Below are 1,153,433 nucleotides of genomic sequence, written 5' to 3' on the forward strand. Positions count from 1 at the left end.
GCTCAGTAGTGTCTGACTCTTTGCGACCCCATGGACTGTAGCCTACCAGGCTCCTCTGTCCATGAAATTTTCCAGGCAAGAATACTGGAGTGGGTTGCCATTTCCTTCTCCAGGGGATCTTCCCAACCCAGGAATCGAACCCAGGTCTCCTGCATTGTAGGCAGATGCTTTTGCCATCTGAGCCACCGGGAAATTAAAGAGTAGGATAAAAATAAATTGAAAATGAAGTTGTAGATTTTCTTCTCATGGCCAAGTTGAACAAGTGTTGAGTATCACCCAGAGAATGGGAACTTGATTTGCTTATCATCACACTGAGCGAGACAGAGATGAACCATCTGTTAACGTCTACCTTCAAGGAAGTAGAAAATGATAATAAGACAAGTTCACCACAACAGAATGCTATGTTTTGTGGCATTTGAAATTGGAGTCTTTATGCAGTTCAAAGTCAGATTGGTGCTTTGGGGACTAATGTAGTTGTACAGTGGGGCTAAGGAAAGGGGCAATGGGCAAGAAAAACAGAAAGGCAGATTAGTGGTGCTTTGGAGCAGGGGTGCCCACCCTCCGGGATCTAATGCCTGATGACCTGAGGTGGGGCGCATGTAGTAGTAATAGAATACTGTGCACAATAAATGTAATGCATGCACTTGAACCACACCCAAGCCATCCCACCCACCCTTTGTGGAAAAATTGTCCTCCACGAAACTGGTCCCTGGTACCACAAAAGCTGGGGATTGCTGCTTTAGAGCAGGACTTCTCAAAAGTTAAAAGTGCCTGAATCAGAGATCTGAGCTGAGGCCCGGGAATCTGCATTTCTAATAAACTCCAAGGTGATGCTGCCATTGCTGGTATGCAGATCACACTTGTGAATAGCCAGGCTTTAAAGGACTTTCATGTATCAGCTGAGAAGTTTTGTATTTAGTATGGGAGGCAGTTGGTGGCTTCTGAAGGTGTTCCAACTAGGGACAACATGATCAAGTTCAACTCCAGGTAAATTCATTTAGCAATAATTTATAGATTAGAAAGGAGCAGGGTGCAACCAGAGGTCTAGAGATAAGTCTGGAGGCAATTACAATAGTACAGGGTGAGAGGTACTCGCCTTTGAAGTAGGACACTTCCAGTGGAAACAGGAAGGAGAAGATAAAATTTGAAGGACAGAGTAGAAGTAGAAGCAACCTGAGAAGACAGATAACGAACTAACACAGGTATAACATATAAAACAAATTAAATCAAGGGCACGAACTAACACAGGTATAATATATAAAACAAATTAAATCAAGGGTTAGAGAAACTAATAAATCTGACCTGTTCATTGAGTAATTTGGAAATTTGAATTTTCATAAATTTGAATACATACACATAAATTATGTGTTGAACTAACCACAGGAAGATGTCTAGTAGAAAAGATCACAAAATAAAATCAAAATGCTGGAAGTGGACAACTGGTTGGAATGTGTTTATCTTCTCTGATCTTTATTTCCAGAAGAAAATGCTTATCCTGGCAGTACATGTCCAAACAGGTTGAATAAATCTCAATGATTGTAAATAGTGCTTTATCCATCCTGAGCAAATATTTCCTCTTCATTGGCCTCCAGATGAAAAACATGAGTGCCCACATAAAAATCCCTGAAGTTTTTGAAGCGTTAAAGAAGCCAGTGGAGGTGACAGGGAGAAATGTATTTTCTTTGTATGCTCTGAATTTCTGTAGCTGTTTTCTGCTGTTTGGCATGTCTTCCTTTGTGACCTGACTTTAATGCTGCACACACTATCAGTCAGAGAGACCACTGCATTCATTCCCCTTGTATGTGTTTAGGTCTGGCTTCTACTGGATGATAAGTTCCTTGACAGCCAAGGCTGTGGCTTACTTATTTTGTATCCATGGATCCCAGCAGAGATGTTGCATAAACTGTTTTGAGTGAATGAGTTATCCCAGAACCTGAAACAGAAGTGAGCACAGGGAAAATTTTCTTTAAAAATGAATGAATAAGTGGGTGAGTGAAACAGCAACTGTTGACTTAGTCCTTAGAGTGGCCATTTTCCAGATTCTGTTTTCTTTATTGTGAGATAAGTACCCATCTTACACAGCCCAAAGTTTGCAACCAATATTTCACTCATCCATGCACACATTCTTTAAGTAGATTTTGCTTATATGGTGACTTTGAAATCAGAAGGCTAAATCTAAATTTTATTTAGGTCAAAATTAATGTGCTTTGCATTATACTATAGTTTAAATATGTTTTCTTTACATCAGATCAATTTGCCATTTTTCACCCCGACTTTTTCATCATTGTTTCAAGCCTCCCATTTTTCTTTTTAATAAATGGTTTCTTTATACTATTATTGTTGTGTATGTGTGTTAGGAAAACCACTAACTACATTGGTGGGCATTTTGTTACTAGCTTCAGTAGTGTGATGTGGAAATCTGTATCGGTGAGCATTAACATGGTCAGACAAAGGATTTTAGCTCTCAGTTCTTTCTGCACTGGGTATGTGAAGCCTCTGACTTGTATTGACTGTGGTTAGGTCAACAGGAGATACATATTTTAAACTCACAACTGCCCCATAGTTTTTATTGAAAGGCACCTTACATTCAGGTTGGTTTTTGTATCTGAAACCTGAAAATGTTAGTTACTCATGCTGCTGTATTGTTTTCAAACTTTCTAGGATTCTAGCACATTTTTTAAAACTTAGTTTTCTCTATTTTTTAAATGGTTGCATTTTCGGTGATCATAGATAGGAGCAGAGCTTTGGAGACCATCCAGCTGAATCCTTCTGTGATAGGGATGGTAAAATAAAAAGTTGATTAAGTCACTTTGCAAAGGACACATAGCTGGTTATTGACAAAAATGGAGCAAAAATGAAAAATCTCCAAATCCCAAGCACTGTGATTTTCTCTTATGCTGTACTACATCATTAAAGGATTTTATCATTTCTCTGTGGCCAACAGAGAAGTTATGTTTAATGTTCAAATCTGTTTCATAGTTAATATTCGTTGGATCTGTTGGAAACCTAGATATGATCAAAGCAAAAGACAAGCACTTCTTATAAGACAGGATGTGACTTTAATTTGGATTGGAATCTCTTGAAACCCTCCCAGTTTATTGGTGTCCCCAAAGACTTACCAAATTTCTAGATTCACTGTTCTAAGGTTTGTCAGTAAGAGCAATATTTACTCTTGCGATATTTTAGTTCTAAATTGTTTCCCTATACACTTTCTGTGTATAACAATAATGTTGGATCTTCTTGGAAATGTTATTGCTCAGTTCAGCATGAGAGTTTGTTGATCTAAATACAAATTCTGAAAATTGGTGTATGATTTGTGCTATCATACATTTTTGCACTGGAGGGCAGTCACTGGTATGTAGAATGTAACTTCTGTTGAGGCTCATAGTCTACAGTATTTCTCAGGATAATGACAGATAATGCAAGGCTAGTGCACATGGTTTTTTTTTTTAATGCCTTCATTCTTGGCAGTAACAGATTGAATGAGGCAACCTTTTACACAGCCTATTTCATTCAGTTCTCAAAGGAGGCTATCATGCAATATGTCATTGACTTTAATTCTACCTACTTACTGTCATAGAGTAATCTTAATGGCTTGAAGAAGCCAGGGCCTCTTAAATCTCCTTCGAATCTATGCTTCTCTCCATTTCCATTACCAACAACCTATTTCAAACCATCACAACCTGAACAGTTGCAATTGCATCCACTTTTGCCCTGTTCAGCCCATTGTTTACTCAGCATGCAAGGTCATGTATAAAAATACAAATCTGATCCATTTATTCTCTGGCCTAAAACCAGTCAGTAACTTCCCATGGCTCCCTGATTCTTACTATGTCCAGAAGACAACTGCATGTTTTTCTTCTCCCATCTTCCTCCTGTCCATCTCTCCTCTCCCTCTAGTTTCCTCAGATTCTACCATCCATGAAAGCACATGCTTTGACTTTGTCACCTCTGACATGCTTTGGCCTTTGTGTATGCTGTTTATCCTCTCTGCAAAATATTTTTTGCCCATTTATTGGCAGTGCTTCAGCAAATTATCTCCTTTTCATGCATGAATTTCAGATTCAATGTCATTTTTCTTAGGTAAGCTTTTTCTCACTTATGAAACTTCAGCTTTGTAGCAATAGTCACAGATACATTTAATTGTCAGTAATTTATTATAAATTTGTATTATAATTATTTTTTATTTTTATGCTAAATATGGCCAAATATCCTTTATTCACCATTGCATCACAAGATACTAGCATAACTTTTAAATATGATGGGTTTTCAGTAATATTTCTTGAGTGATTGTTTATCAAAGCTCAATTTCCTACTAGATTTGATGAATCTGATGTTGATAAGCATGTTGTGAGAGAGTGGTCTTCAACATGGTGTTTTGAATTTTAAGGGAACCCAAAAAAGTGTATTAGTAAGGAAATATTGGACCATAAAATTTTATTTTATCATTAAAAAATTTTGGTGCCTATTTTATAGTTCACATAAAATCTTGAGTTTATATGGGCTTCCCAGGTGGCGCTAGTGGGAAGGAATCCACCTGCCAATGCAGGAGACACACAGATCAGTCCTTGGGTCGAGAAGATTCCCTGGAGGAAGAAACAGCAACCCACTCTGGTATTCTTGCTGGGAAAATACCACAAATAGAAGAACCTGGTGGACTACAGTCTATGGGGTCACAAAGAACCAGACACAACTGAGCGCAGCACAGCACATCACAGCACACTGAGTTTATAAGTATACAATACGGAGAGAAATGTATATTCCCTGTTCCCTTTTTCTTTCCTTTCATTGTCTTTTCTTTCTTTCTTTCCTATTTTCTTTTTTAAACTATTACATGATCAAAAATTCTGGAGGCTACTGTGTAGAAGAGCTTGATTTGTTTTTTACTTAATATATGTTTACCTTCTATTTAATAAGCAGAGATGGGCATATCTTTTAAATTGCATTTTCCTTGGCCTAAAATTCTACCCTATTATTTAAAAACTGCTCCATTATAATTTGCTTAAAAAAACATTTATTTTCCTTCCCAAATGAAGGGTAGTGGAAAAAAACAGTAACAGTTTCATATTAATGAGTCAATATTTAAAACATGATTTTGATACCATGTTACTCTTATTATTGCTCTGTTGTCTTACCTAATCTGTGCTCTATGTGCCAGCACCTGTAAGCGGCTTCATATAGGGTAAATAAGACATTTCAAATTAAATGTAAAATTCCCCACTTCGCCTACGTTATCAAGAGTAGAGTAAAATGAAATAGACCAAGAAATGAACTTACTGGCAAATGCCCAAATGGATTATTAGATGTGACGGTACGAATTTATCTAAATATCACATTTACCTCTGATTTTTTAAATTGAAATCTCAATCAAAGGGTGTTTTTGGGCTACTTTTATATTCCTGTGGCTGTTTTATTTCTTTTTAATTTTCTAATGGATTCTGTAGGCATTGTCTTAAGCTATAGTCATTGTCTCACTATAGAGGTTATTTTATTCTCATTTTGTGATGTCATTGTTTTAAAGAACAACAACAAAAATCATTTCTAATGATAATATTATAGCAGCTTTTTTTTTTGCGTTTCTTCTGTAAATTAGAGTTTGGGGAACCTCCTTAAATACAATTTAAGCCAAAATCTCATGGGAAATTGGGGACAGAAAAATTCATAAGAATAAAAATAACAATAAATTTTGAATGACTCTCCCTTGAAAGAATAGATGGTCATTTAGTTAAAAAAGCAATTTCAAACTACCTGGTAGAATTTAATTTAATTATTCTTACCAGATTTCTAAAAGAATATTCATTGTTGCCTCCCTTAAGTTTAATGAAAATAATTACCAAATCTCTCTGTTATCTAGAAATTGAGTAAATAAACTGGTTCATTAACTTGAAAACATTATCAGGGTTCCAAAGTTTCACAAATGGAATTTTACATATTTAAATGAAGCAATATAAGGGAAGAAAATACGTGATAAAATAGTTCTATTTAATGTCTGCATGTGGTCCATGGCAAAACCGAATGTCACTTTGAAACTTTATTCCTATAATAATACTGATTAAACTATAAATGAAACTAAATTACTCCTGGAAGTCCTTCTTATGAACTTTAGGTTTCAATTTAAACGATGTTTTCCATGTAGCCTGGAGCAGCTATCTGACTATAAAATAGAAATTCTATAATGAATGTGCTAAATTTATACCCTAATATTAGAGCAAAATTCTGCACAGATTACATACAATTCAATAAAGATAATGCTGATTCTTACATGGAAATAAAATATTTTACATTGTGGATATTCATATTTTATGTTATCCACAATGATCTTTTTCCTTTTTCAAGTCAACTTGCTACAGAATCCATCTTTCTAAAATATTTTTAAAATTCAGTTCATATAGAAGTGACTTTCCCTAGAAATATATGCCTATCTGAAAATAGCCAGTATTTCTTGGCATTTTCTCATGCAATGCTGTACAGGACCTTCCTTATCTGACAAGAAGAAAAAACTAGACATCAACTTTTCATCTTATTATTCATCAGAAAGACACAGAGTAGATATGTTTTCCAATTTGGCAAAGGCTAGATAGGAAGTTAGGAAGTTAGGAAGTTGAGGCTGGTATTGAAGTGACTTGCAACTCTGATTTTTCTTTTTCAGTTTAGAAGTTCTACATACCTATATAATTTTGGATTATACAAATATTCCCAGCACTGCTTGATGAATTATTTGGAAGTGTTCTTTAGTAGGAAAATGGGAAATGTAGTTAGCAAATATGCAACATATATGTAGAATAGAAGTGATTGGTACGCAATGTTTATAGCAATTTAGGAAAGTAAATAGAAAAATCACTGTACGTTATGAAGAAGTAATGCATAACATTCCAACCTCCTGATAGTATTTCTTGAAAGTCAGTATGATCATATAATTACTTCTGGTATTAGAGATACATATTTTAGTTTTATTTGAACTGAGATAACCTCAGGAAAATGTTATTAATAAGAATTACCCTTTCTCCTAGCCATTGTACTACATGCTTTAAGGACACAAAACTATGGGTGATTATTAAGTCATTGGTGAGAAATTACATTTAACTAAGGATGACTATGATTTGAATTTTCTATGGATCATGGTTTACTCATTTTTACTGAATGTTGTATCCATTATACTGAAGTCATAGGGTAAAATCGAAAGAGCATGTATGCTAGAATTAAAATTCAGGTCTGTGTGGATGATGTGAACTACTCTGGATCTTAATTTTTTTCACATGTCAAATGGGTATTAGACTTTCTGCTTTCCCAGCAAGTGGTAGGAATGGTATCATGATTGTCATAAAGTCAAAAAATTTAAATCATGTACCCACAGTATCTAGAGAATTCAAAATTCTAAGTTAAAATCAATTCAATTGCCTTTATGTGAGTATGATAAAAAGAAACATTTCATAAGGAAAATGATGAAATCAGAGTGAAGATAAAGTCTATAGGTATAAGTGAGCACTATCAATAATTATGGAATGCATAAATAGAGGTAAAGTTAGTGAAAATTTGGGAAATAAAGTGTTCAATCAGTAATTTATTAGGCATGCAAAATTAAGACTGCAGACATACAAAAATAATTATCTGAGAGCAAACTAAATATCACATCTATGTTTCTAAATGTCAGTACAAATGGCAAATAGAGGAAGAGGGAAAAAAACATTTATTTTGCTTTCAGCATAGCACTGAATGCTTTTGAATGTTTATTGTGTGTGTGTTTTGTGGGTAAAATAGCATCTTCTTAACTGAGAAAATATAAATTTGTGTTCAAATAGTGCTTTTCAAGTTGTTTTAAATTTCTTACCAAATTCTAAATAATGATTCATTTTGCCAATAATAACCTCAAGATGTATTTAATAACTCAAGGTTTTTTTCAACCATTCAACTAGTTTGACTAAATTCAGCTTAATAGCACACATGTGGTTCCTTTTACATCAAGAAAATTACTACGTTTTCCTTTTCAAAAGGTTAAGTTTGCTGTATGACTGAAATTTTTCAAGTTTAAACTCTCTTTAATACTCTATAAGTACATCTAAAGCCTAGTTATAGAATTTGTTTCTAAAGGGAATTGTGTGATCTTAAACTATATCCATGGCTTTCAGTTCAGTACTTATAGCAATGATTCTAAGTGTAGTTCCTGGGCCAGAAACAATAGAATACTATGGGAACTTGTTGAAGATGTAAATTCTTGTTCTCCTCTAGGTGGTTCTCATTTCTGGCACTTTAATGTCATAAAGCAGTGATGACAGCAGTGAAGTATAACGTGAGGCAAAGCATCTTTTTAGAGAAGAGCAATGAGTCTTATGTGACTGATTAACAACAAGCCCAAGGAGTTGAGGAATCATGTTAAGGATGATTGGCATCACTGGAAAACTATTGGATAACTGTCTTTAAGATCTCACTTAAAGGATGGAGAATCAGGACCACGTAGGGAGGCAGTGAAAAAAGAACTAGTGAATTTGACACAAGAGTATTTATTTGGCCACAGATTGACAAGGGAAATTGTTGTGTCACACACACACATATAGTCATATTTCTTGCAGAACAAGGAGGTCATGGGTTTGCTGGTAAACCCACCCACGGCAACTGGCTTGAGGTACTTTTTATCTCAAAAGAGTCTCATATTCCAGAGTATTTAGTAATCCCCTGAATAATTATTTCAATTGCAAATTCCTGAGCCACTTCCTGAGAGATTGTGACTTAAAAAGTCCAAAGACCACAGTTAAAAAAACTGTGCTAAAGGGATTTTGGGGCTCCAAAATCACTGCAAATGGTGACTGCAGCCATGAAATGAAAAGACACTTACTCCTTGGGAGGAAAGTTATGACCAACCTAGACAGCATATTAAAAAGCAGAGACATTACTTTGCCAACAAAGGTCCATCTAGTCAAGGCTATGGTTTTTCTAGTAGTCATGTATGGATGTGAGAGTTGGAGTATAAAGAAAGCTGAGCACTGAAGAATGGATGCTTTTGAATTGTGGTGTTGCAGAAGATTCTTGAGAGTCGTTTGGAGTGCAAGGAGATCCAACCAGTCCATCCTAAAGGAGATCAGTCCTGGGTATTCATTGGAAGGACTGATGCTGAAGCTGAAACTCCAATACTTTGGCCACCTGATGCAAAGAACTGACTCATTTGAAAAGACCCTGATGCTGGGAAAGATTGAAGGCATGAGGAGAAGGGGACAAGAGAGGATGAGATGGTTGGATGGCATCACCGACTCAATGGACATGAGTATGAGTAAACTCCGGGAGTTGGTGATGGACAGGGAGGCCTGGCGTGCTGCAGTCCATAGGGTCACAAAGAATAGGACACAACTGAGCAACTGAACTGAAAGTGTTTTGGGTAGGCAGAGGGTTTTACTCAAATTCCCTATGGAAATCAGTATTATGCATTGTGGTAAAAAGTAACTATTCAAAATATAAATAAGAATTATAAATATTTAAATAAAAATATTCTGAAGAAAACTTTCTATCTTAGCTCTTTATTCCATATGTGGGGAATTCCTCTTGTCACTTTCTAGTTTCATCCACTTAATGAATGAAACAGAATCAGTACCTGAGGACTTTCTATATTGTTAAGAATAATGAATAAATAGCTCTCCCTGCCTCGTTTTCTAGTGTTCTGTTTTATGAAAGAACAGAAAATTCCTACCTTATGTCTACTAACTCTAAGTGAAGTCTTTCCAGATTGGTTTGATTTTTGATTGATCTAATTACATTTTCCTTATTATCGCTAATGGTGATTACAAGGCCATTCTTTCCTTATTATTGATAATGATGATTACAAGTCCACTCTATTCTTATAAATTTGCTCAAGCAAGGTAGCTGAGGCTATTTCAATTATTTTCAAGCTATGAGAGTAAATTGATGGCTGAGAGATATACTGCAAATTTTAAACTATAATGACATATACTCTGTTTACAAAATGGTTTCAGTGTGTGTGACAATAACCAGTAGCCACATGTCACTTAGAGCCAAAGGGGAAATATATATGTTAAGAGGAAAAATGAAATATATGAAAGATATTTTAAAATGCATGTGATTTTTAGATTAAATAGATTATATATGAAGGCATAGAAATTATAGTCATATCAAATGAAAACTTCTAAACTAAAGTAAGACATAATAACCATCTTTACATGGGAAGTTGGCAAACAGTAAATGACTTTGTTTAGTATTTTACTGTCATTTAAAACTCACAAAGCTTCAGAAATACATTTATAGTAAGTGTGGTTTTAATGATATAGAATATTGGATATTTTACTCTGGTAAAGTACAGGAAACAACTTCTCTGTTGAAAATGCATGTAAGAGTTGATTTATTTAAATTGTGGTGGGTTTATTTACTAAATTCAGTTGACGAGGTTCTGTACTATGTATAAGGAGGCATGAAAAAATCCAGGAATCTCAGCTTATGTACCAAGACTTGATGTTCAAAATTAATACAAGTTGTCATATTGTACTTAAAATGTTCTACGATAATTAATTTTTAAAGAAAAATGGTGATCCTTTTGTCATAGTGACAAGTCACTATACTTATTTGTGTTTTGAATTTGGGTTTGTTTGTTTTTTCACTGCCTTATTACAAAACACAGTATGTCATATAAAATATATATATCCAAGTGCTTTGGAAAGCCTACCAAGTGAGTTATGAGTGGGATGAGCTTAATCAGTTTATTATTTCTTAAGCTTTGTAGCTACAAGTAAAAGCAAAATGCAATTCAGTAATTGAAAATGCCACATATTGTACCCTGGAGTTTTCCATGCAGAAGGAGAAATAGAAAAATTATAGCTACTAGAATTTGGAAACTATATGTGAACAGCTTATTTTAATAAGATTCCAGTGTATGTTCCATGTAGAAATGAGAACATTAAATTTTTTTCTTGAAATAGTATATTGCCTCATATAATGCTTTTCTTTATCGTCATAATTCTAAAACTTTAGCCTGCATCAGAATTCCCTGGAAGGCTAGAGAAACCCAATTTTCTGGGCCCCAGACCTGGAATTTCTGATTCTGTAGATCCCAGGTAGCATCTGATAATTTGCTTTTCTAACCAGTCCCCAAATGATGCTGATACTGCTGGTACAGGGACCACACTTTGGAAACCATTGTCCTGCTGCTGCTGCTGCTAAGTCACTTCAGTCGTGTCTGACTCTGTGCGACCCCATAGACGGCAGCTCACCAGGCTCCCCCGTCCCTGGGATTCTCCAGGCAAGAACACTGGAGTGGGTTGCCATTTCCTTCTCCAACGCATGAAAGTGAGAAGTGAAAGTGAAGTCCCTCAGTCGTGTCCAACTTTTAGCGACCCCATGGACTGCAGCCTACCAGGCTCCTCCGTCCATGGGATTTTCCAGGCAAGAGTACTGGAGTGGGGTGCCATTACCATCGTCCTGCTGCTGCTAAGTCGCTTCAGTCGTGTCCGACTCTGTGCAACCCCATAGACGGCAGCCCACCAGGCTCCCCCATCCCTGGGATTCTCCAGGCAAGAATACTGGAGTGGGTTGCCATTTCCTTCTCCAACCATCGTCCTAGTCTTTCACAAATAAGTGTGAAACCTCAAAAAATGGCAGCTTCAAAGGGATTCCTCAACCGTTATAAATATATTTATTATGAATCATTACCTTTAATTTTTAATGGAAAATCTTGAGCTTTTATGGTAGTTACTGAAAGAACTTCTGTTACATTTGATTTTTTTTTTCCTTCTCTGGCAATTTAACTAGGTAAATGATCCATGCTTACTTAAATCTGATGATCATATCAGGGCTTGCAGAGGCACTACAGATCTTTCTTTTCTATGTGATGAATAGGCGTTAGTTTGAAAATGTGCACACTTTCTGCTGCATTGCTATTGTCCCCCTCTATCAAAGTCATCAATCTTTTGGCTAGTGTATGTCTTCAGATTTCTGTCATTGACAAGCAGAAGGAGACTGGACAGTGATTCAAATGATGTTGAGGAAGTCCAGAAAGCATTCCATTTCAGAACTGCAGAATGATTCACCATTTTCTTCTTTGGGTTTGGATTTAATGGTTTTGATAGTTCCTGAGTCATCAGTCTTTTCAGCATCTTTACTGTCTTTACAATTAAATTGAAGGCTGGCACTAGAGGAAGTAGGGCTCTGTCAAGGAGAATGCATCTCCACTTGCCTGAAAAGAGAGATGACTGTACAGCCAAATAAGCTGAATTCTGCTTCAGTGGAGATGAAGAAAAAGAGGAAACGCAATTCTACCAATTGGAGAACATTCCAAGATGCCTGGCATATTGCTGGCTATCTGGCTAAGGGGGGGCTTTCTCTTTTCTTTTGGAAAGAACAAAGTTGTTTTGCCTTAAATCACTTGTTTTACTGACTCATTATGATGATTTATTGAATGGTCATTTCAGTACATTCAGAATTAAAATAGATTTAATTCTTTCTTTTTTAAGATTTAATTCTTAACAAATGATTTTTCCTTGCTACAGTTACACTGTACTTTTCTCACACATTCTAGTGCTGTCTCCAGTTGAATATACCTTTTTTGTTGTTGTTGTTAACTGCAAAATTTTCACCAAATGATTATATTCTTTTACAGAGCAGAAGTGGTTAATTTTTTAATTTGAAATATATTTACTTTTCTTAAATATGGCAGTCAACTGTTCACACATAAAAACAGATTCGCACAAAGCACATCATTTAAAAGAATTGCATTGTTTAACTGAAAAAAAAAAAAAAAACACCCTCTTCCTAAAAAGTCTGTTTTATATTTTTCAGTTCAGTTCAGTCACTCAGTCATGTCCGACTCTTTGCAACCCCATGAACTGCAGCACGCCAGGCCTCCCAGTCCATCACCAACTCCCAGAGTCTACCCAAACCCATGTCCATCAAGTCGATGATGCCATACAACCATCTCATCCTCTGTTGTCCCCTTCTTCTCCTGCCCTCAATTTTTCCCAGCATTAGGGTCTTTTCCAGTGAGTCAGCTCTTCGCATCAGGTGCCCAAAGTATTGGAGTTTCAGCTTCAACATCAGTCCTTCCAATGAACATCCAGGACTGATCTCCTTTAGGATGGATTGGTTGGATCTCCTTGCTGTCCAAGGGACTCTCAAGAGTCTTATCCAACACCACAGTTCAAAAGCATCAATTCTGAGGTGCTCAGCTTTCTTTATAGTCCAACTCTCACATCCATACATGACCACTGGAAAAACCATAGCCTTGACTAGATGGACCTTTGTTGGCAAAGTAGTGTCTCTGCTTTTGAATATGCTGTCTAGGTTGGTCATAACTTTCCTTCCAGGAGTACGTGTCTTTTAATTTCATGGCTGCAGTCACCATCTGCAGTGATTTTGGAGCCCAGAAAAATAAAGTCAGCCACTGTTTCCACTGTTTCCCCATCTATTTCCCATGAAGTGATGGGACTAGATGCCATGATCTTAGTTTTCTGAATGTTGAGCTTTAAGCCAACTTTTTCACTCTCCTCTTTCACTTTCATCAGGAGGCTCTTTAGTTTCTATTTTTGCATGTTCTAAAATAGTTAGTGTAGTAGTCACAATAATGATCCCTCAGAGATGTCAAATCCCCAGCACCGGAACTGTCTTACCTTACATGACCAAAGAGAGTTTGCAGATATGATTAAGTTAAATATTTGAGATGGAGAGGTTACCCTGGATTATCTAGGAGGGCCTAATATAATCACAAGAGTCCTTGTAAGAGGCATGCAAGAAAGTCTGACACAGAGTCAGAGAAGGAGCTCTGTGTAAGTAAGGCTTTAGTAATCATTGTTATTGTTTAATGCATGCCAAATTGGAAGAGAATATGTTGTGACTTTCCCCTTCTTTTTTAGCAACGTCAAACCATGAATGCAATTCTTTTCTTTGCTTTCAGTATGGAGTCTTTATTGACTTCCCAGATGCCTCAGCGGTAAAGAATCCACCTGCAACGCAGGGATGCAGCAGGAGCCTTGAGTTCAATCCCGGGGTCAGGAAGACCCCCTGGAGAAGGACATGACAACCCACTCCAGTATTCTTGCCTGGGAAATCCCATTGACAGAGGAGCCTGGCACAGTCCATTGGGTCACAAAAGAGTTGGACATGACTAAGCGACTAAACAACAACAGAGGGTCTTTATTAGACTGAGTAAGAGAAGAATGATGTTTTTATATCACTGCTGAGTAGAAGAGTGGTTCTCAAATTTTATTTTGCCCCAGAATCACATGGAACACTAGCTAAAACTGAAGAGTTTCTGATTCAATTAGGTCCAGGTGGGATCCACAAATTTGCATTTCTAACACATTCTCTGGTTGAGGCTGCTAAAGATCTGGGATACTTTGACATTTTTGAGATACTTTGAGAACTAATGGACTGTGTAATCCACTCCTGAGCACTAGTGGTCCAGAATAGCACTTCATCTTCGAAGGTGATGAAAAAAACATGTCTCTTTTGGGCTTTGATCAAGTGAACAACAATAAAACAATTCATATTCATTTTTGCTCACTCTCTCTTGCTCTCTTACTCTCAAAAAATGTTTCTTAAAAATCTCATTCAGTAGCACATATTACAATGGGGAACTCCACATAGAACAATGATTGTCAGTGCAATCAGAACTATTGTCTTTAAGAAAGGAAAAAAAGTGAGCAACAAAGGGTAATGTTTTGCATGAAGAACCTCTGAAAACCTGCAGATATATCTAAGGTTTATTTTTACATATTTTAATCCTCTTGCATCTCTTTGAGATAGGTAAGATTTAAGTATTGTTTATCCTTCCTTTTCAAGAAGAAGAGATTGTTATTTTTATTTTTTGAGGGAGCAGTGGGACCTCAATTAGGCTGTTTTCCCTTGTTTCTAAATCTTGTGCTCTTTCATTTGATCCACTTTACCTACTACAAGCCTATTTCTTTTCTTGTATTTTGCTATATTGCTTAGAATTTAAATGTTACTGTGGAGTCTGAGAATCTTGTAACTTTATATGTGCATATGTATGTGTGCGTATCAAATTGTGTGAAGCAAAATAAGGGAGGCTTAATTCATTGTGTGTGTGTGTGTGTGTGTGTGTGTGTGTGTGTATCTGTGTTTTCATTTTGTTTCCTTCTTTGGACAAACGTTATTACTAAACACAAACCAGAAAACCCCAAAACCTTCCATATTGCATTTCCACTGTGCGAGCTGCTTAAATTCTGTGGAGTAGGTTAAGTGAAAGTCACTCAGATGTGTCCGACTCTTTGCAACCCTGTGGACTTATACAGTCCATGGCATTCTCCAGGCCAGAATACTGGAGTGGGTAGCCTTTTCCTTCTCCAGGGGATCTTCCCAACCCAGGGATCAAACCCAGGTCTCCCTCATTGCAGACGAGTTCTTTACCAGCTGTGCCACAAGGGAAGCCCATGAAATAGGTTACATGGTGATTAAATACATGAGCTCTGCAAGCAGATGTGCTTTCGGAGCCTTGCTTTGTCACTTGCTAACATGTGAACTAAAGGAGGTTAATTAAGATCCTTTAGTCTCAATTTCCTCACCTGTAGTGAAAACTATACTAGTCCTATACTAGGGTTCTGATGAAGATTCAGTGAAATAAAATTAAGGCTCAGCATATTTCGTGTTTAAAAAAATTATTCATTGCTTTCTCAGCTGTTTATTTAATACTATGTTCTCGCTAGTATTTGTACAGTAGCACTGTTGTGGTTTATAGAAGCTCAAAATGCATCTTTTGACTCTGAGAATAGTTTACTTCAGAATCTTGGCCAAAGATATTACATATTAGGTAATATAGCTAGGGAATACATCTAGGCAATACTGTCACTGTTGCACATAGATGTGGATGTTAAGCCCCTAACTCTTCATTTTGAAAGGTACTTTTTCTACTTGTATTTTGAACACCTTGATCATTAGGCTGAAGTTCATTGATGTTGCAAACTTTAGATAGAATTCGGTAGAATCATATATTGACTCATTCAATCAAGGAATAATAATACAATGCCAATTTTGTACCACATATTCTTTTAGGGGGATTTAGCAATGAAACAAGCAAAGAAGAAAATTCTGCCCCTATGACACTTATATTCTAGTGGATTGACTGCTCTCAGATGTACATAAAATAAATAATTGCAATTATATTTATTTAACTAAGTCAATTTTATCCTTTTCAGATTTTTGACAAAATGTTCCTTTTTAAATTTTCATACTGTAAAGCAGTTGCAACTGAAGAAAAATTGCATTCATTTTTTGCAATTTATCTGGACTCTTCACCATTTTTAATGTTAACTGTAAGTGATTTTTGAAAGTTAAACTTTCAAACACAGATATTGAGTTTTTAATTGATGTTATCAACATCAACCATTTTTGTCTCAGCATCCATCATCTTGCTTTAAATAGGGCTCAGATTTTCCTCCTGGAATCCACCAGGGCCTTGACTTACCTGCATCAAGTATTCCTAGATCCTTGGATTGGCCATGAACCTCCAGACTTGGACCTAAGCTGCTCAATATAGTCATTCCCCAAGCCTCATTGATTAGTTTGGAGATGAACGTATATGTGCCTTAGATTGATCAGTGAGGATTGGTGGAGTTTACCTCCCTGATTTTGTTTGAGTGATAGGAAATCCAGCTGGATTTGAAACTGACGGGCTGTGAAACTAGAATTTCTGGTATTTATATAATGTGAGAATGAAGTCACTCAGGAAGGAAAGCAGAACTGAGCCAAGCCCAGAGACAGTGAAACTGAATCTGGCACCTTGCTTTATGCCTCTTGATTTAAACTAGACCCACCCATGGGCTTTTCCATTATATAACATTCAGAACAGAAAATTTTGTGTTGGTTGATTTGCAGACAGGTGTATAGCACTGGTAATTCCATTCCAGAAGTGGCAGAGCTAAGGTGATTGGATTTTCTAAAATGGTGAAGAGGCCTTTGTAAAATTGCAAATGAAGCCAGCATCTTTTTTTGAATTGCACATAGTTAAAAGAAAAATCAATATATATTAAACTTTAAAAACTATTTTGCATGTTTGTATTAAATGGATTTAGGCTCTAGGTTCATGTAACTAGAAACAATTCTTTTCACTTTTGTAAGTGTCCAGAGGAGCATTCTAAAGTCATGCAAATAGTGGGACGATGCTTTGTCATTTGGGAATGGTAAAGGGAATGGCTACCCACTCAAATATTCTTGCTGGAGAATTCCATGGACAGAGGAGCCTGGCAGGCTACAGTCCATGGGATTGCAAAGAGTTGGACACGACCGAACTACTAACACTTTCACTTTCATATATTCCAAAGATGTCCATGTCCTGATGCTCAGAACCTGTGAATATATATGACAAAAGAGACCTTGCAGGTGCGATTGAATTAATGATCTTATGATGGAGACGTTATCCTGGATTATCAGAGTGGGCCTGTTGCATTCACAGGGTAATCTTATACGAGGGAGGAAAAGAGGGTCAGCGTCAGAGATGTGGTGAAAGGAGAGAGATGTCAGAGTGATGCAGAACCATGAGACAAGGAATGTGGGAAACTTCTAGAAAGTGGCGAAGGCATAAAAACGGATTCTTTTCTATAGCCTCCAAAAGGAATACAGCCCTGCCTATCTGTTGAAGACTTCTGATCTCCAGAACAGTAAAATAATAAATCTGTGCTGTTTTAAGTCACTAGGTTTATGGTTAGTTTTCACAACAGCAGTAGGAGGCTAATACATGTTTTAAATACTGAATGTCAGTATTGTCTTCCAGTCAGAGTCACAACAAAAAGAAATCAAATCTTTCTAAAATGTGTACTGTGGAAATATCTTGTTCTGGTTTCTCCCTCTTGTAAATTATCAGTTCACCCTGATCTGGGCTAATGTAGACCTCTACCATTTTCCCATTCTTCACATCTCCATATTTCTGATCCAGCCTCCCCACTCTGGATTGCCAGTGTTATTTTCTTTCAAATCTACATCTCGTTCTGTAAGTCGTTTGCCTGAGCATTTTCATGGCCTCTGAGATATCTATGGAATAAAGTACAAGCAGGATAATGCCTTTAACAAAGCTCTCCACGATCTACTTCTTCATTATCTTTCCAAATATTCCCCTCATCACACTTTTATCTCTTCTCACACCCCATAGTCCAAACTGTCATCCCCAGTACATGGGAGACTATTTTCAAGTTTCTGTCTCTTTGCTTAAGCTTTTCCCACTGTCTGATATGCCTTCCTCCCTTCTCCTTTACCCCATTCCCGGTAAAAAAAAAATCTTTTTTACCCCTCATTTCCAGACTCAAATTGTTTTCAAGATTTTCACTCAGTGAAACTTTGTTATTCTTCTAATTAGAACTGATCATGTTTTTTAGCCTCCCATTTCAGCCTGTATATACTTTTGTTATAAAATACACACCATCACCCTGGCTTGTTCGCGCCTCTAGTTCCCATTTCTAGACCATGAGTGCCTAAGCAGCAGCTATGGTATTTTAATAGTCTGTGTTTCAAGCAACTAATAAATTATTTCAGAGGGTAGTGCCTAATAAAGATTTGATGAATTAATTAAATTAACCAGTGTTCATCAGAGCCCATATGATGACATTTGATTGAAAGTTGATATTTAAATTATTATTAGGTTAAGGTTTGTTTTCTGCAAAGCACCACCTAACATACCCCTGTAGAATTAAATTGAGCCATTTGAATTATGTGGTCTTCATAGGGACAGTGATCCTATTCTTTTCCAAGTTTTTTGATGAACACTATATGAAAATGATGGAGAAGGCAATGGCACCCCACTCCAGTACTCTTGCCTGGAAAATCCCATGGGCAGAGGAGCCTGGTAGGCTGCAGTCCATGGGGTCGCTAAGAGTCGGACACGACTGAGCAACTTCACTTTCACTTTCCACTTTCATGCATTGGAGAAGGAAATGGCAACCCACTCCAGTGTTCTTGCCTGGAGAATCCCAGGGACAGGGGAGCCCGGTGGGCTGCCGTCTATGGGGTCACACAGAGTCAGACACGACTGAAGTGACTTAGCAGCATATGAAAATGATGGGCTTCCCTGGTGGCTCAGAGGTTAAAGCCTCTGCCTGGAATGCAGGAGACCCGGGTTCTGTCCCTGGGTCAGGAAGATCCCCTGGAGAAGGAAATGGCACCCCAGTCCAGTACTCTTGCCTGGAGAATCCCATGGAGGGAGGAGCCTGGTAGGCTACAGTCCATGGGGTTGCAAAGAGTTGGACACGACTGAGCGACTTCACTTTCATATGAAAATGCAAATAAAATAATGTTCTCATGTCAAAATGATTTATACAGATCACTTTCTATTATTCCACTGAACTTAATGCAGAAGAAAATTTTGTTAGGCTATATAAGATGTATTATGGTGTTCCCAGAACCATGATGACTTTTATTGTTCCATGAAGGTCTCAAAAAGTACTCATGGAGTTAATTGTATACTGTTAGAAATCTGTCATTTTTACCACTTTTAATGATATTTTTAAAATGATCATGTGTAATTTGTGATTTAAAAAAATATATTTTTAGATGTCAAGGCAATAAGAGCTTTTTGTCAAGTGAGTCACTATGTAAACCTTTGCATTTGTCATTCATACAATTACAGACTATTTAACAGACTGGAAATATTACTTAGAGCTCTGTTCTTAAATAGGCATGATGGTAAATTTCTAATGTGTCTGTATTCTATTTTGGTTTCTGACAAAATAACTTAATGGCATGGACTCTTAATGTGACTTTATCCCTACCTTGCTGTATGATCTTGAGGGAAATTGTTTACCTGTGTTAGGTTTCCCTTTCTTTAACTCTAAAACTGAATACTGATATTGGTAATCTCAAAGGGTTGTTATGAATATCAAATGAAAATTCAGGTAAAGCACTTATCACAATGACTGACTCAAAGTAAATTCTTGATAAAGATTAGTGTAATTATCATTGTTAGCCCTGGCTTCCTATTGCTTTATTGTTTCTAATTTAATACTCTTCACTTAGGATACATTCTATGAATAATGCTGACTCCTTACTACTGTAAGTCATAAGGCATAATTAAACTATAAACCTTCTTCTCAGGGTGATTTACAATGTAACAGAGGGAGATATTACTACATCTATGACTAATTATAAGGAAGACTATGATTAATTGCTTGAGAAGGTAAAATGGGTGTGTAAGAAAGGAGAAACGACCTTCACCAGCTGGGCTCAGATATCAAGGTGGTGGCAACGAAAGGCTCTATTTTATTTTTAAAGTATTTTTAAGTATTTTAAAATGGGTCTTATTTTGACTATGGCGATAAAGAGGTATTCCAGGCAAGGAACAGGAAATGACTATTAAGATGGAGAATGGGGGGACTTAAAATAAATAGGTCTAGTTTTAGTCCAAATGGTCACCCTACTGTTAGTTTTAGCATTTTTGCCACCTGAGTCTCTTAAAAAAACCTCACTGTTAATAGGCTTTTTCTTATCAGACTGCAGTAAACTCTTAAAATTTATTTTCAAGTTGCTATGTGGAAATGTTTGTTTTCGTTCACAAAAATTTATGACACAAAATATAATGATGCTATAAAAATGAATGATTAGCATATCTGCTGTTTAAAAAACTAGGTACATGCAGCAGAGTTGAAAGGCCATAACAAAAATAGTGGAATGAAATAATTATACATGCGGCCTCAAATGGCTTCTTTGCAACCAAGTTGGACAGGATGCCAGGCCAGTATGATTGGTTTTGCAGAAATGAAATATTAGGATGCCAGAAAACAGTCTGACTCCATGCGTCTAATCTTTTAGTCAAGTCTGTGACAAAGGCTAGGGACTCTACAAAGTGGCCTCTATAAAAAGGGAAAAACAGAGAGAATGTAAGGAAGAGGAGGGGGAATGACAATGATATTTGTCATCCCCTTCCCTGTTCCCATTGTTGTGGTATTATGTTACCATGGTAACCTGAAAAAGAAACTCTGTCTTCAAACTGACACATTCTAATAAGGTTTAATATTATCTTTAATATATATTTGTCTTATGACTAATAAGTATAACAATAATAGTAGTTGTTGATCAATTGATGAATATATGACAGATACTATATTAGGTATTTGGATACATGATGTACACTGCTATGTAGATTTTTTTAAAATATTCATTTCGTAGGCAAGGAAGTTGAGACAACAAATAAATGACAGAATTTGAAGGTTATACTGGATGACAGAAAAGCATTGGCCACTATTCTACACTGTGGGGCCTAGCATGGTACTTGGCTTATATATTGAAGAGTGAATGAATATTGTATGAAAACATTTACTGATCTTTGCAACCCTCTCCTAAGAATTGTGACAGAGTCTGAGCAGACTGAGATTTGATCCTATTTACAGGCTAACGTGATGGCTTGCCATAGCTTTATGGTTACTGGCAGAAGACGTGGACTCCGGAGTCAGAGACTAAGGGCCTTTTTACTCATAGCGATAGCTTTTCGCCAAACCCCAGTTCCCTCATTGTGGCGTGATGAGCGCCCACTGACACCTGCTTGCACAGCGAGTTCCATTACGGGAGGTGAACGCTGTATTAAGAAAAAACAAATATTTTACACTGAACAGTAAGCACATGTCTGCCCATTGCTCTGCAGGGAGACACTGTTCTTATCTTTTGAGGATATTGACTATACCAATATCTTTAAAAAGATAGTCTAAGAAAAAGGACCTCTGTTCACAAGCTTTACAGAAATGTGAGGAACCCATGGAGAAGGTCTCTCAACACCTTTCATTTGCATAAATGTATTCTTAGGAACATAACATGGTCATCTATGCCCCTAATTTTCTGTCCTCATACATTTTTTTCCTATCTTTTAAAAATAAATATTCATTTATTTATTTGACTGTTCCAGGTCTTAGTGGCAGGATGCAGGATCTAGTTCCCTGACCAGGAATTGAACAAGAGCCCCCCTGCATTGAGAACAGAATCTTAGCCACTGGACCACCAGGGAAGTCACAGTCCTCATCCTTTTTGGCTGACATGCCAGTTTGCTTCCTTATGGGAAACTCTAGCTGCAGTACTGGCATACTGACATTGGCCAGCCTGAAACCGGGAGGAAACCCTATATTGTACTGCACACAAGGGACCATGGCCATTTCTGATGTGGTGGTCTAACCTGCCCTCTAGAGCCCTGCTCTCTGGTGTAGTGTAAAACCAATTAGGTAAGTTCCCATACACATTCCTGTCTTTGTACATAGGAAGTCAGTGCAAAGGAAGGGATGGATCCTCTAGCTTGGGTGGAAACTAGAGCAGTTTTTCCAGGAGCCTGCACTGCTTACTGCCTCCAGGCATGTGATTGGACTCATTCTTCTTCTATAGAATTCCCTCTATTTCTTTACAATAAACTTCCGTTCCTTTAAACCTTCTCTTAAAGTCTCCTCCTTTGTGACTCTGAGGAATTTGAATGGCAGGATAGCACTATATTTATCTTCCTAATTTTAAAAGCATTTAATTACTAATAATTACCGTCAATGTGTTTTTTTCCCCCCTAGTGCACATTAAAAACTTTGAATCCCATTTTCTATAATAATTTAAATCAATCTGGAGGGACAGAGAGTAGTTAATTATCTATAATTTCTCAAAATAGAAATGCTGAAATTATTGAATTGAAACAGAAATCTAGTGGAGAATAAAACTGAAAAAAAAAATAGAATTGTGTGACAAAGAGGGGTATAGCAAAATTTAAATTTCCTTAAAAGTTGAAAAAGCTGTTTATTACTATAATTGAGTTTAAAAATACTCTAGTTGAATCAGTATTCCATGGCATGTTTCCTAAAGCACTGTTTTTCCACTGAAACTTAAAGAATATTGCTTGTGAAGTATTATTACTGTAATGGGTTTAATATGCAATTGTGAGCCACAAGAAGGGAACAATTGGGAAATGTGTTGGTTTTTTTTCCTTTTAGCTCCTTTCAGGACCAGTTGAGTTTAGATAGTCCGTGTATTTCACTTGTCAAACAAGTCTACCTTCTTTCGAATTTCTGTACAAAACAACTTCTTTGACATGAAGACAAAGCAAAATAGACCATGTGTATATACATTTTCCAATGAGCAATCATGTAAAGGGCATGACTTTCTGCCTGTATGTTTGCATTTATTGAAGAGGATTAAATATATTTAGCTTCCTTGCTTATTTATATAACTAATTCTAGAGTACATTAGCTGTTAAGGTTATTATTTAATATTAGGTTGACCAAAAGTTTCATTCGAATTTTTCTGTAAAATCTTTCAACTTTTTGACCAACCCAATAGTTATAAGGATTAAATAAACAAGCACTTATATAATACAATCGTAACTCAACTTTACCTCCTACTTTTGTTTTAAGAGTATGGCGCTATTGTTCCTCAGTTTCTCCATGAAACGTAGTATACAGCTGGTAACCCTTTGGACCACCTTCAGAAGGCCAAAGACCCTCCTCTCAGTAATTCATGTGTCCAATAATAATCTAAAACTCTAAATGTATTTAAAGTACTGTCTTCCCGATTCCTGGGTTGGGAAGACCCCTGGAGAAGGAAATGGCAACCCACTCCAGCATTCTTGCCTGGAGAATCCCATGGACAGAGGAGCCTGGCAGGCTGTAGTCCATGGTGTCACAAAGAGTCAGACACGACTGAGCAACAAACACTTTCATACTTTCCTTCTCCATATCTCCTCCATTCCCTAGTGTGTCCCAGTTACAAGCTGGAAGGTGTGGATTGTTTTCTTATTTCTCTGCCATGCATTAAAAAAAAATTATTAGCCTATGGTTGATTTACAATGTTGTATTAGTTTCAGGTGTACAGTAAAGTGAATCAGTCATGCATACACATATGTTGTTGTTGTTCAGTCACCCAGCCATGTCTGACTCTTTATGACCCCATGAACTGCAGCACACCAGGCCTCCCTGTCCATTAGCAACTCCTGGAACTTGCTCAAACTCATGTCCATTGAGTCAGTGATAACATCCAACCATCTCATCCTCTGATGCCCTCTTCTCCTTCTGCCCTCAATCTTTCCCGGCATCAGGGACTTTTCCAATGAGTCATCTGTTCAGATGACTAAAATACTGGAGCTTCAGCTTCAACATCATTCCTTCCAATGAGTATTCAAGGTTGATTTCCCTTAAGATTGACTGGTTTCATCTTGTAGTCCAAGGTACCACAGTTCGAAGGCATCAGTTCTTTGATGTTCTGCCTTCTTTACGGTCCAGCTCTGACAACCATGTGTGACCACTGGGAAGACCATAGGCTTGACTATATGGCCCTTTGTCAGCAGAGTAATGTCTCTGCTTTTCAACACACTGTTTAGGTTTGTCATCGCTTTCCTGCCAAGAAGCAATCGTCTTCTGATTTCATGGCTGCAGTCACCATCTGCCCAAGAAGAGGAAATCTGTCACTCCTTCCACCTTTTCCCCTTCTATTTGCCATGCAGTAACAGGGCTGGATGTCATGATCTTAGTTGTTGTTTTTTTTTTTTAATATTTAGTTTAAGCCAGCTCTTTCACTCTCCTCCTTCACTCTCATCAAGAGGCTCTTTCTGCCATTACAGTGGTATCATCCACATATCTGAGGTTGTTGATGTTTCTCCCGCTGATCTTGATTCTAGCTTGTAACTCATCCAGCCTGGTGTTTCTCATGATGTGCTCAGCGTATAGGTTAAACAAACAGGGTGACAGCAAACAGCCCTATTAATCCTTTCTCCATCTTGAACCAATCAGTTTTTTCATACAGGGTTCTAACTGTTGCTTCTTGACCTGCATACAGGTTTCTCAGGAGACAGGTAAGATGGTCTGGTATTCCCATCTCCTTAAGAGCTTTCCACAGTTATGATCCACACAAAGGCTTTATAGCACAGTTAATGAAACAGAGGTAGATTTCTTTCTGGAATTTCCTTGCTTTCTCTTTGTATGCATATATCCACTCTTTTTTTGTTTTTAGATTATTTTCCTATATCAGCCATTAGGGGGTATTGAGTAGAGTTCCCTGGGCTGTACAGTAGATTCCTTTAGTTATTGCCATGTGCTTTTATATATTTTTCAATGTCTTGCCAACTTGGTTTTGGATTCCTCACAGTTAGCATGCAGGGAGGGAAAGGAGCTGAGTGGAGCAGTAGATGTTTACTTCTTGGGCATTGTGGTGATGGTCCACAGACTCCTTCAGAGAGCACTTACCTGCCCCTTTGTGCCACCTTGCACCTGTGGCTTCTATCCCTGGGCAAAGTAGCTCCCTTTTAGCTTATTCCAGTCTTCTCTCCAGCCTTATGGCATTCAGTAGGTCTCCTCAGATCTTCCTGCTGAGGTCTGTAGCCTTCCCAGAAATTTCTCTTGTTTAAGACCTAAGAGGAACCCACACCATTTCTTTATCACACACAGCCCACCTCTTTGCCATTCATGTTCCAATAAAATTTGGAATCAGCGCAAAGTCAGCTCTCTTTAACTTGACTGTGTATCGCCCTAGCTGACCAGTCTGCTCAGCTGTCAGTCAGTCAGTAGTGTATTCTTTTATTGTTTTCCCCCACCACTTGTAGAGTGAAGGTTTTCTCTTGATTCAGGATAAAGATGAAAATATTTCCAGCCACTCCACAGGGGGCAGGACTCCAAGGCATACAGATAAGTGGTTCCAAAATTTCTTTCTTCAACTTTTTATACCTTCACTCCCTCATATATGTGAGTAGTTAAGAGACATAGCAGATGAAATATGTTTTGTTCTTCAACTGAAACTTAAAATTTAAATCCTATTATATAATTCTTTAGGATTTATATATTATCTCTTAAAAGCACATACTTACTGAAACAAGGCATCTGAGTTTTATACCATGCATTTGGTGGACCAAAATTTCTTTCCAGTGAACTCATTTACTAGATGAAGTGATTTTCTAATGCATAAGCATTTACCTAAGACTTTGAATTCTTATTTACAAGTAACTAGTTGCTATCATTTCCTTTGTAATGTAGTATAAAGAACTAAAAGCTAGAAAACAAAAGATTGCAGTTGATCCTTGAATGACACAAGTTTGAAGTTATAATTTTTATCATAAGGAGAAATGATTAGAAAACTGTTTGTAAAGAAAGTTATCTAGACAAGATAAATAATACATTAAATACATGGAATATTAACAGCAATAACTATATAAATGTAAAATACTTAGCTTCAGAAATAGTCCTCATGCTAGTCAAAAACGATGATTATATTTGGTTGCATGGTCTATATTTATATGATAGCATCTGTGAAAGGTAGCATGCTGACAAACATTTCTCCTATTAAGCACAGCTATAAGGAAATTTGAGTGCCTGAAAAATAATTTTTTCGTTTTGTTTGTTTCTAGCTCACTTTGCTATAGCAATCCTTGCTACATGAATGTCATTGATAATCAGATTTTCCATTTCAAATTTTGTATGAGTTTTTTTTTCCAATTGTCAACAGTGTTAATATTGACAAGTAGAAACTTAAAGGTAAATTGAACTACTAAAATGCATTAGTATTTCCTACTAATTATTTGAATTGCTAGTGATTAAACTAAGTGTTGTTTTGTTTAACACAAACTCTCAGAACTCCCACACTGCCATCTTCTAAAACAAAACTTTCTGTTCTTTAATTTATAAAGCCATTTTCCTCAATAGAAAGTGTGACAGAAAATAGAGCATTAAATAACCATTTCATTTAAGATTTTAAAAGACAGCCTTGTAGGAAAAAAAAAATACAGGGAAACATACATGTATCAGAAATCTAGGAAAACTTGTTCCTTTATGGAAAGACAAGCCAATTAAAATATAGAATTCTTTTATAAAATACAGTGTATTAAAAGATAAGCATGGGCTGGAGGTATAGGACAAGGGATTTAGTTTGATATGGTAGAATAAAACAACCCATGTCTTGATTGTGGTGTGGTTTCATGAAGCTATGCATATAATAAATTTGTATAGAATTACATACACAAACACACGCACATATGAATCAATATATGTAAAAATTCGCAAAACCTGAATAAGGTCTATAGATTATCCTAATGTCAATTTTATCGATATTATCCTAGAATTATATCAGATGTTGCTATTGAGGAAATTGGGTGAAAAGTACAACGGACCTTTCCATATTATTTTACAAGTTCTTTTGAATTTGTAATTATTTAAAAATAAAAAGTTAAAAAGAATAACCTCTTGAATGTTTTAAAGTTTCCTGCACTTAAGCAAAGTCACAGTTTATTTCCCTTAATAGATCTGAGTGAGATTTGCTAAAATTAAATAATAACCTGAGATATTAGTTACAACTAATATCTAATACAACTAATATTATATTAGTATCAAATATACTAAAACTGATTGAAGGAGCATTTTTAAAAAAATCACTGAACCTGAATATTATGAATCAACTATGAAAGAGAAATATTACCATACACAAATAGGAAAAAGTTTATGATTATTTAAAAAATAAGTGCTTCATTTCTTCATGAACAATTTCATTTATATTTGTGTCATTGTTAGGAAAAATCTTTCTGTTTACAGACTCCAATTTAAAAAAAAGTCTTTAGCACAAAAGAACTTCTACAACTAATTAAAAGATCATCTTTATGTTTATTGGCTATCTAAAGCAAATAAGATTTTGAGATTCAAATTTATTCATTTACAAATATCTAATATGTACCTGACATGTGCCAGTCACTATTATAGATGTTGGTGGTATAGCATTTGGGGGGGAAAATCATGTTCTTAGGAGTTTTCTTTCTATTCTGGGGAGATGGGAATATAAATATATATATTTCAAACAAAATATTTAAAATAAAGATATTTGATCTATAAAATTTTCTTGAAAGGCATTACTATTTAATAAATATTGGTGAAGTAAAGTGAAGTGAAAGTCACTCAGTCATGTCTGACTCTTTGCAACCCCATGGACTTATACAGTCCATGGAATTCTCCAGGCCAGAAAACTGGAGTGGGTAACCTTTCCCTTCTCCAAGGGATCTTCCCAACCCAGGGATCAAACCCAGGTCTCCTGCATTGCAGGTGGATTCTTTACCAGCTGAGCCACAAGGGAAGCCCAAATATGGGTGAGGAATTACTTAATTATGAAATTATAGTAATAACACTTAATATTACTTCTTCAGGGACTTTCCAGTTGGTCCAGTGCTAAAGAATCTGCCTTCCAATGCAGGGAATTCTGGTTCAATCCCTGGTCGGGGAGCTAAGATCCAACATACTATGGGGAAACTAAGCTTGCATGCCATAATTAAGACCTTAGGCCACCAAAAAAAAAAAAAAATAGTAGTTCTTCAAAGTGAGTTTTACTTAATTGAGTTATTTAATTTACTTTCATTTTGTTAAATAAAATTGAAGAAAAAATTCATATTAGGTCAAGTCTGAAGGTTGCCTGAAAGTTCTTGATTTCTACTTAGAAATGTAGACATCGTCTTCAAGGCAAGTGTCTTATTGTAACCAAGGCTTGGTTTAGAAAAAAATGACCTAGAATTTTTTTTCCAGTTTTTTTATGTGTCTGTTTCTCTTTGGGGACCTATCTCAGGTTTTCTGGGGGGGGGGGGCGAAGAATTAGTATGTGTGACTTCATGCTGCTGCTGCTGCCAAGTCACTTCAGTCGTGTCCAACTGTGTGACCCCATAGACGGCAGCCCACCAGGTTCCCCCATCCCTGGGATTCTCCAGGCAAGAACACTGGAGTGGGTTGCCATTTCCTTCTCCAATGCGTGAAAGTGAAAAGTGAAAGTGAAGTCGCTCAGTCATGTCCGACTCTTTGAGACCCCATGGATGGCAGCCTACCAGGCTCCTCTGCCCATGGGATTTTCCAGGCAATAGTCCTGGAGTGGGGTACCATTGCCTTGCCCAACTCCAAACCCCGTTGTCAGCCCACATTATCATGAAAGTCAGGTCTGGTTTTGTTGAATGCATCACTACCCAGTGGTACAAATGGCCCACCAAAATCTTTGCACTCTCCACCTATGCCGATGCCTCCTCCCTTTTCAGCAACCATTCTTAGAAAGGTGCTGATCTTTGGAATATTTCCTGTAACCTGGCATATGAGTGACTTTCTAAGTTTTAAAATGGGCAATTTGGACCATCAGTAAATGCATGATATTACCGATTTTTGACTTTGTGCTTTCATAATTTTTAGAGAGATGTTCCCATGGAAATTCCTCAGTATGGATAGATGATTTTTCAATAACTAAAAAAAAGAAAGAAGAAAACCTGCTTCACGTGACACCATGTAAATCCTTTGGAATTTAGATGCAGGCTTAGGGCAAATAAGACAGTGTCTCAAATTCAGGTGCCCAGTGAATATTCATTTAGCTGTAGAAAAATAATAGTAAAGTTTTGACTTTTATAAGCTTGAGTTTCTACCCACTGTAATTACTCTGGGGATGGCATGAAGGATGACTGCTACAGCTGCTGCTAAGTCACTTCAGTCATGTCCGACTCTGTGCGACCCCATAGACGGCAGCCCACCAGGCTCCCCCGTCCCTGGGATTCTCCAGGCAAGAACACTGGAGTGGGTTGCCATTTCCTTCTCCAATGCATGAAAGTGAAAAGTGAAAGGGAAGTCCCTCAGTCGTGTCCGACTCTTCGAGACCCCATGGACTGCAGCCCACCAGGCTCCTCCGTCCATGGGACTTTCCAGGCAAGAGTACTGGAGTGGGGTGCCATGAAGGATGACTAGGAGAAGATAAAATTGGAGACAGAGACTGATAAAGAAGTCCTCAAATATTGCAGGTCAAAAACAGAGATGAATTACATTAAACGAAGTAGCTGGAGACAGATGCAACATTCTCAGTAGCTAGTTGGATGTAGCAAATGAGAAAGAGAGTTTAGAATAATTTGTAGGTTATTGGAATGGTTTATTAATTTCATTATAGAAGTAGGAGATTATTAGAAGTAGGAAAATTATGATAATAATGGGGAATAAAGGAGAAGGAACAAATATATTCACTTTGGGAAGTACTGAGTTTAAGATGCCTTAAGTACATGCAAGTAGAGAGGTTCAGGAGGAAGCCAAATGTAAGGATTTGGAGTTTAGGAGTTAAAGCTCAACTGTAGTTACAGATTTGGGAATAATCAAGAGTATTAGGGACTTTCCTGGTGGTCCAGTGGTTAAGACTTCATGTTTCCAAGGAAGGGAATTCGGGTTTGATTCCTGGACTGGAAACTAAGATCCCACATGCCTTGTGGCACACTCTACTCCCCAAAAGATGATGTATTAAATGGTTGAAACTTGAACATACAGAATACGTGCTAAGTCCTTTCACCCGTGTCCAACTCTGTGACACTATGGACTATAACCCGCAAAGCTTCTCTGTCCATGAGATTCTCCAGGCAAGAATACTGGAGTGGGTTGCCATTCCCTTCTTCAGCAGATCTTCCCAATCCAGGGATTGAACCCAGGTCTCCTGCACTGCAGGCAGGTTCTTTCCCACTAGCACCACCTGGGAAGCCCATAAAAGTACATAATACGATTTAAAAAAAAAAAAAAAAAAGGTTTGAGGACAGAAGCCCAGGGTCAGTAAATCCTGGGAGGGGCGTCCTGTGAAATATAAGAGGGTTCCAAGTAAGTGAAGCCAGAGATAGAAAAGACGTAATAAAAAAATAGGATAGAAGAAAGTGAAAAAAAGAAAGTGTCATAGCAAAATCCATAGGAAGAGCATTTCACAGACTACTGAATGGACAAGGGTAGGAGATGATCTGATAGCCCTTACCAGTCCACTGCTTTTTCCTCATGAAATGTTAATCAGGCAAATCAATTGAGCTATAAGAGTAACCTGACAGAAGTGGATATTTAACACATTTCTTGTGTATAAAGCAGCTTAGATGAGTAAAATTTGTAATGAGATACTATTTTGAGTGTTAATATTTTTTTTATGCTAAAGGATTTACTTATTTTAGAACTGAGACTTCACAGACACTGCATTTGTGTAGTTTATTGTATCAAAGAGTGTAAACCAGGAATTTTAAAAGTTAAAAAAGATTTTTTGATCTGTATTCATTAGAGGTCAAATTATTATTATTATTATTATTTTTAGAGGTCAAATTATTATATCAAGAAGATTTTGCTATGTACATTAAACCGAAGTACATTATAGGAATACTGTTTTCATTTTAGTCTCCCTAGAAGTAAATAATGATGTCCAAAAGATGACAGTTTATTTATCTGAGATAAAAATAGTCTTGATGGAATGCTGGCATTTCTAAAACACAGTCATGATCATGCTTCTACTCTTTTCTTTTGGCTCTTGTGGTACAATATTTTGGTGTGTGACTTGGATAAAGATAGAAGGCTTGTTTATTAAATTTATGGATTATGCAAAGCAAACTAGCAGAATGAAGATTTATAAAATACCCTCAGACTAAAAGAAAGTGCCAGTGTAACAAGCTGAAAATTAATAAGGATACACAGAGTTCTCCACGCAGGCCACAGTAATGAGCTGCACAAATGAAGAATAAAGAAGATACAGCTGGATTCGGCAAACAAGACTTTAGGGAGTTTATGCACCAGTAAGCTCAGTGTAAGTTGACACTTTGATGTGACTGTTAAGAAGGCAATGACAATTGTTGGTCACCTTAACATAAATATATTACCTGGGTCAGTATTTTCAAAGTGTGGCCAATGGCATCAGAGTGACCTAGAAGTGTACATTCCAGGACCCAACACGCTGTTCATGGAAACTGTTCACGGAAACGTAACCTCTAAGGTTGGGGCCCAGAAATCTGCATTAAAAAAACCTTCCTAGGCAGTTCTTATGTAAATTAAATTTTATCCATTGAAATAGACTGAGGGCAATTATGATACTATTCTGTTTTCTACTGTTTTATCATTCCAAGATAATTGTATTCTATTCTTGTTCTTATACTTTAAGAGAAATGTGAAATGTACCCTGCATTCAGGAAAAAAGCAACTATTAGGAAAAGAGGGAGCTAAATCATGTCTAAGAGTAACGTATGGAGAGAACATCTTTGCTTATACAAGAGAAGGCTCCCAGGGGCCTTCATGAATTTGTTACATAATTGAACAATATGTGAATTAGAGTTATTTATTTGGCTGTTATTCATGAATATGCAATAAATATCCATTAGCAGTTAACAAATTGTTGTGAAGATCAAATAGAAACATGGCAAAATGTTTGTTATATAGTAATATAAAAATTAAGGTATAAAAGTATACAAATACTTTTATTACTAATGTCAAAAACCAAGATGCCTATTAAAGAATAACAGAAAATGCACCACAGTGATGAGTGATTTTGTTTGATAAATGTTGTTATAACCACCTTTATTTTTGCAAAATATTCTCTTTTTGTGAATATTCTCTCATATAGTTAAATTACTTTTCAGCATTAATTTTAAAAAACACGGAAATTACCCATTACATCAAAGAATAAACTATACTCTAGATGATGAAAAATATTATGATCTTTCCTAAAATAGGCAGATGCAACAAATGATCATATGAAAGGAGTTGGAAGTGCGTTCAGCCTAGACTTAGGAAAATTATTTCTGGATCTCAACAGACTGTCATAAAATTCAATTGCTAAATCATATGTTCCAAGTTTTACTTTTAAAATATTGCTGAAGCAAGTGCGATTGATACTTTTTCACTCCATTTCCTTTCATTAAGCATCTACTGCTTGCTCAGGACATGCATATAGCTTCTTGCTGTATTAATCTAAGTTTCTAAGCCTATGCATTAAAGAAATAACATTCTAAGTTTTAAGTTGAAGGTTTAGAATATAGAATTGAGAGTAAAATGCTTATTTAAAAGAAACCAAACTCTAACAATTGAAGAAGCAACTCTGTATTATAATAAAGAAAACATTCCCTGAAAATTGTACTGCTTTACATTGCCCAGATTTTATCATTGCCATTGTGCTCCTGGGCAGAGCCATTCAAAGGCTCATTTTGGCTAAAACTATCCACTTGAGGGTGGGGGTGGTTCCTCTACTCTGGCCTAACCCCAGCTCGATTGCATTTGGTATCTCATACTCCGACTAGGGGCTTAGCATTTTCCAGTCAGAAAAAAAACGATGCAGCAATAAATTTCAACTCTATGGAATGATCAGTCTTCCTAATAATACATTATTTGGCATCTTTGAATATATGACTTGCAAATGGTTCATCTGAAATTTTAACAGGTTATTTTTCTCAATTCAAAATCATATTGAAAAGTAAAGAGAAAACTGCCACAGTTGAACATTTGTGGGTTCACCAGTGAAGCACTACTTTTTTCCCAATAAAATAATGTTTTACCGTAAATTTGTGTGTGTTAACAGTGATACTTTATAGTGCATCTGAGCAAGATATAATATCTAAAGCTATGATAATTACTTATTCTACTGTAAAAGCAAGTAAGCTCTTATTAATACTTATATATTCATACTATTAAGCTCATATTAATATTACTATGTAATATGAGAGTTTGTGCTGGATGTATCATATACTGCATGTAGATTTTTCACTCTTTATTTTGCCTAGTTTACAATGTATGGTATTTGATTAGGAGGAGAATGCAAAACAAGGAAAAATAAAAATAAATCTCTTTCCATTTGATAGTTTCCATTTGTAGAATCTATAATTCAGTCTTAAATCCTGTTTCATTTCACAGTATGAATCTTCTGATATTTATAAGCCTTATACTTTATCAAGTACTTTGCAAATATAATTAACCATATCTTCAACTTAATACAGTTTTCATTAAATTTTTATTTATTTATTTGTTTTATATTTTCCATTGACCTTTCTCAGAATTGAATTTTTTAATTTCTAAAATGAAATATATTTTGGTAACTGTCTTTTTCACTATAGCTGGTTCTGTACATGTTGGAGAATTTTGACAATTTTTATAGTTGTTGTAACACTTCTGTAAAAATATAACAAGTCTGTAATTTATCTTAAGACAATTTATGTTATCCATCTTTAAGAACTGATATTCTTTATCCCCAGGCAAGATTGATTGGGGGAAGGGACAGTTAAGGAGTTTGGGATGGACGTGTACACACTGCTATGTTTAAAATGGATACCAACAAAGACCTACTGTATGACACAGGGAACTCTGCTCAGTGTTATGTTGCAGCCTGGATGGGAAGGGAGTGGGGGGGAGAATGGACAGGTATATGTATGGCTGAGTTGCTTTGCTGTGCCCCTGAAACTATCACAACATTGTTAATTGGCTTACTCAAATATAAAATAAAAGGTTTAAAAAAATGTAATATAAATAATCCCTCCCAGAAAGACCTCCATTTCAGTAACACAATTTAGAAAACAATTGTGCGTATGCAAATATCATGGCACCATTGTCAAACTAGCACTTTTATTTTTCTTTCTTTATTGGACATATTTATAGGCAGTTCAACTTGCAGCAAACTATTTTCACTTTAGTTACAATTTCTTTTTCATTAATTTTTATAGTTTTCTATGATACAGTGTGATTATTAAAATTCCCCTCTTCCTGCAAAAGACAACTTTGCATGGGGCACTTGTTAAAAACAGCAAAACAGTAAACTTCCTCTAACGCAGTAGGAGAGAACAACTTCAGTATAAGGTGGAGTTCCTTTATATTAAATGGAAGAAAGTAGGGGAAACCACTAGACCATAAAGTTCCAGTTCAGTACAGTTCAGTCTCTCAGTCGTGTCCGACTCTTTGTGACCCCACGGACTGCAGCACGCAGGACTCCCTGTCCATCACCAACTCCTGGAGGTTACTCAAACTCATGTCCGTTGAGTCGGTAATGCCTTCCAACCATCTCATCCTCTGTCGTTCCCTTCTCTTCCTGACTTCAATCTTTCCTGACATCAGGGTCTTTTCAAATGAGTCAGTTCTTTGCATCAGGTGGCCAAAGTATTGAAGTTTCAGCTTCAGCATCAGTCCTTCCAATGAGTATTCAGGACTGATTTCCTTTAGGATGGACTGGTTGGATCTCCTTGCAGTCCAAGGAACTCTCAAGAGTCTTCTCCAACACCAAAGTTCAAAAGCATCAATTGTTATGACCTAAATCAAATCCCTTATGATTATACAGTGGAAGTGACGAATAGATTTAAGGGATTAGATCTGATAGAGTGCCTGAAGAACTATGGACAAGGTTCATAACATTGTACAGGAGGCAGGGATCAAGATCATCTCCAAGGAAAAGAAATGAAAAATGGCAAAATGGTTGTCTGAGGAGGCCTTACAAATAGCTGTGAATAGAAGACAAGCAAAAGGCAAAAGAGAAAAGGAAAGATATACCCATTTGAATGCAGAGTTCCAAAGAATAGCAAGGAAGAAAAAGAAAGCCTTCCTTAGTGATCAATGCAAAGAGGAAAACAACAGAATGGGAAAGACTAGAGATGTCTTCAAGAAAACTAGAGATACCAAGGGAACATTTCATGCAAAGATGGGCACAATAAAGGACAGAAATGGCATGGACCTAACAGAAGCAGAAGATATTAAGAAGAGGTGGCAAGAATACACAGAAGAACTATAAAAAAAAAGATCTTCATGACTCAGATAATCACGATGGTATGATCACTCACCTAAAGCCAGACATGCTGGAGTCTGAAATCAAGTGGACCTTAGGAAGCATCACTACAAACAAAGCTCATGGAGATGATGGAATTCCAGTTGAACTATTTCAAATCCTAAAAGATGATGCTGTGAAAGTGCTGCACTCAATGTGCCAGCAAATTTGAAAAACTCAGCAGTGGCCACAGGACTGGAAAAGGTCAGTTTTCATTCCAATCCCAAAGAAAGGCAATTTCAAAGAATGCTCAAACTACTGCACAATTGCACTCATCTCACATGCTAGTAAAGTCATGCTCAAAATTCTCCAAGACAGGCTTCAACAGGATGTGAACTGTGAACTTCCAGATGTTCAAGCTGGATTTAGAAAAGGCAGAGGAACCAGATATCAAGTTGCCAACATCTGTTGGATCATTTAAAAAGCAAGCGAGTTCGAGAAAAACATCTACTTCTGCTTTATTGACAACGTCAAAGCCTTTGACTTTGTGGACCACCACAAACTGGAAAATTCTTAAAGAGATGGAATACCAGACCACCTGACCTGCCTTTTGAGAAATCTATATGCAGTTCAAGAAGCAATAGTTAGAACTGGACATGGAATAATGGACTGGTTCCAAATAGGGAAAGGAGTACATCAAGGCTGTATATTGTCACCCTGCTTTTTTAACTTATATGCAGAGTACATCATGAGAAATGCTGGGCTGGATGAAGCACAAGCTGGGATCAAGATTTCTGGGAGAAATATCAATAACCTCAGATATGCAGATAACACCACCCTTATGGCAGAAAACGAAGAAGAACTAAAGAACCTCTTGATGAAAGTGTAAGAGGAGGGTGAAAAAGCTGGCTTAATACTCAATATTCAGAAAACTAAGATCATGGCATCTGGTCCCATCACTTCATGGCAAATAGATGGGGAAACAATGGATACAGTGACAGACAATTTTCTTGGGCTTCACAACAACTGCAGATGATTTTGTGACTGCAGCCATGAAATTAAAAGGAGCTTGCTCCTTGGAATAAAAGCTATGATAAACCTAGACATCATATTAAAAAGCAGAAATGTTATTTTGCTGACAAAGGTCCATCTAATCAAAGCTATGATTTTTCCATTCGTCATGTGTGGATGTGAGAGTTGGACCATAAAGAAAGCTGAGTGCCAAAGAATTGATGCTTTTGAACTGTGGTATTGGAGAAGACTCTTGAGAGTCCCTTGGACTGCAAGGAGATCCAACTAGTCCATCCTAAAGAAATCAGTCCTGAATATTCATTGGAAGGACTGATGCTCCTTCCAATATTGTATTGTATTGCTCCTTTCAGTATTGTTCAAGCTCCAATACTTTGGCAACCTGATTCAAAGAACTGACTCACTGGAAAAGACCCTGATGCTGGGAAAGATTGAAGGCAGGAGGAGAAGGGGACAACAGAGGAAGAGATGGTTGGATGACATCACCAACTCGATAGACATGAGTTTGAGCAAGCTCCGGGATTTGGTAATGGAGAGGGAAGCCTGGTGTGCTGCAGTCCATGGGGTCACAAAGAGTTGGGCACGACTGAGCAACTGAACTGAACTGAATTGGGTTGGCCAAAAAGTTTGTTTGGCTTTTTCTATAACATCTTGCAAAAAACCCCAAACAAACTTTTTGGCCAACCCAATAGAAGTCACATCTCAAAGAGACAGGTAAAGGATTTACAACTGAAAGTTTTCTAAAGTAAGCACTCTAAGAGAAGGGAGGCTGGATACCTATAATCAAGTTTTGATTGGAGCAAACAGTATTTTCTTTTGGCAGTGTTGATTTTTCTAGGGAGGAATTTAAGGGAATGGTGATATCATCTTTGGGATTTGGCCTTGACCTGTTAGAAGTTATGCTAAACCTTGTTTGACACTCTTAAAGTGGAGGGTAGATAAAATCATCTGTGCTGAAACTTGCAGTTTTTATAGGCTAACGTTGAGGGCTAATTGAGAGGATTACTCAGAGGAATTTGACTCAAGTTCAGTCCAGTGGAGAGTCTAACCCTTCCCCTGATCTGGGGAAAATCGTCCACAGGTATTGGCTTATACTTGTGAACATAACTTTAGTAAATGCTTTAGTTTCTGATACTTACAGTTGCAATTCAAACATCTGAATTGAAGGGATAAGAATTTAGACCAGAATATTTGATTTTATTTTGTGAGATTCTCCCCAAATGTATGCAGTTACAATGCAAGTCCAGTCATAAACATTGATGTTACTTACAGCATTCTCAACTTCATTCTTCATGATAGATGCAATGGATTCTGTCTTTAGACTGTGTGGTCTTGAAAACTGACTCTGTCTCTTACCAGGTGTATGTCTTGTGAAGTTAAGTAAGCTGTCTAAATTTAATCTTCCTCACCAGTTTGATTCTTGGGTGGAATGGCTACCCACTCCAGTATTCTTGGGCTTCCCTTGTGGCTCAGCTGGTAAAGAATCCGCCTGCAATGAGGGGAAACCTGGGTTAGATCCCTGGATTGGGAAGATCCCCTGGAGAAGGGAAAGGCTACCCACTCCAGCATTCTGGCCTGGAGAATTCCATGGACTGTATGGTCCATGGGTAGCAAAGAGTTGGAAAGAACTGAGCGACTTTCACTTTCACTTTTCATCTATCCAAAGGATGCTATAATAAATAATTGCTATTGCATAAGATTACTGTCGGAGAAGACAATGGCAACCCACTCCAGTACTCTTGCCTGGAAACTCCTATGGATGGAGGAGCCTGGTGGGCTTCAGTCCATGGGGTTGCGAAGGGTCAGACATGACTGAGCGACTTCACTTTCACTTTTCACTTTCATGCATTGGAGAAGGAAATGCAACCCACTCCAGTGTTCTTGCCTGGAGAATCCCAGGGATGGGGGAACCTGGTGGGCTGCCGTCTATGGGGTCGCACAGAGTCGGACATGACTGAAGCGACTTAGCAGCAGCAGCAGCAGCAGCAAGATTACTGTGAAGATTGGATGAAACAAGAGCTTGGCACTATACCTGGCAGGGAAGAAGGACTCAATAAATATTAATGTCTATAATGGATTAGATATCATTAGTGTCAAATAAGTACAAGTGGAGATAGAAGTTACCTGATCCATACATATCATTAGTTTTGAAAAATGGTGGCAATAAAAGGTTTCAAATTTTTATTTTCATTTTTCTCTCGTTTGCTCTGTATACTTGCTATTGTTAGCTCATTTTCCTTTCTATGTTATTTCCTCGATGCAAAGGAGATTTGAAAATGTGTAATATTTAAAAGTAAGACATTCATCAGTTAAATATGAATTCGTTTGTTTTCAACAACAGGTGAAAATCTTTTTCATTCTGATTTCTATCATGAGAGGCTTGAAAAAAACATATGTTTAGAGACATTTGCTATGATTGATAATTCTACCTAATATCCTCCCAAGACCTCTCTGAACTTCCAGGGTTATATTTATTTTTTTTTTGCTAACAAGAACCATGCCAAGAAATGCAGTTTAATCACCTGAGAGAGTAGACCTTTGAAAATGTATTACCTACATATGGACTGACTTTTATTTTAAATTATGATTGAACAGAGTTTAAGAAAACAAATACATTTGGCAGTGTTAATCTTGGGCTCAGAGCAGCTGCGTTGCATATAGTTCCAAACTCTTTGTCAAGTGCTGTTAGATTTGTGTTTAGTACCCAACTATAATGATTTTATTCCATTTTTAGATAAATAATGTTGATAGTAACTGTGTTTCCTGTGAGTAAAATATATTTGGACGTAATTTTACATGGATTACCTTCTTGTGACAAAAGTCTTATGAAATAACTAGAAAATATTTTCTCCCTGAAGGAAAAAAATAATATGTACATAAACCTTTATGCTTGTTTTATTACCAAACAAATGGATCACTTCCTTCAAGGATACAAATATATGGCTAAAAAGATGAAATATATATATATATATATATATATATATGAAAATTGAAAGGAATAATATATAGAAAAATAAGATTAAGTAGTGGTGAATTATATACAAAGTAGAAGCTGTAAGATCCTGTAAACTTTATTCTAGTTGGCCAATATGCGTTTAACCTAATAGACACATAACTTTTATAGATGGATCAAAAACTATCTTTTATAAAATTTTTCCCCCAAATTGAGATATCATCTAAACTTGGAAAATTCCTTGTGTTCCCTACATGTCATCCAGTGGGCTGGAGATGTATTTTTATGTAGTTTTGCTTGTTTTAGTTTTTGAAAAAAGGAATGGTACTGTATGGCTAAATTTCAAAATTTTGTTCTGAAAGTAGAAGTTTTAATGTATTCTACATTTTCTAAAATTCAAGAAACAAGAGGTGGTATAAACTATTTCCTGGAATAAATTTAGAATTATAGAGATTGTTCTCAAGTCGCCCAAAATAAGACAAAATTAAATGTAACTGATTGAGTTTGAAGGGTCTGCAAAAAGAAGAAATTCACTTTTCATTTTGCCAAATCCTGGTTCATGAAGATAGAATAAATGTGTCCTTCAGGGTCTAAACTCTTTGAAAACTCTGCTCTTATTCAAAAATCTAAAATTTCACTGTGTTTGTCTGCTTTCTAACTCAAATTAGAAAGAACAATGATATATTTTTTTAATTTTCTTGAACTGTATAGAGTTCCATTACATTTGGCTACTGCTTTGTTGAAAAATGCTCCTTAATGTTTCAGTGGATAAATATGTTATCCTAATAGCTTTCCTTCTTGTGATTTCTAGTCTGGTTTCTCAGGAGAACCTTTCTACCCATACTGACCTAACATAGAATATCTTGGCAGAATAGGTGTACTTACCTAAGAAAGTATGCTTTAATCATGTTTATCTCTATTTTACCACTTTGGTTTCAATCTAGTTACCTTACATAGATTGAAAAAACATGGATATATGAAGGCAACAGTTTGTACAAGAAAGAATAGTGAACTACTAGCAATAGTTCAGTTCAGTTCAGTTGCTCAGTCGTGTCTGACTCTTCGCAATCCCATGAACTGCAGCACACCAGGCGTCCCTGTCCATTACCAACACCCGGAGTCTACCCAAACCATGTCCATCGAGTTGGTGATGCCACACAACATTCTCATCCTCTGTCGTCCCCTTCTCCTCCTGCCCTCAATCTTTCCCAGCATCAGAGTCTTTTCAAATGAGTCAGCTCTTCGCATCAGGTGGCCAAAGTATTGGAGATTCAGCTTCAACATCAGTCCTTCCAATGAATACCCAGGCCTGATCTCCTTTAGAATGGACTGGTTGGATCTCCTTGCAGTCCAAGGGACTCTCAAGAGTCTTCTCCAACACCACAGTTCAAAAGCATCAGTTCTTCGGTGCTCAGCTTTCTTTATAGTCCAACTCTCACATCCATACATAACCACTGGAAAAACCATAGCCTTGACTAGACAGACCTTTGTTGGCAAAGTAATGTCTCTGCTTTTTAATATGCTGTCTAGGTTGGTCATAACTTTCCTTCCAGGAGTAAGCATCTTTTAATTTCATGGCTGCAATCACCATCTGCAGTGATTTTGGAGCCCAGAAAAATAAAGTCAGCCACTGTTTCCACTGTTTCCCCATCTATTTCCCATGAAGTGATGGGACCAGGTGCCATAATCTTGGTTTTCTGAGTGTTGAGCTTTAAGCCAACTTTGTCACTCTCTCCTTTCAGTTTCATCAAACAGCTCTTTAGTTCTTCTTCACTTTCTTCCATAAGGATGGTGTCATCTGCATATCTGAGATTATTGATATTTCTCCAGGCAATCTTGATCCCAGCTTGTGCTTCATCCAGGCCAGCCTTTCTTATGATATACTCTACATATAAGTTAAATGAGCTGAGTGACAATATACAGCCTTGACGTACTCCTTTTCCTATTTGGAACCAGTCTGTTGTTCCATGCCCAGTTCTAACTGTTGCTTCCTGACCTGCATACAGATTTCTCAGGAGGCAGGTCAGGTGGTCTGCTATTCCATCTCTTGAAGAATTTTCCACAGTTTCTTGTGTTCCACACAGTCAAAGGCTTTGGCATAGACAATAAAGCAGAAATAGATGTTTTTCTGGAACTCTATTGCTTTTTCCATGATCCAGCGGATGTTGGCAATTTGATCTCTGGTTCCTCTGCCTTTTCTAAAACCAGCTTGAACATCTGGAAGTTCATGGTTCATGTATTGCTGAAGCCTGGCTTGGAAAATTTTAAGTATTACATTACTAGCGTGTGAGATGAGTGCAATTGTGGGGTAGTTTGAGCACTCTTTGTCATTGCCCTTCTTTGGGATTGGAATGAAAACTGACCTTTTCCAGTCCTGTTGCCACTGCTTAGATTTCCAAATTTGCTGGCATATTGAGTTCAGTACTTTCACAGCATCATCTTTCAGGATTTGAAATAGCTCAACTGGAATTCCATCACCTCCACTAGCTTTCTTCGTAGTGATGCTTCCTAAGGCCCATTTGACTTCATATTCCAGGATGTCTGGCTCTAGGTGAGTGATCACACCATCGTGATTATCTGGGTCGTGAAGATCTTTTTTTGTATAATTCTTCTGTATATTCTTGCCACCTCTTAATATCTTCTGCTTCTGTTAGGTCACTACCATTTATGTCCTTTATTCAGCCCATCTTTGCATGAAATGTTCCCTTGGTGTCTCTAATTTTCTTGAAGACATCTCTAGTCTTTCCCATTCTGTTATTTTCCTCTATTTCTTTGCATTGATCGCCAAGGAAGTCTTTCTTATCTTTCCTTGCTATTCTTTGGAACTCTGCATTCAAATGGGTATATCTTTCCTTTTCCCCTTTGCTTTTCACTTCTCTTCTTTTCACAGCTGTTTGTATGGACTCTTCAAATAGCCATTTTGCTTTTTGCATTTCCTTTCCTTGGGGATGGTCTTGATTCCTGTCTGCTGTACAATATCACAAACCTCCATCCATAGTTCATCAGGCACTCTGTCTCTCAGATCTAGTCCCTTAAATCTATTTCTCACTTCCATTGTATATTCATAAGGGATTTGATTTAGGTCATACCTGAATGGTCTGGTGTTTTCTCCTCTGTCTTCAATTTACGTCTGAATTTGGCAATAATGAGTTCATGATCTGATCCACAGTCAGCTCCCGGTCTTGTTTTTGCTGACTGTATAGAGCTTCTCCATCTTTGGCTGCAAAGAATATAATCAATCTGATTTTGGTGTTGACCAGGTGGTGATGTCCATGTGCAGTGTCTTCTCTTGTGTTATTCGAAGAAGGTGTTTGCTGTGACCAGTGCATTCTCTTGGCAGAACTCTATTAGCCTTTGCCCAGCTTCAATCTGTACTCTAAGGCCAAATTTGCCTGTTACTCCAGGTGTTTCTTGACTTCCTACTTTTGCATTCCAGTCCCCTATGATGAAAAGGACATCTTTTTGGGGTGTTAGTTCTAGAAGGTCTTGTAGGTCTTCATAGAACTGTTCAACCTCAGCTTCTTCAGCGTTACTGGTCGGGGCATAGACTTGGATTACTGTGATATTGAATGGTTTGCCTTGGAAACGAACAGAGATCATTCTGTCGTTTTTGAGATTGCATCCAAGTACTGCATTTTGGACTCTTTTGTTGCCTATGATGGCTACTCCATTTCTTCTAAGGGATTCCTGCCCACAGTAGTAGATATAATGGTCATCTGAGTTAAATTCACCCATTCCAGTCCATCTTAGTTCTCTGATTCCTAGAATGTCGATATTCACTCTTGTCATCTCCTGTTTGACCACTTGCAATTTGCCTTGATTCATGGACCTAACATTCCAGGTTCCTATGCAATATTGCTCTTTACAGCATCGGACCTTGTTTCTATCACCGGTCACATCCACAACTGGGTGTTGTTTTTGTTTAGGCTCCATCCCTTCCTTCTTTCTGGAGTTATTTCTCCACTGATCTCCAGTAGGATATTGGGTATCTACTGACCTGGGGAGTTCATCTTTCAGTGTTCTATCTTTTTGCCTTTTCATACTGTTCATGGGGTTCTCAAGGCAAGAATACTGCAGTGGTTTGTCATTCCCTTCTCCAGTGGACTACACAGAATGTGGTTACTAGCATATTGTTACAAATGAGGGGAGATGTTAATATTAAAACAAAACTTCTGATTAACACATGAGCAATGTAATTCAAAAAACAGTTAAAACAACTTAAGAATATGAAACTTGATCTAGCTGGCTATTTTCAACTGATTTGAAATCACATTTGTTGGGATGCAGGAGAGACATTTGTCTGCCTTTCTGTGGAAATACTCTTAACAGTCATATTGGCTTATATCTGGTGCAAAAGAAATATATATCTAATATAAGCAATGGTATATGTTATGCAAGACTAGACAGGATATGAACAGAATCATGAAAACAAGATTCATGTTAGAAATCTTGTGCCTTGATTCTGGTTTGTCAGTGGTAGAAGAAACACAGTAAGCAGGCTAATGGAGAGGTCCCCAAATCTCTCATGAAATAGCATCTCTCTGAATTTGTGATGAGAATTCAAACAGACTCAGTCAGTATCAGCCACCTTTAACCTCAAAACCCAAAACGGATTGATGACAAGGAACAGAGCCTTAGGAAAGAGTACTGAGCACAAAGAGCAAGAATCTATTGACTTGCAGTCATGTTTAGGTAGTTGGAGATTTTTAAATCTTGGCTAATCTTTCTCCATTAGTACTTCCCAGAGTAGAGGAGGAGTACATCACAAGGCCCAAGCAGGTGGAGTATAAGAGGTGGAGTGAAGTGTTACAGTGGGCACATCACCTTAGACATCCAGACGTTTTCTGGCTTACTTCCTGCTTTAAGACAAAGAAGCTATCATCATCCCTATTTTTACAATGAAAAACATTGAGGTGCAGAAGTGGTAAATAATTTAAGAAGGTTTTATATATAGGGAAAAAATAAATGAAACTGCTAGTAGATCTTGATTCTCTTATCTTTTAATCAAGAATCTTTCACAGACACCATGCTGATAGCACTGTCTAAATGTATGTTTTTTGATGCTTTTGCCATTGGTTTGATGCAAGGGATTATGTGGGCAGAGGTAACCATAATATCCATGATGCCATATCTGTATTAGTCTTGTCAGCGTCTTTAAGTGTGGGTGTACATATGCGTTCCCTATTATCTCCATACCCATATTTCATTTTCTCTTTTATATCGAGTACAATTATTGTGTTTAAGGTGTATCTTTTTATTTGAATGGTGTCCTCTCAAAATGTGAATTGTTTTCTGTTTGAGAATTATCATTTCTGTAAAATACATGCTGTTAATATTTCATTGTTTATCCTTTTTCATAAGCTCTATTATGTGTTAGAATCGTTCATAGTGATGGGTAGTTAGGGTAGAAGCCTATCTTCTAGAGTTAGGTTGTGTACTTACTAAAGACCTTACAAGAATTAGGAGCAGCTAATTTCCCAGCTCTCCAGTATCCTTGCCAGGGAACCCTTTGGCTAGATGTTCCTGTACGGGCACAAGTTACACATCTGTGCACATTTGCAGTGAGGGCCGTGATTTTGTATCCAGAACGTTTTACCTTTCTCTTTCATGTTGATGAATATCCTGTTTACTTCCAACTCACACCATTACGAATAACACTGTACTGAATAACCTGGCATATATGTCTTATGGACCTGTGTGAAAATTTCCCTGGGATAAATGCCAATTGTAGAATAGCTGTGTCAAAGGGTATGTATATACTTAATTTGACTAAGTAATAACAGATGGCTAGGCAGATTGCTGCTACCATTTACACTACCACCAGCAGAGCACCAAAGCTCCTATGTCACCATATCCATGTGATTTCTCTTAAATTTTATGCATTCTTGCCTTGTCTCTGCAGTAATGCTGGAGGAAGAAACTATGTCTCATACTTTTAAAATGGCCCAGATTACAAGTGCTAGGAATTATTTAACTCTAGTGATTATACTTTAATCCTGCAGGGAAAAATCAATCACCATTCAAGCTGATTCCAATCGATCAGATGTCTTTTTAGGTACACTTGGTGTTTAGTTCATGTTTTTAGAGTTAAGCAGTGTTCTGCATCAGACCTAAATTAAGCTTGTTATAGCTTGATTTGATTTTATCTCTGGTTTGTTTCTTTATTCCTTCCAACTAAACATAATGATTTAATTTTACCCATTATTTGGTTTTGCAACTAAGATACAACAAAAATGGTGAAAATAAATATGTTGTTTCTAAATCTGTTCCGTATGAATGCCATGGATCATGAGGATTTATTGTTGCAGTCTGGGAAGTTACTATAATAGAAATGGTGAGGCTCTTCTTAAAATATTTGTTGCCCCTCTAAGCTCAGAGGTCTGGCTTTTATGGCAAAGAGATACTGTCATTGATCTGATAATGTTTTAGATATTTCCTAATGAAGAGATGATTCAAATGTGTATCATTTAAATGTGCTTTTAGACATTTTGTTCTGTCAATTGAATTTATTGTTCCTAATAAAATAAATGATGATTATCTGACTTCAGACAGATGCAGAAAGTACTTATTCAGTCATGTTATTACTAGGGTTTCCCTTGTGGATCAGCTGGTAAAGAATCTGCCTGCAATGTGGGAGACATGGGTTCAATCCCTGGGTTGGGAAAATCCCCTGGAGAAGGAAAAGGCTAATGTTCTCAAATGACACTGACTGGTCCACTCATACTGTTGTTGGAATTGTCTTTCTTCTAAGCCTGGATAGTAAAATTTCATTCCAGGTGTGACTTCAGAGCTGTGCTTCCTTTGTTCTTTACAATAATTCTGGGTAAATAGCAGGAACTCAGTAAATACCAACTGACTGACTAATTAAAAAAACAAAACAGAAAAAGAAATCTTCCATTGTTAGACTCTATGTAGAAACTGTTTTTCTTCAGCTCTTGGTGAAAACCAGATATTCACTGGATCTTTTATCTTGCACTTGTATGTGCGCTTACTTTTATGTCATCATTTTCCTTGTCTGGGCTTTCCTGGTGGCTCAGAGAGTAAAGAATCTGCCTGCAGTGTAGGAGACCCAGATTCGACCCTTGGGTAGGAAAGATCCCCTGGAGAAGGAAATGGTAACACACACCAGTATTCTTGCCTGGAGAATTCCATGGACAGAGGAGCCTGGTGGGCTAAAGTCCATGATGTCACAAAGATTCAAAAAAGACTGAGTGACTAAGACTTTTCCTTGTCTAGCTGTTTATATTAGCAAAGGATATAATCTAAGAGTGGTAGATTAGTCGTGTTCCATCTTATAACAATTTATCTATCTTTGATGCTTTGCCAAATATGCACACATGGACACATGAATCCTAAAGGAAATATTCTCTCACGTTATTCTCATATATATGTGTGTGTGTGTGTGTGTGTGTACATATATGTGTGTGAGTGTATGTATAAAAAACTGATTTTAGTAGCTGTTTTTAGAATACACATGGGGACAGGGCTGAGGAAAAGAAAAAAAATTGAGCAAAACAACTCATAAATCATTTGTTTAGAGTGAGCATCTCTTCCCAAAGTATTTGTTAAATGCTATTTATATAAACCTTTCTCTGTTCTAAAGAATTGACGGCATCCTGTTTTCTGTGCTATTGCTTATGCTTGACGATGAGTGTTCTTAAAAAGATAACCATAAAATTTATCAGGCATTCTGGGGCATTTTTTGGTCCTATTAATGATTTTGTTGAAAACAGGGCTGAAACAAAACATATGCTGGTCCTGTCCTCAGGAAGCATCAATAAGAATGGGTTTTAAAGTCACTATCACCATGGTGACTAGAGAGATCAGAAAGCCACTATGCTTGATGCAAAAGCATCTGAAAAGTGGCCAAGGTGGTAATGAAAACCATATAACCAGAAGGAGTAAAGCCTATATGATGCTGAAGCGGGGAGTAAAATGATTCAAAGGTGGGAAGAGTGCACAGTAGAGATGGAATTGCTAATCTATCTGAGACTTGATCTCAATATGCAACAATTGAGAGTTTCAATATGAAATTTGAGAATAAATAAATCATTACAATAGTGATGGACATTGCTGTTACCTTTCTGCTTTCTCTGATCTCTATATGTTAGCAAGCTGTGGGCTTAATCTTTCATGCCTCGGGTCTCTCTGCTCTTCATTATGCTGACATTCTTGTATTCTCAGAAAATTTCCATGACCTTAAATAAAATAGCTATATGCTGATGACCCCCAAAATTGATATTTTTGCTCAATTCCAGACTCAGATTTGGATATCTAACTTCCTACTCAGCATCTCTAACTGATAGTCAGTGAACATCTCTACATCTCCAAACCTGATCTCCTGATCTTCTCTAGCCCCAAATCTGTGACTTTTGATTCTTATTAGATAGCAGCTATATCCTGTTCTTGCTCAGGCCAAATACTTTGGTGTAATCTTGACTTTTCTCCTCTTTTTATACCCTACCTCTAGTCATTCAGCCTCAACATTAGAATATACCTAGAATTAGACCACTTCGAATCTCCATTACTAATCTTCATTGTTAATGTTATTTCTTGTCTCAACTAATGCACTGGACTCCCAAGTTGTCTGAAGTTCTGTGCTCCCTGTCCATGCCTTAAACTGTCTGCTGCTGCTGCTGCTAAGTCGCGTCAGTCGTGTCCGACTCTGTGTGACCCCATAGACGGAAGCCCACCAGGCTCCCCCATCCCTGTGATTCTCCAGGCAAGAACACTGGAGTGGGTTGCTATTTCCTTCTCCAATGCATGAAAGTGAAAAGTTAAAGTGAAGTCGCTCAGTCGTGTCTGACTCTTAGCGACCCCATGGACTGCAGCCCACCAGGCTCCTCCATCCATGGCATTTCCCAGGCAGGAGTACTGGAGTGGGGTGCCATTGCCTTCTCTGCTTAAACTGTCTAGTCTCCATGTATTAACTAGAATGTTCCTCTTAAAGCAATAACCAAAAGGTGTCATTGCTCTGTGGCCAATTTTCCAATGGCTTCTGTTTTACTCAGAGGAAAAGGTCAACTTCATTGAGGCATTGATACTGCCTGCTTCCCCTTCTCCCAGATCACCCCAAATTACCTCATTCACCTTAAATCTTTCCTTGCATGTCTCCTTCTCAGTGGGCAGGCAGCCCTTCTCAAAAATTCAGGCAGCCCTTCTTCCTACCATCACCAAAGCATTTACAGGCCTGCTATAATTTTCTTTGGTCCCTGTCATTTATCATCCTCAAATATACTTTGCACTTAATTTCTTTTAATGTTTATATTACATTCTTCCAACAGGAATAGAAACTCCATAAGGACAGAGGTCTTTGTCATTTTTGCTTATAGATAATTATCAAGTACCTTGAACAGTATCTACTAGATGCTGGATAAATATTTGCAGAATGAATAGATAAAGCAAAAAGCCTGGTGACGTTTGAGTAAATGAATTACTTTCTTCACACCTCAAGTTGCAGAAACTGAAGGGATTAAATAAAATGGTCTCTACATGTCAACTCAGTGCAAATGTGTGCATCTTGTATTGATCAAGATGAAGAAATGAAAAAGTTAGAAAAAGCCCCTACTACAGAATATATTTGATCGTGGTTTGATATTCATTGTTTTAAAAAATTTTGGGGGGTACACGTCTCTTTCCCTTCTGGTTTCCTCAGTGTGTATGCCCAGCAGTGGGATTGCTGGATCATAAGGCAGTTTTATTCCCAGTTTTTTAAGGAATCTCCACACTGTTCTCCATAGTGGCTGTACTAGTTTGCATTCCCACCAACAGTGGAAGAGGGTTCCCTTTTCTCCACACCCTCTCCAGCATTTATTGCTTGTAGACTTTTGGATCACAGCCATTCTGACTGGCGTGAAATGGTACCTCATAGTGGTTTTGATTTGCATTTCTCTGATTTCGATATTTGGCAAAACTAATACAATATTGTAAAGTTTAAAAATAAAATAAAATTTTTAAAAAAAATTGTTTTTTTGTTAGGGACTTCCCTGGTGATCCAGTGGCTAGGACTTGGCACTTCCGCTCTTAGGACCGGGTTCAATCCCTGATCAGGGAACTAAGATCCCACAAGCCATGTGACATAGCCATTTATATATAATTAATATCAGTATGTGTAACAATTTTATTTTGGTAAAATTTTAAGGGCTTACCTGTTTGGGATGCAAAATAAAGTATTTATAAATGAACTGATAGGAGATCTAGGATTTTCTTTACAATGCTCCAGGAGAAAAATAAAAGGAATAGATCAAGAAATGGGCAAATTATTGATGTGAAGTGGTAGGTACATGGGGCTTATTATAGTATTCTCTCTAGGTTTGTGTATATTTGCATTTTTCCATAGCAAAAGTTTAAAAGGTGTGGTTTCTAAAATCCCTCCCTACTCAGAATATCTTTTATTGAAGTTAGAATTTGGTAAGTAGATCACTTAATTCACCAGTACTAAGAGACTCATTCATGTCCCCAAGACAAATAAAGGTCTTTCTTCAATATAACTCATCTCGAAGAGCCAACTCACTGGAAAAGACCCTGATGCTGGGAAAGATTGAGGGCAGGAGGAGAGGGGGCCGACAGAGGATGTGATGGTTGGATGGCATCACTGACTCAATGGACAGGAATTTGAGTGAACTCCAGGAGACAGTGAAAGATAGGGAAGCCTGGCATGTTACAGTCCATGGGGTTGCAAAGAGTTGGGCACAACTGAGCAACTGAACAACAGAAATATAACTAAAACAGAAAAGAAGACATAAAGACAGAAAATCCAATATAACCTCATTTATAAACCAAGCTTAACTTTTCAATTATAAAAAATTTTTGTTCAAAATGTGAGTCTATCTAAAGAATTTTAACCAGATTTCCATTCATTTTGAATAATTAATGAAGATAAATGAGTAAGTGATGTTTGCACATTTAGCAATTGTATAAATAGGTATCCTGCATTTCTATTAGCAAAATGGAGCATATTGTTTTCTAAATAAATTCTCACTAAGTCTATTTAATAGCAATAACTATACAATTTGAGCAATAAACTAACTCTTAAACTATGTATTATATGTATCATTGCACATATAAATACTGAAGATTGTCAAGATATTTTAAAAGAAGTATTCTTATTATTTTTCTTCTGCATGTATGTACATAGATACATAGGTCTGGATATAAATTGTGTAATAAATAATGTATAGATGCATAATTGTGTAATCAAGCAATGAAGCACCATTAGCTGAATAAGTTCTGAATCATGAATCACTGTGTTGATAAAACATAGAGGAGAAAGCGATGAGATCATGGATGTAATTTTTTTGACAATGGTCTCATCCCATAAAACATATAGAAGCACAGCACTGTAAATAAGACAGGTGAAGGCAAAATATTTGGGATTTGGCACAAGAGTAAAGTATTATTTTTAATCTTTGGAAATCTAAGGAAATTGATAAGGACAAGACACAGGTAACTGATTAGTGTAACCATTATTCCATGAAGCTGCTTCCTTTTGTTATGGGAAACTATCCTGAGATGGAGCACAAAATTAGTTCCCAAAAATCAGAAATGGTGAACACCTCCTTGTGTTTTATATTGTCATTTTTGTTTCAGGGTCTCAAGTTGTTTAGTTGTTGCTATTTTTTAACTTTTATTAACTTTTATTTTTGCATATAATCTCATGAACATTTATGAAGCTTGGTCTTGTTCATCTCTCCCTAACCCTGCCCTCGGGATCACACCAAATGCTATCTCCTGGTCCCTTTTTTCAGTCTCAAAGGTGGATTAAATCCCACATTCTCACCTGAGCTCAACTAGAAATGATCACTTCTCCATTAAACACAAATTCTCTCAACCAATACTTTCTGCTTATTTCTTTGCATTTCAAAAGCAATGGTTTTCAAACTTTTTTCTGATACCTTGACACCTCCATAAGTGTTGGCCCCTGGAGTTGTGCAGTGCTTAACCTTCACATCCTTATACAATCCCTGTAATTCAAACACAAGTCTCCTGAGCCAGCACTTATTTTTACTCCATTTCAGGGAAGAACCCCAACCTGCTTGAGGATGTCAAGGAGTAGCAAGACTCCATAGGAGATGACTAAGCAAGTACCAGGTTGCCGTGTTGCAATCCCATAGGTGCTCATAGTAGAGAGTGAGATTCCATGTGTCAGAGCATGACTGTTTTAATATTCACAATACAGCAACTAGCAGGAACATCAGCTTAGTAGCACTGGTTTCTCTACCCCAAGCACCACAGAGTAATACAATATGCTGAGACAGCAACTATACACACAGTGGATTGCACCACCATTGAAGAAACCAGGGCCAAGGACTCAGCACTTTTGTTGCAAACAACTAACAAGGTAGCCTCCCATCCCCCAATCTGCCCAAGCCCGAAGGATCAAGCAGCCTCATGGTAGTCATGCTTTGATCACTTTCACCTAATTAATTGCATGAAGTTCTCACAGGGGATGTTATGGCATGCATTTCAGCACATTCAAAAAAGAACATGGAAGGATGGGTGTTGCCCATTGACAGACTACCCTTGCCAGAAATGATGTTGATTAATTCATCCCATTTTGAGAAAGTTCTGGTTAAGAGAAATAAATTGATTTCATGACCCATTAATAGATACAACTCGCTGTTTGAAAATCACTGCCTCATGTACCTAGCAAACGCCTTGCCCTTCTGGTTAAATGAACCATTATTAAACACCAAATATTTGCTGAATAGTGTGTCCATGCTCAATATGCAATGTGTTATAGCAAGTGGATTATGGTCTTTTTATCAGTGGTAGTTTAAGTTCCCGTTTAGCTACTTATTTTGCCATTTTGTAGTACTTTATTTTTTATTACCTTATTTTATTCTTGTGAAGCAAACACATGATATTCTAGGTAAGGTGCCTTGTAAAATGCCTGGTGGGTGTCAGGCATTAGTCTTAAATGGTCTTATCTCTGTGGATTTGTTTGCAGTGAAAAATTACACCCAAGAAGAACTATTGGAAAGCTACTCTAAGAAACTGCATGAAAATTGAAATTATTGACCAAACCCTTGAACTTGGAAAACATGCATCATGTATACCCAGAATTATTTTTAAACACACATACACACACAAGCTTGTACTATGCACTAGTCAGTTAATGGAATATGAAATAGATTTGAAGCTCAGTGAAGCAAAAAAAAAAAAAAAAAAAAAAAGAAAACCAAAGAGCTCTGAGATTTAAAAAATAAATTTGTGTAGCCTTATATCCTATATGCAGCTTTGAAAATTTGCATGATTAACATTACTTAATTTTCACTGATTTTCCAGTTAAAATCTTTAAAGACAAAGTCAGTCAAGTAGTGTATTTGCTTTTCTTTGTACTGAAATGAATCCCATTTGTCTCCCCTACCATTTGAGCACCCTGCAAATGTGAAATAAATATTGGTTACTTTATAATGTAAAGTCATGCTGGATAGTACATGAAACTATTGTCCAGTGAAAGTTCTTTGGTGTGGCACCTTTTTATGTGAATATCAATCTGGACACATCTGGCTATAATTTTTATTTTGCAATGTTTGGCTTAACTAGTACAGTATCTTTGTTATGACTTGCAAATGATTATGCTACCTTATTTCTATAGTCTTTGGAAAAATACAGAAGCCTAAAATATTTTTTTAGAATAGCTATTTTATCATATCCTGGGTAAGGTATATCCAAAGCATGACAAAATAAAACCTTTCTTTATAGTAAATCTTGTTGACAAATATTTAAAGCACCCTGTAGTTACACTATTTAGGGATTACTATGTAACTCAAGATGAGCAATTAAGTCCTGTTGCTCTAATCAGTAGGTCTGTGGTCTTAACTTTTAAAAACCCAGAAACATGGGTTTTTGAAGGAGTCAAAAGTTGACTTTGAAGAAGTCAACCATATATATTGACTCCTTCCTAAAGATAAAGTGAAGATCATTATGAAAATAGTGTAGGCAAAAAGTTTGCATTATTAAAAAAAAGCAATAATGTACATCTGTATATTCACTTTAAAAACTTGGGTTATTCATCTTTATTCGGGAAGCAGTGCTGATATCAAACAAGGCAAAGGATATTGAAGAATATTAAAGAAACATGCGATTCAGCATTAGTAGTCATGCTAATGGCATCAAACTATAACATTTTAATATTACTACACTTTAGTCAGTTAAAATTAAAATCATTTAATGAAAAAGGTACATATTTTAGCAATCTGGGTTTTTATATGGAAGAAATATTGATTTAACACTCCATCTGTATGTCACCTCACATACTTCTAATATTTCTGAGTAGACATGAAATCATTTTGAGCCTATTAAAATGGACACAGGTGACAAATAGTTGATTATATGAAATGCAGTCTTTCAATCAACCTATGCCAATTTATAATTGCCTGTATGTGATACATTTTTAATAGAAACCAGTCCTATAGCATATTAGAGTCAGAACCTGTATTAGAAATAATTTAATCCATACCCCTTGATTAACAGATTTAAAAAACTGGAAGATAAATGAAATGACAGAGGCCTCCCAACTAGCTTTTGAGAAAGCAAAGACTTAAATCTAGGTAAAGCATGTATTCTACTGTACAAAGAAACATCATTTAAATCGTTATGTTCATTCATATGAATATTTTGCAGATATTTTCAAATACCTACATTGTGCCACACCCTGGTCTAGGCTTTTGGGATAGAAATAGAAAAGACAAGGGTTTGCACCTAGAGAGATGTAGTTTAGCAAAGAAGAGAGCTAATATTAGGAGAAAGAAGAAACATTATGATGGTAAATGTGGTATTGGTCAAGCTGAAAGTCATCGAAGGGAATTGGGATTGTGCCTAGGATCTTTGGCTTGTGGGCAGGGTGGAGGGCTCACTTGAATTGCAACCTTTCTTAACTTGACTGTTGTCTCTCTCTCTCTCTCTCTCTTTTTGGTTGCACTGGGTCTTCATTGTGGTGAGTGAGCTTTCTCAGTTGTGGCAGGTGGACTTTTTCTAGTTGTGGTAGGTAGGCTTTCTCTAGTTGTGGCGTGGCTTCCCTTGTTGCAGAGCATGGGCTCAAGAGCATTCAAATTTAGTAGCTGAGGCACATAGGCTTTCTAGTTGTGGTTCAGGAGCTTAGTTGCCCCACAGGATCTTAGTTCCCTGGCCAGGGATTGAACCTGTGTCCCCTGCATTGGAAGGCAGATTCTTAACTACTGGGCCTCCAGGGAAGCACCCTTGTTGTCTCTTAAGTGATTTTTACACTTCCTGTTTGACCTTCCTCTAGATCTATCCTCTACATTGCTGCCTTGGTGGTCTTTCTGAAATCTGATCAGAACTCTTGCCTGTGATGAGTGTCCAGCTCTTCAAATTCATTAAGTTCAAATTCATTATCTTAGCATAAGACCTTTCATGATCTGACTGCAGTCAATCATTCCAGCATTGTTTTCTGTTGCTCTTCTGGAAACATCCTTGCTTCAGCAGCATAGAACTACTTACTGTTACCTATCGGCATGGATGGATGAAGTTTGGAAACATTCTAGCCTGAAGGCCACCATTAACTCAGTGAAGTGGAAACAAAGCCATCCTTAGAAATAAGAGGGGATGTGACAGGGTTGGTGGCCTGTGGGAAAAGTGATAGTTGCAGGGGTAGGTACAGTGAGGGTTAAAAGTTCTTTCATTTCTCTGATCCTTAATGGGAAAACTGTTTCCCCTTGAAAACATGAAAGTTTCTGAATACAATAAATTGCTTACTCCTATCTGCTACTAGGTTTCTAGAGATTAAATTATTAAATTGGGTATAAAAAGAGGATCTTCATATTATTTAAAACTCATTTTGACCAGTTCAATATTAATAGAATAAAAGGAAAACCAGATAGTCTGACGGAAAATTCAAAAGAAAGGATTATTTTGATTCTTGGCAGTTTATTTTTCTGCTTTAGTTATGTGTGAAGAAAGTTTGAAACAGCATACTTTTAAAGAAGACTCTAGTTTATTTGATGATGGTTTTAATCTTTTGTAAGTTGACAACTAAGTTAACTGAAAAGTATGTTTGAAACTCACCTGCTCAGGTGGTTGACAAATAAGCACTATTGAATCTTAAAGACAATTATTTTTTTCATTTGATATATTTTGCTATTCATGTCATTCCACTGGAATTTGACACAATAATTGTCTACAATTAAAAATCTGCCTGAAGTGAAAGATATTTACATGTCGGACCTATCCAAATAGCTTAAAATTGCATTTAATGTTAGTAAAATTTTGGAGACTCTTTACCTTATCTTCTAAAAGATGATAAGTGGAGATCAAACAGAATACAGGATACAGGTGAACACAGGATAGAAATTGAATAATTAGATTATAATTTTGAATAATGTGGAATCCTTTCTGATATAGAACTTTTAAAACCTGGCTTCATTACAGTAATGATTGTACTACTCTTGGTTGCAACAGGGAGTCTAGGCACGGATGGTGGCTATGTGGAAATTGTAAATGTCAGATCTCAGTTTAATTGTGGTGGAAATATGTGGTAGCTCATTCTGAGTATTAAACAGCTGTGCAAATATTGGCAGAGGAGAACATCTAACATAATATAACTAATACTTAGATATTCTGAGAGTTTCATTTTTTTAAGCAGGAGCTAAAACCCTGTGTAGGAAAAATAAAGGTTAGCATGCGATGTATAAATCATAGTTTGTCAACCCTGGCTCCACATTAGAAACACTTAGGGAGCTTTTAAAATAAACCAACATGGGACCCCACTGGCAGGTATTCTGCATCAGTTGGTTTGAGATGATGCCTAGGCATTAATTTTGTTTTTATAATAATATCTGCATCTAATTCTGCTGTGTATTTCCGGTGGAGAATCACTGGTGGACACAGGTGAACATAAAGTTCCATGGACTTCAGTTATAAAAATTAAGGTAGCTAATATATCCTATCTTATCAGAATTTTTCATTCTACAACCATCATGCAGTGTGATATAGTTAACAAAAAGTAAGTTGGCTACCTGCACTTTTATGATTGAACTGGCCAAATGAATCTTCCGAAGATAAATGAAATAAAGCCCAAACCAGACAGAAGTGTAGATCACCCTGTCTTTTGTGATTTCACATTTACTTGACTAGAACTACTAATGCTCAGTAGAACGAATCATCCTGACAGTGCATTTTTATATACCTTGTGAAGGTCTCATAAATAAGACATGGCTGAAACCATATCAGAGGAGAATTTATGTTGAAAACCCAGAATCCCTAAAGCAAGGGATTATATATTACATATATTATAGCCATTATGCCAACAGAGTAATAGATACACATACACACATATACATATGCCATGCTTCTTCAGCTATCTGAACTATATAACATGTATTAACAAAAGCTGCACATGTATATATTCACTAAATATATGTACAATAATGTGGTGCTGTTATCTTAAATAATCTTCTGCCATTTTCATATAGCTCTATTACTTACCATTCTCATTTGGTACAAGAAAACTAGACCTCTTTCCAAAAGAGAATTCACTCTCAAGGGTTTATTTTTTGCCACAATTAAGAATACATGAAAGAATATGTTCCCAAACACATGCCCACAAAAATAGTACTGATTTTGTGATCATGAGACTTAATTCAAATCTTATTTCTGCCTAAATTTTATGAGCCTTAACAATTTCATTGATAAAATCGTGATACCGTTAAATGCCTCAATGAATTCTTGGGAGGATTCAAAAAGGTAAGAGCAATGAAGGCAGGGGTTATGAATATTTGGTTCCCTGATCCTTCCTCTAGAACAATGCTCATAATAGGCACAGAGTCAGTATTTTTCAATGAATGAAGGAAACCTTAGTATACACAGTTGACTGTCCCACATCTAGTGATGCAATGTTGTGCACCTGTTGGGCACCCTTGATGTTGTGTTCTTCTGTAACGGTGTAAAGGATTGGTTCATACGTGTCTTCTTGAAAGCATTCACTAATTTTTTTTTAATTGAAAACAACAATTTTCAATTTAAATTGAAATTGTATAAATAGAATTCAATTTCAATTTAAATTGTATAAATAGAATTCAATTTCAATTTAAATTGTATAAATAGAACCTAGACTATCTCCGAATATAATCAGAAAGAAAACTCAGGTAAAGAAAGAACAAGATGGTCAGGTAGTTGAAATAGAAATGGTTTTTACTATAATGTTGAAATAGATGGTGGCTATCTAATATTTGCAGGTTGTTTATCATTTGTACCCATGCCCCATTATATACCAGCAAAGAGTGATCAATGTTACAGTCTAGAGAAGCACTTCTCAACTATTTTTTGACACTGCGAATACTCGGGGATCTTATTAAAATGGTATTCTGATTAGGGGACGAGGCTAAGAATCTTATTTTCAAAATGCAGCTGACCAGTTCAATAGTCAAGGAAGACTTTTTTCAGGACTAATCCAATAGAGGAGAGACGTTAACTCAACTGCACCGAAACAAAAGGTGACAGAATCTTAAATGCTGGGCTAAACTAGTGGGAACGTACTGGAAGACAGTGGGGCCAGGAGACTGGAGACAGGAGCCCTATTTTTTTTTTGATAGTTACATTTCCAAGGGATGATTCCCAGGTCTTTGAGAAACTCATTCCTGGGTTGTAGCAGATTTTAATCTCAAAGAGACAGAGAAAGGATTTACAGTTGCAAGTTTTCTAAAGTAAATACCCTAAGAAAAAGGAGGTTAGGATCCTATAGTCAGGAAGAACCCTGTCTCAAATGTAGTCAAGTTAAGGGGAGCGCTAAGGCAGTCTTGTTCAGTGTGCCTTTCTAGTAAGCTCCCAGGTCGTATTAATGCCACTGGTCTGCAAACTGCACTCAATAGCACAGGTGTACACTGTTGCATTGATAGGTAGGAGATATTCAATATTGATGAACAGTGTTAACTTATTTTTTAGCTTCAAGAGTAGGTATAGAAGTGTGAATTTAAAGAGGTCAATACCATTGTCCTTCTAGTTGTTGTTCAGTCACCCAGTCATGTTTGACTCTTTGCAACCCCATGGACTGCAGCATGCCAGGTCTTTCTGTCCATCACCAACTCCCAAAGTTTGCCCAAGTTCATGTCCATTGCATCAGTGATGCCATCTAGCCATCTCATCCTCTGACACCCTCTTCTCTTTCTGCCCTCAATCTTTCCCAGCCTCAGAGACTTCCAATGAGTTGGCTGTTCACCTCAGGTGACCAAAATACTGGAGTTTCAGCTTCAGCATCAGTCCTTCCAAGAGTATTCAGGGTTGATTTCCCTTACGATTGACTGGTTTGATCTCCTTGCTGTCCAAGGGACTTTCAGGAGTCTTCTCCAGCACCACAGTTCGAAGGCTTCAATTCTTTGATGCTCCACCTTCTTTACAGTCCAACTGTCACAGCCGTACATGACCATTGGGAAGACCACAGCTTTGACTATACAGACCTTTGTCAGCAGAGTTATATCTCTGCTTTTCAGCACACCATCTCGGTTTGTCATTGCTTTCCTGCCAAGAGCAAATGTCTTCTAATTTCATGGCTGCAACTATTAAAAATGCCCATGAGTCTTTCTTCATGAGATGAATTTTGGAATAAGGCAGGTCCCAGGGTCCAGAACATATTTGACATTGACCTCATTTCACTAAGAGTAAAGTGTTAAGTGAAGTTCCAGTGGTATATTTTAATTATTTTCTCTAACCCCCTAACAAATAGGTCACATCATCCATTTTTAACAGACAAAAAAAAAAAAAAAAAAAACCTGTAGTCAGTTTTGGTCAGTGAAAGTGCAAATAGCACAATTCAGTTCTGCAAACAGTTATTACCTGATAAAGTCAACGTCTTAAATAATTAGGTAAACTAGAGCGGATATGCCAAAACTGTAGAAAATTATTAAAGATAGAATAATAAAATACTGTGGGGACTTTTTAAAACACTGAATTCTCCAAAGGGCATTACTATAAACTAATTTTCCTAATTGCATAAGAATGGAGGAATTTTTGAAAAATGTGAGTCAAAAGACTTATATGGCATTTGAATCACCTGTGTGGACACTGGCTTTTATTCTGTTAAATTTGATGTGGTAATTTAAAGAGTTCTTATTAGAATAATCAGCATTCTAAAATGCAATCATTAACATATCTTATATAAAAAAACAGTGAGGTCTGAAATGCACTCAATAAACAAGCTTTAAATTGCTAAAACTAAAAGTATGTAATGATAACCCAATCCAAAGGTCAAAAAAGCATAATTAATTCAAACTTAAGAAAATAAATCAATGAATTAATAGGATTACAAAAGCTTTGCCTTCTTTTTATCAAAAGCTAAAAAGCCAAAACTGTTATTTTTAAAAGACTAGCTTTACATGAATGGATTTTTTAATCCACTGAAAACCTAATTCAAGTTTTAGGACTCAAACAAAAAGTTCCTAACATTTTAAGTTGCACTCATTGGAGGTTCAGTCAGACCAAGACATTTAATTTGGCAGCCTCGTTTTTAACAGATAGAGCCTCCTCTTTAGTTTGCCTTGGTTAATAAAATGGATGAGTTCCAATGATTTTGGATGCAAAGTAATAATCAAGTGAATTCTATGTTCCATTGATTTTCACTGTCAAATTGTACATTTTCTTTTCCATATATCAAACATCACTCTCTGAAATGAACTCTGGAAGTTGGAAATTGAAAAAAAGAGAGAATTAGATGCAGAACATCTCTTAGACCATCATACATCCACCACAATTGGCATCACTTCCCCCTAATCTCCTAGTTTGCTACTTCTGGTTGCTTCCTAGATGGAACCATTTCCTGTAATAAGAGCTAATACCCTCAAAATACTTTCTATCTGCCACATGGTGTTATAGAACCTTTACATCTGTTCATGTTCACCATTACCCAGTGAAATGGGTACCACTGGAATTATCAATATCCATATTATTAAACTGAGGACATACTACAGCCAAGGACACATAAGTAATCAGTGTCAAAATTTTGGCTTGAACCAGGTCATCTGACTCCAGAACCTTCATTTAAAAAACTGTGTATGCCCTGTGTTTTTATAAGAAAGACAAATACTGAAAATATTTGTAAAACAAACTTTTAGTTAATGGATGTCTAATTAATTACTAATTAGAGCAGACACCAGGAGAAGGCAATGGCACCCCACTCCAGTACTCTTGCCTGGAAAATCCCATGGACAGAGGAGCCTGGTGTGTATTTGACTGTTAAAAGTAAGAAGAAAAGCAAGGCCGCAATTCTAGAAAAGTCACATTCAAGTGTTTACATTTGTATATTTGTGTGTTGGGGGTACTGGTGGGCTGCAGTCCATGGGATCGCTAAGAGTCAGACATGACTGAGCGACTTCACGTTCACTTTTCACTTTCATGCATTGGAGAAGGAAATGGCAACCGACTCCAGCGTTCTTGCCTGGAGAATCCCAGGGACGGGGAGCCTGGTGGGCTGTCATCTATGGGGTCACACAGAGTCGGACACGACTGAAGCGACTTGGCAGCAGCAGCAGCAGCAAAACAGACACCAGTTTTGCTGTCCTCAAAGTTGGTAGAAGGTAGACTCTTGCCAACCACTCCTGAAACCTTCCACATGCCTCCTACTCACCAGTACCCCCAACACACAAATATACAAATGTAAACACTTGAATGTGACTTTTCTAGAATTGCGGCCTTGCTTTTCTTCTTACTTTTAACAGTCAAATACACAGCTCTGAACACTAGTTGTCTAATGTTCAAAATCTTTTAAGTCTCTTCCAATCGGCAGGTTTTCCCCTTGTATTAGAGTTCTCCAGAGAAGGGGAACCAATAGACTATATAGAGAGATATATAGATACTGATATATAATAGATTTATTATAGCATTAGGCTCATGAGGTAATGGAGGCCAGAAAGAAAGTGAAGTTGCTTAGTTGTGTCAAACTCTTTGTGACCCCATGGACTGTAGCCTACCAGGCTCCTCTGTCCATGGAATTTTCCAGGCAAGAGTACTGGAGTGGGTTGCCATTTCCTTCTCCAGGGGATCTTCCTGACCCAGCGATCAAACCTGGGTTTCCTGCATTGCAGGCAGATGCTTTACCATCTGAGCCACCAGGGAAGCCTAATAGAGGCCAAGAAGTCTGATAATCTGCTGTCCTCAAACTGGACAACCAGGAAAGCTGGTGTTATAATTCACTTGTAGTCTGAAAGTCTGAGAACCAGGAGGCTGCCAGTTGTAAAATTAGGTCTCTAAAGACCCAAGATCTAGGAGCTCCAATGTCCAAGGGCAGGAAAAGATGGATCACCCAGCTCAAGAAGAGAGTAAGAAGTCTCCATTCATCTGCCTTTTTGTGCAATTTGTGTCCTCCTTGGACTAGATGATGCCCTTCTCACCTTGACCCCCATTGTTGAGAGTAGATCCTTGCTGCATGGCTTGGGGTCAGTTCCCTGACCAGAGACTGAACCTGTGCCCCCTGCAGTGGGAGTGTGGAGTCCTATCCACTGGACCACCAGGGAAGTCCCAGGGGTTGATTTTCTTTACTCAGTCTGCTGATTGAAATGTTAATCTCTTCCAGAAGCACCCTCCCAAACATACCTAGAAATGTTTTACCAGCTGTCTGGGCATCTCTTAAGCTAGTCAAGTTGACACATAAAATTTACCATCATACCTCTCTGTCATTTTCAAAGGGTTCATTTGTTGAACAAGCAGGGCTGTTTGTTCTATGTTTTCCATGGTATGGCTTTTGCTGCCTGTGCTTTTGTGATATAATTTCATTTGTCTGACCACCCTTTGTATTACTTCCTGTCCTTTGTATTATCCTGTGTTTCCTGTAGCTCTTCTTACCTGCCGTGCTCCTGTGGCAGTCAGGTCCACTCTAGATGTGGGTGACAGCTAACAGGGTTCAGCTGGAATCGCTTGTTTCTCCCGTAGGAGCTGGGAGCCCACATGTATTTGGCTTTGGGCATTGGTTCCTAAATGCCCATCCAGGGTCAAGTTCCAGAGATGACAGAGTGCTATATGGGTTCAGGGTAGAATGAAAAAAATAAGGACTACCTTTTTCTTAAAGTTAAGTTTACCCTTTTTAAAAGAGTATTCTTTATTGTGAAATTTCAGCTGTCCTGTTTTACTATCATCATTTTCCCTTTATTTATATTTGTATTTGAATGAAATAAAAATCCAGTGTTGGCCTTCATTCTTTTTTATTATGCTATTTACAAAGTTCAAAAGTTTTGGAAATATTCCTTTAGTCTAACTGTCCTACCAACAATCACAGTTTTTATTTTCATAAAATAAATTATTGCTCTGAACCAATTCTGTTTGATAAAACTTTGAAAAAATTTCTCTCTAAAATCTGTATTAAAGAAAAGTACCTGTGATTTGTATAAGCTTTTGTCTGTGTGTGTAAGCTTTTGAATACAACTCAAATTCTATCACAAATGTAGTTCACCACTAAAGCTGCTATTCCCCTTTATGAAAAAGGAAAAAAGCACCATTTCTTTTTTGATACAAGAAAGTTAAAAGTTCATCTCATGGAGGGAAAGGTGGCTAGGTAATCCTCCTATGGGCATTTCAGGACCTGTTCCTCAGTCAAATTGCTGCCTTAATTCTGCCTGCTCCCTTGAAAGTTCATGCCTTGCCTGTAACGCCAACATCAATTCTTAGTACAGAATCAGTTTTGCTTCTTGATGGAGGTATTCTGAATTTCAGAAATTATTTTAAAAAATATCCACTGGGACAACCCAGAGGGATGGAATGGGGAGGGAGGAGGGAGGAGGGTTCAGGATGGGGAACACATGTAAACCTGTGGCGGATTCATTTTGATATTTGGCAAATCTAATACAGTTATGTAAAGTTTAAAAATAAAATAAAATTAAAAAAAAAATAAATAAAAAATATCCACTTCTACCTATCTTTTGGAAAGCAAGGAGATCAAACCAGACAATCCTAAAGGAAATCAGTCCTGAATATTCACTGAAAGGACCAATGCTGAAGCTGAAACTCCAATACTTTAGCCACCTGATGTGCAGAAGTGACTCATTGGAAAAGACCCTGATGCTGGGAAAGATTGAAGGCAGGAGGAGAAGGGGACGACAGAGGATGAGATGGTTGGATGGCATCACCGACTCAATGGACATAAGTTTGTGCAAGCTCCGGGAGTTGTTGATGGACAGGGAAGCCTGGCATGCTGCAGTCCATGGGGTCACAAAGAGTCGGACATGACTGAGCAACTGAACTAAACTGAACCTGTCCTCTCAGCATACATATTAAATAGAGTGATCTGGGTGATTTTGTATTTGTGGAAGAATGGCAATTCAAACTTAGCTTATTACATCTTCAGTTCTTGCAGACTGTGCTGTGCACAATCAGTCACAGCATACTGCTATTCACTGAGTATCCATGGTCGCTGGCTCACATAGCATTGAATATAATGTGGCATTGTTGCTCCAGGTCTTTTTGCCCTCGTGGTAAATGACTCAACCCATCAGAAGAAATTTATAAATGGGCATGCAGCTCACCTATTTAGACGTCATGAGTTTGATTTGTTATGAAGTTACTGGTTGTAATATCTTTGGTAGACCTTCATTTCAAATTAAGACAGCCTCATCTAGGGATTTCAAAGCATATCTGTATACAGAAAATCTGTATTAAGGAAATAGGATGAAGCCAGCTGTTAAAAGTGAGGAACTGTGTGAAAGGGGTTGGAATTAACTGTGTTCTACAGAAGCACTAAATTAGGAGCTTCAGAGTATATAGAAGGTTAATATTATTTGAAAATTTACTCTGAATCCTATGGAAAAATCGGCATTCTTATTTAGATCATGGTATCTTCATGCATTCCCAGGGTGTGTGCTCCCCATATCAACATCCCCTTCTTTCAAGCCCATTCCCTTTACTGTGGTCCCTCTAGGTACTCATTATGTCCCTTAAAAAATATATGTATATGTATATCTTTTAGACAACCAGGAATTTTTGTCAGGCTACTTCCCCTCTACACCTTCCTACAGCCCTTACCACCACAAGAAACTTGTAAAAACCTCATCCCATTCTCTTCTGGATCTCTAGGCCTGCCAAAATTTCTTTCCTAGTCTGCCACATGACCACAAGCTAATCTGATGAACTGATTCTTACTCAATTGTTAATGAGCAGTGTCTGACCAATAGGCAAGGCCAGTCTTCAACCACTCAGGTTCTAATTGTAACTTAGTAGTCATCCTCCATAGGCAAGTCTGGTAACTGGAACTGAAAGTTTAGAATTTTCTGAGATGACAGTCTGATGACAGATGGGACCCTAGGAGCCCGATAACTGATACATGAGACCCTTGGTAGCAGAAGGAATCTGAAAGCCTCTAACTCACAGCAGTCTGAAATAGACATAGGCAAAGCCTTGTAAAGTCCCAGTGACATTTTTAAGAGATCTTCTGTAAATAATCTAGTATTACCAGTTCAGTCTGTTTTGTGTTTATCAGGAAAAAAAATTCTGCTGCTGCAAGGTTTTAGAAATAATGGCATCTTAAGCAAAAGGCTTGAATTTTGCTGCCCGGCTTCTTCCCTTTGGAGATGGAATGGTTGAGAAACAAGATGGGGCAATTGAGGGGGTTGAGGGGATAGCCGCTTTATGCAGTGGCTTTTGTTTATTTTCTAACTGACCTGGCACAGCGTAGGCGGAGGCGATGCATGTTTCCTGACATTGGGCCAGTGATATATGGCCTGACCTTCAAAATGAGGAACATCTTCTCTGTGGGTGAGAGGAGAGCCGTGCAAATGCTTTTATCCCATATTGCTCGGCAGTTTGCAACCAGTTCCGACAAAAAGTACCCACCCCGCTGAGTTTGCTGAAGCTTGTATATTGGTTTTAGTTGGAACATTTTGGCAAATTAAGGACTGAGTGAAACCATAAAATTGATTTTATTTACAACAAAGCCTTGTGGTGTCTGTCAGTTGCCCTCACATCTCTTTCCTTCCATCTTTGAGGTAATTTCTGTAGGTGATTTATCCAACTTTGTAATGAATTTGCATCTGTCTCAGTTCAAGGATAATACCTCCCCCGGGTGTCCCTTTAATTGATACTGGGCATGGTCTGCCTTCTTTCTAGTCTTTGTTTCATGTAGGCCCGGTGGATGCCTTTCTTCCACCTCTCTCATTCAGTATCGAGTCACTGACAAGTGCTTTGTGATGAACAGATTACACGTCTGTTATCTGCTCTGAACTGTTAAGGCTTCTGTTTAAATTCTATCCTCTAACATTTCAAAGAAAGGGTGATATAGCAACATGGTTTGGGTTTTTTTTTTTTTAGTTTTAATTTATTTATTTTAAATTGAAGGATAATTGCTTTATAGGATTGTGTTGGTTTCTACCAAACATCAACATGAATCAGTCATAGGTATACATATGTCCCCTCCCACTTGAACATCCCTCCCACCTCCCTCCCCGTCCCACCCCTCTAGGTTGTTACAGAGCCCCAGTTTGAATTTCCTGAATCATACAGCAAATTCCCATTGGCTATCTATCATACATATGGTAATGTATGTTTCCATGTTACTCTCTCCACATATCCCACCCTCTCCCTGCAAACCATGTCCATAAGTCTGTTCTCTAGCAACACCGTTTTTATAGTGTGATGGCCAATATATGTGATACCTTTAAAAATATTTGAATATGTTTTCTTTCTGAAAGTACTATTATCATATTTGGAGCACCTTTTAGGGCACAATCACTTCTGAATAAACAGGAATTGTGGGGAAAGGAATGGCCTGCATGTCAGAGATCTGGAGTCTAGTCCTAACTCTGACAAGAACTTGTATATTTTACAGGAAGACGCCTAACTTATTTGTGACCATAGTTCTGTACATATGAAATGAGGAGCTTTTCCTGAATTGATGGTTCTCAATCCCAGTTGCAGATTAACATCACTGGGGGAGCTTTTTGAAATATACTAATAACCAGCCCCCATCACAGACTAATTATGAAAGGAAACTCTTGAGGTGAGATTAGGGCACTGACAGGTTTCAAAAGCTCCCCTAGTTATTAGAACATGCAGCAGGGTTTGATTTCTAAAGCCCTTTACAGTCCTAAGATTATATGATTCTAATCTCTTCCCAAATCTTTTGTTATAGTTTTTTTCAATCTCTGGAGCTAAAGATAAAAGTATTAATTGAATTAGACAAACATGTTGAATCAGTACATATAGTCTCCACAGGAATAGGCAAAACCAAATGTGTCTTAAAAAGTATATTTTTATACTGTCATTCTTGAACTTTGTACATAAATTGGCTGACAGTACAGAATGCTGGTTCTCCCTCAACCCTGGTGATTCTGATCCAGTAGATACGATGTGAATACCCAAACTCCACATTGTCAGTAAGCACTGTGAGTGTCTTTCACACATGAATCTATTGATCTTCTGTTTAGAAATACTGTCTTATACGCTATCATCATTTTCTAACTCTTTGCTGAATAATAAATGTGCACAAGACATGCCTCCTTTGGTTTACTGTAAGATGACTCAAGTTTCTCACTATTTGGTGCAATGGTGCTGGTATGGATGGCACTGGAGGAAGCTGCTAAGATTGGGCATAGTACATTTTGAAAGAATTTTGAGTTTTCCTTAGAACAACAAGATTACAAGTTAGAATTGTAAGGGAGCCATCTAGTGGATAAGCATACGGACATGTGGCATCTTGTCCGAAGCTCTTTGCCTTATGGGCTTTCTCAGAATATAGATTTAAATATACATACAATTAAGTATAGATACGTGCATTAAATATATATGTTTATATATTTCTATTATATAAAAATATAAATATAAACATCCATTATATTTTAATGATATTTTGCTTGAGAAATAATAATTTCTCATTATTTTATAAATAACATTCTATATTTTATGTAGTTTAACTCCTTGTATGAAACATGGATACAGAGAGGAATAAGATGTGATTTTTTAATGAAATAAAGCATTCTAATTGTAAGGACATAAAAATAGGCAAGTAACTAAAGCGTGGTTTTATAATCCCCACTAAATTTTCCTTGGAATTGAATGTAAGAGGAATTTTAGGACTTAAAAATAGTTTATGCAATTAGAGGATACAGACATAGTGTGAAGGATTCACAGTCTAAGATTACTCTGAAGTTTTTAAGAGTCCATAACACATGCATCGAGCTGATTTGGGCATTGCCAAAAAATATACATCATGCTACTTACCAAATTATTTATAGCCGTTAGGTATTCATTCCTCAAACAAATATCCTCCTGGTTTTGTGCATGTTACTTTTAAATGTAGTCATGATAAGTTAAAACATTTGAGTGACAGTGTTTGTCTTTTACCCATAAAGAGAAAAACAAATTTATAGGAGAACAAGATGCCCAAGACATTCATTTTTGGAAGCCTTTATATTAATTTCAGTGTATTTTCACAAGAAGCATTTTAAATGTTTGCCATTTTATATTAAATTGAAAATATTCTATCACAGCTTACATTGTATCAAGTTCTTATGCTGAGTCATATCTCCCTCTCCTGTAGTCAGACTCCTAGGATCTCACTTATAGCTGACTCTGCTATTCAGGTAACTTCTAGGTCTCCTTCCCCCCCCCTCCCCTCTTCAGGATGCAGGCTTCCAATGCCTCCTGGACATCTCGTCCTGATATTCTTACAGCACCTCGACGTCTCCACATCAAATTAGGAAATTTTGGATGACAGCTCTTCAGTTGTACATTTCAATGAAAAGTTTCTAAAGTCGACAAGAAGAAAAGATTCCAATCCTCTTTAATCCTCTTTCTTTCTAATCCTCTTCCCACTTTTCTCCTGTTATATTCTGTTAATAAAATCTACCTGGCGTCATTCATTTGGGATACACTGCAAAGTGGGGGCTGTGATCTCCCTGCAAGGTTCCCACTCCCCCCTGGTGGACAGGTTCACTGTATAATCTTCTCCTCTGTAGCGTCAGAGAGGCTGTGACTATGATGGATACACTGCTCCCGTGACTCAGTGACACTGAACAGGCAAAAGTGAAAGGGAACTTACATACATATTTGAGGTGGCAAATCCATTAATTTTGAGCTAATCAAAATAGAGATGATTTTGAGTGGGCCTGACTTAATCAGTAGAAGAGCCTTCAAATAGGTACAGGGCCCTTTGCTGAGAGAAAAGTTCTCTGCTGGAAACAAAGTTCTCCTCGATGAAATCAACAGCCATGTTGTGAGAGGGCCACTAGGAATGAGCTTCAAGTGACCTCTAGGAGCTGGGAGAACTCCCAACAAGGGAACAGAGACCTACAACCACCATGAACCAAATGTGTTCCTTTAACCCGCTTGTCTCCTCCTCTGTCATTAAAATCTTCCAAATATTACTACAGTTTTTATTGTTGCCAACAACCACACAAGCTTGGAAGAGGACCCAAGCTCCAGATAAGAATGCATCCTAGCCATCATGTTGACAGACCCAGAGCAGGGGTCCCAGTTCAACCATGCCTGGACTTCTGAACCACAACTGTGTGATCATAAATTGTATGTTCTTGTAAGCCATGTAATGCTTGGTTCTTTGCTATGCAGTGATAGGGAACTAATAGATTACCTTGTGTTTTGGATCATTGGGATAACCTTCAAACTAAGCTCTCTTATCTATATCCATCAATCCTATATACCGAGTCATCTTCTAAAACAGACTAAAATGTAAGCTCAGTGCACCAGCCCCAAGCATCCAGTATCATGCATCGAACCTGGACTGGCAACTCGTTTCATACATGATATTTTACTGGTGCACTGGGACGACCCAGAGGGATGGTATGGGGAGGGAGGAGGGAGGAGGGTTCAGGATGGGGAACACATGTATACCTGTGGTGGATTCATTTTGATATTTGGCAAAACTAATACAATTATGTAAAGTTTAAAAATAAAATAAAATTAAAAAAAATAAAATAAAATGTAAGCTCAATGAGGTAGTTTTGTTAAAAATTGTATCTCTAGAAGAAAGCTAGAATATTGTGTGAATCTTAGAAAAATACTTATCTTAGAAGAATGCTAAAACATTGTATACAGGTTATTGACTGATGAGTGAATGAATGACTATCATCCATCCACCTTGACACACACCCAAACTATTGCTGGTCCTCCATTACATGCAGAGAGACATCCTTCTGATACAAGAAGGCTATGTATAAAGTGCTCAAGTATATGGATTCTAGAGGTAAAATTCAAACTCTAACCCTTACTCTAATATGCCCCAACTCTGATACTTTCTAGCTTTGTGACTTCTTGGAATTTGTATGACCACACTAGACCTCAGTTATCTCATTTATAAAACATGATATATGATAATGATTTGCACTGATGATGGTTTTAAAGACTAACTAAGACAGTTCCTGGCCTCTGCAATAGATCAGTAAGTGCTGGTTGTGGTTATAGCATGGAAGCCCCTCTACTGTCTATATTTTTCTCCTGTCAACTGGCCATATGAAGCAAGCACCTCTATATCGCCTGCATTTGTGGCATGATGTAGAGTAGAATGCATGAATACTGGTTCATTTTCAGGCTCTGAACTGGTCATCGGACCTTGAACAAGATTTTTCACAGCCTTAGTTTGTCTGTCTGTGGAATGGGACCAGTTGTAACATATAGCACAAGAATTCGTCTTCACTCTATCTCTACACAAAGCAGTCACATTGAACTACAGCTCAAACTGGCCAATGAGACCATCTACTATAAGGATGATACGATGGGTGCTTTTTCATAACATGTTGAAGAACCACAGAAAACATTCTCTCATTTTATTAGAAGTAGTTATGTTGCTCTGAGTCCACGTGTTTTTGTTTTCATCTGACCAGGCTTTCTTCTTCCAGCTGGCTGCTAACTGAAAAAATCCATACTTGCTTTAGTGGAAACCTGGCTCTGTATCTTTCTATTTCCCTTACCAATTTCTCATGTATGTTTTCCTGTTGTATTTAGGTAATTTACCTTTAATTCATTCTTGAAAAAAGAAGTGAAAATAAATATATAAATGTCTTCCAGGGTTGTTACTTACATAATAAGCACTGATATGCCATATTTCTAAGTGTGTGTATAAGCATGTTACTGATAAGAATTAATAGATGATATCAGGAAAAAATCTGATACAGGGAAACAGACAAGAAAGCAAGTTTGGAAATCCTGTCCAGTGAGTCCCATTTCTTGCCATTGAATAGATCATAGATGCAATTCATAAGAAGATAAATACAATAATTCTTACATCACTCACTTGGTTAAAATATCCTGATTGCTGTAGTATAAGGAAGTACGTGTGCTAGGCAGTCTATGGTTTAATGAACTGATGTTGATATTGAATCTGGCACTCTCTTCCCTCCTGGAGGTATGACTGAATCTATGTGTTAGCTAGAAACTTTTCCACCAGATTTCCCTTTGAAAGTTAATTGTTGAATCATCCCAGATGCCTCATTGAACATAATATTGAGCAACAAGATTTCTGTGGTCTGTGGATGTGTTTAAGTGGCACCAAACAACCAGACACATCAATGGAAATATTAGTCAGACCATGTCTCTATCATTCTGCAGAAAAAACGGTTGACTGAGAACTTTCTGATTTTTCAGTTGTTTGGGTCGCTGTCTAATAAACATGCTTCTCTATGGAGATATACTTAACATGTCATCATGGAAACATAATCAGGAAGTTTGACTCAAATAACACTCCCATTTGTGGATGGAGTCACTCTTTCAAGATATTTAATAGAACTTCAGTTTGCAGACTTAAAAGGAACTAACTTTTCTCTACTTCACTGAGCAGAGATACGATAGTCAATGCTGTATGTTGGGTTGGGAAGATTAACCATGCTCTGAGATCCTTAACAAAATGATGAGCACTCTTCTGGTTAGCTTAGAATGGCTGTAATTTGTGCTTGCCATCACTGACTTGCACCTAAAAGATAAATTATAAGTATAAGCAGCAAATGTCAAGGCCACTTAGGATTTTTATCCTTGTATTCCTTCTGTTTGTTAATATTTTTTCCCATTTTGAGGTCACAGTGGTGACCTCATATAGCCAACATTAGAAATAAGGACATCTGTATTGCATTGATACTGTTAAATTGGTATTCAGTAAAATAAAACCATCCTTTGCAGTAATGGGTGAGAACTCGCCTTTCACCCAGAGCCAAGTTCATTAGAAATTCATGCTCACAGCCCAAAGAAAAACAGAGTTTTTATGAGGTTTCAACAAGTAATATATCTGCATGATGGGTTGTTCCAAGAAACTGAGCAAATGAAAATGTCAGTTTGCAGAAACTGTCAAAACCAGCATAACCTAATTTAGAATTGCTGCTTATTTAATAAACTACCAATAGCCCTACCAGATAGAGTCCTGTCAGTCTCGCAAAAAAGCACTCATTCCTCTTGCACTTGTTAGTTTTATTGACACCCTAGGATCTGCTAATGGGAAAAGAGCATTAACTAATTAGATACAACATCCAATCATTAAATAGCAGCAAGCATAGTTATTATAGTGTTCTTAGCTATGAAATGCCAGGAGCCTTGATCTGGGAATTCTTTGGTATGTCAAAGTGGGAGTCCAGTTTTTATGCAGTTATAAAACAGTGTGCCTTGCTCTGTGTTTTGCACATAGCACATCCTGAAAAAATACAAAATGATAACTAATTTTATTAATGTAATGTTTGATATGTGAGTTTGAGTGGCAAATATTTTCAATATGGAACTTCTAGAAGCAGTGACAGGCACTCATTTGTGTTTGCATCAAAGGGACTCAAATACTACTACCACATAATAACCACATCTTTACCAACATCATCTCTAGTTTCATGATTTGTGGTTTTTAGTTATCGTGAAACAAATGTGTTAGACTGGAAGTGGGTAACACTGCTTCCCTAGAGTAGATACATGAAGTGGATTCTAAACCAGTAATAGAGAAACTCTGAAGGGAGTGGGGCAGGGGATGACAAGGGTATGGAGTTAGGAAGGCTGTGTGGAGAGGTATTACCAAGGAAGAAAATATTCAGGCACTTTTTAATTGCATAGTATAATTTGATTGCAAGTTTCAAAGACAGACTGAAAAAGAATGTAATCAGTTCTCTGCATGTTGGCACAATAGAAATTTATGGGGAGACTGTGGTGGAAACAATATGAGAACAGCTGAATGAATTCAGTAGCTATGATGTGGAGCCTTCCTTACTGTTGAGAATGGAAAAGAATGTGAAGGCACAGCGCAACAGATTTGGCAGCAAGCTGTGTTTTCTCAGTACAGTAGATCCCTATTGCTCATGAGTATTAGAGAAAGACCTACACACCTGCTTCTGTTATTCTCATGCTGAATGGTGATTACAGAGTTTATAAATAGCCTTTCTTTCCTCTCTGCTAATGTTTCCTTATATGTGGGAGAAGGTAGATCATCTGGCTAGCTAAATATCACCTGGAATTGTTACACCCTGCAGCATGTGTTCAAGAAATTAAAGCAGATGATGTTGGTTGAAAGTTTTAGATCACACAATATTTTCAACATCTATAATCATATCCTTCAGAGTTTCTATCTGTTCTTCCCTCACCACCTATGAAAAACTATCATTTTGATCCTAGAGGCCGGTTACCTGGAGGCATTTTGACATGCTTTTGTCATCATTGGCCACCGCTAGCCCAGTCATAATTGTGTAATTTTTCTTCGTATACCAATTCTTAAGGCCATCCTTGCTTTACTTTTTACTCAATCACTTTTGAATTTGTGAGTGATCTTCTTGTCCTACATGACAGCAGCCTCTCACATGGTTCTTTATCTCCTAGTTGTCTCTATTTCTAGCCATTAGAGATCCTCAAGACCCAGTTTGGTCATCCCTTGGGCTTGGGAGGGTAGAAACATCATTGTATAGATATCTTCAGTGGCTCACATTGGTTCACTGTGAACCTACCGTCATGTAGAATCATCAACTTTAGAGGGTGGACATGGGCATGTGGAATCTGGAGATCAAATGCTGTTGAGGTCAGAGGCTGATGTGATTGTCTTCAAGAGTAGAGTTTTATTAGGGCACGGCCTTGAACTTAATTTCCAAAACAAAATGTGTGTGTAATCCCCTCTTTCCCTTATCAATGACCTTTTAATATCCACTGAATTAGTACTGTGTATTATGATTTAAAGAAGATTTTAAGAAACCTGAATTTAAACTGATTTTCATATTTTTCTATATGTTACAAAGCATTCATTCAAAAACATGACAGCCTTTAAGATTAAGATTTATATACTATAGTAAGTGAAGTCGCTCAGTTGTGTCCGACTCTTTGTGACCCCATGGACTGTAGCCTACTGGGCTCCACTGTCCATGGGATTTTCTAGGCAATAGTACTGGAGTGGATTGCCATTTCCGTCTCCAGAGGATCTTCCCGACTCAGGGATCGAACCCGGGTTTCCCACATTGCAGACAGACGCTTTACCATCTGAGCCACCAGGGAAGTCCTTTATATACTATATATGCCTAGGAATCTAGAAAAATGAAAGTATTGATAGGAAAATATTTTATGGTATGTATTAAAATAGTATAGTGTAACTCATTTATTGCAAACTATTTAGAATTTATCTTTTATACTCTAATCTGTGTTGAAAAAAGAGTAGTTATTTTCCTCCTGATTAGTCCAGCTTTCTCATGTGATAGAGAATTGTTATTACTAAATTACATTAGTTTTGAAAAATCAAAATTTTTACATAAAAGCCTTGGATATCAGACCACATTCAACTTCCAGTTTTAAATGATATTAAAAAAAAAATGAGTATTGTGCATTTGATTTCCTTTGCTGCTGAAAACACTTGTCAAAAGTTTAGTGGCTTACCCAACCTTTTTGGCACCTGAGACCAGGTTCATGGAAGATAGTTTTTCTTCAAGATAGTTTTTCTTGAACCTGGGAAGGGGAGAATGGTTTGGGGATGGTTCAAAAACATTACATTTATTGTGCATCTTGCTTCTATTATTATCACATCAGCTCCACCTCAGATCATCAGGCATTTGATTCCAGTGGTTGAGGATGCCTGCTTAAAACCACATAGTTTTATTATCTTACACTTCTGGAGTTAGAAATTTGACACAGGTCTTACTGATCAAGTTACTGGCAGAACTCTAGGGAAGAATTCATTTCCTTGCCTTTTCCTGCTTCTAGACGCTGTATGCGCCTCTTTCGCCATCTTCAAAGGTAGCGGTGTTTCATCTTTCTGACCATTGTTCAGTGGGCATATCTCCCTCTCTGCCTTTATTCTTTTGTCTTCCTCCTTCACTTTAAGGAAGTTACAATTACATTAAACCATCTGGAAAATGCGGTGTATTCTTCCTATTCTGGTCAGCTGATGAGTGATATTAATTCTATCTGAAACTATAATGCCCCTTTGCCAAGTTATCCAACCAATTCACAGCTTCCTGGGGTTAAGATATGGACAACCTGGAGGCGGGCATTATTCTGTCTACCACATAGTAGTATATGGTATGTAAATATATTATCCCCAAAATCTGCCTATTAAAACAAACATCAGTAGAAAAGAGTAAATATTTTTTAGTTTGTTATTTAGCAGTAGATTTTTTTACTTATAGGATGAAAGGAAATAAGCCCAGTGATACAGTATGTACTTTGAATCCAAAGACTGAAGTCTCAGAATTGCTAACATTTCCAAACTTTTCCTTACAAGCCACTAAACATTACTGATATCTCTGTGATACTGTGTTCCACAAATGAAGACAACATTTCTTTTTCTTGTTCTGTCAAGTGGAACCATTTTCAAACCCAATTCTAAAATCCTAAATTGAGGGATTAGGAGCAGACTCTCAGTCACTCTCACCCAGAAATCATTTGGCATTGTTGCATAGAACAGGTACCCATGAAACTTTGTATGCACTGCAACAGTGTTTTGTGTTTGGAGATTAGGACCTGTGATAATTTGGAGGGTTCCTATGAAAATAGTAACTGGGAGAAGGCAATGGCACCCCACTCCAGTACTCTTGCCTGGAAGATCCCATGGGCGGAGGAACCTGGTGGGCTGCAGTCCATGGGGTCGCTGGGAGTCAGACATGACTGAGCGACTTCCCTTTCACTTTTCACTTTCATGCATTGGAGAAGGAAATGGCAAGCCACTCCAGTGTTCTTGCCTGGAGAATCCCAGGGACGGGGGAACCTGATGGGCTTCTGTCTATGGGGTCGCACAGAGTCGGACACGACTGAAGCGACTCAGCAGCAGCAGCAGGGTCATAAGGTACACTGCTATATTCTTCAAGGAGCCATACTATGTGATGACATCAACTGAGGTAAGGAATTGATTTAAGGAACTCCCTTTGGGGCTGAGCTAAGTAGTTCTTAACACAAAGATACCATGATATCATGGTAAAAATAGTGGAATAGGATACAGGAGACTTAGTTTCAGTTCTGGCTCCATCTCTAATTATCTGTATCCTTTTGAACATGTTAAAAGATAATCTTTTGGCCTCATTTCCTTCATTTTTAAAATGAGTTGAGCTGGAATTATCGCTGAAGCCCTCTATCATTCAAAGCTTCTGTGATGTTGTGTTATAATCCCAGTTTTTACACGGCCACCATATGCTTCAGAGCATCTGTGGTGGCTCATGGAAGAAAGGGAGTTGGACTGAAAAAAAGTAATACAGCATTAGATGTGACATCACAAAGATATTGCAACTGCGAGTATAGAAAACAGAGCTCACTGAAATGCTAAAAGCTTAAAAGAGCTCTTTGGCACATCTCCTTGATACTTTACTGTTTTCTAGTTCAATTCCAGTGGCACTGGTAAATGTGAAGGGGTCTTAAAAGAAATAGCATAAGGATGTTTTACTATAGGTTTGCCTTATTGTGTATGGAATAGACTTGATGCTAGAAAATTGATAGCAAAGTGAAATCCTCTGTATAGGATATTTTTTTTCCCAGCTGACTTCTTTTATAGAATTGAAGCTGCTCTCCTGCTGCTGCTGCTAAGTCACTTCAGTCGTGTCTGACTCTGCGCGACCCCATAGACAGCAGCCCACCAGGCTCCCCCATCCCTGGGATTCTCCAGGCAAGAACACGGGAGTGGGTTGCCATTTCCTTCTCCAATGCATGAAAGTGAAAAGTGAAAGTGAAGTTGCTTAGTCGTGTCCGACTCTTAGCGACCCCATGGACTGCAGCCCACCAGGCTCCTCTGTCCATGGGATTTTCCAGGCAAGAGTACTGGAGTGGGGTGCCATTGCCTTCTTCAGAAGCTGCTCTCCTAGGGGAAGATAAATGATCCTACATGATGCAACAAAAATCAGAGATTGTTACAGCAGTTGAGGTAGGGGGGACCACAAACAATCTCTCTGATGCCCACATTTAATTGATAGGACATGTAGACAGTCTTCATGGTTCATTCTGGATCATGAAGCCAGTTAGTTACAGAGTCAGGATTGAAACTGGAGCTATTCTTCCCCACAAGAGCTCTGTTCAACCTTTCATACTTAAATTGCATATGATAATGTATACTATTAAGGGGGGGCTGAATATTGATACTACTCGACATCAGTCACCAATCATCCCATCTAGGTCATCACGGAGTGCCAAGCTCTCTGTGCTATACCAATTCAATATAAGATCAGACTGTTAAAAGTATATTTAGGAGTCCGGTGATGGAATGAATAGAAACAGATATGCAACTAACTTTCAACACGTGTGATTTTAACTTAAAAAAAAAAAATCATGACCTTTTCCCCTTTCCTGTTGCTCTTCTCATTTTTTTCCTCATCACTTCAATGTCGTTTTTCTTGTCTACCTCTGAAGACATACTCTTTGTAAGATCTGGAGCCTCCTCTGATTCGGGCACTCACATAGGAAGTGAACTGTCTCTCCTTTCTCCAAATAATGATGTAGTTTCAGCTTTTTATGCCTATTGAGTGACACTCTTGGAAAGAGGATTGCATCTCTACCTTTTATCTCTTTCTCCTTCTCGCCTCACTCTTCCTCACACAGCACTGTGTAATTTTGTGTGTATCCCTGTTATCTATTAATATCTGTTTTTCAGTATTACAGTGACTTACTGCTTAGGAATATAACTGTATCTGTATTGTATTCAGATGGAGAATTGTTAAGACAAATATACAGTCTCCCTGACACTGATGCTTGCAGTCAACACTGGAATAGGAAGTTGAGAGCGACATTAAAACTTTTGCAATTGGCTGCCATAGAAACCAATACAAGAGTGGCTTTGCAATGAAATATGACATTGCAGGGATATGTCTGGTGAATCTTTGACACAGAAAGTGAACTAAATTAGAAAGCCATTTTATATAGACCCCTGGATCCTCAAAACCTGAGTCTCAAAACACTTGAACAAAGTAACTATGTAGAAAAAGACCTTGGTGATGAGCATTCTTAAATTCATTGAAAAGATTTTCTTTAGATGTTAATAGCATTTGACGGCAGAATTACTCTATCCAGAGCATTCAGCTCACCTGAGAAGTGAGTTAAAGATTTTATTTTATGCCTTTTAAAAAGTCAGCTTCTCATCTTCCATCCCTAAATCATTTGTAAAACTGTTAAATGATGATTATTTTTGCACTTGAAATGCAATTGCATTTGCATCATATATATTGAGGAATGTGTTCTTTCATTCACTACATGTATGCAAGCAATAAAGTTGGTGAATGAGTTACCTGTGTATTACGATTACTGAGGTTCCTCTAACCATTGGAACTTTGGTCTTCAGTAGATGAACCAAACTTGGCAATCTTCAGATACTACAAAAGAACACCTTCAGGTATATTCTAACCCCCATAGAATTCTTCAAACATGCACTTCCTGTCTTAATATACAAAGTATCTCAAACATAAATTTCCTTTACTCTCTTGGTGATTCCATATCCTTTTTGTGCATCTTGGATATGGTGATCTGCTAGTGCTTTAGTGGAGGTACAAGTACAGGATAAGAATGGCTTAAAGCTCTTCTTCCCTTTTTTACAAATGTGACTCTGCAAGATGCCTTGAGCAATCAGTGCCTGAAGGACAATTGAACCAGATGCAAACAGGCAATCAGCCTCCACCTTAGACCCCACACTTAGCACATGAAATCTCTGCCAGGTACAATAGAGATGTCTTATGCCTCCAGGTGTCACAGTGATGAGGTACAGGTCACTCCTTCCCCACGCTGCTCTTGACACTGACCTACCTCTCATCACCACCATGCAGCCTGGCCTTTGATGAAAGAGTTCTCATAACAGCCAGTGCAGCTTCTCTGAATCATTGCCATGGATTTTTTTCCTTTTGCCTCAGTTCCCCCATCCCCTTTTTCTTTCTTCTGCCTTCTGTTGCTACTCCAAATTTTCTGTAAAAAGCTGGCTTGTGTCTAGATTACCAAACCATCAGAGAATATATATCCTTTCAAGTGGAAAGTCAAATAATCACAGCATGGTGGGCACTATTTTTATAGTTTTCTATGTTTTTGGTTTATTGCTTAGGTCCACAGAGAATGCTTCATTCTTCCTAAAGAGGAAAGGTTTGCAGCTCCTCCTTCTCTCACCCCAGTTGTCCTGCAGTCTAGAGCTATTCTCCAAGTGTGAGAGTTCTGAAAATCTGGCCTTAGGCAGGGAAGAGAGTAGTGTGTATCCATATGTGTGTACATACACACTCACTATCTTGGTCATGGTTAAATTAATTGGACATGCTGTTTATTTTTAACATAAGGTGAAGCACAGAAATGAACCACTATCTCAAAGATTTTTTTTTTTTTTTTACACACTGGTACATTTAAAACAGATAACCAACAAGCACCTACTATACAGCACAGGGAACTCTGCTCAATGTTATGTGGCAGCCTGGATGAGAGGGGAGTTTGGGGGCAAGTGGATACATGTATACGTATGGCTGAGCCCCTTTCCTGTTCACTTGAAATTATCACAGCATGGTTAATTGGCTATATCCCAATACAAAGTAAAAAGTTTAAAAAGATAAAAATAAAAATGCCGTACACACACAAAACAATTTTGCATCAAACATGAAAGAACCAATCAACAACCAATGATACAATCATAACTCAATTAGGCTCATATATTTTGTTTTATCTGGGGCATACAAATTAGCTTTGTAAGGTTGTCAGCTCTGCCTAGATATTCACTATAACCTACATTTTCCTAAAATCATATATAACTATTTAAAATTCATCAAAATTCTCTATCACAAAGTATATTAGATATTGGGGAAAAGAACTTATAAAACAAAGCACATATATTCATTAGTTTACTTATTTTAGTCTGAATAGATGGTGAAAATAGAAAAAAAAATCAGTAGGATCCCATTATTTCAAGGACTATTACACAAATTAAACTACAACTCACCTGGCCCTAGGGACCTGTCACACGGGTATTAAAGACACTACAGTACCACACTCTAATAATACAAAGAGAGAAATAAAGGAACAAGAGATAAATTCAAAACTGGGCCAATAGTAGTGAAAGGAAAGCACATTAAAAAACCAGAAGCTTTTGGAGAATATAAAGTAAATGTCCTTTGTATAGTAAAGATGTGCAATTTAAGATGTCCTCTTTGGGATCTAATTTAGACATCATGGAAAGGAGGGGTTATTTGGTGGCAGGAATAACATGAAGAGATTAAAAAACAGGACATGTAAGACCAAGTGTGTTTTGGTGTGTCATTTTGAGCAGTTAGTGGAACCCGCCAAGGGTTCCCAACACTCTCTACTTTGGGAAGATACTTTTATATTGCAGATAACTTTGTGGAGAGGTAGAGGAATAAGGGTGTGTTCTGAAGAGTTGACATAGTTCTGGATGCTTCAAATTTGCTGTAAATTAATAAAAGAAAAAAGCATGCACAAAAAATAGAAAGTTGCATGCAATTCATACCACTGATGATCTAACAGGCATTAAAAAGGCTCTTATAAATCAGTAACACCAACAACTCAAGACAAAAATGGACGTATTATATGACTAAGCAGTTCCTAAGAAAGGATGTCAGCTAATTTTGAAATATGTGAAAATATTCAACCTCCTTCAAACTAAATAAATCTAAAGAAACAATGTCATCCATCAGGTTAACAAAGTTAAAAAATGGCAAATGTGTAGACAGTTGGATGTTCATACATTGCTGATAGGAGTTTAATCAATGCAGCCTATGTTCAGAGCAATTTATCAGTATCTATTAAGACCCAAGGGCTTCCCTGGTGGCTCAGATGGTTAAGAATCTGTCTGCAATGCAGGAGACCTGGGTTTGATCCCTGGGTTGGGAAGATCCCCTGGAGGAGGGCATGGCAACCCACTCCAGTATTCTTGCCTAGGAAATCTCATGGACAGAGGAGCCCAGTGGGCTACAGTCCATGGGATCACAAAGAGTCAGACATACTGAGTAAAGTACACACACACACACACACACACACATTAAGACACAGATGGCATGTACTTTTTGACTCATCAATTCTCGAATTTATCTTGAAGTTACACTCATCCATGGCTACGTTTCTGTTTATATATAAGAGAGAGACTACATTCATTATCTTTTGCATTGCATAAGATTTGGAATTACTTAAATGTAAATCAACAGATGACTGGTCAAGAAAATTGTAGTTCCTCCACACAATGGACACCATTTAGGTGTAAAGGAGAAAGACATTCCTGTATACACTTACATGGAAAGATCTTGAAAATGTATTATTAAATGAGAAAAATAGAGGGTGCAAAAATGGATATAAATATGCTACTGGTTTGGAAAAATATGCTCAGATGCATGCACACATACACACACACACACACACACACACACGTACACACTCTGATGAGCATAGGCTATCTCTGGCCTGTTTATCATTCAAATTGGTTGAGGAGGTAACCTCCAGAAGATGAGACTGGTTGGTTGGGGAAATCGGACTGGGAAGAAGACTAAGTTTTTGATTCAGACACTTTTTCATACCTTTTATATTGTATATCTTATTGTATGTCTCTCTACTAAAAATAATTAGAAATCAAAGCAATTAGGGGAAGATATGAGTTCTAAGATACATTCTGTCTTGGAGCAAATGTGTACAATGAACTTGAGCTACTTTCACTATATTAGGAATCTGGTAATAGTGAACATGAATCAGGAGGAAGAAAAACTTTCACAGATATTTTGACATCATACTGAGATCATCTGATAGTTTCTGCCTGGTTAATATGTCTTAAATGATTATGGAGAGGATGTTGTGACCCAGGAATGCAATAATTCATTACAGTATCTCAATGATATCCCATTAGCACTGACAGTACTCTGTTACCTTTAAAATTTTTCTGCATTGGAGTCTCAGTTATTTAACCATTTTCCAGTTATTTAAGCAATATATGAATCAGACTCACATTCTGTATTCAGAACAGTGATCAAAATATGTATATCTTATAGCAGTTATAGATTATAACAGTAAAAATGGGTTTCAGAGTATGAAAAGAGTGGAGAACAAGTCAAAGTCTTATATGAATGGGGGAGAACATTTTTTCTTATAATTAGAATGCCCCAATGGCCTAATTTTCCTCATTAATACTGTGATATTTTTGAAAAGTATGGAAATGTATGTATAACTTAGGATTCCAAATGCAAAAACAGTGAAATAAAGAAGAGATATAAGAAATAAAGACAAAGGAATCCCCATTTATTACCCAATTTACATCAAAATGTTATTTTAATTGGTAGCATAAAATGTATCAGAAATTTTTCACATTATTTAATATACCATCTCTTTCCTTGAGGTTTTGAAGTGATTATTTTAAGGTAAAAATTTAGCAAATCACTTACAAGCGACATAACTTAGATATGTAGACTTTAGTTGTACATAGAATTGCTGATCCATTTTCTTCTCAATGTATCTCTCTAACTTATTGAGGAGAATATGACATTTTTTTTTCCTTTCATTAAACTTTGTTTCTTTACCATGCTTGACACTTGCATTTACCATGCTACTTAGGGATGGAAGTCCTAAAGAGGGTTAAAAAGAAAACCACAATTGAAAAATAGATACAACAACAAAAATATACCTAAATAATGAAAGAGATTTGGTAAGCATCCTGGTAATGTTCAGTTTAATGAATTCATTTGAGAGAAGGATGGGCATCACTCAATGTTTCTCACGTTTTGGAAATAACAAGAAAGCATCAAGCCAGTAAACTATTAAACTGTGGCTTGTGGATACAATTCCAGAGAGCCAGTTTAGCGAATGGTGGAAATGCTTCTGTTTTGAGGCCTCTCATTACCTTTCAGCATTTGGAATCCAAACTAGAGAAGGATTTCTCCTCAAATAACACCAGAGGCAAATTCATCATCATTTCAATCCCTTCTGTAATATTGTTCTCTCATTTCTTCTGCTGCATCATATCTAAAATAGTGTGATTTATTTCTCTGCATTGTATCATTAAAAAGAAGAAGCTTTCCACAAGGAAAAAGAAAGGTGTTCAGCTAAGACCAGGGGCTTCCTTTGATACTTTTAAGTAAACTCCTGTTTGGTTCAGCAGTGGTACCTTGGCTGTGGTCCAGGAGTTTAATTGGCTCTCATTTGCCTAATCTCCTATAACAGATAATGTTATTATGAAATCTCAGGACTCTAAAATCCCCCATCAGACAGAAGAAGCCTTTTAATGAAAATCCCTCATTTTACCTGGCTTTTGCCTTGGTCTGAGCCACTTAAATCCCTTCTCACTTGTGAGAAATGCATTACTTTTCTTAACAACCATGTAAATTCTAAACCAGGAAACATTTATTTTGGATCATTTCTTTTCTGGAATGATTCAAAGTTCAAGAAAGGAAAATTGAGAAGGAAGTTAAATTAGGCTGAAATAGCAAGGATACAAAATTAAATTGGATTTTATAACCTCTGTTTTGCAGCTAGGTTGATGTTAATTTGTATCTTCAAAGACAAAGCATTTGAACATTTGCTATTTTTGAGTTTACATTGTTTTCTTCTACACTAATAAATCAATGTATATAATTCATGTGTCTGGATTCTGTATTTTGTATTTATCCATTTAGTCATTCTTACATTCCAAAAATATTTTGTGGGTACCTATTACGTTTAAGGCACTGCTAATAGAATACAGGGCTTCCCTGGTGGCTCAGCAGTAAGGAATTTGCCTGTGAATACAGGAGACATGGGTTCAATCCCTGAGTCAGGAAGATTCTCTGGAGAAGGAAATGGCTACCCACTCCAGTATTCTTGCCTGGGAAGTCCCATGGATAGAGGAGCCTGGCAGGCTACAGTCCATGGGGTTGCAAAGATTGAGACATGAATTCAAGACTAAACAACAACAACAATAGAGCAAGGAAACCAACAAACACAAAATAAAATCCTAACTCTAATGGAGCTTAAAAAAAATGGAGCTTAAGGTTTCAGTTCAGTTCAGTTCAGTCACTCAGTCATGTCCGACTCTTTGCGACCCCATGAATCGCAGCATGCCAGGCCTCACTGTCCATCACCAACTCCCAGAGTTCACTCAGAATCACGTCCATTGAGTCAGTGATGCTATCCAGCCATCTCATCCTCTGTCATCCCCTTCTCCTCCTGCCCCCAATCCCTCCCAGCATCAGAGTCTTTTCCAATGAGTTTAGGTAGTGATAATTGTGCAAAGAAAAATAATGTATAGAGGACAACAGTACAGTATATATGTGGAGATGGGTAAAAAAAATTTTTTATATTATATTGCATATAACATACCTATATCCATATCCATATATGTCTTCATGGATACAGATTTTATGTTGTATTAAGGAAGTCAAGGGCTTCCCTCATAGCTCAGTTGGTAAAGAATCCGCCTGCAATGCAGGAGACTGCAGTTCGATTCCTGGGTCAGAAAGGTCCGCTGGAGAAGGGATAGGCTACCCACTCCAGTATTCTCAGGCTTCTCTTGTGGCATGGCTGGTAAAGAATCGCCTGCAATGTGGGAGACCTGGGTTTGATCCCTGGCTTGGGAAGATCCCCTGGAGAAGGGAAAGGCTATCCACTCCAGTATTCTGGCCTGGAGAATTCCAGGGACTATACAGCAGAGTTCCAAAGAATAGCAAGGAGAGATAAGAAAGCCTTCCTCAGTGATCAGTGCAAAGAAAGAGAGGAAAACAATAGAATGGGAAAGACTAGAGATCTCTTCAAGAAAATTAGAGATACCAAGGGAACATTTCATGCAAAGATGGGCTCAATAAAGGACAAAATGGTATGGACCTAACAGAAGCTGAAGATATTAGGAAGAGATGGCAAGGATACACAGAAAAATTGTACAAAAAAGATCTTCACGACCCAGATAATCACTATGGTGTGATCACTCACCTAGAGCCAGACATCCTGGAATGTGAAGTCAAGTGGGCCTTAGGAAGCATCACTACAACCAAGGCTAGTGGAGGTAATGGAATTCCAGTTGAGCTATTTCAAATCCTAAAAGATGATGCTGTGAAAGTGCTGCACTCAATATGCCAGCAAATTTAGAAAACTCAGCAGTGGCTACAGGACTGGAAAAGGTCAGTTTTCATTCCAATCCCAAAGAAAGGCAATGCCAAAGAATGCTCAAACTACCACACAATTGCGCTGATCTCACATACTAGCCCACTCCGGTACTCTTGCCTGGAAAAATCCCATGGACGGAGGAGCCTGGTGGGCTGCCGTCTATGGGGTCACACAGAGTCAGACACCACTGAAGCGACTTAGCAGCAGCAGCAGCAGCAGCAGCAGCAGCAGCACACTAGCAAAGTAATGCTCAAAATTCTCCAAGAAAGGCTTCAACAATATGTGATCTATGAAATTCCAGATGTTCAAGCTGGTTTTAGAAAAGGCAGAGGAACCAGAGATCAAATTGCCAACATCTGCTGGATCATCGAAAAAGCAAGAGAGTTCCAGAAAACCATTTATTTCTGCTTTATTGACTATGCCAAAGCCTTCGACTGTGTGGATCACAATAAACTGTGGAAAATTCTGAAAGAGATGGGAATACCAGACCACCTGACCTGCCTCTTGAGAAACCTGTATGCAGGTCAGGAAGCAACAGTTAGAACTGGACATGGAACGACAGACTGGTTCCAAATCGGGAAAGGAGTACATCAAGGCTGTATATTGTCACCCTGCTTATTTAACTTATATGCAGAGTACATCATGAGAAACGCTTGGCTGGATTAAGCACAAGCTGGAATCAAGATTGCTGGGAGAAATATCAATAACCTCAGATAGGCAGATGACACCACCCTTATGGCAGAAAGTGAAGAACTAAAGAGTCTCTTGATGAAACTCAAAGAGAAGAGTGAAAAAGTGGCTTAAAGCTCAACATTCAGAAAACTAAGATCATGGCATCCAGTCCCATCACTTCATGGGAAATAGATGGGGAAACAGTGGAAACAGTGTCAGACTTTATTTTTTGGGCTCCAAAATTACTGCAGATGGTGACTGCAGCCATGAAATAAAAAGATGCTTACTCCTTGGAAGAAAAGTTATGACAAACATAGACAGTATATTAAAAAGCAGAGACATTACTTTGCCAACAAAGGTCTGTCTAGTCAAGGCTATGGTTTTTCCAGTAGTCATGTATGGATATGAGAGTTGGACTATAAAGAAAGCTGAGTGCCGAAGAATTGATACTTGTGAACTGTGGTGTTGGAGAAGACTTTTGAGAGTCCCTTGAACTGCAAGGAGATCCAACCAGTCCATCCTAACAGAGATCAGTCCTGGGTGTTCATTAGAAGGACTGATGTTGGAGCTGAAACTCCAATATGTGGCCACCTGATGAGGAGAACTGACTCATTGGAAAAGACCCTGATGTTGGGAAAGATTGAAGGCAAGAGGAGAAGGGAAGACAGAGGACGAGATGGTTGAATGGCATCACTGACTCAATGGACATGAGTTTGAGTAAACTCCGGGAGTTGGTGATGGACAGGGAAGCCTGGCGTGCTGCATTCTATGTGGTCGAAGACTCAGACAGGACTGAGCAACTTTTACTTTCACTTTCAATGATGTGAAAGATGATACCTGTCATAGGGGTAACTTTTAAGAAAGTTTAAAGAAGTGAAGAGGAGTCATGTAGCTTTATGGAGCAAAGAGAATTGCAGGCAGGACACAGCAAATGCAAAGACCTGTGATGAAAGCATGTTTTATGTTTAAGGCAGAAAGTGATAGGAGTTGAGGGAAAATTGTAGGAAATGAGATGTTAGAGACAGGGTGGTTGCGGAACAGGTCAAATAGGTCCTTGATGACTCTGGAATGATTTGAGAATGGCTTCTTTTAAATATTATGTATGTTCTTACTCACTCAGTCATGTCCGACTCTTGAGACCCCATGGACTGTAGCCCGCCAGGCTCCTCTGTCCATGGGGATTCTCCAGGCAAGAATGCTGGAGTGGATTGCCATGCCCCCCTCCAGGGGATCTTCCCAACCCAGGGATCAAACCCAGGTCTCCCGCATTGCAGGCGGATTCTTTACCGTCTGAACCACCAGGGAAGCCCAGTTTATACATGTAATATGTATACAATATGTGATATGTATCAATATGGTAATTAAAGTAGAAAACCATGGCCATGGTAAAAAGACTGAAGCATAAGTAGTGTACAAGAATGTTAATATGCTTTCTGTAGTTGAGCACCAGATCTCACTTTAAGTTTCCTAGTAGCCAGGACATAAAGTGAAATAAAAAAATTCATAGGTCTGATTAAATAAGTAAATAAGTGATCAAGAATACCAATTATTTATGGAAATTAAAACAAAATTACTAAAAAATTTTTGCTGTTGCTTGTCTTCTCTGTCAGCCAAACATGCTTTTGTCTTTAATTTTTATCATTTTGGTTCTTCATATTTTATTAAACAAATTTCCACACTTGATTCACTTGATATGTATTTCCATCCAATCTCAAAAAGCTTTTAGATTATAAAATATTATGTCATTTTAAAATTATCTAGTACCATACTGAAGTTTTCATGATTTTGATATGATACGTTTTTATTTTAGTCCTAAGAGTCAAGTTGGCAACTGTAGTATGTTTTTTAAATAGAAATCACAATAAATTATTCATGTACCAAGAAGAAATTTACTTCATTGAGTATATAGATTATCTCTTTATATTCACTCTTTTATAAGTCATGTTGCAAACTCTTACATTGGGATTAATGTGTTGTTTCTTTTACTCTAGTAAACACGTTCTTATGTCCTGTAATATTTCAGGTTAAAATACCCTGTAGTCAACTGAGATGAACTATATTTTATAGTCCAAAATCATAATTTAAGTAATTAAAAAATAATGTGCATAATTGTCTATCAAGCATGAACGCTTACCAGTCTGAGAAGCAACAAGAAAGTGAGCCTAACATGTCTAAGACAGTTATTAGATACCTACTGTTTATAAAATTGAATAAACCCAATTACAGGAATATAGAGAAATGTGAATTATATGAAAAGACATAAAGGATAAGAGGAAAATATTGCCCTTACAATTAAAATCAATCATGTTAAATAATAGATAAAAAATCATGATAAAAAATGGATAAAATCATGATAAAAAATGGATAAGAGGAAAATATTGCCCTTACGATTAAAATCAATCATATTAAATAATGAGGTAGTGAGATCTCAAAAACTTTTTGGATATTCTATTCTAACATGGATAGTGATCTAAGCAAGCAGATTATAGTCTAATGCAATATAAATAGAAACATATTGTGTAGAAAGAGTTAAGATATGAATGACAAAAGACAGGAGATAGATTAAAGCAAAAGAAGGTACAGGCAGATGCTGAAAGATAAATTGTTTAAGAAAACTTGTTCAGGAAGCCCCAAATAATAGTAAGAACATAATAATAGCAGCTAATATATATGGTAGTTACTGGGCAGCAGAAACCAGTGCAAGCATTTTATGCAAACTCTGCATTCAATCAGGACCACAACCCCATGAGATTGGTATTGTTATTATTTTCATTTTACACATGATAAAACTGGGAGCAACAAAAGGATTGATTGGGTCCTAATACTCAAAGGCATTAGAATCTATAGTGTTAAGTAATTAAAGTATTTGATAAAGTTGAAGTTTATCACACAGTGTTTGGGCACATCATTTCATGTCACTTACAGTAGTTGAGTTCAGTCAAGAGATCAGGAAAGGGACCTTTATCAGGGTTGAAAAGTGAAACTATGGATTTGGGGTAGGAGGTCAATTACTTAGGTAACATGAAAAATGGGAGGCAAATTGGTGTAGAAAGCCTATTGATTCTATGATATGGATGGAAATCACACTTGTTTTAAAATAAGGCATCTGGGCTTATTATAGCGAGCAATTTAAAAGGATAATGAAAATTTAGTTGACCATTGAACAATGGGAAGTGGGGTATTAGGAGTACCAGCCTTCTGAGTGCAGTAAAAAAATTGCATGTAATTTAGAGTTGGCCTTTCATAGCCAAGGTTTCTACATCCTGGGATTCAACCAACATGGATCACATAGGGTTGTAGTATTTACTATTTAAAAATATCTGCATATCAATATACCCACACAGGTCAACCCTGTTTTGTTCAAGGGTCAAATGTATCACTGCAGTTAGGCTGAATATAAAAGGGTGAAACAGGGAGGTAGACCCATTAATATTTCTCCAGAGTTTACCATGAAACCAAAGACACTGTAGAAATGAAATTCAATAACTAAGAAAACCAAAACTGAAATGAATCTGAACAAAGAATAGCTGCCTATATTGGACATATTTCCTGGGAAAAGAGGCAGGAGTCCTCTATGAAGCCAGGAGTAAATAAAAGAAATACCACCATCTTTCAAAATCTAACCTTTTCAAGGGACAATTTCAAATTTGTGATTTATATTTGTGGATATGATATTCTACTAAGAGACATAAGAAACAATTATCACAAACATTACAAAATGGAATATACATGTACAGATATTTTGGTGCTTGTGTGTGTGTGAGAGAGAGAGAGAGAGAACAAAGTTTTAAATGTTTTACAGCTACAGGAGAGTTATGAGATTATATTACTGGTGAAAGGAAATGTTGCAATCCTAGGTGTATGCATTTATGCAGACTACTAGTATGATGAGGCTGGGGACAAGTCAAAACACTTGAATGGAAAGCAGAAAATCATATATAAAACAGGTGAAATATTCCAAAGTCACCTTGAAATAAATATAAAATTGATGTTGGCAGCTCAACAGTGACAGGAGTCAAGAGATTATGCTGCTGTGAAACCACAAAAGATGCAATTGATATTTTAATAGAAAATATCATGTCTGAGGGACAGCCTGAAACTAGGAATTGTTCTTAAAAATAAAAGTGTATCTGTTGATATATATCATACTTGACTGTTTTTCATTTTTTTAACCCTCATACCAAGAATAATAATAAAAGTATTATAATTTTATTTTTTTTAATTTTATTTTATTTTTAAACCTGAAACACTGTATTAGTTTTGCCAAACATCAAAACGAATCCGCCACAGGTATACATGTAATTTTCTAGTTCAATCTATCTTTATTGTTTTTTTCTTAAATTGGGTGTCAGGTTTTAAAAAAGAAGACCCTAATTCCCTTTGAGGTTATGTCATTATATATATTAAAAAAATATTGGAGATGTTTTTATTGTTAGAACACCACAATTCTTAAGAAGTGAAGTGAACCTTTTCAGTTTTAAGTAACTAAGATTTTTGTGTGTGCATGTTAAGGAACACTCATAATGTTTGCTCGTCTGTTTTCTTCAGTTCCAGTTTTCTCAGTTTGAAGCAGAATTCTATATTCCTTGTTGTATGGGGGTGGAAAATAAAACTATTTTGCATTTTTCTCCCTCTTCTTCCTGACCCATTTAATCACCTAAGTGAATCATCCCCTCCTTTCCCTCCTTTCTTCACTAGACATTTATTAAGCTCCCACAATGTTCCAAAAACTAATTCATCGCTTTTGAAGGGGCTCACATGACTCTCTACCTACCTACTCTCATATCAACCTGCTGAAATTTCTTGAATAATCTTTTAATTATCTTCATGCTCTCTAATCTCTTCTCCTTTAAATGGTTGCTACATTTTACTTTACAGGCCAGCATAACTTTCCTTTAAAAATATATTATTTGATTAAATAATTAATGTATTTTCTCCTTCTTCACAAATGATTTCTGGCTGTTTACATTAAAATTGCATATGATTAAATACTAGCAACAATAATATCAAGGGCAAAAATGATGCAAATAAATCAACTAAAAAAGGACAACAATTTTGTTGTGAGTGCTTCTCTAAGTATCATTTTAAAGTTCCTAGTAGTGAATATGAAGGGCAATACCCAGCCTCCTATGGAGGATTCAGCATCTGAGAGAAAGACAGGTCAGTTGCTGGTTTCACTAAATTCCACCCAACCTTTTCATTCTAAAGCCTCAGTTTTTCCATCTGTACAATGAAGATAATGCTAAAGTTCTAGTGCTATAATAAGTAATCTGATAGCTTGGTTTCCAACACGGTTGGTACCCAACCGTAACCTCTGTTAGATGGAGGTCAGTTCCATAAGCCTTGTTTGATTGGATGATGATGATGGTGGTGATGATGTGATAGTAGTTAACATTTACTGGCAACTTTTACAGTATGCTGGATATTATGCTAAGTATTATATTTGCCTGGTTTAACACCTTTAATCCTTAAACCAACCCTGTGAGATGGCTACTTTTTCAGTTCCCTTTTTGAGACCTTGGAGAGGTAGAATATCTTCATGTGCACACGTGTAATATAAATCTGCTCTACGCTTATATATAGAGTGTGTTCTCTTCATAATGATAAATATGGGAGAATTGCTCTGTTTCCTTACCTCTCACTAGTAGAAGTTATCACTTGAATGGAATAGGAGAGTAGTAAATCCAGAAAGTACAGAGTTATACTTTTGTAACACAAGAAACAAAATCTAAACATACAGAAATACTGTTAAAAAAACAGAGAGCAAAATACCTTTAAAAAATATCTGTCCTTTTAGAAGAGTAAGCGTAGTATGTTTCTGAAAGTTTTATCAATTTATCTAGTTATATTGTTAACATCAGTGTATTTGGAAATGACTTTTTTTTTTTTTTAGCAAAGTCTGACCCAGTGCATGGCATCACTTGAGTCCATGGAAAGATATTAACAGTGATAAGAAATATTAGTAAAACTGATTTCAGTTCAACAGCCTGTACATTGAGGTTGCTGCATCTATCTATTTACATCTCTCTGTTCTGTACAAAAACAGCATCTTAAACGATGCAGATAAATAATAGTGACATTTTATCTCCCTTTCTAAAGTTGAATTCCAGAAGGTAGCAAAGATCCTTTCATGCTTACATTACCATGACAATCTGAAAGAGATAAATCCCTAACGGATGGGACAAGATATGGGAGTTAAGGAATTGATGCTTAGATGCTTCTCCCAATTTATTTCTCCTATTATATGTGTTAAAAATATATATCATATGTCATGCAGCATGTTTTAATCCCATCAAAATTTCTCACACAATTCCTCAGGGGATACCTTTTTTTGCTGCCAAGTTTTCACTGCTAGAATGCTGACTTATTATTCCTTTGTAGAGAGCTTCATGGTTTGTTTTATGATAACATGTTGCTATAACTTCTCCAGCTGTAATTTTTATAAGGAAAATTAGTCCTGGGGGAATTTATTTTGAGAGCAGTATGCTAAATGGTGATGGAGAAGGATAGAAATATTTCCAGAAAGCAATGCATCCTTCAGTTGTTTTAATAGAACAGAAATTCCTTTGACAGCACTTGTGAAAGCCTTTATTATACTCAGCATTTAAATTCAGCCCTTGAACTGGGGTTTTCCCAGATCATTTGAGGGTCAATTTTGGAATCGTTCTTGCATCCTATGTCACTTGTCAATGATAGCACTTTACACAGAAGAGCAAATTTAGGGGGAAAATTCTCTCTTGGCAATATTAAGTACACAGGACTTACAGCAAGTAACAGAAAAACTGCATATAATTGCCCTGAGAATTTTTCTTGCATCACATTTTTGTTTAAAGAAAAATGTATACTTATAGTTTATTCACGTTGTTGTACAGAAGAAACTAACACAAAATTATAAAGCAATTATGCTCCAATTAAAAATTTTAAAAAAGAAAACAGAAAACAGTCAATAAAAATGAATGCTTGTTAGGTAAAGAAAGACAGCTTGAACTGATTTTCAAATGAAAACAGAGAAAAGGTTAAGCCTTTACCTCAAGAATTAAGATCACATTTCCTTTTTGTTCCTCTGTGGTGGTGCTTTAGTTTTAAATAACAATAATGCCCTTGAAGTTTTAATTCATTTTACAGAACATTGTTCAGCTAACTCACATAGGCTGGGGTCCACTCTGGTGCCCTGATATTTGATGTTTACTAATTAGGCATCATTATAAGCTTTACTTGACTTAAGTAATCAAAGAAAATTGGAGTTATTTCCTTTTATTTTTTTTTTTTTTTTAAATTTCTCCTCTTTTTTTTTTTCCTTTTTTTTTTTTTAATTTTATTTTATTTTTAAACTTTACATAACTGTATTAGATTTGCCAAATATCAAAATGAATCCGCCACAGGTTTACATGTGTTCCCCATCCTGAACCCTCCTCCCTCCTCCCTCCCCATTCCATCCCTCTGGGTCGTCCCAGTGCACCAGCCCCAAGCATCCAGTATCGTGCATCGAACCTGGACTGGCAACTCATTTCATACATGATATTTTACATGTTTCAATGCCATTCTCCCAAATCTTCCCACCCTCTCCCTCTCCCACAGAGTCCATAAGACTGTTCTATACATCAGTGTCTCTTTTGCTGTCTCGTACACAGGGTTATTGTTACCATCTTTCTAAATTCCATATATATGCGTTAGTATACTGTATTGGTGTTTTTCTTTCTGGCTTACTTCACTCTGTATAATAGGCTCCAGTTTCATCCACCTCATTAGAACTGATTCAAATGTATTCTTTTTAATGGCTGAATAATACTCCATTGTGTATATGTACCACAGCTTTCTTATCCATTCATCTGCTGATGGACATCTAGGTTGCTTCCATGTCCTGGCTATTATAAACAGTGCTGCGATGAACATTGGGGTACTCGTGTCTCTTTCCCTTCTGGTTTTTTCAGTGTGTATGCCCAGCAGTGGGATTTCCTTTTAAAAATTAAGTTGTTCCTAACTCTCTGTACCCTGTCTCCAATCAAATATTCTAATTGTAATAGCACCCCTCTACAGAGAAGCTATTAACATTTATGGGCTATTTTCAGAAGAAATAATAAATATATGTGGGAACAATTCCAGAGGTGCTCTTTGGGTTTCCTTCCTATTATAAGATATAGCATAAATGGATGACAGGTTTCCAAAAGGCATATTTTTATTAGACTATGCCTGTCATGGTACAGATGCCATCTTACAGTTCTTCCATGCGGCTTAATAAAGGTAGGGATGCAAACACAGGAGTTACTTGATGACATAATACCATTTGCAATATACTGATGCTAAATGCCATTTGCAATATGCAGTGGAAGTGACAAATAGATTCAAGGGATTAGATCTGATAGACAGAGTGCCTGAAGAACTATGGATGGAGGTTCTTGACATAGTACAGGAGGTGGTGATCAAGACCATCCCTAAGAAAAAGAAATGCAAAAGGGCAAAACCGTTGTCTGAGGAGGCCTTAAAAATAGCTGAGAAAAGAAGAGAAGCTAAAGTCAAAGGAGAAAAGGCAAAATATACCCATCTGAATGCAGAGTTCCAAAAGATAGCAAGGAGAGATAAGAAAGCCATCCTCAGTGATCAATGCAAAAAAATAGAGGAAAACAATAGAATGGGAAAGACTAGAGATCTCTTCAAGAAAATTAGAGATACCAAGGGAGCATTTCATGCAAAGATGGGCACAATAAAGGACAGAAACAGTATGGAGCTTAAAGAAGCAAAAGATATTAAGAAGAGGTGGCAAGAATACACAAAAGAACTTTACAAAATTATCTTTATGACCCAGATAACCATGATGGTGCGATCACTCACCTAGAGCTAGACATCCTGGAATGTGAAGTCAAGTGGGCCTTAGGAAGCATCACTACAAACAAAGCTAGTGGAGGTGATGGAATTCCGGCTGAGCTATTTCAAGTGCTAAAAGATGATGCTGTTAGAAGTGTTTCACTCAATATTCCACCACATTTGGAAAACTCAACGCTGGCTACAGGACTGGAAAAGATCAGTTTTCATTCTAATCCCTAAGAAAGGCAGTGCCAAAGAATGTTCAAACTACCACACAATTGCACTCATCTCACATGCTAGCAAAGTAATGCTTAAAATTCTCCAAGTCAGGCTTCAACAGTACATGAACCGAGAACTTCCAGAGTTTCAAGATGGATTTAGAAAAGGCAGAGGAACCAGAGATCAAATTGCCAACATCCATTGGATCATCGAAAAAGCAAGAGAGTTCCAGAATACTTCTGCATTATTGACAATGCCAAAGCCTTTGACTGTGTGGATCACAACAAACTGTGGAAAATTCTGAAAGAGATGGGAATACCAGACCACCCTACCTGCCTCCTGAGAAATCTATATGAAAGTTAAAAGGCAACAAAACTGGACATGGAGCAATGGACTGGTTCAACATTGGGAAAGGAGTACGTCAAGGCTGTATATTGTTACCCTGTTTATTTAACTTATATGCAGAGTACATCATGCAAAATGCCAGGCTGGATGAAGCACAGGCTGGAATCAAGATTGCTGGAAGAAATATAAATAACCTCAGATATGCAGATGGCACCAGCCTTATGACAGAAAATGAAGAGGAACTGAAGAGCCTCTTGATGAAAGTAGATGAGGAGAGTCCCTTGGAATGCAGGGAGATCCAACCAGTCCATCCTAAAGGAAATCACTCCTGAATATTCATTGGAAGGACTGATGATGCTGAAGCTGAATATCCCAATACCTTGGCCACCTGATGTGAAGAAGTGACTCATTGGAAAAGATCCTGATGGTGGGAAAGATTGAAGGCAGGAGGAGAAGGAGACAACAGAGGATGAGATGGTTGGATGATGTCACCGACTTGATGGACCTGAGTTTGAGCAAACTCCAGGAGTTGGTGATGGACAGGGAAGCCTGGAGTGCTGCAGTCCATGGGGTCAGAAAGAAACAGGACTGTGTGGCTGAACTGAACTGATGGTAAATACAAAATTATTTTGCATCTTTCCTCCTTCATCTTCCACCCCATAAAGTTTGCACATATCAGACTTCAGATTCTTTTGTCAGACTCAAATTGGATTTCCTTTTGCTTCAGCTCTAGGCTCAGACTTCTATGCCCCTAATTTGGCAGCTCTTCAAAGGGTTTATGGTGTAAGCCTTTTCTCTTTCTAACAAAAAGTAGAGCTCATATCAACCTTATAGTAGTAAATTCTGTTTGAAGTTTTGTTTTTCCAAATTATACCATACTTTCAGAGTTCATTTTAAAAATTATTTCTGCTGTTTCTATATTGAATAATCAGTCAATTTTGAGTGAACATGAATTGGTTTGAATGAAAAGTGTACATTAAGATTTCTCATATCCTGAGTTTATAGTCAAATTTGGGGCAGACACAGTACAAAGTACTTGATTTACTATAAGGTAAATTTTAAAGCCAGAATTATTTATATCTTAGGTGCTAATTCTTCATTTAGGTATTTAGTATATATTCATGTTGGCACAGATTTTAAGAGAGAGAGTTTGAAGTTCTTAAGACATAGTTCTTGAGACATGCATTTTATTGTTTTGGGTGAGAGCTGTAATTATTGCAGTAACTTTTCTTACTTTTTTTACTCTTTGTCCCAGTTCATTCCACCTGGGATTTAAATTATGGGGTAATTTAGTTTATCAAATTGTAGATGAAACAGAAATGAAAAGCATGTAGATGAAACAGACTAAAGATTTAACTTAGGTTTCAAGAGTTAACTGAGGATAAAACTAGAATTGGGCAGACTTCAGTGTCATACATAAGAGTGAGTGAACAACATCTTAACCTAATTTACCAGAGTGTAGCTAATAAAACATTGGGAGTGTAACACGGTTACCATTCCAGCTATGCAGTATTTAGTCCTTCATCCATTTGCTACATTCCAAGACATAGACAATCAATTAAGAATTATAACTCCTGATTTTTCAACCCATTTGCCTATTGAAAGTTCAGTTCAGTTCAGTTCAGTTCAGTTGCTCAGTTGTGTCTGACTCTTTGCAACCCCATGAATCGCAGCACTCCAGGCCTCCCTGTCCATCACCAACTCCCAGAATTCACTCAAACTCACGTCCATCGAGTCAGTGATGCCATCCAGCCATCTCATCCCCTGTCATCCCCTTCTCCTCCTGCCCCCAACCCCTCCCAGCATTGGAGTCCTTACTCCTTGGAAGAAAAGTTATGACCAACCTAGATAGCATATTGAAAAGCAGAGACATTACTTTGCCAACAAAGGTCTGTCAGTCAAGGCTATGGTTTTTCCAGTGGTCACGTATAGATGTGGAGTGGACTGTGAAGAAGTCTGAGCACCGAAGAATTGATGCTTTTGAACTGTGGTGTTGGAGAAGACTCTTGAGAGTCCCTTGGACTGCAGGGAGATCCAACCAGTCCATTCTGAAGATCAGCCCTGGGATTTCTTTGGAAGGAATGATGCTAAAGCTGAAACTCCAGTACTTTGGCCACCTCATGCAAAGAGTTGACTCATTGGAAAAGTTCAGTTACACTTTGACTTAACAAGATTGCCACTAGAAGATGAGAGTCTGAAGGAAGACCCAAAAATGTACTTAAATGGATCATGTTGACTCCAAAGAGAATGCCCTGCAAGAGGATATGTATGTGTGTGTATGTGCATATGGATGTGTGTACTTGTACACACACATACATGTAAGCACAATCACAGAATTAAAAGATTTTAGCTGAGATGATAAATATCACACTCAATGTCCCATCATCCTAGTTTATATATGTATTAATACATATGTATGTATGTATGGTATGACTACCATTCTTATTCTATGTATGCAGCTGATTTTTGTAGTTGGAATAAAAACAATACATAGGTGGCGCTGGCTGGGAGGGATTGGGGGCAGGAGGAGAAGGGGACGACAGAGGATGAGATGGCTGGATGGCATCACTGACTCAATGGACGTGAGTCTCAGTGAACTCTGGGAGTTGATGGACAGGGAGGCCTGGCGTGCTGCAATTCATGGGGTTGCAAAGAGTTGGACACGACTGAGTGACTCATCTGATCTGATCCGATCTGAGTGGTAAAGAACCCATCTGTCAATACAGGTAGATGTAATGAGACTCGGGTTCGATCCCTGGGTCAGGAAGATCCCCTGGAGGAGGGCATGGCAACCCACTCCAGTAGTCTTGCCTGAAGAATCCCATGGATAGAGGAGCCCGGCGGGCTACAGTCCATAGCATCATAAAGAGTCACAGGACTGAAGTGACTTAGCAGGCACATACTTAATAAATACATATTCTGATATATAAATAAATCCTTTTTCATTAAAATACTCCCACTTTTTTCCAACTCAAAATGGGCCTTCCTAAGTATGGTTTTAGTGGCTGTAATAATGCATGTCACTCCATGATCCCCCACAATTGCCTTTGGATTGCTTCAACACTTGAACTACAAACATCCGTGTGCAGATAGCATCTTCAGTGTCTGAATTATTTATTGGGGATAAACTTTAGGCCAAAAGATAAACCCTTCAGCCTCTTAACACATGCTTGTTTCCAACTTTCCAATAGAATTGCAAGCAATTCCATGTTCTAAGCTGAAGTCTTTATCTTCTTGGCTTCAGGCCTCCTCAGCTCAGTAAATGGTATCATCCACCTTGTTCAAATAAAAAACTTGGTTTATAGCTTTCCCTCTCTTCCCCACCCCATTTTCTTTCCTTTTAATCCATGATTGTTTTGTTTTGTTTTTACTTCATTGCTGTGAGTTTCCTTAGAATAAAATCCACATTTTTTGATGCCATCTAAATACTTCCCACTCCTCTGTAACTCTCTAACACTCAGCCCTTCCAAGCAAGCAAACTGTCTAATATTAAATACCTGCTGTTTCATCTGTTTGGAAGGCTCTTCTTCCTGCCTTTCCATGTCTAGTTTCTTCTTATCCTTTGGCGGTAACTTTTAGCATTCCACTTTTAGAGAGATCTTCCCCAACTCCCTGTCTAAACTTCTCCGACTTAGCACTGTTCCTGCCTTTGGTGCCCTTTTTGCAGTTCATAACATGACTGAATAAGCATTTGTTGGTTAAATTGATCAATTCCTCTCTTTACAACTATATATAACTCCAAGAAGGTCACTCCTGTGTCTGTTTTGCTTTTCTCTATGCCCTTCTAAACGTATTGCCTGGCACAGTGGGCTATATGTGTTTAGACTGTGTTCACATCCTGGCTCTGTCACGTATTAACTGCTGTCCTTGGATACAAGTGTAAAAGGGGCATGACAATAACAACACCTAACATATAGGGTTTCCCAAGAATTAAATGAAATTATTCACATATAGTTATTAGCTTACTGCTTGACTCAGCAGTGGCCACAGGACTGGAAAAGGTCAGTTTTCATTCCAATCCCAAAGAAAGGCAATGCCAAAGAATGCTCAAACTACCGCACAATTGCACTCATCTCACATGCTAGTAAAGTAATGCTCAAAATTCTCCAAGCCAGGCTTCAGCAATACGTGAACTATGAACTTCCAGATGTTCAAGCTGGTTTTAGAAAAGGCAGAGGAACCAGGGATCAAATTGCCAACATCCTCTGGATCATCGAAAAAGCAAGAGAGTTCCCGAAAAACATCTATTTCTGCTTTATTGACTATGCCTTTTTTAAGGCATTGACTGTGTGGATCACAATAAACTGTGGAAAGTTCTGAAAGAGATGGGAATACCAGACCACCTGCCCTGCCTCTTGAGAAACCTGTATGCAGGTCAGGAAGCAACAGTTAGAACTGGACATGGAACAACAGACTGGTTCCAAATAGGAAAAGGAGTACGTCAAGGCTGTATATTGTCACCCTGCTTATTTAACTTATATGCAGAGTACATCATGAGAAATGCTGGGCTGGAAGAAGCACAAGCTGGAATCAAGATAGCCAGGAGAAATATCAATAACCTCAGACATGCAGATGATACCATGCTGGAAAAGATTGAGCACAGGAGGAGAAGGGGACAAGGGAGGATGAGATGGTTGGATGGCATCACCAACTTGATGGACATGGATTTGGGTGGACTCCGGGAGTTGGTGATGGACAGGGAGGCCTGGCGTGCTGCAGTTCATGGGGTCACAAAAGGTGCGACACGACTGAGCAACTGAGCGGAACTGTCACAGTATAGGCTTTCAGCACATAATAGTTACTATTGTTGCTGTTCTAATAGATATTCATTAAACATTTGTTGAGTGAGTGAAAGGGTGAATTTGTTTTATGATATAAGTAAGTACATAATTATCTCCTCAATGTATTGATGCACCATTTTCATCTCTAGTTCATTGTGTGTCATTCTTTTTTCAGTTACTAATAAGCAAAACCATCACCACCACCATCAGCATCATTATCAGCATCATCGTGATTTTTCACTTCCTTACTATTGATTATTAGAGGTAGAACCTTTTCCCATCTGCATGAGTATCTAGAAAACAACTCATGTTTTTGTTCCTTCCATTAATACTTTAATTGTGGAGAAAACTATTTCCAAACCTATTTGATGACGTGACCAACAGGTTCAATAGAACAGTCAGAAATATAAACCATATTCACCTTTTTTCCCCCAGATAACTGAATTACATAGAGTCCAAGTCTTATGTTAATGTAAATGAAATGTCAGTTACCAAAAGATTGGCTATTAAGAGAATCTTTTGCTGGCAGGTAATTTACTATCAATTTGAAGATTTTCATTTCTCTACCAGGTGCTTAGTTAAGATTAGAGGTCAGTGGCCTTTCCTCTGTTAACAGTGATCCCCAAATATTCTGCTTGTATCATTTCACCATTAGTAATAAATCATATTATATTACAGTTATTTGTTTATGTGTTTGTCCTTCCCACTAAAGAATGAGCTGCTCATTGAGGGCAGAAATTATATTTTATTCTTTATGCATCTGGAAGGAGGCATTGAATATTGTACATTTGTTACTAATACTGTTAGCAGTATTATTTTCCCCCAAATAAGTTGATTTTACTAAACATAGACTGTGAAAGCATCAGTATCGAGCTAGTCAATACTCAGTCACCATGAGGAGGGTGAAGCAGACGTGTTTGTGTCTCAGTTGTCTTGCACATAATTCTCAGCAAGGCTGGCGAAAATATTCTCTCATGATAATGAGGGAAGAATCCAGATTACAAAGCTTGATTATTCCTAAAATATTTGGCTGCTTTGACTCCGACCTTCAGTATATCCAGACATGCTGTGCAAACTACAGAATTGAAATAAAATAATCCCTACTCAAATCAGAGGCTTATTTTACAGGGATAAGTAAAGTTTGTGGCTTCACCTGAAGTAAGAAGGCATTAAGTCTCCTTATCACATCCTACCGTCACTATCAGATGAGGCATAGAAAAGACACTAGAGGAAGAGGGAATAAGAGATAGTCCAGGAAGTATTTGGTTTCTGGTAAAATTACCCTGGAATTGGCTCACCAGTTAATCCCTTTTTATTTATAATCTTATTCATTATCCATTCCATTCACTATCTTTCCTTCCCTCTCTCTGTCCTTCCCTCCCTCTCTCCCTCCTACCCTCCCTCCCTTTTCCTCTCTCCCCAACCCTTTGCCAACAAAGCAAAGTTAAAATACTTTGCTTTTCCTTTTAAAAGTTATAGCTCTCCAAATTAAACATGTTCTCATGTACTCGAGTCTTCCAATTATGGAAGAGTAACAAAATATGCTGTTTAGATTTTCAAGTTTCTTTTAAAGTAATTCATAACATATAGGTTAGGTTTACATTAGATACACATAAACACATTCTATGGGCTTCTCTGGTGGCTCAGACCATAAAGAATCTGCCTGCAATGCAGAAGACTCGGGTTCAATCCCAGGGTCAGGAAGATCCTCTGGAGAAGGGAATGGCTACCCACTCCAGTATTCTTGCCTGGAAAATTCCATGGACAGAGGAGCCCGGCATGCCATAGTCCATGGGGTTGCAAAGAGTCAGACATGACTTGAGTGACTAACACACTAGCTCTATGCTATGCTCATTCTATAATGAAAATGATAAAATGTATATGATACTAATTTTTATCCTTTGCTTATGGTATCTTAGTGCTTACAGTATATTATGCTATTTTTTGTTGACGCTCTTAAGACAAATTGGCCCCAAAATAGACTATATCTAAAGTGTGCTGAATTTTCCTAAGCTTAATGTGATTTTAATAGAGACAAATATAATTTCCATCTTTGAAGAAGTTCTGGGCTGGGGGCATAAACTCCCCACAGTCTCTGGAATATATATGTTAGCATTTTTGTGTCCTTGAATGTTCTGTAAGTCATGTACCTTTTCAGTAGTGAAGCACTGGGGACCTCAAGCACTGGGGACAGTTTCATGAGGCTATTCTAAGTTGTGAAGCCATCTGTGGTTGCAGACTGAAGACTGAAATTGGTAACAGTTCCATCTTTAAGTGAGCATTCTCAGAAGCAGAAGCGGGAAAGATTTAGGGTGCCTTGTTTTGGCTCCCATAGATCCTTTGTAATAGAATGCTAAAAATAATGTGAAAATAATTTTTATTTTATGTGGATTATACATTTATACTATTTGAATATAAATGTATTATGTGACATTGACCTAATCGTTGAAAAAATATACTTTCTCCTCAGGCAGTAGATCTCAATCATTGTATGTGTAGCTGTTTATAAAATACACACCAGTCCTGATAATCATTATACTGAAGTTTTTATTAAACTCTGTTTCTTGATCTGTCTTTCTGTAGAATATTATCAAGTTTATTGATCTTTTCAAAGAACCAGCATTTGGCTTCATTGATTTTCTCTGTTGTCGAACTCTGTTCCTACCAATTGTTTAAAGTGTATTTAATGGAATCTAAGCTACATAGTTTCCACTTATTCAGAAAGATTTAAATAACCATGAATTAATATGTGTCTCTTCAAAGCTCTCTAATTAGAAGTGAACTAACATGCAATTTGCTGGATGTGACATATCTGTTAATGCTAATGTGCAAAGAATATCTTCTCTCAAAATCAGTCAATCTTAGTTGGATTGGCTCCAGAGTGTTGCATTTATTTGGGGTTGTTGATATTTTTATTTTCTGTTAACTTAATTTGACACTTGTTCATTTACATTTTATAATAATCAGTGAGTGAATGAGAACCATGGAGGTAGAATACAAGTGTTATTAAGGACTTTCTGCAATATCGAAGGGGAAAAGAGTATACAGTTATGCTTATATATCAGAGAAAATTATTTGGATATACATCATAATATTATCAAATATCTAGGCAGGTGCCCTAAAATGGGAATTTCACTGCATTCATTATATACTTAGAGAGAATCTGTATCATGGAACAAGTTTTGAAAGTGTGTAGTTTGTCTCTTTTAGGAGAAAGCACACCAAATTTTCTTGGCAATATAATCGATATCGTTACTAATAGTTATCTTTGAAAAATATGATTTATCCCCAATTCTTTGCTTTTTATTTTATTTTTTTTAATTTTTTAATTTAATTTTATTTTTTAACTTTACAATATTGTATTGGTTTTGCCATATATCAACATGAATCCACCACAGGTATACACGTGTTCCCCATCCTGAACCCTCCTCCCTCCTCCCTCCCCGTACCATCCCTCTGGGTCGTCCCAGTGCACCAGCCCCAAGCATCCAGTATCGATGCATGATACTTCTTTGCTTTTTAAAAATATAGTTTTATAGGAGGGTCAGTTCATAATTGCAGTAGAAAGTATGCATATGTTTAAGTGAATGTGAAATTAATGAATCTAGGTGACTGTTCAGACTGAAAGGCATATCTAAGGTGTTTAGAACTAAACAGCCCATTAAATAACCATCTTCTTGTTTATACTTCACATAACTAAATATCAGTTTATTTAAAAGGTCGGGCCTTAAGATAGTGGATGTGAGAGTTGGACTGTGAAGAAAGCTGAGTGCCAGAGAATTGATGCTTTTGAACTGTGGTGTTGGAGAAGACTCTTGAGAGTCCTTTGGACTGCAAGAGCCAACCAGTCCATTCTAAATGAGATCGGTCCTGGGTGTTCATTGGAAGGACTGATGCTAAAGCTGAAACTCCAACACTTTGGCCACCTCATGCGAAGAGTTGACTCATTGGAAAAGACCTTGATGCTGGGAGGGATTGGGGGCAGGAGGAGAAGGGGACGACAGAACATGAGATGGCTGGATGGCATCACTGACTCGATGGATTTGAGTCTGAGTGAACTCCGGGAGTTGGTGTTGGACAGGGAGGCCTGGCGTGCTGCGATTCATGGGGTTGCAAAGAGTCAGACACAACTGAGTGACTGAACTGAACTGAACTAACTTATATTAATTAATGAATACTTTGCCATTATTGTAGGATGATAATGAGCTTTTCCTTTACCGTGTTGTAAATAGAATTGATTTATGTTTTTTAGCATTCATCTTTTGGTTATATTTTCTATGTATCCATTAAATGAAAATGCTCAGGAAAAGGGACATCTGGGATCTTTTTAATTTTTTTTATTCTTGTGTCAATGTGTAATCTTAAAGATTTAAAATTGTTTATCAGTATGTACTAATGTAACATGATGGATGCAAAATATTTTCATTAGCAATAAAAGTTAATTGTATTAGAAGTGATCACCAGTGATGACCTGACAGGTTGAAGCGAGGCACACGAAGTATTGCAGCACCTGAATAAGCAAGCCCTCCTCCCATCAGCAACTGCTATAATAAGAACTCATTGCATTTTGGGCTTCCCAAGTTTAATAAATGCACGATGGTTTTGAAAGTCACCAAAAAAGAGCACAGATAGATATGTAAATTCAGAGTCATCAGTGTATACCTGGAAATTGAAGGAAAAAAATGTACAAAAATACATACACTGCAGAAAATCTCATCAGGACCACTACTGATTGTGGATTTGTAAGCAGATGTGGCAAGACTAGAATGAGCACTAATGTAAAAGAATGCAGTGGTACAGAAATAAGCTCATATAGCTAGGATGGTGTGAAATAGATACTCACATACACTGCATACAGGAATATAAATTGACACAATCTCTACTGAAGCAACGTGGTAAAACATACAATATTTTTTGACCCAGTAATCTTGATTTAGATATTCAATCTCCAAGACAAAATCAGAAATTCAAACAAAACATGTATAAAATGATATTGGCAAAACTAATACAATTATGTAAAGTTTAAAAATAAAATAAAATTAAAAAAAAGAAAGCACATGAAGTTTATGGACAATCAAAAAAAAAATAAAGTCATTTGGATAGAGATTAAAAAAATGATATTGATCATAGGCCACTAACAACAACCTTTACAAATAATATTTAAAGAATGGTTCACATTATTCCCTGGTGGCTCAGACGGTAAAGCGTCTGTCTACGATGCAGGAGACCCGGGTTCTATCCCTGGGTTGGGAAGATCCCTTGGAGAAGGAAATGGCAATCTACTCCAGTACCCTTGCCTGGAAAATCCCATGGACAGAGGAACCTGGTAGGCTACATTCCATGGGGTCGCAGAGAGTCGGACACGACTGAGCGACTTCACGTTCACGTTCACGTTCACGTTCACATTATACACTATTAATGGATAAGGCAGAAAATGAAATCCTGCTCCTTGTAGTGCAGTTCCAATTAGCAATGGAACTTTTCCAATGGAACTTTTTTCCAATTTCCAATGGAACTTTTCTAGGTGCAAAATTCAAAACCCTTTCAAATAATTTTAAAATGTGCTTTATTATAAATATGTATAGGATTTAGGTTCAGAACTTAAAAAAAAGGTCAAGAATTAAGTCAAGGGACTTTCTATGGTCTCTGGTCCTTTCCTTAGTAGATCTCTTGGTCTCTGCTTTTTCTAAGCTTCTCCTTGTGCCTTGTCTCCCCCGTTATTTTTCTAGGAACGTGTGTGTTCTTAGTTGCTGAGTTGTGTCCAACTCTTTGTAACCCTGTGGACTGTAGCCCACCAGGCACCTCTGTTCATGGGGATTCTCCAGGCAAGATTTTTGGAGTGGGTTGCCATGCCCTCCTCCAGGGGATCTTCCCAACCCAGGGGCTGAACTGAAGTCTCTCACATTGCAGACAGATTCTTTACTGTCTGAGCCACCAGGGCTTAGCTTTCCCTATTCATTCATAGTTGCTTATTCTGTTTTAACTTTGAATTGCATGTGATCATCACTGCTTCCCTGGCCTACATTTGCTGTAGAGAAGAAGAATCTGATTGAACCAGTTCATTGCTTTTCTCAAGAAACCAAAACATGGGTTATTTGCCTACTTAGAAATTGGCAGCCCTTGGTTAAAAGGTCATGTTCGTACTAATCGGTCATGGCTGGTCTGGTCATGAGGACACATTCACCCTCCCTCTTCAACTGCTTCCTCCAACACTGTCTGCCTTGGGTCTGCAAACTCTATAGTGTAGCCAAACCAAACTTCTTTTCAAATAAACCCCATTATTTCATGACTCACATCGTTAGCCTGCCTTTTCTCACGTCTTAGAATTGCTGTCATTGAATTTATGATAAATCTCAAAGCCCCATCTCTTGCATGCCCCAATGAAGTCCTTATCCGACTCCCCTAGAAAAAGAACTAACACTCTCATAGTGCACTTTTCATGACTGTATTAAAGAACTTGGGCACTGTACTTTCATTATGAGAGTGACAGACTTATTGACTAAAAGGGCATGCTTTTGACATCATTCTGTGGTGCAGTTTATGAAAGGAAACTGTGAGAAAGTAAGTTTATTAACATCGTAATACTGAATTTAGGGGGAAAAGCAACACACACACACACACACACACCCCCCACTCCACCAATCTTAGTGTTCTAACATCCTTGCACATGGAAACTCTCAAAGTATTAGTTCTCAGTTGCATTGTTTTTCTTGAACATGAACCTTCATTCAAATGGTAGAAGTGATTTTAAAGGAAGGATGTCATCTTTTAAAACCCAGGAATAAAAATTTTCCATTTTCTGCATGAATCAGTTTTTTTCTGTGACTGTTGCAAGCAAATGAACAGTCACTGCATAAACTCCATGCTTTGTTTCAATGGTTTCCTTTGGGTGGTTTCACCCAAAGCCATGTGTAAATTAGTCAGATAGCACATGAATTTAGATTTCAACAATCTTCCTGGAAACTTTGAAACTTATATCATTTCCCAGGACCCAGAAATTGAATTGAAGCATGGTTCCAAAACCAGGTTGTAGCAATGGGCCCAGGAGTCAGTAGCTCAATTTTCTACTTCTTTGCATCACATTTTCTCTTGAAAATGATGCATGCGATATTGCAGAATGGCAGGGAGGAGCCTCTATGAAGTGTTAGATATTTGGTTCACTGGGTCCTATCAGCAGGTAGGGCCTGTAGGGAGCTTGTTTATCAGGCAGAACGATCTCATTATGAGGACAGTGATGTAGTAGAGTTTACTTCATACCCCGAAGCCATTCAAGGCAACAGTGAATGAGTGATATTCATCCTGGGCCCTGTATTGTGCTATTATGACTTATGGTAACTGGCAGCATATTAAAATAGAGATCAGGGACTATGGCTCCTCCACTGAATGAAGTTCTGAAGTTTCAGAGCTGTTGAATTATTCAGTATTTTCCAATTTATAGAATAAAAGAATATGTGATTGACTATTTCATGGTACTGTAATGGAAATAAAGAGAATGCACAGGCTTGATGCATTTCACAATACATATTTATTTCTCATAATTGCGTGGTACCCAATTGGGTCTCTGTATAGGCCAGCGTGGCCCTTGCTGTCAAATCCAAAGATAAGAACTTGCCTTTGAAAACTAGGGAACAATGAAAGAAAAAAAAATTTTTTAAGCACATTAATGAATGATCACTACAAGGGGTCCACAACACTGCCTTGTTTAGCTTTGAAAATATCCATGAATACCAGATTGAAAAAATAAAGTAAGGTTTGAGACAAATATTCCTTCTTGCCCTTAACGGTCCAGTGGGAACAATGTAAGTTGTTTAGCATAAAGGAAGGGAACCCTGCTTAACGTGATATGCAATAAGATTACAAAATGCTTCCTTCCAGCCCCAGAAGTGCCCAAGGTAACAGGTTCTACATAAATATTTGTTGAAATAAAGAATGAATCAGTGAATGCCTCCCTCCAGAGGTGACTCACACTAAATACTGTTAAATCATTCCTGCTGCTGCTGCTGCTAAGTAGCTTCAGTCATGTCCAACTCTGTGCGAAACCATAGACGGCAGCCCACCAGGCTCCCCCATCCCTGGGATTCTCCAGGCAAGAACACTGGAGTGGGTTGCCATTTCCTTCTCCAATGCATGAAAATGAAAAGTGAAAGTGAAGTCGCTCAGTCGTGTCCGACCCTCAGCAACCCCATGGACTGCAGCCTTCCAGGCTCCTCCGTCCATGGGATTTTCCAGGCAAGAGTACTGGAGTGGGGTGCCATTGCCTACCCCCTCCCAATTCAAATATTTCCTTTTTGAAATATATTAAAGGAACGGGTCATAGTGTGACTACTAAGGATGTAGTTTTGAACCTTTGAGAGGTACATCAAGGAACCTGGGTTTGGTACAGCAGCCAATGTAGGGATGTTGAGCTGGATGAACCATGAAACATTATACGCCATGTGTTCCTCTTTAAAAGTATTTACTAGTGAACTAAATAAAAAGTGAACTGCCATTCCCTGAGAATTTAAACTTTTATGTAAATAATAATAACTAACTGTGATGAACATCATCATGAAGTAACATCTGCTGGGTCAGAAGATTCCTCTAGCTTTGAGTTTAATCAGTTATTAATAAAAAGACTATGAAGATAATCTCAGTTAAGCCAGCACTTTGATCTTTTAATTGCAAAGTAAAACTGAAACCGCTTAAATTTGCTTTGAACTTAGTAGATGTCCATTTTAACAACTGCCCAGTATACTTTTTCACATAAGTGCTTCCTCTCAAATTTATCAGCCCTTAAAAAATGTCTATAAATTTATTCTCATACCCAGAGACTACACTCTCAAAGACAAGGAAAACAAAACCCAAAACAACAAAATCTGAATCAATGTAATTTCCTACTATCTAAACTTGCTTTGATAATTTAAAGAGAAGCTGGGAGCATGCCAACAAAATCTCTGGAAAGCAGACTTTAAGGTTCAAGGGAACCTTCTATACTTGATATTTTTTTTTTCTGTTCCTAGCTCTTTAAGTATACATGAAAAAAAATCCCCCATGATTTTTTCTCTGAATTTATTACCATTTTTTTTCTTGCTGCAGTCTGATAGTGTTTATGAAAATACTGTGTAAATGAAGGAATTCTACACAAATAAAAAGGAACTGCTGTTTTTACACATGAAAAACAAAGATCACACAGCAGGTACACAGACACTTGCTTATAATACCCTGGATAAAATATAGTCTGTCAATAGATTCCCTTCATGATAGATGTATAATTGCACATATAAATGCAGATGAATATCTGGATAGTTTTGTGTAAAGCTAATATGTGTACAGCATATTATGTATTTTCATGAGACTTCTACAGTGATAAAAATAGACTCAGCATCACTAAAAAAAAAAGGCTCTAACCTTTTATAAAATTCTGACTTAGAAATTCACTTGAAGGAGCAATATACAGACTGTGTGTGTTTAATTTTCCCCACAATCTCTGCAAGAAGTTAATCAAATAGACAATTAATCTCTGTGATATTATTCATATGAAAATAAATGCATATTAAAATACACACTAGACTTCATTCCCATTTCTCTTGAATGTTTCTCTAAGTCTAGGGGTATCTAATGCCCAGCAGAGTTCACAATATGAAAGAGATACACAGAAGTGCTTTTGTGGGACAAACTAGACAATGCAAGCAATGCATTCTGCTGTACAAACACCTGTGATAAATGTCGAAAATGTGCTGGAAGATAACAAATGAGTCTTCTACCCCCACCACACTTGTCATCTGCCGACTTGAACCTGCTTATACTCCTTATTTCCTTTAATGATGTCACAATCTTCTGAGGAATCCTGGGTTGAACTTCAAAGTCACCCTTGAATACTCCTTTCCTTCATCTCTCCTGTCTGATCAGTCTCCCCATCCTGTTGATTCCACCTCTACGATGTCCCCCACTTCTTTACTTCTCTACTTTACTTCTCTACACATCTCTACTATTTTCCCTGGTGTACACGGCTTTCCTGGTGGCTCAGATGGTAAAGAATCTGCCTGCAATGCAGGAGACCCATGTTCCATCCCTGGAAAGATCCCCTGGAGAAGGCAGTGGCAGCCCACTCCAGTGTTCTTGCCTGGAGAATCCCATGGACAGGGGAGCCTGGCCATCTACAGTCCATAGGGTTGCAAAGAATCAGACACAACTGAGCAACTATCATTCACTCACTACTATTTTAAGAGCTTTCTAAATGACCTCCCTGTTTCTAGCTGTTTCCTTCCATCTCTCCTTGATAGTGCCACTGGAGTTATCTTCCTAAAATGTAGATCAAACCACTTCATTCATGGATATTTTCCACTCTCTACATTGAATAGAGCTGTGATTGTCCAAAGTGTCATCACAGAAATATCATCCAGGACTTTTCAGAAATGTGAATTCTTAGTTACCAATCAACACCTTCTGAATCGAAGCACTTATGGTAAAGCCAAATAATGTATCTTTTCAGAGAAAGATAAATATCATATGATGTTTCTTTTATGCAGAATCTAAAAAGAAATGATACAAGTGCATTTGTTTAAACAACAGTAAAAGACGCACAGACTTAGAGAATGAGCTTATGGTTGCTGCAGGCGGGGAGGGGATGGGGGAAGGGATAGTTAGGGAGTATGGGATGGACATGTACACCTGCTGTATTTAAAATGATAACCAACAAGGATCTATTTATAGCACAGGGAACTCTGCTCAGTGTTATGTGGCAGCCTGGATGGGAGAAGAGTCTGGGGAGAATGGATACATGTATATGTATGGCTGAGTCCCTTTGCTGTCCACCTGAAACTATCACAACATTGTTAATCGGCTTTACCTCAATAAATAATGTTTTATTTAAAACGTTAAAAAACAACAAAAAATAATAATACAAAAATTTTAAAGACAAATCATCTTTTGATAATTCCTCCTGATGATGCTGATGCACACTGAAATTGGTCATCTACGGGATTCAGTATTAAGTTCAATTTCCTTTGTCTTTTCCTGGTGTCTTGTTCATCCCACTTTTATGATCTTATTTTTACCTGGTTATGCCTTTCTCCCTACACCATCCCACTGTTTTAGAACCTCACCCTTTATTATCTGAGATATCTCGTTGACTTGGCATTTTCTCTTCCCAGTTATCATTTTGAATTGAGGCACAGTTAAAATTCCTTCTTCTTAAATTCTTTTTGATCTTCCCCACTATATATTTCTCCTCCATTAGTTTACTTGAAAAATAGAAACCAGTTCTGGATTGAGATGGAACAAAACCTCTGACTCTGTGTTTCCTCAGTAATTTTGCTTTTACTTGTAGCATTTCTCCATTCTGCCTTGTGTTATATGTAGTTTGTGACATGTACTTGCCTATTAAAAGATTATTTCCTCAAGGTCAACACTAGCCTCAATAATCTTTGCTGTAGGCAAAGATTGTACACTCATGTGTACAATGAGTCACATGTAGTAGGTAGCCAGTAACAAATGTAGAAACACACTGAAACATGATTTGGACTCTAATACATGATTTTGTGTCTTCATTGCTTCAAACAATAGCTCATTTGGAATTGCTCTAAAATTTAAGAACTTTTATTACTTGCAAGAATAAAAAATAGAAGTCTATTCAGCTATATCCTCTAAAACAAAATGAAAGTAAATATGTGCCTTAAGCCTTGTTACTCTCTTTTAAGGATCAAATTGCAACAGACATCAAGAGCAAACTTCTGGACACCAAGGGGAAAGAGAGAGGAGGGATGAATTGGGAGATTGGGATTGACATATATACACTATTGATACTATTTATAAAATAATAACTAATGAGAACTTACTGTGTAGCACAAGGACCTCTACTTAATGCTCTGTGGTAACCTAAATAGGAAGGAAGTCCAAAAAAAGGGAATATATACACATATAGCTGATTAACTTTGCTGTACAGTAGAAACTAACACAACATTGTAAAGCAACTATGCTCCAATCAAAAATTTTAAGTATTGGTTTGCAGGGTGCCTGTCCTGCCACCCAGTGATTCTTTCCTGTTAGGTGTCCCCAAGATGGGGAAGAGATAAAATTTCATCTCTGTTTGGTTTGTTGCTCATCATGTTGATAATTAATCCAGTGTCCAACAAATGTCACAAAGGTATAAAATTCCTGACACTGGTAACACTTTTGGACCTATTCGTATGCACATATCCTTTTTTGTGGTCCGACTAGATGGTTTTGTGGAGATACAAAAAGTGATATTAACCAAGTCTTTCATTGAAAATTTATACAGAAGTGAATGGATAAAATTATAATGTTGAATAAAAATAATTTTAAATAGAGCAAACTGTGTATGATGAGTTAAATCAGAGGTTCAGAATGAAAGAGGAGAGTGAAAAAGTTGGCTTAAAGCTCAACATTCAGAAAACTAAGATCATGGCATCCGGTCCCATCACTTCATGGCAAATAGATGGAGAAACAGTGGAAACAGTGGCTGACTTTATTTTGGGGGGGGCTCCAAAATCACTGCAGATGATGATTGCAGCCATAAAATTAAAAGACGCTTACTCCTTGGAAGGAAAGTTATGACCAACCTAGACAGCACATTAAAAAGCAGAGACATTACTTTGCCAACAAAGGTCCATCTAGACAAGGCTATGGTTTTTCCAGTCGTTGTGTATGGATGTGAGACTTGGACTATAAAGAAAGCTGAGCGCCAAAGAATTGATTCTTTTGAACTGTGGTATTGAAGAAGACTCTTGAGAGTCCCTTGGACTGCAAGGAGATCCAACCAGTACATCCTAAAGGAAATCAGTCCTGAATGTTCATTGGAAAGACTGATGTTGAAGCTGAAACTCCAATACTTTGGCCACCTGATGCAAAGAGCTGACTCATTTGAAAATACCCTGATGCTGGAAAAGATTGAGGGCAAGAAGAGAAGGGGACAACAGAGGATGAGATGGTTGGATGTATCACCAACTCAATGGACATGAGTTTGAGTAAATTCCGGGAGTTGGTGATGGACAGGGAGGCCTGGCGTGCTGCAATTCATGGGGTCTCAAAGAGTCAGACACAACTGAGTGACTGACCTGAACTGAACTCAGAGTTGATACATGATAGCTGGGACAGCATTGCCATTCAGTTATCAGAGGAGTGACGTTTCTGATTACACTATATTTTTGTAAATAGAGACACAAAAGTTTGCAAACTATACCTTGGTGCTCAGTTTAACAAATAGTGCATAGGAATTAAAACAATCTTAGCACGTAAAGTGATATATGCACTTATTTAGATCACTATGGGCTTCCTTGTGGCTCAGCTGGTAAAGAATCCGCCTACAATGCAGGACACCTGGGTTTGATCCCTGAGTTTGGAAGATCCCCTGGAGAAGGGCAAGGCTACCCACTCCAGTATTCTGGCCTGGAGAATTCCATGGACCGTATAGTCCATTTTGGTTGCAAAGATTTGGACACAACTGAGCCACTTTCACTTTCTTTAGATGGCTATTATGAAAGGAGATTATGAAACAGTTTTTGAAAAGTCTTAAAATTTCATATAAAGCCTTTAAAAATGTATTATTTGATCCAGGAATTTTTCTTCAGGAATTATTTCATGAGGAAATTTTACTTTTTTTGAGAGGAAGTTTGCAGCACACTGCATATTATATTATCACATATTTAGAACAGTCAAAAATGGGGGGAAACTTTAAGTAGTCTAACAGCCAAAGAGCTAAGTAAATTATATGTAACACGATTATGGGCTTTTATGTAGTTATTATAAAATATTCTGTAAAACATCATGATGTAACTTTTTATGGAATTATGATCTCAGCTGAGAAAAGAAACTTATTAAACCAAAGGACAGGTTATGAAATTATGAAAATATTCTTGTAATTTCCTTTTTTTTCTTTTTATCATAAGAATACAAATAGTCTTAAGAATAAATTCTTACCAAGTGTGTCTTATGCAATGCACAGGGTTTTGTATATTAGTGTCTAAAATACTTGCTAGAATGTGAAGGCTAAGGTATGACGGAGGGTTAACTATGCTACCTGGATCCTATTTGCCTTGGCATCCATCACCTGTCCCCTGATAAAGAGGAGACCATATCTTAGAAGAAATTTGACAACACCTGACCAAGGGCCGCTCCCACCTGGAGACGACCTAACATTTAGAGTGTAGCAGGTGATAACTTCTAGGCTTTGGAAATTGGATTCCTGATAATTGACAGAGTCTTTTGAGTTAACCTCAGTTCTTAACACCCACACAGATCTCTCCAACATATGTGAATGAGCTCTTTCAAAAGTGTTACATTGTTTGTGTATACACACACACACACACATACACACACAGATATATATTTATATATATATATATATATACACACAGATTTTGATGTACACAACTGACTAAGGGAGTGCTCTTCAGGGAAAACCTAAAAGGGAGGGAGAGAGAGAGGAAAGCAGGGCAAAAAAGGGGAGAGAGCTGAGTGAGGAGGTCACAGTTAACCTCTAAGCTTGGCCTGATCCACACACAGAGAAGCTCTGGAGCATTAACTGTCCTGTACAGTTGTTCCTACTGGAGGTAAAGGAACAACCTTTTTTCCTTAACACTCACATCAGGTCATTTATTGGCAATAGGCAGACCCAAGGAGATGTAAATTTCCCACCAAGGTGGCTCTTGTTAATCAAGGGTAATTTTTAAGAGAAGGAGACAACTGTGAACTGCTAGCAGGCAATACTCAAAGTTGCTGGAGGATGGATGAAGGTGAAGGTGAAGTCGCTCAGTCGTGTCCGACTCTTTGTGACCCCGTGGACTGTAGCCTACCAGGCTCCTCCGTCCATGGGATTTTCCAGGCATGAATGCTGGAGTGGATTGCCATTTCCTTCTCCAGGGGATCTTCCCGACCCAGGAATTGAACCCCGGTCTCCTGCATTGCAGGCAGACGTTTTACCGTCTGAGCCACCCGGGAAGCCCGGAGGATGGATAGATCAGTTTAATAAAGGTAATAGTGAAAATGAAAGTCACTCAGTCATGCCTGACTCTGCGACCCCATGGACTTCTATAGTCCATGAAATTCTCCATGCCAGAATACTGGAGTGCATAGCCTTTCCCTTCTCCAGGGGATCTTCCCAACCCAGGGATCAAACTCAGGTCTCCCACATTGCAGACGGATTCTTTACCAGTTGAGCCACAAGGGAAGCCCTAGAATACTGGAGTGGGTAGCCTATCCCTTCTCCAGCGGATCTTTCCAACTCAGGAATCAAATCGGGGTCTCCTGCATTGTAGGCGGATTCTTTACCAATAAAGGTGATGGGGGACCTCTATTACATTATCACAGATGCCTTAATTATTGTTTCATTATTCCAATGTGCCTATCCAAGTGAATACTTGAAGAGTAACATAATTTACCTTTTTATATGTAAAGTCTTACTTTGTCTTATTGGGATATATTACAGATACGGTCTATGATTAGACTTTTTATTTTAAAGAATGCAACTTTCAAATTTGTTGCCATGATATATTTTGAGCTCTTATATCTGTAGTAATATTGACAATTAAAAATGCATTCGTGAATATCATTTGAGTGTATTTACATTTATCCAATCTATGGAGCCTTTGTCTATGAAATAGTACATCAATATGAATTACTTGTAAGGAAATTAGTTCTGAATCTTAATTCCATCACTGTCTTCAGATAAGCTCCTACAACATTACAGGTGGTAACAAAAATAAATGAATATTGTGCTTCCTACTCTCACTCCCTCAGTGCAACTTTTTGGCTTCAGAAACTCGCATTGACACTGAAGGAGTATGTGCTGTATAAGAGACATTCAACTAGAGTATTTCCATGGAATCCTCCCACCAGGGAAAGAGAATACTAATATCTAACTTTCTGACAGAGGCTTATAGAAGGGTATTTTATTCTGAAAGGCAGAAAAACTGATTAAATGTTATTTTCCTGAAGAATTACCCAATGATAATTTAAAAATAATAAAGGTTACCTGGTAACTGACATAATGGAATTAACAGTGTCTAGAAATATAAAAATATTGTTGGCTTAGAATAACTGTTTCCAAGCCAACAGAGCTTGTATACTGAAGTAAGGAAATACTGAACCTATCAGTAGCAATTCTTGTCATCAAGAGTTAGGTTTTATGTTATCACATATTCCTTTAAGATTTGAGACATCCCGTAGGATGAGATTTAAAAAAAATTCTTTGTGGCTATATAAGAAAAAAATGTCTTTATTCAAAGGAGATGCATACTGAAGTATTTCAGCAGTGAAATGTCATTATGTCTCTATTTTATTTTCAAATGATTTAGGAAAAAATTGTGATACATGCAGAGTGAGAATGTGTGCAAATGTGGTGACATGTTAACAAAGGAAAAAATAGCACTCCTCACTGATTTCATTTAGTAAAATGCTTTAATTTTGGAAAAAAAAATGTTCATTTATTTAAATGTTTATCAAAATATTTGAAGATATCTTGAATTGTTATTTATGTTATTTTCCACCTTTCCCCCAAATGTACTAACATGTTACTAAATTTATAGTTTACTTTTGAACATCATATATTTATAGTTTAATGGTATTAAAACTTCCTAAGCCGTAGAACCTATGCACTATTTCCCTATTAAAATGAACATAGGTGTCTCTGATACCTAAGGGGCTGTTATTTCTTCATTTCACCTCTGCCTTTTCCTTGGCGTGTGAATCAAAGCTGTTTGAAACTTGTTTCTGCCATAGATAAAGTACTAAATAACTCAATTTTCTGTAATATTTATGATTTTCTTTCAACATTTTTCTTAGTAAGCAGATTCTGAATGTATGTATCTGTATGTATCAATATCTCTATCTGTCCCCCAACTCAACTCTTCTCTGTTCTCTCAATTGTATTTGTTACTAACTTTTTAGAAGTTTCTAAGCTAAATATTTTTGCTTTTAGCTTCAGGCATTCTGCTTTACCTTACAAATCTTTGGAGAGTCTGAGTAATTTCATGTCACTGTCTATACTGCTACATTAAAGGTGTTTCAGCCTTTTGCCCTGGCAGCTGTCTCCTGTATGACAGATGGCCTCAGTTACAGGAATGTAATTCTAGAATTATATTGTAATTCATATCATAATAAAACAAGATAATTTCATGCTTATTGCCAGAATTAACTGTTTAAAGATCCCACCTAGGATGCATTTCATGCAATGGGACAAATGTACAAAATTGTGTTGATAAGTACTGCATGTAATTATGTAACCTTGACATCTCTGTGTACAGTTCTGTCATCCTGTTTAGTGTGGTGAGCCCACTAGGCAGCAATCATTGATAGGAATGAGGTAATGACTTGGACATTGCTGATGTTCACCAAGCTTCCAACACATCTGCTCTAGATAGTACCTTAATACAGTGTTTTATTAGGAATCTTAGACCAAAGTTTGATAATTAAACTAAAAAATGGTGTGAAATTTAAATTACCTTTATTAGGAGACGATACTATGATGGTAGAGAAAATGAATTCTAGGGTCAGATGAGCTGGATGAGAATACCAGAAGTTTCATGTATTAGCTGGTATTGAGTCTGTTGATGTTGACATTATTTTGTTTATTTACTCAAGAATTCATTCACTGACTTTCCTTCACTCATTCATTTAGTCAGTGTGTGTTGAGCTGGTTAGCAGGCACAGTTCTAGGCACTGAGGTTAAAGAAGTGAACTAGAGGGACCAAGTCCTTGACCTCAGGAGGCTTACATTCTACTGGGGAGACAAAGCAAGCAAAAAGTGGGTACATGACATCAGAGAACAATAAGTCCTATAAAGAAATATGAAAGAACAATCAGGATCAAATGACTAGGAAGGTGGTTTTGCTGGCAGGGCAGTTAGGGAGTCTTGGAGGAGGTGACATGTGGAGGAAGGTAAGGAGGAATCCATGCAAGTTGGTTGGTGTGAAAAGTTCAGTGTAGAGGGAACAATGATTTCCAAGCCTAAATGAATATTTTTATGAAAGATGAATGAAACTTTGTAAGCTCAGCACGTAGTTAAGTGCTCATCAGATATTAGATAATACTTTAAGAAATTTGGCTAATTCCATAATGTGTCACCTTTGCTCTAATATACATCTTCATTTTCATTTTGATCATTTTCCCTCTCTTGAGTTCTCCATTATTTTTCCTGTCCTTAGATCCTTTAGCTTGCCCTTTTGTTAATCTCAAGTGAGTTAAACCCTGCTTGCAGTACTTACACGCTCTTGCTGTTAGAGGTCCTCTTTTCTTGGTTTTTGCCATTTTACTCAGCATTTATATACTGTGAGCTATGGCAAATTGATTATCTTTCTAGATGTGGGGCAACTTCCCTCTCTAAGCTGGAATCCACAACTTCTCTATGATTATAATATTGGTGATGGACCTGTCGTAAGGTGACCTGTTGCTGTTGTGGGGATATGGTGGGGGAGAAGTGATAAAAATGGTACCAAGATATCATTTGAAAGATGGTGCTACAAGGAAACCCAGAAAACCCAATTAGTCCCCATGCCATCAGCTCCATGTCTCACCGTGGTTTTTACTTTACTCTGCCTGATACTCCCAGAAATCAGGGCAAAGTAATGATCTGCCTCTGTCTCTGGCTGTGAAACCACTACTAAATAAACATGACCCACTTTTGTTGCCTTATTTTCTGCCTTGTTTGGCTGTATAAGACTTACTCTTCACTTTATTAGTGTGTGTCCAGAGAGAAAAAAAATCATACACTAATTTGAATACAGAGAGTGTGTGTAGAGATTTGTTCAGTGCAACAGGTTATTGGAGTACTGAAGGATTGGCTAGTAAGAAAGAAAGATGTATTAGTCTGCTAGGGCTGCCATAACAAAATACCATAGACTGGGTAGCCTACACAACAGAAATATGTTACAGTTCTGGAGGCTGAGAAGTTCCAGTTCAAAGTGCTGGCTGATTTGGTTTCTGGTGAGGGCCCTCTTTCCTGATTACTAATGGCCACCTCCTTGGTGTGTGCTCACGTGACATCTCTTTATAAGTACGTAAGAGAAGAGAGACTGCAAGCTCTGGTGTCTCTTCTTATAAGAGCACCACTCTCTTCCTAAGGGTTCTGCCCAAGATATCATTTGAAAGATGGTGCTACAAGGAAACCCAGAAAACCCAATTAGTCCCCATGCCATCAGCTCCATGTCCCACTGTGGTTTTTACTTTACTCTGCCTGATACTCCCAGAAATCAGGGCAAAGCTTCATAAAAAGCTAATTACTTCCCCATGGTCCCTCCTCCATGTTCCATTACATTCTCGATTAAGGCTTCAAAATATGAGTCTAAAGAGAATGCATTCAGCCCATAGCAAAAGATAACCATAAAGAATAGAGGAATGGTTGTGATCACCCCTAGCTGAGAGAGAGCCTCCAAGAAGAAGCTCGTGTCCTCCATTCCCAGAGTGAAATCCAGACCTCACTGGGAAAAGGCAAGGCTTAAAGTCACTGAGATGACACCCTGGTAGAACCGGTTGGAAGCCTGCCCTCTGCAATTGGACAGAGATGCCTTGCCCTCTAAGGTATCGGGGAAAAGCTGTCCATAAGATGTCTCACCCGAGGCTCTGCTAAAAGATTATCAATCTGCTGCAATGCACACTGCAAGAATCTTCCAAGCAAGCATGCTGGATGGAGCTAGGGAGCAAAACCCTTTCCTTTGCAGTCTCTCTCCAGCACCCTTTACTAAGAAAACATCAGTGCCAACTAGCAAAGAAAACTATTTCACAGGTCCAGACCTATTTTCAAAAAAACAGGCAAACATTTGGATTTAGAGTGGGAATGCCATAAGCCAGTAGCTGTCACACTGATTAAAGTAAGAATAAATATCATCGGAAGTAAACTAAGTGTTGAATATATTGTTTGTTAGTAGGATAAATTACTTTCCAGTGCCCTTCGGAGTTTTATCCATCGCTGCACCATTTGCGCCTAGGGAAAAATTGTCCAATAGAGATGCTCAATAAATATTGTTGAATGAATAAATGAATGAATAACCTAATTGCTTCCATTGTTTTCTCTAATGTTTTTTTCTCTTTCTCTTTTTTGACTATAGCTGATGGATGCACAGATTGGTCTGTCGACATCAAGAAATACCAAGTTTTGGTGGGAGAGCCTGTTCGCATCAAATGTGCACTCTTTTATGGTTATATCAGAGCCAATTACTCCCTAGCCCAAAGTGCTGGACTCAGTTTGATGTGGTACAAAAGCTCTGGTCCTGGAGACTTTGAAGAGCCAATAGCCTTTGATGGAAGTAGAATGAGCAAGGAAGAAGACTCCATTTGGTTCCGACCAACGTTACTGCAGGACAGTGGTCTTTATGCCTGTGTTATCAGGTATGCTTTTCATCTTGTTACTGTTGAATCAATGATATCACAGGTTGCTGTCTTATATACCTAGATTTTGTGGCTCTCTCTTTAACCTCAAGGTATTGTCTCAATATTTGTGTGTGTTGCTGCTTTCTAACATTTAGAATCTAAATCATAAAAAGATGGGATTGGAATTTATATTGAGACATTATTTTTGGCTTATGGAGAAAAGAGATACCATCTGGGTATCTACTTATGTTGCCAGAAATTACTAAACACTATGAAATAAAATTTATAGAGGAGGTGAAATGTTGCAAATAAAATGTAAGCAAAGACTTGCAGAAAGGATGCATAGTTTATTGCTAAATGGGTTGTAACATTCTGTTATTGCCCTTCACAGATAGTGCACAGATACCTCTGGTTCACACACATCTGCAAAGATGATTTAAGAAACATGTATGTGCACAGAAAGAGGAAAGCAGCCTTGCCTTGTTAGAAGTACAGAGACTATGTTCCAGATCATTTTGTTAACTAAAAGTGCTGTGTGTGTGTGCCTATGCGCTCGGTCGTGTCTGACTCTTTGTGACCCCATGGACTGTAGCCCACCAGGCTCCTCTGTCCATGGGATTCTCCAGGCAAGAATACTGGAGTGGGTTGTCATTTCCTTCTCCAGGGGATCTTCCCAACCCAGGGATCAAACCCACATCTCCTGGTCTCTAGGAGACCTGGGAAGCCATAAAAGTGCTGAGTCAATACAAAAATATTTTGGGTCTCCCCATGCCCTTACCCCACAAAGAAACTGATCACACATCTACATATCTTTGTCTGCTTTGGGAAGAGACGTATGTACTTTGCTTAATGATAATGCATTGAGACAATAGCCATGTATCATATTAGCAGTGAAAAATCTTAGTTTAAGCATTAGCCCCACATGGACTGTGAATCACACCCTGCATGAATGCTTGCAGATGTCATTAGACTATAAGAACATTGGCATAGCAGGGTATAAGCGTATAGAAAGAGGGTTTAAATTGATTCCTTTGTGTCCCTATTTCAACTTACAAAGAGAAAGCCAAATCTAAAGCAGTTGATTCTCAATTTGGAGAAACATTCAGAATCATCTAGTATCTTTTTCAATTCAAAATTCGACTTTCACTTCTGAAATTCTCATTGGCAGCTATTATTCCTCTAGCCATAAGGATTGTGTCTCCCATTCACTATCAACCTAAAAGAATTACCTCTATGAAGAGTCATGTCTGCAGGTATGTTAGGTTGTCAAAATGGGGAAAGCCACATGAAGGTTAAATATAATTTTATCTTTTAAACACTGTCAACATATAAGTTAGAGTTAAGTTTGGAAAATAAAAGTGAATGCAAATAAAGTTCTTCTTGGGAAAAATGTCAAATGAATTATATTAATAAAATAACAAAGGCATTATTCCTTTGTCAGCTTTTCTTCTTTCCCTTAAAAAAGGGAATCCAACCCTTTTATGTTTCAACTTAATTATTAATAGAAGTAGTTTTTGTAGGTACAATGATAATTAATTGCCATACTGTGTTGGTGAAGAGCTGACCCATTGGAACAGACCCTGATGCTGGGAAAGATTGAGGGCAAGAGGAGAGGGGGGCAACAGAGAAGGAGATGGTTGGATGGCATCACCAACTCAGAAGAAAGTTAAAGACAGGGAAGCCTGCTGTGCTGCAGTCCATGGGGTCACAAAGAGTCGGACATGACTGAGTGACTGAAAAACAATATAGTTGGAGAGTACTGTTTGTACTGGCTATTCCTGCTGCTGCTGCTGCTGCTAAGTCACTTCAGTCGTGCCCGACTCTGTGAGACCCCATAGACGGCAGCCCACCAGGCTCCCCCATCCCTGGGATTCTCCAGGCAAGAATACTGGAGTGGGTTGCCATTTCCTTCTCCAACGCATGAAAGTGAAAAATGAAAGTGAAGTCGCTCAGTCGTTTCCGACTCTTAGCGACCCCATGGACTGCAGCCTACTAGGCTCCTCCATCCATGGGATTTTCCAGGCAGGAGTACTGGAGTGGGGTGCCACTGCCTTCTCCGACTGGCTATTCCTACTTGACTAATAATAATTTGATTTAATTTCGCATCTGCATTTCTTTAAAAAAACATGATTTCTGATTGTTTATGCATGTGTAGAGGTGATTCTTTAAGATAGACCAATTTATGTCCTCCTTTATCTGAGATTAGAATTGAGCTGAATGTTCATAGTCTAACATTCCATTCTACTATTTATTGTTGATGGGAAAATAGTGATGTGTTCAGATTAGTAACCTAAATTTCTAAAGCACTGAAGTTGCAATTCTTTGATGTATTTAAATATACATATTGGTCCAATGCTCTGAGAAATTGTACTAAAATGTCTCTGAATTTGTAGTTGCAATAATGAATGAAGGTCACAAAATTTTGAAACCATGACATTTGTCATATGTTCATGTGTCTACATTTTAATGGAAGGTGAAAGTAAAAGACAAACACCTTTAAGTTTTATATGGGTCAAGTGGTATTCTAGAGGAAGCAATGAACTGCAGGAAAAGATGCTTTTGTCCCTGGAATTCGAGTGTTCCAATTGATTTGAAGCTAGTGTTCATCTGACTCCCTTTTCCAATTTGGAAAGCAGGACTTAAAATCATTATAAACAGCAGTTTAGGTAGAATGACTTGCTGTTGATGTAAAGGGAGCCCAGGGCTGTTAGTTGAATCACTGACACTTTGACACATTGTTAGCTCTCAGGCCACAAAGTTGTCACCATTAGGTTTTAAATAATTCACTTACAAAGAGTTTCAGAAGTTTGAAAATGTTAGCTGCTACTGCTAGGCTCTAGTCTTTCTGATAGGTGCTCTGTGTTATTAACTTATCAATGAAATGGTTTAACGAGTGTTTTCATGTACAGCATTTATACCTAAATGGTGGTCTTGGCTGAACCTTGCGACCCCATGGACTGTAGCCTGCCAGGCTCCTCAGTCCATGGGATTCTCCAGGCAAGAATACTGGAGTGGGTTGCCATTTCCTTCTCCATTACACCGGCTGCTGCTGCTAAGTCACTTCAGTCGTGTCCGACTCTGTGTGACCCCATAGATGGCAGCCCACCAGGCTCCCCCGTCCCTGGGATTATCCAGGCAAGAACACTGGAGTGGGTTGCCATTTCCTTCTCCAATCCATGGAAGTGAAAAGTGAAAGTGAAGTCGCTCAGTCGTGTCCGACTCTTAGCGACCCCATGGACTGCAGCCTACCAGGCTCCTCCGTCCATGGGATTTTCCAGGCAAGAGTACTGGAGTGGGATGCCATTGCCTTCTCCTTCCATTACACCTAAATATGTACACTTAAATGATGTAAATAATGCAAACACCTAAAATTACTCCCAGTAGAATGAATAAGAACTTTCCTACTCCTTTCTGTAAGTAGCCATTTTGGATAGAATAATACCACATCATTCTTTGTTCTGTATTACCTATCTCTTTACTCAATTTTCTCCTCCTTGAATGTTTATTTTTACATGAAAAAGTGAGTGGAGGAGAGATGTGTAATAATTTCTTTTCTTTTTCTTTTGTTGCCATTTAAAGAATAAGTTTACTTTTTAAAAGAAAAAAAAATTTTCTTATCCTGTTGACTCCCAGTTTTTAAATATGCCTCTTCTGAGTTATACTCTTTTAACAGTTTCATATGCATATCTGGCTGGTGCTCATGTAAGCAATTTAATGCCCCCTAAATTTTAACAGACTAAGTTGTTTGTCACTCTATTTTTTGACTAAAATTTTATTTTGTAGATTCATATTCATTTGCAAGATATTATAGTATAGGGAGGTCCCATGAATCCTTTAGCCAGTTTCCATCAGCAGTGACAGTTTGCAAAACTATAGTACAAAATCATAATCAGAATATTGATAATGCTACATTCAAGATACAAAACAATGTCATCACCTCCAGGATCCCTTCTGTTGTCCATATTCACTTCCCTACCCCAGTCCCAAATCCCTGGCAAACACTAATCTGTTCTCCATATCTACTTTTTGTAATTCAAGAATATTTTATAAATGGAATCATAGAGGATATCACCTTTTGGAATTGGGTTTTTCAGTCAACATAATTCCTTTGAAATTCATCTAGGTTGTTCAACATAGTCTGTTCTTGTTTATTGTTAAGTAATGTTACATGATATGGACATTACCACAGTGTTTATTCACTCATTGAAGGACATCTCTGTTGTTTCCATTTTTGGCTATTGAAATAAATCTTCTGTGAATACACATGTACATTTTTAGTGAATATAAGTTTTCATTTATCTGCAATAGATGCTCTAGAGTGAACTTGAGTTGTATGATAGTTTCATGTTTAGTCATATAAAAATTGAAAGTCACTCAGTCATGTCTGACTCTTTGCAACCTCATGGACTGTATAGTCCATGGAATTCTCCAGGCCAGAATACTGGAGTGCATAGCCTTTCCCTTCTCCAGGGGATCTTCCCAACCCAGGGATCGAACCCAGGTCTCCCACATTGCAGGTGGGTTCTTTACCAGCTGAGCCACAAGGGAAGCCTGAGAATACTGGAGTGTGTAGCCTGTCCCTTCTCCAGAGGATCTTCCCAACTCGGGGTCTCCTGCATTGCTGGCAGATTCTTTACCAACTGAGCTATCAGGGAATCCCTGTCGTATAAGAAACTGCTATATTATTTTCCAGAGTAGTTGTACCATTTTTTTTACATTCCCACCAGCAATATGCAAGTGATCTGGTTTATCCACATGCTTGCAGCATTTGGTATTGTCACTATATTTCATTGTAACCATCAGTATATCTTGATATCTTGTGATTTTAATTTTCATCTCCCTAATGGCTAATGGTGGGATTTTGTGTGCTGATTTGCCACATCTGTGCTCATCAGTGAACTATCTGTTTATGTCTTTTGCCCATTTTATAACTGAATTATTTGTGTTCTAACCGTTGAGTTTTGAGAATTCTTTATATATTCTAGGTAGTAATCCTCTTTTGGATATGTGGCTTGCAAATCTTTTCGGTCGATCTGTAGTTTATCTTTTCATCCTCTTAACAGGCTTTTTTGCAGAGCAAAATTTTTATTTTTTTACTTTTATGTATTGTGCTTTTGGTACAAAATATAGGAACTCTTTCCATAGTCTATATCCTTAAACTTTTCTTTTTAAAATTATTGGAGCTTTTACCACTAGTTTTGTAGCTTTAAATTTTACTCTCTGCTCCATCTTGAATTAATATTTATATATGGTATAATGTTTATTTTGGTCAAGGTGTAGCTTTTTGAATAGATGTCCAGTTGCTCCAGCATCATTTGTTGAAAACGTCTAGCTTCCTCCATGGAATTGCTTTTGCACGTTTATACAAAATCAGTTGGGTGGATTTGTGTGGGCAGCAGAAGATGAGATGGTTAGATAGCATAACTGGCTCAATGGATATGAATTTAAGCAAACTTCCAGAGATAGTGGAGGACAGAGAGCCTGGTATACCACAGTCCATGGAGTTGCAAAGAGTTGGACATGACTTAGGAACTGAACAACAACAACCAGTATCTCAATTCAGTATTATATACCTTTGATCTATGTGCCTGTTCCTTGGCTAGTACCACTCTGTCTTGGTTAGTGTGCCTATAGCTATATAGTAGGACTAGATACCTTTCTTTTCAAGATTCTTTTAGCTGTTGTAAGGCCTGTTCCTCTCCAGATAAAATTTAGCATAAGCTTATGTATGTCTACAAAAAAAATAACAAAAACATACTGGAATAATATTGATAGGAATGGAATTAAACCTATATAACTCAATTTGAGGAAAATTGTTGTCTTTATGTTGGAACCCACAGTCTATGAGTGCAGTAGGTCTCTGCATTTATTTAGGATTTCTTCTTCATTAGCACTTTGTATTTTTCATGATACAATCCTGTACACATTTTGTGAAATTTATATATAAGTGTTTCATTTTCTTTGGTGTATTTCTAAATGATGGTGCCTTTTGAATTTCATTTTCAACATGTTCATTGTTAGCATTGTTAGAAGTATGATTGATTTTTTTATTGGAGTAAGGCTGCTTTACACTGCTGTGTTAGTTTCTGCTGTAAAGCAAAGTGAATCAGACAGAAGGATGATTGATTTTTCTGTGTTAATTTCTTTCTAAAAGAGTACTTTTCCAAATTACATATATATAATGTATTTTATCTAGTATCTAGTTCCTTTGTCCAAGTCTTGATTTTCTCTTTAGAGACTCATTCTTCTTTCTCATCTATCAAAAGGTACTCAGTTAAATCCATTTACTCAGTCATCCATTTCAGAAACATCGACTGATCACCAGGTGATATGCTAATGCTAGAATTACAAAGACTCTAAAAGAAACATTTTTTACCTTCAAATCGTTTGCATGAGAGAAAATAAGTGTGCAATAAATTATTATAGATACTGTGTCACAGTTTAAAATAGAATGGGGTTCTGTCAAGATAGAGCAGCTGCCTTCCTCACAGTCCTCCCCCTTACAATTGAAAAGGCAGATATAACCCAACAAAGAAATATAGCAGGTTGTGTGAAAGGTGGTAAGAAAGATTGACTAGGGACCTCAGGACTTGAGACATAACATGACCACACTGCTTCAGTTAACCATCCAGATAATATTGGCAGGACCAAAGCAGGCCGCTTTGGTCCCTATGCTGTGGTGTTGGAGAAGACTCTTGAGAATCCCTTGGACAGCAAGGAGATCAAACCAACTAATCCTAAAGGAAATCAACCATGACTACTCATTGGAAGGACTGATGCTAGAGCTGATGAAAGTGAAAGAGGAGAGTGAAAAAGTTGGCTTAAAGCTCAACATTCAGAAAACTAAGACCATGGCATCCGGTCCCATCACTTAATAGCAAATAGACGGGGAAACAGTGGAAACAGTGGCAGAATTTTGGGGGGGCTCCAAAAATCACTGCAGATGGTGACTGCAGCCATGAAATTAAAAGATAGTTACCCCTTGGAAGAAAGTTATGACCAACTTAAACAGCATATTCAAAAGCAGAGACATTACTTTGCCAACAAAGGTCCGTCTAGACAAGGCTATGGTTTTTCCAGTGGTCATGTATGGATATGAGTCAGTTTCAGTTTCAGTCCAGTCACTCAGTCATGTCTGACTCTTTGCAACCCCATGAACTGCAGCACGCCAGGCCTCCCTGTCCATCACCAACTCCCAGAGTCCACCCAAACCCATGGCCGTTGAGTCGGTGATGCCATCCAACCATCTTATCCTCTGTTGTCCCCTTCTCCTCCTGCCTTCAATCTTTCCCAGCATCAGGGTCTTTTCCAATGAGTCAGCTCTTCGCATCAGGTGGCCAAAGTATTGGAGTTTCAGCTTCAACATCAGTCCTTCCAATCAAAAACCAGGACTGATCTCCCCCAGGATGGACTGGTTGGATCTCCTTGCAGTCCAAGGGACGCTCAAGAGTCTTCTCCAACACTACAGTTCAAAAGCATCAATTCTTTGGTGCTCAGCTTTCTTTATAGTCCAACTCTCACATAAATACATGACTACTGGATAAACCATACCCTTGACTAGACAGACCTTTGTTGACAAAGTAATGTCTCTGCTTTTTAATATGCTGTCTAAGTTGGTCATAACTTTCTTCCAAGGAGTAAGCGTCTTTTAATTTCATGGCTGCAATCACCATCTGCAGTGATTTTGGAGCCCAGAAAAATAAAGTCAGCCACTGTTTCCACTGTTTCTCTGTCTATTTGCTATGAAGTGATGGCACCAGATCCATGATCTTAGTTTTCTGAATGTTGAGCTTTAATATTTTTCACTCCAACTTTTTCACTCTCCTCTTTCACTTTCATCAAGAGGCTCTTTAGTTCTTCTTCACTTTCTGCCACAAGGGTGGTGTGTGACAGTTAGATTATAAAGAAAGCTGAGCGCCAAAGAATTGATGCTTTTGAACTGTGGTGTTGGAGAAGACTTGGACTGCAAGGAGATCCAACCAGTCCATCCTAAAGGAAATCAGTCCTGAATAGTCATTGGAAGGACTGATGTTGAAGCTGAAACTCCAATACTTTGGCCACCTGATGCGAAGAGCTGACTCATTTGAAAAGACCCTGATGCTCGGAAAGATTGAAGGCAAGAGGAGAAGGGAACGACAGAGTTTGAGATGGTTGGATGACATCACCGACTCAATGAACATGAGTTTGAGAAAACTCTGGGAGTTGGTGCTCAGGGAAGCCTGGCATGCTGCAGTCCATGGGGTCTCAAAGAGTCAGACATGACTGAGCCATTGAACTGAACTGAACTGAACTGATAATCCAATAAAATTAAAAAAAAAAAAAAAAAACTATTGGTGACTATGTACCATGTCAGATCTATTAAATACGGATGTCAGATGATTCTTTTTTTAAATTAATTTATTTTAATTGGAGGCTAATTACTTTGCAATATTATGGTGGTTTTGCCATACATTGACATGAATCTGCCACCGGTGTACATATGTTCCCCATCCTGAACCCCCCTCCCACCTCCTTCCTCATCCCATCCCTCAGGGTCATCCCAGTGCACCAGCCCTGAGCACCCTGTCTCATGCATCAAGTCAGAACTGTCAATCTATGTCACATATGATAATATACATGTTTCAATGCTATTCTTTCAAATCATACCACCCTTGCCTTCTCCCACAGAATCCAAAAGTCTGTTCTTTACATCTGTGTCTCTTTTGTTGTCTCGCATATAGGGTCATCAATGCCATCTTTCTAAATTCCATATATATGTGTAAATAAACTGTGTTGGTGTTTTTCTTTCTTTCTTACTTCACTCTGTATAATAGGCTCCAGTTTCATCCACTTCATTAGAACTGATTCAAATGCATTCTTATTCAAATGCATTCTTCTTAATAGCTGAGTAATATTCCATTGTGTATATGTATCACAGCTTTCTTATCCATTTGTCGGCCAATGGACATGTAGGTTGCTTCCATGTCCTGGCTATTATAAACAGTACTGCAATGAACATTGGTGTGCACGTGTCTCTTTCAATTCTGGTTTCCTCAGTGTGTATGCCCAGCAGTGGGATTGCTGGGTCGTGATGATTCTTTTATGCAGTCAGCTTATTAATCATTGCTCCCTGTTCTTATTATTCCAGTAGCTTCACTTAATAAGTATTTAATGACTCAAAAAATAATTCCAAACATTTTCACCGGCACTAGAAGTATATTTTCAGTTTCCTAATAGTCTCCTCTTTCTGTTTGCCCAAAAGACACATTGATGTCAACATGTACCTAAATGTATTTTGATACTTACTTCAACAAAGCTGTCTCCTCCTCAGATGTTTCCTTTTTTTAATGCATAGAATCACTTTTATTCCAGCAATACTATCTAGAAAATTATCACTTATCATTCTTTACCTTGTCTTAATTGCTATCAAGATCTGTCTGATCTCCCCTTAGAAATGTCTTTTGGGTTTATTCTTTGTTGTTCATGCTGATTTCTACTCTGTCCTCTTAAATGAAGACACTGTGAGTGCACTGTCCTCTTGAATGGTTTCTCTGCCTCCAAATTTTTCCTGTTAATGTTACCGTTCCTCACTGCTGTGGAATTACATGTCCACAACAGAGATCTTATTAAATTTCTCTACCTAAAAGTTCTTAATGGGCCCTGATACCCAATATGAAGTCTGAAGTCTTTGTTTGACATACATGTCCCTTTATAACCCAGCTGCAACTTTTCCTTCTAGACTCATCTTTGGTGTTTGTCTCTGTGGATACTTTGTGCTATGTTCTCAGCATCCTGCCTGCTGTTTGCAGATTAAAGTATAAATTTACCTTACTCTTTTACTTTTTGTTCCTTCATCTGAAATCCCATTTTTTTCACTTCTATCTGAAGAATATAGAGCTATTTCTTACAGAAGATCCAGTATGTGTTCATTGTCTTTCTACTTTTATCACACTGTTCCAAAGACAATTGATTCAGTTATCTATTATGTGGGGAAAACACTTCCAAACCAAGGGGTTAAAAAGAGCAATTATTTAATTTACATATGATTCTGCAATGTGAGCTGGACTTGACTGGGTGGGTCGTCTGCTGATTTTGACCATAGTCACTTGAGGCTGGAATCAACTGGATACAGGATTTGCTCTGTCTGTAATCCTCAGGGCCTCCATGTGGTCTTTCCAGCTGTCTCTCCAGCAAGATAACCAGGCATTTTATAGGGCAACTCAGAAAGTATGGAGACTTATCAAGCATTTATTTGTATCATGCTTACTAATATATCCAATTAGTCGAGTCTAGAGCTAATAGGGAAGAAAACTTTACAAGAGCTTGAGTTGCACAAGATGTGGTTTTTTGGTGGGACCACCAAAATAATAGTACAGCAGAGTCTGCCCATTAGCCTCTAGTAATCCATGCCCTAACACATACAAAATATACTCAACTTATTCCTAAGAGCCCTGGAATCTTATTATGACCTCAGGATAAGGCTAGAAGTCCAGGATCTCATTCTTGTCTTGTTCAGTCACTCATTCGTGTCCAATTCTTTGCAACCCCATGGACTGCAGCATGGCAGGCTTCCTTGTCCTTCACCATCTCCGGGAGCTTGCTCAAACTCATGTCCATCGAGTCAGTGATGCCATCCAACCATCTCATCCTCTGTCATCCCCTTCTCTCCCACCTTCAATCTTTCCCAGCATCAGGGTCTTTCCCAATGAGTCAGTTCTTCATTTCAGGTGACCAAAGTATTAAAGCTTCAGCTTCAGCATCAGTCCTTCCAATGAATACAGGGTTGATTTCCTTTAGGATTGACTGGTTGGATCTCCTTGCAGTCCAAGGGACTCTCAAGATTCTTCTCCAACACCAGAGTTCAAAAGCATCAGTTCTTTGGCATTCAGCCTTCTTTATGGTCCAACTCTCACATCCATACATGACTACTGGAAAACCCATAGCTTTGACTAGATGGACCTTTGTCATCAAAGTGATCTCTGCTTTTTAATATGCTGTATAGTTTTGTCATAACTTTTCTTCCAAGGAGCAAATGTCTTTTAATTTCATGGCTACAGTCACCATCTGCAGTGATTTTGGAGCCCAAGAAAATAAAGTCTGTCACTATTTCCATTATTTCCCCTTCTAATTGCCATGCATGAAGTGATGGGACTGGATGCCATGATCTTAAAAACTGATGCCATGAGTTTTTTGAATGTTGAGTTTTAAGCCAGCTTTTTCACTGAATCTCATTACTTATGTGTGAGTGAGATTCTTCCTGCCTAATTCCTTAAGTACAGCTGTTCAGGAGTTGCTCTTCCTGAGGTCTGTGAACTCGAAAGACTTGCTATCTAACCCTTATACACCCAACATTCTGTGGTCAGACAGGAATAAGGTAACTAAACCAAATAATCCTATTTAAAATGGGTGGAAGGTGGGGAGGGAGGTGGGAGGGGGTTCGGGATGGGGGGACACACGTACACCTGTGGCTGATTCATGTCAATGTATGGCAAAAACCACCACAATACTGTAAAGTAATTAGCCTCCAATTAAATAAACTTTAAAAAAATTAAAAAATAAAATGGGTGGAAGGTACAGACCAGTTGCTGTCCTATAGCCATTCTGAAATCCAGCTGGGCACACATCAGCAGTATTTTGGTTAGGGCCCAGTTCTGTTAGTGGGATTGGTTCTCTGTGGTTCTTGAGTCCATCCTCTGTTTTCCATGCAATGTTAAGGGGCCCAGCAGCTTCTTTTTAACTTAAACTTTATCAACAAAATAGTAAGATTCCTTAAAATGCTGTGCACCTTTTATGTATTTAATTATGTAGCTGTTCCATTTAACAGAGGCCACACCCACAACATTTGGGTTTGCCAAAAAGTTCCTTTGTTTGGGGTACATTGTTCAATAAAGGTCTTCATGAAAGTGAAAAATGTTTTGCATTTCTACCTAACCCTGAATGAGCTTTTGGGCTAAACCAATATATTTAAGACTAATGTCTCTCTACTTTCAAGTCAGGATGCTGGAAGACAGTACACCAAATTCTTAGACACCCCTTTGCTCAGCTAGTCCTAGTGTATGCCTCATATAACTTCACAGCTAAGTATCTTAGGATTTTCCTCCAAGACTCTTTAAGCAACCTTTTATGGAAGATAGAGTATGCGTAGCATCCCAAACTTACTATCACTGATATGATTTCCCCTCAGAATCAATGTGAGATAGTGTTTGTCACTGAGAATGTACCCACAAAATAGTTACTGAATAAAATACATTTTGATTGGAGCTAGTGTTCTTAGAATGCCTTGTAGAAAACACTGGCATAGCCAGAATTACACCGTTCACTGATTCCTATCATTTTCCATGAAAAACGTAAAACAATTCTGTTTCTTATGACATCTTCTCTGAAACTAACACCAGTTATGGACTGCTTTTGGTATTCCAGTTTTATTCTCTCCCTGTAATAGACCTTCACTGTTACCAGGTGGAAGTAAACAGTACTAATAAATTAGGCCTAAAAGACCAACAAGGAGGTCCAACCAGTCCATTCTGAAAGAGATCAGCCCTGGGATTTCTTTGGAAGGAATGATGCTAAAGCTGAAACTCCAGTACTTCGGCCACCTCATGCGAAGAGTTGACTCATTGGAAAAGACTCATGCTGGGAGGGATTGGGCAGGAGGAGAAGGGGACGACAGAGGATGAGATGGCTGCATGCTATCACTGACTCAATGGACGTGAGTTTGAGTGAACTCTGGGAGTTGGTGATGGACAGGGAGGCCTGGCGTGCTGCGATTCATGGGGTCGCAAAGAGTCGGACACGACTGAGCGACTGAACTGACTGAAAAGACCAACAAGGAATGGCTTTTAGTAGAAATAACTTTTCATTCATTTTAATCTGTATGATAGTATATGATTTTAGTATGTATTACTGTTTTATGTGATTGTTGCTTAAAAATCAAGTCACTTGGGATCAAAGGATAAATAATGTTGGCATCATTTTAGAAAGTCTTCAACATTAATGCCGCAAGGAGTCCTCATTTGTTCTAGGGCAATCAAAGTGCATATAAATGTTTTGTATCCTACCCAGAGATCTTAATGATCAGATGCATATGTGTCTCAAGGACCTGAAGTAGTTTCACTTTTTGGTCTCCTAATTGTTAAACTATCTCTTTTGATTGAAGCCACAGTATACCCTTGAGAATATCACCTATAATTTATAGGTTATAAAAAATGCAGTTAAGTCCTACATAAGGTAGCCCTTTAAACAATCCATATACTATTGAAAGTCTTTAAAATAAGGTTTCAAGTCTGGATGCAGTGTCTTTTATGGATGATAAACTGAAATTGCAGAGCTGCACATCAGTTATTCTTTCTGTCATCTTTTGTTGGGAACCTATGTTTCTTGCCATCATAGGCCTCAAAGAGAATTTTCAGTTTTATAATTCTAATAATACTTGGAGATTGTGCTGAGCTGGTAAATCAACCTAGATCCAATACTGAAGTTTACCCTTATTTCCATGCCTGAGACATGAAGATGTTTTCTAAAGGATCAAACTATATTTCAATAGGGCAATGATAAGCCAGATTGTTGTCTGAGTGCTTTCTTTTCAGAAACAACAAATCCAGTTGTTGCAAGTAAAAGCCTAAAGCTGTGTCAATTGCCTAGTCAGTTTATGGATTTTTTAAAGCATCCTGAAAATAAATGCACACCACAGCCATTTTTTTTAATACTAAGAAGATGAAATAAATTCTGCTCAAGTGATGTTGGGGTAGTTTCTTAGATCACTGGATTAAGAAAAGTGTTGTCTTATCCTTTCAAGCCTTAGAGAAAGTTTTGAGAACTATTTCAAATCAATAGTGTCAGGTTCAGGGAAGAGAGAGAGACTTATAAATTTTCTGCAAAAAGTATCAAACCAGTATGGAATTGGTGGGCTATTGAAAAAAGTAACAATAACCTAATGACTGTAGAGAAGACAATAAAGAGACTGTTCATAGAAGGGCTCACGAAGAGCTTGTAATTTGAGCAGGACTTTGAAAAATAAACACATGGCTAGGGGATGTATAATGGAGAAAATTTTCCCTGTCAGAAAGGTCTCATGACAACACAGATGTAGAGAACAAAATATATGGACACCAACCGTGAAAGGGGGTGGGTGGGATAAATTGGGAGATTGGGATTGATGTATATACACTATTGATACTATGTATAAAATAGATAACTAATGAGGACCAACTGGATAGCACAGGGAACTCTACACAATGCTCTGTGGTGACCTAAATGGAAAGAAAATCCAAAAAAGAGGGGATATATGTATATGAATAGCTGATTCATTTTGCTGTACGGTGGAAACTAACACAACATTGTAAAACAACTATACTCCAATAAATTAAAAAAAAAAAGACTAATGTAAGAAAAATTAAACAATGACCTAGAAAAAGGGTTGGCAAACTATTTTCTGTAAGGGGCCAAATGGTATAAATTTTAGCATTTACAGACAATATAGTCTCTGTTGCAGACATGCTACTCTGCTGTTGCAGCAGGAAGGAGTCACAGACAATACATAAGGGAATGAATGTGGCTATGCTCAAAAACACTTTCCAAAGTGATGGAAGCATTTAGCCTACAGGCTAATGTTTGCTGATCTCTGGTCTAGAAAATGGTTTGCAACCTGCATATAGTTAAGCCAAGAGTAGAAACTTCTGTTGTTTTTCACAAAGGCAAAAAGAAAAACATAGTCTATTTGTAACAGAGTGATTAGATCAGTTTTTTTGGAAAATGGAGTTTTGGAGTTATGATGAAAGAGAATACTTGTAAAGATGGGTAAAACGGATGCTAAGACCTAAATGGCAGATAAGTATAAAGCAAGGATTAGAAAGATAAACCAGTTTTTTCCAGAATTATGTTGCAGCAGGTATGTGAATGTTTACAGAAATGGGAATGTGGAAAACAGGCACAGAGCTTTTGCAATAATTGGGTCGTGGAGTTATGGGGACTATGGTTAGAGTGTGAATGATACGAATAATAAGGAAAAAACGGTTCATCACAGATAGTGCTTTACTGGATGTTGCTATGGGAAACAAAGGAAAAAAAAACAAGAGCTACATCATACTAGTTTTCCAGTATAAACCTAAACTTTTTCACTGCAAAATCTGAGGGTCTTGATAAATAAAATTGCCTTAGTGTTAAACCATTATTCTAGGGAAATCTTTGCAGAAGGCAATGGCACCCCACTCCAGTACTCTTGCCTGGAAAATCCCAGTGGATGGAGGAGCCTGGTAGGCTGCAATCCATGGGGTCGTGAAGAGTCGGACACGACTGAGCGACTTCACTTTCACTTTTCACTTTCATGCGTTGGAGAAGGAAATGGCAACCCACTCCAGTGTTCTTGCCTGGAGAATTCCAGGGATGGGGGAGCCTGATGGGCTTCTGTCTATGGGGTCGCACAGAGTCGGACACAACTGAAGCGACTTAGTAGTATTAGTAGGGAAGTCTTAAATAGAATTCTCTATCATTGCTCCCTGACACATCAGTTGAATAAAGAGATTTGGGGTCCTTTCTAGGTTCTGTGTTAGTCTACTTACTAGTTTTTTAAAAAATTGAAATCCATACTTCGTTCAGATCTCTTTTTTTAATTATTTTATTTTATTTTATTTAACTTTACAATATTGTATTGGTTTTGCCAAATATCAACATGAATCCACCACAGGTATACACGTGTTCCCCATCCTGAACCCTCGTCCCTCCTCCCTCCCCGTACCATCCCTCTGGGTCATCCCAGTTTCTTTTTTAGACGATTAGCTCCATAAGGGCAGAGATTTAACATCTTGTTCGTCTTTGCATCTCTGGTTATGTATATATGACCACTGAGATCTGAGCAAAGAAAAATGTTTTGATCAGTTGTCAGGTTTGGGAACAGGCTATTTGTATATAACAAGAATTTAGAAGTAACAGTAGTTTAAGTATGAGGAACTTTCTGCTCAAAGGTTCTAGAATCAAAATTCCAGATATAGGCAGTTTGGAGCTTACATGATGTCTACTGTCTAGGCCTCAGGTTTGTTTATGATCTCCACTCTGTCCTCCCTGGGGTATGGTCCTCATCTTTGTTTTCCAAGATGAAGCTCTATCCATCATCTCCATGTTATTATAAGCAGCAGTATGTAATGAAAGCAACAAAGAATATGGCTCTTTCTGCTTTTAAGAACAAGACACAGAGGTCATCTGCTTAACTTCTCCTTACATCTCATTGGCTAGAACTCGTTCACATAATTATTAATACATCGAATGGTAGTGGTGGCTGGGATATGTAGTTTTATTAGTAGTACCCGTAGGCCTCCTAACAATATAGAGGTCTATTACTGGGGATCTTAAATTATTTCCCTAAAAAACAAAAGCCCAAGACAGGGATTCTTGGGCAAATGGTCTACTGGGGAGTATACTCAGCATTAAACCTACAAGGGGAAAAGCCAGGAAAAGAAGAGTTTTCAAACAATAACCCTGTGTACGAGACAGCAAAAGAGACACTGATGTATAGAACAGTCTTATGGACTCTGTGAGAGAGGGAGAGGGTGGGAAGATTTGGGAGAATGGCACTGAAACATGTAAAATATCATGTATAAAACGAGTTGCCAGTCCAGGTTCGATGCAGGATACTGGATGCTTGGGGCTGGTGCACTGGGACGACCCAGAAGGATGGAATGGGGAGGGAGGAGGGAGGAGGGTTCAGGATGGGAACACATGTATACCTGTGGCGGATTCATTTTGATATTTGGCAAAACTAATACAATTATGTAAAGTTTAAAAATAAAATAAAATTAAAAAAAAAAGTCTAGACTCATCCTGATCCCACAGGGAGCTGTGAAACATAAACTGCACCACATAATTTATCCTTCCTTGAAGCAAAGGGGCAGGGCCAGGACTTTGCAGTCATCCCTATCCAGATGGCTCTTGTCATGCTACGGTGAGTCTCTAGAAAAGGATACAGGTGTGAGCTTTGTCCAGTCAACACTCACAGCGGCTGAGGTATGGGTACAACAGCTGGTGAAGCAATTCTGAGTGGAGCACCAAAAGTATCTGCTACACTGAGGAAGAAGGGGAAACAGATATTGAGGGGAAATTAGTAGCCGATTTTGGCACAGCGAAGCATCCCTCCACGTATATGTGAAACTGTGAAAGTGTTAGTCACTCAGTCATGTCTGACTCTTTGTGACCCCATGGACTGTAGCCCATCAGGCTCCTCTGTCCATGGGATTCTCCAGGCAAGAATACCGGAGTGGGTAACCATGCCCCTTTTCCAGGGGATCTTCCTGAACTGGGGATCGAACCCGTGTCTGTTGCATTGCAGGCAGATTCTTTACCATCTGAGCCACCAGGAAATCCCCAATTTGTGCCTTGCATGTGGTAAACATTCTGTCAATGTTTGTTAAATGGATAATGAATATTCTTTTTAAAATTTTTATTTATTTATTTTAATTGGAGGATAATTGTTTTTCCTTTACAATATTGTGATGGTTTTTGCCATACATCAACATGAATTGGCCATAGGTATACATATGTCCCCTCCATCCTGAACCCCCTCCTGTCTTCCTTTCCACGCTATTCCCTCCACGTTGTCACAGAACACTGGCTTTGGGTGCCCTGCTTCATGCATTGAACTCACACTGATCATCCATTTTACATATGGTAATGTACATGTTTCATTGCTATTCTCTACATCATCCCATCCTCTCCTTCTCTCACTAAATCCAAAAGTCTGTTCTTTAAGTCTGTGTCTCCTTTGCTGCCCTGCACATAGGATCATTGGTACCATCTTTCTAGATTCCATTACTACTACTACTACTAAGTCGCTTCAGTCGTGTCCGACTCTGTGCGACCCCATGGACTGCAGCCTACCAGGCTTCTCCATCCATGGGATTCTCCAGGCAAGAACATTGGAGTGGGTTGCCATTTCCTTCTCTAATCTAGATTCCATATATATGCACTAATATATGGTTTTTGTCTTTCTCTTTCTGACTTACTGCACTCTGTATAATAGGCTTTAGGTTCATCCACCTCATTAGAACTGACTCAAACACATTCCTCTTTATAGCAGAGTAATATTCCATTGTGTATGTACCACAACTTCTTTACCCATTCATCTGCCTATGGACATCTGTTCTTGAGCAAACTTCTATTTTTTTATTTGCACAGCCTTCCTTCTTATCATTTCTGAAAGGATTAAGCAGTATTAATATTCTGAATACTACCATACCTACCCCCAACATATGCAAATGCATCATGCCTTCAATACTCTCCATCTGTCCAGAATCACTCAGAACCAATTATGAATTACCTCATCAACATTCCTGAAGAAGGATTGGCTGGACAAATCCTTGTTCTCACAAATACTTCTAGTTCTGGTTCCAGGAAAACTTCTCATTCTCCAGGAAAAGAATAGACAACTAGCTTACTCTCATTAGCAAACACACACATTTCATGTAGTTATCGTCCCTAAAGCTTAGGTGAATAATCAGTAAGACCTTTGTCATCAGTTACCATGGCCTCAATTTCTGCAGGTTTTACAGTAGCATTTCTGGCTTTCAGGAGGGTCTCCATTTAGTAACTGCTTCATGATATAGAATCTAACGTTATAAAATGAAAACTTAAAAATTAATTGAATAAAGACTCAACTAATTGCTCTATATCTCACAGTTACAGATCCCCATTTTCTCCTATGAATGATATAAAAGATAGTTGTATAAAAGAGTCAGGCTTATAGAGTAAATGAGTAACATTTGCAATATGGTCCAGTGGTTTCCGGAAAATGTTTTGTATTGCGCTAAAGGCCAAAAAGAAAAAAAGGAAAAGAAATGAAAACATCACTTCAAATCAATATCACATCATTAGCTATAGTTCATATTATAGAAGGCTGACTTCAGTAAGAGTTTATTCTTTCGTGTAAAGTAAATTTAAGCTACGCAATCTTGAACTTGTATGGTAGTTTCAGGGTTTGTCAAGCCCCAGATGCAGTGCCTAGCATGTGGTTTCCATTCACAAGGTCACTCCACAGTCCTAGTGCAGCCATAGACCTGAATTTTAAATGTTATTTAATTTGAATAGCCACATGAGGCTCTTAGCCTTTATTTTGAAATGGTGAAATCAAATCGTTATTGGCTTTTTCCTATAATATGTTTATATTATATAGTTATATTTTGCCTAGAGTCCTGTAAGGTAGATGTGTAAAGGATATTAGACCACAAAGCTCTTATTTAGAAATACTGAAAATCAAACTGGTTCCTCTGTGTAATCACTGATGCTTATAAACATTCATTTAAAATTATAATTAGGTGATGGATGTATTATCTTAATGTTAGTAGTCATTCCACAGTATATATATGTATCAAATCACCACACAGTGTACTTTAAATGTGTACAGTTATATTCATTAATTACCCCTCAATAAAGTTTTTTAAAAGATTTTATAATTTACTTATTTTCTTAATATTCCAAGGAGACTTTCCTTTCTTTGCCTCAAATAAGTAAGTTTATACACAATTATTATTTCAATTCATTCTGATGGCATTATATTTGAAGAATGATTACAATAATCTAGCAACAAATTTTCAATCGATCTGTCCTAGTATTGAGAGCTAGGCTGTCTTTCTTGTCTTGACATTGTAAACCAATCCACTAATGGCAAACTAGTCAATAATGTACATAAAACAGGAATAGTATTTCTGTTACTGACAAAGCTCTCAAATAGGTTGCACTGAAGTTGATATGATTGATTTGGATAAGAATTTTTGATACTGTATTCATTCTGAATTGAATGAATTTTCTAGTAGATTATGAAGTATCTACTCTACACCAGCTATTGGACTAGCTATTGAGAGCACAGTAGTGAATTAAGCAAGACAGTTCTTCCTAGAGTAGGCTGGAAGTCTATTCTAGAAAAGAGTTTTTCACACAGTAATTGCTTGTGCACTGGTTTTTAAGAAGGAAAAAGTTAGGGTGCCTTAAAATTAGCTAACAAACCAACCTACCCACTTGGTGTATAAGCTCACCCTCAAAGTCTGCACTCTTATAACTGAAATCCAAATAAATCCAAATTTCTGGGGTTACACAAAGAATTGCCAAGGGATGTGCCACAAAGTTGTTTTGAAGGGAATTCATCTCCAGAACATCACGTTCCATATGTATTCTTGCATAAAATTGCCTGATAATTCACAGTAGCACCTCTTTCACTTTATAGAGGGAAATTGCATTATGATGTATTGGATGCAACATGGACTTAGGTGCCAAACAAAGGCATAGTAGGAAATATTAGTTTGAAAAAATCAAGGCCACTTAAGCTCAGAGATCTTCTCCTGCCTGTCTTACAGTATTGCTGATAAGTTTGAAGCTTACTCCAAGTTCATATACTCTTAATTCAGAGCAGCCAACATATAGTATATGATACTATACATATAGTACACAACATATACACAACATATAGTAGTGATACAAAAATAAAAGTGAAAGTGTTAGTCTGTTAGTCACTCAGTCACGTCCGACTCTTTGCAACCCCATGGCCTGTAGCCTGCCAAGCTCCTCTGTCCATGGAATTTTCCAGACAAGAATACTGGAGTGGGTTGCCATTCCGTTCTCCAGGAGATCTTCCAGGGATCGAACCCAGATCTCCAAAATTGCAGGCAGATTCTTTACCATCTGAAACACCAGTAGTGATACAAATTAGATGTAATTGGAATGTTTTGTAGAACTGTCATGGGCTTCCCAGGTAGTACTAGTGGTAAAGAACCCACCTGCCAATGCAGGAGATGTAAGAGATGTGGTTTCGATCCCCGGGTTGGGAAGATTTCCTGAAGGAGGAAATGGCAACCACTCCAGTATTTGTGCCTAGGAAATCCATTGGTCAGAGGGGCCTGGCAGCTGTAGCCCATAGGATCACAAAGCGTTGGACAGGACTGAAATGACTTAGCATGAAGCACGTAAAACTATCATATTTTGAAGATGCATTTGATAAAACCCAAGGGTAATTTTTTTTGTCTTTTTAATATATTTGATATACATGATTGCCTCCCCAAAGGAGTTTTCCTTTTTTATTATGGACCATTTTTAAAAGCCATATTGAAAATATCATGTATGAAACGAGTTGCCAGTCCAGGTTCGATGCACGATACTGGATGCTTGGGGCTGGTGCACTGGGACAACCCAGAGGGATGGAATGGGGAGGGAGGAGGGAGGAGGGTTCAGGATTGGGAACACATGTATACCTGTGGCGGATTCATTTTGATATTTGGCAAAACTAATACAATTATGTAAAGTTTAAAAATAAAATAAAATTTTAAAAAAATAAATAAAAGCCATATTGAATTTGTTACAATATTGCTTCTTTTTTGTTTTGTTTTTTTTTTTTGGCTGCAGGGGATTGAACCCACAGCCCCTGCACTGGAAGACAAAGTCTTAACCAATGAACCACCATAGCATTCCTTATGAAAAAGAAAATTTTCTTTCATCAAATGATGCCATAATTTATTCCAGTTATCCTATTTGATATTTATAATATTTACTATTTCTCCCTCCTATTAACAAATAAACTTCTTTAAACTTAGAAAAAATAAATGTCAACTTAAATCACTCAGGATGTTTCTCTGGTCTTTTAAGGAAATTGTGACCAAAAAAAAAAAAAAATTTGATAACTACTACCCACTGTTTCTCAGGTTATGATCTGATAAATAATTAGATTTTAATAATCACCAGAGGGGCTAATTTAAAAATAAATTCCTGGATCCTACCACATACCTGTTTAATCAGAATTTCTAGGGGGAAAGGACTGGGAAACTTATGGTTCAATGTGCATCCAGTTCTTCCTTATCCACATTGTTTGGCAATTGATATTCAGATAGTGATCTTTTTAAGGGACTTATACCCCATCCAAATTCAGGGACAACAAAGTGCTTTATAAAATCATAAGAATATAGAGTCTCTTGATAGAGAACACCCAGAGCCTGACATGGCACCCAGCATGTAATAGATGGAAAGTGATTGAATACAGGTCTATATTAATACCTCCTTATAAAATATTCAGTTCAGTTCAGTTCAGTTCAGTCGCTCAGTCATGTCCGACTCTCTGTGACCCCATGAACTGCAGCACGCCAGGGCTCCCTGTCCATCACCAACTCCCAGAGTTCACCCAAACTCATGTCCATTGAGTCGGTGATGCCATCCAACCATCTCATCCTCTCTCATCCCCTTCTCCTCCTGCCCCCAATCCCTCCCAGCATCAGAGTCTTTTCCAATGAGTCAACTCTTCACATGAGGTGGCCAAAATATTGGAGTTTCGGCTTTAGCATCAGTCCTTCCAAAGAACACCTAGGACTGATCTCCTTTAGAATGGACTGGTTGGATCTCCTTGCAGTCCAAGGGACTCTCAAGATTGTAAAGTTAAAAAATAAAATTAAAAATAAAATAAAATAATAAAAATAAAAAACAAACAAACAAAAAAGAGTCTTCTCCAACACCACGGTTCAAAAGCATCAATTCTTTGGCACTCAGCCTTCTTCACAGTCCAATTTTCACATCCATACATGATCACTGTAAAAACCATAGCCCTGACTAGATGGACCTTTAGACAATTTAATATAAAGAATACATCTTCTTTCTAAAATTTTAAAGATGTACTCCATGGTTAACTTCTTCCAGAGACTATTTACCTTTTCATCTGAATGTAATTTACAAATGGAATCATAGGTAGTAAAGACATAGCAGGGAGCCTTCCAGATTCCACTGCTGTGATCTTCAAATGAACGAGCCCTACGGATTATTACACCTTCTGAAAAGTTCTTAATTAAGGAAGCCAGGAGTGTGCAGAGTAACAGCCTGTGTGTTAACCTTGTTGACACGGCGTAGAAATCCCACATAGATATCTCATACTAAAGAATGAAAATGTTGTTTTAGTTCCTAAATGGCAATTTCCAAGTAATTGTACTTCTAATGGAAATTGCTGCCATGGATGTCTGTTCAAAGGCTTTGGTTGACAAAGGAAAGATTTGAAAATCTCAAACTTTCTTGATCTCTGGTTGTTGCTCTCATTAATTAGGTGAATATGACAGCTCTATCTTTACCCTAATAGCCCCCCTGGAGGAAATAACATTTTTGTTTGTTTAAACAGTACTTAATGACTACTCTAAAATTAGAGTTTAAAACCTTTATTTCTGGAGTGCAAAAAGCTCTATGTCCTTGACTCTGATGTTTTTCATGAATATTAATTTCTAAGCCAAGTCATGACTTAAGGTATTTGGTCATTTCAGGTTTTAATCATTTCCTTTGGGATTATTTTCCTATTAGGTAAGATTTATTTCCACTGTTCCAGACCCGTTCTCTGTTGGTCACAGAAAAATGTTGGTTTCCACAGGATAGCTATCGTGTGCTTTAAAATTGATTCAGTGCTGATATCTAATCATCAAATATCAGGCCATAGATATTCAGATTGTTTATCATTATTTAACTTTTAAATTATTTAAACAGTATATACACAGACATACACAGATGCTTAAACACATATACTTTTTTTAATAAATGCAGTTCAATTGGAACATTGTTCTCTTTTGTTTGTTTGAAAGTTCAACAAGATTTATTAAACACCTACTAAGCATCAGACCTACAGTTTTGTCTGATGATATAGAGAAAGAAAAATGGATAAAAACATATTTCCTGAAGATACCACAGTCAATCAGGGAAAATGAACTCATGAGGGATTATCTGTATACTAAATGGCAAATTCTGTTCAAGATCTGGTAACAAAGTGTTACTGCAATGGGGAAGTTTCAAGGATGGATCCACAAAGTGGTGCACTGAGGCAACAGGAAATGGCTTTTTATTGATAGATAAATAGAAAGGACATTTTATATCACACAGTGGAAGTAGCACAATGCCAGCCATGATGATTTGGGAAGAGGTGCTCTGAGAAGGGAAGAACAACAGATGTATGTAGCTGGAATGAGGAGTGCACGATGGTGCGTGGGCAGATACAGAAGAACCTAGAAAGGAAGCTTGTGGGCAGATACGAGAACTGTCTGTGAATGGAATACCAGGCTCAGGAGTTTCATTTTTTCTTAAGAGATGGAGACAGTAATCCAGGATGGCCTATATGCCATGGAGAAAGTTTTTTTTCTGGATATTATGTCATCCAGGCAATTATTTAACTGTTCTTTGAGAGCTCAACTCGGGTCAGATGATGGCTCAGAATCAAAGCCAAGTCTTTGTCCTCAAGAATTTTATAGTATTTTGAAGAATAAAATTAATTAAGTTAGCAATTAATGTCTAATATGAGAAAAGTTATGGGAGAGGAAAGAACAGAGTGTAATGGGTATATAAATGAGGCATGTAATTTTGAATAAAAATCAGGAAAGTCTTAATGATTTAAGTGTTGAGTTCTGTGCTGTGCTGTGCTAAGTCACTTCAGTCATGTCCAACTCTTTGTGACCCCATGGACTATAGCGTGCCAAGTTCCTCTGTCTATGGGATTCTCCAGGCAAGAATACTGGAGTGGGTTGCTATGCCCTCCTCCAGGGGAATCTTCCCAACCCAGGGATGGAACCCACATCTCTTATGTCTCCTGCATTCGCAAGTGGGTTCTTTACTGCCAGCGCCACCTGGAAAGCCTATTGAGTTCTGATACAGGAATAAAATTTAGATAGATGAAAAGGAGGTTTTGTAGTGGGTGGGAAAATCATATAAAGCTAGAGTCATTATACATGCCTTCTGATTGTCTAGGACTATATAGCAAAATGCCTATACTTTGTGGTGTTGTAAGATGCAGCTATGAAAGATATCAGTTCATGGAAAAGTGAAAGTGAAAGTTGTTCAGTCATGTCCAACTCTTTGCAACCCCATGGACTACACAGTCCATGGAATTCTACAGGCCAGAATACTGGAGTGGGTAGCCTTTTCCTTCTCCAGGGGACCTTCCCAACCCAGGGATCGAACCCAGGTCTCCTGCATTCCAGGTAGATTCTTTACCAGCTGGGCCACCAGGGACGCCCAAGAATACTGGGGTGGGCTGCATATCCCTTCTCCATTGGATCTTCCTGACCCAGGAATCGAACCAGGGTCTCCTGCATTACAGGCGAATTCTTTACCAACTGAGCTATCAGTTCATGGACTTGGTGCAAAACTAGAGAGGTAAAAACATTTTACTAAAAGATGCAGGGAGCCAGTGAAGGATTTTAAGCAGATGAATGACAATATCAGATTTGAGTTTTAGGGAGGTCATTTGACAGCTATGTGCAAGGAAGTTAACTGGAGGGTTTAGAGCACCACCTAACTACAGGGTTGTCTTATATTGGGCACCCTAAGAAGTAGGCCCCAAGGAAGCATTACTAGAGAAATCGAGAAGTGATATGGGGGAGAGAAGGAAGTCAATAAAATTTTGTTATAAAGTTAGTTACTCTTTGAACAACTGGACATTACATCCACTGGAAGACTCAATAAAACACAGATTTGCCCTCAGAGTTATCACTCACAAGGGAAGGGGAAGATGGGTTATTTATCCACCAGCTCTCCATCTGTTCCTTATTGAGGGCTTCTTCTAGAAGTTTTAGCTCTCTTGCATTGCTGGCTTGTCAGTCATGGAAACTAAGCTTGGTCCCAAGTCCACACAAAAGCCCTCAGATGGAAGGTTTCAGATGTGGATAGGAAGTAGCCTTTATATGGCAACCATTTGGTTAGGGATCTGGCATCATGGGCTAGATGGGAAGTGTTGAGGACCTTCACTTAGACCATGATAGTGAGACCCCAGAGGAGATCAGAAGAGCTACTTGGCCATCACTTTCATACGATTTGACTGTGGATTTAATGTTAGGGATGAATCAGCAAGGATGATTTCCCAGAAAGTAGATAGATACTGAAGATGTTGTAAAATGTGTTTCTTTTTTAACAACCAAAAGGTTTTACTGTATGTGTGAAACCAATATTGAAGCTTCTTTATAATTGTATCTATTTCAAAAAAAGGATTATGTTATAGCACTATATACACTGACTAGGAACAAGAAGACATGGAGTAGTTATTGCTGTTCAAAAATTTAAAGGTGAAGCTTGGATGATACTCTTAATATCTCAGAGTCTCTCGTGAAAAAAAAAATGAGGTAAATATCAAAGCATCTTTTTATAGGCAACAAGAAACAAAGTGCATGTAAACCTTGTACAGAATTTTTGAGGGGACATATATATATACCTGTGGCTGATTCATGTTTATGTATGGCAGAAACCAACACAATATAGTTAAGCAATTAGCCTCCAAATAAAAATAAATTTTATAAATAAAATAGAAGTCACATCAAGTATTTTAGCCCTTGGACCTAGCAAGCTGTTTATTTTTTAATTTTTTTTTATTGAAGTATAGTTGATTTACAACTTTGTGTTAGTTTCATGTGTATAGCAAAGTGATGCTGTTGTGTGTGTGTATATCTATTCTCTTTCAGATTCTTTTCTGTTATATGTCACTGCAAGATATTGGTATAGGTCCCTGTTCTATAAATAGCTTTTGTTGTTTATTTTATATATAAGAGTATGTATCTGTTAATCCCAAACTCCTAATTTATCCCTCTTGCCTGTGTCCTTTTGGTAACCATAACATTGTTTTCTATGTCTGTGAAACTGTTTCTGTTTTGTAAATAAATTCATCTGTATTATTTTTTAGATTCTTCAAATAAATGATATCATATGATATTTATCTTTCTCTGACTTACTTCACATAGTATGATAGGTCCATCCATGTTGCTACAGATCAAATTGTTCATTTTCAATGAACGAGTGACTCTAGTTAAAGAAGTTACATTTCTCCCATACCTGTATTTGAATGGCTGTCATTAAGTGATGTTGTGTTGTGTAGTTATAGTTGCTATGTTGTGTTTGACTCTTTTGTGACCCCATGGACTGTAGCCCACCAGGCTCCTCTATCCATGGGATTTTCCAGGCAAGAATACTGGAGTGGGTTGCCATTTCCTTCTCCAGGGGAATCTTCCTGACCCAGGAGTTGAACCCACTTCTCCTGCATCTCTTTACCACTGAGCCACCAGGGAAGCCTGCCTTTAAGCAATAGTGCTTTGCTAAAATATCTGTACTTAGTATAAATTTTATATACTCTTTCTTTCTCTACCAAACAAGTGTCTCTTATAACCTCTCAGTCAAATAAATTAATGACTCTACATGCATATTTTAAGAAAAATAGAGAGATAAAAGTATATTTTCACTTCTACCCCAGTAAACTTCCTCTTTATCTGTGCTAAAAAGAAATTTCCATAGGACATATTTATGAGACATTTGATTGCAACAAAATCCTCAGGTCATTGGAACTCAGTGTTGAGTTAGATCTCCACCTCCTCCAGTATGTGTATTAATTATCTAATGGGAAATAACCTTTATTCTTGACTTTTTCGAGGAAAGCCTTGAACCACATCTGGGAGTCAGGTTAGCGTTACATCTCTTCCTCGTTCTCTCTACTTGAGAGGGGACTTATTTTTCTGGTTTTAAAGAAAAAAAATTGTGATTCCTGCAGAAATATACACGGGCCAGCACTGCTGCCTTATCAGTCGAGATGAGGTTTCTCTTCCCACTTTCTCTTTCCTTTCTGGCTTTTGAAGTTCAAGCTTATATAAGAATTAATTTAAATGAATTTATTTCACAATATCTTTCAATTACTTTAGCAAGCTTCTACCAGAGTACTGGGTTACTTTCTTTTTCAAAGAATTGAAGTTGTCTTTTCCAAAATGTGTGCTTAAAATTACTTTGAAAAAGAAGATAATTGGTGTTAGAAGTTTTCTTCAAAAGAATCTAGGTGGTGGTTAGGACATTGGGTAAGGATATAGATGAAATTAAATCAGCAACGTGTTGATAATTGTTGAAACTAGGTGATGGTATATGTGAGTTATTTAGAGATCTTTATTTTTGCGTATATTTGAAATTATCCATAATTTTAAAAATTAAGAACACAGAAAATTTAAATGGTTGTCACAATCTTGTTTATGTAGCTATCATTCACCTCTTTTGTGTATCAGTGCTTCCTAGGTGGTGCTAGTGGTAAAGAACCTGCCTGCTAATGCAAGAGACATGAGATGAGGGTTCGATCCTTGGGTTGGGAAGATCCCCTGGAGGAGGGCATGGCAACCCACTCTGGTATTCTTGCCTAGAGAATCCCATGGACAGAGGAGTCTGCCAAGCTACAGCCCATGGGGTCATGAAGAGTTAGACATGACTGAAGCGACTTAGCACACATGCATGCCCTGATCATTTCCCCTTTGATCACCCATAAGCACTTTCCAGTCAATGACCAGGGTATTTTCCCTAAAACTCTCTTTTACTCCTCCCCCTACTTTCTTCCTCCCTGCCTCCAGTCAATGCCATTACCATCCACTCATTCATCTCTTCATCCCTCTATCCATTATTAAATTGAATAAACATTTATTGAATACCTATTATGTGGCTAACACTGGGCTAATTATTGAAGAATCTAAAACCAGCAAAAACTGGTCCTTTGTCCTTAAAGGCTTTACAGAACACAGGCCAAGAAATATCAGTATAATCAGAACCTGTTATACAGAGTGAAGTTAGTCAGAGAAAAACAAATATCGGATATTAATGCATATACATGGAATCTAGGAAAATGGTACTGATGAACCTGTTTGCAAGGCAGGAATAGAGACTCAGACATAGGGAACAAATTTGTGGACCCAGCAGGGGCAGAAAAAGGTGAGATGAATTGAGAGAGTAGCCCTGAAATATGTATACTGCTGCTGCTGCTGCTAACTCTCTTCAGTCGTGTCCAACTCTGTGAGACCCCAGAGACAGCAGCCCACCAGGCTCCCCTGTCCCTGGGATTCTCCAGGCAAGAACACTGGAGTGGGTTGCCATTTCCTTCTCCAATGCATGAAAGTGAAAAGTGAAAAGTGAAAGTGAAGTCGTTCAGTCGTGTCCGACTCATAGCGACCCCATGGACTGCAGCCTACCAGGCTCCTCCATCCACGGGATTTTCCAGGCAAGAGTACTGGAGTGGGGTGCCATTGCTTTCTCCAGAAACATGTATATTACTATATGTAAAACAGATAGCTAGTGGGAAGTTGCTGTATAACACAGGGAGCTCAACCTGGTGTTCTGTGACAACCTAGAGGGGTGGGATGGAGTGGGAGGTGGGAGGGAGGTTCAAGAGGGAGGGGGCATATGTATACCTAGGCTGATTCATGTTGATATATAGCAGAAACCAATACAATATTGTAAACCATTTATCTTCCAATTGAAAATAGATTTTTTAAAAATCACATGAAATACATGTAAAATTATAATAATAACAGCTGTTGAAGGAGAAAGGTTATGGGAGAGTATAATGAGGTCTGAGTTTGTAATGATTAAACTGATCAGACCTGCAGACTGAGATGACATAACATAACCCTCAACCAACCCATGGCAGACATGTACCTTGAGTGAGTAATAAGCTTATTATTATTATTATGTGACTGTAAGATTTGGGGCTCGTTGGTAGTCCAGCCTATCCTGACGAACATACATTGTGTTGTGATGTGTCATCCTCCTATGTGTTGAAGACACCAAGGTTGATGGCAGAGCTTGATGGGAATAGGAAACCTTGAAACCAGGTACCTAAGCCTCTCTTGAGTGTGGCTAGAAAATGAGAGCAGAGAGGGCAAAAGATTATAGAGCCAACTGGTTTAAATTTTTAAGTAGCAAGATTTTAGATGAGAGTTATTACTAAGTTATTATTGAAAGTCATAACAGGAAGCAAGGACATCAGCAGCAACTCTTGTCTCTGAAGTGCCGACTGTGAGGAAATGAATAGGCACCACTTGAGGTGACTCCAGGGGGATTATATTCACAGAGGAGAGCCAGCTTTTATTGGGTTAATGCCTGAAAGAGAAGGGGAGGCTGTGACTTTAAGGCAGTTATGTGATTATGGAAACGTTATACCAGAGGGTATAGAGACTTTGATTTATGAGATAGGTGTAGGCACTGGATATGAATGAATGAATGAAATACAGAACATTATGGAGATGCATGTGTAATAAAGGTACCTGTGTCTTTGGGGAGGGATGCTAACAGTTTTAACATCAATTTATGAAACTGAAGATGACAAACACGGTGAACTCAATCTGTCTCTTTGAGGACAGTGACTTACTTAATTAAGATGGAGGCACAATTGGAGGCCATTGGATCTGTTTTCTTTAAATATTGGATTGCTGGTGAACCAGATATTCAGGTCCCCAGGGTCCATTACTACTCTTCAATCTCATCTCTCACTGTCACATGTTTAATTGCTTGTGTGTGTGTGTGTGTGTGTGTGTGAGCTAAGTCAGCTCAGTTGTGTCCAACTTCTTGCGACCCTATGGACTGTACTCGGCCAGGCTCCTCAGTCCATGAGGTTCTCCAGGCAAGAATACTGGAGTGGGTTGCCATTTCCTCCTCCAGGGGATCTTCCTGACGGAGGGATGGAACACATGTCTCCTGCATTGCAGGCAGATTCTTTACCACTGAGCCACCTGGGAAACCCATTTAATTGCTTACAATCCAGCTATTGGAAAAATTTTTCCTCACCATTGATAAAGTAAGATTTATAAATACAAATATAAACCTGAACTTGTTACTCCCTATCTTAAAATTCCTGCAGTGATGCCTCAACTTTTTTTTTCCTTTATACTAACATTTTTTTTAATTTTATTTTATTTTTAAACTTTACATAATTGTATTAGTTTTGCCAAATATCAAAATGAATCCGCCACAGGTATACACTCAACTTTTAAGGATAACACTTAAGACCTGTTAGAGCACAGGGATTTCTGGGTGTTGATTTTATATCCTGCAACTTTACTATAGTCATTGATTAGTTCTAGTAATTTTCTGGTGGAGTCTTTAGGGTTTTCTATGTAGAGCACAAAGGCTCTTTACCACGTCTCCTATAGCTTCTACCCTAATGTACCCCCAAGCCACTTACCCCTACATCAGCCACTCAAAACTACAATGCTTTAAGTTTCTTATTTTTTATTTAATTTTCACTGGAGTGTGGCTGCTTTGCAATTGTGTTAGTTTCTGCTGTAAGCAAAGTGAATCAGCTGTATGTATACATATGTGTCCGCTTTTTTTTGGATTTCCTTCCCATTTAGGTCACCACAGAGTACTGAATAGAGTTTCTTGAGCTATACAGTATTTTCTCATTAGTTATCTATTTTATTTTTTTTAATTTTGTTTTATTTTTAAACTTTACAATATTGTATTGGTTCTGCCATATATCAAAATGAATCCACCATAAGCATACATGTGTCCCCCATCCTGAACCCTCCTCCCTCCTCCCTCCCCATACCATCCCTCTGGGTCATCCCAGTGCACCAGCCCCAAGCATCCAGTATCGTGCATCGAATCTGGACTGGTGACTCATTTCATATATGATATTATACATATTTCAATGCCATTCTCCCAAATCATCCCACCCTCTCCCTCTCCCACAGAGTCCAAAAGACTGTTCTATACATCAGTGTCTCTTTTGCTGTCTTGTATACAGGGTTATTGTTACCATCTTTCTAAATTCCATATATATGCGTTCGTATACTATATTGGTGTTTTTCTTTCTGGCTTACTTCACTCTGTATAATAGGCTCCAGTTTCATCCACCTCATTAGAACTGATTCAAATGTATTCTTTTTAATGGCTGAGTAATACTCCATTGTGTATATGTACCACAGCTTTCTTATCCATTCATCTGCTGATGGACATCTAGGTTGCTTCCATGTCCTGGCTATTATAAACAGTGCTGCGATGAGCATTGAGGTACACGTGTCTCTTTCCTTTCTGGTTTCCTCAGTGTGTATGCCCAGCAGTGGGATTGCTGGATCATAAGGCAGTTATCTATTTTAGACATAGAGTCAAGTGTGTAGATATGTCAGTCCCAATGTCCCAATTTTTTAGATCTCATGTTGTTGTGCTAGTATCTGTGCTGTTAAAACTATCTACAGACTTTGTGCAATCCTTTTCATTGAGGTAACACTTCTGGCTATAGTCTGACATAATGACCCTTTGTATGTGTTTTTCTAATGGCCTTTGAAATTACTCAACTATCTGTAAATTTCAGAAACACCTTTTAGATACCGGTCAATCAGCTTATTTCAGTACTTTTCCCCTGAAATTTGGGAAGGCATGATTTTATTTCTTTTGGACTTTTTCAATATTTTATTTATGATCCCTGCTAACATAATCATGGTACATACAAACAGTTTTATGGATTTAAATACAATTAGATGAAATAGGGAGAAGAAGAAAACAAATAAGGAGATATGAAAAGCCATTGCAGCAGAGAAAAATCTGTAGAAAACTTCAATGAAGATTTGGAACTAAGAGCTATACACAATCTAAAAGGGAAATATCAGAGTAAAATTTGAGTCATTACGTAGAATTGAAGTAACTGGACACATGGTTGCAGATGTTTATTTTGATAAGTGGAAAGCTTTGTCATCATTTCTACATTTTCTTCATAGTTAGTAACCTTCATAAATTCTTTGCAAGCACTTATTTCAGTAAATGTAAGATGCCAAATATTGTAAGAGACACAATCAGTATCTGTGCCAATAAATTATGACACAATGCTTTCTTATCACAGCAATTGTAAAAGATGTTCCAGTTTCAGAGATGATAAAATGTGAACAAAATGTACATCTTAGAATTGATGACATCTAGAAATTGATGAAAATAGACAAGTCACTAAATGATTAAATATGTGGCATTAGAAAACTTCCAGAAGAAATCAAGCCAGGCCATGAGAAACTTTTAAAAAATAATTTAAAAAAGAATCAGTAAAATGGCTTGGCCAGTATTTGTTTGACAAGGTGTTTTTGAAACCTAAACATGTTAATTATTTCCAAACACATGATAAAGGTTATTATCTTGGACTCTGTGAAGTGAGATGTTAACTTGTAGAAAACTGATAAGTTGTAAATTATTTTTGTCTGGGAGAGATGCACATGAATTCTCTTCAAAAGAAAGTACAGTTTAGTTCAGTTGCTCAGCCGTGTCCAACTCTTTGTGACCCCATGGACTACAGCACGCCAGGCTTCCCTGTCCATCACCAACTCCCGTTGATGATGGGATCCATAAAACTGTTTGTATGTACCATGATTATGTTAGCAGGTATCATAAATAAAATATTGAAAAAGTCCAAAAGAAAGCTTACTCAAATTTATGTCCTTTCTTCTTTCTTCCAAAAGAAAGCTTACTCAAATTTATGTCCTTCGAGTTGGTGATGCCATCCAACCATCTCTTCCTCTGTCATCCCCTTCTCCTCCTGCCTTCAATCTTCCCCAGCATCAGGGTCTTTTCCAATGAGTCAGTTCTTTGCATCTGGTGGCCAAAGTATTGGAGCTTCAGCTTCAATATCTGTCCTTCCAATGAATATTCAGGACTGATTTCCTTTAGGATTGACTGGTTTGATCTCCTTGCTGTCCAAGGGACTTGCAAGAGTCTTCTCCAACAAAACAGTTCAAAAGCATCAAATCTTTGGTGCTCAGCTTTCTTTATGGTCCAACACTCACATCCATACATGACTACTGGAAAACCATAGCTTTGACTAGATGACATTTGTCAGTAAAGTAATGTCTCTGCTTTTCAATATGCTGTCTAGGTTTGTCATAGCTTTTCTTCCAAGGAGCAAAAATCTTTTAATTTCATGGCTGCGCTCACCATGTGCAGTGATTTTGGAACCCAAGAAGATAATTCTGTCACTGTTTCCATTGTTTCCCCATCTATTTGCCATTAAGTGATGGGACCAGATGCCATGATTTGTCTTTTGAATGTTAAGTTTTAAACCAGCATTTTCACTCTCCTCTTTCACTTTCATCAAAAGGACCTTTAGTTCCTCTTTGGTTTCTGGCATAAGGGTGGTGTCATCTACATGTCTGAAGTTATTGATATTTCTCCCGGCAATCTTGATTCCAGTTTCTGCTTCATCCAGTCCAGCATTTCACATGATGTACTCTGCATATAAGTTAAAAATCAAGGTGACAATATACAGTCTTGATGTACTCCTTTCCCAATTTGGAACCAGTCCACTGTTCCATGTCTGGTTCTAACTGTTGCCTCTTGACCTTCTTTTAGATTTCTCAGGAGGCAGGTAAGGTGGTCTGGTATTCCCAACTTTTTAAGAATTGTTCACAGTTTGTTGTGATCCACACAGTCAAAGGTTTTGGTGTAGTCAGTAAAGCAGAAGTAGATGTTTTTCTGGAACTCTCTTGCTTTTTCAATGATTGAATGGATGTTGGCAATGGTCTCTGGTTCCTCTGCCTTTTCTAAATACAGCTTGAACATCTGGAAGTTCACAGTTCATATACTGTTAAAACCTAGCTTGGAGAATTTTGAGCATTACTTTGCTAACATGTGTAAAGAGTGCAATTGTGTGGTATTTTGAACATTCTTTGGCACTGGCTTTCTTTGAGATCAGAATGCAAACTGACCTTTTCCAGTCCTGTGGCCACTGCTGAATTTTCCAAATTTGCTGGTGTATTGAGTGTAGCACTTTAACAGCTTCATCTTTTAGGATTTGAAACAGCTCAGCTGTAATTCCATCACCGCCACTAGCTTTGTTCATAATGGTGCTTCCTAAGGCCCACTTGACTTCACATTCCAGGATGTCTGGCTCTAGGTGAGTGATCACACCATCGTGGTTATCTGGGTCGTGAAGATCTTTTTTGTACAGTTCTTCTGTGTATTCTTGCCAAGTCTTCTTAATATCTTCTGCCTCTGTTAGGTCCATACCATTTCTGTCCTTTGTTGTGCTTATCTTTATATGAAATGTACCCTTGGTATCTCTGATTTTCTTGAGGAAATCTCTGGTCTTTCCCATTCTATTGTTTTCCTCTATTTATTTGCATTGATTACTGAGGAAGGCTTTCTTATCTCTCCTTGCTATTCTTTGGAACTCTGCATTCAGATGGATGTATCTTTCCTTTTCTCCTTTGCCTTTACCTTCTCTTCTTTTCTCAGGTGTCTGTAAGGCCTCCTCAGACAACCATTTTGCCTTTTTGCCTTTCTTCTTCTTGGGGATGGTTTTGATCACTGCCTCTGGTACAATGTTACAAAACTCTGTCCATGGTTCTTCAGGCACTCTATCAGATCTAATCCCTTGAATCTATTTGTCAGTCCCATGGCATAATTGTAAGGGGTTTGATTTAGGTCATACCTGAATGGTCGAGTGGTTTCCCCTACTTTCTTCAATTTGTCTGAATTTTTCAATTAGTAATTGATGATCTGAGCCACAATCAACTCCTGGTCTTGTTTTTGCTGACTGTATAGAGCTTCTCCTTCTTTGGCTGCAAAGAATATAATCAATATGATTTTGGTATTGACCATCTGATGATATCCATGTTTAGAGACGTCTCGTGTTGTTGGAAGAACATATTTGCTATGACCAGTGCGTTCTCTTGGCAAAACTCTGTTAGGCCTTTGCCTGCTTCATTTTGTACTCCAAGACCAAACTTTCCTGTTTCTCCAGGTATCTCTTGACTTCCTACTTTTGCATCCCAGTCCCCTATGATGAAAAGGACATCTTTTGTAGGTGTTAGTTCTAGAAGGTCTTGTAGGTCTTCATAGAACCATCCAACTACATCTTCTTCAGCATTATTCATTGGGGCATAGAGTTGGATTACTGTAATATTGAATTGTTTGCCTTGAAAACAAACAGAGATCATTCTGTTGTTTTTGAGATTGTATCCAAGTACTGCATTTTGGACTCTCTTGTTGACTCTGAGGGCTACTCCATTTTTTCTAAGGGATTCTTGCCCACAGTAGTAGATATAATGGTCATCTGAATTAAATTCGCCCATTCCTGTCCATTTTAGTTCACTGATTCCTAGAATGTAGATGTTCACTCTGGCCATCTCCTGTTTGACCACTTCCAATTTACCTTGATTCATGGACCTAACATTCCAGTTCCCTATGCATTATTGTTCTTTACAGCATCGGACTTGACTTCCATCCCTAATCATATCCACAACTGGGCATTGTTTTTGTTGTTTTCCTTCTTCAGAAGAAAACCAAACCCCAAAGTTGCAGTTTATCACCCTGTAGTACATTAGCCAGTTTTGTATCTAATTTTGCAATCTTATTCCAGGACTTTTTCCTTTGTCAAAGAGATATTGCACCTGCCAGTTGTTACAAATGGCAAGAAGACTTCATTCAAGACTCACAGAGTAGGGACTAGAGATTGAACATAGTGCATTTGTTTTTGTTTTGCTTTGCTTTTCTGGCTGCTTGGCTTGTGAGATCTTAATTCCCTGACCAGGGATTGAACTCATGCCCCCTGCAGTGGAAGCCTGGATTTTTAACCACAGGACCACGAAGGAAGTCCCATTGGGCATTTGTAAACAGCTCTCAGCTAGTGGAAATGTACTGGACGGCATTAAAGGAAGGCTGGTCAGCATGTTAGACCAACTAACTGGTACTTATCAAAGTTATACTCCTACTTTTCCACAGAGACTGAGGGACAGGGGTGCTGTCCTTCTTGATGATTACATTTCAGAAGGATTCCTCCCAGGTGCTTGAGAAAGATATCCCTGGCTGTAGAAGATTTACATCTCAAAAGACAGAACAAGAATCTACAATTGCAAGGTTTCTCAAAAGCAAGTGCTCTGAGGAAAGGAACTTGGGCAGTGGGAGGTGATCTTCAGGGAAAAAAACCCATCTGATGTTTAGTCAAGCTGAGAGAAAGGTCAAGGCCATTTTCGTCATTTTCACAGATTGTATATCCCAGTCTCTGGTATTTGTTTAGAATGAAATTTGTTATCCTCTGGTTCTCTCCAAACCTTTCACATACGTTCATGGTGTATTTGTATGAGGTTAAGGTTGTTTACATTTTTGAAAATTATAGTGTGACTTCTTTTTCTCCTGTGATATAGTTGATAGAACAAGCAGAAATCAGACACTGAAATCATAAAAAAAAGAAAACAAAATAAAAACAAAAATTCACATTAAAACACAGATTTTGAAAGGGCCAAAAAAAAATCATTTCTGGAATCTGACTAATGAGACAGCATGGGGAAGGTTAATGGAGTAAGGAGAAGAATAAATGGAAATAATTGTGTTTGGAATGTGAACATTAACATAATGGAGAGCAATGAATAAGGAGCATGACAGTATTAAGTATTTTATGTCATTGTCCCAAGAGATGCTCATTTGAGAGATCACACCAAAAAAAAAAAAAAAAAACCATTTCAAATCCTAGGAAGTGTATGTAATAACAAAATAATGAGGGGGCTCAGAAGAATCAGAGAATAAACAATTTATTACCACCTCTTAAGTAGCTTCCAATCCCCTTCCGAAATTTTCTTTGTAAATTCAAAAGTTAACTTGAATTCTGACTCAGACATAAATGAAGCTTGCAGCATTTATTTCTTTATTGCCATGAGAAAGATTTATCTTGATCTGTTTAAATCCTTCTAGGCATTCCTATTTATTTAAATTTATAAATGTCCTTTTCTTTGATGTTGCTCTAAGTTTGTTTTTTCATTGTCTGAGAAAATGAACTGAAAAATCTAATTTCCATTTACTAAATTACTATTTTTCCCCATGAAATTTCTAGGACTCTCCAGCTGATTGGAGGAAAATGGAGTATGGCAAATTGCCTTCTAGAGGAATACTTCACAATTAGAAATTGCCAAAAGTATAGATCAAAGCAGTATATGACAGCTTTAAACTAGCTCATGGACAATGATGCATAAAGATTTTTGCTTTAACAGTGTATATCTCATAATTATTTTTACCAAGTCACAATATAAAAGACATTTTGTACATAAAATGCATTCAATAAATGAAGGGTAAATTTTAAAAACAACTACATGCTTTCTTTCCATTCTAAATGTAATCAGTGTACATCAAGCAGTAAAGAATATGGCAGAGCTATGTATCAGATTCCTGTAGTAGTGACATCTCAGGAACAGGCTTCTCAAAGATTGTTTTCAGGACTAGTATTGTCTCTGGTTCAATGACATTAGCAATATCCAATATAACTTGAGAGTCCCTTGGACTGCAAGGAGATTCAACCAGTCCATCCTAAAGGAGATCATTCCTGGGTGTTCATTGGAAGGACTGATGTTGAAGCTGAAACACCAGTACTTTGGCCACCCAATGCAAAGAGCTGACTCATTGGAAAAGACCCTGATGCTGGGAAAAATTGAGGGCAGGAGGAGAAGGGGATGATAGAGGATGAGATGGTTGGATGGCATCACCAACTCAATGGACATGGGTTTGGGTAGACTCCGGCAGTTGGTGATGGATAGGGAGGCCTGGCATGCTGCAGTACATAGGGTCTCAAAGAGTCGGACACAACTGAGCAACTGAACTGAATATAACTTTGTATACAGTGGAAAGCATTCTTTTATTTTTATTAATTCAGTACATTAACCGGTAACCACATGTGACTGTTAAACTCTTAAGATGTGACTTTGTTGTTCAGTCACTCAGTCGTGTCTGACTCTTTGCAACCCCATGGACTGCAGCACTCCAGCCTTCTCTGTCCTTCACCATGTCCTAGAGTTTGCTCAGATTCATGTCCCTCGAGTCAGTTATTCCATCCAATCATCTCATCCTCTGACGTCCCCTTCTCCTCCTGCCCTCAGTCTTTTCCATCATCAAGGTCTTTTCTAATGAGTTGGCTCTTCGCATCAGGTGGCCAAAATTGGAGCTTCAGCTTCAGCATCAGTCCTTCCAGTGAATATTCAGGGTTGATTTCCTTTAAGAGTGACTGGTTTGATCTCTTTGCTGTCCAAGGGACTCTCAGGAGTCTTCTCCAGCACCACAATTTTAAAGTATCAATTCTTTGGTGCTCAGCCTTTTTTATGGTCCAGCTATCACATCTGTATATCACTATTGGAAAAACCATAGCTTTAATTATATAGACCTTTGTCAGCAAAGTAATGTCTCTGCTTTTTAATATGCTGTCTAGGTTCATCATGGCTTTTCTTCCAAGGAGCAAGTATCTCTTAATTTCATGGCTGCAGTCACCATCCACAGTGATTTTGGAGCCCAAGATCAGACTTTGGGCTGATAAAGACAGACTTTAAGGTCTGTCACTGTTTCCCCATCTTTTGCCATGAAGTGATGGGACCAGATGCCATGATCTTCGTTTTTTGAATGTTGAGCTTTAAGCCAGCTTTTTCACTCACCTCTTTCACTTTCATCAAGAGGCTCTTTAGTTCCTCTTCACTTTCTGCCATTGGTGTCATCTGCATACCTGAGATTACCAGCATTTCTCCCTGCAATCTTAATTCCAGCTTGTGCTTTATCCAGCCCAGCATTTTGTATGATGTACTTTGCAAATAAGTTAAATAAGCAAGGTGACAGTATACAGCCTTGACATACTCCTTTCCAATTTGGAACCAGTCCATTGTTCCATGTCTTCCCTGATAGCTCAGTTGGTAAAGAATCCACCTGCATTCAGGATGGGGAACATGTGTACCCCCGTGGCGGATTCATGTTGATGTATGGCAAAACCAATGCAATATTGTAAAGTAATCAGCCTCCAATTAAAATAAATAAATTTATATTAAAAAAAAAGAATCCACCTGCAATGCAGGAGAACCTCGTTCAATTCCTGGCTTGGAAAGATCCACTGGAGGAGGGATAGGCTAACCACTCCAGTATTCTTGAGCTTCCCATGTGGCTAAGCTGGTAAAGATTCCACCTGTAATGCAGGAGACCTGAGTTTGACCCCTGGGTTGGGAAGATACCCTGGAGATGGAAAGGGTACCCACTCCAGTATTCTGGCCTGGAGAATTCCATGGCCTCTATAGTCCGTGGGGTCACAAAGAGTCAGACACAACTGAGAGACTTTCACTTTCATTGTTCCATGTCTGGTCCTTGCTGTTGCTTCTTGACCTGCATACAGGTTTCTCAGGAGACAGGAAAGGTGGTCTGGTATTCCCATCTCTTTAAGAATTTTCCAGTTTGTTATGACCCACACAGTCAAAGGCTTTAACATAGTCAGTGAAGCATAAATAGATGTTTTTTATGGGATTCTTTCTTTTTCTAGATGTGACTAGGAAAACGACAACTAAAGTTTTTATTTTATATCATATAAATTAGTCATATATTTCTGGTAGCGACTGTACTGAAAAACACAACCATGTTTGATGTGTTCTTCAATAATAAAGAAAAATGTTAAATTTTTTTGTTTAAAAAACAAAATCTTTCTTAAACCCTGCTTCACCTAGTAGCTCCCAAATTTAGTTGAGCAGGGAATTCCTCTTTTACCTCTGAGTAGAACATTGAGACTCATACCTTTGTAAATCAACAATAAAATGTGATAAAGTATTTAGAGCCATTTACACATTATTCCTTCTTTTATTTGCTCATTCATTTGTATCTTTACTCAGCTAGCATCTCTTGAGCTAGTTGTAATGGGCAGGGTTGTGATACAGTCTCATTCTCATTAAACCATCAATAGATTTAAATGTAGGTGTATAATCTTCAGTGTTCTCAACTGAAAGTGAAATTCGCTCAGTCGTGTCCGACTCTGCGACCTCATGGACTGTAGCCTGCTAAGCTCCTCTGTCCATGGGGTTCCCCAGGCAAGAATATTGGAATGGGTTGACATTCCCTTCTTCAGGGGATCTTCCTGACCCAGGGATTGAACCCGCATCTCCTACATTGTAGGCAGATCCTTTACTGTCTGAGTCACCAGGGAAGTTCAGTGCTCTCAAAGTAACTCTCAAAATTTTAACCTGAAAGCAGGAACAGGCCTCTCATCTTTTAGTCTCCAATTGAACAGGCTCCCATGCAGGCACACACATGCATGCACACACATACATACTCACATTCTCCATCTTTTCCCACTTCCAGCAACCTGCCAGCTGATTTCTCCCATGCCCTTCTTTCTTTTCCTAATCTGTTCTCAGCAAAGTAAGAGACATTCTAAAATGTAAATCTCAATAGGACCCTCCCTAGATCAAACTCTTCTAGAGTTATCTCAGTTTCTATCAAGATAAATTCCATAATCTTGAAGCAGTTTTAAATTCCTGTAGGATGTACAGTTGTCCATGTTTATTCCTGAACCCAGAGAACTAAGCATCATAGAAAGGTATCTGAGTGCATGCATGCAAAGTCGCTTCAGTCGTATCCTACTCTTTGTGACCCATGCACTGTAGCCCGCCAGGCTCCTCTGTCTATGGGATTCTCCTGGCAAGAATACTGGAGTGGGTTGCCATGCCCTCCTCCTGGGACCCAGGTATTGAACCCGCATCTCTTATGTCTCCTACATTGGCAGACAGGTTCCTTACCACTAGTGCCACCTGGGAAGCCCCAGAAAGGTATCTTGCACACAATAAACACACAATAAATGTGAGAATTTATTGTAGGAAATGGTTCTCTGTCCAGGAAGCCTAAAGAGGTGGCACAATATAAAAACAAAAAGTGCAGCAGATGTACCAAAAAGAAAAAAAAGCAAATCCTAGAAATGTGACTAAGAACTCACCATTCCTCACAACACTAATCTAGCCTTCTAACCCTGCCTTCAGCCTACATACTTTGTAGTTTCAAAGCATGAAGTTTCTCCATTCATATCAAAACCTTCCCCTTTTCAGTTCAGTTCAGTTCAGTCGCTCAGCCGTGTCCGACTCTTTGCGACCCCATGAATCGTAGCACGCCAGGCCTCCCTGTCCATCACCAACTCCCAGAGTTCACTCAAACTCAGGTGCGTCGAGTCGGTGATGCCATCCAGCCATCTCATCCTCTGTCGTCCCCTTCTCCTCCTGTCCCCAATCCCTCCCAGCATCAGAATCTTTTCCAATGAATCAACTCTTCACATGAGGTGGCCAAAGAACTTGAGTTTCAGCTTTAGCATCATTCCTTCCAAAGAACACCCAGGGCTGATCTACTTTAGAATGGACTGGTTGGATCTCCTTGCAGTCCAAGGGACCCTCAAGAGTCTTCTCCAACACAACAGTTCAAAAGCATCAGACCTTCGGTGCTCAGCTCCACAGAACAATATATACTGAAAACAATATTGTAGACCCTCTCTTAGCCTAAAAAGTGTGTCAGGAAGAATTTATATCAATACTTGAAAAACAGGTCCTATAAAGTTGATTGAAATCTTACAAGCTAATTTTATTTTACTAACAGAGACAATGTAGGATAGTTACTTCAAACTCAAATTTAGTTAAGGGTTTTTTCTTGACTCTGGAAAGTGAGTGCCATGAATTAGTGGCAAATTCCCAAAATAACCACCACTTTGATTAAGCAAAGGTGAGTTGATTACCTGGTGCAGTAAAGGAGACTAACATCTTGACAGGTTCTTAATAGATTCTCAGAAGATGGAGTTTGAGGGGAAATATGTATAGATTGGGGTGGGGATTGGATTCAAGTAGTTTAAAGCAGGTCTTTGAATGCAGAGATCAGAATGAAATTGGGAAAAATCCAAGATATAATATACAAGGATTGGTGGATGCAGTGAATCAAGAATTTTTAATGAATAAAGAGCAGTTAATCAGTGGGAGGTTTCATCCAGCTGAACAATCCATTGTCTAATAGAGTTTTCCCCCAATAATAACTTATTGTCTTGAAACAAAGCTGGTTGATCACTCTATACTATAGATAAATGTACTTTCAGGAATTTCCTGAAGCCACCCGTGAAGCTATTTAGTAGTTTACAGCATTATTTCCTGGGAAAGGATTTCGTGGAACAAAGAGTAAAGTCCTAACATAGGGACCTTGATGATTAAACTATCTGGGTAACAACCTCTTTGAGTTTCCTGAGTTGTAAAATGGGGATACCCGTGGTAAATTTTTCTTTTAATTGTTTTGGTACATATACACAATGGAGTATTATTCAGCCATTAAAAAGAATACATTTGAATCAGTTCTAATGAGGTGGATGAAACTGGAGCCTATTATACAGAGTGAAGTAAGCCAGAAAGAAAAACACCAGTACAGTATACTAACGCATATATATGGAATTTAGAAAGATGGTAACAATAACCCTGTGTACGAGACAGCAAAAGAGACACTGATGTATAGAACAGTCTTATGGACTCTGTGAGACAGGGAGAGGGTGGGAAGATTTGGGAGAATGGCATTGAAACATGTAAAATATCATGTATGAAACGAGTTGCCAGTCCAGGTTCGATGCACGATACTGGATGCTTGGGGCTGGTGCACTGGGACGACCCAGAGGGATGGAATGGGGAGGGAGGAGGGAGGAGGGTTCAGGATGGAGAACACATGTATACCTGTGGTGGATTCATTTTGATATTTGGCAAAACTAATACAGTTATGTAAAGTTTAAAAATAAAATAAAATTAAAAAAAAATTGTTTTGAGAACTCAATGAAGTGACATGAATAAAATCTTTAGCAGGACACCTGTCACTTAACAGATGTACAATGACTGTAAATTATCTTTTTTAAAATAAGTATTCTTAATGTACAGTTGGTTCATTTATTCACTCATTCTAAGCCATGAAATTAAAAGATGCTTACTCCTTGGAAGGAAAGTTGTGACCAACCTAGATAGCATATTCAAAAGCAGAGACATTACTTTGCCAACAAAGGTCTGTCTAGTCAAGGCCATGGTTTTTCCTGTGGTCATGTATGGATGTGAGAGTTGGACTGCGAAGAAGGCTGAGCGCCGAAGAATTGATGCTTTTGAACTGTGGTGTTGGAGAAGACTCTTGAGAGTCCTTTGCACTGCAAGGTGATCCAACCAGTCCATTCTGAAGGAGATCAGTCCTGGGTGTTCTTTGGAAGGAATGATGCTAAAGCTGAAGCTCCAATACTTTGGCCACCTCATGCGAAGAGTTGACTCATTGGAAAGGACTCTGATGCTGGGAGGGATTGGGGGCAGGAGGAGAAGGGGACGACAGAGGATGAGATGGCTGGATGGCATCACTGACTCGATGGACATGAGTTTGGGTGAACTCCGGGAGTTGCTAATGGACAGGGAGGCCTGGCGTGCTGCAATTCATGGGGTCGCAAAGAGTCGGACACGACTGAGCGACTGAACTGAACTGAACTGAAAACATCCACCATGATCCATATGATATGTCCTTTGCTGCATGTTAGAGGCACAGAGATAAAAGGACTGTGTGCTCAAATAACCTTTATACTAATAGACATGTTACCCTGTGACATGGAGAGTGCTCTGGGAAAAATATGAATGACATACCAAGGCAACCCAGTAAATTTAGAAAAGGTAGAAAAACTGTTCTAGTGAAGTTGATGTTTGACCTGAGCCTTGAAGGATGAAGGGTCAAAAGATCATTCCAGCCTAAGGGAAAAGTATGTACAAAGAGTAGGAGCTATTAATTTCCATGCTGGGCTCCAGATATGAGGGGAAAGTGTGGTTCCAGATAATTGTCCAGACAGAGCAGCAGATGAGTCAAGATAATAATGGTATAATAATACAAATCAATATATAATTAACAATAATCTGTGTTTTGAATACACATAAGTTGATTCCAACCAGAGGGTCAATTTTTATATATATATATGTATATATTAGGATAAGGAATTGGGCTTCTGCTTACATACTCTAGTGGTTATCAAATAGATTTGTACACTAAGGTCATACAGAAAAACTTTTATAATTGTCCAAGTTGTGCCTAAAACATCCTAGAAATTCTGCTTTCAGTGACCTGGAATAAAGCCTTGGAATGTGTTTTTGTGTTTTCTTTGTTTGTTTAAAGCTCCCCTAGTGATTCTAATGTATAGGCAAGGCAGAAAAACTGCCTGCAGTAAGGAGTTAAGTCTGAGACCAATAGGGAAGCCTCATATGAGTCATTGAAGCAGTAGCCTTATGGTCCATGTGAATAATTCTGTAAACAAGGCATTGAGATGTTTGCTAGTGGAACCATCCCATGATCACTCATTGTAGGAGGTAATTCTAGCAGCAGAGAGAGAACGAATTGAAAGAGAGCGAGTTTTCAGTCATTCCTGCTTACCTGGGTCTTGGTTTTAAAGAAGAAAAGGAAAGAGGTTCTCAGATCTTCCCAGCGATATTGGAATCATAGGCTAAGGTTGAGATGGTGTACATGAGATGAGATGCACTCAAAAGAAAAGAGTAAATGTTGGATTAAACCAAGATGTTGGGATAAAAAATAGAGAGGGAGCTCAGTCAAGGAAAAATCCAAGGGTTGTAGTTATTAGGGGCAGGAGTCGCAGGTATGGGCAAGGAGATTAAGGTAGCAAATTCCGAAAGGTTGAGTGAAAGGGCTTCCAAACAAGTCATGAAGACTTTCTCAGGCATTCCTTCATTCCAGACCCAGAATCCACTGTGCAGTCCTTCTCTTCTGAAAATCTTTACCAATCTGCTGTCTATTCTCCTTTGTTGATAACCCCAGTGCCCTTTAGGATGTTCTTTGTGCTCTCTGTTCCAAAATATCTCTACTCTTCTAAGTGTTGTTTTTTGGCTAGAATGGATCTTAGTTTATTTTTCAATCAAGAAATGAGTTATAATAAGCATCCCAGAATCAGAGAAAATGACAGGATTCCTGAATTGTCTCTGATGAACATGAAAAAAGTCAGATGTGGTCAGCTTCATAGGTGACCTCAGGCCAAGCAAAACGTTCCACCTGACCCATTGCCAAAGGTCCTGAGGCACATTATGAAAAATGAAAATTAAAGGCAAAGAGAAAGCCAAAGCATGTGTATTTTGAGTGAGAATAATAACTAGGCAGGATCAATGATGGTGTTATCTATAGGATTAAATCATAATTCTAGGACAAATTCTCTAATCCTTCCCAAATATTTTAGGATCTTGCATCATCATTGCTGAAACCCTAACTCTGGGTTTAGGGGAAGGATAACATGGCTGCCAGCTTTTTATTGGTGTCAAGAAAAACGCTAGAAAATATGCAAAATGACTGTCAAAAGCAATGGTGTTAACATGACAACAAAAGCAAGTTTGTATTTTTTTTTTTTTAATCCCTCAAAGGTCAAGGGACTGATGTCTTCTAGCAATTCATCTAAGAAATTAACCACCTTTGGCTTTTAAAATCAAACATATGTAGTTCATGAATACTCTCATTTTCTTTTCTTTTGAAGAATATTGTTCATAGGTGATTATTTGTTGGAAAATATTTTTATACATAATGGTGTGTTTAGAATAGCATCTGCTGATGCACAATAGATAAAAACTGTTGTAGCTGTGACAGCAATTTCAATCAGAAAGGAATACCTTAAAGACTTCATAAAATTCACCACAATTTATGTTTCTAAGTCCATGCTATATATTTATTGATTTGTTTCATTACCTGAGGGATCACTACTGCATATTTAAGTAAAAGAGGACATGATTGCACATTAAATATAATATGTCTTCTGGGAAGATAGAGAAATCTTTCCATTTTAGCAGCATTCATGTTTGTGTGCCTGTATATGTGTGTGTATGTGTAAATTTATTCAACAGTAAAAATACCACCTTCCACTTGCATGATATTTTAAATATTTTTTCAATACATTTCTTACATATTTTCTCTTTTTAGTCCCTCAGTAATCCTGCACAGTAACAATAATATATGCAGTACTCTTAACAAAACCTTTAACATGCGACATATTATTTGAGATAACAAGCTCAGGAAGTAAGAAATGTTTTCTTAATTTAAATAATGAGACAATGAGGCTCAAACAGGATAAGACAACTAGCAACCAGCAACAGGCTATTTGAGAAAGAACTTATACTTCAAACTAAGTCTTATTAGGCTTCCCTGGTGGCTCAGCAGTAAAGAATCCACCTGCAATTGTAGGAGACATGGGTTTGATACCTGGGTTGGGAAGATCCCCTGGAAAAGGAACTAGCAACCCACTCCAGTTTTCTTGCCTGGAGAATCTCATGGGCAGAGCCTGGCAGGCAACAGTCCATGGGGTCACAAAAAAGTCAGAAACAACTTAGCAACCAAACAACAGCAATGTCTTATTAACCTAGCACTGTGGTTGATTCAGAGAAAAATTTAATAAATATTTGAATTTTATTTTATTTTTTTTAATTTTTTTTAAATTTTATTTTATTTTTAAACTTTACAATATTGTATTAGTTTTGCCAAATATCAAAATGAATCTGCCACAGGTATACATGTGTTCCCCATCCTGAACCCTCCTCCCTCCTCCCAATACTTGAATTTTATTTTGTAATTTGTATAGAGATAGCATGTGACTACTGTTAGGAATTTTGGCTTTCTTTTGAAAATGTGGGTTATTATATTCCTGGGAGAGATTTTCTCTGTAGCCAAGTATCATCAGGAAGTTATTAGTTAACTGATTTGAACCTTATAAACATTTCACTAATATGGGAAAGTACCCTATAATATAGGATTAAAGAGCCAAGAGACCTGCGTGTTGTGCATTATTTGGAAAGAAGCACAATATTTTAATACAAAATTACTCCTTACGGATTTGATGTGATATTTTCCCTTTGTTTCTGTCAGTATAAGTCAGCCTATCCTTAATCATTATTGGCAGACATAAAAAATAAAAGAGTTATTGAAAAATAATACTAATGATCTAAGCATGCATAGAGTTCAGTGTTTGTTTTATTTCTCAGAAAGATACCTATAAAACTTGTATAACCAATTGGCAGGCTAAAAGAATAACCTCATGTAAATGCAGAATGCAATTACCATTCTCACAAATTTGGTACATGTTGGAAATGTCACTTGAATCAGGGCTAATCATAATATGTCAGGAATAACTGTGATACCATAAGTGATAATGTTATGCTGCTCACTTTGTCTAAATTTGGTGGCAAAATATGCAAAGGAAAATTTTCAAAGAGCCAGTAAAATATGTTCAAGATTTTTCGTACTTTTTGAAAATATTTTCAGGGAAATATTCATCATTATAGAGCAACAATTATTTTGAAAACTCAATTGTTCTTATACTAATCTCTTAGAATTTTTGTCATCTGTTAAGTCAGGTTAAAAAGAACAAGTATCAGCTTTTAAGTGATAAGAAAATACTTTGTTGTGTTTTTCTATACACATAAATTTAAATATTAGTTTTGAAAGTGTTGCTTGTTTCATTTTTCTTTTTAGCAAGTGTGCTTCTTTACTCATTATTGATAACGAGTGAAGTACTTAAAACAACAAACTAAGGAGCTCAGCATGAAGCTCCATGGGTGTAAGTGTCTCCCCTTCTGCTCTTAACACAGCATCCTAAGGGTTACCTAGATTAGAAACAATGGAGTTGTTCTTGTTCCCCAACATTCTCAATTTTTTGCTCAGTCAGACACCAAGCTTTGCACATTTTGCCAACTAAGTCTTTTCTTTTTACCCCCCATATCCTCTCTTTCATCCCTAGCACCATATCCTGATTCAAATATTTATTTTTATCTCTTTTTTGGTCTCCTACAGCAGCACACAAAATTTCACATAATTGAACATGACACACACTCTCATTTACAAAAGGATGCCCTTTTTGGGTTTGGAATCATGTCATACATTTTAAACCATCTATAAGATGAGTTTATTTCCTCATGAATTCTTACATAATCACACAAACAGTTCAACATCGCTGCTTTATACACATGTGGCTTGTGTAATATGCAATTAGTTTTCTACTGTTGTCATTGTTCAGTGGTATTTTAAATTGTGAAATGTGCTGGTAACGACCAAGCTATTCTACATCTTTTTAACCCATGCAAAATTAAAGATCATAAATATGCCTTTATATACAAAACAATTCACCATAAATAAAGATTAAATTTTTTGCCAGTTTAAAAAAACAGTTGCTATTGGCTTTAACATTTTTCTATTTAGCTTTGTATGGATCAGCTCATAAGTATTTGTTGATTCTCCCCCTCTTCACATAGCATCGAAAATTCCTCCAATTTGACAGATATTTAGGTTAACTTATTAATATTATTGTCACTATGCATATTTGTCTGAACATGGAACAACAGCCTGGTTCCAAATAGGAAAAAGGAGTACGTCAAGGCTCTATATTGTCACCCTGCTTATTTACTTATTAACTTATATGCAGAGTACATCAGGAGAAACCCTGTGCTGGAAGAAGCACAAGCTGGAATCAAGATTGCCAGGAGAAATATCAATAACCTCAGATATGCAGATGACATCACCCTTATGGTAGAAAGTGAAGAGGAACTAAAAAGCCTCTTGATGAAAGTGAAAGAGGAGAGTGAAAAAGTTGGCTTAAAGCTCAACATTCAGAAAACTAAGATCATGGCATCTGGTCCCATCACTTTATGGCAAATAGATGGGGAAACAGTGGAAACAGTGATAGACTTTATTTTTGGGGCTCCAAAATCACTGCAGATGGTGACTGCAGCCATGAAATTAAAAGACGTTTACTCCTTGGAAGGAAAGTTATGACCAACCTAGATAGCATATTCAAAAGCAGAGACATTACTTTGCCAACAAAGGTTCGTCTAGTCAAGGCTATGGTTTTTCCTGTGGTCATGTATGGATGTCAGAGTTGGACTGTGAAGAAAGCTGAGCACCTCAGAATTGATGCTTTTGAACTGTGGTGTTGGAGGAGACTCTTGAGAGTCCCTTGGACTGCAAGGAGATCCAACCAGTCCATTCTAAAGGAGATCAGTCCTGGGTATTCATTGGAAGGGCTGATGCTAAAGCTGAAACTCCAGTACTTTGGCCACCTCATGCGAAGAGTTGACTCATTAGCAAAGACTCTGATGCTGGGAGGGGTTGGGGGCAGGAGGAGAAGGGGACGACAGAGGATGAGATGGCTGGATGGCATCACCGACTCGATGGACATGAGTTTGGGTGAACTCTTGGAGTTGGTGATGGACAGAGAGGCCTGGCATGCTGCAGTTCATGGGGTCGCAAAGAGTCAGACACGACTGAGCGACTGAACTGAACTGATTCATATCAGTTAAGTATTTTGATATACACAATTAAAAAATAAAGTATGAATATATATCTCAATCACTTCCCATTTTCAGGGGAAGAATGTGCATCTATTAATCATGTTTGTACTCAGAGTACTTAGAATGGGATCTGTCCCAAAGTAAGCAGTAGGTAAACATGCTTTTAAAATTAATTAAGCTGTCAAAGGTCACCCAGAAATTAATTCTCTTGGACACATGAAAATTTTCACATCTTCATGTTGATACTCCATATTCTTCCTTGTGCAGTTATTCAAAATTAATTGACAAGAATTGCCACTGTCCTTTTTTCATACTTGTTTTGAATTCTAAGACTATTTTGCCATCTCTATTCTTTTCACTTATGTGAAAAAATAAAATAAATATAAAATCAGTTACTGTTTTAATTGGTTGATATATTTCACAAGAGACCATTTCAGCCATTATTTTCTTGATCATTTAAAGATCCATTTGTCTACTTATTTACATGTAAGAGTATTAGTATATATTTGAAAACCTTACATATGTATCTGTGAAGAAACACCAAAACTGTTCTTTCTCTTTTATGTTGTGGAGGTTAGGATAAAAGAAAGTGACACCTGGTTTCATTCAAAGTATTTTGTTAATTCACTGATACTTGCCTTTGAACAATGGATCCTGTATCTCTTTGTCTTATTTCTGATGAATTGGTTTGTGTATAAAGGAATATTTATGACCTTAGATACAGTCAATGATGATATCTCTCTAATATAATGTCTCAGTTGTATGCCTTTCTGAGGACTCTCAATTTTTATCCAAAGAGAGAGATTCCTGTTGAGTTTGAACTTTTACCAAATAGAGGCAAAGTGTTAGCAGCCACTGTACTTTCAGTGTAGGAAAAAAATTGTATATTTTGCACATTGTTGCATTTTTATACTTGCATCTATAATCATGTTATAAAATGTATTTTTAATAATACTTGAAAGATTAGTACTATTGGGAATGCATTGTTCTAAAGGGCCATAGACTTCACTATCTCATTAAATGAACAGCCTATAAAAAAGAGTTAATTATTTAATTTGTTTCAACTCTAATACTAACTTATTTGAATAATAACATAGCCACCCTTTGTTATACTTTAATAATATGCTTTTTCCTATTCTCACAATGACACTGCAAATAAGCAAACTATGATTATTTCCATTGCCCAGCTGAAAATTCAAGGCTCATAGCATTTATATGACTTCCCACTGTTATATCAGGGCTAGAATCTGTACCAGCTTTGTAGAACTTAAGAATTTATGCTCTTTTTTATATAGCAATCATTTTTAGTATTTTTCTGCTTCCATATTTCCACATGGCAACACACCCCCATTATTTTACACAAAACTTCTGCAAAAAGAAAAAGTAATGTGTATAATCTAAACCTGTTGTCTTTTATATCCTCCTCTCAAACTCTAAAAACCCTGGATGCTCATGAAAATTATGACAGTGTACAGTAGTGGTTGAATGCTGCCTCCAGATTAGAATCTCTAATATTCAGATTTAATTTTCCTGGGTACTAGGATGTCGGTATATTTACAGGTTTCCTTGGTGATTTTAATGGATAGCTGGAGTTGAGAATGAATGCTATATATGCCATCTTCTCAAGGTTTCTCTTCCATTGTATTAAAATGAAAAAGACAAATTAAAATTAAAGTTGATCTATATTGTTTACTAACAATGACAGAGGTCAAATAACAAATAGTCAGTTCTTAATAATTACATTGGCACTTCATCTTTGAATTATATATCCTTAATATATCCTTTAATTTCCAGTTTTTCACCTATTTCTTTTCGGTTCATTTCATGTAACTCTGGCCTTGGGCAGTTTTCTGTTAGAGGTCATTTCTATTTTTTCTAATTCTTAAACTTTTAACCAGACAATACTATTTATTAGTTACTGTTATCTATAAAATGACTCTTTACTAAAGTGTGGCCGGGGGTAGGAGGATAACTGCTTATGGGTTGGGATTTTTTTTAGAGGGATACATTCTTTATGGATGGAAAAGGAAATGGCAATGCACTCCAGCATTCTTGCTTGGAGAATCCCATGGACAGAGGAGCCTGGTGGGCTACAGTTCATAGGGTCACAAAAAGTCGGACACGGCTGAACCACTAAACGACAACATACTTTGTGGTGATGGTTGCACAACCCTATAAATATATATACTAAAAACCATTTAATTTGCCCTTGAAATGGATGAACGATACATTGTATGAATTATATCTAAGTGCTGTGGCTTTAAGAATGTATAAGTACATTTGGGTACATATGGGTGAAGGGATTCAAAAAGTACAGATTTCTCCTTGTCTCTCCTTCCCTGTCTCCTCTCCGTTCTGTCCATCTCTCCTCCCCAATCCCCTGTAGTTTCCTTGACTCTAGTAGCGGCATCTCTATTCTGTGTGAAGAAGACAGGTGATTATGTCCTTTCCTGAAAATCTAGGCTTCACCTCCAGGTTCTTGCTACTGAGGTTCCTATATTCTTGTTAGATGTCCACTGGACAGAGCCCAAGTCAACGGCATGTTGATGCTCTCTTCTGTGTGTTCTAACATTGTGCTTGTGTGTGAAGTCACTTCAGTCATGTGTGACTCTTTGTCACCCCATGGACTGTAGCCCACCAGGCTCCTCTGTCCGTAGGATTCTCCAGCCAAGAATACTGTAGTAGGTTACCATGCCCTTCTCCAGGGGATCTTTCCGACCCAGGGATTGAACCTGCATCTCTTACCTCTCCTGCATTGGCAGGCAGGTTCTTTACCACCAGCACCACCTGGGAAGCCTTGTTCCAACATTAAGATGACTATATAATTTATCATCCAAACTGACGTACTTTTCTGAATAAAAAGGGAGGCTATTAATAATTAAGGAGAAGGCAATGGCACCCCACTCTAGTACTCTTGCCTGGAAAATCCCATAGATGGAGGAGCCTGGTAGGCTGCAGTCCATGGGGTCACTAAGAGTCGGACATGACTGAGCAACTTCACTTTCACTTTTCACTTTCATGCATTGGAGAAGGAAATGGCAACTCACTCCAGTGTTCTTGCCTGGAGAATCCCAGGGACGGCGGAGCCTGGTAGGCTGCCATCTATGGGGTTGCACAGAGTCGGACACAACTGAAGTGACTTAGCATCAGCAGCAGCATTAATAATTAAAATGGAATAACAGACAGAGAATGGGGCTGTTTTGTGGAGATGTGTCTTATTGACACCCAAGGCATAGTAAAACACTCACATGCTTGTGGCCCCAAAGTTTTTAACACAAGCTCATTTTTCCTGCTGAAGCAACTGCTTTGCCTCACTTGGATATGAGGTAAACTTCATTCTTCCACGTCTCCCAGCTGCTTAGAATATATTCCATAGATTTGGAAGGGGTCCTTGTAAGACCCCTTCAGTTGGCTGGAGACGATGGGTCATAATTGCCAACTCTTCCCCCAGGAGAGAGATGACAGCTCTTTCCCAAAAGTATCTGCACCAAATCCTACCTCTGCACTTTTGTAAACCATTTATAATCTGAAAGTCATCAAAGTTTTCCAGAGTGAGGAACAGATGCTTACCAATTTCCTTTAAAAAATCTCTAGTGATTTGTAATTCACATAACTATTTCACATCTGTTGCAAGCTATTGCCTAGTTTCAACTCCAGTGTTAACATCTTGTTTCATATATATATATATATATATATATATATATACACACACACACACATACACACACACATATATTTTTTTGTCATCACAAATGTGAGAGTTATTTTTGAGTAGAATACTAAAAGAGGTTCTTGGCTTAACTGGTTAAGTATGGCAGAGTCTTTGAAAGCAGAAAACCAAGATTATTAGATTTATGGCTTTAGGAAAATGACTTGGTTTCTTGAAGTCAGAAATTTGTTCCCAGTCAAATGATGGTAATAATAGTACCTTCCTCTAGGGCTAATATCATGATCATAAGCAATCACATATATAAAGTATTACTATGAGTGATAATAAGATCTGTATTAAGCCATTAGTAGAACAAAAAGTGAAAAAGAGTATGGTATGTCACAAGCTATTTTTCAGGATACCACTCTAATGTCTTCAAAAGCAGGAGATGCAATTGAGAATTCCTCAGAGCACAAAATCACAAAACTACCTACATAGATTTGATAGATACACTTGTTTCATAGAGATACTCAATTAATATTGACTGAATGACACTAATTCTTTACTTTATCTTGTAGGTAACTTTACAAAGTATGGTTCAAAAAGTATATGATAGCTACAGATTTTTTGCCTGTTTATAAAAAGATATCTGAATCATATCAGTTATTTCTTTTTTAAGTAAACCTGACCTTCATATTCGGAGAAGGCAATGGCACCCCACTCCAGTACTCTTGCCTGGAAAATCCCATTGATGGAGGAGCCTGGTGGGCTGCAGTCCATGGGGTCACTAGAGTCGGATACGACTGAGCGACTTCACTTTCACGTTTCACTTTCATGCATTGGAGAAGGAAATGGCAACCCACTCCAGTGTTCTTGCCTGGAGAATCCCAGGGACGGGGGAGCCTGGTGGGCTGCCATCTGTGGGGTCACACAGAGTCGGACACGACTGAAGTGACTTAGCAGCAGCAGCAGACCTTCATATTCAGTTACCTGTATTAAACATATGTATAACCTGTACCATTCTGATTTCCAGCTTTATCTGTAAATACCTTTGTTTCCTTTTGTTTTTAAAGATGTACACACAAATATAAATAGTGTAAAATGTAAAATGCTAACCTCAAATGTACACTTATAAAATGGCTTTGAACGTTTTACTGCACTACCTTAATAGATAACTGAGAAGATTTGCCTAAGTTTAAAAGATGTATGTGTAAATACTTATATGCATTTTTAATGTTTATCAGAATACTGCCTCGAATAGTTTTTGAAGTATGAAATTCAATTGAACCTTGTCAAGTCTTAAATTTTAAGCTGACTATGGATTATTTTATCTGAAAGCATTGTCAAAAGAGATAAAAGAGCATATCTGTATAAAATGACTTTCTTATTTATAGAGGAAAACAGATTAGTATTCTCTTTAAGTGAAAATCACAGCAGTAAAGGAATATATTACTGTACTGGCTAAAAGAGATGCTTTGCCATTCATGATCCTTGAGTTCATGGTCATTCGTTTGTGACCTTGGAAAAGTATCTTGATCTCAATTAACTGCCATTTCCTAATCTTAAAAATGGGAGTTATAATAATGATATGTGCAATATGTATCAAAGGATTTTTTCAGTATTAGATACTAGAAACAAAGTGCTTAAAATAAGAATTATTAACAGATACTAATTGTTATAATGATTATTCATTATATTAGAATTAGTTTTTTTATTTTATTTTATTTTTAAACTTTACAAAATTGTATTAGTTTTGAAATACTCCTTCTCTGGATTCAGCTTTCTAAGAACAAAGAGACCATATCTTGATTCTGTTTTTTGACTTCAGCAATTAGCACGGTTTCTATCGTTGAAGGCTTGAATAAATGACTCATTGAGTGAATGAATAAGTTGCTGGCTGAGTTAATTATAAAGTGCATGAGAGGCATATGAACTTAGTTTCTTTAGGAGATAGTTACTTTTAGTATTATACGATAAATAGCGTATATATGTATGTATTATATATCTGAGCCAAATGTATTTGAACAATGAATGCTGTATTTATAATGAGTCTAAAAGTGTTAAATTATAGGTTTTGATTCATTATATTTTCAGGAAGGCTCTGTAGATATTATTAAAAGTTTGCTTCACTGGGTTGTTAAATATTTGCTTTTAATTCCAGACAACAATTGGCTTGAAAGAGAAGCCTGTATATTAGAAATACTGCTTTTTCATACACATCTTTTGTACTATAATTCCCTGAGGGATTAGTGACAGAACTACAACTCAAAATAGTTCAAAAGAAGTATCTTGATTCAGTAACTGAATATATGGATGGTAGAACTTTCACTGCCACAAGTGTAGATCTAGCTGAATCTAAAAGTTCAGTTGATGTTATCAGTACTTGGTCTCTCTTCTTCCTCCTCCTCTCTCTTTTCCTGTCTTTGTTTCTCCATCTCTTAAATTACTGTTTCTTCTGTATCCCTAAGTTGGCTTCATTCTAAGTCAGTCTCTGTCCTTCTGATGATTGAAATGGCCCCTGATAGCCTCAGGCTTATATGATCCCTGGCGTCCCTCATTTGAGAAAGCTCTGGATTTTTGTTTGCTCTGTTTTTGATTTTGTGCATTGATCATATTCCCATGCCTGAACCTACCCAAGTGGCCAAGGAGACGTATAGTACTCTGATTGGCCACTCTTGGATCATACGCTCATCCCCAAGGCCAGGGATAGGCTTGACCCACCTGAGTCACATGGACTGAGAAATGTGATCCTTTCTCCCAAGCATATACTGAGAATATTGTATCTCACTATGATAATGACCCTTTGAGGAACATTGGACCAGTCTCCTAGTCAGCTTATCATGCTGGAAGGATATAGGAAGCAGAGCAGTTTAACTCATTTCCATTTTGGCCATGCACTCTTACTCAATTTACAAAGCTTTCTGAGCATCCATTCCCTCACTCTCAACTAAAGATGATATACAAGACTGTGATGAAAACTAAATGATATATTACATCAAGATGAACCTAATCTAGTCCTTACAGAGTAAGATATCAATGCACTGATATAGACTCCTTCTGAACATATGTAGTGTTACCCACTTCCAGGGAATAAACCCCAAAAGTCAAAAGCATCTATGTAGCCCTGACTAACAGGTGAGGTGCTTTGCATTACCTGCTGATATCCAGTTAGGAGAGAATGAAGTGTGATAATTTATGGAGTAAAGAATATATTGATTCTTTTGTTAAAAATATATAGTAAATGAGTCCAGATATAGATGCCCCAAATACTTCATTAGTGTATTTAAAAAAAAAATAAAAGAGACTGCATAAGAGACAAGACAGGACATGTGCTCGAGTAAAATAGAGATAAGGGTAGTATATTGGAGCTGCAAAGAGAGATTAGAATAATGATGACTGAATGTAAAGTTAAAAGAAATGGAAGTGGAAGGACAATGAAAAGCCAGTAGTGGTTTTGAGAAGAAACATTTCGTTGGAACAAGTTTAGGGGGGCGGAAAAGATTATTTTGGGAGGTGGAGAACTTTCAGTGACATGAATAAGATAAACTAATGACAGGACTGGGACATAGAATATGTTAATATTCCAATAAAAATAATGAATGCATTGAGAACAGTTTTAGGAGTGAAAAGAAGCTCAAAAATTATAAACAAACTGAAAGACTTTGTACCAATGCACTATGCTTGCCATGATTTTTGTTTTTGTTTTTGTTTTATGGTGGCTTCAGGATAAACTTTCTGGTATGAGGAAGTAGTAGGGGCTTAAACTAAGAAAACTAAGAGCATGCCATCTGGTCCCATCATTTCATGGCAAATAGATGGGGAAACAGTGACAGACTTTATTTTTTTGGGCTCCAAAATCACTGCAGATGGTGCCTGCAGCCATGAAATTAAAAGACACTTGCTCCTTGGAAGAAAAGTTATGACCAACCTAGACAGCATAGTAAAAAGCAGAGACATTACTTTGCCAACAGAGGTCCGTTTAGTCAAAAATATGGTTTTTCCAGTAGTCATGTATGGATGTGAGAGTTGGACTATAAAGAAAGCTAAATGCCGAAGAATTGATGCTTTTGAACTGTGGTGTTGGAAAAGACTCTTGAGAGTCCCTTAAACAGCAAGGAGATCCAAACAGTCTATCCTAAAGGAAATTAGTCCTGACTATTCATTGGAAGGACTGATGCTGAAGCTGAAACTCCAATACTTTGGCTACCTGATGTGAAGGACTGACTCATTGGAAAAGACCCTAATACTGGGAAAGATTGAAGGCGGGAGGAGAAGGGGACAACAGAGGATGAGATGGTTGGATGGCATCACTGACTCAATGGGCATGAGTTTGAGTAAACTCTGGGAGTTGGTCATGGAGAGGGAGGCCTGGCGTGCTGCAGTCCATGGGGTCCAGAATAAGTCCTTCATTCAGATGCATTGAATGACAACATACTATGTTTCTGGACTCTGCTGGTTATCAGAGATTAAATTGTGAATTGAAAAAAAATATGACTTTTGCCCTCATTAATCTTAGATGATAGTGGGATAAACACAGTAGATAAACAAGTGTATATTTGAACAGACAATAATAGTGCCACATTTCCCCTAGTTTTAATTCCATGTAGCAGTAAGAATGCAGAATGAAATGAAGATAGGTGTGATTAGAAGGTCAAGGATATCACTTTTTTCTACGGTGAATCATTCCACAAGTACATTTGCATCTGCCTATTAATGATGCATCTGGGCAACTTTCATCACTTCAAAAGTAGGTTATGACCAACCTAGACAGAGACAGAGACATATTAAAAAGCAGAGACATTACTTTGCCAACAAAGGTCCATCTAGTCAAGGCTGTGGTTTTTCCAGTGGTCACGTATGGATGTGAGAGTTGGACTATAAAGAAAGATGAGCACTGAAGAATTGATGCTTTTGAACTGTGGTGTTGGAGAAGACTCTTGAGAGTCCCTTGAACTGCAAGGAGATCCAACCAGTCTGTCCTAAAGGAAATCAGTCCTGGGTGTTCATTGGAAGAACTGATGTTGAAGCTGAAACTCCAATACTTTGGCCACCTGATGAGAAGAGCTGATTCATTTCAAAAGACCCTGATGCTGGGAAAGATTGAGGGCAGGAGGAGAAGGGGACGACAGAGGATGAGATGATTGGATGGCATCACCGACGTGATGGACATGGGTTTGGGTGGACTCTGGGAGTTGGTGATGGACAGGGAGGCCTAGCGTGCTGCAGTTCATGGGGTCGCAAAGAGTCGGGCACGACTGAGAGACTGAACTGAACCGGGCAACTTTGCATTCACCTTCCTCAGTCCCAACAAAAATGGACATCCGCAGAGGAAAGCTTAGAGAAAGGCAGAAATATATCCCAATATGAAGATTAATTTAGTCCAATTTTCTAATTAAATATCAGTGTTTAAATTGAAAACATGGCTTAATATGTAGACTAGTATCACCTGAATCATCTAATTATGCTAACATGCAGCATAAAATAATGATGGTAACACAAAATTTCTCTTTAAGTTCAAGTTAACATCATTAAAAGAAGCACAAAGCAAGTGGACTCTGTTGTGTCAAAAAAGCAGTATAACAGGACATCATAGCTGGATCACAGGTCCCAATATTAACAGAGAATGAAGCCTGCTTTTGAGGGAATAGAATTTCAAAGATTAATGTTGAAAAAGTGCCCTTAGACAGCTCAATGTCATTACTTCTGAAGGTCTCTCTCTTAAGTGCCTGATGAAGAAGGCAGTTCCTAAACCATCCGCCAACAAGTGTTAATTACCTGGGTAATCAAAACAATATACATGTTGATTTCCCCTCTGTATTTGTCATTTAAAATGAAAATAGCTTTAACTTTTGCTGGCTGTTAAAAGAAAATACAAGTTCATTGGGAAAATACAGCAAATAAATAGCCAAATGATTAATAATGGAAATGGATTTCAGGTAATTTTTGTTTTTGTCTACTTATTTTCCATATTTTGTTCCCATGAGTCTAACAGGGAGAAGCTGAGATGCCATGAGAGGAGACCAAATGGCTCATGGGAAATGGTGGTGGGACAAAGAAGTTATACAAAGTAAATGATTCCATTTTTTACTCTACACTAGGAATCCCCCTTATCTTGGGTCTAAGATGAATATTTTTCTTTGCTCCCAAAGACCCATTCTAAAATGGGAGCTACACTCTACTCTTGTGCTTATTAACTGTTATTCCATAGAATCAATGACATAGAAACTCAAGAATCAAATACCTCATTGATTGTATTAAATGCCTAATTTTCTGAAGATATGAAGTAGCATTATCTGATAGATATACAGTGAAAAGCATTCCATGATGAATTTCAGGAGAATGAAACACACCATAAAGTATGAGCCAACCTCATGGTATTATATGAGAAAATATTGATTTTGTTTGGCTTTTAACATCAGAAAATCGATATATGTATATGTGTCTCTGTGTGTATAATAATCATTTAGTTAAGGGCTTAAACTTTCCCAACAAACATACATGAGAAACCCTTTTTAATTAAGCTTCCATTCTTGCCCTTCATTAGTCTCTCTCTAACACACACACATGCAGGTAGGAGAGCAAGAGAGGAAATTCTGCATTAGGGACACTTCAAAAGTAGGTTAATGCAAATGAACAGGATGCCAAATGCAGTATGAAAATTGACATTTATTAGCATACTTTGCATGAATTGCAAATTTTTCAAAGCTTTGCTATACATATGAAAATATTCCATTTTATGCCCTTGGTTTCATTATTCAGTAACATGTATTACTTTTTGTTGTTCCCAAATATAAGTTGTAAATCTGCTCAAAAAGTTTCACTGATGTGGGATTTCACTTAGTCTTTTATGATTGACCTGATCATTTCATTTCAACCAGAAGAGTAATTCAATGGAAATGAGTAAGAATAAATAGAAATAGAAGGTCATATATCTTTGAAATTAAAAAATAATAAAATTAATTATTCATTTTTACTGGCTTATTTTTGGCCACACTCAAGTCCATATTTTCAGCTCTGGAGTTAAATTTTATCCCCATAAATATGAAATATATTTTATGTGCACAGAAAAGGAAAAATTTAAAGCCCCATTCTCCTATTTACTCATCTAGGTATCCCTTTTACATAGACATCTGCCTTGATTCATTTTCCCTTTTTAAAAAGTATTTATAGGAAATTCCCTAGTGGGCCAGTGATTATGACTCCATTCTCTCACTGCCATCACTTGGGTTCAATCCCTGGTCGGGGAGCTAAGATCCTGGAAGCTGCACAGCATGGCCAAAAAAACCCAGTATTTATAATTTCCATGTATTTTATGTAGACAAGTAAAACACAAATCCATTTCTACTGTAAAAAAAAAATATTTCTGCAAATCCATTTCTAATGCGTAAAAAAAATAAAATGAATTTAAAAAATAAAATACACATAGAATGTTATTAGTTTCCCTTTGCCAATAATCATCTCTGTTCTCTAACATCTCCAGATCACAAGTCAGATTCTTTTTTTACTGAAAGTGTATGAATTATTTTGCAGATCATCTTTGTACATCTTGGAGGTTTTGCTATGTCAATGCATATAAGTTTACCTCATTTGTTTTAAGTCATGAGGAATATTTCACAGTTAGAGCACACAAAAATTTTATTAAGTCATTTCCTGCTGGTAGATATTTAGGATTGTCCAAATGTTATACCATTACAAATAAAACTTGAGTTATAATCCATGATTATGCTTGACTGTGTACAGATAATCAAGTATTTCTCTAGGTAGATACTAGGAAGTGGAACAGATAGTCATAGGGTACAAGCATCTTTTATATTAATAAATACTGCAAAATTGCCCTCCAAAAGTCAGTATCAATTTACTTTCCTACCAGCAGGTTGTAAGAGTTCATAGGCCCCTATCTTTTAGAAGCACTGAAAAGAGAAAATACTATTGACATTTTATTTTAATATGCATTTCTGTGATTTCTGGTGAGTTCAGGTTTCCATATACTTAGCTGGCTCTTTTTCTCTTCTTTGAAATGCCTCTTTATAGCCTTGTTCTTTTAAATCCTTTGTATATTTTAGACATTGCAGATACTTTCTTAGAGTGTGTTGTTTTATCTTTTTTACTTTGCTTAGGTTGTTAACAATTTTTTAATTTTATAAGTGTTTAATTTTTAATCAATCTTATTTTTCATGGTCTCCATCCACCCTCATTGTTGTGTGTTATTTAACAAAACTTTCCAGCCTTCTCAATCCCAATATCAGTATCTAAACTCTGGTACATGTATACCTTTAAAAAAAAGCATTTTAATGTATAATTCAACTATGATTTATTATTGCGTGAATGGTGTACAGTAGAAATTGATGTATCTATGAATATGTGTCTGTCATAATGTATGAGAATTTCTTTGAAACATTAATTAATGTTAGAAATCAGAGTCCAAAAACTATGGAATATTAACTCAATTATGTGGATAATTGTTGTTGTGTCACTAAATCCTGTCCAACTCTTTAAGACCTCATGGACTCCAGGCTCCTCTGTCCTCCACTAACTCCTGGAGTTTGCTCAGATTCGTGTCCATTGAGTCGGTGATACAATCCTCTGCTGCCTCCTTCTCCTTCTGCCCTCAGTCTTTTCCAGCATCAGGGTCTTTTCCAGTGAGTCAGCTCTTCAAATCAGATGGCCAAAGTATTGGAGCTTCAGCAACATCTTTCCAATGAATATTCAGGGTTGATTTCCTTTAGAATTAACTGGTTTGATCTCCTTGCAGTCCAAGGAATTCTCAAGAGTCTTCTCCAGCACCACAGTTCAGAAGTATCAATTCTTCAGAGTTCTTCTTTATGGTCCAACTCTTACCTCCATATATAACTACTGGAAAAACCATAACTTTGACTATACAGACCTTTGTTGACAAAGTGATGGGTCTGCTTTTTAATATCCTGTCTAGATTTGTCATAGTTTTCCTTCCAAGGAGCAAGCGTCTTTTTATTTCATGGCTGCAGTCACCATCTCAGTGATTTTGGAGCCAAGAAAATAAAATCTGCCACTGCTTCCACCTTTCCACTTCTATGTGCTGTGCAGTGATGGAACTGAATGCCATGATCTTAGTTTTTTGAATTTTGAGTATCAAGCCAGCTTTTTCACTCTCCTTTTTCACCCTCATCAAGGGGCTCTTTAGTTTCTCTTCACTTTTTGCCATTAGAGTGGTATAATCTGTATATCTGAGGTTATTGATATTTCTCCCAGCAATCTTGATTCCAGCTTTTGATTCATCCAGCCTGGCATAGCATTATGTGCTTTGCATATAAGTTAAATAAGCAGGGTGACAATATACAGTCTTGTTGTACTCCTTTCCCAGTTTTAAACCAATCAGTTGTCCCATGTCCAGTTCTAACTGTTGCTTCTTGACCTGCATACAGGTTTCTCAGAGGCAGATTAGGTGGTCTGGTATTCCCATCTCTTTCAGAATTTTCCAATTTGTTGTGATCCACAAAGTCAAAGAATTTAGTATAGTCAATGAAGCAGAAGGAGATGTTTTTTCTGAAACTCCATGGATAATTAGCAACTTTTATATTTCTTTTCTCTGTGCTTTTAATGTTTCCTCTAAAATAAGAACGCTACTTCCTGGCTATTTAGGTTACCATCAAAATATATTTCTTCTTGTTTACTGAAGACAATTTAGTTATTCCGTTTAAACCCCAAAAGCCTCTAGTGAAGAACAGATTCATTTCTTCTCTCTTCTGTAGGTGTCAGGATCCTTACCCAGTGTAGTATTAAAGTAACATCTACCTCTTTCCCTTATAAGGACCCTGGTGATTAGATTAGATCTACTTAGACAATTTTGGCTCATCTCATGATTCTTAATTTTATCACATTGGCAAAGTCCATTTTGCCATGTAAGGTAATATATTCACAAGTTCTGGAGATTCATATGTGGACATCTTTGGGGAACCCCTGCTCTGTTCTCTACAGTGCTCATCAATGTTCAACTCATTTGTAGGAATTTGTGGATAGGGAAGGGAGACAGTAATAGAGTTGGAGGAATTGGGAGGATGTTTAAGGTGCCTTCAGCTGAGCTTGAGTCTGTGCTCTCAGTGGGCACTTTCACTTAAAAAGGTATGTGGCTAAGCAGGCAACCTAAAAGATACCTTTAGCATCATTCCTCAATAGACAGGTTGAAGGAGTTAAGATAGGAAATTGCATGTTAAAATTAAATGAGTCATATTTCATAAAACAGAACAATGTGTGAGCAGAGTAAGCATTATAAATTGATGTAGAAATACATATAGATATAGTATATATATTGAATATGTACTATATAGTAACTAAAACTCAAAAAATGTTCACAAGGAAAGGAGTTTTAAGCAGACAGTTGATTTGCAAATGTCATATATTCTTTTGACCAAAACAGCTGATAAGTTTTGTGAATTACTTTCCTTGGGATATATTAAACCCCCACTATTGACTGTCAGGAGAAAATATACCTTGCCAGGTTTTTCCACTGGTGGAGATGATTATGTATGTGTTATTCACTGTCAAATTTTTATGAGAATACCAAGTTAAAATCAAAAGTGAAATGTACATAGTAGAAAATGGCAGTATTAATTGGTCTATCTCATATTACTTATTGAACACTTACAATGTACCAGATTCTACAATTATGAGTTACAGTCCTTTTGCTTGAGGTTTTTGAAGTATAATAGGGTGAATTCTTCTGGATATGTAGATACTTATAATATAAAGTGGATTACATGGTAGCCTAAATAACATGTAAACAAAGAGCTGTAAAAGATTATGAAGGAGAGTAATTACAATGTAAAGATGTCTTAGAGTAAGTACTGTTTGAAATGAGTTTTGACTACAAAGGTGAAAAATAGACAGGGACACTCCAGGCAAGGGATTAATGTTACCTAAGTTAGATAGAATGTAAAGGATGTAAAATCAAAAGCTTTGGCAGAGATAGAGTCTGTTGCACCTATGATCACAGTGGGAGCAAGAATGGAAAGGTTCAGGGTAGCTTTTAGATCATATTCCAATTGTGAGGGTGTTGTACTTAATTCCGTAGGAGGTAATGAATTTTGAAGAGAGAGATGTGTCATCCAGCCTCCTTTTGAGAAAAATTGATTTGGCTGTCATGCATTAGATAAATGGAATGGAGGTAAGATCAGAGGGAGGGATAATAGTTAACAGCTCATTACCAGATGACCTAAGTGAGAGATAGTGGCAGCTTTGACTAGAATAGTGGGAAAGAACTGGAAACGAGGGGATGGATGGGAGAGACATTGTATAAAGCAGAATCCATATGATTTAGCAACTGATTTAGGAGGAAAAGGGAGGGGCCCATAATGACTGGTTGGTTGCCTGCTTGGATGACTAGGATAATGTGGTATCAGAAGCTGTTTAGTCATTCAGTTTTGTCCAACCCTTTGGGACCCTTTGAACTGTAGCCCACCAGGCTCCTAGGTCCATGGGATTCTCCAGGCAAGAATACTGGAGTGGGTTGCCATTTCCTCCTCCAGGGGATCTTCCAGACCCAGGGACTGAACCTGAGTCTTCTGTGTCTCCTTCATTGCAGGCATACTCTTCACTCGCTGAGCCATCGCAAAAGCCCAAAAATGGGGCATATGATATATTCTGGTCTGTAACTGACTGGATGTAAAATACTACAAGAAATTTGAGAATGACCATTTCAAACAAGTATTTGAAAATGAGGTTGGATGTTCAAGTGAGAGTTACAGAGAAGAGATTTAGGAGTTTTAGTCTAAAATAATCTCAGGATGGCAGAGAAGGGACTTTGTAGCTCAGTTAGTCGTAGGAGCTCTTCTCACGTGCCCTTTCCCCATATCTGCCAAATGGCTGTCTATCCTATATTCAAACTTGGGGTCCATGACATCCTAAAACAGCATTTGTGTTTCCACCATTCAGTTAGAAATTCCTTCTTTACTGTGAGCTCTTCAAAGTCCCTTCTTTTTGAGCCAAGTTTTGTATCCTGGGACCCTACACTGGAGCCATTGCAGCTTTTCATTCAGTCTCACAAAAGTTCTTCTGCTATTTGAAGAAAGCTGTAACATCCCTGTTTAGGCTACTTTTCCAGTAAAGCAGGGCATGTGAATGGTGCTCAGAGACAATGTAATATCTTTATGCCTTCTTTGGCTGTGATCTTTGCTAATTTTCCGAGATATCAATAAACTTAGGGAAAGCAGAAAACATAATTTGACTGGGTTCCAAACTCAATAAGTCTAACATTTAAAACTGAATTTTAAAAACCCCTAATGGGACACAAGGTGAAGGGGGAGGAAGGATGTAGAGGTGGGACAAATGGAGAGAGTAAAATGGAAACACATACACTACTATATGTAAACTAGATAGTCAATGGGAATCTGCTGTATGACTCAGGGAACTCAAACTGGAGCTCTGTAACAACCTAGAGGGTTGGGATGGGATGGGAGGTAGGAGGGAGGTTCAAGAAGAAGGAGACATACATATACCTATGGCTGATTCATGTTGATGTATGGTAGAAACCAGCAATATTGTAAAGCAATTATCCTTCTGTTAAAAATAAATAAATAAATCCCTAATGAGAATCATTAGGGTTTCCCTATAGACAGATTCCTAGGGACACATGTGTGCTTCTATTACATCTCCCACTACTTATATTCCTGTATTCTTATACTTCTTATATTCCTATGAGAAGGAATATAAGGCTTCCCTGATAGCTCAGTTGGTAAAGAATCCACCTGCAATGCAGGAGACCCTAGTTTGATTCCTGGGTTGGGAAGATCTGCAGGAGAAGGGATAGACTGACTACCCACTCCAGTATTCTTGGGCTTCTCTTGTAGCTCAGCTGGTAAAGCATCCGCCTGCAATGCAGGAGACCTGGGTATGATCCCTGGGCTGGGAAGATCCCTTGGAGAAGGGAAAGGCTACCTACCCACTCCAGTATTCTGGACTAGATAATTCCATGGACTATACAGTCCATGGGGTTGCAAAGATTCTGACACGACTGAGTGACTCATTCATTTATTCTTATACTTCTTATATTCCTATATAAGCTAAACAGTTCTAGTTCTCACAGTGATTCATATGAAATAGTTTCCAATAACATCACTCTTCTTTGGTCTAACTACCATAGAGAAGACTAAGACTAGCCCCTCCCTTCATCTAAATATTGTTAATTAAAAAGAAATATTCGGGGAGGGAGGAGGGTTCAGGATGGGGAACACGTGTATACCTGTGGCAGATTCATGTTGATATATGGCAAAACCAATACAATATTGTAAAGTTAAAAAATAAAATAAAAGAAAAAAAAGAAAAAGAAATATGTAGTTGAAATCAGTTTGGTTACATCCCCCAGCTGGCTTATAGTCAGCATGCTGCTGGTGCCTGTTCATCTCTGCAGCTGGCTGTGTAACCAAGTGGAGGCTCTTCCCTTAATTGATGATGCATTTTGCTTTGTTGTAGCTAATGTTACTCTAACAGACATGATCCTTTAGATCCTAAATTGATCATATTTATCAGGTTGCCTTTCGCAATGTGAAATGGTAAACAATGTATGTTTATCATAGAATCCTTTTACCTAGCAGAGTTCTTCCAGTTTGATAGTAAGTTGTCAAAGTCTGGGAGGGAATTTGGTGGTCGGGGCGGGGCGGGAGAGGGACGCGGGGTTGGGGGGATGTCATTAAAGTAGTATAGATATAAAATGTGCTTTGTAACATATTATTGACTGGAAACATATATGGCCACAAGCGTTGATTCCTGAAAAAATTGCCTGGTCAGTAACATGTTAAAATAAGATGATACTGCTCCTTTAATCTGAATTTATTCTCATATAAAATAATACTATGTTTAGTTAAGAGCCTGAGCTCATAAATCAGCAGACCTGAGTTCAAATCCTGTTCTGTCATTTTCAATTTATTTCTCCTCTAAATCTATTTTCTTAAGTGTGAAAGGAGGATATAAATTTCTTCTTTCTAGGATATTGTGAAGGTTGAGGAGATGATGTGAATAAAATACTTAGAACCTTGTTTGGTACATAATAAGTGCTTATTATTTTTCTCTGCAAGTTTGATTATAGTAAAACAAAAATCAGTTTATGCTATTTACATTAAATTTCATATTGAAATAAAAGGTATAATACTTGGGAAGAAATATGTAACATATACAGTGAGCATCAGTTTTGTTTTTGACTTTTCCTAAAAATAGATTTTGATTTGCTCTACCTTCTTCCTATGCTTTATATAAGCAGCAAAACATTCATTTTAAGGATGAGCAAGGCTAAGGATACAGTCTAGAAATATGTGGCCTTGATGTCTTTACATCTGTGCTTTTACCAAAGCTGACCTAGCATCATCTGTGACCTTCGAGAACCTTCTTATTTATAAAGAGTATTCCGTTACCCATTTGTCATGGCTAACCCTGAGTAAAGAACGACGTTGGGCAGATGGTGGGTACTCCCCTAATCCACTGACTGCCGACTGCTTCCCCTCCACCACTGTGTATGTTTCATTTCTGTTCTCTCATCAGCTGTATTTAATGTTATATTTAACCTACCCCTTGATATTTAAATTTTATTTAATATATTTTATTTATCTTTTAGAAGTTCTAGGAGTTGCCTTATTTCGAATTGATTAGGTAATTTTTATACAGATATAAATATTAGGTAATTTTTATACAGATATATATATAAGTATATATCCACATATAGGCTTTATGCTTATCTTTCATTTCTTTGTTTTAAAATTGCTGGCTGGTAACTTTAAATCTGTAGTTTTTCACTACAGAGAGAGAAAGCTGCTCTTTATTCTTTCTAATGAATAGAATAGAAAGGCTCTTTATTCCCTTTTGTGCTTAGTTGGTTTTTGTTTGTTCATGTTTTCAATAAGCTGATCATTTTCCTTGGAATATTATTTGTGGGGGGGGGGGGATTCTTTGAGGCCTAGTATGAAGGGGAACTCTTCTGGAAAGGATTTCCATTTGCCTTCACAAGTGCCTAAAGTGTGACCCTGATCCCCCTGGGATCACTGTAAATTAAATGAAATTCATGGCTTGAGGTTTGGGGGGAACTATGTAAGTCATATAAATGTGTGCTATAAATCTACCTTAAGGATATGTAACAGGTCGGAGAGGGTCAAGCTTAGTTATGTTTCATCATTTTTTTAAAATTTTATTTTATTTTTAAACTTTACATAATTGTATTAGTTTTGTTAAATGATGTAGCCCTTAGCTTTACTGGATGGAGGTTTTCTCCAGTTTGAGATTTGACCAAATCCCCTATACCTATGCTTTCAGGCCTGTGCCGCCATTAAACCGATACAAGGTGACTGTACTTAGTAGGTTTAGTAAAAGCCCCCAGGAAAATGTCTTCAGTGGGTCACTTAATTCTTTGAGCTCAGGTTTTACTTAGATTTGGCCTACAAATCTATTTCATTTTGAGAAAAAAATTCAGTATTTTTCCTCATTTTCAGTGGAAGGATTGATTCAGATGACCTAGTTTGTCATATTACTAGAAACAGAACTTACCCACTGTTTCTTATATAGGAATTTTCTCAACCAAATTGTATATTTAAAATTTCGGATTTCTTGGACATAATTCTTATTCTCTGACCTTCCTTCTCTACTGTCATCTTTACTTCTAATCTCCATTTTAGCTTAATTTTACCATTTGGACAATTTCTATTAACCTTAAGCACCTTGAAATAGTTACTCTCATTAACATGATAGGAATTTTACCAAAAAATGGATGTGAGAGTTGGACTATAAAGAAAGCTGAGCACTGAAGAATTGATGCTTTTAAACTGTGGTGTTGGAGACTTTTTTTTTAACCATTTATCATTTATTTATTATTATTATTAATTCTTTTTTTTTTTTTACTTTACAATATTGTATTGGTTTTGCCATACATCAAGAGTCCCTTGGACTGCAAGGAGATCCAACCAGTCCATCCTAAAGGAAATTGGTCCTGAATATTCATTGGAAGGACTGAGGCTGAAGCTGAAACTCCAATACTTTGGCCACCTGATGCAAAGAACTGACTCTTTGGAAAAGACCCTGATGCTGGGAAAGATTGAAGGCGGGAGGTAAAGGGGATGACAATGGTTGAGATGGTTGGATGATATCACTGACTCAATGGACATGAGTTTGAGTAAACTCCCGGAGTTGGTGATGGGCAGGGAAGCCTGGCGTGCTACAGTCCATGGGGTCACAAAGAGTTGGACACAACTGAGCAACCGAACTGAATTTACAAAAAAATATGATCTAAAAAAAAAAAAACCTTCTGGATGATTTGGTTGTGTGATTTAAGAATGACTGCATGACTTTGTCAGAGTCAGGACTTGGAAAACTGGGTGAAATAAAATGATGTAGTGAGAAACTCATAGGTAGAAAGAGAGCACTATCGAGATGATTGACCATACTATTTAGATTGTCAGGGAATTAAATGAAGCCAGAGAGGTGTTACGGAATATAAACTGATTAAAAGAGGTAAGACAGGAAGGAATGATGGAGGAAGTAAAAGCACAGGAGCCCATGTTAATCTTGGAGAATTCTAACCTGTATTCAAATTTTTATAAACTCAATAAATGAATATATAACTGTTGACCACATAAATTAGGGCTATTTGGTAGTCTTTTCTTAGAACTAATTATCAGATATTATCCATAGCAAGGGATTTTTTTACCCCAAAAGAATATACTTGGTCATTTACTCATGTAACTAATACCTTGAGATGGTAGAAAACAGAAAGTTTCTAAAAATAGAAAGTGAAGTCAGACAGAGAAAGAAAAATATCATATGATATCATTTATATGGAAATTCTAAACTTAAAAAATGATGAAAATGAACTTATTTACAAAACAGAAATAGACTCACAGAGAATGAACTTTATAGTTACCAGGGGGGAAGGATTGGGGAAGGGTAGTTAGGGAGTTTCAGAGAAGGCAATGGCACCCCACTCCAGTACTCTTGCCTGGAAAATCCCATGGACAGAGGAGCCTGGTGGGCTGCAGTCCATGGGGTCGCTAGGAGTCGGACACGACTGAATGGCTTCACTTTCAGTTTTCACTTTCATGCATTGGAGAAGGAAATAGCAACCCACTCCAGTGTTCTTGCCTGGAGAATCCTAGGGACGGGGGAGCCTGGTGGGCTGCCGTCTATGGGGTCGCACAGAGTTGGACACGACTGAAGCGACTTAGCCGCAGCAGCAGCAGTTAGGGAGTTTGGGATTGACATGTACACACTGCAGTATTTTAAATGGATAACCAACAAGGATCTACTGTATGGCACATGGAACTCTGCTCAATATTCTGTAACAATCTAATTGGGAATATAACTTGAAAAAGAATAGATATATGTATATGTTAAAAGAAACAAAAAAGGAAGTAAGACATCTGATATTTTATGATTCTTTTTTCATCTGGAGATAATAGAAAGAATTGGAGAAAATCTGAGAATCTGAGAAAGTCTCACTGTGTTATTTTCCTACCAGATTTTATTCCCCTGCTATGCTTTCTCATTTGTAACAGTTTAATGTACTACAGTTGAAAGGAGAGTATAATATGTGATTATATTGTGGAGTATAATACATGAAAAAACATATATAGATAATATTTTATCTCTAAATTTTGAGGTGCTTAAATGTTTAAATTTGCTTGACTAAGCAACTTATTGAGCTGTTTCTGTCTCTGGCACTATGCTGTTTTGCATGTATTTTCCTCTTGAATCCTCAGAAAATCCTAAGAGCTAGAAATTTCTATTGCTATTTTATAAGTGGAAATAAGACTCATAGAAAATTAGTAACATGTAACTTTATTGTTCATGAGATTCTTCCACTTATATTTAGTTTCATGTACATTTTAACTGTGATCTTCATATCAATCCTATGAGTTAGGTCAGATATTATTACTTACTTTATACAAGAGGACAAAAAGACTCAAAGGAGTGAGACTTGCTGAACCAAGCAGCACACTGATATAGATGGGCGCTCAGTCTCAGTGCTTCTAATTAACGATGTATTGACTGTGCCACGGTGCCAACCCTTCTTTGACAGATAAGTGATGATGATGATAACCTTAATGATTGTACAGAGCTTGGGATTTAGAAAACCATTACTGATCAAGAGTAACTTCATTTAATAATTTGTATATCTTATGTCTAATGCTATGAGAAGAACCCAAGGGAGTTGCACAATGTGTGAAGAATTCTAAGAAGACTGTAAGAAGTAGACAATATAATCATAAATAACAATCTGTATCCCAACAATTTATTTAGCTTTGTCAGATACATGTTTTAAAAAGTATTCTTTGTTATGTGCTCCAATAATTACAACCAGGAAATATTTGTAACATAAAGCTATCACTCCAAGATAATTTTTTCTTTCTTTTCAGATGTCAAAAATATCATGTTTGTAAATGTAGATATGATGATCAAAGTCAAAAGGAGTGTGCAAGATATACTGTTAAGCTAATTGGCTAGAATTGGTTTTGCTTTGTTTATTTTAGATTCTTACTTGCAGGTATGTCATGGAGTCACAGAATCAATGGGAAAAAACCATATCTGTTAGCTATTAATAATTCTGACATTAAAAGGTCATATCAATGTATTTCAACTCTGGAATTTTAAAAATGTTTATAGTATAATACATTAAAGAGTTTGAATGTGCTTAGTCGCTCAGTCTTGTCAGATTCTTTGGGACCCCCATGGACTGTAGCCCACAAGGCTCCTTTGTCCATGGGGATTCTCCAGGCAAGAATACTGAAGTAGATTGCCATGCCCTCCTCCAGGGGATCTTCCCAAGCCAAGGATCAAACCCAGGTCTCACGCGTTGCAGGCAGGTGCTTTAAATTTGAGCCACCAGGGACGCCCAAGAATACTGGAGTGGGTAGCCTGTTCCTCCATGGGATCTTCCCAACCTCAAAATCAAACCAGGGTCTCCTGCATTGCAGGCAGATTCTATACCAGCTGAGCTACCTGGGAAGCCCTAATAAATGTTAGAGATTGGACTTAAAGCCCATGAACCTTACCTTAGCGCTATACTGTAAACCCTTAAATACTCCCAACAGGAGATAAGTGTTTCCACAATTTAAGGTCTGGTAAATTGGCCAACTGCAGGTCTTGGTATCATGCTAAAACTGCAAATTTTTAGAGTCACTTAAATGTTTCTTGGCCATATAAGTCTTGGGTTACAGATGGAGTAGTCAGGAAATAATTTTAGGAGTGAAAATTAAGATAAAGCTTAAAAAAATTAAGATAAAGCTCAGATTAATTATAGCTCACATATTTCACCCTTTTATATTTTTGCTTCCTTTTTGGGCATAAATACAAATTTAATATTTTTAACATTTCTGTCAAAACACATTTCATAATGCTCATTTTTATTTTTACATTAATTTTTATTGGGGTAGAGTTGCTTTATAATATTTTGTTAGTTTATACTGTACTAACTGAATTCATTAACTGATTCACTAAGTGAATCAGCTATGAGTATACATATATCCCCTCTTTTTTGAATTTTCTTCCCATTTATGTCACCACAGAGCAATGAGTAGAGTTCCCTGAACTATACAATAGATTCTCATTAGTTATCTATTTTATACATAGTATCAATAGTGTATATATTTAAATCTCCCAATTCATCCCACTGCCCCCGTTTATCTATACAGTTGTTCTCTATGTCTGTGTCTCCATTATGGTTTTGCAAATAAGATCATTTATACCATTTTCCTAGATTCCACATATATGCATTAATATATATTTATCTCTGACCTACTTTACAGTCTCTAGGTCTATCCACACCTCTACAAATGACCCAATTTCATTCCTTTTTATGACTAATGTCCCATTGTATGTATGTACTACATCTTCTTTATCCATTCCTCTGTTGATAGACATTTAGGTTGACTCTATGGCATGGCTACTGTAAATGGTGCTGCAATATTGTAAATAGTGCCCCTGCTTCATGACTTCTAACATCGCATTGGCCCAAGCAAGTCACATGGTAGACTCAGACTCAGTGGAGGTTACATGTCAAAGTATATGGGTACAGGCAGGAGTGAAGAACTGGGACTATTAAGAACTGGACATGCTTTACTAATTGAATCTAATAAAGTATATAACCTTCTGATTCTCTAATTAGAACTGAATCCTAAAAGACACACACATACACACACACTGTTCATTTTCTGCTTATCTTGTGCTTTTTGCTAATATGATTCATTAGCTAAAATATTCATTTCTGTAGAGTCTGAGGAAAAGAATAGCAGACTTTTAAATAGAAATATCACATAGTATGGACTGTGTGCTCAGGATACAAGACAAATATCTACATGTTTATCAAGTAAAATTTGTGTGTATGGATGTTTACAAGCACACCTTGCAAGAAAAGCACATTTAAAAAATAAAAATAAAAATGAGCTGATCATTCTAAAAAACATTCCAGTTGCCTGTTATAATGAAATTGTGCTAAGCGTCACTCTTAAAGCAATGGAGATGGTATTTGCATATCAGTTTAATTGCTTTGGATTAAACATTGAAAGATGAGAGCCAAGAGAGCTTATTAAGCTGAAATGAGGGCAAGTGATAAAAAAAAGTGATATTATGTCAACACTACGTCTGGATGTCTTTTGCTATTTCCAGTTTAAAACCTAATTTGCAGCGTTTCTTAAAATTATCACTGAATGTCATAGAGTCTTGAAATATAATATCAAAAATTAGAAAGTTAATGCATGAATTGCGCTTGATCAATACAATTTTAAAGCTAAGCTTGAGTTTTCTCTAGTTTATTTATATTTATTTGTTCTTAACGTACTAGACTGTAAGCATTTGAAAGACATTGTCTCATTTATGGCTGTCTTTAGGGATTTTCAGAGAAGGCGATGGCACCCCACTCCAGTACTCTTGCCTGGAAAATCCCATGGATGGAGGAGCCTGGTAGGCCACAGTCCATGGGGTCGCCAAGAGTCAGACACGACTGAGCAACTTCACTTTCACTTTCATGCATTGGAGAAGGAAATGGCAACCCACTCCTGTGTTCTCTCCTGGAGAATCCCAGGGACGGGGGAGCCTGGTGGGCTGCCGTCTACGGGGTCACACAGAGTCGGACACGACTGAAGCAACTTAGCAGCAGCAGCAGCAGCTTAGGGCTTTTGGTCTATCTGGTTATAGGTGGTCAGTAAATATTTGTAAATGAATGAATGCGAAGTATGACATCCCCATCATAGTTACAGCTGTGAAGCATTTTAGGTGAAGGGTTGGGCACTGCTGGTTTCCACTGGTGCCTGCAGCTATACCCACAGGCTCTCTTTCGCTCTGAAACAGTGTGTGTTCTCTGGCCAGCTCCCTCTTTGTATAAGGGAAACATCAGTCATTAAAGTCCTCATCCATCTACACTGAAGCAGGCTATGTGGAGTGGGGCATGTGTTAGACAACTTAATTTGCAATTTATAGGGTCTCCTGTAGTGATGTTTGGTTTGGGGCTTAGATAAGCAACTACCATTTGTTGGCTGTGTCCACAGCATCAGAAAATGATGTCACAGCATTTGATAAATCAACAATAATGCCGATCTCGTTCATTTGCATTGGAGAATTAGTACCACTTCCAGGTGGCCCCCATTGCTCATCAGAGTGATTTCACATTTGCCAGATAGCCTATATTGTTATATCATCTAAAACATATCCTCTGAATTTGTGAGAATAACTCCTCCATTTCAATCATTCTGGATAATTTACTTATGGAATGTCTAAGGGTTAGTATTAGTTGTTCAGCTGTGTCTGACTCTTTGCAATGTCGTGGAGTACCAGACTCCTCTGTCCATAGGATTCTCCAGGCAAGAATACTGGAGTGGGTTGTGATTCCCTTCTCCAGGAGGTTTCCTGCATTGCAGGCAGATTCTTTACCACCTGAGCCACTGGGGAAGCCACGAGGTTCCCCTAAAGCCCCTGAAAATGAAGCATTTTATATGCCACAACTGTTTTATTGTTGTTGTTTTAAATTTTTATTCATGGCAAAAAAACCCACACAAAACATTACATTTGCCATCTTAATCATTTTTAAGAATACAGTTCAGCAATATTAGGTATATTCACACAATTTATATAACATTTTAATCTTGCAAAACTGAAACTCTACTCACTAAACCACTCCCCATTTTTCCCACCCTATCTAAGTTCTATCATCCCAAACATAGCATTCCAATCTAATAACACTTCATCAGACTGTTATCACATGACAAAAACATGGAAACAAAGACAGGAGAACATTATCTTATTTGCATACATTGGTATATGCCTGGAATTTAAAACTTCTAATAAATGAGGTGGTTTGAAATAAAAAGGAGTATCTTTCCGATTAGTCTTATTCTTGCTCCTTAGTAGCCTTGGAATTTTATAAAAAGAAACTTTTATGTTATGTATGTCAGAATGACCTAGGACTGAATTGTGAATTCAGGAATTTTTTGGTTCAAAGCAAAGAAAACAAACAAGAGCTGTATTTAATTTTCTTATTTCTCATCATTATATTAACCTCTGCTTAAAGTTAAATTACTTTTAAATAGAAATAATACTCATTTAGTATTCTTTTAATGTTTTAAAAACACTTGTGACATTAAACACAGAGTTAGAGAATATGTTTATAATTATATAAATAGTAAAATTTTAACCATTTAAGTAAAAACACTAATATTCTATAAATATAAATGCAAAATCATACAATCTATGTTTGAAACAATTAATATGGCACACTGGAAGCACCAGTAGTTAAGTACTGCCAAAACCACAGATGTGAATGGGGAAGTGGTGAGAGATGGGGAAGATACAGGACAAATCCAGGTTAAAAAAAGATCTTGTATAGCCAAACAATATAGTCTGAATTTGATTCCACAGAATAAGCAGATAGAGGAAGTATATTAAGCAAAAGAGTGTGACATGGTCAGAAATGTCACAGATGAAAATATTTTATCATTAATTCATTTGCTAGTCCCAGGACTTAATGAGGGTGGGTGATTGTTCAGCTATTAAGAAGGAATCCTGAGAATTTGTCTAGGAATCCTTCAGAGTCAGAGTTTGAGTTAGAAGTTAAACTTCAGAAGGAGTTTGAGATGAGAAGGGTATGCAGATAGATTTTCTATTTTTTAAATTATTTAAAATTACTTGGTGATTAATTCAGTTACTTGGTGAATTATTCTAACACCAAATAGTAAAGACTATAATACCATCAAGAAAAAGATGAATGTCACCATATTTGGACATGTAAAATGAAAGATGGTTACCAGTCATCCAAGGGAATGCTTCAAATAGCAAATATCATTACAATAAAATTAAGTCTTTCAACAAAAGTAACTATTTACAAAATATTTTTTCTGATATTTTCAAATATTTCATTCTTTTCCAGCAAACTTCAATTCCAGAAAATCAGGAAGATGACATTTTTGAGTGATAAAAATCTTTACATTCACATATAAGATATTTTAAAAGTATTTTCCACATGAATGCATTTACTCAAGTTTTTTGGAGGGAGGACGTTTGAACTAGTCATTTGATTTCTTACATTGGCATCCTAAAATATATTGTTTAGGAGCTATAGAGATTTTTTTTAAATTAGCATGTGTATTAAGAGATATCTTCATATTAAAATTATTCATTCTTACCCCGTTGTCATTTCCTTCAACAACTCATCTAAACTTGCCATTTTTTATTCACCCATCCCTTATAAGTCAAGAAACTTTTACCCTTTCTCTCTTGTGATCATTATCTTATCTGATAGGGACAAAATAATTGAGACAGAATAGAGGAGCAAGAGGAATGGCAGACAGCAGGTGCATTTGTATATTATGAAGTGTTTGCAAAATAATCAGCACCACATGAATAATGCATTTGAAGAATATTGTCTGGCAAATGATCTTGGGTCATATATCCAAATCGTCCTTCAATTACTGAAGAACAAAGTACAAGTGCCTAATGCATCCAGTTTTATCAGACAGAGAAAGAATTCACCATGTGGTGCATCTACTTAGAGTAAAAAGGCCACGGTTTTTTAAGACAGGACTAAAATCTTTGTATCTATATCGACAAATTGAAAATGTAAGCAGTATGTAATAATAAATATGTCTTGTGTTGTTCTTAAAAAGATTCTGAAGTAATGCAAGTCAGGACTTTGGAGGGGTTGGTGTGCTCTCCTTTTGACCTTTTGACTGGCTTACTGTCTGCTCACCAGGTGGCTGTGGCTGAGCTGCTGGGGCCACTACTGTTGCCACAGCCACTGGGTGCCGCAAGATTCTGAACTGTACTGGCTGAGGCTGTGGGTGCAGCTGCAAGGTGGAGGCGAGCTGAACTCTGTGCTGAGGGAGGCTTGGCCAGGGGCCTCTCTGGGCAGAGCCCACCGGAGACAACACAACTGCCTGGGGCTGCAGAACCATGGCTTGCTGAGCAGATAAGGCCATTTGACTGCCTGAACCTTCTACAGGATCCTGTGGCACTGACTGTGGAGGATGTGAAGCTGTGGGCTGTTGAAGTTGTGGCTGTGGCATCAGCTGGTAGAGCCACTGCTGTGTCGGCTGCTGCAGCTGCTCCTGGGCCTGCTGCTGGGTGTTCAAAATGAGTGAGCCTGGTGAAAGCTGGAGTACAGTGAAGGGCATGAGACTGGGAGTATTTTTAACAAGTTGAACACCTCCTTGAGAAGAAACTGGTAGTGCGGTAGTCTGCACACTTGGTGGCTGAGCTCCTGCAGGCAGGGGGCCGGGCTTGATCCCTGTGGGCTGGGTATCTGGCTTGATCCCTGTGGGCAGGAGGCCGGGTGTGATCCCTGTGGGCTGGCTGTTCGGCTGGATCCCTGTGGGCTGGCTGTCCGGCTGGATCCCTGTGGGCAGGGTGTCTGGCTGTATTCCTGTGGGCAGGGTGTCTGGCTGTATTCCTGTGGGCAGGGTGTCTGGCTGGATCCCTGGGGACAGGACCCTGGGGCTGATCTCTGCAGGCAGAGTGTCTGGCTTGATCCCTGCAGGCAAGGGGCCAGGTGAGATCCCTGTGGGCAGGGGGCTGGGCGAGATCCCTGCGAGCAGGGTGTCCCGCTGGATCCCTGTAGACAGAAGCACAGGCTTGATCTCCATGGGCAGGAGCTTGGGCCTGATCTCCCTGGGCAGGAGCCTGGACTTGATCCCTGTGGTCAAGGGGCTGAGCTTGATCCCTGTGGTCAGGGGGTCGAGCTTGATTCCTGTGGGGAGGTGGCCAGGCCTGATCTCCATGGGCAGAGGCCTGGGCTTGATCCCTATGGGCTGGAGGCAAGGCTTGATCCCTGCTGGTTGGTGTTCAAGCTTGGTCCCTGTGGGCAGGGGGCCAGGCTTGATCCCTATGGGCAGGGGGCGAGGCTTGATCTCTCTGAGCTGGCGGCCAGGCCTGATCTCAGTTGGTTGGTGGTCAGGCTTCATCCCTGAGGGCAGGGTTCCAAGCTTGATCCCTATGGGCTGGGGGCCAGGCTTGATCTCAGTTGGTTGGTGATCAGGCTTGATCTCTATGGGCAGGGGGCGAGGCTTGATCTCTCTGAGCTGGCGGCCAGGCCTGATCTCAGTTGGTTGGTGGTCAGGCTTCATCCCTGTGGGCAGGGTTCCAGGCTTCATCCCTGTGGGCAGGGTTCCAGGCTTGATCCCTATGGGCAGGGGGCGAGGCTTGATCTCTCTGAGCTGGGGGCCAGGCCTGATCTCAGTTGGTTGGTGGTCAGGCTTGATCTCTATGGGCAGGGGCCCAGGCTTGATCCCTATGGGCTGGGTGCCAGGCCCGATCTCAGTTGGTTGGTGGTCAGGCTTGATCTCTATGGGCAGGGGGCGAGGCTTGATCTCTCTGAGCTGGCGGCCAGGCCTGATCTCAGTTGGTTGGTGGCCAGGCTTCATCCCTGTGGGCAGGGTTCCAGGCTTGATCCCTATGGGCTGGCGGCCAGACTTGATCCCTATGGGCTGGGTGCCAGGCCCGATCTCAGTTGGTTGGTGGTCAGGCTTGATCTCTATGGGCAGGGGGCGAGGCTTGATCTCTCTGAGCTGGCGGCCAGGCCTGATCTCTGTTGGTTTGTGGTTAGGCTTCATCCCTGTGGGCAGAGTTCCAGGCTTGATCCATATGGGCTGGGGGCCAGGCCTGATCCCTATGGGCTGGGGACCAGGCATGATCCCTATGGGCCGGGGGCCAGGCCCGATCTCTGTTGGTTGGTGGTCAGGCTTCATCCCTGTGGGCAGGGTTCCAGGCTTGATCCCTATGGGCTGGAGGCCAGGCTTGATCCCTATGGGCTGGGTGCCAGGCCCGATCTCTGTTGGTTGGTGGTCAGGCTTCATCCCTGTGGGCAGGGTTCCAGGCTTGATCCCTATGGTCAGGGGTCCAGGCTTGATCCCTACAGGCTGGGGACCAGGCCTGATCCGTATGGGCTGGAGGCCAGACTTGATCCCTGTTGTTTGGTAATCAAGCTTCATCCCTGTGGGCAGGGGGCCAGGCTTGATCCCTATGGGCTGGGGGCCAGGCCTGATCCCTGTTGGTTGGTAGTCAAGCTTCATCCCTGTGGGCAGGGTTCCAGGCTTGATCTCTATGGGCTGGGGGCCAGGCTTGATCTCTACAGGCTGGGGGCCAGGCCTGATCTGTATGGGCTGGAGGCCAGACTTGATCGCTGTTGTTTGGTAGTCAAGCTTCATCCCTGTGAGTAGGGTTCCAGGCTTGATCTCTATGGGCTGGGGGCCAGGCTTCATCCCTATGGGTTGGGGGCCAGGCCTGACCCCTATGGGCTGGGGGCCAGGCTTGACCCCTGTTGGTTGGTGGTCAAGCTTCATCCCTGTGGGCAGGGGACCAAGATTGATACCTGTGGGCAAAAGTCTGGACTTGTTGCCTATGGGCAGGGGATCCAGCTTGATCCCTGTGGGCAGGGGTCCAGGCTTGATCCTTCTGGGCTGGAGGCCAGTCTTGATCCTTATGGGCTGAGGGCCAGACTTGATCCCTGTTGTTTGGTAGTCAAGCTTAATCCCTCTAGGCAGGAGTTCAGGCTTCATCCCTGTGGGCAGGGGGCCAGGCTTCATCCCTGTGGGTAGAGGGCCAGGCTTCATCCCTGTGGGCAGGGGGCCAGGCTTCATCCCTGTGGGCAGCGGGCCAGGCTTCATCCCTGTGGGCTGGGAGCCAGGCTGGATCCCTATAGGCAGGGAGCCAGGCTTGACCCCTGTTGGTTGGTGGTCAAGTTTCATCCCTGTGGCCAGGGGACCAAGACTGATACCTGTGGGCAGGAGGCTAAGTTTGATCCCTCTAGGAAAGGGGCCTACCGTGATTCCTGCAGGAGCTGTAGTAGAGTCCTGCACTGGCTTAGAGCCACTCCCTAAGGCCAGGCCTCCTCCACCAGGCTGCACCTCTTTGGTGATATTCAGACCAGAGGATGTGGCTGACACTTCAGTCCTTTGTGATGAGCCCGCAGTGGACAGGGCCATGGCAGGAAGTGAGCTAACTTGACTCACCTCCATAGAAGATTCCTGGGAAAAACGTGGTAGCTTAGGAGCAGAGGCAGGAGATGGAAATTTATGAGAGCTGCTTGCCTGCTGAGAAGTGAAACTGTCACCCCAGGAGCTCTTTCTTGGGTTCAAGGGAAGTCTGATGGGTGAAGGTGGATGTTTGGCTCCCTTGCCCAGCACTGAAGACTGAACCGACCCGTTCTTAGGCTGTTCTGGTTCTTTCCCTGGAAAAGGTTGCCTGAAACTAGCTGAGTCATCAGAAGACTGAACTGACCCAATCTTAGGCTGTTCTAGTTCTTTCCCTGGAGGAGGTTGCCTAAGATCAGCTGAGTCACCAGAAGACTGAACCGACCCAGTCGTAGGCCTTTCTAGTTCTTTCCCTGGAGAAGGTGACCAGAGATCAGCCAAGTAACCGGAGCTGTATGACATCTGCACTGGATATTGGGTGCTCTTCTGGGATGATTCCTCAGATGGACTGACCATCCTCACATCATCAGTCTCTGGCCCAGACAGGAAACTACAGGGATGGTCATCTGTGAAGGAATGGTAGGGAGACATCTGTCCCTCATATATGACTTTTCTTTTTTTTTTATGGGGCATGCTTTTTCCAGAGATAAGTGGATCATTAAGTGGATACATGAGCATCTGCTTTGTTGCCAGGGAATGACTGCTGTCTTCATATCCAAATATAGAATCTTCTCCTACTTCATAAGTAGGCCAGACTGTTGGTTGTAAGTCATCATATTTGAAAGACTTAGTATGTTTCTCCACATCCACTTCAGAAGGCACAGCCAAATCACAGGGTCTCTGTTTCCACGTATCTACACACTTGCCTGCTTTCAAAGTTTTGAAGTCATACTGCTTATCTGTTTTACTTTCTTGACTTTTTGCTAAAGAAGGCAGGGCTGTTAGCTCAGGAGGAAGTGGACTGGGAGGAAAATCCTGCTGCCGATTCAGAGAGGCTGTAGAAAATCTCTTCAAATTCCTTTTCATGGGACAAGTGTTCAGTTTTTGTTTGTTATAGAGCAGTCTGTTTTCAATGCAAGCTACTGATACAAAAGGGTCTAAACACAGTGGTTCAGCTGTAGCTAAGATCAGTTGGCTCTCAAATAAAAGTTTGTCCTCCTGAGTCCAGTTCTGGTGATCACTGGCTATGGCCTCTACATCGCAGGCTAATGTCTGCATGGTGGGACGTAAGAGGATATGTCTGCTTTGGTAACTCAGAGGCTCCCCTTCACTGAACTGCCTGTAGTTCCGTATTTCCGCTATGATACACCCCTGATGAAAAACGTTAACCAGAGACTTCTCTAGGAGATTCACCAAAACAGGAGGTAATTCTTGAGCATCTAAGTATTCGAGCAATTCCCCTTCTTCATAAGGCAGCCGAATGCTCTCTGTAAATGATTCATTTTCCCCCTTGAGCATCAGCGAATAGCCCTGCTTTCCTGGGTACAGGTTAACCACCAAACAGGGCAACGATTCTCTCCTAAGGAGCTTCTCTAATAGGTTCACGTTGCTTCTTAATTCCTCTGCAACCTCAGGCTCTTTTTCACTTTCTTCTACATAAATGTCATAAAGTTTTTCATAGAGAGACATCTCCCCACTCGAGTTTTTCCTTTTCGGAGGTCTTTGTTGGGCACTTTCAATGACAGACTCTGCAAGATCCAAAGCTCTTTCTAGAGATTGTTCCATTGTAGTACAAGAGGGGGGCCGAAAGGAAGAGAAAATGGAAGTGTCCTGACAAACAGGGTAAAAATCGTCTTTAATATCAATGTGTAGGTCTGAAAAACACCCCTCCCGAACTTCACAGTGGGACCACCAGCCTAACTTTAGTAAGAAACTTGCCTCCACGGAAGTGTTACACAAAATTCTTGTGAGTTTCTGAAAATATTTCTATCTATAGGGGTTATGGCCTTTGTGCTAGGCCTGGCCTCACCTTTCCGTCATCTCCTCAGGTGCAACCGGAAGTCGTTGATGTCAGGGACACAGGGACTTCCGGGCCCCGATGTGCTCCTCAACAGCCTCTGCATTCGGCCCGCCTCCGTGGCGGCAGTGGGCTGGCTATTGAACTGCACTTCCGGTTCTCCTGTCCGTGTGGCTTTTCAGTTCAGTTCAGTTCAGTCGCTCAGTCGTGTCCGACTCTTTGCGACCCCTTGAATCGCAGCACGCCAGGCTTCCGTGTCCATCACCAACTCCCGGAGTTTACTCAAACTCATGTCCATCGAGTCGGTGATGCCATCCAGCCATCGCATCCTCTGTCGTCCCCTTCTCCTCCTGCCCCCAATCCCTCCCAGCATCAGAGTCTTTTCCAGTGAGTCAACTCTGCGCATGAGGTGGCCAAAGTATTGGAGTTTCAGCTTTAGCATCAGTCCTTCCATGAACACCCAGGACTGATCTCCTTTAGAATGGACTAGTTGGCTTTTCAAGGTGATCGCAAAAAAACTTTTTTTTTTTTTTTTTAAGGAACTGAGGCAGTGTTATTCCTTTTTTAATGTGTAAAGTCATAGCTTTTATTTCAGCAAACTTATCTAGAATTATTTTCTTAGAATCTTTCTTCTGTTTCTTTGATTTGCTTTTTTCCCCTTTAAGGATTTCAGTTATAAGTACATTGGATAATCTCTTCCTGCCTTTTCTATCATGTTCTTTCTAAAACTTTCTGTTTTATTTCCTTCTTTCTTTTCTATCCTTTAGATCTTTTAGGGTATCCTTGATGACCCTTTGTTAATTGTGGTTATACCTCTTCTCCCTAGGGAACTCCATATTGCTGCCATGACCAATTGCCATGAACTTGGTGGTTCATGCCATGAACACACCTGTTTTGTTTGTTTCCTCATAGTTCTGCAAGTCAGAACACAGAGCAGTCTCAGTTTAGGCTCTTATAAGTCCAAAATCAAATTTTCCTGTGCTAGGCTCTTAACTGGAGGATCTGGGGAGGAAACCACTTACCTGTAAGCTCATTCAAGTAGTTGGCCACATTCAGATTCTTGTGGTTATAGGATTATAATTAAACCCCCCCCTTTTTTTTTTCTGATTTCTGTCAGGGGCCACTCCCAGCTCCTAAAAGTTGATCACATTCTTTGCAAGTGCCTTCCTCCATCCTCAAGCCAGTGATGACATGTTGAATCCTTTTTATGCTTCATGCACCTTTGACTTCCTCTTCTACCACCATCTGGAGAAAATTCTATGCTTTTAAGGGCCCATGTGTATAATCCAGGGTAATACTCCCTATTTTAAGTCATAGTGCCATATAATATACTATAATGACAGGAGTGTTAACTCATTATTTTCACATGTTCTGAGAATTCAAGTAGACCATCTTTCACTGGCCATTTTAGAAATTCTGCCTGTCATAGGTACTTTGTAATTCAATCTTTATTTATTCTGTTTCTACTAAGTTTGATTAGCTCCTGTTTCATAATTCATGTTGTTCTTTTGTCTTTAAAGTTTAAAAAAAAGTTTATGATTTCAATTCTGCAATGCTTATTTAAATATACGATTCCTGTTGGAGTGTCAACTTAAAATTTTCCTCAGTTTTGTGCAAATGTGAATGTGTATGTTTGCATATGTGTTCTGCAGTGGTTTTATCTGCTGAATTAATTCTCATTGTTTACTTTTTTTTGTTCCTCCTGAACCAGCACTAGAAGACACTTTGAAGTGGGTAGGTTAGGGGATTGCATGGCTTATTTTGATTTCATATTTTAAGGTCACCTTTTTTTTCTGTCATTATGACATATTGATTTTATTATTATTAACGTTGGTTGTTGTGGTGGTATTTTTCAACAAATTGTACATTTTTTATAAGTCTGATTTATTCTGATTCTTAGTCACAGTCTTCATTCATTCATTAGAGTCCTTTATCTTCAGTCAGTTCCTTTTTTCCCCTCAGTCTTTGAAGGACATGTTTCCTCTTAAAGGTACCTCACTCTTCCTAAGAAGGGGTGACCACCTCTGGTGCTATACTTTTTCTGTACTCCTTTCTTCTGATTTCCCAGTAACCAGCACTCTAATATACCTGGTCTCAAATCATATCTCAGTATTTCCCATCTCAGAGTTTGACCTCAGAAGTCTCCTACAAATTAATAAAAATAAGAATTAATCCAGTAGAAAAAAAATCAAGATGACAGTTCACAAAATAAGGGATACAAATGCTATTTAAGTATATGAAAAATATTCAACCTCACAATTAATAAAATTGCAAGTTAAGACAAAAATAAATAAAAGACCATGTTTTAACCTATTAGATTACCAGAGATGAAAGCAATTCATAGCTTACCATGTTAGTTAATGGTATGAGAAAACTGGCACTCTCAAACATTGTTGTTGAGGGTGTTAATTGGTCCAATTCCTGTGGATAACAAAGAACCTAGTAACAGGATTTGCCCTGAGGATTGGCTTCAGGGTGTCTGGGGCTCATCAGTGGGGATTTTTTCACCATTGGCATGTACTCATTAAAAATTGACTTTTCATTTTTTTAAAAAAAGTGCAGCATTTACCCTGTTACTTTGTATACCACTAACACATAACTGTGATCCATCAGTGGGGGCAGCAATATTTCATCCTGAATATCACTCAACAACATAATAGTACTCAAAAGGAAAAGAATAACATGGACAAAAGCCCAGGGAAATTCTGTATTTAAGGGAAAATGAGAGAATGAACCAAGATACAAAAGGAAAACCAGGAAAATAATAAAAACTCAAGATAAATGGACATAAATAAAATTAAATTGTAATATGCTCCAGCCAGATAACAGTTGAAAGTCAGGTTACTGATAATCCTAGTAACAGTATTTTCTGAGAAATATTGGTGAGAAAAATCAGACAATGGTAGGAAAAGAGATGAGCCTGGGTTGAGAAAGTGAGGAGAGTAGTTAACACTCCCACTGAAAGATTTTTATTAGTGAAGGGAAAGAGGTAAGTCATAGGTAGATATAGAGGACGCACACAGGCACATGAACATACAATATCTCTCTGTAAAATCTCTCAGTATTGCACCAGTGGATCAAGTAAATAATACATGCATAATGATATTATCAATAATACTATTTTGGAATTTGGGGAAAGGATGTAAGCCCTCTTGTAGACTTTTATTCAACAAATGACAAACTAACATACCCAGAGCCACAATTCAAAGTAATAATTTGTTCATCTTGTGTGCTTTATACATTATTGACATGAAGTGAAATGAAGTCGCTCAGTTGTGTCTGACTCTTTGCAACCCCATGGACTGTAGCCTACCAGGCTCCTGCATCCATGGGATTTTCCAGGCAAGAATCCTGGAGTGGGTTGCCATTTGCTTTATACTTTATTGACATAATAAATGGTAAATAAAAACACCAGTAACTGCACAGTCAAATTTTGCCACGATGCTTTGTACAATTTGGATTCCAAATAAATCCATGTTAGTAAAGAATACAAGAAGCCAGAACTAATGTAATAACTTTTTAAATTAGTCACCAAGGTGGTAAATTACCATTGTATTTAATAGACTAGTGAACAGGAGGGTTTTGAGAGTGGGAATGATTACATTGCTGTTGCATAGATTGTAGCTTTGAGAAAGCACTCAAGGAAAAGATATTTGGTTAATCATTATGATACTCTTCATGTATGTATGAGAAATTATTTGGGAAAACCCTGCATCCTGATAAGGCTGAATATAACGTGGATGAATTCTTCCCTTCCATAAGAGTTCTCTCTCCCTTTGTTTTCTTGCTATTATCATAATGGACTTTTAGGGAAAGAAACTGATTTTGTGATTGGAAATCATGTATACAATAGAGCTATTTTCAGTACTTTATAATAGTTGTTTCATGCAGGAAGAACATGAGAAATAATCTTACAGTATTGATAGAAATGTATTTTGACAGCAGACTGTTACACAGTCTCTTGTGTAATTATTCCATCTCTCCTCTGGCTTGGGATAAATGTTTTTCATATACCCATACTGTTGAATACTGAATTTCAAAATGTCTGTTCTAAGTTAACATCCACAAATATTCAACTATCCAGTTCTAGAATCTCCTTGGTGACTCATCCATCTAAAACCAGGAGAGCACAGCTAATAAGAAGGCCTCATTCATGGTATTTTCTTCCTTCCTTCCTTTCTTTCTCTCTCTGCTGCTGCATCTAGGGTTGCCTTCACATCAACAGCAGTTCTTTCTGGCAATGATATGAGATGAGTTTAACTGAATTTCCAAATATATGAGACTTCACTCCTAGAAAGGGTGTTCTGTTCATATTGAGCCTTTCTATAAAAATGAAAAGTTGAATCTGAAGAACAGCAATGGAAAATGGTTATATATGCAGTAGGATAAGGAGATTAAATATAAAGAACTATATGATTTATCTCTTTTATGAAGTGCTGCTAGAAAAGAGATTAAGCTTTTAAAAGTGGTGACCTTGATATAAATTCCCTGTTTAACCAGTGGTGAAAATACTATGAATAATGAAGGGGATGTGGAACACCGCCAGGCCTACGTGTGAAGATTCAGAGATGCAGTAAGGTTGACAATCTAAAAGGTTAAACCTTCAGAGCAGAAAATGGTAGCAGCAATAAGACATACTATGTAATGGTTTGCTCATTACAAAGTGTTTTTATATCAGGATGTTGTTCACTTCTCACAACAACTCTATGAGTTTAAGTATCCTCGCAATTTTATCATCAGTTAACTGAAGTTCAGGGAAGGACAAGTTATTTATCCATGATCACAACAGCTTGTTAGTGGATTCCTTTGCCCTCGCAAATGTCCTCTTCTTTAGTATTCATTATCACATTTTGATAAAGATGCCACCCACTTATATTTTGTTTTTAACACTTTTAATCATGTCTCTAATATCACTCCATGACATTGCATCTGCCAACCTGAGTGTATTTTATTCCTACCTTCTTTGTTGACAGGAATCCATAGTACAGTTGTCACAGTCTAACCATGTTTATATTTATAAGGAAATACAAATCATTAGCTCATTTTCTTTTCCCTGAAAATGGCCTATTTTCACCAAGTAAGGTTATTAGATTTCTGATATTTAAACCATTTGTTCTTTTAGGGAATTGTAGGTGATTCAGATTAATGGCTCTTCTTTCAGGTCAGAAAAATGTAAAAATTGCAGTTGACTGGAATTGATACTAAAATTGCCTTAAAAGTATTGAAAAGAAACCAACTGTGAAATGTGCATAAATTATACAGAGTAAAAAAGTCTCTTCTCAAAAACATCTAATTCTGCTTTTATATTAAATTAACTCACAGTTAATTCTCTCCCCCGCCCCTTTGTTTTAGATACACAAAGGAAAGGCTTTCCTCATAGATAGGAAAATGCAAAAGCACCCTTATTTATTAAATGGGCCGTGTTTAGAGGTGTTATATGTAATATTTGCAAATATGTAATTTGTTTAACTCTTTCTTTTACCTCCTGGGTGACTTTTAGCAATTTATGTGTAATGTAGATTAAACAGTCATATATTTGTTTCCTAAAATACTATATTAGCCAAGATCTAGTCAGTTAAAGCAAGTTCATTATAAGCAGTTCAGTAGGGATAATTTAATGTGGGAAATGGGTTCTAAATATGTGAGAAGTGCTGAAATGGTGGGACATAGGCAATCCAGGGATTAGCAACCACCCCTATATATGAAGGGAAGAAGAGAGGAAGGAATTGGTGTTATCAGACCCAGAAGCTGAAACAACACATCCTCTCTTGAAAAAAATCCAACCTGAAGGTCAGTTGTCATGAGAGCCTGGGACATGGGCAACGTATTTATGGGACAAAGTGGTAAACAAGATGGATAAGACTCCCTTTCTTGTGGAAGAGAAAATAAAAATAAAGTCAGGAAAAATAGAAATTAGTGATCATTGATAGGATAAATATAATACAGAGTGGTATACTAAAGAATTATAAGCCTTTATTGTTTTCATGGATTTTTTGGTATTAATTTGGTTTTATTCAATATTGCATTGAGGTAATATTTACCTTAATTTTTGAGTTTTTGGCACCCCTCACTTACATCACAGGCTTCCCTGGTGGCTCAGTGGTAAAGAATCTGAGGAGACACAGGTTCGATCCATGAGTGGGAAAGGTCCCCTGGAGAAGGAAATGCCAACCCATCCAGTATTCTTGCCTGGAGAATCCCATGGACAGAGGAGCCTGGAGGGCTACAGTCCATGGGGTTGCAAAGAGTCAGATATGACTTAGTGACTAAACAGCAACAACACTGACATCACACTAGTTCCATTGGGACAAAACTAACATTTCAAGGGATTTCTAGTTATTTTGCTTGAGCAACTAGGTAAATGTTGTGTCTGTCAGTGATAGAGGGGAGACTGCTGCTGCTGCTGCTAAGTCGCTTCAGTCGTGTCTGACTCTGTGCGACCCCATAGATGGCAGCCCACCAGGCTCCCCGTTCCCTGGGATTCTCCAGGCAAGAACACTGGAGTGGGTTGCCATTTCCTTCTCCAATGCAGGAAAGTGAAAAGTGAAAGTGAAGTCGCTCAGTCGCATCCGACTCTTAGCGACCCCATGGACTGCAGCCTACCAGGCTCCTCCGTCCATGGGATTTTCCAGGCAAGAGTACTGGAGTGGGGTGCCATTGCCTTCTCCGAGAAGGGGGGAGACTAGGGTAAGAATAGATTTGAGGGTAGAAGTAAGGATTTATTTATGAGTCATATTAGATCTAAACTAATTTTTTGATTTCAGTTAAGTATGATAAACAACTAGGCATATAAATCTAAATTTCAGATAGAGGTCAGAGCTTTAACCTCTGAGCCACCAGGGAAGCTGAGAGATATGCATACAGGAGACAAAAACATAGAGGTGGTATCTGAAGTGAAAGGGATAAATGAGATTACGTAGAGGGAGATTAAATGAAATAATGCATATAAAGATTTTTTTTAAATAATAGCTTTGTCGAGATGTAATTCATATATTATTTTTCCCATATAAAGTATAAAATTTAAATTTTTATTGGGGTAAAATGCACTTAACATAAAATTTACCATTTTGACCATTGTTAGTTGTACAATTTAGTGACATTAATTATATTCATACTGTAGCTCAATCATCACCACTATTTCTAGATATTTTTCATCATCCCAAATAGAAACTCTGTACCCATTAAACAGTAATCCTTCATTCCTTCCTCTCTCCCCAGCCTTATCTCTAGCAGTTTGCCTATCCTGCGTACATTATGTAAGTGGAGTCATAGGATATTTGTCCTTTTGTGTCTTGACTTATTTCACTTAACATAATGTTTTCAAGCTTCATCCATGTTGTAACATGTATCAGAATTTCATTCTTTTACAGTCCAAATATCCTGTTGTATGTTTATACCATGCTTTGCTTATCCCTTCATCTTTTGGTGGACATTTACACTTTTGGGCTATCATGAATAATGCTGTTATGAACATTATTGTACAAGTATCTGTTTATGTTTCTGTTTTCAGTTCTTTTAGGAATATGACTAGGAGTGAAATTGCTGGATCATATGGTAATTCTGTGTTTAACTTTTTGAAGAACTGCCAAGCTGGTTTTCCACAGCAACTGCACCATTTTCCATTCCCACTAGCAATGCACAAGAGTTCCAACTTCTCCATATCTTCACCAAACTTGTTTTCCTTTTTCTTTAAAAAAAAATAGATATCTTAATGGGTGTGAATTAGTATTTCATAAAGTTTTTTGCCCTACCATTTTCTCTCAGTAGAGTATAAGTGCCATAGGACGAAGCACTTGTTTATTCACTGCTTTATCCCCAGTTGGGCCAAGCACATAGTCTTCATTCAGTAAATATTGACTGAATGAATGGATTTTAAATGTTCAATAAGTGATATTTAATTAGCTCTTGTAGTAAATGATAGTTAATATATTCATTCCTGTATTACGTGAATGTCTCCTACTGGGCTTAATAGTTTTGTTTTGTTTCTATGAAACGGCCTGCCTTTGCTATGAAAAGTTTAAGAGGCAATATGCCAAAATTTACTTAGAATGAAACTATCTCAAACTATAACAAGAGAAAAGGAAGTAAAAGACTTGCAACATTAGAAAGTGACGAAAAAAGAAGCAAGACCTCACTTGTTATCTTCAAATTGGAGCACTAAGTTGGTGCTGTGAACAGGTAAATTCAGGAAGGTCCCTGCAATCCCTTCTTCAGAAAGTAATTCTAGTTCCATATCCATTTCCCCCAAACTTGTCTTGAGTGAGGAGTAGTTTTCCCAGATACAGATACGCTGTCTTCTTTGTGTATGTAGAAGTTGAGCCACTTTATAAATATGTTAAGTTCCAAGTCACTCTTTACATGAAACTCTTGACTGTGCATTTTGGTAAACATTGTATCTTCAAAATAACACCAGTCTCCAGAGTCTGGAAATATGCACCTCTGTCAATTTTATGGAATAGATTCAGTTTTTGTGTTTTACATGTAGTTAAATATATGATATAAATGCCCATTATAAGTTTATCTACCATTTTCACAGTTAATTTTGCTTATCACTTGTATTTTTATCTTGAAGTCAAGGAAAGCCAAGCTATTGTTAGGAAATTTTGACCCGGAAAGTGAAAATAAATAAAGCATATGACCATTATTATATTCATAAGATACTTAGAAGTATCAGTAGGAAAAAAATCACTGATTATAGCAACTATTTGGTAACATTGTCCAGATTTGGTTTACATACAGTAGGGGGAAGGGAGAAGGCAATGGCACCCCACTCCAGTACTCTTGCCTGGAAAATCCCATGGATGGGGGATCCTGGTGGGCTGCAATCCATGGGGTCGCTAAGAGTTGGATGCGACTGAGCGACTTCACTTTCACTTTTCACTTTCATGCATTGGAGGAGGAAATGGCAACCCGCTCCAGTGTTCTTGCCTGGAGAATCCCAGGGATGGTGGAGCCTGGTGGGCTGCCGTCTATGGGGTTGCACAGAGTCAGACACGACTGAAGCGACTTAGCAGCAGCAGCAGGGGGAAAGTATGGCTTTAAATTTCAAAACATTAGGCTAACTCTGAAAAATCTATTTGTACATGGGTAAAATTTCAGCAGACTCTAGTAGTTCTCTGTCTTCTTTAAAGATCAGTATAGATTTTGTTTTACTCTATTGGAATTTTCTCTGGAATTTTCATCATAAAATGAGGGGTGGGGTGCAGGATTAGCCGAGTGTGTGAATCCTAAATCACCTCTTTTCCACAGCAGTCTAGGAGCAAGATTTAATAGTACAAGAGTTATTAGAGTCACTTTAGAAAAACCTCCCTGTGTGATGCTTGGAGAGAAAAAAAGTGATTTGCAACTGACCCAAATGTGGCTCAAACATTTATGCTCCCCTTCTCTCATCTTTCCCTTATCTTTCAAATCAAGAAACTCTAGTATGCTAAAAAGGTTTGTTGTAGGCATGGTGGGAGGAGATTAACCAGGTTAGGGTTCATTGCCAGGAAATCTTTACAGCTGTGTTGCAATTTTTGCCTGGCTTGCAAGAGACATTTTCTTGGCACATTCTTGACACGTGCTATGTCAAAGAAGCATACAGAGAAAGGAAGTAAAAAGTATTGGGTTGGCAAAAAGTTCAATCAGTTTTTCTGTACCAGCTTATTGAAAAACCCAAATGAACTTTTTGGCCAGCCCAAAAGTATGGTGGGATATAGGTGAGGATTGTTTAGAGGGCTTAAGCAAAAAGCAGTGTAAATCAGAACTTTGTAGCCATGAACTAATAGTTCATTCATTCATTTAACAAATGTTTATTCAGAGTGCCTATTATATGCCTGGCACTGTACAAGACACTGAGGGATATCATTAGGCTTCTTAAGTCCTTATTCTAAATCAGCCATCACTGAACAAATTCCTATAATGTATTATTCTCCATATGTCAGGAGAAACTGGAGTGTTCAGAAAAGTAGAAAGTTTAAGAGACAAAACTAATACAGTTATGTAAAGTTTAAAAATAAAATAAAATTTAAAAAAAAAAGAGATTTTTTTTTGAAAAGTCCCTGAATCATTTAAAACTTAAGCATAGAATAACCACAGGACTCAACATTTCCACTCCTAGATACACACGCAAAAGTATTACAAGAAGTATGTAATGCATGTGTGCTAAGTTGGGTCCAACTCTTTGTGACCCCATGGACTGTAGCCCGTCAGTGCATGGACTTTTCCAGGCAGGAATACTGGAGTGGGTTACCATGCCGTCCTCCAGGGAAATCTTCACCACCCAGGGATGGAATCTGAGTCTCTTGTGTTTCCTGCATTGGCAGGCAGATTCTTTACCACTGCACCACCTGGGAATCCCAAGAAGACATGCAAACAAATACTTGTAGATGAATGTTCATAGCAGCACTATTTTTAATAATCAAAATATGGAAGCAGGAAACTAAATATGATATATCCATACAATAGGCTATTGTTCAGCCAAAAAGAAAAGGAATGAGTTACAAATACATATCACAATGTGAATGAACCTTGAACACATGATGCTAAGTGAAAAAGAAAAAGTCTCAGACACACAAGTCCACATGTTGTATGATTTCTTTTATATGAAATATTCCAACTAAGCAAATCCATAAGGACAAAAATCTGATTAGTGGCTGTCGGGAGCCACAGAGCTGGAGAAATGGAGAGTGATTGCTAATGGCTCTGAGTTTCATTTTGGAGTGATGATAATGTCTTGGAACAAGATAGAGGTGATGGCCGCACAACATTATGAATGTGCTAAACGATGCTTCACTGTGCACTTGCAAATGGTTAATATTATGTTGTGTGAATTTTGAAAAAATATATGCCTTTAAGAACTCAGCCAGCATAGAGCTAACTCTCTTAATTTACCTATTACAAGAAGAATATCTATTAACAGAGGAGGCAGCAAAATAAGGGAAAACAGGTAATTATAAATTGTGATTGTTATGAAGAAAATAAACAGAGATAAGCTGGATAGTGATAGAGGAGGTCAGTCATAGCTTCTCTGAAGAAATTTGAAATTTACATGACCCTGAGCATACTTCCTGAGCCTCAGTTTCCTTTGGTGACATGTTTTGTATTTGTGTGTCTGTTTTAAATCTGTCTCTTTTTCTTCAGAAGAGGTCTAGAGGGAGACCTTGGGGTCTATAGTAATGAAGTTTCAAAGTTCTCCTGCCCCAGTAATAACTCAGGGGGAGAAATACTAGACTAGAATTTCATACAAGTCCTCTTCACATCTAGTATTCCAGGAATACCAGGCTAGAAAGATTAAAATGATAAGATTATGTTATTTGCTTTCCATCAAAAAAGAGGGAGATAATTGTTTTAAATGTATAGTTAGCAGAAGATTGTAGATGAAGTTCAACTTACCAGTTACATTTAGGAAAAAGAATTTCAAACAAGAAGGTACTAAGCTGGTACTTTTAAGTGAAGTGAAGTCACTCAGTCGTGTCCGACTCTTTGCAACCCCATGGACAGTAGCCAACCAGGCTCCGCCGTCCATGGGATTTTCCAGGCGAGAATACTGGAGTGGGTTGCCATTTCCTTCTCCAGGGGATCTTCCCGACCCAGGGATCAAACCGGGGTCTCCCGCATTGTAGGCAGACCCTTTACCATCTGAGCCACCAGGGAAGTCACTTAAGCTGGTACTTTTAGGTCTTATCAATTGCTCCATGTTCTTATTCTTGTCCTTTTACAAGGGCTGATTTCAATCACAGTTAAATCAATAGGTCCTCCAGAGCTCTTCTGAAAAGAAAACCTAATGCAAACAAATTTCATATTTTTCGCAAGTCACTGTAAGCATAGGGTGTGCTGAGAAAGATAAGATAGATGGGCCACATGCATAGCTTCAGGCATCACTGTAAGGACTGATAAAAAGAAATACAGATAGAAAAATTATAAGGCTTTAAGATTGGAAATGAATTATCAATGTATATTTAAGCCTTAAAAAAATGTAAGATGTGCCTGCCACAGTCTAACGCTGACGTTTTTGATTCCCAACATCCATTTTCACAATAAGTGGTTAAACACTACAGTTGAATCTATAGTTTAAGAAGCCACCTTTGAAACAGTTGAGTTCTGCTCCATTCTGTAGTAACTGAACTTTCAGATTTTACACACCTCTGTGCTGTTTTTCAGTCCCCAAACGTTTGTAGTGCTTCAAAAATACTCTCCGCTTTTGTTTTTACCAAAAAAAAAAAAAAAAATATGTACTAAAGATTATGACTTGAAAAAGAAGAATGTTAAACCATATAAAACATAGAAGCCTAAAACAACTTAATCCTTAAAAAATATCAATCAAATCCCCATCTCTTTCAGCACTTCATAAAGTAGGAAGAGATTTCCAAACATTATGGAAATATTATTATTTCCCCTAGGGACCAGGAAATTAACATAATATACAGGTCAAGTGTTCAGTGGCGCCTCCATAGAGGACATATTTAACAATCATGTTGCTGGTATTTCTGTTGGAGTGGAGAGAGACACTGAATACCATGCATTATCATGCATAGGGGGTGTGATTATAGAATAATTGAATCTGTGCTACTATTAGGTATGGAATAACATGACTTTTATTATACTCTATAGCTAATCAGGTAATATACAAAATTTCTCTTCCCACATATGTTTTTCTTTCTTACCTCCTGCCTGCACTACCCAGATTTTCACACCTCGATCTGTAGCTGTGTAATACTGTCATCCTTTGAAAGATAAATTTAAAAATCTCTGGTCTCTTCCTTGCACGCCAATTCAGACTCTTGCTGTTTCAAAGTAGCACACTGCTAAGGAGCCTGTGGAGAACTTTAGTACACTGTACTGACTTCCAGTGACTGTACTTACAGAAAGTATTTTAATTCTATTTTCTGTGTCATAGATTTACTTCTTGATTATGTCCAGAAATGTTTGTTAATCCCTAGTACTTGCTGTGTATTTAGGCTAGCTTTCTTTTTCCCTTATAAACGCGACCCTAAGTCAGTCCTATCCAAAGCTGTTCCTTTTACAAGTATGTATATACATGTAGAAAGTGTATAGTAGAAAGAGTTGATGAAACCATGATATTTATTTAATTCCTGCTGCTTGCACCCCTTTTATTCCTTTTTAGATGTTTGAGAGTTTTAAGGACCTAACTTTTCAAAGAAACTCAAGTTAAAGCACCTTCTGCCTTTCTCCCATAGGCATCTATTCTAGAATGTAAAATAATATAAAATCGGGGCTAAAAGTAGGTAGTTTTCTTTTGTTTTAAACAGTGTATATATAGTTTATGTGCACTAACCCAGCACTACTTATCTTCAGTAGTGTACAGAAGAGACCAATGAATTAGAAGCTAGGAGATATGAGTTCCAATCCCATTTCTGCCACCAGTTAGTAGAACTTGGACGAATCATTGGCTTACTTGAAGTTTTGGGTCCCTTTGCTGTAACCTCAGGAGGTTGAAAGAAATAACTCTATCTGTGTTGTTTGTACAGTACGTTTTGTGCACTTGTGTATCCTGCAGGGTTGCCCTTGCTAGAACAAAGTAGGTTTTAAAAACATTTCACATGAATATTTCTTCACTGGAAATGATGAGTATTAACTCTCAATTATGAACAACCATTTTGTCCACATACATGTAATATCCTGTCTCTCTACCCATTTGTCAAACATTGGAACCAGCAGTCATGAATTAATTTTTGCCTGCATTGCAGCTCATCTGATAAAACAATAGAAGCTGAGTCGATATGCGCTCATGATTTTTACTGTAAATCCTGGCTGAGCACTCTTTTCCCATTTACCCCCTTCCACCGTATTCCCTGAGTACAGTGACCCACAGTGCCATAGCAGTGATACTGCAAATTTAATGATGACGGATGGGACTCTTTACTTTGAGAGTGTGTCATTCCCCTCAGGGGGTCATATGTTTATTAATGTGTCACAAGTTGCTTGCTTCCTGTTAGCTCTTCTCAGTAAATAGGACTGTAGCATTCACTGGATGCTGCTTTATTTTTAGCTTTTAAAACCACCTCCTGATGAACAGAAACAGTAAACAAGTATTAAAACATCGTAAGTAATTTGAAAATAGTGCTATCCTGGGGAGTCTGGAATTTCAGACATTACCAGACAGTAGTAAATCAACAATCACCTCACAAACCTAGGGAATAAAAGACAGGAAAATAAGAATATCTAAGTTTGTTCATCTGGAGCCACATTCTGAAAATTAGGGTTCAGTTTCATTTATAAGAGAGCAAGACAGGGTGACTGAGGTGAAGAGTTTTATTTTTTATGAACTTTCCTCATTCTTGTCTAGCCCAACCACATATCCCAGAAGACAACATAAGGACTTATCTGTATTCTTATGCTTCACACTAATTAAACACCAAGGAACTGAAGGCATCATCATGGTGATGCTGTCTATCCAACCTACCTTCTAAACAAACACTGTTTAGCCCTACTGCAAAATAGAAATATAAAGGAAGTAGGAAAAGGGAATCCAGTACTGATAATAAGCTCTAATACTCATTAAAAGACTGAAACTGTATTTTAAGGCTTCCCTGGTGGCTCAGACCATAAAGAATCGGCCTGCAATGCAGGAGACCCAGGTCCCATTCCTGGGTCAGGAAGATCCCCTGGAGAAGGAAATGGCTGCCCACTCCAGTACCTTGCCTGGGAAATCCCATGGACAGAGGAGCCTGGCGGGCTGTAGCCCATGGGGTCTCAAAGAGTCAGACATGACTGAACGACTGAGGCCCACACTGGCTTTATAACAAGACCATGTTTTAACATGCTTGATTCTCACAGCAGCCTATAAGGTCTTTTGTATTATTTTCTCCTTGTATAAATGATGAAATGGAAGCCTAAAGTGAAGTAACTTTCCCTATTTTCAAAAGTAATGAGTGATTGGGCTGGAATCTGAACCTCTGCAGTTGGGCTTTAGTGATCTTACTGTTGACCCAACGGCCTTGTATTTGATACAAGGAGATGTGGGAAAACCGACAACAAAGTAAATCTGAGGAGAAAGAAGACCTAAGACTCTTGAATTTAAAAGATTAATGTGGAAGGTTCAAAATTAGAATTCACTGATTTACTTCTTAGAAAAGTCTGTTCTTTAAGAATTCTACCATGTTCTACAAATATCAGTATGTTTCTAAGCCTCAAATGTTTTAAGACAGTTGAATGCATCCTAAAATAGTTAATAATTTAGTAAATTATTTTTTCTTAAAAAGAATTATCTTAAAAGGAGCCTGAGAAGAGCATGCTTTAGTCTGTACTGGAGTGAAATTAATAAATAATGCATGAGCATTATTGCTGGCAGACCCAAAGAGGATTTTTTTCCCTCTTGGGTGTGAAGCTCAAGCTAAAATTTAACACACTTTCTTTGCTCTCAAAGCTTTTTCTTTTTCAATATCTTCCATGTTGAAAGATTGATGCTACCTTTCATATACTCATCTGAGAAAACTTCTTTATCATCTTATATGTCTCTCTTTCCCTTGCTCCTTCACTATCACATTGACTCTATATCTTAAATATATTTTAAACATGATCCCTCCTTTTTACCTCAATGGACATTGCCTTTGTTGGAGTTGCCATTTTTTTTTCCTGAGTAAATACAATTGCTTCCTAATTTGTGTCACTGTACTTAGTCCTCCTTCCAATCCAGTTCAATTCATTTTTTTCACTACAATCAGAAAAATCTTTCCAAAATCCAAATGTCACCATTTCCCAGCATAAAGTCCAAAGTCTTTATGGTGACTTTACAGGACTTTCAACCTGGCTTCTGCACACCTCTCCAGTTCCAGTCCCTGCTGTTCTTTATCACTACCTTATAATTCAGTCACACCAAATTATTTGCATTTCTTCAAACATGCCAAGTTGTTCCATGCCTTCAAGCCTTTGTGCCTAATATTCCTTGAAATAGCCTTTCTTAAAATTACTAATACTTTAAAGTTATTCATACTTTAAGAACAGTTTATCAAGTCTTCTTCTTTCTTTCTTTGGCACTCCTGAGGTGGTACCTGCCACCTTTGTAGTATTTATCACATTGAATTTCAGCTGTTTACTTGTGTATCACTTCTAGGTTGTGAGGGATTGGGGCAGGGAATATGTATCATCATTCTAGAAAAATCCCTGAGCACCTTCTCTGAGGATGTTTTTCAGGCTACTGATTGACTGTTTAATAGCTAATGGTTTCACGTATTAAGTATTGTAGATATACTTGTAGACTACATATTACATGAAGCTAGAGAAATCTAAATTCTAATTTTTTGTGGAAGTTTTCTCTGCTACCTGATATAAAGCTGAATAACTAACAGTAATGGTAAGCTCTGTTTTGCTCCTTTACTCTCAAACTTCTCACACCAGATGCGTGGGGTTTTTCCCACATGACATCATTCTTCAACCAGCTGGATGTCTTTTTACCATTCAGTTCAGTTCTGGCACTATCTTCCTGGACTTAGTGTCAGGTCTCACAGGTTAAGGGCTCAGTCCTGGGAGAGGCCAGTTGCAAGTCCACAAATTACCTACACTTCTGACTGACCAGCTGTCAATCAGAGGTTTGCAGAACGCACTCAGATTCTGTCATTTGCTAGAATGGGTCATAGAACTCAAAGTCAGTTTATTGCTATTGCTGATTTATTGCAAAGTGTATTTCAAAGGATACAAATGAACAGCCAGATGAAAGAGGTGTGTAGGACAAGGGATGAGGGAAGAGGCACAGAGCTTGCACAAGCTCTCCAGGCCTGCCACCAACCCAGCACTGCCTTGTGTTCACTGAAGCTGAAGCTCATCAAACCTTTTGCTTTAAGAGTTTTTAAAGAGCTCAGTCTCCAATGCCTGTCCCCTTCCTGTCAGTGGGTGGGGCTGAAAGGCCTAACTCTGATCTCTTGGTCTATCTTGCTCCACTCAAAGTCAGCTCTTAACACAAACCCAAATGTGATCAAAAGGGACCCCTTATAAATAATACTCAGGAAAAATCACTCAAGAAATTTAAGAGTTTTAGAAGATCTATGCCAGGAAAAATACCAAGTATGTTCTCTATTATACCGCAGCAAATCTGGCTATCTTCTGGTCATTCTCAGTGTGTCATATTAGCATGAGAAGAAAAAAAAGCAGGAATCTAAATCAAGTTGCTGCTTAAACAACAAAGCATCTTGACTGAATAAGGGGGAGGACTTGGGGGCTGTGGTCCATGTACGTCAATGCAAAGCAGAGAGGAATCAACATCACTGAACACCTGTATGTATGTTAATCAGTCATGCCCAACTCTTTGTGACCCCATGGACTTCCGCCAGGTACCTCTGTCCATGGAATTCTCCAAGCAAGAATACTGGAGTGGGTAGCCATTGCCTTCTCCTGATTGAACACCTAGGACAGGCCAAACAGGTTTTAATTTAGTATCACATTCAATACTTGGAAAAATGTTGTCTCTGCACACCACTTGAGAGTTTCAGAGGTGTTTGGTGAGTTGCCTCAAGTTGTAAATTTAACAGTAAGATTCAAGTCCAGGACTTTGATGGCCATATATATGCCATCAAGCACTTACCAAAAGAGTTCTCTTAAGAAAACCTTAAGTCTGATGTCTAATTCTTCTCTTTATTCTCACTGCCTGGCACAATGACTGACACATTATTAGTGTTCATTGACTGTCCAGAAGCTAAATTAGCAAACAGAAATGGTGCAATTTACAAGAAAACTTCCTTTGGTCCGACTTTTTCAAAGAGATCTCTGAACACAATTTCTATTTTAATGCATTCCATTATAAACCTAATCTCGGATCCAGCAAAGAATAAATTGATGTGCTGATTTAATCAATTGATTCTGTAGAATTTGTCTATCAGGATGGTGTTGTTCTTACGTAATATATCAGTATGTTTCTCCCGTCTCACAACCTGGACTGCAGTCCAAGTGGGTATGAGTCTGTAAAGACAGATTGTAACAGAGCAATACTTTTATCCAAGACTGTTTACTGCCCATAGTTATTGAAAATGTCTCCTCTTAGCAGACAACCAGTAAGTACTTTATGACTTGAGCAGCCTTATTCCTGTCCTTCCATTATGATTAATAGACCAGTTACATTTTCTTATTTCTTTGTTCAGTTTACCAATCTTATTTTATTTTAATTAATTTTTATTTAGGAAAATACATCCTCAAGGCATGCATGCCTTCAAGGCATGCCGACCCAAAAGACATGAAGAGAAGAGAGGCCCCTGGCCCAATTTTGGCTCCTCTTTTTATATGTTTTTTCTCCTCCCCCTGGGCCTGCCCTATGTAAATTGGGCTAGCCAGGACTGCTGTTTGTTCTACCTGAGGTCCTCACTCAGGTTCTCAGAGCTTCCTTTGTTCTATTTTCATGGGCTTTTCCCTTCCTTATCTTTTAGCCACCACCATTCTGGACTCCTTTTTCCTATTCTAACTACCTAACAAAATGAAAGTATAAAGTTCCTTGTAGATAAAGCAGGAAAAAGTGTGATTATGATAAAATATAAAGTGTATGTCTTTAAAACATTTTTTTCTGAAAAACTTAGGGTGATAGATGAGTAAAAACAAAGTTACAAACAGTATGTGTTAGTTTCTTTTTATCATGAGGGTATGCAACTATATCTCATGCAGTGTAAATTATTTCCCTAATGACCAATGAATGCCTGACTCCCTGGTGGCTCAGCAGTAAAGAACCCAACTGCAAAGCAGGAGACTTGGATTCTAGCCCTGGGTGGGGAAGATCCCTTGGAGAAGGAAATGGCAGCCCACTCCAGTATTCTTGTCTGGAAAATCCCATGGACAGAGGAGCCTGGTGGCCTACAGTCCATAGGGTCTCAAAAGAGTTGGACACGACTGAGTGAATAACAACAATTTTTATTGGAATATAGTTGATTTACAGTGTTGTGTTAGTTCCTGCTATACAACAAAGTGAATCAGTTATACATATACATATATCCACTCTTTTTTAGATCCTTTTCTCATAAAGTCAGTACAGAGTATTGAGTAGAGTTCCTTGTGCTATATGGTAAGTCCTTATTAGTTATCTATTTTATACATAATAGTGTGAATATATGTTAATCGCAGTCTCCCAATTTATCCCTCTTTGGTAACCATAAGCTTGTTTTCTATAGCTGTGACTCTATTTCTGTTTTGTAAATAAGTTAATTTTTACTATTTTTTTTTATATTACACATATAAGCGATACCATATGGTATTTCTCTTTCTTTTTCTGACTTACTTTACCCAGTAGGACAATCTCTAGGTTCATCCATGTCGCTGCAAATGGCATTATTTCATTTGTATTTATGGCTGAGTATGAGTTTACTGATTTTAGCATAATTATACCCAAACTTGATTTCTTTCTTGACCTAAATATTTTTATTACTTTTATTTTTCTAGATAACAAAAATCTCTATTGAACATTTTTTCAAACCAAACCTGTATATATTATAAAACTTTCTTCCCAGCATATGAAAAATATATAAGTGGTTTAACAGAACCAAGCATTGTTTATCTGACAGATAAGAGCCCTGTGGAATAAGCCATGATACCATACATTAATTAATCAATAGAGTTTTTATCCTTCTTTCCCTTTTTGACTGAAGTAAATGCACTCCCTTGGCATTGGTTGCTATTTGTTCACACCAGGCCACCATATTTTTTCTGCTTTGTTACAGAAACTCCACTTACTGTATGAAAGTATCCATCTCACTGACAGTAGGCGAAAATGACACTGGACTCTGCTACAATTCCAAGATGAAGTACTTTGATAAAGCTGAACTTAGCAAAAGCAAGGAAATTGCCTGCCGTGACATAGAAGACTTTTTGCTACCAAGCAGAGAACCTGAAATCCTGTGGTATAAGGTATGGACTATGAATGATTTCATTGCTCATAAATAGATTCATGTGTATCTTATAGGGTAAGTTGGATAAAAAAAAAAAAACTAATGGGTGTTCTGTAGTTCAGTTCTGCCTTTATAAAATACTACAGCAAGTTGTGCTGGTCATTGTAAGTTTTTAAACCAGTGACTTTGAAAATCCTAGTCAATATTTATATGGTAGTCCACTGTAGTAAGCTATTTTGTGAATGTTTAGATATAATTTATGCTGATAATCATTTCAATTCTATTATAATCTGTGTTGATAATTTCAAGAACTGAAATATGTCAAACATTCATTTTAAAGCACTCATATAAGCAGTCTAAAATATCCCCAAACAGCAGAGAAAGGATTGACTTGCTTCTGTGATAAAATTGTATACCAGTTTATTGAAATATCCTGTTTAATGGAAGTACCTTTGTGCATATTCTAATCCTTTTCATATAAAAGTATACATATTTTTGAAAACCTGATGAAAATGTATAACATTATAAAAATAGTGTTAGATTAACTTTTTTTTTCCAAAAACCCAAAGAAAATTTAGCCTTAAACAGAATAAGCAGACACTGTTCTTCCTGTCACATCATTGAGTGAACTTCAGGATTTGAACATATTCTTTAACTAATTTATATCATAAAAGATAGTTTTGTTATTGAACATACTCAAGAAAATACAGTATACAGGCTGTGAACATTTGTCTGGAATATTTTATCCATGGTTTAAAGATTCCTAGTATAAACTTTGTTTTGTCCAACTAACTAGAAATAGGAATGTAGGAAGCTGGATCTTTTACTAACTAGATTCACAAATATCAGTATACAGAATGTGAGTCCTCAGGACTGATAGCTTTTGAATTTCAAACTTGTTAGAAATGAAACAGGAAATACATCTTTCAGTTCCGTTCAGTTCAGTCGCTCAGTCGTGTCTGACTTTTTTGCAGCCCCATGAACCGCAGCACGCCAGGCCTCCCTGTCCATCACCAACTCCCGGAGCTTACCCAAACTCATGTCCATTGAGTCGGTGATGCCATCCAACCTTCTCATCCTCTGTCGTCCCCTTCTCCTGCCCTCAATCTTTCCCAGCACCAGGGTCTTTTCAAATGAGTCAGCTCTTCTCATCAGGTGGCCCAAGTATTGGAGTTTCAGCTTCAACATCAGTCCTTCCAATGAACACCCAGGACTGATCTCCTTTAGGATGGACTGGTTGGATCTCCTTGCAGTTCAAGGGACTCTCAAGAGTCTTCTCCAACACCACAGATCAAAAGCATCAATTCTTTGGCGCTCAGCTTTCTTTATAGTCCAACTCTCACATCCATACATGACTATTGGAAAAACCATAGCCTTGACTAGACAGACCTTTGTTGACAAAGTAATGTCTCTGCTTTTTAATATGCTATCTGGGTTAGTCATAACTTTTCTTCCAATTTCATGGCTGCAATCTCCATCTGCAGTGATTTTTGGAGCCCCCCAAAATAAAGTCAGCCCACTGTTTCCACTGTTTCCTCATCTATTTGCCATGAAGTGATGGGACCGGATGCCATGATCTTAGTTTTCTGAATGTTGAGCTTTAAACCAACTTTTCCACTCTCCTCTTTCACTTTCATCAAGAGGCTTTTTAGTTCCTCTTCACTTTCTGCCATAAGGGTGGTGTCATCTGCATATCTGAGGTTATTGATATTTCTCCCGGCAATCTTGATTCCAGCTTGTACTTCTTCCAGCCCAGTGTTTCTCATGATGTACTCTGCATATAAGTTAAATAATCAGGGTGACAATATACAGCCTTGACGAACTCCTTTTCCTATTTGGAACAAGTCTGTTGTTCCATGTCCAGTTCTAACTGTTGCTTCCTGACCTGCATACAGGTTTCTCAAGAGGCAGGTCAGGTGGTCTGGTATTCCCATCTCTTTCAGAATTTTCCACAGTTTATTGTGATCCACACAGTCAAAGGCTTTGGCATAGTCAATAAAGCAGGAATAGATGTTTTTCTGGAACTCTGTTGCTTTTTTGATGATCCAACATGTTGGATGTTGGCAACTATTGAATGTTGGCAATTTGATCTCTTGTTCCTCTGCCTTTTCTAAAACCAGCTTGAACATCTGGAAGTTCACAGTTCACGTATTGCTGAAGCCTGACTTGGAGAATTTTGAGCATTACTTTACTAGCATGTGAGATGAGTGCAATTGTGTGGTAGTTTGAGCATTCTTTGGCATTGCCTTTCTTTGGGATTGGAATGAAAACTGATACATCTTTAGTAATCTTTAAAGGATTTTCCAATATCAGCAATGCCCTTCTCCGAATGACTTACTTTCATTCTTGATTATAAACAATGGAGGATTCAGAACATCAAGGGAACTGTTGAAATAGTTTTTTACTTTTCCCTGGATTTCTGTCTTGGACAATGTTAAATAACCTTAAAATTAGCCCCATTATTTCTGTTCCTGTGCATATGAGCTTTGTATTTTATGTGTCTTAATTGTATGAATATTTCTATTCCTGATTTTCTGAAGTTTGCTTGCTTTCCGTTGGGAAATTCTAAGCAAGCCCTGATTATTTCCTCAAAAAAGAAGGGATATTAGGAGAGTTTGACCCAGGGTCTTCAATTACAAATATTTTTCATGTGTACATTCAACTCCTAGATACTCAATTTCTTTGTTGTTTGCTAAGACGTTCATCCTGGAGCAGGAAATGGCAATCCACTCCAGTAGTCTTGCCTGGAAAATTCCATGGGCAGAAGAGCCTAGCAGGCTACAGTCCATGGGGTTGCAAAGAGTCAGACACGACTGAGTATACACTTGCATGCACAAGAAGTTGATCTTTAGAGTTATGCACTTTTTCTCATTTTTTGCAAATAGTAGCTCAGAATTTGCTGAAATATTAGAGACTACACACACGTGCACACACACATACTCCCCACACAGAGTCTTACACTCAATTTTTTAAATAACTAGCCTCATATAGGTCCTTTAGTTATGTTTCCACCATCTCCTCAGTCATTGTGACCTTAAGCTAGATAGACCATAACTAGTGAAGTGATGGGTGAAGATGCAGTATATCTGGAATTTTAAAAAGTCTTCAGCTTATTTGTCCACAGTCAAGGGAACATATATGGCAAGCATTTAGTGTATAATTCATGTAACCATAACCATTTATACAACTAATATGAAGATATTAAATGTGTAGTTTGCCCTGAAATAGCCAGATAATTGTGCCCCAATTACACACAGGCATTGAGATACATACTCAAAATAATGATCTGTATAAATTTGTTTTGCCAATAAATTTTTAAAAAGATATGACTCCTGGATAATGTTAAAAGGTTTAAAGCTATTTTATCCTCATTCCGTTGATTTTTAATTTGGCTAGAGAAAATGAACTTGTGTTTCTCAAAAACAGAAATCTCCTGAGCCCACATCATTATAATCCAAAACTTAAAGCAGAGACCAAAATTTGGTATTAACAATGAAAATTGGTATTATGGAACTATAAAGATCTTACATAAAAATGCTGGCCATTTCTTCCATGAATTGCAGAATATGTATGCTATGGAAAGATCAAATTATTTCCATATGTGGCATTAAAAGATTTAAAATATTGAATTAAAGCATTTTTCTCCATAGAGTTAGTTTTTTTTTACTTTCCACTAAAAAATTCATTTTATGTTTTATGTTATTAGTATCAAGGTAGTTAATTTCATAAAAATCAAACAAAATATTTTCTTCTAAAAGTGATGTCAAAAGTAATCTTAATAAATGTTCCTTTTATTATATCTAATACATCAACATGTAACTATCTGATTTGGAGACACTAATCTTATGCATTAATAAAGTGAATCTTGAGTACTTTTTTTCCAAATTGAGAACCTGATTTCCTGGAAATATGGAAAAGGTTTGAAAATCTTTAGCATTAATTCCAACTCTTCAGCATTTTTAAAATATTGCTTTAGAAGTTTTAGTTTAGTCATTTTAAATATTTTATTTTTAAGTCACTGTATGTACTATAAAAATTTTATATTCTTCATGTAGGAATGTAGGACAAAAACATGGAGGCCAAGTATAGTATTCAAAAGAGATACCCTGCTTATAAGAGAAGTCAGAGAAGATGACATTGGAAATTATACATGTGAGTTAAAATATGGAGGCTTTGTTGTGAGAAGAACTACTGAACTAACTGTTACAGGTAAGCTAGTCTTCAGTATTTCACTTGCAAATAATGAAACTAACATTTTAAGTTTCACTTTTGTGCTTCATATTGATTTTTTCAAATCTTTGCAGTGAAAGAACCACTTAACCAAATGCTAAGTGTATTCCTATAGGTGAAATTTATTCCTTCTTGTTTTCAAATCATATTGCTCTGAAATGCATTTGAAAGGTTTAAAGAAAATAGGCTTAGGGGATTATAGAAATGTTAGCTTTTGAAAGTGCTTGAAATAATGAGTATACAATTTCAGAAAATTATGCTTATATTTTGTAGTGGTGTCATTTTTGGAAACATTTCCTAGAGTGTTGAAATGGAATATATGAAATTTACCTTGATCTTCCTGTCTTCTTGCAAATTAGAAAAATTACTTTTTTACTCTGTGAACTTGACACATGTTCTCATGAACTTGAATATAACAAAATATCACGTGCAATGTTTGAATAATTATGTGAGATGCATTGCATGGTCTCATTCCTGTATCTGGTTACTAAGGTAGAAAGGCATGAGAGCAAGATTCAGGACAGTTTGTAATCACAGACCTACAACTCACTAGTCATGTGAATATTTTAATCACCATAACCTTCAGAATATCAGTTTCCTCATGTATAAAATGGCGATGATAAAGTTTGCCTTGTTTATTTCATAGGATTTTTGCAAGAATTGAATGAGATAAGCTAATATGTATGAAATCAATTAGCAAGATACAGAATTACATATAAATATGCATCATTTTTGTCATTTTAAGTGATATATTCTTAAATAATTTATTCATCCCTCATTTTATGTTCTTGTGTACTTCTCTCAAAGTGGTTCCAACAGATGAAGTGGGGGGATCAAAATCAATGCTTCAGTCAGTTAAAAATTTATTATTCTTATCTTATTAAGAGAGATTCTTAATAAGTGGTATTGCTGCTTTTTTTTTTAATTTTATTTTATTTTTAAACTTTACATAATTGTATTAGTTTTGCCAAATATGGTATCTCTGCTTTTTAATATGCTGTCTGGGTTTGTCATGGCTTTCTTTCCAAGGAGCAAGTGTCTTTTTTATTTCATGGCAGCAGTCACCATCCACAGTGATTTTGTAGCCCAAGAAAATACTATCTGTCATTGCTTCCAGTTTTTCCCCTTCTGTTTGCCCTGAAGTAATGGGACCAGATGCCATGGTTGTAGTTTTTTTAATGTTGAGTTTTAACCCAACTTTTTCACTCTCCTCTTTCATCTTCATCAAGAAACTCTTTAGTTCCTCTTTGCTTTCTGCTGTTTAGAGTGGAATCGTCCGCATATCTGCAGCTGTCAGTATTTCCCCCAGCAATCTTGATCCCAGCTTTTGATTCATCCAGGCCAGCGTTTCTCATGATGTACTCTGCATATAAGTTAAATAAGCAGGGTGACGATATACAGCCTTGACCTACTCCTTTCCCAATTTGGAACCAGTCTGTTGTTCCATGTCTGATTCTAACTGTTGCTTCTTGACCTGCATACAGGTTTCTCAGGAGGCAGGTAAGGTGGTCTAGTATTCCCATCTCTTTAAGAATTTTCCAGTTTGTTGTGATCCACACAGTCAAAGGCTTTGGCATAGTCAATGAAGCAGAAGTAAATGTTTTTCTGGAACTCCCTTTATTTCTCTGTGATCCAACGGATGTTGGCAATTTTGCTGTATGGTTCCTGTGCCTTTTCTGCACCCAGCTGTACATCTGGAAGTTCTTGGTTCACATACTGCTGAAGCCTAGCTTGGAGGATTTTAAGCATTATTTTGCTAGCATGTGAAATGAGCGCAAATGTGAAATAGTTCAAACTCTCTTTGGTATTGCGTATCTTTGGGATTGAAATGAAAACTGACCTTTTCCAGTCCTGTGGCCACTGTTGAGTTTTTCAAATGTGCTGGCATATTGAATGCAGCACTTTCACTGCATCATCTTTTAGGATTTGAAATCGCTCAACTGGAATTCCATCACCTCCACTAGCTTTGTTTGTAGTGATGCTTCCTAAGGCCCACTTGACTTCACATTCCAGGATGTCTGGCTCTAGGTGAGTGACACACCATCATGGTTGTCTGGGTCATTAAGGCCTTTTTTGTATAGTTCTTCTGTGTTTTCTTGCCACCTCTTCTTAATCTCTTCTGCTTCTGATAGGTCCTTATCATTTCTGTCCTTTATCATGTCCATCCTTGCATAAAATATTCCGTTGACATCTCCAATTTTCTTGAAGAGATCTTTAGTCTCTCATTCTATTGTTTTCCTCTGTTTCTTTGCATTGTTTACTTAAGAATGTTTTCTTATCTTTCTTTGCTATTCTCTGGTACTCTGAATTCATTGGGGTATATCTTTCCCTTTCTCCCTTACCTTTCACTTCTTTCTTCTCTCAGTTATTTTTAAAGGCTCCTCAGACAACCTCTTTGCCTTTTTGCATTTCTTTTCCTTTAGGATAGTTTTGGTCATTGCCTCCTGTACAGTTATGAATCTCCATCCATACATAGTTTTTCAGACATTCTGTCTACCAGATCTAATCCCTTGAATCTATTAATTACCTCCACTATATAATCATAAGGGATTTGATTTAGGTCATACCTGAATAGCATAGTGGTTTCCCTACTTTCTTCAGTTTAAGCCTGAATTTTGCAATAAGAAGTTCATGATCTAAGCCACACTTGTCTCCACGTCTTGTTTCTACTGACTGTAGAGAGCTTCTTCTTCGGCTCCAAAGAATATAATCAGTCTGATTTCAGTATTGACCGTCTGGTGATATACATGTATAGAGTCATCTCTTGTGTTTTTGGAAGAGGGTGTTTGCTATGACCAGTGTGTTCTGTTGACAAAACCCTGCTAACCTTTGTCCTGCTTCATTTTATACTCCAAGGCCAAACTTGGCTGTTATTCCAGCTATCTCTTGACTTCCTACTTTTGCATTCCACTCCCCTGTGATGAAAAGACATCTTGTTTTGGTGTTAGTTCTAGAAAGTCTTATACTCTTCCTCAAACTGTTCAACTTCAGCTTCTTCAGCATTAGTGGTTGGGGCATAGACTTGGATTACTTGATATTGAATGGTTTGCCTTGGAAATGAATCAAGATCATTCTGTCATTTTTGAGATTGCACACAAGTACTGCATTTCATACTCTTTCATTGACTATGAGGGCTACTACTCCATTTCTTCTGAAGGATTCTTGCCCACAGTAGTAGATATAATGGTTGTCTGAATTAAATTTGCCCATTCCCATCCATTTTAGTTCACTGATTCCTAAGATTTTGGTGTTCACACTTGCCATCTCCTGTTTGACCACATCCAATTTACCAGCCCTGGGATTTCTTTGGAAGGAATGATGCTAAAGCTGAAGCTCCAGTACTTTGGCCACCTCATGTGAAGAGTTGACTCATTGGAAAAGACTCTGATGCTGGGAGGGATTGGGGGCAGGAGGAGAAGGGGACGACAGAGGATGACATGGCTGGATGGCATCACTGACTCGATGGACGTGAGTCTGAGTGAACTCCGGGAGTTGGTGATGGACAGGGAGGCCTGGCGTGCTGCAATTCATGGGGTCTCAAAGAGTCGGACACGACTGAGCGACTGAACTGAACTGACTGAACTGAATTTACCTTAATTCATGGACCTAACTTTCCAGGTTCCTGTGCAGTATTATTCTTAACAGCATCAAACTTCCTGTATATGAAAAGTATTTTGTGGCAGTCACATTCATCTTATAAAAATCTTTAAATCTTGAAATTTTGATTAGTTTGATTTAAAAACAAAATTTGATATCATGAAATTCATTTGAGGGCTGTAAGTATTCTGACTGAAAGGAAATTTAGTTAAATAATATACTCTTTGGTGATGCCTTTGAGAAATATTAGACCCAGAAGATAACTGACAGTAGCAATACATGTTATGTTTAAATAGTAACCACACATTTAATCGTGTAGTATGTACCTATGATGTACACACGTATGATTTGCACTCACTTGGTTTTCAGTTTTGTTGTGTTAATAGGCTTTTGTATAGAAAATTAAAATTTACCCTTTTATCACTTTACCTCCCTGTTTAATGGAACAGTGAAAAATACAGCTATCTATACTTGGATTTTCTCTACAATAAATATTGAATATATTATTTTTTCTTTTTTGCTCTTAATGTATACTGAAGTAGCTTTTCAAGGAGTTAAGTACTGAGACAAAGAAATCTAAAAGTATGATGAAAAATACCTATTCTGAAAAGAGAATAGAATGACTTTCTAGTCTTTATTCTTTGGGATGTAAAACTAATCTTCAGTAAACATATCTTTCCTCTTTCTAGAAACACTAGGTTACTGAAACACTGTCTAGTAAGAGGAGACTGGGAACAGTCTCCTAGAGATTGGAAACTGGGTCCCAAAGAGTAAAATGATATAAATGAGTCTATTTTGTACAATTAATAATAGAATTATGAGGGGGGTTCAGGATGGGGAACACGTAGGCGGATGCATGTTGATGTATGGCAAAACCAATACAATATTGTAAAGTAAAAATAATAATAATAATAATAAAAAGAAAAAAAAATAGAATTGTTTTCTCCTAAATGCTAACCAGGGTTATTATATTTTTGTGCATTCATTTTGCCAAAAATATTTCCTTTTCTTTATGGAAAAAGGAGGAATAATTATTTCTTGATATCCAAGAGAAAGTTAGTTACAGTTTCAATGAAAATTTCCATCCAACTGATTATTATTATTACCTCTAACTTAAGTAGATCTACGTGTGAAATTGATTTGGGAAAATACAATATAAAGCAAAATTAAATTGTATATGAAATTTTGGTTGAATCTTAGAACTGCATATTCCAGAATCAAAATAATGTATTAAAATACATTTTAGAGTTTAATAAGAAGTCTACTGATAGGATATACTTATCCATGACATTATTTCAAATAGTATTACTCTATAGCCCATTTAGGATTCCCTGGTGGCTCAGTGGTAAAGAATCTGCCTGCAATGCAGGAGACTCAGGTTCGATCCCTGGGTCAGGAAGATCCCCTGAAGAAGGGCATGGCTACCCACTCCAGTATTCTTGCCTGGAGAATTCCATGGACAGAAGAGCCTGGTGGGCTACAGTTTGTGGGTTACAAGGAGTTGGACAAAACTGAGCAACTGTCACTTTTCACTTTATAGCTCATTTACTTTGCCTGTGGCCAAATTGAAAAGTAATTCTTAGAACCCGGGTTAAACTCTCAATATAGTAACAAAGGTCAGCATTTCTCTGCATGATAATTAATCACTATTTTGTATCTTGGTTTTATGTTCATCATGATCATATTTTAGTTAATATAATTCTTACACAAAGCATGGTATCATTTAATTTTGGTGGATCTGCCTTAGATGATATCACGTATTTTGAAGTGTGTTAGAATGTTTCTTTAAAATAAAACCAAAGAGTCCTATATGTAAAGAGAAAAGGAAACATGGGGATAAGTAAAGTGGCATTGTACAGGTCATATTGTAAGCTTTTATGGGAGTTTTTTTTTAATTGTAAGTATATGGGTCTACTAACTGAAGTAGTGGTTTAGGAAAACAGATCACAGTGAAAGAAATGACAAACCTACTTGACACTTTTGGTATACTGGCACCCCACTCCAGTACTCTTGCCTGGAAAATCCCATGGATGGAGGAGCCTGGTAGGCTGCAGTCCCTGGGGTCGCTAAGAGTCGGACACGACTGAGAGACTTCACTTTCACTTTTCACTTTCATGCATTGGAGAAGGAAATGGCAACCCACTCCAGTGTTCTTGCCTGGAGAATCCCAGGGATGGCGGAGCCTGGCAGGCTGCTGTCTTTGGGGTCGCACAGAGTCGGACACGACTGAGCGACTTCACTTTCACTTTTCACTTTCATGCATTGGAGAAGGAAATGGCAACCCACTCCAGTGTTCTTGCCTGGAGAATCCCAGGGATGGCGGAGCCTGGCAGGCTGCTGTCTTTGGGGTCGCACAGAGTCGGACACGACTGAAGCAACTTAGCAGCAGCAGCAGCAGCAAACATTTTTGAAAAATTAAATATAATATGTTTTAGCATCATCTGTAGCCTCCACCTTCTTCTCTATGCCTCAGCCACACTATTTCACTGTTCTCCTCCAGATATCCTCCTTCTGAACCCTTACTCCTGGAGTGCTCCTCTGGAAAGCCTTTTCTTCCACGTTGTCACAGAGCTGACCCCTACTCTTTCTTTGAGGCACAGCTAAGACATTCCCTCTGTTCTGAGGTGTAAAGTTCTTCATGACTCCATAGCATTTTTAGAATCACTATTGCAGCTCTTACCACATTGCACTATAACTATTTGTTGACACTCCTCGATTTTCACAAGAACATGAGTTTTTCAGAGCCAAGGGCAATGTCTCTTTTTTCCTAAATGTTTTACTTTAGAATAGTTTTACATTTACAAAAAATAAAAATAAAAAACAGGAAGAGATCCCATACACCCCACACCCAGTTTTATCCTCCTATTAACATCTAACATAAGTATGGCACACTTGTTACAATTGATGAATTAATGTTTCTGTATGATTATTAAGTCTATATTTTATTCAGATTTCCTTAATTTTTACCTAATGTCCTTTTTCTGTCCCAGCATCCCATTTAGGATAGCACATCGCTTTTAGTTGCTTTGTCTCCTTAGGTTCTTTTTAGCTGTTACTATTTCTGACTTTCCTTGTTTTTATAATCTTGATCATTTTAATGAGCACTTATTTTATAAAATGTCCTTCAGTTGTGATTTGCTTGATTTTTGTATGTTAAATTTGAGTTATATATTCCTGGAAGACCACAAATGTAAAATCACAGTATATCATACTATCAACATGGCATCATTGTTGATGTTGACATTCATTGATGTTGATGTTGACATTGTAGCATTAGTCACTTGCTGGTCAGACTTTGCCACTATAGACTTTACTCTTTTTCCTCTGCTTTCACTACTGTACCCTTTGGAAGGAAGTAGCTATCTGTAGTCTACACTTAAGGAGTTATGCACCTACCTCTTTGAAGTCAGAGTATATACTTCAATTATTTGAAATTCTTCATGAGGCATATATCTATTTTCTGACATTTATCTACTTATTCCATCATTTTATATATCAGTATGGACTCATGGATGTTTCTTTTATACTTTGGTTTGTATCCTCCATCACCATTGTTGCTCAAATCATTCCAACTTTGGCCCTTTGGAGCTCTTTTAGTTGTGTGTGTGTGTGTGTGTGTGTGTACACATTTGTGCACTTGTGTGTGTTTGAGTATTTCTTTATTTTCGAATCCTACAAGATGCTCCAGGATCATCCTGGGCATTTCATGCCCCAATCCTACAATCAACAATTTCTTCCAAAGAGCCCTTTTTCTTTTTCTTGGAGAATGGTACTAGAAACTAAGATCTGGGCAGTGGGAGTACTCTTTGCTAAAGGAGTATAGTTGCTTTTAAGACCTCTCAATTGATAGAGCAAGGACATAGGTGTATACTAACCCAGGCATAAACATACCTAGAAATAGTTCTATATGTAACCATCCATATCTATATTGAACTAAATATGAGTTCATATATATGTCGCTAATTCATTACCATAGAGATCATTCTAGCCTCTTCTTTTGGTTTATCTGTAACCTCCCTGTCCAATAGTGAGAAATCTGGTTACCACCAACTGCTATCTGTTTACTTGTTTACTTACAATATAGGTGTGTAATGGGATTAAAATGGCTGACCTGTATTCCTGTTAGGAGCAACTTTATAGCTTCAAGTGCATTGCCTATATACAGTTTCTTTTCACTGTAGTCTTATGGACTCCACTCATTTTCCAAGTTACTTAGGTCAGCACCTTTCCCTCCCATCCCCTTCAGTGAACTTATAATAGAGTTAGATTGTTTTATTCCATTCTGCATTCCATCCTTGGATCTTCCATTCTCCTAAATAATGTCTTTAAAATTTTACAAACATTAAAGTTTGTAGGGGAGGAAGAAGAATTCTCTGTTTACTCTTCAGAGTTCTTGGCTGAGGCCCCCTATAATAAAAGGCAGGTTAACAAGAGAAAAACAAACATGTTTATTAAAATGTACATGTACCTGGAAGATACCTGGGAAACTTATTACCTTGCCAAGATGGCCAAAGCCACCTCCTTAAATATCATCTTTGGCTAAAGACAAAGGAAAGGTTTTTCAATTCAAAGGGGAGAAAGGCCAATTATGGGAGGTTTACCAGGAAAAGCACAGCAAACCAGGGTGAGTCTAAATCTAAATGCCTTCTCCATTGGTAAGAGTTGCTGAAGATTTAGTCATTTTTCTCTTCCTGGTATAGAGAAGTCACCCTTACATAAATGAAGATTTTCTTTATAAGTATAAATTCCTCTTATGATAGGATAACTCTTGTTTTGTTTTCAGAGCTTCTCTTATTTCTATAGTTTCTAAAAAAAAAAACAGCTCAAAATAATCTTTATTCTAAAGGGGCATATTCTGGGGTGGCACTTTCTGCTCCCCTTTATTCCCATCTTTGAGACTTCCCCATTAAGTTTTACAATCTAGAAGCTGAGTTAGTAGATGGCCTCATATCTCAATGAATGATTCTTATTCCTAAGAATAGGTTATTTTAGTTAAAGAAATGTGTGTTATTTCAGGACACAGTTTTACACATGAGCTCCCAAAGTTAAGCCTTTATGGTGCAAGCAATCAGGGGTTTATTAACAGGCATTTCTATGCAGGAGACAGGTTCGATCCCTGAGTCTCGATCCCCTGAGGCAAGAAACAGCAATCCATTCCAGTATTCTTGCCTGGAGAATCCCATGGACAGAGGAGCCTGGTGGGCTACAGTCCATAAGTTGCAAAAAGTCAGACACAATTGAGTAACTGAGCACACAGACACATAGAAACATAAGAAGAAAAAAAAAAGTGATTCAAGCAGAATATAAGCCCAGTTTCTGAGTCATGAGGGCAGCTGGTTAAGAATATTTCTTGATATTAGGCTCGAAGACTCTTTTTTGTTTTAGTTGTAAAATGTAACTAACAAAATTTACCATGTTAGCCATTTTTAGGTATACATTTCACTGGCATTAAAGTGCATTAACATTGTGTGCAATGATTGCCACCATCAACCTCTCGAACTTTGTCATCTTTCCAAACTGAAACTCTGTATCCTTTAAACAGTAACTCCATTAGTCCCTGGAAACCACCCCTCTATTTTCTGTGACCATAAATTAGACCATTTTAGGTACCTCAAATAAGTGGAATTATACAGTATTTGTCTTTTTGTGTATGTTTTATTTCACTTAGCATAGTGTCTTTAGGGTTCATTCATGATAGCTCATTTCTTTCTGTCACTGAGTAATATTCCATTGTGTGGCTGTACCATAGTTTTCCATTCATGTTCTGAATGATGCATCTTGGGTACTTTCAGGTTTTGAACATTATGAATAAAGCTACTATGTACATTATTGTGGAGGTTTTTCTGTTGATGGGAGTTTCAAATTAGTTTAAAAAATACCCAGGGATATAATTTCTAGAGTATATGGTAAGATTATATTCAGCTTTGTGAGAAGTTGCCAAACTGTCTTCTAAAGTAGGTATACTATTTTGCCTTTCCATCAACAATGAATGAAGAATTCTAGTGTTCTCCATCCATCTACCAATTTTGTTGCTTGGATTTTAGCATTCCAATAGTTCTGTAGTGGTATCTCACTGTGTTTTAATTGCCAATTCCCTAATTATAAATTATTTTGACCATCTTTTTATATGCTATTAGTGTTTTGTGTATCTTCTTTGATCTTATGTCTGTTCAGATATATAGCTCCCTTTTCAAGTGGAATGCTTGCTTTTCCATTGCTCAGGTTTAAGAATTCTTTGCATACTTTTGAATTCTTTGTATTCTTAAAGAATTTATGAATTCTTTGTAGCTCTTTTATCAGATCTGTGTTTTCTAAGTATTTTCTCCCATCCTGTAGCTTTTTTTTTTTATTTTTCTTAACAATAACTTTCACAGAGCAGAGATTTAGGGGTTTTATTTTAAAGTTCTTTTTTTCCCCTAAGACGTAGACTTAATTCTATAAATTTCTTCTAAACATTGCTTTTGCTGTGTCCTACAAATTTGGTAAGTTATGTTTTCATATTTTCAAACATTTTTAAATTGATTTACTTTTTAATTGAAGGTTAATTGCTTTACAGAATTAAATGAATCAGCTCAACATGAATCTGGAGAAGGAAATGGCAATCCACTCCAGTGCTCTTGCCTGGAAAATCCCATGGACAGAGGAGCCTGGTAGGCTACAGTCCATGGGGTCGCAAAGAGTCAGACATGGCTAAGTGAGTCCACTTTCACTTACTTTCAATATGAATCAGCCATAGGTATACATGTATATTAAAATTTCTCTTGCAAAGTATTCTTTAACCAATGTGTTAGAAATGTGTTAATTTCTAGACATTTGGTGATTTTCCCAGCTGCTTTTCTCTTACTGATTTCTAGTTTATTTTCAGGGCAATCTGAGTACATACTTTGTGTGATTTCTATTTTTTAAGAATTGCTAAAGTGTCTTTAATGACCCAGAATGTGATCTTTCATGGTGAATGTCCTATGAGAGCCTGAGAGAAATGTATATTTTGCTGTTATTAGATGGAGAATTCTACAAATGTCAATTAAATCAAGTTTACTTATTGTATTGCTCAAATCAACTGTATCCTTACTGATTTTATGCTTGCTGGATATTTCAATTAGTGAAAATAAAGTGTTGAAATCTCCAAAAATAATAGTCAGTTTTTCCATTTATCCTTTCAATTCCATGTGTTTTTGCCTCATAACTTTGATGTTCCTGTTGTTAGGTGCTTAGAGTTATTATGCTTGGGTGTTGTTAGATGCTTAGGTGTTTAGGGTTATTATGTCTTCTTAGAGAATTGATCTCTTTGTCATTATGTAATATCCCTCTTTATTCATATTTTCCTTGTTCTGAAGTCAGCTTTGTCTGAAATCAATATACCTAGCTTGCTTTTGATCCCTTCACTTTTAACTTAAAAAAAATTTTTTTAAAGTGGGTTTCTTTTCTTTAAAATAGTTAGATCTTAATTTTTTATCCACTTTTACTTTCATTATATTTTAACTGATGTAGTTAGACCACTTATAGTAATTTCTGAGGGCCTTCCCTGGTGGTCCAGTGCTTAGGACTCTGTACTTCCACTGCAGTGGCTCAGATTCTATCCCTGGTCAGGAAACTAAGATCCTACAAGCTGTGCAGCGCAGCAAAAACTAGTAATAATAATTTTTTAAGTTTAAAAAAGTGATTATTGAATCATTAGACTAGTATGTCTGTCAATGTTTTCATTTGATTGAACTTATTCTTTGTTTTCCTCTCTTCTGCTTTCTCTGGTTGTATAGTTCCACTTTGCCTCTCCTTTCTTATTACAAATTTTACTTCTTTTTTAAAAAATTTGCTGTTTGCCCTGGATGTTTCAATACTTTTTAAAAACCAATCTCAGTTCTTCCCTCTCATTCCTTATGACATTGCTGTCATTCATTTCACTTATCTGTATGTTGTAATCATCCAATAAATTATTTTCTTTAATTTTTACATTAAAAATTTTTTTAGATTGTATTTGTTTATTTTCAGACAGTTTGTGAGATCCCCAGCCAGGGATCAAACCCATGTCCCCTGCAGTGGAAGCACAGAATCATCCAATAAATATTAATTACTACTTTAGACAAGTAGTTGTCTTTTAGATCAATAATAAGATAAATAAAATATTTTATTTTACCCTCATTTGCTTCTTCTCTAACACTCTTATCTTCTTTATGTTGATCCATGTTTCCGAATCACTTATATTGACATTTCTTGCAGTGAATTTCTGGTGGTGATAAATTCCCTGTTTTTGTTTGTTCAAGAATGCCTTTAGCTTTTACCAGTTTAAATGTTTCACTCCACTCTCTTCTTTCTTGTATGTTTTTTGACAAGAGCTTCACTCTGATTCTTACCCTTGTTCCTCTATAGATATCATTTTTCCTGCTTTTTCCAGATTTTTTGGAAATTTGTGGTTTTTCTGCAGTTTGAATATTTCTAGATGTTGTGATTTTGTTATTTATCCTACTTGGTGTTTTCTGAGCTTCAAGGGTTTTTTATTTGGTGTCTGTCATTAATTTTGGAAATCCCTTGGCCATTATTATTGCAGATATTTCTTTTAGTCTGTTTTTTCTTTCTTATTGCTGTACTTCTTCCTTCTCCTGCCTTTTGAAATTATCCTGCAGTTCTTGTATGTTCTGTTTCATTTTTGTCATTCTTTGTTCTTTTTGCATTTTGGTTTATGAAATTTCTATTGTTCTGTCTTGAGGATAACTCAGTCTTTCTTTGGCTGTGTCCAATATACTTATAGGCCCATCAAAGACAGCCTTCATTTCTGTCAAGGTGTTTTAATTCCTAGCATGTCCTTTAGATTCCTGCTGAGAATTTCAATTTCTGTGCTTGAATTATCCATCTGTTTTTGCACATTATCTTTTTTCCATTAGAACACTTATGATATTAAACATAAATATTTTAAATTCTCTGTGGATAATGTCAGTATCTGTGTCATATCTAAGTTTGGTTCTGTTGGTTGCTGACAGAGTTTCTCGCTCCAACGTCTTCTCCAAATAAACAGATCTCAGCTGTGACTCTCTGTATTCACCCGTGTTTCCAAATTTTGGAGTGGTGGTTTGCCCTGAAACATCAGTCAGTTCTCTTAGAGGTCTAAGAAAAGCTTTTGGTTTTCAGGTTGTTCTTGTAACTATGGGGATGGTGGCTTCTAAACCATTTACTCATAGAAGCTGAAACCAAAAGTAGGAGTGTTATTTCCATCTTGGGGTGAAAATCTAGCATGTCTGCCCCATAGTAGTCACTAAACAGATGTACATTCTTAAATATATCGATTGAGTATCTTGGACAGATTCCACGTTAAGTCAGTTGCTTTTAAATTGTGTTTACAATTGAGCAAAATGATTACCTTGTCACCCCAAAAGCATAACAAATAGTGGAGGCGTAACTCCCTCAATCTAGATCCCATGCTCCACTTTTGCTAACACTATGGGATATTACATCAACCTTTTTTATTACCTACATTATATTATTACTTTGTAGTGAGCTTTAAGTCAAATGACATCATATTCCATATATTAATTGTTAAGTGCTTACCTATGGTTGAACTTATAGGTACAAATATAGAACTGAATTTTCCTATTAAGATTGCTTGATGTTCATTTTTAACATGTTTTCCAGTTTATCAAGTACTTTTTTCTATTCTAGATTCTTTATTCTACCAGAACAACTTCTGTTTCTGAACATGTGTGAAGAGATTTTTATCAGAAGATATCACTGTTTTGATTGAAATCATTGTTTCAAGTATTCTATGCAAGAAGTCCTATATAAAGCTGTGTAGCATTCTGTTACACTCCTCTTTTCTGTTTCTTCTTTCCCCATCAATGTATTATTTACCTCTCTTTAGGTACAGTTTGTTTTTTTTTTTTTAATACTACTAAGACAACCATGGGCTTCCCTGGTTGCCCACTGGTAAAGAATCTGCCTGCCAGTACATGAGATACAGGTTTGATCCCTGGATCGGGAAGATCCCTGGAATAGGAAATGGCTACCCACTCTAGTATTCTTGCCTAGGAAATTCCATGGAAAGAGGAACCTGGCATGCTACAGTCTATGGGGTCACAAAGAGTTGGACATGCCTGAAGTGACTTAGCACACACACAAACAGGCAGAGTCCATTCCTCTTCCCTTTGAATCTGGACTGGCCTTGTGGCTTATTTTGATAAATGTATTGCAACAGAACTCACAACATGTCAGTTCCTAGCCTAGGCCTCAAGAGACCTTGAGTATTCTTGCCTGAGAAATTCCATGGACAGAGGAGTCTGGTGGTCTATATTCCAGGGGGTTTCAAAAGAGTCGGACATGATAGTGACTAAACAGCAAGAAATCCATGACCCAGCCCATATTTCTTCACTTGTTTCTTTTCACTTAATAGTCAAATACAAAACAAAGTACATAAAATATAAATATGTAGTTGTGTAGCATATTATCAAATGAACCCACCTAGGTGAAGAAATTGAACATTACAGGCATCACAGAAGTTCTCTGCCTACCGTTCTGAATATAAATTCCTTCTCTGCTACTGATTATGTTAATACCATCAGGAATTTTATGTTATTTGCTTTCTTGTCTTTTTTTTTTTTACATTATGCTTACTGATAGTGTATACACAATAACTAAGCAATGTAACTAGCATTTTTGCCTGTTTTTAAAACTTAGAAGTTTGAACCCACACATTGTGTATTCTGTTGTGTCTGGCTTTTTCAGCTCCGGTATTTGCTTTTAAAATTCATTTATGTTATTCCACTTATCAGCAGTTTGTTTATTACTTTTATCCTATAGTATTCTATTATGTGGATATCTCACAGTTTGTTTTCAGACCATTTTAATTGTTTTGACTTTTTGCTAATGTGTGTAATATTGCCATTAACCATCTTGCAAGCACACACACAAACACACATTTTTCCTTGTACATACAAGTAGGAATTTCTGGAGGATTTTTACCTAGGAGTGGATTTGTTTATTCACAGTACATGTGTTTTCAAATTAGATATTGTTTCAGCTGCTTTGGGTCATGGGCCTTACCCCAACCAATTGGACTCAGATGAGGAAAGGAGTAGTAATCCAAAGGAAATTTGAGGTACCAAGAGATGGTGAAAAATATTCTAGAGAATATAAATAACAGATACTCATTACTTCTAAACATGATGATGTCTTGAAGATTATAAAATGTGTTTTGATATTCACAAAATTATGTTATGGATTATTTGACAATTTTCTGTACTTTATTTATTGCTAAATAACAATGTGAAAATTCAAGTTGTATTGTTATACATTTTCATATCCTAGGGTTCCTTATACGAAACTCTAATTCACACTCAAACTATATCCTTAACCCTAGCCCTCTGCCAGATTATTTGTGGGAGTATGGATATAGGGAAAACATATCTAGAGGTGGTCTGTAAAAGACCAAGTAATTCCAAAATGATTTAGATGAACTTGACTCTTCATACACTGTGACCCATGTAAACAAAAGTACAGACATTATTAGTTTATGGTACATGTTTTTGAATTTGTTTAGGTCTAAGAACAAAATACACCCTATATAAATCTTTCCAGAAGTAAAGATTAAATTATGTAATATTCCCTTTTATCTGTTAGTACTTATTTTTCCTTCTGGTTGAAACATTTTTCTTTAGTTTTCAAAAGAAACATTCAAAACAAAATAATAATATTTCCATCATAAAATTTTGAATGAATCAGACAAGTTGAAAGCCATTTAATTTCTAGGGCTATATCATAAAGTTATGAGAAGAAAGTGGATTGTGAAAATGTTATGTCAGGAAAAATTTTTTCTCAATACAATGTAAGAATCAGCAAGAATAGTAAGGAAGTGAGGAAAAGAAAATTGACTTAAAAAAAAATGAGTGAGGTGATTGCTACAGGATGTGATGATTTTAGTAGCATTTCTATACTTAGTATGACATTTTTAACAGAGTTAATGTAGCAATATATTTAAACTACTTTCCAGTCAACCATAGGCTGAATTTATGTTCTCAAAAGGTACATCTTCCTCCTGTTTTTATGGATGAGGAAGCTGAGGCAAAGAAAGGTTAAGTGGCTTTATCAAGGTCACAAAGCATCATGGTGACAAATTTAGGAATAAAATTTAATTTCCTGAACTTCAGTTTATGATTTACTACACTGGATAATTAATAGTAGGGCATCGTACTTTTCATATGAGCTCTACTGATCACTATGAAAGATTTATCTCTTAGGTTCAGCTGAAACACATTTTACTATGAGACCTTTAATTCTTCTGCCACTGATGTAATTACATGGTGTATTTGTGGTCTAGCCTGGGAGTGTCGTGATTACTTTTATTGTTTTTTCTATTTCTTTAAAAAATGGTGCCTTTCATCTCCCCTTTAAAAAACTATTTTTGTTGAAATATATCATAGACTTCAGTGTGCTTTGCTAAATGTAACTTAACAAGAATTGATGAAATTGATGCTAGACACACATGTTTCCAGACTTTGAGTGTTTGGTAGTGTGCTAGAATTAATGCCAATAACAACCATCATGTATATTATTTTTGATAAAATGGAGATATTACAGCCTTAGCTTAAGTAAATGTCATATTTTACAACCGAAAGATCATATGTAAAATTGAAACTTTTGATAGTAAAGAGATTAAAGCTTATCAATATAGTGAAACTGAGTTTAATCATTTTGGCTGTCTAATCTTAATTTGGAGTTCAGTACCTAAAGTAAAAGATGTCTCTTATGAGTAATTTCTAATGATAAATCTCCTGACACCAAATACCTTAAATTGTTGTTTAATCTTTCAATATATTGAGTTATCTAAAACATATTAATCAAGCCATGTTTGATTAATGTCATTTAATGTCAAGATGTGATAACTTTGAATTAAAAGCATGATGGTTTTACTCTTAGACAAAAAAGTGTACATTTTAGATTATATCAATAGCAAAGTTGGGATGTGCCATTTCTAGCCATAGTGAAAACAAAGCATTATTCATTTAGATGATTTCCATCAATATAAGCAATGATAATAAGTTTTAGTAATGACACTAGTTAATACTTACTGTTGGTTCTGTGCCAGGATCTGTTCTAAGTTCTTATTTTAATGACTCATCTAATCCATACAACCCTTTAAAACACCTTTCAAGTACTTGTTAAAAAGTACCTGATTTTCTTCTGGATTTTGTAAATTGAACTTAAAAATAATCCACTTTTCATTGTCCACCTCATATGATGCTTTGAATTTAAAAAGTAACAGATAGCCATTTTGAAAATGTGGTTGACTGGGTACCCTCCTTCCCTGTTTGGAAACACCTAGAAATGCTGTATAAAATAGAATCAGTTCAGTTCAGTTCAGTCGCTCAGTCGTGTCCGACTCTTTGGGACCCCATGAATCGCAGCACACCAAGCCTCCCTGTCCATCACCAACTCCCGGAGTTCACTCAGAGTCACATCCATCGAGTCAGTGATGCCATCCAGCCATCTCATCCTCTGTCGTCTCTTTCTCCTCCTGCCCCCAATCCCTCCCAGCATCAGAGTCTTTTCCAATGAGTCAACTCTTCGCATGAGGTGGCCAAAGTACTGGAGTTTCAGCTTCAGCATCAGTCCTTCCAAAGGAATCCCAGGGCTGATCTCCTTCAGAATGGACTGGTTGGATCTTCTTGCAGTCCAAAGGACTCTAGAATAGATGGGCCTTTTAAATGATTAGCTGAGCTTGCAAGCAACTTTGTTGTTGTTATTGTTTTGTTTTAATCTCAGGGGCCAAAAGTAAAGAAGGAATTAAAACCTAGAGCAATTCAGTGAGCCTGAGTTTGAGGCCACCTTGGGGTTGGGGATGATGGTGGTGGAAGCAGCTAAGTGTTGAGATTGTAATTATCAGCAACCAAGTGCTTTTGTTTTGTTAGTTACATTAGGACTTGGACTTGGACCCTCAAAGGACTAGGAGTTAGAATGGAAGTTCCCATCTAAACCAAGGTTTCTGAATGGGTTGCCATGAAACTGAAAAGGAAAATAAATATGACCACTGGCACAGGAAAAAGACAGCCAGTTTGCCTGTCCTGGTATTAGCTCTTCATTTATTTAAAACAAGCAAAAAAAAAATGTATCCTATTAACCCATAGCCTTGTGTGTTTGGGCATTTGAGTTTATACCACCTGCCTGGCCTGAAAGTCATTGATCAAAAAAATTTACATAAAATGGTGCCAAGCTGGTGCTATCCAAAACCAGTATAAAGCAGAGTATCTAGAGGAATAGAACCTCAACACATAGTACATAATATTCCCGTGGATGAAACCCCACTGAGGGTTGCAAGAAGAAAATGAACATGATTGGCCACAAAAAGTATCTGAGGACAAAATACAAAGTAGGCTGGGACCCCCATTTTATGAGATTTAAACATTCTGTTGATGACAAGACACAACACACTGAGTTGAGATAAAAGGCAAGAACTCTTTATTACTTACAGATCCAACTGAGAGAAGGCTGCTTGGCAGGAGCAAACAAGGTTGTACCCGGGGATGGGATAATAGCAAGCTCCAGCTGTGGGAAGTAGCCAATGTATGACAGATGGAGTGGGGCTAGCTAGATTTTGAGGGCTCCCTGCTGATTGGCTAATTTGATTAATTTCACCAACTCGGGGACATCGGTGCTGTCCCTAGTCCTGACTGTGTGCCTTCCAGGGTGAGAGCCAAATAAGGGAAGTGCTTGAAGTATTAATACATTAATCAAATGCTTGAGAAGGGGAACTGACTGACCTCCATCCAGGGCCTCAAGTGGGCCTGGGTCAACACAGCCAAAACTGTATTACGCCCCTAAGAATGTTAGGTACTAGAATCCATAGATACAGGCTATAAAATGCTTATGCTCAAAATGATGAGTGATATCCCTTTTTAAAATTTATTTTTAATTGAAGGATAGTTGCTTTATAACATTGTGTTAGTTTCTGCTGTACAGCAACATGAATCAGCCATAAGTATACACATATCCCTTCCCTCTTCCCATCCCCCCCACCCAGTTCATCACAGAGCACCAAGCTGAGCTCCCAATGCTATACAGCAGCTTCCCACCAGTTATTTTACACGTTGGTAGCACATATATTTCAAGCTATGATGGGTGATATTTTAAAAATCTAAATGCATGCTGTTATTTTTGGTGCTGTGCAAACACATACATCTTAAGAAGAGCACTTGCTCAGCTCTACTCCTAACCTCAGACCTCTGTGCCTTTTTGATTCCATTAAATTTTCTGGCCTTGATTTTGATATTACCTTGTTGTCTGACAGTTTATCAGCAAGACCTAGCCTTGAATTTCTTGTTGCTTTTGATAGCATTGGATTTCTCAGTGCTTTTAATGTTTTTGCTGATAGTCCTACCACTGCAATCCCATGAACTGCTTCTCTCTTAGAAATGGTTCATTATCCCTATCACAAGTCATCTTCCTTTCCTGACCCAGGTGTTAGAGCTATATTGCTCCTAGGTTTGCAGACCACTAACCAGACTCATCCCTCCCTCCTTGTTAAAGAATAGCTACTTTTTCCAGTGACTGCTAGTTTTATGGCAGGCACTGTGCAAAATGATTTATAGGTGTTATTATCTACATTTTACCAAGGAGGAACCTCAAAGTACATTGTGAGCAGGAATTTATAATTCTCAGAATAAATCATCATCATCAGTTCTAATGAAGTTCCATTCTTTTATTTGCACCCTACTGCTTCCAATTCTCTTACAATCATTCCAGCAAACTCAAATGTGAAAATGGAAGAGCTGTCCAATAAATACGGTTTGATAGAATGATTAGTTAATTAGAGAAATGGGCAAGCGTCTGTTAACCATGCTGTCCAGTACAGTAGACGTTAGCAACATGTGTCACTTGAAATGTGATTCGACTGGATTGAAATGTGCTGCAGTATAAAACATCAGCAAGATTTCAAAGATTCGATATCACAAAATAATGCAAAATGTCTCATAATTTTTTGTATTGAAGTGATGGTATTTGATAATATAAAATATATCACTCAATTAATTTTACCTACTTTTCACTTTTTAAAACGTAGCTACTAGAAAGTTTTCATATTTTGTATGTGATTTACATTATATTTTTACTTGGACAGTGCTTCTCTAGAAAATGGCTGTGATCTCAGTCTTGAAAAGTGTAAGAGAAAGACACAGGACCCAGAGCCTTGGGTGTAGTTTGATGGGTGATTCTGTCATGCCTGTGCTAAAAGACTTTGTCCATGTCACCTGACTTGACTAGGTATTGTCTTAACATTGAGACTGTTTATACCCACTCACCATGCTCTAGTGAGGAGTACACTATCTCATGCACATGAAAACAGGCTATAGAAAAATGTACAAACGGAAGTGCGCAGTGTGCACTGTCGTGATTTGGTCTGATCTGTGAATCTTTACCTTGGTTTGTTATTAATTAATGGAACGTTAATATTTCTAATATTAACCAAGTCTTTCAAAGGGCACTGATTATACAAATCATTGATTAATATTCATTGTTCACTAACGGTTTATATGTGTGAAGACATCTCAAAAAATCTTATCTCTAATGTAGTCTATTAACAAGTGAAGTCTAATGTTTAAAAGTGGTGTAAATAATGAATGAATGTATGCATTTCTGTTTTTGATCTGATTATATATACATGTTTATACATTTATATGCAAATATATATATATATATATAAAAAACTTGACTTTTTACCAGCACACTTTTTTTTTTTTTTTACAAAACCAGTTTTTCTTTGTGGTCACATTTCAAAAACCTATTTGAGTATGTTTCTACTTATATGAGGTATCAACAATAAGTAAATTCATAGAGACAGAAAGTAGAATAGTGATTCCCGTGTCTGGGAGAGGGCGGAAAGGTGAGGTATTGTTTAGGAGGTTCAGTTTGGGATAATGAAAACATTATGGAAATGGATAGCAGTGATGGTACTAAATGCACAAAATGTCACCAAATTGCATACTTAAAAATGATTAAAATAATAAATTTTATATCCTGTGTAGTTTACTACAAAAAAGTCCAGTTTAATATTCATGACTATCCTTAACATTTTGGAGTATATTCTAAGCTTAACATATCACATATTTTTGTAAAAAAGAACATGCTTTCCCTACTTCATGTTGGCTCTGTTGTTTGACAAGCATTGATTTTTCCATAAAACTTATGAAACTCTAGCCATTATGTTGGCACTTTTTATTAACTGCTTTTAGTTTCGATGTCAGCAAAATTAATTGAGGACTCAACATTGCACCAGTTTCAGCGCAGAAGCTCTGGAATGGAAAGGTTAGTAGGATGAGCTTAAGGAAACCTCTGTTTCCCAACATCCTCCATCATCTCCATCTCATTAAATCTGAGACTGAAAATGAACTCTAGGATTAGGCTTCCCTGGTGAGGATAGATAACTGCCTACCTAACAGTAAAACTTTTAGGCATAAAATGTAACATAGTAGGATCTAGACTCTTGATGAATGATTCCAGCATATTTTATGGTAATTAAGTCTTTGAGCTCCATGAGTAAAGATGACTGTAACCTCAGACCTAAATTGAATGTAGCACCTCACTTCATGCAAACTCTTTAAAACATGAAGATTAAACTTGAAATATAATGTCAACAGTAACACTTGCTTAAAACGTATGTGATATTGGATAAGATAAATAGTTCAGTAAATTAATTAGATATTTTAGTGTGATAACACCTATATTTTCATAAACACATGTATATACATATATATTTTTTATTTTGTGAGTTAGAGAATTATCAGACTTCTTTTATTATATATATATTTTATATATGGCTCCTGTATTCCTAATTTTATTGTTGCTACTTAGTCACAAGAAATTTATTACTTGGTATAAATAAAACCAAGTTGATTTGTTTAAGCAGTAGGTTACTACTGGACTTAATGATATTATATCATTCCAATATTAGTTTGAATAAATTCCTATTATCTTATTTTTCAAAATGAACAATAATACCTAAAGTCTACAGTTGAATCATTGCAAAAGCAGTATGATCATGCTGTTGCTTCACTATGGGGTTTTTTTTTGTTAATAAACTGAACTCTGTCAGCTTAATGTATTTAGGACTAAGGAAAAAATTAAAACCACAAGCCAATTTCCTATCGTACTCACTTTGTGTATTACTCTTAATTGAGTCCCATGTTTATTTATTTTATTTCCTAGACATTAAATTATGAAAGACAGTAAGAACTTGTGGAGAACTATGGGGGGGAGCACACTAATGATTAGAGATGGAAAAAATAGCAAAGGTTAAATGGACTGAGAATATTATTATAATTATTTGGATTTTAAAAAAACGTATGATGTGATACAATACGATGCTAAGAACTGGGACAATTCAGAATAATAGAGCAACTAGCATTTAGTGCATTAAAAATATAAGTAAAGATTCCATCACGATTTAGAATATTTTTAAAAACTGTCTACTCTATACTTGGCAGTATGTTTACTTTCCCTAGATTTCATCTTCATCTCAAGGGAGGACATTAAATTTATAGCTCTATGAGGTTAATATTTGACACTGGTTCCTGAAAAATTCATTACTCAATACTGGAGAGATTGCTGGTATTGTCCTCTTTGCTGGTTTCTAAAATATGATAGATCCCCACCTGAGATAGGATTAAGCATAGACAAGCTGGCAGAAGGTCACTGGGAGTCTAGTGATTTTGCATTATGTTAATTTTTTTACTCATATTTTTCAAAGATATTTTATAGTTGAAAAAACAGGAAGCAGTTAAGAAAATCAAAATATTAGGTTTTGATATGACATTTTCATAATTACATAATAAGATATGTAAATGATGGATGTTATTTTCAAAAGGTTTTGACTGCTTGAAAGAGCTTTTATTATTTTTGTACTATGACAAGACCCACTAAGTATGTTCTAGGGTTTTTGCTTGTCTTTCCTGTAGTGTTGAAGTCTCTTTCTTGATGATGAGATCAAAAGGTAACTCTTAACTTGCAATTGTGTAATACATATTTAGAAGAATTTTTCAAACTATCTTTGAGAAAACTGCATGGAAATGGAGTCAGTTTTACTCATGTCAAAATATATGGCTCCTACATCATAAGAGGATTTAATGTTTTCATTTCTTAAAATGCTTGACCAAAGCTTTTAGTCATTATGTTAGCATCTGTTGTTCCATCTGGAGGACTGAAAAACTCCAATGAATTGTAAATGGACAGTTCAACATGAATATGCAAATTGAAGCCATTTTCTGAAATCTACGTAAGATGTAAAGTAGTAGCTTACTCTGTGCCTTAACTTGAAGGTCTTACTATATATTTCTTAGTCATCTGTTAAATTTAGCATTGAGTTTCACTCCAATATATCAATCAGGACTTCCTGGAATATAAACAGCCTCCAAGGTTCATGATGATTATTATAGACTTTATCTCATGTGATACAGTGCGATGTGTTTACCAGGGAAATTTTCTTAAGTGCAAACTAAACAGTTAAGAGGTATTTTAAATATGAAAGCATTGTCTGTAGTCACGGCTTTGTTCTGGTGTCAGCAAAAGAAACTTTGGAACTTTTAATGGGCAATTATTGTTAATGTTTCATTAGATAATTATGTTCTGTTAACATACTGCCATTTTTTGAAGAACACATTTCCTTTCTTCACTAAATCTAGAAACATACCCTAAATACAAACATAAATGCTTCTCTTTCTCTCCTATGACTAATTCTCAAAGTCTTTTCTCTAAGTCTCGTAATTTCTAATCTTTGTTCAAAATTTTTGGTTTTCAGTATTTCACTTATGATAACAAAGCTCATGCTGAGCTTTTTTTAAAATTGAGGCTTGTTCTGTCAAATTAGGGATGAAAGAAAGATACTGAAACATATGTCATCTTTTTTAAAGGAAAAATACATTTTAAACTTTTTAAGGAAAATTATGGCTTCTGGATGTCATGAGCATGTCATGTTTCTTCTATGTATCAACTTTTATGAATCCCCGATTAAAAATATAATTTGAAGACAGAATGTATCTAATTAGATATTGTTGCCATGGTATTATTGAGCTAGTTAATGATACAGCCCTTTCAGAATAATGAAGTTGTTAACAGTTGTCAGCATCAAACTTGAAGAAAGGGGGTGAAGTAGCAGAGATGTGGAAAATATCACATACAATTAAAACAATATGTTATGAGGGCAGCAAAAAGGTCATAAGCTATTTACTATTCACTCATTGGTTGTGACATTGCTAAAATTAGATTAAAGCAAAAAATCTGAGTACCAGTATAATGAAATAGTTTTGTTGATGTTTTCCATTTGGGGTACATAATCAGATCATTTTTTGTTGATTTAATTTCTCTCTGAGTTAAATAAACTCAATAGTGTTGACCTGCCTTTTCATGTGTTTATTTTTCTCATTCAACAAAATCATTCAGTAAACATTTTGTAAGAAATAGAATTATATACAGAACAACAATTGTATACTTAAGCAAGCTACTTACATAATTGTATAAATGAATGTAACTTATAGTTACAGGATCTGTCTTTATTGTTTCAGGTAGAGTTTAGTTATATACGCTTTCACATCTTTTCTGTACAAAGTATAGAGTGGAAGTAACATAACAAAGTGGTTGTTAACTTTGATGATAGTTACGTCTTGATGGCAGACAACAAAGGACTGAAACCCAGGAAAGAGAGGGAGTTTCAAGAACAGGTAATAGGTATGAGATATATGTAGGAGGCAGGACAAAAGAATTAGATGATTCAGTGCATGTGAGCATTGATGGAGTGGGGCTGAATTCTTGTTTGGAAAATTTGAATTTTGAGAGATTTCAAGATGAGCCTGTTTAAGAAGAGTACATTAATTAAATTTTATTTGTTTGTTTGTTTTTTTTTGACTGCAGGCAATGAATGACTTACCAAGGACGTGTGTTATATTTTCTTTTTTTTTTATTTTATTTTTAAACTTTACATAATTGTATTAGTTTTGCCAAACATCAAAATGAATCCACCACAGGTATACATGTGTTCCCCATCCTGAACCTGTTATATTTTCTAACAAGAATTTAGAAGTAGAATAAGCCCAGGGTCGGTTATTCAGCATCTAAAATGATACTATCAGAGCCACTTTTTCTTTTATCTTCCCTCTCTGCCATTGTCAGCAAGTGACCTCTCAGGCTAGCTTCCCAAGATGGCATCATATGAAAGCCCTGGTGTCTACAGACAGAAAGATTGCCGTAGTTGTATCCCTTGGATAAGAGCAAGGACAACTTTCCCCAAAGCTCCAAAAGTAAATTTCTACCCACATCCAATTATCCAAAATTTCCCATGAATAGACCAATCGCTAGAAAGGGGGCCAAGATCACTGAAGTTGAACAATTTTAGGCCATTCAGGATTCAACCCTGGGGCTTAGGAGGATCTCCACTTCCCCCTGAGTCACATGAAAACTTGGAGTAGCGTGAACAGTAGCAGGGTATCAAGGATAGCAAGGAAGCAGGAGTGAGGGGTAGATTTGGGATAGGCCACTGGATTGTGTACCCAAGAAGTGACAAAGTTTGGTAATGCTGAGTATGGGATGTCTGCGGGGTTTCTATTAGAGAGTCCAGTAGACCATTGGAAATATGGGTGGCCTGGAAGATATTAAATATTTGGGATCTCTACACAGATGGTACTTGAATGGGATTATCCCGGGACAGTATTTAGAGTATAATGTGAAGTGTACAAAGGGCAAAATACTATAAGGATAATGAAGATATTAAGAGAAGGTGATTTTCCAGAGAGATGGAGTAAGAGCCAGAGACACTATTTATGTGTGTGTATGTGTATGTGAGAGAGAGAAAGAGAGAGATACGATTAAATTCTGAAATACAAATTTGTTATTGGCAAAATTTTCCTACCTCTGAGAAGTTCACCTTGGCCCCTGCATTTCTAATTGATAAGAATCTTCTTATCACAAATTGTTTCTTACTTTAGTTTAGAAACATATGTAATGATATATCTTTCTTATCATTCAAATAAATCTCTAGGCTTTGATGCCAATTAATTAAATTCACTCCAAGAATGTGTTTTTGATCTATGCTACTTTCCTGCCCCCCCCACTAGTTATGGCATCTGGAATCCTAGAGCTTAATGACAGAGTGTTTTAACAATGCCCCATGAATAGTGGTTAAGTCTTCCACATCACTGTAGCTGTTTGAGTCATAGTTATCAATACAGGTGAAGATCCCCAATGTAAACATACCAAGTGTACCCACCATTGGAGTCTAAGATGTTTTCATATGTGTTTCTGCACTTTGCCAAATGGTTCCCAAGTGGGTAAGTGTGGCTGAGAAGCACCTTCTTACCCAGGAATTGTATCTCCCAGCCCCTACTGCTTCTAGGCCATTGACTAGTTTTCACCAGTGAATACAAAGGAAAGGAAGAGGGGTCACTTCTGAGCCAGAATGGTGAGGCATTGAGTCCTCTTTCTTTCTGCCTTTTCTCCCTCATGAACTGCTGGATGCAGACAATGCCAAGGCCTCAGAGGAGGGAAGGAGCCCAGGTCTTTAAATCCCATCATGGGGGAAAGCTGATCCCTGACTGGAAAGACTCTCCTTGCATACTTTTGTGAGTGAGAAATGAGCATCAGTTAAGTTAAAACAATGCAGTCGTGAAGCTTACTCTCTCTGCAGCTAGCTTAACCTAGCCTTACTGCAGGCAGTGCAGTTAGGCAGATTTTGCTAACACAGAGTAGAGAGATATTTATTGTCAAGTCACCAAAGACCTGAAAGGGAAACTGCTGTGCTGCACACCTCCCACCCTCCTGTCTGACTGCCTCTCTCTACGCTGTTTCTCTAAGCTACTATACACACCCACAGGACCTCTGCGTGTTCAAAGTCCACCTGTCTTTCAAAGGCCAGCTCACAAACTCATACCTCCAATCAACCAATGCAGCCTCCTATATCAGGACAGCCTCTTCTTCCCTAGAGGTCAAGTTGCTTCCTGACATTTTGTTTCCTGGGTGTTGATCTGATTGTTTGAATATATGGACACTTTCACAGTGGCCTCCAAGTTACTTAAAATAAGACTTTGTCTTATTTATTTGGGTTTTATCAGCAATCTCGCATTATTTACACATAGTAGAAAATGGTTAATGAGCACTTTTTGAATTATTGAATACACAGAAGCTGAATTAGGTATGTATTTTAGGAGTGTATTATATTGTAAATAACTCAGCTAAATGTTCTTTTAGTCTTAATCAAAAACCCCTTAGATAAATAATGATTTCAGGGCTTTCAGCTTATTCACAAAATAATTTAGAATGTACATCTTTTGTTGAAAAGCCATTGTATATTCATGATTCTCAGATTAATATGTAATAATCCTTATGAGCTATAACAGCTGTTATTTCTTCATGATGATTCTAATGATATGATTTTCTTTTAAAGTCAGCACAAAATATTTTCTTCATAAAGGGTCAACTGAAGTGTTTTTAGAAACATTGCGTAGTCTGACCATTCATAAAGCACATAGCAAAATATTTTATTTTATTTTTTTAATTTTATTTTATTTTTAAACTTTACATAATTGTATTAGTTTTGCCAAACATCAAAATGAATCCGCCACAGGCATACATGTGTTCCCCATCCTGAATCCTCCTCCTGAATCTTCAAACAAGTACTATAATGTAAAAAATAAGTAAGAATAGCAAGGCACCTTGGAAAACTAATGCTAACACACAAAGGAAAAAAAAAGAGACATACAGATTGAATGAGCAATGAATGAATAAAAGAACGAGGGTGGAACAGGAGGAGACAATGTGAAGGAGACAAATGAAAGGAAAAAAAAATCCCTGGTCTTCTTGAGGAGGGTGTGTTTCCTAAGCATTGATCTGAGAGAGGGGGCTGAGTGGTGGAGTGGCAATTGTCATCATGCTGTCCGTTTGCAGTATTATCTGTAACAGGACAGTGCTAGAAACAAGGCATATGTCAAAAAAATGATAAGAATTTTAAATTATAAATTATGTGAGGCAATAACATATAGTAGAAAGAATCTGGGTTAGACTGAGATGGGGAACTCTATGGTTCCTTCCAGAGCTAAAACTTACTAATGCAATAAAATGTTTATAAGTTTACACTGTTCTGATTTTAGCAAGTTTCTTGAATGGCATATTTCTTCATAGTGTGGGGGAGAGCAGAAAGCTATTCTTGAGAGAGAAAAATCTCCAAAAGACATTAAACCAACATTCATTCTTTCAGGAAATGCTTACTAAATACCTGGATTCCAATCTAAACCAGGATTTTTTCCCCAAAAGAGTTCTATGGGCAAGTTAACCATTAGAGTTAATTTATGTTATACACATAAAATTGTGATGAGAGAGAAATTATTAATATATTTTGGCACCTTTTAGCATGTCACAGGCTTTCAATAAAAGCTTGTTTCCATCTTCTGGTATATAAAACAACAGCAAAATGCTAAATAAAAGCAGTGATAGGTTAGCTGCGTGTCTGTTCTGGTCCCAGAGGGTTATTTCACATCACAATTTGTCAGAATCATTTTTCATTACTGTGATACAAACCATGGTAAAATTATATTTTTAAAAAAATTATAGGAGAGAAAAAATTAATGAATATGGTTAACTTTGACCATAATGATTATATAAATTGGGTGTTCTCCATTAAATGAGCATCTCTTTAATTCAGTGAGAAGAAAAGAGAATTTTGATGATGATGATAAGTAGCATTTACTGAATGCCTACTATATGTACCATTCTAAGAATTTTGCATATATTATCTAATTTAAATTGTATATTAAGCAACTAGGGAAAGAAAGAACAAGTAAAACACAAAGTTAGTAGAAGAAAAGAAATCATAAAGGTCAGAGCAAAAATAAATGAAATAGAAATGAATAAAACAGTAGCAAATATCAGTGACACTAAAAGCTGGTTCTTTAAGAAGTGACAAACCTTTAGCCAGACTTAATTAGAAGAAAAAAAAAAGGAGAGGACTCAAATCAATAAAATTATTGATAGAAACAAGAAAGGAGAAATTACAACTGACACTGCAGAAATAGAAAGAAAGGATCATAAGAGACTACTGCAAGCAAATATATGCCAGATCCAGAAAGCCCAGAGAGTTCCAATGAGAGAAAGAATCCAAAAGACCTACCCTGAGATACATAATTAAATTGTCAAAAGTTAAAGTCAGGTAAGAGAAAAACAACTTGATACATACAAAGGAATCCTCATAAGACTATCAACAGATTTTTTAGCAAAAACACTTCAGGACAGAAGGGAGTACCATGATATATTCAAAGAGCTGCAAGAGAAAAACTTCCAGCAAGGTTGTCCTTCAGAATTAAATTTATGATCAAGAGTTTTCCATTAAAAGACAACCCACAGAATGGGAGAAAATATTTGCAACTGAAGGGACTAACAAGGGATTAATCTCCAAAGTACACAGACAGCTCATGCAGCTCTATGTCAAAAAAACAAACAATGTAATCAAAAAGTGGGCAGAAGATAATAGATGTTTCTCCAAATAAGACATCTAGATGGCATAAAAGCACATGAAAAGATGCTCAACATCTAATTATCAGAGAAATGCAAATCAAAACTACAATGAGGTATTACCTCACCCTAGTCAGAATGGCAATCATCAAAAAGTCTATGAAAGATAAATGCTGAAGAGGGTGTGGAGAAAAAGGAACCCTCCTACACTGTTGATGGAAATGTAAATTTGTACAGTCACTATGGAGTACAGTATGGAGGGTCCTTAAAAGCTAAAACATATAAAGCTACCATATGATCCAACAATCCCACTTCTGGGCGTATATCTGGAGAAAACAATACTTCAAAAAGATACATGCACCCCAGTGTTCATTGCAGCACTATTTACAATAGTCAAGACATGGAAGCAACCTAAATGTCCCTTGATTGAGAAATGGGTAAAGAAGATGCAGTACATACACACAATAGAATGTTACTCAAGCATAAAAAGGAATGAAATTGTGCCATTTGCAGAGTTGTGGATGGGCCTAGAGACTGTCATACAGAGTGAAGTAAATTAGAGAAAAACAAATATCAACTAATATCCCTTATATGTGGAATCTAGAAAAATGATACAGATGAACATATTTGCAAAGCAGAAATAGAGACGTAGATGTTAAGAATGAATATATGGATATGGGGGTGGGGGGAAGGCAGTGGGATGAATTGGGAGATTGGGATTGACATATATACAGTACTAAGTATAAAATATATAACTAATGAGAACCCACTGTATAGCATTGGGATCTCCACTCAGTGCTCTGTAGTGGCCTAATTGGGAAGGAAATCCAAAAAGAGGGGATATATGTATACATATAGCTGATTCACTTTGCTGTACAGAAGAAACTAGCACAATATTGTAAAGTAACTGTACTCCAATGAAAAATTAATAAAAATAGCAAACACAACATTGTAAATCAACTGTTTTCCAATAAAATCAATTTAAAAAATTAAATTATATAATAGATAACATAATAGCTTAAAATGTCCTGTTTATTGACCACATCTTACTACCTACTACAACTTGATAGACTCTACTGATGTACTAAATCCATTCTTTATTCACTTTACAAAAACTAAGTTCAATGTACTGTATACTATGTTAGGCACACTATGATAAACTGAAGAATGAATTAGTCAAAAATGTCCTGGCATAGTTATCATTAAGCAGAAGAGATAAATTATGCATGTAATCAGATGCAAAATGAGAAGTGCAACATAAAAGACAGTCATAAAGGGTGGTGGGAATCTGGAATGGTCATGGAAGATTTCCTGCATAAGTGGAATTTGAAGTCCTTTTTCAAAGGGAGCAAGAATTTGGACATGGGGTGTCAAAGTTGAAAAAAAATGAGCTTGATAAAGCTTTTTTGGATGGATTATTGCGAAGAGGGAGACTATTGCAATAGGAGGAGGGAGATTGTTTCTATAGGGATTATTCTGAATATAAGATCTACCAATCTCTCTTGGGTTAAGCAAAAAGAGTTTTTCTTTTATAGTGAGGAGAAACAAGGCTAGAAAGAACAAGGCATGAGGAAATGGGATGAACAGGAGAGGTATCATGGGACTGTAGATTAGAGAATGTTTTACCCTGAATCAGTCTAGTCTGTGGACAGGCTATTGAGGAAGGGCTGCATGCTCACTCAAGCTGAGGGGAGGACAAAGCTTGGGGGCCTGATGGAAGGAGAGAATCTTAACCAAAGTATAGTTAGCAAGCACTGTGTTCTGGTTGATCAGTGGGTACAATAGTAGAGCTGATCATTTATGAGGCAAAGAGTGGAAATTGAGACGTCTGTGACTGACCTTATTATAGGTGATCAAAGGTGCATATGTGAGTCTTACCTAAGTCACATGGGAAAGAATGGTTTCTTGCAGTAGGCTGTTTTCTGGAACACAAAAGGACGGGGGATTTTTTTAACCTCTGCTGTTTTCCAAGATCTTAGGATTTGGTACAGTTCAACATTGTCAGGAGTGTGGGGAGAAAACATCAGTAAGAACCCCCTAATGAAGAGATGTGTATAGGAAAGGATTCCTTTAGCTAGGAGGTAAAGATTATGAAGGAGTGCCCTAATTAGTAATAATAGCTTTCTGAGTGCTAGGCACTGTTCCAAGCACCTTATGTCTGTCAATTCATTTAATTCTTACAACCACCTGATGATACAGGTACAATTATTCTCCTGTTTTATATCCAAAGAATTTGAATCCCCCAGAAGATAAGTAACTTGCTCACACCACTAGTAAGAAATAGAGCTGGGACTCTAACTCATGAAGCCCATGTCTCCCAACAGCTGGTCCAACCTCTTTTCATTACTTAGAACTGTTCCTTTAACCCAAAGCCAGATGGGATGAAACTGCTTGAACAAAGAGGACATGCATTGATTTTCCACCTTCCCAAAAGAAAAATGGACTCCAGCAAATACTTATGGAAGTAGTAGTATACAGAAAAAGGACAGAAAAACCACAAAATCTGACTTTGGATGTGGTGTACTGGTAATAGCAACAGCCAGCAGGAGTTGCCAAAAGTGAATGATTATCAGCAGGAAAGGCTCTGGATGCAGGGAATGAAAAAACAAAACAAAACAAAAACCTAAACCAGTCAGGACAGAGGGCCCACTGGTTTTTCTGATTTTTGTTTATGTGTGAATGGAAGTAGGGGTGGAGATCAGGGTCAGCCTTAACACAGTCATCTTTGTAGGCCCAGGTTTCCAGGCTTTCTTTGGCTATGAGCAAGATTATGGCAGATCTGGAGGTATGGGAAATAGGTGAAAAATGCCTGCTGTTTTAGTCCTTGGGAGCATCTCTCAGCTATACTGAAAGGCATCCCCCAGGTATAGTGGTTAAGACTCTGTGCTTCCAATATCCGGGGCACAGATTCTATGCCTGGTCAGGGAATAAGATCCCACATGCTGCTCAGTGTGGCCAAAAGACTTAAATAAATCAACAAACAAATAGGCCTTGGAGTTTTATACTCTGGTAAGTTTGTGGTTTGTAGATAAATCAAGTATAATTTAAAAATTTGCAACAGCAACTGTAGGACATTGTGAAAATTATACTGATGCTGATCTTAAATACTTTAAATATAAAATATTAAACCAACTTCATCTAGAAGTTCCACTGTGTCTTCTATATAGCTGTGACTTATGTCTGTTGCTGCCTGGAAGTTGAGGAGAAAAGATGAAACAGTGGCCTTTATCTCCAGCCCATAGTAAATGATCACACAAATGACTAGTGATATTTGCTTTGCTGGAGAACAGTGTCTTTCTATTCTAGAACATAAGATGAAAAAAAAAAAATTTAAGACTGCTTAAGGACTATAATGGTTTCCTCAAACATACAGAGGAAATCAGTATAGTCCTGAAAGAACTAAGATACCATTTATGCAACCTGAGACGTGAAGAAATTGGATCCTGTTTGCTGAGATTAGGGCATCTTTCTGCTGCCACCTTGCATGCCTCAAAACCATTCTCCATGTCCTGAAAACCAGATGCTCAAAAACCATCAGTGACTCACTCCATATTACTCAAAGGATAGTCTCAAATCCTTAGTTGTTTTGTCAAACTATCAGTCATTAGTCCCCACTCAGACTCCTTACCATCATCCATCTCTCTTTGCCTTATTACATTTTAACTTACCCAAACTGAACTTTGACGAGCACATCCCATCTGCCCAGATCACTGTCCAACCTCATCATAAACATTTACTTGATTAACTCCATTGCATTCTTCAGATCTAATTTACTGCTACACAGTGAAGTCTCCTAAAGTGAAGTTGCTCAGTCATGTCCGACTCTTTGCCACCCCATGGACTGTAGCCCACTAAGCTCCTCTGTCCATGGGATTTTCCAGGTAAGAGTAGTGGAGTGGGTTGCCATTTCCTTCTCCAGGGGATCTTCCTGACCCAGGGATTGAACCTGGGTCTCCCACATCGCAGGCATGCTTTACCATCTGAGCCACCAGGGAAGTGTCTCCTTAGCCCTCAAATTTAGTGGCTTCTCCTTTTGTGCTTTCCTAGTGTCAAGGCACATCTATTTCATACACTTTTATACTCATATATTTCAAGCAGCCTTTCTCAAACCAGCGTGCGTAGGAATTACACAGAGATCTTGTGAAAAACCATAGCTGTGACTAGACAGACCCTTGTTGGCAAAGTAATGCCTCTGCTTTTTAATATGCTGTCTAGCTTGGTCATAACTTTTCTTCCCAGGAGCAAGCGTCTTTTAATTTCATGGCTGCAATCACCATCTGCAGTGATTTTGGAGCCCAAAAATTAAGTCTATCACTGTTTCCACTATTTCCCCATCTATTTGCCATGAAGTGATGGGACAAGATGCCGTGATCTTAGTTTTCTGAATGTTGAGCTTTAAGCCAACTTTTTCACTCTCCTCTTTCACTTTCATCAAGAGGCTTTTTCGTTCCTCTTCACTTTCTGCCATAAGGGTGGTGTTATCTGCATATCTGAGGTTATTGATATTTCTCCCGGCAATCTTGATTCCAGCTTGTGCTTCTTCCAGCCCAGCGTTTCTAATGATGTTACTCTGCATATAAGTTAAATAAGCAGGGTGACAATATACATCCTTGACGTACTCCTTTTCCTATTTGGAACCAGTCTGTTGTTCCATGTCCAGTTCTAACTGTTGCTTCATGACCCGCATACAGGTTTCTCAAGAGGCAGGTCAGGTGGTCTGGTATTCCCATCTCTTTCAGAATTTTCCAGAGTTTATTGTGGTCCACAAAATCAAAGGCTTTGGCATAGTCAACAAAGCAGAAGTAGATACAGAAAGCTATTATCTGGATGGTCCTCAGAAATGGAAATGAACATTGTATCAGTCTTTTGTTTCCATAAGTATTTGTCTTACAGTGTCTAAGAAGAGACTTGATCTTGTCTTTAGCCTATTAAAAAAAAAATGTTTCAGTGAATACATGTCTAGGTACTAGGAGTAGAGAAGACACGTAACCCTTTTATTCCAAATGTTTATATTTGCATGGACAGTGAAAATGGAAATATGAAAATAATGCAAACTCCCTGTGGTCCCCTTTCTACCCATATTCACAGCCCTGTCTAAAATATTACAAGTAAACAGAATCTTAGAGAACAAGTGCTATAATAGAACAGTCACTGCATCCAAGGAGGAGACTAGTAGAAACATTTCATCAAAGAATAATTTTGCTACCAGGTCAACAAGCTTTTAATGTTATATCAATAGAAAGAGGTATATAGAAAGATAGATACAGAGAGAGAAGAGAGAGGAAGGGATAGAAAGGGATAGATGTGATGTGGTCTATATCTACATGACATGTAAAATGTGTGTGTGTGTGTGTGTGTGTGTGTATATATATATATATATATATAGTATGTATTTTTATCCATATGTATGCCTTTCATGTATACGTGTATGGGTATGTGTTTGTGTATCAGTCTATATTTTCATTTTCTGGTGGCTAAGGTGTTAAATCAAAAGAGAAAGTTTGTAATGTGTAAATCTATCTACTAACAAGATGTTAGATATACTATAAATTTCATACTAAAAGCACCTTCCCCACCCCTCCAGATAAGAGAATGGAGCAATTATACTAGGGTGTGAATTCTAGCAAATTAAAAGAAGTATCTGCATGATCCGCATTTCTAATTATCTGACTGAATACTGTTAATAATGCTCTGGAAGCCATAAACACAGCAGTAGCACTTAATTATAAGGCACTCTTACAATTTATAATGCAATGCATTTTTTTTGCTGCCTTCAAGAACACATTGGCAGCAGAGCCTACCATAATGAACTGTCCTAAAGCCTCAAAATGCTGTTTTCAGCAATTTTGCATTTGAGTATTCACATTGTAACATGTGGGAAGTCTGACTTCAACGTGCTCCACCATAGTAATTCTTACTTCAAAATATTAACGTTCCTTTTTTCGATGAAAGACCACAGAGTGTTGAAAACAAATAGCTATAGTGAACTAGCAACTAGGTAGAACCCCAAGATTCTTCAGGATGTGCTGATGATGATTTTGTCCAACAGATTTCTTTTTCCTGCAACACACATGTTAAAAGTACTACATCCTCCCTGCACGGTTCTCAGTGATGAACACACTAGCCCATAATTATCGGCACACAGTTATTCAGTTACCCACTTGAAATCAAGAAAATATATCACTTCTTTTCTTTTGATATTTTGGTTCATATCATTCAAGTATATAGAGCACTAATAAAGTTATAATTTACACATTTGATGATTAAATAGGAGAAAATCTCTTAAATACTCTCAAGTTCTCTGTGATTTTCTTCCCTTTACCAATATTACTCCCATTTTCCTTCTCCTTTTACCTTAATTCAAAAGAGTAGCAAAGGGTTTGGTAGATGAAAAAGTTAAGTCTTCCTAGTAAGGAATTTTATGCTTAATACTACCACAGTAAATCATCATTCAGTGGGAATTAGAAGGAGTCCTTAAATGTGCATACAGTGCTATTTTTTAAAGCTTTAAAGTATTTTACTCCAATTTTTAATTCACCAGTATATACCACATTGCTCTTTATAAATTATAGGAACTTTTTACAACTCATTTCTCTTTAAAATTTCAAAGACGAGCTTAACTGCTCTTTTTTGGAGTCAATTGTTAGCCCTAGGATAACAATTAAAAAATAATTTTAGTAAACCATAAAATAACCTAGGGGTCTCATAAATGAAAGCAGTTTACAGAGTGCTTATTGACTAAGGCAGACTTAATGTTCCTTCAGTTCCACTAACTTGGGACATTTCTTCATGACTACAGGCCCCTGACCTCCAGGTTCTTAGAACACTCACTTTAGAAAACCTGAATTTGCACATTCTTTTGTACCTCTTTGAGATGTAAATCATTTCCCAGACTCTTGTCAGTTTTACATCTCAGAAATATCTTTCTCAAAGTCTTGAGAGCCATTACTTTGAAATGTAATCCTGGAAGACAGGGCTTCTCTCTCCCAGGCTCTGTGGGAGCATAGGAGACTAACTTTAAGAGAGAAATTAGGATTAGCAGACACAGATGGCCTAACCACATGACCCACCCTTCCCTCAAGGTCCCCCAGTACTTTTTCACTCGCTCATGCTAGTGCTTAAGACTTCTTTGTCTTTTTTTAAAAAATCTATCGGAATATAGTTGATTTACAATGTTGCATTTCAGTTATATAGCAAAGTGACTCAGTTATATATATATATATATCTCCTTTTTTTTTTCCTTTAGATTCTCTTCCCATAGAGACCATTACCCTCCCTTTTGTTTCCATGGAATTGCATTCTGTCTCTCTCCCCTTTTGCAGTTGTCTTTCATAAAGTCTTCCTTGCCTTTATAATTCTGTTTGGTGCAATTTTTCTATGACACTATTTAGACCTCAAGTTTAACTGTAAAGGAGTCTGAATCAATGTACATAGATTTTTAAAGGGTTTTAATGAACATTCTAAGGCATTGCAATGCCTTATCTATCTGCAATCACTGTCTTAGCCTTTTAAGCCATGCCACATTTTTTGTCTAGTTTTATCATTCATGATAGAAATTGTCCTAAAATGTAGTAAGAAGCCTTCTATTTTTCTCAGATAAAGAAAACTTTGCTTCTCAAACTGAAATAGTTGTGTGTGTTTTGTGTATGTGTGTGGGGAATGTTGGTGATTAAACAAAAGTGCACATATAGAAAAGTTAAACACCAAAAACCATAGATGAAAAGTGTTGTCTTACTGTTCTAAAAATTGTAAGTGTCCCTCTAAGGAGCATTTTAAGATTTTCTTTCTTACTCACCCCACCCCCCACTATGAGGTTTCAATACCATGTGTCTGCTTATGTACTCTGACCCTTTGGAGTGCTATAAACTATTGTAATAACTAAGACTTGTTTGCCCCTCAATAACCAAATTTTACATCCATGGGACAATATTACACTTTGAAAATGCATGGATTAAAGCACGGAGTAAAAAATCACCTAATATTCTACATCACTACTTATATTTGGACATAAATCTTTTCAGGTATCTTGCTAACAGTGTTTTATATTTTTCTTTCATCTGTTCTTTGCTTTAATATATCCATATTGATATAAATAGACATCATCCTTTTCAAGTGAAAGTGATAGCCACTCAATTGTGTCTGAGTCTTTGCAACCCTGTGGACTGTAGCCTTCCAGGCTCCTCTGTCCATGAGATTTTCCAAGCAAGAATAGTGGAGTAGGTAGCCATTTCATTCTCCAGGGAATTGTCCCAACCTGGGATCGAACCTGGGTCTCCTACATTGCAGGCAGATTCTTAAATCAATTTTCTGTGACATGCATTCTTTTTTCTTCTGTTTTGTATTTCTTATAATGCTATGGTGAATATCATATTTGCGCATTTGATATGATATTTTTAGAAATAATTTCTGGACAAAAAGCTATGTCAATTTTATTTAATAAAACCTTCACATTATTTTTATTTTTTTATTTTTTTTAATTTATTTATTTTAATTGGGGGCTAATTACTTTACAATATTGTATTGGTTTTGCTTTACCAATTTAAATTTATTCATATTCTGCATGAGGAATCCTATTTACAATACTCAGTATTATCTATTTTTTAAATCTTTGCTCAACTTATAGGCACAGAGTGAACCCTCAGTATTGTTTTAATTTTTTATTATTTAATAAGCATTTGGGTTGTATTTTTAAAAGAATATCAACTATTTGCATTTTCTACAAAGATTTCCTTGATCTTGAACTTTCAGCCATTTTCCTACTTTTTTCTTTTTTTGTTCCTCCTTGAACACATTCTTTAAAATATAATCATCATGTACTATAATAATTCACTGTATAGTACAGTGGTCCTTGTGGGAACTTTATATGACTCCATGCCCTTACATATCACAAATTATTTTGCTTCCTTCTAAATTTATTCTATGTATAAATGAAGTTTCTGATAACTATAGATGTACTGGTGTGTGTGAGCTTGCTATTCACATATGATTCTTAAAATAAAATTCATAATAATTTTATGCAGACGTATTTAGAAAAACTTTTAAGACAACTGCAGATCCTTCATTATCACAGGAAGACAATTCTCTTTTATAGTTAAGAACGCTCTCATTCTAATATAATTTTTCATACTGAAATTTTTAAACTTCTCAATTCCCTTCACTCCTCAACCACTTTTTCTCTGTACAATTTGAACTGACATATTTAATCTCTTTTAATCTTCATCTCTTTTTTAAAAGTGTCATTAGACTAAGAAAAATACATATTTTTTTTTTCTGTGAAGAAGTACCACCTTAAAAAGAGATTTTATGGAAATATAAATATCAAGAAGATAACAAGGAGACTCTGAACATATCAGATTAATGTATACATTGCTCTGGCTCCAGTTAGGCATATTCCAATTATTTTTAGGTGCTGGTCATTTGAAGCAATACCTGTTTTCATAGTTGGCATGTTGTTTTATGTTGTCTATTGCTTATTTCTCCACATTTTAAAATAATGTTGTTTCATATATGATATTATACATGTTTCAATGCCATTCTCCCAAATCATCCCACCCTCTCCCTCTCCCACACAGTCCAAAAGACTGTTCTATACATCTGTGTCTCTTTTGCTATCTCACATACAGGGTTATCATTACCATCTTTCTAAATTCCATATATATGCGTTAGTATACTGTATTGGTGTATTTCTTTCTGGCTTACTTCACTCTGTATAATAGGCTCCAGTTTCATCCACCTCATTTGAACTGATTCAAATGTATTCTTTTTGATGGCTGAGTAATACTCCATTGTATATATGTACCACAGCTTTCTTTCCATTCATCTGCTGATGGACATCTAGATTGCTTCCATGTCCTGGCTATTATAAACAGTGCTGCGATGAACATTGGGGTACATGTGTCTCTTTCAATTCTGGTTTCCTTGGTACGAATCGCCAGTCCAGGCTTAATGCAGGATACAGGATGCTTGGGGCTGGTGCACTGGGATGACCCAGAGGGATGGTACGGGGAGGGTGGTGGGAGGGGGGTTCAGGATGGGGAACACATGTACACCCATGGCAGATTCATGTTGATGTATGGCAAAACCAATACAATATTATAAAGTAATTAGCCTCCAATTAAAATAAATTTATATTTAAAATAATGTTTATTTATTTACTTTTGACTGTGCTGTGTCTTCGTTGCTGTGGGCTTTTCTCTAGTTGTGGCGGGTGGGAGCCACTCTCTAGTTGAGATGCACAGGCTTCTCACTGCAGTGGCTTCTCTTATGTGTGGAGCACAGTCTCTAGGGCTCACAAGCATCAGTAGCTGCAGCACATGGGCTGAATAGTTGCAGTTTCCAGGCTGTAGAGCAGAGGCTCAAGTTGTGGCTCATGGGCTTAGTTGCTCCTCAACATGTGGGATCTTCCTGGATCAGGGATCAAACCTGTGTTTCCTGAATTGGCAGAATTCTTTACCACTGAGTCACCAGGGAACCCCCTCTCCTCTTTATTCATAAGAATTGTTATTGATACTGTTTAATGCTTTGCTCATGTAAATTCCAATGTTTCCTCTGTATTTTTGTTTATAATAATCCATATCTTAAGAAAAAATTGATGGCTAATAATTATGCTTTGGTTGTGATGACTTTTTAAAATAACCAGCTACGTAATTTTGGAGTATTTTGTTAAGTGCTAAAGAAATGGAATACTGTTACATTCTACAACACGGGAGAATCTTTAAAAAATTATACTAAGTAAAATAAGCAAGTCACAAAAGAAAACCTATTATATGATTCTATTTGTATGAAATATCCAGGACAGGCAAGTTCATAGAGACAGAAAGTAGGTTCCATGAAATAAGAGGGGGGGATTGGGAAGTACTCATTAACTAGTGTTTAAATATGTATATTAGGTCCATAAATGCATTTTTACTTAGAATCACATAACATAAAATTCACCATATTGATCATTTTAAAATGGATGATTTTATAGATTTTATTATCTTCACTGCTGCTGCTACTGCTGCTAAGTCGCTTCAGTCGTGTCTGACTCTGTGCGACCCCATAGACAGCAGCCCACCAGGCTCCCCTGTCCCTGGGATTCTCCAGGCAAGAACACTGGAGTGGGTTGCCATTTCCTTCTCCAATGCAGGAAAGTGAAAAGTGAAAGTGAAGTCGCTCAGTCGTGTCCGACTCTTAGCGACTCCATGGACTGCAGCCCACCAGGCTCCTCCGTCCATGGGATTTTTCTAGGCAAGAGTACTGGAGTGGGGTGCCAATTATCTTCACAGTGTTGTGCAATCATCACCATTGTCTAATTTTAGAACATTTTTTTTAAGCCCATGCTTCTTAATTCCTTCCTCCCTCCATTTCATGGCAACTAGTAATCTGCTTTCTGTATCTATGGATTTGAGTGTTCTGGACATTTTATTCAAATAGAATCATACAACAGGTTGTCTTTTGTGACTGGCTTCTTTTCATTTAACATAATGATTTTAAGGTTCATCCATGTTGTAGCATGTGAGAGTCCTCCATTTCTTTTTATGGCTAAATTATATTCCATTGCAAGAACTCCATTTTGTTATGGTACATAATTATTTTTATATATTGCTGAATTATGTTAACTAATAATTTGTTAAAGATTTTTGTGTATCTGTTCATAAAGAATAGTTGGTATCCGATGACCCTACATGCAGGGCGGCAAAGGAGACACAGATAAAAAGAACAGACTTTTGGACTAAGTGGGAGAAGATGAGGGTGGGATGATTTGAGAGAATAGCACTGAAACATGTACATTACCATATGTAAAACAGATGCAAGTTCCATGCATGAAGCAGGGCACCCAAAGCCAGTGCTCTGGGACCAGCCAGAGGGAAGTGGGAGGGGGGTTCAGGATGGGGGGGGACACATGTACATCTGTGGCTGATTCATGTTGATGTATGGTAAAAACCATCACAGTATTATAAAGTAATTATCCTCCTATTTAAATTAATTAATTAATTTAAAAAAAGGATAGTTGGTATCATGTTAATACTAGCCACATGAAAGGAATGGGAAGCATTCTGCCTTCTATTTTTTGGAAGATATTGTGTTGAACTGGTACTAATGCTTCTTTAAATATTTGGTAGAATTCTCTAATGAAATCATCTGGACATGGAGATTTCTTTTTTAAGAGAATTTTAATTATGAATTCCATTTCCTTAATAGTTATAAGGCTATTCAACTGATCAATTTCATTGTATCAGTGTGTGTTTTTTGAGAAATTGGTCTGTTTCATCTAAGTTGCCAAATTAATATGTATAGAATTGTTCATAGTGTTCCCTTATTATCCTTTTGATGTTCACACGGTCTTGGTGATAGTGATTGTTTCATTTTTGATATAATAACTTATGTTGTCTCTGTTTTTTTCTTCATCAGTCTTGCTATAAGTTTGACAATCTGATGGAGCTTTTCACAGAACAAGTTCATTATTTCATTGACTTTTTCTCTTACTTTTCTATTTCATTTTATTTATTGCCCTTGTCTTTTATTGTGTCCTTCATTCAGCTTGCCTCGAGTTCATTTTGATCCTCTTTTTTTGTACTCTTGAGGTGAAATCTTAATTATTGGTTTGAGATTTAATCTCTTTTCTAACTCATGCATTTAGTACTATCAAATTTAATCTTAGCACTCAGTTCAGTTCAGTTCAGTTACTCAGTCATGTCCGACTCCTTGTGACCCCATGAATCGCAGCACGCCAGGCCTCCCTGTCCATCACCAACTCCCGGAGTTCACTCAGACTCACGTCCATCGAGTTGGTGATGCCATCCAGCCATCTCATCCTCTGTCATCCCCTTCTCCTCCTGCCCCCAATCCCTCCCAGCGTTAGAGTCTTTTCCAATGAGTCAGCTCTTTGCATGAGGTGGCCAAAGTACTAGAGTTTCAGCTTTAGCATCATTCCTTCCAAAGAAATCCCAGGGCTGATCTCCTTCAGAATGGACTGGTTGGATCTCCTTGCAGTCCAAGGGAATCTCAAGAGTCTTCTCCAACACCACAGTTCAAAAGCATCAATTTTTCAGAGCTCAGCTTTCTTCACAGTCCAACTCTCACATCCATACATGACCACGGGAAAAACCATAGCCTTGACTATGTTGGCAAAGTAATGTCTCTGCTTTTGAATATGCTATTTAGGTTGGTCATAACTTTCCTTCCAAGGAGTAAGCATCTTTTAATTTCATGGCTGCAATCACCATCTGCAGTGATTTTAGAGCCCCAAAAAATAAAGTCTGACACTGTTTCCCCATCTATTTCCCATGAAGTGATGGGACCAGATGCCATGATCTTCTTTTTCTGAATGTTGAGCTTTAAGCCAACTTTTTCACTCTCCACTTTCACTTTCATCAAGAGGCTTTTTAGCTCCTCTTCACTTTCTGCCATAAGGGTGGTGTCATCTGCATATCTGAGGTTATTGATATTTTTCCCGACAATCTTGATTCCAGCTTGTGCTTCTTCCAGCCCAGCATTTCTCAGGATGTACTCTGCATAGAAGTTAAATAAGCAGGGTGACAATATACAGCCTTGACGTACTCCTTTTCCTATTTGGAAGCAGTCTGTTGTTCCATGTCCAATTCTAACTGTTGCTTCCTGACCTGCATATATGATTATTAGATACTATTAACTGATGGTTTTCTGTCAAGTCAGAAGATTTGGATCTCTTTTTCCTGAAGAGTCTAACCCCATATATAATTGATGGTTAGTAGGAGTTCGTTGAGTTGCATAAACTTTTTATATCATTTTCCTCCTTTCTGCTACCTCATCAACCTTTCCTGTCATCTGCTAAAATTTCCAGGGGAAAAGCAAGCAGCTAACAATGTGACCCCATGATGAGATTTGACTAGGTAGGGTACAGTGATAATGCTGCATAACAGACCACCCAAAAGCTCAGAGTTTGCAATGCTAACGATTTATTTCATGGTCAAGGGTGTACACTTTGGTCGTATTTTGACTGATCTTGTCTGTTCTTGCCTGAGCTCTACTGAACTATGCTGGACTTCAGGTTTAGGGTTAGATTCAAGTCTCTTCCACATGGGTTTAATTTTTGAATCTATGCTGCAGGAGCAATAGCTGTCTGGAACATGTTCTCTTCGTGACAAAGGGTGGAAGCTCCCGGGGAACTGGCAGAAACATGGAATATTTCTTTAAAGCTCAGCTTGTAATATTCACAGTGTGACTTCCACTGCCCATTGTTCCATTGGTCAAGGGAAGTCGTCCATTGTTCCACTGGTCAAAGGAAGTCATAACAATATCAAATGCTAATGTGTTGGAAATACATACTCTACCTTTTTCAGTGGCAGACACCTCAAAATCACATGGGTTTTGAGGCATAGAGGTAATTTTATTACAGTGAGGATTTGAAGAATTGAAAGTAATGATCCAGTTCACCTCTGACTTACTTTCTGAATCTCTTCTACTTTGTACTCTACACAAGGGTCAGGAAAATGAAAATTAACCCTCCACATGAAAAAGATCCTTATTTGACTTAAAAACTGTAAAGGATATTTTCCTTAACATAAAATTAAGTTCTATGCATTATGGTTTGGAGAATTTGAAGAAATAACTAATGAGAAAGTGCTCTAGAATATACTTCATACTGCATCAACAACAGTGTATTTTTAAACCCAGCCTATTTCCTCTGACTCTTTTGGACTTCAACTGTACGTAAGCATTTGATTGGGAGGATTGGGGTGGGGGGAATCCTTTGTAACCCTCCACAGCTAAGCTAAATAGACAGACTTAAAATAGGATTCAGTTGTATCAATTTGACATGGTATGTGTGTGTGTGTGTATGTAAGTGTGTGTGTGTGTGTGACTGTGTGTGTATGTAAGTGTGTGTGTGTGTGAGTGTGTGTGTGTTTGTGAGTGTATGGAAATGTTTGCACTTGCCATTTATTTTTGTCAAACATTTTCTAGGAATCAGAAATCTATAGACTGATACCTCTCAGATAGCCGTCACCAGGTCACTATTTGAATTTTATTTGAAGAGTCTCAATAGTCATGAAAAATACAACAACAACAAAACCCTGGGCAAAGAATTCTTATTTTAAATCCAGAACAGGCACGTACTACTGCATATTTCATGTACTCACAGGACAACAGAGAACTTTCCTTACCTGCAGAGAATAAAGGAAATGGTTCCTCAGAGTCAATTCAGAATAGTAATTGGTTACAGTTGAGGTAGTGGTTTTAATGACATGGACACTTGTTCTCCAAGAATTGATTTGGGACCACCAAGACATTAACACAGGCTATTAAGCACAGAAAGAACCAGTGGTGACTTTCAATCACTTCTTGTCAGATTGATTTGAACTAAAACCACTAACCCGGAAGACAGGCACCACCTCATTATCCGTTTTCTTAGGTCAATATCAAGCAAAATAAAAATAAAGAGCCATATATGAAAAGTATTTGTGTTCATAGGCATTCATATGAATGACATTTGTAACACAATCATTAGAACAAAATAAAAGTAGCTGAATTAAAATTCAATTAGAACCTTTCTAATATTTGTCAAATAGAAAGGAGCAAAATTCACTGAAAAAATGGAGACAATGTAGAACATGTTTATTGCTATTTGAATTTTGTCAGTTGGAGGGCAAGGAATATAATAGAAGTATTGGCAGTAAATAAACTTTTAAGTTATTAGTTTTTTCTTCTAGTTTTCCCTTCCATAATGACTTCCAGTTTCTTTTTTTTAATATAAATTTATTTATTTTAATTGGAGGCTAATTACTTTACAATATTGTATTGGTTTTGCCATACGTCAACATGAATCTGCCACAGGTATACACGTGTTCCCCATCCTGAACCCCCCTCCCACCTCCCTCCCCGTACCATCCCTCTGGGTCATCCCAGTGCACCAGCCCCAAGCATCCAGTATCATGCATCGAACTTGGACTGGCGATTCATTTCATATATGATATTATACATGTTTCAATGCCATTCTCCCAAATCATCCCACCCTCTCCCTCTCCCACAGAGTCCAAAAGACTGTTCTATACATCTGTGTCTGTTTTGCTCTCTCACATACAGGGTTATCGTTACCATCTTTCTAAACTCCATATATATGTGTTAGTATACTGTATTGGTGTTTTTCTTTCTGACTTACTTCACTCTGTATAATAGGCTCCAGTTTCATCCACCTCATTAGAACTGATTTAAATGTATTCTTTTTAATGGCTGAGTAATACTCCATTCTGTATATGTACCACACCTCATGTGAAGAGTTGACTCATTGGAAAAGACTCTGATGCTGGGAGGGATTGGGGGCAGGAGGAGAAGGGGACGACAGAGGATGAGATGGCTGGATGGCATCACTGACTCGATGGACATGAGTCTGAGTGAACTCCAGGAGTTGGTGATGGACAGGGAGGCCTGGCATGCTGCGATTCATGGGGTCGCAAAGAGTCGGACACGACTGAGCGACTGAACTGAACTGAACTGAATCACAGCTTTCTTATCCATCCATCTGCTGATGGACATCTAGGTTGCTTCCATGTCCTGGCTATTATAAACAGTGCTGTAATGAACATTGGGGTACATGTGTCTCTTTCAATTCTGGTTTCCTTGGTGTGTATGCCCAGCATTGGGATTGCTGGGTCGTATGGCATTTCTATTTCCAGTTTTTTAAGGAATCTCCACACTGTTCTCCATAGGGGCTGTACTAGTTTGCATTCCCACCAATAGTGTAAGAGGGTTTCCTTTTCTCCACACCCTCTCCAGCATTTATTGCTTGTAGACTTTTGGATAGCAGCCATTCTGACTGGCATGAAATGGTACCTCATTGTGGTTTTGATTTGCATTTCTCTGATAATGAGTGATGTTGAGCATCTTTTCATGTGTTTGTTAGCCATCTGTATGTCTTCTTTGGAGAAATGTCTATTTAGTTCTTTGGCCCATTTTTTGATTGGGTCATTTATTTTTCTGAAATTGAGCTGTAGGAGTTGCTTGTATATTTTTCAGATTAGTTGTTTGTCAGCTGTTTCATTTGCTATTATTTTCTCCCATTCTGAAGGCTCTCTTTTCACCTTGCTTATAGTTTCCTTTGTTGTGCAAAAGCTTTTAATTTTAATTAGGTCCCATTTGTATATTTTTGCTTTTATTTCCAATATTCTGGGAGGTGGGTCATAGAGGATCCTGCTGTGATGTATGTCGGAGAGTGTTTTACCTATGTTCTCCTTTAAGAGTTTTATAGTTTCTGGTCTTATGTTTAGATCTTTAATCAATTTTGAGTTTATTTTTGTGTATGGTGTTAGAAAGTGTTCTAGTTTCATTCTTTTACAAGTGGTTGACCAGTCTTCCCAGCACCACTTGTTAAAGAGATTGTCTTTAATCCATTGTATATTCTTGCCTCCTTTGTCAAAGATAAGGTGTCCATAGGTGCGTGGATTTATCTCTGGGCTTTCTATTTTGTTCCATTAATCTGTATTTCTGTCTTTGTGCCAGTACCATACTGTCTTGATGACTGTGGCTTTTAGTAGAGCCTGAAGTCAGGCAGGTTGATTCCTCCAGTTCCATTCTTCTTTCTCAAGATTGCTTTGGCTATTCGAGGTTTTTTGTATTTCCATACAAATCCAATTTCTTGTAATATTGCAATAAACAATATGTAAGTAGGTCAGCACTGTATATGTGTCTGCAGTTGCTACGGTTGATATATTCTTCTCCAGGGATGTCTCTGTCATGACTCTTCTTTTTTCCCATCTTCTATCATTGTTGATTTGTCTCCTTCCTTTTTTTCTTCCCTTATCTGCTTTTATAACTTTAACAGTGATGCTGCATATACTGCACCAGCCTCTCTTCCAAGGAACCCATTCCATATATCCAGCTACATCCTGGAAGTGTTCACTAGCACCTATATCCATGTTACCTCAACATCTCCTCTCCCTCTTTTCCCATCCTTTGTCTGCTCTCTGCTTCCTTCAAGTTAAACAAGAAAAATTAACTCAATATTTCTTAATTTACTAGTTAGCTAATTCTGCAACCTATGTCAATATCTCCATTATCTTAGATTCTTGCCTATTCTTTAACTCCACATCTCCTTTGTTACTGGAAGACAAATTGGCATGTATTTCCAGATGTGCCTCTGGTTGTCAGTGTTAATGCTTTATTTGTTAATTATGTTAGTAGTCTTAATTCACATCTGCTTCATAGTTTCACTGATCTTACTTGCTTCAAATTCTTACTAACCAATGTCTGGGTCAAAAAATGTTAAGCACATGACACATGCTCCTTAGCAGGCATTTCATTTGACCCTGACATTCTCTCTTGTTATTCCAAGACATGGCTTCAAAATGCATGTATCAGAAAGTCAAAATCAGAACAGTATCACTGGCGCAGTAGGAAATCTCTCTGCAATCTTGACCTAAATCATTATATTACAATGTAAAACACTCTTCTGCGGATATTTCTACTCTGAATATGTTGTACAAACTTCCTTCAGATAAATCTGCCTAAAGCGTACTTTTTGTTGTGTCATTTTACCATTCCACATGAATGTAATCATTGACTATGTACACTGGTATGTGGAAATGTTTGAGAAGTCCTGATTAAGGAGTTGACGTGATTACTACTTCATGATTTTGTGTCTCTGAACTCATTGGTGCTAGTTTGGGAGGGTCTCTCGAGATCTACTGGGAGGAATAGCTCTTCAATGTACAGCAGAATCCACTTTCTCCTATTTGGGGTAGAAATTTTCTCAACTCTGGTTCCTCAGACAAATGATCCCACCTGCTCAATTGTATCAGCAAAATTCTCACATCTTCTAGTTAGCCGATGGCACTGATCATGTTAGTATGAAAAAGGAGACATTCTTTCCCTTATCCAGTTTTTTATGTGAATTGGATTTCACTGAAAAAAAAATAAGATAAAAATGTGCTTAGTCTAGTATTTTATATATTTTCAACACCTTTATTTTGAAATAATTGTACTTAGAAAAATTTTCTGGAAGCAGCACTTAAAGTTCTTGTGTATCCTTTGTCCACCTTCCCCCAATTTAACAACTTGTATAATCATAGTACAATGATTGAAATTATGAAATTATCATTGATCAATACTATTAACTAATCTACAGATTTGTTTTGCAAAGTGTAAAGTTCAAATATCAGTATGTTGGCTATATTTATCTAAATTTGTTTCACTTAAATACTGCACTTAGACATAGTGATTCATCTTAATATTGATAAGTAAAATAATAAAAGGTCTAAAATAATGTTTTCACTTGGTACCCATTTTCAAATTTTTTTATTACATGTTAAGTGAAAGTCACTCAGTCATGTCCAACTCTTTGTGACCCCACAGACTATACAGTCCATGGAATTCTCCAGGCCAGAATACTGGAGTGTGTAGGCTTTCCCTTCTCCAGGTGATCTTCCCAACCTAGGGATCAAACCCAGGTCTCCCGCATTGCAGGTAAATTCTTTACCAGCTGAACCACCAGAGAAGCCCAAGAATACTGGAGTGGGTAGCCTATCCCTTCTCTAGCAGATCTTCCCGACCCAGGAATCGGACTGGAGTTTCCTACATTGCAGGCAGATTCTTTACTAACTGAACTATCTTACATGTTAGCTTTTAGTTATATTATTAATATTTATCTTAGTTAACTATTTGGATTGCAAACAGCAACCTTCATGTTTGATATGGGCATGGGTCTTTGTTTTTTACAACCTAAACACTAAGAATCTTTAGCAGAATCTTATAGAGGTCTGTACACAGGAACTAGATTGTCAGTCAAAGTGGAACTGGGGGCTAGAAATTAATTAGGAACCAAAATATGCACATGTTCTCCCTCTTGCTCGCTCTCCCTCTCCTTCTCTCACTCAGTGGTCACAAGTTGTCCTATTTAATACTCAGTAGGATTTTTCAATCTTTTAGTATGTCAGTTGTGTTCTCTCTTGTTCAGACCTTTTTCTATTCTAACAAATGGCCCCATAATGGCCCCTCTAGTCAAAGTGAATCATTTTTCAGCTCTATTATCCACCATAGACTGGAAACTCCCTTTGGTGACTCTTTATTCAAATCCAAAAGAGGACTTTGTTGAATCCAACTTGTTCCAGAAGCATCAAGAGAGTCCATGCCCTGATACAAAAATAATATTCATTTCTGTTCTTGTGTCAGTTTTGCTGATGTCTCATTGACCAAAACAAATTACATGGCCAAACCCAGATTCAAAGAATGGAGTAGATTTTACCTCATGTTAGAAGTTACAACAGCACATTGAAAAGAGATATCATGCAGAGATAGAAGAATTTATAACCTGTTTATCATACTAACATAAGAAATAGAGGTGTTTTCTATAGAATAGTAAGTATTAAGGGCTTTCCTGGTGGCTTCAGTTAGTAAAGAATTTGCCTGCAATGTAGGAGACCCGGGTTCAATCCCTGGGTAGGTAAGATCCCCCTGGAGAAGAGAATGCTACCAACTCTACTATTCTTTCCTGGAGAATGCCATGGACAGAGCAGCCTAATTGCATCCAGTCCATGGGATCACAAAGAACTGGGCACAATTGAGGAACTAACACTTAACAATTAAGTACAGAAGGGGATGTGAGCAAATGTTTCCCCAGTCACGTTTGTGAATGGGCAGCTCCAGAATATACTTCATACAGTGACGTCAGCAGGGTGCTGTACTTCATTTATATTGATGTGGTTCATTTTGCTCATAATTATAATATTCTCAATAACAGAGTCATGAAATAGTTTGAGGAAAGTATATTAGTGAAAAGTGCATATTGTGGGTACAGTCAATCCTTTGATTGTTATCTAAGATCAAATAGCAATGACTGGAAACCATGTCCCCTGATGGCTATTCTGTAGCATAGATAAGTTAAAGATGTGGTGCCCTTCCTGGTTTAAAAGAATCCACATTGGGAGAAAAAAAAAAAAAAAGATGAAACTATTATCACAGTGAACACTAATTGGGAACAGTTCTGAAAAAAAAAGAGAAGTTATTAAAACTTTCCTTTCATTATAGTGACCCTTAAGTGTTGAAGATAAATTACACTTACTGGTTTTGCTAGAATGTTGTACTGGTACTGCCTGTATTGTGTTTTTTCTGTGGGTAATAGAAGCAATAAATTCCCAACAGTTAATGTATTGCTGTGTAAATATAGACAGTTCATTTGTACCTAGTCCTGTGAACCTTTCTTTTCTGAAATACTCCTCAGATATAAATATTAGAATTGGACATATTCATGAAACAGAGTTAACTATGAGATCAACAGGATGCCATACTTCTTTCTGTGCACTAATAGACAAACATTGGTTCTGAAGGGCTTAATAGACTTTGAAAAAGTGACACTCCATTCTCCACTTTGCTTTAGAGTCACTCTTGTGGAGAGAAGGGAACCCGTGAGTGAGCAGAAAATCAATTGCTGACTTTCTGGAACAGGTTTTACCTACCAGTAGGACACCATTATCTCTTTTGGAACCCTGCTGGCTTAGCCATTAGCTCCCTTTTCACCAAAATGGTCATGTCTTTGCTGCTTGTGAGTTAGAGGTTTTATACATTATACAGAAATGCCCTTGTTTTTAAAAATGGAATTGCATCTAGAAATGTGTTGGTATTCCTCAGAGGTAGCTATTATCCAAGAAAATCTACAGTGAAGTAGACTATTATTGACCTCTGCCTGGCCCATTATCTGGCTATATTTAGAGTTTCGTCTGTATAGAATTATTGCAGTACTGTCAAGTGTTAAAAATAGCTGTTTAAGTTCATTTGAATCAGATGCTTTAGTTCTTTAGTTATTCTCTGTCCTAGTTCAGACATATGGGCCCTGAAAACATGTGGCCTAAAGGTTTAGATTTCTGAGTTTAAAAGGAACAATGAGCCTTTGATTTAAAAAGGGAAAATGATTCTTTACCATGATATAATTCTTTTAATGAAGTTGCTGTTTTTCAAGTATCATTTATTAATTCCAAAATCAATTTGAAAACCACTTAAATATCTTTTAATAATTTCAGTATACTAATAGAAAACTGTTTCAACTGAGAGAAAATTGAGCTAGAAATAAATATCACTTGAGTGAATATTGCCTTGAGTTTGAAATAATAGTTGAAAGCACCATAGTTATCCAAAATTTATTACACAGTACCAAATGATTCTCAAGATCTTTTGCCTTGTATATCTTTTTAATTATAAAACTCTCTTTGAGATTTGTGACTCCTCAAAGCAAAGGCATATTGTGAAAAACAAAAAAAGCAATGTGGTTAAATATTTGAAGAATTGTGAAACATTAAAATCCTCCCTGTTGAGTGGGAACTTCATTTGATCACATCTGTGAAAGTTGTGTTATGTATTCTGATGCCTAAATTGAGGTATATGAGACAATGCTTAGATTATTCTTCTTAAAAGCTAATAAAGACATTTTAGTGGAAAAATAGATTAACATATGCTATATTAATTAATCACCTAAAATGAGAGCCAGTTACAGTTCTTATATTTCCTAAATCATGATTAACCCATATTATAGTAGATGGAGGAGCCTGGTAGGCTGCAGTCCATGGGGTCACGAAGAGTTGGACACGACTGAGGGACTTCACTTTGACTTTTCACTTTCATGAATTGGAGAAGGAAATGGCAACCCACTCCAGTGTTCTTGCCAAGAGAATCCCAGGGACGGCGGAGCCTGGTGGGCTGCCATCTGTGGGGTCGCACAGAGTCAGACATGACTGGAGCGACTTAGCAGCAGCAGCAGCCTGATAACTGAGGGACAATACATACCTTAATTTCAGGTAGCTGTTTTCTTCCTGTAAGGTAATACTTGGAAGGAATGCTTCTTTGGAGTTAACGCACCTGACAGTCCCCAGCAGTAAACATATTAATCATCATTTAGCAACATTCAAGTAGTCATACGCATAGTACACCTGGGGAGAAATCAGTTATATTTTCAGAATACAGCCATCTTCACAAGAGAGAATGCTGTTTCATCTGGAATGGTCTCAGAACATTAAAACCAGTGTTAGGCTGGAGCCAACTTGTGCCTCACAAGGGACTGACTGACAAATTGTCCAAATCACCCCTTACATTGTGGAACTGTTGCTATACATGCACCAGCACACCACTGAATTTTCTAGGGTTTTTCCCAATGTTATTGAAAAATAATTGGTATATAAGCTTAAGCCTTATAGCATGGTTGTTCAAATCACGTATGTTGTGAAATGATTGCCACAGTAGTTTCAGCTACCATCCAACTTCTCACACAGATAGAATAACAAGAAAAGAGAAAAGAAACAAACAAAAAATTCTCACGGTGATGAGAAATCTTAGAATTTACTTTCGTAACTTTTTAATATGTTGTGCAGTGCTGTTAGCTATAGTCCTATATATAGTTTTAAAATAAGTAGATTCTATATATGATTTGGAATGAATATTCATCTTTTATTTTTCTTACTGTGGACTTTCAGTTTAAGTTAATAGGATCAATGAAGCACTTAAAATAGTCTTTAAACTTGAAGACCATGATACATCTGTACTTATCATATTTGTTATTTCATCAGACTGCCTGGCCTAGTCCTCATTTTATGTTCATGAGGTTTGATTGCCTAGCGCATGTGAAAACCCTCTCAATTCCCCAAATAGATGCTTCATCTTGACTATAAAAACAGAATTTCCACCTGATTAGTTTTCATTGTGAAGCAGCCTTTCACAGTTTCATATTGAGGCAATTATGTGAAACACATATTTAAAAAGGAATGTTTCATTAATTGCCTTCTGAAAGGAATCAAAATAATTTACTTCATCAAAACAAGGATATGATTCTCAGTGTTTATGCATGAAGTTTATAATTATATATATATATATATATATATATATATATATATTTTATAACTATCCTAGAAGCACTTTTCACAATAAGATGTTTTTGTAATTATCCGTCTAGACGGCTAGAAGGCAGTTGAAGCATTGATATTAAAGGCTGGACAATGACCATAGGTTACAGAGCTTTGCTTTAGCATTACTTGTTTTACTGCAGAATTCAATGAAAGGCAGGTATCTTGTCTCATGGACTTTACTACAGCAGTTATGAACAAGAGCTCTTATAACATTTTGTCACTTAAAATGTCCATACTTAGAATAGTTTAACTCAGAAAAGCTCTTCCTTTAAGCTCCAATAATGCAATTCTGCAATTCTGTTATAGGAGGTATCATCCAGCGATAAAACTGTTGACTTTCTCATCTCTTACCTACTCAGTGATAGAAAGCATATATATATATATCATATATATATATATGATATATATATATGATATCATGATATCATGATATATATATGATATCATATGATATATATATATGCTTGTCATATATATATATATGCTTTCTATTATATATATATATGGTTGTGAGAGAGAGAGATATATATATATATATATATATCATTGTATATATTGTTATATTCTGGAGTCACTCAATATCCATTGCAGAATAAATGAATGATGACTAAGAGCAAATGGTGGTGGTATAAATAATAAGTCCATTCATTAATGAAAGACATTGATGGGACTTCCATGAACACTGAGTTTATATATATAAAGTATAGCAGAGTGGTCTGGGCAGAAAAGACTTTATGAGCAAGGTTTCTGAGGTGTAACTAATGCATTTGAAGTTCAATAGTGGGCCAGGTTGGTTGAAGCCAAGGTTCACAGAAGTTAATTCTGGAGGTTAAGTGGAGAGTTGGAGTAAAACCAGGTCATGAGAAACGTTGAGAGTTTATCCTGTTGGTTATGGGGAACCACTGGAATTTTGCTTAAACACTTAATTTTAGAAAGATTTCTCTGAAATAAATTGTGACAGGGGTGAAATTGAAGTCGGAGAAAAGTGAAAGTCTGAACTATTAAACTATTAGTGCCGTGAAATTCAATGTTATTTAAATGTGTTCCCATTCTCCCTGCAAAAATCTATAAATAATCTTAAGGCAAAATTATTCTCAAATATTAAATTGTTTTAGACCTTTTTCTAGGAAAACAATACTTCTAAATTCTATGTCCGTATTATGGAGACTGAGTGTAGCAAAGATTCTCAATTTTATCACCAGCCAGTACAAATCTATTGATTGGACTAGTCAAAAATGTGAAGAATTAGAGTCAAAATAATTTAAATATATGTTAATATTTACTGAGACTCATTGACAAACAAAATACAGAAGCAAGAGTCATGGAAGCAAAAGCAAGAAAACTATGCAGTGGGTAGTTGAGAAATTAAAAATAATTAAATTATTATTTCACTTCTCAGAGGGAATTAGTTAACATTTGCCAAGCAGTACTATATACTAGGTATAGAATTTGTCATTTGCAGTTGTTTCAGCTCAGACTGTTATAACTAATGTAGTATGTATATACCACTTCTTCTTTATCCATTTATCCATTGATGGACACAGAGTGTTTCTTTAGCTTGGCTCTTATGAATACTGCAAAAAATATGAGAATGCAGATATCTTTTTGATTACCTGATACCTCCAACTTCTCACCAACACTTGCTGTCTATCTTCTTGATAACAGTCATTTTTAAAATTTTATTTTATTTTTAGTTAGAGGATAATTACTTTACAAAATTGTGATTGATTTTGTCATACATCAACATAGCATTAAGACAAATATATGACCATGTGGAAAATAAAGAATCAGTGGGAAGTTGCTGTATGGTGCAGGGTACCCAAGGCCAGTGCTCTGTGACAACCTAGAGGGATGGGATGGGGAGAGAGGTTCAAGAGGGAGGGATACGTTTTAATGGTAGCCATTGTAACAGGAGATATATATGTGTGTGTGTGTATATCACGTATACATACACAATGGACTATTTATTCCCCCACAAGAAAAAGGAAATCTTGCAATTTGTGACAACATGGATAGACCTTGAGGGCATTATGCTTGTGAGGTAAGCCAGAGAAGGAAAAATATTGTAAAATACCACTTATATATGGAAATTAAGCCTCATTTGCAGAAATAGAGAGTAGAATGTTCATTACCAGGGGCTAGGGGAATTAGGGAGATGTTCAAAGATACAAACTTGCAACTACAAGATGAATAATTTCTGGAGATCTAATATAGATCTAATATAGATATAATATAGTGATTATAGTCAACAATACTGTATTATATACCTGAAAGTTGCTAAGAGACTAGGTCTTAAATGTTCTAACTGCAAAAAAGAAGTAATAATTAAGTGATGTGTTAGAGATGTTAGCTAAAGCTATGGTGGTAATCATTGTAATATGTAAATATATCAACATATTGTGAACTTTAAACTTACATAGTACAATATGTAAACTTTAGCTAAGAAGAACTACAAATAAAAATTCCATAGGAAGGGTGCTTTAAACAACAAACATTTATTTCTCATCATTCTAGAGTCTGGGATGTTCACCATGAAGGTGCTGGCAGATTTGGTTCCTAGTGCGAAGCACCCACACTCCCTGACATGATGCGTCCTCACATGTCAGAGAGGGAGAACTCTGATGTTTCTTCCTCTTATAATAAGCACCCTGATCTCATCGTGAGGGCCCTGTCTTCATGACTTCATCTAAACCTAATAATCTCCCAAAGGCTCCACCTCCAAATACCATCACATGATGGGTAAAGACTTCATCAGATGAATTTTGGGAAGTGGGGAACACAAACATTCAGTCCATAACAGCAGGTATTATCTTATTTAGCATTTACAACATTTCAGTTCTTCCCATTTTGTAGATAAGCACACTAAGACAGAGATTGGTAAATGACTTGCCCATGATTAATGGCTATGTGGTTGGAGGGATGGGGTTGTGAAATGGCCAGGATTTAAACTCAGAAGTTTCCCTAAGAGTGATGCTCTTAGCCATCCTCTGGGTCAAAGTAGAGTATTGGCAGTTTAATGATAATGGGGTAGCAGTAATGTGTAAGTGTGAGTGTGTTTGTGTGTGTAAGAGAATGGGTAAGAGAGAGGGAGAGAACGTGAAGAGTAAGATATAGTAATTTATCATTTTCACTGAGATATGGGTGTATTGTTCTAGAAGTTTAAAAAAAAAAAGTAGTAATTTTAATCTGATTCTTTTAAACATGCCCACCAGGTGGTCATTTGTAAACTCTCCCAGCTCTTCTAACTGTATCTGGACAGTCAAAACACATCTTGCTAAATCTAAACTGGGCTCTGTGTGTGAAGTGCTAGTAGTAATGTGTCCCTTTCATCCCAGAATCTCTCCTTAATAGTGCAGAAACATTTTGCAGTGTTGACTAATAAACAAAGCTTGTTTTAAACAAGACTAATTTATGTGTACAACACACATGCACACATACAGAATACAAGGAGGAATAAACTAATCTTATCTCATAAGATACTGTAGTTATATACGAGTGTTCTTCCTATTGAAAATAAGAGCATATTTAGTTGACTCAAAGGAAAAAAAAGAGGAACGAAATAACAAGGAAATGAAAGGAGAAAAGAGCCAGTAGAAGAAAGCTATATTAAGGGAGTTCTCTTGACAGCTGGTATGCTTCTTAGCTTTCCAATTTCTACTTCCTTGACAATATCAGCAATTTTATTATCATAACCTTAATGACTTGGGAATTGCAAACTGGTTAGAAAGTGTCAAGGTAGGAAGGAGATTTTCCAAATTTCAGGCTTTCTAATGAGGGCTTCACTTGACAAATCTAAGTCCTTTTAGCATAATGGGAAGATATGTTATCAATTAGGAACATTTAGCTAATGTTGGAGTAAAAAATTTCAATACTTTACCACCTAGTAAGTGCTGAAATGGCTGCAGTGTGTTTAGAGGATAGATGGGTTTTAAAGACACCAGGACAGGAGACACACACATATGCACATGCATGTATTTTCAAGTATCTATTATAATAGAGGGGTGGGCAAACTTTTTCTGTGAAAGGGTAGAGAGTAAATATTTTAAGCTTTGCAAGCCAAGTGGTCTCTGTCACAACTACATATCTCTGCTGTTGAGACATGAAACCAACCACGGACAATATGTAATCAAATGATCATGGCTGTGTTCCAGTAAAGCTTAATTTGTAAAAATAAGGAAGGAGCTAGATTTTTCCCATAAGCCAGTTTGCTGACCCCGATCTAAATTTTTTTATATATGAAATTTTATTAATTTTTGAAATTTATATGAAATTATAATGGATGTATATGTAACTTTAAGCCTCAAATGGCTAAATATATATCAAATTATTCAAATTTTTAAGAAATATTGAACATTTCTATATTTTATACTTTTTGCAGAAGTTATTTTATATTAATGTTTAATTCAAGGGAAAATCATTAAAATGAAGTGGCATCTTCATTTTTAAAACCTCCTTAAATATATTCATGCTTGTCAGTGCCTTAAATAGAATCTGTGAACAATTCTCATAAAAGAGCTCCTAAATTATGTCAAATCAACTTGTAAAATAATCTCTGAATGTTTATTTACCACTTTTTATATAAGATTAAGTTTCCAATATTTGTGAATAATAGCAAATTACATGCTGATCGCTTGGTATTTTTCTTAAAAGAATCATAATGACATTTGGTACACATGTATACGTGTGGTCAATTCATGTTGATATATGGCAAAAACCATCACAATATTGTAAAGTAATTATCCTCCAATCAAAATAATTAATTGAAAAAAAGAAGAAACTCTAAAAAAAATAAATAATCGGTAAGAAACAGTCAAGTTCAAAGGAGGTAAATGCAAAAAGATGGGGAAAATTTGTTTAGATATAAGATGGAAAACAGAGGAGCCTGACAGGCCACAGTCTATGGGGTCACAAAGAATCGGACATGACTGAGTGACTAACACTGGACTGGATGCCTGATAGGAAAAAAGAACTAGTAGGTGTTTTTAAAATATTTTAATCATAGTTTTATAGTGATCTGGGATATAGAATGAATTAATGTCTAAGGAGTCATTTGTTCTTATTTAGGAATTTGAACTGGTGTCTACCTCTGCTTAAGTCTGTCTGCCTGTCTCTCTCTGTCTAGAGAGACAGAGACAAAGGCAGAGACATTGCTGTTATGTATTTGTGAAAACAGTGCTCCCACATTTATATCAGTACTCATTTTGCTTGTCATTATTCAGAACAAAAGGGTATTTGGTGCCTGAACAGAAAAAGAAAATTAATTTAAAATTAGAGCGGAAAGTAAACTTAGTAAATATGATATTTTCCATCAGTTCTGTAATTTATTTTAATAAGGAAAGAATACAAGTTTCAATGCAGTATTGTTCTAAGGCTTATTATGCATATCAGGATATGGATTAATGTTTCTGAAAAGAGAAATACTTGTCATGGAAAAAGTTAAGTAGTTAATGAAAGTCAAGATGACAAAATAAGAACTATCAAGTAATTACAAATAACCTAGGCGTTTTGAAACCAGGATAACAAACTGATCTCATCAAATGTCTGAAAACTCCATCTCTAAAAGAGTGAAGCTATCATATAAATAAAGTGTCATTACTTTTACTATTTTAAATGTTAAACTGTAGGAAACATGTAATTTGCTTCACTTAAGAAGTTGTCTCTCTTCTCCAATTACATCTGTCGGTTTCAGATGAATTTTCCAGAGCTGATTCTTACTCAGGTTTACGCAGTAAAATTGGGATAGAAAATGCGCCCCCTCCAGTGCAGTCACTCATGTGTAGGAAATATACTACAACAAGCCACTGGGAAAACATCCCTCTGGAATGGCGGTTCCCTTGAAGCTAGTGCCAGGGGGTATGCATGCATGCTCAGTTGTGTCCGACTCTGCGACCCCATGGACTGTAGCCCTCCAGGCTTCTCCGTCCATGGAATTTCCCAGGCAAGAATATTGGAGTGGGTTGCCATTTCCTTCTCCAGGGAATCTTCTGGACCCAAGGACCAAACCTGCATCTTCCTGCATTGGCATGCAGATTCTTTGCTGCTGAGCCACCTGGGAAGCCCACCAGGGATTGTACCTATCTTTTATTTAATTATCTCAAAGACAATTAGATAGGGCTGGGCAAGATTTTGTGACTCATCAAGCAATTCCAGAAATTTTAGTTAGCAATACCAAGCATGGATAGTCTAGCTTTCTTAACATTTGGTTTGAAGATGCTTTAGGGTAGGGACCATTTTCTCCAAGGTCCATAAGGGATTTTTGTTTGTTTCATTCTCAGCTGTATCATAAGCTCCTACAACAGTGCTGGGCCCAGGATAGATGCTGGATAAATATTTTTCAAAGTAACAAGCTTTACATTGCCAGCAAAAACTTAGGATGAACCCATTCTAACAAGTGCCTATTAAATTAAGTGGAAATAACAATTACAAATAAAGAACTACCATGCCACTCCCCACAGTGGGTCTGCAAATTTACCCTTATAAAGCTGTGGAATTTGTCCCATTGAGAGTTTACACAGATTCTTTTTTTCCCTACATAACGAGAAGCTGGATGCAATACAAATGCTATAAGGGCTTCCCTGGTGGCTCACAGGTTAAAGCGTCTGCCTGGAATGTGGGAGACCCGGGTTCGATCCCTGGGTTGGGAAGATCCCCTGGAGAAGGAAATGGCAACCCACTCCAGTACTCTTGCTTGGAGAATCCCATGGAGGGAGGAGCCTGGTAGGCTACAGTCCATGGGGTCACAAAGATGAATGGATAAGAAAACTGTGGTACATATACACAATGGAGTATTACTCAGCCATCAAAAAGAATACATTTGAATCAGTTCGAATGAGGTGGATGAAACTGGAGCCTATTATACAGAGTGAAGTAAGCCAGAAAGAAAAACACCAATACAGTATACTAATGCATATATATGGAATTTAGAAAGATGGTAACAATAATCCTGTATATGAGATAGCAAAAGAGACACTGATGTATAGAACAGTCTTTTGGACTCTGTGGGAGTGGGAGAGGGTGGGATGATTTGGGAGAATGGCATTGAAACATGTACAATATCATATATGAAATGAGTCGCCAGTCCAGTTTCGATGAATGATGCTGGATGCTTGGGGCTAGTACACTGGGACAATCCAGAGGGATGGTACAGGGAGGGAGGAGGGAGGAGGGTTCAGGATGGGGAACACGTGTATACCTGTGGCGGATTCATGTTGATATATGGCAAAACCAATACAATATTGTAAAGTTAAAAAATAAAGACGAAATCAATAGAAAAATAAATCAATGAAACAAAACAAAACAAAAAAAGAATGATTTACCCTGCCTGAATATAGTCTTTATTACTATTACTTTAAAGAGAGGAGATAAAAGATACTTTTAGTTCACATGCCTGTATGTCAAGTAAAATATACTTTTGATTTACAGATATGTGACCTTTTGCTTATACTCTAAGAAGTCATTGATTAGGGAAAAAAAATCCAAGAAACATAAATAATTGGATTTTTAGGTTATCGTGTTTTGTAGTCTAGTTTCAACATTAGTAGTTACCAAGGCAACAATTCTTATTAATTACGGCAGCCACAGAATTACATGGGGATAAATATTAGGATTGTTGACTTCAAAATGACTATAAGATCATCCTCAGTAGCAGATCACAATGCAGTAGTTCTCAGCCCTGACTGTAAGGGAGAATCACCTGGGGGAGCTTTTAGAAAATTTTATCCTCAGACCCAGATCCTAGCTTAAGAGAGTCCACAGTGGTACCTGAATACCTGTATTTTTTTAAAAAAGCAGCTCACGTGATTCTTTTGTGCAGTTGCGGCTGAGAAGTTTTAGTGGTCTTCAAATTGTTTCTCTCAAATAACTCTAAAGGAATTTGGAAAAACTGTGTAATCTTTCACATTTTAAATATAAAACATTTCATCATGTATTTAAAGAGCTGCAAAGAACATAAGCTCCTTTGTATCATATATATGCTATAAATACATTCTTGGTGAAAGTTAGAAGCTGGATATCGTACTCATTTGATTTATGGAAAATGTCCTAAAATAAGATAATCTGAGATAGAGAACTTTTCCCAAACTTTGTTTCTCCAATAAAATACGGGTCTATTCCTTTTAATATTTCTTTAAGAGATGCTGTTAATGAAATCTTTCAAAGGACCAATGCATTCTCTAATAATTCCTTTGTTTGATGTCCCAGAGGGTTTTTCTCCTTGGAGCAATACCCATTTTGAATTAATTTTTGTAAATGGTGTATAAGATAGGGGTCAAGTTTCATTCCTTGGCATGAGAATATCCAATTTTCCCAACACAATTTATTGATGAGATTATCTTCCCCCACTGCGTATTCTTGGCTCCCTTGTCAAATATTAATCGACCATATCATAGCTCAGATGGTAAAGAATCTGTCTGCAATGCAGGAGACTTGGGTATGATTCCTGGGTCAGGAAGATCCCCTGGAGAAGGAAATGGCAATACACTCCAGTACTTTTGCCTGGAGAATCCCATGGACAGAGGAGCCTGGTGGGCTACAGTCCATGGGGTTGCAAGAGTCAGACATGACTTAGCAACTAAACCACTACCACATATACATGGGTTTATTTCTGTGAACTTTCTGTTTTAAATTCAGAGAAGGATGATTAGGAAAGATGAAAGGCTGATCACAGGCATATTATCAGATCAATTTTAGATATATTCAAAAGGCAAAGATCTGGACATGGATTCCCTTAAATATATCTATGTTTGTGTACTTCCTGAAATATTCACATTGTAGTATGTCTACCCAGGTTGGAAAGTAGCAGCATTAGAGATGGAGCTGGTAGTATGGTGAACATACTTTTGGATAGGCATGAGAATTAGCCTGTCCCTCACTGAATCTCACAGTTGGCCACCAAGTGGATTGGTAGTTGGGAATGGTGAGCATTTTTTAATTAGAACAGTGTGTTTGACACATGTCAGAAAAAGATAGGTTAAAACTGAACAGTTCAGTTCAGTTCAGTCATTCAGTTATGTCCAACTCTTTGCGACCCCATGAACCACAGCACGCCAGGCCTCCCTTTCCATCACCAACTCCCAGAGTCTACCCAAACTCATGTCCATCGAGTCGGTGATGCCATCCAACTGTCTCATCCTCTGTCGTTCCCTTCTCCTCCTGCCTCAATCTTTCTCAGCATCAGAGTCTTTTCAAATGAGTCAGCTCTTCACATCAGGTGGCCAAAGTATTGGAGTTTCAGCTTCAGCATCAGTCCTTCCAATGAACACCCAGGACTGATCTCCTTTAGGATGGACTGGTTGGCTCATTGTAGTCCAAGGGACTCTCAAGAATCTTCTCCAAAACTGAACAGACAGGCATCAAAGTATACATTCATACCAACAGAAGGATAATAAACCAGGAAAGTAACTAGGAAAAAATTCTGAAGTGTAGGAGAAAATAGGAGAATTAAGAGGTGAAGTTGTTCAGTAATCAGCAAAACCACAGGGAATGAAAGATTATGATAAACAGGGCTAGAAAATCATTGAAAGATGCCATCACCAAATTGGTGAGAATATGTAAGGCTCCCTTCTCTCTTACTCAACAATCTTTCATGTTTCCCCTTTAAAGCAACAATAACCTGTCATGCATAGTAAATGAATACCTGCAGGCAAAAGCAGGAAATGGATAATTCCATCTTTTTGGTGTGAAAGAGGAAGGCAGCAACAGAGAGGGAGATCCTGACATCTAAATTATGGTGAATGCTCAGAAAATTTACTTCTGTTCAATGAAAAGCCATAAAATCCAACTATAGATGGCATTGACCAGAGATACAGACCCACAGCTAATGACATTTTTTACATATCTCTTTTCTCTGCAATATTTTTAAATAAAAGATTTTATAGACTTTCCCTTTTTGATAAATTTTCTTGGTTCCTGTTTTCATCCAAACAGAATCCCAACCGTTATCTCTTGAATGACTAAAAGTATTTCTTAAGCTTTGAGTGCTACTTAAGTATTGCAGGAGAACATTTTTTTTTTAACTCACATTATAATAAAGACTTCAATGACTTTTCTAAAAGGAAAAGAAGCAGAGTGATATTTTTTAATTATTTAAAAGTGTGGAGACAGAAGAACTTTTACCTTGAAAGACTTTACTCTTGAGCATCAGATAAATATAAAAGTCCCATGGTATTTGGAGGAGCATATTTAAAATTGACCCTACCCCAGAAATCTGGATAAGGGTTAATATAAATAAAATATAGCACAATATTAATTTACTTAAGTGTTTATGCAAAGTGTTATCACAAATACAAAATGTGAGTTCACACTTGAGTCCCTTATATTTTCATATTGCACAGCATTTGTCTTTTTAATTAAGAAAAAAAAACACATTTCTATTGCATTGCCATGGGGTTCTTCATTTAATTTCCTATTTAAAAGTAACTTCATTTCTCCTTTTAATTTAATTAAAAACGTGAAAATTATGAGAGAAAAAATGTTAAAGAAAATCCTGAGTCATCACTCTTTCCCTCTCTAATTATTCACATCATTGATGACTGTGTGTCTAGAACAAAACACTGATACCCCTCACTGGGTGATAATGAGCCTTTGCAAAATTTTAGATCAGACATGAAATGAAATGTATTTAGCCCTTTAAAGGCATTGGAACACTGGAAATTGGAATTTACTTGCTTTGCAAAAATTAATAGAAAACATATGTATACCTATGGCAGATTCATGTTGATAAACAGCAGAAGCCATCTCAATATTGTAAAGTATTTATCTTCCAATTAAAAATAAAATTAAAAAAGAAAACAAACAAGCAAGGTATTTCTTTCCTTTCTGACCAGTTTTTTAAAATTATGGAAACAAAATTTCCTATGTATAGAAGCCCACAGTTACCCTACCCCCAAAGGAAGAAAGAAAATGTTTTCTTATAAACCTGGAGTTAATATATGTTACAACATCTACTTTAAGTGGAATTTGGTCAAAATATTTTATTACAGTTTTTTGAAGTGGCACAACATCTTGCTTTTCAGAAGCTCAGCTTTAGGAAATGAAAGAGCTAAATAGTATTTGGTTTCTCATCATTGCCCAAGTCAGGGCAAATTTGCTGGGGCAGGAATGCAGGGAGACGGGGTGCTAGTAGTCATGGCTAATACCTAGAAAATTTATATTGATGCCATTCAGTTGGGTGGCGTGCGATTGAATATGCTCTAAGACTTTTGGTTAAAGGAAAGTTGTTTACTCGGAAGTGTTCCACCAGAAATTTGCCCAAGTCATAGAATAGAAAAATGGAGAAATGAATCATGCATTTGTTTAAAAAAATAAATATGTATTGAGCCACTACCAAATGCTGTCAGCTGTGCTAGGTATGGAGGATACAGTAGCAACAACAACCAAATACATTTCAGTCATGGCAGCAGAGATTGCAAGGGGGCCTGTCTCTTACAGAAGTCTCCAATGTTTCTAAAGCTTTAATACCACCTACTTTTTATTGACCTTTTATTGTCTTGTTTTGATTAATTAAGGAGAACGAAAGAACATTTACACATGTGCATATTTTGATCATTATTTACATAGAGTAAACTATTTTCTAATAACACTGGAAAGTACATTGAAAAAATTGATTTATGGAAGAATCTTGAGCCCAAATCATTCCATTAAAATAAAATTTTATTATGCAATTTATGCCAGTTTTTATATGCCTCTGTTCTGAAAAGTTCAGTCATGCGCCATAAATATTTTATTGTAGTAAGTTAAGTAACATATTTGAATAATTAATTCAACACCCTGAGGTATGGATTACTGCCAGATCAATAGAAGAATGTGTGCAAAAGGGATTGTACTACTTGAGTAGTCAGATTACACACACATACATACACACTGTGTTCAAATGGATCCTTGGACCATATCAAATGACATTGAATTAAGCACTAGTTGGTGATTATATGATGGTGATATTATATTACAAAAATCTGTATTTTACATATTTTCGTTAATTAGGACAATTAGTTATAAAACATTGGTATTTCCCTGATCAACATCATCTAGATCCTGGGTCAGAAAACTTTTAATATGAAAGGCCACATAGTAAATGTGTTTGACTTTGTGAGCCATGCTGTCTCTATCAAAACCACTCAACTTCAAGCCACGGCAGCATGAAAGTTGATGCAGACAACAAGCAGGATGAGCAGGGCTGGATTCCAATAAGACACAATGAGACTGATTTGGCCTGTCGGCCACAGTTTGTTCACCACTGATCTAGACAACAGAAAAGTTGAAAGGAGGAAAGTACGGTTTCCATTTCAGGAGACTGAAAAGTGTTTCATTGAAGAGGGAGCATTTGGGACAAGCTTGAAGGCTGGGAGGATTTTGGTGAGCTGAGATTGTGATTTCTAGTGAAAGGAATGTGCAGAGTATGAGATGCAGAATTGTCATGAACACCAAGAGGTCTATTATGGAAGAAATATAGACTCTGTATAAGGAATAACTCTAGAGAAGTTCAAATGTAGATTTGCTCATTTTTGACAGTGTTCAGTGTTACTATGAGGAATTTATACCTAATTTGATATGCAGTAGCAAGTTATTAACTATTTTATATTACAAAGGGATCTTTATAGAAAACAAACTTGAAGATAGTCCATCTACGAATGGTATACAGAGTGCATTAGAGAAGTGAAGGACTGTGCACAAAAGGACACATTAGAAGACTATCATAATAGCTTCAAAGGGAGATAATGAGGGCCCTGCTTATTGGGGCAAGACAGTTTGGAAATAAGGGCTGTTAAAGTGAACTGTAACATTTTAATGATTAACAACTGGGAATTTAAATTACTCCCAAGCTTTAGTGCCACTATATGCAGCAGCCCTGTTTCTGCTCAGTTCCTGTTTCTAGAAAAGTTCTCAATGAAACATCTGTCTTCTTTGAATCCTGTCCTCTGGCTAAGCCATTTCCTAGAGACAAAAACTTGCCTAGATTCCTGAGGCCCACTGTTTCCAGACCTTGTAGTCTTGTAAGTTGCCTCTATGAACTTTCAAGTAGGTCAAGTCAACTCCCCTGACATGAGTTTGTAACTCCCTACCCAGACCCTACTGCATCTCGGGCCTTGTAGCTTTCTGTCTCAACTCTCGTTGTTGGTGGTGGTCAGTTGCTCAGCTGTGTCCGGCTCTTTGTGACTCCATGGACTGTAGCACACCAGGATTCCCTGACCTTCACTATCTCCCAAATCTCATTAGAAACATTCATATTTGGAGGGCAGCATTGTAATGACCCATCATATGGATTCATGACCACCAAGCCTGTGGTTGGGCAAATTCTCCCCACGGCTACTGTGTCCCACTCTGTCAAATACATGCCATGTCCCATTTCTGTTTACTCTTTTCTCCTCTGAAAACTCACCCATACCACAGACCTGAATCCTGAGATATGCCATTCTTTAGCTATTTTTTCTTAAACTAAAGAGTAAGAATTATAGACATGTGATGTATCCCCACCTATATATATACTAAATCAAGTGTGTGACTTATCAAAAACTATTACAGAGAAATAGAATTTATATTTAACGTAATTTACAGCTGATACTGTCTGGTCACTGATCCATCAAACCAGTTGCCAGGCATGAATAACTCTTTGCATACTAGCTAGAAATATCAGTCTTGCCTGTGAAAAATAGAATAAATCTTTATAAAAAATACTAGAGATAAGAGATGAAACTATAAATGTCTAGAAAAAAACATAGCAGATAATCTCTGTGACCTTGGGACAGACCAAAAGTTCTTTTCATACTAAAAGAACTAGCATTGTAATAAAATATTAATAAATTTCATGCACATTAAAATCTTTTGTTCTTCAAAAGATATCTTTAAGGCAATGAAAAACTAAGGCACAGACTTGAAAAAAGTATGTGCAAATTATATATAAGATAAATGACTTTTATCTCAGTTCAGTTCAGTTCAGTTGCTCAGTCGTGTCCGACTCTTTGCGACCCCATGAATTGCAGCATGCCAAGCCCCTGTCCATCATCAACTCCCGGAGTTCACTCAGACTCACGTCCATCGAGTCAGTGATGCCATCCAGCCATCTCATCCTCTGTCGTCCCCTTCTCCTCCTGCCCCCAATCCCTCCCAGCATCAGAGTCTTTTCCAATGAGTCAACTCTTCGCATGAGGTGGCCAAAGTACTGGAGTTTCAGCTTTAGCATCGTTCCTTCCAAAGAAATCCCAGGGCTGATCTCCTTCAGAATGGACTGGTTGGATCTCCTTGCAGTCCAAGGGACTCTCCAGAGTCTTCTCCAACACCACAGTTCAAAAGCATCAATTCTTTGGCGCTCAGCTTTCTTCACAGTCCAACTCTCACATCCATACATGACCACTGAAAAAACCATAGCCTTGACTAGACGGACCTTTGTTGGCAAAGTAATGTCTCTGCTTTTCAATACGCTATCTAGGTTGGTCATAACTTTCCTTCCAAGGAGTAAGCATCTTTTAATTTCATGGCTGCAGTCACCATCTGCAGTGATATTGGAGCCCAAAAAAATAAAGTCTGACACTGTTTCCACTGTTTCCCCATCTATTTCCCATGAAGTGATGGGACCAGACGCCATGATCTTCATTTTCGGAATGTTGAGCTTTAAGCCAACTTTTTCACTCTCCTCTTTCACTTTCATCAACAGGCTTTTTAGTTCCTCTTCACTTTCTGCCATAAGGGTGGTGTCATCTGCATATCTGAGGTTATTGATATTTCTCCCGGCAATCTTGATTCCAGCTTGTCCTTCTTCCAGCCCAGCGTTTCTCATGATGTACTCGGCATATAAGTTAAACAAACAGGGTTACAATATACAGCCTGACGTACTCCTTTTCCTATTTGGAGCCAGTCTGTTGTTCCATGTCCAGTTCTGACTGTTGCTTCCTGACCTGCATATAGGTTTCTCAAGAGGCAGATCAGGTCGTCTGGTATTCCCATCTCTTTCAGAATTTTCCACAGTTTCTTGTGATCCACACAGTCAAAGGCTTTGGCATATCAATAAAGCAGAAATGGATGTTTTTCTGGAACTCTCTTGCTTTTTTCATCATCCAGCGGATGTTGGCAATTTGATCTCTGGTTCCTCTGCCTTTTCTAAAACCAGCTTGAACATCTGGAAGTTCACGGTTCACATATTGCTGAAGCCTGGCTTGGAGAATTTTGAGAATTACTTTACTAGCATGTGAGATGAGTGCAATTGAACATAGAAAATGAAATGTTGTGTACCTTTATGAGTTACGGTATGCAGATGTATGAGATGGTCAAAACTCATTAAACTGTATCTCAAAGTCAAAAAAAAAAAAATAGAAAATGTATGCAGCTTGATAATAAGAATACACAACATAAAAATAGGCAAAATATCTGAACAGTCACTTTGCCAGCGAAGATCTACCAATGGCCAATAAGCACATGAAAAGATATTCAACAGCATTAGTCATTAGGGAAATACAAATTAAAATCATATTGATATATCACATCACGCCCACTACAGTGGCTAGCATCCAAAAGAGTGACAGCACTAAGTATGGGCAAATGGATAGAGAAGCTAATGTCCTCATACATTGCTGGTACAAATGTAAACCAGCAGGAGACATAAGAGATGCAGGTTCAATTCCTGGGTCGGGAAGACTGCCTGGAGGAGAGCATGACAAACCACTCCAGTATTCTTGCCTGGAGAATCATATGGACAGAGGAGCATGCTGGGCTGCAGTCTATAGGGTCACACCGAGTCAGACATGACTGAATTGACTTAGCACACACCAGCACACACACATAGCCACTTTGAAATGTACATTTATTATAAAACTCAGCAGCTCCACACTTAGATATCCACTCAAGATACATGGAAACATGTCTATACGAACACTGGTACTTAATTGTTCAGACTTAAATTATTCAGAGCAGCCACAAACTGGAGATTCTTTATACTTTCATTAACTAGTGAGTGAATAAATGAAATACAGTATAAGTACACAATAGAATGATACTCCATAAAAAAGTATAAACTGCCTATACCTGTCATAACATAAATGAATCTCCAAGAAGATAATGCTGAGTTGAAATAATCCAGTCACAAAAGACTACATATTGTATAATTTTGTTTATATAAAATATTCAGAAAAGAAAAAACTAAAACAACAGAGACCAACCAGATCAGTGGGTGCCTCTGGCCCAGGGGTAGGAGCAAAGATTGGCTACAAGTGGGTATGAGGAAACTTTCTGGGATGATGGAAGTATTCTAAAATTGGGTTATGGTGATGGCTGCCTAGATGTATAACTTTACTAAAACTCATTGAACTGAACGCTTAAAATGGTGAATTTTACTGTATGTAAATCACACCTCAGAAATGCTGTCCAGAAGCTATAGACTGTTGTTATTGGAAGATATATTTTAGTTTAAAAGACAATTTTTGTATTAAAAAAAGCTGTTGATAAAACTTCACCACAAAGATTGTTAGAATATCTCAAATATAAAATAGTGCATGTAAGTGCATTATAAGAGAGTTAGTGCATATAAGTAAGGCATCTTTTTTGTAGGCGTGCATATTGCAAAATTGTATAGTTCTGTTTATGACCCACAAAATGAAACTTTTTATAGAGAAACTATATTCATAGTTTTGAAGGGAAAAACAGCTCAGTGAAATAAAATATTGCTTGGGGAATTCTTTCTTACTGCTTGTCACCAAGCATTCTCACTAGCTTATAAGTTATAATTGCTCTGTGATAAAGGCATGTGCATTTCCTTCTCTCTTATAAAAATTTTAATGAGAACTTGAAGTGAACTCTCACTGAACCTATTTTCATTCCAAAATCTGCCGATTTTAATCTTATGATCCTCCTGAGACCCAGCACTGTGGTCTGTGACAGCATGAGTACTTCATAATTATTCCTCCTGTTTGGAGAAAACACCACGAAGCATCCATCATTCCCTCTGTCTCTGCTGCCTCCAGGGAGCCACAGCCTCTAGCAAGGTCAGTAATTGCAGTTTGGGTTGACAGTTCCAGGCCAAGTGAAGCACACCCAACTGGTGAAGTCCAGCCATGATGGGTATTGACTGCCTTCCCTTCAGTTTCTATCCTCCCGGTTAGTTTGGCCTCAAAATTCTTCCTTAGCTATGTGATATATGGCCTTGAATCATCTCACAGGAGATTCCCCAGAACAGAGAAAATGAATTGTTTCTCTACAGCCATGTGTATGTGTGTCTGTTGGTATTTGGGGCACAATTGATCTAACAGTCCTAGGATAAATCAAAGGTCTTTCCCGTGAGTATCACGAGAAGATCGTATTGGAGCTTGACATTTAATATTAAGTTTGGCATTTCACTTCATTGTAGATGACCTGCATAAAATAAAATATTCAGCCGTGTGGATTAAGATGGCGTTTTGGAAATAGACATGTTTCATTTTGATAATGTTAAAAATTTTAACTACCATAGTGGCCTGTGCATAGAAAAATAGGTGTTGTAGAGGCAATTCAAATAATTAAAATGCATCTACTATTTTATTTCTTAACAAATGCATAGAGAGATTCACACAAGAAATAATAAAGGAATACCACATGCTTTATGAAAAGGAACATATTAGCAGTACATCTAGCCTTCATAATGCATACAATATTGGTTGATGTAGATTTAGGAAAAAGATAAATTTTTTTGTGAAATACTGGTTAATTCCAGAAAAAAGGAATGCCTTTAAAAGTGATATAGTTTAACTTTCTAACTTCTCATTTTGTGCTTTACTCATTTGAGTACACATGAAAATACTTGCAGAAACAAACCCAATTAGGGACAGTCTATGGCTGCCTCACTCCAGTACTCTTGCCTGGAAAATCCCATGGACGGAGGAGCCTGGTAGGCTGCAGTCCCTGGGGTCGCTACAACTGAGCGACTTCACTTTCACTTTTCACTTTCATGCATTGGAGAAGGAAATGGCAACCCACTCCAGTGTTCTTGCCTGAAGAATCCCAGGGACGGGGGAGCCTGGTGGGCTGCCGTCTCTGGGGTCGCACAGAGTCAGACGCGACTGAAGCGACTTAACAGCAGCAGCAGCATGGCTGCCTAGAGATCCTACAATATCTTTAGGTTTCAAATAAGTCAGGATTTGAGGTTTTTCTTTTTGGACCTCTGTTTCTGGGCTTAACTGGAGCTATAAAAATGGACTTGCTTGAGAATAACTTAACTACTCATTGTGGAGGAAATTTTAATTGAATTTAATGAAAGGCTTAAATTAAATATTAGTATAGTTATAATCATTACTCCAAAATTATTTGACATACCTTCCATCAAGATGTGGAGTCTGAGCAGGCTTGTGGTTGCTCTAATCAATAATAATAACACTATATAACTTCTAAGGCTACTTTATAAAAGGCTATTTAGTTTCTACCTGGTTCTCTTGGGATGTGTACTCTGGGAAACCAGTTACCATGTATAAAACTACCCTGAGACTACCATTTGGGGAGGCCACAAGTGGGCATTGCAATTCACAGCACCAGCCAACAGCCAGCACCAAGTACCAGTCCTGTGAGTGAGTCACCTTGGATATCCAGCCCAATCCAGCCCTTGTATACCTGCAACCCCACCTGGTGTTTGACTGCAGTCCCATGAGATGAGAGGTACTGAGGGAGAGCTGCCCAGCCAATTTCTTCCCAAATTCTTGTCCCACGAAATGCTGATAATTTAATTTATTTGTAATGGTAAAACTGCTTTTACTCTCTAATTTTGATATTTTTTATATACTTATTTTGGATATTCTTCATGCCTCATGTTCAAATAATTGAATTTATATTATGGACCCATGTTCAACTCATTTACCATGACACTTAAAAATGCCCCAATCATAGTCTTTGTCTTAGAAGAACTGAATTGTTAGTGGAGTAGATACAGAATCACCAAGTATCAAAATTCTGGCACATCCCATTCACATGATATTCTGTGTAAATGTTGCCTCCTTGAGTTGTGAACTGGGATGTTACTGGGAAGATAAGATAAAGAGCTATTTTAGCAGTGAGCATTATTTTACTAGCAATGTCTTAGGGATTGCTGCATAAGAGTGGCAAGGAATACTACAAAATTGTATATGTTTTCAAACTTCTTTACTCTGTTGTTGAGAAAAAAGAATAAAAATCTAGTTAAAATATAAAAGTAACTAGGAATATATTTTTAATTTTGAAATTTAGAAAAATCAGAAATTTATATTCCCTGGTGGCTCAACAGTTAAGAATCTGCCTGCCAGTGCAGGAAACACAGGAGATGTAGGTTCAATCCTTGGGTCAGGAAGATTCTCCTAGAGGAGGGCATGGCAACCCACTCCAGTATTCTTGCCTGGAGAATCCTATGGACTGAGGAACGTGGTGGGCTACAGTCCATAGGGTTGCAAAGAGTCAGACACGACTGAAGTGACTGAGCACGCTCACACACACTATATGCAATAATTTGTAAATGTTTATGATGCTCTTCTAATACTTCTAGACACTTCACTCTCATGAGAATATGCCAGGTTGACTGACTAAATATAAAAGTTCCATCCTTGACTGTACATCGGAATCACCTGGGGACTTTAACAACCAGTTGATGTCTGGGTTCTGTCCAGAGGGAATCAAATTTAATGGGCCTGGGGTGCACCCTGAACTTTGGGATTTTTAATAGTTGCCAGTCTATTCTAACGGGCAACCACAAATAAGAACCACTGATATGTTTCTTGTTTTAATTCAATAATTCTCATTCTTGACTGCTTATTATATCATCTGTGGAACTCTAAAACTATCAATGACTTGGTTGCATTTCCAAATATTCTGGTTTGATTGTTCTGAGGTTGGGCCTGCTTTTTGTGTGATTTTGATTGAACTTCTACCAACATGTTCATCCTGGGCTTGTAGATGAATGTTTATCTCTCTATACACACATTTCTCAGACAGTTACCATCTCATTAATAATAGGGCACAGCTAGGATTGCCAGATTTTGCAAAGAAAAATACCAGGATATTATGCCTGAATAAATGATTTAAGATAAATGATGAATACTGTTTTTAGAATGTCTGATGCAATATTTGGCAGACACTTGTAATAAAATAATATCCTCTTTAAAAAATCTAGAATTCAGTATTATCTGGGAACCTGTATTTTATATGGCAGCTGTGACACAGGTTTTAGGCAAGAGACAGAAGCAGACCCAAACAACACATTAGGTGATGTATGATCACATTGGATTTAATTCATTCTCAGGGACAGAGTTAGAATACTCTCACTGTCCCCTAACAGCCATGGAGTAATCATTCTATCCCATAATATTATTTCTAGTTATCATCATCTGTAGCTTATTATTTATTGAGCAGAAGCAATGGACAAATGTAGGAGAAAAAGAGGAAAGAGCTAAAACCTCCTCCCGCCACAAGTATTAAGTCTATTGGCAGCAAAAACAGGATAAGGTGAAATGATGAAAATGCGCTTTATGACTAAACCCCCAAACATACAAATAAACAGACCATACCTTGTGAGTTTCAATTGCTAGTACTTGGACAATTTCTGAAATATTTTTATTTAATTATAGAAGATAGAAAAAGATTAGTGCTAAAGTTCTGATCTCTGGCAGAACTTCAAAGCCTTGGAGGCCACTGTGAAGCTCAAAGATTCTCTGTCCCATTTACAATGACAGCATTTCCCTCAGAATTACAGCACTTGCCGGCAAATACCATCTCACATTTGCCAAGGGCTTGCATTTCCCATGCTCATTTTATCACTTGTTCTTCTCAGCAATGCTGCAAGGCAGGCAGGTCAATTATTATGACATCCACTCTATAAATAAGGAGAATATGACTCAGATTGCCTTATCCTAGAGGAGTAGTGGGCTTCCCTGATGGCTTAGATGGTAAAGAATCTGCCTACATTGCAGGAGATGCAGGTTGTATACCTGGGTTGGGAAGATCCCCTGGAGAAGGGAATGGCTACCCACTCCAGTATTCTTGCCTGGAGAATTCCATGGACAGAAGAGCCTGGTGGGCTACAGTCCATGGGGTGGCAAAGATTCAGACATGACTGAACGACTAACACCTTCACTTAATCCAGAGCTATATTCCTCCAAGTGTGGTCCCCAGACAAGCAACCTCCACACCGCCTGAGAGCTTGTTAGAGATGCAGGTTCTCAGGTCTCATTCCAGACTTACTGACTCAGAAACTCTGGGGTGCACCCAGCAATTTGTGTTTAACAAGCCTTCCAGGTGATTCTCTTCTACATTCAAGCTTCAGAACCTCTGCCCTGGAGGATGTAGTTAATAAGGTGGGCTAGTAAAAAACAGAGAATTTTAATCCATATCCCTTGAGGATATTGGTAGTAGGGTTTGCATGATTTTACATGGTCTCCAGGTTCAAGAGGGAGACACACACACACACACACACACACACACACACACACACACACACAGAGTTATGGCTGATTTGTGTTGTTATACAGCAGAAGCCAATAAAACACTGTGAAGTAGTTATCCTCCAATTAAAAAAGAAAAACAAATATACAAATTCAAGGAGGGCTGGATCTAAACCTAAATGTTTATAAGCACATTTATTTGGTTATGTCCAAATTCATTGATTTATAGAAAGATTTCTAACAGCTTTTCATTTACTTCAGGATAAAGTTCAAATTTCACCTGAATAAAATTTCCTTCAACATTTAATATCTGCCTGCCCTTCATACATTGGCCAAGATCCTAACTTGAAACATTACTGTTAAAATATTTACTTGTTGAATTTCTAGTTTCTCTTTCCCCACTGATTTTTAAAATCTATGAGGTCAACTGTGGTGTCACACTACCTGGGCACATCAAAGTAGGCAATAAATCTTTCAAATAAATTAATAAACACTAGAATGGAAGAATATGTCCCTCATGTGAGGGTTTCCATTGGCAAGACTTGCCTTACCAGAAGTATCCTATCCTAGAAAAGTCCATTGCTTGGGCACCATGGAAATGCTCATTCTCTGTTTGATAAGATCTCAGCCAATGGGAAGAAAAATGGTTGACTGCATCAATTTACCCAAAGGGATATATGTTAGTGTTTAAGTGTTTAAGAGGAAGATTTTATATTGTTTACAATAGGAAGAAACCGGAATTAAGGGTTTGATACTTTTGTAACATGGTAATTTTTAGATATATTAAGTGAAATTAGGTTCTGCATAAAAGTGTTTATGAAGTAATCTCTTCATTTATAAGATGGGAGCAATAATAAGTAAACACATCTCATAGAGTTATAATAGCAAGTTAAGTAGACTTTCTTGTAGGGAGCCCAAGGACAATCCATGGCACAGTCAGATATACTTATGATTATTAATGTTGTTGTTAACATCATTATCATATCTGGATGAAGAAATTACAAGCAGTCTCCTTGTTTTTGCCTAAATTATGACACTTTACCAAAAATGTGTGTTGAGTTTGTTGTCAGATACAAACAGTTTAAAAAGGAAAGCTACTTGATTCAAAGAAAGTCCTAACCCTAGGAAGTTTTTGAGGTAGTCCATTTTACTCGTTTTCTACTTCCTCACTTTTCAAAACTCCCAAGGTTGCCCTTGTCTGCCTCATTCATGATGTGCCTACTTGACTGGCTGTGAACTAGCTCTTACTAAATCCTTTCCCAAAGATGAGGTTAGTTATCAGCTTTCTCAAGGATTATCATTTTCATAAGGATGCTCTAGGAAGAAAACATCCCAAGCAGCTGTTTATTACCTGGAAGTTACCATAGAGTCTCTCTAGTTCATTCCTCTCGTTGTTCACATGAAGAAGCTAAATTTGCAAAAGGTGAAATTTGTGCAATAAAATACTAGAAGTGTTTGGGCTAGAACTAGAATTTCTTAATTCCTTAGCCTTTCATACTCTTAAGAATAATTTTGAGCACTTTATGAAGAGTGTTTGAAATCTCATCATGGAAACTGTTCATCCTGCTGTCTCTATTTTGACTTATGGTGGAATTTTGTGTTTATGAGAGAAGTAATGTTTCAGAGACCTGTTTTCTGACCAAGGGAAAGTGTTGATTACTTTTCCCTTTAAAGTAGGAAAAAATAATATGCAAAAGTTTAAGGAAAAATGCAAACTGACCTCTTAGCCAAGTGTTTATATTAATGTGTTCAGTCAGGGGGTTAAGATACTTCTATAATTCTCAAATATTAATTCATTGTTTATTCTACCAACAAAGATACAATACTGACTGCAGTATGTTTTAGGGAAAATATTTCTCATAGGCATGGCAGCCACTTCTTTACTCTGCTGTCTTGGCTCATCACAGTGACCTTTAATTCATTTTCTCTTGTCTGCTTTGCAGACATTATGAAACCACTATATGGTGTCTATTGAGCTAAAGTCAATTAATCACAGGGTGACTTTTAAAATCAAGATTAATAATAAGCTATTTCATAGCCAGAATACTTGATTAAGATGGGCACATTTGTGGTTCCCCTCAAGTTCAGAAATAATTTAGTCAAATTCCAATATCTCAGATAACTTTTTCTCTTGTATAATTTGCCTAACATGAACTGCTCAGATAAATGGACTTTCCTAAACTCCCACCAGGGGTTCCCAGAAATGTTTTACAAAATCACTCCTCTTGGCTACTGGTTACCTCTAGATAGCAGCATCTTTGTAAGCCACGAAGCACTGGCATCTCCCCAAAAAAGGTGGGTGGAGGAAGAGAAAAATAAGAGAAAGTCTGTCTGAAAAGATAACAGCATCTGTCATCAACATTGTACACATCTCAGCCATGGCCTTGTGGTGGTGGGAGAAAAGTGGTTCTCTTTTTCTCTCTGTTTTTGGGCCAAATTTTCTCTTCCTGTCTGCCTGAATCCACTAATGTCCTTGGTGGGAGGGTGTTGGTTTATTAGTAGATCTAAAGCATTTCATATTCATATTCTGGTTAACAATATGATGCTACACCTTAGCAGTTTAGCAAAATGGCAATTCTGTTTGTTTAATAAGCCATATAATGTGCTGCATCATCAATTTGATTTTGCTGGGTAAACTAAGAGAGCCAGTCAGCACTGATGAAGTTGAATTTTGCAGGTCATTGCACCATCCTGTATGAAAGAAATCCAGGACACCCCATGTACATATACCTTGTAGCTAGGTGCTGAATACATTTCGTACAACCTTTCATTTTCTGTTATAAGGGGAAAAATATGAAGCCCCATACAGCTCCTATAGAAATCAGTGTTAAAATTCTGTTGCTACATTTCTATTTCCCGTATGGACACTTTCCTAGCATTTCTACCCTAAACACAACTGCCTCTGAATTACCAATATATGCCTGAATAGATGACAGCTTCCAAACTCGACTTGGAAAACACAGTGCTAATCCTGATGTAATAAAGTTGAAGTACAAGGAGTTGTTAATGGGGTCAAATATATTCTGCTCTCTACTCTCTTGAGACCTTATGAGAACCACATCCTGATATCCTTGCTTTATTGAAGAGGACTAGTTTATTTGCTACTAATCAGAAGATGGGTGCCATATCTCAGCTCCCTGAATGATTGGTTTTTCTAAATCTAGTGAAAACATAGGGTAGATTTCTCCTATAACACTAATACAGTTAATGATAGGAAGACCACAGAATGAAGACTATAAAGCTAATTTTCACTGCAAGAAAATAGTTGACTTTAGCTCTTTAAGGCAAAATTGTTGCCTTGTTGCTGAGTTGGAATTAATATCTATTTTACCTCTCAAATGTGGTATCATCTGAGTTTCACTGAAGCATCTCAGAACATACTAGTTGGATGAGGTGCAGTCTTCCCAATTACACGTTTGTCCTGTGGTCCCTCTCTTTGGGAAGATATACCCATGTAGGACTCTTTCACATTCCTGCTTTAGTCGTGTGAAAGAGAACACTTCTTGTTGTTGCATGTTACTTCATCAGCATCTTGCTGAGACGTGTCTCACCCTCACAAGTCCCCAAGTTCATTTATTGGTTAGATTTCATACGCTGCTTTGAATTTTACATTAGTGACTCAGTAAAGGCTTTTTATTCCTACCTTATCAGAGCCCCTTCATGGTTGTAAATCATATAGTGATGCAAAAAAAAAAAAAAAAGAATAATGGAAAAAATAATTCTGATTCATATAACCTATTTTTCCAACAATTATTGAAATGTGACAGGTGATACCTCAATAGCATATACCTCTCCAACCACAACCTAATATCTGTCATTTCCTTTATAGCCAAACACCAATCTTATAAAAACTGAGATATAATTCATATACCAGAAGCTATCATTTTAAAGTGTACAGTTGAGTGATTTTTAGTGTATTCATTATTGTGCAGATAATCCAACCACAACCTAATATCTGTCATTTCCTTTATAACCAAACACCAATCTTATAAAAACTGAGATATAATTCATATACCAGAAGCTATCATTTTAAAGTGTACAGTTGAGTGATTTTTAGTGTATTCATTATTGTGCAGATAATTACCCCTAATTCCAGAATATTTTATCACCCCAAAAGAAATCTTTTACCCATTAACAGTCATTTCCTATTCTCCTTCCTACCCAGCCCAAGGCAACCACTAATCTTTCTGTTTCTGTGGATTTCCCTATTCTGAATATTTCATGTAAGTGAGTTTATGTAATATGTGGCTCTTAATGTCTGACTTTTTCCCTTTTATGACTGAATACTATTCCATTGCATAGATATACCTCATTTCATTTATACATTCATCAATTGATGAAAATTTACATTGTTTCAGCTTGGAGGCTATTATGAATAAGGTTGCATAACCATCCATCTTGATAGAGTTGTCTATATGCACTGTCATCTTTTAATTTCCTAGTCATTCCTCCACCTGCTTCGTTTGATTTTTGCTCCAAGCACTCACCTAAAGACTCTCTCTCTGGTATCACTAGCAATGGCTATGCTAGCAAATCTCAACCACTTTTTAGTATAGCTTGTCCTGACTCACAGCAGCAGTTGACACTGTAGACAGTGTCTCTTCTACCTTTGACATTTGTGACACCACGTTTTTATGCTTTTCCTACTCTGAGGACAGCTGTTTCATTTCTGTCTTTGAAAACTCAGCTTCTCTCCTTGGCCATTAAAGTACGATTTGTTTAAGACTAGATCCTGGCCACCTTTTCTTTTCATTCAAAAGTCTCTTCCTAGGCAAAGTGATCTCCACCTGTGCTTTTAACAGTCATCTGTGAACTTTCAACAATCATCTATGAATCATCTACAAATTTGTGCGTATAAGTTAAATTTCAGGGTAAGACATCTATATGTTCACTGGTGTACTGGAGTATTTTAAAGATACCTTAATCTAGTCAAAGCTAAACTCATTATCTTCTTTAAACAAGAATCATCTTTTTTTTTTTTAATTTATTTTCTGAATGGAATGACTTTCCTTATTCAATACCCAGTTTAGGAAAGCACAAAATAAAGTATCTTCCTGAAGGTTCATGTTGGAGTGGTTAACAGCTTTGGAGACTGACTGTCTGGGCTTAGTTTCAAGGTCTGTACATACTCCCTGTGTGAACTTGGAGATGTCACTACCGTCCTGTGCATATTGCCTCTTTAGTAAGACGAGTAATCCTCGGAGTGGTTGAGATGATTACATTAGTTAAAATTTTAGTGAAGACTTTAGAATCATGCCTGACATGAAATCAGAACTTTAAATGTTCACTCTTTTCCCTCTGACTCATCTCCCGTTTCTAGTACTTTATTTCCTAAGTAGTTCTCAAATTCCTCAGCTCACCTCTATTTCTACCACCTTGTAACAAACTCCTATTACGACTCAGATTCATTGGTGTCGTCTAAACTGCTTACCACACTTTGGCTAAAATCACCTTTTTAAAGTCCACACTACTATATATAAAAAAGATAACTAATAAGGACCTACTGTATAGGACAGGGAATTCTACAGAATACTCTGTAATGGCCTATATGGGTAAAGTGAAGTCGCTCAGTTGTGTCCGACTCTTTGTGACCCCATGAACTGTAGCCCACCAGGCTCCTCCATCCATGGAATTTTCTAGGGAAGAGTACTGGAGTGTGGTGCCATTTCCTTCTCCAGGGGATCTTCCCAACCCATGGATCGAACCCGGGTCTCCCACACTGTGGGCAGATGCTTTACTGTCTGAGCCACCAGGGAATCATCTTTAAAAAAGAAAGTGTGGATACATATGTATAACTGATTCACTTTGCTGTACACCTGAAACTAACAAAGCATTGCCAATCAACTGTACTCCAATAAAAATTTTAATATATGAATTTGAGACTGGAGGGGGGCAAATCCACCCATAACATCTGATTGGTGCCCCACCAACCTCTCCAGGCACAAATATACTTCATGTTCTCTAAGATTTTCTCCCTGTCATCCATAAATGAGCCTTACTTAAATGGGGCACAATATTCCCACCTTTCTAGGACTCTTTCTGGAAGAGTTTCCAGAAACTCAATTGGAAATGTAGTTCCTCAATGGGAAACATTCCTCATTCCATCTTCCCCATCCCCAAGCCATTTTTCCTGACTTATTCCTTTCATCATTCAGACTTGAAGTCAGTGAATTCCCTCATCTCCTAGGTTGGGTCACTTGGATTATGAATTTATCAAAGAATGCAACCTCTAAAGCATTTATATTGATTTTTAATGGTACATAAGTTTTGTGTCTTTTTTCCCCCAGTCATGCCTATTTCACCCTGAATAGTTTGCTTTACCCTTTGTACTGTAAGTCCTTTTAAGCATACAATGGGAACTGAATCAGTATTTCTTAAATGTAAACATAACTATGGTATTGTCATTTTAACAAATCAATACCCATGCCATTTATTACACACAGTCTCTTTTTACTCATTCCCTCTAATAACATTCCATGCACCTTGAAATCCTTTCACTTGACTGCATCTTTTGCTTGAGGGAGAATTTGAGAAAGGACACATTTTTATCAGATGCTCTATTCCCAACACAGAGAAGTTGATTGAAAGATTCTTCGTTAGATATTCGTAATATTTAACTGATTATTACATTAAAGGTGATTTCCAAAAATAACAAAGTCAAGCCCTTTGTTTCTATCCCTCAAATCTTAAAACAGATGGTTAATTGCTAGTATGTGTATATTTGTGTATACATTTTGACTTCCTCAGAGACATGTACAATTCAGTCTCTAATAATGCAATTGAATGTGAAATTTGAAACTGAAGTCGAAGCCAAAGTTGGAGTCCCATCTCCATACTACTCCAGCTGTGGAGCAGATTGCCTGTGAACTAAATAGCATTTACCTTGTAGCGTTATTGTAAAGATTAAATGAGCTAATACTTTTGTAATTATCATGTGGTAAGCACCAGATAAGTGTTACCTAGTAGAAGAATGAGGAGAGGATTAGTAGGAGTAGTATATAGTAGTATAAAGAAGTGTCTTTCCAGCTAGAATGACGTGTTTTTCCCTTCTGTATCCCTCACAAGAAAGTCATCTTTGCATCCTCAGGACTTGGCACAGAGTAGGTACTCAATAAAGAGTTAGTTCTATTATCTAGTTTTTAGTTGTTCATGCTTGTTATACCAGTGGCTGTCTGTACTTTACTGCAGGTCTGGAAAAGACATTGCACTTTAATTTGGGTGTTGATTTGTCATCAAGACAAATCCTTTGAATATATGCCCATTTGAGATAAGTAATGCAGGATGTTAATTAGTACTCCAATACAGTTGATGTATATTTTATAACCTGAGGTACTCCTGCTTTTTAGCATCTATGTGTGAATTAACATTTAGAGATATGAGTAATTGTTTTAATGAAAATTTCACCTCTACACCACTCCACTTTCACTTCATTGTGAATGCAGTTGGGTTTGCCATAGCCTTCTCCCTGTGAACCTGTAGATAAGGCATGGAAAAAATTATTACTTTTCCTATAATCCTTCTGCTGAAATATGATAGGAAAGCACCAATGAATTTAGGATCATTAATGTTCTTTCTGAACTGGAACTCTTTAAATCATAAAATAGCACATAATATATTTTTATTAAAATGTTGACATTATTTCAAAATGTGTGTTTTAGAGCAAGTTTTATACAAGTTCATACAACATATGGATATATTCTTCATTTCTTCTTTCAATTAATGTGATGATAAAGACAAACTGTTTATTTCTGCTATGGATGTGTTGTTTTCCTGCCATTAGTTTTCCTGCATGTTGCCTGCAATAATTTATCACACATTCTGAAGTGGCGTTCTACATAAATATTTAAGTTTGTGCAAAAGTAATTGTGGTTTTGCATTGTTGAACTTTGCTATTTGATATCAGAATGCATTCTTAAGTAAATGTTGTTATACATCATTTTTAATGTACATTTCTTGCTTTATGTTATTTTACTAATGACTTATTACTTGCTGTTTATTTTATATATGTTTTAGACTAGGGAAATGATGTTAGACAAAAAACAAATTAAAACAATTTTCTTATTCAAGTTCAAAATGGGTCATAAAGCAGCAGAAACAACTCGCATCATGAACAACACATTTAGCCCAGGAACTGCTAGTAAACGTACAGTGCAGTGATGGTTCAAGAAGTTTTGCAAAGGAGATGAGAGCCGTGAAGATGAGGCACTCAGTAGCCGGCCATCGGAATTTGATGACAAATTGAGATGAATCATCAAAACTGATCCTCTTACAACTATACAAGAAGTTGCAAAGGAACCTCAACATCAACTATTCTGCGTTCATTTGGCATTTGAAGCAAATTGGAAGGGTAAAAAGCTTGATTAGTGGGTGCCTCATGCATTGGAGAAGGAAATGGCAACCCACTCCAGTGTTCTTGCCTGGAGAATCCCAGGGACAGGGGAGCCTGGTGGGCTGCCGTCTATGGGGTCGCACAGAGTTGGACACAACTGAAGCAACTTAGCAGCAGCAGCATGAGCTAACCACAAATCAAAAAAAAAAAAATCGTCATTTTGAAGTGTCGTCTTCTCTTATTCTATGTAACAACACCATTTCTCAGTCATATTGTGGCGTGCTATGAAAAGTGGATTTTATATGGCAACTGGCAATAACAGCTCAGTGGTTGGACTCCAAAGCACTTCCCAAAGCCAAACTTGCACCAAAAAAAGGTCATGGTCACTGTTTGGTGGTCTGCTGCCTGTCTTATCCACTATAGCTTTCTGAATTCTGGTGAGACCATTACCTCTGAGAAGTATGCTCAGCAGATCGATGAGATGCACCTAAAACTGCAGTGCCTGCAGCCGGCATTGGAGAAGGGCCCAATTCTTCTCCATGGCAATGCTCGACCACATGTCACACAACCAATGCTTCAAAAGTTGAATGCATTGGGCTACAAAGTTTTGCCCCATCCGCTATATACCTGACCTCTCACCAACCAACTACCACTTCTTCAAGCCTCATGACAACTTTTTTTTTTGCAAGGAAATTGCTTCCACAACAGCAGGAGGCAGAAAATGCTTTACCAAAGTTCATCAAATCCTGAAGCACTGATTCTTACGTTACAGGAATAAACAGAAAAAAGAAAGTTTCTTACTGGCAAAAGAAATGTGTTGATTGTAATGATTCCTATTTTGATTAATAAAGATGTGATTAGCCTAGTTATAATGATTTAAGTTTCATGGTCCAAAACTGCAATTACTTCATCACCAACTTAATAGTTTCCTTTAAGTTTTTCCTTCAATATACATCTGATGATGTTTACCTACATATCAGATTTTTTCTTTTGGAAACTTAGCATGACTACATTTTAGTTTCATTAGAATGAAAGAATATTAACAGATGGATTTAAAGAATAAATTTTTTAGAGTTTCTCTCCTCAAAAATTGGAGCTCTTTAGGGCTCATAATGGCATCTTTGTCTTGATGTAGCAGCCAAGGCAGAGCAGAACATAAAACCGACACTAAGGTCATTACCTGATCCGGATGGATGAACTGTCTCTCTAACTGAAGATCAGAAACTAAACAAGATTTCTCAAGGCACCCACAAGTTCTGTGATTGTGTGACTTTTTGCCTATTGAGCCTAACAGGACACAAGAGGACCATGTTGTTAGAAATCACATAGAAGGAAAAATTAGCTTACATCAAAGGCAAAAGCAATATTTGGATCTGAAGTTCGATAGTTAGTGGTGATGGCTAAGGGTATCTTGTGAATAGCATCACCCCATCTTTGCTAAGGTAATCCTAGGCATTTCCTCTCTGTATTTGTATCATAAATTAATGCTGCTGTTAACACACTTACCATGTTACATTATTGCCATGTGTTTACATGAGTTTATTGTAGGTAATCATTATTTATCTGTTCTATGCAGGACCTAGCAGAGTATCTGGTACCATACATATCAATACTCATTAGATTAGTGAGCTAACAAATTAAGTGTCTTACCACATCAATAACAAACAATAAGCCCAGAACGATCATTTTGTTCAAAACATTTGATGTCTTAACATTACCTGATTTTTGTAGTCTATTGTAAGTTCCGAGAGGTCAAGGGCTATATTAAACCACATCTTTGAAATTAACTCTGTACTTGAACAGAGCAGGCACTCAAAACTACTTTTTGAAAGAAGCAAACTAATTCTTACAATAATAGCTTTCATTTATACAGCACCTACTATGTGCCACCCAACGTTCTAGGCACTCCACTTGTTTTTGTTTTTGTTTTTTTAACATATACCTTTAACTAATACACAATATGGATTCTACATTATATAGATCAGCTGTACTTTCACAGAAGCTATGATTCATTCATAAAATGGAGAAAAAAGGACTGATTTCCTAGGATGTTTTGTGACGATTAAGTGAGGCAATGCTTGCAGCATACGTGGCCTAGACTGGCAGAGCAGAATTACTTAAGATATTTTAGCTTTTATGACTATTATTGCTACGACTATCATCTCTTCCAACAGTGGATAAGTTAGGCTGTAAATTCAGAGGGCTTGAATAGAGAAATCTAATGAAGTCTGTGCAATCAGCAAGATGATAGGTGTACATTTTGGCCCCTCATTTCCACACCTTCTACTTCATAAGGAAGCACCATTTTCCAAGATTTCCTGTCAAATGGCACTTACCTAGCTCTTGGTATATGTATATACTGCAGATCTGAGTAGACTGAAAACAGCAAAAATAGTAATAGGTAACACTTCTTTTTAAAAATATTTATTTATTTATTTGGCTGTGCTGGGTCTTAGTTGTAGCATGCAGGAACTTGAGGTGCAACATGTGGGATCCAGGTCCACAGCCAGGGTTTAAACCTGGATGCCCTGCACTGGGAGCTTGGAGACTTACTAGCTAATACTCCTTTAGTGATTCTCTCTGCCTGGGAGAGTATCTTCTGTCCACACCCTTTGCTCTCTGTGTGCCCTCCCCTTCATTGGTTTCACGCTACCAGACATTCTAGATATTTAAATTGTGAATTCCTTTATTCTCTGCTTCCTCCCCACCCCTTGTAGACTGTAAAATCTGAGGACAGGAGATCATTTGATTTCCTCACTTAATGTATTCTCAGCATCAGCCCTTAGTGTAGAGTATCTTTTAAATGAACAAAAGAATAGGAGTATTCTTCATACTCATCACAAATGATCAGTTCATTCATTCATCATAGCTGTTGAAAAATGTTTAAAACAGTAAAATTTCACAACCTTCTCAAAGGATTATATCATTTCAGTTCAGTTCAGTTGCTCAGTCATGTCTCTTTGCAACCCCATGGACTGCAACACACCAGGCCTCCCTGTCCATCACCAACTCCCAGAGTTTACTCAAACTCATGTCCATTGAGTCAGTGATGCCATCCACCCATCTCATCCTCTGTCATCCCCTTCTCCTCCCACCTTCAATCTTTCCCAGCATCAGGGTCTTTTCCAATGAGTCAGTTCTTTGCATCAGGTGGCCAAAGTATTGGAGCTTCAGCTTCAGCATCAGTCCTTCCAATGAATATTCAGGAGTGATTTCCTTTAGGATGGACTGGCTGGATCCCCTTGCTGTCCAAAGGATTCTCAAGAGTCTTCTCCAACACCACAGTTCCAAAGCATCAATTCTTCGGCACTCAGCTTACTTTATAGTTCAACTCTCACATCCATACATGTCTACTGGAAAAACCATAGCTTTGACTAGGTGGGCCTTTTTTGGCAAAGTAGTGTCCCTGCTTTTTAATATGCTGACTAGGTTGGTCATAACTTTCCTTCCAAGGAGTAAGGGTCTTTTAATTTCATGGCTGCAATCACCATCTGCAGTGATTTAGGAGCCCCCCCCCAAAAAAAAATAAAGTTTGTCACTATTTCCACTGTTTCCCCATCTATTTGCCATGAAGTGATGGGACCGGATGCCATGATCTTAGTTTTCTGAATGTTGAGCCTCAAGCCAACTTTTTCACTCTCTTCTTTCACTTTCATCAAGAGGCTCTTAGTTCTTCTTCACTTTCTGCCATAAGGGTGGGTTCATCTGCATATCTGAGGTTATTGATATTTCTCCCAGCAATCTTGATTCCAGCTTGTGGTTCTTCCAGTCCACTGTTTCTCATGATGTACTCTGCAGAGAAGTTAAATAAGCAGGGTGACAATATACAGCCTTGACATACTCCTTTTCCTATTTGGAACTAATCTGTTGTTCCATGTCCAGTTCTAACTGTTGCTTCCTGACCTGCATACAGATTTGTCAAGAGGCAGCTCAGGTGGTCTGGTATTCCCATCTCTTTCAGAATTTTCCAATTGTGATCCACACAGTCAAAGGCTTTGACATTTGACTAGAAGTAGATGTTTTTCGGGAACTCTCTTGCTTTTTTGATGATCCAGCGGATGTTGGCAATTTGATCTCTGATTCCTCTGCCTTTTCTAAATCCAGCTTGAACATCTGGAAGTTCACGGTTCATGTACTGTTGAAGCCTGGCTTGGATAATTTTTAGCATTATTTTGCTAGTGTAGGAGATAAGTGCAATTGTGCAGTAGTTTGAGCATTCTTTGTCATATCCTTTCTTTAGGGTTAGAATGACAACTGACCTTTTCCAGTCCTATGGCCACTGCTGAGTTTTCTAGATTTGCTGGCATATTGAGTGCAGCACTTTCACAGCATCATCTTTTAGGATTTGAAATAGCTCAACTGGAATTCCATCACCTCCACTAGCTTTGTTCGTAGTGATGCTTCCTGAGGCCTACTTGACTTCACATTCCAGGATGTCTAGCTCTAGGTGTATGATCAGACTATTGTGATTATCTGAGTTGTGAAGATTGGTTTTATATAGTTCTTCTGTGTATTCTTGCCACCTCTTCTTAATATCTTCTGCTTCTGTGAGGTCCATAGCATTTCTGTCCCAGGCACAAGGATTATATGGCTTATGACAATTTAAAATGCATATAAACTTTGATTTGACTTTTTCCAATTTCAAATCCAAAGGAAAAAAGCATAGAGGATGGAAGATTAATGCACAATTTTAGTCATTCCAGCATTGTATTCAAAGGATAAAATTGTCAACAATCTATATTATGTTTAAACAGTTAATGTTCATTTATTCTACAGAATATTATATATCAGTGTTGGAAAGAATGGAGCAGGTCTCTGTATTTTTTAAAATTCAAATTCATAGGGGAAAGATAAACTGAATCCTAGATAACATATTGAAAAGCAGAGACATTACTTTGCCAACAAAGGTTCATCTAGTCAAGGCTATGGTTTTTCCTGTGGTCATGTATGGATGTGAGAGTTGGACTGTGAAGAAGGCTAAGCGCCGAAGAATTGATGCTTTTGAACTGTGGTGTTGGAGAAAACTCTTGATAGTCCCTTGGACTGCAAGGAGATCCAACCAGTCCATTCTGAAGGAGATCAGCCCTGGGATTTCTTTGGAAGGAATGATGCTAAAGCTGAAACTCCAGTACTTTGGCCACCTCATGCGAAGAATTGACTCATATGAAAAGACTCTGATGCTGGGAGGGATTGGGGGCAGGAGGAGAAGGGGACGACAGAGGATGAGATGGCTGGATGGCATCACTGACTCAATGGACGTGAGTCTGGGTGAACTCCGGGAGTTGGTGATGGACAGGGAGGCCTGGCATGCTGCAGTTCATGGGGTTACAAAGAGTCGGACACGACTGAGCGACTGAACTGAACTGAACTGAAACTGAATCCATCCCTCCTTTTTTAAATTGGGGTATAGTTGCTTTACAGTGTTGTACAACGAAGTGAATTAGCTATAATTCATACATACATATCCCCTCCCACTTGAGCCTGCCTCCCACCCCACCCTCATCCCACCCATCGATATCAACGTAGAACACCAAGCTGAGCTTCCTGCACTAAACAGCAAGATTCTTACAATGGTTTGTTGTTGTTGTTAAAAATATAAGCTGAAAAAATATTGTGTATAGAATAATTCCTTCCCCTAAAGGCTCATATTTTTCTCTCTTCCCTGTTTTCACTTTTGCCGTATTATTTTCCTCACATTTAGTTTCAGGTGCTCGTGGATGACCACTACTGTCCATTCATCCCACTAGTCACAACCCCATTTCTCTTTCAGTTCATAAAGTAGTTTTATTTTCTGTTCTATAGGTTCTATTTGACTCACCTCTTCCATCCCTCTTGTTTGGCTTCAAGCCAACCACTTGGCAGAAGTCAATCTCTCTTTGCCCTCCTACTCTTCCCTGGTCACTAACAAATATTCAGGGACCTTTTCTTGTCCAGATTCAGTGGCTGCATTCTTTCTGATCTGGAAGCTCCATTTAGTACTGTGGGCCCCAATATTTACTTTTTGGGGAGTAATAAATTAGTTTGCTGAACTGACGGTTTACTGACTATATGTATCTGTGTATGCCTATGCATATATATATGTATGTATATATGTATACATATGTATACATATGTGTGTGTGTATATATATATATATATACATACATACATACACATACATGTATGCTGCTGCTGCTGCTAAGTCGCTTCAGTCATGTCCGACTCTATGCGACCCCATAGACGGCAGCCCACCCGGCTCCCCCGTCCCTGGGATTCTCCAGGCAAGAACACTGGAGTGGGTTGCCATTTCCTCCTCCAGTGCATGAAAGTGAAAAGTGAAAGTGAAGATGCTCGGTCATGTCCGACTCTTCGCGACCCCATGGACTGCAGCCTACCAGGCTCCTCCATCCATGGGATTTTTGAGGCAAGAGTACTGGAGTGGGTTGCCATTGCCTTCTAGAGTTACACTATTACAATCATTGATAATATATTGAACTATACATTTGATCAGCTGCTTCAATTCTAGTCATCATTTGCGTTGAAGGCTCAGTCATATACTTGGTAATACAAGAAATAATAATCTTGTGTAACAAGCAAAATACAAATGCTATAGTTAATAACATTAGTGGAATTAAAAGTAAATATTTTAGCCATGAGCCTCCCACACCAGTTTTTTTTTAAAGATTGTCAAGACTAGGGAATGGGTCACTTAGAGCAGAAATCTGATTTTTCATGTGGTTCAAATGTGTGTGTGTGTATATATATATATGAATATATGTACACAAATATAGTATATTATAATATATGGTATGTATATTACAAATACGGAGAAGGCAATGGCACCCCACTCCAGTACTCTTGCCTGAAAAATCCCATGGACCGAGGAGCCTGGTGGGCTGCAGTCCATGGGGTCGCTACAAGTCAGACATGACTGAGTGACTTCACTTTTTTCTTTTCACTTTCATGCATTGGAGAAGGAAATGGCAACCCACTCCAGTGTTCTTGCCTGGAGAATCAAAAATCCCAGGGACGGAGGAGCTTGGTGGGCTGCCATCTATGGGGTCGCACAGAGTCGGACACGACTGAAGTGACTTAGCAGCAGCATATTACAAATAAAATCTCTGGGTCTGAAATATCATTTATTACCAAAGAAATGTGTCAGTCTAGCCTGGTGTACTCCTTTTAATATTCTTCTATGTCTGTTCTGTTCATTAGAGGAATAAAATTATTTGAAAAGAAAGGTTAAATTTATCTCATTATATCACTTAATGTAATATTTGTGTTGGCACTTTTGCCTTTGTTGGAGATAATTTCTAATATGCATAATTAAAATTTCAGCCTTTGCAGAACTACTTATTTTGGGGGAGGTGGGTAGAATGTTTTAATAAAGGTAACCCCTATTTTGTGTGTGTAATAGTAAACATAAATAAGTAAATTAAAAAATAAGTTGTCTTATCATTTTACCACAATACCAATGAATAGTTTGATATATATTGTTTTCGTTTTTTTCCTTCTATCCTCTAGTGGAATTCCAGTATTTTACTACTTGATGTTTTTTAACAGTACATAATAGCTACTGTAACAAATATAAGAGTTTGCTATTAAATATACTTCCGTACTATCATTTTATAACTAAACAAAAACACCATTTTTATCTTAATGTTTTTACTTGTTCCAGTAGATTTCTTAGTTATATTTTCTTTATTGCAAAAGTAAATATTAATAGCATCGGTCCTCCAAACAAATTATACTTAGTGATTCTATTTTATACATGATCCACTTTGAGATTTTGTTGATACTGAATTTTTAGGTATTTGATGATATATAACACAGTATTCAGGAATCAGCCAATCATGTGACTTTCTTTTTTTACATTCTCTGCTTCTTTTGGCTAAAGTAAATATGTCTTTAGCAACTAGATAAAATGATAGTCATTTGTCAATTAATGCTGACCTTTCAAGTTTAGTATAGAAGTTCTTTTGACAAATGGGATGTATATGCCAAAGCTTTTGCATTAATTGCATCAGCATGATAAATTTAGTCACTACACTTCTTTCAAAAATAACTCTTATAGGCCAACTAACCTTCAATCATTTCAAAAAAGCAGTAACATATTATAGTCCAAGGTACTAGCAATCCAAGCATCCATCCCTTATTCCAATAACTGAGAGAGTGCGTCAAGAACTTTGGCAGCCACCCACATTTGAAGATCAAAGCCATAAGACATTCTAAGCTCAGAGAGCCAATAACAGTTGCCTGCTTAGCTGAAATAGAGGTGTCAGTCTGAAGAATCTGCTGTAGGCCCTATCAGTTCTGTGCAACCAGATTCCGGGAGGAAGACTGGGAGAGATTTGGGGGACTTTGGGTAGATGTGATGGTGATAAGGAGAGGCCATTCCATTTTCATCCCACTTTTCATGTGAGAAACTAAGCAGTGCTTTCTGAGCAGAGCAGTTAATTGGCTGGCTTGCTCCTGCTTCCTTGAAGTCAGCCATCATTTAAGGGCTGTGTCCCTAATATGAGAAGCTCCAGCTACATAGTGAGTTACTGGAAGAAGAGACATCATGGGGACAGAGACAGGCCAAGAAGCACCTAGGCCACAGACTTGTATGTAAAGTGGGCACCTTAGAGGGAATCCTTCTGGTAAGCTGCTCTAGCTAATACCACAGATAAGAGATGAATCACCCAGCAGAGAGCTTCCTAGATTCCAAACCCACAAAATTGTGAGCAAAATAAAATGAGTTGTTTTAAGTCAATAAATCTTGGATTCAGTTTTCACATGAAAATGGATAGCTGAATTAAAACATACTTGTGACTCATTCTATCATGTCATCTAATATTGTCAGGCAGATTTTCTCATGAAAGCCTTGAGCTTCTGGGACACAGAGCTTCTGGGACACAAGAGAAGGAGGAGGAAGGGGTAGATATGTTTACATGTATAGACTTCTTTTACAAAAAGTTAAACAGGAACTTGTCTAACATTTATATTTAAAAAAAATTTTTTAATTTTCCCTGTTATGAAAATAACATGATCAATATGGAAAACTTAGAAATAAACATGAACAAAAACTGAAATGAAAATTAGTTTTAAATTGCTACCTGTGTTTTCCATTCATTATTTACCACTGTTAATGTGGATTAAACCTTTAAGGCATTTTTTTTTTCAATATAGGTGACTATATCTGATTATACCTATGTGTTTAGCAGGGGCAATATCACATAACAGTTGAAGACCAAGGCTTTGGAACCAAATTGTTCAAACCCCAGTATCTTCTCCTCTGCTATACCTTATTGGCTTTGTGACCTTGGCCAAATTTCTTAACCTCTCTGTGCCCTATTACATATTATACATATAGGTATGATACTAGTATCTACCAGTCACAGAGCTACCTCAATTATGAGGATATTTCACCACTTAGATTTACACTTTCTAAAGAACTTAGAATATGCCTGGCATGTAGCATGTACAAAATTAGCATTTGAAAGTATAATAGTTACATTTGAAAAGAAAAACCAAATCATAGAATATATAGCATTTTGAAACATCCTTACTTCACTCAATAATATAGAATAAGTATTATTCACTAATAAATACATATTTTGTGGCATCAATTTTTAAAAGCTGTGTAAAACTTTATTATATAGATATAATTTAGTTCCCTATATTCAGACATTTATATCATTCCACTTTTGCTTGCTGCTGCTGCTGCTGCTGCTAAGTCGCTTCAGTCGTGTCCGACTCTGTGCGACCCCATAGACAGCAGCCCACCAGGCTTCTCTGTCCATGGGATTCTCCAGGCAAGAACACTGGAGTGGGTTGCCATTTCCTCCTCCAATGCATGAAAGTGAAAAGTGAAAGTGAAGTCGCTCAGTCGTGTCCGACTCCTAGCGACCCCATGGACTGCAGCCCACCAGGCTCCTCTGTCCATGGGATTTTCCAGGCAAGAGTACTGGAGTGGGGTGCCATTGCCTTCTCCACCACTTTTGCTTAAAGTACATTTTAACTCTTATTATATGAGTTTTTAAACAAAGGTAGGTCAACTTGTATAGTGAACCCTCATGTACCCATTCAGTTCAGTTCAGTTCAGTCACTCAGTCGTGTCCAACTCTTTGTGACCCCATGAATCGCAGCACGCCAGGCCTCCCTGTCCATCACCAACTCCAGAGTTTACCCAAACTCATGTCCATCGAGTCAGTGATGCCATCCAGCCATCTCATCCTCTGTCGTCTCCTTCTCCTCCTGCCCCCAATCCCTCCCAGCATCAGGGTCTCGCATGAGGTGGCCAAAGTATTGGAGTTTCAGCTTCAGCATCAGTCCTTCCAGTGAACACCCAGGACTGATCTCTTACCCAGATACAATAATTAGCAGCACATGGACATCCTTATAGTTCACTTTAAATACTCATTTTAAATCATCAACTCTGATAAAACTAAAATGATAGCTGTGTCCTAAGTATAGGAGCCTCCATATCTTAAGGAAATGCTATTAATTATTTGTGTTTACATTAGAAAGACACACTTAAGAGCCTCAAGATACTAGCTTTTATCTGATGCCAAACATAAAATGGTCAGTTCCCCTTATTCAGCTCCAGTGCACAGCCTTCATTATATCTTGTTTCCTCTGATATATCGAAGAAGAAAATGGAATAATTTAAAAGATGCCAGTGGGATAAAACACTATATTCCTAAATTTAGTGACATTTTCAGAGCTATTTTAACCAGTGTAATTGAAATCCTCTTGTTCTCCACTGACATATTTTAGAAGTTCATATGTTTAGAGTCTGAAATTTCATTCCAAAAATGATAGAAAGCCTCTTGAACTCAGTGGAGAGTTACTGAGCTGAATTATGATGGGCAAAGGCTTCAGTGAGCTTAGGGAAGTCTGTATGCTCTTCCACATGGATTAATTTCACAATCTATCCTAGACAGTATGGTGTGTAGGTAGCTAGTGTGAAAAATATCATGTCATCGACTTCCATGTGCTACCACATTACAGTTGAAGCCGTAAATTCTGAGATGCTATTTTCCAGGCAAATATGTTTCTTTGGAATTATAGTGGTATGTTCAGTAGCACGCAGAAAGAAGTTAAAACTATGGGAGGAAAATAAGCTCCCCTAGCCATACTACAACTGTGAAGCTGTAATAAACGGTTATTAATGTAGAAATACCTGCTTTTTGTTTTTATAACACATACTATAAACATTTAATATTGTTGTGAGTATTACATGAAACCATTTACTAAAAATATTTATTGAGCACCTATATTGTGATAGGCACTGTTCTAGCTGAGGATAAAAGAGGGACATCTCTTTCCTCCAGAATCTTGCTTTCCATAGAGAAAGACAGATACACAATAAATAGGCGAACAAATAATCATATCAGTAAATCTACTTTCTACCCTAAAACACATTAAAAATTAACTTCTGCAGATCCCCAATGGTTCTTGTGATCAGTGAATGCTTTTACCAACTGCCACTAGAACCCTCCAGCATGGTGCAGTGTCTCTCTGATTCTGTTTCATCATCTAAAAATACATAAACAGAAAAGCAATAGCTTTTTGTCCAAGAGACCCATTTCTCTCTTATGCCATCCAGAGTACTGAATCAAGAGCTGCTTGACTGGGAAGAGTGGGGTATGAAGAAGCTGGAAAATCAACACATACGATTCTTGGAAGGCATTAAAAGCATGAAGTTCCTACTAACTGTGTGGAAGACGACATCAAGATTACCTATGAACTACCAGGGACACCTTGCCCATAAATCCGCTCTGCTGGCTCGTGTATAACACATAATTCTGTATGCCTCACTCACATACATACCCCATCCTTTGGTCAGTTCTGGATGCACAGCCAGATGAAAAGCAGCAAGAACAAGATTTAACAGACACTTAATGAGCATGCACAGAAAGCAGGCCCAAATGAGCCAGGGAGAAACAACAGGTTTGAAATTTACCACCATCTTTGGGAAAACAAAAAGAAGACCTGGCCTGCTGTGTTACAGGATCAGGAGAAGGCATATAAGATGAAGAATTCTGCCACAAGAGGGAGTAAGTAGCATGGAGCATATATATCCATTGGTGGTCTGAGAAAGCCTCAGAATCAGTAGGAGGGATGATGGGAAGATAGCAATGGAAAACTTCAAGTAAATGAAAAATCAAGGAAACATGACACCACCAAATGATCACAATAATCTTCTAGTACGTGTTCCCCAAGATATGGAGATCTAGGATTTACCTGGTAAAGAATTCAAAGGAAGAGTTTAAGGAAACTTGGTGAGCTACAATAAAACACAGAAGGATAATTTAGCAAAATTAGGAAAACAATACATGAACAAAATGGGAACTTTAACAAAAACATAAAAATAATTTTAAAAGAACCAAACAGAAATGCTGACAGATAAATGAATGAAATTTAAAATGCAATAATGAGCATCATAAGCAGAATGGATCAAGCAGAAGAAACAATCTACAAGTTAAAGACAGAAACTTTCAAATTATCCAGTCAGAGGAGAACTAGGAAAAAAGAATGAAAATGAGTGAAAGGAATCTACCTGATCTATTAGAATATGATCAAAAGAAACAATTTATATAGTATTGAAGTTCCAGGAGAAGAGAGGGAGAAGGGGGACACAAAACCTATGTAAAGGAGTAATGGCTGGAGAACTTCCCAAATCTGGAGAGAGATTTAAATATCTAAGTTCATGAAGCTCATAGGTCACCAGACAGGTTCAACTTGAAGATATCTTCTCCAACACACTGTAATAATAAACTGTCAAAAATCAAAGACAAAGAGAGAATTTTTTTAACCATTTATCATTTATTTATTATTATTATTTTTACTTTACAATATTGTATTGTTTTTGCCATACATCAACATGAATCCACCATGGACATACACGTGTTCCCCATCCTGAACCCCCCTCCCACCTCCCTTCCCATACAATCCCTCTGGGTCGTCTCAGTGCACCAGCCCCAAACATCCTGTATCCTGCATCGAACCTGGACTGGCAATTCGTTTCTTATATGATATTATACATGCTTCAATGCCATTATCCCAAATCATCCCACCCTCTCCCTCTCCCACAGGATCCAAAAGACTGTTCTATACATCAGTGTCTCTTTTGCTCTCTCGCATACAGAGTTATCATTACCGCCTTTCTAAATTCCATATATATGCGTTCGTATACTGTATTGGTGTTTTTCTTTCTGGCTTACTTCACTCTGTATAATAGGCTCCAGTTTCATCCACCTCATTAGAACTGATTTAAATGTATTCTTTTTAATGGCTGAGTAATACTCCATTGTGTATATGTACCAGAGCTTTCTTATCCATTCATCTGCTGATGGACATCTAGGTTGCTTCCATGTCCTGGCTATTGTAAACAGTTCTGCAGTGAACATTGGGGTACACGTGTCTGTTTCAATTCTGGTTTCCTTGGTGTGTATGCCCAGCAGTGGGATTGCTGGATCATAAGGCAGTTCTATTTCCAGTTTTTTAAGAAATCCCGACACTGTTCTCCATAGTGGCTGTACTAGTTTGCATTCCCACCAACAGTGTAAGAGGGTTCCCTTTTCTCCACACCCTCTCCAGCATTTATTGCTTGTAGACTTTTGGATCACAGCCATTCTGACTGGTGTGAAATGGTACCTCATTGTGGTTTTGATTTGCATTTCTCTGATAATGAGTGATGTTGAGCATCTTTTCATGTGTTTGTTAGCCATCTGTATGTCTTCTTTGGAGAAATGTCTATTTAGTTCTTTGGCCCATTTTTTGATTGGGTTATTTATTTTTCTGGAATTGAGCTGCAGGTGTTAAAGCAGCAAAAGAGCTTGTAACTTAGATGGGAACCTCCGTGAGACGATCAGTGGATTTCTCATTAGAAACCATCCAGGCCAGGAGAGATTGGGATGATATATTCAAAGTGCTGAAGAAAAAAGAAAAATGCCAACCAAGAATATTCTTTTGAGCAATGTTATCCTTCAGAAATTAAGAAGAGATAAAAACTTTCCCAAACAAGAAAAGAGCTAAGAGGCTCCTTTACCACCACACTCGCCTCAAAAGAAATGCCAAAAGGGGTTTTTCAAGCTGTTTACTGCAGCATTATTCATAGTAGTCAAGATGTTATTAGTGGATAAGTAAGATGTGGGGTATGTGTATGTGTGTGTGTGTGAAATTATTATTCCATGAGAAAGAAGGAAATTCTGTCATTTTCAACAACATAGATCTGAGAGCATTATGCTAAGTAAAGTAAGTCAGACAGAGAAAGACAAGTACTGTCTAATATCACTTTTGTGTAGAATTTTAAAAAACATAACTTGGAGAAACAGAATAGAATGGTGGTTTCTGGGGCTGGAGAGTGGAAGCAATTGAGAGATGCTGATCAAAGGGCACAAACATAAAGTGCGTACATTCTGGGGATCTGATGTACAGTATGATGATTGTAGTTTACAATACTGTATTATATATGGGGAAGTTGCTAAAAGGGTAGATCTTAAATATTCTCATCACACATGCAATATCAATTAAGTGAGGTGATGGAAATGTTAACTAACCTTATTGTAATCATTTTGTAATATAAGTACATAAAATCAACATGTTGTATGCCTTAAGCTTACACAATCTGATATGCTAATTATATCTCTGTAAAGCTAGAAAAAAAGAAGAGCAAAGGATATCCTGTGTAACTTAGAAAAAGGAGCTTCTTTTCCTGGGAAGATGAATTTCATTGAGTGAGATATGACTGGATTTCCACTCCCATCACCCTTTGACTAGATCTCTTGTGCAGAGCATGGCTTACCCACCTGATACTGAATGTGGTCTAGTCCATTTCATCTATCTAGTATCTTCTTTCTCTTATGGCATTTTACCCATTGTTCTCTAGCTTCTCTTTTCGAAACTGTTTATTTTTTCTTTCATATATAGTATTCCCAAGGGTTTCCTGGTTTATTTTCAAGGATGTATAGATAGAATCCAAGTCCTTAACTAGGTCTACATCTGTATTGCACAATTCAGTAGAGAAAGACACCACTGAATCACATAGCCCAACTCCATACCAGAGGATATGCTTTATTGATATAGGTACACATAGAAACAATGGCATCCAAAGCAGAATTAAGTTCTTACCACCCATAGTGTTTGCTTGGACAACTCTAACATGCTAACCAATGGAAAAAAGGATTCTGAGAAATCTAAACTTAACAAAAATTTTAAAAATTTATTATTTTACCATTAACCCGTCTTTTAGTGCTCTTATAAAATTACAAATATGGTGTTTATTTTATATTGACCCAGTGTACCAGTACTACAATCATTTTATCTTCTTTAAAGAGTAATTTTAAAAAAATGTATAATTTTAATTTTCAATTCACCTAATGACATCACTATTGTTATATTTATAAGGGGATTTATCATCTATTATTTTAAAATATTCTGATAAATTTGTGGGCTTTATATCTGCTACTATAATTTCATAGTTAGAATAGCACATGAGACAGTGGTTGTACAGATACTTATTAGAATAGGCTTAAAAGTATGCAAGAGAAGAGATGATTTCACTGGCCTTTGGTTTTCTCACAGAAAAGTTACTTCCTTGAAGATCTGTACAGCGAAGAGTAGAGCATTTGGCCGGATAATGCTATCCTCTTCAATGTCATTATCATTCAAGACCTTCCCTGGCCCCTAAGGTTAAAGAAGTTCAAAGATCACCTTATTTAATTCTCTGCATAGTACTCATTAATCTCTAATATTCTGGGGGTGATTTACTATTATTTAACTTTTTTTTTTGCTATCTTAATTTCAAGAGAGTAAGAGACTTCTATTATTTGTTTTTTTTTAATTTTATTTTATTTTTAAACTTTACATAATTGTATTAATTTTGCCAAATATAATTGACGTATTTCAAATGTCTGAAAAAGTTCCAGGTATGTTATATAGAGTCACAGTAAAAATTTGGGCAAGAATCTAGTGTTGGCAAGAATATGGAGGAAAGGGAATCCTCGTGCACTGTTAGTGGGAATGTAAATTGGTGCAGCCACTATGGAAAACAGTATGGAGGCTCCTCAAAAAAAAAAACAAACACGACCATTGTTGTTCATTCACTCAGTCATGTCCGACTCTTTGTGAGCCTGTGGACTGCAGCACGCCACGCTTCCCTGTCCTTCACCATCTCCCAGAGCTTGCTCAAACTTATGTCCGTTGGGTCAGTGATGCCATCCAATCATCTCATCCTCTGTCGTCCCCTTCTCCTCCTGTCTTTTATCTTCCCCAGCATATGATCCCAGAACTACCATATGATCCAGCAATCCCATTAGTGGGTATTTATCCAAAGAAAACAAAAACACTAATTCTGAAAGATATATGTAAGCACTATGTCCATTATAGCATTATTTACAATAGACAAGATATGGAAGCAACCTAAAATGTGTATCCACATATTGATAAAGAAGGCGACATGTAGATAGACACATATATACACATACATACATACATAATACACATACACACATACATAAATATACAATGGAATATTACTTAGTCATAAAAAAGAATGTAATCTTTCCATTTGCAACAACGTGGACCTGGAGGGTACTATGCTAAGTGAAATTAGCCAGTCAGAGAAGAACAAATACCATATGATTTCTCTTATACGTGCAATCTAAAAAGCAAAGTAAACAAACAAACCAAACAAAATAGGAACAGATTCTTAGGCACAGAAAGTAAACTAGTGGTTGCCATAGGGGAAGGGGGTTGGGAGACAGATGAAGTAAGTAAAGGAGATTAAGAGGTACAGACTTCCAACTATCAGATAAGTAAGTCCAGAGGATATGATGTACACATAGAGAATATAGTCAGTAATATCATAACAACTTTGGTGATGAGTGGTAACTGGTCTTACTGCAGTGTACATCTCATATTGTATAAAAATATTGAATCACTATCTTACACTTGAAACTAATAATATTTTATGTTAATTATAACTCAATTTATAATTGTTGAAAAAGTGAATGAATATATTTTTTAAATGTCTTAAAAAGAATATTTGAAAAAATGGAAGCAGCTCCACAAATATTTTGAGTAATGTAATTAGTTTGATTTTGTATTTCAAAATTTAATGTAAGCAAGACTTTGTTCTTCTTCTTCTTTTCTAATATTTTCCTTTTGTTACTCTACAGCATACCAAAATTTCCTTAGTAAAGGGAATTTTTTAACCTTTCATTCTTCCTAAAAGTAGTAAATATTTACCTACATACACATACACATAAATATTTACCTACATACACACAGAGGTGTTTGTGAGTAACACATTTCTACCCAGGTATGTGTGTATTATGTATTTTTTATAGCTATAGAAGGAATGATGCTAAAGCTGAAACTCCAGTACTTTGGCCACCTCATGCGAAGAATTGACTCTTTGGAAAAGACTCTGATGCTGGGAGGGATTGGGGGCAGGAGGAGAAGGGGACGACAGAGGATGAGACGGCTAGATGGCATCACTGACTCGATGGACATGAGTCTGAGTGAACTCCGGGAGTTGGTGATGGACAGGGAGGCCTGGCGTGCTGCGATTCATGGGGTCGCAAAGAGTCGGACAGGACTGAGCGACTGATCTGATCTGATCTGATCTGATAGTTGTTTATGAATGTGTTTCTCACCACTTATAGTCATTTTATGTCCTTATCATTATCGTCTTTGTTTATAGATAAATATGTGGTAATTATGTCTCCATCATTAAGTTGCAAATTCCTTTTGGGCAGCAAGCATCTTTTAATGAAGAAATTAAAGAAGTCAGAACCATTAAATTAAAAACGATGCTTTCAAGAACACTTTTGAATGTTCACCTCAGTGTTCTAATTAAATTATAATTTCAGTATACATATCTGCTTATCTGGACGCCTTTAGCGATTTGAAATGACTTACTGAGTATTCTAACTCATCCCATATTGAATGGAAGCATATAAAAATTGTCTGCTATTCAAATGTGCTTTCAGAAGCTATAAATAGAATACTGCTTGCTGCCAAAGGTGAATTAATTGTGATAAAGCTATTTTGATAAAAGTTATTCCTCACTTAAGTGAAACATGAAGTAGCTGATTTATTTCTACAGCAGCTATGTTAAAAGCTTAATATTCAGTAACAAACTTCTACTTCAATATATGTCACCATAATTTTTTTTAGAAAAATAGAAAAGCCTTTGCATTTGATTAGCTTCAAATGATGCTTCATTGATGAGTGGAAATAATTCAACAAAAGAACCTAATTGTGTAGAACAAGTAAATATTATACATACAGTACTCATTTGCCTACAATTACACAGGTAATATCTGTATTTAGTTTCTTAATTTCTCATTATAAGACAATTGCATTTCATCTAGCAGTGTTTAATTGCATTGTTTCTATTGCTAGAATAATAGCACATTCCTTTTTTTAAGATGTTGAATGACAAATAAATTTAGATTGTAATCACTTGTTATTCCTTCTCTAAGCAAAACCACTCAAAAGTTTCAGTTGCAATGAAAAAACTTATTTCCTACTAATGCTGACCAAATGGGAGCACTCTAGAAAAGACTGTATCTTGTCTCACATCCCCTTCAATTATAGTCGTAACCATTATCTTAATAAGTCTAGTTGGCTAATAATGTTACTGTTTTCTAGAAGTGTCACTCTGGAACCTTATAGGGGCTTCTCTGATGGTTCAGATGGTAAAGAATCTGCCTGCAATGCAGGAGCCTCTGTTTTGCTCCATGGGTCGGGAAGATCCCCCGGAGAAGGGGATGACTACCCACTTTTGCCTCGAGAAATCCACAGACAGAGGACCTCAGTGAGTTATAGCCTATGGGGTCACAAAGAGTCGGACATGGCTGAATGACTAACTCTTTGTAGGGCTTCTCTGGTGCCTCAATTGGTAAAGAATATACCTGCAATGCAGGAGACCAGGGTTTGATCCCTGTGTCAGGAAGTTTTCCTGGAGAAGGAAATGGTAACCCACTCCAGTATTCTTGCCTGGAGAATCCCATGGATAGAGGAGCCTAGTGGGCTACAATCCATGGAGTCTCAAAGAGTTGAACACAACTTAGTGACTAAACCAACAAAACTTTATAGTATTTCATCTCACATCCAAAACCCCTATAATAATCTTTCTTTCTTTTCCCAACCTTATATGTCTGCATTGGTGAATGTTAGGAGTAACACATATGTCTGATTCATAGTTTCTTACCCTAGTTATCATTCAGACCTTAATATAAATTCTACTGAGACAAGAATGTTAGATAAGATGATCACATAGTTTCTGAGTTATCGTTTAACAGTAGATTAAGTCTTGCTGCTGCTGCTGCTGCTAAGTCACTTCAGTCATGTCTGACTCTGTGTGACCCCATAGACGGCAGCCCACCAGGCTCCCCTGTCCCTGGGATTCTCCAGGCAAGAACACTGGAGTGGGTTGCCATTTCCTTCTCCAATGCATGAAAGTGAAAGGGGAAAGTGAAGTCGCTCAGTTGTGCCCAACTCTTAGCAACCCCATGGACTGCAGCCTACCAGGCTCCTCCATCCGTGGGATTTTACAGGCAAGAGTACTGGAGTGGGGTGCCATCGCCTTCTCCGAGATTAAGTCTTACTCACAGCTAATATTTACACGTGCTTTTCCCAATTTATTTTCTGAATAATTCACCTTCTCCTAATGTTTTGTGAGATGTCATTATTTTTATTACTGCCATAACAAATTACCACAAACTTAGTGGCTTAAGGAAGACAAATTTATTATCTCACAGTTCTGTGGGTCAGAATTATGACATGGGTCTTGATATGGTATGATCAAGATGTTGGGAAGGCTTCATTTTCTTCTGGTATCTCAGGGGAGAATGTTTTCTTACCTTTTCCAATTTTAAGAGGCTGCCCAGATTCCTCGGCTTATGGCTTTTCTCTCCATATTTAAAGCCAGCAATGGTCAGTCACGTTCTTCTCACATCACATCACTTGACCCTTCTCCTATCATCACATTTCTCTCTGCTGTGAGAAAAGCTTCTTTACATTTAGGGTCTCATGTGATTACATTGGACCCACCTAGGTAACCCAGGATAACCTTGCCTTCTTAAAGTCAGTAAACCTTAATCACATCTGAAAGTCTCGTTTACCATGTAAGGCAACACATTCACGGGTTTCAGGGATGAGTGCATGCATATCTGTGGATATTTTTGGAGGAGCTCATATTCTGCCCACTATACACAGTCTCTTACTAATCGTTGTACCTAATGCAGCTGAGTGCTTCCTGTGGATGACATGCTGCATTTCATAAAATATGACATTTGGCTTATGAAGCCAAGCATTGCGATCATTACTAATTAATTCTGGAAAAAGTTTGAACACAGACTTCATTTTCAGCCCCAGCTCTCTCTTGTTCTTTTCTCATTTATTTTTTTAATAAGAATGGATGATAGAGTAATTTTTTTTCTTTTTGCAGTATTGCAATGCAACATTGAAGAAATTGCCAATTTTGTTGATGAGCAGAGAAAGGCTGAGAGTCCAGTTAAATTTGTATCCATTTAGGAGCAAGAGCTCAGCTTTTTCATACTGGGAGATTCTCCATTTTCAGCCCAAGAATTATGGGAGAATTGGTTTTATCTGGTGAGAAAGGAGCCCCAATCTCTAGGCAGCTCTTGCTAACTAATATTGTAGATAACACTGGTATTGCATAAGGGCACTTTTACAAATTTCTATCATTTGATTTGTTTAATAGTCATAGTAATTATGAATATTAATTAACATTTAATATTCACATGTTGCTTGGATAGATAATTAAAGTGTAAGTCGGGCTGATTTATTCTGGCATTCTTTAATGAATGACACCCTTAATAGCTGTACCTTTTAGGAATATCTCTACTTTATTTTGCAGTATTTTACCCACCTCCCACTTTCTTCATTGCTTTGTGCATTTGGTTAAATAAATCAGGATGCAAAGTATGCAGTTTACTTTTTAACCATTTTGATAATTCGCTCACAGGAAAAATTGGTCAGTGCTTGTTGAATAAACAGCGTTTGTATGTGAACTTATAAGTTAAAAAATCAATTTCCAAAAATATAGCGAAATGTTGGATATTCCCTTATATTTTAGACAATCCATTTTGAAATGTGTGTTATTAGCTTCAATCAGTTCTCATATAATTACCTTTGTCAAAAAAGACTGTGCCAAGTTGTACGTTAAAATTAAGCATGTTATTTACCTTTTTTTTCCTAAAGCTGTTTTGTGCGACTATTTCTGTATAAGGTAAATGTAATGAGGTTCCTGAATTTGTTCCTCTCAACATCTAATCTAACTAGTGCCTTAAGGAGGGTAACTGCTTGTATTGTGTCTCTTTACTGAAATCCCTTTAGACAAGCTTAAGATAGGCATATGACTCTAAACCAACTAAATGCAGAAACTTTAACTTTACTTCTTTCATCCTTAGAAAAACGAGCATCATTTTGTTGATTAACTTTCATTTAAATGCTTATTTTATACTGTATTTGGACTATGCTTCATTAAGCCTCAATTTCCATTTAAGTTTGTTTGTGTCTTATTGCTTAAGTTCCTGTGTCTCAGTTCGCTAATGAAATGTTTTCTAACCTGTGAAAATTCAAAAGAGCTCAAAGACTGATTTAAAAGTACATTTCAGGTTTCTAAAAGAAATATTCAGGTCTTCTGGGGTTATGGTACACTGCCAACCATAAACACCATTCTTACCACAAGTTATAGTCATTGAAGTCTTTTGATTTCCAGTTTCCATATGTTAGAACTACAGATACATTAATGACATCAATTGCAAGTGCCTTATTATTTCTCTTTGTATTCTGTTTCAGTGATTGTTCTTTGTGACTTGATCTCGAGACATCTCCAAATTCATTTTGAAAATATAACTAAGCTGTACTTCCCTTGTAGCTCAGTCAGTAAATAATCTGCCTGCAAGGCCGGAGACCCAGGTTCAGTTCCTTGATTGGGATGATCCCCTGGAGAAGGAAATAGCAACCCACTCCGGTATTCTTGCCTGGGAAATCCCATGGACAGAGGAGCCTGGCAGGCTAGAGTCCATGGGTTTGCAAAAGTCGGATACAATTTAACAACTAAACCACAACCACCATTTGTAGACAATGAATATTAAGTGGTATTATATACATATACACACATATTTAGGTAAAATAAGAGGAGAGTGCACAGGTACAGAAAAAATATTTATTGCTACTGCTGTTGTTATTTCAAAAGATATATAGGTTCAGGTTATAGAGTAGTTTGGGGAAAAGACATTAGAAATAAGGACACAGAAGACAGTAGAGTTTGTCAGTCCTGTGTCTCTATCTTCTAATCCCATATCTAGGTTCATGGGACTTTACATTGAATCACCTTTCCAGACCAGGGTTCCAGTCCCAGCCAAAGTTACTTTCTCCACCACTTATGCCCAAATCACTCTTACTTAAACTCTAAATAGAGATTGTAGCGCCTTAGAGGTAAGGTATCGCAAGCCAATAACTCAGTGGTCACTAGTCCCTATTTCTGCTACTTTTGCCTTGTTTATAGACTGCAGTTCTTAGTTCTGATCTAGAGCCCTACATTAGATGCCTCCTCTTGTGATATATTCTTATTTTTTTCCCTGCAGTCCCTATCTAGGTAGATCTGAAGACTGCCAGTTGTCGAACATCTAAGTAAACTTAGCAGCTGACCCGACCCCACCCTAATCTTTACTATATTTAACTTTTATAGAAACTGTCTTTTAATATATCATATACATCGTAGATAACAAGTTTCATTATATTTATCGCTAACATAAATAACAGTCCACTCAAAATTTCTGAATTTACCATTTACCTGTATATAAGGTACTTCCTACATGAGAATATTAAAATTTTCTGAACTACAAAGTGTGTTTTTCTCATTACAATCTCCATAATTTGATAAAATTAAATCGCATAGTTTAATTTAAGACTTAACACTTGTTCATTTTAGTAGAAATATCTCCACTTATATGCATTCGTTCATGAAAATTTTGAGAAAAATGCCAAATGAGGTTTTCACTACTGACCATTGAAAGAAGGAAGCACTAGTATAAATTCCTGGTCCTCCAAAAGCTTACAATTTGTTGGGTGAAACAGACTGGCCATAAACAGCAGTCATGAATTCCCAGTGATTGGAAATACACATAATACTCCATTTAGAAGTGACATCTAGTTGTGAACTTCTCTGGGGGTAAAGTGGATAAGAGTCCATCTGCCTGTGCAGGGGACATGGGTTCGATTCCTGGTCCGGGAAGATACCATATGCTACAGAGCAGCTAAGCCCATGCACCTGGAACCTGTGCGCCTAGAGCCTGTGCTCTGCAACAGGAGAAGCCACCCCAATGAGAAGCCTGTGCACTGCAAGGAAGAGTAGCTCCCACTCACCACTGGAGAAAGCCCATGCACAGCAATGAAGACCCACCACAGCCAAAAAGAAAAGTAAAATCTGGTTGTGATAAGCTTTGGGAAATATTTATACTTTTAAACAGCAGAGCCTTCAATATTCCAGGTATGCAGACTCATGGGACATGAGAGACAACATAATACTGATAATGTGAGTCATTTTGATGAGTTCTCCATGTTTAAAGCTAAACTAAGTACATTTATAGTGAAGTCCATAGTTTCAAGTTTTTTTCGTATGTTTTGGGAAAACCTTGGAGGCTTTTAAGTTATTTACAATTGATATGTCAGTTAAATGTAGAATTTCCTCTACTTTGATCACTGTTTAATGTAGGATTTTGTGTATGCATTAAAAGACCATTTAAACTGGATGTTTCTTAACATTTCTTATTAACAACAGATATTTTGTCATTTACTCTTTCAGAATTATGCGATTCTCACTCTTAGATTCCCTCATGCCTCTATTGACCTGTCACAGGAACATAATTCCCTATGCCCCATTTTTAAGAGTTATCCATATGTTGAATAATATCTTTCCTCAAATATAGAATATTTTATTTTTCTACTTAGTCTTCATCTGGTTTCCCTTTGAAACCTGGTCTTTATCAAGACACAGGTTCCAATGAGTTGCTAATGCAATTTCTAAACTTGTTTTGTTTTCAAAAATAACTCTACCTTTAGTTTTTAAAAACTTTTATTGGAGTATAGTTGATTTGCAAAGTTGTGTCAGTTTCGGGTGCACAGCATATACACATTCTCTTTCAGATTCATTTCCTGTATAGGCCATTACACAATATTGAGTATAGTTGCCTGTGCCGTTCAGTCCTTGTTGGTTATCTATTTTATGTATAGTAATGTGTGTATGTTAATCCCAAGCTCCCAATTTATCCATTCTCCACACATTTCTCCTTTGGTAACTCTAAGTTTGTTTTTGGAATCTGTGAGTCTGTTTCTATTTTGTAAATAAGTTCATTTATCATATGATATCACTCATTATGGCATATATTTTTTAAAATGATATAAATGAACATATTTGCAATACTCTCTATTTTTGTTACCATAATTTTATTTTGTTGTACTCATGATTTCTAATATTCATTGATCACACATTGGAGTTTATAGTTTTCCCTTTCATAGATACTCTTTAATGTAATCTTGTATCTCATCAATTATTTCATATACCTTTCAGTGTCTTACTACTAGAAACCACAACTGAGCAATTTTTTGAAGCATTTTTTTTTCTTTTTCATATTCAGAATGTGAAGTTGTCTTTTTAAGCAATAACATCTTTCTATAGTTTTGGTAATGGCACTGAAGTAAATAGAAAACAATGTGGAAAATATATTAAGAAATAGTTTAGGCATACATCATCAAATATAGACTTGTACTAGAATAACACTAACATTTGGCAAAGCATCTTTTGAAGTTCATATTGGCTTTTCCTGTTTGTCTACTTTTGTCTTGTTTAATTTTTTTTCACTCCTAAGTTTGTAGACATTTCTAGTTCAGCTCATGTTATATCCATTCAACAATTTCAACATCTTTAAAGCACCATTTAAGTTTATTTTGCTCATTAAGAGTTGCTACTTCCTTAAACTTTATGAGACATTTGAGGGAATAATAGGTGTTGACAGTAATTAATATTCTTGCATGTAGCAGCTACATAGCAATTATTTATTTTTTAGAGAATTATTTTCACCATTAGTTTGTTAAAAATATTTCTTTCTGTGATTTTTTTTCAGAATTGTCAGTTTTCTAACATTAATGTAGCTTTAATTTATGTGTAAGCTGAATTCATTTCAGTGTCTATTTATGCATCCTTTTGTTTTTCTTCATTTTGCTTATGTTACTTTCCATATGAAAAATACATAACTGTCTCTTTGACTAATTTCCTTCTGAATAAAAACTGTGTCATTCTTTACCAACTCTGGGGGAAGGTGTAATCACTTAAGAAAGTACATTATGCCATTACTCGCATTGTATTTTAAAACCACTTTTATTTTTACGCTATCTTAAATGCTAATTGGTTCATCTTAAATTTGATGAGCTTCCATAGTTTAATAGTTGCCAGAACCAAATGTTTAATTAATCAAGGATACAGCTAACAACTGTCAGAGTTTTCTGACATGGGCTTTTTCTAAAACTTCTTAAAATAAGAAAGACAGACAGACAGACACTAAAATAGTTACTGAGAAGTCACTGGAAAATTTCTTACTAGCTATTTGGCAGGCAAATAAGGTTGCTCTTGCCAAAGGCACTAACCATGCTGACATGTTCAATCAAGAAACAGTCATTTGTATCAACAAAGATTGAGTTCCTCTCTTATTTCCCCTTTGACAGTCATGATTTTTCTGTCAGTCCATGTTTCCTTTACTTCAAAATATGAGGCTCCCTCAGTCCCTTTTTATGGCATACCCAAGTTCCATCCTGCTGTGCTCTGAGTGGCTGCAAACAGTGGGGGCGGGGGGTGCAATTCCTATGACGGCTTTGCAGTTTACCTTGTCTATTACATTCACTAGCCCTTAATTCACTTCTACTTCATTTATTTTGTTGTCCTCTCATTTTTCCCTTATTTTCCTTTCTTTCTTTACTTTCATCTTTATTTCATTTCTTTTTTTATGCCATTATTTAAACCTAGTCCACTCATTTTGTCATTCTTAATGAATTCACTCATTTTTTGTCCATTTCTTTAGTTTTGATCATTTAAAAAATGAGTCCAGGTGAAATATGCCATAGGTTAGATGCAAAAATATTGAATTCTTCACAAAATGCTATTTCTGTTGATTAACACTAAAGATCCTGTCCCATAAATTTTGGAATAATTATTCTATTACCTAGCCATATCATGCTTCATTCTGGATATGTATAAGTTGCATATTTAGGCATTAAGAATATCATTCAATGACAGATATTATCTTGAGAAAACCTTTTTTGTTGAGAAGAAAAACTGTAAATTTTATTGAATATACATCAAAGAAATTATAATTAAACAGTTGAGAAATGGTAAATTCAATGAGAATTCAAAAATTAGTAAGAATCAAATCACAAGTGTTCCTTATTGACTAAAGCAGCAAGTGATTTTAGGATACAAAAATATTAGTGCATTAGTTCTATTATTTTGCAAAATGTTATTCTAAATAAGAATTACTAAAGATAACATCTGAGGTCCCCAAAGTAGCAGGTTTGAAAATTATCACTGCTAATTGAATTTTATGTGTGATATAAATGCATAACTATATAAATACTGCTGCTGCTGCTAAGTCGCTTCAGTCATGTCCAACTCTGTATGACCCCATAGACGGTAGCCCACCAGGCTCCCCCGTCCCTGGGATTCTCCAGGCAAGAACACTGGAGTGGGTTGCCATTTCCTTCTCCAATGCATGAAAGTGAGAAGTGAAAGTGAAGTCGCTCAGTCATGTCTGACTCCTAGCGACCCCATGGACTGCAGCCCACCAGGCTGCTCCATTCATGGGATTTTCCAGGCAAGAGTACTGGAGTGGGGTGCCATTGCCTTCTCCAAACTACATAAATAGGGCATATTAAAAAGCAGAGACATTACTTTGCCAACAAAGGTCCATCTAGTCAAGGCTATGGTTTTTCCAGTGGTCATGTATGGAGTAAGAGTTGGACTATGAAGAAAGCTGAACGTCAAAGAACTGATGCTTTTGAACTGTGGTGTTGGAGAAGACTCTTGAGAGTCCCTTGGACTGCAAGGAGATCCAACCAGTCCATTCTAAAGGAGATCAGTCCTGGGTGTTCTTTGGAAGGACTGATGCTAAAGCTGAAAGTCCAGTACTTTGGCCACCTCATGTGAAGAGTTGACTCATTGGAAAAGACTCTGATGCTGGGAAGGATTGGGGGCAGGAGGAGAAGGGGATGACAGAGGATGAGATGGCTGGGTGGCATCACCAACTCGATGGACATGAGTTTGGGGGAACTCTGGGAGTTGGTGATGGACAGGGAGGCCTGGCATGCTGCAATTCACGGGGTCACAAAGAGTCGGACACGACTGAGTGACTGACCTGAACTGAACGGATTGAATCTGGGAGGATTTGGTTTTGCCTTGTGTGTTGGCCAGTGTGATGGCATGTTTAATCAAGAAAAAGACATTTATATCAAAGAATTGTGCTTAGTAGTGAAAGCCACACCTTCATGGATCAGAGCCTTGTCATGGCAGAGGGACTTGTGTAACTCAATGAAGCTATGAGCCATACTGTGCAGGGCCACCCAAGACAAATGGATCCTAGTGAAGGGTTTTGACAAAACATAGTCCACTGGAGGAGAGAATGGCAAACCACTCCAGTATTCTTGCTATAAGAACACCATGAACAGGATGGAATGACAGAAAGATATGACACTGGAAGATGAGTGCCCCAGGTCAGAAGGTGTCCAGTATGCTACTGGGGAAGAGCGGAGGGCAGTTACAAATAGCTCCAGAAAGAATGAAGCAGCTGGGCCAAAGTGGAAACAACAGAGTTGTGGATATGTCTGATGGTGAAAGTCCAATGCTGTAAAGAACAATGTTGCATAGGAACCTGGAATGTTAGGTCCGTGAGTCAAGGTAAATTGGATGTGATCACATAGGAGATGACAAGAGTAAACACTGACATCTTAGGAATCAGTGAACTAAAATGGACGGCAGTGGGTGAATTTAGTTCAGATGACCATTATCTCTACTACTATGGGCAAAAATCCCTTGGAAGAAATGGAGTAGTCCTCATAGTCAACAAAAGAGTCCCAAATGCAGTACTTAGGTGCAATCTCAAAAATGATAAAATGATTTTGGCTCGTTTCCAAGGCAAACAACATCGCAGCAATCCAAGTCTATGCCCCCAACTACTAATGCCAAAGAAACTGAAGTTGACCTATGAAGATCTACAAAACCTTCCAGAACTAACACCAAAAAAAGATGTCCTTTTCATCATAGGGGATTGCAATGCAAAAATAGGAAATCAAAAGATATCTGGAGTAACAGGCCAGTTTGACTGTGGTGTACAAAATGAAGCAGAGCAAAGGCTAGCAGAGTTTTGTCAAGAGAATACACTCATCATAGCAAACACCCCTTTTCACAACAACACAAGACGACTCTACACATGGACATCACCAGATACTCAGTACCAATATCAGATTGATTATATTCTTTGCAGCTGAAGATGGAAAATTCTATACGGAGCTAGTGGAGGTGATGGAATTCCAACTGAGCTATTTGAAATCCTAAAAGATAATGCTGTTAAAGTGTTGCATTCAATATGTCAGCAAATTTGGAAAACTCAACAGTGGCCACAGGACTGGAAAGGGTCAGTTTTCATTTCAGTCCCAAAGAACGGCAGTGCCAAAGAATGTTCCAACACAGTTGAGTACAGTTGCACTCATTTCACATGCTAGTAAGGTTATACTCAAAATCCTTCAAGCTAGGCTTCAGCAGTGCATGAACCAAGAACTTCTACATGTACAAGCTGGGTTTAGAAAACACAGAGAAACCAAGGATCAAATTACCAACATATGCTGAATCATAGAGAAAGCAAGGGAATTCCAGAAAAATATCTACTTCTGCTTCACTGACTACATTAAAGCCTTTTACTATGTGGATCACAGCAAACTGTAGAGAATTCTTAAAGAAATGGAAATATTAGACCACCTTACCTCTCTCCTGAGAAACCTGTATGCGGGTCAAGAAGCAACAGTTAGAACTGGACATGATACAATGGACTGGTTCCAAACTGGGAAAGGAGTATGTCAAGACTGTATATGGTCACCCTTCTTATTTAATTTCTATGCAGAGTACATTATGTGAAATTCCAGACTGGATGAATCACAAGCGGGAATCAAGATTGCCAGGAGAAACATCAACAGTCTCAGATATGCAGATGATACCATTCTAATGGCAGAAAGTGAAGAGGAACGGAAGAGCCTCTTGATGAAGGTGAAAGAGAAGAATGAAAAAGCTAGCTTGGAATTTAACATTCAAAAAACTAAATTCATGGCATCTGGTCCCATCACTTCCTGGCAAATAGAAGGGAAAAAAGTGGAAACAGTAACAGATTTTATTTTTGTGAGCTCCAAAATCACTGCAGATGGTGACTGCAGCCGTGAAATTAAGACGCTTGCTCCTTGGAAAGAAAACGATTACAAACCTAAACAGCATGTTAAAAAGCAAAGACATTGCTTTGCTGACAAAGGTCCATCTAGTCAAAGCTATGGTTTTTCCAGTAGTTATATACCGATGTGAGAGTGGGACCATAAAGATGGCTGTGCACTGAAGAATTGATGCTTTCAAGTAAGGGTGCAGGAGAAGACTCTCAAGAGTCCTTGGACGGCAAGGCGCTCAAACCAGTCAATCCTAAAGGAAGTCAACCCTGAATCTTCATTGGAAGGACTGATGCTGCAGCTGAAACTCCAGTACTTTGGCCACCTGATATGAAGAGCTGACTCACTGGAAAGACCCTGATGCTGGGAAAGATTGAAGGCAAAACGAGAATGGGGAGGCAGAGGATGAGATGGTTAGATAGCATCCTTGACTCTGTGGACATGAATTTGAGCAAACTCCACAAGATACCGAAGGACAGTGGAGCCTGGCATGCTGCAGTCCATGGGATTGCAAAGAGTCACACACGACTTAGCGCCTGAGCAACAACAAGGTAAAGGCTTGTACAGTCATAGATTCAGTCAAAATATTCAAATGTTCATGGCATACTCTGGCTATTACAAGCTTTAAGGAGGCTTTGTTGCCACCCTTTTTAAAAATTATTCATGAAGTTAAAGTATGGCATGTATATCAGCCTTGTGAATTTGTTGAAAATACTATTTATGTTTTATTTATTTTGGATCCCCTCTTTGAACTATTATTTACTTTCTCTTCTATTACACACACACCAGACGAGATTCATTGTAGGATAAACAGATTTAGGCTGTAGGTCAAATATAAATATGTAGTACAAATAGAAATATATAGGTCAGTCCATTTATCATTCTCCTTTAGCAGTGGAAGCCTTAATGTAATCGATTCTACAATCCTAGAACAAATGTACCTCCAAATATTCTTGTGCTAGGTCTCTGTTTGCTTCCTCCAAGTTAATGTGAAGTGAAAGTGTTAGTCGCTCAGTCATCTCTGACTCTTTGCGACAGTCCACCAGACTCCTCTGTGCATGGGATTTTCCAGGCAAGAATACTGGAGTAGGTTGCCATTTCCTTCTCGAGGGGATCTTCCTGAACCAGGAATAGAACCCAGGTCTCCTGCATTGGAGGCAGATTCTTTACAATCTGAGCTATAGGGAAGTAATGTAGCTAGCTTTAAACCCTACATTAAACAAACCAACAACAACTTTAATTCTGCTCTGCCTGTTGGATTATAATCTTGTCATATTTATTATTAAGACAACTACATGTGTTATATTCGTAGAATGACCTAAAGTAGATAACACCCTCAAAAGCTTCCATTCTGTGTAGTAACAATAGTGTGCTCAACAAACCAGGTTATCAGTTGTTTATTTCTCTACTGACAATTTTAAGCCAATGTTTATAGATATGGTATTTGACATAAAAGTAAGCTTTAACTGTGGCTGTTCTAATAATGATAACTGTTCTAATAAATGATAATTTATACTCTTTAAATTTTTATAGAAAAGTTGGTTGAGAATTGTATTATTTGGGAATTTCATTGATTTCTTTTAAGGCTTTGTTTCTGTGGCCAGGAACTATTTGGAGATTGGTCTGTATAAGATCAGTATAAACCTTACACCTTATACCTGGAGAATCTCCAACTTATTTCCTTAGAAATGCTGTAAGATTCAGGAACTCCAAGTATTGTCTTCCCATAGATAACAATTTTGATGACATGAATCTTTATTCTGCAATCAGTACCCTTCCTCCATTGTTTATTTTTTAGCTTTTCTTTTCTTTTTTTTTTTTTGGCTTTTAAAAATTTGTTATCTGGGTTCTTTCTCTGTCCAGCAGAAATTGAAAGTGAAAGTGTTAGTTGCTCTGTCCTGTCTGACTCTTTGCAACCCCATAGACTGTAGCCCACCAGGCTCCTCTGTGCATGGAATTCTCCAGGCAAGAATATTGGAGTGGGTAGCCATTCTTTTATCCAGGAGATCTTCCCTACCCAGGGGTTGAACCCAAGTCTCCTGCATTGCAGGCAGCTTCTTTACTGTCTGAGTCACATAATTGTTATCTAAGACTGCACACAAGACACATGTAAATAAATGAATTCCTGATCCCAACTCAGATGGACTGAATCCAAGTATTCAACACTAGGCCCCAGGATTGGGAATCCTTTTTGCAATTTGTGAATTTGAATCTTGCATCACCTACAAGGTTAGAATCATTATAACCTAAGCCATGTTATGGGCTTGCTATCTCTTCAAAGAAGGGTGTCTATTGAAAAGGCTAGCTTAATTCCAATGGTTATGAAATGAAAATATTTTTGTAATGTAATTTCTAAAAGGTGATTCAGTTCAGTTCAGTCCAGTCACTCAGTCATGTCCGACTCTTTGCAACCCCATGAACCACAGCACACCAGGCTTCCCTGTCCATCACCAACTACCGGAGTCCACCCAAACCCATGTCCATCACCCAAACCCATGTCCATCGAGTCGATGATGCCATCCAACCATCTCATCCTCTGTCGTCCCCTTCTCCTCCTGCCCTCAATCTTTCCCAGCATCAGGGTCTTGTCCAATGAGTTAGCTCTTTGCATCAGGTGGCCAAAGTATTGGAGTTTCAGCTTCAACATCAGTCTTTCCAATGAACATCCAGGACTGATCTCCTTTAGGATGGACTGGTTGGATCTCCTTGCAGTCCAAGGGACTCTTAAGAGTCTTCTCCAACACCACAGTTCAAAATAATCAATTCTTTGGTGCTAAGCTTTCTTTATAGTCCAACTCTCACATCCATACATGACCACTGAAAAAACCATAGCCTTGACTAGACAGACCTTTGTTGACAAAGTAATGTCTCTGCTTTTTAATACGCTGTCTAGGTTGGTCATAACTTTCTTTCCAAGGAGTAAGCATCTTTTAATTTCAGGGCTGCAATCACCATCTGCAGTGATTTAGGACCCCCCCCAAAATAAAGTCAGCCACTGTTTCCACCGTTTTCCCATCTATTTGCCATGAAGTGATGGGACTGGATGCCATGATCTTAGGTTTCTAAATGTTGAACTTTAAGCCAACTTTTTCACTCTCCTCTTTCACTTTCATCAAGAGGCTCTTTAGTTCCTCTTCACTTTCTGCCATAAGGGTGATGTCATCTGCATATCTGAGATTATTGATATTTCTCCCGGCAATCTTGATTCCAGCTTGTGCTTCATCCAGCCCAGCATTTCTCATGATGTAAAGGTGATTGGTTTATATCTATTAGCTATATACAGTATTGCTAAAGCAAAAGCTTGCTGAAGCTAAATTAAGTTCCATATTTGGTTCTGAGCCTCCTGATAATGAAAGGAAAAAAGGAAGCAGAGTTAATTGTAAATGCAATGTATCATCTATGTTGAATTTGTTAAGTCCTTTGGGACTGTTGACCTCTAATACACTTGAAAGGTCAAGACACCAGAGGTGAGTCCACTCTCATAAGTCCCTTAAAATCAACCAATATGGCATGGAAGAAGTCTTTCCAGAAGGAAAAACTGAAGTAGAATTGGTGGAGGACTGGAGATTTTATATTAGTATTTCTAGGTACATTCATGTCTTTTGGTAAATTTGTTACATTAATCCCATTCTCTTTTAATATAGGAAACCTTACAACTGGTACCTATGAACTGAGAAAGTAACCTGTACTTCTTTATTTTTGTTAATGCGTATTAAGTACTAGCCATTCTACATATACTTTATGCCAGTCACCAGGCTTATCATCCTCATAAAAATGCTGTGGTAAGCAAAACAAAGCTGTAGGAAATATATATTAAGAATTTTTTTTTTTTTTACAGGGAATTGGCTTGTGCAATTTGGAGACCTGGCAAATCTAAAATATATAGAGCAGGCAGTTAAGAAGGGCAGGCTGGAACTCTTGGACATGAACTGAAGCTATAGTACACAGAGAGTGCTATAGAGTAGAGGCTCAGAGGAGCCTCAACTCTGCTCTTTAAGGCCTTTTACCTGACTGAATCATGCCCACTCAGATTGTCCAGAATAATCTCTCTCACTTAAAGTTAAATGTGGACTTTAATCACATCCACAAAATTCCTTCCAAGCAATACCTATAGGTATAGTGTAGCTACAGTGTCATACAAAACTAGCCATCACAGGCGAGTACTTTTATTGTTGTAAATCCCAGATTCAGAAAAAAGACTTCAAAAAAGTTGAATTGCTACAAGTAGTAAGTGATGAAACGTGATTTAAACCCAAGCCTGTCTTAACCTCAGAGCCCATATTGTAAAACCCAGATGCTAAACAGGAAAATTGGCATTTGACCATTTACCTGTTAAGAAAATGATTTCTACACACATACAGGGACACACATGTCCACACCCATCCATGGATGCTACCACCACCACCCCTCTACTACTATTCATGTAATAATGATAAAGAGGATATTTAGGACATTTGAATGCACTTTTTATTATTGTGGAGATTGGCTAGCATTTTCATTAAATCAGGTTAATTTTCTTTTTGGAAGTCAGGAAAAATGATCTGTTCATTGTGAATTAAAGAATCTTGGAAATAATTTGACAGTCAATCATCATTTCATAAAACTGAAATAAAATGTCAAGAGTAAACTCTTAAAGTCAATGGGCTCACTCATAGTAATTACTGTCAGTTTAAACTGAAGAAAACAGAATGTGATTTCTATCATTATTGGAATTAGGTAGTAAGTGAACTACAAATATGAATCTATAAAGTATTGTGTTTAATTGATTGAATTTCTGCATATTGGCTTAATAGATGAGTGGCAGAAATTTGTACAACAGTCACTCTGACACCCTTAGCACATAGAGTAGGCAAAAGCAACTCAGAAAGTATTTATTATTTTATCATTACTGATTGAATTCATGATACATGTTATTCTTCTCTATGTATTCAGAAATGGTATTCTAATTTGCTCTAGCTCTGAAATACGTATGTACTTTTAAAAACTGGAGAGGCTAAATGGAGGACAGTCACTCCCCACAGAGTGCTAAGATATGGAAAGACAAAAAGAGAACAAAAAAGAGTACAATCAACAAAAAAACCCTGTGAAATGTGACTTTTGTTCTGAAGTTTTGTGTTTTCCAGAGACACAGTATTTTAGCTTGCTCTAAATCATTTGTGCATACTTTGCTTCACAATTTTACCATTTTACTTTTGTTCAAATATCAGAAAAATTCCCAATTAGACCAGACATGTCTTCAAGTAGCATCCCTGCTTTGGTTGCCTTTTTTGAAAAGTCAGCCTTATATAAAAAGCAAGACAACATCCTTCCTACAAACGTTCATTTTTTTTTTTTCCACTAAGTCTTTGCTCAGCATGAGATCATGCCCATAGACTACAGGAAACTTTTCTTTCTAGACCCTAAATTACCATCCAACACTTATATCCTTTTACTTTCCAACACAGACATCTTCTTGTCATACTGGACTATTCGTCCTCATCACAATTCTACACATTCCTAGAGCCGTACTTCCACTTACACTGTTGGCTTAATAGTCTCTCTTTTCCACATCAGATATCTGTATCCTGTCCATTTCCAATTTCAAATCTTATGAAATTTCCTCTAGTCTGATCTCTCCTTTCACTAAGTTCAGATAGGAGACTAAATCTGAAAGGAACTTAACAGTAACTCTAGAGCTAGAAAAGAGAAGACTATAAGGCCAATATTTTTGTATTCCTTGAGTCTGTGAATGGCACCAACATGCTGTCAGAAATCTTGGTAGTCATCTGTAATTTCTTCTTCTTCCTAACTCCTGGGAACTCTTCAGACCCAGTGATAGAAGAGGATTTCCAGGATTGCAATCTGTTTATTTGTTTTACCTGCTGAGACTCTATGTAATAATTTATTTCAATAAGGGTTTGCATAGTTAAAATAAATCTGAAAGGAGCTTGAAGATAACAGGTATCTGATTCTTGAATCCCTTATTTTATAGTCAAGTCAAATGATCTGTGTCCATGGAAATTATGCTTGAAAACTACTGGCAAAGGGGAACTCATTACTTTCCAATGAGGTACAGTCTTTGAACAATTTTGAAGGTTAGAAAGTTCTTGTATTAAGACTCGCCTCTGTGTAATCATTATCATTTTTTCTTTACTCTGCTATTCCCTGATACTAGTCTCTATAAATTTGTTCAGAGCAAGGATAGGTTTTTATTCTCCAATTGCTAGCATGATATTGGCCATGTTAATAGATGTTAAAAATATTTTTAAATACAACCTGTGCTTGAGTTCTTTCACTCTCCTCCCATTATTCTCCTTATGAACCATGGTTTGTTTATGTGCTGCAGGGGGAATACACAGGTATAGACTTATCTTTATAATCCCTGATGGAATACATTCACTATAACAAAATTATTGTATTTTCCAGAAAGGCAGCCCGTGTTCACATATGCTAATATTTCATAGCTTCATCACCCTGCTGACAATAATCGTGCTTGTACTCAAAATCAAACTCTACTACTACTGCAGCTGCTACTATTTATTTTTAATTTTTATCCTGAATCATATCTTCCTTACCCTGTTTTTGTACCTTTTGTGTTCTGAGATCCAAATGTACAATATATTTTATTCTTGTTAAATTTATGCTATTATATTAGGTCTCACTCAATCCCCCTCATCAAGATCATTTTGGATTTTTATTCTGTTATCTTCTATTTGGTAATCCATCCAGATTCACATTACTTGGAAATTGCATATTTATTTATTGTATGACTTTATCCATGTCATTGACTTAAGATATTTTGAAGAGAATATGAGAAAGGCTTGAGGCCTGCCATTAGAACTTTTTCTCTCTCTATCTCAAATAGATTCACTAGCCTATACTGTTTTACTATAATATTATATACTTATGCTGTATTTCTATATATTACATATATATATATACTCTATTACTATATACTAGTGTATATAGGAATACATCCTTAACTGGTTCCTTTCATGTAAATAAACTGGTGGGGTGAGATTTGTGATAAGAATATAATGAAATGACAGGCCTTATTCAAAATAAAAGGATTGATAATATAAATATAGCACACTTAATACAATCATATAAGACTTTAGAGAGTACATAGCACATGCATATTGAAATTATTAGTTGTCTTTATTATGTATATTCTCTCCTTCTAATTGTTAATTATTTGACTATACTTCCTAAAGTCAAGCAAAAGATTTCAATGGAAATTTGAAAAAATATTATAACTTCATTATAGGATAAAATATATTCCCAAACATATCATGAGTAGCGTAAAACAATTAATTTAATGCTAAACAATATTCTCAAGATATAAAATGATCTGTACTCTCTAAAGTTTGTATGGTAAAACCCCTAAAACTCCTTAGGGATGTTTACTGTTGCTGAGGTTGTTTAATTATTTGTTTTGGAAAAGCTTAAAGATACTTAAACCAGTAAATTTCACAGACAATTATATAAGCTTGTCTATTCATGTTGTTAAATGATCACATAATGCTTAGAACTTGCCATTTGTCACTGACTGTCTCCCTGTGATCAGGTGTTCAGTATTGTATATTCGAAAGAATAAATGACTCCACAGTTCATGGATCATGAAAATAACCACTCTTTAACTGTCAGAATATAGATAAGCACTCTCTTATCTATAGTAGTAAAACCAAACATTTATGATATCTTTTCAAAACAATCCTTTACTCTTCAAATGATTTTCATCTATTGGAAATTCCATATTGTTTGTCTCACTTAATGACTCATGAAAATGTAACCTAAAAGTAAAAACATTAACATAATAAAATAAATAATGTCATTAAATTACTAGTGATATGGTCCATTTGTGTTAATGGTCTGGATTTCTAGACAAGTAATCATGCCCTCTTATCTTAATTCTGTTTCAGTTACAAATCTTGCTATCTAATTCAGCAGAAAATGTCAGTTTAAAAATATATGTTGTTTTACTTATGACAAAGTAATTGTTTTCACTGAGGTAATTTGGAAAACATAGGAGAAGCATAAAAAGTAAGGAGGAGGACATCCCTGGTGGTCCAGTGGATATGATTCTGCACTTACACTGCAGGGGGCGCAGGTTCAATCCCTGGTTGGGGAACTAAGTAAGATCCCACAGGCCCTGTGCCACACCCCCTCCCTCCTAAAAAAAGGTAAGAGGGAAAATTTGTTACCATCCTATTACCTAAGACTGCTGCTGCTGCTGCTGCTAAGTTGCTTCATTCGTGTCCAACTCTGTGAGACCCCATAGATGGCAGCCCACCAGGCTCCCCCATCCCTGGGATTCTCCAGGCAAGAACACTGGAGTGGGTTGCCATTTCCTTCTCCAATCCATGAAAGTGAAAAGTGAAAGTGAAGTCGCTCAGTCGTGTCCGACTCTTAGCGACCCCATGGACTGCAGCCCACCAGGCTCCTCAGTCCATGGCATTTGCCAGGCAAGAGTACTGGAGTGGGTTGCCATTGCCTTCTCCGTAAGAATGCTCTATATCAGTATAGTTTCTTTTATAAAATGTAGATTATAATCTTCATACTTCTAGGTAACATTCTTTTCTTTCTCTTAACAATGCATCTGAACGCTTCTTTGGCTAGAGCAGAATTTGCTTACCAATCTCCTATTGATGGGTGCTTAAGTTAATTTTAAGCTATTGATGAAAGCAAAAACTTGATGTTTCTAAAAATGCCTTTTTAAATGAACGGGTAAAACTCTGAGCCTGGTTCTGTACAAGAAGTATATATTTGTCTTATACACATTCAAAAGAGCCCATCATTTATTCTCCACTTAAAATTGTAGAATTATGTCAATGTTGTAATGAAACAAATGGTTAGCTAGAATAATTTTTAATGCATTCTGATGGAAACTTGGAGATGCCTCTATTAAAACCTAGATTTGGACTTTGAAATTACTGCAGTAGTTTTGAGTATGTCTAATATTCCCTAACATGCTAGTAGCTTTTTAAAAAAGGATCTAATTAATTGGTTCATTTATAAAAGCACTGGGTACCTTACCAAAATAATCAAATGTCTATTAATATCCTCAATGTAAGAATATATTTTTACTAAGTTTCATTAAAAAATAATCAAGTCTTATAAAATCAGTCAGTCAAGTTTACCATGCTTCTTTAGTTGAATAATTCTTCCTTAATTTCTGGAAACTTCTTTAAAATGCTACTGAGCTTAACCTGGTTTGACCTAACATTTAGTATATATGTATTTATTTTTCTGTTTCTATGGATGTAGGTGATTTTCGAGGTTGTATTGGTCCATAGTACTAACACAATTGTAAGCAAACAATTAATTACAAGTGAGAAAATGTTAATGTTCAATCATGTTTTCATTATATAGTAAGAAATATATGTCTCTATAATATTTGATAGGTTCAATTTTGTCATAAAATTATAAAATATAGATATAAACTGTCTACTGAAATATACAATATCTGTCCTAGATTTACCTGAATACCAGCAATTAAGTATACTAAAGTAAATAACTTTGGAATTTTTTTCACACATTTTTCATATTTTGTTTTAAATGAGACACATTTGTATCATACATATTTAACTGACAACACAATTACGTGCTGAGTTTTCATTTTTAAAATGGTTTTACCTAAGAAATAAGCATGAAGACACACAAGTTTCACTGCTAAATGCAGTTATATTTATCCAAATGAACATATTTAATGAAAGTACCCTCTAACTGATTTTTTTAAATCAAAATTGACTTATAAAACCCAAAGAATTGTAGTGAAATCAGTCAAGTTGGTTGTACTTAACTGAATTTCTTAGTGTCAGGTCCTTGGCATTCACTATTTCTCTTAAAATGTAATACGCTCTTTTGCTTTCTTTATACAAATTCTGTGCATTGTAGTAAAAGCTGTCACCTCAATACAGATACAGAATCAGTTGCATTTCTAATAATTACATTTTTCATTGAAATATATTGATCCACAGTAACTCTCAGTCAATTTTTCCTGGGTAAAGACATGTATCAAATGAAATAGTAGCAGTGAAATTATTTGGATATGTGTATTACTTTTTAATAAATATCTCTTTTTAAAAATAATTTTTATTGAAGTATAGTAGATTTGCAGTATTGTATTAGCTTAAGGTATACAGCAAAATGAATCAATTATAGTAGATTTGCAATATTGTATTAGCTTAAGGTATACAGCAAAGTGAATCAATTATATATGTATACACTTATATACACTCTTTTTCAGAAAAACTAAATAATTTATTTTAATTGGAGGTTAATTACTTTACAGTATTGTAGTGGTTTTTGCCATACATTGACATGAATTTTAAATTATTTTCCCATGTAGGTTATTACAGAGTATTGAGTAGAATTCCCTGTGGTATACAGTAGATCCTTGTTATCTATTTTATATATAGTAGTGTGTATATGTCAATCACAATATCACAATATCCCTTCCCGCTTCCCCCCCACCAGTAATTGTAAGTTTTTTTTTTCCCCTCCATCTGTGAATCTATTTCTGTTTTGTAAATAAATTCATCTGTACCATTTTTTTTAGATTCCATATATAAGTAATAGTATATGATATTTTTCTTTCTCTGTATAAATTACCTCACTCAGTTTAACAATTTCTAGGTCCATCCATGTTGCTGCAAATGGCATTTTTTCATTATTTTTATGACTGAGTAGTATTCCATTGTATACATGTACCACATCTTCTTTATCCATTCCTCTATTGATGGGCATTTAGATTGCTTTTATGTCTTGCCTACTACTGCAACAATAAATGTTGGGGCACATGTATCTCTTCAAATTATGGTTTTCTCTGACTATGTGCCCAGGAGTGGGATTGCTGGATCATGTAGTAGTTCTATTTTTAGGTACTTCCATACTATTCTCCATAATGGTTATACCAGTTTACATTCCCACCACGTGTTTGAGGGTTCCCTTTTCTCCACACCCTCTCCAGCATGTATTATTTGCATATTTTTTAATGATGACCATTCTGACTGATATGAGATAGTACCTCGTTATAGTTTTGATTTGCATTTCTCTAATAATTAGTAATGTTGAGTATCTTTTCATGTGCTTTTGGGGAAAATATGTCTTTCTTGGGGGAAATGAATGTCTTCTTGAATGTCTTCTTGCGGGAAATAAGTATTTAGATCTTCTACCCATTTTTTGATTGAGTCATTTGTTTTTTTGATATTGAGCTGTTTTTGATATTGAGCTGATATTGTTTTTTTGATATTGATCTCCAAAATATTGTATATAACCAACCTTGTTGGTTATTTCATTTGCCAGTATTTTCTCCCATTCTATGGGTTGTCTTTTCATTTTGTTTATGGTTTGTTTTGTTTTGTTTTTTGCTTTTAAAAAGTTTAATTAGAATCCATTTGTTTATTTTTGTTTTTATTTTCATTATTATAGGAGGTGGATCAAAGATATCTCTGTGATTTATATTGAATAGTATTCTGCCTATGTTTTCCTTTGAGTTTTGTAGTATCTGGCCTTACATTTAGATCCTTAATCTATTTGAAGTTTATTTTTGTGTATGCGGTTAGAGAATGTTCTAATTTAATTCTTTTACATGTAGTTGTCCAGTTTTCCCAGCACCACTTTTTGAAAAGACTGTGCTCCATTGTACATTCTTGCCTTGTCATAGGTGGACATACATGTGTGAGTTTCTCTCTGGACTTTCTATACTATTCCATTGATCTGTATTTCTCTTTTTGTGCCAGTACCAAAATGTTTTGATTACTGTAGTATAGTCTGAAGTCAGAGTGTGTGATTCCTCCAGCTCCATTCTTTTTTCTCAAGATTGCTTTGGCTATTCAGGGTCTTTCTGTTTCTGAACAAATTGTAAAATTTTTTGTTCTAATTCTGTGAAAAATGCCCTTGGTAATTAGATATGGATTACATTGAATCTGTAGATTGTTCTGGGTTGTATAGTCATTTTCACAATATTGATTCTTCCAATCAAAGAACATAATATATCTCTCCATCTTTTTGTATCCTCTTTGATGTCTTTCAGTTTTCTGAGTACAGGTTGTTTGCCTCCTTAGGTAGATCTATTCCTAGGTATTTTATTATTTTTGATGTGATGGTAAAATGGAAGTTTCCTTAATTTTTCTTTCTGATCATTCATTGCTAGTGTATTAGAATGCAAGAGGTTTCTATATATTAATATTATATCCTGCAACTTTACCAAATTCATGATGAGTTCTAATAGTTTTCTGGTAGCATTTTTAAGATTTTCTATGTCTAGAATCATGTCATCTGTATACAGTGATAGTTTTGCTTCTTCTTTTCCAAGTTGGTCTCTTTTTATTTCTTTTCCTTCTCTGATTACCATGACTAGAACTTCCAAAACTATATTGAATAAAAGTGGCAAAAATGGACATCCTTATCTTGTTCCTCATGTTAGGGGAAATGCTTTCAGTTTTTGAACGTCCATTGTTTTTGAAAAATGGTTTTGTATACTTGCAGACCTTTCCATTGTAAATTTAATAATCCTGTTGTAAACATAATACTAATTTTACTAATATTTAATATAAAATTTAAGTAATTTGGATAACATTTTGGTTAAATGTGTATTCTAATTATGGTAGATATTTACAGGGTGAATAATTGATATTCTAAAAGCTTTTTCTTAAAAGTTTTACATTGTGTCACTCACAAGTAAAAGCAGAATGTTCAGTGACTTTGGGTATCATAATGATTGTTTTTGATGAAAAGAATTAGGACACTCATTTTGACAGGAGAGGATATGCAGTTCCATTTGCTCAGAAGTCTGTGTCCTTCTTAAAGTTAAATCACTTAAAAATTATATTCCCCATTTATTTTTATTAAGATATTTGTTTCAAACTAAAGTATAAATGTGTGGGTTTTTTTTTTTTTTTTTTGGATTTCCAAACTGATTGCTGCATAGGGTATTAAAACTCTTGCAGTTATTATTTTTTTAACATTTTCAGAAACCTTTCTGAAAAATATATTGAGCCAAACATGTGCACATGTATTTTCTTTGGATTCATGAAACAAATATCAAAGCATTTAGAACATAAAATGTAGTCTGAATTTCTGTGGAAATCTTTTTAATGAATTAAGAATTCCCAGGAAAGCTGGAGGATTTTTGTTGTTGTTCTGGTGAAAAACATAGGTTTGGCCTTTGTTACTATATAAAAACCACATACGTGACACAAACCAAGTGATCTTACTGTCTACCTGTAGGAATCTCGCTGTGTTGCTGAAGTACACTTTGAGTGGGTTTGCTTTGGTTTTTTGAAGTGATATCTTTGGCGAACTTAGTTAAATGAATTGCAGTCTCCTTCCTTGGCCCTGTCAAAATCAAGAGGACTAATATGAACAAACCTATTTGAAGTGCCTCACCCCACTGATCTCTTACTCAACTTCAACTTCTACAGCAAACTGTGGAGATGTTTACTGAATAGAATTTAAGTAAAACTTTTGAAGAGGTGGAGAGAATGAAGCTCTAATATAAAGATATGGAAAAAAAAGAGTAGCAAAATAAGCATATGCTTAAACACAGTAATGGCCTACAGAGAAAAAGATATCTTAAATGATGTCAAGGATATTTCATATTAAGGTACTGAGAAAAATTTCTCAATTCAAGGAAAGTCATAGAATTTCCAGCTCAAGAAATTTTCAAGTTATCTCGAAGATGGGTTTTAGGAATAGTTAAATGAATTAATTTAATTTCAGTGGTGCTGTGATTCCCTCACAGCCCTTCTGATTCTAGGAATTTATTAATTACTTCTAGTTGCTTCTGTCAATTTAGTTCTACAGTAGGTACAGCAGAAAGTGTAATACAAATCTCCATCATGTACATGTCTAAATTGGATTGTAGGAAATACCTACACAGCTGTTTACATTGTATAAAAGAATGATTGGACTTCCCTGGTGGCTCAGCTGGTAAAGAATCTGCCTGCAATGTGGGAGACCCCAATGCAGGTTCAATTCTTGGGTTGGGAAGATTCCCTGGAGAAGGGGATGGCTACTCACTCCAGTATTCTGGCCTGGAGAATTCCATGGACTGTATAGTCCATGGGTTCACAAAGAGTCAGACACAACTTTCACTTTCAAAAGAATGGTTACTAGAAAATATAAGGATATGATTTAACAAATTATGGAAAAATTATATGTTGATATACTGTAATACCTTTTAATATACCTATTTATACTTTTAAAGAAAGGTGAAATATGTTATAAATACAAAATAATGTATGTGCCACATACAGAAAGTTTTAAAAATAACAAAAATGAACTCCTTTGTATCAATCATCAGTTTTTGAGAAAAGAGCAGTACAATGCCTCCCTTGATAAACACCCTGGGGCATGACTACCTCAATCTCAACTCCCATTTTCCCGTCCGACACAACTAACTTTATGTGTAACTACTGTCCTAAATTTTGTGTTACTCATTCCTTTCCTCTTTAGTTTTAAAATATTGTATATATTAACTAAAAATTACGTAGTTTAATTTTGCTAGTTTCGTTATATAAATGTGTTCATTTGAATATATTCATTCTTCGGTGACCTATTTTTTATTTACTGTTTTTCAGATAATGCTATAATGGTGGCAGCATCAATATTTATTTGTTTCTATTGCTGTATAGTATTTAATTGCATCAGTATACCACAATTTAATTAACTGTTTTACTGTTGATGGGCATATGAGCCATTTCAAGGTTTTTTTGCTATTAATATTATTATTCATAACAATGCCTCTAAGACTATGTCTATATTTGTCTCTTGGTGTACATATGGAAATATGTTACCAGGGTATGAACTGCTGAGTCTGTGTGCATAATCTGAATTATGTTAGGTAACACTAAATTCTTCTCCATACGTGTTATAGCACTTACATACCAGCAAGCATTTTCAGCCACATCTGTAACTGGGCCAATTGCCTTTGTTTGACCTTTTTACTTTGTTATTTTTCTTAAGCCTCTTGATTCAAAGGAGTATATTGCATATTCTGCATGCAATACCTTTGCTAGTAATACTGCAAATATCTTCTCTTAGTTTGTGACTTATCTTTTTATTCTCTTTGTGTTACCTATAATCAAAATCAGTTTTTAATTTCATTCTACTAAAATTTATTATCCTTTTTCTTTCCAGTTTGAACTTTGAAAATATTTTTAAATTTTGTTTCTACTAGAGTGTATAGCTTAAGTTTCATATCAGTAAAATATTTACCAGAGTAAGACTATTTATCTAGAATTATAACCTGTACTTTTATAAAAATTGTTAGGGTACACACATATGTAAAATGTGAGATGGCTTCCCCAGTGGCTCAGTGGTAAAGAATCCACCTGCAATGCAGGAGTTGCAGAAGACACAGGTTCAATCCCTGGGTTGGGAAGATCCCCTGGAGGAGCGCTTGGCTACCCTCTCCAGTATTCTTGCCTGGAGAATCCCATGAACAGAGGAGCCTGGCAGGCTATAGTCCCTGGGGTCACAAAGAGTCAGACATGACTGAAGTGACTTGGCACACACACACACACACACACACATAATCTCTCTCTCTCTCTCTCTATATATATATATATATATATACACACACACACATATATGTACATGTATATGTATATGTGTATATATGCACATATATATGTACATATATATATATACACACACACACACACACACACATATACACACACTTATAAACATACACACACAGTTGACCTTGAATATCGTGGGGAAGGGGCAGTTAGAGGCACTGACCATCTCCAAAGCTTAAACCTTGAGTATAATTTATAGCTGGTCCTTCATGAACATGACTCCCCCCCATTCATGGTTCTACATCCGTAGATTCAGCCAACTGAGGATCATGTAGTACTATGTTATTTCCTTTCAAAAAACTTTGCATATAAGTAGATCCACACACTTCACACCCATGTTGTTCAAGGGTCAACTATACACACACACATAGCAAAGTGTCTTTTAAGGTTTTCAGCTTAAATTTTCATTTATCTGCCTTATGCATGAACCGCCTTTTGCTAACTTTATTTATTACTGTAGCCAGCTCCTGAAAACACTTCTACTTGGCAGAAGGGGTAGTAGCTGTGGATTTTCAGTTGTTTGCATTTTCTCTTGGATAGATACTGTGATTTTTTTCAGCATCATGAGAGAAACTGTGGGATTTTTAACTTTATGAGACACCATCATGCTCTGATTTATTGTTCTTTGGACAATTGATTCCAACTCAAATGTCCCATGAAATAAAATAATACATTCAGTGCAATTTGTTTTAGTGATTATTGTATGTAACAATCTTTTGACTGTGCCAATCAAGTTTTACTTTCTAAAAGCTCCTTCAATTAGTGCTAATGTGTTTGGCTCTTTTTTTTTTTTTAATAAATCCAGTAATCATTGGGCAGTCGGTGAGGAGGAACAGATTAGAAGATTGTTCATTTGTATTTTCAGAGTGATGAAATAGGATTTTGGTCTCTTATGAACTTTTGTTGGTTGGTTTCTGGCAGAGTGTATTTTTGATTGTTAAAATGCTAAAGCACAGACTGTAATTCATCCAGAGAAACAATTGTGATTGGTTAAACACTCAGTATAGGTTAGACAGTGTTCTGCCCGTCTTATCTCAGATATTCTTTATTCATGCATGCATGCATTCATTCAGTCAACAAATATTTTTGAGCACTTTTCTATGTGTCAAGTTCTGTTATAGGAATTGGAATAAAGCAATGAATTAAAAAGAAAAACAATCTTATCCTCATGGAATTTAAGCAAAAAGTGTAATAGATTATTGGCTTAAAGGTATGCAAAAGTTAACAAGTTCTATAAAAAATAGCATATGGTCCTCCTTCTCATATTTTAATTTACATGTGAATCACCTGGGGATTTTGTTACAATGCAGATTATTACAGTTGTTTTTGAGTGGGAGCCTGAGATTCTGCATTTCTAGCAAGTTCCTGAGTGATGCCAGTGCTGCTAGTTTAGGAACACATTTTGAGTATCTAAGATTGTACAGCAAATGGTGGGTGGAGTGTGGGGATCAAGAGTAGAGAATGAAAGGAAGACTGGCTCCAATTTTCTTTTCTTTTCTTTTAATTTATTTTGGCCAGGCCACACAGTACATGGGATCTTGGTTCCCTGACCAGAGATTGAACTTGCAACCCGTGTATTGGAAGCACAGTCTTAACCACTAAACTGCCAGGGAAGTCCCTGGTTGCAGTTGTAAATATAATGATTAGGATGAGTCTTACTGAAAAGGTGATGATTCAGGAAGGATATGAAGAAGGTGAGAGATTTTAGCCATACACTCAATCTATGGAAGATAATACAGAGGCCTTAGATGGGAGCATGCTGGCAAAGGAGGCCAGTATGGATGGAACGGAATGAACATGTATAGAAGTGGTAGGTCGGAATTGAGAGGCAGTGGATGGGGGCTGAACTTGCAGACCATTTATTAGTTCTTTGCCTTTTACTTTGTAATGAGGACCCACTCTGGAGTTCTGGGCAGGGGAGTGGCGTGTTGTAACTTTTGTCTAAAAGATCACTTTAGCTGCTATAGAGACAATAAACTGTAGAAGGGCCAGAGTAGAAACAGTGAGACCAGTTAGGCTTCTTCAAAATGTATGCTGACTCAGACAAAGGTTGTAGCAGAAAAGATGATGATAAGTGGTCATATTTGGAATCTGCTTTTAAAGTACAGGAAGTACTGAGAGGGATTCCCTGGTGGCTCAGATGGTAAAGAGTCTGCCTGCAATGTGGGAGACCTGGGTTCGATCCCTGGGTCAGGAAGATCCCCTGGAGAAGGAAATGGCAACCCACTCCAGTATTCTTGCCTGGAAAATCCCATGGAGGGAGGAGCCTAGCAGGCTGCAGTCCAGGGGGTCACAAAGAGTCCGACACAACTCAGCAACTTCACTTTTACTTTTCACTTTCTTTGAAAGTAGAACCAAATGAACTTTTTGACATGCTAGATGTAAGCTGTGGAAAAAGAGAAAAGAGTCAAGGATGACGACAAGGTTTGAGCCTAAGTTTTTCGAAGGATGGAGTTATTATCAACTGAAGTGGGAAAAAGACTGTGTTTCTAGAAGCACGTTAGAATTTCAGTCTGTGTCTCATTGTGTCATTTAGTCCTCCAAGTGGCTAGGTGGAGTCTGGAGGTTGAAATTTGCTGTCTCATAACATTCTCACAATCTTCTGCTGTTAATCCTTTATCCTCATTTTGGAGTTGGGAAAATATGATCAGAGAACTTAACTAACTGACTTCACTGACAAATGGGGGAATAGAAACTCAAGAGCATATCTGTTTAGCTCCAAATGTAACACTCTTCCACGTGCTTCAGTAGTAAACCAGTCAGAACTGGTCACTGCAACTGGTTATGCCTTAACTCAGAGCAAGTCGATAGTATTCTTAGGCAGGGAAATAAAGTTGGCTGTTCATCTTTTTCGCTGGCTTGTTTGCTTACTATAGACAGATTTCTTTAGGGCAATACTTGGTAGGTTTCCATGTGTTCTAGAGTGCCATGCTCATGTAAATGTGACTCCTGTTTTCCTCTATCAGTCTTTTCCTTTACAGCTTACTAGGGGAGAGAATAACATATGGTCTGTGATCTGGGGTTCATAGTGAAGAAATCTGGGCTTTCTCCGTTTTAGAAGGGTAGAGAAGCAGGTGGATAATATTCAAGCTTCCCTATCCTCCAGGGAGATGATTATGAAGAATGTTCTGCATGGTTTCTCTGAGGTCCGACAGCAGAAGTGAGCCCCAGTTTCCCAGAGCAGCAAACCACTAATTAATATCATTTATTGACTTTCCTTGGGGCTTCCCTGGCAGCTCAGCTGGTAAAGAATCCGCCTGCAATGCAGGAGACCCCGGGTTGATTCCTGGGTCGGGAAGTTCCCCTAGAGAAGGGATAGGCTACCCACTCCAGTTTTTTGGGGCTTCCCTTGTGGCTCAGTTGGTAAAGAATCTGCCTGCAATTCGGCAGACCTGGGTTCGATCTCTGGGTTGAGAAGACCCCCTGGAGGAGGGCATGGCAACTGACTCCAGTATTCTTGCCTGGAGAATCTCCATGGACAGAGGAGCCTGGTGGGCTACTGTCCGTGGGGTCTCAAAGAGTTTGACATGACTGAGTGACTCATCACCCACACACATTGACTTTCCTTATATCTATCCCAACCTCATCGTTCCCATTCTTCACTTCTTGGGATCACCTCCCAAATAGACTGTCTGTACCCAGGAGCATGTCTCTGGCTAATGTAAGGCAAGTGACTGTGTAAAATGTGCTTAATTGATCTATCCAGAATAGTTATTTCTGATTTATACTACAGCACCTGGCAACTAGTCTCAAAAAATATTTGCCAGTCACCAAATGGCTCCAACTTTCCTTAATGATCACTAAGCAATAATAGTAGTTGTTGTTATGGTTATTTTAGGCAAATCCATTTTTAATAGAATAAAAATGATTTCCTTTTTGCACTCCTGCTGCCAGTCTCATTCCTTTACATACCTTCCAAGAAGCCTTTTTATCAGATTTATGATTTTTAGCTCTATCCATATTATATACTGTGTGGATCACAATAAACTGTGGAAAATTCTTCAAGAGATGGGCATACCAGACCACCTGATCTGCCTCTTGAGAAATTTATATGCAGGTCAGGAAGCAACAGTTAGAACTGGACATGGAACAACAGACTGGTTCCAAATAGGAAAAGGAGTACGTCAAGGCTGTATATTGTCACCCTGATTATTTAACTTATATGCAGAGTACATCATGAGAAATGCTGGACTGGAAGAAACACAAGCTGGAATCAAGATTGCTGGGAGAAATACCAATAACCTCAGATATGCAGATGATACCACCCTTATGGCAGAAAGTGAAGAGGAACTCAAAAGCCTCTTGATGAAAGTGAAAGAGGAGAGTGAAAAAGTTGGCTTAAAGCTCAACATTCAGAAAACGAAGATCATGGCATCCGGTCCCACCACTTCATGGGAAATAGATGGGGAAACAGTGGAAACAGTGTCAGATTTTATTTTTCTGGGCTCCAAAATCACTACAGATGGTGACTGCAGCCATGAAATTAAAAGATGCTTACTCCTTGGAAGGAAAGTTATGACCAACCTAGATAGCATATTCAAAAGCAGAGACATTGCTTTGCCAACAAAGGTTTGTCTAGTCAAGGCTATGGTTTTTCCTGTGGTCATGTATGGATGTGAGAGTTGGACTGTGAAGAAGGCTGAGCGCCGAAGAATTGATGCTTTTGAACTGTGGTGTTGGAGAAGACTCTTGAGAGTCCCTTGGACTGCAAGGAGATCCAACCAGTCCATTCTGAAGATCAGCCCTGGGATTTCTTTGGAAGGAATGATGCTAAAGCTGAAACTCCAGTACTTTGGCGACCTCATGCGAAGAGTTGATTCATTGGAAAAGACCCTGATGCTGGGAGGGATTGGGGGGCAGGAGGAGAAGGGAACAACAGAGGATGAGATGGCTGGATGGCATCACTGACTCGATGGACGTGAGTCTCAGTGAACTCCGGGAGTTGGTGATGGACAGGGAGGCCTGGTGTGCTGCGATTCATGGGGTTGCAAAGAGTCGGACACGACTGAGCGACTGATCTGATCTGATATTATATATTTTCCACATTCCAGTTGATAAAGTTTTCCTATCTTCCCCCCTCTACAGGGTTAGAAACTATTTAGTTCAATTTATTTTTCTAGTGATTTTCTGTAAATCTTTAAGGAACACTTGAATATATATTTTTATGTGTGACTACAAGTAATGAGCTAATATTTTAACAATGTTACCATTAACACACTTCTCTAGTCTCCCCAAAATATAAGCAATAGCTTACTTTTCCTCTTAGCTACTCTTGTCTACTTCCATATGTTTCCTAAAATTTTTGTTTGAAATTGTTCTTAAGCAAAAAAAGGCTTTATTATTATTTTCTTCATTGGTTCTTATTTAGATTAATGACTTTTCATTTCTTTCATTTTCTTATTGAATCCATTTCTTTCTTCAAATACATATTTTCTTGTTGGTAAAGTGTCTGCTTTAGTCAGTGACTAATATAGTTAACCTAGGTCTTAACAGTAGGGTTTTGCCTTGAAGAGGGAAAAAAGGAGACTATGCAAGGTGATTGTGTCTGAATTTCCTCTGCATATGTTGAATGGTCTATGCATTACCCTCTGAGAATGGCTTTATGTTGCTGTGATGTTTGCAATGCAATCCGTGGTATAGTGTGTGTGTGTGTGTGTGTGTGTGTGTGTGTGTGTGTGTGTGTGTATATATATATATATATATATATATATTTATATATTTATATTTTAAAAATTGTTGAGAAAATGTACAAACTGCATGTTAAGAGGTGACCCAGAAGAAAGTGTTATCTTAGGCAGTATATTTGGTTTGTTAAAATACACAAAGATTTGCTTGTAATTATTTCCCATATTTCTTATAGCCTCATCCAATATCAGCATAATCAAATACACTTAAATTAATGAAATTAGTTAAATTTTAAAACATAATTTCTTCATGTGTTTAGCTTCAGTGGGTAGATATGACTATAATCACAAGTTACTATAGATCATAAAATTACTGTAAACGTAATTTTCAATGTTTGTAGACTGTGGGTCATTTATTTTTCTGATATTGAGCTGCATGAGCTGCTTGTATATTTTTGAGATTAATTCTTTGTCAGTTACTTTGTTTTCTATTATTTTCTCCCATTCTGAATGAAGGCTGTCTTTTCACCTTGCTTATAGTTTCCTTTATTGTGTAGAAGCTTTTAAGTTTAATTAGGTCCCATTTGTTTATTTTTGCTTTTATTTCCATTATTCTGGAAGGTGGGTCATAGAGGATCTTTCTGTGATTTATGTCAGTGTTTTGCCTATGTTTTCCTCTAGGAGTTTTATGTAACTTTTTATTTTATATTGGAGTAAAGCTGATTAACTGTGTTGTGATAGTTCCAGGTGGACAGCAAAGGGACTCAGCCATACATATACATGTACCCATTCTCCCTCGAACTCTCCTTCCATCTAAACTCATAGAGTCATTTTTAAGTGCTAGGCCAATCTCATTTTCTCCCTGCTCTCTTTGATGCTCATGTGATAGTATACCTAAATTAGTTCTCTAGTTATTAGTTTTATACATCACTTCTACTTCTTTATTAATACCTCAATCCTCCTGTTAGCATTCCTAACAAAGAGTTATTAGAAAATTTCAGTGACTACAAATATATATAAAACATATATATATACTTCACACGGCTAGAATTCCACTCTTACACCTTTCAGATCACCTTTACACTCCACTTTGATCTTGCTGCTTTACATGAGGTGATCCTGGCTCTTAGCTTGTTGCAATTTGCATGGTAGATGAAACCTCTGGTCCTTCTAGGACCGCAAAAGTTCAACCCAATTCATCAAATCATAGGCCATGTTTTGGCTCCCCATAACAGTTGAAATTCTCCTATATATTCATCAAAGCCGAATAATGGGAAAGCAGGGACAATGTACTTTTTTTCTCTTCTCAAGACATCTTTAATCCTTTCTGGTTTCTCTTTCCGATTACCTCATTTACTTTTTTTCTGTGATCTTTCACGTGTTGTCTCTGTGTTTTTCCCTCTTGAAGAAGGCAATGGCCAGCCTGGCAGTTTGTTAACATCACCTCTGTCTGATTGTAGCTTTGTTACACATGTGCAACAGAACTGCATGTCCTTTAAGAGGCCACTACAACATTTATCAGCCTTTGTGGATTTTAGACTAATTTGACCATTCATTTAGACTTGAAGTCCATGCCACGGGCAATCCAAAACCACCACCATGACAAATTAATGCTCTGTCACAGGCATCGCTGTTGTTTCTATATCCCAAGACCCTCAGAGCATTGTTAAAACATGGCAATGCTAAATGTTAATTTTTATTGCCCAATGGAGTTAATCACACATATCCATGAAGAGTCAATTTTCAATTAAAGTTCTCTGTTCACTATTTATAATTCCCTAAGAGAAATCAGTCATACTGAAAAAGAATCAGAGCCTGTTATAATTCTTACTCTCAATTTTCAAGAGAACGTGTACTTATTGTATTGGATTTCTGGCAACTAGTGCTGTAGAAATATAAATTCCATTGTAAGTGCCATAAAGTCTCCCATCACCAAAATGAACAATAAAGTTTTAACTTCTCACACACACATATTTAGTAGTTCTCAAAATTTAAGTTTATACTGCAGGTCCTTGTATTGACAAAGTTTTAGAATCTGGTAAGCTTAGTTCAGAAAATGATGTTTTTTGGGTTTTTTTTTTTTAATATTGGAGGCTATTTTTAGCTAGTCATTAAAATACCTAATTCATACTAAAGCTTGTTAAAAACAGCCGTTTCTCATGTTTATACTATTATACTATTGGGGCTTCAAAGCCAGTTCTCTAATACACATTCCAATTACTGATTTTTATGTTATATTCTCATTCTATTTTCATCTGAAAGGAATTTATGACTTCATAATATTTTGTTCTGGCATCACAGTTAAAACTTTAAGTCCACTAAAAATTGCATTTTGAGTAACAGTAAAGAGATAATAGGGCTTCCCAGGTGGCTCAGTAGTAAAGAATCCACCTGCCAAGCAGGCAACTCAGGTTTGATCCCTGTATCAGGAAGATCCTCTGGAGGAGCAAATGGCAACCCACACCAGTATTTTTGCCTGGGGAATTCCATGGAAAGAGGAGCCTGGTGGGCTACAGTACATGGAGGTTGCAAAAGAGTCATTCACTACTTAGCAACTGGGCAACAATAACAAAAGAGAACTCATTGCAACCCCATGAACTGTAGCCCCCCAGGCTCCTCTGTCCATGGAATTCTCCAGGCAAGAATACTGGAGTGGGTAACCATTCCTTTCTCCAGGGGATCTTCCCGACCCATGGATTGAAACCAGGTCATCTGCACTGCTGGATGAAGCACAAGATGCAATCAAGGTTGCGGGGAGAAATATAAATATATTAAGGTATGCAGATGACACCACCCTTATGGCAGAAAGTGAAGAGCAACTAAAGAGCCTCTTGAGGAAAGTGAAAGAGGAGAGTGAAAAAGTTGGCTTAAAGCTCAACATTCAGAAAACGAAGATCATGGCATCCGGTCCCATAACTTCATGGCAGATAGATGGGGAAACAGTGGAAACAGTGGCTGGCTTTATTTTCCTGGGCTCCAAAATCACTGAAGATGGTGACTGCAGCCATGAAATTAAAAGACGCTTACTCCTTGGAAGGAAAGTTGTGACCAACCTAGATAGCATATTAAAAAGCAGAGATATTACATTGTCAACAAAGGTCCAGCTAGTCAAGGCTATGTTTTTCTGGTGGTCATGTATGGATGTGAGAGTTGGACTATAAAGAAAACTGAGCGCCAAAGAATTGATGCTTTGGAACTGTGGTGTTGGAGAAGACTCTTGAGAGTCCCTTGGACTGCAAGAAGATCAAACCAGCCAATCCTAAAGGAAATAAGTCCTGAATACAGAATGGAAGGACTGAAGTTGAAGCTGAAACTCCGATACTTTGGCCACCTGATGCGAAGAACTTACTCATTTGAAAAAACCCTGATGCTGGGAAAGATTGAAGGCAGGAGGAAAAGGGGATGACAGATGACGAGATAGTTGGATGGCATCACCAACTCAATGGACATGAGTTTAAGCAAGCTCAGGGATTTGGTGATGGACAGGGAGGCCTGGCATGCTGCATTCCGTGGGGTCGCAAAGAGTCGGATCTGACTGAGAGCACTGAACTGAACTCCTGCACTGCAGGCAAATTCTTCATAGTCTGAGGCACCAAGGAAGCCAATATGGTATATAGTCTTCTGAAAACACAAGTTCAGTAATTTCTTTCTTAATGAGACAAGGTTTTAGTAATTGAACATATGATATTTAAAGTTTTTTTCAAATTTTGTTTTACTATTGAATCTGTCTCTCAGTGTTAAATCTAACGAAGAAAATATCTTCCCATATTTCTTCTAGTTTCAAGAACACTATCCACTTTCCCGAGGATTTCATTGTATCTGAAAAAATGTGAGAAGGTATAAACAACTCTGAGGCAAAAGCATTTGAATTTGATTAATGTTTTCAAAATTTAAGAAATCATTCAGGCTAACTTTGAAAATTAAATTAATTTATAAACAGTAAAATGATAAATAAAGCAATTTATTATCACTGAGAATATTAGACCATCTATAATTATGTCTTTTATAAAAACATTAAATGTAGCTTTCATGGATCATACCACTTTTAAGGTGACACTGTCTCCTATGTGTTAGATAGTAAATAAAGATAATCTTGAGAAAGATTAAAGTGCAACAGAGTACATCATGTTTGAAACTAAGTTTTAAATTATGTGACCAACACTTTTATCTTTAGACTGGACCTGAATGTATTTTTCTCAACCATTAGTTAAGTTACATGTATTTCTAACATTCTACTTGTTTTCCTTTGACAGTTTAATTTACTAGCTTCTCTGTTTTCCCCCAACTGTGCATGTTGTAAAGAATAGTTATTCTTTATTTCTTTGGTAAATTTATTTCAAATCTACCCGTGGGAGGAAAATACTCCCTAACATGTCTCTGTTTCTTTCAGCATTTGTTCATATGCTATTTCACCCAGGAATATTGTCTTTTATTTATGTCTCTTATCTAGTTGAAAACAAAGATGAGTCTGCAAATCTAAGAGAACAAAAACACATTAACAATAATACCTTATAATCTATTTTGATGATGAAGTTGCCATTAAAATGTGTAGTTTCCTGAATGTTTCGAAATGTACATTTCAGGACAATGCTGTAAATATATTTTTCTCTCCTTTAAGTTTAATGTTTGCATACTTGAAGTATCTGCTCTTATGTGTATTATTTTTTTAATTAGAGTATAATTGCTTTACAATGTTGTGTTAGTTTTTGCTGTACAGCAAAGTGACTCAACTCTGTGTATACATATATGCCTCCCTCTTGAGCCTCCCTCCCCACCCCTGCAATGCCACCTGTTTAGGTCACGATAGAACTGCTGAGCTGAGCTCCCTGTGCTCTATAGCAGGTCTCTACTAGCTATTTTATACACAGTAGTGTATATATGTCAATGCTACTGTTCCCAGTTCATCCCACCCTCTCCTTCCCACCCTGTATCCACAAGTCGAATATTCTTAAAAAATTTCCCAAGTCACACTTATGTAAGCTAAGCAAACCATGCAATAGATTAAAAAAATCATTATTTTATAAGCCCTCTTCATTACATAACAAAAGATGTATTTCTTTGTGTATTTGTGTATGTGTATATGTATGTATGTTTGTATTTAAGTGTATGTATATGTGTCTGGGGGCTTGCCAGGTGGCTCTGAGGTAAAGATTCCACCTGCAATGCAGGAGATGCAAATGCAATCCCTGAGTCTGGAAGAAGAAGGAAATGACAACCCACTCCAGTATTCTTGCCTAGGAAATCCTGTGGACAGAGGAGCCTGACAGGCTATAGTCGCAAAGAGTCAGGCATGACTTAACTAAACAACAATACGTATCTGTATATTTATTAGACACATATTTATGCAAAGAGCTGACTCATTTGAAAAGACCCTGATGCTGGGAAAGATAAGGGCAGGAGGAAAAGGGGACGACAGAGGATGAGATGGTTGGATGGCATCACCGACTCAATGGACATGGGTTTGGGTGGACTCCGGGAGTTGGTGATGGACAGGGAGGCCTGGCATGCTGCAGTTCGTGGGGTCACAAAGAGTCAGACACGACTGAGCGACTGAACTGAACTAATTTATTAAATTTCTAGAGACATATGTACAATGGATTTTAATCTTTGATATAAATTATATATAATTGCAGTGATACATACATCTGAATGTTAGCTTAAGTATTTTAATCACAAGATTTCTATGTGATTTGTTTCTAAAGTTCACTTTTTTCTGGCCATAGTAAATTTTCTATACTTTCACAAGAGCTTTTGTTTATTATCACTAGAAATACTTTTCTTGGAGTTGGTTGTTAATTAACTGTCATTTTTTTCCAGGTTGTAAAAGAAAAATGAAAAGAAGAATACATGAGCAAACTGAATTTCACACACTATTGATTGCTATAGTGTCTTCAGATTTCAAAAATATGTATTGAAATTCTTATCCTATTTAATTTCATCAGAAGCACGACATTAATCTTTAGTTCATTACACTAGAGCACTGTATAGAAACTGTTTAATATTGGATGAGAATATATTAATATAGATTTTAAAGTGGTCATTAAAAGCAGATTTCAGCTTTTCAATTTGTGTATTTTCTATGAAGACTATCATTGTGTTTGTAGCTGGCTTTGTGTACATTTACAAAGCTTCCATTTTAAATGTAGAAACAGAAAACTCTGAGAGCAGCAGTGTTTCACCTTTAACCACTATTATAAATTGACAAATGACCTAATTGCCTTTAGATTTTTTTTAAATAAACAAAGCAAGTAGGACATATGCATCTAAATCATTAGGGTCATCTCAAAGAAGCCACACTTCTTGATTTCAGTGATCCATTAGCCCAAATACAATACAATTTCCCCTTTTAAAATTGCTTTCACTGGCTAGTTTATGGACCAGAAAATAAAGATTCATTTCTTTATAGTTAAAACCTCATATCTGGCCAAAAGTTATATTGCCCAGCATACCACTTAAACTCTTATTGAATCTGATTCTCAATGAATTTTGTTTCTGAAGTTCAAAGCAGTTCTTAGAAGAGTGAAGACTTTCAACCACTGAGACTATTGAGAAGGCTGAGCTATAAGATTTGAAAATTCAATAATTACAAATGCCATCACTACTTTTTATTTCCAAAGAAGGTGAGAGGTAGGCAGCTTTCATCAGAAATCCCCAGAGGTTCTAGGGAATGCAGATCCTGTTCAAAAAGTCATCAGAACTAGAGGCAGAGTGCCATGACACAGATTGTGAAGTCCCTAAACTTTAAAACTTATTGTAAGAACATAACAGCTCATTCGAACACATAGATAAACTTTTTGCCTTGCAGGACAGAGAAAGCACTGCAATCCCAAGCTCTAAGCCCCAGCAGGTTTCTCAACTAAACACTGGCGTTTTAGAAATCCCGTTACTGTAAATGTGACTTGGGCCATTAAGGTGAAACATGAAACTCCATAGGGAGCTTGGAGCTGGAGGAAAGATATAGGTAAAGGAAATGGGATGGAATGGTTGAAACAAGGGTCTGTTTAGACAGTTGGCTGGTGGCTTGTTTCACTGTTAGTCCAGACAGAAAGCCCTGACACCTTAGCTGAGGTTGGTCATTATTTCACTGCCAAGGATCAGCAGGGATGACATACTTTCATGTGCCAGATGTGTTAACATCATCTGTACCACAGATGGTGGAAGTCTGCAATCTGAGCAGGGAAGAGAGTTGAGAGTGTCCCTTTATAAAGCATGTAAGTGCTGCATGTAAAGAAACCTAATAAATAAGAGAAATACTAAAAATAGGTAACTAATGAGAACCTACAGTAGCACATGAACTCTACTCAGTGGTTTGGGGCAACCTAAATTGAAAGGGAATCCAAAAACAGAGGGGATAGATGTATCATATAGCTGATTCACTTTGCTGTACAGTAGAAACTAATACAACATTGTAAAGAAACTACACTCCAGTAAAAATTAATTTTTAAAAGAAATTTAAAAAGAAATATCAAATAATCTTCACAGAGTGAGGTGAAAGAAAAAATGATATAAATGAGACCAGTGACACGGGAAAAAAAAAGTTGAATTTGTTTATATATATGCATCATTGTTTGCAATTAAGAGTTCAGTGAACTCTCCATCAACATGTCTTTGTCATATCATTGAGGATTTAAAATATATCTAGAGATAATTCAAAATAAAATATAATTGAATAGACTCCAGTATCACATTTTGAAAATAATCCAATATGACCAAGTAGAATTGCAAGAATGTTTTAATATTGGAAAACCAATTAATATGACTCACCATAGTAATAGGTCCAAGAAAAAAATGTGCATTTACTCCACAGATGCCAAAGAGATAAATCAATTAGAGGCATATAATTTAGAAAAGAAGAAGTAAACTCCAATTTGCAGATGGTGTAATAGTATAGCTGCAAAATTATAGAGAATAAATGTTATTACTAACTCAATCAATAAAATTTTTCAACAAGTTGGCAATATGTAAAATTGACAAGTAAAAATTGATACTCACTATATGCAAAAAATAATAACTAAGAAGAGTTGAAAAATTTTTTAGACTGAACTGAGTTATAAAATCATATTACAAAAACAACAAAAAAGATAAAATAGGAATAAACTTAACAGAAATGTGTGATACCTATAGGAAACTATGGATTCCTTCTGAAAGTCTAAAAAGTAGACTTTAACAAAAAGACCATCCCTTGTTCTTTGACAGGCTATCTCAACATCATTAACATGTGTTCTTCCTAAATTATTTTATAGATTTAGTGTTATCTCAATAAAAATAACAATACTCTGTTCTATGAGCAACACAAATTCAAACTAAGCTTTATATGGAAAAATAGATGCAAGAAATAGCTGGGAGAGCACTCAAGAGGAAAAGCTATGAGGACTCCGCCCTGCAAGGTATTAATTAGAACAAGCTACAGTGCCTCAGTAATTAAATTTAATGGCACATGAATAGACAGACCAATGGAACAAAATCAAAAGTCCAAAAATAGACCCAAATACATATGGAATTGTAATATATAATAAAGTTAGCATCTCAGATCACTGAGACAAAGGTGAATTTAATAGTAAATAAAATAGTAAATAGCATTCATAAAAAGAAGTAATTAGATTTCTTTCTTAATCCGTGCATAAGAATAAACACTAAATAAATCAGGAAGCTAAATATATAAAATAAATTTATACAAGTACTAGAAGAAAATGTTGGAGAATTCCTTAATATCCTGAGTGTAGGGAAAGACATTCTAATTTTGACTGAAAAAATTCAGATGCCACAAATTTAAACATTAATAAATTTTTGACTATACATGATATAAAACTTTCACAAGGAAAAATGAAAAGACAAATGAAAATTGGGGGAAAATTATCTAATATATATCACATAGGTTTAGTATTCCTAATATGTAAAGAACCTTTACATCTTAAATGGGAAACAAAAGTCCTATTAAAATGCATAAAACATTAACAATTTACCAAAAGTATTAAAATGATCCTTGAAGTGAAAGTCACTCATTTGTGCCTGACTCTTTGTGACCCCATGGACTATAGAGTCCATGGAATTCTATGGGCCAGGATACTGGAGTGGGTAGCCTTTCCCTTCTCCAGGGGATCTTCCCAACCCAGGGATCGAACCCAGGTCTCCTGCATTGCAGGCGGATACTTTACCAGCTGAGCCACCAGGGAAGCCCCAAAATGATCCTCAGTCATATGAAAATGATTGCTTTCAGTAACAGTAAGAAAAATGCAAGTAAAAACTGTAATGAGGTATTGTTCTCAGCCATCAGATTTGCAAAAATTTGAAAGCTTGGCAGTATACTCCGTTCAGGAAGTACTCTCGTACATTGTTGTTAGAATTGCAAAATTGTTCACAACAAAAAGAAGGGAAGTTGGCAATTTCTCATAAAAGTAGATACGTGATTAAACTTTGACCTAGCAGTCTCATTTCTAGGAATTAACCTGAAGATACACCTATAAAACAAACATACATATGCAAAGAGTTCTTCATTGCAGTATTACTTTAAACTGCAAAATATTGGAACCTTCCTAAATAGCCAAACACAGGATATTAGTTGAATAAATTATAGTGCATGCACACAATAAAGCTGTAGGCAGATATAAAATAATGAGGATATATTGATTGACTCATCAGTAATTTCTAAGGGAAAGAAAGTTTCTCTTGTATGCTGCTTTTGTGTAAAAAAGTAAAGAAGATGAGGAGAAACTGGACATTGCCTTATGCACATATTCCCTGTGTGGTACAATATATCCTTGTAGCTTATTTATTTTTTACCTAGTAGTTTGTACCTCTTAACTCTCTACCCCATTTTGTCCCTCTTCCTTCCCTGTACCCATTGCTAACCACTAGTTTGTTTTCTGTATCTGTTTCCGTTTTGTTATATTCATTTGTTTTATTTCTTAGACTCCACATATGAGTGATAACATACATTATTTGTCTTTCTCTGACTTACTTCACTAAGCCTAGTAACCTCCAGATCCACCCATGTTTTTGCAGATGGCAAAATTTATTCTTTTTTATGGCTGAGTAGTTGAGAGAGAGATCACACACACACGTGTGTGTGTGTATGTATCACATCTTCTTTATCAGTGCATCTGTTGATGAACAGTTGAATTGCTTCCACATATTAATTGTCGTAAATAACGCTGCTATGAACATCGGGGTGCATGTCTCTTTTCTAATTGCTGTTTTCAGTTTTTCTGAATGTATACCTATGAGTGGAATTGCTGGACCATATGGTAGTTCTATTTTTAGTTTTTGAGGAACCTCCATACTGTTTTCCACACTAGCTGTTACATCTGCATTCTGACCAACAGTGCACCAGGGTTCCCTTTTCTCCACATTCTTGCCAACATTTATTATCTGTGGTCTTTTTGATCATGGCCATTCTGACAGGTGTGAGGTGGTATTCTCATTGTGTGATTTTTATTTTGCTTTTCTCTGATGATTAGTGGTGTTGAGCATCTTTTCATGTGCCTGTTGTCCATCTTCTTTGGAAAAATGTCTGTTTAGGTCTTCTGCCCATTTTTTTAATTGGGTCAGTTGTTTATTGATGTTGAGTTGTATGTGCTGTTTTTATATTTTGAGTATTAACCCTCTATCACTCATATCATATGTAAATAATTTCTCCACTTCAACAGATTGTCCTTTTGTTTTATCAGTGGCTTCCTTTGCTGTTAAAAAGCTTTTAAGTTTAATTAGATCCAATTTGTTTATTTTTGCATTTGTTTCCTTTGTCTTAGGAGACAGATCCAAAAAAAATATTGCTACAATTTATGTCAAAGAGTGTTCTGCCTATGTTCTCTTCTAGGAGTTTTATGGTCTTACATTTAGACCTTTGATCCATTTTGAGTTTACTTCTGTTTATGGTATGAGAAAACATTCTAATTCTATTGTTTCATGTAGCTGTCCAGTTTTCCCAGCAACACTTATTGAAAAGACTGTCTTTTCTCCATTATATATTCTTTCCTCTTTTGTCATAAATTAATTGACCATAAGTTTATAGTTTTCTTTCTGCACCTTCTATCCTGTTCTATCATTCAGTATGTCTATTTTTTTACCACTATCTTGCTGTTTCAATGACTGTAGCTTTGTAGTGTTATCTGAAGTCAGAGATTGTGATGTCTCCAGCTCTATTCTTTGTTTTCAAGATTATTTTGGCTTTGGGGGTCTTTGGTGTTTACATATAAATTCTAAAATATTTTGTGAGAAAGGCCATTAATATTTTGATAAGGTTTGCATTGAATCTGTAGATTGTATAGGCTAAGTGGTGACCAGAATTTCTTCTTATTTAGTGTCACTGAATTAATTGTTTTGAATTTGGTCCCCCCATAAAAAGGCCCTAGATCCTGGGACAAAGATTCAAGAACAAGTAGTTTATTTGGGAAGGGATACTAGAAAATTAATAGATAAGGGCAGATGAGATAGGGAGGGTTTTGTTATTGTTGTTCAGTCGCTAAGTCATGTCCAACTCTTTGCAACCCCATGGACTGAAGTCCACCAGGCCCCTCTATCCATGGAAGTTCCCAGGAAAGAATACTGGATTGTCATTTCCTTCTCCAGCAGATCTTCCCAACCCATGAATTGAACCCACATCCCCTGCATTACAGGCAGATTCTTTACTACTGAGCTGCCTTTGAAGTCCCAAGATAGGAAAGGGAAGGCATCTAATAAAGGGTGTGTTATTGACCAAGTTACCACTGGGGGACTTGAGCTTAATCCCTTTGGGAAACTCTGGACAACAATGTAATACACGCCTGAGAGTTATCCTGCCCGAGGAGGGAAGGGGATGAATTATCTATACCCTGACTCTCAGACTGATTGAAAGCTTCTGGAGCATGTGAATTAATTCTTGGTACTTTCAGACTGCCCCAGTGCTCCACCAGATTCCCCTAAGCAACCAGTTACAAGAGCTGATATTCGGGACATAAGACTGCATGTGTGAAAAATGATGAACACCAAGGGGTTACTGGTGAGTGCCTCTGATGAAGTGGAAAGCTGCTGAATCAGTCCCCCTGGTATTTCAGCCAGCACTTCGAGTCACTGCAGCCATAATCATGATGAGGTCTTTACCTTAACTCTGTTTCCAGGGTCTGACAGATGGAAGTAAATTGTTATCTCTTCCATTTACTAGCTCAACAACCTTGGATAAATTATTTGTTCAAAACTTTGGTTTCCTCATCTGTAAAATAGGGACAATAATAGTAAATCGTGATAGAATTTCTTTAGGTGTAGCAAAATCCTGCTTTTGAAACTTAGTCCTAGAAAATGATTGAAAGTATGACACTGAAACTCACTCAGTTGTGTCCGACTCTTTTGCAACCCCATGGACTATACAGTCCATGGAATTCTCCAGGGCAGAATACTGGCATGGGTAGCCTTTCCCTTCTCCAGAGGATCTTCCCAACCCAGGGATAAAACCCAGGTCTCCCACATTGCAGGAGGATTCTTTACCAGCTGAGCCACAAGAGAAGTCAGAAAATGATTACTGACTGTTAATTTTAATTATTATATTTGTATCCCTTACAGTTGTTATTACTTTTCATTTTTAGTCAGTCTATTAGAGATAATTGTTCTTATCTTGAAGTATAAGGTGCACCCCAACCTGTCATTAATGTGTATCTTGGCTTCAACAAATGTGAAATTTTTATAACCATTGAAGACTCACGACTATAAGGACTCCTATTTGCCATCTATTCTTGAAAATGACAATCAGTTACTTAGGAAAGTGACATTGAAAAAAAAAATACAAAAGAAAGTCAAAGAGATTGGAACCAAATAATGAAGCTCAAACACCATCAAAAATATAAGCTGTGAGTGACATATAAAGGAAAGAAAAATAAACATTATGAGGACTGGACTAGCCATGTGCATTATGCTTTGGATGTATTTATGGAATAGTCATAGTTTAACTGGTTAACTGCATGAGCTAGACTGGACTGGGTATAGAAAACCATCTATTCTTTCTTACACTGCACCTTCAAAACTGCCATCATGTGTTATCCTTTCCCCACCCATGAATGAAACCTCAGGACAATGCTATAGTTTACCAGTCTCAGAGTGTATTAGTTTCCTAAGGCTGCCATGATGAAATACCACAAGATAGGTGGCTTGAAAGAATAGAATTTTGTTCTTTCATAGTTCTGGAAGCTAGAAGTTCAATATCAAGGTGGTGACAGACCTTTGCTTTCCCTAAAGTCTCTAGAAGATGATGCTTCTTCCTAACTTCTTATACCTACTTCACTATAATGTCTACTTTTGTCTTCATATAGTGTTCTCTCTGTGCTTCTGTAGCTTCACAAGGCCATTGTTTAATTACGTGTACTGGTCATATTGAGTTAGGGGCTCACCCACTCCATTATGACCTCATCTTAACTTAATTATATCTCAAAAAACCTTATTTCCAAGTCAGGTCACACTCTGAGGTTGTGGAGGACTTTTACATATCATTTTGGAGGGAATATATTTCAACCCATAGCAAACAGATAGTTATAATCTAGCCTCATCAATAATCAAATCCCTATATCTCCTCCATTCTAAACAATTTCCCTTCCTATTCAGGACTTCGTTATGCCTGAAAGCCTACATATTGGGCTGAGCATGACCTGAATGGTGCTGACTCTTTCAAGTCTTGAGCAGGTAGATAGGGTAAAGGTGCTGATGTTGGAAGGAGAGGAGAGAGGAAAGGATGAAGAAACCTCTTCTTTTGACTGGTAGAATTATTTTGGCTCTGGTGTCCCCTGAGGCAGCAGATTCCAAATTCTGATTCTTCTTCTTACTCTCATTAGATTGTTTTTATGCTTCTTCAGAAACTCACTTACCCTGAATTCTAGGTATCTCTCACTTAAAGATTAATTTATATGTACAGTATCTCTATCACAAATGATCAAATCTTCAGTCCCTTGATATCTCATTCTATTTCTCGGTTGGGATCTCTATACCCTCCAGGCAGTCATCTTGTGGAATCTCTCTTGAAATGAACTCAGCATCCTTCCCCAAGTTTGACAGTGGCCCCACAATAAATCTGTGAATCCTTGTCCCAAGAAGCTGGAACTATTTCCTCAGACATCAACTAGTAAAACTCCAGCCTCAGACACTTGCTTTGAATTTTTAAGAGTGAGTTAGATATTAGTCCCTACAGTCATCAGTCTCCAGAGGATATATTTTAGGCTCTCCAAATCAAAGTTTTCTCTTATGGGGGTTCTCTCACTAAGCTTGTAGTGAAGTGAAGCACACCTCTTCCTTATACCTTTGGAAGGGGTAGGCAAAGAAAGAGAATGGATTTTCTGTCTTGCAGAATCACAGCATACTAACAATTCCCTCCAAAGAAAGCCACACTGCAGGACATTCTGACTTGCCCAAAGATTTCTTGTGTGCGTGCTAAGTTTCTTCAGATGTGTCCAACTCTCTGTGACCCTATGGACTGTAGCCCACCAAGCTTCTCTGTATGGGATTCTCCAGACAATACTGGAGTGGGTTGCTGAGTTAAATAGCAGCCTACTCAAAACCCGGAAGAACATGTTAGAATCTGTCTTTTAATACTTTCTAATATGTATTTTTCTAAAGTGTTCTACTGAAATACAATTCACACAGCACACCTTTTACCCACTTAAAGTACACAATTCAATCTTTTTTAGTATATTCACAGTGTTTCACAAAGATCAGTTCAGTTCAGTTGCTCAGTCGTGTCCGACTCTGAGACCCCATGGACTGCAACACTCCAGGCTTCCCTGATTCACACAGCACACATTTTACTCACTTAAAGTATACAATTCAATCCTTTTTAGTATATTCAGAGTGTTTTGCAAAGATCACACAACCTAATTTTAGAATAAAAACCCTGTACCCATTAGCTGTCATTACCCATTTCTCTCTCCTTCCAGCCCAAAGCAAACACTAATCTATTTTCTGTCTCTGTAGATTTGCCTATTTTGGACATTTCACATAAATAGAATCATATAATATGTGGTCTTTTCTGACTGGCTTCTTAGCACAATGTTTTTAATAGTCATACATTAATTTGTAGCCTGTGTCAGTATTTTATTTCATTTCCAAATAATATCCCATTGCATGCATGTATCACATTTCACTGATGTGTTCATCAGTTGACGGGTATTTGAGTTGTTTCTACACATTTACTATTATAAGTAATGCTGCTATGAAAGTTTGTGTACAGTTTTTATGTGGATACCTATTATCATTTCCTCCTAGGTATATACCTAGGAGTAGAATTTCTCCATTATATGGTAACTTTATGTTTAACATTTGAGGGACTGCAAGTCTGTTTAAGTGATTATATCATTTTACATTTTGACTGCCTCTCCATATTCTCACCAGCACTAGTTTTTGTCTGTCTTTTCTATTGTAGCTATTTTAGTGGGTGGGAAGTAATTGTTTCATATGATCTTAGCATATTTTTGTAGATGTTCTATTGCTCTTTCTTTAGGATGACTAAAGAGTTTGTACTTACTATATTTTTTTCTCAGAATTATTAGTCCTCTGCTAAATCTTTAAAATGACAAGAAAAATGGCAATACTTAGCACTCAGTTAAAATGTCAGTTTCCACAGCAATCAGATAAGAAAAAGAAATAAAATGTCTCCAGCTTGGAAGGAGAGAAGTAAAACTGCCACTACTTGTAGATAACATGATGCTTTACATAGAAAACTCTAAAGTCTCCACCCCAAAATTACTAGAACTAGTAAATGAATTCAGTGAGGTTACAGGATATAAGGTTAATATACAGAAATCTGTTGTTACTATACAATAATAATCAAATATCAGAAAGAAGAAGTAAGAAACCAATCTTGTGTAAAATCACACCAAAAAGAATAAAATACCTAGTAATAAACTTGGTAAAAGACCTATACTCTGAAAACTATGAAACATTGATGAAAGAAATTGAAGGTGATGCAGAGAAATGGAAAGCTATCCTGTGTTCTTGGATTGGAAGACATGCTATTTTTTAAATGACCATACTACCCAAAGTAGTCTACAGATGTAATGCAATCCCTATCAAAATACCCATGAAATTTTTCATAAAACTAGAAGAAATAATCTTAAAATTCATATGGAACTACAGAAGTCCCCAAAATGCCAAAGCAATTTTGAGGAAAAAAAGAAGCTGGAGAAAGAATCCTCCCAGACAGTATTATATGTCAAAGCTACAGTCATTAAAACAGCATGATGCTGGTTTGAAAACAGAAACATAGGTCAATGGAACAAAATAGAGTGCCCAGAAATAAAGTCACCCACTTATGGTCAGTTAATCTACAACAAAGGAGGCAAGAGTATATAATGAAGAAAAGATAGTCTATTTAATAAATGATGCTGGGAAAACTGGACAGCTCCATGTGAAAGAATGAAATTAGAACATTTTCTCACAACATATGCAAAGATAAACTCAGAATGGGTTTATCATATGCAATGATAAACTCAGAAACCATAAAATTCCTAGAAGAAAACATATGTAGAACACTCATCAACATAAATTATAGCAATATTTCTCTGGATTCAGCTCCTCAGGCAAAGGAAACAAAGCAAAATAAACAAATGAGACCTAATTAAACCTAAAAGCTTTTGCACAGCAAAGGAAACTATTGACAAAATGGAAAGAAAGCCTACAGAAAGTATGGAAATATTTACAAATGATATGACCAACAAAGAATTGATCTCCAAAATATATAAATAGTTCATACAACTGTATCAGAAAAAAAAACCAACGCAATCAAAAAATTGGTAGAAGATCTGTGTAGACATTTCTCCAAAAAGACATACAAATGGCTAGTAGGCACATGAAAAAATGTTCAACATCACCAATTATCAGAGAAATAAAAATTAACACAAGAGGGTATCACCTTACACCTGTCAGAATGAGTGTCATGGAAAAGACTACAAGCAACAAATGTTGGCAAGGATGTGGAGGAAAGGGAATCCCCTTACACTGTTAATGAGAATGTAAATTGATGAAACCACTGTGGAAAACAGTATGGAGGTTCCTCAAAAACCTAAAAGTAGAACCACCATATTATCCAGCAGTTCCACTGCTGGGTATATGTCCAGAAAAAAGCAAAAACACAAATTTGAAAGTACATGCTCCTCGAAGTTCATGGCAGTATTTACCTAGCCAAGGCACAGAAGCAATCGAAGTGCCCTTAAACTGACAATTGGATTAAGACGATGTGGTATATTTATACAGTGGAATATTTCTTAGCATTAGAAAAGAATAAAATACTGTCATTTGTAGCAACGTGGGTTGGCATAGAGAATATTATGCTAAGTGAAATATGTCAGAGAAAGACATATACTGTATGATATCACTTATTTGTATAGTCTAAAAATTAATATAAATGAATATATATGTAAAACGGAAACAGACTCACAGATATAGAAAGTGAAATTCTGGTTTCCAAAGGAGAAAGGAATGTTTGTAACAAGCATTGTTCTACATATTTTTTTTTTTTCATCTGTAACACTTTCCTTTTTTTTTTAATTTTATTTTATTTTTAAACTTTACATAATTGTATATATTTTACATACATTAACTTCCTTGATTCCTATGAGAACATTACTAAATAGATATTATTATTCTCAGTTCTCAGATGAGCAAAAATCCCTAGATGACAAGATTAATCTCTCCTGTTCACAAGTAGGGGGAAGAGAAGATTGAGAGTATATTAAAAATAGCTAATGCATAAAAATCTGCAAAGGTTAAGAGCAATTATTTTGCTTATCTCTGCCCAGATCCTTTCGGGTCTGTTTTGAATATTTTTGTAGTCTGTCCTTTCCCCAGTTTCTGTGCTTTCATGCTCATTATCCAGTTCTTTTTCGAGGGTTGTTCTCAGGCTACTACTGGAGCCTATCTCCTTACCTACTCCCAAGTGGGAGAGCTTAAAGACATGGAATTTTCCCTGAAGTTTTAGAAATTTCCTTAGTGATAAAACCCTTTCCTGTCCTGCTTTACTCACTGGCTTGCCCTGAAAGCGTTTATTAATTTTTTAAATGAATCACTTATACACAAATCCTCCTCTCAGAGTTGGTTTCTTTGCATGGAGAGGTGTAGGGAAGGAGAATTTTGATGACATATTTGAATAGAACTTGTGTAAGGAAAAAAAATTGCCATCTCAAGCTAAAAAAAAAAAAAAAAAGACAAGAACAATAGCAAATTCTCTTAAACCAGCAGGAATTTACATTAGAATTAAACAAATTGTCATGATTTGAAAATGTTAAAATGGACTATTTACCCAGAAAAATCTGTGTACTTGCTTTCTGTGAAGATTTTAAATGTGTATAACCATTTGGGGGGAGTTGGTTTAGATATATTGCAATCCTTCTGGAATAAAATGACTAACTCAGTGTCTTCCAATAGCCTCTTTAGCTCTGAAAATTGTATAAGAGCACAACATTATCATTAACCTAAGCAGTAAAACCTTTTTGATTATGCATTGTGCTAAGGGCTTTATCAGTTCAGTTCAGTCACTCAGTCATGTCTGATTCTTTGCAAATCCATGAACTGCAGCACGCCAGGCCTCCCTGTCCATCACCAACTCCTGAAGTCCACCCAAACCCATGTCCATCGAGTCGATGATACCACCCGACCAACTCATCCTCTGTCGTCCCCTTCACCTCCTGCCCTCAATCTTTCCTAACATTAGGGTCTTTTCAAAAGAGTCAGCTCTTCACATCAGGTGGCCAAAGTATTGGAGTTTCAGCTTCAACATCAGCCATTCCAATGAACACCCAGGACTGGTCTCCTTTAGGATGGACTGGTTGGATCTCCTTGCAGTCCAACCAGACTCTCAAGAGTATTCTCCAACACCACAGCTCAAAAGCATCAAGTCTTCTGCACTCAGCTTTCTTTATAGTCCAACTCTCACATCCATACATGACCACTGGAAAAACCATAGCCTTGACTAGACAGACCTTTGTTGGCAAAGTGATGTCTTTGCTTTTTAATATGCTATCTAGATTGGTCATAACTTTTCTTCCAAGGAGTAAGCGTCTTTTAATTTCATGGCTGCAGTCACCATCTGCAGTGATTTTGGAGCCCAGAAAAATAGTCAGCCACTGTTTCCACTGTTTGCCCATCTATCTGCCATGAAGTGATGGGACTAGATGCCATGATCTTAGTTTTCTGAATGTTGAGCTTTAAGCCAACTTTTTCACTCTCCTCTTTTACTTTCATCAAGAGGCTCTTCAGTTCTTCTTCACTTTCTGCCATAAGGGTGGTGTTATCTGTATATCTGAGGTTATTGATATTTCTCCCGGCAATCTTGATTCCAGCTTGTGCTTCCTCCAGCCCAGCGTTTCTCATGATGTACTCTGCATATAAGTTAAATAAGCAGGGTGACAATATACAGCCTTGATGTACTCCTTTTCCTATTTGGAACCAGTCTGTTGTAATGGTTAAATAAATTCAGACTCCATCTTTTAGGAACTTAAGAGAAAAAAACTTTGAAAAAGAAATAAAATAAATCTACCATTTATTGTATACTACAAAGTAGCATTAAAATAAATGAGCATGAAGATCACTTCAAGGGAACATTAATAAATTACAAATATCAGTATTTCAGAAAAGGAATATTTTGAAGTGATATCCATGTTGATTTTACAAGTGAGATATAGGCAAAAAATATATTCATGGCATGTCTACTCCAAATTGATCCATTTTTCAGGAAAAGTAGAAAGCTAAAGGATAAAAACATTAATGAAAAAATAGCTTTATCATTATTTAATATTAGAGGAAAAGATAAGAAAATACGTATGTCAAAAAAATGAGAAGATATGATGCATATATAGGAAGAAATTGTAGCTGTTTGAAAGAGAAGTTTCTGGGGAGTGATTTTATTTTATACTTTATAATTTGGAACAATGTAAGGAAACAATAAAGGCCAAAGATTAAAGGATAAAGAAAGATAATAAAGCTTAAAAGTTATTCAGTTCAGTTCAGTCGCTCAGTCATGTCCGACTCTTTGCAACCCCATGAATCGCAGCACACTAGGCCTCCCTGTCCATCACCAACTCCCAGAGTTCACTCAGACTCACATCCAATGAGTCAGTGATGCCATCCAGCCATCTCATCCTCTGTCCTCGGAGTAGTAGGACTACTAGATGATAAAGTTGAGGCAATCAAGATCAAACCAAAACAAAATGAAATAAAACAACAGTAACAACAACAAAAACTCAAATACTAAATACTTGGTAAAAGAATTGAAGAGTTTTCAATACAAATAAACATAAAATTGGAAATAAAAGTCCAAATCATTTGTAGAATAGTATGTAAATGTTATAAATTTAGAGAAGTAAGTTAATAAAAAAATGAAACAAAAAGAGGGACAACAAGCTTATTTTCTTGTTTTTCCCACAGGAAAGCATTCAGTCTGGCTTAAAATTAAAATACTTATTTTAAAATATAATTATACCGAAGCTGACCTTTTAATGTTAATTTTAAGAAAAAAATTCTAAAGCACCTAGATGGATAACTAACAAACTGATAATTATTTTGCTTCTGATTATTTCTTCATTTATTTGCAAATAAAATTGTATCAATTATATGTCATTCAAAATGTATGACCATGTTTAACATAATGCCATTTAATAAAATGTTATCTATGTATCAGCAAACTACAAGAAATTTCAGAAAAGCAGTTCAGTGAACTCATGGATAAAAGTAATGAATAGAAAGAATATTTTACCAAAAAGATTGAAGCTCTGATAAAGAGCTGAACAGAAATTATAGAACAGAATAACTCAATAAATGAGATGAAGGATGCATTCAAAAGCATTGGAAATAGAGCAGACCCTATGGAAAAGAGAATTAGAGTTTAAAGATGGAAATCCCAAAAATTTCAGGTAAAGAGCGCAAACTAAGATTTTTTTAAAAAATGAACAAACTTCACACAAAGTATTCATCTCCATTAGAAAAGGCAACATAGGAATAATGGGTAGCCAAGGAGAAGAAGAGCAGGAGAAGGGAATAGAGAACTTAATGAAATAATATCTGAGAACTTCCCAAATATGGAAAATGAACTGGATATATTAATACACGTCCACAAAGCTAATAGAACACCTAATTATCTCAATGCAGAAAGACCTCCTCAAGACACACTATATTAAAATTGTCAGATGCCAATGGTAAAGAAAGAGTTTTAAAAGCAACCAGGGGAAAAAAGACAGTATCTTACAAAGGTGCCTTATTAGTCTAACAGCAGATTTCCCAAAAGTAACTCTACAGGTTAGGAGAGAGTAAAATAACATTCTCAAAAAAATTGAAATATAAAAATGGTCACTCAAGGATATTCTATCCAATAAAGATCCTTCATATATGAGGAGAAATATAGGTTTTACCAGGCAAACAAAAGCTGTGGGAATTCATCACCACTACACCTGCCTTACAAGAAATGTTGAAAGGAGCTCTTATACCTGAAACAAAAAGGCTAAAGAAACTTTCAGTAAGGTGATAAATAGCCAGACAGAATCAGAGAATGACAACTCTATATCAGAATAGAAGGCTAAACACTTAATTATAGCATAAAGATTAAAGGGGGAAATGGCATTAAAATAACTATAGCTATTTCAATTTGGTAATGAACTTAAACCGTAGAAAGGGATAATTTGGGAAAACAAAAACCCAAAAGGGTAAATGGAAAAGGATGGAACCTGTATGGCAAATGAAGTACTGTCAGCAGAAAAAAAGACCATTTATCCATGAGATACTTTATATAAACCTCATGATAACCACACACACTCACAGAAGCTGGAGTAGAGACATGAAACATAAAAAAAGAGGAAGCTGAGAAAAACATCATTGAAACCAGCAAAGTAAAATGGCAGATGGAAACACAAGTATAATAAAAAGAAACAATAGAGATATAAGCAACCAGAATACAAAAGATGAAACGGCAGTACTACATCCTCATATATCAATAATTATCCTAGATGTAAATAGATTGAATTTACCAGTCAAAAGACACAAGTGGCTGGATGGATTAAAAACCAAGACTCAACTATAGATTGCCTCCAGTAGACTAATCTCAGCTCTAAAGAGCAACATAGACTCAAAGTGAAGGAATGGAAGATGATGCATCAAATGGCAGCCAAAAGAAAGAGACTGTAGCCGTACTCCTAAGATAAAATAGACTCCAAGCCAAAAAAAGAAACAAAAAAGGTCATTCTATAATGGTAAAGGGGACAATCCATAAAGAAGACATAACATTTATTAATATATTGGCATCTATAATGGGAGCACCAAAATATATAAAGCTATTACTAACAGATATAAAGTGAAAAAATGACTGCAACGCCCCACTTATATCAATGCATAGATCATCCAGATAGACAGTCAACAAGGAAACAGTGGCCTTAAATTAAACATTAGATCAGATTTACCTAATAGATATATATATATGAACATTCCATCTAAAAGCAGCAGAATATCTGTTCTTTTGAAGTGCATGTGGAGTATTCTAAAGGATACATCATGTGTTGGAACACAAAATAAGTCTTGTTATGTTCACAACTGTAAATTTGATAATATAGCAAAATATCCAGAATATAACCTTTAAAGTTTTTTTTTTTCCAAAATAATTCAGTAGCCTTCTAAATTATCACTATTCTTATACAAATATGTAGTCTTCACTCTATTTTCAACTGGAAAATAATTTTGCATTAGGGTATAATTGCTGACCAGAATCTTAGTAAGCCTGTAGAACTGTAGCATAAGAGAATTTAGATTAAAAATACAAAATACATTATTGAAAAGATAATGGTCATAGTGGGGTGAAGTTCAACCCAAATCACTACCTCTCTTTTGTAGTATACTTCAAATTTTGTGAACTCCTTTTGCCCTTCAAAGAATGTCTGGAAATTGAATATATTTGCTTTTACTTACAAATGGACAAAAACAAACAATAGTATCTGGTATAGTTTAAAGGCATAGAATATTTACTGGTTTGAATAAGAGCATATATTGGAAAGCATCAGTATCTAAGATAGGCAGGCCAAAAACACTAATTTACAACCATCTAGATGCTTTCATAACTGAATTTATTATAGAGAGAAAGCCTAACCTAGGTCAAATATTCTACTTGCTTTTCATTTACCAGTGAAATTAATCCAAGACTGAAACCAGGGATATCATCGTTCGTCATCTGGGCCAAGCTTGCTCTGCTTCATTTGCTTCCACTTCTTGTTTCCCACCAGGTCACTGATTAGCAGACCATGCAGCCCATAATTATGACCTGGGGTGCAGAGTATGAGTTTTTAATTTTTAATAGGCATCTACTTTGTAGCAAGCACTTCCAAGTTTATTATCCAAAATATGTATTTAAAAAACCTTATACTTGGACCAATGGGTTTGTGAAGTAACTTATATTCAGATAAACTAATGTGCTCTTGAAATGTTATAAATATATTCTTGTTGATCCAGTGTCTTCTCTGATTCATATTAGTTATCTGAATTAGAGACTTGATAGCCATCCTCCTGTAGCCTATTTCCATACTTCCTATAGTATTAGATGTCCCATAACACTCACTATTTCCTACTAGCACCACAGGAAAATGTTGGATTGTAATTATTCTTGTACACTCATCTTACATTCAGATAAGTTTATGTTATTTCTCCATTGGTTCCTGTCCCAGGAATGCCATTTCTTCTTACCCTTTTCTATCCAGCCATACTTCAGGATGTACAGTACATGAAGAACTTTCTTGTTCTCAGAATTCCTGTGGAGAGTAACATGCAGCTCAGCACTTCATCATTCTCTAAATGTTTCCTACAAGCTAATTTTATCTCCAAAACCAATTGTACATTCCCTAAATGCGGTATCTTTCCCAAATCTTATTTATCTAGTACTGCCATAAACAGTGTGGAGCATATTTGTTACCTGTTTAACAAAGACTTGTATGATTATTTGAGATTAAGACTTAGGCTGGTGATGCGGACCTGCTTTCAGTTAAAAATAAACACAAAGATAAATAAAACAAAACTTCACATCTGTTATGCAACACTTCTAGGCTCCTCTCTTGGCTCCCCTGAATTACTTTCACATTTTTTATTTGAATGGCTCCAACCAGAATATACGTAAAAGGAAACCAAGTTGTTGTGCATGTCTATTAGAATGACATGCACAGGGTAAATAAAGAAATGATAACTCAGATGATAGACTGGAAACCAAGATTCAGGGTTCATATTTCCAAATACAGGTCTATGTATCTTCTGTGATCCAGATAAGTTAGCCATTGGTTAGTGGATCCTATTTGTTTGCCTATAATACCATGCATTTCTTTTTTAGCACTTTTCCCATTAGAGTATATACTTTTCCCTATCATAGTAAGCACCTCTTTTCTGGGCCTACGGGCCCATTATGTAGCCTGGCAACCATCTTCTCTTCACCATAGTATTATCAATGCTGAATCCAAGGCCTAACACTTAGCAGGTGTTTAAAATATGTGTTGGAAGAATGAATGTATGGACTGATGGATAGATGAGAGATGAAATTACCTACAGGGTAGCAAAATAAGATATCCTTTCCTGTGAAAATAAGTGCCCTTTTTTGTTGCATTGTCTGATGCTCTAAGATATTAAGAAAGCAAAAAGGACAGATTAGAGATTAAACCTAATCAAGACTCTCTCCCCATACAAATATACAAATTAGAACATGGAATATGAATAGCTGCTTTAATCATTTCAGGGTAGCATTTAATAACTCCTTTAAGCAAAAGATGCCTTTGTGACTAAGATTCAGTAGTCATTTAACCTTCTCTGTTTTTCAATGTTCTCCTGTCTAAAATGACCATAATAACTTTTTTTTTACCCATTTCATAACTGGATTAAAATGTAGATCTTGCTGTATGACGATTTAGACAATAGCCATTCTATACCTTTCTGTGGATCCTGACATATGGTAGAGAGGTCAGGGAAAAGAAAGTTATAGTGACAGAGTGGAGTGACAGCAATGGGACAGTAAAGGGAAGACTATGTGAAAAATCCATGCAGGAAACAGGGGCACGATTCTAGAGACTTAATGCATATCTCAAAGGAGAGGGAAGTGTCAAAATGATTAATATTAGAATTCAAAATCTATACTGAAAACAGATTTTTAAAAATTGATTCTTTGTTTACATGTCACATAAATGGTTATACAGTATCATTTGAAAGAATTTTGAGTCTTAGGGTCACATAGGTATTTTGACCTAAATGTCTTCTATATAAGGGCTCAGGGACTTGGCTAATTTTATATTTTTTAACTTGTCACCCAGTCCTTTGTTTTCTTTCTCTGGATGTGCAGAAGGATTCTAAAATCTATTTATGCCAAACATTTCTCTTTCATGGGAATTTGGTTTAAACCAGCTCTGTTGCTATGGTACCTAGGTTTCAGTTAATGGAAAAATACAAAATCAAAATAATACTGAATGTGAAGTATATATATATGAGTGTGTGTGTGTGTGTATACCCAGTTAAGTATTGCTTACATCACATCAATTAAATATGCATGTGGTCAAAAGTTGCCCAGTATTTTAAACAATGTACCTAATTTATTTAGAATTCACACAATAAATACATAATGATACTTATATCTTTCAAATATAGATGTGTATCTGTGTCTGTGTGTGTATTTCGTAGAAGAGATGGCTTGATGTGATGGACACAGAGGAATCCCTGATATAATAGCATTTGGGGGTAAAGAGACCAGTGATTGAGTCCCAGTTTAGCCAACTAAAAGCTAGCAAAGCTTGAATAAGTTATTTAATGCTCTGGATCTATTTTCCCACCAGAAGTGAGTGTTAATTAATTACTTATTTTAATTTTAATAAATAATTTAATTTTAATAAAATTCAACAGTGTTTTAATTGTGTAAACCAGTTGGTGGCACTGAGCAGGTTTGCATACTAGTATTTTTTAAATGCGAAGGTTTTATAGAATTTAGTCCATTGTATATATTGGACTAAATTGTTTTCCCCCCTTCCAAAACTACATGTTGAAGCCCTAAACACTAGTGCCACAGAATGTGGCTGTATTTGGACATAAGGCCTTTCAATAGATAATTATCAATAAGTTAAAATGAGATCATTAGTGTGGGCTCTAAGCCAATCTGACTGATATCCGTACAAGAAGAGATGATTAAAACACAGAGAGAGACACCAGGGGCTCTCACACAGAGAGAAGTCCATGTAAAATCCCATGGACGAGGCAACCAACTGTCAGCCAAAGAGAGGGGCCTCAGAAGAAATCAAGGCTGCTGACACCTTGATCTTATGTGTCTAGCTTCCAAAATTGTCTGGGGTACACATAGTCCCCAACTTACAATGGTTTGACTTAGAATTTTTTAACTTCAGAATAAGCAATACACATTCAGTAGAAACTGGACTTTGAATTTGGAATTATGATCTTTTCCTGGACTAGTGATAGGTAGCATGACCCCCTCTTGTGTAGCTGGGCAGCATCAGCAAGCACGGCTCTCAATCAGCTATGTGACCACAGGGGTCCACTGCCTGATACAAATGTTCTCTCCTGAGACAATGATTCTATTTTTTATCTTTGGCATGGTCACTCAAAAATTTCATGACATAGGCTTTGTGTTAGATGATTTTGCCCAAATGTAGGCTACTGAAAGTGTTCAGAGCACCTTGAAAGTAGGCTAGGCTCAGCTATCATGTTCAGTAGGTTTGGTATATTAAATGCATTTGTGACTTACCATATTTTCAGTTTATGAGGGGTTTATCAGGATGTATCCCCACAAGTTAGAAAAATATCTGTACTTTATTTGGCAGCCCTCACAAACTAATACTGTTTATTTATTAATATCTATGTAAAACAGGTCAAAAATGGTTGTAATAATATAAAAATGATAATAACATGCTGTATTTTCCTGAGTCTTTTTCTTATTCATTCACTGCCTAAAGTATATAGATTTTTAGTTATTATTTACTTTTTATTGACTAATAACTTATTTGGTACAAAGAACCAGCCCACCAGGCTCCTCTGTCCGTGAAATTCTCCAGGCAAGAATACTGGGTGGGTTGCCATTCCCTTCTCCAGAGGATCTTCCTGACCCAGAGATAGAAGCTGAAACCCCCACATTGCACGCAGATTCTTTACCATCTGAGCCACCATGGAAGCCCCGGTATAAAGAGCACAAATCTTAAATGTATTGGGTTGGCCAAAAAGTTCATTTGGGTTTTGCTGTAACATCCGAACGAACTTTTAGGCCAACCCAATGTATACTGTTAAATTTGTGTGCATATACACATCTGTGTATTCATCACCCATCTAAAGACTTAGAACATTTTCAGTTCCCTAGAGATCTCAGTCATGTTCCTCCAAATCCCCAACCACTCCTCCCTGTCAAAGTAACCACATATTACTTCTGGCATTGCATATATTTTGAACCTCATATAAATGGAATCACACATTGCTCTTTTGATTCTGCTTTCTTTCACATAACATTGTATGTGTGAAATCCATCCATGTTTCTATATGCTAAATAGTTCATGATTCCCTGTTTTTAATATTATTCCATTGAGTGAATATATTCCAGTTTTTTTTTTTTTATTTTAGTGTTGAGCATTTAGGTAGTTGCTTGTTTTTCATAATTATAAATGAAGTTGCTGTGGACATTCTTGTAGCTGTTTTTGGTGGGCCACTGGTTTCTCTTGGATAAGAAGTACATGACAATGCTATAAAATGTCTCCATTTTAATGTTAGTAGCACTATGAACTCAATATTTTTCTATATTTTGAGTACTTCCTTTTACTCTCCCCACTAGAATTTTCTAACATTTTCTGAACCAAGGATGGTTTTGCTCCCTAAGGAATATTTGGCAATATTTTGTCTGGAGATTTTTGGTTATCATAACTCCTGGCCTCTAGTGGGTAGGGGCCAGGATTGCTACAATGGCCTACAACATACAAGATAAGTCCCTACAACAAATTGTCCTTTACCAAATGTTAGTAGTGCTTGTTGAGAAGCCCTGTATATTAGATCAATAACATTTAACTTTGTGTTTTCACCTTCTGGATATCAACACCAGTTTTTATTGCTTGACCAACCAGCCTATTCCTTATACTGGATTGTGTTAGGAATTCTAAAAGGTAGTTGTAAATGGAGCATCATCTTACCCATTCTGTCTGCAGTATCAACTCTCAGCACCTATGTGGCCTGAGTCAAAGGAGCTCAGGCATCAAATGAGCTTGACTTTGACAATAAATATTTCTAGAAAAGAGAAATAGCATGTCTCCCCTTTAAGTTTATAATACTGCATTCTATGCAAGAAAAAAAATCATATATCTATCTTTATAAATGCCAGGATGGGGAACACATGTATACCTGTGGCGGATTCATTTTGATATTTGGCAAAACTAATACAATTATGTAAAATTTAAAAATAAAATAAAATTTAAAAAAAATGCCATCGATTGTTTCTACTTAGGCATCCATGCCATGGACTCTTATTCTGTTTCAAAATTTGTACAGAATATTCCTGAAGTCCCTCCTGTCAATTTTCCCACTCTCTGGAACTGATCAGTCCATTCTGACTGCCACATGTCATTCATTGTTTTATCAGGCAGCCTCTTCTAACCTTCAGAGTAACTGAAAGTATATTATATTCACTAACTATCAGAAATACTTAAAGTAAAAAAATGAACATTTTCTGTTTCATATATCTGAGACCTCTTCTCCCGTATTCCCACCAGTCCTTGCTTCTGGAAACTGAGCTTAAGAGCAGTACCTTAACCTACACTTTTTGCTGATTTTATATCATCTGTCTAGCTTCAGGTCTGACATAGGGGATTACTTACCTCTCCAAATAGGCATAGAATTTCCACCTCATATGATTGCCTTCATTTATTTCAGTGACATTGAAATGGAAGAATGGTGTTTTGTTGGCTTTGGGCTTTAAACACACAATATGCAATATTTTTGGCTGACAGCTCAGTAGTGCCTGACACTAAAAAACTGAAAAGTCATCATTTGCTCTCTTCTCTTTCAAAAATTGAAAACCACTGGTAACTAAGACTACTAAATGTGAATAGAACCCATTTAATACTATATAACTGCCTCTTAAATTAAAAATTATTACAAATAATTCTGTCTGTGCAGCTCTAACATGTCAAGAGATTTTGGTGGGCGAGTGCTTTCATAACTTAAACTTTAGCTCTCTGGTTCCTTAATTTTAAAACTCATAGTTATTGATATTTAGTGCATTGGCTCTGTGATGTTCACAGCCGTACTATGAAAGTGTCTCATAGAAAGAAAGACCATCTATGTCTAAGACATACTAATGACTTCCTTGGCAATCAGTAACATAAAAGAGGATAACAATTTTTCAAATGATCCTCAATCTGTAATTCTAGAATCACAGAAAAGCTATGGGACACACTAGATCTGCACTCAAACTCTTGAGAAATAGTTTCTTGACACTATTAACCATTATTGTAGAGAAATTACTTCTTTGGTCTTTTTAAAGAAAAATATGTTTTTTTCCTTTCATCTTCAGCAGCATTAACTAAGCATTAACTGTGATATATCCTTGGAAAGAAAAGGGTTCTGTGGCTGTGATGGTAAATTTCATATGTCACCTTGACTGGGCTAAGGGTTGCACAGATAGCTGGTAGAACATTAATTCTGGGTGAGTCTGTGAGAGTTTCTCTGGAACAGATTAACATTTGAGTCTGTAGACTGAGGAAGAAAGGTCAGATGTGTAGACTGGTGTGACTGAGCATCGTCCAGTCCACTGAGGGCCTGAATAGAACAAAGGCAGTGCTTGAGTTGAGACCTTCTTCTTCTCTTGCCCTTGGATATCAATGCTTCTGGTTCTCAGACTTTTAGACTTAGATCCAGACTTATATCATCAAACCCTGATTCTCAGCTCTTCAGATTCAGATCTATATCTTTGGTTTCCCAGTTTTCAGGCCTTTGGACTTATACTAACCACCAGATTTCCTGGTCATCCAGCTTGTGGACCACAAATCTTAGGACATCTAGGGCTCCAAAACTATTGGAGTTAATTCTTATAATGAATCTCTTCTTTTATGTGTATTAATATATCCTTTCGGTTCTGTCTATGGAAATCCCTGACTACTGCTATGGTGTAAAAAGTTAGTTAAATACTGCATAAAGTTTTCCTCCACCCCTATGATGCCTTAGTTGAACCATGTGGATTTGAATATTAAAAGCTTTCAGTTCAGTTCAGTTCAGTCATGTCCGACTCTTTGTGACCCCATGGACTGCGGCACACCAGGCCTCCCTGTCCATCACCAACTCCCGGAGCCTACCCATACTCATGTCCATTGAGATGGTGATGCCATCCAACCATCTCATCATCTGTCGTCCCCTTCTCCTCCTGCCCTCAATCTTTCCCAGCATCAGGGTCTTTCAAATGAGTCAGCTCTTCACATCAGGTGGCCAGAGTATTGGAATTTCAGCTTCAACATCAGTCCTTCCAGTGAACACCCAGAACTGATCTCCTTTAGGATGGGCTGGTTGGATCTCCTTGCAGTCCAAGGGACTCTCAAGAGTCTTCTATAACACCACAGTTCAAAAGCATCAATTCTTTAGTGCTCAGCTTTCTTTATAGTCCAACTCTCACATCCATACTTGACCACTGGAAAAATCATAGCCTTTATTAGATGGAAGAGTCATTTTAATCCTTTTTTTTTCTTTTCCCTTCCTTCCTTCTTTCTTTCTTACTATGGCAAAAACATTTAATGTAAGATTGACCCTCTTAACAAAATTTTAAGTGCATAATATAGTATTGTTAACTATAAAAGCACTATGTTGTATAAAGATCTCTAGAATTTATTCATTGTGAATAACTGAAACTTTATTATCATTGAACAGACACTCCTCACTTCCCTCCCTCTTCAGTCCCTGGCCGCCACCATTTTACTATCTGTTCCTATGAGTTTGACTATTTAGGTAGCTTATATAAGTGGAGCAATGCAGTATGTGTCCTGTGAGCGGCTTAGTTTGCTTAAATTGTGTCCTCCGTGTTCATCCATTTGTCACACAGATGTATGGACAAAAGGAAGAGAATAGAGGATCCACAGATAAGCTCAAGCACATTTGGTCGCCTAATCTTTGACAGGAGTTCTAAGAATACACAATGGGAAAAGGATAGTTTCTTTTTTCTTTTTTCTTTTTTTTTTTAACCACAAATGTGTGGGGAAACTTGGATATCCACATGCAAGGGAATGAAATTGGACCGTTATACTATACACAAAATCCAACTCAAAAAAGACTAATATAAGACCTGAAACTATAAAACTCCTAGAAGAAAAACACAAGGAAAAACCCTTATGACTTTGGTCTTGGAAATAATTTCTTGGTCATGACACCGAAAGGATGAACAACTAAAACAAAAGTAGACGAGTGGGACTACCTCAAAGTAAAAAGTTTTGGCAAAGGAAAAAACAGAATAAAAAGCAACCTATGGAATGGCAATAAATATTTGTAAAACCTCTGACAAGAGTTTAATATCCAAAATATGTTAGAAACTCATACAGCTCAGTAATAACAATAACTGCCTGATTAAAAATAGGGCCTGAATATACATTTCTCCAAAGAAGCCATACCAATGGCCAACAGATATCTGAAAAATCACAAGTCATTAGGGAAATGCAAATCAGAACCACAGTGGGATCTCACTTCACACCTTTTAGGATGGCTGTTATTAGAAAAATAAAAGAACAGGTTTTGGTATGGATGTGAAGAAACCGCAACACTTGGACACTGTTAGTAGGTAAAATGGTGCAGCCACTATGGAAAATAGTGTGGCGGTCCTTAAAAAGTTAAATATGCATTTTTTTTAAATGCGTAAGATTACAGGCTACTTTTTTTCACCTAACATCTAATAATATCTCATGAACTAAATGTTCTATGAAAAACATTTTGAAAAATGACTATGCAAAGTCAGAGTATCCAGTAATATTTCTCATTCTAGTTGAAATTTAAAAATAATATTCAAAGCCAGCATTTTTATTGCATAGAATAAAAAAGTTTAGTGTTTCATAGTACCTTAAAAGATCCCCTAGTAAACCTTCCTCTTAAATCTATGGTTTTAATGATCTAACTGGTAAATCCAAACAGATTCTTCAACATTATCTTCTCTTTGTTAAGACCACCCTTACATTGCTATCTTAAGGATAATTTGCATTTCAACAAAGAACATAAAGTGAATCATTTCCTTCAGTAAGAGTCTGACAAAGCACACGTAATGTGAAACCTTAATAATCAGTGTTGTGAACTGTGGTCAGTAATTTGGTAGAAAATATTTTTTTTCAACTCTAGAAAGAGGGTGTGACAGACAAGTTATTCTTAAACACAGAATCAAGATCAGTTCCATATTCACAGTCATTATGTGTGACATTCTTCTGAATAAAATTTCAAAATAAATGCTGCAAAATGTTCTAAAAAATAGAACATTATCATTAATCATATTCATGCTCATTTCCTTCTCTATTTTCTAACAAAGATTTTTTTCTCAGTTTTACCTTTTACAATCTTTGGCTATATTAGTGATACGCTTGTTCCGTTTCAAGTCAAGCAACATGGTTAGTTAATTAGTGTTACGACTTTGGCAAATAAGATCTGAAACAAAACACCTGACCTTCAACCCTAACTTGTTCCTGGCTTATGCAAATCAAGAGAGCAGTTTTACATGTCTTACTTCTCATAAGATGCTTTGAGGTTTATGCTGACAAGGGACATTTAATGTTTGTAAAACTAGTTTTCCTACTCTGATTTGGTTTTAGCTTTTTTTCTCATTGGACAGGTTGTCACTGCTGTCTTTTTCTCTTTGTCTGGAGAGCAGATGGAAGTTGCACAGGTTTAAACTTGCACATAAAAACCAGGTAGAGTTTAAGTTTAGGTGTCTGAATGATTTCAAGAACTAGATTAGAAATTCATCTATTGACTTAGTCACTAAGTCGTGTCTGACTCTTGCAACCCCATGGACTGTGTAGCCCACCAGGCTCCTCTGTCCATGGGATTTTCCAGGCAAGAATTCTGAAGTAGGTTGCCATTTTCTTCTCCAGGAATCTTCCTGACCCAATATATCTATTAAATTTTACCCATATCTTAACGTTTGTTTTATGCATTATGACTGTCCCAATATGGTATGTTACTATGTAAATATTTTCAAAACTAATATAAATTTTTGTTTAAAAATAGAAATTGCAATTGAGAGAGTAGCACTGACATATATACACTGCTGCTGCTGCTGCTGCTAAGTCACTTCAGTCGTGTCCAACTCTATGCGACCCTATAGACCGCAGCCCACCAGGCTCCCCCGTCCCTGGGATTCTCCAGGCAAGAACACTGGAGTGGGTTGCCATTTCCTTCTCCAATGCATGAAAGTGAAAAGTGAAAGTGAAGTCGCTCAGTCATGTCCGACTCTTAGTGACCCCATGGACTGCAGCCTACCAGGCTCCTCCGTGCATGGGATTTTCCAGGCAAGAGTACTGGAGTGGGGTGCCATTGCCTTCTCTGCATATATACACTACCATGTGTAAACAGATAGCTAGTGGAAAGCTGCTGTATAGCACAGGGCTGTATAGCACTGTATAGCTCAGCCCGGTACTCTATGAAGACCTAGAGGGGTGTGATGCAGCGGGGTGAGGGGAAGGCTCAAGAGGGAGGGAATATATATATATATATATATGTGTGTGTGTATATATATATATATATATATATACTTATAGTTAATTCACCTTGTTGTACAGCAAAAACCAAATTGTAAATTTGTAAAGCAATTATCCTCCAAATTAAAAAAAAAGTGCTTTCCTGGTGGCTCAGATGGTAAAGGATTCGCCTACAGTGTGGGAGACCTGGGTTCGATCCCTGAGTTGGGAAGATCCCCTGGAGGACAGCATGGCAACCCACTCAAGTATTCTTGCCTGGAGAATTCCATGGACAGAGGAGCCTAGTGGGCTACAATCCAAGGGGTCGCAGAGAGTCCAGATGCGACTGAGTGATTAAGCACAGCACAGCATAGCACATTGGGGACAAAAAGAAAGATAAATAAATAGAAATTGTGAAACAAAAGCTTTTATATGAAATCTACTCATCAGCATGAAATGTTCAGTCATTTAGCACCCATTTAATAAATGTATTGATTTTAATGCTTGTATTTTCTCCATTAAATTTCTCGATAATAATCCCCTGTATACAAAATAAATCCACTCATATTATTTTAAGGAAAATAAAATAAAACTCCTTGGAATGAATTGTGTAGCTGAACTTTTGTGATGATTTATTTCAATAGGGATAGAAAAGATTACTATGCAGATACGGTGGCAAAGGAAGTCCAATGAGAAATAAAGCCTATGGACATTGCTTGCAGTAAACTGGTGGCCCTCAGTCTTCAAGGGGTTTCCAAAATGTTATTTCAAAGTTCTTATTTTCAATAAATCACATCATAGATGAAACGTCTTTAAAATGAATAGGCGTTTATAGCCCTGGAAATCATCTATTGGAATTCTCGGCAGGAAAGTGAAACCAAAGTTATTTACTTGTAAGTTTTTCTATGTATATATTGTATAGAGAAATGGGAATATTCTTTTTGATTAGAAAAGTTTTGACGATGGGAAAGTTTTCCTGTAACAGTGGAAAACTCATTTTTGTTATGCATGTATCCTTCTAGGTGTAAATAATGCTTTTTAGGGAATTTAAAATATATTTGGATGGAGGTGCTTTAAAGTTTTTAAGCTCTTTTTATGTTTTAACTTTTGTAATGATGATTGTATAAAGTGAATAGCATTACAACTCTGTTGTTCAGCTAAAGAAAAGTCTTTAAAACTTCCAAGCCTAATGACTTTGAATCATTATTTCCAGAATTGTATGTTATATGGTCATTCCTTCTGTCACCTCCAGATATTTCTCCTACCTTAAAGACATTCAATTCAAGCTATATTGTCACAACCTTTTTTAGGTAATATATATCAATGTCTAAAAATTCAAACTAGTAACAACGAATTTGACATAAAATCCTTCTCAACATACAAAGTTATTATTTTACAACCTCTTTTAGTGCAATACATTTTAGTGCATAAAAAAGTCTCAAATTTAATGTTTAGAATTTTCCTCAATCCAAGTATGGTATATGTATTCCAGATCTCTGCCCAATTTTTTAAAATACTTTTATTTTTGGCTGCGCTGGGTGTGTGTTGCTGTGTGGGTTTTTTCAGTTGCAGCTAGTGAGGGCTACTCCCGAGTTGTGGTGTGCAGGCTTCTCACTGTGGTGGCTTCTCCTGTTGTAGAGTTCAGGCTCTAGAGCACATTGGTTTCTGTGGTTGCAGCACATGGGCTTGGTAGTTGTGGATCCCAGTCTCTCGAGCACAGGCTCAGTAATTGAGGTGCACAGGCTTAGTTCCTCTGTAGCATGTGGAATCTTCCCAGATCAGGGATTGAACCTGTGTCTCCTGCATTGGCAAGTGGACTCCTCGCCACTGAGCCACCAGGGAAGCGCCTAGATCTCTGCCCTATTAAAAATGAAAAGCCTGTTCTCAATACTTTTACTTATAGGCACAAAGCTTTATTTGAAAAATTCGTAACTTGCTAATTCTCTAGACTTTCTTTTCTCTTAACTGAAAAATACCATTAAAAGTTCTCTGGCATGGAAGTGTAGAATTGGTCGAAGTAGGTCTATATTGAGTGGAAACCATCTCAACAATCCAGGCAAAAAATGATGATCATTTAGATTTGGATGTTAGAAAAGGAGAAAAAGAGAAGTGGGCAGATTTGAAATATATTTGTTAAATGCTATGGACTGTGTCGGAGAAGGCAATGGCACCCCACTCCAGTCCTCTTGCCTGGAAAATCCCATGGACGGAGGAGGCTGGTGGGCTGCAGTCCATGGGGTCGCTAAGAGTCGGGCAGGACTGAGCGACTTCACTTTCACTTTTCACTTTCATGCATTGGAGAAGGAAATGGCAACCCACTCCAGTGTTCTTGCCTGGAGAATCCCAGGGACAGAAGAGCCTGGTAGGAGGCCGTCTATGGGGTCACACAGAGTCGGACACAACTGAAGCAAATTAGCAGCAGCAGCATGGACTGTGTATGAAAGGTAATGAAGAAATTGTTATAAAAAAAAAAAAACCTCTCCAAAAATATAGAATGCAATTTGAAAGAGTTTTTTTCTGAATGTCAAATGCGGATCTATTGAGAACATGACTAGTGTATAATAGCATCTCAATAAATTTATAAATCAATCTATGGAAGGGATCTATAAGAACTGATGTAAATGTCTCTTAATCCCTGGATGTATTAATTTCACTGGCCTTACCTTGTTTCTCCAATTTCAAATTTGTTTTAATTTATTTTTCCAGAGATACACATTTTTTTAATTATATCTGAGTGTGTAGTTCTGGTGATGATTACAGTAATGGGACATCTATGAATACCTGTGGTGTACATTTAGTTCAGTTGCTCAGTTGTGTCCGACTCTTTGCCACCCCATGGACTGCAGCACTCCAGGCTTCCCTGTCCATCACCATCTCCCGGCGTTCATCTTTCAGTGTTCTATCTTTTTGTCTTTTCATGCCGTTCATGGGGTTCTCAAGGCAAGAATGCTGAACTGGTTTGCCTTTTCCAGTGGACCACGTTTTGTCAGAATTCTCCACCATGACCCATCCATCTTGGGTGGCCCTACATGGCATGGCTCATAGTTTCATTAGTTAGACAAGGCTGTGGTCCATGTGATCAGTTTTCTGATGATTGATTTTCTATGATTGCAGTTTTCATTCTGTCTGCCCTTTGATGGATAAGGATAAGAGGCTTATGGAAGTTTCCTGATGGGAGAGACTGACTGAGGGGGAATCTGGGTAGTGTACATGGTTTCACTCGGTTTTAAAAATTATATTAACTTTTTAAATTAAAACCATGGTTAAATATAAATAACATAAAGTTTACATTTTAACCATTTTAAGTGTATAGTTTTGTGGCATTAAGTACATTCACATTGTCATGTAACAGTTTCACTCATTTTATAAAGTAGAAAATGTTTGCTTTACTGGCTAGTATTTATTAATTTCTTGTAATGATTCTCTTTCCCCTGATATTCAGTAGTCCTTCTAGATGTTTGAATCTGTACTTATTGTATAATTAAATCATTAGCAAACTATTTTAAACTTTAAATTCTGGTATACTAAGTTCATTCACTTAAAAAAATTTTTTTTTCTCTTTCCATTTTAATTTGAAAAGTTTCTCTTGACAGAGTCAGTTGATTTTCCTTGGTTGTGTCCAGTCTACTGATGAGTCCATCAAAGGCATTCTTCATTTCTGTTACAGTGGTTTTGATTTCTAACATTTTCTTTAAATTCTTTCTTGGAGTTTCTACCTCTCTGCTTATATTACTCATATGTCATTGAATGTTGTCTACTTTTTCCATTAGAACCCTTAACATATTAATCATAGTTATTTTATATTCCCTCTCTAGTTCTTTCAACATGTGTCATATTTAAGTTTGGTTCTGATGTTTGTTTTGTCTCTTCAGACTATTGTATCTTGTCTTTTAGCATGACAGACTTTTTACTGAAAGCAGTACGTTTTTGCTTTGGCTCAAAAGAATTGAGGTAACCGGTCTTTCAGTGTGAGGATTTATGTTAATATGACTAGGAGCTGGCCTGCCTCTAATGTTTGCTGACCTTTGTAGGCAAAGTGATGTCTGCTTTTCAGTAAGCTGTTGCCATTCAGCTTCCAGGGGTTCTCAAAATTACCATTTGATAAGACCATTTAAGTGTTAACTGCTCCAGCAGCTTTATCACTTCTCAGCTATGATGCTCTGGTCTTGCCTCTCTCTCCAGATTTCAGGGTGGAAGTTTGCTTTGGGATGTCATTTCTTCGTGGGTCTAAGAAAAATCATTGATTTTCAGTTTGTTCAGTTTGTTCCAAAGACACTTTCCCCTTGAAAGAAAATCTGTGACCAACCTAGACAGCATATTAAAAAGCAGAGACATTACTTTGCTGACCAAAGTCTGTGTAGTCAAAGCTATGGTTTTTCCTGTAGTCATGTGTGGATGTGAGAGGTGGACCATAAAGAAAGCTGAGTGCCGAAGAATTGATGCTTTTGAACTGTGGTGTTGGAGAAGACTCTTGAGAGTCCGTTGGACTGCAAGAAGCTCAAACCAGTCCATCCTAAAGGAAATCGGTCCTGAATATTCACTGGAAGGACTGATGCTAAACTGAAGCTCCAATACTTTGGCCACCTGATTTGCAGAACTGACTCAATATAGAAGACCCTGATGCTGGGAAAGATTGAAGGGTGGAGGAGAAGGGGACAACAGGGAATGAGATGGTTGGATGGCATCAATGGACATGAGTTTGAACAAGCTGCAAGAGTTGGTGATGGACAGGGAAACCTGGCGTGCTGCAGCCCATGGGAGTGCAAAAAGTCAGACATCACTGAGCGACTAAACTGAACTGAACTGAGTTAGTTCAGCTTTGACTTGTAAAGATGGAAGTGTAACTTCTAAACTCTTCACATGTTGAAGCTCTTGGGTGGCCTTTTAAACTACTAATTAGTCCAGTGGGATGTAGTAAAGGTGAAAAAAGATCATCAGACAGCAGAGCCTGGACCACAAATTGGCCATCTAATTCAGCATGTGTGTGTGCTCACTGGTGTCTGACTCTTTGCGACCTCATGAACTGTAGCCCACCAGGCTCCTCTGCTCATTGGATTTTGCAGGCAAATACTGGAGTGGGTTGCCATTTCCTCCTCCAGGGGATCTTCCCAACCCAGGGACTGAACCCATGTTCCTTGTGTCTCCTACATTGGCAGGTGGATTCTTTACCACTGGCGCCACCTGGGAATCCCCTAATTCAGAGTAGAGAACAAAAGATCAGTTATCCAAGTGCCTCTGTCTGTTATCAAAACAAATATGTCATTTCCTCTTGTAAACTTGGGGGTGAAAGGGTTCAAAATTATAATACATGATTTATATACAAATGAAGGGTCTTTGATTTGAGAGAGTTCAGTGGTCTGCCCCCTCAACATTCTTCATATGATGTCAATGCTGACACCTCTTTAGCTGATTTCTGTGTGGACCGAACCTGTTTACTTAGTCAAGTAAACAGCCTTCTAAGGTCTTCATTAGAAAGATTATCTCAGACTTCCTGCTAGCCAGTGCCTTAATAACTCACAAGAGAGGTCATACTGTAATATATTCAATATACCCTCTCAGATGGTGGCTGTCTACTCACTCACTCCTTTTACAGTTTTAAGTTCTACCCTAGGATTTGTGTAAGTGTCCTCAAGGCCACAGTTTATAGCCTTATATTCACTTTGTCCCTCCAACAGGAGTCCCCAACCTCTGGGATCTAATGCTTAATGATCTGAGGTATTGCTAATGTAATAATAATACCAAAAAAGTGCATAATAAATATGATGTGCTTGAATCATCATCCCAAAACCACCCCCACCCTCAGTCTGTAGAAAACTTGTCTTCCACGAAACCAGTCCCTGGTGCCAGAAAGGGTAGGGACCACTGCACATATATGATGCACAGTGGTGTAGTGCCTTGGGCTTTTTTCAAAGGCTGCCTCAAAAATCAATCATGTACATTAGAATTCTCTTTTTACTATAAAACTGAGGTCACTGAGAGCATACCATGTGTATACTTATGTACACAACCACACATACACATTCCTTGTTTAACTGTTCACTGACTCTGTCCATTGTTTTCCATAATGGTTTTTTTCCTCCTCTCCTCTCAAACAGCAATTTTTAATGCTTTCTAAAATACCAGTTGAAATAACCCTTTGCTACGGATGTTGGGAAATCCAGGTGGCCTTGAAAGTCCACCCAGAGGTCACCCCCCTGGTGGCACTGAGACTGAGAAACCCCCTAAACTGAGTTGCCAGACCACCTGTTACACTTGGATAATTCACAAATAGCTTTTCCCATTGATTCATGCCAGGCATGAACCAAATCCTAAATGAGGCATGTTATATAGCATTTGGATTAAAAATAATGCCATTATAACCATATGCCTGCATTTACAAATGTGCTCTCAGTGTTGTAGCATCATTCCACAGTTTTCACTGCCATATGTATTTGACCTGTAGTGCTCTATGAGCAGCTCTAAATGAGGGGTAAATGTTGTGAGGGAATCATTTCATAAGTAGCTACAAACTGTGTACAAGTTTGAAGCACCCTGAACCTAAGGCTTCTGGCACCTCACTGGTACACCATTTCAAGCGAAAGAATTAGCTCCCTTTAGCCCAAATTCTGAAAAACAAAATGAGCAGAAAAGTTTCTTAGATTTTGCCTCCATCCTTGTACATGCCCAGTGACATCCTTGTCACACTCTCCCAAAGTCTTGAAAAGATGGCTGGCCATCCCTTCTGTGATAGCTCAGATGTTTCCAAGCTTCAGTATAGTCTTTCTAACCCTTTAAGTTATCTGGGTGCATATATGTCTTTTTCAGAGCCTTCAGTGGCATGATAAGATATTGAGATCAGCTTTATAATGAGTTATTTCTGCATTCCTCGAAGCTCTGGCATTAAGCCTGGCACATAATTGGTATTTGGTGGGGTTATTCAATAAGTAATTGAATGGCCCATATGTGTGTCACATTTCAGTTTTCCTTAAGGAAAAACTATTTAAGAAGAATGAAGAATGTACATGTATGTGTGTTGGGGAAGTAACTTGGCCATGCTGACATTTGTAGCAGTGTGTACTGTATAATCAAGGTAAACAAGTCCAGTGTCTTCCGCCCTTCCATCAAAAACCTTGCTTTTCTAGAAAGAAGTAGCAGAACCCAGTGTCTATATTTATTTCCATGATTTGTTTACCTTCTGCCTCAACCATGGCTTCTCCTCACCTGGTATTTCCTTGGACATTATCTTCCACTTTCATTCTGTGTAGTAATATGGGACAGACTGAAAGGCATAGATGATTTTCTGTTTATCTCTATGCAGTAACTGTTGGCTAAAAAACAAAACCAAAAAACAGTACTTGTGCATTTAATTATGTGTTAATTGCATCTGATGAACTCTTAAGAATCATATTTTAATATCAAAGCTGAATGTATATTGTGGTTTGAGTGTGTGGTGTGGAAACTAGTTGATGAAAGGTATACTTGGTTTAGAAAAAGGGCTGACTTAATTTTAAAAATATGTATTTTTACAAGGAACTAAACTTGGTGTCCCTTAAAGTAGTGCTTTTCAATTCAGTTTGTGCATCAGAATTGTTGAGAAGCTTTTAATTAATACAGAAAGTGAAAGTGAAGTCGCTCAGTCATGTCTGACTCTTTGCGAACCCATGGACTGTAGCCCACCAGGCTCCTTTATCCATGGGATTTTCCAGGCAATAGTCCTGGAGTGGATTGCCATTTCCTTCTCCAGGGGATCTTCCCAACCCGGGGATCGAACCTGGGTCTCCCGCATTGTAGACAGATGCTTTTACTGTCTGAGCCACCAGGGAAGTCCACAGATACCTAAATCCAACTCCTAATTCAGGTTCTTTTGGTCTGAAGAAAGCTTAAGCTTTTTATACCACTGACCCTAGATTACCAAGTAATTCATAATCATTCTAAGGAAAATTATTTATCTTTTCAGCCCTTTCTTTTAAATACATAGATAGTAATTTTCCTCAAAATGTCAAATACTCATGAAAAATCCAAAAGGGATGTGCTTTGCATTAGAGGAGCCTTCTTCATACAAACTAAGTTGGTAGCAAGTAAGTTGCTGGCTGTCTACCTTCTTTTTAGATCTTTGGAAAGATGTTTCTTTTGTCAGAAAACCAACCAAATGACAACCAATGAGCAGTGTGTTGAAGAAAGTAAGGGAGCTTTCACCTTCTTTAAAAGCATGGTTTACAGTGCAGCTACTTCTGGGAAAACATCCCAAGGTAAAAGGTACTTATGAGTTTTTGTTTTTATTTTTTTTTTGAAAAAAGGATTTGATTAAAGAAAGTCATAGATTATTCATTGGATGCCAGACTCCTAAGAAAATCATAGAATGACCTTTCTGGCAGAAAGGAGAGACACAAAAACGATGGGCATTTGGAGATGCTTAGCAGGTCTCTCATTTGAAGCAGAAAGTGATAAACTTGGAAAGAAGGGCAAAATCAAATCATGATCATGCTGAATTGTTAAGAATTAGGTCATTATTAATGCATAAGCATTATTAGGATGCAAATTTAGATAATAAAAGACCAAAAGGTGTGTTTCAAGAGAGTAATTACTCATCCGTGAATATTTATGTTTACGTGTTGGCAGAGAGTGTTTGTACCTGTTCCTATTGCTGATTTGGGTATTAGAGAGTTAAAGTGCTGACTCCTTGTGGATATTGTTTCCCTTCCCCCCCAAGATTCTTTCTATCACCAAACCTCCCAAAGTTTGTGTTACTCTATGAATCTCATTTTGGTAGTTAATGGCAATCAGAAAAACAGATGGAAAGGCATTCTTATTGGGAGTGGCAAAGATAAAGGAGTTGATACATTTGGAAAGATGGAACAGACGGGCAGAACATGACCATCCCATCAGCAGTGCACCACATGACGGGTGAAATGGTGTACCCATCTGGATGTGCTCGGTTACCATGCAGAAGTAAATAACCTTATTTTTAAAAATTTATTTATATTTTTCATAAAACTTTAGAAATATGACCTCATGATAAACATTTTTGGAAATACAGAACTACTTATATAAATCCACAATAGTATAATTTTATATGTTACATATATACATATATATATATATATATATATATAGTTTCATATATTACAGAGGTGCTTTCTAAATAAGAACCTACATGGACCTTTATATTTGGGTCATTCAAATTCTTTCAATTCTGAATAAGTTAATTTTGGTCCCACTAGACTTTCAATAACAGAGTTAAATTAAAGCTGTTATTCAAAGATTTTTTTAAATTTATGTTAATAAAGAGCTCCTCAGAGATATTATACCTACTTTTCCAAAAATAGTACCTATCTTCTTAGTAATCTACAAGTCAGATTTTAGGCAGCAGCTGGTAAGAGGTTTAAGACACTCATTTCCACTTTTTCAGATTCTAAGGTTCTAGTGCTGGTCACTGCAGTTAACATATCCATCACACAGCATTATTTTTTCAAATATAACTTAGAGATTATCATTAAATGCTGACTTCTGAAAGTTACTGTTAAATGAAACTTTTTTTTTTTTGTTTTTGAGATCTCTGAGCAGGAAGAAGTAGAACTTCAGCTCCAATCTTAACTCCTTATTTTCATCACTTTGCACACAGCTCTCAAATTCAAACTACCTTATTTTCAGTCATCAGCTTACTTGCCTATAGTGCTGACATTGTTGATGTATTCAAAGTAGTGAAACTGGCAATTCTGTATCTAATGTTAAAGTCCTAGGAGCAACAAAGGGAGGCTGAAATCAAATACTCATATACCTCAGATTTTGTAAATCATAATATGTTTTTTGTTTTGTCTTGTCTTTTACCTTGGAGAAGAGTTTCTTTACTGCTATAGACACTTAAACTCATTCAGTATGTAGAAAGGTCTTGACCTCTCTTAAATATTCGACTTTTCTTTAAAAAAATAATCTTTATCTCATCAGGAGTCTATTTTAAACTGATGTGAGCTAATTTATTTAAACTGTGAGGAAAAGGTATTATATCTTTTGGGCCCAGTGGAAAAGTCAGTGTCCTAGAACTTACTGATGGCACCTTCAAAGCGATTCAGCTGACCAGGAAGTGTTGATTTCCACTTTGTGATTTTAAGAGTAAGTGACAACGAAAGGATATTTCGAGACCCCGGGGACAGTGAAAGTAGCATATAAGCATGATGATCACAAAAGCTTACTAGATTGAGTAAAGAGAAATGCACTGATGTCAAAAGGTTGAAATGTATAATAGGCAAACCATCTTCTATCACTCTTGATAGCAAAAAAAAAAAAAAAAATTGAGGAAGATGCTATTAAAGGACTCAGAACCTGACTCGAGAAAGACCTGCAAAAACAAACAAAAAAAAATTAAGTCCTTGGCTTTAGAGTCAAATAAATAAGTAATTGGATCCAACCTTTTGTGAACTTAAAATGAAAGGGGAAAAAAAAAAAAAACTAGGGCAGGGTTGTGTATTCAATGAGATGTTTTGGGCTCTTTGGAGCTCCAAGGAAGCACAGCCACACTTGGATTGATCGTGGTTGGCTTTAAAGACCCGTGGGAACCTGAAGGTGACAGGCAGTCATTTCAGCAACATCCTGGTGAGACTCTAGAAAGTAGCATGAGTCCATGTATGGTAAAACTGGAGCTGTCACATCATCTCTTCTTAGGGGGCAGAATGCCTTGTTATTTATGTTTCTAGTAAACTCAGCCCACTTGCTGTCCTTCTAGTACTGGTGCCACTGCTGACTTAGTTTTCTCTTCTTTCCTCTCTACTTCACTACTTGCTTGTGAGGCTTGTGGCTTCAGCTTACTGACTGGGTATAGCATCCATTTTCTGCCCCTCAGCTATTTGCTAGCCCTTCTGTTTGCCTCATTTCAAGCTCTCCAAGAGAGATGATTTCCTTGGTCAGTTCAGTTCAGTTCAGTTCAGTTGCTCAGTCATGTCCGACTCTTTGCAACCCCATGGGCTGCATCACGCCAGGCCTCCCTGTCCATCACCGACTCCCGGAGTTCACTCAGACTCACGTCCATCGAGTCAGTGATGCCATCCAACCATCTCATCCTCTGTTGTCCCCTTCTCCTCCTGCCTTCAATCTTTTCCAGGATCAGAGTCTTTTCAAATGAGTCAGCTCTTTACATCAGGTGGCCAAACTATTGGAGTTTCAGCTTCAACATCAGTCCTTCCAGTGAACATTCAGGACTGATCTCCTTTAGGATGGACTGACTGGTTGGATCTCTTTGCAGTCCAAGGGACTCTCAAGAGTCTTCTCCAACACCACAGTTAAAAGCATCAATTCTTCAGCACTCAGCTTTATAGTCCAACTCTCAAATCCATACATGACTACTGGAAAAACCATAGCCTTTGTTGGCAAAGTGATGTCTCTGCTTTTTAATATGCTGTCTAGGTTGGTCATAACTTTCCTTCCAAGGAGTAAGCGTCTTTTAATTTTATGGATGCAGTCACCATCTGCAGTGATTTTGGAGCCCCCCAAAATAAAGGCTGCCACTGTTTCCACTGTTTCCCCATCTATCTGCCATGAAGTGATGGGACCAGATGCCATGATCTTAGTTTTCTGAATGTTGAGCTTTAAGCCAACTTTTTCACTCTCCTCTTTCACTTTCATCAAGAGGCTCTTTAGTTCTTCTTCACTTTCTGCCATAAGGGTGGTGTCATCTTCATATCTGAGGTCATTGATATTTCTCCTGGCAATCTTGATTCCAGCTTGTGCTTCCTCCAGCCCAGTGTTTCTCATGATGTACTCTGCATATATGTTAAATAAGCAGGGTGACAGTATACAGCCTTGACGTACTCCTTTTCCTATTTGGAACCAGTCTGTTGTTCCATGTCCAGTTCTAACTGTTGTTTCCTGACCTGCATACAGATTTCTCAAGAGGCAGGTCAGGTGGTCTGGTATTCCCATCTCTTTCAGAATGTTCCATGGTTTATTGTGATCCACACAGTCAAAGGCTTTGGCATAGTGTGCTGTTGCTGCTAAGCCACTTCAGTCGTGTCCAACTCTGTGTGACCCCATAGATGGCAGCCCACTAGGCTCCTCTGTCCCTGGGATTCTCCATGCAAGAATACTGGAGTGGGTTGCCATTTCCTTCTCCAATGAATTAAAGTGAAAAGTGAAAGTGAAGTCGCTCAGTCATGTCTGACACTTAGTGACCCCATGGACTGCAGCCTATCAGGCTCCTCTGTCCATGGGATTTTCCAGGCAAGAATACTGGAGTGGGTTGCCATTGCCTTCTCTGAGAGAACAGTATAGAGGTACCTTAAAAAACTAAAAATAGAGCTACCATGGTCTGTGCCCAACTCTTTGTGACCCCATGGGCTCCTCTGTCCATGGAATTTTCCAGGCAAGAACACTGGAGCAGGTTGCCATTTCCTTCTCTTGGCATAGTCAATAAAGTCAGTAGATATTTTTCTGGAACTCTCTTGCTTTTTCAATGATCCAGTGGATATTGGCAATTTGATCTCTGGTTCCTCTGCCTTTTCTAAATCCAGCTTGAACATCTGGAAATTCACAGTTGACATAGTGTTGAAGCCTGGCTTGGAGAATTTTGAGCATTACTTCACTAGCATGTGAGATGAGTGCAATTGTGCAGTAGTTTGAGCATTCCTTGGCATTGCCTTTCTTAGGGATTGGAATGAAAACTAACCTTTTCCAGTCCTGTGGCCACTGCTGAGTTTTCCAAATTTGCTGGCATATTGAGTGCTGCACTTTCACAGCGTCATCTTTCAGGATTTGAAATAGCTCAACTAGAATTCCATCACCTCCACTAGCTTTGTTCGTAGTGATGCTTCCTAAGGCCCGCTTGACTTCACATTCCAGGATGTCTGGCTCTAGGTGAGTGATCACACCATCATGATTATCTGGGTCGTGAGGATCTTTTTTGTATAGTTCTTCCATGTATTCTTGCCACCTCTTCTTAATATCTCCTGCTTCTCTTAGGTCCATACCATTTCTGTCCTTTATTGAGCCCATCTTTGCATCTTTCCTTGGTCAGTTAATCACTATTCAGGACAGGTTATCCATCTTCAACTGGGCTATTATGCAAGACCCGATGTGATTGCCTTTGGTAAATACCCATCTCGAGTCAAATTGCAGTGACCACAGTTTGGATAAGAAGCTTTCATTTGCTCATTTAATGCATATAAATTAAACTCCTCTTTTGTGCCAGGCCGAGTGCAAGATGCTGGGGTTACACCAGTCATCCAATAAGAATTATGAATCTTAATTATTAGTAAGAGAAGAACAACAACTCTGAAATAGATTAAACTAAAATGAACGTACATACAAAGAAACATAGGTTTGAAAGGCGCCTCTCAGAATGAGGCTGTTGCCATGACAGTCTCGATGCAGCTCTCCTGGGGGGAATTTGTAGTCCAGCAAGTGACTTTGTATGACCTGTTCAAGTAGTTTTGGCCAAGATAATTCACATATGTGGAATTTAAATGAGAAAGAAGAATTGAAAGCAAAAAGTGAAAAACATTTGTAGTCCATGTTATTTCCTTGTTGATACCATCAATCAAGTAATAGTTAAGTTGATACCATCAATCAAGTAATAGTTAAATGTCTTTTCGTTGCTGTTGTTCAGTCGCTCAGTTGTGTCTGACTCTGCGACCCCATGGACTGCCGCCTGCCAGGGTCTCCTGTCCTTCACTATTTCTCAGTTTGTTCAGTTTCATGTCCACTGAGTTGGTCAGGCTATCTAACCATCTCATCCTCTGTCAACCCCTTCTTCTAATGCCTTCAATCTTTAAATGGCTTTAAGAATCAAGAACCAGAGGTCACTTTAGGTGACATGTTTCTTTATAGTTGATTATGTAGTTTGGGTAGGACCTTGAGAAACATTCCCTCATAAATTGGAAAGTCTTTCATAAGATTATGATGACAACCATAATCTTTTGTTTTTAAATTTTTTCTTGTTAAAGAGAATGTTGTTGTTGTTTTAACTAAGTTGAAAAAATATATAACGGTAATACATGTTTGAGAATGTAGAGAGCTTTCAGGTACTTTTGATTGGTTTATTTTATTACTGATCATTATCATTTATTTCTTTGAAGATATCAAGAGGTGATACTGGATATAAGGGGTACATTAGAGCCTATCAACCCTGTTCCCAGATTTAATACATATTGAAAAGTGGTATCCATGGATTCTTATAGTAATGCAGATTGTAGTGTACTGGATTAGTGATATTGTAATACTAACTACTTGATTTAGAATCGTGTTCTGCATGTCCAATTTCCCTATAACACTTGGCCTGAAAAGAAATGAGGGCCTCTTTTCTGCTAAACAAGTTTTTTCACTTGGATATAGTTTTAAATATGTATTACATTTTATAAAAAGTTTCTTTTTTTTTTTTTTGCAAACTTTTGAGATGGGAGCCATGTGGCTTGAATTCCTCCTTTCAAATTTTGTCTTTTATGACTTTATGGTCATTCCTGCATCTTGACCCCCTCTGAAATAATGACCACAGTAAACAGAATTGGCAAGATACTCTGGAAAGTACTTGGTTCAAGATGTTGCCACTTCTGCAAGTTCTGTGTGTTTTCCTTATCCCAAAGTCTAAGTGGAGGGGAAAACTTTTGAAAGTTTTGAGTGTATGAAAGGGAGAAACAGAAATGAGAGGGGACAAATAAAGCAAGAGAGGAAATGGCTAAAAATTATAAATGTATTCTTTGTTTGCTATTTGAATAGTAGGGCAGTCTCTGGCATTACTTTACAAAACTGTCTTCACCAACAAGTCAGTAAAATAATATCATTATTTTTCTAATAGTAATAATGAATAAAATATAAAAACAGATAAAAGACATATGCCAACAAAGTAAACCTCTCCAGACAAAACACAAAAGGCAGAAACAAAATATGCACAGTTTGGCAGGCAGATCTAAGGGCATAGTGTGCTGGGATCAAAACCTGGAAGTAAGAAGAGATGTCCTGGAATTTATATCCTTTCGGTCTATGGAACTAACCGTGCCCCTTGTGAAGGATGTAACTAGGGCTGAGCTCAGTGTGCAGACTGGTGAGTGGGATGGAAGCTGATTGACGAGATCTTCCTATTGGCAGAGTCTACCTCTTAGGAGGCTACAATGGAGCAAGCTATGTTTCCTATTTTGCGGTAATAAATTATCACAAACTTAATGGCTTAAAACAACACAGATGTATTATCTCATATTTTGTAGGTCAGAAATCTAACATGGGTCTCACTGGGCTAGATCAAGGTACCAGTAAGGCTGCATCCCTTCTGGAGGCTTCAGGCGACAATCTGTTTCCTTGCATTTTCCAGTTTCTAGAAACCACCTGCATTTCTTAGGGGCTTGGCCCATGCTTTCATCTTCCAAGTAGTAGCATAGCACAATCATATGTTTTTCACCAACTCTCTGCCTTTGTCATGTCACCTCCTCTCCTCTGTTTCCTCTTACCCTCCTGCATTCCTCTTTTTATTTCTTAAAGAAGCAATGGCAGTAATATGACTAAAAAAGATACTTGATCATATTTTGTAAAATAATAATAACTTTATCCAAAATGACAACAAATTAAAAGTTTAAAAAGAAAACAGACAGTGAATTGACACTCAAGTTATACAGTTACTTCATATGGAAATAAAATAATGGGTAAATACTAAAATAATTATACTCAGATTGCCTAAGAGATAAATGTATAGCAGTTATTCAAAAAGAAGAATTATTAAGAAAACAATAAGAGGCCCTAAAAATACCTAAAAGAATGAACTTAGTGAATAAATTTTATTATTGGAGAAATTTTGTACAATATATAGAACAGGATCACTATCTTGAATATGCAAATATTTCCTACTTAACAGGAAATAACCTAATTCAACATAGTAAAAATATTTAAGCAGATAAAGAAACCAATAAGCACCGAGGTTTTCTCAGCTTCATTAGTAATCATGAAAATATCAATTAAACAACATACATGTACTGTACCATGTTCTACTGAAGAGACTTAAAATTTTGAATAGTCATTTTTAAGGTTGATGGCACAGGTACACTTTTATATTGAGTAAATCTAAAACCTTATCACCCTCAAATTTGACCTTTTGGTGTTTCCCCTAGAGAGATACACATGCACGAGTATCAAAAGACATGCACGATATTGTTTTTTTTCATTGATCTTTATAATAGAGAAAAATTGATGACAAAAATAGGCAAAAGCTAACAAAAGAGGCGTAAATAAACATGATGTGGCAAAACATATAATGAAATTAAATGAAATTCTCTAAATTTATGTGTTTCAGCATATGGGGGAATGTAAAAAATATTACTGAATTTACATGGGTACATATTCATATATGTTCATATATATATGTGTGTTTTAAAAATTACTTGAAAGTTATAAACTGAAGTTTTAATAGTATTTGCATCAGTATAGTGGAAGAATGGATCAGCAATGGAAGTGGTGATTGAAGAGAACTTGAGCTTTATGTGTGATCTATTTTGGTTAAAAATATACCTAAATTCATATTAGTTTTTAAAGCACACAAATGAGGGTAAAAGATGTTAATTATTAAATTGCAAAAGTGATTAAATCTGTCAGCTGGCATTATAGGTGCCTCTTATTTTTATTTCTTTTTATGTGTTTTTGAAATGTATAAACATATTTTCAGGGTAATTTTACCAGAAGAAATTTTTTTAAAAAAGCTTAACATTAACTTTAGAAAGTACAGAGTCAATATGAAAATTAGTGAGCAGAGGAATTTATACCAAAAGCAGAATAAGGAGACAAAGAGATTCAAAGTAGACACATAAGGGAATAATTAGGAGACAAGGAACATAGCTTGTGATGTTCCAACATTATTTAGTTGTTTTATATTCCTATTTTATAGGAAATGAATAAGAAAGTGGCAGAGGAGCAATATTTGAAATGGTAATGTCAGAGAATTTTCCAGAACTGAAAAGTACAGGAGTCTGCTGTTTACGTGTGCACATCAAATGTCCAGTAGGACCAAATCCATATCTAGAAACATCAAGTTTAATGAGAACATCTTATTAGCTGCCAGGAACCAAAGGCAGACTACCTACTAGAAACTAAAGGAAAGACAATTAGAACAACAGTAAACTCGTCACAGCAAGAATTGATGCCAGAAAACAATAGAGGGATTTCATGAAAGCACCAAGGTTAAGATCTGTCAGCCTCAAACTCTATGCCTAGCTAAACTATTATTAAGAAGGTAATATCTTCTGGCATTGAAGAACTGAGACCATGTTTTGCCCATAAATTCACCTGAAGGGTGGGAGGCTTCAAAAGCAAGAAGAAAAGTGAAGTCAAGTGACCAGAATGGATTTAAGTAGCAATACAGTTTTTTTTTTCTTTCCTCTTCTCTCAAAAAAGATAAATCTTCTGTTGAGTCCATCTGATTTCCAGTATTTTTCCTTTAGAAACCAAGTAAAAAAACTTGTATTCTACTCCTGAAAGTTTATTCTTGATGCAACTTTATGAAAAGTTCAAAATAAGTCAACTGACTATAGTATAAGTCAGTTATTTGATAAAATTGATGTAGTTCATGCCAGTATACAGAAATTGGCAGTCTTTGATTCTAAAGCAGACTGATAGAAAAAAATGTAAAATGACATGTAATGTTACTTTCATTACCAAAAAAGAAGAGCTAGACATTTAAGTTAGTATACAGATACTCTGTTTGTATACAGGGTACTAAGATTTTCTTTCATTTGAAGTTCTTTTTGGCAAGTATCTTCCCTGTTTATTAATAGAAGGCAGGAGAGCTGTGGCATTTTCAAAGGGACTTGTGAGGAAAAAGTAGTGCAGAAAACCAGCAACTGGCTACATGAGGGTTGTCAATATTTTCATACAAATGCTTATGAAAAGGGAATGGAATCACCCCTAATTCCAACGTAATGTGTCAGATTACTAAAGGAAGTCTGTTGTGTGGTTCATAATAAGAACTAAGTGATTATATGTTGAGCTGTTAATAAAAAAATATCTTTCTGTTCTGACCTATTAAACTTATTTTTAAGATCAAGAGTAATTGATTCATTATTATATTATTCATCTAATATACAATGATGGTGAAGGACAGGGAAGTCTGGTGTGTCGGGGTCCATGGGGTCACAAAGAGTCAGACATGACTGAGCACCTGAACAACGACAGAACAACAGATTCATATGATTATAAGTAAAATTAAATCAAATCAAAGAGAGCCATGAGTGAAAAATGTTATAAACTCAGGATTAAGAGTATACCAGTTGTGTACGCAGACACTTTTTCGGGAACAAACAGTGAACTTTATGTTCTTTTGAGAACTTTCAGTTCAGTTCAGTTGCTCACTCGTGTCCCACTCTTTGCGACCCCATGAATCGCAGCACGCCAGGCCTCCCTGTCCATCACCAACTCCCGGAGTTCACTCAGACTCACGTCCATTGAGTCAGTGATGCCATCCAGCCATCTCATCCTCTGTCGTCCCCTTCTCCTCCTGCCCCCAATCTCTCCCAGCATCAGAGTCTTTTCCAATGAGTCAACTCTTTGCATGAGGTGGCCAAAGTATTGGAGTTTCAGCCTCAACATCAGTCCTTCCAATGAACACCCAGGACTGGTCTCCTTTAGGATGGACTGGTTGGATCTCCTTGCAGTCCAAGGGACTCGCAAGAGTCTTCTCCAGCACCACAGTTCAAAAACATCAGTTCTATATAAATGCAAGATGATTTACTGTTATTACACAAGCATTAAAATGGTGATTTTCTGGGGAAATCTTCCATATTGTTTTGAACTAAATTATTTACAGTTATCAAGTGAACTCTCAATTGAGCATATTTATTTAGAACTATGGATCATATATAATACAGAAGGAGTTGTTAAAACAAATAGTATTTAGGACTAGGCCTCGGTAATGTTTTCAACTGGGATGATTTCATAAATTTAAAAAATAGGATTTGCCATAACTAAATACAGTATAATAGAGACCAAAAGTTTTCCATGCCTTGAGAAACAAGATCTCAATTCAATAGAAAAAGAAAAGAGAGCCAGGAAGGTCTTAAACAGAATATTTATTCAGCCCTGTATCACTTGGTTAAAAAAGAGATGTGGTGGTCCTTGGGAACGTCCATGAAGACAACTGCAGATGACTTTGAGAAACTATCCACTGTAGATTTTGTTGTCACTGAGCCTTGACAGCCACGTTAAATCTTTTCTGGTACAAAACAGATGAACAATTCTGGTCATCAAAACTGAAAAGAATTGTTTACTATATAATATAGAAATATGCCTTATTTCTCCACTTTCTAGCAGTTTAATGCCTTATATTTTCTAGTTAGGTGATCCCAACCATTGAAGCTTTATCATTACAGAGTTGGGGATGGAGCCATGAATATGAGATATGGTATGTTTTAACAGTATTCAGGTTCTGACTAGAGTTTGACTGAAAAAAAGTAACTGAGTTGGTATTTTCTTCTTTGTTGCCTACTCTCTCCATGCACCTCTTAATATGATTATGACTTCAACCTCAGAGAGTCTGAGGAACTTGTCCAAGACCACACGGCTAGAACATGACCCACCTGAGGTGTATAAACAAGGGTCATTTTTCAGGGTGAAAACAGGAAATACTTTACATTTTGAGCATGTTCATATACAGTTAAAAAATAAAAATTACTATGTAACTTCAAAGCCTAATTCTCGCATTTTATCATATTGTCCCATCACTATACCCTTAGTTCAGTGTAAAGAATATACGATGATTAATTTTCTTGTTACTTTGTCATGACCATAAGTACTATGCAAAATAATGACAGATGCCATCTTTTTCTATTTTACATTTAATAATAAGAAAACAGATTGTCTAAAGAAAAATCTAGCTACCTTTTAATAACTTATAGTCATGTTAAAATGCCTATCAACATAAGATAAAGGCTTCCTAGGTGGCACTAGTGGTAAAGAACCCACCTGCAATGCAGAAGACACCAGACACAGTTTCCATCTCTGGGTGGGGAAGATCCCCTGGAGGAGGGCATGGCAACCCACTCCAGTATTCTTGCCTGAAGAATTCCATGGATAGGGGAGCCTGTGAACTACCATCCATAGGGTCCAACAGAGTCAGACAGGACTGAAGGGACTTAGCACGCATGCATAAGATAAATGAAAATATATTATTATTTGAATAGTAACATTTGCCTAATTCACATATTCCCAAGAATTTATCAAACTAATGCTATAATTTAGAACCTAGTGGTCTGGTAAACCCATGTGTGTTATGATGGATATAGGAGGGCATTTAAGTAATGTTTTAATATGATCCATCATATGGAAATGTGTGAAGGCAGTTCCAGTCTTTTGTGAGGACATAGCAATGTCACTGTCATATAGAACAGTGAAATGATTATTATTTTCTCCATCAGACAGACGCATTGCTAATAAAAGATAAACATATTGATATATTGGACCCTAAAAATATAGCTAATTATCCAAAACTGTGAGATTTATGTTTCAGAAAGATTTTATAGGTACCCAATTTACAAAATTTATTATCAAATGAATTTTTTAATCAAAGGTGTCTACGTAGTGTGTGTGTATCTATCAATCTGTGTTCATGTTCCTTAATTCTAAGTTGGCTTCTAAAACAGGTATAACTAATCTAAATGACAAATGAAACAAAAACATGTCCAATGCATATGAGAAGAATTATTTAATATAGTGGACATTAGATGCTTTCTTAATAAAAGATATAAAGGTGAAAAGGCTCAACAGTTTGACCTTTGCTCTGCTATTACCAACTGGTTAAATACAATTACACTGGTGAGTTTACCTTGATATCTTTTCTGCCGATACATGACTACTAAAAGTAAGAGGGTGTTGAGAATTTGGACACAGTTGTTCAGATTGTTAAGACTTTTATGGTAGCGATACATGATTCCTTACTTCTAGCTCTCAGTTACAAAGAGGACATTAATAAGCATGAAAACATCTACAATTTCTGCTTGTTCCCTAAATATTAGGCTGATTTAATACTAAGTCTGCCTAAGATCATAGCCTTGAAGCCTCCCCTGACAAATGGTATTGGGTACTAGATTGCACTGAATAAATTGCCCACAAATAGTTGCGATAAGAGCTTCTAATCTTATACTCGGATTGCTTTATTGTACTTGTATAAATGAAAGCAGGAGAAAATATATGAAAAAGCTTGTGTATCTTATTTGTCTTTCATCCCAAAGATATCTGTAAAATCATTTGTCTAAGCAGTTACTCTTGAGCATACTTTTCATATTGTGATGCTGATTCGAAGTCCCAAAATATTCCAGAGTTAGAATTTAAAAACTGTACCTGAAGACAGGTATTCTTAAACTAATAAATATATTGAAGCTTGTCCCTAATGCCCTTTTATGTAGGCTAGAATACATGAAAATAAGATTAGTTCCTAGTAGTTACTATGTATCCATTAGATCCATCAAGAGACCTGAGAACATTTGATATCAAGGAAAATATAGCACTTTATTTCCAGTTAGATTGCAGTTTTCCTTGTTGTTCTAATAGATGCCTTTCTGATCTTGTTTCTTTAATCTGTAGCTGTTGTCTCCTTTTTTATCTTGTATATTTCCCCTTCCATATATAAAGTATATCATGTACAGACATAGGTATAGTGGCAACGTAGAACTCTCCCAATTAAGTAGCTGTGTTGTGGCGTTCTGAGTTTCTGAGAGAGGATGAGATAAAAAGAATGGATAAAAAGAATGGGTTTTTCAGTGCTAAATTATCATAGTATTTATGTCCCTTCTTCCTGTGATGCCACTATACTCTGTAATTCTTGTCTCATAATTCAGAGCCCTTAGAGGTCTTGAAATTAAATGATGCTGCTTTTTGTTATTCAGTTTATTCAATGAATAATTATTCAGCAATATTCAGTATAACTGGGATGACCCAGAGGGATGGTACGGGGAGGGAGGTGGGAGCGGGGTTCAGGATGGGGAACACGTGTATACCTATGGCGGATTCATGTTGATGTATGGCAAAACCAATACAATATTGTAAAGTAATTAGCCTCCAATTAAAATTTATAATTTAAAAAATTAAAAAATATTCAGTATATATCAAGTACTGTTCTTAATTGTAAAATTTGGCAAGACTCTTTGTTCCTATTTCTCCCCAACTCCAATAAATTTACAAATAAATAATTTTTTTCTAATAGGTCTGTTATTGGAGAAGGCAATGGCACCCCACTCCAGTACTCTTGCCTGGAAAATCCCATGGATGGAGGAGCCTGATAGGCTGCAGTCCATGGGGTCGCTAAGAGTCAGACACGACTGAGCGACTTCATTTTCACTTTTCACTTTCATGCACTGGAGAAGGAAATGGCAACCCACTCCAGTGTTCTTGCCTGGAGAATCCCAGGGACGGGGGAGCCTGGTGGGCTGCTGTTTATGGGGTCGCACAGAGTCGGACACAACTGAAGTGACTTAGTAGTAGTAGTAGGTCTGCTATACTGGTCTGTTTCTTGAAAATTTGTTTTTCCTTATGAAATGAGGCTTCTGTTTGGTAAAATGAGAGAAAGGAAAAGTGAATATCCTGAGGCACTTTCTTGACCATATAGGAACTTGCATTGAGTTGTATGAGTTACCTGGTTTAAAAAAAAAAAAAAAAGGAAAGTGTTTTTTTTTGTTTGTTTGTTTGTTTTTTGTACTTCATCATCCACAAATTCCTGGAACTTCTCTGTAACAGTGAGATGATACCAGCAATAACCATTTAGGTAGATCCATGTAAAAATATCACTTGGGGAATTGTGTTTATGATTGTGGTATTAACAAAATCATATTGCAAGAGAAACTGACTTATGGCTAACCACCTTGCTTTACTGTCCTAGCCTTACTATCTTAGAAACCTAGGTAAGATAGTATGCTATTTTAATAGGTTAAAATGCCTCCTAATGGGTTAAATGCACCTGGACTGGAAAAACCATACATATTTTTGCAGATTTTGAAGTTGTGGGCTTCCTTTGGCACAGGGACTCTTTTTTTGTTTTGTTTTGTTGTACCACATAACATGCTAGATCTTAGTTCCACAACCAGGGACCGAACCGCATGCCCCCTGCAGTGGAAGCATGGAGTCTTAACTGGGGAGGTCCCCTGTAGGGACTCTTGATATGGGCATGCCCCTTGGAGGACTTTGGAAGCTGTGCCAGTGGGATGTTTCAAGCAACATTTGTATCTATGAGGAGTGAGACTTCCAATCTAGGGCAGTTACTCAACTGCCTGATGCATTCATAGAACTGTTTGCTTGAACCTGAACTGTGTCATCTGGGAAAGGCTCGCTCTCAGAGGGCTGTGTGAACTCTCATTTACATGAACTGCTGCAAGAATTCTGATGGAGAGGACCTCTATCCTCTGATTTCTATCTTCTCAGTAGACTTGTGGCAAGTGTGACTGTCCCAGTCTTGAGACTCTGAGTGTTTAGTTGACTGTAAGAAGAACCCCTGGGCATTACAGTGATCTATCTCTACTCTTCAAATATGCAACCTCATTCTCACCCTCTCTGTTATCCTTTATAAAATGAAAAGACTAGAGTAGGGTTTTTCTAAGTGTGGACTTCAGATAACCCTCAGCAGAATCTCCTGAACTCCAGATTCTTGGGTCCCACCTTAGAACAATGAAATTAGAATCCTTGGAAATGGTGCACTGAAGTCTACATTTTTAACCCCTCCTACCCTGGTGATTCAATGGGTAAAAAGAAAAAAAAAATCCACCTGCAATGCAGGAGATGTAAGAGACCCAGCTTCGATTCCTGGGTCCGGAAGATCCCCTGGAGGAGGGCATGGCAACCCACTCCAGTATTCTTGCCTGGAGAATCCCATGAACGGAGGAGCCTGGCGGGCTATGGTTCACAGGGTCACGAAGAGTCAGACGGGACTGAAGCAACTGAGCATGCACGCATCTATGATACATGAGTACACAGCTGAACATGACACTGTTTAGATTATGTTTTAATTCCAGCTCTCTATGACTGTATAATTCTAATCATTTATTCCCCTCATTCTACATTGTGTCTTAATGAAATTAAAGTGTTCATTTCTTCAGAAGACTGTCAAGGAGTAAGTAACTGGGAGTTTCAGAGATGGCAATACTCTAAAAGAGATCTTTTTAGTTAATTCAGATCAGGGACTCTGGGACAGTTTCTTATCATTATCCACCTTTTTCAAAGTCCCCTTGGTCCTCTATGATCCTTATGATTATTAAGACATATAGATTCTTAGTACCATATGATAATTCTTTTTGAACAGTTGATTTATTTCCCATCATGTTATCACTCTTGTCACTATTGCCTTGATTGTAAGATAGTGACTCTATCTAGAAGGTCGGAGATTATATTAGGTCTTACAAAACAAGTGAAAATCAATACTTTCACTCTCTTTAGCAGAATTAGTTTCAGATATACCTCAGATGAAAGAAAAAAAAATCCCTTTGTTGTTCTGCTGAAGTTGTCAAGCCTTCCATTAGTCTAGGTTAAGTTTCTGGGGTTTTGAATTTAATTTTGGTTTCTAATATTGATTTATATTTCATAAAGATGTTGCTGGTTACAAAAAAAAAAAAAAACCTTCAGTAAATTCTTCCACTTCTAGGGCACTGCTTTACTTCAAAATGAGAAGTGTTTGTCAGTGATTCAGTTTCCATTTTAGGAATTAAAATTATCAGTGAAATAGAAAAGTACTGTGAATTACAAAAGGCTATTAGACAGTAATTCAGGCCAGTCAAAATTATGCATTTAATATAGGCTCTTGAATTTAAGAAAACTAAATGCTATTCAATCTTATTTTCTCTATTTTATCCCAGTGTTATTAAAAGTTGTTTAAGATTTTAGACTCCAGGAGGGCATATATCTTTGACATCTTTGTATTTCCAGTAGTGTTTTCTTATACCACAGATACTTTGTGCATATTTCATAAATGAGTGAACAAACACATGTTATAAAGAAAAAGGAAACGTGCTGTTATCAGACTCTAGGTGGAAGTAAAAAGCAATACTTAGCACAGTCCTCCATATATTGGCTTAGCCAAAAAGTTTATTCAGGTTTTTCCATAAAACCCAAACTAACTTCTTGGCCAACCGAATACTACTATACCTCACCCTAGCCTGCAGGTTCTGTTCCTTACCTCCCCGCTCTCACACACACTGTCAGAAGTTTCAGACTTCATTCCTCTGTTCCCTAGCAGAGCCACAACTCCCAAGAGCAGTGATCCACAATCCAAGAGCACGTTTCCCTTTCTCTAGCATTAGACTTCATACTCCCTTGGTACCTCAATCTAAACTTCTGACTGTTCCGAGGAGAGTGATCTGGGAACTGAAGAATCGTAGCTGTAAGAATTCCATGAGCAAGTGTGTCCTCTCTGGGGGTAAAGGAAAGTGTATTTGGACTTTAGAAAATCATGGTGGGAAAATACAGTGATATAAGCTTTAACACTTCCCAATGGTAAAATTTCAAGCAGTGCAGCGTATGAGAAAGGCATTTTTTGGGACAGGATCCTAAAAATGATGTCAGGAAGACTTTTCTGCCTCCTAGTACTGCTGGTTCTGCTATAACCTGACTTGATTTTTTGCTTTACAAGGTCCTTTTTATAAGTACTTTTCTTCAGAAGAGCAGAGTGGCATAATAAATACTCTCTCATCACTATGTACCAGTTATTCTTTCTCATCCTTGGCTGTACATTAGAATCACCTGGGGAGCTTTTAAAAATCCTGATGTCCAGGCCATACTCCAAACCAATTAAATCTGATTCTCTGGGAGTGGAATGCAGTCATTGGGGTATTTAAAGCTCCCAGAACCAGTGCTTTAAACAAGGATGAGGAATGCAGTAGATGTCAGATGCCTACAGAGGACCAATCTCAATAGTTACACGTTTAGAAGCCATGCAAGAAAAATTGGAGATGATGGAGTCTGTGGGGACTGGAGAGTGAAGATTTTGGCTACTCAGCTCCAATCCGGCGTTGAAGGGAGGGAAACAGGTTGATTAAGAGGACCAAACAAATCCCCCAGATTAAAGCACTTTTCTGCCCTTTAGTATGTGAGCTTGAGCAAGATACTTCTTTATGCTTCACTTTCCTTATTAGTAAAATGAAGTTAATAATTATACCTGTTCCTTAAGATTGTTGTAAGGATTAAATGAAGTCATAAGCATAAAGTACTTAGCCTTATGTTGGGCCATAACAAACAGATATCCCATATTTGTGCTAATTATTATGATAATGACCCCAGAAATACCAGAGTCCACTTGTCTTCTTTTCAGTAGGCGGACCACACAAAAACTAGGGAGATGGACATCAAAAATTTCTGCAAATGATCTTATTATATTTCTTATTTTTCCAGCACCTTATCCCAACTCTCAGCCTCCAAGTATTTCTTGCTCTTTTAGATTCTTATACCCAGAGTTCCATCCAACAGATTGGAAGTGGTATTTATACATGAGTAGATGAATTAGTAGATTATCAATTGAGAGTTTACTGTATAGCACACTTCCTCAGAACAAACACTATTTTGTGGCTTAAAACAACAACTACTTTTGATTTTGCCTCACTGTCCTTTGAGTTGGTGATTTGACCTGTGCTCTGCTGGGTGGTGCTCAATCCGTAAAGAATCTGCCTACAGTGCAGGAGATCCAGGTTCAATCCCTGGGTCAGGAAGATCCCCTGGAGAAGGAAATGGCAAACCACTCCAGTATTCTTGCCTGGAAAATCCCATGGACAGAGGAGCCTGGTGGTCCATGAGATCACGAGTCAGACATGACTTAGTGACTGAACCACCACCACCACCTGCTGGGTGGTTGTGTTTCTGGACTCAAACGTGCGTCTGTGTCAACTGTTATTCATCCTGCCAGCTCTTTATTTTGGGGCTGTCTGGCTGCAGTTGGGGTGATAGGCAGGACTAAGCTGTGGGTGTCTTGTTACCTAGCAAGTTAGCCTGGGTGTTTTCATGTGATGGTAACAGTTTATCGGAGTGGGGAAGTAGAAGCCCCTGTTGGCAAGGATCAAACTGACAACATATCATTTCTGTTACATTCTTTAGGTTAAAGAGGTCATGTAGCTAGCCCATGTCCAAGGGATAGGGAAAAGTACTCCACTTTTGATGGAATTTGCTACAAAATATTGTGGCCATTTTTTGTCATCTTTCACAGTAGCCTGTTGAAATAGGACTGATAGGAGAAATTGAGGTCAGAATAAGGGTGATGGCTTGGGCATATAAAAGACATATTAGAGATAGGATTTGGCAGATAATCTGGTGTGCATGGCAAGGGACAGGCATATTTAAGTGGAAGCTGAGACCTCAGTTATTATGCAAACTGAACTTTGATTAACTGAAATAGGAAAGCAGAAGGCAGCAAATGAGCACGGGATCTTATCTATGTATTCTCTTATAACAGACCCCGGACTGTATTTCCTTTCTGAAATTGCTTTCTTTTGTTAACCATTTTTTTTTCTCCAGGGGCAGGGTGTATTTTAAAACTCATTAATTAAGGACTCAAATGACCAATTAAATATTCTATTTCTTAGTTGACTCCTTCATAAACTTTTAGAATGCTAATAAAAGGTATAAATAATATATGTCATTTCTAGTTCAAAAGGAAATTCCTCTAATCTCAACTCCAAAGCAGGTTATTCAGTTTCAGAACCAAAATATCTAACTCTGAGCCAGGACCAAAGTCTATGTAACATCCTAAGAGAACCCGAGAGAAATTTATGAGAATAAAAATGATACAGTGGCACTTAAGCATTTTCTGTATTTGTTTATTGACTCTATATAGAATTCTTCTCCAAATTTTATAGACATTTTTGTTATAGATTTGCTCTCATGAATAGAATTTTAAGTTGCTTTGCTCCTACATAACCATTTTATATAGACCACTAGACTGTGAAATAAAATCAGACAAAGGTAGACATTATTTTTTTTTCCTTTCTTGATTTAGTAAATTCAGTGATTTTGCTATAGCAAGATGGTCTCTCCTTTTCCTTTTGTGGTATTTTGCCCCAGAAAATCTTTCTTTACCCTTTGATGCATACTATTTCAAGAACTTTTAAAGGAACATCTTTTCATGAATTAAAATTCTTTAATATTAGCTTAGAAATATCCAATACCACTTCTACTAGTGCTTTTTATTGATTTTTTATTACTATTACTATTGATACTTATCTTCATGACTTAAAATGTGTTTCAAAGTAATTAAACTACTTTTTCCTCTTTTTCTCTTCTCCGCTAAGCTTGGGCCCATGTTACCAGCCCTGATTGTATGTTTCTGTCTCCACGTGGAGAGCTCACTCTGCAGGTGGGAAAGCCTGTGTTTCTGTCTCAGGCAGAAGAGCTATTTCTTTTTATTCCCCTATAGTCTTTCCTCGGAGAAGGCAATGGCACCCCACTCCAGTACTCTTGCCTGGAAAGTCCCATGGATGGAGGAGCCTGGTGGGCTGCAGTCCATGGGGTCGCTAAGAGTCAGACACGACTGAGCGACTTCACTTTCACTTTTCACTTTCATGCATTGGAGAAGGAAATGGCAACCCACTCCAGTGTTCTTGCCTGGAGAATCCCAGGGACGGGGGAGCCTGGCAGGCTGCCGTCTATGGGGTCGCACAGAGTCAGACACAACTGAAGTGACTTAGCAGCAGCAGCAGCATAGTCTTTCCTTGATCTATTACTTAGGTACTTTCCCATTGTGTGTGCGTGGTAAGTTGCTTCAGTCGTGTCCAGCTCTTTGTGACCCTGTGGACTGTAGCCCGCCAGACTCCTCTATCCATGGGGATATTCCAGGCAAGAATACTGGAGTGAGTTGCTATGCTCACCTCCAGGGGATCTTCCCAACCTAAGGATTGAACCCCTGTGTCTTACATCTCCTGCATTGGCAGGTGGGTTTTTCACCACTAGTGCCACCTACGAAGCCCCATTTCCCCATTAAGGCTGCGTAGTAAACCATCTGAAAATTTGGTGGCTTTGAGCAGCAGTCCCTAATTCTCACTCATGCATCTGTGGATCTGCTGGCGGGGAAGGGCTCACCTAGTCTAGACTCAAGCTGCATTAGACTCCAAGAGATGTAGGTTGGATCTAGGTCAGTGTCATGTATCTATTATTCTCCTGGGACCCGTTGTAGGTTTTAGAGCTTGGTGTGGTTTTGGTAGGTGACTCTGACAGCAATTTTTCTATTTGTTAATTTGAATGCAGACAACAATATGTCTCAGTATGTAAGATGTGAAGACGGGAAACAACATGCAAGGATACCTTATTGACTTATACAAGATGACAAGCAATTCCATTTTCTTTTACTATTGCATCCTCCATTCTATTTGTGAACTTGAGCCTTCTTCATCAATTTATGGAATTCACATGTGACTCCTTTTGTCTTAATCTAAGTCTGAAATAACTTTACATTATGGAAATAAAACATCTTCCATCTCAATAGAGTCCAAAATAGATTCAATGAGATGGTTTTCCCTGAGCAAGTGGAGTGGGTCTGCAGTATCACTTTCTCCACTCACATTATGTCACATATTCTGTTAGCATTTATATGAGCTGTGTACATCAAACAGATATGCATACATAAAGGATAACAGAGCAAAGACGCTGTCACAATACACATTTTAAAACTGCTTTATCATTTTGAGATTTTGCTTGTGCTGATTTAAAAGGAAATCTACAAGTATATGTGTGTGTGTGTGTGTGTGTGTGTGTGTGTATATTTAATTCAAGTAAGGGATATGAACAAGAATTCTAGAATTCTAAACTGTTAACACTGCAAATGATGTTAGAGATCATGTATTATATACAACTTCCACATTTATCAGGTTACAGAGTACAACTCAGATACATCTAATAGCTTCTCAGACATTGGATTATAAATTATTGGAAGAGTTAGAAATGAAATACAGCTCTCCTGAATAACCAATGGGCTTTTTCCATCTTACCACTATACCTCCCAGGCCCCTGTTGGGACAAAATGCCAACAGAGTTTGCAGAGGGGAAAATGAGACACAGTTGTGTCCTGAACTCTATTATTGTGGAGACTTTTTAAAAAGTGTTTTAATTCCTAAATTAATCATGCAAGCACCTCAAAGTCCTTCTGAAACTTCTCCTGGAATCCTGTGAGAAACATTGTTGACACTATTTCTCATCTTTGAATTCTTGTGGCACTTACACATTTTGTCATAAGGATAAAGTTCTTAAGGCTAGAAAATATATCTCTTTATCCTTTGTACCCTCTCTCAGAGTTAAGAGCAGGTCTGGTTACTTAATGCTGTTGACTGGAAACTCCCCCAAACCACAACAGAATAACCTGTTGACTGAGCAAAAGCTAAGTTAATTAGTCCTACTGCAGTGAAGGAAGAACACTGATTACTTGGAGTCTTGGGAGTGTATTGAAAAGGGATATTTGGAGGCTTTCTAGCCCAGGCTGGATAATTTCATGGTGGTTCTTGGAAAGTGACAGAATGGTTGGGGTTGGACTGAGTTTATATCACAACTGCTTTGGATGAATAGACACATAATACGTGGAACTTTATATGATTGTTAGTGAGCATTAGTCTTTTTTAATGAAGTGTTTGATTGGTTCACAGTTATTCTGTTCAAGAGCAGTTATTTCTCGGAACATATAGATAAATTATACTTGTCTGATTCCAGCACTTTTAGAACAAAACCAGGAAAGTTTACATCCTCCTATAATTGCTTACCACCAAAAAATATGTTGGTATATGTCTTCAATATTTATTTGTTAATGGGTCATCATTGCATCATCCTAAAAATGAAACTCAGTCAACCCAAAGTTCCGTGCAAGGGGCATTTCTCATGAACACCTTGGAATTTGAAACCATACAACTTAGACTGCAGATACATTAGCCATGGACGTTGCAAGGTCTTATGTGGAGCTGGCACCAGCGGGAGGTGCCATTCGAATTTTAAGGAGCAAAAGAGGGGTTGGCTCAGTTATTCTTTCACATGTTATTGAGATCATATCTTGAGTTTCAGTCTCAAAACTAATGAAACAAAAGGAATGTGAAAGAATTCTTTCTAGACCCAGTCCCACCTTTCCTTCCTTCCTGAAAAAAATGGTATTTGGCAAAATCATTTGATTTTTATACATGTAGTTCATGGAGGAGCCTGGTGGGCTGCAGTCCATGGGGTTACGAAGAGTCGGACACGACTGAGCGTCTTCACTTTCACGTTTCACTTTCATGCATTGGAGAAGGAAATGGCAACCCGCTCCAGTGTTCTTACCTGGAGAATCCCAGAGTCAGGGGAGCCTGGTGGGCTGCCATCAGTGGGGTCGCACAGAGTCGGACACGACTAAAGCGACTTAGCAGCAGCAGCAGCAGCAAAAGATATAAGCCACTGGGCTGCTCCCTTTTTCTCTATTGCTCTTCCCTGAGAAAACTGCCATCAGAGGCAAGATAACATGCCCAGTGTTGCAAATGGGTAAATGATATCAATGGGCCTCTGATTAAAAATATCTACTGTCCATGTTCTGTCACTTGCAGTAGCACTCTTGAGTTCTGCCCATGCACACCATTGAATGCTAAATTATAGCTCCATTTCCCTTTGCTTTTTTCTATTCAAACTACTGCAGACCCTTCATTTGCACCTTTTGTTTTGTTTTTTTCCACCCAGTGGTACTGTTTGGCTCTGGTTCAGTCGTAAGCACAGATACAACTCCAGCACTGAAGTCTTGTGGCAATGCTTAATTATATGGTAGCTAATAGTTTTGGATTATCTCCAAAGTGAAAATACAGTACTTTAAAATTTCCCTTGTGAACTCTTAAAACTCAGTTTAACAAATACTGCCGTTGAGGCCTACTGGCATTAACATGCTTTCTTTGAATATGCTCACATTCATTCACTCAGTAAGTATTTCCTGAGCACCTATAATATGGCAGCCCCTAAGCTTGGCATTAGAAATTTGGTGGTAAGCAACAATAGATAAGGCCTCTGCCCCTATGAATTTACTACATAATGGATAAGGCTTTCTTTGCATAAGCCAACATGACAATGAGCAAGGTAATGAGGAACATGGTATTACTGATGTGTAGTATGGAGAACTGTAGTCCTGAGAATGAATGGAAGCTCTGAGTCATATGAACTTAGAGTGAAATATTTTAACTACTGAAACTGTCTAAAACCTGCCCATGAGACCTGAGTTGTTTAACATCATCATCACCTTGTCATCATCCACCTTGTATGTGGACAGTGTGGTTAAAAGAGGAAAAATTATTTTGTAGCATGTGATTTCTTGGTAGAAGACACGTTTTGAAGGTGGGCCGCACTCTGATGGAGACTATAAAGGAGTGGGAAAGAATAAGGAGAGAATCGGGAAGGCAGTAAGGATACGCTTGGCCTCCATCACTTTTTTCCTAGTGCTAACTGCATGAAAATTAGAAAATAAAGAAAATTAGAGATACCAAGGGAACATTTTATGCAAAGATGGGCTCAATAAAGGACAGAAATGGTAGGGACCTAACAGAAGCAAAAGATAATAAGAAGAGGTGGCAAGAATACACAGAAGAACTGTACAAAAAAGATCTTCACAACCCGGATAACCATGATGGTGTGATCACTCACCTAGAGCCAGACATCCTGGAATGTGAAGTCAAGTGGGCCTTAGAAAGCATCACTATGAACAAAGCTAGTGGAGGTGATGGAATTCCAGTGGAGCTCTCTCAAATCCTGAAAGATGATGCTGTGAAAGTGCTGCACTCAATATGCCAGCAAATTTGGAAAACTCAGCAGTGGCCACAGGACTGGAAAAGGTCAGTTTTCATTCCAATCCCAAAGAAAGGCAATGCCAAAGAATGCTCAAACTACCCCACAATTGCACTTATCTCACACACTAGCAAAGTAATGCTCAAAATTCTCCAAGCCAGGCTTCAGCAATACATGAACCGTGAAATTCCAGATGTTCAAGCTGGTTTTAGAAAAAGAAGAGGAACCAGAGATCAAATTGCCAACATCTGCTGGATCATCGAAAAAGCAAGAGAGTTCCAGAAAAACATCTATTTTTGCTTTATTGACTATGCCAAAGCCTTTGATTGTGTGGATCACAATAAACTGTAGAAAATTCTTTAAGAGATAGGCATACCAGACCACCTGACCTGCCTCTTGAGAAACCTGTATGCAGGTCAGGAAGCAACAGTTAGAACTGGACATGGAACAACAGGATGGTTCCAAATACGGAAAGGAGTACGTCAAGGCTGTATATTGTCACCCTGCTTATTTAACTTATATTCAGAGTACATCATGGGAAACGTTGGGCTGGAGGAAGCACAAGTTGGAATCAAGATTGCCGGGAGAAATATCAGTAACCTCAGATATGCAGGTAACACCACCCTTATGGCAGAAAGTGAAGAGGAACTAAAGAGCCTCTTGATGAAAGTGAAAGAGGAGAGTGAAAAAGTTGGCTTAAAGCTCAACATTCAGAAAACAAAGATCATGGCATCTGGCCCCATCACTTCATGGGAAATAGATGGGGAAACAGTGGAAACAGTGTCAGACTTTATTTTGGGGGGGCTCGAAAATCACTACAGATGGTGACTGCAACCATGAAATTAAAAGACGCTTACTCCTTGGAAGGAAAGTTATGACCAACCTAGATAGCATATTGAAAACAGAGACATTACTTTGCCATCAACGGTCCGTCTAGTCAAGGCTATGGTTTTCCAGTGGTCATGTATGGATGTGAGAGTTGGACTGTGAAGAAAGCTGAGCGCCGAAGAATTGATGCTTTTGAACTGTGGTGCTGGAGAAGACTCTTGAGAGTCCCTTGGACTGCAAGGAGATCCAACCAGTCCATCCTAAAGGAGATCAGTCCTGGGTGTTCATTGGAAAGACTGATGTTGAAGCTGAAACTCCAATACTTTGGCCGCCTGATGCGAAGAGTTGACTCATTGGAAAAGACCCTAATGCTGGGAAAGATTGAGGGCAGGAGGAGAAGGGAATGACAGAGGATGAGATGGTTGGATGGCATCACCGACTCAATGGACATGGGTTTGGGTGAACTCTGGGAGTTGGTGATGGACAGGGAGGCCTGGCGTGTTGCAGTTCATGGGGTTGCAAAGAGTCAGACATGACTGAGTGACTGAACTGTACTGAACTGAAGTCCCTGGAGATCATCTAAATGAAGCTTTGGCAGATGGTCAGAAATTACTGATTTATGGTGAATTATGTTAAAGGAAAACCAGGCACCAGCTGAGCTAAAGAATAAATAATTCAGTAGAATACTTATATAGGTTCATCAATGACATCAAGTCTGATTATTTATGCTACTTGCATTCAGTGTTGTTCAGAGCCAGCCAGTCTACCAGTGCTCCAGATCCTAAGGGAGAGATCCCCTGACAATCATTTATACCACCCAGGCGAGCTCATCCCTGCCACTCAAAGTATGGTCCTTGAATTAACAGGGTGGATATCTGCAGGACTTGGTCGGAATGCAGGATCTCAGGCTCTACCCATACTGAAACACAATCTGCATTAGAACAAGATCTCCAGGTAAAGATTTGGAAGAACATTCAAGTTTGAGAAGTACTTGTCTAATACAAACTGATGTAGCTTTGGTGTTAATCACTGCTCTAGAAGCTGTGGATAGAGGAGTGACCCCTACAAGCCATGTCACTGATTTCATGAAGCTTTAGTTGAATGTGTTTTCCTTGGCAGTCTTATTTTCAGATACTCTCTTTGCTTTCAGACTATTGGTCCTGATTTTTGGTGTAAAAAGTTAACAATTGTCTTCCCTCTCCTGTTGTAATAAAACCAATTTTACTTCTCAGTTCAGTTCAGTTCAGTTGCTCAGTTGTGTCCGACTCTTTGCGACCCCATGAATCACAGCACGCCAGGCCTCCCTGTCCATCACCATCTCCCGGAATTCACTCAAACTCATGTCCATCAAGTCGGTGATGCCATCCAGCTATCTCATCCTCTGTTGTCCTCTTCTCCTTCTGCCCCCAATCCCTCCCAGCATCAGAGTCTTCTCCAATGACTCAACTCTTCGCATGAGGTGGCCAAAGTACTGGAGTTTCAGCTTCAGCATCATTCCTTCCAAAGAACACCCAGGACTGATCTCCTTTAGAATGGACTGTTTGGATCTCCTTGCAGTCCAAGGGACTCTCAACAGTCTTCTCCAACACCACAGTTCAAAAGCATCAATTCTTCGGCACTCAGCTTTCTTCATAGTCCAACTCTCACATCCATACATGACTACTGGAAAAACCATAGCCTTGACTAGACAGACCTTTGTTGGCAAAGTAATGTCTCTGCTTTTCAATATGCTATCTAGGATTTTACTTCTATTTACATAATAATTCCAATACTTCTGATCAATATTCCAGTGTCTATCTTTGGATCCCTTTCTGGAACCATTTGTAACACCTGCACATTCACTCATGGGTTAAATTAGAATCTTTGTAAACATGTGCTAATTTTATGTCTATATGAACACCATGACTTGATCCTGTTTGAAAATAATACTTTTTAACTGTTTTGGAAATTGCAACAAGATGTCCAATAAATTCACCTGACAGAGCCAGGTAAATTTCCATGACAGATATGTGTATGTCATATGCAGTTGAAGCCCACATTTTTTTAGCTCTCCTTGGGTGAATCCAAAGCACCAAGAGAACATTGTTGACTCTGTTTTTCTGGTTTTAATTTTCCTCTCTAATACTTTTGTGTTTCTATTCTATTTTGGTTCATTTACAGCCAGTAAGTTATTACCCGTTTTTGGCAGCAATGGTTGGGAACATGATTTTAAGGTCTGACAATCTGGAGATCCCTTTAAATGGACTAATGATTTCTAGAACTCTAATCTCTGTTGAATGAGTGACAACAGGGAATCTGGTTTGTTCGTCTTTTTGTCTGTCTATTTTTGCGCTCAAATCAATAAAGAATGTTATGCTGTCCAGGAGAACAGCTCTTTCATCTGAACCAGGCAGTATTTCTGTTTCTTTGTTGGCTCTTGCCCTATAACTGAAATTATAGAATTGAAGTTATAAGGTCTATTTTTATGTGCCTGTATGTCTATATGTCTGTAATTCAGAAATACCTTCACCTCTTATTATGTTAGTGTTTATTTTCCTACCTCCAGGTGGTATTAATGTATTAGCTTATAAAATCCCTTAAACTAGGGAAACTCCATTCTGAGAGGCATATCAAAATACCTACTTATATAAGCAGAACTTTTCTAAAATTCCCTGAAAATAAGGAAATTGAACTACTGATCCTTTAAATGTACTGGATTAAAAAATATATTCTCCAAAAATACAACACAGAAGCATTGTAAGATTTCAAATTTATGTAATTTAGGTAAAGAGTTGGTAAGAAAAGGCACATTTAATCTTTAGTGTTTAATAAAATCAACCATATCTTCTCTGATTTGGCAGTGTTAAGTATCAAGTATCACACAAGCATAGTTTTGTTTTTTTTTTCTACATGAATATGTTTTTCCTAATCTATGCAGATCGACTGATCATAAAACTAAAATTACTCCTAGTTATCATTTAACGTTATGAAAAACATACATTTATGTTTGGCCAAACTGAATCATTATTCTGACAGTTGGTTTTTTTTTTTAACAATTTCCACAGTAAGTAAGTTTAGGAATATGTCAGTTTGAACAGAATTTCCAAGATATTCAGCTAACCCTTGAATAGATATTGTATTGAAGTAATTGATGGACATCCATGGGATGCCTAGATCATTTCTATATGAGACATAATACCGAAGTACTGATTGTTAAGCATAACTTTAAGCTTTTAAAATTTTGCTTCTTATATATGCTACAGAGAGGGTATATCTTTGGGTTTGTCATTGAACATGTTGTAATCTGCCATGTTGAGAAACTGTCTAAAGGGATTGTACTGCTATAGAGAACTGAACTGTGTATATTCTGAGCTCTGCTAGTCCACCAAAATGACAGAGTATTCACAATTATCCATTGTTTAGTTTTCTCTGTGAAATGGAAGTAACTTTGTTGAAAAGTTGTAATTAATATGAATAAATGAGACTCTATTAAAAATTTCAATGTAATAATGCAAATTTTAGTTAGATTAAGGGGAACAAGGAGAATGCTCCTTTCCTGAAGTGAAATGACTTTTGTTGCAGAATAAGAAAGAACATGGCGAAAGACAATACTGAGCATATGGATCAATCAAAAGAAGATTCACAGAAAGATAACCTGAAAAGGAGAACAAATTTTTGTTAATATTTTGCCAAGTAGGACTCAGTGGGTTTCATCATGAGATTTTGTTTGTTTGTTTTCAATTTTATTTTATTTAACTTTACAATATTGTATTGGTTTTGCCATATATCAAAATGAATCTGCCACAGGTATACATGTGTTCCCCATCCTGAACCCTCCTCCCTCCTCCCTCCCCATAGTTTTTGTTCGTTTAGAATCAAATATTTCAGTGGGGCAAACCTAGAGCTTTATTTCCTCTCTGTGACAGAGTTTCCTTAAAGTGTTCATTTGCTCTTTTTTTAAATTATAATTTTTATTGAGTTATAGCTGCTATACAGTCTTATATGTTACAGGTGTAAGAGTATTGTGGTTCACACTTTTTTAAAGTTTATACTCCGTTTATAATTATTATAAACTATTGGGTATCGTCCCTGTTGTACAATATATCCTTGTAGCTTATTTTATACATAACAGTTGGTACCTGTTACTCCCGAACCCCTAGATTTCCCCTCCCCGCTTTCCTCTCCTCCATTGGTCACCACTAGTTTGTTCTCTGTATCTGTGAATCTCTCTCTTTTATTATAATCACTGGAATCTTGTAACTTAGTTTCCACATGTAATATCCTACAGTATTTTGTCTCCGTCCTCTCTTAATAAGAGGTTATAAAAGTTTGCTCTTTGCCTGAGAGGCTAGTTTTTCCCAAATAGTGAAGATTCTGTATCTCAGCAGAATGACATTCTACACTGTGTTTCTGACATTGTCGTGTCCTTGATTATTCTCCGCAAAATGAAAGAAACAACAAATTTTCTTCAAATTTTCTTCATCTCTGAAAACGTTGAGGATTTTTGTTTTTTATTTTTTTTAATTTTATTGTATTTTTAAACTTTGCATAATTGTATTAGTTTTGCCAAATATCAAAATGAATCCGCCACAGGTATACATGTGTTCCCCACCCTGAACCCTCCTCCCTCCTCCCTCCCCATATCACAACCATTCACGTTCTCAGGCATACACGATCCCATCTGAAGTGATCAAATCTGGCAATTTTTGATTTCTGCCTTCCTCAAACTGAATCCTCGCTGGAAAACAGAATAAAAATTATGAAACTTTCACAGAATCTTTTCTTTCTAAGTCTTTCTTTAAGATTCCCTAGAGGATCCCTGGAGAAATCACAGAAATTTGGTCTTATGGAAATAACTATAAGTTTATCTGTTATGTTACTATTGATGAGCTTCAGAATTGTCAAGCCAAAAGAGTTGCTATTGAGTACTTTTAGAGACTGCTCAGTTTTTGTTGTTGTTGTTTCTCTGTTGAGTCCCTTCTATATATCCAGTTGAAGATCTGATACAATTTTAGCATCAAATACAGTTTTGTTTTGTTTTTTTATACAGTCGGCCCTTGTGGGTTATCTATTTTAAATATAGCAGTGTATACATGTCCATCCCAAACTCCCAATCTCTTCTCCCCCACCCTTCCCCCCTGGTAACTATAAGTACATTTTAAAGGCTACTCTGGATTTACATCATATAATCATCATTTGTGAATGAATGACAAATAGTTATGGGTTTTGATAATTTATTACAATAGTTAGAATCAAATTCAGATATAATAGTTAAAACTGTTTATGAAATCTGTTCTATATAGTTAGCATGATTTTTAAGAAATAAATATTTACAGAAATTTTATTTTTCCCAGAACTTTGGGAGTCAGGACACCCAAATGAATATCTTCAGCTGATAAGTGCTTGGTTAGCTGGACTTGAAGAACCACGATTGGTATTTCAAGCATGTTTTCCAACATGCAGATCTTTTTATTGAAATTTAATTAGTCAGTTTTCATTTTCCCTGAAGGCAACTAGTTATATTTCCAGTGCAGTCAATTGTTATATTTTGTACTTTATTCACAAAACTGACAAATATTTCGTAGAGGAAATTTTAACAATTTAGAGTTTGACTTCTGTATCTCAGTTTTTAAATGTGCATATATGATCACTTGGGGCCCAAAATTACATAATAATGGAACCATTTGCAAACATGCCATTTTCAACATTTTCTCTCCAACAAACAGTAATTTTTTAAATTTACATTCTCATTCTTAAAGTGAATCCTCAACTTTGAGTAGACTGACTCTGTGCCATTTATTGATTGATTAAGTATCTTTTAAGAAATAGGTTACTGACAAACAAGGTGGCAAGTTCTGAACACCTACTTTTTTTACACTAAAAGAAACCTTAAAAAATTATGTGTAAATCTGACAGCTCTTTTAAGTACTTTGCCATGAAATAACCAATAAACTTCTATGTGGACTGAGGGAGTTTCATAATCGCTTTTCATTTCATTGCAGAGTATTGAAAAGATTTTACTATTTAAGATGATGAAACCTATAAATCTCTTTACCTTGATAATATCTCAAAATATTCTGAAGATATAGAAATGAATGAGGGGGGCATTGTCAAACCCTTCCCTGTTTGACTTGTTCTCTCCATATAGCTGGTGTGGTGTGTCTTATAAGTGTCTGACACAGACAGAGGGAGGATCAAGGTCAATCTATATGAAGAAATGTTAGTAAAGCTTTGATTTTTAAAAAATAAGTGAATAAAAAGAAAATGAGTATAAAAAACAATATAAATTTTTTTTTCTTGTACTCAGATAGATTGGCTCGTGTACCTCATTTTCAGAAGCCAGTGAAATAAACTGTTGCTTTTGTATTCTCCCTCTTCACTTTATGGTGGTGGTGAATAACTAAGAGTTTCTGATGCAGGAGAAATGTGCAGCATGTAAATCATTTTTTAATATTCTAGCAACTTAAACACTCCAAACCATAAATCCAAAATGAGAATGAAATGGAAATTGGCTTTTGATCACAAAGCTTCCGGTTAAAGATGCTGCTGGTTGCCTGTTATATTCCCCAGCTTTGACCTTCTTAACACAATCCTTATCTTGTTCATGATCTTTTCTGATTTGCCAGGTACTGTCAGAGTAAACTGACTCTTTTCCCCACCCAGGCCAACATGGTCTAAGCCAATCATGGCAGACTCATTCCCTGTGCCTCTGTTTCATTTTGGAAAGGGTACATGTTACACTCTGACCAGTGAGTTGAGAGGCATAGACTTTTAGTGGGAATGCTTCTCTGCAGAAATTCCTGAGTCTTGAAAAACGTACATGAACAGGGAAGAAAAAGTTCCCTTTTACTCTTTTGTATGTTATCTGAAGGGCATGGTGCCTGAAGATGCTGTAGCCATCAATCACCTGAAAGACAAGCAACAAGTGAATAAGGCTGAAGATGGCGGACTAGACTTAATATTTATGTGTGTCAATAACGTCCTCTTTTTTTTTTAAGTAGTTGAGTTGGAGTTTTCTTTTTCTTGCAGTTTATAACCTAACATATATCTACCTATACTTTGATCATAGACTTTTATATGTTAGAGTTTCATTCATCGTTACTATTATTCAGCAATAAATTTTTTTAACACGTTTCCTTGTCTAGTTTCCCTTCACGTAGGGCTTTCAAACCAGGAAATCTTAAGATTAACATCAGGTAAGAGGCTGTAAAAAGCAAGCAGATGACAGTAGGAGATGTGAAAGCTGACAGGACCAAAATACACAAAATGGACATGAGTTTGAGCAAACTCCAGGAGATGGTGAAGGACAGGGAAGCCTGGCATGCATGCAAAGAGTCGGACATGACTTAGCGACTGAACAAAAACACAAAATGGATGCTCATAATGATGACTTTGAGCCATAAAGAGAAAAGTTAAATTATCCTTTTATTAAAGACTGAGAAGTATATGTTTTACAAACACTTCCATCAAAAAATCTGAAAATGTATTAAATGTGCAATGCTGTTTGAAGGAAAAAGCTAAGTAGAATGTTGATTGACAAGATAATTTTTACTTCCTAACACCTAGCACAGAGAAGGGCGTGGAAGACATAATGAAAAGTTGGCTAAATGAATAAATAGGTGGATTTAGAGGACAGATGATATATGATTATAATCTAATTCCATTTTACGCAATGTCGTAACTCATCTGACATAGAAATGATCACCTCTAAATACCTTTCTCCTATTAATTGTCCATGAAGTCTATCCCCCCAGTTCGTCTTTTTCAGGATATTTCAGAGAAAACACTGCAAAAGAGTTTTTATGGTTTTCCACTGTAAGTTATGCCTAGAAATGCATCAACAAAATTTTGAATTTCTCATTAAATTTCATTCATGTTGCAAGATGGAATTTCAGGTACAAAATGAAAGGCTACCAGTGAAATCCAAGCATTAAATCAATTTGTATCAGTGAAGCATGAGGTGGGAAGTAATAGAAAGCCATCCTCCTAATGAGTTGACAATGAGGCGGTGAAGTGTCTGTAGGATAATAGAAACAAACTTTGACTAGGACTTTGCTTTCCTTTTTTATTGTCACCATATACCACCAGTTCTAAACAATGTCTGTGATAAAATACTTCTTCCCCCCAAAATATTTTGTTGGCCTAATTTCTAAACAATAGATGTGGCTACTGCTGAGTTTAATATTTGTGTAAGTTTCAGAGTAACACATTTTTATTACTTATCCTTGAACAAACATTTAATTCAACTTAGCAGTTAACTTGAACCTCCTAATTATATGTTAGATCCCCAACATACAGTCTCATCTACAATGCATTTATTTCTAGAGTAAATTTGAAATAGCTTAGAACTGGCTTGACTGGCTTTGAAAAATGTTGTTGTCTCCAGTCCAGTGGTACTTGATATTTTTTTATTTAAACAGGAGATTTGATTTAAACAATGGTGGAACAGTGTTTGTAAAGATGAACAAATAGAACTTGAATTGCTTCCATTTTGACATTATATATGACCCCTTAGGGGTTTTGTTTTTGTTTAAAATTTAAAAGATTGATGCAGAGTGTGAACCACAGGGAGTAATATTTTTGTTTGGAAAGAGTATATCTTTGACACATGAAATATGTTCTTGAAATTGAAAAATACCTTTATAATTTAAATCTCTTTTTAAATTTTTATTGTTCTGAAACTAAAGAATAGATTGAGAAATTGACTATTGAGTATTATATAGATTTTAATGAGACTAATTTTAGCAGATAGAAGAAGATAGTAAAATATGATCCACTTCAGTAGTCAAATTGAATACCCTTGTTACTCCACTAGATCATCACTTCTATGTAATGTGCACAGTTTTATGGCATGAATTATTCTTAATTATCATGAAAGTCATGGAAGTCCTAATTATCATGGAAGCTTAAATGCTCGATAAGCCAGGGCAACAATTTTCCAGTCTCTGTGGATCAGTTCGGGAGCCAGCAAAGGGATCACGGTGAGCCTCCTGATATATAGGCAACCTTCCAGTTCATGCCCTTGCAATTAAGTTAAAACTAGCTGCTTGTTCATTTTCTATCTTGAAATGATTATGTGTGTGTGTTAGTCGCTGAGTCATGTCCGACTCTTTGCAACCCCATGGACTGTAGCCCACCAGGCTCCTTTGTCCGTGGGATTTTCCAGGCAAGAATACTGGAATGGGTTGCCATTTCCTTCTCCAATAATTATATTTGAATTCAAATATAAATAAGCATTTACTTGGTGGAAGATGAAATGGGTATGTCATGGATTGGTTAATGACATGACATCAAATATGTCTTCCTTGAGGAAATTAATTTTCCAGATAATGTTAATGATATTAAACCTCTTGGAGGCACTTTTCATTCTGTATGTAAACTGGAGCCTGTCATCATACTTCTTGGCAACATTCATAACAGGAGTTAGTGTTTCTCCTTCATGGGACCCTTCTCTGAGTCATAGTGATTCCACATTTTTTTCTATTTTTCTTCTCCATCTCATTTGTTGTTTCATTCCATATGAGCCGTACTTGTCTTCCATTATGAGAGTTTGACCTAGACTCCTTCCTCGTCTCATTTTATATTCTCCTCATAGATAATCTCATGAATATACTTGATTTCATTCATCATCTTTGAGTTAATGGCTTCAAAAATCTGTATTTCCAGTTTCTCTTTGAGCTTCTATAGCTCCTTACATCGGGAAATCTCTGCCTGTCTCAGAGACATGTCAAACTTACCTTTCTCTTTCAGTTTTCCCTTACTTCATAAATATAGTAGCTAAAACAATGAATGTCTATAATGTTTGAGAATTCTGTTCATTGCCTGGGTAGTTTTCCTGCCTCACTCGGTGTGGGTTCTAGGGTCATGTGGCTGCTTTCAGCCGGAGGCTTGGCTGAGCGAAAAGATCCAAGATGGCCCCAGTTTCCCCACAGTGTCTTTCCCTCTGAGACCCCTCCATGTGGCCTCTCTCTTCAGTAGGATAGCCCAAACTTCCTAATAGCATGACAGCTGGGTTCCAAGAAAGCAAAGGTGGGAGCTGCCAGACCACTTAAGGGTTGATCCCAGAACTAACTGAGATCAGGGAAGCCTACTGCTTTAGCCAAAACTATATACCTGTAACAATATTCTTAAGTTTTAGGGGTAGAATAGCTATCAACACCCTCAAAGGAAGCTTCTAAAAATGGAAAGGAAAGGAGGAAGGAAGGAGAAGGAAGAAAGGTAGAAAGAATGGAAAGTTATCTTCAATTAACTTCCAAAAATAAAAGGGACAAATATTCAGCAGTGTGAGTGGAGTCATTGTTACGCTATGGTGTATTTGCTTTCTTGGTATTTGAAGTGTGAGCTGCCTTTTAGCAATTCCCCCTTACACCTATCAAAAAAGGATATAGAAAAAATAAATTATATATACATTATAATTATCAAAATAGTTCCTTCCTTGGACTGCCAAGTTCTAAGTGTTATTGCTCTTCCATAATTTACGCTGATGAGCTTGGAGCTTGATGAGTTTATTTGGTCTAACCCTTTCCCTTCCATATCAGTTCAGTCATTTATCAAATCTATGGAGTCCCTCTTTGTGTGATTTCTCCCATCAAGTAGTCCATTTTCACTTTTATCACCACCATCCTGCTCCATTTCCTTTATATCTGGAATGTGAAATATTATGAAAATCTCATACCTGCCCATCCTTCATCCAATCTTGCCCTGAGTCAAGTTATTTTACACATTAAAGTAACTATACAGATTCTCTATTGACTGCACAGCACATCCCAAACATCTTAGCATGGCTTTGAGTGTCTTCTAACTGTTCAGCTTTATTCCTATCTCTCTCATATACAAACTCTCCCTAGTGGCCAATTGGATACGTTTCCTCTATGTAATTGGTTAAGCTGTTCCCCACCTGAGTTTTTCTTTGCTCACATCAGTTTTCTCAAAATCTATCCCTTTTTGTGAGTTTCAGTGCATGTCACATCTTATATCTTTGTGAACTACCCCAATAGACCTCAATAATCCTCTCAGTCATTGGTGTACCTCTTGAACTCTTGAGCCAGTTGGCCTTCACTGTAAGTCAACTTACTATTTTTCAATATTTCATGTCTCAAATAAGATCACAAAGTCTTCCTAGGTAGATCAATATTTTGAGCCCTCAATAGTTGATGGAGAATAGATATTCAATTCTTCTCTTTTTTACTTTTGAGGAATAAGTAAATGACTAGTCTCAGGTTATATATCCACTTCATAAAGAGCCACAGTCTACCACTGAATTTATTGGAAATTAAAGAAGAAGCATAAGAATCTGATTACAGAAAGATTCAGAGACAGAATGCCTCTGGGCATCCAGTTACTAAGAACCTCCTAGGCTCCTCAGGGTCTGACCATCAGGATGAATTAAATCCCACCATTTCTCATTTTTTGATTACATTCTGTTTATAACAGTTCAATTTGAAGAAAGAGTCTGATTGCCCAAGCTTGAGCACACATTCTCCTCAAAATATGTGTTGGGGATGGGTCTGAAGTGAACCTGATTGGCTTCACATTAAGACTCTCTCTAGTGAGTGAGAAGTCATTTTCCAAAACAGACTTGGCAAGCTGTTATCAAAAAAGAGGGAAACAAAGACAGGGAAAGCATCTCATTCCTCCTTTGAATCAAATCCTATGATTTATCTGAATTTAATATATTTAGAGTCTAAGCAAGGAAGCTTAATGGCAGTAAGAAAAGAGATATTGATTTGGTTAGGATGATTGGAGGTATGGGCAGAGGAACAATTTATGTTTGGGACATTGTAAAGTAATTAAACTCCAATTAAAAAAATAAACTAAAAAATAAATAAATTTTTCATCATGGCCAAAATTGATTCCAAAAATACTATATTTCCAGTAAACAGTACATAGATTGGTATTTTCAAACATGTTTATAACTGTTCAGTTACTTTTGACTTTTTAGATTATTTTACCATGTTTTAAAATGCTAGTTGGGCTATCTGAAATCTCTAAGGAAAGTTCTAGAAAGTCAGATCTCTTCAGTAAGGTGCAAAAAAACAGAAAAAGATTGAATGCTTTTCAACCAGAGGATAACTTTTCCTAATGTTGAAACCCAAGCAGGATGTACTTTTCACCCTGATCCTATTCAGTGTTGCAATAGAGCAGTGGCTTGGTAATATGTTTTTTAAGTCAATGGCCCTATTTTGAGATACTGATACAACCATAGTATTCTCTCTCCAAAACATACATTTGCACAAATACAATTTTCCCACAGTTTTGGAGGATTTATATGTTCCTGAAGCCCATCTATCAATGCTAGATTTAGCACCTTTTTGAAAAAAAAAAAAAAAAAAAAAAACCTACAGTCAAAGGGCACAATACTTAGTTCTGTTTCTATGTTGTATGGTAGCAAATTTCACGAAAATGGAACCAACAGATCCCAGACTGTCACCCCTCCACTCATTTCCCTTCTGTGATATATGTTAAACAAAAGGAAGTCTCTAGTAAGTTTCTGAAACTTGTTCCTAAGTTTCAGACTAATAGTGACCCTTAATTAGGGACTTCCCTGGTAGTTCAGACCCTTAATTATTACTGAAGAATTTCTTTTTGATTTAGAATTATGTAAGGATCTTAATACAGGTTTTTTGTAATGTTTCGGTGACAAAGTAACACTTTCTACTTATTTTATAATTCTAATTCGATTCATTATTCATGCATTTATTTACTGAGTACTTAATATGCACCAGAAACTATGCCAGGTGCTGAGAATATGCAGGCGGCTCAGTGGTAAAGAGTCTGCTTGCCAATGCAGGAGATGCAGAAGACACAGGTTCGATCTCTGGATTGGGAAGATCAATCCCCTGGAGAAGGAAATGGCAACCCACTCCAGGATTCTTGGCTAGAGAATCCCATGGACAGAGGAGCCTGGCAGGCTACAGTCCATGGGGTCACAAGAGTCAGACATGACTTAGAGACTGAGCATGCACGCATGACACACTTGGCTCCTGCCCTCAGGGAATGTGTATCATTATTTATTGGCTTTTAAATTCAACATATACCTCTGTTAATTTGACTATTTTAAATCTCTAGTTAACTGGCTTAAAATATCTTTTACCCATTCCTTCTGAAGTGGACCTTCTAAATCAGCACCATGGAATGGAATTATAATGTCAACCACAATATGTGATTTTAAATATGATAATAGTTTTATTAAAATAAAAGTAAAAAGAAACAGGTAAAATTAATTTTAATAATATATTTTGTCTAACCAAATGTTTCTGAAATATCTAACCAAGCATTTCCAAAATTTTGTCATTACATGTAATCATCATAAAAAGTTATTGAGCAATTTTGCAGGGTTTTTTTTGTACTAAGTCTTCAAAATCCAGCCATATTTCAAGTGCTCAATAGTGACATGTAGCTAATGACTACCCTTTTGGATAGATTAGGCCAAAATATTCAAATCCACATACTTGCGCTTCCTCAACATTTCTGTCTGTCTATCTACCTACATACCTATTTTATTGAAGTAAAGTTTGTTTTGGCGTGGTGGTAAAGAATCTGCCTGCCAAGGAAGAAGATGCTGGAGACACATGAGATGCAGATTCAATCTCTGGGTCAGGAAGATTCCCTGGAGAAGGAAATAACAATCCACTCCAGTATTCTTGCCTGAAGAATCCCATGGACAGAGGAGCCTAGCAGGCTATAGTCCATGGGGTCACAAAGAGTTGAACACGACTGAGTGACTAAGCAGACACACACACACAGTTTGTTTACAATATTCTATTAGTTTTAAGTGTAAAGCATAGTGATATGGTATTTTTGCAGGGTATTCTCCATTATAAGTTATTACAAGATAATGGCTATAATTCCCTATGCTATACAACATATCCTTGTTGCTTATCTATTTTATACATAGTAGTCTGTGTCTGTTAATCCCATAACCCCTGGTTTGTCCTTCCCCTCTTCCCTCATCAAATAGTGTCCTTGTTTGTAGCAGAAAACAAAAGGACAGAAAGACTGTTACCATGAACTATCTGCCTAGGAAGGCAAAGAAAAGTCATAAATGTAATAGCAACAACAAAATAGTTTGCCAGGAATGATAAGACTAAAAGGGATGAATGGGCTTATTAGCTCAGTGAAACTTTGGACATGGTAGCATGTGACAGGAGAGATCGATTTTTAAAATACTGTGTTACTAGGTTATCAAACACTTATCTGTCATCTTTTATACTCAAAACTAGGGCCAGGGATCTCCTGAGAGATGGAACTCACCTGGAATAATTATAGCAGCTGACAAATGCACACACGCTGCCCATGGTCTACTTGCCTTATTTGCTCAAACTTTTGATTTTTAGGCAAACTGCCAGATTCTCATGGTAATATCCATGTCCCAGCGGAGACTCTGGTGTGCACAAATCTTTATTGTGACAGCTCCCTTTGGTGCTTCTGTGGTTCAATGAAGTGAAAATAATGATGAGAGATTTCAAGATTTTGGAAAGTAGTTTTGACTATTAAAAAAGTGACTATTTTAGTTTCTATTTTATAGGATTTAGAGCTTAAAGTACTGAAAAAAAATTCTGGAAACTCTGACACCCTTAATTTTATTTTTTCAGATTCTGAATAGGAAATACTTCCTAACTGACCAAGTTAAAGAGAGACAGACATTGATGCACATTTTCTTTCAACAATAAAAGAAAACACAAAATAGACTCACCTCCTTTTAATTACACATGAAGTTAGTATTAGTCTGAACAACTAGGAAAGGAGCAAAAAAAGTGTGTTCATTCCTTCAAAAGCTGCCTGAACAAATACTTGATATTCTTCTTAACAAAGAATAATATCTATATATAGCTTTAAAAAACAGAATAGATTATGTCTATTATTTGTTGATGTGTAAAAATGTGAAGTCACTCAATCATGTCCGACTCTTTGTGACCCCATGGACTGTAGCCTACCGGGCTCCTCCGTCCATGGGATTTTCCAGGCAAAAGTACTGGAGTGGGTTGCCATTTCCTTCTCCAATTATTTGTTGATAGAAGTTTTTAAAATCATTTATTGTTGTTATTATTATTTGGCTATGCTGTGTCTTCATTGCTGCACGTAGGCTTTCTCTAGTTGAGGTGAGTGGGGGCTACTCTCTACTTGTGGGATGCAGGTTCTCATTGCAGTGGCTTCTCTTATTGTGGAGCATGGCGTCTAGGCTCCTGGGTTTAGTTGACCCACAGCATGTGGGATCTTCCTGGACAAGTGATCGAACCCATGTCCCCTGCAGTGGCAAGTAAACTCTTAATCACTGAACCACCAGGGAAACCCTTAAAAAAAAAAAAAAACTTCTATAGAGGTCGATAGAAGGTTATTTTTTAGGAAACAAAAGAAGTCTTTTCTCAAAAATTTACTGCATAATAATACCATTTTCAGAGTTCTCAGAATTCCAAAATACTTGTTGGAATATGCACACACAGATGGACACATACACACAAAAGTGATCTACAGAGTTAATCACCACCTCCAAAATCTAAAGAGTAGGATTTTATGGTGTGGCTCATTGTGTTAGTGAATGGTGAAAATATAGGTGTGTTTACAAAAAGTACATATTATGCAACTCTTCTAAATGTATCGCCACATGGGAGAAAATAGGAAAAGCAATGTGGTTGTAAATCTAATTCTCCTGCCAGAGGAAAAAAAATATGTTGTGACTTTTCTAAAGTCCTACTCCTACTCTGTGTGGTTTAACAGAGCAACATTTCCACCAAAAACACATACTCTTTACAAACCTTAGAAACCACAAAATCTCTCAATCCAAATGTTCAGTTCAGTTCAGTCGCTCAGTCATGTCCGACTCTTTGAGACCCCATGAACCACAGCACCTCAGGCCTCCCTGTCCATCACCAACTCTGGGAGTTCACCCAAACCCATGTCCATTGAGTCTGTGATGCCATCCAACCATCTCATCATCTATCGTCCCCTTCTCCTCCTGCCCTCAATCATTCCCAGCATCAGGGTCTTTTCCAATGAGTCAGTTCTTTGCATCAGGTGGCCAAAGTATTGGAGTTTCAGCTTCAGCATCAGTCCTTCCATTGAATACCCAGGACTGATCTCCTTTAGGATGGACTGGTCGGATCTCCTTGCAGTCCAAGGGACTCTCAAGAGTCTTCTCCAACACCACAGTTCAAAAGCATCAATTCTTCGGTGCTCAGCTTTCTTTATAGTCCAACTCTCACATCCATACATGAGTGCTGGAAAAACCATAGCCTTAACTAGACGGCCCTTTTTTGGCAAAGTAATGTCTCTGCTTTTTAATATGCTGTCTAGGTTGGTCATAACTTCCCTTCCAAGGAGTAAGCGTCTTTTAATTTCATTGCTGCATCGCTATCTGCAGTGATTTTGGAGCCCAGAAAAATAAAGTCAGCCACTGTTTCCACTGTTTCCCCATCTATCTGCCATGAAGTGATGGGACCGGATGCCATGATCTTAGTTTTCGGAATGTTGAGCTTTAAGCCAACTTTTTCACTCTCCTCTTTCATTTTCATCAAGAGGCTTTTTAGTTCCTCTTCACTTTCTACCATAAGGGTGGTGTCATCTGCATATCCGAGGTTATTGATATTTCTCCTGGCAATCTTGATTCCAACTTGTGCTTCCTCCAGCCCAGCGTTTCTCATGATATACTCTGCATATAAGTTAAAGAAGCAGGGTGACAATATACAGCCTTGATGTACTCCTTTTCATATTTGGAACCTGTCTGTTCCATGTCCAGTTCTAACTGTTGCTTCCTGACCTGCATATAGGTTTCTCAAGAGGCAGGTCAGGTGGTCTGGTATGCCCATCTCTTGAAGAATTTTCCACAGTTTATTATGATCCACACAGTCAAAGGCTTTGACATAGTCAATAAAGCAGAAATAGATGTTTTTCTGGAACTCTCTTGCTTTTTCAGTATCCTGCAGATGTTGGCAATTTGATCTCTGGTTCCTCTGCCTTTTCTAAAACCAGCTTGAACATCTGAAAGTTCATGGTTCACGTATTGCTGAAGCCTGGCTTGGAGAATTTTAAGCATCACTTTACTAGCATGTGAGATGAGTGCAATTGTGCAGTAGTTTGAGCATTCTTTGGCATTGCCTTTCTTTGGGATTGGAGTGAAAATTGACCTTTTCCAGTCCTGTGGCCACTGCTGAGTTTTCCAAATTTGCTGGCATATTGAGTGCTGCACTTTCACAGCATCATCTTTCAGGATTTGAAAGAGCTCAACTAGAATTCTATCACCTCCACTAGCTTTGTTCGTAGTGATGCTTCCTAAGGCCCAATTGACTTCACATTCTAGGATGTCTGGCTCTAGGTGAGTGATCACACCATCGTGATTATCTGGGTCGTGAAGATCTTTTTTGTACAGTTCTTCTGTGTATTCTTGCCCCCTCTTCTTAATATCTTCTGCTTCTGTTAGTTCCTTAGCATTTCTGTCCTTTATTGAGCCCATCTTTGCATAAAATGTTCCCTTGGTATTTCTAATTTTCTTGAAGAGATCTCTAGTCTTTCCCATTCTATTGTTTTCCTCTGTTTCTTTTCATTGATTGCTAAGGAAGGCTTTCTTATGTCTCCTTGTTATTCTTTGGAACTCTGCATTCAAATGGGTATATCTTTCCTTTCTCCTTTGCTTTTCACTTCCCTTCTCTTCACAGCTATTTGTAAGGCCTCCTCAGACAGCCATTTTGCTTTTTTGCATTTCTTTTTCTTGGGGATGGTCTTAATTCCGTGTCACGAACCTCCATCCATAGTTCATCAGGCACTCTGTCTATCAGATCTAGTCCCTTAAATCTATTTCTCACCTCCACTGTATAGTCATAAGGGATTTTATTTAGGTCATACCTTAATGGTCTAGTGGTTTTCCCTACTTTCTTCAATTTAAATCTGAATTTGGCAGTAGGGAATTCATGATCTGAACCACAGTCAGCTCCTGGTCTTGTTTTTGCTGACTGTATAGAGCTTCTCCGTCTTTTGCTGCAAAGAATATAATCAGCCTGATTTCAGTGTTGACCATCTGGTGATGTCCATGTGTAGAGTCTTCTCTTGTGTTGTTGGAAGAGGGTGTTTGCTATGACCAGTGCGTTCTCTTGGCAGAACTCTATTAGTCTTTGCCCTGCTTCATTCCGTATTCCAAGGCCAAATTTGCCTGTTACTCCAGGTGTTTCTTGACTTCCTATTTTGCATTCCAGTCCCCTATAATGAAAAGGACATCTTTTTTAGGTGTTAGTTCTAGAAGGTCTTGTACGTCTTCATAGAACCGTTCAACTTCAGCTTCTTCAGCGTTACCTGTCAGGTCCTAGACTTGGATTACCATGATATTGAATGGTTTGCCTTGGAAACGAACCGAGATCATTCTGTTGTTTTTGAGGTTGCATCCAAGTACTGCATTTCGGACCTTTTTGTTGACTGTGATGGCTACTCCATTTCTTCTAAGGGATTCCTGCCCACAGTAGCAGATATAATGGTCATCTGAAGTTGAAGAAAAACAAAAGAGTAAGTATAAATATTGGGCTTCCCTAGTAACTCAAATGGTAAAGAATTTGTCTGCAATGCAGGAGACCCAGATTCAATCTCTGGGTCAAGAAGAAGCCCTGGAGAAGGGAATGGCAATCCACTCCAGTATTCTTGCCTGGAAAATTCCATGGACAGAGGAGCCTGGCTCCAGTCCATGGGGTCACAAAGAGTCGGACATGACTGAGCGACTTTCACTCACTCACTCACTTAAGTATAAATAATCGGTTGGCCAAAAGGTTTGGCCATACTATCTTACAGAAAAAACAAACAAACAAACTTTCTGGCCAACCCAATATTAATTACATATGCAAAATGTTATGTACCATAGCATTTTAATCATATAAAAATAGCATGTATCTACTTTTGTTTCTCATAGTGAAAGTACTACTCAGGGATGGAAATGTGGAGAAGGAGGTTCTGGAAGAGTTCTTGAAGTATAGTTGGTGGAAGAGATACTAGGATCCTATCTGTAAAAATGCATTCTGCCAGCATCCTGTCTCTGCTAGATTGTGGGCAGTGAGTGATGTGCCTTGAATGAATGAGGATTATGGGGCCCGCCAATGAGTGAGGGGCTTCCCCAATTCCTCAGCAGGTAAAGAATCCACCTGCCAATGCAGGAGACCTGGGTTCAATCCCTGAGTCAGGAAGATACCCTGGAGAAGGGCATGGCAACCCATTCCAGTATTCTTGTCTGGAGAATCCCCATGGACAGAGGAGCCTGGTATGCTACCGTCCATGGGGGTTGCAAAGAGTCAGACATGATTGAGCATAAACCCACATTTTTTTTCCAAATGATTAAGGCTCATTGGAGTTTTCGGAGATCATTAAATGCTAGAGATCACACATTCAAACAGTTTCAGTAGAAACAGGAGACAGGGACGCTACAAAAGTATCACTGTGGATACTAGAATGGGTGAGAGGGCTTGTCTTTGTGCGTGAGGGCAGTGATCAGAGTGTCATCATTGCTCTGAGATGGAGACTGGTTAGAAGTAAATTTTCTGAGATAGTTCTTTTGAGAGTCTGTGAGATAGGCAAGAAGGCAAGTCTTTGAAATGTCTAGTTTATTTTTATAATCATAGCTATCAGTGTTAGTGGTACAATGTGTCCTGTTGCTGCTGCTGCTGCTGCTAAGTCACTTCAGTCATGTCCGACTCTGTGAGACCCCATAGACGGCAGCCCACCAGGCTCCCCCATCCCTGGGATTCTCCAGGCAAGAACACTGGAGTGGGTTGCCATTTCCTTCTCCAATGCATGAAAGTGAAAAGTGAAAGGGAAGTCGCTCAGTCGTGTCCGACTCTTTGCAACCCCATGGACTGCAGCCCACCAGGCTCCTCCATCCATGGGATTTTCCAGGCAAGAGTACTGGAGTGGGGTGCCATCGCCTTCTCCAATGTGTCCTGTTATGTTATGCTAATTCAGAGTCACTAAAAGCCTATCAGAGACCTATTTTAGGGGAACGAAGTGAATGGGCACAACTGGAAGATCCAGGAAGGTTTCTTCAGGGAATCCAGGCAAGGGGAGTGTATGCATCAGGAAAATCCACTCCTGAGCCCCAGACAGGCGTGTTTTCCATTGGACGCAATACTGCGTAACTCAGTTGAGGGTGACAAAGTCTAGATCAGGTATTGTCCCTTATACTGGACTGTTATAAAGGCTTCTTTTCTGATTTCTCTATCATCCATCTCTACCTTTTCAACTCTGCCCTCTAAGCTTACTCATTCACTGGATACCCATTTATGGATCATCTAGATGTTAGACACTATTCTATATTCTCCTAATATCAAAATGAGTAAAAATCAAGCCTCTGTCCTCATAGAGCTTCCAATCCAAGTAATCCCAGTGAAGTGGGTGAACTGGAGTTGTGTTTATAGGAGCATGTAGCAGTGACTTCCTAGTGTCTGATTATCACTTTTAGTGATTCGAAGATGGATGCTGCTGCTGCTAGGTCACTTCAGTAGTGTCCGACTCTGTGTGACCCCATAGATGGCAAGATGGATAAGCAGGTTCAAGTGACAACAGCCTGATCTCTGCATTGTCAAATTATCCATCAGCCTTAAGATTCCTAGAATTTAAAGATCCTGGAGAATAGTTTTGTCAGAAGATGCATTCAGAGTTTCCTTTCATTCAATCATAGAGCAAACATTTATTCAGCTTATTCTAAATACTAGGCACTATGCTAGTGATGGAGATACAAAAAGAAATAAGCCAAAGATGTGGTGGAAGAGACAGATAAATGAATAACTTCAGTGCAATAGGAAAAATGTGCAGGGCTGGATGCAGAGCCCTCTGGGAACATAGAGGAAGCAAGGTTCCTAATAATGGCAGTCTCCAGCAGTTAGTAGTGCAGTTCATTTAGATCAGGAGCTGATAGTTATCATGAGTTATCCAGCAGCTAACATCCAGCTAGGAAACTCAACTAGACACCTTGAATTTCTGTATTTAAAATCCAGCCATCAAAGAAACTTTCAGAATAAGCTTGATACAGCAGGGACTTCCCTGACAGTGTAGTGGTTAAGACTCCACAGTTCCACTGCAGGGGGCCTAGTTTCAGTCCCTGGTCAGAGAACTAAGATCCCACATGCCATGTAGTGAGACAAAAAAGAAAAAGAATCTTGATTACATCAAACTTTCTGGGTTCATCCTGTTGGCTCCATCTTTTTTTTTTTTTTTTTTTTACTTTAAAGGTCATGAGCTCCTCAGGTAGCACACTGGTAAAGAATGAGATATGAGTTTGATCCCTGGGTCAAGAAGATTCCCCTGGAGGAGGAAATGTCAACCTACTCTAGTATTCTTGCCTGGGAAATCCCGTGGACAGAAGAGCCCAGCAGGCTACAGTCCATGGGGTAGCAAAGAGTCAAATGCTACTAAGCTATTCAATGCACACGCAAAGCTCACATATGTGCATTGGGCAACCCTGCTTCATCCCCTTGAAAAACAGGCAAGGATGCTCTATGTTTATTCCCTGGCTCCTACAGAGTGCCTAAAGTTGTTCATGTCAGTAGTTCAAGGAAGAATACTCTAGGTACTCTGTTTCACAGCCTAGGTCCCCACTCATACAATCTTTGCAGTTGAAGAACTGTTGTTTCTTGCCTGTTTTGTCACATCAAATGTTGAAGCTTGACCAAAGGAAATCAGCTTTCAAATAAGAATGGTATGGCCTCTTGGGGGCTCAGATGTTCTGCAAATCATGGATTATGTAAATTACAAATAAGATCCAACCTTTCAGCCCAGAGAGGACGAAGAGGCCCTATTTTCCCACTGGGTCTTATATTCTAGAGTAGGCCTTTTACTTCATTTCCCAGAGAATACTGAAAATGTAACCAAAAATACAATAAGAGAATACTGCAAATATTATCTAAACTACAATAAGAAAAGCCAGAAAAATGTATAACTGGCCCTGAAATTATCCTCTTAAGATTTTAGTATTAGATAAAAAATGCTGATTAGCCTGTAAGTTTTCAACCCCAACCTCAAGCAATCAGCAATTGATTTCCTTGCATTCTGGGTGTAAAATACCACAGACTAGATAGATTATAAATAATATAAATTTATTTCTCAGAGTTTTGGAGGCCAGAAGTCCTAGTTCAAGGTCCCGCATTGTTGGGTGAGGGCCCTCTTCCCCATTGCAGACCTCTTGCTGTGTCCGAATGTGGTGGAAAGAACAAGGAAGTTTTCTGCTGCTAAGTCGCTTCAGTCGTGTCCGACTCTGTGTGACCCCATAGATGGCAGCCCTGTCCATGGCTCCTCTGTCCATGGTATTCTTCAGGCAAGAATACTGGAGTGGGTTGCCATTTCCTCCTTCAAGGGATCTTCCTGACCCAAGGATTGAACCTGGGTCTCCTGCAATGCAGGCAGATTCTTTATCATCTGAGTCACCAGGGGCCTCTTCATTCATGAGGGTGCCACACACACACAAATTCATATGTTGAAATCCTAGTGCCCAATATGATGTTATTAGAAGATGGGATATTTGGGTTCATTAGGAGATGGCATATTTTGGTTTATTCATGAGGGTAGAACCCAAATATCCCATCTCATAATTCCATCATATTGGGCACTGGGATTTCAACATATGGATTTGTGTATGTGGGGTGCACAGACATTCAGATCATAACACTGGGCAAGTATCCTATGGTGTATGATACTTTAAAATATTTTACTTCCAATAAAGATAAGTATTTTTTCATGTCATCTTAGGTAGACTCGTTTCTTGTGGCTGCTGTAACAACTTAGCACAAACTTAGTGGCATAACACATTATACATCTATTCTCTTTAAATTCTGAAAGTCGGAAGTCCAGAATCAGTTCTACCAGAGCAAAGTCAAGGTGTCATAGGCTACACTTCCTCTGGAGGCTCTAGGGGAGGATCAGTTTCCTTGCCTTTTCAAGCTTCTAGAGCTCCATTTCTCCCATTCCTTTATTCCTTCTTCCATCTTCAAAACTAGCAGTGTAGCATTTTGCATCAGTCATTCATTGATTTCTGTCTCTCTAGTCCAATCTCTTTGCCTCCTTTGCCAAAGGAGATTTGTGATTAAACTCATGGAACCCACCTGGATAATTCAGAATAATCACCCCATCTCACAACCCTTAACTTCACTGTATCTGCAGAGTTCCTTTTACCATATAAAGTGACATTCACAAGTTACAGTGATGAGGACCTAGCTGTCTTTGGGGGCCAATATTCAGTTTACCACAGCAAGTAATTAAGATAGTATTCTCAGCTGAAGTATCCATCTTCTCAAATAATGCAGCCCTTTGGTCTAGTAAGGTTGTTTCAAACGATCTTTTTTCTTCAAGTATCTTTAGCTGGCAAATTATAAATTATTATGGATGGAATCATTGTAAATTTGTAGTATACAGTCTGTTGAGCTAAACACAAACAGCTTTTTATCACTATTTTAGCTTTTTATCACTATTTTAGCTTTTTATCACTCTTCAGCATACAACATGGTCAAAGGAAGAATGTTTCAGTGAAAACATTACTGAATATTCAAAATGGCATCCGTTACGTTGTTGAGTGTTCTGTAATGAAAAATTCATGAGTCTTTAAAAAGTTGTGTCCCTTAGATTTAGAACTCAAATTTGTCTATCTTGATGAACTAATACACAATTGCATGCTTGCTAAATTGCTTCAGTCATGTCCAACTCTTTGTGATCCTATGGAATGTAGCCAAACAGGCTCCTCTGTCCATGGGATTCTCCAGGCGAGAATTCTGGAGTGGGTTGCCATGCCCTCCTCCATGGGAACTTCCTGAGCCAGGGATTGAACCTGTACCTCTTATATCTCCTGCATTGGCAGGCAGATTCTTTACCACTAGCAACTCCTGGGAAGCCCCATATATTATTCATACTGATTTTTAAACATTTGTCTGGCTTCCAGGAAGTACAGGCTAAATTCAGTAGATACTTAAAGTAACTATTCTTAGCTAATATTTATTGTATAATTAAATGTTTTTCACCCCATCCCCAAATAACCGTTTCTTCTATTCCTTACTGTGATGCTTTTGATAATTTATCTTCCTGTTAACAAGCCTATTGCATGGACCTTTTATTACAATCTACCTCAAAATCCTTTTTGAAAGCAGCAGACATAAATAAAGCAAACAAATAAACAAATTTGGATGATATATAAACCCTATGAATTATGGCCCATCTGCATCTTTTTTGAGTGCCAAAAGCATAAATTTAGCAATGAATGCATTTTGTTACTACAAAAGCATTTTAAAATTGTGTTTCTGTGCATTATGCAGCTTATTAGAATAGACAGATAGATAACCTTAAAAGTCAAGGATATGCAAATTAATGCCAAGATAGTCGGGAGTTTTCTTGATTTCATTCAGTATACTCCAATTTTAATAATTTACAACTAGTACCAACGTTGCTAAGAAAATTTTTAATGGAAATGTATGAGCTGGCTTTCGTTAATACCTTCTGCAGTAAAGAGACATAAACACAGTTTTGAAATCCTAAGTCTATTTTCCAAAAGATTTCCACAGGATAAGGGCTTCAGTTTGGAACTATTTTATATAGGTTCGTTCTCCCACCACCTTCCATTCAATTTATTAGAACTTAATATAATAATTGTTATAAGTGATACATAAATGTGTTAAATAATTTGTATTCATCAGAGGCTAAGCATATTCACTATTGTAGAAGCTTTGAAACCCTGTCCTAGTAGAGAAAAATAAGGAAAATATATCTATAAATGTGAGAGTCAAAAATCATTGGCCTTCTTTCTCATTTATTCTCTTAATCTAGTTTCTGATGGATACTCATCATGTTAGGATTTCTCATTACACTTCTAGAGTTAAAAATCTAAGAAACCTAAATGATGACTAATGTAAAAATGGTATATATTAAGCTTTAATTCAAATACAGCAAAATAAATATGTCTGAATGGGATTTAAGATTTAGAAAAACTTTGATTTATAAAGAGCAATTGAACTCAGAGAACTAAGCATTAAATTGTAATTCAGAGACTCTGAGTTCAGATTTCATGTTCACTTATTCATCTATCTATTTGAGATATAAATATTTTTAAAGATATATTTAACATTGGAAGTGATTAAACAGACCCAATTCTTTCTGTGATTTAAAAATTAACATTGTCTTTAAAAATGTACTGATACTCTATTTTTGATTAATAATATATTTTTAAAATTTAAATATGAAATGATTTGAACAGACAGAAGTGATACAAAATAATATAATGCAGTATCTTGAAAACATTTTTGCCCAAAATTCATAGTAAAAAAAAAAAACTACTTTATATCACATTTACTTACATACATGCATATACAAGTAACTGAAGCAAAGTATCCATAAATCACTGCTTAGATGTACTGTAACTGACACTAATATTTCCTTTTTCTTCTTTTTTTTACTTTATTCTATTGTTTTTAAAAAGATAAGTTGCAGTCTTGCAAAGTGATTTCAGACGCACAATTTGGGTATCATCCGACAGTTTGAAAAACATTGATATACTATTTACATTTATATATCCACCATTCATTCAGCTGCTTAAGATATTAATATCTTGCTGTATTTGCTTTAAATAAAAAGAAAATAAAACATTAGATAAATTCCAAGTTCTCCATATAGTCTTTCTTTTCCCTTTTCCTACTTTCACCACAGAAGTAACTGCTATTTTAAACTTGCTGTTTGTTTTCATCCATGTTTAACGGTTTTCACTTCCTATAGATGTCTCCATAAAAATATAGAGTATAATTTTGAATATTTTAAAGTTTACATAAAGATATTATGCTTACCTACTCTTCTGAAATTCGTCTTTTTTTAAATTTATCATTATGTTGGGTTTTTTAAATTGAAGTATAGTTGATTTACAATAATTTATTAGTTTTATGTGTATAACATACTGATTCAGTGTTTTTGAAAAGTATACTGTATTATAGTTTATTATAAGATAATGGCTGTAATTCTCTGTGCTATAAATAATATCTCGATTGCTTATCTATTTTATATATAGTAGTGTACCTATTATTCCCATATCCTTACATTGTCCCTCTTCCCTTACCTCTCCCTTTTGGTAACCACATGTTTGTTTTCTATATCTGAGTCTGTTTCTGTTTTGCATATATATTCATTTATTTTATTTTTTATATTCCATACAAGTGATATCATACAGTATTTAACTTTCTATCTCTGACTTATTTCACTAAGTATAATATTCTCTACGTCCAACCACACTGCTGCAAATGGCAGTAATGCACTTTTTATGGCTGTGTAATATCCCATTGCAGTTCCATTGTATTGTTTATCATTATGTCTATATATTTTCAAGTTTGATACCTGTAGCTCATGTTTATACATTTTAACTGTTCCATAATAGCCCAATAAATAAATGTTACTCATTTTTATTAATCAATCTATTGTGGTTGCTAATTTAGATTTTCTTATTGTTGTGGCAATAACAAATAATACTATAATGAACATTCATACCTGCATCTTTCTGCTCAGGAATAAGTGTTTCCAGAGGGCCTATAACTAGAAGTGGAAGCAAAGCAATAAGCCCTGTACATGCTTGACTTATATATTTCCAAATTGTTCTTCCAAATAGTTGTTCTGATTTGTATATACAGTAGTACTGTCTAAGAGTTTCTGTTTCTCCATATCCTTGCCAATTCGTGTCTGTCTCTTTGCAATCCCATGGACTATACAGTCCATGAATTCTCCAGGCCAGAATACTAGAGTGGGTAGCCTTTCCCTTCTACAGGGGATCTTCCCAACCCAGGGATCTAACCCAGGTCTCCCGCTTTGCAGTCTGGTTCTTTACCAGCTGAGCTATGAGGGAAGCCCCCTGCCAGTTCTACACATGATTAAACAAATAATATGATTGAAGTCCAAGGGAAGCCCAAGGATACTGGAGTGGATAGCCTATCCCTTCTCCAGTGGATTTTCCCAACCCAGTAATCAAACCGGGGTCTCCTGCATTGCAGGTGGATTCTTTACCAACTGAGCTATGAGGGAAGCCCCCTGCCAGTTCTACACATGATTAAACAAATAGTTTAATAGTTTCTCCAAATACCAGGGAACTGCCTCTGACCTCACCTCTGTTGACTTATTACTCTTAAGCTGTAAAATGATTTGTAAGATCCCATCCACATCTCACATATCATGGTTTTAAAGACATTCTCTTGGTAGTTATTTGTGATATTCCAAATGTGGGATAAATTTCTTTGATGAGAACAGTCTTATTTGATCTTGATGTACCATTTGGCAGGCAACTCTGGTGGCTCAGACAGTAAAGAATCCTCCTGCAATGAGGGAGACCTGGGTTCGATCCCTGGATTGGGAAGATCCCCTGGAGAAGGGCATGGTAACCTACTCCAGTATTCTTGCCTGGAGAATCCCAATGGATAGAGGGGACTGGTGGGCTATAGTCCATGGGGTTGCTAAGAGTCAGACATGACTGAGGGACTAAGCACAACACAGTACCATTTGGTATTTTTGGAAACAGAGCAACTCTTCTGCTATGTTGTTTCAGTGAAAAATTCCTGTATGATCCCAGACTCTTCAATATAAGGCTATTGTATGTGTGTGTGTGTGTGCGTGCGCACGCGTGAGCATGTTAGTTGCTCAGTTTACGAGTAAATCAAGTGTTTGTTTTATCACAAAATCAGTTTCTGGCAATATAACATATATCATTTTAACTTCATGAAGAATTAAAATACTAATAGCCTTATAAGGGCTTCCCTGGTGGCTCAGAAAGTAAAGAACCCACCTGCAATGCAGGAGACCCGGGTTTGATCCCTGGGTTGGGAAGATTCCCCTGGAGAATGAAATAGCAACCCATTCCAGTATTCTTGCCTGGAGAATCCCATGGACAGAGGAACCTGGCAGGCTACAGTCCATGGGGTTGCAAAGAGTTGGACATGACTTAGTGACTAACCCAGCACCACCATGGGCATGCTACAAACAGGGCCTCACTAGAGAGGAATTCACGCATTTCACTGGAGCTGCAGCTCCCCCAAACGAAAATGACTCTGCTACTTAAGATCTCAGGTTTTTAGTAAATATAAAGTGCAAGAAATTGTCAGTGCTTCAGAAGCAGAGATGATAACTTATCCTTTGTGTAGTCCCTATTATTACCTGGAGCTTGCCACGTAATAGGAGATTTAAGGATTGGAGTATAAAGTCATTGAATATAAAATCCTTTGAATAACAAAGCATTGTCTTCTGTTATTTCTAAAAAGGTGGATATGTGGGCCATAGGTTTCTTATTCCTTTGCTTTCTATTCCTTTAGATCTATAACACAAACTAAAGCATTTTTTAGAAAAAGGTACTCCTAAAATATTTTTGTTAATGTTTCAAATGTGCAGTTGTAGTCTGAAGATCATCAGGGCATAGGTAAGTGCCTGTGGCATCCATTTTTTTATAGTGGCAGCCATTGTTTACATGTTTCAAGTGCTGCCTGCAGGAGTTTTTTATTATATGAGGATTATAAGTAAATCAACATTTTAAAAAGTCTATAGGATCTAAAAAAATACCACAACCTAGTGAATATAACAAAAAAAGAAACAGGCTCATAGATAATAGAATGAATGAGTGGTTACCAGAGGGGAGAAGAGGCGGGAAAGGGGCAAAATAAGGGTAGGGGATGAAAATAAACTATAAGGGTATATTGTGCAATGCAGGGAATATAGCCAATATAATAACTGTAATTGAAGCATAACCTTTAAAAATTGTGACTCAGTATAGTTTACACCTATAACTTTTAAAATACTGTGACTCAGAAGGTAGAGAATCTACTTGCAATGCAGGAGACCCAGGTTCAATCAACGTCCCCACTGTATCCCCACTGTAAGATGGCTGCCTGCCTTTCTTACCATATTCTAAAGAGGTTAATCAATATTATGCCCAAGTGCCCCAAGTATCACCAGCCTTACTCCCATCTTAAATTTATCACAGATTCAACATAGTCATAAGGGGAATAATCAAAAATTCTTCTCACATCTTATCTCATTATATTATTGTGCATAAGGAAAAAATAGTTTTAAAGTTCAGAAAAGAATGAATTGGGCCATGCAGATGCTTCCCAAGTGTTAAATTTCCTTCATTATTTTCTCCCTGAAATACAGAAATTGTTCATATTGAGATAAAAGTAGTTTCCCCCAACCAAGTCTTCAATTCCTGTGGGTTTTGGTGTTTTTTCTTACATTATAATAAACGTTAACTGTAAGTATGTCGATGCAAATGGCAGGCAAAGATCACCAAATTTTTTCTTCATACAACCCTCTGCAAGGTTTTGCTTTCCCAGCACACCCATGTCTGTGGGAACTGGCTTTTCTTTCTCCCTCCTCCTTTTGACTGGTTACAGTGGAAGCAACCACTGTTTTTACAAAGTCACCCCACCTCATCTGTAGAGATGAAGCCAGAGGTTGGTCCTTGGATTTTAGTTAGAACTGGGAAGTGATGATGCAGTGAAACTTTGAGCTTTTAAATGGAAATGTTGCAAACTCATAAGCTGTTGACAGTAGATATTTTTCTGACATGTCATCTAGAAATAGAACCAATAAATTATTCTGCCAGGATCGAGTGGGGGAGGGGCAGCATGGAGAGAGAGAGAGAATGAAACAAATATACAGACAGAGGCAGAGTTGAGACATGAAGAACAAATTCTAGTTTCTCTACAGTTTTTGGCTAAGGCTCCATTTCACATCACCCAGTTGAATCCCTGCCCTTGGTTGAGATAGCCATATATTCATTTAATAAATTACCTTTTGCTAAAACTAGTTCCACTAAGTTTCCATAACTTAAAAAAATCTAAAAAACTAATTGCAAGGTTTATTTCATACTATAAACATTCTATAAAATATAGACTATAAATATAATGCCTACAAAAATATTCTTTTATGGCGTTAAATTATTGAACAGATTTAATCACCCACAAGATACTCCCCAGAGAAAGAGACCACAAAATATGTATGTGTATAATTTTTTTTTTCAAAAATAAGTTTTGAGTGCCTTCAGTGAACCAGGTCACAGTGGTAGGTAGGCATATGTGCTAAGTCGCTCAGTTGTGACTGACTCTTTGCTACCCTATGGACTGTAGCCTGCCACGTTCCTCTGTCCATGGGACTCTCCAGGCAAGAATACTGGAGTGGGTTGCCTTGCCCTCCTCCAGAGGATCTTCCTGATCCAGGGATTGAACCCACATCTCTTATGTCTCCTGCACTGGCAGGCAGGTTCTTTACCACTAGTGCCACCTGAACAAATATAAGGTCTCTGCTGTATTGAGGGAGAGACTTATGAACACAATAATCACAAAAAATAAGTAAATGATTAAAGACTATGGATAATTCTATGGGATTTTGAAGAGGTTTTGGATAGGGAGCCAGGTAGAGGAAGCAGTATATGTGAAGGCCCTGTGGCTAATTCAAAGAATTCCAGTGTTGCTAATCCAGAGGATTTTTTTCACAAAGGCATTTATTAATCATATCCTGAAAGCATCAGTTCTGCTCTCTGATTACCATATTTATCTCTCATATAGGAAGAGCATTTTTGTTTGTGTTCTACGTTTATTTCTCAAATAATCGGAGACCCCTATTTCCTTAATATTATCCAAGAAAGGCACATAGTATATGTTATTTGCACCATCAGTTGGTTAAGCAAACTTTCTTTGTAGTGAGGTAAAAAGAAAAATTAATCTCAGGTGTTTTCCTGGTTTCCCCCATGGATCTGTGAGTGGATTAATGGCATCATCCTTAGAGCTGTGTGATTGTGGTGGTATTCCAGTACATTATTCCAAGCCACCAGCTCCATCTCACTCAGGTAGGGTCTACCAAAGGCATGTGAACCCAGAGCCATGGGAATGTTTGGCTCCATTGATAATTAATAGGAAAAGACAGTAACTTTTTGGTGGCTCAGACGGTAAAGTGCCTGTCTACAATGTGGGAGACCTGGGTTCAATCCCTGGTTTGGGAAGATCCCCTGGAGAAGGAAATGGCAATCCACTCCAGTACTATTGCCTGGAAAATCCCATGGACAGAGGAGCCTGGTAGTCTACAGTCCATGGGGTCGCAAAGAGTCGAACACGACTGAGCGACTTCACTTCACTTTCACTTTAGTAAGATTTACTTAGGGAAGCAGCATTCAGTGCTTTCTTGGGTTAGTATCTCTTTGTTCTTAAACTGCAACCAATGCTGCTATAACATTCCTGTAGTAATCTAACAAAGGGTGTCAAGGATATAAGAGAAAATTACACTATATGATTTCTCCAGGTTTCTGAGCGATGCATGAACTATTTAACTGCATACACAAAGAACTGTACATTTAGTTGCCATGGCACTGCTTATCTGTTGTCTTAAAGGAGAATAAAATGGCATTTTAACTACTATGACTCATTCCCCCCGACCCCGAGGTATAATTGATAAAGCTACCTTTCCTGACTTTGAACCAGAATGCTTCAGCGGGCAAAGACTTTTTGTTGCTTTTGTTATTGCTGCTGTTGTTAAAGAAAAGATACTTGTTCACAAACCTAGGCTTAACTCCATTCTCAACAGTTGATAGCTTTAAGCAAAGATCACAGTTTACTGAATCTAACTGTGATAATTCACATATAATAGATGGATGACAAACCAAATGACTATCAGGGAAAAAGCGTTTTCCCAACATGTGTTATCTTGAGTTACTACATCTAAGTTTTGACGGATGCTCACCAGTAATGACCCCTAGCATTAATAAAGAGGTTCTCATCAAAGATCTGATACATAGTCTGCTCTTGATAAGAAATATCTAGTGTTCCTTAACATATAGTCAGGGAAGAGTCCAGTGAGTATTAGGTATATGAATTTGAGAATTCCTCACTATGCACCTTAGTGATCAAAAGTATGGGTGATTCTTGGACAAATGTGAGAATCCAAGTGTATACTTGTAGGTATAAAACCCTTGCATGTTTATTAAGACTCTCCCCTGTGCTCCCATAATTCTGTGTCCATGCTTCCATTATGACACTTTTCACTCTTCTTCTTAATTAAATTTCTTTCTATACCATTAATTACCAGCTTTTTGAAGTAGAATAAGCCATTATTATTTTTGTTATTATTATTCTTGATTATCAAGTGCCTAAGAAAAGGGCTCAATACATGCTTGCTATATTCTTCTCAAAGAATCTGCTTTGAGAAATCCGTGTTCATTATGTCTTAACATTCTGCAAGAGATACAAAGAGAAGAATGAATTAAATCTGAGAACCACTGGATTGTGCTTGCGTGCTCTGTCATGTTTGACTCTTTGCAACCCCATGGACTATAGCCCGCCAGGCTCCTCCAGGCAAGAATACGGAAGTGGGTTGCCCTGTCCTCTTCCAGGGGATCTTCCCTACCCAGGGATCGAACCCGCATCTGCCAGCATCTCCTGCATTGCAGGCAGATTCTTTACCTACTGAGCCACCTGGGAAGCCTGGATATTTAAATCAACTCGATTCTCAGGAACTGCTCTGGGTTGAGTTTGGCTTAGTTATAATAACTCTTGATTTCACCTTATCCAGAGGAGCTTAGGAGAAAACAGCCCAGGACTGACAAACCTCTCTTTCATTTTTATTACATAATTGATACCTTTGAGAAGGCTCTAGAACCTGCACTTTTGGAAGTCCTTAGGAGCAAAGACAAGTTATTTCCTGGACCCAGTATATATTTCAGAATGAAACAAATGAGACATCCTACATCCTAACAAATTTTCCTTTCCCCCCTTTTTTAGTGAAGTATAGTTGATTTGCAATGTTGTATTAATTTCTGCTTCACAGCAAAGTGATTCAGTGATACATATATATACATTTAAAAAAATTTTCCATTATGTTTTATTATAGGATATTGAATATAGTTCTCCCTGTGCTATACAGTAGAACCTTTTTGTTTATCCATTCTATGTATAAAAACTTACATCTACCAGCCCCAACCTCCTAATCCATCCCTCTCCTTCTTCCCCTCCCCCTTGGCAACCACAACTCTTCTCTATGTCCATGAGTCTGCTTCTGTTTCACAGATAGGTTCATTTGTGTCATATTTTAGATCCCACATATAAATTATATCATATAGTATTTGTCTTTCTCACTTCAGTTAGGATTATAATCTCTAGTTGTGTCCATGTTTCTGTAAATGGCATTATTTCATCCCTTTGTACTACTGAGTAGTATTCTATTTATTCCATTGTATATGTGTACCACATCTTCTTTATCTCTTCCTCTGTTGATGGACATTTGGGTTGTTTCCATGTCTTGGATATTGTCAATAGTGCTGCTATGAGCATAGGAATACATGTATCTTTTTGAATTATAGTTTTGTCTGGAAATATGCCCAGGAATGGAATTGCTGGATCATATGGTAATTCTATATTTAGGTGTTTTGTTTTGTTTTGTTTGAGAAATCTCCATTCTGTTTTCCACAGTGCCTACACCAACTTACATTCCCACCAACAGTTATAGGAGGATTTCCTTTTCTCCATATGCTTTCCAGCATTTGTCATTTGTAGACTTTTTAATGATGTCTATTCTGACTGGTGTGAGATGGTACCTCACTGTAGTTTTGATTTGCATTTCCCTAATAATTAGTGATGTTGAACATCTTTTCATGTTCCTATTGGCCATCTGTTTTTCTTTGGAGAAATGTCTATTTCAGTCTTCTGCCCATTTTTTGATTGGGCTGTTTGGGTTTTTGTTGTTGTTGTTTAGTTGTGTGAGCTATCTGTATATTTTGGAAATTAAGCCCTTGTTATTCACATTGTTTGCAAATATTTCCTCCCAGCCTGTAGGTTGCCTTTTCATTTTGTTTATAGTTTTCTTTCCTTTGTAAAAGCTTGTAAGTTTGATTAGGTTCCATTTGTTTATTGCTATTATTGTTATTATTGTTGTTTTTATTTCTATTGCTTTGGGAGACTGATCTAAGAAAATATTAGTATAATTTATATTAGAGAATGTTTTGCCTATAATCTCTTCGAGAAGTTTTATGGTGTCATGTCTCATGTTTAAGTATTTAAGCCATTTTGAGTTTATTTTTGTGTATAGCATGAGAGTGCATTCTAACTTCATTGATTTACATGTGGCTATCCAACTTTCCCAGCACCACTTGCCAAAGAGACTGTCTTTTTTCCATTTTATATTTTTACCTCGTTTGTCAAAATTAATGGACTATAGGTATGTGGGCTTATTTCTAGGCTCTTTATTCTGTTCCATTGATCCATATGTCTGTTTTTGTGCCAATATAACACTGTTTCGATTACTGTAGCTGTATAATATTATCCAAGGTCTAGGAGGGTTATGCCTCCTCCTTTGTTCTTTTTCTTCAGGATTTCTCTGACAATTCTGATTCTTTTATGGTTCCATATAAATTTTAGGATTATTCATTCTAGTTCTGTGAAAAATGTCATGGGTAACTTGATAAAGGTTGCATTAAATCTGTGGATTGCTTTGGGTAGTATGGCCATTTTAACAATAATTATTCTTCCAATCCAAGAGCATGGGATATGTTTCAATTTCTTTTAATCATATTCAGTTTCCTTTATTATAATATTTTATAGTTCTCAGCATATAGGTCTTTCACCTCTTTAGTCAGATTTATTCCTAAGTATTTTATTTGGGGGGGGGGGGCTATGATTTTAAAAGATACCCTAACAGATAGTCTTGAATCAGATAACTCCCTGGCAGGAATGAGGCAGAATTTTCATCACTAATTTTACCTTTTACAGTAAAATTCCTAAAGGAATAAGTTAATTAGGCAATGGTGAAACAAAAAATTCTGCCCCATCAATACTACAGACAGAAATGATACTGAAGTTAGTAAAATTGAGAAGTATGCATCTTTCACCTTAGTAGTAATCTTTATATTAAACGCATAACCCAAACTTATTAAAGTTATGGTAGGTTATACCAAAGGTTTTATGAAATATCAATATGATAATGTCAAAGGGATTAAAATTTTATATTCTGTGAGATTTGACGATTGATTCTTCTTTATTGATACAGAAACAAGTATTGAAATCTCAAAGTTATTCCAGATAAGAATACTACAAATGCAATAATGTATTATATTTAGAAAACTTGACTCAAAGTCACTACATACAAGTGTTATCTTTGTTTAGAAAAGTATTAGTATTTTGCATAGTTCAATGGTTGGCCTTCTAAACAAATGCATTTAGTTCTTATTCTCCTATGATAGCCTCTATGTTGTCTCGTCTAATTCTTTGTGATCAAATGTTCTCTGTTTTAGTTTCTCTAACCATATGTAATTTTGATTTAATTAAAAAATCAGATCCCTCTCTGTGATAGTCTGTGAACCTGTTCCTAGCTTGGTGGCCATCCCAAAGTCTTCTCTGCGTCTTCTATTCCCAGGTTGCCTAGAATATTCAACTGGAATCCATCATTCAACACTATTTGCATTCAACAACACTCAGTATAGTAGGGAAATTTTCCATCTATTTAAAAATATCTAAATATAGTTAAATTATGGTATTGTAAGACTCAATTAATTCAAGCTAACTGGGGAGAAGATGTTGCTATTCAGTCACTAAGTTATGTCCAAATCTTTGAGACCCCATGAACTGCAGCTGCCAGGCTTCCCTGTCCTTCACTATCTTGGGAGTTTGCTCAAACTCATGTCCATTGTGTCAATGATGCCATCCAACCATCTCATCCTCCATTGTCCCCTTCTCCTGCTCTCAATCTATCCCAGCATCAGGGTCTTTTCTAATCAGGATCTTCACATCAGATGGCCAAAGTATTGGAGCTTCAGCTTCAGCATCAGTCCTTCCAAGGAATATTCAGAGTTGATTTCCTTTAGGACTGACTGTTTGATCTCCTTGCTGTCCAAGGGACTCTCAAGAGTCTTCTCCAGAACCATTTAAAAGCATCTTGAATTTATTGGGAAGGAGTTTGTTGCTGTAGTTGTTGTATAATTTAACGTTAGTGTTTTTACTTGGAGTGAAATCTAAAGTCAAGACCTGTGGAATGGCTTTCTATTAGAGAGCCTTCTTGTTTACTAGGTAACATGGTATTTCAATGTAAAGAGAGACCTCCCATAGGTTGAAAAGTTTTTTGTCCTTAGTAAGCCAAATAATCTCTGAAGTCTTGTTTACATTGTCTAACAGCATAGTAAATCTATTAATAGGAAAAAACATACCATAAATAACCTCCCTACTTTTATGAGTAAATGCATTAATTTTCTAATATGATCTTGTTTAAAAAAAGTTCAAACAGGATAATGTGTGTGGGGAACATGTAAATTTATGCTATTTTACTCAGAACTCTTAAGAATCACCAGTATACCTAACTGCTGGTCTCTTATTTGAAATGAACTATTTAACAGTCCATTGAAAGTAGTTTCTCCAGATATTATCTAAATGCATATCAGGTTTAAATATTTAACTTTCATATATCTTTTGTCTTTTTATTCAGTTTGAACATTGACTTTTTAAAATGTAAAGAGTGCATTGAAATTATACATTTTAGGTTTAAATAGCTGAATCATAGGTGGCCAACTATTAAAAATATGCTCCTATAATGAGACCATGTGTAGTGACAGGAAAAATATCAGTGAATGGAAGAATTAGATTGTGACCTTTAACTAAACAAGCAGTTCTTATAATCATGATTGTCTTGGGGTTAATATATGTGGCTATGACATTTGTTTCCACCATGATTTTGTACCTATTTTAAAAGACACGCCACATGTCACAGGTATTAATTTAAAATATTTCAGTGTAATTTCAGCTAATTAAATCATATACACAGTCACACAACTCCATTCAAAAAATATTTGGTACAAATCTAAAAGGAGTAAAATTTAGTGTGAAGGGTCAGATAGCACTGCCCTTGATCTTCCTAAGAAACTCTAATCACTGTCAATTGAACTTCTAGATGTTAATTAATGTGACACAAAAGTTGAGCACTGTCTCACCTTTCTTTGACCAATTATGCATTTATTTGAGTTTTAAGCTCCTTCCATTCAGTTTTAAAATGGTGCCTCCAGCTTATCAAGCCCCTCAGAAGATTAAGGATAAGGCAGATATCATTTTGATTACAATTTTAAGTAACTAATTTATTTCATTGAACTCAGTGCTGCTAAAAATAAGTATTCTTGGTTTTGTGGTATCTGGAAAACGTATGTTTAAAAATTAAAATTGTTCATGTTCATAGACTCATAAGACTGCTAACACTCAGGTGACAATGAGGTCAAATGGATTGAAATAGCATTCTTCATGTTATGCTGATGATGTCTTGTGTGTTAGCATTGTCATCTGTGTACACAGGCAGGTGCCTCGTTGTCACTTCAACAAATCTGAGCATTACCTGAGTAAGAGTTTTAGAAGTAGATAGGAATGATGTCATTTTTCAGCCTTTTCCAAACCTTTATAGTGATGCAATCTTGAATGGATGTGCAAGACACTAATGATTTCATGTCAGTCAACACCATGCCACATTAGCTGCACATGATGCCCATTCATAATAATGGCAGCAGCAAGATACCTAAGCATTTCTGAGTAACCTCAAATACTGATAAGGGGATGTATTTTATCACAATCATTTTGTAAAATTGTTTACTGTGTGTGCTAAGTCGCTTCAGTCATGTCCGACTCTTTGCAACCCTGTGGACTGCAGCCTGCCACGCTCCTCTGCCCATGGGATTCTCTAGGCAAGAATACTGGAGTGGGTTGCCATTTCCCCTTCCAGGGGATCTTCCCAACCCAAGGATCGAACTCATATCTCAGTATCCTGACTTGGCAGGTGGGTTCTTTACCACTAGTCCCACTTGGGAAGCCCCAGAATTGTTTATTAGCTGAACATCTACAACCTATCCTTTCCCTCCTAGGTCTAGATCCAACATATATACATACATAACATATACGAGAATGTTTTTAGCAGCAGTATTTGTAGTTGCAATAAAAGCTACAAACAACATTTATAGTTTTCAAATTGAAAACTACCTAAAGGTCCATCACCAGTAGAAGGAGTAAATAAATTGTGGAATGGTCACCTAATGGAATATGTTGCATTGATAAAAATGAACTCTAACTGTATACAGTAATGTGAATGAATCCCATAAACCTAGCATTATGTGAAAGAGGCCACACTGAAAGAGAATATAATGTATGATTTCATTTATATAAAATTTAAAAATAACACAATTAAGTAATATTATTGGAAATCAGGATAGTGATTACTTTTACTTCAGGGTAGGGGAGAAGTGATGGCAAGGGACCATGAATAGGACCTCTGGGATGTTGATATAATATTCCATTTCTTTATCTGGTTGCTGGTTATATGGGTATTTTCAGTTTGTGATGATTCATCAAGATATAGACTTATGATTTGTGCATACACACACATGTACATACCGTCATACATAGATATATAAAATACTTCAACAAGAAAATAAAATTCTTGAGAAGTTCTGAGGTTAAATATGTTTAATTGAACCCCAATGTTAGTATGTGCTTATGTTAGTTTCCTTGAGCTACTATAGCAAATAACCACAAACTAGGTAGCTCAAAACAACAGTAATTTACTTTCTCACAGTGTAGAAAGCTAGAAGTCCCAAATCAAAGTATTATTGGTAAAGCTGTTATGCTTTGGTTTTTTGTTTTGTTTTGTTTTTTGGAGAATCTACAGGAGAATCCATGTGGCTCTCCTGGCTTCTGGTGGCTGTTGGCAATCCTTGCCATTCCTTGACTTGTAGACATATCACTCCAATCTCTACTTCCTTCTTCACATGATTCCCGGCCCTGTATTTCTTCTCTATGTCTGACATGAATACTGGTCCTTGGATTTAGGGTCCAGTAATTGAGATTGTTATCTTAATTACATCTACGAAGACCCTTTTTCCAAATAAGATGGCACTCACAGGTTGTAATAACAGTCTTTTAATACAGGGGTCCCCAACCTCCAGGATCTAATGCTTGATGATCTGAGGTAAAGCTGATATAATAATAATAGAAATAAAGTGCACAATAAATAAAATGCACTTGAATCATCCCAAATACATCCCCCCTCCAAGTCTGTGGAAGAATTGTCTTCCATGAAACCAGTCCCTGGTACCCAAAAGGCTAGGGACCACTGGTTTAGTGGAACCACCATTCAATTTCCTACCATATTCCATTCCCAGCCTCCATGTAAATCATAGTAAAAAAAAATATAAAAATATTACACAGACAAAAATTATGAGAAAAGTGGAAAACACAAGAGATATTTTCAAGATTTTAGAAGATGGACAGTGAATATTGGTTGATTTAGCAGAATGCAAGAAATGAAAACTGGGTACCAATAGGAAATGACTACAACCAGGCACAGAATTTGGAGACACCAAGTACTTCTGGATGCAGGGATAAGAAGTAGGGGAGAAAATAGGAAGTCTATATGGAAGACTGGACAAGGAAATTAAAGATATCCTCCCCAGGCCTAGGCATCCAAGTGACTAATTACTCCATACTAGGCAGACAAGAAATGAACAGTCAATAAAAAAAGGAAGAATCAAAATGGCTTTAAGTTTGTGGACCTGAGAAATCGCCAAGGTGGAGGGGCAGACGCTGTACTAAAACAAAGAAATTAAAAAACAGTCTGTAATTTGAATGGTGCTGACACCCACTCCCTCACACTTCTGTGTTCTTCTAAGAGGACACTGGCAGTTAGGCTGCTAACCTAGTCAGGAGCTTAGAGGTTTCTTATCTGGGAAAAACTCTGCAGCCAAAGAGAAAAGACCTGCCCTTGACAGGGTTGCCTCCAAACGAAAGGACCAATACTTTCCTGATCACATGCACTAAAGTCCACTCTTCAGTCACATCACCATACACACAGGACTTTCATTCAGCTTTTCAGTACCTCATTTTGACATGGCAATAGTCAGCCAAGAGTTCCTGTGTATTTGAGGAAAGCTAACAATGTAAAGGACAGATTTCTTTTTTTAAAAGCATACAGATGAAAAGAACTGTGAAGAAACAAAGACTGTTCAGGGAGAGGAAAATTTCAAAAAATGATCATGAATATTCCCAAGTACATTAAGGAAGCAATTTATAACATCCAAGATACTATAAAAATGGACATTCAGGGAGCTCATAAGAACTCTTGAGAGATTAAAATATTATAGCACAAATCTTCCAGAATGTAGAGCAAATTATCAAAGAGAGAAGATATTTTTTCAAAAGGAGATCAGTACAGGAGGTCTATTTGGAATTTTAAAGAGCTGGGGAAAATGGAGAAAAACTAGAGAAGAGGAAATTATAAAATGAGTCATGTAAGAAAGTTTTCCTTAATTGATAAACTGGATTTACCATATTTAAAAGGGTTCCATGGGTGATCAGCAGAAGGCATTTAAGATGATTTGTATCTAGGCATATTAACCAGATGTTGTAGGACACCAAGAGTAAAGATTCTAAAAACTTTCCAGAAGTAGGTAGAGGTTATATACAATGTCACGGGAATCAGAATAAAATGGACTTCTCAAATGCAATGTTTGAAACCAAAAGTCAGCTAAGTAATGTCTTCCAAATTTTGACTAAAAATTACTGTTTACTTTCTACCTATAATTCTTTCTATAGCCAATTAATCAGTTAACCTACAAGTACAGATGTGCAGAGTTTTTCAGAAGTACATGGTCTCAAAAATATATCTTTAATATACCCTTTCACAGAAGGTCCTAGTGGACATAGTCTGCCAAAATGAGTGAATAAACCAACAAAAAGGGGTTAAGAATCAGAAAACAGAGTACACGTGGAGAGGAGAGGGGAGAGGAAGAGAAGAAAAAAGAAGTATATTGCTGGCAAGTAATAGAGAAAACAGAAAAATGAAAACATGAAAGAAAAATGATTTTCAGTGGAAGAAGCCAATAGGAATTTAGATGATGTGCATATAAATGGAACACTGTCAGAAAAGCAAACCACTCAATATCTCTGAACACTTGCTATATGTTTCTACCTTTTCTGTTTCTTCTATTCTTGACAGGCACTTTCTTCATCCTCATTGCTGATGCAACTAGACCTTAAAAGACCCAACTCAAGACGTAATTGTTGCCAAAATGTAGGGGAATAGTTCTTGGTTAAGGGAAACTTTCTTAAAATAGATATAAAATATAGCTATAAAAATACAAACTAAGATCTGACCACATTATAATTTTAAACTCGTGTAAAGAAAAAAAAAATCATCAAGTTAGGAAGAAAGTGACAAAATGGAAAATTGTATTTCCACTGTGTATCATGAGAAAAACTTGGTACATAATATATATTGGGTAACATCCTATGGAAAAACCCATATATTTTTGGCCAACCTAATATAAAGAATTCCAAGTCAATAAGAAAGTTGCACAATAAAATAACTTCATGCAAAAATGGAAAAATTCTAACATATAATTCAGAGATGAAAAAATGCAAATATTAGAGGATGGGCAATTTCACTCTTATTAGTGCAAAACAAATTAAGACAATGATGAATTATCCTTTTTACCCATCAGATTAATTTTAAAAATGTAATTAGAAAATCTGGTTATCAATTGTTTGGAAAATTGTTAGGAAAAATGTGGGGAAAAAATTATACTTTCAGATGCTGCTAGTGGAAGTATAAATTGGTGCAACCATTTTGGGGAACTATTTGGCAGTAGCCCATAGAATTATAAAACTGTATGCTAGGATGAATATATAATTTATTATTCAATCCAGTACTCCTTTGAACCTAAAACAGGGGACTATTAAAACTTCTCTCTCTGTGTTCTCTCTTGTGTACTGAGTTGTGTCTGACTCTTTGTGACCCCATGGACTGTAGCCCTCCAGGCTCCTCTGTCCATGGAATTCTCCAGGCAAGAATACTGGAGTGGGTTGTCATTTCCTTCCCCAGGGGCTCTTCCCAACCCAGGGATTGAACCCACATCTCCTGCATTGGCAGGTGGATTCTTTACCACTGAGCCATCTGGAAAGCCCTGTTAAAATTTATGCCGGAACAAATGGGTAAACTGGGATTTTCCCAGGCCATCTGGTTATAATGTCACCTTTGTATGACCCATTCTGTGCATAAACCCTAGATAACTTATTGTCCATATGTCCTATTTGTGTGTAAAGCTACTCTTTGTTGCATAGTTTATACCAGCAAAAACATTAGGAATAATATGTCAAACATATAATACAGAATATTAAACGGAAAGGGAAAGAGATAAACTAGATTTCCAGAACATAAACTTCAGGTATGAACAGAAAATTCCAGAAAACTATACAGGAAAATAGATTGATAGATTCATTGATTGGTTGATATTTATGTAATAGTAATTGATAAGTACAATTTAATACAGCTCAAAATTATAACGGTGGTTGCTTCTGGTAATTGAGAAAGGGAGTCCTGGTCATGGTTTAAGGGAAATTAAGCTATTTTAGTAATGTCTTATTTATTGAGAAATAATTTTAATCAAGTATGACAAATGTTAAAGTGGATAGATCTAGATCGGGGCAAAGTATATGCATATTTTAAGAAATATTATTCTTTGTATTTTAGTGACTTATTTTTCTTAAAATAAAGATAAAATGCTACCACTTCCATGAAGCCTTCCTTGATCTCTAAGCCAAACGCCATCTCTATTACTCCTGTCTCTATAGCTCTCTCTTATAAGAGTTATGCTATTCTGCTTATTGGATTTGTCTCTTCCATCGAATTGAAAAACTCCTAAATGAAAAAACTGGTGCCTTTGTCCCTTTTTGTATCCCTCTCCATAACACTTGTCCAGAGAGCTAATACCGTTCATAGCCTCTAAGATTTAATAAACAAAACACAGAAAGAATAGCGTGATCCACATAGAAATACTTGTCTCTCTTTAGGTGACTCTAGAAAAATTTTAAACTTTCAACTCCTTGTTTTTCTGTGCATAATAGACCTAGGTTTTGTGCCAGCTTTTATTCACATACTTTTGGAATAGATTTCTAATAAAAGCGAATGATAGCGTTCTATGTTTCTATGTTCCTTAGCATGCTGAAGGTTCTGCAGACAGTTATTACCCAAGCAAATCTAGGCTAGAATGGTGATTAAAAGCATCGACTTCAGTTTCTGCTTTCTCAAAAATACCTATTCTTTTTTCTAAGGCTGAGTTCTACATTGTTGAATGGGCTGTGACATTTCTCTCAGTTACTCTTTTGTGTCACTTCGGCTCTGTTGGCCACTATAGTAATGTTAACTTCTTCCTGTCAACACCAATTAACAATTTTTGTACATCTACTGGATCCACAGCAGAATTTCAGTTACCTGCTGTTCATTTAGAGTCTACTTGTTAAGCAAAGCTTGAATACAATATGGCATTTGCTTTGCAGTTTTTTTATATATAATTTCTAGTTTCAAGGCTTCAGTTTTTCCACTCTCATAAATAAAACATAACGCTTTTATTTTTTTCAAAGTTATCAGAGTTTGTTCAGTTGAACAATGCCCAACTTGCAAATGAATACTTTTGAAAATACATATGGTGGGTATATAAGTACATATGTGAATTCATTTGGCTCCACTGTGAATTTATTAAATGTGCTATGCCGAGTTATCTTTTATCAAAAGAACTGTTAGTAAGTGAAGATATCAAGTGTGCTTCCTCATACATACACAAAATGCTAAATTTAGGTTTTAATGCAGCTTTAAAAGTGACTTCTTTGCTTGCTACTTACACTAAAAGGATTCCTTTGTTCTTGAAAGTGAAATGTATTTTTAAAGAATACTTAACCTTATTTTTTTTTCCGATTCTTTTTGTCATCGTTGTTTTCAGCTTTCTCTGCTGTTTCAGACTTAAGACCAGATAATGCCCAACTACAATGCCCCCCTCAACCATTATCTGGCTTTCCTTTGAGACAGGACTTTGCATAGAGTGAGTTTTCTTAGCTGGTTGATTCCTGTGATGGCTGGACTGTATGTGCTATGTGATGTATCTCACAACTGGATCTGACTAGTGATCTTTATTTGAAAGTGTTATTTTCAGGTACCTTTTCACCCCTACACACAAAAGATGTGCTGATGATAGCACTGACTTTTCAGAGTGATCTTTTCATCATAATTAACATTAAAAAAAAAAAAACCTGAGTTGAAATCTACAATCCCATGTGGCTTTGAAGTTTCTGTAGTTAAGAAGGGCAGGAACAGCCTTGGGGAACACTTGCTGACTTGGCAGCATAAAGCAACTCACATATACCTTCAGACGAGCAGACAAGCAAGCTGATTTCATTCATTTTACCCTCAATCTCTTACATGGACTGGCTGGTCCATTACTTACTCATGTTGTCAAAGCCGACCCTTAAAGACAATTAATCTGGTTAAGATTCAAATATGTTATACCCAGAGTATGGGATATGCTTCTGAGGTGGCTAGGGTTTTAAGACAGGAGCTGTATTATAAGTACCTCGCTTTTGGCAGGCTCTTGTGAGCACAATGTTAGGCAGTCAGGTATTAGAAGGGTTTTCGAAGTCCTGCTTAGCCTGTGGCATCACTTCAGCCCTCTCTAGATCTCTAGTCCAGCTGTTCAATTAAAAGAAATGAAGCTGAAGAGGCATCAGTGTGGCTCCAGCTGGTGCCATGGTGGTTGGCATTATGCTACCAGATCATGCACGCATTATTTTTACTCATGTGGAAGGCTGCCTTACTGTGTATTTCTCAGGCTGTCAGAAAGATGGATTCTCAAAATATTTTGAAAAAATGCTAAGTACTAGCTGCTTTGGGTATTTACCCAGGGGCATTGCAGCTGCCTGGCATTGCTGTGTGGCAGCTGAGCAGTAATCGCTGCTATTTCTCAGATTTGTTTATATCTTTGTCAGCATTTGAGGAGGGGGAGGTTTAGACCCAGAGTGGGGCCCCTGTCCCCAGTGATCTCATCCAGTCTGTGGCTTTCAATGCTCTGTGAGTTGTTGAAAGTGAACTGAAACCGCTAGTCACTCAGTCATGCTTGACTCTTTGTGACCCCATGGACTGTATAGCCCACCAGGCTCCTCTGTCCATGGAATTCTCTGGGCAAGAATACGGATGTGGTTGCCATTTCCTTCTCCAGGGGATCTTCCCGACCCAGAGATTGAACCCAGGTGTCATGCACTGCAAGCAGACTTTTTACCATCTGAGCCATGACTCCCAAATTAATTTATTTGGCCCTGACTCAGCCCTGCATCTCAGACGCATATATCCAGCTGTCTGCCAGATAGCTCAGATGTGGTGTTCAAGAGGTATCTCCACATTAAAATGTACAGAAGCAAGCTCCTGACCTGTCCACCCATATGCACCCCCAAATGCTCCTCCCACCATCTTCCCGCAGCAATAAATGGCAACTCCTTTCTTGGAGTTACTCCAGCCAGAACCTTGCAATCAGCCTTGATTTTACCTCACCTTTACCTCATGGCCCACATTCCAAGGATCCATCTTGAAAGTATTAGGTTGGCCAAAATGTTTGTCTGGGTTTTTCTATAAGATGTCACAGAAAAACCTGAATGAACTTTTTGGCCAACCCAGGAGATTTGGTACCTGAATACTTCTCTGCCATCACTACTGCTGGTTTAATCCAAACCAACGAATTTCATCTGGACTCCTGTGACTGCCTCCTGACATGTCCACCTGCTTCCCCATCCCAATAGTGGATTTGCCCTGCAAAGTCAATTATAAAACACAAGTTGGATCATGTTATTCTCTGCTCAGAAATCACCAGTGACTTTCAGTCCCTAGGCCCTCACCAAACGACCAAAGCCAGTGTAAGGGATCTGACTCTCGGGTATTTCTCTAACTTTGTATCCTTCTGATCTTTCCTTAGCTCATTTCCTCAACTCATTTTCCTGTGCCTACAATGGCCTCTTCACTACTTACATGCTCCAGGCATGGTTCCACCTGAGTGTTTTTGAAATTGCTCTTCTCTTTGCCTGGAATGCTCTTCTCCTGGATATTTCCATGGCCTGTATCCTCCCTTCCTTTGAGTTTCCACTCAGATGTCTCTTTATCAGTAAGCTCTTCCCTCACCAGCCTTTATAAAACAGAGCACTGTTCTCAATTCTCTTACCTTGCTCTATCTTCTTATTTGCCTCTATAATTCCTGTACATCTTTCCCCACTTTGTACAGGCTTTGTTTTATTTGCTGCCATTTCTCCAGAACTAAGAACGGCACCTGGCACACAGAGGTCTTCAGTGGGTGTGTGCGCAGAGCACAGCCAGACAAATTCTTGGTTCTGCCTCTGTCACCACCAGCTGTAAAATATTCAGCAGTACTTAGAATACCTGGTTCTTTTTTATTATTTTCCATGAGAATATTGTGTGATATCTTTAGCTCTTCAGTGGAAAAACCCATTAAAATCCAAGACCTTATGGAGTTCATTTCTCCATTTCTGACTTAACTAGTCCATGCTTCTGGAAACTGAGGCTGTGAAAAGCAGATCTTACTGTATCTTGCATTCCTTGGATTGCCTAGTACTTAGTGCAAGAGTGATAATGCCTGGATAACAAAGGTTTTTCCTGTGACTTAAAATCATCATAAAGAAAAGACACTTTCTGTATCTTGGGAAGCAACTTGAACATTCACAAATGCTTCAGTGCTAAAAATTTCCTAGACAATTGACAATTTCCTAGTCAATTGCCATTGACTTCCATCCACTTTTCAAATAACCATGGTATCTGCAGTTCATCGTCTGTGTCCACAAGTAACTCACCTTTCCTCTTCCTCCTTGTCTTTTTGTTTTAATGAGAAAGAAGCCTTCCTACTCTTATTTTGTCTTGAAAATTTATCCCAAGATTTCAACATTCTGTGTTGTGATTTACATTGCCAGCAAGTTTGCTAGTTCTTTGAGATTGCAGGAACCATGAAATTCAATCCCAGGGTTTGTCATAACATTTCACAAAAGCGTTCACCATCAGCAATATCTGTCAGCTTGGGTTTTAGCCTTTTTCAAATATCTTTGACATTCTGATCACCTATCATTTTAATTAGAAATACAAACCTGATTAGTAAGTATTTTTCAAGAGGACAAGACACTATACTGCTCTGATTGTGTGGGATTGGATACCATCAATTAAGGCACAGCTTTCTAACTGATGTGCTGTGACACTTGATTGTACCCCAAATGGATTTCAGATCTGCTAAGATACCACTTCCTCTGAGCTCTTTGAGGCAGCTGGATCATCTAGACCAATCACTTCTCATCACGAAATTGTTTACCCCGGGGTACCCCACAAAAATAATTTCCAGATAGGTCATGGCATGAGAAAGGTAAAGCCTAAAAGAACTTTCTGCAGTAATAGAAATGTCCCAGATCTGCCCGTCTAGTAAGGTAACCACATGACATGTGTGGTTATTGAGCTCCTGAAATGTGGCCAGTGTGACTCAGGTTAGGAGTTACCATAATGGATAATGCACCTCAAATACAGACTCTCCACTATATAATCTGTTAGGAACCAAAGATGAAAAAGAAGCCCAATATAGCAATTTATCAGGCTCAACAAATATTAATTTGAAGCGTTAAGAACTCATTGTGGGACCAGCAGGCACACATGAAATTAATAGTGTAGTGACTTGAGAATACAGGCATCAAAGCAGACACAATTTTTTCATGTGGCTAACATAGTTGGATATTTGCTGGCTGACACTGTTCTCTTGTTTTTTTGTTGTTATTTGACGATATGGCAAACTACTGTCATTGCCTGAAAGTGGCTTCAAAGTCACACCTGCAGGCCTTACCTTATTGAGTTCAGGTCAGTTGTGGCATTCACATTGTTCTTCTGATGGCGCCTGGAGCAGTCTAATAATTTGCCTTTAGGTCTTACAAACTGCATGGTATTTACCATCCACTTCTCCATCTTAAATGATCTGACAGTCATTGATGAAGCTAGTGCTCTGTGTTTACCAGTGCTTTTCTGCTAGGTTAATCAGTATGGAATTAGCTATTGGTTGCAGCCATTGTCTTTGAAACATCATTTAATCCAAGCAAGAGCATTTTGGAGTATGTAGATTTATGAATCAGAATTCATAACCTCATTCCAATTTACAGTGAAGAAAATCAGGTTTAGATAATCTATTGTTTATTTATAAATTAATCCTAGGAGATTAATTTATCTGGCCTTTACTTCATGAGTCCTGTATTTGTTAATTCTTCCAATAAAATGTTTTTGAAGATGCCTATTTGCCCATATTTCTCTAAATGCCTCTGATCCACTGCCTCATTAACCTCTCAGCTTACATGATGTATCAAGTCCAGCTGTTTCTGTATTCATGCTAGTCCCTCTTCTTGGAATGACCTGTTCCTCCTCTCTTCTCAGTTACATTTTATCCTTACTTCTGGAGGTCTTCAAATCCCTAATATCAGTGTTAATGCACACCTAACATTTTTGAAGCACATTTTCTGTCCTAGGCCTAATACCCTTCTGTGCTAGGCCTACCCTTATGAAGCACTTCCTTTAAACTTCATGACAAACCTATAAAAGATCAATTTTTCAAGAAATATATTTGATATCTACTTTATAGATGAGGTGACTGAGTTTCAAACATGTGAAGGAACTTCCAGAAAACAATTTTGTACTGGAGCAAAGCCAAGGTTTGAACTTAGGACTTCCTGGCTCTAAATAAAGCCTTTGACTTTTGCACTGCAAATATAAGAGACAAAGAGGTCTAATAAAGGAGTCTGATAAAAGGGTTTATTAACTATTAACCTTGTATGCTTTTAGAACATACGTTATGTCTTCCTTGCTTGGCTTCTTGATTTGCAATTCTTATTTACATTGTGTCATCTCATATCTTATGGTACATTCTCATACCAACAGAAAAGCAATTATTTGCCAAGTGTGTGAGAGGCATCATGGCGGACAGGGAAAGTTTTGGTCTTTTTGGGTAGTCTAGTTCAGGTACAGTTATGTACTCTACCTACTACATGTCCTCATCCGTGAATCTCTCTGGTTAATAGTCTATCTTTTCCATCTTTTAACTTAGAATCACCCATAGCCAGAACTACATAGTTCAACTTTTTATTATATAGGCTCTTTCATTTGTTGTTGTGTTATTGGTCATATATCTTCAACCAGAGTGTAAATTACTTGTGAATATCTTGTTCTGGATTTAACTGGCCTTGCCCTATGGCAACAACACAAATGCTAGGCTAATCATCGGCAGCTCTTACATACTATTGATTGAATGATTGATTATCTTCATCTTTACATTATAAGTAGACAAAAAGAGACGCAATAAAATTAAGATTGATTCCCCAGATATGAGAAACAGAAGAATGTACTAACTCCTGGTCATAAATTGCTCAAGAAAGATGACATATTCTCATGTAACTATGCAAATAACTGGTAGTTATTTTTCAAAATGTATTAACAGTTATTTTCTGGAGTCATGTAGTGTATTTTCTAGATGAGTAAGTTTCCTAAACTAACTGAAGCCTGTCTCGTTAGTCATCTAAAATGTATTTTTAATGAACAGTTTTCAATGTAAATCTTTAGGAAAAAAAGAGCATGCAATTACTGCCTTTTAAAATAGAATGCATGGAATACACTTAAATTTTTTATTGATGAGTCATTCTACAAAAATTTTTTGAACATCTACTATATTCTACCATATATAGAAAAAAACCCCTGAAAACATTAAGGTTATGGGGCTTCCCAGGTGGCTCAGTGGTAAAGAATCCACCCGCCAATGTAGGAGATATGAGAGATGCAGGTTCAATCCTTGGGGCAGGAAGATCCCCTGGAGAAGGAAATGGCAACCCACTCCAGTATTCTTGTCTGGGAAATCCCATGGACAGAGGAGCCTGGTGGGCTACAGTCCATGGGGTTGCAAAAGAGTCAGACACGACCTTCTACAGAAAACACTGAAAACATTAGGAACATGCAGGTTAAAAAAGATGTTTTTAAAACCATGATAATCCCTGTTCTCATGGAGTTTATACTTTCAAGAGTCAGTCAGATGTATAGAAGGAAAAGTTATAACCCAGCCTCTTAAAGACTGGATAGAGATAAGGAAGTTGTGTTTTGGGACCCCATCTGGAGGCAGGAAATTTTCGTCTAAAAACTGATATCTGTGGTAGTTATGGAAGGTGCAGTAGGATTGAAAAAGGAGCAGTATCGCCTTCCAGAATGAGCACTAGAGGCACATTCCAGAAGAATCTAAGAGAATGGTGAACTGGGGAAATGGCAGAATGTTCAGTGTCCATGATGCAGAGCAGCCCAAGGCTAGTGCTAGGCTAAAGGAGCTTAAACATTTCACATAGGATCATGTTACTTTCCTCCTTACAAACCTCCATTGATCCCATATCAATTACTGAATAAAAGTCTCAGCTTGTGAAGACTTACATCCAAGACATGTAAGCAAGCCCAGCCCAGGTGAACAAAGCCACATGTTTGACTGAGAGTGGACCACAGATGCATGAGTGAGCTGGGCAAAGATCATTCCAGTCTGGGCCAAGATCCACTCTCCTCCCAGCTGTCTTGTAGACTCACAGAAAATAATAAATGGCCACTATTTTAAGCTACTAAGATTAAGGGTAATTTGTAATTCAATAATGTTGAACTGATAAATTGTATTAGTGCTTTTTTCCTAGAGTAAAATGCCTTTGCTATATTTATTATAAACAAAGAAATGTGAAGACGTATAGAAACAAATTTTGCTGAGCAAATAGAGCTGTGGTATTGCTTAGAGCTGGCATAGATGCAATTCAATTTCATTTCATTTCTTGTTATAAACTTGGCTCAAATTGGTAATTTATTCTTCACTATATGGACATATGTAGATATATGCACATATTCATGCTATAAATAGCATTCAAAAATTTTAGCAACCCCTAAAGTTTTCACATAGTGATATTTTTAAAAAACTATTTTTATGTTGGATAATTTCAAGCATAATAGACACAAAAATAGAGTAGCAGAATGAAATTCCATGTACCCATCACTCAGTTACAGTAATTATCAACATCTTGTGGATGTTGTTGTTTGTAATTGGCTTTTGTTTTGGTTCTTATTTTCTTTTCTTTTGAGGTTATGAGTGGTGTTCGATGCAAGAACAAATTTGCAGTTTGTTCCTGCATTGCTGAAAGGAAAATTCTTAAAATGACTAACCCCCATTTACTGCCAAGTAACTCTTGGCTATATACTGATAGCAAAAGTAATATAACAGCATTTGCAGCATAATTAGATTTGAATAGCAAGTTTTATTTAAAGAGTGCCTGATCTTATTGCTCATAGGCATGCTTTTCTTTCTTGGATTGTTTTTCGTGGTAATCACGTTTTTAATGACTTGTGATAGACTTTTCTTTTATGAAACAATAAAAAACTGCCAAAGGAGCTCTTGAGTAAGCGTTTAGACATTGTTGAAGCTGCTTAAAATCCTTTTAGGTAGGAGGTTATTATTTGATAAATAACCATTTTTTATAAAATGATCTCTGCGAAAAAGATAATTCCCAACAGTGTTACTTGAATGAATGATAACAATCTAAATAGGAAAAAATGGTGATTATGTAGGCAAGTAAGTTATAGCCGAATAAATGAATGAATGGAAATTTAGGTTTCTGTTTTTGCACTGTAACCAGCGAGAAAACAAAATGCTTTCCCTTCAGTCTGCCTTCCAGATGGATTTCTTGGGAAAGAAGGAAATATGATATGAAAACAGGGAGGGAGGGAGAAGAGAAGGTAGAAAAGAAGCAAAGGAAGATGGGAGGGAAGGTAAACAGAAAGAAGGGAAGATGAAGGAAGAAAGGGAGGGAGGGAGAGAGGCTAATTATTTGTAGGCATATTTCTTTAACAGTCATGTCATTAGCTGTCACAGTCAGCCTGTAACTTAGCTTACAGTGTTTCTGTTACTATTATATTGGAATTGGGAGGTTCCAACTGTATGGAAATTGGATTGGACTATCAGAGGAATCTGTGCTGTCTGCCAATGCAACCTTATCATTGACAGAGGTCAAGAAAATTAAAGCCACTGCAGAAGTTGCATATTCATGAATATTTGACAAATCTACTGTTATTGCCCCATAGGAAGCTGATCACCAATGAAATTTGATTCATCTAGAAGAGTACAATTCAGTAATAGTAGAATTGTTTATTTAATTTGTGTTTCCACATTTTATGCAAAAGTGATGTTATTTTTTACAGGATATGAGTGGTTATGAAATTTCACTCTAAAGGAAGTCTCTAATACTTATACAATTACTACAAAATATTTAAGATTTTAGTTCATATTTATGGACCTTGGATTGTCCTGGAGAATGTACTTATTAAGGTTCATTTTCTCTTTGGTAGCAATTTTAGTAGGATTTATAGAATGCTCCCCCCACCTTTTTTTTTTTTTTTTTTTTTTGGTCCACTGTCATAATGAGAGCCTCAAATTGTATGTCATCCTCAAGTTCTGTAATCAATAAAGGGTTCTACTTATGAGAGCTAATGATAGACGTTAACCCTCCTTTCTAATCTTAAGAAATAAGTGTTAGGCTTATTTAAATTCTACAGTAAAAGCTTCATGATTGTGAAGTACAGTTTAGTTCTAAGACAGACCTTTCCCTCTCTCTGTTTCCAAAATATATCAAAATGTTTCCCCCAGTCTGCCCCACATCATCAGACTCTCCATAAAAACAATAAGGTGTCTAATAGAAACGACATTAGAAATCACAAATGTTGGAAAGCAGACTACAGAAATGGAAAACATGTGACCATTAAAATCAGATGACATAGGTTCAGATCTTGGCATCTGTCCTCACTGGCTATTGGTTTGGGGGGAAGCTTCTAGACTTTTTCATAGTAGGAAATGGATGATCAAATGAAATAATGTAACTGCACACCCCAAAATGCCATGTGTTAATTTTTCCTACACATATACTTATTTGCAATCTTATATTTATGTTTTTGTGTCTTAAAGGCCTTAAATTTATGCTGAGAGTTCCAGCTTACATGTCAATTTAATAGGTTGTGAATAAAATTAAGCAAAGTATGCTCTGTTAATTTTTAATGCTAAATTGAGATATTACATGGACTACTTTTTTTTTTTACATTTTTTTAAATCCCTGGCTAACTCCTCCTTGCCACTTACAAAAAATTTCTAGAAATTCTTCTACATTGAAGTATAATATAACAAACCAACCTGAGATAATTGGGAAGGACATTAAATTACATTACACTACACTCTGGAAATGTGATGTCTTACTGTGAATAAATAAGCAGAGAATAAAATACTTTCTGACTTTCAGTAGTAACATGATGCCTTTTGTGTATTCCACAATTTCCCTTAATAAGCATTTCCAGACTGCCTGGGATTTATTATTTTCATTTCTTGAAGGCCTTTTATCTACTAATAGAAAAAGAAAAAAATGATATGCTATGATAATTTTGCTTTCTTTCTCATTGCTGGGGAAGAGATACTTTCACTTATAGGACATAATTTTTTGGAATTGACTATTGTCCCTAGAAGCTAATTGGTGACCATTAATTCTTTCCTTGCCTGTCAACAGAAGTGAAAACAGTAGTTGGCATGCTTACCTACTTGATTATAGCTATTATATCAATCAGCATTCTTTTCCTTGGGTTCATCATAATTTCTACAGATAATTATGTATTGTTTACTTTTTCTCACCATTTTTTTGCTTTAGTTTTGACTACACACAAATTTATTTAGGAGGATTGAAATTAGTCATGCATTCATTTAAAAATTAGCCTCACAACATTTATGTAAAAGTCACAGCAGCAGTTGTTTTAAAAATAAAAATATTAAGCCACCTTTATTCTACCTACCTATGTTCTCTTTTGTTTGCCCTCCATATTACTACTCTCAGCTCATTAGCTCAGAATCATGGTGTAGTTTAGTGGGTAACTGGACGAAGTTCTAGAATCAGCTATGAGTCTGGGTGCAGCAAGTGGGGCAGTCAATAATGGAATCTGGTAAGTTGGGGCTTAAGAGATAACTGTAGAAGGTGACAAATGAAGAGGGAACCTGAGCCCTAACATTAGCTCCATGTTAGTTAACTTTTCCTATGATGTTCTTTAGTGATTCTATTTTAAAAATAATTATTGAATGAAGATAATCTTTCACTGTTTATGTTCCCTGGGAGCTTCAAGATAATGGAAAGTGATGAAATATAAATCCCATAACATCTTTGTTAATACTTTGCAGTTTGTTGTTGTTATTATTCAGTTACTAAGTTATGTCTGACTCTTTGTAAGCCTGTGGACTGCAGCACTCCAGGCTTCCCAGTCCTTCACTATCTCCCGGAATTTGCTCAAATTCATAAATTCATGTCCATTGAGTCAGTGATGATGTCTAACCATCTCAATCTCTGCCGCCCCCTTCTGCTCTTGCCCTCAGTCTTTTCCAGCATCAGGGTCTTTTCCAATGAGTTGGTTCTTCACATCAGCTGGCCAAAGTATTGGAGCTTCAGCTTAAGCATCAGTCCTTCCAATGAATATTCAGGGTTGATATTTTTAGGATTGATTTCTCCTTATTGTCTAAGGGACTCTCAAGAGTCTTCTCCAGCATCACAATTCAAAAGCATCAATTCTTTGGCTCTCAGCCTTCTTTATGGTCCAACTCTCACACTCGTACATGACTACTGGAAAAGCCATAGCTTTGACTATACAGACTTTTGTCAGTAAAGTGATGTCTCTGCTTTTTAATATGCTGTCTAGGTTTGTCATGGTTTTCCTTCCAAGGAAAATGCATCTTTTAATTTAGTGGCTGCAGTCACCATCTGCTGTGATTCTTGAGCCCAAGAAAATAAAATCTGTCACCATTTCTACTTTTTCTATTTGCCATGAAGTGATGGGACTGGATGCCATCATCTTCAGTTTTTGAATGTTGAGTTTTAAGCCAGCTTTTTCACTCTCCTCTTTCACCCTCATCAAGAGGCTCTTTAGTGCCTCTTCACTTAGTAAATTATGTCTGATATTAAATTTTCTGATTAAATATGTGCCACATATTGAATCAGAGAAATATTAGAGAATTGTTCTTCATATCTTGGCTCAGCATGGTCCTGATTCTATTAGTCAAAAATGAATTTGCTGGTATATCATTTTTCATGAATGATGTTAAAGCAAGGGAAAATAGAGATTAGCCAAAGTTTATCTCGTGATAAATGAATATGGCATCAGCCTGAAACATGGAACTTTTTAAGGTTATTTTCTCAATCCTCTGGGGGACCAGAAGGAGAAGATGAGTTGTCAGTCAGTGGCTTGCTTTTTCAAAATATAAATCATTGATCAATAGGAAAATTCTCTAGTCTCTTTGGATAATAGGCTGTAACTGAATTGATTTATAAGCTATGTCTCTTGATTCCTACTGCCTTCTTAAACTGCCACTCTTGTACTTCCCTCCATATCAGTAAATGACACTGCCCTTCATGTGTTTGCTCAAGTGCATATCTTGGGACCTCCCCCCACTTAATGCCTAGATTTTCATTTACATTTCATATCAAATCCATCACAAAATTTTAACTCTACCTACCAAATAGTTAAAGGAACAATACCCTACCATTTTTACCACCAACAGCAACGTATCATCACCAGTCATTGTATTGGTTCAAACTCCATCCTTCTAGACTTGAACACCAAGGTGCCAGAGTGATATTTCAGGCATAAAAATGCTACCATTCACTCTTTCCAAAAATCTCGAATGCAGTCGCATTATGTTTAGAATAGAACCCCATTCTTTTCCATGTTCTACAAGGCCATGCCTGAATTGGTCTATGGCTATCTCTGAACTTATTGGCACTCTTTCCTTTTGTCAAGATAACTAGAATGATCTGTGCCTTCCCTCAAACATGCCAAGTGCATGCCCATTTCATGCCCTTTGCACTTGCTCTTCCCTCTGCCTGCCATAATTTTCCTCCAGGTCCTTTCCATGGCTGGTTTCCTCCTTTCACATAGATCTGCTTCAAATGATCTTCAAAACCAGCTTTCCTGACATTCCTCTACAATAGCACCTACATTAGTCTCTTTCCCTTTGTCTGCTTTATTTTTTATAGTACTTAGAACTACCTGATATTAGGTTATACACGCATTCATTTACATGTGTATTTTCCATCTCCCCCACTGCAATGAAGGCTCCATGAGAGCAGGAGTTGTGTCTGGCTGGTTCAGTCATATCTCCTTATAACTAGAGAACTTTCTGGCAAAAGGGAGATGCATTAAAAATATCTGTTGAATGAATGAATGAACGTGTTTTTAATTTGCATTATAGGCAACACTTATCAAACTATATGAATAAAATTTCAAGTATCAAAGCTAGTCAAATTAACTTTTGATTTTCCTGAATACATGCATTCTGATAGATACAGTAAGAGTTCCACCTTGGGAGCATTTGCTTTATCACTTTGACATGACTCCGAGATCAAGGTTATCACGTATATGGTGTTAGTTTATTGATAAACTGCTCTCCCTGCACTCTCTGCTCCCTTGCTTTGTCACTTCCTGCTCTCTGAGGTTTTTGAGGCTCCATGGCACCCCTGGGAGTTAACATAATTGTTTGCAACAGAAAGGATACATTTTGCTAATCCTGATGCACTGGAGACAAGTGAGGAGTAGAGAACCTCTCTACCCCAAAATAGCTTCACCTAGTATACATGGATATTCTCTCCGAGCCTTTCATTTTTATTCTCCCAAGGAACACGATACTTGCTATATTTCTCACAATGGCTGGGCTCCATTATTAAGAACTGCTGCTGCTAAGTCGCTTCAGTCGTGTCCGACTCTGTGTGACCCCATAGACGGCAGCCCACCAGGCTCCCCCGTCCCCGGGATTCTCGAGGCAAGAACACTAGAGTGGGTTGCCATTTCCTTCTCCAATGCATGAAAGTGAAAAGGGAAAGTGAAGTCGCTCAGTCATGTCTGACTCTTAGCGACCCCATGGACTGCAGCCTACCAGGCTCCTCCATCCATGGGATTTTCCAGGCAAGAGTACTGGAGAACTAATAATCCTCAAACATTCCAGACCAAAGAAAGCAGAACTGAAATCCTATTTTGAGTCATCGAAGCTCTATGAGTGGTTCATGTTCCCTTGACTTGCTAGGAAAATAGGCAGTTGTTTGTCAAGTCTTTAAGATAAAAAAGTACATGCAGACAACAAAACAAGCTGAAAAAAACCCATTGTAAAATGAAGCCTATTGGTGGGTTTGCCACAGAGCATGTTTTATTGTCAGCTGAATAAATCTGTGAGTATTGTTTTGTGACCATATTTAGTTGGTAGATTTAAATAGGGTCATAAAGGAATTACCTCTGAGTATAGCATTCATCACAGGGCTTCCCTTGTGGCTCAGCTGGTAAAGAATCTGCTTGCAATGCAGGAGACCTGGGTTTGATCCCTGGGTCGGGAAGATCCTCTGGAAAAAGAAAAGTCTACCCACTCTAGTATTCTGGCCTGGAGAATTCCATGGACTGTATAGTCCATGGGGTCGCAAAGAGTCAGACACGACTGAGTGACTTTCACTTTCACTTCATAGTGCTCATCATGGGGTTTCCCTGGTGGCTCAGTGGTAAAGAATCTGCCTGCAATGTAGGAGACCAGGGTTCGATCCCTGGGTCAGGAAGATCCCCTGGAGGAGGGCATGGCAACCCACTGTAGTATTCTTGCCTAGAAAATCCCATGGACAAAGGAGCCTGGCGGGCTGCAGTACATGGGGTGGCAAAGAGTTGGACACAACTGAAGTGACTAAGCAGTGCGGCAGCATGGCACTCATCACAATGCTTCATATAGGTGTTCTCGTTTCATACATTCTTATGTAGAACTCCATGCCTTATTGGTCTTTTTATATGTAGTACTTATTATTCGCAGATACTTGAAAAGGCACTTGAAATTGAGTTGTGGAGTTATATTTTAATTATTTATCTAGGTTGTAAGCTCTGTAAGGGTTAAAAGGTGAATTTTATCTTTGAGTCCTTTACATTCCCAGTACATTGCTTGCACATCAAAAAGTCTTCAAAATGCCTTGGTTAAATTGTTTTTGAAGATGGAACAGTTGTCCTCCTCTTAAAACTAATGCAGGAAATATTCCTGATTCTTTTTTTTTTTTTTTTCGTGATTCTTACAGTCAGAATCTAAATGTCTTTTGAATTAGCTAATTCTCTACTTCATTATTTTACAGACAATAATATTTTTCTTCTCCAGCTACAAAGAATGCTAAATGCTACTGTCCCAAACTTTGATGGGTATCATCATGTATTTTCCATCTAGCATATCAAAGCATTTAATCTGTTATCCTTTTTAATCCTCACACCAAGCCATAAGGGAAAATATCACATTTTATATATAAGGAGACTGAGACTCAGAGAGCTTAAATAAATTCTTTAACTTGCCAAGCCAACCGGGCAGAATCAGGAATTACTAGACTCATGTCTCCCTGAAAACTATGTGTATTATCTTTCTTACTCCACTGTAATGCTTCTAAGAAACAAAGTAGAGAAGGCACTACTTAAAATACATTTTGAAAAGCATCTGTGATTTTGAAAGAACAGATTTTTATAGTAGGACAATTTTAAGCATCCAAGAGGTATTGATTGTTCTCAATAGTATTTGAGGGACTAAAAACAAATTTTAGAGGGATGTCAAAACAAAGATCCACTCATTCTAAATATTTCATACTTCTCTTCTCTTTAAGATTATTAAAAAAATTTGAGAATACTGGCCTCATTACCCTGGTCTCTTGTCACTTTTGCTTTGGAATATGGGATCCTATTTTTTTGTTATTCCATAACCCAAGTGTACATGGCACAGGGAAAAAAGAGAGAAACTTCATCTCTTCATAGTTATTTGTGGAATGTTAACACAGAAATTATTCCTATATACAACTTTGTGTATACCAGCTTCTAGAGGTTTCTCTAACCAGCAGCTGATAAGCAGCACAAATGTTCTTTATAATTTCCCTTCTACTCTAAAGAATGATTTGTCAATTGGGACATATTAATAACTCTGTAAAAGATTTTTTATTCTAAAATAAAGATTTTAATTTTAAAATAAAAATAATTTTTATTTTAAAATAACTATGTTATCTTTAAATGTTGTCAATGGAGTATTCTGAAAAATAAAATGAGAAAAATAAAATAAAATCTCTGAAAAATAAAATAAAATGAGAAAGAGAAAATATATTTTTTGGTGGATGTGTATAAATATTTCAATACAGAATTAGCCAGAGAAACATCTCTACTGTACTTGTTGTATATTTTTTTTCATAGAAAAATGTGATTAAGATTTAAAATCAACCTGTGCTTCCTATCACTACTGTCAGACTTGCATTATTTTTTCAATGATTTCACCTTTGTGTGTGTGTGTGTGTGTGTGTGAGAGAGAGAGAGAGAGAGAGAGAGAGAGAGAGAGAGAGAGAGGAGAGAAAGAAAATGCCCCCAAAAGCAAGTTGTTTTCTTGACAATAAAATGTCAGTTGGTCTAGTCATGGTCTAATGCTTATTACTTTTGAGCTAGTTTGTTTGAGTTTCCTTTCAGTCCTACTTTTGCCCAAGCAGAAAATGAAGAGGGCTTTGTGTTTGTGTGCATGTGGTCATTTTGTTTGGTCATTACCATTCCTGCATTTGTTCTGTCACTTAGATTCAACTAATATTTATTAAACACTGTAAAGTGTCAGGAACATTCCAATAATGGGTAATTCAGCACATTTCTTTTCTTTGTGGCAGCACAATTGGTCACCCTCAAATGACTGTGGAGATACATCTTAGCTTTAATGGTCTTCCTATTAATGGTCCTCAGTCACATGTCAGATCTGAGGTCAGTTGTTGTGCTCTCTGATAGATTCAGTTCACTTTTATCAAAGACAAGTGGATCATACAAGAAACATGCCTAAATGATACCCTCTTATAGCATAATATCAAAACATCGAGATGACAGATTGCACAATATGAGGGTTCTGCTGTAGTAGGTCACTTACTTGCATGTTTTTGCTCTCCTAACAGATTGCTCACACCTTGAGGGGAAACACTGAGCAGGGCTGTAGTAGTTGCTTGATAGAATTTTCAAGGATCAGGTGATAAAGAATTGAGAGGCAAAGTTCCAGCAAGGACTCTAGCTGGTCTTTCCTCTGTCACTTTTGGCACATTGCTTGTGCTTTTCACACCTCCGATCATTGATCTCTAAAACAAGAGAACTGACCCAGCTCAGAATGTTTCCACTATGGCTGTTTTTTTAACTTCTAATTATTATAAGAGGTAAAGGCAAAAACCAAAGATATTCCAAAGCCCCTGTCACAATGCCTAGCACATAACAGTGCCCAATATACAGTACATCAGTTAAGTTGGATTGGACTTTTTTGGTTAAAATCTTGGACAAAATACTGATGTGTAAGATAAATAAAAGCAGGGATATTTTTGTCAAGAGAGAAATAGGTGGCACAACAAAGTATGAAGTCAACTCCCAGTCCACCCCTTATCTCTGTCTGTATTTCATCTGCCCAGAGGGATGCTATGGAAACCATAGGGCTTTAGGGAACACAATTTAAAAATCAAAAAACTTAATAAGCTTAGAATTTTCTCTGGCTTGAACATTCTATGATTCCTCTGCTAACTTGGAGTTGTCCCATGAGGATAATATAAAAAGATCTTAATGATGCAGTACTATGCCATGCGGTGGGTGGTTAATTGGAATGGAGAACCATACAACCATTTTATATTTCTGAACAAATGTCCTATATGGGGATTTTATTATCTTTCTCTACAGATAAATTAGTCTGGGATGTGTTTGAACAGAGAATATCTTTCTCAGCTACTTACTATAACTGTTGAATTGTCTACTTGTAACTACACAATCACAAGCTTTTCTAAACTGAGTTAATTTACTGAATAAGCTGGTTGTTTTGATGCCGTCAGTCAGTTCATTTCAGTTGCATCCAACTCTTTGCGACCCCATGGACTGCAGCACACCAGGCTTACCTGCCATAGTTGCTTTCCAAGTTTACTGAAATTATTTGATAACCACAGCTTAGGACCTGTGGCTTTTTTAACCTATTAGTGGTGAACTGCTTTGCCGACATTCAGTGAATAATCAACTTATTTAGCTGATAGGAGAATAAAAATCTGTTAAGATCACTTTAGGCAAGGAATACAAGTGTTTAAGCTTAATCAGAGTGATGTCAAATTTTCGAGAAGAATTTCAAAGTGATTTATCTCATCCTATTACCCCAGCTTTCCTTCCCCCTTCCTTCCCAGCCTGGTGTTAAATATTAATGAAGATGAATAATGTATTCAATTAGTTATGAACAAAAGCTGTTGATCCTATGTGAGGTTGGTCTTTCAAACCAGGACTCTTAAAACTCATCCCTGTTTTTCTGAGTTAGGATGCATCTTCCATTTGCACTGACTGTTTTCTGTGAAACAGAGAGAGTGGTGAGCTGCCAAAGCAGACTGAATTCTTGAATCCTCTGGTGAGGAGGATATGTGGCTGACTCGGGGCACTGCTGTCTAGATCAACCTTCCAATTACCAACCACACTGGCATGTCCTGGCAAGGAAGGAAGAAAGCCCTTAATGCAAAATCATTTAATTTTTCAGTCAATTTCAGCAACCCTTAATCGGTCATTTCTGTACTTCCTACAGAGTTGAAGTTGCAGTGGCAGATTTCACAGGAACCTGGCAGGCTTCTTAGTCCAAGAGGGTGAGCAGGGAGTCTTTAATGAAGGATCACTGACTATTTGCCTAAAGTCCAGATTGTCTAGTTTAGCTCAGGATGAAGTATGCAGTGGGAAACCTATCTTCAAGATGCTTAAGAGCCCACTCTTAGATCTGTGTGCTGATCATTGATAGACTGTTAAGTGCACAGAGCAATAATGTGTAGAAGCTAAAAATCAGACAGTATATTGTTCAAATTAGCAATAAGTACTATAAAGTATCACAGATAATAGCAATAAAGTGTTCTGACTAAATGGAAATATCATTTTAAAATATAACTTGTTGAGTATTTATGTGCATGTTGGAGCATGCAGCTTGTACTTGTAGTAATGTAATGCCACATTGCTGTTTCATTTATAGGAGATGTATGTGAGAAATACTTAATCTAATTACTAAATTAAAAGACGCTTACTCCTTGGAAGGAAAGTTATGACCAACCTGGATAGCATATTAAAAAGCAGAGATATTACTTTGCCAACAAAAGTCCATATAGTCAAGGCTATGGTTTTTCCAGTGCTCATGTATGGATGTGAGAGTTGGACTATAAAGAAAGCTGAGCACGAAAGAAGTGATGCTTTTGAACTGTGGTGTTGGAGAAGACTCTTGAGAGTCCCTTGGACTGTAAGGTAATCCAACCAGTCCATCCTAAAGGAGATCAGTCCTGGGTGTTCATTGGAAGGACTGATGTTGAAGCTGAAACTCCAATACTTTGGCCACCTGATGCAAAGAGCTGACTCATTGGAAAAGACCCTGATGCTGGGAAAGATTGAGGGCAGAGGAGAAGGGGACGACAGAGGATGAGATGGTTGGATGGCATCATTGACTCAATGGACATGGGTTTGGGTGGACTTCAGAAGTTGGTGATGGACAGGGAGGCCTGGCATGCTGTGGATCATGGGGTCGCAAAGAGTCAGACACGACTGAGTGACTGAACTAAACTGAATTACTAAATTATGGATTTTGAGGCAATGTGATCCAGAGTAGGGAATCTAGGAATGGGATTAGGAAGAAATAGACAATATTATGCCCCCCAAAGTCATTGAAATGCATGATACAGTTATCATGTGTATCTTTAATTAACACAGAAAATGTAGGGTACCCTTTAAAAAGGAAAATACGATACCGATTAAAATATTTGGTAAAGTGCAACCATATATTCATAAGGTCTGAGCAATCTTAATTCTGTACTTCAGCAGTCTCATGTGGCTGTCAATTTGGTAGTGTTATATTTGACTCATGTATAATCTAATAGCTTTTCAGCTTGCCTGAAGGTACTACCTGCAATATGTAAGTCACTACCTGGTAAAATGCTTTGACACACTACTCAGAGAATGAGAAATATTTATGAAAATAAACTGTGTTCTCTCCTTCAGTTTATGCAGCATAACTCTAAATCTGTATTATTATTGTTTTTCAGCCCCTCTGACAGATAAACCACCCAAGCTGTTGTATCCTATGGAAAGTAAACTGACGATTCAGGAGACCCAGCTGGGTGAGTAATTCCTTAATTCTTGTTAGTACACTTTTCTTGTTACATTCTGACCATTACTAAGCCTAGATTGTAGCCTGATGTAATACTCTGAGCTAAGGCCATGTTTATTTAAAGGGAGCAAAATTAGAAAACACCAGCAAACATGGCATATTGCGTCCTGCCATGCCTGCATTAGGATTAATTTGGACATATGGATGTCAAATCTCATGTGTTATTTAGATGGTTGTTGAGAAATTAAGTGGTTATTGAGAAATCAGATGGGAAAAGAGTTTTGCTGATATTATCTTGTCATTTTACAAGGCTTGAATTGGTTTTACAACAAGTAATGTGGAACTATTTGACTTAAAATACCCAGTAATACATTAAAGTACAGTTTTTGAAAATTGGGGGAAAAGGTAGAGATTCATTAAAATGAATGATGCTATTAAAGTTATGGATAATGTATTTATAAAATGTGAGCAAGTGGCTTTTGATTTAAGGGCTGAAACAGTAGAATATGGACAGAATATGTTCTGGTGAAAATATCTAGTTGTCCACAAATCTGAATTTTAACATATTTATCTTAGAGTTAAGTCTAGAGTTTCTTAGTCTGACTTATCTATACTCAGTTATACCAAATTATGGGAAATTTCCCCTCTTGTTTATAAATACATACAGTACATTCAATTATATTTTTTATTTGAGATATAGTATGCATGTGTGTATATATCATAAACTTTAGCAGAAAATTATTTGCTTTTAGTGGTTTATTATGAAAGGTTATCAAAAATGTAATTTTAGCCATATATTCATGTTTTTTAAGGAATATTTTGTTACATTAACTGTTTGAAAGTAAAAATGCATTTAATGAATACAACTAAAAAAATTGATTGCCCATCTGTTATGTTATCAATGTTGTTATTGTTACTCGGGTGAGAATTTAGATCAAAATTGTAAATCTGTCTTCAAAATGAAGATTACAGATCTGATCATCTTACTAATAGCATATCCAAAGTTGTAATGCAAAAAGGTAAGATGATGGGTTTAGAGACTATAAAATAATTGTAGTCAACAAATTTCCAACACTGGAAATATTCACCAACTTTCGGGCATAAACATATGTAATTTTTATACAAGTCAGAGCAGTAATATGTTTCTTTGCTGATAAGCCCAAGCCTTTGGATTAAATCCATCTTACATGCAAGTAGTTTTGTAATTTCATTATTTTGAGGTGGGAGACCACAAGCAACATTAAAGCAGTGCTGTATATAAAACAAACATATTAAAATTGTATTGTGCTCTTTATTCATATTATGGTATATTGAGGTATATTAGATTTGGTATATTATTAGATTAGGTATAGTATTGCTACTTTTAAAAGAAATTTTGAAATATAGATTTTCATAGGTGACAATGTTCATATAGACCTTTCAGTAACCCCTAGGAAGATGTATTTCTAAGGAGTTATGCAAAACTATGAATATCTTGTACCAAGAAGGAGTGGTTTATTGTACTAGTTATCTGTAATGAACATTGCCAAAGTGATATTAATTGTATCTCTGACAACATAATTCAAACAATTTTATGAAAAATGGCTGCTCATTGAATTTCCTTATATTTTCCCTAAATTTTGAATATATCAGAATGTTCCCTGTCTTCTACTAAAATGTTCTACAAAATGGAATAAATAATTCTTAAAGCTCTATTTTTTAAAAAATCACTCTTCTTGAACAAAAATTACAAAAACTAATCAAATCACATCAAAAATATGAAAAATTTTATGCAAATTAGAAGGTGTGTCTGTATATTTGTTTGAGGAAAAATGGGCATGAAAATGCTCCAGAAAAATACTCTAATTAATTCCTTTATTGTCACTGTCTAAAGGAACATGAGCTCACTTGAAATTCCAAGTAAACCATAGACATCAACCTGGGACTTATATTTTTCTAGTCAACTTTTGTTTTATTTTCTGACTCCAGTTCTCCATGTGATAAATCATTTACTAGTTTGAGAAATGTAACCTTAATCCATGAATTTCTGAGCAACTGTTGATTTGAAATAACTACCCTTTAGTGTTTTAGCTCGTATAGTATTGAGGTAGATGAACAGCTAATCACAAAGGACAAGTGAGAATAGGAAACAATGTTAAGGGCCAAAAAAAGGAAGGACTCGAGACGCCTAAAATATGTTCTCTACAAGGTGTACTTTGATTTTTCACCTCCTTTGGGGTTTGATTTTTGCCTTTTCCAGGTCTGAAAAAGCTATTAGTTTCTATAGGCTCAAAATGCGTTATCAAATCCTAAGGAAGGGAACTGAGTGAAGAGTCATGGCAGCGGGGGATAGTAAGAAGGGTGGCCAGGATCAATGAAAGGGAACCTGTAAGTTATGCCAACTTTCATGAGAAGGTAAAAATCTCCAACAAAGTTTCATTGACCAAGAGCTCAGGGGTCTGACTCAACCTTGTCCTAAATTGAGGGTTAACCTCATTGGTGAATAAATCTACTATGTGCATTAATTACAAGAGCAATTATTAGAAATTGCACAAAGCTGAGTTAATACATGTCTGATGACCTAACATGAACATCTTGGCTAATTTAAGCACATTTCTAGCCAGCAAATCTCCAGTTTGTGTGTGAATATATAAAACACATTCATAATGACTTAGACAAAAGCATGAAATGCATAGATTCGTCTTCATCTCCAAATTCTGCTTTCTCCGCTGTTTACTAGCCATGCCTGCCTTTCACTTTCCACATCCCTCACGTCTTCCTTTTCTTCTAATTCTTTCATCTTCTCAAAACTGGAAAGATTCTGATAGTGATCATTTAAACTGTTTCAGTACAGAAAGCAAAAGGCACCAAAAATTTCAAAATACTTGGGAAAAAACTAATATAATAGTAACTAAACTCATATAAAACATGTAAATTGGGTGGTTTTGAATTTCAATCAATATGGGGTTACAGCCAGTGATTATAAGTGGCATCTGTATGTTATTTCTAAATGTTAAAAAAAAAAAAAGACTCTGTTCCTTTTAAATAACTTTCAAGCATCAGTAAACATGTGGACAGAACTTTCTTGGGCAAAAGGCCCAGAAATCATAGTGTACAGTTCTGAAGGTCAATCCAGGGGGTGAGCCTGACTTATTCTTTTCAAGCAGCTATAGTCAAAGGAATCAAAGGAGAAACACCATTGTCTTGCTGAACTTGAGCCCTAAGGATGTCAATCAGAGACGTGGTCTTCTTATGGCCAGGAGCCCATTTTCAAAAACTTCTAGTACAGAGGATGTTATATTAATCATTACCAGACTTTCAAAGAGTAGAAATTCATTCCATCCTTGTCCTAGTGAGACACATTATAACTTAGAATTTACTGAAAATTATCATTAATTACTCATCTAGATATGAGAAGTACTTTATTTAAATTTTGCTTTTATTTTTGCTTTTAAAATATAGGTTAGTTTCATAGGTTAATTACAGATAGACCTTTGGAGGAAATACAGAAAAGAATTGTGTTTTTTTATACTTTATATTGCAGAAGCATTCTACTCCTATTAAATGTTCTCAGAAAATACCCCTTTAATAGCTGTATGACATCGTTGTGAATAGTCCCATAACTTCATAGATATTGCTGGAAATTTTGGTTTTTCCAAGTTTCATTATCATAAATAATGATACAGTTATCTTTAGCCATACATTTTCTGACTTATTTCAACAAGACAGATTGCTAAAAGGAAAATTACTGGGTAAAAGGAAATAATTTCTCCAAAGTTTCTTGATACATAACTTCAGAATTCTTACCAGAGAAGTACAGACTCTCACTAGAAGTATTAGTGAATTTAAGAACTTTTCATTTTTTTGATACATTGCATAAAGTATTTTATCTTTATAACATAGGGCCCTTAAACAAAAAGCCACTTTCCTTAAGTATCAGAATCACTTATTCCTTTCCCATCTTAGTTCTTTCTTTTCACTTGCTGAATATGACTGTGGCTTCTTTTTTCAGGATTATCCACATTTGGAGGGTTTCAAATAAATCTAATCCATATTGTTGAAAAGTTTGCAGTCTCTATCCATTTTTTCTCTTGCTTATCTTAATGCTCAACTGAAAACTTCTTCTAGAGTCTGTGTGTCTTAATATAAGTACACAGTAATTTTGTGATGTGCTTTGGGCATCAGTCGGTCAGCCGTGTCTGACTCTTTGCGACCCCATGAATTGCAGCACGCCAGGCCTCCCTGTCCATCACCAACTCCTGGAGTTCACTCAAACTCATGTCCAGTGAGTCGGTGATGCCATCCAGCCATCTCATCCTCTGTCGTCCCCTTCTCCTCCTGCCCCCAATCCCTCCCAGCATCAGGGTCTTTTCCAATGAGTCAACTCTTCGCATGAGGTGGCCAAACTATTGGAGTTTCAGCTTTTAACATCATTCCTTCCAAAGAACACCCAGGACTGACCTCCTTTAGGATGGACTGGTTGGATCTCCTTGCAGTCCAAGGGACTCTCAAGAGTCTTCTCCAACACCACAATTCAAAAGCATCAATTCTTTGGCGCTCAGCTTTCTTCACAGTCCGACTCTCACATCCATACATGACTACTGGAAAGACCATAGCCTTGACTAGATGGACCTTTGTTGGCAAAGTGATGTCTCTGCTTTTGAATATGCTATCCAGGTTGGTCATAACTTTCCTTCCAAGGAGTAAGCGTCTTTTAATTTCATGGCTGCAGTCACCATCTGCAGTGATTTTGGAGCCCCAAAAATTAAAGTCTGACACTGTTTCCACTGTTTCCCCATCTATTTCCCATGAAGTGATGGGACTAGATGCCATGATCTTAGTTTTCTGAATGTTAATAAATACTACTTGACAATAAGGTATACATGTTACAAAGGATACACATCTCCAGATTTTCTGTTAAAAAAATGATGAGACTGAACTGAATAAACTGTTCAACAGGGCTGTTGTTTTTCTTTAATATTTGCTTCCTGTTGTTAAATTTGTTGAAAAGAAGCCTTGTGTATCAGACTGAGTTACAAGGATTCACCAGACATTGCCATTTTAAGGAAAGTGTTTGATGACAATGTTGAAACCTCAAATTTTTAAATGTCTGTCCTTGTAAAAGACACACTAAACATGTGACTAGATCCAATTTAACTACAGGCTAATTAAAATAAAATGTCACACTAGGACTTAACTAACACACCTTGCTCTGATACACCATATTATAGTTTTCAGAATTTTAAATTTCAAGCAGACTGAGGGAAAAATGTTCATGTATTATATAATAGATCCTGATTTATAATTTAATAGGAAAACTTTTTGTCATGAAAATTTTATGCTTCATTTTGTTGTTGTTCAGTCGCTAAGTCATGTCTGACTCTGCAATCCCATGAACTGTAGCATGCCAGGCTTCTGTGTCCTTCACTTCTTCCTGAGTTTGCTCAAACTCATGTCCATTGAGTCAGTGATGCCATCCAACCATCTCATCCTTGTCACCCCCTTCTCCTTTTGCCCTCAATCTGTACCAGCACCATGGTCTTTTCCATTGAGTCAGCTCCTCACATCAGGTGGCCAAAGTCTTGGAGCTTCAGTTTCAGCATCAGTCCTTCCAATGAATATTCAGAGTTGATTTGCTGTAGGATTGACTGGTTTGATCTCCTTACAGTCTAAGTGACTCTCAAGAGTCTTCTCCAACACCACAGTTTGAAAGCGTCATTCTTTGGCACTCAGCTTTCTTTATGGTCCAACTCTCACATCCATACATGACTATGTTTCATTTACTATCTTGCTAAAGTGGTTATTGAAACATATTCTGCTTCAATCCTTTATATGTACTAGAACTTATGTGTGTGTATATATATATACACACACATATAGTGCATGGAATTTGTTGTATTACATATCTTCTAGTCGAGTTTTTAATCCAATAGAAGTATATAGTGAATTATTTTATGGAGTGAAAATTAGCTCTCTAACATTTACTGTCTAGGTCTATATTTTCATAGCTATTATTTTCTTGAAACAAAACACATACTATCTGAATAGTTACTTATTTAGGAAGACTGTTTCCTTTCTCAGGTAGGGAAGTTCTTAATGTCAGTATCCTAGAAACAAAATAATTCAGGTGTTAAATTTGATACCTAATTCTGAAAGTGACGCACATTACTGTTGATGCTAAAGAGTACTTTGTTGCTGAGTTATGCATCTGATTCAAATATGACCTTCCTTTCCAGAGGTAAGAAAGCCAGGTTTGACTGTTTGGGTTTTTCCATCTGTAAATACTCTTCTGGTTGTCATCAGCAAATGGAATGCTGTTGACTTTGGTTTTACTGCTCCATGGGGAATGTACAAACCATATTTTCACTGAAAAACTCATATAAAACACCATAAAACTTCCTTTTCACTCTGAATAAAAACGTTTGTATCTATGTCTTGATTTAAGATGACAAATGATGTACGTGTTGCCCACTTAAGAAAGACATGCAGATCAGCGGAGTTCTACTGCCTGAAATAAAACTTGCTAGACATAAATTAGAGCTTCTGGGAAAATAGACATCATGATTAAAGCGTGTAAAGGCAAATAGAGTAGTGTTATAATTATTTAAACTAATGGCATTCAGTTCTACTCAGTACAAATTTATTGCACCAGGATGAATGAAAGTAATAACTCTTGACAGCTGTTTTGGTCTGATCTCTTATTTTTGAAACCAAAAAGACCTTAAGAATTGTGATTTTTAAGCTGAAGAGGGATATTTTCATATTAATATTTATTTAATATGTCATATCATTATACAAATGGTAAATCAATAAATGCAAACCAGTATTAATGTTTTTAGATCATTAGATGGCCTAGCATGTATGATATGAATATTGCAGATTCTCAAAATCAGAGTCCTTAGTGCTAGAGAGGAAGAATAGGTTGGGGGAAAATGCAGCTTTGCATGTTTGCTTTAAAAATTGCCAACTAAAAACCCAGAGATACAGAGACTAAACTAGTGATTACCAGCAGAGATAAAGGGGAAGGGGCCATATAGGAATGGGAGAGTGGGAGCTTCGAAGTATTGGGTATAAGATAGACTTAAGCGTGTATTGTACAGCACAAGGAATATAGTCAAGGAATGTAGTTTTGTAATAACTGTATATGGAAAGTAACCTTTAAAAATTGTATAAACTTGTTTTAAAAAAGCTCAAGATGAGCTGAGTGGCAACAATGAGAACAAATGTACACTATTTTAAAAATAACTTACTATTCTTAATATTAAGTGTCTTATTGCAGTTTCTCAGTCCAGAATAAAATTAAGCCAAAGAAAAAATGCTAGCTAAGCAGAAATCACACTTCCTTTTTAAGTATTATATGCTCAAGGCCTACTGCTAGGTCAGGCTTGAAACTCAAAGAAGATGGAGATGAAGGTTAGAACAACTCCTATGGGCCATTGATTTCTGAAAGTTTAGAAGTCAGTTGAAACATTTTTTAAAATGCTTTAAAAATGGAATAAACTGTAAGTGAGTCTGTTCTTACTTTGGGAAAAGGCCAAAAGAGAGAAAAGGAAGGAAGAAAAAAAAGGTTCAGGAAAGAATGTTGTCACAAAACCAATGCAGAGAGCCCTTGGAAATTTTCATCTCCTGGTATAGTTCTGGTCTAATTTGTTGAACACCAACATGAATCATGTAGCTTGCTCTTTTGCTACAGCACTAAGAGTACAGTTTTGTTTGTTTGTGGTCAACTGAGAAACTAGATATTTGAAACTTTATGAAGTGGAGGGACTTTGATAGTTAGCGAGTCAAATTCTTCTCCTTAAACTGATGAGAAAACAGAGACCAAAAATAGCTACATGTTTCTGTATCATAAAATTTGCAAAAACAAACTTATCATCACCACCATCATTTTTTTTTCTTTTTGTTATTAATCATGATGATTATCATGTTATTATTTTGGTTACTTACAGTAAAGAGGCAGCATATAGCAGTGGTTCCAAATTCAGGACAGTCCAGCTCTACCATGTACTTCTGCTGAAATCTTTAACAAATAGCCTTCATTTTCCTAATCAGTAAAAAATATACCATGATAATACCTAGCTCTGTAGAGTTAGTATGGGCATTTAATGAGGTAACACATGTAAAGATTAGTACATTGCCTGGTATATGTTTAAGTGGTCTATATGCTTGCTGCTGTAAGTTGAGCTATTTCAATGCTACACACACAAACACACACACACACAGAATGCTGTCTATATGAGATTTCTGAAATGCATTTGAATGCCAATGATTGTTTGATTTTGCTTATATTCTTTGATCTTGCTTATATTCAGTAAGCCTGTTACTGTATAGTATAGACAATATTTTAGAAAATTTCCACCTCTCATCTAAGAACAAAATATGCATACTAAATTTTTCAACTTAAATGAAACTGTGTCTAAAGAAATTATTGACTTTAAATTATTTAATTCTTCAACAAATCTATCCAACTGCATGGCCACAACAGAAGAAAATGATTGCCAGCCTCTAAACATTGACCATGTTATGGACACTATGCCACATGAATTTATCAGTAACCATCAAGAAGAAAGTAAGAGTTAAAAAATTACTTTTACAAGTAAAGAAATTCAGATATGATGTTTCTTAAGACAAAGGACATGAGAAAAATTTAGAAAGCAAAGCATCAACCATTATGCCTGTCAAGTTCCTCCTGAAGGTTTTGGAAATAGTCTTATTCATTTTATAGAAAAATACTGCTTTTCCTCTGACAAGTACTATTATCACAAAGCTTTCTGAGTCATTCCTAATGATTGAAGTTTACCAGCATAGAAAAATGCAGTGAGTATCCTATGTTAACATGAACTTCTGTATTTGCAAAGTAAATGCCAATTTCTCAGAAGTAAACCTATCAAAGGACTTAATGGTGTAGAATATTGAAAGATGTTTCAGAATAAGAGTATGTAGCACATGACTGATGTTCATTAAAGCAGAAACTATAAAAAGACCCACATCATTTTAAATTTGAATATAAAGAGATGTTCATCCATAAATTTCCTTTTGAATTTTGGCTAAATAACTGAGCATTCCTAATTATATGCAGACTTTTCATGAAAAATAACTCGTGCTTGAATATGATTATAAAAATAGGATGCCAGTAATTTATGGTCTAATGTTAACTCACTTAGCATTCCAATCATACCTTACTCTACCAACTTAGTATGTTCATACAGATTTGTGGGTAAATTGAATCATCATTTCAGAGAAGTGTTCCCTTCATTTTTGATTGATTTTTCATTGGTAGTGGCTTAACATGTCTGTTTTAAGAGAGTCTGTCCCCCAGTCTCTTTTAAGCAGCTAAAGTTCAATGAAAGATTTATACGCACAAGGGAAGTACTATAAAGTAACTCTGTGGTGAATTATTTTATATAAGATTCCTTTTGTAATTGAGTAATCACCCCTAAAACGTTTCTCTGTGTTAATGAAGATTTTTACATTTTTGTAAGATGTGGTTCACTGATACAGAACTGGCAAGTGGTATTTCTAATTAACCCAAATAAAGGATCAGCCACCTATCACTTCAGTATGTCTTCCTCTTGTCTATCAGTGGAAAATGATATCCCCTTTCTGACTTTTGCCTCCTCTGAGGAAATATTAAATTTTTCCCCAGGTGCAGAATCAACAGTAATTAATTTTTATCTAATTCTCAAAAATTCATGTGGTAGGGTAGATTGTTGGAGTAACAAGAATATCTCATGCTCAGTTATGACTAAACAGTTTATTTTCATAAGAGTTACATTGTGAAGGCCATCATACTATCTTGTCTGCCTTGATTTCATTGAACAATATCCTAATGGAATGACTGCCCATGGTATCATTTGTTTTTCCATAGCTATAACTGTTATTTCCAATTTTAAAGAGAGCATTCTGTATTTTGATGCTTCTGGAATTTATATGGACCTTTTCATTACATCATTCTGTTGACCTCTTCTTTTTTCCTTAATACATTCCTATGTATTTAATAACATTTTTCTCTTTAATATGAAAATATATACAATGAAATTTGTTTTGTTAGTCCATGAATACCTAAACATTCAGATTTTAAGATGTAACAAAATGTATGCTCCGAAACATGCCAGATAAGCCCAGTGCACAGAGTATCCAAAAGGTTTTAAAACCTGCACTTCACCACAAACTCTCAAGAAGAGACCTGTCTTACAGTTTACCATATACAAGCCCAATGTTACTTTCTCAGAGAAACTAAGGATTTAAAAAAGTTTTATAGTTAGGATATGTAAATTTTAATTATAGCATATATTATCTGATCAAATAATTAAGAAAAGAAAAAAAACTTGATAAAGTTTTTACTTTCCATTGTTCTGGTCAGAAGACACCTTCCATTTCCACTTCTGGTCCACAGTGAGCATGAGAGAAAGACTTCAAGATCCTGAGGAGTCCAAGAAAGTCAACACTCCCCTCTCCCCTCCCACTTCCCTGCAGTGATCTTCTCCTCAAACTTACAGGCAGGCTACAGGCTTTCTCAGTCTTGGAGAGATTTTCTTTCAAGTTTAATAAAAGCAGGGCATTCACCTCAGACTTGCCTGACAAAGAATTGTGTTTATAGAAACTTGGCAGTTCTTTGAGTAGGAAGAGAGTAAAGGAAAGTCCATTGCTTTTCTAGAAAAATTAAATCGAATTCATTCTGTCACATCAAGCTATCACTAGAGATAGGGTACTCACATAACATGTTCTAGGAAAATTTGAGATTGTTACCACAAATGTTCAGTAAGAAACTATTATAGGAAATAGCTTAGGTAAAGTTCAATAAATTGTTTTTGTCCTCTTATCATAAGTAATCTTCTAGTGTTTCTGATAAATAGTTCTGATTTGATCAATTATCTTGGTGACTTTAGGACTTTTAATTTAGAGATTAAAATTTTAAAATATTTTCTGAGTAATATATCTAATTTTGGCCAAAATTACTTGAGATGCAATTAGACTATTATTTTATACTCTGCTTATTATATACAGCCTCTTTATAAATGGTACAAATATTTGCTTCAGAATTATATATCACATATGATATGCACATAAGGATAAATATACAAAGATAGTTTTCTTAGGTATAAATGGAATTTGCAGTGATTATTTTTTTGACGAAGAGCCCTTCTCTATTTCCCATGAATAATGCATTTTTGTTCCAATGCTGTTTATTAGAATTTGCTACTACTTAGAGAGGAGGAGTAACATTTTTATGTAATGGAGATAAATAAGTGAATCTTAGATTAGATGAATATAAGAACTGTTCACTTTAGGTGATATTAAGTGTCACAGAGAGCATGTTGCTATATACTAAAGAAATTTAAACCAAGAGGGAATTCTTTTGACAAATTCCAGAGCATATAGGGCTTTATTTTCAGTCACTAATTATATACATGAAATAAAGTAGAGAATTAAGGCAAGTAGATAATTCAGAGGGAGAATAATCCCAAAAAGTTTAGTTTTCTTCTCAAATACATGGCTATTTCAAGCAAAAGTTAATTTGAGGAATTTGGAGGTACTGAGAATCAGCTTCCTGTGACTAGATAATTTACACACGAGGGTCACGGATTCTGATATTTCATCATCAGGGCTCTGATCACAAACATCAAATCACTTAAAAGACAGGAGCAATGCTGGCTTCAAGGGTGATGGGAACAATGCTAGAATTTTCTCTGTCTTTCTTCTCTCCTTCTTTCTGTTGATCATCATTCCTTATAGAGGTGAAGTGTGGCAAGGGCGCTGGGGAAGCATACAGGGTAAGGACAGCGCTTTTCTCAGTTCTTCTAATCAGGGGGAGCTCTAGCTGGAATTGGAGATTGCCTAAGGAGGAATTCTGATTGGCATAGCTTCTGTGGTTGTTGTTTAGTCGCTAAGTTGTATCAGACTCTTTTGTGACCCCATGGACTGTAGCCTGCCAAGATCCTCTGTCCCTGGGATTTCCCAGGCAAGAATTCTGAAGCGGGTTGCCATTTCCATCTCCAGGTATTTTCCTGACCCAGGAATTGAACCCACATCCCCTGCATTGGCAGGCAGATTCCTTACCACTGAGCCACCAGGGAAGCCCATAGCTTTTGTTACAGATATAAATGTTGAACAGATGACTCTGGCATCAGAGTAAGGGGCATTGCCTCAGTGGCTATTACATGCTCTGTTTCTCCTGTGGTGAGGAAGCCTGTATGTTGTGCAGGTACATGAATGGGTGAAATGGGGTTGTACCAGTTGAAGATATCATCTGAGAATCAAAGAGTTAAGAGCAACACAGTTATTTGTGGAAGGAAAATCACCCCATCAGGTAATATAGGAGTCATAGACATAATCAAATGGGCAAATTCTCTTTAGTGTTCTGGCCCTACAGAGAAATAATTATACCAACTTTATTTTCATAGACTTTTTAAGTTGACGAAAGTGGAAATATTTGTCAATTATCCCAGGAGATAGTTTTACTTCTCTCTCTACAAAATTTTCCATGTATCTATGGTCCGAAGCATAAAAAGCAGAGACATTACTTTGCCAACAAAGGTCCATCTAGTCAAGGCTATGGTTTTTCCAGTGGTCATATATGGATGTGAGAATTGGACTGTGAAGAAAGCTGAGTGCTGAAGAATTGATGCTTTTGAACTGTGGTGTTGGAGAAGACTCTTTAGAGTCCCTTGGACTGCAAGGAGATCCAACCAGTCCATTCTAAAGGAGATCAGTCCTGGGTGTTCTTTGGAAGGACTGATGCTAAAGCTGAAAGTCCAGTACTTTGGCCACCTCATGCGAAGAGTTGACTCATTGGAAAAGATTCTGATGCTGGGAGGGATTGGGGGCAGGAGGACAAGGGGAAAACGGAGGTGAGATGGCTGGATGGCATCACAGACTCGATGGACATGAGTCTGAGTGAACTCCAGGAGATGGTGATGGACAGGGAGGCCTGGCGTGCTGCAATTCATGGGGTCGCAAAGAGTCAGACACGACTGAGCAACTGAACTGAACTGAACTGAACTGGATGGTCCGAAGGCCCCATACCTGAAAGTGGGCATTGCCTAATTCACTTGCAAAGATGTACAAAGAAAGAATGAACTATGGGATCCATAATTATCTTTGCCTTGTTCATTGGAGTCTATACATAGTGGCTTTTGTGAGTTTAATGCAATCATCATGTATAATTATCAGAGTGAAGATTTGGGGCAACAGAGAATAGAAATCCTATAATGGGCATACCAAAAATTAAAACAGAGTTTGTCAGACTCTGGGCTTATTTTGTTAAGAAAATTATCTTTGTAAATTAAGATAAATGTTAGGTTTGCTGCTTAAAGATAATATATTTGCCTGTTGCCTCAAAGATAAAGGCCAGTCTCGTCACCATCTGACCCCATTTTTTTCCACAGTTTCATTTACTCTCCTACTTAGGTCCCAGCATTGGCCAGGCACTCATGCAGTGGCTGCCATCTGGAAGTCCCTTGTGCCTACTGCTGCTGCTAAGTTGCTTCAGTCGTGTCCGACTCTGTGTGACCCCATAGACGGCAGCCCACTAGGCTCCCCCGTCCCTGGGATTCTCCAGGCAAGAACACTGGAGGGGGTTGCCATTTCCTTCTCCAATGCATGAAAGTGAATAGTGAAAGTGAAGTCGCTTAGTCCTGTCCCACTCTTAGCGACTCCATGAACTGCAGCCTACCAGGCTCCTCCACCCATGGGATTTTCCAGGCAAGAGTACTGGAGTGGGGTGCCATTGCCTTCCTCCTACTACTCAAATTTTAAGATGTATCTCAATGTTACTTTTATGAAGTCTTTCCTAACTCCATTCCTACTGGGCAGAATTAAGTAACACTTGTCAAATACTAACAAGTTTCTTTTTCACATTTTTATTAGAGTATTTCTCTCATCATTTGGTGTACATACCATTGTGTCAATTTCCCTTATTGCACTTGGAACTGTTAAAGAATGGACTACAGTGTTTTCATCATCACAAGCCTAAAATTTTGGTCAATACCTAATACACAGAAATATATGAATGAGCAAATAGTGTAGCATTTACTCAGCTTTAATACTCATATATGAAAACCAACATTTATAATTTACCCTTTCAAGTAGCTGCAAACTACAAAGTGACAGAACAAACCAAACTAAAACTGTTGGTTTTGATCTGATTGCCTGGTATGATTAAAGATCCTCCTTGATGGATGAGGGAGACAGATCAAGAAATGCCTAGGAATCTGAGCTATGAAGATATAACTGGGAAGCCCAGCAATAAATCAAATTCAAATCAGACAGAGGAGTAAAAATCAGATTGCTATTGAAGGGCAGCAGAACAGTAGGTTGAGCTTGGAAAAATAAATAGAGGTTCAAAGAACAGTTGCATATCACAGTTCAGCAAATAAACTGTTAATGGTTAGAGAGTTAAGTGGCATCTTGAGTTTAGGGCACATCTCTAAAGTTTAGTCTATTAGACTCCATAATGTTAGAGAGCCAGAATGAGAAATGGGTTCACTAGTTCCATTTACTACTGTCTTATTGTCTACTGGGCACAAGGTCTGCTAACAACTGCATATATAGGTATGTATAGGTAGGTAGGTAGGTAGAAATAGACATAGACACAGCCTGTTTACAAAAACTTTATATTACAATTTTGATTAACCTCAGGAATGATCCTTGTTCCTCAAGAATAGGCCGATTTTCTGTCCTTGTTTATAACTTCAGCCATAAGTGAATGTCAGCTCTCATTATATGAGCTTTTTAATCAACTGGAAAGTCAGGACCCTGTGGGTTCAGCTTTCCTTGGTTAATGATCATGATCTCTCTTTGCTCTTAGAGTATCTTGCATTTGCAAGACATTTTCATATGTTGTCTCATTTCATCTTTTTAACAGTCTGTGATGTTTGTATTGTGCTTCCATTTTATAGACTGTGACAGAAGCTTATGTGCTATACTTCTTGGAACATTTCTATACACAACTGTATTGTTATTGTTTCTTTTTTCATTCCATTGTTAAATTCTAATTGTGAATAAATGCTCTCTTAAATCCATGACCCTTCTGTAATATTTAGAATGGTTTCATATTATCCTTATGGACTACAATATTTAGAATGGTCTCATCCTTACGGACTGTTTCATTTTATTTTATCCCACTGTTAACAGGTTCTGTGTCTCATCAAATAGAACATCTGGTAATAATGCAATTGAATATGAACTTGTCCTTGAAATGTTTCTCAGGTTTTTTTTTTTCCCCCTAGTCATTTGCATGGCTTCTGGATCTGCTTCTGTTCATCTTTGCCTCCTATTTCCTCATTCCCATTTTTTTGTACTTCTGCTCTCTCAAGTATATTCTAACAGACACTTTTCTTCTTCTATTGATCTTCAAGCATGAAATTTCTTTTCAAGGCACTTAAGAAAATGGAAGTACTTAGAACATTCATGAACAGAATGTCCTGTGAGCTGCAAAAGTGAATGTGAAAAAAAGCAAATAGAAGACCCCATTAGTTCATCAGAGTTTTTACTCTTTAAAGACAGCAAATTGTAGTCCTTTCTTAAAAACAAGCAAAAAGCAAGTGGTCTCATTTTACTTCTTAAAATAGACAAAATAAAACTAATAATTGACATGTCAATTTACTGTGACTATTAATTCCCTGTGCACAAAGTTGGCTTTTGTTAATTTAGGATTTGCATTTTCTTTCTGAATATAATTAACTGACTATACATAGATGAATAATTGAAAGCCAACTCATGATTGCTTGAGAATTTAAAAACTATGTAGACATTGGTAAATTATCATTAAAAAACCTGTAACAACTATATTAAAATTAATGTTAACCCAGAAGTTACATAGGACTTAGGATATTTTTATGACATTTACAGAACATCATGCACATGGCTTGTAAAATATGTTAACTTTAAAGAACTTGGTGAGGTATTCATAGAAATGAAAATTCTTTTATAATGTAAATGTTTGCTGCATTAACATAACAAAGTAATTTGCAATTTTCCCTCTGGGCTGACATGTACTAGGTCAAGGCCCCATAAACAATGGTATCAAAATGTGAATTTCCACCAACTGTGAAAATGCTTATACAAATTAAAGTAGCATAGTAACTAAGTTAACACTCCATTTTAAACTTAAGTGAGTAAAAGAACCTAAGCATTAATTTATTTTATTTCACAATAGCAGAATATTGAAAACAAGATAAAGCTGACTTTATTCTGGCTTATGAGAGTTTCTCAATGGGGAAATAAGACTAAGATTCTCAAAGGTTGTTGAAATAATGATAAATTCTCTTAAACACAGAGGAACATCTTATGTTCAGTTCAGTAATTTTGAACACATGTATTTCAATTATTTTAACATTATAAGTTAACATTTTCACTTTTAATTTTTTTTCTCTTGATTAACAAAGTCCTTGGCATCATGGTATACTGACGTGAGCCAATGGTCTAGTCTTGCCCCTGACTATTTGAGAATATCAGTGGCCTGAAGATCTTCATCTTCAACTGTCTATAGCAATGATTTTTAACAAGGAATGAATGACATAAATACCTGTAGAGCAAAACACATACATCCAGTTTTCTATCTCACCTGACTTGCTTGTATTTGAAAATTTATTAGATCTGTAGGCTGAGAATCACTGTTCTCTGTCCTGTTGGGACTTTTAAGTTCTGCAAACAGAAAATTCCTGTAGTAATGTCTCAATAGCTACATATATCTATGTCTGTATCTCTCTATATTTGTATCTCTTCTGATCTAGTGAATCTGATGTTTTCTTTGTCATAATCATGATATCTATACTTTCTGGAGCTCTTTGCTATGCATATGAGGGAGCTTAACAAATACAAAAACTTCTGATTATCTCATCAGTCAGGTTGTTATTGTCAAGAAAGACAGACTCTGTAAATCAGGCATGGGGGTACAAGTGACATCTGAATATCCTTCCAGGTGGAAACTATGTACTAAACTACAGACTGAAAGTAGGGATGAAGTAGAAAAAGAGGGAACTTCTCAAAGCCTAGTGGAAATTCAGCAACGATTTGAGTCACTTACCTTTCTGAAGGTAAGAAGATATTAAGCAGAAGATATTAAGAAGAGATGGCAAGAATACACAGAAGAACTGTACAAAAAAGATCTTAGGAACCCAGATAATCATGATAGTGTGATCACTCACCTAGAGCCAGACACCCTGGAATGTGAACTCAAGTGGACCTTAGGAAGCATCACTACCAACAAAGCTAGTGGAGGTGATGGAATTCCAGTTGAGCTATTTCAAATCCTAAAAAAATGATGCTTTGAAAGTGCTGCACTCAATATGCCAGCACATTTGGAAAACTCAGCAGTGGCCACAGGACTGGAAAAGGTCACTTTTCATTCCAATCCCAGAGAAAAGCAATGCCAAAGAATGCTCAAACTACCACACAATTGCACTCATCTCACACACTAGCAAAGTAATGCTCAAAATTCTCCAAGCCAGGCATCAACAGTATGTGAACCATGAACTTCCAGATGTTCAAGCTGGATTTAGAAAAGGCAGAGGAACCAGAGATCAAATTGCCAACATCTGTTGGATCATCAAAAATATAAGAGAGTTCCAGAAAAACATCTATTTCTGCTTTATTGACTATGCCAAAGCCTTTGACTGTGTGGATCACAACAAACTGTGGAAAATTCTGAAAGAGACGGGAATACCAGACCACCTGACCTGCCTCTTGAGAAATCTATATGCAGGTCAGGAAGCAACAGTTAGAACTGGACATGGAACAACAGACTTGTTCCAAATAGGAGAAGGAGTACATCAAGGCTATATATTGTCACTGTACTTATTTGACTTATATGCAGAGTACATCATGAGAAACGCTGAGCTGGAAGAAGCACAAGCTGGAATCAAGATTGCTGGGAGAAATATCAATAACCTCAGATATGCAGATGACACCACCCTTATGGCAGAAATTGAAGAAGAAGTAAAGAGCCTCTTGATGAAAGTGAAAGAGGAGAGTGAAAAAGTTGGCTTAAAGCTCAAAACTTAGATCATGGCATCTTGTCCCATCACTTCATGACAAATAGATGGAGAAACAGTGGAAATAGTGGCAGACTATATTTTTCTGGGCTCCAAAATCACTGCAGATGGTGACTGCACCCATGAAATTAAAAGACGCTTACTCCTTGGGAGAAAAGTTATGACCAACCTAGACAGTATAGTAAAAAGTAGAGACGTTACTTTGCCAACAAAGGTCCGTCTAGTCAAGGCTATGTTTTTTCCAGTAGTCATGTATGTATATGAGAGTTGGACTATAAAGAAAGCTGAGCACTGAAGAATTGATGCTTTTGAATTATGGTGTTGGAGAAGACGCTTGAGAGTCCCTTGGTCTGCAAGGAGATCCAACCAGTCCATCTTAAAGGAAATCAGTCCTGAATATTCATTGGAAGGACTGATATTGAAGCGGAAACTCCAATACTTTGGCCACCTGATGCGAAGAACTGACTCATTTGAAAAGTCCCTGATGCTGGGAAAGATTGAAGGTGGGAGAAGGGGATGACAGAGGATGAGATGGTTGGATGGCATCACTGACTCAACGGACATGAGTTTGAGTAAACTCCGTGAGTTGGTGATGGGCAGGCAGGCTTGGTGTGCTGCATCCGTGGGGTTGCAAAGAGTCAGAAACGACTGAGTGTGAACTGAACTGAACCTTTCTGAAAACTTATCTCAATATCTTTATTAGTTTTCTGTGGCTGTTATAATGAAGTACCCAAACTTGGTGACTGAAATCGACAGAAATTTATTCTCTCAACAATTCTAGAGGCCAGAAGTCTGAAATCAAGGACTGCAATCCGTCTGCAGGCGCTAGGGAAAAATCTTTGACTCCCTTAATGAGTGTTGGGAGACAGTCAGCCCCATTGACTTGTGGTCACATCACTCCTGTCTCTGCCGTTAAGGTCATTCTTGTTCTCTTTCTCAGCTGTGAGTATACGTGTGTTTTGTCTTCCGGCTATCTCAAATCTCATTATCCTTTTCTTTTAGAAGACACTTGGAATAGAATTTAGGGCCCACATGGGAAATCAAGAGTGATCTCATCTCAAAAGCCTTTAATTACATCTGAAAAACCTCATTTTCCAGAGACAGGCACACCTTGGAAATATTGTGGGTTCATATGCAGACCACTGCAATAAAGTAAATATTGTAATAAAGTGAGTCACATGAATTTTTTGCTTTCCCAGTACATATAAAAGTTATATTTATTCTATATTATAGTCTATTAAGTGTGTAATAGTGTTATATCTTGAAGAAAAGCAATGTACAGACCTTAATTAAAAATACTTTATTGCTAAAATATGCTAACTTTCAGGGAGTGGTAGTGGTAGAATCAAAGATCACCATAACACATGTAATAATAATGAAAAAGTGAAATACTGTGAGAATTACCATGTGACACAGAGACACAAAGTGAGCAAATGCTGTTTGAAAATGATAGCAATTGAGTACCAAGGCAGGGTTGCCGCAAATCTTCAGTTTGCAAAGACAAAACAACAAAAAAACCACCATATCTACAAAGCACAATAAAACAAGATATGCCTGTAAAGTGATAATCATAGCTTCCAGAGATTAGGATCTAGGCATATCTTTTGGGGACCAGCATTCAAACTACTACAATATATATCACATGTTCTATTAATACTATATTCATAGAAGTGTGATATTGAGTAAAAGTTCGCAAGATGAATGAACAGTGTAGTATTAACAAGAGCCCTCATTCAGTAATCATCAGGGTTTGCTCCTGTGCGTGTGTGCACGAGCATGTGTATTATGTGTATTATGCTGAAGAGTTGTTTTTCCAGGTAGCCCTTGAGGTTAAATTGAGAAAGACATCATTACAAGTTGCCCATAACACAAGAGTTAAGTGCCTAATACAGGAAGCAAAGGGAACCCTTTCCCAAGGGGAGTGGGGAAAGACTGTCCTATAGTTCTGAGAGAACAAAAAGTTTGACCATAACTCTTCAGAGGTGAATTTGGCAATATTCAGTTGTCTTTTTACATTTGGCAAGAGTTGACTCACCTATATGTATTAGAAACAAATGTCTACTGATAAGTGGATTGATTATGTCTACTAGGAGAAAGTCATATATTGTTTCCAAACAAAATGTTCACAAATTAAATGTTAAAAATAATGTATCTCTCTCCATTAGTAGACATTCTGATATCTAGCCATAACAATTATAGGCATAACTTCTTCAAACTACAGAGATAATCACTTATATTGTGAAGTGTTCTAAGACTTGTGATTCATAAGCAGAGTTATAATATTATATTAAAAATTGTCAAGGTACTAAGATATAACATGTTTAATCAAGCACTTGTTGAATGCTTGCCATATGACCAGTATTAGGTGTGTGCTAAGTAAAACCAAGAAGACTGTACTGTGTGAGTTTAAAGAAGGGATGTTTTCAAAAGCAGGGTCAAGCAAGGCTTCATTGTGAAATGTTAGGTGAGCTATACCTTAGTTTAGAAGTAAGATTTAAGCAGACAGATATGAAGCATAACGGCATTGCTGAGAGACCACTTTAGGAAAGGCGGTGAAATGAAACATATGTTAGCTTTGGGAACTGGGCAGTATTACAGCCAACTGAAGCAGTTGAGCCAGCTGACCTGATGAAAAGGAGTAGTGCCAGAAAAATTATGAATTTAGATGCATTTTCTCTAAAGTGAAATCTTCACCCCACTGAAGGCTTAATTTTTTTCAAAAGAGGAAAGGAAGAGAGCCTAGTTGGTAAGGTGGTCTTGTAGTATACTGTAGAATGAATAAGAGAAAAAAAAAAAAAGCCAGTACCCTGGGAACCAATTGGGAAACTAATTACCTAGGTGAAAAGTAATAGACTAGCCTCTGAAAAAGGTCAGATTTCAGGGGGATCAGAGACAATCAGAGGTATAAATGTTGTTAATGTATCAACTAATAGAAAGTAATCTTGACAGAGAGAGGAGTTAAGAAAATAAGTGTTAATTATGGCTGACTGGGAGGAAGGTAATGCCAGTAATAGCAACAAGAATATCAAAAAGAGGAGCAGTACTTGATGGGAATATACTGACTCAAACTGTGGTTAGAAGACTGTGATACATTTCAGCAAGGCTCTTCCAAAATTGGAAATGCAGTCATAGCTTGACTAAGGTGTTTGAGCTGGACAAGCATTTGGGAGATCCTCCTGGAGATGAAGTGAGAAAATTATTGGTCTGAAAGGTTGCTTATTTTTCTCACCTTGTCTCAAATTATTATTATGATAAATAGTATACTAATTTAATTTTTAATGCCTTATTTTCCTGTTGAGGATGAGAGATGTGTTTTATTTATCTCTGAGCAGCCAGTGGGTGGATTTTGTTCAATAAGTGCTTGATGAATAACTGAAAGTTAGCTACAATGTTTTTGAGAGTATCTTGTTTTTCCAAGTATAATGGAAATTGTTTTGTATTTACTATTGTGTCCTTTCACAAGCATTTTTAGGAGTTTTGCTACAATCATATTACCATATCATTGTCTAATCTTTCAAATTTCAAAGTATTTTTAACTTATTTTATTTCAAAACATAATTATAAGGTATAACTAAGAAAACTGCTGATTATTTTAACAATTGAGTTGTAGACATTCAAAATCACTCATCCACAAGTACATATTATCAGATTAATACTCCAGTAGAGATACCATAAATTATGCCTTTTCTTTTGCTTCTGCTTAATTTTCTTCTTCTGTCCAGGGAAGATAGGTACTGTATATACATATTATTAAAATATTTAGTAACTGTATAATTTAGACATCATTAGGGATTTTTAAAAAAGATAATTGACTCAATTTTTTCCAAGAATTTCTTTAAAATATACAGATACATATTTGAATGGTATTGACTTGAAACTGTGCTATATACATTTGAATTCCTGTGACCTGCTTACCACTTTAAGGTTTTATATTGTTTTACTCTTCCTTTGCCTATCCTTCCACGTTATATTGATTTCTAAGTGTTCAGGGACTTCCATTTTCCACCTCATTTAAGTGCATTTCATCCTACTGTGTTGGTCATCAGCAAGTCATGAAAAGAGTACACAAATGGCCATATAATGCAATATGATTTGAAACAGAGGAGAATTGCACTTGTCTACAAGCATGGGATTTTTATATGGGTTGTTCAATGTAGTTAGAAAGTAAAGAGTTATTGGAACGTTTTTTCTTCATGAAAGGAATGAGAATTTTCAGTGCCATTTAGAGCAGCAGTTCCAAAACATATAGATTTCAGGAACCAGGTGAACTATATAGGAAGGGAGGAAGGAGGCTGGAAGGAAGAAGGCAGGAAGGAGACCAGCACAAAGTTGTCAATTTATTTAGTTTGCCAAATTATATTACTAAGAAAATAAAGGAGTTAATGCTGACTTAAGAAATATTCACAACCTAAGAGTTGAGAGTTATGTTTTATTTGGTGGAGATTTTTAGGACTTCAAGCCCAGGAGGCAGCATCTCAAGTAACCCTGAGAACTGCTCTGAGGTGGAGAGGAGGGAACCACGTTTTATAGAACTTTTGCAACAAAGGGAAGGTAGTTGGAATTCAAAAGATTGCTGTTAATTAAAGAAAGCCTGATATCCCAAGTTATGGAATTTAGTGCTTTTCTATGTAGGGGAAGATGCAAGAGTCTGGGCTGACAGAAGCCATTCTTTTGATATACACCTCAGCTGTCTGGGGCCAGTATCCTGTATTATCACACCCTGAGTTTCCTCGGGGTTCACCAGGAGCAGTGGCTGCAGTCTGATGGCTGCTAGATAGCAGTTCTTTCCTTTCTGAGTGTCCTCAGGACTCACTCACTCACATTGGAGGATTGCAATTGCTGATGACTGTGTCATGTTTGTTTACTGATATGACCTGAAACATTGCGTTTCTCACTAACATCTGCAATTAGTGTAATTTGTAATTTCTTAAAAGGGTAATTTAAAATCCAAAACCATGAAAGTTTTTCAGAGAAATGACTAGTCATTTGAATTGAGCAGGTCAAACTTTGTATTTATTTCTAAAACATACTATATTATCTTCTCTCTCTCCCAAAATTTTGCATCTAAGAATATCTCAAGACTGTTACTGATCATGCCCTGACTCCAGAAATGACTATAATTCTAATACTTCTGAATTATTCCACGCTGAAATAAAACATTTGACAGTGAAAGCTAATTAAAATGCACAATTGCATTTCTTTTGTGTTTTGTAGTGGAATATCTTCATTGATATATGTGTTTGTATATTTCACTTTCAGTGCTATTTTTGTCGTGGTTACATGTGCTTACACTTTGGAGTCATGTTGTGAAGTCCATATTATATAACATATAAGCACCCCTACTACACAACTGTGCATCTCCTGCTTACCCATCCTCCTATATAGTAATTATGATTTCATCACCATCTACGACTTCCTTGTGATTATGGAAATGCTAGTGAAAGTTGAGCAACTCAGCATAGTAATTTCCATCTCTTTCTCTTTTGCTTTACTTTCTGAGGCATTTCCTAAACTTTATCTTTCAACCCTCTTACTGATTCTTTTTCCTTTTCTGGTACATACTTTGAATTATTAAGTGTTTTTTCTTTGTTTTCTACATATGTCTTTTTCTACAGCAGCCTGTTCCTATCATGTGGAAGCAATGGCATCTCTTCTCTCTCTGAGGGTATTTAAGTTAGATCTTTGGGATTTTTGTTGTCTGTTTTAGAGGCTTTACTTTTCTCTATATATTTTATCTTTATTCTCCCCCAAATTCCTATTATCTATTTGCATGTTGGGTTCTCCCTCATGTTAAAGGCTTCCCTCACTTTTTTTGGTGGTCCTTGATTGTCTACTCATCAATAAATATATGGCAGCAAGGAGATGCTTGGTCACTCTTCACAGCCATTTGATTTGGGGCTTCATGATTTGTTTGTCTGGCTCATTGGGAAAACCCTGCCATCTGTATCTTTGCATCTTTTTGTACTGGTCAGATTCATAAAGAAGAATCCTTCAATATTCCGCTTCTCTCTATGCACTTGATTCCATTGTTTCCCCACCTATTTGCCATGAAGTGATGGGACCAGATGCCATGATCTTAGTTTTCCAAATGTTGAGTTTTAAGCCAACTTTTTCACTCTCCTCTTTCACTTTCATCAAGAGGCTCTTTAGTTCTTTTTTGCTTTCTGCCATAAGGGTGGTGTCATCTGCATATCTGAGTTTATTGATATTTCTCCCAGCAATCTTGGTTCCAGCTTGTGCTTCATTCATGGAAACAATGGAAACAGTGAGAGACTTTATTTTTGAGCTCCAAAATCGCTGCAGATGGTGACTGCACCCATGAAATTAAAAGATGCTTTCTCCTTGGAAGAAAATCTATGACCAACCTAGATATGACCAACTTAGCATATTTTTTTTAATTTTATTTTATTTTTAAACTTTACATAATTGTATTAGTTTTGCCAAATATCAAAATGAAACCGCCACAAGTATACATGTGTTCCCCATCCTGAACCCTCCTCCCTCCTCCCTCCCCATACCATCCCTCTGGGTCGTCCCAGTGCACCAGCCCCAAGCATCCAGTATCGTGCATCAAACCTGGACTGGCGACTCGTTTCATACATGATATTTTACATGTTTCAATGCCATTCTCCCAAGCAGAGACATTACTTTGCCAACAAAGGTCTGTCTAATCAAAGCTATGGTTTTTCCAATAGTCATGTATGGATGTGAGAGTTGGACTATAAAGAAAGCTGAGCACCAAAGAATTGATAAACTCTGGTGTTGGAGAAGACTCTTGAGAGTCCCTTGGACTGCAAGGAGATCCAACCAGTCCATCCTAAAAGAAATGAACCCTGAATATTCATTGGAAGGACTGATGCTGAAGCTGAAACTGCAATACTTTGGCCACCTGATGCAAAGAACTGACTCCTTGGAAAAGACCCTGATGCTGGGAAAGATGAAGGAGGGAGAAGAAGGGGATGACAGAGGATGAGATGGTTGGATGGCATCACCGACTCAGCGGACATGAGTTTGAGGAAGCTTTGGGAGTTGGTGATGGACAGGGGAGCCTGGCGTGCTGCAGTCCATGGGGTCGCAAAGAGTCGGACCCGACTGAGCGACTGAACTGAACTCACTTGCGCTTGATAGACGAGTGGGAAAGGAATTTACATTCAGCAGAAAAGCATGCACTCAAGTGTGCAGAGAGTCTCTTTGACCCTTCCCACAAAATAAACTTCTAGTCTCTGTCATAGGGGAGAAAAAAAAATGGTATCTAATTTTCTTTAAAATATTTTTGAGCAATTCTCTTTTTCTGCCCCATGCTCATCCTCCCTTCCATTGATATCTGGTATCATCTATTCCCTAGCCTTTGGGGGTTCTGCATTGGCAATCATGTTGTTTCTTGGCATCAGCATGTGTTAGGTTGGTGTTCAGCTTTTTCAGGTCTTCTGAGTGAGTAACTACTTGTTCTCTGTCTAGCTTCTAAAATTCTGTTGCTGTGGCTCCCTCCCATCTTTCCTTTATGGGCTTGTGCCTAATTATAAAGCCCCTCATTTATATTTTTGTGTGTACTCAGGAGGGGAAAAAAACCTGTATTTCTGTGTTCATTCTACCATCATTACCTGATAGTCTGTAAGTAACTTTACAAAATTGGTTCTTGACATTTTATATGATGATGGCATAAAAATAAACTGTCAACAAGTCTTCAAGGAGGATTTATGAGCTTGAGTAATAATTGTAATACTCTCTATTAGCTAATCTGACACAACTCTAAAGTGAACCCAGTCATGTTTGCTATTGTTGATATGCTATGAACAATGTGAGTGACAGTCATTTTTAATTAGTCCATGGATAATTGCAGCCATGTACCTAAATCCCATTAGTGGCCACATTTTAACATCCGTAGCATGAAAATACTGAAACTGCTCTTCTTTTCTTCTTCTTTTTTTTAATATGGTGGAGAAGTTCAACCATGTTTTATGGGTTGGAATTATTGATAGGGTACTTTTCTTTGGCTTAGCATTTTCATATCTCTTTAGCTTAACTGTATCCTGTGAGACTAAGCTTATTACTGTCATGTAAGATTTGTTTAGCAACACTAGTCATATCTAAAGTCTAGCATGTGGAATGATTTATCCTCATTTCAAAAAAAAAAACTTACACCAGATAAAACAGGCAGCCATTCTTCTTTTTAACCTTTTAATATAAAACATATAGTATGGATAGTGGAATCCAAGCAGAATCTGCAGTGTCATCTCTTTAGAACCCAGGCACTTCGAACACTTGGAGGAAGTATACCCTGGAACCATCTATAAATGGATCCTGCTGAGTTCTGCTTTTCCTCAATCATTTCATCCTGTCAAACATGGGACTTTTCTCCTCTTTAATTTCTCAGTGATAAAGATTTAATTTCAGCTTGTAAATTCGATTTTATCCTTTATTACTAGAACAAGATATTTCCTAGTACTGATCCCGTTTTCACATTTACGTAGGGCCCTGTTTGCCTGCCATACAGATATCAATCAGGGAGCATGTCATTCCAGCCAGGAATATTGATGCTTGTGTGCATGTGTATATATTAATGATGATATAATGTGAAGGATGTGGATTGAAATCTTTAGGGTGTGTTATGGGTAAAGATCTTTAAGGACACCATAGATAGCAAGGCTGTATCAGTTCACAGGAACTAGACAGGCTTCCTTCAGGGAGGTAGTGTTAATTTAGAGACTCAAAGGATGAGTTTAATTTTTCAAGACAGAGAAATGCACACTAGACACCCCCCAAAAAAACTCAGTATCATCAAATACTTATGGGTAGCAATAAATCTGAATGACTATAATAAAGAAATGCCCTGGAATATAATGAAAACTCACCTTCACACCTAACTATAACAATAGCTAACAATGACTGAATATTTCTTATGTGTCAGATACCATGCTAAGATCTTTTCCTGAATGATCTAATTTAAAACACGAACTCTGTTATCAATCACATTTTGAAAATGAGGAGCTTGAGGCACAGAGAGGCTTCCCAAGTTCACACAGTTACTAAGAAAATGGGTCTTGAGGAAGAAGAAGTCTGAGGCTAAGACTCATGGTATTCATCACTATGTTAACAACAACTACATAAACCCTTCCTCCTGTGAACTCTAACTGTTCTTCAGCCTCTAAATATATAATTTGGGAATACGGGGTACCCAAAGAGACATCACATGTGGAACTGTGGTTGACGATGGTGGTATAGATGCTTAAACTCTTGTTCCTCTTAGTGCTAAAAAATAACCACTCTATGTTTTAGTGGAAAGTTTTACTATAGATGGTAATGTTTATTTTCATAATAGAAAAAAATTTTCTTTTGGTAAATTTAAATACCTATGTGTCAGGTGGGTAATTTATGGAATGCCTTATGGATAAAAATTTAAAGCAAGGTCAGGCCTTAAAATGTGTTTCTCACCCTTGACACTAATGATGTTTTGGGCGAAATAATTCTTTGTTGTATGAGGAAGGGTGTGAACTGTAGGATATTTAGCATTCATGGCCTCTACCCACAAGATCCCAGTAGCAGTCACTCAGTTGCCTCTGCTGCTGCTGCTACTGCTGCTAAGTCGCTTCAGTCGTGTCCGACTCTGTGCGACCCCATAGATGGCAGCCCACCAGGCTCCCCCATCCCTGGGATTCTCCAGGCAAGAACACTGGAGTGGGTTGCCATTTCCTTCTCCAATGCATGAAAGTGAAAAGTGAAAGTGAAGCCGCTCAGTCATGTCTGATTCTTAGCAACCCCATGGACTGCAGCCTACCAGGCTCCTCCGTCCATGGGATTTTCCAGGCAAGAGTACTGGAGTGGGTTGTCATTGCCTTCTCCCAGTTGCCTCTAGACATTGTCAAATATCCCCTGTAGGGTAAAAAAAAAAAAAGCTCCCACCACTTAGGTTGAGAAACCTCTGCCTTAACAAAATTCTAGTACGATTCCTCAACTTTACACAAGAAGGGAATTAAAGTGCTATAATGAAGGTCACACTGCTAAATAGTGGCAGAAATTTGATAGATCTCAGGTCTCTAATCCCAAATCCATATTTCACATACAACAAGCTGCCTATGGCAGTCTTCCATTTAAAATGATACCTCCAGAATATATGGTTTTAAAACAGCCCACACATTGTCTGTAGCAGGTCAATAAACAGGATGGGCAAGTGGTATAATCCCATTTTTCTCAGAGAAAGAGCAAAACGAGAAAGGTTATGATTTATCCAAGATCACATATTTAGTGGAGAATAGAGACCGGACATGAGATTTCAGATGTCAACTCTATTGCTCTTTCCAAAATCTATACTTGCACCAGTGGGTGGTCATGGGCTTGATTTGAGGAAGGAGCAACAAAAAAATTATTGCAGAACATTTCCACATTATGCTCTTGTTTCTAGCACTCTGATCCTGTATCTCTGGCAGGCAGAAAAATAGCAAATAGTCTTTTTAAAATTGGTAGAAAGAAGGGAGTCATAATACCTTCAAGGATGTATACTAGCTTGTATCTATACTTTTTCTTCTATCTGAATGATTAAAGAATGAAGGACTTCAAAACATAAAAAATAAAATTAGGTTATTTTATGTTATGTATGCCTCAACTATAGAAATCTAACTACTGATGACTTCCAAGGACTTATAGAGAGGTATGAATGAAGGCATTTTCTAAAACTTCTCCTGTCTTGGATTTTGTTATAGGTCTCTATCATGTAGTGATATGAAATCTAAATATTTAACTACCCGCCCCTTTCTATTCATCATTGCACTGCCAAAAGAGAGGCCTTTATGGAGATAAATGATCTCTCCTTGATCAAAAACCTAGCAGGTCACCATGGTAAAATCTCAGTCCTTTCTAAGAAGTGAAGAGTAAGCAGTTGTGAACAGGCTTCCCTCCTATTACTCTGTGCATGTGAGTTGTTTCTCTGCATTAAAAAAAAAAAAAAAAAGCAAACTTAGTCTGAAAGTTTAAATTCTATTTTGTTTGTTTAGTGGCTTACATAAAACTATAAACATGATTGAAAGAAAGTATGAAGAGCAATGTTTCCATATCTGCATAAAAAGGTTTTAAGTTTAAAAAATGGCCCTAGGCTAACACAAGACCTGTCCATTATGTTTTGAACTTATTGTTGCCATCTGTGGGCAAAATGTGTGTGTGTGTGTATTGTCTGTGAATGTTGTATGTATTACCTAAAACTAAAATTGATCTAATAAGATGAAATTAGCAGCTGTAAATACCTAGAATAAATTCAGTAATGTTCTGTATATACTCCAGAAATTTCTAAATAAAGGGATTTAAACAATTTTCTCTGCAGTTTATAGTTCTGTGGCTAGTAGAACAGAATGTATATCTGACCCCTTACATCTAATGAATCACCAAGTTCTGTTGACAGCGTTCCCTGAATACATCCCAAACCTTCCCACTTCTCTCCTTCGCAGCCGACAGGAACACATTAGCCAGTGTCTGCATCTCATTAGGAGCACTGCAGTTGCTTTTTAATTGTTCTTCCACATCTTCTTTTGCCCACTTCTAATTAATTTGGCCCAAAGCAACCAGAATGACCTTTCCAAAATGTAAAATGGACCATGGCATCATCTTTCTTAAATCCCATCCATGGCTTTCCATCACACTTGGAATAAAATTCCAAAGTCTTTACACAGAACATAAGGGCTGGTATAATCTAGCTCTCCCCAGCCTCTTCTTTGGCCATTTTACCCCTTCCTCACTAATCTCTATGCACACCCCATCATGCATCAGGCTTTTCCCAATTGGAGCCTTTACATATGGTTTCTCTTTCTAGAACATTCTTTTTCCATGCCTTCATTTGGCCAATTTTTATTCATTATTCATTTCCAAGCTTAAATATCATACCCTCTAGGAATCTTTCTATGATTTTCCCAGAGTATCCTGGATATTCATTCTTGGTACCTTGTAACAATGATAATTCACACTCTTTTCATTTAACAGTGCTCTCATGGAACTCTGAAATTATTTGTTAACTGTCTGTCAATCCCAATAGATCCTAAGCCCCCAAACAACATGTTCTAAGTCTGCTTTGCTCATAGTGCATCACTAGTGGCTAGCACAGTGCCTATAGGTAGGCATGCCCTGAAAGAACGTTGTATGGATCAGGAAGAAGGAAGGAGGGGTGGGAGGGAGGAAAGAGGAGAAGGAGGAAGTTAGGAGTGGAATAGTCCTACCTTTAGTAGTCTACGCTTTTTGTTTAATTTTTATTACTTTCTCCATGTAGTAATCCTATATAGCACAATGAACATTCCTAATTTAATAACTGAAATGATTTTAGAAATAGGCCAACAGTTTTAAGTTTTGAATATAAAGTTAAATATTTGTTTTATATTATGTGAACATGTGTGTGTGTTAGTCGCTCAGTCATGTCAAACTCCTTGCAAGCCACCAGGGAGGCCCCATGTGTACATATAGAACCTATAAAAGTAGCCATCTTATCATTAAGTACAGAATTTCTGGTTTTATTTTATTGTTTAGAATGTAATTCATTTTCTTGAGTACATAACATTTGTTAGACCAAAATTCAAAAGTTATGGAAAGACATACAATGAAAAGTTTATGTCCCAATTCCAGCTATACAGTTCTTTCTTTTCCCTGCATGCCAAATGCGTGCCAAAATTTGATTTTGATTTAATGATTACTGAATTGGTTTACCATTTGGTTTCCTTTTGTTTTGCTTTGTTGTTCTCAGCCTTGACTTTTGTCAGCATTGAAATTGTTACCTTAAATGGTAACAATTTACCTTACTATTATATAATTCACATTGCTATAACTTGTATGGATTACAAATATCTTCTAGTGTGCTTGATTCTATAATACAGTTATTTCATTTTAAAATATTTCTGACTTGTAAAATAGTCATTTATCAAATGGCCTTGATTTTACAGTAATTGAACTTCAAAAACATTATTACCATGATTCCTCAGGTTCTTTGCAAAAAAATTTTCAAAGCTTTATTCCAAAGATCCTATGCTTTTAAGAAACTCCAGTTAGAGATCCGAGTTCATAAGTCACAACAACTTAGATCTTAACTTTCTCTTCTCTGTAAAAAGTGACTAGCTCTCTAACCAGAACTTTTTGATCATGCTTTGATTGGTCTCTCATTTCCAAATTGACTAAATGTTAGTGTTTTTTTGAAATAGCTTTCAGCAGATTCCTTGTGATTGGCCACATCTAGACTGGCCCAAAAGGAAAAGATGAGTTCACCCAAACGTTTATGAAAGGAGAATATGAGGACAGTCAGCCTTTTTCTTCATAAGTTGAATTTTTAGAATACAAATATGATGGTGACAATACTGAAAGTCAGTCATTTTCTTCATAAGTCAAATTTTTAGAATAGGATACAGTAGCACAACTTTCTGTGTTGTTTCTGTCTCCTGGGGGCTGTGGGCATGGTGAAGAAACTTCAGGATGGAGGAATCAAGAAACAATCTTCTTGACCTTACTTGGCATTTCTCTGTGTGATCTTGTATTAGCTGGTTGACTACTTGATACTTCTATTTTCTCTTCTTTAAAAGAAGAGGCATGGAAAAAAAAAAAAAAGGAGAGGCATGGATTATCTCTGGGAAACTCCCAGGCCTAAAATTCTTTATTGAATGAAAAAGGAAATGAATGAAATAAATCCAAAAAATTGAATGAATTTGAGGCCAAAGACTGGTTTGCTTTTTTGTTGTTCGATATAAAATTCACATCACACAATGTATACTTTGATCTCCACTAGGGTCTATTAGAAATCACAGTATCACATCATGTAAAACATAAAATCCTAGTTCTACATTAATTCAGAAATTATAGAATATTTTGAATATTTATACATGTGAGTGGCATGCTTAATACTTTACATCAGAAGTCACTTATCTACATGAATGGGGTTCAAATTATAGACTGAATTTTCAGCCCCCAAATTTCTCACATTGAAACCTCCTTGCTTCAGTTCTTTTTGCAGATACTAAATATATTTTCCTGACATTATTAATCTCCTGTTTTCTCCCTCTCTCTTATTATATGATCAATTGATGTGGAAAATGAAAATGTCATGGAATTTCACAATCTTTGAGTAATCTTTAAATGTATTAACTGTTATTTCCTTGAAGAAGTTTTTCACAGATATTTTACTTAAATGCTATCTACTTTTTTGTCTCATCAGAGTAATAGTATTACAGTTTTACAAGAAGTCTATGTTGGAAGAGAAATGACATAAATTCTCACATAGTGTATATGTAAAGGAAGAATATGTTGACAGTTTTTCTTTCTGTGACAGATCAGAAGTTAGGAGGGATTGAGCCATATGCAATTACTGTTTGACTACATGAAATTACCATTTGAAAAGTATTCATTTAAAAAAAATCAAAGAAAATCAGTTTGTAGACTTGTATAAGAAGACATTATCAGTTCAGTTCAGTTCAGTTGCTCAGTCGTGTCCGACTCTTTGCGACCCCATGAACTGCAGCACGCCAGGCCTCCCTGTCCATCACCAACTCCCGGAGTCCACCCAAACCCATGTCCATCGAGTTGGTGATGCCATCCAACCATCTCATCCTCTGTCGTCCCCTTCGCCTCCTGCCTTAAATCTTTCCCAGCATCAAGGTCTTTTCAAATGAGTCAGCTCTTCTCATCAGGTGGCCAAAGTATTGGAGTTTCAGCTTCTAAAAAATAGCTGAACTTTTAGCAAAGCAGCAAGTTCCATAATTTGCCATAAATGTAAATTTATCTATGAAGAGTAGTGACATTATGATATAGGCAAAAACTCACTAGAAAACATTGAATCAAACAACCTTTAGGAATATTGATTATAAAGAATATCCAAGAAAGGAGAACTGAAATTTCATGTTATAAAATTGTTCTGCCAACACATTTAACCCACTGTTAGAGTTAAATCAAACATAGAGTCATTGTATAGCATATTATATTTAAAAGAAAACAGCCATTTCTTGTTTACCTAGAGGCCTGTTTATCAAAATGGTTTAAAAGATGGCCTCTGAAGCCAGACCACCTAGTTTCAAAATCTGGTCTTAAGAAAATTACTTAACACCCTGCTGGGATTCAATTCATCCATCTTGAAAATGTTGGTAACATGCATGTTTAGTTCAAAGGCTTGTTGAGAGAATTAAATAGGCTAATATGAATAAGGACAGAAAAACCATGAGGAGAACAAAGCAACATCTCAAGACATTTTAGTTGTTGTTTTTGCTGTTTATTGTTCTTACTAGTAATATTTAATAGGATGTGAAAATTGAAGTTTTGCCCAAAGTGCCAATATATAATAATTATCAGATACCCAGCTGAGTGTGAGACAGAATACCCTGGAGGAATCTTCAAAGTGGATAAATCAGAAGAGAGTCTGTGACTATTTAAACTTTCACCCATTTTGAGAATATAAAAGAGTCTAGAACAGAAGGACAGAGAGGAGCTGGCAAAGTTTTTAGAGAGGTACTAAGGGGTCTTCTCTCCCTCTGGTGGGGTGAGCAGTCCCTGAAATTCCGAAGGGTGAAATTTTTAGGGTAGCCACTAAGAGAAGTTAATGGATGTTTCCTGGAGTTAGGAGATGGCTGTATGCTCATGCCTCATTCACACCCGTGAAAGGTAAAGCATGTGTGCTGGTGGGTGGATTGGGAGGGAGAGAGGAGAAGGAGAGGGAGGGTAGAAAGAAAGGAGAGAGAATAAAGGAACGGAAAACGATACTCCTGCAGGGAGTGGGGCGGGAGAAGAAGGGTTAAGAAGGCACAAATGTTTCCCATGGGAGCAGATTTGGTCCACATGGAAGAGAAAGCCTATTTGGAGAGGTGGTAAGCCCTGCCTAGGAAGAGATGAGTCTGCAGACATGCTTGATCTAAGGGAACAGTGACCAACCAAAGGGGAGGCTCTTACCATCTGAGAAGCTTAGTCCAAGCTGGAGACCAATGACAAACTCACATCTGTACCCTTAAGTGAAAGATTCAGCTTCACATATTTGCCAGTCACCAGCCAAATAAAAATGGTTCTGTCCTTATGTCTCTATATTCCTCTGTACCCCTTTGTACCTGAGTGTGAATATGACAAGAAAGACAGGTAAGCTGGTCACATCGTTCACCATGTATAAGGCATGTCCAGGAGGATGGGAGAGGAGAGTGTCTTAGCTTTTGTGATCTTAGACCATACACTAAGGTCAGACTCATAACTTAGAGTGATTGTATGACCAAACCTTTCCTAAGAGCATGGAATCATGGGAACTTCTGAGTTTTCATTCAGTAGCAGGAGAAATTATCCTAATAAAAATAGTCCTTAGAAGAAGAGAAACATTCCCCAAATTTTGAAATGCTTATACTGTTCTGCTGGATTGTTACAATAAAGGAGAAAGGAACTCTGAACTATCATTACAGAGGACATGAATAAATAGGAAGGGTCATGGCTTAATACAACACTGATAAACTAAATATTTATATGGTTCAGTACCTAGGCTACCACATGAATTTAAAACGACCTTAGGTAATGAATTAGTTTCCAATATGAATAGTGCGAAGTAAGAAAATAAACCTTAACATCTTCTTATCTTAAATGAATACAGAAGAGATCAATAAGATATGGTATTGTTTCCAGATGATTCGAATGTGTTGAAAATATACTGCATCAATTGTAAGTGGTCATAATTTGCAACCTTTCTACTAGGTTTTGCATAAATGCACTGTATTAAACAGTTTAATTGCTATTTCCCTCCACTTTTTGAAAGGTAGATCCCCAAATGGGGTATATTGATTTCAATAAGACCTAGTGAAAAATATGGATCGATTGATGATGCATAACACAGAGTCTTGCACATGGAAAATGTATTTTAATACCAAGTTTTATTTGTTTTAGCTTGATTTTAAGTTCAGCAGAAATACAGAATTCATATACTTACTTATGGATAAAAGATTTTTCACTTCAAAAGCATGAAACAAAGTGTACTATATTTTCCTTTGGGATAATTCAAGTGTTGAACTTACAAGCCTAAATCTTGAAAGTCATAAATATTTTTGTTGTGAAAAAAAATTACCTGCAGGAATAATTCTGAATATCAGACTTTTTAAAATGTCACTATACTAGTTTTCATGATATCAGATTTTATATTTTTAATTTTAATTGTTGATATCATAAAGGTTTCCTCTTACATTTTAGTAAAATGTATTATTTATTATATATACTGGAAGCATATGATATTGATATAATCTATTGGAAAATCTACTAACATGATAAAAAATCCAAACAAAATACCTGCTTTAAAACTATAGAAATTTCAACTAGATTGAACTAAATTAGGCTTACTTTTCCCGTGTGCTCTAAGAGAAATTGGACGTCAGAAATGTTGTTCAAAAATATTAAATTTGTTTTATTATATGTTATATTGTCTAAAAATAATATCTGCTTGGATCCAACTCTTATAACTATAATTTCAATTTAACCTTATTGCAACTCAGTGAGCAAAATATTCTACTCTTCAAGTATTAAAGTAATAGTTCAATTTCAATAAATTTACTATGAGATTGTAAATCAATATTAGAAGCATCAATCTTAGAAGATCCAATAGTAAGGAGTGATAAAGTAGCAGAGTAATAAAAATGAGCACCTGTGCTTTAATATCCTGGGCTATGTATGTGGGCTTTATGAGTTGCAAATGTCATAGTCCACTCTTTGCCTTTGTCATACTTAGATTCTGGTTTCTTATGCTATCATTAATATTAATGCAATCAAACTCATCTGTGTTTTTAGTTGATGCTGTTTTTTTCTTTAAAAGTGCTTTCATTCCTTAGAATTAAAAATATCCTCACATATATTCATTTTCAAACTAAATGTTTTTTCTTTTACTCTGAGCCTTTTTAATCTGATATTTATTTTAGTATCTAGTGTGAAGTTAGGAATATACTTTTGTATTTTTCATGAAGATAGTTAAATGTCTCAGAATTTTTTATTGAATAGTTCTTCTTATTTTTTGTAACAACTTTATTGTTTAATAGGTTTCCATCTAAGTGTGGATCTCATCCTGCGTTATCTATTTTATTTGTCCATTCCTTTGTGCAAGCCTCACAACCTTAATTAGCATAGCTTCATCTAAAAAGTCTAAGTAAATCTTGATATCCAATAGATATTGAAAGAGTTACTCTTTACTAGTCTTAATGTCTTTCACTTTGCTATCAAATGTGATTTATTTATTTTTTTATCTATTTGTTCATTTTGCTGAAGTATGAAAGTGTTAGCTATTCAGTTGTGTCCAACTCTCTGCAACCCTATGGACTGTAGCCTGCCAGACTTCTCTGTCCATGGAATTCACCAGGCAAGAATACTGGAGTGGGTAGCCATTTCCTTCTCCAGGGGATCTTCCCAACCCAGGGATAGAACCCAGGTCTCCTGCATTGCAGGTGGATTCTTTGCCATCTGAGCCACCAGGGTAACTATACTTAATGAATTATAGTTGTTCTAATTTTATATTAGTTTCAGGTGTACAATGTATTAATTCAAAATATTTATACATTGTATTCCATTTTAAAATATTGACTATTTCCTATGCCATAAAATATATCCTTGTAGTTTTTTTTTAATTTTATACATGACAGTTTATACCTCTTAATCTCCTACCCCTATCTTTCCCCCTGTCCCCTCCCCATTGGAAACCACTAGTTTGTTCTCTATATCTGTGAGTCTATTTCTGTTTTGTATTATTCATTTATTTATTTTTTAGATTCCACATGTAAGTGATAACATACAATATTTGCCTTTCTCTGTCTGAGTTGTTTCACTATGCATAATATCCTTCAGGTCCACCCATGACATGGCAATTGGCAAAATTTTGTTCTTTTTTATGGTTAAGTTGTATTTCATTGTACATATGTACCACATATGTATGTATGTTTTATATATATAGAAGCCTGGTAGACTACAGTCCATGGGATTGCAAAGAGTCAGACACAACTGAGCGACTTCACTATACTATACTATATAAATATATACATATACACATAAGGTTGCTTCTATATCTTGGCAGTTGCAAATAATACTGCTGTGAACACTGGAGTGCATGTATCTCTTCGAGTTAGTGTTTTTTGTTTGTTTGTTTTTTTAGATATGTACCCAGGAATGGAATTGTTGGGTCATATAGTAGCTCTATTTTTAGTTTTTTGTGGACTATCCACCAACAGTTCCCTTTTCTCCACATCCTTGACCATCATTTGTTATTTGTGGTCTCTTTGGTGCTAGCCATTCTAACAGATGTGAGGTGACATCTCATTATGGTTTTGATTTGCATTTCTCCAATAATTAGCAGTGTTGAACATCTTTTCACATGCCTCTTAGCCATCTATGTGTCTTCTTTGGAAAAATGTTTGGTCAAGTCTTCTGCCCATTTTTTAAAATTTTTATTTATTGACTGTTTTTTTTTTTTTGCCTGTGATGGGTCTTCATTGCTGTGCAGGCTACTCTCTAGCTGCAGTGCTCAGGCTTCTCACTGCAGTGGATTCTCTTGTTATGGAGCACAGGCTCTAGAGCATGCACAGGCTTCAGTAGTTGACCTCCCAGGCTCCATAGCACAGGCTCAAAAGTTGTGGCATACAGGCTTAGTTGCTCTTCTGCCCATTTGTTAATCACACTTTGTTCGTTTTTGATATTGAGTTGTATGAGCTGTTAATATATTTTGGATATTAACCCCTTATTGATCATATCATTTGCAAATATTTTTTCCCATTTACTGGGTTGTCCTTTCAGTTTTTCCTTTGCTGTGCAAAAGCCTTTAAATACAGTTAAGATCTGTATTTACAGATCTTACAAATAAGATTTGTTTATTTTTGTTTCCTTTGTCTTAGCAGACACATCCAAAAAATATTGCTACAGTTCATATAAAAGTGTTCAATCTATGTTTTCTTCTAGGAGTTTTATGGTTTCCAGTCAAAAATTTATGTCTTTAATCCATTTTGAGTTTATTTTTGTAAGTGGTATGAGAAAATGTTCTCTAATTTCATTACTTTATATGCTGTCAATTAAATATGAATTTTAAGACCAGTTTGTTAAATTCCATGAAAATTCCTACTGAAATTTGTTATTGAATCCAATTTATATATTGATTTGGAGAATCTCTATCTTTACAGTTTTGAGTCTTATGACACCCTTCCCATATTATGTGTATGTAATAGATATAGATGAATTCTGTAATTTATGCCTTTGGTATACCATTGGTATACAGTATAGATGTACAAACTGGATTTAGAAAAGGCAGAGGAACCAGAGATCAAATTGTAAGATTCCAAGGAATGAAGCCATACACAGATAACATACTATAATAAATGCTTTTAAAATAGCACCTCACACATTGTTACCTCATACATAAGTTACCTCATACATTGGAGAGTGATATTAAGATACAACAATCTTTTAATAGATAAAAATAAGGAGTTACATCTATTAAAGGAGTGATCTATCTATGTGTGGATCACAACAAATTGGAAAATTCTTAAAGAGATGGGAACAGCAGACCACCTTACCTGTCTACTGAGAAACTTGTATGCAGATCAAGAATTTGAAGTTAGAACTGAACATGGAACAATGGACTTGTTCAAAACTGGGAAAGGAGTACATCAAGGCTGTATACTAACACCCTGCTTATTTAACCTCTGTGCAGAGTACATCCTGCAAAATGCCAGGCAAGATGAATCACAAGCTGGAATCAAGATTGCTGGGAGAAATATCACCAACCTCAGATATGCAGATCATGCCACTCTAATGACAGAAAGTGAAGAGGAACTGAGAAGCCTCTTGATGAGGGTGAAAGAGGAGAGTGAAAGAGATAACTTAAAACTCAATGTTCAAAAACATATGATCATGGCATTCAGTCCCATCATTTCATGGCAAATAGATGGGGGAAAAGTGGAAACAGTGACAGATTTTATCTTCTTGGGCTCCAAAATCACTGCAGACTGTGACTGAAGCTTGCTTCTTGGAAGGAAAGCTATGACAAACCTAGACAGCATATTAAAAAACAGAGACATCACTTTGCTGACAAAGGTCCATATAGTCAAAGCTATGGCTTTCCCAGTAGTTATGTTTGGATGTAAGAGTTGGACCTTAAAGAAGCCTGAACACCAAAGAATTGATGCTTCTGCATTGTGGTGCTGAAGAAGACTCCAAGAGTCCCTTGAACTGCACGGAGACCAAACCAGTCAATCCTAAAGGAAATCAACCCTGAATATTCATTGGAAGGACTGAGGCTGAAGCTGAAGCTCCAAAACTTTGGCCACCTGATGTGAAGAGCTGACTCATTGGAAAAGACCCTGATACTGGGAAAGATTGAAGGCAGGCAGAGAAGCAGGCAACAGAAGATGAGATGGTTGGATGGCATCACCAACTCAATGGACATAAGTTAGAGCAAGCTCCAGGGGACAGTGAAGGACAGGGAAGCCTTGCGGGCTAAAATCCATGGGGTCTCAAAGAGTCAGACACAACTTAGCGACTGAACAACAACAATAACTTTGGTAAAACTATTTGTTTAGAAGAAATTTAGATGTGTTTTGTTCACTTCCTCAGGTCCGAGGTTTCTCATTTGTAAATGAAGATAATTATTTTTTCCTACCTACTATTCCAGGGCTAATTTGAAGCAAAAAAATGAAATGATACCTATGAAATAAATGCATAAAGAAGATTTTGGTTATTATTATTTTGAGCCAGAGGTATGGGTATATGCTTAATGATACTCCATGATTTTCTAGGATTCTATTTAATTAATCTCTTTCCTCCTAGTGTAAAACTTTGGATCTTATAATTATTTAAGTAAAATCATTGTTCTGTTTAATGATTTCTACAATGCTGTGTGAATCATAACTTTTATTAATTCTATGCAGTCTTTGATTAATGAGGAGTGTAAAAGTTCATTTCCTCAAGTATTTATTATATCACATACTATGTTGCTAGCACTGAATCAGTTTTGAGATAATTATTTTTAATTTTAGGGAACAAAATAAAAAACAATAAGGAGTTTTAGTGTCCTGTTACCCATCAATTTTTTAAATAGTTATCAGCCTAGAATCTCTAGTAAACATAGAAGTTTTAGGTATTATTTTTATTATTGTTACTTTTAGGAGAAACTGTTCCAACATTTTAAGTTTTTCTTTTGTAATGAAAGTGAAGTGAAATATACAATTTATTTTTCTACTGTCTTCTTTTAATTAATCATTTTAGTAGCGTGTATTATCTAGACTTGCCAAATCAACTATATGATCACTTCTAATTTTATCAGTGCATTATCTGAAATCTAAGGTAGTATCAGGTAATAACCACTTGAATGAATAAAGATGAATATATATATATATATTTCTTTTTTTTCTTTTTTAGAACATGTTTATTTTATAGCATCAGTAATATATATATATTTTCTAATCAGATAATTCATAAAGAAAATGTGAGGTTCCATGGAATGAAGCCATACAACAGATAACATACTATAATAAATGCTTTTAAAATAGCACAAGTTACCTCATACATTGGAGAATGATATCAGGATGCAACAATCTTTTAATAGATTAAAATAAGGAGTTACATCTATTATCAAGTCCAATTGTGAAATTCTTCACTCAAGTTCAACAACTCTGTCATATAAATGCAGACTTAAGTGTACTAATATTGTTAGGAGTTAGTTGATGATGACCATATGTACATGTGCTGTGTGGATTTAAACATTTTCTGGATACTTAGCTCATTTGAAGAGAAGACATTCAGTCAAAGTGCAGGGCATTTTGATATTAGCCGTTCTGGTGAGGGTGAAGTGATAGCTCACTGTGGCTCTGATTTCTCATTTCCTTGATGATTAGTGACATTGAACGTTTTTCATGTGCTTATTGGCCATTTGTATGTCTTTGGAAAAATGTCTGTTCAGGTCCTCTGCCCCCTTTTTAAATGCATTGCTTTTTTGTTGTTGTTCAGTCATTCAGTCATGTCCAACTCTTTGCAACCCCGTGGAGTGCAGCACGCCAGGCTTCCCTGTCCATCACCAACTTCTGGAGCTTGCTCAAACTCATGTCCATTGAGTCGGTGATGCCATCCAACCATCTTTTCCTCTGTCATCCCCTTTTCCTTCTGCCTTCTATATTTCCCAACATCAGAGTTTTTTCCAATGAATCAGCCCTTCGGATCAGCTGGCCAAAGTATTGGAGCTTCAGCTTCAGCATCAGTCCTTCCAATGAATATTTAGGACTGATTTCCTTTAGGATTGACTGGTTTGCTTTTTTATACTGAGTCAAATGTGTTCTTTATGTATTCTGTGTATTATGTATTAACCCCTTATAAATGTATGATTTGCAAATTTTTTTTTTCCATTCAGTAGCTTGTCTTTTCATCTTGTTGATGGTTTCCTTCAGTGTGCAAAAGCTTTCTGGTTTGGTGTAGTCCCGTTTGTTTATTTTTGCTTTTGTTTCCCTTGCCTGAGGAGACATATCCAAAAAAAAAATATATATATATATATTGCTAAGACCAAAATCAAAGAGTGTACTGCTTCTGCTTTCTTGTAGGAGTGTTATAATTTCAAGCCTAATATTCAGTCTTTAATCCATTTTCAGCTTATTTTTTGTACATGATACTAAGTCACTTTTTGTAATGCATGCTAAGACACTTCAGTTGTGTCCGACTCTTTGCAGCCCCATGGACTGTAGCCTGCCAGGCTCCTCTGTCCATGAGATTCTCCAGGCGAGAATACTGGAGTGGGTTGCCATAATGGTGAAGTAGGTGAGTGGGATTAAGGGAGAGAAACTTCTAGTTATAAGATAGATTAAGGCATGGGGATGTAATACACAAAATAGGGAATATAGTCAATAATATTATAATGAATGTAAATGGTGACAGATGGTAACTAGACTCATTGTAGTCATCATCTCATAATGTGAAGTGTCAAATCACTATGCTGTACACCTAAAACGAAGATAACATTGTATATTGATTATACTTCAATAAAGTAGACTAACAACAAACTAATAACAACTAACAACTAATAACAAAATACCAAAGGTGAAGGTATCCATAGTGCATCATGCATCAGCATGCTGTGTTAAAAGAACCAGTTTTTAAGAGGGTTATTGAAAAATTAAACAATATTCTCATGTAAGTAACTAAGTTGATGAAAAAGACCTGAAAACTCTTCCATAGGAATGGGTTAGAGGTCTAGAGAATATTATACTGAGAAGGGAAGACTTGTGTGTGGACACACGAGATAAAATATTTTAATAGCTGTTACATGAAACTAGATAAAATTTAATTTACTACATAAGTCAAAACCATTAAACCTTTTAAAATTAATTTATTTATTATAATTGGAAGCTAATTACTTTACAATATTGTGGTGCTTTTTGCCATACATTGACATGAATCAGTCATGGTTGTACATGTGTCCCACCCCCAATCCTGAACCCCCTCCTACCTCCTTCCCCATTCCATCCCTCTGGGTTGTCCCAATGCACCAGCTTTAAGTGCCCTATTTCATGCATTGAACTTGGACTGGTCATCTATATCACATATGGTAATATATATGTTTCAATGCTCTTCTCTCAAATCATCCCACCCTTGCCTTCTCCCACAGAGTCCAAAAGTCTGTTCTTTATATCTGTGTCTCTTTTGCTGTCTTGCATATAGGGGTCATCGTTATCATCTTTCTAAATTCAATATATGTGTGTTAATATACTGTATTGGTGTTTTTTTTCTCTGACTTACTTCACTTTGTATAATAGGCTCCATCCACCTCATTAGAACTGACTCAAATGTGTTATTTTTAATACCTGAGTAATATTCCATTGTGTATATGTACCACTGCTTTCTTATCCATTTGTCTGCCGATGGACATCTAGGTTGCTTCCATGTCCTGGCTATTGTAAACAGTGCTGCAATGAACATTGGGGTACACGTGTCTCTTTCAATTCTGGTTTCCTCAGTGTATATGCCCAGCAGTGGGATTGCTGAGTTGTATGGCAGTTCTCTTTCCAGTTTTTTAAGGAATCTCCACACTAGAACCATCAAAATTTTAAAGGTCAGCTTCAGCTCAACCAAAAGTTATTTTTAACCAATTAAGTTATCTAAACATGATAAGGCCTTCCCTGGTAGCTCAGCTGGTAAAGAATCCACCTGCAATGCAGGACACCCCAGTTCAATTCCTAGGTCCGGAAGATCTGCTGGAGAAGGGATAGGCTACCAACTCCAATATTCTTGGACTTCCCTGGTAGCTCAGATGGTAAAGAATCCACCTGCAATGCAGGAGACCTAGGTTCGATCCCTGGGTTGGGAAAATCCCCTGGAGAAGGGAACGGCCACCCACTCCAGTATTCTGACCTGGAGAATTCCATGGACAGAGGATCCTGGTAAGCTACAGTCCATGGGGTCACAAAGAGTCAGACACAACTGAGCAAATTTCACTAAACATGATAAAGCCTCAATTATAATTAGTGGAAGGAATAACTTCCTAATTTTAGTGGAAGACTGAACTGCATCACTCCATCACCCATGCATTTAAAAATATGCATAAAGTACCTACAATGTGCTAGGTGTTGAAATTTTTTTAAGAAATCACTGATCATTAATAATATATGATTCTAGATTTTAATCTATAATGTTTCCGATAGACATTTTAACACTTCAAAATTTGATAATGAACTTGTGATACTTATTACATATATTACATCATGTTGAGTGCTTACTAAGTCTACAGTTCTGCACCCAGTAAGGTGAGTAATCTGTAAACACTGACACGAAAAGACAGCACTTGATTAAATTTTAGGAATGGATTCGATGGTTGTATTAATTTGTCTAGAACAGGAGAAGAAATGATACAGGTGACCTAATAAAGTGGCAGTTAAAGAGAAACAAAGAATGGAATAGAAGAATGGTCCCCAAGCATAGCACATGGACCAGCAGCATAAGCATCACCTGGGAACTTGTTAAAAATTCAGATTCCTTGATCCCCCGCTAGACCTGCTAAATCAGAAACTCCTTGGGTGAGGCCCCATGGGCTATGATTGAACAAGCCTTCCAGGTGATTGTACAGTAATTCATTTTCAATTTGAGAACCACTGATGTGGACTGCTGGTGTGAAGTAGAGTTTTGATATGATTTGGAAGCCAATTCATCATCACTGCACATCAGTGGAAATAAAGGATACAGTGACGCCATAGTTTATAGTAGCCATGTGACTGAGTGGCTAACTTAGGTAGGCATAACCCAGAGAGCACTTAAAATAGCCAGTGTTGGAACTCTTGCTTTGAAAAAAAATGACAGAGGTTTTTGTCTTTTTTTTCAATGTTACATCTACCATTTTAAATGATAGAGCTAGGTATTGCTGTCTGCCAGAAACAAGGCCTATATATTTTGTTTCACACATAATGAATTCTTTCTTCCTCTAAAATAGTGTTGGGTAATGTTCCAAAAAAGTAATTACAGGCCAGTTAGTAAATATATGCTGAGACAGTGGAGTGCCAGATAGCAATAGCTATGTCTGCCACTGCTGATTAATCAGCTAGAGAACAGACCTATTTTTTGACTTAATATGGAATAGGGACTCCATTAAGGACAGCATCTGTATCTCAGGTACTAAACATATTCCCCCACTGGTTTCATCTCAAACGCATATATTTTCTTTTCTTTTGTTGTCTAATAGAAGGACAATCAGGGCTGCACACTTTTTTACAAATTGCTCCTTCACCTCCTGTTTCTTTCTTTTATTTAATCAGCTTGTCAAGCTGAAAGAGATTATGAAAGTTTGGGGAGTTAGAAATCAAAGCCAGTTCAATCTCATTTTCATAGAAACCAAATAGTACATTATTATATTGTAACAGCTTATCATTTTGGATCTAAATTACAGCAAAGTAGTTTGTAAATCCCATAACAGAGATAGAATAGTCCATTTATGTAGACATGTTACTTACAGTTTGCTATAACTTTCAGCTTTAACACATACACTCATGATCTACTGGACTTTCTGATTTTCTCTCTAATGTTAATTGCTGAAGTGAGTTAGAGACTCTTTTTAAGTTCTGGAAATGGCAACCCACTCCAGTGTTCTTGCCTGGAGAATCCCAGGGATGGGGGAGCCTAATGGGCTGCCATATATGGGGTCACACAGAGTCGGACACGACTGAAGTAACTTAGCAGCAGTAGCAGCTTCATATTCTAGGATTATTCCTGTTTTATGTCCTGGGAATATAGTAAGTGCTATGTCTGTAAGTGGAAGTGGCCATTGAGTCAGCCATGCTCCTTTGTCCTTTTCTTGTGTTGTACTTCTCTGTCTGATAATTTGATTCTTGCCGTGTTACTTATGATCATACCTTTTTCTCACACTCAGCAATTGCTCTATGTTAATTCTCAGCCCTGTCCTCTCTTTGTTTAAAAACTATTAGGGAATTCTTGCCAGAATCTGCAATCTCACTTCCTCCCAACTGCTGACTATCTGTTCACTCAAACAGGTATTAGAGCATTTTGAGTACCCCCGTTTGATTTGCACACTTATTGAGCAATCCTGCTTTTTGGCCTTAAAGATTTATGAGTATGGTCTTTTGTTGACTCAGAAAATTCTTTGATCATCACCTAGAGTGGATGCTGTTGGTACCATACCTAGATCCTCTTAATCTGCAAGTGCACTCATTCTACATCTACTGAGAGTATTGAGTTATAACTCACAGTTATAAGAACATCACCATCTTATTTTATATATAGTAGTGTGTAACACGGAGAAGGCAATGGCACCCCACTCCAGTACTCTTGCCTGGAAAATCCCATGGGCGGAGGAGCCTGGTAGGCTGCAGTCCATGGGGTCGCTAAGAGTCAGACACGACTGAGCGACTTCACTTTCACTTTTCACTTTCATGCATTGGAGAAGGAAATGGACTCCAGTGTTCTTGCCTGGAGAATCCCAGGGATGGGGAGCCTGGTGGGCTGCTGTCTATGGGGTCGCACAAAGTCGGACATGACTGAAGCGACTTAGCAGCAGTAGCAGCAGCAGCAGCAGTGTGTAACAAGCACCTACTCAATATCTTGTAATAACCTATAATGGAAGAGAATGTATAAAAAGAATATATATATATATATATATATATATATATATATATATATGCTGGTAAAGAATCCACCTGCAATGCAGGAGACCCTGCTTTGATTCCTGAGTTGGGAAGATACCCTGGAGAAGAGATAGGCTATCCATGCCAGTATTCTTGGGCTTCCCTGGTGGCTGAGGCAATAAAGAACCTGCCTGCAATGTGGGAGACCTGGGTTCAATGGCTGAGTTGGGAAGATCCTATGGAGGAGGGCATGGCAACCCACTCTAGTCCATGGGGTCGCAAAGAGTCAGACACGACTGAGCGACTAAGCACAGCACAGCATATATATATATATATAGCATATATATTTATATATATATATATATATATATATATATATATATAGTGTTTCCCAGGTGGTGCAGTGGTAAAGAATCTGCCTGCCAATTAAGGAAACGCAAGAGATGAGGGTTCAATTCCTAGGTTGGGAAGATTCCTTGGAGTAGGAAATGGCAACCCACTCCAGTATTCTTACCTGGAGAATTCCATGGACAGAGGAGCCTGGTGGGCTACAGTCCATGGAGTTGTGGAGTCAGACACAACTGAGCACCACCACCATATACACCTGAAACTCACACAACATTGTAAAATCAACTATATTTCAAGAAAAATGTTATACAACAAAACAAGAAGAAACCCACCACCATCCTTCTGTGGAGAACTGCCTTTTAGATCAGGGGTTTTCAAGCTTTAGGTTGCCTCTGAATCACATAGAAAGTGAAAGTGAAAGTCGCTCAGTTGTGTCCGACTCTTTGCTACCCCATGGACTATACAGTTCATGGAATTCTCCAGGTCAGAATACTGAAGTGAGTATATCCTTCAGTATGATCCTTCTCCAGGGGATCTTCCCAACCCAGGGATCAAACCCAGGTCTCCCACATTGTCGGCTGATTCTTTACCAGCTGAGCCATAAGAGAAGGCTTGTTAAAACAGGTTGGTGGGCTTGGCTCCCAGTTGCTGATTTAGTACATCCAGGGCAGAGCCTGAGAATCTGTATTTCCAACAATTTCCCAATGATGCTGATGCTATTGGTGTGAATAACAAACTTTGAGGACAACTGGTCTAGTCTAAACGGGAATGTCTCTGTCCCTGGAGGCTGTGTTTTCCATCTCCTCTCCTCAGGACACACCATGATCAGATACAGGTTGCCACCAGTTTTAAAGGGCTCTCCTGGATCCAGGTAGTATTACCTCTGTGTTTTATTCATGCTCCAGAGCTGCCTGGTGAGATCAGAATTAAATAGTCACCATGAGAAACCATATTGTGGCTTAGCTTTTTACCCTTATTCTACCCTATTTCTTTACTCTCCTTTTGAAGACTTTCTGTCAGTAAATCGCCTGAACAAAATCTCCATCATAGACCATGCTTCTGGGAAGCACGACCAGAGACTTGTACCTGTGGACTTCTGGTTTCCAGTCTCTTTAGTTCAATTCATTCAACAAACTTCTATTGAATGCCTTTGAATACCCCAGGCAGTATATGGTATATGGGAAGAAGTTAAGACCCAATCTCTTTTTCCCAGTCTCTCTCTCAAGCAGCCCACCACTTTGTCAAAGACAAATAAATATACAGTGTAAACACAGTGTGGCCAATGCTATACTCCCTGGTGGCTCAGGTAGTAAAGAATCTGCCTACAATGTGGGAGATCTGGGTTCAGTCCCTGGGACAGAAAGATCCCGTGGAGAAGGAAATGGTACCCACTCCAGTATTCTTGTCTGGAGAATACCAAGTACAGAGGAGCCTGGCAGACTACAGTCCATGGAGTTGCAAAGAGTCGAACACATCTGAACTAACACTTCCACTTCTCTCTTAAGACCCAGTCTCTTTCTCCTCATCTCTCTCTGAAACAGCCCACCACTTCGTCAAAGACTCTATCAATAAATATAAAGTAAAAGCACATTGTGGCTGTTGCTATGCTAGGCTAGTGCTAAGAATTTGAAACTATGAAAACTTTTATCTGAACCTTGGAGGGTGTCATAAGCCATGGGAAAGAGACTCTGAGTTGGAGGTTTGTGGGTAGGAGGTTTATTGGGGCATATCTTGGGGAACATCAGTGAGAAAGTAAAGGAAGCATAATTGTACAGATGGAGAGGTTGGCTGAGGCCTCAGGCAAGCCCATGGGGGAACTGCAAAGATGTCCAGGTGCCAACTACCTACTAATAGGGACCTAACACTGGGAGAAGCAACTTTTTGGCTAAAGGATGCTCAAAGGGGATGCTGAACTGTAAGGTACCATTAGCCAGTTCTTGCAGCTGCTGGAGAAGTAGATGTCTCAGACCTATAGCAAGAATCTGGGTAGAGAACCCCAGAATCCAGTACAGGGGCAGATGGATGCAAGGAATGATCAGTCTTCAGCCATGTCATCCCAGGATCATAAAGAGTAGGTTGGACCTCGTGAGAAAAAAGTTGGAGGAACCAGCTTGAAGAATATACACTCACAGGCACACATACACACAGAGACACACACAGAGATACACACACACAGACACACAGACATGCACACATTGGTTCCTAGATACCTGTCCTTGTGATCATCTCAGTTAATATACTGGCTTCAAGCCAAGCAGCCAATAGTCCTAGTCTACCCAGTGGGAATTTTAATTGAGTCTATTCTTGAGCACTACCTTTCTCAAATAGCACAGATGCTAAATGCAAGATAAACCTGAAATTTCCCAAAAATATATCCTATAGAAGGACCTGAAAGTGTTCCAAACCTTGTTGCAGTGACTCTGAGGAGCAGTGCAGCAGGTAACAAATCTGCCGACAAGCAGCAATCTTCTGAATAAACATATGTGGGCCCAGAGTTCAGAGGCTAAAGTCAATTTAATGAGAAAGCTGTCGCTGTTCTTTTTTATGTGAATTAAATGTATTCCAAGTAGCCAAAGTCACAGCCTAACGGTAAATAGTCTGGCTGCAGAGCTGAGCATTTGTTTTATGCGGTTCTCAGGGTCACCTAAAGATCAATGTGAGTTACCTGGATTGAATAGTGTTCCATCCGGCATGTCGTAAATGTGTGGTGATAAAATTGGAGAACCTAATTAAAGAGGACGAATTTGAATGTAAAATTGTTTGTTTTGCAGCTCCTCTATGGCAAACATTGAAAATTTCCATTGAGATAATAATAGCACATAATTTGTAAAGCAGAATAGAAAGTCTTTGTGCATAAAGGGCAGGCTATTAATAGGTCTCTATAAAGTTAATTACACAATATTAATACAACAGAAGGAAGATTCCAGTAGCCTATCCAGAGTAAACGTCATAAAAGTTCACAAATTTTCTTTTCTGTATTTAGTGCCAGAAATCCAACCCATGCAGACATCCACAAAAGAATGAAATAGGTCCGCATCTCTCCCTGCAGTAGCTGAAGTCTGTCTTGATGGAATGGCCTCTGGCAATATTATGAATCAGCATGAAAGCATAGCAAACCTGGTCTCTAGAAACCATCTCCCCACTGAAATGTGTGTTTAAATTACCTTGTGCAAGGCCAGTGACATTCAAGGATTGAGAATGAGGTTAGAAAAATGGAAATGTTTCTCCACTTTAGGGAAGGTCTTTTGCCTGATCAACATTATGTAAACATTTTTGCCAAAGAAAGAGTTGTACCAAAGTTTTGCAGCCAGATGATTATAGAACAGCAAACCACTTTTATGCTCCCTATGCTCTGGTCCAAGGGTTGGCAAACTGGCCTTGGGCCACATCCAACCTGCCACTCATTCTTGTAAATACAGTGTTATTGGAATACAGCTATGCTCATTTGTTTATGTACTGTCTATGGCTATTTTGGGGCTGCAGTGGCAGAGTGGAGTAGTGTGAAATAGACCATATGGCCCACAGAGCTTAAAATATTTACTATCTAGCCATTTACAGAAAAAGTTTGCTGACCCCCTGCTTTGGTCTCTTCTAATTCAGTGTATCCCAGATTTACTAATGATAAAAATTGCTTGGAGTCCTTGTTAAACCCATAGCCCCTCAGCCCCTCCTTTGGAGATCCTGATTTAGTGAGCCTGCATGAAACACAGAAATGTGGGTTTTTAGCAAGTACTGGGATTTTTAAGAAACGGTCTAGTTCTTTGACTCCCCAGTTCTTCAGCATACCTTTTAATGGGCATCAAGTTCACATTCTTTTCTTCAGATTCTTCTTCCTCTCCCCATGTAAATGTGAAGTACAGGCCCATGTACTGGGTGACATTGTCATGAGTGGGGTTTGCTAGAAGCAGAGGGTATGTTGGGTGTGTGTTATTTGTGGAGGGAGCATGCTTAGGAGCAAGGAAGTTATGGATGCAAGATGCAGTGGGAGAAGCAAGCTAAGCGAAGTCATGGTCTCCACTAGAGAGGTACTTTGGCCTGATCCCATGAATACCTCTGTAGCATGAGATGTGCTACAGAATGTTCCCACCTTGAGGCAAGAGGTCTGGCCTTTTGTACATCCACCCCCACCCTGCTCATGTCATCATTGGATGTAGGATGCCCTTGAACAGGGGACAGCTGAGAGCCATTAACAGCAATAACTAAGGCACACAGGCACCTGCCGTAAAGGAGGATGGGGGAGATGTTCAGTATCCAGCACAAGAAGGAAACCCCCAAATGAATAATATTTATATAGACTTCACATGTGCCCTTCAGAAAGTCATATCTGCAATATTCTTTAAAAGGTAATTGGAAATGTATTTCTAAATTAGTCTTTGGAAGTAATTGATGTATTTGCTAGAATTGAGACCTTCCACTGTCTACCATCTTTGAAAAGCAAGAGGAAAATGTGTCAGAGAGAAGTGACTTTTCCAGTCAATAATCATTGTTTTGTTGACCAGTGGCTTTAATCAGATACTTAGTAAGATCTCTCAGTTATTATTATCTCTGTTAGGATGAAATGGGGTTCTAATGTATTTAAATGCATGCAGCCATTAAGAGGCCACTTGGAATAGGCCTCTTATCCTAGAACATATTTTTCCAGTCTCCAACATCTCTTAGTAGATCCACTAGCATCTTAGAAAGGGGACATTATGGAAATGTAAAGTGAAGTTCATCTATCCATATTATGATTTACTTTCCAAAGAATGATAATAGCTACCACTACTAGCAAGTGGCAAATTAGCTATTAGTATTAGCTATTAGCAAATCCTCCCAGCCAGCAAGGGAGGCATCCCCCATCGTCATCCTAAGTCATATAGCTAGTCAATGGTAGAGTTGAATGTTCTGTAGAAAGTGTTCCACAAATCTTATTCTTAAAGTTATCCTGCTTATTTCCCCCAAGTTGTTTGAATAAAATTAGAACTTACAAGCCTAGAGCAAAGACTTTCAGACATTTCCAAATTATGAATTCTTGGATTTTTCAAATAAATACCCTTTAAGCTCTCAGGAGAAGTTGATAGGGGAAGGAAAGGGGAAATGTAAAATGATGGAAGTTACACTTTTTACTATTCTCTGACCAGTTCTCACTTTCATACTGAACTTGCTGAAAGATGAGCAGTGAAAAAAATTCTGTGAACACCCCTCGAAGGATCCTTACTGTGAATACAGTGGGAGCAGCTCCAGCAGTGAAGGTGGAGAGTATTATTACTGTTTTATAAACTTGGGAGAATCAAGTTAAAAAGAGCACCTAGAATCTTATCTCACTCTATTCTGTTTTCTGTCTCCTTGAGGCAAAGTTGGCTTAACCTCTTCTGGAAGAAAACACTGTGTGAAATAGGAATTGTTTTCCCCAAACAACTTAAGGATATTTTCAACAACTTTTAAACACAAAAACAGCTAACAAGATATGGCTGCTCAGAGGAAATGTGTTTTTGTAAAGTTGGTGGCAAAAATAGAACTTTGATTTTATCTCATGTATTTTGAGGAAAGAGAGTCAAAGGCATCATGTCATGGTGAGTGGAAAAAAAGAGAATTGGCAGGGTCCCAGATTTTCCCATGATTCTACTGTGAGCTTGGGATTCCAAGCCACATCCAGCTAATTTCAAAGCCAGTGTTCTTTCTAATCTGCTGTGCCCATCTATTACAGTTCTTCTTAGACTAGGGCCAAGGAGTAGCATCCAGGAAATTGACCCTGACCAAGGGAGGGCTGAATATGGGAACCAGTGAACCACTTCAGGGAGTGAAACCAGCACACAAGGGTCAGCATGAACTCCTGGCTCATTTCATCCATGAAGCCTTTCCTTCTCTCTTTGGATAGACTTTGGTGAATTTTTCCTTTCCTTATATCTGTAGTACTTGTGCTGCATTCCTCTGGTTTAGAACTTGACACATGGTTGTATCTTCTTTTTAACAATATTTTCAGATTAAGAGGTTAAGAGATTGGATTGAGCCCACCAATATCAGGTTTAGTATTCTGTCCAATCTGGTATGCTGTGCTCCGTGAACTCAGTCACTTATTCAAAACTCATTTATTGAGTGCCTGTAGGTATTGTTCTCAGTGCAATAGTGAGACAGACAGACCAAAATTCTTGCCTTTAAAGAGCTTTCAATTTAGTGATGGAGATTACATATTGTATATTCTATACAGATGACTCCTGAGGTCTAAAATGTAGGCTAGAAGTTGACTTGAGTGTTTGGGGAGGGTTGACATTTTAGACAGGATAAGGGAAAACTTCACAGAGAAGGTGATATTTGATTAAACACTTAAGGAAATGAATGAAGTAGTGTACAGATATTTGGAGGAAGAGAAGTCCAAGGAGGATAAAGCATGCCCAGTATGTTCAGGTAACAGCAAGGAGGCTTTTTAGGTCTGGAGTAGTGGCCACAAGGGGAAAAGTAACAAGAGAAGAGGTCAGAAAGGAAAGAAAAAGGTAGGGATGGAGATCACAGATGGCCTTGGGAGGCACAATGATAACTTTGGCTCCTTCTTTGAATGTTATTAGAAGCCATTGAAGGCTTTTGAGCAAAAGAGCTATATGAACTTTCAGTCTTAACAGGATCACACTCATGCTGAAACAATTAATGAATTAACTAAGTTACATGTATATTCAAGAAGTACACAGAGATGCCAGAGATAGGGTTGAATTGGAGCAGTGGATCAGATCAAGCCTAAGCACACATTCCTATCACTTGAGGGTTCAAGATGACACCATGAGTCTTATCAAGTAGAAAAGGAGAAGACAGCCACAAAGAGTGAAATAATGCGAAATAAGACCATTTGGCTGCAGTCCATGGGGTCACTAGGAGTCGGACACGACTGAGCGACTTCACTTTCACTTCTCACTTTCACGCATTGGAGAAGGAAATGGCAACCCGCTCCCGTGTTCTTGCCTGGAGAATCCCAGGGATGGGGGAGCCTGGTGGGCTGCCGTCTACGGGGTCGCACAGAGTTGGACACGACTGAAGCGACTTAGCAGCAGCACCAGCCCTGACAGTCTTGTATAACTCCTACTTCTACCTACATGTGCAATAATTTTCTTGGGGCACAGTTAACTGAGGTTAGGGAATGTGAACAATTCCTGAGTAACAATAAGCTAGGTAAGGAAAATTGTAGTCAGAAGATACATATCCCACATACCTCTCAGTACCCAAGACTGGGCCCCTGTATCCCCGCAGATATTAAAAGATCTGACCATTTGGGTACTTTAAATATACTTAATGATATGTTGAGTCCTCTTTTCTTTAAATCATTGTGGAATATTTACCTGGCCAACTCACTGTATAAAACCCTTTAGTACACACTTAAAAAACAGAATAAGCTCCCAGAAATGTTCAGTCAGAAAGAATTAAACAATGAAAAAAAAAAAGAATGACAGCAGTAGACACACACCCCCAGGACCACCACCATGGGAGATGTTCAGGTTGAAGGAGTCTCAGTAAATTAGGAGATGAAGCCAGTTTTAACTCTTATTTTATGTCTGGTTTCACTCTTGTCACAAGGCTAATATCTTTAGTAGAAAATGTTGATTATGACAGAAACAACAGTGTCTTATAAGCATACATTTCCAGGATGATGAAAGATAATCAGGAACAATTTTACTTTGAGAGTATATGAGATTTGAAGAATGTTAAGACAGTTTACTTCACACACAAAAAAGCTTTAAGTGTGTAATTAAAAATAGCTTTTTAATAGTAATACTTAAATTCCATAATTGGAATTCTTGGACCGTTTATCCAGGATTTTTTATAATCAGTCTCTGTTTTAAACACAACTTCCCATTTCTTGGAATGACCATCTTTAGTTTTTTTATTTTGTTCATTTTTAAAGTCTGGGTTATTCCCTATTTTGTGTGTATCTGTAATTGAATCACCTTCACCCATTTTGCCCACCCTCCAACCCATCATCTCTAGCAACCATCAATTTGTTCTTAGTGTCTATGAGCTCATTTTTGTTGTTGTTTTTCAGATTCTACATCTAAGTGAGACCATACACTATTTGTCTTTTTCCATCTGACTTATTTTAGTTAGCTTAATGCTCTCCAAGTCCATCTACCTTGTCACAAATGGTAGAATTTCCTTCTTTTTATGGCTGAATAATATTCCTCTGTGTGTGTATACCATATTTCATATCCATTTATCTGTCATTGGACACTTGGGTTCTTTCCATGTTCTGACTGTTGTGAATAATACTGCTGTTGTGCAGATACCTTTCTGAGATAGTGATTTTGTTTCCTTTGGATAAAAATTTTGGTTTTCCATAGGTTATGTTGATTAATATGAATGTTTAATTGTATTTCATTTGTAAATTGCCTTTGCTATCTTTTTGCCCACTTTTCTCTTGGCACAATCATTATTTTCTTATTGATTTTTGTAAATATTTTATATTTCAGTAGTATTAGAAATCCATTACTTTTTGTCTTTTGCCTTGAAAGCTTACTTTAAAAATTAAATCTATATTTTTTTAGATAAATTCCGCTCTTTAGTATCTGTTTAGAAAGCTTGTTTTTACCTTAAGATAAAACAAATAAACACCTACATTTTCTTCCAGTGCTTTCCAAATTGTCATATATCTGAATATTTTTGTGTCTGGATTATCTTCTTTTTCTTTACTTTTTTCCCAAATGAGTGAACACATCAGAGTGATAAGTCCCCATTGATGTGAGTTGTTATCTCACATCAACGGGGATGTGTTTCAATAAGTGATTACATATGCTTGGCCTATTTCTGTACCTTTCTCTTGTACTTGACATCTCTGTTCTTGCACCAACAGTACATCAGGAAAGTTCTTTTAATTATTATAACTTTCACTGACATTTTGAAGTCTGCCACTTCAAGCCAATTAAAACTTTCTTGACTATTCTTGCATTTAATTTGTTCAGACTTTAGACAAGAATTTTAAAATGCCATTGGGATTTTTGTTGAGATTACATTCAAATATTTTGATTAATTTAGAAATAATAGGCAATTTCACCATATTAACTTTCCATCCAAAGCATATGCTTTCTCTTTCTCTGTTTTTCTGTGTCCTAAAACAATTTCTCACTGTGAATTGTTATAGTTTTCTTAATGTAGATCTTGCACATTTCTTATTAAATTTATTCTTATTTATTTTATAACTTTGTTACTGCTGCAAATGGAACTTTTGAAACCATATTTCTAACTTTTATTGCTGGATATGTAAGGAAATGATAGGTATATATATATATATATATTTGTAAATATTTCATCAGATTGGATGGAATGAGGATCTTGCTGATTTCATGTGGCTATAAATAGAACATTAGCACACTTGTATATTCTTGTACATTCCCAAGGATTTTAAAACAGTATTTCCTTTGATAATGAGTTATTCCTGAGACCTTTACACAGCACTCTGCATTCCTTTTTGTGAATATTTTACCTCCTATCTGTAACTGATAGAACAAAGGAACAATGAAAAGCAACGTGATTAATGCTAGAATTGACCATCAGTTTTTACAAAGCTGCTGCTGCTGCTGCTAAGTCACTTCAGTCGTGTCCGACTCTGTGCGACCCCATAGACGGCAGCCCACCAGGCTCCCCCGTCCCTGGGATTCTCCAAACAAGAACACTGGAGTGGGTTGCCATTTCCTTCTCCAATGCATGAAAGTGAAAAAATAAAGTGAAGTCGCTCAGTCGTGTCCGACTCCTAGCGACCCCATGGACTGCAGCCCACCAGGCCCCTCCTCCGTCCATGGGATTTTCTAGGCAAGAGTACTTTACAAAGCTATCCCTTCCCAATGAGATAATGCACGTGTTCTAGATAATTTAGCAATCAACAAGAAAGAAATAGTGAAGTAAATAAACTTCATTTTCATTATGTTGGTATTTCAAGTTTTCTGAGTCAAGCAAGTGGTGTAATATGTATCTACTATTAATTAATATGAAGATATTGATATGCTTGAATGACACCTCCCTGGAGTTGATGTAAGAGTTACAAATCCAACATGGCCCCATTTATTTCCCTATTCTCTTCACTGTATCATTGCTCAGATTTTCGACGACAGATATCTGAGGGCCATTGACCACTCCCTCAGGAAATCTCTGGAGCTATATAAACACCAGACATCGATAGAAATAAATTGCAAGCTATACTTCCAGCTCTCTAATTAGACTTTCCAGTCTAATTGCAGGAAATGAAATAGAGGGAGATCAAATTTACCCAGATGACAGACTTTAGACTCATTACAAAGAATCACATTGACAAGTACAAAGCTAGCATGCTCCTGGGAATAAAAGTGAACCCTCCTCTGCCTCATCAAAGTATCAGATGGGAATAAAACTATCTTGTCTCCCTAATTCACATGCTTGGCCACCTGACTGTAAAAAAGAAAATGCAAATAAACATGCTTCAAGGCAGTGCATGTAATATTTAATTATTTTGACTCTAGAGTTAGATCTTTATTCAAATCCTGACTCTACCACTCTAAACAGCTCACCGATGAACAATTTCTTTAACTCCTTAAGCCCTTTTTTTTTGGTCAGAAAAATTAGGATAATTATAGAATCTATTGGATATGGGTGTTTTGATGATAAATGAGATTTATCTTTATACAGGTTTTATCCTATCATGTGATACATAGAAAGCATTCCATAATATCACATATTGTTATTTTTATCTTTGCTAATTTCCCAATTGTTTTAAAGTATAAAAAAATATTATTCAGTTTTAAAGAGTATAGACAATTATTCATGTAGGAATGAAATTCTAAAGAACTATTTTCCTGGACATTTATTTTGAAAAGAATCTTGATGAAAATCTTGTATTTAGAGTGAGGAAAAGAGTCAGTTGTAAAGGTATCTATATATATTTATGTACCTTTACATCTGCAAAAATATATACATCTATCTATTTATCTACCTATATTTATTTACCTAGCTATCTCTCTCCCTGGTGGCTCAGATGGTAAAAAAAAAAAAAAAAAAAATCTGCCTGCAATGTTGGAGGTCCGGGTTCAATCACTGGGTTGGGAAGATCCCCTGAAGAAAGAAATGGCAACTCACTCCAGTATTCTTGCCTGGAGAATTTCATGGACAGAGGAGCCTGGTGGGCTATAGTCCATGAAGCCGCAAAGAATCAGACACAACTGAGTGATTAACACTACTACTAACTCTCTATCTATAGTATATACTAGAACCACAATTCATTCTTATGATATAAGAAGTGCTGAGAAAAATATTGCTCCTTTATCTTAAACTGATTTGGTCTTCTTCAGGAGTCCTCATGCATTATGTAGTAGAAGACTAATAAATTCTCACTCGGGTTTAAGCTTTCTATTTAGGGTATAATCTTTCATAGATAGGAAGATCCAGTCTCTCATTCAGCTTTCTTCTACCTCTGCTTATTGCCAATAAGATGTTGCTCATATGTATGAGGTAAAAGGGTGGCTTCCGAGGCCCTCACATTTGCTAGGAAGAATCCATGCCCTTGGGCATAACGTTCCCTGTTTTCTGAGATAATATCCCTTCTCCTCTAGCCATTGATGAACTTGTCAGTTAGTGGAATGCATAGTGAGTCTCCTAACTGGATTAATTAGTGTCCAACATCACTTTCTGTTTTGCCAGGATTCCCTTTATATTGGAGTGACTCCAGACCCCCAAGTCTCTGCTCTGTTTTCTGTAGAGCCTTCTGGCCTCTGGTCCATTGGGCCAACTCGTTCTGCCACTGTAAGCCTGCAACAAGCTCCTTGGCAGCATCCAACTAGAATTGTGTCTATAGATATGCATGTGTGTATATGTGTGCATATATATGCAACAGTGTGTATCCCCATCTTTACCCAGATATGTATCTATACACTAGACTGTCTCACAAAATTTATATGGCAAATTTTGTTCCACCCCAGCTAGGGTAGATTCTGAAATGTCCCAAAGTAGACACTGTGGCTCATTCATTTGTGGTTCACCAGCACCTCCCCCAATATTTGGAACAAATATAAATAATTCATGTGTATTCTCTTCATGACTGGCAAAAATTCTCCATTCTTAGTGATGGTGGGTTTGTGACCTCTAAACATGCACCCAGTTTTGAATGTATAAAATATTGATACAATAGCACAAATGGAAAAGAAAACATTGAGGGTCATGTTGGGATAATAATAGATTTTTTGGAAGGGTTCTATAGATTCCATTTGATCCAACTTCTGAATTTATAATGTAAAACTTGCATTTATACTCCATCAGTTCCTCTAGTCTGAAGAGTTATTGTGGTGATTCTGGACCCAAATGCAAGAATATAGCGAGACCAGCACAGTCTCCTCTTTTTGCTTTAGTGATTTTTATGTAGCATTAAACATATAAATGGTGCTTTACAAAGTACCAGAAACCTATCAAGACCCTGATCTCAAATACTTACATGAAGAGGCTTTACAGATTTTTTTTTAAGATTTCCTTTAAGAAAAGAAAGAAACACCTCCCTTGAGAAAGGGGCATGTGGGGAAAAAATAAAGAAAACAATAAGAAATAATTCAGAGGTGGGTTGACATTTTGAGGTTAAACTAAAATGATGCCTTCATTGCAGTGAGAGCCTTTGACGTGTGTTGAAAGTGGTACGCAGTCATTGATGATGACTGCATTCTCTCTGACTTGGGTTCACAGTGCTTTGCAGTGCTGTGTTATTCAGAACTAAATAACTGTTGTCACTGCTCTATAATTTGGCCATGAGATATCTGGTTACTTTCAGACAAAAGAAAATGTCTCATAATAATGGGATTTTGTATGAGTTTGCTCTTTCTTCAAGAAAAAAAAAAGCATATTTGAGGATTTATCTCTGTTCACATTGAGGAAGAAAATAAGCTTTAAAAAGTTTTACTCCTCCCTCCCTATAGCAATTCTCATCTGTCTTTCCATCAGGAAGAAGTGTTACCTTCAGCATATTCTGTGTATGAAATAGACAGTGCCAGATGCTTCAAATGGTCATAATTGTGAAGGATATGAAAAAGGAGACATCTTCCTACTGTGTTTCATTTCAATGTGGAGGGAAAAAGCCCTTTGGGTAAATTAGCACTCGGAGGATTTAGCAAAAGTGAATTAACTATGACAGAGTCCCCTAACACATCTATGTGATGATCTTGCAAGTCTTATTCCTGGTTACCTGGGATACTCCACTGCTTTGGGATGCCACAGTGTCATTAAAATGTGAGACAGATTCTTTAGAAGAGAAAAACCAGATGAATCTTGACTTGCAGACAGGATGTCTTGCTAAACAGCATTTCCTTTGACCAGCCCTACCTTTCCCTAGTGCTGAATTTCTCTCTCATATATTCATTTGAAAAAACAAAGAGCTGACTGAATTTCAGCTGCCAAAGCCAAAAGACTGTTGGGAAGACTTTTTCCAAGCAGTTAGCAAGTGTGTCATAAAAAAATGAATATACAGATGATTTTTTAAATTTATAAATTGGTATGAAAAGCTAGCCTCTATTATGTTATAAAAATAGGGAAAAGAGAAATGAAGGCAGAAGCATGTGATAACTACCTTTAGAAAAATATATAAATATGAGTCTGAAGTGAAGTGAAGTCACTCAGTCATGTCTGACTCTTTTCGACCCCATGGACTGCAGTGTACCAGGCTCCTCCCTCCATGGGATTCTCCAGGCAAGAGTACTGGAGTGGGTTGCCATTTCCTTCTCCAGGGGATCTTCCCAACCCAGGGATCAAACCCAGGTCTCCCGCATTCCAGGCAGACGCTTTAACCTCTGAGCCACCAGGGAACCCCTATGTAATTCCTTGTACGTGATCAAAAATAGCTAGGGGGGCAAATTCCTTGGTGGTCCAGTAGGCTAAGACTCCATGCTCCCAATGCAGGGGGCCTGTGTTCCATCCCTCATTAGGGAACTAGATCCCACATGTCACAACCAGAGATCCCACACGCCACAACTAAGACCTGGCACAGCCAAATAAATAAATATTTTTAAAAAATTATCTAGACTTTAAAAGATAGCTAGAGAAAATTCAGTGTTTTTGTGGTAACTCATTCAGCCTAACTTGGATGAATTTGGCGGCTAAGTCTTACCTGATCTACTGTGAATTAAGTGGGTGGGTAGAGAGGATTCTCTTTTCTCTTCATACTGCTCTTACCTCATTGAGCCTGACTTCATCCCATGTTTAAAACCCCCACCTCAATAAGGAGAGAATTTGGAAATAACAAGGAAGAATTAATGTGAGGAAGAGACAGGAGGAAAGGAGAAAGGCATACATTCTGGAACATCCCAACTACAGTGAGCACCCTTATTCCTCCCTCTACTTCCCCTCTACCTCTAAACTCTAATGTATTCTATACTCTAATGTATTCCTTCTACTAAAGTATAACACATTTCATGTTGATTCTTGTCAATATTTGCTCCAGCTCCTAGCACAGTGACTGGCATACATTAGTTCCCATTTATGTGGCAAAAATTTGGGAATAAAGCTCTGAAGACCTGTGGATATGCTTCCCAGACATCTCACTTAGGACCTGTCTCTACCCTCTATCCAACCAGAAAGTAGGGGAAAAAATAGCCGAGGCATGCTTGTTAGCTGACAAAGTTTTAGTTTGCACTGTAATGAGACGTTGAGTTGTTATCACCTTTGCGAGTTAAGCTTCAGAGTCTGACCAACTTGGAGACAAATAAAGGGAGCCTTGAGGATTGAGGTTCCATCCTGATTTATGGAGGCATTATCACGGTGCTGTTTAGAAGGAGAGTTGATACACTTTAGGTTTCTTCAGGGAAAATCACAGCTTCACTGGGATTTCACTAACTGGCAGTCATGATTTTGAACTCTATTCCCATTTGGCCAAACTTATCACACGTGTCAAAATGACACGGTTTTCCAGAGGGCTTTTGGGAGCGAGACCCACAGCAGGCAGCTATGCTGAACAGTACAGCTGAAAACAGTGCTATGTTAGTCGTTAGTTAGCCTTCCTTAGAGACATCTGGCATTTGCTTTCCATCTCCTTTCTCTCCCCAGCCTCACCTCCTGAGTTCTGAAACAGAAGCAGCCTTCCTTGGCATCTTCACCTACCCTCCCAATTAGTACACAACTTACTTGCTGTTTCTTAAACAAACTCCATGGTTTCCTGCTTCCTCCCAGGTTTTCTTGTCGAATGAAAACTATTGATGGCTCCTTTCTACAAACACAAGTGTAACTGCCTGGAACATTACTGAATTTCAGGTCATTAGCATAGGGGCATGTAACAAGTATGGCTTTATAGGGCTTACCCCTCTTGTTTGAGTGAAGATGCTGCAGTGGCCAAAAATATCTCTAAGAGAGAATACTGGCTCTCAGGGCCAAGTTTTTAAGCTCATTGGTCATGGTCGCCATGATACACACACCAAGAGAGAATTTGTTGCCTTCCCAGTAGTGGAATTGTTACAGATCAACATGGGAGGGCTTTGGGGATCTCCTCATCCAATTGCCTCATTTTACCTGTTAGGGCTTCCCAGGTGGTGCTACTGGTAAAGAACCCATCTGCCAATGCAGAAGACATAAGAGATATGGATTCTATCCCTGGGTCAGGAAGATCCCCTGGAGGAGGGCATGACAACCCACTCCAGTATTCTTGCCTGGAGAATCCCATGGACAGAGGAGTCTAGTGGGCTACAGTCCATGGGGTCACAAAGAGTCGGACACGTCTGAAGTGACTTAGCATGCACCTGTTAGGAAATTGGAACCCAGGTAGGCAAAGCCATATTCCCATGTATCTGCAATGACACATTTGAAGCTCTAAACCAACCCTCCTGGCTCCTGCTAGTTCAGTGACCATTCCACAGTGCTGCATTCAATTCAGAATTTCTGCCTTTGTCCATCATCATATCCTGAGTGTTGTAGTCTATACTATATTTCCACAACCCCTGGGATTTATACACTTATCACCTCAAAGCTATTTTTACTTTTCTAGATCTCCCTTAATGGGTGGGTGCATTGGCCATGAGAGTTTTCCTTGTTCTCATTCATTTTCTTCCAACATGTGTTCTGTACTTGTGGAGCAGGTGAGCCTATGTTGGCAGGGAAACTGGCATGTCTCTTGGCTAAAAGATTAAAGGGAAGAGAATAAGATAAGATCTGCAGGTCATAATATAACCTTCCGTTTAGTCTCACTATCCCTGGCTGGTAGAGGAGATTTGTCCCCTCAGCAGAGATTATAACTCCAACAAATAGTGGGCTGTGTTCCCCGTTCTACACTAGCTCATGAGGAAACACATCCAATGGGGAAAAGTCCCTAAGTACAGTGTAGCCATCTTCAGAATCTGTGACAGAATCCCATAGATTAGGGCATGTGTCAAAGACATCTGATGAGGAGATCTAGTCCTCATTCGGTATCTGAGAGACAGTGACTCTGGTCCAGGTATCTCCATGGTGATCTCAGTGAGGGAGCACCCAGGAAGCAAAAACAGTGCCGGGTGAAAGTGGGATGCTCCTGCCTTTGACATTTCAGATAATCTAATAAACTTACCTTTCTCAGGAAAAGAAGTTGGAACTGACCTTTTGTTTTCAGCAACTGGGTTCTGACAGTGGGCAGCTGGCTATGTGCTCTGACAGCAAAACTAGGGTTTCATCCCCCAACTGGGAGCTGGAGTAGAAGCCTATCTTCCACAAATCCTTAGCATATGTGAGAAACATTAAGTTGAACACTGGAGCTCGATTTTCCTGCAGCTCTTTTAGAGAGCAAGAGCTGAGGAAGAAACGTTGTCAGAAAGGAATTTCCTCCAAAGGTCTTAAAGCAGAACCTGAAAACTCGAGAACTGGGACATGAATTCTTTTTTCTCAGCAAAGAAAGCTCATGTTTTTAGTCAATAGACAGCCCTTCACTTCCTTCAGACAGCTAATGAACTACAAAACCAACTATATTTAGTATTGACTCTTGAGGCCAGAACATTTTATATTCCTTATGCTATTAAATTTGAGTTGCATAGTCTTCTTTTAAAGGGATATATACTGTATTCAACATGATGGGCAAACTTAGAAAGACAAAGAGCAAGAAATGGCCCAAGGGACTTCCCTGGTGGTCCAGTGGCTAAGACTATGTGCTCCAATGCAGAGGGTATGGGTTTGATCCCTGGTCAAGAAACTAAGATCCCATATGCTGCACAGTGCAGTCAAAATTATTTTTTAAAAAATTTTAAGTCTATTCTTTTTTTTTAATTAATGTATTTATCCTGGAGAAGGAAATGGCAACCCACTTCAATATTTTGCCTGGAAGATCCCATGGACGGAGGACTGTAGTCCATGGGCTATAGTCCATGGGGTCACAAAGAGTCAGACACAACTGAGCAACTAACACTAGTACTATTTATTTTAATTGGAGGATAATTACTTTACAGTATTGTGATGGTTTTTACCATACATCAGCATGAATCAGCCACAGGTATACATGTGTCCCCCCAATCCTGAACCCCCCTCCCCCGCTCCAAAATCTATTCATTAAAAAAAGAAAAGAAATGGCCCGAAAATGCTTAAAATAACATATTCCACTGATGAAGTGCTATTGTGTGATGGAGAGAGATGAGGAGTTAGTCTTCCTCAGAAGCAATGTGTAACAGGATTTTGTTAATTGTCATAGCTTTTTCTCCACTCACCATCCCCTCCAAACAACTGTAAGTAACTCTTTTGGTAGCTAGAACCAGGCAATATGGGATTAAATTTATCTGGTCATAATTTGACTGGTTTTCAGTAAAGTTATTTGCCTAATTTGCTTATCTTAAAATTTGCTACAGGTATAAAGGTCAAGCATCATTTGTCCGTTCAGACCTGTCACCATGTCACCTCCATCTTTCTCTCAGGCATAAACCCATGGAATTGGGTTAGCCAAAAAGTTCCCTCATGTTTTTCTGTGTTTCGCCAACCCAGTACTTCCCTTTGATTTACCCCTTTTCTGCCCTAACTCTCCTAAACTAAATGCTCTGAACTTTCAGTAAACACATGCTCTTTCCTTTAGTGGAATATGCATTTCCTTTGCTTCTATCTGGTAAACCATTACTTTTCCTGGAAGTTCCATCTGACTTATTTCTCCTTCTACCAGACCCTTGTTATAGACTGTATCATATCCTTCTGCCACATCTTTCTGAATCTACCTTAGAAAATGTCTCCTTCAGCTGATCTCAGACTCAGAGCAGTTTTCCTCCACTGAAACAATGGGTTTCTATTTGTGTGATCAGTACTAAATAGTGACAGCCACCCAGTAGTCCTTTTTAACAATGGTTTCCAGAACTTTCCAAGCCAAAATTGTAGTCTATCTACATTTAATATGAATTTTTCAAGTACATTCCTGACTATATATATATGTATGTATATGTATATATGTGCATGTGTGTATATATGTTGTTGTATGTATATATATATATATATATAATGTTGTTGTATGTATATGTGTGTGTGTGTGTGTGTGTGTGTTGTTTGGTCACACTGTTCGGCATAGGCATATGGGATCTTAGTTTCCTGACCAGGGATTGAACCTCCACCCACTTCATTGGAAATGCGGAGTCTTAACCCCTAGACTGCCAGGGAGGTCCTCCTGCCTATATTGTGTAAGCTGGACTTTCCTTTTCTTTTACTCTTAAATTTGGTATTTTGTGTAGTGCATCATTTTATGGAACTCCTTTCTGGAACAAGGTAGCTAGGGATGCAAGGGAGGGAAAGGAAGGGGAGGCAGGGGATCGGGGAAAGAATCTAGACACAAAAGCTAGTTTACTTATCATTCTTTAACCTGGAAAAGTTAATAATTTTCCCTCTGAGCTCTCCTAGCACTTTGAAGAAGCCTTTGTTATAGCATATATATAACTGCATGTCAATTCTTTATTTTCTTGGATTTTTTTCTCCTACTTGACTGCAGATTTGTTAAAAACAATGATTACTCCTTACTTTTCTTGGTATTCCCAACTTCTGGCTCAGTTCCTGGCTCAAGTAACTGCTCAATATATGTTTATTGAGTGAGCAATAGCTGAAAAGTAGCTCCAGAGATTTAATCCAATCACATAAATTGATTTAACTAATTGGAGTTCTGTTCAAGATTTAGATTCATTCTCTGAATCAGGCTTCTGACCTTCAGAACTTTATATGTGACGAGTCACAGTCATATTTTTCATTGTACTTGTCTCCAACTGACTTTTAGCAAATAACCTGCAGGTTTACTTAATACAAATCAGATCATATTAAATATAATTAAAAATTCTCTCCATGAAATAGGATAAGATCCCATTGGGGCACCACAGAACACAATTATACCTTCATGGCATATGCTCTTTTTAAGTAAATCTATTCGTGAATATTAAAGTCTGAAAATGTTTTGTCAAAGTTTGTATCATTCTATAAATAGCACCATACATCAAAGGAGAATTAGAAAGCCATTGTATTATCTATATCCTGGATTATTTCTCTAAGCAGAATCATCAACATTGAAACACACCAGGGCTTTACTTAAATTTAATGGTAAATTAGTTACATTAGAATAACAGATAATTATATTCATTCTCTTTAATAGATGATGAAATTCTACAATATGTATATCCCAGTAAGCACCAGGCAGGTACAAACTTCCTTTATTTGCAAGCTCAAACAGGTTTGACCACTAAAACATTTATTCATTTAAATCTCCAAGGTCATTGCTAGGGCAATCGTTTGAAATGTCATTTGAAACATTAACATAGAAACAAAATAGTTGAAAGAAATTATTATTGATTTTGTCTTTCTCTCTGTTATTTGGAGAAGTCACAGGCATGGGAAGAGAGTGTTGTTAGCTGGAGAACATTACACACTGTTTATCAGGTCGGGAGAATGGGAGGATTTGACAGCTTCTTCAAACAGTCATGGACACACTGTCATTTAAATAAAGGGACAAGTGAAAGAAAGTGAATGAACCATTAATACAGATGCATGTTACATGTACATAGCTTCACACGCATAAGTACATGTGGGTCAGAGCTACCTCTGGGTAAGTTACAATGCTCTCACCGTAATCACCAACAGTGAGCAGAAACCAGAGCAAAGCATATGACCTCAGAAGCTAGCTCTAGCTCCCCACCTTGCTGACATGCCGCCTTGCTGAATTTCAATCAAAGAACAGGAAAATTAATCAATATCTGCAGCAGATGGTGTCTGGAAATTTACTTCCTAATCTAGTCAATAACTGTAGTTCTTTCAAAGATGCATCGTTTCCTTGACAAGGTATCTCATCAGTGACTTAACAATTTGGAAACATCTCCTTTCAGTTTAGTGTTCAGCGTTCTCAAAATACCAGCTGTTTCAGCCAGAAAAGGGCAAGTCACCATGTCTTTATATTTTCCTTCTTCCTCAGTCTCAGCACCCATTATAAACTGGAGGGCAGGGTACAGATTATAATGTAAGGAGGGGAAACCCAAGGTTGTGAAATAAATATGACCATTTTTGCCCACCCCACCCCCCCGATTCCTAGGGGAAAGCACCTATTTTACACTGTTCACCAGGAGTTTCCTTTAGATTGCATCCTGGTTTTCTTTTCTTGTTTTCAAGTCCTAAAAGAGGATGAGATGGTTGGATGGCATCACCAACTTGATGTACATGAGTTTGAGCAAGCTCCAGGAGTTGGTGATGGACAGGGACGCCTGGCATGCTGCCATCCATGGGGTTGCAAAGAATCTGAGATGACTGAGCAACTAAACTGAACTGAACTGAACAATTAAATCATCCTTCTAAAGTGAATATTAGTTTTCTATTACTGCTAGAACAGTTACCCCAACCTTCAGTTCAATTCAGTTGCTCAGTTGTGTCTGACTCTTTGCGACCCCATGGATTGCAGCATGCCAGGCCTCCCTGTCCATCACCAACTCCTGGAATTCACTCAGACTTATGTCCATCGAGTCGGTGATGCCATCCAGCCATCTCATCCTCTGTCGTCCCCTTTCCTCCTGCCCCCAATCCCTCCCAGCATCAGAGTCTTATCCAATGAGTCAACGCTTCACATGAGGTGGCCAAAGTATTGGAGTTTCAGCTTTAGCATCATTCATTCCAAAGAATACCCAGGACTGATCTCCTTTAGAATGGACTGGTTGGATCTCCTTGCAGACCAAGGGACTCTCAAGAGTCTTCTCCAACACCACAGCTCAAAAGCATCAATTCTTCGGCGCTCAGCCTTCTTCATAGTCCAACTCTCACATCCATACATGACTACTGGAAAAACCATAGCCTTGACTAGATGGACCTTTGTTGGCAAAGTAATGTCTCTGCTTTTGAATATGCTATCTAGGTTGGTCATAACTTTCCTTCCAAGGAGTGTATTTTAATTTCATGGCTGCAGTCACCATCTGCAGTGATTTTGGAGCCCAAAAAAATAAAGTCTGACACTGTTTCCACTGTTTCCCCATCTATCTGCCATGAAGTGATGGGACCAGATGCCATGATCTTTGTTTTCTGAATGTTGAGCTTTAAGCCAACTTTTTCACTCTCCTCTTTCACTTTCATCAAGAGGCTTTTTAGTTCCTCTTCACTTTCTGCCATAAGGGTGGTGTCATCTGCATATCTGAGGTTATTGCTATTTCTCCCGGCAATCTTGATTCCAGCTTGTGCTTCTTCCAGCCCAGCGTTTCTCATGATGTACTCTGCATATAAGTTAATAAGTAAATAAGCAGGGTGACAATATACAGCCTTGATGTACTCCTTTTCCTATTTGGAACCAGTCTGTTGTTCCATGTCCAGTTCTAACTGTTGCTTCCTGACCTGCATATAGGTTTCTCAAGAGGCAGGTCAGGTGGTATCATAACAACTTATTTCACAGTTGTGAAGGTTGGAAGTCTGGAGTAGATCTCACTAGGTTCAAATCAAGGTGTTGACATGGCTACATTCCTTTCTATAGGGTCTAGCAAGTATTGGTTTACTTGTATTTGTCAGCTTCCAGAGGCGGCCATGTTCCTTGGCTCATGGCTCATCTTCCAAGCCAGCAATGGCCAGTTGAGTCTTTCTCATGCTGCATCCCTCTCTCACTGACTCTTCTCCTTCCTCCTTCTTCATATAAGGATCCTTATAATTACATTGAGCTCACTCAGATAATTTAGGATAATTTCCCTCTTTTAAGGTCAGCCAACTTGAACCCACAAATCCATCTGCTACCTTAATCCATCCTTACCATGTAACATAATATATTCACAGTTTCAAGAGATTAGGACATGGACATTTTTAGACTCTACCTAAAGCAGCATCTTTCTGGAAGCCTTACCTTCTACTCAGAGAGACAGACCTCAATCTAGGGGCCACTTCCTCCCATTTGTGAATTTTTTTTTTTGATTGGAGTCCTTCATTTGTTCAGTATGGCATGGGAGTAGGCAGTGGCATTTCAGGAGGCTGAGATATTGTTGCCATTCCGAGCTCTGCAGAGGTAGAGCTGGCAAGGGGCACTAGACTTGTGATCTTTGTCTCTTCAAGCCTAAGAATTTACACAGGGATCTCATTTATAAAAGTTCCACCAGCAGGTCTTCATTTTCTTGGAATTTTTGGTATCTATTGGAATCATTGTCAGTTACATATTTGCACCCACTGGAAAATGAGTTCTCAAAACAGAGACCGCAAACAGCCAGCTACCAGATAAGGTACATTGTTTTAAAATAAAGGGGAATAAAGCAATACATATAAGACTACAAAGATATAGCAGATGGTACACCAACTAGTCCAGGGCTAGTTCTGGACATAAGGCTAATTGGTAGGTATTTGGCAACTGTGCTTCAAAACCAGGGAAACTGTTGTAGTCAGCCAGATCATAAGGAGAAAGGAAGCCTGGAAGAACATTGATGCTTGACTCTGCTTCCACAAAGAGTTGATTCTAAATTGGAGGATATGCATCCCCAAGGTTGCTCAGTCCAACCCACTGGAGCCTGGGAAGACCATGTAAGCATTTTTTTATCCCCATCTCTTTTTTCAAAAAGAACCTGAGCTTTACTGATACTTAAAATCCAAACTGACACACTCATGATCACTTGGTTTGTACCTTGTGCTGTGCTATGCTTAGTCACTCTGTGTCCGACTCTTTGCGACTCCGTGGACTGCAGCCCGTGAGGCTCCTCTGTCCATGGGGATTCTCCAGGCAAGAATACTGGAGTGGGTTGCCATTTCCTCCTCCTAGCCTTGGGGATTCTCCATGGGGATTCTCCAGGCAAGAATAATGAAGTGGATTGCCATGCCCTCCTCCTTATTTACTTGTTTTAAGTAAGTTAACCCTCAAAACATGTGGTTTAAAAATAGTTAACTGTTCAAAGATTCCTATAAGAAACTATGGGCTTCCCTGGTGGCTCAGATGGTAAAGAATATGCCCGCAATGCAGGAGACCTGGATTCGATCCTTGGGCTGGGAAAATCTTCCTGGAGAAGGGAATGGCAACCCACTCGAGTATTCTTTTTTTTTTTTTTCTTTTTTAACTTTACAATATTGTATTGGTTTTGCCATATATCAACATGAATCCACCACAGGTATACACATGCTCCCCATCCTGAACCCCCATCCCACCTCCCTCCCCATACCATCCCTCTGGGTTGTCCCAGTGCACCAGCCCCAAGCATCCCGTATCGTGCATCGAACCTGGACTGGTGACTCATTAAGAATTCCATAGACAAAGGAGCCTGGTGGGCTACAGTCCATGGGGTTGCAAAGAGTCAGACATGACTGAGAGACTAACACTACTATAAGAAACTATGTATGAAGATAGTACTAACAAGGTGAATATGGATGAGTACCAAGCAAACAGAAGAAATGTGTCTCTGACCTCCAGCACTCTCTGCATCAGTCACCAAAAATCCCAGTCGGGTCAGATCTGACTCATTCCATTTTGAGCAGAAATTATTTTTGGATTTTACATGAATACAGTAAATAAAAATGAATGCAATGAATAAAATTTACAAAAATTAAATCATTTTGCACTAATACTTATTTCATCTTCTGTTTCCATTTCTGTTTAGTGCATATTTTGTTTGTAATATATTAGTAAATTAGTCCACCATGTCTGTCTGTACTTTATAAATAAATATGTACACATATTCCGAGGATATGTTTTAACATTTGTTTTATGGATAAGTGTACATTATCAAATTGTTTGTAAGCTGCTGCTCTACAGGACAGCTCCTTTTGGAAGAGGGAAGTGAATACCCCCCCAAAAAATGGTTCAACATGGAAGAAAGTTTAAAAGGTCATTAAAAGCAGCTGTGTGAGGGAGTTCCGGTGCACGTCACAGGACATGTTTACACTAAGTTGTGAGTTTATCCCGGTCTGACACTACCAGGAACCTGAGTCTTAAACTGACCTTTGGGTGGTACTTCTGTCCTTTTAATAGGGTCCATGATGTATTCGATAAAGAAAATAAGTCAAGACTGCCTTGGCAGTCCAGTGGTTTAGACTTTACCTTCCAATGCAGGGAGTGTGGGTTCCATCCCTGGTGAGGAAGCTAAGATCTATCCCACATGCCTTGTGGCCAAAAAAACACAAAACATAAAACAGAAGCAATATGGTGACAAATTCAATAAAGACTTTAAAAATGGTCCACATTAAAAAAAAAACTTAAAAAAAAAAGAGGTCCTAAAGCTCTCAATGAGATCCTTAAACTTTTAAATATCCTCTTTGCTTAAAAATGAACTGCTGCTAAGATTACAGCAAAATAAGTCTTTCCCTATTACTCTGATCCTTGAAGCATCTCAGAAATATATTCATTTGAACATTAAAATATCAATCAAATTTTCTATGAAGTGGATTTAATTGGCAACTTAGCTGCAGCTACCATACAATGAGTCCTAATAATCACTAGTTCTTGTTTCTAGACACAGGGATCTTACATTCAGATCTTTTATTGACTTAACAAAGTATGCAACAATATGCATTTTATATAAAATGACTAAAGAATTTCAGCCACAAAGTGCTCCATCCTATGATGGTTGATAATTTCATGGGTTAGGAGATTTTCATAACTTCTGTTCCAACATAACACAGAAACATCCTTTAGATTGCTGTCTTTAAGATCACAGAAGCTAAGAGATTTAAATTTCAAAGCGAATATTATCCATTTTCTGTTCATTCTTAGCACTCCCAGGCAAGCTCTCTCATGCCCTCAATGTTTGTTTAATGTATTCCATTCTTCCAGCTTCTTTGGGAATCAATTGCAGATCACAAAGGAGAAAAATCCTTTTTCCTTCCTCCAGCCCCAAGCTCGCCTTCCCAGACAAGATTTTTATCTGCATTAAATAGATTCACTGACCCATTGACTAGCAACCTACCCATAGCAGCAGCTTCTGTGGTGCTCAGTGGAGCATGGGAAGGGCTCATAATGCTTGATTAGAGCCATCAGGGAAGCCTGAGATCATTTTAAAGGATTCTGGGGCAGAATGGCCCTACAAGCCATTCTTGAAAGTCCGTGTCATTTTATTGCCATTAATATGATCCTCCAGCTCTCAGTCCTAATGCAGAGAATCATGGGAATTTGAACAGGGTCCACATGAAGAGTCGTACATCCTGTGTTCTGGGATAGAAAGATAAACTCTTCTTCCCTGGTAAGATGCCCTGCCAGAGGTTCCTGCAGGGGTTTCCCCCAGGTGGTATCACATCAGTACTTGCTTTAGAGATAATGTTTTGGATTGCACCAAACAGCTAAGTATAATCTCACAGGAATGATAACAGCTGACCTGAACATTGAGGCAGTTCCTCCACGTTATCACATTTCATCCTCACAGATCAGAGAAACCCAGTTAGGTTGTATTCATAGACCAGGAAGGAAATTTCTGAGAGGTTAATTAGTGTGCTGAAGGGCATATAGTAAAATGCCAGGCCCACTCCAAATTCCTTTCTAGTTCTTCTACATTATGCTACTCATTCTGAAGGGATTATTAGGTTGATCATGCTACTGTTATTAATTCTGCCCAAATGGTGGAAAACAGACAGATCATACATTTAGGATATTGGCACTTATGTCAATTTTATTACCATCGATAGCTGAAAATATTCCAAACTTTTTTATCCTAATAGTTTTGGAAAAACATAACTTTTCCTTATATATCATTTCTTCGGTATTTTTCCTGTTAAGTATTTCCCACCTTTGTCTATGACAATCCTTACGATTGATTCTCTCTACTGAAGTTGTTAACTCTCTTTTAAGCAGCAGTCACCATGGAAACACTTGTGCTACATGTCATGCTTCTTTAAATGCAATTACTCACAAGATGCAATCAATATATGAAGTGTATTTATTTGAATATTTAATTGTTAAAGTCACATAGCTGTGTTTGTTGTTAAGTCATCTCCTCATACCTCTGTGGTCATAGCTACATAAGGTGCCAACCTTTCTTGCATCCTGGTATTAAAAATGACGTGTTTCAAATTTAGAGCATCTTCCTCTGAGCTAGTTGTAAATATTCATTCCATAGTAAAATCTTTTCAGCCAGTTGGTATGCTGCTGCTGCTAAGTCACTTCAGTCGTGTCTGACTCTGTGTGACCCCATAGATGGCAGCCCACCAGGCTCCTCTGTCCCTGGGATTCTCCAGGCAAGAACACTGGAGTGGGTTGCCATTTCCTTCTCCAATGCATGAAAGTGAAAACTGAAAGTAAAGTCGCTCAGTCATGTCCGACTCTTAGCGACCCCATGGACTGCAGCCCACCAGGCTCCTCCATGCATGGGATTTTCCAGGCAAGAGTACTGGAGTTGGGGTGCCATTGCCTTCTCCTCAGTCGGTATGCACCATGCATCAAATTATACCCCTTGTCCCAGTTCACATAACACATTAAACATCTAATGTGATATAGTAAGTGCTTTCTCCTTTGAAGATCTGATATAATCTCAGAATTTACTCTTTCACGTGTATAAATTTACTTTTTAAATTAATTTTTACTGGAGTATAGTCACTTTACAATGTTATGTTAGTTTCTGCTGTACAGCAAAATGAATCAGCTGTACATATACATATATCTCCTCTTATTTGGATTTCCTTCCCATTTATCACCTGTATAGATTTACTCTTAAATCAGATTCTATGGCCGAGACAAGTGTCCTGAACTTTAGTTCATCATCTCTACTTTCCTAGGAGAAATAGCCAACTAGATGTCCCACTGTCAATTCAACTGGTCTAAAATCAAAATCGTTACCTTTCCCCCAAAGTTAAAGTTCTTTCAAAACTTCTCATTTCAGTATTCAATCTGATCATTCTCTTAGTTACTCAGACTTGAACTTTTGTCAGGCTGCAGTCTCTTTTTCTCTCATGTCCTGTGTCCTATAAATTATTCTGCTTATAACAGCCCTTCCATTTCCATTGCCTCCCTCTTTACCTTGCTGGGACTACACTATAGTGACTTCATCAGTCTCCCTTCCCCTCCTTCTATCTGCCTTCCAAGCCACTCAATGGTTATGTCGAAATCAACATTTCACCTATACCCCTCATCTCCCCCAAACCACCACTCCAACATCTACATCACTCCCCAACATGGCAAGTGCTGATGGAGATAGTGTGGAGAAAGAAAAAGAGACATTCTTTTTTATGTAGACCATTTTTAAGGTCTTTATTGAATTTGTTACAATGTTGCTTCTGTTTTATGTTTTGACTCTTTGGCTGTGAGGTATGTGGGATCTTAGCTCCCTGACCACCCCCTGCATTGGAAGGTGAAGTCTTAACCACGGGACCACCAGGGAAGAGTCCCCCCAAAAAGACATGCTCTAAACATTTGCCTTCTTATATCTGCGTTATGTCATTACTGAATCAGCTTTTGCTTGAAATAAGAAAGCAAAGATTTATATATTAGTTTAATTTATAAAATTTGATCATTTCAAACAATTCATTTACATCATTTTGATTTTTCTTCTGGAGTCTGGGTAGTTTTCCAAAAGGAAAACTAACATTCCATGTTTTTCCATAGAGGAAACTTTTTGGTAGTGTTCAGGTCAACAATTATTAGAAAAATTTTAATTTGGGAATTAAGAAAGATCCAACTAATGTCAGTTCAGTCAACAGCCCGCTTGAGGACACAGCTAGACATATGTCCATCATTTTAAGCAATGATTTGTAGGCTTATTTAAATATGTTTTTCCTCCACCTGTTATAAAAATGAAGCAGAGACCTAGGGTCTAGCATGTTAATCTTGCAAGTAAGGGATTCTTAACTGAGACTGACTCTCCACATCTTTGGGACATTTTTGCAGTCAGAAGTCCAAGGAAAAAATTCCATGTCTCTTTGCTGACCACATACAAGCTTTTAATTAGCACAATTTTGTTGTGTTTCAGCCATCTCACAAAACAGCATTTCTGTTCTGAAACCATTTTGTCTTTCCCAGAGAGACTGATAGAGGAAACAGTTTCCTGAGTTCATATCCTGGTGCCTGCATATTATTAGGAAGCTGGTAGGAAAACTATTCTCATACAAGAGCTATAAACATTATTTGAGAAAGAGGAAAATCATGTGTATACTAAGATGAAATGGTGCCTTTGACACTTCCATCTGATGTTTTTAAGCCTAGAGTATAATGAAAAGTCAGGTAAATGAATTTGTAGTGACTAGAGAAAATGAAACAGGAATATAGGTGAACAAGTATTGAATTTCTTTTCAGGTCATTTACTTTTAGACTCTTTTTTTAAACTTTTAATTTTGTATTGGGGTATAGCCAATTAACAATGTTGTGATTGTTCAGGTGAACAGTGAAAGGACTCAGCCATATATATGCATGTATCCATTCTTCTACAAACTCCCCTCCCATCCAGACTGCCACATAACACTGAGGACAGTTCCCTGTGCTATACAGTAGGTCCTTGTTAGTTATCCATTTTAAATATAGTAGTGTGTACATGTCCATCCCAAACTCCCTAACTATCCCTTCCCCTCATCACAGACTTAGAGAATTAACTTACTTTTAGACTCTTAAAGAACATATTAGTTACTAGAATTGGTGGCCAAACTGTGCTGCAAATGGAGCTAAGGTCAGAGTTAAATTCTTTTTGGACCTGAAGAAAAACCTGGCTATGGCTGTAGTTGGCGCTCCTAAGACCAATCCACCAACTCCGCTGTGTTACAAAGTATACAATGAAAAGAAAAGACTGATTATATTTTTAAAGCCTTAAATATCAAAACACATGTCTTACAGCGGTTAGGTTTATTGCAACAACTTCTATGAAACAAAGCAGAATGGGAAAAAATCAAAATCATACATTGAACCAGTGAAACATACAGATTGGTATTGCAAACAGAAGTCATCTTCACAAAATACCCATCATTTTTAGTTTGTTGATGATCAATAATCATAAACATTGCCATCACATTTAGAATATGAATATTCAGTCTGAGTTAGTAATACATAAAATCACTCTGTATCTTTCAAATATTTTTTTCTGGATTTACCAAGAGAAGAGGTTGCGGCATGGAAAAAGACCAGAGATCTTAAAGAAACTCAGATTTAGGTTCCAGTTCTGCCCTTTCTCAGCTGTGTGACCTTGATCACATCAACTAAGCTCTCTGAATCCTATCCCTTTACCTGAAAGTGGAAAATTAATATTTTATAAATGATCATTTTATCTAGATATATATATATGGGACATATATAGAATATATATGTGATATGTATAAATAATAAATATGCAATATAATACTAAAATAAACTACTTACATATTCTATATTAATATGATGTATTAATATAAATACATGTATATTAAATATATATTATATAATATTATTATATATGTGCATGCATGCTAAGTTGCTTCAGTCATGTCCAACTCTGCAACCTCATGGACTGTAGCCCACCAGGCTCCTCTGTCCATGGGCTTTCCCAGGCAAGAATACTGGAGTGTATTGCCATGCCTTCCTTCTGGGGATCTTTCCAACTCTGAGATGGAACCTGCATCTCTTACATCTCCTGCATTGGCAGGCGAGTTCTTTACCACTAAAGACACCTGGGAATTTCCAATATTATATGTATATTAATACAATTGCAGTATTCTCCTGTAACCACATATAGATGACAAAGCATGTATGTACATAATATGCTAAGATACTTCAGTCATGTCTGACTCTTTTTGACCCTATGGATTGTAGCCCACCAGGCTCCTCTGTCCATGGGATTCTCCAGGCAAGAATACTGGAGTGGATTGCCATTTCCTACTCCAATGTATATAATATATGTACATGCATATATATGTAAGTCTGTACTTAACTATGTAATGTGTGTAAGAAGAAACTACATTAATTATTTTGTACATTAAGAACTTTACAGTCAAAAGATTTTAAGTCAATATTATTAGACTATAGGCAAATTTAATGCAGCTGGCTTATAAAGTAATTTACTTTAGAAGAAGCCATTGGTAAGATGATCTATTTTCAACATTGTTTTCAATATCTGGCTTGCCTTTTATGCTATTATATTAGGTAAGCATTAATTTTCCACTGAAACAGATTGCAGTCAAGCACATGCATAGACATAGTGCAGTGAGGAGAATGGAGCCGGTGGTAAAGTTCTTTTTCTGAAAGGTAATACAGCTTTTCTTATTACTGCAAGTGCATGAATGAACGAACAACCTTGTAAGCATAGGCATTCCATACATTCTCTCACCAAACAGCCCCATCACTTCCTCAGTACTTTTTTCTGTTCAGCGTTATTGATTTTTCCAACAATTGAGCTTGTTTGCAATAAGCTGAACCAGAGCATAACCTTCCATTAATTAGAAAAAAACATGTATGGGTGTTAACTTGAGGAAGCAATAGCACTCCTTGTGTGTTTTCTAGTGCAAACTCACAGTTTGTTTGATTGCTATTGTTTTTTTGTTTTTTCCCTTGCGACAGTGTTGTTAAGTGTGATGCAAAACAAATTTGAAAACCTTTTAAGTAGTTTGTGTTCATTCCAGAGAGAAAATGACCTACCAAGTTCAGCTCTGAATAGATGTGAAACTAGCATCTTGGAATACAAATCTGTGCCATTACACCACATACTTCTAAGCCTTTTTCATCAGTTACAATTGTTTTTACACTCTAGTCTACATTGAAAATAAACATCTTAATTGTCTTCTTTGTTTTAACTACAGAATTTTGCAAGTATTCCTTGATTCATATTTATATTCCCTTGATAATTATCACTAGGAAATCACACTGAAATAAGAAGCTAGGTTTATATGTGATTTGCTGTTGAGTTTTTCACCATTTCTGGTCTGGTTGATTGAATTAGCCAATGCAGATTTCTTAAACTCAGCAAAGCTTAATCATGTAAGTAATTTAATTACATAATAAATAAAAGTCACTTTACCTCAGCATATTCACAGTGATCTATTTTTGCTGCACAGTGATTAAAAATGACTCGTTTTTCTTAAATTTGGAAATCTGACAGTATTACTTGAATGAAATAATTTATAGTAGAAATAAATTGAAAATGAAGACAGCAAGGGTCGCTGAGGTGCAACCAGATGAAGGTAAAATGCAGCTTGGAGTTATTGACCAGAAATCAAGGTGCCTATACAAATATGAATCAGAAGTTCTTAGGGAAATCTCTAGTAGGAAAAAGAAGGCACAAATTATCCCATTTGCATTACCATGAGATGTCATTCTATTTCTTTAATGTAATGGGTTAAGAATCGGCCTACAATGCAAAAGATGTAGGAGATGCAAGTTCAATCCCTGGTTTGGGAAGATCCCCCTGGAGGAGGAAATGGCAACCCACCCAATATTCTTGCCTGAAAAACCTCATGGAGGGGGTTGCAAAGAGTCAGACATGACTGAGCAACTAAACAGAACAGAAGAGCATCATAACTCCTCCATTTATATGAAGGAGACTAAACAGGTAATGGTCTTGAAACCATCTTTTGAAAAACTTAATAGCATAAGGTAGGTATTTGGTAATGCATTCTTGCCTGAACAAAACTCCTCATGATCAATAGGGCACTATTGCTGACTTTAAAAGAAAAAATGCAGAACGTGAGAGTAGCGAGTTAAGTTTTATTTGGAGCAAAGTGAGGACTGTGGCCCGGGAGAAAGCACTTCAGATAGCTCTGAGAAACCGCTCTGAAGAGGTAGAGCGGAAGGACAATATATATGTGATTTTGGTGAAGGGGGAGTACATGCAATGAAGCACATTTTTTTTTCTTTTTTTTTTTTTTTTACAGAAGACTGATGCTAGTCATAAGGAACAGACTTCACCATGAAGGAATTTAGTGCTTTTCTAGATCTGAGGAGATGCAAGAATTGGGCTCATAAAATCAGCTCTGTAAAATATCTAACTCTCTGAGGACCTGTTCTGCCAGCTTTCCCCAAGCACAGAGTGCCTCATTCCTAATCTCCACCCTGAACTCCTTTCAGGAGGTGGTGGAGGTGAGCAGCTGCAGCAGCACCTGGTTTAATCCTTGTAGAAGTAGATGACAAGTACCCACAGCAAGTGCTGATTTGTAGTTGATGCTGTCATTAAACAACAAAATGCTGAATGCTAAGAATAAGTTAATTCCCCTAAGTTCCATTCCCTCATTACTGAAGATCATTCTCATAAATGGGATTCCATGTGTGATGTCTGAGAGCAAGCATGTTATTGGTTGGACTATCAGTGGCTCTGTGAGCATGAGTAGCAGGGGAAAATGATCCTTCTCTGCCTTCTCTGAGTTCCCAATAGCTTTGGTCCTCACTAGGGTTACTATAGGGACATACTTAAGTTGACTGCTGATGAGGAGTATAAATCCTATTAATATTTAAAATATATGCACAAAGAGAAGGTCTCTGCCATGCCAAGACAGGTTTTGGTCACCATCAATTGCTTCAGTTACTTTAGTTCTCAAGGAGTAAATCTACCATATTCCCCATGATTTCTACCTATTGATACCTGAGCATTACTACGAAGCACATTATTTGAGGACATCAAAATTCAATTTCTAGTCTGTATTTTATGTCAAATTAGCACAAAGGACAAATGTATGCTTCTTGATTTACTTTTCTTCTTTTTACAATGTAAGTTTCCTACATAAAAAATAATAGTAGCATATTTTGGCACTTGTGGAACCAACTAGCAATATGTAAATTCCCAAATAGCATATTGTTAAAATGTTTAAATGCTTCTATTCTTCAAATCCTAATAAATTTCTAAGAAATTATAGTAATACATTTTTGAGGAATTTTTGCTCAGTGCACAGAGAACTGTGAAATAGTAATACTTTAGGAAAACATGTCACTTAGAGAAATAATTTTATTATAAGAAAAGAAGTAAAAAATTTGATAATAAGCACAATTTAATGAATAATTTTCTGTGGTGAGTCATCACTTCTTTGTAATAAAAAGAATTTTTCTATGTATGCACAGAGCAAGTTTCTGCTAAAAGAATCCAAAACTTGGGAGGAAAAGAAGCTAAGGGATTACCAAAAACTATTTCTAGCATCTTCCAAGTATTATGTGATATTTGATAATACATTAAATGCCTCTTTGTGAAATATTTAATAAAAGAGAGTGGAGGAGGCAGGTTATTAATCATGGCATTACTTTTTAAAGTAAATAACAGTATGTCATTAGGTTGGTTTTGTTCACTGATATAGCCAAAGCACCATAACATGGCATGGAACATAATAAGACCTCAATAAATAATTATTGAAAAAGCTATCTGATTAGTCCCCATACACAAAGGCTGAAGTGAATTGATGGATAAAAGCTACTGAATAATCAAGCACATAATGCTGGCCTTAATTATGTGGCTGTTCCAGAGTTCAAAGGGGATGTCGGGACTCAAACATCTTTATGCTTTGGCCACTGAGCTACTTGGGTGGCCATGGGCTTTTTACTCTTACTCCATTGTGGATTTTTGGAGCAGAGACAGTCTCATTAGATACGGAGCAGATACTACAAATATATGGTGAGTGCCAATGTTTCATAGAGTGATAATATTTCATACCAATTAACAGTAAATTTCAAATACCATGCCAGTAAAATTTAAAGTAACATTATCCCATTGGCTTGTCTATGAAGGCAATAATGTATATTTATTTCTTTACCTACAGAATTCTTATTGAACAACTGAGCTTTCTATCACTTATCTCCTTTGCGCACTGTGCCAGCTCATTAGGAATAGTCCACAAAATAACAATGGAGTACTGTTAAATGACCCCAACACAAATTCTGTGCAAAAAGATTTCTGGTAAACAATCTCTCTTCATGGAGTTTAAATTGTCTTTTAGGAACTGGAAACTAATGGATAAAATGTACAGGAACACTCTGGTTTTCTAAATAATTTCTCCATCACTTCTAATTTTTTAAAAAGGGAAATGATGGCTTTAAGAAAGTAAAATAATAATTATCAAGCCATTGTGTATGGTATAGGAGACACTTAAAGCATAAACGTGTCTAGGTATCTTATTGTGACCATTTATCTCCATATTTGACTTCACTGGCAAATGCGACACCTTAAAAAAGAAATCAGGCCATTTCAGAATTTATTGCTAAAGAGCTTGCTTTTTTCTCCCAGTCTTAAGAGACTTCATGAATATTTTAATGTCAGAGTTCACAATTTAACATATCAAGACTTGATTGCTAAAGACTGATAATCCTTGTCTATGCTACCTCCCCGATTTCATTACTGTCATGCACGCTTGGGACACTTCTAAAGCCAGAATCAACAACTGTAATAGGGTGTGGAGGACTAGATGCCTTTAGTTTCACTGCTCATAATATCAAGTACGTTTCAGAGTATTTGTTGAATAGCAGCATGAAAGTATCCTTCATGAAAGTATCCTTTCATGATATTCTTTATGAAGTATCCTTTTACTTTTATTTTTCTTTAAATGATATTGTTCATGGCTACTAATGTAATGAACAGATCATTCAGTAAGTAAACACATTTGATTAGCAAATATATTCCAGGCTCCAAAAAAACTTTCTGGGCACATACAGCGGAGTTTAAATCTCACAAGAGGGCCAGACATGAACATATCCAACTATGATCCAATAAAATATACAATAATAGAACTATGCAATTAGTGCTTTGGAACAATTGATGATGCCATTAATTTTCCTTTGGGAAGTAATAAATATAACAGCTAATATTAACTGAGTGATTACTGTGGGTCACATTCTCTTTTAAGTGTTTTATATACGCTACCAGAAATAAGAATGAATGGATATTATCTCCATATTTTTAGACTCTAAATGATGATGCATTTTTCCCAAGGCCATAAAGCTAATAGACAATGTGGCTTGGATTTGAACTCAGGAAATGTGGGTCCAAAGCCAAGACTCTTGATTCCCAAACCACGCTGCCTCTCTGTTTTCCTTTGAAGTCACAAGAGAAATGGTCAGACACAAGTTCATATTTGAGTTAAATGCCAAAATTGAATGATGGGTGTATGTGCTTAGTCATGTCCGACTCTTTGCAGCTCCATGGACTGTAGCCCTCCAGGCTCCTCTGTCCATGGGATTTCCCAGGCAAAACTACTGGAGTGGGTTGCCATTTCCTTCTCTAGGGGATCTTCCCAACCAGGGGTTGAAACTGGGTCTCCTGATCTCTTGCATTGGCAGGTGGATTCTTTACCACTGTGCCACCTGGGAAGCCCCATAGAATGATGAATTTATCAGTTAGAGAAGGTAAAGAGAATTTTTAGCAAAGGAAATATAGTGAGCAAGATCAGGAAGAAATGAGAGAGATAAGATACAAGTGGAAAATTACCCAGAGTCTGAGTTGCTCTTTTGGACGGCACCATTGGAGACAGTGAGGGGAATGAGATTATAAAGGTAGCAGCCTTGAGTTGGAGTGGCCTGGTAGGCCATAAAATAGGATTTGGCCTTATTCTGTGGGATCCTCTAGGAGATATTATTATACTGACTCTAAAGATTATACTGACTTCCGAACCAGGTCCAAGTACAATTTAAGCTGTCAATGAAAATTACAGGCTTTAACTTTTGTCACCATTTTTAAAGTGCAGTATGGTATTGAATCAATCAGCTACATTCTATAGACAAAAGAAAACATTTTACTCTAAATAGTCTTAAGCAATTTGAATAATGAATGGTCTAAATGTATTCCTTTCACATAATTTATATAAGCTCTCTTTGAAATGAGGTATTAAGTAATTTTAGGTTAAAAATTTAAATACTTTAAAAAATGATTCATTTTGATATTTGGCAAATCTAATACAGTTATGTAAAGTTTAAAATAAAATAAAATTAAAAAAAAAAAAAATGTTCTTGCTGAAGCCCCACGTCATATGTTCAGTATGTAGTCTTTTGTATTGGAGATGCTCGTGATAAAGGAAAACAAACAAGATATCATAACCACCACTACCATCCCCACCAACAAGAAAATCTGACTTGGCTTAAGACTTTATGTAGCTTTCAAATAGCTAGATTTTGTTTAAAACATGCAGTAGAATGTGTAGAAAGTGTGATGGTAAACAGAAAACACCATCAGCTAATATGAAGTTAGAAGATTCCAGGTAGGGACCAAGACATTCTCACGTTCCAGTCTCTTGGAAGCTTATTTATCATGAACAGTGCTCCATCTAACTCCCTCATCATCCATATGGCAGTATGTGCAATCCCCCTGTCTCCAAAGCCACAGGTCTTCTGTCCTCATGCTTATGGCCAGATATCCTATAATATGGCCTGTTTGCTTGATTTTGGAGTCTTGGGCTTTCTACTTTCTGTCCTTCACTTTGTGTGGTTTTGTTTAGTTTGGGGGGAACTGCACCTTTTCTTGAGCACATCCGGAATCTTGTCAGAGAAGCAATCAGTGCACTCTTCCCTCGTGGCGCTTCAGTGTTCCATCCCTTCACTCTGATTGAAGCATCCTTTCTCCAGGGAAGTGTAAGGAACAACAAAAAGCCTCCTTTAAGTGTCACTTTCCTTTCAGAATTATCTTTTTATTCTCAGAAAACTTGTAGCTACTCTCCATCCAAGGTGAAAAGCCTCTTATCCACGTTTCTATTTTAAGAAAAGCTGGGTAACTTAAGAATATGACACATCAAGCAGCAGACGGGCAAGCTGTTAGAGATAATGTGTTTTTCCTATTTGCATCCTATGTCCCATTCCCCACTTTTTTTTTCAGAAAGCAAGTCCATGGCTTTGAACTCAGATGTTCAAGAAACAAATAATTGATTATAATTAATAATAGTAGATTGTATCTCAAAATACATTTGAATTTTATGTGTTAACATACAGATGGCTATGGTGCAATTTTGAGGAAAATTAACATTATCAGTTTTTAGTCACTATAAATAATTGCCAGTGGTCACACTAAGAGTTAAAAGGTTATGAGCTTCATAAAGGATCCATTGTTTTGAACTATTAAAGGATGGCACCATATTTTACTAGATCACCTGTCTTTCTCTCATTAGATATTAATATATCTATATCTGTAATGAAAGGTGACACTTAGAATTCATTACAGATAATTGAAGTTTGTTTTTGTAAACCATTTAATTTATTTTTTAACTAAACAGAATCTTTTAAAAATTATTCCTATAATTACATTGCCCTAACATGTTTTCAGTCTGATATGTGTCATTTTTCATAAGGAAGAGAGATGGAATTGGAGCCACACACTAGCTTATTTAGTAGGCCATGAAATTGAAGCATATGTGCATGCCATTCATCTCATGGGACTCAGTGGAAAAAAGGATGACAAAACTGTCCGGAATAGGTCACTGAGCATGATAGATATGCTTAGAGTCAGTTCTCAAACTCCGACTTTGGATCAGTAGAAGTCCACTGTTGGTTGCAAGCTGTACATGGAGAGGTAAAGTAATTGAACTCAACTCTTTTCTCTGTTTATTGCTATATGCAAAGTCAAGCCCTTCCTTCATTCTAGAAAGCATAGTTTTATACATGTGTATATATATTTTTAAGAAATATAACATGGATATGTGGATTGTATCAGAGTGAGAATTGAAAACTAGATTCTAGTTAATATTTTGAGAAATATTAATTAAAAACCTACTATGTGGTCACAAACTATTGATACACATATAATCAAATTGGACATAATCCCTTCTCAAGTATTCTGTGTACAATGGAGATTGAAAGTGTTAGTCACTCAGTTGTGTCCGACTCTTTGTCACCCTGTGGACTGTAGCCCTCCAGGCTTCTCTGTCCATGGAATTCTCCAGGCAAGAAGACTGAAGTTCATAGTCATTCCCTTCTCCAGGGGATCTTCCTGATATAGGGATTGAGCACAGGTCTTTTGCATTGCAGGCAGGTTCTTAACCGTCAGAGCTACCAAGGAAGACCCACAATAGAGGTTGGCTTTAAATAAATTATCATGCACTCACCAAAATAAATAGATGATTATCATTATTGAATCTCTGATGTTCTTGCAAAAACAATTTGGAGAAAAATTATAAGAATAGAGACTTCCCTAGTGGTTCAGTGGTTAAGACTTCACTTTCCAATGCACGGGGTGCAAGTTTGATCCCTGAACTGGGAGCTGAGACTCCACATGGGTCAGGGTCAAAAAAAACCAGAACATAAAAAGCAGAAAGAATATTGTAACAAATTCAGTAAAGACTTTAGAAATGGTCTACATAAAAAAAATCTTTAAAAAATGCAGAAAGCTATAAAGATAAATATGTTTCAGAATATGGTAGGATATTTACCCCCTACAATGAAATCTGCCATAATTACTGAGAATGAAAGTATGTTTTTAAATAACATAAAATAATACGTGTTTTGAGATAAATATGAAACTTTTTAACAAGTGATTTTATTTTTGATGGTGCAATTTCAAAAATATGGAAAAATGTGAATCTGAATCTATGTATGTAAACTTGTTCCATAGACCAAAAATGTTTTTGAATGCTTTTATTTTAAATAAGTATTACAGGAATTGGATATAAAAAATATTGTGATACTAAGATTTGCCAATTATTAGGTTTACTAAGGGAAATAATCAAATCTATTCCTCTAATTAATTAAGATTCTCATTCACTAGGACTCATTCCTCTGGAAATAATTTGAAGGCAAGGGAGGGGATGTTCATGTTTTCTTCAACCCTTCTCTAATTGTGGCTCTATGGTTCCTTCACACTTTATTTTTTTTTATATAAATTTATTTATTTTAGTTGGAGGCTAATTACTTTACAATATTGTAGTGGTTTTGCCATACATTGACATGAATCCACCACGGGTGTACATGTGTTCCCCATCCTGAATCCTCCTCCCACCTCCCTCCCCATCCCATCCCTCTGGGTCATCCCAGTGCACCAGCCCCGAGCACCCTGTCTCATGCATCAAACCTGGACTGGCGATCCATTTCACATATGATAATATACTTTAGTTTGTTTTACATCTTCAGGTATTTTACAGTAATTGCAATCTGTCCACCAACTGGTTTAGAAATAATAGAGGACAGATAATAAAGGTAACCAGTATTAATATGAGTCATTGATATTATCTTTTATCTGTTTCTAAGAGAAAAAGAACTGAAAATCAAACAGCTTTACAGAGTGACCTCATACCAATCAGTTAATGTACACAATGAAATCTATAACAGATTCAATATATTTTCCCTTAGCATCTTTAATCTAGTGCCTATACGGTTGGGGCTTCATAAAATGAGATGTTATAAAGAGAGGGATACCCTAAAAGAGAAAGTAAATTAAAATATGTGCTTTGTGACATAGTTGAACAGATGGACAGTTAACTTACAATCAGGTGATTTTGGATAAAATGAAAATCTGCTGAAAACATGGTAGTCATTTAAAAACAAGTGGTAAGTAAAATAATGGAAATCACAAAAGTTATTTTATTTATCAGTCACAAACACATAGAATAATTTGATACCATTAATACTTCATTCAAGCAGGTGTTTCTCAGAGGCTCACACTTCACTGTTTATTTTTCATCACTCCTAATAAACATGTACTTGAGTTTATGTCATCTGAAAATAATTGGCATGCCCTACAGAGACATGGAAAACTGATGTAGTCTTACGCCTACCCAACATTTAATGACCTTAATCTATCTCAATGACTTGCCTTTCTATTCAAATAACCAGTTTGGGATGTAATTTACTAAAATCAACTTTTGTAGTATTATTTCAACAAAGGACAGCCTTTTGTGTGACAAGCTATAATATTTAGCTATTGAAAGGCCTACCATATTTCTCTCCCACTGAGAACTATTTGTTATCTAATGTCACTTATAGACTGCATGTAAATCAAATTATTATTTCTGGCTCTGCATGGTGCAATGCTGATTAAAAACTTGTCAAGCTATCAGAAGAATAAGGCCATTTCCCAGCATGGAATGATGTTATTTATTCTAGGCCCAATGATTGGTAACAGAACCAATGCCTAATAATAATATCTATGACCGAGGGGACAAATCATTTTAAATGATCACTCTTATCACAATCCTAAGGCATTTGAAGTTTTGACAATGATGAAATAATTGTGTAGCTTTGAGGACATGTTCAAGAAGGTAGGTAAACTCTCACTGAACTCACTGAAGTCAGCAGAAACGTTGCCATTCTTATCACTTAAGGCTTCACAAAAATATTTAACACTGTTGGCCACTGTCCTCTTGATATACTCCTGCCTCCCACACTCTCTCAAGTTCTCCAGCTTTTTCTCTACTACTTCTCAATATCCCTGGCTGGCCCTCTGTATTCTGTTCCTCTATTAAATGTTGTTAATTCCATGATTTGTCTTGTGTTCTCTTCTTTTTTCATTTGATTGCTTCCCCTGAAAATTGTATGTCTTCATGCATGTTCACTGCTACCCAGATATTCTCCAAGCACAATCTTTTTCTTGACCTCCAGGCCCATACATTCCATGAGACATCTCCCACAGATAACTGTGTGTAATTTCATTATCTTCCACCCTAAACTGGCTTTTCCTAATCTGTGGCTCCAGAATTCATGCAATCATGTGGCAAAATTCCCAAGAATCATCCTAGACCATGTTGTCCTCACTCACATTCCCGTTCATTAAAACCTGGGGAGTCAACCTCTTGAACACTCCTCAACCCTATTTAGTGTCTTCCCTCCCCACCGCTCATGTTTGTGTTCCCTTCAGCTATGCATCATCACTGTCCCCAAAGGCTACCTGCCTACATGCTTTCACATTTCTATTCCTGGCATCCAGAGAGTGGCCCCTCCCAAACCTGAACTACTTATGTTATTTCCAGCCCTTCAATAATGCCACACTGCCTGAGGTCCACGCTCATCATCATGGCGTGAGTAGCCTTAGTGGTTACAGCTTGGTTTGCTTTTCCACACTCAGTCCTTAGCCTGAACACCTTCATGCTCTAAGTTTCAACAAGTTTAACAGAGTACTGGGGCATAGAAAGATGTTCCACACTGTCTCTCTTTCTCTCTCTGTTGTGTGTTTTACACAGTTCTTTCTGCTTATAAAGTCTACTGTATTAATTATCTATTGTTATACCAAATATTACCATAAACTTGGACTTAAAACAACAAACATTTGTTATCTCACGATTCCTGTAGATTAGGAATCCAGGGGAAATCCTGTTGGGTCCTCTACTTCAAGATGCCTTAAAAGCTATAATCAAGGTGTCAGGACTAGGATCCCAGCTGAAGGCTCAGCTGAGAAAGGATCTGTTTCCAAGTTCATTCAGTAGTTGTAATAGTTTAATTCCTTGAGGTTCAAATTCCACCTGGCTGTTGCCTGGAGACTTTCCTTGGTTCCTGGCCTCATAGGCTTGCTCATAGGCCACTCCTTTACAGATATGGCAGCTGTTCCATCAAAGCCAACGGGACAAGAGTCAGAATCTAAGGCGACCTTATCATACAGGTGACATCGCATCACCTTACTATATTGGGTAGAATCAAATCAGTAGATTCAGCCCACACTGGAGGTGAGGAGATGACACAAAGATACAAATACCAGGAAGTGGGATTATTGGGAGCCATTTCAGAAGCTGCCTGCCACATCCTCCAACCCGAACTTCCTTCACCCATATCCGCCTCACAAGACTTGTGCAATTTTTGAAGACTCATCTCAATTATCAATACATCAATTCATCACTGAAGATTTCCCCAACCAATCCACCCCAAAGTTGATTACTCTCGCTCTCTTTTTTTTAACTCCCACTGTACACCTAACATTATTTTAAAATTATTTGTTCAGCTTGCTTTTTCTTTCATCAGGACCTGGAGAGCAGAATTGCAGTTTACTTTCCCATTGTCTGGTAGGTTGTCATCATTCCAAAAGAAAGTACTCATTAAGTGTAAAATAATAAATGTTTAAAAATAAATGATACTGTAAATATTATGCATTAATACATGGAATTATCTGGAAACATAGTATCCCCAGGGGGATACTAACATCAAATAATCTAAGGTCTGAGCATTGCATTTACTTTAGCTAAGGTACAAAAGGCAATCTTCCTTAAGTCACATCACAAAGTAACAGATTTGTCTCTGTTATTTTAAAGTTCCTTCAAATGAAAGACTAAAATGAAATGCCATATGGCTAATATGAAGGAAGGGTTAAGAGCATCAGTTCAATTCAGTCATTCAGTCGTGTCTGACTGTTTGCAACCCCATGAACTGTAGCACGCCAGGCTTCCCTGTCCATCACCAACTCCTGGAGCTTGCTCAAACTCATGTCCATCGAGTTGGTGTTAGTATCAAACCATAAGATGGAAACACAAGTCTTCCACATACTATCTATGTAGTCTTTGGCAAATTATTTAACCTCCTGTGCCTTGGCTTACTCATCTACAAAATGGGAACAGTAATCAGACCTACATCATAGGGCTGTTGCAAAAATATTAAATAAAATGATTCATAGAAAGCAATTATAATAAACCTGTTTATATTGGACTCTCAGTGAATATCAGTCATTATTATTTCCTACTGTGGAAATAATAACATGGAAAGATGTCCATGATATGAAAAAAAAGAAAGGCAACTTAGAGAACTCTATTTAGAACCTCTATTACCTTTTGCAAAAAAAAATACATATACTTAGTTCATCTGTATGTTTATATGTTGGGAAAATTTGGAATTATACACATTAGACTTTAACAGTGATTATTTCCAGAGATTGAGGAAGCGGGGGAGGATGGAGGTGTTATCTTTATTTGTTATTTTGCAGACATTTGTATTGCTTGAGATGTTATTGAGTTGACCCAAAAGTTTGTTAGGGTTTGTCCCTACCATCTTATAGAAAAATCAAAAGAACTTCTGGGCCAACCCAATAAATAAGTATATGTTGCTTTTATAACTTGTTAAGAGTGGTAGAGAATCCGTCTGCCAATGCAAGAGACTCAGGTTTGATCTCTGGGTTGAGAAGATCTTCTGGAAAAGGAAATAGCAACCAACTCCAATATTCTTGCCTGGGAAATCCCATGGACAGAAGAGCCTGTTTGGCTACAATCCATATGGTCGCCAAAGAGTCAGACATGACTTAGTGACTGAGCATGCACACGAGGGCTGCATTATTTCTTCTAAAATAACATGTTAAGCTCCTAACCCTCAGTACTTCAAAAATGTGACCTTGTTTGGAAATAGGGTCATTGCAGATGTAATCATGAGGTTACACTGGAGTAGAATGGGCCTTTAATCTGCTAAGACTGTTGCCCTTTTAAGAAGAGAAAAGACACACAGACACACAAAGAGAATGCTGTGTGATGATGGAGACAGAAATTGGATTTGTGCAGGTACCAGCCAAGGAATGCCAAGGACTGCTGGCGAAACACCAAATGCTAGGCAGAAGTCAGCAAGGACTCCCCTATTTGATGGTAAAGAGGTGATTGTTTTCCAGACTCCATTTTTTCATCATGATACTTGCTGGAATTTAGGAGTTTTTATTTTTATAACAAACTGACCTAATTTTCTGAATAGGTTTCTCCTCTGTACCAAAATTATTATGCTTTGATTTTGGACTTCTAGCCTCTGTAACTGAGACAATACACTTCTTCTTCTTCTTCTTCTTTTTTTTTTTCAATACACTTCTGTTGTAAACCGCTCAGTGTTCAGCACTTTGTTAGAAAAGCCCTGGGAGAGTACTATATAACAAAAATAAAATAATTAGTAGTTTTAAAAGTATAAGTAAAATGCTGAAAGACAGGCAGTTACATAGCTGGTAAGATTATAATATTTTGGTGAAGTTTAAGCTACAGGGTCAGTTTGACTGTAACCCTCTCCAGCCTTGGCAATAAAATTATTCTTCTTAGAAATGTCAACGAAATCTTTTTTAAGTGGTTCATAAACTCATGAGAGGTACTAAGAGATCTGAGGGCTATTTCTTTACATTCTGTCCCTTCATGCAGTTTCTTCTATTCGATTTCCAATTATGTAAGTCGTATCAACAGGATAGATGGTCCAAGGGCTAAGTAATAGTTGATTGGCTACTGGGAAAGTATATACCAAATACTAAAGAGAAATATCAAGTAATTTTTCTGTATTATGTGATTCAAATGATACATGTTTCATAAAAATAATTTTAAACAAACATTCAATTAGTTTCCAGCTGGTCTTTCAACTGTTTAAAATATTATAGTAGTAAAATGAACCTCTTTTTCAGAGGTTTATTTTCCTAATGACATCAAAGCTATTAAAATGGAGAGTCAGTTATAAATATATATATACAACAATATACATCCATAGTTTTAAAATGTTAAAATGCATATCAAATGGACAAATTGTTCAATACAAATATTTGTAGGTAAAGATGTGCTGTGTGTGCTAAGCTGCTCAGTCGTGTCTGACTATTTGCCACCCCATGTACTGTAGCCCACCAGGCTCCTCCGTCCATGGAATTGTCTAGGAAAGAATATTGGAGTTGCCATGCCGTCCTCCAGAAGATCTTCCCTACCTAAGGATCGAACCTGCATCCCTTAAGTCTCTTGCATTAGCAAGGGGTTCTTTACCACTAGCGCCACCTGTAGGTATAGTTAGAGCTCTTAAATGTTTTATTTAGTGGTGAAGCTTTCCAATTTTAACTTTGTTTTTTTGTATTGTAGCTGAAATTCAGCCTCTGTACTGCAGGACTGAATTGAATCTCAGAGATAGAGTTTGGAGTGAAGTAGAAAAGAATGACTTTATTGCTTTGCCAGGCAAAGGGGACTACAGTGGGCTAGTGTTCTCAAAACCATGTACCCCAACCCAGGGGAGGATCAGGGTGCCTGTAGGGCCTGCATTCCTGCAATCCAAGGATCATCCTTGAGATGGGCTTCTATTGTTCTCAAGGTCTCTGGGAAGAGTGCTTCAAGTAGTTAACATCTTCTATTTGGAAGGAGTTTTAATTCTGCAGAAGAGCCCAAAGATATTGTTATGTATATGTCTTGAGAGGGAACCAGGACCCTCCCCCAAGGCTGCACTATCATTTCTTGACTGCTCCTCCATTGTCGTTTGGAGAAGGAAACCCTTCTTTGGCCAGACTGGCCAAAGACTTCCCTGTTCTTCCCAACCGACTCTAGTATTCTTGCCTAGGAAATCCCATAGACAGAGGAGCTTAGTGGACTGCAGTCCGTGTAGTCACAAAAGAGTCAGACATGACTGAGTGACTAAACAACAACCCTTGTCTCTGCATCATCTCCCTTCCTGCTCAGCAGCTATTTGTAACCTGCCGTTTGGAACTCAGGGAAGGTCAGGAAGGCTGAATGAAGCCTGTTTCCTGCAAACAAGAGACGGAGGACACAGAATGACTTGTATCTAGGAGCACCACAGGGGTTTCTGGGGGCTTCCCTGATAGTTCAGCTGGTAAAGAATCCACCTGCAATGCAGAAATGCAGGTTCGATTCCTGGGTCGGGAAGATCCCCTGGAGAAGGGAATGGCTACCCACTCCAGTACTCTGGCCTGGAGAATGCCATGGACAGAGGAGCCTGGCAGGCTACAGTCCATGGGGTCGCAAGAGTTGGACACGACTTAGCAACTAAAGAGAGAGAATATAGTCCATGGGGTTGCAAAGAGTCAGACACGACTGAGCAACTTTCATAAAAAAAAAAAAAAAGAAGAAGAAAGAAGAAGCCCCACAGGGTCCTGCTTCATTTCAGTATTAGAAAGAATAAGATCAGAAATTAAGAGCTTTTTCTTTTCTCAATGTGTGTAACCATGGAAGATAGCAGAAGGAGCAGAAGAGAGTAAGGAAAAATGTAATCATTTTGATTAATAAAATAAATGGAAGAAGGGAAAGAACCAATAACCCCAAATAGTGCAGCATATATTATTATTTCTTTTCTTTGCCTCTTTCTCAAATATCTAGCTTATTCATCAAGTAGACTTTCCCTCCAAGGATTAAAAAATTGCTTAAGATTTAAATTTATCACTGTTTTATTATTTTTTCACAGGATTACATGTTTCTTTTAAGACTCTTCCAAATTAATGAAAACTGTTTAAGGTTGATGCTGTCCAAAGACTTCCCTGTCCTCCAATTTAAGAGATTGTAAGGAATATATGAAAATTATGTTACAAAATATGGCAAGAAAAATAGGGAAAAGAAAAGGAAGGAGATAGGGGAGGAGAGAAAAGAGGAGGGAAAGAGGAAGGAAGGAAAGAAACTGAAAATGGAAATACAAATCTCTCTATTATCCATTAATACAAATCTCTCTATTATCCATGATCAGTATTATTTGCCATTATCAGTACAGAAAACAAAACAAAAAGGTATGTGTCACATTGTCCTTAGTAGTTACTGTTACTTATTAAGAGAGCAAACCAACAGTGTTTTCCTCTGGTACTAAAGCAAAGGTTAAACAGCCTGAGAATTACCAGTGCCATGGAAATGTACTCTGGGGTTAATAGGCACAAAGTGTCCATCTTTGAGCTTTTTTTTTTTTTTTTAACAATTACCCTAGAGACCAAAGATAAACCAAAGGCCTGTAAGGAAATATAATTACATTGGACACGAATGTCATGAAGAGTTAATTAGGCTTCAGTGGATCGTAACTTATTTTGAGGATGTGAAATTTCAGAAAACCACCTAGCTCTCTTCATATTACCTTCAGACACTAAAGGTGTAATTGTTGTCATTATTGTTTTAATCGGTGCTGCAGTTTAATGGTCATATATGTGGTGGTTATAAAGTCTTTTAAGCTATTAAGGATTTCAGTATTTGACAGGTTACCTGAAAAAATAATTATGGCATTTCATAGATTAAATATTGCTCTTCTCAGTTGATAATAATATTGCATTTTTGAAATGATTATTATTGATAGAACACATGCTCAAATACCTTGCATGGCTGCCTTGTACTGCACCTCATTTATTTTCCTTGGAAGTCACTAGGATTATCTCATTAGACCAACACTGCCGCCCTTTTTACTCAGTATATACTGTATGGTAGGCATATTGCAAAACACTAAAAGGAAGGAAAAGATACTTGCAATAGCTTATACTGGAAAAACATTATAATTACTACAAAAGATGGCAGGGATAATATTTTATTAACAGTAGTTCTTGATTTTCTTGATTGCAAATGCTAGGTACCATATTAGGCACACAGCTTGAAATATATGTAGCACAATGAATAGAAAAGCTTACTCCCCTAAAATATAAAAGGAATGAAGAATAGGTTTTCGATGATCCCATTTAAATATTTTCAAAAAGGGTTATTTTCTACCCAGCAGTAGAATAATTGATATATAATTACAAAAGAGGCTATGCCAGAATTATTGCTAAACCCTTTATATTGAGCACAATGGTCTTTATATAGTGTTTGATGGGTACTCTATCATTTCCCTTGGGGTAATGGCCAGTTCTTTTACCACTGTAACAGCTTAAATGCCTCTGTTGCTAGATTTTCTGTTAGCCACACTTGAATCTTGAAAATGGGCAAAGACAAAATATTTCTAAGACAAAGACTTAATGGACTGCCTTCACTTAGTTCCTGGGCTGACTCGCAGCTTCCAAGCCTGGCTTCTGCTCTGTAACTAGCCCGGAAAGCCCTGAGTATCCTAGTACAGCAGTGGTTCTCACTCTGGCTTCATGAGAGTCCCTGGGGCTTTGGGTAGGGGGGTGCCCACTGACCCTCATCAATTCTGAATTAAATGGCCCGGATCTAGGTCCTGGGTTGTTTTATAATGCTCTCTGATGTTCAGCCAGTACATCAGTGATTATTAGATCAGTCGTCGAAATAAGTTTGCTTCACATGGGTGAGTTGTATAGTGTTAATATTCCTGGTTATGTTATTACACTATGGTTTTGTAAGAAGTTCCTATTGAGAAAAAGTAGGTACATGGAGTGGGACTTCTCTATACTGTCTCTTACAACTGCATGAATCTACAGTCATTTCAAAGAAAAAGTTTAAATTAATTTTTAAAATTGTCTACCCATGAATTCTGTCTAACTCATCTGGGACTCTTAAGACAAAAACTGGATCCCAGCTGATCAAAGTATCTGCAAGTGGGTCCTGGAACCTTCATTTTCAACAAGCTCTCTGGGTAATTTCACTGAAATTGCAGACATTGATTTAGGTCCTTACATGTTTAGATTTTGAGGAATACTGAGCACCTGGCCAGTCTTAGGTAAGGGAGAATTAGACAAACTGACATTCTCAGATCACTCTCCTGTTCAGTATTCCCCTCTTGTCCAACAAAAGAGGAGGGGTATGGGTAGGAATTGTAAAGTGAGGAGCTATGATCATTCAGTTATTCATTCCACCAAAGCAGTAAAAAATAACCTTTGTAAACCAATCAGCTCAGGCACTGTGACAAACTATACACAGATTTCTTATTTCATACTCAAAACCACCCTGAGATAGAAGTTTCTTTATTTTTCCCACTTTGTAGAAGAAAACACTGAAACTTAGAGAAACTATGTTACTTTTATATACATTGCTAATGAGTTTTGGATCTAGAATTAGAACTCAGACTCTGAAATCAGAGGCTGTTTTTTGTGGTAAAATATACGTAACATTCGGAGAAGGCAATGGCACCCCACTCCAGTACTCTTGCCTGGAGAATCCCAGGGACGGGGGAGCCTGGTGGGCTGCCGTCTCTGGGGTCGCACAGAGTCAGACACGACTGAAGCGACTTAGCAGCAGCATACGTAACATTGGGCTTCCCCAGTGGCTCAGCGGTAAAGAATCCACCTGCAATACAGGAGATGTGGCTTCGATCCCTGGTTCAGGAAGATCCCCTGGAGGAGGGCATGAGAACCGATTCCTATATTCTTGCCTGGAGAATCCCAGAGACAGAGGGGCCTGGTGGGCTACAGTCTATAGCATCACAAAGAGTCAGAAATGACTGAAGCGACTTAGCACACATACGTAACATAAATTTTTACCATTTGAACCATTTGAAAGGGTACATACAGTTCAGGAGCATTAAGTACATTTACATTGCTGTGCAACTATCACCACCATCCATCTTCAAAACTTCATCAACATCCCAACTGAAACTCTGCCCATTAAATGATATCAGAGGATATTTCTATTAATATTAGGCAGTATTCCCTAATCCCAGTCCTTTCTCCCTAACAACAACAACAACAACAAAAAACTTTGAAGGTAGAATTTCAGGCAAAAAGTAAAGAAAACAATTTGAGAGACAAACCCCTTGCCAGAATTCCCCAAATCACACCATGTAGACACAGCTCTGTGTCTAATGCCAGTCTTGATTTGGCTGCATTTTTACTGAATCTAAAAGAAGTAGCTGTCAGCACTATGGTATACTGATCAAAAACCCAGCTGTAAAACCAGGCTGCCCAGTTTGAAAGCCAAGGTGGCCACTCGTTAGATGAGTAACTCTGGGTAAATAATTTAACCTATTTGTGCTCCACTACTTGTCATCTGTGAAACAGACATATTAATGATGCGGAAACAAAGTTTTACTCTGAGGATTAAATGATTAATGCACCTGAAACCCTTAGAACCTTGCCTGGCACCATCTCAGTTCCCCTGCCAAAAATTAGCTATTACTATTTCCCCGGTTGTCAATTTTATGTATTTAATTTCATGTACTTAATTTTCTCACATCTGTTTCTCTGTTAATCTTGTAATTTAATAGTAAACACAATATCTAGCAGCCTACATTTATTTTGAGTATAAGTATTTTTTAAAAATTACAGTAATACATCCTCAAATTTAGGTCTCAAGCAATTTGACTTGGAAAGATTTTCAGAAACTGAACCCAGTCTTGAGAAAATAATAGTATCACCCAGTCTATAATCTCTAAACACAAGAGAAATTGCTTTCATGAGTGCTTGTTTCTGTTTTTCTTCCACTTGATTAGAAAATGCACTGTTGATGGTCAATCCTTGAGCAATCTAAATATATAATTAATTAGAGGGACAAATTGAAATTGACCAGATCTGCTCAGATTTGTCAGAGCTTTGAAAAAACTACTTTTCAAATGGTTAGAAAGATTACTTAGAATTGAGGTATGCATTTAAATGCAAGTCAGTGTGCAGTGGAGATACAAAAGAAAAACCAGGCTCTCATGATATTATAAGTACTAAACCTTGCTTCTTAAAACAAACCGAAGTCTCTTTCTATTGTCAGTGGCTGTCTTCTAGGACAGATAGTTTGGTATTTTATAAAGGAAAAAAAAACTTATCAAAAACATTTCTATGCAATGTATCTCTTTTTAAAAATTACTCCTTGAATTTGAGTAAAAGAATTCATTGAAGCTAAACTACGGAGACATTTCATCTGCACAAAAGAAAAAATACTATTTAAGAAGCACATTTGAAGATGTGTCATTGAAAATCAAAGAGGATTTTAAAAATGAACTTCAAATGGGAAAAAAGGGAGAGAAATCGATGATTACAGTCATTGGTGATTTAAGTTTAGAAATTAGTGTCCATTTGTTACTTGATTATATTGCAATATAGTGGTAAACAAAATAAGCAAGAATTTGGGTTTTCTACTCTAGGAAATCGAAGCATGTATGAAGCTTCGCAACTGATACAAATTTTGCTTCAATGGTAATTATGAAACAGAGTGAGCAGGGGTTTCACTTCCAGATAAAGATGGACAATGTAGGTCAATTTTTGACTTGCCTTTTTGGATATTCAGTAGCAGCATGATTTAATTGGGATCAGATAATTGCTCAGAAGGCTACATTGAATGCATTAACATCCCTCAGTGTCACTCCTACACAGCTAGTTAGCCTGACGTTGTTTGTCAAAAACTGTCACAAGGGAATGCGTCTCCCTGAGAAAAATAACCTGCATGTCATTGCTCAGAGTTTCAAGACCAAACCCTAAAGTGATGAGAAAAAGATTTTTTTTTCAGCAAAACTACCTTTTTTCTAAACTGATTAAATCAGTCCATCATGGTAATGTGAGAACATATTAATATAAATTACTTAGGAGGAGGTTCGTTATCTTTGTTCTTCTAGCTTTAGTGTGATGGTTTCAAATGTCCCTCTTACTCACTCTTGGCTTTGAAGAATATTATATCAGTCTTGAATATCTTCTGCACAATATTCTGAATTATGCAAATAAAATATGTAAATATTGTTTTAAGGACTAGTATGGGGGATTTAATTTTTATTGCAAATAATCTATCTTTTCTGTGATTTTCTCATTCTTGAAATAGAAGCAAAACCTCAGAAATTCATTGTGGCAGTATTTATCCTTTTTATTATGAATGATGAATATGAGCTCAGGAAAAGTCTAATATCATCAAAATAAAAACACCCAAGAAGGGTATAACATAATATATAATATTTATAAAAGAAATTCATGTTATTTATAATAATTGTAACATTTTAATGTTTGAATTGACATTCTTAAGTTTTAATACCCACCTGTGACTTCTGACTTCTATCTACTGATGTGAAGACTAAAAAGACAATAATAAGTATAAGATTTCTAGTCTGTTAAACCTAGGCAATGAACGAAACAAATAAGTAATTTGTGGTACATTTCTATCTGTCTCAGGACACGGTATCAAGATAATTTCTAATTTTATAAAATGAAAGCAGTGACAAAGAAGCCACCAATTTTATTTCTTCAGAGTAATAGTACATAATACTATGCACTATAATTTTTGCACAAATACTGGAATGAAAAAGGAGAACTATTACAAATAAGTTGACCACTGTATATATATATAGATAGATAGATATACATAATAGCATTAATTCTCAAAGGAAATATGCACATTTAACATGTATTTGTAGTGAATACATGAGAAAAGGAAATAAAAAACTGTAATATCTCTGCAATTAACATGATTAAATTATATAAATGACATTTTTAATTTATAAAGGCCCTCAGAGCATGTTATAGATGAGAGAGAAAACAAAATCAAATTTAAACTTCTCTAGTATTAAAGTTCTTTGCATGATTCTTTTCCCTATTGAAAGTGCAGGGTTTCTCATTGACATACAAACTTTGGAGAAAAACTTGTTACCAGCGTGTCATGAGACAGATATACAAAACCAAGGCCATTTTTCAGAGGGCTTCATGTCTTCAAGTGTTGCTTGCATTTTTATATGTGGAGAAGACAAGATATAGGTGTAGCTATGAGAAAGAATTGTATATACAGACAATTGCTTTTTCTCTTTGCCTCTGAGTAATGGGCACTCCGGCCTTCCCTGGTGGCTCGGTGGTAAAGAACCCGCCTGCAATGCAGGAGACCTGGGGTCAATCCCTGGGTCAGGAAGATCCCCTGGAGAATGGAATGGCAACCCACTCCAGTATTCTTGCCTGGGAAATCCCATGGACAGAGGAGCCTGGCGGGCTACAGTCCACGGGGTCGCAAAGAGTCCGACAGGACTGAGCGACTAAACAACAACAACGATGGGCACCCAAGTGGTTTTAAGGGAGATGAACCCTTGCACTGGCTCACATGACTCTGATGAGATGCCATCTTTCTTAGTTTGAATTATTGATAGCAAGTCCTTTTTAAGGATCAGTAAGGCAGAGGATTTAATGTTGATACTTTTTTTTTTCCTTTAATAATTTTGCCTGCTTTAAAAAAATACATTTCCTTTGTCCAACTCATACGGTGTTTGCACATTTAGCTGTAGTATTAAAATAGGGGAAAAAAATGCCATGTGTGTTGGCAAGTAGGCCCCTCTTCTGGGCTGCCCCCAATGGTAGGAACATACTTTTTAATCATTCAGAAGCCTGTCACAGTAAGGGAGTCCGTTTTACAGTCTTTGTGCATCAAGAAGTGGATTCGTTCTCCCTAGCCAAGTCAGCTCATGGCTGTGAACAGAGCTCACCAGCCTGCTGGAGGACAAGATACTCAACAAGGACAAGAGTATCAGCTGGAAACTAATTAAAATTGCTATTACAATGAATGAACCCTCTACTCACTGAAATGACAGCAAAGTGAAAAAAAAAAATCATCCTTTGCATTTCCTTTGTTTCCTACAGTGGGTTATGTGGTCCATTCATTATAGGCTTTATTCTCAAGTGGAACAAAACAGGCAAGTGAAAGAAGGCATTTTATTCTTGGGCTTCAAAGAGGTTTTCCTTTTTTTTTCAAACAGGTACAACTCAGCTCTCAATTGCTTTAGGTTGAAGTTAATGGCAGTGATTCTCTGCCTTTATTTTATTATTATTTTTTTTAATCAGTGGCTCCTCAGTTGTCATCCCTGGTTCTTTACGTGTGAATGTAGAGGCTGTATTCTCTCAGCTCTTAGACTGCCAGGACATTGCCACTGGTATAATTTATAACATAACTAATTAAAATGAATTTGCCTGCAGTAACATTCTACACGCTATTTGTGGGAAAGAAGTTATTAAAATATTCAGTACAGCAACAGTAAACTTGAATGCAAAGTAATAATAATCATACATTTTTAATTACATGTTTAATACCCATTTGGCTAATATAGAAGTATTCTGAAAATTGCTTAGGCTCAGCATAATGTTTTTGTGCTTAGTGGTATTCAAAGATATCCTTGTGAATGGGCTTAGCATATACCCTGTCATTGAGATATGGCTGTTTAAAATCAGACACACATTGTCTTCCTATGATACTTTGCATAAGAGTAGCTATAATCAATATGAGTTTATTTTGCTTATTGCAGGCATATTGAATGATCCCCATTTGTCTACAGATTTTTTTTGAAAAGTTTCAAACCTGCAAAAATTGCAAGACTAATACAATGAACAACCATATACCATTCACCCAGAATCAATTGCTAACATTTGCAACCTGTTTGTATCTGTCTGTCTGTCTCTTTCTGTATATATGTGTGTGCTCAGTTATGTCTTACTCTTTGCAACCCCATGGACTGTGGCCCACCAGGTTCCTCTGTCCATGGTATGTCCCAGGCAAGAATACTGGAGTATGTTGCCATTTCCTTCTCTAGGGCATCTTCCTGATCAAACGTACATCTCCTGAATTGGCAGGCAGATTCTTTACCACTGAGCCACCAAGGAAGCCCCTATATATATACATGTGTGTATATGTGTAAATGTATATGTGTGTATATATATATACACATATGTATATAATGTAAAAATTATTAATGCATATATAATTTCTCTGGAGCCATTTTAGAGTTAACTTCGAGATGTCATGATACTTTACTTCTAAATGCTGTTAACCCTTGAACAACAGGGGCGTTAGGGGCACTGGCCCTCTGTGAAGTCTGAAATCCTGCTGTATCAACCCTCCTTAACTTTGGTTCCTCCACAGCCTTGGTTCCTCCATTGTCAATTCCTTTGTTCTTTTAACCTGGCAAGATGTTTCCCTTCACTCATTTGGAAGGTGTTTCAATTTGTGTGTGGCAAGCTACTCTCTTATCTTGATGCTATTGATTAAAATATCCTAATATGAAGAAAAGTATTGTTACTGTTATTGCCAAGGAAATTATAGTCTAAATGCTGAAAGGAAAAGGAAACATGGGGGAAATCAATATAACAATTAAATAAGGTTTAAAGTAAAGATACAGTATGTGTTATGAGGCAGTTTAGCATTAATTGCTAACTGAATGGTATAGGAAATGTCTATATTGTCTGAAATGTATAAAATTATTGATTTTTATAATGCAATACCAATTGTGCAAAGTGGGCAAGAGTTAATGTTGGCTCTAGTAATAATCATTTACAAAACAGTACATGTGATTTCAAGGAAAATAAGGTAATGGTGGCTCATAAATATGAAAATTATTCATTGATCAAAACTGTGCCACAAACGTCTGGTGTCTGATCTTTTAAACTGTTGCACTATGTTAAAGTAATTAAGAAGAAAATTGAGGCAAATAAGACTGCTTTTAAAACATATCTTTGCATGGTGCTTCATATTGAATTAGATCATTACAAATGTGACAAATCTCTCTGCTAAGTTTATTATTTAAGAATTCCAAATTTAAAAAAATTTCCTCTATTATATTTATCAAGACTTCCAAGCCTTATTCACCATTTTAAAAATTTTGATTTTCTACTTCCTGACCCCAGGCAAATAGTATACAAAGTTTAACTCTAACTCTTTAAAAATTATACTGATTCTTTATATTATTATGACAAGTGTTATGATGGATCTTCTTTTGGAATTCAATAACCTAGGGATGAAAAACTATTTTAGATTCAGTGATTCTAACTTCATAAATCTTCTGATTAATAAGCTTTCTCAAACGCATTTTAAGCTGCAAGAAAATCGCTGAATATAAACTAAAACTGCTCAGAGAAACGCTTTTTATTTGGCCTTTTCAAACAGAAATGAATGTACAATGAGCCCAGTTTTCTCTTTAGCACTCAGTGCATAGCTCAGGGCTGCAGTGTTAGTCCAATGCCCTCCACTTCCTAGTTCCCATTTAGTATCGATTGACTGAAGGATTGCACACTTGACATCGATGATCACTGAGAAACACCACCCCATGTGCAGAGCTGGCCAGGCCATTGTGTGTGCCTAGTGTGTTTTTTAAAAATTTTTTTTAATTTTTATCATTATTATTATTATTTTTTACTTTACAATATTGTATTGGTTTTGCCATACATCAACATGCATCTGCCATGGGTGTACACGTGTTCCCCATCCTGAACCCCGCTCCCACCTCCCTCCCCATATCATCCCTCTGGGTCGTCCCAGTGCACCAGCCCCAAGCTTCCTGTATCCTGCATCGAACCTGGACTGGCGACTCATTTCTTATATGATATTATACATGTTTTAATGCCATTCTCCCAAATCATCCCCCTCCCTAGTGTTTTACTGAAGTTCAATAACAAAACTGGAGATCAGTTTCAATCAATCATAGGTAGAGTACAGAAAATGGTCTGTCTTCCTATGACTGCTGACTTTTGCTTAGTAATTGTATTTTCCTAGTGGTGAATGTTAATTTTATATTACACGTAAAAGTTATATTATATTTCATTCTCCCTCATTTTCTAAACTTTAAGAGTCTGTTCTTTTTATTTGTGTTATTTAGCATGCTCGAGGCACTGCTATGAGGGCTTTATAAATATTAGTTAATGTGAAAGACAACACAAACAAGCTCTCATATACCTTTCTCTTGTGAATTCAGTAGCTACTGTGAATTTTAGTGGAAGATGTTTCTGTTTATAGACAGGTCACAGAACGACTGCTACTCAGGCGCCCATCATCTGTTTAATATGGAATCCAATACAGCCTCCTTGCAATCTGTCTGCCAACACGCTGGAAAGAACCCATGTCCCTTACCAGTCACTCCCCAATCCCTCATCCCCCAGCCCCTTGCAACCTGCAATCTGCTTTCGGTATCTGTGACTTTGCCACTCTGGATATTTCATATCAATAGAATCCTACAGTATGTGACCTTTTGTGTTTGGCCTCTTTTTTTTTTTTTTAAAGATAATGTCTCCAGGGTTCTTCCATACATGTGGTAGCCTGTGTCAGTAACTTACTCCTTTCTGTTGCTGAACGATATTCCTTTGTGTGGCTGTTCCACATTTTCTTGATCTCACTGATAGAGATTTAGCTTTTTTCTTCCTTTTGGCTACTATGAATAATGCTGCCATGAACATTCATGTACACATTTTTGTGTGGCCCTGTGGTCTCCATTTTCTTGGTTATATACTGTGAGTGGAATTGCTGAGTCCTATTTTTGAGAAGCTGCAAAACTGTTTTTCTAAGTGGTTACACATTTTACTTTCCCAGTAAGTATGCCTCTATATTTCAACTGACTGATAAAAATGGAAACACACAAAGCATATAAAGAGATTTTCACTTCAGGTTACATCTGAGATATTTGGCTATCTTTGAAAGTGGATATTCAGTATTTAACAATAAAACCTAATAACATGCCGTTTATGTGCCTGACATTATTATGCTGGATGGCAGCAACACAATCACAGGGGAAGCACAGTCTGAGGGATTACAGAAATAAAATTGGAGGCATGTGGCCATTTAGCCTTCCAAAGCCCAACATGAAGCCAAATAATAGATTTGGGTCCAGTACTGAGGTGGAAGCTGAAATTCGGTACACCTCTCTTCCTATCTTCTTCCATTCCCATATCAAAAGAAAAGAAAATTCTTCCTTACAATTTATTTTTCAGTGTGAGGAGCAAATGGTATCATGAGAAAGCTAAAGTGCATACCAGTAAGGAAACCTGATAAGAGGCAGTTTGTCAACTATGGAACTGATAGGACGTGACTTGTATTGAATGCTCGCTGTATGCAGACACTATTGTACGTTCTTTACATGATTAATATAAGCCTGGGAGGTAGGTGCTACTGCTCTCCATATTGTGCAGATGAGGACACGAAAGCTCAAAAGGAGTAAGTGCCCCTGCTGCTGCTAAGTCGCTTCAGTCGTGTCCAACTCTGTGCGACCCCATAGACGGCAGCCCACCAGGCTCCCCCGTCCCTGGGATTCTCCAGGCAAGAACACTAGAGTGGGTTGCCACTTCCTTCTCCAATGCATGCATGCATGCTAAGTCACTTCAGTTGTGTCTGACTCTGTGCAACCCTATGGACAGCAGCCCACCAGGCTCCTCTGTCCACGGGATTCCCTCGGCAAGAATACTGGAGTGGATCACCATTTCCTTCTCCATAAGTACTTTGTGTAAAACAGATGGCTAGTGGGAAGCTGCTGTATAGCACGTGGAGCTCAGCTCAGTGCTCTGTGATGACCTAGAGGGGTGGGATGGGGGAGGTTGGGAAGGAGGCTCAAGAAGGAGGGGATATATGTATACTTACAGCTGATTCATGTTGCACAGCAGAAACTAACACGGTATTGTAAAGCAATTATCCTCCAATAAAACAAAAAAGATTAAGTATCAGAGCTAACAGTACAGAGCTAGAATTCAGATCTAGACAGGCTGGCTAGAGAGCATGAACATTTTTTTTTAATTAGTGAATTAAATTATTTTACTTGGCTGCATCGGGTCTTAGTTGTGGCATGTGGGATCTTCATTGCTACATGCAGGCTCTCTGGTTGTAGCACTCGGCCTTAGTTGCTCTGCAACATGTGGGATCTTGGTTCCCCAACCAGGAATTGAACCTGTGTTCTCTGCATTGCAAGGCAGAGTCGTCACCGCTGGAACACCAGGGAAGTCCTGAGAGTGTGTACTTTTTAACTACTGCTCTATCTTGCTAAATGGTACCTATTACCGCCATTATCTTATTAGGAACTTTAAATGTGTTTTGTGTAACACTCGGCAACTTCACACACTATAGCATTTTGTATGCAAAGTTAAGTAAGTACGTGTCTCCAATATCTAACTTTCTGATTCAGATTTGCAGATCTACTCTGGATATCTGAAGGGCATGTCCATCCACTAACAAACTGTTGACATGTCTTGTTTTGTGAGAGAGTACAATTCAGTGAGAATTTCCACCGAATGAAAGCATGATGGAGGACTTTCATTGTTGTTGTTGTTGTTCAGTCACTGAGTCACGTCCGACTCTTTGTGACCCCATGGACTGCAGCACGCCAGGCTTCCCTGTCCTTCACCATCTCCAAGTTTGCTCAAACTCATGTCCATTGAGTCGGAGATGCCATCCAACCATCTCATCCACAGATATGGTAATTCCACTTCAATATTCATAGTTCAAGCAAATGATTATTTCCTGAGACTGTTCTCCAGACTGTTCCTGTGTGTGCCTGCCATGTCTTTTCCCTGAAAAAGAATGCTGACCTTATATAGTACAGATTTTATGCTACCATGAGTGTCACCTCCAAGTTTAAAATATCTGAAGCAGGAGAGTATGTGAATTCTCAGAGAAAAATTGTGTCCAAAAAATATATGTCCACCTTTGATGAGCATGATTGTGTATCATAGATCATAGTTTTGGGGTCACTCCATTTCCTTCCAACAATGTTCCATGTTTTTCAAAAGAAAGTGTTGTTATACCATTTCAGATAAAGAAGGTTGCACTGCATGAGTTTTCTCTAAATGAAAGGGAGGAAAAAGTAATTCTTCCATGCTTTGAGGTTTAAACCCTGTCATTGATAGTATATCTACACATGAAATCAGTCAAGGCTTTGCAGTAGATAATATATTTGGTAGGGCTTCTCTGTTGTTTGAATTCCCATTACAGAAAGGAAAGTGTAAGAAAAAAAATAAAACAAATGTCTGTTTTCTCACTTGCTCTTCAATAGCTTAGGATCACTGTTTGGGAGATCATAAGAAACCGTAATGGCTTGAGTAAATAGTACAGAGCAAATGATTTTAACCTGTGCTAGTTATCTGTTTGCTTCTCCCATCAATTTCAGCTCCAGTTTTAAGAGAAAAAAATGCAACACAATATTTCTGACTTAGACCACATTGAAGTAGTGCTTTTTCCCACCCTTGAAGAGGAATTTCACCCTTGCCTTCTAAAATGTGAAGTTAATTCATTGTCAGTGGAATTATATAGTTATTATAATGAGATAGTTATGAGGTGACAGAATCTTCTCAGACAGTATCTGTTCATCCATAAAGGGAGTATATATTTATATCATATATTAATGACTATATTACCCTTAAGAACCATTTATGAGTGTTCTTTGTGTGTACATCTATATTTATGTGTATGTGTTTGTGTGTGCACCAAGCTTTGTGAAGGATGCTGATGTTCTCTAAATGTCCTTCTTCTAATCTTTTATTTGAAGTTCTGAGGTCTGTGATCAGAGTCAGTGTCAAAGAAACCACTGAACTTCATGACTGGGCTTTATGCTAAATTCCAGCAGTATTGGCTTGTTTATTTCATTTTAAGTTTAGATTTTACATGTTTTTGTTCAATAGAGTGGGTAGAAGTTAATTACTATGGTCTACTGGAGGCGGGGAAGGGGGTTAACAGTGAACCAAGTGCTGATTAGTTTCTTCTCCTCTTGCTTTGGGCTTCCCTGGTGGCTCAGATGGTAAAGAAATCTGTCTGCAGAAGACCCAGTTTCAATCCCTGGGTCAGGAAGATCCCCCTGGAGAAGGAAATGGCAACTCACTCCAGTATTCTTGCCTAGGCAATCCCATGGACAGAGGTGCCTGGTGGGCTACAGTCCATGGGGTCACAAAGAGTTGGACATGACTGAGCGACTAACACTATCCAGAACTATCCTCTTGCTTTAGTCCTTGATAAGTAGGCACCTTCCACTTTCATTCCCAAAACTGTTATAGAGAGATGGCAGTACAGTAAGTCTCCTACATACAAACCTTCAACTTGGGAAGGTTCACATAAAGATGCGAACTTGCATTCGTATCTCCTATCACATGTTAGTTCATGTGTCTGGTGTACATTGCCACGTGAATGCATCCTCTGCAAGTGGTTGTGCTTTCGTGTACTTTACTGCACAGTACTGTATAGAGTACAGTAGTACAGCATCTTTATTTCAAGTCCAGTATGTCTAGAAGCAAGTGTAAAAGCAGCAGTGATGTAGCTGGTGCTGCTAAGAAGCACCAAGTGGTAACGATGGAAAGAAAAGTGAAAGTAATTGAGAGAGTGGAGTGAGGCAAAAAGATGACACAGCTGTTGTGCAGCACAGTACTACTGTACTTTTTAAGGTGCTATACTGCAAGATCAAAAAACGCTTCTTCATTTTTTGTGTTTGTTTTTTAATGTATTATTTGTGCATGGAAAGTTTTATAAACCTATGATAGTACAGTACTATATAGCCAGTTGTGTTAGTTGGATACCTAGGCTAACTTTGTCGGACTTACAAACGAACTGGACTTGTGAATGCACTCCTGGAACAGAACTCATTCTCATGTAGAGGGACTTACTGTGCTCTTCTCCATTTGTCAGAAAGTCCTGTGGATCATTCTTATTATCATCTCCTCAAGAATTCCTTTAAAGGATCCTGCTGCTGCAGCTGCTGCTAAGTCGCTTCAGTCGTGTCCAACTCTGTGCGACCCCATAGACAGCAGCCCACCAGGCTCCCCCTTCCCTGGGATTCTCCAGGCAAGAGCACTGGAGTGGGTTGCCATTTCCTTCTCCAATGCATGAAAGTGAAAAGTGAAAGTGAAGTTGCTCAGTCGTGCCCAACTCTTAGCGACCCCATGGACTGCAGCCTACCAGGGTCCTCCGTCCATGGGATTTTCCAGGCAAGAGTACTGGAGTGGGGTGCCATTGCCTTCTCTGAAGGATCCTGCAATGATACTATAATCAAGCTTTACCCCTTGCTACCTATTCAGTGTCATTTCCAGTGTTGTGTTGTTGTTAAATCACATGGAAGAGAGAGTTGATAATATTACAAGGGGAAAACTTTTTTGTCTGCTCAAAATGTGAGAATTTGAAGTTATGCTAGTGGGTGGAGGCAAATACAAGTAAATATACAATGAGCTCTTACCACACAACTTGACTGAAATTGTGAGGAAATTTTCTAAGGCTAGTAAGGCAAAGAGTTTCATCCCTAATGTTTGTCCCTAAGTAATTGCTGCTTGTCTACATGCAGCTAGAGGTGGCATTGAGGATAAAAACTTTTTAACCTTGTCCTCACTACTTTTTTCTGCTAATTTCCAGCAGTGGCATGAGTTTCCATTACTTATTCAAGAACTGGATGTGTTGAACTACCATTGCTTCTCTCTCTGCACCCACAGGTTTCCGTAGCTCAGACATTTGCCTTTGAGTTTATATAGTGAGGATTTTTTATCTGTCCCTGTGTACTACCTTTAGCATAATTGCATTTAGATTTAGAAATTAAAGCTTATAACTTAATTAGGAATCCAACTACATAAGGAAGAGTTTAATTTAAATTTATTATTTTTATACCAGCACAGCTCAATTCATATGTATTCTTATTAAATTGTCTCTCATTGAATTCATCTTTGTCATCACCTTGGACATCAGTACTTTTTCAGAGTTTCTGGCTGTAGCAACATAACAGTACAGGCCTGACTTGCGTGTGGACTAATCTTTAGATAGGATATAGGCCAATAAGCATCTTTAGAGTTCATCTGGGTTAGTAACTGCTTTGGGATGTGTGTGTGTGTGTGTGTGTTTGCATGCACATATGCACATGTACACATATGTGTATCTTGCTATGCTAGGGCCTGGACAAAGAACATGATTAAAAATATACCTACAGGGACTTCCCTGGCAGTCCAATGGTTAAGACTCCAAACTACTGGGGTTCGATCTCTGGTCAGGGAACTTGATACCACAAGTCCCAACTAAAGATCCTGTGTGCCCCAACTAAGACCCCTATGATGCCAAATAAATACTTTAATTTAAAAAGTAAAACAAAAAAATGCTTGCAAGACCTGACCTAAAACAATAAACCATTGTAGATGATGTTCACAATGATGTACATTTGTGGTCTCCTAATTTTGTGCTTTATGAACTACAACATTATGTATATATGTATGGAACTCTATATACACAGCACACACATATATGTAGATGGTACCTGTACCAGCAGGGTAATGATAAGTATTCAGGTATGAGAAGCCACAATTTATAGACACCCTTCAGTACTCTCTCCATCTCTTGCTCTCCTCCTCCTTCTCTCCTTCCTTCCTGTCCTTCTTGCTGCTTCCCTCATCCCTTTCTTTGTTGCCAAAGAAGAATGGCTTAGTCAGGTAAATAACTTCTAAAGTGTTCCTTTTTAGAAAAAGAAAATGGAGGACTTTGTGAAGGTGTTTTGTTCTAAGAAATAACTGTACTTGCAAGACCAATCTGTGCATATCAGGCATTTTATTATCAATGGAAATCTTCCATTTGTCCTTAGGTTCACAACAATATCAGAAGTATGAACATATACAGTATCTCAAAGGAAAGTGTGGGGCAAAGAAGTGATTAAAACATATTGCAGTATGTGAGTATGTCAGATCAATAGTCTATACACCTTAAACTCATACAATAATATATGTCAATTATATCTCAGAAAGCTGGGGAGAACAGTGAGCAGTAGTGAGAGACTTGAATAAGTCCCTTTAGGAAACAACATTAAAGCAATAATAAGAATTTAAAAATCTACGTGAGTATCATGCTAAGGTAGTAACTGCTTATTTTTCTCTCCATCTAGTTAAAATCCTAATTTATAAGGTATTAGTGGATATAATTCTTTATATATAAACACACTGCTATATTTAAAATGGATAACCAACAAGGACCTACGGTGTAGCACAGGAAACTGCTCAATGTTATGTGAAAGCCTGGATGGGAGGGGAGTTTAGGGGGAGAATGGATACACGTATATGTATGTATGGCCGAGCTCCTTCACTGTTCACCTGAACTCTCACAACATTGTTAATTGGCTGTACTCCAATACAAAATTAAAAGCTTTTTTTTAATCCACCACTTTGCAAATCCACTATACAAAGAATTGTTGTACATTTTGGTTTCAGAAATTTTGAACTAGAGATGTGTCCCTGTAGAAATAATGTAGTTCAAACTTCTTCACCAGGCATTAGTAAGGTGCTTGTGTTGGGAAAACATGGATGCTATGGTGGGGATCTGTCAACAGCTTGACTTCACACCAAGTAGCTCCACTTCAGTGTGTTTTTAAACTGTATCTTCTGGCTTCTCTCCAGAAACTAACCCTGAAGGCACCTTGATGTTGGGCTTCCAGTCTCTAGAACTATGAGAAAATAAATTCCTTTTGTTTAAAAAATAAAAGAGTGGAATGCTGGTTGTCAGGGACTGAAGGGAGGAGAAAATGGGTAGTCACTAATCAGAGGACATAAATTTTCAGTTAAGCAAGATGAATGAGCTCTCTAGATATGCTGTACAACATTGTACCTATAGTCAACAATATTGTACACAAAGTAGATCTCATATTAAATGTTCTTAACACTATAAAATTAAAAAAATTAAGTGAAATGAATGAACTAGAAAAAAAGGAAAGAATAAAAAGAGTGCCATAAAATGAGGGTAATTGAAACCTAAACAAAATCACTGAGTAGGATTTTTATTTTGTACTTTGAGCATGATGCTTAAGGAGAGCAGATGGAATTAGGGGAGGACAGGAGGCAGATGAAGTCTTTGGTAGAAATTGTAAACAGAGAATTAGGGCATTTTCAAAGGCCTTGAGCTTGAGAGAGTCATTCTATCCTAATTCACTTTCCATTTCCTAGTTGTTACTTTCATTACTCCTACACTTATTCATCATCAGGGTTGTTCAGGAGGTTACAAGTGAATTAAAGAGCTAAGAGAGAGAGAAATCTCCTGTGATGATTAGACAAGCAAAGAGGGAAAAGAAGTTGGGAGAAATGGTGTGCTTTTGTGTGATGTGCTTGGGAAATAGTTACCCTGTGAGAAGCAAAAGGGAGACACAGACAGGTCATCTGTCATTGCTAACCCCATTGACAAAGAAACTCATCAGGTATTTGTTCACTTACTTAATACTTACTGAACAAGTTTATATGAATACTGTGTCCTCAGTGAAGGGCATTCACTGATGAACAAGGCCTGCCTTGAGCTTTCAGTCTACTGGGATAACAGGCATAGAATAAAGAAGCAAGTATCCTAAGTACTAAAAAGAAGTAGAGCGGAAAATGAGAACCTATGATAAGGCACCTATTACTGTCTCAGTGTTGAGGGAACATTTCTCCGAGGATGAAATGTTTTAGTTGAGACCTGAATGATGAGCGCAAGTTAGGTTGTGTGTTGAGGTATGGGAACAGTATTCCTGATGGAGGGAATAGCAAGTATTAAGCTGAGGAATGGATGTTGTGTTTTATATATGTATATATATAATCTAAGACATACTCTTTCTGTGGTCTTCCCTGAATGATGTGATGAAGTCAGCATCCTTCCGGTTACAAAGCCAAAGACTTAGAGTGATTTTGGAGCCTACTTTCTTTGCCAATCCAGCATCTTCTTTACTCTTATTAATCACCATATCCATTTGATCAGTTCTTTCCTTTCCTATCTCCAGATCTATCTCAATCCCTCCTCCTGCACTTCCTCCTCAAATTTATTTGGGTATCAATCACTTATTGTTGAACGTATAGCTTTCTAACTTCTACCAGAATTAAGTATTATAAATATTTGATCATGACATCCTCACCACAAACTTACTGAATGGCATAGCCCTGCCTACAGAGTAAGAGCATCATTTCTATATCGTCTCTTTCTTTTTTTTTTTAATAAAGACATTTTTTTTTTCAAACTATGTATTTATTTGGCCACATGGCATGTGAGATCTTGGTTCCCCCACCAGGGATCCAACCCATGCCCCCTGCAGTGGAAGCATGGCGTCCTCACCATTGAACCACCAAGGAAGTCCCTATATGGTCTCTTGAAAGAATCTAGACCTCCTCTCATCTCCTGCCCCTTTCTTCACCTTCTGGCCACGTGCATCTCCTTGCTATTTCCTGAGACAATAGCAGGCACTCAGGGCCTTTAAAGATGCCAGCATGGCCATCCTCCCTAATTGCCAGTCACAGTTCTTCCGTCCAGCCTGTTGATTTCCTGGTCACCATACTCACAATTAATCCTGCCTGCCTCCCTGTACTCCTATCACTTTTGCCTGCCTCTCCCACTCTCCAGCATTTGCTTCACTCTGCTTATATTGTAATGTGTCATTCATCATCTCTCCAAACTAGATTTTAAATTCCATGAAATCAAGTAATTTGTCTTATTCACTTTTGTATTCCTTTGATGCCTTCTTTTTATAAATTTCCATAGTTGGAAATATAAGTTGATACTCTGGACTTTTGCAATTTCCTACAACTGAGGAGAGGGGCCTGGGGAAGAAATGATAGTTAAAAGATGCTTGAAGAAAGTAATTTAGACTATTTGATGGTTTATATTCTCTTTCTGATCATCTGGGGGTACCCTCAGAATCTTGGTTGTTGATAATGACCTAACATGAATCATCCAATAAAAGAGACTCAGGCTTTGTCTCTATGAGGCGAAACACTCACCTTTTTCAAAAGGAGCATTTTTAGCGGCCACGGTAAAGCTCCTTAATAATATCTGGATGTCTGGTGCTAGAGCAGACAGCTTTAAATGCTTGCTTTCAAAGACTTGCATTAGAAACACTGAAGATTTATGATCTCAGACAAGATGTTATTGAATATAATTTATTCATTCAACAAATACTGATTGATTACTCACTGAGGATCAGGTACAATAAAACCCGAAAGTCCTTCTCAGCTTTGGTCATGCTTGCTTTACTTTATTGCTAATTGAGTCTTAAGGCTCTCACCCAGTCTAAAAATTACCTGACCTCTATCATTGGCTCCTTCCCTAACCCTGACTCTAATCACAGGCAGACTCTGAGGTGGAGAGCTGCCACATTCTCACCCTTTATGTTAGAGATCTTATTTTTCCCTTAACCAGTTTCTTGTAGAAACCAAGAGACATGCAGACAGAATAGCAAATGAAAATCCCTTTCAGCCAACAATAAAATATTTCTGTAAAAATGGAAGTGCACAAGATGGCAGCCATCTGTTGTTTAAAAACAAGAGAACTATATTTAATCCTAATTACTGTGAAAGGTCTGTGCCTTGAAAGCAAGGGCAAAATTGTTTACATTCATCCAAACAGGAGGAGCTTTTGTGTTCTACTTTGTCTTTGTTCCTCTGTGCTGGTATCAGATTGGGTAACTACTGACTGAATATAGTTACTTGTATTTAATTATAGGCAAGAATGGTTGAAAAAATTGCCCTTTTGTTATTCATGAGTCACGTGGACATATCAAATTGGATGATTCTGATATTTTTTTCCTCTTTGAGTGGCTTGAAATCCAGATGTATTGGCTTAGCAAATCCATAAGAAATCAGTGACAATAGAAATCACTAACAGAGCCTGAGCTTTTTCTCATTTTCTTCCCCTGAAACTTTTAAACATATAAATCATGATATTAATAAAAATAACAATTAGTAATATGACACTAATGATATTAATAGAAACATGAAATAACGCTTTCAGTGAAGTACATACTAATGTGAGTTAGAGCCTTACTAAAAAATATTATTCCAGATAGTCCACAGAAGTGATCCTGTTAAATTATATTGTTGATCTTGTTTACTTATTAAAAATGACTTCTATGAAAATCTTCTACATTATTCCAGCTCTTGGTATATTTTCAATGTTTATTAGAGGAATTGCATAAGTTAATCATGTAAAAGGTTTTCATTTGTCCCATTATGCTTTATATAAAGGAAACATGTGTGAAATATACATTCTTTGAAAAAGATGTTAATACCACTAATATAGCAGATTTTTTACATAGGCTAATAAGCTATGTCCAGCAAGCACATGCTCCTCATATATGTTTTTTTGTTCAATCTGCATTGTAATCTGAAAGCATGCGAATTGTTGCCAGTATTTTGCCAACATGAAAATCCAGATTCTTTTCTTCCTTTATAAAGTATAGGGCACAAACACTGCACATCTTAGCTAGGAGGTAGGGTGTATGTCTGTGTTAGTTGCTCAGTCATGTCTGACTCTGTGCAACCCTATGGACTGTAGCCCACCAGGCTCCTCAGTCCATGGGATTCTCCAGGCAAGAATACTGGAGTGGATTGCCATGCCCTCCTCCAGGGGATCTTCCTGACCCAGGGATTGAAGCCAGGTCTCCTGCATTGCATGTGGACTCTTTACTATCTCAGCCATGAGGGAAGCCTCCAGGATGTAGGGGACAATCTCAAAACAATCTCAAAATACCTAAAATAAGAAATGCCAGTGCAGGACGTGAAGGGGAGGAATGTATTGCTCTTTTAAGAGGACTGTGCTTTCTGAAGCCATGATTGAAAATGAAAAACATTTCTACCTGAATGAGACAACTTATGAGGTTACATTTCAAATTTGAAATCTCCTTCACTAGAGTACAAATTCCATAAGGGCAGAGATTAGGCACTGCTGTGTCCTCTAATCTACCAGAGTGTTGAATGAACAAATGAATGAACACACTTTCTTTCACCCTCATCTCATGTTTGTCTATCCTACAATATTCCTCTGCCACTTAAAGTTAGGTCCTGGGCTTCCCAGGTGACTCAGTGGTAAAGAATCCACCTGCCAGTGCAGGAGACGTGGGTTCAATCCCTGGTCAAGGAAGATCCCACATATCACAGAGCCCCTGGAGGTGATGGTTTAGTTGCTAAGTCATGTTTAACTCTTTTTCGACCCCATGGACTGTAGCCTGCCAGAGTCCTCTGTCCATGGGATTTCCCAGGCCAGAGTACTGGAGTGAGTTATCATTTCCTGCTCCAGGGGATCTTCCTGACCCAGGGATCAAAACTGGGTCTCCTGCATTGCAGGCCATCTCCTGGCGGTCACTCATGGTTACTATATTATTTGATGCCAGAAAGCCCTCTGATGAGAGTACTCTCTTCCCTTCACTTTTATATGTATAGTACTAGCATGAAAGGGAGAAGGCGATGGCACCCCACTCCAGTACTCTTGCCTGGAAAATCCCATGGACGGAGGAGCCTGGTAGGCTACAGTCCATGGGGTTGCAAAGAGTCGGACTTGACTGAGCGACTTCACTTTCACTTTTCACTTTCATGCACTGGAGAAGAAAATGGCAACCCACTCCAGTATTGTTGCCTGGAGAATCCCAGGGACGGGAGCCTGGTGGGCTGCCGTCTATGGGATCGCACAGAATCGGACACGACTGATGTGACTTAGCAGTAGCAGCATGAAAAGCTCCAGATGCTGGGAAAGATTGAAGACAGTAGGAGAAGGGGACGACAGAGGATGAAATGGTTGTATGGCATCACTCAATCGACGAGTTTGAGCAAGCTCTGGGAGTTGGTGATGGACAGAAAAGCCTGGCATGCCACAGTCCACGGGGTTGCAAAGAGTCAGACATGACTGAGTGACTGAACTGAACCAAACTAGCATCAAAGGAGCCCAAAATCCATACATTGAGCTGTGGTTTAGTCAGACATATTTCAAATTTAAGAGTGAGTGTATTAACTGCCTTTGAAATTGACCTGAAATGTTTTCTCTCTATGGCTTATCCCTCCATGTAACTGCAGGGCAAATTCCAAATCACAGATATGGGAGTATCCTTATAGGAAACAGCATAGGAAGTCCAGTCAACATTTATCAAAGCATGGAATGAATTTTGCTTTAACCCCTATTCTAATTTAAACAAACAACAACAGAAAACCCACCCTAAAGAGACTTTGACCACAATTAATTAAAAGTGTTCCTTTCCTTTGGCTCTGCTTTAATTCTTTATCTTAATTTACCTCTTAGGTTGAGCACAGGTATTTAATATAATGAAAGGGAAGACCACCTTTACCAGAAAAACGAACAAATTCATTTCAAGTTCTAACTTTCATTCCTGAGCTGCTATGTTCTCTGGTCACCTACAATGAATATTCTTAAATGAGAATTTCTGAAGTGTTAAATATTTATGACTGCATTTTCCATTTTTAACTTTTGGTGTAGTACTAAAGGTTGTGACTATCATATTCTAGCACAAAATATGGATTCACTTGCAGTCTGAAAGTTTGAAAGTTAATGTACTGGTTTTGCCAGTTGTGTCGGATGATGATATATGAAAATCTGCCAGAACTAAAGCTGATACCAAAATTAAAAAGTGAGTGTATTAAGCCAAATGTATCTCTCATAATAAAATATAAACTATACAGTGATATTAGAAGTTTCAAATTGTACATGAGAAAAAACTGGGGAGAAGGAGTCTAGTACTAAGCCATGTGTCCCAAACTTGATTGTTCCTGTGAATCGTGTGGAGATCTTGTTTAAATACAAATTCTTATTGGGTAGATCTGGAGTGGATCCTGAGAATCTGCATTTCTAATAAGCTCTTAGGTGATATTGGTCCATGGACCACACATTGAGTAAGAAGATATTAATCAACTGATTAAATTATTCCTTGGAAAACAATCATGCTTTGAAGCTGTATGTGATAAAATTCATTATCTAAGCACTGGAAAAAATTAGATTGCTGAAAATGGCCAAATGAGACACATACTTGGAGTACGAACTGTATAGAAACAGACTGGAAAGTACCTGAGATGTAACCTGTTGCCTCTTATTACACTATGGGACTCTGAAGCCCAGAGATATTTAGTAACTTATAGAGAGCACACAAACCACTCTGATGCGGCACCCAATTGAAATGCAGGTTTTCTTATTCCCAGATCTACCCTCTTTAAAATAGAGCATACTTCCTCTTAGATATTAAAATTATAGTAGTATTTCTTAAATAAAACATTAAAATGTTATTGAACTTTCAAATGTACTTAATCTCACTCACTATTAAGTGCTTCACTAAAGTCAGTCAAAATGAAAGGAAATGGTGCATTTGTTTCCTACTAATTTTCATTTCTTATGTGCAACATTTATAAAATTTGGAGTTATTTCTCTCTATTAAATATTGAAAATAACACTGCAAAACTTTAGAATGCCTTTATCAAGCATTACTGAATATTAGATGATGAATGACATCAGTAGACTAGTTTGTTTTTTCCTTAAGAGAAAATTTAATTTTATGACCAAAAACACAAAAACTTAGAAAAAGAAAGCGACAAAAACACCAAAAATTAATTTTACGGCTTTTACTAGTGCAAGATATGTTTTTAATTAAATTGAATGGTTTTTGGTTGTTTTAATATGTAAATATTTCAGTACATATTTTTTAAAAAATTTTTATTTTATATTGGAGTATAGTGATAGTTTCAGGTATACAGCAAACTGATTCAGTTATGCATATACTTAAATCTATTCTATTTCAAGTTCTTTCCCCATTTAGGTTGTTAAAAAATCTTGAGCAGAGTTCTCCATGCTATACAGTAGGTCCTTGTTGCTTATCTGTTTTAAATATATAGCAGTGTGTACATGTCCATCCCAAATTCCCTATCCCTCCCTTCCTGCTCTTCCCACCTAGTAACATACGTCATTCTTAAGTGAGTCTGTTTCTGTTTTGTAAATGAGTTCTTTTGTATCACTTTTTTTAGATTCCACATTTAAGGAATATATGATATTTCTTTCTTTGACTTACTACACTCAGTATGACAATCTCTAAGTCCATCCATGTTGATGGAAATGGAATTATTTCATCCTTTTTAATGGCTGAGTAGTATCCAATTGTATATATGTATCACATCTTCTTTATCCATTCCTCTGTTGATGGACATTTAGGCTGGTTCCATGTCCTACTTACTGTAAACAGTGCTGAAATGAACATAATTTTTGGAAATCTTCAGAGAGTCCCCTCAACTCCAATGTCAAAAAGGTTTATACTTTATCCTATAGTCTTTCACATCTAATCAAAACCACCTTATTTTTACTGTATATGTGTATAAATGCAAGTGTTACAAATTCTTAAAAGAGAATTATTTTTACCCCAGTCTGCTATCAAATAACTTGAAAAGTGAAATGATCTAATGTGCTTAGACACTTAACATTTCATTTACAGTCTTGTCAAACTTGAAACAATTAGTTGAACTCAAGATTTAATCAGATTATATCACCAACTCTGAGATTATATATATCCTTGGGATCTTCCCTGGTGGCTCAGACGGTAAAGCGTCTGCCTGCAATGTGGGAGATCAGGGTTCGATCCCTGGGTCAGGAAGATCCCCTGGAGAAGGCAATGGCAACCCACTCCAGTACTCTTGCCTGGAAAATTCCATGGACAGAGGAGCCTTGTAGGCTACAGTCCATGGGATTGCAGAGAGTCGGACACAACTGAGTGACTCCACTTCACTTGGGATCTTAATGGAACATCTTGGGTTTTCATGGGGAGAAGATGTTTTCATGTGGCGTATAAGAAGCCATCATCAGCTCTTCTCCTCTGTTCTATCTTTAGCCTTCTATTTCCCTGATCCATGTTAACATTATAAGAGCAACAAATGGAAGCTTCTTCTGACACAGGTTGTAAGAGCACATTGCTATGATGTGGAGAGCATAGAGGGAGATTCAGGCAATGTAATTACTGTGCTAATTAGGTTCAGGCCATTAAAGATCTTACAACATTTGTCTTGTTGTTGCTGCTGCTAATATCACCTGAATATGGTCTCACAGATCATAAACCACTTCCTCATATGTTATTTTCATGTCACAGATTATGAAACGCTAGCATAATAGAGCATCATGGTATTAAAAATATTATTTTAATAGTGTATGAATCCTTGATTTTCAGTAAAGCCATTTTGTTTCCATAGTGACTGTGAGTAACTAATTGTTATAGATTCTCAATCAGTGTTTTGAGAGTTGACAACAGATGCTGGCATTTGAACAAAAAATAAATTAAATAATCTATGGCATGATCAGATAATTGAAGTGGTGACTAGGAATTTTTAAAAATCATAATGATGCCTGGGTGATGGCTAGAATTTTCTGATACGTAAAAATTCTTTGGTGGAATCTTAAGAATCTTTACTGCTCATTAAAAAAAGTATCAAAACAAATACTCTACAGTGGAGGTGAGTTGGGCAGCTCTTTTTTACTCACATGATAGCTTTGCCCTTATTTAGATGATGGAACTTGTAGAATTTTTTAAAAGTTCATTTCTTGTAGATTTTATTATAATTCTATGTATAATTGTTAAAACGACAGAATGATCTCTGTTCACTTCCAAGGCAAACCATTCAATATCACAGTTAATCCATGTCTATGCCCCAACCAGTAACGCTGAAGAAGCTGAACTGTTCTATGAAGACCTACAAGATCTTTTAGAACTAACACCCAAAAAAGATGTCCTTTTCATTATAGGGGACTGGAATGCAAAAGTAGGAAGTCAAGAAACACCTGGAGTAACAGGCAAATTTGGCCTTGGAATATGGGATGAAGCAGGGCAAAGGCTAATAGAGTTTTGCCAAGAGAAAGCACTGGTCATAACAAACACCCTCTTCCAACAAAACAAGAGAAGACTCTACACATGGACATCACCAGATGGTCAACACCGAAATCAGATTGATTATATTCTTTGCAGCCGAAGATGGAGAAGCTCTATACAGTCAACAAAAACAAGACCAGGAGCTGACTGTGGGTCAGATCATGAACTCCTTATTGCCAAATTCAGACTTAAATTGAAGAAAGCAGGGAAAACCACTAGACCATTCAGGTATGACCTAAATCAAATCCCTTATGATTATACAGGGGAAGTGAGAAATAGATTTAAGGGCCTAGATATGATAGATAGAGTGCCTGATGAACAGGGATCAAGACCATTCCCGTAGAAAAGAAATGCAAAAAAGCAAAATGGCTGTCTGGGGAGGCCTTACAAATAGCTGTGAAAAGAAGAGAAGCGAAAAGCAAAGGAGGAAAGGAAAGATATAAGCATCTGAATGAAGAGTTCCAAAGAATAGCAAGAGGAGATAAGAAAGCCTTCCTCAGCGATCAATGCAAAGAAATAGAGGAAAACAACAGAATGGAAAAGACTAGAGATCTCTTCAAGAAAATCAGAGATACCAAGGGAACACTTCATGCGAAGATGGGCTCGATAAAGGACAGAAATGGTATGGACCTAAGAGAAGCAGAAGATATTAAGAAGAGGTGGCAAGAATACACAGAAGAACTGTACAAAAAAGATCTTCATGACCAAGATAATCACGATGGTGTGATCACTCACCTAGAGCCAGACATCCTGGAATGTGAAGTCAAGTGGGCCTTAGAAAGCATCACTACAAACAAAGCTAGTGGAGGTGCTGGAATTCCAGTTGAGCTCTTTCAAATCCTGAAAGATGATGCTGTGAAAGTGCTGCACTCAATATGCCAGAAAATTTGGAAAACTCAGCAGTGGCCACAGGACTGGAAAAGGTCAGTTTTCATTCCAATCGCAAAGAAAGGCAATGCCAAAGAATGCTCAAACTACCTCACAATTGCACTCATCTCACATGCTAGTAAAGTAATGCTCAAAATTCTCCAACCCAAGCTTCAGTAGTATGTGAACTGTGAACTTCCAGATGTTCAAGCTGGTTTTAGAAAAGGCAGAGGAACCAGAGATCAAATTGCCAACGTCCGCTGGATCATGGAAAAAGCAAGAGAGTTCCAGAAAAACATCTATTTCTGCTTTATTGACTATGTCAAAGCCTTTAACTGTGTAGACCACAATAAACTGTGGAAAATCCTTCAAGAGATGGGCATACCAGACCACCTGACCTGCCTCTTGAGAAACCTATATGCAGGTCAGGAAGCAACAGTTAGAACTGGACATGTAAAAACAGACTGGTTCCAAATAGGACAAGGAGTACGTCAAGGCTGTATATTGTCACCCTGCTTATTTAACTTATATACAGAGTACATCATGAGCAACGCTGGGCTGGAGGAAGCACAAGCTGGAATCAAAATTGCCGGGAGAAATATCAGTAACCTCAGATATGCAGATGACACCACCCTTATGGCAGAAAGTGAAGAGGAACTAAAAAGCCTCTTGAGGAAAGTGAACGAGGAGAGGGAAAAAGTTGGCTTAAAGCTCAACATTCAGAAAACGAAGATCATGGCATCTGGTCCCATCACTTCATGGCAGATAGATGGGTAAACAGTGGAAACAGTGTCAGACTTTATCTTTTGGGGCTCCAAAATCACTGCAGATGGTGACTGCAGCCATGAAATTAAAAGACGCTTACTCCTTGGAAGGAAAGTTATGACCAACCTTGATAGCATATTCAAAAGCAGAGACATTACTTTGCCAACAAAGGTTCGTCTAGTCAAGACTATGGTTTTTCCCATGGTCATGTATGGATGTGAGAGTTGGACTGTGAAGAAAGCTGAGCACCGAAGAATTGATGCTTTTGAACTGTGGTGTTGGAGAACTCTTGAGAGTCCCTTGGACTGCAAGGAGATCCAACCAGTCCATTCTAAAGGAGATCAGCCCTGGGATTTCTTTGGAAGGAATGATGCTAAAGCTGAAATTCCAGTACTTTGGCCACCTCATGTGAAGAGTTGACTCATTGGAAAAGACCCTGATGCTGAGAGGGATTGGGGGCAGGAGGAGAAGGGGACGACAGAGGATGAGATGGCTGGATGGCATCACTGACTCGATGGACGTGAGTCTGAGTGAACTCCGGGAGATGGTGATGGACAGGGAGGCCTGGCATGCTGCAATTCATGGGGTCGCAAAGAGTGGGACACGACTGAGCGACTGAACTGAACTGAACTGATAATTTTTAAGAGGACCAAGCAGGCCTCTTCACTAGTCTTTTATCTGGCAACCACACCAGTAGCTTCTGACTATCCTGTGTTTACGTCTGAGCTAATAACCCTCTTTTAAGCCTTGCAACACACATGAAAATGATAATACATTAAAGCCATTTTATCTACAGTTCTCATTTTGTCATGAGTTGATTTAATTCATTTGCTTTGGTCCAGAGGATGAGCCAAAGTTAGTCCACAGAGAATAGGCATCCTGTTCATAGGGAAAGAAGGTGTGTGTGTGTGTGTAAGTCAATCAGTTGTGTCCAACTCTTTGCAACCCCATGGACTATATAGTCCATGGATTTCTCCAGGCCAGAATACTGGAGTGGGTAGCCTTTCCCTTCTCCATGGGATCTTCCCAACCCAGGGATTGAACCCAGGTCTCCTGCATTGCAGGCAGATTCTTTACCCACTGAGCCACAAGGGAAGCCTGGGAAAAAGGACGGAGCTGCAAAAAAAGTGGCGAGTCATCATGTGCTACAAGGAGAATATCCAGATTTCTATGCGGCCTCTCCTTCCCTTCTGCCTAAATAAAACCCATAAAATCTGGATAAAGTGTATTGTTACAGTTGAACAGTATAAGTTGAATGCGAATGTGTGTGGAATTCTGAAATTCTAAAATTATTTTTATACCTCTTGTCAAATGTACTTCAAAACAAAATAGCTATTATAATAGAGTGTGCCACTGACTTCAAGTCTGTCTTACCAAGTGACTCTTGAAAGTGAAAGTGAAGTCACTCAGTTTTGTCCAACTCTTTGGGACCCCATGGACTGTAGCCCAACAGGCTCCTCCATCCATGGAATTTTCCAGGCAAGAGTACTGGAGTGGGTTGCCATTTCCTTCTCCAGGGGATCTTCCTGACCCAGGGATTGAACTCCTTGCATTGCAGGCAGACGCTCTACCGTCTGAGCCACCAGGGAATCCAATTTTGAACTTCTTCAGCATCCTTAAAAGGAGTTGACAACTGTCTCCTACTGGTCCGTGTGGCTTGAAGGTATATTTTGTTTAGGTCATATACTGTTTCTAGTTCTGTGTCAAGTGGCTGCTCACATTTAAAGATTGAGAGTTCTCCTGAACACATTCATTTTTCCTCTTGAAAAACTGAAGATCTAGCAATATCGGACTCATGCTGAAGCTGAGTATCCCTCTCTCCTTTGGAAGGACCCTCCCCTGTCCAGTTTTCCAAGTCCTGGCAAACCTGCTTCTCTCTGTGGACACAACTGTTGTGACACCTATTGGCTTTCAATGCAGAAATGGCATTCCTAAAATTTGACCAATGCAGTGATTGATTAATTATTTTTTAGAGTTGAATGAAACATTTTCAGTTTTATTATTGCTCTGTTATACACATTGAATATATAAACTGTGGTGGAAGTTAGACTTTTAAGTTGGCCAGTTAACCATCATACAATTTTAATGCCTACGTTGAAACAAGAGATAATTTTGAACATGTTTTTCCATTGAAAGCTACATGTCTTGCAGGTGTGAACATAGAAGGAAAACAAGAAATAGACTTTTGTATATCCTGCTGGTCCTAAGTGTGTAAATATCACATGTTGAAGTAAAGAGTTATTCATCAAGATTCTATGCTGTGCTAGAAATGCACAGTTCCTCTTCTCTGATTCATGCGCAAGATGAATAGGACATGCTCCCTAGTCCTGTCCCCATTGCAAAGTCTGATGGATATGAAACTAAAATATAGTAATAATTAAGATAGAATGTGCTTAAAGCTGTAGTACAGGCAGGGACACACCATATGGAACAACTGGGCAGAAGTTATTCTGCCTGAGACAGTCTATGAAAGTCCCGCAGAAGTGTTCATGGAACATATTCTAGGCAAATAAGTGGAGTTTTATCTGACAAAGAAAATAGGAAAAGACATTCTAAGGTGGAAATGGCCTAAGCAAAGATGTAAACATGTGAAAGTTGATTTTATATTAATTAAAATTTCTGACTGGGGACTTCACTGGAGGACCAGTGGTTGAGACTTCCTTCCAATGTGCAGGGTGCAGGTTCGATCCCTTACTGGGAAGCTAAGATCCCATATGCCTCTTGGCTAACAAACAAAAACATAAAACAGAAGCAAAATTGTAACAAATCCAATAAAGACTAAAAATGGTCCACATTTAAAAAAAAAAAAAAAAACCTTTAAAAATGTCTGTTGGAATTTTGGAATATGTTGGAAATGAGGGATAATCAAGGAAGATGTGGAAGATAGAATAGGTGGATAGTGAGATTTGAAAAGGCCTTTTATTGTTTCTCAGAGAGCTGGAACTTTTCATGATGGGCAATAAGGAGTAGTAAATGCTTGAGGGGTGGATATGAGTGATTGGAAAGGCAACTCTGGCAACAATGCATAGTTCTGATGAGCAGTGGGGAACAAGTGAAGTCAAGAGGCTTTTTAGGAAGCTTTGGGGATTGGCAGGTAGAGAAGCTCTGAGTAAGAACAGAGGTAATTGGCAATAGAGGGGAATCATAAGAACAATAACTGAAAGCTATCCTTGAAAATGTTCCCGATTGGATGAGGGTGCTGAGAGCACTCCATAAGTTTGAGGTGTGTAACTTGAGAAAGAGTGAAGAAATCATACCAAAATCAAAATCATGATATCTAGGAAGGGAAGTAGCTCCCATTACCCTTCCCATCTTATAATTTTCTAGTGCAGTAGATTGAGTGTTGTTTGATGCTTTCTTGACTTGCATTGGTTGTTCACACACAGGCATGTATCTTATATTCAAAATGCAATAGTGGTTATTGTTATTAAAAACATACTAAATCAGGGGTCTTTCTATCATAGGATTAGCCACAAAAAAAAAAAGATTGTCCTTTTGAAGAATACATGTGACTATGAAAGATCCTGAGTAGCTGTTCTACTTTGTCAAATTCAGAATTAAAATAGGATTTAAGTGATTAAAAATAGAGGCATTTTGAGTTTATGGACTTTCTTATTATCTTAAAAAAAAAGCGATAGTAGGGTTTCCAGCTGAGAGGAATGGTTGTGAAAAACATTTTGTTCCAGTTAGTTAATTTTTCCCTACATGTGCTATATTCATCGTATCCATTTTAAAAGCAAATGAGCCGTCTCTATCTCCTCTCACATTTGTGGCAAACTCTTGCTGTGCCAATTTCAGATTACATGTGTCTTAGGGAGAATAAGATGTTCTAATCTTGATTATAATTTTAAATTAAAAGAATGAAAATAGTTCAATATAAGAGTATTGCTATATTGTACTAGTCAGACTGCCTTTGTTTCTTTAAAAAAAAAAATTAAAACATGCCTGTATACTCGATGGTAGGTTCCTGTATTAAAATACATAATAAAATTCATGATACTATCAATGCTGCTAGATTTCAACTCAATCAAGTAATCAGTTCATCAAAGCTAAAATTTGTTGATAAGCGTGCTGTATACTTGAGAGTTCAGCCATTTTGCAAATAATTGCAGTGAACTTTCAATGAAATTATTTTCATTATAAAAACAGATACTTACCCAATGAAGATATTAGTATAAGAATGGATAATAAGAACATTGAAAGATACTCAGCATGATTAGTCATCAAGGAAATGTAAATTATAAGCACAAGGAGATATGATTATGTACCTATTGTTGTTTAGTTGCTAAGTCATGTCCAACTCTTTTTGAGAACCCATGGACTGTAGCCTGCCAGGCTTTTCTGTCCATGGGATTCTCCAGGCAAGAATACTGCAGTGGATTGCCATTTAGTTCTCCAGGGCATCTTCCTGACCCAGGGATTGAACCCTTGACAGGCAGATTCTTTACCACTGAGCCACTAGGGAAGCCACACATCTATTAGCATGGCTAACAAATGGGATGTGGAGGAATGAATGAATTGGAAAAACCCAGATGATCCATCAGTCTTTGTTTGAGCTTTGTGCTATTTACAGAGCTGTAAAATCTGGATGTCAGGGCAGGACATCAGTGTGAGAAAGTCAATGTGTCTAATCAGAGGTTTAGCAGGAAGGATGGCATTCTTGCATCCTTCCTGAAGGAAGAATGGCATCCAGGTAAGATGAAGAGACAGACTCTTTCCAAGGAAGTAGAAAATGGGTAAGAACAGTAAGGAAAGTATTGTACCCTGGGGTTAGTACTGATAGGGAATCACTACTATCCCTAGGCTTCCCAGGTGGCATTAGTGGTAAAGAACTCACCTGGCAATGCAGCAGACATAAGAGACAAGGGTTCGATCCCTGGGTTGTGAAGATCCCCTGGAGGAGGGCACAGCAACCCACTCCAGTATTCTTGCCTGGAGGAATACATGAACAGAGGAGCCTGGCGGGCTACAGTCCATGGGGTGGCAAAGAGTCAGATATGACTGAAGCAACTTAGCACACACACACAGGGTATAACAAGTAAGGGGGACAAGTTAGCATGGTTTTATGGAGAGACCTCCAAATAGGAGGTGAGGTCCTCAGTAGAAGAATCCAGCAGACCCATAGAAACCTGGCAGGAAGGGCCTTTGTTCTTTTTCTAGTGGCTGGAGTACATTCTCATGGGCCATACCCAACCTGGACCTGGAGGGATGGGAGGTCATAGGGGATCATGGGATCTAGGAGATGGGAGATGGTGTTGACAGTCACTCAGTCCTCAGAGCATGGAGAGTGGATCTGGAAGGGCATACACACCAAGATACCTGGTATCATGTCCATATGCTGAATTCTATATCATTTCCAAGTCCATTAAACTTTCTCAACCCATCTTAAGTGACAGCCAACATATTTTGCAACAATGTAGACATTTTTATTGCTAAGAATTTTAACTTGGAAGGTTGTTTTAGTTATGTATTCTTGTTTTAATACTGATTAGAGAACGTTTTTCCATGTGATCAGTTTTTGCTTAGTTTTCTGTGACTGTGGTTTTTATTCTGTCTGTGGTCTGATGGATGAGAAAAAGAGGCTTGTGGAAGCTTCCTGATGGGAGGGACTGGCTGTCGGGAGAACTGGGTCTTGCTCTGGTGGGCAAGGCCAAGCTCAGTAAATCTTTATCTTGCTCTGGTGGGCAAGGCCAAGCTCAGTAAATCTTTAATCCAATTTTCTGCTAATGGGTTGGGCTATGCTCCCTCCCTGTAGTTTGGCCTGAGGCAGCCCAGTCCTGGGGTTTGTAGTCTCTGTGGAAGGGCTTTAGTCTCTATGGTAGGTGTAATGGCAACCTCCTTTGGAGGATTTATGTCAATACCCCACACCTCCCAGGACTGCTGCTGCCAGTGTCCTTGACCCTGCAGTAGGCCACTGTCGATCCACACCTCCGGAGACTCCTGACACTCACAGGCAAGTCTGGCTCAGTCTCTTGCAGGGTCACTGCTCCTTTCTCCTGGATCCTGGTGCACACAAGGTTTTGTTTGTGCCCTTCAAGTGTCTCTGGCGGGTATGAGTTTGATTTTAAATGCGATTGCACCCCTCTTGTTGCGGCTTCTCCTTTGTCCTTGGAAGGTGGATATCTTTTTTTGATGGGTTCCAACATCCTCCCGTTGTTGACTGTCCAGCAGCTAGTTGCAATTTTGGTGTTCTCGCAGGAGAAGATAAATGCACATCCTTTTACTCCTCCATCTTAGGGTAAAAGTTTTCCTACTTACCTTGTATAAAATCGGTCATTAATTAAAGAAGAAAAAAAGTATATGAAGGATTATGGGGTGCTCAAAAACTGTAGACAACTTTAGCGCTAAAGAGGCTCTTGAGAATACTAGACAGATGGAACTTAAGAATGCACACATTACTTTACCGTTAAGACCTTGCTTAGGTGTTTGTGACATTTGGAGCTGGGATAAGGAAATAAGGTTTTATTCCATATGCTCAAAGGCTGTATTATGTTTGTGAATCTTACTTAATCTTTTTGGCTATCATATTTAATTCCATTTCTACATTTTGCTGCAGTTGTCTGACAAAGACAGCATCTTTACATTTTATAATACAATCTGTGCAATGGTCACATTGGCTACTATACTCTGTTTGGAAAGTTTGTTTAAGAACCTCTCTGGGTGTCCCTCACTGTGGAGAAACTTTTCATCTTTAACCTAGATGTTTTATCAGAAGGTACTATTTTTAAAAGCACGAATATAAATTTTTAATGGTATCCTCATTTAGGACAAATATTTAATATTTGCCCTATATGTGTTATTCTGCATTATTTTAATTCTATAATCATGCACGGATTGATTACCAACAGATAATAAAGGCATTAGAAGTAAATAGGATTTAAATTCTGTGTGTGTGTATGCATGTATATGTACAAATTATTCCAAGAGATAATGGCTTTGAATTTATTCAGAACTAAAGAACATGCGACAGAATGATCTCTGTTCATTTCCAAGGCAAACCATTCACTATCACAGTAATCCACATCTATGCCCCAACCAGTAATGCTGAAGAAGCTGAAGTTGAACGGTTCTATGAAGACCTACAAGACCTTTTAGAACTAACACCGAAAAAAGATGTCCTTTTCATTATAGGGGACTGGAATGCAAAAGTAGGAAGTCAAGAAACACCTGGAGTAACAGGCAAATTTGGCCTTGGAATACGGAATGAAGCAGGGCAAAGACTAATAGAGTTTTGCCAAGAAAATGCACTGGTCATAACAAACACCCTTTTCCAACAACACAAGAGAAGACTCTACACATGGACATCACCAGATGGTCAACACCGAAATCAGATTGATTATATTCTTTGCAGCCAAAGATGGAGAAGCTCTATACAGTCAGCAAAAACAAGACCAGTAGCTGACTGTGGCTCAGATCATGAACTCCTTATTGCCAAATTCAGATTTAAATAGAAGAAAGTAGGGAAAACCACTAGACCATTCAGGTATGACCTAAATCAAATCCCTTATGATTATACAGGGGAAGTGAGAAATAGATTTAAGGGCCTAGATCTGATAGATAGAGTGCCTGATGAACTATGGAATGAGGTTCATGATATTGTACAGGAGACAGGAATCAAGAATATCCCCGTGGAAAAGAAATGCAAAAAAGCAAAATGGCTGTCTGGGGAGGCCTTACAAATAGCTGTGAAAAGAAGAGAAGTGAAAAGCAAAGGAGAAAAGGAAAGATATAAAGATCTGAATGCAGAGTTCCAAAGAATAGCAAGAAGACATAAGAAAGCCTTCTTCAGTGATCAATGCAAAGAAATAGAGGTAAACAACAGAATGGGAAAGACTAGAGATCTCTTCAAGAAAATTAGAGATAGCAAGGGAACATTTCATGCAAAGATGGGCTCGATAAAGGACAGAAATGGTATGGACCTAAGAGAAGCAGAAGATATTAAGAAGAGGTGGCAAGAATACACAGAAGAACTGTACAAAAAAGATCTTCATGACCAAGATAATCACGATGGTGTGATCACTCACCTAGAGCCAGACATCCTGGAATGTGAAGTCAAGTGGGCCTTAGAAAGCCTCACTATGAACAAAGCTAGTGGAGGTGCTGGAATTCCAGTTGAGCTCTTTCAAATCCTGAAAGATGATGCTGTGAAAGTGCTGCACTCAATATGCCAGAAAATTTGGAAAACTCAGCAGTGGCCACAGGACTGGAAAAGGTCAGTTTTCATTCCAATCGCAAAGAAAGGCAATGCCAAAGAATGCTCAAACTACTGCACAAATGCACTCATCTCACACGCTAGTAAAGTAATGCTCAAAATTCTCCAAGCCAGGCTTCAGCAATACGTGAACCGTGAACTTCCTGATGTTCAAGCTGGTTTTAGAAAAGGCAGAGGAACCAGAGATCAAATTGCCAACATCCGCTGGATCATGGAAAAAGCAAGAGAGTTCCAAAAAAACATCTATTTCTGCTTTATTGACTATGCCAAAGCCTTTAACTTTGTGGATCACAATAAACTGTGGTAAATTCTGAAAGAGATGGGAATACCAGACCACCTGATCTGCCTTTTGAGAAATCTATATGCAGGTCAGGAAGCAACAGTTAGAACTGGACATGGAACAACAGACTGGTTCCAAATAGGAAAAGGAGTACATCAAGGCTGTATATTGTCACCCTGCTTATTTAACTTATATGCAGAGTACATCGTGAGAAACGTTGGGCTGGAAGAAGCACAAGCTGGAATCAAGATTGCCGGGAGAAATATCAGTAACCTCAGATATGCAGATGACACCACCCTTATGGCAGAAAGTGAAGAGGAACTAAAAAGCCTCTTGATGAAAGTGAAAGAGGAGAGTGAAAAAGTTGGCTTAAAGCTCAACATTCAGAAAACGAAGATCATGGCATCTGGTCCCATCACTTCATGGGAAATAGATGGGGAAACAGTGGAAACAGTGTCAGACTTTATTTTTCTGGGCTCCAAAATCACTGCAGATGGTGACTGCAGCCATGAAATTAAAAGATGCTTACTCCTTGGAAGGAAAGTTATGCCCAACCTTGATAGCATATTCAAAAGCAGAGACATCACTTTGCCAACAAAGGTTCGTCTAGTCAAGGCTATGGTTTTTCCTGTGGTCATGTATGGATGTGAGACTTGGACTGTGAAGAAGGCTGAGCGCCGAAGAATTGATGCTTTTGAACTGTGGTGTTGGAGAAGACGCTTGAGGGTCCCTTGGACTGCAAGGAGATCCAACCAGTCCATTCTAAAGGAGATCAGCCCTGGGATTTCTTTGGAAGGAATGATGCTAAAGCTGAAACTCCAGTACTTTGGCCACCTCATGCGAAGAGTTGACTCATTGGAAAAGACCCTGATGCTGGGAGGGATTGTGGGCAGGAGGAGAAGGGGACGACAGAGGATGAGATGGCTGGATGGCATCACTGACTCAATGGACGTGCGTCTGGGTGAACTCCAGGAGTTGGTGATGGACAGGGAGCCCTGGCGTGCTGCGATTCATGGGGTCGCAAAGAGTGGGACACGACTGAGCGACTGAACTGAACTGAAAGAACATGCATTGATGCTACAAATATTTATTGAGTGCCTATATGTGCCAGACACTCTTTAGGCACCTGGGCTACATTAGGGAACAGAATAGTTCCAGATTCCTGTTTCTGTGGATGTGATATTCTAGTGAGGGACCGTAGACTATGAATAACACGTATAATAAAAAATAAGTGCCCTAATATGTTAGAAAGTGATACATTTATGGGAGAAAATAGAGAATGTAGAAAATACAGCAGTTTTCATCAGGGTCATGAAGCAACCTTAATCCTACTCTAATCTTATCTCCTTGAATTTGAAATTGAAGCTTTTGCATTTTTTGTAGACATCAATTCTTAAACGGTCAAGCCAAGATCTTTATCAGAAATCTCTGATATATTCATGCTTAGTCTGTTGATGCTTTGAATCACTGAATAAATGTAAAACAATAGACTAGTCTTTCCATTTTAATTAATAACTTGCCATAATTAACTATGTTTATGCAAAGGAAGAGAAACAATAATACTTTAGGTAAAGTATTAATAATACTTTAATAATCAATCAATTCAGGTTGTGTTTATTGTAGCTTTTTATTGGTGCATCATTTGTCTCATTATTTTTGCATATGCTTAAAGCAGTGAATCTGGAACATCAAATGTTATGCTTTGTTTTTTGAGGAATTCTATTCACATGAATTTTAATCCACATGGATATCTCTTTCTAGTGTTGAATACAAAGGAAAAATGTTCTGTTGTGTATATGTGGGTGTTGGTTTTGAAGAAATTATATTCACATGTGGCTTAATCCACCTTAAAGTTTTCTTTTTATTAAAGCTTATGGGAAATTACTGAAGTAAAATTTCATGATAGCAAGTCACTCAGTAACATTCCCCAAAAATAACAGTTAGAAGTTATTTTGTTAACTGTCAGGAGAATGAACTGAGGGCAATCATCTCTTTAGGCAGTGGGCAAACAGCCCAGTTATGAACCCTGAACTCATTCAGCTAAGAAATCTATATATGATACCATTGTCTATTAAACTTGACTTCCTTTTAACCAGTTTTATGCTAGGTTTGGATTCTCACTTTTTATTGCAAGGTACACTGGAAAAATTGAAGAAAAGGATAATCTTGTTCTGGGTGATTGGTAACTTTGGGAAAATTAAATTTCTTGGGTATCTTTCTGGCAATAGTTAGAAGTGAAACAACTTTTTTTCCCCAACAGATTGAAACAACTTATTTCCTCCAGAGTAATAGAGTTTGCATTTGACATCAGATAAGTGATTCTTCTAATTTGTCTAGGCTTTCAGCAAACTATTGAAAAAAATCCTTTCATTTATTTTCCATCTTTCTTCTTGAGATTCTTTTTATAGCTCAAGGTGTTCTTGGAGATTGGGGGTTGGCAATCCAGCTCGTAATAGGAATCTCAGAAAAAACTTACTATTAAGCGTTCAAGCTTCTCAAATCAAACTCAGTATTTAACAGCAAAATAATATTATGCAGAGTTTTCTGATTATAAAAAGACAGATAGTGACTTTGGGAGAATGATTGTATCTGTAAGCCATTGAATGAACATTTATAAGCCTAATACTCCTTGATGAATTTCCTTCTGTCTCATATTATTCTTGAGTATTTAGCTCATGAGGCTAAAGGAGAAGCTAATCAGCATAAACATTTTATCACTGACATATATTTGGTGCCTTTCTGTTTCTTTAAAGAAATAAAGTTGCTCTTTAATGTTTTGGTGAATTTATATGATTTCTTTGGGAAAGTTACCACTAGGATTCACCATAAATTACAGCAGTATACTTAGTGCTATTCAGAAAAAATTTCATCCCTTTCCCTGTTTCTGTGAAGGTTTATTTCCTTTTAATGTCTCTTTAATTCCCCTTATTTAAAGCCTAAGTCTCAAACATTCATGGCTCTTATTACAGCCTATAAAATATGTGCTTAATGCCATTATCCTTTCTAAAAATTTTCTTCAATCCTTACAGTTTAATCACATATCTTGCTTGTAACTAAACTCAACAATATATGTAAATTGTTAGAACTTGGGTAAAACAAAATGATGAAAAATATTATATGGTGTTGTGACTTTTTAGCAGTGGTTGCATCACTTGTTTTATAAAATTATTTTATTTAACTTTTAAAGTTATATTTACACATCATCTGTATCTACTAAAATCAAACCAACGTTTAGATAGAGTATTTTTAAAACCAAGAACCTTGGTGCCATTCTTGGTTTTTCCTTCTTTCTCACCTCTGACATCTAATCCATCAGGTCCTATTGGTTGTGCCTCAAATTTGGCCCTGTACCTGTCCATAACTCTTCTATCACCATCTTATTCCAAGCTTCCTCACTCTTCTCTATAATCCATTCTCCACACAGCAGTGAAAGCCACTTCTGAAAAGTTAATTGGGTTGAACCACTTTCATACTTAAAACTGCTCAATTACTTCCTGGAATCAAGTGCAGACAGGCCCCCCTTCTTCCTTCTCTGATCTCATCTCCTGTCACATCCCTTTCTGGTCACATACCAAGCTCTACTAGAGTTTTGGCTCTTGTTCTTTCAAATGCCACAAACCTCTTTCTCTGCTTCATGAGTTCTACCTTCTCATCCCTCAGGTCTAAGCTCAGATATCATCACTCCAAAGAAGTCTTCTGACCACCCAGCCCAAAGTAGCCCAAAGTCAATCCCTATTATAGCTCCCAATTCTGTTTATTTCATTTTGGTTAGGTACATCTGAAATTACTTGTTTATTTATTTGTTTCCTTGTTATTCCATCTCCCCCTCCCCACAACCCCCTTATAATTTCCAAGAGAGTACGGTCCTTATCTTAGTACAATACTTGAAATCTTAGGTCATGATCTAACACATAGTTAATACTGTACATAGATTGCTGAATGGATAGTATATTAATGTGTCAAAATTCAGGGTATGTATTGAACAAGTTTTTTTTTTTTTTTGGAAGCATTGATTCTTAAACATTTTTATCTCATGAACTGTCAAGTTATCTTACTCTGAAGAGTAGTAAAAACTACTCTTAGTTTTTAAGTCAGTTTAAAGTTTTTAAGTTTTTAAGTCAGTTTAAAATTGACTTAGTGTTAGCAGGCTTTTCTGTTCATTAGAAACACATTTTCTACCAGTGGAATTTAATTTTGGCAAAGCATTGAACAGATCTTTAGTTACAGAAATCATGCTCAAGTTGTCTTTCATCCTCACTTATTCCAGAAATCCCATGTTTAGAGTTGGTTTTTTTTTTTAGTTTACATTTTGATTCATATTAAGATAGAAATATTCCTGGAATGATTAGCACTTTAAACTAGTTCAACCATTTGAGTATAAGGTCTGAGGCTCTAAGAGGATGTTTTGAGAAGGAAGAAGGGCAAACATGAGAATACCAGGAAGCTGAGACTTAGGCAGAAGGGAAACACCCAGAGGGTGGGAGCCACTCAGAAATTATCTTCTTGTAGGGCAGGCAGAGGTGTATCTTCCTGGCTCTGTCACTAAATGTGTAAATTTAGACATGTTATTCTGTCTTTATATGAAAAATTAAGAGATTCAGCTGGTGTTCTCTAAATAATTCCAGGTTGGTGATTCTATGCTCAGTCATTTTTACCCATGATCAACACTACTTCTCATGTATAATGGGAAATATAAAAGAGCTGATGTAATTAAAAACCAATATGGTTTCTGTAAATGCAATAACACAGGAAAAACAGCAAAAGACCTTGAATTCAATTTTTAGCGTATTATTTCATTCCACATGTATTCATCATGTTTCATTATGCATGTGTTCAGACATGAATGTCTATGCATGTGCACATTCACAAGCACATTGCCTCCTTCACTGAGAAATTACAGCACTGTTATCCATCCAGAGGCACTGGCTCTGAGAAGTGAAACAGAAGATACTTTTCTCTTATGCAGGAGCTTATAAGCCACTCCAATTTCTGATTTTCTTCATTATATTGCATTGTATTTTAGCAGTATTAGTTTGAGCCACAATGTGCACAACCATAAGAAGTTGAGAAGATTAACAAGAGATCATCTATTTCTTCCTTCAATTCAACTTCCTTTCAGACAACTCATTCTTGGTGATTCTCTTTTTTTAAATTACTTTCCTTCCTTTCAGCTAGCTACTCCCATGATTAATCTATTAGTACATGGTCCATTGTAACTGATAATGTGATTGTTAATGTGTAGTTGGTAATATGATTGTTGTTGTTGCTGTTGTTTAGTTTCTCAGTCATGTAAGACTCTTTGTGACCCCATGGACTGTAGCCTGCCAGGCTCCTCTGTCCATGAGATATTCCAGGCAAGAATACTGGAGTGGGTTGACATTTTCTTCTCCAGGAGATCTTCCCAACCCAGGGATCAAACCTGCATCTCCTGCATTAAAAGTGGATATTTTATCCCCTGAGCCTCCAGGCAATGTGATAACCATGAGCAATTACTGTTGCAGTAATATTTTAATATTAAACTTAATATTTTGTGAGTATTTTTATTCTCAATCAGGGTCACAATTACACTTATTATATTATTATACTTAATACACCTATTGCTTATTGTATTTACAATAATCATCATGATCAAAAGTGATCCACTGATTCTTTCAGGAAACACTCAATACATAGTTGGGGAGTGAGTGAATAAAGGTAATGTTGGAATTAAAATGCATTCTAAACATTTCCACAAAACACTTCATTTAAAAACATGGGGCTGGGAGGAGCACAGGGTTGGAAGCTATGTACCAGAACAGTTATATCTTTTTTCCATAGCATGAGATCCTATCCTCATTAAAATACATATAATATGTAGCTATTGCTCCAAGAGGACCTGCTGTGTCCTGTTGAAATTACCCTTGCTAGTCTGTGGATTAACTAGCAGTAGGGGAGAAGAGAGCTTATGTTTGTTTCTACCTGTGTATAAATGACTGAAAAACAGAAGTAGTAATGATTAACATTCTGCTTTTAAAAGTATAATTATAAATTTGACAAAGGAGCAGCTTTATTTTTAGTGTACTTCATCTGTTTGTTATGAATGGTATGTTCAGGTCATGCTTTTTTTTTGCATTCATTTTCCATTTTTGTGGAATTGGAGCAAACTCATCCAATGTATCAGTGAAATTTAAAACTGTACTTGAAAATGAAAGAAGGCATTATTTTTAAGGAGTGAGTATAAATAAATCATCAAAACTTTAATACTCTTCCAAAAATAGTCTAAAAACATACTTACCTCAATCTGTTGTTTCCCCCAAGTAGATGCTTTAAATTTCAATTAGAAAAACTAACCAGACCAATATGTCCATTCAGCAGTTTTCAGGTTCGTAGAGCCAACTTTGTTAGAATCCTACATTTAGAGACAGGTGGGAGATCCTTGGGTCTTCCCTGGTGGCTTAGATGGTTAAGAATCTGCCTGCAATGCAGGAGACCTGGGTTCAATCCATTGCAACCTGCCAGGTTAACCAAATTATGTCAAATGTACCAACACTTAGTCGCAAATAAGCACAAAAACTGTTGCTGAGCTTAGGCCTTTAAGTCTTCACTCACAATCTGTAGGAATTCTAGTCACCATGATAAATGAGAGACGTTCATCATGAGGACAATCAGCCAACCTTCCATTTAGATCAGAGAACAGAATCTTCCATGAAATAGAATAGAGGGCAGACCAAAGAGAGTTTAGATCTAGACCTAGTGCGCTTATCTGAAGATATTAGGCTCCTGGTATTGCCAAGGACTTGTGCCTTATTCATGGTAAGGCCCAAAAAATCTCCCTAGCTATCTGAACATCTTGAACACCACTTATTTCATCAATGAATAATTATTTTGAGCATGTCTTTTTTGAATTTATGAAACCTCTAGTGTAGCTTTTGTTAATGATACTTGAAATTCTTATATAACCATTTTTAAAGTGTGAATTTTTATTAGGGAACCAAAAATGCTCTCCACCTTAGATATGAATCAAAGTTAATTTACAGATACATAATTCACAAGGAAGTGAATTTTTTTATTAGTGTAGTGTTTTAAATTTTCTTTAATTGGAGAATAATTGCTTTACAATATTGTGCTGATTTCTGCTGTACAACAGAGTGAGTCAGCTTGCTGTGTGCTGTGCTTAGTCGCTCAGTTGTGTTCAACTCTTTGCGACCCCATGGACTGTAGCCCGCCAGGCTCCTCTGTCCATGGGAATTCTTCAGGCAAGAATACTGGAGTGGGTTGCCATTCCCTCCTCCAGGGGATCTTCCCATCCCAGGGATCAAACCCAGGTCTCCCACATTATAGGCAGATTCTTTAGCATCTGAGCCATCAGGGAAGTGAATCAGCTATATGTATACATATATCCCCTCCCTCTTTAGTCCCCCTACAACCCCCGATCCCATCCTTCTAGGTCACCACAGAGTACCCAGCTGAGCTCCCTGTGCTATACAGCAGCTTCCCACTAGCTAGCTATGTTACACGTGGTAAGTATGTCAGTTTTTACCATGTCATTGCTACTCTCTCAGTTCATCCCACCTTCTCTTTCTCCCATGTGTGAGAGAGTGTGTGACTTGTGTCCACAAGTCAATCCTCTATGTGTGCATCTTTATTCCTGCCCTGCAAATAGGTTCATCAGTTCCATCTTTCTAGATTCTGGGAAGCCCTGGCCTCTGATATTCACATATGGTTCTTCGCTATCCAAACCTCAAGTCATATGTCACACTGCTTTGAGACCTTCTCTACCACCTTCCCTCAGATATCTCAGCAACACCCCTAGCCAGGCACTCTTTACATCCATACCTGCCTTCTATTCTCCAGAGTATTTTTCACCAACTATAAGTTTCTTATTTGTGTTGGTTGCTTTTTGTCCTTGTACTGTGAGTATAACATAAATTCAGTAAAATCAAGAATCTTGCCTCTTTTCCGCTCTATTTTATATGCTTTGGCACATAGTAGGAGTCCAATTTGTTGAATAAAGGAATGAGGACTCCCACCTGGCAAAGTTCTTCTTTTAAGAAAGGGAGAAACAATGTGACTTTTTTCTTTTCTTTTTCTTGAAGGAGCAAAGGTGTTTTATTCAACATAGTGTGGGTATATTCAGTGTGACTTTTTCCAGTGTGGTTGAGGTCCTTGGTAATATGCTGACTTGCGAGAGCTATTCTGAGAGACCCAGAAAATGGTCCACCATACTTATGTCCAATTCTGACTTTAGTAACTGCTCAAGGAGCCACCAGGGCACCAATAGGATCACTCTGAGTGTTTCCCACTCCCTCAGCCCACCCTCCTCATCCTTCTGTTTGATAAATCACTACAAGAGGAAGAAGCTGCTGCTGCTAAGTCGCTTCAGTCGTGTCCGACTCTGTGCAACCCCATAGACGGCAGCTCACCAGGCTCCCCCATCCCTGGGATTCTCCAGGCAAGAACACTGGAGTGGGTTGCCATTTCCTTCTCTAATGCATAAAAGTAAAAAGTGAAAGTGAAGTCTCTCAGTCGTGTCTGACTCGTAGCAACCCCATGGACTGTAGCCTACTAGGCTCCTCCGTCCATGGGATTTTCCAGGCAAGAGTACTGGAGTGAGTTGCCATTGCCTTCTCCACAAGAGGAAGAAGAGTGGTATCATATTCAATGACAAGGATGGCCAGTGATCACTTGCATATTTCCAAAGAGAAACCAAAGCCACTGACTCAATCTCAGAGCCCTGGAGCAGTGGTTCTTAAAGTGTGGTCCCTAAACCAGCAGCATCACCACCACCTGGGAACTTGTTAGACGCTCATTCTCAGGACGTGCAGAATCTGAAACTTTAATTCTGTTTGAGCAAGCCCTCTGCTAAAATACGAGATCTCTTGTGCTAGGGCAGTACTGCCCAACCTCTGTTGCACTTTATAATCACCTCAGTTCAGTTCAGTCGCTCAGTTGTGTCCGACTCTTTGCAACTCCATGGACTGCAACACACCAGGCTTCCCTGTCCTTTACCAACTCCCAGAGTTTACTCAAACTCATGTCCATTGATTTGGTGATGCCATCCAACCATCTCATCCTCTGTCATCCCCTTCTCCTCCCGCCTTTATTTCCCAGCATCAGTGTCATTTCAAATAAGTCAGTTCTTCGCATCAGGTGGCCAAAGTATTGGAGTTTCACCTTCAGCATCAGTCCTTCCAATGAATATTCAGGACTGATTTCCTTTAGGATGGACTGGTTGGAACTCCTTGCAGTCCAAGGGACTCTCAAGAGTCATCTCCAACACCACAGTTCAAAAGCATCAATTTTTTGGCACACAGCTTTCTTTATAGTCCAACTCTCACATCCATACATGACTACTAGAAAAACCATACCTTTCACTAGATGGACCTTTGTTGGCAAAGTAATGTCTCTGCTTTTTAATATGCTGTCTAGGTTGGTTATAACTTTCCTTCCAAGGAGCAAGTGTCTTTTAATTTCATGGCTGCAGTCACCATCTGCAGTGATTTTGGAGACCAAAAATAGTCTGTCACTGTTTCCACTGTTTCCCCATCTATTTGCCGTGAAGTGATGGGACCAGATGCCATGATCTTAGTTTTCTGAATATTGAGTTTTAAGCCAACTTTTTCACTCTCCTCTTTTACTTTCATCGAGAGGCTCCTACCAAGAGCCACCTACCAAGCTTTAAAATTTCTCATTCCTGAGCCTCTCTGCTAGAGGTTCTGATTTAGTTGGTCTGTCATGGGCCAGGGCTCTGTTTTATTTTTAAGTTCTCCTAGGTGATGACGATAGATCTCCCAAGTTTAGAACACTCCCCTAGTATGGGAGCAGGGTAATTTCTAAGGGTTTATCTTAAGTACTTGGCAGAGGTTCTTCCTGGAAAGGAATATAATTTGGGATTCAAAAATTGTTTGCCTCACAGTTTTACAGTAGGGGAGAGGGGAAATGACTTGGCCTAAAACACAGCATAAAGTTATAAATGCTAGTATTATATAGCCTCATCCAAAGCATCAATTCATAGGGAAGCATATTAAAGCAATGTAATGTTCAAAACCAAGTTCCGTGGTAAGCATCTGCTGTAATAGAATGACTTATTCCAGAAGGGAAGTTTCATTTCAGGGAGCTTATCATGATATCAAATATGTTTTGAGTTAATGAAAACGCAGGAAGCACCAAGTTAATAGGGCAATTTTAAACCATAAAACCTAATTTAACTGCACTAAGAATGACAATGCTCCACACAAAGGAAGTTTCACAACTTGATTGATCAAATGGAGAATTACTAGGAAGCTTTGTGGCATTTCCTTTGAAGAAGAGAAGTTGGCTTCTTCAGAATATGGCTTCTTAGAATATGGTTATTTACTTCTTAATTAAATACAGAATGATTAAAAAGAGATTTCACTTTAGAAGGCCACAGAACTGCTTGTTTGATAAAATTGTTGTATGCCTTGAGACTCATTTTCATTTCAATTCCTTATGTTTGTTTCAAAAATATTTAAATAGAGGTTCTTCCAGTTCAGTTTATATATTGGGTTTTTTTAGTTGTTGTTAGAAGTAAGAAAACATTTGAATGATGGGAGAAAATGTGTTCATTCTCATTAAAAAAAAAAAACCCTTATTTTGTATAATACTGAAACTATCCCTTTTGATATACATAACTATATTTTAGCTGCTTAATTTAAAATTGAATTATTTAGTTGAAAAATTAAAAGTCAATACTAATGAAACTGAGCTACTTGTTTCTCTCATTTTATGGATATTTTATAAAGCATAAAACCAGCTGTTTCATTATAATTTTCCTGAATTGAATCTCCTTAAGGGCTCTGCTGAAATTATATTTGATCAATAGCTCTTTTAAAACTTCTCCTATAAAATTTTCTTCTTAGTAGTATTCTCTTTACGTATAAAAACTGATACCACTGTTGTGTGTTAAGACCTTATGTTAGATCTTCTTAGTTCATTAGAATGCCATATTATGGTTTCCAGAACCAATTAGGCCAATTACTAAACAGAGTATAAAAAATGTGCTACATGCAACAAGCAGTGTGCTACAAGTGGTTCACTTTTCTAATTTTGTAATTAGTTTTGGAGCATAATATATTTAGAAAGTGTGAGTAGTAGAATTTAGAGTTAAAATAGTTTAAAGGAAATATTACAAATTTAGTTCCTCAGTCACACTAGGTACATTCCCAGTGTTCAATTGCCATATGTGACTAGTGGTTACTGTATTGGACAAAATATGGAACACTTCCATCATCACTGAGTTCTACTGAGCAGTGTAGGATAGGCCTGATTGTTAGAAATATTTTTTTAAAAGCATTGCTTTCTGGAATATAATAGAATAATTGTAAGAATTCTTAAATAGAATCAAATGAAATATTAGATAAGGAAATATTATGCCACATATGGACTATTTCTTAGAACAACTGACCCTCTAGAAGAAGAGCCCTGAGTGCATTGCACGCACCATTTCCTATCAGAGTTGGTTGCCTGGAGCTGTTGGACATCTCAGCTCTGTAACTAGGTCATAAGGGTTTTGAAGGCCATATCTTTTAGCCAGTGTCCTCACGGCGCTAGCACCCAGAAAGAGTGTTGTACATAAAGAGGGCACTCAACGAATTATTACTAAAAGCACCTGGATGGCATCACTGACTCGATGGAAGTGAGTCTGAGTGAACTCCGGGAGTTGGTGATGGACAGGGAGGCCTGGTGTGCTGTGATTCATGGCGTCGCAAAGAGTTGGACACAACTGAGTGACTGAACTGAACTGAACTGAACTGAATGTGAAGCAAGGAGAGACTCCATAAATACTGACTGTGTACTTGAACAGTAGTTTGTGCCTCCTGACCCAATCCAGCACTCCATTATATGGTCATGCTGAACATTACTAAGCCATGTCCTCCCTCTGAGTCAGATGCTTCACGGTAGAGTCAAAAAAGCAATGTTCTCTCAACCACTCCCTGAACTAGAAGTTACCTACACTAATACAGAACTCCTATTCCCCATCATAACCTCCTTACACTCAGTCTAGAACCAGCCACTGAACATACACTGGCTCTCCCTGTTTCTCATGATTTAATTATTCACCTTAAATTGCAATATGGCTACCTCCAAAAAGTTTACCCATCTTTAATAGTGTCTACTGCTTTCCTTATTATGGGAGATTGATACTCCAAATACACACACACACACACACACACACACACAAAACCACACACTCACTCTCTCTCTCACATATGATAAAAGCAGTGATGAACTCTCTCCCAAACTCAGTAATATCATTTTATTTCAAAATATTTGCAATGTGTAAATTTCACAAGATACTGACCTTTCATTTAAAATTTAATTTAAGAAAGATTCTTCAGAAAAAAGTAATCTTTAAATGTTAGTTTAAAACTTTCAGAAGCACACACAAACAGCTTCATTTCTAGATTCAAGCAAGGCAAATATTTCCAAGTATTTTCTAATCTTTTTATGATTATTTAACTCAGAATAGCATATCTCTTTTCCCACTAGACTGTATGTATTGAAAAGGTACTGAGATTATTGCAAAAGAAGGTAGGATTGGAAATATTGACATGATTGTGGTCTGAAAATCTTCCCTTAATACATTGCATGTGTTTTTGAGACAGATGTTTGGAGGACATGTTTTTTAGGGCAGAACCAGCAGAAGTGTAAAGCTATGGCTGGACACCTGTTAAGCCCTTCCATGCCATCTGCTTACAGGAATGTACACATGACCTTAAAATGGCTACTACTTTTGGAGGTCATTTACTAGGGTTGAGACTATACCTCCCACAACCATGAGACTTAAAAAGAGATTTATCTCAGAAGGCAGTGTTGTCTCTAAGCATGAGCTTCATTTTATGATCTGAGCTCAAAGTCCCTGACATTTAGAAACGACAGTGTGTCAATGTGAGGTTCTTTTGAATACTCCTTCTTGGTTTTATCAGCTTTGTAAAATGTTACTAAGTGCAGTATTCAGTTTATGAAATGTTTTAACTGTTGAGAATGTGATGTTGACCAGAAAGGATAGAGTCTTTAGCTAAGATTGATCAAAGATAGTTCAGTGAGTAACTGTTTTAAAAGTGGGATGGTGGTGGTGATGTTTGATGGTTTTGAAGAGAGATAAAAGGATCCCCTAGTTGTTGTTTTAAAATAAATGTTCAATTTTATGTCTTTTAAAAGGTTTTCTATCATAACATTTTATGTTTGGAATTACAATGAATCAAGGAAATGTTTTTAAAAATATTCATTATTCATAGTTAAGGGAAATATAATTCTGCTATCTAAAAAGGAATTTAATGACTTCCAATACATCTTAATGTTAAACACTTATATGATTTTGGAATTGTTCTTGGAAATTTTATGAATGAATATCCCAAGAATGTGCATGTTTCTGTGTGTACAGATATGTTTGTCTGTGTTTGATTTAATGGAAGCCATGGACAAATTACTATCCCATTTATTTGAATAACTTGCTCAGTGTAAGAATCACTGAAAGAAAATAGGCATAGAAATGTTTAATAACTAGCTTCTAGTAGACTCATCAGAGAAAAATTGTGATAGAGGAACTGAGACTTAAAAAAGCAAGCTTGGTAATATCCTAGATTGGTTTATATGAGAAAGAAAAAATTAATTTAGCTTTTAAAATTATAATAACATTAACAGCAATAAAACACACCGATGATTCTGAAACTACCTGAGGTTAAGTACCACGGTTTTTTGTTTTGTTTTGCTTTCATTTCCAGTTCCTTAAGGACCAATACTTCAATAAAAAATCATAAAAATCAATAACTAGAAATGGTAATTTTTTTAAGAAAACAAAGCCATACAAAAGTAGCCAAGGATTTTTATTGTTTCATTCAGAAGATGTTATCAGATTGCTATAAAAGTTATTAAATGCTTACCCTCACTTTATATACTTCTTTTATGGAAGAACAATAAAAACAATTTGTAGACTAGCTCTGGTCTGTGGCCACATTTTAAATAGAATTGCTCTACAGCACCATGTATTAAACTGAGGACGTGAGTATATTCTCAGAGAGTTATGAAATACCTGCAGAAAAATAGTATATATTTATATATTAGGTATATCATATTTTATTTTGATGATAATATTAAAAATAGGATAAGTGCATTCTTTGTTATCTGTCTGACCAGAAAGTACCAATGCATGATATAAGTGTCCAGATCTGTGTTTGTGTTTTCAATCAAGTCGGCCACAAGTAATATTCTAAATGTCAAGGTCTGATGAATAAAGACAAGAGGATAAATAAAGAATGTGATATTTTGGAGAGTCACTTTTGTTAAATGGGAAAGCTGGGCTTTGAATCAAAGTATTTTAATTCCAACTTTAATGTGCTTTGTTTTAGTTTTAATACAAATGCATACCATAAATGAATTGATTTATGGGAATTTTTCATTTTGAAGCAGATTTTATCACTTCATACCATATGATAAAGTAATAAAACCAGACCCTTAATTCCACTCTTTTTCTATCACAACTTACATAATATTTTCCCCTGTACTACTTTTATTTGTATAAATGCACATTTTAATGCAAAAGTAGAAGCCAATAATCAAATATTTGTGAAATCCACCTTTGACTCAATGAGGAAGCACATTAAATGTAAATATTAGAGGCATGATCCATATTCTCGAGGTTTTTAATTTTCCTTCTTTTGGGGGGGTATGTGGGCAAAGAAGAGTTACAAGCATGTAAATGCAGGATAATATCTTATGTATTAATATTTCATAACTAAATATACAAGGAATTCAGAGAAAAGGAGGCTCAAGCTCAATCTGAGCTGGCTTCATCAATGGTAGCCTCACCAAGGAGCCTGACCAAACTTCAGTATGAATTGTGTTTCCCTCCTTTTAAAAAATAAATAGATGTACAGTTGACCCTTAAACAGCACAGGTTTGAACTGCACAGATCCACTTACACACAGATTTTTTTCAATAGATATGTATGACAGTGCTACATGGTCTGTGGTTGGTTGAATCTATGGATGAAGAACCATGGACATGTAGAATCCACTGAAAAGTTTTATGTGAATTATTGACTCTGTGAAGGGTCAGCACCCCTAACCCCTGCCTTGTTCACAGGTCAACTGTATATTATGGCTACTTGAATGATTTTCTAACACTGAACATCTGAACATTAATTGTGATGTAAAAAATAAACTAAAAACTTTTGTAGGTCCCACTAATTTAGTAATAAAGACTCTGGCAATTAGTTATTTTCCTTAATGATTGCATAAAACTGATTAGTTAAATTACAAATCTTTTATTTGTAGATGAGTTTTCAGTATTTCTACTTTTTGTATGATGTCATTGCTCAATGACAAAATATTACTTAGTGAAGGATTTGGGAACGTATTAAAGTTATTTAGCATTCATTGCAATGGTACATGGTGAAATATGCACTTCCATTTGTGCAGTATGTCAATCACCATTCCACCTTGACAAAGGGAACAAAAGTAAACATTTTATCAATGAAGAATTCCCAGGGTCACATTGTAGCAGATGAGTTGGGACTGATATAGCTTCCCCAAACATCCCATTAAAATAGCTACACATAAACATGTGCTGGTGTGCAATGTGATGTGCTTGTGTAAATGTTTCCATTTAGGGAACTGTCCAGCATTAGTACCAAAAATACTCCACTTACTTTGTGCATATGCCAGGACTGAGTAAATCGTTTCTCATCAGAAAAAGGGTCTGTACCTAACTTTTTCTAAATAGTATCTATTAAAATTGTTCTATATTACAAGAGAAACGAAAGATTTTCCTGAAGGTTCAAAGTAGCCACATTTTTCTGACAGTATGTTCCCACTAAAAGAGGTGAAAAATTTAGAAGATATCTTGGTGTCCTCAAAAAGAAGTAAGAATACATGATCACTATTAATTAAAAAACTGGGAACCCTAGGGAGAAAATTTAACGATGAAGGGCAGAGGTGCAAAAGAACTTGTTAAAACAAGAAAGGAATGAGAGGAAAATCAAATGCAATGAGGAATCTAAAAGCTGCATTTAAAGGTATTATAATATGAAATGACAGAGAAAGCTGAACAAATTATATCAGTCAATGAAGCAATGTCTCCAGAATACAAAGTAAAATAAAAATATATAGGAGAATGAATGAGTTGTAGGGGGCAGAAAATATATATCTAACCTCATAAACACTTCCGATTTAAATGAAGAAACCATAAAATCAAAAAGTGGTCAGTATATTTGCAACAAATAATTACAAAGACGCGATAATGGTAGTGATGTAGTCCAGGAACATGGCCGCAGTTCCTGAAGCAGTCTTATGACCTAACTTTAATGCTTCTCTTCCATAATCAGAAGCATACTTGCCCCTCCAGGGACCCACCCAGTGGGCTAGGCAAAAGTCAGGCCTATGGGCACCCCTGGTATTAGGTCCCAAGACATGACTGTTCCCTGAAACAGACTTGAAGATGCAGAAGAAAACTCAGTGACCCCAAAGACAAGCCATTTGAAATTATCCAGTTGGTAAAAAAGAATGAAAAAGACCTACGTGATTTATCGACCATCATCAGGATAACCAGTATATGCACTAAGGGAGCACAAGAAGGAACAGAGAATGAGAAAGGGTCAGAAAGCTCATTTAAAGAAATAATGAGGAACATCTTCCAAAATCTGGAGAAGGAAATGAACATTCAGATCCATGATGTTCAGAGAACCTCTAGTAGGCTGAAATCAAGACAACTTCAGTGAGACACTGAGACACATTATATTGTCAACAATCTAAGACAGACTTCCAGTTTCTGATTCCACACATAAGGAACTTGGAGGATGCATCTCCATCCTCACAGCAACTAAAAAGCTGAACAGACTGAAAAACCAACAGCTCTTCATGGGTCCACAAGAGAGATGAATAAAGAATAAAGACACAGACAAGGAAATACAAGAGAGTCATGGCTCATCAGAGTGGAAACTCATGAATAGTAACTGCTACAGAAAACGGTGCTGGGTAGGAAAACCTGAACTATAACTCACAAAAAGTTATCTTTTCTGACCACAGTGGTATGAAACTAGAAGTTAATAACAGGAGGAAAGATGGGAAATTCACAATTATGTGGAAAGTAAACAACACACTCCTGAAAAACCAATGGAGCAAAACAGAGAAGTGAAATTAGACAATACTTGAGATGATTAATCATACACTGAAGAGATATCTGCACTCCCGTGTCCATTGCAGCATTAGTCATAATAACCAAGATATGACAACAACCTAAGTGTCCATTGGTGAAATGAGTGGATAAAGAAAATTATACACATACACACTGGATTATTATTCAGGTGTAAGAAATCCTGCTAATTGCAACAAATGGATGAACCTGGAGAACACTATGCTAAGTGAAATAATCCAAAGACAGACAAATACTGCATGAACTTACTGCATGATCTCATTATGTGGAATCTAAAAAAGTCAGATTCACAGAAGCAAATAGTAGAATGGTGGTTGCCAGAGCTGGGGGGTGGGGAAAATGAGGTATTGGTCAAAGACTGCTGCTGCTGCTGCTAAGTCGCTTCAGTTGTGTCCGACTCTGTGCGACCCCATAGTCGGCAGCCCACCAGGCACCGCTGTCCCCGGGATTCTCCAAGCAAGAACACTGGAGTGGGTTGCCATTTCCTTCTCCAGTGCATGAAATTGAAACGTGAAAGTGAAGTCTCTCAGTCGTGTCCGACTCTTTGCGACCCCATGGACTGAGCCTACCAGGCTCCTCCATCCATGGGATTTTCCAGGCAAGAGTACTGGAGTGGGGTGCCATTGCCTTCTCCAGGTCAAAGACTACAAAGTTTCAATTATGCAGGATGAATAAATCTTGTTGTTCAGGTCATTCAGTCGTGTCTGACACTTTGCGACCCCATAGACTGAAGCACACCAGGCTTCCCTGTCCTTCACTATCTCCCAGAGCTTACTCAAACTCACGTCCATTGAGTCGGTGATGCCATCCAACCATCTCATCCTCTGTCATCCCCTTCTTCTTCTTGTCTGACAAAATGTGGTCCACTGGAGAAGGGAATGGCAAGCCACTTCAGGATTCTTGTCTTGAGAACCCCACGAACAGTATGAATAAATCCTGGAGAAGTATTATATACATCATGATGACTGTAGTTAATAATATTCTATTGTGTACTTGAAATTTGCTAAGATAGTGTATCTTAAGTGTTCAGTTCAGTTCAGTTGCTCAGTCGTGTCCAACTCTTTGTGACCCCATGAACCACAGCACGCCAGGCCTCCCTGTCCATCACCAACTCCCAGAGTCCACCCAAACCCATGCCCATTGAGTTGGTGATGCCATCCAACCATCTCATCCTCTGTCATCCCCTTCTCCTGCCCTCAATCTTTCCCAGCATCAAGGTCTTTTCAAATGAGTCAGCTTTTCGCATCAGGTGGCCAAGGTATTGGAGTTTCAGCTTCAACATCCGTCCTTCCAGTGAACACCCAGGACTGATCTCCTTTAGGATGGACTGGTTGGATCTCCTCACAGTCCAAGGGACTCTCAAGAATCTTCTCCAACACTTCAAAAGCATCAGTTCTTTGGTGCTCAGCTTCTTTATAGGCCAACTCTCACATCTAGCTAAAAAAAAAAAAAAAAGTAACTATGCAAGGTGATTTATGTTAATTAGCTTGATAGTGGTAATCATTTCACAGTATATATGTTTATCAAAACATCATAGGAACGTTCCTGGAGGTCCAATGGCTAAGACTTTGCCTTCCAATGCAGGGGAGGCAGGTTCGATCCCTGGTCTGCGAGCTAAGATCCCACATGCCTCATAGTCAAAAAACTAAAACATAAAACAGAAACAATATTATAACAAATACAATAAAGGATTTAAAAATGGTCCACATTAAAAAAAAAACTTAAAGAATAGTGTTGTACACATGATGTACATACAAATTTTATTTATCAATTATGTCACAATAAAGATGGGGGGAAAATATGGGTCTAGCTTATCTTAAGATGAGCAGACAAGTCAATGGATAGGACAAATGACCCTGAATTAAATAAATCAAAAATGTAAGTATTCATACATACACAGACACACATGTATAGAGACATACATATATGTGTGTATTTTTATATAATAATTTAGGGAGCTTATATGAAAAATGAAACCATAAGACATGTGGAAAAGTTACTGGTTAATGAATCTCAAGATAGATAACAATTTTCCATGATTTTTTTTTTATTAAAAAAGAAGACAGATGGTCCTCACAAGAGAAAAGATTCTGACTACATTAAAAAGAACAAAATCAAAAGATAAAAAACTTAATGACTAACTAACTAGGTTAAGTATATTCAACAGGCATGAAGAGATTGAATTTCTAATACAAAAATTGTTCTATAAATCCACTTTTTAAAAGCTGTGCTCGCTTCAGCAGCACATATACTAAAATTGGAATGATACAGAGATTAGCATGGCCCCTGTGCAAGGATGACATGCAAATTCGTGAACTGTTCCATATTTTTATGAGAGAGAAACACCTATAACCCAGATTACTGTACCCAGCAAGGATCTCATTCAAATATGAAGGAGAAATCAAAAGCTTTACAGACAAGCAAAAGCTCAGAGAATTCAGCACCACCAAACCAGCTCTTCAACAAATGCTAAAGGATCTTCTCTAGACAGGAAACACAGAAACAGTTTATAAAGTCGAACCCAAAACAACAAAGTAAATGCAAACGGGATCATACTTATCAATAATTACCTTAAATGTAAATGGGTTGAATGCCCCAACCAAAAGACAAAGCCTGGCTGAATGGATACAAAAACAAGACCCCTATATACGCTGTCTACAAGAGTCCCACCTCAAAACAAGGGACACATACAGACTGAAAGTGAAGAGTTTGAAAAAGATATTTCATGCAAATGGAGACCAAAAGAAAGCAGGAGTAGCAATACGCATATCAGATAAAATAGACTTTGAAATAATGGCTGTGAAAAAAGACAAAGGAGGACACTACATAATGATCAAAGGATCAAGAAGAAGGTATAACAATTACATATGCATCCAACATAGGAGTACTGCAATATGTAAGGCAAATGCTAACAAGTATGAAAGGGGAAATTAACAGTAACACAGTAATAGTGGGAGACTTTAATACCCCACTTACATCTATGGATAGATCAACTAAAAAGAAAATTAGCAAGGAAACACAAACTTTAAATAATACAATGGACCAGTTAGACTTAATTGATATCTATAGGACATTTCATCCTAAAACAATGAATTTCACCTGTTTCTCAAGTGCACACTGAACCTTCTCCAGGATAGATCACATCCTGGGCCATAAACCTAGCCTTGGTAAATTCAAAAAAATTGAAATCGTCTCAAGCATCTTTTCTGACCACAATGCAGTAAGATTAGATGTCAACTACAGGAAAAAACTATTAAAAATACAAACATAGGGAAGCCAAACAACACACTTCTGAATAACCAACAAATACAGAAGAAATCAGAAAATAAATAAAAAAATGCATAGAAATGAATGAAAATGAAAACAAAACAACCCAAAACCTATGGGATTCAGTAAAAGCAGTGCTAAGGGGAAGAAGGTTCATAGCAATACAAGACTACCTAAAGAAACAGGAGAGAAATCAAATAAATAACCTAACTCTACACCTAAAGCAACTAGAAAAAGAAGAAATGAAGCACCCCCAGGGTTAGTAGAAGGCAAGAAATCATAAAAGTTAGGGCAGAAATAAATACAAAATTGACAAATGAGACCATAGCCAAAATTAACAAAGCTAAAAGCTGGTTCTTTGAGAAGATAAATAAAATAGACAAACCATTAGCCAGATTCCTCAAGGAAAAAAAGGGAGAAGAAGCAAATCAACAAAATTAGAAATGGAAATGGAGACATCACAACAGACAACACAGAAATACAAGGGATCATAAAAGACTACTGTCAGCAACTATATGCCAATAAAATGGACAACTTGGAAGAAATGGACAAATTCTTAGAAAAGTATAACTTTCCAAAACTGAACCACGAAGAAATAGAAAATCTTAACAGACCCATCACAAGCACGGAAATCGAAACTGTAATCAGAAATCTTCCAACAAACAAAAGCCCAGGACCAGACGGCTTCACAGCTGATTCTACCAAAAATGTAGAGAAGAGCTAACACCTATCCTACTCAAACTCTTCCAGAAAAGTGCAGAGGAAGTAAACTTCCAAACTGATTCTATGAGGCCACCATCACCCTAATACCAAAACCAGACAAAGATGCCACAAAAAAAGTGGCATGGCTGATTCATGTCAATGTATGGCAAAACCCACCACAATATTGTAAAGTAATTAGCCTCCAATTAAATTTTTTAAAAAAAGAAAAGAAAAAGAAAAAAGAAAAGCAGCAAAGCACATGATTGAACACGTTAAAAAATGATAAGAATAAATAAAATGGTCAAGAAATTTATGGACTGTTTTCAACATCATGAATAATTTGGTAATCAAAGATATGCTAATCAAAATGATAAGATTATAATTTTTCCTGATAGTATTATCAAAAGATTTGTAAAATAGACACCTTCATACCCTGCCTCTCAGAGTAAGATTAGTAAAACTTTTGTGCAACACCTACAGGGAATTTTAGGTTGAAAGGTTTACAACATGATCTAACATTTCAAATACTAAGAATATACCCTTAAGAAAGTAATTAGACTCTTACAAAGACTTACATAATAGGAGTTTTGTCCCAGGGGTATTTATAGTAGCAAAAAATTTAAATTACCCAAATCACAAGCAATAGAGTAATTATGCCATGATCATTCAATGAAAATTTAAGATGCCTTAATAGTATGCAGCATGATAATTTACTTTTTTCCAATAAGTGAGCTGTCCCTTTTTTTTGGATTAGGATTTTTTTTTTTAAATATGATCTCACGTATAATTTTACCATAGCAGATAAAGGCAACATTGTATTAGGGTAAATTTATTTAATGATTTCTAATCTTTTAAAATTTATAGAGTTGCAGTACGGCTCATCATATTATTTTCAGTAATGCTCCATGTGTGTTTGAAAAGCTTTTGTGTTCTGAAATTGTTGGATATATTAGCTCAAGCTAGTTGGTTGCATATCTCAAATTTTATATATTGTGCTAATTTTTCTTTTTTGTTTTTGTCTGCTGTATCTATCAATTGGTAGGAGGAATTTTGAAAACATTTACTCACCTGGCCTATTTGTGTATTTGTCTTCACAATCTGTCAAGTTTTAAAACATTATATATTTTGACAATGTATTTTGAGATGCATAATTTTATAGTCTCAGTATGTATTCTAGATATGTCTTTCTGATAAGGTGAAATTCTTACTATTATATGGTGGCCTTCTTTATATCTAACAATACCTTTTCTTTAAAATCTATTTCATGTATTATTAACGTTGGCAGGCCAGCTTCATTTTATTTATATTTGCTATATATGAATATTTTATATACTATTTTGTGCACTTTTAATTTAGATGTGCCATTTATGAAGACATTTAGTTGGATTTGATCTTTCTGTTCCTGTCTGAAAATCCTTGTTAACTAGAATTTTTAGTTCATTTTTAATTGGTATTTACTGGAAGAAATGAACAGATTCTTAGAAAAGTTCAATCTTCCAAGGCTAAACCAGGAAGAAATAGAAATTATGAACAACCCAATTACAAGTACTGAAACTGAAGCTGTGATCAAAAATCTCCCAAAAAACAAAAGTCCAGGACCAGATGGCTTCACAGGAGAATTCTATCAAACATTTAGAGAAGAGCTAATGCCTTCTCCTTCTAAACTCTTTCAAAAAATTGTGAAGGAAGGAACACTTCCAAATTCATTCTACAAGGCCACCATCACCCTGATACCAAAAACCAGACAAAGGCAACACACAAAAAAGAAAACTACAGGCCAATATCACTGATGAACATAGATTCAAAAATCCTCAACAACATTTTAGCAAACAGAATTCAGCAACACATCAAATAGCTCACACACCATGATCAAGTTGGGTTTATTCCAGGAATGCAAGGATTCTTCAGTATATGCAAATCAATCAATGTGATATACCATATTAACAAATTGAAAGATAAAAACCATATGATAATCTCAATAGGTGCAGAAAAAGCCTTTGACAAAATTCAGCACCCAGTTATGATTAAAACTCTTCAAAAAATGGGCATAGAAGGAACCTATCTCAACATAGTAAAGGCCATATATGATAAGCCTACAGCAAACATTTTTAATTGGTATTTGGAATCATCTCTACCATATTTTGTGCTTTCTATTTACCTGACATTTTTTATGTGTCATTTTCTCTGACTTTTTTCCTTCTTTCATACTGACTGAGTTTAGAAGTTTTATACTTTATCTCTGTTCTTTCCATTATATCCTAGAAAATTTGCATATACACTTAATTTAGGGAAGTTTACTTTTAGCTATATTTTTATTCTCCATCAGAAAAAAAAGTAAAAACTTTGGAAGACTTTATTTCTGCTGCTTTTCTCAACTTTTCTTATTGCTGCTCAGTATCTTAGACTTTTTTAAATTCATGAAAGGTGCATTGTTATTGCTTTATACAGCCAATATTTGTTTAGGTAGGCACTAGACTAGAAGTTCCATGAAAGCAGGAATTTTTGTTGTGGTGGTTATTCTTTGCTATACTTCAAGTACTTAAAACAAAGCCTACCACATAGTCATTACTCATAAATAATTATTGAATCTGTTGATTGAATATACTCAAGTATTTAACACTTTTTTTCACATCATACCTTCCTGCATCCCTCTGTAATCATTTTATTAGTGCCTGAAGATTAATTCTTTATACTTTCCTTTAGTGAGGGTTAACTGCTACCAAATTCAGTCTGTCTATTGTCTAAAATGTTTGTATTTTTCATTCATGAAAGGTACATGTAGTTCTAATTTCTTTTCAGCACAGTGAAATATTATTCCACAGGCTTTTGACTTCCTTTGCTGACTCTGATAATTTGTTTGTAAGGTTCAATGTAAGTACTCTTGAAGGTGCTGTCTCTTCTCTATTTTAAAAGTTTTCTCTTTGTATTTAATTTCATATAATTTCATTATACATACCCTGCAGAGGATTTCTTTTTATTTATCCTTTCTGAGAGTCATTAGTGTTCATGAATCTTGGAATTGGTATCTTTCATCTGTTATGAAAATTCTCAGATGTTATCACTTCAGATATATGTCAGTCCCATTCTTCATTCTTTTTCTCTTATGGAACTCTGCTTAGAATAAGACATATCTTCTTACTTTATTCTCCATATCTCCAGCCCTATTTTATATTTTCCATGTTTTTGTTTTTCTTCTGCATTGTAGAATATATCTTCAAATCTAAGTTTCAAATCACCAATTATTTCTTTAGATGTTTGTAATCAGCCATTAACCTAAACATTCAATTATTCAATCATTTTTATATTCAATGATATTTTTATTTCTGAAAGTTATAGTATTTTCATTTCCAAATCTGCTTTGTCATTTTCCATAGTCTCTTGCCTCTTATTCATATACTCACCCCTTCCTTTTTTTTCATAGCTTGTTAAACATACTTTACACTCAGTCTTTAATGATTCAAATATCCCAGTAATTTGTTAAAAGTTGCTGTTTATATTTTCTTCTGGTTCTCAATATGCTGCCTGGGGAAAGCTTCATGATGGAATGTTGAGTAAGCAAAATAATACACAACCTAATTGTTCACCCTATGGTAACAATTGTATAAACATTCAAAGACAAAGAAGACAAACCAAAATATTTACAATTGTTAGTTACCTTAGGAAAGTGGAATTGCAGGTAATTTTTATTTTCTGTTTTATGCTTTTATTCATAGTCCGTATTCTCTACCATGAATATGCATTCACTTCTCTCATAAAAAATATTTTCAAAAATGACTCAAAGGAATTTTCCCAAATAATTCCTTTTATCTTTCAATAAGATGGCTTTTTAAAGAATCCTCTCATAGAGGATTTCAAGCAGGTCAAGAAAATTGTTCCAAACTGCTGAGAGTCTTATGGTGAATGTGACAAGGTTATATTCCAACTTTTGACATGTTCATCATTAACGTTTCACTGGTCCCTGGCCTGTCTGAATGAAGAGATGAATTCATTAGAGATGTGTAAATAAAAAAGTGATTTTCTCTCTAAATTAATATAATGACACACTTTCATGATGGATTTTCTAAATCATTTCAGGTTATACCTTCCTCTCTGTGAGTTCAATTATCTTTGTCATAAAAAGCTTTTTTTTTTCCATAGACAACCTTTACCCATTTTTCATAGCCTAATTTAACTGTAAAGCTGTTAACATCCCATTTTAAAGCTGATGATAAATTGCCTTTTAACCTATTTGAAATTTTTGAAATTAGGTGGTATAATATTCATAGATATAACCTTACCAATTATGAGGAGAAAAAAATGAAAATATAAATATGGCTTTAACCTTGAAACCTGACAGGCGTTTGGATAAGAAAGAGATGAGCTTTTTCATGTATTTAAATTTGTCTAGACTCATAGCCCTGTGTGTCCCTGTTATGATTAGACCTTCTTAACATTTGTCTCCTACTAAATGTGTGGGAAACATATGTTTCCTATTGTTGGTGACTCAATAAAAAACATTGCATAATCTAACAAAGTTTCAACAGTAAAGAAAATTAACATTAGCATTTCCTGGTTATTTGTATATATGCTTCACACCTTTTTCTTTGTAAGTAATCAAAATAGTGTGAAAATTCAGACTGAGGCTTAGAACAACAGTGTCTCTTACCCTAAGTCTCTTAGAAAAGGTCCCTAAAATTAATCACAGTGAGCACCATATCTTATATTTTAAGTGAATACCTTCTAACACCTTTTTAAATTATACCATGCCATCTACTAACCAAATCCATTACTCTGACATAAAATAGTAAGCAACTTGTAAAACCATAAGAAGAATATCTTTTTAAAAATTAATCTGTTTGGGGCTTTTTTTTTGTGAGCCATTATTTTCTAGCATTTTAACAATTCATGTGTATTCCAACTATCAATGATGCATGTTCATATACTATTTTTTAAAAAGGGCTTTTAATGTGTTTCTTTTTTCCTCCTTTTTCTGACATTTGCTTCTACCTCATGGTTTTTGTTGTATTTAACATTAAGCAGGTGTCTTAGGAAGTAATCCAATATCATTTTGTAAATGAAGTTCTGCAGTACCCTGTATGATAATATCATTTATCCTTCTGTCTTGTTACCAAGAACTTAGTGTGAGGGGTTTTATTATAGTCATTTATTCTCTCTCCATCTTTCTCTCTCTCTCTCTCTATGGCACATTTGAGAACATTAAAGCCCCAATCAGGTATTTCAATTTCTACATGCCATCTCAACTAGAGTTTGGGAACAGTGGGAGCATAGGACACACTGTCCATTTCTTCCTCTTTGCTTTTTGCACAATATCTTTTGACTTGAATGGAGTCTTCTTCTATTTCCTGCACAATTAGCCTAACATTCACTTCAGTTTCAGGGGTCCCTTAGCCTGCTTTGGTAGTACCAGCCTGTTGGCCTCATAGATTACAATGCATCTCACAGTACGTATTTCTTGGTTGTCCCTGTAAAATGTGGCTGGCGAAGTTACACTCGCTTACCAATTTTGTAGAAATACTTCCCAGTTGATCTGCACTGTACCTGGGGCTCATTTCCCTGGGTTGGAAAAACCCTTAACTGGAAGGAGTTTGAGATATAATGCATTTTCTTAGCACATTCTTGGTAGCAAGTTGGCTCTAAATGTGCTGATGCATATAGTGTGTTTCTACATTGATGTCTCTATGGGAAATCCCATTTAATTTGAGTTACAAGCAGCAAAATAACAGTAATAGCATAAATGCAAACTTCTCAGAACTTTTAGAGGACAAAAATTTCAGATGATTCATAAGAATTAAGGTATTTTTGGCTACAAGTAACAGAAATTGATTACAACTGACTAAAAAAATAAAGAACAAAAGATCTTACTTGACTGGAAGGAAGTTCAGTGGTGGAGTGGGCTTCAGGGCAGAGGGATTCAGCAATGTCATCAAGGGCCCCAGTGCTTTCTATCTCTCTGCTCATAATTCCAAGTGTGGCTTTATCCTCTGTGTAGCAGGATGACTGCAGCAGCCCTCAGCATCATATCTACATCCAGTAATATCCAGGGGACATTCCTATGGCTATCTCATAGGGGCAAGGAATTTCCCTTTTCTCACTGAAAGAATTCCCATTCAGGTCAAAATGGGAACATATGCTTATTCTAGAACCAATCATAGGCAAGATTACTCTTGAAAGAATCCCTTCCTAAAATTGGGGTGAGTTCAATTTCCCTTGAGACCTATGGCTACATGGAATTAAGGATATATCTAATTGAAATTGAGTTTCTAAGATACAAAAAAGTGGATAAATGAATGCTAAATAGACCAAAATAGTCTCTACTACCTGGTTGTATCGTTAACATTGGACCCTGAAAAAATACAGAGGGAAATGAGAGTCACTGTGGCCAACTTGCTATGATCAGCATGTATTTTCTGAAGCATAGGTTGACAAAAAGAAAAGGACAATAAGATTGCCTATCTTTTAGCCTGAAGCTCAAATAATTAATATAATTTTTTAGTGAACAGATACTATATAGCTTGGCTCACTCAACATCCTTTCTATCCCCCTTTTCCTGTTCTTTAGTGATTGTAAAGTACTGTCCTTGATTTCACAGGCTCTCAAACAGCTTGCATTGGCCATGAGCAGGTTATGACCAATGAAGTTTAAGAAGTCACTGGAACAGGCTGCCTTTCCAGGAAATAAATGTTACATTTGAGTATGGTGTTCAGAAGTGCAATGTCTGCCTTGAAACCAGGAAAATAAAAGTCACATATTAAAGATGGTGGAATAAGAAGGAGCCTAGGGTCTCAATGGCATCAATGAGCTGCTCGATGATGAGCAGCCCTGAACTATCTACTCTCAAACCGTGGGTTATGTGAAGAGATACCAGTCACAGTAGTAGCTGAAAGTGATAGTAGAAAATATATATTATCCAAATCATTTCTATACATGTATTCAAATTTTATCTCACTGAATTTAGCCTTTTGTTGTTTTCCAAAGGCCAAATTAGAGAAATTCCTTAAATAGCATGTATCACAAATATCCTAACTAGAATAAACCCAGGAAACCAACTAATCATGCTCTTGGTCCCTAAGCAGAGATGATGGCCATTTATATGAATAAAGCTTTGCAGGCACAACTGCCACGCGGACCACCACAAGCTTCACAAATCAGCAGTCCAGTTTGAGCCCACGTGAGGCTTACTGAAACACTGACTGCAACTTAAGCAAGCAAACAACAGTTAATTATATTTTATCATGTAAACTGATCCTGAGATAGGTCTGAAAACATTAACATGCATGAACAGGGTTGTATGACATCAAGGAAATGAAGATTTATTTAAAGATACTTTGTTTAGCAATAATATTTGAGCTCCATAACAGTCAAATAGTAAGCAGACGGTCTTCTTTTACTTGGTTAAAAGCACATTGCTTAGAAAATAGAACTTTTGACTACATGCAACCAGATGATAAAAGATGTTAGCTGGAGGGAAATTTGTTCTCTACCAATACATAAAAAGTACCTTTAAAATACACCATTAATGGCACAGAGAAACTATTTTTAGTTTAGTATTACAAACTCCTCAACTACTTTTATACCACAGTTTCATTCCATTTGCCTCTCAGCTCTTCCTACTAGGGCTTCTGCAGTCTGTTGAGGGTTTCCATTACCTTTGAAAAACAAAACGAGCAATCGTTTTTCAAAAGACATTAATGTTGTCAGTATATAATTATTTCTGATATTAAGCATTCAATATGTTACTGAATGTAATGCACGCACAGACTACCTCCTCATTGGGATAAACTAACATTCCCACAATGGGAAAAAAAGCTATTAAAAGAAAGACTTTTAAAAAGTTCTCCAGTATAAATATGATCTTAGGTAAAGTTGGGACAAAGAGGTCCCTGTGAGACATTTTACCAAAATAGTTCTGCTAAAGGTAAGATTCTGCTATATTTGGAATCTGATTTCCATCAAAATAGCTCATAATTGTCTAATTTCCTACAGGTAAAACAGAAATGGAAGGATGAATCTAGATAAACATGCAGGGGCTTTTGTCCATGCTCATTTACAAAGTTGGGCTTCCCTGGTGGCTCAGATGGTAAAGAATTCAGCTGCCAGTGCAGGAGACCCAGGTTTGATCCCTGGGTCCGGAAGATCCCCTGGGAAGGAAATGACAACCCACTCCGGTATTCTTACCTGAGAAATCCCATGGACAGGGGAGCCTGGCAGCTACAGTCCATGGGGTTGTAAAAGAGTCGGACATGACTGAAACGAGTAAACAACAAATTCATAATGTTAAAAGTGTTAATATAAGCTGCTTCGTGGTACATGGATAGTTTATTCTCCTCAGGAATACCAACCATTAACATCGTATATCACAAGAGAAAGATGAAGTGTTCAGGATTCAATAATATACTGCAGAATTTGTCACTAATGCTATGCTATGCTAAGTCACTTCAGTCGTGTCCGACTCTGTGCGACCCCATAGACGGCAGCCCACCAGGCTCCCCTGTCCCTGGGATTCTCCATGGAAGAACACTGGAGTGGGTTGCCTTTTCCTTCTCCAATGCATGAAAGTGAAAAGTGAAAGTGAAGTCGCTCAGTCACGTCCGACTCTAAGCGACCCCATGGACCGCAGCCTACCAGGCTCCTCCATCCATGGGATTTTCCAGGCAAGAGTACTGGAGTGGGGTGCCATTGCCTTCTCTGTTGTCACTAATAGATGTATGTAAAATTCAAAGACAGTGACTTTAAAATGTTTATATTACTATTTCTAGCAGTGTAATCCTTTCTTGAAACCAGAGCTACAGAGAAGCCAGTGCAGAATACAGATAAAAACAGAGCTTATTGTAAAGCAGTGCTGGCATTTAAAGTCTGGCCTTCTTAGCTCACACATCCCCTGAGCAGGCTCCTGAGGCACCTCTGGAGAAGTATTAGAATCCATCATAAGGTCCCAAAGACATTTGAGACACTAATGTTTTCTCCTCTATCCCTAATCATTGTACCTATTTTAGCTTCCCCGTGGGGATGATTTACGTGGCCAAGAACTGGGCAGAAGGATCCCTCTCCTGGGAAACAGGAAGAGTCCTGAGTTCTAAACTGCACTTCTATTGTTTCTCTAGTCCTCTTAAGATATCTGATTAGTGGTATACAGGGGGTGTCTTAGGGTTCTTTGGAATTTCCTAATTGGAAGTTCCAACTCACACTTACTGTTTTCATAGTTGCATAAAGTTGATACTGCTATCAGATGACTACACAATAGAGATCTTTTTGAAAATATTGATTTACTTATTTGGATGTGCCAGATCTTAGTTGAGACCTGCAAATTCTTAGTTGCAGCAGGTGGCATCTAGTTCCCTGACCAGGGATTGAACCCAGGCCCCTTGCATTGGGAGCATGGAGTCTTAGCCACTGGTCCACCAGCGAAGTCACCCCAAAATAGATCTTTTTCCCTTCTTTTTTTCCCCTGTTTACTTTTTCTCATGTATCATACAGCACTGGATACTCTCGCAGTCAGGGTGTACATTGTACACATACATGTGTGTTTCCTGACTTGAAGTTTAAAACCCTCCAGTTAGCTTTGGGCCAATTCTGAGAAGTCCACAGAGCTAATATTAGTATTGCTTTATTATTTTTTTTATTTTATTTTTAAACTTTACATAATTGTATTAGTTTTGCCAAATATCAAAATGAATCCACCACAGGTATACATGTGTTCCCCATCCTGAACCCTCCTCCCTCCTCCCTCCCCATTCCATCCCTCTGGGTCGTCCCAGTGCACCAGCCCCGCTTAAAAACCTTACTGTTGAAACCTATAAAAACAGAGTGAACTTTAGAAATGGAGTGACTGTGCTATTTTGTTCTGTTGCCCTAAGTCCTTTAAGCAGAGAGACTAGCCTCTGTGGGAAACATAAGGAACCACATGAGATGTGACACTGTCACAGATGCTGTTTTCCTATAAACTACCTGAAAACCACTTCTTATATTTCAAGCCACCTGGAGTCCCCGTTTATGCCTTTACTTCAGATTGAATACACATCTTCATTTTTCCTAGTTAACACTTGGGCTTCTCTTGGATATATTAGGCTTTTTGTACCATACCAACAGCATACACATAGACTCTCATGTATTGGGGTGTATTCAGTTAGAGTTAGGTGGCAAACAATGCGGTTGTGGGGAGAGAGAACATGATATGGCTGCAAGGGGGAGTGGGGATCTGCCCAACTTGACCTATGACCATTGATAAAGGGACACAACCAAACAAAGAATGCTCAGCAGAGAGCTGGGGGAAAATAAATGTCTTGACCCCATTCTGTCCCACTCTTCTGCTGGCGCTGCCCATTGGTCATACCCAAACTAAAGCTGAAGTCATCTTCTGGGGCAGGAAAAGAAAGATTGAAAAGTAGAGTAGTAAATGGGGGTTGGGGGGAGGGAAAAACTAGCATTCTTGTAAATGCCTTTTCTGTCTAAACCTTCTTATCTGGAAATGTGTATGTGTGTGTGTGTGTGTCCAGGCTCAGTTGTGTCCAACTCTTTGCGACCCCATTGACTGTAGTCTGCCAGGTTCCTCTGTCCATGGGATTCTCCAGAAAAGAAAACTGGAGTGGGTTGCCATTTCCTCCTCCAGGGGATCTTCCCAACCCAGGGATCAAACCCGTGTTTCCTGTGCCTCCTACTTTGGCAGGCGAATTCTTTATCACTGAGCCATCTGAGCTTCCCTAATATCAATAACAAAAGCTATTATTTATCTCAAATTTGCCATATTCCAGTTTCTATAGTAAGCATTCTATAGGCACTATTTAAAATCTGAGTACTATTTTTCTTCTCATTTTACCTACAAAGTGTGTGTAAATTACAGAGTTTATTTTTCAAGAACTTAAATACAAGTAAATATGAGTCAGGTCTTGAACCTAAGTAGAACTCTAAATCTCATGCTTTTCATTACTTTTTATGTAGTCTCTGATTGGTACCCCAGGTGCATTCTCAGTCAGCTGAGAATGCTTTTCTCAGTTGGAATTCTTGAAATCTTAGACTGCATTCAACAATCCCTTCCTTTATTTTTTTTATTTTTTATAAAGTTTTATTGAAGTATAGTTGATGAACAATCTCTTTAACATATAAGGTTGAAACTATAGAGCTCCATATTGTCACTTAATTGTGACAACATTAATAAGAAAACCATAAAGCTTTTCTCTTTTGTAGGAGGATGATATAACATACAGAAGTTTGGGGAGACGACTAAAGAAATCCAGTGGTATCCACAGATCTAAGCACTTAGCAGTTAAAATGATGAATAGGTGACCATCCAGAAATTGAAAAATCCTTACCTCTTATTCATGCAGGCAAATAGTAATGTAACCAACCTGATATTGCCCCATTAGTAATCAGTTATTTCTCTCTGAGTCAGGTACCATAGAGAATGAATTTCAAAGTCACATCCTTACTTAGAACATTAGTTTATTTTCCCCAGGTTACTTACAAAACACCACTTATTTATGACAAATTTTGATCATGACACAACCCACGTCATTAGCATGACATTTAAGAGTCTAGTTTAAAGCTCTTTCTATTCAAATGGCTAGGACTAGAGCTATATAGAAAATTAATTTAACTTTTTAATATGTGAAACTATTTTCTGCAGCAATAATAGCTTTCTTTTCAAAAGGGGAAGTTTTGTTATCTAAAGACACTCATTTTTCTGAACTAGAACGGACATAATCCTATACCTTAGACATTTTATTGTTAGCACTCTAGCTTTCTATTGAATTAGACTGAAAGATAGGTTGGCTTTCAATGGGACTTCATTTTCTGGTGAGAGCAAGTTGACATTGATCTGAATTATCTTGTATGCTTGTTGAATACGCCATCCAAGCTTCCAGCAATGTGTGTGCGTGTAACATATAAATGTCAGAGTGAGGGGAAATTTGCCTTAGTTATCTTCCAAATCCTAGCTTACAATCATTCATATAGAAGCCAAAAAATGAAGCCTAAGATTTCAGTTTTATTATATTTATTATTATTATATTTAACATCATTTAAAATAACAATATGGATACTTACTTTCATGTCTTACTTATCAGTTTGTTTGAAATCATGTGAATATGATTGTCAAGAAAATGCATTTAATTATTACTGTCTCTAAATAAATTCAGATTAAAACACATGTGGTCAGTATTTGCAGAAAATTATTGCATGTAGCAAGCATGTAAATATTGTAATGTTAAAGAACTCATAGAATTAATTAACAGTGGAGGTTTATCATGTGTAAATCAAAGAATATCAAGAAATTATTGACAGTAGAGAAATGTATATATCTGTAATTTATATAAAAGCCTTGAAATTTTTCAAACTTCTTTTGTCTTCATGTTTAAAATATATTTTTTTCTTTTTATGTCTGCATAGTATCATTTAGATATTCTGAAGGTTAATCTGGAAAAAATCTTCTTCCTGAATAGAATTTCCTGTTAATTTAATTTATTGTGTTATAAATCAGAACTTACATTATTGAAAATGAGATGGACTACTCATTATTTATTCCACATATATTTTTTCAGTACCGACAATGTGCCTGACATTGTACTGGACAGTGGGAAGACAAAGATTAGATTTTATTCAACTTGGCAGCTTCCTTAGTGTCTAAAACATTGTTTTAAAAGCTACTGGTGTTCTGTAAATATTTGTTGAAAGAATGAAGACAAGGTCCTTGACTCTGGGGAATTACACACACAGATAATGACAATGTTGTACTACAGAAGAAGGATAGTTCTGATACTTACAGAGCTCAGAACTTCTGGTGGAAGGAAGGGGAAATTTCCATGAAGGGGAGATATTATGACTTGACATTTAAAAGATGGGTAGGAATTTGTTATGTGGATATGGTAATAGAAGATAGTGTGGTCAAAGGCACAGCTTCAGAAAAGAATCAAGTATGCATTTTAATATTTATTTATTTGACTGCACTGGGCCTTAGTGCAGCATGTGGGATCTGGTTCCCTGACCAGGGGTGGAATCTGGGCTCCCTGCATTGGGAGTATGGAGTCTTAGCCACTGGACCAACAGGGAAATGCTTAAGTGAGCATTTTTGAAAAAAGAAGTGCAGACAAGTTTGGCTGGACAAAGTCCCATGATGAAGGGAACACATTTGGTAAGGTTGTTGATGTTTTCAGATGCAAGCTGAGAAGGTTGAACTTTATTTGGGAGTCACTGGAGGCTTTTGAGCATAAGCATGGTAAGACTGAACCACCCGTCATGAAGATGAATCTAGCTACAGTGTACAGGATGAGTTGTCGCAACAGGAGATGAAAATGAGGAAATCCACTATGAGATGAATGTCCTTGCTCAGGTGGAAAGTAATAATAGTCTGAGTGGCCAAACAGTGTTCCTACATTTGAGAATGATTTTGTTTCTCCAAAGTGCTTCAGACTTTTTCAAAGAGATTTCAAGAAGTTTCAAGTGTGAAGCAACCTGTGTTACTCTAAAATAGAAACATAACTGTGTAAAGCTACTTCATTTACTCACTTCTTTAGGATATCAGGCATTCTAAAATGTGCAAAACACTGGAACACAGTTATAAATCTGAACTTTTTGAGAGTCTCCATTGGAGACTATCTTAGACCCTCACGAAGCATCTATTTAAACTTCTAAATACAATTTAATGAACCATATTACATCGATTACTATAATATATGAGATTAGAATAAACTAATCAGAAGGTGGCTGTAAGCTATCAAGAAGCATAGACCATTCTGTGTGGGCAGAGAAACACCTGAATAAATTCTGATGCTATTAATGTTCAGTTTCAGTTCAGTTCAGTCTCCGTCCCTGGTGGCTCAGGTGGTAAAGCGTCTGCCTACAATGCGGAAGACGTGGTTCAATCCCTGGGTCAGGAAGATCTCCTGGAGAAGGAAATGGAGACCTACTCCAGTATTCTTGCCTGAAAAATCCCATGGACAGAGAAGCCTGGTAGGCTACAGTCCATGGGGTCACAAAGAGTTAGACAGGACTGAATGACTTCACTTCACTTCAGTCTCTCAGTTGTGTCCAACTCTTTGTGACCCCATGGACTGCAACATGACAGGCCTCCCTGTCCATCACCAACTCCTTAAGCTTGCTCAAACTCATGTCCATCAAGTCAGTGATGTCATCCAACCATCTCATCCTCTGTTGTCCCCTTCTCACACCTTCAATCTTTCCCAGCATCAGGATCTTTTCAAATGAGTCAGTTCGTCACATCAGGTGGCCAAAGTATTGGAGTTTCAGCTTCAGCATCAATCCTTCCAATGAATACTCAGGACTGATTTCCTTTAGGATGGACTGGCTTGATCTCCTTGTAGTCCATGGGACTCTGGAGAGTCTTCTCCAACACCACAGTTCAAAAGCATCAATTCTTCTGCGCTCAGCTTTCTTCACAGTCCAACTCTCACATGCATACATGACTACTAGAAAAACCATAGCTTTGACTAGATGGATCTTTGTTGGCAAAGGAAGGTCTCTGCTTTTTAATATGCTGTCTAGGTTGGTCATAGCTTTTCTTCCAAGGAGCAAGCGTCTTTTAATTTCATGGCTGCAGTCACTGTCTGCAGTGATTTTGGAGCCCCCCAAAATAAAGTCTCTCACTGTTTCCATTGTTTCCCCATCTATTTGCCATGAAGTGAAGGGACCAGATGCCATGATCTTAGTTTTCTGAATGTTGAATTTTAAGCCAACTTTTTCACTGTCCTCTTTCACTTTCATCAAGAGGCTCTTTAGTTCTTCTTCACTTTCTGCCATAAGGGTGGTGTCATCTGAGTATCTGAGGTTGTTGGTATTTTTCCCAGCAATCTTGATTCCAGCTTGTATTAGTGTACTTTGGTAAATAATATTCAGAGTGATAGTAGTTATCACAAAGTACTTAAAATGTTTATCACAAGTTCTTTTTAAGAAAGCTAGAATATTCTCTTTGAGGAAACTGAAGTTGTATATCTTGTTTTCACTTCATAACCAAAACCAATGTCTTGAAGAGCGAAAATTGAAGTTGGAGAGGCAAATAAGACTGTCTATAAAAGGTCTGAGTCTTAAAAATACATTCCAGCCTCCTGGAAAACATATTTCCAACATAGAACTTAAAACAATGATAGATATTGAGGTGTCGTGACTCCATATTCATGGAAGCATTGTTTCTCCATGCAAATGCCTTAATGTATCATTTGAAATTTAAAAATTCAGGAATTTGATTTCATTCACTGTCATTTAAGCTCTCTTATTTGATTTTTTCTTCCCTCTGAAGAACAGCTGCTCTAAAGTACAGTCAATATTTCTCCCATGGTGATAGCTGCATGCATGCATGCTAAGTCACTTCAATTGTGTCCGACTCTTTGCGACTCTATGGCCCATAGCCTTCCAGGCTCCTCTGTCCATAGGATTCTTCAGGCAAGAATATTGGAGTGGGTTGCCAAGCCCTTCTCCAGGGGATCTTCCTGACTCAGGGATCAAACCCAGGTCTCTTAAGTCTCCTGTATTAGCAGGCGGGGATTCTTTAACACTAGTGCCACCTAGTCCTACTCAAAATTTTGATATTGGTAAAATTTGTTGTGGAAGGTGTATGAGTGTGTGTGTGTGTGTGTGTACTCAGCCTTCCTTCTTTTTCTCACTTCTGCAGATAACCAATATCCTTATGACTTTCATCAGTTCTCAAACCTTAAAATACATACGTATCACCAGAAGCAATTCTGAAAAATATGTATTCCTGGTCCTACACTCCCTGGAGATTCAGATTCCATAGTGTGGGAAACCTGAGACTCTGCATTTTTTTTTAATGCAGCTCTGTTTTTATTTATTTATTTTTTACCGTATTGGATCTTCATTGCTTCGTGGGCTTTTCTCTAGTTGCTGCGAGTAGCAGCTGCTCTCTAGTTGCGATGTGCAGGCATCTCATTGTGGTGCCTTCTCTTGTTGCGGAGCACCGTCTATGGAGATCACAGGCTTCAGTAGTTGCGGCTCCCTGGCTCTAGAGCTCAGGCTCAATAGTTGTGGTGGCTTAGTTGCTCCACGGCATGTGGGATCTTCCCAGATCAAGGATAGAACCTGTGCCTCCTGCATTGGCAAGTGGATTCTTTACCACTAAGCCACCAGGGAAGCCTGGGGATGCTACATTTTGATTACCCCACTAGGTAATTCTGAGGCAGGGGTAACTTAAGTTTTCTGTAAGTGGCTACAACTTAAGCCCCCTGTCTCTTTTCTTTTGTTGGGTGTCATGGTCCTGATTTTCAATAGCTACTATCAGTTGCTTAGGACTTCCCTGGTGGCTCAGTGGTAGAGAACCTGCCTGGTAATGCAGGAGACCCCAGTACAATCCCTGGGTTGGGAAGCTCCCCTGGAGAAGAAAATCACAACCCACTCCAGTATTCTTACCTGGAGAATCCCATGGACAGAGGACCCTCATGAGCTACAGTCCATGGGATTGCAAGAGTCGGAGACAACTGGGCGACTAAGCACATCAATTATTTAAATCAATTAATGAGTAAAGTCAAGCACTGTAGATAGCCAGGAAATCTCTACTGAGTCAGAAAAATGATGTTCCCATATAGAGTCCGATCATTGTTAGCATCACCTCACCTTGAGAACTGCAGTTTTACATCGTCAATCCCTAGATGTTTTATAGTAAGTTAAATGATCTGATTTATACTAGGTGCTGAGATGTTTCCAAAGAGAGATCACTTCCAAGGGTAGTTCCTTTTATGCATTTAATTACATTTGGGTTCCAATCCAATTCAAAATCATGTCTACAAAGGTTGGCATTTAGTCAGCTAAACACTTGAACGCTTCTTTGTTCCTGAGGAAGAAAGTACAAGACTAATTTCTGTTCAGGTAATTGCAGGTGCAGGTTATGTTTGCAGTCTTGAAAAAAGAAGTGTCTCAGTGAAGGGAAATTAAATGAGAGGGTTAAGCGCATGACCTGGAAAGGATATTTGAATCAGTTGTGATTTTCTGTCCTGGTTTAGAGCTCATCTTTCCTTTGAGGTGGGACCACATTACCAGCTGTGTTCCACTTAACAGGAGCAAGTTGGGTACTAGAGGAAGACAAAAGATAGAAAAAACTAGCCAATTACAGTTGGCTTTTAAAGATCTATACAATAAAGGGATAAACAAAAACACATTATGAAAAAAATAATGGAATGCTTCCCCATCCACTAAAGACAATGACACTCCATCTTTAGGTCTCCTTTTAAACAGTTTGCTTTAGAATGAACTTTCTCAGCTACAATTTCAGCTGTCGTTTTGTTGTCAGAAAATATATCCACATTATTCAATCTGATAAAGAAGTGTCTCTGGGGGAATATCAGCATTACTAAGACAGGTAACTGGAGACCCTCTTCCCTTCAGTGTGGAGACCATGAGCACCTTTGTCCTTCTAACAAGCTCCCAGAAGGTACTGATGCTGCCTGTCCATGGACCACGCTTGGAGAAGCACAGATTTGACATTTACTGCATACTCCTAGCAAATATAGTATGCAGTGCCTAATTAATTTTTCTTTATATGCATAGTCATTGAGCTGTACTTCTGATATTGAATATGGAGGAAGAATTTATTCCACAAGATTTTACTGAGAACCTGCTATGTACCAGGCACTATTCTAGACATTGGGAAATACATAACAGACAAAAGTGGTGCTTATGTTCAAGTGGGAGAAGATAGACAGTAATAAATAAGCATGTAACATATCAGGGGATGATATATGCTATTAACAAAAGAGAGAGAATGTGAGGCTAGAGAGGGAACAGTAGGCGAGAGTAAAGTGACGGTCGAAGATCTCTCTAAAGAGGTAATATTTGACTAAGGATTTGCAAGCAGTGAGAGAGCAGGAAATGCAGACTTGATGCACGTTATGGTCAGAACCTGAAGTCAAGCCAGGCAGAGTTCAAATCCCCAGTCTATAAAATGGGGGATAATAGTAACTCTCCCCACAGTATCGTTATGAAAATTATTATTATTTTAATTTATTGAAGTACAATTGCTTTACAATGTTGTGTTAAGTTTCTACTGTTCTGCAAAGTGAATCAGCTGTATATATACATATATCCCCTTTTTTGGATTTTCTTCCCATTTAGGTCACCACAGAACACTGAGTAGAGTTCCCTTTGCTACACAATAGATTCTAATCAGTTATCTATTTTATATATACCACTATAATAACATAGTATATTAAAGTAGTTCAAATAGTGCATAGCGTATAGTATTATATGTGCGGTAGATTCTCTGTGAGGATAATAAAGCTAAAAGTTCAGTTCCCTCACTCATATGTACCTCTTCTGAGGCCCTCTATTGAATTTTGTATATGAAAAGTCATATTCTTTCTTTTTAAAAAATACCCTAAATTGTATGAGCCCCAGACCTTACATAACCTGAACCTAGCCCTGATCTTAGCTACCATTTGTTTATCTCTGGGATAAATGATTCCAGACAAAGGCAACAAGATGTTGCAAAGGCCCAGAGGCCAGAAGAAGACATTGTAACTGGAGGAAAGTCCATGAGAGACAAAGAGAGTGAGTGCAGAGGTGAGTCAGAGGTGACCGAGGGTAGATCATGAGCTGAGGGATATGGGAAAACACTGGAAGTTTTGAGAATAGGGGAGATAGGAATTGATTCATGTTTTAATAGGCCACTCTGACTAATGTTTAGAAAATAGATCATTGGGTGGGATAGGATTAGAAGCTGAAGTCCCATGAAGAGGCAACAAATTAGGAAGGAGATAATGGTGCCCAAGGCTAAGGTGAAAGTGGTAGGTGTTGATCATTTCTGAATATATTTTGATAATGGAACAAACAGGATTTGCTGACAGAACGTGTATGTGAGAGAGCTGTTACTGAAGATTGGAAAGTTTGGATCTGATGATGTAACTGAGAATCAGGATTGGACATGTATGTGAAATGGAAATCAGATGTTTGTTGTGAGATGCCCATTTTATCTGTAAGATTATGGCTTTTTCATTCCAGGCTATATATATATATATATATATATATATATATATATATATATCTTGATGGACATTTTTCAGAATCACTATAATTAAATTACTTTATAGTCATATGCGTGTTATAAAATTCTATCCAGTATGCACCATATAGGCTCTTTGGAGCTATGACACAGATGATATTATGGCAATTTAATTTTTGAAATAGGATAGAAGTAGCTTTCTTCTAATAAAGCCTATACTACATATATCATTACCTGTTGACTTTTTAGGAGCATCTAAAACATTCTTTATTACTTTTCCATCTAACACAGCATTTGAAGTCCATCTTAGCAGCTTCAACACATTCTATTTTGTTTGAATTTAGTTCTTCCACCTTGCACAGGCTTTAAGTTTTGCCATGGGCATGGGATTTTTAAAGATACTTCATAGTATCTTTTAAAGATGCTATGTCTGAAAGAGCTAAGTTTATTTTTATTTAAGAAAATACTTTTTAAACGCTATGATCATTGATCCCAGAGTCCCAAGCATTAGCTGTTCTCTACACAGAGAAATATCCATTGAGTTTCTTTTCTTTTTCTTTAATTAAAAATACTAAATATGTCAAACTTGTAAAAGATAAAAAGAAGGATTTAAAGAATAGGCTTATATTTTCTCATTTCTCTTGGCCTTTACCAATTTACCCTCCATAGCACTATCATGAGTCCTTCCCTTTTATGTCCCATGATATGGAAGATTTCAATTTAAAATATCTTATCTACCTAGATAATACTATCCATATTATTAAAAATATTTTATTCTGTTAGACTCTAGGGCCCTGGGGAGAAGGTTCATGTTCACTCATCTTCAGTAATCTACTGCCTGCCTCTGTGCTTGACCGCTGTGCTGTGCTGTGCTTACTTGCTCACTCATGTCCAACTCTTTGCCACCCCACACCTTCTTGACCACAGTAGGTGCTAAAGATGTTACATGAATAAAATTTTTAATTATTTGTATTGAGAATGAGCTCTTTGTAGCATTTTATTTTTGTCTAAAGGAGACCTCATATCCATAAGGCAGTGACTACCAAACAGCTTAAGAATGGATGGTGTGTTAAAGGCATGTGACTTCAAATTCCAAGTCTACCCATTTTTGGTTTTATTAATTTGTCTGAACTTTATTTCTGAAATGGAATTAATAGTATTTGTCCTACTTCACAGTGTTGTAGTCAGAATTGAGTAAAATACTATATAGAAAAACATGATCTAGAAAGTACCAAAGATTGTATCTGGACCTATCTAATCTGGAAGAATTTTTATTGACAGTGTCTAATCCTTATTCTGAGAATAATGTACTTTGCTATAGTTTCCAAACATTGTGCATAGCAGTGGCAAAATGGACTTTCAAAAACTGCATTTTCCTTAATATAATTTACAAAGGTTCAATCATTTAACTTCAACTCCCATTACAATATAAGAGTCTTTTTAGGCTAAATTAGCTGTCTTTTGAGATTCATATGTGGAAAATAATCCAGTACAGGAAGGCTTACCGAAAAAGTCCTCTGACATTTGATTTTGAATTTGACATTTCAATTCAATTATTCTGAACTTAGGGTTTGTTAAACCAATGAATAAATTTGAGGGATAAAATATCCCTGACCTTTGCATATCATTCATAACCTCTTACACATTAGCCAGAATTAGAAAAAGAAATAATCATCTACCCTGCCTTAAACTGAAATAGAATAGTTGACACATTTAAACAATAAAGATGAGAATAAGTGACACTGATAAAAGTTTCACTGAGTCATTATGAAGCCCACCATAGTTCTATTGGATGATCATATGCAAATTTCCATATAATTCAACACTTTATCCTAATTATGGGCTTCCCAGTTGACTCAGTGGTAAAGCATCCACCTGCCAATGCAGGAGACTCAAGAGATATGGGTTCAATCCCTGAGTCAGGAAGATCCCCTGGAGGCGGAAATGGCAACCCACTGCAGTAGTCTTGCCTGGGAAATCCCATGGACAGAGGAGCCTGGCAGCTACAGTCCATGGGGTCTCAAGGAGTCAGACACAACTTAGTGACTAAACAACATCCTAATTATACTAATATTTCAAATAATATTTATTCTTTACATGTACTTTCTTATTTTCCCATCCTTCAACAAGTATTGATTCACCATTAACCAACTCTCAGACTCTTTGAAGAGACAGTTGAATGGGGTTGACCCAGTGAATACAGAGTCTAAAGAGCAGAAGCTGGGAGCTCCTTATGTCCGTATGTCTACTTCTCAAGTAGCAGAGAGACTAAATCATATTCAGAAGAATTTCAGGCTACAAGGCTAGAAACGTCCTTTAGCCATTTGCATTCTCAAAGCAAGGACAATATGAATCAGGCTTTAGGAGATGGGTTTTGGAAGTGGGCCTGAGAGCCAGTGAAGAATGGAATAAGATATAATGCTTCTAAATTAGAATTTATGAGAAAATTAGAGACAATGTCTCTGGAGACTGAGGACCCTGTTGCTCTTATTCACTATTGCAATTTCCATGGGTAGTACATGGAACATAAATATTTATTGGCTTGCAAAATGCTGTTGTTCAATTGCGTTTGTACATGCTCCTGCTAAGATGTCATGTGAGCAAACCAGATGCAATGAGTAGACTAAGGAAAGGAAGAACAAACTGCTGAAAACAAAAAGGTGAATAAGGTGTAGTTCTTGCCCTCCAATTCTAGGGAATTAATCTCCCATGGAGCTCAGCTTAGAGAAGCAGTACTTCTCTAAGAATGTAAGAAGCAGCACTTACATTTTCTGGAAGAGAAGGGTCTCAAAGGATAAATAGAAACTGCTGCTGCTGCTGCTGCTAAGTCGCTTCAGTCGTGTCCGACTCTGTGTGACCCCATAGATGGCAGCCCACCAGGCTCCGCCGTCCCTGGGATTCTCTAGGCAAGAACACTGGAGTGGGTTGCCATTTCCTTCTCCAGTGCATGAAAGTGAAAAGTGAAAGTGAAGTCACTCAGTCGTGTCCGACTCTACCAGAAGACAAAAAAAAAAAAAAAAAAAGAAATGAAATCCCAGGAAGAAGCAAAAGGATGTGCAAAATCTTTGGGCTGTACAAAATGGCAGGTTGTTTGGAAGATGTCTTACAATTTAATATGAATGTGATGACAAATGACAGTAGGCAAATAGACATGAACCAGATTATGAGGCATCTTCAACAATGTGCGAAGGAATTTGGAGTTTGTTAAGACTAAGCCTCAAATAGTTCTAGTTTAGGTATGACCCAAATATTTTACTCTTTTTAGAGGGAAATTTAGTTTTGTAGTAAAAGTATTAAACTGGCCTAAAGGAGCATACTTTTAAGTCATGAAAGTGGAGAGCCTTTAGTTCTAAGGAAGAAAGTATATACTTTGTCAGAAACAGTGATAAAACAGTCACCTTTCCCCTCCCTTTCCAACATTATCTACTTAAAAATCTTTTGTCTCAGCCTCCAGGGATATTATGTTCCAATATGTGTGCCCTCTAGTTTTATTCTGTAAGAGTATTAATAACCTCATGTGTATTTCTGATTATGATTAATATACATAAAGGATTAAATTTATGGTAGTTCACAGTTTTAGTCATTGTTCATATAGATTTTTTTCTTTTTTTTTTTTTTTGTCATGTTGTCAATCTGTAGAACCACTGATGACATTATCAGGAACCAGCATCACAACTAAGAGGGTATGCGAATCTAAAGTAGCAGGAGAAATAAGACATGGTCATGAGACAAAAAGAAATGATTCTGTTTCTCTTAGATTGTTTGAAAGGACTGAGAAAACATCGTACTCTAGGTATATTTGGTAGGAATGATTTAATGCGTGCCATTGAGAAGAATGGGATTATAAAGGATGAAATGAAAGCCATACTCTATCTGCCTTACAAATAAAATACCTATATTATCTCTGCACTCGAGAATATCTAGCATCCTTATATAAAGGAAAACAGTTAACAAGTAATTATTTCTTTCCTGCCCATCATATCCAAGCCATCAAATACAAGCCCTGTTTTCAGTTTGAAGAAAGAAGGAATAGTCACCTACAAAACACTGGGCTGGAAGAAGCACAAGTAAGAATCAAGACTGCTGGGAGAAATATCAATAACCTCAGATATGCAGATGACACCACCCTTATGGCAGAAAGTGAAGAGGAACTAAAAAGCCTCTTGATGAAAGTGAAAGAGGAGAGCAGAAAATGTTGGCTTAAAGCTCAGCATTCAGAAAACGAAGATCATGGCATCCAGTCCCACTTCATGGGAAATAGATGGGGAAACAGTGGAAACAGTGTCAGACTTTATTTTTGGGGGCTCCAAAATCACTACAGATGGTGATTGCAGCCATGAAATTAAAAGACGCTTACTCCTTGGAAGGAAAGTTATGACCAACCTAGACAGCATATTAAAAAGCAGAGACATTACTTTGCCAACAAAGGTCCGTCTAGTCAAGGCTATGGTGTTTCCAGTTGTCATGTATGGATGTGAGAGCTGGACTGTGAAGAAAGCTGAGTGCCGAAGAATTGTTGCTTTTGAACTGTGGTGTTGGAGAAGACTCTTGAGAGTCCCTTGGACTGCAAGGAGATCCAACCAGTCCATCCTAAAGGAGATCAGTCCTGGGTGTTCATTGGAAGGAATGATGCTAAAGCTTAAACTCCAGTACTGTGGCCACCTCATGCGAAGTTAACTCATTGGAAAAGACTCTGATGCTGGGAGGGATTGGGGGCAGGAGGAGAAGGGGACGACAGAGGATGAGATGGCTGGATGGCATCGCCAGCTCGATGGACATGGGTTTGGGTGGACTCCGGGAGTTGGTGTTGGACAGGGAGGACTGGCGTGCTGCAATTCATGGGGTCACAAAGAGTCGGACACGACTGAACTGAACTGAACTGAAACTTGAGGATGTGAGTAGCCAACTAGAGGTAAAAAAGGAGAGTTGGAAAGAGAAAGCTTTATGAACATCCCTGACTTTCTACTACAAAGGAAATTGAACATTTCATGTATAAAACTAAATATCTCTTGTTAGGCAGCATATGATCAAATCAAAGGAGTAGCAAATATCACCTGCCACTGACTGACTGGTAAAAGGAAAATGTGCTCATATAGTTCAGGACTCACTTGTCAATGCCTCGCAAGCTCTCCCACCCTGCTCTTATTTCTTCAGCAAATACCCACTGTCACTTTTTTGGCAAGCAAGTGTGCACACATTTGTGCTTACACAGGCACATTTTTACATATCACATTTCCTTCTAGATCTGTTCATTGTTTAAAGTCCTGCCTGGATTCTTCCTTAATGAGTATCTGTTGGCTTTGATGTTCACTGTTGGGGATAAAGGATTTTTACAAATGTTTGATGCATGCTGCTCAAACCTGTGACATTGAACAAGATGTTATTCATTAATAAATGGTAGGGGAGAAGCTCAAATATTAAAAATGCTGTCATGGTTGCTGATGGAATAGGATACACACACACACAAAATACCCCCAATTGCCCTCTTGCTAGTTTAAAGTACAAATATCAAGAAAAAAATAATATGTATATTTAAGGTACTAGGTCTAATAAAAATATCTTCAGATATAAAGTAATGATTCTATTGGTATAGACTAAAAAAATTCAACCCCATAAATTCCCCCAGAATTACCTTATATGATAAGATAAAAATATAAAGTTCAGACTATATAGGTGCATATATGTATATATGCCCACATACATGCACATATATGTGATAAAATGGATGATAAATAGATATAAATGAATGATAAATAGGTATGATAGTCTTCATTCTTCCTTGCTGAATTAAAGAGGCAGAAAATTAAAACTAATTGTATTTGTACAGTGGTCAGATTTTCATCATATGTAGTAAGGGGCATGAGAAACGCTGGGCTGGATGAAGCACAAGCTGGAATCAAGATTTCCGGGAGAAATATCAATAACCTCAGATATGCAGATGACACCACCCTTATGGCAGAAAGTGAAGAAGAACTAAAGAGCCTCTTGATGAAAGTGAAAGAGGAGAGCGAAAAAGCTGGCTTAAAGCTCAACATTCAGAAAATGAAGATCATGGCATCTTGTCCCATCACTTCATGGGAAATAGATGGGGAAACAGTGGAAACAGTGTCAGACTTTATGTTTTTGGGCTCCAAAATCACTACAGATGGTGATTGCAGCCATGAAATTAAAAGATGCTTACTCCTTGGAAGGAAAGTTATGACCAATCTAGACAGCATATTAAAAAACAGAGACATTACTTTGTCCACAAAGGTCCATCTAGTCAAGGCTATGGTTTTCCAGTAGTTATGTATGGATGTGAGAGTTGGACTATAGAGAAAGCTGAGCACTGAAGAATTGATGCTTTTGAACTGTGGTGTTGGAGAAGACTCTTGAGACTCCCTTGGACTGCAAGGAGATCCAACCAATCCATCCTAAAGGAGATCAGTCCTGGGTGTTCATTGGAAGGACTGATGTTGAAGCTGAAACTCCCAATATTTTTGCCACCTAATGCAAAGAGCTGATTCATTTGAAAAGACCCTGATGTTGGGAAAGATTGAAGGCAGTAGGAGAAGGGGACGACAGAGGATGAGATTATTGGATGGCATCACCGACTCAATGGACATGAGTCTGGATAAACTCCGGGAGTTGGTGATGGACAGGGAGGCCTAGCGTGCTGCAATTCATGGGGTCACAAAGAGTCGGACACGACTGAGCGACTGAACTGAACTGAACTGATCTATTTTTATTTTTAGATCCTGGTTATTCTGACCCACACTTAGGTTCTCAGCTGTGGAGCTGAAGGTTGCCTAAGTGGTCTTGCAGTATCACACCTTCTTATATGAATCACCTATAGTGCACTTTCCCAGAATGTCCTCAAACACTTCCCAGAGATTTTAGGGACAATGTTCTACTTTGAACACTTTTAAATTTAGAAACTTATATAAAATCTGCCTCTGGGACAATTGTGTTTATTCTACTTGGAGCTCACCTCAGGAATTGTGCTTATTTCTGAGATGACAAATATAAATTTTGTCTCTTGAGAAAAGTCCCACTAGGAATAGCTGGCTGGAGTGTTAGGAACAATTCTAAGGTATTTCTCATCAGGGAGAACCACTGTGATCTATTAGTGACGCCTGCCTGCCATGGGCAGGGTATAGGACTGGCTAGGTTTGGATTGAGTCTAATGCTTCTTCCCCACAAAATTCCCTCAACTATGTGGCTAGAGCAGTCATTCTTTTTAAGGAATATCTTTTACCTACATCTGAAATCTAGCTGCCTCACAATACATGGTGCACATCCTTTCTAGCCTCCCAACAAGGTAAAACTACTTCTATGACTGGCCTTCTAATTAGATTGGTGCAAACATAATTGCAGCTTTGTACCATGAATTTTAAATCATTATAATTAGGCTCAAACACATCTTTATTCATCAAACTAGGAACCATTACAATCAACACATTTTTGCCAATGAGAAATAAGGTGGTTTATTCCTGTAGTGTAAAAATCCATGCTTTGGGATTCAATGAACTCTTGGAACGCATTTTCTGCCTCCTGCTGGCTGTGGAAGCATTTTCCCTGCAAAAAGTTGTCAAGATGCTTGAAGAAGTGGTAGTCAGTTGGTGAGAGGTCAGGTGAATATAGTGGATGAGGCAAAACTTCACATTCCAATTTGTTCAACTTTTGAAGCATTCGTTATGTAACATGTGGTGGGGCATTGTCGTAGAGAAGAATTGGGCCCTTTGTTGACCAATGCCAGCTGCAGGCATTACAGTTTTCAGTGCATCTCATCGATTTGCTGAGCATACTTCCTAGAGGTAATGGTTTCGCTGGGATTCAGAAAGCTGTAATGGATCAGACCAGCAGCAGACCACCTAACAGTGACCATGACCTTTTTTCTGGTGCAAATTTGGCTTTGGGAGCAATTTGGAGTTTCTTCTCAGTCCCACCACTGAGCTGGTCATCACCAGTTGTCGCATAAAATCCACTTTTCGAGGCTCAACACAATCCAATCCAGAAAGTGTTCATTATTGTCATGTAGAATAAGAGAAGATGACAGTTCAAAACGATGGTTTTTATGATTTTCAGTCAGCTCATGAGGCACCCACTTATCAAGCTCTTTCACCTTTCCAGTTGGTTTCAAATGCCAAATGACCAAAGAATGGTCAACATTGAGTTCTTCAGCAGCTTCTCACGTAATTATAAGAGGATCAGCTTTGGTGATCCTCTTAGTTGGTCATTGTCAACTTCTCATGGCCGCCCACTACACTCCTCATGTTCAAGACTCTCATCTCCTTTGTAAAACTTCTTGAACAACGACTGCACTGTATGTTCATTAGCAGTTCCTGGGCCAAATGCATTGTTGATGTTGCAAGTTGTTTCCACTGCTTTGCAACATATTTTGAACTCAGATAAGAAAATTGCTCCAATTTGCTTTTTGTCTAACATCATTTCCATAGCCTCCAATACAATAAACAGCAAGTAATGTCTTTAGCAAAAAAAAGCATAAAGCAAGAAATGTGCATTAAAATGATGTATGACATAACCACATTTATTTAAGAAGGTATTCCAATATCAAACAGCAAAGTTCAACAGTGCAAAACCGCAATTACTTTTGCACTAACCTAATAGTCATTCCCCTCACCCGTAAAGCACAGAGCTGTTTATCTACTTGCAGAAGTTCCTCAAGAAAACCTTTCTTTCAGGGTCGCAAGTGAAGCTTGAACACTTCTTAAAAGTTCCTCTGAGTTCATATCTATATGCAATTCAGTGTGCTAAAAACAAAACATCATCTTGTCATTTGACTACTAAGATAGCTTGCCATAACCATGAAAAATGTGCTTAAAATTGCGTTTTTCTTTTTTACTCTGCTTTTAAAGGGCATTGCTGATCAGCTACATATTCTGTTTCTACCTTGAAGATTTTGTATCCTTATATGTCTGTATGGACATAGCTAAGCGTATATTGATGACTCTAGTAGTGAGTTTAGAAGCACAGTTGACACAAAAACTGCTTACACGTGTTAAATCCAGCTCTGGAAATATCACAGCACAGCCCCTCACCCCTACTCCCTGCCAAGAGGGTGGGAAACCAGCATGAATTTTTTGTTTGTCTTTCTATTGGGATGATGCTCTTTTAAGAACTAGTGAGACAAGGTGGAATGTTATCACCTTTAGTTCTACTCAAGTCTGGAATCCAGATGACCTCATGGAATGGACTTCTGGAATAGCCCTGTATCAACCAATAAAAGATCAAATGACATACATACTTTGAATTGCAAACCTATCAGTGCAAAATGATCCAGTTGCAAATATCCTCTATTCATGCTGCATTACTGGTTAAGTAAAACCATGTCGACGTTATGATGGACTTCCATTCATATTTTATTTTTGATGTACTGGTATGTTTAGGATTTTATCTTTCCATTGTATATGCTGGGTTATCTTACATCAACAACATACATAAAACTGTTCACGTTTCCTGTTGTGAAAGCTGTACAAAGTCCAAGTCTTCAAGCTGTATATCAAAGCGGCAAACAATAACAAAACACAGATCTGTTTTGACACTAATATGGATTTCATGCTTGTTCACAGCCCCTTGGCCAAACATTCAAAAACATTGTAGTACCCAGTAAGTAACAATCCAGAAGCAAAATCCAGAGACTGTATCTATTATTTCAGATCAAAAATTATGAGATACAAGAATGTATAATACAAGATACAGTCGTTTTCTACATTTTGCACTTTATTCTATATCCTGTTTTTAGGATTAAAATACTTTGCTCCCCAAATTAAAAATGTGACAAAGGTGTGATCAGAGGCTTCTTTAGAGGATTCTCTTACATTTAAAACAAAAACACTGCTGTTTTGCCACCAGTAATCTTGATTTCTTGTCAGCTTACTATGCTAGGCACATTTTCCTGCATTTTTACAAGACCTAGGTTGTGTAAGTCTTAAGAATGATCCTATTAGATAGATTATACTATTGCTCCATGTCACAGGTGAAAATAAAGAGGCTCAGAGGGGTTTAGTGACATGCTGGAGATTCCAAAATAGTAGTAGTATGGTCAGGATTTGAATCTGGAAAGTATGGCTCCACAACCCACAGTTACCAACATATCAGGCAATCTGGTATGTACAATATAAGGAACTTGAAGGGTTGAGTAAGGTACTTAGGTTTGTTGAGTCTCTACTTAATACCAAGAATTATGACAGTCAACATCAATTATCTTAATCCTCACAACAGCCCCTGTTAGGAACCAGCATTGCTTTCTTTTGTAAGTACAACTTGAAAGATAAAGCAAATAGGCAATAAAATTAGAAAAGTGAAAATGACCTTAGTCACGCATCTGGTAAGGGAAAAAAGCTGGATGTAAACTCCTATCCACTTATATCTGAACGAAACGGTTCTTTCAGCTTTCACATCACCTCTATTCTAAAATGAAGTTTCACCTTAATAAAGTTATTGACTATGTTTTCTTATCTCTTTTCTCATCTTCATTATCTTTCTAAACTGAAGTCCAAGAAACTGAATGAACTTGGATGAAACAGAACCTACCCCTGTGTTTAAATATCTCCAAGCCACATTGAAGTCATTTTAGAGTCATCTCATGTTAATTTTTTCTTGGAAATGGAGTGACATTGTTAGTGTTTTGCAAGGTGGCAAATATAACTGCATATTATATCATAAGAATAGACAATTATAAAAAATATAAGATGAAGTACCTTTACACGAGCTGTAATTGCAGCTGGTAATTAAACTGAAGTGTTTCATTTTCCCAGTCAGCTCATCAGTGACACCAGAAAATAAACAATTTGAAAGTGAAACCTTAGGGGCAAACAATTGTAATTAATTGCATTTTCCAAGGGAAAAAAGCATTACTAAAGCCCGTTTGGGGTGACCTCTTGAGCAACATACACAGTGATTTACGCTGTGAGCAGGAGTGTGGGGTTCAGAACCAGACCTGATTTAATTTGAATATTCATGAAGTCTCCAGCATGATTTATACTTCAAATCTATCTCCATTGTCAAATTTATTGTCCCCTAGGTGCAAAAAGAAAGCAGATTTATATTCTGAATAATTCACATTGCACAATGAGATTATCAGCATGGAAAGACTTTACCATGGTGAAAATGCATAAAGTGAGGCTGCTATTCATTTGTTCCAACATGGAATCCCCTCAAGTATCAAGAGTATTTTCTTTGAGATGCTTGGGAGCCGAAACAAAAATATTTATGCATATAAATGTAGGTTCGTATCTCATAGCCCAATTGGATTAGAATCATAAAATTCAGGCAGTCTGGTGTCATTTGCACAGAAAGTGACATTTGGGATTTGAGCACATCTTTTTGGCCATTCAGATCGCAGGGAACAAATTACTGTGACTTTAACTCTGATTTGTGCTGCTTGCTTTGGGACCTGACCTGGGCTTTCTTCAGTATAATTTCACATAATTTAATCAAGAGCTCTAGCACCTCACTTCTCTTATTTATGTTGTGAACATGGCCTTTCAGACACAGAAAGGCATGGATACAGAGCTCAACTCACTGAATCAGTTAGCTTTTCCCATGTAACAAAGAACCCTACAACTTAGTGGCTTAAAATAGTAGCTATTTATTTAGCTCATAATTCTGTAGGAAGGCAATTGGGGCTGGGTTCTACTAGGTGGTTCTTCTGGTCTAGGCCAAACCCACCTGATCTGAGCTAGGGTTCACATATGTGCCTGGAAGGATCTGTCAGGTTGGGTGGGGTTCGGTGGCCTAGGGAGACTCTTGCTGGTATCGCCTATCTCTGCTCCATGTGGTCTTCTACTTTTTAGCAGACTGACCTGAACTTTGTCAGATAGTGGTGTGGCCAGGATCCCTAGATCATTAAAGGAGGCTGAGTCCAAAAACACATGCATTTTTCAAGTCTCTGCTGTTGTCCCATTGGTCTCACTGCCAAGCCCACAGACAGAGTGAAGATTTGCTACCAAAAACTAAGTATACCGAGAGGCATGGACAGATTGGAAGCTATTACTACAACAGCTTGACTACATACCAATATAAGAAACTATGGGCTAGTTTCTTAATCCTTCATTCCCAATTTCAGCATCATCTCATAGGGTTGCTGGGGGGATTAAAATGAACAAATATAAGTAAATTTGATGGGTAGACTGCCTGGTGCATGGAAGGTACTTAATAAAAGAAGGATGCTTTTCTCTTTAAGAAATCAATATAGTCTCATTTATTAGTTACACAAAGCAAGTATTTTAAATATGAGAGCAAACTCTTAGTGACATGTCATACCACTCACCTCTGTTTAATATTTAGTTGAGAGGCTAGCATCTCCTTCTTCCTTGACAATCTCATGTCAATCTCTACTGAAGCTATGCATTAAATTGGAAGATAAACTTCTGCATAGCAGTATATTCCTGAACCCAATGTATAGCACAGGGAACTCTACTTAATGCTCTGTGGTGACCTAAATGGAAAGGACGTCCAAAAAAGAGAGGATGTATGTATATGAATAGCTGATTCACTTTGCTGTACCATAGAAACTAACACAACATTGTAAAGCAATTATACTCCAATAAAAATTAGCTTAAAAAAACAAGGTTGGAAATTATTAATACTAGTGTATAATAAACTCCAAGCTTGTTATACACTGTAAATAAAGGAAAAGACTCAAAAATAAAGAAGTATATTCATAAAATAGTATGTGATTGCATATATGGATATAAACTGTATTTCCATAAAAACAGAACATTTATGAGCCATTTATTTAGCTTCTCTCTCTCTTTTTTTTTTTTTTTTTTTTTGCAACCTACCAATCAGGCAAAATTAAGCCAACACAATCCATGCCTTGCATTGGGAGTCATGGGGTAGAAGAGGCAGACCATAAAGGTTCAAAGTTTTCAATGTGTTGACCATGGCCATTGGAGCTGTTAATGCATTTTAAAGTTAGCTTGACACTGTAAGCAAATAATCAAAAGAGCCCTTAAATTGAACTCAACTTTGGCCTGATAGTCTTTAAAACCTGGCTCTCATATTAATGCACGGATGTTCACATCTTTAATTTGGAACTAGGCCACCAACACAATAGAGTAGATGAGCTTCTTTAATTTTCAAGTGCACCCATCCTTTTTCCCATTGATCTGTGGATAATAGATCATTCTATTGGCATCACTGCGGCATTCAAATATAGTCTGCATAATTCAGAACTGATCAGTACCTTGAACTGATTCAGAACTGAAGTACCTTGACCTGAAGATAATATAAATGAAAATCATTAAAAAAATTCAAAATAGTTCACTGTACTTGTCGTATTTACTCTGTGAAATACACAAGTTGTTTATTTGACAAAAATACACTTCTCATACGTCTATTATTTTCTAGGTCATTGACATAGTGCAGAGCATATCAGGTTTATTTCAGTGTGCAAAGCCATCTTATCTGTATCTCTTGGATCTTTTAGGATTGATGGAACCTCTCTGATCTTTGCTGACTTTTTAAACAAAAAGTAAAAGAGCATTTGGTCAGCATGAGCTGAGGCAAAGAGCTGTGTTTATATACTTGACAGTGCTTTGCTATTGACTGTTTTGACCATAGGAGAGTGAAAGAATTTGAAGACTTCTTTGGGATCATATGTTTATAGGGGAAAAAACAAAGAACTACTTTTTAAAATATAATATTGTGCATGTCTAAATATCCTTTTCTATTAGTACAATAATAATTTAACATATATATATATATATTCAGTGCAGTTCAGTTCAGTTCATTTCAGTTCAGTAGCTCAGTCGTGTCAGACTCTTTGCGACACCATGAATCACAGCACGCCAGGCCTCCCTGTCCATCACCAACTCCCGGAGTTCACTCAAACTCAAGTCCATTGAGTCGGTGATGCCATCCAGCCATCTCATCCTCTGTCATCCCCTTCTCTTCCTGCCCCCAATCCCTCCAAGCATCAGAGTCTTTTCCAATGAGTCAACTCTTCACATGAGGTGGCCAAAGTATTGGAGTTTCAGCTTCAGCATCAGTCCTTCCAGTGAACACCCAGGACTGATCTTCCTTAGAATGGACTGGTTGGATCTCCTTGCAGTCCAAGGGACTCTCAAGAGTCTTCTCCAACACCACAGTTCAAAAGCATCAATTCTTCAGCTCTCATCTTTCATCACAGTCCAACTCTCACATCCATACATGACCACTGGTTAAACCATAGCCTTGACTAGACGGACCTTTGTTGGCAAAGTAATGTCTCTGCTTTTGAATATGCTGTCTAGGTTGGTCATAACTTTCCTTCCAAGGAGTAAGCATATTTTAATTTCATGGCTGCAATCACCATCTGCAGTGATTTTGGAGCACCCCAAAATAAAGTCAGCCACTGTTTCCACTGTTTCCGCATCTATTTCCCATGAGATGATGGGACTAGATGCCATGATCTTCGTTTTCTGAATGTTGAGCTTTAAGCCAACTTTTTCACTCTCCACTTTCACTTTCATCAAGAGGCTCTTCACTTTCTGCCATAAGGGTGGTGTCATCTGCATATCTGAGGTTATTGATATTTCTCCTGGCAATCTTGAGTCCAGCTTGTGCTTCTTCCAGCCCAGCGTTTCTCATAATGTACTCTGCATAGAAGTTCAATAAGTAGGGTGACAATATACAGCCTTGACGTACTCCTTTTCCTATTTACAACCAGTCTGTTGTTCCATGTCCAGTTCTAACTGTTGCTTCCTGACCTGCATATAGGTTTCTCAAGAGGCAGGTCAGGTGGTCTGCTATTCCCATCTCTTTCAGAATTTTCTACAGTCTGTTGTGATCCACACAGTCAAATGCTTTGGCATAGTCAATAAAGCAGAAATAGATGTTTTTCTGGAACTCTCTTGCTTTTTCCATGATCCATATATATATATATACTATGCTAAGTCACTTCAGTCATGTCCGACTCTGTGCGACCCCATGGACGGCAGCCCACCAGGCTCCCCCGTCCCTGGGATTCTCCAGGCAAGAACACTGGAGTGGGTTGCCATTTCCTTCTCCAATGTGTGAAAGTGAGAAGTGAAAGTGAAGTCGCTCAGTCGTGTCTGACTCTTAGCGACCACATGGATTGCAGCCTACCAGGCTCCTCCGTCCATGGGATTTTCCAGGCAAGAGTACTGGAGTGGGGTGCCATTGCCTTATATATATGTATAAATTTTTGATTAATCTGTTTCACTGAGTCAGTGCTAGAAACCAAAGTGATTGGATCTCTCATCTCAGAGTTTTCTGAGATGAAAAGATTTTATTTTTTTAATATAAATTTATTTATTTTAATTGGAGGTTAATTACTTTACAATATTGTATTGGTTTTGCCATACATCAACATGAATCTCAGAGAAGGCAATGGCATCCCACTCCAGTACTCTTACCTGGAAAATCCCATGGATGGAGGAGCCTGGTAGGCTGCACTCCATGTGGTCGCGAAGAGTCAGACACAACTGAGTGACTTCACTTTCACTTTTCACTTTCCTGCATTGGAGAAGGAAATGGCAACCCACTCCAGTGTTCTTGCCTGGAGAATCCCTGGTGGCTGCCGTCTATGGGGTCACACAGAGTCGGACACGACTGAAGTGACTTAGCAGCAGTAGCAGCAGCAACATGAATCTGCCACAGGTATACATGTGTTCCCCATCCCGAACCCTGCTCCCTCCTCCCTCCCCGTACCATCCCTCTGGGTCGTCCCAGTGCACCAGCCCCAAGCAACCAGTATCATGCATCGAATTTGGACTGGCGATTCATTTCACGTATGATTATTATACATGTTTCAATGCCATTCCCCCAAATCATCCCACTCTCTCCCTCTCCCACAGAGTCCAAAAGACTGTTATGTACATCTGTGTCTCTTTTGCTGTCTCACATACAGGATTATCATTACCATCTTTCTAAATTCCATATATATGTGTTAGTATACTGTATTGGTGTTTTTTTTTCTGGCTTACTTCACTCTGTATAATAGGCTCCAGTTTCATCCACCTCATTAGAACTGATTCAAATGTATTCTTTTTAATGGCTGAGTAATACTCCATTGTGTATATGTACCACAGCTTTCTTATCCATTCATCTGCTGATGGACATCTAGGTTGCTTCCATGTCCTGGCTATTATAAACAGTGTTGCGATGAGCATTGGGGTACACGTGTCTCTTTCAATTCTGGTTTCCTCGACATGTATGCCCAGCTGTGGGATTGCTGGGTCATAAGGCAGTTCTATTTCCAGTTTTTTAAGGAATCTCCACACTGTTCTCCATAGTGGCTGTACTAGTTTGCATTCCCACCAACAGTGTAAGAGGGTTCCCTTTTCTCCACACCCTCTCCAGCATTTATTGCTTGTAGACTTTTGGATCACAGCCATTCTGACTGGCATGAAACAGTACCTCATTGTGGTTTTGATTTGTATTTCTGAAAAGATTTTAATTTTATTTTTGTAGTTGAATGAATCACTTCTAACCAGATACAGGATTCCAGGTAGTAACTACCTGTATTTCTTATTACAACCTGATTAACTCAAAGGAATGAAAAATCTGTGAAAAATGACCATTTGTAGAATCTGTTCAAGGGGCTTAACAGAAACATTAATAGGGTAATTACTGATTTGTCAACATTTTTTAAGAAACGAAGTTTTAAGACAGAACTATTCATGATTTTGCTGAGATTCTATCTTAAAATACTACATGAACACCACAAGATTTTCTGAGTTGTTTCCTATATTAATTTGATTATTGATGACTTCAGTCACCATCTATATGGCAAAACAGTCTTTCTCCAAACATACAGTGATTTAAAAGTAATCAATTTAAGGGAAAATGTAGAATGGCAGTGCTTTGCAAAGTGTGCACATCTAATCAGAGAAGATCAAGCATATGAAATAAAATGGCAATTATTTTTATTTGCTTGTTACAAATCATGACAAATGCCATTCTGAAAATAAAATTCAAAATTTAGATCTATTTGTGTGGACAGTATATGTGCTTTATTATATTGTCATGTTTTGCTTTATAATCAAAAGTCTGTTTATATACTAAATAGTTGGCTTATGCAAAAATGTCTTTAGTTACCAAGAAAAACTAAGAATATAAGGATGCCAAAATTTGTTCTTTTGGTTTTATTCCTGTGATTGTATTTGACCCTCTTCTTACAAGTTGCACCTCTGATAACCATTCCACTGAACTAGTATTTATTGAGCAATTATTTAGTTTATAGTCTCTGTGCTAGAACACAGCGATACAAAGATGAATAAAGCATGATTCCTGTCCTTACAGGAGATGGAGACAGCAACTGTAATATGTCCTTTAAAAGCCATGCAAGCAGTATAAATTGGGTTATTCAAAACAGTCAAGAGTGTGATTCTTTCAGGGTGGGAGAAATGGGAGAAGGTGACATTTGAGCTGAGAATACAGGGAAGTGTGTCAAGGGTCCCCAAGGCCATCCCTAGTTTCTATGGTTCACTAGACAGATTCACAGGACTTCGCATATAGTTGTTTCCAAGGCTGTGATTTATTATGGCGAGAGGATACAATACACGAACAGCAAAGCGAAAGGGGGCATGGGGTGAATACCAGAGGAAACCGGGCACGATGTTCCAAGAGTCCTCTCGCAGGTGAGTCACACAGGATACACATAATTCTTCCAGCCAGGAATTGTGACAACACAGGTGAAATGTTGTCTGTCAGCAAAGCTCATTAGAGACACACCATCCAGGGATTGTATCGAGGGTTGGTCACATAAGCACCCTCTGCCTGGCACATCAAAATGCCAGACTCCCAGAAGGAAGGCATGCTCAGATGCTCAGCAGGAAGCATATTGTTTGCACAAACCATTTAGGCACAGTGAGCCATACTTATCAGGGAATGATGGGAGCTCTCCCAAAATCTATGTTCCCACAGGCGGGTGTAGAGCTAACCTTGAAATCCAGCCTTTCTAAAGGAAAGCAGGCTCAGTCCTGGTAGGTTAACTCTTTTCTGCACAGGTGAACAGGACCTGTCCAGACAGAGTTGGTGGAGAAATGATTTCAGGCTGAGGAAACATCAAGAAAGGACTCAGAGGTATGAAAAATGATTCAGAATATTTCCTTCAGCAAGATGTTAAAGCCTAAATACAATTGGAGCTGCTCAGAATGTAAAATCCACACTCCTCAGGCCCTGAGGTGATCCCAGCATCCCTAAACAGGCATCATCTTATAGAGAGGAATAAAGCAGTGATTGTATTCATTCAAAACATTTTGCCTCCTTTGTCTATGTCATTCATATAGGGATGTATTTCTAGTTTGGAATATCTAGCTATTTGTCTTGGTTCAGTGTTTTGTTTTTTCTCACAGTGTGTAGAGTTTCTGACCATCACACATTTGAACTTTTTTAGTTCAAAGATCTCTTTCACAGTACAGTGTAGAGTGTAATGTTGTCCTGGGTGAGGAATATGTACTATCAGAGATGACACTTCAGAACAGAGTACATTTATAAAAGTGATCGAAGCAAAATGTTATTTTTATCACTAGTACTACTGCATTAACTATAAACTGTGGAATTGTGCTCTTTTTCCCAGCCAGATGAAGACATGCTTCAGTGTCTATCAGATCCTATACTTGTACAATCAAAAGCTGAACCATCCCTCTATTTCACTGAGAAATGAAAACTGTTAAGCTCATAAATATTTCACTACAGATTGCTATGTATTAGCTGCTCACTGTTGAATGCAGCTGCTGTGAAATGCAGATAATTCTCTACTGAGGGCTTGAGGACAACCTCTATTTCAATAAATATTATGACTCGTACTGATTTATGAGTTCCATGCTTTCTCTGACAGGCAAAATGGAATATGTTAGCCTTATTAATGCAATTGGTATAATGTACTCAAAGAACTAGGCCTCAATTTTAGAGATTTAGCTGCTTGGGTATGTTACCATTAACAACATGCATGGACCTTAGTGGTATAGAAATGTGTATCTTATAAAACGCTGTACAAATAAGATCTCTGCTTTAGTTCAGAAATATATTAGAAAATATATATTGGTTAACTTTCATTTTGTTACATTTAGGAAATTTTGAAGGAATTCCAAAACTTCAAAAAAGGCATAAAAACAAAGGTTTCTTATCTTTTTTATTCTCTTCTTTATGGAAGATAAATTAGGACTCTGAAAGAAATGTGTGTGTGTACTATTGCTGGTTTAACAAATTACCACAAATTTAGTAGTTTAAGGGCTTCCCAGGTGGCGCTAGTGGTCAAGAACCTGCCTGCCAATGCAGGAGACATAAGAGACACAGGTTTGATCCCTGGGTCAGGAAGATCCCCTGGAGGAGGGCATGGCAACCCACTCCAGTATTCTTACCTGGAGAATCCCATGGACAGAGGAGCCTGGCAGCAACCCAAATATATTATCTTACAGTTGGGGAGTCAGAAGTCCAAAATGGGCTTTACAGGGCTACAACCAAGGTATGGGCATGGCTATGTTCCTTTCCGGAAGCTTGAAGGAAAAATCTGTTTCCCTGCCTTTCTCAGCTTCTAGAGGCTACCTGCATTCCTTGACTTGTGACCCCGTTCTCCATCTTCAAAGCCAGCAGCATAGCACCTCCGAATTTCTCTCACTCTCAACTTTGTCTCCATTGTCACATCTTTTTTGACTCTGATACTCTAAGAAAGATCCTTATCATCAACAATGGGCCCACCTAGAGAAACCAAGGTTATCTCCCCATCTCAAGATCCCTAATTTAATCACATCAGCAAATTCCATTTTGCCATGTAAGGTGTCATAGTCCCAGGTTCTGCAGATTAAGATGTGGACATTTGGGGACTTCTCTGGAGGTCCAGTGGTTAAGACTCTGTTCTTCTAATACAGGGGATGCAGTTTTGATCCCTGGCTGAGGAACTACAGTCCCACATGCTGCGAGATGTGGCCCAAAAGAAAAAAAAAATGTGGACATTTTGGGGAAGTCCTTATTCTGTCCATAGCAACCCCCATCTCTCTATGTTGTATAATCATAAACACTATAAAAGTGATAGTGAAAGTGAAGTCACTCAGTCATGTCTGACTCTTTACGACCTCATGGACTGTAGCCTACCAGGCTCCTCTGTCGGATTTTCCAGGCAAGGGTACTGGAGTGGGTTGTCATTTCCTTCTCCAGGGGATCTTCCCAACCCAGGGTTCGAACTTGGGTCTCCTGCATTGCAGGCAGATGCTTTTCATCTGAGCCACCTGGGAAGCCAAGCACTATAAATTATTCAAAGCCAATTAATGGTATTCAACCAAATTTGAGCCATTTAGTAAGTATTGACTGAGTACCTCCTACTTGGCTTGTAATATTCTAGATGCTGAGGAAACAGCAGGTAGCCAAATAAAATGTATTCTCATGGAGATTACATTCTAGAAGGAGAAATAGATAAATTGATATTTGAAATACTCTGAATAGTTGGTACTATGAATAAAAGTAATTCAGAGTTAGATGGGAGAGTGTGATAGTATATGTATTATAACTACTGCTCATTTACCATTGAATGTGGTCAGTGATGACCTCTCTGAAGGTGCAATCTAATAAGTTCAACAGTGGCCCCCCCAAAAGATATAGTGTGTTAGTCACTCAGTCGTGTCCAACTCTTTGTGACCCCATGGACTGTAGCCTGCCTTGCCCTTCTCCAGGGGATCTTCCTGACCCCGGGATCAGACCTGAATCTCCTGCACTGCAGGTAGCGCCTTCACCATCAAGCCACCAGGGAAGCTCCCCAAAAGACATATCCAAGTCCAAACCCCTGGTATTTGTGAATGTGACCTTATGTGGAAATAGTTTCTTAGCACATATAATTAAGGATCTTGAGATCATTCTGGTTTCAGAGTGGGCCTCAATTCCAGTGATGGGTGTGCTTAAAAGAGACAGAACAGGAGATGACACAATGATGAGGGTCATTTCAAGACAGGGGCAGAGACTGGAATGACCCATCTACAAGCCACGCATCACCAAGGATTCCTGGCACTGCCAGAAGCTAGGAGAGAGGCAGGGAAGGCATTCTCCCACTCAGCCTCCAAAAGAAACTAACCCTGCCGACCTCGATTCTGGACTTCTGGCCTCCAGAATTGTGAGAGAATACATTTCTGTAGTTCTAAGCCATTCAGTTTGTGATCATTTCTTACAGTAGCCTTAGGAAACTAAGACTGTCAGCGCTTGAACTTAGACCTGTTTGGAATGAGAAAACAAGTCATACAGATGTTTGAAAGAAAAGCAATATAGACAGAGTACACAGATATGGGAGCAACTTTGTACTATCCAAATAACCAGTAGGGAGGACAGTATGAGTGGAACCCAGAAAGGAAGGGGGGAGAAAATGTTGAAGATGATTTCCAAACTCCTCTACAGACCAGATCTGGCAGGGAGTACCTTGTGAGCTATAGTAAGGACTTAGGATTTTACTCTGTTCTGTACTTTAGTATGGGCTTCCCTGGTGGCACAGATGGTAAAGAATCTGCTTGCAATAGGGGAGACCCAGGTTCATTCCCTTTGTCGGGAAGATCTCCTAGAGAAGGGAATGGCAACCTACTCCAGTATTCTTGCCTGGAGAATCCCATGGACAGAGGAGCCTGGCAGACTAAGTATAGTTGTGACCTAGTAACAGGTAGAATTCCGTATTTAATACTTTACCTTTTTTTCTGGTACATGACAGTTTTTAATAGCCAGAGGAGGTAATTGTGACATAATTCACTAATCACAAAATCAGATTATATTCTGATAGGCTCCAGCAAATTCCAGTAACTTAACTATCAAATTTCTAAGTAATATTGGCTTTGGCCTGAACTAAGATCGATTGGTCCCTCCACCTCCAACACACAGGCGTGCCTTTCCTTTTGTGTCTGCTTATAGAAAAATCTGTTCAGCTTCTTAAGCAGCACTATTCTGTATACAGTAGTATTGCTGATACACTCTGATATTCACACAAGATAACCCTGCCTATCAGCGAAACCAGAGGTCACAGACTGTACAGTGAGAATTCCGCACAAAATGTAAAAGCTTTACTTGCTCATCAAAGTGTCAAACTGGTAGCAAAATGAATGAATCTGTTTCACCCTCCCCTGCTGGTCTCCACTAATGCTGACTCAAGAATCCAGAAAACGTTATCAAGAGGTGGCTGAAGAAATAGACTCAAAATTAATGAATGGCTTATTAAAATTTGCAATGTGTTATCATAGTTGCTAAGAAAATTATAATGAGATAGGAAGTTATATTTCTAATGACGTCTCTAGGTTAAGAAATAAAGGTCAAGTCTTAGAAAATGAAAGATAATGTTCTAATGGCTTTCAGTCAGTTCAGTTCAGTCGCTCAGTCCTGTCCGACTTTTTGCAACCCCATGAATCGCAGCACGCCAGGCCTCCCTGTCCATCACCAACATCCCAGAGTTCATTCAGACTCACGTCCAATGGCTTTAAAACTGTGTAATTTGGTAGGGTCATCTCAAGGAAATAAGTAATGCAAAGAAACATTATCAATGTGAGTTTGCTAAGAGATGCTTTACTTCTGTAATACTTGTCCCTCCCTCTACTGTGTACAGTGTAAATATTTGCATTGCGTATCCATCAATGAAACTAAAATCAACCATCCTCCAGCTTCTGTCTCCATATGTGTATATATACTTGGTATACATATATAGACAGTGAATCCTGCGGCAGGAAAAAGAACAAAAGATGCATGTAAGATTGTATCTCTGCTCATTTTCCAATGCTCTTTGATTTTGCTTTTTATCTCATATTAAAATGTTCTGTGTGACAAAAGAAAATTTCAGTCATGTGAAATTAAACATCAAAAGAAGACTGAGTCTTGATTTTAGAATCTTAACTGTTACTTAGAACATTTCACACCCTTTTCTAAGGGAGCACCTGCTAAGTTCATTTGATTCCAATGAGGAAATCTCTGTAGCACTTTGAGTAGATAAGGATAATCTAGAAATGTGAACTTGAGCAGAGGAATGATGACAGTTCTGTGCCTACAAAAAACTTTGCTTTAATAAGAGCTATTATAATCCAGTGAAAGTCACTCAACCATGTCCAACTCTTTGTGACCCCATGGACTATACAGTCCATGGAATTCTCCAGACCAGAATACTGCAGTAGGTAGCCTTTGAAGGAATCTATCCGTATAGCGCACTCAATTATCCTCAGAGAGATCGTCACCATACAGTGATGCAGTTATACTGAGTGCCAGAGTTAGCATTGCAAACCCAGGGTTCTAGTTCTGCCTTTATTATTAGTGGGATGAGTGACCTCATGCAGGTCACTTAACCTCACTGTAATTCTGGTTCCTTAAACTTAAACTGAGCTGTGTGTGGGGGGAGGGGGAGTTGGGGGTGGGGGGGTTGTGGGGAGAGAACAGGAAAAAAACCCACGTTGTCATTTTAGGCTCTATAAAATATGGAAAAAGTTTCATTTTAAAACATCACCAATGTTATCAAAACCATATATCTAGATACCTACAAGTGATCTAAGTACAACTTATTCATATAGATGGTGTATCTAGACTACATATACTACTTATGTGTCCTTTTTAATGTGAAGGGGTTAGCCAAAAATGTAAATTCTGTCACTGAGGAAAGTTAGATACCTTGAAGGAAAATATAAATCAGTCTTTTCAGTTTTAATTTTCTATCTCAATCTGTGCTATCTTTGGTTTGACATAGTTAAGTATTTTATCCTATGCACAAAAGTGGAAACCTTATGATCTGAAGCCATTTTTAGTTACTTCTCCCATGCTTTTTCATTCTGTTTATAGTTTAATATGCAAATAAAATGTTTTAGAAAAATTATTGCCAAATTTATATATTTTGAAGTTTTATTTCATAAATATGATCCATTCTGTTCAACCATTACATATTTTATTTAAAATAATCTGATATGAAGAAAAGTAGATGCATGTTCCTGCCCAGTAGACACAATTCTTCAATATAATTCAACCCTTTATGAGTGAGCAGAAGTATATTTCACTGAAAAATGTGAAACTTATCATAAATTTTCAAATGATGACAACTAACAGTAAAGAAAAGAAAAGCTATGAAGAAGAAGAAAAGCTATGACCAACCTAGACAGCATATTAAAAAGCAGAGACATTACTTTGCCAACAAAGGTCCATCTAGTCAAAGCTATGGTTTTTCCAGTAGTCGTGTATGAATGTGAGAGTTGGACTATAAAGAAAGCTGAGTTCCAAAGAATCGATGCTTTTGAACTGTGGTGTTGGAGAAGACTCTTGAGAGTCCCTTGAACTGCATGGAGGTCAAACCAGTCCATCCTAAAGGAAACCAGTCCTGAATATTCATTGGAAGGATTGATGCTGAAGCTGAAGCTCCAATACTTTGGCCAATGCAAAGAACTGACTCATTGGAAAAGACCTTGATGGTGGGCAAGATTGAAGGCAGGAGGAGAAGGGACAACAGAGGATGAGATGGTTGGATGGCATCACAGGCTTGATGGACATGAGTTTGAGCAAGCTCTGGGAGTTGGTGATGAACAGGGAAGCCTGGTGTACTGCAGTCCACGGGGTTGCAAAGAGTCTGACATGACTGAGCAACTGAACTGAACTGAACAGTAACCAAGACTCTTGCAGAAGAATGTACCTGTTAGGTTGTAGGAGAATGAACACCTATTATCATGCATGTAAATGAAAATTGTTGACTCAGCCTCATAATCTATATGATCTGTGTAGAGTATTTTCCTCCACTTTGGGTTATCCCCAGTTTAATTATTTTTGGTCATACCTTTTCATTGGAACTAATATTTACTTCTGGTTCCTTCCTAATCTTCTGTGGCTAAAGCTTGCTAGATGTTATGTGGAAAACTAAAATCAAGTCAACACATCTGTGAGTTGAAGCTTTTTTTTCTTCTTCTCTCTAAAAGAGCAAGAGTCTATTTTATTATTTTATCCCCAAAGGAATAGCCCTTTTGACATATGTGTAGACCCTCTCACCTCAGGGATTTCAAGTAGTGGCACATAGGACGTTGGTGATACAGACTTTATATAAAAGGCAAAAGCAACTTTTGTTTGTATTTATGCTTTTGTTTGTATTTAATATTATTTTTGTTTGGGATACTTTAGCCATGTTTTTCATGGAAGCAATAAAGTTTGATAGAAGTTGGACCAAACAGAGACTGGACCAATGCCAAGAAAGTTGTGCTCTGGTCTGGACTATACCACTGACTTATCATGTACCTCCAGTTTACCTGTCCTTAAATAAGAACATCAAAACTTGCTTTTGTCATCCTCATGAGGATAACTGCAAGAAAAACTATAGTAAGCTGCTAGAAAATCTTTTATTTTTAAGAAGAAGTACAATTTGGTCTTTGTTGCTATATTATGAAATTCTCACTCATGTTTCGATCTATATTAAACTTTTAAAATCTACCTGAATATTGCTAGCCTGCCTCGAGGCCTGTCTCTGATACCAGAAACTTGAAGACTAGTCCCAGTTATACAATCTGTATTTTCTGAGATGTAGTATAAGGCAGGAACTTGTCTAGGTGCTGGAATGCCTGATGACCAAGAAAAAACAGTTCCCCTAACAGTTTGTATTTCATGGAGTAGACAGAACTCTGTACTCTATATAATGAACCATTTTTTTCTCGGGTATTGATAAGTACTCTGAAGAGAAGAATGCTGTATATTGAATAGGAAGTGTCAGGAGAAGGGGATACTTCAGTATAGAGAGATAAGTGGAGATCTTTTTGAGATATGTGACCTGAGAGTTGAGACCTGACAATTGAGAACTACTGAGCAATCCAAAGGTCTTAGAGACAAACATTCCAGGCAAAGGAACAAAAGGGCCTAAGACTCCGGAGACCTGAAGGAGCTTGGCAAGATGGAGGAACTGAGGCTTACTGGACTGGACAGAAGTGAAGTGGGCCAAGACTATTGGATCAGGTTGGAGAGACAGCCAGAGGCCAGATCAGATGAGACCTTGCCAGCCAGGACAAGGTGTTTGCATTTTATTCTTAGTCCAAAGGAAAGCCATTGGGGAAATCTGCGGATTGTTAAAACGAATTTCCTCAACATGACAGAATTGGGGCGGGGAGTGTTTACTCAGCATATTATCTAGAAAACTTCACCCCAGTTCCTCTACAGCTTTCTCTGTCTCTTTCCCAACAAGAGTGAAACTGTTCCATTTCCTTCCCTGCCACCCTCCCCAAACACCTTCCTCTTTGGCATTGGTGTACCTATTCTCAGCCCCCCTGGCTGAGGATAGTCCATTGGGAATATTGTTTCTCTTCTCAACTGTTCTTCTTACAATGAGAATCCTCATACTTTTTCAAAATGGGAAAAGTTCAGGTGAGTAAAATTCTTCCATTCTACATACCATCTACCTACTTAAGCCTTTGCTCAAGGGCACAGTATTTATTTGTACATTCAAGAGTACTTCCTGTTCCTGGCCTTGTGGAACTCTTCCTTTGGATTTTTCTCAAGGGCCTTTGGAGATGCTTCCCAGTTAGGCATGACCATGTATTTCAAAATTTGGTCCATCAGTTCTCAGACCTCGCACGTGTGCCAACCATGTGCCAACTCTCTGTACCAAATCTCATTCAGGTTTAATCAGGACCCCACCAAGACCTTTCCAAGGAACAAGAAGATGTGATTACCTTATGGAAAGACTCAAGGTATTGGGCCGGCCAAAAAAAGTTTGTTTGGGTTTTTCCATAAGCTGTTGGCCAAACATTTTTGGCAAACCACTACAAGATCACAAGTGAGCTGGTGTGGATCATCCTCTCCCTTGCTGGAATTCACAAGATGGTCTGGGGTGGGTGGCAACTGTGGAGGGCAGGACAAGAATATAGTAACCTTCCAGAGGGCCCATAGTTTCATTGAGTTAGACAAGGCTGTGGTCCATGTAATCAGTTGGGTTAGTTTTCTGTGATTGTGGTTTTCATTCTGTCTGCCCTCTGATGGATAAGGATAAGAGGCTTATGGAAGCTTCCAGATGGGAGAGACTGACTGAGGAGGAAACTGGGTCTTGTTCTGATGGGTGGGGTCATGCTCAGTAAATCTTTAATCCAATTTTCTCTGTTTCCCTCCCTGTTGTTTGACCTGAGGCCAAACTATGGTGGAGGTAATGAAGATAATGGCAACCACCTTCAAAAGGTCCCATGCACTCACTGCTGCATTCAGTGCCCCCAACCCTGCAGCAGACAACTGTCAACCCATGCCTCCACAGGAGACTCCTGGACACTCACGGGCAAGTCTGGGTCAGTCTCTTGTGGGGTCACTGCTCCTTTCTCCTGGGTCCTGGTGTGCACAAAGTTCTGTTTGTGCCCTCCAAAACTCTGTTTCTCCAGTCCTGTGTAAGTTCTGGTGGCTCTATGGTGGGGTTAATGGTGATCTTCTCCAAGAGGGCTTATGCCACACCCAGGTCTTCTGCACCCAGAGCCCCTGCCCCTGTGGCAGGCCACTGCTGACTCATACCTTTGCAGGAGACACTCAAACACAGTTCTGGCCCAGTTTCTGTGGGGTCTCTGGGTCCTGGTGAACACAAGGTTTGTTTGAGCCCTCTGAGCGTCTCTGGCAGGTAAGGTGTTTGATTCTAAACATGATTTTGTCCCTCCTACCATCTTGCTGGGGCTTCTCCTTTGCCCTTGGACATGGGGATATCTTTTTTTGGTGGGATCCAACATTCTCCAGTCGAAGGTTGTTCAGTAGTGAGTTGTAGGTTTGGAGTTCTCACAAGAGAAGATGAGCACATGTCCTTCTACTCCACCATCTTAAAAGTCACTGTACACATGGATATCACCAGATGGTCAATACCAAAATCAGATTAATTATATTCTTTGCAGCCAAAGATGGAGAAGCTCTATACAGTCATCAGAAACAAGAACAGGAACTGACTGTGTCTCAGATCAAGAACTCCTTATTGCCAAATTCAGACTTAAATTGAAGAAAGTAGGGAAAACCACTAGACCATTCAGATCAGATCAGATCAGATCAGTCGATCAGTCATGTCCAACTCTTTGCCACCCCATGAATCACAGCACGCCAGGCCTCCCTGTCCATCACCAGCTCTAGGAGTTCACTCAGACTCACGTCCATGGAGTCAGTGATGCCATCCAGCCATCTCATCCTCTGTCGTCCCCTTCTCCTCCTGCCCCCAATCCCTCCCAGCATCAGAGTCTTTTCCAATGAGTCAACTCTTCTCATGAGGTGGCCAAAGTACTGGAGTTTCAGCTTTAGCATCATTCCTTCCAAAGAAATCCCAGGGCTGATCTCCTTCAGAATGGACTGGTTGGATCTCCTTGCAGTCCAAGGGAACCTCAAGAGTCTTCTCCAACACCACAGTTCAAAAGCATCAATTCTTCAGTGCTCAGCCTTCTTCACAGTCCAACTCTCACATCCATACATGACAACAGGAAAAACCATAGCCTTGACTAGACGAACCTTTGTTGGCAAAGTAATGTCTCTGCTTTTGAATATGCTATCTAGGTTGGTCATAACTTTCCTTCCAAGGAGTAAGTGTCTTTTAATTTCATGGCTGCATACAGTGGAAGTGACAAATAGATTCAAGGAATTAGATCTGATAAACAGAGTGCCTGAAGAACTATGGACAGAGGTTCATGACTTTGTACAGGAGGCAGTGATCAAGACCATCCCCAAGAAAAAGAAATGCAAAAAGGGAAAATGGTTGTCTGAGGAGGCCTTACAAATAGCTGAGAAAAGAAGAGACGCTAAAGGCAAAGGAGAAAAGGAAAGATATACCCATTTGAATGCAGATTTCCAAAGAATAGCAAGGAGAGATAAGAAAACCTTCCTCAGTGATCAATGCAAAAAAAAATAGAGGAATATAATAGAATGGGAAAGACTAGAGATCTCTTCAAGAAAACTAGAGATACCAAGGGAACATTTCATGCAAAGATGGGCTCGATAATGGACAGAAATGGTATGGACCTAACAGAAGCAAAAGATATTAAGAAGAGGTGGCAAGAATACACAGAAGAGCTTCAAAAAAGACCTTCACGACCCAGATAATCACGATGGTGTGATCACTCACCTAGAGCCAGACATCCTGGAATGTGAAGTCAAGTGGGCCTTATGAAGTATCTCTATGAACAAAGCTAGTGGAGGTGATGGAATTCCAGCTGAGCTGTTTCAAATCCTGGAAGATGATGCTGTGAAAGTGCTGCACTCAATGTGCCAGCAAATGTGGAAAACTCAGCAATGGCCACAGGACTGGAAAAGGTCAGTTTTCATTCCAATCCCAAAGAAAGGCAATGCCAAAGAATGTTCAACCTGCCACACAATTGTACTCATCTCACACGCAAGCAAAGTACTGTTCAAAATTCTCTAAGCCAGGCTTCAGCAGTACGTGAACCATGAACTTCCAGATGTTCAAGCTGGTTTTAGGAAAGGCAGAGGAACCAAAGATCAAATTACCAACATCTATTGGATCATCTCGGAGAAGGCAATGGCAACCCACTCCAGTACTCTTGCCTGGAGAATCCCAGGGATGGCGGAGCCTGGTGGGCTGCTGTCTATGGGGTCACACAGAGTTGGACACGACTGAAGTGACTTAGCAGCAGCATTGGATCATCGAAAAAGCAAGAGAGTTCCAGAAAAACATCTACTTCTGCTTTATTGACTACACCAAAGCCTTTGACTGTGAGGATCACAACAAACTGTGGAAAATTCTTAAAGAGATGAGAATATCAGATCACCTGACCTGCTCCTGAGAAATCTGTATGCAGGTCAAGAAGCAATGGTTAGAACTGGACATGGAACAACAGACTGGTTCCAAATCAGGAAAGCAGTACGTCAAAGCTGTATATTGTCACCCTGCTTATTTAACTTATATGCAGAGTACATCATGCAAAATGCTGGGCTGGATGAAGCACAAGCTGGAATCAAGTTTGCCGGGAGAAATATCAATAACCTCAGATATGCAGATGACACCACCCTTATGGCAGAAAGTAAAGAAGAACTAAAGAGCCTTTTGATGAAAGTGAAAGAGGAGAGTGAAAAAGTTGGCTTAAAACTCAACGTTCAGAAAACTAAGATCATGGCATCTGATCCCATCACTTCATGGCAAATAGATGGGGAAACAGTGGAAACATTGAGAAACTTTATTTTGGGGGGCTCCAAAATCACTGCAGATGGTGACTTCAGCCATGAAATTAAAAGACGCTTGCCCCTTGGAAAAAAAGCTATGACCAACCTAGACAGTGTATTAAAAAGCAGAGACATTACTTTGTCAACAAAGGTCCTTCTTCTCAAAGCTATGGATTTACCAGTAGTCATGTACTGATGTGAGAGTTGGACCATAAAGAAAGCTGAGCGCCGAAGAATTGATGCTTTTGAACTGTAGTGTTGGAGAAGACTCTTGAGAGTCCCTTGGACTGCAAGGAGATCCAACCAGCCCATCCTAAAGGAAATCTGCCCTGAATATTCATTGGAAGAACTGATGCTGAAGCTGAAACTCCAATACTTTGGCCACCTGTTGTGAAGAACTGACTCATTTGAAAAGACCCTGATGCTGGGAAAGATTGAAGGTGTGAGGAGAAGGGGACGACAGAAGATGAGATGGTTGGATGGCATCACCGACTCAATGGACATGAGTTTGAGTAAGCTCCGAAAGTTGGTGATGAACAGGGAGGCCTGGCATGCTGCAGTCCATGGGGTTGCAAAGAGTCTGACATGACTGAGTGACTGAATTGAACTGAATTCCAGGGGACACTTACATCATCACTGCTCACAGAGGCCGTGCTGATTTGGGGTCCTGTGGCTTCAAGCAGCTAGGGCACAGCTTCATCCCTATAGAGTTTTTGGTTGGCTCTGCATACCTTTCTCTTCTTCAGACTTGAGTAGCTTTGCAGACAGTGCAAATATTGCCTATGTTCTTTCATTCAATGAAGTCTAAGATTACTCAGTAATATTTGACTATTCATTATTCCCGTAATAAGTGGAACTTCCCACCTTCCAAACTCAGTCTACTGTGCCCTCCTGGGTAGCCCTTCACAGGCATTCTCCCATTTCTTTACATGTAGAATAGAACTGCCCCCTTCTTTTTCTTCTCTCTGAGATAAAATTAGGGATTTGACATCTGAGTCCTAATATCTGTCCACATCACTATGCTACCTTGCTTTAAGTCAGTAAGAAAATATGCCACCAAAGTTGTAGTTTTTATTAGTCTCTTTGGGGACACTGGGGAGATTGCCAAAAAAAAAAAAATCTAGATGATCTTTCACATAGGCATTTCTCAGTATTTCTAACTTTAAAATCATCTTGACCCAGATTTCTATATAGCTCTGGTTGTGTTTTCAAGACCATCATTGCTCCTGCCTCATATATCATGCCACTTTCTACCTAAGTTCTTGGGACAAGTCAGTCATGATGAAAATACACAATTAGCGTAGCGTTTTATCTAACTTGTCACTAGGTACCTTTGGTCAACCCTGAGAAAGTAGCCCTAAGTATCATTTGATTATGTAGTTGTGTTGTGTTGTGTTGTGTTACTCGCTCAGTAGTGTCTGGCTCTTTGCAATCCCATGGACTGTAGCCCTCTAGGCTCCTCTGTTCATGAGATTTCCCAGGCAAGAATACTGGAGTGGGTTGCCATTTCCTTCTCCAGGGGATCTTCCCAACCCCGGGATTGAACCCACATCTCCTGCATTGCAGGCAGATTCTTTACCATATGAACTACCAGGGAAAATATAGTAAATACGTAGAAAATATAGTACTGCCCCTAAAAGGCCTATTGATCCACCCATAAAAACAAAAAGCTAGATTCAATTCCAGATTCCTAAAAAATAGATTCTATGGAGGGCTTTTTTTCTTATTTTTTTAGTTTTCTGCCCCATATTAAATTTCACAAATATCCAACTAAGGAGGGTTTTAATCAGTGCATCATACTGAAATGGTCTTAAGAATCCTTCTTTAGGTATTTATGACTCCCTCCGAAGTTCCCTCTTCAAATCAGCCCCTCACATTTCCCTCCCTCTCTGTTATCTGGACCCCTCCAAGGTCACCTCCATTGTCTGTGCACAGTTCTGCTCAGTTAAGCCTTGATCTGCACACAGGTTATGCTCTGACATGCATCTACTCATGGGAGCTTTGGGTCCTTTTCTGTTCTGACTGATTTTCTTGTGAACCATTTCTTTTTTTTTTAATATTTAGTTATTTATATGGCTGTATCAGGTCTTAGTTGCAGCATGAGAACTCTTAGTTGTGGCATGTGGGAATCTAGTTCCCTGACCAGGGATTGAACCCAGGCCCCCTGTGTTGGGAATACAGTCTTAGCCACTGGACCACCAGGGAAGTCCCATAAGCTGTTTCCTTTCCCTCTTCCCATCCTCACCTCCACAACTCTGGTAAAGAAAAAGTTAAAATAATAATAAAACTAAGAAGCCTTTCTTGGCTCTTGCTTATTGCTAGCGCAAGGTTCTGTTTAATTCAACAAATATGTATGGACTGCCTAATGAATATTATGGATGGCAATAATCAGAATTACAAGGTATTCTTAAAACATTGTTAAGCTCTTCAAATATTTTAGCATGAGCTGTTTGCTTCAATTCATATTCACACAGAGGCTGCTCTTGAAAAATTTCCCACAAGCCCAGGGACCACTTCTCAGATTTACAGCAATGAAAACATAAATAAAGCCCCTCACTTAGGGGGGACCAAGCTGTGGAGAAGTGATGAATGCCAAGCCAGGTTGCCAGAAACTGATTTATAAACCAGAATGCTGATTCATCAAATGAAATGGGAGATGAATCTGGTAAGATAACTGGCATCAATCATTTGAACAGGGCACACTCCCTGTTAATGAATAAGTCCATTGAAGAGACTAAATTGCAGATCTGAAGGCTTCTTGAGACAAGTAATTAGAAAGAAGAGGAAGGAATGTTAAGGGGCATTCTTTTAAACTCAGGTTGCTCAGGCACTGTGTTCCTCCCAATCCTGAGGGTTTTATGATCTGAAAAGTCTGGCAGCTGACACTGCCAGTTCTTACCTTTCAGGTGGTTTTTGTCCTTTCTTCATTCAGGCCACCACCCTTGTCTTGAGACAACAAAGTTCCAATACTGTTAGAAAGATTTAGGTTAGAGCTTACTTTGCATTCATGATACTTAGTCTCTTCTGCTTTTAGGAGACAAACTAGAGAATTCAGTACAAATATCTGGGGAGCACCTTAAACTCATCTTCCACCTTTTAAAAAAATCTATTTTATTGAAGTATAGTTGATTTCCATTGTTGTGTCAGTTTCTGGCATACATAAAACTAATTTGTTATATATAACAGTTTGCATCTACTAATCCCAGAGTCCCACTCCATCCTTCTTCCAAGCCCCCTCACATTTGGCAAACATGAGTCTGTTCTCTAGGTCTGTGATTCTGTTTCTGTTTCATAGATAGGTTCATTTGTGTCATATTTTTAGATTCCATATGTAAGTGATATAGTATGCTATGTGTCTTTCTCTGTCTGACTTGCTTCACTTAGTATGATCATCTCTAGGCCCATCCATGTTGCTGCAAATGGCATTCAATCAGTCAGTTCAGTCATTCAGTCATGTCCGACTCTTTGTGACCCTATGGACTGCACACACGCCAGACTTCCCTGTCCATCACCAACTCCCGGAGCTTGCTCAAACTCATGTCCATCGAGCCGGTGATGCCATCCAACCATCTCATCCTCTGTTGCCCCTTTCTCCTCCTGCCTTCAGTCTTTCCCAGCATCAGGGTCTTTTCCAATGAGTCAGCTCTTCGCATCAGGTGGCCAAAGTATTGGAGCTTCAGCTTCAGCATCAGTCCTTCCAATGAATATTCAGGCAAATGTCTTTATTTCCTTCTTTTTATGGCTGAATAATATTCCATTTCATTTATGTATCACATCTTCTTTATCCATTCATATGTTCATAGACATTTAGGTTGCTTCCATTTCTTGGCTACTGTAAATAGTGCTTCAGTGAACATTGGAGTGCATATATGTTTTCAAAGTATGGTTTTCTCCAGATAGAGGCCCAGGAGTTGGATTGCTGGATAATATGATAGCTCTATTTTTATTTTTTAAGGAACCTCCATACTATTTTCCATAGTGGCTGTACCAATTTATATTCTCACCAACAGTATAGGAGGATTCCTTTTTCTCACACCCTCTGCAGCATTTATTATTTGTAGACTGTTTAATGATGGCCCTTCTGACTGGTGTGAGTTGATACCTCATTGTACTTTTGCTTTGCATTTCTCTAATAATTAGCAATGTAGAGCATCTTATCATGTGCCTATTCATCAGCTGCTTTTTATGTAGACCATTTTTATAGTGAGTTATTTCAACAAATGGATAACCATGTCTGTTTCAGCTTAATGCTTATTAGCTTTAATTTTCAAAAAGTGGCCATTTTCCCCATTCAGTTTAGCAACTACTTAATAAGCTCCTTGAGAGCAAGAAAACTCTTGGGAGGAAACAGAAATAAGCAAGACAGTCCTCTACAGAAATTTATAGAAAGGTTCAAGCAATAACAACAACGAAACAAGTTGGGAATAATTATGGTACAGAATTAAGAAATCACGTAAGATAGTCTTTTCCAGAAAATGAGATCATCACACATCTGAGTATGAGAATGGGGTGAGTTTTGAGCTGGACCTTCTAAGGCACATAGTTTTTTGCCAAGAGGAATAGGAAAGAGGCTGCTCTGCACAGTCGAAGAGATCTTGGTAAGCCACATTCTAGAATGAGAACAGCCCCAGTCACATCCAGAGACAAGTGATGGCACGGACCATATTTGAAGACTGTAAGGAGGACACATGTTGGGTTGGCCAAAATAAACCCAAACTTTTTGGCCAACCCAATATAAGACCTGCCCTGCCAATTCTATTATGGCTATCAAAAGTCTAAACAAACAAAAAACACCCCCCAAAACATTAACCCTAATTGTAACCACAAGTAAGTTAGCTTGTATATTTTTTACTTTTCTGGGTAACACCTAAATTTGAAAAGCCAGGACAATTAAAAGATAAGTATTAAGGCAATAGCATAACATTTAGTGATTAAATAAATATGTTGGGAGCAACTTGATTATAACCAGTCATCAAATGCTGACCCATATTTAACCATTGTTCCTCAAAAGTCTATTCTCAGTAAAATGAAACATGCAAAATTAGTATAAAGCCTTTAATTTCTGAACTTCTGGCAGTCCTGTTCAGCTCCAGAGTGCCTGGTCATATGTCATTTTCTATTGTGTAATTTCACTCAGAGGTGCTGTATGTTTTGGTATTTTAATTGGTGAGAAATCGATAGTTAATCAGAAGAGAGTTGGAACTGTTAATTGGCAAGATTATTTTTAATTCATTTGTTTTAACTAATTAAAATGAATAACTTATTTTCTTTGTGTCATATAAACTCTCATAATGGAAAAGAATCTCACTATATCTAACTTAGGACTTTTTTTTTCTGAGTCTTCTCTCATCCTCCTTCCAAATTTCTGAGGTATAAAAAATGACTTTCTGCCTTCACATAAATTGCCCCTGAAATGTTTCTATAGTTTAGTGACAGCCATCTTCCACTTACTTCCAGGAGAAAGACTCTATTCACGTACTGTTCAGGCTCTTTCACTGGCTTGAGCAGCTTGCAACAGGGAAAAGAATGTGACATTATCAAAGACTTTCTTGTGGCTTTTACTGTCTGCTGTCTTCCAGTAACACATACTCATACCTAAGTGCTGAGGGGTGAGAAGATGGAGTGAAGAGACCAGAATGAATTGACCTCATGGAGACAGGGGCTTTGTAAGATGAAGTAGGAAAGATGTTGATGAGGTAGGAGCCACTTTAGGAATAAATGTTTCATATGATATATATTTTTTATTTTAATTCATTCTCGATTCAGCTCAAAGTAAAAAAGAACGTTATTCTACGTGGTCATTAGAATTGGCAAGCCACCCCAGGGCAGGATTGTGGGTTGATCAGATTCTGAAATGCAGTGGCCTCACTTGCCTCCCAAATTTCTGTTCTTACTGTGACTTGAGCCAGTCACTTACTTCTCTACCATTAGATCAATTTTCTAACTTATCTAATAGAACTATACATTCTTTGTATTATAGTAATGATTAAAGTAATGCCATGTATAAAACATTAGCACAATGCCTGGAACAGAGTAATCAGGCAATCCAATATCATGGATTGATAAGAGATATCAATCTCTTAAGAGATGATAAGAGATAAGAGATGATAAAAATAGATGTTTCTTTATAGCACCTATTTCTTTGGTGTAGGTGGTTGTATACCTCTTATATAAAAAGTATGTCTTCATAGACTATCGGGAACCCATGGCTGTTTCTGGGACACAATGTAAATAGATCCGTCATCATGCACAGTGGAGAAACAGAAGAATTTGGGAACTGGCATCCAAACCATTGAATCATGAAGACATTATTAGTATAGGAATTTGCAGCTAGCAAATTTCTCTCTCTGAGAAGGATGTCCTTTCATGTCAGTACAGGAGGAGATTACCCATTAATTTTTTAGAGATAAACAGTAAGCATCCACTGGAATTCACCTACCACCAAGTATAGATAGTATGTCCGTGTATGTGTATACACACAAGTACAGCACCTACCATGTAGGCTCATATAACATGGGTTGGGAGAGGGATTTGTTGATGAATTCTTATATCTTTAAACACACTTGAAAGCTCTTGAGAGAGTTATCTTTTATTTAGTTATTTTAAAAGTTATCACCAGAAAAATTATAATTATGTGAGGGGATGCAGGTGTTAACTAGCATCATATTGGTGATCATTTTACAATATATTCATGTATCAAATCATTTGTCTACCTTAAACTTACACAATGTTATATGTCAACAATACATCAATAAAGCTAGAAAAATAAAAACAACTATATATATATATATATATATATATATATATATTCAAGTCCCCTAGGTTTGATTTTAGAAAATACTAGTCAGCACACTTAAGCTGCTGCTGCTGCTAAGTCGCTTCAGTCGTGTCCGACTCTGTGTGACCCCATAGATGGCAGCCCATCAGGCTCCCCCATCCCTGGGATTCTCCAGGCAAGAACACTGGAGTGGGTTGCCATTTCCTTCTCCAGTGCATGAAAGTGAAAAGTGAAAGTGAAGTCGCTCAGTCGCGTCCGACTCTTAATGACCCCATGGACTGCAGCCTTCCAGGCTCCTCCGTCCATGGATTTTCCAGGCAAGAGTACTGGAGTGGGTTCCCATTGCCTTCTCTGACACTTAAGCTACACTCTTGAATTCTTTCTCTTGAATCTTGAGATCAAGCTCAGAGTCGCTGATGTGCTGGTAATTCTTCAGACTTCCTAAAAGTACTTCACAGTGGAAAGGGGGCAATGTTGAAGTCGATCAGCTTCTCCTGAGGGTCTTGGACAAGTTGTGGTTCAGAAGTCAAAATTATTAGAATGCAGTAAAATAATAGGTTGTATCTGTATCATGTATGACATTCCATCCTAAGAGAACTCAGGGGCAGAACCCCATAATCAGAGTACTATTTCTGCAGCAAAACATATGAATATTCACACTAAGTATGATTTTTAAAAAGATCGTAAATAGTGTTAAGCAGTTTCAAGGACACTTCTGCCACCAAATGATTTATATTACTGAAAAGCACTTTCAGTTTTTAGACCTTCTAGGAATTCTGAATTACAGGTAAGGAATTGCAGATCCATAGGTGAATTCAACTATCCAGGGAATCAGTATAAGACTCGCATTCCTCTCTGTTTTTCCACAGCCCCTAAAAGATTGGAAATTACTACTAGAATAGCCCTATATCTTGTAGTTTAATCAAGATGGAGAATTTGTGAATTATGTAATCACAGACATGCATGCGTGCTCAGTCCCTCAGTCGTGTCTGACCCTTTTGCTACCCTATGGACTGTAGCCCGCCAGGCTCCTCTATCCATGAGATTTCCCAGGCAAGAATACTGGAGTGGGTTGTCATGCCCTCCTCCAGGGGATCTTCCCAACCCAGGGATCGAACCTGCATCTCCTGCAGATCCTAATTTTGCAGGCAGATTCTTTACCACTGAGCCACCTAGGAAGGCCCAATCACAGACATAAGCACCTAAAAATTCATATACATATTGCATTATATTTATTGTCCTGTATAATTCTTCTTTTAGCAGCATTTACCAATGCATCCCAGTAGCCCCACTTGAACTAATATAAATTGCTTGCCTGGCCCAATGCAAACATCTAAATCATTGAAAAAAGACTTGGAAACCACAGCTGGAAATTAGACACCTATCTCTGCAACGAGATATTATTATGCAAAGAGAAAATGAGTTGAATACTTGAATCTGGAGCCCCTCTCAGCTTCACTTGAAATAATTCTGCCTGAAAATTGCATAACATGAGTTCACTGATAAGAAAAGCAATGGGTTTTAATAAAATAAGTATGTCTAAATTTAAACTACCTTTCAGATTTCAAATGGTGTAAGGGAAAAAGTCCCTCAAAGGTTTAAAACCTTACTGAAAACAAGAAGAGAAATGCAGAATAAGAATAAAGCAAGCCAAATCGAAGCATCTATATCCTTATTTATATTTAACAATCCACCTATCTATTTATCTAGCTAGGTAGCTCTCATATTTTATTCAAGCCACTGTTAAAATGCAGTGTTACCAATGGAAAGCTAAAGACAGTCGCTCCCTTTCAAGTAAAATCTAACTTTTATGTATGGAGAACACCGTCTTATGCCTCCTGCATCTTCTGTCTATCAAAAAACATTATATACCTACTGATGCTCCAAATGTGGCTTTGTAAAGCTTTGAATCTAGGAGGGGCAGCAGAAATCCCCTTCTATTAGAAGAACTTGCAATCTAGTTAGAAAAGATGCTACTAGGGCCATGTGGATTGAAAGGGCACACAATATGCCATAAAGTGTTATGCCCATGATAAGAGTTGCTTGATTATCAAGCATTCACATTCACAGCTAGTACCTCAGAACCCTTATTCTCCCATTTGGACTCTGTTCAGATCCAGAGACCACATGTGCCTTGGTGGAGAAAAAAGATTTATTACATTGACCATGAAATGACTGTTCTGTAGGTCTGAAACACGGGCAGTTCCATATGGTGCACTGACAGAGGATGAGATGGCTGGATGGCATCACTGACTCAATGGATGTGAGTCTGAGTGAACTCCGGGAGTTGGTGATGGACAGGGAGGCCTGGTGTGCTGCGATTCATGGGGTTGCAAAGAGTTGGACGCGACTGAGCGACTGAACTGAACCTAAGATGACTTGATCTGTAATCTGTTGTCCTAGGTCAGTTCCTCTTTTGTGCCTCTTCTAACCTTAATCCTGGACATTTTGTCCTGGGGCAACAGCCACTCCCTACCGTGAGTTAGTACCTAAAATCTTTGTGCTTCCAGATCTCCCGAATGCTACCTACTTAACCTGGAGTTTGGCCATTGCCTGGGCATCTGGCCAATGGGCTTTTATCTGCCAACTCGTCTCTCCAGACTTGCAGGACCCTGAGAGTGAGTGCTTTCTTAAATCTTCTTCCCTAGGCACCTTGTTGGACTCAGCCTAGTTCCGGCCCTGCATAACATCACACTTGATCATCAATCCAGAGCTGTCTGAATTCAACCATCAGAATTCAATTGAAAAGGTCTCGCTCCTAGGGAGATATTTTTCACCCTAATCACATTACCTCCTCTGCTGCATTTGACCCCGTGAGTCACTCTGTCCTTCCCGAGATTCTTTTCTTTTACAAGTTATCATGAAGTCGGAGAAGGCAATGGCACCCCTCTCCAGTATTCTTGCCTGGAAAATCCCATGGACAGAGGAGCCTGGTAGGCTGTAGTCCATGGGGTCACTAGGAGTCGGACATGACTAAGTGACTTCACTTTCACTTTTTACTTTCATGCATTGGAGAAGCAAATGGCAACCCACTCCAGTGGTCTTGCCTGGAGAAACCCAGGGCTGGGGGAGCCTGGTGGGCTGCCATCTATGGGGTCGCACAGAGTCGGACACGACTGAAGAGACTTAGCAGTAGCAGCAGCAGCAGCTGCCTTTGTTCTTTGTTTTTGGTCCTCTGTTCTTTTGTTACTCTAACCAAACAATTGCCACTCACCTCTTGGAGCTCCCAAAGCTTGGTCTCCTGTCCTCTCCCCTTTTCAAACTCTCTCTGGACAGTGACATCCCAGAATGGCTTTGACTATCAGCTATGTGCTGATGGCTCTCTTAACTCCAGACATCTACTCTCCATTGCCATCTAGACCTGGAGATGCCATAAGGGTCACAGATTCAACTCTTTCTCCTCTTCCAGTGCTTACTTTCTTTTTAAAAAAAAAAAAAAAACAGATTTATTTATTTGTCCATGTCTGGTCTTAGTTTGGGCAAGTAGGATCAAACTCAGGCCTCTTGTATTGGAAGCACAGAGTCTTAGCCACTGGACCATCAGGCAAATCCCCTCTTTTAGTGATTTCTTTTCCAGTTGGTGACACTATGCATGCATGTGTGCTAAGTCACTTCAGTCATGTCTGACTCTTTGAGACCCCATGGACTGTAGCCCACCAGACTCCTCTGTCCATGGAGTTCTCCAGGCAAGAATACTGGAGTGAGTTGCCATACCATCCTCCAGGGGATCTTCCCAACCCAGGGATCGATCCTGCGTCTCTTCTGTCTCCTGAATTGGCAGGTGGATTCTCTACCACTAGCACCTCCTGGGAAGCCCAGGTGATGATACACAGTCACCTAAATTAGGACTTTGGTATTCATCTCTGATCCCTCTCTCTTGCTTCCCCATGGACCAATCCACTACCAAGTTTTTTCTTTCTCTTTTAGTTAAGGATTTCTTAAAACTGTTTCTTCCTCCCCATCTTTTCTAAAATGGAGTGTTTTGGGTTTTTTTTTTTTTTTTTTGCAATGACGTTCACTATAGTTTACCCAAAGTCCTTCTCCTATAAGACCTCTGAATGTGATATTTGCCCTTTCCTCTGGCAACAGCATCAGAAACATCTAGAAACTGATGTCATGATAGCATCAGTGATTTTCATACCCTCTTGTATAAACATAATTTCCACATAAGAAAAGATTTTCCATATTGATTCTTATTACACATGTTAAAAAATGAGATAAAATACTTATGCTTTTAAAACAATTTTGAACAGTGTTTCTATAAGAGGTAAAGATACACCATATGTAGTGAGTCCAATTGCCTTTTTTTTTTTTTACTATAAAACTCTATTAAATCTAAATCTCTAGGGATAGAACCCAGGCATCTGCAATTTAATAAATGCCCAAAGCACTTATAACGTATAGTCACAGTGGATAGCCATGCCCCAACAGATTTGGAAGAGAAATGGCAGGGAAGACTTTAACGAAGAATTTGAGAGGAAGTAGATATATCATCAGGCTTCCATGGTGGCTCAGATGGTAAAGAATCTACCTGCATTGCAGGAGACACCGGTTCGATCTTTAGGTCAGGAAGATCCACTGGAGAAGGAAATGGCAACCCACTCCAGTATTGTTGCCTGGAGAATTCCATGGACAGAGGAGCCTGGAGGGCCACAATTTATGGGGTTGCAAAGAGTCAGACATGACTGAGTGACTAACACAGACTCAGGTATATCACCTTCAGCTCGTGTTACCTACCCAGCCAATCCTGTTAAAATTGGTAGGAATATAGCAGCCAGAATTATCAAGGAGGCCCTCATATCTTTACCAGAAAAAATGAGAGGGTTGCTTTCTATGATCTCAAAAATTCTCAGTAGCATTCTGAACCGAGTAAAACTGAAGAGTTATATATAGTAAGGGTGGAAAACTTTTCCTAGCTCTTAGATACTTGATGTGTTATTTCTTCTTCTAGCCTGCATCTAAAATGCTTGGTTCACTAATAAGCGTACACTCACCGTAACACACATTAAATGATCTAAGCATCCAGGAAGATGGTAATATGGAAAGTCAGCTGCAAGGCTGGTTTGTGGATGGGTGATTTCAAAAGCTCTTAGCTCTTGATATCAGTAAATGTATTATATTTTTCCTTCCTTATAAAATTCATGTACTGTTTATTGCTTCTATAGTCCTTCTGAGTGTGTAAAGGCACCTCTCACTCATTCTCATTCTTAAAATGCGCCAGTTCCTTGGTGTATAAGAAGGAAAGCTACAGTTGGTTATAAAAACGTGATGGATGATTTAGGTGGCTGTATTCAGCTGTAAGCAATAAACGCTGAGCTTGGCAGAAAATACTATAGGCAAAACGCAAATGATTTACTAGCTATCTAAAGCACATGAGATTTGTAATGCATGAGGCCCTCAGGCCCATCACTTCTCTTCAGTAATGGGAAACAATATTTTGGTGAAAAATGACACGTTTAATTTCAACTCTGTGTTGTAAAACAAAAAGGCAGTCTAATTTTCATTTTATTATTTTTTTTCTTTCATAAAGCATCTTTGCATCTTATTGAAAGTACAAATGGTTTCTTAAGAAGCAGAAACAGTAGAGCATGTTAGGAAAAATATCTACAGTAGACATTTATTATTGGCTGCATGTTTGCACATGGCTGGTGAGATCAAAATGAGAAACTCAGAGTGCTGTGACGGATCCATGGTATTCTGAGACTCTCTGGAGAACTGATTCTAATAGCTTAGCTCTCTGAGGCAGATGTGTGTGTATCCAGGTGATTGCCATGGTTACATATGGATACTGAATACAGTTTTGGCATTTTCCCAAAAAATTTAAAAAAGGAAAAAGCCAGAGTAAAAACATAGTAAGAGAAGTAATGTTAACTGAGGGTAAAGCAATGTGGTTACAAAGGACCATGAACTCAGATCCCACGTCTATTAATGATATATAGTGTGAATGCCATAAACTTTCTGCATCTCATTGTATCAGCCTGTGAAATACAGATCTATTTTGCAATTTTAGTGTGAGATTTAAATAAAACCTCTTCCAAGGCACTTTGAAAATAGAGTCTGCATTTCAGAATAAATGTTAAACAATAATATGATGATGGAATAGCTGACACAATGCAAAGTTTAAATAGAGCAGAGTAACTTTCTAATTATGGGCTACATTTTATTCTTTGTAACTGTAATTAGAAAGCGACCATGTTCCCTTAATTAGAAAGTTAATTAGATTGTGACCTCTTTTCCTATCTTATTGTCTTGGACTGTAGGCCAGAAGTAAATTACAAATTCCACTACCTATATGCCTAACCTCCCCCCAACCCGGCCCCCCCCCAGTAAGACTGTTAAATATGATTACAAGGAATAAATTAGGACTTACAAGTCAGATTGGCTATAGAATAGATCTCCCATTAGAGAAAAGTTGATCTGGATAAATTAAGAAGATACTTTTTGAGGTCAGGTGTACAAAGTAAGATCCCTAAATTTGTTATTTAGGATGCTGGTTCTCATATTTTTAGTATGCATGCATGATGGTCACCTGAAGGACTTGTTAAAACACAGATTTATGGGCTCCACACATAGAGGTTCTAATTCCGTGAATCTGGAATGAGTGGGACTTAAGAGTTCCCATTACTAACAAGTTTCTAGGTGCTGCTGATGCTACTTCTCTAGAGGGCATACCTTGAGAGCTATTGCCTTAAAATATTAATAGTGTTAAGCTTCACTGTTGTTGTGTTATCAAATACGTTCGAGAGTTTTTAAGAGTTGAACAAAGCTAAGCAAAGCTCTTTACTGTGTGAGATTGCAGAACCTTTTATAGGTTATTATCAAGAGTCCAAGAGTCAGACACAATTGAGTGACTGAACACACACACACACACACGCTTTGGGACTCTTAAAGAAGGATCAAGTGTGCATGCATGCTCAGTCGTGTCTGACTTTTTGAGACCCCATGGACCATAGCCAGGCTCCTCTGTTCATGGAATTCTCCAGGCAAAAACACTGGAGTGAATTGGCAGTTCCTCCTCCAAGGGGCTCTTTCTGACCCAGGGATCAAACCCACCTAGTGTCTCTTGTGTCTCCTGCATTGGCAGGCTGATTCTTTACCACTGCACACCACCTGGTAAGTCCTTGGATAAAGCATGCATTGCTCCTCAAATAGTCAAAGCTATGGTTTTTCCAGTAGTCAGGTACAGATGTGAGATTTGGACCACAAAGATTCTGAGTGGTGAAGAATTGATGCTTTTTTGATTGTGGTGCTGGAGAAGACTCTTGAAAGTCCTTTGGATGGTAAGGAGATCAAAGTAGTTAATCCTAAAGGAAATCAGTTCTGATTATTCATTGGAAGGACTGTTGCTGAAGCTGAAGCTCCAATAATTGGCCACCTAATGCAAAACCTTGACTCACTGGAAAAGACCCTGTTTCTGGGAAAGATTGAGAGTAGGAGAAGTGGGTGGCAGAGGATGAGATGGTTAGATTGCATCATCGACTCAATAGACATGAATTTGAGCAAACTCTGGGAGATAGTGAAGGACAGAGGAGCCTGGCATGCTGCAGTCCATGGGGTCACAGAGTCAGACATGACTTAGCAACTGAACAACAACCTGTTACGATGTCTATGCAGTAAGTCCCCTACATACAAAACTTCAAGTTGTAAACTTTCAAAGATGTGAATGAGTGTTCACATGTCCAATCACGTCTGGCGTACACTGTCACATTTGTGCATCCTCTACAAATGGTTGTGTTTTGTGTGATTTACTGCACAGTAATGTATAGAGTAAAGTAGTACAGTATCTTTCTTTATTTCAAGCCCAGGGTGTCTGAAAACAAGCATAAAAGAGCAGTATATAGCAATTGTGTTAGATACCTTGGCTAACTTTGCTGGACTTGCGAACACAGTCTTGGAACAAAACTCATTCATATATAAGGGACTTACTGCAATTTTCTTTAAAATATGTCAGCATTGACAGTATGACAGGCCATCTGTATTACTCTTAGTTTATGCTAAACTCTAGAGGTTGTGAGTTTCCCTTATAGTGATAATTTCCAAAGGAAATACAAGCACTTTGGCTCTTTCCTCAGAACTCCACCAGAGGATTTGCTGTGAGAAAGGGCTGTTAGAATGATTGGTTTATTAGCATTAACAGCAGAATATTAAGAGTTTTCATTGATGTCATTAGTGATTTTCCCATGTTTGTACTGGTTCAAATATTATAGAGACACTCCCTACCCTTATATGAACAGAGTATACAAATCTACTAATGTGAGAAATAGTGTTCGTAATTTGATTCCTAATTCTGGAAGCTTCTTGAGTGCCTGGTTCCTACTAGCCTAATTAACTGAATTCTTTCCCTCTAATATTATCATATTTGCCTCGGGTGAAATTTTTATGCAAAATGATGTTGGATCACTTTAAAACAGATTTGTGACTCCACAGTGTAGACTAGATGTTTTGTGATTGCTTCTTAATAAATGTCTAAAGGAGAATTTGCTTTGCCATTTGCCCACATTACAGTTTAGGAGTAAGCTCCTAGAGGAAGAGGCTAACCCTTCTCCCACCTCTAGCCAGTAGCAGTTATGGATATCTACAAGAAAAGGACGTAATAGTTGCCCCAGATGGCATTGCCTTAAGTCAGATCAAAACACCCCCCCTGCTCCCCATTCCTATTCTTGGTGGAGTCTTTGTGAAGCATTTCCTAAAACCAGCGCTCTTGAGAAACACTTAAGGAAATGCTATGTAATTATTTTCAACCTCTTAGAACAAAGGAGGCCTATGTCACAGGAAACCAAATAGCATTAGTAAACTGTTCTGTAGCATCTCTGTTGTGGTCTATGTGAAAATTCCATGCAAAGCAAAATAGAAGCACAAGAATCACACAGAAGCAGACAAGTGGAGGAGGGGCAAAGATTTCATGTTTATGTACGTGGTAGCAGTTACCTAGGGAAATAATAACTTGGGAGAAATCATCAGTTTGCCTTACTTGGTGGTATAAATTGCATTTTGTCTTGAAAAAAAAGTGCTCTAGAGTAGTGGTGTTTGGCAAAAAAAAATTGTGCACATAAATCATACTTGGAAATTCAGAGATATTCTTCTGGTCTGCTCTTATTTTGCTTCATTGAAAGCGAGATGCTCCCTTGTATGTAATCTCAATATTGAGTGAAATGCAGAAATCTCATATCTAATATGATGTTACATACAAAATAGATGCTCGGTAGATGTCTGTATTTGCTTTGGGAATCACTGCTGTTCATACACTGTTGTCATTTCAATTTCAACTTATATGAGCTTAGATTCTGTTTTTAAAGACAGGTATTTTGATGGTACAATGATCCTGATCTAGGATGTTGAATGAGTGCTAGTTTAGGCCAGAATTAATGGAGAACACTCTGTTTTGGAGTTAGACTTTAGTCTAATTGTTGCCCATATCATTTACCAGCCCCAGAATACTCTGGAAGTTACTTGAGTTTCAGTTTGACACTCCCAAAATATGACTAATAGAACCTTACCTCATAGGATGACTCATTCATTCATTCAACATCTGTTGACTGTCTACATGTGACAGGCCCTGCTCCAGGACTTGGTGGGGGGAGGGTACAGCACGGAACAAGCATAGTCACTATTGTCATGGAGCCCCTGTCTAGTTGAAGACAAGAAGGACCACCACCAAATATGTTGTATCATATCTGAGGATGATGAGCACCATGAAAAAAAAGAAGTTGGGATAAAGGGGCAAGAGAGAATTATAAAGCTGCTCTTTTTATTAGGAATCAAACACAGCCTTTGTGATAAATGGACATTGAACAGACATGAAGGAAGTGAAGTCTTCTGTGCTTCAAGAATAAAATCAGGTAGAACGTAAAATACATTGTAAAATATCTGACCCAAGATAGGCATGCAGCATATGGTATATATTCCATTTTATTACGATTATCTTTAGCCACATGACCAGGGATGTTGATACATGTTCATAACCTCATGCCATTGTTCAGTAGACAAACCTGAGGAAGGAATTCCTAATAAACAAAAGACCCTCATAAATGAACTATCACTTAAGGAAAGCACCAGACTTCTTGACATCACTGCAACAGGAGTTTGTGCTCTGACACTGCTTGAAATCAGAGCCTTTTATGATCAGCAAAATAGCTTGTGCTTCCAGGATTATTGGTAGGGAAAATGTGTGGGATAGTAGCTTTGGCTTTTTAAAATCAGGCAGCCTCCCCTCAAATCTATATTTATCTGCCATCTCCCTCCATTGTTGTAGGTCACAAACTCTTGAATAGAATCATTCATACCACTCTAAATCATCACTAAGACCTATGTAAGATGTGGCTATTTTATAATTTAGGTGTTGTTTGAGAAACTGAATACCTAACTAAGACAGTTCATTCAATTTTGGAACTTTATTTAGTGGAATGATCTCTAGTAGCACAAATAATATAAACTGGTTTTGAATTATTATTCAGGGTAGCTTGTGGCTGGCTATGAATAGACAGACAGGTAGTGAATTTATTACAAAGTAAATCCCTAGTGACCTACTGTTTTTCTTTTCTAGTGAAGTTTCTCCAAGCATAATCCTATCACTTTTGACTTGAATGAACTAGTCACTGTCTCCAGATGTGAATTATACCACCGCATAGAGGTTTAATTTTCTTTTTGTTTAATTTGACCTTGAGCAATCATAAAAAGGCAATATGAGCTCCAGTTCTAAACTTTATGCATCTTGTAACTACTCCACCCAGAATGATTCCCAAGAGACCTTGTGAAGTAAAAGAAAAAAAAAAAAATAGGCCAAATTTTCCTCCTCTACTTTTATTACCCTGGATATTTTGGCATCTCTTTCTTCCTATCAGTCAGTGCCTCTCACACTCTAGTGCACAACCTAGATGGACAACCCTATGCATGGGGAGAAACTTACAATAATAAATCCTAACATCATCTTCTGGCTGGTCTACTACTACTAACTCAATGAATTAATGAACAGAACTGCCACCAAAAGACAAACAGAGTGCACCTTCCACTTTCATTTGTTTGGAGGGCCAGAAGACAGCTGGGAAAAGTATGGTAGATACTGACAGTTTCTACGGTAAAGAACCTGCCTGCAATGCAGGAGACCCGGGCTTGATCCCTGGGTCAGGGAGATCCCCTGGAGGAGGGCATGGCAACTCACTTCAGTATTCTTGCCTGGAGAATTCCATGGACAGAGCAGACTGACGGGCTACAGTCCATGGGGTCGCAAAAAGCCGGACACAACTGAGCGACTAACGCACACATCATAGATATAGTAACAAATGATTAATGATTGACATTTTCTGGAAACATATCTTACTCCGACTTTCTGTAAATATCAAATTAAAGGAATGCTTAATTGTAAACCTCAGTTCTCACTGGCAAAATCAAGAAGGAGGCAGTGTGGAGAGGTGACTGTGTGCTTTTTTTTTTTTTTTTGGCCTCTTTTTACATCTTAAAGCATAAAGTGTGAGTTAGATTTCCACTCAGTCAGTGGGAATTTCAGGTTTCCCAAACTGTATCCTCTCTATTTCCTCTTTATACTTTCATCTGCAAATAGAGTTCACTGAAAGTAAAAGTGAAGGTCGCTTGGTTGTGTCCAACTCTTTGCAACCCCATGGACTATACAGTCCATGGAATTCTCCAGGCCAGAATACTGGAGTGGGTAGCCTATCCCGTCTCCAGTGGATCTTCCTGACCCAGGAATCAAACCTGGTCTCCTGCATTACAGGCAGATTCTTTACCAACTATAGAGCATAAAATGAGCACCACCTTAGGTAGACAATGGACAGGACAAGGGAAACTGCTAAGAGCCTTCTTTTGATATAATAATTTCTTAGTGTATGCACCAACACCCAAGAGTTTACCTATCCTAGAATTTCAAAGTGGTGATTATAGTGACAAAGCAATAGTAAGTAATTAAATGCATTTCAGAGCTTTGAAGCACACTTCAAAATACATCCATGCCCATTATTTGATCATTATGAGATTAACATGCATCCAAAAATATCCTTGGCATTTGAGTGTTGTGGAGTGTCAAATAGTTTTTTCAGGTTAAAACACCAGAAGATATAGCTGATTCACAGTATTGTACAGCAGAAAGTAACACAACATTTAAAGCAATTATACTCCAAGAATAAAATTTTTTAACAAAAATTTTTTAAGACATCAGTAGTCCCATATCCTGATGGGATACTACAAGAAGGGGAGCCACTGTCCTGCAGCTTCTCAGTAGGGCTGGTGATGGTTAGTGCTGTCGATGAGCAGCTAAATGGAAGTCACCAAATGTACCTCCATAAGCTGGGGTGGAACCCAGAGCACTGGGCCAAGCCTTGTGAGCCATGGGCTTCAGCAGAAGCTGAGTCTCATTGTAGAAGTCTTACATAAAGTCAGACTATTTTGAGCAAGAATTAGGGTAGTGACATGAGCTTCTTGCTTTAGTCCCCTCCCAGTTGTAAAATTTGTTTGATTTCAGAGAGAGGTACAGCAATACTGTTTATTCTGTGGACCACCAGGGTGAGCACTCCACATTATCTGTCAATTACCATGAACTATTTGAGAATTGTTGAGTTACTTGTTCTTGAGAATTAGAACAAAAGGCCTTCCTTTGGTTAGTTGGAGGATGCTGCACAGGGAAGAAATGGAAAATTGGAATGGGAAGACTTCCCTAAGTATGATAGAGTGCTCACAGAAGAGTTGGAGCATTTTTATAAATACGGACACAGTAGATCAGTATGCCTTCTTTGGCTTCATTATGGAAATGTGATAGAAAACTACTGTGGGCGTGAAAGATAGTAGTGACATAAAGCAGATGTTACTGACAAGATGACAGCAACTCAAAGAGGCTGCCTTAGAGGATGGCCAGTCAGGCTCAATTCTGAAAGAGGACAGGTGGCAGATATTCAGCATGCTGAATGGACGTGGCTTGGTGACAGATTGGCTAATGAGAGCAGAAGATAGGATGGTGTAAAACATCATTCAAAGTCAAGGAATCTGCCTCTTGTCAGTTACAGAGAGAGACGAAGAAGAGGGAAAGTGTGAAAAGGAGGAAAAGAAGAAGAAATTTTCAAGATTATTTTCAGTTTCTTCATTCTACTTCTACATTCAGTTTCTTCTACTTCTAGTTGTAGTTCTTCTTCTAGTTCCCCACAGCTGGGAGGAAAGAGATGGTCCCACTGAGAGGACCCTGACTGAGGCAGAGGGTAGCGAGGCTGTTCTGGCCCCTCGCAGTCGGTGGGAGGTTTAGCATTACTTAGGGAATATGGGATGCTGATGCTGAGCTGCTAAATCTACTGCCTCTCCCCCAGGCCTCCCTACTCACAGCTCCAATAGACTGTGTGTTCCACTTCCCAGGAACCTCTTCCAGCCTCCTTCCTAGTTATTCCGGCTTGCCTTCATCAGAATTTCACAAAGAAAGTGCCCCTCCTTCTTGTATTCTGATGGTTGTGCTTTGTGAATTGCTCTCCTCATGGTGACCCTCATTTAAGATTCTAACCACTGACCAGTGCCAAGCATAGGAACAAATTGTGGCTTGAAAAGGGTGTGATTTTCAGAAACTGTGTCTTGCCTTATGGCGATATGTCCCCAATTCTGTCTTGGTCACCTGGTCATTTTCTCCAGCTTCTGCCTCATCCTAGAAAGCTGCTGTGGTCTGTAATAGTTAACAACCTACTATGGATGACAATAGGTGGAAGACTCCCTGATAGGTACCCTGCATATGTTATCTCAGTGGATCTTAAACTGGGTATTCTGAAAAGTAGATCTCATGACTTTTGCAGATGACAAAAACTGCACCTCCCAAATATTAAATAAAATAACATAAGGCAGAAAACAACAGAACCAGAACTTCAGATGGAGTCTGTTTGAGACTTGCCTTTTGTCCAGGGCATTACAGCAAAAAATTGATGGGGAAAGCTGTTAGGAGATAGCTTCCTGCCTGTTACCACCTGTTCTGTTTGCCAGAACTAACCATGAGACCTCATATCTCAGAGTCAGTATGATTGTAATTCAAAAATTACTAAAGGATATATTTAAAGCTTGATATTCTGTAATTAAGAAGAAAGTGAGAAAAGAGTAGGTACAACCAGAATACTAGAAACATGGATTGGAAATTTGTCTATATGCAGATTATGTTAGATATCTATTGCTTCTGTAACAAATGACCACAGGCTTAGTGGCTTAAAACAACACAGATTTGTTATCTTATGGTTTAGTATGTCAGAAGTGTGACATGGGTCTCATTGTGATAAAATCTTGATGTCCACGGGGCTGAATCCCTTTCAGGAAACTCCAGGAGAAACTTAGTTTCCTTATCTTTTCCAGCTTTAGAGGCTGCCCACATTCCTTGGCTTATGGCCCCCCTTCTCTGTCTTCAAAATCAGCAATATCTCATCTCCCTTCTCCCTTCATGGTATCTATTTCTGACTACAGCAAAAAAGATTCTTTGCTTTTAAGAACTCATGTGATTAGAATGGGCCCACCAGGATAATCTCCCATCTTAAGTCCATAACCTTCATCACATCTGCAAAGACCCTTTTCCCATATGAGGTAACACAGTCAAAGGTTCTATGGGTTAAGATGCATATGCATCTTTGGGTGGCCATCATCTGCTTTCCACAAAGATGTTTTCTGAACCAATGAGAATGTGTGAGAGTCTCATATCCAGTATCAACATGAGCCATTTTGATACACAACACAGCCACTCAAATGACAAAGCTGTCCTCTGAGGCTGTGTAGACAGTGATACTCCATCTTTAATACTACTGAACTATAATTTTTACCTCTATGGGAACATGGTGTCTTGCCTCAAAGTGATGGTGACTTGCATACCTTGCTAGATAATACCACACACCTCAGTTTAGCCCATCTAGCCATTAGAAGGCAAACTTTTTTGTTTAACTAGATGAATCAAAGAGATTTCTGTCATTTTCTGTTGTTCTTCCCATAGTTATCTGATTTTATGGTCATTTGAAATCTAGACCTTTTCCTAAGTTACTAAAGTTGACATATTTCCTTCCTTGCCAATTTCTCCCCATCTGGGTAACCATAGGCTAGGAGAAGAACACATATGATGCCTTGAATCTTCTACCAGTTGAGTCTATAGGAGATTGAGTATTGGTAGTATCTTCTAACCTCTTCTCAGATTCATGGATTATCTGTTTGACCTGGTCATTCATGATAGGGATTCAATTCATCCTAAATATCATGAGAGGAGAGCATTACTCAGAAGGAATGTTATGTCAGGTAACTTTTCAGCTATCTATAAATATAAAGCCTATAAATTATCCTACCTTATATAAGAAGGAAGTTTGTAGCAAGTGCTGGGTTATCTGTCATCAGCAAGCACCTAGCATGTCTTGTCTGCAAATGATCCTTCACCATTTCTTTTTCTAACTAACTAACTGTCAGATTCTGCTAACAAGTCCTCCCTTTTGCCTTGGTGAACTGCTTTTCCACGATTGACCCCCATGTGCCTACACAGAGCACAGCCCAGCATTATTTCAGACATTCAAACTAGGTTAGAATGGATTCAGGGCCTTCATCACAAAACACTCATCTCAGCTGGATATCTCTATCAAAAGCACAATTCCAGGTCTCCCCCATATTGGCCTAGAGAACAGAGTTTCTAATTTAAAAGGTGAAAGAATGGGAGAGTAACAACAGGGGACATGAGCAACATGTATACTTCTTTCTGCTTCCTTTCTTTTTTCTCACTAATTAAGACAGGAAAAAGAGCCCTTTGGTCATGACCACCCACCTTTTCAGGAGGTCGCCTTTGAGGATGCAGTATTGATGGTCAATGGTGGAAACGAGAGCAGTGATGAGCTGGAAGACTAGGAAGGCAAAAGAATCTCAAACAATGTGAATGAACCTTAGTAGCAACCCTGCTCCATGCCATAACTGACGTCACTTACCAAAGAATACCTGTTAGATAGGCAATCTTTTTTTATACAGTATGTAATTAAATACCAGGTGATTCTACTTTAGCATCTGTGATCATCAGCAAGTGTGAACTGCCTTTTCATTGGTATGGTTCGCTTGGTCCTGTGGTGGTGTGCCCGAATATCTGCCATTGGTGGGCTCCAGTGGTCATGTTTCTAGAACCTGGGTTGTTTTCCTGTCACTTTAACATTAATCAGGATAGCAGTGTTTGTCTCTCCTGTGGTACAGTCCCTTTTTTACAAATCAATATGGATAAAGGTAGAAGTAGATGTTGACAGGTACCAGTTAGTGCCTTTCTAGTCTACCCTTTATGTTATGCAGTTTTTATGTTAGGGCCATCTTCTCATATACTATGAACCACCCATCTCATAAAAGCACAATACAAATTCTAGCCCCTAAAGGTCAATGCTCTGAACCGCTATTTCCCTCCACCCATGAATTTGCTTGCAATTGAATGTATTTTGAATCATCTGCATATCCCAGGTTCCTGGCACTCATATTCCCCTTTGGACTTCCTCAGTTAAATCGATTCTTTGGGATTACCCTTTGGCTAGTAAACCCTTGGGTTATCCCTGTCTGAGTGTCTTATTCCCTAGGTGACAATTACCTGTTCTAAACCCTTACCCAAGTGGAATTCCACTCCTATCCAGGGTAGATACCTACCCTCTCCCTGCCATTTTCAACAAGACAATTAGGTGTTTCATGTTTACTCTTTTGTGGAAAAAGATATGTTCTAAGATGGTTTAAATCTCCTCCTCAAAATAAGAAATGTGAGGTATATAGATTGATATGTTAGCCTCTCAATCATGTCTGACTCTCTGCGACCCCATGGACTTTAGGCTGCCAGTCTCTTCTGTCCATGGGATTTCCCATGCAAGAACACTGGAGTGGGTAGCTATTCCCTTCTCCAGGGGATCTTCCCAACCCAGGGATCAAACCTGCATCTCCTGCATTTCAGGAGGCTTCCCTGGTGGCTCAGAGGTTAAAGCATCTGCCTGGAATGCGGGAGACCTGGGTTCGACCCCTGGGTTGGGAAGATCCCCTGAAGAAGGAAATGGCAACCCACTCTAGTACTCTTGCCTGGAGAATCCCATGGAGGGAGGAGCCTGGTAGGCTACAGTCCATGGGGTCACAAAGAGTCAGACACGACTGAAAGACTTCACTTTCACTTTCACTTTCTTTACTCTCTGAGCCACCAGGGAAGCCCATAGATTGATTTAGATATTTAGATATAGATATCCATTCAAAGACATTGCTCTGCCCACTTTCTTCTCTTTACCTAACATGATAATGTGAAACTTTTATATTTTCTTCCACAAGTTCATGCTTTGTTATTCCATTCTCAGGACCATATCAGATTATATTATCATTTCTGGGATCCTTGAAGTGAGATCTTTGAGCAATTACAGTACCAACAGAAATTATAAAATAAAGGTACTTACTGAAGAGGAGTGATCACATGCCAAGCATTTGTGAATTCACATAGAAAATTTTACCTCTCAGTTTTACTGAACAGTGGGTTCCATTGTTTCAGTCACAATAGACAATCGGTACACTTTGGGAAAAGCATTTTGCAAAGACTCTTTCAGCAACATGAACAGTGAAAGAGATCCTGAAATAGGTGCTGGGAGTATCTTATGAATACAAAAATCTTACACTAGCATTGAGCTTTGACTTAGGGTGGTCAACTTGAAATATAACTGGCTCTTTTAATAAAATAGATTTCTTTCCAGTTTTTTTCTTCTTCTTAAAGAAAATACCACTTTAAGGACTTGGTCTCTTTTTGTAAAATCGGTGTACTGGCCACAATACTACCACCGCTGTTTCCCCAATACACACACACACACACACAGAGCTTTTAAATTCACAATTCTTAAAAACCGTCTCTGTTCAAAATGCTTATTCACGTGGTGTGAATGCTTTGTACACACTGCCTCCTGGTGGTGTGCATCGGTTCTTTTCCAACTATCTTTTATTGTCTCCTCAAAGTGAATTCTAGAAATCCATCTGGGATAGAATCATTATTTAGTAATGATTAAATATTCAGAAAACGGGTCGTTTCAGAAATGTGGGGAAATTGCCTTGTAAAAGCAGACACTGGAAGCAACTGTATAGATTTTAATCGTGAGATGTTCTGAGGAACCTTCTTCATCAGCTCCCCCTGAGATTCTTGCTACCAAAGTTCATTTCCAGGCCTCTTGCATGCATACCAAACAAATGCCTTCCAGAAGGAGGCCAAGAAGGGGAGTCTTCTTTGGTGATTTTCATGCACACTAAAATTGGAGAACCATTGTCCCTCAGAGCCGTTAGAAATCCAATTTGGGACAGCCTGGAATTCTTTATAAAGCATTCACCACAAGGCATCCGAAAAAAACCCATATTGATAATCCTCAACCCAAATCTGTAAATTTCAGTTGTTTAGTTCCTCCTAAATCCCTTATCCCTAGAATAGAGACAGGAAGGGATAGTGGGAAAAACACTGAAGCAAACATGTGGCAATCAGGTAGCATGAGTATGATCTTTCACTATTTTTTTTTCCTTTTTTTTTTCCTTTGGCCACACCAATGTGGGATCTTAATTCCCAGACCAGGGGCTGAACCAGCACCCCCTGCAGTAAAACCATGAAGTCTTAACCACTGGACAGACAAGGAATTACTGATCTGATGCTTTTATTAGCTCAACGGAGAGGTGAATGATAGAGAAAGCAGATCCTGAACAACTTCAGCTCAGAGTTGGTTTTGCCCTCTTTGACTATGTGACTGTGACTCAGACAAGTGAAATGATGTGGATGGTCAAAATGTGAATGGTAATATATGTCATCATATTGTTGGGAATGTTAATGACAGTAGTAGACAGGTAGTACGCCTCCACACATTAGTTATGTTTCTTCTTGTTTGCTATCACTTCTAGTCAAAAGGGGGACTTTAAAGCTTTGAGGGACATATAATGGCAGAGTCTAAAGTTCGTTTATTTATTTATTTGGCTGCAGCGAGTCTTATGTGGTTACAGCACTCAAACTCTTAGTTGCAGCATGGGGTTGTAGTTCCCTGACCAGGGATCGAACCTGGACCCTCTGCTTTGGGAGCCTGGAGACTTAGCCACTGAACCACCAGGAAAGTCCCTTGATTTTGTTGACTGCATGAGTTCTTATGTGAGAACCTTATAGAATATATTCCTAAAAATGCAATTCACTTCTATATACTAGTGGTAGAAATAGAAATAAATATTTTTTAAAAATAAAGTTCCTTTGCTGCTGCTGCCGCCAAGTTGCTTCAGTCGTTTCCAACTCTGTGCGACCCCATAGACGGCAGCCCACCAGGCTCCCCCGTCCCTGGGATTCTCCAGGCAAGAACACTGGAATGGGTTGCCATTTCCTTCTCCAATGCAGGAAAATGAAAAGTGAAAGTGAAGTCACTCAGTCGTGTCTGACTCTTCGGGACCCCATGAACTGCAGCCTACCAGGCTCCTCCGTCCATGGGATTTTTCCAGGCAAGAGTACTGGAGTGGGTTGCCATTGCCTTCTCTGAAAGTTCCTTTAAGCTGTGCCTGTAGGCAATAAAGAGATATAGTTTGTTTGCCAAAAAGTGTAGTCTTCTGTACAATTCAGGAAATGAGTAGCACTATGCTTTATCCACTAACAGCAACAGTACTCTAGTATTGTTGCCAACCTCTGGGTGAGGCTCTTTTGAAACCTTCCCAAGGGTACATCTCATAAATGAAAAAAGACTAGACCTACAGGTTAAGCTGCACAGAGGAAAGTCTCAAAGGAGGAGAAGTAGCACTGTAGTCTCCAAGACTCTGATGCTGGGAGGGATTGGGGGCAAGAGGAGAAGGGGACGACAGAGGATGAGATGGCTGGATGGCATCACTGACTCGATGGACATGAGTCTGAGTGAGCTCCGGGAGTTGGTGGTGGACAGGGAGGCCTGGCGTGCTGTGATTCATGGTGTCGCAAAGAGTCAGACACGACTGAGCGACTGATCTGATCTGATCTGATCTGATGGTCCTTACTTTCACTTTCTGAAAAGAGAAACTAATAGGAGAGAGAAGAGTGAACCGCCCTGGAAAATGGCAGCCCAAAAGAGTAAGTTGGATAAAACAGACTAATCAAGTGAATAGAGTGTAGAGAACCTAAAGTAGGCTGACAACTCATGATAAATGATCTTCATATTTTGACTCCTGGTTCCTAAATCAGAATCCTCCACTAACAAACTGCTAAATAGATCAGCCCAAATATGCTTTAGCACCCTCTGCACGGTACAGTGTACTCTACAGAAGGACCCAGAAATAAACAAGACCCACCCTTGCCTTGTAGTATTTTGCCAAATAGCTGGAAACCTCAACCAGTTTGGCACAGGAAATAGGTAGCTAATCAGAAAAAATTAAGCTTCTATCAATGTACTTAAGCTAAGAAGAAAAAGTCCCATACTTCTTGTTAAAAATAAGTGTGGTTTAATTGCTGAAAGATATCCCAGTCCACAGATTATCACAGTAAATAATTGCACACCCATCTCTTTTGCAAATCACAGAGCAGCCTGCTCCATGCACCTCACATGCCTTTCCAAATCACCACAGAGGGAGGCTTTTAATCATTTTGACAATCAGAGCCCCAACTTTGTTCTCGAATAACGCTGGAAGGTTTCTAACATCTCTGCTATCTGTAATGCTATACTTTTTTGGCTTTACATAGGCAGGGTTTCATTTAGTTTGTTTGTTGTTTTGTTGGCATTATCATAGTCCACAAACAAAACAGACCTGCAAATCAATGCCTCAGATACAACTATGCATATATATTCTCCTCTTCAAATTTCTGTTTGCTTAACTAGGACTACATAGTGGTTAGAGGTATTGCCTGCATCTGCCTTTCCTCCTTAATTAGGCAAAATGAGTGGAAATGGACTCTTATACATGCTTTTTTAAATTGAGGATCTGAAATTGGCCCTGGCTATACAGCTCGCAGTGTGAAACTACCTGGTGAGCAGCATTACTGAAGAGCCAGCATCTCATCTTGTTTATCCTTAGGAAAGATGACAAATTATGGACAAATTAGCATCAATATGAACTATTCTGTAGAAGAGTCAGAATACAAATACAATACAAAAACCACAGAAGTGAATCTTTTTAATCACTACAGTTTCAATAACATTCTACTGAAAAGAGTAATTAACAAATGACATTAACCTAGAAATAGGACATAGTCACTATATAATCACTAAAACATTAGATACTAATAAACATGTGTTTGCATGTCCACACATACATATATTCTTATCTCAGGAATCAGATTCATTAACCCATAAAATGAGTAAGATATTAGCTAACTGGTGAATTCTTGCAGTGATAAATGCCTAATGTGAGTCCAAGTTAGCTCTGATTTTCAAAATTAGTTAAACAGAAGTCAAAACTGTTTTAATAATTTATGAGTACATTTCTACACCTTAGAGTTTGGTTTAAGGCTTAGACCAGAACCATCATGGAAATACACAAATGTCTAGTACTAAGTCACTTTGACTTATATGAGAAACTCAGATCCAAGAGGACAGGCATTTTTGTCTATTTTCGATCACCAGTGTATCCACAGTGCCTCAAAGAATACCTGGAATATTGTGAGCTATTAGTGAATTTTCATGAAATGGACAACACTTAAACATTTCATTCCAGTTTCTCTGTCAGAATTACTATCATCAGTCAAGCCAGATAATAGGCACAGAAATTTTTCTTGGGAACTAATAATCATAGGACAATATGGTCCTGAAAGCTAATTCAAGGAAGATGTGGATCAAGGTGTCTCATGGCTGTCCCATGTCATAATGAGCTCTATGCAACCCTAAACCCAAACTAACTAGACAATTAGGACAGCCATTTCTCTGTCATATCTCTGGCAGCTTCCAGACTCTGTTTCCATCTAGACACAACTCAGGGAGCTCACCTTCCCATTTTTTTCCCCTTGGTTTCTTTATTAAGAGCTATTTACCTTTCAATTCTCCTCTATTATGTTTATAAGCATTTAGGAGGATGATGTGTGTTGTCCTTATAAGTTCATTTTTGCGATGATACAAAAACAATTTAAAGCAATTGAAATGAACAAAAATGCAGCAAATTGCCTGAATCCACCCTTTATTTCCCAGCCCATTCTTAACCTTAACTACATCATGAGGATGTCGGAAAAGTTCAGGAGACACTGTTACCCTGAAGAGAACTTTGAAATAACTAACCATGCTTTTGTGTTATCTACAGTCATAATCCTTCTTGTTACCTAAGTAATGAGGGGAAACATTTTTGTTTCTAAATGAAAAGCAACTGTGTTATTTTTCTGAAACTTTTTAGAATTTCACATCTCAGAAATGGCATGAAGATATATCCATTACAGAGGAGGACTTTTGTCTGTCTTTTTCGTATTATATCAGTGAAAGTGAAGTTTGCTCAGTGGTATCCCACTCTTTGTGACCACATGGACTATACGGTCCATTGAATTCTCCAGGCTAGAATACTAGAATGGGTGGCCTTTCCCTTCTCCAGGGGATCTTTTCAACCCAGGGATCGAACCCAGGTCTCCCACATTGCACCAGAAAGTCCCAAGAATACTGGAGTGGGTAGCCTATCCCTTCTCCAGCAGATCTTTCCGACCCAGGAATCGAACCTGGTCTCCTGCATTGCAGGCAGATTCTTCTTTTTTTTTTTAATATTTTATTTTTTAAAATCTATTTTAATTGGAGGCTTATTACTTTACAATATTGTGGTGGGTTTTGCCATACATTCACATGAATCAGCCACGGGTGTACATGTGATCCCCGTCCTGACCCTCCCTCCCACCTCCCTCCCCATCCCATCCCTCAGGGTCATCCCAGTGCACCAGCCCTGAGCACCTTGTCTCATGGACTGGCGATCTGTTTCACATATGATAATATACATGTTTCAATGCTATTCTCTCAAATCATCCCACCCTCGCCTTCTCCCACAGAGTCCAAAAGTCTGTTCTTTACATCTGTGTCTCTTCTGCTATCTTGCATATAGGGTCATTGTTACCATCTTTCTAAATTCCATATATATGCGTTAATATACTGTATTGGTGTTTTTCTTTCTGACTTACTTGGCTCTGTATAATAGGCTCCAGTTTCATCTACGTCATTAGAACTGATTCAAATGCATTCTTTTTAATAGCTGAGTAATACTCCATTGTGTATATGTGCCACAGCTTTCTTATCCATTCATCTGCTGATGGACATCTAGGTTGCTTCCATGTCCTGGCTATTGTAAACAGTGCTGCGATGAACATTGGGGTAAACATGTCTCTTTCAATTCTGGTTTCCTCGGTGTGTATGCCCAGTAGTGGGATTGCTGTGTCGTGTGGCAGTTCTAGTTGCAGTTTTTTAATGAATCTCTACAGTGTTCTCCATAGTGGCTGTACTAGTTTGCATTCCCACCAACAGTGTAAGAGGGTTCCTTTTTCTCCACACTCTCTCCAGCATTTATTGTTTGTAGACTTTTGGATCACAGCCATTCTGACCGGAGTGAGATGGTACTTCATTGTGGTTTTGATTTGCATTTCTCTGATAATGAGTGATGTTGAGCATCTTTTCATGTGTTTGTTAGCCATCTATATGTCTTCTTTGGAGAAGTGTCTGTTTAGTTCTTTGGCCCATTTTTTGATTGGGTAGTTTATTTTTCTGGAATTGAGCTGCAGGAGTTGCTTGTATATTTTTTAGATTAACTCTTTGTCAGTTGCTTCGTTTGCTATTATTTTCTCCCATTCTGAAGGCTGTCTTTTCACCTTGCTTATAGTTTCCTTCTTTGTGCAAAAGCTTTTAAGTTTAATTAGGTCCCATTTGTTTATTTTTGCTTTTATTTCCACTACTCTGGGAGGTGGGTCATAGAGGATCCTGCTATGATTTACGTTAGAGAGTGCTTTGCCTATGTTTTCCTCTAGGAGTTTTATAGTGTCTGGTCTTACATTTAGATCTTTAATCCATTTTGAGTTTATTTTTGTGAATGGTGTTAGAAAGTGTTTCAGTTTCATTCTTTTACAAGTGGTTGAGCAGTTTTCCCAGCACCACTTGTTAAAGAGATTGTCTTTTCTCCATTGTATATTCTTGCCTTCTTTGTTGAAGATAAGGTGTCCATAGGTGCATGGATTTATCTCTGGGCTTTCTATTTTGTTCCATTGATCTATGTTTCTGTCTTTGTCAGACAGATTCTTAATACCAACTGAGCTATGAGGGAACCCCATTGTATCAGTGCTTTGAGTTGATGTTTAAAATATCATATTGTATCTTGTAAACAGTTAAACATACACATACCATTTGACCCAGCATTCTCACTCCAGAATACTTATCATAGAAAAATGAAAACTTATGTTTATGCAAAAACCTATGCACAAACATTTGTAGCAGTGTTAGTCATGATAGAGCCAAACCAGAAACAGCCTAAATTGCCTCATTTGGGTGATTGGATAGATAAACAGTAGTACATCCGTGTAACAGAATAGTATACAACTCTAAAAAAAAAATAAGAAAGAAAGAAAAAGAACGAACTACTGATGTGAAAAATAACTTGGATAGATATTAAATACATTATAATGAGTGAAAGAATCCAGTCTCAAAAGATCATATACTGTATGCTTTCATTTATGACATTCTAGAACAGAACAGAGTGGTTGCCTGGGATTAGGAGTAGAGGAGGAGTGGCATTCTAAAAGGATAGCACAAGGGAGATTTTGGGGTGATGGAACTGTTCTGTAACCTGATTATGGTGATGGTTATATGTATCTGCATGTGCATTAATACATTTAGAATTGTTATTGTTTAGTTGCTAAGTCATATCCAACTGTTTTGTGACACCATGGACTGTAGCCCACCAGGCTCCTCTGTCTATAGAATTTTCCAGACAAGAATACTGGAGTGGGTTGCCATTTCCTTCTCCAGGGGATATTCCCGACCCAGGGATCAAACCCATGTCTCCTGCATTGGCAGGCAGATTCTTTACTGGATTGTACACCAAAAGAAAACAAGTCAGTTTAGCTGTATGAGAATTTTAAAAGTAAAATTTTAAAGGTTAAAGACATCATAATGTTCCTTATGAATCTATACACACAGAGGAATACCTAGAAGGGTATTCACCAAAATGTTACGATGTGTATGAAGAGACTTCAGAAAAAGAATATATTTCTTTTGTTATTTGAAAATAGCTATTTCTATTTTTAAAATGTAAAGTAGGTTTATTTTTATTTAGAAATGGTCAAGATGCTTTTTCCATTTAAGTCATTCTCATAGCTTTTGATTAATACAAAGACCCAAATCACTAATAATTATTTTTATACAGTATTTTTCTGGTAACACTAATACTATTTGTATATGGTGAGTGTTATATTACTTCCTGCCAAGCTTGGAAACCAAGATGACAAGTGTCATTAAGTGTTAGAAATATATAAAATTAATAGATTCGTGCCTAAGTGCCTCTCTGCACATGAGATTAGTACACCATTCTTAGTTTCATTTTGTAGTATAATTTGCCTCTTCAAAGAGCTCACTTTATGCCATTCAGTTGTAAAGCTGGAATGATTGCTATGCCCGTAATAAATTTAGAAAATTAAGTTATTACTATGGTGAAGTTTTCAAAATTCCATCCACTCACAAGTATTTTAGCCATACTTTTCATAAGAGAGTGAATAGAAAAACAGGTACTATTCATATTTCTTTCTTTCCCAAACTCATCCTCTAATGCCCTAAAAATGAGAGCATGATATGACACCACATATGAAAAACATGTGTGTGCATATGAAAGAAAGATAAACAATTAACATACCTTTGTAGTCATATCTTTTTGCTCTATACTTTAATTTCAAAATATAGCAACCTTTTCTTATGTTAGAATTTCTACCAAAGAAAATTAAATATCCTATATAATTAATGCTTCCTTTTTATCCCAGAGTAGCTTTCTTCCTGTGTTTTGCATATACTATAACACAAGTTTGTCAGGGGTTTTTTCATTGACTTATATTAAAATAAATCTTTAAAATGATCATGAAGCATGGTCTCTAGAACTATATACATATGCATCTCATGCTAAACAAGAATAATTAAATGAGGTATTCAAGTGGATACTGAGAGGTGAATGAATTGTTATGTTTATTTTATGACAGCAGTTAAATTTTTCATGTTTCCATTTTATGTCACAAGTTAATCTTTAACTGGAAAAAAATTTCCTTTCTTATAAACTCAGTTGATTTAGCAGTTTTATGCCTGAATTGAAGCTTTCAATCAACATGTTTTTCTGTCAAATTTCCCTTTTTATGGGAGTTTCTACGCCTGGTTCCTCTTCCTTTAAACATCATTGAAAAGAATAATAAAAGAGCACCAAATGTCTCTTTTGGTTGAAAGAGTTTTTAAAGAGACACCACAATAACCCTTTATGTTCTTGTTTGGAAGTTGCCTTTATGAAAAGGGTAATTTTATACTGGAATCTACTATTAAAATGATATGACTAATGGTTCACTGTGAATCAAGGTCACAAAAAGGGTCGTTGTATATGGCACTGTTTAAGGGTGCTTGTCAACAACCATTCAAAAATAAATATTTGAATGAGTTTTTGGTTGCATTTCCCCTATTTTCACGTGAAAGATCCCCCTCATTTGTTTTTTCTCAAAGCATCCCCTTGCACCTACCCTTGGTCCTCCTCCCATCTGAGCTCTCCTTTTCCAACAGACTGTCATCCGCTCTGCAGTCCATGGCCTGTGAATCTGGGGGCGTTCCTGAGGCACTTTCAAAGTTCGATTCCTTTATTGAGTCTTTATGACAGCCCACAGCCTAGGGCAAAACAAAAGTGAGGGTTAATTGATCATGAACAGGGCTGAGACCACCCAGAGGAGCTGTCAGGGGCCAGGCTACTGAGTGGATTAAATTTCCAAAGTCATAGAGGATGTGTGTAGCCAGAGGGAGACTGCTTTACTTTGCAGTCCTGAGCTGAGGGCTAAGGAAAAGAATATTCTGTGGCTTTTAGAAGAAAATGGTAACTTCCCTCATAGTTCAGTTGGTAAAGAATCCACCTGCAACGCAGGAGACTCCAGTTCGATTTCTGGGTCAGGAATCGAATACAGGAATAGTCCAGTATTCTTGGGTTTCCCTTGTGGCTCAGCTGGTAAAGAATCTACCTGCAATGTGGAAGACCTGGGTTCCATCCCTGGGTTGGGAAGATCCCCTGGAGAAGGGAAAGGCTACTCACTCCAGTATTCTGGCCTAGAGAATTCCATAGACTGCATAGTCCATGGGGTCGCAAAGAGTCGGACATGACTGAGTGACTTTCACTCACTTAGAAGAAAATAAGAATGTTGATTTTCCCATATCAAGACTTTCGGCGGTTACTTTTGCCTTTTGCTAAACTTCTTGCTATTCTACCTTTTCTTTGATTTTGTTCCATTCTTATTATTTTTTTTTTAATCTTACTTATTTGGCTGTACCGGGTCTTGGTTGCAGCATGTGAGATCTTCAGTTGTGGCATGTTGGATCTAGTTCCCTGACCAGGGATAGAACCTGGGCCCCCTACATTGGGAGCATGGAGTCTTAGCCACTGGACTGCTAGGGAAACCCTCCATTCTCAGTCTTGATTTTCAGAAATCTCTGGTCCATATTACTAGAGACTTAGTAATATTTATTGATTAGAATATAACATTTGAATAATTTATTCTTTTTTTAATACATGCAAAGCAGTGATTAACTAGAAAGAGATCTATGTTCAAATATTTACTCTGGCACCAGCTACTTGGTGACTCAATCAAGTAATCCAGACCTGGTATCCCAGCTCTGAAATACCTACATACTATACTGTGAGAGATAAGTGATTTCATAGATGGGAACTTTTTCAAAAGTTATTTGTTTTCTACTAATATATCTGTATGTAGTGGGACTGGTAGTAGATTGTTTCATTTATATAGCGTTGATTACAGTTTGACTGGGGCTTCCTAGTTGATGCAATGGTAAAGAACCTGCCTGCCAATGCAGGAGACGCTGTTGATGCAGGTTTGATTCCTGGGTTGGGAAGAGCCCCTGGAGAAGGGAATGGCAACCCACTCCAGTATTCTTGCCTGGGAAATCCCATGGACAGAGGAGTCTGGCAGGCTACAGTCTATGGGGTCACAAAGAGTCAGACACAACCTAGTGACTAAGCGAGTAGGCATGCAGTTCAGTTCAGTTCAGTTGCTCAGTCGTGTCCGACTCTTTGCGACCCCATGAATCGCAGCATGCCAGGCCTCCCTGTCCATCACCAACTCCCGGAGTTCACTCAGACTCACGTCCATCGAGTCAGTGATGCCATCCAGCCATCTCACCTCTGTCGTCCCCTTCTCTTCCTGCCCCCAATCCCTCCCAGCATCAGAGTCTTTTCCAATGAGTCAACTCTTTGCATGAGGTGGCCAAAGTACTGGAGTTTCAGCTTTAGCATCATTCCTTCCAAAGAAATCCCAGGGCTGATCCCCTTCAGAATGGACTGGTTGGATCTCCGAGTTGGACTTAAATTTTTCCCTCTAAGCAGTTGGAGTTGCCTGCCAAGTAATAGTCTGTCTATATTCATCACATTTCTTTGAAACTGAATAATAAAATGTTGCTAAGTATATCTAGGGTCATCCTGTTATTCTGAACACAACTTTTCTCTGCACTGTGATGCTCGTATTACTTCTGCATATATGGTGATCTTCAGACATTTGGGGGAGGTATTGCACGTGGTAATTAGATCCAAAGTTTGGAAACTAGTCTTAGATTCAAATTTTGGGTCTATTATTTTCTAGCTTGTGATATTAGGCCATTTATTTAACTCCTCTGAGGTTCAATTACCCTTCTTCCATAATCTTGGATAATATTAGTATTTACATCAGGGGTCAACAGATGTTTTCTGTAACAGACCAGACAGCAAATATTTTAGGCTTTACAGACTATATCATATACTGTCTTTCATAGCTACTCAACTCTGTCTTTGTGATGCAAAAGCAGACCTCAACAGTATATAAAAGAGTGGGCATGGCTCCAAGAACTCTCTATTTACAACAAAGAGGCAGCAAGCCAGATTTAGCCCACTGACCCTAAATTTCTAACCACTGATCTGCATTAATGCTTGGCACAGTTCTAAACATTAATTTTAATGAATGTAAATGTAAATTATATTAATTCTGTGACATAAAGGTAAACTTTTACCATTATTCAAGACTGTGTCACAATCATATGGGGATATGAATACTGTATTAATCACAGGCTATATTACATCAAAAATGAAAACTAGATCCTAAAGGAAAATACTGTGGTTTGAAGATTTACGTTTGGGCAGAATTCTGCAGTAGAATCTGCTGGTCTGATGAAAGGGAAATAATAATCATTGAACATTCTGCCGTGCTTTCTAATCAACTAAATAGACAGGGAATGCTAGAATATTAAACAAAAGCCTGTTAGATGAAATTTTCAGTAAGCCAGGATCACACATTTATTCATTCTTCAAAGTGTTTATCCTTTGACTGTCATGTCCTTCCTAAATGTTGCTAAACATATGCACCTAGTGGAAGCCTAATGTGCTGAACTTGTACCATTAGAGTCCTGTTCCTTGTCTTCATAATATAATGAAGCTGATTATATTCCTTGTTTTATAATGTTCATCCTATTAGGATAAAGAAATTCATTGACTACTGAGCACAGCCTTATGTTCACGTTCTTATCATTAGCACTGTTCCGGCTATGGGCCTGTCAGCATTTTCAGCCTAAGTGCTGCTTTCAGGGCTTTGCAACTCAGTCATAAAAATTAGCTGCAGGCAGAAACTTGACATATAAAGTCCAGACCCAAGAGAAAAAATTTATTACATTTTTAACAGGAAGAGGGAAGTACATTTGGCTATTATAAAAAGCATAAAAATCATTGTGGTGGACTTGCACTGGATCCTTTGCTGTCCTGGCATAGTTTAAGTTTGCATTTGTAGTCTACCTCCTCCATTTTCCATATATCCATGCAGGAACCCTACAGACTTCCCATTTTCGAGGACTTTACAACAAGTTCCCTTAAGGCTACTGTCCTATTTAAGATTGAACCAAAGCAGCTTTTTGAGTACCATTTGTCAATGGGAAAAGGAAATTTCAACCTCTTACCATAGCCTTCTATGAATTCAAAATTGGAATCACTCTTCCACCATAATACAGCACAGGGTATGACCTGCCTCAAAATTCATATACTTGAGTTTTAGAAATGGCTTGTGTGTACAGAGACATTTCTTTGATGCAAGATTGAATTAAGGAAGCTTAATTAACATTTTCTAATTAAATACTGCATGGTGAACTCAATCACATTGTACTCTGCAACTTTGATGAGATTACTCTGTCTTTAAATGAACAAGATGGGATCTAGCTTTGAGAGCATGGATGATAACCATTCCATCCCTTCTTTGGCTGTCACCCCTGTTTTTCAGAAACATTTTTAGCCATTCATCTAATTTTAGGAATTGGTAGAAATGCATTTCTCAGAAGTGCTCAAGGATATTTAAAATGATACCTTACCTAGGAATTGACAGGAATCGTATCCAACCCATTTAATACCTAATTTATAGTTAACCTATTCATTGGCAACTAAGTCTATTTTTCTTCCCTCTAAGCTTATATTCAGTATGGAATATATGATATATAATATGTATCATGTAATACATAAGATGTGATTGCCGGTGACCCCCATGGTGTTCAGTTTAATGGCCAATGTACCAGCCTCATGTCACATGGTCTGAGAATAGCACCCCTGCGTGAAATGCCTTTGCCACTGCCTTCCAGGACACCACAGTCTCTGGATTTCTCTCCTGCCTTTCTCGTCTCTCTCTCTCTCTCACTTTCCTTTGATGGTTAGTCCTGTTCCTCTGGGGCTTCCCAGGTGGCTTAGTGGTAAAGAATCTGCCTGCCAATGCAGGAGATGAAAGAGACCTGGGTTCGATCCCTGGGTCGGGAAGATCCCCTGGAGGAGGAAATGACAACCCGCTCCAGTATTCTTGCCTGGAGAATCTCATAGACAGAGAAGCCTGGCAGGCCACGGTTCATGGGGTTGCGAAGAGTCAGACACAACTGAGTGACTGAATACTCATGCACCTGTTCCTCTGGCCTCCTCATCTTGCAAAGCCCAGGTCTCCTCCATAATCTCATTCCATCCATATGCCAGTGACTTCAAAGTGTATATCCTCAGCCCTGATATTTCTTTAAAGTTGCATCTCTAACCATCTACCCATCCCCACTGAAAGAGATAGATACCCCCCAATACCACATCTCCAAAAACAAGCTCCTGGTCTTTCCTTCTGGACCTGCATCACCCATAGCCTCCTCTGTCTCAAGGACAGAAACTCCAGTCCTCAGTCTCTCAGGCCAAAATCTTTAGAATCATCCTTGACCTCTCTTTCCCTCACTCTTCACATTCAACCTGTCAGGAAATTCTGATGGCTCTAACTTTACAATTATCCAGAGTCAGATGACTTCGCTTCCTCAACTGTTACTGCCCTGGTCTGGGGCACTTATTACTCATTTGCTCAAAAGCTCCCATTTCACGTTGTGAGCAACAGTCCTTACAATGGCTTACAACAGCAGTCCTCAACCTTTTTGGCACCAGAGACTGGTTTTGTGGAAGATAATTTATCCATAGACTGAGGTAGGGGGATGGTTTCAGGATGTTTCAAACACATTGCATCTTTTGTGTACTTGATTTCTATTACTGGGCTTCCCTGGTGGCTCAGGCACTAAAGAATCTGCCTGCAGTGCAAGAGACCTGGGTTCGATCCCTGGGTCAGGAAGATCCCCTGAAGAAGAGAATGGCAACCCACTCCAGTATTCTTACCTGGAGAATCCCATGGACAGAGGAGCCTGACAGACTATAGTCCATGGGGGTCACAGAGTCGGAGATGTCTGAGCAACTAACGCTTTCGCTTTTAACTTTTATTTTTATTATTATTATATCAGCTCCACCTCAGATCATCAGGCATTAGATCCCAGAGGTTGAGAACCCCTGGTTTACAAGGCCCTACCCAGGTGAACTCTCCACCCTCTGTATGACACCATCTCTACCCACTCTGTCTTCCTTATTCCACACCAGCCCGTTGGCCTCCTTCCTGGTTGTCTAACATGCTAGACACTTGTCCTTCTTAGGGCTTTGAGCAGTACGCTGTTTGTCTTCCTGTAATGCTCCTCGATGGCATATCCACCTGACTAACTCCTTCACCTCCTTCAAGTCTTTTCTCAAATTTCAATATTTCAGTACATCCTGTTTTGATCCCCTGTTTAACATTGTAGACTTACCCTACTGCCTGCATTCCTGGGTCCTACGTTTTCTCCTTTTCCCATATATCTGATCACCTTTGAACATGCTATATTGTTTTTGTCCATTCCCTGTCATCCCACACCAGGATACAAGTCCTGTGGGAGCTAAAAGTGTTGCTTTGTTCTTTTACATTGCCCAAGCACCAAGAGTAATGTCTCACGCTGAGAAGTAACTCAGTAAATATCTAAACTGCTAAATGCATGCATAATTATTTTAAAAAATCATAATATATAGCCATAAAAATTCAAGCATTCATAACAGATAGTAACAATGCCAAATGATTTGTTAAAGATTTTTAATTTAGGGGATTTATTTTATTCACAAATAATATTTGTTTTAAATTATTCTTATTAACATTTTAAAAGATGGATTTTTTATATAATTAAAGATGGATGGTGACAGTCTATATCAAGCAAATTTCAAAGAAATAATAGTCACATTGTCATAGAGTTCTAAAGAAAATTGTCACATGGAGAATTAAGCATGTAAAGCAATTGCATCTTCATGATTTAGTTAATAAAATGTCCGAAAGAGATAAGCTCAGTTGTAGATCTAATTGCCTCACCACATGAGCCATTTTTTACATTGACAGCAAAAGCAAGAACTTTAGAAGATTTTTCTCCAAATTTTTTGATGTTGTTATTTCTTCCTAAAGTACAATAATTTATTTAGCTATACATGCTTACCAGAAGCAAGCAATGAGGAGTCCCTTTCATCTTTCATTTCTAGAATCTCCTGCTCTATGGGTATGTTTTGTCCCATGTTCTTCTTTCTCCACTCCAGAGGTTTTGATCATATCAAATTTCTCTTAATGAAGATGATTAGAGGGTAAAAACCAATAAAAATTAGCTGCAGGGGTGGGGGGGGAGTAGAAGGTTCCTTTAGGCATTGAATTCTAACCAAGTTAGTTAAAGCTATTATTGATACTCAGAATATCATATTAAAGCACTGCAAATCTTTAAGAATGAAGATTGTGGAGTCACTGCTAATAACATAATGGCAATCGAATGTGTTAAGTGCTAAAAAATAATGAAATAGGCCTAGATGGCAACTCCTGACTCAAATAACTATAATAGTTTTTTGATAATCACCATTCTCAGAATACAATTTAGGAAAGAAATAAAAGCAAGAGTTAGATGCAATATAGAGTAGACTTAATAGGACCTAGAAACCAGAGTTAAGTTGAAAATTATAGCCTAATGTAATTGTGTTGCAGAAGCCTTTCAAGAAAAATATAAACCATGAAATAAAATTTGTATGGAGTCCTTACTGAAACCTCATCTTTATACACTCACTATTTTCATGATTTACACTTCTAATTTTACAACTTTTGTTGAGTGTGCCCTAGCAAAATTATGAAAACATGTTTCTCATTAGAATACTTGGAATCCCCTGCATATAACTTGTCCCAATCAATGAATAGAAATTTCCTTTCTGTAATGAATATTGCTACTATCCCATAATCTATATTGTACTTGGAGGAATTATTAATTCTTTAGTTATTAAAATAGCCTAATCAAGTCTCACAACTCTCACTCATAAAAACACAAAAATGATCAGAGCAAAATCACTAAAGATTATCTCTTCAAATTACAAGAACAAGAAAATTGTACATTTTCAGCCAAATATGCTTTTAGTATCATTCAACTGTTTTGCATAAAGCACTTAATGTTAAGAAAAAATTGTACTCTGAACAGTTTGCATAATAACTTACCATGTTTGAAATATGTGATAGCTGTGTTTCTTCAGCTTTCTACAGCAGCAGACCTGACAGTGGAGCCAATTTGGGCCTTTTATGCTTATTTCCACATTAAAACTTTTAAAAATAATCTACCATTGTAAGCTTATTTTTACACTGGTTAATGAGTGAGATCCAATTATATTGAATCTCTCAATTTAAAAAAAATTTCGCTGACACTTATTTCAGGACTTCTCTGATGGGGTGTCACAATATTTGATTCAAAAGACTTATATAACATTATGAGGATACAAATAGCAAGAGATTGTTTTTATTTTTAAATCTTTTGATCTTGGTCAGAAAAATTTCTAAACATGGTTACCCAAAATAATGTTAAGAAGTGGAAAAGAGCTACTTTTTCAGGCTATGAGTAGATATTTTAATGTCTACCTTAAGGTTTCTTAATAGGTGAAGTCACCCAGAGTCCAGTTCAGTTCAGTTCAGTTGTTCAGTCATGTCCAACTCTTTGCAACCCCATGAACCGCAGCATGCCAGGCCTCCCTGTCCATCACCAACTCCCGGAGTTAACCCAAACTCATTTCCATCGAGTCGGTGATGCCATCCAGCCATCTCATCCTCTGTCATCCCCTTCTCCTCCTGCCCCCAATCCCTCCCAGCATCAGGATCTTTTCCAAGGAGTCAACTCTTCGGATGAGGTGGCCAAAGCATTAGAGTTTCAGCTTCAGCATCAGACCTTCCAATGAACACCCAGGACTGATCTCCTTTAGAATGGATTGGTTGGATCTCCTTGCAGTCTAAGGGAGTCTCAAGAGTCTTCTCCAACACCACAGTTCAAAAGCATCCGTTCTTTGGTGCTCAGCTTTCTTTATAGTCCAACACTCACATCCATACATGACCGCTGGAAAAACCATAGCCTTGACTAGATGGACCTTTATTGGCAAAGTTATGTCTCTGCTTTTTAATATGTTGTCTAGGTTAGTCATAACTTTTCTTCCAAGGAGCAAGCGTCTTTTAATTTCATGGCTGCAGTCACCATCTGCAGTGATTTTGGAGCCCAGAAAAATAAAGTCAGCCACTGTTTCCACTGTTTCCCAATCTATCTGCCATAAAGTGATGGGACCGGATGCCATGATCTTAGTTTTCTGAATGTTGAGCTTTAAGCCAGCTTTGTCACTCTCCTCTTTCACCTTCATCAAGAGGCTCTTTAGTTCCTCTTCACTTTCTGCCATAAGGGTGGTGTCATCTGCATATCTGAGGTTATTGATATTTCTCCTGGCAATCTTGATTCCAGCTTGTGCTTCCTCCAGCCCAGCGTTTCTCATGATGTACTCTGCATATAAGTTAAATAAGCAGGGTGACAATATACAGCCTTGATGTACTCCTTTTCCTATTTGGAACCCGTCTGTTCCATGTCCAATTCTGACTGTTGCTTCCTGACCTGCATACAGGTTTCTCAAGAGTCAGGTCAGGTGGTCTGGTATGCCCATCTCTTTCAGAATTTTCCACAGTTTATTGTGGAAATAAACACACAGAGTTTAATAATCCACACAGTCAAAGGCTTTGGCATTGTCAATAAAGCAGAAGTAGATGTTTTTCTGGAACTCTCTTTCTTTTTCCACGATCCAGCAGATTGTAGCAATTTGATCTCTGGTTCCTCTGCCTTTTCTAAAACTACCTTGAACATCTGGAAGTTCACGGTTCATGTATTGCTGAAGCCTGGCTTGGAGACTTTTAAGCATTACTTTACTAGTGTGTGAGATGAGTGCAATTGTGTGGTAGTTTGAGCATTCTTTGGCATTGCCTTTCTTTGGGATTGGAATGAAAACTGACCTTTCCAGTCCTGTGGCCACTGCTGAGTTTTCCACATTTGCTGGCATATTGAGTTTTGCACTTGCACAGCATCATCTTTTAGGATTTGAAATAACTCAACTGGAATTCCATCACCTCCACTAGCTTTGTAGTAATGCTTCCTAAGGCCCACTTGACTTCACATTCCAGGATGTCTGGCTCTAGGTGAGTGATCACACCATCGTGATTATCTGGGTTGTGAAGATCTTTTTTGTACAGTTCTTCTGTGTATTCTTGCCACCTCTTCTTAATATCTCTGCTTCTGTTAGGTCCCTACTGATTCTGTCCTTTATTGAGCCCATCTTTGCATGAAATGTTCCCTTGGTATCTCTAATATTTTCTTGAAGAGCTCTCTAGTCTTTCTCATTCTATTGTTTTCGTCTATTTCTTTGTATTGATCACTGAGGAAGGCTTCCTTATCTCTCCTTGCTAACTATTCTTTGTAACTCTGCATTCAAATGGGTATATCTTTCCTTTTCTCCTTTGCTTTTCTCTTCCCATCTTTTTACAGCTATTTGTAAGGCCTCCTCAGACAGCCATTTTGCTTTTTGGCATTTATTTTTCTTGGGGATGATCTTGATTCCTGTCTCCCGTACAATGATGGATGTAAATGGTCTATGATATACTGGCTAGTCTTCCTTATTGCCTCAGGGAGAAATTAAAAGGCTTCATCATTAAGAAAACAATGGCAGTTAGAGTTCTATTTTTAGGACTTATGGTATAATTTTGAATTTGTCAATCAAATAAGAATCATAAACTACTTATAATCCTCATGAACTCTTCACCCAACACTCAATATTCACTTTCACTGTAGTGAATTTATCATGAGTAATAAAAATATTCATAGCTTTGTTTACAGTTGTTAATGAGGGGACTCAGTTTGAGGGGGAAGTCTTATCTTGGTTTCTACTCTTTCTTACTGTATTACTTAAGATAATGATAACTGTTCTAATGCAGGAATACAGAGCAATTCACTGGAGCTTAATATATTACAGGTTATTTTTGGATCACATGAAGCAAAGTCCATTGGGGCAGGGACTGTTGGTAGAGTGCTCTGTTCCACACCATCATTTAGAGACCCAGGAACATAGAGACTCTGTTACACTCAACACCCGGCTTCCAAATTCACCTTGGGTGTTGAAATCCTGGATGGATATTAGAGAAATGAGTGAGTTTTGCAGGGAGGAGGAATAGAACGAATAGGTCAAGCCTGGAAGTTTCATTGAGAACTTCTGCCCATTTTCCATTAGCCAGAACTCAGTCATATGGCTACACTTGACTGCAAGGAAGGCTGGTAATGTTATGTGGCTGTCTGCCTAGAAGGAAAGGTATACAAGGCTGGTGAATGGCTAACCAGTCTCTGCCACAGTCATGTTTTATTTGTTTGTTGTCTCCATAAAGATAATTAACAATTATGCATAGAGTCTGAAAATTCTTCCCTGTGCCATATATCACACATATGTGTGATAAATGGGCTTTTAAGGTTACTTCACATTATGATAGCAGTATGTCTAAAGGATGGAAATTTCAACCACAGTTTATGCAATTTATTATTTTTACCACTGTGTTGAGCTCCGTGAAAGAATCAGATGGTGAGTTCTTTGAGATGGTGTCTTTTGTGAACCATACAGCAGCTGAGAAATTTGGGGTAAAAAATAGCTCCAATGATGGATACCATACTTTACCTCTATCTTTTTTGATGTGACTCTTTCAGTGTACATATCCTTATAGTTACTTTTCCAATTTCCTGCTCACTAAAAAAATATATACCTTGCTGAAAAACTTCTCAGCAACTATTTTCCATCAGTTCTTCACAAATCTTCATAGGAATCATCATTCTGGATATTGGAAATCAAAGACTTTATTAAACATCAAATCATCTAGAGATTTAGTACAGCCCTTTTGTAGGCTTAATAAAACTATAAGAAATGATAGAAGCAATCTGAATCTAGCAAGCAATTGTTCTACACTGATTTTGAGTACTTTAAAAGATGTCCCTTCTTAGTATTAAAAAACAAGGGCACGTATTTTTTTTTTTCAGCTAGGCTACCTCCTTTTGTCTCCGAATAGATTCTAGCATCTTTACAATCCAAGTTTTCAACCAAATTTTCAACAATATTGTAAAGTAATTAACCTCCAATTAAAATAAATAAATTTATATTTAAAAATAAATAAATAAAATTTTTAAAAAAGAAATTCACTTCCAAAAATGATACTTCCAAGATGAATTTTATATTCTCTCTCTTTTTTAGCCACCCCACAAAGCTTGTGGAATCTTAGTTCCCCAACCAAGAATTGAACCTGGGACCTCCACAGTAAGAGTGCAGAGTCCTAACCACTGAACCACCAGGGAATTCCCAAGATTTATTTATTTGCTTTTTTTTCAATAGCACAAATTCTCTTTTTAAATGGTAAAAAAAAAAAAAAATGGATCTTTTTTTTTTTTAATGTGTATGATTGATTTTAAAATGTCAGTGAATAGTGATGGTTTCATGGAACATAGCTTCATGTTTTGTTTTGGTTTGGTTTTTTTATGTGCCAGATGCTAAAATGGAGGCTCATTTACATCACCAAGTTAAAAATCCTATTTGAAATAAGAAACTAGATTCACTGCTGTTTATTACTGATTGGAATAGTGTGGGTATGAAATTTCATGACTGTCATAACCTTTCATCATTTCAGATTGTTATTCCTCATTTATCTTGCGTATGTTCACCAGTTTCAAATTTATTTTTCAAACTTCCTATTTTTATCCATGACCCATTTAAAAATATATGCTATACTTTACTGTAAAGATATCTATTCAAAGAGGTTGAGTACAGCCTTTTTGATAATAATAAGTACCAAAAGTTACATTAAAATATTCGTGAATATGGATTGGTGAAATAAGCTCTGATTCACATACTAGAATACTCTGTAGCTGTTGGAATGATAAAATTCTCCAAGCCAGGCTTCAGCAATACGTGAACCGTGAACTTCCAGATGTTCAAGCTGGTTTTAGAAAAGGCAGAGGAACCAGAGACCAAATTGCCAACATCTGCTGGATCATTGAAAAAGCAAGAAAGTTCCAGAAACACATCTATTTCTGCTTTATTGACTATGCCAAAGCCTTTGACTGTGTGGATTACAATAAACTCAGGAAAATTCTGAAAGAGATGGACATACCAGACCACCTGACTTGCCTCCTGAGAAATCTGTATGCAGGTCAGGAAGCAACAGTTAGAACTGGACGTGGAACAACAGACTGGTTCCAAATTGGGAAAGGAGTATGTCAAGGCTGTATATTGTCACCCTGCTTATTTAACCTATATGCAGAGTACATCATGAGAAACGCTGGGCTGGAAGAAGCACAAGCTGGAATCAAGATTGCCAGGAGAAATATCAATAACTTCAGATATGCAGATGACACCACACTTATAGCAAGAAGTGACGAAGAACTAAGGAGCCTCTTGATGAAGGTGAAAGAGGAGAGTGACAAAGTTGCCTTAAAGCTCAACATTCAGAAAACAAAGATCATGGCATCTGGTCCCATCACTTCATGGCAAATGGATGGAGAAACAGTTAAAACAGTGGCAGACTTTATTTTGGGGGACTCCAAAATCACTGCAGATGGTGACTGCAGCCATGAAATTAAAAGATGCTTCCCCCTTGGAAGAAAAGCTATCACCAACCTAGATAGCATATTAAAAAGCAGAGACATTACTTTGCCAACAAAGGTCTGTCTAGTCAAGACTATGGTTTTTCCAGTAGTCATGTATTGATATGAGAGTTGGACTATAAAGAAAGCTGAGTTCCAAAGAATTGATGCTTTTGAACTGTGGTGTTAGAGAAGACTCTTGAGAGTCCCTGGAGCAAGGAGATCCAACCAGTCTATCTTAAAGGAAATCAGTCCTGAATATTTATTGGAAGGACTGATGCTGAAGCTGAAACTCCAATAGTTCAGCCACCTGATGCAAAGAGCTGACTCATTTGAAAAGACCCTAATGCTGGGAAAGATTGAGGGCAGGAGACGAAGGGGACAACAGAGGATGAAACGGTTGGATGGCATCACCGACTCAATGGGCATGAATTTGAGTAACCTCTGGGAGTTGATGACGAAAAGGAAGGCCTGGCGTGCTGCAGTCCATGGGGTCACAAAGAGTCAGACACGACTGAGCAACTGAACTGAACTGAACAGTTGTTATTTAGTTGCTCAGTCATGTCTGACTCTTTGTGACCCCCACGATTGTAGCCCTCCCTGCTCCTCTGTCTGTGGGTTTCCCAGAGAAAAATACTGGAGGGATTGCTATTTCCTTCTCCAGAAGATCTTCCCAACCCAGGGATGAAACCCACGTCTCCTATATTGGCAGATGGATTTTTTACCACTGATCCACCAGGGAAGCCCTCCACCAAATTCATTCTGCCCCCAGAAAAAGATGATGATTTGATCCTAATTATGCTAACTACATTTCAATAGTCTCCAGAGAATATGTCTGCTTTCCAAAATGCAGATCATTAGACTTTATTGTACTATTTAGCAACTCCTACCACTGAGAAATCAAGGCTTATCCACTTATCCCAACTTTACCTTATTTTAGCCACCCCAGGGTTCCAGTCCATAGTTTTCTCATAAATTCTGTCCACCCTTTAATCAGATCTACCTGCTAGTCTTGGAGGCTCTCCTTGAACACCATTTCTAGGCATGTGAATCTTCAAACCTTCATGGTTACTCTGATCCACTCAAGACAACTCAGGTTCCAGCTGGGAATTGCACTGTGGCGTGTGCAGTTGCTGGGCATTGCGCACACTCTGAAGGCCCCATCCACTGCCTCTAGTATTTCAGGTTAATTCATTTCTGTCAAGGCAGATAAAAACCCAGAGGTTCAAGAACCTGCTATGCACCTGAGTCATCATGAAAGCTTATTAAATAAATAGTTCATTGGTTTCTGGGCTACAGTGATACACAGCCAGGTTTGAAATCTCTTCTCTTGGTTCACTGCCCCTGAGTCCTGTGTACTGGAGCACCATGAGGGCTGCATCAATGCTAGCCTCCTCCTCTTGACAAAGGGGTTCCTATGTTCCATTGTGTATAACCATCCTTTTATACATAAGCTGCTTTCTCTTTCCTTCACTCTCAGTTTCTTTTTTATGAACTATTCAAATCAACTCGTTAAAAATAGTATAAAAGATGCCAGTACCAATAGGAAAACCCCTGGAGAAGAGAATGTCCATCCACTCCAACCTGGAGAATCCCATGGACAGAGGAGCCTGCCAGAGGAGCCTGGCAGGCTATAGTCCATAGGGCCACAAAGAGTGAGATATGGCTGAGCGACAAACACATTCACTTTACACCAATAGAATAACAGTCAAGCCTTTGCTTTAGGTCAGATTTCCCTCTGTTCCTCTGCTCCTGAGGAAGGTCTAAGCTTCCATACTCTCTTGACTCAGGATAAGAGTCCTATTGATACTTTCCCAAATGACCATGAGCAGAGACTGAGAAGTTGTCGCCATTAATATCCACTGAAAGTCTTTTTAGTCCAAACTAAACTTTAGTCCTCACAAGCTGTGAGTGTCAGTATTCTTTGAACCTCCTCTAAGAAGCCTCATTTAAATGGATGTGTTGGAGATGTCATTGATGGACATTGTTATATTCGTGTAGATTTTAAGAAGGAGGCTTCTATTCCCTATGACTTACCCAAAAGATTAAGATACACACTCTTAGGAATGAATGGGAAGCCAATGTGAAAACGAAAATCTTCACTTAAGAGGGATGAGTGTGATGGTTTGATTTATAATGTGAGTTGCAACACCTATGAAAATCTTCCTCAGTTTACATAGAAGGATATGATTTTTTTTAAGCAGAAAGGAGATGAGTCAAATACCAATGTAATGTATCTTAAAAAAAACTTTATCTTGTAGCCAGTGAAGATTTGGAAATTTTTTCATTAATTTTAAGTAAGTAAATGTTAGTCACTCAGTTGTGCCCAACTCTTTGTGACCCCATGTACGGCAGCCCACCAGGCTCCTCTGTCCATGAGATTTTCCAGGCAAGGATACTGGAATGGGTTGCCATTTCCTTCCCCAGGGGATCTTCCCAACCCAGGGATCGAACCTGGGTCTCCTGCACTGCAGGCGGATTCTTTACCAACTGAGCTACAAGGGAAGCCTTCGTTAATTTAATGTGACTATTAATACCATTTCGATGAGTTTGCTAAACATAGAAAGTCTTTAGTAAGTAATTTTACACATACCTCATGGGCCTTCCCAAGTGGCGGTAGTGGTAAGAACCCATCTGCCAATACAGGAGACTCAAAGACAAAGGTTCAATCCCTGGGTCCGGAAGATCCCCTTGAGTAGGCCACTCTAGTAGTCCTGCCTGGAGAATCCCACGGACAGATGATACAGTCTGTAGTGTCAAAAAGAGTCAGACACGACTGAGCGACTGACACTTCTCTTACCTTCATAGTCATTGGAAGTCCTTTATTTTGTTTGCAGCATGCACACATGCACGCCTACCTCATTCATACTCATTCAAATTCATACAGATTTGAAACATAATGCAGGAGAAGGCAATGGCACCCCACTCCAGTACTCTTGCCTGGAAAATCCCATGGACAGAATTAGCCTGGAAGGCTGCAGTCCATGGGGTCGCTGAGGGTCAGACATGACTGAGCGACTTCACTTTCACTTTTCACTTTCATGCACTGGAGAAGGAAATGGCAACCCACTCCAGTGTTCTTGCCTGGAGAATCCCAGAGACGGGGGAGCCTGGTGGGCTGCCGTCTATGGGGTCGCAGAGTCGGACACAACTGAAGTGACTTAGCAGCAGCAGGGAAATAGTCCATTGGGCAGTTATGAGTCTTTGCACTAATCTAGGTATAGTTGCTCATAGGTTCTGAAAGTGTTAAATATAATATCATGGCTTTGATTACATATCACATTTTATTTTCTCACTCAAGTGTGATTTGATATAGTTGCCTAGATTTAGCTTCTAATTTACCTACCTTAGACTCTCACTTAAGTATACAGTTACTTTTTCAGTATTGACAAGAATGTGTTACTGTAAGTAGTTCCTAAGAATAGGACAGCATTTTCTAGTTCTCTGGCATTGAAGGCTTTTTGTTTGTTATCTTGTTTGCTTATTTGTTTGTGAATCCTCATAGGACAAGGAAAAAGCTCTTGTGTTTCCTTATGGATTTAATCTCTGAAACTTTTACACTGTCACTAATGATGTCCCTGGAGTCCTTGGAGCTCAAATAAGAGGGTGTACAGTTCATAAATTTTTATTTAAATGCAACTCTTGCTTTTGTATAAGTTTACAATCTGGCAAAGAGACAAGGAGATAAAAAAAGATGTAAAAGAAAAGCCCTAGCCAAAGACTTAAATTTAGAGATCAGTAAAATTGTGGGTGGTAAAGACATTTAGCTTATTGATCTATATGAACCCATCCATGAATGCAAAGCATGTGAAGAGGGTTAAAGGGAGAAACAGCCAACATAGAAAATGTATACATACATGTATATGTTTATACAAGCTTCTCTGGTGGCTCAGCAGGAAAGAACACCTGTCAGTGCAGGAGACAGGTTCAATACCTGGATTGGGAAGATCCCCTGGAGAAGGAAAGGGCAACCCACTCCAGTATTCTTGCCTGGGAAATCCCATGGACAGAGGAGCCTGGCAAGTTACAGTCCGTGGGTTTGCAAGAGTCTGAAATGACTTAGCAACTAAAACAACATGTTTATACATATAAATTTACTTCTGTGCAGGGGAGGTTAACTAAGCAGTCTTCACATGGCTGTCTCTGCATCTCATGCTGAAGCCTGAAGTTCACAGGCAGGAAGTCAGGAAGAGTCAGATAATAAGTGAGATAGAACCCAATGAGCACAAGCTGGAATTGCAGTCCACAGGGCAAGCCATCAAGTGGGGAGAGAATGAGCAGGCTTGAATTCCCCTCAGACGGACTGAAACCCATGTCAAGTTCTTGTTGCCTCTGAGCTTACCAAAGAGAATGATCCAGGGCCCTTTATCATAGAGCTAAACACACACCACTGGTGCGGGAATCAGAGACACTGGCAGAAGACCCAGGGGAAAAGAGCAATTTCAGGCCCAACTGCTACTTCATGTCAGTGAGGCACGTCAGCTCATCAGTAACAATGTACACATGGTCAGACACACATACAAACTCACACTCCAAAATGGCTGCTCCCTCTTTTCCATCCTTCCACTAGTGTGAGAGAATCTCTCTTGTAGCCTACCCTAACTGGGCACATACAAAACAATGGAATTCTGGGAAATGCAGTTCAGCCTAGTCAAGTCAGACAATTCATTACAAAGCTGTCCTGGAAAGTCCCATGGACGGAGGAGCCTGGTAGGCTGCAGTCCATGGGGTCCCTAAGAGTCGGACACGACTGAGCGAGTTCACTTTCACTTTTCACTTTCATGCGTTGGAAAAGGAAATGGCAACCCACTCCGGTGTTCTTCCTTGGAGAATCCCAGGGATGGGGGAGCCTGGTGGGCTGCCGCCTATGGGGTCGCACAGAGTTGGACACGACTGACGCGACTTAGCAGCAGCAGCAGCACAATATGCAGTCTCAAAGGTGGCAGGCCATGGTGGGTGCCAGGGTGAGGGGTCTGGTAATCATTGTATTTCATGAACATACTGGCACTCGGAGGATCAGTGAAGGAAGTAATGTAGAAATTAGAGGATGGGATAAAAAAAATCAGCTTATTTATCATCACAACTGTTCAAGGGCACTGCTTACCTGTATGTATGCAAATATTCATTTTACCTTTCTCTCTCTCCCATCCCAAATAACCATTCCTAATATTGAAAGGAAATATGTCTACTTTCCCCTTTTTTTCAGGCCATATTTTTCTAAGATGAATAGTCTTGATTGTTACAGTCAGAATAGAGGCTCTCTGAAAATTTTAAGAAAGTAATTGAACAAAGGGAAGTGACAGTGCTTGCCTTAGTAAAATAGAAAGCATAAATACCGTTCACACCTCTTGTTTGGCTCTCTAAGAAGAACAAGTGTTGCTACAGGTTATAACCTTATTTATTGTTGGGGGAAAAAAAAACTCTTAAGTGGAAGGGTTTCATTCATACTGTACCAAACCCCTGTTTTTGGAGTAAGATGATGAAAAGAGGAAGGCTAGCTTAAAAATGAACACACTTTCAACAAGGCTGATTTTAAAATTTTACCTGTGTTGGAAAAACCCATAGTCCCTAACTATGGATGAGAAAGATGGCTCCTCTATTAATTAATTAATTTATTTTTAGCTGCACTGTGTCTTCATTGCTGTGTGGGCTTTCCCTGTCTAGTTGTGGTGAGCAGGGGCTACTCTTCATTGTGATATACAGGCTTCTCGTGGTGGTGGTTTCACTTGTTTCAGAGCACGGGCTCTAAGCATGTGGGCTTCAGTAGCTGGGACTCTGGCTTAGTTGTTCCACAGCAGGTGGGATCTTTCCAGACCAAGGATTGAGCCTGTGTCCCCTACATTGATAGATGGATTCTTAACCACTGGACCACCAGGGAAGCCTGAAAGGTGTCTTCTCTAATACATATGTTAATGCTGTGATTCCAAGGAGTATCACTAATCTATAGTCTTTACAGCTGTACTTTTCTCAGCATATTTCAAGTCACAGAGCAGATCTAGATTGAGGGAGAGGTGTTTCTTCAAGAGCCTTCTATGACTGTAAACTGTTGGAGAAAAGAGTTAGAAGAAGATGGTGCATGGTCTGCTCTGCTACCTTGAAGTAGAATGTATTATGACATGTTAATGCTGTTAATTTTTTTCCTAAATTATAAAAGCATTATTTCTATATTATATAAATTTTGAAAAATAAAGGCAAAGAAGACAAGAAAGAAGTAACCAAGATATGTCAAAATGCTTTAAAGCTTCCTCTGTGGAATCTTAAGCATCTTTCTCTTACTTCAAATGAATAACTCAAGGAGCATATCTTTGGACTAAGTAGTGCCAGAAAAAAGTACTAATTAAGTAATGTTTTAGCACTGCAATTTTCTGCTCACAAGAATCTGGTTGGGTTTAATAGCTTTATTAATTTTGTCTTAATTTTTGCTATAGTTATGTTGTTTTACTGTGTGATGGGCATGGTCATGGCAAATTAAAGTATCAGATTGATCAAGTTAATCAGATCAATGAGTATTTTGATTAACTCAAGATGCTGTTGATTCAGAAGGTACATCCTATTAACTAAACTTGCCATTAACTTCTCAATACAGCATATTCCAACAGCTAGCACCAAGGAGTTAATGTTATAAAATATCATCCAGATATGAACAAATGACTTTATTTTTGTCCTCTATCTTGGGCTGTGTAAAAGTAACCAGGGTTTCCTGGAAAACATTTAGAAGTAATTGCTCTATTTTACCTATATCGATTAGGGGTATTTAAGGGCATTCTGCTTGAAATTCAAGTGTTAGGGGATAAAAAAAAAAACAGCTTATTAATGTAACTACAGGTAGAACAACAGAAATAGGTGGAGGAAGCATTCATCTGTCTTCAATGATACAAGTGGTCATTTTTCTAAAGACAAGAAGATTCCGTTATTTTCATTTACTTCTATAACTTTCCACCTAGAGAGTTGCCAATATTAGAACATAAATTAAAAATCACAGAATAATAGTAATGGGCACAAAAATAGACTTCAGAAAATCATATACCTTCTGTAGGTAAGAAAGTTTAAAGATATTCTCAAGCGATAACCTTTATTAGATGCTGGCAAGTCTCAGATGCTACACTGTAGTCTCTTATTGAAGACATCTTGACGGTTATAAAACTTCTGGATCAGCATCTCATAAGCCTTGCATAAGGCAGTTGTGATTAAAAATCACATGGAAAACCTCTCAATAGCTTACAGAAAAGCAACCAGTCTGGTCTGGTATTGGGGTATGTGTGAGTTTTAATAAGATGTTGGTTTTTGCTAAAAGGGCCAAAAGTAAAGATAACCCCATGAGGGAGAATTGAGTTATAGAAAGTGAGATTGGGAACCCCAAAAGGAAGGAAAAAGTTAATAATAACACCATAGCTTCAGAAGAAATTGCAGGTTGAGAGACAATAAAAATACTTTTAAGCATGGGGGGAAAATATCTCCTTGAACCTGAGATTCTGAGATCAGGAAAGAGGCATGAAAGTGAGAATAGCAGGGTTGCTTTCAACTGATTTTAAAGACACCAGTGGTAGAATAGACTGAGAAGGGAGACACAGGTTCCAAAGAGAATGACATGTCTTTTTCAAGAATGAAAAGAACTGAAAGAAATAGCTGTTTTGCAGGTTGGAAATGAAAATAACAGTGAATTTCTTTAAAGTACTGAAAATATGAATGCTATCAACTTTTGAAACTTTTCCTGATTAACTCAGCACAAAAACTTCAAACTGCTATCATTTCTCCTTCAATCAAATGTGGACCAAGAAACCAAGCTTCATAGTATAGTTTAGGCTCAGAAACTGTCAGAAGCATTTTACTAAACCACTGTGGAGGAGAGACAAGCACACAAAGCATTATATGAAACACCAGCAGTTACACTGAGTACTTTTAACATAACGCTGACCAACAATAGCCCTTCTAGGCAGGAACCAAGAAAACACAAAACTGTGAGTTCACTGAATGTTCATTTACATTTTAAATAAACATCATGCCTGAGCTATCATTATGTCCTACACTAGCCATGTTTTAAAAGCTTATAAAACTTCCTGGAGAATATTTCGTTAACCTTGAAAGCCACATAAACCTAAGGATTATGGCTTATATTTTTTAAAAGATAAGAAAAGCAGGATTTATGCCTATCCAAATTATCTCTTAAGACCCTGAGTGTTAGGAAACTTAGAGAAGGGTATTTCATTAAAATGCAGCTATAGCAAAATGTAATTGGAATTGGACCTTTTATTTCAGTACAGTCAGTCCATTTAAGAAGCAATGAAACAAAACACCCTTTTTAAATCACAAGGTATTATATGTGTTTTAGAGCAAATGCTATTGGGACTTCCCTGGCAGTCCAGTGGTTAAGACTCTGCACTTCCACTATGAGGGTTGTGGGTTTGATCCTGATCAGGAAACTAAGATCCCACATGCTGTGTGGCCCCTCAAAAAAACCCAAACCAAAAGAAACAACAACAGCAAAAATAGAACAGATGCTATTGACTGTATTACTGTTGTTGTTTAGTCACTCAGTCATGTCCAACTCTTTTGCGACCCCATGGACTGTACCCTGCCAGGCTCCTCTATCCATGTAATTCTCCAGGCAAGAATACTGGAGTGGGTTACCATGCCTTCCTCCAGGGGATCTTTCCGTCCCAGGGATCAAACCTGCATCTCCTGCACTGGCAGGCGGATCCTTTATCAGTGAGCCACCAGGGAAGCCGATTGACTATATTACCCTTAAGTAAACCAAAACCTAAGTAAACTCCTTATAGATTTCCTCCAGTTAAAGCTACATTCTTTCTTAAAAAGAGACTCATTTCTAATGCCATACTTTCTTCCTCAAAAAGAGCATTTGTAGTTTTCTGTTTCTGTATTTTGTATATAGGTATTGTGGGAAATTATTAGAGGATTCAGATCAGATCAGATCAGTCGCTCAGTCGTGTCCGACTCTTCACGACCCCATGAATCGCAGCACGCCAGGCTTCCCTGTCCATCACCAACTCCTGGAGTTCACTCAGACTCACGTCCATCGAGTCAGTGATGCCATCCAGCCATCTCATCCTCTATCGTCCCCTTCTCTTCTTGCTCCCAATCCCTCCCAGCCTCAGAGTCTTTTCCAATGAGTCAACTCTTCTCATGAGGTGGCCAAAGTACTGGAGTTTCAGCTTTAGCATCATTCCTTCCAAAGAAATCCCAGGGCTGATCCCCTTCAGAATGGACTGGTTGGATCTCCTTGCAGTCCAAGGGACTCTCAAGAGTCTTCTCCAGCACCACAGTTCAAAAGCATCAATTCTTCGGGGCTCAGCCTTCTTCACAGTCCAACTCTCACATCTATACATGACCACAGGAAAAACCATAGCCTTGACTAGACGAAACTTTGTTGGCAAAGTAATGTCTCTGCTTTTGAATATGCTATCTAGGTTGGTCATAACTTTCCTTCCAAGGAGTAAGTGTCTTTTAATTTCATGGCTGCAGTCACCATCTGCAGTGATTTTGGAGCCCAGAAAAATAAAGTCTGTTACTGTTTCCACTGTTTCCCCATCTATTTCCCATGAAGTGATGGGACCAGATGCCATGATCTTCGTTTTCTGAATGTTGAACTTTAAGCCAACTTTTTCACTCTCCACTTTCACTTTCATCAAGAGGCTTTTTAGTTCCTCTTCACTTTCTGCCATAAGGGTGGTGTTATCTGCATATCTGAGGTTATTGATATATTTCCCAGCAATCTTGATTCTAGCTTGTATTTCAGGAGGTAAATGTGGTTCTTGTCTATATCACTAAGTAGATTAAATTATTTGGTATAGTGGCATGAATATTATCCTGCTACTCTGCAGCCTGAGACAGAAGATTTTTTTGAAAATCCTTTCTAGAGGTATCGGATAACAAGGTACCCCAAAATACAATGTCTTTAGCAAACTAGATGTGTATTTCTCTCACCAAATAGACCAATATAGAGAAGTTCAAACTGGTGGATGATTCTGTTTCATGATGTCATTCAGGGACCCAGGTCCATTACATCTTAGTGCTCTACCATTTTTGTCTTCATCTATATGACAGAAACCAGTTCACTGGCACATCTGCTTTCCAGCCTACAGGAAAAAAGGGAGAAAGTCCAGGGCTGAGGCTTCATCATAAAAGAGATGAATGCGAAATTGTATACATCACTTCTTCACATTATCTCATTGGCCTGATCTCTGTCGTTTGGCTACATCTACCTGCAAAGGAAAGTAGGAAATATCGTCTGTAGCTTGGTAGCTGTGTGTCCAACTAAAATTTGGGGGGTTATATTACTCAAAGGAAGAAGGATAATAGACACTGAGAGACATTTATTGATCTCTGCCTCAATAGATATCAGTCAGGGTTTGGAGAAGACAGACTAAGCACAAAAAAGTTGGCAGTATTCTTCACTCAAGAACATGGCAAACTCAGTGTAACGCTTACACTTGCATAAGCTGTTGGGGACAATGCTCTTCACCACCACCACTAATATGCCTTCCTTTCCTCGTTTCATTTTCCTTTTCTTCTCATTCCTCCTCTTCCTATTCCTATTTTTCCTCTACCTCTGTTATTTTCTTTCTTGCTTCAGTTGCTTTTTGAAACTAAGGTCTACCGAATTTGCTGGCCACAGACAAATGCTTTCTCTATGTATGTTAATGACTGATTTAAATATCCCTGGAGGCTGAAAATGGAATAATTTGTTTTAAAAATGTGAATCTCCGGAAGGATGAGAAAGCACCACAAGAGTTAAAAATAAATCGATGAGAGATTTATTACCACAGCTATGTAATTAATGGAGCAAAAATAAAGGAGATGTCTTCTCAAGATGCAATCACAGAGAGTTGAGATTAGTTAAGGCCTTAACAACAAAAAACCTAAAAATGCCTGCATTACCAAAAAAAGTCTATTTTGTGGATGACTCAAAACAATTTTAGAAATGAATAAAATTATAAGTGGTTCTGATGTCTTTGGCAGAAAGCAAACCACAAGTCTCTTTTCCCATCTACTTTTTTCAACTAATGAGCAAAAATGGCCCTACTTCCCTGTTGCATTTAAAAATGGCTAGGCTGGTGAATTTTACATGTATGTTGACTCAAAAAAATTCCCCCAAATTGTTCTTCCCGTACATCATCACCAAGAGTTTCTGAATAACCTTTTGGAGCAAATCCATTCTTTGGCAATTAAATGTTTTCCACTGAGCACTTATCAGTTTCCTACTTCCGTTATATAATACCCATTTTCAGGACTTCCTGGAGGTCCACTGGTTAAGACTCTGCACTTCCACTGCAGGGGGCATAGGTTCCATCCCTGGTCAGAGAACTAAGATCTCACATGCTATACAATCAAAATAATAATCATAATTCCCATTTTCTCAACACTCAGGTATAACATCATACCTCCCAAGGATGAAGGACTCAGGTGGCACCAGATATTTGCTGATTCCTGATGTGTCCCTCCTCTTCAGCTTGGTGTCCATTAATTGTTCTAGATGCTTCTAGGAAGGGAGGAATTGCCTTCTACCCTTTTAGTTTCTTCTGGTTGGTCTAAGAATTAAATTGACATGAGACAGTTCAGCAGGAGAAAATCAAACAAAAGTATAATGACATGTATACTCGGGAGAGACCCAAGAAAACTGAGTAACTCACCAAAATGGACAAAACCATCGCCTTAAATACCATCTTCAGCTAAAGACAAAAGAGGATATCGGAGGTAGTGGTTTGGGACTTAAAAGAGGAAGACGACAATTCATATGGAAATAGAAAAAGAAAGGTTTCATAAACAAATGTTTGCTGCTCCAGGCAGAGACCATGGAATGCAGAGTGGAAGCATCTCTGCTTTAGGAAAGCAGAGAAAGCATCTCACCACCACACCTGGCCCATTGCAGATATCTCTGGTGATAGCTCTATTCCAGGAACAAGCCCTCTATCTAAATTCTTTTACACGGTAAGGGGGGAAGTCAGGGTTTCTTGCTGAGTCTTTCAGGCCTTGATTTCAGCTTGAGATAATCCACAGGCCAAAGAGACACTTGGGGATGACAAATGTGGCTCCCCTATCATGTAAGAAACTTTTAGATCATTCATCTAGAAAGCAGCCCTCATGAGCTAGCATGAGTCCTTGCAAGAATCTTTGAGCTATCTAAAAACAGTACAGTAATAATGTTACCATTTTGTTCACCCTTTCCTCTCAAATGCCTGAGATTTCCTCTCCATTCTGGAGAGGCTCTGCCACTGCCTGCCTTTCTCTAGTTGATGTGGAAAAAATTCCAATAATTCATTCAAATTCCACTATGCAACCCCCAGGCTCCTGAAGGGCATGCTGCTTCTGCTACTGCTGGTAAGGCGCTTCAGTCGTGTCCGACTCTGTGCGACCCCATAGACGGCAGCCCACCAGGCTCCCCCTGTCCCTGGGATTCTCCAGGCAAGAACACTGGAGTGGGTTGCCATTTCCTTCTCCATAGTTTGGCCTAATTCGATGCTTGAACTGTAAGTCATCACTTACAGAAAAGTTTAAGTCACAGTGCAATGATAGCAGTAGTAATAGTAATAATTGCTAACAACTTGTGAGCACTCACTCACCAGGGGTACTGTGTATGTTCAGTTCAGTCTCTCAGTCGTGTCCAAATTTTTGCAACCCCATGGACTGCAGCATGCCAGGCCTCCCTATCCACCCCCAACTCCTGGCATTTACTCAAATTCATGTCCACTGAGTAGGTGATGCCATCCAACCATCTCATCCTCTGTCGTCCCCTTCTCCTCCTGCCCTCAATCTTTTCTAGCATCAGGGTCTTTTCAAATGAGTCAGTTCTTCTCATCAGGTGGCGAAAATATTGGAGTTTCAGCTTCAGCATCAGTCCTTCCAATGAATATCAGGGTAGATTTCCTTTAGGATGGACTGGTTGGATCTCCTTGCAGTCCAAGGGACTCTCAAGAGTCTCCTCCAGCACCATAGTTCAAAAGCATCAATTCTTCAGCGCTCAGCTTTCTTTATAGTCCATCTCTCACATGACTACTGGAAAAACCATAGTTTTCACTAGACAGACCTTTCTTGACAAAGTAATGTCTCTGCTTTTTAATATGCTGTCTAGGTTGGTGATAGCTTTTTTTCCAAGGAGCAAGCGTCTTTTAATTACATGGCTGCAGTCACCATCTGCAGTGATGCTGGAGCCAAAAAAAATAAAATCTCTCATTGTTTCTATTGTTTCGCCGTCTATTTGCCATGAAGTGATGGGACCAGATGCTATGATCTTTGTTTTCTGAATGTTGGGTTTTAAGCCAACTTTTTCACTCTCCTCTTTCACTTTCATCACGAGGCTCTTTAGTTCTTCTTTGCTTTCTGCCATAAGGGTAGTGTCATCTGCATATCTGAGATTATTGATATTTCTCCCAGCAATCTTGATTCCAGCTTGCACTTCATCCTGCCCAGCATTTCTCATGATGTGTGTGTGTTAGTCACTCAGTCGTGTCTGACTCTTTGCGACCCAGTGGACTGTACCCACCAGGCTCCTTTGTCCATGGGATTCTCCAGGCAAGAATACTGGAGTGGGTTGCCATTTCCTTCTCCATGTGTATTCTGCATATAAGTTAAATAAACAGGGTGATGATATACAGCCTTGATGTACTCCTTTCCCTATTTGGAACCAGTCTGTTGTTCTATGTCCAGTTCTAACTGTTGCTTCCTGACCTGCATATAGATTTCTCAGGAGGCAGGTCAGGTAGTCTTGTATTCCCATCTCTTGAAGAATTTTCCATTTTGTTGTGATCCACACAGTCAAAGGCTTTGGCATAGTCAATAAAGCAGAAGTAGATGTTTTTCTGGAACTCTCTTGCTTTTTTGATAATCCAACAGATGTTGGCAATTTGATCTCTGGTTCCTCTGCCTTTTCTAAATGCAGCTTGAACATCTGGAAGTTCATGGTTCTTGTACTGTTGAAGCCTGGCTTGGAGAATTTTGAACATTACTGTGTATGTACATGAACTCATTTACCTCCAGGTTATTTGTGGTTGCTTAAATACCCTTGCAATTTACTGACCAGCCAAATAACTTGTTTTGTTCTTCAATTAGACAGAAATATGTTGTAAGATAGTATAAAATGCATTTTCGTAAGGAAATCTGACACTACAGCAGAATTATGGTTAGCAAATTTAAAAGTGCATGTCTTGTTTTTCTGTAATTTTTTTCCCTTGAAATTTGAGCAGACGTTGTTACATCCTGCAGGCATAACATCCTCAACTCTGAGCTTAATATAACCTATCTCTTTCATTTCTTTCTTCTCTTTTGGGATTCTTAGCTAAATCTCTGATTTTCAAATAACTCTCTGTGGTTAGATCCTGGCAACTGTTACGTGCCATAGGTCCTAATACTTATTTGGGTAAAATGTGTTGAGCAATTTCCAAGGGAACTTTGTGTGTGTGTTTGTGAGAGAGAGAGACAGAGACAGAGATTCTTCATTTCAGAATAAAGCTTTCTAGAAGAAGAGCCATTCTATATAACCAATGACACAAGATAAATATGTTTTGTAAACCACTTTGCTTTTATCTTAAATGGAAGATGGAAATGGAAATGCTTTTACTTAAAATTAAAGTAATTTTAATATCCATGATTAATGGTGCAAATGAAATTAAACCCCCCACTACTATTCACCATCTTATTTAAGAACAAAATGCTCACTGTTTCTTAATTCCAACTAGTAAGATCTCTGGATGCTGATGCTTTTAATTAGGGAAGAAATTTCCTTTTAATTGAAAAAAAAAAGTTTGTTTGTTTGTTTTTTTCAATAAGTTAGAGAGTGTCCTCTAGTGGAGAGAGAATCTCTGCTGTCAGCAGTTTTAGAAATGGCCAAATTATATCTAATTAGAAGAAGGTCGCACTAAATAACAAGTGTCCCTAGTGCTGATTGGGGTCTGTGGGTTCAAGAGAAAACGTATTATTTTTCCTCTAAGGCCCCCTCACATTGTAGCCTACTTGAAAGCCTGCCCTATGACAAGCATTGTTCTCATTTTAGATAGCAAATGATTTTTTATGATCAATTTTAGAGTGCTTCCTTCGGAACCTGGTAAGATTGAGCTGAAGCATTTAGTGCAATTTACTGAAGCTTTTACAGATATCAACTTGAGACAGCAAGAATACCATTATCTTCAGGGCTCCAACCCTGGATGACTGATATATTTGATGTGTGTGACTCCCGAGGTGATAGCTTAAATTTTTATGTTATTATTTGAAGAAAAACAAAAAAAATCAAGGAGGAAATTAAATTAATGTGACTCTTTTCTATAATCTATGAAATTCTAATGCTAATTTCCTGTATTTCAGATTAAGTAGGGTAAATAGTATTAACGTTATCACTTGGGTATCTCAGATCAGACTGGAGGTTGTTTTTTTTTTTTTTTTTTAACTTAGAAGAGGATAAGGGAGAGCTTTGGTGCTTGACTCTCTAAATCTCACGCTAGGCTTGCCTTATCAGAAATTGCATGTTATAGCAAATTAGAGAGCAAAAGATAGAAAAGATGGATAGTTTCTCTTGATAACAAGTTAAATAGTTTGGACTTAGAGTAAAGATAAAATTACATTGCTTATACTTCTATTTGAAAAAAGAAAGAGGAATAAGGAGAGTGTTTTTAAATCTTTCAGTAGTTATACAGATGTCAGAGACATACTGTGAACATATGAATATCATGTGTGTGGCTTGTATGAATGGTAATAATCAGCAGTGAGTTGAATATTGTATTCTTATTAACATCATTTTCAGAAAAAATGTACAATTGTGACTTTCATATAGATATTGAAATGAATACATGTTAAACGGTAAAAAAATTTTTTTGCTCATATGATAGGAAGGGAACAGACAGATGTTATGATCAATTCAAAGTAAAGTCAAAATAGTTTATAAAACAGAAGAAAGGAATGCTGAGATAAATTCCAAGTAGAGACAAAATTGATTTTTCCCTGAGTTGAGGTGGAGAGCAAGGCTAGGGGAGCAGATAGGAAATTAAGTCAAATGGCTACCAAGTATGAGACAATTTTTACATTGATATGTTTTATTTTCATTTTTATTCCGTTCATGGACTTTTATTTCTTTTTTTGGCCTCGTAACATGCAGAATCTTAGTTCCCTGCCCATTCCGTGACCAGAGTTCAAACCCAAGCCCCCTGCAGTGGAAATGTAGAGTCTTAACCACAGGACTACCAGGGAAGTCCCCAGACATGAGAGCATTTCTATATCAGTTACCTACAAAGAGTTCAGAGAAGGCAATGGCACCCCACTCCAATACTCTTGCCTGGAAAATCCCATGGACAGAGGAGCCTGGTGGGCTGCAGTCCATGGGGTCGCTGAGAGTTAGACATGACTGAGCGACTTCACTTTCACTTTTCACTTTCATGCACTGGAGAAGGAAATGGTAACCCACTCCAGTGTTCTTGCCTGGAGAATCCCAGAGACGGGGGAGCCTGGTGAGCTGCCGTCTATGGGGTCGCACAGAGTCAGACACGACTGAAGCGACTTAGCGGCACAAAGAGTTACAAAGAGTTGAAGAATAGCTCAAAGACAGGGAAAGGGCTAAAAATCTGGTAACTCAGAATGGTGTGAAGTAGAAAAATGAGTAGTTTTCCATTGGAACACAAATATTTTTCCTACATCCCTTTGGAAAGCTGGCATATTTCTGTAGCTTGGGTTGGCTCATCAGTGACCCAGTTGTACAAGCTACTTCTTGTCTATGCCAGTTACCTCTCTACCTACTACTGTCATTATGAACCCTTTTTCCTAGGCACCCTGTCCTTGCCTCCTGCTTAAGGACCCTGACGGAATGTTTTTCAATCTTGTTGCTTTTCTCAGCCCCAACTCCGATTTAAAGAGTCCAAGGTAAAAAGAAATTGTTCCAGACGGTTAACTGTAACCACTTGCATGAAAAGCACCTGGGAGTGCTTGTTAAAAATTAAAATTCCTGGAAACTTCCACACTTGCTGAGTCAAAATCTGGTTTGGGGAGAGTAGGAATAAGTTTTTTTTTTTTTTTGACAATGAGTTCAACACTCACTGGATTAAGTAAAGAAATATATAATATCTGAAGCCATATTCATCTAAACTAAATGATATTGTAGAAGATATGAGTGTATAAAATAACCTCTGACCTGAAAGTTAGTGGAAGTTTGCTAAAAGGAACAAGGTTAATGGTAGCATTAGGAGTTGCAATAGTAATAACCTTTCCTCTGTTCTCTGTCATGTCAGACTTTTGGCAACCCTGTGGACTGTAGCATGCCAGGCTCCTCTATCCATGGAATTTTCCAGGCAAGAACACTGGAGTAGGTTGCCATTTCCTTCAGGGAATCTTCCCAATCCAGGGAATGAACCTGCATCTCCTGTGTGTCTCCTGCATTGGCAGGCGGATTCTTTACCACTGAGCCACCAGGGAAGCAAACCTGTTCCAAGAAGAAAAGAGGAGAAAAGACAGAGTTGACTGATTCCTAGAAAAGCCAAGTCAGTCTTTTGTAAGAGGTGCTATTTTAAATAGAACTTAATGGAGGAAAAGGAATTTGCTACGTGGAAGTGAGGAGAGTTTGAATCAAAGAATATAATATTAAAAAGTGTGAAAATGTGGAGGGAGGCTCAAGAGGGAGGAGATATATGTATATGTACAGCTGATTCACATTGTTGTACAGCAGAAACTAACACAACATTGTAAAGCTATTATACTCCAATAATTTTTTAATAATAATAAATATATTGTTTAAAAAGAACTCTAAACCATTAATCACAATTTTATAAAAAGCATGAGAATGTGAAATAGATCATGGATGAACTACTCATAAAATTCAGATGCTAAAATCCTATTATGTAACTGCATATACTGCTTCATCAGCCCAAGGTACAAACACAGTCATTTTTATTTTCCTAATTCCTCTTTCATAATTGCCTAATTAGCTTTCTAAACAAAATTTGCTAATTATATTTTCCTAATTTTCCTAGTTATACTTATGAATTCCTATCTACCCTTATTGAGTAGAAGTGCATCATCTCTCCCTGGGCCCCACCCTGCCCCATGATATTCTATTCACTCCTGTTTTTCTTTAACCCGAGGGGAAGGAATTATAGTCATTTATTTCTGCTTTCAAACACAGGCAGTACACACTTGGGGTCTGAGGTCACAGCTCCTAACAGATGCTCATGTGATTAGCCACCATTTCCCAAATGAAAAGTATTGGGTTGGCCCAAAAGTTCATTTGGGTTTCCCTTAAGCTATTAAAAAAAAAAAAAAACAAATGAAATTTTTGCCCAACCAAGTACTAGACGGATTCAGCTTTCCTCACCAACACTTTAGCGGTTGGTGAGTCTCAGGTGAGCCTGATGTCACCTGGCCTTCTCTCAAGATTGACTCCACTGGGCTTCTAGTGTCCTTTCTTGAGAAACAGAGCTTTGCATAAGAATGGGAGTAGTAACTTCTGTTTAGACACACAAATAGGTATCATTAAGAGAAACAATTTAAAAAATCCCTTCAAGAAAATTGGAGACACCAAGGGAGTATTTCATGTAAAGATGAGCGCAATAAAGAACAGAAACAGTATGAAATTAACAGCAGTCCATGGGGTCACAAAGAGTCAGACATGACTGAGCAACGGAACTGTACCAAACTGAACAGAAACAGAAGATATTAAGAAGTGGCAAAGATACACAGAAGAATTGTACAAAAATGGTCTTAATAACCCGGATAACCATGATGATGTGATCACTCACCTAGAGCCATACATTCTGTAGTGTGAAGTCAAGTGGGCCTTAGGAAGCATTACAATGAGCAAAGCTAATGGAGGTGATGGAATTCCAGCTGAGCTATTTCAAATCCTAAAAGATGATGCTGTGAAAGTGCTGCACTCAATATGCCAGCACATTTGTAAAACTCAGCAGTGGCCACAGGACTGGAAAATGTCAGTTTTCATTCCAATCTCAAAGAAGGGCAATGCCAAAGAATGTTCAAACTACTGCACAATTGCACTCATTTCACATGCTTGCAAGGTAATGCTCAAAATCCTTCAAGGTAGGCTTCAAGAGTAAGTGAACTGAGAACTTCCAGATGTTCAAGCTGGATTTAGAAAAGGCAGAGGAACCAGAGATCAAATTGCCAACATCTTGTTGGATCATCAAAAAAGCAAGAGAATTCCAGAAAAACATCTACTTCTGCTTCGCTGACTACACTAAAGCCTTTGACTGTGTGGATCACAACAAACTGTGGAAAATTCTGAAAGAGATGGGTATACCAGACCACCTTACCTGCCTCCTGAGAAACCTGTATGCAAATCAAGAAGCAACAGTTAGAACTGGACATGGAACAACAGACTGGTTCAAAATTGGGAAAGGAGTACATCAAGGGTGTATATTGTCACCTGGCTTATTTAACTTACATGCAGAGTACATCATGAAAGATGCCAGGCTGGATGAAGCTCAAGCTGGAATCAAGATTGCCAGGAGAAATTTCAGTAACCTCAGATATACAGATGACACCACCCTTATGGCAGAAAGCGAAGAGGAACTAAAGAGCCTCTTGATGAAAGTGAAAGAGGAGAGTGAAAAGCTGACTTAAAACTCAACATGCAAAAAACTAAGATCACGACATCTGGTCCCATCACTTCATGGCAAATAGATGGGGAAAAAATGGAAACAGTGACAGACAATTTTTTTTTTTTTAGTTCCAAAATCACTGTGGACAGTGACTGCAGCCATGTAATTAAAAGATGCTTGCTCCTTGGAAGAAAAGCTATGACAAACCTAGACAGCATTTTAAAAAGCAGAGACATCACTTTGCTGACAAAGGTCTGTATATTTAAAGCTATGGTTTTTCCAGTAGTCATGTATGCATGTGAGAGTTGAATCAGAAAGAAGGCTGAGCGCCGAAGAATTGTTCCTTTCAAACTGTAGTGGCGGAGAAGACTCTTGAGAGCCCCTTGGACAGCAAGGAGATCCAACCAATCAATCCTAAAGGAAATCAACCCTGAATATTCATTAGAAGGACTGATGCTGAAGCTAAAGCTTTAATACTTTGCTCACCTGATGTGAAGAGCTGACTCTTTGGAAAAGACCCTGATGCTGAGAAAGATTGAGGGCAGGATGAGAAGTGGGTGACAGATGATGGTTGGATGACATCATCAACCCAATGGACATGAGTTTGAGCAAACTTGGGGAGATAGTGAAGGACAGGGAGACCTGGCATGCTGCAGTCCATGGAGTCGCAAGGAGTCTGGCCTGACTGAGCAACTGAAAAACAACAACTTCACAGAACAGACCTCTACTCAAGTTGACTTTCTCTCCTGATTGTTTTGAGAAGCAGCTGGCAACCGTTTAATCGGTCTGTCTCTCTCTCCTACACACACACAGTGATGCAGGTAAATTATAAAAATAAAAAATGTATTTTCTACCTTATGAGGCTTCCTTGTAACCTGTGCTTTGAGAGGCTTCCTACTATCACATTGATAAAAAGCACAGTGATCTGTCATCAGTGCTATAACCTGTACTTTGTCCTTTTAAGAAACTATGCAGAGGGACTTCCCTGGTGGTCCAGTGGTTAAGACTCTGAGCTTTCAATGCAGGGGGCTGGGGCTCGATTCCTGGTTGGGGAACGAAGATCCCACATGCCAAGTGGTGTGGCCAAAAAACAAGTAAGAAAGGAAGGAAGAAATGATGTGGAAATAATCCTCTCTTTGCAGTGATGGTCCCTTATATGGTCCTGAAGTATCATAAAATTCTCAATCTTTCTCAGTTCTCTTGGAACTCTCTCCAATCCCAGTTTGGCAAATACAAAAAGAGTGATTTCTTTAGACTGCAAGTGTGCCCATGTCAATCTCCTACCTGAAACCTTTCCCCAACTTAGAATTGCCCTTAAATGGAATTCCCACATCTTCAACATGGCCTTCATTGGAGATCAGGGCTGCCACTGCTCTGGCCTCATGATTTTCCCCCAAATCCTCACCACAACTCTACCCACTACATGTAGTTTAGCTTCAACGACTCTGGAGTTACTGACTTCCTCCAAAGTTCCCTGACATTCTGTCACTCAGGTTCTTTCCTCTCTACCTGGAGTGCTTTTCTATTTTTCCCTCCACTTTCTTTTATTCTTTGCATGAATTCCACTCTCTAACCCACAGTAAGCCCAACCCAGGTCTGAGTAGAGGTCCTCCGGGTACTCCCATAGCACTTGGGATACCCCCAGTACTGGAGCTCAAGGCATGATAAGTAGTCAAAGAAGAGGTGAGCAAAGATGATTGAAAAAGCCAATCATTTCTTACATGGGTGCAGGAGCCATTTACTAGGTGTGGCGGCACAAAGCCAATAGTTGAGAAAAAGGAGGAATTAGATAATAGCAAATCAGTTGATCTGGAAAGGTAGGAGGGTGACAAGAGAGAAAAATTCAGTTCCCAACGAGGGATTCAATTGACTTCTCTGCTAAAGAATGTCAGGCTGAGTTGCTAGTGACATGATCATTATTTATGATCCCCCAAATTTAGTAAAACTGTAATGGAAAATGAGATAATTTCTAGAGATTTCTATTTATGAGTTTCAGTCATTAACTCCTACCTAAAAGCTAAATCTTGTTCCCTTAAAACACAGATTGTGTAAATTATTGACATGTAAATTTTTGAACTCCGTAATATATGCTGATTCTCTTGGCATATGATATTAATCATCACACTATATAATATTTTGAGATTTACTGTTGAATTTATGACTACCTTGACACTGTAACAGGTAGTTGAGTTACATAAAAGCCAGTGCTCTTAGAAAAATGTAAAAGCAAAGAATACTGGATTTAAAAATTGTTCTGAACCATTGGGTTGACATTTCCCATAGAAATCTGTAGTTTCCAATCAGTAAGATTGACATTCAATTATCCATTGTGTAAGGTAAATTATTCTCTCAGGGAGGGGGTTGCATATTAAAATATTAACAAAATATTTATGTATCAAAATTAATAATAAAGGAGATTATTTAAAGCTCCATTTGCCTCATAAAATTTGCAGACATTTTCTGAACTTATCTGGTCACTAATAATGATTATTGCATATAGAATCAAAGTCTCTAAAGAATCACTTACTTGGAGGACATTCAGATGTAAAGAAAGATAAGATAAAAGGTAAGGCTGTATCATGCTATCTTAAAAATATTAGAGGAGCAAGAATTCAGTTATGAACTAGTCTTAAGCATGGAGAAGGCAATGGCACCCCACTCCAGTACTCTTGCCTGGAAAATCCCATGGATGGAGGAGCCTGGTAGGCTGTAGTCCATGGGGTCGCTAAGAGTTGGACACGACTGAGCGACTTCACTTTCACTTTTCACTTCCATGCATTGGAGAAGGAAATGGCAACCCACTCCAGTGTTCTTGCCTGGAGAATCCCAGGGACGGGGGAGCCTGGTGGGCTTCCGTCTATGGGGTCACACTGAGTCGGACACGACTGAAGCGACTTAGCAGCAGCAGCAGCAGTCTTATGCAATGGACATAAGATAATATGAATTTTATCCAATAAAAATTTTCTTGTAGAACTTGGAGAATAAAGTTTACATACAGGTTGACCCGTACCAGGACTTACAAAGAGTGCATCTGTAAGTGAATTATGGTTTTCTCTAGGTTTATATGGTAGAATCACTGATACGCCCAGTTTCAGGCAATGTTCACTATTAACTCATAGCTTAGCTTTTAGACTTTAGGAACCTCCTTCTCTTCACCTTAAAGTCACAGATTTGTCAAAGTCCTCTAGAATATTCTCAGGAATTTAAGAAATGAATAAATTTGCCTTACTTAAGGTATCCATAAGAGTTCCTCTGCTCCAGTCCATTCTGGAGTAGGTCCCTATAGGTCTCTTTGCCATCCCACATTTTCTAGCTCTACTTGGAGGCAGCAAGATCTTAAAACTATAATAGTACTGGAATATTTCAGTTCTCTAATGCTGCCTGAGGCTTGAGGAAATCAGGTGTTTGCAAAATCACGTTACTTGTCCAGAAATATGCCTTAGCTTCTGTTGACATTAAATTCACTCCCACTTTTCAGTCAGGGACTTCCACTTACCTTATTAAGTAATCAATCTGTATTCATCATTACAGTGGCCTCTCTTGAGTAGTACACTGGAAGAAACTCATCTCCACAGTAGTATTATTGATTTTATGTTTTATAAACAGCCCAAATATTTATTCTCAGGTGTTGTCCATTTGTATTTTAATAATGTGTTTTTTTATCTGAATGTGTGCTGGTTTCCTTAATTAAAATACTATTCCTCACATAGTACAAATATTTTAGTAACATTTGTAAGGAATCCTGTATTTTGCAGTTCCATTTCTTTCCCATTGAAACATTTGGTTATCTTTCTTTCCCACATTCAGAACTGAGAAACATCTTCTAACTGCTTTATAAAATCTCATATTATCAACATTATGTACTTGTCTGATATTGCAGTAGTAAAAAACCTACCTGCCGATGCAGACCCAGGTTCGATCCCTGGGTCGGGAAGATCCCCTGGAGAAGGGCATGGCAACCCACTCCAGTATTCTTGCCTGGAGAATCCTATGGACAGAGGTGCCTGGTGGGCTACAGTCAGTAGGGTGGCAAAGAGTCGGACATGACTGAAGCAAGTGAGCATGTGCTTTGAGAAGTGCACATCACCTCTGAAGTACCCTTCCCAATAATTCATAACTTCAATCTATTCATATGGAAACATCAGGCAAACTTAAATGAAAGTAAAGTTCTGTAGAATAACTAACCAGTGTTCTTCATAATCTGATAAGTAATTCACATTCCATTAAGCAAGCTGCCAAAAGCACACATTCTGTTAATTTGACAGAAAATATGTGAAAAATATTGATTTAGAGAGATGTTCCATTAAATCAATGAAGTGATTTAAGTTTTACGTGCCAGTTTGCCTAAAATAAGAGTGTATCAACAGTTTTACAACACGTTTCTATCGCTTCTCTCCACAGGTGATTCAGCTAATCTCACCTGCAGAGCTTTCTTTGGGTACAGTGGAGATGTCAGTCCTTTAATTTACTGGATGAAAGGAGAGAAGTTTATTGAAGATCTGGATGAAAATCGAGTTTGGGAAAGTGACATTAGGTAAAGTAATTTGTCTCTTTTAACTTGTACAGTCAAGATTCACATTTGCTGTGTTAGTGAATAGAAAGTGAGCTAAAAAAGAAGGGGGTTGAGGGTGTTTTACTATCATACTAAAAATGTTACAACATTTAATGGCAAGGAGGAAAAATATCCTTGAGGGAGTGACTATGAAATTGTAAAACCTGAGTGCCATTTGCAAAGAATTTAAGAGAAATAAAAAGGAATTTTCCACTAAGGAATAAACTGAATGTGAGATTACCAAAATAGCATCAAATATGGAAAATGTGATATTGTACTTTTGGTTGATAAGAGCTCTTTTTTTTTAATTGTTGAGAGGAAATGTTGGGTGGCCAAAAAGTTTGTTTGGCTTTTTCTATACCATTTTCTGGAAAAACACAAAGGAACTTTTTGGCCAACCCACTGTTAACAGGTTTTTAGGATTCAACATCATGTTTTTAGGTTTCAAACATAGTCTCTGTCACTTCCTTTTATATGTTGCTACATATTTGAGGCATCATGTAGACTATAAAACACTTGATAGGAATGGTAATACAAAAATGCTTTTATTACCTTTTTAAGGCTGGCTTTAAGGTCTAAATATTAATATAGTGGAATAATAGCAAATAATCATAAAAATACACTTATTTTGAAGGCATAATGCTTATGCCTCTTCTTTTTTGAAAAATAATTAACATATTTGTTTGCTTACTTTTAAATATGGAGGTATTCAGTTATGACTAAAAGTACACTTATATACAGGTACTCATTTTTATTCATAATGTAAATAAGCAAATATATTAATTAATAAATTATAAGTGAATCGAAATGCAGATCATTTGTAAACATTCTCCAATCTAAAGATCACCTCTTTGGGGTATATTTGAGCATTTTAACCAAATTCTTCTTCTTAAATGTGAAGACTTTTAAAACTTTAGGAAAGGTATAAGAGAAAAAGGTTTTCAATAGAAAATAAAAACCTATAAAACTGTCACAGAGGGTTATTTCTACTGGAATTTTCTTCCTGGCAACAAATACCCAGGAATATAACATTGCAGTCAGGTTCTGAAATGCCCAGATGAGCAATTCTTCAATACATACTAAAATGTTCCTCTGCCATTTTTCATGTTTAAAACTTCACTATTATCTTATACTCATACACTCTGAAATGCTAAGGCTATAGGACAATAAACCTCCTAACTTTCCCCCTCTCTACTTTTGTGAGTGCTCAGGGAATGTTCTAGAAAGGTATTTTTTTCTTTAATTCTTCATGAGGAAGTATTGTGCAAGCATGAGTTACCAAAGGGGTGGGAGAGTAAAGGTGGAAACTTGGTGAGCATGGCAAGGGAGCCCTACTTTGAAGTTTTCCATTTGTTCTAAAAAGATTGTTAAAATCCTTGACAGTGAGGTTAGTGAGCATCTACTGTGAATTTTAAATGTCAGAATTAAATGCTTCATCAGAACATTTAGTCTATAGTTTTGTAATTTCATATTTCTTTAAAAATAGGAATTGATTTGTACCTTTTAAAACAATGCCAGGCTAGAGGTTTCAACTGAAATGTCAAAATAGCTCAGAAATTCTCTATCCTTCCTTTCTTTAAAATTAACCTGATAGATAATTAGTCCTCCAGCCTAAGACATTAGAATTTCTTATCCCACCCTTACATCATATTTCTTCTTAAAGGGAAAGCAATTTGTAAACTTTTCTTCAAGGTCTCTCTCACCTCTTTATTATGACAGTGTGATTGTCCTGCTAAGAGAGATAATTAACTGCACTTCATTAGCATCCACAAAGACAAGCTTCCTTATTAGAAGTGAAAAAGAAAAGGGCATGCTATAATTTAATTAAGATAGCATCAATCCATGACCAAATTTGAAGCACAGATGCTGTAGGTTTTTTCATATCAGATTCACCTAAAATTTTTTCTTTCATGTGTGTGTATGTTTGTGTGGGGGTTTTTTGTTTCATTTTGCTTTATATTTTAGAATCCTCAAGGAGCATCTTGGGGAACAGGAAGTTTCCATCTCATTAATTGTGGACTCTGTAGAAGAAGGTGACTTGGGAAATTACTCCTGTTATGTTGAAAATGGAAATGGACGACGGCATGCCAGTATTCTCCTTCACAAACGGGGTGAGTGTAACCTTCTAAGTTTGAGTAGTTGACTTAACCTTTAATGAAAGTGAAATAATTGGAAGGTGAAAAAAAATTGTGTTTTTTTACATAAATTTATTCCAAATAAAACAATTAACGTTAGCAGTAAAGCCATCAAAGCAGATAACACAGTGGATGGGTGACTAGCCCAGGCACTGGAGTCAAATTTAGATATTCAGATTCCTTTTTCTTCCCCTCCCTCAAGCTGTGCCATTAGGTATGCAGGTTCTTAGTTCCCCAACCAGGGATCAAACCTGTGCCCCCTACAATCAAAGTGGGGAGTCTTAACCACTTGATCACCAGGGAAGTCCCCCTTTCTCTGTTTTAGTACCAGCTATATAATCTTGGGAATGATGTCTAACTTCCTTAAGCTTCAGTTCCCTGATAATATGGAATGGGAAAAATAATAATATCAACTCTTAGTGGATTTTACAGACGAAAGAAAACACTAAGTGTGAAGAGCTTGGGACAGAGCCTATGCACAGGAAGTATTTAGTTAAATGCTATTAATAATATTAGAAGTAAGCAAACCAATTAAAAATAACCAAGAGAGTTTTAAGTCAAAGATTATGCTCTTAATTGAAAGGTTGTTCCTTGAGTGTACAAATTACATCCAATGGATTCCCCATTTTACTTCATTTTTATTTTTTTCTGCCTTAGATAACTTTTACATGTGTAATATCCTCCCATGATTAATAATAATTCACTAGTGAATTATTTTTCAATTATTATTCATCATTAGCAATTTAAGTAAGGTATGTTTTGGTTGAGTATAACATCGGCTACAATAAATCTGATTCCACAGCAACCCCAATACCTTACACACAGGGTTAAAATATATATATATATATATATATATATATATATTGAATTGTTTGAAATTATAGACGATTGTAAAATTTGAGCCATGCCTTTTTGTTGGTGAAATTTTTTCATGTACGTTACAAGAGAAAAAAATGTTTTTCTACATTATGCTAAGTGAAAACATTCTCTTACTCAGCAAATTTACAGTGATTTTAATTTCAAAGCACATGTTTCATCCTAAACTCTTTGAGGTTGAAGAGAAAGAAAATGCCAAAGACTTTATTGGAAAATAGATTCCCTTTGAATAATGTTACTGAAAGCTATTAAAATAGACACCTCTGTTGTCAAGGTGACTGTAATATTCAAATAGTTTACTTTGGGGGAGATGTTAATGGAGGGAAAAGATAAGCAGCAGCTAGTAAGCAGTCTGATTGTTTGTCAGTCAATGAAGGGACTTAGAGTAGAAATATTACACATATAAAAGGACAGAAATATTTCCAGGGTTGGAAGTAGCCTAGATGTATAATTGAACTATTCCACAACATCTTCCCTACTGATCTGTCAGCTTATACTGCATCACGTTCCTCCTCCAGGAAGCCAGTTTTATCTTTGGAAAAATGTAACAATTAGAAAACATTCCTATTTCACTGTCTATCTACCCCATGACCCCGTTTTTAATCTCTCTTCCCCAAAATAGCCCTTCAAAAGTTTGATGACAGTCCCCATAATCCTTCTGGGCCTTCACTTCCACAGATTCAGCTTTAGTTCCTTTTATTCATTCTTCTTTTATGTGGATAAAATACTTTCACCATTCTGATCACTCTTTTGAATTGAAGAGTCTAATTACAGAGTCTGAATTATTCTTCAAGAAGGAAGGTAATAGAGAAAAGATAGAGGGCTCATCTAAAAATCTGTTGGCTTTAATGATGTTTATTTCTTTTTAAGATAAAGTAGGAGTGACAGTTAAGTAGAGATCATAGGAAGAAGGAAGGAAGCTGGATCATTTCCAAGGAGGATACAACTATTAAAGCTCTTATCTAGCAGACAGGCACATAAGGGTCAGGAAGGGTCAAACACCGCCAGGCTATTTTTAGCATGTGTGGCCTAAGGTTAAGTTGCCCATAGCTAAGAAAGCTTCCAGTACTACAAACATAAATGACTGAGGAATCAAGTAAATCGTTTGAAAAAACTTTTCCAATACTGCCTGATTTCCTAAACATGAAGAAGAAAGTGGTGGGCAGTGTTAGGGCACTCTTCAATACTTACATCTTCCACAGTGTTTCTCAAATATGTATTTATGCCACCAGCATTTTATCTTCAGTAAAATAAAAGCTAAAGCCAGAAAGTGTCCTTCAAGGTCATATACTCCAAAAGCCCGTCTTAAAGTTAGTATTCACCTTCCTTTTAAGGGAGCTACAGCAAATGAGTCATCAATTCACAATGGTAGTCAGACGTCTCCTGCCCTGGAGAGGCTTATCAGCATGTGGAATGATCTATCCCAACCATCTGTGGGAAAAAACAACGGACTCTGGTTAACAGATGCCATAACTACAAGTTCCCCAGCGCTGAAAGGTTCAGAAGCTCAAGGAAGGCACAGCACATGGGAGCTGATAGTTTTGATCACAGGGTCCCTGCTAGAGTCAAATTGCTGTCATTCTAGCAATTGTGTAATGACCAAGATGACTGACTGTATTGCTCAGAAGCCTAAAGCTCAGAGAAGAGCTGGAAGCTGTTACTGTGAATCATATTCTTCTGCTGTTGACTTGTAAATCCCTTAACTATCTTACAGGCCTTCAAAGTCTTTCTTCTTAAAACTTGCATAGAGAGATATGTTAAAGCATTTGATGAATACAGATCTCATTAGTCAGTAATTATCCATTCTTCTGACAAGTAAACTTGCCAGGACGTACCTTTGCCAAAATAACTTAAGTTTTTTTCCCCCTCCACTGTTACCTTTAGTTCAGTATTGTTAACATAATAAAAATGATGTCAGAACCCTCCAGTGGGTGTTGTGGATTCTTTGAGATATCACCTCCTGTTATCAACTGAGTTGTCCTTAATGCCAAGACAATACTACAATAAATAGTATAGCTAGGATTGAGCTAGGCTAGATTCTGGGCCAGCCTTTTCTCTTTAAAAAAATCTAATTTCCACAAAAACTGGCTGAAATTGTACTAGGAAATTTGACTTTTGCTTGAGAATATTCAGGGTTGTTGATTCCCTACAGCCAGGGAAGGTACTGGGACAGTTAGGGTCATGTCACATGCTCTACAGAGAACTAGGTCATAGAATAAAACAATGGCCAGTGGGCCACATTAGTGTATGACTGCCTTGCGCCCTATTCCTCACTCTAGTCCCTGGCCTGAGAAGCTTGAGAGTTAGATCCTTGTCCCAAAAAGAACCAAAGCAAAGAGTAGATACATTTGCTACTGTGTTATCTCTTGTCTCCACCGTTGCCTGTTGAATTCCCTATCTAAGTCTCTGAACCTTTTACCCAGATGCCTTTGCTTAGGTTCCTAATCACTGCTCCCCAATTTGACCATGCATCCAACACTGACTTTCAGCTTCCCTCCAAAACCCCAATCTTTTATTTGCCCATCATTTGTATGTTTTACATGTCTCTAGCACAAGCAATTCTCCAGACAGATACCCAGCATCATTGTGCTCTGACTTTGGCCTAGCCACTCTTGCACTCACCAGGCCATCCTAAGTTTCTTTTTCATTCTCTGAGTTCCTTGTCCACACTCTAATTCTGGATGACTTCACAGTGTGAACGTATTTACTCTCTGGAGCAAAGCAGTTTAATATTTAAGGGTGTGGACTCTGCAGTAAGGCTGTCTGTGCAAAACCCACTCTCTGCATACTAGCTATGCTATCTTGGACAAATCCCATACTCTCTGTGAGCCTCAAATTTCTCTTGTGTAAAATGGGGAATAATAATAGTACTTTCCATATACAGCAGCTATGAGAAATAAACTTAGTATGTATCAATATGTATCACAGTGTCTGACATATTTATTACCATGTTAGCAGCTATTACATGATTTTTCTACTCCAACTATGTGATAATCTGGATAATTTAGGATGCAGCAATAACATGTCTCATTAAAAATTCCCTCACATCTAATTTATCTTTCATTAAAATGGTCAGCTTTAGCACTGGCAATTTTGCTCTGTTGATTCTATATTTTTCCTTATAATAGATTTACTTTAGTTTGAATGTGCTGTCCTACAGGAGATCTTCATTAATTTATTCATGCATTTAATGGCAATTGTTAAAAACCTACTATGTGCCTGGCACTCATAAAATTAAACTATCAGGAAATCAGAACCAATATAATTTGAAATGCCATCATCTGCTTTTTAAACTACTTTGATATTAAGCATTTCTAATGTAGAATTGTGCTTCTAGGGGACGTTTGGCTTTGAAACTGTCACATAAAGGGAATGTTCATTAACAGTCCTGTTGTGAATTGTTTAGATATCTTGATTACAATAATATGGCAATTCATTCATCATGAAGTAGTTTGGAAACTGGCAAAGTATCTGTCTCAGAGACTAGCACTAGTTAATAATGATAAACATCTAGTTTTCCTCTATTCCTCCTCAAACCCATTTTAACTCTTGGATGCGAAATCTCCCTCCCTTTCCCTTGCTCCGTCCCTCCGAAGAGTGTGTGTGTTAAATCACTTCAGTCCTATCCCACTCTTTGTGACCCTATGGACTGTAGCCCACCAGGCTCTTCTGTCCTTGGGATTTCCCAGGCAAGAATACTGGAGTGGGTTGTCATTTCCTCCTCCAGGGGATCTTCCTGACTCAGGGATCAAACCCACATTTTCTGCATTGGCAGGCAGTGTCTTTACCACTGAGCCACCTAGGAAGCTCAAATTTTAGCTCCTTACTACAGGAAATACTTGTTTTTAGAAGGTATGTGTATGTTAGTCGCTCAGTCAGTCGTGGCCAAATCTTTGCGACCCCATGGACTGTACCGCCAGGCTCCTCTGTCAATGGAATTCTCCAGATAAGAATATTGGAGTGGGTAGCCATTCCCTTCTCCAGGGGATCTTCCTGACTCAAGGATCGAACCCAGGTCTCCTGCATTGTAGGCAGATTCTTTACCATCTCAGCTACCAGGGAAGCCCCCCAAAGAGTGAAATCCATGGGAATTAGACTTGCTCTCTAACTCCCTAGTCCTTGGAATATCTTCAGTAACATAATTAACATGCACATCATTTAGGATGCATTGTTTTAAGGCCAGATGAATTTAGACCCAGTGGACTCCTTATCCCTTCTTATAATGGATCACTTTTGTAATATGTGCCACCATCCTTGTTAGTATTTACCTCGTGCATTTATTTGCTGCAAGATACAGGGAGACAATAGAACTGTGTCAAGCTCTTTTGGGGCTCATCCTTTAACATCTTTGACCACTGATTTCAAAATATTGAAAAGCCAAACTTTGCCCAGACATCAAAACCTCCTACTTCTCTATACAGCTGCATCTTCCTAAAAAGACCATTAAAAACCGAGTTGTTGTTCAGTCACTAATTTGTATCTAATTCTTTGTGACCCCATGGACTGCAGCACACCAGGCTTCCCAGTCCTTCACTAGGCATACACAAAAGAGTCATTTTTTTGAGTTGTTGCTGTTTGGAAGGAAAAATAATTTTCCCTCTACCCTTCTTAATTGCTTCCCTGGTGGCTCAGAGGTTAAAGCGTCTGCCTGCAATGTGGGAGACCTTGGTTCAATCCCTGGGTCGGGAAGATCCCCTGGAGAAGGAAATGGCAACCCACTCCAATATTCTTGCCTGGAGAATCCCATGGACGGAGGAGCCTGGTGGGCTACAGTCCACGGGGTCACAAAGAGTGGATTCTTGACTATATAAGATAGATTAATGGGAGAAAAGCAAACATAAATTTACAAACATATCTTCCTCCTAAATACATGTGGAATAGCCAGGAAAACTGAGTAACCCCCTGAAATGGCCCAAGCAAGCACCTTCAATACCATCTCCAGGAAAGACAAAAGAAGAGCTGCGGAGCATGGGAGGCCAGTTATGGGAGGTGACCAAGAAAAGCACAGTAATGATGGGGATGGTTGTTATGCAGATTTAAGCCTCTGCCTTCTCCATTGATGAGTTTCTGGAGATTGAAAGTTATCCTCTTCCTGGTACAGGAAGGGAAACACCCTTACAAGGGAAGATTTCTTTTATAACTGTAAAGATCTCTTACAAAGAGTAACTTCTACTGGAGTTTTAGAGCTTCTCCTGTGTCTGCTGTTTCTTAAAAATGATCAGCCTTAAATTATCTTTATACCAAAGAGACATATTTTGAGAGGTCATATGTTATCCCTCTTCTTTGCTTATGCAATACCAAAACATTAAAGAACTTTGGTTATGTCACTGCAGCATCTCCAAATGAGAGCCATCAGGTTTAACAGATTCTCTTTGGATAAGATCTGGCAGTCAAAGTTTTATTCTATCCTGTAACATTTTTCTTGCTTCTTTGCTCCTCAATTATATAAGACATATAAGCTGACCCCAGTTCTTTTTTTTTCTTCTTCTTGATAATTAACACCAAAGCAAAGAAACAAGCAAAAACTACATCAGAGTCTATTATGAATGCCAGGAGCCCAAATTGTCTAGTATTAGTGACTTTTGTGCTGATGAATTTCTTGATATGGACATCCCAACGAGGTTATCTGACAGCCACCAAAATTACAGGCATGAAAACTAAACTTCTGAGCTATTTCCTCAAATATAAAATGTATGATTTAAGTAAAGTTAACCCCAAGTTATTTTTGCCTCAGCTGTGAAATATCTTTTCAAAGATCTGTCGATCCCCGTTTTTCCTGATCAGCTACAGCATGGATATTTGTTATATACTATAGTTTTGCCTTTCAGTCATTTTGGTTATTCAGTTTTCCTAAATGTGAATTGGAATATCCAAGCAGCATCTTTGTTAGGAAAGAAAGGACCACTCTTAGCTGATGATTAGCATATTTCTCAAGTAATGAATAAAAAGGGAATGATCCTGGATAAAACCAGTCCTTCCATTTTTATTATTCCTGTTGAATTAATCATGTGGTTCAAAGCTCTTAGTATTTAATTTATATATGGACGCAGTCATTGGAGGGCTTCCCTAGTGACTCAGATGGTAAAGAATATGCCTGCAACACAGGAAACCCAGGTTCGATCCCTGGATTGGGAAGATTCCCAGGAGAAGGGAATGACTACCCACTCCAGTATTCTTGCCTGGAGAATTCCCATGGACAGAAGAGCCTCCAGGCTACAGTCCATGGGGTCAGAAAGAGTTGGACATGACTGAGCAACTAACACTTGACTTCCCTTCATAGTCATTGGAAGTCTTTATTTTGTTTGTTTTCCTAACTATACATTAAATTCTGAATAAAGATCTTTAACTGTACTTCTCTCTTGTATCTTTAACTTGTACATCATCACAGAAATGTGATGAATGGAATGGTTACCTTTCAGTAAGGAATCTCCAGATTGAACTTTTAAATGTTCTCTCGAGGTGAGGAAGCCCAGCAAAAGACTTGCCATCATGCTTGCCTGTAATACCTATAGTTTTGGGTGAATTGCTCTCTTTTTGAGGCCCCCAAAATATCCTAAAGTTTCTGCACCTGCAAGAAATGACCTTCTTTACTCACATGGTAAGGCTGATGGGAACACTGTAAGCAAGGTGCCAGGCTGTTTTTCCAAGGGCTTTGTCAGCTCCACAAAGTCAACCTTAGTTCCTTAAAGCTGTCTGGTCATATCTGAGTCTATACTTGTATATCTCAAGTAGGACATTCCAGTCAAAACTGTGGTAATATAACAAGTTTCCAGTTGCATCCTCTTCTAAGGAGAAGAAATTCTTATTTAACTCATATAAATATAACTATAATGGGCTTCCCTGGTTCTTAGGTGGTAAAGAATACGCCTGTCAATGCAGGAGACATGGATTCAGTCCCTGGGTTGGGAAGATCCCCTGGAGAAGGGAATGGAAACCCACTCCAGTATTCTGCCTGGAAAATCCCATGGACAGAGGAGCCTGTTGGGCTACAGTACATGGCATTGCAAAGAGTCAGACATGACTTAGCAACTAAACAAGAACAAAATATAACTATAATGCCCTGAAAATAAGAGTATTCACCATGAGTTTCTGAATTCTGGAGGGATCAGGCAGGGAGAAAAATATAAATGTTTCACTTCTGCTTATAATGATATAATTTACTGAATTACTGTAAGTCATGGTATAAGATCAAAGGTTTTCTTATATCTGGAAAACAAAGATTAAAAAGGCAGTAATATTTCAGACAAAAGAGTCATAAAATTATAATCATATTCATCAGTTTGTGTCCCATGTGATTAACTCTTGTTGATCTTGTCTTCTGTTAGCAGTTTTGTAAAGCCATTAGTTTTTCCATTAGAGTTCTATTTTTTCTTACCCAGTTCAGTGGTATCATCTGAAAATTATCAGAAACCTATGTTTGTCAAAAAGTCCTAAGGAACTTCTTTACCAACTGAGCTAAAGAAGATCCTTAGAAAGGATCATTGCCCAGTCATTGATGTGACTGGTGATATAAGTACAGTCCAATGCTGTAAAGAACAATATTGCATAGGAAGCTGGAATGTTAGGTTCATGAATCAAGGTAAATTGGAAGTGGTCAAACAAGAGATGGCAAGAGTGAACATCGACATTTTAGGAATCAGCGAAGTAAAATGGACTGGAATGGGCGAATTTAACTCAGATAACCGTTATATCTACTACTGTGGACAAGAATCCCTTAGAAGAATGAAGTAGCCCTCATAGTCCAAAAAGAGTCCAAAATGCAGTTCTTTAGTGCAATCTCAAAAATGACAGAATGATCTCTGTTCGTTTCCAAAGAAAACCATTCAATATCACAGTAATCCAAGTCTATGCTCCATACTGAAGAAGCTGAAGTTTTTTGAACGGTTCTATGAAGACCTACAAGACCTTCTAGAACTAACACCCAAAAAAGATGTCCTTTTCGTCATAGGGAACTGGGATGAGCAAGTAGAAAGTCAAGAGATACCTGGAGTAACAGGCAACTTTGGCCTTGGGGTACAAAATGAAGCAGGGCAAAGGCTAACAGAGTTTTACCAAGAGAACGCATTGGTCATAGTAAACACCCTCTTCCAACAACACAAGAGAAGACTCTGCATATGGACATGACCAGATGCTCAATACAAAATCAGATTGATTATATTCTTTGCAGCCAGAGATGGAGAAGCTCTATACAGTCAGCAAAAACAAGACAGGGAGCTGACTGTGGCTCAGATCATGAACTCCTTATTGCCAAATTCAGACATAAATTGAAGAAAGTAGGGAAAACCACTAGACCATTCAGGTATGACCTAAATCAAATCCCTTACTATTATACACTGTAAGTGACAAATAGATTCAGAGGATTAGATCTGATAGAGTGCCTGATGAACTATGGACAGAGGTTCGTGACATTGTACAGGAGGCAGGGATCAAGGCCATCCCCAAGAAAAAGAAGTGCAAAAAGGCAAAATGGTTGTCTGAGGAGGCCTTACAAATAGCTGAGAAAAGAAGAGAAGCTAAAGGCAAAGGAGAAAAGGAAAGATATACCCATTTGAATGCAGAATTCCAAAGAAAGCAAGGAGAGATAAGAAAGCCTTCCTCAGCTATCAATGCAAAATAGAGGAAAACAATAGAATGGAAAAGACTAGAGAGCTCTTCAAGAAACTTAGAGATATCAAGGGAACATTTCAAGCAAAGATGGGCACAGTAAAGGACAGAAATGGTATGGACCTAACAGAAACAGAAGATATTAAGAAGAGGTGGCAAGAATGCACAGAAGAACTATACAAAAAAGATCTACATGACCCAGATAACCACAATGGTGTGATCACTCACCTAGAGTCAGACATCCTGGAATTCGAAGTCAAGTTGGCCTTAGGAAGCACCACTAAGAACAAGCTGGTGGAGGTGGTAGAATTCCAGCTGAGCTATTTCAAATCCTAAAAGATGACACTGTGAAAGTGCTGCACTCAATATGCCAGCAAATATGGAAAACTCAGCAGTGGCCACAAGACTGGAAAAGGTCAGTTTTCATTCCAATCCCAAAGAAAGGCAATGCCAAAGAATGTTCAAACTACCACACAATTGCACTCATCTCACACACTAGCGAAGTAATGCTCAAAATTCTCCAAGCCAGGCTTCAACAGCACATGAACTATGAACTTCCAGATGTTCAAGCTGGATTTAGAAAAGGCAGAGGAACCAGAGATCAAATTGCCAACATTTGTTGGATCATAAAAAATGCAAGAGATCCAGAAAAACATCTACTTCTGCTTTATTGACTATGCCAAACCCTTTGACTGTGTGGATCACAAAAAACTGTGGGAAATTTTTCCAAAGATGGGAATACCAGACCACCTGGCCTGCCTCCTGAGAAAACCTGTATGCAGGTCAAGAAACAACAGTTAGAACTGGACATGAAACAACAGACTGGTTCCAAATAGGAAAAGGAATACATCAAGGCTGTATATTTTCACCCGGCTTATTTAACTTCTATGCAGAGTACATCATGCAAAATGCTGGGCTAGATGAAGCACAAGCTGGAATCAAGATTGCCAGGAGAAATATCAATAACCTCAGATATGCAGATGACACCACCTCTATGGCAGAAAGCGAAGAGGAACTGAAGAGCCTCTTGATGAAAGTGAAAGAGGAGAGTGAAAAGTTGGCTTAAAACTCAACATTTGGAAAACTAAGATCATAGAATCTGGTCCCATCACTCCTGGCAAATATCTGGGGAAACAGTGGAAACAGTGAGAAACTCCAAAATCACTGCAGATGGTGACTGCAGCCATGAAATTAAAAGACGCTTGCTCCTTGGAAGAAAAGCTATCACCAACCTAGACAGCATATTGAAAAGCAGAGACATTACTTTGCCAACAAAGGTCTGTCTAGTCAAAGCTATGGTTTTTCTAGTAGTCAATTATGGATGTGAGAGTTGGACCATAAAGGAAGCTCAGCACTTAAGAATTGAGGCTTTTGAACTGTGGTGTTGGAGAAGACTTTTGAGAGTCCCTTGGACTGCAAGGAGATCCAAACAGTCCATCCTAAAGGAAATCAGTCCTGAATATTCATTGGAAGGACTGATGCTGAAGCTCAATCTCCAATATTTGTCCACCTGATGCAAAGAACTAACTCCTTGGAAAAGACCCTGATGCTGGGAAAGATTGAAGGCAGGAGAAGAAGGGGACGACAGAGGATGATATGGTTGATGGCATCACTGACTCGATGGACATGAGTTTGAGCAAGCTCCGGGAGTTAGTAATGGACAGGAAAGCCTGGCATGCTGCAGTCCATGGGGTCGCAAAGAGTCAGACACGACTGGGCACCTGAACTGGACTGTAGGATCTTCTTGCAGTTGAAGTTGAGTTTTGCTTTGTTTGCAAAAGCATCAGAGTAACACTATAATTTCCTGTAAATGACAAAAGACTTAAAATGGCATGGTTAAAGATCTGAGTCATTATAATGCAATTGAAGAGGAAATTTGGTTATTTCTGTGACACATAAAATTTTAAAATAATAACTAGAGTTATGACTAATAACATTGTACAAGGACATATCTGAATTTTAAAAATTTTATAAATTTCTAGAGCACTTATAATAACATTTCCCCATATAATATAACCTAAGAACATTTAGCAGAGACATTACTTTGCCAACAAAGGTCCGTCTAGTCAAGGCTATGGTTTTTCCTGTGGTCATGTATGGATGTGAGAGTTGGACTGTGAAGAAAGCTGAGTGCCGAAGAATTGATGCTTTTGAACTACGGTGTTGGAGAAGACTCTTGAGAGTCCCTTGGACTGCAAGGAGGTCCAACCAGTCCATTCTAAAGGAGATCAGCCCTGGGATTTCTTTGGAAGGAATGATGCTGAAGCTGAAACTCCAGTACTTTGGCCACCTCATGCGAAGAGTTGACTCATTGGAAAAGACTCTGATGCTGGGAGGGATTGGGGGCAGGAGGAGAAGGGGACGACAGAGGATGAGATGGCTGGATGGCATCACTAACTCGATGGACGTGAGTCTGGGTGAACTCCGGGAGTTGGTGATGGACAGGGAGGCCTGGCGTGCTGCGATTCATGGGGTCGCAAAGAATTGGACACGACTGAGCGACTGAATTGAACTGAACTGAAGAACACTTATCTCACTTATTTGACAATGCTTCCCATGAAATTTAGCCTACTCAATAAGCCTAATTATTTTCATATCTGTCTTTTATTAGAAGAGAAAGTGAATATTTTGCTGTATTCCAGGGGCTTTTGGAAAGCCCCCAAATTATTTCCAGGTCAATAAGATTTCATTTGAATTTGATTTGAGGGAAGTTCGTCAAAAATTTCAAAAGATTTTAAAACACTTTTTCAAGCAGGGTCACAGGTCACTGTGACGCTATAGTTAGTTATCTATTTAATCAAAATGACAAAGACTTCACAGGCAAATACAGAAAGTTAGATAGTTAGCTCTTATAAATATTGAACAATCTCAGTTTTTTTCCTAAATAGTCAAAGATCTGATGAAGATAAAAGATTGAATTTTTATTTTTATAGACAGATGGCATTAATGACAAAGAAAATCTTTGTTTACCACTGCTTATTAAAAGCAAAAGGAGAAGGGGGCAGCAGAGCATGAGATGGTTAGATAGCATCACTGACTCAGTGGACATGAATTTGAGCAAACTCTGGGAGATAATGGAGGACAGAGGAGACTGGTGTGCTGCAGTCCATGGGGTCACAGAGAGTCAGACATGACTTAGCAACTAGACAACAACAACATAGGTAGGCAGTGTACCTTTGATGCTGAAATTCATTCACATGATTAACTTTATTCCAATCTTAGCCAGGTTGATCACACATACAATTTTTTCCCCAAGATCCCTTCTTCAGAAAATTTCTACAAATTTCTATGTCCAGTTTAGTCTGTCCCTTGATCTCTTTTCTATTTTGAAATAATCAACTGTCGGACAAAAATTGCTTTTATTTCTCCAACAAAAATGCACCTCCATACCTCATGCCTTTTCTTACCCAAAAATACATTTTCATTTCCTTGCACACATCATTTCCCTTATTATCTCTGGCACCCTTAATCATATTAACCATATACTGATTAAAAACCTTAATTTCTAGTGGAAATAAAGAAATAAACAATTGTGAACTACATTAGGATTTTGGAGTGTAAAGAATTTATAAATACCTTTTATAATTTCTAGACATATGTGCCCTTTTAAGTAGTGCAATCTTTCAGTGTGAAATGAGATCTGGTGACTAAAAAACTGAAATTCATCTTTAGTCTCTCTGTATTAGGAAGTCAGAAGTAGATGAAACAATGTATTAATATTTTATTGTTTTATCTTATTCAGAAATGATCTAGATATTTAATGAATTTCCGTCATTTAATTTGAGATAGCAAAACCCTAAGGGTTTAATTTCCCAAAAAGATTTGGGAAACTATTTAACCATCATAAAACAATCATGTTTTGAAAGTTTACCTAAAAGAGTTTATCTCATTTGCATCTCTTTAATACATTTGTCTTTAATAATCACACTTAGATTACCCCTGAAGGTTTTATGAGACATTAAAGCAGTTAACTCTTTTATTTTTCTTGTTGACAAATTTTATAACAGAGATAGCATGAACTTATTTGACTTTTAGTAAACCTAGATAGAATAAAAGTATTACACTGAATGCTGACAACTCTAAAGATATACCTGTTTTAATTAAACCAGTAATTTTAAATTTGCTTTTATTGACTAAAGATGAATCTTAGATCACATGAACTTGAGAAACATTTGAGTTAATTCCTATTATATTTAGAAATAATTTATATAAGTGCTTACTTTAAACTAAGTAAATAGAGCTTTTTTACAAATTGATTATGGTATTGCCATCTAGAGGTATAAAAATACCCTATCTATAATGTACATGAAAGTTAAGTCACTCAGTCGTGTCCAACTCTTTGCAACCCCACAGACTGTAGCCTGCCAAGCTCCTCTGTCCATGGGATTTTCCAGGCAATAGTACTGGAGTGGATTGCCCTTTCCTTCTCCAGGCAATCTTCCTGACCCAGGGATCAAACCCAGGTCTCCCGCAATGTAGACAGACGCTTTACCATCTGAGCCACCAGGGAAGTCCTCAGTTGTTGTTTAGTGGTTAAGTCATGTCCAATTCTCTTGTGACTGCATGGACTATAGCCTGCCAAGCTCCTCTTCCATGGGATTTCCTAGACAAGAATACTGGAGCTTGTTGCCATTTCCTTCTCCCAGGGATCTTCCAGACCCAGGAATTGAACCTGCATCTCCTGAATTGGCAGGTGGATTCTTTACCACTGAGCCACCAGGGAGGCTCCATAATGTAAATACCAGGGAGAATATCCCCACTGGTCAAAAAGTCAAGCTCTCAGGACACAGAACAAATGACACAATAGACGAGGCAAAAAACAGGTTACCATCTTTAGGAGGAAAAGGATCAATAAAGCCAAGAATACTCTGCTGAATTTACCAGAGTTTCTAAAAAACTAACTCCACAAATATTTTCTCTTGCTAAGCTAATTTTATAAAAGAGAAAAAGAACTCTTGCTACTGCTGCTAAGTCACTTCAGTCGTGTCCGACTCTGTGCGACCCTATAGATGGCAGGCCATCAGGCTCCGCTGTCCCTGGGATTCTCCAGGCAAGAACACTGGAGTGGGTTGCCATTTCCTTCTCCAATGCATGAAAGTAAAAAGTGAAAGTGAAGTCGCTCAGTCGTGTCCGACTCTTAGGGACCCCATGGACTGCAGCCTACCAGGCTCCTCCGTCCATGGGACTTTCCAGGCAAGAGTACTGGAGTGGGGTGCCATCGCCTTCTCCGAAAGAACTCTTACCACTCTCATTTCCAACAGACCCACAGGCAGAGATCTGGGAGACCAAATGACATGGTATGAACTCTTACCTTTGGCCAGTTTTGGTCAATTATTGAAGAAACTCTTAGCTACAGTATCCTTGGACTTATTAGTGTCCAGCTAGTCAAGTTGAATCCTGCCTGCTACACTGACTATCAGGGAGGAAGAATTTTTTTCTGTACCTATATAAGTTCTTTTATCTGAGTTAAACTGACATGAGACAGATCAATAGGAGAAAATTTAAGCAAAAGTTTAATAACATGAATGGGCTTCCCTGGTGGCTAGAAAGTAAAGAATCTGCCTGCAATGCAGGAGATATGGGTTCGATCCCTGAGTCAGGAAGATCCCCTGGAGAAGGGAATGGCTACCCACTCCAGTATTCTTGCCTGGAGAATTCCATGAACGGAGGAGCCTGGGGGACTATAGTCCTTTGGGGTCACAAAGAATCGGACACACCTGAGCAACTAACACTTTCACTTTTTTTCACTTCATGCATCAGAGAAACCCAGAAGAACTGAGTAACTCACCAAAATGACTGAAATCCTCACTTAAATACCATCTTCAGCTAAAGATAAACAAGAATATTGGGGGTAGTGGTTTGGAACCTAAAAGAATAGGAAGGCAATTCATGTGGAATTGGAAAGGCAAATGTTTGCTGGGCCAGGCAGAGACCATGGGGCACAGAGTGGGCTCTGATCTCTAGGCCCTGCTAGGTTCCCCTCACCACACCTGGCCCTTGTTCTTTGCAGACGTCTCTGCTGGTAGCTCTATTCTGGGAATAGACCCTTTACCGAAATTATTGGGTTACCCAAAAAGTTTGTTCAAGTTTGTCCATAAGATGGCACAGAACACCTGAACAAACTTTTTGGCCACCCCAGTATTTGTGGCAACTAAGCTGGAGGAAACAAGAAAAACTTCCTGAGTTTCTTTTTCTTTAAAATAATCAGACTAAGTTAATCGTCATACCAAAGAGACACTTTTTGGGGTAGCAAAATTTGCTCCCCTATACCACTCTGGGAGAGTTAACTAGAAGTCCCTAGAGCAATGCTTTACAATCTTCTGCTGTTGTTGTTATCACAATCTTTACAGTTCATAGGAATCACCTAGGAAGTTTGTTTAAAAGTGATTCTTCATGTTCTTATTATTTCCTTAGTCTAAGGTGAACTCAAGATTTGAATTTTGAATAGGTTTCTTATTGGTGCTAATGCTGCTGGTCTGTGGATTGCATTTGGCATGCCAAGGTCTTTGCCTAGACATTAGGTCCTCTAACAAACTTGGTAGAATCTAATAGGTGAAAAGCAGCTAACTCTCTTGAGTTCACTGTTTCCATGACAGAGGAATGAAAAAGGGGTAGAGCCAGTCAGTGGGATGAATTCTAATTGCCCCATTCTTTTTATATGATCAACACCTTTGAACCTAGTTGAACATTGGTACATTGCCCTCACATCCCCTCTTAATGAGGTTGCTTACCTCATGTATTCAATGAAATTGTGCTTTATAGAACACATTTGCTACTCAGGGCAATATCTGAGAGAACACTCTTCAACTATTAAATAATTACCCTCTTACAGGAAGAGGGCCTTCATTCTTGGACACAGTTCCTACATATCCCTTTTGAAAATGGAAATCCACTTAAGATTGTCTCAACAACCTATATATGGGTATATACATGTATTTCAGCCTATGCAAATAGGCTATATACAGAGTTCAGTCTGTGAAAATAGCAATTACCAAGGAGAAACAAGCCCTATGATGGGCAGTAAATACTGCTGATTTCCTGTTTTAAACACTTGCATTCAGCTGAATCTCAACTTTGTGTTGTAAGGAAGGGCAGACAGTATGAAAACTGAACCTCCACGGTCAATGATATGATTACAAAACAGGCAAAGAAGAAATAACCAAGTAACAGAATCTGGATAAACAGGCCTGCATGTTTGGAAGTTCAAATCGTTTTTTATAGGCATCTGTCTAGCATCTAAAGAGGTTATAAAAACACAGACCTACAGTGAGAGCAGAGGGAATCCACTGGAACTGGGATCTTTGTCTTGGAAAGCAACACATAAGCAGTTTCAACAATATTAATTCAGTTTAAGATATTTGCAAGAAGCCACAGATAACATGAGGCACACACATTGCCCAATTTCACATATGTGATCGGAGATCGCAAACAGAATACCATCTCTGTGACCACTACCCACTGACACACCACTCCCTTCACTTCTCAGAACTACCTTCATGTTCTCATCATTTCTAGGTCAAAACAACCTAGTAACTGACAATTTCTCATATCCTGCTCAAAATCTCACTTCACCACTAAAAATAATTCATATATTCATATAACGCTATTGCATGAGAAAGCAATAAATCATTCCCATTCACTAAATATGTACTAAGTGCCAGCTCTGGGCAAGGCACTGGGTTAGTTGTCCTTAGTAGTTGAGTCACTGCTGCAGAAAGAAGGTCAATCACCATCCTGGGCATTAAAACAGCATTGTTGGGGAAAGGGAGATGGCTGTACCTTTTTATGGCTGTGAATTCTTGTGCTCAGTTGAGAAATGGCACAACTGGGTCAAAAATGCAAGGTATAACTTTTAATAAGCAGTTCCCTGTATATCGAACTTTGACAACCAGGTCAGTAAAGTGAGAAATTAGACTTGACACATTAAAAAATGCTAACTGTTCTCTAAGGTCATATAGTAGGAAAAAAATGTGTTGATTTCCAATAAATTACCATGGTAACTTGTATTAGATTTTAGTGTTGAGAATTGCATTTGCCATCTGTAAGAAATATGTTAGCTATTTGTCTCTACTTTTAGGGCACATATGCTATTCTTAGCATGTGTTCTGTGAGGAATGATATATCCGGAGGTTGATTTCTCTAAATTACAATTGGACATTTAAATACTATTAAAATAGATTTTGTTTGTACTTGACCAAAAGAAATCCAGTGGTATACTTAATAAAATACAAAATGGTCATTTTAAAGATCACCCAAAAGTCATTACGATGAATTAGAGTTTGATATGAATGAAGATTGACTGAAAAATTGTGAACTGTGATGGAAAAACAGTTACTTGAGAGTGTTTTGTTTTTGACTCTTGTGTGTGAGCTAGAGCAAGTCTCTTTAAGTCATTGTTCTTCATTTTTATCATTTACCATTTCCAGATAATGACTCACAACTGCTCGGGTGCATTTCTAATTCTCCCCAAGTGAACAAGTGTGTCTATATTATCTAAATATATCACTATTGAAAGTAGCTAAAAGGAATACATTAAAGATGTCACAACAAAATTCCATACTGGCTGTCCTCCTGGGCAAACTAATGTCAGTGGCAACTCAATAGTACCATAAAAGTTGACAATATTAGAATATATTTTCAACTTGCCATGTGGCATTCGGGATCTTCCTCCTTCAACCAGAGATCAAACCCACACCTCCTGCAGTGGAAGTACAGAGTCTTAACCACTGGACCACCAGGGAAGTCCCTCAAGTTTTAACTATTTACAAACCAGGTTAGTTTGCTTTTCAGTAAAACAATGCAACTTGTTTTTAAATGTAACTTGAAATCCATATTTTCTCTAAAATTGGATTGTTTTAATCTACTTTTTCAAGGAATATTTGTAAACTGTTGCAAAAAAATGATTATTTTGTATACAGAGAAAAGCTCCATGGTAGAGTTAAATAATTCCTGCTTGACTTGCCTTCCTGAATCAAGCATCTATAAATAATGATTGGGTAGATAGGCGAATGAAAAATTAATTAGGATAAAGAGTTTACCATGAGGACCCTCGGCAAAACACAGATTATAAACCACCGTGGACAACTCTATTCCAAAAGTGTCCAGAGTAAAAGGCAAAATATAAGCTTTTTTGAAGTATTAGCATTTAAAGCTATAGGTCACTTGCCTCTGTTAAGTTCACTCGACATCTAACACATTAGAAAGAGATTCATTAAACAATTGTAACTGGAGTAGTAATAGTGGTTATCCCAGGGTGGTCTGATTCCATGTGACCTTTAATTTCTTTTTCTTATTTGTTATATGATTTTCAAAATTTTTACAATAAGCGTATTTTATAGTCAGGAAAAAAGGTGAGAAAAAAACCTATTGCTACAGTCTGGAGTATTCAAAATGCTTATGGGAAACCTACCATTAATCTGTTTTCTATAATATCAAATTATTTCCACATTTTGGAAGTATATTAAAGTCTGTTTCCTTGAATGTACTCTTGCTTCTCATTTGTATCTGTCTATATTAGAAAACATTGCATACTGGGGGACACTGACTTCTGCATTTTCTCAAACCGCTGCTAATTTTCATACACCAAAAACCAGTACATAGAGTGAGACAATAAGATAATGCCTTAGTCTGTGTGAAGCAGGGCAGTGTTATTCCTGTTTTGGTAAAAGAGAATTCATTATGGAAGATGGGCTCTTCATATATCCGGACAACACAGGCCAGTAAAAGATATAAGAAACGCACCTTATGCTCAACTTTGTCGTAGCTTAAGGAACCTTAGGAGGAATCAAGGAATGGTAGGTCCTGCTATTGGTAGTTCCCAAGGCATGTCTATTCCTTCATAGAGTGTTGATGGGAGGAAAAAAAATACTTAAATGTTGATAAATTCTTGATTAGTATCTATTTCCAAAATGAGAAAGGGAAAGCAAACTTACCACTATTTTCTTCAGCATTTTTATGTTTTCAGAAAACAGAGTGGTCAAAAAAGATTCAACATGGATAAGAAATGGATTTTTCTGTTACTTCCATTGAGGGAAATGACCCAGCATGTGGTTTGATTATTATTTTTACCTTAATAGTCTCTAGCTCTGTTGAATCACCAAGATTTTGAATGAAACTTGTCTTGTGAGAGAGACAGCTTTTGCCAAACACATTTTATTGTAATGCTCTCAATAATTAAGAAATATGTTAAAAATCCTAAGAAAGAAATCCTAAAGGGAAAAAGTTGTAATAACAACATAGAATTCTGAAGTTTATCAAAACATCCCATTTTGTCTATTGCAGTGCAGTTCGTTTCTACATGTGTAATATATTTTATAAATCTATTCTTAACAACTCAATATACTGAATATACTGCAAATCATCATACAGGTTTTTTTTTCAGAAGTGTTCAGTGTTTCTGTCAAAAACATGGTTCCTTCTATTGGTTATCTAAGCAGTCCAGATGTTCTGGGTTCTTTGGCCAGAGGCAATCCCAGTGGAAGACCAAATTCTTCTAAATATGACAGTATATCCTCTGGTGGAGGGTTGCGTCCAGGATAAACACTGTAGCCCTTAACACAAAGGAGTTAAATGGCAACACCACCTTCACTCTGACAGTTTTCTCTCCAGAGATGTTTTGTAACACTCCATCTGTGACTGTCTATTTGTATGACATGTTGAAAGGAAATGCATAGTAGAGATAAAGTGAATACTTTTTCTTCTCAGAGATTTTCTTTTAGGCATCAGTGAAGTTTGACACCTTGATGTACAATGGCTATGTCTTTTCTAAGCTGGTCACCTGAGGCCCATTTTGTTGTTCAATATAGCAGAATCTTCTTTTGTCTGGTTTCTCCCCATCACGCTAAGTCCTACACAATCTAAAGTGAAGGGGGCCCCATCGAATATTTGGTATGTTTCTGTGTGTGCAAATACATGGTAGTCTGTGCACAGCCCACCTTATGGTCTCTGGATTTTGACCTGTTTCAAACAGTGCTTTTAGAATCCAAAGGGGAAATGTTTTCAGCAATAAAGCTCTGTCTGTTAGTAAGACCACATGGTACATTTTGAAAATATATGTCAATTTTCCACTGGGGAGAATCTTCGCCCTATTTTTCTGACCTAATTTTAAGAAACCTGACTTTTTGACACCATGAATCCTTCAAACAAATATTTATTTTCAAGGTACATGCTAGTTGCTTGGAAAAGGAAAAAAAAAAGATAAACGATATGTACCAGCTGAGAAATCAGAGCATAAATTTGCTTACCATCACTCATCATACCATATACTTGCTTTCCCTGTTCTTCACACTCAACCTTGCCAAACTCGTTTGCAGCCTCTGTCCAGCAGTGTGCCATACAGCATCTGATCTCTGTCTCTAAAATCCCACAACAGAAACACAACATGCATACACAAAGCACCCTGAGTGAGATGCTCATCTGGTCCTTGATTATTATTCTTACAGTAGAGCATTTCTTACCCCTATATAAAAGGCCTAGCAGAGTGACACTTAGGTGCACAATAAAGACTAGCTTTTTAATTTTTTTCATTTTTTTAAAGATATTTCCTTGCATGCCTGACTGCAACTACACATCAGTTCCTTCAAGGCAAGGAGTATATTCCATCCATCATTTGATCACTAGAACTCAACACACTATACCTGGTACATTTAAAGCACTTAAAGAACAAAAAGAAAGTGAATGAGGGAGTGAGTGAAAAGACAAAAATGAGTAATAAATAATATAATAATATCAAAGATGTAAAACAATACAAGATTGATTCCTAAATGCCAAGTGAAAACAAACTCTCCTAGTTCCTTAATTCTACAAAGACTATGTATGTTATCATCGGGTTTATAGATGGAAGAATTGTTTTAAATCTGTACTATGAAGTTAACCATTTTTTTTATAAAATGAAGTTTTATCAAGTTAATAGACTGTGTATTAATAATTATGCATCAGTTGCTTGAACCTCATGACACATTGTCTGGAAAAATGGCTCACAGAGATATTATTCTAATTTTAGAGTGGAATACAAAAAAAACATAACTTTTCATTAGAAAATTGTACTTTTTTTTAGTCATTCAGTCATCCACTTATTCAACAAATATTCACAGAGTTTCTTCTATGTGTCAGGTAGATTTCAAGGCACTTGAGATAGTATCAGTAAAAAAAAAATATGGACAAAATAGACAAAGAAAACCTTTCCCTGATGGAATTTAAATTCCAATGGGAGGAGATAGACAATAGATAATAAATATAGTAATTAGAAAATTAAATATTATATCCTATAATGATAAATGCTATAGTGAAAGTCTTTTAGTTTGAAAAAAGAAACCTGCCGACATTCCAGAAGAGATGTAAGAATAATACAATAAACTTCCATATAGCCTCTTCAACTAGATTCACCTATTATTAACATTTTGCCACACTTGCCTTATATCTCTTCATCTTGACAGATTAGATAAGATAAATCTACAGAATGTATATAAACACATATTTCTGAATCACATGAGAGTAAATTGCAGACACCATGACTAAATTATTCAATGTGAATCTTCTAAAAACAAGGAAATTTTCTTACAACATCAGAGTATATTTATCAAATCTAGGAAAATTGAAAATTGATAGACTGCTATTATCTAATATATAGTCTATATTCACATTTCAAAGGGTATTCCCATAATATTCTTGTACCACTTTTTCTATCCAGAATTATGCAGCTCATTTAGTTGTCAAGTCTTTTTAGTCTCTTTTAATCTGGGATTGTTCCTCAACTTTTATTTGCCTTTTATGCCTTTGACTTTTTCGAAGAATAGAAACCAGATTTTATTTCTTATACTGTGTCCCTCAGTTTGAGTTTGTAATTTCCTCCTTGGGAAGATATTTTCTTACATGTGGCTGGAATACTGCATAAATGTTGTTATGCCTTCTTAATGCATTACGTCAGGAGGTACACGGTGTCATGTCCCATTAGTGGTGATGCTCATTTGGGTCACTTCCTTAAGATGGTGTCTGTTTCTCCCTTAATCATTAGTAAATAATCAGTAAGGAGGTGCTTTAAGATAGTATGAATGTTCTACCTCATCAGACTTTTATCCATTAACTTTAGGCTTTGTTGATAATTCTTTCCTGAGTCATTTATTATTAGGATGGTAGAAAGTGGTGATTTTCAGCTCTATTATTCCTTCTATATTTGCCAATTGGCATTCTGCTGTAAAGGAGAGCATTCTTTTTTATTAATTTGCTTATAATTAATATAAACTCATGGATTCATGTTTTACTTGATTTCTGTCATTACTCGTTGTAAACTGTCTTTTAATACATACCATTTATGAACATTCCCCTACTTCACAGAAAAAAAAAAATACAAAACTAAACTTAGCACCCTTCCTGTCTGGTTGGACAAAGAAAAAGGACTTTCCAAGGGTAACTATATAAAAAACAATGCATTTCTCCTATCTAGTCTTTCATTTAATTCTTCATTTTAATAGTTTATGAATGTATAACATTTCAGATCCAAGGGCTTGTGGGAGCTTAGTCTAACTAGGCCTTAATCATGGGTCTCTGCCAAGACCCTATTTGTATTCTCAATTGACACTAAAAGTTAATTTGATACTTTGGCTGAAAACCTCTTTCCAAAATGGCAAAATACACCACTTTGAAGGTCATCTTTTGCCCAAATGTTTGGCTGCACAGATCAAGTTGTTAAATTCAGAGACCATTTTCATTCAGTCTTATTACTATTACTATTATTATATCTATCCTTCTTTCTTCCAAAAAGCACTTTTTCAAGAGCTAAACTACTCTTTACATACCAGTTTATACCTTCTGAAAACATTTTCTTGCTATTATGTGAATAGCAATTCAGTTTCTTAATGTGTCGTCAAAAAAAATTATAACTGCTTCTAAATTGCATTGATGTATTGTAGAATTGAGTTGAATATCTTTGTAGGCTGAGTATAATTATCCTCCTGCCAGGAACAAATAAGTTATACTGCTTCAGAGAAATAAATATGCATATGAATTTATGTGGATGGATAAATCCTTATAAAGTTTAGCTCTTTATAACACAATGAGAGAAAAAGAAATGTACTTGGTGAGGCTAATGAATAAACTAAGATCATTATATTGTCTATCAGACATTTCCCCCACGAACTTACATTTTACTGCATATAAATCAGGGCAGAACATTTGAAAGGACTTTATATAGTGAACTATATAAGTCACCTAAAATCTTCAGCTATACTTTAAGCAAGATGATATGTATAAATAGAGAGAAGAAAATGGATACTCCAAGGGAAGAGTTCAAAATTATAAACTGTGATTTAACTCTGTTAACATCCTTACCTCTTCAAAGATACCTAGCAGAAAAAATTTGCAAAAATAACACCAGGTACAGGCCAATAAAAAAAAAATAGGATTCCAGACTACACTAGGTAATTGCAGCAAGATTAGTGTAAACCAAATGCATTTATTATTTGCAATGTAATCCAATATACTAGCGGATGGCATGCGCTTTATTTTAATTAGCTGTTTCTTTTAAAGGGTTGCTTGGTCCAACTGTCTTGATAAGAAAAAATTGTAGTCATTGCTCAAAATGCTTGTAGCAAATCTAGTTTTAAATTGAAGCAATTTATTCCAAAAGCAGTCTACTACTGCAGCAATAATCGATGTGTTTTCCCTTAGCCCATACTTGAGCTTTCCATGGACTATTGTTAATTGCCTGTAACTAAATGACTGCTGGTGCCCTTAAACGTAACTCTTTGGCACTTGTTCATTTGTTGTGTTTAACCAAATGCCTGTTTCCCTTAGGTTTTGCCTAGCGATTTTGCTTTACAATTTACCGTATTCCATCTCAGTCCCTTAAAGGGGGCAGAGTCTATCATTTTAACAACATAACACAGAGGCTAAACAGAGTTTTAAAGGTTTGCATTTTCTTTTTCCATCCTCTGATGTTGAATTGTCCTGAAATGGAATCTTTTTATTTTTTAAATGCTGCCACTCCAGGCAGCTTGAACTTGAGCTGAAAAGTAGATCCCATTTCAAAAGGAAATGACATTTGCTAGGGCAACACCATTCACATTGTAATGTAAAGATAAAATACAGCAGTGGGTTCCCATCATTTCTTTTAACTGTAACAGAATTTAACCCCTAGTAATTTTGTCCTCACCTAATGTGTAAGCAATATTGGCTGGCACTCATATTAATGAATGTGTCCAGCTTAGAGCAAAAGAATGTGGAACTGAATCTAATATATCATTTTCTTTGGGAGAATTTACACATGCTATGTAAACCAACATAAAAAACCTAAATGGAAAATTTTTTAAGCTGCATACATTTATAGTACCTAAGCCATGTTTATTAGTCTTGCATAAAAATAATGTAGTCATTGAGGTAGCAGGCATTATTATATAAACTGGGGAAAGACATTTCTTTTCCAACTTGCAAGTTTGTTATAAGACACTGTGCTTCTCCCTGTAGTACTATAGTTTCTGAGGAAAATCTGAGATACTGTCATGATCTGAAGATAACTTGTTATTCAGTCACTAAGTTGTGTCCAACTCTTTGCAACCCCATGGACTGCAGCACACCAGGCTTCCCTGTCCTTCACTATCTCCTGGAGTTTGCTCAAATTCCTATGCATTGAGTCAGTGATGCTATCTAACCATCTCTCTGTCATCCCCTTCTCCTCTTGCCCTCAATCTTCCCCAGCATGAGGGTCTTTTCCAATGAGTCAGCTCTTTGCATCAGTTAGATAAAGTATTGGAGCTTCAGCTTCAGCATCAGTCCTTCCAATGAATATTCAGGGTTGATCTCCTTTAGGATTGACTGGTTTGATTCAAGATAAGTTAGCTTTTTGCAAACGCTGTTTCTTGGACTAATTTTTGGTATCTTTATTATTAAGTAAATGACTGCCATATGGCTCAGAAGATTTTGCTTGCTTTGTTGCTCATACTCTAGGCATATACAACTTTTCATGTTTGTATCTTAAAGGAGGGATTCATGAGACACAAGAGCATTTCTGTAATTGCTAAGCCTCACCTACCCTGCTCTCTTTTTCTCATTATATTTTAGACAGTATTATTGGTTAGCCTAGTAAGCAGTGTATTTAGTTAGTATATACAATTTTTGAGGGACTCATGACATCTACCAGTGGGAATAATTCAGATTTGGGCAACTACTTCCCTAAAAATAAGAAGAGCTTACTTTCTTAACATTTTTCTCTTACACATACTTAATTTTTAGGAGTTATAAAAAATGTGTGTAGAGACCACTGTTATAAATACTATCTGAGGGAAAAGAATTCTGCTTATTGAATTAATAAAATTACATTTCAGGCATAGTTTTTGATTGTTACATAAGCTATTCAGCGAGATGTGAGTATATAAGGCATGGTTCCAGAATCAAAGGATATGCTTAAGGGCACCATGGAATAGCCATTCCCTGCCTGGGCACTTGTCTACAGCAAAGCAGCTGTCTTGACTCCCTTCTTTCCTTTCAGCTTCTTCACCCATATCCCTTGGATTAGAATTTATAATGACTCTTTTTAAAAATATCAATATTTTAAAGAATTGAAGTGCAATTAACCTAAGGTAAAACATAAAAATTTTAAGTGTCTAGCTCAGTGAGTTTTGACAAATGTATATACTTGTATCTATACCTGAAAAAGATAGTTTTTGTTTTTTGTTTTTTAACCCCATAATGTTCCCTCTTTCCCCTTTCCAGTAAATCTTCCTGTCACTCATCCACAAAGCATCCATTTTGTGATCTTTATCACTAAGGTTTAATTTGGCCTGCTCTTGGACTTTATTTAAATATATATACTGAAGGTATTTCTTTGTGTCTGGCGTTCTTCAGCTAACATCATTTTGTGAAATTCACGAAGGCTGCATGTTATCAGCAGTTTATTCTTTGTACTGCTGAGTGTATTGTATCCTATTGACACACAATAGTTTGTTCATTATACCCTGTTAATGAGCATTTGGGTTGCTTCCAGTTGTGATTACTATGAATAAGACTACTCTGAACATCCTGTACAAGTCTTCTTGTAGACATTGGCTTATTTTTCCTTTGAGTAAGCACTCTTGCCTGGAAAATCCCATGGACTGAGGAGCCTGGTGGGCCGCAGTCCATGGGGTCGCTAAGAGTCGGAGAAGACTCAGCGACTTCACTTTCACTTTCATGCATTGGAGAAGGAAATGGCAACCCACTCCATTGTTCTTGCCTGAAGAATCCCAGGGACGGGGGAGCCTCGTAGGCTGCCGTCTATGGGGTGGCACAGAGTCGGACACAACTGAAGCAACTTAGCAGTAGCAGCAGTAAAAACTTAGGAGTAGATTCATATTTAGGGTAGATTCATATTTAACTTTATTAGCAACTACTCAAATTTTTCTAATATAGTAGTATCATTGGGCATTTCCAGTAACAGTGTTTGGGAGTAGAGGCTACACATTCTCCATTATTTTTTTTGATTTCTTTTCTCACACAACAAGTTTTAGAGTGATGAATTCCAAGTATGAAATGCATTATATTAGAAAAAAGAAGCAATATTAAAAGAAGCCATAGCCCAAATGCTTATCTCTCCCATTATATCCAGTATAATTGAAATCAGATTTTCTGGTATGCAAATTAGCCTATGGGCCTAAGTTAGAGTTTTATGCAGGTGTCTATGTGTGGTGGAGTTTAACTGATATCCTGAGAAAACAAGACCCAAAGTACCACACAGAATTATATACCCACTAATCCTTTCTGTTCACATAGTAGTAGGAAAATAGTATACTGAAGCATGTTTTGTATTTCATTCCTGGTACTTTTGTAGACTATCTTATATAGTCCCTCACAAGATTCAGCAGATAAAGCTGTCTGATATTTATAAATACAAACTATATAAATTTCCTTGAGATACTTCTTAGTAATTCACACTTCATGTTAACTTAGACTCTTAAAGGTTTAATAACTCACTTTATTTTTTCTTTCTTAAATTCATAAATTCCAATCACTTTTTGTAAGTTTTTCTTCTGCATCCTATTTAATTTTAATAAAAGCAGAAAGCTACACTTGATTAAACACTAGTTATATGTATCTTTTTATTCAACTGTTGAATTAGAAATTAATGACTAGATAAGAAGAAATATGGCTGAGGTTTTGTTTTGTTTGTTTTTTTTTTTCCTGTAATCATCACAGGATAAGTGACATCACATGCAAACATACACACAAATACAAAAATGTCCTTGTGAGAAAATTATGGCCATACTTTTCAGATTATTTATCACTGATACTGCATTGCACCCATGATGATTTCACCCCCTTAGTAAGATTTCAAGAGTGATCTTAGAAGCCAAGAGTAGTTGTCACTGCAAAACCATAGATTCTTTTAAAATTCTCAATCTAAGACTACATCGACTATTACAGAGTTAGATAACCCTTTGGTGAATTGTAAATTACAGAATTGAAAATACCATTACTTTAGGGCCATAATTTCAGGAATAGTTATCTTTAGTGGTAATTAAGGAAACTAGTACTTTTCAAGGTAGCTGTCAACTGCAAGGAACAATAACAACCCATCAGTAATATTTGGACTATGATGATCAAGGTCAAAATACATACACAGGCAGTTTAACTAGCATTTCACTAAAGTGGACTTCAAAATCTGTGCATTGTGGCCTAATGTTTAAATACCAGTATCATTGAATTTGTTACATTGTGCATGAGCTCTGAAGGAGAAAAAAGAAGTGAATGTTTTATCTCTAAAATTGTCTGATCATTTTTTATGTTGTATGGACATTTATAGGAATAAGAGCACTTGTATACAGAGGCAATAAAATTACTTGTAATCAGTGGCAAGAAAGTTACTCTGTTGGATAGAATGTCGTAACATACCAAGTCAAAGGGGAAAGAAAGGATAAGAAAAAAATATTTAGCTCTGTTCCTGCTGTTTAGTCGCTAAGTCCTGACTGACTCTTTTGTGACCCCATGGACTGTAGCCCACCAGGTTCCTCTGTCCATGGGATTTCCCAGGCAAGAACACTGGAGTGGGTTGCCATTTCCTTCTCCAGTGAATCTTCCTGACCCCGGGACCAAACCAGCATCTTCTGCACTGGGCAGGCCAATTATTTACAACTGAGCCACCTGGGAAGCCCATTCAAGAGCTTAGTGAAAGGAAAATATGACCATATAGTCCAGTGTGACATCCACTAGGGAGCCTAGTTCTTAATCCCAAGTTAGCACTCAGCCTCCAAGACTGCGGTCAGCCATGTTGGCACCACTCTGTTGAGAAAGACAAGTGTTAGTGCTTCTGGCAGGAGCCAGCAGACAGTATTCATTAGGTGGTCCACTCAAACTATGCGACACTCCACACTGCCCTTCAGGAACTGTGCTGTTCACCCCTCATTTCTCCTCAGCCCCAACCTCCGGGTGATAGCTGAGGTGGGAAAGATTAAGATTCAGATTGGGTGAGTTCAGAAACCATCCTGGCTTAAAACTTCGTCTCCAGAGGAACCAGTATTTCTTTTATCAACTCCAGCATACCTTGCAGGATTCCCACAAGAACAGGTTTATGTGTAAGAGTCACTTTCACTCTAGCAAGCCCCAAATTATAGTTTCCAATCAGGTATTTACAAATCAGTCCAAATGCAACCTACCAATGTAGGTTCATTCTTACCATAAGCAATGTTGCTTAGCAACACAGTAACACATACCACCTTATCAGGTTACCAAGGAAACAGCTAGAAAGTTATCAAGAGGTCACATTCTACTGCAGAAAGGAAAGGGATTGTGTCAATCCATCACCCACATCTGATCTCATCCACAAAAGTGTGAAATCAAGTTGAATTTATGATTTTGTATGTGAATATAATTCCCTCTGGTAATTTTTTTTTTCTAGAGCTGATGTATACAGTTGAACTTGCTGGAGGGCTTGGTGCTATCCTTCTGTTGCTTGTTTGTTTGGTGACCATCTACAAATGTTACAAGATAGAAATCATGCTCTTCTACAGGAATCATTTTGGGGCTGAGGAGCTAGATGGAGGTAAGCTGAGTCCCTTCTTGTAATGTTCTTTCTATTCATATTTGTTTCCTGCTTTTGTTTTGTTGAAGGAAAGAAAAGTTACCTGAATAACCATTTGCAACATCTCTTAGAGTCTTTCAATGTTCAGTTTGTAAATTCATCTTTTATATGGAATGCTATGTGTGATGCTTTGGAGCCAATAGGTATTATCCTCTGAAAATTGGAAAGCAACACCTACCGTTTTTAGAATGGTGTTCCAAAGAGCACTTCTGAATTACAAACACTGACTACAGTGTTATCAGATTGTTCATTTCTCTCACCTTGTAATCAGTACTGAAAGTCCAGCTTTACTCCTGTATGGGTAAGGAGTGTCTCTTTTAATCATGCTCCACAGCTCAGTGGTTTGAAGTGAATCTTAATTTGTCTCTTGTTTAGCCTGATCAGTTATAATAAACAGTACTAAGTATTTTAAAATTCATCCAGCAGTCTTTCAACCCTGTTTATTTAGCTTTATTTGGACAGGCTAATTTTTATTCCAAGTGGGGACCCACAGAGAGGGAAGTGCACAAACACGTTGTTTTCATAATAATAAATCTAATACTTGTGCTCCAACTGGGTAAGTAAATATTGTTTTCATAGAATCATTATTATTATTTGCCTCTGGTCAGTCATAAATATGTTTACAATCTAAGAAGAATTTGGAGTCGTTAAAATTGAGCTTCATAAACTGCCCATTAGTGGACTAAAGTTTTGTTTTGTTTTTTTTCCTTTTTTGGTCATTTGAAAGTGATTCATATATAACATTAATTTGCAACATAGGAAGCATATGTGAAGTGACAATAAACAGTACATACGATTAGGATTTCTTGATCATTTTCATAATCTCTTTTTATTGACTATCCATTTTTCACTTACCATTACAAAGGAAAATGAAACAATTGCCCATGTTACCACATTTCCACAGGCCTCTGGAATAAGTCACAGGTAGAGTGCAGGCTGTCAGACTTGTGAAGAGGAGCAATTTATTCAGCATCCTTAACACTCCTCTCGGAGAAGGCAATGGCACCCCACTCCAGTACTCCTGCCTGGAAAATCCCATGGACGGAGGAGCCTGACAGGCTGCAGTCCATGGGGTCGCTATGAGTCAGATACGACTGAGCGACTTCACTTTCACTTTTCTCTTTCATGCATTGGAGAAGGAAATGGCAACCCACTCCAGTGTTCTTGCCTGGAGAATCCCAGGGACGGGAGAGCCTGGTGGGCGGCCGTCTATGGGGTCACACAGAGTCGGACACGACTGAAGCGACTTAGCAGCAGCAGCAGCAGCAACACTCCTCTCTGTAGCCTTCTCCCCTTTCCATTACAGTGAAATCTGTGCTACAGCAAGACTGCTTTTTTCTCATTTTAAAGTACTGATTAGCCTATTTATTCTTTGTTTCTAACTTTCTTGCCCATTCATACAGATTATTAAGTTTTTTGCTACTGCTTCAAAGAGATATGAGAAAATTGCCAATGTCAGAGTAATTGTTGAATGAGAATCAAGCTGAGTACTAGGCCTTCTTAAAGTCATTTTTGGTAAACCTCAGAAAAACTCAGGTCAATAGTATAATCTCTCTTTTACTGATAAAGCAACTGAGGCTCCCAGAGTTAAAGAAGATGCCACTAGTATTATTGTAAGTGGCCAAGATGGGATTTGAATATAGGTCTATTTTCAAAGCATTTATTTGATTGAACACTGAGCCCTTGTTATTTTTAGCCTTTTAAAAATTTGATATGTTCAGCATAACTTCAAGACCTGCTGTTATTTGCACAATTAACACAGTAGAAGTTATTTGAAAAGATATTACCTAAACAAGTCTCATTTTATCTATTAACCTTATTTTGGACATAATTTTTGTTCTGAATGATATGAAGGATTTCACACAAATGATAAATTCCCGGTATAATTTTTTGTCACATTCTGAATGGTAGAAAATTCTAAAGAGTTTCAGTTCAGTGCAGTAGCTCAGTCATGTCCGCCTCTTTGTGAGCTCATGGTCTACGACATGCCAGGCTTCCCTGTCCATCAGCAACTTCCAGAGCTTACTGAAACTCATGTCCATAAAGTCCGTGATACCATTCAACCTACTCATCCTCTGTCATCCCCTTCTCCTCCCACATTCAATCTTTCCCACCATCAGGGTCTTTTCAAGTGAGTCAGTTCTTCACATCAGTTGGCCACAGAATTGGAGTTTCAGCTTCAACATCGGTCCTTCCAATGAATATTCAGGACTAATTTCCTTTAGGATGGACTGGATGAATCTCCTTGCTGCCCAAGGGACTCTCAAGAGTCTTCTCCAACACCACAGTTCAAAAGCATCAATTCCTTGGTGCTCAGGTTTCTTTATAGTCCAACTCTCACATCCATACATGACTACTGGAAAAACCATAGCTTTCACTAGACAGACCTTTGTTGGAAAAGTAATGTCTCTTCTTTTTAATATGCTGTCTAGGTTGGTCATAGCTTTTCTTCCAACGAGCAGCATAATTTAATTTCATGGCTGCAGTCACCATCTGCAGTGATTTTGGAGCCGCAAAAAATAGTCTCTCACTGTTTCCATTGTTCCCCATCTATTTGCCATGAAGTAATGGGACCGGATGCCATGATATTTGTTTTTCTGAATGTTGAGCTTTAAGCCAACTTTTTCACTCTCCTCTTTCACTTTCATCAAGAGGCTCTTTAGTTCTTCTTCACTTTCTGCCATAAGGATAATGTCATTGGCATGTCTGAGGTTATTGATATTTCTCCCAGAAATCTTGATTCCAGCTTGTGCTTCATCCTGCCCAGTGTTTCTCATGATGTACTCTGCATATAAGTTAAAAAAGCAGGGTGACAATATACAGCCTTGACATACTCCTTTCCCAATTTGGAACCAGTCTTTTGTTCCATGTCCAGTGCTAGCTGTTGCTTCTTGACCTGCATACAGGTTTCTCAGGAGGCAGGTAAGGTGGTCTGGTATTCCCATCTCTTTCAGAATTTTCCATAGTTTGTTGTGATCCACACAGTCAAAGGCTTTGGCATAGTCAAAAGCAGAAGTAGATGTTTTTATTGGAACTCTCTTGCTTTTTCCATGATCCAGCAGATGTTGGCAATTTGATCTCTGGTTCCTCTGCCTTTTCTAAATCCAGTTTGAACATCTGGAAGTTCACAGTTCATGTACTGTTGAAGCCTGGCTTGGAGCATTTTGAGCATTACTTTGCTAGCATATGAGATGAGTGCAATTGTGTGGTAGTTTGAGCATTCTTTGGCATTGCCTTTCTTTGTGATTGGAATGAAAACTGACCTTTTCCAGTCCTATGGCTGCTGCTGAGTTTTCCAAATTTGCTGACATATTGAGGGCAGCACTTTCACAGCATCATCTTTGAGGATTTGAAATAGCTCAGCTGGAATTCCATCACCTCCACTAGCTTTGTTCATAGTGATGCTTCCTAAGGCCCACTTGACTTCACATTACAGAATGTCTGGCTCTAGGTGAATGATCACACCATCGTGGTTATCTGGGTCATGAAGATATTTTTTGTATAGTTCTTCTGTGCATTCTTGCCAACTGTTCTTAATATCTTCTGCTTCTGTTAGGTCCATACCATTTCTGTCCTTTATTGTGCCCATCTTTGCATGAAATGTTCCCTTGGTATCTCTAAGTTTCTTGAAGAGATCTCTAGTCTTTCCCATTCTATTATTTTCCTCTATTTCTTTGCATTGACCATTGAGAAAGACTTTCTTATCGCTCCTTTCTATTCTTTGAAACTTTGCATTCAAATGGGTACATCTTTCCTTTTCTCCTTTGCCTTTAGTTTCTCTTCTTTTCTCAGCTATTTGTAAGGCCTCCTCAGACAGCCATTTTGCCTTTTTGCATTTGTTTTTCTTTTCTTTTTTTTTAATTTTATTTTATTTTTAAACTTTATATAATTGTATTAGTTTTGCCAAATATCAAAATGAATCCGCCACAGGTATACATGTGTTCCCCATCCTGAACCCTCCTCCCTCCTCCCTCCCCATACCATCCCTCTGGGTCGTCCCAGTGCACCAGCCCCAAGCATCCAGTATCGTGCATCGAACCTGGACTGGCAACTCGTTTCATACATGATATTTTACATGTTTCAATGCCATTCTCCCAAATCTTCCCACCCTCTCCCTCTCCCACAGAGTCCATAAGACTGTTCTATACGTCAGTGTCTCTTTTGCTGTCTCGTACACAGGGTTACTGTTACCATCTTTCTAAATTCCATATATATGCATTAGCATTTGTTTGTCTTGGGGATGGTCTTGATCACTGCCTCTTGTACAAAGTCATGAACCTCTGTCCATAGTTCTTCAGGCACTCTGTCTATGAGATATAATCCCTTGAATCTATTTGTCACTTACACTGTATAATCGTAAGGGATTTAAGTTTAGATGTTTAGAGTTAAGATTTAGATGTTTAGAGTTTAGATGTTACTGAACTTTAGTTGCATCTCCTTGGATTCTTCTACACATTGTTATAATTGAATAAATATCTACTATTGCAGTGTTGATGGAGAAGGCAATGGCACCCCACTCCAGTACTCTTGCCTGGAAAATCCCATGGATGGAAGAGCCTGGTGGGCTGCCGTCTATGGGGTTGCACAGAGTCAGACACGACTGAGCGACTTCACTTTCACTTTTCACTTTCATGCATTGGAGAAGGAAATGGCAACCCAGTCCAGTGTTCTTGCCTGGAGAATCCCATGGATGGGGGAGCCTGGTGGGCTGCCGTCTATGGGGTTGCACAGAGTCAGACACAACTGAGTGACTTCACTTTCACTTTTCACTTTCATGCAATGGAGAAGGAAATGGCAACCCATTCCAATGTTCCTGCCTGGAGAATCCCAGGGACAGGGGAGCCTGGTGGGCTGCCATCTATGGGGTCGCACAGAGTTGGACACGACTGAAGCAACTTAGCAGCAGTAGCAGCAGCAGTATTACAGTGATTGTTAATAACAGATTCACTGACCATTTCTTAAGTATGTATTAAATTACTATTTTATTGTTATATTTGACTATTTTATTGATACTCAGAGAATCACACAACCAGAAAGACAGAATTGAAACCCAGTCTAAATCCCCAAATTTTCCTAATATCCATCACTGTATCAGACTAGGAGATGGACTGTTTGGCATCTGGACACATTCAGTTCCTTTCAAGTCTTTACAATGGGCATTATCTGACTGTATCAGTTCTGTATAAGAAAGATTCTATTTTTCCAAGATGAAACATATTGATGCTTTGCTCTCTTGGTTTTGTCACATCAGTCTTTGTACCCTTCTACACAACCTTACATTGTAATGTTTTCCCTAGACACAGGCCTTAGCATTTCTCTTTTAATTCTGCAGCACCACCTTTTTGGATCATATGTACAACCCTGTCTACAGTTGCATTTATGTACGAATGTATGAATTACTCTTAAATGTCTTTCTCCAAGTTCTCTTGTTTTATTTTCATTTTCTCATAACCTTTTGGTGTTTTTACACTATGACAGGAACCAAGGCCAGCTTTTGCATCACCCATCCCCCCACACTCATTCCTTACCATTTTCCGTTTTACATCTCAATTCTCTGTATCATTCTTTACTTCATTTGCTTCACTTCCTCTCCATCTGCCATTTCCAATTAGTTATCATGATCAGCTAACACATTATTAACAAGAGACATATTAACACATCTTTTGTTACCCAAGCATTACTGACCAGAGATATATCAATACATTTTTATACAGAGTGATACAATTAACATGGCTGTGCATAGTTTTTAGAGCTTTAAGTTAATCAAGGGTTCATTATACAACTTACGACTGCTGTTATCATTCATATTTTGCTCTGTTCAGTTTTTATCCCAACCTTCTGTGTATTATAAATGCAAGTTTATTACCATAAAACTTTCAAAAATGCCACTTCACAAAATTTTAAGTAAAGGACTTTTCAGTGAATTTTATGCAGATACTTTCTCTGATCATCTGGATGACATATATAATAGTGTCTTAGAAGATGATAGTTCTTCAGAATATAGTGAACATTCAGTTCAGTCACTCAGTCATGTCTGACTCTTTGTGACCCCATGAACCACAGCACGCCAGCCCTCCCTATCCATCACCATCTCCTGGAGTCCACCCAAACCCATGTCCATTGAGTCGGTGATGCCATCCAGCCATCTCATCCTCTGTCGTCCCCTTCTCCTCCCACCTTCAATCTTTCCCAGCATCAGGGTCTTTTCAAATGAGTCAGTTCTTCACATCAGGTGGCCAAAGTATTAGAGTTTCAGCTTCAACATCAGTCCTTCCAATGAATATTCAGGACTAATTTCCTTTAGGATGGACTGGTTGGATCTCCTTGCTGTCCAAGGGACTCTCAAGAGTCTTCTCCAATACCACAGTTCAAAAGCATCAATTCTTTGGTGCTCAGCTTTCTTTATAGCCCAACTCACATCCATACATGAGTACTGGAAAAACCATAGCTTTCATTAGACGGACCTTCATTGCCAAAATAATGTCTCTTCTTTTTAATATGCTGTGTAGGTTGGTCATAACTTTTCTTCCAAGAAGCAAGCGTCTTTTAATTTCATGGCTGCAGTCACCATCTGCAGTGATTTTGGAGCCCCAAAAATAAAGTCTGTCACTGTTTCCACTGTTTCCCCATCTATTTGCCATGAAGTGATGGGACTAGATGCCATGATCTTAGTTTTCTGAATGTTGAGTTTAAAGCCAACTTTTTCACTCTCCTCTTTCACTTTCATCAAGAGGCTCTTTAGTTCTTCACTTTCTGCCATAAGGGTGGTGTCATCTGCATATCTGAGATTATTGATACTTCTCCTGGTTATGATTATTGATATTTCTTCCTGCCAGAGCAGAAAGCTTTCTTAGCTCAGAAAGCACCTGCTGTAACAGGGTAACCCAACTAAACATGTGTAGCCTTGCCAACCCCATAGAATCTGATCATACATAGTTCCCAGTTAGAATGAGATGCTGGTCTTTGGACAAACACAGGTATTGAGAATGGGCCCAAGACAATGCAGTTACCCATAATTCTCAGGTCCCTTTAGTAAATGAGCTAACTCTAATGGTTAGGGGTAGGGGAAGATTAATTACTACTCTACCACCTTGATTCCAGAAAATACTGAAAAAAAATTTGGACAAATTCTGCTGCATATACATTTCTTAATAAACAAACATTTAACCTATCCTATCAACTTGAAGAAGATCCAACTCTGTGTCACATGAATGTTTGTGAGAGTTCCCAAAAAAACCTTGCCCCTGAGGCACATGTGACAATCCCAGTGTCAGGATTAGGCTAACCATCTAATGATGTCTAAGAATATTCTTCATCAACTGGGAACTATGTATGATACAGGAAACTGTCATGGTATTCAATGAAAAGCAGAATATAAAAAGATTTGTATACTATGATGATCAGCTTTGAAGAGAGCTATGTGTCCATGTTGATAAGAACTGAAAGGTACTATTCAGACATGAAAACAACATTGTAGGGCATTATAATTTGAGATGTTATATCTATATTTTTTCAAAAATTTCTCTAATATTTACTGTCTTTTCTATTACATATAACTTTTAAAATTCTTTCTGAAATAAATTTGGATGTATGAGAAACCCAAAAGGAATATTCTTCATTAGGACACAGGACCATTGGGAATCAAGTCTGAAACACTTTGCCTAAGCGGAAAGGTCTCTGGCCCCACTAGACATCTGAGGAGTGGGATGTGTCTCTAAATGATGTTAAGTTACTCATGTCTTTTTTTGTTGAAGTATAGTTGATTTACAATGTTGTATTACTTTCAGGTGTATGGCAAAGTGATTCAGTTTTATATGGGGCTTCCCTGGTGGCGCAGAGGTTAAAGGGTCTGCCTGCAATGTGGGAGACCTGGATTCAATCCCTGGATCGGGAAGATCCCCTGGAGAAGGAAATGGCAACCCACTCCAGTACTCTTGCCTGGAGAATCCCATGGACAGAGGACCTTGGTAGGCTACAGTCCACTGGTCGCAAAGAGTTGGACACAACTGAGCAACTTCACTTTCACTTTCTACTTTCATGTGTATATGTATATACACACATAAATATATTTATTCTCTTTCAGATTTTTTTTTCCCTCATAGGTTCTTCCAAAATATTCATTATGGTTCCCTATCAGTTCAGTTCAGTTCAGTAGCTCAGTCGTGTCTGACTCCTCGAGACCCCATGAATCGCAGCACGCCAGGCTTCCCTGTCCATTACCATCTCCCGGAGTTCACTCAAACTCACGTCCATCGAGTCGGTGATGCCATCCAGCCATCTCATCCTCTATCGTCCCCTCTTCCTCCTGCCCCCAATCCCTCCCAGCATCAGGGTCTTTTCCAATGAGTCAACTCTTCGCATGAGGTGGCCAAAGTACTGGAGTTTCAGCTTTAGCATCAGTCCTTCCAAAGAACACCCAGGGCTGATCTCCTTCAGAATGGACTGATTGGATCTCCTTGCAGTCCAAGGGACTCTCAAGAGTCTTCTCCAACACCACAGTTCAAAATCATCAATTCTCTGGCGCTCAGCTTTCTTTACAGTCCAACTCTCACATCCATACATGACCACAGGAAAAACCATAGCCTTGACTAGACGGACCTTTGTTGGCAAAGTAATGTCTCTGCTTTTGAATATGCTATCTAGGTTGGTCATAACTTTTCTTCCAAGGAGTAAGCGTTTTTTAATTTCATGGCTGCAGGTACCATCTGCAGTGGTTTTGGAACCCCAAAAAATAAAGTCTGACACTGTTTCCACTGTTTCCCCATCTATTTCCCATGAGATGATAGGACCAGATGCCATGATCTTCATTTTCTGAATGTTGAGCTTTAAGCCAACTTTTTTCAGTCTCCTCTTTCACTTTCATCAAGAGGCTTTTTAGTTCCTCTTCACTTTCTGCCATAAGGGTGGTCTCATCTGCGTATCTGAGGTTATTGATATTTCTCCCGGCAATCTTGATTCCAGCTTGTGCTTCTTCCAGCCCAGCATTTCTCATGATGTACTCTGCATATAAGTTAAATAAGCAGGGTGACAATATACAGTCTTGATGTACTCCCTTTATGCTATACAGTAAATCCTTGTTGTTTGTCTATTTTATATATAGTAGAGCATGTATGTTAATTGCAAACTCTTAATTTATCCCTCCCCCACTTTCACATAACCCTAAGTTTGTTTTCTATCTCTGGATCTATTCCTGTTCTGTAAATAACTTCATCTGTATTCTTTTTAGATTCCACACGTAAATGATATCATATGGTATTTGTATTTTTCTGTCTGGCTTACTTCATTTAGTATGATAATCTCTAGATCCATCCATGTTGCTGCAAATGGTATTATTTCACCCTTTTTATGGCTGAGTAATATTCCATTGTATGCATGTATGTGTATGTGGACATATTCCTTGTCCATTTATCTGTCAATGGACTTTTAGGTTACTTCCATGTCTTGGCTATTGTCAGTAGTACTGCAGTGAACTCTGGTGTGCATGTATCTTTTTGAATGAGAGTTTTCTCTGGATATATACCCAGGAGTGGGAATGCTGGATCATAGGGTAATTCTGTTTTCAGTTTTTTAAGGAGCCTCCATACTGTTCTCCACAGTAGCTGTACCACATTCCCCACAACAGTGTAGGAGGGTTACTGTTTTCCACACTCTCTCCAGCATTGGTTATTTGTAGATTTTTTTAAATGATGGCCATTCTGACAGGTGGGAGGTGGTATCTCTTTGTAGTTTTGGTTTGCATTTTTCTAATAATTACTAATGTTGAGAATTTTTTCATGTACCTGTTAACCATCTGTATGTCTTCTTTGGAGAAATATCCATCAAGTCTTCTGCCCATTTTATGATTGAATCATTCATTGTTTGTTTGTTTTTTTTTTATTGAGCTCTATGAGCTCTTTGGATATTTTGGAAGTTAATCCCTTGTCAATTGCATCATTTGCAAATATTTTATCCCATTCTATTAGCTGTCTTTTCATTTTGTTCATGATTTCTTGGGCATATGTCTTAAGTAGCACTGATTTCAACATTGAGGGTCCATTTCCAAAATCCACTATACTTAGTAAAAAAGTCACTAATTTTAGCAGTGAAACTTGATTTCTAATATCCATTGTGCTAATTTATGAAGCATCTACTTTTGATCAGAAATAATGATAGTTGAAGTGTTTGTAGTGGCTCTAGAGTGTTCCCTTATTCTAATTAAATGCTAGCTGACCATCCTGATAAAGGCAACCTACTGTCTCTAGAGCTGAATATACACTAATATGATGTCTCACCATATTTGCCAGAATATTTACAAAGAAAATACTGTTATCCCAATGACATCAGACTAATTTGCCCCTACATGCCTCTGACTGGGATTCCCTTCCACTCTGTTTAAATGCTTGTGTAAAGATAGGCCATCCTTCTTTCTTTCCTTCCTTCTTGTCTCTTCTCCCTCCCTTCTCTTTTCCTCTTTCATATACAGCTAATGTTTCTCCCTAACTTACAGAGATTCCCCTCATGATCCCAAGATGTAGTCATTTTCCCCTTCATCTATACTAAAATGGCACTCAGGCACATCATTTTATAGCTCTTTCACTTTGAATGATGAGCACTTACTAGTAAATACTTACTACTTGTACAGCATTATGAATTCAAGATTCCATACCACATTTGTTTATTTATGGGAACAAAAGGCTCAGAGTCATGAATAAAAGAATTGTTCCAAAAATCTTTCAAGGATGTCTAGATTTTAGAATTGACTCTACAAATAAAAAAAATATAACAGATATTTAAAGAAAACCAAGATTATAATGTTATAGTCTATGAATAAAAGAAAACAGCAAAGAGTAAGCTGTCTTACACTGATGATTGTTTTGGTAGATGTCAGTAAAGTACTATGTGAGATTTCATTAAGGTATAACTTATGGGAACAAGCTGAAGACTTCATTTGGCGGGGTGGATCTTGTGCTAGACAGGGTTAATCTACTTTTTGTTTGTTTTTCTCAGATTATAAAGTGCTTTCTTTAGCTTTTATCTCCTGTGTATGGGACTTGAGGGATGTGCTTATTCATAATGATGGCAGGGCTTGGCAGGGCAAGCTTATGCAAAGACTATAATAACTAATATGATTCCTATTTTAAAGATAAAGAAAGAGATCTCTGCTAGTTCTACTTTAAGAATTATTACAGATATTGGACAAAGTGAGTCAGAGCAATCTTTCATAATCTCTACCCACTGACCCTGGAAAATGTGAAGAACTGCTCCATTTAAAGCATTTGAAATAAATTGGTATCTATACAGTCTTATGTCATAGAATTTATTTTTCATTCTTCTTCAATTATAAGGTTACTATTAAGTGTTTCAGGAATCATTGTCCTCATGATGAAACATTGTCTTCTGTGACACACAGTACTTCCGTAAAATCATTTAGAAACACCCTCGGGTTTTTTGTTTGTTTGGGGGTATTTTTTGGTGGTGGTAATTAGATAATTTGCCTACACGTGAATGATCTAGACTGTGTTTTTGAGTTTCAGAAGGAGAAGCCAATATAGCTGATTTTCATGTATACCTTACTCAAAATCGTAAGCTAAGTTATAGGGATCAAGCCTTTTTACTCCAAATCTCATGTTCTCTATAGTATGCTGCCAACTCTTACCCTCTTTTTTCTTTTTTTTCCCTAGTTTTATTGAGAAATAATTGACATACATTATTTGCAAGTTCAAGGCATATAACCTAATGGTTTGAATTACATGTATTGTGAAAAAAGTACCATAATAGGCTCAGCTAATATCCATCTTCTCATATAGATACAATAAAAATAAAAGAAAGAAAAAAAGGACAAAAATTCTCCTTGTGATGAGAACTCATAGGATTTACTCTCTATTAACAACTTTCCTTTATATTAAACAGCAGTGTTAGGTATAGTCATGCTGTACATTATATCCATAGTACTTACTTATTTTATAACTAGAAATTTGTAACTTTTGACCACTTTCCTCCAATTTTCCCTCTTCTACCCTCCACCTCTGATAACTATAAGTTTGGTCTTTTTTCCATGAGTTTAAGTTTCAAAACTACAAAGCATTGATGAAAGAAATTGCAGAAGACACAAACAAGTGGAAAGGTATCCTGTGTTCATGGATTGAAAAAAATTAATTCTGTTAAAATGGCAATTCTAGCAAAAGCCTTCTGTAGATGCAATGCAATCCCTATCAAGGGTCCAGATGCATTTTTTATAGAAGTAGAAAATACACTACTAAAATTAATATGGAAGCATGAAAGACCCTAAAGAGCCAAAGAAATCCTGAGAAAGAATAAAGCAGGAGTTATCACACTTCATGCTCAGATGGTAAAACGTCTGCCTACAATGCGGGAGACCTGGGTTCGATCCCTGGGTCAGGAAGATCCTCTGGAGAAGGAAATGGCAACCCACTCCAGTACTCTTGCCTGGAAAATCCCATGGACAGAGGAGCCTGGTTAGCTACAGTCCATGGGGTCACAAAGAGTCAGACATGACTGAGTGACTTTACTTCACTTTCGCACTTAAAACAGTATGTGTGTGTGTGTGTGTATATATATATATGCACTGTTTTCCACACTCTATATATATATATAGAGAGAGAGTGTATATATATATATATAGAGAGAGAGAGAGAGAGAGTGTATATATATATATACACTGTTTTCCACACTCTATATATATATATATATATATATATATACTGTGTTACTCCACACAGTATATATATATACTGGCATAAAAAGACGAGTAGACCAATGGGATAGAATGAGAACACAGAAATAAACCCAAGCAAATATGGTGTTACCCTCCTAATTAAGACTTTTGCCATCTACGCTGCCCATTGTCCTCTTAAGGATTCAAAGGAAAGAAACTAATATCTACTGAATACTTGCTTTGGGCCAAGCATTTCACTGTATGGTGGAGACTCATTTAATCCCAGACATATTCTTTCAGTTCAGTTCAGTTCAGTTCAGTCCAGTCGCTCAGTCGTGTCTGACTCTTTGCGACCCCATGAATCACAGCACGCCAGGCCTTCCTGTCCATCACCAACTCCCGGAGTTTACTCAAACTCACGTCCATCGAGTCGGTGATGTCATCCAGCCATCTCATCCTCTGTCGTCCCCTTCTCCTCCTGCCCCCAATCCCTCCCAGCATCAGGGTCTTTTCCAATGAGTCAACTCTTTGCATGAGGTGGTCAAAGTATTGGAGTTTCAGCTTCAGCATCAGTCCTTCCAATGAACACCCAGGACTGATCTCCTTTAGAATGGACTGGTTGGATCTCCTTGCAGTCCAAGGGACTCTCAAGAGTCTTCTCCAACACCACAGTTCAAAAGCATAAATTCTTCAGTGCTCAGCTTTCTTCACAGACATATTCTTTAGGGAGCTGCAATTTTATAGATCTGGAAATGAAGTCACAAATGAGTAAAATAAAATTAATGGCAGTCTGAATTTAAGCTCAGCTGCTGTTTTTTTCCTTCACTGTATCATATCGTAGATATTTTAATTAGTGACACATTTCAGTATTCAAGGTCCTATGGAATCAAATAGTCCAGAAGAGTACCAAGTAATCAAACATGTAAACTAGAACAATATTGTTAAATTTTCAAACTGTAAAAATCAAGCAGATTCATTTTAGAATATAATGGTCAGAGGCTGCCCTGGCTGAATTGATGTGAAATGTGGAATTTATTAAAACATTCAGTAATCACAAAATCAAAATATTAATATGTGCATAATGCTTTTTATTCAAAGATCTATTTCTGCCGATGTTTTAAATGAAAAATTATTAGTTGGAAATGTAAGAAAACATATGACGGTCAAGTCTGAAATACAAGAAAGACTTAATTTTTAAAAATCTCTTATTTATTCAAAGTATATCAATGCTAGTTGTTAATGATCACATAATTCTCTGCTAATGTACTACATGCAAATGTAGAAAATCATCTTTAAATTGAAATACACAGTTTATCATGGAACCCTACCCCAGTCTCATTTTGGTAATCCATTTGTTGAATAATAGCCTCTGTCACTAGTCAGTTTCACATATGTGACTTATAAATATTTGAAAATAAATTTTAAAAAGAAATGGCCCCCTGCCAATAACATCTGACAACTATTCAATAGGTATTTAAAGGTTAAAAACTCCCAAAGACCTGAATGTCAATCTCAAGCCATTTATATTATCAGTAAATCTCTTTCCTAGTGCACATTCAATATAGCCACCACCTTCATCTTGATAAGGGAGTCTTCATTCTACATTTTCTTAAAAGCTCTATTGTTCTAAAAAAAAAAAAAACAATCCATGGATTCTTCGGCTTCTCAGTCCTTCTAAAGAGAACTGACTAATATCCTCTCACATGTCAAAAAGAAGAATGTTTATCATTTTTATAAACCACTTTTTTTATTCCTGATACACAGTCTATATTTTCCTTCTCTCATCAAAATTTCTTAATAATGTTTTTAATTTGTATTTTTATTTCTTCACACTCCAGAGTCCAAGCTTTTTTCTCCTCAAATATATCTTTTTATAAAACATAGTAGTTGATTCAGTAACTTGAAGGAGAAAATTCTACTGGACTAGTTGTTTGACTTAAAGTAACAAAGCAGCTAGTTAATTGATTAGGTTTGGTATTTTTTGTTTCTCTTTTTACCCCCAGCGTTATTGAGATATAATTGACATATAACATTGTATAGGTTCAAGATGTACAATGTGACAATTTGACACATATATACATTGTGAAATGATTGCCACAATAACATTACCTAACATATCCATCACCGCACATAAATATTTCTTTTTGTAGTGAGAACATTTAAGATCTACTCTCTGCCACACTCAAGTATATAATACAGTATTGTTAACCAAGGTTTCTATGTATCCCTAGAAATTATTCTTCTTATAGCTGGAAGTTTATTTATTTTGACCAGCATGTCCCCACTCCCAGCCCCTGACAACCACCATTCTACTCTCTTTTTCCATTAGTTCAGCTTTTGCAATTCCACATTGCAAGTGAGATCATTCAATATTTGTCTTTCTCTGTCTGACTTGTTTCGCTTAAGCATAATGCCCTCAAGGCCCACCCAAATAAAATAGGTTTCCTTCATTTTTATGGCTGAATAATATTTTACAAAACAATATTATACTGTGTTCATATTTTATGTTCATATTTTTTTGGCCACACCATGTGTCATGTGGGATCTTTGGTTCCCTGGCCAGGGATCAAACCTGTGCCCCCTGCATTAGGAGCACAGAGTCTTAACCACTGGACTTCCAGGGAAGTCCCCTAGCCTTTATTATGTTGAAGCATTTTCTTTCTCTACCCAACTTTTTGAGAGCTTTTATAATGAAGTTATAAACTGTTTTGTCACATCCTTTTTTCTGAATCTATTGACAGGATCATATGATTTTTATTCCTCATTCTATTAATGTGGCATACCACATTTATTGATTTGCACATGTTGATCCATCCTTGCATCCCAGGAATAAATCCCACTTGATCATGTTATATTATCTGTTTAAGGTACAGTTGAATTTGGTTTGCTAGTATTTTGTTGAGAATTTCTGTATCTGTATTCATTAGGGATATTGACTTGTAGTTTTCTTGTAGTATTCTTAACTGGTTTTTGTATCAGGATAATGCTGGCATCATAAAATTCATTTGGATGTGTTCCCTCCTCTTTTATTTTTTCCTTGGAAGAGTTTGCAAAGGATTGTGTTAATTCTTCTTTAAATATTTGGTAGAATTTACCAGCCAAAGTGGTTACTAGCTTGAGAATTTCTGTCTGGTTCTTCTTTATGGTTTCTGTTTCTTTATTAAATGGAAGATCCCCTGGAGAAGGGAACAATTACCCACTCCAGTATTCTGGCCTGGAGAATTCCATGGACTGCATAGTCCATGGGATCATAAAGAGTTGGACACAACTTCATGACTTTCACGTTTTATTCATGCATTATTTTCCTGACTTTGTTAAACTGTCTGTATTTATTTTCGCTGATTTTCTTTAAGATGATTATTTTTACTTTTTTATCTCACAAGTTGTAGACCTCCATTTCTTAGGTGTTGGTTACTGGCACATTATTACTTTCCTTCAGTTCAGTTCAGTTCAGTTGCTCAGTCGTGTCTGACTCTTTGCGACCCCATGAATTGCAGCACGCCAGGCCTCCCTGTCCATCACCAACTCCCGGAGTTCACTCAGACTCACGTCCATCAAGTCAGTGATGCCATCCAGCCATCTCCTTAGGTGATACCATATTTGCCTGATTCTTTGTGATCCATGTATCCTTGCATTGGTGTCTGTACATTTGAAAGAGCAAATATCTCTTCTAATATTTAAAGACTGACTTTAGCACGTAAAGTTCTTCTGTCTGTTCCCCAGGCCAGTGCAATTACTTCCAGAAACCTAATCATACTGGGTTGGAGCTCAGGTTCATATGGGTCCTATCTGGTCTCTGGGTGGATAGGAATACCTCTAGAACCTTGTTCAGTAGTATAGCACTTGGATAGGTTTTCACTTCAGGATCCACAGTTGTGTCTTCAGTTGGTGGACCTACTACCAGGAGTGTGGATGGGTATGGCTCCCACCAGGTCACTGGGAGGGCTAATACCTGGTCATTGGATGGGTCCTTGGGTGGACAGGACTGGCTCTGTGCTGCAGAAGAGAGGATACATGCAAATGTTATCTTATTTGACCATCTTGATGACTTCATTCCTATTTTTCTTTTTTTGTGGGACATTACAGTGAGAATCTCTTGAAAATCATGGAAAGAGTAAACCAATGACTATATTAGAACCTATAAATATTATTAGAAAAGGTGTGTATGTCAACTGCTTTCCATCTCTGCAGTCAACAGAATTATACTTGAGGGTTTAAATTACAGAAAATAAAATTTACAGAATAAAGTTCAGAATAAGATATAGATTGTGGTACTATCCTTCTGTGACATTTAATTCATTTTCAGCTATTTATAAACTTAAGTTGAATTTGAAAGATCACAGTCCTATCCTTTAAAAATCTTAGCATAATTTTGTTTTTTTCTATGACTATAAAAAATCTCACATTTTCAATTTCTTATACACATTAAGATTAGTCAATATGCATTCTTACAGACATAAAAAATATCTAAGAGATATTTCCCATGACTCTAACTCAGCAGGTAACTGAGAAGAAAGCAGAAACCTTAGAATCCATATGTTTTTGACTCAGTAAATGTTATTACATTTAGCATGATATATGACATGGTATTTTCAGTCTGATAATTTTCAAATCAGGAGTTTGCTTCTGTTGGTAAATAAATGCCTAGCCCAGTACTGCACTGACATAGACTCTGGGGAGAGAAATTAGATATCAATCAAGTGTCCATTGATTTGAGAAAGGATGCTGCTGTAGCTGCTTGCAAGGGGCCTTTTAGTTCTATTTCTTACCAGAATAACCTCCATGTGAACATCTCCTTTTTACCTAGGGGATATTAGCTTAAATCTTGCAAACTCATCCAGATGACATAAAGAGATAGAAAACTGACTGAGACCACAGTACCTATTCCTGGGGTTCATTTAATCTTAATATGGTTACTGACTATATCAGTCTAGGTACGAATTTATCCCCTTTTTGATGAAAGTGTGGATTTTCATCTTATTTCTAGGTAAAATAGAGTACATACTTAGTAAGTATCAAGTCCCCTTATCATGGAGCTGAGGCTGCAGTGTGTAGGCTTTGTGATACTTTTGATCAGTTACCTGGCAGCTGACTGCACTTCTTTGATACCTTTGAGACCTTGGAGTACCTATGAAAGTGAAAGTGTTGGTCACTCAGTCATATCCGACTCTTTGCAACCCCATGGACTGTAGCCCACCAGGCTCCTCTGTCCATGGGATTCTCCAGGCAAGAAAACTGGAGTGGGTTGCTATTCCCTTCTCCAGGGGATCTTCGCAACCCAGGGATTGAACCCAGGTCTCCTGCATCACATGCAGATTCTTTACCATTTGAGCTACCTGGGAAGCTCCAATACCTATGCCTGGAGTACCTATACTCTGTTGTAAAGCAAAGTTTCTCAAAGTGTTGTCCCTGGGCTGGTATCAGTTATCACTTGAGAGTTTTCTATAAATTCCAATTCTAAGGACCTATTCTAGATATTCTGAATTGAAAACTCCAGAGGTGGGGCCTATCAGTCTGTAATTTAGCAAGTCTTCCAAATTGTTGCCATTCATGCTTAAGTATGAAAACCACTTTTTCAGAGAAGCTTACAAGGACTCTGAGCCTTCAATGAGTCACAATAAGAAAATACAGTTCAAGATTATTCCAAAGAAACTTTGCTAAACTTTGACCCTGTCACTCCTAGTAATTGCTTGAGGAGTCCAGGCAACTTGGAGTATGTATCACCAAAGCCACCTCTCCTAGGAAATGGCCCAAATCTTGAGAAAATCTCTCCATTAGCCATAGATATATGTCACGTGATACCCAAACGAGAGGCCATTCATTCATTTAATCAGCAGATATGTTTGAGCATCTACTAATCCCTAGTCATATATCTGAATCAAGGATCTTGTGGTCAAAGAAAGAAGATAAGATGTGAGCACAATAATCTAATATGTGGTAAAAGAGATCACCTTCAACTCAAAGATATCAGAGTCAAATTGAAAGGAAACCAACTGCAGAGATAGCTGCTGGCTTTTTGACAATGGGTAGCCATAAGTATTTTTCAAGCTACCATAAATGTAATCAGTTGTGAGGTTTTAAAAAATAAATTTTCTGATTCTATGTGGGATGGGGCAGAAGAATAAGGAAACAGAGAGGAAAGACCCAATAAAATATAATTATAGCAGCTGAGGAGAGAGTAGGACCTCACCCTGGACGGAAACAATCCAAAGGATTTTTACCAGTGAATGGCTGTGAGATTATTGATAATGTAAAGAGATAAATGGAACATGCATCTGACATTTAAAGACTATAGACGTGAGATTCTTATGTTACTAAAATTTAAGTGAAATAAAACATGAAGAACAAAGCTTGAGGTGGAAAGTTTGTTTGGTTGTGAACATGTTGAATGTCCAGGTTACTGGTTCATGAGAAAGAAGACAAGATTGGACATCTAAGTTAGGGAGACATCTACATAGACGTGGTTGTTGATGTAATGGGAGAAAAAGAGATTTTTAAGGGAACATAGGCTGAGAGACAAATGAAACAGGCCACAGGAAACATCTTAAGAAATGATAGCATTTATGAATTGGAAGAGAGATGTCCATGGATGAGGCAGGAGAACCAGAAACAGTGTCATGTAAGCAAAAGTGACATCCATCTGGAACTTACTAGTATTGGTGGACCAGTTGTTTACATGTGGTCATAAGTGCGCTGTTCTCTTGGGTGTTCATATTGATCTGGTTTTCAAATGCTTTTGAGCCTATACAAGACAAAAGGTGAAAAATGAGGATCTAGTCATTACCCATCCCAGATTTGGGCAAACTTCAGTACTTTATAGTACTTTGTAAAAAATTAGAAGAGAAATAATCCCAGAAAAAGAACAGTATATGCATGAAATCATTCTGCAATCTTCAATCTGGCTTAAAGAGTCCTCCCATTGGCCCATAACGCTTGTACTATTCTTTGCAACATATTTATCCTCTGGAAATAGATTGTGGACTTGTCTATGTCTTCTACTAGACTGGAAGTTACTGATTCATATTGTGAAGGAAGATTTTATCTCATAGATATGGCATGTGATTATCTAATAAATGGACATTTTAATTAAATATTAACTGGTATTATATTGTAGCTTTATTGTGTGCTATTTTCTATTATTTCTTAGTCAAGTATTTACGTCAACAAAGTGGTACCACTATAGACCACTGGCCTATCTGAAAAGACATGGTATAATAAATATAATTATCATTTTTGTGAAAATTGAATTACTATGTAAAACTATATCCTGCTTAAAGAATAAAGAAAATGCCAAATACCCAAATATGACATGAATGGGATGATTACTTTTTTTTATTACCTGAAAGTTGCTTTTAAAAAGTTTTCCATAGCTTAAGGTTTTTATTTCCCCAGGGATCCTATAGTAGAGTTGCTAGTTTCTTATATGCCTGTGTTAACTTTAAATGAAGTAAACAGTTCTCTGAGTTTTCCATAACAAGCTATAGAATGACTTCTAGGTAGTTCAGGATTATCAGACTACTAAATGAACATACATATGTACCTTCAGAAGTGAGTTTTAGTGTCTTTGAAGTCAAAAGGAGTGTCCCAGAGCCACCCAGAGCAAGTCATGGATGCCCCTCTATCTTTGATATTTTATACCCCAAATATTTTCAATTTTTTATACCAAATGCCAAGATCTTTTTGTTCTGAAATATAGGAGTGTTTCAACTCAACTTGATCTAATAATCAAATAATACAATGACAATCATCAAGGAAGCACAAAAGAGACCTAAGCATATTGATATTGATAGACACAGCCTACTGATAGTATTTAGAATTGAGGTGAATTATGAATCCTGATATCACACTCTGAAAAGGAAATTGACAGATGAGATTCTGCAGAAGAAGATCAATGACTTCTTGTTCTAAGAAAAAACAAATGAGAATTTTGGGATGTTTACACTAAGATAAAGATAATGTACAATAGTAGTCATCAAATATTTGAAGGGTTCTCATGTAAAAATGGAGAAGAATGAGGAAAGAAATCAAATTTTAGAACTGTTTAATTCATTTGTATTATAATTTTTGATTCTTTCAATCAAACTGATTAACATAATGAAATAAAATTAGGCAGTAATTTACATGTAAGATAAGTGAAGATCAGGAAAACAATATGTTTTTCTATAATAATTCAGCATATTAATAGTCTTAATACTGAACTCCAAGAACCAGCTCTCAAAGAAAAATTAATTATTCCACGTTTTGTTTTATCTTTTCCCCAAAAGAAAATCAGCACAATGCACACAACCTAAAAACCATTCCTCAAGCCAGCCAAGCCAATTTCAATTTTCTTTCTTTCTTTTCAACAGGGTAAAATCATCAAAGGAAGGATTAGGTGAAATGTACAATTATGTAGAATAAGGACATATTATCTAAATATGTGGCTATTATAAGCTGTCAAAATTCTCTATGATCTGTGTATCAAAAATGTTTAATGTTAACATTTCATTGCTGTTTTCATTAATTTTTCTCCTACTGTCTTAATAACAACAAAATATAACTCCTTTATACCCCCAAATTCATTCCATGATACTTGGCATTATTGAATTATTAATGAAAATTAATAAAAACTTCTTCCTCTGGTCTCCGAGAAGTGGGACATTTGGAGATACTTATGAAATAAGGTGATTGTTCTCATGTCCTATTGCTTTCTTTGTAGAGTAGTGACTTCAGCTTTACTCTGTAATGTTCTTGACAGATAATAAAGATTATGATGCATACTTATCATATACCAAAGTGGATCCTGACCAGTGGAATCAAGAGACTGGGGAAGAAGAACGCTTTGCTCTTGAAATCCTTCCTGATATGCTTGAAAAGCATTATGGATATAAGTTGTTTATACCAGATAGAGATTTAATCCCAACTGGAAGTAAGTTCATGTTTTCATTTAAGAGTGTACGTGTCCTTGTATCTGTCTGTGTAGTCATCATTTTTAGACAAAATTTTAACTTTTGCTTCTTCTACATCTGTCAGTTTCTCAAGAAAGAAATGGCATGATATGTTCAAATGAAAAATAAGTTTTGATACCCCTGAGGAAGCCACTTCCACTATTCTATAAAGCGTCTCATATTATGAGCCTTGACATTTAAAAAAAACCAAATGAGAGATTTGTACCTGGGAAAATATTTCAATCACTGAGAGAAGCAAAAGCCCCATCCTCTATTCTAAGTGATCATTGGCTATTTTCATCTTCTCAAGGGTTTACCTAACAACCAACAATTCTCATTTTCCTGTGTGAAAGAGAATCCATTGGGGCTTTCTGGACCAAATGTTCAATTTACTTATTCTTTTTTTTTTATTTTTTTTTATTTTTAAATTTTACATAATTGTATTAGTTTTGCCAAATATCAAAATGAATCCACCACAGGTATACTTATTCTGATAAACCCTTTTCTCTGTTGTAGCATACATTGAAGATGTGGCAAGGTGTGTAGATCAGAGCAAGCGGCTGATTATTGTCATGACCCCAAATTACGTAGTCAGAAGAGGCTGGAGCATCTTTGAGCTGGAGACCAGACTTCGAAACATGCTTGTGACTGGAGAAATTAAAGTGATACTCATCGAGTGCAGTGAACTACGAGGAATTATGAACTACCAGGAGGTGGAGGCCCTCAAGCACACCATCAAGCTCCTGACCGTTATTAAGTGGCATGGACCAAAATGCAACAAGTTGAACTCTAAGTTCTGGAAACGTTTACAATACGAAATGCCTTTTAAGAGGATAGAACCCATTACACATGAGCAGGCTTTAGATGTTAGTGAGCAGGGGCCTTTTGGGGAGCTGCAGACTGTCTCAGCCATCTCCATGGCTGCCGCCACCTCCACAGCTCTAGCCACTGCCCATCCAGATCTCCGATCCACCTTTCACAACACTTACCATTCACAAATGCGTCAGAAACACTACTACCGAAGCTACGAGTATGACGTACCTCCTACTGGCACCCTGCCTCTTACCTCCATAGGCAATCAGCATACCTATTGTAACATCCCTATGACACTCATCAACGGGCAGCGGCCACAGACAAAATCGAGCAGGGAGCAGAATCCAGACGAGGCCCACACAAACAGTGCCATCCTGCCGCTGTTGCCACGGGAGACCAGTATATCCAGTGTGATCTGGTGACAGAAAAGCAAGGGACACCCCGTCCCTGGGAGTTTGAGTAGAGTCTGCAGTCCAGTGCCTGGAACTAAATCCTCGACTGCTGCTGTTTAAAAAACAAAAACAAAAACATGCATTACAATCTCTAGAACATGAGGAAAAACAGGGTCTTGTACATATGTTTTTTGCAATTTCTTTGTAGCATCAGTGTCTTCCTGTTTTACCATGTCTCTTACCATTACATTTTTTGACTTTGTTTTATATGTCATTGGAATTTGTAAATTTACCTTTTTTTAAAGAAGAGACTTATGTATAGATAGAAAACCCTTTTTTGCTTCATTAGTTTAGTTTTAGAATGGGTTTTTATTTCCTTTCCTTGATTTTTGTTTTGCTTTTAACATTTCCTTGGGGTGCTTGGACAAATCTATCCGATGGGACAAGGAGCACCGGATCCTCTCTTGGGTTCTACCTAGGATCAGCAGGGCCATGTGGGCCTTCAGAAAGCAGTGCAACGAATGCCAGCATTGCCACTCGGGAAAAAAAATGAGAACACTTGCTCATAGGAGGGCCCCACCAATCAGAGCCCTGAATCTCTTCCTTGTCCCACCTCATTCCCCACCTCTACCCTTCTAATGTCGGCATGACGTGTAAACTCTGAGAAGGGGTAGGGGGGTGGGGTCTAACTGTCTTAACATTTAATTCACTGCTCGTCAGAATACACTCCAGACCCAAAAGTGTGCTAGTCACTTGACAGTGACCACTACAGAGTGCTAAGAAGAGAAGATCAAGGGCATGAAAATGGGGGAGAGTGTGTTGTTTCCGTTTTTTAAATGAGTTGATGTACCCTTATATAAATATATATATATATATATAAACACAGAACAAAACAAAAGAAACAAAAACAAAAACAAAAAAACAAAAAAAAACAAACAAACAAAAAACAAAACAAAAAAATCAAGCCCTATATTTGATCACTTCCTGGAAAGGCATGAATGTGTTTGTGGCTGTTTTTGTTTACTATTCTACTTCCTCTTTTCCCTCTATGATTTTCTGCAAATGAGATTATGTGCAAATGCCAGGCAAGTTAAATCAAAAGGGTGAATCAACACAAGTCAAAATGAAATTTACATTGAAGGCTTCCAAACCAAAGGGAAGGACAGGATGTGTCATCGAAATATGTTTTGTCACCTTGTATTATAGAAATGTTATTTTCTAAAGAGTCAGTGCAAATCTGTGAAACTTATTATGGGGTCCCCTTGTATTTAAATGTTACTTCACTGTATTTAATTTTCAGTGCTATAATCAGAATCAAGTGTTTGGTTTCAGTTTGTGAACATAAGCAACACTTATTAATCTCAAAGTGTTTATATAAGAACTCAGGAGGTCAAACATATGAATACCAACAGAAATCAGTATTTTCAAAATAAACATTATTTACACAAAATAGTTTTTAAATTAGATGAGAAAGTATTTAAAATAATTTTACTGTATAAAGAATTAGTTTTATTTTAACTGTATAATTCTGTCAAAAACAGAAAGCTGATGCTCCCAGGAAATTCATCTCTTACCATTTAGCTTTATGTTTGAAATCAATGACATAAGTAGCTAATACATATTCATGTTGAAAATGATACAAAATCAATCCTAAGGGAACTTGCAGAGGGCAAAATTGCTAAAGGGAAATATTACCTAAGTAGCTTTTAGTTTTTAAAAAAAATCGATGTGATGAAAACACTGATAATAGAACTTATGCATTACTTTAGTGATTCAGTGTAGGAACTTCCATTCCAGCCATTGTCCGTGGGCTTGTGTAGTGACTACTGTATGTTTGGTTTATTGCTACCACCATATAATGAGAAAACAATTCTACAGTTTTGGTCACAATACTAAGGTATGAGTTGGCCACACACAAAAATGTAAACTTCAGTAGAGTTCACTGGTGAGGGTAAAATTGAATTGCAAATGTATGAGAGATGATTATAAGAATTTTGTAAAGCTGCGAATATCTCATGTTTGTGTGACAAGGTAAAGGAGCTTTAGGATGTGCATTGGTTTTTATTTGCTAAAAAAAAAAAAAAAAATGCTTATTTCCCTGACAACTTGCCTGGGTCCTTGTCCACAATCTGTTCTTTTTATTCCCGTGCTCCCCTTGGACCTGTGTCACGTTTTCACAAACCAGAAATGAAGCTGCAAGGACACATAAACTTTAAGGTCAGCTTTGCACATTGGGTTATTTTCAGAATTCAAGAAGGCCATTGTTTATAATATGGACACCTGTCAGGGACTGGTAGCAGTGACCTCACTGGACTGGATTCCAGATTCCCCCAGTGCTCAGAAAACTGTAAACATGACAATGGCCTGGTTTATTTCTTTGTTTGTTTTTGTTTTTAATTTTTTTAAATGCACGATGGAAGTGTGGAATAAATGTAGAGGAAGTATTCAGACCACAGTCATATTTTAGGCATCCATAGGTGTTAATTTAGCTGCATTGGGAGTACATTTTTTGTTCTATTTTTAGTGTAGATTTAAGCACTTTGAATAGCATGATTCAGGGGTTGATGGGTAATATTTGATATTCTCACAACTTAAAAATGCTTTTCTTTTTCCTCTAATGCTTTGTCATATTTCTAGAAAATCAATGGAAGAAGAAGTTCTCTATGGCTTTAGAAACATTCCTCCCGAGTATTCCTCTATCAGCTACATGTGAGAACAAATGAAGGAAACTGTCATATGTTCACGTGCTCTATGTTTAACAAAAGTTATGTTAGAATTCACAATAAAGAGAGAAAAAAATGTATTTTCCCTAGTGCTTAGGTTTCATCCTTCTCTTTTTTCTGTGGGGGCTGTGGGGGATAAGAATATTCTAGTTGTAAAAACACAGTTGAAAGTGTGAATTTGTTAGCCAAGCTGAGGGAGATAATGGACATCTGGACTTGGATATGTATGATGTTTGGTATTGCTTATTTTTCATCATTTGCTACTCAGACTGCAAGTGACATGTTACGGATTCCTAAGTCCACCTGGTTTTTTAATGTAACCTCTACTTGCTGCCTGTGAGCGTCCTACCCTTTATACTGGTGCTCAAATCTTTGATTATTTAATTTGTAATCCATTCCTTAGGTCTTCTGTGGGCAGAGAAGGATTTTGTGTCTCATGCAGCCAGCTGATTTAAGATCAAGTATATGAAATAAATCCGAGACACAATAACCTAAGATACCTGAACCTACTCTATTTCTATAGCTAAACCCCTGATTGTTTCAGTCAACTATTTTGTGTTGATTACTTTTTTCATAGTATATGCATATTTGAACCCTATGGACTTAAATACCTAAATACTTCTTCTTTATTTCATTACTATTTAGCATTTTATAACAAGAACAGATGTTAACTGAGAGCTGACCCTAAACGCCAAGTAAGTTTTGTTTATCCTAGAATAGTCATTAACTTTGACAGGTACCACTTAAGTAAATTAAGATCACCACTTCTAAGAAAACATTCATTCGTATATTTGTAAATTATTTTCAGGTTCTGGATGCCCTAGTTCTCCTTTTTGTAAGAAGTATTTTTCATCTTGTGCTTAATTTCTTTCTTGTTTTAATTTAGTTTATATCATTAGTCCCAGAAGAAAGCTTATTGAAATTCAAAGATCACTGGTACCATGCAAGTAAAATGACAGACTGGAACTAAGAGAACATAGAGACACAGAAGCAGAAAATTCCTTACTGTTTCTGATATGAACTTACTTGATCATTATTCCCATTATTAAATGGGTTAGAAATTCTATCTACAGACACATATTCCCTATTACTAAAGAATTTTTTTAACAACATATACAGTTATTACAAACAGATGATGCAACTGAGTTCCCTAAAAGGAGCAGCTTGTCAATGGAAGCAGAGCTATTCCTTGCCTTATCACTAACCCTTCCCACTTTATTATTCTGAACAAAGAAAGCAACCAACAGTCAAATTTGCATTATCCTTAACAATAGACCTTAAAGGTGGGTTTAAGGACACCTTAAGTATGTAAGACTGATTAAAGGAAATAAGGAAACACTTGAAATTCCAGACAGAATTGTGAAAGTGTACAAAATTGTGTTTCTGGGATGTAAGTCTCAAAGACATCCATCACCTAAAAAGCTATGATATTTGGATATAAAGCATGTTCTCAGAAACTGACATTGAGATAAACCACGTATCTTGCAGGCACTGTTATGGCTACTATTTCTTACCTTAATTCATGAAAATTCAGGGAATGATTATTGTTCTTTTAACAGAGGCAATTCCAACATGACCCAACTTTGTGGGAGACTTGGTTTATAGTGAGGCAAAACTTAGATGACCAAGTAATTCACACCCAAATAAATGAGAGTTGATAGTTTATTCATTTCTTAATTTACTCAAAAGATAACTGAGGGGTAGGGAATGTGAAATTATGCAATTTGGCATGATGCCTTATGTCATTAAACTTTTTTCTGGGTTGATTTGTTTTCCTACAACAAAATTAAGAAGAAATAACTTAGTGCAGGAGTAGAACAAACAACCATTTGACATGTTTTTCCAAAGGGACCTGGTTTTCTTATGCTAAGATTTAGAGTTGGTTATATACTTGGTTTTCAGCAACTGAGTTTATGCCAGTTTCAGGATTTATGATATAACTTTGGGGCAATATGAAGAATTTTGAGAATGAACTGACATGGTAGTTATTTCAAGTTTTACTTTTTGCTCCTGGTGGGCAGCAAGATGAAAGTTGGTGCTATGTTAATTAAGATACTGTCACAAGGAACTGTAAGACCTGACTCAGTGTGAGTAAAGAGGAGGTCGATGATGGTGATGATGATGATGACTTAATCCTAATCTCCTCTGTTTTGTCATCATCAAACTTCAGTTTCATGTATAGAAAATGCCCAGACTGAAAAGAAAGAACTCAGCTCTGATTTTTCCATCAAGTATTTCTTCCTTCCAGGCTCAGAACACAAAACATCTCTATAAATAAGAGACATAAAAAGAAAAATTTCCTTCTGCCCTTTAGGAAGTGCCCCTCTAAAGTCTCTGAGTCCACTGACAAACACGTTTCTGAATTGTTCACTGAAATAAGTTAAGTAAGGCACTGTTGTTTTTCTACCATTCACTACCTTCACTACCTTCACAATACATCCCCCAGCGTCCACAGCCTGGAAAATCTTCTCTTTCTAACAAAGACAAGTCATTACACCGTATTTCCTCCACTACTAAATGAGTAGAAATCGAAGAACTGCACATGAACTTGAGACTCTTACATGTAATATTGATGTTGTGTAAATTTCAGTCTTCATAGTCCAGATAACCTTAAGTTTCAAAGGGCATGCTGGTCATTAAAAAAAAAAAAGATTTAATGTAAAATGACATATTACATAGTGCATGAACATGTGGCAAAGTAATTTGGATCTATCCTTACTAGTCAATGAGAGTCTAAATTTGGGGAGATTGGATGTGAGTGTTTTAGGTTAATTCTAAACTGGGATGAAGACATCTTTCTGTTAGTAAACGTGGACAGTTGTCCATATTCCTCGCAACATATGCTCCTGGTAGCTAGAATCCTTAGTGTGTTTTTTCCACTGAAGCAGTGGAGATATGTTCATATAATCTGCTATTAAATTGTAAAAACTTTTACATTTTCAGAGTTTGAGAGAACCCAAATAGGAAAATGAATTTGGTCATTTTCCTCTGCTGGTGTTCAAATCAAATTTTAAACTCAGACGCTTTCAGATATGTTCAACAGTCAGTAAAAAGTGCATTTTCCATAGTGTTTCCCTTTAGTTTTGCCTACCCTCTTTGATTTTGTACAATCTAGAATGTATGTAACATGTGTAGGTGATGGAGGCGCTCCTTTTTTTCTTAGAATACTTACAATTATATATTTGGTTTTGCTTTGACTAGCAATAGGACAATAGACAAATACAAGTGTAAAAATGAGAAATTTTAAACTTGAATTATAATTTGTGTTTTATAGTCGTTTCATAAGTCTGTTGCTCTCTATGAGTATGCTCTCTATATATCCTGTAAAAATAAATTTATATGTTACATAGAAATTCAAGAAATTAAATTATTTATTAAGCTACATATGTTTCTTCTGGTTTCTACCTGATCATAGATGAAAATAAATTAAATAATGTGTTGTTGGAACCTATGTAAGTACCTTCGTTAATTTGACAACTCTTGTTATATTTCTCCTTCCCTCTCTGTTTATGTCTGTATATGCTTATAATTCTTAGACATAATTCATATTAAGATTATGGAGAAAGGGACTTAAGAAATGGCCAACTGGCTGAACAAAAAGAAAAACTTTGTTAAAAACTCAAGTTCACTTACAATCCTTCTTTATTTTCTTCACTTCTCAATTTTTGAGAAATTTGAGTCACAAATTCAATCTCTTAAAAGTTATTATCATGTTAATGATCTTTTCAAGGTTAAATTCTGCATTTTCCTTTCATCTATTTCATACAATCCTTTGAGGAACAGAAATGAAAGGGATGATAACATGTAAATCTTCTTTGCTGCTTCTTTTCCTTACTTCTTGATCCCCAGGTATTTTATTCCTTTCTTTTTAAGGTACCACTCACATAAGGACGGGCTTCCCAGGTGGCTCAATGGTAAAGAACCTGCCTGCCAAAGCAGGAGACAAGACCCTGGGTCAGGAAAATCCCCTGGAGGAGGAAATGGCAACCCACTCCAGTATTCTTGCCTAGAAAAATCACATGGACAGAAAAGCCTGGTGGGCTACAGTCCATGGGATCACAGAGAGTCAGAGACGACTCAGCAACTGAGCATGTGTGCACGTAAGGACCTTAAAATAAAGTCCCCTCAGGTAATATTTTAAAATGATCAGCATCTTTAATCAGTGTTTTTTTTTTTTTTTTTCTGACTCGATTTCTACCTAGTTGTCGTGCATACTTACTCCTAAAAGGAAATATTTTTGCCCTTTTCATTTTATATTAAAGATAAATAAAATTGTTATTTATTTATTTGGGGGAGGGGGAAAGTGGTAAATCTTTCCATCACAAGGATAACAAGTGAATAACCATAAACCTTTTAGAATAAATGGGCTGTTTCAGCAAAATTCATATCTTAGCACAGCCTTTTAAGAAGCACTTATTAAACATGAAGCAGAGATAAATTATTATGAAAAATGGAAAGTAATATTTTTTAAAACTTAAGATTATTTCACATTGAATGTCAAAGTAATTGATAAATTTAAAATTTCATAAAGTCATTTCTACCTCAATAGGGTTTTTCAGTGTGAAAAAAATAACTTCTACTGAGAAAGTAAAATGTTGTATGAGTTATGACTCAGTGTATATTTTATATATTATATTTTAAATTGTGAGTCATAGGACCTGACCTATTATTAAAAATACCAGGAGAGAACTCTATAGTTGAAGAACATTTGGGACTATGTGTGCGCATCACACACACACATACACACACACACATAAATTCTCAGAAACTTTGAATTACACTCATATTATTAACAACTGGTTAAAAGACTGATACTCATGAAACATCTTTCTTATTTCTAGAAGACTCCTAATTGATATCAGATCCTCATCTACTGGAATAGAAACATACAATGAGGCAAATATTCAGAAAATTAAAATAGTAGTAACCCAATCACTTACTGCTGTGGGATTTTTATCATGTATGTATGCCTGTAGAGTAATGCAAGCAAATTCGTTGATTAAGTGATACTAATGTGTATGGAGGAGGGTGGGGTGAAATTCTGAAGGATAAAGAACATCTAAATTTGATGAATACTTTAGCCAATTGTTTGCCCAAATTAGGGATTTTTATTCCAGTGATATGTTGGTTTGAGATGGTACACAGAGGGAAGTTTTCATTTGAATAGTTATGTATTTGATTTAAAATGTGTTAAAATTAAAAAAAAAAAAACTTAAGTAGTAGATCAAACGACTTTGTGGATACTGTTTCAGATAGAATAATACATAGTAAATGATTAAACAAAAACATAGGTAACAAAAACAAAAACATAGCCTAGGAAAGGTGATATATGGCAAAAGTCATCAAAATGGTTTATGAATGACTGGATTATGGAAAAACTGCTAAGGCAGTCCAATTTCCAACTTCTGGGAAATAAAAAAGAACATCCTCAAAATCAGAGAGCAGAATAACATGTCAAAAGCCCATGTATATGACAAACAGAACTATAAAACTATGAAAATCAGTAGCTGGTTTACATTAAACAATGAAGTTCTTCGATTGTCTTTGGCAAATAAAGAACTGTTTACACAACTATGAACTTCAAAGGAAGACCAAGCGCAGAATGAAAATCCTTCCTTCAGTGGCCTCAGCATGCTTTTCCTCAATAAAATGGGAAAATTATTGCTAAATGTTCTAATGTATTAGATTAGGATTTTGGCATGCTTGATACTGTGATATAAAGGTTTGGTGAGGAGTGGAATGGTTCTTTCATAGCATCCTTCTAATGGGCCTGCTAGTAATAATTCTAAGACCTCGGTGCACCAGGGAAATTTAAAACGTCCCAAAGTCCCAGAGATTTCAGATGAAACTAGTCCAGTTTGTCCCTATTGTTAGTCCATTGCTTTGTTAGTTTAATACCCTCCAGGTGATTCTATAAGATAACCAACAGTTGAAAACTATAGGAGCCAAACAGATGAGTCTCAAATTTTAGACTTCAGAACAGTTGCTTGGGAAGTTAGGTAAAAATGGAAATTCAGATTGAATGCCTATGGTACGAGAGTGGGGTTCAGAATCTATTAAGCTCCACAGGTAACTCTAACGTGGTGGTCCAAGGACCTCCCCTCTTTGAGAAACACGGGGTGTAGGGTTTATTGTTTCTATCATTACAACTGGTGTTACTCTTTCGAATACAAAATTAAAGTTTGCAGTGGATGAATGTCACCATAAACTGGGTCTTTCTTTTAATAATTCCTCCCAGTTTGTTCACCAGAACTCACCAATGAAGCCCTGAGAAAAGCTGAACTATATAGAAGAACAGTTTATGTGAGAATTTCTCAAAAAGAAGGACACACACACAAGAACTAGTCAAGACAAGCAACTTTGTCATGAAATATATGACTTCAAAAAAGTAATTATACCATTGTAGAAGAAAAATTAATTAATAGTAAGCATTAAATAAAAACACCTTCCTTCTTAAAAAAACACATCTATTCTTACTTCTCTTTCTGTTAAGGAAGAAAAAAATAGCAAGATTATACAGGGATACCAAAGATGTTGGTTGTGAAAATAAATACATCAATATAAAATGTGCTAAATTTTTTAGACTTAATTAAAAATTATTTTCCTCACATTAACAATGAATTCATAGAAAGATAAGCTCTGATGAAGACTTTCCCAAATGTCCTTTAACATAAGAATTGCTTGTAGCATTTCTTAAAAGCATAGATTATTGGCTCACACTGCAAAACAATTAAATTCCAGGAAATGTTTATGAGCATGTAATTTGGAGAACCCTATTTCAGTGAATGACATACAGTTCAAGACTATATTGGTTCGGTGACAATAAATTTAGTTAATTCTATGTGAGATGATCCATCAAATGCATCATCTCTCATCATTTCAGAAAAATGACAACTTACACAGCAATGACAAACCAGTTGGTTCTGTATTTCACACCTCAATCACTTATTCTAACAATATATTTCTAGCCACATAGATTTATCTCACTAGGCTAGCGTTGGTCTTTATGTTCTGTGTTAGGCCAGGAATGAGTATCAGTGATGAGGTTGCCAGTTTCTGTTTCTTAAGAAGAAATGTCCTATTTGATATCTGAGTCTCACAAACAAATCACATCACTCATCCTAAGTGCAAATTTCAAGGACACGGCTTCTGTTAGTTAAAAGAAAATATCCTTATATATTCTTTGTAGAGTGGCCACATCAAAGAGTTCCTAGAGAATTGCTTTCAGTTTTCCCACTTTTCATGTGTTAGTGACTTCCACAGCCACTGTAGGCCCACTTACTATCTTTTATAACACTAGAACATCCAAAAAAATCATATTCAACAGTAGAATTTTATTGAGCACAATATAGCCTTTTTTATTTCTACACTGAACTGAAAGAGACAATATACCAATTAAGCTGGATTTCTTTTTAGAAAGCATTCTGGACAACAATAGTTCGAAACAGTCGACTTGGACAACAGGAAGTATTTAGTGTGTGTGTGTGTGTAAGGTATGTGCAATCTAATCAAAAATGCACACTGGCATTACATTTAAATAACCTTAATCAATATATGGGCTACATTAGATAAAGAGTTATAAGAATTACCAAGATAATGCACTCCATCAGGAAATGACCCAGTGAATCATTTTGGCACAGGCTAAAAATAAATACTCACGTTTCTGTTCAACTCACTTTTCTCTGAGAAGATGCATTTTATCTTGAAGGAGAGGGTCAGCTCATTCTTGTTTTCCCATAAAAATTCTGTGATTGTTTCCATTTCTTACTTTTTCCATTACATGGTAGCCCGGATTTATTTATAAAAACAAGGGAAGGCATTGCACTCAGCAACTATCATAAGAAAAGTCTATGAAAGCCCCAAAGTTATTACCATGAGTTTCCTATCTTTTAGTCAATTTTATTTTTCCAGGGCTGTGAAATAACTTATTTTTTCAGATTCCATTTAAATTATGTCCTGAGCAAATAACATGTCCTCAGCAAAACCTAACTTTAGAGATACAGTTACTGGTAAGTTTCTTTCTTTTTTTTTTTTTTTTTTAGTTTTCTCTTACTTTACAGAATCCAGGCCATCACTGAAGTGAAATATAAACACAATAGAATTAAGTGAACTTACAACTGAGGATTTTATGAGTACTGCACCTTAAGTATTCTTTGCCTTGAGGTGACCTTGTAGTCATCTTCAAAATGGGCATCTGAATAACTTGCTGTGTATTTTCATGAGAAAACTGGACATGCAACAACAAATTACAGAAAGGGGATAGCAGATTGCTGCTGGTATAGCATTTGTGTTGATATCTTAAAAGATCTTTAAAGAAGTATACTTTTGTGTTATCTCTAAAGACTTAATTACTTAATAGGTAAGACTACATAATCGGCTCTAGTAAGTATAACCTACTTAGCATTTTGTTCTTTCATTTTTACAAAGGAAGGAGATCACTCACTCACTATGAATGCTGCATATGTTAGCAATAGATATAGTGATTTTGTAGTTTTGATTGCACTTGCCTTAAAATTTTTTCCAAAAAGAAATTATATATAACAAATATAGATGAGGATGGTTAAAGAACATTGTTTAAAAATAGGCAAGTTCTGCACTGATTATACTTTTTTACATAATTTAACGGATAATGGCAGAGTATATTTGCCAGATCCATGTAAAGAGTATATGAGCACATGATAACAGCAGTTTATATAAGCACAAGGTGTTCTATGTTTAGATTAAAAATTAACAATGATAACTTTTGGTGTGACTGCTTTAAATTTCAAAAAAGTTGGATGTTTAAAGATACATTTATTACTTGCATAAGAATATTTTTGTATAATATTGGGAAAAGTTTAAAAAATGGACTTGCTTTATGGAGTGCATTTTTCGGAGAAAATAAACAGGGTATGTGTCTAGTTTGTAAAATGTTTTCTTTCAAGATGACTCTTTCACTTGGTTAAATGCAAGGATATGATGACTTGAAGTACCTTTTTTTGTGTGAACTGAACAATACCAACAACAACAACAACAGAAATAAAGCAATGTGAATAAGTTGCGTATGCAAACTTCTTTTAATCAACGCCAGTAGATCTTGAAAACCATAGCAAGATCCATTTTTGTGAGTATAATGCTAAAAATAATTATCTAAATGTGGTTTGGCATTTGATGCAAGAATATATCTTTATTATAAGAAAAATATAAAGTGTTTTGATTTTAGGAAAACTTTTATTCTTCATTCTTCAAAGTTATATTTATTTCTAAAATTAAGAACAATAAGACAATTTAATAGCACGCCATGCTTCTTATTATGTTTATGACATCAAAGCTAATACATAAAGAAAATTCTTCCATTTATAAAAAGTTCTCTATGTACCTGGCTATTAGGGAATGTATGTCTTGGGCTAAAAAAGTTACAAGGTTTATTAGAAAGAACATATTTACAAAAAATGGAAATGGCGTACTGATATTTATACACACATAAACTTACATTCTCAGAATGTATATATATATATACACACACACATACATAAACATACATATATATCTCCTTATCATGTACCTGTATTTAGTTAAATGCCCTGCTTTGAAATCTATACATGTGATTGTGAGGTGGTTTGGAAACCAAGAAGTATTTCCAAAGCTGAAAATGTCTCTTGAAGATTAAAGTAAGAGGCTGGATCATTAAAGAAGACAATAAGACTAGATGTGTAGATTTTCATACATGCTCTTATAAGTATTATCCAGTAAGTGGTTTTCAGAAACTTATATAAACTTTTTTAGGAGTTAAATAATGAATTTATTTATTTATTTATTTATTTTAAGTCAGTTTTCCTTTTTTTGTTTGTTTCAAAATATCATGTATGAATTTATTTTTTAATGTTTTTTAACTAAGTTTTATTGGAGTATACTTGATTTTGTTGAGTTAATTTCTACTGTACAGCAGAGTGAATCAGCTATATGTAATACACATATCCCCTCTTTTTGGATTCCTTCCCATTTAGGTCAACACAGAGCATTGAGTAGAGTTCCCTGAGCTACATAGTAGTCTATAAACTTTTGATTAAGAAAAAATGTGAAAACTGAAAATAAACCTTTTTTGCTGGGGAAAAGACTTGTGACAAGAAAACCAGAAAAACAATCACATTTTTTGGACATGAGGTTTCATGCCTACAGCACTATGGGAGGTGGGAAAATTGCTGAAGTAATGCATAATTTTTTTTTTTAATTTGTAAAACATTTCCTTTTCAAGAGGCCAAGGGCATTAAAATGAAAACCTAATTTCTGGTGTATCACAGACGTTCCTATACCAATGGTAAGTATTGCTACTTCTTAATGATACATAGTTATTCTATATTTTTAGCATCTGTGTAAAACTGTGCAGTTATTACTGTATTAGGTCACACCCAGGGGGGAAATGTCCAAATCAAGAGTGGGTGGATGCAGTCACTCCAAAAACTGTTACAGGCATTTTTGTGTAAAAGAAAAAGAGCATCTAAACTAATGAAAATAACAATGAAACATTAACCTATAGAAGTTGACCCTTAATGTCTTACTCTTCCCCAGCCCCAACAATTGTCCTACTGACTCAAATATATTAACACATCCTACTTTTTTCTTATGATTCGTCTAAGAATTTGGCTAAATTAACAACATAGACTCCTCCTTTTCATCCCATCTCTCTGACCTCAGTCTTTAAAGAAAAATGAAGACAAAAATGAACTTTAACTGCTCCATTCCACACACCCAGAGGGCATAAGTGATTTTCTTTTTCCTCTAATATTCCAAGCATCTCTGTTCCTGTTCTGGTGGATGATCATGTATATACAAGTCCCAACTTTTCTATGATAGTGTCAACACATTCAGGGAGTCAGCTTAGGGCGGGACCCCTGGGACAGCACTTCAATGGGCCTTCATGTCTAAGGGTCTGAAAATATGATCTCCCGTTGTCTAAGTCAAGATCTGTTAACAGACCTATGAAAGATCCTGCTCTCATGTACAGACTCATGCTAATTGGGCACTGTCTTCAATGCCAATGACAATTATTAATAGTGGACAGACTGTTCTTATCACCTTGTAGGAAAGTCAAATCATAACTAAAATTGGTTTGCCCAATGTGGAATCATAAAGAGGAAAATTAGTAGAAAGAACTTAATGTCTTAATACACCTGTCTCCACCTGAGATACAGCTGTTAGGCAAAGTCTCTGTCCTGGCCATTTTCTTCCTTACACAGAACTAGACAGATAAATTCTGACTACTGACTTTTCCCTTTTCTGGACTCCCAGATGCCCCTTAGCCTCCTGTTACATCGTCCGCTTTAAGGAAGATAAGACAGCCATGCCTTGTTCTGGCTCCCTGGAATAGGAGTGTTAACAGAACTCAGCCATCCATTTGTCAATATCTGCTTTGGGCAGCTGATCTCGTTAAGCTCTCTGTCTACATTCAGTCTCAGAAGACAACCTTATTTTTCAACTCTTGGTCACATGTTATTTTTGGTTAAGTAAGATCATTACACCACTAAGACCTATTGATTTGAGCTGATGATGTTTAATAATTTAATTAAACCTTAAAGACCTCATTTACCTCTTAAAATGTATAGGAAAAATGCACCAGAGAAATGTTCTAGGGCTTGTTTTGAGATTCTGGCAGCGGAGAACGGCTGTTTACTGTGCTCGGGTCATCTGTTCTGGTCTTTTCTAGACCCCCTTTAAGACAGAGTTGTTTATTTGCTAACCTAACCACCTGGAAGCCCTGGAGGGGACAGCAGGATAGGCTGAAGAACAGACAATTCATTTACTTTAAGTTGAGAGACCTTGAGCGTATTATGTGACCTCTTTTACCCCTAAATTCCACATCTGAAATACAAGTGGACAATAATACCTTCTCTGAAGGTAAGTTGTGAAAGTTCCTTCTTCCTTGCTTCATTTACTCATTAATGTCAGGCATCTTTCTAGTTGCTGGAGACATAATAAAAAATCAGAGAGACAGTATTCTTGACCCATGGGTCTTACTCTGTTTGAAGGTGACACATACAGCAAGTTTTCGAATCAATGAGAAAATTTCAGACAGTAATACATGCAATGACAATATAAACTAGGGGTGTGTGATAGGAAGTGACTACTTGAGGAGGTTAATTTATAGAGTGGCTATGAAAGGCTACTTGGAAGAAATACAATTATGGCTGAACCTAGAATCAAGAGAAGGGGATAACCAGGAAAAGACCTGGCGTTAACAGCAGTTGAGTCCAAAGGACAGACTAATACAAAGCAGTGGAGGCAGGAATGAGCTTGGTGTGTTGAGGAAGAAAAGGGAGACCATGTAGCTGGGTCTTTGTGAATACAGGTTAGAAGTAATATATAGAAGGCATAGTACATAGTAGGTGATAAATAAAGGGTAGCTAGTATTATTGAAAGCAAGTTGGAGATTACATTTTAAAATTCAGGTTGTCTTAATGTAAAATGAAAATGTATGTAGTCACTTTTCATTCCACCTTTTTTATTGTTCAAAACATCTTTGACTTGTAGTTTATCACTGTGGTCCAGGAAGGACTTCAATAGGTTGTATTTAAGAGCATTTATTCTTAAACCTCTAAGTATGTCACCAAATCAGCTAATAAGAAAAACCAAAACATTCTCGCAGCTTATGTACTTGATGTGCTATATCTGGCTACTCAGAGTCTATATGGTTCTTGGGGGTGTGGGCAGCAGAAGGCCAAAGAGGGATATGTAATGTCCACAAGCTGGAGTACGAACCAGTGCAATAGTCCCTCACCTCTCACCTTACCATGATGTGCAAGGAAAGAAGTGGAAATGAGAGGCTTGGGGAGAGACCTAAGAGAAGTGCATTGATTTAGCTCTCTACTGCTACGTAACAAACTACCCCAAAAGCCAGTCACTGGAAACAATAAACTTTCTGTTATCATTCTTGTGAATTGACCATGATCAGCTGGGGAGTTCTACTGCTGAGCTCATTTAGGAACTCTCAAGCAGTTGTGGTTATAGGACCAATGGAAATGGACATGTTAGGCCTGACAGTATCTAAACAAAATTGTCTGATCTCGGATGGTCACGAATACCATTAAATTTAAATGTAACAAAATGTACAGGAAGAAAATCTCTTCCTTCTCCCCTCCCAGCCCATAAGGGTTCTTTCTTAGTCAAAACTCACTCTGCTTACAGGAGAACAGGTAGCTAGCTAGGGGAGGCCATATATTAAGGTTTCATTTTACTAGTAATGAACTAAGGCCAAACCTCTATCAGCAAAGTCCCCAGGGATCCCGCCACAGATAAATAAAAATTCTATAGTCTGGCCACTCAAGATAGCTGTTCTCTTGATATCTGTCCACCCACCTCCCGACAAGTGCCTGTTTCACCTGTATCTTATGCACAGGGCTGACCTTCCTCCATACTTGCCCCAGGCCCCAGCTGGCCATTGTTCTTATCAAAGGGGCGGTGAGGGGCATGCCCTCTTCTGGTTTCCCTGGTAACTGATGAGCCCACCTGAGGTCAATTGCCCTCTAACTGGCTCTCTCCCCTTCCCTCGGGGAATGAAGACTGCCACCATGCTGTCTGCTGCACACTCTGGGGTGTCCTCCAGGACCTTGCTTCAGCCATGTAAGCTCCCCCATCCATTAAACCATTGATGTCTGTGTTGCTGACTCTGGGCTCTTTCTTCTGCCTTAAAGCTGAGCAAGTGCAGGCCTTGTAGCCTGCGGGGCACAGCCCAACAAATGCCAGGAGAGGGAGGAAACTCCCATGAGTGCCAAGATGTCGGGAAATACTGAGTGGGGAATAGAAAGTTGCGGGTATAATCCTGGGGTGGCCTACCACTAACTCGTGGGGCCCCAAAGTTGTAGGGGTGATCCCACAAGTTAGAGGAAATCCCAGGATGGCTGTCTGCTGGTCTGTGGGGGCCCCCTGGTGATTGGAGCTTGCTGGAGGGCTCGCAACAGGTCTGGAGAACAAAGACCTCTAATGGCTCTGCTGCTGTTTCAAAGTGCGCCTTTTGTAATTGGTTAAGCTAGCTTTCTAGAAGGAATTGGTACTTCTCTCGTGCCTTTGAGATGTAAATTGTCTACCTGGGCTCTCTGGAATTTGAATCTTCCATGATCTCTGAGAGTAAAGGAGAAAAAAAAAGAACTTGTAGGTAAACTCTATAGAAATAATTACCTTTTGTGAATGTTTAACACAGTCCGTCCAGATTTTGGTAACTTGAAACTAAACTGGGTTTTTTTAGCTTTTAAAAATTTTTTATTTTATTTACTTATTTATGCCTGCGCTGGGCCTTCAGTGCTGCACGGGCTTTCTCTAGTTGAGGTGCACTGGCTCCTCGTTGTGGTGGCTTCTCTTGTTGCAGAGCTTTCCCCGTGGGAAGTGGGATCTTTCCAGACCTGGGATCGAACCACTGTCCCCTGCATTGCAAGGTGGATTCTTAACCACTGGACCACCAGGGAAGCCCCTAAACTAAATTAAATGAAAAGAATTCATTGACGACATAGATCATTTCAAATAGAATAAAATATTAGAACATTAGTTGCTGAGCAGGTCTCAGTTTACCTACTTTTGCATGCTTAGGAAAGGAAAACTAAAGCATTAAGTTTTCCAGTCAGGAAATGCTTGGACTGACTGTATTTGGTAGAGATGAAGGTAATTTTAGAGAGAACAATATTATGCTTCAGTGGATGTTAAATTCTAGTTCTGTTTGTTGAGGTCTGTATTTATGAAGTTGTGTTAGGCGTACTTTTGCCCTGACGTTCTGGATGGAAAGACTACCTAGTGAAATTGTCACAGAGTATGACTACTCATGAAGTGTGACACTGCTTGCTTTAAGTCAGCTGCTAAAAGCACATATACAATGCTTGTGTGACAGTGGGTATAAGTGATAAAATGCATAGCCTGTAAAGTGTGTCCCCATTAACATACCTCTGAGCCTGTTCAGGAGATCTGATTAATTTTCCCCCAACATGAATGACCAGGGAAACACAAAGTAGACCTAGTATTAAGGGACATGATCTGAACCTGGGGTAGGAGCCAGCAGGCCAGCATCAAAGGATGTATATTTTGATCATCAGTGCTTTCTATTGGAAGATTTGCAATCAAAAGGGGAATTGATGGGAAAATCTGCATGTACTGAGGTATGGGGAAATCATTCAGGCTTATATGTGGTTTTACTTAAATTTTATTGACCAGAGCAGTCTGTTTCGTGGCCTTTCAAACATGCACCGTATATCTGGTTTGGCCACTGAGAAAGGGAATGCATTTGAAAGTCAAAATGGAGTAGCTGTGGTTCAAACATCCAAAGTAGAACTAGTCATTGGTCATTGTAGATATGATTTTAGATATGTTCTTATTAAAAAGTTGAGTTTTCTGAACTGTGTTGCAGACTAGGACAAAAACCAGAGGCAGGTGTGGTATTATCTCAGAATGTGGTTACTGCTTGTATTTTGCTTAATGGTCATCATCTCCCCCGTGTTGTGCCTGTTATGTCTTACATTTCATCCTTGTCTGAGGGAGGAAGTCTGTGTGTGGCAACACTGGCCTCACAGAGAGATGCTGCTGTCATGCTGCTCTATAGTTCCATGAAAAATTGACCCGCCTAATGTGACTATGTGGGGATTGCTGACAATGGGGAAAAAAGACTCACCATCTTCTGGTCTCATATGCCAGTACGTCAGAAGGACCCTCTCGGTAAGTGTTACTGTACAACTGACAGCCCGTGAGTCCCCCCACCCGGGCTATGTATGTTGTGTGGAGTGGAATAGGCTGGCTTCTATCCAGAAGTGCATGGGATTAACTGGTTTTTGTTTGAAAGGACCTACTGGGTTCACCCTTAATGGCCCTCAACATAACATGAGGTGACACATCTATACAGTGTCTGCTGAGTCCTGGTTTGGCCACCAGACTGTTTCTTTTAAAGTTGGGCTTTCCCTTCCTCATGGGGGCGGCTGTGGGTTTGTGAAAACCAGGCGTGACCTTACCTTCCTTTTAACTAAACAGGGCACTGCTGCTGTTGACTCCCTTTCCGTTGACCCTATATGCGCTTGGCTCCAAAATTTGGCCACATCCTATCAAATGACTATTCTGAGCATGCGAGGTCTCTTACTCTTGATACTCTTTGGCTGCTGCTGTCTGTGTTGTATTTGTGGTATCTGGTTACAGTGCCCCCTACATACCTAACTCCAGAGATATTGTCAAAGAAGGGCAGACCAAGATTGTAAGGGTCATGCATGATATTCAGGGGGTGGAGTGTATGGTCAGGCCACTCAAGATGGCTATTGTCTTGCTCTCTGTCCACCTCCTGCCTGACCAGTGCTGCTTCACCTGTATCTTAAGCACATGACTGACTTTCCTACATACTTGCCCCAGCTGGTGATTGTTCCCATCAAAAGAGCTGTGAGGAATGTGGCCTCTACTGATTTCCCTGGTAACTAATAAGTCCACTTTGAGGTCAGTTCCTTAAAATTCCCTCCCCCGTCCCCCAATGAAGACTGCTGCCTTGTCCTGCCTGCCAGCTGTCATACACACTGGGGTGTCACTCCAGGACCTTGCTTCAGATATGTAGGTTTCCTCATCCATTAGACCACTGATGTCTCTGTTCCTGACTCCAGGGCTCCTTCTTCTGTTTTGAAGTTGAGCAAGAAAAGGGCATGTAGGTCTGTTGGTGTAGCCCAACATGAGGAGAGTCTTCACATTAAGGTTTCCATTTACCAATCACTGAACTAAGGCCAAACCTCCATCAGTGAACTCCCCAGGGATCATTCTGTAGCTAAAGATTCTAAAACACATAGAGTTCCTACATGATGTCCCCAGAACTGAGAACAAACCACAGAGAGTTCTCTAGCCAAGAGGCCATGCTAACACTTTGAACAGGAATGGAAAAGTTGAAGCTATATTAAATTCTCATTAGCATTTCTTTGATCAAATGTATATTTTCCTTCTTTCCACAACTTTTTTTTTTAATGCAAATATGTGCTTAAACATTAGCAACTAAGCTACAACTGGGAGAGCACCCAAAGCATATTTAAATATGCAAATGAGCACCTTAGATAGGAAAAGATGAACCTTCCCTACTTGGCTCTTCTGTACACAGCAGCAAGCAATGGAAAGTACAATTAAATAGTCTCCCTGAACCCCTCCATCAGAAAGTATGTACTATCAACTGCACTATATGTGGCTGGGCTGCCAAAAGTCTTAGCAAAATGCCACCTGTGTCCCAAAGAGATTCCAAATGAAATACAATTGCAGTTAAATTGAATCACTATTGAGGAAAGTAGCCCAAAGCCATGTTCATATACGTCAAATACAAAGTTTTGTTTGAAATTGGCCTCAGTCATTTCACTCTGTGGATTAGGATTTTCAAAGTAAATATGGATTAAGAATAGAGAAGGATGAGGGCAAAGGCCTATGGGAATAATCCACGCATGCTGGGAGGAAACTGTCCAGGTTAATAAAGAGCAACATTTACTAAAATTGTGAGATTTTTTAAAAAAATATGAACAAATTCTAATAAAATCATACAGATGCTAATTAGGTGATGCACCAAGTGTTGCTGAGGTCATCAGGAGATGAGGTAATGGGTGTGCTTATTTATTTGGGTTTATTTACTATGGGTTAAAGAGTAAGTTGGCACAGTGATTTCTTCAGAGCCAAAAGACAGCATCAACTTTTGTCTACCTGGAACTTTTCTTTCTCTTTTTTTTTTTTGGTTTTTATTTTTTTTATTGAAATATAGTTGCTTTACAATGTTGTGTTAGTTTCTCCTGTACAACATCTTGAATTAGCTATAAGTATACATATATCCCTTTCCTCTTAAGCCTCCCTCCCACCCACCCCTATCCTACCCCCTAGGTCATTACAGAGCACCAAGTTGAGCTCCCTGTGCTATACAGCAGCTTCGTACTAGCTATCTATTTTATACATGGTAGTGTATATATGCAGAGAAGGCAATGGCACCCCACTCCAGTACTCTTGCCTGGAAAATCCCATGGACGGAGAAGCCTGGTGGGCTGCAGTCCATGGGGTCGCTAGGAGTCGGACACGACTGAGCGACTTCACTTTCACTTTTCACTTTCACTTTTCACTTTCATGCATTGGAGAAGGAAATGGCAACTCACTCCAGTGTTCTTGCCTGGAGAATCCCAGGGACGGGGGAGCCTGGTGGGCTGCTGTCTCTGGGGTCTCACAGAGTTGGACACGACTGAGGTGACTTAGCAGCAGCAGCAGCAGCAGTGTATATATGTCAGTGCTACACTCTCAGTTCATAACCCTCTTTCTTTTCATTTTCAACTCTGTTTAATAATCTGTAGTCTACAGAACGTTCCACTGAGAGCCTTATTCAAGGTTTCTAGAATACCATCCTAACGGAGGTATATATTTTACATTGGCATCCTCATGCATAGAACCCCCCTCCTTTGAACTCCACTCTGCTCCTCCTAATTCTATGTCTCCCCAACCCCTCTTCTTTCTTCTCCTAGCAAGATATAAAGAAAATGGCATGAGTTTTTTATTTGGAGAAACATAATTTTCAGTCCTAGCTTCTCAGCTTTTTCATGGACCTTTGTCAAGTTAGATTTAATCCATTTGAGCCTCAATTTTTTTCATCTGTAAAGCAGAGCTAATAACACATAATGTTTTGTGAACATTAAAGTTATATGCATTGCTATGACACATAGACAGTATCTAGCTGTGTTCTGTAATTCCAGGTACTACAACAATTTAAAATATCCAGGTGCCTAACTCACTCAAATTTTATTGCTGTAGGAGTTCCTGGTTAGCTGCGACCCAATCCTAACTGTTGGAATTTTTCCACTGTGTAGCTCTACCTTCCCCTAGGTCTTAGACAAGCTATGGAGTATTCAGGAGCCCGTCCCCACCTCACTGCTAAAAGTTCTATCACTCCCACTCATGGTCCATGAAGTCAAAACTAGGCAGTTGTTGACTCCTGATCTGAGTGGGCCAGGAAAGTATAGACTGCGATTGGATTGTCCTTCTCAGCCATAGCTCCATGTTACAGACATCCCCATTTGTGGTGGTGGAGTGCTAGAATCTTTGTAATGTTGCTTGCCAGCGTTTCAGAATTTCCATAAACCAGTGACCTCTCTGTTCCTTATTCTTCTTTTTCCAGATGTATTTTTTTTAAATTATGTCTTTCTATCCTTACTCACTGTATCCTGGAGATAAGGCAAGGGCATAGCATTTATATTTTAATCCACATATCAGGGCCAGAAATTGGGCACTGGTGCCATTCCACAGAAGTCCTCAGCTGACACCCGTTCGGAACTGTGAAGCTGAGATGGTTCTTTAGAGTTGTCCCATGTTTATGACAAGATTGCCAGTCTTCTGTACTCTGATATAGCTTCTCAGATTCTTGGGTTCAAAATGAACAAAATAAGGATGATAATGCCTACTTCAAAGGCTTGTCACTGGAGATTAACTGAGAATGGTTTTAGAGGTAGGATTATGAGTAATTTTTCTCCTCTGCATGCTTGCCAATGCCTTAATATTTCTCTAAGATCAGGTGTGCAGTTACATTTTTTCCAAACCTGTGAAAACACCATTTAGGGTATATTAGATGTTCCAGTTAATATAAGGTTATCTTATTTAATTCTATACCTGGACAACTAAGTGTAAAATATTTTTGAGCTATGGATTTGATGAGGCCTTAGTTCTCTTTTATTTAGAAGTTAATCACTGCAAAATAATCATTACATAGTGATTAACTTCTAAATAAAGGAGAAAGAAGAGAGCAAATTCATAGCTCAGTGCTGTATGCAGATTGGGAATCAGCCGCATCAGTGTTCAGTATACAAGAAGCTGATAATTGTATTGGGTGGATGAGACCTGCTTTATCATGTACAAGATTCTTGCTACCACTTAAGAGAAGAAATCTGAATACTCTAAATGCAGGCAATTTATCATTGTTTTGATTCACAGCAACCTAGGAACTCTTATCTAATTTCCTATTTAACATTTGCTAAACAAACACTTAGAAGGCTCTGTATTGTTGCCCTGCACTATTTTCTCTATTGTTTCCCTTCTGATACAAAGAATGACAGTGTTTTTTTTATAACAGTCTTTCTTTTAAATGCATTTTAAACTTATTCATTCCACAAACATTTAATGAGTTTTTTATATAACCAAAGCATTTTGAAAATTCAATCTTAAAAAAAAAAATGTACTCACTGACCTTTAAAATCTTAGGATCTATGAGAAAAATTATATGTTCATTAACAAGATGAATACTGTGAAAATGATCAATTTAAACCAGTGTTAGCAACAAAAGACAACATTAAGTGCCATTTGACAGGGGACTTGAGGCCAACATTTGAGATGTGTGTGGGGAATCACAGACAGTGGGTCAAAATATAATTTTCAAAATGTCAAAAACATGACCTCCATACAAATGCAGAATGAGGATGTATCAAAAATTTAAATCATTAATGAGAGAACCAGCAGAATGGTAAAAATGGTTCAAAGGAGAGTTAAAAAACCAGAGATTTATATAGACAGTAAGTCCAAGGCACCATGAAATGAATTTCCTGGTACATGAAAAATTAATATCCTACAGAGTAATAAAACTGTATCTTTTGAAGTAGCCTTTCCTCCTAAATAGATATGTATAAGTTAACATGTAACTTCAGAATTTGGGCCCTGATGATCAGTAGTAAACAGTGAATCAAACAAAGGTACATCCTCTAGAAAATGAAATAATCGTTGGGTAGGGCTGTCAGGCAATGCTTCACTCTGACCTCAAAATGACATGCACTCATTCTTTTTTCTTATTTCTGCGTTTTGTATAATTTTCCTTAACAAGGATAAATAGCATGTAGATGGCCACAGAGGTATATTTTCAGAGAACAGCACACATAAAAGGGGTTAGCAGACTTTTTCTGTTGACAGCCAGATAGTAAATATTTGGGGCTTTGAGGGGGCCATATGATCTCTGCTATAGCTACTCATCTCTATAATTTTCTTTAAAAAATATTGATTTATTTATTTGGCTGTGTCAGGTCTTATTTGCAGCATGTAGGATCATAGTTCCCTGACCAGGGATCAAACCCAGGCCCCCTGTATTGGAAGTGCAGAATCTTAGCCACACTAGACCACCAGGGAAGTCCCTCATCTCTATCACTGAAGCATACAACAGCCATACATAATAAGTAAACAAGTGAGTATGACTGTGTTACCATAAAACTTATTTTATGAATGCCAAATTTCCTACAACTTGTACATGGCACAAAATATTCTGCCTTTTGAATATTTTTTTCTAACCACTTAGTAACGTAAAAGACTCTCTGTGGGCCACAGGAAAACAGGTGGTGGGTTAGATTTGCTCTGCGTGTCATAGTTTGCTGACTACGTGAGACAATGACTAGCTATTTTACATCAGTGGCAAATAAGACAGCAAAGTGGTTGGGGTCAGAAAATGCATGCTCTTAATTCCTCTTCTCAGACACAGAGACAGATATGGAATCAATCTGAGCCTTGGTGGAAGTGAAAGTATTAGTCGTGTCCGACTCTTTGTGACCCCGCCAGGCTTCTCTGTCCATGGGATTTCCCAGGCAAGAATACTGGAGTGAGTTTCATTCCCTTTTCCAGGGGATATTCCTGATCCAGGGATCAAACCCCAGTCTCCTGCATTGCAGGCAGATTCTTTACTGTCAGAGCCAGCAGGGTTTGCTAAATGACAATGCAATGTTTTCATCAGGTTAATATGCAAGAAATGCTTTAGATGAGGTGCAGGAGGCAGAAACCAGAGATAGAAAAACGAGGTAGGAATTTTTAATTGGTTCATCTTGAGTAAATAATCATATGGTTCAGAGTCTGGCCAGAGAAAAATTTCTTGACACATCAGATATAGGGGGTAGGAAAGGGCAACTATTAAAGCTTATGCAGAAGATTCAAGCCAGAGACATTGGGGAGTGACGATTTCCTTGTCAAAAAAGGAGCACAGTGACTATGTTAGCTGTAAATCACCTGTGCTGGACGTAGCCATGGAATTTCAGCTGTAGAAATCAACCAGAGAGTTGGAAAGGCTCAAATGAATTTGGAGAGACAGTACTTGCTCACAAGTGAAAATTTGTGGGAAAGTTTTTCATGGAAGGGAGAGTGAGGGGACAAGTGAATGGCTGGAGTGTCCAAAAAAATACATAGCCAGAAAATCCCAACTAAAGACAGAAGCTGATGTATACGGTCGGGGAATGGGAGTGGCTTAATGGAATTCAGGAAGAAAACCCTATTCAAAGGTAAAAAATATAAAATCTATAAAAAATCTATAAAAAATATAAAATCTGGAAAATTAGGATTATTTAGAATTTCAGAAGTCAGATTCTTATTTCATTCTGAGGGAAAATGATACCTAAGAGACTAAAGTTCACAGACTATCATTTATGGATGCTTGTTGATTTTGCTTTTGTTTGTTTTAATTTTTTCTGTAATTAGAGATGGAAATTTAGCAAATAAATTTCTAAATTGGCAGAATATCAAATATAAGCTAATAGAGACTTTAGGAAGAGCCTTCTGTGGTGTCTCTGAAAGTGGCATTAAAGCATGGAAAGAAATGGCCTGAGTTATAATTCTGAGTGGTTCTCTAATTGTGTAAACTTTCCAATAGTGTTCAACAGCTTAGGACCTTAGTCTCTGTGCGTGCATTATGAGCTATCTCTAAAATTCCTTGCAGGTATGAAATTCAGTGATTCTCTTTTATGCCTCTTATATATAAAAATAGTCCTGTATAATCCTGAAAGGAGACAGTTAAAAACTGCATAACAACTCTGGATCCCAAACGCTGAATCCCCAAGGAGTTATGTGGAACTAGTAATGGAGATTTTGAGGTTTTTTTTAAAAAAATATTCTAATGGACTTCACTATTTTAAAATCTAAAAAAATAAAATAGTACCTGTTTTCACAAGACTGTTTGAAAGACTAATGGAAACAGTAATATGCTTTGTTTGGTCCTGAAATCTTATTAATTTGGGGGTGGAATATTTTCCTGTGGATCAGAAGCTCCGTCTGACAATGAGTCTTTAAACTCGTTGACATACGTGAACCATGAACTTCCAGATGTTCAAGCTGGATTTAGAAAAGGCAGACGAATCAGAGATCAAATTGCCAACATCTGCTGGATCATCGAAAAAGCAAGAGAGTTCCAAAAAACATCTATTTTTGCTTTATTGACTACGCCAAAGCCTTTGACTATTTGGATCACAACAAACTGTAAAATTCTTAAAGGGATGGGAATATCAGACCACCTGCCTCCTAAGAAATCTGTATGCAAGTCAAGAAGCAACAGTTAGAACTGGACATGGAGTAACAGACTGGTTCCAAATTGGGAAAGGAGTACGTCAGGCTGTATATTGTCACCCTGCTTATTTAACTTATATGCAGAGTGCATCATGTGAAATGCCAGGCTGGATGAAGCACAAGCTGAAATCAAGATTGCTGGGAGAAATATCAATAACCTCAGATATGCAGATGACACCACCCTTATGGCAGAAAGTGAAGAGGAACTAAAGAGCTTCTTAATGAAGATGAAAGAGGAGAGTGAAAAAGTTGGCTTAAATTTCAACATTCAGAAAACTAAGATTATGGCATCCAGTCCCATCACTTCATGGCAAATAGATGGGGAAACAATGGAAACAGTGAGAGACTTTCTTTTGGAGGCTCCAAAATCACTGCAGATGGTGACTGCAGCCACTAAATTAAAAGATGCTTGCTCCTTGGAAGAAAGGCTATGACCAGCCTGGACAGCATGTTGAAAAGCAGAGACATTACTTTACCAGCAAAGGTCTGTCTAGTCAAGGCTATGGTTTTTCCAGTAGTGATGTATGGATGTGAGAGTTGGACTATAAAGAAAGCTGAGTGCTGAAGAATTGATGCTTTTGAACTGTGGTGTTGGAGAAGACTCTTGAGAGTCCCTTGGACTGCAAGGAGATCCAACCAGTCCATCCTAAAGGAAATCAGTCCTGAATATTCATTGGAAGGACTGATGCTGAAGCTGAAACTCCAATAGTTTGGCCACATGATGCGAAGAACCAACTCATTGGAAAAGACCCTGATGCTGGGAAAGATTGAAGGCAGGAGGAGAAGGGACAACAGAGGATGAAATGTTTGGATGGCATCATTGACTCAATGGACATGGGTTTGAGTGAACTCTGGGAGTTGGTGATGGACAGGGAATCCTAGCATGCTGCAGTCCATGGGATTGCAAAGATTCGGACATTACTGAGCGACTGAACTGAACTGAACATCCAAAAATAATTTTAAAGGGGCCCTTTGTGAAAATTATGGAAATGACTGGTCAAAATGGATCCAGATGGAATTACTGTAACAATACTGATGCCTACTGATCAGGTTGACACAGCCTGATATTTGGCAACAATTCACAGCCTGATGTTGACAACAATTCCAACCTAAGGTAAAATGTCATTGACTTTTAGAAGATGGGGGAACTCCACAGCTGTGGTTTGCTTCTGCTGAGAGTCATACTCACACACACAGTTTGCCACCTGTCAGATAAGAGAGGGGGCTTCCCAGGTGGCGCTAATGGTAAAGAACCCACCTGCCAATGCAGGAGGCATAAGAGACATAGGTTTGATCCCTGGGTCAGGAAGATCCCCTGGAGGAGGGCATGGAAACCCACTCTAGCATTCTTGCCTGGAGAATCCCTTGGACAGAGGAGCCTGGCGAGCTATAGTCCATGGGGTCACAAAGAGTCAGATGCACTGAAGTGATTTAACACACACATACACACACACACAGATGAGAGAGAGCGCAATGTCATGGGTGTGCACAAGGTATTAAGAGAAGTTTCTGATCACCACTGGATACAAAGGGAGATAGGACTACATGGTGGCGGCTCTATAATAAAAATCATAATAAAGTTAATTTGGAGCACATTTTTTCTTTTTGCAAAGAATTTCCACATGTATTATGTTGTTTAATTCAATTTAACCAACAATAACTTGATGAAGCAAAAAGGGAAGATATTATTTCTATTTTTATAAGCTGAGGCTCAACAAGGTAAAAGGTTTGCTTAAGATATCACAAGTGGGAATCTTGAAGCTAGAATGTGTTAGCATTCTTATGTGATGTTAGTGGTGTGTAACAAATACCACAGAACTGTAGCAGCATGCAAAAATGGGTATTTATTGCTCATGCATCTGGGCTATCAGTTAGGCACCTCTGTTGGTCTTGGCTGGATTCACTCTCCCGCCTAGGGTTTGACTCTTTGGTCTCTGATCTACGATGGCCTTGGCTTGAATGACTGAAGAGACTTCACTCTATGCCAGCATCCTTCATCTACCAGCTCATAAGCCTGGGCATGCCCTCTGGGCAACGGCAGAACATGACCATGAGCAGAGACACACAAGCGCTTTCCCAAGCCTCTGACATCATCTCACTGTCCAAAGCATATCACATGTTCGGAGTAAAAAATCAGAATCAAAAGGAAGGCAGGGATGAATATGTGCGCCCACTAATATTTACCACTTGGAATATTAACCTATGGTTTTCTGCTTCAATTGTGTTCTGTTCTATTCTTTTCTAATCATGAAGTCTCTTTTTCCTTTTCTAATGTATATATCACTTCTAAACTGAAGCACAATTTCAAGGGAAATAGCTGGGCCTTAAAGAATGAATGTGATTTCTACTCAGATATATTGGGTTTCCCTGGTGGCTCAGATGGTAAAGAATCTGCCTGCAATACAGGAGACCTGAGTTCAATCCCTGGGTCAGGAAGATCCCCTGGAGAAGGGAATGACAACCCACTGTAGTATTCTTACCCAGAGAATCCCATGGACAGAGGAACCTGGTGAGCTACAGTCCAGGGGGTCACAAAGAGTCGGACGAGACCAAGTACTCATTATTACTCTCATTCACTTACAAATATTTATTGCCTATTGTATGCTAGTTACTATACTGAGAATCTTGTCATTTATAAGTGAAGAGTAAAGTCACCTCGACATTCTTTTTTAAAGATTTTTTTATATGGACCATTTTTAAAGTATTGAATTTGTTACAGTATTGCTTCTGTTCTATATTTTGTTTTTTTGTCCACAAGGCATGTGGGATCTTAGCTCCCCAACCAGGGATTGAACCCGCAACCCCTGCTCTGAAAGGTGAAGTCTCAACCACTGGACCGCCAAGGAAGTCAAATCATATTAGTATAAAATGTTTTCTATTTAAGCTCCCCTTTCTATTTAAATCTCCCATACAGATACCAGCACCTGAGAAACAAAGGGGAAAGCAGGTTGCAGTGCAGTGCAGCAGTTCTGCTCAATTATCTCACACAGCTCCTGTAGTAGCTGCTGCATTCTTCACAGTCTTACACACCAAATGCACCTTCAATTCCTTTCTCTCTCCTCCCAGACCTGACCCTACTCATGAAGAGTCAGCAGTTCTTTACCTACTGTAGCACGCCTGCAACTGCCTCAAATTTCAAAATTCAGTTCAGTTCAGTTGCTCAGTCGTGTCCGACTCTTTGCAACCCCATGGACTGCAGCAGGCCAGGCTCCCCTGTCCATCACCAACTCCCAGAGCTTGCTAAAACTCATGTCCATCGGGTCAGTGATGCCATCCAACCATCTCATATTGAACAGGTCAGAAAAAGCAGGGCCATTTCTCCCCAGGCTCTCAGATAGGATGCCATATGTATTGACATTTTAGAGCTGGAAGTGACAAAGGATCTTTTAGTTCAGCCATCTTCAAAATCCTTATTTTTATTTATTGGGTTGGCTCCAAAAGTATTTTCATTAGAAAGCAATGGAATTCCCTCTTCAAATTTCCCAAGGAAATCTTGGATAAGGCCCATGACTCCAAAGAGATGGAAGCAGACTTTTCTGGTTAAATACAGAGTAGAGTATTCAGAGTCCCACCAACTCAGCTTGGACCAAGCTAAAACTAATGGAAACATTGTGAAAGAAAGCAAAATGTCCTTACATAAACTGTGCCCATTTTGAAGATCGAGTTCTTTTTTCCTTCTGTAGCACCAACAGGTGCTAATTTATGGCATGTATGTTGCCACCCCACTTCCTGTCCCTGTGAAGGCATGACTAATAAAGTATAGCACTCTTTCCTACTAAACCTGAATTTCACATCAGAGTTCTTATAAGAACTCCAAAATGTCACTATTTATCAGTATACTTTTGAGTTTGCACTGAAGATGAAACCTATTTGCAGTTCCTGTGAGACCTTCTATTTACAGACACACACACACGCACACACACACACACACACACACAAGTATATCTTCTTTATGCACACATTACTTGCCCTATCTTTAGTACTGATGTTCCCTGGCTATCCACTCATGTGAACAAGCTATGAACTCTGTAGAGTTGAACTACATAGTTACAGCCAGCTCTTAGAATCTCAACTGCCTCCCTCACCCACGCGGAATAAGTCTTAAGCAAACAGCCTGTCCACACTCCTGCAACTGTGATGAAACAAATACTGGTAGATGTGTGGGTGTTTGAAGAGTCCCCCAAAACCAGACCCTGGAGAGACCTTCATTAGTTTATAATATTCAGAGGCTGATTGATGGGACATTATTCCCTCTGTTAGGGCACAAGCCATTTTTTTTTAATTTTATTTTATTTTTAAACTTTACATAATTGTATTAGTTTTGCCCAATATCAGAATGAATCCACCACAGGTATACATGTGTTCCCCATCCTGAACCCTCCTCCCTCCTCCCTCCCCATACCATCCCTCTGGGTCGTCCCAGTGCACCAGCCCCAAGCATCCAGTATCATGCATCAAACCTGGACTGGCATCTCGTTTCACACATGATATTTTACATGTTTCAATGCCATTCTCCCAAATCTTCCCACCTTCTCCCTCTCCCACAGAGTCCATAAGACTGTTCTATACATCAGTGTCTCTTTTGCTGTCTCGTACACAGGGTTAAGTGAGAAATGACATTTATATTGGGTTAGCCAAAAAGTTTGTTTGTATTTTTCCATAGCAGCATATGGAAAAACATAAGCAAACTTTTTTGGCCAGCCTGGTATATCTAAACAGTTTACTACTTTCCACCAATCCAAAATGTGTTTATACCCCTCCTTCACTAAACTAGTCTGACCTGAAAGAGTTAGAAAAGGTGAGCAGCATCTTAGTGGACTTAAGGTCTGGATGTTACCTTTAAGAGATCTTTGTTTTCATGAATCAGTTTCCCCCCACCTTGACTGCTTAGTCTTTGGAGTGAGTTAGATCAGGGTCTACCTCTCAGCTCTGTCTCTTGCTTGCTATGGGATCAAACATAGTTTCTTATTTGGAATATCTCTAAGTTCTGTTAGCCCAAAGTTACTGTAAAGAAGACATACCAGTGTGGTGTTTCAATGTCCCTAAAGTCAAGAACCTGAGGTTCCAGTAGCTGCCCTGTGCTTTAAAGATCTCTGTAAATTTCAGTGTCTTCATTTGTCCAAGACAGTAAGGTTTGTATTCTGTGAGGCAGCCATTGCAGATGCACCAGTCAGATTTTCCATCAAGAGAAATCTTTTCATTCAGCTACAAACCATGCAAATCTTCCTGTTTGCCTTCTTTTGATCTGAGGCCAGCAATTCCTGAGAAGCCTAAGCCAGGGACTGTGCATAGCAGGGACACAAAATTTCTTCTTTAATGGGCAACCTTGGTTCCGGAGCTCCCAGCTGGATTGGCTGAGACTTAGAGCTGGGCTGTGGTCACGTGGTCATGATTGTGACCAATGCCGTTCTTTTCTTTTCACAAGTGTCAGATCTGACAGACAATTAGAAAGCTTTCCTTGTCCATTCTGTCTTCCCTGCTCCTTCATCATTCACTGGTATTATCCTCTTTCTCCCTTCAAGAAACCACTTGCACTCCTAACTCCATGTCAATGCCTGATCCTTGATTGACCCAAGCAGCACACACATTGAGATCTATTAATGTTTTAACAAATAAGATCATGTTAAAAATGATTCTGTTTTCTCTTTCCTTTACCACGTTAGCTTTAGACTTGGGTAGGGTGAATGGGATGCTTAGGAGATCATATGTGTTGGTTTGACTGAAACAGTGCCAACTGATCCCTTTTGTCCAGATGTCCCTTCTGAGGGTTCAGGATGGGGAACACATGTATACCTGTGGCGGATTCATTTTGATATTTGGCAAAACTAATACAATTTTGTAAAGTTTAAAATAAAATAAAATTAAAAAAAAAAAAGAATCCACAGGAATAAAACTTAAAAAACAAAACAAAACAAAACAAAAAACCTGTTTGGGAGACCATGCATTGTGGTCTCCCTAGTGATACATCTTTCATTCCTTCCATTTCTAAAATTTTAAATGCTCCTATATATTTCCAAAAGAGCTCAGTATATCCATCAATGTGATGATGTTCTATCCATTCATATAGTCATTTAATTCTAGAAATATTTACTGAGTTTAATTCAGTACAATATTATAGACTGTAAGACTTGGGTAAAAGACAGTAAATACTTGAGTAACATTTTAGATCAAGTTGTTGTATTTTATTGGCCAAAAGACTAATTTGAAAGATCAAGTTTTCCTTGATTTTCTATTTCACAAAGAGCATTTGTAATGGCTAGTCTACCATGACAGATCCTTCCTCCACTGGGGAAATAACATGCTTCCCTTGGGGAAACGTCTCTGGGCAGCTGCGACCATAGTGCAGGTTGCTGACTTCAGCTAGATCATATTCGACAGATTGAAAGCTCACAGGTGCCTGAAGTAAACCAGAAAACATTTGTCTTTCTTAGTAGGAGAATTGGAAGGATTTTAGTTGGCTGTGTTGTTTTTTTCACTTATACATGTTTTAATGGTACAGTTCCATACTACAAAAGTTACATTGCCAGGTGATGGGCTGCTATGTGTTAAAGCATTAAAGAGTCTTCACATTATTCATAATTTTGGTGCAAATTCATTAAATATCTTTCCTAGAATATTCGCTTCTTTGTATAAGTTAAGAGACACTCTTGGGATTTTTCCATGTTTCTAGTGGTTTAAAAAAGCCTCCTTGTGTCCGCTCCTCCACAAATCCCTGTTTGCCCTTCCCATGGCAAAATCTGGGCTTCTCTGGTGGCTCAGACAGTAAAGAATCTGCCTGCAATGCGGGTAGATATAAGTTCATTCCTTGGGTCAGAAAGATCCCCTGGAGAAGGGAATGGTTACCCACTCCAGTATCTTTGCCTGGAGAATTCCTTGGACAGAGGAGCCTGACAGGTTACAGTCCATGGGGTTGCAAAGTGTCAGACATGTTTGAGTGACTAACATTTTCACTTTGGCAAAATCTAATAAGCAGGCTTCAAGTGGGATATCACAGAATACACTCATTTTTTATTGAAGTATAGTTTATGTACAATATTATGTTAGTTTCAGGTATATAGCATAGTGATTTGACATTTAAATAAATTAAAAAATAGTCACAGCGATAAGTCTAGTAACCATCTGTCACCATACAAAGTTATGACAGTATTCTTGACTACATTCCTTATGCTGTATATTACATCCCTATGACTTAATTTATTTTTATAATTGGAAGTCTGTAGTCTTAATCCACTTCACCTAAGGGAATACTCATTTTGAACACAATGGAACAATTGTTTCTGAAGTCAGCATCTACTTTGCATTCTAAGAGCTAGCTAGGCTAGATTCTACTTCAGCTGAAAGACTGGGAAAAAATGATACATGTCAAAAGATGAATAACCTAAAGATTGGTTATTCCAGAGACTAATTACATCTCTAACTATTCCCTACATTTAAATTCTCTCTTTAAATCAGGAAATGCTTGAAACTAGCATAGTTATATACTCAATTCTGTTTTGTTGTTGTTTATGCTATTCATTGACCTCAGACAGTTCTGAATTTCTACTTAGGGCACAAAACTTAGGTCTTGGTGTTTATTGTATAAAGGAAGACATTTTAAAAGATTTTTAATATTACAAGGTGCCATGGTAGATTATCACTTAAGTCTTTCAAGTGGTTGCCTTAAACTTCGTACAGATATCACTTTGATTATGGAGAAAGTATGAATTGTCCCACAGCATATGAGGTATGAATAAGGTTACAGTTAATCATTTTCCCCAAGTTAATTAAAATCAGCTCCAACCCCTACCTATAAGTCCTGCATCACTCCTTTGGGAGGACATCTCTTCACCTCCTCTACAAAGTCATTATTCAAGTCAGGAAAGTGGAAATCACTGTAGATGTTTCTAGCCAGAAGACATTTTTTAAAAAGATTTTTTTGATGTGGGCCAGTCTTTCAGAAGTCTTTATTGAATTTGTTACAATATTGCTTCTCTTTTATGTTTTGTTTTTTTGACCAAGAGGCATTTGAATCTTAGCTCACAGACCAGGGATCGAACTCACACCCCCTGCATTGGAAGGTGAAGTCTTAACCACTGGACCATCAGGGAAGTCCCCAGAAGGGATTTTTGATACAGGGAGACAGAGGCTTCCACAGACTTTGTACTGCTACTGAAATGAACAAAGCAGAAAATGCAGGGATCAGAGGGAACTGTTACTCATCACCTCAAGCATCTGTAGGAGCCATATGACTCCCGGAGATGCTTGGAAGAGGCTGAGAAGCATCAAAACCCTGTCTGTTTCAGCCCAGCCCTTGCCTACAACTTCTATAGGAGAAGGAATGGATTTTTCTTTTACTATGTTTTCCAAATTTCACACAAGATCCTTTCCATGGTATCTTCTAAGCTAAAGACTTGTTCTCAAGGGGATCCTGAATATATACTTCTGGGATTTCTGTTTCTGGGGTGACATAGAAGAGCAAAAAGGACACAGATTCAGGGGATACAACATCTGACATCATATTGCCACCCTGGAAGGCACACATAGCCCCAGTAAGACAGCCTCCCATGTTTCTCATCACGATAGCCCATGGTTCTTAGTCCATGACCATTTCCACTGCTCTTATGTTTTGCTGTGACTTGTAGCTGCAGACAAGCAATCCCATTTACATGCCCATTTTTCTTTTCTTGGACACCTTGGTCCAAGTCCCTTTGCAAGTGAACAAGATCATCCCAATGAGGCTATCTCTTTATAAAGAGTTCTCCCCTGGCTAAGCTCAGCATTGGCCTACCTTGCAGGCTCCCTGGGCTGTGGAGTTAGGCTCCACCCTACTAACCGAGTCCTACCATCACCTGCTGCACCATCGCACTCCATCCCCACCATCCACTACCCAGAACACTCCACGGTTTCCCCTCTGTCCCAATTGTGGAGTTACATCTAACATAGTTTAGAAAAAATTTTAAGCACAAAGATTGTTCTGACTGCTTTTTCAATAGTAATGCTTAATAGCATCCATGGGCCTCTCTATGCCCTCTCAACAGAAAACTCTGTTATAAGGTAGACTTCTGTTGCCACCCACATGAAAATATCTCCTTCAGAGCCCTGAAACCCAAAACCTGATTAGCCTCCAGTAGAGGATAGGGAACCCCAAACCTTAGGGACAGAAACACCCGAATGGCTTCCTAGTGGGGTAAAAATCACTTTTCATTCTTTCCCAGTGAATATTCATCAGGGAGAGCTTGGTGCTGTTTCTCTTTAGGTCACCCCGTCACATCAAATTTGCAATAAATCAACCTGCCACGCTTGCTAGAGGATTGTCTTTTCCCATAGATGCTGAAGTGAAAAGCTCTCCTCTAGAGAAATCATTGTAGATCTAGGGCTGTGTCTGTCTCCCCGGAACTTAACTGCTGTTAAATGAGGATGGATTCTTACTCTATGCTCGTCTCTTCAAGGAGAAATAAAAGCTCAGGGATCCCCAATATATGACTTTTTGAGGAAACCTAGTGATGTTCTTAGATGGAAGTATGGGGGATAGTCACACTAGGTTTGGAGGATGGGAAAGAGCAGGAATTCTTAGAGCTCTTGCACAAGGGATGTGGTAAATCGCTCATTGGAGGGACCACTGAGGGAGAGAGTAAGGGAGTGAGTGAGCAAGCCACAGGGAGTTGATGGGCATGGAAGACAAAATGCTTAGGGCAACTGAGCTGAGTAAGAGGCTGCAGAGCATCCATATATGAAGAATTAGAATCCTGAAAGGTACATATTCATAGCTGACCAACAGGGAGAGACGGAAAAGAAGAGTTCAGGATCTGAAAATTGATTGATTTGTAGAAGTGGAGCAGGTACAAAGTCTTGAGATGAAGCCCAGACTTGAAGCTAAGCAGGTGGAATTCAGAGGGTCTAATGCCAACCTACGGAGAAGGCAATGGCACCCCACTCCAGTACTCCTGCCTGGAAAATCCCATGGACAGAGGAGCCTGGTAGGCTGCAGTCCATGGGGTCACTGAGGGTCGGACACGACTGAGTGACTTCACTTTCTCTTTTCACTTTCATGCATTGGAGAAGGAAATGGCAACCCACTCCAGTGTTCTTGCCTGGAGAATCCCAGGGACGGGGGAGCCTGGTGGGCTGTCATCTATGGGGTCACACAGAGTGGGACATGACTGAAGTGACTTAGCAGCAGCAGCAATGCCAACCTATGGGATATCCTTATGGATAAACGCTATAGTGGAAAATCACAGAACAGGCCAGGTGCAGAAATATACAAAAGTAAGTAGGACCATCCAGAAAGTCCACCAGTAGAAAAGGGGACTCCTTTGGGCTTTCCCTGGAGGTCCAGTGGTTAAGACTTTGTGCTTAAAAAAAAAAAAAAAGACTCCATACTTCCACTGTAGGAGGGATGGTTTGATCCCTAGTCAAGAAACTAAGATCCCAGATGCCATGGCACAACCAAAAAGAAAAAGAAAGTAGGACTCCAACTGCTTGGTTGGGGTTCAGATGGATATCATAATCTCTGAGAAGACAGGGCAGGCATAACCAAGACAGAAAACCATGCCTAGATGATTATGGTATAGGGCAGATTACTGGTTCAAAGACTCATGTCATAATTTATTCACTACTAGAAGAGTACAAAGTGTCCTAAAAATAAAAAAGAGTTTCAGTGTGAGAGTCAGGAATAAAGCCATAATTGAAATGACAAAATTAATAATACAATAACTAGTTATTACATAATAACTAATAATATAGTAATATGGTAATAATATAATAACTGTAGACATATTACCATGTTCCAAGAACTCTGCTTTATCTTTTTCATATTATTTCCTTTAATCATTATAACTACGAGTGACATAGGTTTTTTTATCTGATTTAAGATTGAAGAAATCAAGTTCCAGGGAGTTAAATTATCAAAATCATACACCTTGTAAGGGGCAGAGCCATGAATTGAACTCAAGGCTCTCTTATTTCAATTATGATTAAATGCGAAGCACAGAATTGAGCTTGATTTCCCTCAGTCATTGCAGTGCACAAGAATATTTTCCAAAGATGGCTGCAGCATGGTTTTTTGCAATGTCACTTTACCCCTCCCCCATTAAAAAGAGTCCATTTCTCCACTCCCTTGACCTGGGCATAGAATATGGCAGAAGTGATGCTGTCCCACTTTAGGATTCAGTTCTTAACTGGCCTAGCAATTCCCACTTACAGCCCCTTGGAATGTGTATTCCTGGGAATGCTCCATCACAGAACACAACCACTGTGCTGCAGGAAGCCTAGGCACATGGGAAAAGTCACATGTAGCCCAATTGACAGCTCTAGCCAGGTCCTTGCTGACATCTAGAATCAACTGTCAGGATTTATAGTGGGCTGTTGTGGCCATCCAGTCTAATTGAGCCTTTCGATGACTCTAGCCTCAGCTGTCATTTGTATGACTGAACTGCGTAACTGTCCAGATGAGCCCAGAATCATGTGACTTAACAATATACTATTCTTTCTAGCCACTAAGGTTTGGCATAATTTGTTATGTAGTAATGTGATCCTAGCTATTGAGAATGAGCCTGGATGTGAGGGTTGGATGTTGGGGGTGGGGGTGGGGGTGGAGGATAGGGGAGACTGTAAAGTAACTACATGATACCTCAGTTACTTTTAAGTTTGGAGTAGAAGATTAGTAAGGTAATTAACATGCATTTTGTACCCGTTACTTTGCTTCATTGTGATAGTTGTTTTCTATGTTAGTTTTCTATGCACATAAAAAATTACTATGAACTTAGTCACTTAAAACACATATAATCTCACAGTTTCCATGAGTCAGGAATCTGGACAGAATGTAACTGGATCCTTTACTCAGAGTCTTGCAAGCCTACAATCAAGGTGTTGGCCAGACTGTGTTCTCATCTGGAGCTTGGGAGCCTCTTCCTGGATCACCTGGTTGTTGGCAGAATTCAATTCCATGTGACTGTAGGGCTGTGGTTCTTAGTTTCTAGAAGCCACCTGCAGTGCCCTGCCACATGGCACTCTCCAGGAACTAACTTCTTCAAACCCAGTGGGAGGGTATCTCTAGTGCATGCTAGCAGCAGAGATAGATGGATGGATGGCTAGATAAGATAGATGGAAAGAAAATGTTTATATAAAAATAACATAACCACAGAAGTGACACCTTTTACCTTTGCCATATTTCATTTTCTTTTGGCCATGCCACACGGCTTCTAGGATCTAAATTCCACAACCAGAGATTGAACCTGTGCCCCCTGTAGTGGAATTTTAATCACTAGTCTGCCAGGGAAGTCCTCACCTTTGCCATATTCTATTTATTAGCAGCAACTTAAAGGGTCTGGGTCTGCCTACACTCAAGGGAGATTACTCATGATACCAACACTGGGATCACTTGAGGATCTGTCTCCAACAGTTTCTCTTCCTTAATATATTCAGCACTCAATATCCATTCATCTACTGATTCATCCATTCATTCGTTCGTTCTCTAGACATGCTCCCTTAGAACCTTGGCATTTACTTTTCACTCTATCTGGAACACTTCCCCAGAAATTTACACACCTCCTTCTTTCTTCAGGTTTTTGTTCAACTGCCACCTCATTTGTGAAGGATTTCCTAGACCAGCCTGTCCACAACAGCTGATCTTGGGCCCTCTTATCCTGCTTTATTTTTCTCAATAACTCTTACAAAAATTTGATACATACATATTTACAGCTTTGTTTCTCCCACCATAGTTTATCCACTACTGAAATCCCAAAACCTGAAACTATGCCTAGCCATAGCTGGAACTCAATAAATATTTGCTACACGAATGAGTGAATGAATGAACAAACAAGTGACTGTTTATAGAACACCTACATATGTGAAAGATGGCACTAACTGCTTTAGGGACCTGAATAGTTTGAGCTATGAAAGAAAGAGTTTGCTGGGAAAGTACCAAAACTTGAGCCTGAGAATGAAGATTTTTGAACAAAAGGGCATTTAAAAATCAAAACCAATCTGGAGCAACTTAAAGGAGGCATCAGAAATTTCTGAAATTCCCAGAGAAAGCACAAATTAAAACTGAGGCAGCTGGAATTAGTGTTTGACTGAAGACAGGCTCTCAGAAAATTGCAACTGTCTCAAAACAAAAATGGAAAACAAATCATTTCGACAGCAGTGGTTTCAAGATTCGCTGTTCTCAGAGGCTGAGTTATTAAGAAGACCACTAATTTTGGCAGTATTAAGAAGTGCTTTACCTGAGGGCTGGTGTGGTATGCTAGTTTTAATTGTTCCAGTGGATAAGGTAGCTTCTTGTAGATGCCACTTGACAGGTCCTGGATCATCTTGAGATGTTTTCTAGAGCTGTGTATGATGTTGCAGGTGTGAGTATTGTTCCAATGAGAAGACATTGAAAAGATTGATTTTCAGATGTGGATCCGTGTTGAAAAGAATATGAAGGTATTACTAAGAAGCAAATTTCGGAGCTTACAGTAGCTAAAACGAAGAATATTCCTGGGAAATAGAAGAGTGTGCACGGACAAAAATTTAGTCCTTTAAAGCTGTTCTTGACAATGAGGAGTGAGGATGCAAGTGACAAGATTGTATAGTTCAGTGATAAATCATAAATAAAAAAGTCCACAAGAGGACAGGACATGGGCCAGTTCCCTTATGTTTCCAGTCATTTTTTGATGGTGGGGATCACGCCCAAAATGTCAGAATCCTCATGGATTGTCAGAGCAGCAAGAGTAGGACTGAATGGCCCACAGCACTTCCCTCCTTAGCAAAAGAAAAGCATGATTCCAGTTTGCAAGTGTGAAATCAGCTTGCACTTTGGCTTTCAGCTAACTGCCTGGCTTCCACTATCCCTTGCCATTGACAAGAAGAGCAGGGGACAGCTGATTGAAACAACAGTGCAAGAATTATGAGTGAGTGATGGTAGGGAAGTAAAATTAATTTCACTGTGAACACTGCATATATTGCCAAAGCACAGTGGGAACTACCTGTGCCCTGCCTGGTGCCAACCAGACACAGCATCTACCTGGCAGAGAAATGCAGTAACTAAAAGGATTGGTGGCCAAGTAGGCACACCCAGCTCTATGACATCTGGGTGCCAAAGCCTTGTATGTTGCAATCAGCTGTTAAACGATCATAGGCTGGGAGTAATTGGTATCTCCACAAAATATAATATGTTTGCAATTTGGCAGTGCCAAATTTTAAAGCACCAGTGTCAGTGAAAGTGATATTTGGCAATGTTGGGATCTCTGAGTGGAAAAAAGAAAGATGGCTCACTGTGTGTCACATAGACAATACGTGTATGTCAGATTTGCCAAAGGAACATTTAAGTTACGTTTAAGTTATCTCTGCCTCCTGGAGATGATGGATCGATAGGTCCAAGATTCAGAATCTATATAGTTTTTTTAATTCCAAGTGATTCTGATGGGCATTTTGGAGAACCTTGAAAACAAATGACCTGAAGGAAGTTTACATGTCCTTGTGTAAATAAAAGATTGAAAGATGTTTTAGAAACAAATCAATGTTATAATCTAGGGTTATATAATACTTTGGCCTCAAATGACAGAAGGTCACTGAATTGAAGATCTTAGAGGGCAGCTTCTGGTTCAATACAAAGAGGAACCCTCTCAAAATTCAAGCCAGTAAAAAACCATGATCAAAAATTAATAAATAAATAAGAACCATGATCAAAGGGGTTGATAAAAGTAGGGACCAGACTTCTGTCACATATACAGTTGCACTCATCTCACACACTAGTAAAGTAATGCTTAAAATTCTCCAAGCCAGGCTTCAGCAATACATGAACCGTGAACTTCCAGATGTTCAAGCTGGCTTTAGAAAAGGCAGAGGAACCAGAGATCAAATTGCTAACATTGCTGGATCATGGAAAAAGGAAGAGAGTTCCAGAAAAACATCTATTTCTGCTTTATTGACTATGCCTAAGTCTTTGACTGTGTGGATCACAATAAACTGTGGAAAATTCTGAAAGAGATGGGAATACCAGACCACCTAACCTGCCTCTTGAGACCTGTATGCAGGTTAGGAAGCAACAGTTAGAACTGGACATGGACCAACAGACTGGTTCCAAATAGGAAAAGGAGTACGTCAAGGCTGTATATTGTCACCCTGCTTATTTACCTTATATGCAGAGTACATCATGAGAAACGCTGGGCTGGATGAAGCACAAGCTGGAATCAAGATTGCCGGGAGAAATATCAATAACCTCAGATATGCAGATGCTGCTGCTGCTGCTGCTAAGTTGCTTCAGTCGTGTCCGACTCTGTGCGACCCCATAGATGGCAGCCCACCAGGCTCCCCCATCCCTGGGGTTCTCCAGGCAAGAACACTGGAGTGGTTTGCCATTTCCTTCTCCAATGCATGGAAGTGAAAAGTGAAAGTGAAGTCGCTCAGTCATGTCCTACTCTTTGTGACCCCATGGACCGCAGCCTATCAGGCTCCTCCATCCATGGGATTTTCCAGGCAAGAGTACTGGAGTGGGGTGCCATTGCCCTCTCCGATATGCAGATGACCCCACCCTTATGGCAGTAAGTGAAGAAGAACTAAAGAGCCTCTTGATGAAAGTGAAAAAGGAGAGTGAAAAAGTTGGCTTAAAGCTCAACATTCAGAAAACTAAGATCATGGCATCCAATCCCATCACTTCATGGCAAATAGGTTGGGAAACAATGGAAACAGTGGCAGACTTTGTTTTGGAGGGCTCCAAAATCACTGCAGATGGTGACTGCAGCCATGAAATTAAAAGACACTTACTTTTTGGAAGGAAAGTTATGATCAACTTAGACAGCATATTAAAAGGCAGAGACATTACTTTGTCAACAAAGGTCCGTCTAGTCAAGGCTACGGTTTTTCCAGTGTTCACGTATGGATGTGAGACTTGGACTATAGAGAAAGCTGAGCGCCAAAGAATTGATGCTTTTGAACTGTGATGTTGGAGAAGATTTTGCGAGTCCCTTGGACAGCAAGGAGATCCTACCAGTCCATCCTAAAAGAAACCAGTCCTGAATATACATTGGAAGGATTGATGCTGAAGCTGAAAATCCAATACTTTGGCCACCTGATGCGAAGAGCTGACTCATTTGAAAAGACCCTGTTGCTGGGAACGAGTGAAGGCAGGAGGAGAAGGGGATGACAGAGGATGAGATGGTTAAATGGCATCACCGACTTAATGTATATGAATTTGAGTAAACTCTGGGAGTTGGTGATGACAGGGAGGCCTGGCGTGCTGCAGTCCATGGGGTCTCAAAGAGTCTGACACAACTGAGCAACTGAACTGAACAGAATATGCTCAATTAAAAATTATTACAAGATAATGGCTATAATTCCCTATGCTATAGAATATATGCCTGTTGCTTATCAATTTTATACATCATAGCTTGTATTTCTTAATCCCCAACTCCTATGTTGCCACTCCTCTCTTCCCTCTCCTCAATAGTGACCACTATTTGTTTTCTATACCTTTGAGTCTGTTTCCATTTTGCTCTGTTTTATTTTTTAGATTCCATATGTAAATGGTATCATACAGTATTTGCCTTTCTCTGATTTATTTCACTAAGCATAATATTCTCAATGTCCATCCACATTGCTGCAAAAGGGAGAATTTCATTACTGTAACTGAGTAATACTCCATTATGTATCCACAACGGAGTATGAATAGCTTCATTGCCTATGTGTTCATCTGTTTTTTTGTTTTTTATTGGAGTATAGTTGCTTTACAGTGCTGTGTTAGTTTCTGCTGTATAGCAAAGTGAATCAGTCATATGTATACATGTATCCCCTCTTTTGGGGATTCCCTTCCTATTTAAGTGACCATTTAGAGCACTGAGTAGAGTTCCCTGGGCTATATTCATCCTTCCTTCTTCCTGAACCTTTTGGCAACCACAGATCTTTTTACTCCCTATTTAGGTTCTCCCCACCCCTTTCTCCCTCCCCATCTACAAACACACTTACTCTCCAGACACAATCACAAGGACTAATCTCTCCAAACACAGGCTTTGAAGAAAGATAGACCTGGCCCTATAATTTTCCTCTTCCTCATAGAATTTTAGAGCTCTGAGGCATCTTTGTTATTGTTGTTGAGTCTTTGAGTCATGTCTGACTCTTTTGCAACCCCATGTACTGTAACCTGACAGGCTCCTCGGTCCATGGGATTTTCCAGGCAAGAATACTGGAGTAGGTTGCCATTTCTTCCTACAGGGGATCTTCCCTAACCAGGGATCAAAACTGCGTCTCCTGGCAGGTGGATTCTTTACCACTGAACCACCAGGGAAGCCCCTTAAGCAATCTTGCTGCTGCTAAGTCACTTCAGTCGTGTCCGACTCTGTGCGACCCCATAGACGGCAGCCAACCAGGCTCCCCCGTCCCTGGGATTCTCCAGGTAAGACCACTGGAGTGGGTTGCCATTTCCTTCTCCAATGCATGAAAGTGAAAAGTGAAAGTGAAGTCACTCAGTCGTGTCCGACCCTCAGCGACCCCATGGACTGCAGCCTTCCAGGCTCCTCAGTCCATGGGATTTTCCAGGCAAGAGTACTGGAGTGGGGTGCCATTGCCTTCTCTTTAAGCAATCTTAGAGGCTATTTAATCCAATTTCTTTGTCCTTCACTATCTTTTGTACTATTTATCATTCTGTTTTTGTGACTAGAGCTGGAAGGAGGTATGAGAAGGAAGCAACATGGCATTTTAATTTGTATAATAGGTACAAAAAGTGAGCAGAATTATAAAATACAGAGCTGGAGACCCAGGGCATCTTAGTATAGTCCTGTCAATCCAATCAGGCCTGCTTAGACTAGTGGCATGTTGGCCTGTGATTTCACATCCCCAGGTCCATACAGAAGAAGAGTTAGAGGGCAAAGGCCCAGGTAAATATTACCTGGTGTGATGTTTAATTTTATGTGTCAACATGATTGGGACACAGTACCCAGATATTTGATCAAACATTATTCTAGATATTTCCATGAAGGTGATTTTTTTTCCCAGATGAGATTAACATTTAAATTAACATTTAAATGGACTTTGAGAAAAATATTTTACTCACCCTAATGTGGATGGGTCTCATGCAATCAGTTGAAGGCCTGAATAGAACAAAAGGCTCAGCTAGCCTGAGCAAGAAGTAATTCTGCCTGCAGATGGCGTTCTGACTTGAACTGCAACATGGATTCTTCCCTGGGTCTCCAGCCAGATGGCTCACCCTGCAGGATTTGTACTTGGCAGCTTCTGTATTCATGTGAGCCTATTCCTTAAGAAGATCCCTATCTATCCATCCATCCATCCATCCATCTATCCATCCATCAATCATCTACATTCTATTGGTTCTGTTTGTCTGGAGAGTGTTAACTAATACACATGGCTAAAAATTCATGGGAAACCCTGAGTTGTGTGTTAATTCTTGCAAACTGTTATTGAAAACCCACATTCCACCTGGACTATTTCTGATTCCCACTGTGGAGTCAAAAGGTGGAAAGAGAAGAGAATGGGAGGTGTGTGGGAAGCTAGGGGTGACTGAGTATTACCACCTTCGCCTCCTAGCTTCCAACTGAATATAACTCCCTGGATAATATATATCCCCATGGCAGGCAGTGGCTTTCAAGATAATTACATTGACTTCATGACTCCTCAAGTAACATGATTAATACTCCTGTGGTAGGGGTAATGATAATATATCTTCCTCAGAAAAGGAATTTTAAAAATCAGGTCTGATGCATAGTTTCTCTCTCATATACCTTCTTATCTCCTCAGCTTATAGAAAGGTACAATATGGACTAACAAAGTAATAAACTATTGCCAAATCCTTCCATCACTGGTTTCAGGGCTCCAGAAAGGTGACGTCTTTTCTCACTTACTTCTCTCTTTACAGGAAAAATATTAGCAAGGACTTTTCAAAGGAAACTTCAAAAGAATCAGTTAAAGAATTTCTAAGACTAGTGGGAAGGAATGGAGCTGCTTTCAAGTGTTAAGACAGTTTGTAGAATGCATCAAAAAGGCAGCAATAATTGTGTATGGATTTTGTTACACCATATTCATTTAGTTAACTAATACTTGGGATGATTTACTGTGAGAAGAAAGGTTTTGTGTTTCAGGACCTGTTTACAATGACGAGTAAGACATTTTCCCTAACTCCAGAAAGTTGATCACTTAGAAGAAAAGTAGTAGTTAAGCAAATAATTACCTATAATACATATGATACGCATTATAATAGAATTATCTGGAGGATGCAGGAAGAAGTCTGTGAGGAAAAAACTATTTAAGAGTTCTTACAGTCTGAGTAAAGATATGAATAAACGGCATGAGACAAAACTCGACTGCTAAGTTCAGTTTTTAAAAGAATCACTCTCATAGTAAATATAGTTTATTTTCAAAAAACAGTCATTTGGGAATGATTAATGTTATTTATTTATTTATTTTTGGTTGTGTTGAGTCTTTGTTGCTGCGTGCAGTCTTTGTCTAGTTAGCAGGTGCAGGGGCTACTTTCTTGTTGGTGTGTGGGCTTCTCTCTGCAGTGGCTTCTCTTTCTGCAGCTCTTGGGCTCTAGAGCACAAACTCAATGGTTGTGGTGCATGGGCCCAGTTGCTCTGCGGCATGAGGGATCCGCCCAGATCAGGGATTGAACCCATGTCTCCTATATTGGCAGGTGGATTCTTTACCACTGAGCCACCTGGGAAGCCCAGAATGAATAATATTAAGTTCATGGTATTTGACTTTCTTAAGTCTTTAAAACTGTATTAGTTTCATGTCTTAGTTTTTCACCTTTCCAGAAGATTACAGAAAGCAAAATGGCAAAGATGAACATATATGTGCGAGAATTGAGAGATAAGTTGTTTCCTTTTTAAAAAATATTAAATTGTCACATTTTAAATGATGCTAAATAAATCATAAAAAATAAAGACTAGCTGTATAAATGTTTGTAAGAAGTTTTCAGGTGAATCTATAATCTTCAAAGTCTTATGAGAAATGGATAATCACGCTTGTCTGGGTGAGGTATACATTGTTGGTTGTTTATTAAGGTTTTATGACTAACTTTTAAAATGAAGTATGTTCCATTATTTAATCTAGTGAAATACCACACTTCAAGAGCAAACACAATAGGGAATAGCCCAGTTTCTAAGACAGTGTAGAATTATTCTGGCTAAATCAAAAAACAAGTCATTTTCCTTGATCCAAGGTATTTACAAATTATAGAAAGAGATTAAAATGTGAGAGTATTAAATACCTTATTTGCCTTTGAGTTTATCTTTATTTCTTTTCTCTCACTTATATGTCTATAAAAAGTCTGAAAAAAATTTAAAGTCTCTGAAATTTTTGAGGATAAAAGGACACAATTGATCTCTCTTTTCTGTATTGCCCTGCAGGAAGCCACTGTCTGCACTAATGGAGCTGCAATGAAAGCATATGTATCCCTGTGAAATTAAAGTGATTGGACATTGTTCTAACAAGGATTAAAATTTTGTTTTTTAAAAAAGAATGTGGATATGGTAGATATGTGTATATATTATTTTATCCTAAAGTGTAACAAATTACATAAATTAACTTCACACTGAGAAGTCGAGATATTATTCAATTGTACGAAACCTCATCCCGAGTGAGAATTATTGTACAATTGCCTCATGTGTTTTGAATGAGGCACTTAAGTGTGAATAAGAAGATACACATATTGCATTCCAGAAAGGAAAAGAATGGGTTCACATACGAAAGATTCATGCTATCATTTTTCTGTTATTTTAAGCAATTCAAAAGTGGCATGAGTGCAGATGGGAGAACTTGTGCAAATCATAAGTCTTCATTTTCAAAACAATACACTTAACAATTGCATTGGCAGTAGAGAGGTTTCTTCTGAGCTATTGTTTATGATGACTATGTCTCAATTTGGAATTTGAAAGGACTCTAAATATCAGGACTCTGAACAACGTGAAAATCACCACCTAAGGCTATTACAGGCACATTTCCACCCGCCCCCCCCTTTCATAAGACCTTGATTTAAGACCTGAAGAATAATAAGAGAAATAAGCTTTTGAAATATATTTATCAAGCATTGGGCTATATACAACAGTGTGAAAGGAATAAACTAATTTTAAAGATGCAGGCAAGTAGATACTGTGAATACGAAACATGGCTCTGACGCTCCTCATGTTTTTCTTTCTTCCCCAAGACTTAAAACTGTCCCTTAGTGGAGTTGCATTCTTGGTCTTACAGGTAAATAGAGTTGGGTAACTAGAGTTTTATAGGAATTTTTAAAAAATCAAACATACCTTTCAAAATGATAGGTAAGGCTTGAATAAGCTTTAGCCACATTAATAGAAAAATTAGAGCTCTTTTAATAGTTATGCCATGAGATATACAAGGAAATGAATGAAATAACATAAATGATGTGGACTTTCAAAAGTGGAAAAAATTATATAATGGCAGTTGCTTATTCATAGGCCCAAAGGAAGAAATTAAGAGAGAACAAAGAAGTGGAGACTTACCTTTTTGAATATCTTCTATGCATCTTCTGTGTACCCCTGCAACTGTGGTAATTAGTCAAATCAATGTCAGCTGCCTTCACTAATAAAAGTCATAATTGTTGCTACAAAGGACTCGCATATCCTGTAAGTGGCATGTAGCATAAACCCGGGGTCCCCAACCTCCAGTATCGAATGCTTGATGATCTGAGGTAGAGCTTATATAATAATAATAGAAATAAAGTACACAATAAATGCAATGGGCTTGAATAATCCAGAAACCACCCTGCCCCCATGTCCATGAAAAAATTGTCTTCCATGAAGCTGGTCCCTGGTGCCAAAAAGATCGTGGACCACTGGCATAAACAGTAAGATGTTTGCCGGAATTTTATTTTTTTCCAGGAACTTGGGGAGGCAGTTATGTCTCACTTGAGGTGAGCTGCTTAAGACTGGATGGCAGATTCGTTTTGATGTTTGGCAAAACTAATACAGTGTTTCAGGTTTAAAAATTAAATTAAATTAAATTAAAGACCTTAAAAAATAAATTTAAAAAAAATAAAATAAAAAAAATTTTTAAAAAAGACTGGATGGGATTACCGACCCTCTAACTAGGCACGTGTGAGTGTCCCCTTGTCAACCTTTTGACATCAGAGTGCTGAAAGCTTCATCCCTAGAGTGTGTTAAAACCTCCATTTTAGAACATGTAGAGGCCTGAAGTTTAGTTACGCCTGCACAGAATAGCGTTTACCTGCACCTTTTTTTTTTTTTCCATTCACCTCTCCCCAGATTCCCCACGCCCCAGACTACCCTGCTTCTTCATTTGTTATCCCCAGTCCTCCAGCTCCTGGTTTGGGAAGGTGGGTGTGAGGCATCCCAGTCTCCTCACTTGGCTGCCTTGCCAGTTTTCCGCAACTCAGCATTTGGCTTGCTGCAGGTCAGTCAAAATGGACTTGGTTCAGGAATGACCCAGTGCTGGATGAAGAAGACCTGGCCATAAAGATGAGACATGCAAAACAGAATGTATAGTCTCAGTAAGTGTGGCCTCAGGCTGGAACAAATTGCTCCTCCTGAGGTCCTATCTCCAAACACATCATTTTTCTCTGAAGAACTGTGTAAGAAATCCATATGTGAAATGTTTGAGTGTTCTGTATACTGCAGTGGGTATATAAGTATATAAGTGGGTATATTGCTAAATAAGTAGCAATGGGCTTCTATTTTTGTGATGTTACTGGAGTCAAGTACAAATTGGCACTTACCATCTACCTCTACAAGGATTAAATCAGGTGCTGCTGCAGTTGCTGACCTTCACCACCCTCTGAAAGGAGTTCAGGGTAGAGATCAGGAACCAGGCACTCTGTGCTTGGGGAAAGCTAGCAGAACAGGTCTTTGGAGAGTTAGATATTTTCCAGAGCTAATTTTATGAGCCCAATTCTTACATCTCCTCAGATCTAGAAAAGCAGTAAATTCTTTCATGGTGACATCTGTTCCTTGTGACTAACAGCAATCTTATGTAAAAAATATGTGTTTCGTTGTATGTACTTGCCCTTCACCAAAATCACATATATACTGACCTTCCCCCATCTCATGGGAGAAGTTTCTCGCAGCTGTCTGAAATGCCGTCTCCAAAGCTATAGTTCTTATTTTGCCCCAAATACAACTTAACTCACAGCTTTCACATTGTGTATTTTTTTAAGTCAGCACTAGGAACAAACTTGCCCTCCTGCTGTAAACAACTAGAATATGGCACAAAATATATGAAACAGCAGCTTTCAGACATTGGATATCAGACATTGAGTTGCAGAGATCCCCAAGAGAAGGGAAACAAATGCAGTGAGCCCTGGGATTACCTCACCTTTCTCTCAGGAGGCACTTTCTGGGATATGATGCCTAGAGGGAAAACCCAAGCAGATCATGGTGATTTCTTTAAGTTCAGGAACGGTTTCAGGAGACTGATGTAGCTAGAATTTCAGAGCAGAGTGTCAGAAAGGAGTTACACAGAGAAGAGCACTATAGGCTTCCCAGGGGTTCCCTTGAGCCGATAGGTGAGTACTGTGCACATGTGGTGGGTAAAGATCTACAGGGCTGGGCATATTATGACCAGGCAGCTGACACTGAATGGTTTCCAGCAGATCAAGTCTTTTTATTCATTTCGTTACTCTGGAGCAATTTGAGATTTTCATCACAGTTTTAGGGGAAAGGTGATTTTTTAGTTTGAGGTGTTACTAGAACATCTAGGTAGGCATATGAAAATGATGAAAGAAGACACACTATTGAAAAATGAATGATAGAACCTGAGGGACAGATCTGAGAATTAATCAATAGAGGTAGGAGTTGAAGTCATGAAAAGATATACATTTTTTAGAGAAGGTATGTAAAGAGGCATGAAAATTAGCAGTTATTGAGCATCTACTTCGTGCTAGCACTAAGGTAGGTGCATTCATATACTATATTAACTTAAAAATTCCATCAGCTGGGTCATTGAATACCAGATGTAAAGATCAGAAAAATAGAACTCAGAAAGGTAAAACAATTTGCTCAAGGCTCTACAACTGGAACTTACCGAACCTCTCACAACAGTTACCCAAATGTGTGAAATCTAGTCTCATTCAACTAAGGTAGGCTGACAAGATTCCTGTAAAGAATTTCCAAGAAGAAAGGGAAACTGTCTTGGTGCCCTTGAGGGTCTAACCATGGACTGTGAGGCCTCCCTAACCCATCCCTTGTGAACTTCTCTGTTACACTTCCCAAATACTCACCTCTCATTTGCTCTCATCAGCCATAATGACTCATAAGTATTGTTTATGGGCACAAACCATGTTTCTACCTCAACAGTGAACCTCAACATTCTTTCCAGAAATGCTCACTTCCCCAATATCCATGTGGATAACTTTTTCACCTTATCCAGGCTTCTGTTCAAATCTCAGTATCCCATGGAAAACTGCCTGACCAACCTATGTAAAATACTGTTTTTTTCCACTCTATCTTCTAGTTGCTTCACTTTTTTTCTTCACAGCTCTTTCCTCTGTCAGAAAATATGACATATTATTTGTTTTTATTTTCTGCTTTTCCAGATAGAATTAACTTTCGTGAGGCCAGATATTGTATCTGTTTTAATCATTGTTCTCTCCTCAGTGTCTAGTACAGAGCCTGGCATATCGAATATTCTCAGGTAAATGAATCAAGTAGCAAATCTGTTTTAGCTTACAGACCATTTGATTGATTAAAAGTATGGATACCCCTGGAATTCCCAGGTGGCTCAGTGGTTTAAAAAGAAAAAAAAAAAAAAAAAAAAAAAAAAAAACCTGCCTGCCAGTGCAAGAGATGCAGGTTTGATCCCTGGGTTGGGAAGATCCCTTGCAGAAGGAAATGGTAACCCACTCCAGTATTCTTGCCTAGGAAATTCCATGGGTAGAGGAGCCTGGTGGGCTATAGTCCATGAGGTCTCAAAAGAGTCAGACATGACTTAGCAACTAAACAACAACATCATGGCACCCCTAAATCATGTATGTATGCCTTTGCTTCCCAGTATAACCAATAATATATAAACTTATTTAAATTCTACATAACTCCATTAAAAAACTAGAGAATTAGGGAAGTACAAAAATGAAGGTAGTAATTTTTTGAAACAGGTGCAGGAGTAAAAGAGATAAGTGAAAATAAAAGAATGGCTAATTGTGTCAAATAAGCCAGGGAATTTAAAGTGAATAAATTTGATACACTTATTTGATTTGGCAGACATTGACCTTTAAGAGTTCAGTTAGGGCTTCCCTGGTGGCTCAGAGGTTAAAGTGACTGTCTCCAATGCTGGAGACCCAGGTTCAATCCCTGGGTCGGGAAGATCCCCTGGAGAAGGAAATGGCAACCCACTACAGTATTCTTGTCTGGAGAATCCCCTGGACGGAGGAGCCTGGTAGGCTACAGTCCACAGGATCGCAAAGAGTCAGACACGACTGAGCGACTTCACTTTCTTTCTTTCTTTCCACTTAGAAGAGGACAGATACTGATGGACAAGGCATTACACAAAAACTGAGTTGACAAAGGACTGGAGTCAGGGTAAAGACAATTTTGGATCAGAGTAAAGGATGACTACATAGGCTCTTAAAGAAAGGTGACTTGCTTTCTCATTGATGTAGGAGATACTGGCAGGATTAAGACTAAATCCCTAGGTTTCTTGATAGCTGTCTTTGGAATAAAGTGTGGTTGCAATGCTTCCTAAAGGTAGCAACAGAGGGCAAATTCTAATATTGAAACCTTTTCAAGTTTCTGTTTGCATAAGATTGCCCCATTGAGCTGAGCGAGGACTATGGTCAAGAGTCAGTGTGGGTAGGCACAGCCCAAAGTGTGAACCACAAGAAAGGTAAACATTGGGGCCACTGACATATTAAAGACACTCTGAGGGTAAATCTCATAATGCAGTGTATTCATTGCAGAAGGCAAGTTGTTGATGAAGAAGATGAGAAGAGTGCATAGGACCCAGAATTCTCAAGAGCCAGAAGGGGATAAGTCTTCTTCTGAAACTAAAAGGAGACATGAATCATGGATACAAATAGAAGATGTCTTTGGAAAGAGAAAGAAGGCAGTTCACAGCAGACTTCTCTTATTCAGTCTTGGTCAGATGTCTCAGTCATCTTGCTCCTCCCCTTTCAGCTTCTCTCTGTCACTGGTGCTCTCTAAAGCTTCTGTCTTAGGCCCTATTCCTTCTGAGCTGCCAACTTCTCCTTCATGTTTGTACCATATGAGAAGACTCAAAACCCCGGAAAATATTCTAAAATTAGTTATGCAGGCACTCAAAAACATATTGAGAACGCTTTCTTGCTAGTTGTTCACGGATTCCAGATCATCTCAGTTTGACTCCATGAGCTATGGAAAACCCCCCAAACTGAAGTTTGTATGTACATAATTTCTTCTCCGTGAATAAACTGATCCTTGAGCTGAAGCATCCTGGCAGACCCATTTCAATTTGACATCTTGAGAGTCCCTTGGACTGCAAGGAGATCCAACCAGTCCATTCTGAAGGAGATCAGCCCTGGGATTTCTTTGGAAGGAATAATGCTAAAGCTGAAACTCTAGTACTTTGGCCACCTCATGCAAAGAGTTGACTCATTAGAAAAGTCTCTTATGCTAGGAGGGATTGGGGGCAGGAGGAGAAGGGGACAACAGAGGATGAGATGGCTGGATGGCATCTGACTCGATGGACGTGAGTCTGAGTGAACTCCAGGAGTTGGTGATGGACAGGGAGGCCTGGTGTACTGCGATTCACGGGGTTGCAAAGAGTCGGACATGACTGAGCGAGTGAACTGAACTGAGATGGACTTAGATCTAACCACTTCTTCTCAGAACCCTTCAAAGCTTCATTTTTAAAAGAATAGTTATTATAACAAAAAAATTAATCTTAAAATTATGTTTTAAAAATGTTTTAAAAGATACTACTTTCAACTTAGTTTTAAAATTTGTTAAAAAGTAATACATAAATATTGTATACAATTTCAAATAGTAAAAATGTTACTTAAAAGAATGTCCCCCCTTTCCCAAAGACAACTACTGTTAGAAGTTTCTGACTTGAATCCCAAGTAAGCTGTTAATAGTTAACAGAATAGATCATTTTGCTTAGGTGTGATAACTGTACTATTTTTTTGAGTCATTGTTTTGTATAGATAAATATTTTTGGTCCAAAAAAGTTTCTGTATCCAAAATTTAATTTTCTATGCATCTCCTGATACACACACACATGTACACTTCTGTATGCATTTTGAACACTGGCATAGCTTTGGGTTGCCATATAGCTAGAGTAGTTTCAACTGAGAGCATGTTACAAGACCAAATCAAATTTACTAGAAATCATGTTGCTTCATTTTCTTTCGTCCCATTAGCCAAGGACATTATCTGGGACAACATCCAAATAAGTCTTTACTAGACACTCAGCTTAATTGGTATTTCTCAATAATTTTATGTATTTTTAAATAACTGAAAAGTCACCTGAAGGGAGCTTAATATGTAAATATGATAACAGAAATTCAAACAACAGAGTGAAGAATCATGTTTTCAACCACAAAACACTTCTTTTTATTTTAATAGACATTGAATTATGATCAAGTAGCTAAGAAGTGTGGCATTCAACAGTAAGCAGTTCATTGACTGGTTGTTCCATGTAGCTGCATTTGTGGAACAGAATTCAGAGGCAAGGGTATTGGAAGGGTAATTAGTTCATTGATTTCATGGTTGTCTTCAAGAAAAAAAATAAATAGAAACTCATGATAGGAGAGAAATTCAGGCAGTTGTTTTATTCATGAGACAAGCTGAATTCTTCATACTGTTTAAAAACAAAAGACACTGGTGCTGTTTGAAAAAGAATGGCTAGATCCCGATTCAGGAAAATTCAGAACAATACAATCTGAACTCAAAAACAAAAAAAAAAAATAGGAAGTGGTTATTGTTATTTTAAAAGATCCTTTGTTATCAATGGAATAATAACCGAATTCTTCTATTAAGTATGATTCTGATTTTTAAAAGTCAAATCTCATATTCTCTCAACAATTTTGAAATATAGTTACTATCCTTCCCCAAATTAGGGTGCTGGATATGCTGAGGAGTTGCAAGATCTCTTGGTCTTGAAATAATTTATTCCTATGGGAATCTACCAAGTATAATCTCTTCACCAGAAAAAAACAGTAGTATAGCAAGATGAAAGGGGTTTAATGGACTCATTCTCAAATAGCTTTGTTAGTGCCTAGAAGAAGCTACAAGGATTACCCTAATTGTTAACAATAAAAATGTTTTTCAACTTAGAAATAATATGATCTTTTGCATCAACTATATGTGGCTAGTTAGATTTGACCTGTATAAATATCTAAAATTTTTAAAATTTCTTATGTGTTAGCCAATAAAGAGAAAAACCTTAAAGGATATTTCCTTTTCTACATTTTTTTTCTAAATGAAGAAATTATTAATAGCATTGCTAATGTTTTAAAGACATCAGGTTGGATTGGTTAGTTACTGGGTTTTTTTAGGGGGATGGGGTGTACGTACCACACAGCATTTAGGATATTAGTTCCCCAACCAGGGATCGATCCCACATCCCCTACGTTGAAAGCATGGAGTCTTAACGGCTGAACTGCCAGGCAAGTTCCTGTAGTGTTTTGATTATAACCGTTAAAAAATAACTTGAATCATTCCACTCTTGAATTGTTTTATGGTCTAATCTTGCAGATTTTAGGAAGAGTAAAATTTGGAGAAGATAACTGAGTGACACATACAGGAGGGAGCTACATCCTACATATTCTGTAACATTTTCTGTGTAAAAGTTATTTATCCTAGTAGTGTTACCTTAAAGGAGTTAGGCAAAACCAAGATGATACATTATTACTACAATTCCAGTTGAAAAATATGAGATATTAGAAATGGTTAAAAGATATTGAGACTACACCAGAATGCCTCTGGTAACACTTAAGATGAAAAGTGGAATTGTTTATCTACTTACATTGTCAGAGTCCTTCATCTGTAATTAAGGTCATAGAATCTTTCTCAGTATCTCCACCTAGGTCTTTTTTTTCTTCTACTCTAGTACCTAAAAATCTGAAAGAAGAAGTAATAGACAAAAGAACAAAAACAGAAGAGGTAGACCCTTATGGTCTGTACCTCTATGGCATCTGCTTTCTTGAAAAATTTAAAAGTTCTAAAAGGACATCCACAAATAAGTGGAAATTTGCCATCATGGAGATCCATGGAAATCTAGTCTCATTTGAGACTAGAAATTAAGAGCTATGGAAACTTACTCAGAGAATAATATGGGAGAAAGAATAAATTTTGCAGTGAGACAGATAGTTTGTATCCTGGGTCTGTCATTTACAACTAGAATAGCAATAATAATTGAGTGCCGTGCTTTAGAATAATTACTTGTATGCTCGAGTCTTAGTTTCCTTACCTGCAAAATAGAGGTAATATCTATTCATATCTTTGATATGAATGTACATAAACTGCCTGAGTAAAAATCCACTAAACTTTGTTTTCTTGTTCTTTTGGCTAGAAAATGTATAACACTTAACATGCTCATTTGCCCTAGCCATAGATTTGATGGGAAGTGATCCTCTCACAACTTAGTACATGTGATTTTTATGTAGAAACTAGATTTCTGCCTCCCTGTTTCTTTCCTTTGTATTTGTTATGCTCACTTACTATCTGAAGTGAAGTGAAGTCGCTCAGTCGTGTCTGACTCTTTGCGACCTCATGGACTGTAGCCTACCAGGCTCCTCAGTCCGTGGGATTTTCCAGGCAAGAGTACTGGAGTGGGTTGCCATTTCCTTCTCCAGAGGATCTTCCCCACCCAGGGCTCGAACCCGGGTCTCCCACAGTGTAGGTAGATGTTTTACTGTCTGAGCCACCAGGGCCTATCTAGAATACCTAAAATCCTAGCAAAAAGTTTAACAAACATTTCTAAGCTATATTCTTGACAATTTGATTTGCCTTCACATTAACTCATTTAAGTACTTTACTAAATAATCTCCCAAGAATGGAAAATTAAACAGAGATTTATATCTTTAAGAATTTTGGATTCAATTATGGAGTTAAGAGATCATCTACCACAATATATTGTGAAAAGAGGGCGAGGATTATCCATGGCTTGCAAATGGAGCAGGATATGAGAAGAAGCATTGGGGTGACAGTGGGTATGACATGACAGGTAGTGGTCCAAGAACTTTTATTCTCGAAGAAGAGAAACTGGAGATAAGTTTTACCAAATGAGTATTACTAAGTTAATCAAAAAGAGGCAAAGACACTTGAAGTGTGAACAGCATTTATGAAAGCATAGGAGTGTGAAGAACCAAGATACTTCTTCTGGAAAGATTTCTGTGGCAGATTGTGTTTTTCAAAATATCGGCAACAATGTTTCCAGTCCTACACACTTTCCAGAACCTTACTACTCCTCCATCAAGAAGTTGGGTCTGTATCCCTTCCCCCTGAACCTGGGTCCAGTTCAGTTCAGTTCAGTCGCTCAGTCATGTCCGACTCTTTGCGACCCCATGAATCGCAGCACACCAGGCCTCCCTGTCCATCACCAACTCCCAGAGTTCACCCAGACTCACATCCATCGAGTCAGTGATGAGATGGATGCAGCCATCTCATCCTCTGTCGTCGCCTTCTTCTCCTGCCCCCAATCCCTCCCAGCATCAGAGTCTTTTCCATTGAGTCAACTCTTCGCATGAGGTGGCCAAAGTACTGGAGTTTCAGCTTTAGCATCATTCCTTCCAAAGAAATTCCAGGGCTGATCTCCTTCAGAATGGACTGGTTGGATCTCCTTGCAGTCCAAGGGACTCTCAAGAGTCTTCTCCAACACCACAGTTCAAAAGCATCAATTCTTCAGCGCTCAGCCTTCTTCACAGTCCAAATCTCACATCCATACATGACCACAGGAAAAACCATAGCCTTGACTAGACAGACCTTTGTTGGCAAAATAACATCTCTGCTTTTGAATATACTATCTAGATTGGTCATAACTTTCCTTCCAAGGAGTAAGCGTCTTTTAATTTCATGGCTTCAGTCACCATCTGCAGATTTTGGAGCCCCCAAAAATAAAGTCTGACACAGTTTCAACTGTTTCCCCATCTATTTCCCATGAAGTGATGGGACCAGATGCCATGATCAGCCCGGGGAATTGCCTCATTAATAAAGTATAGTAGCTGTGACACCATGTGACTTGCAAGGCTAGGTCATAAAAGACGATATGACTTCCTCCACTCCTTTCTTAAAAATGTGCCTTTGAAGTCCTGGGCCACCATAGAAGAAGTCTAGCCTATTCAAAGCTGCTATGCTGAAGCAAACACACAAAGATGGCCGAGATGGCTGAGGAACACCAACTGCTCCAGCTTCCAGCTGCCAACGACTTCCCAGCCCAGACACATCAATTAGGAAGCCTTTGAGATGGTACAAAAACTTGGGGATTGAAATCACTGAAACCACGTGAGAAACTCGGAATAAAAGCTACTGAGCTGAGTCATTTCAAACTCAAAACCATGAGACAATAGTCTTAAATGATGGGCACTGTTTTTAAACTGCTGTACCTAGCACAATGCCTGGCACACAGTATGTGTTCAGCATATTTAATGAACATATATTTATAAGTATATATATATTCAATGAATGGATGGATTATCTTTTTATGTTTAGAGAGTGAGAAAGGCAGGGTTAGTGGGAGCTGAGCCAAGAAAAGAGGTAGGAGACAGGTCATGAACATCATTGTGTACTAAACTGAGGCTTCTGACTTTATTTTGAAAGCTACAGAGACCTACAGAAGAAGATTTTAGGCAGTAGACGAACATGATCACATTCACACTTAAGATCAAAATAGTAGTGGTATGCAGGATGGAATAAGATCAACATAAGGAATACATGTAGCTATATGTGAAAGGTGGGATCCAAAGAAGTGGCAGTGAAATTCCAAGAAAAAAAGATATATGCTGAAATGTTGAGGATAGAGAATTTACGTGGTAGATTTAATAGTCATCTTCTGCCACAAGGGTTTTCATTTATAGTTTAAAGAAAGTTAATTACCTCTCTTACACATGCCCCTTTAGGGCAATTTTTAAAAGTTTCTTTGTTTGATTTTGTATTGTCTTCATAATTACTGATTATTTCTGACAGACAGAAATCAGTCCCAGTGGTACCATCTCCTAGAGATAAGCAACTGTGCCTTATGTATTAATTTCTTGTGATCTCAAGCAGTTAATAGATTTGAGCTAGCTCATCATAATAATCTTTCGGGAAATGAATTTCCTAGCTACTCCTGTGTCCTCTAAACTTAGGCATCTTCTTTCTTTATGAAATGTTTTCCAACCAAGTTGACAATTATTAGCTGTAACCATGAATGTTCAATATTAGGAGAGTATATGTTTTCTAGTAGACTCATTAACCATGAAATACTAGTTACCTTCTGTGTTTCCAATTGCTTTGAATAAAGTGTTAGTTCCATGGGGTGAGTATGTGTGGAGCAGAGGGCATATCAATAACCTCAGATATGCAGATGATACCACTGTTAATGGCAGAAAGTGAAGAGAAATTAAAGAGCTTCTTGATGAAGGTGAAAGAGGAGAGTGGAAAAGCTGGCTTAAAACTCAACATTCAAAAACTAAGATCATGGCATCTGGTCCCATCACTTCATGGCAAATAGATGGCAAAAGAATGGAAACAGTGAGAGACTTTATTTTCTTGGGCTCCAAAATCACTGCAGATAGTGACTGCAGCCATGAAATTAAAAGACACCTGCTCCTTGGAAGAAAAGCTATGACCAACCTAGACAACATATTAAAAAGCAGAGACATTACTTTGCCAACAAAGGTCCGTCTGGTCAAAGCTATGACTTTTCCAGTAGTCATGTATGGATGTGAGAGTTGGATTATAAAGAAAGCTGAGCACCAAAGAATTGATGCTTTTGAACTGTGGTGTTGGAGAAGACTCTTGAGAGTCCCTTGGACTGCAAGGAAATCAAACTAGTTAATCCAAAAGGAAATCAGTCCTGAATATTCATCAGAAGGACTGATGCTGAAGCTGAAACTCCAATACTTTGGCCACCTGATGCGAAGAACTGACTCCTTGGAAAAGACACAGATGCTGGGAAAGATTGAAGGCGGGAGGAAAAGGGGACGACAGAGGATAAGGTTGTTGGATGGCATCACCAACTCAATGGACATGAGTTTGAGCAAGCTCCAGGAGTTGGTAATGGACAGAGAAGACTGGCGTGCTGCTGTCCATGGGGTCACAAAGAGTCAGACTTGACTGACCAACTGAACTAAACTGAGAAGGGCATATAGGGAAAGAGGAAGAAGATGGGATGATCATCATCTTTGGAAAAGATGAATAATCCTTGAACAGTGGAAGACCAAAATAATATCTGAGCAAAAGTAACATTCCAATAATAAAATGATCATTAGTGAACCTAAAAACCAAAGTAAGTTTAAGGACCAATCCACAGATTTGAAGGTGTATGGCAGACACTGCTTTTAGCTTATCCAGTAACTCTTCTTTTCTGTTAGAATAGAACACCTACTGTGCTTGGGCATTGTGCCCAGCTAAAAAAGCTACATTTTCCAGCTTCTCTTGCAGCTAATGATGGCCATGGGACATAGTGAAGGCCAACATGATAGAAGTGAAAGTTGCTGGAGGGAACTTCTACGAAATTTCTTTAAAAGGGTAGACTTAACTCACTGTTGAGTTTTTAACTCAACATCATCTGTCTTTAATTTTTCCTCTTTTCTAAAACACAGTAATGATGTTGATGGTGCAATAACTACCTTGCCACCATGATCATATGGACAAAAGCTGCCAAGTAAGTAAGGACAGAGGAGTAGAAGGCTAGAAGAAGCTCAAGTGTCTGATGGTAAATGAAGCCATTGAACTCACAGCCTCTTAATTGCTTGTTTTATGAAAAGTATGAGCTCTATGGATTAGAGTTCCTCAGAGAAACAGGACATGCACAACACACACGTAACATATATGTTTGTATACACACACGTGTACACACACACACACACATAGAAAGAAACAAATAAAGTGAGATTTATTTTAAGAAATTGACTCTCATGTGATCATGGGAGCTGGAAGTTTGAAATTTGCAGAGCAGGCTAACGGGTGGAAACTCAGGCAGAGTTTCCAAGTTGCAGTCTTAAAGCAGAATTCCTTCTTCAAGAAACATGTCTTTGCTTTTAAGGTCTTCAGCTAACTGGATGAGGTCACATCTGCATTATGGAAGGCAGTCTACTTTGTATAAAGTCTGCCCATTGTAAATGCTAGTCACATATAAAAATATCTTCACAGCAACATCTCAACTGCTGTTTGACCAAACACCTGGACACCATAGCCTAGCCAAGTTGATGTATAAAAATGATCACACTTTTTAAATTGTTTGAACCCCTGGTTGACTGCATTTCTATTGCAAAGACAAGTACAGAATGTGTTAATTATTAATGGCAAGGGAAAGAGATCACATCTGTAAATATGAGCATTATAGATGGTAGGAGTGGAAGTGAGCAGGCGTAGGGATGGAAGAAGGGGAAGAAATCAATTAATAAGCTTGTATCTGCTTGTTCATAGCCTGTGTTCACATCTGATGATGTTCACCTTTAGACTACAAAGTGTCTGAATCTAAAAGTTTGGAATCTCCTGACCTATCATAGGAAACAATGGAACAGTCATTGCCCTTCCTCTTCACGACTTTGTTATGAGTATTTTAATATTACTGATTATGCAAAATGCACTGACAAATTGAGCTAGCTGTTTGAACACATATCAATGAGAAATGAGAAATGTTAGAGTTCCTTATTTCTCTGACCTTTGAAGGTCACTTAGCCTTGAAATACAACTTCCTTTCCCCAACCTGCAGGATCATAATTACATTGTATTGCATTATTTTGAAGGTCTGATGTGGTGCTTTTATTTCTTGGTGAGATTTAACTTGTAACATTAGTTCCTAGGATTACTTAGATTCATTTGGATGACTTGCTTACAATTTGGGGTAGATCTAATAGGATTGTTCTGAGGGCCATTCTGTCCCAGCTTGTAGACTGGGTTTCTTGGATGAGTCATCCAGCTTCTTTATTTCCTTACCTGTAAAGTGAAGTATTCATCCTGGATGATCTCTAAGTTCATTTCCAATTAAAAAAAATTAGAATTTTGTGTTATTATCTGAGAGTTCTTTGTACCTTAACAGGGAAAAAAATTATTTAACTCTCTCTCCTGGAATTCATAATTTCACTGTCTGCACATACAAAATCAAGTGCTAGGACTAACCTAGCTGACTGTACCACTATGTGAATACTGTCACAGTTTTCAGCTTTTATTGAAGTATAATTTTGTGTGATAAAATTTACCCTTTTAAAGTATATATTTGTATAATCATGACCAGAATCAAAACATAGACCATTTTCATAATTCCCAAAGGTTCCTCATACCTCTGCCTAATTGGTTCTCTAGAAACCACTGATATGTTTTCAGTCCCTTTATTAATATTTTTTCCTTTATTAGAAGTCATTTAAATGGAATCAGGCAGCACTTAGTGTGACTGGCTTTTCTCACCAAGCATATGCTATCGTGTCCGACTCTGTGTGACCCCATAGATGGCAGCCCACCAGGCTCCCCCGTCCCTGGGATTCTCCAGCAAGAACACTGGAGTGGGTTGCCATTTCCTTCTCCAATGCATGAAAGTGAAAAGGGAAAGCAAAGTCGCTCAGTCATGTCCAACTCTTAGCGACCCCATGGACTGCAGCCTACCAGGCTCCTCCATCCATGGGATTTTCCAGGCAAGAGTACTGGAGTGGGGTGCCATTGCCTTCTCTGCTCACCAAGCATAATGCTGTGAAATCTGCCTATGTATCTATGTATCAGTACATTGTTCCTTTTCATTGTCGAATAGTGATCTCTTCTTTGAATTTGAAACTGTGTGTTTATCCATTCACCAGTTAAGGAAATTTGTGTTGTTTTCAGTTTTTCTAAAAACAAATTCTGAGTTAAGCTTCTATGAACATTTGCATATAGGCATTTTTCTTTTTCTTGTGTAAATACCTAGGAGTGGAATTGCTGAGTCATAGGGTAAATATATTTTTATTTTTATAGGAAGTGATCAAAGTGGCTGAATTATTTTGCATTCCAACCAGCAGTGTTACAATTTTCTCACATACTTAGCAACACTCAGTTTCTTTTTTTTTAATTAATTTATTTTTTTAATTGAAGGATAATTGCTTTATAGAACTTTGTTGTTTTCTGTAAAACATCAACATGAATCAACCATAGGTATACATATGTCCCCTCCCTCTTTAACCTCCCTCCCATCTCCCTCTCCATCCCACCCCTCTAAGTTGACACAGAGCCCCTATTTGAGTTCCCTGAGACATACAGTAAATTCCCATTGGCTATCTATTTTACATATGGTAATGTAAGTTTCCATGTTACTCTCTCAACATATCTCACCACTCCCCTCCTCTCCCCATGTCCATAAGTCTGTTCTCCCTGTCTGTTTCTCCATTGCTGCCTTGCAAGTAAATTCATCAGTACCATCTTTCTAGATTCCATATGTATGAATTAGTGATATGATATTTATCTTTCTCTTTCTGACTTCACTCTGTATGATAGGCTCTAGGTTCATCCACCTCATTAGAACTGACTCAAATGTGTTCCTTTTCATGACTGAGTAATATTCCATTGTACATATGTACCACAACTTCTTTATCCATTCATCTATTGATGGACATCTAAGTGGCTTCCATGTTCTAGCTATTGTAAATAGAGCTGCAATGAACATTTGGGTACATGTGTCTTTTTCAATTTTGGTTTCCTCAGGGTATATGCCTAGGAATGGGATTGCTGGATCACATGGTGGTTTTATTCCTGGTTTTTTAAGGCATCTCCATACCGTCTTCCATAGTGGCTGTATCAATTTACATTCCCACCGACAGTGCAAGAGGGTTCCCTTTTCTCTACACCCTCTCCAGCATTTGTATTTTTATTGTTGAACTACAAATGTTATTTATATATTCTAGATACAAGACCTTTATTAGATATATGTTTTGCAAATATTTTCTCCCAGTCTGTGTCTTGTCTTTTGAAGCACAGAAGTTTTGGCTTTTGTTTTTTTTAATATAAATTCTATTGTTTTTTCTTTATAGTTCATATTTCTTTGTCTAAGAAATATTTATTTGATAACCCAAGGTCACAGAGATTGTCTCCTATGTTTTCTTATAAAAGATTCATTGTTTATCTCTTATTCTTGGACTCATACACTTTAAGTGTATCAATCATAATTTTTAAAATTACTTTCAGTATTGCTTATTTTTGCACCATTGTCAAAATTTAACTTATCTTTTATGAGTGAGTCTGTTTCTGTAGTATCTGTTTTTCTTCATTGATCTACATGTTTATCCTTATATCAGTACCAAATAGGTGTACATGAGAACTCCAATTTTGTTGTCTTTTACAAAAACATTTTGGCTGTTTTAGATCTTATTAAATATACACTTTATACTTGTTGGTTAATTGCTCTAAAAATCTTTCCATGGTTTTTAATAGGATTATATTGAATTTAGAGATCACATGGAGAGGATTAACTCCTTACCAACATTAAATTTTCTGATCCATGAACGTAAGATATATCTCCATGTAATTAGATCTACTTTAATTTCTATCAGCAATACTTGGGAATTTTCAATGTACATAACTTTCACATATTTTAAAAGTGTATCCTTAAGTGTTTCATACTTTTAAGCTATTGTAAATAGTATTTTAAAATTTTAGTTTTCAGCTGTACATTAATAGTTCATAAATATATGTTTGACTTTTGTATGTTGACCTTTTGTCCTGTGGCTTTGATAAACTCACCAATTTTTTGGTAGATTCCTAGTGATAGTCTATATAGATAATTGTGAAATCAGATAATAAAAACAATTATATATCTTCTTTTCCAATCTGTATACCTTTTTTTTTCCTTTGCCTTACTGCTAGAACTTCCAGTTAATGTTGAACTGAAAAGGTGAGAACAGACACTCGACTTGTTTCTAATTGTAGAGGGAAAAAATTCAGTATTCACTGTTAAGTATAATGTTAGCTGTGTTTGTAGAGCCCCTTCATTAAGTTGAGGAATTTACATGTAATTTTTAAATTAATGAAAATTTTGTCATAAATAAATGTTGAAGTTTGTGAAATGATTTTTCATATGGTATATATTTTAGTCTGTTAGTGTGGTGAAATACAGTTGTTGAATGTTGAAACAACTGCATTCTTGAGACAAAGTCTACTTGTTCATGATATTATATCTACTTTATATGTTGTACAAGTTGATTTGCCAATAATGTATTAGGTATTTTGCATTTATGCTTAGGAACAATCCTGGCCTATGGTTTCCTTTTCTTGTAATATCTTTATCACGTGTTAACATTATGGTGGAGAAGGCAATGGCACCCCACTCCAGTACTCTTGCCTGGAAAATCCCATGGACGGAGGAGCCTGGAAGGCTGCAGTCCATGGGGTCGCTGAGGGTTGGACACGACTGAATGACTTCACTTTCACTTTTCACTTTCATGCATTCATTGGAGAAGGAAATGGCAACCCACTCCAGTGTTCTTGTCTGGAGAATCCCAGGGACGGGGAGCCTGGTGGGCTGCCGTCTATGGGGTCGCACAGAGTCGGACACGACTGAAGTGACTTAGCAACATCATGGTAATTCTAATGTCAAGTAGTGACCTTTTCCCTCTCTTCCTCAGGCTTTGCCTTCATTGTTTTGTAGTGTTCATTAGTGAAGCCATGTGAACCTGTGTTTTCTTGTACAAACATTTTTAACTAAAAAGACAGTTTTAATTTTTAACTAAAAAGTCAGTTTTAAGGATTATTCAGGTTACCTATTTCTTCTTGAGTGAGAGATGGTAGTTTGTGCCATTGGAGGAATTTTGTCCAGTACATCTAAGTTGTCAAATTTACTGGAATGGAGTTGTTCAAATATTCCCCTGTTATTGTTTAATGTTAGAGGCATATATCCTCTGGCAATATGATCTCTTGGCTTTTTCTTTTGTCTCAAAAAATATCTTTATTTCAGTTTCATTTTTGAGTGATGTTTAACTGGGCATAGAATTCTAGGTTGCCATGAGATTGTTACTTGTTTAGTTTTCCATTAAGGACTTTAAAGATATCATTAAGTCTTATTTGCATATTTTCTGATGAGAAATCTGCTGTCATTCTGTTTTTGCTTTTTAGTTTGGTTATGATATGCTTAGGTTTTTTGGTGGGGTGTTTTTGCATTTATTGTCGTTGGGATTCTCTGAGCTTCTTGGATTTGTGGTTTGTTGTCTTTTATTCAAATAAATAGTCATTATGTCTTCAAATATTTCTACTACTCTATTTTCCTCCTTTTCTTTTTGGGGCCCCAATTACATGTATAATAGATAGATGGTTTCCCACAGCCTTTGAATGTACTATACTTTCTTCCCTCCACTTTTTTCTCCTTGTGCTTCAATGAGTTACTTTATTTCTTTCCATTTTTAAAATTAAACTTTTAAAACTTTTTTTCTTTTTTTTAAATTTTAATTTATTTATTTTAATTGGAGGCTAATAACTTTACAATATTGTATTGGTTCTGCCACACATCAACATGAATCTGCCATGGGCGTACATGTGTTCCCCATCCTGAAGCCCCCCTCCCACCTCCCTCCCCGTACCATCCCTCTGGGTCATCCCATTGCACCAGCCCCAAGGATCCTGTATCGAACCTGGACTGGCGATTCGTTTCTTATGTATTAAAACTACTTTTAATTTATTTTTGGCTATGCTGGGTCTTTGTTGCTGTGAAGGTTTTTCTCTAGTTGCAGCAAGCCGGGGCTACTCTCTAGTTGCATTGTGCAGGCTTCTCATCACTGTGGCTTCTCTTGTTGCAGAGCATGGGCTCTAGGCATGTGGGCTCAGTAGTTGCAGCTCCTGGACTCTAGAGCACAGGCTCAATAATTGTAGCACATAGGCTTAGTTACTTCACAGCATTTGGGATCTTTCTGGACCAGGGATCAAACCCATGTCTCCTGCATTGGCAGGCAGATTCTTTACCACTGAGCCACCAGGGAAGCCCTTAAAATTAAACTTTTTATCTGGGAACAACTTTATAGAAAAGTTACAAATGCAGTGCAGAGAATTCCCACATATACTTTATTCAGCATTCCCTAATGTTAACCAATGGTACATTTGTCAAAACATTTGTTAAGACTGTTAACTGAACACCACCATTTTTTCCTTTCCATGTTCCAGGATTCAATCTAGGATACTATATTACCTTAATTATCACGTATTTTTATTCTCATCGTATCTATAATAGTTCTTAATTTTTACTTGTTTTTCATTATTTGTATGCTTTTGAAGAATATTGGTCAAAAACTTTCTAGAATATCCCTTAATTTAGGTTTGTCTGAAGTTTTCTCCTGATTAGACTGGGTAATGGGCTTCCCATTACCTGGTGGCTCAGATGGTAAAGAATCTGCCTGCAATGCAGGAAACCTGGTGTTTAGTCCCTGGGTTGGGAAGGTCTCCTGGAGAAGGGAATGACTATCCACTCCAATATTCTTGCCTGAAGAATTCCATGGACAGGAAAGCCTGACAGGCTACAATCCATGGGGTCTCAAAGAGTCAGATACAACTGAGTGACAAACACTACCAGATTTTACTTGCATGGGTTGGGGGGAAGGAGACCACAGAGAGGTAGTGCTCTTCCCATCACATCATAGCAGGGGGTACATGCTACTCTCATGACAATCACCAGGGAGCCTGCCAGCTTTCTCCCCTGCAAAGTTTGTATTTTCCCCTTTTGGAAGCAACTCACTAATTCCTTCATTGGGCCACTGCTCTTGCTTTGTGTTTAGTGTGATGCCTTGAGTACTGTAGTTTCTCTCATTGTTTTTCCTCCACCCTCAGCTTTCAGCACACTTGCAACATAGAAGGAGGCTTTTCTGTACACTGTTGCCCCTCTCCTCAGTGGTAGACTATTAGTGTGAAACTTGTGGATATAAGGGGAATTTCTCTTTCTCCTGCTACAGCCTCAGTCTTCAGCATGCCCTGTGTAACTCAGCCTCAAAGGTGGATCTTCCTATGTTTTAGCCCTCCCCTAGTGATGGACCTTGGAAAAAAGGTTATGACCAACCTAGATAGCATATTGAAAAGCAGAGACATTACTTTGCCAACAAAGGTTCGTCTAGTCAAGGCTATGGTTTTTCCAGTGGTCATGTATGAATGTGAGAATTGGACTGTGAAGAAAGCTGAGCGCCAAAGAATTGATGCTTTTGAACTGTGGTGTTGGAGAAGACTCTTGAGAGTCCCTTGGACTGCAAGGAGATCCAACCAGTCCATTCTAAAGGAGATCAGCCCTGGGTGTTCTTTGGAAGGACTGATGCTAAAGCTGAAACTCCAATACTTTGGCCACCTCATGCAAAGAGTTGACTCATTGGAAAAGACTCTGATGCTGGGAGGGATTGGGGGCAGGAGGAGAAGGGGACGACAGAGGATGAGATGGCTGGATGGCATCACCGACTGGATGGACGTGAGTTTGAGTGAACTCCGGGAGATGGTGATGGACAGGGAGGCCTGGCGTGCTGCGATTCATGGGGTCACAAAGAGTCGGACACGACTGAGTGACTGAACTGAACTGAACTGAGTGATGGGCCATCTCTTTCTCCCACTCAGTGCAGCATCTGTAATGCCCTATATATCCGCCCTGTATGGTGGATCTTGAGCATGAATGAGTTTCCTGCCTGTCTCCTGGTGGCAGGAGACCTGTGCCATCAGTGTAAATTTTTGCAGACAGGCAGATTTCCTGTTCCTCTTCCGGTGTCAAACGGCTTTTGAATAGTGTCAGTGCAGGACTGAGAGAGTGGGTTTTCTATTCCTCACCCAGCAGCAGCCAAACTTTGTCCACTGTGGAATGGGACAGTTTCTTTCCTCTTCCCTGGGAGCAGGTAGCTTTTCCTATCAAAGTGTGGTCAGATTCCAGATATAGGTGGGTTTCTTTCCTTCCTCCATTAGCAGATGCGTTTGCTTCATATCAGAGAGGAGTTCAAGGTGTGGGCGTGTCTGTCAGGTTTCTTGTCTATGACTCAGTAGCAGTTGCTCATTACTTCATGCACGTGCAGGTTCTACAAGGAACACAGATAAGCTTCTCTGGGCACTTTTGCTCAACTTTCAAATGTTGGCAGGCCCTGCATGGCTTTATCACAAAGACAGTATCTCAGAGCTCACACCTGACTTTACCTTTGCTTGTGAGCACTGGGGAATGTTCACAAGCATTGCCAAGTGGCTGCAGACTTGCCTTGTGTATGCCATTCCCAGAAGTTATAAACTCTCATGCTCACACATACTTTAAGAATTTAAGAATTCATTAAAACTTGCATGCTTTCTTCTTACCAGCTCTATCGAATGCTAACCTTTCCTCCTGTGTCTGTCACAGGTAAAAGGATGTTGGTGTTTTTTTGCCTCCTCAGAGAGGCCTGTCACCCTTTGGAACTTAGTTCATCTTGTTTTCAGCTCTCCAATGGGCTCAGAAATTTATGGTTTTGCAAATTATTCATGTTTTTCTCTTAGTTAGAATAGAATCATTGTTCTTTTGTGGCTTTCTACAGCCTAAGATGAAGCTGAAATCTTAATATGTCTTCATTATCAAGGCACTAAATGTATCTCCCTAACCAATCTGTCTGCAATTGCAGGAGACCCAGGTTCAATTCCTGGGTTGGGAAGATCCCCTGGAGAAGGAAATGGCAACCCACTCCAGTATTCTTGCCTGAAGAATCCCATGGACAGAGAAGTCTAGCAGGCTACATTCCTTGGGATCCAAGAGTTAGACCCGAATTAGCAACTGAACCACCAACCAAGAGCTCTAGTTGAGGATTTTTTTTCTAATTTTCAAAATTTATCTATTTTTAATTGAAGAATAATTGTTTTGCAGTATTGTGTTGGTTTCTACCAAACATCAACATCAATCAGCCATAGGTATGCAAATGCCCCCTCTGTCTTGAACCTCTGTCACACCTTCCCCCTGATCCCACCTCTCTAGAGTAGGGGATTGAATATGAAGGACAAAGGAAAGGAAGCTGTTAACTGGAAATAATGGCTCTGCATAGATGTATGACACCTTCTACCTCAGAAAAATTCTGAAAAGCAGATAGTGATTGGAAACACATCCCATCACAGCAGACACTCTTCATGGGGAGCCTGAGGATTTTAGATGTTAATGCATTTGAATTTGAGATTAGGACAACTGTAACTCTTAAGCAAATTCTCAGAGATGATTTCATATGCTTCCATTTACATGTATAGACTACATAACTTACTTTATTATTTTGTTTACCAAATATTTATTCAACACCTACTATGTGCCAGAAACTCTTCTTGACTCTGAATATTGAGCAGTGAATAAAACACAGAATGGATTTCATAAAGCTCCATCTATAACAACTGGTAGAGAACTGAGAAACACAAGTGTGCTGATTATGGGGCTTCAGTTAGATGAAGAACCCAGCTAATTTCCCCCAATCTGGCTAGTTTGAGTAACTGTATTTTTATTCAGGCAAACTGGAATTTTTCCCATTCACTGAAAGGATTTCTTACCTTTTTACTTACTCAAGGGGAAAACAATTTTCCTAAGTAGAACTCAGCAATTCTCTCTTTGTTAGGGTAGATGCCAATTCAATATTCAGATAACTTACTCTCAAATATGTTTAATTATACTTAGTTGGGGAAATCCCAATAACATTAAAATATTCCATTTGGAAATATGGTATCTGTATTTCTTTCAGGATTTATTCTAAATCTTCTAAAAGCAGTGAGGACAGAGGTAATTATAAATCTAAAATCTGAAAGAGTTTAGACTCAACACAGTGTTGAGTAAGTGAAAAGGATGCTTGAAGTATAACTGCCTGACTAGAAATTACACATTTTCATAAACCTCCTTTTTATGTAAGACATTGGAATTTTAAACCTTGTTACATACTGTGGAATGCTGACATCCTAGGTATCACCAATGCATCTTATTGATAAAGCGAATACAAATGTACCATTTACCATGGTAAGAGAGACCACCACCTAGACAGTTTTTGATCTTGTCTCAGAGGACTCGGTTAGATTTTTGATAAGCATCTGAAGTTTGGTTTAAGATGATTTTTCACTGTGGAGGCTTACTTAGGATTAAGTGAGGATCATGGCGTATTTAGGGTTGAGGGCACAGCAAAGTGAGGGCACAAATTGTTAATAATTTCTATTGAAGAATCAATACCTTTGGGGAAGTCCTATAATGAACAATATATTTATTTGCCTGGGCAAGAGTCATCTAGAATATTCAAATTATACCAATGTAGACAACTGAATAGTAACACCAGGTCAGTGATTCTCACTGAACCATGAGAGTGGCTCTCAACTGTGACTGATTTGCCTCCCAGGGGGCTTCTGGCAAAGTCCAGAGACCTCACACTTGTCACCAGAGGAGTTGGCGGCTTTGGTGCTACCGGGCATCTGATAGATAGCTATCAGCTAGGGATGCTGTTCAACATCCTGTGATGCAGAGAACAACAAAGAATTATCCGGCCAGTTTGTTAATAGTGCTCAGGTTGAGAAATCCTGGTGTGGCCCAGAGGTTTATAAAGAGCCAAAGAGTAAAAAATGTTAAGCTTTGGGCCATGCCTTCTCTGTGGCTACTACTCAACTCTGTGATTGTGCAAGAGAGTCACAGATAAAATATGCAAATAAATATGCAGGACCTTATGCCAAAATGCATTCACAAAAACAAGCAAGGAGCAAGATTCAGCCTGGTGGGCTGTTGTTTGCTGACCCCTAATGGAGACAGTAAGCCGTATGGGGATAGGTAGTCTCAGTTTTCTGTGTTTAAGTATATGAGTTTCTGGTCTCAGCCGTATGCTTTGAATCGTCAATAGAAGCAGAAACGTTTCAAGTAAACATAGATCAAAGAGCAAATAAATATGGAATGTCACATGGAAACCCTAAACTTTCCTAAGAACACCAGCAACATTTCTGTGGAGCTGATTTTCTATGCTGTATGAAGTACACTGAAACAACAATCTGTGTGCTGGAACAGCAATTTTCCAGGATGAACTAATGAAACTGAAACTACTTTTTTTGCTGGGTTTTATCTATACTTTCAAACTCATTTAAATATAAAAGAATGGTGACATGGACTTCCCTGGTGGTCCAGTGGTTAAGACTTCCCCCTCCAATACAGGAGGTGTGAGTTCAATCCCTGGTCGGGGAGCTAAGATCCCACATGACAAAAAACCAAACCATAGAACAGAAACAATATTCTAATAAATTCAATAAACACTTTAAAAATGGTCCACATAAAAAAATTTTCAAATGGTAACATGAAACAAAATAATTGTTTCCTTTAAGATAAAATATGACACTCATTGACAAGGGCTTGAAAATTATCCCTTTAACACTTAGTGCTCTTTTTTCCTTCTTTTTTCAGTTTTCTTTTTGCTGCGTTTATCATTTGCTGAGAGTGTATATTTTGTTTATTGTCATGCTCTCCCTGTTGAAGAAGGAAATGACAATCCACTCCAGTATTCTTGCCTGGAGAATCCCATGGACAGAGGAGCCCGGTGGGCTAAGTCCATGGGTTTGCAAAGAGTCAGACACGACTGAGTGACTAACACGCACACATAGTACGCCCTCCCTGTGAGGTCATGGTCATTGTACGTTTTAGTCACAGCTGTATCCCCATCACCTAGGGGACCAGAATGAATAGTTGCACCACTCATAGAGAACTATAACTATCATCAGAGATAATACAGAGCACTTATTATGTGCCAGCTACTGTTCTAAGGACTTTACATGGATTAGCTTGTCTGATCGCATAACAACCCTGGGAAGAGGGTACTGTTATTATTCACAGTTTATGAGATGAGAATAATGAGACATAAAGAGGCCAAGTGACTTGTTGAGGCCCACTATGCTAGCAGGTGACAGAGCTAGGATTTGAGTCCACGTAGTCTGGCTCCAGAATCCACACTTTGAACTATCACACTGTAGCTACTTCTCACACTAACCTGTTGCATAAACACACGTATAGACATACATGGTTTGCATATTTCACAATTTCTCTATTGTAAAGCAGGTTACACCTTGACCTTAGAATGAAAATTCTGGAGTGGCATCATGATATTTAGGACCCAGGTCCTTAGAGGTCTATCTCTGTGAGGCACTGAGGTACCTCCTGGGAAACAGCTTTTCCTGGGCTCCCCTGGTGGCTCAAATGGTAAAGAATCTGCTGACAATGCAGGACACCGGGTTTGGAAAGATCCCCTGGAGGAGGAAATAACAACCCACTCTGTATTCTTGCCTGGAGAATCCCATGGACAGAGGAGCCTGGCAGGCTACAGTCCATGGGGTCCCAAAGAGTCAGACATGACTGAGTGACTAACACTTTCACTTCCTTTCAAGGAAATAGTTGGAAAACTTAGCTTGTTCCATTGTAGGTGTTTCTACAATTGGAGAGAAAGATAGTATTGATCAGAGACAAGATGTATTGCTTCCTGTGAATGGACAGACGCTTCCATTGGTAAAATCTCAAAGGGTAATTTTCTCACAAAAATCTCAGAGACATCAGGAGCACTACTTGGTAATAAAGCCTGACACAAAGGTAGAGGTTGGGAAGGATCCCTACTGCACCAGCTTACTGCACTGAGGCTTACACTTCAGCACTGCCTAGTATCCACAGCCACCAGTCTTGCTTCAGGGCCAGGGCCATATTATCACATGTGGCAGCCAGGCAGCACAGACCACCAGAAACTAGGGCTTGACCATTGGTGTTGGCAGCAGGAGGGTGGTGGCAACTGTCACAGAGCAGCTGCATCTGAGGGAGGAAGAGCATCCTGGGAGGTCTCAGCAGCAGACATTACTGCAGAGGAAAGGTATTTCTATGTTGCCACAGAGAAGGTCACATTGACACCTGTGAATACTCCAGAGATGTACTCCAGAAGGGCCCAAATGATTGGATCAGGAATAGGACTTTAGACAGAGCTAAAGGTCAAGTGCTTGTTATGGTAGCATAACATATGGTAGCATGTTAGAGTTGCCCCCATTTTTCTCCTAATGACTGTGGAGCTTCAAAACAATGGCTTACAACCATTATGGAGCTAAGGCCAATGTTACGTCCAAGAGTAAATGTGTGTGGATATGTGTTTATTTGAGGGAGAGAGAGGCAGATAAGCGGTATATCTGTATATTTAGGTCTAAATCGTTTTTGGTCCTACAGATTGAGTCAATTAACACCAATGCATTGGGTCTTTAATAAAAAAACACAACGGTCGTTGTTGTTCTCTGAATTACTAATGCCCTGAAACTGCCGGAAAGTTATTTGAATATGCTTGCTGATAATACTCTTGATGAGGAATAGAATTTATTTTTTACTTGAGAGCTAATTAATGTAATCTTTAAAATATATAAATCCCATGGTGAGCCCAAATAATTATAATTGATATGTGGACCTTGCCAAAACTGAGAAAATTAAAATGCAAACAAAATCTGTTAATATATCTAAATTAAAAAAAAAAAACAAAGAGTAAAGAAAACCAATTAACTTCTGGAACCAGGGTTTGGTATTTAGAATGAGGAGATTAAATTATGCAGATATCAAATTAGCACTTGGAATGAAGATGGTGTTGCCCAGCTGCCTTTCCGAGCTTTGCCTTGCACAGACTAAAGTTGCTAGGGAGCAGTGAAGTGAGCTGTTTAAAAGGCCACAGTTGTATTCCTTAAATGGTCCACACAGGGATCATAAAAATTCCTGATGGTATCTTTAGCAGCCTGGAGGTAATTGGAAGGAAGGCCTGGGGCTAGTAATTAAATCACAAATCTTTTCTGGGGAGATCATATGTAGATACACATATAGAGATATATATATATAAATAGATGAGATAAACAATATGTACAGGTATGTACATATATATTGTAGTCATTTAGTCATTAAGTTGTGTCCCGACTCTTTGCAAGTCATGGACTGTAGCCCATCAGTCTCCTCTGTCCGTGGGATTCTCCAGGCAAGAATACTGGAGTGGGTTGCCATGCCCTCCTCCAAGGGATCTTCCCCACCCAGGGATTGAACCATCTCCAGCATTGCAGGCGGATTCTTTACCACTGAGCCACCAGGGAAGCCCACGTACATATATATATTTCACTTATATAACATCTAGTCAGACAGCTGAGCAACTCCATTAAAAAAAAGAAAGACACGAGAAGTATGGTGCTGCTGCTTCTTCATTTTTTTTTTTTTTTTGATTGTAAAACTTTTAGGATATACATCATCATGTGACATCTTATTCTCTGGTGAAAGTGAAGTCACTCAGTCATGTCCAACTCTTTGTGACCCCATGGACTGTAACTCACCAGGTTCCTCAGTCCATGGAATTTTCCAGGCAAGAGTACTGGAGTGGGTTGCCATTTCCTTCTCCAGGGAATCTTCCCAACCCAGTGATCAAACCCAAGTCTCCCTCACTGCAGGCAGACGCTTTACCATCTGAGCCACCAGGAAAGCCCATTGCAATTTAGTCAGAAAAACAAAACAGCCAAATGAGTTTTGTTTTGTTTTGTTTTGTTTTATGGCTGAACAGGCCAATCAACTCAATCCAGGGCCTCTGGTAGTTCCATGTTATGACTACATTTAGGAAATCAGATAAATGTGTCTTTGGTTCTTAGGGATGTTGCTGTGTGTTCCTCACTTCTCAAGCAGCTGGCTTTAGCATTGCGTAGGTACTGTCACAGCCTCTTCCACTAAATTATTATAAGGAGTTCACTATAGGAGCAGTTTCTTTAGACATACTACCACACAGGTTACAGTATATCAGTATGGATGGATCTGTTCTTAACCTCATTGGCCAGCCAGCCAGAGTAATTTTGAATATCAGATCTGGACCCTGGGGGAACTTGGCCTTTTCTGAGACAAGCTGTAGAGTGTGTACCCTGCTGCACAGCCTTGAGATGACCATTAACACTCAAAACTCCATTGTGGGTGCCATTACCACATGGCCAGACTCATAATACACCTGAGAGAGCAGTCAGAGATGAGAATGGCTTCAGAGACTTATAACCTGGCATTGACAGGGACACGAGTCATTCCTCTTACTCTGATTATTCTGGCTTCTTAGCCCAGAGGAGAGAAAATGAGTCAGAAAAGCAGAAAGTTTGTGGAATTAGTTTGGTATCATTCTGTCTGTTCCCCCAAGGGAACGAAATTGCAGAGAATGGGGAGAAAAGCAGAGGGACGATAATTTCTTACCAAGTACTGTGTTCGAAAAGCAAACTGGTAAAATGAACAGTTAATGAACACTGCAGCTCATTTAGCAAATATATATATATATATTTTTTTCATTAACTATGTAGCAAATGTTAAGCTTGGAGTTACTACTGCTGCTGCTGCTGAGTCGCTTCAGTCGTGTCCGACTCTGTGCGACCCCATAGACGGCAGCCCACCAGGCTCCCCAGTCCCTGGGATTCTCCAGGCAAGAACACTGGAGTGGGGTGCCATTTCCTTCTCCAATGCATGAAAGTGACAAGTGAAAGTGAAGTCGCTCAGTCGTGTCTGACCCTTAGCGACCCCATGGACTACAGCCCACCAGGCTCCTCCATACATGGGATTTTCCAGGCAAGAGTACTGGAGTGGGGTGCCATCGCCTTCTAGGATGAGGTAAATCAGAGAAGGCTCCTGATCCAGTAGAACTGCAGTAGGGTGCACACTTTCGTTAAATAGTTACTCTGATAGAAAGAAGCACAGCTCTATAGACATGCATTAGGAAGGAAGCAGAAGAATGGGCATGAACAAAATAATGTAATGTTTGTAATATGGCTAGGCTAAATCCTACTCTAAAGTGGAATGAAGGCCTACCTAAATCATTCTTATATTTGATCATATCTGCCAAAAACTTTTGTGATGACCATATCTCTGGTATTGTATCTACAAACCTCTTTTCACATTGATTACAGCAGAACTCTCATTCTTTGCAACAAGTTGGAACTTTGGGAAACCAAGCAAGTATGGTACATCTCTTTAAGATATACTACAACATAATTTTAGAGATGGAAACTTTTAAAATTAGCTCTGCATACTTTGATACTATTAATATACACCAATATGCAGTATTTGTCTTTCTCTTTCTGACTTACTTCACTCTATGTAATAGGCTCCAAGTTCACCCACCTCATCAGAGCTGACTCAGATGCATTCCTTTTTATAGAAGAGTAATATTCCATTGTGTATATGTACCACAGCTTTCTTATCCATTCGTCTGCTGATGGACATCTAGGTTGCTTCCATGTCCTGACTATTATAAACAGTGCTGCAATGAACACTGGGGTACATGTGTCTCTTTCAATTCTGGTTTTCTCGGTGTGTATGCCCAGCAGTGGGATTGCTGGGTCATTTGGCAGTTCTATTCCCAGTATTTTAAGGAATCTTCACACTGTTCTCCATAGTGGCTGTACCAGTTTGCATTCCTATTAACAGTGTAAGAGAAAGACGGTACCAAAGATCCTACATGCAGGGCAGCAAAAGAGAAACAGATGTAAAGAACAGACTTTTGGACTCAGTGGGAGGAGGAGAGGATGGGATGATTTGAGAGAATAGCATTGAAACATATACATTACCATGTGTAAAACAGATAACCAGTAGGAGTTTGACGCATGATGCAGGTCCGGTGCTCTGGGACAACCTAGAGGGATAGGGTGGGAGAGGGTTCAGGATGGGGGGGACTCATGTATACTTGTGGCCGATTCATGTTGATGGCAAAAAAATCACAATATTGTAATTATCCTCCAATTAATGTTAATTAACTAAAAATATACAAATTACTATAAAATTTTTAACTTTCAAAATTATTGTTAAAGATTTTCTTTTTCCTATAAAGTTTCCCTAGTTTGATATCAGCCTAAAATACCTTATTTCTGAGCTAGAAATGAGGACATGGATGTGTGACTGCCACTGAAGATTATTTTGCAACTTTGCAGTCTGTATAAAACTAATCTGTTTTATGATAAAGCTGGTGTGGTAGGTACAAAACTGAATCCACATGTTGATGTGTGATGGAAAGCTAAAAGAATTTTATTTACTTATTTCTACTGGGTAGTGGAGATTTAATTTCATTCATTTCTTCCCCTATCCCTATTTTTCTTTCAGGGTTCAATCTAATGAGAGGGACATTATATACTGCCAAGGCATAGGAAAGGGGCTTTGGCCTAAGTAGTCTTTGCATCTGGGTGTCTTCCAAGTGGTCCTTATTCCCATCTGTTCATTGGTCCCCATGAGTCATAGCCAAGTCCCACTCCCAACTACAGGCCACCTTCAGTTTGCTTCTTTGTATCGGTCCTGGGATTTCTTTGGAAGGAATGATGCTAAAGCTGAAACTCCAGTACTTTGGCCACCTCATGTGAAGAGTTGACTCATTGGAAAAGACTCTGATGCTGAGAGGGATTGAGGGCAGGAGGAGAAGGGGACAACAGAGGATGAGATGGCTGGATGGCATCACTGACTCAATGGACATGAGTCTGGGTGAACTCCGGGAGTTGGTGATGGACAGGGAGGCCTGGCGTGCTGCAATTCATGGGGTCGCAAAGAGTCGGACATGAGTGAGCAACTGAACTGAACTGAACTGATGCCACTGTGCATGCATGGAAGTTATCTTGTTTTTTTTTTACCTTTGGGCAGTTACTCAGAGCTCTCAGTTTCATTGGCCTAGGCACTCGGTGCAGACATTTCTAAACCTCTTTAGGCTTGCTGCCTCTCTATAGTGTTCTGGAAAAGTGAGTCCAACTTCCCTATGTTCTTGAATCTCAAGTTTATCAGGATTTCCCTTCACACCCCACCTCACGATGAGGCTGAACTTGATATTAATAGAGGTGTAAACCTCAAGTCTAACCTTTCTGAGGGACCCACAATGACTATACTTCATTAATGTTTTCCAAAGAGGCTTCCTGAAATCCCATTAATCTGGAGTATCTTTTCTAGTCTTGGGATAGATAACCTTGCTCTATCATTATGTAATCTTTCTGCCATGAATCCTTTTATTAAAAGTTCTCCGCTCCTCTTGCAACATCCGTTTTTTCAGCTATAGTTCCTGTATTTTCTGGTTTCCTGAATGGGGCAAGGTCATCAAGGATCACAGACCACTGAATATGCCATTGAATAATAGCATACAGCCTTATGTTAATATAAATGTGCTGCTTTTTTTTTTTTTTTAAGATTAATAAGTCATTCAAACCTTAAGCAAAAGCAACAAACTGTTTTGTCTGGGTCTTGAAAGAATCTCAGTGTTCTGGAAAGAGAGGTCACACTCAGATAACAGGTACTTCATATTTTCACAGAGAGCTGTAGGACTGTATGCTTATCATGTTAATATTTCCTGTAGGCTTCATCTTCTTTTGATGGAGGAGGGCATTACTGTGGATTAAAAGGCTTATTGGAGTTTAGATTTTTTGAAAATTCCAGAAGTGAGTGAGCAGCAAACGTTTTTTTAGATATTGTTTTTGTTCTCTGTGTTTTCTTTCCAAAGTAAAATATTCTCTGATTTTTTTATTTCTCAGAATAGAAGAATGATATCAGTGTGTCTTTGTGTGTGTACGTGTACCACTGATTCAATTATCACCCTCCAGTGTTTTTGACTTCTTGGTCTATTCATGACCTTCATACCCTGTCAGACTCTCAGGAATCAAGCTTACATGAATGCAATTGTTTCTTCTCTACAAAAGGAGGCGTAAAATGATGTTTTCTTTCAGATAATGCCCCTTGGAAATCCAAACAGGATATGTTTCTTTCTCTTTAGTGATAAGTGAATTGTATGAGATCTCTTTGCTAGGTATACAATATTTATTTACAATGCCACCATACCTCTCCATTTATTTTATTACAGCATGATATGGAGGAAATAGTGCTAGACTCATTTCCAGAATTTCTAAATATGTGTCTCCAGTTTTACGTACCCATTAATGGTGTTCATATTTATCACATTCACAACCTCTTTTTTTTCTCATTTGTAAAATGGGAATAATATTTTCCAACCCATCTGACAAGGCTTTTGCATATTTATTGTTATTGCTAAGTATTTTGCCTTAAGTAGTTCTTAATCTTTCCATTTATAAAATAGAAATTTTGTTTTCTCATTGTTGATTTTGAGTTTTCCTTGCTGCTGCTAAGTTGCTCAGTCATGTCCAACTCTGTGCGACCCCATGGACTGCAGCCTACCAGGTTCCTCTGTCCATGGGATTTTCCAGGCAAGAGTACTGGAGTGGGTTGCCATTGCTTTCTCCTAGACAAGGATATGGAGAAGGCAATGGCATCCCAGTCCAGTACTCCTGCCTGGAAAATCCCATGGGCAGAGGAGCCTGGTTGGCTGCAGTCCATGGGGTCGCTAAAAGTCGGATACTACTGAGCGACTTCACTTTCACTTTTCACTTTCATGCATTGGAGAAGGAAATGGCAACCCACTCCAGTGTCCTTGCCTGGAGAATCCCAGGGACGGGGGAGCCTGGTGGGCTGCCGTCTATGGGGTTGCACAGAGTCGGACACGGCTGAAGTGACTTAGCAGTAGCAGTAGACAAGGATAATACATAGTATGGAAAAGACTCCCAAGTTCAGTATAATCTTCATAAAGCTCCATTCAACCAAGACATTCCCATAGTAAAGGTTTTCTTTGGTGAGTGGAGCGAAGTCAGCATCATGGCAATGTGGTTGGTAAGAAGGTCAAGGAAAATGGCTGTGGGTGAATTTCTGAGCAGACAAAATGGCCAAATCCATCTCCTTCCAGGGATGTAAAGGAGACTGTTTTTTCTTAATTGGTCTAATGATGTTCAACCTCATTGCCCAATTTGGTGAGCCAAATTCATGGTGATAAAGGCATTGCATTATAGTGAATGGATCTTGGGGTGATAAGAGCACTAAAATGGTGAGAAGGGTTATATCCTCTAGATAAGGTAGTCTAAATGCTTGGATTTGCTAGATTTTTGGTGTGTTTTTTTTAAAGTTCATAGTATTTTATTTCTTCTTTTGACCATGTGGCTTGTAGAAACTTAGTTCCCTGACCAGGTATCCCTGTACCCCTTGAGTTGGAAGCACAGAGTCTTAACCATTGAACCTCCAGGAAAGTCCCTGTTGATAGTATTTTAGAAAGACAAGAGTCCAATAAAGTGTTAGAATGTAAAGTTTATCTATTTCAGGGCAATATATCCAGTCATTGTGAAATTTAAAGACTGAAGTACATTCCAGATGAATCACCAACGGCCTGTTCTGCTGTAGTAACAATATTAGTTATTGATACAGCTGAAATGAGAGGACTGGCTGGGCTGCACAGGCCTGCTTTCTCCAGGCCAGGGGACCACCATGTGCAAGAGGCTTCCTTTAGTAGCGTGCTGCTGTTCACTTGCTAGGTCATTGGTTGTTTTCCCTGTTTGTGCCACATGTTTTGCATGATGAGCCCAAAGTGCATCAGAAAATAAGACAAAGGTTAGGAGAAGAGCAGAAAGAACAAAGGTGTTGAAGCTTTTGTTGTATTAAGAGCACAGTGATTCAATATTAGACATTTTGTTTGTTTTGAATTCCTATATATTATGTTTCAGTGAGTTGAGGTAGAATTAGTTTATAACTGAATTTGAAAATAAGATGTTTTGTTGATTACAAGCTCATCCATTATATAGTATATTTTACTGATACCCAGTCTAATATCTCCTGGTGATGAAAGTGATATCTAATTTAAAAGAAAAATAAACAGCAGCATATAGTGTGCACTCACTCTAAATGGCTATTCAGCTACTGCTGCTGCTGCTGCTGCTGCTAAGTCGCTTTAGTCGTGTCCGACTCTGTGCAACCCCATAGACGGCTGCCCGTTAGGCTCCTTTGTCCCTGGGATTCTCCAGGCAAGAATACTGGAGTGGGTTGCCATTTCCTTCTCCAATGCATTAAAGTAAAAAGTGAAAGTGAAAGTGAAAGTGAAAGTGAAGTCACTCAGTTGTGTCCAACTCTTAGTGACCGCATGGACTGCAGCCCACCAGGCTCCTCTGCCCATGGGATTTTCCAGGCAAGAGTACTGGAGTGGGGTGCCATTGCCTTCTCCATTCACCTATTCAGTAACAATTAAATATGGCCTCCCCTTTGATTCTTTATAGCCAATGCACTTTTAAAAAATTCTTTGGCACACCTCACACAGTCTGATAACATTCAATATTCTTAATGAAATGTTGAGAGAATTTTAGTCTATGTTGAGAGAATTTTAGTCTATCTTGAAGGAAAAACAAATGTAAGGTAGAAGATTGAAATACAAGCTTATAGTAGAGAGAACCTAAGTGTTTGCCATTATCATATTTCTGTGTTATCTAGGAGAGTGTTTCTCAACCATGGATGATTTACCGCCCTCTGCCTGAGGCAACATTTGGCAATGTCTGGATACTCTTTTGGTTGTCACAACTGAGAGGTGCCACTGGCATCTGGTGGGTAGATGCCTTGATACTGCTAAGCACTTTACGATGCATAGGACAGCTCCCACCCCCTGCCTCCTTTCACCTCTCATTCGCAACAAGAATTATCTGAGTCAAAATGTCAGTGGTGCCAAGGTAGAGAAATCTTGACCTAGGACAGACATCTGATGAGATCTTAGGATTTTTGAGGAATAAATTTCCCTAACACTTAACAAGTGAAATCGACTATGACTGAGGGCACTGTTGCTTTGAGTTCAAGCACACAGACTTCTTATATGAATTCAGGGAGTTATAACTTCCTAGTGTTAGTGTTAGCTGCTCAGTCGTGCACAACTCTTTGTGACCCCATGGACTGCAGCCCACCAGACTCCTCTGTCCATGAGATTTTCCAGGCAAAGATACTGGAGTGGGTTGCCATTTCCTTCTCCAGGGGATCTTCCCACCCCAGGGATCGAACCCAGGTCTCCTGTACTGCAGGCAGATTCTTTACTGAGTGAGCTACAAGGGAAGCCCCATGCCTCAAAAAATAATCTCTTATACAATATAAATTCTGTGAAGAAAAGTCACCATTCCTGCTTGGGAAAATGATATACTTTCCATTAAAAATCCATTTTAGATGAAGAGATTATCATTAGGATTAAACTATAAAACATTTATGTTTCTTCAGACCAAAGTTATCAAGTATCAGTAATATCATAGGTTTCAACTATGTACTATGTCATCTATTTTCAGATAATCATAACCTGAAAGAAAGTCCTATTTGGGAGAGAGATGTCAGGATGCCTCTTCGGTGTGCCTTGCTTGTATTTCAGCCTATCACAATAATTACACCTAGGCTTCCCTGGTGGCTCAGAAGGCGAAAAATCTGCCTGCAATGCAGGACACCTGGGTTTGATCCCTGGATCAGGAAGATCCCTGGGAGAAGGGAATGGCTATGCACTCCAGTATTCTTGACTGGAGAATTCCATGGACAGAGGAGCCTGGCGGGCCACAGTCCATGGGTCACAAAGAGCGGACATGACTGAGCAACTAACACATACACAGAATCTGATTACATTTTGTGGTATCTTAAAAATTAGTGACATACTGTTCACAATGCATTTTTGCAATAACTTTTGCTGACATCATTTCAGTTGACATACATTTTTGAGATCACAAAGTTTGCTATTGCTTGGGAATTGTGAGAATATCTGTATTAGTCTGGTTTGGGAATTTTAAAAATCACTATAAGAATTAAGTAAATATGAGGTTCCATATAGCAATTAGGGATTAAAATGAGAATTATTAGAGTAAAGGTCTGAAAGAATGCAACTGAAGGATCAGCTGAAAACTCACTATGACATTAGTCTGAAGACTTGGAGTGAGTGAAGCTGCCAATCCTGAGGAAGTCCAAGAAACTTCAAATACCACAAAGTAAGAGTTTGCAGAGTGGTCTGGAACTGAATGCCTACTCCTCTGATTTTCATGATGTATTGAGCAATGATAGCTTTTGTATCATTTCTACTTTCCAATTTTATCAAGGGTTCCTCTCGTTAGTAAAATCTAACCTGGATCTGCAGAGTGAAGGTGGTGCTGAGAAACAATTCCCAGACTTAGGAGGGACTGGAAGCAGTGAGGCCAGGTTGACCATGAAAATCTCCTCCTTGATGGATTGCTTGCACTCATCATTGAGGGTAGGTAAGAATGGGCAGCTTCAAGTTTCACAAGATTTCACAGGGTTATAACTGCATTTTCATAAGGATAAGTGAGGATGGGCAGCTAAAGTCTCAGTAGAATTCACAGTGTTTCAACTGCCTGATAATGAGGGGATGTGAGGATGCACAGCTTAAAAATCTCACAAGATTTCAGTGTTATAATTGCCTTTTAATAAAGTCATCAACATTAAAATAAAGGTCATGAAGAAGGATAAAGAAGGACATTATATAATGATAAAAGGGTCAATAGAAGAAGAGGATATTATACTCATTAACATATATGCACACAATATAGGAGCACCTAAAAACATAAAACAAATACAAGCAGACATAAAAGGAGAAATTGATGGAAATACAATAATGGTAGAAGAATCTAGCATCCCACTCACATCAATGGACAGATCTTATAGACAGAAAATGAATAAGGTTACAGAGAATCTAAATGTCAGAATAGTTATTTAATATTTTCAAGATATTACATTAATAAAAAAATACACATTCTTTTCAAGTGCAATTGGAACATTCTCTAGGATAGACTTTGTACTAGAGCAAAAAACTAGCCTCAACAAATTTAAGAAGATAGAAAATTTTCAAGTATCTATTCTGACTAAAGAGCATGAAACTAGAAATCAACCACAGAAAAAGAAATGAGAAAGAAAAGATTACATGGAGACTAAACAACATGCTACTAAAAAACAAATATATCAATGATGAGATCAAAGAGGAAATTTAAAAATACCTTGAGACAAATGACAATCAAAACAGCTATACAAAATCTATGGGATGTACAAAAACAATCCTTAGAGAGAAGTTTATAGTTATACAGGCCTTCTTCAAGAAATAAGAATAATCTCAAATAACCTAACCTACTACCTAAAAGAATTTGTAAAAGAAGAACAAACTAAAACTAAAGTCAGTAAAAGGAAGGAAATAATAAAGATCAGGAAATAGAGGTTGAAAAACAGTAGAAAATCAATAAATTCAAGAGCTGGTTCTTTGGAAAGAGTAAGTGTTAGTCTTAGCCACTCAGTCGTGCCCGACTCTTTGTGACCCCATGGACTGCAGCCCACCAGGCTCTTCTGTCCATGAGATTTTCCAGGCAAGGATACTGGAGTGGGTTGCCATTTCCTTCTCCAGGGGATCTTCCCAACCCAGGGATTGAACCTGGGTCTCCTGCACTGCAGGCAGATTCTTTACCGACTGAGCTACAATGGAAGCCCTTTGAAAGAGTAAACCAAAGATTAAATCAACAAATCTCCGGCCGGCTCACCAAGAAGAAAGGACCTAAATAAAAGAGAAATGTAAGGTGAGAAATAACTGCTAATACCCTAGAAATATAGAAAAACATAAAAGAATACTCTGAGCAATTATTATGCCAACAAATTGGACAACCTAGAATAAATGGAGAAGTTTCAAGAAACATATAGCCTACCAAAATGGACTCAAGAAGAAATAGATAATTGAAACAGACCAATCACTAGAAGTGAAATAGAATCTGTAATTTAAAATAAGAATAAGAAAAACTCCCCACAACAAGAGTCCAGGACCGTAAGACTTTACTGGGCAATTCTGCCAAACATGCAAAGAACTTATACCAATCCTTCTCAAACTCTTCTGAAAGACTGAACACTTCCCATTCTATGAAGCCACTATCACCCTTATATCAAAACCAGACAAAGACACTACCAAAAAAGAAAATTACAGGCCAATATCTTGGATGAATATAAATGTAAAACTTCTCAACAAAAAATTAGCAAACTGAAAGCAAGAATGGGTAAAAAAAAAAAAAAATCGTATACCATGATCAAGTTGGATTCATCCCAGGATCACAAAGATGATTCAACATATGCAAATAAATCAATATAATATGCTACATCAACAAAAGACAAAAACCACACAATCATCTCAATAGATGAAGAAAAAGCATTTGAGAAAACTCAATGTCCATTCATGATTAAAAACTCTTGCCAAAATGGGTACAGAGGGAACATATGTAAACATAATAAAAACTATGAAAAAGACACACCCAACATAATATTCAACATTGAAAAGCTGAAAGCCTTCCCATTGAACTCGGGAACAAGACAAGGATGCCCACTCTCACCACTTCTATTCAACCTAGTATTGGAAATCTTAGCCACAACAGTCAGAAAAGAAAAAGAAATAAAAGGTATCCAAATTGGAAGGGAAGAGGTAAAAATGTCATATGAAGATAATGATACTCTATATAGAAATCATTTAAGACTCCACACAAAAACTGTTATAATTGATACCTATGGTGATTCATGTTGAGGTTTGATAGAAAACAGCAAAATTCTGTAGAGCAATTATCCTTCAATAAAAAATTCATTAATTTACAAAAAAGTTTTTATAACTGATAAATTCAGCAAGGTAGCAGGATACAAGATTAACCTATAGAAACTGATTGCATTTCTTTGCACTAACAGTGAAATATCAGAGAGGGAAAGTTAAAAAAAAAAATGTCCCTTTAAAAATTTCATCAAAAAAGTAAAATACTTAGGTGTGAACCAAGGAGGTGAAAGGGTTACATGCTGAGAACTATAAAGCATTGATAAAGGAAAGTGAAGATGACTCAAAGAAATGGAAAGCTATCCCATGCTCTTAGATTGAAAAAATTAGTATTGTTAAAATGGCCAAACTACCCTAAGTAATATATACATTTGATCCCTATCAAATTACCCAATCCATTTTTTATAGAACTAGAAAAAATAATCCTAAAATTTATATGGACCATAAAAGACCCATAATTGCCAAAATAATCCTAGGGAAAAAGAGTAAAACTGGAGGCATAACCCTCCAAGACTTTAGACAATACTGTAAAGCTTTAGTAATCAAAATGGTATAGCACTGGCACAAAAACAGACATATGGATTGATGGGACAGAAAAGAGAGTCCAGAAATAAACCCATACACCTATGGTCAATTAATATTCCACAAAGGAGACAAGAATAACAATGGAGAAAAGATACTCTTTTTTTTAATAGATTGATAACTTGTTCACATTTAATTAATTAATTTATTTTCATCTCACATGCTAGTAAAGTAATGCTCAAAATTCTCCAAGCCAGGCTTCAGCAATACGTGAACCATGAACTTCCGGATGTTCAAGCTGGTTTTAGAAAAGGCAGAAGAACCAGAGACCAAATTGCCAACATCTGCTGGATCATCAAAAAAGCAAGAGAATTCCAGAGAAACATCTATTTCTGCTTTATTGACTATGCCAAAGCCTTTGACTGTGTGGATCACAATAAACTGTGGAAAATTCTGAAAGAAATGGGAATACCAGACCATCTGACCTGCCTCTTGAGAAATTTGTATGCAGGTCAGGAAGCAACAGTTAGAACTGGACATAGAACAACAGACTGATTCCAAATAGGAAAAGGAGTGTGTCAAGGCTGTATATTGTCACCCTGCTTATTTAATTTATATGCAGAGTACATCATGAGAAACGCTGGGCTGGAAGAAGCACAAGCTGAAATCAAGATTGCCGGGAGAAATATCAATAACCTCAGATATGCAGATGACACCACCCTTATGGCAGAAAGTGAAGAGGAACTAAAAAGCCTCTTGATGAAAGTGAAAGAGGAGAGTTAAAAAGTTGGCTTAAAGCTCAACATTCAGAAAACGAAGATCATGGCATCCGGTCCCATCACTTCATGGCAAATAGATGGGGAAACAGTGGAAACAGTGTCAGACTTTATTTTTTGGGGCTCCAAAATCACTGCAGCTGGTGATTGCAGCCATGAAATTAAAAGACGCTTACTCCTTGGAAGGAAAGTTATGACCAACCTAGATAGCATATTCAAAAGCAGAGACATTACTTTGCCAACAAAGGTCCGTCTAGTCAAGGCTATGGTTTTTCCTGTGGTCATGTATGGATGTGAGAGTTGGACTGTGAAGAAAGCTGAGCGCCGAAGAATTGATGCTTTTGAATTGTGTTGGAGAAGACTCTTGAGAGCCCCTTGGACTCCAAGGAGATCCAACCAGTCCATTCTGAAGGAGATCAGCCCTGGGATTTCTTTGGAAGGAATGATGCTAAAACTGAAACTCCACTACTTTGGCCACCTCATGCAAAGAGTTGACTCATTGGAAAAGACTCTGATGCTGGGAGGGATTGGGAGCAGCAGGAGAAGAGGACGACAGAGGATGAGATGGCTGGATGGCATCACTGACTCAATGGACATGAGTCTGAGTGAACTCCGGGAGTTGGTGATGGACAGGGAGGCCTGGCGTGCTGCTATTCATGGGGTTGCAAAGAGTCGGACATGACTGAGTAACTGAACTGAACTGAACTGAAGCAAGCAATGTTGGAAAAGTTGGACAGCCAATTGCAAATCAATCAAGTGAGAACACTCTCTCACATCATACACGAAAATAAACTCAAGGGCTTCCCTGGTGGCTCAATGGTAAAGAATCTGCCTGCCAATACAATAGACATGGACTCAATCCCTGATCTGGGAAGATCCCACATGCCAAAGAGCAACTAAGCCCGTTCACCAGAACTACTGAACCTGTGCTCTAGTGCCTGGAAGCCACAACTACTGAAGTCTATGTGCCTGAGAGCCCATGCACCACAACAAGAGAAGCCACCACAATGAGAAACCTGTCCATCACAACTAGAGAGTAGCCCCCACTCACCGCAACTACAGAAAAGCTCATGCAGCACCGAGGACCTAGGTCAGCCAAATCAATCAATTAATAAATAAAATTATAAAAAGTAAACTCAAAATGGCTTAAAGACTTAAGTAGAAGATATGACACCAGAATAGGACATAGGCAAAACATTCTCTGATGTAAATCATAACAATGTTTTCTTAGGTCCGTCTTCCAAGGCAATACAAATAAAAGCAAAAATAAACAAATGGGACCTAATGAAATTTATAAGCTTTTGTACAGAAAAGGAAACCATAAAAAAAAATGAAAGAACACTCAAAGAATGGGAGAAAATATTTGCAAACAATGTCACCAACAAAGGTTTAATTTCCAAAATATATAAACAATTCATGCAGAGCAATATTAACAAAACACAAAAAAACCCAAACAAGAAGACACACACACAAAAACAAATAGAAGACCCCAATAGACATGTCTCCAAAGAAGGCATACAGATGGCTGATAGGCACACGGAAGAATGTTCAACATTGCTAGTTATTAGAGAAATGCAGATGAAAACTACAATGAGGTATCACCTCGTACCAATTAGAATGGCCATCCTTAAAAAGTCTGCAAGTAGTAATTTCTGGAGAGGGTGTGAAGGAAAAGGAACCCTTCTACATTGTTGATGGGCATGTAAATTGGTACAGCCACTATGAAAGTCAATGTAGAGGTTTCTTAAAAAGCTAAAAATAGAGTTTCCATATGATCTGGCACCCTATGCCTGGGCATACATCTGGACAAAACTATAATTAAAAAGGATGCATACATCCCAATGTTCATAGCAGCACTATTTACAATAGCCAAGACAGGGAAGAAACCTCAACATCCATTGACAGATGAATGGATAAAGAAGATAATGGTACATGCACACAATAGAATATTACTCAGCCATAAAAAGAATAAAATAATGTCATTTTCAGCAACATGGATGGACCTAGAGATTACCATACTAAGTCTAGTAAGTCGGAAAGAGAAAGACAAATATCATATGATATCACTTATATGTGAAATCTAAAATATATATAACTTGCTATATATATATATTTTTTTTTTTTCCTTCAGAGTGAGCTATCTGATGTCTAGTCTTTCCCAATCTATTTTGATGTCCTTCTAAGACGTTTCTTTTTTTGCTTTAGTATATTAAGGTAGAATGGGCTTCCTTTGTGGCTCAGCTGGTAAAGAATCTGCCTGCAGTGCCAGAGACCTGGGTTTGATTCCTAGTTTGGGAAGATCCCCTGGAGAAGGGAAAGGCTACCCTTTCTGGCCTGGAGAATTCCATGGACTGTATAATCCATGGGGTTGCAAAGAGTCGGTTACAACTGGGCAACTTTCACTTTCACTTTATCAAGGTAGAATAGTCAGTGTTTATCAAACACATCTGTATTTTTAGTGACAAAATGAAATTTTTTTGAAATAAAATAACATAGGAAATTTAAAAATTATTAGACACAAAAAAAGGACAGTAAATTTGAGACATATTAATATAAAGGATCGAAAATGTACCATCTAGGCAAAAATAGAACATCAATGAGTAGGAACAAGATAAAATGTACTAATGTATATATAGTTGGATTTTAGGAGAAAAGAACAGTGCAGGGAAAAAAAAAAATTTAAGTAGCTTTAAATTTGCCTGGTGGCTCAGACAGTAAAGAATCTGCCCACAGTGTAGCAGACCTGGGTTCAATTCCTGCGTTGAGACAATCCCCTGGAGAAGGGAATGGCAACCCACTCCAGTATTCTTGCCTGGAGAATCCCATGAACAGAGGAGTCTGGCAGGCTATGGTTCACTGGGTCTAAAAGAGTCGGACAAGACTGAACGACTAACAAGTTCACTTTTTAAATTTGAAGAATAAACATCAGTACACAAATTCAAGAAGTTAAGTGAATGCCAAGCAAGAGAAATAAGAATAAAACCACAGACACATTAGTCAAACTGCTAAAAACAAAAGATAAAAAGAAAAACCTGAAAATCAGCCAAAGGTAAAAAAGATAGATTACATGTAGGGGAAAGATTATGATAAATTACTTCTTACCAAAAACAGTAGAAGCTAGAAGACAATGGACTTTTTTTTAAGTGCTGAAGGAAGAGTGAATTTAGAATTCTATACTTAGTGAAAATATTTTAAAAGATTCAATACAGATATTTTAAATAAGTTGAAACTGAAAAAATTACAAATCAGATCAGTACTATAAGAAATGTTAAGGGAAGATCTTCATTCTAACAGGAAATTGTACCATATGGAAACTCAGCAAAACAGGGAGAAAGAAAGAGTCCAAAGAGGTGATTTTATGGGTAAATTATAAAGTATATTTTGTTTCTCTTAATTTTTATAAATGACAGTTTTTTTAAAGAAAAAATAGCAATAATTTATTTTGGAGTTTATGACAAATGTAGAAATAAACTATATGATAACAGCAAAATTAATGCTGCCCTATGAGGTAAACTCAACCATGTCTATTATTAATTTAAATATAAATTAAACTCTAAAAGATTATCATAATGGTTAGTACAAATAGCTTGATCCTGTCTGACTCTTTGTGACCCCATGGACTGGGTCAGGAAGATCCCCTGGAGAAGAGAATGGCTACCCACTCTAGTATTCTTGTCTGGAAAACCCCATGGACAGAGGAGCCTGGTGGGCTATAGTCCATGGGGTTGCAAAGAGTCAGACACAGCTGAGCAACCAACCCTTTCATTGGAAAAGCAAGAATGTTTTCAAATCAATGAAGTTTCTACTTATCACTCAGAAAAATAAAAACCCAAAGTTATAGAAAGAATATAGAAAATAAGAATGATAGGAGTAGAAATCAATAAAATAGAAAACAAGGATAAAGCGAAGCCAAATTTGATTCCTTAAAACATTAAGCAAAATTGTCAAACTAAGGTTGAAGAAACAATACAAGGTATAAATATTGTGAGTTAAAGAGTGACTATTACTACAGATCCTACAGATATCAAAAGAGTAATAAGAGAACATTATGAATTCCTTTATGCCAATATATTCAATAAGGTAAATGAGAGCACTGAATCCTAACCACTAGACCACCAGGGAGCACCTCAATAAGCTAAATGAAATTGACAAATTCCATGAAAAATACAACTCACCATTTCTACTCTCAAGAAGTAGCAGATTTGAATATGTGAATATCTCTTAAAGAAATTTAATATATAAATAAGTTACAGGTATTTTTAAATAACAAGTAAAAGTAATCTATAGTGAAAAAACTCAGAAGAGTAATTAGTTTCCTCCACAAGGAGATTGATGAAAGATAGAGACAACATTGTGGGGTGATGGGAATATTCTTTATCTTATTTAAATATTGGTTTCATAGTTGTATACATTTGTCAAAACATATCATGTATACTTGCAATCTCTGTGTTTTAATGTTTATAAATTAAATCTCAAAAAATACCCTTAGTTTGAATGAAACTAAACACATGTTAAAATTGCCATGAGCAAACTCTGGGAGATGACAGGGAATGCTGGTATGCTGCAGTCCATGGGGTGGCAAAAAGTCAGACATGACTGAGTGACTGAACAACAATAACCCACCAAGTGCCAGCTTACCCATCAGTCTGCCTATTCATAGCACATCAGCTTTATTGGAGGATAATGCTGGGATCGTCTACAGTGTTTTCCTTTTGTCTCAGATCCTTGCTTCTTTCTCACCTTTGTGTCAGGACAAACAAGTATCTGAAACATGTTGGTGCCAGTGGAGTTTGGCTTTAAACTCCAGTCTGTCTTTGAAGATATGTTTTCTCAAAGGGACTGCTCTTTTCTTTTAACCATCACAAGACATTTGAAGCACAAACGCCATGCCAAAGTACCCATTATTAATAGTAGTACTACATTTTTACCCATGGTATAGGTGTCATGCAATGGAAATAGCTGAACGCTTTCAGGCAAAACTTTCCTGATGCCCATTTTGATGATAGTATTCCACTACAGTTATGGTCTATTCCTCTCCAAAGCAGCATTGTTGAAATCACTCTTTTATACCTTGGTGGTGCAAATCCAAGTGAAAGTACTGTGTATCTCTGCAAGGGCCATGACGAGGCCTTCCCAAACTAAGTAACCAAGATCAGTTCTCTCAATCAAGTAGGGGAATGCCTATTACCTGTGATAGCCAATACATATGGATTTAACATGTACTAGATGCTTTGCATTGTTTATGTTAGGTTACCAGGAAGCTTGATTCAATTCCTGTCTTCAAGGAGCTTATAATTAAGTGAGAAGATGACATAAACACAAGAAAAGTGGCAAAGAAATAGCCTAGTGAGTAAAGGATTTTCTCTTTTCATTTTCTGAGTCTGTGATAGTTGAAAAACTGTATGTCAAAAATGTCAGACATACCAGATATTGGAGCAAACTGACAAACTATTGTGGGTAATTCTATATCTCTGTTAGACAATACGTTGTTACATAAGTCTATAATATGTTGGTACTTAAGAAATAAGCTGTGTGTAAAAATAATTGTACTATATAAATTTGCAGCCAACTCATCCTGTGAAAAAGTACCAGGAAGAAATTGTTTCAGTTTCCTTTCTTTCATTCTTTAACATGGAGAAAGCTGAGCATGCATTATAGACTCCTTCTTCATGTTTCCTTCCATCTTTGTAGAAGCTCTGTTTCAAGACAAGGAATTTTTTTTTTTCAGAGAAATCCAAATTGTATGGGGTAATTTCACTAATTTTTATTCATAGGTAAATATGTGAGAATATTATAGGATAGAAGTGTGTGTAGCTAATTATGTTCTTCATTTCTTTTATTTTTAAAATATTCAGGACCATAAATGTGGGAGGCAGTTTTCCCTCACTTGCTATATGAATTCAAATCAAAATAAAACAAATACAGGAGCTGGGATTTGTTGCTACTCTAGAGTTTACAGTGAGGTGTGCAGGAGGTGATCAGGCTGAGACAAGTTGTTTTGTATCAGTTTTATCAATCTAACATTTCTTTGACTCTAGGATTAAGCACAGCATTAGAATCTAGAGTCATTCAGGCAAGAGAAAGGTCCCCATTACTAATAAATTTTTAGAATTTTATTGCTGAAATTTACAAACTTTAGAAACCATCTGGTATAACGCATGTTTTTGTTTTTTTTCCATGGAGAAACTAGCAAGAACAAAGACAATAAGTGACCTGACTGTCATATGACTTGTTTCCTGATAACTGTAAAAGGGTAGCATACAGAATAAATGTCACATGAAAAGATGCTCAACATCACTCATTATCAGAGAAATGCAAATCAAAATGAGGTATCATCTCATGCAGGTCAGAATGGCTGCTATCAAAAAGTCTACAAACATTAAATGCTGGAGAGAGTGTGGAGAAAAAGGAATCCTCTTACACTGTTGGTGGGAATGCAAACTAGTACAGCCACTATGGAGAACAGTGTGGAAATTCCTTAAAAAACTGGAAATAGAATTGCCATACGACCCAGCAATCCCACTGCTGGGCATAAACACCAAGGAAACTAGAATTGAAAGAGACACGTGTACCCCAGTGTTCATCACAGCACTGTTTACAATAGCCAGGACATGGAAGCAACTTAGATGTCCATTGGCAGATAAATGGCTAAGAAAGCTGTGGTTCAGTTCAGTTCATTTCAGTTGCTCAGTCGTGTCCAACTCTTTGCGACCACATGAACTGCAGCACGCCAGGCCTCCCTGTCCATCACCAACTCCCAGAGTCCACCCAAACCCATGTGCATTGAGTCGGTGATGCCATCCAACCATCTCATCCTCTGTCTTCCCCTTCTCCTCCTGCCCTCAATCTTTCCCAGCATCAGGGTCTTTTCAAATGAGTCAGCTCTTCTCATCAGGTGGCCAAAGTACTGGAGTTTCAGCTTCAGCATCAGTCAAACCAATGAATATTCAAGACTGATTTCTTTGAGGATGGACTGGTTGGATCTCCTTGCAGTCCAAGGGACTCTCAAGAGTCTTTTCCAACACCACAGTTCAAAAGCATCAATTCTTCTGCACTCAGCTTTCTTTGTAGTCCAACTCTCACATCCATACATGACCACTGGAAAAACCATAGCCTTGACTAGATGGACCTTTGTTGACAAAGTAATGGAATATTACTCAGCTATTAAAAAACCAGAATTGAAAGAGACATGTGTCCCCCAATGTTCATCGCATCAGTGTTTACAATAGCTAGGACATAGAAGCAACCTAAATGTCCATCGGCAGACGAATGGATAAGAAAGCTGTGGTACATATACACAATGGAATATTACTCAGCTATTAAAAAGAATGTATTTAAATCAGTTCTAATGAGGTGGATGAAACTGGAGCCTATAACACAGAGTGAAGTAAGTCAGAAAGAAAAACTCCAATAGAGTATATTAATGCATATATATGGAATTTAGAAAGATGGTAACGATGACCCTATATGCGAGACAGCAAAAGAGACACAGATGTGAAGAACAGACTTTGGACTCTGGGAGAAGTCAAGGGTGGGATGATTTGAGAGAATAGCATTGAAACATGTATATTATCATATGTGAAATAGATCACCAGACCAGGTTCGATGCATGAGACAGGGTGCTTAGGGCTGGTGCACTGGGATGACCCTGAAGGATGGGACAGGGAGGGAGGGTCAGGATGGGGAACACATATACACCCATGGCTGATTCATGTCAATTCACATGGCAAAACTACCACAATATTGTAAAATAATTAGCCTCCAATTAAAATAAATAAATATATGAAATAAATGTCACAAACCATTATCAAATTAATTGTATATGCAATAATTCTCTTCAAGTAGATTTTTTTAGTCAATAAGTTGACCTTTGTTTCAAATTAATAGTATATAATAGCAAACTGAATTTCACATATGTAACTAAAGAATTGATGTTTTTGAACTGTGGGGTTATAGAAGACTCTTGAGAGTCACTTGGACTGCAAGGAGATCCAACCAGTTAATTCTAAAGGAAATCAGTCCTGAATATTCATTGGAAGGACTAATGCTGAAGCTGAAACTCCAATGTTTTGGCCACCTGATGAGAAGAGCTGACTCATTTGAAAAGACCTTGATGCTGGGAAAGATTGAGGGCAGGAGGAGAAGGGACGACAGAGGATGAGATGGCTGGATGGCATCACTGACTCAATGGACATGAGTTTGGGTAAACTCCAGGAGTTGGTGATGGACAGGGAGGCCTGGTGTGCTGCAGTCCATGGGGTCACAAAGAGTCAGACACGACTGAGCGACTGAACTGAACTGAACTGACCTAAAGTTTCACGTCTTATATTTCATATGAGGAGAGCAAGCTCTGTCAACACCTTCATATGGAAATATTTCTAAATGGAGGAATAAACCAGAGTGTCAACAAACAATCATTCTTCCTTTGGACATATAATCAGAATTAATGAGTTGAAAAATTGTTTTTACTGCTAGTAACACTGGCCAATAAATATCTAAAATGGCCATAAAATTGAAGTGTGGTTGGCTCTGACCGAGACCTTCAAATGTTAGCTGAAGCAGAAATGAGCAAATGAGAATGATGTTGTGCAAGTCATTGGCTTGTTTGCTCTCAGATCCTCTGGGGTTATCCACTGCTATTTAACAGCCCACTACACCACTTAGTGGCTTTAACAATGGCAGTATTTATTTTTTGCTCATGGATCTGCAATTTGGGAACATCTCTGTTCCATGTGGCATCAGCAGGGGTGTCTTGAATACTGGGGTTAGAATCACCTAAAAGTACACCCCCTCACATGTCTGGCCCTCAGTTCCATCTGTCAGCTGGAACTTCAGCTGGGGCTGTGACCAGACCACCTGCACATGTTCTTTATTCATCTCTGCTTGGCTGTTGCTAATCCCTAGACTGCCTCTCTGCCCTCTGTTTAATTCTTCAAGTCTTTTGTCAACTACTGTTTGCAGTGAGTTCCCTGTATTAGATTCCCTCTGTAGGATTGCAATTGCACCTCAAACAACTGGCTTCCAAGGATGGAGCAGGAAAGAGAACAAGGTGGAGACTCTATCTTTTATGCATTCATGCATTCACATTTGCTACCTTCTGTTGCTTAGAAGTAAGTCACTAAGGCCAGCAGTATTCAAGAGGAGGGGCATTAGACTCCACTTTTGGTAGTGGAAGTGTCAAAGAATTTATGAACATATTTTAAAACCATTGTAGTTTCCCTTCTCTAATCATTGGCTGGTTTGCACTGATCCAACGCTCGCTCTTTGCCTTCTCTTACCTATGTTTCAGGACACTTATGTATTTCTGCACACTACACTCCCCAGAACCTCTTGCTTTATGGCTCTGGAGAGGGGCAGCCAGTGGAAGGCATTGGAGGGTCAAACAAGGGAGGAAGGGGCTTCCCAGGTGGTGCTAGTGGTAAAGAACCCACCTGCCAGTGCAAGAGACTGAAGAGATGTGGATTCAACCCCTGGGTCGGGAAGATCCCCTGGAGGAGGGCATGGCAACCCACTCCAGTGTTCTTGCCTGGAGAATCCCATGGACAGAGGAGACTGGCTGGCCGGCTACAGTCCATGGGGTTGCACAGAGTCAGACACAACTGAAGCGACTTAGCACAGCACGGCACAAGGGAGGAGGCCAGTCTGGTTATTTGTCCTCTTTCTGCTTCAGACAGTCTTTGGCAGTTGATGTACCTCCTTAGTTGTTCCAGTTCTCCCTGAAAGTGCCCAGTCCCTGTGCCCTGATCCCTAAAGAACCTGTACTTTACCTCCCCAAATTTTTCTTGTCCCATTCACCTCGTGTTGCTGAATTGTTTCTGTGATAAACTGACTTCTTATGTGTTCTTTTTGCATGCTATCAAATTGTAAGGAACTTTGCTACATGTTCAATTAAAGAGTTTTCCTTGAGCTTTCAAATACAAAAGTAAGTGTTAAAAACTTACGATTTAACAACAACAGCAACATAGTCTTTACGATTTTTGGAGGAAAGTGGGAGGACAGTTTGGAGGAATTTTGGCACTCAGTGGGATGGCATCATAGGAACTATGAAATTTCAACTACTTCCTCTATTTACATTATGGATACAGTTTATTTGTAATTTCTTCCACTTTAAAATTGAAGTCACTAATCTTATGATTCCTGTGCTGCCTTGACTTTATTAATAATTAATTTCATTTGCTTGGCATATCTTTAATTTGCACCATAGTGTTTGAGAGCTTCCAATCTGTGGATCTGAGCAAATGCATTATTGAACATTCTTCCAACAGTTCTCTTTTCATTTCGCTCCTCTGGCCTTCTCATTACCCAGTCTCTAAAACATACCAAGCTTGTTGCTGTTCTTAGCGAGTACATTGCTGATAGCTTATTCTTTTTGTTTATGTCACTCCTCTTTCCCTTTGTAGGGGAGTCTTTAAGTTTTATTGGTACCACTGTCAATCAGGACAGGTAGGTTTGTGTCAGGTGGAAGAGCATTAACCTGCTTCTCTTAAACTGTAGCATCTATGGTTCCAAAAGATGTCTTTCTCAGAAAGAAGAAACAGGGTCACCTAACACAACACATTATGTGAACACATGAGTGTTTCTGTGGCGGAAGTTTACAGATATCAAAGGATATATCTGGTATATTCTTCAAACATGCAGCAGACTCTGACAAGGACAGTGCAGCTCAGGCACAGTTCCTAGGGAACTTTCATAATCTCTCCTTTCGCTGGCCTCAGGCAGAGTGGGAAGAACTAGAGATCATCCCAGAGTAAACTCTACCAGGCTCCACAGAGAACTCACTGATTCATATGAAAGGGACGGTTGAATATGAGATGTGTAGGGATCTGAAGATTATTTTGATGCTTCCTAATCCTAAATGTTTAGACTTCAGATGTGAACTGCCACATCAAAAATCCTAACTTGAGTTTGGGATGGACAGGTGAACACTGCTGTATTTCAAACAGATAACCAACAAGGACCTGTTGTTTAGCACAAGGAGCTGTGCTCAATGTTACGTGGCAGCCTGGATGAGAGGGGAGTTCGGGGGAAAATGGATACCTACATAAGCATGGCTGGGTCCCTTCGCTGTCCATCTGAAACTATCACAACACTGTTAACTGGCTATACTCCAATACAAAGGAAAAAGTGCTGTTTTTTTTTTTTTAATCCTAACATTATGTTTCCTCAATATTCCCTTGACTGTGAAAGTGTTAGCTGCTTAGTCATGTCTAACTCTTTGCAACTCCCCTGTAGCCTGCCAGGCTCCTCTGTCCATGGAATTCTCCAGATAATAAGACTGGAGTGGGTTGCCATTTCCTTCTCCAGGGGATCTTCCTGACCCAGGGATTGAACCCGGGTCTCCTGCATTGCAGACAGATTCTTTACCTTCTGAGCCACCTGGAAAGTCCCCAATATTCCCTTGCTGCTGCTACTGCTAAGTCGCTTCAGTCGTGTCCGACTCTGTGCGACCCCATAGATGGCAGCCCACCAGGCTCCTCTGTCCCTGGGATTCTCCAAGCAAGAACACTGGAGTGGGTTGCCATTTCCTCCTCCAATGCATGAAAGTGAAAAGTCAAAGTGAAGTTGCTCAGTCGTGTCCGACTCTTAGCGACCCCATGGACTGCAGCTTACCAGGCTCTTCCGTCCATGGGATTTTCCAGGCAAGAGTACTGGAGTGGGGTGCCATTGCCTTCTCCAATATTCCCTTACTATCAAATAAATGATCATTTCCTATGTAGTCTAACTCATCTTGATAAAGATTATAAGTTCTACAGGTCACTTCAAAATTTATGGTGTGCTTACATCCTGAGTTAAAAACATTTTTTAAAGGCACCTAATGAGCCTTCATTCAACATTTATTAAATCCCTACTCTATGCCATGCTCTGTGATAGACACTGAGAATTAATAGAAAATGGAAAACATTTTCTGTTCCTAATATACCAGTACATATCAGTGGTAATTCGTTTCCTACCGAAGTTACTGGTTTGATGATTTTTGTACTGTCTTCACTCTGTAAACAATCACACAATATTTGCACTGGTTATCACTTCTGCTTGAAAGTTCCTCTTCTCCCTTCTCCATGGGTGAATGCCATATTTATTTGTTCTTCAATATCACAACGAGTCAGACACAACTTAGCAACTAAACAACAGCAACCATCCAGCCCCAAACAGCTCTTATCTCTGCAGTGAAGACTGCATTTTCCTTCTTCTCAGCTCCACAAGGACTAACCATTTGTGTGTGTTTGTCTGTTTTTGCATTGGTGTCCTTGTCAGCAGTGTGACATTCATCTTGTTATCGTTAGCACCTAGTGCAGAACCTGACACACAGTAGATGTTCCTATAGTGTGAGCTGCGTTGACTTGGGTGAAATAGCTCAAGGGCATCTCACCTGTCTGTGGAGAGTGCAATTTTATAATAGAGTGATCTGAAAAGACAGCACACCCGGCTTGCCCAAGGAACCCGAAAGGCATGAGAAGGTGAACCCTGTCCCTATCTTAGGGAAAGTTGTTCTTTTGTGACACATTTTTTGAAAGCAGAGTTGGCCATTTTCTTCCACTGCCATGGGCTGTGGCCTCTCAGTGCTGAGGTCCCCGTTGTTGACACAGCTGACCATGTTTTCATCAATTCAAATAAAGAAGCTGTTTGGCAGCAGAGTATTGACTGACACTGGCATGCTAATCATGTTGGCCCTTTCCTCCCTTTTCTGACCAAAGGGAAAAGGTTACAAGGAGATCGCTGCCAGGGAGTGAAGGAAAGCAGGTCATGAAAGGCTCCATGCACAGCCTAAACTGGTATTAAAATATAAGAATATTTCACAGATTACTGGATGTCATAAAATTTCCCCAGCTATTTGTAAGAGTGGAATGCTAATCTTCGATTCAGTTTTGTGGGTGTTGATTTCCACAGAGGAAATAGCACAGGTGATAGAGTTGAACTGATGGGTGCCAGGATGTGTTGTAGACTTTGACTAGGAATTCAAGATTTATTTGTGCCTTTCTTTAAAAAATATCATAGTCCAAAACTAATGTGAAAACCCAAATTCTCCAACAGGTTTGGACTCAATGAGGGCTGAAAATCCTCAACAGAAACTCTCCAGTAATCAAGCAGCACCCGGCAACAAATGAGCCCTGGTAAGAATTACTAGACAGTATAAAATTATGTCAATTCACTGAGATAAGTTGTTTGTCAGGTCTTGAAAAAGGTGGCATTTACCCACCCAGTATTATGCTAGTATATCGCACTGAGGCTGTGCCTATAAAGAAGGTTAAGGGTCAGAAGTTGCGGCGTTCCCCGGGTACCATATGGCACAGGAGCTGTGCTGGCTGTCTGCCGTCCCCCTCTCTAGGTGTACTCTCATCCCTTCTCTTCCCTGCTCCTTGCCTCACATCCCTTTAGACCGCAGCCCCAAGGCTCCTATAGCTCCTGTCTTCTGGATGGTTTTAACTTACTTGGAGCTCTGGAAGACTGAAGAGAAGAAAGAGAGAAAAAAGGGTATTTTTTCTCCAAGATCCTTTCCTACAACCTTGCCTTAGACTGGCTCTGTTGCTCAAATTATCTTCTTGAGGTAACCTACTCGACATAATTTTCTCATGTTCTGGGTTACAGTAACTTCTCCCTTGTTTCCTAGGCCCTAGAAGTGGTGACAACTCGCCTCAGATTCTTGCCCTATATCCTGTGGTTCCACCTACACTCAAATGGATTCTCTGTACTTAGGAACTTTATCAACCCTCTATGAATTACTTTAATTTTAGTATGCCACGTGCTTCCTGACAAGAGAAGGTAAAACCGACAGCAGCAAAGCTTTGTTGAATAAAGTATCCTCAAACAACACAACAGAAGCTGGGGTATACAAATGTCATTATGTGATATGGAAAACAAACTCCTTTTGTTATTGTTGTGTAGTCACTAGTCATGTCGGACTCTTTGCGAGTCTTTGCAACCCCATTGACTGTAGCCCGCCAGGCTCTTCTGTCCATGGAATTCTCCAGACAAGAATACTGGAGTGGGTAGCCATTTCCTTCTCCAGGGATTGAACCCACATCTCCTGCATTGATTGACAGGTGGGTTCTTTACCACTGCCACCAGGGAAGCCCAAAATCCCTTTAATGAAAGTCAAAAGAGGATGCATAAAATGTGCTAGCCTTCAAAGAGAAAATGGGTCCCTGTTTATGAGTTTTAAAAGATGAGCAAAAGAACATGCAGGTGTCTCAGACCACTGTTATTTTACCAATTTGTAGGATATTAGTTCTCAGAAAGAAAAGCCTCAAACATTGTACAGATCCTAAGTGCAACTGGAATTTTATAATATACCCACTTAAGTCATCTCCATCATTTTTTGGATGAATAGGTCTTAGTGGAAATAAGCACTCCTGTATTTGAGTAGTAAAGCATGTGTACAAGTATTCATTGTATTTTTGGCATTTGAAATTGACTTAGCATTAAAAAATTGGGTATAATAGTCAAAAAGAACCAAATAATAAGACTGAAGAATGATTTTACAAGCATAGCCCATTCTCTGTACTGTTTTACAATGCTAGTAAAATAGACCTATGTAAGCAGAGGGTGCCAACTTTTACTCTGACAGGGAGCAATAAATCAAATGTCCCATGCTTTAAGCAGAATATAGACCTTCCTTACATTATCTGGTGCTACATTCTAATAAAACTAAACCTTCAGCAGTTAGGAATTTTCACCTTACAGCTTTTTGAAAGTAACATTTTTATATTTACCAGATACCTTAAGGAGTCCAAGTTCTTATAAATGAGAAAATAAAATGTTCATTCATAATTATCTCACATTTTTATCTTAAATAATACATCTCTTAAGTTTTTAAAATTATAAAAATCTATAGCATATTAACTATAGCTCTTCAGTAGTCTGGAAAAGTAAATCCGCATATCTAAGGATTCTTATGATTAGGCTAATGGTACAGCCACTCTATAGTCATATCAAAATTGTTACACAACTTTTTCACTTGGAAAGCTGAACCAACATTTATAAGCATACTAGAAATCAGATTTTATGAACTACTAAATATGTAAGTCATGCTATTTGTTTGTAAAACTCAATACCTGTTTCTTAGTAATGTAAATAAATCAGACTGTGACTTAGGTAATCAGTTAATATATTTGCTATTGAATCTATGGATTAAATAAATTTAAATAATAGAGTTATACTGGTAATATCAGAACAAAAAAGAACATTTTCAAATCATCCACTAAGTTTCAGGTGCTGTTGGAAATAGAAGGATGACTAAAACACAGTTCCTTTTTTTTTAATTGGAGGAAAATTGCTTTACAATGTTGTGTTGGTTTCTGCCATACAACAATGTAAATCAGTCATAAGTATACATATGTCCCTTCCCTCTTGAACCTCCCTCTCACCCCCCACAAAAAATAATTCTTATCCTTAGAAAACTTATAATCAAAAGGAAGGGAGAGAGCATGCATGTAATTGAATAAAATGTCAGTTTAAACACGGTAAACTATTTCAGAGAAATACAAGTATTGCGAGGTTTAACAGGAGTAGATCATTTTGGTTGAGTTTATCAGGAGAGAAATCACTGAGGATGTCTGAGAATGAGATAGACCTTGAGGGATCAGTAAGATTTCAAAAAAGAAAAAATGAGACCAAGGGTAGGAATTAATGGAAAAGAGCATTACATGGAGAAACAACATAAAAAAGGCATGGCAATAGGAAAACCTAGAGAATATTCAAGGGAAAGCCGGAAGTCTGAGTTGACAAAACATAGGATAAGAGAATTGGGAACACGTGTACACTCGTGGCGGATTCATGTTGATGTATGGCAAAACCAATACAATATTGTAAAGTAATTAGCCTCTAATTAAAATTTAAAAATAGAGAATTATTTTCAGAGTGCAACAGACTTTGTACTATGTACATATAGTATGAGTAAAGAATTTTGCTAGTGTCTGTGCTGTCAATAAAAGGACAGTCAATAAAAGGACACCATCTTTGCCTTCAGGGAGGTAGCATTCTTCTCAGGCAGAAAAAGAAAATAAATAAATGTCTATTTAATTAAAATTCTAAAGCCTCACATGGCATGAAGAATGGGAGAAAAAGTGACATAAATGGATGTACTTTGGTTTTGAAGAATGACTGTGTTTTGTTTGTGAGCATGCTCGCACTAGGGAGACCAAGAGGAAAGGCCAAGCATGAGATGTGGTCTTTATCTCAAATCTCTCTAATCAGTTTTCTGATCCACCAAAGAGGATCAAGTGTGAGGTAGAAAGAACAGTACTTCCTAAAGAAGGCGTTAAGTATACATGACCATTTGTCTTTCATGGACAAGAGAAAAGAGTTTCCTTTCTACCCCTAAAAGATACATATGTAGAGAACATTAAAGGCATGGTTAAGAATTTAACACTTTATTTAAAAATAAAAATATTTCTAATAAAGCATCTGCCTGGAATGCGGGAGATCCGGGTTCAATCCCTGGGTCGGGAAGATCCCCTGGAGAAGGAAATGGCAACCCACTCCAATATTCTTGCCTGGAAAATCCCATGGAAGGAGGAGCCTGGTAGGCTACAGTCTATGGGGTCACAAAGAGTCAGACACAACTGAGCGACTTCACTTTCACTTTCACTAAATAATTGACTACTAGAAAACAAGAGATTATAGATATTCTTTCTAATTATCTCTCAAAGTCCTCAAATCACAGACTTCTCTGTGAAACTTGTATTCCAGCATAAAAATCTTCCTTGATATAAAGGGTTGTTCCAGCTCATAATTCATTTCTTTTTTAAATTTTTTTGAGAATAATTGCTTTACAATGTTATGTTGGTGTGTGCAGTACAATGTGTATCAGCTGTAAGTATACACATATCCCTTCCCTGTTGAGCCTCTCCCTCCACCCCGCTGCATTCATTTCTGTTTAAAGCAGTTTTACTGAAAACCAAGCAAAACATACATGATCTGTTTATGCCTTGATAAAGAAATCAAGGTGTCCACTAAAAAAGATGTTCAACTTGAGAGTTGTGAGTTAAGTTTTATTTGGGGCAAACTGAGGACTGCAGCCTGAGGGCAGCATCTCAGATAGCTCTGAGAGACTGCTCCAAAGCAGCAGTGGGGGAAAGTCAACATATAAGGTTTTGGTGAAGGGGGAGTTCAATACCATGAAGCACTCAATTTACAAAAGGTTTTTTGTTAGTCATGAGGGTCTGATGTCACCATGAAGGGGTTTAGTGCTTCTCTAGATATGAGGAGAAGAAAGGATTGAGATCATAAGATCTGTTCCTAAAAACATCCAACTATCTAAAGACCTGCCCCACCAGATGCCCTGGAGCACAGAGTGCCTCACTCCACCCTGAACTCCCTCAGGGATTGTTGAAGGTCAACAGCTATAGCAGCATGGGGTTCACTCTCCCTAGAGGCAGATGGCTAATACCTTGTTGTTCAGTCATTGGCAATGCTCTTGGTAAGTGCCAATTTGTAGTTGACAAAGGTAAACATTATATACAGATCATCATGCTGTCATTTCCTATTTTGTATCAGGAAAAGAAAAAAGGGAAAGCACAAAGTATTATTATTATTATTATTCTGCAGTACATATTGTTTTGCAGTCTCTATCTCACACTTGGTCCTCTCTAGTGGATCAGAAATCTGATTAGACAGATTGGAGATAAAGACTACAGCTCATGCTTGGCCTTTCCTCCTGGTCTCCCTAGGACAAGCATGCTACAAAAAAAACACAGTTACTCCTCAAAGTCAAGGTACATCCATTTCTGTCACTTTTTCCTCCATCCTTCATGCCAAGTGAGGCTTTAGAATTTTAATTAAATAGGTATTTTTTATTTATTAAGGTAGCTACAATGTATGAACATGCACTGACTCATGTTAGTCTCCCAAAGTCCATAGTTTACATTGGGGTTCATTCTTGCTGTTGTACGTTCTATAGGTTGGGACAAATATATAATGACATGTACCCACAATTATAGGATCCTACAGACTGGTTTCATGGTCCTAAAAATCCTCTTTGTTCTGCTTACTCATCTCTCTCTCCCCACTGATCACTGATGACCCCTAATCTTTTTGTTGCTTCTATAGTTTTTTTCTAGAATGTCATACAGTTGGAATCATAGAGTATGTAGCCTTCTCAGATTGCCTTCTTTCACTTGGTAATAAGCATTTAAGGTTCTTCCATGTCTTTATGTGGCTTGAGAGTTCATTTCTATTTAGCACTGAATACTATTCTATTGTCTGGATATACCACAATTTATTCATTCATTCTTGTACTGAAGGACATGTTGGTTGCTTCCAAGTTTTAGCAATTATGAATAAAGCTGCCATAAACAGTCAAGTGCAGATTTTTGTATGGACATGTTTTCAGTTCATTTGGGTAAATACCAAGAAGCACAATTGCAGGATCATATGGTAAAAGGTTTTGTTTTGTTTTGTTTTTTCACTTTTGTAAGAATCTGCCAAACTGTTTCCTGAAGTGGCTATACCATTTTGCATTCCCCCGTCAATCAATGTATTGATTGAGTTCCTGTTGATTCACATCCTCAACAGTATTTGGTATTCAGACTCTGGCCATTCAAGTAGGTGTAGAATAATGTGTCATTCTAATTTGCAATTCCCTATATATCATGTTGAACATCTTCTCATATACTTACTTGCCATCTGTGTATCTTTGGTGAGGCACCTGTTCAGTTCTTTTGTCCATTTTTATATTTGTATTGTTCACTTTTTTATTATTTACTTTTAAGAGTACTTTGTATGTTTTGGATAACAGTCCTCTTTCAGATGCATCTTTATGAATGTTTTCCCTATTTTCTGTCTTGTCTTCTCATTCTCTTGACATTGTTTTTCACAGAGCAGAGGTTTTATTTTAATGAAGCCTGTCTCATCAGTTCTGTCTTTCATGGATCATGCCTTTGGTGTTATATCTAAAAAATCATCACCATGCCTAAAGTCATTTAGATTTTCTCCTGTGTTATCTTCTAGGAGTTGTATAGTTTTGCATTTTACATTTAGGTCTTTGGCCCATTTTGAGTTAATTTTTGTAATGGGTATAAGGTCTGTATCTACATTCATTTTTTTTCATGTGGATATCCCCTTCTTCCTCCCTCCCTTTCTTCTTTCCCCCTTTCCTTTGCTGACTTCCTATTCTGGTTTATTTTTGTTTCTGTCCCTTTTCCTCCCTTATTGGGGAACATTTTAAATCCTGTCAACCCCCAAAATCCTCTCCACAAAATGTTGAAAAGAAAGAAAACAGATTTATTTTTTGATAAAGTATTAAGTCAGATTACAGTGTGCTTCTTCATAGGAAATCAGATAAGAATAGAAAGAAAGAAATCCTATTCTTTTTATATAGCCAAGCAGTTAAAATCCATTAGATACATATTCACTACATTAATGGTAACTTTTCTTCTTATGAGAAAACTTGACAGCACCCTCTGCTATGCATTCTTTCATAGTTCATCCAGAGTTCACCTGATAATTGAGGCAGCCTTTTTTTTTTTTTTTTGCTAATTGCTTTTATCCAAAGGAATACTAAAATTTCTCTTATCTCTATAAGAAGGAAATGGTTAATAGTTCAGAGAGAATCTAGCACCTAAGCTAGATACCCAAGGTAACAGAAAAATAGAAGCACTGTCTTCCTTAAGGTTTACATTTCAAAGAGATGGTTCTTAGACCCTTAACAAAACATTGCTTAGTTGTAAAGTTGACAGATGGATTACCTAGCCCTTGCAAAGATTTGCATACATATCAAAGAGTTAGAGAAAGAAGTCACAGATATTAGATTTCTCAGGGGAGTGCTCTAATGGAGAGGGAGAAGACAACACTTTCCCTTTGACAATAGGGAAAATTCAATTTTTAAATTTACCTTTATAGTTTCAACAAAGATCCTTTACTATTTGCTAGGCACTCCAGCCTGCAATACTGGAGACCTGGGTTCGAGCCCTGGGTTGGGAAGATCCCCTGGAGGAGGGAAAGGCTACCCACTCCAGTATTCTGGCCTGGAGAATTCCATGGACTGTATAGTCCATGGGGTTGCAAAGAGTTGAACACAACTGAGCAACTTTCACTTTCCAGCATGTATAGGTTTATGACAGTGAAGTTACTGGAATGTAATGTAGAAACAAACTGAGAGATTGGTCAGGAGTTGGGGGGGAGCATGCTTTAGCATGAGAATGGTACTAGTGATAGGATGATGGTTATGGTAATCTGGTCTTTTTAACACCAGCAGCATTGTTTTCTTCTGTAAGTGGCCTTCATCAGGATAGGAGCATGAAGACCAAATTTACTGTTATCCTTGAAGATATTGGCTGTAACAAAACTCCTTTTGTTGAGATACATAGTGTATGGTTGAACCAAAAAGGCATTGCATGTAAATGGGATATACTCTCATTTCACTTGACTTTATCTGCAAAGACCTAAAGGCAAATTGGTAGAAAGCAACATGATATATTAAGTAGGACCTGGATTAACCACTACTAAAGACATGGCTCTTAACTACTATGAATCTGTTGGTTCAACCCTTGAGAAAATTATATCAAGGGATTTTCAAGGCTCCTTTCAACACTACCCAAAACGTGGTCCAAGGACCCAGAGCAGCACTTGGGATTGATCAAAATGCAGATTCTTGGGTCCAACCCAGCTCCTCTGAAGCAGAATCTCCATCTTGACAAGATCCTCAGGTGACTGTATACACCTAAAAGTTTGACAAGCACTGCTATCAGCTACTGGAAAAGACGAAAAAAAGGAATTACAGAAGTGGTCCAAAATGTGAAGGGATTTCTGGAATAAGGAGACTGGATGATGACAGAGAGGAACAAGAAGAGTAAATTGCAGTTCCAAAGAGCTGAAGGGAGGATTTCTGCAGCATGAGTTGTGACTGGAAAAAAAAAAAAAAAAGCAGAACAGAGCCTGGCAACTTTTGGACTTCAGAAACAAACTGAGGAAAAATGTGAAGGGCAGAAAGAAAAAAGAAAATCAGTTCCTTGAAGGAGTAACACTAAACTTTTTCAGGCCCAAGAAAATTTTTTATTACACTGGAAATCATGAGGATCCTCAGCAAGCTTCCTGCTCCTTTCAGATAAAATGGATGATTCCCTAGAAAAACAAAAATTCCCAAATCAGACTGAAGAAGACAAAGATAGACTGAAAAGGTAAATAGCTATAAAATACTCAGAAAGTAATAAAAATAGCCATCCTTCAAAAGGTAACAGGCCCAATTAGTTTCTCAGGTCAATTCTACCAAGCTCATCAAGAACAGAAAATATTTTTTCCACTTAAAATTTATTAGAGCATAAAAAGTGAAGAAAAGTTTGCCAATATATTAGGCTAGCATAACCCTGATATTCAAGTCTTATAAAACCTTGTAAGTCAATCTCACAAAAATAAATGTAGAAGTCTTAAATGAAACTTGAGCGAAAAAAATTATAAGAGTGAAAGAATATTAGATCTAAGGGTTCATTCCAGGAATCCAAGGATAATTTGTACCAAGAACTATATTAATATAATTAATCACATTAACAAAATAGAAAATCATATTACTTACACTCAATGCTAAATTATTTTGATAAAATTCAAAAACTTTCCTAATAAAAATTCTCAGTAATTCTAAGAATATAAATTTCTTGACTTGAGAATGACTACCTACCAGAAACTTATAGTAAACATCATAGTTAACAGGAAATTTGAACAGCATTCTCATTATCAGTAGGAACAAGACAAGAATTCTCATTATCTCCACAACACTGTTCTGGAAAGCCTAGCCAATATAATAGGACATTAAAATGTAAGAAGAACTAAAAATATTAGCAAGGAAAAGAAAAAATTATGAAAATTTACAGACACTATGAATCCAAGAGAACCGACCACAAACCTATAAAACCAATTAGGAAACCCATAAAGGTGGCCATATATACAATAAGAATACCAAAATCCTTAAAGTTTTGCTATGCATCAGAAATAACCACTTTCAAATACAGTAGACTCATACCACCTATCAATAAATATTTCTTGAGTGAACAACAAAAAAAATTGCTATGGAAGAAATACCCCACTCACAATAGCAAGAAAAACTGTTTTCAAAAATCTCCTGTGAATAAGATTAAAAAGAAGTGTACAAGATCTATTTTAGGCAAAATCACTGAAAGTCATAAAAGAAATCTAAATAAGAGTCATACTATGATGATGAATTTAAGAATGAATATTAAGAAATATCCAACTTTACAGAGAATTGATTGATGGTTGCCAGAGGGTGAATGGTGGGAGGAATGGGTGAAGGTTGTCTAAAGTTACAATTTTCCAGTTATAAACTAAATAACTTCTGAGGATGTAAATGTACAGCATGTTAAAATACTGTATTCTGTATTTTAAAGTTGCTAAGAGAGTTGGTCTTAAAAGTTCTCATCACAAGAAAAATTTATGTGATAATGAGTTTTACACTTATAAAGCATTGTGCTATATACCTGAAACTAACATAATGTTATATGTAAATTATACCTCAACTTGAAAACTGAATTTTTAAATATGCCTCAAAAATATACCAAATTATTACATAGATTCAGTAGCAAACAAAATTCTTAATAAGATATTTAATAATGTATTACAAATTAAATTTTGTGTTCTTTTGAAAGGTTAAAACATAATAGCCAAAGATATTTGGAAAAGAGGGCTTCCCTTGTGGCTCAGCTGGTAAAAAATTCTCCTGCAATGCGGGATACCTGGGTTCGATCCCTGGGTTGGGAAGATCATATGGAGAAGGGAAAGGCTACCCACTCCAGTATTCTGGCCTGGAGAATTCCATGGACTGTACAGTCCATGGGGTCACAAAGAATCGGACATGACTGAGTGACTTTCACTTCACTTCATTGGGAAAAGAAAGAAGTGAGGGGAGAATTTATCTTACCAGATTTAAAATATTCTACAGTATTTCCAAGTTCCCACGCCCCAACCCCGGCAACCACTATTTTGCTCTATGAGTCTATGAATTGGATACATAATATAAGTGGTATTTATCATATTTATCCTTTTGTGACTGGCTTATTTAGCCTAGCATACTGTCCTCAAAGATCATCCATGTTGTCATACGTTGCAGAATTTCCCTTTTTTTTTTGTAAGGCTGAGTAATGTTCTATTGCATGTATATTTCACATTCCCCCCAGGTCTTTAATGTCTCAAAGTTATCCACTCATTAATAATTGCAAAGATGGTCATAATGTAGTAATTTGCTATTTTGGTTTCTCACAAATATTTTTATTAATTTTAAATGAATTGACTTCTGTTTTTTACTGAATATATTTGACACATAACTTTGTGTAAAGTTAAGGTGTACAATGTGTTACTTTGATACATTTATATATTGTTAATGATTGCTATTATAGTGATATTTATCACATTAGATAGTTATATAATAGTACAATGAAAGAAAGAAAGTGAAGTCGCTCAGTTGTGTCTGACTCTTTGTGACCCCATGGACTGTATGTAGCCTACCAGGCTCCTCTGTCTATGGGATTTTCCAGGCAATAGTCCTGGAGTGGATTGCCATTTCCTTCTCCAGGGGATCTTCCCAACCCAGGGATCGAACCCGGGTCTCCCACACTGTAGACAGATGCTTTACTGTCTGAGCCACCAGGGAAGCCATAATAGTACAATATTATTGTCTATACTCATTATCCTTATTACAGTTTATCCATTCATCTATTGATGGACATTTATATTGTTTCTATATGTTGGCTATTGTTAATAGTGCTGCAATGAACATGAGCATGCTAATATTTCTTTGAGATCTTAATTTCAATTCTTTTGCCTAAATGTCCAGAAGTGGGATTACTGGATCATATTGTTGAGAGAATAGATCTCATGTTAAGTGTTCTTGGGTTTCCCTTGTGGCTTACCTGGTAAAGAATCTGCCTGAAATGCGGGGGACCTGGGTTTGATCCCTTGGTTGGAAAGATCCCCTGGAGAAGGGAAAGGCTACCCACTCCAGTACTCTGGCCTGGAGAATTCCATGGACTGTATAGTCCATGGGGTCCCAAAGAGTTGGCCATGGGGTCGCAAAGAGTTGGACACGACTGAGCGACTTCACTTTCTTTCACTTTCTTTAAGTGTTCTTACTGCAATAAATCACCACACTCTTTCCCTGGGCATATTTTATGGTCCAGGCAACTTAGGTCTGTGCATCCTGACTCATTCCTGCCAGTAACGTCTCTTTGCATGTGCCCACTCTCTGTGCCATGTCTTTGTTACTCTCATACACATGGAAGACATTGAGATCCTATACCACTCTAGATTCTAGGGTACCCCACTCAAGAACATGGGTCATTCTTTCACAACCATATCATAGAATGGCATGGGGAATCCTTGGAGACTGTAGCAAGCCCCATGAATGGACAGAAAATAGAGATAGCTCGTTTGCTCCTAGAAGCCACCAAGCTCTCAGCTCCCCCAACGAAAACAAAACAAAAAAACCCCAAGGGTTTCTACACCCCGATCCTCCTGAGCCAGGAGTTTGGTTGAGGGCTGGAGTGGGAGTTGAGGGCATAGGACCCCTTCTCAGGACTTTCTAGTCTGTAAGCTCTCAGCGGTTCCCCTGTTGGCTCCCCTCTGCTTTCGCCTAGAAAATCTCATCTATCCTTGGGTCAAAGGAAATTTACTCTGAGTCATCACCTTTAGGTACACTACAATCAGGCCTCTGAAATTCACAGAACAAGACTGAGCCTTTCCTTAAAGAGTTTCACCTTTTATGAGGCAACATGTTGATATCTTACAGAATCCCAACCAGAGGTACCAAGAGCAAAAAAGATCTGCTAATATGTTTTTGATGTATGTGTATCTTCACCTGTTTTGAATGTGGATTTTGTTAAAGCCTAGAAAAGGTTTATTAGGTCTTACTCCAAATAAGGTCACAAGGCTACCTGCAGAGAAGTGGGTACTGGTGAATGGAGACTTTTGATTTTCTTCTTTCTTCTGAATTCTTTGAGTGCTTTAGAGCAGTGATTCTCAAATTTTTGCATGACTCAGAATCCTTTGGAGGACTTGGTAAAACTCTGATGACTGGGCCCCAACTGGTAGTTTGTATTTCTAACAAATTCCCAGGTGATGTTCACATTACTGGTCCACGTACCAAATTTGGAAAACTATTGCTTAGAGCACACTCATATTAGTAAATATAAATTTAGTAAACATAAATTATATACAAATTACAAAATTAAAGTTTATGATTTTTTACAGCATTTGCACTGAGTCTACTACTACTACTAAAACATGCCCCATCCCCTAAGGCAGTGAGTGTTCAGTCCCCAAGGCAGCTGCTGCAGGGAAAATGATCAGGTGTGACACCTCTGTCCTCCTTCATCCCAGCCCAGTTGTAAGTTGACACGAACCTCCTCCATCTGGGAAGGGCCTTCCCATCACTGGCTTTTGGTGATTGAAATTCATTGTGCCTAAGTTACTCCTTTTTCATTTTTCTTGGAACATTTCCTCCCCACGTCTTTTCAAAAGAGAAACCAAAATGCAGTGAGGCAGTGAGGAAACATTAAAACTTAAAAAGGAAATAGCTGAATAGATAGATTCCCTGGATTCCCCTGTCAGTTCCATCAGTGTGATCCATTTCTCTGGATGTTTAATGAACACTTATCAGTAGACTTTTCAGTATCTTTTGCAAGTAGCATTACTTTTTTGCTTCAGATTGTAGTTTCTTGCATTTGTCCTATAAAGAAATATATGTGGTTCGTGCGTTGTTGTTTTTTTAAAGATGTCCTTAGAGACCTGGCCTGATTTCTACCCTTTATGGCTTTCTCATTTGCCTTTCATGTCTCTGGATTTGGCTACAGCTCTTAAAACTTCCCTATTTTTCTATATTCTGGCAGATAGAATCTTACTGTTTAGGGAATTGCTTCTGTGGATTAATGTTTTTACCTGCTATTTTCTCCTGGCTCAGTGAATCTAACCAGTAAACCCACTTTTTTCACACCATTTTATTTGCTCACACAGCCAATTGAGTATTCCAAATATAGGGAATATATTCATACCAATTTCTTGTTAAGCTGCTCTTCTAGCATGACTGGGACTTTCTGTCACAGACATTTTCTTTCCATATTAGCTTCCACTTCTGTTTTGTCTGTTCTACTTTTGGGTATGAATGCTGCAAATGCCTCAAGTCTATCTTTGCCTCCTTGCTTGTTTTGCAGCAAAAGTGAATAGCTCAACTGATGGAGTCTTAATGTGAATGTATTTTAATTAAAACTTCACACGTAGGCCGATGAGAATGTCTAATTTAAACTGGCTTCTAAAAACTCTTTTATTTTAATCATGGATGTAGAGTGGCATGTTGTTTCAAGCTGCTGCAGATGTACTCTTTGGAGACAAATAATAAAGAACCAGGAGAAATTATTATTGTAAAAGCAGGGCTTGGCATTAGCATATTTTAACCCATTCAAAACTTTCAGGCCTAGAATTTTTCCTCATAGGTATATACCCAACAGAAATGCAAATATATACTCACCAGAAGACTCATACTGCAGTGTTCATAGCAGCAATATTTGTAATAATCCAAAGCCAGGACTTAAATAAATGCTCATCAACAGTAGAATGGATAAATGCCATATTGCCACATAAGGGAATATTATACAGCATTAAAATAAACCATGGAAAATACATATAATAGTATGGATAAATACTGTTTATAAATACTCACCACCACTAATAATGTCAAGTAAAAAAAAAAAAACTAGTTGCAAAGGGAAGCAGTCACAAAGAATATATATCCTACAGTTCCATTTAAATTAAGTTCAAAAACAGGCAAAACTAATCTATGGTTAGTAGTTACCCTTCAATAGTGTTAACCCTTGGGGAGTGGTTATTGATTAGAAGAGAGTACAAGGGGTGTTCCGGGAGCAGGAGATCAGCCCTTTGTTGATCTGGGTTTTGATCAATTTTGAAAGTTGAATTGTAAAAATATGATACATGCATCATCCTGTGTGTATATTATACATCAATAAAAAGGAGAAAAAATATCAAAGAAAAAACTTTATTATACATTACCTTACCCTCTCCTTTTCACCTATTTCCTCTTCAAACCCACTCTGTGTTTGTCTTTGTAGGGGACCGTGTTTCATGTTTCTCTCACATGTCTGCACATCTTTGGAGTAGAGGCATTGTTTGCTTTTGTTCTAGACTCACTTTTCCAGGATGTTTGCAAGCCAGCGATCTTGGGCAATAGAGATGGCATCTCCCTCTGGGGAAGAGGGAAGATTTGTTAGTAGTGAAGAAGAGTAAAGATAACCTCTCCATCAGGGCAAAGTTTGGGCAGGTTTCCTCTCAACCCCTTCTAAAAGATTTGAAGTGCCTAAACACAGGATTCTTCCTGTTTTGCCAACTCACTGCAAACAGGGATCCACCTGACAGGCTCCACATTGCCCTCAGGAGGCTTGGGGTCAGGGAGGGGAATACAGGGAACTGATCCAAATATGCTCATGCTGCCCACCGTGCTGTTAGTAGTAACGTAAAAATCAGTCCTTCATGTCTGATTCAGGAATCTTGTGCCATCTGCCAACATGCACAAAACTGCATCAAGCCACCCAGTTAGCTTGCAAGTAGGATGAAATCTCAGATCCTTCATAGTGCTTGATCTCTTCTAGTCCAACAGTCCATGTTGGGTTAAGGTGCTGTCATTTGGGGGTCTTATTTTGTTGACTTTGCCAACAAAGGTCTGTCTAGTCAAAGTTATGGTTTCTCCAGTAGTCATGTATGGATGTGAGAGTTGGACTATAAAGAAAGCTGAGCACTGAAGAATTGATGCTTTTGAACTGTGGTGTTGGAGAAGACTCTTGAGAGTCCCTTGGACTGCAAGGAGATCCAACCAGTCCATCTGAAAGGAAATCAGTCCTGAATATTCATTGGAAGGACTGATGCTGAAGCTGAAACTCCAATACTTTGGCCATCTGATGGGAAGAACTGACTCATTGGAAAAGACCCTGATGCTGGGAAAGATTGAAGGTGGGAGGAGAAGGAGACAACAGAGAATGAGATGGTTGGATGGCATCACTGACGTGATGGACATGAGTTTGAGTAGGACCTGGGAGTTGGTGATGGACAGGGAAGCCTGGCGTGCTGCAGTCCATGGGGTCGCCGAGTCAGACATGACTGAGCAACTGAACTGAACTTTGTTATATGGGCTTACTTATCACAATGAATCAATTTATTGTAACAATAACCGTATTAGACAAAATAATAAGAACCTACATTGATCGAGCACATACTAGGTGCAAGACACCATGGTAAAAGATATACATACCTGTCTTATTAGTTGAACTGCTCTCAATGATCCATAAAATAGGTTTTCTTTTTCTTCAGTTCATAGATGAGGAAACTGAGGTTCAGAGATCAAGTCACCATAGTTACTATCTATTACACAGCCAGCTAGTGACTGACTTGGAATTTAAACCCAGTTGCTCTGACTTGAGAGCCCATACTCTGAAGTCTTTAGTCTCACATATGGACCAAGTTCATATAACAGGGTCAAGAACCACACCTTAATTACCTCTTATGGTAGAACTGGTGAAAATCACTGCAAATAGACAAGTTTAAAAGGAACCATTTGTGGAAGCATCATCACTTCGCTGTCAAAGAAACCACCACTCATAGCAGCATGTTGATGTTTGTTCTCCCATAAAACATTACTTCTGACAAATATTCTGGTATAGAAATAGCTGTCACTAATAGCTTCTTCTCATTATACCCCAGAGTCTTTAAATCAAAGGAATGGTGTGGCCCACCAGTCCAATATTTACAATGAAAGTTTTCTATTTTAGGGAACACTTAGAGAAAAGATTAGATTAAACAGACAACAATGTGCAACAAGTGAATCTCCATGCAGAGCAAGGTCTTAACATTTAGCTCTCTTCTTTTTTTACACCTGCTCTTTTACTATCATCAGGATTTAACGAACATGTTTTTCTTTGAAAAGAAACCAATCAAATGTTCTAAATGTAATTCTTCTAGGTCTTAGTTTAGCCTCTTTTCAGTAAGAAACCTGCAAGACAATATAAAGAGGGAAAAAATATGCACTTGGTTGGTGGTTATATACTCTCAGTTACTGGATAGTAGATACATTGCATTTTTCTTAAATGTAAATTTCTCAAAGTAAATTGAAAATTTCTCCCTGTGATAGAATTATCTAAATAAAAAAATGCACTTGCAATGGTTGGGAAAGTTCTTGTAAAAAGGACTTCACATGGAAGTGAAGGGACTTCCCATGTTCAGCTAGGAACAGCTGAGACAAAAATCAGTCCCTAGGTCTATATTTCATGTATAAGATGTATATTCTGATGTGCTGTGGCTGCACTCACTGCATTTCTCAGAAATCACTTACAGAAAATACACTTAGCAAGACTGGTGAATGCATGCTGAAGGGCAAAAGCTACTTTCCTTTATAAAACCGAATGCAGACTATGAGAGAGCAGGATTCTTCTCCATGCCCTCTCCCAGGTCCTGCTGCTTGTTGGATTCAGTTAGCTCACAGAAACCAGGCAGCTGAAGCTCCATGGAGAATCATTGGAGCAAGACTTATTTTTAGGAGGCAACCAGATTTTACAGCAAGTGATAAGAGTGGCAGGGAAAACCAGCTAAACTAGAATGTTATCTGTTCCGTCCCCACCTACAGGAACCCCTTGCAATTAGCTAGCCAGGAAGACCATACTCAGAAGAGAAAAAATAATAATAAAGTAATATAAAGTGTGGCACATATCCAGAGACAATACAAGAAAAAACAAGAATAATTTTTCAAATTTAATTTTTAATTTTTGTAGTTATCAAATAGAGCACACTTACTAGAGCATGCACACAGCATGAATGTGCTGCTAAATAGTTTATCATCAAACATCCATGTAACCACCAGCCAGTCTGAGAAATGGAATATTGCTTGGACCCTAGAAGTCACCCTCATTTTTCCTACGACTTTCTTTCCCCCCCAAAATAACCATTATCCTGACTCCTATGATAACTATTCTTTGTATTTCATTACAGCTTTTCAGCTTATTCATGAATCCTTAAATACCGTAGATAGTTATGAAGACTCTTTTCAGTTATATTTAAGTGGAATTATCAGCATAGATTGTTTCATGCTCTGCATTCTGTCTGTGAGAGTCATCCATGTTGCGGCGTATAGCTGTGGTTTATTTATTTTCAAGGAGTTGAATTGCCAGCTCATAGGGAAGGCCAGGCTGTTTCCCACAGTGCTTGTGGTCTATCTGTCCCCAGCAGTATATGAGAATTCCAGCTTCTGCACATCCTCATCTTCTCTGAGTGTTTTCCATCTTTTTCACTTTACCTATTCTAATGGGTGACTAGTGATATCATATTGTGTCCACTGATTAATGAGGCTTAAATTCTCTTATATGTTTATAAAAGGCATGACATAATAGCCATTATGTAATTCTGTTTTGTGAAGTACCCATTCAATTATCTTACTCATTTTTCTATTGGGTTGTCTCTCTTTTTCTTAGGGCTTTATAGTGGCTTTTAAAACATATTCAAGATAAGAGGTTTTCTAAGTTAAAAGTATTGGAACTATTTTTTACCACTATTTTGATGGCCTTATTACACTCTTTTTTTTAAAGAAATATTTAGTGAATTTCCTCAAATGAAGAAAACTTAAATGATACAGAACTGAAAATATCAGAAATCTATATACAATAAAAAGTGAATATAAATTAGTCAGTTCCATAGACATTTCCAGCTAAGCATTCATACAAATACAGATTCACCTTTTTCTTACCTATGGGAATAACATACACATATATATATGACGTGATTCTGGGGGGAAAAAAAATCAGAGATACTGAAAATATTCTCAAGTTTTAAGAATGGTGTGGAATAAGTTTTAACAGCAACATTCTACATGAATGGAAACCTCTGATTTAATTCCATGATTTTATCATGCCAGAATCATGCTTGCTTTTACTTTTCTTAAACAGATATTGGTATCATACACATTGGCTTATTAATAGTTAAGGCATTTTGCATACAGAGTATCTCAGTGTCAACAAAAATTTTTTAGTACTGATTATTTGCTATAATGGTTTAAACTTTCAAAGTCTTTTCAACATAAAATAGTAGCTGCACACATTTAAGTGTTTTCTTATAAAACACAATCTTTAAAAAAAAGTAATGATGATTGGTCTTTGTGATTCCTAGTAATAAGTCCTGTCTTATTTTTCACATAGTATAAATTATATTCTTATGCAGGATTGCATTAAGACCCAGTACTTCTTAAACAATGTTGCTACATAACCATATAAATCCCAAACACAGCAAAGGTGAACAATCTTGTAGTGCACTTTCACCTCCTTGAAGCTGAAGCTGCTCCTTTTGGATCTTTTTCCACTTCAATGTGAAGTAGCTTGGTAGCATTTCATTAGTGGTTTCATTATGCGGTTTTTTAAAGGAAAAAATGGTTTTGATTTCTTCCATAGTTCTCAGATGGGATATTTTTGGGGAAATCATATAGTCCAGGGATGTTTTGAATAGCCAAATGCTATAGATGAAGTCTTTCAATGCAACTGTAATAATTAAGCATCTACTTCCTTGGCTATATTACCAGTATATCCTGGAACCAAAGTAAGATGGTTTTCCTGTTCCCACAACCCACTTAATTGCTGTTTTAAAATCTGAATATTTCCATCATTCACAATTTCTGTTTTGGATGATAGTTCTGACCACCACCTTTTTATGACTGCTTGAAGCCCGTTTAAACCAAATTGTTATATATTCTTCAAATCTGCTTTTAAGTAGTGACTTTACTAGAGGCAACACATCTACACAGCAGCCGAGTGAGATGTACTGTTTTTCTTCCTGTAAACTCTTGGTGAGCACGGGAAGGCAATCCACCACTCCAAGGTCCTCTATCCTTATCAAATATGCTACAAGTTCACTGATACTTCTCTTTCTCCAGAAAGTTAAAGCTACATTCAATCTCAAATTCCTGCTGAATAAAACCTGTGCCATTGTTTCATGGTCCTGAGAAACCTCAGAAAAAAAGCCACTATATTTTGATGATGAGCTTTCTGTCAGTGAAGAACCAGAATCACTGGAGTTAATCAAATATGTTCGACATCATGCCGTAATTTTTCAAGGAGGTGGCCTGCACAAGCCAGTTCATTTTCTTTATTTGCCATGACACAGCCCCCACTTTTAGGGGGCTGCTTTTTTCTGTAACAAGGATTTTGAATAGGATGATGAACTTTCTTTCTTCTATTAACCTTACATAGTTTATCTGGGTTTTTCACAGCTTGTCCAACTGTTCTAGTTATGTAAGCAGCCAACTGTTTTGGAGATTTCTTAACCTCCTTCATGTTCTTATTAGTGAAATTAGAGGTCCTTTTTCTAGGAAGATCAGTGGAATGATCCTCAGTATTATTACAAAAGTTGTGTTTTTTAACATTGTGGTTTTCAGATGCCATCAGTTCAGTCACTCAGTCATGTCCGACTCTTTGCGACCCCATGTACTGCAGCATGCCAGGCCTCCCTATCCATCACCAACTCCTGGAGTTCACCCAAACCCATGTCCATTGAGTCAGTGATGCCATCCAACCATCTCATCCTCTGTCATCCCCTTCCCCTCCTGTCCTCAATCTTTCCCAGCATCAGGTCTTTTCAAATGAGTCAGCTCTTCACATCAGATGGCCAAAGTATTGGAGTTTCAGCTTCAACATCAGTCCTACCAATGAACAACCATTTAAGAGATAAAGAAACTTAAATCTATTATCAAAGGCAGTTCAGAATCTGAAGAAAAGGTGTTATCTTAACAGAAAAGTTAAATTCAAATTTTTACACCAGCTTACTTTAAGGTAAACCTAATTAACTTTATTTTAAACTTAGTCCTAACCATATACAAAACTCTTTCCTCATGTTTCACTTTTCACAAACTTTATCACCTTCTGTACCCATTACTGTGTTCCACCATCCTAAAAAGCCACGTGTAAGTCAAGCTTACTTCCTTTTCCTTTCACAAAATGCAATTCCATTCCTCATACCTTCTTTATGGAAAACACACTTCCTACTTCCCTTAAGCAACCAAGAACTGACTTTTATATTAGCATTTTATAGATTGGTGAGCATAAATACCAGTGATAATTTCTAAAACCTTTGCTTTCTTAGAGAGAACATTTTAGGATGGCACCAAACATCATTCATTTTTAATCCCAAATCTCTTTAGTTTCCCTGTAAGAGAAAATTAGTGTTCAGTAGTAAATGTTTCAAAATCTTATTTTATTTGGAAATGACCTAGACTTCCAACACTTAGTTTAGCACAACTCTTAGAAATTCAAGTTACCCCAATCTGGAGTGACTATTTTAGACAGACATTCCTAAAGCATAATTATTCTTAATAGAGTTTATCTAAAAGCTCATATCTCATTTACATTTTTTAGATGTTTCTTCACTCAAAGTAATTTCCTTGCTGACAAACTTGTAACAGATATAATAATATTTAACTTATATTAAACCTAAGTACAATGAAAATATTCTGCTTAATGTTAATTACTCTTAGACATGTCTACATTAGTTAGATCAATAAACAAACATTAATTATCAGGTATTTAATACTGAATATTTTCCACATCACATGAACCTAAAATTCATTTAGGTTAATTTCACCTGTATTCAGAATTATTTGATTTGTAAGTGCTTACTTTTTTTTAAGGCCAATTAGATTACAGCTCATTTACAAACAGATATCAGCAATATTATCCAAAAACAAAGACACACACTGTTCAGTACAGTTCAGTCACTGAGTCGTGTCCGACTCTTTGTGACCCCATGAATTGCAGCACGCCAGGTCTCCCTGTCCATCACCAACTCCCAGAGTTCACTCAGACTCACGTCCATCGAGTCAGTGATGCCATCCAGCCATCTTATCCTCTGTTGTCCCCTTCTCCTCCTGCCCACAATCCTTCCCAGCATCAGAGTCTTATCCAACGAGTCAACGCTTCACATGAGGTGGCCAAAGTACTGGAGTTTCAGCTTTAGCATCATTCCTTCCAAAGAAATTCCAGGGCTGATCTCCTTCAGAATGGACTGGTTATCGGATCTCCTTGGAGTCCAAGGGACTCTCAAGAGTCTTCTTCAACACCACAGTTCAAAAGCATCAATTCTTCGGTGCTCAGCTTTCTTCACAGTCCAACTCTCACATCCATACATGACCACAGGAAAAACCATAGCCTTGACTAGACGGACCTTCGTTGGCAAAGTAATGTCTCTGTTTTTGAATATGCTATCTAGGTTGGTCATAACTTTTCTTCCAAGGAGTAAGCGCCTTTTAATTTCATGGTTGCAGTCACCATCTGCAGTGATTTTGGAGCCCAGAAAAATAAAGTCTGACACAGTGTCAACTGTTTCCCCATCTATTTCCCATGAAGTGATGGGACCAGATGCCATGATCTTCGTTTTCTGAATGTTGAGTTTTAAGCCAACTTTTTCACTCTCCTCTTTCACCTTCATCAAGAGGCTTTTTAGTTCCTCTTCACTTTCTGCCATAAGGGTGGTGTCATCTGCATATCTGAGGTTATTGATATTTCTCCCAGCAATCTTGATTCCAGCCTGTGCTTCTTCCAGCTCAGCATTTCTCATGATGCACTCTGCATATGAGTTAAATAAGCAGAGTGACAATATACAGCCTTGATGTACTCCTTTTCCTATTTGGAACCAGTCTGTTGTTCCATGTCCAGTTCTAACTGTTGCCTCCTGACCTGCATATAGGTTTCTCAAGAGGCAGGTCAGGTGGTCTGGTATGCCCATCTCTTTCAGAATTTTCCACAGTTTATTGTGATCCACACAGTCAAAGGCTTTGGCATAGTCAATAAAGCAGAAATAGATGTTTTTCTGAAACTCTCTTGCTTTTTCCATGATCCAGCAGATGTTGGCAATTTGATCTCTGGTTCCTCTGCCTTTTCTAAAACCAGCTTGAACATCTGGAAGTTCTCGGTTCACGTATTGCTGAAGCCTGGCTTGGAGAATTTTGAGCATTACTTTACTAGCATGTTAGATGAGTGCAATTGTGTGGTAGTTTGAGCATTCTTTGGCATTGCCTTTCTTTGCGATTGGAATGAAAACTGACTGTTTCCAGTCCTGTGGCCACTGCTGAGTTTTCCAAATTTGCTGGCATATTGAGTGCAGCACTTTCACAGCATCATCTTTCAGGATTTGAAATAGCTCAACTGGAATTCCATCACCTCCACTAGCTTTGTTTGTAGTGATGCTTTCTAAGGTCCACTTGACTTCACATTCCAGGATGTCTGGCTCTAGGTGAGTGATCACACCATCGTGATTATGTGGGTCGTGAAGATCTTTTTTGTACAGTTCTTCTGTGTATTCTTGCCACCTCTTCTTAATATCTTCTGCTTCTGTTAGGTCCATACCATTTCTGTCCTTTATTGTGCCTATCTTTGCATGAAATGTTCCCTTGGTATCTCTAATGTTCTTGAAGAGATCTCTAGTCTTTCCCATTCTGTTGTTTTCCTCTATTTCTTTGCATTGATCGCTGAGGAAGGCTTTCTTTTCTCTTCTTACTATTCTTTGGAACTCTGCATTCAGACACACACTAATGAAAAGGACATCTTTTTTGTGTGTTAGTTCTAAAAGGTCTTGTAGGTCTTCATAGAAGCATTCAACTTCAGCTTCTTCAGCGTTACTGTTTGGGGCATAGACTTGGATTACTGTGATATTGAATGGTTTGCCTTGGAAACAAACAGAGATCTTTCTGTCATTTTTGACAGAGTAACAGGCAAATTTGGCCTTGGAATACGGAATGAAGCAGGGCAAAGACTAATAGAGTTTTGCCAAGAAAATGCACTGGTCATAGCAAACACCCTCTTCCAACAACACAAGAGAAGACTCTACACATGGACATCACCAGATGGTCAACACTGAAATCAGAGACATACATATATCCAAATAGAACAAGAGATCCTATAGCTTTGTTTTCCAAACTTAGTTATGAATCAGATATCACAATACAAAACACACTAATTGTAAAAAATGGTTGGAATAAGATTTTAAAAGGCTTTATTCCCCTTTTTTTCTTTTGGTTTCAGGAATTAGAGATAGTTTAGATAAGTGATCCAGAGAGCTCTAGTCTAAAGGTATAGAAGGAGTTATTTCCTCAGGGCAAAAATTTTTATAGAGATAAGTTTTTTCTTCTTCAAGCTTTCTCTGGAGTCTAAAGAATATCGTGACCACATTGTTAAAAATCGTATTTTTCTGTGATCATAGTTTTATAGGCAAAATTTAGATCAGATAGTGCTCAATTTGGCCCTGATATCAAGGGCAGATTGGTCCCAGCAAGGATTTTCCCTTGAGGAAGTGCGGGTCTTAGTTTGATCAGCCCCAGGCTGTTGATTACAGGAGGAAGTCCTGGACATAAGGGAACTTCAGTCCATTTTCCTATCCTATGTCAATAAAGATCTAATATTTTTAGGCCATTTTTCTTGTATGTGGGTCATGGCTATAGATTGACCAGTCAAAAATATGTTTTTTTTTTACCCCAAGGGGTTCCCAGGTAGAGTGTGGAACCTTAGAGTGAGCAATTCCCATATGAATTCAAGCAGTTTGTACTAGATATCTGTGCACTCAAACCAAACCAGAACTTCACCAGCCAGGAGTCACACTCCAAATGAAACAAAAGGCAAAGAGATGCCCAGAAATCAAAAGCCAGGTGGCAGGAGTGCCCCAAAAAGATGGGAAAGTGACCCCCAGAAATCAAAAGCCAAATGGCATAAGTACCAAATGTGACTTCCCAGTTCCACTAGACCTGTGACCTGGCAAAGTCAGTGCTAGCAGCCTTTTTAGTTTTGATATAGTTTCAAGAATTTCTTGTTGATTTTCTGCAAAGAAGTTACTCTACCATTTCCTCTTTTAGAAGCTTCTAGATACCAGTCAAAGTAAGCATGGCTGGCCTTTTCTAAATGTGTGAGCAAAAATATCCATTTTAGAATATCAAAAGAACCCCAATTTGGCCATTTTAGGTTGAGATCTCTTTTAATATAATTTCCCCAATTAACTAGGTACTTGCAAGTATGAGCTCCGTACGTACTGTACATGAATCTGGCTGGAGTGTTAGTCAGATGCTGGCTTTCTGACACCCCTTTGTTTCTGTTTTTGAGAGATTCTGTTTCCCATTTTAAGCTGAATTTGTCAGGCATAAAAATCACTAGTGAACTTGTGTAGTGGGCCCATGGGCTTCTTGTGAGCTTAACTCCTCCAGGAGTCACCCCAGAGTCGTTTCAGCTCATCTTATGTGTCTTGGATTCTGCCTCTGGCAATCTAAGACCACCATGACTTCTCAGGTCACTGAATGGCCAGTTCTTATGTGCGACCCCTAGACGAGCAAGTATTTTAATTAATGAGTGGGTTTCCTTATGGGACCACTGCGTGGTATGAGGACTAAGCCTCCACCACTCCCGTAAATTTCTCAGTCACCTGAGAAAACCAAAACTGGCCGGGAGGAGTCTTGTCCCTTTTCTTTAGAGCAAAGCTCTCATTTATTTTCCTCACTTTTACCCTGACAAATTCTATAATGGCAGTCAAATTGAGGAAAAGTGTCAGATCAGCCTCTTAACCACTCAGCCAAGACCGTTCAGTCCCCTACAATGGAGCAACCTTGGCATCTTTCAGCTGAGCCCCAGTTATTCCTCGATTTTTTTTTCTCCAATTGAGCCCCCCTACCCAGTGCCTTTCTACTGCGTGGGCAATTCTCCTGGCATTTTTCAGCCAGCCCCCCACCCAGTATCTTTTGCCTGGGTGGGAATTTCTTTGTATCTTTCAGCTGAACCCTACTCAGTGTCTAGACCATGAGTGGGTATGTCCCAGATGTTTCACCCAGGCCCCACCCAGTATCTTTCCTACTGGGATGGGGCAGGTAATCTGCTCCACCACTAAATAAAACTCAGAATCTCAACCAATATGGGAGATTTGAGAACCAGGAGAGACTTACCTAAATTCATCTGCACTCCCCGAGGAGGCAAATGGGCACAAGGGGCTGCTGCTGGTACCAAAGCTCCAGTTCCTTGTGGAGTCCAGTTGAAGGAAGGAAGTCCACTGGGTCACTTCATCAGTCACCATAACTGTCGACTAAAAAAGATGTACAATTTGAGAGTTGTGAGTTAAGTTTTACTTGGGGCAAAATGAGGACTGCAGCCTGGGAGGCAGCATCTCAGCTCTGAGAGACTACTCCAAAGTGGCAGTGGGGGAAAGCCAATATATAAGGTTTTGGTGAAGGGGGAGTTCAATAGCATGAAGCACTCATTTTACAAAAGATTTCTGTTAGTCATGAGGATCTGATGTCACCATGAAGGGATTTAGTGCTTCCTAGATATGAGATTGAGATTGAGATCTCAAGGATTGAGATAATAAAATCTGTTCCTAAAAACATCTAACTATCTAAAGACCTGTCCCACCACATTCCCTGGAGCACAGAGTGCCTCACTCCACCCTGAACTCCCTCAGGGGTTGTTGAAGTCACCAGCTATACCAGCATGGAGTTCAATCTTCCTAGAGGCAGATGGCAAATGCATTTGTTGTTCAGTCCTTGGCAATGCTTTTGCTAAGTGCCAATTTGTAGTTCACTTGTCTGACTCTTTGCAACCCCATCAACTGCAGCACACCAGGCTTCCCTGTCCTTCACTATCTCCCAGAGTTTGTTCAAACATGTACATTAAGTTGGTGATCCAACCATCTCGTCCTCTGTCTTCTTCTCCTGCTGCCCTCAATCTTTCTCAGCATCAGTTCAGTCACTCAGTCATGTCCAACTCTTTGTGACCCCATGGACTGCAGCACACTAGGCCTCCCTGTCCATCACCAACTCCTGGAGTTCACTCAAACTCATGTCCATTGAGTTGGTGATGCCATCCAACTATCTCATCCTCTGTTATCTCCTTCTCCTCCCACCTTCAATCTTTCTCAGCATCAGTGTCTTTTCAAATGAGTTAGTTCTTCAAATCAGGTGGCCAAAGTATTGGAGTTTCTGCTTCAGCATCAGTCCTTCCAATGAATATTCAGAACTAATTTCCTTTAAGATGAACTGGTTGGATCTCCTTGCGTCCAAGAGACTCTCAAGAGTCTTCTCCAACACCACAGTTCAAAAGCATCAACTCTTTGGCACTCAGTTCAGTTCAGTTCAGTCGCTCAGTCGTGTCCGACTCTTTGCGACCCCATCAACTGCAGCACGCCAGGCCTCCCTGTCAATCACCAACTCCCACAGTTCACTCACACTCACGTCCATTGAGTCGGTGATGCCATCCAACCATCTCATCCTGTCATCTCCTTTTCCTCCTGCCCCCAATCCCTCCCAGCATCAGAGTCTTTTCCAATGAGTCAACTCTTCGCATGAGGTGGCCAAAGTACTGGAGTTTCAGCTTTAGCATCATTCGTTCCAAAGAACACCCAGGGCTGATCTCCTTTAGAATGGACTGGTTGGATCTCCTTGGAGTCCAAGGGACTCTCAAGAGTCTTCTCCAACACCACAGTTCAAAAGCATCAATTCTTCAGCACTCAGCTTTCTTTATAGTCCAACTCTCACATCCATACATGACCAGTAGAAAAACCATAGCCTTGACTAGACGGACCATTGTTGGCAAAGTGATGTCTCTGCTCTTCAATATGCTATCTAGGTTAGTCATGACTTTTCTTCCAAGGAGCAAGCATCTTTTAATTTCATGGCTGCAGTCACCATCTGCAGTGATTTTGGAGCCCCCAAAATAAAGTCTGACACTGTTCCACTGTTTTCCCATCTATTTCCCACGAAGTGATGGGACCAGATGCCATGATCTTCGTTTTCTGAATGTTGAGCTTTAAGCCAACTTTTTCACTCTCTTTTGTATTCATCAAGAGGCTCTTTAGTTCTTCTTCACTTTCTGCCATAAATGTAATGTCATCTGCATATCTGAGGTTATTGATAGTTCTCCTGGCAGTCTTGATTCCAGCTTGCGCTTCATCCAATCCAACATTTCTCATGATGTACTCTGCATGTGAGTTAAGTAAGCAGGATGACAATATACAGCCTTGACATACTTCTTTCCTGATTTGGAACCAGTCTGTTGTTCCATATCCAGTTCTTACTTTTGCTTCTTGACCTGTATACAGATTTCTCAGGAGGCAGATCAGGTGGTCTGATATTCCCATCTCTTGAAGAATTTCCACAGTTCGTTGAGATCCACACAGTTAAAGTCTTTGGCATAGTCAATAAAGCAGGATTTTCTGGAACACTCTTGCTTTTTTGATGATCTAGTGGATGTTGGCACTTTGATCTCTGGCTCCTCTGCCTTTTCTAAATGCAACTTTAACATCCGAAAGTTCATAGTTCACGTACTGTTGAAGCCTGGTTTGAAGAATTTTGAGCATTACTTTGCTAGTGTGTGAGATGAGTGCAATTGTGCAGTAGTCTGAGCATTCTTTGGCTTTGCCTTTCTTTTGGATTGTAATGAAAACTGACCTTTTCCAGTCCTGTGGCCACTGCTGAGTTTTCCAAATTTGCTGGCATATTGAGTGCAGCACTTTCACAGCATCATCTTTTAGGATTTGAAATAGCTCAACTGGAATTCCATCACCTCCACTAGCTTTGTTCATAGTGATACTTTTTAAGGCCCACCTGACTTCACGTTCCAGGATGTCTGGCTCCCAGCATCAGGCTCTTTTCCAATAAGTCTTCTCTTTAGATCAAGTGGCCAAAGTATTGGAGCATCAGCATCATCATGGAAAGGCTACATGAAAACATATTTCTTTAGCCTCAGCATTCTAGCCATTGAGACACCAGACATGAAAATGAAGAAGCTTTATTAGACATTCCAGCTGCAACAAAGGTGATGTGAAAAATAAGGAAGACAGCCAGCCAGCAGCCACAACCAAAACCTCAGACATAAGACCCTAACTGAGCCATCACAGGCCTCTCTAAGGATTCACACTACCCAACTAAGACCCTAGTCATTGTGGAATGAAAACTATCTATCCCTGGTGGTCCCTGCCTAGATTCCTGACCCATTAAATCTCAGGCATAATAAATGTTTTCTGATACCACCAAGTTTTGGGTGAATGTTATGCAATGATAGATAACTGATACTGAGGTTTCCATGAGGGTTGATGTGGAGCCAGAGTCTGAAGGACTGGAAGTCATGCAGAAGAAGAGTGATTCCGGGAAAGGGAAACACATGAACTAAGCTGGTAAATGAGGAATAAACCTAAAGCCTTCAGATGCCCATGAGGTAATCATACCAACAAAGTGGAAAGGTTATTTGGAGATAAATGTTGCAAGATGTTCTTCACCTTTTTTACTTATTAGAACAAAGAGAGACTTTGTTAGCATAATGGCACATTAAAATGAAGCTATATAGTTGTCATGGCAAGAAAAATATGATATGACTTGTGGATGTTTCACTCTGAAGAATCTGAAGTCACAGCTTCTGGAATGGACCCAGAGCCCTGACTGAAGTCACCTTTAGAAAGGAGAAGAAGAGACAGAAGGGAGAATGATCTCATAGGTGTTTATCCTAGATATGCCTCTTCTGTACTAAATGGGTGATGGCATGGGAAAAGACTATTGGTGGTTTATTTGTTCTCATTCCTCTAATAGATTCTGAACTCAACCTATATCCATTATCAGCTGTTGATAGTGAGACTCTTCTCAGGATATAACTTTACCTTCAAGATCTACAAGATTTACCAGGTTTATGTATGAAAGTGAAAGTGAAGTCACTCAGTCCTGTCCGACTCTTTGTGACCCCATGGACTGTAGCCTACCAGGCTCCTCCCTCCATGGGATTCTCCAGGCAAGAGTACTGGAGTGGGGTGCCATTTCCTAACTTAATTAGCAAGAAGCACTGAGTTATGAAAGACCTTGCCAGAGGCAGGGGGTGGGGCTTAGGTGAAATGGGTGAAAGTAGTTAAAAGATATAAAGAAGATTAAGTCATGGGATGTACCATACAGACATGGTAATAACACTGTATTGCAAATTTGAACATTGCTAAGAGAGTAGATCTGGAAAGTTCTCAAGAAAAAATTGTGTAACTGTGTAGCAATGGATGTTATCTAGACTCATTGTGGTGAGATTTGTCAATATATACAGATATTTAATCATCTTGTTTTGTATAGGAAACTAATATAATGTTATGTGTCAATTGTACATCAATTTTTAAAACAAAAATTACAAAACCTCTTGAAAACAAGGAACAGGTATTTAGATGTAGTTTGGGAAGCAACTGAGAACTTCTACTGTGTAAAAGGTTTATAAGTATATATTACAAACATACTTCTTATGTACCTTTGGGGACAGAAGAAAAAAGGAGACACATGAATTTCTGGACTGTAGAACTGGGTAAAAAGATACATTGGTGAAGTTAGTACAAGAGCAAGACCAAGAACTACCACAAAGTGAGAGTAATGATGAGATAGAGTTGTCTTATGACTGTGTCCCATTCCTTTCATTTCTCAACCTTGAAAATTGCCTCTGAAGCCATAAATGGAATGCGATGGCAATTTGAAGGGAAGTTTATGAGAACCTCATGCCCCAACTATGAGTAACAGCACAAAAAAATGTGGAGCGCAAACTGGGTAGTGCATATTGACTTTTCTTGTCAACATCTTGTATGATAGCTTATCTCATAATGCTGGCATTTTGAACTCTAGTAAATAAAAACTTTCTGCAGCAAGAAGACTGTATTTTTATTCCCAGTGATATATAACTTCAGGTATCTTTAGAAGGAAGGAGAACATACTGGAGTTCAATAATAAAATGTTTATTACAGTACTGAATGTGAAAATGTCTCAGCAGTAGTTTTTAAAAATGCATGATGAGAATACATGGCCCTTCAATGCAGTGATAATAAATAAATAAAGCCAGAGGCAGAAAAACCCAACCAGATTTTGCAGTCAAAGTATGACCGGAAAAAAAAAAAAAAAAAAGATCTAGAAAATGGAAAGTTAGTGAGACTCTACTTCCTATATATAGTTTGTCTTCTGAGCTCTTCAGTCCTTTTCCTTGATCAAATTAGACACTCAGATAATTACATAGAAAAAATAAACATCTTTCATATTTCTTTGCTTTGTTCTTTATCATGCTAGATAGTAGATTTTGTGTCAATTTTGTAGGTAGATTTTGAGCTGTTAGTCAGTTAAATTTTGGCATCGGGAAATTTGGAGTTTTGAAATCTGTTTGATATTTTCTCTTAATGTGGAAATTTTATCTGTGAAAATGCATAGTATTTCTGATGTCAAGACTAATATAGGATAATGCATAGAAAGTGTTTTGAAAACCATAATATGTGAAATAAGATGTTAAAATTGTAATGTTGATGTTGATGATGATAATAGTGTTACCAGGTGCACATACACTGAAACAACACACATCACATATCTTTAGGTGTTAAGTAGAAAGAAAACTTGGCATTTTTTCTTCTGAAAAAGGAAAACTGAGATTTTCCCCAGCCATGGTCTGTTAACATAGGCTATTTTCTTTATAGTAGTCTGTCAGTGTGTATTTATTGAGATCTGCTTTGTGTAGAATTCATTTCTTGCTGTTTTGGAGAACTGTAAAAATGCTAGTAAAGTCTCTGCACCAGAGGAATTTATTTTCTAAAGGAAAAGAGAAAAAAAGAAAATTCACATACTTAACCTGTACATGAAAGCATGTGTCTCTTCAATTAGGTATATTATGTACATACCTCATTGCACACGTCTCACCCACACATCCACTTTCTCAGTAATTTAGTAAAGGGATGGCACACTGTATCCTGAGGACCAAATCCAGCCAGTGACCTATTTTTGTATGGCTCTTGAGCTCAGAATGTTTTGTATATTTTTAAAGGGACTTAGACTTCCCTGGTGGCTCAGACGATAAAGTGTCTGCCTACAATGCGGGAGATCTGGGTTCAATCCCTGGGTTGGGAAGATGCCCTGGAGAAGGGCATGGCAACCCACTCCAGTATTCTTGCCTGGAAAATCCCAAGGACAGAGGAGCCTGGTAGGCTACAGTCCATGGAGTCACAAAGAGTCGGACATGACTGAGCGACTTCACTTTCTTTCACTTTAAAGGATTTAAAAAAAATAGAAATGATGAAGAATATGCAACATAGACAATATAAGTCTTGAAAAGCCTTAACTATTTACTATCTTTACAGGCTCTTTACAGGAAAAAAATGATTGGTCCTTGATTTAAAGTGCTGTTTCAATCTATGAAGTTTTGCCAAATTAGAGAGATCAGAGTTGTCCCAGGTTAGTGTGAGAGCCAGTGCCAAATGATGTATAACCCTATAACCACACAGGACAATGCTTGCCTAAAGCTACCTCGTATTTGTACTGCATCAGCCTTCAAAGCCTTTCTTGTATGAAAGGCGGAAATAAACACCGAAGTCGTACTTATTACTGCAGGAAGTTTCACGTGTCGATTTCAATGCAAGCATCTAAATCTCTGCCATCTCTGATAGTACAGATTATTCAAGTCAAGTAAATCTAGGTCTCCGTCCTCTCTTCCCTCTTGCCTAGTTAGTTTTCAATGCTTTAGCATTCTGTTTATAAAATGTGCCAAGAAGGACCCTCGGTGACCACTCAGCCTCTAGACTCGAGTCTGTGGCTGATTGTGACGTTACTGCTGATTGAACTTGCCACTGGATATGACAGAAAAGACCTATCTTTTCCCACCATCTCTTTGAAAGCTTCTTTTTATTTCAGAACTGTAGTTGGAATTTGTAGTATGTGACTCAGCTGTTTGGTTTATGCTCTTTCCAATGCCTTTGCAGGGAAGTGTCCTTTCAGTTCTGCTTCAAAAGCATTCTTTATGAGAGTTTCTCCTGGCATTTAAAAGAGTTTCTCCTGGCATCCCACTAGCATCCCACCCCACCCAAGCAGCTCTCAGCGCTGCTGTATAATAACTTGTCTGCTGGTTTATTATTTGAGTGTGGTTTTTGTGTTTTCATTCAGTGTCTTCATGAATATTCCATTTTCTATTACTGAGCACAGTTTTAGGGGACTCCAGTCTTACCTAGTGGAATAGTTACCTGCAAAGTCCCATTTGGAGGTCATGCCCATGCAAGACTCTGGGAGCCGTGATTCCAGTTTATGCTCTTTATTATTCAGCTTTAGTGGATCAAGTAGCCAAAAGGATGCAGAAACAACAGATTATACATCTCTTGAAACTTCCTGTGCCTCACTGTCCTCATATGTTAAAATGAAGACAATAATAGAACCTAACTCGTAGGCATGCTGGGGAAATTAAGTGAGATAATTCATATAATTGTTTAGCTCCATGCTTGGCATAGAGCAAACACTTGCTGCATGCTGATCCCATGATTGTCATCATCATCTCTTTACTCAGACAGCACTTTCCTTCCCTAGAGTATTGGCTTAGTCACTCCACAGATATTGGTGCCTACCATGTACTAGGCACTGTCTTAAACACTGGATTATCAAAGATATCTTTAAATCTTCACTGGAAACATGACAGATTTCTTTCGAGCACAGATCTGGTCAGGTGTCTGACACATGCCTACATCAGTGGTTTGGAGGGTATGCCCAGGCCAGTGAGCTGATTTCAGTCTATGTGGTGGTTCTTGTCTCCGAGAGCAAACCCATGGGCTGCCACACTTGCTTACACGGACATCTTAGTAATCTCTGCCTAGTTAAATTGATTATTCCATCATCTTATCAGTGCACCATGTTTGTTCTACTTTGACCTCTCTGTATGTACCACTGTCTATGCTCAATCACAGAGTCACCATACCGGCCTGCCGTGGGTACAAGGATAAGCAGTCTGCAGCTGTGAGGCAAGGTTACCTCCTACCTGCTGATACCAGAGATGGCCTCAGGAACCCCTCGGTGTTACAGAGAACAATGGCTTCTGACTAACCAAGTCCATAGATTCCAGGCTGAGATGTCACTGCATAGACAGCCACTCTAGATTTCCCTTGGCAGAGCCCCTTCCAAGGAATAGAACTGTACGTGTTGGTGGTTGCTGTAGAAGCTGTTGGTAAATCCCGTGGCTTCTGCTGATAGCTATAATCCTATGAGTGCCTTGGATTCTCAAGCAAGACAAGGAGAGGCAGTTGAGGAAGTGCTTGATAACTTCCCATAGACATGGGGTCTCCTTGGGAAAACCTCCATAGCTGCTTCCTGTGACCTTCATCAGAGCTATAATAGCTGATTTAAATTCCTTGTCTACTAGAGATACTGGCAGCCATGTTCCTGCCACTCATAGAGCCAACCCACAGACACCCAGAGGTTTTTCTTTTCCTGAATCAAGAAAAGAGACAGAGTGACTCTTAGGAGTGGCTTCTGACTCGAGGCTCCAGGGGATTCCCTGACTCACACAGTTCTCCCATTCTGTGAACCTCCACTATTTGCACCCCAGATTCCTATTTTGACTTAAGCTACTTCCAGTGGTGAACATGTAACTGACAACTGAAAGAGTTCTGTCTAAAATCCTCTCTAATCGCTCCCTCTCTTTAAATCCCAACAGTGACTGAGTTTATTCTTTTCCCAAACAGGTTATAAACTCTAAAATGACCATTTCCTTTTAAAACTATTACAAGGAAAAACTATCTTAGCCATAAAAAAGGATATAATCTTGCCATTTGTGACTACATGGATAGACCTTGAGGCTGTTATGCTGAGTGAAATAAATCAGATAAATCAGAGAAGACAAATACCATATGATCTCTCTCATATGTTGAATATTAAAAAAAACAAGCAACCCCCTCCAGAAAAATTGAACATACCAAACAAAAACAAACATGTGGATACAGAGAACAGAGTAGTGGTTACTAGAGGGGAAGAGAAGGAAGGTGATATGGATAAAGAAAGTACTGTATAGTGACAGGTAGAAATTAAAATTTTGGTGGTGAGCACACTGTAGTGTATACAGAAGTAGAAATATAATGTTGTACACCCCAAACTTATACAATATTGAACTGTAGCCCACCAGGCTCCTCTGTCCATGGGGATTCTCCAGGCAAGAATACTGGAGTGTGTTGCCATGCCCTCCTCTAGGAGACCTTCCCAACCCAGGGATCAAACCCTAGTCTCTTACATCTCCTGCATTGGCAGGTGGGTTCTTTACCACAAGTGCCACTTGGGAAGTCCAATAAAACAATGTTATCTCAATTAAAAAATATCACTACATTAGGCATTTGGCTGCCTTCTCCTCATTGATCAGAACATCTATTCTCCACATCCATGGGAGGACCTGCAGTCCAGCACCCTCTAAGGGCCCCAAGCGGAATTTGACTGACAAGCCTACTGATTTCTCATAGTAAAAGTATTGGGGATGAAAAATAATAATACGAATAAAAATATTAGGGATGAGTCACCGTGGCAATCCCAAGTGTTGGACAAGGAGCAGAGTTTGCCAGAGAAATACGGGGAGAGTCAGATGTAGTTTTAAAAACAATAAAAGATGACAAATTCAGCTAGAAGTAGGACCAGCTCCCTTTTGGGAAGAAAGGCCTCTCTTCTGAAGATGACTCAATGGAGCAGGTCAACCTTGGGAGTCGTGTGCTGGAGAGAGCCAGGGCCACATGAGGGGTGGTGATGGGATCCCTGAGTCAGCACTAGAGGAGAGTCATTGTCTTCCAGGACACTAGGATTAAATAGGAAAACACAGGCTCCACAGAAAATACTGAAATATTAAGACATTGCCAGTTCCAATTGATTTTTTTCCCAAGTCCTTGGAACTGAGAAACAGCTCTCTTAGTTACTATCTTTGATGAGACTAAGCAAGGCCAGACTTCCTTGTTGCCCAAGGAAACTTTAAATCAGGACAATGATCCTCACCCAAAGATGTGGGCCCATGAGTCCTATACTACAGCATCTATCACCATTATGCCCTAACATGCTCAAGGGTGTGTTGGCATGGGACTGGCTAGACCCAGGTCTGTTGTAAGGTCAGATGGGGCCTAATGTGGTCAGAACTCATTGGCTGGTCTCCTCTGGCTACCATCAGCTCTTTCCACATTTCCAAATGCTAAGTGCAGGGTATGAGTAATGTGACTCTGTTTCTTTTGGGGAGCAGAGCAATCTTAGGACACTCTTTTATAGAACCTTGCTGCCGCCTCCTCTCAGCCCCTCCTATTGGCTCTGTCCTTGTTGCCAGGCACTTGTTTAGGTAAGAATCAGAACATTCTACAAGATCTCTGTAGTCACTTGTGGCCCACAGGAGACTGGAAGTCAGAGACAGAGCTGCAGTGTCTTCTGGAGCCATGGATGGTATGCTGGTTGTCATAAAAATGTTTCTCCAACTGGTAATGGAGCAACTATATGGTGCTTTGATCGTGTTCTCCAGATATTTGACCCAAGCTCCAAGAACCTTGGAGTTTTCCTGGGAGATCTTGGTGTATGCTGCTCTGTTTGTTTTTATAGTAAAGAGACTATATACTCTAAAGAAGAAAAAAGAGGTGGCCCAACAACTTACTGACAAAGCTGAAGAATATGGCAAATTTAGTCAGAAGACTAGACTGTTTACACAAGCCTATGAAACCATGAAGTCACCTCCAAAGGTATACAGTCCTCTAAAGTTACAAACTCTGTGTTTGGCCATATTTCACAAAGGTATGAACAGTTTCACCTCTTCACTTGGGGGCTCTCTTGAAGAACAAAAAAGTAAGTTCCCTAAACTTTTATTTCATACCATGATGATAACTCGCCTTCAAGCACAGACACGGTTACTCCAAGAATCATCAGAATCCCTCCGATTGCGAGTTATTGAGACCAAAGACATCTTAAGAGCATCTCAGAATAATGTCAGCCAAATTCAGAGGGAAATAATGTGTGGATTGAGCAAAATTGTTCATCTTCAGGAAAACCTTAAAGTGCTTTCGCAAGAAGTTGCAGAATGGACTAAACCAATGTAGGAAGGCAGAGAATAACAAAAATGCTGGAAATGCAAAATACCTGAATAAATCAGATTTTAAATAATAGAGAGAGTCCAATAAAATCTCTGCTAAGTATAGTAACTGGTCTTGTGGTCCATCTGCACTGATCGCTTTTTTCACCTCAGTTTGGGTCACATTTTTCTGTTTGTTAATGTCTAGTACCCTGGACTTTATGAAAAATGGGATGTTCAGACTGTGGATTCTGTTGTGTTATTTCAGAGAATATCAATTTTTTAAAAGGGTTTCATAGGCAGTTGACTTGGCAGGACTTGAAATCCAAACCATGTCTCCTCCTTAGTGAGCAGCAGCTGGAGTCTTTCTTCAGTTAGTTTTGCCTCAGTCTTGCACAGGCATAGTTCAGGGGTCTGCTGAACTATAGCTCAGGATAGAGTTTATATGTAGAATTTGGAGTTCCCTTTATTGAGTGTCTCCTCTTTGATATTTCTCTCGTACTTTCCAGATGCCGGTTTTAGTCACCTTACTTGGGACTGACTGTAGCCTACCCTCAGCAAAAAAAAAAAAAAAAAAGCTGTAAAAGGGGAAACTTACCCTATTCCATTTTCTACTTTCAAATGTATACTCTCCTTTAAAATTTGCCTGATTTTAGTTATTCTCTAGTGACTTTAAGTAAGTTTTTCTTTTATCATGTCCAGAGCTTCAAGTTGTTTTCTGTGGTAAGGCCAGTCCAATAGGAGCCACTTCTCCATTTTCAGAACAAGAAGCTCACCCCTCCCACAAGTACTTCCAATGCAGTGACAGTGGTCTATGATGTATGGACAAGTAAAGAAATGTCATGAATTAAACTCCTACCATCCCACCCAATAAAAGGTCTGCATAAGTCCTGATTGTAGAAGGCAAGGAAAAAAAAAAAAAAAACTGGTGCTTTCTTTTAACTCTTGGCCACCTGATGCGAAGAACTGACTCATTTGAAAAGACCCTGAGGCTGGGAAGGATTGAAGGTGGGAGGAGAAGGGGATGACAGAGGATGAGATGGTTGGATGGCATCACCGACTCGATGGACATGAGTTTGAGTGAACTCCGGGAGTTGGTGATGGACAGGGAGGTGTGGCATGCTGCAGTCCATGGGATAACAAAGAGTTGGACACGACTGAGCGACTGAACTGAACTGAACTGATATACCCAGGTGGAGAATGATTTCTAATCCCCCCCCTCCCCACCCAAAGAAATCCCTTGGAATTATACTATTTCTGTTCATTCTTAGTATATTATTATTTTAAATAAAGATCACTGCTGTCAGAACCACTAATTATCTAGAAAGAATGAGACCTCTTAACTGACAGTGATGACATGGTTGCCAGGGAGAAGGGATAGTTAGGGAATTTGGGATAGTCATGTATACACTGCTATATTCAAAATGGATACCCAACAAGAACCTACTGTATAGCATGGGGAACTCTGCTCAGTGTTATGTGGCAGACTAGATGGGAGGGGGGTTTGGGGGAGAATGAATACATGTATGGTGTATGAATACATGTATGTATGGTGGCTCAAACAGTACAGAATCTGCCTGCACTGCATGAGATCTGGGTTCTATCCCTGGGTCAAGAAGATCCCCTGGAGAACGGAATGACTACCCACTCCAATATTCTTGCCTGGAGAATTCTATAGACAGAGGAGCCTGGCAGGCTACAGTCTATGGTATATATAGGACTGAGTCCCTTCACTGTTCACCTGAAACTACCACAACATTGTTAATCATTTATACCCCAATACAAAATAAAAAGTTTAAAGTTTGAAAAAAGTCAGGGATGGACAAAGAGTGGCCTTCCCAAGCAATGCTTTTAAAATGCAAAGCTCATTTCCCCACGATTAGCCAATCAACCCAAGGGAAATTTTTCATAACTTTTTGCTTCTTCCCAGATATAATTCTGCTTATGGTAACATTTTGGACTCTTTCACACCTTCCCTTGATGCCACTGTAACTGGATTCCCTCTATGGAAATACTTTTAAAGAGAGAGAGGTGGGAAGGGAGTGGGGAGTAAGAGAAAGAGAGAGTGATTGTGGTGTACATGTGTGTTGTGTGTTTGAGGCTGGGGAAGAAATTAGAGACTTGGAAAAAAAAAGGTCTTTGTTTGGGCGAGGCAACAGTGGAGGCAGAAGCTGTGTATATCTCATTCGATGACCGTGCTGCCTGAAGAATGGGAAATGATCATGAAGCCCTTCTGCTTGTCTCCAAGTCATGACTTACATGTACCTAAATATGTTCAGGAAGTAAAGCCAGTAATCTCTTCACAAATATTAAGGGAATACATATTTTCACATGTTTTTTTAACTCAATCTTCTCTCCTACATAATGATTTTCTGCTTTTGTAGTAGGAGGTAATTCATAATTACTGAGAAAAACTGACAGCATTCAAAACCCTCTCTCAACCTCACAGCATAGAGAACAGACTTATGAACATGGGGTGGGGGGAGGAAGGAGAGGGTGGGATATATGGAAAGAGTAGAATGAAAACATGTACATAATGTTTTACATATACGTATATGTAAAACAGTGGGAATTTGCTGTGTGACTCAGGGGACTCAAACTGGGACTTCGTAACAACCTAGAGATGTTCCAGAAAAACATCTATTTCTGCTTTATTGACTATTCCAAAGCCTTTGACTGTGTGGATCACAATCAACTGTGGAAAATTCTGAAAGAGATGGGAATACCAGACCACCTGACCTGCCTCTTGATAAACCTATATGCAGGTCAGGAAGCAACAGTTAGAACTGGACATGGAACAACAGACTGGTTCCAAATAGGAAAAGGAGTACATCAAGGCTGTATATTGTCACACTGCTTATTTGACTTATATGCAGAGTACATCATGAGAAACGCTGGAGTGGAAGAAGCACAAGCTGGAATCAAGATTGCCAGGAGAAATATCAATAACCTCAGATATGCAGATGACACCACCCTTATGGCAGAAAGTGAAGAGGAACTAAAAAGCCTGTTGATGAAAGTGAAAGAGGAGAGTGAAAAAGTTGGCTTAAAGCTCAACATTCAGAAAACTAAGATCATGGCATCTGGTCCCATCACTTCATGGCAAATAGATGGAGAAACAGTGGAAACAGTGTCAGACTTTATTTTTTGGGGCTCCAAAATCACTGCAGATGGTGACTGCAGCCATGAAATTAAAAGATGCTTACTCCTTGGAAGGAAGGTTATGCCCAACCTAAACAGCATATTAAAAAGCAGAGACATTGCTTTGCCAACAAAGGTCCGTCTAGTCAAGGCTATGGTTTTTCCTGTGGTCATGTATGGATGTGAGAGTTGGACTGTGAAGAAAGCTAAGCACCAAAGAGTTGATGCTTTTGAACTGTGGTGTTGGGGAAGACTCTTGCGAGTCCCTTGGACTGCAAGGAGATACAACCTGTCCATCCTAAAGGAGATCAGTCCTGGGTGTTCATTGGAGGGACTGATGCTGAGGCTGAAACTCCAATACTTTGGCTACCTCATGTGAAGAGTTGACTCATTGGAAAAGACCCTGATGCTGGGAGGGACTGGGGGCAGGAGGAGAAGGGGACGACAGAGGATGAGATGGCTGGATGGCATCACCGACTCGATGGACATGAGTTTGGGTGAACTCCGGGAGTTGGTGATGGACAGGGAGACCTGGTGTGCTATGATTCATGGTGTCGCAAAGAGTCGGACACAACTGAGAGACTGAACTGAACTGAACTGAACACAATATTGTAGGGCAATTATCCTTCAATTAAAAACCAAATTTTTTTAAAAAATACCCTCTCTCACCCTGAGTGATACTAATAACAGACCAAATTAGCATTGAAATCTGTTTGGAAGGGTGAGGGATTATTCAAGGAAAATATCAAAGCCAAGATGGGTTGGATCTGCTGTCTGATGACTAGTTTTATGTAAGTCATAGCAGATTCTGAAAGAATTGATCTGTTTAAAAAAATTTTTTTTTTGTAGACAGAACCCTTTGCTTATCCCAAGTAAGCTGCTGCTTCTAATTCAGTTTAGTTGCTCAGTCATGTCCAATTCTTTTCGACCCCGTGGACTGCAGCACACCAGGCTTCCCTGTCTATCACCAGTTCCAGGAGCTTGCTCAAACTCATGTCCATCAAGTTGGTGATGCCATCCAACCATGTCATCCTCTATCGTCCCCTTCTCCTCCCGCCTTCAATCTTTCCCAGCATCTGTGTCTTTTCCAGTAAGTCAGTTCTTCGCATCAGGTGGCCAAAGTACTGGAGTTTCAACTTCAGCATCAGTCCTTCCAATGAATATTTAGGACTAATTTCCTTTAGGAATGACTGGTTTAATCTCCTTGCAGTCCAGTTTCATCTCTTTTTGTGTCTGAAGGATAGACTGTCTGAGTGATATAACTTCCTCAGTGCTGGTCAAAGGCGGCTGTACCTAGCAGAGGGTTTTGGACATAATCTTTGTCAAGAAATAATAGTAATCATGGTGATAGAGACTTGTCTGCATCTTTCAGAGGCAAAAAGGCAAAGTTAAAATACTGGTACAATAAGGCATCAGAGTTCCCAATTTGGCAATTAGAGGTATTGAAAATGATGACAAATTGCTTTCTCAATGGGTATGGCTTTTCCCCCAAAAGTGAGTTTCGAGTCAGTGATTTTAAGTTCCTCATCTTGAGCTTTCTCTACTTATATGAAAAATGAGCATATAAATTCATTTTAGATGTGAAAGTGATAAACATTACTAGGTTAAAAGATAACTGATAAACTGTCTTTCAGGTGGTAGCTTTTAAAAACCCAAGGAATTTGAAGAACTTTTTGCCTACAAACAGGTGACAAACTTACTTTCAGGAAATCATGAAAGCATAAACCTTTTCTATAGAACGTCAATGTCAATTAAGGATAATGCATTACAAAGAGTCAGAAGTACTGGTGTTTTGTGATGATCACCTTTGAGAGACATTTGGCATAAAGTAGGAAATCAAGGTCACTTGACTTTTTCTACTTCAGTAAAATGGTGAAGCCAGATTTCATCTTAGTGAACATTTCAAAAGTGTGAAATGATATATACAACTGAAATAAAAGCAATGAAGAAAAAGGCAACTTTTTCTCAACATAACATTTTTAAAACCACATTATGGATACAGAATGATTAGTTACTAATAAAAGCTTGATTATTGGGATTGAATTCTATACTTATTTTGTGTTAACACATCTTTCTCAGTATGAGAACCTGATTCCCCATAAACCACAAATAAAATGTATCCTCCAAAAATCAAGTGTTTTTTTTAACAGATGCATGTCTAGCTGAAACAGTCTGAAGGCAGAAATGAGAACAAAAATAAACTCTTAAAAACTTCTTTAAATTTTTATACTACTGTAAGATTTAGAAAAATGTTTCAAAAGTACTAGTTTGTGTGATTTCTCATAATTGTCCGACACAATAAAATCAGCAGATATTTTCTTCCAGCAGGACTCTCCTGTGGATTCCCAGTGCTAAACACACCTCCTAGCCCACAGAAAGCATTCATTTGATTTTCACTGAATTAGAATGGGATGAAGTAAATTGATGAAAAGTGAAAGTATTAGTCACTCAGTTGTATTTAACTCTTTGCAATCCCATAGACTGTAGCCCACCGGGCTCCTCTGTCCATGGAATTCTCCAGGCAAGACTACTGGCATGGGTTGCCATTCCCTTCTCCAAAGATCTTCCCAACCCAGGGATCAAACCCAGGTCTCCTGCTTTGCAGGCAGATTCTTTACCATCTGAGCCACCAGGGAATCCATTAAATACCTATAAAAGGAAAGAGCATGCTTATTTATATCCTAGAAAAAATGTTTAACCATTACAATACTTACTAACTTAAATTGGCATTAGTCGGGGAAAAGTCCATTATAAATATTCACAAGGCCCTTGGTTGTACAAATACACCACAATAAACTCACCATATGTAAATCAAGCTTCCATTGTAGTCTCCTGTTTCAGATTATTGGCAATGGATAGTTTCTGGCTTTTTCTCCCCTTATCCTTCATTATTCCCTATTTGGTGCCTGCATGTCCAATTTGTAACCCTATCAGAAAATCTTTCTTCTACTTACATGCTATCAGTTCAGTTCAGTTCAGACGCTCAGCTCAGTCATGTCCGACTCTTTGCGACCCTATGAATCATAGCATGCCAGGCCTCCCTGTACATCACCATCTCCTGGAGTTCATTCAAACTCACGTCCATCGAGTCAGTGATGACATCCAGCCATCTCATCCTCTGTCGTCCCCTTTTCCTCCTGCCCCTAATCCCTCCCAGCATCAGAGTCTTTTCCAGTGAGTCAACTCTTAGCATGAGGTGGCCGAAGTACTCGAGTTTCAGCTTTAGCATCATTCGTTCCAAAGAACACCCAGGGCTGATCTCCTTTAGAATGGACTGGTTGAATCTCCTTGCAGTCCAAGGAACTCGCAAGAGTCTTCTCCAACACCACAGTTCAAAAGCATCAATTCTTCGGTGCTCAGCTTTCTTCACAGTCCAACTCTCACATCCATACATGACCACAGGAAAGACCATAGCCTTGACTAGACGGACCTTTGTTGGCGAAGTAATGTCTCTGCTTTTCAATATGCTGTCTAGGTTGGGCATAACTTTCCTTCCAAGGAGTAAGCATCTTTTAATTTCATGGCTTGCAGTCACCATCTGCAGTGATTTTGGAGCCCCAAAAAATAAAGTCTGACACTATTTCCACTGTTTCCCCATCTATTTCCCATGAAGTGCTGGGACCAGAATAGCTTCTCATTAGTGGGAACTTCTCATTAGTGGGGAAACCAATGTATGTTTCAAGTACACAGGATGGCATATTGTGCCAAAGTAAGACTTATTACTTCTATGTGTAAAATGGCCTCTCAAAGCCACTTTAACTTCAGTCACTAACATTGTCAGGATGGTTGAAATTAAGATCTTTTATGTATCCTCACATTCTCATCATAGCTTCTCTAATAGCCTCAGGAGAGTGAAATGCAAGCAGGTCCGTTTCTAAGGGAAACAAGTTGCCTTTTAAAGACCAAATCAAAAGTTCTGGCTACTCAAATGGATGAGTCAGAAAAACCAAAGAATGCTGTGGAACATTTTCTGCCCTCAAGGAGATAATGATTTATTTAAAGAACCAAGATTTTTAACACAATTAGTAAACAAAGCAGAACTGCCCTAAATTATGTACAGAATTCAAGTGCTACAGGAAATAAGAGCAAGGAAAATTGCTGCTGGAGAAGGCAATGGCAACCCACTCCAGTACTCTTGCCTTGAAAATCCCGTGGACGGAGGAGCCTGGTAGGCTGCAGTCCATGGGGTTGCTAAGAGTCAGGCACGACTGAGCGATTTCACTTTCACTTTTCCCTTTCATGCATTGGAGAAGGAAATGGCAACCCACTCCAATATTCTTGCCTGGAGAATCCCAGGGACAGAGGAGCCTAGTGGGCTGCCGTCTCTGGGGTCGCACAGAGTCAGACACTACTGAAGTGACTTAGCAGCAGCAGCAGCAGGGATACCAGAGAAGGGAAGGCTTCTGCAGGGCCCTCGTTCCTGCTCATGACCATCTCTCCAGCTGTAAATTGGGCATATGCCAGACTAATCCGAATGATTGCTCTTATAATGGAGAAGCCGCTGGCACCCCACTCCAGTACTCTTGCCTTGAAAATCCCATGGATGGAGGAGCCTGGTAGGCTGCAGTCCATGGGGTCGCTAAGAGTAGGACACGACTGAGCGACTTCACTTTCATCTTTCACTTTGATACATTGGAGAAGGAAATGGCAACCCACTCCAGTGTTCTTGCCTGGAGAATCCCAGGGACGGGGGAGACTGGTGGGCTGCCGTCTATAGGGTTGCACAGAGTCGGACACAACTGAAGCAACTTAGCAGCGGCTCTTATAATTCATCATAAAATACTCCTTTCTTCTTGATCTCCTTCTGATTAGCCCAATATCATTTGAGTCTCTTTGGATCCCTGTTTCACAACACTGAATTTTCAGTTGTTGTTGTTCAGTTACTAAGTCATGTCTGACTCTGCAACCTCATGGACTGCAAGCCAAGCCAAGCACACCAGGCTTCCCTGTCCATCACCAACTCCTGGAGCTTGCTCAAACTCATGTCCATCGAGTCGGTGATGCCCTCCAATCATCTCATCCTCTCTTGTCCCCTTCTCCTCATGCCTTCAATCTTTCCCAGCATCAGGGTCTTTTCAAATGAGTCAGTTTTTTGCATCAGGTGGCCAAAGTATTGGAGTGTCAGCTTCCGCATCAATCCTTCCAATGAATATTCAGGACTGATTTCCTTTAGGATTGACTGTTTTGATATGTACACAATAAATGGTTTGATGAAAACACATCCAACTGTTAAATGAATTGACTCATTGGTCACTATTCATCTCTTTGTTATCAAATTAATCAGCTAATAGATAGCTTTACATATGCAAGCAATGAGGAAACAGTTAATTTAGTTACCCTAAGCAGGTATGACTTGGGAGTGAATTGTGGTATTTGGGATATATTACCTCCAAAATATATGTGGGTGTATGTATGTGTATGTGTATATATACACACATACACACATTGCTGTAGACAGAGTTTGAAGTCTAAGACCTATATCTTTGTATAGCAGTTCCTCATTTTTAGTGTAAGTATGGTTATATAAAGTATCGTCCTAAAAATTAAACACTGCCCAACCATTTTTCTGTGTCTCTTTTATTGACTAATTGTCCTATTAATTCATTGTTTGCTACATTTAAAACAAAAGGCGAAAACTGGACCAGGCTTTCGAAAATGCTGGGTGGAGAGCAACCTATAACAACTAGAAAATACTTAACGACTGTAATGTTTCTTTTATTGTTAAATATTGTTAAAATATGTAGAGTAGTGGATTTCATAACTTAGGATTTTATTGAAACCTTGTCTCTATGTCATGCCATATCCATACAATGGAAAAACTGGATAACAATGAGAATAAACTGCCTACTACTACTGTCAATCTTATGAGTGAATGTCACCAGACTTGGTGTCGAGATAGAAAAGTACATTTTCTAATGATTCTTTTATTGTAAAATTCTACAAGTGGCAAAACAAATATGTACCATTAGAAGTCAGGGCACTGGTCTCCTTGAAGGGGAAGGATTTGTGATGGAAAGGAAATAGAACGGTACCCTCTGTAGTGCTGATCATATTCTATTTCTTCATCTGACTGCACTTTCACAGTTGTGTTCAGTTTGTGGAAAATCATGGGGATATATAATTAAAATGTATTCATTTACCTATATTTTTATTTTTATAAAACATTTTAAAATTAGGTTAATATTTACCTCCTGGGGTTACCATGAGGACTGATTCAAAAGGCATTTATGAAATTGCAGTTCATTCAATAAACAACCAAATAAACAATAAACAACAAACAAACCCTACTTCCTAATATGTTGATGCCTATACCCCAATTATCTTACCAACAGGGTCCTCACATAATCTGTTTCATATATATTTTACATTTTTTTATTTTTATTTTTTAGGCTGCACTGTGTGGCATGTGGGATCTTGGTTCCTGACCAGGGATGGAACCCGTGCCCCCTGCATTGGGAACATGGAATCTTAAACCAGTGGACCATCAGGAAAGTCCCCTATCATATATATTTTAATACATGATATAATGAAGCAGTACACAGGTATGCTTCAGAACATGCCTGCTCTTTCTTCTTCTATCCTGTAGACCTTCACAAACAAAAAATGATGCCTTAATAGATCTGCTTGGTCAGGTTGCTCCTCACTGAAAATGTGTGCACATAGAGCAACTGTAGAATAGTGTCCATCATAAACTAATAACAAACAGCAGCAGAATGGTGCTCATAAAAAACCCCAAAACTAGCTACAATCAGATTAAAGCACCCTTCTGTTTTTTCAGCTGGCAAGGAAAATATTGCTTGAAATTTTGACTTAGCAGTCCATCTCAAAGAAAGTAATATAAAAATGACTTCCTACATCATCATTTTACTGATCAGGGCCCGGCAGATATACACATCGTGTGGAGGAATTCTTTCTAACTCTTGGACCGAATGCAATGTGCTGAGATTTTGTAATCCTTTGGTTCTCTGATTGTGATTTTCCTGCAGATTGACTGACATTAAGGATTGGATAATTTTAAAAGAACAGAATCAAATATGACTACTTTTATTTTCCAGGTTTTATCTAATTCTAGTCAGTTGTTTAGTCTGGTTTGCTCACTAATGGGAGCCAACATCCTTCTTATTACATATCATCCATTGCCCAATCTAATTAACAGATTGAAGTTAAAGGTGGGTCTTTGAGGGATTAGGTTTTACAGTGAAAACATTATATACTGGAACTAAGCATCTCTAGTAATTATTATCATGCTTGTGTATTGTACACTTGGGCCTCCATGTTTTCATAAGAAAAAAGTTCCTGTGGAAAAGTATTTTATTGTTGCTGGAATTGCTTTGCATTTATTTTTATTGATACAAGTAACTATATTAAGGCTTAAATATCAATGTTGATCCTGCTTTCTGAAACCTTAATCTACATTTCCCTAGAGGAAGCAAAACTAGAAAACCTGAGTCTATTGTAATTGATTTTTCTTAGAGCTGCAAAATGTTTGTGAAGCAGCAAGAAAAACAGAGGGAAAACATCTAAAACAATTAGATAGGACATTTCAGACAGTGGACTTGTTTATGTAGAGACAAAACACCAATTGAAAAATCCTTCTTAACTAACTTTATGGCAGCACTTGCCCCAAAGCAATGATAAAAACCCCCCATGTTTGTAAAAATAAAAAAATAAAGAAACCAACGTATTGATTTAAAAACAGAAAGGATAAGGCAATGTAGATTTTGAGGAAGTAAATGGGACTCTAATGTATGGGTAGAGGTTTTCATGATCCTCACATGAGTCTTCCTAACCTGTACTTACGTGATGTACCCATCAACCGTGGATGGTTTTATTTAGTAATGATGGTAGCAGTCAGAGAAAGTACACAATAGCAGACATTTGCCATTTCTAAAAGCTAATGTTTCTGAGAATAGTGACGATGTTGATTTGTCTGCTTATTCAGGGTTGTTCTAATGAATAACGGGTAGATACACCAAGATCCCCTTTTTCTAAAAAGGGAAGTGCTACAGATAACATAACTGAAGTCATGTAACTTCAAGAAGTTTTGAACATAACATAATTTCAGAAATAATTATTCCTCTTAGATGACATACAAATGACCAACAGCTTATATGAGAGCATCACCAATTGCCAGGGAAATGCAAACCAAGTTTATAATGAGCTCCTCATACCTGTTAGGATGACTAGCATAAAAACAAACAAACAAACAAACTCCAAAACAAACAAACAAGCAAAAAAATAAAACCAAGAGACCGAAAGTGTTGGCAAAGATAAGGAGAAGTCAGAACACTTGTACATTGTTGGTGGGAATATAAAATGCTGTAGCTGCTATGGCAAATAATTTGGAGGTTCCTCAAAAAATTAAAAATAGGATTACCGTATGATTCAGCAATTTCACTTCTGAGTATATATTCAAAGGAACTGAAATCAGTATCTCAAGGAGATACCTGCACTCTCATGTTCATTGCAGCACTATTCGCAACAGCCAAGATGTGGAAACAATCTTAATGTACATCAGTGGATGAATGGATAAAGAAAAAGTATATGCAAAATGAAAAATATTATTCAGCCTTTAAAAAGGAGTCCTTAATATGCAACCACATGGGAGAACCTGGGGGACATTATGCTAAGTGAAATAAATCAGATGCAGAAAGACATGTGGAATCTAAAATAGTCAAAGTCATAGAAGCTGAAAATAGAATGGTAGTTTCTAGGAGCTTGAAGAAGATGAAAAGGGGGTGATGTTGGTCATAGGGTATAAACTTCCAGATAATTTTTCTATTGCTATAAATTGCAAAAGCATGCTCGTGAAGATAGTATAAAATGATTTTTCTCCTGCAGAAAGAACTTAATAATGCATAGTTCCCCAGTCCATCTACCTTTCCATCCATCCATCCATCTTCGTATCCTTTGTTTATCCATTCAACCATTCATTCCTTCAACCAAATATTTACTTAGTGAGATTCCACCACATGTCAAGTAGTGTGCAATTAAATCATTTTTAAAAAGATGTCTTTGGAGATAGAAAAACGTGATAACAACTGAGAAACCCCAAACACTTGAAAGCTATAAGGAAATAAAAAACTTGAAACTTTTCATTGCGCTAAATGGCTTCAACTACCTTCTGCATGCTGTGCTGGGAAGGTGCATTATAGATTGCTTGCACCTTATTTGGGAGTGATTACCAATGATGCTACTAGTTGCATTTGAAGAGATGACAGTGGAATTTTGCGTTTTACATTTCTCTTTAAACACTTGCTTAGGTTATATATTTCAAGGGCACAACGTATAACTTGCTACGATGTTTTCCATAATACCCTTCACTCTCTGTTGACCACATGATTAAGAGAAATTTAAAGTATGATAACACACCTGGGATGAGAGTATACACATTCTCCTTGAGGTGTTGAGAACTGTTTTTATTTCCCCCTCCTCAGTACTACAGGTACAATTCTACCTTTCAAGTGGATCATACAATTAAAATTTAATTCTTAAATTAAGAGGCACTGTTAAAAATGTTTTATTTTAAATCCACATAGAGGAAAATCTTCTAACAGATTATCTAAGAACAGACTCATTATTATCCTAGTTTATATGAAATTGAACATCCTTTGGGCAGCTAACATTACTGCTCTCCTTGCTGTGGGCTTTATGCTCGGGACTCATCTTCAGTAGGAGGTTTACCTGATGAGCTGAGGAGTCCTGCAGCATCCGGCCTTGGTGGAGAGGTTCACACACTGGCTGGGTGAGTACGGAATGCTCATAGTTATTCTTCCTCATTGTCTCATGTTCATGTGTCCTCTTAATAGACATTCATGCAGTGATGAGGCTATAAACCTCCTATCCAGATGGCAGACCCCTCTTTGAAGGAATATTTGCAAAGGTCCCTGCCCAATTGACAGCAGTTTATTCCTTCCTAACACACTTATTTGCTTGCCATAGAGCAATGGGAGGTACCTAATTTGGGCAATATAAACTTGGCCATTCAGTGTATAATTGTTGGCTTATTGAGCCAGGGGTATTTTCACTTTTATGACTAAACTCACTGATATACTCTTGTTGATGAGTTTTCTGGTGCCCAAACGTAAGCCCAAACTGCTTCCATATTCATTGGTCATTATAATTAACTGGGAATTTCTTATGCTTTCTCATATACAACATGAACAAGAAACAACCAATGGAAAAGCAACTACTGCACTGTCCAATTTAATTTTTATTGGAAAAAAATGTGTTTATATTTAGAGAAGTACACAAATTATAAGATTATTTCTCAGGGAATTTCCATAAAGTGAACATGTCTAACCAGCACTCATATCAAGATACAGAATATTACCTAGAAGCCTCAACTGACCCACGTGGTCACAATCCTCCTTCCTGATATATAAGTACTATCCTGATTCTAACACCATAAATTAGTTTCTATGAATTTAAACTTTGTAGAAGTACTGTGTGCTAGTTTGTGTCAGACTTCATTTTCAGTTCAGTTCAGTCAGTCATGTCTGACTCTTTGCGACCCCATGGACTGAAGCACGCCATGCTTCCCTGTCCATCACCAACTCCTGGAGCTTACTCAAAGTCATGTCCATCGAGTCTATGATGCCATCCAATCATCTCATTCTCTGTTGTCCCCTTCTCCTCCTGCCTTCAATCTTTCCCAGCATCAGGGTCTTTTCAAATGAGTCAGTTCTTCGCATCAGGTGGCCAAAGTATTGGAGTTTCAGCTTCAACATTGGTCCTTCCAATGAATATTCAGGGTAGATTTCCTTTAGGATGGACTGGTTAGATCGCGTTGCTGTCCAAGGGACTCTCCAGAGTCTTCTCCAACACCACAGTTCAAAAGCATCAATTCTTTGGTGCTCAGCTTTCTTTATAGTCCAACTCTCACATCCATACATGACTCCTGGAAAAGCTGTACTTTTGAGTAGACAGGCCTTTGTAGGCAAAGTAATGTCTCTGCTTTTTAATATGCTGTCTAGGTTGGTCATAACTTTTCTTCCAAGGAGCAAGCATCTTTTAATATCATAGCTGAAGTCACCATCTGCAGTGATTTTCAGTTCAGTTCAGTTCAGTCACTCAGTCGTGTCCGACTCTTTGCAACCCCATGAATTGCAGCATGCCAGGCCTCACTGTCCATCACAAATTCCTGGAGTTCACTCAGACTCACGTCCATCGAGTCAGTGATGCCATCCAGCCATCTCATCCTCTGTCGTCCCCTTCTCCTCCTGCCCCCAATCCCTCCCAGCATCAGAGTCTTTTCCAATGAGTCAACTCTTTGCATGAGGTGGCCAAAGTACTGGAGTTTCAGCTTTAGCATCAGTCCTTCAAATGAACACCCAGGGCTGATCTCCTTTACGATGGACTGGTTGGATCTCCTTGGAGTCCAAGGGACTCTCAAGAGTCTTCTCCAACACCACAGTTCAAAAGCATCAATTCTTCGGCTCTCAGCTTTCTTCACAGTCCAACTCTCGCATCCATACATGACCACTGGAAAAACCATAGACTTGACTAGATGGACCTTTGTTGGCAAAGTAATGTCTCTGCTTTTCAGTATGCTATCTAGGTTGGTCATAACTTTTCAGTGATTTTAGAGCCCCCCAAAATAAAATCTCTCACTGTTTCTACTGTTTCCTCATCTATTAGCCATGAAGTGATGGGACCAGATGCCATGATCTTAGTTTTTTGAATTTTGAGCTTTAAGCCAACTTTTTCACTCTCCTTTTTCACTTTCATCAAGAAGCTGTTTAGTTCTTGTCTGCTTTCTTCCATAAGTGTGGTGTCATCTGCATATCTGAGGTTATTGATATTTCTCCTGGCAATCTTGATTCCAGACTGTGCTTCATCCATCCTGGAATTTTGCAAGATGTATTCTGCATATAAGTTAAATAAGCAGAATGATAGTATACAGCCTTGACATATTCCCTTCCTGACTTGGAACCAGTCTGTTGTTCCATGTCCAATTCTAACTTTTGCTTCTTGACCTGCATACAGATTTCTCAAGAGGCAGGTCAGGTGGCCTTGTATTCCCATCTCTTGAAGAATTTTCCACAGTTTATTGTGATCCACACAGTCAAAGGCTTCGGCATAGTCAATAAAGCAGAAGTAGATGTTTTTCTGGAGCTCTTTTGCTTTTTCGATGATCCAATAGATGTTGGCAATTTGGTCACTGGTTCCTCTGCCTTTTCTAAATCCAGCTTGAACATCTGGAATTTCATGGTTCATGTACTGTTGAGGCCTAGCTTGGAGAATTTTGAGACTTCATTTACCCAGCATTTCTTGATAGTTTTCTTTTTTTAAAAAATTTGTTTATTTTTTAATTGGTAGACAACTGCTTTACAATTTTGTTTTGGTTTCTGCTGTACAACAACACGACAGTTATGATCCCTTCCCTCCTGAGCCTTCTGAGCCTCCCCCCATCCCACACCTCTAGGTTAACACAGAGTGCCAGGCTGGGCTCCCTGTGTTATATAGCAACTTCCCACTATTTAACACATGAAAGTGTATATATGTCAGTGCTATTTTCTCAATTTGTCCCCCCTTCACCTTCCCCTGCTGAGTCCATATTTCTGTTCTCTACTAGGTTCATTAGTACAATTTTTCTAGATTCCAAGTATATGCATTTATATATGGTACTTGTTTTTCTATTTCTGACTTACTTCACTCTGTATAAGAGGCTCTAGCTTCATCCACCTCACCACAACTAACTTATTCCTTTTTATGGCTGAGTAATATTCCATTGCATAAACATACAACAACTTCTTTATCCATTCATCTGTTAATGGACATCTAGGTTGCTTCCATGTCCTGGCTATTGTAAATATCGCTGCAATGAACATTGGAATACACATGTCTTTTAGAATTGTGGTTTTCTCAGGGTATATGCCCAGTAATGGAATTTCTGGGTCATATGGTAGATTATTCCTAGTTTTTTAAGGAATCGCCAGTGGCTATATCAGTTTAAATTTCCACCACCAGTGCAATAGGTTTCCTTTTTCTCCACATTCTCTCCAGCATTTATTGTTTATAGAATTTTTGATGATGGCCATTCTGACTGGTGTGAGGTGATACCTCATTTTAATTTTTATTTGTATTTCTGTAATAATGAGCAATGCTGAGCATCTTTTCATGTGATTATTGGCCATCTGTATGTCTTCTTTGGAGAAATGTCTATTTAGGTCTTCTGCCCATTTTTTGATTGGGTTGTTTGTTTTTCTAATATTGAGCTGAATGAGTTGCTTATATATTTTGGAGATTAATCCTTTGTCATCTACTTCATTTCAGTTAATTCTCCCATTCTGAGGCCTGTCTTTTCATCTTGTTGATAGTTTCCTTTCTTGTTCAAAAGCTTTTAAGTTTTACTATGTTCCATTTGTTTAGTTTTGCTTTTATTTCCATTAATCTAGGAGGTGGATCAGAGAGACTCTTGCTGTGATTTATGTCAAAGAGTGTACTGCCTTTGTTTTCCTATAAGAATGTTATAGTTTCTGGCTTTACATTTAGATCTTCAATCCATTTTGAGTTTATTTTTGTGTATGATGTTAGAAAGTGTTCCAGTTTTATCCATTCTCACTGCTCTATAGTGTTTCATTGTATGAATATGCAGTGATATAGTTACCCTTTTACTATTGATGGGTACCTGGGCCATTCCCAGTTTGGAGCTATTACAAATAGTGCTGCTATTGTGCATTCTTGTACATGTCTTTTGGTGCACATGTCTTTTGACCTGTCTCCTTCTTGCTATAATTAGAAAAAAAATTATGAAGTAAGGTGAAAGTACTCACCTAAAAAAGGATAAGCCGATGATGCCACTATTATTTGGAACTTGCTATGTGGCTAATTGTATTTTGAACACAAACAGTTCCCTCTACCACAGTGCTTTCCCTCAGGAACCCAAACTCATTGAGTAACTTAGCAAAATGGCCCCAAGATACGTCTGTTCTCATTTGAAAATCAACGAGATTTCAGTTAGGGATGAAAGCAAAATTTAGGATAAAAATGTGCAAGCTTAAAGCCATATAGAACAGCACAGCCAAAGTACTCATTAAAATTACTCATGGACAAAAGAGATTTGCACTAATTAAAATGCCTAGTCGCTGTAGTGTGGGTTAAGAGGGAAGATTGACTTAATACCAAATGGCTTTATTTTATGGCTTTACATCAAACTTTTGAAATATTTTCTGTTAAGGAAATGAACGGAAAATGAAAAAAAAAACCTCATAGGGCAGCAGATAAAATACCACAGACCTAAAGAGATTCATTATAATCATTATGGCAGCATTTTCTATCACATTTATGAATTTGGGCAATTTTTATTGCACTTGTTGTTAAGGGACGATTGAGCAAGTGCCATTTTATGAGCTACTAATTCTTCAGTGATTCCCAAGTGGAGGATCCACACACAAGGGTCAATTATTATGACTCTAATAGAAATGCTGTGATTGGGAAAAATGTAAAGTAACATTAATCTCCCCATTGCTCCCTTGAGCAGAGTTCGGCTGTCAATTTTAGTCCTGAGGAGCTCAGAGACCACCAACATGGCCAGAAGGGTTTTGGATTTGTTACATCAAGGGCACAGTGAGCTGAATATTTTTAATATGACTTTATAAAAACCAGTTCTGACTTTTAACATTACAGGAATATTTAAAGGAAAAGAAGACTAAATATGAGTCCTATAATTAAAATATAGACTGTGTTTCAGTATATTATCCCAAGATTTTAGCCTTTGTTTTCAAAATCAGTCCTAATTTAGACCAAAAGTCCTGATTCTTCTCTGGCTTTTATTTCAGTCTTAACATGACTAAGCATGGAAGATTTTATTCAGGTGACAGAGAATTTATATTCTTATTTCCCATGAAAATTAGAACAATCACAAATCCTTCTACAACTTGAAACAATCATTGTGGAATACCTAGCACCATCATTACACTTTTGGCACCCAGTAAGGTTAGGCTCCGGAGAGGGCAGTGACACCCCACTCCAGTACTCTTGCCTGGAAAATACCATGGATGGAGGAGCCTGGTGGGCTGCAGTCCATGGGGTTGCGAAGAGTCGTACACGACTGCGCGACTTCACTTTCACTTTTCACTTTCATGCATTGGAGAAGGAAATGGCAACCCACTCCAGTATTCTTGCCTGGAGAATCCTAGGGACAGAGGAGCCTGGTAGGCTGCCGTCTATGGGGTCACACAGAGTCAGACACGACTGAAGCGACTTAGCAGCAGCAGCAGCAAGGTTAGGCTCCTTCTTGCATATATTTGTATGATATTGACACATAACTATCATTTACCACATATGGATGCTATGCTAAGTCACTTCAGTTGTGTCCGACTCTGTGAGACCCCATAGACGGCAGCCACCAGGCTCCCCCATCCCTGGGATTCTCCAGGCAAGAACACTGGAGTGGGTTGCCATCTCCTTCTCCAATGCATGAAAGTGAAAAGTCAAAGTGAAGTCGCTCAGTCGTGTCTGACTCTTAGCAACCCATGGACTGCAGCCTACCAGGCTCCTCCATCCATGGGATTTTCCAGGCAAAAGTACTGGAGTGGGGTGCCATTGCCTTCAGGAAGAAAAAGAAGGAAGGGTGAAAGGAGATTAATATTTATTGATAACTTTTTATGTGCAAGGCAATGAGCTCACTATTTTATATGTGGCAGCTGATTTCACCCTTTTGATAATGCTGCAGATATGACTTATTAGATTAGAAAGTTAAGATTGAGCTAAGTTAAATATCTTCACCAGTATCCCTCCCTAGTGAATGGTGGACTCAGGAATTGGAGCCACACCTACTTGCCCACAACACTATCCACTATACTATGTGGCCTTCTCGTTCTAAGAACTGATTCTCAGTAGTTAAGATCCTTAATGTCCTATGGCAGAGTTCAAAGGGAAGGTGTTGGTTCACCTGCCAGTGCACCAAAAGGTGCTTCAAGTTCAAGATTATTGTGTCTCAATCAGCTTTGACATCGGCAGCATTTCTTGAGGAATCTAAAGGGATGCCTGCCACTTTCCAGTAATGGGTCCCAGGACAACAAGGAATGCTCAGCTAACAGCTAAAGGCCTCAACAGGGCCATGTTCATGAGGGGACAAGACTGCGACAATTCCTTGTCTCCAGGCTGACCCCGCCTCTCAATTTAGAATAGTCTCTATCTTCCTTCTTCCTTGTACTCAGTTTGCTGTCTTCCCTGTATCCATTCTCCTCAGACTCCAAACCATTCTCTAAGCTGCTGCCAAAGATCTTGAGGCTTATAAAGTACAAATCGGACCACATCTCTCTTCTCCAAAAAAATTCTTTCATTCCAATAGCCTTATGATTAGATTAGCAGTGAGGAATTGGGCCTTTCTTCCTTCTCTGACTGTTCCTCTCCCCTTCTCTCCATTCACCCTCATATTTTTTTCCCTGACCATTCTGAAATATTCAGGGTATTTCAAAATATCTGTCAATGTGACAAGCTGCTTCATATCTCCAAGTCTTTGTTCATGCAGTTTTATTGACTTAGAACATCCTTTCTTCCCTTTCCTTCTAAGAAAATTTGTCTTTCATATTTCAGCTCCAATTTTAATTCATTTAGACCTCCCTGTCCAATTTCTCTATCCCATTAAATACTCAAATATGATAGTATTATATTGCTGAATCACAATAATTCACTTGACTGTTTTTCACTTTACATGGTAAGCTGCTTGAGGACAGGGCTATGTTCAGGCATGTTATTCTCTATACACAGCATGAGAACCTAGGCTCTGTGTCTTGCCTCTTGAATGAAAATCTAAGCTCTGCCACTTACTGACTAATTTGTCACTTTTTAGCCTCACTTTTCTCATCTATGAAATGGATAACTGCCTACTTTGTAAGGTTATTGTTAGGATTAAGTCAGATTAATTTATGTCAAGAAATTACAATGTCTGCCTATGTTAAGTAGGCAATCAATGTTAGCCATTACTATGACGAGAAGAATGGCAACCACTTGTTTATGAATAATCACTCTCAATGTATAATAAAAGTCATGAATTCAGTAAATTTTTTAATAGAGTTTTGCAGGACTTCTACCTTTGTCATGCCTATCAGAGGGACTGTTAACAAAAGCTAAAATTTTTGGTGTCTAATAGAGAAAAGAAATTAAGATACCTTCTAGGATCCTTTTTACATTTTACAGATGAACTCATTGAGGCTGTGTAACATCAACTGTATCACTTAGGGTTTCATAAGAGAAGTAGAGCCATTCTGAGTGATATAGAATAAGGCCTTTATTAAATGGATTAGATCATGGGCAGCTTCCCAGGTGGCTTGGTGGTAGAGGCTGCCTGCCAATGAAGGAGATACAAGAAACACAGGTTCAATCCCTAGCAGGGAAGATCCCCTGGTGGAAGAAATGGCAACCCATTCCAGTATTCTTGCCTGGGAAATCCCATGGACAGAGGAACCTGGTGGGCTACAGTTCATGGGGTTGCAAAGAGTTGGACATGACAGAGCATGCACGCACAAGATCATGGGCAATTTTGAGAGGTGGTAGAGAAGTCTATAGAAAGCTTTTGCTTTCACGTCTGATGGTGAGTCTGAAGTCACAGTGGGTCAGCAGAACCAGAAGTCAGAGAGCAAAGCTTGACCTGAGGTAAAGGAGCATGAAGACAAACTGGAACCTTCAAAAACAAACTGTGACAGACTGGAACTCGTGTTTGTCTCACCACCTACAACCTTGAGATACAGGTAAGCTGAAAAAGGAGACATGTGCCCTTGAGCTGCACATATTCCTAGCCTAAGACTTGGAGAAACTGAAGGGCAAGGTGTGGCAGGAACCAAAGGAGCTGGGAGCTAGTGGCTGTTGGCGCCAACTGGGTGTGTGCACTGCAAGAGAGCTCGGGCCCTGAGCACCCTGCCTGCTGCCTCGCTTTCACCTCCTACATCTCATGCAAATTTCTCTTGTGGCCAACTGTAACTTGGAGAAACAAATGACTGGAAATGCAATTCCAGCTCAGATAAACTGGCACAGTTTAAAGCTACTACATCGAGTAACAAGTCCAGAAATAGGCAATTGTAGAACTGCCCCCCCGCCCCCCGCTAGAACCCAATGTTCTTTTCATTAAATTACTCTCCCACCTGTAATAAATAGCATCAGTTGCAAGCTTAAGAACATACATTTTATTTTGGAAGGAGTAAGTGTTAAATTTTTGAAAATAGACCTCAAGTCACTGGATTTTCATCTAAAGCAATGTCAATCTTTCCAGTAATTCTCAGAAAATTTGCCTTTGTAATATCAGATGGTTTGTAAAGTCATTAAGGTCCAACTTTGTCACTCAATATGATGTCCATGGTGGAAATTAGTTGGCTTAACACCAGTCCACACAAGTGGTGTGTGTATATTTCTTGACAATACAGGGAAGATTTACGGAGTTCTGGTCCTGGTCAGGAAATTCTGAATTGTTTGATTTTGGTCAAAATCACACAAACTTATTTATCCATGGAGGCTTTTGGTCTCCCAGAGATGGCCTAATCTAAGACCACAAAACCAGAAGCAGCCAACAGCTAATTTTTGTCTGATTTTGTGAAAACCTAATACTCCAAACTCTCCTACTAGGAGAGATTGAAATTTTACCTGTAGGAAAATATTAATTTCTATGAAAGTTTGGTTTAAGTAGCTTTGTCCACCTTATTACATATGGCTTACAAAGCTTTGTGAAAAATAGAATGAGCAGAATACTCAGCCGACAGCTCAAAGACTTTTGAAAAATAACCTCTAGGTGGCGTTAGAGCTCTGTTTCTGCTCTGACATCTTTGGGTTCCTATTGAAATAGTCTCCACTAACAATTTGTGATAATTATTAACCTGATGACTATCAGTATTCCCTTGCCTCTCGCAGTTCCACTTGCCTTAATGATAATTTCTTTATAGTGCTCTGTTTAGAAAACACATTTCTTCGAGTCTTCCCACAGATCTTGTTTTGCATTTCTTGTCAATGACTTGGCTCAAAAATATGGACCAGTAGAGTCTCATAATATCCTACACTGTATATACTGTATAAGGCATCTTTAAAATATACTGATTCTTTTTTTTACTGTCATTTGCTTTGAGGAGGACAGTAAGAGCCCTTTAAGTGTGCCTGGAAGCCACTTTTTCCCCATGATAAATGGCAGATTCCAAGAATTTTATTTCTTTTCTGTGGCTGAATCTTCACTTCAAAGGCTTTGCTTATGCAACCTAGGTTCTCCATGGTACAAGCAGGGCTGACCCACAGGGCACATTCACTTTGTTGAAATAGCTGAGTCTCCATGGGTGAACTGAGATGTCAGAAACCACAGTGTGAGAATAGGAACTGGCTTCAGAGTCCAGTTTTAGGGCAGTGGCTTTTCTGAATTGAGGAATCAGAGTTTAGCATCTTCAGAGGACCTCCTGTATGGAAGCCAGTGTCAGGAACGTCTCTCTACAAAACTCAACTCACCTCCTCCCTTGTACCCATTTTTTTCCCTTCTGGGTCCAATGCTGCCCACCATTCTTGTTAATCTTTTTCATTCTATTAAGTGAAACAAGGATATTTACTGATAATAGTCTAATACAGCAAAGATGTTTTCATCTAACAAGGTATTCTTTACTATTGGGATAAAGCAGTGGTTAAGACCTTGGAATTTAGAGTGAGAGATGTAGGCAGAGTTTAGCCTTGCCACTTACAAGCTGTGCAGCCATGGGAAAATCAGTTCACGTCTCCAAGCTTGGTTTCCTGAACAGTACAGTGAAAGCAAGACCTCAGAGCCTCACTGTGAAGATCAAATGAAATGTCAGTGGGTATAGTGATTACCACTGAGAGAGCATGTCATAAGTGGTAGCTCTTACTATTTTTAATATTATTTATACAGAAGTGAAATTATAATGGCACCTGATAGTAATTTTAAAGCATGGACTTGGATAATAGTTTATAGAGAATTTTACCATTTTCTTTGTGCTTTCTGGTGCTTTCAAGATTTTGTATTAACAACATAATTGGGAATTTTTACATAGGATATTTTTAAGATTAAAAAAGTCAATATATATTTACTGCAATGCTTAGTAAACTCTTTTGCCAAGACAACTGTGGTGGGCAAAATAATGCCCCTCCCTCCAAAGATGTCCATGTTCTGATGCCCAGAAAATAAATGTGTTGCCTTAAATGGTGAAAAGGGACTTTGAAGATGTGGTTAAGGGTTTGCTAAAGACCTTGTGATGAAAAGATTTTTACTGGATTCTCCAGTGGACCCAATCTAATCAAACGAGCCCTTCAAAACAGAAAACTTCTGTGGGCTGTGGGCTGTGGTCAGAGAGAAATGTAATGACAGAGGGTGCAAGAGATGTGATGTGAGGAGAACTCAGTCTGCCTTTGCTGACTTCAAAGGTGAAGGGAGAGGGCCACAAGACTAGGACTGCCAGCAGTCTCTAAAGCTAAAAGAGACAAGTTAACAAATTCTTCCCTAGAGAGGAGTACAGTTCCTGCCAACACCTCACACTTAACCCACTGAAATCTGTGTTAAATGTCCAAACTACAGAACGGGAAAATAATACATTTGTAGTGTTTTCAACCACTAGGTCGGAGAAGGTAATGGCACCCCACTCCAGTACTCTTTCCTGGAAAATCCCATGGACGGAGGAGCCTGATAGGCTGCAGTCCATGGGGTCGAGAAGAGTCGGACACGACTGAGCGACTTCCCTTTCACTTTTCACTTTCATGCATTGGAGAAGGAAATGGCAACCCACTCCAGTATTCTTGCCTGGAGAATCCCAGGGATGGGGGAGCCTGGTGGGCTTCCGTCTATGGGGTCGCACAGAGTTGGACACAACTGAAGCGACTTAGCAGCAGCAGCAGCAGCAACCACTAAGTTGATAGTACTTTGTTACAGCAGCAATATGAAACTAATAACAAAAAAAAAATCTAAATATTTACCAGTGTTTAAGTTTTTTGCTCGTGTATAGACCCTCTGCCATAATCAGCAACCAAATTGCTGCCCTTAGGGACAGTGTCATTAAAATAATAAATGCTAATAGTGGGAACAACTTCAGCAATCATCCAATTCAAGTCTTATATTTTATACATGAAGAAATTAAGGCCTGGAGAGGTCTGTGACTTAGCTTGGAAACATTATAATGCTTCAAATGGCCAATAACAGAAAAGCTTCAATCACCCTGATTTTTAAAAATACGTTTTTTTATCTTTTGGCCATGCCATATGCAGGGTCCTAATTTCCCAATCAGGAATTGAATCCATGCCCCCTGTATTGACAGCACAGAGTCTTAACCACTGGGTCACCAGGGAAGTCCCTCACTCACCCTGATTTATACAATAAGGAGTTTCATCATCTCATGGAAGAAGAAACAAGGCAGGCTTCCCCACAGCATATCAGGACTCTGACTGTTGGAATCTTCCTTGGCTCTGGGTATCAGCAAGATGACTGCGCCAACACTAAGCCTCACATCCACATGTGACAATGCCCAGAAAAAGAATGGGAGTGTCTCATCCTGTATCTCCTTCTTAATGGTGAAGAATAATTTCCCTTAGGCCCCTCAGTTATATGTGCTGTGAGTCTGAGCATGAAATCTACATCCAGACTGACTGTGTTTGCGTAACAATGCTGCTACTTAGCAGCTTCATAACCTGACTTGGGCAAATTATTTAACCCCTTTGTGTCTCACTGTCCTCACCTGTAAAATGGAACGAATATATTTTGCCTGCCTCATTGAGTTTGGGGAGGACTGAAGCAGTTATTTGTGTTGCATGACTTAGAACATTTTCTGGCACATGGTGAATATGTACCCATGTGTGCTCAGTCACGTCTGACTCTTTGCGACACCATGGACTGTAGCCCACCAGGATCCTCAGTCCATGGGATTCTCCAGGCAAGAATACTGGAGTGGGTTGCCATTTCACTTTCCAGAGGATCTTCCCAATCCAGGGATTGAACCCACATCGTGTGTCTCCTGCATTGCAGGTGGATTCTTTACCACTGAGCCCCCATTTAAGCCCCCATAGTGAATATAGTAGCTACAAATTTGTTCAAGTGTGTCCCAGGTGACTCAGTGATAAAGAATCTGGGCATCAATGCAGGGGATGCAGGTAACGTGGGTTCAATCCCTGGGTCAGGAAGGTCCCCTGGAGAAGAGAATGGCAACCCACTGCAATATTCTTGCCTGGAAAATCCCATGGACTGGTGGGCTACAGTCCATGGGATCGCAAAAATTCAGACATGACCGAGGGACTAAGCACCAATTCGTACAAGCCTCCTTGGATCCAAAACCTTACAGTAGTCTCCTTCCACAGTGACTCTGGGCCCAGCCACATGACTTGTTCCAACTGTTGAAATGATCCTGGGCACAACGATGGCAGAAACTTGAAAGACACTTGTTGCTCTTGAACACTGCTCTTGGATGAAGCCACCTAGGTAGGGTAACCCGCTAAAAAAAAGAAATACATTGCTTCTGTAGCCCTGGCCAACAGGTAGATAGATGAATAAGGCCATCCTAGGTCATTGAGTCACCAGTCATCCCCCAGGCTGATCACAGACAGCTGTGCAAGCCCTCATGAGTTAAATTGCAGATTAAATTGCAGAGTTGTAGGGTGGTTTGTTATGTAGCAAAGGTTAACTGATACAGTAAGCACTCAAAAAGAATTAGTTATCCTCTGCTGTCAATTCTCACTGATTCATCACCAACAATGGAGTGATGTAAATAATCATGGCAACGGTTCGCTCGGACCAGAGGCCCTCCTCCTTGCCTGTGTGTCATTAATCGTATGCGAAGTATTAGCAAGTGGCAGAGGTGATTGTGCCATGCAGTGAGGGTTGGGAGGAATCATTTGATCGGGAGTAATCACTGAGAAGGAATGGATGTTGGGATGTCAGTCATCAAAATCATTACACGCATGATCACACAGCTGGTCGGTAGCAGCACAGTGATTGGCTCTCCTGAGGCTCTGCCTGCTGGTTTTTCTATCATTGCATTCTGTGGAAGATGGTGATACCCTCAGGCACTCACAATAAGTTAATTATTGGGCATATTGTCCAACAGCAGAGGGAAACTTGTTCACACTGTTTTTCTTTGAGCTGCACATATTCTCAGGCAAAATAGAAAACTTCACATACCATTACTGAGACCTCTTTTCCTTTTTTCCTGTATGTCCAGCAGCTGCTGAGTGTTCAGCATCAGATATGAGAAAGTAAGCCAAATATACTGGAGGAAAACCTAGAGAAAGCAAGCTCAGCTTTAAAAAAAAATGCTAAGTTTGCTGACTCAAGAGCCCAGGACAGCTTAATAAAATTGAACAGAGAAAAACCAATTAAACACTTTAAACTGCTATTCTGGGGCTCACCAGAACAACACAGATCAAAAGAGGAAATATTCAATTATTACTAGCAGCTGGAAAGTTTTTTTTTGTTTGTTTGTTTGTTTTTTTTAGTTAAGCCAAGTCCCCTCTCTTGCTGCTGCTTCCAGGAGGGCTAAGAGATTTTTTCAGTCTCCAGAAAGTACTCCACTGTGGATTTACCCACAGATATTCAAAGAAATCCTAATGGCCTAATGCACATCTCTGAGTGGCCCACTCTTTTCAAAAACTTTCAGGGGCTTCCCATGGCTTGTCAATATCCTTGACCTGGAAGACAAAGCTTTTTGCAGTATGATCCCCTGCCCTATAGCTTTCTCTATTACTCTACCTACTTGTGGCCTGAATTCTTGACATATTATGGGGCTACCCTGGTGGTTTGGATGGTAAAGAATCCACCTGCAATGTGGTAGACCTGGGTTTGATCCCTGAGTTGGGAAGATCCCCTGGAGGAGGGCATGGCAACTCACTCCATTATTTTTGCCTAGAGAATCTCAAGGACAGATGAGCCTGGTGGGCTACAGCCCATGGGGTTGCAAAGAGTCGGACAGGATTGAGCAACTAAGCACAGCATACCATCATTTAATGAATCCTGTCCTCTACTTTCATTGTCTGTGTCTGTGCCCCACTCCATTCCCATTTTCCATATATCCTCATTGACAAGTGCATTTTTAAAAAACCTCAAATGCAAACTTCATGAAGCCTTTCCTTATCTTTAGTTGCAACTCACCAGCCATGGACCACCTGCCATACTTAACTTGGAGCTCAGAAGAACACATACCAGAAGAGCCATGAGGAACCTGCCTTGTGCTGGGAGATTCTAAGGAGGTTTCAAAGAGGCGAGGCCATTTCTGGACCAGATGCTGTCAGAAAGTGGGAATGCTTGGTAACTTGGTATTATGGTAACTTTTTTGTAAGAGGCAAGAAAATTAAAGCCATGCTAGAGCTCTTGGTGCAGAAGTACATATTAAACAGAAGAGTGGATCATTTTGTGACTTTACTGTTGCAGAGTGTCCTTCCCTCTGTGGCTCCGTTTGATCATTTTTTATGTACACTGCATGTATATATTCTGTTTATAAACCCTGTGTGTTATGTCCAGTGTGGACATCTCAGCTCTCAGGACTCTTCGTCCTTTTCTTCTGTGCAGCTAGTTTGATTCATCCTCTCAGGATCTCCATAGTACAGCAATGAGGGAAATGTCCCAGAGATACATCAACAGGGGCCCTCATAGATTGTTCTTTTGTTTCTAGTTGACACTTAAATCTGTTATATATCCCATTAAAAACACAACTGATTTCATGTCAATGTATGGCAAAACCACTTCAATATTGTAAAGTAGCCTCCAAGTAAAATAAATTTAAAAAAACACAACTTGTTTTTAAAATGTAACATGTTTTGCGAAAGAGGAAAATTTGGCATGACTTGACTTGTAGGTCTGCATGGAAGAAGCTGAATAGCAAGTATCACTTTTGGACAGATGGACTTGTTCCCTCCAGTTGCCCACAGCCCCAGCCTCTCACACTGTGTAGGCCTGTCCATTTACACTAGACTCATATTCCTTACCAGCTTCCCTAGGGCTGTCTGAGACTATGGTCTCATCTCATCCATGTTTCAGAGTTAAATAAGGGACTGTATAGAAGAGTAAGAAGGATGAAACAGTGCTTGTGAAGGACCAGATACTAAACATTTTAGGCTTTGTGGGTCAGGCAGTCTCTGCAACAGCTATTCAACTGTGACATTAGAGCAAGAAGGCAGCCATAGACAATACATAAACCAATGACATGGACCCAAAGAAACTATTGCCAAAAACAAGTGGTAGACAGGCTTTAACCCACAGGACTAGTGCTAACTTTGAGGCCCATTTCTGCCATTTGATCACAAGCCAATGACCATGTCCGAGTTTCACATTCTCATCTATAAAATGGTGAAACTACTATTTGCCTTACATATGAGAATCCAGAGGGGATATTGTGATGTGAAAAATCTTTTTAAAATATGAAGCACTGTATATTTAAAAGATACTCTGAGCTTATATAGCCATATATTTAGGGAACAGAACTGTTCATCTTTCTGCAGCAAGATTGTGGTAGGCCTGGAAATGTGCCACGTAAATCTCCCTTCAAGGAGAGACTGTGAAGAGTGTGCTCAGATGCTGAGAGCAACCTCGCCCGAGGCAGACATCATTGTGAGTGAGCAAGATGGGAATATGAAGTCTCTGCCATTTTGGCCTCAGTTCTGATAGGCAGTACTCATTGCAGAGCATTGCTAGATTGGCCAAGGCTTTGTGAGATCTGCACAATGTCAGTCCAACTTTTCCTTCTGCTCAATCATGCTTCATGAGTGGATCATTAGTAAATATCTTGTACCCTGACCTCCTGGGGTATGCTTCTGGAGAGAACAACCTGTAACAATGATAATTGAGCTCCTACTATGTGTGTTGTTCCTTTTGCATATTTCCTTTCTTCATTCCAAGAACATACCCAGAACTTGCCTTGGGACCATTTGTGTTCTTTGAAGATAATCCTCCTTTTGGGCCAAAATCTCTAATGCAAATATGCTTGAGCTTGAAGGGTCTGGATGGAGGGATGACCTGAGAGGGGAGTAGCCAACCCTAGGGGAATGAAATTAGTCTGGATCAGGAAGGGATCAGTGGTTTGAGCTCTGTGTTCTGTAAGCATCAAGACCTGCCCACCATGTATGTATAGCACCCCAGCAGAATTACATAACTCAGAGTCTGGAACTGAGAAATTGGGGTACTGATACTAGCAAAACTCCTGGATCCAGAGGACCTCTTCAAGTCAGTCTTGGCCCATAGATCAGCAGCCAGATGGGAACTGACAATCAAATTTATTTTAAACTTTGCAAAGAATAATGTGATACATTTTACATAGCATAGTTATTAAACCAAATCCAGCCAGCTGCAGTTATATCCCTTTAAGAAACATTTTCCGAACAAATATGCTCAATTATTTTTGAGAAAATCTACAACAAATGTTCAAGTACTCATTGGATTCATAAAGGTATATGAAGCACCTACTGTACCCCTGGCCTTCTGCTGGGCACCTAGTGATAAACAAGATAGATGTGATCAGTAAAGAAGTTGCAGCTACCCTTTCTTCTGCTACTGCCAGCAGTGTGTCAGGGCCAGGCAGCTGGAATTACAGGAAGCCGACAGGGCCTTCTAATCTTGAGGGGGTCAGTGCAGCCTCCTGCCACTTCCTGGGAGATTCTGATTCAATTCAGTGCGGACAGAGCATCTCAGAGGCTGCCAGCACTCTCTTCCTGAGTGCTTTCTTTGACTGCATGAACAAGACAGGCCTGAGGTGTGTGTGCAAGGAGAGAGGAGGATGTGGATTTAATGTTTTTGGGAACAGCCCTCAACCACTGCAAACAAGAGTTGGATGATAAATACCCCTGCTTGCTTGCCCCTGGGGTGGGAGAACCTGCAGATGTGCTCTGCATCATCTCTGGAGGTCCCCAGCAGGATTCAGCCACGCTTGCCCACAGCAGTAATATGCTCACTAACACAACCTGTCTTGGCTTCCTTCCTTCCCTTCCCTGTCTCATTTTCCCAGTCCTGTTCCAGGATCACCTAGCAGACTACAAGCACTTATATCCTCATCTTGGCATCATTTCCTGGGGAACATAAACTAAGATCCTACCACCTTCAGGCATGCATCAGTCTAGGGGGAAGGGATGCTGTGACCACTCTTATGTCTACTCCAGTACCATGTATGCATGAAAGATTCATTTCTGGGTCCATGTTGATAAATGCACACTTACAGAGTGTTGTTCAGTTGCCAAATCATGTCCAGCTCTTCACAACCCCATGGACTGCAGCACACCAGGCTTCCCTGTCCTTCACCATCTCCTCAAGTTTGCCCAAGTTCATGTCCATTGAATTGGTGATGCCATCCAACCATCTCACCCTCTGTCGCTCTCTTCTTCTGCCTTCAATCTTTCCCAGCATCATGGTCTTTTCCAATGAGTCAGCTGTTTCTCTCAGGTGGCCACAATATTGGAACCTCAGCATCAGTCCTTCCAATGAGTATTCAGGGTTGATTTCCTTTAAAATTGACTGATTTGACCTCCTTGCTATCCAAGGGACTCTCAAAAGTCTTCTCCAACACCACAGTTCAAAAGCATCAGTTCTTTAGCAGTCAACCTTCTTTATGGTCCAGCTCTCACGACTACTGGAAAGACCATAGCCTTGACTATGTGGACCTTTGTTGGCAAAGTGATGTCTTTGCTTTTTAACACACTTTCTAGGTTTGTCATAGCTTTCCTGCCAAGAAGCAATCGTCTTCTAATTTCATGGCTGCAGTCACCATTCACAGTGATTTTAGAGTCCAAGAAGAGAAAAAATCCATCACTGCTTCTACCTTTTCCTCTTCTAGTTGCCATGAAGTGATGGGACCAGATACCATGATCTTAGTTTTACTGATATTGAATTTTATTTTTTTGTCTGATATTGAATTTTAAGCCGGCATTTTCAGTCTCCTCCTTCACCCTCATCAAGAGACTCTAGTTCTTCTTCACGTTCTGCCATTACAGAGGTATCATCCATATATCTGAGGTTGTTAATGTGCTTACAGAGTAGCATATCTCTAAGCACTCTGTCATAGGCTGAAAACTGTAGACAAACAATTTGCTCTGTATTCCTAATGAACAGAAAGTGCACTGGGGGCAGATGTGGGTTACTCCTGTTCCCTCCACACTAAGCATGATGTTGGCGACCGAGTAAGTGCTCGTGATGGAGCTGAGTTTCTTCTCCAGGGAATTGACCCCTGCTAGTAACTAAGCAGATCTTTAAGGAGTCAAGTAGTTCCCTTAATCCACATTTCTAGTTACTCTTTGGAGTCTGAAGGAATGATCTTGTGGTTTCTTGAGTGAAAGAATTGAATGCCTCTGCATTTCCATGGAGTCTTTGAGCATTTATATGCAAAGTAAACAGACATGATTAAAAGCAGATATCAACAAACATAATCTAAAAAGGGCCATATACTAAACATTTTAGGCTTTGTGGCTGGTCTCCATCACAACTACCCAACTGTGCCATTCTAGCACAAAAGGAGCCAGAGGTAAGGCATAAATGAATGTTACAAAAAAAAAAACAAACAAACAAACAAAAAACTTTATTCACAAAAACAGGTGGCAGACTGGATTTAGCCCATGAGACTTAGTTTTCCGACCTTAGGTCTAAGGCAGCATTGTCAAACGGAACTCCCTGCAAGATGAAAATATTCTGTAATCTGAGATATCCAGTATGGTAACTAAACTGTGGCTAATGCTACTGAGATTTACATAGGCACATGTGGCTAGTGACTACCATACTGGACACCACGTGGTGGTGTTGGGCCAATCTTGATAAACCCCTGACCACTTAATCATGTTTCTGTCAACATTTCTGCCCCAACTGTTTATTCATTGGGAAACAGTGTTGGAAATAATGAAAGTGAGAATGACATATGTTCTGTCTTTCCAGTGAACCTGACAGCCTCCCTTTGCTTTTTGTTTGGTTGGCTGAATATCAAACATATGGAGGAGACAAGCCATGATTTCTCCATGGGCATGCTAAGGCATGGGTAAAGCTCTTAGGCATGTAGTTCATGAGCTTCAATGTCTCTGCCAATAATTCAGACATCTTCAGGTGGTCTGAGGTATGAGTACAGGCCTCATCAAGATTGGGGCTAAAGTTTTTCTTCTCAATAGGCTTTTTCACTTTACTAGTACTGTCAGCTCCAAAATTCTGACCTTTGAGCTGTTGATGACTCAATTTTGGCAAGCTCAGTTGCCATGCCACCCCCCTCTCCTTTTTAAAGTGTGCTTTTCAAAACCAGCCTAACAGGGATCATTTCAGCGCACAATGGAATGGGCACTTATTGAGCAATAAACTTGTGAATTTATGCTTATGGGTTTCCAGAAGCAACTTTGCCACAATCCTGTGAAATCTTGCTCACAGTTCATCGAGCTCTGACTGGATCTTGAATTATAGTTGATGCTCCAAACAGAAAGTAATATTTGTCACATTCTATAACTATATGTTCTACAGCTTTAGAAAACTATGAATTGCTTTGACAAATTCACTCTGCTTGAGCTGAAATAACTCAATACACCCTGGACCACACACTTCTAGGTGCCACTGTGTTTTACTTTTATGTAGGAAAGTATACATACCAAAATTTGATGCATTTTCACAAGCTCAACACGGACATGGAACCAGCATGTGGAACTGACATCTTTACTTGTAACTTTTTTCCTGTTATTTATTTATTTAGTTTTTTTTAAATTTCACATAAACTGAATCAATCATGTATGCACTATATCTGGATCCTTTTACATGTGAGATCCATCTATTCCATTTTGCTATATACAGTTATAAATTGTTCATTTTCATGTATTATGATATTCCATTGTGTGAACGTTCCACAATTCATTTATCCACTCAACTCTAGATGAATATTTCTGATTTCTAAACAATTCTAAACAAAAGTTTATAATAAACAGAGTTGTTATGAACATGCTGGTACCTGTCTTTGGTGCACATATGAAGAATTTCTGGATCATTGGATATGCATATACTCACTTTAGGAGATCTTGCCAAACAGTTTTGTAAAATGGTTGAATGATTTCACACTCCCACCTATAATGTATGAGAATTCCACTTTAAATCCTTACCAACACTTTATTTTTCTTAATTTTTTAAATTTATTTTATTGAAGTATAGTTGATTCACAATGTTGTGTTAATGTCTTCTGTACAGCAAAGTGATTCAGTTATATTTTTTTCCATATAGAATATCTAATATATTAATATTTGCCTGTTCTATCCAGGAGGACCTTGTTGTTTATCCATCCTATATATAATAGTTTGCATCTGCTACTCTCAAGCTCCCAATCCATCTCTCTCCTACTCCATCTACCCTCTGGTAACCACAAGTCTGTTTCCAATGCCTGTGAGTCTGTTTCTGTTTCTTGGAAGTTCATTTGTGTCATTTTTCACGTTCCACATAAAAGTGATACTACATGGCATTTGTCTTTTTCTGACTTACTTCACTTAGTATAATAATCTTTAGGTCCTTCCATATTGCTGCAAATGAAATCATTTATTCTTTTTTATGACTGAACAATAATCCATTGGGTGTGTGTGTGTATCACATCTTCTTTATTCACTCATCTGTCAATAGACATTTAGATGATTTCCATGTCCTGGCTACTGAAAATAGTGCTGCTATGAACACAGGGGTGCCTGTATCTTTTTGATTTATAGTTTTATCCAGATATATACCTAGGAGTGGGATTGCTGAATCATACAGCACCTCTATTTTTAGTTTTATAAGTTACCTCCATACTGTGCTCCATAGTGGCTGCACCATTTTACATTCCCACTAACAGTGTAGGAGGATTCCCTTTTCTCCACACTCTTTCCACCATCTGTTATTTGTAGACTTTTTAATGATGGCCATTCTGACCAGTGTGAGGTAGAACCTTATCATAGTTTTGATTTACTTTTCTCTAATAATTAGCAATGATGAGCATTTTTTTATGCCTATTAGCCAGCAGCCATCTGGATGTCTTCTTTGAAGAAATGTCTATTTAGGTCTTCTGCCCATTTTTTGATTAGGTTGTTTATCTTTTTATACTGAGTCGTATGAGCTGTTTTTATATTTTAGAAATTAATCCCTTGTTGGTCACATCATTTGCAAGTATTTTCTCTCAGTTAGTAGGTTGTCTTTTCATTTTGTTTATGGTTTTCTTTGCTATGCAAAAGCTGATAAGTTTAAGTCTCACTTTGTTTTTGCTTTTATTTCTGTAGCCTTGGGAGACTGACCTAAGAAAACATTGCTATGATTTATATCAGAAAATGTTTTGCCTACGTTCTCTTATGGTATCATGTCTTCTACATAAGTTTTTTAAGCCGCTTTGAGTTTCTTTTTGTGTATGATGCCGGGGTGTGTTCTAATTTTATTGATACACATGTGACTGTGCAACCTTCCCAATCACCACTTGCTGAAGAGACTGTCCTTCCTCCATTGTATATTCTTGCCTCCTTTGTCAAAGGTTAAATGACCGTGCATGTGTGGCTTTATTTCTGGATCTCTATTGTTCCATTGATCCATGTGTCTGTTTTTGTGCCAGTGTCATGCAATTTGATTACTGTATCTTTGTAGTATTGTCTGAAATTTAGGAGAATTATGCCTCCTGCTTTATGCTTTTTTCCTTAGGATTACTTTGGCAATCCTGGGCCTTTTATGATTCCATATAAATTTTAGGATTATTTCTCCTAGTTCTCTGAACTGTCAGGGGTAATTTGATAGGGATCACATTAAATCTGTAGATTGCTTTGAGTAGTATGGCCATTTTAACAATATTCTTCCAATCCAACAGCATTGGATACCTTTCCATTTCTTTGAATCATCTTCAGTTTCCTTTATCAGTGTTTTATAGTTCTCAGCATATAAATGTTTCACTTCCTTGATCAGTTTTATTTCTAAGTATTTTCTGCTGTGATTTTTAAAGGGATTGTTTTTTACATACCCTTTCTTGTATTTCATTGTCAGTGTAAAGAAAAACAATTGATTTCTGTATGTAAATCTTGTATTCTGCTACCTTACTGCATTTGATTATTCTAATATTTTTTTGTGTGGAGTCTATAGGATTTTCAATATAGAGTATCATATCATCTGCATATAATGACAGTTTTACCTCTTCACTTTGGATAGATTTTATTTCTTTCTCTTATCTAACTGTTGTCACTAGAACTTCCAATACTGTGTTGAATAGGAGTGGTGAGAGAGGGTATCCTTATCTTCTTGCAGATTTTAATGGGAAAGCTTTCAGTTTTTCACTATTAAATACTATATTGGCTGTGGGTTTATCCCATAACTTTGATTATGTTGAGATATGTTTCCTCTATACCCACTTTTGTAAGAGTTTTTTTTTTTTTTTTATCATAAATGGATGTTTCAGTTCAGTTCAGTTCTGTCGCTGAGTTGTGTCTCATTCTTTGCGACCCCATGAATTGCAGCACGCCAGGCCTCCCTGTCCATCACCATCTCCCGGAGTTCACTCAAACTCATGTCCATCAAGTCGGTGATGCCATCCAGCCATCTCATCCTCTGCCATCCCCTTCTCCTCCTTCCCCCAATCCCTCCCAGCATCTGAGTCTTTTCCAATGAGTCAACTCTTCACATGAGGTGGCCAAAGTACTGGAGTTTCAGCTTTAGCATCAGTCCTTCCAAAGAACACCCAGGACTGATCTCCTTTAGAATGGACTGGTTGGATCTCCTTGCAGTCCAAGGGACTCTCAAGAGTCTTCTCCAACACCACTGTTCAAAAGCATCAATTCTTCGGTGCTCAGCTTTCTTCACAGTCCAACTCTCACATCCATACATGACCACTGGAAAAACCATAGCCTTGACTAGACGGACCTTTGTTGGCGAAGTAATGTCTCTGCTTTTCAATATGTTGTCTAGGTTGATCATAACTTTCCTTCCAAGGAGTAAGCGTCTTTTAATTTCATGGCTGCAATCACCATCCGCAGTGATTTTGGAGCCCAGAAAAATAAAGTCTGACACTGTTTCCACTGTTTCCCTATTTATTTCCCATGAAGTGATGGGACCAGATGCCATGATCTTAGTTTTCTGAATGTTGAGCTTTAAGCCAACTTTTTCACTCTCCTCTTTCACTTTCATCAAGAGGCTTTTTAGTTCCTCTTCACTTTCTGCCATAAGGGTGGTGTCATCTGCATATCTGAGGTTATTGATATTTCTCCTGGCAATCTTGATTCCAGCTTGTGCTTCTTCCACCTCAGTGTTTCTCATGATGTACTCTGCATATAAGTTAAATAAGCAGGGTGACAATATACAGCCTTGATGTACTCCTTTTCCTATTTGGAACCAGTCTGTTGTTCCATGTCCAGTTCTAACTGTTGCTTCCTGACCTGCATATAGGTTTCTCAAGAGGCAGATCAGGTGCTCTATTCCCATCTCTTTCAGAATTTTCCACAGTTTATTGTGATCCACACAGTCAAAGGCTTTGGCATAGTCAGTAAAGCAGAAATAGATATTTTTCTGGAACTCTCTTCCTTTTTCCATGATCCAGCAGATGTTGGCAATTTGATCTCTGGTTCCTCTGCCTCTTAAAAAACCAGCTTGAACATCTGGAAGTTCATGGTTCACATATTGCTAAAGCCTGGCTTGGAGAATTTTGAGCATGACTTTACTAGTGTGTGAGATGAGTGCAACTGTGCAGTAGTTTGAGCATTCTTTGGCATTGCCTTTCTTTGAGATTGAAATGAAAACTGACTGTTTCCAGTCCTGTGGCCACTGCTGAGTTTTCCAAATTTGCTGGCATATTGAGTGCAGCACTTTCACAGCATCATCTTTCAGGTTTTGAAATAACTCAACTGGAATTCCATCACCTTCACTAGCTTTGTTCGTAGTGATGCTTTCTAAGGCCCACTTGACTTCACATTCCAAATGGATGTTTAATTTTGTCAAATGCTTTTTTTGCACCTATGGAGAAGACTGTGTGGGTTTTGTCTTTTGTTGATTTGGTGTATCACATTGATTTGCATAGTTAAGCCATTCTTGTGACCCTTGGTTGAATCACATTTGGTTGTGGTATGTGGTCTTTTTTATGTGTTGTTGGATTCAGTACCCTAATATTTTGTTGAGAATTTTTGCATCTATAGTCATCAAAGACATTGGCCTGTAATTTTTTGTTGTTATTCGTGGTGTTGTCCAGTTCTGGTATCAGGGTGATGATGGCTTCATAGAATATCTTTGGGAGTATCCCCTCCTCTTCAGTTTTGGGAAGAATTTGAGAAGAACTGGTGTAAGTTCTTTTTTGTATGTTTGGTAGAATTCCCCTCTGATGCCATCTGGTCCTGGGCTTTTGTTTGTAGGGAATTTTTGATTCTATTTCACATTGACTGATCTGACTCTTTGTGACCCCATGGACTGTAGTCCGTGGACTTTTCCAGGCTAGAATACTGGAGTGGGTAGCCTTTCCCTTCTCCAGGGGATCTTTCAAACCCAGGTCTGCTGCATTGCAGGCAGATTCTTTACCAGCTGAACCACAAGGGAAGACCCATCTACTGATCAACTTATGCAAATTTTCTACTTTTTTTTTGATTCAGTTTTAGTGGGCTGTATGTTTCTAGAAATTTGCCCATTTCTTCTAGGTTATATAATTCGTTGGCATATAATTATTGCTAGTGTTCTCTTACAGTTTTTTTTTTTGCATTTCTGAATTATCAGTTGTTATTTTTCCTTTTTAATTTATTTTGTTTTTTTGGGTCCTCTCTCTTCTTCTTGGTGAGCCTGGCCAGAAGTTTGTCAATTTCATTTACCCTTTCAAAGAACCAGCTCTTGATTTTATTGATTATTTTCTTTTTTTTTTTTAATTTTCTATTTGACTTATTTCTTCTGTGATCTTTACTATTTTCTTCCTCCTGCTTATACCTGACTTTGTTCTTATTTTTCTAAATCTTTTGAGTGGTAGGTTAGGTTATTTGAGATTTTTCATGTTTTTGAAGAGGATCAACTGTTTAATTTTTGAATTTAGTTTTTGAATATATAATACAGTTTCAAGTTCAAAAACAAAAAATATTTTAAAAAATATACCAATTATATCCCTTCCACTGTCATGTTAAGTTCAACCAGGTCTCACTATTCCTTTCTTCATGAATAACCTTTTTTTTTTTATTACTTTTAGTTAGGTTTAGTATTTTATTACTTTCCTATGACTTCAGGGCTTCTTTGTGCAGTGTGGTCCAATTTAAATGTGCAACAACTTTTCCATGGAAAGTAGCAGAAAATCAAGACAGTGGCCCCACTTTGAATAGTGCAGGAGGTGGGCTTTTAAATTAATTATTAATTAATTTTTGTTTACCCTAGGACTTTTTTTCATGCTGTCAACACTATATCGACAACAGTTGAAATGATAGCCATTATGTTCAATCATAGGGCGAGAAGCAGAAGCCTAATTTGCAAATTATTCCACATCTGAAAGATGAGATTTGTACATGCTATCTAGTGCAGCTATTTTGTCAGGACTAAAGAAATGGGTATTTTAAGAATAAAGCTTGAAAACCAAATATCTGAGATGTAAGTCATTCTGTTCATCCTCTAAGCTGTGAATTCTCTGAACAGAAGGACTCATAGGCATTACAGGAATTACATAAGCAAGCATGTATGGTTTGCTGTGGATATGCTGACTTAATTGGGCTGGCTAATATTGGGCTCTTTACTCCCCAGTTCCTGAGCACCTCGCTAGTAGTAAGTTGGACCTTTCAGAAGGTGCATTAGCTCTTTGGATCCATCTGGGCAACATTACCACAAAAAAAATTTGCGTAAAGAGGATTGCTTTCTCTATAAATGTTTCTTTTTGCAAGCTTGCTGAGGTGCTTAAGTTCCACTTTGAGGAAGACTCACATAACGTATTCATGAAACTTTGGACTTCTGTGTGTACCCTGTGCCACAGTGGGCATATGTTAGACTTCAGGAGGAAAGTCCTATGTACTCTGCAAGTTATTCACCAAAGGTGAAGTGTTGTCAAAAGTAGCAGAGAGATAAACACTTACGATCACAAGTGGTTACAAGTGTATTTTTCAGACAATTAAAAAACAATCTTTTAGCACAAAATGATCTTGATTTTCCCTCAGTGATAGTAGACATGTGGGAAAGCCTTTGAAATTTCCTTAGGCTTTTATCTGGGAGAACTCTGTGTATGGCTGTGCATAGGTGTGGAATATTGGTTGGCCTCTGGAAATTGAGCTTCTTTCTACCTTGGAGTATTTTAGTGTCATATTTTCCCAGGAAGGGCCTCCAAACACCTTTTATCTCTCCCCAGGAGAAAAAAAAAGTCCAACTATAGCAACTGCTTAGTCAGAGAAGCAACTGAATATAGGTATAGTCATGTGAAGCCAATGCCAACAAATATAATGCATAAACAGGAGAACAGTTCAGCTAATGCCAGGTGCCATATAACTGAAGGAAAATCTCTTGGTAGTTTTTTGGGCAACGGAGCTAGGCACCAAGGTGGTTGAATTATTTCTGATGGCATTTTAAATAAACATTGTTATTAATTTTAAGGAAAGATTAAGTGTGCTAACCATCACAGTTATTTTGATTTATAATGTGTTATATATTATATATTGATACATTTATGTAATAAGTACATTAAATACTTTGCAGCAACTAGAAAGACTTCTAAGTTCTATATAAAAGTATGTAATAAATATAGTACAATACTTTTAGAACATTCCACAGTTTCAAATTGTAAATCAATCCACCAGTTACTTTAACTCCCTTTATTAAATAAGGCAATCTGATAGGCTAAGCCATATCTAAAGTTTGTGGGTTCCAGAGAAAGCTGTAAATTAAGCTAGCAGAAAAATAATGTACGTTCTGTCCTCATACCTTGTACAGTAAAGAAATGACTGGTCTCCAGCCCAACCCCCTTTCCCTCTCCTCACCTTGGCTCTGTTTCAAAAGGGGTCACATAGTTACGTGAACACTCAACCCACATGTCCAATCTCCATCCTCCATCTACCTACCTCCTCTACAAACAGCCACTTCTTAGCTAATTCTCAGACCCAGGGGTGCACATACCAGCAGCATTTCCACCCTAAAATGCTTATAACCAATTAAAAAACCCATATACACCTTGGATGGAGAAGGAAATGGCAACTCACTCCAGTATTCTTGCCTGAAAAATCCCATGGATAGAGGAGACTGGCGGGCAACAGTCCATGGGTTAAAAAAGTTGGACACGACTGAGCAACCAACACACACACCTTGGAAGCTGAAGTGTTGTCTAGAATGAGTTGAGAAAGACTTGAGTTCCAAGTGGATTGCTCACCCTTGGCAGGGTCATAGTCAGTAGAGGACTAAAGCAGGCCCTCAAAGGCACAGGAAACAAGGCAGGAGCTCTTCTTAGCCCTTTCTAACAATGGTACTACTGCCCAAGTGGTTGCTTGGGCCAGTGGGAAATAACAACAGTAACAAGGATTCCAGCTCTCACACAGCTTGCAATTTAATTGATGGAATAAATTTCTTCTTATAAGAATGAGTACAACTCTCAGATATATCTTACCAGGAACTTAAAAGGAGTTGCTTAAGGCAACCTCTTTCAATACACAAAAACAGTGCTTCCTTTTAGGAAATACTGGAAGGAAGCTTTTCTTTGGAAAATTCCCTGTTGCTCACATCCCTTCATTACATCTCCAATAACAGAAACTCTTGAAAGGTATTCTTATCACCTATATCAGGAGTCATTACTTTTTTCTGTAAAGGACTACATGGTAAATATTTCTGGTTTTACAGGCCATATCTTATTGCATCTGCTGCAAACATTCAGCTCTGTCTCTGGAGTGCAAAAACACATCTAGATAATACATAAACACATCAGGAATGGCCAGGCTCCAAGAAAACCTTATTCACAAAAGTAGGCACTGGACTGGATTAGGCCCCTAGGCCATAGTTTACATGATTTATATTATGACCAAATAAGGAAGAAAGATAGGAGTTGGAGGTAGGAAAAAAGAAGAAAAACTCTGGGAAATAGAGCCAAATATACATATTCAAAGAAAGAAATATATTTTTAAAAAGACACGAAAGAAGCTGTGTCATAGAATGATATACTGAAGGAATGATTGCAGGTGTGTGTGCATTCATGCATATGGGACATACACAGAGAACAGCAATAGAAAGCATGATAGATAGAAGTACACAAACGCCAACATCTGATCCTGTTCTTTAATTGTATTTACATATTTAAATATAAATTTATGGAAGAATATTGCAGTAAGTTATTTTAAGTATTAAGCCAGTTTCTAACATTTACTAACAAAACCTTTTCACATCCGCTCTGCCTCATCTTAACTCCAATTTCATATTCTTAAAAAAAATAAAGATGTTGTATTTTATTGCATAGAAAAGTATCTATATTTTAAAATAGCATCTATTTATCACCTGTGAGATATCTGTTATCAAAAACTTGCATTGCCTTTTTTAAACTTCAAAATGTGGTTCTAGCAGAAATTATCTTGGGGACTTGGTCTAATTTAATGGAAGGCCAGTTTGAGCCTGAGGAGCATAACATTCTCACCAGTGATCTAAACATCAAGGATGATTTTATTTCCTCTCTTGATTCAGGGAAAGAATTACTGGAAAAACACATAATTTGATTAAGGAAAATTTTACTGAAACTGGAATGATTTAAGTTTAGGATGCTTTCAATAATATTATGAACTTCAGCCATTGTTTGCTTTGCATTGGTTGCCTCTCTGCAGTCAGCCACAGCTGAGGTTTTCAAGGACATCTGGATTGTGGAAAACTTTAGCACATTTATCCTTGACATTTCAGTGGGGGGAAAATGATATTTGCTAATGTGAAAGCTTATTACACATTGCATTTTACCTTGAGAGAGTGTTGATTCTTTGTGATATGCAGATAGTCGTGAAAGTTACATTTGACAATAGAAGTTATATTTTAAGTTTGCTGTTACTGGAAAAATGTACTTTCCTGTAACTGGGGGAAGAGTGTATTGCCTTTCTACACTACTTCCCTAAAGAACTCGTAGGATTTTGTGGACTGTCTCCACTAAGTGTTTGTATGCTTGCTTTCCCTTGGCCACACTCCTTCAATATTTGAGAACTACATATCAGAGCATTTTGCTATTCCCAGTGTAAAATATCAGCTTCATTTGCTACAGGTTGGACAGATGGAATGTTTGGGTCCTAAGACAGGGGAAAATACTGCTGTAGGAAAGAAAAGCTTAAAAAATAAATAGAAAAATCTAAGCCTAAGCCCAGGGTCCATCTTAATATCCAGTGATGTTAAACCCATTGTTAGGATTCCAGATTGTCAAAGTTGACAGGAACTTTAAAAATCATCTCATCCAAATGCTTCTTTTAACAGAGAAAAAAGGAGGTGACTTATAAAAGGTCCTATGACTAATTTATAGAAGAAGACAAACAAATCTTACCACCCCAGGATCCTTTCTACTTTGCTGTAACACTGCCTCCATTTTCCATAGTCTTTTCACAGTTCAATCTGTTCATTCCTTTAAAAAACATTTAGTGTGGTGAAATATCACCTCATGTATATTAGGATGATTCTTATTAAAAAAACATGTAAGTGTTGGTGAGGACGTGGAGAAAAGAGAAACTTATACACTGTTGATTGGAATGTAAATTGGTACATCCACTACAAAAAACAGTATAGAGGTCAAAAAAAATATGAAAAATAGGTCTACCATATGATCCAGCAATCCCACTTCTAGGTATACATCCCAAGAAATTGAAGTTAGGATCTTGATGAGGTACTTGCACTCACATGTTCTTGGAAGCAACCTAAGTATCTGTCAGTGGACAAATGGATAAAGACAGTGTGGTATATATATGCAATGGAATATTATTCAATAGTCTTTCAAAAGAAGGAAATCCTGCCACTTGTGACACCATGAATTAATCTGGAGGACATTATGCTAAATAAAGAAGGCAGACACAGGAGGACAAATACTACATTAATACATTAACTACTACACTAATATGAGAAATTTAAAATAGTCAAATTCATAGAATCAGAGAGTCAAATGATGGTTTCCAGGGGCTGGGGGGAGGAATTAATAAGGATTTATTAGTCATAGGGTGCAAAGTTTCAGTTATGCAAGATGAATAAGTCCTAGACATCTACTGTATAGCATAGAGCTTATAGTTAACAGTACTGCATCATCTAGTTAAAAATTTACTGAGAGAGTAGATCTTATGTTAAATGTTCTTATCACTAATAAAAAATAATAATAAATTAAGAGAATGGAAGGAAGGTTTGGCAGGTGATATGTTTATGGGATGGGCTTCTTGATAGCTCAGTAGGTAAAGAATCTGCCTGCAATGCAGGAGATCCCAGTTCAATTCCTGGGTTGGCAAGATCCACTGGAGAAGAGATAGGCTACCCACTCCAGTATTCTTGGGCTTCTCTTGTGGCTCAGCTGGTAAATAATCCACCTGCAATGTGGGAGACCTGGGTTCTATCCCTGGGTTGGGAAGATCCCCTGGAGAAGGGAAAGGCTACCCACTCCAGTATTCTGGCCTGGAGAATTCCATGGATTGTATGTCCATGGGGGTCGCAAAAAGTCAGACACGACTGAGTGACTTTCACTTCACATGTTTAATGCATAGGTTATGGTGATGGTTTTAAGTATGTATGCATGCACGTGTGCTAAGTCGCTTCAGTCATGTCTGACTCTTTGTGACCCTATGGACTGTAGCCCACCAGGCTCCTTGGTCCATGGGATTCTCCTGGGTAGTTATCTCCAAACTCATCTACATTGAATAGGTACAGCTTTTTGTCTGTAAATCATATGTCAGTAAAGTAGTTTCAAAACAGAAATATTTACTGAACACCTATGATAGGGCAAATGTACCTAGACACTACAGATATGAGGACATAGAAGATAGGTGAGAAGTCACAGACTCAAAGAAAGACAGTCATAAAAACTAATATGGTAATCTTTATAAAGCAGAATGGACTGGATGTTCTGGGAACATAAATGAAGGGATAACCCATTTTCCCAGGATTCAGGGTGATACATTTCCTCAAACTGACTCAATTTAGCCACAAAGGATCAGCTTCTTTAGTTTACTTGGTGCCAGAATGATCAGTATGCAGTCCCTGTTCTTTGTAATCTTCATACATTCAACCTATATTTATTGAGTATGTACAATTTATACATAAAGTGATGGAGTTCAAGCCACAGACTTTGCGTAGCCTTCACACTTAGGCAGCGTACGACTAAAAAGAAGATAGATTTTAATGGACCTTAACACAGTCTGTAACAAACATAACTAAATAAAGTAGGGTGTGATGGGGAAGAGAGAATACTTCATGAAAAAAAAATGAATATGGTAGAAATTCCCTGAAATGAGAAATATAATGTAAATAATATTTAAATAAAATTTGATATAGACATAATTGAACAAAAGAGAACATTTAAAAAACCCCATAGCCCTACTAGCTAGAGATAAATAGTAACATTTTGGTATCCAGTTGTTTTCATAGATTTTTCTTAGGTACACAAAATGCAATTTTTTTCTCAAAGAAATTTGGTTTATATTGTAGCTATTATTTTATAATCCAAAAATTATACTTGATAATATAGTGTAGGCATGTTTCACTCTAGTTAATTCTCTTCTAAAATTTGGTTTTTATACAAGTGTATATCATAAAAATAATTTATTAATGTTTTAGGTTTATTCCCTATGTTAATAATTAAAGGTTGTTTCCCATTTTTTTTTTTTCGCTCTTATAAGTAGCGCCATAGTGAACATGCTTGTCCATATATCTTGATTTGACTCTTTGATTCTTTCAAATTCCTAGAACTTGAATCATTAGGTCCCACTTTAAGCTTTTAATACACACAGACCAGTTACTTCCCAGAAAAGTATAGCCATTTTAATCCTATAAATGATTCACCCTAGATAATAGAGTTACCAATTAAAAAAAAAAAAAACCTTTCAGAGGCACAAATTAGGTATCATTTTTACAACTTGTGTTCCTTTGATTTAATAATATATTATCATGACCTACTTGTATTTGTTTTCCACTGTGAGTTGTTTATGTATGTCCTAAGACCAGCAACCAATTTTTATAAGCAGTGTGTTTTTCTTTTCTTCCCCCACCTCCAAAAAATCAAACCTGTGTACCTTAAGGTAGTTAAACTGTTGCAAAAAATTTTTAGCTATCTTTTGCTGTTAAATTTGTTTATGGTGCTTCCTGATATAGGATATAGAATTCTTTTTTATCTTCTGCCCCTAAATTTTAACCAGTGTCTCAGAACAATTTAGGAAAAAGGAGTCCATTCCTTCACTTGATATTTTTACTGGAAATTTCACGTTTCACATACTAATTTTATATTGGGTTGGTTACTGAGCTCTTTATCTTATTTCAATTAACTGATTGCTTTTACATTCATTTCTCTGGTAAATTATTGTGAATTTAAAAATGTTACATTTGTAGCATGAATTTCACCATCTATCAGCACAAGTGTCTTTTTTTCAGAATTATCTTGGCCATTCATTCTAAAACACTCATTCAGCTCTACCTATTTGCTATGCTCTATTTCAGGCTCTTGTTGCTGACTTGTTTTTTTTTGTAACATTATAATAACATATTATTTATCATAAACTGTTTTCACTAGAGACATTTTAGAAAATTCAAAAATATGCAAATTATACAATAAAAATACCTACAATCTAATCACCAGCCTTAATACTTTGGACTGTAAACTTGAGTGATAAATATTCCCAATAGATGGATAGTTTTTTTTAACGTGTACTTTGTATATAGACCTCTTTAATTTTAATTTTAAATATATTAACATTTTCCACTGTAACTAAATATTTTATAGCATTGTAATAACTTAGTTGTGTCTCTTGATATGGATATGCTATGCTATGCTAAGTCACTTCAGTTGTGTCTGACTAGGTGTGACCCCATAGACGGCAGCCACCAGGCTCCCCCGTCCCTGGGATTCTCCAGGCAAGAACACTGGAGTGGGTTGCCATTTCCTTCTCCAACGCATGAAAGTGAAAAATGAAAGTGAAGTCGTGCAGTCGTGTACGACTCTTAGCGACCCCATGGACTGCAGCCCACCAGGCTCCTCCATCCATGGGATTTTCCAGGCAAAAGTACTGGAGTGGGGTGTCATTGCCTTCTCCGTGATATGGATATACATAATCTATTTGCACATATTAGATATTTTCAGATTTTACTATTATAAAGTATATCATGATTAGTATCCCCATGCATATGTCTTGCATCTGAGTATTTCTTTAATATATATTCCTGGGAGTAGCTCATCTATTGGAACTTTTCAGAGGAAATCGAAAACAGTTTTGTCACATTTCTAAATATCCCATTGATATTTTGATTAAAATTGCATTTTAAAGTCATAAATTATTTTTTGTCCAGTTGACATCTTTGAACACTGAACTTTCTCTGCTTTGATATATAATTCTCCATTTGTTCAGTTATTCTTGAATTTAAAGTATTGTCATTTTCTTTAAATATATCTTTTATTGGTAGACATTTTACTTGGTGTTTAATATTTTGTGTTGCTATTGCAAATGGTCTCTATGTTTGGCAATATCAGGTTGTAAGACATGGTTCTACAGTCAGAATACCTTCTGTTTTTAGTTCTATTTCCACATATTCACAGCTTTTCCAATCAGGCCTTCTAGAAACAGACTACAGACTAAATAGAATGGCAAAGCAGCTCTACCAGTGTACTATATAAGTGACTCAGCTCCTCCAATTCACCTTCTCTGCTTGAGTCTTCATTTCTGCTTTTCTTCTCCCTTTCTGCCTTTTGGCATATACAAATTTCCTTCTCTCTGTTTTATGTCTCAGCTCTTGAGATGTTCTAGTGACTGTATCCCTATGTGTATTCACATTAATAGAGAGAATCTAGTTGGTTCAGATATTACAAATAAAGATTACCTCATTTCGGCAGGCTGAGGCTTTGGATGCTTGCTTAAGAAGGTGGTTGTGGATACAGTGGGTACTCAGACCATATTGTTAATAAAGGAACTTGTTTATTATATTTTAACTAATTTTTATTGTTTTCTAGAAGTTGTATTAATTTTATACAATTATTTTGTAGGCAGATGCTTCGTTGAGATTTATTGTTATTCTAAGAGTTTGAGAAGTTTCTTCTCTTAAATTTCTACATGGATATTTTCTTCAAATAGTAATTCTGTCCCCACCTTTCTAGTACTTATACCTCGTTTCTTTCTCTTAATGTATTATCAGTGGATAGATATTCTGGAAGAAAATTACAATACAGTGGAGACAGAAGACATCCTTAATCTTGTTTCTGACTTTAGTGGGTTTGGGGCTGTGTTCAACATTTAATATGTTGTTAGCTCTTGGTTTGAGACATATAAACTTTATCGTGCTGTGGTGGAATCTTTCTAGTCTTAATTTACTAATAGTCATTATCAAAAACAGACGTTGAATTTAGTACATGTTTTTTGAACATCTAATGAGTTGATCATTTATCTTTGGTCTCCACTGCCTAATTGGTATGATACAATATGTTCTATTTTATTTGATTCTATAGATTTTTTTTGCCAAAATTTGCATAACAGAGGTTTACCAGTTCCTGTAATCCTTCTGACTTTGTTTCCCTTGTCATTCTATAGAAAATACATAGTTGCATTTTTCATCCAAAGTATTATTGTTCAGTAGAGGAGAGTTTGATTTTAGGATTCTTTACCACCTGCAATGCAGGAGGCCTGGGTTCCATCCCTGGGTTGGGAAGATCCCCTGAAGAAGGGAAAGGCTACCTACTCCAGTATTCTGGCCTGGAGAATTCCATGGATTGTATAGTCCATGGCGTCGCAAAGAGTTGGACACAACTGAGTGACTTTCACTTTCATTTTTCTTCTTGTTTCGTTATTCAGGCCTTAGATAATTCTTGCATTTACTTTTGTCAAATGTTATGAATTTACCAATTTTCTCTCCCTGTCTATTAGAGGAATATACATCCCTGCCCATTACCATGAGGTTTTCAGAAATGTCCCATGAGAAAGGTATATGTCCTTTCCCCATGCATGTAAGGTTTGGGCACATACCTTGATTTGCCCAATATATTGCCAATGAACTGGTTATATGTTACAACTAAGTAGAAGCAGAAAGAAAACTTTTGTGTGTTTCAGTCATTTCTTTTCCTCTCTGAAATGAGAAATACATGTTCTATATAGGTGCTGATCCTTCAGAAGGGATCCTAGAATGAAGAAGACACATGGAGCAGAGCCTCTGTCACCATAGCCCAAATATAACATAAGTGAAAAGCAAGCATTTGACATAAGACACTGAGAATTAGGGGATGATTTTTACCACAATGTAACCAAATGAAAGCTGAAAACATCAAGAACCTGTCTTTTGAAAAAAATCTGTGTACTTAGACAGTTTTCCCAAATGACTCCTAATTTAACCAGAGTAATGAAGCTAAGTATTTTTATACTATTTTCTGACCTCTTCACAGACTAGCCTAATTGAGCAGAAGCACTTAAACAATGATCCAAGGCCTCTTTGTTAGAAATAGAGGACAAAGAAGAAAGTTACCCACGTGGCTAATTCCCTCTAATTGTGTTACTGAGCAAATCTTTTTAATATCTTGATGTTCTTCCATTAGATACATATAGTACCCAAGGGATGAATATTATGTTAGTTATGCATCTCAAACCCCTATTTATTTGCTGTTGCCAGGTTCTCAGTTGGTTAATGGATTAGTAAGAATGACTTCATTGTCAAGTTCTGGATTAAAGCCTCATTCAAAATATATGAGCTGAACTACAATAGTAAAAGACTTTTACAACCAAAAGAAGGACTTTTTTGTTTCATTAACTTATTCATAAATCATGCTGAGATAAGCAAGATTACAATTGTTGTTGCCTCTTTCATTTTAGTTTACACAGGGAATCAAAGTTTATACTTAAAAATGAAGAAATTTTTATCATCAGGTGTTACCAACCAATGAATGTTTGCTTTGGCTCCAGTTCATAATAACAATACATACTAGATCAAAACATAATACCTAAAATGAAATGCAGTCAATATTATTTTTATTTCTTTTCTAAGTTGTGACAATTATATATTTTAGGAAATTTTCCAAACATTTATTTTGTTCTCATTTTTATCTAAAACTCCAAGTCTTTGTTTTGATGAGAAAAGTTTTCTCGTATTACATCTTTTGTTACTATTTCTGTTCCATTTCTTCTGATACACTCTTCAAAAATATGATTATCTTCATTGCTGAATCTCTACTCTCTGGCCTCCACATTTATAATTTCTCATAATTTTTTTTTTTATCTCTCTACATTTCCTCGCTACTTAATGGAAAATACTCAAGTTTTCTTCCACCTTAATGAGTTTGCAGTCAAGTTTCCTTGTTACTGTTTCCAGTACAGGTTTTTAATACACTAAATAATTTCCATTTCTCTGCTAAGCTTTATATCTAACGTTCTTTTGATTTCCACTTCCTTTCTTTCTTACCATATCTTGTGTCCTAACTCTTACTTCGGGTAGTCATGCTTTCTTAAACAGTACTCTGAACAAATATCATATGCTTTCTCTTTGCTTCTGTTTTTCTGTAACTAATGCTTTCAAAATTTTGTTCTCCCATTTCATCTTTTCATGTGCCGTCTCTTTCCCTTCACTCAGTGTTAGAGTTTTATTGATCCCTCTCCATGCAATTCCAATTGGTTCTCCCTAGACAGGTGGGCAGATCCCTCCTACATCACCTCTTTGACCCCTGGAGACCAGTAGATTGCCCTAGTTGCGATGAGAAGCCAAGTAGCATGTTAGGGGAAGGGTAGATAACAGACATTTCAATGCTTTGACAGCCAGAGAGAAGAAGAAAATAAGAGTTGTGAGGAATGTTGTCCCTAAATAGATTCTTCTGTGTGTGTTATGATTTATGAGAGCCCTCCACTTTTTAAAGCAGGGCTTTCCTGGTGGCTCAGATGGTAAAGCATCTGCCTGCAATGCGGGGGACCTGGGTTCGATTCCTGGGTTGGGAAGATCCCCTGGAGAAGGAAATGGCAATCCACTCAAGCACTCTTGCCTGGAAAATCCCATGGATGGAGGAGCCTGATAGGCTACAGTCCATGGGGTCGCAAAGAGTCAGACATGACTGAGTGACTTCACTTTCACTTTCACTTTCCACTTTTTGTAGCAAATATCCCTGCCCCTATGCCAAATAACTGATGTGGTCACACCTACACCTGGCCCTCATGCTTTTTTCATGGGATGACTTCTAGGATTTGACTAGGAACATTTTGATTGCTATTGAACTCAGCAGCAGAACTCATTCCCAGAGCTCCCCCTCACCTTCAGAACTTACCCTTCATTATTAAGGAGGTGCTCGTGAATTTCTGGCAGATCTCATCTATTTCACTTCTGGCAGTGCTCAACTGCCTTCCTAGGAAAATTTATTTATGCAAACATTTTGTAACTTCTGTTGGGCTGGCCAAAATGTTCATTCAGGTTTTTCTCTAAGATGTTTTAGAAAAACCCAAATGAACATTTTGGCCAACTCAATATTTATATGGTTCTAGACCACTGAATCAATGTAAATATTTTAATGTTTGGTATGTGTGTGCCATTCTTCCCTAGATGGCGGCCTCATTATAGCAGAGAAAGAAAAATGTTATCGTATTTTCCTTTACCCCAGTGTTTCTCCGAAAATCCACTTAGAATTTTTAAAAGAATGGAGAGAGTGATGGTTTTCTGCGTGATACGACAAGGATTTTCATTAATGAAGAATTTACTTTCATCTTTAGAGTCAGAAACCCATTGGCCAGAAATTTTTCTTTTCTTTTTTTTTGAATAATTTTATTTATTTTTTTAGTTTTGGTTGCACTGGTTATTTGTTGCTGCACACAGGCTTTTCTCTAGTTGCAGCGAGCAGGGTCTACTCTCTAGTTTTGGTGTGCGGGTTTCTCACTTCAGTGGCTTCTCTTGTTGCAGAGCACAGGCTCTAGTGCACGGGGGCTTCAGTAGTTGCAGCATGTGGGCTCAACAGTTGCAACTTCCAGGCTCTAGAGCACAGGCTCAACAGTTGCAGTTCATGAGCTTAGTTGCTCAGTGGCATGTGGGATCTTCCCAGATCAGAAATCTGTTCTGTGTCTCCTACATTGGCAGGAGGATTCTTTACCACTAAGCCAACAAAGAAGCCCTGGCCAGGAATTTTCCAAAGTTTGTCCATCCTTATTTTCAAATGTAATTTCCAACTTTTTATACTTTACTAAACTTGCACCTCAGTGTGATCTTCTTCAATGTCAGGAGTTAAATTTACCTCTCTCTTCATGTCAAACAGAAAAATTTTGGGATGGGGATAACTTCCTGTCTCGAAACCTACAAATTTACCAGTATCCTCACCATTCTTTGTCCTTTTTCCTTGAAATGGAAATGGTGTCTGTTTTTCTGTACTACCGTTTATCTCCAAAACTGTCTAGAACCCCCTAATCTACCTCCACACAAATAATTCAATGATATTTTATCCCAAGAGCTACTTTTTCAGTCTTCCTCATTCCTCTTATCTAATCCAAAACTTTGTCCTCTCAACCTTCTGCCATCAGCCTACATGAAACAATCATCATCTATAGGCTGGATCACTGTGCTTGCCTCTCAGAGATCCACTATTACGTCCTCCAGTTTTCACTATATTATAGCCAGAGTAATCTTCCACGTCTGTCAGATATGCAGCTCTGATCACTTCCCTCTACCACATTTCAGTGCTTCCTATAAAAGAAAGCAAATCCTTCACATGTTTCTACCAACCTTTCCGGCCTAAACCTATGACACTTGCTCCTCATGATGCAAAGTGTTTCTGCATACATTCCCTGTGCATAAAATGTTCTTTCCTTTTCTCATTGCCTGATCAATTCCTTTTCACTCTTTCATGCTTGTATTCAGTCGCATCCAACTCTTTGCGACCCCACAGACTGTAGCCTGCCAGGCTCCTCTGTCCATGGAATTTTCTAGGCAAGAATACTTCAGTGGGTTGCTATTTACTACTTCAGGGGATCTTCCTGACCCAGGGATCAAACCCTCATCTTCTGCATCTCCTGCACTGGCTTGCGAATTCTTTACTACTGTGCCACCTGGGTAGCCCTTTAGATTTCAGTTAAATCATCATTCTCTTGGAGAAGCATTCCCTGACTTCTTGACTCATTGGGCCTTTCCCTGTTAGAATGTAAATTCCAGGAGAGTAGAGACAACATATGATTTAATTACAATTTTATTCCCAGCACCTAGTATAATACAAAGAATAGAGTATGGCTCAATAAATTTCTGTCAAATTAATGAGGACCAGACATAGAAAAAGGGATCTACAGTGGAAGCTGAGAAAAAATAAGCATGAAAGTTAGAAGAAACTGAGCTTTACAAGCCTTGGCTTCACAAGCTAGGGGTAGGGGTGGGTGGAGAGCATTTTACAAAGAAAGGGAGCCATAAAACCATCAAATGCTCCTGGAAAGTCAAGCGGGCCCATTCTTGTTGTTGATCAGTCACTCAGTCCTGTCTGACTCTGCAACCCCATGGACTGCAGCACACCAGGCTTCCCTGTCCTTCACCATTTCCATTGTCAGTGATACCATCCAACCATCTCATCCTCTGTCATCCCCTTCTCCTCTTGCCTTCAATCTTGCCCACCATCAGGATCTTTTCTAATGAGTCGGCTCTTCGCATCAGGTGGCCAAAGTATTAGAACTTCAGCTTCAGCATCAGTCCTTCCAATGATGGAGTTAACTAATATGTGGGTAATTTTTAGTGCTTTCAATAGAGTGATGAGGGCTGAATCGGAACTATACTGGGCTGAGGAGTATAACAGAGAAGCAGAGATAAGTGTGTATAGACAGATCTTTAAACATGCTTGTCTCTGGAGAAAAGGAAAGAAGTAGAGTGGTATATGTAATAACATGTAGGTTAAAAGGAGTCTTTTATTTTAAATAATGGGAAGAAGATTGTTGTTATTTTTTAGTCACTAGGTCATGTCCAACTCGTTTCACCCCATGAACTGTAACCCACCAGGCTCCTCTGTCCATGGGGTTTCCCAGGTAAGAATACTGGAGTGAGTTGCCATGCCCTCCTCCAGGGGATCTTCCTGACCCAGGATTGAATCTGCGTCTCCGCATTGGCAAGCGGATTGTCTACCACTAAGCTCATGGGAGGAAGATGCTTAGCTTAAGTACTGCTAGAAAAGAAGCAGTTGAGAGAAAGATTGAAGATACAGAAATTAAAATATCTGTGGAATAAAATGCATATTATTTTTGTTAAGAGAAAAGACACAAATTCCCTTGAAAAGAGTTTTACTTCCAGCCACCCAGGATAGACCTGTAAAATCAAGAAAAGTAATTCAGATTTTAATATAAAGTATGAGAGTGAAAATAAGGTAATCACAAAAATGATTTAGGTTTAATCTCTAAAGGGTATGATCTATACCCCCTCATTACCCTCCCACCTGGGATGTCACCATAGATTTAGGAAACATTGGAAATGTAGTCTTGAGAGCTTTGAAAGTGAAATGAAAGCTGAATGCTCATATCCCCTACTTCAAAGTTATTTTAATAGGTTTAGTTCTTAAATAATGCTAATTTTTTCCTATTGGAAATTTCTGAAGCATATTCCTAGTCGTTGTTGTTGTTTCTTTCTAGTTTACAAATTGATTACTCTTGAGTAGCATGATAATGATAAAAGAGAAAAGAGGACAGGGGATCAGAAGGACTCAGTGACAGCTCTAGTTCTGTTGCTAATTAGCCCTGGGACCTTGCTATGCTGTTTAATCTTCCCTGCCTTACTTTCCCCATCGACAAAATAAGGATAATAAGATCTATCATACTTTTCTCACAGGGCATAGATCATGAGGATCAAATGAGTTCATGAGTATGAAAGCCTTTGTACTCATATAAAACGCTGTACAAAGCAGCTGGATAAGAACATATGAAACCTCAGTACAAAATGTTCCATCATTTTCCAGGCATGTGACTTTGGGCAGACTCCTTAACACTTCTGTTCCTCATTCTCCTCTCTCAGGAAATGGGGGGGTAATATTCCCTAGCCCTGGAAGTGTTTACTGTGATTAAATGAGTTGTAAATGAAAGGTGAGAGCATATTTGTTAAATGTGCCTTGATTTGGGACTTATTCAGCCTATGATTTTGTTTTTGTTTTTTTGGTGTGTTTTTTTTTTTTCAGTATAAGGGGGGGCAGATGCTATACGGAATGGTTTGACATTAGATAGGATTCAAACTCTGGGGCTTTCCTGGTGGCTCAGTGATAAAGAATCTGTCTCCAATGTGGGAAACCCATGTTTGACCCCTGGATTGGGAAGATCCTCTGGAGAAGGGAATGGCAACCCACTCCAGTATTCTTGCTAGAAAATCCCATGGAGAGAGGAGCCTGGTGGGGTTACAGTCCTTGGGGTCATAAAGAGTCAGACAAGACAGAGTGACTACACACACGCAGGATTCAGACTCTAATGGGTTGAAGTCCTTTATAGCTTTGCTATTTGAAGGGCAAGCCCAGGGAAGCAGCAGCACTTGGGCGCTTACTAGGAATGCAGAATCTCAGGCCCCACTCCAGACTCATAGCATCAGAATGTACATTTTACCAAGATCTCCAGATGATGTGTACACAATTAATTTTGGAAATCAGTTTAATAAGCCATCCACTTGCAAGAAGTGCATTTAAAGAGAGCGATGTACATACTGTTACCTATGATGCCATTGCCTCCCGTTCATTTTTCCTTTTGTCTTCAGTCCCCCAACTCTCTTACACTGTGAAAATAAAATGAACCACAGAAGAGAAAAATGGAGCAAGAAGCTGAACAGTCTTCTAACATATTCGTTCAGTGGTTTTATACTAGGGCAAGAAATAGCTCCAGAGCTTCCATGTGCCTTTCTATTGTCACTCCTTAAATGTCTCTGTCTGTAACAACACTGTCAAAGTGGGGACCTTCTTCTAATTACTCATGGGTTCTATAACTCACCACCACCATCTAAGGCACTATCAAAATGTGCTGTGCTAAGGAGAGTGTCCAAGTTACTGCTCATTAACAACCAAGACAACTACAGAGCTACAGATTTTCCTGGTAGCTTCTCAAAGGTGAAGGTGAAATATAGGAAAATATTTAAGCGATTAGTTTGTAACTTTTTAATAGGCATTAGAGGTAGGCCACTTTTAAAAAAAGTAGGCAGAAAATAAAATCGAGTCTGTTGCAGTAAATTTCAGTAATAATCACACCACATAGTCTGAGTCTATCATGGGCAAAAGTTTGGTTGTTTCTTTTTTTTTTTAACTTTGTTAAATGATCAGTTTGAAGATGAGGGAAGCTTGTTATGGTAGACAGTGATGATATTTCAGCAATGAAGTAAGTGTGCACATTGCTGATAAAGGTAAAGTAAGTCTAACCCAGTTCAATCCCCAATCTATCGCCTTTTGCTAAATTATCAAGAGTCATCTTGCTAGTGCTCCAAAGGAAAGAGATTTACAAAGTATCCCAAATAGGTTATCATATCCTAGGCTGAAAAGATATGCCATAAGAATAAACATTTGAGGATGTTATCAGGGAGTGTTTCTGCATGAAGCCCACAATTTTTAAAATCACTCTATTTCCTTCATTTAGGTTTTCCTTTTAAAAGGCAAATGGTCCTTTAAATGCAGTGTCCAAGGTTTTGATTTACAGAAAACCAGATGTTAGTGCAGTTTGATTTAAGTGTCTTTGGGGGTGGCTGTGACTTTCAAAGCAGTATGTATTGTATTTATGTGGTGGCCTCTCACACAACATTTAAAGATTTGTGTGTCCCTTGGAGATACAGGTGAGAGAATTGTTGCTCTTTACTTCATGCTAACAGGCTCAAATTTTCAATTTGTAATTAAATAGCCCATAGTCATCTTGAGGGGCTGTTAGAACTGGTGCTATTTAAGCAAATTTCAAGGAAGTTATGGCCAATAAAGGCTCAGAAGATGGTCACCTGAGAAATCATGATGATTAAAAGAAACCCACCAGGGCTCTTAGCATGCAGTTAGCAGTGATTGTGAGCCTTTGAAAGAAACGTGGATCCAGTCATTGCTAAGTACAGGCAAGAGTGAATAATGGATTCTTCTCTTAGGATCTGACTGCAAAATGCATTTATTTTTTCTAATTATTTATTTGTTTTTCTATGACTGTGCTGTCTTCATTGCTGCTCTGGCCTTCTCTAGTTGAAAAGAGCAGGGGCTACTCTCTAGTTGCAGTGTGAGGGCTTCTCTTTGCAGTGGCTTCTCTTGTTGCTGAACTTGGGCTCCAGGGCATGAGGTTTTCAGTAGTTACGACTCCCAGGCTCTAGACCACTGGCTCGGTAGTTGTGATACAAGAGCTTAGTTGCTCTAAGGCATGTGGTATCTTCCCCAATCAGGGACTGGACCCCTGTCTCCTGCATTGGCAGGCAGATTCTTTACTACTGAGCCAGCAGGGCAACCCCTGGTTGCAAAATTTAGAAAAGAAAATATATGAATTTATATTTGCAAAATGTCTGAAAGGCAGGGAAAAAATAGAATTTCAACCAAGGAAGCAATTTTGCTGTAAATGCAAATTAGCTTGGATATTATCTGATTCATATCCCATGTTAGGTTTGGTCTTGTTCTAGGTATATAAGTATGGACTCTTCACAGGTGTTCAGGTTCAAGGGAAAATAGACCTACTGATAATTTTTATAAGTTCTCAGTTTGCTCACCTTTCCACTTCTAGCTGTTGGAAGAACAAAACCCCAGTGAATGAGACTCTTGTGCTTTACATTTTTCAGAAACAACAAGAAAATGTAAAAGAAACAAGAAGGTATTAGACAGTTTTTTTTATTTTAAAAAAGGAAGGAAAGAAGGAAGGAACATGGGCAGGAAGTCAGGAAAGCAGGGAGGCAGGCAACCTGTGTAACCTGATGTGGTTCACTAAAAATTCATACCTTCCAGAGTATCATCTCCAGTTAAGGGCAGTTTATGATTAGATACTGTTCATAGGGTTCTCAAGGCAAGAATACTGAAGTGGTTTGCCATTCCCTTCTCCAGTGGACCACATTTTGTCCAAAATCACTGCAGATGGTGACTGCAGCCATGAAATTAAAAGATACTTGCTCCTTGGAAGAAAAGTTATGATTGACTTAGACAGCATATTAAAAAGCAGAGACATTACTTTGCCTACAATGGTCCGTCTAGTCAAAGCTAGGGTTTTTCCAGTAGTCATGTGTGGATGTGAGAGATGGACCATAAAGAAAGCTGAGCACCGAAGAACTGATGCTTTTGAATTGTGGTGTTGGAGAAGACTCTTGAGAGTCCCTTGGACTGCAAGGAGATTCAATCAGTCCATCCTAAAGGAAATCAGTCCTGAATATTCATTGGAAGGACTGATGCTGAAGCTGAAACTCCAATACTTTGGCCACCTGATGTGAAGAACTGACTCATTTGAAAAGACCCTGATGCTGGGAAAGATTGAAGGCGGGTGGAGAAGGGGATAACAGGAGATGAGATGGTTGGATGGCATCACCGACTCAATGGACATGAGTTTGAGTAAACTCTGGGAGTTGGTGATGGACAGGGAGGCCTGGCGTGCTGCAGTCCATGGGGTCGCTAAGATTCAGACATGACTGAGGGACTGAACTGAACGGATGATTAGATACTGTGAGCAGCTATCTTGTTAATATGATTTGATTGGAAGTGCAAATTGATATCCTACATCAAAGCAGCTCTTCCTCTGGTCATATTTTTGGGAAATTATCTTTCAAGTTATGGTTTTAAAAAGGCAATAACAAAACGTTGTTTGTATTCTTACTATAAAAGCAGTGCACTGTTCCTGCAGAATTTTTTAAAATATAGACAGACAAAGCAAAAAAATATCATTTTGACTTCACTACCTAAAGAGAGTACTGTTTACATTTGCCTATGAAGTTTTGTTTTTCAGTATATACACACAAATTATAAAAAATAATGTTATGTAACATTATATGGGAAAGGTCTTCCTCATCACTGCATATTCTCTGTAAATTATTTTTTAAAGACTGAATGGTCTGCCGCTTTGTGAATTTGTAATAATTTGTTAATCCATTTCTATTGGGAAATGTTCATATTATTTTTAATTTTTAGAAACAGTGCTGAAATCAACATTATTATAGTTTGGTGGTTCTCAGCTAGGGGTGGTTTTGTCCCTTGTGGACATCCAGCAATATCTGGGAACATTTTTGGTTGTCATAATGGAGGGGAAGGGGGAGATGGCATTGCCATGTCCTGAACAGAAAAATATATTTCACAAAGTTGTTGAAACCCAAATGAGATCATTGGTTGTGCTTGTAAAATCAAAATATTAGTTTCCACTTATTTACCATAATACTGTTTTAAATTCTATCTACAGAATAGTCATAGTTTCTGCTGAAAAATTTTAAAGCATGGAGATATGAATATTTTTATAGGTAATATAATTGTAAGTAACCCCCCACATGTATCAAAGGAAAATTTTCCAAATATTCTTTATCAAAATAATCTCTCCATTATTTGAGGGAATAATCTTTTCCCTCAAAAAGATAGTTGTTTTCTTACATATTGTTAATACTTTGCCTTTATCTTGAAGAGATAATATGTGATTTGGATAGATATTGTTTACTTTTGCCTGATCTCTTGTTTCCTTGGTCAAGCTTTCCAGAGCTTTGTCAGTTTAAGAACCAACCTTTATTTTTGCTTTTATTTCCATTATTCTGGGAGATGAGTCATAGAGGATCCTGCTGTGATTTATGTCAGAGAGTGTTTTGCCTATGTTCTCCTCTAGGAGTTTTATAGTTTCTGGTCTTACGTTTAGGTCTTTAATCCATTTTGAGTTTATTTTTGTGTAGGGTGTTAGAAAGTGTTCTAGTTTCATTCTTTTACAAGTGGTTGGCCAGATTTCCCAGCACCACTTGTTAAAGAGATTGTCTTTTCTCTACTGTATATTAAAATTAAAAGCTTCGGCACAACAAAGGAAACTATAAGCAGGTGAAAAGACAGCCTTCAGAATGGGAGAAAATAATAGCAAATGAAGCAACTGACAAAGAGTTAATCTCAAAAATATACAAGCAACTCCTGCAGCAGTTCAATTCCAGAAAAATAAAGGACCCAATCAAAAAATGGGCCAAAGAAATAAACAGACACTTCTCCAAAGAAGACATACAGATGGCTAACAAACACATGAAAAGATGCTCAACATCACTCATTATCAGAGAAATGCAAATCAAAACCACAATAAGGTACCATCTCATGCCAGTCAGAATGGCTGTTATCCAAAAGTCTACAAGCAATAAATGATGGAGAGGGTGTGGAGAAAAGGGAACCCTCTTACACTGTTGGTGGGAATGCAAACTAGTACAGCCACTATGGAGAAAAGTGTGGGGATTCCTTAAAAAACTGGAAATAGAACTGTCATATGACCCAGCAGTCCCACCTCTGGGCATACACACTGAGGAAACCAGAAGGGAAAGAGACACGTGTACCCCAGTGTTCATCACAGCACTGTTTACAATAGCCAGGACATGGAAGCAACCTAGATGTCCATCAGCAGATGAATGGATAAGAAAGCTGTGGTACATATACACAATGGAGTATTACTCAGCCATTAAAAAGAATACATTTGAATCAGTTCTAATGAGGTGGATGAAACTGGAGCCTATTATACAGAGTGAAGTAAGCCAGAAAGAAAAACACCAATACAGTATACTAATGCATATATATGGAATTTAGAAAGATGGTAACGATAACCCTGTATGCGAGACAGCAAAAGAGACACAGATGCATAGAACAGTCTTTTGGACTCTGTTGGAGAGGGCGAGGGTGGGATGATTTGGGAGAATGGCATTGAAACCTATGTGAAATGAATCGCCAGTCCAGGTTCGATGCATGATACAGGATGCTTGGGGGCTGGTGCACTGGAATGACCCAGAGGGATGGGATGGGGAGGGAGGTGGGAGGGGGGTTCAGGATGGGGAACACGTGTACACCCATGGTGGATTCATGTTGATGTATGGCAAAACTAATGCAATATTGTAAAGTAATTAGCCTCCAGTTAAAATAAATAAATTTATATTTTAAAAAAAGAACCAAACTTAAATTTCATTGATACTGTGTTTTATGTGTGTTTTCTGTTCCATCATTTTCTTTTCTTTTCCTCTTTTTTTTCATGTTTTCTTTGAGTTCATTTTGCTGTTCTCTAAATTCTTTTTATATATGTATCGTTCATTAATAATCTTTTATAATACACACATTTATAATTATATCTTTCCCATCTTCAGTTCATCTTGCCTGGTTTGGTTTAAACTGTTAATTATTGTTACCTCAAAATATTTTCTAAATTCTGTTATAGTTTTCTTCTTGGATTAATAGATTTAGAACATATGGGAATATTTTGGTTTTGTTGTGGTAACTATTTTTAAAGATCTCTTGTTTAATTGCATGCCTTGTGTGGTGTTGAACCTTTAAAACTGATGAAAAAAATTAGGGAACAAAATGGTCAGTTTTTCAAAAATATTTTTTATTTGTGTTTGAAAAGAATGAATGCTCTGCAGCTATTGGGTATAAGTGCTATATATTTCTATTAGTTGAAATTTGTTATTCATAATTGTCTATGTTCTTGGTGTTTTTCTCTTTATGATTTTTTTTAAATACATTTAAAAATTTTCACTGTGATTGTATTCTTGCTTATTTTCTCTCACCTGTTGATTTTTGCTTTATATGTTTTGAATCTATATTATTAAGTATATACAAAATTATTTTTATAATTTTGTCATGAATATTTCTTTTATTATAAAGATGTGACCCTTAATGGAATATGACTTTACTTTAAAAATCTTTCATGCAATATTAATACAGATAATAGGATTTCTTGAATTTGGTATTTTCATGCTAATTTATTTTTTATTATTTTATTTTCAACCTTTCAAAAACTTGTTTAGATGAATTATTTTTTAAAAAATATATAATTGAGTTCAGTTATTTTTCTTGTCTGACGATCTTTGTCTTTTTAAGTAGTGCAGCTAGTATATCTAATTCAGTGTAAATTTTGGTAGATGGGATTGGATATACCTATCTTTTTTGTACCTTATATCTTTCCCACCTATTTTTCATTTGTTTCTCTCTCATTATCTTTTGGGGATGTGTGTTCATATCTTTATTTTTTCCTTGCTTTTCATTAACTCACTTGAGAATTATGCAGTGTGTTTCTGTTCTGTTATTTGTTACCCTAGAAATGATAATAATATACCAATTGCATCAAATTGTAAAATAGATCAGTGCTTTTTACCTTCCTTCTAGAAAATTTGAGTAGTACAAAACAACTTAGTTACACTAATACCCTTCCTAACATGTTATTTGCCTGTATTTTAGTTTTAATTTGTATTTATATGAGACACAGACAGAGTTATTTATTATGACTTTAGTCACCATTTGTTATTTAACCACACATTTACCGCTTTTTGAAGTTTTCATTATTTTTATATCTTAGAACTTATGTCTATGGTTACATTTCTATGCTTTGAAGTATTTTCTTAGAATCTATCTAGGAAATTAGGATCTGCTGATGATAAACTCTCCCGTGTGTATTTATTTATTTGTTTTATTGTTTTGGTTTGAAAATGCCTTTATTTAACCCTCATTCTTAAAAGTTATTTTCTATGGATATAATTCTATGATAGGTTTAGCAGTTATTTTCTCTTAATACTGAAAATATTTTCGTCTCTGTTTCCTCTATAGAAGTCATTCTGTTATGTATTTGATGGTCCTTTTAATATATTGGGGCATCCCTGTGGCTCAGCTGGTAAAGAATTCACCTGCAGGTGAATTCAATCCCGGGTTGGGAAGATCCCCTGGAGAAGGGAAAGGCTACCCAGTTCATGGAGAATTCCATGAACTGTATAGTCCATGGGGTTGCAAAGACACGACTGAACAACTTTCACTTTTAATATGTTGCTCTTAATATTTCCCCTTTGTCTTTATAGTTCTGCGTTTCTATTCTGATGTGTCTAATTGTGAATTTCAGTATTTATCCCTTGTGAAATTCATCAGTCTTAAGTCTGTGGAATGATGTCTTCATTCTGTTCTGGAATTTTTTTCAGTCTTTAAATTTTCATGTAATGCCTGTGCCACATTCTTTTCCTTCTCTCTTCTTGACATTGTGATTAAATAGATGTGAAACTTACACACACAACCTTCCACGCCCTTCTTTTTTCATATTTTACACATAAATAGAAACTCTGTCCTGCAAATGGATCCTGCATCTATAATTTCTTCTGAATTACTAACAGTTTGCTAATTTTCTCTTCAGTCGTGTGTGCTGGGAACTTGTTCATGCACTTCTTAAACTTGGTTCACTAATTTTCTTTACTAGGATGCATACTTGATTATTATCTGTAACCTGTTAGGTTTTTTATTTAATAGGTTATCTGTTCTTTGTTGATATTTTCAAAATTATGTGTTTTAAGAAAATATAATAAGTATATTTAAGCTTATGTTTATGGGCAATTTACCCTCCCTACTTCAACATCTAAAGTACTGAACAAATATGTCAAACAACAGTTTTCAGACACTATGGGACAGGCAGCTCAGCAAGGCGATCTATGAGGGAAGGGAAATAAATGAGAGAGTCCAAACTCACTGCCTGGAGAAAGTTTCAAGGCCTCAGTGTGGAGAGGTGAAACCCAAACAGAGCCTCTGTTCTTTCTTAGTTGAGAAGACAACAATTTTTGTTGTTGTTGTTTAATTTTTTTAAAAATGAATTTATTTATTTTAATTGGATGTTAATTACTTTACAATATTGTGGTGGTTTTTGCCATACATCGACATGAATCAGCCATGGGTGCACATGTGTCCCCCCCATCCTGAAAGCCCCTCCTACCTCCCTCCCCACCCATCTCTCTGGGTTGTCCCAGAGCACCAGCTTTGAGTGCCCTGCAAATGCAGGGAGGTCAAGGTGTTTAGAGTTTGCAGGGTTGAGTAATAGGAGATAACTGCTGAAGAGAGCTCCAGAGACCTACAGAGGGTCAGACATACAGACAACCTCCAGTCATCACCTGAACACAGGTGCAAGTATGCATGTGAGAAAATATCCAAGGCCAGGGAAAGGTCCATCAGGGCCCAGAATAGTTCATGTGCCACCAGAACAGTGGAAAAACCGTATTCTAAGGCATCAGGTAGAGTATTCAAGATTAATTAGTACCTTTTTAGGGGAGGAAAATTAGCCCCAGAATTAATAGTTGTCTGGTTTTACCTAACAAAGTTTTGAAATAAAACTTAATAAAACCCTTTTGATGTAATTTAACCATGCTCCAGAAAAAACAAACCTCAAGAATATTTACCTTCTTCCAGCTCACAAGAAGGTAAAATTACAATGTCTGTATCCAATAAAAAAAATTATTAGACTTGTGAAAAATCAGAAAAAAATGTATCTCATAATGAGGAAAATCAACCATTGGAAACAGGAAACAGAAATTACAATGATGACAGAATTGGTAGACAAGGACATTTAAAATGATGATAACTATATTGCATATGTTAAGGTAGAGCAGAGCATTAGCATGTTAAGGAGAGAAATGGAATATATTTTAAAAACTCAAATTGAACATCTAGAGATGAAAAAAAAGATTTTTAGGTGAAAAATACATTAGATGGAATTAATAGATTAAGCATTTGATGCAGGAGAAAAGATCAGTAATCTTGAAGACTTAGCAGTAGACACTATCCAAAATTAAACACATAGAGGAAAAGGACTGAAAAAAATTCACAGAGCATCAGTGAGCTATGGACAACTACAAGTGGCCAAATATGTGTGTAATTGGAGTCCACAAAGATGAGGGAAATGGATGGGAGAAACATTTTTAAAAGTAACACACAAAATTCTTCCAAATTTGATTAACAGAAAAACTATAAACCACAGATCGAAGGATCTCAATGAACCTCAAGGATGAGAAATACTAAACACCAGTGTACTTCATAGTGAAATTATTCAAAATTAGAAATCAAGATAAAATCTTGAAAGCAGCCAGAGAAAAGTACATGTAAACAAAGATATAAATGACAGCTGACTGCTCGTAAAAAAGCACACGCCAGAAGATAGTGAAATCATGTCCTTAAAATTCTGAAGTGAGGGGTGGGGGAGTCAACAGTTGTGGGACTGGCATGAGGGAAGCAGATTTACTAATGTCTACTATAATTCCCAGCAAAGATGGGCACCAGAATTTGTGGTTTATACCCCCTTTTCCCTATTGAGTCATTTAAAGAAAAACTCAAGTTAGCTGGTACTGATAAATGCGAAATGAGAAATAGATTTAAGGGACTAGATCTGATAGAGTGCCTGATGAACTATGGACGGAGGTTCATGACATTGTATAGGAGACAGGGATCAAGACAATCCCCATGGAAAAGAAATGCAAAAAAGCAAAATGGCTGTCTGGGGAGGCCTTACAAATAGCTGTGAAAAGAAGAGAAGTGAAAAGCAAAGGAGAAAAGGAAAGATATAAGCATCTGAATGCAGAGTTCCAAAGAATAGCAAGAGATAAGAAAGTCTTCCTCAGCGATCAATGCAAAGAAATGGAGGAAAACAACAGAATAGGAAAGACTAGAGATCTCTTCAAGAAAATTAGAGACACCAAGGGGACATTTCATGCAAAGATGGGCTGAATAAAGGACAGAAATGGTATGGACCTAACAGAAGCAGAAGATATTAAGAAGAGGTGGCAAGAATACACAGAAGAACTGTGCAAAAAAGATCTTCACGACCCATATAATCACGATGGTGTGATCACTGACCTAGAGCCAGACATCCTGGAATGTGCAGTCAAGTGGGCCTTAGAAAGCATCACTACGAACAAAGCTAGTGGAGGCGATGGAATTCCAGTTGAGCTCTTTCAAATCCTGAAAGATGATGCTGTGAAAGTGCTGCACTCAATATGCCAGCAAATTTGGAAAACTCAGCAGTGGCCACAGACTGGAAAAGGTCAGTTTTCATTCCAATCGCAAAGAAAGGCAATGCCAAAGAATGGTCAAACTACCACACAATTGCACTCATCTCACATGCTAGCAAAGTAATGCTCAAAATTCTCCAAGCCAGGCTTCAGCAGTACGTAAAAAGTGAACTTCCTGATGTTCAAGCTGGTTTTAGAAAAGGCAGAGGAACCAGAGATCAAATTGCCAACATCTGCTGGATCATGGAACAAGCAAGAGAGTTCCAGAAAAACATCTATTTCTGCTTTATTGACTATGCCAAAGCCTTTGACTGTGTGGATCACAATAAACTGTTGGAAATTCTTCAAGAGATGGGAATACCAGACCACCTGACCTGCCTCTTGAGAAACCTATATGCAGGTCAGTAAGCAACAGTTAGAACTGGACATGGAATAACAGACTGGTTCCAAATAGGAAAAGGAGTACGTCAAGGCTGTATATTGTCACCCTGCTTATTTAACTTATATGCAGAGTACATCATGAGAAACGCTGGGCTGGAAGAAGCACAAGCTGGAATCAAGATTTCTGGGAGAAATATCAATAACCTCAGATATGCAGATGACACCACCCTTATGGCAGAAAGTGAAGAGGAACTAAAAAGCCTCTTGATGAAGGTGAAAAGGGAGAGTGAAAAAGTTTGCTTAAAGCTCAACATTCAGAAAAAGAGATCATGGCATCTGGTCCCATCACTTCATGGGAAATAGATGGGGAAACAGTGGAAACAGTGTCAGACTTTATTTTTCTGGGCTCCAAAATCACTGCAGATGGTGACTGCAGCCATGAAATTAAAAGACGCTTACTCCTTGGAAGGAAAGTTATGACCAACCTCGATAGCATATTGAAAAGCAGAGACATTACTTTGCCAAGAAAGGTCTGTCTAGTCAAGGCTATGGTTTTTCCAGTGGTCATGTATGGATGTGAGAGTTGGACTGTGAAGAAGGCTGAGTGCCGAAGAATTGATGCTTTTGAACTGTGATGTTGGAGAAGACTCTTGAGGGTCCCTTGGACTGCAAGGAGATCCAACCAGTCCATTCTGAAGGAGATCAGCCCTGGGATTTTTTTGGAAGGAATGATGCTAAAGCTGAAACTTCAGTATTTTGGCCACCTCATGCAAAGAGTTGACTCATTGGAGAAGACTCTGATGCTGGGACGGATTGGGGGCAGGAGGAGAAGGGGATGACAGAGGTGAGATGGCTGGATGGCATCACTGACTTGATGGACGTGAGTCTGAATGAACTCCAGGAGTTGGTGATGGACAGGGAGGCCTGGCGTGCTGTGATTCATGGGGTCGCAAAGAGTCAGACACGACTGAGCGACTGAACTGAACTGAACTGAACTGATAAATGCCTCGAATAATAGACAATTCAGTGTTGTGTCTGTCACTCTGGATTCCCATGTACCCTTAGATTTTTGTTCAGTAATTTTTTATTCTCTGAACAGCACTTTGATACCTTTAGTTTGTTTTCATTTAGAGGATGGTCTGAACAACCTGTGCTGTGCTTAGTTGCTCAGTCCTGTCTGACTCTTTGCCACTCCCATGGGCTGTCGCCCGCCAGGCTCCTCTGTCACTGGGGATTCTCTAGGCAAGAATACTGGAGTGGATTGTGATGCCCACCTCCAGCGGATTTTCCCAACTCAGGGACAGAACCCAGGTCTCATGCATTGCTTGTGGATTCTTTATGGTCTGAGCCATCAGGGAAGCCCCTCAATATTTCTGAAAATGTCACTAGTAAATTTCATGCTCATTTCCCACCTCACTACAAAAGTATTGTAAATGTTTTGTTGTTTAAAGATCATAGTTTAGGTAATTAATCATATTGGTAATATACAATAATGTGAAAAGTTGAGTACATCACTGAAAGGCACAAGGTGTAGAAAGGAAACAAAGTAATGTAGTTGCCTCTCTCCACTTTTCTACAATATAGAACTACAACTTGTCTCTCAGGGACCTCACTCTCTGGGCAGGACACTTTGACTTGCAAGCAGGGCATGTTATCAATAAAAAAATAAAAACTTCATAAAGCCAAATTTACTCTTCATTTTAAGTTAGAAGTGGACATTAATAGGATTTCTAATATTGTGTCTCTGCTGGTCTCCATGGATCATGTTGAAAGCAGAACCATATGAGTTTGTGATTTTGAAATAAAAATGAACAAATATTGGTGTCTTCTTATGGTTTAACTCACCCCATTTCAGACACTACTGATATAGGCAAAACAGCACAGAATTGGGAGACAGAACTTTGAGTCAACCATTTGGCTATCTTGGAGCTCTTGAGACATTACTTTGCATCTCTGAACCTCTGGAATATTGTGAGGCTTAAACAACATAACTTTCTTAAAATGTTTACCAAATTCTGGCACAGCGGGGAATCAATTTAGCGTAATAGTTTAGATGGTGGTCCAGGTATCAGTCAACTGTGAAATAAAACTAGTTCTGTCATCTACTAGATGAGTCACCTTGGTAAAACTCCATAAACTTTCTATGCCTCAGTTTCCTCATCCATAAAACAGGGATAAAAATAATACTCACACCACAGTGTTGCAATTAAGATTAAATACCTATGTTTATAATATACTTATAAAACTGCCTGGCACATAGTAAGCAAATAGGTATTCTTTTTATTATAGTAGAATATCATTAAAAATTGACAGCTTCCTTCCACCCCCTTCAAGTGAACACAATCAAGACATGCAAACAGAAGAAAACTAATGCAAATGAGCATCATTACTCATATAGAAACTAACAACATTATTGAAAATAAGAGATATCTGGAATTCCAGTCATGATGAACAGAAGGTTCATGCATATCGGAAAGCAAAAGACTAGAAATGCAATCATTATTTCTTAGTGTAGGAAATGGTCATGCAGACTCTCTCCTCTCTCTCTCTCCTTGCATCAGATGGGAAGTCGAACAGCTGTTTTGGTTACTTGCAGTTTTTCAGTAATGCACTTCACTTTGCCAATGTAGAAAATCAGTGCATTGAATTGTTGAAATCCTCTATATTCCTTCTCCACATGGCTTCTGCTCCAAGGAAAATGTGACATAAGGGGCTCACAGCTAGAGTTACTATCAAAAGCTAGGCAAGCAGAGAAATATTCATGCCCCTATAGGATGCTGCAATTATGGAATACAATAGCAACTTTAGGCCAAATGTTGAATCCCACAAGGATCAGTTTGAAATGTTCACCCTAACTTTGTCTTATACTACACATATTTTGCAGTTTTGTAGCCTTTTTTAAATTTTCCATTGGTTTTTATTTTGTGCCAGGCATTTCTATAAAAGTCCCAAAGAGTCTGAAATGAGTTATATTTATCTCCAGCAATGGGTACACTCATTGCTCTCACTTCCTTATTAGAAAGTTGAAAGCCTTTGTGAACAGGGGTTCCTAACTTTTCTTGGCTCATGGCACCCTTAGTTTCTCAGTAATTTTTCATGGCTCCCTAGCCCTCCCACCCCCAAAAACTTAATTCCATTTACTAAGCAGTTGGTCCAAAGAACTTAATAAGTATTAATATCCTAACAACTTAGTAGCTGTTTGGAATAATATTTATACTTTATAATACTTACAAATTGAAAAAAATTAACTTTAAATAATCACAATTAACCAATGGGATGTATGTATTTGTTGGTCACTGTACAACATCTCAAACCTTGGAATCCAGTTGGACACTACAATGGGCATCTCCTGTTCCACCTTGATTTTTGCACAGCCCTTGCTTTTTATCACAGTTACCAGAATGCCAGCTTTGCAAAGATATAACATCGTCAAAATGAATGTAGTGTGCCTGGTAGTCCACAGGTGTTACTGAGTTTACCTTGAAATTTTAAACTATACTATGGTGTGCCTGTAGGTTTACTGTGTTGCCATGTGACACCTTGACACACAATTTGGGAACCACAGGTCTATGCCATTTCACATACATTTGAAATTATTTCAAATAGGTATCCATTATGGACACATTGCTTTATGGAGCTAAGTATCACTTTCTACTTTTCAGAGTATTGTTACTGAGAAGGAAGCTTGATGGTGGTATTTGAATAAGTAAATATAAGGAGTTACATCATCATAAAACATTTTTTGAGACTTTATTGAACATAAAGGGTAGTGAGGAAGGCAAACAGAATTTATGTCCCTTAAGATGTTAGTGTATTTGACTAAATAATTTATATGTATGAGATCTGATTATTTCATTTTCTCAGTGAACTTTGTTAATACCTTCCCTATATCTCTGCTATATAGTTCTTCAAAATTTGATTTACCTTTTTTTCTGTTCATCCCCTCCCTCTCTCTCTCTGCTATCATATCTCTCCCTCTGCTTCCCAGCAACCCACACTCAAATATTATTATCTCATCATCACCCTAATAAGCTCTATGATTCCCAACTTTGTGTTTTTATCCATGGTATTTCCTGTCTGATAGAATCAATTTCTCCCTAGTTTTCACTTAACAAACTCCCGTTCATTCTTCTAGCCCACCTCAAATATTTTTCTTAATGAAATCTTCCCCTTCCCTTACCCTGACTATTCTTCCCTTTTCAGGAAAAATTACTCATTTACCTCTATTTCTTCTTATACTTCTCAGTATATATGCCTGTGTTTCTATTAGTATTCAATAAGATAAGAAACCCCAGAAGGGCGAGCAGAGAAAAACAGAAAGGTGGTAATAGAGTCAGATGACAAGGGATTTCACAAAGAGATTCTGATTTCCATGATTTTAGTGAGGAGCAGATTAAATAGTCTGTGTATTTTTATGTCTGGAGCTTGAAGGCTGCAGAGAAGTCAGTCAAAAGTGAAGATATTGGAGAAGCAAGGAGAAAGTGGAATCTGCAAAACTGAGCTTCAGCTAATGAGAACTTACTAGAACCTAGGGTGGTTTCTCACTGCCTCAAGATTCCAACTTTGACAATGGGGGTGCCCTCCAGGAGAAGCTGGCACTCACCATCAAGCAGCTAAACATTCCTCTGACCTAAGAGTCAGAGAAGTTGAAGAGAAACTGGAAGAACTCTTGCCCCATACCCATCCTGGGAGCTCACAGAGAAGCTTAACTGAGTTGTAGCAGAGCCTCCTGTCCTACATGAACCTTTCAAGGAAAAATGAAGATGGCAGCTCCTTTCATTCTGCCTTCTAAATCTCACACAATATGTATCTCTTTTTTTTGCCTATGTTATTTTATTTGAGCATCATAACAACTCTCTAGAGAGCATGTAATATTTTTTAATTGAAGTATAGTTGATTTAGTTGATTTATTAGGTTGAACAGTATGAAAAGGCAAAAAGATAGGACACTGAAAGATGAACTCCCCAGGTCGGTAGGTGTCCAATATGCTACTGGAGATCAGTGGAAAAATAACTCCAGAAAGAATGAAGAGATGGAGCCAAAGAAAAACAAGGAATATACAGTTGTGGATGTAACTGGTGATAGAAGCAAAGTCCGATGCTGTAAAGAGCAATATTGCATAGGAACCTGGAATGTTAAGTCCATGAATCAAGGCAAATTGGAAGGGGTCAAACAGGAGATGGCAAGAGTGAACGTTGACATTTTAGGAATGAGTAAACTAAAATGGACTGGAATGGGTGAATTTACCTCAGATGATCATTATATCTACTACTGTGGGCAAGAATCCCTTAGAAGAAATGGAGTAGCCATAATAGTCAACAAAAGAGTCCAAAATGCAGTACTTGGATGCGATCTCAGAAACAACAGAATGATCTCTGTTTGTTTCCAAGGCAAACCATTCAATATCATGGTAATCCAAGTCTATGCCCCGACCAGTAATGCTGAAGAAGCTGAAGTTGAACAGTTCTATGAAGACCTACAAGACCTTCTAGAACTAATACCCAAAAAAGATGTTCTTTTCATTATAGGGGAATGGAATGCAAAAGTAGGAAGTCAAGAAAAACCTGGAGTAACAGGAAATTTGACCTTGGAGTACATAATGAAGCATGACAAAGGCTAATAGAGTTTTGCCAAGAGAATGCACTGGTCATAGCAAATACCCTCTTCCAACAACATGAGAAGACTCTACACATGGACATCACCAGATGGTCAATACCAAAATCATACTGATTTTATTCTTTGCAGCCAAAGATGGAGAAGCTCTATACAGTCAGCAAAAACAAGACTGGGAGCTGACTGTGGCTCAGATCATGAACTCCTTATTGCCAAATTCAGACTTAAATTGAAGAAAGTGGGGAAAACCACTAGACCATTCAGGTATGACCTAAATCAAATCCCTTATGATTATACAGTGTAAGTGAGAAATAGATTCAAGAGATTAGATCTGATAGAGTGCCTGATGAACTATGGGGTGAGGTTCATGACACTGTACAGGAGACAGGGATCAAGACCATTCCCAAGAAAAAGAAATGCAAAAGAGCAAAATGGCTGTCTGGGGAGGCCTTACAAATAGCTTTGAAAAGAGGAGAAGCAGAAAGCAAAGGAGAAAAGGAAAGATATGCCCATTTGAATGCAGAGTTCCAAAGAATAGCAAGGAGAGATAAGAAAGCCTTCCTCAGTGATCAGTGCAAAGAAATAGAGGAAAACAATAGAATGGGAAAGACTAGAGATCTCTTCAAGAAAATTAGAGATACCAAGGGAACATTTCATGCAAAGATGGGCTGAATAAAGGACAGAAATGGTATGGACCTAACAGAAGCAGAAGATACTAAGAAGAGGTGGCAAGACTACACAGAACTATACAAAAGAGATCTTCACAACCCAGATAATCATGATGGTGTGATCACTCACCTAGAGCCAGACATCCTGGAATGTGAAGTCAAGTAGGCCTTAGGAAGCATCACTATGAACAAAGCTAGTGGAGGTGATGGAATTCCAGTTGAGCTCTTTTAAATCCTAAAAGATGATGTTGTGAAAGTGCTGCACTCAGTATGCCAGCAAATTTGGAAAACTCAGCAGTGGCCACAGGACTGGAAAATGTCAATTTTCATTCCAATCCCAAAGAAAGTGAAAGTGAAAGTGAAGTCACTCAGTCATGTCCAACTCTTTTTGACCCCATGGACTGCAGCCTACCAGGCTCTTCCATCCATGGGATTCTCCAGGCAAGAATACTGGAGTGGGTTGCCATTTCCTTCTCCAGGGGATCTTCCTGACCCAGGGATCAAGCCCAGGTCTCCCACATTGCAGGCAGACGCTTTAACCTCTGAGCCACCAGGGAAGCCCCAATCCCAATCCCAAATCCCAATCCCAATCCCAAAGAAAGGCAATGCCAAAGAATGCTCAAACTACCACACAATTGCGCTCATCTCACACACTAGCAAAGTAATGCTAAAAATTCACCAAGCCAGGCATCAACAGTATGTGAACCATGAACTTCCAGATGTACAAGCTGGATTTAGAAAAGGCAGAGGAACCAGAGATCAACTTGCCAACATCTGTTGGATCATCAAAAACACAAGACAGTTCCAGAAAAACATCCATTTCTGCTTTATTGACTGTGCCAAAGCCTTTGACTGTGTGGATCACAATAAACTGTGGAAAATTCTGAAAGAGATGGGAATACCAGACCACCTGACCTGCCTCTTGAGAAATCTGTATGCAGGTCAGGAAGCAACAGTTAGAACTGGACATGGAACAACAGACTGGTTCCAAATAGGGAAAGGAGTACGTCAAGGCTGTACATTGTCACCCTGCTTATTTAACGTATATGCAGAGGACAGCATGAGAAATGCTGGGCTGGATGAAGCACAAGCTGGAATCAAGATTGCCGGGAGAAATATCAATAACCTCAGATATGCAGATGATACCATCCTTATGGCAGAAAGTGAAGAGGAACTAAAGAGCCTCTTGATGAAAGTGAAAGAGGAGAGTGAAAAGTTGCTTTAAAACTCAACACTCAGAAAATGAAGATCATGGCTTCTTGTCCCATCACTTCATGGCACATCGATGGGGAAACAGTGGAAACAGTGTCGGACTTTATTTTGGGGGGCTCCAAAATCACTGCAGGTGGTGACTGCAGCTATGAAATTAAAAGATGGTTACTCCTTGGAAGAAAAGTTATGACCAACAAAGACAACATCTTAAAAAGCAGAGGCATTACTTTGCCAACAAAGTTCAATCTAGTCAAGGCTATGGTTTTTCCAGTAGTCATGTATGGATGTGAGAGTTGGACTATAAAGAAAGCTGAGTGCCAAAGAATTAATGCTTTTGAACTGTGGTGTTGGAGAAGACTCTTGAGAGTTCCTTGGACTGCAAGAAGCTCCAACCAGTCCATCCTAAAGGAAATCAGTCTTGAATATTCATTGGAGGGACTGATGATGAAGCTGAAACCCCAATACTTTGCCCACCTGATGCAAAGACCGACTCATTTGAAAAGACCCTGATTCTGTGAAAGATTGAAGACAGGAGGAGAAGGGGACGACAGAGGATGAGATGGTTGGATGGCATCACCGACTCAATGAACATGGGTTTGAGTAAACTCCAGGTGTTTTTGATGAACAGGGAGGCCTGGCGTGCTGCAGTCCTTGGGGTCACAGAGTCAGACATGACTGAGCGACTGAACTGAACTTAGGTGTCCAGCAAAGTGATTCAGTCATACACATATATTCTTTTTCAGATTCCTTCCCATTATAGCTTATTATAAGATATTGAATATAGTTCCCTGTGCTATAAAGTAGGTCCTTGTTGATTATCTATTTTACATATAGTACTGTGTATCTATTAATCCCAAACTCCGAATTTATCAGCCCCCTTCTCTATACCATTTTGTAAACATAAGTTTGCTTTCTGTCTCTGAGTCTTTCTGTTGTTTTCAATAAGTTTGTGTCATTTTTTAAAATTAGATTGTACCTATGAGCAGTATCATATGGTATTTGTCTTTCTCTGACTTACTTCACTTAGTATGATCTCTGGGTCCATCCATGTTGCTGCATATCACAATATTTCATTCTTTTTATGGCTAATAGTCCATTGTGTGTGTGTGTGTGTGTGTGTGTGTGTGTCTTTATAGTAAATAGTGCTTCGATAAACATTTGGGTGCATGTATCTTTTCTAATTGGAGTTTTCATCTTTTCCATATATATGCTCAGGAGTGGGATTGCAGAATCATATGGTAGCTCTGTTTTTAGTTTTTAAGGAACCTTCATACTGTTCTCCAAAGTGGCTGCACCAACTTACATTCCCGCCAACACAACAGTGTAGGAGGATTCCCTTTTCTTTACACCCTCTCTGGCATTTGTTACTTGTGTGTGTGTGTGTGTGTGTGTGTGTGTGTGTGTGTGTGTATATATATATATATATATATATATATATACTTTTTATTTTATATTAGAGTGTAGCTGACTAACAATGTTGTGATAGTTTCAGGTGAACAGCAAATGCGGACTCAGTCATACATATACATGTATCCATTTTCCCCCAAACTTTCCTCCCATCCAAGCTGCCAGGTAACATTGAGCAAAGTTCCCTGGGCTATACAATAGGTCCTTGTGGTTGGCCATTTTAAATATAGCAGTGTGCACATGTCTATCCCAAATTCCCTAACTATCCTTTCCCCTCATCCTTCCCCTGGTAACCATAAGTTTGTTCTCTAAGTCTGTGAGTCTCTTTCTGTTTTGTAAGTAAGCTCATTTGTATCTTCAGATTCCGTATATAAGAGATGTCATACAATATTTCTGCTTCTCTGTCTGACCAACTTCACTTGGTATGACAATATCTAGATCCATTATTATTATTTCATTCTTTTTAAATGGCTGAGTAATATTTTATTGTCTATATGTACCATATCTTCTTTATCCATTCCTCTGTCAATGGACATTAGGGTTGTTTCCATGTCTTATCTATTGTAAACAGTGCTTCAGTGAACAATGGGGTGCGTGTATCCTTTCGGGTCATGTTTCTCTCCAGATATATGCCCAGGAGTGGGACTGTAGGATGATATGATAGCTCTGTTTTAGTTTTTAATGAACCTCCATATTTTTCTCCATAGTGGCTGTACCAATTTACATTCCCACCAACAGTGTAGGATGGTTCACTTCTCTCCACACCCTCTCCAGCATCTATTGTTTGTGGATTTTTTTATGATGGCCATTCTGATTGGTGTGAGGTGATATCTAATTGTAGTTTTCATTTGCATTTCTCTAATAAAGATGTTGAACATCCTTTCATGTGTCTCTTGACCATCTATATGTCATCTTTGGAGAAATGTCTGTTTAGGTTTTCTGCCCATTTTTTGACTGGGTTGTGTTTTTTTTTTTAAATATATATTAGTTGTATCAGCTGTTTGTATAGTTTGGAAATTAACCCTTTGTTGGTCACATCATTTGCAAGTATTTTCTCCCAGCCTGTAGGTTGTCTTTTCATTTTGTTTATGGTTTCCTACAATATATACTTTGTAGTCCACACTAGTCTGGACCTCTAAAGAGAAGGAAATTCCGAGAAACATAGTTCTGACTTGGCTAAGTTGACACAGTGCAAATACACCACAGCCTTTAAGTGCCCTTGCTCAGGTGTCTGTCTCTGCCCCTAGAATGTGGCTACTGGAGAGCAGGGACCATGTCTGACATAATGTATCTCTAGTGCTTCAGGCAAAACCTGACACATAATAGACACTCACAGATTTTTGTTGAGTGATGAATGAATGAACAGACAAATGAATAAAAAAGAGATGTTGAACATCATCAGACATTATACAAGTAGTAAATATCTGGTCATATTACAAGAGAATTGACTTGTTACCAAAAGCAAATACTTAACATAGCTTACACACTCTAATCCCTTTAGGATGAGATGAATATATTTAAGCCTATCAAAATTTTATCATGTATATACAACTTCCAAATTTATAGATTATGTTTATAGAGGCTCACTTGGTAACTTATTATTTACTTAAATATAACTGAATCACAACTTTTCTGGACATATATGACAACAAAAATATTCTTTAAGACAAGCCACAATTAAATTATAAAAATAAGAATACATGTTGACTTACTAGTTAAATACCAATTTTTTATTTAATTTCATTTATATACCTCATATTTCAGAATCCACTAGCACAGAAGTCACTGAAGATAAATATTGCCAACCTATCTCTGTCTGCATTTCTATTTATCACAACTTCTCCTGGCATCAATTCAATCCCAAGTTCTATTTTTCAGAGTGTTTTGGCCTGTTTTAAGCTCCAGAGCATCACTACCATGATCATTCCTTAATTTTCAGTCTTCAAAGGCATCATCATATATAGCCTACACTCATCTGTAATCATGTGATTAATAGGCTACAACAAGACGGAACCCCAAATCTACATAGAACTGCATTCTTCATAGAAAAGCTTTAAGAATAAGCATACAAGTTAAACTTATTCTGATCCTTATGGAAGTAAAATCCAAACCTTGCCTTGCTGTCATTATGGGTAGGATGCACAAACATGTCTCACTAATAATCCCCAGAATATAAGTAATCTTTCACTTTTGCTATTGGCTCATTACAAAATAATAAAAATTTAAAATAATAATAAAACTTGTTAAAATAAAATAAAACTTGATCCTTGACTTTTGTTTATATCTTAATGTATGTGAAAACTTTTACAGATATGACAAACATATAAGAAATTCCATTTGACTAAGAACAGACTAACTCTAATCTTGGTTATGATGGAATTTTCTTTTTTTTTAAATTTCTCTAAAAGCCTGTTGTATTTTTTATTTAATGAATCAGTTATTCTAACCCCTGGACAACTTTTCAAAATCTTTAGCAAGTAAACTTCTTTTCTAAAAGTTTGTCTCTGCATCTTCAAATAGAGAGAGGGAACTAAAATTTATGAGTGACAACTCTGTGTTATAAATAGGTTATGAGGCAGTCATTCTTACTCTCATTTACAAGTGAGAACATTTATGATTAGAAATGTTAAAAATTTCCTTAAAAGTAAACAGCTAATTTCAATTCCAGGATTTTAACTTAGGATTTTAACCAGTTGTAGAGGACAAAGCTTTAATTTCCTCCATTATGTCATAATGCTTCCCTACCCACCATTACTATACAGTGATTTCCAGGATTGAGGGTAGGTTTTAAGGAAGCATAGCATTTCCTTTCCTAATGTTTCACATTATCCTTGGGCACAGTCATTATTCATTCATTCTTTGATTCAACGAATATTCAGTGAGTACCTTATATATACTGGTCACTTCTCAACATGCTAGAGACATATTGATGAACAAGACAAAATCCCCCTTCTTAATTGAGTTTCTATTCTAGTGAGGAATAAATGCATAACCACAGAAATAAATATAGTGTCAAGTAACTAAAGAAAAACATCACAGGGTTAAAGGATGAAAGATGATAGAAGTAAGGGTGACAAAATGGGCTTTATAAATAAGGGGCAATGGGGTGCCTATAAATAATCAACACAAGTCTAATAATGTAGCTTCTCCAATTATACAGAAATAAGATGAAAAGTATATTCCAAATAAGATTTTCATCTATACTTAATTGCTTTAAAAATAGGATTAATTACTGTTACCATGAAATAATCAAGCTAGACTAGAAAAGTATGAGATTTCAGAGTAATAATAATGAGAAGTCTTTCAAGACTTCTATTGACCTGTCAGTATTCTGCTTCCAGTATCATCTTAGATCATATTTAAGTGTAAGAACTCTGGCCTTCCAAGTTCAGAGATCCTCACTCTTCAACTTTTACAGCCATCTTTCCCATTGATCCTGTCCTGAAATATGATTCCCTTTAAAAAATTTAAGGACACTTTCTTTCTACTTCTGTTACAAATGACAGATCCCTAAAAGTCAGACACATTTTCTATTTTCCTTTTTTCTTTCCATAACATTCTAAATATTAACACAGAGAACCACATATGAATTAAACATTATTTTCATCATGACTGGGCTTAAAAGGGATCAGGAAGAAAAAGGAAAATATAACCTTGACACTGTAGAGGAAAGAAGACTGAAAACAATTCTTATTTTAATGTTGTTTACCAAGAAGGCAATAGAGCAAAGTGATCAAAAGTCAAATGAGTCCTAAAGTCAGATTCAGTTCAGTTCAGTTCAGTCGCTCAATCGTATCCGACTCTTTGCGACCCCATGGATTGCAGCACGCCAGGCCTCCCTGTCCATCACAAACTCCCAGAGTTCACTCAAACTCATGTCCATCGAGTCGGTGATGCCATCCAGCCATCTCATCCTCTGTCATTCCCTTCTCCTCCTGCCCCCAATCCCTCCCAGCATCAGAGTCTTTTCCAATGAGTCAACTCTTCACATGAGGTGGCCAAAGTATTGGAGTTTCAGCTTTAGCATCAGTCCTTCCAAAGAACACCCAGGACTGATCTCCTTTAGAATGGACTGGTTGGATCTCCTTGCAGTCCAAGGGACTCTCAAGAGTCTTGTCCAACACCACAGTTACCTGTGTTCAAATCCAAGGTCTGGAATTGACTTCTTATATAATTTGAACAAATTACTGCACCTTTTAGATGCCTCATTTCTCATCACAATTATATATAGGCTCCATATGTTCATTGTAATGAATGAGTAAGGCAAAAATGTAATATTCTTTTTTTAAAAAACGTATTCAGTATAATATTTATTTTCTTCTAATTTTTACTCACTTTTTTTTTAAACTGGGGTGTAGTTACTTTACAACATTGTGTTGATTTCTGCTGTACAACGAAGAGAATCACTATACATTCACATAAAGTTATAATGTTCTTACTGCAGTACTAGGAACTTAATATCACACTACAAATAGATATCATGCTGTGCTTCGTTGCTCAGTTGTGTCAAACTCTTTGTGACCCCAGGGACTGTAGCCCACCAGGCTCCTCTGTTCATGGGGATTCTCCAGGCAAGAACACTGGAGTGGGTTGCCATGCCCGCCTCCAGGGTATCTTCCCAACTCAGGGATCAAACCTAGGTCTCCCACATTGCAGGTGGATTCTTTACCATCTGAGCCACCACAGAAGCCCACAAATATATTAGTTAATATTATTTTCACCATTGATAAATGGATGGATTTAAAGACAAAATATTTCTTTCCCCTCTCATCTGGAAAACTCCTTTGTACATTTCAAAACGTTTTTTTTAACATCACCATCCCTATCAAGTCCTCTGGGGTTCCCCAGAAAGACTTCGGTGTCCTTTTCTTGTCCTCCCATCATATTTTATTCCTAATTCTATGTTCAAATTCTAAAGAGATAAAGGTCCATCTAGTCAAGGCTATGGTTTTTCCAGTAGTTATGTATGGATGTGAGAGTTGAACTATAAAGAAAGCGGAGCATAGAAGAATTGATGCTTTTGAACTGTGGTGTTGGAGAAGACTCTTGAGAGTCCCTTGGACTGCAAGGAGGTCCAATCAGTCCATCCTAAAGGAGATCAGTCCTGGGTGTTCTTTGGAAGGACTGATGTTGAAGCTGAAACTCCAATACTTTGGTCACCTGATATGAAGAGTTGACTCATTGGAAAAGACCCTGATGCTGGGAGAGATTGAGGGCAGGAGGAGAAGGGGATGACAGAGGATGAGATGGCTGGATGGCATCACTGACTCAGTGGACATGAGTTTGGGTAAACTCTGGGAGTTGGTGATGGACAGGGAGCCCTGGCGTGCTGTGGTTCACGGGGTCACAAAGAGTCGGACACGACTGAGCAACTGAAATGAACAGGAAACTCTCTTTCCAGTGGCTATAAAATCAATTTTCTGAAGTTTCCTAAATGTAAACCCTAAGATAAAGATTTAGGTGCAGCTGCTTTATTTAGGGTGTGGTCCTGAGAGAAACTTGAAAAGGGCATGGAGAGACCAGAAGAGCTGAAGCCAAACAAAGGTGTGATTTCAGATGATGTGTCCCACTCAGTCTGATCCCATAGCAAGCTCTGGAGCTTGCATCATAACTCAAGAGTTCAACATCCCATAATGTGAGAAAGCTGGGCTTTCATGCCACTCTATCAGTCAGTCATTGGCTCAGCGGCTGGTATGGGGCATAAGCTCAAAGGTACTTCTGGCTTTCTGCATGCAATGCTTTGAAAAATATCTCAGGTGAGAGCCATCAAAAAACACAGCACACAGAACATGGGACATAGGGGCACACAAGTTAAGGAGGGAAGGAATCTGGGTGTAGGACCAGCAGTATCCTGACTCACAGTCCTTTCTTAATGAACTCCCACTATTTTAATGACTTAGCTCCCCTATGCTGCTGCTGCTGCTAAGTCGCTTCAGTCGTGTCCGACTCTGGGCAACCCCATAGACGGCAGCCCATCAGGCTCCCCCATCCCTGGGATTCTCCAGGCAAGAACACTGGAGTGGGTTGCCATTTCCTTCTCCAATAATGAAAGTGAAAAGTGAAAGTGAAGTCGCTCAGTCATGTCTGACTCTTAGCGACCCCATGGACTGCAGCCCACCAGGCTCCTCCGTCCATGGGATTTTCCAGGCAAGAGTACTGGAGTGGGGTGCCATTGCCTTCTCCATAGCTCCCTTATACCACCATATTATTTTTGGTTCCTGTCTCAGTGCAAGAGGGGTTGGCCTTAGTAGCCCCTTTGTATAGTAAATAGCATTCTAACTTAGGATAGTAACCAGAATGCCTGTGGCCTCAGCCTTAGAATAAAGCTGACACACCATGCAGGAGTCTCTGATGGCTGGCTTCACTGTTGCTGTTGATACTGAGCAGCAGCTATGGCCTGATATTATTGCCCAAGTGGCACAATCCTTAGGCACTTTGCCACTCCTCCTGCCCTACTCCACCTCCTTTCCAACCTCTATATCTGAGTCTATGGTAACCACTGCCTCTTTTAATCTACAGTAGCTTACACAAGACTGAAAGTCTGATTTCCTTCCAACTCTACTAACCACATACACTGAGAGAGCCACTTGCCTCATCTTTGTTTGAAGATTTGCTGCCCAGTACTTCTTCCTAAATCATTCTATCCATTTCACTTTAGCAGTTCCACTGGGGAAAGAGAAATTGCCTTTGTCCTTTCCAATTAAAAATTTAAAAGCTCTGTCTCCTTTTCTGATGTTCTTGCCATTCCACATGGGGTTGCATCATCAATTTCTCAGAGTACCAAACTCTGTCACCCATGTCTTCCATGTCACAGTTGGAATCTTTCCTATAAATAGAATATTCTTATAGTTAGACAATGTTTTAAGAATGAAAATTTGTGTTCAGAATTCCACAGTACTGTTTTCATATATATATCCATATTCAAAAGTTTTTGTCAATACTGTTCAAGATTCAATGACATTTTCCCACTATGTCACGATTCTTTATTATAAAATTAGAGACTCTCCTTAATAGTTTGTAAGAAAGAAAAGAGCTGTTCAATGACAGAAATTTAATGTATAATTTTAAAATGCCAAAAGGAGAAATATTATATGATACTTCTGCTTGAATTCAGATTCTCTAGTCAGACATAGGTAACTTCCCTGGTGGCTCAGACAGTAAAGAATCCTCCTGCAATGTGGGAGACCTGGGTTTGATCACTGGATTGGGAAGATCCCCTGGAGGAGGGCATGGCAACCCACTCCAATATTCTTACCTGGAGAATCCCCATGGACAGAGGAGCCTGACGGGCTACAGTCCATGGGGTCGCAAAGAGTCAGACACGACTGAGCAACTAAGCACAGCACAGATAGAAGGGTAGATTAGATAGATTGATGATTTATAAGCTAGATTATGATAATTTCTTTCTACTTTGTTGTTCATTTATTCTTTAATATTTATTGACTTCCTACTACAGTGATAGGCCCTGGGAATAAAAGATGATAAAGAAACCAGAACTGCCCTTAAGACATCTAGCGGGAAAAATAGACATGAGAAGAAATAATTATCATACAGTGCTAATGAAAAAAAAAAGCAAAGACAAGAGGTAGGAATGCCAAACATTTTCCAAAATACCTTTGTCTTGAATTTGCACCACACTCTGTTCAATTACTGAACTAATGATTGATTCTGAATCAGATCAACCCACCCAGGCCAAGTTAGATTCTCCCTCTTTGTGACTCCCTTAGAATTCATTACATAATCCTTTATTTCTTTGCTTGTCTACCTCCCTAAATAGACTCTGAGCATCTTGAACACAGGATTGTATCTTATTATCTTTGTATTCAAAGTATCAGTTATATTTTTGGCACATGGTTGCTCCTCAATAAATGCTTGTAAATGGAATGAATGAATGAATGGATAAACTAAACAAAAGATAGGGAGGAAAGAATTTATTTGAAGTCTTTGTATATAAATTGATATTTAAACTACTAAGGATCTCATATTGTGCAGCTAAAATTCTGAAACTTCAGGTGAGGTTGAGAGGATTAATGACTGTCATGTGCCAGTCTCAATTTTGTTTTCTTGTATGAAGATCCAGACTTTGCAAATAAGATAGTTGTCTTCATCCACCATGCTGAAGCTCTATAGGGACAAAAAAAAAAAAAAAAAACAGCTGCACATTCCAGAGCAGCTTATGAGATGTACTGAAAAGAGCTGAATATTTTTTATAAAGAACATGGGCTTTTAAATACTTGTTGGATCTAATTCAGTAATGTTTGTGTTTGTTTTGTTTTTTAAAATCTTCTAGATGGTTATTATTTGCTATCTCTACGGTACCATTACATGGCTGCTGCCTCAGCCTTTTGCAAGCAATTATGGTGAGTTTTAAAATCAAGTAGCAGGGCAGGGGTACAATTCTCCTGGTTCTCTAATGTAGTTCAACTTCATGCCTTAAGTATTTTTAAATCCATCGTTATGTGATCTTTTTTGGGCTTTTGAAATAGTGTTTAGGAGTAAGAGTCTTCTGCTGTTGATTTTCAACATTCAAATATTTCCCCCCACTTTTTGAAATGCAATCTAAAAATTTGGACTCCTCATTAAAATTAACTCTACTAACTTCGATATTCCCTTTGCAGATGCTTATACAGATAAGCATCCAGTCCCACTAGTTCCATAAACTATATTTGCCCCAGATGCCTCTTTAGAAGGTTCTAGAAAAGTGTTACTTTGAAAGACAGACACCTTCCTGAAATTTTTTCTTAGTGACTCTAAAGGGGAAATTAAGTTTGAGAACAACCAGATAACTCTTCTTTCCTTTTCCTCCAAAATAATCAGGATATGGATTCCAAAAATCTGGAGGTTTAGTAGTCTGGACTAGAGATAAAGCTGCCTTGCATTCTTTATGGGACAGCCGCTTCTGGGATACCCACATGTACAGTATCAAATGGAGCAGAACTCCAACTACCTTGTCCTCGACTCATTCTGTCACTTCTGAGTGCTTCATCTCCTCTCTTTCTCTACTCTTGAGCACCTTCATTTTACCCTGCCACTCTCCTGCTACTAAGCTCTACCTTTCTGTGAAGAAGTCAGTTTGACTTCTTTCAATTCTTGTTTGGCAGAAGAACTTCCAAATGTTCAAAAGAAACAATGATCTAACTTTCCTAAGAAGTTCAGTTGGATCATTCCCCTGGTGCAAGTGACCTGCTGTTATGTATTCCAAGCTGCTAGGTTGTTTCCTTGTTTTTATAAAAATCAAAATTAGTAGAAAATAAGGTAAGATCTAAAAGTTATATGCAGACTAAAATATTATTTAGGAGCAGCTGGTGTTCATATGGGGGTTAGAATGCAATTAGCACCTGTCTTCTAAATATTTGGTAAGCATAAATTGAAATATATGTCTCATAATCTGTAAAATGGTCTGTTGCTTTTTGTGAGAAGAAACTTAAAGATAAAATTAGGAATACAAATAGAAAAGAATTAATTCAGTGATGATGCTGTTTATTGGCTTTTTAAGTAGAAACAGCATGTAACAGGTTTAATTAAAAGGGACCTAAAAGATAATTTAGACTCATGACTTTTAGGAAGATCATAGTATTTTTTTCATGATAACACAGTCGAACTGGGAGAAATGAAACTAGGTCTCAGGACTCCTCATCCTATTATGCTCTTCTTAATTTAAGTGTCAGGTCAAGGAATTCACAGGCTGTCTGCTACATTAGGCTTCTTACACTGGGCTCTTTGGAAGGGATTTGTAGATCTTCCCTAAATGCAGGTAAGTTTCAGTGTCAATGTGCACTTTCCTCTGGGTGACTGGTGGTTGGGGAGCATAGCTTTCAAAAGACTTAGAACAGCCCTACTATACTCCCCCTGCCAAAAAAAATGAGGTATAAAAACCTTTGAACTAAATAAATATTTATCTTCTCTTAATGTAAAATCATGGATAAATGTTTTAGTGCTGTATCTTCCTTTTCAGTTCTGGTTCAGTCGTCCATGGAGAAGGAAAGTACCGTGGAGTGGGAAAAAAAAAATCTTATACCTTGACCTTACATGATCCATCTATTCAGAGATCTTTCATTTACACACTCTGTATATGTGGTTTCCATTTCCTCACCACTTATCATACTAACCTCCCCCCACCCCGCCGCCAACTCATTCTTGAGGGAACTATCAAAATATCTAACTTACAAATGTAATATATCACAGTAAGGAAGCTCTCTTAGGCAACCTAAGACCTGTTGAAAAAAATTAGTAAAGGGGTTTGCTTGCCATTTTTAAGTTACCCATCTAGATTCTTCATTATATGTTGTTTATTACTGTAGTACTATGGTTTCCTTTTGACAATTTTCTTTTCTCAGCTAGTATAAAACTATTTTCTCTTCGGCTGGTTCGGATTCCACCTTCTTCTCCCACCTGCTGAATCCAGATATCCTAAAATCTTTAGTTTTTGACCTTCATATATGTTATACACATTTCCTCAGGGGACCCATTCATTCTGAAGATTTACATCTGTTCTCTCCACCTAGGAATCCCCAATCTGCATCTTCAGCTTCTTTCCTAACATCTTATCTTTCAAACCAGTTAGATTTTTTTTTAATTTATTTATTTTATTTGGAGGCTAATTACTTTACAAGATTGTAGTGGTTTTTGCCATACATTGACATGAATCAGCCATGGGTGTATGTGTGTTCCCCATCCTGAACCCCCCTCCCACCTCTCTCCCCATCCCATCCCTCTAGGTCATCCCAGTGCACCGGCCCTGAGCACCTTGTCTCATGTATTGAACCTGGACTGGCGATCTGTTTCACATATGATATATACATGTTTCAATGCTATTCTCTCAAATAGCATTCTCCCACAGAGTCCAAAAGACTGTTTTATGCATCTGTGTCTCTTTTGCTGTCTTGCATATAGGGTTATAATTACCATCTTTATATATACCATATATATGCGTTAATATACTATATTGGTGTTTTTCTTTCTGGCTTACTTCACTCTGTATAATAGGTTCCAGTTTAATCCACCTCATTAGAACTGATTCAAATGTATTCTTTTTAATGGCTGAGTAATATTCCACTGTGTATGTACCACAGCTTTCTTATCCATTTGTCTGCCAATGGACATCTAGGTTGCTTCCATGTCCTGGCTATTGTAAACAGCTGGGTCGTATGGCAGTTCTATTTCCAGTTTTTTAAGGAATCTCCACACTGTTCTCCATAGTGGCTGTACTAGTTTGCGTTCCCACCAACAGTGTAAGAGGGTTCCCTTTTCTCCACACCCTCTCCAGCATTTATTGCTTGTAGACTTTTGGATAGCAGCCCTTCTGACCGGCATGAGATGGTACCTTATTGTGGTTTTGATTTGCATTTCTCTGATAATGAGTGATGTTGAGCATCTTTTCATGTGTTTGTTAGCCATCTGTATGTCTTCTTTGGAGAAGTGTCTGTTTATTTCTTTGGCCCATTTTTTGATTGGGTCCTTTATTTTTCTGGAATTGAGCTGCTGCAGGAGTTGCTTGTATATTTTTGAGATTAACTCTTTGTCAGTGGCTTCATTTGCTATTATTTTCTCCCATTCTGAAGGCTGTCTTTTCACCTTGCTTATAGTTTCCTTCATTGTGCAAAAGCTTTTAAGTTTAATTAGGTCCCATTTGTTTATTTTTGCTTTTATTTCCAATATTCTGGGAGGTGGGTAATAGAGGATCCTGCTGTGATTTATGTCAGAGAGTGTTTTGCCTATGTTTTCCTCTAGGAGTTTTATAATGTCTGGTCTTACGTTTAGATCTTTAATCCATTTTGAGTTTTTTTTGTGTGTATGGTGTTAGAAAGGGTTCTAGTCGAACCAGTTAGATTTAAGCTCAGTTTATTTTATATTCCTCCTTCAAATGTGGACCATCCCCATACATTCTCAAAGGAACTGAATCTCTCATACACAAATTGAATCTCCTTTCTGCATTCCAAATATCTTACAAAACCACCAACTTTTTCACAACCTCTAGATTGAGATATTCAAACTAGTTTTTGACATCCTATTCTTTTTTTATTGAAGGCATCCAAGAACTACCTACATTCTATTTGTTTTTTTCCACTGGTTAGCATTCCCTTTCAGTTTATTTAATAAATAAATGGTTTTTGAGAACCCACTAGGTGCCAGATGAATTGCTAGGGTGCTATGGGGGAACCAAGATGAGTGAGATTCTGTTTTAGCCCTTTAAGGAATTGCTAACAAGGAGTACAAAGCATATTTACAAAGAGCTACAATGCAAGGCCTTCATAGCATTGGCATTCGCTACCCTTGACTCTAATTATACTGTGCTATTATTGACTTTTGTCTGAATCCATACCCATCTATAGGATTTATTTCAAACTTTTCCATTCTACACACCCCACTTCATTTTTATTTTCTTACTTTCCCACCCATGGTCATTCCAACTACATGACTTTTGATTATTTTTTTCTCTCTTCTTTGATTTTTTTTTCTCTCTTCTGGGCCTATGTATAGAAGAATATGACTCCATAATCCTCCTGTTGATCCAGTGGAAATTTTGGGGGCTGTGCCCTTTGGCAAACGGCATCAACCAGAGGATAACCTGGACATTCACATTCCCACCTGAAAAGCTGATTTTAATTAACTGGAGCTCCCTTTCTCCAAGTCTCATTGCCTTTGGAAAACTGAGATCATTTGCTTCTTCAGTTCCAGCCACATTACTCTCGCTGCAGGAGACCTGCCTTATGTAGTTATGCCACGGATGACCTTCTAGGCCTTGTAAGACACCTAAATCACTTCCGAGTATCCTTCTTTTCCCACCTGAACACTTTGATATGCTACAAGCTGTGATAAAGTGATCCCTAGGCCCAAATTAATGAAAGGGGACACGACCGCCCAATAAACAAAATACAGGGCCCAGTATTTGATGCCCAGGGTGAAAACTACTGAAGTCTTAACACCCATGCCCATTCATTTCCTGATCTTTAGATATTCATATTCGACTTCAGGTAATGTAACTGAGTACTTGGCTCCCCCGAAATTCCTATGCTGCTCTCATGAATGTTTTATACAGCTCTCCAGCCTGGATGTTAACTGCTGTGTCACACAGTTGTGTGCAAAGAGGACAACAAATCACTCATGCCTAGTTTTTGAGCTTTGGCCAGTTCCAGTTTTCAGGCAAAAGCTGTCAAAGCAAAAATGCCTATTCTTAAAACTAGGCATCTTTTTTTTTTTTAATTTCTTCTGCCATTAATTAATCCATGAAAGCGTCATTTTCGCATTCTTTAAAAAAAAAAAAAACAAACAGAAATCCATTTTATTCAACTCTAAGATCTGATGAGAGAACCGTTGTCGAAACATGATTTTGTTTAATTTTAGGCTAAGATTTTATAGAACATTTGTAAATAGAGAAGAAAAGAGAGGCAGTAGTCACATTCTTGCTTTGATCTTGTTTCTAACCTGAAAGGTTATTCAAGTGATTAATGAAACATAGGTGGTAAATCTAATTATCTACCTTTAAAAGCACTATTTTTGGTGTATGCGTGTGTGTGCATGTATGTGTACGTTTGTCTGTCTGTGTGTTTCTCTGAGATTGCTTGATTTGCAATTTTGTATTTTACATTCCAAGAAACCTCACCTTTCAATGCTCTGTTTAGAAAACAGAAATTCAACATCTCTTCAATATTCATTCCTGTAACTCTGAGGTGGGGGGTATGGAGGGGAAAGAATAGGTCACTGCACTGAGAAGAATTATGAGGGTATAGTGACATCTACAGGTAGCATGGATATTGTTAAATAGCATGTGTTTACCATCTGCTGAAGAATGGACTGTTCTAACAAGCCTCTCTTTACCTTAAGTTTGTCCAAACAGGCCTTGCCCAAGGTGATCAGCAGGAAAGATTAGAACAATTAATCTGGAATAGCTGATGTAATGGATTTTGCTAAAATTAAAATATCTGTACTAAAGGGGCCTTATTTTACCTACTTTCTTATACCTAGTTTATCTTCATTTTTGGCTCTTAATGACAAAAGAGCCAAAATAAAACCTTTCTGTTCCAGTAGTCCCAACTCAGGTTAACATGATGTCAGAAATTATTCTCACATTTTCTTAATGAAAGGACTGAAAAGAACAGTAACAGAAGGGGATGTGGCTAATAATAAATTATCCTTGAATTAGGCTCATTAGTATCAATTATTTTGCTATCTGTGGAAAAACAAAACAAATCAGGAAAAGGTAAAGATAAAATTTAAGCTCCTTGTAGGGTGAGATTATGTTACAATTTTTTGTATTTCTCATGGTGGTTAGACATACATAGTGAATAGTTGCTCAAGTGAGAAAAAAATAAAAAAGATGTAAAATTGTTAGTTGCTCAGTCGTGTCCGACTCTTTGGACTCCATGGACCATAGCCCACCAGGCTCCTCTGTCGATGCAATTTCCTAGACAAGAATAATAGAGCGGGTTACCATTTCCTTCTCTAGAGAATCTTCGTGACCCAGGGATCAAACCCATGTCTCCTGCATTGCAGACGGATTCCTTACCACTGAGCCACCAGGGAAGCCCCCAAAAGATGTAATGCTACTTTCAAAACTCTTTATTCTAATGTCTATTAATTGGAATTTAGCAGTCATGTTGCTAAAACATCTTTTCAGTATCCACTCTGTGCAAAGTGCTATACAAACCTGCTTAAAGGTTTAAAACCCCAACAGCTTAATAAGTTCCTTGTCATTCCTTCATGCCTTCTTTTTATTTCTGTATCTTTCTATTTCCAGTATTTACTTTAACATGAAAGAGGGATATGCTAATATATATATATATTATATATATAGAGAGAGAGATATATATATATAGATAGATATAGGTTACATATATAATATATAAATCTATATATCTCTATATAATATATATACACACTAATAAATATATAATATATATATATTATATATATCTTTCCCTCCAAAATTTCAAATGATTTTTTTTTCCATTTCAGTGCTTTTCTTTGTATGTTTTTGTTTTGTAATCTAGAATACCTTTTCTTTCTCTGAATATACAACTCGTACCCAGTTCAAATGTCCTGTTGTCTAAGTCTTTCCTGGATAAATCAAAATAGAGTTATTTATTCCTTTTTGAATTTTCTTAACACTCTGTTCACCTCTCCTACCATCTTGCTGGGGCAACTCCTTTGCCCTTGGACATGGGGTATCTTTTTTTTGTGGGATCCAACATTCTCCTGTTGATGCTTGTTCAACAATTAGCTGCAATTTTGGGGTTCTTGCAGGAGAAGATGAGCACATGTACTTCTATTCCGCCATCTTAACCATGGCAAAAACAGTCACCAAAAACAAGACCAGGAGCTAACTGTGGCTCAGATCATGAACTCCTTATTGCAAAATTCAGACTAAAATTGAAGGAAGTAGGGAAAACCACTAGACTATTCAGGTATGACCTAAATCAAATCCCTTATGATTATACAGTGTAAGTGACAAATAGATTCAACAGTTTAGATCTGATAGAGTGCCTGAAGAACTATGGACAGAGGTTTTGACATTGTACAGGAGGCAGTGATCAAGACCATCCCCAAGAAAAAGAAATGCAAAAGGGCAAAATGGCTGTCTGAGGAGGCCTTACAAATAGCTGAGAAAAGAGAAGAAGCTAAAGGCAAAGGAGAAAAGGAAACATATACCCATTTGAATGCAGAATTCCAAAGAATAGCAAGGAGAGATAAGGAAGCCTTCCTCAGGGATCAATGCAAAAAAATAGAGGAATATAATAGAATGGGAAAGACTAGAGATCTCTTCAAGAAAATTAGAGATACCAAGGGAACATTTCACGCAAATTTGGGCACAATAAAGGGCAGAAATGGTATGGACCTAACAGAAGCAGAAGATATTAAGAAGAGGTGGCAAGAATACACAGAGGAACTGTGCAAAAAAGATCTTCATGACCCAGATAATCATGATGGTGTGATCACTCACCTAGAGCCAGATATCCTGGAATGTGAAGTCAAGTGGGCCTTACGAAGTATCTCTATGAACAAAGCTAGTGGAGGTGATGGAATTCCAGTCGAGCTGTTTCAAATCCTAAAAGCTGATACTGTGAAAATGCTGCACTCAATATGCCAGCAAATTTGAAAAATTCAGCAGTGGCCTCAGGGCTGGAAAAAGTCAGTTTTCATTCCAATCCGAAAGAAAGGCAATGCCAAAGAATGCTCAAACTACTGCACAATTGCACTCATCTCACACACTAGCAAAGTAATGCTCAAAATTCTCCAAGCCAGGCTTCAACAGTATGTGAACCATGAACTTCCAGATGTTCAAGCTGGTTTTAGAAAAGTCAGAGGAACTAGAGATCAAATTGCCAACATGCATTGGATCATCAAAAAAGAAAGAGAATTCCAGAAAAACATCTACTTCTGCTTTATTGATTATGCCATAGTCTTTGTGTAGATCACAACAAACTGGAAAATTGTGCAAGAGATGGTGATACCAGACCACCTGACCTGCCTCCTGAGAAATCTGTATGCAGGTCAATAAGCAATAGTTAGAACTGGGCATGTAACAACAGACTGGTTCCAAATTGGGAAAGGAGTACATCAAGGCTGTATATTGTCACCCTGCTTATTTAACTTATATGCAGAGTACATCATGGAAAATGCAAGGCTGGATGAAGTACAACTGGAATCAAGATTGCCAGGAGAAATATCAATCACCTCAGATATGCAGATGACACTACCCTTATGGCAGAAAGCAAAGAAGAACTAAAGAGCCTCTTGATGAAAGTGAAAGAGGAGAATGAAAAAACAGGCTTAAAACTGAACAAATGAACATCATGGCATCTGGTCCCATCACTTCATGGCAAATAGATGGGGAAACAATGAAAACACTGAGAGACTTTATTTGGGGGGGGGCGCTCCAAAATCACTGCAGATGGTGACTGCAGTCATGAAATTAAAAGACGCTTGCTCCTTGGGAGAAAAGCTATGAACAACCTAGACAGCATATTAAAAAGCAGAGACATTACTTTACCAACAAAGGTCCGTCTAGTCAAAGCTATGGTTTTTCCAGTAGTCATGTATGGATGTTAGAGTTGGACTATAAAGAAGACTGAGTGCCAAAGAATTGATGCTTTTGAACTGTGGTGTTGGAGAAGACTCTTGAGAGTCCCTTGGACTGCAAGGAGATCCAACCAGTCCATCCTAAAAGAGATCAGTCCTGGGTGTTCATTGGAAGGACTGATGCTGAAGCTGAAACTCCAATACTTTGGCCACCTGATGCGAAGAGCTGACTCATTTGAAAAGACCCTGATGCTGGGAAAGATTGAGGGCAGGGGGAGAGAAGGGGATGACGGAGGATGAGATGGTTGGATGGCATCACTGACTCAATGGACATTTTGGGTAAACTATGGAAGTTGGTGATGGACAGGGAGGCCTGGAGTGCTGCGGTTCACGGGGTCACAAAGTGTTGGACACGACTGAGCAACTAAACTGAACTGAACTAAACAGGAAACTCTCTTTCCAGTGGCTATAAAATCAATTTTCTGAACTGAACATTCTCTTCACCTATCATCTTTTCCCTTGAGATTAAAAATATTTATGTACCTGTTTTAGCTCTCCTTAGATATTTTTTAAAAAATAATTTAACTTATTTATTTTTGACTGTGTTAGGTTTTTTTTGCTGTGTGAGCTTTTCTTTATTTGTGACAAGCAGGGACTCCTCGTCATTGTGGTGCACAACTTCTCGTTGCAGTGGCTTCTCTTATTGCAGAACAGTCTTTAGGCATATGGGCTCGGTAGTTGTGGCTCCCAGTATCTACAGCACAGGCTCCATATTTGTGGCCCATAGACTTAGCTGCTCAGTGGCATGTGAGCTCCTCCTGGACCGGGGATTGAACCTGTGTCTCCTGCATTGGCAGGCACATTCTTCACCACTGAGCTACCAGGGAAACCTCTCCTTAAATATGTTGAACGTAGGAACAGTCTTGGACGTTTTTATTTATGTGCCTTGTGCACCTTGGGTGCTCAGAAAATATTTATTGAATGAAGCAAAAGATTTATCCTGTGGATGTTGAATAACAATTTAAGAATTAGAGGATAAGGTACTATTTACAAAAATGATTACACCAGGTCATTAATTGGTCTCCATTTTAAGGAGTCTTCATTATTCCTAAAGATTTCTTTGAATATAGGTTAAAATCTTAAACATAGTGTAGAGTTTCATTTGTGTGCTTATGTTAGAAAGAAGAAGAGGGTTAAGCACAGATGGATGGCTGAAGAGACAGGGAGGCAATAGAGCGGCCTGAATCCCCCCCCTTTTGGCATGGGGAAATGTAGGAATTTCCAGTGGTCATGGCCAGGATTACCTGGCTAGAGCAATTTTGCTAATAGCCCAATCAAGGAGGCTGGCTATCAGATGAGGCACCTTAGCAACAAGAGGCGATAGGATGTTCTGCTACATGGGATGCTCTTCTGTCAGAGAGCAGCAGAAGAGTAGGGCTTCTTGGAGACTCATGAAGAACCTTGATATATGTCCAATAAGCAGATCAGTATTTAGGCATTGTCGCACAGAGGGCATCTTCAGCCTGTCAACATGAGAGAAACTGGAATAGCCACAATGAGGATTAAGCTTTAAAGAAAGAGGAAGGGGACTTCCCTGGTGGTCCAGTGGTTAAGATGTAATGGTTTCAATGCAGGGGATCCAGGTTTGATCCCTGGTCAGGGAACTAAGATCCCACATGTGGCGTGGTGTGACCAAAAATAATTCTTTTTTTAAAAAACGGAAGGAGGTGTCTCAGAGCCAGACCCTGCCAACACCTTTCATCTCAAACCCCATAGTCAGGACCACCACTCAAGCCTCACCTGAAGATAAGGAAAGGAGATGAGATTTTTTTTTTAAACTTGGAAGTTAATGCTTTAATTCAAACCAAATTTTAACACCCCATAGTGGCCACAAAACTAGGGAATCTTCATGAGATCATATTGCTGCGCTGGAAAGGGAGGTTCAACACTGGATAGGAGATTCCTTCATCACTGGATAGGAGATTCTTCCCCTAGAGAAGACAGTACAGTAACTGGCAACACTACAGCCACTTTATTTTCAGATTCCACCAAGCTGAAACTTCTCAGTAAACCCAGTTACATTAGTCAACAAAGGACTGTCTTGGTCTTCTAGGGCCAGGTACTGGGTGACTTAAACAACAGATATTTATTTTCTCACAGTTTTTGGAGGCTGGGAAGTCCATGATCAAAGTTCTGTCAGGTTTGGTGTCTAGTGAGGGCTCTTTCTGTCTTGCAGAAGGCCATCTTCTTGCTGGTGGGGTGGATAGGGGTATGGGATGAGATGAGATGAGGTGAATCTCTAGAGTTTCTTCCTTTTTTATAAAGTCACCAGTTCTATCAGATTAGAGCTCCACCCTGATGACCTAGTTTGACCTCTCTCACCTCCTTAAGGGCCTTATCTCCAATACAGTCTCATGGCAGGGGGTGGGGGGGTGGAGGGGTTGTAGTGCTTATGACTACATCTTGACTAAAGTCAACATATGACTTTAGGGGTACACAATTCATTCCACAGCAAAGACCTCTTACCATGAGGCAGAAATTATTTACCAACACAACAGAATAGAGCAAACCAGGCTAAAAAATGATTTCCCATTCTATCCCAAATGCCTGTGTGCTAAGTTGCTCTAGTCGTGTCTGACTCTCTGCAACCCCATGGACTGTAGCCCACCTGGCTTCTCTGTCCATGGGGTCTCCTAGGCAAGAATACTGGAGTGGGTTGCCATTTCCTCCTGCAGGGGATCTTCCTGATTCAGGGATTGAACCTACATCTCCAATGTCTCCTGCATTGCAGGTGGATTCTTTACCTGCTGATCCATCAGGGAAGCCCCAAATATCCCAAATGCCTGGATATTGCAATTTCAAATAGAAGCAAGAGCTTTCAGACCTTCATTAAATAAATCTTGGATATATGGTCATGATTAAGACCAAAGGAACTAAAAAGCTGATTGGAAATTAAGACGCTCAGTCATTTGTCTCCAATGCTGAGGTAGTTGATGCTGCCAAATACTGGGGGACTTTGGGGAGTGAAATTTCAGAATAATTTATCATGGCTTAAAAGTCAAAATATGTTCTTCAAAAATTAACATGTGCCATTGGCAATCTAGAGCTCAAAAGAAGCAAGCCAAAACCTACAATCAACAATACATTGGAGAATACAGATAGTAGGAATTAAATTGAAAATTTAAGGCCAAGTCCCCTCCCACCTAAAAAGGTTGTAACTGAAATCCACTTGTTAAGTCAGAATAGAAAATCTGCTCTTAAGAGATGTTTCTGACTTCCAGTTTTAGGTCTGACAAATAAAGAACTTAGAAGTACTCACAACAAGAAAACAACTGTTCTCAAGGAAAAAATCAACAATTCTTGTATTCAACAGAGAATGGAGCTCCTTGGCAAACTCCTGCCCTCCGAACTGGAGAGACAAAGAGAGAAAAAGCCATAACACTAGAGGAAATTTTAGCCTCTGACATCACAATTACAGCAAAAAGTGTACACAGCCTACTGCTTCCCAGTCAGATAAATTTAAACCTCACACTCCCTCAGATCCTTTTACCCAATACATCATGTTTGGCTTTCAATTTTTAAAAATCACAAGTCATACAAAAAGACAAAAAGCACAATCTGAGTGAACAAAGGAAGCATCAGAACCAGACTCAGATATGGCAGAGAGTTTGGAATTATCAGACTGAGAATTTAAAATAACTATGATTAATATGCTAAGTGTTCCCAAGGGAACAGTAGACAAATGCAAGAAAAGATAGGGAAGGTAAGAGAGATGGAACTTTAAGAAAGAATCAAAAGAAAATGCTAGAAATCAAAAACACTGTAACAGAAATGATGAATGTGTTTGATGGATTCATAAAGAAAAGAATAAGTTAACTTAAGGATATATCAATAGAAACTTTCAAAACTGAGAAACAAACAGAAAGGAATGAAAAAGACTGAGCAGAATGTTCAAGGACTGTGGGACAGTTACAAAAAGGGTACATGTGTGTAATATCAATACTGAAAGGAGCAGAAAGAGAGAAAGGAACAGAAGAAATATTTGAAGTTTTAAAGGCTGAGAATTTTCAAAAAATAAAAGACAGACACCAATCCACAGATCCAGGAAGCTCAGAGCACAACAAACAGGATAAATACCCCCCAAAATCAATATGTAAGCATATCATATTCAAACTGCAAAAAATCAAAGATAAAAAGAAAATCTTGAAAGAAGCCAGAGAAAATAATGCCTTACCTATAGAGGAATAAGAACAATTCAACTGGGGTTACCTTCAGAAACCATCCAAACAAAAAGAGAATAAGGTAAAATGTTTAAAGTATTGCTGACTGTGAAGATGGCGGTGAGGGGGAAGCTAATGGCAGTGATGGGAGACGAGGACACCATGACTGGCTTCCTGCTGGGTGGCATAGGGGTGCTTAACAAGAACCACCACCCAAATTTCCTGGTGATGGAGAAAGATACTATCATCAGTGAAACTGAAGACACATTCCGGCAGTTTCTAAACCAGGATGACATCAGCAGCATCCTTATCAACCAGTACATTGCAGAGATGGTGCAGGCACGCACTTGATGCCCTCTGGCACTGCATTCCAGCCATACTGGAGATCCCATCCAAGGAGTACCTCTGTGATGCTGCCAATGTCTCCATCCTGTGCAGGGCCAGGGGCATGTTCATGGCTGAAAACCCGCACTAAGGGACTCTCCACGGCCATGTAGCCTCTCCCTAGGCTTACCATCAGCCCTTGTCTAAGATGTGAGCCTCTGAGTTCCAATTCCCTGCCCCTTCCCACTCCACTGAGAGGCTAGGCGAGGTGCTTCCAGGTACCGGGGCTCTTCCATTAAAATCAAGGCTGGTTAGGGTAAAAATAAATAAATCAATGAAAATTAAGAGAGCAGACACAAATTACTGGTGTCAGAAATGAAAGCAAAACCAGCACTACTGATCCCATGGACAGTAAACTGATAATTTAAAAATACAGTTGACCCTTTAATGACACTGGTTTGAACCATGCAAAATTTTTTCCAATAAATACAACAGCACTACATGATCTACAGTTGATTGAATCTTGGATGCAGTACCATGAATGTGGAGAGCTAACTATAAAGTTGTGCATGAATTTCTTATTGCACAATGAATCACTATCCCTAACCCCCATGTTGCTCAAGGGTCAACTATATTTTGAACAACTTTACAACCGCTAATTTGATAAAAGATGAAATGGACCAATTCTTTGAAAGACAAAATCGGCCAAAACTCACACAAGCGGTAATAGATAATCTGAGTAAATCTATAACCATTAAAGAAATTGAAATCAGTAATTAATAACATTCCAAAACATAAAACACCAGGCCCAAATGGTTTCACTATTTTTTTAATAAAAAAAATTTAACACCAAAAACATTTTGTATTGAGGTATAGCCAATTAACAACGTTGTGATAGTTTCAGGTGAACAGTGAAGGGACTCAGCCATACATATACATTTATCCATCCTCCCCCTAACCCCCCTGCCATCCAGACTGGCATTTAATATTGGGCAGAGTTCCATGTGCTATACAATAGTTTTTTGTTGGTTATCCATTTTAAATATAGCAGTGTGTACATGACCTTCCCAAAGTCCTTCACTATCCCTTCCCCCCTGCCACTATGAATTTGTTTTCAAAGTCTGTGAGTCTCTTTCTATTTTTTAAGTAAGTTCAGTTGTATCATTTCTTTTTAGATTCCACGTATAAGGGATGTCATATGATGTTTCTCCTTCTCTGTCTAACTTACTTCGCTTGGTCTGACACTCTCTAGGTTCATCCATGTTGCTGCAAATGGCCTTATTTCATTCTTTTTAATGGCTGTGATATATTCCATTGTATGTATGTACCACATCTTCTTTATCCATTCCTCTGTCCATGAACATTTAGGTTGTTTCCATATCTTGGCCATTGTAAACAGTGCTGCAATGAGCATTGGGGTGCATGTATCTTTTGGGGCCATGTTTTTCTCTGTATATATGCCCAGGAATGGGATTGTAGGGTCATATGGTAGTTCTAACTTGTTTTAAGGAGCCTCCATATTGTTCTCCATAGTGGCTGTACCAATTTACATTCCCACCAACAGTGCAGGTGGGTTCCCTTTTCTCCACACCCTCTCCAGCATTTGTTATTTGTGGATTTTTTGATGATAGCCATTCTGACTGGTGTGAGGTGATATCTCATTGTGGTTTTGATTTGCATTCTTCTAATAGCTAGCAACAGAGAAGGCAATGGCACCCCACTCCAGTACTCTTGCCTGGAAAATCCCATGGACGGAGGAGCCTGGTAGGCTGCAGTCCATGGGGTCGCTGAGGGTCGAACACGACTGAGCGACTTCACTTTCACTTTTCACTTTCATGCATTGGAGAAGGAAATGGCAACCCACTCCAGTGTTCTTGCCTGGAGAATCCCAGGGACGGGGGAGCCTGGTGGGCTGCCATCTGTGGGGTCGCACAGAGTCGGACACGACTGAAGTGACTTAGCAGCAGCAGCAATAGCTAGCAATGTTGAACATCTTTTCATGTGCCTATTGGCCATCTGTATGTCCTCTTTAGAGAAATGTCTATTCAGGTGTCTGCCCATTTTTTTAGTGGGTTGTTTGTTTTGATGCTATTGAATATCATAAGCTGTTTATAAATTTTGGAGACTAATCCCTTATCAGTCACATCATTTACAAATATTTTCACCCAGTCTGTGGGTTGTCTTTTTGTTTTGTTTATTGTTTCCTTTGCTGTGCAAAAACTTTTGAGTTTAAGTAGCTCCCATTTGTTTATTTTTGCTTTTATTTCCATTATTCGGGGAGATGGATTAAAAAAGATGTTGCTGTGATTTATATCAGAGAGTGTTCTGCCTATGTTTTCCCCCAAGAGTTTTACAGTATCCGGTCTAACATTTAGGTCTTTAATCTATTTTGAGCCCATTTCTGTGTATGGAGTTAAAGAATGATCTAATTTCATTCTTCTACATGTGACTGTCCAGTTTTCCCAGCACCATCCATCAAAGAAACTGTTTTTCCAACATTGTGTAGCCCTGACTCCTTTGTCATAAATTAATTGACCATAAGTGCATGGGCTTATTTCTGGGTTTTCTATCCTGTTCCATTGATCTATATCTCTATTCTTGTGCCAGTATCATACTGTTTTGATGATTGTAGCTTTGTAGCATAGTCTGAAGTCAGGGAACCTGATTCCTCTAGCTCTGTTTTTCTTTTTCAGGATTGCTTTGGCTATTTGGGGTCTTTTGTGTCTCCATACCAAATGGCTTCACTATTGAATATCACCAAACATTTAAGAAGCAAATGATACCAATTCTCTAAAGTCTGCTCCAAAAAATAGATGCAGAGTGAACACCTCCTAATGCATTTTATGAGGGTCAGCATTATCTAATACCAAAACCAGGCACAGACATTACAAGACAAGAAAACCACCAATGGATATCTCTCATAAGCATAGATTTAAAAATCCTCAGCAAAATATTAGGAAATCAAATCCAGCAATATATAAAAAGTATTATACCCCAAAACTCAGCGTGTGTTCTAGATATCCAAGGGGAAGTTCAAAATTTTAAAGTCAATTAATGTAATCCATTACATTAACAGGTAAAGAAGAAAAATCATATGATCACAGTAATAGATGCAATAAAAGCATTCAGCAAGATACTATACCCTTTCATGGTAAACTCTAAGTAAACCAGAAAGAGGGGAAATTTCTTCAACTTGATAAAAAAAATCTGCAAAATGGCTACAATTAACATCATTATTATTGATGAGAAATTATAAATAGATGCTTTCCCCCCTAAGATGGGCAACAAAGCAGGTATGTGCCCTCTCACTACTCTTTATCCAAATTATACTGTAAGTCCTATCTAATGTAATAAAAAAGATAAAAAATTAAGGAAAATGTGTACAGATTGAGAAGAAGGGAATAAACTCTCTTTGTTTGCAGGTGATATTATTGTCCATATACAAATGTCAAAAAAATTAACCAAAACCCCTTCTGGAACTAATAAGCAATTGTTGCAAGGGCGCCAAGTCTGTTACTTTCCTATATGTCAGCAGTACACTTTTGGAATTTAACAATAAAAAGCATAATATCATTTATGTTAGCAGCAAAAAATTAAAATACTTAGGTATAAATATAATAAAATTTTATAAGGTCTATGTAAGGAAAACTGATGAAAGAAATCAAAAGTCTTAAATAAATGGAGAGATATTCCATGTTCTTCTACAGGATGACTTGATACTGTTAAGGTGTTAGTTATCCTTAATGTAATCTATAGATTCAACTCAATTCCAATAAAAATCCCAGCAATTTACTTTGTGGATATCAACAAACTGGTCATAAAGTTTATATGGAAAGGCAAAAGATCCAGAATAACCAATTCAACACTCTAAAAGAACACAGCTGGGAGACTGAAAATCCTCTAAATCAAGACTTACTCTAAAGCCACAGTAATCATGACAGTGTGGTATTGTTAAAAGAATAGACAAATCAATTTAATGGACCAAAGAGCCCAGAAATAGACCCATACAAATATAAGCAACTAATTGTTGACAAAGGAGCAAAAGCAATCCAGTGGAAAAGAATAGTCTTTTCAACAAATGGGGCTTAATAGCTGCAGATTCACATTCAGGAAAATGAATCTAGACACTGACCTTGCATCTTTTATGAAAATTGACTCAAAATGAATCATAGGCCAAAATATAAAATGCAAAAATATAAAACTTCTAGGAGATGATAGAAGAGAAAATCTAGGTAACCCTGAGTTTGGCAATGAGTCTTTAGATACAATGCTAAAAGCATGCTCCATGAAAGAAAAAATAGCTAGATTGGATGTCATTAAAATGAAAAACTTACTCTGCAAAAGATACTCTGTTAAGATAATGCAAAGACAAGCCATACCCAGGGAGAAAATATTTGCAAAAGCACATCTGATGAAGGACCTGTATCCACAACATATACAGAACCCTTAAACCTCAACAACAACAACAACAACAAATGGACAACCCAATTTAAAAGCTGGTGGACAGTTTATCAAAGTAAATATATAGATGGCAAATATGGCACATATGAAAAGATGCTCCACATCATATGTTATTAGAGAATTATAAATTTAAATATCAGTGATATATTACTACATACCTACTATCATGGCCAACATCCAAACCCCTAACGACATCTAAGGCTGGTGAGGATATGGAGCAACAGGAATTCTCCTTCATTGCTGGTGGAGATGTAAAATGGTATAGCCATTTTGGAAGACAGTTTGGAAATTTCTCACAAAGCTAAACATAGTCTTGCTGTATTTTAGCATTCATGCTCTTTGGGACATATCCAAATGCATTGTTAATTATGTTCACATAAAAACCTGCACAGGAGTATTTATGGAAGATTTACTTATAAATGTCAAAATTGGAGGCAACCAATATGTTTTTCAGTAGGTGAGTGGAAAAACAAATTGTGATGCAGTCACGCAATAGAATATTATTCTGTGATAACAAGAAATGAGATATGAAGCCATGAAAAAACATGGTGGAAACTTACAAGCATAGTGTCACCTGAAAGAAGCCAATCTGAAAGAATTCCCCAGTAGTCCAGTGGTTAAGACTCTGTACTTCCACTGCATGTGGCCTGGGTTTGATCCTTGGTCAGGGAACTAAGATCCCACATGCTGTGTGGTGGGGCAAAAACAAAATTGTTTTTAATTAAAAAAGAAGAAACCAATCTGAAAAGGCTACATACTATGTAATTGCAACTATATGACATTCTGGAGAAGACAAAACTATGGAAACAATAGATAGATCAGTGGTTACCTGGTGTTGAAGAAGGGGAAAAGGATGAATAGTTGGAGCATAGGGAATTTTTTAGAGCAATGAAATGCTTCTGTATCAGAGACAGAGGAATGAGAGGGCGAGAGGAGGGAAGTGGGGAGGGGAAAGGGGAAACAATTCATGCAGGTCAGCATTTTCTACATAAATGGACATGTTTTATATCTGTGCTGTCCAATATGAGAGCCCTATATAATTACTGCCCCTGGAGAAGGGATTGGCTACTCACTCCAGTATTCTTGGGCTTCCCTTTTGGCTCAGCTGGTAAAGAATCCTCTTGAAATGCAGGAGATCTGGGTTCGATCCCTGGGTTGGGAAGATCCCCTGGAGAAGGGAAAGGATACCTGCTCCAGTATTCTGGCCTGGAGAATTCCGTGGACTGTATAGTCCATGGGTTTGCAAAGAAACATGACTGGGTGACTTTCACTTGTAACTACTGAATACTTCAAACACAGATAATGCAGCTAAAGAACTGAATTTAAAATTTTATTTAATTTTCATTCATTTAAATTTAAATAGTCACATGTGACTAATGGTTAATATATTGAATAGCACATGTATATATACTTTTCTCAACTGAGAAAATTCAGTGTTTAAAAAAAACTCATTGGGTAAGTCATTTTGAGAGTGTACTACACTTAAAATATTAACTTTAAATATTTTGGATATTAGAAAAACTAATACAATTATGTAAAGTTTAAAAATAAAATAAAATTTTAAAAAAATTAAAAAAAAAAGTAGATTTATGTTCCTCCTCCCGGAAATTTATTTGAGGGAAAAATGCATGAACAATTAAATAACAACTGAAATGTAACCTATGAAATGTAACCTATACACATAAACTACAGACACTACTTTCAGCTATGTGAGGATATAAAGAAAATTATAAAGATAAAAGTAAAAAGAGGTTAATAAATATTTTTTTTTGTTGTTCAGTTGCTAAGTTGTGCCCAACTTTTTGTGAGCCCGAGGACTGCAGCACACCAGGCCTCCCTGTCCTTCACTATCTCCCAGAGCTTGCTCAAACTCATGTCCATTGAGGGTTGCATAAATAAATATATGGAGAAGTCTTAAAAAGGAATGGAAAAAGAATATTTTGTGTGACCTAAAACCTGTTTTTATTCTTACCTACCAAAAATTCTAAATATTAATAGTGCCCTAGGAGGGTTTCAAGTAACATTTTGAGCCATTCTCGTTTTATTCATCCTGTCACAATTTGGACAGTGTGAGGCTTGTATTTTAATAAATGTCCACAGCTAGCCAGAAAATATTCATTACTGAAGGAAAACTCAGCAGTTGAAAATGATCACCAAAAATGTTCATAGAAGTTCCAGGATAGCTATGGACTTCCAATTATTATGCTTGAATTTAACTGAAAAATACCTTATCTTCTGGGAAAGCCTTAACCTCTAAAAGTTTAAAACTTCATTGAAACATGTATATTATCATATGTGAAATAGATCGCCAGTCCAGGTTCAGTGCATGAGGCAGGGTGCTCAGGGCTGGTGCACCGGGATGACCCTGAGGGATGCGATGGGGAGGGAAGTGGGACATGTACACCCATGGCTGATTCATGTGACTGTATGGCAAAACCCACCACAGTATTGTAAAGTAATTAGCCTCCAATTAAAATTAAAATAAACAAACAAAAATAAAAAATAAATGAAGTGCTAACAAGACATCAAAGTGGCTAACAGTGTGGCTTCTCCTCAGATTCACTTGAGACTTATTTTAAAATCCAGATTCCAAGGTTGCTCCTGATTCAGCCTGGAAATGTGTATTCTGAATCAACTTCCCAAGTGATTTTGATTAAGGCAGAAATGGAGCCCATTCTTTTTAAGAACTCGCAATTTCTGTTGCCCGCTGCTTTTCCTCAACTAATGCTGAGAGACTGGAAAGAACTCACCACTCCCCCAGTGTCTGGTTGTTTTATTTACTTCCAATGTTCCCACTTCCCATCCCACTCGCTCCAACACACAAACTCTGCTTTCCCTACATCATTTGTGTGAGTCTCTGCAGCATGACTGTGCATTCTAGACATGTGAATAGACTCTGAATTCAACAAAACTTCCTTTAAACAGAGCCCTAATTAAAACAGTGCTGCTTTAATTTCAACACCTATTTATTTATATTGGTGGCTCAACAGTAAAGAATCCACCTGCCAATGCAGGAGATGCAGGAGACGTGGGTTTGATCCCTGGGTAAGGAAGATACCCTGGAGGAGGAAATGGCAACCTGCTCCAGTATTCTTGCCTGGAGAATCCCATGGACAGAGGAGCCTGGCAGGGTTACAGTCCGTAAGGTCACAAAAGAATTGGACACAACTGAGCGACTAAAACAACAATATCTTTGTATCCTTCATTGATCATTTGATATTGTTCTGGATATTGACTACTTAGTGTTTTTTGTCATTACTCTTCATGTGGACTCCATTTTGTTCTTTAAATAGCTTACCTACGTGTTCATCTTCAGCAAAAAGCTGAAAGCCAGGGAAGTCTTGGTTCTATCAATTTTGACTTGAATGCACATTTGATAAAATCCAGAACTTACAGACATCTCATCTAGACCTCTTGCTTTCAGTCACAAATGTCACATTCAATCCAACTCATTAAATCTAACAAATATAGGCCCCTTGGTCATTGAGTGTTTAGTAGATATTAAAGTCTGAAGAAAAATTGCATTCTGCATTCTATATTACATTCCTCACATCCATCACTAACAAAGCCTGAAGTTCAAATCCTGATACTGGATTTTTGTTTCCCTTTATTGTTGCTCTCTGAATAGCATATGCAATTTTCAAGCTATTGTCTTTGTAGGATTCTTCTTTTCAAAGAAAAATCATTGTCAATGGCTTAAGGAAAACCCTGCCATAATCAAAGCAGTCATAGTCATTGGATGACGAAAAATAGGGAGGAATAATTTGAAGTGCATGACGAAAAATAGGGAGGAATAATTTGAAGTGCAGCAATCTTTTTCCAGGGGCTGAGTTTCTTTAGCCATCTGCAAACTGAAAGGAACTAACTAGGTGGTAGCATTCCGCCATTGTTCACTAGGTGGCTTGTGTATGCCAAGCTGAGATTTTTTCAGAGTCTTTCAAAACTGCCTGATAACAAATAGAAAGAATAGTTTGATGACAGCTGATGCCTCTGAGTAGTGGAGATTATACTGTTGTTTTTCTTTGTGCTGTTCCTATCTCCCTCCCTCTCTATTAATGATCAATTGAAACATTAATATTCTGGGATAGATTTTTATAACGAGATGGAAAAATCAGCAGAAATGTAAGAATGATTTTTCTAAAACTAAACTGGGATTTTGAAAAATTGATAATCCACTTAAACATTGATGGAGATGTTTTTATTTTGATCTGGGTTGCTTGCTCTATAAGGAAAGACTGGTATATGGTAGCACATAATTATAAAACTTGAAGCTGTCTCCCAGTATCAGTGGATACCTAAAGATTTTTTTTTAAATGAAGAGAACTTTAGTAAAGTCACAAAGCCTTGTTTCAGTTCATTGATGAATGATTTTATAATATTATAAAATCATATATATATATATATATATATATCCAAATGTCATAGAGGGAAATATTAAAATACTAAAATCCTATTGAAGAGGGTTTGCTAAAATATATGCCAGAGGCACAGATTTCAGAAATGGTTCTATTTAATATCTTTATTAATTAGCTAGTACATGACTAAAACAATATATTAACGACAGGCGTGAGTTTTGTTCCACTGAAAGAAGACACTAATGAATACTAAAATTACTCAGAAGATGCATTAATATAGCTCTAAATACGTTACTCATATGCTGTTGTTTTTTTTTTTAATGTCAGCTATCTTGAACCCCTACCTTGTTTCTCTTTTGTTTGAAATCCTTTGAAATGCAGCATTTAAGAAAGTAACTTGATCAAATCAATGCATTTCTAACTACCTGGCTAGCCTAAGTCCAGATCACAAGATAAAGACTGGGTTTGTGTTATAGCTTTGCCTGGGAAACTATTTTCGTTTTTAAATTTATTGGAACTGTAAAGAGGAAAGTGGATATGCGCTTTCAGCTGTACTCTACACTTCTACAGGCATCTCTGGGTCATGGCTCTGAAACCCTGTCTCTACTCTCTGCCTTTGCCTTTCCCAGATCTACAATGTGTGTCTTCTGCAGGAACTTGGAGTTAACTGGTCATTGTAAGAATAGCAGAGAGGATACCAGTAACTTCAACCCTAACATCTGGAGAAGTCCAGAATCAGGTCTTTTGAAGGACACAGTACACTGTACCACTTGGATGAATCACAGGCATTCATGTAACATCCATTGCCACATTCCACTTCCACTATGCAAAACTGGTTCCTAACATGGAATTTCTCTCTTGTGGTTTCCAAACATTCCTGTTATCCACTGAGCCTGAGCGCCTACCCTGGATTCACACCTTTTTTGATTAGGTCCCCTACAACTGGGCTGACTCAAGCATATTATCCCCCTTAGAGCTTTGGGTTCTTACAAAATATACATCTACTCTCCTTTGAGTAGCCATAATATAGTATCATTCTTTGGTGAATTTGGGATGATCTATAGTTAACATGGGCTTCCCAGGTGGTTCAGTGGTCTGCTTGCCAGTACAAGAGACAAAGGTTTGATTTCTGGGTCAGGAAGATCCCCTGGAGGAGGAAATGGCAACCCACTCCAGTATTCTTGCCTGGGAAATCCCATGGACAGAGCCTGGTGGGCTATAATCCATGGGGTTGCGAAGAGTTGGACACAACTGAACAACTGAGCATAGTTAACATATGACCCTTAGAGTATGTCTCTCAGTGATCAAATATGTCAAGCAAGTTTTGGATGTGGTTTGAAATTCTGGAAAATATAAAGAGTTAATATTTCAAGTCACTTATTAAGCTCCTTGTGTCTTAGATATCATCTTTATTGGCACTAAAACAGCTATTTTGTTTTGAAAATGTCCCTGGCCTGTATTTCTTGCCCCATCCAAGGGCCACTACATTGTCACTGAAAATAGCAGAAAAACATAAGCTGAAGATCTGCCAGGAATATTGCAGACAGCACCTCCAAAATGTTCAGTGCCAAAGTCCTGAGAATCAGTGTGAAAAAAAAAATGGCAGGAGGACATGTTTTGATAGTCAAATATGTTAAGAAAACGCATCACGCTATGTTATCCTTCTTGGTTTCTCAGTACGTATTGGCATATTGAGTGATTTGGGAAGTCTTGCAGTGAAAACAAAACTAGAACTTAACCTTGTTTAAATGATTTGCCTGTTTTATGAATAGCACCTAATACTATTTCACAGGCCCTGTTTTTGAAAATACTGATGTCAGTACCACTCCAGCACTGTTGAGGGGGTACATTTGATTCCCTGTAACAATGTCTCAGCAAGACAGGCTGGTACAGTATGATGTTCCACCTGTCATTGCTGTCATTCCCTCCCTAATAGGTCCCTGGTACATCTTCAAACCTGCTTTTTACCATGTACCATGATTTCTCCAAATACCTCCCATATCAACTGAGAATAATATAGCTCCAGAAGGGAGGAACTTCAGAGGCCTGCTCCATCCCTGCTGTGAGACCTGGGAGGCCCAGACAGAGTTTCAAGCTAAGGACCCTCACTTCCCCAACAGGTCGATTTGCCAGACATCCTGTTAATGAAAAACCAGGTCCTATATTTCTTTGTCCCGTGTTATTTTCTCCTCAGACAACTCAAGGAAGTGAGGTCTGAAGGGGATGACCCTGTTAGGCAAAGAGAGGAATTCCATACTCTGTCAGGAGTCAGGGTGAGCAACCAGCATGAGCAGTGAAGGGACTGCTGCTGCTGCTGCTAAGTTGCTTCAGTTGTGTCTGACTCTGTGCAACCCCACAGATGGCAGCCCACCAGGCTCCACAGTCCCTGGGATTCTCCAGGCAAGAACACTGGAGTGGGTTGCCATTTCCTTCTCCAATGCATGAAAGTGAAAAGTGAAAGCGAAGTCACTCAGTCATGTCCGACTCTTCACAACCCCATGGACTGCAGCCTACCAGGCTCCTCCATCCATGGGATTTTCCAGGCAAAAGTATTGGAGTGGGGTGCCATTGCCTACCCCCAAAGAGAGGGTGTTCCCCCAGAGTCTAGGCCTTGGGAGGACCCAGATGGAGGTGACCATATGAGGTGCCTCCCTCACTTCCTTTTTGGAGTTTCAGAAAGATAAAAGCCTTGGTCTGAAGGGAGATGGCCTCAGGTCAGTACAGTGAGTATCCCAGTAACTGCTAGGAGTCACAGGGAGGACACTGAGTGAGGACTGAGGGGACCACCCACTTAATACAGGTTCACTTAACAGAGCCCAATTCTGCCTACCCTGCTGTGAGCCCTGAAAGTGAAAGAAAGAGTTAGTCGCTCAGTCGTGTCCAATTTTTTGTGCCCCCATAGACTGTAGCCCATCAGGCTCCTCTGTCCATGGAATTCTCCAGGCAAGAATACTGGAGTGGGCTGCCATTCCCTTCTCCAGGGCATCTTCCCAACCCAGGGATTAAACCCGGGTCTCCTTCACTGCAGACAGATTCTTTACCATCTGAGCCATCAGGGAAGCCCACTCTGAGCCCTGAGAAGTCTCCAGTTGGGTTGGCTGGTGGAGCTCTGAAATGCCTTCTCAGTTTCTTCAAGTGCTTATGGGACAAACAGGCCAGGAGACCCATGAGGCCCTAGAACACTACACTTAGAAAAAGTCTGGTGGAGTTGGCCTTCATCAGAGCACGCAAAGTTGAGTTTACCAGCTGGCACCACTTCCAACTTCCCCCTCTTCCTTAGCCTGTGAGGTCCCATTGCCATGCCTCCTACCCACACTCTTGCTTACTGGTACCAACAAGAGCCACCATGCCTCAGTATGAGAACCAGTGGTGCAGCACATATGAACAGTGCTTTCAGGACCACAAGGAGACCCAAAGACTCAGCATCAGGAGTGTTCATAGGCACCTCATCAAGCATATCAGCTGAAGATTCCAGTGGTCAAGCAGAGGAACAAAGTCAGAGAACCATGTAGTCAGAGAACCACGCAGCTTTGCCAGACACTAAGAAGTTACCCAAACACACTTTAGATTAGAAAGTGGTTTTGTTGGTGATTTTACTGGGGTTCAGTTATCAAATGAAAGAGGCCCTCACAAATTCAGACATGGTGAATGTCAGAAAAAATGATGAGCACTTCACTTCCTGGGATCCCTAGGAGAGTCTCTGAGCATATAGAGCTGGTCTTTGGGGTGGGTGTGAAGGGAGTGGGCAACTCCTATGTCCTTCTCAAAAAACTGGACCTCACCTAAGATGTGAGGCTGAGTTATGTAAAGGGCATGCATGCATAAGATCAACCCCCTGGTGACTGTTCTGCACCTAATATTCAAGTGTATCACAGTGGGAGGGATGGGACGTGTCCTGTGCTCTTGTCCCAGAGCAGGTGAACACAGTATGCAAATTATATGTTTCATTCACATCGTTTCCAGGGAGTTTCTGAGAAATAAGTGTGATTCTCCTTCGAGGCAGGATGGTAAGAAGCCACTGGGCACCTTTGCACTAGGCGGGGAGGGTCAGAGACCTCAATATCAGACTGGCTTTTAAATTAGTTATTGTGTATAATTTGCCATTGTACAGGAGACAGGGATCAAGACCATCCCCATGGAAAAGAAATGCAAAAATGCAAAATGGCTGTCTGGGGAGGCCTTACAAATAGCTGTGAAAAGAAGAGAAGCGAAAAGCAAAGGAGAAAAGGAAAGATAAAAGCATCTGAATGCAGAGTTCCAAAGAATAGCAAGAAGAGATAAGAAAGCCTTCTTCAGTGATCAATGCAAAGAAATAGAGGAAAACATCAGAATGGGAAAGACTAGAGATCTCTTCAAGAAAATTAGAGATACCAAGGGGACATTTCATGCAAAGATGGGCTCGATAAAGGACAGAAAAGGTATGGACCTAACGGAAATAGAAAATATCAAGAAGAGATGGCAAGAACACACAGAAGAACTGTACAAAAAAGATCTTCATGTCCCAGATAATCACGATGGTGTGATCACTGACCTAGAGCCAGACATCCTGGAATGTGAAGTCAAGTGGGCCTTAGAAAGCATCACTACGAACAAAGCTAGTAGAGGCGATGGAATTCCAGTTGAGCTATTTCAAATCCTGAAAGATGATGCTGTGAAAGTGCTGCACTCAACATGCCAGCAAATTTGGAAAACTCAGCAGCGGCCACAGGACTGGAAAAGGTCAGTTTTCATTCCAGTCCCAAAGAAAGGCAATGCCAAAGAATGCTCAAACTACCACACAATTGCACTCATCTCACATGCTAGTAAAGTAATGCTCAAAATTCTCCAGGCCAGGCTTCAGCAATACGTGAACCGTGAACTTCCTGATGTTCAAGCTGGTTTTAGAAAAGGCAGAGGAACCAGAGATCAAATTGCCAACATCCGCTGGATCATGGAACAAGCAAGAGAGTTCCAGAAAAACATCTATTTCTGCTTTATTGACCATGCCAAAGCCTTTGACTGTGTGGATCACAATAAACTGTGGAAAATTCTGAAAGAGATGGGAATACCAGACCACCTGACCTGCCTCTTGAGAAATCTGTATGCAAGTCAGGAAGCAACAGTTAGAACTGGACATGGAACAACAGACTGGTTCCAAATAGGAAAAGGAGTACATCAAGGCTGTATATTGTCACACTGCTTATTTAATTTATATCCAGAGTACATCATGAGAAATGCTGGGCTGGAAGAAACACAAGCTGGAACCAAGATTGCCGGGAGAAATATCAGTAACCTCAGATACTCAGATGACACCACCCTTATGGCAGAAAGTGAAGAGGAACTAAAAAGCCTCTTGATGAAAGTGAAAGAGGAGACTGAAAAAGTTGGCTTAAAGCTCAACATTCAGAAAACGAAGATCATGGCATCCAGTCCCATCACTTCATGGGAAATAGATGGAGAAACAGTGGAAACAGTGTCAGACTTTATTTTTCTGGGCTCCAAAATCACTGCAGATGGTGACTGCAGCCATGAAATTAAAAGACGCTTACTCCTTGGAAGGAAACTTATGTCCAACCTAGATAGCATATTCAAAAGCAGAGACATTACTTTGCCAACAAAGGTCCGGCTAGTCAAGGCTATGGTTTTTCCTGTGGTCATGTATGGATGTGAGAGTTGGACTGTGAAGAAGGCTGAGTGCTGAAGAATTGATGCTTTTGAACTGTGGTATTGGAGAAGACTCTTGAGAGTCCTCTGGACTGCAAGGATATCCAACCAGTCCATTTTGAAGGAGATCAGCCCTGGGTGTTCTTTGGAAGGAATGATGCTGAAGCTGAAACTCCAGTACTTTGGCCACCTCATGCGAAGAGTTGACTCATTGGAAAAGACTCTGATGCTGGGAGGGATTGGGGGCAGAAGGAGAAGGGGACGACAGAGGATGAGATGGCTGGATGGCATCACTGACTTGATGGACGTGAGTCTGAGTGAACTCTGAGAGTTGGTGATGGACAGGGAGGCCTGGCGTGCTGTGATTCATGGGGTCGCAAAGAGTCAGACACGACTGAGCGACTGAACTGAACTGAACTGAAGTGATAATTTGCCAAACCCTGTATGTTCTAGGTTTTAGGTGATGATTAAATTATTGAAGACAAGGGTAGATTAGATGGAAGGACTTTTCATAGGGAGGGAAGTTGTTGATCCTTAACACAGATTTTGGAGAAGGCAATGGCACCCCACTCCAGTACTCTTGCCTGGAAAATCCCATGGACGGAGGAGCCTGGTAGGCGGCAGTCCATGGGGTCGCTAAGAGTCAGACACGACTGAGCGGCTTCACTTTGACTTTTCACTTTCATGCATTGGAGGAGGAAATGGCAACCCACTCCATTGTTCTTGCCTGGAGAATCCCAAGGACAGAGGAGCCTGGTGGTCTGCAGTCCATGGGGTCGCACAGAGTGGGACACGACTGAAGCGACTTAGCAGCAGCAGCAGCAGCAGCAACACAGATTTAGGGGATTTGTGTTGCATCTATCTGGGGATGTGTATCTTATACCCATATTAAATAATTTATCATGTGATAGGGAAATATTACGTAGTGTTTCTTGTTATTCAGCATTTTGAGTGATTGGATTTTATTTATTTTTAAAAACATTCATTTATTATTTATTTATTTGTCTGTGCCAGATCTTACTTGTGGCATGTGGGATCTTCAATCTTCGTTGCACCATGCAGTATCTTTAGTTTTAGCATGCAAACTCTTAGCTGTGGCATGCGGAATCTAGTTCCCTGACCAGGGTTTGAACCCAGGTCCCCTGCATTGGGAGCATGGAGTCTTCGTCACTGGACTACCAGGGAAGCCCCTGGATTTTCTTGGTTCTAGGATGCTACATATTTTCTGGCTTCTGCTGGAGTTAAAAAAAAAAAAAAAAAAACCAGACTGAATTATATCATCAGGGTCCAAATTAATCACAGTAATGCATGCCATGTTGAAGTCTCAACACAGGCCAGTCAATGTGCCAGATACTTAACACATTTTAACTACATCCCACCAGTTCTATAAGACAGAGCTTTTATCAAACTCACTTCACAGATGCAGAGCCTGGTGCTCACGGAGTTGTCATGTGGCTGTTAAGGGACAGATTTGAAACTTGATCCAGGTCGGGATTAGTCAAGGGCCCAGTCAAGAGCCCACATTACCCCAGTTCTTCCAGTCTGAGGCCCACCTTGTGTTTCTTATATTCAGTTTTCTTTTCTTCCTAAAAATGCAACTCAGGCAATTAAAAAAAAATCTGTGCTTATACTACTGGATTGGAATACTTTCCCAGAGCAATGTGAGTACCAAAATAAATGACAGGGATGAATAAAGAAAAGAAAGCTAGTACTCAGTGACAAAATGATCATCTACATATGCAATGTCAGCTAACTCAAAAGATCAGAGGCTCAGAAAATCATGCTGGACAGTCCCTTCCCCATAAAATATAAATCTCTCAGAACAGAATTTACATCAGAATCTAAGTCTGGTTGGTGAAGAGAAGGAAAATATGAGTGTATTTTCCCCACATGACAGAATACCACCTGTATGGAATTCCTGCCTTATGCTTCAGCTTCTCCATCTCACATCACTCCTAAGACAGGGACCAAGGTTTGTGGTAAGGACACTGCTCCGTGTTTGCAGGAATGAGGCATTTCTCAGGAAGCCTTTAACCCAAAAGGAAAGAGCCAAGAGGAGGGTCTAACTGTTAGAGGGCGTGGAAGACCAAGACCCCAGAATACAGGGGAGTCACACCTAGACAGTTTTCCATCTGCTATCGGACTTAGCCCCAGAGAGAGATGGCAGGCTGAGCACACCCTCACGTATTCTTCAGGTTTCTCAGGGACTTAACAGTCTTGGCCTAAAAACAACAGAAAGAGGTAACTAGAGAGTGTCAGTCTTTGATAGATATGACTGTGGGGACCCTGAATGAGGAATGATGGAAGGACCTAGTCAGAACAGTGGGGTTTCTGTGAAGTCTTGCTCAGGCCATCAACCCTTAGAAGTCCAAAACAGTGCTGGCTTGATGTGGCTAATCCTGGCTTCCAGTTGGAGGGCCCCAGAAGGGGAGTATCTTGATTTAATGGGAGCAGCTTCAAGTTAGCAGAGAGTAGAGTCCCTTGCCTGGTCAGGTATCTGGCCAGAATCTGAACAAGAATAATGGAAGCACTCACCCCACAACAGAGAAGCCCCATGAATTCCCCAATGCTGTCAGCCCTGAGATGCCCAGGACAGGTGTTTGAGGTAAAGGTACCCCCTCAGCCTCCCTAGTCAGTCTTATGAAGATGAGGACCCTGGACTGGTGGGACAGCCACAGATCTGCAGAGAGAAAACCCAGGCCTTAACAAGAGTCCAAAAAAGTATTAACAGGAGACCTCCAAAACCAGAGGGAGACAAATAGAATTCAGTAAATTCTTAGCCCTGACAGATCCAGAAGCACTACTTGTGAGTGGTCCCCTCATTCCACCAGTGTGATCTCAGAGAGGGCAAGGCCTCCTCTAGCAAGATCAGACCCCAGTTCTGCACAGTGGGTAATGTTGACCATAACAGGCCTTAAGGTGAGGACCATCAGTACTAATGAGAGGATCTCTCCCCCAAAGAGGGAGGCTCACAGAGTGGCGCCCCTCCTGACAAGCAGAGATGCTCAGAGCAGTGTCCTGACTCCCCCCCACTAGGGACTCAGGGAGGCGAGGGCTTTGTTTGGGGGCTGGAGGACTCAGGTTCATAGATGGAAGAGTCCCAGTATCTGATACACTGCACACGGAAGACCCTGAGAGAGAATCCAGGGACGGATGAATATTGAGCTACCGGGGTTCCCGTAGCACGCCGCCCTTGCCGTTGACCCCGGGCGACCTCACGTAGGGCCGTACGCAGCTCCCCTCCACTTCCGCTTCGAAGGCGAGAAGCTCCACCGGTAGCCGCAGCGACAGTTTGGCGGAGACTTAGTGTCCAGGAGTCGTCTGGAACCAAGGTGAGGACCTGAATGTGGCTGAAGGGACTTTCCCAACCCTCCCAGTAATAAAAGTGACCCATCCACATCCCACCCCTGTGTTATGGCTCTTGTGGGCCCCTCAAAGCTATCGTCTGAATGTGGTCTAGAGTGTCTCAGGCTAAGGCATTGGTCTGTGGGGGTAGGCCTGGATTCTACCCCCGGAGGAGGTCTAGGTCCTAGATGAGGGCCCTGAGGGCTGAGGAGCAGAGTTCGACACTGCAAGGGGGCCACACTGAGTGACTTCCCTATACTGGGCTCTAGGACGCCCTGGGTAGAGCTGGCCGATTGTGGTGCCCCCTGCAGGTGGTTTGGGGGAAGTGAGAGCCTTGCTCTAACAATAAAACCAGTTTAACAAAGGGACCTAGTCCCCAACAAGATTCATGGTTGTGACACTAAGTGAGGATGGGGGCGCCTCCCATAAGAAACGGGGCCACATGGCCTGGGAGAATCAGGCGTTTTGACAAGACACTTCCTAGGTCATTTCAGGGAAGTAACAGACCAGGTCAAAGGGGGCAGCCTCAGGTTGGCAAGCGAGGGTTTCAGATTTGCGAGGGATTATGGTGAGAACCTCCGGGGCTGTGGGGATGTTCCACACCACGTCATTCGGACACATCCTCCATGTTGTCATTTCTGGCAGACCTCAAGGATACATGTCGGTTCCCACTGCAGGCTAATGGGGAAGTAAGGGTCTTGGTCTGAGGGCAGTGGTCAGGAGAGAGAGAAACCTTAGACCCTGTCATGAGTCAAATGCAGACCTTGGTTGCTTCTATGTCCTGGCTATTGTAAATAGTGCTGCAGTGAACATGAGTACAAGTGTCTTTTTCCATTACCATTTCCTCAGGATATATGCCCAGTAGTGGGATTGTTGGCTCATGTGGTACTTTTATTCCTAGTTTTTTATGCAAAGTGAATTAAGTCAGAAAGAGGAAAGGCAATATCATATATTAATGCATTTATATGGAATCCAGAAAGATGGTACTGATGAACCTATTTGCAGGGCAGCCTCGAGAAGCCAACATAGAGAACACACTCGTGGACACAGTGGGGGAAGGAGAGGGAGGGGCAGATTGAGAGAGTAACATTGAAAATGTACGCATTATCATATGTAAAATAAATAACCAGTGGGAATTAGTTTTATGACTCAGGGAGCTCAAAGCCAGTGCCCTAACAGCTTAAGAGGGGTGGGATGGGGTGGGAGGTGGGAGAGAGTTTGGAGAGGGAGGAGACATACAGTATACCTATGGCTGATTCATATTGATGTCGGGCAGAAAATAACACAGTATTGTAAAGATATTATCCTTCCATTAAAAATAAATAAATTTATTTTTAAAAAGACATATAGAAGAAAAGAGAAGCAAAAAAAAAAATTAACTTTGAATTGGGATCTTGGATGGGACCACAGGGAGGTCAACCTGCCTGCAACAGCTTCCATTCTTAGGAGACCGTGTTTGGGAAGATGAGGTCATCTTCACTTCCTCCTGTTGGAACACAGGGTGGTTGGCTTTTACTATCAGACGGGCATCAGTTCAGGAGAAAGTAGAGTTTCTCTACCAGGAGCCCAATTGAGGAACCTGAGTGAGGACTTAGAGCATGCGTCCCAACCCTTGGATTTCAGCCCAGGAAATCTCAGAGATGGGCTGTGAGGTTGAACATCTGCTTCACTGCTTTATAGCAAGTCTAGGGGTGGGGAAATGTCTAGCCTGAAGGTGCAGCCATCAGTCAGGAAATGGAGAATAGTGCCCAACATTTTAAGGAGCCAAGGTAAGGGCCATGAATGATGACCCCAGTGAACTCAGGATAGAAAATACCCTACTGAGCTCTCAGCACTGGGTATCCCCTGAGAGGGAGGTGGACTGAGGCATTCTTTCACTTGCTTCTGGATCATGTGGAAGTCTGCAGTGTCTGCATCAGAGTAGCAGACGGAAAGGTGCCCAGGTTCCACCAGGACTTGATGTAATAATACTGGAGATGAGCTGAGAGGACCCCACTGCCAGCACCTGCTGTCACCTCAGTAAATCCAAAGCAGGGCTTAGAGGATGCAGAGGAATAGGAAGGCCTCTGTTCTTCCTCCGGGATTCTCAGGGGACAGGCTGAGCAGGAAAACAGGAGGCTTGTGGGTTCCTAGGGCAGTGTCCTCAAGGACACCTGCGGAGGCAGCCTTTGATTAGGCCAAGGTAGAATCTCCCTGTTTTAAGGTGCTCATGTCACCTCATTCTCCATCCTCCAGGTGCCGCAATCTCCTGTCTGTTGGCCCAGACTCCTGCCTGCGGTCCCTGACCACAGCTGCCATGCCTCGTGGGCAGAAGAGTAAGCACTGTGCTCGTGAGAAACGTCGCCAGGCCCAAACTGAGACCCAGGGTGTTCATGATCAGGCTACCACATCTCGGGGAGAAGAGACCACCTCCTCCCCTCCTGATTCAGAGAGTGCTCCCTCAAGCTCGTCTGCTGCTGGCACTGCCATGGGGCCTCAGGGAGCCCAAGGCACCACCAGTGCTGCTGCAGGTGCTATACCCAAAAGATCTGGTGTCGGTGGCGCAGCACGCTCGAGATCTGGAGTAGGTGGCACAGCACACTCGAGATCTGGTGTAGGTGCCGAGGGCCAAGTTCAGGAAAGTGAAAATTCCTCCCGGGCCTCAGCTGCTGCTGAGAGCTCTCACACAGATCTTCTGACCATGGAGTCAGAGAATTTGGTGCAGTACATGCTGTTTAAGTATAAGATGAGGGAGCTAATTAAGAGGTCAGAAATGGTGAAGGTTATCCACAGAAGGTACAAGGCGCAATACCCTGAGATCCTCAGCAGGGCCTCTGAGCAGATGGAGATGGTGTTTGGCATGGTGCTGAAGGAAGTCAGGCCCAACAGTCACTGCTATACCCTGGTGAGCAACCTAGATCTCAGCGACAGTGAGTCTATGAGAGGTGACCTGGGGCTGCCGAAGAATGGTCTTCTGATGCCTCTGCTGGGTGTCATCTACCTGAATGGCCATCGCACCTCTGAGGAGGAGGTCTGGAAGTTCCTGAATATTCTGGGCATCTATGATGGAAGAATGCACTTCATCTTTGGAGACACCAGGAAGCTCATCACAGAAGATCTGGTGAAGGAAGAGTACCTGGAATACAACCAGGTGCCTGGCAGCAATCCCCCTCGCTATGAGTTCCTGTGGGGTCCTAAAGCGCTCACAGAAAACAGCAAGACGAAAGTCCTGCAATTTTTGACCAAGGTCAACAATTTGGTCCCTGACGCCTTACTGCCGCATTATGAGGAGGCTTTGAGAGAGGAGGCAGAGAGCTCCGGAGCCAGAGCTGCAACCGGGACCGGCCCTTCTGCCTCAGCCAGCGCTGGCCCTTCTGCCTCGGCCAGACCTGGCACTTCTGCTGCAGCCAGGGCTGGCACTTCAGCCTCAGCCAGGGCTGACATGTCTGCCTTGACCAGTGCTGGCCCTTCAGCCTTGGCCAGGGCTGGCCCTTCGGCCTCGGCCAGGGCTGGCCCTTCTGCCTTGGCCAGACCCATCGCTTCTGCTGCAGCCAGGGCTGTCATGTCTGCCTTGGCCAGTGCTGGCCCTTCTGCCTCGGCCAGGGATGGCACTTCTGCTGCAGCCAGGGCTGGCACTTCTGCCTCAACCAGTGCCCGCTCCAGGGCCACATCCAGCCGCTCATCTGGCCCCTAGTGTGGTCTGAAGCCCATTCTTCGCTTTGTGGTTGGAAAAGCCTGTCAACCTGTGTTCCTAATATACATCAATAACTTGTTGACTTTTTATTCCTCAATTTTCAATTGTTACTTTTTACAACAAAGTTTATTTTAGGTTAATGATAGAAGTATTTGAATTACATGGGTCTCATGCTGTTTGCTGTTTGTCAGATTTAGGATTAAGAGTTTTGTTCTTTGAAATACATATTGGAAATCCTCAAATCACTTTTGTGATCCAAGCTGAGAATAACTACACTTTAGGATAAGAATATCCATAGAAATGTGCAAGACACCACACTAAGAGAGGCTTAGAACATAGATGCATAGAGAGATAGCTGAAAGTTTGTCAATTTTTGGTTTGCTTTACTTACTCTCTGTTTAGTTTCCCTTTATATAAATGTAAAAGATATATACTTTGATCGGATTATATTTTTCAAGAATGTTTGAGAATATAAATTATAGCAAATGATTTATATGTGGTTCTTTTACACAAACATTAATTGAGCATCTGCTCTTAAGAAAACTTCATGCTTGTACTGGCAATGTTTAGTCAAAAAAAAAAAAAAAAAAAAAAAGCAGTGCATGCCTCTGCCCATGCAGTTATAGTTACTCAGAGAAGCTGTCATTTTTTGGAAGAGGCTGAGTTACTCTCTAAATCAGAAAGAACAAGAGAGAAGCAAGGTAAAGAGGGGGTGGCGAGAACATATTACTTTGGTTTCATTGCTAAGCAGAAGTTTGGCTGATTGGGGAGGTTGGATCTTTTTTTATTTTTTATCAGTTAGAACACTGCATAGTCCCTGACATCTCTTAGATGCCAAAACAAAAAAACAAACAAACAAAAAAAAAAACAACCACCACCACCCAGCTGATGATGTAACATCTGAGGTCAAGATAATCATAGTAATAACTACTATTGCCCCTAATGTCTCAATAGATACAGGCGTCGTGCCCGATACTTTCCATAAATACATATATTCCACCAATCCTACCAGACAGAGCTTATCAAACTCACTTCACAGTGGAGAGCCTGAGGCTTATAGAGTTAGAGTTTGGTTTTGTGCCGAAATACTTAAGGCTGGTAATTGACAGAGCTGGGACTAGACTCCTGCCCTAAACTAACTTGAGCACTCATACTATTCTTCTCTCCCCACCCTGAGACACACCCTTGTCTTTTTTTTTAAACAAGTACTTTTGACATTTCATTTCCTTTTCCTTATTTATTTACTATTTGTTTATTTATTTATTTGGCTGTGCTGAATCTTATTTGCGGCACATGGGATTTACTTCCCTGACCAGGGATCGAACCTGGGCCCCCTGCATCGGGCGCCTGGGGTGCTAGCCACTGGACCACCAGGAAAGTCCCCACCCTGTATCTTTTATTTCAGTGTTTTTCTCAGCACTTCAAAATTTGTCCTAGGTGATAAAAAAAGAATGCCCTTGTGCTCAAGCTACTGGATTGGAATGTGTAGCCAGAGCAGTAAGAATACCAAATATATTTAACAAAAACTACGTATACCTTATTCATTACTCACAGATGAATGAAAGAGACAATATTCTGTGCCAGTATAAGCATGTACATTGGCCGTGTTAGATAACCTCTGAAGACCAAGGGCTCTCCATATCTTGCTTACAGTCTCTTGCCTATAGAAAGTAAATCTATCAGAACAGAAATGCCATGAAAACCTTCACCTGGCTGATGAGATAGATTGTTGTACTTTTTTTTTTCCCCCTGACGGGCTACCACCTCTCCTGGGACTCCTTGGGCTATAGCTTGTCCATCTCCCATCACTCCTGGGACAGGGACCCATTCATTCTCTGTAGCACTGCAGAGCAAACACAGCTCAAGAGTTTGCAGAGATGTGGAATTTCCCCAGAAGCCTTTAATCCAAGACACTGCAAGATGAGGACCCCATGTAGGAGGACTGAGGAGAGCAACACCCCAGAATATGGGGTGGGGGTCACTGGGACAGCACTCCCGTCTGCTCTCAGACACAGGATCTCAGAACTGTTAGGCTAAGCATGCCTCGCTTATTTTTCAGGCTTCTCAGAAACTTGGTCTTGGGGCGGAGTTCTGAGGTTGGATAGGAGAGAGGGTCAGTCTCTCAGAAATGATGGTGATAAACCTGAATGAGGGTGATAGAAAGACTCAGCCACAACAGTAGCAACCTGTAAAGACCCGTCCTCATTGGCAATCCCATGAAGTCCAGAACAATCCAGGCTGCTGTGGTTAACATTTTCAACTCAGGTCCTGGGAAGGTGGGGACATTGGGAATCAGCAGAGTCCTCAGCCTCAGATCAGCAGAGAATAGAGCCCCAGGAAGGATGCAGAGTCAAATTGAAGACCCAGGGTGTGGATATGGAAGCCCCTCAACCCCAGCCGACAGGGCTACACTTAGTCGCTCCTCTCCAGTTAGCCCTGGGAAGCATAGGTAAGTGCTAGCCAGCTCAAGGGCCCCCTGACTTCGGACTGGAGGGTCAAGGAGATGTGGACCTTGGTTTATAGGCTGGCTCTTCATCAGAGAGTGGAAATCCCAGGCATGACATTTGCACAGTCCTGTATGAGGAGTGTGGCAGCCATCTACCCCATTACAGATAAATTCTTAGAAAGTCCTGCAAATGTAATGGGCCCTGGGAGGGAAGAGGCAGGGCTTTCAGAGTAAGTGTATCCCTTTTTTCCTAAAGGAGAATGGCGTCAGGGTATTAAAGTCCTTGGACTAATGGAGGAAACCTCTATCAGCTGAGGAAGGGTACCCAGTTCTAACAGGAATCAACTGATGGCACTGACTGACAGTGAAGGATCCCTCCCAGAAAGAAGGGGGCTACAGAGGGCACTGTTCCTGTTAGGCCTTAGACTGTGCCACTTAGGCCTGGTGACATGGTGAGTCCTACTCACTTCCTTCCAGAACATCTCATGGAGGTAAGGAACATCATCCTGTTCAAAGGGAGCAGCCACAACTCATAGAAGTATGATTTCCAGATTGCGCCAGAAGCCAAGGTAAGGACCCTGATGACTGAAAAGACCACCCACCTCAAAACAATGGAGCAGAACTTATTCTCTCCACTACTGTTAGCCTCGGAAGACCACAGGCTGTGGTGGCCCAATGAGGCAAATTCCACCTCTTCCTCGCGGGTCTCAGGGAATTGGGGGCTTGAGGGGAGAAGCCTTAAGGTAAGTCAGTGAATATTTCCAGGTTGTAAGTATTTCAAGGTTATTTCTAAGTCAGGGTGAGGATGGTAAAGAATGTGGGAACCCACATACCAGGATGACCAGATAGAATCCTCCCTACTATCGGGCTAGAAGGCCCCAGGCAGAGTTGTCAGCCCAAGGGACCCTTCACTTATGACTGAGGAGTAGCAGGAAAGTTAGGGTTTTGGTCTGATGGTGGTGGTCCCATGTCAACAGAGGGGGAGATCTTGGGCTTGGCTGAGAGTCAAATTTGGGACCCTGATTTGGGACTCTGAGAGGAACTGTCTTTTATCCTCAATCAGCTTCTAGAGCTTTCATCCTTGTAAGACTGTGGGCAGGGGTAGCTAGGTAAGGCCACCGTTATTTCCTCCTCCAGGCTCACAGGGAGGTATGGGTCTTACTATGAGGAGATAAGCCTCAGGTCCAGAAGGAGGGGATTCCCCAGGCCCCACCAGAAGTCAAATTTTGGAGCCTGAGTGCAAACTGAGGGGTGTACCCATCCTTGAATAGAGACAAAGAGTGTCATGCCATACCCATTGATATCAGTTCTAGAAAGCTCCAGGGAGGGCTGTCAGGCAAGGCTTTCCCTCACTTCTTTATATCAGGCCTTCTTTTTGTCATTGTTGAATCACTAAGTCATGCCTGACTCTTTTTTGATTCATGGACTGTGGCCCCCCAGCCTCCTCTGTCCATGGGATTCTTCAGGGAAAAACTGGAGTGGGTTGCCATTTCCTCCTCCAGGGAATCTTCCCAACCCAGGGACTGATTTAGGTCTCCTGAAGCTCCTGTATGTACCACAGGCAGATACTTTACTGCTGAGCCACTAGAGTGGCCCTATTTCAGGCCTAAGGGAGGTCAGATCTTTGCTGGAAAGTGCAGCCACCAGTCATGAGAAAGGAGGCATATGGTGCCTTCTAGGCACTGTGGTAGATGCTTTACAATTACCACCACATGCTACCAGTCTTTCCAGACAGGGCTTCTCAAACTCACTTCACAGATAAAGAGCCTGAGGCGCTCTCAGAGAGTTTAATGACCTGACAAACTTCCCATGGCTGGCAAGTGGCAAGGATGGTCGTAGGCCCTTGAGTTGAGTTAGTCTAAAGCTCACCCTCTCACTCCTGCAAGCCTGAGCTGACCTTGTGCCCTTAATTCCCTTTTTATTTTCATTACTGTGAAATGTATCAGAAGCAATAAGAAGAAGGACTCTCAGGTCAAACTATTGTATTGTAATACATAGCTAGAGCAATAATAATAAAACTAAAATAAATGTGACATATGAAGAGAAGAAACAAAGCAATGACGTTTTCTGACAATCGGATCATCTGTCCATATATATGAGGTCTCGGATAAGCTTTAAAGATCTGAAAGCTTTAGAGTTACACATAAGCTCCAAAGATCAGGATTCAAAAACAAGTTATCTCAGAGCCATTTCTTTGTATAAAGAAATATCTATTAGACATAAAATATAAAGTTTATGTATTCGAACACAAGTTCCCTGTGAAGTCTGGCTGAAGGAGAGAAGGGACAGGTTTCCCAGAGTTCAGCTCCAGCAGCTAGGGAATCAGCCTGAAGGGATGAGCAGTGCCGGCGAAGAATGATGTAGCCTCTGACTCCAGGTACAGGACTACATGTTTATTTCAAGCATCAGGTCTTCTTTTCGAGTTTGACAAAAGCATTAGGTGAGAGTTTTGACATTTTTCAGTTCCTCCTCACCCAGATTTATTGTCTATTTTTGCCCTTTAAACAGAGTTCCTGTTTCAGTGATTCTCTCAGAATGGTGTTTACTTGTGATTACATTGTAACTCATGCTTATGTCTGGGCTGCATACCACATCCCTCAGTTTATTTCTTATCTTTCGAAATCCTGCTTCCCCTAGTATCCTAAGCTCACTATCTCCTAAAAAGGCTTCTAGCTATTCTTAATAATTCCTAAACCCTAAACTCAGCAAACTTCCTTTGCCATCAACATTTCCCTCACAAACAGGTCTCAGATAACAATCCTTCCCATGGCCTCAAGCTGCAGCCTATGTGCTCACCCTGGGACATTCTTTGTAAAAATCCTTGAACAAATGTCAATGGTTACTTTATAGATTATTTTCTGGCACAACTGCAGAAGGCTTTGTGCTTTCTCATAATTCTCTGAAAAACAATAAGCACCTTAACATTCATTCCAGCCAACTCAACCAAAGAAAGGAAAGAACAAGTCAGAATCACAAAAACCTAACCCCTTCATCCCGGGACCATGCCTGCGGGATGAGGAGAGGGGGTTGGGGCCATACCTCCATTTTGTCAGTAATGCCTAATGCGGCTCCCAACACAGGTTACCATGTTTGTTTCTCTCACAGGTCTCTACCTGGGCCCCCTTATTTATGCCATGGATTTCCCATCTCTCCTCACTCCTAGGACAGGGACTCCTTCTCTGCAAGGTTTGGAGTAGGGAAACTGATCGGGGCTTTTCAGGGATGTGGCATTTCCTAAGAAGCCTTTAATCAAAGGGGCAAGGGCTTATAGGGGGACACCCATACATCTGGACTGAGGAAAGCACACCCAGGAATATTAGGTATAAGAAGGCTCCAGGCAGAGCTCTCAAGCTGAACATCTCGCTCACAGTACAGTTGTCAGGGGCTTGAGACCTTTGGTCTAAGGAGGGCGATCTCAGTTCAGAGAAGGAATTGTCAGACATATATGTAAAGCCCCTTCAAAAGAAGTCAAAGAAATAGCCACCCAGAACCACTGGGGTTCTGTAGTGTCCATTTACTGATAGCAGCCCTGGGAGGTCCTGAATTCCATCATAGGATGAGGAAGAGAGAGGCCTTGAGAGCTGAGAAAGACAGAGCACTACTGCCATGGGCAGGGCACGTTCCAGAACCAAGTCCTCCAGCTCCTCCCACATAGTGACATCCAGGGCAGATCCTTCATCTTGTGATTGAAAAGAGAAGTATTCCAAGTATTTGAGTGCCAAGATGGAGCTGAAAGGAACATATTTCATGTCTTCTTTTGTTCTTGCTTGACCTCAGTAACTGGGAGATGTATCTTTTTCTGTTTAGGGCTTTCTTTTTCTTTTTTGGTATTCTTAAAATACTCTTCCTTGTAATTGAAAGTTTATTTGACTTCCATATCTCTGTTTATGAACAAAGTATATCCCATTTGTTGCTGTATTTCAGTGTAAGTATAAAGGTTTTGGTATTCTGTATAATGAATCAAATCCTTGAATCTCCCTTTGTGGTTCAGAACAAGATAACATGTCAAGAGAACTGGCATTTGCTTGCCAATGTGAATGAACACAGAAAATTGTTGGTATCAGGAAATAAAGAAAACGGTCCTGACTGAGTGGCATCTGTAATACAGTGGAATGGGAATTCCCAGCCCCTGTATCCCCTCAGCAGCCCAGATTTTAATATTTTATAAGTAACAAAATACCTTTATAGAAGGTCCAGAATGCAATTAAGAAATTGCATTACCACAGGTAAGCATATAGCTTAGATCAGCTATACTTGAAATGGGTAAGAACAGCAATTCGACTTTATTGGCATCAGCCCTTGTCTCAGGCTGGCACAGTTCAGTACCAAGAGAGATTGTGACCTTCCTTGGTGGGGGAAAGTGAGAGTGGTGTGAATGTTCTGAGTGTCCAGGAAAATGTTAGAACTAAGAAATGAATTCAAGAAAGCTGCAGGACACAAAATAACACACAAAAATGAGTTGTGTTTGTAAACATTAAAAACAAACTATCTGAAAAAAAATTAAGAAAACAGTTCTATTTCAAAAATGTCTAAAAGAATAAAATACTTAGAAATAAATTTAACCAAGGAAGTAAAAGATCTATACACTGAAAACAAGGAGACATTGATTGAAGAAAGTGGAAAAGACACAAATAAAATGATGTCCCAAGTATACAGATTGGAAGAATTCACATTGTTAAAATATTCATACTACCCAAAGTGATCTACAGATTTAATATAATGTGTGTCATAATTCCAGTGGAATTTTCCAGAGTAATAGGCTAAAATTCATATGACACCTCAAAAGACCTTGAATAGATAAAGTAATCTTGACAAAGAGGAGCAAAGGTGTAAATATGGTGCTTCTTGATTTTGAACTATAGTACAAGACAGTGTGATACCAGCATAAACATAGACACAGATCAACGGAACAGAATAGAGCCATGTATAAACCCACGCATATATAGGCAAGTAATCCTTAACAAAGGCACTAAGAATACAAGGGAAAAAAAAGTATCCTCAATCAACAAATAGTGTTGAAAAAATGGAAAATCTGCCTGCAAAGAGTAAAACTAGAGTCTTATCTTACATCATACTCAAAAAAATGGATTCAAGACTTTAAAATGAGGCCAGAAATCATAAAATTCTTAGAAGAAAACATAGGGGAAAGCTCCTTGTCATTGGTCATGGCAATGTTTTGTTTTGTTTTTAATTTGACAACAGAAACACAGACAAGAAAAAGAAAAATCAGTGGGGCTACATCAAATTAAAAAGATTCTGTAGAGCAATGGAAACAATCAAAAATTGAAATAGTGAAATAGAAAAACTTTGCAAGTCATATATCTGATGTTAATATCTAAATTATAGAAGGAACTCATACAACTCAATTACAGACTAATTAATTAAAAATAACTAAAAAACGAGCAAAGAACCTAAATATTTTCTAAGGAAGACATAGAAATGGCCAACAGCTATGTGAACAGGGGCTCAGCATCACTAATCATCAGTGAGATGGTAATCCAGACCACAATAACATATCACCTCATACCTGTTGGGAGAGCTATTATCAAAAAGCCATACACATTCCATAAAATTTACACAAATATGAAAAGGTTAAATTTATCAAAAGTTGTGCACACAAACACAGACACACACACACACACTTATGGACCATGAATAGCACTATTCATCTCTGATGAGCAGTTTCTGTAGTAAACTGTGATCTCAAAAAAAGTGATCACCAGTGGTTCTCAGGTATTTCCCATTGTGTTTAGTACCAGACCGTAACCCTGAATAACACCGTTGAACTCATATGAAGTGCTGCTAGTGGTGCTGGAAGTGCTCTCAAGAAACAGAAGTCATGACATTATATAAAAAAGTTGAATTACTTGTTGTGTACCACACTTTGGGTCTGCAGTCATGGTTGCCACCATTCCAAGATGACATACTCCTTTCCCTATTTGGAACCAGTCTGTTGTTCCATGTCCAGTTCTAACTGTTGCTTCCTGACCTGCATACAGATTTCTTAAGAGGCAGGTCAGGTGGTCTGGTATTCTCATCTCTTTAAGAATTTTCCACAGTTTGTGGTGATTCACACAGTCAAAGGCTTTGGCATAGTCAATAAAGCAGAAATAGATGTTTTTCTGGAACTCTCTTGCTTTTTTGATAATCCAATGGATGTTGGCAATTTGATCTCTGATTCCTCTGCCTTTTCTAAAACCAGATTGAACATCTGGAAGTTCATGGTTCCTGTATTGTTGAAGCCTGGCTTGGAGAATTTTGAGCATTACTTTACTAGCATGTGAGATGAGTGCAGTTGTGCAGTCGTTTGAGCATTCTTTGGCATTGCCTTCTTTGGGATTTGGAATGAAAACTGACCTTTTCAGTCCTGTGGCTGTCTAGGTTGATCAAAGCTTTTCTTCCACGGAGCAAGTATCTTTTAATTTCATGGCTGCAGTCACCATCTTCAGTGATTTTGGAGGCCAAAAAAAAAAATAAAGTCTCTCACTGTTTCCATCGCTTCCCCATCTATTTGTCATGATGTGATAGTATCATGTCATCTGCAAACAGTGCGTTTTACTTCTTTTTCAACTTGGATTCCTTTTATATCTTCTCTACTCTGATTGCCACAGGTAGGGCTTCTAAAATCATGTTGAGTAAAAGTAGAGACAATGGACATCCTTGAGATTTTCATATTAAGTGAAGTCAGACAAAGACAAATATCACTCATATGTGGAATATAATTTTTAAAAATGATACAAAGGAACTTATTTAAAAAATAGAAACAGATTGAACAGGTATAAAAAATGAACTTATGGTTACCAAAGAGCAAATGGGGCAGGGAGCAATAAATCAGAAGCTTGAGATGAACATATACACATACTGTATATAAGGTAGATGGCCAAGAAGTATCTATTCTATAGAGCAGGAAACGCAATATTCTGTGGTAACTTATATGACAAATGATTCTTTAAAATAATGGATATATATATATATAGGTATAACTGAATCACTTTGTAGTACACCTGAAATTTATACAACATTGTAAGTCAACTGTACTCCAAGAAATTTAAAAAGAAAATCACTGAGGAGAAAACAGATATGTCAGGACAGGTTTTAATGCAGATGAACGTGCCCTATTCTGGGGGATTTGCCACAAAGTACATGCCTTGGTAAGGAAGGGAAGTGAACTCCAAGATTTGAGACAGAAAGAGGCTAATTCTATGATTTTGTGCAAATGCTGTAAGGTTTTTGTGCAAATCATCAGGACTCCCCTAAACTTTAGGGCTGCTAACCCTGAGCCTTCAAGGAAAATGATAAACACCATCTGTCAGTCTTCTGGTTGTACAAGAAGAAGGCCGGACAGCAGGAACTTTTGTGGGGATTGGTGTCATCAGTGCTTCATCCCTGAATTCAGGAAGTACCTTGGGGGTTATTGACTGCCTTTTAAAATTCTTTTGATACTGGACAATGCTTTGGCCACCCAGAACCCCATGAGTTCAACACTGAAGGCATCAAAGTGTCTCCTTTCCCCAAAACACAACATCTCTAAGTCAGCCTATAGATCAGAGGGTCAAAGGGACCATTAAGGGTCATTACACACGGTACTCTATGAAAATGATTGCCAATACTATGGAAGAGAACCCTGATAGAACATCATGAAGTCTGGAAGGATTACACAACTGAAGATGCAATTGTTGTCACATGCACGCACACACACACAAAAGCCCATGAAAGCCCAAACAATAAATTCCTGCTGAAGAAAACTGTCCAGATGTTTTGCATACCTTCACAGGATTTGTGACAGAGTCAGTTAAGGAAATCATGAAAGAGACTGTGGACATGACATGAAAGGGTGGGAGAGGGTGCAGAGTCCCAAAATACAGATCTTGGAAAAACCCAAGAGCTAACAGACACTACAGCAGTGGAATTAACAAAATACGACTGGATGGAGATGAATGGTTCCGAACCAGATCTGGATGATGAGGAACAAGATGTAGAAGAAGCAGTGCCAGAAAACAAATTGACATTAGACAATCTGGCAGAAGCATTCTGAGTACTCAAGACTGCTTTGACTCTTGTATGGCATGGACCCTTCTATGATAAAGGCACTGAAATGAAAGCAAATGGTGGAAGGAGGACTGATAACACACAGAAACGTTTTTAGAGAAATGAAAAAGCAAAATCTTCAGACAGAAATTACAATGTATTTCCATAAAGGTACACTGAGTGTGCCTGCTTCCTCTGCCTCCCCTTCCACCTCCTCCGCTCTTCCATCTCTGCCACTCATCAAGGTCAACCCCTCCTCTTCCTCCTGCTCTTCAGCCTACTCAGCAAGAAGGTGTCAGGAATGAAGACCTTCGTGATTATCCACTTCCAGTCAATGAGTAGTAAATAATCATTGTGCCATACCGATAATAATCTTATCTGTTGAGTATGTGTGTGACTGTCTTTTGCTAAGAGCTCATAACTGTAGGCAAGGACTGTATGAGATGTTTCTGTGTCATCATCTTCATCATCACCACCAGCTAAGTATTCATCATGAAGAATTTGCGTGCAAGACTTGTATTGAAATGGATAGCCTACCATTGCATAGGCAGAAGGTGAGTGATATTTAATATAAAATTAATAATGTTTCACTTTATTATTGTTTTATAACTTTAGTTTCAAAGAATTGTATTATTGCACACTGTCCCACCTCTCTCTTGTCAATGGATAAACTGCCTATCAGCCTGTCATCACAGGTAAGTATTTTCTCTTAAAGTAACAATGTTTTCAGTACTGTATTATAAGTATTACCAAAATAGTGTATGCTATAAAAATTTTTAGCTATTCATTCATTACGGTATATGCTCCGCTACCATGAAGCAATCCTATCAATTACACTAGGCTACTATAAAGCAGTCATATTGCTGCTTCATTATCAAAGCTTGAATCATTATACCTGTAAATAAATATGAATTTCTTTTCATATTATTTTTTTCATGTTTGATATTTAGTGTCTCATATGTATAGTCTTTTGTGTCATACAAGACACTATAGATGTCAGTACTTACAGCCAATTTTTCTTATAAATGGATGCTGTAAATTTACAATGTTGATAAATACAGTACTGTGAATATATTTTCTCTTATAATTTTCTTAATAACATTTTTTCTCTAGCTTACTTTATCATAAGAATACAGTAGAAAATACTTATAGCATACAAAATATGCATTGACTGCTTATCATTAAGGCTTCCAGTCAACAGTAGGTTATTATTAGTTAAGTTTGGGCAGAGTCAAAATTATACAGGGATTTTGACTGCCTGGGTGCTGGTACTTCTAAACTCCACATGGTTCAAGGGTCAATTGTACATCCAAAGGAAGTGAAGTCAGTATCTCAAAGAGACATCTTCACTCCTGTGTTCTTTGCACCATTATTTACAATAGCCAAGATTTGGTAACGCCCCAAAATCTACCAACAGATAAATGGATAAAGAACATGTGGTAGATGCAGACAATGGGATATAATTTCACCTTAAAAAGGAAAGAAATGTTGTTATATGGGACAACATGGAGAAACCACAGGGACATTATTCTAAATGAAATAAGCCAGTCTCAGAAGGACAAATGCTGCATGGTTTCACTTATATGAGGTATCTAAAGTTTTTAAACACATTGAAACACAGAGGGGCCACGGGAGGGAGAAATGGGCAGTTGCTTTTCACTTGATATAATGTTTCAGTTATTCATTGAATAAATTCCAGAAATCTGCTGTGCACCATTGTGCCTGTATTTAACAGTACTGTATTGTGTGCCTAAAATTTTGAGAGTAGATTTGATGTTAAATGTTTTTGCCACAACAATAATTTGACAAGTTGATTGTTTTGCTCTCTCTCCAGTAGAGAGTAAGCTGAGTAAGTGCAACCATTTAGAAAACAGAACTCTTTTATGCTGTTAATGAGAATGTCAATGGATGAAACCACTGTGGAAAACAGTATTGAGGTTTCTCAAAAAATTAAAAATCGAATTATGATATGATTCAGCAAATCCACTTCTGGGTATCTATCCAAAGGAGTTAAAATTAGACTCTCCAAGAGATATCAGCATTCCCATATTTGTTGCAACATTATTCACAATAACCAATACAGGGAAACAGCCTAAATGTCCTTTGATGAATGAATGGATAAATATATGAGATATATATATATATATATATATATATATATATAATGGAGTGTTGTGTGTGTGTGTCCTCAGTCACTCAGTTGTGTCTGACTCTTTTTCGACCCCATGGTATGTAGCCTGCCAAGTTCCTCTGACCATGGGATTTTCCAGGCAAGAATACTAGAGTGGGTTGCTATTTCCTCCTCCAGGGGATCTTCCCAATCCAGGGATCGAACCTGAGTATCCTGTGTGTCCTGCATTGGCAGGTGGATTATTTACCACTGAGCTAACTGGGAAGCCCATAATGGAGTATTATTCAACCTTAAAAAGAAGGAAACTTTTTCATTTGCAATAACAGAGATGACCTAGAAGACATTGTGCTAAGTGAAATAAGCCAGACACAGAATGACAAATACATGATACCACTTAAATGAGGAATCTAAAACAGGCAAACTGATAGAAGCAGGGTAGGATGGTGATTGCCAGGGCCTTGGAGGAGGCGTAATGTGGAAGTGATTGTCAAAGGACACAGATTTTCAGTTATACAAGATGAATAATTTCTAGAAATGTAATGTGTAGCATAGAGCCTATACTTAACAATTCCATATTGGATACTTAAAGTTTTGCTAAAAGGATTGTTAATTGTCCTTGCTCCTCCTTACCGCCACAAAAATAAATGAGTAAATCAATAAAGAGTATAGGAGGAAACTTTTGGAGGTAATGGACATGTTTATGGCATAGATTGTAGCGGTGGTTCAGAAGTGTATATTTATTTCCAAACATCGAGTTGTATTCATTAAATGAGTACAGCTTTTGTATATGATAATCATATCTCAATAAAGTGTCTTTTTTAAAAAAAGAGCAGATATTTGGTCTTATTTGGGGTTGTAGTCTGCGCATCGGAGAACGCAATGGCACCCCACTCCAGTACTCTTGCCTGGAAAATCCCATGGGTGGAGGAGCCTGGTAGGCTGCAGTCCATGGGGTCGCTAAGAGTCGGACATGACTGAGCAACTTCACTTTCACTTTTCACTTTTATGCATTGGAGAAGGAAATAGCAACCCACTCCAGTGTTCTTGCCTGGAGAATCCCAGGGATGGCGGAGCCTGGTAGGCTGCCGTTTATGGGGTCGCACAGAGTCAGACACGACTGAAGCGACTTAGCAGCAGCAGCAGCAGTCTGAGCATAATGCAAAGTGTACAGTAGGCACTTTATATTTAATCAATAAAGGCTGAAATAAAGAGTATAAATAAGGAAAAGATTGTTAATTTTTGGTTTACCTAACTCCTTCTTGTGCTTTTTCTTCTAAAAATTAAAGTTATATGCTTGTATTTGCTTATATTATTTAGGAATGTAAGATAAATTCTAATGGATGAGGCCGCATGCTTATTCTCTTGTTGATTTCCCAACTATTATTTGAGAAGGAGCTCTTTTTTTTTTCTTTTGGCTGTGAAGCATGCTGGACCATCCCCAACCAGGGATCGAACCCACCCATGCCCCCTGAATTGGGAGCAGGGAGTCTTAAACACTGGACCAACAGGGAAGTTCTGAGAATGAGCTTTTTGGTAGGCTTACTAGTACTGTGGATGCTTTTTAAAAAACTGGAACAACAGCAACCTCCAAAACAAGATCTAGCCCCTGTCAATTGAATTTTAGAGTCTAGTAGGTACTATTATATGAAAAGATGGTGAGATACTCTCTATGACTAAAAGCAGGGTTCTCAAAACTTCAGGCCTCCAACCAGCACATCCTGTGAGATCAGCAGCAGCATTTAGATTAGAAATAAAATTCACAATAAATGTAATGTGCTTGAAGTATCCCAAAACCATCCCCCATTCCAAGTCTGTGGAAAAACTGTCTTCTACAAAACCAGTCCCTGGTGCCAAAAAGGTGGGGAATGCTGAAAGACCAAATCAAAAGCAGGGGTAAGGAGGGCAGGCAGTTGGAGTTGAAAGCAAGTGTAAATGGCCTGCGGTGAGGCAGTTTGGAGCCTTGTTGTTGTTCAGTCATTAAGTCATGTCCCACTCTTTGTGACCCCATGGACTGCAGCTCACCAGGCCTCCCTGCCCTTCACTATCTCCCAGAGTTTTCTGAAACTCAAGTGCATTGTCAGTGATGCCGTTGAACCATCTTGTCCTCTGCTGCCCCCTTCTCCTCCTACCCCAAATCTTTCTTTCCTAGCATCAGGGTCTTTTCCAATGAGTTGGCTCTTTGCATCAGGTGGCCAAAGTATTGGAGCTTCGACTTCAGCATCAGTCCTTCCAATGAATATTCAGGGTTGATTCCTTGAGGATGGACTGGCTTGATCTCCTTGCTGTCCAAGGGACTCTCAAGAGTCTTCTCCAAGACCACAGTCAGAAAGCATCAATTCTTCGATGCAGCTTTCTTTATAGGCCAACTCTCACATTTGTACATGACTACTGGAAAAACCATAGATATAGGTACCTTTGTCGGCAAAATGATGTCTCTGGTTTTTAATACAATGTCTAGGTTTGGAGCCTTAGGAAAATGCGGAGCCTTCAGTGAGAAGTCATATTAAGTGAAGTTGTCTCGTGGGCTAGAGAGACAGTGGGTGTGGTGGGCATGGCCAGATTCTCAGATGGAGGGCCTCAGAGAGTCCAGACACTCCTGCACTGGTGACATTTACCCTGGGTTGAGGGAGCCAGAGACGTTTCCATTAAGAAGGTACTCAATTATTTTTATCTTGTGTGTAATTGGGCAAATTCTAGGCAAGTTCTAGATTTTTTTGCTGGTACTTAAATACGTGGAAATATTGGTTATTTAGATGAAAGGGTAGCTAGGAGGGAAGATACCGGTCAATGACAAAAATTCTAAGAACTTTGAGTTGTTCCCAACTGGGAAAGATTCAACCTCAAGCACATTCTATGTTACATCCTCTGGTGTGACTGTTACAAGATTGTCCTCGCTAGGCAACATTTTAATTCACTGTGATTTTCTTTGTCTTGGAGTTTGGTTAATGTGCTGGAGTTCAGGAGGCTATGAAACCGCATGTGAAACAATTGACCAGCTTAAACTGCTTTTGCCTCCTCAAAGAGATTGTTGATTAATCACACCTTGAGTCATTTTACAAAGAAAGAACTATAAGTGTCCAAGAAGGAACCCATGACCTCAGGATGACCCCGGAGCCAAGATCGTCAATCTGGGGAACTCAGAGAATACAAATGTTGCCCCAAGGGCCATTGCAAAATGAGAAGTCCTTCAATAAGGAAAGCCTGGCTTCCTGTAACCTGAGTAGCTGATGGACTAATTTAAAACTAGCCAATTAGCTTCCAAGTTAGAAATTCCCGTGACCCCTTAGATTTCACCCAGGCTGCTGGATTGAAGAGAGATTTGATACCTTGCCTCCTGCTTTGGTCGGCCTTGCAGTAAAGCTCTTTTCTCTAAGGCTCTTGCCATAAGTATTGGCTTCTGTGCACATCTGTCAGTGAGCCCATGTTCAGTGAGTTTGGGCAGCCTAGTTGAAATTTAGGACTTGTGACCATCTGCTTGATGCACTTAGCCCCTGTTGGTTCTCAACACCAACCCTGGGTAGCCACCTCGACTGAGTTTGTCTAGAAAGTAGGCTCTCAGGTTCCTGTTTCCTACCATGGCACTCTGGGCTCCCTGGGCTTTTTTGGCTCCTTTCACTTTTAAGAAAAGGAATAGCTCCTGGATCATGTATCTTTGGGGTGAGTAACCTCATTATAATGTTCCTATAGCTAAATGTGCTATATGTAGTTAGAATGTGCCTGTAGTCTAATAATCTCATCAGGACTATAGGTTAGAGAGGACTGGACTGTTGGATGGCATCACCGACTCAATGGAAATGAGTTTGAGCAAACACCAGGAGATAGTGAAGGACAGGGAAGCCTGGCATGTTATAGTCTATGGGGTGGCAAAGAGTCAGACACACCTGAGCAACTGAACAATGACAACAACACTGTGGGTTAGGGTCCCGCCTAGTGGAGTTTCTTCCATCTGGATAAAATCCAGAGGCTAGGATGAGGGGTTGGTTAGGGACCCTCCTGAGGGGACAATGCAAGAGGTTAGAGCTGCTGAGGTATTCAACAATTGGGTTAGAGCCCCGAACACTATGTTAAGGTCCCAGGTCTTTGGATTTATTTGCCTATGTTTAACTATGTCTGACTGTTATATGTGTTGGGATTGGCTAATAGGAAGTTGGCTATTGGATGACTGTGACAAAATTTTATTAAACCTGTTATTAATGAGGGTCCTCTGAATCGGGAGATAAACGCCTTGCTCCTGGACTGGAAACCTTGCTTTATGGAGGTGATGGAGTTTTTTACTCATGCTTTTGGCCACCTGATGCGAAGAGCTGACTCATTTGAAAAGACCCTGATGCTGGGAAAGATAGAGGGCAGGAGGAGAAGGGGACAGAGGATGAGATGATTGGATGGCATCACCGACTCAAAGGACATGGGTTTGGGTGGACTCCGGCAGTTGGTGATGGACAGGGAGGCCTGGTGTACTGCAGTTCATGGGATCGCAAAGAGTCGGACACGACTGAGTGACTGAACTGAACTGAAGGTGATTGCCTGTAGGTATTGTTACAGATGGATATCCTTTTTTAAAAGAATACTTTTACTGGAGATTTATTGATTTACAATCTTGTGTTTCAGGTGCACAACAAAGTGATTCAGTTACATATATATTCAATCTTTTCCAGATTCTTTCCCTACAGGTTATTATAGAATATTGAGTAGAGTTGCCTATGCTATATAGGAGGTCCTTTTCAGCTATCTATTTTATATATTGCTGGTTTGTGTATATTCATCCCAATTTCTAATGTATCCATCCCCCATGTTTCCCCTTTAGTAATCATAAGTCTGTTTTCAGAATGTGAGAGTCTGTTTCTGTATTTTAAATAAGTACATTTGTGTCATTTTTTAAAATTAGGTAGTACCTTTGAGTGATATAATATGGTATTTGTCTTTGTCTGACTTACTTCATTCATTATGAAAATCTCTTAAGTCCATCCGGTGCTGCAAATGACATTATTTCATTCTTTTTTATGGCTGAGTATGATTCCATTGTATTTACGTATCACATTTTTATTCATGGACCTGTAGGTAGTTTCCATGTCTTGGCTATTGTAAACAGTGCTGCAGTGACCATGGGTGTGCTTGTACCTACTCGAATTATGGTTTTCTTCAGATATATGCCCAGGTAGTCTATTTTTCAAATGTTATTGGAGTACAGTTGATTTACAATATTGTGTTAATTTCAGGTATATGGCAACGTGATTCAGTTATACATATATGTACATTCATTAATTTTCAGTTTCTTTTTTCATATAGGTTATCACAGAATATTGATTAGAGTTTCCTGTGCTATGTAGGAGGTCCTTGTTGGTTATCTATTTCATATATAATGGTGTGTGTATGTTCATCCCAAGCTGCTGATTTCTCCCTCCCTCACTGCGTTTCCCCTTTAGTAACCATAAGTTTGTTTTCATCATCTGTCTTTCTGTTTTGTAAATAAGTTCATTTTATCATTTTTTAAAATTAGATTGCACATATGAGGGATATATTTGTCTTTGTCTGACTTAATTCGCTTAGTGTTATAATCCCTAGGTACACCCATGTTGCTGCAGATGGCATTCTTTCATTCTTTGTTATGGCTGAGTAATACTCCTTTGTATTTACAGACCACGTCTTTATCTACTCCTCTGTTGATGGACATTTAGGTTGCTTCCATGTCATAGGTATTGTAAATAATGCTGCAATGAACATTGGGTGCTGTACCTGTTTCGAATTATGATTTTCTCTGGATATATTCCCGGGAGTGGGATTGCTGAATATTATGGTGGTATTATTTTTTTGTCTTATTTTCCTGGAGTATAAGTGATTTACAGTGTTGTGTTAGTTTCAGGTGTATAACAAAGTGACTCAGTTATACATACACATGTATTCCTTCATTTTCAGATTCTTTTCTCATACAGTTTATTACAGAATATTGAGTAGAGTTCTCTCTGCTATACAGTAGGTCCTTTTTGGATATCTCTAGTATATATTGTTGTGTATGTGGACTTCCCGGGTGGTGCAATGGTAAAGAATCCACCTGCCAATGGAGGAGACACAAGAGAAGCACGTTCGGTCCCCTGATCGGGAAGATCCCCTAGAGTAGGAAATGGAAACTCACTCCAGTATTCTGGCCTGGAAATTCCATGGACAGAGGAGCCTGTTGGACTACAGTCCATGGAGTCACAAAGAGTCCAACACGACAGTTGTATATGTTTATCTCAAGCTCCTAATGTATCCCTCCCTCAACATTTCTCCAATGGGTATCCAAAAGTCTCTTTCTATGTTGTAAATAAGTTCATTTGTGTCATTTTTAAAAATTGGATTCCACATATGAGTGTTGTCATATGATATTTGTGTTTCTGTGTCTTACTTAGTATGACATTCCCTAGGTCCATCCATGTTGCTGAACATTGCATTATTTCTTTTTATGGCTGAGTAATATTCCATTGTACCACATCTGCATTATTCATTCTCTGTAGATGGACATTTAAGTTACTTCCATGTCTTGGCTAATGTAAATAGTGTTATAATGAAGATTGGGTGCATGTGTATTTATGAATCATAGCTTTCTCTGGATATGTGCCAGGAGTGGGATTGCTGGATCATATGGTAACTCTATTTTTAGTTTTTTCATGGAACTTCCATAACGTTCTCCATAGTGACTGTGTCAATTTGCATTCCCACTGAGAGTGCACGAGTGTTCCCTTTTTTCCACACTCTATCATTTGTTGTTTGCAGATTTGGGGATGATGACCATTCTGGCTGGTGTGAGGTGATACCTCATTGTACTTATCATTTGCATTTCTCTGATACTTAGTGATGTTGAGCATCTTTTCATATGTTTTTGGTCATCTGTATGTCTTCTTTGAAGGAATGTTTGTTTATACACTCTGCCTTTTTTTTTTTTTTTTTTGGTTTTATTTTTTTTTTCTTTTTTCTTTTTTTTTTCTATCTTTTTTTTTAAATTTTATTTTATTTTTAAACTTTACATAACTGTATTAGTTTTGCCAAATATCAAAATGAATCCACCACAGGTATTTTTTTTATGGGATTGTTTATTTGACACAGAGGTGCATGAGCTATTTATATATTTTGGAGATTATTCCGCTTTTGTTTGCTTTGTTTGCAAATATTTCCTCTCATTCTGTGAGTTGTCTTTTTGTTTTTGGTTTCTTTTGCTGTGTGGAAGCTTTTGACTTCAATTAAAGGTCACCTGTTTGTTTTTCTTTTTATTTTCATTACTCCAGGAGGTGGATCAAAAGCCCTTTTACTAAAAGAAAAAAATACTGCTGCAACTTATGTCAAACAGTGTTCTGCCTAGGTTTTTCTCTGAGAGTTTTATAGTGTCTAGCTTTATATTTCAGTCTTTGATCCATTTTGAGTTTATTTTTATGCTGTTAGAGCATGTTCTAAATTCATTATTGTACATGTAACTGTCCAGTTTTCAAGGCACCACTTATTGAAGATACTGTCTTTTTTGGTTCGCTAGTATTTTGTTCAGGATTTTTCCATCTGTGTTCTTCAGTGATATTCGCCTGTCGTTTTCTTTTCTTTTCGTTTTTTGTTTTTTTTTTTTTTCCCTGTGTGCTTCTCTGTCTGGTTTTGCTCTCAGGGTGATGGTGGCCTCATAGAATGAGCTTGGGAGTGTTCCTTCCTCTGTAATTTTTGAGCACTACAGTGGAAGAAATTGGTCAGTCAACTGCAGAGCTCAGTTTGGTCTTAGGAGTGGCCAGGAAGAGCCAAGACAGCTGACCCAATAGTAATAAATTCCATCCAGGCACCAAAACGCCCACTTTAAAGCAATAGCCTGTAAAGAGCCATGTGAAGGAAACAAAGCCTCTGATAACTACCTTTCTTAAATACCAATTAATCCAACCTTGTCAATCCTTATATAACACTCCAGTCCTATTGGTACAAAAATCTGGGACCTGGGATTATCATTTTCTACAGAAATTGAGACTCATCCTCAATTTGTGAGGATGATTTCCCACAAGCTTGAAGAATGTACAGAGAGAAATGGGGGGATTGAAGCATAAAGCATTGACCAGTTTAAAGTGGTTTTGCCTCCTTAAAACAGGTTGTTGATTAATCAAACCTTGAGTTATTTTTAGAGGCAGCACTATGCATGTGCCAAAAAGGAGCCTATGTTTCCAGGATGACTGCAGAACCAAGAGGGTTCAGTCTGTGGAACTCTCAGAGTAGGAATGTTGCCAGGGGAGAACTGTATGAAGTCCTTCAATACGGAAAATCTGGCTTCTAGCAGCATGAATAGCTTACATGAACTAATTCAAGACTAGCCAAATAGTTTCCAAGTTTGCAGTTCCCCTAACCCCTTTCATTTTACCTCAACCTCTGGGTTGAGGAGACAGATTTGAGAGCCCTACTTCCTGTCTTCTTGCTACTCCACCTTGGATTAAAGTTTTTCTCTCAAAAGCCCGTTCCATAGTATTGGCTTCTAGGTGCATCAGGCAGTGAGCCCTTGCTGGGGAACACTAGTGACTGATAGGCCTGGAATTAGATTCCTCTCTGAATTCCTCTAGATCCGACACTGTTATACTCCTCTTGCCCTAAAGCAGAACTTGTGTTCCTTAACACTCAAAAGTATCTTGGGATAAAAGTAAGAACTCTGGATATATTCCAATACACTTCTTTAGGCACAAAACCATGAAGGCTACATCAATAAATGACATGAATAAAGAAGAGAAACAGATGATAGGGACAGTAAGATCGTCTCTCAGTGCAGTGTCGGATAACCTCATTCAGAATAGCACAAAACCATCTTGGATGGCTTTTTTCCTTTAGAATTGTACTCATATCTCAAATACAGTGACTTGGGTTCTAGATCACTGCAATAAAGTGAAAATTGCCATAGAGTAAATCATTAGGAATTTGGGGGATTCCCAGTGCTTATAAAAGTTGTTAATCCTATTGTACACTTACTAGAAGATGTCTAAAATATGCACATAGCTTAATTTACAAATGTAAGACAGTTACAATAGTAACAAAGACAACTGATCAGAGCACCATAAGAAATAAAATAAGGAAAGAGATTAAAATATTTGAAGAATTAACAATATGTGGAACAGGGACCCCAAGTGAATACATAATGTTGGGAAAATGATGCAATAGACACGTTCAATGCATGGTTACCATAAACTTTCAGTTTGTAATGAAACACAGTATTTGTGACGCATGACTACATGCAGTACAATGTTTGAAAAGTATGCCTGTCAATCAATTAAAACCAGTCATGAAAAGAGACTGACTCTGGCTTTTGAAAAGAATGGAGCAGCATTTTTCTCAGGGAACACACCCCATTTTGCCCCTTGCCTTCTGTGTTATTTTACCCATCTCAGATCAAGTCTGGGACATGAAACTTTAAGGTTTGCATTAGGGACACTGCTCAAGAGTTTGCCAGAATGTGGTGCTCCCCAGGAATTTTTTAATCCAAGAGATAGACAAAATTTGGGCTTCCATAGGTGAGGACTGGAGAGACGAGCACCGCAAAATACAGGTCATTCAGAGACCTGCCCAAACTTGCTCTCAGGCCTAGAATGCCCAGACAGGACATTCCCTCTTATAAGCCTTGTAGTTCTCTGTGAGGTCAAAGTCTCATTCTAAGAAGAATGGCCTCAGTTCAGTAGAGGGAGAATCTCAGGTTGGAGGGTCAGGTCCCAGGACTGGCCAGGACCATGGTGAGGTCCCTGAGTGAAGAAAGAAGTATCACTAGACCCACAAATGAGGAGGCTTTACAGACCCCTGCCCCTATTCCTAACCCCAGAGGCTCCAGGCAGAGTTATACGGATGAGAAGCCTCTTCATTTCTATCTGGTCTCAGCGAGGGAATGGATGGAACCCCAGTTCTTAGGAGGATGGCATCTTGGCCATCACCACTGGGAAGATGAGGACCATCAGTGCTGATGAGAGGGTCTCTCCCACCAAGGAGGAAGGCTCACAGAGTGGCGCTGCCCCTGTCAAGGAGAGATGCACAGAGAAGTGCCCTGATTCCCCACTAGGGACTCGGAGAGGTGAGGGCTTCGTTTGGGGGCAGGAGGACTCAAGTCCTCAGTGGGAAGGGTCCTGGGCTCTGACAGATGGCATGGTGAGGACCCTAAGGGATGACCCAGGGACTGCTGAACACTGAACGACGGGGTCCCCACAGAGCCCCGCCCCTTCCATCATCCCTCAGAGATCGTGCACAGGGCAGCCATAGCCGAAAGTGTCTCTGCAAAACTTCCGTGCTGGTGGCGAAGAGCTCGGACTGATGTTCAGCGCGTTCATGTGGCTAAGAGTGGATTCCCAGGACTGATCTGAAGGCAAGGTGAGGACCTGAATGTGGACTCAAGGGACCATTCCCCCATCCGGTAACAAAGATAATGCCCAAAGTCTCATCTCTGTGATCTGCAGGGGATGGTTCCTACAACTCTCTTAGGCCGATTTCTTCGGTATATCTTGATCTAAGACATTCTGTAAGATAAGCGATTACTTGATTCTGTAAATGAAGGAAACATAGGCCCTAACTCCAGTCAGTGGGAGAGCGCTGAGTGCGGCCGAGGCATGGAGCAATAAAGATGGCAACACAAAGCAGCACCCATGCACTGAATTCCTGGACTTCTCCTCTGCCAAAACTCTTAAGAGGTGAAACTTTGTTTGGAGGCATGTGGACACAGTTCGGTAAAGGGAGGAGTGTCAGACTCTGAGAGATATGAAGATGGGGACTCTGAATGAGGACTGTAGAACACCCTGCCAGGCTTCCCCCCACCCGCCACAACCCCACCTCTTCTGTCAACTATCGGAGATCCTGGGTATCACAGCTTTGAGAGGTGAGGAAGAGAGGGCCCAAGCTAGTGGATGTCCCAGTGTTCCTCCAGCAATTCTTCCCACACCTAATGAAGCTGAGCCAAATTCTGTACTTTGTGGTTGAAGATAGCATTCAGTGTTCTATAAGTAGTATAGAACGGGGCATCCCAGAGGGTGCACAGTGTATAATTTCTTGGGGTTTGTGTTCTGTATGAGGAATTTAGAGATAAATCTGTGTTTTTATGTTCTTGCTACTTTTCAAAGGTTGCTCCTTAATGAAAGCTTATAATCTAAGTTTACGGATGACGTCAGTCACACTTACTGTTGTTTATCAGTCTTGAGGATAAGAATTTTTCTGTTGTGTAAAAGAAGTGGGAAAGTTTCCATCTTATTTAGTAAGCTTGTGCAAGATAACGTGGCATTACAATATGTTATTTCCTTGACAATATGAAAACACTAAGCAGTGCAATATGTGGGATCAAGAAATAGAGGGAATGTAAGATGGATGGTATTTTGTTTCCTCATCTTTTGTAGTCTGTGTTTTACAAAATTATAAATGACAGTGTATGCTTTGTTAATTCAAAAATGTAAAATTAAATTCTAAGAAATTCATCCTCATGCTCACAGGCTCATTTATTCCCTAAACAGTAATTGAGCCTCTGCTCATAGAAGACTCCATGCTAATACTTGGAGAGCTGAGAAAAAGATCTAGCCACTGACCGTAAAATTACAGAGTCGAGAAGCAGCTGTCATGTAAAGGAAATGGTGACATGACAGCAGTCAAATGTGAATTCCCTGATGCAAGGTAGTGGTGGGCCTCGGGAAAGTAAAAGTCTTCTGGTGGGATGTAATTATAAGTTGAGTGCATGGTGGGCTGGATGAGGCTGTGGCAATCGTGACCAGGGACCAGGTTCTCACACGGTGAGCTGCATAGTTTAAAGACAAAGCCTGGGATGGGAAACTGCCCTTAACAGTTACAGGCACACTTCACTCTGTTGCACGTTGCTTTATTGTATTTCACAGGTACTGCTTTTCTTTTCTTTGTTCTTTTCTTTACCAAATTAAAAGTTTGTGTTAGTCAACCTTGCTTCCAGCAAGTCTTTCGGCTCCATGTTTCCATCACCTTTGCTGACTTCATGTCTGTGTGTCATGTTTTGATAACTCTTGCAGTGTTTACACCCTCAGGAGCAAAAATGATGGACTCAGTGAAGGCTCACATAATGGTTAGCATCTTTTTTCTTTTAGCAAATAGGTGTTTTTATTTAAGATATCTATATTGTTCTGAGGCATAATGCTATTGCCCACTTAATAACCTATAGTACAGTATAAACATAAATTTTATGAAAGCACTGGGAAACCAAAAAATTCGTATGACTCAATTGTGATGTGGACTTTCCTTTCGGGGTTGAGACCCAAACCTGCAGTATTTTCTGAATCTCCCTGTGCTTTGGGATTGTGAGTAAATCAGAGAGACATCATGTGAAACTGGCATGGAATGTGTCCTGTGCTCTTATTCCAGTACAGGAAACCCCTGTGGAGATTAGATGGTTTATTCAAGTTGTCTTATGTCTATGGAGTTTCCCAGAAATCAGGGTGGCACTCCCATGAGGTGGGATGATGCTTTGAAGCCACTGGACTGGCACACTCTGCCCTTCGGGTGGGGGAGCCAGAGCCCACACCACTAAAAAAATAATAATAATTGAAATCAAGTTATCTTGACTGTAATGTGGCGAACAATAGGGAAGGAATAGACACTTGTAGGTGGTTAAATGAATGAAAGAGGGAGTGGTTTATAAAAAAGGGCAAGTGAGAGATAGGTAAGTTTGGGGCCCTTGAAATATTTAGGAGCTTTGTGTAACATCCACTGAGGATATCTACCTCATGGTGACCTTCAGTGTTATACTCTTAACTGGGATATGCTAGTTTTCCTTGCTAACCAGGATTTTTATGATAGAGGGTTCTCTGCCCTGCTGCTGCTGCTGTTGCTTCAGTCGTGTCTGACTCTGTGCCACCCCATAGATGGCAGCCCACCAGGCTTCCACGTTCCTGGGATTCTCCAGGCAAGAACACTGGAGTGGGTTGCCATTTCCTCCTCCAATTCATGAAAGTGAAAAGTGAAAGTGTAGTTGCTCAGTAGTGTCCGGCTCTAGCGACCCGATGGACCACAACCTACCAGGCTCCTCCATCCTTGGGATTTCCCAGGCAAAAGTACTGGAGTGGGGTGCCATTGCCTTCTGCAGTTGCCATGGCAGATCCTTGTAAAGGTCAAAAGAGATGTCCTCATATCCTTCTCAGGGGTAACAGAAAAGTGATGAGCTTGATTTGAGATGGAGGTCTCAGGTCAGCAGAGAGGGAACTCTGAGGCCTTCACCTGAGTCAGATTTAGGGTATGGAGTCAGCACCCCCAGTGGGATCACCATCATATGCATTCTCAACCTGCCTGATGCAGTTGTCACTCATGGCATGACAGGTGTGGTCAAGCAAGCCACCCTCACATCCTTTTGGATCTCAGGAAGTGAGAGCCTTTCTCTGCAGAAATGTTCTCAGATCCACAAAGAGGGGAGCCTCGGGTCCTGCCTGCTTCCAAATCAAGCTAACTGAGGATTGAGGGGCTCATATACTTTTGGATAGAGGGGTAAGAGGGCCTGGCCCTGCACTCAAGACTGAGATCCTGAGAGAAGGTTGTGGGACTGAGCCACCACCCCAGGCCCCAAAGATTTTTTTAAGTTTACTTTTTTAAAGCAGTTTTAGATTGACAGCAAAATGGAGCAGAAAGTACAGAGAGTTCCCATATGTGTTCTTCCTGGACACGTGTACAGCCTCCCGCACTATCAGTGTCCCCCAGTAGAGTGGGCTGTTTGCTACAATCTAGGAAGCTACTTTAGCAAACAGTCCTGACCTAGCACACTTACTTGCTTACTTGAATTATCTTCATTCTTGGTATTGTACCCACTGTGAATATAGATAAATGGATGATGACTTGTATCCAGCCTTATGGGCTTCCCTCGTGAGTCAGCGGTAAAGAATCCACCTGCCCATGCAGGAGACACGGGTTCAATCCCTAGATGGGAAGATCCCCTGGAGAAGAAAGAGGCAACTCACCCCAGTGTTCTTGCCTGAGAAATCACATAAACAGAGGAGCCTGGCAGGCTACAATCTGTGAGGTCGCAAAGAATCGGACATGACTGAGCAACTAAATAACAGCATCCACTCCTATAGGGTCATACAAAGCAGTTTCACAACAGTAAAACCTCTCTGTGCTCTGTTCATCCCTCCCTCTGCCCATCCCCACTGCGTTCTAGGCAACCATTGGTCTTTTTACTGTTTCTATAGTTCTGCTTTTTCCAGGAGTCATATAGTTGGAATCATGCAGTGTGGAGCCTTTTCACATTAGTTTCTTTCACTTAGTAATACACATCTAAGTTTCCTCCATGTCTCTTCAGGGTTTGGAAACTTATTCATTTTTCGCACTGAACAGTATTCCATTACTTATCCTGTTAGCTGCTAAAGGACCCCATTGTTGCTTTTTTTAAGTTTTGGAAAATATGAGCTAAGCTGCTATAAAGTACTGCATGCAGGTTTTGTGTGGATGTAAGTTTCCAGCTCGTCTGGCTAAACACCAAGGAGCATGACCACTAGATCGTAGGGTAAGAGTATGTTTGTTGTTTAGTCACTCAGTCATGTCCGACTCTTTGTAACCTCATGGACTATAGCCCACCAGGCTCCTCTATCCATGGGATTTCCCAGGCACGAATACTGGAGTGGGTTACCATTTCCTTTTCCAGGGAATCTTCCCAACTCAGGGATTGAACCCATGTCTCCTGCAATGCAGATGGATTCTTTACCATTGAGCCACTTTGGAAGCCGAAGAATATGTTCAGTTTGTTAAAAAAAAAAAGAAATTTATTAAGGTATGATTGACATATAATAACCTGTACATATTTAATGTATACAGATTGATGAGTTTGGAGTTAAGTCTACTGTGAAACTACCAACGCAGTTTATGCCATAAACATATCCATTACCTCCAAAATTTCCCTCTCACTCTTTTTAAAGTTTATTTTTAATTGGAGTATAATTGCTTTACAATATTGTGTTGGTTTCTGTCATACATCAACACGAATCAGCCATAGGTATTCATATTTCCCCTTCCACTTGAACCTCCCTCCCACCTCCCACTCCTTCCCACCCCTCTTGGTTATCACAGAGCAGTGGTTTGAGCCCTACATCTGTGTCTCCATTCCTGACCTGCAAATACATTCATCAGTACCATATCTCAAGATTCCATATGTTTATATCAGCATACGATATTTATATTTCTCTTTCTGACTTACTTCACTCTGTACAATTGGCTCTAGGTTCATCCAGCACATTAGAACTGAGTCAAATGTGTTCCTTTTTATTGGTTAGTAGTTTTCTGTTGTATATATATGTACCACAGCTTCTTTATCTATTCATCTATCAATGGACATCTAAGTGGCTTCCATGTCCTAGCTATTGTACATGTATCTTATTCAGTTATGGCTTCTTAAGGGTATATGCCCAATAGTGGCATGGTAAGATCATATGGTAATTTTATTCCTAATTTTTAAGGAATTTCTATACTGTTCTCCATAGTGGCTGTATCAATTTACATTCCCACCAACAATGCAAGAATGTTCTCTTTTCTGTACACACTCTCCAGCATTTATTGTTTGTAGCTTTTTTGATCATGGCCATTCTAAGAGTTGCCTTCTCACCCTTTATGTTTTCTGTGTGTGATAAGAACACTTGCCATAGTATTTGCCCTCTTAGAGAGTGTACAATATAGTATTCTTAACTATAAGCTCTATATTATATAGTTGTTTCCTAGAACATATTCATTTTGTATAATTAAACTTTGTAACTTTTGATTAATACTGAGAATTGGAATACTGTCTGCCATATCAGTGAATAAACATTGTCAGTTATCAACAGTTGCAGCCCCACAGATGGTGAGCCTTGAGGGAACACAAGATGTAAAACTATGGGATACAGATAGGTGAGGTGTATATCAGAGGAATGATTTCAGTGAGCCCAGATTCTTGCATCTTCCCATACAAGGAAAAGCACTAAAGTCCTTAACTTGGGTTATCTGGTTTTCCTTCATTTATGATAATCTTTTGATATTCAGACTACCCGCCCTTTGTTGCAAAACTTCTATATGACCTGGCTCCTCCTCTCCCGCCCTGGCTGGAGCAGTTTGAACTCTCAGGGTTACTCGAGATGCTGCCTCCTGGGTAGAAGTCCTAAACGTTTCTACCAAATACAACATAACTGTCAACTTTTAGGTTGTGAATGTTTTTTAAGTCTACAGTTCCTTCCCATCCACCCTCCCATAGCCTCCGGCAACCACCACTCTATTCTCTGCTTCTTTGACTTTGACCAATTTAGATTGCTCATATAAATGTCATGTAGTATTTGTCCTTCTGTGTCTGGCTTATTTCACTGTAGCATAAAGTCCTCTAGTTATATTCATGCTGTCATAACTGGAGAGGTTAGCTTCTTTTTAAGGCTGAATGATATTCCATTGTATGTATATTTTATATCTTCTTTATCCATTCATCTGTCCCTTGACACTTAGGCTACTTCCCTTTCTTGGATATTGTGAGTAGTGCTGCAGTGAACATGGGAGTGCAGAGTTCTCTTCAAGGTCCTGATTTCAATTCCTTTGGATAGTAGTGGAATTGCAGAGAATATTATGTGTTATTTTATTTTTTGAGGAACCTCAATACTGTTTTCCATAGTGGGTGTACCAATTTACATTCCTACCAGCAGTGTTGAATATGTATATTTTACTAAGAAACTTGCAGACCGTCTTCAAAGCAGTTCTACCATTTTCCATCACCACCACCAAGTAATGAGAATTCTTGTTGATTCATATCCTTACCACCATTTGGTGTTGTCAGTCCTTTGAATGCTGGCCATTCCAAATGACATGTTGTGATATCTGCTTGTTTTTTTCTTTCTTTTTTTTTTTTTAATTTGCAGTTCCCTAATGGTATATGATGTGGAGCATCTTTTCATATGCTTGTTGCCATCTGTGTATCTTCCTTGGGGAGGATCTATTCATATCTTTTGTACATATTTTATTAGATGTTAGTTTTCTTCTTATTAATTTTAAGAGTTCTTTGTATATTTTAGGTTAGAGTCTTCATCAGATATGTCTTTTGCTAATATTTTCTCCCAGACTATGGCTCATCACTTGATCTCTTGATGGTATATTTTCACAGAGCAGACGTTTAAAGGGAATGAAATCTAGCTCATCAATTATTTCTTTCATGGATCCCCATCACTCTTTCCTATGATGGTGTTTTGTTGATTGATTGATTGCTATGTGAAACATATTTTTTTTAATATAAATTTATTTATTTTAATTGGAGGCTAATTACTTTACAATATCGTAGTGGTTTTGCCATACATTGACATGATAAGCCATGGGTATACATGTGTTGGCCATCCTGAGCCCCCCTCCCACCTCCCTCCCCATCCCATCCCTCTGGGTCATCCCAGTGCACCAGTCCTGAGCACCCTGTCCCATCCATCGAACCTGTACCGGCGATCTGTTTCACATATGATAATATACATGTTTCAATGCCATTCTCCCAAATCATCCCACCTTCGCCCTCTCCCACAGAGTCCAAAAGACTGTTCTGTACATCTGTGTCTCATTTGCTGTCTCACATATAGGGTTATCATTACCATCTTTCTAAATTCCATATATATGCATTAGTATACTGTATTGGTGAAGGCAATGGCAACCCACTCCAGTACTCTTGCCTGGAAAATCCCATGGACGGAGGAGAGTGGTAGGCTGCAGTCCATGGGGTCGCTAAGAGTTGGACAGGACTTCACTTTCACTTTTCACTTTCATGCACTGGAGAAGGAAATGGCAACCCACTCCAGTGTTCTTGCCTGGAGAATCCCAGGGACAGGGGAGCCTGCTGGGCTGCCATGGGGTGGCACAGATTCGGACACTACTGAAGCGACTTAGCAGCAGTAGCTGCATACTGTATTGGTGTATTTCTTTCTGGCTTACTTTACTCTGTATAATAGGCTCCAGTTTCATCCACCTCATTAGAACTGATTCAAATGTATTCTTTTTAATGGGTGAGTCACATTCCATTGTGTATATGTACCACAGCTTTCTTATCCATTCATCTGCTGATGGACATCTAGGTTGCTTCCATGTCCTGGCTATTGTAAACAGTGCTGCAATGAGCATTGCAGTACACATGTCTCTTTCAATTCTTGTTTCCTTGATGTGTATGCGCAGCAGTGGGATTGCTGGGTCATATGGCAGTTCTATTTCCAGTTTTTTAAGGAATCTCCACACTGTTCTCCATAGTGGCTGTACTAGTTTGCATTCCCACCAACAGTGTAAGAGGGTTCCCTTTTCTCCACACCCTCTCCAGCATTTATTGCTTGTAGACTTTTGGATAGCAGCCATTCTGACTGGCGTGACATGGTACCTCATTGGGGTGTTGATTTGCATTTCTCTGATAATGAGGGATGTTGAGCATCTTGTCATGTGTTTGTTAGCCATCTGTATGTCTTCTTTGGAGAAATGTCTGTTTAGTTCTTTGGCCCATTTTTTGATTGGGTCCTTTATTTTTCTGGAATTGAACTGCTGCAGGAGTTGCTTGTATATTTTTGAGATTAATTCTTTGTCAGTGGCTTCGTTTACTATTATTTTCTCCCATTGTGAAGGCTGTCTTTTGACCTTGCTTAAAATTTCCTTTGTTGTGCAAAAGCTTTTAAGTTTTAATTAGGTCCCATTTGTTTATTTTGCTTTTATTTCCAGTACTCTGGGAGGTGGGTCATAGAGTATCCTGCTGTGATTTATGTCGCAGAGTGTTTTGACTATGTTTTCCTCTAAGAGTTTTACAGTTTCTGGTCTTACATTTAGATTTTTAATCCATTTTGAGTTTATTTTTGTGTATGGTGTTAGAAAGTGTGTTAGTTTCATTCTTTTACAAGTGGTTGGGCAGTTTTCCCAGCACCACTTTTTATTAAAGAGATTGTCTTTTCTCCATTGTATATTCTTGCCTCCTTTGTCAAATATAAGGTGTCCATAGGTGCATGGATTTATCTCTGGGCTTCCTATTTTGATCCATTGATCTATATTTCTGTCTTTGTGCCACTACCATACTGTCTGGATGACTGGCTTTGCAGTAGAGCCTGAAGTCAGGCAGGTTGATTCCTCCAGTTCCATTTTTTTTTTCTCAAGATTGCTTTGGCTATTCGAGGTTTTTTGTATTTCCATACAAATTGTGAAATTCTTTGTTCTAGTTTTGGGAAAATACTGTTGGTAGCTTGATAGGGATTGCATTGAATCTATAAATTGTTTTGGGTAGTATAATCATTTTCACTATATTGATTCTTCCAAACCACGAACATGGTATATTTCTCCATCTGTGCGTGTCCCGTCTGATTTCTTTCACCAGTGTTTTATAGTATTCTATCTATAGGTCTTTTATTTCTTTAGGTAAATATATTCCTAAGTGTTTTATTCTTTTCATTGCAATGGTAAAAGGAAGTATTCCCTTAATTTCTCTTTCTGTTTTCTCATTGTTAAGATCAGATCAGATCAGATCAGTCGCTCAGTCATGTCTGACTCTTCGTGACCCCCTGAATCACAGCACGCCAGGTCTCCCTGTCCATCACCAACTCCCGGAGTTCACTCAGACTCATGTCCATCGAGTCAGTGATGCCATGCAGCCATCTCATCCTCTGTCGACCCCTTCTCCTTCTGCCCCCAATCCCTCCCAGCATCAGAGTATTTTCCAATGAGTCAACTCTTCGCATGAGGTGGACAAAGTACTGGAGTTTCAGCTTTGGAATCATTCCTTCCAAAGAAATCCCAGGGCTGATCTCCTTTAGAATGGACTGGTTGAATCTCCTTGCAGTCCAAGGGACTCTCAAGAGTCTTCTCCAACACCACAGTTCAAAAGCATCAATTCTTTGGCACTCAGCCTTCTTCACAATCCAACTCTCACATCCATACATGACCACAGGAAAAACCATAGCCTTGACTAGACGGACCTTTGTTGGCAAAGTAATGTCTCTGCTTTTGAATATGCTATCTAGGTTGGTCATAACTTTTCTTCCAAGGAATAAGCGTCTTTTAATTTCATGGTTGCAGTCACCATCTGCAGTGATTTTGGAGCCCAGAAAAATAAAGTCTGACACTGTTTCCACTGTTTCCCCATCTATTTCCTGTGAAGTGATGGGACCGGATGCCATGATCTTCATTTTCTGAATGTTGAGCTTTAAGCCAACTTTTTCACTCTCCTTTTTCACCTTCATCAAGAGGCTTTTTAGTTCCTCTTCACTTTCTGCCATAAGGTTGGTGTCATCTGCATATCTGAGGTTATTGATATTTCTCCTGGCAATCTTGATTCCAGCTTGTGTTTCTTCCAGTCCAGCGTTTCTCATGATGTACTCTGCATATATGTTAAGTAACAGGGTGACAATATACAGCCTTGACGTACTCCTTTTCCTTTTTGGAACCAGTCTGTTGTTTCATGTCCAGTTCTAACTATTGCTTCCTGACGTGCATACAAATTTCTCAAGAGGCAGGTCAGGTGGTCTGGTATTCCCATCTCTTGAAGAATTTTCCACAGTTTATTGTGATCCACACAGTCAAAGGCTTTGGCATAGTCAATAAAGCAGAAATAGATGTTTTTCTGGAACTCTCTTGCTTGTTCCATGATCCAGCAGATGTTGGCAATTTGATCCCAGGTTCCTCTGCCTTTTCTAAAACCAGCTTGAACATCAGGAAGTTCACAGTTCATGTATTGCTGAAGCCTGGCCTGGAGAATTTTGAGCATTACTTTACTAGCATGTGAGATGAGTGCAATTGTGCGGTAGTTTGAGCATTCTTTGGCATTGCCTTTCTTTGGGATTGGAATGAAAACTGACCTTTTCCAGTCCTGTGGCCGCTGCTGAGTTTTCCAAATTTGCTGGCATAGTGAGTGCAGCACTTTCACAGCATCATCTTTCAGGATTTGGAATAGCTCAACTGGAATTCCATTGCCTCCACTAGCTCTGTTCGTAGTGATGCTTTCTAAGGCCCACTTGACTTCACATTCCAGGATGTCTGGCTCTAGGTCAGTGATCACACCATCGTGATTATCTGGGACATGAAGATCTTTTTTGTACAGTTCTTCTGTGTATTCTTGCCATCTCTTCTTAATATCTTCTGCTTCTGTTAGGTCCATACCATTTCTGTCCTTTATCGAGCCCATCTTTGCATGAAATGTACCTTTGGTATCTCTGATTTTCTTGAAGAGATCTCTAGTCTTTCCCATTCTGTTGTTTTCCTCTATTTCTTTGCATTGCTTACTGAAGAAGGCTTTCTTATCTCTTCTTGCTATTGTTTGGAACTCTGCATTCAGATGCTTATATCTTTCCTTTTCTCCTTTGCTTTTCACTTTTCTTCTTTTCACAGCTATTTGTAAGGCCTCCCCAGACAGCCATTTTGCTTTTTTTGCATTTCTTTTCCATGGGGATGGTCTTGATCCCTGTCTCCTGTACAATGTCACGAACCCCATTCCATAGTTCATCAGGCACTCTATCTATCAGATCTAGGCCCTTAAATCTATTTCTCACTTCCACTGTATAATCATAAGGGATTTGATTTAGGTCATACCTGAATGGTCTAGTGGTTTTCCCTACTTTCTTCAATTTAAGTCTGAATTTGGCAATAATAAGTTCATGGTCTGAGCCACAGTCAGCTCCTGGTCTTGTTTTTGCTGACTGTATAGAGCTTCTGCATCTTTGGCTGCAAAGAATATAATCAATCTGATTTCAGTGTTGACCATCTGGTGATGTCCATGTATAGAGTCTTCTCTTGTGTTGTTGGAAGAGGGTGTTTGTTATGACCAGTGCATTTTCTTGGCAAAACTCTATTAGTCTTTGCCCTGCTTCATTCCGTATTCTAAGGCCAAATTTGCCTGTTACTCCAGGTGTTTCTTGACTTCCTACTTTTGCATTCCAGTCCCCTGTAATGAAAAGGACATCTTTTTTGGGTGTTAGTTCTAAAAGGTCTTGTAGGTCTTCATAGAACTGTTCAACTTCAGCTTCTTCAGCGTTACTGGTTGGGGCATAGACTTGGATTACTATGATATTGAATGGTTTGCCTTGAAAATGAACAGAGATCATGCTGTCGTTTTTGAGATTGCATCCAAGTACTGCATTTCGGACTCTTTTGTTGACCATGATGGCTACTCCATTTCTTCTGAGGGATTCCTGCCCGCAGTAGTAGATATCATGGTCATCTGAGTTAAATTCACCCATTCCAGTCCATTTCAGTTCGCTGATTCTCATTGTTAGTGTATAGGAATTCAAGGGATTTCTGTGTGTTAATTCTATATCCTGCAACTTTACTATATTCATTGATTAGCTCTAGTAATTTTCTGGTGAAGTCTTTATGGTTTCCTATGTAGAGGATCATGTCATCTGCAAACAGTTAGAGTTTTACTTCTTCTTTTCCAATCTGTATTCCTTTTAGTTCTTTTTCTGCTCTGATTGCTGTGGCCAAAACTTCCAAAACTATGTTGAATAGTATTGGTAAGAGTATTTGTCTTTCATGTTGCAGTGCTCCTATGTTGGGTGCATATATATTTATAATTGTTATATCTTCTTCTTGGACTGATCCTTTGATCATTATGTAGTGTCCTTCTTTGTCTCTTTTCACAGCCTTTAAAGTCTATTTTATCTGATACGAGTATTGCTACTCCTGCTTTCTTTTGGTCTCTATTTGTGTGGAATATCTTTTTCCAGCCCTTCTCTTTCAGTCTGTATGTGTCCCTTGTTTCGAGGTGGGCCTCTTGTAGACAACATATGTAGGGGTCTTGTTTTTGTATCCATTCAGCCAGTCTTTGTCTTTTGGTTGGGGTATTCAGTCCATTTACATTTAAGGTAATTATTGACAAGTATGATCCCGTTGCCATTTACTTTGTTGTTTTGGGTTCGAGTTTATACACCCATTCTGTGTTTCCTGCCTAGAGAAGATACTTTAGCAGTTGTTGGAGAGCTAGTTTGGTGGTGCTGAATTCTCTCGGCTTTTGCTTGTCTGTAAAGCTTGTGATTTCTCCTTCATATTTGAATGATATCCTTGCTGGATACAGTAATCTGGGCTGTAGGTTTTTCACTTTCATCACTTTAAATATATCCTGCCATTCCCTTCTGGCCTGAAGAGTTTCTATTGAAAGATCAGCTGTTATCCTTATGGGAATCCCCTTGTGTGTTATTTGTTGTTTTTCCCTTGCTGCTTTTAATATTTGTTTTTTTGTGTTTGATCTTTGTTAATGTGATTAATATGTGTCTTGGGGTGTTTCGCCTTGGGTTTATCCTGTGTGGGACTCTCTGGGTTTCTTGGACTTGGGTGACTATTTCCTTCCCCATTTTAGGGAAGTTTTCAGCTATTTGCTCCTCAAGTATTTTCTCATGGTCTTTCTTTTTGTCTTCTTCTTGTGGGATGCCTATGATTCTAATGTTGGGGCGTTTAACATTGTCCCAGAGGTCTCTGAGGTTGTCCTCATTTCTTTTTTCTTTTTTCTTCTCTGTTTCATTTATTTCTACCATTCTATCCTCTACCTCACTTATCCTATCCTCAGTCTCCATTATTCTAGTGTTGGTTCCATCCAGAGTGTTTTTTATCTCATTTATTGCATTATTCATTATATATTGACTCTTTTTTATTTCTTTGATGTCCTTGTTAAACATTTTTTGCATCTTCTCAATCCTTGTCTCCAGGCTATTTATCTGTAACTCCATTTTGTTTTCAAGATTTTGGGTCATTTTCACTATCTTTATTCAGAATTCGTTATCAGGTAGATTCCCTATCACTTCATCTTTTGTTTGGTGTGGTGGGCATTCATTCTGTTCCTTTACCTGCTGAGTATTTCTCTGCCTTTTCATCTTGTTTATATTGCTGTGTTTGGGGTGGCCTTTATGTATTCTGGAAGTTTGTGGTTCCTCTTTATTGTGGAGGTTCTTCTCTGTGGGTAGAGTTGGACGGGTGGCTTGTCAAGGTTTCCTGGTTAGGGAAGCTTGTGTTGGTGTTCTGGTGGGTGGGGCTGGATTTCTTCTCTCTGGAGTGCAATGAAGTGTCCAGTAGTGAGTTTTGAGATATCTATGGGTTTAGTGTGACTTTGAGCAGCCTGTATATTGAAACTCAGGGCTATGTTCCTGTGTTGCTGGAGAATTAGCGTGGTATGTCTTGCTCTGGAACTTGTTGGCCTTTGGGTGGTGCTTGGCTTCAGTGTAGGTATGGAGGCTTTTGATGAGCTCCTATCCTTTAATGTTCCCTGGAGTCAGGAGTTCTCTGGTGTTCTCAGGTCTTGGATTTAAGCCTCCTGCCTCAAGTTTTCAGTCTTATTCTTATAGTAGCCTCAAGACTTCTCCATCTATTCGGCACTGATGATAAAACATCTAGGTTAATGATGAAAAGTTTCTCCACAGTGAGGGATACCCAGAGAGGTACACAGAGTTACATGGAAATGACAGGAGGGAGGAGGGAGATAGAGATGACTAGGAGGAGAAGAGAAAGGGGAGAGAGCAAAATAGCTAGTAATCACTTCCCTATGTGCTCTCCACAGTCTGCAACACTCAGAGAGTTTCGTGGAGTTACACAGAAAAGAGAAGAGGGAGGAAGGAGACAGAGGTGGCCAGGAGGATAATAGGGGGAACCAAAAGGAGACAACAGATCCAGCCAGTAATCAGTTTGCTAAGTGTTCTCCACGGCCCTGGACACACAAAGAGATTCACCTAGTTGGGTAGAGAAGAAAAGGGGGAGAGGGGATATAGAGGTGACCTGGTGGAGAAAAAGGAGAGTCCTAAGAGGGAGAGAGCAGTCAAGCCAGTAATCTCACGCCCAAGTAAAAATGGGTACTGAAGATTGGGTTCTTAAAGGTACATAATCAATAACAAATACCAAAAACCAAAGATTAAAAATCTAGAGTAGAGGTTAGAGTCTCAAAAATACAATATTAAAAAAACAAAGTCACAAAAATTATAAAATATATATATGAAGTTTGATTTAAAAAGAGTGTCTTTTTTTGCAAGGTAATAGTAGGTTATAAAAATGAAAATTAAAGGAGTAACTGAGGACTTAAATTTTTTTTTAATTTTTAATTAGAAATTATAATAGTAAAAATATATCTAGGACTTTCTCTGGAGCTGTTGTGGACAGTGTGGGGTCAGTTCATTTTCAGACAGTTCCTTTATCTGGCTTATAATTCTCAAGATCTAAAGGCCCCTTCCTATGTAGTCAGTGCCAACTACAGGGTTTTAATCTGTTGCACCTGTCATTTCCAAAGTGGTTCCCTCTGTTTATTTTAGCTTCTTCTGTTTGCTGGTCTCTTCAGTGTCTAATTTCCACCCTGACACAAGGGGGTGGTGGTGGTTACTTTTTTTAGGCTCCCTTGTTCAGTCGTTCTGTGGGGAGGGAGGAACACTGCAAACAAATATCACTGGTGTGTGTGGGGAATGCTTTCAGTGTCTCGGCCACACTGGGTTTGCCCCTGCTCACTGAGTGTGTGCTTTCCCAGTCTACACTGCTCAGGCTCTAGGTTGCTCTGCTGGGGACTGTCTGAGGTGGGGCCTGGGTTGCGTGCACTTCCCCGGTCTAAGCCTCTCAGGTTCAGGATCTCGGGTACTTGACAAAGGTGCAGACTTGGTTGGGCATGCGTTTTGTGCCTGTCCCAGGTCTGAACAGCTCAGGTGACCATGAGCTTGGTGAGCGCAGTCGCCCCAGTTTGGAGGCTGCGTCTTATCACCTCCCCTGTCCCAGCCTCTCGGTTTTCTGGGTGTACAACAGGCACGTCTTCTCAGGTTTGCCATGTGTCTCTTCTGGGGAGCTGATCTCTGGCTGCAACCTTCCCGGCGGATGTCAACCATCCAGAATCCCAACAAGTCTTGGTTAGCAATGAAGCCTGCTTGCAGTTTGGTAGAGGATGCCTCTCTGGAGCTGCAGTTGCCCCCTTCTGGCTCTGGCTGCCCTTGGCTGCCTGTCTCCAGTGGGGGATGGGCCAGTCCACAGCCTGCTAGCTCTGCTCAGTCCTTTGCTCTGTGAGCAGGCCTGGCAGTGTCTTAGGTTAGGGCTTTTCACGGGATAGCTATCCCACAGTCTGGGTTGCTATCTCAAGTTAGTACCCTCAGTTGCCCTCAGGGCATTCAGGCCTTGGGTCCTTACCCTAAGAAATGCAGCCCACGCCTCCCTGTCCAGCCCCCACTTTCTAGTGGCAGATGTGAGTGTCTGGGCTGCTGCTCCGCTGGGAATTGCCGTTAGGCATGTAATCTGTGGGTTTTAATTATTTATGTATGTATGTATTTTTCTTCCTCCCAATTATATTGCCCTCTAAGATTCCTAGGCTCACCACAGACCCGCCAGTGAGAGTCTTTCCTGGTGTTCGGAAACTACTCTCTTTTTTTAAGACTCCCTTCCTGGGATGGATTTCCATCCCTACCTCTTTTATTTCTATGTTTATCTTTTATATTTTGTCCTACCTCCTTTTGAAGACAATAAACTGCCTTTGTAGGTTCCTGATGTCCTCTGCCCGCGTTCAGAAGTTGTTTTGTGGAATTTGCTCAGCATTCAAATGTTCTTTCAGTGAATTTGTGGGGGAAAAAGTGGTCTCCCCATCCTATTCCTCTGCCATCTTAGGACTGCCCCTTGAAACATGGGATCCTAATTCCACAACCAGGGTTTGAACTCATACCCCTTACACTGGAAGCACAGTTTTGTTTTTTATAATTTGAACATTTATTTTTTGCTTGGGGATAGCCAATTAACAATATTGTGACAGTTTCAGATGAACAGTGAAGGGACTCACCCATACATATACATGTATCCACTCTCCACCAAAACTCTCTTACCATCAATATTGCCACATAGCACATAACCAAAATAAGAGAGAGAAATGAGAGAAAAAGATAATGCTCAGTAACCTTATGATTATCTGCATGTGCAAATTCAGACACCCTCAAGTCATGAAGGGCTGACAAGATTATCAGGTGCTATCCTTCTATGTAGAAAGTAAATAATTTTTTTAATTAAAAATATTTATTTTTATTTATTTTTGGCTGCTCTGAGTCTTAGCTGTAACACTCAGGATCTTTGTTGCCACAGGCAGGCTCTTTAGTTGTGGCATGTGAAAGTTTTAGTTGTGGCACATGAACTCTTAGTTCTGGTATGTGGGATCCAATTACCTGACCAGGGATCGAACCTGGGCCCCCTGCATTGGGAGTACAGAGTCTTAACCAGTGGACCAACAGGAGGGTCCTGAAAGTAAAGATTTTAGAACCACCCTAAATCTGGTGGCTCAGAAAGTAAAGAATCCACCTGCAATGTGGGAGTCCTGGGTTTGATTCCTGGGTTTGGTACATCCCCTGAAGGAGAGCAACTCACTCCAGGATTCTTGCCTGGAGAATCCCCATGGACAGAGGAGCCTGGCAGGCTACAGTCCATGGGGTTGCAAAGAGTAGGAAATGACTGAGGAACTAAGCAGACAACCAAAATCTGGCTGAAGAGAAGGAATATATCAGCTCTTTTTCTCTGACAGCGTAACATCTGTTCTGAGTTCCTTGATTTCTGCTGCATTTTCCTAATCTTACATCACTTTTGGGACTGAGACCCGTTTTCTCCAAGATTTGCTAGAGGGTATCTGCTCAAGTGTTTGTAGGAATATGCATTTACCAGGAAGCCTTTAATCAAGACATGAAAGAGGACTGTGGAGACAGTGACTCCTGATTATAGTGGTCACCCAGAGAAGTATCTTAGATCAGTACAAGGAGCAGTCCTAGGCTGTGGTAGATGTAGTGAGGCTGCTGAGCAAGAGGAATACAGAAGGACTCGAGTTGCATCCCCACTGCCTGTTTTTAGAGGCCCTTATGGACTACGATCACATGAGGGTCACCCTGACTTCCAACTTGGAATTCTCAAGGAGACTAGGACCTTGATGTAAGACAAGCAGCTTCATAAAACAGAGAGTGGAGTTACAGGGTTCGTCCCGTTTCAATGTGAGGACGTGAAAGTGCACTCACAGTAGCACACACTGCATCAAAGGAGGCCCTGGAAAATCTCTGTCGCTGTGCTCCCCAGGAAGCTCAGGGCACAGATGTCAGGTTAATTTCAGTCTGGAAATTCTCAGTGAGGTGAGGCCTCTGTCTAATAGGATCAGCCTAGTTTCGTGGGTGGACGAATCTGAGCCCAAGCAGGACCTCAGGTGACAATGCTGAGTGTTAGCGGGGACCCCTGGAGAGGGAGCCAAACAGCATTCTGTAAATTCTTAGCTCTGAGAGACCCAGAAGAGCTACTTCTGAGTGGTCCCCTCATTCCACCTGTGTGAACTCAGGGAGGGCAAGGCCTTCTCTCACAGGATAGGGCCCCAGATCTGCAGAGGGGTGTCATCTTGACCATAACCGGACTTAAGGTGAGGACGATAAGTGCTAATGAGAGGATCTCTCCCCAAAGAGGGAGGCTTACAGAGTGGTGCCCCTCCTGACAAGCAGAGATTCTCAGAGCAGTGCCCTGATACCTTCCACTAGGGACTTGGGTTGGAGAAGGAAATGGCAACCCACTCCAGTGTTCTTGCCTGGAGAATCCCAGGGATGGGGGAGCCTGGTGGGCTGCCATCTATGGGGTCACACAGAGTCGGACATGACTGAAGCGACATAGCAGCAGCAGTAGCAGGGACTTGGGGAGGCAAAGGCTTTGTTTGGGGGCTGTAGGACTTGGCTTCATAGATGGAGGCGTTCGGTGCTCTGTTAAACTGCACACGGAGGACCCTGAGAGAGAATCCAGGAACGGATGAATATTGAGCTACTGGGGTTCCCGTAGTACGCCGCCCTTGCCGCCGACCTTGGGCGACCTCACGTAGGACGGTGCGCAGCTCTCCTCCACTTCCGCTTCGAAGGCGAGGAGCTCGACCAGTAGCCGCAGCAACCATTTGGTGGAGACTTAGGGTCCAGGACTCGTCCGGAACCAAGGTGAGGACCTGAATGTAGCTGAAGGGACTTTCCCAACCCTTCCAGTAATAAAAGTGACCCATCCATAACCCACCCCTGTGATACGGCTTTTGTGGGCCCCTCAGAGCTATCGGCTGAATGTGGTCTAGAGTGTCTCAGGCCAAGGCATTGGTCTGTGGGGGTAGGCCCGAATTCTACCCCCGGAGGATGTCTAGGACCTAGATAACGGCCCTGAGGGCTGATGAGCAGACTTCGATACCGCAATGGCGCCACACTGAGCTGCCCCCCTATACTGGGCTCTAGGAGGCCCTGGGTAGAGCTGGCCAACTGTGGTGCCCCCTGGTGTCCACTGGAGGTGGTTTTGGGGAAGTGAGAGCCTTGCTGTAACACAGTAAAACCAGTTCAACAAAGGGAGCTAGTTCCGAACATGATTCATGGTTGTGACGCTGAGTGAGGATGAGGGCCACTTCCTTAAGAAACGGGTCCACATAAAGCCCCAGCCCTGTTTTCAGGCCTGTGAGAATCTGGCGTTTTGACATGATACTTCCCGGGACATCTTCGGGAAGCGAGTGACCAGGTCAAAGGGGGCAGCCTCAGGTTGGCAGGGGAGGGTTTCGGTTTTGGAGGGGTCATGGTGAGAACCTCGGGGGCTGTGGGTATGTTCCACACCACATCATTCAGACCAGATCCTTCCTGTCGTCATCCCTGGCAGACCTCAAGAATACATGTCGGTCCCCACTTTGGGCTAAGGAGTGGTCAGCCAAGGGAGTGGTCAGCAGAGGGAGAACTCTTAGACCCTGTCATGAGTCAAATGTAGACCTTGGTTGCTTCTATGTCCTGGCTATTTTAAATAGTGCTGCAGTGAACATTTGAGTACAAGTGTCTTTTTCAGTTAGTTTCCTCATGATATATCCTCCATAATGGTACTGTTGGCTCATGTGGTAGTTTTATTCCTCTTTTTTTTTTTTTTTTAATGCAGAGTGAATTAAGTCAGAAAGAGGAAAGCCAATATCATATATTAATGCATATATATGGAATCCAGAAAGATGGTACTGATAAACCTCTTTGCAGGGCAGCCTGGAGATGCAGACATAGAGAACACACTCGTGGACACAGTGGGGGAAGGAGAGGGAGGGGCAGATTGAGAGAGTAACATTGAAAACGTACGTATTACCATATGTAAAATAAATAACCAGTGGGAATTAGCTTGTGACTCAGGGAGCTCAAAGCCAGTGCTCTAACAGCTTAAGAGGGGTGGGATGGGGTGGGAGGTGGGAGAGAGTTTGGAGAGGGAGGGGACATACAGTATACCTATGGCTGATTCATATTGATGTGGGGCAGAAGATAACACAATATTGTAAAGATATTATCCTTCCGTTAAAAATAGATAAATTTGTTTTTAAAAGGACATATAGAAGAAAAGAGAAGCAAAAAAAAAAAATTAACTTTGAATTGGGATCTTGGATGGGACCACAGGGACAGCAACCTGCCTGCAACAGCTTCCGTTCTTAGGAGACCATGTTTGGGAAGATGAGGTCATCTTCACTTCTTCCTATTGGGACAATGGGTGGTTGGTTTTTACTATCCGACAGGTATCAGTTCAGGAGAAAGTGGAGATTCTTTGCCAGGAGCTCAGTTGAGGAACCTGAGTTGAGGACTCAGAGCGTACATCCCAACCCTTGGATTTCCGCCCAGGAAATCTCAGGGATGGGCTGTGAGGTTGAATATCTGCTTTACTATTTTTTACCAAGTCTAGGGGAGGGGAAATGTCTAGTCTGAAGGTGCAGCCACCAGTTAGCAAATTGAGAATAGTGCCCAACGTTTTAAGGAGCCAAGGTAAGGACCATGAATGATGATCCCAGTGAACTCAGGGTAGAAAAGACCTTACTGAGCTCTCAGCACTGGGTATCCCCTGGGAGGGAGGTGGACTGAGGCACTCAGACACTTTAGACCTTCACTTGCTTCTGGATCATGTGGAGATCTAAAGTGTCCGCATCAGAGTAGCAGAGAGAAGGGTGCCCTGGCTCCACTAGGACTTGATGTGATAATACTGAAGATGAGCTGAGAGGACCCCACTGCCAGCACCTGCTGTCACCTCAGTAAATCTAAAGCAGGGCTGAGAGGGCGTGGAGGAAAAGTAAGGCTTCTGTTCTTCCTCTGGGATTCTCAGGGGACAGGCTGACCCGGAAAACAGGAGGCTTGTGGGTTCCTAGGGCAGTGTCCTCAAGGACACCTGCAGAGGCGGCCTTTGATTAAGCCAAGGTAGAATCTCCCTGTTTTAAGGTGCTCATGTCACCTCATTCTCCATCCTCCAGGTGCCCCAATCTCTTGTCTATTGGCCCAGACCCCTGCCTGCGGTCCCTGACCACGAGGTCATGCCTCGTGGGCAGAAGAGTAAGCACCGTGCTCATGAGAAACATCCCCAGGCCTGGGCTGAGACCCAGGGTCTTCATGATCAGGCCACCACATCTGGGGGAGAAGAGACCACCTCCTCCTCCCCTCCTGATTCAGAGAGCACTCCCTCAAGCTTGTCTGCTGCTGGCACCTCCAAGGGGCCTCAGGGAGCCCAAGGCACCACCAGTGCTGCTGCAGGTGCTATAGGTAAAAGATCTGGTGGTGGTGGCGCAGCAGGCTCGAGATCTGGTGTAGGTGCCGAGGGCCAAGTTCAGGAAGGTGAAAATTCCTCCCAGGCTTCAGCTGCTGCTGCGAGCTCTCACACAGATCTTCTGACCAAGAAGGAGGAAGAGGCCCTTACAGGTGGGCTGGGGAGGGTAACATGCCCCAGGCAAAGTTCTCAGCCTGAGCAATCGCTCACTTAATGTTCAGGGTTCTCGGGGATTTGTGACTCCCGCCTAGGAGGGTGCCCAGGTCAGCAGACCTTTATCTGAAGTTGGCCGGCTCAGGTCAGTAGAGAGAAATATTTCTAAGGTGTGCCAGGAGGAAGAGCAGCCCTGCCAAGCCCATATCAGCAGAGACCTCACGGAATCCTCCCTGTTGCCACGGCAGATCCTTGTAAACGTCAGAAAGAGATGGCCTCATATCCTTCTCAGGGGTAACACAAAAGTGATGAGCTTGAATTGAGACGGAGGTCTCAGGTCAGCAGAGGGGGAACACTTAGGCCTTCACCTGAGTCAGATTTAGGGTATGGAGTCAGCACCCCCAGTGGGATCACCATCATATGTGTTCCCAACCTGCCTGATGCAGTTGTCACTCATGGCATGGCAGGTGTGGTCAAGCGATGCCACCCTCACATCATTTTGGATCTCAGGAAATGTTCTCAGATCTAAAAAGAGGGGAGCCTCAGGCCCTGCCAGTGTCCAAATCAAGCAAACTGAATGAGGATTGAGGGGCCCACCCACTTTTGAATAGAGGGTTAAGAGGGCCTGGCCCTGCACTCAAGACTTCAATCCCCAGGGAAGGGTATGGGGCTGAGCCACCCAGCCCTATTTTTTAAGTTTACTTTTTTAAGCAGCCTTAGATTGACAGCAAAATGGAGCAGAAAATATGGAGAGTTCCCATATATCTTCTTCTTGGACACATGCACAGCCTCCCCTACTGTCAATGTCCCCCAGCAGAGTAGGCCATTTGCTACAATCTAGGAAGCTACATTGATATATCATTAGCACACAAAGTCCTGGACTAGCACATTTACTTATATTAGCTTCTTTTCTCGGTATTGTACTCTCTGTGAATATAGACAAATGGATGATGACTTGTATCCAGCCTTATGGGCTTCCCAGGTGGGTCAGTGGTAAAGAATCCATCTGCCCATGCAAGAGACGTGGGTTCAATCCCTGGATGGGAAGATCCCCTGGAGAAGACAAAGGCAACTCACCGAGTATTCTTGCCTGAGAAATCCCATAAACAGAGGAGTCTGGCGGGGTACAGTCCATTAGGTCGCCAAGAGTTGGGTACGACTGAGTAACTAAATAACGACAGCACCCACCCCTTTATGTTCATACAGAGAAGTTTCACAACAGTAAAAAGCTCTCTGTGCTCTGTTCATCCCTCCCTCCCTGCCCCCCAAACCTTGGCAACCATTGGTCTTTTTACTGTTTCTATATTTCTGCTTTTTTCTAAGAGTCATGTAGTTGGAATCATGCAGTGTGTAGCTTTTTGAGAATAATTTTTTTTTAGTAATACACATCTAAGGTTCCTCCATGTCTTTTCACAGTTTGAAAACTTATTCATGTTTAGCATTGAACAGTATTCTGTTACTTATCCCATTACCTGCTGAAGGACACTGATGGTTGCTTTTTAAGTTTTGGAAAATATGAATTAAGCTGCTATAAACAACTGCATGCAGGTTTTTGTGTTGATGTAAGTTTCCAGCTCATCTGGCTAAACACCAAAGAGCATGACCCCTAGATCATAGGGTAAGAGTATATTTACTGTTTAGTCACTCAGTTGTCTCTTACTCTTTGCCACCTCATGGAATACAGCCCACCAGGCTCCTCTGTCCATGGAATTTCCCAGACAAAATTCTGGAGTGGGTTACCATTTCCTCTTCCAGGGAGTCTTCCCAACTCAAGGATCAAACCCATGAGTCTCCTGCATTGTAGTTGGATTCTTCACCACTAGCCCAAGAGTATGTTTCAGTTCAGTTCAGTCGCTCAGTCATGTCCAACTCTTTGCAACCCCATAGACTGCAGCACGCCAGGCCTCCCTATCCATCACCAACTCCCGGAGTTCACTCAAACTCACATCCATCGAGTCGGTGATGCCATCCAGCCATCTCATCCTCTGTCCTCCCCTTCTCCTCCTGCCCCCAGTCCCTCCCAGCATCAGAGTCTTTTCCAATGAGTCAACTCTTCACATGAGGTGGCCAAAGTACTGGAGTTTCAGCTTTAGCATCATTCCTTCCAAAGAACACCCAGGACTGATCTCCTTTAGAATGGACTGGTTGGATCTCCTTGCAGTCCAAGGAACTCTCAAGAGTCTTCTCTGTCATGACAGTTCAAAAGCATCAATTCTTTGGTGCTCAGCTTTCTTTATATTCCAACTCTCGCATCCGTACATGACTACTGGAAAAACCATAGCTTTGGCTAGCAGACCTTTGTTGGCAAAGTAATGTCTCTGCTTTTTAATATGCTGTCTAGGTTGATCGTAACTTTTCTTCCAAGGAGCAAGCGTCTTTTAATTTTGTGACTGTGGTCACCATCTGCAGTGATTTTGGAGCCCCCCAAAATGAAGTCTGTCACTGTTTCCATTGCTTCCTCATCTATTTAGTTGGTTTTTAAAAAAAGACAATTTATTGATGTATGATTGACATACAAAAACCTATACATACTTAATTTATTGATGAATTTGGAGATAAGTCTACTGTGAAATGACCACCACAGTTTATGCCATAAGCATATCCATTACCTCCAAAATTTCCCCCTCTTCCTTTTTTAAGTTTATTTTTAATCGGAGTTTAGTTGCTTTACAATATTGTGTTGGTTTCTGCCATACATCAACATGAATCGGCCATAGGTATACATATGTCCCCTCCCCCTTGAACATCCCTCCACTCCCACTCCTTCCCACCTGTCTAGGTTATCACAGAGCACCAGTTTGAGCTCCTTGCATCACACAGCAAATCCTCATTGGCTGTCGATGTTCCATATGGTAATGTGTATATTTCAGTATTACTCTTGGCTTGTCCCTTCCTCTCCTCTACCCCTGTGTCACCAAGTCTGTCCTCTATGTCTGCGTCTCCATCCTGCCCTGCAAATACATACATCAGTGCTGTCTCCAGGATTCAGTGTGTTATGTGTCAGGATATGATGTTTAAATTTCTCTTTCTGACTTTCTTCACTCTGTATAATAGGCCCTAGGTTCACCCACTACATTGAAACTCACTCAAATATGGTCTTTTTTATGTCTGAGTAGTATTTCATTGTATACATGTACCAAAGCTGCTTTATCCATTCGTCGATGGACATCTAGGTTGCTTCTGTGTCCTATATGTTGTAAATAGTGCTGCAATGAACATTGGAGTACATGTGTCTTATTCATTTATGGTTTCCTAAGGGTTTATGCCCAATAGTGGGATGGTTGGGTCATGTGGTAGTTTTATTCCTAATTTTTAAAGAAACTTCATGCTCTTCTCCATAGAAAGACAGTGAACTCGTTCAGTCATGTCCGACTCTTTGCGATCCCATAGACTGTAGTCTACCAGGCTTCTTTGTCAATGGGATTTTCCAGGCAAGAGTACTGGAGTGGGTTTCCATTTCCTTCTTCAGGGGATCATCCTGACACAGGGATCGAACCAAGGTCTCCTGCGTTGCAGGCAGATGCTTCACCCTCTGAGCCACCAGGGAAGCCCATAGAGGCTGTATCAATTTACATTCCCACCAACAATGCAAGAGAGTTCCCTTTTCTCCACACCCTCTCCAGCATTTATTGTTTATAGTCTTTTTGATGACGGCCATTTTGACAGATGCCATCTCACCCTTTATGTTTTGTATTTGTGATAAGAACACTTTCCGTAAGATTTGACCTCTTAGAGAGTGTACAATATAGTATTCTTAACTATAATCTCTATATTATGTAGTAGATCCCTAGAACTTATTCATTTTGTATAATTAAACTTTGTAACTTTTGATTAATACTGAGAATTGGAATACTGCCTGCTGTATCAGTGAATAAACACTGTCAGTTATCAACAGTTGCAGCCACCACGGATGGTGAACCCTGAGGGAACACAGGATGTAAAAATACAGGATACGGGCCCCAGATATGTGAAGTTCATATCAAAGGAATGATTTCAGTGAGCCCCGATTCTTGCATCTTTCCATATATGGAAAAGGGCTAAATTCCTTAACCAGGGTTATCTGGTTCTCCTTCATTTATCATAATCTTTTGATATTCAGACTACCTGCCCTTTGTTGCAAAACTTCTATGTAACCTGGCTCCTCCCCTCCCTTCTTTGGAGCAGTTCTCCCAGGGTTACTCGAGACGCTGCCTCCTGGGTTGAAGTCCTAAACGTTTGTACCAAAGAGAACATACCTGTCAGCTTTTAGGCTGTGAATGTTTTTTATTTTTTTTTTAATTTATTTATTTTAATTGGTGGCTAATTACTTTACAGTATTGTAGTGGCTTTTGCCATACATTGACATGAATCAGCCATGGGTGTACATTGTTCTCTTTCCTGACCCCCCCTCCCACCTGCCTCCCCATCCCGTATCTCAGGGTCATCCCAGTGCACCAGCCCTGAGCACCCTGTCTCATTCATAGGTTGTGAATGTTTTTTAAGTCTACAATTCCATCACATTCACCCTCCCATAGACCATGGCAACCACCACTCTACTCTGTTTTTGTGACTTTGACCATTTTAGATTCTTCATCTAAATGGCATGCAGTATTTGTCCTTCTGTGTCTGGCTTATTTCACTGTAGCAGAAGGTCTTCTAGGTTTATGCACGTTGTCATAACTGGAGAGGTTAGCTTCTTTTTAAGGCTGAATGGTGCTCCATTATATGTATATTTTGCATCTTCTTTATCCATTCATCTGTCACTGGACACCTAGGCTGCTTCCCTTTCTTGGCCATTGTGAGTAGTGCTGCAATGAACATGGGAGTGCAGAGCTCTCTTCGAGGTCCTGAGTTCAGTTACTTTGTATAGTAGTGGAATTGCGGAAAGTATTATGAGTTATTTTTGACTTTTTGAGGAACTGCTACACTGTTTTCCCTGCAAATTGGCTGTACCAATTTATATTCCTACCAGCAGTGTTGAATATGTATAGTTTACTAAGAAACTTGCAAACTGTCTTCCAAAGTGGCTCTACCATTTTGCATCACCACCACTGAGGAATGAGAGTTCTTGTTGATTCACGTCCTTACCAGCATTTGGTATTATCGGTCCTTTGAAAGCTGGCCATTCTGAAAGGCATGTCGTGGTATCTGCTTGTTTTTTTAATTTGCAGTTCCCTAATGGTATATGATGTGGAGCATCTTTCCATATGCTTGTTGCCATCTGTGTATCTTCCTTGGGGAGGTATCTATTCCTATCTTTTGTCCATTTTTTATTAGATGTTAGTTTTCTTCTTATTAATATTAAGAGTTCTTTGTATATTTTAGATTAGAGCCTTCATCAGATATGTCTTTTGCAAATATTTTCTCCCAGACTATGGCTCATCTTCTTGTTCTCTTGGTGTATTTTAATGGAGCAGAAGTTTAAGGGGAATGAAATGTAACTTATCAATTATTTCTTTCATGGATCCCCATCACTTTTTTCTGTGATGATATTTTGTTGATTGGTTTTCTATGTGGCACATGAGATCTTAAGTCCCCAACCAGGGTTTGAACTCTCACCCCTTGCACTGGAGGCACAGTTTTTGTAAAATTTTAGCTTTTTTTATTGGAGAAGGCAATGGCATCCCACTCCAGCACTCTTGCCTGGGAAATCCCATGGATGGAGGAGCCTGGTAGGCTACAGTCCATGGGGTTGCTAAGAGTTAGACACGACTGCACGACTTCACTTTCACTTTTGACTTTCCTGCATTGGAGAAGGAAATGGCAACCCACTCCAGTATTCTTACTTGGAGAACCACAGGGACGGCGGAGCCTGGTGGGCTTCCGTCTATGGGGTCGCACAGAGTTGGACATGACTAATGTGACTTAGCAGCAGCAGCAGCAGCTTTTTTATTTTGTGTTGGGGTATAGCAAATTAACAATATTGTGACAGTTTTCAGGTGAACAGTGAAGGGACTCAGCCGTACATATACATGTATCCACTCTCCCCCAAACCTCCATCAGTACTGCCACATAATATTAAGCAGAGTTCTCTGTGTTATACAGTACATCCTTGTTGCTTATCCATTTTAAATATAGCAGTGTGTACATGTCAATCCCAAATCCCCTAACTATCCCTGTCCCACATCCTTCCCCAGCGGCAACCATAAATTTGTTCTCTGAGACTGTAAGTCTTTCTATTTTGTAGTTCAATTCATTTGTATCATCTCTTCTTAAATTATACATCTAAGATATGTCATATAATATTTCTCCTTCTCTGTCTGAGTCACTTCAGTCAGTATGATGTTCTCTAGGTCCATCATGTTGCAGATTGGCGGTTGCCACAAGAGGGGATTGGAGGATGGATGAAATGTGTGTAAATGACCAAATGGCATAAACATTCACAAAGTTCACTTACAAAATAAAGAAGCCCTAGTGTTCTTGCCTGGAGAATCCCTGGGACAGGGGAGCCTGGTGGGGCTGCCGTCTATGGGGTCGCACAGAGTCCGACACGACTGAAGCGATGTAGCAGCAGCAGCAGGGATATAATGTACAGCATGGTAACTGTAGTTAATCATTGCTGTTGTAAGTTGCCAAGTGGTTTCCTACTCTCTGCAACCCCATGGATTGTAGCTTGCCAGCCTCCTCTGTCTTTGGAATTTTCCATGCAAGAGTACTGGATTGGGTTGCCGTGTCCTCCTCCAGGGCATCTTCCCGACCCAGGAATTGAACCCGCATTTCCTGCATCAACAGGCAGATTCTTTACCACTGAGCCACCAGGGAAGCACATAGTTAATACTACTGTCTTGTATATGTGAAAGTTCCTGAGAGAATATATATGTTTTTAAAGCAAACTATAGTTGTTGTGGGCTTCCCTGGTGGCTCAGATGGCAAAGAATCTGCCTGCAATGTAGGAGACCTGGGTTTGATCACTTAGTCAGGAAGATCCCCTGTTGAAGGGAATGGTTACCCACTCCAGTGGGTAATTCTTACTTGGAGAATTCCATCGATAGAGGAGTCTGGCGGGCTACCGTCCTTAGGGTCAAAAAGAGTTGAACAAGACTGAGCAACTAACACTTTCACTTCATTTTCATAGTTGATGTACAATATTTTATGTTTCAGGGACACAACAAAGTGATTCACAATTTGTAAATGTTATGTTCCATTTATAGTTATTATAAAATATCGGTATATCCCCTTTGTTTTGCAGTATATTCTTGTAGCTTACTTATTTTATACATATGAGTTTGCACCGCTTAATCTTCTATCCCTGCCCTTACCCTCCCCCTTGCTGCTCTCCATTGGTAACCACCTCTAGCTTGTTCTCTCTATCTGTGAGTCTGCTTCATCTCCCTAGTCTGTTTTATTGATTAATTCTCCATATATCCTGCATCGAACCTGGACTGGCAACTCGTTTCATACATGATATTATACATGTTTCAATGCCGTTCTCCCAAATCTTCCCACCCTTTCCCTCTGCAACAGAGTCCATAAGACTGTTCTATACATCAGTGTCTCTTTTGCTGTCTTGTACACAGGGTTATTGTTACCATCTTTCTAAATTCCATATATATGCGTTAGTATACTATATTGGTGTTTTTCTTTGTGGCTTACTTCACTCTGTATAATAGGCTCCAGTTTCATCCACCTCATTAGACTGATTCAAATGTATTCTTTTTAATGGCTGAGTAATACTCCATTGTGTATATGTACCATAGCTTTCTTATCCATTCATCTGCTGATGGACATCTAGGTTGCTTCCATGTCCTGGCTATTATAAACAGTGCTGCGATGACCTTTGGTGTACACGTGTCTCTTTCCCTTCTGGTTTCTCCAGTGTGTATGCCCAGCAGTGGGATTGTTGGATCATAAGGCAGTTCTATTTCCAGTTTTTTAAGGAATCTCCACACTGTTCTCCATAGTGGCTGTACTAGTTTGCATTCCCACCAACAGTGTAAGAGGGTTCCCTTTTCTCCACACCCTCTCCAGCATTTATTGCTTGTAGACTTTTGGATAGCAGCCATTCTGACTGGTGTGAAATGGTACCTCGTAGTGGTTTTGATTTGCATTTCTCTGATAATGAGTGATGTTGAGCATCTTTTCATGTGTTTATTAACCATCTGTATGTCTTCTTTGGAGAAATGTCTATTTAGTTCTTTGGCCCATTTTTTGATTGGGTCATTTATTTTTCTGGAATTGAGCTGTAGGAGTTGCTTGTATATTTTTGAGATTAGTTGTTTGTCAATTGCTTCATTTGCTATTATTTTCTCCCATTCTGAAGGCTGCCTTTTCACCTTGCTAATAGTTTCCTTTGATGTGCAGAAGCTTTTAAGTTTAATTAGGTCCCATTTGTTTAACAATTTTTGCTTTTATTTCCAATATTCTGGATGGTGGGTCATAGAGGATCCTGCTGTGATGTATGTCAGAGAGTGTTTTGCCTATGTTCTTCTCTAGGAGTTTTATGGGGACGGAGGAGGGTTCAGGATGGGGAACACATGTATACCTGTGGCGGATTCATTTTGATATTTGGCAAAACTAATACAATTTGTAAAGTTTAAAAATAAAATAAAATAAAAAATTTCTCCATATAAATGGTATTATACAGCATTTGTCTTCCTCTCTCTCACATATTTTAGTTAACATAATACCTTCCAACCAATCCATGTTCTTGAAAATGGCAAAAGTTCATTCTTTTTTATGATTGAGTAATATTCCATTGTGTGTGTGTATCTTTTAGAATTAGTGGTTGTTTTTTTTTTTTTCATTTTTAGCAATAATTTAAGTTGAGCGCCAAAGAATTAATGCTTTTGAACTGTGGTGTTGGAGAAGACTCTTGAGAGTCCCTTTGACTGCAAGGAGATCCAACCAGTCCATTCTAAAGGAGATCAGTCCTGGGATTTCTTTGGAAGGAGTGATGCTAAAGCTGAAACTCCAGTACTTTGACCACCTCATGTGAAGAGTTGACTCATTGGAAAAGACTCTGATGCTGGGAGGGATTAGGGGCAGGAGGAGAAGGGGATGACAGAGGATGAGATGGCTGGATGGCATCATCGACTCGATGGACGTGAGTGAACTGCGGGAGTTGGTGATGGACAGGGAGGCCTGGCGTGCTGTGATTCATGGGGTTGCAAACAGTCGGACACGACTGAGTGAACTGAAATGAACTGAAAGTTTATTCAAGCTTTAATGCAGGTTATTCTGACTTTAAGGTAGCATCACATGGCATACTTCTGAGTACATTCCTGAAAAATTCTTTTGTACTTATTTCTGTTTTATAGATCTATGCAACCTCTGGCACTGGGGAGGCTATCATCTGGGTTCTGATCACATAGCAGTGAACAAATGGATACCGGAAATGTAGAAATCATGAAAGCAAGAGACTACAGTGATCTTAGAGTAGCGAACCGAGTGCTGCCGTTAGTGTTCATGTCTGGAGGAGAAATTCTGTTGCAAATGCACCCTTAGGTAGTGTGAATGGGTAGTTTTTAGGGAAATGAATTGTAAGAGAGAATACACTGCCTCAATATGGGCTGCTGTTCTTTTTCATAATTGTGGTTTGCCAATGAAATGTATCATCCCCAACTGGACCTGAAGAATATTGTGCTGGAGGATCCATGGCCACATCACTAAGTTCCTTATTAATCCATTTCAGTGCCACAGTCTGTGCTTTTTGTCTGACTCCTCACTGTCTCAGTGTGTGCTCAAAGGTCTGGCCAAAACTCTTGATTATCTGGTGGCTGGGAAGGACTATCTCTTCATCTCACGCTGGCTCTGCAGACACAGGTGCCTTCTTAATAAACAGGGAGGTTGGACTGGGGTGGGGTCACTGGCAGAGAGTAGATGAGGCTGGAGGGAAGGGGCGACGAGCAGTGGAAACCCTTAGACTCAGACAAGCATCGAGTACCTGATGGAGACCATCCAAATTAGTGGGTTCTTTTTTTTTTTTCCAGATATATACCCGGGAGTGAGATTGCTGGGTCATGTGTTAGTTCTCTTTTTAGATTTTGAGGACCCTCCTTACTGTTATCCATGGTGGCTGCACCAATTGACATTCCCACCAACAGTGTACAGATCTTGTCCACATGCTCACCAACATTTGTTACTTCTGTTCCTTTTGGATGATAGCCCTTCTGATAATACCTCATTGTGGGTTTAACTTGCATTCATATGATGATTAATGATGTTGAACATCTTTTCATGTGCCTCTTACCAGCTGTATGTCTTCTTTAGAAAACTGTGTATTTAAGTCTTCTGCCCGTCTTTTTCTTGATTTTTTTTTAAACTGTTATATAAACTGTTTCTATATTTTGGATATTAACCACTTATTGGTTATATCATTGGCAAATATTTTCTTCCATATAGTAGGTTGGCTTTTCATATTGTTGATGGTTTCCTTTGCTGTGCAAAAGCTTTTAACTTTAGTTACAACACATTTTTTTTTTTTTTTGCTTTTATTTCCCTAGCTTTAGGAGACAGATATAAAAAACTGTTGTTATGATTTATGTCAAAGGGTGTTCTGCACATATTATCTTCTAAGAAGAGTTTTATGGTTTCCACTCTTATAGCTAGGTCTTTAATCCCTTTTCAGTTTACTTTTGTATATAGTGTTAGAGAATATACTGATCTCATTCTTTGAGAGCTACATGTCAAAGAATGAGATTAGAGCGTAAATACAATTTGGTAATGTCAGAAAATTAAATGTGGTTTTACATTTGAGCCAGTAATTCAGTGTTTTCAGAAATTAACTCTGAAGAGACATCCACAACCATATGAAAATACGTAAATGCCTATGCCCACGTTAATTGAGGGAACATGATATATCCACAGAGTGGAGGACTACGAAGCTATAAAAAGGAATGAGTACAATTTTGTAAACTAATATGGAGTGCTTCCGTGATAGATATAGATATATAAACGAATGTGGGAGTTTGGGGCTAATGTCGATGATACCAAGTCCAGTGCCTTCCCGTTCTGGTATGAAGAGGCTTTGAGAGCTGAAGAAGAGAGAGCCAGAGTGAGAGCTGTAGCCAGGGCTCCTATGGTGCCAAGGCCAGTGCACTTTCCGGAGCATGTCCAAATTTCCTCTTACCCCTAGTGAAGTCTGAGCAGATACTTCACATTGCTTTTCAAGAAAGCAGACAATCTCTAGCAGAGGGCCACGGTGGGGCTCATGGAAATTCAGCATATAACGTATTTGTGTTCCTATACAATATGCACAAATTGGAGGTTTTTCTTTTTTCTGTTTTTAACTGTTGTTCCTTTTAATTAAAGATGTGTTTAGCTTCAGAGTCCAAGTATACTAATGGCACAGCTCCCACATGTACTGCAGATTATCAAGTTGAAAAATAAGAATTTTCATATTACATAAAACAGACTGAAATCCTTGAATCATTTCTTGACATTCAGAACAAGATAACATGATATTGGAATATGGATTTTTTTGTGAAAATGGAAATTTTTCCACAGTGAAGTCTGTGTGATTATCAGATACAGAAAAAAATCTTAAGAGGTATTCACTTCTTCGTTTGTTTTGTTTTAGTCTTTCTTTGTAAAATTGAAGTTTATTACCTGGATTGGCTTCGCTTATTTAAGAATGTGGGAGAAGTGAAATCCCAGTAACATTGCTTTCTTGTACACTTGCACTATAGTTGTTCAAATATCAATTTAGCATCTGCTCTTTGGAAGGCTTCTGGGTGGTTTTGGGGATGCTAAGAAAAATAAAGTCAACCCCTTCTTATAGAATTCTAGAGTCTAAGAGCAGCATTCATATAAAGTAGCTGGTGAACTGAGATTTAGGGGCCCAATAAAAATGAGGTGTAAGGAGGTGAGGGGATTGAGGGCTTCCTCATGAGGAGTCTAGTGTAAATACACTGAGGCAAGGCACTTGGAGACTTTAGGACAATAAAAGTCTGGCAGCGGAAGGTAGTTTTAAGTTAGGCTACAGGGCGAGCCCACCAGGGAGGCTGTGGAAACACTGAATAGGGGTCAGACCCTCAGATGGCAGGGTCTCAAAGTTGAGAGACTTAAGCCTGGAATGGAAAACTACACTGAATGAACTACCCTTCATTATTTTCCATGTAGCTGTCCAATTTTCACAGCAGCACTTTCTGAAGAGACTGTTATTTTTGGTTTGCGAGTATTCTGTTCAGGATTTTTACATCTATGTTCTTCAGTGACATTGGCCTGTAATTTCCTTTTTTAGTGAATCTTTGTCTGATTTTGCTATCTGGGTGATGGTGGCCTCATAGAACAAGCTTGGGAGTGTTCCTTCCTCTGCAATTTTTTGGACGAGTTTGAGATTGATAGGTAATAACTCTTCTCTGTTTGATAGAATTCACATGTGAAACCATCTGGTCCTGGGCTTTTGGATATTGGAAATCGTTTAATCACTGTTTCAATTTCAGTTATTGTGATTGGTCTACTTACATTCTGTATTTCTTCCTTGTTCAGTCTTGGAAGGTTGTACCTCTCTAAGAATCTGTCTATTTCTTCTAGGTTATCCATTTTATTTGCATATAGTTGTCTGTAGTAGTCTCTTATGATCCTTTGAATTTCACATGAGTGCATTCCTAATGAAATCAACCCTGATTACCTTGGTGTGGTGAGAGCATAGAGGTAAAATGAGGGAGTGTAAAGCAGGAAAATCTGGCCCCCCTGCCATAAGAAGGTACCCTGAGCCCTGGTTAAAGGAATTTCATACAATTGGACACATTCTTGCATTTCCTTACTAAAAAGTCTAGTCCTCTTCTGTATGAGCCAGAATAGCAGGGAGGTAGCATTGAACTGCTTATAAATGTGTGTGCGTGATGTTAAAAATGAAATTTTACCAGGAGAAATAACCATTGGTTGTGGTCTTAAAGGTAATGGACTACATAGATGCCTTGGGTTGAATGTATTTCCCCTGGAAATTGCCCAGACATGTAGATTTGCTTGTTTGTGTGTGATCTCTGCTGGAGTGGTAAAATGTTTTGGTCATCTACCAGAAAGATTAAATCCCAGCATGCTCAGAAGAAAGTGAGGAAATCAGTGTTTAAACATGTGTGCTCCTGAATTGTTCTCTCAATCTCAGCTCTGGCTGAGTTTAAGACAGCTTCCTCTTTCACTTTCTTCAACATGATGCAATCACTCATTCACCCTCTGCCTCACTAGGTAAGTTTTTCAAGGTAGAGAGTGAGACAGAGTCTAAGCTTCTATATGGCCCTCTTCAGTAGACAAGCATGCCCTCAGCACTTGGCAGGGTGGAAATATTAGGAGCCTCTGACCAAATGGGCTCATCTTGGAACTGGTGGGATAGATTCCTTGGAAGCTGGGTAGCACACGTGCCTTTCAAGCTACAGTTTGATAACCACATATAATAATGGAAAACTTTTCGGGGTTTTTTAAGTGAACCCTCAGATCCAAGCTGGTCACCTTGAGACTGTCCATTCTTCTCAGTGGTTTCTCCAAGGAATTCATACAGCCAGCTCTTCCAAGAAACCAAACTAGGAGATGGAATTGGGTCCTAAATTAAGGGGTGATGCCTCTAGTTTGCCCATTTTCTTCCTAGAAAGGAACAAAGTGCTCTGAGCCACAGATAGACAAGCCCTGAAAGCTTTCTTACAGCTCCCATGAATGCAGGGGTTTTCCAGGAAGAAGCCAGCATTTCTGCCTCATCCAGAGACCTCAAGTTCTTGATAAGAGTGCTGGTTGATGTCGACTGCAATCCATGAAGGCTGGGAAGAGGCAGCAAGCATTGGTTAAAGACAGTTGGTCCAGGCTCTGTTTTCTGGCCAAAAGGGAAACTATTTTGAGCACTACAGTGGAAGTGCAGTCCATGGGGTTCCAAAGAGTCGAACATAACTGAGTGACTGAACTGAACTGAACTGAACATTGGAAGAAATTGGTCATTCAACTGCAGAGTTCAGTTTGGGCTAATGAGTGGCCAGGAAGAGCCAGGACAGCTAACCCAATGGTAATAAAAGTCCATCCAGGCACCCAAACTCCAAACTTAATAGCATATAAAGAGACATGTGAAGGAAGTTAAATCTCTCATACTTACCTTTCTTAAATACCAATTAGTCCAACCTTGCCAATGCTTATATAACACTCCAGTCTGGTTGGTACAAAGATTTGAGACCTGGGATTATCATTTTGTACAAAATTTGAGAATCATTAACCAAATTGAGGATGATTTCCCACAAGATTGAAGAATGTACAAAGAGAGATGGGGGGGATTGAAACATAAAACATCGACCAATTTAAACTTGTTTTGCTTCCTTAAAACAGGTTGTTGGTTAATGAAACCTTGAGTTATTTTTAGAGACAGCACCATGCATGTGCAAAAAGGAGCCCCTGTTTCCAGGATGACCCCCGAACCAAGAGGGTTCAGCCTGTGAAACTCTCAGAGTAGGAATGTTGCCATGGGAGAACTGTATGAAGTCCTTCAATATGGAAAATCTGGCTTCTAGCAGCATGAATAGCTTACATGAACTAATTCAAGACTAGCCAATTAGCTTCCAAGTTTGCAGTTCCCCTAAACCCTTTCATTTTACCTCAAACTCTGGATTGAGGAGACAGATTTGAGAGCCCTGCCTCACGTCTTCTTGCCACTCCACCTTGGAATAAAATTTTTCTCTCAAAAGCCTGTTCCATAGTATTGGCGTCTATGTGCATCACCAGCGAGCCCTTGCTGGGGAACACTAGTAACTAATAGGCCTGGAATTAGACTCCTCTCTGAATTCCTCTAGATTCCACACTGTTAGACTCCTCTTGACCTAAAGCAGAGCTTGTGTTCCTTAACACTCAAATGTATCTTGGGATAAAAGTAAGGACTCTGGATATATTCCAATACACTTCGTCAGGCACAAAGCCTTGAAGGCTACCTCAGTAAATGACAGCAATGAGGAGGAGAAACAGATGATAGTGACAATCAGATTGTATCTCTATGCAGTGTCAGATAACCTCAATTAGAAGAGCACAAAGCCATCTTGGACGGCTCCTTTCCTTTAAAAGTGTGTGCATATCCCAGATATGGTGGGTTGGGTTCTAGGTCACTGCAATAAAGTGAATATTGCCATAAAGTAAATCATAGGAATTTGGGGGATTCCCATGCTTATAAACGTTGTTAATCCTATTGTATACACTTACTAGAAAATCTCTAAAAAATGTACATAGCTTAATTTACATATATAAGGGAGTTACTTAGTAAGAAAGAAAAGTTATCAGAGCACCATAAGAAATAAAATAAGGAAAGAGTTTAAAATATTTAAAGAATTAACAATATGTGGAACAGGGACCCCAAGTGAACACTCGGTTTTGGAAAAATGGTGCCACAGATATGTTCAGTGCAGGGTTATGCAAATTTTAAGTTTGTAATGAAGCACAATACCATGAAGCATGATTAAGTGAAGTACAGTGTTTTAAAGGTATGCCTGTAAATCAATTAAAAGAAGTCACAAAAGAGACTGACTCTGGCTTTTGAAAAGGATGGAGCAGCATTTTTCTCTGGGAACACACCCCATTCTGCCCCCTGCCTCCTGTGTTATTTTCCCCATCTCAGGTCAAGTCTGGGACATGAAACTGTAAAGTTTGCATTAGGGACACTGCTCAAGAGTTTGCCGGAATGTGGTGTTCCCCAAGAATTATTTAATCCAAGAGATAGACAAAATGAGGGCCCACATGAGTGAGGACTGGAGGAACAACCACCCTAAAATATAGGTCATTCAGAGACCTGCCCAAACTTGCTCTCAGGCCTAGATTGCCCAGACAGGACATTCCCTCTTATAAGCCTTGTAGTTCTCTGTGAGGTCAAAGTCTCAGTCTAAGAAGAATGGCCTCAGTTCAGTAGAGGGAGAATCTCAGGTTGGAGGGTCAGGTCCCAGGACTGGCCAGGACCATGGTGAGGTCCCTGAGTGAAGAAAGAAGTATCACTAGACCCACAAATGAGGAGGCTTTACAGACCCCTGCCCCTATTTCTGACCCCAGAGGCTCCAGGCAGAGTTATAGGGATGGGAAGCCTCTTCATTTCTGTCTGGTCTCAGGGAGGGAAGGGCTTGTCTGTCAGGATCAAACTCCAGTTCTGCAGAGGGGGGCATCTTGTCCATCATCACAGTGAAGGTGAGGACCATCGGTGCTAATGAGAGGGTCTCTCCCACCAAGGAGGAAGGCTCACAGAGTGGCTCCCCTCCTGTCAGGGAGAGATGCTCAGAGACGCACCCTGACTCCCCACTAGGGATTTGGGGAGACTAGGGCTTTGGGGGCAGGAGGACTCAAGTCCATAGAGCAAGGGTTCCTGGGCTCTGATTGATGGTACAGGGAGGACCCTAAGGGATGACCCACAGACAGCTGAACACTGAACGATGGTGTCCCCACAGAGCCCTGCCCCTGCCATCATCCCTTAGAGATCCTGCACAGGGCAGCCTGAGCTGGAAGTGGCTCCCCCCACAATCCGTGCTGGTGGTGGGGAGCTCGGACTACTGTTCAGGGCATTCATTTGGACGAGAGTGGATTCCCAGGACTGACCTGAAGGCAAAGTGAGGACCTGAATGTGGAGTCAAGGGACCATTGCCCCTCCTGTAACAAAGCAAAACCCACAAAGTCTCGCCTCTGTGGTCAGCAGGGGACAGTTCCTACAATGCTGTTAGGCTTACTTCTTTGGTAAATTTTGATCTAAGAGATTCTTTAAGATTTAAGAGATTACTTGATTCTGGAAATGAAAGAAACCTAGGCCCTAACTCCAGTCACTGGGAGAGCCCCAGGTACTAACAGGGCACTGGGTAGTTAAGATGGTGACACAAAGCGCTACTGATGTGCTCAATTCCTGGACTTCTCCCCTGTCAAACTCTAGGAGGTGAAGCTTTGTTTGGAGGCTTATGGACACAGTTTAGGTAAAAGAGGAGTGTCAGGTCTGATAGATGAAGAAGGGGACTCTGAATGAGGACCATAGAAACACACCTCCCCACCCCCACCCCTCGGCCTTTACACACCTCCCCTGCTATCAGCTATCTGAGACCCTGAGCATCATGGCCGGATATGAGTCATCCTCACTTCTGATCTACAGTTTCCAGGAAGTAAGGACTTAAGTTTGAGGGCCTGGCCTATGGCGGGTGGAGGGTGGATTCCCAGCACTGGTCCAGAGTCTAGGTTAAGGCTGAACTCGGACTGAGGCAGGGGCCACTCAGCCCATAACAAAGAGGGCCGCACCAAGTCTCACTGCTGCTGTAAGCCCTGGGAAGCCCCAGCAGAGCCATTAAATTGAATTCGGCCCTGGAAGTCTCAGGGATGGGAGGGCTTTGGTCTCAGGAGTAGCCCCTGCTTGCAGACGGAGAATATCTCGGTCCTGACTGCAGTGAAGTGAATGCTGTATGTACTGATTGGGGGCCCCTCCCCATTTAGGGGTGGTATCACGAAGCAGAGTGCCTATGTATCTGGGAGGCTCCGGCGAGGGAGTATTCATGTATGTGGTACCCTGACTTTGCCCCTCCAGGTACTCATGGTATTCAGGACTTTGCTCTGAGGCTGAACTACCCAGGTTATTGGTGGGAGGAGTCCTGAGTTCTACCCACACCTGAGCAAGGACTAAGGAGGACACTGACTCTAAACTTAAGTTCTCATAAATTCTGGCCCTTTTCTATGTAGAAACCTAGAGTATCTGTGAAGATGAGCGGTCTTCTCACTTCTGTCTGGAGAGTTCAGAGAAGTGAGGATGGTGGACTAAGTGAATGACCTCAATTATGCCAAGGTAGGAGTCCCAGGGCTTCAGAGGAGTCAGGGTGAGGACCCTGAAAGAACTGATGATTGCACTCACCCACCAACAGGGGAATCACTAAAGAGTACCCTCTATACCACCCTCACCTGCCACATAGCACTGAGAAGCCCATGCATGGAAGTCAGGTGTATGTGAACCCTCCTTTCTTTCTGATGGTATGGGATTTGGTGAGAGCCTTTGTCTGACAGGAGGTACACCAGGGCAGCAGACACAGGTGTCCCAGGCTCTACCTAGAGCCAAGAAAAGACCCTGAAAGAGGAAAGAAAACCCCAGTGAGCCCAGGACAGAGTTCCCTAGAGCTGAATGCTGTGGGTGCCCCCTGCCAGGGACACTGGGCTGAGGTACCTCTTCATTTCTTCAGGTATCACAGGAAGATGAGGACCAGGCTTTGGGGTATAAGCTTAGAGTCACACAGAGGAGGGGGCCCTGCACCTGCCAAAAGTTGATACGATTGTCCTGAATATGAACCGAGAGGACCCCCACCCTCCAGAATGGAGGGGGGTGTCCAGAAGGACTAGACTGGCCCACTGTTCCTCAGCCTCAGGAAGCAGCTGGCAGGGCTGGCAGGCTGCAGCCTGAGACTCACCTTAATTATTTTGACAGAGTTTTCAGAGGACAGAGCGATCAGAACGGGAGTCCTTTGGGTTCGCAGAGCAGTGCCCGTGTGGCAACCTGCAGAGTGAGCCTTCTTAAAAGCCGAGTGGTGCCTCCCTGCCACGGGCACTCACACCCTCTCATCCTCTCTCTTCTCTGCCCAGATCACGTGCTGTTCTACCTGCACTCCTGCCTGTTGTCCTGACCACAGTCACCATGCCTCGGGGTAAGAAGGCTAAGCTCCACACCTGTGAGAAACGCCGCCAGGCTCAGCATGGCACCCAGGATCTGAGGGGCACTCAGGTCACTGCCACCACGATGGAAGCACTCTCATCTTCTTCCAATCCTGGTCCTGGGGTTGATGCTAAGGGAAAGTCCGGTGCTAGGTCTGGTAACCATCTCAAGCGTCCTCGGGGGGCCCTGGCCACCACCACTGTGCCTGCAGGTGTTTCTCCCACAAGATCATCCAAAAGAGCCCTTGGGAAATTTGGGAAAACACATAATTCCTCTCAGGCCCCTCTCTCCAATGTGCGGTCTGGAAAACACTCACTAACCAGGCCGACAAATCTGTTGGTGCAGTTCCTGTTATGCATGTATAAGACAAAAAAGCCCATTAGGAAAGCGAATATGCTGAAGATTATCGATAAAAAGTACCACAATCGATTCCTCAGGATCCTCAAAAGAGCTTCTGACAGCATGGAGGTGGTATTTGGTGTTGACGTGAAGAAAGACAACACTGCCAAGCATTCTTATGTCCTTGTCAGCAAGATGAATCTCCCCCGCAATGGGATTGTGCACCGTGGCAGGGGTTTTCCCAAGACCGGTCTCCTGATGAATCTCCTGGGTGTGATCTTCATGAAGGGCAACTGTGCCACAGAGGAAGACATCTGGGATTTCCTGGGTAAGATGAAGATCTATGCTGGGAAGAGGCATTTCTTATTTGGGGAGCCCAAGAAGCTCATCACCCAAGATTTGGTGCAGCTGAAGTATTTGGAATATCGGCAAGTGCCTGGCAGTGATCCAGCATGCTATGAGCTCCTGTGGGGTCCCAGAGCGCATGCTGAAACAAGCAAGATGAGAGTCCTGGAGTTCCTGGCCAGGATTAACCGTTTGGATCCCAGTGCCTTCCACTTTTGGTATGAAGAGGCTTTGAAAGATGAGGAAGAGAGGGCCCAAGCTAGCGGATGTCCCAGTGTTCCCCCAGCAGTTCCTTCCACATCTAGTGAAGCTGAGGCAAATTCTGCACTTTGAGGCTCAAGAGAGTAGTCAGTGTTCCAAGTAGTATAGGACTGGACGTCACCAAGGGTTCTTAGTGTAAAATACCTTGGTGTTCCTGTTCTGTATGGGGAATTGATAGATAAACCTGTGTTTTTATGTTCTTGGTACTTTTCAAATGTTGCTCCTAAATGAAAGCTTATCTAGCATATATGTGTACAAATTAATCAGTCACACTTAACCATTTTTTGTTGGTCCTAAGGATAAGAGTTTTTCTGTTGTGTAAAAGCAAAAGGGGAAGCTTCATCTTATTTAGTAAGCCAGTGAAAGATAACATGGCATTGCAATATGTTATTTCCTTGAAAATACAAAACAGTAAAATATGTGGGATCAAGAAATAGAGGAAAAGGAAGATAGTATTTGGTTCCCTCATCCCTTGTACTCTGTGTTTTACAAAATTATAAGCAACAGTATATGCCTGGTTAATTCAAAATGTTGAAATAAATTCTAATAATTTCAACCTCATGCTCACAGGCTCATTTATTCCCCAAACATGAACTGAGCCTCTGCTCATAGTAGGCTCCATGCTAGTACTTGGAGAGCTGAGAAAAAGATCTAGGCACTGACCATAAAATTATAGAGTCGAGAAGCAGCTGTCATGTAAAGGAAATGGTGACATGACAGCAGTCAAATGTGAATTCCCTGATGCAAGGTAGTGGTGGGACTTGGGAAAATATAAGTCCTTCAGTGGGAAGTAATTATAAGTTGAGTGCATGGCGGGCTGGATGAGGCTATGGTAATCGGACCAGGGACCAGGTTCTCACATGGTGGGCTGCATAGTTTAAAGACAAAGCCTGGGATGGGAAACTGCCCTTAACAGTTATATAGGCACACTTCACTCTGTTGTACTTTGCTTTATCGTATTTCACAGGTACTGCTTTTCTTTTCTTTGTTCTTTTTCTTCAACAAATTGAAAGTTTGTGTTAGTCAACCTTGCTTCCAGCAAGTCTTTCGGCTCCATGTTTCCATCACCGTTTGCTCACTTCATGTCTGTGTGTCACGTTTTGATACCTCTTGCAATGTTCACACCCTCAGCAGCAAAAATGATGGACTTACTGAAGGCTCAGATAATGATTAGGATTTTTCTTTTAGCAAACAGGTGTTTTTAATTAAGACATCTATATTGTTCTGAGGAATAATGCTATGCCCACTTAATAACCTATAGTATAGTATAAACATAAATTTTATGAAAACACTGGGAAACCAAAAATTTCTTGTGACTCAATTGTGATACTGACTTTCCTTTGGGGGTTGGAAACCAAACTTGCAGTATTTTCTGAGTCTGCCTGTGCTTTGGGATTGTGAGTAAATCAGAGAGAAATCATGTGAAGCTGCCATGGAATGTGTCCTGTGCTCTTATTCCAGTACAGGGAAACACTGTGGAGATTAGATGCTTTATTCATGTTGTCTTCTGTCTGTGGAGTTTCCCAGAAATCAGAGTGGCACTCCCCTGAGGTGGGATGATGCCTTAAAGCCACTAGACTGGTGCACTCTGCCCTCGGTTGTGGAGCCAGAACCCCCACCACTAAAAAAAATAATGATAATTGAAATCAAGTTATCTTGACTGTAATTTGGCAAACAATAGGGAAGGAATAGACACTTGTGGGTGGTTAAATGAATGAAAGTAGGAGTGGTTTTTGAAAAAGGACAAGTTAGAGATAGGTAAGTTTGGGGCCCCTGAAACATTTTGGAGCTTTGTGTTACATCCACTGAGGATACCTACCTCATAGTGACTTTCAGTGGCATACTCTTAACTGGGATATGCTAGTTTTCCTTGCTAACCAGGATTTTTCTGATAGAGGGTCCTTTGCCCTTGACCCCTGCTTATTCTTTGACATCTCCTGGGTTGAAAATTGAATCACAGTGTATTGGGTTGAATCTCTGGGGACAAATTGATCACACTAAGGACTGGCATCCTTGACAGTCTCAAGACAGGCCAGGCAACAGGCCAGGCATTTTACAGGCATTATTCTCAGTCCCCAAGACAGACCTTCTGAAACCCATTTCACAGATGAAGAAATTGAGGCTCGCAGAGTTTGGTAAGGTATTCAGTTTTACACAGTTCTTAAATGACAGGGTTGGAAGTAGACTCCTGGCCTAAATAAGTCTGATGCCCACACTTAGCCATTCCTCCTCGCCTGAGGCCAACTTTGTGTTCCTTCATTTGCCTTCCTTCTGATCGACTGGTCCAGCATGTGTGTCAGGTGATAAAAAAAACTCTGTGCTCAAAACACTGCATGGAAATATGTAACCACAGCAATAAGCGTATCAAAATAACTGAGAAGTCTGAATAAAGCAGAGAAAGGTAATATTTAGTAACAATATAATCATCTATATATCCAAAGTCAGAGAACCCAAATGATCAGGGGCCCAGAAAATCATGCTGGACAGCCCCTTGCATATGGAAGTTACAACTGTTCAAAGAGAAGTTACACAAAAGGTGAAGTGTGGCTCCTAAAGAGAAGGGGTAGATGAAAGTGTTTTATCCTTTGTCAACACATCCATCCTGCCTTGCCTTACAACTTCCCTATTTCGCAGCACTCCTGGGACGGGAACCTGGTCTCTGAAGGGTTTTCAATAGGGAAACGGATCAAAAGGTTGCCATGATGTGTCCTTGCCCAGGAAGACTTTTAATAAAGAAATAGGAGCCAGGAGGAAGAGGCCCTTACAGGTGGGCTGGGGAGGGTAACATGCCCCAGGCAAAGTTCTCAGCCTGAACAATCACTCACTTAACGTTCAGGGTTCTCAGGGACTTGTGACTCCACCCTAGGAGGGTGCCCAGGTCAGCAGACCTTTATCTGAGGTTGGCCGGCTCAGGTCAGTAGAGAGAAATATTTCTAAGGTGTGCCAGGAGGAAGGAGAGCAGCCCTGCCAAGCCCATATCAGCAGAGACCTCACGGAATCCTCCCTGTTGGCATGGCAGATCCTTGTAAATGTCAGACGGAGATGGCCTCATATCCTTCTCAGGGGTAACAGAAAAGTGATGAGCTTGATTTAAGGCAGAGGTCTCAGGTCAGCAGAGGGGGAACTCTTAGGCCTTCACCTGAGTCAGATTTAGGGTATGGAGTCAGCACCCCCAGTGGGATCACCATCATATGCGTTCCCAACCTGCCTGATGCAGTTGTCACTCATGGCATGACAGGTGTGGTCAAGCAAGCCACCCTCACATCCTTTTGGATCTCAGGAAGTGAGAGCCTTTCTCTGCAGAAATGTTCTCAGATCCACAAAGAGGGGAGCCTCAGGTCCTGCCTGCATCCAAATCAAGCTAACTGAGGATTGAGGGGCCCACCCACTTTTGGATAGAAGGGTAAGAGGGCCTGGCCCTGCACTCAAGACTGAGATCCTGAGAGAAGGGTGTGGGACTGAGCCACCACCCCAGGCCCCAAAGATTTTTTTAAGTTTCCTTTTTTAAAGCAGTTTTAGATTGACAGCAAAATGGAGCAGAAAGTACAGAGAGTTCCCATATGTGTTCTTCCTGGACACGTGTACAGCCTCCCCCACTGTCAGTGTCCCCCAGTAGAGTGGGCTGTTTGCTACAATCTAGGAAGCTACTTTCGGAGAAGGCAATGGCACCCCACTCCAGTACTCTTGCCTGGAAAATCCCATGGACAGAGGAGCCTGGTAGGCTGCAGTCCACGGGGTTGCTGAGGGTCGGACACGACTGAGCGACTTCACTTTCACTTTTCACTTTCATGCGTAGGAGAAGGAAATGGCAACCCACTCCAGTGTTCTTGCCTGGAGAATCCCAGGGAGGGGAGAGCCTGGTAGGCTGCCAACCCACTCCAGTGTTCTTGCCTGGAGAATCCCAGGGAGGGGAGAGCCTGGTAGGCTGCCGTCTATGGGGTCGCACAGAGCCGGACACGACTGAAGTGACTTAGCAGCAGCAGCAGGAAGCTACTTTAGCAAACAGTCCTGACCTAGCACACTTACTTGCTTACTTGCGTTACCTTCATTCTTAGTATTGTACCCACTGTGAATATAGACAAATGGATGATGACTTGTATCCAGCCTTATGGGCTTCCCTAGTGAGTCAGTAAAGAATCCACCTGCCCATGCAGGAGACACAGATTCAATCCCTGGATGGGAAGATATCCTGGAGAAGACAGAGGCAACTCACCCCAGTGTTCTTGCCTGAGAAATCCCATAAACAGAGGAGCCTGGCAGGCTACAATCTGTGAGGTCGCAAAGAAGCGCACATGACTGAGTGACTAAACAACAGCATGCACCCCTATAGGGTCATACAAAGCAGTTTTACAACAGTAAAACCTCTCTGTGCTTTGTTCATCCCTCCCTCTGCCCATCCACACCCAGTCCCAGGCAACCATTGGTCTTTTTACTGTTTCTATAGTTCTGCTTTTTTCCAGGAGTCATGTAGTTGGAATCATGCAGTGTGGAGCCTTTTCACATTAGTTTCTTTCACTTAGTAATACACATCTAAGTTTCCTCCGTGTCTCTTCAGGGTTTGGAAACTTACTCATTTTTCGCACTGAACAATATTCCATTACTTATCCTGTTACCTGATAAAGGACACCATTGTTGCTTTTTTTAAGTTTTGGAAAATATGAGTTAAGCTGCTATAAAGAACTGCATACAGGTTTTGTGTGGATGTAAGTTTCCAGCTCGTCTGACTAAACACCAAGGAGCATGACCACTAGATCGTAGGGTAAGAGTATGTTTGTTGTTTAGTCACTCAGTCATGTCCAACTCTTTGCAACCTCATGGACTATAGCCCACCAGGCTCCTCTATCCATGGGATTTCCCAGGCACGAATACTGGAGTGGGTTACCATTTCCTTTTCCAGGGAATCTTCCCAACTCAGGGATTGAACCCATGTCTCCTGCAATGCAGATAGATTCTTTACCATTGAGCCACCTTGGAAGCCCAAGAATATGTTCAGTTTGTTAAAAAAAAAAAGGCAATTTATTAAGGTATGATTGACATACAATAACCTGTACATATTTAATGTATACAGATTGATGAGTTTGGAGTTAAGTCTACTGTGAAACTACCAATGCAGTTTATGCCATAAACATATCCATTACCTCCAAAATTTCCCTCTCACTCTTTTTAAAGTTTATTTTTAATTGGAGTATAGTTGCTTTACAATATTGTGTTGGTTTCTGCCATACATGAACATGAATCAAACATAGGTATTCATATTTCCCCTTCTTCTTGAACCTCCCTCCCACCTCCCACTCCTTCCCACCCCTCTTGGTTATCACAGAGCAGTGGTTTGAGCCCTACATCTGCGTCTCCATTCCTGACCTGCAAATACATTCATCAGTACCATATCTCAAGATTCCATATGTATGCATCAGTATACCATATTTATATTTCTCCTTCTGACTTACTTCACTCTGTACAATTGGCTCAAGGTTCATCCAGCACATTAGAACTGAGTCAAATGTGTTCCTTTTTATTGCTTAGTAGTTTTCTGTTGTATATATATATGTACCACAGCTTCTTTATCCATTCGTCTATCAATGGACATCTAAGTGGCTTCCATGTTCTACCTATTGTAAATAGTGCTGCAATTAACATTGGAGTTCAGTTCAGTTGCTGAGTCGTTTCCGACACTTTGCAACCCAATGAATCACAGCACGCCAGGCCTCCCTGTCCATCACCAACTCCCAGAGTTCCCCTAGACTCACGTCCAACGAGTCAGTGATGCCATTCAGCCATCTCATCCTCTGTCGTCCCCTTCTCCTCCTGCCCTCAATCCCTCCCATCATCAGACTTTTCCAATGAGTCAACTCTTCACATGAGGTGGTCAAAGTACTGAAGTTTCAGCTTTAGCATCATTCATTCCAAAGAAATCCCAGGGCTGATCACCTTCAAAATGGACTGGTTGGATCTCCTTGCAGTCCAAGGGACTCTCAAGAGTCTTCTCCAACACCACAGTTCAAAAGCATCAATTCTTCGGCGCTCAGCCTTCTTCAGAATCCAGCTCTCACATCCATACATGATCACTGGAAAAACCATAGCCTTGACTAGATGGACCTTTGTTGGCAAAGTAATGTCTCTGCTTTTCAATATGCTATCTAGGTTGGTCAAAACTTTTCTTTCAAGGAGTAAGCGTCTTTTAATTTCATGGCTGCTGTCACCATCTATAGTTATTTTGAGTAGATGTGTCTTATTCAGTTATGGCTTCTTAAGGGTATATGCCCAATAGTGGGATTGTTAGATCATGTGGCAGTTTTATTCCTAATTTTGAGGAATTTCTATACTGTTCTCCATAGTGGCTGTATCAATTTACATTCCCACCAACAATACAAGAATGTTCCCTTTTCTGTACACACTCTCCAGCATTTATTGTTTGTAGCTTTTTTGATCATGGCCATTCTAAGAGTTGCTTTGTCACCCTTTATGTTTTCTGTGTGTGATAAGAACACTTGCCATAGTATTTGCCCTCTTAGAGAGTATACAATATAGTATTCTTAACTGTAAGCTCTATATTATATAGTAGTTTCCTAGAACTTATTCATTTTGTATAATTAAACTTTGTGACTTTTGATTAATACTGAGAATTGGAATACTGCCTGCCATATCAGTGAATAAACATTGTCAGTTATCAACAGTTGCAGCCCCACAGATGGTGAGCCTTGAGGGAACACAAGATGTAAAACTACAGGATACAGATAGGTGATGTGCATATCAAAGGAATGATTTCAGTGAGCCCAGATTCTTGCATCTTCCCATACAAGGAAAAGCACTAAAGTCCTTAACTTGGGTTATCTGGTTTTCCTTCATTTATGATAATCTTTTGATATTCATACTACCCGCCCTTTGTTGCAAAACTTCTATATGACCTGGCTCCTCCCCTCCCGCCCTGGCCGGAGCAGTTTGAACTCTCAGGGTTACTCGAGATGCTGCCTCCTGGGTAGAAGTCCTAAACGTTTCTACCAAATAGAACATAACTGTCAATTATTAGGTTGTGAATGTTTTTTTAAGTCTACAGTTCCTTCCCATCCACCCTCCCATAGCCTCCAGCAACCACCACTCTATTCTCTGCTTCTTTGACTTTGACCAATTTAGATTGCTCATATAAATGTCATGTAGTATTTGTCCTTCTGTGTCTGGCTTATTTCACTGTAGCATAAAGTCCTCTAGTTATATTCATGCTATCATAACTGGAGAGGTTAGCTTCTTTTTAAGGCTGAATGATATTCCATTGTATGTATATTTTACATCTTCTTTATCTATTCATCTGTCACTGGACACTTAGGCTACTTCCCTTTCTTGGCTATTGTGATATGTGAATATGTGAATGAACTGGATGCTGCAATGAACATGGGAGTGCAGAGTTCTCTTCAGTGTTCTGATTTCAATTCCTTTGGATAGTAGTGGAATTGCAGAGAATATTATGTGATATTTTTGATTTTTTGAGGAACCTCAATGCTGTTTTCCATAGTGGGTGTACCAATTTACATTCCTACCAGCAGTGTTGAATATGTATAGTTTACTAAGAAACTTGCAGACTGTCTTCCAAAGTGGTTACCATTTTGCATCACCAGCACCAAGGAATGAGAATTCTTGTTGACTCATATCCTTACCAGCATTTGGAGTTGTCAGTCCTTTGAATGCTGGCCATTCTAAAAGGCATGTTGTGATATCCGCTTGTTTTGTTCTTTTTTTTTTAATTTGCAGTTCCCTAATGGTATATGAGATTATTGATATTTCTCCTGGCAATCTTGATTCCAACTTGTGCTTCTCCCACTCCAGCGTTTCTCATGATGTACTCTGCATATAAGTTAAATAAGCAGGGTGACAATATACAGCCTTGACGTACTGCTTTTCCTATTTGGAACCAGTCTGTTGTTCCAGGTCCAGTTCTAACTGTTACTTCCTGACCTGCATACAAATTTCTCAAGAGGCAGATCAGGTGGTCTGGTATTCCCATCTCTTTCAGAATTTTCCACAGTTTATTGTGATCCACACAGTCAAAGGCTTTGGCATAGTCAATAAAGCAGAAATAGATGTTTTTCTGGAACTCTCTTGCTTTTTCCATGATCCAGCGGATGTTGGCAATTTGATCTCTGGTTCCTCTGCTTTTTCTAAAACCAGTTTGAACATCAGGAAGTTCACAGTTCACATATTGCTGAAGCTTGGCTTGGAGAATTTTAAGCATTACTTTACTAGTGTGAGATGAGTGCAATTGTGCAGTAGTTTGAGCATTCTTTGGCATTGCCTTTCTTTGGGATTGGAATGAAAACTGACCTTTTCCAGTCCTGTGGCCACTGCTGAGTTTTCCAAATTTGCTGGCATATTGAGTGCAACACTTTCACAACATCATCTTTGAGGATTTGAAATAGCTCGACTAGAATTTCATCACCTCCACTAGCTTTGTTCGTAGTGATGCTTTCTAAGGCCCACTTGACTTCACATTCCAGGATGTCTGGCTCTAGGTCAGTTATCACACCATCATGATTATCTGGGATATGAAGATCTTTTTTGTATAGTTCTTCTGTGTATTCTTGCCACCTCTTCTTAATATCTTCTGCTTCTAAAAGTTGGCTTAAAGCTCAACATTCAGAAAACGAATATCATGGCATCCAGTCCCATCACTTCATGGGAAATAGATGGGGAAATAGTGGAAACAGTGTCAGACTTTATTTTTGGAGGGCTCCAAAATCACTACAGATGGTGACTGCAGCCATGAAATTAAAAGACGCTTACTCCTTGGAAGGAAAGTTATGACCAACCTAGATAGCATATTCAAAAGCAGAGACATTACTTTGCCAACAAAGATTCGTCTAGTCAAGGCTATGGTTTTTCCAGTGGTCATGTATGGATGTGAGAGTTGGACTGTGAAGAAGGCTGAGCTTTTGAACTGTGGTGTTGGAGAAGACCCTTGAGAGTCCCTTGGACTGCAAGGAGATCCAACCAGTCCATTCTGAAGGAGATCAGCCCTGGAATTTCTTTGGAAGGAATGATGCTAAAGCTGAAACTCCAGTACTTTGGCCACTTCATGCAAAGAGTTGACTCACTGGAAAAGACTCTGATGCTGGGAGGGATTGGGGGCAGGAGGAGAAGGGGATGATAGAGGATGAGATGGCTGGATGGCATCACTGACTCAATGGACGTGAGTCTGGGTGAACTCCAGGAGTTGGTGATGAACAGGGAGGCCTGGCATGCTGTGATTCATGGGGTTGCAAATAGTCGGACACAACTGAGTGAATGAACTGAACTGAACTAATGGTATATGATGTGGAACATCTTTTCATATGCTTGTTGTCTTCTGTGTATCTTCTTTGGGGAGGTATCTAGTCGTACCTTTTGTCCATATTTTATTAGGTGTTAGTTTTCTTCTTACTAATTTTAAGAGCTCTTTGTATATTTTAGGTTAGAGTCTTCATCAGATATGTCTTTTGCTAATATTTTCTCCCAGACTATGGCTCATCTTCTTGTTCTCTTAATGGTATATTTTCACAGAGCAGATGTTTAAAGGGAGTGAAATCTAGCTCATCAATTATTTTTTTCATGGATCCCCATCACTGTTTCCTATGATGGTGTTTTGTTGATTGATTGATTGCTATGTGAAACATTTTTTAATATAAATTTATTTATTTTAATTGGAGGCTAATTACTTTACAATATTGTAGTGGTTTTGCCATACATTGACATGAATAAGCCACGGGTATACATGTGTTCCCCATCCTGAGACCCCCTCTCACCTCCCTCCCCATCCCATCCCTCTGGGTCATCCCAGTGCACCAGTCCTGAGCACCCTGTCCCATCCATCTAACCTGTACTGGCGATCTGTTTCACATATGATAATATACATGTTTCAATTCCATTCTCCCAAATAATCCCACCCTCGCCCTCTCCCACAGGGTCCAAAAGACTCTTCTATACATCTGTGTCTCATTTGCTGTCTCACATATAGGGTTATCATTACCATCTTTCTAAATTCCATATATATGCATTAGTATACTGTATTGGTGAAGGCAATGGCGCCCCACTCCAGTACTCTTGCCTGGAAAATCCCATGGATGGAGGAGCCTAGTAGGCTGCAGTCCATGGGGTCGCTAAGAGTTGGACTCGACTTCACTTTCACTTTTCACTTTCATGCACTGGAGAAGGAAATGGCAACCCACTCCAGTGTTCTTGCCTGGAGAATCCCAGGGACAGGGGAGCCTGCTGGGCTGCCATGGGGTGGCACAGATTCGGACATGACTGAAGCGACTTAGCAGCAGTAGCAGCATACTGTATTGGTGTATTTCTTTCTGGCTTACTTCACTCTGTATAATAGGCTCCAGTTTCATCCACCTCATTAGAACTGATTCAAATGTATTCTTTTTAATGGCTGAGTCACATTCCATTGTGTATATGTACCACAGCTTTCTTATCCATTCATCTGCTGATGGACATCTAGGTTGCTTCCATGTCCTGGCTATTGTAAACAGTGCTGCAATGAGCATTGCGGTACACATGTCTCTTTCAATTCTTGTTTCCTCGATGTGTATGCACAGCAGTGGGATTGCTGGGTCATATGGCAGTTCTATTTCCAGTTTTTTAAGGAATCTCCACACTGTTTTCCATAGTGGCTGTACTAGTTTGCATTCTCACGAACAGTGTAAGAGGGTTCCCTTTTCTCCACACCCTCTCCAACATTTACTGCTTGTAGACTTTTGGATAGCAGCCATTCTGACTGGTGTGACATGGTACCTCATTGGGGTTTTGATTTGCATTTCTCTGATAATGAGGGATGTTGAGCATCTTGTCATGTGTTTGTTAGCCATCTGTATATCTTCTTTGGAGAAATGTCTGTTTAGTTCTTTGGCCCATTTTTTGATTGGGTCATTTGTTTTTCTGGAATTGAACTGCTGCAGGAGTTGCTTGTATATTTTTGAGATTAATTCTTTGTCAGTGGCTTCGTTTGCTATTATTTTCTCCCATTGTGAAGGCTGTCTTTTGACCTTGCTTAAAATTTCCTTTGTTGTGCAAAAGCTTTTAAGTTTTAATTAGGTCCCATTTGTTTATTTTGCTTTTATTTCCAATACTCTGGGAGGTGGGTCATAGAGGATCCTGCTGTGATTTATGTTGGAGAGTGTTTTGCCTATGTTTTCCTCTAGGAGTTTTATAGTTTCTGGTCTTACATTTAGATCTTTAATCCATTTTGAGTTTATTTTTGTGTATGGTGTTAGAAAGTGTTCTAGTTTCATTCTTTTACAAGTGGTTGAGCAGTTTTCCCAGCACCAATTGTTAAAGAGATTGCCTTTTCTCCACTGTATATTCTTGCCTCCTTTGTCAAAGATAAGGTGTCCATAGGTGCATGGATTTATCTCTGGGCTTCCTATTTTGTTTCATTGATCTATATTTCTGTCTTTGTGCCAGTACCATACTGTCTTGATGACTGTGGCTTTGTAGTAGAGCCTGAAGTCAGGCAGGTTGATTCCTCCAGTTCCATTCTTTTTTCTCAAGATCGCTTTGGCTATTCGAGGTTTTTTGTATTTCCATACAAATTGTGAAATTCTTTGTTCTAGTTTTGGGAAAATACTGTTGGTAACTTGATAGGGATTTCATTGAATCTATAGATTGTTTTGGGTAGTATAATCATTTTCACCATATTGATTCTTCCAATCCATGAACATGGTATATTTCTCCATCTGTGCGTGTCCTGTTTGACTTCTTTCACTAGTATTTTATAGTGTTCCATCTATAGGTCTTTTGTTTCTTTGGGTAGATATACTCCTAAGTATTTTATTCTTTTCATTGCAATGGTGAATGGAATTGTTCCCTTAATTTCTCTTTCTGTTTTCTCATTGTTAGTGTCTAGGAATGCAAGGGATTTCTATGTGTTAGTTCTATATCCTGCAACTTTACTATATTCATTGATTAGCTCTAGTAATTTTCTGGTGGCATCTTTAGGGTTATCTATGGAGAGGATCATGTCATCTGCAGACAGTGAGAGTTTTACTTCTTCTTTTCCAATCTGGATTTCTTTTATTTCTTTCTTTGCTCTGATTTCTGTGGCCAAAACTTCCTAAAACTATGTTGAATAGTAGTGGTGAGAGTGGCCACCCTTGTCTTCATGACTTTAGGGGAAATGCTTGCAATTTTTCACCGTTGAGGATAATGTTTACTGTAGGTTTGTCATATATAGCTTTTATTATGTTGAGGTATGTTCCTTCTAGTCCTTTTTTTGTATCATAAATGGATGTTGAATTTTGTCAAAGGCTTTCTCTGCATCTATTGAGATAATCATATGGTTTTTATCTTTCAATTTGTTAAAGTGGTATATTACATTGATTGATTTGCCGATATTGAAGAATCCTTGCATCCCTGGGATAAAGCCCACTTGGTCATGATATATGATCTTTTTAATATGTTGTTGGATTCTGTTTGCTAGAATTTTGTTAAGGATTTTTGCACCTATGTTCATCAGTGATATTGGCCTGTAGTTTCCTTTATTTTGTGGCATCTTTGTCTGGTTTTGGTATTAGGGTGATGGTGGCCTCATAGAATGAGTTTGGAAGTTTACCTTCCTCTGCAATTTTCTGGAAGAGTTTGAGTAGTATAGGTGTTAACTCTTCTATAAATTTTTGGTAGAATTCAGCTGTGAAGCCGTCTGATCCTGGGCTTTTGTTTGCTGGAAGATTTCTGATTACAGTTTCAATTTCCAGGCTTGTGATGGGTCTATTAAGATTTTCTATTTCTTCCTGGTTCAGTTTTGGAAAGTTGTACTTTTCTAAGAATGTGTCCATTTCTTCCAAGTTGTCCACTTTATTGGCATATAGTTGCTGATAGTCGTCTCTTATGATCCTTTGTATTTCTGTGTTGTCTGTTGTGATCTCTCCATTTTCATTTCTAGTTTTGTTGATTTGATTCTTCTCCCTTTGTTTCTTGATGAGTCTGGCTAATGGTTTGTCACTTTTATTTATCTTCTCAAAGAACGAGCTTTTGGCTATGTTGATTTTGGTTATGGTCTCTTGGTTTCTTTTGCATTTATTTCTGCCCTAATTTTTAAGATTTCTTCCCTTCTATTAACTCTGGGGTTCTACATTTCTTCCTTTTCTAGTTGCTTTAGTTGTAGAGTTAGGTTATTTGACTTTTTTCTTGTTTCTTGAGGTAAGCCTGTATTGCTATGCACCTTCCCCTTAGCACTGCTTTTACAGTGTCCCATAGGTTTTGCATTGCTGTGTTTTCATTTTCATTCATTTCTATGCATATTTTGATTTCTTTTTTGATTTCTTCTGTGATTTTTTGGTTACTCAGCAGCGTGTTGTTCAGCCTCCATATGTTGGAAGTTTTAATAGTTTTTCTCCTGTGATTGACATCTAATCTTACTGCATTGTGGTCAGAAAAGATGCTTGGACTGATTTCAGTTTTTTTGAATTTACCAAGGGTAGATTTATGGCCCAGGATGTGATCTATCCTGGAGAAGGTTCCATGTGCCCTTGAGAAAAAGGTGAAATTCATTGTTTTGGGGTGAAATGTCCTATAGATATCAATTAGGTCTAACTGGTCTATTGTATCATTTCAAGTTTGTGTTTCCTTGTTAATTTTCTGTTTAGTTGATCTATCCATAGGTGTTAGTGAGGTATTAAAGTCTCCCACTATTGTTGTGTTATTGTTAATTTCCCCTTTCATACATGTTAGCATTTGTCTTACATATTGCAGTGCTCTTACATTGGGTGCATATATATTTATAATTGTTATATCTTCTCCTTGGATTGATCCTTTGGTCATTATGTAGTGTCCTTCTTTGTCTCTTTTCACAGCCTTTATTTTAAAGTCTATTTTATCTGATATGAGTATTGCTACTCCTGCTTTCTTTTGGTCTCTATTTGTGTGGAATATCTTTTTCCAGCCCTTCTCTTTCAGTCTGTATGTGTCCCTTGTTTCGAGGTGGGCCTCTTGTAGACAACATATATAGGGGTCTTGTTTTTGTATCCATTCAGCCAATCTTTGTCTTTTGATTGGGGCATTCAACCCATTTATATTTAAGGTAATCATTGATAAGTATGATCCCATTGCCATTTACTTTGTTGTTTTGGGTTCAAGTTTATACACCTGTTCTGTGTTTCCTGTCTAGAGAATCTCCTTTAGCAGTTGTTGGAGAGCTGGTTTGGTGGTGCTGAATTTTCTCAGCTTTTGCTTGTCTGTAAAGCTTGTGATTTCTCCTTCATATTTGAATGAGATCCTTGCTGGGTACAATAATCCGGGCTGTAGGTTTTTCACTTTCATCACTTTAAATATGTCCTGCCTTTCCCTTCTGGCCTGAAGAGTTTCTATTGAAAGATCAGCTGTTATCCTTATGGGAATCCCCTTGTGTGTTATTTGTTGCTTTTCCCTTGCTGCTTTTATTATTTGTTCTTTGCGTTTGATCTTTGTTAGTGTGATAAATATGTCTTGGGGTGTTTTGCCTTGGGTTTATCCTGTTTGGGACTCTCTGGGTTTCTTGGACTTGGGTGACTATTTCCTTCCCCATTTTAGGGAAGTTTTCAGCTATTTTCTCCTCAAGTATTTTCTCATGGTCTTTCTTTTTGTCTTCTTCTTGTGGGACGCCTATGATTCGAATGTTGGGGCGTTTAACATTGTCCCAGAGGTCTCTGAGGTTGTCCTCATTTCTTTTCATTCTTTTTTCTTTTTTCCTCTCTGTTTCATTTATTTCTACCATTCTATCCTCTACCTCACTTATCCTATCTTCTGTCTCTGTTATTCTACTGTTGGTTCCCTCCAGAGTGTTTTTTGTCTCATTTATTGCATTATTCATTATATATTGACTCTTTTTTATTTCTTCTATGTCCTTGTTAAACATTTTTTTGCATCTTCTCAATCCTTGTCTCCAGGCTATTTATCTGAAACTCCATTTTGTTTTCAAGATTTTGGGTCATTTTCACTATCATTATTCAGAATTCTTTATCAGGTAGATTCTTTATCTCTTCATCTTTGGTTTGGTTTGGTGGGAATTCATCCTGTTCCTTAACCTGCTGAGTATTTCTCTGCCTTTTCATCTTGTTTATATTGCTGTGTTTGGGGTGGCCTTTCTGTATTCTGGCACTTTGTGGTTTCTCTTTATTGTGGAGGTTCCTCTCTGCAGGTGGGGTTGGACGGGTAGCTTGTCAAGGTTTCCTGGTTAGGGAAGCTTGTATTGGTGTTCTTGTGGGTGGAGCTGGATTTCTTCTCTCTGGAGTGCAATGAAGTGTCTAGTAGTGAGTTTTGAGATATCTATGGGTTTAGTATGACTTTGGGCAGCCTGTCTATTGAAGCTCAGGGCTATGTTCCTGTGTTGCTAGAGAATTAGCATGGTATGTCTTGCTCTGGAACTCGTTGGCCTTTGGGTGGTGCTTGGCTTCAGTGTAGGTATGGAGGCTTTTGATGAGCTCCTATCGATTAATGTTCCCTGGAGTCAGGAGTTCTCTGGTGTTCTCAGGTTTTGGATTTAAGCCTCCTGCCTCTGGTTTTCAGTCTTATTCTTACAGTAGCCTCAAGAGTTCTCCATTTGTATAGCACTGATGATAAAACATCTAGGTTAATGATGAAAAGTTTCTCCACAGTGAGGGGCACCCGGAGACATACACAGAGTTACATGGAAAAGAGTAAAGGGAGGAGTGATATGAAGGTGACCACAAGGAGAAAAGGGGGAATCAAAAGCAGCAAGAGCAAGCTAGCCAGTAATTATGTCCCTATGTGCTCTCCAAAGTCTGCAACACTCAGAGAGGTTCATGGAGTTACACAGAGAAGAGAAGAGGGACGATGGAGACAGAGGTGACCAGGAGGATAAAAGGGGGTATCAAAAGGAGAGAGACAGATCCAGCCCGTAATCAGTTCCCTAAGTGTTCTCCACAGCCTGGGACACACAAAGAGATTCACCTAGTTGGGTAGAGAAGAAAAGGGGGAGGGGGGAGATAGAGGCGACCTGGTGGAGAAAAAGGAGAGTCCTAACAGGGAGAGAGCAGTCAAGCCAATAATCTCGCTCCCAAGTAAAAATGGGTACTGAAGATTGGGTTCTTAAAGGTACAAAATTGATAACAAATACCAAAAACCAAAGATTAAAAATCTAGAGTAGAGGTTAGGGTCTCAAAAATACAATATTAAAAAAACAAAGTCACAAAAATTATAAATATATATATATATATATGAAGTTTGCTTTAAAAAGAGGGTCTTTTTTTTGCAAGGTAATAGTAGGTTATTAAAATGAAAATTAATGGAGGAATAGAGGAGTTAAAAATTTTTTTAATTTAATTAAAAAATTATAATAGTAAAAATATATCTAGGACTTTCTCTGGAGCTTTTGTGGACAGTGTTGGTTCAGTTCATTTTCAGATAATTCCTTGATCCAGCTTATACTTCTCAAGATCTAAAGACCTCTTCCTATGTAGTCGTCGCTAACTACAGGATTTTAATCTGTTGCACCTGTCACTTCCAGAGCAGTTCCCTCTGTTTATTTTAGCTTATTCTGTTTGCTGGTCTCTTCACTGTCTAATTTCCACCCTGACACAAGGGGGTGGTGGTGGTCACTTTTTTAGGCTCCCTTGTTCAGTCGTTCTGTGGGGAGGGAGGAACACTGCAAGCAAATGTTTGCGGGGAGTGATCGTAGTGTCTCAGCCACACTGGGTTTGCCCACGCTCGCGGTGTGTGTGCTTTCCCAGTCTACACTGCTCAGGCTCTAGTTTGCTCTGCCGGGAACTATCTGAGGCGGGGCCTGGGTTGCATGCACTTCCCCGGTCTAAGCCTCTCAGGTTCAGGTTCTCGGGTACTCGACAAAGGCCCAGACTTGGTTGGGCCAGCGTTTTGTGCCCGTCCCAGGTCCGAGCAGCTCAGGTGACCAGGTACTGGCAAGCACAGTTGCCCCCAGTTGGAGGCTGCATCATATCGCTTCCCCTGTCCCAGCTGCTCAGTTTTCTGGGTGTACAATGGGCACGTCTTCTCAGGTGTGCCATGTGTCTCTTCTGGGGAGCTGATGTCTGGCTGTGACCCTCCTGGTGGATGTCAACCATTCAGAATCCCAAGAAGTCTTGGTTAGCAATGAAGCCTGCTTACAGTTTGGTAGAGGATGCCTCTCTGGAGCTGCAATTGCCCCCTTCTGGCTCTGGCTGCCCTCGCCTGCCTGTCTCCAGTGGGGGATGGGCCAATCCACAGCCGGACTGCTCTGCTCAGTCCTTTGCTCTGTGAGCAGGACTGGCAGTGTCTTAGGTTATGGCTTTTTGCAGGATAGCTATCCCACAGTCTGGGTTGCTGTCTCAATTTAGTTCCCTCAGTTGCCCTTGGGGTATTCAGGCCCGGGGTCCTTACCCTAAGCAATGCAGCCCACCCCTCCCTGTCCAGCCCCCCGCTTGCTAGTGGCAGATGCGAGTGTCTGGGCTGCTGTTCTGCTGGGAGTTGCCATTATGCATGTAATCTGTGGGTTTAATTATTTATGTATTTATTTATTTAATTTTTCTCCCAGTTATGTTGCCCTCTGAGATTCCAAGGCTCGCAACAGACCTGCCAGTGAGAGTGTTTCCTTGTGTTTGGAATCTTCTCTCTTTTTTAAGACTCCCTTCCTGGGACGGATCTCCATCCCTACCTCTTTTTTTTCTCTTTTGATCTTTTATATTTTGTCGTACCTCCTTTCGAAGACAATAGGCTGCCTTTCTAGGTGTCTGATGTCCTCTGCCATCATTCAGAAGTGTTTTTTTGGAATTTTCTCAACATTCAAATTTTCTTTCGATGAATTTGTGGGGGAGAAATTGGTCTCCCCATCCTATTCTTCTGCCAACTTAGGACCGCCCCTTGAAACATGGGATCTTAATTCCACAACCAGGGTTTGAACTCATATCCCTTGCACTGGAAGCACAGTTTTGTTTTTCATAATTTGAACTTTTATTTTTTGCTTTGGGATAGCTGATTAACCATATTGTGACAGTTTCAGATGAACAGTGAAGGGACTCACCCATACACATACATGTATCCACTCTCCCCTAAACTCTCCTACCATCAATATTGCCACATAGCACATAACCAAAATAATTAAGAGAGATACAGGAGAGAAAGAGATAATGCTCAGTAACCATATGATTATCTGCATGTGCAAATTCAGACACCCTCAAGTCATCAAGGGCTTACAAGAGTATCAGGTGATATGCTTCTATGTAGAAAGTAAATACTTAATTTTTTTAATTAAACATTTATTTTTGGCTGCTCTGAGTCTTAGCTGTGACACTCAAGATCTTTGTTGCCACATGCAGGCTCTTTAGTTGTGGCATGTGAAAGTTTTAGTTGTGGCACATGAACTCTTAGTTCTGGTATGTGGGATCCAATTACCTGACCAGGGATCAAACCTGGGCCCCCTGCATTGGGAGTACAGAGTCTTAACCACTGGACCAACAGGAGGGTCCTGAAAGTAAAGATTTTAGAACCACCCTAAATCTGGTGGCTCGGAAAGTAAGGATCCACCTGCAATGTGGGAGTCCTGGGTTTGATTCCTGGGTTTGGTACATCCGCTGGAGGAGAGCAACTCACTCCAGGATTCTTGCCTGGAGAATCCCCATGGACAGAGGAGCCTGGCAGGCTACAGTCCATGGGGTTGCAAAGAGTAGGACATGACTGAGGAACTAAGCAGACACCCAAAATCTGGCTGAAGAGAAGGAATATATCAGCTCTTTTTCTCTGACAGCATAACATCTGTCCTGAGTTCCTTGATTTCTGCTGCATTTTCCTAATCTTACATCACTTTTGGGACTGAGACTCGTTTTCTCCAAGATTTGCTAGAGGGTATCTGCTCAAGTGTTGTAGGAATATGCATTTCGCAGGAAGCCTTTAATCAAGCGACAGAAGCTGATATCAGAACTCCATAAAAGAGGACTGTGGAGACAATGACTCCTGATTATAGTGGTCACCCAAAGAGGTATCTTACATTAGTAGAAGGAGCGGTCCCAGGCTGTGGTGGATGTAGTGAGGATGCTGAGCAAGAGGAATACAGAAGGACTCAAGTTGCATCCCCACTGTCTATTCTCAGAGGCCCTGATGGACTACAATCACATGAGGGTCACCCTGACTTCCAACTTGGAATTCTCGAAGAGACTAGGACCTTGATGTAAGACAAGCAGCTTCATAAAGCAGAGAGTAGATTTACAGGTTTCATCACGTATCAATGTGAGGATGTGAAAGTGCACTCACAGTAGCACACACTGCATCGAAGGAGGCCCTGGAAAATCTCTGTCGCTGTGCTCCCCGAGAAGCTCAGGGCACAGATGTCAGGTTGATTTCAGTCTGGAAATTCTCAGTGAGGTGAGGCCTCTGTCTAATAGGATCAGCCTAGTTTCGTGGGTGGATGAATCTGAGCCCAAGCAGGACCTCAGATGACAATGATGTGGGGGACCCCTGGAGAGGGAGCCAAACAGCATTCTGTAAATTCTTAGCTCTGAAAGAAGAGCTACTTCTGAGTGGTCCCCTCATTCCACCTGTGTGAACTCAGGGAGGGCAAGGCCTTCTCTAGCAGGATAGGGCCCCAGATCTGCAGAGGGGTGTCATCTTGACCATAACTGGACTTAAGGTGAGGACGATCAGTGCTAATGAGAGGATCTCTCCCCAAAGAGGGAGGCTTACAGAGTGGTGCCCCTCCTGACAAGCAGAGATTCTCAGAGCAGTGCCCTGATACCTTCCACTAGGGACTTAGGTTGGAGAAGGAAACGGCAACCCACTCCAGTGTTCTTGCCTGGAGAATCCCAGGGATGGGGTAGCCTGGTGGGCTTACATCTATGGAGTCGTACAGAGTTGGACATGACTGAAGAGACATAGCAGCAGCAGTAGCAGAGACTTGGGAAGGCAAGGGCTTTGTTTGAGGGCTGTAGGACTTGTGTTCATAGATGGAGGCGTTTGGGGCTCTGATAAACTGCACACGGAGGACCCTGAGAGAAAATCCAGGGATGGATGAATATTGAGCTACCGGGGTTCCCGTGGCACACCGCCCTTGCCGTCGACCCCGGGCGACCTCACGTAGGACCGTACGCAGCTCCCTCCACTTCCGCTTCGAAGGCAAGGAGCTCGACCGGTAGCTGCAGCGACCCTATGGCAGAGACTTAGGGTCCAGGACTCCTCTGGAACCAAGGTGAGGACCTGAATGTGGCTGAAGGGACTTTCCCAACCCTCCCAGTAATAAAAGTGACCCATCCACATCCCACCCCTGTGATATGGCTCTTGTGGGCCCCTCTGAGCTATAGGCTGGATGTGGTCTAGAGTGTCTCAGGCTAAGGCGTTGGTCTGTGGGGGTAGGCCCAGATTCTACCCCCGGAGGTGGTCTAGGACCTAGATAATGGCCCTGAGGGCTGAGGAGCAGGGTTCGACACTGCAAGGGGGCCACACTGAGCGAGTCCCCTATACTGGGCTCTAGGAGGCCTCGGGTAAACTGGCTAACTGTGGTGCCCCCTGGTGTCCACTGGAGGTGGTTTTGGTGAAGTGACAGCCTTGCTCTAACAGAATAAAACCAGTTCAACAAAGGGAGCTAGTCCCCAACATGATTCATGGTTGTGACGCTGAGTAAGGATGGCTGCCACTTCCATAAGAAACGGGGCTGCATAAAATGCCAGCCCTGTTTTCAGGCCTGGGAGAATTGGGCGTTTTGACATGACCCTTGCCCGGACATCTCAGGGAAGTGAGCGACCAGGTCAAAGGAGGCAGCCTCAGGTTGGCAAGGGAGGCTTTCAGATTTGGAAGGGTCATGGTGAGAACCTCGGGGGCTATGGGGATGTTCCACACCACATCATTCGGACCAAATCCTCCCTGTCGTCATCCTTTCGGTCCCCAGTTTGGGCTAAGGAGTGGTCAGCGAAGGGAGTGTTCAGCAGAGGGAGAACTCTTAGACCCTGTCATGAGTCAAATGTAGACCTTGGTTACTTCCATGCCCTGGCTATTGTAAATAGTGCTGCAGTGAACATTTGAGTACAAGTGTCTTTTTCCATTACCCTTTCCTTGGGGTATATGCCCAGTAGTGGGATTGTTGGCTCATGTGGTAGTTTTATTCCTAGTTTTTTATGCAGAGTGAATTAAGTCAGAAAGAGGAAAGCCAATATCATATATTAATGCATTTATATTGAATCCAGAAAGATGATACTGATGAACCTCTTTGCAGGGCAGCCTGGAGATGCAGACATAGAGAACACACTCATGGACACAGTGGGGGAAGGAGTGGGAGGGGCAGATTGAGAGAGTAACATTGAAAATGTACACATTACCATATGTAAAATAAATAACCAGTGGGAATTAGTTTTGTGACTCAGGGAGCTCAAAGCCAGTTCTCTGACAGCTTAAGAGGGTTGGGATGGGGTGGGAGGTGGGAGAGAGTTTTGAAAGGGGGGGGATATACAGTATACCTATGGCTGATTCATATTGATGTGGGGCAGAAGATAACACAATATTGTAAAGATATTATCCTTCCGTTAAAAATAAATAAATTTGTTTTAAAAAAGACATATAGAAGAAAAGAGGAGCAAAAAAAATTTTAACTTTGAATTGGGATCTTGGATGGGACCACAGGAACATCAAGCTGCCTGCAACAGCTTCCATTCTTAGGAGACCCTGTTTGGGAAGATGAGGCCATCTTCTCTTCCTCCTGTTGGGACACAGGGTGATTGGCTTTTACTATCACATAGGTATCAGTTCAGGAGAAAGAGGAGGTTCTCTGCCAGGAGCTCAGTTGAGGAACCTGAGTGAAGACTCAGAGCATGCGTCCCAACCCTTGGATTTCAGCCCAGGAAATCTCAGGGATGTGCTGTGAGGTTGAACATCTGCTTTACTGTTTTATACCAAGTCTAGGGGAGGGGAAATGTCTAGTCTGAAGGTGCAGCCACCAATCAGCAAGTGGAGAATAGTGCCCAGCGTTTTAAGGAGCCAAGGTAAGGACCAGGAATGATGATCCCAGTGAACTCAGGGTAGAAAAGACCTTACTGAGCTCTCAGCACTGGGTATCTCCTGGGAGGGAGGTAGACTGAGGCATCCCTTCACTTGCTTCTGGATCATGTGGAGGTCTGAAGTGTCTGCATCAGAGTAGCAGAGAGAAGGGTGCCCAGGCTCCACTAGGACTTGATGTGATAATACTGAAGATGAGCTGAGAGGACCCCACTGCCAGCCCCTGCTGTCACCTCAGTAAATCCAAAGCAGGGCTGAGAGGACGCAGAGGAAAAGTAAGGCCTCTGTTCTTCCTCTGGGATTCTCAGGGGACAGGCTGAGCAGGAAAACAGGAGGCTTGTGGGTTCCTAGGGCAGTGTCCTCAAGGACACCTGCAGAGGCGGCCTTTGATTAAGCCAAGGTAGAATCTCCCTGTTTTAAGGTGCTCATGTCACCCCATTCTCCATCCTCCAGGTGCCCCAATCTCCTGTCTATTGGCCCAGACCCCTGCCTGCGGTCCCTGACCACAGCCATCATGCCTCGTGGGCAGAAGAGTAAGCACCGTGCTCGTGAGAAACGTCACCAGGACCAGGCTAAGACCCAGGGTCTTCATGATCAGGCTACCACATCTCGGGGAGAAGAGACCGCCTCCTCCTCCCCTCCTGATTCAGAGAGCGCTCCCTCAAGCTCGTCTGTTGCTGGCACCCCGAAGGGGCCTCAGGGAGCCCAAGGCAGCA

The 1,153,433-nt window shown here is 38.3% G+C and overlaps 6 protein-coding genes, 2 long non-coding RNA genes, 2 other non-coding genes and 2 pseudogenes across 13 annotated transcripts in view; 9 read left to right on the forward strand and 3 right to left on the reverse strand.

The window, feature by feature from the left end:
- Positions 1-114,157: 114,157 nt before the first annotated feature.
- On the forward strand, positions 114,158-814,594 carry IL1RAPL1 (interleukin 1 receptor accessory protein like 1). The gene is made up of 10 exons (XM_044937333.2): positions 114,158-114,537; positions 119,607-119,886; positions 222,300-222,486; positions 226,523-226,676; positions 490,012-490,086; positions 759,754-759,886; positions 761,870-762,015; positions 791,381-791,524; positions 812,956-813,126; positions 813,662-814,594. Exons 1-10 carry the CDS (start codon positions 114,294-114,296, stop codon positions 814,378-814,380), a joined length of 2,253 nt encoding a protein of 750 aa, XP_044793268.2. The 5' UTR covers positions 114,158-114,293; the 3' UTR covers positions 814,381-814,594.
- On the forward strand, positions 638,870-638,973 carry LOC112582457. The gene has a single exon (XR_003106987.1). It is a non-coding gene; the product is annotated as a U6 spliceosomal RNA (small nuclear RNA).
- On the reverse strand, positions 734,452-734,524 carry TRNAK-CUU. The gene has a single exon. It is a non-coding gene; the product is annotated as a tRNA-Lys (tRNA).
- A 15,947-nt stretch (positions 814,595-830,541) lies between the features above and the next one.
- LOC123331910 lies at positions 830,542-914,837 on the forward strand. Its single transcript, XR_006548720.2, has 3 exons — positions 830,542-830,669; positions 914,058-914,137; positions 914,635-914,837. It is a non-coding gene; the product is annotated as an uncharacterized LOC123331910 (long non-coding RNA).
- A 7,156-nt stretch (positions 914,838-921,993) lies between these two features.
- Positions 921,994-939,582, reverse strand: LOC123331892. Of its 2 annotated transcripts, none has more exons than XR_006548697.2 (3): positions 938,971-939,582; positions 928,031-928,218; positions 921,994-922,085 (listed from the first exon to the last, which is right to left on the reverse strand). It is a non-coding gene; the product is annotated as an uncharacterized LOC123331892 (long non-coding RNA). The 2 variants fall into 2 exon arrangements; XR_006548696.2 differs by having other exon boundaries at positions 928,026-928,218.
- LOC102395410 lies at positions 932,534-933,457 on the reverse strand (annotated as a pseudogene).
- Positions 939,583-1,045,455: 105,873 nt separating the features above from the next.
- Positions 1,045,456-1,045,816, forward strand: LOC102398149 (annotated as a pseudogene).
- Positions 1,045,817-1,065,708: 19,892 nt separating this feature from the next.
- LOC112582106 (melanoma-associated antigen B2-like) lies at positions 1,065,709-1,067,631 on the forward strand. The gene has a single exon (XM_044936728.2). It carries the CDS (start codon positions 1,065,766-1,065,768, stop codon positions 1,067,140-1,067,142), a length of 1,377 nt encoding a protein of 458 aa, XP_044792663.2. The 5' UTR covers positions 1,065,709-1,065,765; the 3' UTR covers positions 1,067,143-1,067,631.
- Positions 1,067,632-1,082,979: 15,348 nt separating this feature from the next.
- LOC112582243 (melanoma-associated antigen B3) lies at positions 1,082,980-1,131,343 on the forward strand. 2 transcript variants are annotated; one of them, XM_025276639.3, is made up of 3 exons: positions 1,082,980-1,083,404; positions 1,128,885-1,128,987; positions 1,129,773-1,131,343. In XM_025276639.3, the coding sequence occupies exons 2-3, from the start codon at positions 1,128,968-1,128,970 to the stop codon at positions 1,130,857-1,130,859; spliced, it is 1,107 nt and encodes a 368-aa protein (XP_025132424.1). In that variant the 5' UTR covers positions 1,082,980-1,083,404; positions 1,128,885-1,128,967; the 3' UTR covers positions 1,130,860-1,131,343. The 2 variants fall into 2 exon arrangements, with proteins under 2 accessions (XP_025132424.1, XP_044793004.1); XM_044937069.2 differs by lacking the exon at positions 1,128,885-1,128,987.
- LOC112582139 (melanoma-associated antigen B2) overlaps positions 1,087,013-1,153,433 on the forward strand; it is a 119,099-nt gene continuing 52,678 nt past the window's right edge. The window contains exon 1 of one of the 2 annotated variants that reach the window (XM_045164574.1): positions 1,087,013-1,087,067. The gene's annotated coding sequence lies outside the window, so the exon portion shown is untranslated. The remainder of the gene's footprint in view (positions 1,087,068-1,153,433) is intronic. The other variant, XM_045164572.1, reaches the window with a different exon arrangement.
- LOC123331936 (melanoma-associated antigen B2-like) overlaps positions 1,124,959-1,153,433 on the forward strand; it is a 175,316-nt gene continuing 146,841 nt past the window's right edge. Inside the window, exon 1 of the mRNA XM_045164565.1 lies at positions 1,124,959-1,125,044. Within this exon, the coding sequence (XP_045020500.1) occupies positions 1,124,974-1,125,044 (71 nt within the window). The 5' untranslated portion in view covers positions 1,124,959-1,124,973. The remainder of the gene's footprint in view (positions 1,125,045-1,153,433) is intronic.
- Positions 1,153,191-1,153,433, forward strand: part of LOC102405093 (melanoma-associated antigen B2-like) — a 5,019-nt gene continuing 4,776 nt past the window's right edge. The window contains exon 1 of the mRNA XM_044936466.2: positions 1,153,191-1,153,433. This exon is cut by the window's right edge and continues 72 nt beyond it. Within this exon, the coding sequence (XP_044792401.2) occupies positions 1,153,232-1,153,433 (202 nt within the window). The 5' untranslated portion in view covers positions 1,153,191-1,153,231.

Source organism: Bubalus bubalis, chromosome X (assembly GCF_019923935.1).
Source record: "Bubalus bubalis isolate 160015118507 breed Murrah chromosome X, NDDB_SH_1, whole genome shotgun sequence".
Lineage (NCBI taxonomy): Eukaryota > Metazoa > Chordata > Mammalia > Artiodactyla > Bovidae > Bubalus > Bubalus bubalis.

What these genes read in the sequence shown, in the direction of transcription:
- IL1RAPL1 (XM_044937333.2), top strand. Translation starts at nt 114,294, where the DNA reads ATGAAGGTGAAGGTGAAGTCGCTCAGTCGTGTCCGACTCTTTGTGACC. An exon ending in CTTTATGCCTGTGTTATCAG is followed by an intron (nt 119,887 to 222,299) that starts GTATGCTTTTCA and finishes GCTTTGTTACAG; the next exon opens with AAACTCCACTTACTGTATGA. An exon ending in TACTGAACTAACTGTTACAG is followed by an intron (nt 226,677 to 490,011) that starts GTAAGCTAGTCT and finishes ATTGTTTTTCAG; the next exon opens with CCCCTCTGACAGATAAACCA.
- LOC112582106 (XM_044936728.2), top strand. Translation starts at nt 1,065,766, where the DNA reads ATGCCTCGTGGGCAGAAGAGTAAGCACTGTGCTCGTGAGAAACGTCGC.
- LOC112582243 (XM_025276639.3), top strand. Translation starts at nt 1,128,968, where the DNA reads ATGACCTCAATTATGCCAAG. An exon ending in ATGACCTCAATTATGCCAAG is followed by an intron (nt 1,128,988 to 1,129,772) that starts GTAGGAGTCCCA and finishes TTCTCTGCCCAG; the next exon opens with ATCACGTGCTGTTCTACCTG.